Source organism: Mustelus asterias, chromosome 24 (genome assembly GCF_964213995.1).
Source record: "Mustelus asterias chromosome 24, sMusAst1.hap1.1, whole genome shotgun sequence".
NCBI classification, from domain to species: domain Eukaryota; kingdom Metazoa; phylum Chordata; class Chondrichthyes; order Carcharhiniformes; family Triakidae; genus Mustelus; species Mustelus asterias.
Window position 1 is genome coordinate 39,108,878 of NC_135824.1, and position 1,098,503 is coordinate 40,207,380.

The 1,098,503-nt window shown below is 47.6% G+C and overlaps 4 protein-coding genes across 6 annotated transcripts in view; 2 read left to right on the forward strand and 2 right to left on the reverse strand.

The window, feature by feature from the left end:
- The first annotated feature begins 142,535 nt into the window (after positions 1–142,535).
- On the forward strand, positions 142,536–747,320 carry aldh1a3 (aldehyde dehydrogenase 1 family, member A3). Of its 2 annotated transcripts, none has more exons than XM_078241032.1 (13): positions 142,536–142,744; positions 591,054–591,158; positions 634,252–634,392; positions 659,359–659,488; positions 674,460–674,521; positions 678,613–678,741; positions 697,955–698,068; positions 700,362–700,464; positions 704,751–704,935; positions 720,671–720,835; positions 720,919–721,076; positions 735,983–736,057; positions 745,989–747,320. In XM_078241032.1, exons 1-13 carry the CDS (start codon positions 142,646–142,648, stop codon positions 746,059–746,061), a joined length of 1,539 nt encoding a protein of 512 aa, XP_078097158.1. In that variant the 5' UTR covers positions 142,536–142,645; the 3' UTR covers positions 746,062–747,320. The 2 variants fall into 2 exon arrangements, with proteins under 2 accessions (XP_078097158.1, XP_078097159.1); XM_078241033.1 differs by lacking the exon at positions 142,536–142,744 and adding an exon at positions 567,569–567,677.
- A 28,230-nt stretch (positions 747,321–775,550) lies between these two features.
- Positions 775,551–983,001, forward strand: lrrk1 (leucine-rich repeat kinase 1). The gene is made up of 34 exons (XM_078241595.1): positions 775,551–775,706; positions 801,407–801,595; positions 834,109–834,275; positions 839,124–839,289; positions 840,731–840,910; positions 847,024–847,172; positions 848,522–848,748; positions 856,887–857,014; positions 857,651–857,814; positions 864,023–864,160; positions 865,471–865,583; positions 869,511–869,581; positions 870,851–870,980; positions 871,424–871,536; positions 873,368–873,582; positions 881,034–881,198; positions 887,939–888,111; positions 901,570–901,690; positions 907,616–907,775; positions 907,983–908,259; positions 912,577–912,748; positions 916,906–917,075; positions 917,219–917,358; positions 923,103–923,352; positions 932,911–933,080; positions 936,206–936,403; positions 939,717–939,994; positions 947,749–947,943; positions 952,909–953,060; positions 953,991–954,108; positions 959,429–959,545; positions 965,159–965,973; positions 970,407–970,508; positions 982,417–983,001. The coding sequence occupies exons 2-34, from the start codon at positions 801,526–801,528 to the stop codon at positions 982,592–982,594; spliced, it is 5,982 nt and encodes a 1,993-aa protein (XP_078097721.1). The 5' UTR covers positions 775,551–775,706; positions 801,407–801,525; the 3' UTR covers positions 982,595–983,001.
- Positions 983,002–1,031,485: 48,484 nt separating this feature from the next.
- On the reverse strand, positions 1,031,486–1,067,083 carry chsy1 (chondroitin sulfate synthase 1). Of its 2 annotated transcripts, XR_013500793.1 has the most exons (3): positions 1,066,257–1,067,083; positions 1,031,939–1,037,381; positions 1,031,486–1,031,901 (listed from the first exon to the last, which is right to left on the reverse strand). XR_013500793.1 is itself a non-coding variant. In XM_078241596.1 (2 exons), exons 1-2 carry the CDS (start codon positions 1,066,986–1,066,988, stop codon positions 1,035,789–1,035,791), a joined length of 2,325 nt encoding a protein of 774 aa, XP_078097722.1. In that variant the 5' UTR covers positions 1,066,989–1,067,083; the 3' UTR covers positions 1,031,486–1,035,788. The 2 variants fall into 2 exon arrangements, 1 of the variants encoding a protein (XP_078097722.1); XM_078241596.1 differs by having other exon boundaries at positions 1,031,486–1,037,381.
- A 14,625-nt stretch (positions 1,067,084–1,081,708) lies between these two features.
- selenos (selenoprotein S) overlaps positions 1,081,709–1,098,503 on the reverse strand; it is an 18,493-nt gene continuing 1,698 nt past the window's right edge. Inside the window, exons 2-6 of the mRNA XM_078241599.1 lie at positions 1,095,637–1,095,780; positions 1,090,451–1,090,557; positions 1,086,092–1,086,181; positions 1,085,904–1,085,967; positions 1,081,709–1,082,253 (exon numbers count right to left, since the gene is read on the reverse strand). Coding sequence (XP_078097725.1) covers positions 1,082,174–1,082,253; positions 1,085,904–1,085,967; positions 1,086,092–1,086,181; positions 1,090,451–1,090,557; positions 1,095,637–1,095,780 — 485 coding nt within the window. The 3' untranslated portion in view covers positions 1,081,709–1,082,173. The remainder of the gene's footprint in view (positions 1,082,254–1,085,903; positions 1,085,968–1,086,091; positions 1,086,182–1,090,450; positions 1,090,558–1,095,636; positions 1,095,781–1,098,503) is intronic.

The window sequence follows — 1,098,503 nt, forward strand, 5'->3', positions numbered from 1 at the left end:
TCTCACACTCTCAGTCAGGAATAACACCCTGTTAAAAAGTGCTTCTCGATCAGTGTGAAACTTAACAGAAGCGGGCAGATTCTGCTGTGAAATGGCGACGATAGATTGAGTGCACCTAGTTTGCATTTCTTTACAGAGTGATCTAATTAATTTATTTAATGTGATTAACGGGTGTAATAGGGTAAATTAAGATGAGAATGAGGGCGATACTGTTTAAAGGTGACGTCAGGAAATATTTCTTCACAAGAGTAGTGGAAATCGGGAACTTTCTTTTTCTTTATTCGTTTGTGGGACATGGGCGTCGCTGGTTGGCCGGCATTTATTTCCCTTAGAAGGTGAGCTGCCATCTTGAATCGCTGCAGTCCATGTTCTGTGGGTTGACCCACAATGCTGTTCGGGAGGGAATTCCAGGATTTTGCACCCCAAGAAATCAGGAACCCCTCTCCCCAAAAAATAATGTGAAGATGCCAGTGTTGGACTGGGGTGCATAAGATGAGAGGTCACACGACACTGGGTTATAGTCCAACAGGTTTATTTGAAATCACAAGCTTTCAGAGCACTGCTCCTTCATCACATGAAATGGTGTTCCTTCACCTGGAGAAGGAGCAATGCTCCAAAACCTTGTGATTTGAAATAAACCTGTTGGACTGTAACCTGGTGTTGAGTGACCTCTCATCTTGCCCAAAGAATAAAGAACTCTCTCTCCCTCCAAAATTTGGAACTCACTCCCTCAAGAGCGGCACAGCGGCACGGTGGTTAGTGCTGCTGCATCACAGCACCAGGGACCCGGGTTCGATTCCTGGCTTGAGTTTGCACATTCTCCCCGTGTCTGCGTGGGTTTCCTCCGGGTGCTCCGGGTTTCTCCCATGCTCCAAAGATGTGCAGGTTGGGTGGATTGGCGATGGGAAATGTGAGGGGTTACGGGGATAGGGTGGGGGAAGAGGGCCTGGGTAAGGTACTCTGTCGGAGAGTTGGTGCAGACTCCTTGGGCCTCTTCTGCACTGTACGGACTCTATGATTCTATGAATCCTCTCCCCAAAACATTTGTCACTCTCACATTATAAAATCTGTATCAATTGAAAACTTCAAAGCTGAGATTTCTGGAAGGGAAAGAGTTTACGAGTTACCGAGCCAAGACAAGTGAAGAAAGTTAAGATAAAGATCAGTCACAATCTGATTGAATGATGGAACAGACTCAAAGGGATGAATGGCCTCTTGCTATTCCTATGTTGCTCTGTAAGTGGATTTAACAGAGTAGTTCATCGCAGTGTGAATGGGATACAAACGGTTAACAATTCTTTGCATTTAATTCAATTCTTATTCATCTGAAATGAAAGTGTGACAATGGTTGTGTTTTGCTGAGAGGAGTAGGTAAGTGGTCTATGCTTACATTTTCCCCCAGCCTGTTCAGCAGAACGGATTGTGGGATGAGAGGGAATTGGGACGACAGAATGAGGGTTAGGGATATAGATATCTGCACACAGCCAGTGATACCTGTGCTGTTCATTGGCTGCACACAAGCAGTGATCCAGTATTGAGAGTCTAATGCTCCTTAAATGCAGTCTGCACTTAAGAAGGTCCACTGTGGCTGCGGTAAGTGACTGGAGTTCTGCTCAAAACGCAATCAATGCTGTGACACTGGAGCGATGGTTGAACATGCAAGAATGTGCACCAAGGTTTTTAGAAAACGCTTTAGAGGTCGTTGTGGAAGAGGTAGAGGGATATCTTTGGGGGTGGCACAGTGGTTAACACCAGGGTCAGCATCAGGGACCCAGGTTCGATTCCCGGTTTGGGTTACTGTCTGTGCGGAGTCTGCATGTTCTCCCTGTATCTGTGACTCTAATAAATAAATAAACTTTAAACTTTATTCACATGGGAACAGGAGGCTCAGCAATAGTGATGGATATCAATGCCAGGAATGTTGCTTGTGGAACATGGATTCAGGAAAGCATGTGGTGCCCATTCCCCTCACTCCAGTCTGGATCTGGTGCCCAACACCAGCAACATGTTTCATAGACATAGAAACATAGAAGATGCAGGAGGAGGCCATTCGGCCCTTCGAGCCTGCTCCACCATTCATTACGATCATGGCTGATTGTCCAACTCAATAGTCTGATCCTGCCTTCCCCCCATAACCTTTGATCCTGTTCGCCTCATGTTAGCAAAGACAAAAATAATAATAAATATGTTTTACTTATTTTGCATATGGAGAAAATGCTTGTCCTCAATGAGCTGCTTTGATTTGGAATACTCTTCCTGAAATGGTGGTGAAAGCAGATTTACTGTAATTGTTAAAAATAAAGTGAGTACGTGTTTAAAATTGGAAATCCTGTATGGATTCGGGAAAGAGACACAGAGTTGGGCTAATTCGAGGCTTGCACCAGCGCGCCAGCACAGGTATGTCATGCTGAATGGGCCTATGATTCTGTACAGACAGTATACTCTATCCCTTACAGAGTGTACACTCTATCCCGGCTGGAAAGTACACTCACTCTCATTCATCCCAAATGAATTGTCTAATGTCTCATTTGTGATATCAGTCTGGTATCAATGAGAATTGAATTAAATTTAATGATCAAATGATCTGAAAGATTGTAATGCGTATGACACACCTGCTGCTATGATTACTCCATTCAGACACATTCCTGACCAGTTATTGGCTGCACAGGTAAGCAGGGGACCTGAGACGGGGAGTGCGGAACACAATGTAAAGACAATGGCTGCACCTTGAGTGGAACTTGTATCTGGGATAGTAAGTGGCAGATGCTGCAGCCGAAACTTTGGTGTAGGAGGAAACATTCCAGGAATCTCTTACGGAAGCAGCCAACGAGGTGAAAGGTTAATCTCCTGGATGGAATTCAATGAAGTTCAATCATCTGGCAAGAATTACCAATGTAAGGCCAATCATCAAACGGAAGATGATAGCAGCTGCGGCACTCAGAGCCTTATCATGAATTCATACCACGCCCAAACCGCCATCTTTAGTGTGTGCAGAGCATTTCAATTCAACTTCAAATACCCAACTCCACATCACCCCAACACATTCATAGAGTCTGTTAACACACTCCCCTCTCTCGCAGGGGAAGATGATGCCAAACATTAGGCTGCCTTCAGTGGAGGAGTATGGTGACTGCACCAACCTGTGGAGGAGACGGTGAACTCCATCATGGAGGTGGCTGGGTGAAGGCTGTGCTCAGTGGACCTGCTGCAGGAGATGTTTTTTACAAATGTAATCCTCCTCCTCTCTGCCTCACCCACACACTATGCAGGAGAAACTTCCTGTGTATATTTGTTCATCTCTGCTCTTTCCACATCACAACATAACCCTTCCCCTTTCTGCATTTCAACTCAGGATGTAGAGGTTTGTCAGTCAGTGGAAGGAAACAAGTGCAACATTGCAGAAGATGCATCTTCACCTAATCCCACTCTCGAGGAGAAAGTGTGGATTTTAGATGGGGAATTTACATATGGTAACTCTGAGTGTGAGTGTGCAGGGGACAGGACACAGTGAGGGACGCCACAGGTGCCATCCAGCTGAGGGAAAGGGAGCACACACATATTCTGCCACAGGGGACTCAGGACAATGGGGAAGGCTGCACAAAATGTTGACCAATGGCCAGTCTCCTGGAGAGTTCCTACATTTACTATATCTAAAGCATTGAGGAATTCAGTACTAACATGGCGCAGAGTCAGTGCCAAGCTTGGAGCCCACCCTACAATGTGGAACTGTTAGACCCTCTATCAACATTCCTATGGACCCCAGCAGGAGAACAAGGAGAACAAAGAAAAGTACAACGCAGGAACAGGCTCCTCAACAGTCCAAGCCTGTGCCAATCATGGTGTCCTAACTAAACTAAAAATAAAACCTTCTGCCCTTACTCGGTCCGTATCCCTCTATTCCCTCCCTATTCGTGTACCCATCCAGATGCCTCTTAAATGTTGCTAATGTGCCTGCTTCCATCAACTCCTCTGGAAGCGTGTTCCAGGCACCCACCACTCTCTGCGTGAAAAACTTCCCCCGCACACCTCTCTTACATCTTCCCCCTCACCTTGAACCTGTAGCCCCTTGAAATTGGCACTTCAATTGACACAGTTGAAGGCATGCAAAATCGCCGGCTCCAATGCACCCCTCCCTGATGAGTTCAATGCATTCTATGCCTGCTTTGAGCAAGAGGTCAGCGAGAGCATGCCCTCCATCCTGGAAACCTCGAATGAACTTGTATCTGAAGTCACCATTGCAGATGTCAGAAAAGCCTTCTCGAAGGTCAACCCACGGAAAGCGACTGGCCGGATGGGGTACCCGGACGAGCATTCAGATTCTGCGCGGATCAGCTGGCGGGGGTATTTGCAGATATCTTCAACCTCTCTTTACAACAATCTGAGGTCCCTATCTGCTTCAGGAAGATGACCATCATTCCAGTCCCAAAGAAAAGCCAAGCAGCGTGCCTTAATGACTATCGGCCGGTGGCTCTGACATCCATCATTATGAAGTGCTTCGGAAGGTTAGTCCTGGCATGAATCAATTCCAGCCTCCTGGATTGCCTGGATCCACTACAGTTCACTTACTGCTGCAACAGGTCCACAGCAGACGCCATCTCCCTAGCCCTGCACTCAGCCCTGGAACACCTAGATAACAAGGACACCTATGTCAGACTCCTATTTATTGACTACAGCTCAGCCTTCAGCACCATTATTCCCACGAAACTCATCTCCAAATTCTGTGGTCTGGGGCTCGGCTCCTCCCTCTGCGATGGTGTGAGATTTTTGAATGTTATTGGAGCTTCACTCAGCCAGGCAAGTGTTCAATTATGCTCCTGACTATGTGCCTTGTGGACAGGCTTTGGCGAGTCAGGAGGTGGATTACTCACTGCAGAATTCCCAACCTTGGAGCCCTAGTATTTATATGGCTGGTCCAGTTCAGTCTCTGGTCAGTGGTAACCCCCTGGATGTTGATAGTGGGGGATTCCGTGGTGGTAATGCCATTGAATGTCAAGGAGTGGTCATTAAATTGTTTCCTACACTTGTGTGGCACAAATGTTGTCTGTCATTTATCAGCCCAATCCTGAATGCTTTTCCTGCAATCTCTTCTCCAACAGATTAAAATCAGCTACAAGAGTGGTCTCGGATCCATGGGAGGGGAACCTTGTGTTCTTTCTCCGGATGGCAGTATTAGAAACATAGAAGATAGGAGCAGGAGGAGGCCATTTGGCCCTTTAAGCCTGCTCCACCATTCATTACAATCATGGCTGATTATCCAACTCAATAGGCTAATCCTGCTTTTTCCCCATAACCATTGATCCCATTCACACCAAGTGCTATATCCAGCCGCCTCCTATTCCTGCTTCCACACCAGTCATTCCACCTTGCTCGAACCTGTCAGCCAGCCCAGTCTGCTGCTACCCCTGCCGGGCTAAGATGATGCAGTCTGAAGCCAGGATTGAAGGCCTTGCCTTGATGTTCACCTCCACGGCCGTCTATAATTGAAGCTCAGCAGCTTTTCACCAGCCAAGTTCCAACCATCCCTATTTTTGACTTTAGGATGGGGGGAAGGTCATTGATGAAGCAGCTGAAGATGGTTTGGCTCAGGACACTACCCTGAGGAACTTCTGCAGTGATGTCCTGGAGCTGACATAATTCACCTCCAATCACCACAACCATCTTTCCTTGTGCCAAGTATGACTCCAACCGGCAGAGAGTTTAGCTTGGAATCTGCTGCCATACCCGATCAAATGTTGCCTTGATGTCAAGGGCAGTCGCACTCACCTCACCTCTGGCATTCAGCTCGTGTTCATGTTTGAAACACGGCTATAATGAAGTCAGGAGCTGAGTGTCCCTGGGGGAACCCAAACTGAGCAGGTTATTGCTAAACAAGTGTCCATAGAAACCATGGAAAGGTTAGAGTACAGAAGGAGGCCATTCTGCCCATCGTTTGATAGTACAGTTGATGACCCCTTCCTTCACTCCTGAGATAAGGCAGGAAAGTGAGTTAGTCAGTGTTAGATCAGCCATGATCTTATTAAAAGGCAGAACAAGATCCAAGGACGAGATGGCCTACTCCTGTTCCTATTTCTTATGGTCTTATGGTTGTTTGAAAAGAAACTCAAAAGTTACACCATTGGGACTGTTGCGATGTGCGGGAGAGAGGGTTCAATATAGTGTGTCTTACTGATGATAGCCACCCTATGTCAGACCCCTATTTATCCGAGTGAAACCTGATGTTGGAAAGGACTCCTGACTTACTCGGTGTTAACAAAGAGTGACATATTGTGGAACTGTGTAGCTATTTAATGTGATATGAGCTGGAGAGGAGTGCTTGCAGTTGTGTCAGATACAGAACATTGTTGCGTCCAATACTTAAAGTGAAATTGACTTCTTTATTTGAATAGGATTTGCCTGTTAATTCATGTTTAATTTGGTTCTGAGTTATGTTAAAGTAAAAGTTACGAAAAGAGAAATCTTGTTGGTCATTTCTTCCTTTGGGAATCATTCAGAAAACGTGCTTATTTTGGTTAACTGTTTTCTCAAGGGGCTCATAACCAGCATTGAACCCAGAGACTGAACCTGTTCACTGGAACTTTCCAGCATTTAAAGAAACAAGGTTGAGCTTTTGCTTTGACTACACTGTGTTAGTAAATCGACGTGAATCCCTGTGAGGCTCGAGTCTTTGTTAAAAGAGAGGATCTGACTCTAATAGATGTGAAAGAATTGAATAACGACAGTTTAGAGGTTGCAGCAGAGAACACGGGGATTAATGTAAGGTCAGAAACCAAGAGTGACAGGATGATGGAAGAATTGGCTAGGCAGCTGAGGCTCGAGGAAGAAAGGATCATTTCCATTAGTGATCGAGTGCAGCAGGCCAGAACTGTAATCGAAACAGAACTGAAAAAGGTTGACTGAGAAAGAGAGAACTGAACAAGAGAGGAAAGAGATAAAGAATGAGAAGAAGAGAGAGACTGAGAGAAAAAGAGAGAAAAGGGGAACCAGGCCTGTCCCCGGTTAGTGGAAATGGAAGTTTGGAGGGCAGGTTTAGTACGAAGAGATAAACGTGTTACTTTTGTCCCAGGAAAGGGCACATGAGGGCTGAATGCTGGAAGTTAAAAACCAGGCTTGTGGCGTTTGTCCAGTCCATGCGTGTTTCCCCAGATGACAATGCCCTGGCCAGCAAACTCCGAAAAAAAACTTCCTTTTGAAGAAGTGACGATGATTGATGAGGGTAGGGCAGTGGATGTTTTCTACATGGACTTCAGTAAGGCCTTTGACAAGGTCCCTCATGGCAGACTGGTGCAGAAGATGAAGTCGCCTGGGATCAGAGGTGAGCTGGCAAGGTGGATACAGAACTGGCTCGGTCAAAGAAGACAGAGGGTAGCAGTGGAAGGGTGCGTTTCTGAATGGAGGGCTGTGACTCAGTGGCGTTCCTCAGGGATCAGTGCTGGGACCTTTGCTGTTTGTAATATATATATAAATGATTTGGAGGACGATGTAACTTTGATTAGTAAGTTTGTGGAATTGCAGATAGTGATGAGGACTGTCGGAGGATAGAGCAGGATATAGATCAGTTGGAGACTTGGGCGGAGAGATGACAGATAGTGTTTAATCCGGACAAATGCGAGGTGATGCATTCTGGAAGATCAAATTTAGGTATGAATTATACTGTAACTGGCAGAACCCTTAGGTACAGAAAAGATTTACCAGGATGTTGCCTGGTATGGAGGACATTCGCTATGAGGAGAGGTTGGAGAAACTTGGTTTGTTCTCCCTGGAATGACAGAGGTTGAGGGGCGACTGGATAGAAGTCTACAAAATTATGAGGGGCATGGACAGAGTGGATAGTCAGAAGCTTTTTCCCAGGGTGGAAGATCCAATTACTAGGGGGCATAGGTTTAAGGTGTGAGGAGCAAGGTTTAAAGGAGATGTACAAGGCAAGTTTTTTTTATACAGAGGGTGGTGGGTGCCTGGAACTCGCTGCCAGGGGAAGTAGTGGAAGCAGATACAATGGTGACTTTTAAGGGGTGTCTTGACAAATACATGAATAGGATGGGAATAGATGGATATGGTCTCCAGAAGGATAGGGGGTTTTAGTTCAGTCGGGCAGCATGGTCGGTGCAGGCTTGGAGGGCCGAAGAGCCTGTTCCTGTGTTATAATTTTCTTTGTTATTTGAAAGACGTGCTGGTTAGGTGCATTGGCTATGCTATATCCTCCCTCAGAGTACGACGAGGGGATTTTCACAGTAACTTCACTGCAGTGTTAATGTAAGCCTACTAATAAATAAACTTTAAACTTCACAACATGTAGGGAATCTCCTCACGTTCACTGAGGGGATGCATCAGGTGATGGAAAGCTGCAAAGATATTTTTTCTCAAGAGTGAAGTGTTACCATTTTCATCCAGTGAGGCAGGAAAAATCGATTATCATCCTCAGAGATCCAGGATTGGTAAAGTCACTGATGTTCACAGCTGACATGAAACTTTCTGCAAAGGTTCACTGAATGAAACGGCAATGATTCAGGATATTGGTGGAAATTGTTCCTTTGCATCATGGTCCATTTAAAATATGGTTTATTTACTGGTTAGGAAATTACTTAGCTGGGGATAGGGTATCGCTGTCTCCAATGTTCTGGGAAAGCCCATTGAGGCTATTGAAACTGATGTTGTATCAGAAAAGTGAGTGACTTAAAGGAGTGAATGAGTGAAAGCTAATGGTGGAACAAAGGAAAAATGTGCTTTGAAAGAGTGGAAAAACTGAATCCACTGACATTGAGCTGGGAGGAAGAATACCTGTTCTTAAATGTAACTTAAAATTTCAAACTGAAGCAACAATTTCTGTTACTATAACCAAATTAAACAATCATATTGTGTGGCACTATCACCGTGCTAAATGGGACAGACTTAGAACAGATTTGGCAACTCAAAACCGGGCATCCATGAAGCAGTGGAACTGTACTCCAACACAATCTGCAACCTAATGGCCCAGCATATCCCCCACTCTACCATTACCATCAAGCCAGGGGATCAACCCCCCTGGTTCAATGGAGCTTGCAGGAGGGCATGCCAGGAGCAACATTGGGTATACCCAAAAATGAGATGTCAGCCTGATGAAGTTACAACACAGGACTACTTGCATGCCAAACGGCAAAAACAGCAAGTGATAGACAGAGCTAAGCAATCCCACAACCAACGGATCAGATCGAACCCCTGCAGTCCTGCCACATCCAGTCGTGAATGGTGGTGGACAATTAAACAACTCACTGGGGGAGGAGGCTCCATAAATATCCCCATCCTCAGTGATGAAGGAACCCAGCACATCAGTGCAAATGATAAAGCTGAAGCATTCGCAGCAATCTTCAGCCAGAAGTGCCGAGTGGATGATCCTATCCCGGCCTCCTCCAGTGGTCCCCAGCATCTCAGATGCCAGTCTCCAGCCAATTCGATTCACTCCATGTGATATCAAGTAACAGTTGGAGGCGCTGGATACTGCAAAGGCAATGGGCCCTGATAACATTCCAGCAATAGTACTGAAGACTTGTGCTCCAAAACCTGCCACTCCCCTCGCCAAGATTTTCCAGTACAGTTACAACACTGGCATCTACCCAACAATGTGGAAAATTGTCCAGGTATGTCCTGTACACAAAAAGCAGGACAAATCCAACCCGGCCAATTACCGCCCGGTCTACTTTCGATCATCAGTAAAGTGATGGAAGAGGTCATCGACAGTGTCATCAAGCAGCATCAGCACTAACCTGCTCAGTGACGCCCAGTTTGGGTTTTGTCAGGGTCACTCAGCTCCTGACCTCATTACAACCTTGGTTCAAACACAATCACAAGGAATGAATTCCAGGGGTGAGGTGAGAGTGACAATCCTTGACATCAAGGCCGCATTCGACCGAGTCTGGCATCAAGGAGCCCTGGCAAAACTGGAATCAATGGGTATCAGGGGGCAAACTCTCCGCTGGTTGGAGTCATACCTGGCACATAGGAAGATGGTTGTGTGGTTGGAGGTCAGTCATCTCAGCTCCACGATATCACTGCAGGAGTTCCTCAGGATAGTGTCCTAGGCCCAACCATCTTCAGCTGCTTCATCAATGATCTTCCCTCTGTCATAAGGTCAGCGTGGGGATGTTCACCGTGATTGCACAATGTTCAGCACCATTCACAACTCCTCAGATACTGAAGCAGTCCATGTTCAAATGCAACAAGATCTGGACAATATCCAGGCTTGGGCTGACAAGTGGCAAGTAATATTTACACCACAAAATGCCAGAAGTGCCGAGTGGATGATCCTATCACGGCCTCCTCCAGTGGTCCCCAACATCTCAGATGCCAGTCTCCAGCCACTACTGTCACCAATAAGAGACACTCTAACCACCGCCCCTTGACATTCAATGGTGTAACCATCACTGAATCCCCCACTGTCAACATCCTTAGAGTTACCATTGACCAGAAACTCAACTGGACTCACCACATAAACACAGTGGCCACAAGAGCAGGTCAGAGGCTAGGAATACTGTGGTAAGTAACTCACCTCCTGACTCCCCAAAGCCTGTCCACCATCTACAAGGCACAAGTCAGGAGTGCGATGGAATACTCCCCACTTGCCTGGATGGGTGCAGCTCCAACAACACTCAGGAAGCTCAACACCATCCAGGACAGAGCAGCCCCGCTTGATTGGCACCACATCCACAAACACCCACTCCCTCCACCACCGACGCTCAGTAGCAGCAGTGTGTGTACACGCTAATATCTAGAGACAAGTAGTTTGAAGTATGCGGATAGCCGAATACACAGAATGAAGAATCAAAGAGGAAAATGATATAATTGCCAACATCCTCAGAAGCAGACCAGCCACTTTACATCTAACAACCTGAGAGAGCAGTCCACAATGCACAGCCAGGAGGCTAGGCCGGCATCTAATTCTCAGAGCCAAGGCAGTACAGAAACTTTCATAAAGGTGGTTTAAATATCTTCACTGGACCAGGAAAAGGCATTTCCCAAACTTGTTCCTCAGCCTTGTAACGTGTGGTAAATATAAGCTGGATTTGATTTACAGAGTTATTTAATTTGGATGGTGTTTGGGAAGAGGGAAGTCTGAAGGAGCTCAGGGATGATAGATATATTTTGGTAAGTTCCACATAGAATGTGTGTATGTGTTTAGTGATTCATATATTTGATTGTCTTAGAGTATTGTAGTCCTGTTCATGTGTATTTTGTTTCTTTAATTTAATAAATTATCTTTAATAGTTGTTATAGAATGATTGGGCTGGTTCTTCTCACTGGGGTTTCACGTGGCTCCTCACACCATTCCAAAAACAAACCATTCCTCACACCACCACGAAGCCACTTTTCAAGTTGGGGACACCCTTACAGAAAACATCAGCATGGTTGGTAACATTGCCACAGGGATCAGTGCTGGGGCCTTGACTATTTACAATCAATACTAATGACATGGATGAAGGGACCGAATATATGGTGGCTAAATTTGAAGACGACACTAAGATACGTAGGAAAATAAGTTGTCAGGAGTTAGAGACGAGGATTTTCCACTCCCGCTTGTGTGTTTGGCAGTGTGAGTAGGGCATGGGGTGCGTTTCCCGGTGGTGTAAATGCAGGACACGATTGAGTACATTCAAGCTAGCGCAGCACTGGTGGAGCAGCTCCATGTCTTCAGGGGGCGGGGGAGTCACAGGCAAATCTGCACAGGGCACCGGCTTCGATGAAGGGAGGGGGGTGAAGAAAACCCCGGGAAAGTCTGTTTCCTCCATTTCGCTTCTCTGATGTCCCACCAGCCTCCTCTGACTTGAAGTGTGCTAGCTGTGTGCAGGGACAGCCTGGAAATATGGTGCCCAGATTATTAAGGTGTTGAGGTGATGGCGGGGTGGGTGAATCAGAGGTTGCCTATCAGCGATTCGATATGAAACCCGTGCCTTTGCACTTCTTACACAAAGTGCCACACAATATGTCATGAAAAAATTGCCATTGCCACCAGTGGGCCAAATGCCACTTTACCCACCCACATTGGACTTTGCCAATTTTCTGGGATGATTCCACCCAAAGGGTCTGCAAAGGGATATAAACGGGTTAAATGACAGGGCAAAAACTTGTCAGATGGAATATAGTATGAACTTGTTCACAGTCAGGAAGAATAAATACACAGGATATTATTTAAATAGGGAGGGATGCAGAACTCTGTGGTAAAGAGAGTTCTGGATGTCCTGTTACACGAGTCACAACTAGTTTGCAGGAAGAGCAAGTAACTAGGAAGACAATTGGAATGTTGGTGTTTATTGCCAGGGGAATAGAATATAAAAGTTTTACTGCAGCAATATATAATCACAGCAGTTCAGAGAAGGTTCACTCGATTCATTCCTGTGACAAGGAACTTATGGAGGAAGGTTGAACTGGTTGGGAGTTTAGAAGAATGACGTGATCTTACTAAAAAATACAAGATCTTCAGGGAATTTGCCAGGGTGGATGTAAGAGGATGCTTCCTTCTGTGGGAGAGGCTGGAACTAGGGGACACAATTTAAAAATAAGAGGTCTCCCATTTAAGGTGGAGGTGGAGAGAACTTTTTTTTGCTCTCGGGGGTGGTTAGTCTGTTTCTTCACTGTCACTGGGTCAGAATCCTGGAACTCCCTTCCAAACAACACTGTGGGTGTCCATAGACCAGACTGTTGTGGTTCAAGAAGGTGGCTCCCCACCATCTTCTCCAACACCTTCACATCCTTTCTAAAGCACAGCTTTACTGACACAATACTCCAGCTGCGTTTAAACGAGTGTTTTATACAAATACAACATTACCTCCTTGCTCTTGTGCTCTATGCTCCATTAATAAAGCCCAGAATACTAAACACTTTATTAACTGCCCTTGCAAGGGGCAATTAGGAATGGGTAATAAATGATGGAGTATAACGTTGACAAATGCGAGGTTATTCACTTTGGAAGAAATAATAGCAAATCAGCTTATTATCTAAATGGAAAGAAATTACAACATGCTGCTGTGCAAAGGGACCTGGGGGCCCTTGTGCATGAGACGCAAAAACCCAGTCTGCAGGTGCAACAGGTGATCAAGAAGGCAAATGGGATGTTGGCCTATATCGCAAGGGGGATAGAATATAAAAGCAGAGATGTCTTGCTGCATCTGTACAGGGCATTGGTGAGGCCGCAGCTGGAATACTGTGTGCAGTATTGGTCCCCTTATTTGCAGAAGGATATATTGGCCTTGGAGGGAGTGCAGAGAAGGTTCACCAGGTTGATACCAGAGATGAGGGGTGTTGATTATGAGGAGAGACTGAGCAGATTGGGTTTGTATTTGTTGGAATTTAGAAGGCTGAGGGGGGATCTTATAGAGACCTATAAGATAATGAAGGGGCTGGATAGGGTAGAGATGGAGAGATTCTTTCCACTTAGAAAGGAAACTAGAACTAGAGGGCACAGCCTCAAAATAAAGGGGGGTCAGTTTAGGGCAGAGTTGAGGAGGAACTTCTTCTCTCAGAGGGTGGTGAATCTCTGGAATTCTCTGCCCACTGAAGTGGTGGAGGCTACCTCGTTGAATATGTTGAAATCACGGATAGATGGGTTCCTGATCGGTAAGGGAATTAGGGGTTATAGGGATCAGGCAGGTAAGTGGAACTGATCCACTTCAGATCAGCCATGATCTTATTGAATGGCGGGGCAGGCTCGAGGGGCTAGATGGCCTACTCCTGCTCCTATTTCTTATGTTCTTATGACACTCATTCTATTTTGCTCACATCTGTGAAAGAATTAAAGCAATCACTGCTCTGTCTGATTAACATTTTAGTTTGAAAAATCAAGAAGTGTATTTCCAGCTTCTGACTGCTCTTGGAGGAGCAGTATTTATATCGAAGAATCACAGAATTGTTACAGTGCTGAAGGAGGCCATTTGGTCCATTGTGCTTGTACCAGCTCGCTGAATGAATAATTACCTTAGTGTCAATCTCCTGCTTCTACCTCGAACCCTGAACATTCTTTCTTTCCATACAACTTGTAAATGTTTCAACTGCCTGGCCTGGAGGGTATTAGCTCTAAGGAGAGGTTGGATAAACTCGGTTTGTTCTCACTGGAACGACCGAGGTTGAGGGGTGACCTGATAGAGGTTTACACGATTATGAGTGACATGGACAGAGTGGATAGTCAGATGCTCTTTCCTCGGGTAGAAAAGTCAAGTACTAGGGGACGTAGGTTTAAGGTGCGTGGGGAAAAGTTCAGAGGAGATGCGCAAGGCAAGTTTTTTAGACAGAGGGTGGTGAATGTCTGGGATGCGCCGCCCGGGGAGGTGGTGGGAGCAGTACGATAGTGACATTTAAGGGGCAACTAGATGAATACATGAATAGGATGGGAATGGATGGATACAGACTCCATAAGTGCATACGGTTTTAGTTTAGGCAGGCATCATGATCGGGGCAGGCTTGGAGGGCCGAAGGGCCTGTTCCTGTGCTGTACTTTTCTTTGTTCTTTGATTGAAGCTGCCTCCAGCACGCTGCCAGGCAGTGCATTTCAAACCCTAACTACTCGCTGCGTTAAAACGTTTCTCTTCATATCATTTTTGCCTCTTTTACTAATTACTTTCAATCTGTGCCCTCTCATTCTCAATCTTTTTATGAGTCGAACAGTTTTTCCATATCTACTCTGACCAGACTCATGATTTTTGAACACCTCCATCAAATCTCACCTTTCTCTTCCCTAACTTCTCCAATCTATCTTCATAACTGAGGTTCCTCATCCCTGGATTCATTTTCGTAAATCTTTCCTGTATTCTCTCCAACACCTTCACATCCTTCCTAAAATGCAACTTTACTGATGCAATACCCCAGCTCAGGATAAACTAATGTTTTATACAAATACATTACCTCTTTATTCTTGTACTCTATGTCCCATTAATAAAGCCCAGAATACTAAACACTATCAGCCGCCCTCCCAACCTGTCCTGCCACCTATAATGATTTATGTATACATATACATTCAGAACCCTCTCTTCTTGCACCCTCTTTAACAGCTATCCTTTATTTTATATTATCCCTCCATATTCCACCCACCAACAATGTCACTTTACATTTCTCCACATTGAACTTCATCTGTCTACTCAATCCATCAACTTGTCATGTGCTTTTGAAGTTCTACACTGTCCTCACAGCTCACAATGCTTCCAAGTTTTGTATCATCCACAAATTTTGAAACTGCCATGCACACCAAGATCGGCATCATTTTAATGTATCAGGAAAAGCAAAGATCCCAACACTGATCCCTGGGGTACACAAGACAAACCTTCCTGCAGCAGGAAAATCATCCATTAACCACAATCCTCCATTTCCTGGTGCTCAGTCAATTCTGAATCCATGTTGCTGCTGTTTTTTTCTGTTAGCTGACAGTCTCTTCTCATACTTCCTCTTTGCTTCCTCACCTTTCCTACGAACCGTTCGCATTCAGCTAGGTTTTCAGTTGTATTTTCTACCTGACTTCTTTCATAAGCACACTTTTTCATCTTTATATTAATTTCTATCTCTTTTACTATCCAGGGTGCTCTGGATTTGTTTGTCCTATCTTTCTCTTTCGAGGGAATATTCCTTGATGGTGCCCTTCAATCAATGCCTCTTGGTGCTCAGATGTAGCCACATTGGAGAGTTTCTGCTCCCCACACCTGAAGTACGTGACGCTGAAATGCTGCCCTTACTATCTTCCACAGGAGTTTGTCTCTGTTATCCCGACAGTGGTTTACATCCCATCCCATGCAGACATGAAGACCGTGCTGGATGAAATAAAAACCACCAATGGCCTGGAGTTGAAATATCCCGAGGCCTTGTTCATCGTGACCGGGGACTTCAACTAGGCCAAGCCCCGGAGGGTCCAACACGTCTCCTGTTCCACCAGAGGCCCAAACATTCTAGACCACTGCTAAACAAATATCAAACATGCCTACCACTCCATCGCCCGCCCACACTTTAGCAAATCAGACCACAAGGCTGTGCTCCTGCTCCCGGCTTACAAGCAAAAACTGAAGCGGGAGAATCCATCAAAGAGAGTCGTGCAATGTTGGTCTGAGGAATCGGATGATCTCCCATGGGACTGTTTTGAGTCGGTGGACGAGTCATATTTAAGAATTCAGCAACCTTAATGGATACAGCAACAGACTTCATTCGTAAGTGTGTAGAAGACTGTGTGCCAAAGAAGCAAATCCGTGTGTTTCCCAGCTGGAAACCATGGATGAACAGGGATATCCACTGCTCGCTGAATTCCAGGCCTTCAAGCGGGCGACCCTGATTGATACAAGAAATCCAGATACAATCTATGAAGAACTATCAAAGATGCCAAGAAATAATACCAGACCGAACTAGAGTCCCTAGCTAGCCACACAAACTCTCACCGACTATAGCAAGGTCTGCGAGACGTAGCAGGCTACAAGATGAAGGCATGTAAAACCACCGGCACCCATGCAGCCCTCCCCGATGAACTCAAAGCATTCTATGCCCGTTTTGAGCAGGAGGTCAGTGGGAGTACACCTGCCGTCCAGAAGCCTCCACCTGAGGTCACCATCGCAGATGTCAGAACAGCCTTCTCGAAAGTCAACCCACGGAAAGTGACTGGCCCGGATGGGGTACCCGGACGAGCACTCAGATCCTGCATGGACCAGCTGACGGGTGTATTCACGGACATCTTTAATCTCTCCTTACTCTGACCTGAGGTCCCCCCTGCTTCAAAAGACGACCATCATTTAGGTAACAAAGAAAAGCCAGGTAGCGTGCCTTAATGACTATTGTCCGGTGGCTCTGGCATCCATCATTATGAAAAACTTCAAAAGGTTAGTCATGACACGGATCAATTCCGGTCTCCCGGATTGCTTGGATCCACGACAGTTTGCTGATCACCACAATTAGCCCATAGCAGACGCCATCTCCCTGGCCCTGCACTCAACCCTGGAACACCTGGATAACAAAGATACCTATATCAGACTTGTATTTATTGACTACAGCTCAGCCTTTAACACCATTATTCCCACAAAACTCATCTCCAAACTCTGTAGCCTGGGGCTCGGCTCCTCCCTCTGCGACTGGATCCTGAACTTCCTAACTCATAGACTGCAATCCATAAGGATAGGCAATAACGCCCCCTCCACGATCATCCTCAACACTGATGCCCCACAAGGCTGTGTTCTCAGCCCCCTACTATACTCCTTATACACCTATGACTGTGCGGCCAAATTCCTCTCCAATTCGATTTTCAAGTTTGCTGACGACACCACCGTAGTGGGTCGGATCTCAAACAATGACGAGACAGAGTACAGGAATGAGATAGAGAATCTGGTGAACTGGTGCGGTGACAATAATCTCTCCTTCAATGTCAGGAAGTGTAGTGGAGGACATACCCTTGTCTACATTAGTGGGCATGAAATGGTAAAGAACTTCAAGTTTCTAGGTGTCCAGATCACCAACAAACTGTCCAGGTTCCTCCACGCCAACGCTAGAGTTAGGAGAGCCCAACAATGCCTCTACGTTCTCAGGAGGCGAAGGAAATTTGGCATGTCCACTACGTCTCTCACCAACTTGTACAGATGCACTATTGAAAGCATCCTTTCTGAATGTATCACAGCTTGGTATGTCTCCTGCCCTGCCCAAGACTGCAAGAAACTACAAAGGGTTGTGAACGTAGCCCAATCCATCACTCAAACCAGCCCCCATCCATTGACTCCATCTACAATTCCCGCTGCCTCGGCAAAGCAGCCCAGACATATCGTATTCTGTCTTCTATCGTTGGGAAAAAGTACAAAAGTCTGAGATCACGTACCAACCGACTCAACAACACTTTCTTCCCTGCTGCCATCTGACTTTTAATGGACCTATCATATATTAAGTTAATCTTTCTCTGCACCCTATCAGTGACTGCAACACTACATTCTGCACCCTCTCCTTTCCTTCTCCCCTATGTACTCTGTGAACGGTATGCTTTGTCTGTATAGCACGCAAGAAACAATACTTGTCACTGCATCCCTGGGGTGTTGGTGGTCCGTGGCAGGGGGTAGGGAGTTCTGTGGTCGGAGAATTCTGTCAGGGACAGGTGTTGAGTGATGCGGGGAGTTCTATGGGGTGTTCTATTTTGAATTTATTGTATCGGGGTGTGATTTTAAAAAAAGTTACATTGCTGGTGCAACAGACTCAGTCAGAGCCAGTGTGAGGTCGCAGGACCCACCCCTTCACTTTCTTTCCTCTAAGAACTTAAAAATGCAGCAGGGGAAGTTGCTCTTGGGGTCAGTAGCTTCCACCCTGTTTTCCTGTTCGCTGCTCCACTCTGTGAGAAAATGAGTACATTCCGCCCTATATTTCCAGCTAGCTTTTCTCTCATGCTCTACTTCTCCCTTTAGTCCTTTTATTCATTCTTTGGTGATTCTTAAAATTGTCCAATCTTCTCACTGACCACTAATCTTTGTAGATTTGTTTATTGTTTCTTTCAATTTGATACCATCATTAAGTATCTTATTCAGCAGGGGGATGGGAACCTGAATTGTAGCTCCAGTGTACAGGAGGTTGAGAGTAGTGAGGTCATGGATAAGGTTTCAAGGTCGCAGGAGTGTACCGGCAGGCAGGAAGGCGGTTTGAAGTGTGTATACTTCAATGCCAGGAGCATCCGGAATAAGGTGGGTGAACTTGCAGCATGGGTTGGTACCTGGGATTTCGATGTTGTGGCCAGCTCGGAGACATGGATAGAGCAGGGACAGGAATGGTTGTTGCAGGTTCCAGGGTTTAGATGTTTCAGTAAGGGCAGGGAAGGTGGTAAAAGAGGGGGAGGTGTGTCATTGTTAGTCAAGGACAGTATTACGGTGGCAGAAAGGACGTTTGATGAGGACTCGTCTACTGAGGTAGTATGGGCTGAGGTTAGAAACAGGAAAGGAGAGGTCACCCTGTTGGGAGTTTTCTATAGGCCTCCGAAAAGTTCCAGAGATGTAGAGGAAAGGATTGCAAAGATGATTCTAGATAGGAGTGAAAGTAACAGGGTAGTTGTTATGGGGGACTTTAACTTTACAAATATTGACTGGAAAAGCTATAGTTCAAGTACTTTAGATGGGTCAGTTTTTGTCCAATGTGGGCAGGAGGGTTTCCTGACACAGTATGTAGATAGGCCAACAAGAGGCGAGGCCACATTGGATTTGGTACTGGGTAATGAACGAGGCCTGGTGTTAGATTTAGAGGTAGGAGAGCATTTCGGTGATAGTGACCACAATTCGGTTACGTTTACTTTAGCGATGGAAAAGGATAGGTATATACCGCAGGGCAAGAGTTATAGCTGGGGGAAAGGAAATTATGATGCGATGAGGCGAGATTTAGGATGCATAGGTTGGGGAAGGAAACTGCAGGGGATGGGCACAATTGAAATGTGGAGCTTGTTCAAGGAACAGCTACTGCGTGTCCTTGATAAGTATGTACCTGTCAGGCAGGGAGGAAGTGGTCGAGCGAGGGAACCGTGGTTTACTAAAGAAGTTGAATCTCTTGTGAAGAGGAAGAAGGAGACTTATGTAAAGATGAGACGTGAAGGCTCAGTTAGGGCACTTGAGAGTTACAAGTTAAGAAGTTTAACAACACCAGGTTAAAGTCCAACAGGTTTATTTGGTAGCAAAAGCCACACAAGCTTTTGGAGCTGCAAGCCCCTTCTTCAGGTGAGTGGGAATTCTGTTCACAAACAGAGCATATAAAGACACAAACTCAATTTACATGAATAATGGTTGGAATGCGAATACTTACAACTAATCAAGTCTTTAAGAAACAAAACAGCATGAGTGGAGAGAGCATCAAGACAGGCTAAAAAGATATGTATTGTCTCCAGACAAGACAGCCAGTGAAACTCTGTGGGGGTTACAAATAGTGGGACATGAACCCAATATCCCGGTTGAGGCCGTCCTCGTGTGTGCGGAACTTGGCTATCAGTTTCTGCTCAGTTACAAGTTAGCCAGGAAGGACCTAAAGAGAGAGTTAAGAAGAGCCAGGAGGGGACATGAGAAGTCTTTGGCAGGTAGGATCAAGGAAAACCCTAAAGCTTTCTATAGGTATGTCAGGAATAAAAGAATGACTAGGGTAAGATTAGGGCCAGTCAAGGACAGTAAAAGAACAAAGAACAAAGAACAGTACAGCACAGGAAACAGGCCCTTTGGCCCTCCAAGCCTGTGCCGCTCATTGGTCCAACAAGACCATTCGTTTGTATCCCTCCATTCCCAGACTGCTCATGTGACTATCCAGGTAAGTCTTAAACGATGCCAGCGTGTCTGCCTCCACCACCCTACTTGGCAGCGCATTCCAGGCCCCCACCACTCTCTGTGTAAAAAACGTCCCTCTGATATCTGAGTTATACCTCGCCCCTCTCACCTTGAGCCCGTGACCCCTCGTGATTGTCACCTCCGACCTGGGAAAAAGCTTCCCACTGTTCACCCTATCTATACCCTTCATAATTTTGTACACCTCTATTAGGTCTCCCCTCATTCTCTGTCTTTCCAGGAAGAACAAGCCCAGTTTACCCAATCTCTCCTCATAGCTAAGACCCTCCATACCAGGCAACATCCTGATAAACCTTCTCTGCACTCTCTCTAAAGCCTCCACATCCTTCTGCTAGTGCAGTGACCAGAACTGGACGCAGTACTCCAAATGTGGCCTAACCAGCGTTCTATACAGCTGCAACATCAGACTCCAGCTTTTATAATCTATACCCCATCCTATAAAGGCAAGCATACCATATGCCTTCTTCACCACCTTCTCCACCTGTGCTGCCACGTTCAAGGATATGTGGACTTGCACACCTAGGTCCCTCTGTGTTTCTATACTCTTGATGGCTCTGCCATTTATTGTATAACTTCCCCCTACATTAGTTCTTCCAAAATGCATCACTTCGCATTCATCTGGATTAAATTCCATCAGCCATTTCTCTGCCCAATTTTCCAGCCTATCTATATCCTGCTGTATTGTCCGACAATGTTCATTGCTATCCGCAAGTAGTGGGAAGTTGTGCGTGGAGTCTGAAGAGATAGGAGAGGCGCTAAATGAATATTTTTTGTCAGTATTCACGCAGGAAAAAGACAATGTTGTCGAGGAGAATACTGAGATACAGGCTATTGGACTAGAAGGGATTGAGGTTCATAAGGAGGAGGTGTTAGCAATTCTGGAAAGTGTGAAAATAGATAAGTCCCCTGGGCCGGATGGGATTTATCCTAGGATTCTCTGGGAGGCTAGGGAGGAGATTGCAGAGTCTTTGGCTTTGATCTTTATGTCGTCATTGTCTACAGGAATAGTCATGATGTGGAGATGCCGGCGTTGGACTGGGGTAAACACAGTAAGAAGTCTCTCAACACCAGGTTAAAGTCCAACAGGTTTATTTGGTAGCAATTTGCTACCAAGTAAACCTGTTGGACTTTAACCTGGTGTTGTGAGACTTCTTACTGTACAGGACTAGTGCCAGAGGATTGGAGAATAGCAAATGTTGTCCCCTTGTTCATGAAGGGGAGTAGAGACAACCCTGGTAATTATAGACCAGTGAGCCTTACTTCTGTTGTGGGCAAAGTTTTGGAAAGGATTATAAGAGATAGGATTTATAATCATCTAGAAAGGAATAATTTGATTAGGGATAGTCAGCACGGTTTTGTGAAGGGTAGGTCGTGCCTCACAAACCTTATTGAGTTCTTTGAGAAGGTGACCAAAGAGGTGGATGAGGGTAAAGCAGTTGATGTGGTGTATATGGATTTCAATAAAGCGTTTGATAAGGTTCCCCACGGTAAGCTATTGCAGGAAATACTGACGCATGGGATTGAGGGTTTTTTAGCGGTTTGGATCAGAAATTGGCTAGCTGTAAGAAGACAGAGGGTGGTGGTTGATGGGAAATGTTCATCCTGGAGTTCAATTACTAGTGGTGTACTGCAAGGATCTGTTTTGGGGCCACTGCCGTTTGTCATTTTTATAAATGTCCTGGATGAGGGCGTAGAAGGATGGGTTAGTAAATTTGCGGATGACACTAAAGTCGGTGGAGTTGTGGACAGTGCAGAGGGTTGTTGCAGGTTACAGAGGGACATAGATAAGCTGCAGAGCTGGGCTGAGAGGTGGCAAATGGAGTTTAATGCGGAAAAGTGTGAGGTGATTCACTTTGGAATGAGTAACAGGATTAGAGAGTACTGGGCTAATGGTAAGATACTTGGTAGTGTGGATGAACAGAGAGATCTCGGTGTCCATGTGCATACATCCCTGAAAGTTGGCACCCAGGTTGATAGGGTTGTTAAGAAGACGTACGGAGTGTTAGCTTTTATTGGTAGAGGGATTGAGTTTCGGAGCCAGGAGGTCATGTTGAAGCTGTACAAAACTCTGGTGCGGCCGCACTTGGAGTATTGCGTACAGTTCTGGTCACTGCATTATAGGAAGGATGTGGGAGCATTGGAAAGCGTGCAGGGGAGGTTTACTAGGATGTTGCCTGGTATGGTGGGAAGGTCGTATGAGGAAAGGCTGAGGGACTTGAGGTTGTTTTCATTAGAGAGAAGGTTAAGAGGGGACTTAATAGAGGCATACAAGATGATCAGAGGATTAGATAGGGTGGATAGTGAGAGCCTTTTTCCTCGGATGGTGATAGCTTGCATGAGGGGACATAGCTTTAAATTGAGGGGTGATAGATATAGGACAGATGTCAGAGGTAGGTTCTTCACTCAGAGAGTAGTAAGGGCGTGGAATGCCCTGCCTGCAGCAGTAGTGGACTCGCCAACATTAAGGGCATTTAAATGGTCATTGGATAAACATATGGATGATATTGGAATGGTGTAGGTTAGATGGGCTTTAGATTGGTTTCACAGGTCGGCGCAACATCGAGGGCTGAAGGGCCTGTACTGCGCTGTAATGTTCTAGGTTCTATTCAGCCAAGAACGATGCATCTTTTTCAAAGACTCTTTCTTTCTTAGAAGGATAAATCTTTGCTGAGTTATTAAATATTTCCTTAAAAATTTGCCTCTGCAACTCTAATGTCTTTCTTTTTAACCTAGTTTCCCAATTCATTTTAGCTAGCTTTGCAATCAAACCCTCATGATTGCCATTACTTAGGTTTAAAACTCTAGTCTAAGATCCACACCGCTCACCTTCAAACTATAGAATCCCTCCAGTGCAGAAGGAGGCCATTCAGCCCATCAAGTCCAGATTGGCTGTCTTACTCAGGCCAGCCTTGGTCACCCTGCAATACTGTCTCTGTAATTAGGTCATTCATGTTTATTTCTATCTGTGCTAACAATTTATCTACTTGTCTTTAACTTTTTTTTCCCCCATTATTACAATGGTAAAAAATGGGAAGGCGGTAGCAGAGTGGTATTGTCGACGGACTAGTCGTCCAGAGACCCAGGGTTACCTCTAGGGACCCAGGTGCAAATCTCACTACAGCAGATGGTAAAATTTGAATTCAGTAATATATGGAACTAACAGTCTAACAATGACCGTGGAACTATTGCCAATTGTTGTAAAAACCCACCTGGTTCACTAACATCCTTTTGGAAAGGAAATCTGTCTTACCTGGTCTGGCTTACATATGACTCCAGATCCACAGCAATGTGGTTGATTCTTAAATACTCTCAAATGTTCCAGCACACCACTCTGTGCAAGGGGAGTTAAGGATGGTCAATCAGTGCTGGCCAACCAGCAACACCATGTCCCCTTAGTGAATAAAAAATCTCTCTGGTGTTATCTGCTGCTGCACCTTTTTTAAGTTTGCATGCTGTGCCCTTCCTGCCACACTTTGTCATCATTATCCAACTTGCTCAGCTGCTCTAGTAACTTGTAGATGAATTGATAAAGTTGTTTCATATTTTGAGGTGAAAATTGAACATACCCAAGAGGAGCTTCTAAATCTGGGAGTCCTGATTGGTGGATAGGCTGCTGATAAGGATCCCTCTTCGGGAGCAATTTCTCCAAAGAGATTATATTGAGGATTTTATCACAATTATTGTTCTTCTTTAAATCCTGTCAGAAAGGACACTTTCAAAAAGAGAGGAAGTTGATGATTGAACAGAAACAGTTGTTTCTTCAGAAGGAACTCTGCAAATGCAGACAATAAAAATAGAACAAAACTGACTCCAACTTATAAATCAAAGAAAGGGTTTAATAAAGAAACTTCATTAATCCAAACTTGGGTCCTCACCCTGGGCCAATCCAAGTTGCTCACAAGTCCCGACAGGTCCTTATTTATAGTGAATCAGCTGGTCAGCTGACCATCACATCATTCTGTAATTGGTTCCATGGTTTATTGGGTCAGCTGACCCTTACAGTTTGTTACCATTGGTCACATAACCTCCAATACAAAGTTGTCACCAGTTACATTCTAACATCAGTGAGAAATTTGATAAAGACTTTGGAGTCAGTTCCAACGCAAGGTTCTGAGAAGAATCTTTCTATCTTTGCAGTCATAGAGTGATGCACGATTAAATCACTCGGGAGGCTGGATCGTACCCGGGAAATAAAGGCTTTTATTACTAACAAGAATGGAGCACACTATATACAATACAATCCCAGACTAAAGGGTCACCAGGCAGTGCAGTGAACTTTATACTCCTCGAGGTAGGCGGAGCCAACTGGAGTGTACCACAGAACAATATCAACAGGTAGAACACTCCCAACCCTAACCCCAACAATAACAACAGTAACATATCTACAAGTACCCATAGTGCTGACCATCTATGGTTCAGTACCCATAGTGGTAACCAACTATGGTTCACCACATAGAGTATAATTTGATTTGATTTGGTTTGATTAGCATACAGTGAAAAGTATTGTTTCTTGTGCGCTATACAAACAAAGCATACCGTTCATAGAGAAGGAAAGGAGAGAGTGCAGAATGTACTGTTACAGCTAGTAAAGTTAAAGTTTACTTATTAGTGTCACAAGTAGGTTTACATTAACACTGTGATTAAATTATTGTGAAAATCCCCTAGTCATCACACTTTGGTGCCTGTTCGGGTACACTGAGGGGGAATTTAGCATGGCCAATCTACCTAAATAGCACATCTTTTGGACTGTGGGAGGAAACCGGAGCACCCGGAGGAAACCCACACAGACACGGAGAGAATGTGCAGATTCCGCACAGACAGGAATCAAACCCAGTTTCCTACTGTGAGGCAGCAGTGCTAACCACTATGCTGCCGTGTTTAGGGTGTTGAGAAAGATCAACTTAATACGAGGTAGGTCTATTCAAAAGACTGACTGCACCTGGGAAGAAGCTGTTCTTGAGTCGGTTGGTACGTGACCTCAGACTTCTATATCTTTTTCCTGATGGAAGAAGGTGGAAGAGAGAATGTCTGGGATGCGTGGGGTCCGTGATTATGCTGGCTGCTTTTCCAAGGCAGCGGGAAGTGTAGATAGAGTCAGTGGATGGGAGGCTGGTTTGTGTGATGGACTGGGCTATGCTCACAACCCTTTGTAGTTTTTTGCGGTCTTGGACAGAGCAGGAGCCATACCAAACTGTGATACAACCAGAAAGCATGTTTTCTATGGTGCATCAGTAAAGGTTCGTGAGAGACGTAGCTGACATGCCAAATTTCCTTAGTCTTCTGAGAAAGTAGAGGTGTTGGTGGGGTTTCTTAACTATAGCATCAGCACGGAGGGACCAGGACAGGTTGTTGGTGATCTGGATATCTAGAAACTAGAAGCTCTCGACCATTTCCACTTTGTTCTTGTTGATGCGGACAGGAGCATGTTCTCCACTGCACTTTCTGAAGTTGATGACAATCTCTTTCATTTTGTCAGCAATGCTACTCCAGTACATTCACCACCGAGTGTATTGAACCACCTTTACAGTATCAATCCCAGTGACGTTCTCAGCCTGTGGAAGTATTCATTGATATTGGGGGCAGGATCTTGAGCTGCGTTCACCGTCTGTGCGAATGTCGGCGGGGGCTCAAGATCCAGAAGTCACAGTTCTTGCCGGCGAGACTGCGATTTCAAACCTTCCCCACCCCTCACCGGCGACATCATCAGGTTCATGGCCAGAGAGGGCATGAACCTGCTTTACATGAATTTGAATAGATTTTAATATAATTAATCCACTCCTCGCCCCTCCAGGGCATGTGGATTTAGGTGCCGGCTCAGACCCTGGGGGTGAGGTGTGGGGAGAAAGGGGCCAATCATTGGGAGGGATGAGGAGAAGGGGCTGATGATTGGTGTGGGGGATGTAGAGATATGCTGATTCAGATTAGGGGTGCGAAGGGGAATCCCTGAGGCCTCTGTGGTGAGCTGGGGAAGGGGGGTGGGTGTGGTGGGGAGGTTTGCTCAGGTTATGATTGAGTGCCCTGATCTCAGTGCAGCCGGATTTTGCCGGTGTGTTGAGGCCCCGCCCTCCTACATGATGGCATGAAACACGCCCCCTGGATTGTTTTGACTGAGTGCTGTAAGATCTGCAGAGATTCCCCTCTCTGTTTTGGGTAGCTCAACATCTGATAGGTGCTAGCAGCTCACAAATTGTGGAATTTATCTAGCTGACCCTTGACCTGCTGCCCACCTCATCTACTCAACTGGCCAATCGAGCTACAGGTTCAGGTGTGGAGTCTAAACCTTCTGACTAACCCCCCCCCTCCCCCCCCACCCCCACCATTTACTCTGACTCAATGTTGAGTGTGATCCCTGACTGAGACTCGATCACTAAGAAAAGTTTAGTCGTCTCTGCGGCAAACCACGCTCTCTCACCAGCATGTTGTTCAAATCAAAATAGGATGAGGAACAATGATTCAAGTTAGGTACACTGGGATGCGGTGGCACGGTGGCACAGTGGTTAGCGCTGCTGCCTCACAGCGCCAGGGACCGGGTTCAATTCCAGCCTCGGGTCACTGCCTGTGTGGAATTTGCACATTCTCCTCGTGTCTGCGTGGGTTTCCTCCGGGTGCTCCGGTTTCATCCCATAGTCCAAAGATGTGAGGGTTAGGTTGATTGGCCATGCTAAATTTGCCCCTTAGTGTCAAGGGGATGAGCAGGGTAGATTGCAGTGGGATTATGGGGATAGGGTCTGGGTGAGATTGTTCTAGGTGCAGGTTCGATGGGCCGAATGGCCCCCTTCCGCGCTGCAGAGATTCTATGATTCACATAGAGAGGAAGATTGGGAAAGGTGTTGTGTTCAGATGAGTTGATGAAGGTGGGGCTGGGGGAAGGGGGACCCGTGGGGTGCCAAAGCTTCTGCCTGGTTCAATCATTTCACTACCTGAACATCAGCCATTAAGTATACACACGACACAGCTGGAGGGTTGAACCTCAGTGTTGACAATCAGGTCCAGACAATCTGAGAAGCTCAAACCGTGCGCAGGTACATAGCGAAGATGTAGGTTGAAGCTGCATCTCCATTAATCTGGGAAATGGATGTAGTGGGATCAATGCCAGGTACCTGTGACAGGAATGACCAGCACATGAAGCAGCAAACACACCGGCCCAGCCCTGGGCGAGAGCCAGGGACCCAGGCTGAAAAGATATTCATCACTTCTTATAGAGCTGCATTATTTGTGCTGTAAACAACGCCCCACACAACCCAAGAGACCCCTCTGTCACACACTGAACCCTGAGCTGGGATAGGGTCCAAATTCACTGCAAAAACTGTTTCACTAAAGGATAGTTTGTTTCACCAGATTTATTTTCTCAGACTGTTCTGAGCCTCGTCACTCCGTTAGAAACATTTTGAGATGATGGCTGGTTTGGTTCCTCACAAACATCTCTTTCATCCTCTAAGAATCGGCTGCTTCAGTTCAGGATTGATTCCAAGAGTCTTTCCATTTCTAACCTTTTGTTTCTTCTCCTTCTTGTTAAAGTTTATCTGTCACTTTTTGCTATCTGTTCACTCCCCCTGTTTCACTCTCTCTGTTTTAGCTCCACTCCCATTCTATTTCTCTCCTTCTCTTTGACTCCTCAGCCGCATCTCTTTTCCCACTCTGTTCTGCCCTGCCTGGGTTTGGAACTCTCTTTTCCCACTCTGGATGAGAATATAGGAGGCATGGTTAGTAAGTTTGCAGATGACACCAAGATTGGTGGCATAGTGGACAGTGAAGAATGTTATCTCCGATTGCACCGGGATCTTGATCAATTGGGCCAGTGAGCTGATGAATGGCCGATGGAGTTTAATTTAGACAAATGCAAGGTGATGCATTTTGGTAGATTGAACCAGGGCAGGACTTACTCAGTTAATGGTAGGGCGTTGGGGAGAGTTACAGAACAAAGAGATCTAGGGGTACATGTTCATAGCTCCTTGAAAGTGGAGTCACAGGTGGACAGAGTGGTGAAGAAGGCATTCAGCATGCTTGGTTTCATCGGTCAGAACATTGAATACAGGAGTTGGGACATCTTGTTGAAGTTGTACAAGACATTGGTAAGGCCACACTTGGAATACTGTGTGCAATTCTGTCACCCTATTATAGAAAGGATATTATTAAACTAGAAAGAGTGCAGAAAAGATTTACTAGGATGCTATCAGGGCTTGATAGATTGAGTTATAAGGAGAGGCTGGATAGACTGGGACTTTTTTCTCTGGAGCATAGGAGGCTGAGGTGTGATCTTATAGAAGTCTATAAAATGATGAGGGGCACAGATCAGCTAGATAGTCAATATCCTTTCCCAAAGGTAGGGGAGTCTAAAACTAGAGGGCATAAGTTTAAGGTGAGAGGGGAGAGATACAAAAGTGTCCAGAGGGGCAGTTCTTTCACACAGAGGGTGGTGAGTGTCTGGAACAAGCTGCCAGAGGTAGTAGTAGAGGTGGGTACAATTTTGTCTTTTAAAAAGCATTTAGATAGTTACATGGGTATGATGGGTATAGAGGGATATGGGCCAAATGCGGGCAATTGGGATTAGCTTAGGGGTTTTAAAAAAGGAAGGGCAGCATGGACAAGTTGGGCCGAAGGGCCTGTTTCCATGCTGTAAACCTCTATGACTCTGTATCTCCCTGCCAGGATTTGGAGCTCTCTTTTCCACTCTGTTCCTCCTGCCTGGATTTGGAGCTCTCTTTTCCCACTCTGTTCCTCCTGCCAGGATTTGGAGCTCTCTTTTCCCACTCTGTTCCTCCTGCCTGGATTTGGAACTCTCTTTTCCCACTCTGTTCCTCCTGCCAGGATTTGGAGCTCTCTTTTCCCACTCTGTTCCTCCTGCCTGGATTTGGAACTCTCTTTGGTGGTTTATTCATTTTCTCGCTCTTTGCTCAAGTGTCGGGGATGCGCTGAAGTGAGAAATGAGCCTGTGAACGTTCGCTTTGGTAATTAAACTTTGACAAGAAAACCGAGAAGAAGGGAATGAGGCTGAACAATGGTAACAGTGTTCCGAGTCTGGGGCCAGTCATGCTCACTCTGGGACAGCCTTTCTTTTGCTGAACAAAAGCATTTGTTGACAATGTGTTAACTTCAACAGTCTGCGGCTTGATGTCATAGAACCAGGTGCAAGAACATCACAACTCATCACACCTCCACCAGCCTGATGGGCAGTCAATGGTCAGAAGCAATAATCCCCCTGCCCATGTGTGCACCACTTCAAAGCTACTGTGTTACAATACAAATATTGTGCTCTGAAACAAACTCAAAATCATTATTTCCGATGCAAGGCACTGTCACATAGATTAGAACAAAACTTGTAACCTTTTATTTTGATTTGAGAGGATTGTAAGGATTTAACTCCATGTATTAATGATGGGAGTGCGAACAGCAGCAGTCACTAACTGTGGGCTTACCCTCCGGGATTCATAACCCAGATTCCAAAAAAACCTTATTCCTTTAACGAAGCGTAATCGGCAAAATCAAGATTCATGGACTTTAAAACCTTAATCATTAAATGAAATAAAATGGTTTAAACTGGATTCAAATCATCGAATCATAGAATCCCTACAGTGCAGAAGGAGGCCATTCAGCCCATCGAGTCTGCACCGACTCTCCGAAAGAACATCTTACTCAGACTCCTACCCATAACCCCATGTATTTAGCATGGCTAATCCACTGACCCTACACATCTTTGAATACTAAGGGGCAATTTAGCACAGCCAATCCACCCAACCTGCACATATTCGGATCGTGGGAGGAAACCGGAACACCCGGAGGAAACCCACGCAGAAGAATGTGCAAACTTCACACAGTAACTCAAGCCGGGAATCGAACCTGGATCTCTGGTGCTGTGAGGCTATGGTAGTCATGATGTGGAGATGCCGGCGTTGGACTGGGGTAAACACAGTAAGAAGTTTAACAACACCAGGTTAAAGTCCAACAGGTTTATTTGGTAGCAAAAGCCACACAAGCTTTCGGAGCTGCAAGCCCCTTCTTCAGGTGAGTGGGGCCCACCCACTCACCTGAAGAAGGGGCTTGCAGCTCCGAAAGCTTGTGTGGCTTTTGCTACCAAATAAACCTGTTGGACTTTAACCTGGTGTTGTTAAACTTCTTGCTGTGAGGCAGCAGTGCTCGCCACCAATGGTGTGTTTTTATTGCATCCATGTTTAATTATTTTAGGTTATGGAATATATTTCCTGTCCAGAGATACATTACGAAGAATTAAAGACTACAAATGAGTTTCGTCCCAATCTTGGGCATCCAGGGCAGTTTTCTGTCCACAGCCAATCTGATTGGGGCTGGTTGTTTGCAAACCCCTTGCTGAATGCCCATTTTCCCAGGTGTGGTGTTGTGCTGAGCCGGCGCTGTGTTACTGGCTGAACAAGCAGCAGGAGGCCTGGCAGTGTGAGGATCTGGCATGTGTTTCCACTGGCCTCCCGCTCTGAAAGGCAGACTTCGCCTTCCTGAGGGAGCTGCACTCAATCAAGGAAAGCAGCAATTGCTAAATAAACAGGTGTCCCAGGGACGAGAGAAAGAAAAATACAGACTTGCATTTATATAGCGCTTTTCATGACCACTGAATGTCTCCAAATTGCAGTCACTGTTGTAATTCAGGTAATCATGATCTGGAGATGCCGGCATTGGACTGGAGTAAACACAGTAAGAAGTCTCACAACACCAGGTTAAAGTCCAACAGGTTTATTTGGTAGCAAAAGCCACTAGCTTTCGGAGCGCTGCTCCTTCGTCAGGTAAGTGGGAGTTCTGTTCACAAACAGGGCATATAAAGACACAAACTCAATTTACCAAAATAATGGTTGGAATGCGAGTCTTTACAGGTAATCAAGTCTGAAAGGTACAGACAATGTGAGTGGAGAGAGCATTAAGCACAGGTTAAAGAGATGTGTATTGTCTCCAGACAGGACAGTTAGTGAGATTTTGCAAGTCCAGGCAAGCCGTGGGGGTTACAGATAGTGTGACATGAACCCAAGATCCCAGTTGAGGCTGTCCTCATGTGTGCGGAACTTGGCTATCAGTTTCTGCTCAGCGACTTTGCGTTGTCGTGTGTTGTGAAAGCTGCCTTGGAGAACGCTTACCCGAATATCAGAGGCCGAATGTCCGTGACCGCTGAAGTGTTCCCCAACAGGAAGAGAACACTCTTGCCTGTTGATTGTCGAGCGGTGTTCATTCATCCGTTGTCGTAGCGTCTGCATGGTCTCCCCAATGTACCATGCCTCGGGGCGCCCTTTCCTGCAGCGTATCAGGTAGACAATGTTGGCCGAGTTAGAGAAAATCTGTTTCCAGATGCACTTTTACAACTCATCCACTTCATCCTGGACCACAATGTCTTCACCTTCAACAACCAGTTCTTCATCCAGACACACGGAACAGCCATGGGGACAAAATTCGCACCTCAATATGCCAACATCTTCATGCACAGGTTCGAACAAGACCTCTTCACCGCACAGGACCTTCAACCGATGCTATACACTAGATACATTGATGACATTTTCTTCCTTTGGACTCATGGTGAACAACCACTGAAACTATATGATGACACCAACAAGTTACATCCCACCATCAGACTCACCATAGACTACTCTCCGGAATCGGTTGCATTCTTGGACACACGCATCTCCATTAAGGACGGTCACCTCAGCACCTCACTGTACCGCAAGCCCACGGATAACCTCACGATGCTCCACTTCTCCAGCTTCCACCCTAAACACGTTAAAGAAGCCATCCCCTACAGACAAGCCCTCCGAATACACAGGATCTGCTCAGATGAGGAGGATCGCAACAGACACCTCCAGACGCTGAAAGATGCCCTCATAAGAACAGGATATGGCGCTAGACTCATCGATCGACAGTTCCGACGCGCAACAGCAAAAAACCGCACTGACCTCCTCAGAAGACAAACAAGGGACATGGCGGACAGAGTACCCTCCGTTGTCCAGTACTTCCCTGGAGCGGAGAAGCTACGACATTTTCTCCGGAGCCTTCAACATGTAATTGATGAAGACGAACATCTCGCTAAGGCCATCCCCACACCCCCACTTCTTGCCTTCAAACAACCGCACACGCTCAAACAGACCATTGTCCGCAGCAAACTACCCAGCCTTCAGGAGAACAGTGGCCACGACACCACACAACCCTGCCACAGCACCTCTGCAAGACGTGCCGGATCATCGACACGGATGCCATCATCTCACGTGAGAACACAATCCACCAGGTACACGGTACATACTCTTGCAACTCGGCCAACATTGTCTACCTGATACGCTGCAGGAAAGGATGTCCCGAGGCATGGTACACTGGGGAAACCATGCAGACGCTATGACAACGGATGAATGAACACCGCTCGACAATCACCAGGCAAGACTGTTCTCTTCCTGTGGGGGAGCACTTCAGCGGTCACGGGCATTCGGCCTCTGATCTTCGGGTAAGCGTTCTCCAAGACGGCCTTCACGACACACGACAGCGCAGAGTCGCTGAGCAGAGACTGATAGCCAAGTTCCGCACACATGAGGATGGCCTCAACCGGGATCTTGGGTTCATGTCACACTATCTGTAACCCCCACGACTTGCCTGGGCTTGCAAAATCTCACTAACTGTCCTGTCTGGAGACAATACACATCTCTTTAACCTGTGCTTAACGCTCTCTCCACTCACATTGTCTGTACCTTTCAGACTTGATTACCTGTAAAGACTCGCATTCCAACCATTATTTTGGTAAATTGAGTTTGTGTCTTTATATGCCCTGTTTGTGAACAGAAATCCCACTCACCTGATGAAGGAGCAGCGCTCCGAAAGCTTGTGGCTTTTGCAACCAAATAAACCTGTTGGACTTTAACCTGGTGTTGTGCGACTTCTTACTGTAATTCAGGCAACACAGCAGCCAATGTGCACAAAGCAAGATCCCACAGACAGCAATGTGAGGATGGCCAGATAACCTGTTTTGTGAAGTTGGTTGAGGGATAAATATTGGCCAGAATGCCGTGCTCTTCTTCGAAATAGTTACATTGGATCTTTTCTGTCCACCCAGGCAGGCTGATAGCACTTCACTTTGACATCTCATTCGAAAAGTAACACCTCTGACAGTGCAGCGCTCCTTCAGTGCTGCAGCAGACTGTCAGTCTGGATTATAATGCTCAGTCCCTGGAGTGAAACCTGAAGCCAGAAGCTTGTGATTCAGAGGTGAGAGTGTTTTCAAATGAGCCAGAGCTTACACGATAGGGACAGGACTCAGAGATTCACAGATAAGATGCTGGAGGTCTTTGGATTGGAGCTGGACAGAGAGAGAGAGGCCTAAGGGAACAGGAATGGATAACTAGAGAGGTGGACAGAGTTCCACCTCCAAGAACCTAGCAGCAATGCTGCAAGAAGGTAAGAAAGTAAATTGTTCTGGGCTATTCCCAGCACCTGGGTCTAGCCTGGATATCAATGACCCAAAACCCGAGATTTCATCCAAAACATTGAGCTTTATTGTTTGATTTCCGTTTCAGTTTAATAATAATTACACCAGTGACCGCAAACTCTGTGCTTTAGTTACTTTGTTTTCCTGAGGAGGAGACAGGAACAAGTGGCCAATCGATCCCTGAACATTCTGTGTTCACAGTAAGGAGTCTCACAACACCAGGTTAAAGTCCAACAGGGTTATTTGGTAGGAAATGCCACTAGCTTTCGGAGCGCTGCTCCTTCGTCAGGTGGAGTGGGAGTTCTGCTCACAAAACTTCTTACTGTGTTTACCCCAGTCCAACGCCGGCATCTCCACATTCTGTGTTCAGACAGCTGACCAGACTATCTCCCTTTCCCTGTCTGACAGCAGTGACAGCGCTGGGCTTAACGGATGCCGGGCTTATCTCTGCTTCCTGTCCAGCCATGGACACACTTTCATTTTCCTCTCTGGCAGCCGCCCCGAGAGCAGGAAGGTCCCCACAACAGGTTTGGCCAATCTCCTGCAAGGTTTGCTTTCTTCAGCACTTCCCCCACCTGTGCCCAGTTCCACAAAAGCAACCATTACCCAATGGTTACAAACTGCTGAATTTCCACATATTCCGAACAAATAGTTCAGTTCATAGAGAGTCCCTACGGTGCAGAAGGAGACCATTCTGCCCTTCAAGCCTGCACCGACAACAATCCCACCCAGACACTATCCCTGTAACCACACACATTTATCCTGCTCACCTCTCTGATACAAAGGGGCAATTGATTGAGGATGGCCAATTAACTTAACCCATACATTTTTGGACTGTGGAAGGAAACCGGAGCACCCGGAGGAAACCAACGCAGGCACTGGGAGAATGTATAAACTCCACACAGACAGTCACCCGAGGCTGGAATTGAACCTGGGTCCCTGGAGCTGTGAGGTAGCAGTGCTAACCACTGTGCCACCGTGCCGCCCTTGTTGCATCACATTAAGATATTACTCCTGGACCTTACTTTAAGTTTTATTCAAACACCTTTACATGGCATTCGTAATCAAAAAGATCACAAACTGGGGAATAAACAATTGTTGCCTGGCCTTTAACCAATCCCCTGCTGTTAACTCATTTGCAGAAGTTAGCCTATGTTGGCCTCACAAACATTAAACTGTAATTGTGAGCCTAGCGTTTTCCTGTATCTGTAAAAAGCTTCCACAATGTAACAAACTCTTTTATTATAATCAAACTGCATCAGCTGCCCACAGCTGTCCGCTCTCTAAGAACATCTGAGTTACTCTACATCCCAAACCTACTGACAATCATTTCTTTATTTCCTCTTCCCCTTTCCCCTTTAATGTCTTTTCCATTAACCGCCTCATCTCCTGATTCTTCTTCCTTCACCGGTAGGTGCAGGTGGGACAAATCAGCATCACCAACTGGCTCACAACCAAAACAGGGGAGAATGTTCTGATCCAGCGATGAATTTATACATTAACCTCCGCGCCCCCCCACACCCCAATAAGTAGTGACTTGGGTTTTCTCACTATTGTGCTGTACTTGCCCACTCCTCTGCTGGAGAATGTAATAGGGTGAATGCACCATGTTCACCCAACCTGATCTAGAAACATAGAAACATAGAAAACTACAGCACAAAACAGGCCCTTCGGCCCCACAAGTTGTGCCGAACATATCCCTACCTTTTAGGCCTACCTATAACCCTCCATCCTATTAAGTCCCATGTACTCATCCAGGAGTCTCTTAAAAGACCCTATTGAGTTTGCCTCCACCACCACTGACGGCAGCCGATTCCACTCGCCCACCACCCTCTGTGTGAAAAACTTCCCCCTAACATTTCCCCTGTACCTACACCTTAAACCTGTGTCCTCTCGTAGCAGCCATTTCCACCCTGGGAAAAAGCCTCTGAGAGTCCACCCGATCTATGCCTCTCAACATCTTATATACCTCTATTAGATCTCCTCTCATCCTACGTCTCTCCAAGGAGAAAAGACCGAGCTCCCTCAGCCTATCCTCATAAGGCATGCCACTCAATCCAGGCAACATCCTTGTAAATAGCCTCTGCACCCTTTCAATCTTTTCCACATCCTTCCTGTAATGAGGTGACCAGAACTGAGCACAGTACTCCAAGTGGGGTCTGACGAGGGTCTTATATAGCTGCATCATTATCCCCGGACTCCTAAACTCAATCTCTGTCAAATGTTCTGACAGAGGAGGGAAACGAAAGGAGAATTGATTAATGTTTCCTTCCAGGTTTTCCCTTAGGTCTTTGGTGGTGTTTGAAACTACTCTCTCTCCACTAACTCGATCCTTCTGACTTGTGATGGGAAGTCCAGACTGAAACAAACAATTCTGGTTTGATATACATGATACCAATCGATGGTAGCAATCGTGAGTTTGGAAGGTGCTGCCTACGGAACCTTGGTGAGTTATTGTAATGCATCTTGTAGGTGGTACACACTGCTGCTACTGTAAGTTGGTGGTTTAGGCAATTAATGTTTGTGGATGTAGTGCCAATCAAGCAGGCTGCTTTGCCCTGGATGATGTCGAGATTCTTGAGTGTTGTTGGAGCTGCACCTATCCAAGCACATATTCCATCACACTGCTGACTTGTGCCTTGTAGATGGTGGACAGGCTTTGGGGAGTCAGGAAGTGACTTATTTGCCCCACGATTCCTAATCTCCGAGCAGCTCTTCTAGCCACAGTATTCATATGGCTAGTCCAGTTCAGTCTCTGGTCAAATGTAACCACCAGGATCAGCAATGGTAATTCATTGAATGTCAAGGGAAGGTCATTGATGAAGCAGCTGAAGATTGTTGGACCCAGGACACTACCCTGAGGAACTCCTGCAGAGATGCCCTGGAGCTGAGATTATTGACTTCCAACAACCACAACCATCTTCCTTTGTGCCAGGTATGAGTTTTGCACCTGATTCCCATTGACTCCAGTTTTGGTAGGACTCGTTTATACTGCATTTGGACAAATGCTGCCTTGATGTCAAGGCTGTCACTCTCACCTCAACTCTGGAGTTCAGCTCTTTATTCATGTTTGAACCAAAGCTGTAATGAGGTCAGGAGCTGAGTGACCCTGGTGGAATTCTAGTGGTGGAATATCACTGAGAGGGCTATTGCTGAGCAGGTATTGCTTGATAGCACTGTTGATGACCCTTCCATCACTTTACTGATGATTGAGAGTAGACTGATTGGGCGGTAATTGGCCGGGTTGGATTTGTCCTGCTTTTTGTGTCCAGGACATACCTGGGCAATTCTCCATATTGTTGGGTAGATATCTGTTGTAACTGTACTTGGTGGGGGGAGGGGTGGAGGGGTGTGGTGGGTGGGGGTGGATGGAAAGTCCTGCAGCACAAGTCGGCCTAGGAGGGGACAGGAGTGGTCTCATGGGGGTCAGGTGTGTTGTACAGGGGAGGGGGTGGAGCCCTGTGTGTTGGGGAGTTCCCATCGGGAGGTGGGGTAGTCCTGTGGGGGGCTGTGTCCTGTTTGTGGGATTAGTTGTGGTGGTGGGGTGAGTCCCCTTCGGGTCGGGGGTAAGAGGCAAAGAGAGAGTCCCGTGGGTGGGGGTAGTTGGGAACAGTGGAAAGTCCTTGGTGGTTCAGAGATGCTGGGGAGTCTGTGGGGGTTTGGCGTGGGTTGTACAATAATTACCCTGAAGCTAAATTTGGTTTTAGTTCTTCTAGCCTTTTCTGGGTAACTATTGCTTTAACATGATCAAAACCATTCTGTGTTTGTGAAGGGCAATGCCCGGTGGATGTTCCGAACAATTCTGTGCAGACCTCACCATGAGCGTCTGGTGGGAGGGGTGGGGGTGGGGTTGTCCAGCACATCATTGGTGTAACCCCACCTTGGCGTAAATCCCCCCTGCCCCCTGCCACACACGCACCCCCTCCACCACCCCCACCCCCCCATCTGTCCATGCCCACACCTCCCCTGTTTGGAAGTAATGGTCCAGTTTATGCTCAGTCCTTTCTCCTTACTTTCACTCACTGCTCTTAGCCAGAATTATTTCCAGTTTCTCTTCAGTCAGCAATGCCAATGGCGGATCTTATGTTGTTAAAGATATAACACCCAACTAATAATCCAGGAAGGTCTTCAATCTCTGGCAGAATATTTTCACGATACAGATTTCAAGTCGATTGAATTGCTAAAGGCAGTTAATGAGCATGGGATCAGGAGAATAAATAGAGAAAGCTGAAACGGTTGGGTGTGGGGAAAGCACTGGGAGGCTGTTACTTGTTGTCTCAAAAAATGAGAAACTTTGACCAGTTTGTATACCTTTACCCAAGTGCCCTTATTCAGGAGGTGAACAAAAGGACAAGATTCGGTTCACAGCTCAATCCAACTTTCTAATCAGTTCAATAAACAGTTATTTTCCCAAATGATCTTAACCCTATTTGCCTAAGATTCGAATACTCCCTGTGCCAATGAACTTGACGGAGCTCTGGGTCCAATTCTTTAGTTTCTGCCATCTCAGAGTCCTTGCCTGCGAAGGTGATTCCCATACTCCAGCTTCTGTCTGTGTCTGGGTTACCGCTGAGTCTTGCCTGTAGTCTTTTTCACTGTGGGTCATGCTGAACCTTTGCTGGGGGTGGCCTCCGGGTGTCTCTTCTTATCCCCCTCTTCATGCCCTTCCAACCAATGAGGTTACTGGGAGGGGTCACAGCACCAATGAAGTTGCACATTCCTTATTTAGAGGACACTAGATGCACCCTAGGGGGGGAGTTTTGCCGTCCCACCCACCAAGGGAATCGGGGTGGGCGAGGGGTGGACCATGGAAAGGTCCATCGACCTCGGGTGGGATTTTCTGGTTTTAAGGGAGCTGGAAAATCCCACCCGAAGTATTTGTTATCAGGTATGCATATTCCACATAGCCCCCCTCACCCAAAAAAGGTCGTGGTGAAGCTTGATGTGCCAGAGCGTCTGGCCGAAGCCAGGGAATGCATAACCATCTGCCAAATATGGTCATGGTCAAGTCTGCCTCATCTCCCCACCGGTGGCATGCTCTGGCTTGCCCTGACCTGTATTGATTTTGACCTTGGCCTGTCCAGCTTCCCAGGGATCCTTGCTATTTGTTGAAGCAGTTTAATTTAGAGTGTCTAGTTGTCCTTTGGACCAATGATTCAGGCCATTGGCCACCTGGCCACAGTCCCTCCTCTTGATCCAGTGAGGATCAGCGAACCCGATCACACAATTCTAACCATGCTCCCACACGGGTAAACATCAGAGTCTCAGGCAAACACTCCGAATCTCGAACCCAGCACATATACATTGTGAAAACCCCATAAATACAAAGAGGAACTGCCATATATACAAAATTAATCCATCAAAATGCTTATAAATTGAGGTAAAAGAAATGACACATTACAGAGGCGAGAGTTTTTAATACATTCGCATGTCCAAATGCTGCATTAGTTCTTTTTTGTGAGGATGGTCAGATAGAGAGCTGTGAGCAGGGTGACTATTACAGTGAGGTGTCACACATGGGAGTATTTGTAAGTTGGAGTCCCAACCCCAAAAACCCTCCCACCAGGTCCGGACTCTGATTTTATTACTGTTTCTTTTAATTCCCCCGTTTGCTGCAATACTTTGATGAAGGTTTTGTGTGCAGTGGCCAATTGTGTCCAAGTTTGTTGCAATTTCTCTGGCAGGGCTTTAATGCTGGTATCATGTTTTTCAAAGTGTTTCCCCAGAATCTGCCTGAGTTCCTCACTTGTGTTCATCGCCACTTTCTGTCTCCTATGTATAGAGTCATAGAGTCATAGAGGTTTACAGCATGGAAACAGGCCCTTCGGCCCAACTTGTCCATGCCGCCCTTTTTTTAAAAACCCCTAAGCTATTCCCAATTGCCCGCATTTGGCCCATACCCCTCTATACCCATCGTACCCATGTAACTGTCTAAATGCTTTTTAAAAGACAAAATTGTACCCACCTCTACTACTACCTCTGGCAGCTTGTTCCAGACACTCACCACCCTCTGTGTGAAAGAATTGCCCCTCTCACCTTAAACCTATGCCCTCTAGTTTTAGACTCCCCTACCTTTGGGAAAAGATATTGACCATCTAGCTGATCTATGCCCCTCATTATTTTATAGATCTCTATAAGATCATCCCTCAGCCTCCTATGCTCCAGAGAAAAAAGTCCCAGTCTGTCCAGCCTCTCCCTATAACTCAAACCATCAAGTCCCGGTAGCATCCTAGTAAATCTTTTCTGCACTCTTTCTAGTTTAATAATATCCTTTCTATAATAGGGTGCCCAGAAGTGTACACAGTATTCCAAGTGTGGCTGCCAATGTCTTGTACAACTTCAACAAGGCATCCCAACTCCGGTATTCAATGTTCTGACCAATGAAACCAAGCACGCTGAATGCCTTCTTCACCACTCTGTCCATCTGTGACTCCACTTTCAAGGAGCTATGAACATGTACCCCGGTACGGTACGGTAGCACAGTGGTTAGCACTGCTGCTTCACAGCTCCAGGGTCCCGGGTTCGATTCCCGGCTCGGGTCACTGTCTGTGTGGAGTTTGCACATTCTCCTCGTGTCTGCGTGGGTTTCCTCCGGGTGCTCCGGTTTCCTCCCACAGTCCAAAGATGTGCGGGTTAGGTTGATTGGCCAGGTTAAAATTGTCCCTGAGATGCATAGTTAGAGGGATTAGCGGATAAATATGTGGGGGTAGGGCCTGGGTGGGATTGTGGTCGGTGCAGACTCGATGGGCCGAATGGCCTCCTTCTGCACTGTAGGGTTTCTATGATTCTATGATTCAAGATGTCTTTGTTCTGAAACTCTCCCCAACGCCCTACCATTAACTGGGTAAGTCCTGCCCTGGTTCAATCTACCAAAATGCATCACCTCACATTTGTCTAAATTAAACTCCAGCTGCAGTTTATGCAGCCCACTGGTCCAATTGATCAAGATCCCGTTGCAATCCGAGATAACCTTCTTTACTGTCCACTATGCCACCAATCTTGATATCATCTGCAAATGTACTAACCATGCCTCCTATATTCTCATCCAAATCATTAATATAAATGACAAAATAATAGTGGACCCAGCACCGATCCCTGAGGCACACCGCTGGTCACAGGTCTCCAGTTTGAAAAACATCTCTCTACAACCACTGTCAAGAAGCCAATTTTGTATCCATTTAGTTACCTCACCCTGGATCCCGTGAGATTTAACCTTATGCAGCAACCTACCATGCGGTACCTTGTCAAAAGCCTTGCTAAAGTCCATGTAGACAACATCAACTGCACTGCCCTCATCTACCTTCTTGGTTACCCCTTCAAAAAACACAATCAAATTTGTGAGACATGATTTTCCACTCAAAGCCATGCTGACTGTCCCTAATCAGTCCTTGCGTCTCTAAATGCCTGTAGATCCTGTCTCTCAAAATACCTTCTAACAACTTACCCACCACAGATGTGAGGCTCACTGGCCTGTGGTTCCCAGGCTTTTCTCTGCAGCCCTTTTTAAACAAAGGCACAACATTTACCACCCTCCAATCTTCAGGCACCTCAGCTGTGACTATCGATGATTCAAATATCTCAGCTCGGGGACCTGCAATTTCCTCCCTAGTCTCCCACAATGTCCTGGGATACACTTCATCAGGTCCCGGGGATTTATCTACCTTGATGCACTTTAAGACTTCCAGCACCTCCTTCTCTGTAATATGTACACTCCTCAAGACATCACTATTTATTTCCCCAAGTTCCCTAACATCTATGCTTTTCTCAACAGTAAATACTGATGAGAAATATTCATTTAGGATCTCACCCATCTCTTGTGGATCCGTACATAGATGACCTTGTTGATCCTTAAATGGCTGTACTTTCTCCCTGGTTATTCTTTTGGCCTTTATATATTTGTAGAAAATCTTTGGATTCTCCTTTGCCTTATCTGCCAAAACAATCTCGTGTACCCTTTTTGCCCTCCTGATTTCTCTCTTAGCTCTACTCCTACACCCCTTATACTCTTCAAGGGATTCACTTGATCCCAGCTGCCTATGCATGTCATGCGCCTCCTTCTTCTTCTTGACCAGGGCCTCAATACCCCAAGTCATCCAGGGTTCCCTACTTCTGCCAGCCTTGCCCTTCACTCTAAGAGGAACGTGTTTACCCTGAACCCTGGATAACACACTTTTGAAAGCCTGCCACTTACCAGACATCCTTTTGCCTTCCTACAGGCTGCCCGAATTAACTTTTGAAAGTTCCTGCGGATAACATCAAAACTGGCCTTGCCCCAATTTAGAATTTTAACTTTTGGGCCAGACCTAACATTCTCCATAGCTATCTTAAAACTAATAGAATTATGGTCACTGGTCCCAAAGTGATCCCTTACTAAACTTCTGTCACCTGCCCTTCCTTATTTCCCAAGAGGAGGTCAAGTTTTGCCCCCTCTCTAGTCGGGCCATCCACATACTGAATGAGAATTCCTCCCGAATACACTCAACAAATTTCTTTCCATCCAACCCTCTAATACTATGGCTGTCCCAGTCAATGTCGGGAAAGTTAAAATCCCCGACTATTGCCACCCTATTTTCCTTGGAGCTATCTGTAATCTCCTTACATATTTGCTCCTCAATTCCCCGCCGACTATTTGGGGGCCTATAGTACAACCCTATCAAAGTGATTTCCCCCTTCTTATTTCTCAGTTCTACCCATATAGACTCAGTGGCCGAACCCTCGGATATATCCCCTCTCAGTACGGCCGTGATGTTTTCCCCAATCAAAAGTGCAACGCCCCCTCCTCTCTTACCTCCTGTTCTATCTTTCCTAATTCCTATCCTGTATGTTCACTAATTCATCTGTTCTAGCTGGTATGTGTGGCCTGATACGGAAGTGGTTTTGGTGATGTCACACGTTGACGTCCCATACTGATGTTGTTTTATTGAGGGTGTGACCCAATATTCTCCCTCCTCCCACTAGAGGCTGTACAGGTGACATCAATTTCCAGGTTTCAAATTTCTATGGTGCCGTTTAGATCGGTATTTGTCCTGAGTCCTCACAGGGCATGTCCGTTCACATAAACCGGATGGACGCACAACTGCTCCGTCTGCTTGTTCACAGTTACTTACAAAAGTTAAAATTCTAAATTGGGGCAAGGCCAATTTTGATGTTATCCGCAGGAACTTTCAAAAGTTAATTCGGGCAGTCTGTCGGAAGGCAAAGGGGTGTCTGGTAAGTGGCAGGATCCAGTCGCAGAGGGAGATGCCGGGTCCCAGGCCAAGATGTTTGGAGATGAGTTTTGTGGGGATAGTTTTAGTGGGGTTTACCCATAAGATACCATCCTCACATCCTTCCGTATCCGGTGGGGCGAACCACATGTAACTGGGGTAATTTAAACTAATTGCTATTGCTCCTTTCTCTTGAGGGTCTGTATCCATGTGTTCAATCCACGGTGAAGAATCCCATCAAGCATAGCATGAGCACATCCATTTTACGGAGAGACATTTACTTACAGTTCTCACTGTGCTTACCCCAGTCCAACGCCGGCATCTCTACATCATGTTCACAGTTATCCAGAGTGGTATCTATGAGCCTCCCCTCTTTTTCAACCACGTACAGCAGAGTTCCATGAAATCCCATCCACACCCCCCCTTTTGTATGATTGCGATATTTTCAGTTGCAAAGACTTTCAACTGAACCTTATTATCTCGAGTGACAGGATCCCCAGCACAATTACCAGTGCTGTCCCTCCAAAAGCTAGTGGCTTTTGCTACCAAATAAACCTGTTGGACTTTAACCTGGTGTTGTGAGACTTCTTGCTAATGTTAAACCAGAGCCTGATCAGCTATCGCAGTTGGCAATCTGATATTTGTGTGTCTTCTGTTTGTTTATCGCTGATTGTATACAGAACCCTCCCCCTGATAATCTGGTCGAGGATTTCCCTCTAATGCTCGGCCATGCGCCGCACAGGGTTCAGCTCTGTTGCCTGGCATCATCTTTCACTTCCCCTTTTCTAATCTGATTCATGGTTTCGGTGTGCTCCTCTCGCACAGAAACCATAAGACCGCTTATCTTGTTCTCAGCCAAATCTCCCTCGACATCCTGCCAAGCGTCCTCATTTAAACCTTCCACAGTCTGCTTCATTTGTCGTGTTAAAATTCTGAGCTGACTGTCCATAGAAACATAGAAAATACAAGCAGGAGGAGGCCATTCAGCCCTTCGAGCCTTCTCCGCCATTCAGTATGATCAAGGCTGATGGTCAAACTCAATGGCCTGATCCAGATCAGCCAAACTGAGTGCATTAACCGTGGACACCCCTGTGTGGTTACTAAGTCATTCAGGATTACCCTCCTCTTGCACCCCTTTGGTTTGAGCCTATCCTCGCTCTCATCGATTGCCCTCTTCTGGCTCAGGTGCCGACAGGTCAAGTGGAGAGATAGTCTCCTGCGTGGGGAGGGGCACCAGTGCGGTAGCTGTGTCCCGGCTAGATCCACCACTATAGGCAGCAATTCTTGCTGGGTGTTATCTTATACACCTTCCCCATATGTTTCAGTACTGGCCCGTTCTGGGGCCCTGGAGTGTCCTCAGGACAAGTGGGGAGGGGCGCACTGACAGTCTGCCCATTCCTACTCTTTCTTAATGACCCTCTCGGGAGTGTCTCTGTCCTCACTCCAGCCCCCTTTTCTGGGCCGTAGGCCAAACATGTCAGCTCCATACCTGAATCCTCACCAATCATTCATGGGGTCGCACTCAGGCAATACCCGGAACTCGATTTCACCTTCTTGTACACCACCCTCTAGTTGTTGCGCCCGTATGTGATAGTTTTAGTGGGGTTTACCCATGAGGTACCATCCTCACATCCTTCCATATCCGGTGGGGCGAACCACATGTAACTGGGGTAATTTAAACTAATTGCTATTGCTCCTTTCTCTTGAGGGTCTGTATCCATGTGTTCAATCCGCGGTGAAGAATCCCATCAAGCATAGCATGAGCACATCCATTTTACGGAGAGATCAGGGGAGCACCTGATATTATTCTTTTAATAGTTTTACAGTAGCTTCATTGCAGTGTTAATGTAAGCCTTACCTGTGACTAATAACTAATAATACCAGATAACAAGGACACCTATGTCAGACTCCTATTTATTGACTACAGCTCAGCCTTCAACACCATTATTCCTACGAAACTCATCTCCAAACACCTTGGCCTGGGACTCGGCACCTCCCTCTGTGACTGGAGCCTGAACTTCCTACCCCACAGAACACAATCAGTAAGGATAGGCAACAACACCTCCTCCACAATCATCCTCAACACCGGTGCCCCACAAGGCTGTGTTCTCAGCCCCCTGCTATACTCCTTATACACCTATGACTGTGCGGCCAAATTCCTCTCCAACTCGATTTTCAAGTTTGTTGATGACACCACCGTAGTGGGTCGGATCTCAAACAATGACGAGACAGAGTACAGGAATGAGAGAGAGAATCTGGTGAACTGGTGTGGCAACAATAATCTCTCCCCCAATGTCAACAAAACGAAGGAGATTGTCGACTTCAGGAAGCAGTGTGGAGAACATGCCCCTGTCTACATCAATGGGGACAATGTAGAAAAGGTCGAGAGCTTCAAGATTTTAGGCGTCCAGATCACAAACAACCTGTCCTGGTTCCCCCACGGTGACTCTATAGTTAAGAAAGCCCACCAATGCCTCTACTTTCTCAGAAGACGAAGGAAATTTGGCATATCAGCTACGACTCTCACCAACTTTCACAGATGCACCATAGAAAGCATTATTTCTGGTTGTATCACAGCTTGGTATGGCTCCTGCTCTGCCCAAGACCACAAGGAACTACAAAAGGTCGTGAATGTAGCCCAATCCATCATGCAAACCAGCCTCCCATCCATTGACTCTGTCTACACTTCCCGCCTCGGCAAAGCAGCCAGCATAATTAAGGACCCCACCCTGGACATTCCCTCTTCCACCTTCTTCCGTCGGAAAAAAGATACAAAAGTTTGAGGTCATGTACCAACCGACTCAAGAACAGCTTCTTCCCTGCTGCTGTCAGACTTTTGAATGGACCAACCTTGCATTAATTGGTCTTTCTCTACATCCTAGCTATGACTGTAACACTACATTCTGCACTGTCTTGTTTCTTTCTCTATGAACGGTATACTTTGTCTGTATAGTGCGCAAGAAACAATACTTTTCACTGTATGTTAATACATGTGACAATAATAAATCATATCAAATAAATGAATAAACTTTAACTTTATCTGTTTCCTTTCTCATTTTGATCCTTCCCAACAGATGTTAACCCACACTCCTGTACTCAATTTAAATAAATACATTTAAATAAAGATTTACCAGGATGTTGCCCGGTCTGGAGGGTATTAGCTATGAGGAGAGGTTGGATAAACCCGATTTGTTCTCACCGAGGTTGAGGGGTGACCTGATAGAGATTTACAAGATTATGGGTGGCATAGACAGAGTGGATAGTCAGATGCTCTTTCCTAGGGTAGGAAAGTCAAGTACTTGGGGACATAGGTTTAAGATGCATGGGGAAAAGTTTAGAGGAGATGTACGAGGCAAGTTTTTTACACAGAGGGTAATGAATGTCTGGAACTCGCTGCCTGGGGAGGTGGTGGGAGCAGGTACGATAGCGGCATTTGAGGGGCAACTAGACGAATACATGAATAGGATGGGAATGGAAGGATACGGACTCCGTAAGTGCATACGGTTTTAGTTTAGGCAGACATCATGATCGACGCAGGCTTGGAGGGCCGAAGGGCCTGTTCCTGTGCTGTACTGTTCTTTGTTCTTTGTTTTAAATCGCGTCTTCAAAAACCCTTTTTCTCTTTATAGTACTAACTCGTTCCTACATTTAGATTATAAGAACATAAGAACTAGGAGCAGGAGTAGGCCATTTGGCCCCTTGAGCCTGCTCCACCATTCAATAAGATCACGGCTGATCTTTTTGTGGACTCAGCTCCACTTACCCGTCCGCTCACTATAACCCTTAATTCCTTTACTGTTCAAAAATTTATTTATCCTTGCCTTAAAAACATTCAATGAGATTGCCTCAACTGCTTCACTGGGCAGGGAATTCCATAGATTCACAACCCTTTGTGTGAAGAAGTTCCTCCTCAACTCAGTCCTAAATCTGCTCCCCCTTATTTTGAGGCTATGCCCCCTAGTTCTAGTTTCACCCGCCAGTGGCAACAACTTCCCTGCTTCTATCTTATCTATTCCCTTCATAATCTTATATGTTTCCATAAGATCTTCCCTCATTCTTCTGAATTCCAGTGAGTATAGCCCCAGTCTACTCTGTCTTTCCTCATAAGCCAACCCTCTCAACTCCAGAATCAACCTAGTGAAACTCCCCTGCAGCCCCTCCAGTGCCAGTATATCCTTTCTCAAGTAAGGAGACCAAAACTGTACACAGTACTCGAGGTGTGGCCTCACCAGCACCTTATACAGCTGCAACATAACCTCACTGTTTTTAAACTCCATCCCTCTAGCCTATGTCATGGGTTTTGAAGAACTATCCCCAGGACTTTTGGAGTGAGTTAGGCATCCTTGTTCAAGTTGACACTTTCCTGGGACAAAGAATTCTCTGGCTGCTGCCACAATGCAGAACTGCAGAGGCGGAAGCTGCTGTGAGAAGAGACGGAATTGGAACAAGACGATGATGAAGGTGATGCACTTTCCCGGTAAGCAGGAGGAGAATTGGAGATGTCCTGGCTGCTGACAGAGGAGGGGACATATTGGGCCCAATTTTACCAAAACTTCGCTCCCGTAAATCGTGGTAAGGTTGGGCGTCGGGCCTATACCGCGATCTGCACCTGATTCCGAGCAGATCGCGGCTTTACCGACACCCGATTCGGGTGTGGGTCCGGCCCGCGCCCGAATTGGGTGGCCCGACTTAATGAACCACGCGCCCAACCCCACCGCCAAATCCCACTTTACCGTCTTCTGGCCCGTTCCGAATCTGCGCTTTTAGCGACCTGCAGAATAAAAGTCCGAAGCGGATTTCTATTCCGCAGGGGAACCTCCGAAGCCCTCTCTGCCCTTGTGAAGTCACCACCCCCCTCGACCATCCTTCGTGGACCCCCCCCGCTAACCACTCCGGCAGACTGCCGCCCCCCCTCCGGATCAGACCCCCCTGGGAGGCAGGCCCCCCTCGGCAGAGCACACCCCCAACCTACCTCGATCGCTGGTCTCCCTCCACCATCCTTCCATTAGCAAGATAAGCTGTATGTTCCTCAGCTAGATCCACTTTGGTCAACACAAAGATGGTCCTTCTGCCTTGTGGGCCCATCTGGCTCACCAAGTCAGTTACAATACTGCGTTCAGCATCTACTGAACCATCCTGGATACAAAGGATAATGAATGGTACTGGTTGATCTTCCTGTTGTTATCAGTACTGTAACATCAGGAATGGCTGCCGACACCAAGGATATAATTTTTAGCATAAGCAAGGCTTACAGGCTGAACCCTAATGCCATTATCCTTTGTATCCAAGATGGTTCAGTAGATGCTGGATGCAGTATTGTAACTGACTTGGTGAGCCAGATGGACCCGTCACACCCGCTCTCCTCCTCCCACCTCCCTCCCCCACCAGAGGGGGATCTGGGTCCTGCCCCCTCTCCTCCTCCCACCCCCCCCCCCCCGCCCCCGCCCCTCCCCCGCCATATGATCTGGGTCAGGGAGCCGCTCTCTCTGCTTTTTTCTCCCAGCCCGGGTGCGCTGCTTCGGATTTTTTTTCGAACTGCGCATGCGCAGTTCAGAGCTCCGATCGTTCTGGCAGCGCTAAGCCCCGCCCACAGCGCGAATCGGACCAGAGCCGGCAAAATGCTTATGGGCGCGCTGGAAAGAGGATTCCAGGCTCGGATCTATTTGACGCCCAGATCCGGCACTTAGACTCAAAATGGTAAAATCAGGCCCATTGTTTCGAGATACGTGACGACTTCCGGTTCCTTACATGTCGATAAATATTCCTGCTCTTTAATCCCTCAAACCTATCCTCATTCTAAATCTCCATATGACCTCATCACTCACATCCTCCTTTAATGGGAATACGCACTCCACCCTGACACTTTCACCCTTATCACTGCAGCCCAGCCTGCTGCACCATTCAGTGCAATCATCGCTGATCCTTCGCTTCCACTCCTGCTGCCCATATCTCTTAATTTCCTGAGAGAGGCCAAAAATAGGTCAACCCCAGCCTTAAATATATTCAACAACTGAGCATACGCAACCCTGTACATGTCTCTCAGAATCCCAGGGTGTAGGCCATTTGGCCCTGGGGATTGGTCCGCTTTTAGTCCTTTAAGTTTCTCCAAAACATCTTCTCACTGGTATTAATTACCCAGAGTTACTGACTCTAATTAGCCCCTTTGTCACCTGCTATTGCTGTTAGCTGTGTCTTCTACAAAAGATACGAATTATTTGCCATTTCTTTCTTCCGATTGACAATTTCTCCTGTCTCTGCTTCTAAGGAAAATACATTTATTTTAGCTACTTTCCTCCTTTTTATACAATTACAATCTGTTTTTAAAAATATTTCTGTCTTATTTACTCTCTGGAGCGGAGGAGACTGAGGGGAGACTTAATAGAGGTTTATAAAATGATGAAGGGGATAGATAGAGTGAACGTTCAAAGACTATTTCCTCGGGTGGATGGAGCTATTACAAGGGGGCATAACTATAGGGTTCATGCTGGGAGATACAGGAAGGATATCAGAGGTAGATTCTTTACTCAGAGAGTGGTTGGGGTGTGGAATGGACTGCCTGCAGTGATAGTGGAGTCAGACACTTTAGGAACATTTAAGTGGTTATTGGATAGGCACATGGAGCACACCAGGATGATAGGGAGTGGGATAGCTTGATCTTGGTTTCAGATAAAGCTCAGCACAACATCGTGGGCTGAAGGGCCTGTTCTGTGCTGTACTGTTCTATGTTCTATGTCTATATAAACAGGAGCATAGAGTCTAGTTCCATTATTGAGAAATGATGCAAAGGCATTGACTGGACATAGAAAATAAATCATGAAAATGGTTCCAGCTATGAGGAAATTCACTTATTGTAGAAAGCTTTGAGAGTTTGGACTGCGCTCCTTGGAAATGAGGAGGTTGAGGTGAGATTTGACGGAGGTATTCCAAATCATGAGAAGCTTGGAAAGAGTTGATAGACATTATGGGCACTGCTGCGTCACAGCGCCAAGGACCGGGTTCGATTCCCGGCTCGGGTCACTGTCTGTGTGGAGTCTGCACGTTCTCCCCGTGTCTGCGTGGGTTTCCTCCGGGTGCTCTGGTTTCCTCCCACAGTTCGAAAGATGTGCAGGTTAGGTACATTGGCCGTGCTAAATTCTCCCTCAGTGTACCCGAACAGGCACCGGAGTGTGGCGACTGGGAGATTGTCACAGTAACTTAATTGCAGTGTTAATGTAAGCCTACGTGTGACACTAATAAATAAACTTCTAAAACTTTTTAAAAAACTTTTTAAAATTTGGAGATGATAGGGGTGATTTTCCCTAAAAAAGTGCTCAATGGAAGGGTAAACAGGAGATTTTCCCATCTGTTTTTTGGGTTTTTAGTGGGATGGATTTCTGGCACTCTGTGCTTCACAGAGTCCGCAGGGGGATTCACGCCAGTAAAGGGGGGGTGGGGCCCAATCTGCCACAGAGGCCGGCCTCTGTGCACTGCACATCCACCCGTCTGTCAAGGGGGAGATTGGCGCATGTGCACTGGGCCCCCCTATCGCTGGCTTCCGGATCGCCGGACTCCCCAACTGCTTCCGTGCCACCTCCCTCCCAAATACCAGCTTCCCCCAATCCTCACCCCCAATCAGAGGCCTCTGTGAACCCCCCATCACCGGTTTTCCTGTGCACCCTCCCCCAGGCCAGCCCCAATCACCAGCCCCATGGCCAGACGCCACCCACTCCGATGGGCAGCCCGACCGCCCCCTCACCCCATGGCCAGCCCGAACCTCCCCATGGCCAGCCCCCACCCATTCCGATGGGCAGCCCGACTCTCCCCCCCCAAGCCAGCCCGAACCCTCCCCATGGCCAGCCCGAACCCCCACCCCCCCATGGCCAGCCCCCACGCACTCCTGTGGGCAGCCCCAATCGCCTCCTCCCTCCAACACACTGATCCAGAATGCAGAGTGCATAGTGGCTCCCAACTACACCAATTGGCTCCACACCCCAGCAGCCCCCATCCCCTAAGGCCCCACCCAGTTGGCACTGTCCGATACCCAGTGGGCAGTGCCAGTGTGCCCAGTGGGCAGTGCCAGAATGCCCCCATGACCTCAGTGACCTCTGTCCTCATCAGTGGGGTGATCACCCCAGATCCCCATTGATGGGGACCCCACTGCTGGTAACCCGGTGAAGGAGAAACGTTAGTGAGCTCAATTAAAGTTTATTTATTAGTCACAAGTAAGGCTTACATTAACACTGCAATGAAGAAACTGTGAAAATCCCCTAGTCGCCACACTCCGGTGCCTGTTCGGGTACACTGAGGGATAATTTAGCATGGCCAATGCACCTAACCTGCACGTTTTTCGGACTGTGGGAGGAAACCGGAGCACACAGAGGAAACCCACGCAGACACGGGGAGAATGTGCAAACTCCACACAGAAAGTGACCCAAGCCTGGAATCGAACCCGGGTCCCTGACGCTATGAGGAAGCAGTGCTAACCACTGTGCCACCGTGCAGCTAACGCCATGGAAATGACGATTTCCGTATTGGAATCAGCCTCATGTTGATTTCCAGTGTGACGCTGATTATGTTGAAGAAAAGGGCCTGGAAAAATCATGATCAGCTTGTCGTCGGTTGCGACACCCGATACAGACCCCCCGCTGACATTTCCCAGCTCGCTGCGCGACTCGAGCAGTGCAGGGGAGCAGGAAAACCACACCCAATGCATTCAGTTCCCTCTTCCAAATCATTGATATATAACGTGAACAGTTGGGTTCCGAGTGCAGATCCCTGCGGAACCCCACTAGTCACTGACTGTCAATCGGAAAAAGACCTGTTTATGCCAACCCTTTGCCTTTACAGTTCGTGGTCAGCAGTCCAGGTGGATGTGCCTTCCACAGCATATTCACAATAATCCCTCTACAGTCCATTAATAAATGAAACAAGTTGAAGTGTTGAGCCAGCCTGAGTGCTGGTTCAATAGGTTGATGACCTGTTGCTGTTTACAGAGAGTCAGCAGGAATATGCTGCCCTCTTACTGAGCTTCTGAATGACTGAAGAGAATGGGAGAGGAGGAGCTCCCTCAGAACGGTCAGATAGGAGCGCCAGCATTCTGCTTTGTGTGATTGGGTCTTAAAGCAGGAGAAAACAGTGTTGACAATTGAAGAATTAGAGAGAGAGACAGGGGCCAGGCTAGCCCATCCCACCTCAGTGATTACACTCCAATCTTTCCTGATGGATTATTGCAGGGAGTTCATTGAAGATTATGGAGCCAATCAGTACCATTTGTGGGAAAGAAGAGAGCCATTGAATTGGACACCCAAATGTGAAGCGGCCTTTGAGGACTTACAAAGCCAGAATCAGGTGGCAGCAGCTGCCTGGTCCAGCAGGAAAGGGAGTTGCCTTGTAGGTAACGGCTAGCAACAGCAGCCTCAGTGCAGTATGGAATCAGGGACTCCAGGGAAGTAGAGCCCAGTAACATTCGCCCCCTGGGTATTAACTGTACTGAAGATTGGGTACTTGACTTGTCAGCACCACCTACTGGCCACCTTCAGGGTGTAAAGCATTTTGTAACTCAGATTATAACGTGATAGTGTCAATGAGATTGTGACAGTGTGTGAGAGATTGTGACAGTGTGTGTGAGATTGGGACAGTGTGTGAGAGATTGGGACAGTGTGCGTGAGATTGGAACAGTGTGTGAGAGATTGTGACAGTGTGTGTGAGATTGTGACAGAGTGTGAGAGATTGGGACAGTGTGTGTGAGATTGGGACAGTGTGTGAGAGATTGAAACAGTGTGTGTGAGATTGGAACAGTGTGTGTGAGATTGGGACAGTGTGTGAGAGATTGGGACAGTGTGTGTGAGATTGGGACAGTGTGTGTGAGATTGGGACAGTGTGCGTGAGATTGAGATAGTGTGTGTAAGATTGTGACAGTGTGTGTGAGATTGGGGCAGTGTGTGTAAGATTGTGACAGTGTGTGAGAGATTGGAACAGTGTGTGAGAGATTGGGACAGTGTGTGTGAGATTGGGACAGTGTGCGTGAGATTGAGATAGTGTGTGTAAGATTGTGACAGTGTGTGTGTGAGAGATTGGAACAGTGTGTGTGCGATTGGGACAGTGTGTGTGAGATTGGAACTTTGTGTGTGAGATTGGGACAGTGTGTGAGAGATTGGGACAGTGTGTGTGAGATTGGGACAGTGTGTGAGAGATTGGGACAGTGTGTGTGAGATTGGGACAGTGTGTGTGAGAGTGGGACAGTGTGTGTGAGATTGTGACAGAGTGTGAGAGATTGGGACAGTGTGTGTGAGATTGGGACAGTGTGCGCGAGATTGAGATAGTGTGTGTAAGATTGTGACAGTGTGTGTGTGTGATTGGGACAGTGTGTGTAAGATTGTGACAGTGTGTGTGTGTGATTGGGACAGTGTGTGTAAGATTGTGACAGTGTGTGTGAGATTGTGACAGTGCGTCTGAGATTTTGACAGAGTGTGTGAGATTGGGACAGTGTGTGTGAGATTGGGACAGTGTGTGTGAGATTGGGACAGTGTGTGTGAGATTGAGATAGTGTGTGTGAGATTGGGACAGTGTGAGACACTCACCATCCTGTGTGAAAAAATTGCCCCTCTGGACCCTTTTGTATCTCTCCTCTCTCACCTTAAACCTATGCCCTCTAGTTTTAGACTCCCCTATCTTTGGAAAAAGATGTTGACTATCTGCCTTTTCTATGTCTCTCATTATTTGAGAGGCATCTATAAGATCACCCTTAAGCCTCCTACGCTCCAGGGGAAAAAGTCCCTGTCTATCCAGCCTCTCCATCAAGTCCAGGTAGCATCCTAGTAAATCATTTCTGCACTCTTTCTAATTTAATGGTATCCTTTCTATAATAGGGTGACCAGAACAGTGCACAATATTCCAAGTGTGGCCTTACTAATGTCTTGGACAACTTCAACAAGATTTCCCAACTCTTGTATTCAATGTTCTGACCAATGAAACCAAGCATGCCGAATGCCTTCTTCACCGTGCTGTCCACCTGTGACTCCACTTTCAGGGAGCTATAAATTTGTACCCCTAGATCTCTTTGTTCTGTAACTCTCCCCAGTGCCCTATCATTAACTGAGTAAGTCCTGTCCCAATTCGATTTACCAAAATGCATCACCTCACATTTATCTAAATTAAACTCCACCTGTTATTCATCACCCCACTGGCCCAATTGATCAAGATGCCTTTGCAATCCTAGATAACCTTCTTCACTGTCCACTATGCCACCAATCTTAGTGTCATCTGCAAACTTACTAACCATGCCTCCTAAATTCTCATCCAAATCGTTAATATAAATGACAAATAACAGTGGACCCAGTACCAATCCCTGAGGCACACCGCTGGTCACAGGACTCGAGTTTGAAAAACAACCCTCTACAACCACCCTCTGACTTCTTTCATCAAGCCAATTTTGTATCCAATAATAATAATCAAACTTTGTGAGAAATTGAGACAGTATGTGAGAGATTGGGACAGTGTGAGAGAGATTAGGACAGTGTGAGAGATTGGGACAGTGTGAGAGATTGGGACAGTGTGAGAGATTGGGACAGTATGTGTGAGATTGGGACAGTGTGAGAGATTGGGACAGTGTGAGAGAGATTGGGACAGTGTATGAAAGATTGGGACAGTGTGTGAGAGATTGGGACAGTGTGTGTGAGATTGGGACAGTATGTGTGAGATTGGGACAGTGTGAGTGAGACTGAGACAGTGTGAGAGATTGGGACAGTGCGTGTGAGATTGGGACAGTATGTGTGAGATTGGGACAGTGTGAGAGAGATTGGGACAGTGTGAGAGAGATTGGGACAGTATGTGTGAGATTGGGACAGTGTGAGAGAGATTGGGACAGTATGTGTGAGATTGGGACAGTGTGAGTGAGACTGAGACAGTGTGAGAGATTGGGACAGTATGTGTGAGATTGGGACAGTGTGAGAGAGATTGGGACAGTATGTGTGAGATTGGGACAGTGTGAGTGAGACTGAGACAGTGTGAGAGATTGGGACAGTGTGTGTGAGATTGGGACAGTGTGAGAGAGATTGGGACAGTGTGTGATTGGGAAGGGGGGGTCCGCTGCCACTCTGCCTGAAATCGTTGGGGTTAAGGGGGGAGGGGGTTGCGATCGGTCCGGGTGGTGGGTGGGTGGGAGGGGTTAAGGGGGTCAGTAATGTTGTGGGGGTGGGGCAATGTCTGTGGGGGCCAGGGGGAAGCATTATCCGGCCCGGGTGCGATGTGGTAGGGGAGCAGCATTCTATCGTTTTTGTTTGTGAGCATGTGCAGTTACATAGAACATAGGACAGTACAGCACAGTACAGGCCCTTTGGCCCTCGATGTTGTGCCGAGCTTTGTCCGAAACCAAGATCAAGCTATCCCACTCCCTATCATTCTAGTGTGCTCCATGTGCCTATCCAATAACCGCTTGAAAGTTCCTAAAGTGTCCGACTCCACTGTCACAGCAGGCAGTCCATTCCACACCCAACCACTCTCTGAGTAAAGAACCTACCTCGGACATCCCTCCTATATCTCCCACCATGAACCCTATAGTTATGCCCCCTAGTAACAGCTACATCCACCTGAGGAAATAGTCTCTGAACGTCCACTCTATCTACCCTCCTCATCATCTTATAAACCTCTATTAAGTCACCTCTCATCCTCCTCCGCTTTAAGGAGAAAAGCCCTAGCTCCCTCAACCTTTCCTCATAAGACCTACCCTCCAAACCAGGCAGCACCCTGGTAAATCTCCTTTGCACTCTCTCCAGTGCTTCCACATCCTTCATATAGTGAGGTGACCAGAACTGTACACAATATTCCAAATGTGGTCTCACCAAGGTCCTGTACAATTGCAGCATAACCCCACGGCTCTTAAACTCAAAGCCCCTGTTAATAAAAGCTAACACACTATAGGCCTTCTTCACAGCTCTATCCACTTGAGTGGCAACCTTTAGAGATCTGTGGATATGAACCCCAAGATCTCTCTGTTCCTCCACATTCCTCAGAACCCTGCTGTTGACCCTGTAATCCGCATTCAAATTTGTCCAACCAAAATGAATCACCTCGCACTTATCAGGGTTAAACTCCATCTGCCATTTTTCGGCCCATCTCTGCATCCTATCTATGTCTCTTTGCAGCCTACAACAGCCCTCCACCTCATCCACTACTCCACCAATCTTGGTGTCATCAGCAAATTTACTGACCCACCCTTCAGCCCCCTCCTCTAAGTCATTAATAAAAATCACAAAGAGCAGAGGACCAAGCACTGATCCCTGCGGCACTCCGCTAGCAACCTGCCTCCAATCCGAAAATGTTCCACCCACCACCACCCTCTGTCTTCGATCGGACAGCCAGTTACCTATCCAATCGGCCAACTTTCCCTCTATCCCACACCTCCTCACTTTCATCATAAGCCGACCATGGGGGACCTTATCAAACGCCTTACTAAAATCCATGTATATGACATCAACTGCCCTACCTTCATCAACACACTTAGTTACCTCCTCAAAAAATTCAATCAAATTTGTGGGGCACGACTTGCCCTTCACGAATTGTAATATATCGAGAAACAACAAGTTCATACTTTGTTACAATTCTACTGCTGCACTTGACTCCCTGCCTCTAACTGTGAGTCCCTCCATCACCTGTTGTTTGTCCCTCCTGCTGCTCGGCTCAGTTTACATCGGGATATAGGAATTAGGAGCAGAAATCGGCAAATTCAGCCCTTCCAGCCTGCTCCGTCATCCAATCAGATCATGGCTGATGATGCATAGTATGTGTTTTTTTATATAATTTTATAGAATTATAATAAATATAATTTATTATTATAATAATATAAATAAATAATTATAATAAAATTATATAATTTATATAATTTTCCCAATGCATCCACTATCTCTGCTGCCTCCTCCTTTAATACCCTAGCGTGGAGGCCATCAGATCCAGGAGACTTATCTGCCTTTAATCCCATTAGTTATTCAATACATTCACCCTAGCTTCCCACTGGCACGATTGATTAGGTCCGGACCGATCACGTGGCCCTCAGGAAATATGTGTCCCCGCCCCCCCCCCCCCCGCCGCCCCCCCCGCCAATATAGGACCACGTGACCATCTCCTTCCCCCTAAATTCCAAAATACACCGATGGAGGAATGGCAAACAGGGTTGGTAAGGCTCACGATAGGCTCTAGATAAAAAGGGTAACAGGAAAAACCATTGGAAAACTTATCAAAGGTTTAATCGGTCCAGAAACTTCCGGGCTCTAGTAGAGCGTTTCAATTCAGTGGTAGACCTCAGTTCGATGCTAGGCCTCAGTTTGGTGGTGGGCCTCAATTCAGTGGAAGGCCTCAGTTTGGTGCTAGGCCTCAGTTCGGTGGTAGGCCTCAGTTCGGTGGTAGGCCTCAGTTCATTGCTAGGCCTCAGTCGCAGTTCTGTGATAGGCACTTCTAACTTTAAATGGCCAAACTGGATATACGAAAAAGGCAAGGATCTAGTGGCTGTTTGTCAGCTTCTGGTTCCTCCGCCTCCACAACCATCAGTCACTCCAGTCCCACATTCTCCACCAAAACTGAAGTAACCAGTCCTCGATCTATCTATAGGGGTCACCTGTGATCCTCTGTGTCCATTTCTGCTCTCCTCCTTAGATGGTCCACATGTCCAAAGATGTGCGGGTTAGGTTGATTGGCCATGCTAAAAGTGTCCTGAGATGCATAGGTTAGAGGGATTAGTGGGTAAAATATATGGGGGTAGGGCCTGGGTGGGATTGTGGTCGGTGCAGACTCGGTGGGCCGAATGGCCACTTTCTGTACTGTAAGGTTTCTATGAGTTCTATTTCCACTTAGCTAACATCCTTGTATCTCCACGACGTAGGAGACCGGCCCTGTTCAGTAAATGGTAGTGTATTGGGGAGAGTTATAGAACAAAGAGATCCTAGCTCCTTGAAAGTGGAGTCACAGGTGGACAGAGTGGTGAAGAAGGCATTCAGTATGCTTGGTTTCATTGGTCAGAACATTGAATACAGGAGTTGGGACGTCTTGTTGAAGTTGTACAAGACATTGGTAAGGCCACACTTGGAATACTGTGTGAAATTCTGATCACCCTATTACAGAAAGGATATTATTAAACTAGAAAGAGTGCAGAAAAGATTTACTAGGATGCTACCGGGACTTGATGGTTTGAGTCATAAGGAGGCGCTGGATAGACTGGGACTTTTTTCTCTGGAGCATAGGAGACTTAGGAATGATCTTATAGACGTCTATAAAATAATGAGGGGCATAGAAAAAATAGATAGTCAACATCTTTTCCCAAAGGTAGGGGAATCTAAAACTAGAGGGCATAGGTTTAAGGTGAGAGGAGAGAGATATAAAAGTGTCCAGAGGGGCAATTGTTTCACACAGAGGGTGGTGAGTGTCTGGAACAAGCTGCCAGAGGGAGTAGTAGAGGCGGATACAATTTTGTCTTTTAAAAAGCATTTAGACAGTTACATGGGTAAGATGGGTATAGAGGGATATGGGCCATATGCGGGCAATTGGGACTAGCTTAGTGGTTAAAGAAAAGGGCGGCATGGACAAGTTGGGCCGAAGGGTTTGTTTCCATGCTGTAAACCTCTATGACTCTCCACAATTTTACCAGACACCCATGCCTTCTGTAAAGTTTTGTATCATGATGGACATCCCCCACTTTAAACATAGAAACATAGACACATAGAAAATAGGTGCCGGAATAGGCTATTCGGCCCTTCAAGCCTGCACCACCATTCAATATGATCGTGGTTGATCATGCACTTTCAGTATCCGGCTTTCTCTCCACACCCCTTGATCCCTTTAGCCACAAGGACCACGTCCAGCTCCCTCTTGAACATATCGAACGAACTGGCCCCAACAGCTTTCTGTGGTAGAGAATTCTCCAGGTTCACAACTCTGAGTGAAGAAGTTCTTCCTCATCTCAGTCCTGAATGGCTTACCTCATATTCTTAGATTGTGGCCCCTAGTTCTGCACCCTCCCCAACATCGGGAACATTCCCCTTAGCCTGGCCAATCCAATCAGGATTTTATATGTTTCTCTGAGATCCCCCCTCATTCTTCTAAATTCCATCGAGGACAAGCTCAGTTGATCCAATCTCTCTTCATATGTCAGTCCTGCCATTCCAGGAATCAGTCTGGTGAACCTTTGCTGGATTCCCTCAATAGCAAGAATGTCCTTCCTTAGACTAGACCAAAAACGCGCACAATACTCAAGATGTGGCACCAAGACCCTGTATAACTGCAGCAAGACATCCTTACTCCTCTCCTCAAATCCTCTTGCTATGAAGGCTAGCATGCCATTAGCTTACCTCACTGCCTGCTGTACCTGCATGCCAACTTTCAGCGACTGTTCCACCATGACACCCAGGTCACGTTGCACTTCCCCTTTTCCTAAACTGCCCCCATTCAGATAATAATCTTTCTTCCTGCTTTTGCCACCAAAGTGGATAACCTTCCATTTATCCACATTGTATTGCATTCACCAAGTATTTGCCCACTCAGCCAGCCTGTCCAAGTCACTCTGCAGCCTCTTAGCATCCTCCTCACAGCACACACTGCCACCCAGCTTAGTGTTGTCTGCAAATGTGGAGATATTGCATTCAATTCCTTTGTCCAAATCATTAATGTACATTAATAGCTGGGGTCCCAGCACTGAACCCTGCGGTACCCCACTCGTCACTGCCTGCCACTGTGAAAAGGACCCGTTTATTCCCACTCTCTGCTTCCTGTCTGCCAACCAGTTCTCTGTCCACGTCAATACATTACCCCCAATACCATGAACTTTAATTTTGCTCACCAATCTCCTGTGTGGGACCTTGCCAAAAGCCTTTTGAAAATCCAGATACACAACATCCACTGGTTCACCCTTGTCCACTCTACTGGTCACATCCTCAAAAAATTCCAGAAGATTTGTCAAGCAGTGAATCCATATTGACTTGGACCAATCCTGTCACTGGTTTCCAAATGCTCAGTTATTACATCCTTAATAATTGACTCCAGCATTTTCTCTACCACCGTTGTCAGGCTAACTGGTCTATGATTCCCCATTTTCTCTCCCTCCTTTTTTAATAAATGGTGTTACATTAGGTACCCCCCAAACCATTGGAATTCTTACAGAGTCTACAGAATGCTGGAAAATAATCACCAAGGCATCCACTATTCCTCGGGCCACTTCCTGGAGTACTCTGGGATGCAGAGCTTCAGGCTCTGGTGGTTTATTGGGTTTTAATCCCAGCAATTTCCCCAATACAATTTTCTGACCAATAAGGATTTCCTTCAGTTCCTCCTTCATGCTAGACCCTCTGTCCCCTAGTATTTCTGGAAGTTTATTTGTGAGCTCCTGAGTGAAGACATATCCAAAGTATTTGTTCAGCTGGTCTGCCATCTCTTTGTTGCCCATTATGAATTCACCGGATTCTAATTGTAAAGGAACTACATTTGTATTCACCAGTCTTTTTCTCTTCACATACCTATAGAAGCTTTTATCGTCAGTTTTTATGTTTTCTGCAACTGACTTTCGTATTCAAGTTTCCCATTCCGAATTAAACGCTTTATCCTCCTCTGCTGGATTTCGAATTTCTCCCAGTCCTCAGATTTTCTGCTTTTTGGGCCAATTTATTTGTCTCCTTCTTGGCTTTAACGCTCTTTAATCCTGTGAGGGATTGTTCCACCTTGCTGCGGTGGTCAAATAGCGTCGCAGGGCGGGAAATATGAGCAAGAGGCGAAAAATCAGGACTGCGCCTGACATCCTAGCAGTGCCAATGGGGTGGGGCCTGATAGGGGGGGGACGAGGGGTAGTCCATAGGAGGGGAGGGAAGGGGGAACTCTGCATCAGGGGATGGGGTTGATCGGGGGCGGGTGGTGGGGGGGATTGGGGAGTTGGTGATCGGCCAGGGCGGCGAACACTGGGGGGGGTGGGGCGGGTAGATGTCCGTGGCTTCCCAGCGAGCTGAGACTCAATGGTCCCCCCCTCCCCACTCTACTGATGATATTCACATTAGAGCCTCAGTATTGCACAGAGTGCCACAAGTTACCACCAGCAGTCTCACTGGAAAAACCTCCCGTTTTCTCACTTGTTTTACACTTCACATTTTTCTGAGAAAATGTCACTCTCTGTTTTCCTTCCTGAATTGTGATTTTCCTTCTGGGAGGCTTGTACAGTCTGTGTCCTCCCTGCCAAATTTGGGAATATCAATTGGCATCCTATCAGCTGGCGTGACCCCTGTGGTCACCTTTGGGAGGTGTTATAAGACAATAAAAACTGGCTATACGTAAAGGAAGAGGCCTATTTACTTGTAATTTTATTGACGACTTGAATGTTAGTACCGCCCGCTCTGCCAGCCCATTTGATGTTGGGTGCTGATCTCACATGACGAATGCCATTTGACTTGAGAAATGTTTGGGATTCTTCCGCCATGAATGATATACCATTGTCCAACACAACTACTTCCAGAATGCTGTGAGTAGCAAAGACACTCCTTAACTTGTCAATGGTGGATGTGGTTGTTGTGGACGTAATCAACTGCACATCTAACCACTTGGAGTGTGTGCTTACTAATATAAGAAACATGATCCATAAATGGCCCAGCAGATTCTCTATGTAGTCCCGCCCATGGTTGACCAGGCCACTCCCATGGATGTAAATTTGCCGCTGGCGGTAAAGGCTGCCGAGCTACCACAGGGACATTGACTAACCATCATTTGTATTTCTCTGTCAATGTCCGGCCACCACACATAACTCGTAGCTGGGGCCTTCATTCGACTTTGACCTGGATGAGAGTCATGCAATTCGAGTTGTCTCCCCTGGGGTGGGACTATAACTCTCGCTCCCCACAGTAACACCCCGGCTTCACAGGTTCTTTCTGTTGTTCTACCTTGGTAGGATTTTAGCAACTCTGACTTCTCACCGCCACCCTTGCAAGATCACCTTTTTTGCTTTCACCAATGCAGGGTCTCTTTCTGTCCACAACTTTATGTGTTTGGCCAAGATTGGCAAAGTCTCTACCAGATGCAGAGCCAGTCTCATCTTTGAGGAACCGATGGTGATGCTGCTTTTGTGGCAAAGGCAACTGGCTAAGAGCGCCTGCCTGTGATGTCTGCATTCCAGAGCGATGCTGAAACGCATAACTGTTCACTGCTAACGAAAGAGCCCATCTCTTCACCCTTGCAGAGGCAATTGGTGACACCAGTTATCTCCTCTGAATATGATGTGGAGATGCCGGCGTTGGACTGGGGTGGGCACAGTACGAAGCCTCACAACACCAGGTTAAAGTCCAACAGGTTTATTTGGAATCAGGAGCTTTCAGAGCGCTGCTCCTCCATCCGGTGAGTGAGTTCACAAACACGACATATATAGACAAAGATACAATTGCAAGATAATTGCAAATTGGAATGTGAAGAATGGTTGGAATGCGAGTCTTTACAGGTAATCCATTCTTTACAGGTATAAACAGTATACGTGGAGAGAGGGATAATCTCAGGTTAAAGAGGTGATTCCAAATAAACCTGTTGGACTTTAACCTGGTGTTGTGAGACTTCTCTGAATAGATCTAACAGTGGCTTGTGGTCTGAGACTATTGTGAAATGACATAAACTGATGGAACTTTGTGACAGTGTAGATGGCAGCCAACTTTCCTTATCTATTTGGGAGTATTTCCTCTCCGCGTCGGACCGTTCCAGAAGGATAGGCAATGGGTCTTTCTGCTCCATCCGGTGGGACAAAATAGCTCCCACTCCATACAGTGAAGCGTCGTAGGTTACTACCAATGATTTGCAAAACTTTTTACAAAAGCTTTCTTTTGTTCTTCTCCCCATTTCCATCGTTGGTGTTTTTTTCACAGTTGTTGAAGTGGGGCAAAAAATGGTAGAAACTTTAAAAAAAATTTGCCATAATAGTTTACCATCCCAGAAATGATTTCAGTTTGGATACATCTTTTGGTTGTGGAACCTCCTTGATGGCTTTTACCTTTTCTTCCAAGGGATGTAGTCTTTCTGAATCAACCCTAAACACTAAGTAGGTAACTTCTGATTGGAATGTACATTTCTTCCATTTCAACCGAACCCCTTAAACCATCTGAACACTTCTTCTAAATTGGATCTGTGTTCCTCAGTGCATCGTCCAGATAAATTGCTACACTGCAGATGTCTTGCAAGGCATCTTACACTGGAAAATGGCACAGGCCGATGAGGCTCTGAAAGGCAACCTGATTTACTGTGCGTGTTGATAGATTTGATTTGATTTATTATTGTCGCATATATTAGTATACAGTGAAAAGTATTGTTTCTTGCGCGCTATACAGACAAAGCATACCATTCATAGAGAAGGAAATGAGAGAGTGCAGAATTTAACAAGAGTAAAAGATAGAATTAGAAGGTATGCTGGGCACAGTTTGCAAGAAGTCGCCATGCTCCGGTGCCATCTTGGGAAAAATATTTTTTTGAAGGTAACAAAATGCCTGTTATTGTGGTTGTATCGCCCCCGTATCGATTTCCATTTTGAGTGTTTTTCTTCCATTTACCAGCAAAGTTTAAAGTTATTTTATCAGTATCACAAGTAGGCTTACATTAGCACTGCAATGAAGTTATTATGAAAATCCCCTAGTCGCCACACTCTGACGCCTGTTCGGGTACACCGAGGGTGAATTTAGCATAGCCAATGCACCCTAACCAGTACGTCTTTCAGACTGTGGGAGGAAACCGGAGCACCCGGAGGAAACCCACGCAGACACGGGAGAACGTGCAGACTCTGCACAGACAGTGATCCAATCTGGGAATCGAACCTGGGTCCCTGGCGCTGTGAGGTAGTAGTGCTAACCACTGTGCCACCGTGCTGCCATTATCTCTATAGGGGGCACTTTGTTTAGCTGGACCTGTTTTAGGGCGAATGACTGGGATCGCTTGCTGGGCTCCTCATCCAAATTGTTTAAGGGAGTTAAACTAATAGTCGCTGATTGTTTTTGTACTGATCGGACTCACTGCTTCACTCTGCCCCATGTTGTTAACTGGCCTCTTCTATTACACATGAATCACACATAATCCTTGCATCAACAAATTTCTTGGGAGTGTTCTCCCCCACATCAAGAACACTTTTAGCCCTCACTGTTGCCCCTCTTCTTTCGGGCTCTCTAGTGCCTGTTCCTGGACTGTTTTGCATCACAACCATTTATCTGGTTTGGTATGCCTTGCGATCCTTGCAGCTCGGTTACGTCCTGCTCTGCACATTCAGTCAGAGCCAGATCCACAGCTTTTTCTAAAGAGATTTTGGTCTCAGCCAATAACTTCTTCTGTATGATTCGAGTGTTTGTACCACAGACCATTCTGGCCTTTAACATTTCTCCTAATGCTGGGCCAAACTCGCAATGTTCTGTCAATCCCCTAAGTCTTGCCATGAAGCTGGAGACTGTCTCCCTTGGATCTCCGTTTGCTGAATGAGATTTGTATTTCTGCACAGTGACCGAGGGACAGCGGTAAAAACGCTGTTTGAGCTGCTCCACAATCCACAGGCATGATCTTACCGCCCAGGTGCTCCCATTAATCTGCTTGGTGAGGGTGTAAGATCGTGCGAGAAGCCACAAATGGGAAATGTGCCCGGTTTTCCGCCAGTTCCCATCTTACCAGCCACTGTTTCTCGGTGTGATGAGGATTGTGCCCCAAATGGGCAAGACATGAATCTGCATGTCCCGCAATATCATTGGCAGGCTCGGCACGCAATCGCTCCCCCCTCAGTCACGTTAACCACCTCCTCAGCAAGACCTCACACTGGCAAGAAAAACATCTGCACAATAAAATTCTGCTTCAGGCACTGCAGTGACCACGGTGAGCGAGGGGGTGAGTACCACTGAGCAACAAACTCCGGGGTGCGGGGGCTTACAGCCGGGGTCATGGAGTGGGGTAGGGGGCTTGCAGGGGTGTAAGGATGAGGGGGGGATGCTTGTGCCAATAGGGGAAATCCTGAGCTCGGGTGTGGGCGCTGGCTTGGGCCTGGTGTTGTGCGCATTCCCCTGGCAGCTGAGTGAACCCCAAGGGGTCGCTTATGAGTGCGGGCACCACCCCCAGTGATATCACCATGGCACCCTACCATGTGTCAGCTACACAGGCTCTCTGGCTGCCTGCTGGAATTTCATCCCAGTAACCCCACTAACACGAACAAACAGCTGCTCTGCCAGCTGCTGCTCCAGGCAAGGGAGCTCTGCAGGTGTTAACACAGCTCCTTACACAGCATGGACTCTGCAGCACTGCCCTCGATGGGAACCACCACCTCCTACACCTGAAGACTGTGGGAGTTTAATCCAGCCAAGTGTGAAATAATGCATTTTGGAAAGTCCAATGCATGTAGGAATTATACAGTAAATGGTAGAACCCTTAGGAGTATTGACAGGCAGAGAGATCTGGGAATATATGTCCTCCGATCAATAAAATTGGCAACGCAGGTGGATAAGGTAGTCAAGAAGGCATACGGCATGCTTGCCTTCATCAGTCGGGGCATTGAGTATAAAAATTGGCAGGTCATGCTGCAGCTGTACAGAACCTTAGTTAGGCCTCATTTAGAATATTGTGTACAATTCTGGTTGCCACACGATCAGAAGGATGTGGATGCTTTGGAGAGGATACAGAAGAGGTTTACCAGGATGTTGCCTGGTCTGGAGGGTATTAGCTATGAGGATACCAACAGCCTTGCAGCTCCTACAGTGTTGCTGACACCCGTTCTGCATTTCCTAGCTCTGCTGATGCATCTCCAGCAACTTAGGGAGAACTGATCCCAGTGACCCAGCATCTGGCTCAGGGCAAGCTGATTCCTTGCCTCTGGCAGATCTCCACCTGCCCGAGGCCTCAAATGTTCCCTTCTCCACCAGGTGTATATCAACAGATGCGTCATGCACACCAAAGAGTGACCCAGAAGCCTCACTACTAACTTGTCCACTGAGGTGAGAGTCTCTGCGCTGGTGGATTAAAAACAAAGAACAAAGACCAGTACAGCACAGGAACAGGCCCTTCAGCCTTCCAAGCCTGTGCCAATCATGATACCTGCCTAAACTAAAACCGTATGCACTTACGGAGTCCGTATCCTTCCATTCCCATCCTATTCATGTATTTGTCTAGTTGCTCCTTAAATGCCCCCACCACCCTTGCTCCCACCACCACCCCGGGCAGCGCATTCCAGACATTCACCACCCTCTGTATAAAAAAACTTGCCTCGCACATCTCCTCTAAACTTTTCTACCCGAGGAAAGAGCTTCTGACTGTTCACTCTGTCCATTCCACTCGTAATCTTGTAAACCTCTATCAGACCACCCTTCAACTTCCGTTGTTCCAGTGAGAACAAACCAAGTTTATCCAGCCTCTCCTCATAGCTAATACCCTCCAGACCAGGCAACATCCCGGTAAACACCTCTTCTGTATCCTCTCCAAGGCAACCACATCCTTCTGGTAGTGTGGCTACCAGAATTGTATATAATATTCTAAATGAGGCCTAACAAAGGTTCCGTACAACTGCAGCATGACCTGCCAATTTTTATACTCAATGCCCCAACTGATGAAGGCAAGCATGCCGTATGCTTTCTTGACTGCCTTATCCACCTGTGTTGCCAATTTTATTGATCGGAGGACATATATTCCCAGATCTCTCTGCCTGTCAATACTCCTAAGGGTTCTACCATTTACTGTATAATTCCTACATGCAATGGACTTTCCAAAATGCATTATCTCACACATGTCTGGATTAAACTCTATCTGCTATTTCTCTGCCCAAGTCTCCAACCGGTCTATATCTTGCTGAATCCTCTGACAATCCTCTTCACTATCCGCAACTCTATCAGTTTTTGTGTAATGTGTGAACTTACTAATCAGACATTTTCCTCCAGATCATTTATATATACTACAAACTGCAAAGGTCCCAGAACTGATCCCTATGGAACATCGCTAGTCGCAGCCTTCCATTCAGAAAAGCACCCCTCTACTGCTACCCTCTGTCTTCTATGGCCAAGCCAGTTCTGTATCCATCTTGCCAACTCTCCTCTGATCCTGTGTGACTTCACCTTTTGTACCAGTCTACCATGAGGTACTTTGTCAATGGCTTTTCTGAAGTCCATGTAGACAACGTCCACTGCCTTTCCCTCATCTATCATCTTCGTCACTTCCTCGAAAAACTCGATCAAGTTAGTGAGGCACGACCTCCCCTTCACAAAACCATGCTGTTCATCACTAATAAGTCAATTTCTTTCCAAATGTGAGTAAATCCCTAAGAATCTTTTCCAATAATTTCCCTACCACTGACGTGAAGCTCACCAACCTATAATTTCCTGGATTATCCCTGCTGCCCTTTTTAAACAATGGAACAACATTGGCTATGCTCCAGTCCTCTGGAACTTCACCTGTAGTCAATGAGGATACAAAGATTTCTGCCAAGGCCCCAGTAATTTCCGCCCTTGCCTCCCTCAGTATTCTGGGGTAAATCCCATCAGGCCCTGGGGACTTATCTACTTTAATGCTTTTTAAGACGCCCAACACCTCCTCCTTTTTGTTGATTTGAATTCAGGACTGGCATGTCTCTGCGAGGATGCCCAGAATATCTACACACCCTACCCTCGGCTCCTCATCCATCAAGTCCCTCTCTTTGATGAATACTGAGGCAAAGTATTCATTTAGCATCTCGCCCATTTCCTCTGGTTCCACGCATAGATTCCCTCCACTATCCTTGAGTGGACCAACCCTTTCCTTGGCTACCCTCTTGCTCTTTACATTTGTATAAAATGCCTTCGGATTTTCCTTAATCCTGTTTGCCAAGGACTTTTCATTACCCCTTTTAGTCCTCCTAACTCATTCCTTAAGTTCCTTCCTGCGTTCTTTATCTCTTCAAGGGCTTCATCTGTCCTAAGCCTTTTAGGCCTTACAAATGCTCCTTATTTCTTATTGACAAGGCTCATAATATCCCTCATTGTCCAGAGTTCCCGATACTTGCCACACTTATCCTTCATCCTCGCAGGTACATGCCAGTCCTGAATTCCAATCAACTGACATTTGAAAGATTCCCACGTGTCTAATGATGAGGATTTACCCTCAAACAGCTTCCCTCAATCTACCCTCTCCAGATCCTGCCTAATGTTGTTGTAGTTAGTCTTCCCCCAATTTAACACCTTCGCTCGAGGATCACGCTTGTCCTTATCCACAAGCACCTTAAAACGTACAGAATTATGATCACTGTTCCCGAAATGCTCTCTGACTGAAACTTTGATCACCTGGCCAGGCTCATTCCCCAGTACCAGGTACTTCCTGAGTTGGGCTATTCACGTACTGTTTCAAGAAACTCTCGTGGACGCTGATTGCAAATTTTGCTCCATCCAGGCCCCTAGCAGTAAGTGAGTCCCAGTCAAAATAGAGAAAGTTAAAATCACCCACCACAACAACCTTGTTGTTTTTGCATCTTTCCAAAATCTGTATGCATATCTTCTCTTCTATCTCCCGCTGGCTGTTGGGGGGCCTGTAATAAACCCCTAGCATTGCGACTGTACCCTTCCTGTTTATGAGCTCTACCTTTATTACCTCGCTGCCTGAACCCTCCGACATGTCCTCCCTCAGTACAGCGGTGATATTCTCCTTAACCAGTAATGCCACTCCCCCACCCTTTTACATCCCCCTCTATCCTGCCTGAAGCATCTAAATCCTGGAAAGTTAAGCTGCCAATCCTGTCCCACTTTCAACCAAGTCTCTGTAATGGCAACAATATCATCGTTCCAAATACTAATCCAAGCTCTAAGTTCATCTATCTTAGCTGTTATACTCCTCACATTGAAATAAATGCACTTCAGACTCCCAGTTCTGCTGTGTTTGTGTGATGGAAGCCTGTGTCGACTGACTGGTGCTAACCTCAGAGGATTCCTTGAGGCCTTCCTCCATGGTTTCCTCTGGGCTGTTGTGGGGCATCTTGGTGGGAGCAGTGGGGGGTGTGGGGGTGGCGACGCCAGATGGGCCAGGGTGCATCAGGGGTTTCCTGCAACAAAGGACACAAAGTTGAGTGCAAGCGACGGACAGATACCTGGGCAGCATGCCACTTACTTGACATATGTCATAGGGATGAAGGATTGGCGGATGGTCACTTCCTGGTCACCCTCTGACCTGGCTGTCACTCACGGTCCTGCCAGATCCAGGGCTCTCTCCTCAGAGGGTGAGGGTTTGCAGCTGCAGTAACCACCCCCGCCCGTCTTCTCCCACTCCCAGCGGTTATGGGCCATCTTCTCCTGTGGGGACAGAAAGGGGGATTGAAAGCCTGATGGCTAAAAGGGCACGGGGTGTCGGGGTAGGTGTGGGGTCAGTTGGGTGGGGTCTGTTAGGGCTGTGCCGATGGTAGTCATGATGTGGAGATGCCGGCGTTGGACTGGGGTAAGCACAGTAAGAAGTCTCACAACACCAGGTTAAAGTCCAACAGGTTTATTTGGTAGCAAATACCATAAGCTTTCGGAGCACTGCTCCAGATATCCACTCCATCTGACGAAGGAGCAGTGCTCCGAAAGCTTATATTATGTGCTACCAAATAAACCTGTTGGACTTTAACCTGGTGTTGTGAGACTTCTTACTGGGCTGTGCCTCGGACAGCAATGGTTGTAACAGCGGGTGCCAGAGGGGTTGGAGATAGGCGTTAGGGGTCAGGTGCTGGAAGGCTGTGGGGTCTCAGGGGAGATGGACATTCCAGGGAGCGACAGATGGGACCAATGCCAGGACGGGATGGATACTCACGCTTGCTGCCCGAATGAGGCCATTAATCTTCTTCCAGCACTGGTGGCCAGTCCTCCGTGCCAGTACATGGGCTCTGACTGCCACCGCCTCCCTGGCCATCCCGACCTCTGGGGAAGAGTACATCCCCCTCCCCTCCTCTGCGTCGAGCAGACAGCCCAGCTCTCCCTCAGTAAACCTTGGAGCAATCCTTCAAGCTGCCATCTTCCTGGTGTGACTGCCAGTGTGTCCGACAGAGCTCTCCCTTGTTAATGGCGTCCAGCTGCAGGCAGTTTGGGCGAGTCACAGGCTTAGAGGCTCCATTCCAGCGAGAACCACTCGAGGCTGCTTTGTTACAATAAGAGGGGAGGAAAGGGGAACTCTGCAGGGGTGGTGATGGGGGAGGGGGAGCTCTGCAGACAGGTGTGATTGGGGCGAGGAAGGGAGACTGGCACAGGGAGCAATTATCAGATGGGGGCAAGAGCCCCGATGTCCATGGGCCAGATGGAGGGGTAGGCATCTGCGAAATGGCACCCAATAGCTGAGCAGCCGCCTCCTGTTGCTGAGGGTCCATCCTGGCTCTTTATTTTGCACCAAGTGCCATAAAATTGTGGCTCGCAGCTGTTAATCTGTGTGAGATTGGGACAGTGTGTGAGATTGGGGCAGTGTGTGAGAGATTGGGACAGTGTGTGTGAGATTGGGACAGTGTGTGTGAGATTGGGACAGTGTGTGTGAGATTGGGACAGTGTGTGTGAGATTGGGGCAGTGAGTGTGAGATGGGGACAGTGTGTCAGAGATTAGGACAGTGTGTGTGATATTGGGACAGTGTGCAAGAGATTGGGACAGTGTGTGTGAGATTGGGACAATGTGTGTGAGATTGTGACAGTGTGTGTGAGATTGGGACAGTGTGTGTGAGATTGGGACAGTGTGTGTGAGATTGGGGCAGTGTGTGAGAGATTAGGACAGTGTGTGTGATATTGGGACAGTGTGTGTGAGATTGGGACAATTTGTGTGAGATTGGGACAGTGTGCAACAGATTGGGACAGTGTGTGAGAGATTGGGACAGTGTGTGTGAGATTGGGACAGTGTGTGAGAGATTGGGACAGTGTGTGTGAGATTGGGACACTGTGTCTGAGATTGTAACAGTGTGCAAGAGATTGGGAAAGTGTGTGTGAGATTGGGGCAGTGTGTGTGAGATTGGGGCAGTATGTGTGAGATTGGGACAGTGTGTGTGAGATTGGGACAGTGTGTGTGAGATTGGGACAGTGTGCAAGAGATTGGGACAGTGTGTGAGAGATTGGGACAGTGTGTGTGAGATTGGGACAGTGTGTGAGAGATTGGGACAGTGTGTGTGAGATTGGGACAGTGTGTGTGAGATTGTGACAGTGTGCAAGAGATTGGGAAAGTGTGTGTGGGATTGGGACAGTGTGTGTGAGATTGGGACAGTGTGTGTGAGATTGGGGCAGTATGTGTGAGATTGGGACAGTGTGTGTCAGATTGGGACAGTGTGCAAGAGATTGGGACAGTGTGTGTGAGATTGGGGCAGTGTGTGAGAGATTGGGACAGTGTGTGAGATTGGGGCAGTGTCTTTGAGATTGGGACAGTGTGTGTGAGATTGGGGCAGTGTGTGTGAGATTGGGACAGTGTGTGTGAGATTGGGGCAGTGTGTGTGAGATTGGGGCAGTGTGTGAGAGATTGGGACCGTGTGCAAGAGATTGGGACAGTGTGTGTGAGAGATTGGGACAGTGTGTGTGAGATTGGGGCAGTGTGTGTGAGATTGGGGCAGTGTGTGTGAGATTGGGGCAGTGCGTGAGAGATTGGGACCGTGTGCAAGAGATTGGGACAGTGTGTGTGAGATTGGGACAGTGTGTGTGAGATTGGGGCAGTGTGTGAGATTGGGACAGTGTGTGTGAGATTGGGACAGTGTGCAAGAGATTGGGACAGTGTGTGAGAGATTGGGACAGTCTGTGTGAGAGATTGGGACAGTGTGTGTGAGATTGGGGCAGTGTGTGTGAGTTTGGGGCAGTATGTGTGAGATTGGGACAGTGTGTGTGAGATTGGGACAGTGTGTGTGAGATTGGGACAGTGTGCAAGAGATTGGGACAGTGTGTGAGAGATTGGGACAGTGTGTGTGAGATTAGGACAGTGTGTGAGAGATTGGGACAGTGTGTATGAGATTGGGACAGTGTGTGTGAGATTGTGACAGTGTGCAAGAGATTGGGAAAGTGTGTGTGGGATTGGGACAGTGTGTGTGAGATTGGGACAGTGTGTGTGAGATTGGGGCAGTATGTGTGAGATTGGGACAGTGTGTGTGAGATTGGGACAGTGTGCAAGAGATTGTGACAGTGTGTGTGAGATTGGGGCAGTGTGTGAGAGATTGGGACCGTGTGCAAGAGATTGGGACAGTGTGTGTGAGAGATTGGGACAGTGTGTGTGAGATTGGGGCAGTGTGTGTGAGGTTGGGACAGTGTGTGTGAGATTGGGGCAGTGTGTGAGAGATTGGGACCGTGTGCAAGAGATTGGGACAGTGTGTGTGAGATTGGGACAGTGTGTGTGAGATTGGGGCAGTGTGTGAGATTGGGACAGTGTGTGTGAGATTGGGACAGTGTGTGTGAGATTGGGACAGTGTGTGTGAGATTGTGACAGTGTGCAAGAGATTGGGAAAGTGTGTGTGAGATTGGGAAAGTGTGTGTGAGATTGGGACAGTGTGTGTGAGATTGGGGCAGTGTGTGTGAGATTGGGACAGTGTGTGTGAGATTGGGACAGCGTGCAAGAGATTGGGACAATGTGTGAGAGATTGGGACAGTGTGTGTGAGATTGGGACAGTGTGTGAGAGATTGGGACAGTGTGTGTGAGATTGGGACAGTGTGTGTGAGATTGTGTCAGTGTGCAAGAGATTGGGAAAGTGTGTGTGAGATTGGGGCAGTGTGTGTGAGATTGGGACTGTGTGCAAGAGATTGGGACAGTGTGTGTGAGAGATTGGGACAGTGTGTGAGATTGGGGCAGTGTGTGTGAGGTTGGGACAGTGTGTGAGAGATTGGGACAGGATGTGAGATTGGGACTGTGTGTGTGAGATTGGGACAGTGTGTGAGAGATTGGAACAGTGCGTGTGAGATTGGGGCAGTGTGTGTGAGATGGGGACAGTGTGTGAGAGATTAGGACAGTGTGCGTGATATTGGGACAGTGTGTGTGAGATTGGGACAGTGTGTGTGAGATTGTGACAGTGTGCAAGAGATTGGGAAAGCGTGTGTGAGATTGGGACAGTGTGTGTGAGATTGGGACAGTGTGTGTGAGATTGGGGCAGTGTGTGTGAGATTGGGACAGTGTGTGTGAGATTGGGACAGCGTGCAAGAGATTGGGACAATGTGTGAGAGATTGGGACAGTGTGTGTGAGATTGGGACAGTGTGTGAGAGATGGGGACAGTGTGTGAGAGATTAGGACAGTGTGTGTGATATTGGGACAGTGTGTGTGAGATTGGGACTGTGTGTGTGAGATTGGGACAATGTGTGTGAGATTGTGACAGTGTTTGTGAGATTGGGACAGTGTGTGTGAGATTGGGGCAGTGTGTGTGAGATTGGGACAGTGTGTCTGAGATTGTGACAGTGTGCAAGAGATTGGGAAAGTGTGTGTGAGATTGGGAAAGTGTGTGTGAGATTGGGACAGTGTGTGTGAGATTGGGGCAGTGTGTGTGAGATTGGGACAGTGTGTGTGAGATTGGGACAGCGTGCAAGAGATTGGGACAATGTGTGAGAGATTGGGACAGTGTGTGTGAGATTGGGACAGTGTGTGAGAGATTGGGACAGTGTGTGTGAGATTGGGACAGTGTGTGTGAGATTGTGTCAGAATGCAAGAGATTGGGAAAGTGTGTGTGAGATTGGGACAGTGTGTGTGAGATTGGGACAGTGTGCAAGAGATTGGGACAGTGTGCGTGAGATTGGGGCAGTGTGTGAGAGATTGGGACAGTGTGTGAGATTGGGGCAGTGTCTGTGAGATTGGGACAGTGTGTGTGAGATTGGGGCAGTGTGTGTGAGATTGGGACAGTGTGTGTGAGATTGGGGCAGTGTGTGTGAGATTGGGGCAGTGTGTGAGAGATTGGGACCGTCTGCAAGAGATTGGGACAGTGTGTGTGAGAGATTGGGACAGTGTGTGTGAGATAGGGGCAGTGTGTGTGAGATTGGGGCAGTGTGTGTGAGATTGGGGCAGTGTGTGAGAGATTGGGACCGTGTGCAAGAGATTGGGACAGTGTGTGTGAGATTGGGACAGTGTGTGTGAGATTGGGGCAGTGTGTGAGAGATTGGGACAGTGTGTGTGAGATTGGGGCAGTGTGTGTGAGATTGGGACCGTGTGCAAGAGATTGGGACAGTGTGTGTGAGAGATTGGGACAGTGTGTGTGAGATTGGGGCAGTGTGTGTGAGATTGGGGCAGTGTGTGTGAGATTGGGGCAGTGTGTGAGAGATTGGGACCGTGTGCAAGAGATTGGGACAGTGTGTGTGAGATTGGGACAGTGTGTGTGAGATTGGGGCAGTGTGTGAGAGATTGGGACAGTGTGTGTGAGATTGGGGCAGTGTGTGTGAGATTGGGACCATGTGCAAGAGATTGGGACAGTGTGTGTGAGAGATTGGGACAGTGTGTGAGAGATTGGGACAGTGTGTGAGATTGGGGCAGTGTGTGTGAGGCTGGGACAGTGTGTGAGAGATTGGGACAGGATGTGAGATTGGGACTGTGTGTGTGAGATTGGGACAGTGTGTGTGAGGTTGGGACAGTATGTGAGAGATTGGGACCGTGTGTGTGAGATTGGGACCGTGTGCAAGAGATTGGGACAGTGTGTGTGAGATTGGGACAGTGTGTGTGAGATTGGGACAGTGTGTGTGAGATTGGGGCAGTGTGTGAGAGATTGGGACAGTGTGTGTGAGATTGGGGCAGTGTGTGTGAGATTGGGACCGTGTGCAAGAGATTGGGACACTGTGTGTGAGAGATTGGGACAGTGTGTGAGATTGGGGCAGTGTGTGTGAGGTTGGGACAGTGTGTGAGAGATTGGGACAGGATGTGAGATTGGGACTGTGTGTGTGAGATTGGGGCAGTGTGTGTGAGATTGGGACCGTGTGCAAGAGATTGGGACAGTGTGTGTGAGATTGGGGCAGTGTGTGAGAGATTGGGACCGTGTGCCAGAGATTGGGACAGTGTGTGTGAGATTGGGACAGTGTGTGTGAGATTGGGGCAGTGTGTGAGAGATTGGGACAGTGTGTGTGAGATTGGGGCAGTGTGTGAGAGATTGGGACAGTGTGTGAGATTGGGGCAGTGTCTGTGAGACTGGGACAGTGTGTGTGAGATTGGGACAGTGTGCGTGAGATTGGGGCAGTGTGTGAGAGATTGGGGCAGTGTGTGAGATTGGGGCAGTGTGCGTGAGATTGGGGCAGTGTGTGAGAGATTGGGACCGTGTGCAAGAGATTGGGACAGTGTGTGAGAGATTGGGACAGTGTGTGTGAGATAGGGGCAGTGTGTGTGAGATTGGGGCAGTGTGTGTGAGATTGGGACAGTGTGTGAGAGATTGGGACAGTGTGTGTGAGATAGGGGCAGTGTGTGTGAGATTGGGGCAGTGTGTGTGAGATTGGGGCAGTGTGTGAGAGATTGGGACCGTGTGCAAGAGATTGGGACAGTGTGTGTGAGATTGGGACAGTGTGTGTGAGATTGGGGCAGTGTGTGAGATTGGGACAGTGTGTGTGAGATTGGGGCAGTGTGTGTGAGATTGGGACCGTGTGCAAGAGATTGGGACAGTGTGTGTGAGAGATTGGGACAGTGTGTGAGATTGGGGCAGTGTGTGTGAGGTTGGGACAGTGTTTGAGAGATTGGGACAGGATGTGAGATTGGGACAATGTGTGTGAGATTGGGACAGTGTGTGAGAGATTGGAACAGTGTGTGTGAGATTGGGGCAGTGTGTGTGAGATGGGGACAGTGTGTGAGAGATTAGGACAGTGTGTGTGATATTGGGACAGTGTGTGTGAGATTGGGACAGTGTGTGTGAGATTGGGACAATGTGTGTGAGATTGTGACAGTGTGTGTGAGATTGGGGCAGTGTGTGTGAGATTGGGACAGTGTGTGTGAGATTGGGGCAGTGTGTGTGAGATTGGGGCAGTGTGTGTGAGATTGTGACAGTGTGCAAGAAATTGGGAAAGCGTGTGTGAGATTGGGACAGTGTGTGTGAGATTGGGACAGTGTGTGTGAGATTGGGGCAGTGTGTGTGAGATTGGGACAGCGTGCAAGAGATTGGGACAATGTGTGAGAGATTGGGACAGTGTGTGTGAGATTAGGACAGTGTGTGAGAGATTGGGACAGTGTGTGTGAGATTGGGACAGTGTGTGTGAGATTGTGTCAGTGTGCAAGAGATTGGGAAAGTGTGTGTGAGATTGGGACAGTGTGTGTGAGATTGGGACAGTGTGCAAGAGATTGGGACAGTGTGCGTGAGATTGGGGCAGTGTGTGAGAGATTGGGACAGTGTGTGAGATTGGGGCAGTGTCTGTGAGATTGGGACAGTGTGTGTGAGATTGGGGCAGTGTGTGTGAGATTGGGACAGTGTGTGTGAGATTGGGGCAGTGTGTGTGAGATTGGGGCAGTGTGTGAGATATTGGGACCGTGTGCAAGAGATTGGGACAGTGTGTGTGAGATTGGGACAGTGTGTGTGAGATTGGGGCAGTGTGTGAGAGATTGGGACAGTGTGTGTGAGATTGGGGCAGTGTGTGTGAGATTGGGACCGTGTGCAAGAGATTGGGACAGTGTGTGTGAGAGATTGGGACAGTGTGTGTGAGATTGGGGCAGTGTGTGTGAGATTGGGGCAGTGTGTGTGAGATTGGGGCAGTGTGTGAGAGATTGGGACCGTGTGCAAGAGATTGGGACAGTGTGTGTGAGATTGGGACAGTGTGTGTGAGATTGGGGCAGTGTGTGAGAGATTGGGACAGTGTGTGTGAGAGATTGGGGCAGTGTGTGAGATTGGGGCAGTGTGTGTGAGGTTGGGACAGTGTGTGTGAGATTGGGACAGGATGTGAGATTGGGACTGTGTGTGTGAGATTGGGACAGTGTGTGTGAGGTTGGGACAGTATGTGAGAGATTGGGACCGTGTGTGTGAGATTGGGACCGTGTGCAAGAGATTGGGACAGTGTGTGTGAGATTGGGACAGTGTGTGTGAGATTGGGACAGTGTGTGTGAGATTGGGGTAGTGTGTGAGAGATTGGGACAGTGTGTGTGAGATTGGGGCAGTGTGTGTGAGATTGGGACCGTGTGCAAGATATTGGGACAGTGTGTGTGCGAGATTGGGACAGTGTGTGAGATTGGGGCAGTGTGTGTGAGGTTGGGACAGTGTGTGAGAGATTGGGACAGGATGTGAGATTGGGACTGTGTGTGTGAGATTCGGGCAGTGTGTGTGAGGTTGGGACAGTGTGTGAGAGATTGGGACAGGATGTGAGATTGGGACAGTGCGTAAGAATGGGACAGTGGGGCGGCACAGTAGCACAGTGGTTAGCACTGCTGCTTCACAGCTCCGGGGTCCCGGGTTCGATTCCCGGTTCGGGTCACTGTCTGTTTGGAGTTTGCACATTCTCCTCGTGTCTGCTTGGGTTTCCTCCGGGTGCTCCGGTTTCCTCCCACAGTCCAAAGATGTGCGGGTTAGGTTGATTGGCTCGGTTAAAAATTGCCCCTTAGAGTCCTGGGATCTGTAGGTTAGAGGGATTAGCGGGTAACTATGTGTGGGTGGGGCCTAGGTGGGATTGTGGTCGGTGCAGACTCGATGGGCCGAATGGCCTCCTTCTGCACTGTGGGGTTTCTATGATTTCTATGATTTCTATGCATGAGAGATTGGGACAGTGTGTGAGAGATCCGGACAGTGTGTGAGAGATTGGGACAATATGTGAGAGATTGGGACGATCCTACCAGAAGGACGTGGAGGCTTTAGAGAGAGTGCAGAGGAGGTTTACCAGGATGTTGCCTGGTATGGAAGGGCTTAGTTATGAGGAGAGATTGGGTAAACTGGGGTTGTTCTCCCTGGAAAGATGGAGGATGAGGGGTGACCTAATAGAGGTTTATAAAATTATGAAAGGCATACATAGGGTGAACGGTGGGAAGCTTTTTCCCAGGTCGGTGGTGACGTTCATGAGGGATCATAGGTTCAAGGTGAAGGGGGGGGAGGTTTAACACGGATATCAGAAGGACGTATTTTACACAGAGGGTGGTGGGGGCATGGAATGCGCTTCCGGGCAAGGTGGTGGAGGCGGACACACTGGGAACGTTTAAGACTTATCGAGATAGCCACATGAATGGAGTGGGAATGGAGGGATACAAAGGAATGGTCTAGTTTGGACCAGGGAGCGGCACGGACTTGGAGGACCGAAGGGCCTGTTGCTGTGCTGTATTGTTCTTTGTTCTTTGTTCTTTGGGACAGGGTGTGTAAGATTGGGACCGTGTGTGTGAGTTTGGGACAATGTGTGTGAGATTCGAACAGTGTGTGAGTGATTGGGACAGTGTGTGGGAAATTGGGGCAGTGTTTGTGGGATTGGGACAGTGTGTGTGAGATTGGGGCAGTGCGTGAGAGATTGGGACCGTGTGCAAGAGATTGGGACAGTGTGTGTGAGATTGGGACAGTGTGTGTGAGATTGGGGCAGTGTGTGAGATTGGGACAGTGTGTGTGAGATTGGGACAGTGTGTGTGAGATTGGGACAGTGTGCAAGAGATTGGGACAGTGTGTGAGAGATTGGGACAGTGTGTGTGAGAGATTGGGACAGTGTGTGTGAGATTGGGGCAGTGTGTGTGAGATTGGGGCAGTATGTGTGAGATTGGGACAGTGTGTGTGAGATTGGGACAGTGTGTGTGAGATTGGGACAGTGTGCAAGAGATTGGGACAGTGTGTGAGAGATTGGGACAGTGTGTGTGAGATTAGGACAGTGTGTGAGAGATTGGGACAGTGTGTGTGAGATTGGGACAGTGTGTGTGAGATTGTGACAGTGTGCAAGAGATTTGGAAAGTGTGTGTGGGATTGGGACAGTGTGTGTGAGATTGGGACAGTGTGTGTGAGATTGGGGCAGTATGTGTGAGATTGGGACAGTGTGTGTGAGATTGGGACAGTGTGCAAGAGATTGGGACAGTGTGTGTGAGATTGGGGCAGTGTGTGAGAGATTGGGACAGTGTCAGAGATTGGGGCAGTGTCTGTGAGATTGGGACAGTGTGTGTGAGATTGGGGCAGTGTGTGTGAGATTGGGACAGTGTGTGTGAGATTGGGGCAGTGTGTGTGAGATTGGGGCAGTGTGTGAGAGATTGGGACCGTGTGCAAGAGATTGGGACAGTGTGTGTGAGAGATTGGGACAGTGTGTGTGAGATTGGGACAGTGTGTGTGAGATTGGGGCAGTGTGTGTGAGATTGGGGCAGTGTGTGAGATTGGGACCGTGTGTGTGAGATTGGGACAGTGTGTGTGAGATTGGGGCAGTGTGTGAGATTGGGACAGTGTGTGTGAGATTGGGGCAGTGTGTGTGAGATTGGGACCGTGTGCAAGCCATTGGGACAGTGTGTGTGAGAGATTGGGACAGTGTGTGAGATTGGGGCAGTGTGTGTGAGGTTGGGGCAGTGTGTGAGAGATTGGGACAGGATGTGAGATTGGGACTGTGTGTGTGAGATTGGGACAGTGTGTGAGAGATTGGAACAGTGTGTGTGAGATTGGGGCAGTGTGTGTGAGATGGGGACAGTGTGTGAGAGATTAGGACAGTGTGTGTGATATTGGGACAGTGTGTGTGAGATTGGGACAGTGTGTGTGAGATTGGGACAATGTGTGTGAGATTGTGACAGTGTGTGTGAGATTGGGGCAGTGTGTGTGAGATTGGGACAGTGTGTGTGAGATTGGGGCAGTGTGTGTGAGATTGGGACCGTGTGCAAGAGATTGGGACAGTGTGTGTGAGATTGGGACAGTGTGTGTGAGATTGGGACAGTGTGTGTGAGATTGGGGTAGTGTGTGAGAGATTGGGACAGTGTGTGTGAGATTGGGGCAGTGTGTGTGAGATTGGGACCGTGTGCAAGATATTGGGACAGTGTGTGTGAGAGATTGGGACAGTGTGTGAGATTGGGGCAGTGTGTGTGAGGTTGGGACAGTGTGTGAGAGATTGGGACAGGATGTGAGATTGGGACTGTGTGTGTGAGATTGGGGCAGTGTGTGTGAGGTTGGGACAGTGTGTGAGAGATTGGGACAGGATGTGAGTTTGGGACAGTGCGTAAGAATGGGACAGTGGGGCGGCACAGTAGCACAGTGGTTAGCACTGCTGCTTCACAGCTCCGGGGTCCCGGGTTCGATTCCCGGTTCGGGTCACTGTCTGTTTGGAGTTTGCACATTCTCCTCGTGTCTGCTTGGGTTTCCTCCGGGTGCTCCGGTTTCCTCCCACAGTCCAAAGATGTGCGGGTTAGGTTGATTGGCTCGGTTAAAAATTGCCCCTTAGAGTCCTGGGATCTGTAGGTTAGAGGGATTAGCGGGTAACTATGTGTGGGTGGGGCCTAGGTGGGATTGTGGTCGGTGCAGACTCGATGGGCCGAATGGCCTCCTTCTGCACTGTGGGGTTTCTATGATTTCTATGATTTCTATGCATGAGAGATTGGGACAGTGTGTGAGAGATCCGGACAGTGTGTGAGAGATTGGGACAATATGTGAGAGATTGGGACGATCCTACCAGAAGGACGTGGAGGCTTTAGAGAGAGTGCAGAGGAGGTTTACCAGGATGTTGCCTGGTATGGAAGGGCTTAGTTATGAGGAGAGATTGGGTAAACTGGGGTTGTTCTCCCTGGAAAGATGGAGGATGAGGGGTGACCTAATAGAGGTTTATAAAATTATGAAAGGCATACATAGGGTGAACGGTGGGAAGCTTTTTCCCAGGTCGGTGGTGACGTTCATGAGGGATCATAGGTTCAAGGTGAAGGGGGGGGAGGTTTAACACGGATATCAGAAGGACGTATTTTACACAGAGGGTGGTGGGGGCATGGAATGCGCTTCCGGGCAAGGTGGTGGAGGCGGACACACTGGGAACGTTTAAGACTTATCGAGATAGCCACATGAATGGAGTGGGAATGGAGGGATACAAAAGAATGGTCTAGTTTGGACCAGGGAGCGGCACGGACTTGGAGGACCGAAGGGCCTGTTGCTGTGCTGTATTGTTCTTTGTTCTTTGTTCTTTGGGACAGGGTGTGTAAGATTGGGACCGTGTGTGTGAGTTTGGGACAATGTGTGTGAGATTCGAACAGTGTGTGAGTGATTGGGACAGTGTGTGGGAAATTGGGGCAGTGTTTGTGGGATTGGGACAGTGTGTGTGAGATTGGGGCAGTGCGTGAGAGATTGGGACCGTGTGCAAGAGATTGGGACAGTGTGTGTGAGATTGGGACAGTGTGTGTGAGATTGGGGCAGTGTGTGAGATTGGGACAGTGTGTGTGAGATTGGGACAGTGTGTGTGAGATTGGGACAGTGTGCAAGAGATTGGGACAGTGTGTGAGAGATTGGGACAGTGTGTGTGAGAGATTGGGACAGTGTGTGTGAGATTGGGGCAGTGTGTGTGAGATTGGGGCAGTATGTGTGAGATTGGGACAGTGTGTGTGAGATTGGGACAGTGTGTGTGAGATTGGGACAGTGTGCAAGAGATTGGGACAGTGTGTGAGAGATTGGGACAGTGTGTGTGAGATTAGGACAGTGTGTGAGAGATTGGGACAGTGTGTGTGAGATTGGGACAGTGTGTGTGAGATTGTGACAGTGTGCAAGAGATTTGGAAAGTGTGTGTGGGATTGGGACAGTGTGTGTGAGATTGGGACAGTGTGTGTGAGATTGGGGCAGTATGTGTGAGATTGGGACAGTGTGTGTGAGATTGGGACAGTGTGCAAGAGATTGGGACAGTGTGTGTGAGATTGGGGCAGTGTGTGAGAGATTGGGACAGTGTCAGAGATTGGGGCAGTGTCTGTGAGATTGGGACAGTGTGTGTGAGATTGGGGCAGTGTGTGTGAGATTGGGACAGTGTGTGTGAGATTGGGGCAGTGTGTGTGAGATTGGGGCAGTGTGTGAGAGATTGGGACTGTGTGCAAGAGATTGGGACAGTGTGTGTGAGAGATTGGGACAGTGTGTGTGAGATTGGGACAGTGTGTGTGAGATTGGGGCAGTGTGTGTGAGATTGGGGCAGTGTGTGAGATTGGGACCGTGTGTGTGAGATTGGGACAGTGTGTGTGAGATTGGGTCAGTGTGTGAGATTGGGACAGTGTGTGTGAGATTGGGGCAGTGTGTGTGAGATTGGGACCGTGTGCAAGCCATTGGGACAGTGTGTGTGAGAGATTGGGACAGTGTGTGAGATTGGGGCAGTGTGTGTGAGGTTGGGACAGTGTGTGAGAGATTGGGACAGGATGTGAGATTGGGACTGTGTGTGTGAGATTGGGACAGTGTGTGAGAGATTGGAACAGTGTGTGTGAGATTGGGGCAGTGTGTGTGAGATGGGGACAGTGTGTGAGAGATTAGGACAGTGTGTGTGATATTGGGACAGTGTGTGTGAGATTGGGACAGTGTGTGTGAGATTGGGACAATGTGTGTGAGATTGTGACAGTGTGTGTGAGATTGGGGCAGTGTGTGTGAGATTGGGACAGTGTGTGTGAGATTGGGGCAGTGTGTGTGAGATTGGGACAGTGTGTGTGAGATTGTGACAGTGTGCAAGAGATTGGGAAAGTGTGTGTGAGATTGGGACAGTGTGTGTGAGATTGGGACAGTGTGTGTGAGATTGGGGCAGTGTGTGTGAGATTGGGACAGTGTGTGTGAGATTGCGACAGCGTGCAAGAGATTGGGACAATGTGTGAGAGATTGGGACAGTGTGTGTGAGATTGGGACAGTGTGTGAGAGATTGGGACAGTGTGTGTGAGATTGGGACAGTGTGTGTGAGATTGTGTCAGTGTGCAAGAGATTGGGAAAGTGTGTGTGAGATTGGGACAGTGTGTGTGAGATTGGGACAGTGGGCAAGAGATTGGGACAGTGTGCGTGAGATTGGGGCAGTGTGTGAGAGATTGGGACAGTGTGTGAGATTGGGGCAGTGTGTGTGAGATTGGGACAGTGTGTGTGAGATTGGGGCAGTGTGTGTGAGATTGGGGCAGTGTGGGAGAGATTGGGACCGTGTGTAAGAGATTGGGACAGTGTGTGTGAGAGATTGGGACAGTGTGTGTGAGATTGGGGCAGTGTGTGTGAGATTGGGGCAGTGTGTGTGAGATTGGGGCAGTGTGTGAGAGATTGGGACCGTGTGCAAGAGATTGGGACAGTGTGTGTGAGATTGGGACAGTGTGTGTGAGATTGGGGCAGTGTGTGAGAGATTGGGACAGTGTGTGTGAGATTGGGGCAGTGTGTGTGAGATTGGGACCGTGTGCAAGAGATTGGGACAGTGTGTGTGAGAGACTGGGACAGTGTGTGTGAGATTGGGGCAGTGTGTGTGAGATTGGGGCAGTGTGTGTGAGATTGGGGCAGTGTGTGGGAGATTGGGACCGTGTGCAAGAGATTGGGACAGTGTGTGTGAGATTGGGACAGTGTGTGTGAGATTGGGGCAGTGTGTGAGAGATTGGGACAGTGTGTGTGAGATTGGGGCAGTGTGTGTGAGATTGGGACCGTGTGCAAGAGATTGGGACAGTGTGTGTGAGAGATTGGGACAGTGTGTGAGATTGGGGCAGTGTGTGTGAGGTTGGGACAGTGTGTGAGAGATTGGGACAGGATGTGAGATTGGGACTGTGTGTGTGAGATTGGGACAGTGTGTGTGAGGTTGGGACATTATGTGCGAGATTGGGACCGTGTGTGTGAGATTGGGACCGTGTGCAAGAGATTGGGACAGTGTGTGTGAGATTGGGACAGTGTGTGTGAGATTGGGACAGTGTGTGTGAGATTGGGGCAGTGTGTGAGAGATTGGGACAGTGTGTGTGAGATTGGGGCAGTGTGTGTGAGATTGGGACCGTGTGCAAGAGATTGGGACAGTGTGTGTGAGAGATTGGGACAGTGTGAGATTGGGGCAGTGTGTGTGAGGTTGGGACAGTGTGTGAGAGATTGGGACAGGATGTGAGATTGGGACTGTGTGTGTGAGATTGGGGCAGTGTGTGTGAGGTTGGGACAGTGAGTGAGAGATTGGGACAGGATGTGTAATTGGGACAGTGCGTAAGAATGGGACAGTGGGGCGGCACAGTAGCACAGTGGTTAGCACTGCTGCTTCACAGCTCCGGGGTCCCGGGTTCGATTCCCGGTTCGGGTCACTGTCTGTTTGGAGTTTGCAGATTCTCCTCGTGTCTGCTTGGATTTCCTCCGGGTGCTCCGGTTTCCTCCCACAGTCCAAAGATGTGCGGGTTAGGTTGATTGGCTCGGTTAAAAATTGCCCCTTAGAGTCCTGGGATTTGTAGGTTAGAGGGATTAGCGGGTAACTATGTGTGGGTGGGGCCTGGGTGGGATCGTGGTCGGTGCAGACTCGATGGGCCAAATGGCCTCCTTCTGCACTGTGGGGTTTCTATGATTTCTATGATTTCTATGCATGAGAGATTGGGACAGTGTGTGAGAGATCCGGACAGTGTGTGAGAGATTGGGACAATATGTGAGAGATTGGGACGATCCTACCAGAAGGACGTGGAGGCTTTAGAGAGAGTGCAGAGGAGGTTTACCAGGATGTTGCCTGGTATGGAAGGGCTTAGTTATGAGGAGAGATTGGGTAAACTGGGGTTGTTCTCCCTGGAAAGATGGAGGATGAGGGGTGATCTAATAGAGGTGTATAAAAATATGAAAGGCATACATAGGGTGAACGGTGGGAAGCTTTTTCCCAGGTCGGTGGTGACGTTCATGAGGGGTCATAGGTTCAAGGTGAGGGGGGGGGAGGTTTAACACGGATATCAGAAGGACGTATTTTACACAGAGGGTGGTGGGGGCATGGAATGCGCTTCCGGGCAAGGTGGTGGAGGCGGACACACTGGGAACGTTTAAGACTTATCGAAATAGCCACATGAATGGAGTGGGAATGGAGGGATACAAAAGAATGGTCTAGTTTGGACCAGGGAGCGGCACGGACTTGGAGGACCGAAGGGCCTGTTGCTGTGCTGTATTGTTCTTTGTTCTTTGTACTTTGGGACAGGGTGTGTACGATTGGGACCGTGTGTGTGAGTTTGGGACAATGTGTGTGAGATTGGGACACTGTGTGTGAGATTGTGACAGTGTGTGTGAGATTGGGACAGTGTGTGTGAGATTGGGACAGTGTGGAACAGATTGGGACAGTGTGTGAGAGATTGGGACAGTGTGTGTGAGGTTGGGACAGTGTGTGAGAGATTGGGACAGTGTGTGTGAGATTGGGACAGTGTGTGTGAGATTGGGACACTGTGTGTTAGATTGTGACAGTGTGCAAGAGATTGGGAAAGTGTGTGTGAGATTGGGGCAGTGTGTGTGAGATTGGGGCAGTGTGTGTGAGGTTGGGGCAGTATGTGTGAGATTGGGACAGTGCGTGTGAGATTGGGACAGTGTGTGTGAGATTGGGACAGTGTGCAAGAGATTGGGACAGTGTGTGAGAGATTGGGACAGTGTGTGTGAGATTGGGACAGTGTGTGTGAGATTGGGACAGTGTGCAAGAGATTGGGACAGTGAGTGAGAGATTGGGACAGTGTGTGTGAGATTGGGACAGTGTGTGTGAGATTGTGACAGTGTGCAAGAGATTGGGAAAGTGTGTGTGGGATTGGGACAGTGTGTGTGAGATTGGGACAGTGTGTGTGAGATTGGGGCAGTATGTGTGAGATTGGGACAGTGTGTGTGAGATTGGGACAGTGTGCAAGAGATTGGGACAGTGTGTGTGAGATTGGGGCAGTGTGTGAGAGATTGGGACGGTGTGTGAGAGATTGGGGCAGTGTCTGTGAGATTGGTTCAGTGTGTGTGAGATTGGGGCAGTGTGTGTGAGATTGGGACAGTGTGTGTGAGATTGGGGCAGTGTGTGTGAGATTGGGGCAGTGTGTGAGAGATTGGGACCGTGTGCAAGAGATTGGGACAGTGTGTGTGAGAGATTGGGACAGTGTGTGTGAGATTGGGGCAGTGTGTGTGAGATTGGGGCAGTGTGTGTGAGATTGGGGCAGTGTGTGAGAGATTGGGACCGTGTGCAAGAGATTGGGACAGTATGTGTGAGATTGGGACAGTGTGTGTGAGATTGGGACAATGTGTGTGAGATTGTGACAGTGTGTGTGAGATTGGGACAGTGTGTGTGAGATTGGGACAGTGTGCAAGAGATTGGGACAGTGTGTGAGAGATTGGGACAGTGTGTGTGAGATTGGGACAGTGTGTGTGAGATTGGGACAGTGTGTGTGAGATTGGGACAGTGTGTGTGAGATTGTGACAGTGTGCAAGAGATTGGGAAAGTGTGTGTGGGATTGGGACAGTGTGTGTGAGATTGGGACAGTGTGTGTGAGATTGGGGCAGTATGTGTGAGATTGGGACAGTGTGTGTGAGATTGGGACAGTGTGCAAGAGATTGGGACAGTGTGTGTGAGATTGGGGCAGTGTGTGAGAGATTCGGACAGTGTGTGAGATTGGGGCAGTGTCTGTGAGATTGGGACAGTGTGTGTGAGATTGGGGCAGTGTGTGTGAGATTGGGACAGTGTGTGTGAGATTGGGGCAGTGTGTGTGAGATTGGGACCGTGTGCAAGAGATTGGGACAGTGTGTGTGAGAGATTGGGACAGTGTGTGTGAGAGATTGGGGCAGTGTGTGAGATAGGGGCAGTGTGTGTGAGGTTGGGACAGTGTGTGAGAGATTGGGACAGGATGTGAGATTGGGACTGTGTGTGTGAGATTGGGACAGTGTGTGAGAGATTGGAACAGTGTGTGTGAGATTGGGGCAGTGTGTGTGAGATGGGGACAGTGTGTGAGAGATTAGGACAGTGTGTGTGATATTGGGACAGTGTGTGTGAGATTGGGACAGTGTGTGTGAGATTGGGACAATGTGTGTGAGATTGTGACAGTGTGTGTGAGATTGGGGCAGTGTGTGTGAGATTGGGACAGTGTGTGTGAGATTGGGGCAGTGTGTGTGAGATTGGGACAGTGTGTGTGAGATTGTGACAGTGTGCAAGAGATTGGGAAAGTGTGTGTGAGATTGGGACAGTGTGTGTGAGATTGGGACAGTGTGTGTGAGATTGGGGCAGTGTGTGTGAGATTGGGACAGTGTGTGTGAGAGATTGGGACAGTGTGTGTGAGAGATTGGGGCAGTGTGTGAGATTGGGGCAGTGTGTGTGAGGTTGGGACAGTGTGTGAGAGATTGGGACAGTGTGTGTGAGATTGGGACTGTGTGTGTGAGATTGGGACAGTGTGTGAGAGATTGGAACAGTGTGTGTGAGATTGGGGCAGTGTGTGTGAGATGGGGACAGTGTGTGAGAGATTAGGACAGTGTGTGTGATATTGGGACAGTGTGTGTGAGATTGGGACAGTGTGTGTGAGATTGGGACAATGTGTGTGAGATTGTGACAGTGTGTGTGAGATTGGGGCAGTGTGTGTGAGATTGGGACAGTGTGTGTGAGATTGGGGCAGTGTGTGTGAGATTGGGACAGTGTGTGTGAGATTGTGACAGTGAGCAAGAGATTGGGAAAGTGTGTGTGAGATTGGGACAGTGTGTGTGAGATTGGGACAGTGTGTGTGAGATTGGGGCAGTGTGTGTGAGATTGGGACAGTGTGTGTGAGATTGGGACAGCGTGCAAGAGATTGGGAAAGTGTGTGTGAGATTGGGACAGTGTGTGTGAGATTGGGACAGTGTGTGAGAGATTGGGACAGTGTGTGTGAGATTGGGACAATGTGTGTGAGATTGGGACAGTGTGTGAGAGATTGGGACAGTGTGTGTGAGATTGGGACAGTGTGTGTGAGATTGGGGCAGTGTGTGAGATTGGGACAGTGTATGTGAGATTGGGACAGTGTGTGTGAGATTGGGACAGTGTGCAAGAGATTGGGACAGTGTGTGAGAGATTGGGACAGTGTGTGTGAGAGATTGGGACAGTGTGTGTGAGATTGGGGCAGTGTGTGTGAGATTGGGGCAGTATGTGTGAGATTGGGACAGTGTGTGTGAGATTGGGACAGTGTGTGTGAGATTGGGACAGTGTGCAAGAGATTGGGACAGTGTGTGTGAGATTGTGACAGTGTGCAAGAGATTGGGAAAGTGTGTGTGGGATTGGGACAGTGTGTGTGAGATTGGGACAGTGTGTGTGAGATTGGGGCAGTATGTGTGAGATTGGGACAGTGTGTGTGAGATTGGGACAGTGTGCAAGAGATTGGGACAGTGTGTGTGAGATTGGGGCAGTGTGTGAGAGATTGGGACAGTGTGTGTGAGATTGGGGCAGTGTGTGTGAGATTGGGACAGTGTGTGTGAGAGATTGGGACAGTGTGTGTGAGAGATTGGGGCAGTGTGTGAGATTGGGGCAGTGTGTGTGAGGTTGGGACAGTGTGTGAGAGATTGGGACAGTGTGTGTGAGATTGGGACTGTGTGTGTGAGATTGGGACAGTGTGTGAGAGATTGGAACAGTGTGTGTGAGATTGGGGCAGTGTGTGTGAGATGGGGACAGTGTGTGAGAGATTAGGACAGTGTGTGTGATATTGGGACAGTGTGTGTGAGATTGGGACAGTGTGTGTGAGATTGGGACAATGTGTGTGAGATTGTGACAGTGTGTGTGAGATTGGGGCAGTGTGTGTGAGATTGGGACAGTGTGTGTGAGATTGGGGCAGTGTGTGTGAGATTGGGACAGTGTGTGTGAGATTGTGACAGTGAGCAAGAGATTGGGAAAGTGTGTGTGAGATTGGGACAGTGTGTGTGAGATTGGGACAGTGTGTGTGAGATTGGGGCAGTGTGTGTGAGATTGGGACAGTGTGTGTGAGATTGGGACAGCGTGCAAGAGATTGGGAAAGTGTGTGTGAGATTGGGACAGTGTGTGTGAGATTGGGACAGTGTGTGAGAGATTGGGACAGTGTGTGTGAGATTGGGACAATGTGTGTGAGATTGGGACAGTGTGTGAGAGATTGGGACAGTGTGTGTGAGATTGGGACAGTGTGTGTGAGATTGGGGCAGTGTGTGAGATTGGGACAGTGTATGTGAGATTGGGACAGTGTGTGTGAGATTGGGACAGTGTGCAAGAGATTGGGACAGTGTGTGAGAGATTGGGACAGTGTGTGTGAGAGATTGGGACAGTGTGTGTGAGATTGGGGCAGTGTGTGTGAGATTGGGGCAGTATGTGTGAGATTGGGACAGTGTGTGTGAGATTGGGACAGTGTGTGTGAGATTGGGACAGTGTGCAAGAGATTGGGACAGTGTGTGTGAGATTGTGACAGTGTGCAAGAGATTGGGAAAGTGTGTGTGGGATTGGGACAGTGTGTGTGAGATTGGGACAGTGTGTGTGAGATTGGGGCAGTATGTGTGAGATTGGGACAGTGTGTGTGAGATTGGGACAGTGTGCAAGAGATTGGGACAGTGTGTGTGAGATTGGGGCAGTGTGTGAGAGATTGGGACAGTGTGTGAGATTGGGGCAGTGTCTGTGAGATTGGGACAGTGTGTGTGAGATTGGGGCAGTGTGTGTGAGATTGGGACAGTGTGTGTGAGATTGGGGCAGTGTGTGTGAGATTGGGGCAGTATGTGTGAGATTGGGACAGTGTGTGTGAGATAGGGACAGTGTGTGTGAGATTGGGACAGTGTGCAAGAGATTGGGACAGTGTGTGAGAGATTGGGACAGTGTGTGTGAGATTGGGACAGTGTGTGTGAGATTGGGACAGTGTGTGTGAGATTGGGACAGTGTGTGTGAGATTGTGGCAGTGTGCAAGAGATTGGGAAAGTGTGTGTGTGATTGGGACAGTGTGTGTGAGATTGGGACAGTGTGCGTGAGATTGGGGCAGTATGTGTGAGATTGGGACAGTGTGTGTGAGATTGGGACAGTGTGCAAGAGATTGGGACAGTGTGTGTGAGATTGGGGCTGTGTGTGAGAGATTGGGACAGTGTCTGAGATTGGGGCAGTGTCTGTGAGATTGGGACAGTGTGTGTGAGATTGGGGCAGTGTGTGTGAGATTGGGACAGTGTGTGTGAGATTGGGGCAGTGTGTGAGAGATTGGGACCGTGTGCAAGAGATTGGGACAGTGTGTGTGAGAGATTGGGACAGTGTGTGTGAGAGATTGGGGCAGTGTGTGTGAGATTGGGGCTGTGTGTGTGAGATTGGGGCAGTGTGTGAGAGATTGGGACCGTGTGCAAGAGATTGGGACAGTGTGTGTGAGATTGGGACAGTGTGTGTGAGATTGGGGCAGTGTGTGAGATTGGGACAGTGTGTGTGAGATTGGGGCAGTGTGTGTGAGATTGGGACCGTGTGCAAGAGATTGGGACAGTGTGTGTGAGAGATTGGGACAGTGTGTGTGAGAGATTGGGGCAGTGTGTGAGATTGGGGCAGTGTGTGTGAGGTTGGGACAGTGTGTGAGAGATTGGGACAGGATGTGAGATTGGGACTGTGTGTGTGAGATTGGGACAGTGTGTGAGAGATTGGAACAGTGTGTGTGAGATTGGGGCAGTGTGTGTGAGATGGGGACAGTGTGTGAGAGATTAGGACAGTGTGTGTGATATTGGGACAGTGTGTGTGAGATTGGGACAGTGTGTGTGAGATTGGGACAATGTGTGTGAGATTGTGACAGTGTGTGTGAGATTGGGGCAGTGTGTGTGAGATTGGGACAGTGTGTGTGAGATTGGGGCAGTGTGTGTGAGATTGGGACAGTGTGTGTGAGATTGTGACAGTGTGCAAGAGATTGGGAAAGTGTGTGTGAGATTGGGACAGTGTGTGTGAGATTGGGACAGTGTGTGTGAGATTGGGGCAGTGTGTGTGAGATTGGGACAGTGTGTGTGAGATTGGGACAGCGTGCAAGAGTTTGGGAAAGTGTGTGTGAGATTGGGACAGTGTGTGTGAGATTGGGACAGTGTGTGTGAGATTGGGACAGTGTGTGTGAGATTGGGACAGTGTGTGTGAGATTGGGACAGTGTGTGAGAGATTGGGACAGTGTGTCTGAGATTGGGACAGTGTGTGTGAGATTGGGGCAGTGTGTGAGATTGGGACAGTGTGTGTGAGATTGGGACAGTGTGTGTGAGATTGGGACAGTGTGCAAGAGATTGGGACAGTGTGTGAGAGATTGGGACAGTTTGTGTGAGAGATTGGGACAGTGTGTGTGAGATTGGGGCAGTGTGTGTGAGATTGGGGCAGTATGTGTGAGATTGGGACAGTGTGCAAGAGATTGGGACAGTGTGTGAGCGATTGGGACAGTGTGTGTGAGATTGGGACAGTGTTTGAGAGATTGGGACAGTGTGTGTGAGATTGGGACAGTGTGTGTGAGATTGTGACAGTGTGCAAGAGATTGGGAAAGTGTGTGTGGGATTGGGACAGTGTGTGTGAGATTGGGACAGTGTGTGTGAGATTGGGGCAGTATGTGTGAGATTGGGACAGTGTGTGTGAGATTGGGACAGTGTGCAAGAGATTGGGACAGTGTGTGTGAGATTGGGACAGTGTGTGTGAGATTGGGGCAATGTGTGTGAGATTGGGGCAGTGTGTGAGAGATTGGGACCGTGTGCAAGAGATTGGGACAGTGTGTGTGAGAGATTGGGACAGTGTGTGTGATATTGGGGCAGTGTGTGTGAGATTGGGGCAGTGTGTGAGAGATTGGGACAGTGTGTGTGAGATTGGGGCAGTGTGTGTGAGATTGGGACCGTGTGCAAGAGATTGGGACAGTGTGTGTGAGAGATTGGGACAGTGTGTGAGATTGGGGCAGTGTGTGTGAGGTTGGGACAGTGTGTGAGAGATTGGGACAGGATGTGAGATTGGGACTGTGTGTGTGAGATTGGGACAGTGTGTGAGAGATTGGAACAGTGTGTGTGAGATTGGGGCAGTGTGTGTGAGATGGGGACAGTGTGTGAGACATTAGGACAGTGTGTGTGATATTGGGACAGTGTGTGTGAGATTGGGACAGTGTGTGTGAGATTGGGACAATGTGTGTGAGATTGTGACAGTGTGTGTGAGATTGGGGCAGTGTGTGTGAGATTGGGACAGTGTGTGTGAGATTGGGGCAGTGTGTGTGAGATTGGGACAGTGTGTGTGAGATTGTGACAGTGTGCAAGAGATTGGGAAAGTGTGTGTGAGATTGGGACAGTGTGTGTGAGATTGGGACAGTGTGTGTGAGATTGGGGCAGTGTGTGTGAGATTGGGACAGTGTGTGTGAGATTGGGACAGCGTGCAAGAGATTGGGAGAATGTGTGAGAGATTGGGACAGTGTGTGTGAGATTGGGACAGTGTGTGAGAGATTGGGACAGTGTGTGTGAGATTGGGACAGTGTGTGTGAGATTGTGTCAGTGTGCAAGAGATTGGGAAAGTGTGTGTGAGATTGGGACAGTGTGTGTGAGATTGGGACAGTGTGCAAGAGATTGGGACAGTGTGCGTGAGATTGGGGCAGTGTGTGAGAGATTGGGACAGTGTGTGAGATTGGGGCAGTGTCTGTGAGATTGGGACAGTGTGTGTGAGATTGGGGCAGTGTGTGAGAGATTGGGACAGTGTGTGTGAGATTGGGGCAGTGTGTGTGAGATTGGGGCAGTGTGTGAGAGATTGGGGCAGTGTGTGAGAGATTGGGACAGTGTGTGTGAGAGATTGGGACAGTGTGTGTGAGATTGGGGCAGTGTGTGTGAGATTGGGGCAGTATGTGTGAGATTGGGACAGTGTGTGTGAGATTGGGACAGTGTGTGTGAGATTGGGACAGTGTGCAAGAGATTGGGACAGTGTGTGAGAGATTGGGACAGTGTGTGTGAGATTGGGACAGTGTGTGTGAGATTGGGACAGTGTGTGTGAGATTGGGACAGTGTGTGTGAGATTGTGACAGTGTGCAAGAGATTGGGAAAGTGTGTGTGGGATTGGGACAGTGTGTGTGAGATTGGGACAGTGTGTGTGAGATTGGGGCAGTATGTGTGAGATTGGGACAGTGTGTGTGAGATTGGGACAGTGTGCAAGAGATTGGGACAGTGTGTGTGAGATTGGGGCAGTGTGTGAGAGATAGGGACAGTGTGTGAGATTGGGGCAGTGTCTGTGAGATTGGGACAGTGTGTGTGAGATTGGGGCAGTGTGTGTGAGATTGGGACAGTGTGTGTGAGATTGGGGCAGTGTGTGTGAGATTGGGACCGTGTGCAAGAGATTGGGACAGTGTGTGTGAGAGATTGGGACAGTGTGTGTGAGAGATTGGGGCAGTGTGTGAGATAGGGGCAGTGTGTGTGAGGTTGGGACAGTGTGTGAGAGATTGGGACAGGATGTGAGATTGGGACTGTGTGTGTGAGATTGGGACAGTGTGTGAGAGATTGGAACAGTGTGTGTGAGATTGGGGCAGTGTGTGTGAGATGGGGACAGTGTGTGAGAGATTAGGACAGTGTGTGTGATATTGGGACAGTGTGTGTGAGATTGGGACAGTGTGTGTGAGATTGGGACAATGTGTGTGAGATTGTGACAGTGTGTGTGAGATTGGGGCAGTGTGTGTGAGATTGGGACAGTGTGTGTGAGATTGGGGCAGTGTGTGTGAGATTGGGACAGTGTGTGTGAGATTGTGACAGTGTGCAAGAGATTGGGAAAGTGTGTGTGAGATTGGGACAGTGTGTGTGAGATTGGGACAGTGTGTGTGAGATTGGGGCAGTGTGTGTGAGATTGGGACAGTGTGTGTGAGAGATTGGGACAGTGTGTGTGAGAGATTGGGGCAGTGTGTGAGATTGGGGCAGTGTGTGTGAGGTTGGGACAGTGTGTGAGAGATTGGGACAGTGTGTGTGAGATTGGGACTGTGTGTGTGAGATTGGGACAGTGTGTGAGAGATTGGAACAGTGTGTGTGAGATTGGGGCAGTGTGTGTGAGATGGGGACAGTGTGTGAGAGATTAGGACAGTGTGTGTGATATTGGGACAGTGTGTGTGAGATTGGGACAGTGTGTGTGAGATTGGGACAATGTGTGTGAGATTGTGACAGTGTGTGTGAGATTGGGGCAGTGTGTGTGAGATTGGGACAGTGTGTGTGAGATTGGGGCAGTGTGTGTGAGATTGGGACAGTGTGTGTGAGATTGTGACAGTGAGCAAGAGATTGGGAAAGTGTGTGTGAGATTGGGACAGTGTGTGTGAGATTGGGACAGTGTGTGTGAGATTGGGGCAGTGTGTGTGAGATTGGGACAGTGTGTGTGAGATTGGGACAGCGTGCAAGAGATTGGGAAAGTGTGTGTGAGATTGGGACAGTGTGTGTGAGATTGGGACAGTGTGTGAGAGATTGGGACAGTGTGTGTGAGATTGGGACAATGTGTGTGAGATTGGGACAGTGTGTGAGAGATTGGGACAGTGTGTGTGAGATTGGGACAGTGTGTGTGAGATTGGGGCAGTGTGTGAGATTGGGACAGTGTAGGTGAGATTGGGACAGTGTGTGTGAGATTGGGACAGTGTGCAAGAGATTGGGACAGTGTGTGAGAGATTGGGACAGTGTGTGTGAGAGATTGGGACAGTGTGTGTGAGATTGGGGCAGTGTGTGTGAGATTGGGGCAGTATGTGTGAGATTGGGACAGTGTGTGTGAGATTGGGACAGTGTGTGTGAGATTGGGACAGTGTGCAAGAGATTGGGACAGTGTGTGTGAGATTGTGACAGTGTGCAAGAGATTGGGAAACTGTGTGTGGGATTGGGACAGTGTGTGTGAGATTGGGACAGTGTGTGTGAGATTGGGGCAGTATGTGTGAGATTGGGACAGTGTGTGTGAGATTGGGACAGTGTGCAAGAGATTGGGACAGTGTGTGTGAGATTGGGGCAGTGTGTGAGAGATTGGGACAGTGTCTGAGATTGGGGCAGTGTCTGTGAGATTGGGACAGTGTGTGTGAGATTGGGGCAGTGTGTGTGAGATTGGGACAGTGTGTGTGAGATTGGGGCAGTGTGTGTGAGATTGGGGCAGTATGTGTGAGATTGGGACAGTGTGTGTGAGATAGGGACAGTGTGTGTGAGATTGGGACAGTGTGCAAGAGATTGGGACAGTGTGTGAGAGATTGGGACAGTGTGTGTGAGATTGGGACAGTGTGTGTGAGATTGGGACAGTGTGTGTGAGATTGTGGCAGTGTGCAAGAGATTGGGAAAGTGTGTGTGTGATTGGGACAGTGTGTGTGAGATTGGGACAGTGTGCGTGAGATTGGGGCAGTATGTGTGAGATTGGGACAGTGTGTGTGAGATTGGGACAGTGTGCAAGAGATTGGGACAGTGTGTGTGAGATTGGGGCTGTGTGTGAGAGATTGGGACAGTGTCTGAGATTGGGGCAGTGTCTGTGAGATTGGGACAGTGTGTGTGAGATTGGGGCAGTGTGTGTGAGATTGGGACAGTGTGTGTGAGATTGGGGCAGTGTGTGAGAGATTGGGACCGTGTGCAAGAGATTGGGACAGTGTGTGTGAGAGATTGGGACAGTGTGTGTGAGAGATTGGGGCAGTGTGTGTGAGATTGGGGCTGTGTGTGTGAGATTGGGGCAGTGTGTGAGAGATTGGGACCGTGTGCAAGAGATTGGGACAGTGTGTGTGAGATTGGGACAGTGTGTGTGAGATTGGGGCAGTGTGTGAGATTGGGACAGTGTGTGTGAGATTGGGGCAGTGTGTGTGAGATTGGGACCGTGTGCAAGAAATTTGGACAGTGTGTGTGAGATTGGGACAGTGTGTGTGAGATTGGGGCAGTGTGTGAGAGATTGGGACAGTGTGTGTGAGATTGGGGCAGTGTGTGTGAGATTGGGACCGTGTGCAAGAGATTGGGACAGTGTGTGTGAGAGATTGGGACAGTGTGTGTGAGATTGGGGCAGTGTGTGTGAGATTGGGGCAGTGTGTGTGAGATTGGGGCAGTGTGTGAGAGATTGGGACCGTGTGCAAGAGATTGGGACAGTGTGTGTGAGATTGGGACAGTGTGTGTGAGATTGGGGCAGTGTGTGAGAGATTGGGACAGTGTGTGTGAGATTGGGGCAGTGTGTGTGAGATTGGGACTGTGTGCAAGAGATTGGGACAGTGTGTGTGAGAGATTGGGACAGTGTGTGAGATTGGGGCAGTGTGTGTGAGGTTGGGACAGTGTGTGAGAGATTGGGACAGGATGTGAGATTGGGACTGTGTGTGTGAGATTGGGACAGTGTGTGTGAGGTTGGGACAGTATGTGAGAGATTGGGACAGTGTGTGAGAGATTGGGACAGTGTGTGTGAGATTGGGACAGTGTGTGTGAGATTGGGACAGTGTGTGTGAGATTGGGACAGTGTGTGTGAGATTGTGACAGTGTGCAAGAGATTGGGAAAGTGTGTGTGGGATTGGGACAGTGTGTGTGAGATTGGGACAGTGTGTGTGAGATTGGGGCAGTATGTGTGAGATTGGGACAGTGTGTGTGAGATTGGGACAGTGTGCAAGAGATTGGGACAGTGTGTGTGAGATTGGGGCAGTGTGTGAGAGATTGGGACAGTGTGTGAGATTGGGGCAGTGTCTGTGAGATTGGGACAGTGTGTGTGAGATTGGGGCAGTGTGTGTGAGATTGGGACAGTGTGTGTGAGATTGGGGCAGTGTGTGTGAGATTGGGACCGTGTGCAAGAGATTGGGACAGTGTGTGTGAGAGATTGGGACAGTGTGTGTGAGAGATTGGGGCAGTGTGTGAGATAGGGGCAGTGTGTGTGAGGTTGGGACAGTGTGTGAGAGATTGGGACAGGATGTGAGATTGGGACTGTGTGTGTGAGATTGGGACAGTGTGTGAGAGATTGGAACAGTGTGTGTGAGATTGGGGCAGTGTGTGTGAGATGGGGACAGTGTGTGAGAGATTAGGACAGTGTGTGTGATATTGGGACAGTGTGTGTGAGATTGGGACAGTGTGTGTGAGATTGGGACAATGTGTGTGAGATTGTGACAGTGTGTGTGAGATTGGGGCAGTGTGTGTGAGATTGGGACAGTGTGTGTGAGATTGGGGCAGTGTGTGTGAGATTGGGACAGTGTGTGTGAGATTGTGACAGTGTGCAAGAGATTGGGAAAGTGTGTGTGAGATTGGGACAGTGTGTGTGAGATTGGGACAGTGTGTGTGAGATTGGGGCAGTGTGTGTGAGATTGGGACAGTGTGTGTGAGAGATTGGGACAGTGTGTGTGAGAGATTGGGGCAGTGTGTGAGATTGGGGCAGTGTGTGTGAGGTTGGGACAGTGTGTGAGAGATTGGGACAGTGTGTGTGAGATTGGGACTGTGTGTGTGAGATTGGGACAGTGTGTGAGAGATTGGAACAGTGTGTGTGAGATTGGGGCAGTGTGTGTGAGATGGGGACAGTGTGTGAGAGATTAGGACAGTGTGTGTGATATTGGGACAGTGTGTGTGAGATTGGGACAGTGTGTGTGAGATTGGGACAATGTGTGTGAGATTGTGACAGTGTGTGTGAGATTGGGGCAGTGTGTGTGAGATTGGGACAGTGTGTGTGAGATTGGGGCAGTGTGTGTGAGATTGGGACAGTGTGTGTGAGATTGTGACAGTGAGCAAGAGATTGGGAAAGTGTGTGTGAGATTGGGACAGTGTGTGTGAGATTGGGACAGTGTGTGTGAGATTGGGGCAGTGTGTGTGAGATTGGGACAGTGTGTGTGAGATTGGGACAGCGTGCAAGAGATTGGGAAAGTGTGTGTGAGATTGGGACAGTGTGTGTGAGATTGGGACAGTGTGTGAGAGATTGGGACAGTGTGTGTGAGATTGGGACAATGTGTGTGAGATTGGGACAGTGTGTGAGAGATTGGGACAGTGTGTGTGAGATTGGGACAGTGTGTGTGAGATTGGGGCAGTGTGTGAGATTGGGACAGTGTAGGTGAGATTGGGACAGTGTGTGTGAGATTGGGACAGTGTGCAAGAGATTGGGACAGTGTGTGAGAGATTGGGACAGTGTGTGTGAGAGATTGGGACAGTGTGTGTGAGATTGGGGCAGTGTGTGTGAGATTGGGGCAGTATGTGTGAGATTGGGACAGTGTGTGTGAGATTGGGACAGTGTGTGTGAGATTGGGACAGTGTGCAAGAGATTGGGACAGTGTGTGTGAGATTGTGACAGTGTGCAAGAGATTGGGAAACTGTGTGTGGGATTGGGACAGTGTGTGTGAGATTGGGACAGTGTGTGTGAGATTGGGGCAGTATGTGTGAGATTGGGACAGTGTGTGTGAGATTGGGACAGTGTGCAAGAGATTGGGACAGTGTGTGTGAGATTGGGGCAGTGTGTGAGAGATTGGGACAGTGTCTGAGATTGGGGCAGTGTCTGTGAGATTGGGACAGTGTGTGTGAGATTGGGGCAGTGTGTGTGAGATTGGGACAGTGTGTGTGAGATTGGGGCAGTGTGTGTGAGATTGGGGCAGTATGTGTGAGATTGGGACAGTGTGTGTGAGATAGGGACAGTGTGTGTGAGATTGGGACAGTGTGCAAGAGATTGGGACAGTGTGTGAGAGATTGGGACAGTGTGTGTGAGATTGGGACAGTGTGTGTGAGATTGGGACAGTGTGTGTGAGATTGTGGCAGTGTGCAAGAGATTGGGAAAGTGTGTGTGTGATTGGGACAGTGTGTGTGAGATTGGGACAGTGTGCGTGAGATTGGGGCAGTATGTGTGAGATTGGGACAGTGTGTGTGAGATTGGGACAGTGTGCAAGAGATTGGGACAGTGTGTGTGAGATTGGGGCTGTGTGTGAGAGATTGGGACAGTGTCTGAGATTGGGGCAGTGTCTGTGAGATTGGGACAGTGTGTGTGAGATTGGGGCAGTGTGTGTGAGATTGGGACAGTGTGTGTGAGATTGGGGCAGTGTGTGAGAGATTGGGACCGTGTGCAAGAGATTGGGACAGTGTGTGTGAGAGATTGGGACAGTGTGTGTGAGAGATTGGGGCAGTGTGTGTGAGATTGGGGCTGTGTGTGTGAGATTGGGGCAGTGTGTGAGAGATTGGGACCGTGTGCAAGAGATTGGGACAGTGTGTGTGAGATTGGGACAGTGTGTGTGAGATTGGGGCAGTGTGTGAGATTGGGACAGTGTGTGTGAGATTGGGGCAGTGTGTGTGAGATTGGGACCGTGTGCAAGAAATTTGGACAGTGTGTGTGAGATTGGGACAGTGTGTGTGAGATTGGGGCAGTGTGTGAGAGATTGGGACAGTGTGTGTGAGATTGGGGCAGTGTGTGTGAGATTGGGACCGTGTGCAAGAGATTGGGACAGTGTGTGTGAGAGATTGGGACAGTGTGTGTGAGATTGGGGCAGTGTGTGTGAGATTGGGGCAGTGTGTGTGAGATTGGGGCAGTGTGTGAGAGATTGGGACCGTGTGCAAGAGATTGGGACAGTGTGTGTGAGATTGGGACAGTGTGTGTGAGATTGGGGCAGTGTGTGAGAGATTGGGACAGTGTGTGTGAGATTGGGGCAGTGTGTGTGAGATTGGGACTGTGTGCAAGAGATTGGGACAGTGTGTGTGAGAGATTGGGACAGTGTGTGAGATTGGGGCAGTGTGTGTGAGGTTGGGACAGTGTGTGAGAGATTGGGACAGGATGTGAGATTGGGACTGTGTGTGTGAGATTGGGACAGTGTGTGTGAGGTTGGGACAGTATGTGAGAGATTGGGACCGTGTGTGTGAGATTGGGACCGTGTGCAAGACATTGGGACAGTGTGTGTGAGATTGGGGCAGTGTGTGAGAGATTGGGACAGTGTGTGAGATTGGGGCAGTGTGTGAGAGATTGGGACAGTGTGTGTGAGATTGGGGCAGTGTGTGTGAGATTGGGACCGTGTGCAAGAGATTGGGACAGTGTGTGTGAGAGATTGGGACAGTGTGTGAGATTGGGGCAGTGTGTGTGAGGTTGGGACAGTGTGTGAGAGATTGGGACAGGATGTGAGATTGGGACTGTGTGTGTGAGATTGGGGCAGTGTGTGTCAGGTTGTGACAGTGTGTGAGAGATTGGGACAGGATGTGAGATTGGGACAGTGCGTAAGAATGGGACAGTGGGGCGGCACAGTAGCACAGTGGTTAGCACTGCTGCTTCACAGCTCCGGGGTCCCGGGTTCGATTCCCGGTTCGGGTCACTGTCTGTTTGGAGTTTGCACATTCTCCTCGTGTCTGCTTGGGTTTCCTCCGGGTGCTCCGGTTTCCTCCCACAGTCCAAAGATGTGCGGGTTAGGTTGATTGGCTCGGTTAAAAATTGCCCCTTAGAGTCCTGGGATCTGTAGGTTCGAGGGATTAGCGGGTAACTATGTGTGGGTGGGGCCTGGGTGGGATTGTGGTCGGTGCAGACTCGATGGGCCAAATGGCCTCCTTCTGCACTGTGGGGTTTCTATGATTTCTATGATTTCTATGCATGAGAGATTGGGACAGTGTGTGAGAGATCTGGACAGTGTGTGAGAGATTGGGACAATATGTGAGAGATTGGGACGATCCTACCAGAAGGACGTGGAGGCTTTAGAGAGAGTGCAGAGGAGGTTTACCAGGATGTTGCCTGGTATGGAAGGGCTTAGTTATGAGGAGAGATTGGATAAACTGGGGTTGTTCTCCCTGGAAAGATGGAGGATGAGGGGGGACCTAATAGAGGTTTATATAATTATGAAAGGCATACATAGGGTGAACGGTGGGAAGCTTTTTCCCAGGTCGGTGGTGACGTTCATGAGGGATCATAGGTTCAAGGTGAAGGGGGGGAGGTTTAACACGGATATCAGAAGGACGTATTTTACACAGAGGGTGGTGGGGGCATGGAATGCGCTTCCGGGCAAGGTGGTGGAGGCGGACACACTGGGAACGTTTAAGACTTATCTAGATAGCCACATGAATGGAGTGGGAATGGAGGGATACAAAAGAATGGTCTAGTTTGGACCAGGGAGCGGCACGGACTTGGAGGACCGAAGGGCCTGTTGCTGTGCTGTATTGTTCTTTGTTCTTTGTTCTTTGGGACAGGGTGTGTAAGATTGGGACCGTGTGTGTGAGTTTGGGACAATGTGTGTGAGATTCGAACAGTGTGTGAGTGATTGGGACAGTGTGTGGGAAATTGGGGCAGTGTTTGTGGGATTGGGACAGTGTGTGAGAGATTGGGACCGTGTGCAAGAGATTGGGACAGTGTGTGTGAGATTGGGACAGTGTGTGTGAGATTGGGGCAGTGTGTGAGAGATTGGGACAGTGTGTGTGAGATTGGGGCAGTGTGTGTGAGATTGGGACTGTGTGCAAGAGATTGGGACAGTGTGTGTGAGAGATTGGGACAGTGTGTGAGATTGGGGCAGTGTGTGTGAGGTTGGGACAGTGTGTGAGAGATTGGGACAGGATGTGAGATTGGGACTGTGTGTGTGAGATTGGGACAGTGTGTGTGAGGTTGGGACAGTATGTGAGAGATTGGGACCGTGTGTGTGAGATTGGGACCGTGTGCAAGACATTGGGACAGTGTGTGTGAGATTGGGGCAGTGTGTGAGAGATTGGGACAGTGTGTGAGATTGGGGCAGTGTGTGAGAGATTGGGACAGTGTGTGTGAGATTGGGGCAGTGTGTGTGAGATTGGGACCGTGTGCAAGAGATTGGGACAGTGTGTGTGAGAGATTGGGACAGTGTGTGAGATTGGGGCAGTGTGTGTGAGGTTGGGACAGTGTGTGAGAGATTGGGACAGGATGTGAGATTGGGACTGTGTGTGTGAGATTGGGGCAGTGTGTGTGAGGTTGTGACAGTGTGTGAGAGATTGGGACAGGATGTGAGATTGGGACAGTGCGTAAGAATGGGACAGTGGGGCGGCACAGTAGCACAGTGGTTAGCACTGATGCTTCACAGCTCCGGGGTCCCGGGTTCGATTCCCGGTTCGGGTCACTGTCTGTTTGGAGTTTGCACATTCTCCTCGTGTCTGCTTGGGTTTCCTCCGGGTGCTCCGGTTTCCTCCCACAGTCCAAAGATGTGCGGGTTAGGTTGATTGGCTCGGTTAAAAATTGCCCCTTAGAGTCCTGGGATCTGTAGGTTAGAGGGATTAGCGGGTAACTATGTGTGGGTGGGGCCTGGGTGGGATTGTGGTCGGTGCAGACTCGATGGGCCAAATGGCCTCCTTCTGCACTGTGGGGCTTCTATGATTTCTATGATTTCTATGCATGAGAGATTGGGACAGTGTGTGAGAGATCTGGACAGTGTGTGAGAGATTGGGACAATATGTGAGAGATTGGGACGATCCTACCAGAAGGACGTGGAGGCTTTAGAGAGAGTGCAGAGGAGGTTTACCAGGATGTTGCCTGGTATGGAAGGGCTTAGTTATGAGGAGAGATTGGATAAACTGGGGTTGTTCTCCCTGGAAAGATGGAGGATGAGGGGGGACCTAATAGAGGTTTATATAATTATGAAAGGCATACATAGGGTGAACGGTGGGAAGCTTTTTCCCAGGTCGGTGGTGACGTTCATGAGGGATCATAGGTTCAAGGTGAAGGGGGGGAGGTTTAACACGGATATCAGAAGGACGTATTTTACACAGAGGGTGGTGGGGGCATGGAATGCGCTTCCGGGCAAGGTGGTGGAGGCGGACACACTGGGAACGTTTAAGACTTATCTAGATAGCCACATGAATGGAGTGGGAATGGAGGGATACAAAAGAATGGTCTAGTTTGGACCAGGGAGCGGCACGGACTTGGAGGACCGAAGGGCCTGTTGCTGTGCTGTATTGTTCTTTGTTCTTTGTTCTTTGGGACAGGGTGTGTAAGATTGGGACCGTGTGTGTGAGTTTGGGACAATGTGTGTGAGATTCGAACAGTGTGTGAGTGATTGGGACAGTGTGTGGGAAATTGGGGCAGTGTTTGTGGGATTGGGACAGTGTGTGTGAGATTGGGGCAGTGCGTGAGAGATTGGGACCGTGTGCAAGAGATTGGGACAGTGTGTGTGAGATTGGGACAGTGTGTGTGAGATTGGGGCAGTGTGTGAGATTGGGACAGTGTGTGTGAGATTGGGACAGTGTGTGTGAGATTGGGACAGTGTGCAAGAGATTGGGACAGTGTGTGAGAGATTGGGACAGTGTGTGTGAGAGATTGGGACAGTATGTGTGAGATTGGGGCAGTGTGTGTGAGATTGGGGCAGTATGTGTGAGATTGGGACAGTGTGTGTGAGATTGGGACAGTGTGTGTGAGATTGGGACAGTGTGCAAGAGATTGGGACAGCGTGTGAGAGATTGGGACAGTGTGTGTGAGATTAGGACAGTGTGTGAGAGATTGGGACAGTGTGTGTGAGATTGGGACAGTGTGTGTGAGATTGTGACAGTGTGCAAGAGATTGGGAAAGTGTGTGTGGGATTGGGACAGTGTGTGTGAGATTGGGACAGTGTGTGTGAGATTGGGGCAGTATGTGTGAGATTGGGACAGTGTGTGTGAGATTGGGACAGTGTGCAAGAGATTGGGACAGTGTGTGTGAGATTGGGGCAGTGTGTGAGAGATTGGGACAGTGTGTGAGATTGGGGCAGTGTCTGTGAGATTGGGACAGTGTGTGTGAGATTGGGGCAGTGTGTGTGAGATTGGGACCGTGTGCAAGAGATTGGGACAGTGTGTGTGTGAGATTGGGACAGTGTGTGAGATTGGGGCAGTGTGTGTGAGGTTGGGACAGTGTGTGAGAGATTGGGACAGGATGTGAGATTGGGACTGTGTGTGTGAGATTGGGGCAGTGTGTGTGAGGTTGGGACAGTGTGTGAGAGATTGGGACAGGATGTGAGATTGGGACAGTGCGTAAGAATGGGACAGTGGGGCGGCACAGTAGCACAGTGGTTAGCACTGCTGCTTCACAGCTCCGGGGTCCCGGGTTCGATTCCCGGTTCGGGTTACTGTCTGTTTGGAGTTTGCACATTCTCCTCGTGTCTGCTTGGGTTTCCTCCGGGTGCTCCGGTTTCCTCCCACAGTCCAAAGATGTGCGGGTTAGGTTGATTGGCTCGGTTAAAAATTGCCCCTTAGAGTCCTGGGATCTGTAGGTTAGAGGGATTAGCGGGTAACTATGTGTGGGTGGGGCGTGGGTGGGATTGTGGTCGGTGCAGACTCGATGGGCCAAATGGCCTCCTTCTGCACTGTGGGGTTTCTATGATTTCTATGATTTCTATGCATGAGAGATTGGGACAGTGTGTGAGAGATCCGGACAGTGTGTGAGAGATTGGGACAATATGTGAGAGATTGGGACGATCCTACCAGAAGGACGTGGAGGCTTTAGAGAGAGTGCAGAGGAGGTTTACCAGGATGTTGCCTGGTATGGAAGGGCTTAGTTATGAGGAGAGATTGGATAAACTGGGGTTGTTCTCCCTGGAAAGATGGAGGATGAGGGGTGACCTAATAGAGGTGTGTAAAATTATGAAAGGCATACATAGGGTGAACGGTGGGAAGCTTTTTCCCAGGTCGGTGGTGACGTTCATGAGGGGTCATAGGTTCAAGGTGAGGGGGGGGGAGGTTTAACACGGATATCAGAAGGACGTATTTTACACAGAGGGTGGTGGGGGCATGGAATGCGCTTCCGGGCAAGGTGGTGGAGGCGGACACACTGGGAACGTTTAAGACTTATCTAGATAGCCACATGAATGGAGTGGGAATGGAGGGATACAAAAGAATGGTCTAGTTTGGACCAGGGAGCGGCACGGACTTGGAGGACCGAAGGGCCTGTTGCTGTGCTGTATTGTTCTTTGTTCTTTGTTCTTTGGGACAGGGTGTGTAAGATTGGGACCGTGTGTGTGAGTTTGGGACAATGTGTGTGAGATTCGAACAGTGTGTGAGTGATTGGGACAGTGTGTGGGAAATTGGGGCAGTGTGTGTGGGATTGGGACAGTGTGTGGGAAATTGGGGCAGTGTGTGTGGGATCGGGACAGTGTGTGGGAAATTGGGGCAGTGTGTGTGGGATTGGGACTTTGTGTGTGAAGGTGCCACTGTGACAGTATGTGAGATTATGACATTGTGTGAGAGACTGGGACAGTGTTTGTGAGCTTGGGACAGTGTGTGTGAGATTTGGACATTGTGTGAGAGGTTGCGACCATGTGAGAGATTAGTATAGTGTGTGTGAGATTGGGACTGTGTGTGAGAGGTTGCAACTGTGTGATAGATTGGGGCAGTGTGAGGGATTGGGACAGTGGGCTGGAGATAGGGACGATGTGTTTGAGATTGGGACAGTGTGTGAGAGATTGTGACAGTGTGTGTGAGAATGGGACAGTGTGCGAGGTTGGGACAGTGTGAGAGATTGGGACAGTGTAAAATTGGGACAGTGTGTGAAAGATTGGGACAGTCTGAGAGATTGGTATAGTGTGTGTGAGATTGGGGCAGTGTGGCTGAGATTGGAACAGTGTGTGAGATTGGGGCAGTGTCTGTGAGATTGAGATAGTGTGTGTGAGATTGGGGCAGTGTGTGAGAGATTGGGGCAGTGTGTGTGAGATTGGGGCAGTGTGTGAGAGATTGGGACCGTGTGCAAGAGATTGGGACAGTGTGTGTGAGAGATTGGGACAGTGTGTGTGAGATTGGGGCAGTGTGTGTGAGATTGGGGCAGTGTGTGTGAGATTGGGGCAGTGTGTGAGAGATTGGGACCGTGTGCAAGAGATTGGGACAGTGTGTGTGAGATTGGGACAGTGTGTGTGAGATTGGGGCAGTGTGTGAGAGATTGGGACAGTGTGTGTGAGATTGGGGCAGTGTGTGTGAGATTGGGACCGTGTGCAAGAGATTGAGACAGTGTGTGTGAGAGATTGGGACAGTGTGTGTGAGATTGGGGCAGTGTGTGTGAGATTGGGGCAGTGTGTGTGAGATTGGGGCAGTGTGTGGGAGATTGGGACCGTGTGCAAGAGATTGGGACAGTGTGTGTGAGATTGGGACAGTGTGTGTGAGATTGGGGCAGTGTGTGAGAGATTGGGACAGTGTGTGTGAGATTGGGGCAGTGTGTGTGAGATTGGGACCGTGTGCAAGAGATTGGGACAGTGTGTGTGAGAGATTGGGACAGTGTGTGAGATTGGGGCAGTGTGTGTGAGGTTGGGACAGTGTGTGAGAGATTGGGACAGGATGTGAGATTGGGACTGTGTGTGTGAGATTGGGACAGTGTGTGTGAGGTTGGGACAGTATGTGAGAGATTGGGACCGTGTGTGTGAGATTGGGACCGTGTGCAAGAGATTGGGACAGTGTGTGTGAGATTGGGACAGTGTGTGTGAGATTGGGACAGTGTGTGTGAGATTGGGGCAGTGTGTGAGAGATTGGGACAGTGTGTGTGAGATTGGGGCAGTGTGTGTGAGATTGGGACCGTGTGCAAGAGATTTGGACAGTGTGTGTGAGAGATTGGGACAGTGTGTGAGATTGGGGCAGTGTGTGTGAGGTTGGGACAGTGTGTGAGAGATTGGGACAGGATGTGAGATTGGGACTGTGTGTGTGAGATTGGGGCAGTGTGTGTGAGGTTGGGACAGTGTGTGAGAGATTGGGACAGGATGTGAGATTGGGACAGTGCGTAAGAATGGGACAGTGGGGCGGCACAGTAGCACAGTGGTTAGCACTGCTGCTTCACAGCTCCGGGGTCCCGGGTTCGATTCCCGGTTCGGGTTACTGTCTGTTTGGAGTTTGCACATTCTCCTCGTGTCTGCTTGGGTTTCCTCCGGGTGCTCCGGTTTCCTCCCACAGTCCAAAGATGTGCGGGTTAGGTTGATTGGCTCGGTTAAAAATTGCCCCTTAGAGTCCTGGGATCTGTAGGTTAGAGGGATTAGCGGGTAACTATGTGTGGGTGGGGCGTGGGTGGGATTGTGGTCGGTGCAGACTCGATGGGCCAAATGGCCTCCTTCTGCACTGTGGGGTTTCTATGATTTCTATGATTTCTATGCATGAGAGATTGGGACAGTGTGTGAGAGATCCGGACAGTGTGTGAGAGATTGGGACAATATGTGAGAGATTGGGACGATCCTACCAGAAGGACGTGGAGGCTTTAGAGAGAGTGCAGAGGAGGTTTACCAGGATGTTGCCTGGTATGGAAGGGCTTAGTTATGAGGAGAGATTGGGTAAACTGGGGTTGTTCTCCCTGGAAAGATGGAGGATGAGGGGTGACCTAATAGAGGTGTATAAAATTATGAAAGGCATACATAGGGTGAACGGTGGGAAGCTTTTTCCCAGGTCGGTGGTGACGTTCATGAGGGGTCATAGGTTCAAGGTGAAGGGGGGGAGGTTTAACACGGATATCAGAAGGACGTATTTTACACAGAGGGTGGTGGGGGCATGGAATGCGCTTCCGGGCAAGGTGGTGGAGGCGGACACACTGGGAACGTTTAAGACTTATCTAGATAGCCACATGAATGGAGTGGGAATGGAGGGATACAAAAGAATGGTCTAGTTTGGACCAGGGAGCGGCACGGACTTGGAGGACCGAAGGGCCTGTTGCTGTGCTGTATTGTTCTTTGTTCTTTGGGACAGGGTGTGTAAGATTGGGACCGTGTGTGTGAGTTTGGGACAATGTGTGTGAGATTCGAACAGTGTGTGAGTGATTGGGACAGTGTGTGGGAAATTGGGGCAGTGTGTGTGGGATCGGGACAGTGTGTGGGAAATTGGGGCAGTGTGTGTGGGATTGGGACAGTGTGTGGGAAATTGGGGCAGTGTGTGTGGGATTGGGACTTTGTGTGTGAAGGTGCCACTGTGACAGTATGTGAGATTATGACATTGTGTGAGAGACTGGGACAGTGTTTGTGAGCTTGGGACAGTGTGTGTGAGATTTGGACATTGTGTGAGAGGTTGCGACCATGTGAGAGATTAGTATAGTGTGTGTGAGATTGGGACTGTGTGTGAGAGGTTGCAACTGTGTGATAGATTGGGGCAGTGTGAGGGATTGGGACAGTGGGCTGGAGATAGGGACAATGTGTTTGAGATTGGGACAGTGTGTGAGAGATTGTGACAGTGTGTGTGAGAATGGGACAGTGTGCGAGGTTGGGACAGTGTGAGAGATTGGGACAGTGTAAAATTGGGACAGTGTGTGAAAGATTGGGACAGTCTGAGAGATTGGTATAGTGTGTGTGAGATTGGGGCAGTGTGGGTGAGATTGGAACAGTGTGTGAGAGTTGCGACTGTGTGAGAGATTGGAACAGTGTATGTGAGATTGGGACAGTGTGTGTGAGATTGGGACTGTGTGTGTGAGATTGGGACAGTGTATGGGGGATTGGGACAGTATGTGAGAGATTGGGACAGTGTGTGAGAGATTGGGACTGTGTGTATGAGATTGGGACAGTGTATGGGAGATTGGGACAGTGTGTGAGAGATTGGGACAGTGTGTGTGAGAATGGGACAGTGTGAGAAATTGGGACAGCGTGAGGGAAATTGGGACAATGTGTGAATGATTGGGACAGTGTGAGAGATTGGGACAGTCTGAGAGATTGGTATCGTGTGTGTGAGATTGGGACAGTGTGTGTGAGATTGGGACAGTGTGTGAGAGATTGGGACAGTGTGTGTGTGAATGGGCCAGTGTGAGAGATTGGGACAGTATTTGAGAGATTGGGACAGTGCGTGTGAGATTGGGAGTGTGTGAGATTGGGACAATATGTGAGCGGTTGCGACTGTGTGAGAGATTGGGACAGTGTGTGTGAGATTGGGACAGTGTGTGAGAGATTGGGACAGTGTGTGTGAGATTGGGACAGTATTTGAGAGATTGGGACAGTGTGTGTGAGAATGGGCCAGTGTGAGAGATTGGGACAGTATTTGAGAGATTGGGACAGTGTGTGTGAGATTGGGAGTGTGTGTGATTGGGACAGTGTGTGAGAGATTGGGACAGTGTGAGAGATTGCGACAGTGTGTGAGTTTGGGACAGTGTGCGAGAGATTGGGACAGTGTGAGAGATTGCGACAGTGTGTGAGATTGGGACAGTGTGCGAGAGATTGGGACAGTGTGAGAGATTGCGACAGTGTGTGAGATTGGGACAGTGTGAGAGATTGCGACAGTGTGTGTGAGATTGGGACAGTGTGTAAGCTTGGGACAGTGTGCGAGAGATTGGGACAGTGTGAGAGATTGTGACAGTGTGTGTGAGAATGGGACAGTGTGTGAGTGAGTGGGAGATTTTATAAGAACATAAGAAATAGGAGCTGGAGTAGGCCATCTCGCCCCTCGAGCCTGCCCCGCCATTCAATAAGATCATGGCTGATCTGAAGTGGATCAGTTCCACTTACCCGCCTGATCCCTATAACCCCTAATTCCCTTACCGATCAGGAATCCATCTATCCGTGATTTAAACATATTCAATGAGGTAGCCTCCACCACTTCAGTGGGCAGAGAATTCCAGAGATTCACCACCCTCTGAGAGAAGAAGTTCCTCCTCAACTCTGTCCTAAACTGACCCCCCTTTATTTTGAGGCTGTGCCCTCTAGTTCTCGCTTCCTTTCTAAGTGGAAAGGATCTCTCCACCTCTACCCTATCCAGCCACTTCATTATCTTATAGGTCTCTACGGTAGCACAGTGGTTAGCACTGCTGTTTCACAGCTCCAGGGTCCCGGGTTCAATTCCCGGCTTGGGTCACTGTCTGTGTGGAGTTTGCACATTCTCCTCGTGTCTGAGTGGGTTCACTCCGGGTGCTCCGGTTTCCTCCCACAGTCCAAAGATGTGCGGGTTAGGTTGATTGGCCAGGTTAAAAATTGCCCCTGGGATGCGTAGGTTAGAGGGATTAGCGGGTAAATATGTGGGGGTAGGGCCTGGGTGGGACTGTGGTCGGTGCAGACTCGATGGGCCGAATGGCCTCCTTCTGCACTGTAGGATTTCTATGATTTCATTTCTATGATTTCTATGAGATCCCCCCTCAGCCTTCTAAATTCCAACGAGTACAAACCCAATCTGCTCAGTCTCTCCTCATCATCATCACCTCTCATCTCTGGTATCAACCTGGTGAACCTTCTCTGCACTCCCTCCAAGGCCAATATATCCTTCCGCAAATAATGTGTGAGATTGGGACAGTGTGTGAGATTGGGACAGTGTGAGAGAGATTGGGACAGTCCAAGAGATTGGTATAGTGTGTGTGAGATTGGGACAGTGTGTGTGAGATTGGGACAGTGTGTGTGAGATTGGGACAGTGTGTGTGAGATTGGGACTGTGTGTATGAGATTGGGACAGTGTATGGGAGATTGGGACAGTACGTGAGAGATTGGGACTGTGTGTATGAGATTGGGACAGTGTATGGGAGATTGGGACAGTGCATGGGAGATTGGGACAGTATGTGAGAGATTGGGACAGTGTGTGAGAGATTGGGACAGGGTGTGAGATTGGGACAGTGCGTAAGATTGGACAGTGCGTAAGATTGGGACAGTGTACGAGAGATATTGGACAGTCTGAGAGATTCGGATACAGTGTGTGTGTGAGACATTGGGACAGTGTGTGTGTGAGAAATTTGGAAAGTGTGAGAGATTGGGACTGTGTGTGAGTGTGTGTGTGTGCAAGAGAGAGATTGGGACAGTGTGTGTGAGATTGGGACTGTGTGTATGAGATTGGGACAGTGTATGGGAGATTGGGACAGTGTGTGAGAGATTGGGACTGTGTGTATGAGATTGGGACAGTGTATGGGAGATTGGGACAGTATGTGAGAGATTGGAACAGTGTGTGAGAGATTGGGACAGGGTGTGAGATTGGGACAGTGCGTAAGATTGGGACAGTGTACGAGATATGGGACAGTCTGAGAGATTCGGATACAGTGTGTGTGTGAGACATTGGGACTGTGGGTGTGTGAGAGATTTGGAAAGTGTGAGAGATTGGGACTGTGTGTGTGTGTGTGTGTGCAAGAGAGAGATTGGGACAGTGTGTGTGTGTGTGTGCAAGAGAGAGATTGGGACAGTGTGTGTGTGTGAGATTGGGACAGTGTGTGTGTGCGAGATTTGGACTGTGTGTGTGTGCGAGATTTGGACTGTGTGTGTGTGCGAGATTTGGACTGTGTGTGTGTGAGAGAGATTGGGACTGTGCGTGTGTGAGAGAGATTGGGACTGTGCGTGTGTGAGAGATTGGGACTGTGCGTGTGTGAGAGTGATTGGGACTGTGTGAGAGATTGGGACAGTGTGTGTGTGAGAGTGATTGGGACTGTGTGTGTGAGAGAGATTGGGACTGTGTGAGAGATTGGGACAGTGTGTGTGTGCGCGTGTGTGTGTGTGTGTGTGTGAGAGAGAGAGAGAGAGAGATTGGGACTGTGCGTGTGTGAGAGTGATTGGGACTGTGTGTGTGAGAGAGATTGGGACTGTGTGAGAGATTGGGACAGTGTGTGTGTGCGCGTGTGTGTGTGTGTGTGTGAGAGAGAGAGAGAGAGAGATTGGGACTGCGTGTGTGTGAGAGATTGGGACAGTGTGTGTGTGCGTGCGTTTGTGTGTGTGTGAGAGAGAGATTGGGACTGTGTGTGTGAGAGATATTGGGACTCTGTGTGTGAGAGATTGGGACAGTGTGTGTGTGTGAGTGTTTGTGTGTGTGTGTGCGTGTGTGTGTGAGAGAGAGATTGGGACTGTGTGTGTGAGAGAGATTGGGACTCTGTGTGTGAGAGATTGGGACAATGTGTGTGTGAAATAATGGGACAGTGTGTGTGTGAGATATTGGGACAGTGTGTGTGAGATATTGGGACAGTGTGTGTGAGAGAGAGAGAGATTGGGACTGTGTGTGTGTGTGAGAGAGAGATTGGGACAGTGTGTGTGTGTGAGAGAGAGAGAGAGAGGGATTGGGACTGTGTGTGTGTGTGTGTGAGAGAGAGAGAGAGAGAGAGGGATTGGGACTGTGTGTGTGTGAGAGAGAGATTGGGACTGTGTGTGTGTGTGAGAGAGAGATTGGCTCGGTGTGTGTGTGAGAGAGAGATTGGGACTGTGTGTGTGTGAGAGATTGGGACTGTGTGAGAGATTGGGACTGTGTGTGTGTGAGGGAGAGATTGGGAATGTGTGTGTGAGGGAGAGATTGGGACTGTGTCTGTGTGCGAGATTGGGACTGTGTGAGAGATTGGGACAGTGTGTGTGTGAGAGAGAGATTGGGACTGTTTGTGTGAGAGAGAGATTGGGACTGTGTGTGTGAGGAAGAGATTGGGACTGTTTGTGTGAGAGATAGATTGGGACAGTGTGTGTGTGAGAGAGAGATTGGGACAGTGTGTGTGTGAGAGAGAGATTGGGACAGTGTGTGTGTGAGAGAGAGATTGGGACTGTGTGTGTGAGGGAGAGATTGGGACTGTTTGTGTGAGAGAGAGATTGGGACAGTGTGTGTGTGAGAGAGAGATTGGGACTGGGTGTGTGAGAGAGAGATTGGGACAGTGTGTGTGAGAGAGATTGGGACAGTGTGTGTGGGTCTGTGAGAGAGAGAGTGGGACAGTGTGTGTGTGAGAGAGCGATTGGGACAGTGTGTGTGTGTGTGAGAGAGAGAGAGAGAGAGTGGGATTGGGACTGTGTGTGTGAGAGAGACTTTGGGACTGTGTGTGTGTGAGATTGGGACAGTGTGTGTGAGAGATTGGGACAGTGTGTGTGTGTATGTGAGATTGGGGCAGTGTGTTTGTGTGTGAGAGAGATTGGGACAGTGTGTATGTATGTGAGATTGGGGCAGTGTGTGTGTGTATGTGAGACTGGGGCAGTGTGTGTGTTTGTGTGTGTGTGAGAGCGAGGGAAAGATTGGGACAGTGTGTGTGTGTGTGAGAGAGAGAGAGAGAGGGAGAGGTTGGGACTGTGTGTGTGAGAGAGATTGGGACTGTGTGTGTGAGAGCGATCGGGACAGAGTGTGTGTGTGTGTGTGTGTGAGAGAGAGAGATTGGGACAGTGTGTGTGAGAGATTGGGACAGTGTGTGTGTGAGAGAGAGATTGGGACAGTGTGTGTGAGAGATTGGGACAGTGTGTGTGTGTGTGTGAGAGAGAGGGATTGGGACAGTGTGTGTGTGATGCGCATTATCACACACGAGGCTTGAGATGCTCAAGGAAATAAAGGCTTTTATTTACTGTTACAACGAAGCTACCATGTATAGTACACGATCCCAGACTGAGGGGTCCCAGGCAGAGCAGTGACCTTTATACCTCTCCCAGGAGGCGGAGCCCGACTTGGATGTACCATAATAACTATAATACAGGTGTAACAGCCCAACCCTAACCCCAACAGCAACAAGTAGAACAACCCATCCCTAACCCCAACAGCAACATATATACATACTTGTAGTACTGGCCAGACCCTGGCTCAGTACTATCTAGTGGGAACCAACGATGGTTCACCACATTCACCCCTCCTTTGAAGACAAAGGCCGGCGGGGTACAAAAAAACAGAATAATTTGTCATCAGTCTATAAATTCAGACGGTCAGGGGGACCGCACCGTCGTTGTGACCTCCTCAACACCGGTGATGACACCGGAGTAGGCACTCGCGGTGGCGTTCTCCCCAAGGCGATGTCCAACGGTTCCTCCACAGTCTCATGGGCCGGTTGACCCCGAGGTGATGATAATCCGTTGAGTTCCGACACGCCCTGAAGTGGTGACCATCTCCTGGACTCAGGCAAGCTGTACACGGGAGTAAAAGGGTTAAGTAATGGTCCCGATGCTGCCCACGCCGTGTCAGGAGGGGAAACAATAGTTGGGGGGTTTCTAACAGGGGGTATGGGAGCGACAGGGGTTTCTACGTCCCCTGCTGGCGCCAGGTCTCGGATCGAGACCGTGTCCTCTCGCCCGTCAGGGTATGCCACATAGGCATACTGAGGGTTGGCGTGGAGGAGATGGACCTGTTCGACCAACGGGTCGGACTTGCGGGCCCTTACATGTTGCCGCAGGAGGACAGTTCCTGAGTACGTCAACCAAGACGGTAATGAGGTCCCAGAGGAAGACTTCCGAGGGAATGAAAACAGCCTCTCATGAGGAGTAGCGTTGGTTGCCGTACACAGGAGTGAGCGTATGGAATGGAGCGCATCAGGGAGCACCTCTTGCCAACGGGAGACTGGAAGGCTTTTTGACTTCAACGCCAGTAAGACAGCCTTCCAGACTGTAGCATTCTCACGTTCCACCTGCCCATTACCCCTAGGGTTGTAGTTCGTGGTTCTACTAGAGGCAATCCCGTATGAGAGCAGGTATTGCCTCAAGTCATCGCTCATGAACGACGAGCCCCTATCGCTGTGAATGTAGCAGGGGTACCCGAACAGGGTGAAAAGATCACGGAATGCCTTGATAACCGTGGCAGCGGATGTATCAGAGCAGGGAATAACAAAAGGGAATCTCGAGTACTCATCAATGATGTTGAGGAAGTACACATTCCGATCTGTTGAGGGAAGGGGGCCCTTAAAGTCGACACTCAGTCTTTCGAAGGGACGAGTGGCCTTGACTAGTTGTGCCCGGTCAGGTCGGTAAAAGTGCGATTTGCATTCCGCGCATACCCGACAGCTTCTCGTTATGGACCTGACATCCTCCACCGAGTAGGGCAGATTGCGGGCTTTTACGAAGTGGTAGAGCCGAGTGACCCCAGGATGGCAGAGGTCATTATGGAGAGCCTGCAAACGGTCCTCCTGTATACTGGCGCATGTTCCACGCGACAGGGCATCCGAGGGCTCATTGAGTTTCCCTGGACGATACATGATGTCGTAATTATAGGTGGAGAGTTCAATTCTCCACCTCAAGATCTTGTCGTTCTTGATCTTGCCCCGCAGCGTGTTATTGAACATGAACGCCACGGACCGCTGGTCCGTGATCAGGGTGAACCGTTTTCCCGCCAAATAATGGCGCCAATGCCTGACGGCCTCCACAATGGCCTGGGCCTCCTTTTCCACCGCCGAATGTCGAATTTCGGGGCCTTGGAGGGTGCGGGAAAAAAAGGCGACGGGCCTGCCCGCCTGGTTAAGTGTGGCGGCCAGGGCGAAATCAGATGCATCACTCTCCACCTGAAAGGGGATGGACTCATCAACAGCGTGCATTGTGGCTTTCGCGATGTCAGCTTTTAGTTTATCAAAGGCCAATCGAGCCTCTGGTGCTAGGGGAAAAAGGGTGGACTTGATGAGCGGACGGGCTTTGTCCGCGTAATTGGGAACCCACTGTGCGTAGTAAGAGAAGAAGTCTAAGCATCTTCTCAGTGCTTTTGCACTAGTGGGCAGGGGAAGTTCAAGGAAGGGACGCATACGGTCTGGATCAGGGCCAATGACCCCGTTTTCCACCACGTATCCGAGGATGGCTAAACGGCGCGTACGAAATACACACTTCTCCCTGTTGTAGTTCAGATTCAGGCGAGATGCAGTGCGTAGGAATCTAAGAAGGTTGGCATCGTGGTCCTGCTGGTCATGGCCGCAGATGGTGACATTATCCACGTATGGGAAGGTAGCCCGCAGCCCGTTCTGGTCCACCATTCGGTCCATAGCACGCTGGAAGACCGAGACCCCATTGGTGACACCAAAAGGAACCCTGAGAAAGTGATACAAGCGACCATCCGCCTCAAAAGCCGTGTATTGTCGGTCCTCTGGGCGAATGGGGAGTTGGTGGTAGGCAGACTTGAGGTCTATGGTGGAGAACACCCGGTACTACGCAATCTGGTTGACCATGTCAGATATGCGCGGGAGGGGATACGCATCCAGCTGCGTGTATCTATTAATGGTCTGACTATAGTCAATGACCATCCGGGGTTTGTTCCCACTCTTGACCACCACGACCTGCGCTCTCCACGGACTAGCGCTAGATTGTATGATCCCTTCCTTGAGGAGCCGCTGAACTTCAGATCGAATGAAGATCCGATCCTCAGCGCTGTAACGCCTACTCTTAGTCGCGATGGGCTTGCAGCCTGGCACAAGATTCTGGGACAGGGAGGGTGTGGTAATCTTCAGCGTCGAGAGGCTACTGGCGGGGCGCGTTGGGCAATTTGGAAGCTGCTGTTCTCCCACTGAAAGCGGAGGGAGTGGCCCACCGTACTGTAGGGTTACACTCTTCAAATTTAGTCCAAGGAGTATTGGCGCGCAAAGGTGCGGTAACACCAGGAGCTTGAAGTCCTCGTAAACCGTGCCCTGCACCGTCAGATTTACCACGCAACTCCCTAGCACGGTGACAGACCGGGACCTTGACGCCATCGAAATTGTCTGTTTGACAGGTTGGATCTGGAGGCCACACCGCTTCACAGCATCTGGGTGAATAAAACTCTCAGTGCTCCCGCTGTCAAACAGACAATAAATCAAGTGGTTGTTTACCTGAATGTCCATCATAGACTTGTCGAGTCTGTGAGGTTTGGCCTGGTCCAGGATGATCGACGCCACCGTTGGTTCATGAGCGCCACTGCAGGCAGCTGAGATAGACAAAGATGACCCCTGCTGGTCGTTCGCGGTCGGTGCCGACCAACATGGCCGCTCCCATAGGTCGCACGTGGGTGATGGCGCCAAAATCAGCGACCCCTGGTGGTCACGCATCTCCGACTCCGTCGACTGTAATGGCGTCGTCCTGGCCTCGCACGTGGACGAAACCCTCGACGATGCCAACGACGAAGAACCGGGCTCCGGGGAGTCGCAGGCCGCACTGCTGTTCCTGGAAGTAAGTTTAGATCGGCATACTTTCGAATAGTGCCCCTTCTTACCGCAGGCGGAGCACAACACAGCTTTAGCGGGACACCGTTGCCGAGTATGCTTCGCTCCCCCATAGAAGTAACACCGCGGGCCGCCCGGAGTTGCTGCCGCCGTCAGGCCCGAGTGAGGGCACGCCATCACACAGCTTTTCGAACCCGAGGGACGAGGAGGGATCAGCGACTGCTCCTGTCACGTTGTCTCCACGTGGTCTTCGGGATACAATACTAGGCTTTTGGAGGCCGTCTCCAACGTATCCGCTAGTTCTATCGACTTAGTGAGATCAAGATTACCTTGCTCCAACAGTCTGAGTCGGATATAAGATGATCCGATTCCCGCCACAAACGCATCTCGAGCGAGGTCGTTCATATTCTGGTCTGCCGACACTGCTTTGCAGTTACAGCCCCTGGCTAGCTGTAGGAGCTCGTTCGCGTATTCTTCCGTCGTTTTGCCGGGCTGCCGTCGTCGAGTGGCTAAGAGGTATCGAGCATGCATCTCATTTGGCGGTTTAATGTAACGCTTCTTAAGAAGCTCGAGGGCCCTTGTGTAGTCGGTGGCCGCACGGATCGCGAGATATATGGTGTCGCTTACCCTCGCGTGGAGGACCCGGAGTCTGTCGTCGTCTGTGGTGACCGCTGCGGAGGCTGCAAGGTAGTCCTCAAAACATTTCAACCAGTGGTCGAAGGTGTTAGAGGCGCCTGCCGCACGTGGATCCAGTGTAAGACGTTCGGATTTTAACATCTGCTCCATACTCTCTGTATCGTTTTCTTTTTTTTTACGACGAGAGTTTAATTAACAGTAAATAAAATTGATGCGCGTTATCACACACGAGGCTTGAGATGCTCAAGGAAATAAAGGCTTTTATTTACTGTTGCAACGAAGCTACCATGTATAGTACACGATCCCAGACTGAGGGGTCCCAGACAGAGCAGTGACCTTTATACCTCTCCCAGGAGGCGGAGCCCGACTGGGATGTACCATAATAACTATAATACAGGTGTAACAGCCCAACCCTAACCCCAACAGCAACAAGTAGAACAACCCATCCCTAACCCCAACAGCAACATATATACATACTCGTAGTACTGGCCGGACCCTGGCTCAGTACTATCTAGTGGGAACCAACCATGGTTCACCACAGTGTGTGAGAGATTGGGACAGTGTGTGTGTGTGAGAGAGAGAGATTGGGACAGTGTGTGTGTGTGTGTGTGAGAGAGAGAGAGAGAGATTGGGACTGTGTGTGTGAGAGAGAGATTGGGACTGTGTGTGTGTGAGATTGGGACAGTGTGTGTGTGTATGTGAGATTGGGGCAGTGTGTTTGTGTGTGAGAGAGATTGGGACAGTGTGTGTGTATGTGAGATTGGGGCAGTGTGTGTGTGTATGTGAGATTGGGGCAGTGTGTGTTTGTGTGTGTGTGAGAGCGAGGGAGAGATTGGGACAGTGTGTGTGAGAGAGATTGGGATAGTGTGTGTGTGTGAGAGAGAGAGAGGGAGAGATTGGGACTGTGTGTGTGAGAGAGATTGGGACAGTGTGTGTGAGAGATTGGGACAGTGTGTGTGTATGTGAGATTGGGGCAGTGTGTGTGTATGTGTGTGAGATTGGGACAGTGTGTGTGTTTGTGTGAGATTGGGACAGTGTGTGTATGTGTGTGAGATTGGGGCAGTGTGTGTTTGTGTGAGATTGGGACAGTGTGTGTGTGTGTGTGAGATTGGGACAGTGTGTGTGTTTGTGTGTTTGTGAGAGAGAGGGAGAGATTGGGACAGTGTGTGTGAGAGAGATTGGGACAGTGTGTGTGTTTGTGTGTTTGTGAGAGAGAGGGAGAGATTGGGACAGTGTGTGTGAGAGAGATTGGGACAGTGTGTGTGTGAGAGAGAGAGAGAGAGAGAGGGAGAGATTGGGACTGTGTGTGTGTCTGTGTGTGTGAGAGAGAGAGAGGGATTGGGACAGTGTGTGTGTGAGAAAGATTGTGACTGTGTGTGTGAGAGTGATCGGGACAGAGTGTGTGTGTGTGTGTGTGTGTGAGGGAGAGAGAGAGGGAGAGATTGGGACTGTGGGTGTGAGAGAGATTGGGACTGTGTGTGTGTCTATGTGTGTGAGAGAGAGAGAGGGATTGGGACAGTCTGTGTGTGAGAGTGATCGGGACAGAGTGTGTGTGTGTGTGAGAGAGAGATTGGGACAGTGTGTGTGAGAGAGATTGGGACAGTGTGTGTGTGTGTGTGTGAGAGAGAGATTGGGACAGTGTGTGTGTGAGAGATTGGGACAGTGTGTGTGTGTGTGTGTGTGTGAGAGAGAGATTGGGACAGTTTGTGTGAGAGAGATTGGGACAGTGTGTGTGTGTGTGTGAGTGAGAGATTGGGACAGTGTGTGTGTGTGAGAGAGAGATTGGGACAGTGTGTGTGTGTGTGTGTGTGTGAGAGAGAGAGAGAGAGAGAGGGATTGGGACTGTGTGTGTGTGAGATTGGGACAGTGTGTGAGAGATTGGGACAGTGTGTGTGAGATTGGGACAGTGTGTGTGAGATTGGGACAGTGTGTGTGTATGTGAGATTGGGGCAGTGTGTGCGTGAGATTGGGACAGGGTGTTTGTGTGTGTGAGAGATTGGGACTGTGTGTGTGTGTATGTGAGATTGGGGCAGTGTGTGTGTATGTGTGTGTGTGAGAGCGAGGGAGAGATTGGGACAGTGTGTGTGTGTGTGTGAGAGAGAGAGAGGGAGAGATTGGGACAGTGTGTGTGTGTGTGTGTGAGAGAGATTGGGACAGTGTGTGTGAGAGATTGGGACAGTGTGTGTGTGTGTGTGTGTGTGTGTGAGTGAGAGGGAGAGATTGGGACAGTGTGTGTGTGTGTGTGTGAGATTGGGACAGTGTGTGTGTGTGTGTGAGTGAGAGGGAGAGATTGGGACAGTGTGTGCGTGCGTGCGTGTGTGAGATTGGGACAGTGTGTATGTTTGTGTGTGTGTGTGAGATTGGGACAGTGTGTGTGTGTGGGGGGGGGGGGGGGGGGCGTCTTGGGGGGGGGGCGCTATGTGCTGGGAGCTGTGCCGGGGCTGTGTTGCTGGAGTTCTTTAATCTCTCCCTCTGTCTCTCCCCTTCCCCAGATTCGCGCCTCTCCCTTCAGAGTGACAAGATAGCTTCTGCAATGTAACACATTGATCTCGCTGTTTTTTTGGTTGCTGCTGGAGCTGAGGAGGAGCTGGAGGAATAATTGCAGGCACAGGAGGCCCAGGCCTCACCACTTGCAGGAGTAGAGGAAGTCAGCCACCAGAGGCAGGATGTGGCTGCCATTCACGCAGAGTTGGGGGGTGCAGGAGAGAGGGAGCCGAGACCTGGCAGTCCTGCACGTGAGTGTCCTTCGAGCAACTGTCGGACACCACGTGTCGCCCACGGCTCCGGCCCCAAAAGGAGACAGTGCGACACCTGTGCCATTTGTTGCAGGACCGGCACCTCGGGGCACGAGGGGGCACCCACTCTCAGTGGCTGGGAAATTGATGGCCGCCTTAAACTTTAACGCCACCGGGTCCTTCCTGACTGCCAGTGGAGACCTTTGTGGCATTTCACAATTACTGTCCAGAAGTGTGTCAAGGAGGTCACGGATGCCCGGTATGCCCGGGTTGGCCAGTATATCTAAATGTGACCTGGACTAGGTCCAACAGGAAGTCTGGGCTACAGGATCCGCGGCCATCGGGGGAATGCCAAATGTGCCGGGGGCAACAGAGTGCAACCACGGCCCCAGTGAAGAATCCAGAAAGATTCATGAATAGAAGGGGCTTCCATTCAATAAATGTTCACTTGGTGTGTGACCATCAGCTGAACATCAAGCACGTCTGTGCCAGACACCCGGCAGTGTGCATGACAGCTTCATATTGATATTCTGATGTCCCAGATGTCTTTGAGGAGGAGCCCAGGGTGCCGGGACGGCTTATGGGGGACATGGGCTACCCGTCTGGACTTGGCTGATGATGCCTGTGCGGAGGCCTGAGACTGATGCGGAACCCACGTAGCCACCCGTTCAATAGTGGAGCGGTGCAGAGGGCTCCTCAAAATGCGGTTCGGGTGCCTGGACCCCTCTGGCGGGGCCCTTCAATATACCCCCCTGATATCGTCCTGCATTGTGGTGGTTTAGTAGGCATGGTTAGTAAGTTTGCAGATGACACCAAGATAGGTGGCATAGTGGACAGTGAAGAAGGTTATCTCAGATTGCAATGGGATCTTGATCAATTGGGCCAGTGGGCTGATGAATGGCAGATGGAGTTTAATTTAGACAAATGCGGGGTGATGCATTTTGGTAGATTGAACCAGGGCAGGACTTACTCACTTAATGGTAGGGCATTGGGGAGAGTTACAGAACAAAGAAATCTAGGGGTACATGTTCAAAACTCCTTGAAAGTGGAGTCACAGGTGGACAGAGTGGTGAAGAAGGCATTCGGCATACTTGGTTTCATTGGTCAGAACATTGAATACAGGAGTTGGGACTGTGTACAGTTCTGGTCATAAAAAGGATATTATTAAACTAGAAAAAGTGCAGAAAAGATTTACTAGGATTCTATCAGGACTTGATAATTTGAGTTATAAGGAGAGACTGGATAGACTGGGACTTCTTTCTCTGGAGCGTAGAAGGCTGAGGGGTGATCTTATAGAGGCCTATAAAATAATGAGGGGCATAGATCAGCTAGAAAGTCAATATCTTTTCCCAAAGATAGGAGAGTCTAAAACTAGAGGGTGTGGTGAACCATTATTGGTTCCCACCAGGTAGTGCTGAGCCAGGGTCTGGCCAGTACTATGAGTCTGTATATATGTTACTGTTGGGCTTAGGGTTGGGCTGTTCTACATGTTATTGTTGGGGTTAGGGTTGGGCTGTTCTACCTGTAATATAGTTCTTATGGTACATCCCAGTCGGGCTCCGCCTCCTGGGAGAGGTATAAAGGTCACTGCTCTGTCTGGGACCCTTTAGTCTGGGATCGTGTATTATATATGGTAGCTCTATTGTTGTAGCCAATAAAAGCCTTTATTTCCCTGAGTACCTCTAGCCTCGTGAGTTATATCGCGCATCAATTTTATTGACTACAATTGAACTCTCTTCGTTGAAAAAAAAACGACACAGAGAACATGGAGCAAATGCTTAAACCCGAACGGCTTACGTTGGACCCACGTGCGGCGGGCGCCTCGAACACCTTCGACCACTGGTTGAAATGCTTTCAGGATTACCTCGAAGCCTCCGCAGCGGTCACCACCGACGCCGACAGACTCCGGGTCCTCCACGCGAGGGTAAGCGACACTGTATATTTAGCGATCCGTGGGGCCACCGACTACAAAGGGGCCCTCGAGCTTCTTAAGAAGCGCTACATTAAACCGCCGAACGAGATGCATGCTCGATATCTCTTAGCCACTCGACGGCGGCAGCCCGGCGAAACGACGGAACAGTACGCGTGCGAGCTCCTACAGCTAGCCAGGGGCTGTAACTGCAATGCAGTGTCGGCAGACCAGAACATGAACGATCTCGCTCGAGATACGTTTGTGGCGGGAATCGGCTCATCTTACATCCGCCTTCGGCTGTTGGAGCAAGGTAATCTCGATCTCACTAAGTCCATAGAGCTAGCAGATGCGCTAGAAACGGCCTCCACAAGCCTGGCGATGTATCCTGACGACCACGTGGAGACAGCGTGGCAGGGGCAGTCACAGGCCCCACTTCATTCAGCGGGACCGAAAAACTGCGTGATTGCGTTCCCACCCTCGGGCCTGACGACGGCAGCAGCTCCAGGCGGCCCGCGGTGTTACTTCTGTGGGGGAGTGAAGCACCCTCGGCAGCGATGTCCCGCTAAAGCGGTGTTGTGCTCCGCCTGCGGCAAGAAGGGGCATTATTCGAAGGTATGTCGATCCAAACTTCCATCCAGGAACAGCAGTGCGGCGTGTGACTCCCCGGAGCCGGTTTCCTCGTCGTCGGCATCGTCAAGGGCTTCTTCCACGTGCGAGGCCAGGACGTCGCCATTCCAGACGACAGAGTCGCAAGAGATGCGCGACCACCAGGGGCCGCTGGTTTTGGCGCCATTGCCCATGTGCGACCTATGGGGGCAGCCATTTTGGTCGGCACTGACCGCGAATGACCAGCAGGGGTCGTCATCATCCATCTCAGCTGCCTGCAGTGGCACCCACGAACCAACGGTGGCGTCGATCATCCTGGACCAGGCAAAGCCTCACAGACTCGATAAGTCCATGATGGACATTCAGGTAAACAAACGCACGATTTATTGTCTGTTTGACAGCAGGAGCACGGAGGGCTTCATTCACCCAGACGCCGTGAAGCGGTGTGGCCTCCGGATTCAGCCTGTCAAGCAGACAATTTCGATGGCATCAAGGTCCCGGTCTGTCACCGTGCTAGGGAGTTGCATGGTAAATCTGACGGTGCAGGGCACAGTTTACGAGAACTTCAAGCTCCTGGTGTTACCGCATCTTTGCGCGCCAATACTCCTAGGACTAAATTTCATGGTCCACTTGAAGAGTGTAACCCTACAGTACGGTGAGCCACTCCCTCCGCTTTCAGTGGGAGACTCGCAGCCTCTAAATTGCCCAACGCGCTCCATCTGTAGCCTCTCGACGCTTAAGATTACCACACCCTCCTTACTCCAGAATCTCGTGCCAGGCTGCAAGCCCATCGCGACTAAGAGCAGGCGTTACAGCGCTGAGGATCAGATCTTCATTCGATCTGAGGTTCAGCGGCTCCTCAGGAAGGGATCATACAACCTAGCGCTAGTCCTTGGAGAGCGCAGGTCGTGGTGGTCAAGAGTGGGAACAAACCCCGGATGGTCATAGACTATAGTCAGACCATTAACAGATACACGCAGCTGGTTGCCTATCCCCTCCCGCGCATATCTGACATGGTCAACCAGATTGCACAGTACCGGGTGTTCTCCACCATCGACCTAAAGTCTGCTTACCACCAGCTCCCCATTCGCCCAGAGGACCGACAATACACGGCTTTTGAGGCGGATGGTCGCTTGTACCATTTTCTAAGGGTTCCTTTTGGTGTCACGAATGGGGTCTCGGTCTTCCAGCGTGCTATGGACCGAATGGTGGACCATAACGGACTGCGGGCTACCTTCCCGTACCTGGATAACATCACCATCTGCGGCCATGACCAGCAGGACCACGATGCCAACCTTCTTAGATTCCTACGCACTGCATCTCGCCTGAATCTGAACTACAACAGGGAGAAGTGTGTATTTCGCACGCGCCGCCTAGCTATCCTCGGATACGTGGTGGAAAACGGGGTCATTGGCCCTGATCCAGACCGTATGCGTCCCCTCCTCGAACTTCCCCTGCCCACTAGCGTAAAAGCACTGAGAAGATGCTTAGGCTTCTTCTCTTACTATGCACAGTGGGTTCCCAATTACGCGGACAAAGCCCGTCCGCTCATCAAGTCTACCTCTTTTCCCCTAGCACCAGAGGCTTGTTTGGCCTTTGAAAAACTAAAAGCCGACATCGTGAAAGCCACGATGCACGCTATCGATGAGTCCATCCCCTTCCAGGTGGAGAGCGATGCATCTGATTTCGCCCTGGCCGCCACACTTAACCAGGTGGGCAGGTCCGTCGCCTTTTTCTCTCGCACCCTCCAAGGCCCCGAAATTCGACATTCGGCGGTGGAAAAGGAGGCCCAGGCCATTGTGGAGGCCGTCCGGCATTGGCGCCATTACTTGGCGGGAAAACGGTTCACCCTGATCACGGACCAGCGGTCCGTGACGTTCATGTTCAATAACATGTTACGGGGCAAGATCAAGAACGATAAGATCTTGAGGTGGAGAATCGAACTCTCCACCTATAATTACGACATCATGTATCGTCCAGGGAAACTCAACGAGCCCTCGGATGCCCTGTCGCGTGGAACATGCGCTAGTATACAGGAGAATCGATTGCAGGCTCTCCACAATGACCTCTGCCATCCGGGGGTCACTCGGCTCTACCACTTCATAAAAGCCCGCAATCTACCCTACTCGGTGGAGGATGTCAGGTCCATAACCAGAAGCTGCCGGGTATGCGCGGAATGCAAACCGCACTTCTACCGACCTGACAGGGCACAACTCGTTAAGGCCACTCGTCCCTTCGAAAGACTGAGTGTGGATTTCAAGGGCCCCCTTCCCTTGACAGATCGGAACGTGTACTTCCTCAATGTGGTTGATGAGTACTCACGATTCCCTTTTGTCATTCCCTGTTCTGATATGACCGCTGCCACGGTTATCAAGGCATTTTGTGATCTTTTCATCCTGTTCGGTTACCCCTGTTACATCCACAGCGATAGGGGCTCGTCGTTCATGAGCGATGACTTGAGGCAATACCTGCTCTTATATGGGATTGCCTCTAGTAGAACCACGAGCTACAACCTAAGGGGTAACGGACAGGTCGAACGAGAGAATGCTACAGTCTGGAAGGCTGTCTTACTGGCGTTGAGGTCTAAAGGTCTTCCAGTCTCCCGTTGGCAAGAGGTACTACCTGATGCGCTCCACTCCATACGCTCACTCCTGTGTACGGCAACCAACGCTACTCCCCACGAGAGACTGTTTTCATTCCCTCGGAAGTCTTCCTCTGGGACCTCATTACTGTCTTGGTTGACGTACTCAGGACCTGTCCTCCTGCGGCGACATGTTAGGACCCGCAAGTCCGACCCTTTGGTTGAACAGGTCCATCTCCTCCACGCCAACCCTCAGTATGCCTATGTGGCATACCCTGATGGGCGAGAGGACACGGTCTCGATTCGAGACCTGGCGCCAGCAGGGGGCTTGGAAACCCCTGTCACTCCCATACCTCCTGTTAGAGACCCCCCAACTATTGTTTCCCCTCCTGACACGGCGCGGGCAGGATCGGGACCATCACTTAACCCTTTTACTCCCGTGTACAGCTTGCCTGAGTCCAGGAGATGGTCGCCACTTCAAGGCGTGTCCGAGTTCAGCAGATTGTCACCACCTCGGGGTCTACCGGCCCGTGAGACATTGGAGGAGCCGTTGGACACCGCCTTGGGGAGAACGCCACCGCGAGTGCCTACACCGGTGTCATCGCCGGTGTTGAGGAGGTCACAACGACGGTGCGGTCCCCCAGACCGTCTGAACTTATAGACTGATGAACAATTGTTCTGTGTTTTGTACCCCGCCGGCCTTTGTTTTCAAAGGAGGGGTGAATGTGGTGAACCATTGTTGGTTCCCACCAGGTAGTGCTGAGCCAGGGTCTGGCCAGTACTATGAGTCTGTATATATGTTACTGTTGGGGTTAGGGTTGGGCTGTTCTACATGTTACTGTTGGGGTTAGGGTTGGGCTGTTCTACCTGTAATATAGTTCTTATGGTACTTCCCAGTCGGGCTCCGCCTCCTGGGAGAGGTATAAAGGTCACTGCTCTGTCTGGGACCCTTTAGTCTGGGATCGTGTATTATATATGGTAGCTCTATTGTTGTAGTCAATAAAAGCCTTTATTTCCCCGAGTACCTCTAGCCTTGTGAGTTATATCGCGCATCAGAGGGCATGGGTTTAAGGTGAGAGGGGAGAGATACAAAAGGGTCCAGAGGGGCAATTGTTTCACACAGAGGGTGGTGAGTGTCTGGAACAAGCTGCCAGAGGTAATAGTAGAGGCGGGTACAATTCTGTCTTTTAAAAAGAGTTTAGACAGTTACATGGGTAAGATGGGTATAGAGAAAAACGGGCCAAATGCGGGCAATTGGGACTAGCTTTGGGGTTAAAAAAGGGGCAGCATGGACAAGTTGGGCCGAAGGGCCTGTTTCCATGCTGTAAACCTCTATGACTCTACTGTGCCCTACACAACCTGGCGCAGCAGCGAGGAGACCTTTTGGAGGAGGAAGATGTGGAGGCCGACCAGCCGAGAAGAGAAGGAACTGTAACACCACCCAGGCGCTGGAGGGTTGGCAGCAGCTAGGGTCAGGCATGCAAGGGTGGCGAGGGAGGCCCTGATCAACACTCACTTTGGGGAGGGAGAAGTGGAACCCTCATTGCCCAGAGTCCTACAATCTCCTGCAACATTGTCACGCCTGGGTACGCTGTGTTAGCGAGTTTCTTTGGCAGGCAAGAGGGTGATGACAACTCACTAAGCACCATTGTTGTGATGCCCTGGTGCAAACTAGTCTGACTCCTACCTGTGTTCTGCATGAACACTGGCACCTGGGCCCACATCTGGGCAGTGGGTAAGGTATCACTAAACCCCCATACAGGGCCCCGGGGAGGGTGGGGTGGGGTGGGGGAGGGGAGGGAAACTCTCGTGAGCTCTATGGATGCCAAGGCAGGTGCTGTAAGTCGCTGCCGATGCATTGCCACCCACTGTAGCCAGTGATTTATTTGAGTGCCTTCATTTTCTCAGTTACACAGCATTGAGGGGCCTCCCCCTCTGACATCAACATGAAGGGTCCCCCTGGCAACTGTCAGGGTAATAAGGTTCCTGTTAGAGGCAAATCTGAGACAAATTATTCACAGGTGGGCGTTGAAAATACATTTATTGATGACACTAAAAGTGTCTTATTGACATGTAGTACCATAAAAACACGTGAACAGGAAACATTAAAGTGCCCAAATATTCTATCTACCTCGTGCTGCCCTTCACCGTGCCATCTCAGTGCCACTACAACTTCTGAACCTTACATGCCCTATCACTACGTCTCAGTGACTCCCCAGAATGTACATCGGAGGTGGAGGGGGCCAGCTGCCCACCCTCATCCCATGGCCTGAGATGCACGTGGCGGGCATCCTCTGGAGGCCCTGGACCTTAAGGGCCCTGGCCTCCTTCCAGGTGGGAGCAGCAGTGGGGGCCTGTGATGCCAGATGGCCCAGGCGCATTAGGGTCCCTTCCTGCAACACAGGACACAAGGTTTAGTGAAAGGGAGGGGGAGGAATCTGGGGTGCAGGCAACTTACTTGACATTTCTCCAATGATTGGAGGATTGACACATGTTCACTTCTCTGCTCCAGCCCGACCAGGCTGTCGCTGACAGCCCGGATGCCCTCCTAGACGTATCCTTGACACCCTCTTCATCCCGCCGACCCTGAGGTGCCCCAGTATCAGGAAAGGGGGAGTCAGAAGGTGTCACCACAGCCACAGTGACCTGACTGAAAGGCCCCGGCATGGGCTCAGGTCCTTCCTCCTCCCTCCGAGTTCCTGTGGGCCCCTGGGTCACTCCATGGGACAGCTGTGCTTCTGCAGTGAGCTCCAGAAGCTCCAGCATCACTTGGCCCTGCCTGTCCTGGAGGACCAACTGCGTCCTACCCATGATGGTCGAGCCCTCTGCAATGGCCACTTGAGTCAGGGCCACCTGTCAATGGCAGCAGCAAGTGCCCTCTAAGGCTGGGCCACACTCTGCAGCCCTTCAGCCGTGACACTCTGCGACTGGGCAACATTCTCAATGTACATTATCAGATGTGTCGTGCTCACCAGAGAGTGACCCAGAAGCCTCACCACTAACTGGACCCACCGGTGAGAGAGTCTCTGGGATGGTGAATTGTGAGGTGGAAGCTGACGCCAAAGCTGGTGCCGGCCTCCGAGGTTCCTTCACCGGCTTCCTCCCAGGAATCCTCCAAGTGTCAGGGGCAGGGTGGGTGGGAGCAGCAGTGGGGGCCGCGATGCCAGATGGCCCAGGCTCATCAGGGTCCCTTCCTGCAACACAGGACACAGGGTTTAGTGAAAGGGAGGGGGAGGAATCTGGGATGCAGACAACTTACTTGACATTTCTCCAATCATTGGAGGATTGACACATGTTCACTTCTATGCTCCAGCCGGACCAGGCTGTCACTGACAGCCCAGATGCCCTCCTCTCCCGCAATCTCCAGCACCCGCTCCTCAAAGGGGGTGAGGACTCAGAGGTCAGGCTCACCATCCCCTGTCTTCACCCTCTCACGGGTGTTGTGCTCGGCCTTCTCCTGTGGGGACAAAAGGAGCCATGAACAAAATGATGGCGTGACTCCTGCAGGGTTTCAGGTGTGGCCCTCAGAGGGCAAGCGCAGTGCTAATCTGGGGGGAAGGAGGGAGGTGCTTGGGGGTCAGGGGCTGAAAGCATGGGGCCTGGGAGTCATTTAGGAAAAAGATGTGAGATGAGGTTGAACACTCGTCCTTGCTGCCCGGATGAGGTCATTCATTTTTCCAGCGTTGCTTCCCTTTCTCCAGGCCAGTGCCCTGGCACTGAGACACATGGCCAATGCCTCCCAGGCTGTGTTTCCATTGCTTACCCTGGCATCCTGCTGGGGGCCGGGGTGGGGGGGAAGAGGGCGCTCCTCGTTGCCTCCACCACCTTCAGCAACCTGGCCTGGTCCACATCTGAAATGATGTGGAGATGCCGGCGTTGGACTGGGGTAAACACACTTGAGTCTGTGTCTTTATATGCCCTGTTTGTGAACAGAATTCCCACTCACCTGAAGAAGGGGCTTGGAGCTCCGAAAGCTTGTGTGGCTTTTGCTACCAAATAAACCTGTTGGACTTTAACCTGGTGTTGTTAAACTTCTTACCACATCTGAAAACCAGGGAGCTGTCTTCCTGGAGGCCACTTCTTCCTGCGCTGCCTGTCTGCCTGCCTGGCCGAGGGGTTTTTATGGAGCAGTCTGTTGTGAGGCCAGATCAGCTGCAGGCAGTTGGGTGAGTCTGGCACCTGTTGGAGCATTCCAGCGAGTTTAAAGTGGTTTGGCTTGTTGCCATGGAGAGGAAGCCAAGTCAGCTCTTCCATGGGTGCTGGTGGGGGGGTGGGGGGAGAGGGGAATTTGTGCCTCTGTGATGATCGGGGGCAGGGGAGAGAGAGGGTCATGTCAGGCAGCCATCGGGGCCTGGGGGTGATGTGGGGGCCTTGTGCGAGTGGGTTGGGTGATGGGGGGGGGAGGAATGGGGGGTTAAGGGGGACAGTAATGTTGGGGGTGGGCTCCGATGTCCGTGAAGCGGGGGGTGGTCTATCAGCAGAACTGTTTCTTTTCGCTTTTTCTGCACAGACGCAGTTTGTGGCTCCGATCTGAGCTGCTGGCTGTCTGGCAAATTAGACTCCGCCCACTGCCACCAGCGACTAGAAACTGTCTAGCCCGTGTTTACAAAGGCTGAGTGCAAATGATTGGGTGTGAAAACTCACCCACAAAACAGATCAGGAACTCTCACATTTCCAGGATAATTGGACACTTTGAAAAAATCTCATAAAATTCCGCCCTGTCTCTGTATTGGGAATGTGGGAGTGAGTCTCTCTGTATTGGGAATGTGGGAGTGAGTCTCTTTGTATTGGGAATGTGGGAGTGTGTCTCTCTGCATTGGGAATGTGGGAGTGAGTCTCTGTATTGGGAATGTGGGAGTGTGTCTCTCTGCATTGGGAATGTGGGAGTGAGTCTCTGTATTGGGAATGTGGGAGTGAGTCTCTCTGTATTGGGAATGTGGGAGTGAGTCTCTGTATTGGGAATGTGGGAGTGAGTCTCTCTGTATTGGGAATGTGGGAGTGAGTCTCTCAGTATTGGGAATGTGGGAGTGAGTCTCTCTGTATTGGGAATGTGGTAGTGAGTCTCTGTATTGGGAATGTGGGAGTGAGTCTCTCTGTATTGGGAATGTGGGAGTGAGTCTCTCTGTATTGGGAATGTGGGAGTGAGTCTCTGTATTGGGAATGTGGGAGTGAGTCTCTCTGTATTGGGAATGTGGGAGTGAGTCTCTGTGTATTGGGAATGTGGGAGTGAGTATCTCTGTATTGGGAATGTGGGAGTGAGTATCTCTGTATTGGGAATGTGGGAGTGAGTCTCTGTATTGGGAATGTGGGAGTGAGTATCTCTGTATTGGGAATGTGGGAGTGTGTCTCTCTGCATTGGGAATGTGGGAGTGAGTCTCTCTGCATTGGGAATGTGGGAGTGAGTATCTCTGTTTTGGGAATGTGGGAGTGAGTGTCTCTGTATTGGGAATGTGGGAGTGAGTCTCTGTATTGGGAATGTGGGAGTGAGTCTCTCTGTATTGGGAATGTGGGAGTGAGTCTATCTGTATTGGGAATGTGGGAGTGAGTCTCTGTATTGGGAATGTGGGAGTGAGTCTCTGTATTGGGAATGTGGGAGTGAGTATCTCTGTATTGGGAATGTGGGAGTGAGTATCTCTGTATTGGGAATGTGTGAGTGAGTATCTCTGTATTGGGAATGTGGGAGTGAGTCTCTGTATTGGGAATGTGGGAGTGAGTATCTCTGTATTGGGAATGTGGGAGTGAGTCTCTCTGCATTGGGAATGTGGGAGTGAGTCTCTCTGCATTGGGAATGTGGGAGTGAGTATCTCTGTTTTGGGAATGTGGGAGTGAGTCTCTCTGTATTGGGAATGTGGGAGTGAGTCTCTCTGTATTGGGAATGTGGGAGTGAGTCTCTGTATTGGGAATGTGGGAGTGAGTCTCTCTGTATTGGGAATGTGGGAGTGAGTCTCTCTGCATTGGGAATGTGGGAGTGAGTCTCTCTGCATTGGGAATGTGGGAGTGAGTCTCTCTGTATTGGGAATGTGGGAGTGAGTCTCTGTATTGGGAATGTGGGAGTGAGTCTCTGTATTGGGAATGTGGGAGTAAGTCTCTCTGTATTGGGAATGTGGGAGTGAGTATCTCTGCATTGGGAATGTGGGAGTGAGTCTCTCTGTATTGGGAATGTGGGAGTGAGTCTCTCTGTATTGGGAATATGGGAGTGAGTCTCTCTGTATTGGGAATGTGGGAGTGAGTCTCTGTGTATTGGGAATGTGGGAGTGAGTATCTCTATATTGGGAATGTGGGAGTGAGTCTCTCTGTTTTGGGAATGTGGGAGTGAGTCTCTGTATTGGGAATCTGGCTTTTGCTACCAAATAAACCTGTTGGACTTTAACCTGGTGTTGTTAAACTTCTTACTGTGTTCACCCCAGTCCAACGCTGGCATCTCCACATCTTGGCCACCATCGACACTGCAAACTGCCGGCTCCAAGTGGAGAGGATCTCCAAGAACATCGCGCATATCGACACAGACATCAAGTTTCTATAAAGATGCAAGAAAGTAGACAAAATACTGAAAGGACGACAGATCACGAACCCACTCAGGTCAATCTATAACACAGACTACGCTGAGAGACTTTGCTGTCGCACCTCTCTCACCCTCCTCAAACACCTCATACACCAACTCTACAGCAAACGCCGCAGCCTGGAAACCAAGATCGAATCCATATTCTCAACTTGCGCTCAGGATGCAGACCAGCTGCGAAATTCTGCCAAGCAGACAAGACAAAGAAACTACGCCATCTACATGCACACCAAGAACAGGAAACTTGAGAAACTCGGCATCACCACCAGCAGCAACCAAGCCTCCCCCGGTACCACAGTAGGAAACAGTCCCACTGCAGGGAAGTCCATTGTCAACTTGTCTGACTACACACTTCAACCAGATGAAATCGAAGTTCTCAGCCGAGGGCTTAATTTTTGCCCCACCACCAAAATAGACCCCATCAGTCTCGCAGCAGACACAGAGGAATTCATCAGGCGAATGAGGCTGCGGGAGTTCTTCCACAAACCCCAAGAGGCCAACAGCGAACACAATGAGACAGCCAATGAACCGGAACAGCCGACAGAGAGATCCGCAGTGCATCCGACGAGGAAAGAGTCGAATTGGACTCCTCCGGAAGGCCGCTGCCCTCGACTTGACATATATGCCCAAGCCATCAGGAGGTGCGTCAACACCAAATTCATTAGCCGCACTCACAAGACAGCCCCGAACATCATCCAAGCACAACGCAATGCCATCCACGCCCTCAAGACCAACCGCAACATTGTCATCAAACCAGCAGACAAAGGAGGGGCCATTGTGTTTGTGTGTGAGATTGGGACAGTGTGTGTGTGTGTGAGATTGGGGCAGTGTGTGTGTGTGAGATTGGGACAGTGTGTGTGTGTGTGAGATTGGGACAGTGTGTGTGTGTGTGAGATTGGGACAGTGTGTGTGTGTGAGATTGGGACAGTGTGTGTGTGTGAGATTGGGACAGTGCGTGTGTGTGTGTGAGATTGGGGCAGTGTGTGTGTATGTGAGATTGGGACAGTGTGTGTGTGTGTGTGAGATTGGGGCAGTGTGTGTGTGTGAGATTGGGACAGTGTGTGTGTGAGATTGGGGCAGTGTGTGTGTGTGTGTGTGAGATTGGGGCAGTGTGTGTGTGTGAGATTGGGACAGTGTGTGTGTATGTGAGATTGGGACAGTGTGTGTGTGTGTGTGAGATTGGGGCAGTGTGTGTGTGTGAGATTGGGACAGTGTGTGTGTATGTGAGATTGGGACAGTGTGTGTGTGTGTGTGAGATTGGGGCAGTGTGTGTGTGAGATTGGGGCAGTGTGTGAGTGTGAGATTGGGACAGTGTGTGTGTGTGAGATTGGGGCAGTGTGTGTGTGTGAGATTGGGACAGTGTGTGTGTGTGTGAGATTGGGACAGTGTGTGTGTGAGATTGGGACTGTGTGTGTGTGTGTGAGATTGGGACAGTGTGTGTGTGTGAGATTGTGGCAGTGTGTGTGTGTGTGTGAGATTGGGACAGTGTGTGTGTGTGTGAGATTGGGACAGTGTGTGTGTGAGATTGGGACTGTGTGTGTGTGTGTGAGATTGGGACAGTGTGTGTGTGTGAGATTGGGACAGTGTGTGTGTGTGTGAGATTGGGACAGTGTGTGTGTGTGAGATTGGGACTGTGTGTGTGTGTGTGAGATTGGGACAGTGTGTGTGTGTGAGATTGGGACAGTGTGTGTGTGTGTGTGAGATTGGGACAGTGTGTGTGTGTGAGATTGGGACAGTGTGTGTGTGTGAGATTGGGACTGTGTGTGTGTGTGTGAGATTGGGACAGTGTGTGTATATGTGAGATTGGGACAGTGTGTGTGTGTGTGAGATTGGGACAGTGTGTGTGTGTGTGAGATTGGGACAGTGTGTGTGTGTGAGATTGGGGCAGTGTGTGTGTATGTGAGATTGGGACAGTGTGTGTGTGTGAGATTGGGACAGTGTGTGTGTATGTGAGATTGGGACAGTGTGTGTGTGTGAGATTGGGACAGTGTGTGTGTATGTGAGATTGGGACAGTGTGTGTGTGTGTGTGAGATTGGGACAGTGTGTGTGAGATTGGGACAGTGTGTGTGTGTGTGTGAGAGATTGGGACAGTGTGTGTGTATGTGAGATTGGGACCGTGTGTGTGTGTGTGAGATTGGGACAGTGTGTGTGTGTGTGAGATTGGGACAGTGTGTGTGTGTGTGAGATTGGGATAGTGTGTGTGTGTATGTGAGATTGGGACAGTGTGTGTATGTGTGAGATTGGGACAGTGTGTGTGTGTGTGTGTGTGAGATGGGGAAAGTGTGTGTGTGTGTGTGAGATTGGGACAGTGTGTGTGTGTGTATGTGAGATTGGGACAGTGTGTGTTATTGTGAGATTGGGACAGTGTGTGTGTGTGTGAGATTGGGACAGTGTGTGTGTGTGTGAGATTGGGACAGTGTGTGTTATTGTGAGATTGGGACAGTGTGTGTGTATGTGAGATTGGGACAGTGTGTGTTATTGTGAGATTGGGACAGTGTGTGTGTATGTGAGATTGGGACAGTGTGTGTGTGTGTGTGAGATTGGGGCAGTGTGTGTGTGTATGTGAGATTGGGACAGTGTGTGTGTGTGTGAGATTGGGACAGTGTGTGTGTGTGTGTGAGATTTGGATAGTGTGTGTGTGAGATTGGGACTGTGTGTGTGTGTGAGATTGGGACAGTGTGTGTGTGTGTGAGATTGGGACAGTGTGTGTTATTGTGAGATTGGGACAGTGTGTGTGTATGTGAGATTGGGACAGTGTGTGTTATTGTGAGATTGGGACAGTGTGTGTGTATGTGAGATTGGGACAGTGTGTGTGTGTGTGTGAGATTGGGGCAGTGTGTGTGTGTATGTGAGATTGGGACAGTGTGTGTGTGTGTGAGATTGGGACAGTGTGTGTGTGTGTGTGAGATTTGGATAGTGTGTGTGTGAGATTGTGGCAGTGTGTGTGTGTGTGTGAGATTGGGACAGTGTGTGTGTGTGAGATTGGGACAGTGTGTGTGTGAGATTGGGACTGTGTGTGTGTGTGTGTGAGATTGGGACAGTGTGTGTGTGTGAGATTGGGACAGTGTGTGTGTGTGTGAGATTGGGACAGTGTGTGTGTGTGAGATTGGGACTGTGTGTGTGTGTGTGAGATTGGGACAGTGTGTGTGTGTGAGATTGGGACAGTGTGTGTGTGTGTGAGATTGGGACAGTGTGTGTGTGTGAGATTGGGACAGTGTGTGTGTGTGAGATTGGGACTGTGTGTGTGTGTGTGAGATTGGGACAGTGTGTGTATATGTGAGATTGGGACAGTGTGTGTGTGTGTGAGATTGGGACAGTGTGTGTGTGTGTGAGATTGGGACAGTGTGTGTGTGTGAGATTGGGGCAGTGTGTGTGTATGTGAGATTGGGACAGTGTGTGTGTGTGAGATTGGGACAGTGTGTGTGTATGTGAGATTGGGACAGTGTGTGTGTGTGAGATTGGGACAGTGTGTGTGTATGTGAGATTGGGACAGTGTGTGTGTGTGTGTGAGATTGGGACAGTGTGTGTGAGATTGGGACAGTGTGTGTGTGTGTGTGAGAGATTGGGACAGTGTGTGTGTGTTTGTGAGATTGGGACCGTGTGTGTGTGTGTGAGATTGGGACAGTGTGTGTGTGTGTGAGATTGGGACAGTGTGTGTTATTGTGAGATTGGGACAGTGTGTGTGTATGTGAGATTGGGACAGTGTGTGTTATTGTGAGATTGGGACAGTGTGTGTGTATGTGAGATTGGGACAGTGTGTGTGTGTGTGTGAGATTGGGACAGTGTGTGTGTGTGTATGTGAGATTGGGACAGTGTGTGTTATTGTGAGATTGGGACAGTGTGTGTGTGTGTGAGATTGGGACAGTGTGTGTGTGTGTGAGATTGGGACAGTGTGTGTTATTGTGAGATTGGGACAGTGTGTGTGTATGTGAGATTGGGACAGTGTGTGTTATTGTGAGATTGGGACAGTGTGTGTGTATGTGAGATTGGGACAGTGTGTGTGTGTGTGTGAGATTGGGGCAGTGTGTGTGTGTATGTGAGATTGGGACAGTGTGTGTGTGTGTGAGATTGGGACAGTGTGTGTGTGTGTGTGAGATTTGGATAGTGTGTGTGTGAGATTGGGACTGTGTGTGTGTGTGTGAGATTGGGACAGTGTGTGTGTGTGTGAGATTGGGGCAGTGTGTGTGTGTGTGTGAGATTGGGACAGTGTGTGTGTGTGTGAGATTGGGACAGTGTGTGTGTGAGATTGGGACTGTGTGTGTGTGTGTGAGATTGGGACAGTGTGTGTGTGTGAGATTGGGACAGTGTGTGTGTGTGTGAGATTGGGACAGTGTGTGTGTGTGAGATTGGGACTGTGTGTGTGTGTGTGAGATTGGGACAGTGTGTGTGTGTGAGATTGGGACAGTGTGTGTGTGTGTGAGATTGGGACAGTGTGTGTGTGTGAGATTGGGACCGTGTGTGTGTATGTGAGATTGGGACAGTGTGTGTGTGTGAGATTGGGACAGTGTGTGTGTATGTGCGATTGGGACAGTGTGTGTGTGTGTGAGATTGGGACAGTGAGTGTGTGTGTGAGATTGGGACAGTGTGTGTGTGTGTGTGTGAGAGAGATTGGGACAGTGTGTGTGTATGTGAGATTGGGACCGTGTGTGTGTGTGTGTGTGAGATTGGGCCAGTGTGTGTGTGTGAGATTGGGACAGTGTGTGTGTGTGTGAGATTGGGACAGTGTGTGTGTGTGAGTGTGAGATTGGGACAGTGTGTGTTATTGTGAGATTGGGACAGTGTGTGTGTATGTGAGATTGGGACAGTGTGTGTGTGTGTGAGATTGGGACAGTGTGTGTGTGTGTGTATGTGAGATTTGGATAGTGTGTGTTATTGTGAGATTGGGACAGTGTGTGTGTATGTGAGATTGGGACAGTGTGTGTGTGTGAGATTGGGGCAGTGTGTGTGTGTGAGATTGGGACAGTGTGTGTGTGTGTGAGATTGGGCCAGTGTGTGTGTGTGTGTGATTGGGATAGTGTGTGTGTATGTGAGATTGGGACAGTGTGTGTGTGTGTGTGTGAGATTGGGACAGTGTGTGTGTGTGTGTGTGTGTGTGTGTGTGTGTGTGAGATTGGGACAGTGTGTGTGTATGTGAGATTGGGACAGTGTGTGTGTATGTGAGATTGGGACAGTGTGTGTGTATGTGAGATTGGGACAGTGTGTGTGTGAGAGAGATTGGGACAGTGTGTGTGTGTCTGAGATTGGGACAGTGTGTGTGTGTGAGATTGGGGCAGTGTGTGTGTATGTGAGATTGTGACAGTGTGTGTGTGTGAGATTGGGACAGTGTGTGTGTATGTGAGATTGAGACAGTGTGTGTGTATGTGAGATTGGGACAGTGTGTGTGTGTGTGAGATTGGGACAGTGTGTGTGTGTGTGTGTGAGATTGGGACAGTGTGTGTGTATGTGAGATTGGGACAGTGTGTGTGTGTGTGTGAGATTGGGGCAGTGTGTGTGTGTGAGATTGGGACAGTGTGTGTGTGTGTGTGTGAGATTGGGACAGTGTGTGTGTGTGTGAGATTGGGACAGTGTGTGTGTGTGAGATTGGGACAGTGTGTGTGTATGTGAGATTGGGACAGTGTGTGTATGTGTGAGATTGGGACAGTGTGTGTGTGTGTGTGTGAGATGGGGAAAGTGTGTGTGTGTATGTGAGATTGAGACAGTATGTGTGTATGTGAGATTGGGACAGTGTGTGTGTGAGATTGGGACAGTGTGTGTGTGTGTGTGATTGGGACAGTGTGTGTGTGTATGTGAGATTGGGGCAGTATGTGTGTATGTGAGATTGGGACAGTGTGTGTGTGTGTGAGATTGGGATAGTGTGTGTGTATGAGAGATTGGGGCAGTGTGTGTGTGTGTATGTGAGATTGGGACAGTGTGTGTGTATGTGAGATTGGGGCAGTGTGTGTGTGTGTGTCAGATTGGGGCAATGTTTTTGTGTGTGTGTATGTGAGATGGGAATTTGTGTGTGAGATTGGCACTCTGTGTGTGTGTGTGTGAGAGAGAGAGAGATTGGGGCAGTCTGTGTGTGTGTGAGAGAGAGATTGGGGTAGTGTGTGTATGTGAGATTGGTACAGTGCGTGTGTGTGTGAGATTGGGGCAGTGTGTGTGTGTGTGAGATTGGGACAGTGTGTGTGTGTGTGAGATTGAGACAGTGTGTGTGTGTGTGAGATTGGGACAGTGTGTGTGTGTGTGAGATTGAGACAGTGTGTGTGTGTGTGAGATTGAGACAGTGTGTGTGTGTGTGTGTGAGACTGGGACATGTGTTTGTGTGTGTGTATGTGAGATTGGAATATGTGTGTGAGATTGGTACTCTGTGTGTGTGTGTGTGTGAGATTGGCACAGTGTGTGTGTGTGTGTGTGTGTGTGAGATTGAGACAGTGTGTGTGTGTGTGTGAGATTGGGACAGTGTGTGTGTGTGTGTGTGTGTGATTGGGACAGTGTGTGTGTGTGTGTGTGTGTGTGTGTGAGATTGGGACAGTGTGTGTGTGTGAGAGAGAGATTGAGACAGTGTGTGTCTGTGTGTATGTGCGCGTCTGAGATTGGGGCAGTGTGTGTGCGTCTGAGATTGGGACAGAGTGTGTGCGTCGGAGATTGGGACAGTGTGTGTGCATGTGAGATTGGGAGAGTGTGTGTGTGTGATCGGGACTGTGCGTGTGTCTGTGAGATTGGGACTGTGTGTGTGTGTGTGTGAACAAAGAACAAAGAAAATCACAGCACAGGAACAGGCCCTTCGGCCCTCCAAGTCTGCACTGACCATGCTGCCCGACTTAACTAAAACCCCCTACCCTTCCGGGAACCATATCCCTCTATTCCCATCCTATTCATGTACTTGTCAAGACGCCCCTTAAAAGTCACTATTGTATCTGCTTCCACTACCTCCCCCGGCAACGAGTTCCAGGCACCCACTACTCTCTGTGTAAAAAATATCTGCCTCGTACATCTCCTTTAAACATTGCCCCTCGCATCTTAAACCTATGCCTCCTAGTAATTGACTCTTCCATCCTGGGAAAAAGCTTCTGACTATCCACTCTGTCCATGCCTCTCATAATCTTGTAGACTTCTATCAGGTCTCCCCCTTAACGTCTGTCGCTCCAGTGAGAACAAACCAAGTTTCTCCAACCTCTCCTCATAGCTAATGCCCTCCATACCAGGCAACATCCTGGTAAATCTTTTCTGTACCCTCTCCAAAGCCTCCACATCCTTTTGGTAGTGTGGCAACCAGAATTGAACACTATATTCCAAGTGCGGCCTAACTAAGGTTCTATCAAGCTGCAACATGACTTGCCAATTTTTAAACTCAATATCCCGGCCAATGAAGGCAAGCATGCCGTATGCCTTCTTGACTACCTTCTCCAGCTGCATTGCCACTTTCAGTGACCTGTGTACCTGTACACCAGATCCCTTTGCCTATCAATACTCTTAAGGGTTCTGCCATTTACTGTATATTTCCTATCTGTATTAGACCTTCCAAAATGCATTACCTCATATTTAGTGTGAGTGTGAGTGATTGGGACAGTTTGTGTGTGTGTGCATGTGAGATTGGGACTGTTTGTGTGTGTGTGTGAGATTGGGACAGTGTGTGTGTGAGATTGGGACTGTTTGTGTTTCTGTGAGATTGGGACTGTTTGTGTGTGTGCGTGAGATTGGGACAGTGTGTGTGTGAGATTGGGACGGTTTGTTGTGCGTGTGAGATTGGGACTGTGTGTGTGTGTCTTTGTGTGTGTGTGTGAGATTGGAACTGTTTGTGTGTGCGTGTGAGATTGGGACAGTGTGTGTGTGTTTGTGTGTGTGCGCATGTGAGATTGGGACTGTGTATGTGCGTCTGAGATTGGTACTGTGCGTGTCTGTGAGATTGGGACGGTGTGTGAGTGAGATTGGGACAGTGTGTGTGTGTGTGTGTGAGATTGGGACTGCTGGTGTGTGTGAGAGTTTGGGACTGTGTGTGCATGTGAGATTGGGACTGTGTGTCTGACTGGGACAGTGTGGGAGTGTGTGTGAGAGATTGGGACAGTGTGGGAGTGTGTGTGAGAGATTGGGACAGTGTGGGAGTGTGTGTGTGAGAGATTGGGACAGTGTGGGAGTGTGTGTGAGAGATTGGGACAGTGTGGGAGTGTGTGTGTGAGAGATTGGGACATTGGGACAATGTGTGTGTGAGAGATTGGGACATTGGGAGTGTGTGTGAGAGATTGGGACATTGGGAGTGCGTGTGTGAGAGATTGGGACATTGGGACAATGTGTGTGTGAGAGATTGGGACATTGGGAGTGTGTGTGTGAAAGATTGGGACATTGGGAGTGTGTGTGTGAGAGATTAGGACATTGGGACAGTGTATGTGAGATATTGGGACATTGGGAGTGTGTGTGTGAGAGATTGGGACATTGGGACAATGTGTGTGTGAGAGATTGGGACATTGGGACAATGTGTGTGTGAGAGATTGGGACATTGGGACAGTGTGTGTGTGTGTGAGAGATTGGGACACTGGGACAGTGTGTGTCTGTGTGAGAGATTGGGACATTGGGACAGTGTGTGTGTGAGAGATTGGGACAGTGTGTGTGAGAGATTGGGACATTGGGACAGTGTGTGTGTGTGTGTGAGATTGGGACATTGGGACAGTGTGTGTGAGAGATTGGGACATTGGGACAGTGTGTGTGTGTGTGAGAGATTGGGACATTGGGACAGTGTGTGTGAGAGATTGGGACATTGGGACAATGTGTGTGTGAGAGATTGGGACAGTGTGTGTGAGAGATTGGGACATTGGGACAGTGTGTGTGAGAGATTGGGACATTGGGAGTGTGTGTGTGAGAGATTGGGACATTGGGAGTGTGTGTGTGAGAGATTGGGACATTGGGAGTGTGTGTGTGAGAGATTGGGACATTGGGACAATGTGTGTGTGAGAGATTGGGACATTGGGAGTGTGTGTGTGAGAGATTGGGACATTGGGACAATGTGTGTGTGAGAGATTGGGACATTGGGACAATGTGTGTGAGAGATTGGGACATTGGGACAGTGTGTGTGTGAGAGATTGGGACATTGGGACCATATGTGTGTGAGAGATTGGGACATTGGGAGTGTGTGTGTGAGAGATTGGGACATTGGGACAATGTGTGTGTGAGAGATTGGGACATTGGGACAATGTGTGTGAGAGATTGGGACATTGGGAGTGTGTGTGTGAGAGATTGGGACATTGGGACAATGTGTGTGAGAGATTGGGACATTGGGAGTGCGTGTGTGAAAGATTGGGACATTGGGAGTGTGTGTGTGAGAGATTGGGACAGTGGGACAGTGTGTGTGAGAGATTGGGACATTGGGAGTGTGTGTGAGAGATTGGGACATTGGGACAATGTGCGTGTGAGAGATTGGGACATTGGGAGTGCGTGTGTGAGAGATTGGGACATTGGGACAATGTGTGTGTGAGAGATTGGGACATTGGGAGTGTGTGTGTGCTAAGATTGGGACATTGGGAGTGTGTGTGTGAGAGATTAGGACATTGGGACAGTGTGTGTGAGAGATTGGGACATTGGGAGTGTGTGTGTGAGAAATTGGGACATTGGGACAATGTGTGTGTGAGAGATTGGGACATTGGGACAGTGTGTGTGTGTGTGAGAGATTGGGACACTGGGACAGTGTGTGTGTGTGTGTGTGAGATTGGGACAGTGTGTGTGAGAGATTGGGACATTGGGACAGTGTGTGTGTGTGTGTGAGATTGGGACATTGGGACAGTGTGTGTGAGAGATTGGGACATTGGGACAGTGTGTGTGTGTGTGTGTGAGATTGGGACATTGGGAGTGTGTGTGTGAGAGATTGGGACATTGGGAGTGTGTGTGAGAGAGATTGGGACAGTGTGTGTGAGAGATTGGGACATTGGGAGTGTGTGTGTGAGAGATTGGGACATTGGGAGTGTGTGTGTGAGAGATTGGGACAGTGTGTGTGAGAGATTGGTACATTGGGACAGTGTGTGTGTGTGTGTGAGATTGGAACATTGGGACAGTGTGTGTGAGAGATTGGGACATTGGGACAGTGTGTGTGTGTGTGAGATTGGGACATTGGGACAGTGTGTGTGAGAGATTGGGACAATGTGTGTGTGAGAGATTGGGACATTGGGACAGTGTGTGTGTGTGAGAGATTGGGACATTGGGACAGTGTGTGTGTGAGAGATTGGGACAGTGTGTGTGAGAGATTGGGACATTGGGACAGTGTGTGTGTGTGTGAGAGATTGGGACATTGGGACAGTGTGTGTGAGAGATTGGGACATTGGGACAGTGTGTGTGTGTGTGAGAGATTGGGACATTGGGACAGTGTGTGTGAGAGATTGGGACATTGGGACAGTGTGTGTGTGAGAGATTGGGACATTGGGTGTGTGTGTGTGAGATTGGGACATTGGGACAGTGTGTGTGAGAGATTGGGACATTGGGACAGTGTGTGTGAGAGATTGGGACATTGGGAGTGTGTGTGTGAGAGATTGGGACATTGGGACAATGTGTGTGTGAGAGATTGGGACAGTGTGTGTGTGAGATTGGGACATTGGGACAGTGTGTGTGAGAGATTGGTACATTGGGACAGTGTGTGTGAGAGATTGGGACATTGGGACAATGTGTGTGTGAGAGATTGGGACATTGGGACAGTGTGTGTGAGAGATTGGGACATTGGGAGTGTGTGTGAGAGATTGGGACATTGGGACAGTGTGTGTGAGAGATTGGGACATTGGGAGTGTGTGTGTGTGAGATTGGGACATTGGGAGTGTGTGTGTGAGAGATTGGGACATTGGGACAATGTGTGTGTGAGAGATTGGGACATTGGGACAGTGTGTGTGTGAGTGATTGGGACATTGGGACAGTGTGTGTGAGAGAGATTGGGACAGTGTGTGTGAGAGAGATTGGGACAGTGTGTGTGTGTGAGATTGGGACAGTTTGTGTGTGAGATTGGGATTGTGCGTGTGTGTGAGATTGGGACAGTTTGTGTGTGAGATTGGGACTGTGTGATGTATATATGTTGACCGTGGATCGACTTTCTGGTTTCTGTTCACAGCTGACAATTTAAAACACTCTTAATCCCAAATTTAAGGAGCTTCCTCGCTTGTTTATTGTCACAAAAGCTAGCCATCTTTGGGCTGTTATATATTGACTGTTAGATAGCGTGCTGACAGCGCGAATCAGTGAAGATCGGAGTGAGCCCTGTATGTATGCTGCCTGTCACCCAATAGGATTTATTCATTGAGTGCGTTTCACATTAACTCCACGTCCCAAGTTAACGCAACAACACAGCCGCTGTAGTAAATGTCAAAGTTAATGTGTTCACCACAAAACACATACTTGTACAGACATTCACACATCTGTACACAATCACAACATCTGTACACATACTTCCACCTAATTACCTTTTCCTTTACGTAGCGAGTGTGAGTGTGAATGAATAGCTTCGGGGAGAGTGTCGCTTTAAACAGGCGGGACTCTCTGGCTGAGAAGGCAGCGGCCAATCGGTGTGGTGGCTGTTTAAAAAGCAGCTCGATACAAACTTGTCCAAATTCTCTCCCAGCCTCACTGGAATCACCTCCAGGGACATCACAGCCTCGGCCATGGCACAGAACGGGGTGATGGACAACGGAGAGACAGGCAGGGAATCGCCGCCTCCACTGCCGAAACCCAGCAGGAACCTGGCAGTGAAATACACCAAGGTAATCCGGATAGTGTGATCCGGATAGCGTAATCCAGATAGTGTAATTGTGATACTGTAATCCTGATATTGTGATCTGGATATTTAAATCCTGACATTGTAATCCAGATAGTGTAATTATGATACTGTGATCCTGATATTTTCATCCAGATATTGTAATCCTGTGATCCCAATAATATGATCCTTATATTGTGTAAGAGGGATGATACAAAGTTGTGTGGGAGGGTGAGTTGTGAAGAGGATGCAGAGATGCTTCAGCATGGTTTGGACAGGTTGAGAGTGTGGGCTTGACAGATGCAGTATAATGTGGATAAATGTGAGGTTCTCCACTTCGGAAGCAATAATAGGAAGGCAGATTATTATTTGAATGGGTGTAAATTGAGAGAGGTGGGTACGCAACGAGACCTTGGAGTCATCGTGCATCAGTCGCTGAAAGTAAGCACGCGGGTACAGCAGGCAGTAAAGAAGGCAAATGGTATGTTGGCCTTCATAGCGAGAGGATTTGAGTAGAGGAATAGCGATGTTCAACTGCAATTAGACAGTGTGTTGGAGAGGCCACACCTGCGGTATTGTGTGCAGATTTGGTGTGACCCTGGTGATGATGAGAGTGTCACCCTGATGATATGACCCTAATGATGGGATCGTGAACCTGAAGATGTGACCCTAATGATGACCAGAGTGTCACGCTGATGATGAGAGTGTGACCCTGATGATGCTGAGAGTGTGACCCTGATGATGCTGAGGGTGTGACCCTGATGATGACGAGAGTGTCACCCTGATGATGTGACACTAATGATGGGATCGTGAACCTGAAGTTGTCACCCTAATGATGATGAGAGTGTGACCCTGATGATGATGAGAGTGTGACCCTGATGATGATGAGAGTGTGACCCTGATGATGATGAGAGTGTGACCCTGATGATAATGACAGGCGTGTGACCCTGATGAAGATGACGGGCGTGTGACCCTGATGATGACGGGACTGTGACCCTGATGACGACAGGAGTCTGACCCTGATGATGTGACCCGAATAGAGTCATAGAGGTTTACAGCACGGAAACAGGCCCTTCGGCCCAATTTGTCCATGCCGCCCTTTTTTTTAAAACCCCTAAGCTAGTCCCAATTGCCCGCATTTGGCCCATATCCCTCTATACCCATCATATCCATGTAACTGTCTAAATGCTTTTCAAAAGACAAAATTGTACCCGCCTCTACTACTACCTCTGGTAGCTTGTTCCAGACACTCATCAGTCTCTGTGTGAAAAAATTGCCCCTCTGGACACTTTTGTATCTCTCCCTCTCACCTTAAACCTATGCCCTCCAGTTTTAGACTCCCCTACCTTTGGGAAAAGATATTGACTATCTAGCTGATCTGTGCACCTCATTATTTTATAGATCTCTATAAGATCACCCCTCAGCCTCCTACGCTCCAGAGAAAAAAGTTCCAGTCTATCCAGCCTCTCCTTATAACTCAAACCATCAAGTCCCGGTAATGATGGGATCGTGAACCTGAAGATGTGACCCTGATGATGATGAGAGTGTGACCCTGACGAGGATGGGGTGTGACCCTAATGATGATGAGATCATGACCCTGAAATCAGGTCACAAGTTTTCAAACTGGAGGCCTGTGACCAGCGGTGTCCCTCAGGGATCAGTGCTGGGTCCACTGTTATTTGTCCTTTATATTAATGATTTGGATGAGAATCTAGGAGGCATGGTTAGTAAGTTTGCAGAAGACACTAAGATTGGTGGCATAGTGGACAGTGAAGAAAGTTATCTCCAATTGCAATGGGATCTGAATCAATGGGGCCAGTGGGCTGACGAATGGCAGATGGAGTTTAATTTAGACAAAGGCAAGGTGATGCATTTTGGTAGATTGAACCAGGGCAGGACTTACTCAGTTAATGGTAGGGCGTTGGGGAGAGTTACAGAACAAAGAGATCGAGGGGTACATGTTCATAGCTCCTTGAAAGTGGAGTCACAGGAAGACAGAGTGGTGAAGAAGGCATTCTGCATGCTTGGTTTCATTGGTCAGAACATTGAATACAGGAGTTGGAATGTCTTGTTGAAGTTTGACAAGACATTGGCAAGGCCACACTTGGTTTACTGTGTGCAATTCTGGTCACCCAATTATAGAAAGGATATTATGAAAGCAGAAAAAGTGCAGAAAAGATTTACTGGGATGCTACCGGGACTTGATAGATTGAGTTATAAGGAGAGGCTGGATAGACTGGAACCTTTTTCTCTGGAGCGCAGGAGGCTGAGGGGTGATCTGATAGAGGTTTATAAAATAATGAGGTGCACAGATCAGCGAGAAAGACAATATCTTTTCCCAAAGGGAGGGGAGCCTAAAACGATTGGGCATAGGTTTAAGGTGAGAGGGGAGAGACACAAAAGTGTCCAGAGGGGCACTTTTTTCACACAGAGGATGGTGAGTGTCTGGAACAAGCTGCCAGAGATACGAGTAGAGGCGGGTACAATTCTGTCTTTTAAAAAGCATTTAGAGAGTGACATGGGTAAGATGGGTAGAGAGGGATATGGGCCAAATGCGGAGTATTGGGATTAGCTCAGGGATTGTTAAAAAAAGAGCGGCATGGACAAGTTGGGCCAAATGGTGTGTTTCCATGCTGTAAACCTCAGACACTCTGATGATATTGAGAGTTTGCCACGGATGATGACGAGAGTGTGACTCTGATGGTGATGACAGTGTGACCCTGATGATGATGAGAGTGTGACTCTGATGATGGTGAGAGTGTTACCCTGATGATGATGAGAGTGTGATCCTGATGATGGTGAGAGTGTGACCCTGATGATGGTGAGACTGTGACCCTCATGATGATGAGACTTTGACCCTGATGATGGTGAGAGTGTGACCCTGATGAAGGTGAGAGTGTGACCCTGATGATGATGAGAGTGTGACCCTGATGAGGATGAGAGTGTGACCCTGATGATGATGTAAGTGTGACCCTGATGATGATGAGACTGTGATACTGATGATGGTAAAGACTGTAACCCTGATGATGAGAGTGTGACCCTACTGATGATGAGAGTGTGACCCTGATGATGATGAGAGTGTGACCCTGATGATGATGAGACTTTGACCCTGATGATGGTGAGAGTGTGACCCTGATGATGATGAGAGTGTGACCCTGATGATGATGAGACTTTGACCCTGATGATGATGAGAGTGTGACCCTGATGATGATGAGAGTGTGACCCTGATGATGGTGAGAGTGTGACCCTGATGATGATGAGAGTGTGACCCTAATGATGATGAGAGTGTGACCCTGATGATGATGAGAGTGTGACCCTGATGATGATGAGAGTGTGACCCTGATGATGTTGAGAGTGTGACCCTGATGATGGTGAGAGTGTGACCCTGTTGATGATGAGAGTGTGACCCTGATGATGATGAGAGTGTGACCCTGATGATGATGAGAGTGTGACCCTGATGATGGTGAGAGTGTGACCCTGATGATGATGAGAGTGTGACCCTGATGATGGTAAAGACTGTGACCCTGATGATGGTGAGTGTGACCCTGTTGTTGAGAGGATGACGCTGATGATGATGAGAGAGTGACCCTGATGATGATGAGAGTGTGACCCTGATGATGAGAGTGTTACCCTGATGATGGTAAAGACTGTGACCCTGATGATGGTGAGTGTGACCCTGTTGATGAGAGGATGACGCTGATGATGATGAGAGTGTGACCCTGATGATGATGAGAGTGTGACCCTGATGATGATGAGAGTGTGACCCTGATGATGATGAGTGTGAACCTGATGATGATGAGAGTGTGACCCTGATGATGATGAGTGTGACCCTGATGATGACGTGAGTGTGACCGTGATGATGATGAGAGTGTGACCCAGATGATGAGAGTGTGACACTGATGATGATGAGAGTGTGACCCTGATGATGATGAGAGTGTGACCCTGATGATGATGAGAGTGTGACCCTGATGATGATGAGAGTGTGACACTGATGATGATGAGAGTGTGACCCTGATGATGATGAGAGTGTGACCCTGATGATGATGAGAGTGTGACCCTGATGATGACGAGAGTGTGACGCTGATGATGATGAGAGTGTGACCCTGATGATGACGAGAGTGTGACGCTGATGATGATGAGAGTGTGACCCTGATGATGATGAGAGTGTGACTCTGATGATGACGAGAGTGTGACTCTGACGGTGATGACAGTGTGACCCAGATGATGAGAGTGAGAGCCTGATGATGGTGAGAGTGTGACCCTGATGGTGATGAGAGTGTGACCCTGATGATGGTGAGAGTTTGACCCTTATTATGATTTAAGTGTGAAACTGATGATGATGAGAGTGTGACCCTGATGATGATGAGAGTGTGAACCTGATGAGGATGAGAGTGCGATCCTGGTGATGATGAGAGTGTGACCCTGATGATGATGAGTGTAACACTGATGATGATGTGAGTGTGACCCTGATGATGATGAGAGTGCGATCCTGGTGATGATGAGAGTGTGACCCGGATGATGATGAGTGTAACACTGATGATGATGTGAGTGTGACCCTGATGATGATGTGAGTGTGACCCTGATGATGATGAGAGTGCGATCCTGATGATGATGAGAGTGTGACGCTGATGATGATGAGAGTGTGACCCTGATGATGATGAGAGTGTGACGCTGATGATGATGAGAGTGTGACCCTGATGATGATGAGAGTGTGACGCTGATGATGATGAGAGTGTGACCCTGATGATGATGAGAGTGTGACCCTGATGATGATGAGAGTGTGACCCTGATGATGATGAGAGTGTGACCCTGATGATGATGAGTGTGAACCTGATGATGATGAGAGTCTGACCCTGATGATGATGAGTGTGAACCTGATGATGATGAGAGTGCGATCCTGGTGATGATGAGAGTGTGACCCGGATGATGATGAGTGTAACACTGATGATGATGTGAGTGTGACCCTGATGATGATGTGAGTGTGACCCTGATGATGATGAGAGTGCGATCCTGGTGATGATGAGAGTGTGACCCGGATGATGATGAGTGTAACACTGATGATGATGTGAGTGTGACCCTGATGATGATGTGAGTGTGACCCTGATGATGATGAGAGTGCGATCCTGGTGATGATGAGAGTGTGACCCTGATGATGATGAGAGTGTGACGCTGATGATGATGAGAGTGTGACCCTGATGATGATGAGAGTGTGACGCTGATGATGATGAGAGTGTGACCCTGATGATGATGAGAGTCTGACCCTGATGATGATGAGTGTGAACCTGATGATGATGGGAGTGTGACCCTGATGATGATGTGAGTGTGACGCTGATGATGATGAAAGTGTGACCCTGATGATGATGAGAGTCTGACCCTGATGATGATGAGTGTGAACCTGATGATGATGGGAGTGTGACCCTGATGATGATGTGAGTGTGACCCTGATGATGTTGTGAGTGTGACCCCGATGATGATGAGAGTGTGACCCTGATGATGATTAGAGTGTGACACTGATGATGATGTGAGTGTGACCCTGATGATGATGAGTGTGTGACCCTGATGATGATGAGATTGTGACCCTGACGATGATGTGAGTGTGACCCTGATGATGGTAAAGACTGTGACCCTGATGATGGTGAGTGTGACCCTTCTGATGAGAGTAACCCTGATGATGATGAGAGTGTGACCCTGATGTTGATGAGAGTGTGACCCTGATGTTGATGAGAGTGTGACGCTGATGATGATGAGTGTGAACCTGATGATGATGAGAGTGTGACCCTGATGATGATGTGAGTGTGACCCTGATGATGAGAGTGTGACCCTGATGATGATGAGAGTCTGACCCTGATGATGATGAGTGTGACCCTGATGATGATGTGAGTGTGACCCTGATGATGATGAGCGTGTGACCCAGATGATGAGAGTGTGACCCTGATGATGATGAGAGTGTGACGCTGATGATGATGAGAGTGTGACCCTGATGATGGTGAGAGTGTGACCCTGATGATGGTGAGAGTGTGACACTGATGATGATGAGAGTGTGATCCTGATGATGGTGAGAGTGTGTCCCTGATGATGGTGAGAGTGTGACACTGATGATGATGAGAGTGTGACCCTGATGATGATGAGAGTGTGACCCTGATGATGATGAGAGTGTGATCCTGATGATGGTGAGAGTGTGTCCCTGATGATGATGAGAGTGTGACCCTGATGATGATGAAAGTGTGACCCTGATGATGATGAGAGTGTGACCCTGATGATGGTGAGAGTGTGACCCTGATGATGATGAGAGTGTGACCCTGATGATGATGAGAGTGTGACCCTGATGATGATGAGAGTGTGATCCTGATGATGGTGAGAGTGTAACCCTGATGATGGTGAGAGTGTGACCCTGATGATGATGAGAGTGTGACCCTGATGATGATGAGAGTGTGACCCTGATGATGATGAGAGTGTGATCCTGATGATGGTGAGAGTGTGACCCTGATGATGATGAGAGTGTGATCCTGATGATGGTGAGAGTGTGACCCTGATGATGGTGAGAGTGTGACACTGATGATGATGAGAGTGTGACCCTAATGATGATGAGAGTGTGACCCTGATGATGATGAGAGTGTGATCCTGATGATGGTGAGAGTGTGACCCTGATAATGATGCGAGTGCAACCCTGATGATGATTAGCGTGTGACCCTGATGATGATGCAAGTGTGACCCTGATGATGATGAGAGTTTGACCCTTATGATGATGTAAGTGTGAAACTGATGATGATGAGTGTAACACTGATGATGATGTGAGTGTGACCCTGATGATGATGAGAGTGCGATCCTGGTGATGATGAGAGTGTGACCCGGATGATGATGAGTGTAACACTGATGATGATGTGAGTGTGACCCTGATGATGATGTGAGTGTGACCCTGATGATGATGAGAGTGCGATCCTGGTGATGATGAGAGTGTGACCCGGATGATGATGAGAGTGTGACCCTGATGATGATGTGAGTGTGACCCTGATGATGATGTGAGTGTGACGCTGATGATGATGAAAGTGTGACCCTGATGATGATGAGAGTGCGATCCTGGTGATGATGAGAGTGTGACCCTGATGATGATGAGAGTGTGACCCTGATGATGATGAGTGTGAACCTGATGATGATGGGAGTGTGACCCTGATGATGATGTGAGTGTGACGCTGATGATGATGAGAGTCTGACCCTGATGATGATGAGTGTGAACCTGATGATGATGGGAGTGTGACCCTGATGATGATGTGAGTGTGACCCTGATGATGTTGTGAGTGTGACCCCGATGATGATGAGAGTGTGACCCTGATGATGATTAGCGTGTGACACTGATGATGATGTGAGTGTGACCCTGATGATGATGAGTGTGTGACCCTGATGATGAGAGTGTGACGCTGATGATGATGAGAGTGTGACCCTGATGATGGTGAGATTGTGACCCTGACGATGATGTGAGTGTGACCCAGATGATGAGAGTGTGACCCTGATGATGATGAGAGTGTGACGCTGATGATGATGAGAGTGTGACCCTGATGATGGTGAGAGTGTGACCCTGATGATGGTGAGAGTGTGACACTGATGATGATGAGAGTGTGATCCTGATGATGGTGAGAGTGTGTCCCTGATGATGGTGAGAGTGTGACACTGATGATGATGAGAGTGTGACCCTGATGATGATGAGAGTGTAACCCTGATGATGGTGAGAGTGTGACCCTGATGATGATGAGAGTGTGACCCTGATGATGATGAGAGTGTGACCCTGATGATGATGAGAGTGTGACCCTGATGATGATGAGAGTGTGATCCTGATGATGGTGAGAGTGTGACCCTGACGATGATGAGAGTGTGATCCTGATGATGGTGAGAGTGTAACCCTGATGATGGTGAGAGTGTGACCCTGATGATGATGAGAGTGTGACCCTGATGATGATGAGAGTGTGACCCTGATGATGATGAGAGTGTGACCCTGATGATGATGAGAGTGTGATCCTGATGATGGTGAGAGTGTGACCCTGATGATGATGAGAGTGTGACCCTGATGATGATGAGAGTGTGACCCTGATGATGATGAGAGTGTGACCCTGATGATGATGAGAGTGTGACCCTGATGATGATGAGAGTGTGACCCTGATGATGATGAGAGTGTGATCCTGATGATGGTGAGAGTGTGACCCTGATGATGATGAGAGTGTGATCCTGATGATGGTGAGAGTGTGACCCTGATGATGGTGAGAGTGTGACACTGATGATGATGAGAGTGTGACCCTGATGATTATGAGAGTGTTACCCTGATGATGATGAGAGTGTGATCCTGATGATGGTGAGAGTGTGACCCTGATAATGATGCGAGTGCAACCCTGATGATGATTAGCGTGTGACCCTGATGATGATGCAAGTGTGACCCTGATGATGATTAGAGTGTGACCCTGATGATGATGAGAGTTTGACCCTTATGATGATGTAAGTGTGAAACTGATGATGATGAGACCGTGATCCTGAGGATGGTAAAGACTGTGACCCTGATGATGAGAGTGTGACCCTGATGATGGTAAAGATTGTGACCCTGATGATGGTGAGTGTGACCCTGTTGATGAGAGTATGAGCCTGATGTTGATGAGAGTGTGACCCTGATGATGATGAGAGTGTGACCCTGATGATGATGAGAGTGTGACCCTGATGATGATGAGTGTGAACCTGATGATGATGAGAGTGTGACCCTGATGATGACGTGAGTGTGACCCAGATAATGATGAGAGTGTGACCCTGATGATGACGAGAGTGTGACGCTGATGATGATGAGAGTGTGACCCTGATGATGACGTGAGTGTGACCCAGATGATGATGAGAGTGTGACCCTGATGATGATGAGAGTGTGACCCTGATGATGACGAGAGTGTGACCCTGATGATGACGTGAGTGTGAACCTGATGATGATGAGAGTGTGACCCAGATGATGAGAGTGTGACACTGATGATGATGAGAGTGTGACCCTGATGATGATGAGAGTGTGACACTGATGATGATGAGAGTGTGACACTGATGATGATGAGAGTGTGACCCTGATGATGATGAGAGTGTGACCCTGATGATGATGAGAGTGTGACCCTGATGATGATGAGAGTGTGACACTGATGATGATGAGAGTGTGACCCTGATGATGATGAGAGTGTGACACTGATGATGATGAGAGTGTGACACTGATGATGATGAGAGTGTGACCCTGATGATGATGAGAGTGTGACCCTGATGATGATGAGAGTGTGACCCTGATGATGATGAGAGTGTGACGCTGATGATGATGAGAGTGTGACCCTGATGATGACGAGAGTGTGACGCTGATGATGATGAGAGTGTGACCCTGATGATGGTGGGAGTGTGACCCTGATGATGATGAGAGTGTGACCCTGATGATGATGAGAGTGTGACTCTGATGATGACGAGAGTGTGACTCTGACGGTGATGACAGTGTGACCCAGATGATGAGAGTGAGACCCTGATGATGATGAGAGTGTGACCCTGATGATGACGAGAGTGTGACCCTGATGATGATGAAATTGCGACCTTGATGATGGTGAGAGTGTGACCCTGATGGTGATGAGAGTGTGACCCTGATGATGATGAGAGTGTGACCCTGATGATGGTGAGAGTGTGAACCTGATGAGGATGATGAGTGTGACCCTGATGATGAGAGTGTGACCCTGATGATGATGAGAGTGTGAACCTGATGAGAATGATGAGTGTGACCCTGATGATGAGAGTGTGACCCTGATGATGATGAGAGTCTGACCCTGATGATGATGAGAGTGCGACCCTGGTGATGATGAGAGTGTGACCCGGATGATGATGAGTGTAACACTGATGATGATGAGAGTGTGACGCTGATGATGATGAGAGTGTGACCCTGATGATGATGAGTGTGAACCTGATGATGATGGGAGTGTGACCCTGATGATGATGTGAGTGTGACGCTGATGATGATGAAAGTGTGACCCTGATGATGATGAGAGTCGGACCCTGATGATGATGAGTGTGAACCTGATGATGATGGGAGTGTGACCCTGATGATGATGTGAATGTGACCCTGATGTTGATGAGAGTGTGACGCTGATGATGATGAGAGTGTGACCCTGATGATGATGTGAGTGTGACCCTGATGATGAGAGTGTGACCCTGATGATGATGAGAGTCTGACCCTGATGATGATGAGTGTGACCCTGATGATGATGTGAGTGTGAACCTGATGATGATGAGAGTGTGAACCTGATGATGATGAGAGTGTGACCCTGATGATGATGTGAGTGTGACCCTGATGATGAGAGTGTGACCCTGATGATGATGAGAGTCTGACCCTGATGATGATGAGTGTGACCCTGATGATGATGTGAGTGTGACCCTGATGATGTTGAGCGTGTGACCCAGATGATGAGAGTGTGACCCTGATGATGATGAGAGTGTGACCCTGATGATGGTGAGAGTGTGACCCTGATGATGGTGAGAGTGTGACACTGATGATGATGAGAGTGTGATCCTGATGATGGTGAGAGTGTGTCCCTGATGATGGTGAGAGTGTGACACTGATGATGATGAGAGTGTGACCCTGATGATGATGAGAGTGTGACCCTGATGATGATGAGAGTGTGACCCTGATGATGATGAGAGTGTGATCCTGATGATGGTGAGAGTGTGTCCCTGATGATGATGAAAGTGTGACCCTGATGATGATGAGAGTGTGACCCTGATGATGATGAAAGTGTGACCCTGATGATGATGAGAGTGTGACCCTGATGATGATGAGAGTGTGACCCTGATGATGATGAGAGTGTGATCCTGATGATGGTGAGAGTGTGTCCCTGATGATGATGAAAGTGTGACCCTGATGATGATGAGAGTGTGACCCTGATGATGATGAAAGTGTGACCCTGATGATGATGAGAGTGTGATCCTGATGATGGTGAGAGTGTGACCCTGACGATGATGAGAGTGTGACCCTGATGATGATGAGAGTGTGACCCTGATGATGATGAGAGTGTGATCCTGATGATGGTGAGAGTGTAACCCTGATGATGGTGAGAGTGTGACACTGATGATGATGAGAGTGTGACCCTGATGATGATGAGAGTGTGACCCTGATGATGATGAGAGTGTGACCCTGATGATGATGAGAGTGTGACCCTGATGATGATGAGAGTGTGATCCTGATGATGGTGAGAGTGTGACCCTGATGATGATGAGAGTGTGATCCTGATGATGGTGAGAGTGTGACCCTGATAATGATGCGAGTGCAACCCTGATGATGATGAGAGTGTGATCCTGATGATGATGAGAGTGTGACCCTGATGATGATGCAAGTGTGACCCTGATGATGATGAGAGTGTGATCCTGATGATGGTGAGAGTGTGACCCTGATGATGGTGAGAGTGTGACCCTGATGATGATGAGAGTGTGACCCTGATGATGATGAGAGTGTGACCCTGATGATGATGAGAGTTTGACCCTTATGATGATGTAAGTGTGAAACTGATGATGATGAGACCGTGATCCTGAGGATGGTAAAGACTGTGACCCTGATGATGAGAGTGTGACCCTGATGAAGAGAGTGTGCGATCCGGATGATGATGAGAGTGTGACCCTGATGATGATGAGAGTGTGACCCTGATGATGGTAAAGATTGTGACCCTGATGATGGTGAGTGTGACCCTGTTGATGAGAGTATGAGCCTGATGTTGATGAGAGTGTGACCCTGATGATGATGAGAGTGTGACCCTGATGATGATGAGAGTCTGACCCTGATGATGATGAGTGTGAACCTGATGATGATGGGAGTGTGACCCTGATGATGATGTGAGTGTGACCCTGATGATGATGAGAGTGTGTCCCTGATGATGATTAGAGTGTGACACTGATGATGATGTGAGTGTGACCCTGATGATGATGAGAGTGTGACCCTGATGATGATGAGAGTGTGATCCTGATGATGGTGAGAGTGTGACCCTGACGATGATGAGAGTGTGATCCTGATGATGGTGAGAGTGTAACCCTGATGATGGTGAGAGTGTGACCCTGATGATGATGAGAGTGTGACCCTGATGATGATGAGAGTGTGACCCTGATGATGATGAGAGTGTGACCCTGATGATGATGAGAGTGTGACCCTGATGATGATGAGAGTGTGACCCTGATGATGATGAGAGTGTGACCCTGATGATGATGAGAGTGTGACCCTGATGATGATGAGAGTGTGACCCTGATGATGGTGAGAGTGTGACCCTGATGATGGTAGAGTGTGACACTGATGATGATGAGAGTGTGATCCTGATGATGGTGAGAGTGTGTCCCTGATGATGGTGAGAGTGTGACACTGATGATGATGAGAGTGTGACCCTGATGATGATGAGAGTGTGACCCTGATGATGATGAGAGTGTGATCCTGATGATGGTGAGAGTGTGTCCCTGATGATGATGAGAGTGTGACCCTGATGATGATGAAAGTGTGACCCTGATGATGATGAGAGTGTGACCCTGATGATGGTGAGAGTGTGACCCTGATGATGATGAGAGTGTGACCCTGATGATGATGAGAGTGTGACCCTGATGATGATGAGAGTGTGATCCTGATGATGGTGAGAGTGTAACCCTGATGATGGTGAGAGTGTGACCCTGATGATGATGAGAGTGTGACCCTGATGATGATGAGAGTGTGACCCTGATGATGATGAGAGTGTGATCCTGATGATGGTGAGAGTGTGACCCTGATGATGATGAGAGTGTGATCCTGATGATGGTGAGAGTGTGACCCTGATGATGGTGAGAGTGTGACACTGATGATGATGAGAGTGTGACCCTAATGATGATGAGAGTGTGACCCTGATGATGATGAGAGTGTGATCCTGATGATGGTGAGAGTGTGACCCTGATAATGATGCGAGTGCAACCCTGATGATGATTAGCGTGTGACCCTGATGATGATGCAAGTGTGACCCTGATGATGATGAGAGTTTGACCCTTATGATGATGTAAGTGTGAAACTGATGATGATGAGTGTAACACTGATGATGATGTGAGTGTGACCCTGATGATGATGAGAGTGCGATCCTGGTGATGATGAGAGTGTGACCCGGATGATGATGAGTGTAACACTGATGATGATGTGAGTGTGACCCTGATGATGATGTGAGTGTGACCCTGATGATGATGAGAGTGCGATCCTGGTGATGATGAGAGTGTGACCCGGATGATGATGAGAGTGTGACCCTGATGATGATGTGAGTGTGACCCTGATGATGATGTGAGTGTGACGCTGATGATGATGAAAGTGTGACCCTGATGATGATGAGAGTGCGATCCTGGTGATGATGAGAGTGTGACCCTGATGATGATGAGAGTGTGACCCTGATGATGATGAGTGTGAACCTGATGATGATGGGAGTGTGACCCTGATGATGATGTGAGTGTGACCCTGATGATGTTGTGAGTGTGACCCCGATGATGATGAGAGTGTGACCCTGATGATGATTAGCGTGTGACACTGATGATGATGTGAGTGTGACCCTGATGATGATGAGTGTGTGACCCTGATGATGAGAGTGTGACGCTGATGATGATGAGAGTGTGACCCTGATGATGGTGAGATTGTGACCCTGACGATGATGTGAGTGTGACCCAGATGATGAGAGTGTGACCCTGATGATGATGAGAGTGTGACGCTGATGATGATGAGAGTGTGACCCTGATGATGGTGAGAGTGTGACCCTGATGATGGTGAGAGTGTGACACTGATGATGATGAGAGTGTGATCCTGATGATGGTGAGAGTGTGTCCCTGATGATGGTGAGAGTGTGACACTGATGATGATGAGAGTGTGACCCTGATGATGATGAGAGTGTAACCCTGATGATGGTGAGAGTGTGACCCTGATGATGATGAGAGTGTGACCCTGATGATGATGAGAGTGTGACCCTGATGATGATGAGAGTGTGACCCTGATGATGATGAGAGTGTGATCCTGATGATGGTGAGAGTGTGACCCTGACGATGATGAGAGTGTGATCCTGATGATGGTGAGAGTGTAACCCTGATGATGGTGAGAGTGTGACCCTGATGATGATGAGAGTGTGACCCTGATGATGATGAGAGTGTGACCCTGATGATGATGAGAGTGTGACCCTGATGATGATGAGAGTGTGATCCTGATGATGGTGAGAGTGTGACCCTGATGATGATGAGAGTGTGACCCTGATGATGATGAGAGTGTGACCCTGATGATGATGAGAGTGTGACCCTGATGATGATGAGAGTGTGACCCTGATGATGATGAGAGTGTGACCCTGATGATGATGAGAGTGTGACCCTGATGATGATGAGAGTGTGATCCTGATGATGGTGAGAGTGTGACCCTGATGATGATGAGAGTGTGATCCTGATGATGGTGAGAGTGTGACCCTGATGATGGTGAGAGTGTGACACTGATGATGATGAGAGTGTGACCCTGATGATTATGAGAGTGTGACCCTGATGATGATGAGAGTGTGATCCTGATGATGGTGAGAGTGTGACCCTGATAATGATGCGAGTGCAACCCTGATGATGATTAGCGTGTGACCCTGATGATGATGCAAGTGTGACCCTGATGATGATTAGAGTGTGACCCTGATGATGATGAGAGTTTGACCCTTATGATGATGTAAGTGTGAAACTGATGATGATGAGACCGTGATCCTGAGGATGGTAAAGACTGTGACCCTGATGATGAGAGTGTGACCCTGATGATGGTAAAGATTGTGACCCTGATGATGGTGAGTGTGACCCTGTTGATGAGAGTATGAGCCTGATGTTGATGAGAGTGTGACCCTGATGATGATGAGAGTGTGACCCTGATGATGATGAGTGTGAACCTGATGATGATGAGAGTGTGACCCTGATGATGACGTGAGTGTGACCCAGATAATGATGAGAGTGTGACCCTGATGATGACGAGAGTGTGACGCTGATGATGATGAGAGTGTGACCCTGATGATGACGTGAGTGTGACCCAGATGATGATGAGAGTGTGACCCTGATGATGATGAGAGTGTGACCCTGATGATGACGAGAGTGTGACCCTGATGATGATGAGACTGTGACCCAGATGATGAGAGTGTGACACTGATGATGATGAGAGTGTGACCCTGATGATGATGAGAGTGTGACCCTGATGATGACGTGAGTGTGAACCTGATGATGATGAGAGTGTGACCCAGATGATGAGAGTGTGACACTGATGATGATGAGAGTGTGACCCTGATGATGATGAGAGTGTGACACTGATGATGATGAGAGTGTGACACTGATGATGATGAGAGTGTGACCCTGATGATGATGAGAGTGTGACCCTGATGATGATGAGAGTGTGACACTGATGATGATGAGAGTGTGACACTGATGATGATGAGAGTGTGACCCTGATGATGATGAGAGTGTGACCCTGATGATGATGAGAGTGTGACCCTGATGATGATGAGAGTGTGACACTGATGATGATGAGAGTGTGACCCTGATGATGATGAGAGTGTGACACTGATGATGATGAGAGTGTGACACTGATGATGATGAGAGTGTGACCCTGATGATGATGAGAGTGTGACCCTGATGATGATGAGAGTGTGACCCTGATGATGATGAGAGTGTGACGCTGATGATGATGAGAGTGTGACCCTGATGATGACGAGAGTGTGACGCTGATGATGATGAGAGTGTGACCCTGATGATGGTGGGAGTGTGACCCTGATGATGATGAGAGTGTGACCCTGATGATGATGAGAGTGTGACTCTGATGATGACGAGAGTGTGACTCTGACGGTGATGACAGTGTGACCCAGATGATGAGAGTGAGACCCTGATGATGATGAGAGTGTGACCCTGATGATGACGAGAGTGTGACCCTGATGATGATGAAATTGCGACCTTGATGATGGTGAGAGTGTGACCCTGATGGTGATGAGAGTGTGACCCTGATGATGATGAGAGTGTGACCCTGATGATGGTGAGAGTGTGAACCTGATGAGGATGATGAGTGTGACCCTGATGATGAGAGTGTGACCCTGATGATGATGAGAGTGTGAACCTGATGAGAATGATGAGTGTGACCCTGATGATGAGAGTGTGACCCTGATGATGATGAGAGTCTGACCCTGATGATGATGAGAGTGCGACCCTGGTGATGATGAGAGTGTGACCCGGATGATGATGAGTGTAACACTGATGATGATGAGAGTGTGACGCTGATGATGATGAGAGTGTGACCCTGATGATGATGAGTGTGAACCTGATGATGATGGGAGTGTGACCCTGATGATGATGTGAGTGTGACGCTGATGATGATGAAAGTGTGACCCTGATGATGATGAGAGTCGGACCCTGATGATGATGAGTGTGAACCTGATGATGATGGGAGTGTGACCCTGATGATGATGTGAATGTGACCCTGATGTTGATGAGAGTGTGACGCTGATGATGATGAGAGTGTGACCCTGATGATGATGTGAGTGTGACCCTGATGATGAGAGTGTGACCCTGATGATGATGAGAGTCTGACCCTGATGATGATGAGTGTGACCCTGATGATGATGTGAGTGTGAACCTGATGATGATGAGAGTGTGAACCTGATGATGATGAGAGTGTGACCCTGATGATGATGTGAGTGTGACCCTGATGATGAGAGTGTGACCCTGATGATGATGAGAGTCTGACCCTGATGATGATGAGTGTGACCCTGATGATGATGTGAGTGTGACCCTGATGATGTTGAGCGTGTGACCCAGATGATGAGAGTGTGACCCTGATGATGATGAGAGTGTGACGCTGATGATGATGAGAGTGTGACCCTGATGATGGTGAGAGTGTGACCCTGATGATGGTGAGAGTGTGACACTGATGATGATGAGAGTGTGATCCTGATGATGGTGAGAGTGTGTCCCTGATGATGGTGAGAGTGTGACACTGATGATGATGAGAGTGTGACCCTGATGATGATGAGAGTGTGACCCTGATGATGATGAGAGTGTGACCCTGATGATGATGAGAGTGTGATCCTGATGATGGTGAGAGTGTGTCCCTGATGATGATGAAAGTGTGACCCTGATGATGATGAGAGTGTGACCCTGATGATGATGAAAGTGTGACCCTGATGATGATGAGAGTGTGACCCTGATGATGATGAGAGTGTGACCCTGATGATGATGAGAGTGTGATCCTGATGATGGTGAGAGTGTGTCCCTGATGATGATGAAAGTGTGACCCTGATGATGATGAGAGTGTGACCCTGATGATGATGAAAGTGTGACCCTGATGATGATGAGAGTGTGATCCTGATGATGGTGAGAGTGTGACCCTGACGATGATGAGAGTGTGACCCTGATGATGATGAGAGTGTGACCCTGATGATGATGAGAGTGTGATCCTGATGATGGTGAGAGTGTAACCCTGATGATGGTGAGAGTGTGACACTGATGATGATGAGAGTGTGACCCTGATGATGATGAGAGTGTGACCCTGATGATGATGAGAGTGTGACCCTGATGATGATGAGAGTGTGACCCTGATGATGATGAGAGTGTGATCCTGATGATGGTGAGAGTGTGACCCTGATAATGATGCGAGTGCAACCCTGATGATGATGAGAGTGTGATCCTGATGATGATGAGAGTGTGACCCTGATGATGATGCAAGTGTGACCCTGATGATGATGAGAGTGTGATCCTGATGATGGTGAGAGTGTGACCCTGATGATGGTGAGAGTGTGACCCTGATGATGATGAGAGTGTGACCCTGATGATGATGAGAGTGTGACCCTGATGATGATGAGAGTTTGACCCTTATGATGATGTAAGTGTGAAACTGATGATGATGAGACCGTGATCCTGAGGATGGTAAAGACTGTGACCCTGATGATGAGAGTGTGACCCTGATGAAGAGAGTGTGCGATCCGGATGATGATGAGAGTGTGACCCTGATGATGATGAGAGTGTGACCCTGATGATGGTAAAGATTGTGACCCTGATGATGGTGAGTGTGACCCTGTTGATGAGAGTATGAGCCTGATGTTGATGAGAGTGTGACCCTGATGATGATGAGAGTGTGACCCTGATGATGATGAGAGTCTGACCCTGATGATGATGAGTGTGAACCTGATGATGATGGGAGTGTGACCCTGATGATGATGTGAGTGTGACCCTGATGATGATGAGAGTGTGACCCTGATGATGATGGGAGTGTGACCCTGATGATGATGTGAGTGTGACCCTGATGATGATGAGAGTGTGTCCCTGATGATGATTAGAGTGTGACACTGATGATGATGTGAGTGTGACCCTGATGATGATGAGAGTGTGACCCTGATGATGATGAGAGTGTGATCCTGATGATGGTGAGAGTGTGACCCTGACGATGATGAGAGTGTGATCCTGATGATGGTGAGAGTGTAACCCTGATGATGGTGAGAGTGTGACCCTGATGATGATGAGAGTGTGACCCTGATGATGATGAGAGTGTGACCCTGATGATGATGAGAGTGTGACCCTGATGATGATGAGAGTGTGACCCTGATGATGATGAGAGTGTGACCCTGATGATGATGAGAGTGTGACCCTGATGATGATGAGAGTGTGACCCTGATGATGATGAGAGTGTGACCCTGATGATGATGAGAGTGTGATCCTGATGATGGTGAGAGTGTGACCCTGATGATGATGAGAGTGTGATCCTGATGATGGTGAGAGTGTGACCCTGATGATGGTGAGAGTGTGACACTGATGATGATGAGAGTGTGACCCTGATGATTATGAGAGTGTGACCCTGATGATGATGAGAGTGTGATCCTGATGATGGTGAGAGTGTGACCCTGATAATGATGCGAGTGCAACCCTGATGATGATTAGCGTGTGACCCTGATGATGATGCAAGTGTGACCCTGATGATGATTAGAGTGTGACCCTGATGATGATGAGAGTTTGACCCTTATGATGATGTAAGTGTGAAACTGATGATGATGAGACCGTGATCCTGAGGATGGTAAAGACTGTGACCCTGATGATGAGAGTGTGACCCTGATGATGGTAAAGATTGTGACCCTGATGATGGTGAGAGTGTGACCCTGATGATGATGAGAGTGTGACCCTGATGATGATGAGTGTGAACCTGATGATGATGAGAGTGTGACCCTGATGATGACGTGAGTGTGACCCAGATAATGATGAGAGTGTGACCCTGATGATGACGAGAGTGTGACCCTGATGATGACGTGAGTGTGACCCAGATGATGATGAGAGTGTGACCCTGATGATGATGAGAGTGTGACCCTGATGATGACGAGAGTGTGACCCTGATGATGACGTGAGTGTGAACCTGATGATGATGAGAGTGTGACCCAGATGATGAGAGTGTGACACTGATGATGATGAGAGTGTGACCCTGATGATGATGAGAGTGTGACACTGATGATGATGAGAGTGTGACACTGATGATGATGAGAGTGTGACCCTGATGATGATGAGAGTGTGACCCTGATGATGATGAGAGTGTGACACTGATGATGATGAGAGTGTGACACTGATGATGATGAGAGTGTGACCCTGATGATGATGAGAGTGTGACCCTGATGATGATGAGAGTGTGACCCTGATGATGATGAGAGTGTGACACTGATGATGATGAGAGTGTGACCCTGATGATGATGAGAGTGTGACCCTGATGATGATGAGAGTGTGACCCTGATGATGATGAGAGTGTGACACTGATGATGATGAGAGTGTGACACTGATGATGATGAGAGTGTGACCCTGATGATGATGAGAGTGTGACCCTGATGATGATGAGAGTGTGACCCTGATGATGATGAGAGTGTGACGCTGATGATGATGAGAGTGTGACCCTGATGATGACGAGAGTGTGACGCTGATGATGATGAGAGTGTGACCCTGATGATGGTGGGAGTGTGACCCTGATGATGATGAGAGTGTGACCCTGATGATGATGAGAGTGTGACTCTGATGATGACGAGAGTGTGACTCTGACGGTGATGACAGTGTGACCCAGATGATGAGAGTGAGACCCTGATGATGATGAGAGTGTGACCCTGATGATGACGAGAGTGTGACCCTGATGATGATGAAATTGCGACCTTGATGATGGTGAGAGTGTGACCCTGATGGTGATGAGAGTGTGACCCTGATGATGATGAGAGTGTGACCCTGATGATGGTGAGAGTGTGAACCTGATGAGGATGATGAGTGTGACCCTGATGATGAGAGTGTGACCCTGATGATGATGAGAGTGTGAACCTGATGAGGATGATGAGTGTGACCCTGATGATGAGAGTGTGACCCTGATGATGATGAGAGTCTGACCCTGATGATGATGAGAGTGCGACCCTGGTGATGATGAGAGTGTGACCCGGATGATGATGAGTGTAACACTGATGATGATGAGAGTGTGACGCTGATGATGATGAGAGTGTGACCCTGATGATGATGAGTGTGAACCTGATGATGATGGGAGTGTGACCCTGATGATGATGTGAATGTGACCCTGATGTTGATGAGAGTGTGACGCTGATGATGATGAGAGTGTGACCCTGATGATGATGTGAGTGTGACCCTGATGATGAGAGTGTGACGCTGATGATGATGAAAGTGTGACCCTGATGATGATGAGAGTCGGACCCTGATGATGATGAGTGTGAACCTGATGATGATGGGAGTGTGACCCTGATGATGATGTGAATGTGACCCTGATGTTGATGAGAGTGTGACGCTGATGATGATGAGAGTGTGACCCTGATGATGATGTGAGTGTGACCCTGATGATGAGAGTGTGACCCTGATGATGATGAGAGTCTGACCCTGATGATGATGAGTGTGACCCTGATGATGATGTGAGTGTGAACCTGATGATGATGAGAGTGTGAACCTGATGATGATGAGAGTGTGACCCTGATGATGATGTGAGTGTGACCCTGATGATGAGAGTGTGACCCTGATGATGATGAGAGTCTGACCCTGATGATGATGAGTGTGACCCTGATGATGATGTGAGTGTGACCCTGATGATGTTGAGCGTGTGACCCAGATGATGAGAGTGTGACCCTGATGATGATGAGAGTGTGACGCTGATGATGATGAGAGTGTGACCCTGATGATGGTGAGAGTGTGACCCTGATGATGGTGAGAGTGTGACACTGATGATGATGAGAGTGTGATCCTGATGATGGTGAGAGTGTGTCCCTGATGATGGTGAGAGTGTGACACTGATGATGATGAGAGTGTGACCCTGATGATGATGAGAGTGTGACCCTGATGATGATGAGAGTGTGACCCTGATGATGATGAGAGTGTGATCCTGATGATGGTGAGAGTGTGTCCCTGATGATGATGAAAGTGTGACCCTGATGATGATGAGAGTGTGACCCTGATGATGATGAAAGTGTGACCCTGATGATGATGAGAGTGTGACCCTGATGATGATGAGAGTGTGACCCTGATGATGATGAGAGTGTGATCCTGATGATGGTGAGAGTGTGTCCCTGATGATGATGAAAGTGTGACCCTGATGATGATGAGAGTGTGACCCTGATGATGATGAGAGTGTGACCCTGATGATGATGAGAGTGTGATCCTGATGATGGTGAGAGTGTAACCCTGATGATGGTGAGAGTGTGACACTGATGATGATGAGAGTGTGACCCTGATGATGATGAGAGTGTGACCCTGATGATGATGAGAGTGTGACCCTGATGATGATGAGAGTGTGACCCTGATGATGATGAGAGTGTGATCCTGATGATGGTGAGAGTGTGACCCTGATGATGATGAGAGTGTGACCCTGATGATGATGAGAGTGTGATCCTGATGATGGTGAGAGTGTGACTCTGATGATGATGAGAGTGTGACCCTGATGATGATGAGAGTGTGATCCTGATGATGGTGAGAGTGTGACCCTGATAATGATGCGAGTGTGACCCTGATGATGATGCAAGTGTGACCCTGATGATGATGAGAGTGTGATCCTGATGATGGTGAGAGTGTGACCCTGATGATGGTGAGAGTGTGACCCTGATGATGATGAGAGTGTGACCCTGATGATGATGAGAGTGTGACCCTGATGATGATGAGAGTGTGACCCTGATGATGATGAGAGTGTGACTCTGATGATGATGAGAGTGTGACCCTGATGATGATGAGAGTGTGATCCTGATGATGGTGAGAGTGTGACCCTGATAATGATGCGAGTGTGACCCTGATGATGATGCAAGTGTGACCCTGATGATGATGAGAGTGTGATCCTGATGATGGTGAGAGTGTGACCCTGATGATGGTGAGAGTGTGACCCTGATGATGATGAGAGTGTGACCCTGATGATGATGAGAGTGTGACCCTGATGATGATGAGAGTTTGACCCTTATGATGATGTAAGTGTGAAACTGATGATGATGAGACCGTGATCCTGAGGATGGTAAAGACTGTGACCCTGATGATGAGAGTGTGACCCTGATGAAGAGAGTGTGCGATCCGGATGATGATGAGAGTGTGACCCTGATGATGATGAGAGTGTGACCCTGATGATGGTAAAGATTGTGACCCTGATGATGGTGAGTGTGACCCTGTTGATGAGAGTATGAGCCTGATGTTGATGAGAGTGTGACCCTGATGATGATGAGAGTGTGACCCTGATGATGATGAGACTGTGACCCCGATGATGATGAGTGTGAACCTGATGATGATGGGAGTGTGACCCTGATGATGAGGTGAGTGTGACCCTGATGATGATGTGAGTGTGACCCTGATGATGATGAGAGTGTGTCCCTGATGATGATTAGAGTGTGAGCCTGATGATGATGAGTGTGTGACCCTGACGATGATGTGAGTGTGACCCTGATGATGATGAGTGTGTGACCCTGATGATGATGAGAGTGTGACCCTGACGATGATGTGAGTGTGACCCTGATGATGATGAAATTGCGACCCTGATGATAATGGGAGTGTGACCCTGATGATGATGAGAGTGTGACCCTGATGATGGTGAGTGTGACCCTGATGATGATGAGAGTGTGACCCTGATGATGATGAGAGTGTGACCCTGATGATGATGAGAGTGTGACCCTGATGTTGATGAGAGTGTGACCCTGATGATGGTGAGAGTGTGACCCTGATGATGATGAGAGTGTGACCCTGATGATGGTGAGAGTGTGACCCTGATGATGATGAGAGTGTGATCCTGATGATGGTGAGAGTGTGTCCCTGATGATGATGAAAGTGTGACCCTTATGATGATGTAAGTGTGAAACTGATGATGATGAGACCGTGATCCTGAGGATGGTAAAGACTGTGACCCTGATGATGAGAGTGTGACCCTGATGAAGAGAGTGTGCGATCCGGATGATGATGAGAGTGTGACCCTGATGATGGTGAGAGTGTGTCCCTGATGATGATGAAAGTGTGACCCTGATGATGATGAGAGTGTGACCCTGATGGTGATGAGAGTGTGATCCTGATGATGATGAGAGTGTGACGCTGATGATGATGAGAGTGTGACCCTGATGATGACGTGAGTGTGACCCAGATAATGATGAGAGTGTGACCCTGATGATGACGAGAGTGTGACCCTGATGATGACGTGAGTGTGACCCAGATGATGATGAGAGTGTGACCCTGATGATGATGAGAGTGTGACCCTGATGATGACGAGAGTGTGACCCTGATGATGACGTGAGTGTGAACCTGATGATGATGAGAGTGTGACCCAGATGATGAGAGTGTGACACTGATGATGATGAGAGTGTGACCCTGATGATGATGAGAGTGTGACACTGATGATGATGAGAGTGTGACACTGATGATGATGAGAGTGTGACCCTGATGATGATGAGAGTGTGACCCTGATGATGATGAGAGTGTGACACTGATGATGATGAGAGTGTGACACTGATGATGATGAGAGTGTGACCCTGATGATGATGAGAGTGTGACCCTGATGATGATGAGAGTGTGACCCTGATGATGATGAGAGTGTGACACTGATGATGATGAGAGTGTGACCCTGATGATGATGAGAGTGTGACCCTGATGATGATGAGAGTGTGACCCTGATGATGATGAGAGTGTGACACTGATGATGATGAGAGTGTGACACTGATGATGATGAGAGTGTGACCCTGATGATGATGAGAGTGTGACCCTGATGATGATGAGAGTGTGACCCTGATGATGATGAGAGTGTGACGCTGATGATGATGAGAGTGTGACCCTGATGATGACGAGAGTGTGACGCTGATGATGATGAGAGTGTGACCCTGATGATGGTGGGAGTGTGACCCTGATGATGATGAGAGTGTGACCCTGATGATGATGAGAGTGTGACTCTGATGATGACGAGAGTGTGACTCTGACGGTGATGACAGTGTGACCCAGATGATGAGAGTGAGACCCTGATGATGATGAGAGTGTGACCCTGATGATGACGAGAGTGTGACCCTGATGATGATGAAATTGCGACCTTGATGATGGTGAGAGTGTGACCCTGATGGTGATGAGAGTGTGACCCTGATGATGATGAGAGTGTGACCCTGATGATGGTGAGAGTGTGAACCTGATGAGGATGATGAGTGTGACCCTGATGATGAGAGTGTGACCCTGATGATGATGAGAGTGTGAACCTGATGAGGATGATGAGTGTGACCCTGATGATGAGAGTGTGACCCTGATGATGATGAGAGTCTGACCCTGATGATGATGAGAGTGCGACCCTGGTGATGATGAGAGTGTGACCCGGATGATGATGAGTGTAACACTGATGATGATGAGAGTGTGACGCTGATGATGATGAGAGTGTGACCCTGATGATGATGAGTGTGAACCTGATGATGATGGGAGTGTGACCCTGATGATGATGTGAATGTGACCCTGATGTTGATGAGAGTGTGACGCTGATGATGATGAGAGTGTGACCCTGATGATGATGTGAGTGTGACCCTGATGATGAGAGTGTGACGCTGATGATGATGAAAGTGTGACCCTGATGATGATGAGAGTCGGACCCTGATGATGATGAGTGTGAACCTGATGATGATGGGAGTGTGACCCTGATGATGATGTGAATGTGACCCTGATGTTGATGAGAGTGTGACGCTGATGATGATGAGAGTGTGACCCTGATGATGATGTGAGTGTGACCCTGATGATGAGAGTGTGACCCTGATGATGATGAGAGTCTGACCCTGATGATGATGAGTGTGACCCTGATGATGATGTGAGTGTGAACCTGATGATGATGAGAGTGTGAACCTGATGATGATGAGAGTGTGACCCTGATGATGATGTGAGTGTGACCCTGATGATGAGAGTGTGACCCTGATGATGATGAGAGTCTGACCCTGATGATGATGAGTGTGACCCTGATGATGATGTGAGTGTGACCCTGATGATGTTGAGCGTGTGACCCAGATGATGAGAGTGTGACCCTGATGATGATGAGAGTGTGACGCTGATGATGATGAGAGTGTGACCCTGATGATGGTGAGAGTGTGACCCTGATGATGGTGAGAGTGTGACACTGATGATGATGAGAGTGTGATCCTGATGATGGTGAGAGTGTGTCCCTGATGATGGTGAGAGTGTGACACTGATGATGATGAGAGTGTGACCCTGATGATGATGAGAGTGTGACCCTGATGATGATGAGAGTGTGACCCTGATGATGATGAGAGTGTGATCCTGATGATGGTGAGAGTGTGTCCCTGATGATGATGAAAGTGTGACCCTGATGATGATGAGAGTGTGACCCTGATGATGATGAAAGTGTGACCCTGATGATGATGAGAGTGTGACCCTGATGATGATGAGAGTGTGACCCTGATGATGATGAGAGTGTGATCCTGATGATGGTGAGAGTGTGTCCCTGATGATGATGAAAGTGTGACCCTGATGATGATGAGAGTGTGACCCTGATGATGATGAGAGTGTGACCCTGATGATGATGAGAGTGTGATCCTGATGATGGTGAGAGTGTAACCCTGATGATGGTGAGAGTGTGACACTGATGATGATGAGAGTGTGACCCTGATGATGATGAGAGTGTGACCCTGATGATGATGAGAGTGTGACCCTGATGATGATGAGAGTGTGACCCTGATGATGATGAGAGTGTGATCCTGATGATGGTGAGAGTGTGACCCTGATGATGATGAGAGTGTGACCCTGATGATGATGAGAGTGTGATCCTGATGATGGTGAGAGTGTGACTCTGATGATGATGAGAGTGTGACCCTGATGATGATGAGAGTGTGATCCTGATGATGGTGAGAGTGTGACCCTGATAATGATGCGAGTGTGACCCTGATGATGATGCAAGTGTGACCCTGATGATGATGAGAGTGTGATCCTGATGATGGTGAGAGTGTGACCCTGATGATGGTGAGAGTGTGACCCTGATGATGATGAGAGTGTGACCCTGATGATGATGAGAGTGTGACCCTGATGATGATGAGAGTGTGACCCTGATGATGATGAGAGTGTGACTCTGATGATGATGAGAGTGTGACCCTGATGATGATGAGAGTGTGATCCTGATGATGGTGAGAGTGTGACCCTGATAATGATGCGAGTGTGACCCTGATGATGATGCAAGTGTGACCCTGATGATGATGAGAGTGTGATCCTGATGATGGTGAGAGTGTGACCCTGATGATGGTGAGAGTGTGACCCTGATGATGATGAGAGTGTGACCCTGATGATGATGAGAGTGTGACCCTGATGATGATGAGAGTTTGACCCTTATGATGATGTAAGTGTGAAACTGATGATGATGAGACCGTGATCCTGAGGATGGTAAAGACTGTGACCCTGATGATGAGAGTGTGACCCTGATGAAGAGAGTGTGCGATCCGGATGATGATGAGAGTGTGACCCTGATGATGATGAGAGTGTGACCCTGATGATGGTAAAGATTGTGACCCTGATGATGGTGAGTGTGACCCTGTTGATGAGAGTATGAGCCTGATGTTGATGAGAGTGTGACCCTGATGATGATGAGAGTGTGACCCTGATGATGATGAGACTGTGACCCCGATGATGATGAGTGTGAACCTGATGATGATGGGAGTGTGACCCTGATGATGAGGTGAGTGTGACCCTGATGATGATGTGAGTGTGACCCTGATGATGATGAGAGTGTGTCCCTGATGATGATTAGAGTGTGAGCCTGATGATGATGAGTGTGTGACCCTGACGATGATGTGAGTGTGACCCTGATGATGATGAGTGTGTGACCCTGATGATGATGAGAGTGTGACCCTGACGATGATGTGAGTGTGACCCTGATGATGATGAAATTGCGACCCTGATGATAATGGGAGTGTGACCCTGATGATGATGAGAGTGTGACCCTGATGATGGTGAGTGTGACCCTGATGATGATGAGAGTGTGACCCTGATGATGATGAGAGTGTGACCCTGATGATGATGAGAGTGTGACCCTGATGTTGATGAGAGTGTGACCCTGATGATGGTGAGAGTGTGACCCTGATGATGATGAGAGTGTGACCCTGATGATGGTGAGAGTGTGACCCTGATGATGATGAGAGTGTGATCCTGATGATGGTGAGAGTGTGTCCCTGATGATGATGAAAGTGTGACCCTTATGATGATGTAAGTGTGAAACTGATGATGATGAGACCGTGATCCTGAGGATGGTAAAGACTGTGACCCTGATGATGAGAGTGTGACCCTGATGAAGAGAGTGTGCGATCCGGATGATGATGAGAGTGTGACCCTGATGATGGTGAGAGTGTGTCCCTGATGATGATGAAAGTGTGACCCTGATGATGATGAGAGTGTGACCCTGATGGTGATGAGAGTGTGATCCTGATGATGATGAGAGTGTGACGCTGATGATGATGAGAGTGTGACCCTGATGATGATGAGAGTGTGACGCTGATGATGATGAGAGTGTGACCCTGATGATGATGAGAGTGTGACGCTGATGATGATGAGAGTGTGACCCTGATGATGATGAGAGTGTGACTCTGATGATGACGAGAGTGTGACTCTGATGGTGATGACAGTGTGACCCAGATGATGAGAGTGAGACCCTGATGATGATGAGAGTGTGACGCTGATGATGATGAGAGTGTGACCCTGATGATGATGAGAGTGTGACTCTGATGATGACGAGAGTGTGACTCTGATGGTGATGACAGTGTGACCCAGATGATGAGAGTGAGACCCTGATGATGACGAGAGTGTGACCCTGATGATGATGAAATTGCGACCTTGATGATGGTGAGAGTGTGACCCTGATGATGATGAGAGTGTGACCCTGATGATGGTGAGAGTTTGACCCTTATTATGATTTAAGTGTGAAACTGATGATGATGAGAGTGTGACCCTGATGATGATGAGAGTGTGAACCTGATGAGGATGATGAGTGTGACCCTGATGATGAGAGTGTGACCCTGATGATGATGAGAGTCTGACCCTGATGATGATGAGAGTGCGACCCTGATGATGATGAGAGTGCGATCCTGGTGATGATGAGAGTGTGACCCGGATGATGATGAGTGTAACACTGATGATGATGTGAGTGTGACCCTGATGATGATGTGAGTGTGACCCTGATGATGATGAGAGTGCGATCCTGGTGATGATGAGAGTGTGACCCTGATGATGATGAGTGTAACCCTGATGATGATGAGAGTGTGACCCTGACGATGATGAGAGTGTGACGCTGATGATGATGAGAGTGTGACCCTGATGATGATGAGAGTCTGACCCTGATGATGATGAGTGTGAACCTGATGATGATGGGAGTGTGACCCTGATGATGATGTGAGTGTGACGCTGATGATGATGAGAGTGTGACCCTGATGATGATGAGAGTCTGACCCTGATGATGATGAGTGTGAACCTGATGATGATGGGAGTGTGACCCTGATGATGATGTGAGTGTGACCCTGATGATGTTGTGAGTGTGACCCCGATGATGATGAGAGTGTGACCCTGATGATGATTAGAGTGTGACACTGATGATGATGTGAGTGTGACCCTGATGATGATGAGTGTGTGACCCTGATGTGATGAGATTGTGACCCTGACGATGATGTGAGTGTAACCCTGATGATGATGAAATTGCGACCCTGATGATAATGGGAGTGTGACCCTGATGATGATGAGAGTGTGACCCTGATGATGGTAAAGACTGTGACCCTGATGATGGTGAGTGTGACCCTTCTGATGAGAGTAACCCTGATGATGATGAGAGTGTGACCCTGATGTTGATGAGAGTGTGACCCTGATGTTGATGAGAGTGTGACGCTGATGATGATGAGTGTGAACCTGATGATGATGAGAGTGTGACCCTGATGATGATGTGAGTGTGACCCTGATGATGAGAGTGTGACCCTGATGATGATGAGAGTCTGACCCTGATGATGATGAGTGTGACCCTGATGATGATGTGAGTGTGACCCTGATGATGATGAGCGTGTGACCCAGATGATGAGAGTCTGACCCTGATGATGATGAGAGTGTGACGCTGATGATGATGAGAGTGTGACCCTGATGATGGTGAGAGTGTGACCCTGATGATGGTGAGAGTGTGACACTGATGATGATGAGAGTGTGATCCTGATGATGGTGAGAGTGTGTCCCTGATGATGGTGAGAGTGTGACACTGTTGATGATGAGAGTGTGACCCTGATGATGATGAGAGTGTGACCCTGATGATGATTAGAGTGTGACCCTGATGATGATGAGAGTGTGACCCTGATGATGATGAGAGTGTGACCCTGATGGTGATGAGAGTGTGATCCTGATGATGAGAGTGTGACCCTGATGATGATGAGAGTGTGACCCTGATGGTGATGAGAGTGTGATCCTGATGATGAGAGTGTGACCCTGATGATGATGAGAGTGTGACCCTGATGATGGTGAGAGTGTGACCCTGACGATGATGAGAGTGTGATCCTGATGATGGTGAGAGTGTGACCCTGATGATGGTGAGAGTGTGACACTGATGATGATGAGAGTGTGACCCTGATGATGATGAGAGTGTGACCCTGATGATGATGAGAGTGTGACCCTGATGATGATGAGAGTGTGACCCTGATGATGATGAGAGTGTGATCCTGATGATGGTGAGAGTGTGACCCTGACGATGATGAGAGTGTGATCCTGATGATGGTGAGAGTGTGACCCTGATGATGGTGAGAGTGTGACACTGATGATGATGAGAGTGTGACCCTGATGATGATGAGAGTGTGACCCTGATGATGATGAGAGTGTGACCCTGATGATGATGAGAGTGTGACCCTGATGATGATGAGAGTGTGATCCTGATGATGGTGAGAGTGTGACCCTGATGATGATGAGAGTGTGATCCTGATGATGGTGAGAGTGTGATCCTGATAATGATGCGAGTGCAACCCTGATGATGATTAGCGTGTGACCCTGATGATGATGCAAGTGTGACCCTGATGATGATGAGACCGTGATCCTGAGGATGGTAAAGACTGTGACCCTGATGATGAGAGTGTGACCCTGATGAAGAGAGTGTGCGATCTGGATGATGATGAGAGTGTGACCCTGATGATGATGAGAGTGCGACCCTGATGATGATGAGAGTGTGACCCTGATGATGATGAGAGTGTGACCCTGATGATGATGAGAGTGCGACCCTGATGATAATGAGAGTGTGACCCTGATGATGATGAGAGTGTGACCCTGATGATGATGAGAGTCTGACCCTGATGATGATGAGTGTGAACCTGATGATGATGGGAGTGTGACCCTGATGATGATGTGAGTGTGACCCTGATGATGATGTGAGTGTGACCCTGATGATGATGAGAGTGTGTCCCTGATGATGATTAGAGTGTGACACTGATGATGATGTGAGTGTGACCCTGATGATGATGAGTGTGTGACCCTGATGATGATGAGAGTGTGACCCTGACGATGATGTGAGTGTGACCCTGATGATGATGAAATTGCGACCCTGATGATGATGAGAGTGTGACCCTGATGATGATGAGAGTGTGACCCTGATGATGGTAAAGATTGTGACCCTGATGATGGTGAGTGTGACCCTGATGATGATGAGTGTGTGACCCTGATGATGATGAGAGTGTGACCCTGACGATGATGTGAGTGTGACCCTGATGATGATGAAATTGCGACCCTGATGATAATGGGAGTGTGACCCTGATGATGATGAGAGTGTGACCCTGATGATGGTAAAGACTGTGACCCTGATGATGGTGAGTGTGACCCTGATGATGATGAGAGTGTGACCCTGATGATGATGAGAGTGTGACCCTGATGATGAGAGTGTGACCCTGATGTTGATGAGAGTGTGACCCTGATGATGGTGAGAGTGTGACCCTGATGATGGTGAGAGTGTGACCCTGATGATGATGAGAGTGTGACCCTGATGATCATGAGTGTGAACCTGATGATGATGAGAGTGTGACCCCGATGATGATGTGAGTGTGACCCTGATGATGATGAGAGTGTGACCCAGATGATGAGAGTGTGACCCTGATGATGATGAGAGTGTGACGCTGATGATGATGAGAGTGTGACCCTGATGATGGTGAGAGTGTGACAATGATGATGATGATAGTGTGACCCTGATGATGGTGAGAGTGTGACACTGATGATGATGAGAGTGTGACCCTGATGATGATGAGAGTGTGACCCTGATGATGATGAGAGTGTGACCCTGATGATGATGAGAGTGTGACCCTGATGATGATGAGAGTGTGATCCTGATGATGGTGAGCGTGTGTCCCTGATGATGATGAGAGTGTGACCCTGATAATGATGCGAGTGCAACCCTGATGATGATTAGCGTGTGACCCTGATGATGATGCAAGTGTGACCCTGATGATGATGAGAGTTTGACCCTTATGATGATCTAAGTGTGAAACTGATGATGATGAGACCGTGATCCTGAGGATGGTAAAGACTGTGACCCTGATGATGTGAGTGTGACCCTGATGATGATGAGAGTGCGACCCTGATGATAATGAGAGTGTGACCCTGATGATGATGAGTGTAACCCTGATGAAGATGAGAGTGTTACCCTGATGATGATGTGAGTGTGACCCTGATGATGATGTGAGTGTGACCCTGATGATGATGAAATTGCGATCCTGATGATGATTCGAGTGTGACCCTGATGATGATGAGATTGTGACCCTGATGATGGTAAAGACTGTGACCCTGATGATGGTGAGTGTGAACCTGATGATGATGAGAGTGTGACCCAGATGATGAGAGTGTGACCCTGATGATGATGAGAGTGTGACGCTGATGATGATGAGAGAGTGACCCTGATGATGATGAGAGTGTGACGCTGATGATGATGAGAGTGTGACACTGATGATGATGAGAGTCTGACACTGATGATGATGAGTGTGAACCTGATGATGATGAGAGTGTGACCCTGATGATGATGTGATGTGACCCTGATTATGAGAGTATTACCCTGATGATGATGAGAGTGTGACCCTGATGATGATGAGAGTGTGACACTGATGATGATGAGAGTGTGAGCCTGATGATGATGAGTGTGAACCTGATGATGTTGAGAGTGTGACCCTGATGATGATGAGAGTCTGACCCTGATGATGATGAGTGTGAACCTGATGATGTTGAGAGTGTGACCCTGATGATGATGTGAGTGTGACCCTGATGATGATGAGAGTCTGACCCTGATGATGATGTGAGTGTGACCCTGATGATGATGAGAGTGTGACCCTGATGATGATGAGAGTGTGACCCTGATGATGATGAGAGTGTGACCCTGATGATGATGAGAGTGTGACCCTGATGATGATGAGGGTGTGACCCAGATGATGAGAGTGTGACCCTGATGATGATGAGAGTGTGACCCTGAAGATGATGAAATTGCGACCCTGATGACGATGAGAGTGTGACCCTGATGATGATGAGAGTGTGACCCTGATGATGATGAGAGTGTGACCCTGATGATGATGAGAGTGTGACCCTGATGATGATGAGAGTGTGACCCTGATGATGATGAGAGTGTGAACCTGATGATGATGAGAGTGTGACCCTGATGATGATGAGAGTGTGACCCTGATGATGATGAGAGTGTGACCCTGATGATGATGAGAGTGTGACCCTGATGATGATGAGAGTCTGAGCCTGATGATGATGACAGTGTGACCCTGATGATGATGAGAGTGTGACCTTGATGATGATGAGAGTGTGACCCTGATGATGGTGAGAGTGTGACCCTGATGATGATGAGTGTGACCCTGATGATGATTAGAGTGTGACCCTGATGATGATGAGAGTGTGACCCTGATGATGATGAGTGTGACCCTGATGATGATGAGAGTGTGACCCTGATGATGATGAGAGTGTGACCCTGATCATGATGTGAGTTTGACCCTGATGATGATGAGAGTGTGACCCTGATGATGATGATGAGTGTGACCCTGATGATGATGAGAGTGTGACCCTGATGATGATGAGAGTGTGACCCTGATGATGATGAGAGAGTGACTCTGATGATGATGAGAGTGTGACCTTGATGATGATGAGAGTGTGACCCTGATGATGATGAGAGTCTGACCCTGATGATGATGAGTGTGAACCTGATGATGATGAGAGTGTGAGCCTGATGATGATGAGAGTGTGACCCTGATGATGATGAGAGTGTGACCCTGATGATGATGAGAGTGTGAGCCTGATGATGATGAGAGTTTGACCCTGATGATGATGAGAGTGTGACCCTGATGATGATGAGAGTCTGACCCTGATGATGATGAGAGTGTGACCCTGGTGATGATGAGAGTGTGACCCTGATGATGATGAGAGTCTGACCCTGATGATGATGAGTGTGAACCTGATGATGATGATGAGTGTGAGCCTGATGATGATGAGAGTGTGACCCTGATGATGATGAAATTGCGACCCTGATGATGATGAGAGTGTGAGCCTGATGATGATGAGAGTGTGACCCTGATGATGATGAGAGTGTGACCCTGATGATGATGAGAGTGTGACCCTGATGATGATGAGAGTGTGACCCTGATGATGATGAGTGTGAACCTGATGATGATGAGAGTGTGAGCCTGATGATGATGAGAGTGTGACCCTGATGATGATGAGAGTGTGACCCTGATGATGATGAGAGTGTGACCCTGATGATGGTGAGAGTGTGACCCTGATGATGATGAGAGTCTGACCCTGATGATGATGAGTGTGAACCTGATGATGATGAGAGTGTGATCCTGATGATGATGAGAGTGTGACCCTGATGATGGTGAGAGTCTGACCCTGATGATGATGAGAGTGTGACCCTGATGGTGAGAGTGTGACACTGATGATGATGAGAGTGAGACCCTGATGATGATGAGAGTGTGACCCTGATGATGATGAGAGTGTGACCCTGATGATGATGAGAGTGTGACCCTGATGATGATGAGAGTGTGACCCCGATGATGGTGAGAGTGTGATCCTGATGATGGTGAGAGTGTGACCCTGATGATGGTGGGAGTGTGACACTGATGATGATGAGAGTGTGACCCTGATGCTGGTGAGAGTGTGATCCTGATGATGGTGAGAGTGTGACCTTCATGATGGTGAGAGTGTGACTCTGAGGATGGTGAGAGTGTGACCCTGATGATGATGAGAGTGTGACCCTGATGAAGATGAGAGTGTGACCCTGATGATGGTGAGAGTGTGACCCTGATGATGGTGAGAGTGTGACCCTGATGATGATGAGAGTGTGACCCTGATGATGATAAGAGTGTGACCCTGATGATGATAAGAGTGTGACACTGATGATGATGAGAGTGTGACCATGATGATGAGAGTGTGATCCTGATGATGGTGAGAGTGTGACACTGATGATGATGAGAGTGTGACCCTGATGATGATAAGAGTGTGACCCTGATGATGATGAGAGTGTGACCCTGATGATGATAAGAGTGTGACCCTGATGATGATAAGAGTGTGACCCTGAAGATGATGAGAGTGTGACCATGATGATGAGAGTGTGATCCTGATGATGGTGAGAGTGTGACACTGATGATGATGAGAGTGTGACCCTGATGATGGTGAGAGTGTGACACTCATGATGATGAGAGTGTGACCATGATGATGAGAGTGTGATCCTGATGATGGTGAGAGTGTGACACTGATGATGATGAGAGTGTGACCCTGATGATGATGAGAGTGTGACCATGATGATGAGAGTGTGATCCTGATGATGGTGAGAGTGTGACACTGATGATGATGAGAGTGTGACCCTGATGATGGTGAGAGTGTGACACTCATGATGATGAGAGTGTGACCATGATGATGAGAGTGTGATCCTGATGATGGTGAGAGTGTGACACTGATGATGATGAGAGTGTGACCCTGATGATGGTGAGAGTGTGACACTGATGATGATGAGAGTGTGACCATGATGATGAGAGTGTGATCCTGATGATGGTGAGAGTGTGACACTGATGATGATGAGAGTGTGACCCTGATGATGGTGAGAGTGTGACACTCATGATGATGAGAGTGTGACCCTGATGATGATGAGAGTGTGATCCTGATGATGATGAGAGTGTGACCCTGATGATGATGAGTGTGTGTCCCTGATGATGATGAGAGTGTGATCCTGATGATGATGAGTGTGTGTCCCTGATGATGATGAGAGTGTGACCCTGGTGATGATGAGAGTGTGACCCTGATGATGATGCAAGTGTGACCCTGATGATGGTGAGAGTTTGACCCTTATGATGATGTGAGTGTGACCCTGATGATAATGAGAGTGTGACCCTGATGATGATGAGAGTGTGACCCTGATGATAATGAGAGTGTGACCCTGATGATGATAAGAGTGTGACCCTGATGATGGTGAGAGTTTGACCCTTCTGATGATGTGAGTGTGACCCTGATGATAATGAGAGTGTGACGGTGATGATGATGAGAGTGTGACCCTGATGATAATGAGAGTGTGACCCTGATGATGATGAGTGTGTGAACCTGATGATGGTGAGAGTGTGACCATGATGATGATGTGAGTGTGACCCTGATGATGATGAGAGTGTGACCCTGATGATGATGAGAGTGTGACCCTGATGATGATGAGAGTGTGGGCCTGATGATGATGTGAGTGTGACCCTGATGATGATGAGAGTGTGGGCCTGATGATGATGTGAGTGTGACCCTGGTGATGGTGAGAGTGCGACCCTGATGATGATGAGAGTGTGACCCTGATGATGATGAGAGTGTGACCCTAATGATGAGAGTGTGACCCTGATGATGATGAGAGTGTGACCCTGATGATGATGAGAGTGTGACCCTGATGATGAGAGTGTGACCCTGATGATGATGAGAGTGTGACCCTGATGATGATCAGAGTCTGACCCTGATGATGATGAGTGTGAACCTGATGATGATGAGAGTGTGAACCTGATGATGATGAGAGTGTGATCCTGATGATGATGAGAGTGTGACCCTGATGATGGTGAGAGTCTGACCCTGATGATGATGAGAGTGTGACCCTGATGGTGAGAGTGTGACACTGATGATGATGAGAGTGTGACCCTGATGATGATGAGAGTGTGACCCTGATGATGATGAGAGTGTGACCCTGATGATGATGAGAGTGTGACCCCGATGATGGTGAGAGTGTGACCCTGATGATGGTGAGAGTGTGACCCTGATGATGGTGGGAGTGTGACACTGATGATGATGAGAGTGTGACCCTGATGCTGGTGAGAGTGTGACCTTCATGATGGTGAGAGTGTGACTCTGAGGATGATGAGAGTGTGACCCTGATGATGATGAGAGTGTGACCCTGATGAAGATGAGAGTGTGACCCTGATGATGATGAGAGTGTGACCCTGATGATGATAAGAGTGTGACACTGATGATGATGAGAGTGTGACCCTGATGAAGATGAGAGTGTGACCCTGATGATGATGAGAGTGTGACTCTGATGATGATGAGAGTGTGACACTGATGATGATGAGAGTGTGACACTGATGATGATGAGAGTGTGACTCTGATGATGATGAGAGTGTGACACTGATGATGATGAGAGTGTGACCCTGATGATGATGACAGTGTGACTCTGATGATGATGAGAGTGTGACCCTGATGATGATGAGAGTGTGACCCTGATGATGATGAGAGTGTGACACTGATGATGATGAGAGTGTGACCCTGATGAAGATGAGAGTGTGACCCTGATGATGATGAGAGTGTGACCCTGATGATGATGAGAGTGTGACACTGATGATGATGAGAGTGTGACACTGATGATGATGAGAGTGTGACCCTGATGATGATGAGAGTGTGACCCTGAAGATGATGAGAGTGTGACCATGATGATGAGAGTGTGATCCTGATGATGGTGAGAGTGTGACACTGATGATGATGAGAGTGTGACCCTGATGATGGTGAGAGTGTGACCCTGATGATGATGAGAGTGTGACCATGATGATGAGAGTGTGATCCTGATGATGGTGAGAGTGTGACACTGATGATGATGAGAGTGTGACCCTGATGATGATGAGAGTGTGACCATGATGATGAGAGTGTGATCCTGATGATGGTGAGAGTGTGACACTGATGATGATGAGAGTGTGACCCTGATGATGGTGAGAGTGTGACACTCATGATGATGAGAGTGTGACCATGATGATGAGAGTGTGATCCTGATGATGGTGAGAGTGTGACACTGATGATGATGAGAGTGTGACCCTGATGATGGTGAGAGTGTGACACTGATGATGATGAGAGTGTGACCATGATGATGAGAGTGTGATCCTGATGATGGTGAGAGTGTGACACTGATGATGATGAGAGTGTGACCCTGATGATGGTGAGAGTGTGACACTCATGATGATGAGAGTGTGACCCTGATGATGATGAGAGTGTGATCCTGATGATGATGAGAGTGTGACCCTGATGATGATGAGAGTGTGACCCTGGTGATGATGAGAGTGTGACCCTGATGATGATGCAAGTGTGACCCTGATGATGGTGAGAGTTTGACCCTTATGATGATGTGAGTGTGACCCTGATGATAATGAGAGTGTGACCCTGATGATGATGACTGTAACCCTGATGATGATGAGAGTGTGACCCTGATGATAATGAGAGTGTGACCCTGATGATGATAAGAGTGTGACCCTGATGATGGTGAGAGTTTGACCCTTCTGATGATGTGAGTGTGACCCTGATGATAATGAGAGTGTGACGGTGATGATGATGAGAGTGTGACCCTGATGATAATGAGAGTGTGACCCTGATGATGATGAGTGTGTGAACCTGATGATGGTGAGAGTGTGACCATGATGATGATGTGAGTGTGACCCTGATGATGATGAGAGTGTGACCCTGATGATGATGAGAGTGTGACCCAGATGATGAGAGTGTGACCCTGATGATGATGAGAGTGTGGGCCTGATGATGATGAGAGTGTGACCCTGATGATGATGAGAGTGTGACCCTGATGATGAGAGTGTGACCCTGATGATGATGAGAGTGTGACCCTGATGATGATCAGAGTCTGACCCTGATGATGATGAGTGTGAACCTGATGATGATGAGAGTGTGATCCAGATGATGATGAGAGTGTGACCCTGATGATGGTGAGAGTCTGACCCTGATGATGATGAGTGTGACCCTGATGATGATGAGAGTGTGACCCTGATGATGATGAGTGTGAACCTGATGATGGTGAGATTGTGACCCTGATGATGATGTGACTGTGACCCTGATGATGATGAGAGTGTGACCCTGATGATGATGAGAGTGTGACCCTGATGATGATGAGAGTGTGACCCTGATGATGATGTGAGTGTGACCCAGATGATGATGATATTGCGAGCCTGATGATGATTAGAGTGTAACCCTGATGATGATGAGAGTGTGACCCTGATGATGGTAAAGACTGTGACCCTGATGATGGTGAGTGTGACCCTGTTGATGAGAGTATGAGCCTGATGATGATGAGAGTGTGACGCTGATGATGATGAGAGTGGGACCCTGTTGATGAGAGTATGAGCCTGATGATGATGAGAGTGTGACGCTGATGATGATGAGAGAGTGACCCTGATGATGATGAGAGTGTGACGCTGATGATTATGAGAGTGTGACCCTGATGATGATGAGAGTGTGACCCTGATGATGATGAGAGTCTGACCCTGATGATGATGAGTGCGAACCTGATGATGATGAGAGTGTGACCCTGATGATGATGCATGTGTGACCCTGATGATGGTGGGAGTGTGACACTGATGATGATGAGAGTGTGACCCTGATGATGATGAGAGTGTGACCCCGATGATGATGAGAGTGTGACCCCGATGATGGTGAGAGTGTGATCCTGATGATGCATGTGTGACCTTGATGATGGTGAGAGTGTGACACTGATGATGGTGAGAGTGTGACACTGATGATGGTGAGAGTGTGATACTGATGATGGTGAGAGTGTGACACTGATGATGATGAGAGTGTGACCCTGATGATGGTGAGAGTGTGATCCTGATGATGGTGAGAGTGTGACCCTGATGATGATGAGAGTGTGACCCTGATGATGATGAGAGTGTGACCCTGATGATGACGTGATGTGTCCTTGAAGATGAGAGTGTGACACTGATGATGGTGAGAGTGTGACCCTGATGATGATGAGAGTGTGACCCTGATGATGATGAGAGTGTGACCCTGATGTTGATGAGAGTGTGACCCTGATGATGATGAGAGTGTGACGCTGATGATGATGAGTGTGAACCTGATGATGTTGAGATTGTGACCCTGATGATGATGAGAGTCTGACCCTGATGATGATGAGTGTGAACCTGATGATGTTGAGAGTGTGACTCTGATGATGATGTGAGTGTGATCCTGATGATGATGAGAGTGTGACACTGATGATGATGAGAGTGTGGCACTGATGATGGTGAGAGTGTGACACTGACGAAGGTGAGAGTGTGATCCTGATGATGATGCGAGTGTGATCCTGATGAAGGTGAGAGTGTGACACTGATGATGATGAGAGTGTGACCCTGATGATGATGCATGTGTGACCCTGATGATGGTGAGAGTGTGACCCTGATGATGATGAGAGTGTGACACTGACGAAGGTGAGAGTGTGACCCTGATGATGATGCGAGTGTGATCCTGATGAAGGTGAGAGTGTGACACTGATGATGATGAGAGTGTGACCCTGATGATGATGCATGTGTGACCCTGATGATGGTGAGAGTGTGACCCTGATGATGATGAGAGTGTGACCCTGATGATGATGACAGTGTGACCTTGATGATGATGAGAATATGACACTGATGATGATGAGAGTGTGACCCTGATGATGATGCATGTGTGACCCTGATGATGATGAGAGTGTGACCCTGATGATGATGAGAGTGTGACCCTGATGATGATGAGAGTGTGACCCTGATGATGGTGAGAGTGTGACACTGATGATGATGAGAGTGTGACCCTGATAATGATGAGAGTGTGATCCTGATGATGGTGAGAGTGTGACAATGATGATGATGAGAGTGTGACCCTCATGATGGTGAGAGTGTGACACTGATGATGATGAGAGTGTGACCCTGATGATGATGAGAGTGTGACCCTGATGATGATGAGAGTGTGATCCTGATGATGGTGAGAGTGTGTCCCTGATGATGATGAGAGTGTGACCCTGATGATGATGCGAGTGTGACCCTGATAATGATGCGAGTGCAACCCTGATGATGATTAGCGTGTGACCCTGATGATGATGAGAGTGTGACCCTGATGATGATTAGAGTGTGACCCTGATGATGGTGAGAGTTTGACCCTTATGATGATGTAAGTGTGAAACTGATGATGATGAGACCGTGATCCTGAGGATGGTAAAGACTGTGACCCTGATGATGATGAGAATGTGACCCTGATGATGATGAGAGTGCGATCCGGATGATGATGAGAGTGTGACCCTGATGATGATGTGAGTGTGAACCTGATGATGATGAGAGTGTGACCCTGATGATGATGAGAGTGTGACCCTGATGATGATGTGAGTGTGACCCTGATGATGATTAGAGTGTAACCCTGATGATGATGAGAGTGTGACCCTGATGATGATGAGATTCTGACCCTGATGATGATGAGAGTGTGACCCTGATGATGATGAGAGTGTGACCCTGATGATGATGAGATTCTGACCCTGATGATGATGAGTGTGAACCTGATGATGATGAGAGTGTGATCCTGATGATGATGTGAGTGTGAACCTGATGATGATTAGAGTGTAACCCTGATGATGATGAGAGTGTGACCCTGATGATGATGAGATTCTGACCCTGATGATGATGAGAGTGTGACCCTGATGATGATGAGAGTGTGACCCTGATGATGATGAGATTCTGACCCTGATGATGATGAGTGTGAACCTGATGATGATGAGAGTGTGATCCTGATGATGATGAGAGTGTGACCCTGATGATGGTGAGAGTCTGACCCTGATGATGATGAGTGTGACCCTGATAGTGAGAGTGTGACACTGATGATGATGTGAGTGTGACACTGATGATGATGAGAGTGTGACCCTGATGATGATGAGAGTGTGACCCTGATGATGATGAGAGTGTGACCCCGATGATGGTGAGAGTGTGATCCTGATGATGCATGTGTGACCTTGATGATGGTGAGAGTGTGACACTGATGATGGTGAGAGTGTGACACTGATGATGGTGAGAGTGTGACACTGATGATGATGAGAGTGTGACCCTGATGCTGGTGAGAGTGTGATCCTGATGATGGTGAGAGTGTGACCTTCATGATGGTGAGAGTGTGACTCTGAGGATGGTGAGAGTGTGACCCTGATGATGATGAGAGTGTGACCCTGATGATGATGCATGTGTGACCCTGATGATGGTGAGAGTGTGACACTGATGATGATGAGAGTGTGACCCTGATGATGATGAGAGTGTGACCCCGATGATGATGAGAGTGTGACCCCGATGATGGTGAGAGTGTGATCCTGATGATGCATGTGTGACCTTGATGATGGTGAGAGTGTGACACTGATGATGGTGAGAGTGTGACACTGATGATGGTGAGAGTGTGATACTGATGATGGTGAGAGTGTGACACTGATGATGATGAGAGTGTGACCCTGATGATGGTGAGAGTGTGATCCTGATGATGGTGAGAGTGTGACCCTGATGATGATGAGAGTGTGACCCTGATGATGATGAGAGTGTGACCCTGATGATGACGTGATGTGACCTTGAAGATGAGAGTGTGACACTGATGATGGTGAGAGTGTGACCCTGATGATGATGAGAGTGTGACCCTGATGATGATGAGAGTGTGACCCTGATGTTGATGAGAGTGTGACCCTGATGATGATGAGAGTGTGACCCTGATGATGACGTGATGTGACCTTGAAGATGAGAGTGTGACACTGATGATGGTGAGAGTGTGACCCTGATGATGATGAGAGTGTGACCCTGATGATGATGAGAGTGTGACCCTGATGATGATGAGAGTGTGACGCTGATGATGATGAGTGTGAACCTGATGATGTTGAGATTGTGACCCTGATGATGATGAGAGTCTGACCCTGATGATGATGAGTGTGAACCTGATGATGTTGAGAGTGTGACTCTGATGATGATGTGAGTGTGATCCTGATGATGATGAGAGTGTGACACTGATGATGATGAGAGTGTGGCACTGATGATGGTGAGAGTGTGACACTGACGAAGGTGAGAGTGTGATCCTGATGATGATGCGAGTGTGATCCTGATGAAGATGAGAGTGTGACACTGATGATGATGAGAGTGTGACCCTGATGATGATGCATGTGTGACCCTGATGATGGTGAGAGTGTGACCCTGATGATGATGAGAGTGTGACACTGACGAAGGTGAGAGTTTGACCCTGATGATGATGCGAGTGTGATCCTGATGAAGGTGAGAGTGTGACACTGATGATGATGAGAGTGTGACCCTGATGATGATGCATGTGTGACCCTGATGATGGTGAGAGTGTGACCCTGATGATGATGAGAGTGTGACCCTGATGATGATGACAGTGTGACCCTGATGATGATGAGAATATGACACTGATGATGATGAGAGTGTGACCCTGATGATGATGAGAGTGTGACCCTGATGATGATGAGAGTGTGACCCTGATGATGATGAGACTGTGACCCTGATGATGATGAGAGTGTGACCCTCATAATGGTGAGAGTGTGACCCTGATGATGGTGAGAGTGTGACCCTGATGATGATTAGAGTGTGACCCTGATGATGATGAGAGTGTGACCCTGATGATGGTGAGAGTGTGACACTGATGATGATGAGAGTGTGACCCTGATAATGATGAGAGTGTGATCCTGATGATGGTGAGAGTGTGACAATGATGATGATGAGAGTGTGACCCTCATGATGGTGAGAGTGTGACACTGATGATGATGAGAGTGTGACCCTGATGATGATGAGAGTGTGACCCTGATGATGATGAGAGTGTGATCCTGATGATGGTGAGAGTGTGTCCCTGATGATGATGAGAGTGTGACCCTGATGATGATGCGAGTGTGACCCTGATAATGATGCGAGTGCAACCCTGATGATGATTAGCGTGTGACCCTGATGATGATGCAAGTGTGACCCTGATGATGAGTAGAGTGTGACCCTGATGATGATGCACGTGAGACCCTGATGATGGTGAGAGTTTGACCCTTATGATGATGTAAGTGTGAAACTGATGATGATGAGACCGTGATCCTGAGGATGGTAAAGACTGTGACCCTGATGATGAGAATGTGACCCTGATGATGATGAGAGTGCGATCCGGATGATGATGAGAGTGTGACCCTGATGATGATGAGAGTGTGACCCTGATGATGATGTGAGTGTGACCCTGATGATGATGTGAGTGTGAACCTGATGATGATGAGAGTGTGACCCTGATGATGATGAGAGTGTGACCCTGATGATGATGAAATTGCGATCCTGATGATGATTAGAGTGTAACCCTGATGATGATGAGAGTGTGACCCTGATGATGATGAAATTGCGATCCTGATGATGATTAGAGTGTAACCCTGATGATGATGAGATTCTGACCCTGATGATGATGAGAGTGTGACCCTGATGATGATGAGAGTGTGACCCTGATGATGATGAGAGTGTGACCCTGATGATGACGAGAGTGTGACCCTGATGATGATGAGAGTGTGACCCTGATGATGATGAGTGTGAACCTGATGATGTTGAGAGTGTGACCCTGATGATGATGAGAGTCTGACCCTGATGATGATGAGTGTGAACCTGATGTTGATGAGAGTGTGACCCTGATGATGATGAGAGTGTGACGCTGATGATGATGAGTGTGAACCTGATGATGTTGAGATTGTGACCCTGATGATGATGAGAGTCTGACCCTGATGATGATGAGTGTGAACCTGATGATGTTGAGAGTGTGACTCTGATGATGATGTGAGTGTGATCCTGATGATGATGAGAGTGTGACACTGATGATGATGAGAGTGTGGCACTGATGATGGTGAGAGTGTGACACTGACGAAGGTGAGAGTGTGATCCTGATGATGATGCGAGTGTGATCCTGATGAAGGTGAGAGTGTGACACTGATGATGATGAGAGTGTGACCCTGATGATGATGCATGTGTGACCCTGATGATGGTGAGAGTGTGACACTGACGAAGGTGAGAGTGTGACCCTGATGATGATGCGAGTGTGATCCTGATGAAGGTGAGAGTGTGACACTGATGATGATGAGAGTGTGACCCTGATGATGATGCATGTGTGACCCTGATGATGGTGAGAGTGTGACCCTGATGATGATGAGAGTGTGACCCTGATGATGATGACAGTGTGACCCTGATGATGATGAGAGTGTGACCCTGATGATGATGCATGTGTGACCCTGATGATGGTGAGAGTGTGACCCTGATGATGATGAGAGTGTGACCCTGATGATGATGAGAGTGTGACCCTGATGATGGTGAGAGTGTGACCCTGATAATGATGAGAGTGTGATCCTGATGATGGTGAGAGTGTGACAATGATGATGATGAGAGTGTGACCCTCATGATGGTGAGAGTGTGACACTGATGATGATGAGAGTGTGACCCTGATGATGATGAGAGTGTGACCCTGATGATGATGAGAGTGTGATCCTGATGATGGTGAGAGTGTGTCCCTGATGATGATGAGAGTGTGACCCTGATGATGATGCGAGTGTGACCCTGATAATGATGCGAGTGCAACCCTGATGATGATTAGCGTGTGACCCTGATGATGATGCAAGTGTGACCCTGATGATGAGTAGAGTGTGACCCTGATGATGATGTAAGTGTGAAACTGATGATGATGAGACCGTGATCCTGAGGATGGTAAAGACTGTGACCCTGATGATGATGAGAGTGTGACCCTGATGATGATGAGAATGTGACCCTGATGATGATGAGAGTGTGACCCTGATGATGATGAGAGTGTGACCCTGATGATGATGTGAGTGTGACCCTGATGATGATGAGAGTGTGACCCTGATGATGATGAAATTGCGATCCTGATGATGATGAGAGTGTGACCCTGATGATGATGAGAGTGTGACCCTGATGATGATGAGAGTGTGACGCTGATGATGAATGAGAGTGTGACCCTGATGATGATGAGAGTGTGACCCTGATGATGAATGAGAGTGTGACCCTGATGATGATGAGAGTCTGACCCTGATGATGATGACTGTGACCCTGATGATGTTGAGAGTGTGAACCTGATGATGTTGAGAGTGTGACCCTGATGATGATGTGAGTGTGACCCTGATGATGATGAGAGTGTGACCCTGATGATGATGTGAGTGTGACCGTGATGATGATGAGAGTGTGACCCTGATGATGATGAGAGTGTGACCCAGATGATGAGAGTGTGACCCTGATGATGATGAGAGTGTGACCCTGATGATGATGAGAGTGTGACCCTGATGATGATGAGAGTGTGAGCCTGATGATGATGAGAGTGTGACCCTGATGATGATGAGAGTGTGACCCTGATGATGATGAGAGTGTGACCTTGATGATGATGAGAGTGTGACCCTGATGATGATGAGAGTGTGACCCTGATGATGATGAGAGTGTGACGCTGATGATGATGAGAGAGTGACCCTGGTGATGATGAGAGTGTGACCCTGATGATGATGAGTGTGAACCTGATGATGATGAGAGTGTGATCCTCATGATGATGAGAGTGTGACCCTGATGATGGTGAGAGTCTGACCCTGATGATGATGAGTGTGACCCTGATGGTGAGAGTGTGACACTGATGATGATGAGAGTGTGACCCTGATGATGATGAGAGTGTGACCCTGATGATGATGCGAGTGTGACCCTGATGATGATGAGAGTGTGACCCTGATGATGATGAGAGTGTGACCCTGATGATGATGAGAGTGTGACCCTGATGATGATGAGAGTGTGACCCTGATGATGGTGAGAGTGTGATCCTGAAGATGCATGTGTGACCTTGATGATGGTGAGAGTGTGACACTGATGATGGTGAGAGTGTGACACTGATGATGGTGAGAGTGTGACACTGATGATGATGAGAGTGTGACCCTGATGATGGTGAGAGTGTGATCCTGATGATGGTGAGAGTGTGACCTTGATGATGGTGAGAGTGTGACTCTGAGGATGGTGAGAGTGTGACACTGATGATGGTGAGAGTGTGGCACTGATGATGATGAGAGTGTGACCCTGATGATGGTGAGAGTGTGATCCTGATGATGGTGAGAGTGTGACCCTGATGATGATGAGAGTGTGACCCTGATGATGATGAGAGTGTGACCCTGATGATGGTGAGAGTGTGACTCTGATGATGATGAGAGTGTGACCCTGATAATGATGAGAGTGTGATCCTGATGATGGTGAGAGTGTGACAATGATGATGATGAGAGTGTGACCCTCATGATGGTGAGAGTGTGACACTGATGATGATGAGAGTGTGACCCTGATGATGATGAGAGTGTGACCCTGATGATGATGAGAGTGTGATCCTGATGATGGTGAGAGTGTGTCCCTGATGATGATGAGAGTGTGACCCTGATGATGATGCGAGTGTGACCCTGATGATGATGAGAGTTTGACCCTGATGATGATGACAGTGTGACCCTGATGATGATGAGAATATGACACTGATGATGATGAGAGTGTGACCCTGATGATGATGCATGTGTGACCCTGATGATGGTGAGAGTGTGACCCTGATGATGATGAGAGTGTGACCCTGATGATGATGAGAGTGTGACCCTGATGATGGTGAGAGTGTGACACTGATGATGATGAGAGTGTGACCCTGATAATGATGAGAGTTTGATCCTGATGATGGTGAGAGTGTGACAATGATGATGATGAGAGTGTGACCCTCATGATGGTGAGAGTGTGACACTGATGATGATGAGAGTGTGACCCTGATGATGATGAGAGTGTGACGCTGATGATGATGAGTGTGAACCTGATGATGTTGAGATTGTGACCCTGATGATGATGAGAGTCTGACCCTGATGATGATGAGTGTGAACCTGATGATGTTGAGAGTGTGACTCTGATGATGATGTGAGTGTGATCCTGATGATGATGAGAGTGTGACACTGATGATGATGAGAGTGTGGCACTGATGATGGTGAGAGTGTGACACTGACGAAGGTGAGAGTGTGATCCTGATGATGATGCGAGTGTGATCCTGATGAAGGTGAGAGTGTGACACTGATGATGATGAGAGTGTGACCCTGATGATGATGCATGTGTGACCCTGATGATGGTGAGAGTGTGACCCTGATGATGATGAGAGTGTGACACTGACGAAGGTGAGAGTGTGACCCTCATGATGATGCGAGTGTGATCCTGATGAAGGTGAGAGTGTGACACTGATGATGATGAGAGTGTGACCCTGATGATGATGCATGTGTGACCCTGATGATGGTGAGAGTGTGACCCTGATGATGATGAGAGTGTGACCCTGATGATGATGACAGTGTGACCCTGATGATGATGAGAATATGACACTGATGATGATGAGAGTGTGACCCTGATGATGATGCATGTGTGACCCTGATGATGGTGAGAGTGTGACCCTGATGATGATGAGAGTGTGACCCTGATGATGATGAGAGTGTGACCCTGATGATGGTGAGAGTGTGACACTGATGATGATGAGAGTGTGACCCTGATAATGATGAGAGTGTGATCCTGATGATGGTGAGAGTGTGACAATGATGATGGTGAGAGTGTGACCCTGATGATGATGAGAGTGTGACCCTGATAATGATGAGAGTGTGATCCTGATGATGGTGAGAGTGTGACCCGGATGATGGTGAGAGTGTGACACTGATGATGATGAGAGTGTGACCCTGATGATGATGAGAGTGTGACGCTGATGATGATGAGAGTGTGATCCTGATGATGGTGAGAGTGTGTCCCTGATGATGATGAGAGTGTGACCCTGATGATGATGCGAGTGTGACCCTGATAATGATGCGAGTGCAACCCTGATGATGATTAGCGTGTGACCCTGATGATGATGCAAGTGTGACCCTGATGATGAGTAGAGTGTGACCCTGATGATGATGCACGTGAGACCCTGATGATGATGAGAGTTTGACCCTTATGATGATGTAAGTGTGAAACTGATGATGATGAGACCGTGATCCTGAGGATGGTAAAGACTGTGACCCTGATGATGAGAATGTGACCCTGATGATGATGAGAGTGCAATCCGGATGATGATGAGAGTGTGACCCTGATGATGATGAGAGTGTGACCCTGATGATGATGAAATTGCGATCCTGATGATGATGAGAGTGTGACCCTGATGATGATGAGAGTGTGACCCTGATGATGATGAGATTCTGACCCTGATGATGATGAGAGTGTGACCCTGATGATGATGAGAGTGTGACCCTGATGATGATGAGAGTGTGACGCTGATGATGACGAGAGTGTGACCCTGATGATGATGACAGTGTGACCCTGATGATGATGAGAGTGTGACCCTGATGATGATGAGAGTCTGACCCTGATGATGATGAGTGTGAACCTGATGATGTTGAGAGTGTGACCCTGATGATGATGAGAGTCTGACCCTGATGATGATGAGTGTGAACCTGATGATGTTGAGAGTGTGACCCTGATGATGATGTGAGTGTGACCCTGATGATGATGAGAGTGTGACCCTGATGATGATGTGAGTGTGACCGTGATGATGATGAGAGTGTGACCCTGATGATGATGAGAGTGTGACCCAGATGATGAGAGTGTGACCCTGATGATGATGAGAGTGTGACGCTGATGATGATGAGAGAGTGACCCTGATGATGATGAGAGTGTGACCCTGATGATGATGAGAGTGTGAGCCTGATGATGATGAGAGTGTGACCCTGATGATGATGAGAGTGTGACCCTGATGATGATGAGAGTGTGACCTTGATGATGATGAGAGTGTGACGCTGATGATGATGAGAGAGTGACCCTGGTGATGATGAGAGTGTGACACTGATGATGATGAGAGTGTGACCCTGATGATGATGAGAGTCTGACCCTGATGATGATGAGTGTGAACCTGATGATGATGAGAGTGTGATCCTCATGATGATGAGAGTGTGACCCTGATGATGGTGAGAGTCTGACCCTGATGGTGAGAGTGTGACACTGATGATGATGAGAGTGTGACCCTGATGATGATGAGAGTGTGACCCTGATGATGATGAGAGTGTGACCCTGATGATGATGCATGTGTGACCCTGATGATGATGAGAGTGTGACCCTGATGATGATGAGAGTCACCCTTATGGTGAGAGTGTGACACTGATGATGATGAGAGTGTGACCCTGATGATGATGAGAGTGTGACCCTGATGATGATGCATGTGTGACCCTGATGATGATGAGAGTGTGACCCTGATGATGATGAGAGTGACCCTGATGGTGAGAGTGTGACACTGATGATGATGAGAGTGTGACCCTGATGATGATGAGAGTGTGACCCTGATGATGATGCATGTGTGACCCTGATGATGATGAGAGTGTGACCCTGATGATGATGAGAGTGTGACCCTGATGATGATGAGAGTGTGACCCTGATGATGGTGAGAGTGTGATCCTGAAGATGCATGTGTGACCTTGATGATGGTGAGAGTGTGACACTGATGATGGTGAGAGTGTGACACTGATGATGGTGAGAGTGTGACACTGATGATGGTGAGAGTGTGACCCTGATGATGATGAGTGTGAACCTGATGATGTTGAGAGTGTGACCCTGATGATGATGAGAGTCTGACCCTGATGATGATGAGTGTGAACCTGATGATGTTGAGAGTGTGACCCTGATGATGATGAGAGTGTGACCCTGATGATGATGTGAGTGTGACCGTGATGATGATGAGAGTGTGACCCTGATGATGATGAGAGTGTGACCCAGATGATGAGAGTGTGACCCTGATGATGATGAGAGTGTGACGCTGATGATGATGAGAGTGTGAGCCTGATGATGATGAGAGTGTGACCCTGATGATGATGAGAGTGTGAGCCTGATGATGATGAGAGTGTGACCCTGATGATGATGAGAGTGTGACCCTGATGATGATGAGAGTGTGACCCTGATGATGATGAAATTGCGATCCTGATGATGATTAGAGTGTAACCCTGATGATGATGAGAGTGTGACCCTGATGATGATGAGATTCTGACCCTGATGATGATGAGAGTGTGACCCTGATGATGATGAGAGTGTGACCCTGATGATGATGAGAGTGTGACGCTGATGATGACGAGAGTGTGAACCTGATGATGTTGAGAGTGTGACCCTGATGATGATGAGAGTCTGACCCTGATGATGATGAGTGTGAACCTGATGATGTTGAGAGTGTGACCCTGATGATGATGTGAGTGTGACCCTGATGATGATGAGAGTGTGACCCTGATGATGATGTGAGTGTGACCGTGATGATGATGAGAGTCTGACCCTGATGATGATGAGTGTGAACCTGATGATGTTGAGAGTGTGACCCTGATGATGATGTGAGTGTGACCCTGATGATGATGAGAGTGTGACGCTGATGATGACGAGAGTGTGACCCTGATGATGAATGAGAGTGTGACGCTGATGATGACGAGAGTGTGACCCTGATGATGATGAGAGTCTGACCCTGATGATGATGAGTGTGAACCTGATGATGTTGAGAGTGTGACCCTGATGATGATGAGAGTCTGACCCTGATGATGATGAGTGTGAACCTGATGATGTTGAGAGTGTGACCCTGATGATGATGTGAGTGTGACCCTGATGATGATGAGAGTGTGACCCTGATGATGATGTGAGTGTGACCCTGATGATGATGAGAGTGTGACCCTGATGATGATGTGAGTGTGACCGTGATGATGATGAGAGTGTGACCCTGATGATGATGAGAGTGTGACCCAGATGATGAGAGTGTGACCCTGATGATGATGAGAGTGTGACGCTGATGATGATGAGAGAGTGACCCTGATGATGATGAGAGTGTGACCCTGATGATGATGAGAGTGTGAGCCTGATGATGATGAGAGTGTGACCCTGATGATGATGAGAGTGTGACCCTGATGATGATGAGAGTGTGACCTTGATGATGATGAGAGTGTGACGCTGATGATGATGAGAGAGTGACCCTGGTGATGATGAGAGTGTGACACTGATGATGATGAGAGTGTGACCCTGGTGATGATGAGAGTGTGACACTGATGATGATGAGAGTGTGACCCTGATGATGATGAGAGTCTGACCCTGATGATGATGAGTGTGAACCTGATGATGATGAGAGTGTGATCCTCATGATGATGAGAGTGTGACCCTGATGATGGTGAGAGTCTGACCCTGATGGTGAGAGTGTGACACTGATGATGATGAGAGTGTGACCCTGATGATGATGAGAGTCTGACCCTGATGATGATGAGTGTGACCCTGATGATGATGAGAGTGTGACCCTGATGATGATGAGAGTGTGACCCTGATGATGATGCATGTGTGACCCTGATGATGATGAGAGTGTGACCCTGATGATGATGAGAGTGACCCTGATGGTGAGAGTGTGACACTGATGATGATGAGAGTGTGACCCTGATGATGATGCATGTGTGACCCTGATGATGATGAGAGTGTGACCCTGATGATGATGAGAGTGACCCTGATGGTGAGAGTGTGACACTGATGATGATGAGAGTGTGACCCTGATGATGATGCATGTGTGACCCTGATGATGATGAGAGTGTGACCCTGATGATGATGAGAGTGACCCTGATGGTGAGAGTGTGACACTGATGATGATGAGAGTGTGACCCTGATGATGATGAGAGTGTGACCCTGATGATGATGCATGTGTGACCCTGATGATGATGAGAGTGTGACCCTGATGATGATGAGAGTGTGACCCTGATGATGATGAGAGTGTGACCCTGATGATGGTGAGAGTGTGATCCTGAAGATGCATGTGTGACCTTGATGATGGTGAGAGTGTGACACTGATGATGGTGAGAGTGTGACACTGATGATGGTGAGAGTGTGACACTGATGATGATGAGAGTGTGACCCTGATGATGGTGAGAGTGTGATCCTGATGATGGTGAGAGTGTGACCTTGATGATGGTGAGAGTGTGACTCTGAGGATGGTGAGAGTGTGACACTGATGATGGTGAGAGTGTGACACTGATGATGATGAGAGTGTGACCCTGATGATGGTGAGAGTGTGATCCTGATGATGGTGAGAGTGTGACCCTGATGATGATGAGAGTGTGACCCTGATGATGATGAGAGTGTGACCCTGATGATGGTGAGAGTGTGACACTGATGATGATGAGAGTGTGACCCTGATAATGATGAGAGTGTGATCCTGATGATGGTGAGAGTGTGACCCTGATGATGATGCGAGTGTGACCCTGATAATGATGCGAGTGCAACCCTGATGATGATAAGCGTGTGACCCTGATGATGATGCAAGTGTGACCCTGATGATGATTAGAGTGTGACCCTGATGATGATGAGTGTGAACCTGATGATGTTGAGAGTGTGACCCTGATGATGATGAGAGTTTTACCCTGATGATGATGAGTGTGAACCTGATGATGGTGAGAGTGTGACCCTGATGATGATGTGAGTGTGACCGTGATGATGATGAGAGTGTGACCCTGATGATGATGAGAGTGTGACCCAGATGATGAGAGTGTGACCCTGATGATGATGAGAGTGTGACGCTGATGATGATGAGAGAGTGACCCTGATGATGATGAGAGTGTGACCCTGATGATGATGAGAGTGTGACCCTAATGATGATGAGAGTGTGACCCTGATGATGATGAGAGTGTGACCTTGATGATAATGAGAGTGTGACGCTGATGATGATGAGAGAGTGACCCTGGTGATGATGAGAGTGTGACACTGATGATGATGAGAGTGTGACCCTGATGATGATGAGAGTCTGACCCTGATGATGATGAGAGTGTGACCCTGATGATGATGAGAGTGTGACCCTGATGATGGTGAGAGTGTGACCCTGATGATGGTGAGAGTCTGACCCTGATGATGATGAGTGTGACCCTGATGGTGAGAGTGTGACACTGATGATGATGAGAGTGTGACCCTGATGATGATGGGAGTGTGACCCTGATGATGATGCATGTGTGACCCTGATGATGGTGGGAGTGTGACACTGATGATGATGAGAGTGTGACCCTGATGATGATGAGAGTGTGACCCTGATGATGATGAGAGTGTGACCCTGATGATGGTCAGAGTGTGATCCTGAAGATGCATGTGTGACCTTGATGATGGTGAGAGTGTGACACTGATGATGGTGAGAGTGTGACACTGATGATGGTGAGAGTGTGACACTGATGATGATGAGAGTGTGACCCTGATGATGGTGAGAGTGTGATCCTGATGATGGTGAGAGTGTGACCTTGATGATGGTGAGAGTGTGACTCTGAGGATGGTGAGAGTGTGACACTGATGATGGTGAGAGTGTGACACTGATGATGATGAGAGTGTGACCCTGATGATGGTGAGAGTGTGATCCTGATGATGGTGAGAGTGTGACCCTGATGATGATGAGAGTGTGACCCTGATGATGATGAGAGTGTGACCCTGATGATGATAAGAGTGTGACACTGATGATGATGAGAGTGTGACCCTGATGATGATGAGAGTGTGACCCTGATGATGGTGAGAGTGTGACACTGATGATGATGAGAGTGTGAACATGATGATGAGAGTGTGATCCTGATGATGGTGAGAGTGTGACACTGATGATGATGAGAGTGTGACCCTGATGATGGTGAGAGTGTGACAGTGATGATGATGAGAGTGTGACCCTGATGATGATGAGAGTGTGATCCTGATGATGATGAGTGTGTGTCCCTGATGATGATGAGAGTGTGACCCTGATGATGATGCGAGTGTGACCCTGACGTTGATGCGAGTGCAACCCTGATGATGATTAGCTTGTGACCCTGATGATGGTGAGAGTTTGACCCTTATGATGATGTGAGTGTGACCCTGATGATAATGAGAGTGTGACCCTGATGATGTTGAGAGTGTGACCCTGATGATGATGTGAGTGTGACCCTGATGATGATGTGAGTGTGACCGTGATGATAATGAGAGTGTGACACTGGTGATGATGAGAGTGTGACCCTGATGATGATGAGAGTGTGACCCTGATGATGATGTGAGTGTGACCCTGATGATAATGAGAGTGTGACACTGGTGATGATGAGAGTGTGACCCTGATGATGATGCAAGTGTGACCCTGATGATGATGAGAGTGTGACCCTGATGATGATGAGAGTGTGACCCTGATGATGTGACTGTGACCCTGATGATGGTGAGAGTGTGACCCTGATGATGATGAGAGTGTGACCCTGATGATGATGAGAGTGTGACCCTGATGATGATGAGAGTGTGACCCCGATGATGATGAGAGTGTGACCCTGATGATGATGAGAGTGTGACCCTGATGATGATGAGAGGGTGACGCTGATGATGATGAGAGAGTGACCCTGATGATGATGAGAGTGTGACCCTGATGATGATGAGAGTCTGACCCTGATGATGATGAGTGTGAACCTGATGATGATGAGAGTGTGATCCAGATGATGATGAGAGTGTGACCCTGATGATGGTGAGAGTCTGACCCTGATGATGATGAGTGTGACCCTGATGATGATGAGAGTCTGACCCTCATGATGATGAGTGTGACCCTGATGATGATGAGAGTCTGACCCTGATGATGATGAGAGTCTGACCCAGATGATGATGAGTGTGAACCTGATGATGGTGAGAGTGTGACCCTGATGATGAGAGTGTGACCCTGATGATGATGAGAATCTGACCCTGATGATGATGAGTGTGACCCTGATGATGATGAGTGTGACGCTGATGATGATGAGAGTGTGACCCTGATGATGATGAGAGTTTGACCCTGATGATGATGAGAGTATGACCCTGATGATGGTGAGAGTCTGACCCTGATGATGATGAGTGTGACCCTGATGGTGAGAGTGTGACCCTGATGATGATGAGAGTGTGACCCTGATGATGAGAGTGTGACCCTGATGATGATGAGAGTGTGACGCTGATGATGATGAGAGTTTGACCCTGATGATGGTGAGAGTCTGACCCTGATGATGATGAGTGTGACCCTGATGGTGAGAGTGTGACCCTGATGATGATGAGAGTGTGACCCTGATGATGGTGAGTGTGTGACCCTGATGATGATGAGAGTGTGACCCTGATGATGATGAGAGTGTGACCATGATGATGATGAGAGTGTGACCCTGATGATGGTGAGTGTAACCCTGATGAAGATGAGAGTGTGACCCTGATGATGATGAGAGTGTGACCCTGATGATGATGAGAGTGTGACCCTGATGATGATTAGAGTGTAACCCTGATGATGATGAGAGTGTGACCCTGATGATGGTGAGAGTGTGACCCTGATGATGGTGAGAGTCTGACCCTGATGATGATGAGTGCGAACCTGATGATGATGAGAGTGTGACCCTGATGATGATGTGATGTGACCCTGATGATGAGAGTATTACCCTGATGATGATGAGAGTGTGACCCTGATGATGATGTGATGTGACCCTGATGATGAGAGTATTACCCTGATGATGATGAGAGTGTGACCCTGATGATGATGAGAGTGTGACCCTGATGTTGATGAGAGTGTGACCCTGAAGATGATGAGAGTGTGACCCTGATGATGATGAGAGTCTGACTCTGATGATGATGAGTGTGACCCTGATGATGATGAGAGTCTGACTCTGATGATGATGAGTGTGACCCTGATGATGATGAGAGTATGACCCTGATGATGATGAGAGTGTGACCCTGATGATGGTGAGAGTGTGACCCTGATGATGAGAGTGTGACCCTGATGATGGTAAAGAATGTGACCCTGATGATGGTGAGAGTGTGACCCTGATGATGATGAGAGTGTGACGCTGATGATGATGAGAGTGTGACCCTGATGATGATGAGAGTGTGACCCTGATGATGATGAGTGTGACCCTGATGATGATGTGAGTGTGACCCTGATGATGATGAGAGTGTGACCCTGATGATGATGAGAGTGTGACCCTGATGATGATGAGAGTGTGACCCTGATGATGGTGAGTGTGACGCTGATGATGATGAGAGTGTGACCCTGATGATGATGAGAGTGTGACCCTGATGATGATGAGAGTCTGACCCTGATGATGATGAGTGTGACCCTGATGATGATGAGAGTGTGACCCTGATAATGATGTGATGTGACCCTGATGATGAGAGTATTACCCTGATGATGATGAGAGTGTGACCCTGATGATGATGAGAGTGTGACCCTGATGATGATGAGAGTCTGACCCTGATGATGATGAGTGTGACCCTGATGATGGTGAGAGTGTGACCCTGATGATGATGAGAGTGTGACCCTGATGATGATGAGAGTGTGACCCTGATGATGATGAGAGTGTGACCCTGATGATGATGAGAGTGTGACCCTGATGATGATGAGAGTGTGATCCTGATGATGGTGAGAGTTTGACACTGATGATGGTGAGAGTGTGACACTGATGATGATGAGAGTGTGACCCTGATGATGGTGAGAGTGTGACACTGATGATGATAAGAGTGTGACCCTGATGATGATGAGAGTGTGACCCTGATGATGAGAGTGTGATCCTGATGATTGTGAGAGTGTGACACTGATGATGATGAGAGTGTGACCATGATGATGAGAGTGTGATCCTGATGATTGTGAGAGTGTGACACTGATGATGATGAGAGTGTGACCCTGATGATGATGAGAGTGTGACCCTGATGATGATGAGAGTGTGACCCTGATGATGATGAGAGTGTGACCCTGATGATGATGAGAGTGTGACCCTGATGATGATGAGAGTGTGACCCTGATGATGATAAGAGTGTGACCCTGATGATGATGAGAGTGTGACCATGATGATGAGAGTGTGACCCTGATGATTGTGAGAGTGTGACACTGATGATGATGAGAGTGTGACCCTGATGATGATGAGAGTGTGACCCTGATGATGATGAGAGTGTGACCCTGATGATGATGAGAGTGTGACCATGATGATGAGAGTGTGACCCTGACGATGGTGAGAGTGTGACACTGATGATGATGAGAGTATGACCCTGATGATGATGGGAGTGTGACCCTGATGATGATGAGAGTGTGAACCTGATGATGATGAGAGTGTGACCCTGACGATGGTGAGAGTGTGACACTGATGATGATGAGAGTGTGACCCTGATGATGATGGGAGTGTGACCCTGATGATGATGAGAGTGTGAACCTGATGATGATGAGAGTGTGAACCTGATGATGATGAGAGTGTGACCCTGATGATGATGAGAGTCTGACCCTGATGATAATGAGTGTGAACCCGATGATGATGAGAGTGTGATCCTGATGATGATGAGAGTCTGACCCTGATGATGATGAGTGTGACCCTGATGGTGAGAGTGTGACACTGATGATGATGAGAGTGTGACCCTGATGATGATGAGAGTGTGACCCTGATGATGATGAGAATGTGACTCTCATGATGATGAGAGTGTGACCCTGATGATGATGCATGTGTGACCTTGATGATGGTGAGAGTGTGACACTGATGATGGTGAGAGTGTGACACTGATGATGGTGAGAGTGTGACACTGATGATGATGAGAGTGTGACCCTGATGATGGTGAGAGTGTGACACTGATGATGATGAGAGTGTGACCCTGATGATGATGAGAGTGTGACCCTGATGATGATGAGAGTGTGACCATGATGATGAGAGTGTGATCCTGATGATTGTGAGAGTGTGACACTGATGATGATGAGAGTGTGACCCTGACGATGGTGAGAGTGTGACACTGATGATGATGAGAGTGTGACCCTGATGATGATGAGAGTGTGACCCTGATGATGATGAGAGTGTGACCATGATGATGAGAGTGTGATCCTGATGATTGTGAGAGTGTGACACTGATGATGATGAGAGTGTGGCACTGATGATGATGAGAGTGTGACCATGATGATGAGAGTGTGATCCTGATGATTGTGAGAGTGTGACACTGATGATGATGAGAGTGTGTCCCTGACGATGGTGAGAGTGTGACACTGATGATGATGAGAGTGTGACCCTGATGATGATGAGAGTGTGACCATGATGATGAGAGTGTGATCCTGATGATTGTGAGAGTGTGACACTGATGATGATGAGAGTGTGGCACTGATGATGATGAGAGTGTGACCATGATGATGAGAGTGTGATCCTGATGATTGTGAGAGTGTGACACTGATGATGATGAGAGTGTGACCCTGACGATGGTGAGAGTGTGACACTGATGATGATGAGAGTGTGACCCTGACGATGGTGAGAGTGTGACACTGATGATGATGACAGTGTGACCCTGATGATGATGAGTGTAACCATGATGATAATGAGAGTGTGACCCTGATGATGATGTGAGTGTGACCCTGATGATGATGAGCGTGTGACCCTGATGATGATGAGAGTGTGACCCAGATGATGAGAGTGTGACCCTGATGATGATGAGAGTGTGACGCTGATGATGATGAGAGAGTGACCCTGATGATGATGAGAGTGTGACCCTGATGATGATGTGAGTGTGACCCTGATCATGATGTGAGTGTGACCATGATGATGATGAAATTGCGACCCTGATGATGATGAGAGTGTGACCCTGATGATGATGAGAGTGTGACCCTGATGATGATGAGAGTGTGACCCTGATGATGATGAGAGTGTGACCCTGATGATGATGAGAGTGTGACCCTGATGCTGGTGAGAGTGTGACTCTGTTGATGATGCGACTGTGACCCTGATGATGATGCGAGTGTGACCCTGATGATGGTGAGAGTGTGACCCTGATGATGATGAGAGTTTGACCCTGATGATCATGAGAGTGTGACCCTGATGATGATGAGAGTGTGACCCTGATGATGATGCGAGTGTGACCCTGATGATGATGAGAGTTTGACCCTGATGATGATGAGAGTGTGACCCTGGTGATGGTGAGAGTGTGACCTTGATGATGATGAGAGTGTGACCCTGATGATGATGAGAGTGTGACCCTGATGATGATGAGAGTGTGACCCTGATGATGATGAGAGTGTGACCCTGATGATGATGAGAGTGTGACCCTGATGATGATGAGAGTGTGACGCTGATGATGGTGAGAGTGTGACCCTGATGATGATGAGAGTGTGACCCTGATGATGATGAGAGTGTGACCCTGATGATGATGAGAGTGTGACCCTGATGATGATGAGACTGTGACCCCGATGATGATGAGAGTGTGACCCTGAAGATGTTGAGAGTGTGACCCTGATGATGATGAGAGTGTGACTCTGATGATGATGAGACTGTGACCCCGATGATGATGATGAGTGCGAACCTGATGATGATGAGAGTGTGACCCTGATGATGATGTGATGTGACCCTGATGATGAGAGTATTACCCAGATGATGATGAGAGTGTGACCCTGATGATGATGACAGTGTGACCCTGATGATGATGAGAGTGTGACCCTGATGATGATGAGAGTGTGACCCTGAAGATGATGAGAGTGTGACCCTGATGATGATGAGAGTGCGACTCTGATGATGATGAGAGTGTGACCCTGATGATGATGAGAGTGTGACCCTGATGATGATGAGAGTGTGACCCTGATGATGATGAGAGTGTGACCCTGATGATGATGAGAGTGTGACCCTGATGATGATGAGAGTGTGACCCTGATGATGATGAGAGTCTGACTCTGATGATGATGAGTGTGAACCTGATGATGATGAGAGTGTGACCCTGATGATGATGAGAGTCTGACTCTGATGATGATGAGTGTGACCCTGATGATGATGAGAGTGTGACCCTGATGATGTTGAGATTGTGACCCTGATGATGATGAGAGTCTGACCCTGATGATGATGAGTGTGAACCTGATGATGTTGAGAGTGTGACCCTGATGATGATGTGAGTGTGACCATGATGATGATGAGAGTGTGACCCTGATGATGATGTGAGTGTGACCCTGATGAGATGAGAGTGTGACCCTGATGATGATGAGTGTGTGACCCAGATGATGAGAGTGTGACCCTGAAGATGATGAGGGTGTGACACTGATGATGATCAGAGAGTGACCCTGATGATGATGAGAGTGTGACCCTGATGATGATGTGAGTGTGACCCTGATCATGATGTGAGTGTGACCCTGATGATGACGAAATTGCGACCCTGATGATGATGAGAGTGTGACCCTGATGATGATGAGAGTGTGAACCTGATGATGATGAGAGTGTGACCCTGATGATGGTGAGAGTCTGACCCTGATGATGATGAGTGTGACCCTGATGGTGAGAGTGTGACACTGATGATGATGAGAGTGTGACCCTGATGATGAGAGTGTGACCCTGATGATGATGAGAGTGTGACCCTGATGATGATGAGAGTGTGACTCTGATGATGATGAGAGTGTGACCCTGATGATGATGAGAGTGTGACTCTGATGATGGTGAGAGTGTGACCCTGATGATGGTGAGAGTGTGACACTGATGATGATGAGAGTGTGACCCTGATGATGATGAGAGTGTGACCATGATGATGAGAGTGTGATCCTGATGATTGTGAGAGTGTGTCCCTGATGATGATGAGAGTGTGATCCTGATGATGGTGAGAGTGTGACACTGATGATGGTGAGAGTGTGACACTGATGATGATGAGAGTGTGACCCTGATGATGGTGAGAGTGTGACCCTGATGATGATAAGAGTGTGACCCTGATGATGATGAGAGTGTGACCCTGATGATGATGAGAGTGTGACCCTGATGATGATGCATGTGTGACCTTGATGATGGTGAGAGTGTGACTCTGATGATGATGAGAGTGTGACCCTGATGATGATGCATGTGTGACCTTGATGATGGTGAGAGTGTGACACTGATGATGGTGAGAGTGTGACACTGATGATGGTGAGAGTGTGACACTGATGATGATGAGAGTGTGACCCTGATGATGGTGAGAGTGTGACACTGATGATGATGAGAGTGTGACCCTGATGATGATGAGAGTGTGACCCTGATGATGATGAGAGTGTGACCATGATGATGAGAGTGTGATCCTGATGATTGTGAGAGTGTGACACTGATGATGATGAGAGTGTGACCCTGACGATGGTGAGAGTGTGACACTGATGATGATGAGAGTGTGACCCTGATGATGATGAGAGTGTGACCCTGATGATGATGAGAGTGTGACCATGATGATGAGAGTGTGATCCTGATGATTGTGAGAGTGTGACACTGATGATGATGAGAGTGTGGCACTGATGATGATGAGAGTGTGACCATGATGATGAGAGTGTGATCCTGATGATTGTGAGAGTGTGACACTGATGATGATGAGAGTGTGACCCTGACGATGGTGAGAGTGTGACACTGATGATGATGAGAGTGTGACCCTGATGATGATGAGAGTGTGACCATGATGATGAGAGTGTGATCCTGATGATTGTGAGAGTGTGACACTGATGATGATGAGAGTGTGGCACTGATGATGATGAGAGTGTGACCATGATGATGAGAGTGTGATCCTGATGATTGTGAGAGTGTGACACTGATGATGATGAGAGTGTGACCCTGATGATGATGAGAGTGTGACCCTGACGATGGTGAGAGTGTGACACTGATGATGATGAGAGTGTGACCCTGACGATGGTGAGAGTGTGACACTGATGATGATGACAGTGTGACCCTGATGATGATGAGTGTAACCCTGATGATAATGAGAGTGTGACCCTGATGATGATGTGAGTGTGACCCTGATGATGATGAGCGTGTGACCCTGATGATGATGAGAGTCTGACCCAGATGATGAGAGTGTGACCCTGATGATGATGAGAGTGTGACGCTGATGATGATGAGAGAGTGACCCTGATGATGATGAGAGTGTGACCCTGATGATGATGTGAGTGTGACCCTGATCATGATGTGAGTGTGACCCTGATGATGATGAAATTGCGACCCTGATGATGATGAGAGTGTGACCCTGATGATGATGAGAGTGTGACCCTGATGATGATGAGAGTGTGACCCTGATGATGATGAGAGTGTGACCCTGATGCTGGTGAGAGTGTGACTCTGTTGATGATGCGACTGTGACCCTGATGATGATGCGAGTGTGACCCTGATGATGGTGAGAGTGTGACCCTGATGATGATGAGAGTTTGACCCTGATGATCATGAGAGTGTGACCCTGATGATGATGAGAGTGTGACCCTGATGATGATGCGAGTGTGACCCTGATGATGATGAGAGTGTGACCCTGATGATGATGAGAGTGTGACCCTGATGATGATGAGAGTGTGACCCTGATGATGATGAGAGTGTGACCCTGATGCTGGTGAGAGTGTGACTCTGTTGATGATGCGACTGTGACCCTGATGATGGTGAGAGTGTGACCCTGATGATGATGAGAGTTTGACCCTGATGATCATGAGAGTGTGACCCTGATGATGATGAGAGTGTGACCCTGATGATGATGCGAGTGTGACCCTGATGATGATGAGAGTTTGACCCTGATGATGATGAGAGTGTGACCCTGGTGATGGTGAGAGTGTGACCCTGATGATGATGAGAGTGTGACCCTGATGATGATGAGAGTGTGACCCTGATGATGATGAGAGTGTGACCCTGATGATGATGAGAGTGTGACGCTGATGATGGTGAGAGTGTGACCCTGATGATGATGAGAGTGTGACCCTGATGATGATGAGAGTGTGACGCTGATGATGGTGAGAGTGTGACCCTGATGATGATGAGAGTGTGACCCTGATGATGATGAGAGTGTGACCCTGATGATGATGAGAGTGTGACCCTGATGATGATGAGACTGTGACCCCGATGATGATGAGAGTGTGACCCTGAAGATGATGAGAGTGTGACCCTGATGATGATGAGAGTGTGACCCTGATGATGATGATGAGTGCGAACCTGATGATGATGAGAGTGTGACCCTGATGATGATGTGATGTGACCCTGATGATGATGAGAGTGTGACCCTGATGATGATGAGAGTGTGACCCTGATGATGATGAGAGTCTGACTCTGATGATGATGAGTGTGAACCTGATGATGATGAGAGTGTGACCCTGATGATGATGAGAGTCTGACTCTGATGATGATGAGTGTGACCCTGATGATGTTGAGAGTGTGACCCTGATGATGATGTGAGTGTGACCATGATGATGATGAGAGTGTGACCCTGATGATGATGTGAGTGTGACCCTGATGAGATGAGAGTGTGACCCTGATGATGATGAGTGTGTGACCCAGATGATGAGAGTGTGACCCTGAAGATGATGAGGGTGTGACACTGATGATGATGAGAGAGTGACCCTGATGATGATGAGAGTGTGACCCTGATGATGATGTGAGTGTGACCCTGATCATGATGTGAGTGTGACCCTGATGATGACGAAATTGCGACCCTGATGATGATGAGAGTGTGACCCTGATGATGATGAGAGTGTGAACCTGATGATGATGAGAGTGTGACCCTGATGATGGTGAGAGTCTGACCCTGATGATGATGAGTGTGACCCTGATGGTGAGAGTGTGACACTGATGATGATGAGAGTGTGACCCTGATGATGATGAGAGTGTGACCCTGATGATGATGAGAGTGTGACCCTGATGATGATGAGAGTGTGACCCTGATGATGATGCGAGTGTGACCCTGATGATGATGAGAGTGTGACCCTGATGATGATGAGAGTGTGACTCTGATGATGATGAGAGTGTGACCCTGATGATGATGAGAGTGTGACTCTGATGATGGTGAGAGTGTGACCCTGATGATGGTGAGAGTGTGACACTGATGATGATGAGAGTGTGACCCTGATGATGATGAGAGTCTGACCCTGATGATGGTGAGAGTGTGATCCTGATGATGGTGAGAGTGTGTCCCTGATGATGATGAGAGTGTGATCCTGATGATGGTGAGAGTGTGACACTGATGATGGTGAGAGTGTGACACTGATGATGATGAGAGTGTGACCCTGATGATGGTGAGAGTGTGACCCTGATGATGATAAGAGTGAGACCCTGATGATGGTGAGAGTGTGATCCTGATGATGGTGAGAGTGTGACCCTGATGATGATGAGAGTGTGACCATGATGATGAGAGTGTGACCCTGATGATGATGCGAGTGTGATCCTGATGATGGTGAGAGTGTGACCCTGATGATGGTGAGAGTGTGACACTGATGATGATGAGAGTGTGACCCTGATGATGGTGAGAGTGTGACCTTGATGATGGTGAGAGTGTGACCCTGATGATGATGAGAGTGTGATCCTGATGATGGTGAGAGTGTGACCCTGATGATGGTGAGAGTGTGACACTGATGATGATGAGAGTGTGACCCTGATGATGATGAGCGTGTGACCCTGATGATGATGAGAGTGTGACCCAGATGATGAGAGTGTGACCCTGATGATGATGAGAGTGTGACGCTGATGATGATGAGAGAGTGACCCTGATGATGATGAGAGTGTGACCCTGATGATGATGTGAGTGTGACCCTGATCATGATGTGAGTGTGACCCTCATGATGATGGAATTGCGACCCTGATGATGATGAGAGTGTGACCCTGATGATGATGAGAGTGTGACCCTGATGATGATGAGAGTGTGACCCTGATGATGATGAGAGTGTGACCCTGATGATGATGAGAGTGTGACCCTGATGATGATGAGAGTGTGACTCTGATGATGTTGAGAGTGTGACCCTGATGATGCTGAGAGTGTGACCCTGATGCTGGTGAGAGTGTGACACTGATGATGATGATAGTGTGACCCTGATGATGATGAGAGTGTGACCCTGATGCTGGTGAGAGTGTGACACTGATGATGATGAGAGTGTGACCCTGAAGATGATGAGAGTGTGACCCTGATCATGGTGGGAGTGTGACCCTGATGATGGTGAGAGTGTGACACTGATGATGGTGATAGTGTGACCCTGATGATGGTGAGAGTGGGACCCTGATGATGGTGAGAGTGTGACCCTGATGATGGTGAGAGTGTGACCCTGATGATGGTGAGAGTGGGACCCTGATGATGGTGAGAGTGTGACTCTGATGATGGTGAGAGCGGCACCCTGAAGTTGACGAGAGTGCGACTCTGATGATGATGAGAGTGTGACCCTGATGATGATGAGAGTTTGACCCTGATGATGGTGAGAGTGTGACCCTGATGATGATGAGAGTGTGACCCTGATGACGATGCGAGTGTGACCCTGATGATGATGAGAGTTTGACCCTGGTGATTGTGAGAGTGTGACCCTGATGAGGATCAGAGTGTGACCCTGGTGAAGATGATGAGTGTGACCCTGATGATGGTGAGAGTGTGACCCTGATGATGATGAGAGTTTGACCCTGATGATGATGAGAGTGTGACCCTGATGATGACGATGAGTGTGACCCTGATGATGATGAGAGTGTGACCCTGATGATGCTGAGAGTGTGACCCTGATGATGATGAGAGTTTGACCCTGATGATGATGAGAGTGTGACCCTGATGAGGATGAGAGTGTGACCCTGATGATGATGAGACTGTGACCCCGATGATGATGAGAGTGTGACCCTGATGATGATGACAGTGTGACCCTGATGATGATGAGAGTTTGACCCTGATGACGATGAGAGTGTGACCCTGATGAGGATGAGAGTGTGACCCTGATGATGATGAGAGTATGACCCTGATGATGATGAGAGTGTGACCCTGATGATGATGAGAGTGGGACCCTGATGATGGTGAGAGTGGGACCCTGATGATGGTGAGAGTGTGACCCTGATGATGGTGAGAGTGGGACCCTGATGATGATGAGAGTGGGACCCTGATGATGATGAGAGTGTGACCCTGATGATGATGAGAGTGTGACCCTGATGATGGTGAGAGTGGGACCCTGATGATGATGAGAGTGCGACTCTGATGATGATGAGAGTGTGACTCTGATGATGATGAGAGTGTGACCCTGATGATGGTGAGAGTGGGACCCTGATGATGATGAGAGTGCGACTCTGATGATGATGAGAGTGTGACCCTGATGATGTTGAGAGTGTGACCCTGATGCTGGTGAGTGTGACCCTGTTGATGCTGCGACTGTGACCCTGATGATGATGCGAGTGTGACCCTGATGATGGTGAGAGTGTCACCCTGATGATGGTGAGAGTGTGACGCTGATGATGGTGAGAGTGTCACCCTGATGATGGTGAGAGTGGGACCCTGATGATGATGAGAGTGGGACCCTGATGCTGGTGAGTGTGACCCTGTTGATGCTGCGACTGTGACCCTGATGATGGTGAGAGTGTCACCCTGATGATGGTGAGAGTGTCACCCTGATGATGGTGAGAGTGTGACGCTGATGATGGTGAGAGTGTCACCCTGATGATGGTGAGAGTGGGACCCTGATGATGATGAGAGTGGGACCCTGATGATGATCAGAGTGCGACCCTGATGATGATGAGAGTGTGACCCTGATGATGGTGAGAGTGTGACCCTGATGATGGTGAGAATGCGACCCTGATGATGATGAGTGTGACCCTGATGATGAGAGTGTGACCCTGATGATGGTGAGAGTGTGAACCTGATGATGATGAGCGTGAACCTGATGATGATGAGAGTTTGACCCTGATGATCATGAGAGTGTGACCCTGATGATGATGAGAGTGTGACCCTGATGATGATGCGACTGTGACCCTGATGATGATGAGAGTTTGACCCTGATGATGATGAGAGTGTGACCCTGATGATGATGAGAGTGTGACCCTGATGATGATGAGAGTGTGACCCTGATGATGGTGAGAGCGGGACCCTGATGATGATGAGGGTGTGACCCTGATGATGATGAGAGTGTGACCCTGATGATGATGAGAGTGTGACCCTGATGATGATGAGACTGTGACCCCGATGATGATGAGAGTGTGACCCTGAAGATGATGAGAGTGTGACCCTGATGATGATGAGAGTGTGACCCTGATGATGATGAGACTGTGACCCCGATGATGATGAGAGTGTGACCCTGAAGATGATGAGAGTGTGACCCTGATGATGATGAGTGTGTGACCCTGCAGATGATGAGAGTGTGACCCTGATGATGATGAGAGTGTGACCCTGATGATGATGATGAGTGTGACCCTGAGGATGATGAGAGTGTGACCCTGATGATGATGATGAGTTTGACCCTGATGATGATGAGAGTGTGACCCTGATGATGATGAGAGTGTGACCCTGATGATGATGATGAGTGTGACCCTGAGGATGATGAGAGTGTGACCCTGATGATGATGAGAGTCTGACCCTGATGATGATGAGAGTGTGACCCTGATGATGATGAGAGTGTGACCCTGATGATGATGATGAGTGTGACCCTGAGGATGATGAGAGTGTGACCCTGATGATGATGATGAGTTTGACCCTGATGATGATGAGAGTGTGACCCTGATGATGATGAGAGTGTGACCCTGATGATGATGAGAGTGTGCCCTGATGATGATGAGAGTGTGACCCTGATGATGATGAGAGTCTGACCCTGATGATGATGAGAGTGTGACCCTGATGATGATGAGAGTGTGACCCTGATGATGATGAGAGTGTGACCCTGATGATGATGAGAGTGAGACCCTGATGATGATGAGAGTGTGACCCTGATGATGATGAGAGTGTGACTCTGATGATGATGAGACTGTGACCCCGATGATGATGAGGGTGTGACCCCGAAGATGATGAGAGTGTGACCCTGAAGATGATGAGAGTGTGACAGTGATGATGATGAGAGTGTGACACTGATGATGACGAGAGTGTGACCCTGAGGATGACGAGAGTGTGACCCTGATGGTGATGAGAGTGTGCCCCTCAGAATGGTGAGAGTGTGACCCTGAAGATGATGAGAGTGTGACCCTGATCATGGTGGGAGTGTGACCCTGATGATGGTGAGAGCGGGACCCTGATGTTGATGAGAGTGCGACTCTGATGATGATGAGAGTGTGACCCTGAAGATGATGAGAGTGTGACCCTGATCATGGTGGGAGTGTGACCCTGATGATGGTGAGAGTATGACACTGATGATGGTGAGAGTGGGACCCTGATGATGGTGAGAGTGGGACCCTGATGATGGTGAGAGTGTGACCCTGATGATGGTGAGAGTGTGACCCTGATGATGGTGAGAGTGGGACCCTGATGATGGTGAGAGTGTGACCCTGATGATGGTGAGAGTGTGATCCTGATGATGATGAGAGTGTGACCCTGATGATGGTGAGAGTGTGACCCTGATGATGATGAGCGTGAACCTGATGATGATGAGAGTTTGACCCTGATGATCATGAGAGTGGACCCTGATGATGATGAGAGTGTGACCCTGATGATGATGCGAGTGTGACCCTGATGATGATGAGAGTGTGACCCTGATGATGATGAGAGTGTGACCCTGATGATGATGAGAGTGTGACCCTGATGATGATGAGAGTTTGACCCTGATGATGATGAGAGTGTGACCCTGGTGATGGTGAGAGTGTGACGCTAATGATGATGAGAGTGTGACCCTGATGATGATGAGATTGTGACCCTGATGATGATGAGAGTGTGACCCTGATGATGATGAGATTGTGACCCTGATGATGATGAGATTGTGACCCTGATGATGATGAGAGTGTGACCCTGATGATGATGAGAGTGTGACCCTGATGATGATGAGATTGTGACCCTGATGATGATGAGAGTGTGACCCTGATGATGATGAGAGTGTGACCCTTAAGATGATGAGAGTGTGACCCTGATGATGATGAGAGTGTGACCCTTAAGATGATGAGAGTGTGACCCTGATGATGATGAGAGTGTGACCCTGATGATGATGAGAGTGAGACCCTGATGATGATGAGAGTGTGACCCTGATGATGATGAGAGTGTGACCCTGATGATGATGAGAGTGAGACCCTGATGATGATGAGAGTGTGACCCTGATGATGATGAGAGTGTGACCCTGATGATGATGAGAGTGTGACCCTGATAATATTTATTAATGATCTGGATGAGGGTATAGTTGGGTGGATTAGCAAATTTGCTGATGACACCAAAGTCGGTGGTGTGGTAGACAGTGAGGAAGGGTGTCGTAGTTTGCAGGAAGACTTAGACAGGTTGCAAAGTTGGGCCGAGAGGTGGCGGATGGAGTTTAATGCGGAGAAGTGTGAGGTAATTCACTTTGGTAGGAATAACAGATGTGTTGAGTATAGGGCTAACGGGAGGACTTTGAATAGTGTGGAGGAGCAGAGGGATCTAGGTGTATGTGTGCATAGATCCCTGAAAGTTGGGAATCAAGTAGATAAGGTTGTTAAGAAGGCATATGGTGTCTTGGCGTTTATTGGTAGGGGGATTGAATTTAGGAGTCGTAGCGTTATGTTGCAACTGTACACAACTCTGGTGCGGCCGCACTTGGAGTACTGTGTGCAGTTCTGGTCCCCACATTACAGGAAGGATGTGGAGGCTTTGGAGAGGGTGCAGAGGAGGTTTACCAGGATGTTGCCTGGTATGGAGGGAAGATCCTATGAGGAGAGGCTGAGGGATTTGGGATTGTTTTCGCTGGAAAGGCGGCGGCTAAGAGGGGATCTTATTGAAACATATAAGATGATTAGAGGTTTAGATAGGGTGGATAGTGATAGCCTTTTTCCTCTGATGGAGAAATCCAGCACGAGGGGGCATGGCTTTAAATTGAGGGGGGGTAGTTATAGAACCGATGTCAGGGGTAGGTTCTTTACCCAGAGGGTGGTGAGGGATTGGAATGCCCTGCCAGCATCAGTAGTAAATGCGCCTAGTTTGGGGGCGTTTAAGAGATCCGTAGATAGGTTCATGGACGAAAAGAAATTGGTTTAGGTTGGAGGGTCACAGTTTTTTTTTTAACTGGTCGGTGCAACATCGTGGGCCGAAGGGCCTGTTCTGCGCTGTAATGTTCTATGTTCTATGTTCTATGAGAGTGTGACTCTGATGATGATGGGAGTTTGACCCTGATGATGATGAGAGTGTGACCCTGATGATGATGAGAGTGTGACCCTGATGATGATGAGAGTGTGACCCTGAAGATGATGAGAGTGTGACCCTGATGATGATGAGAGTGAGACCCTGATGATGATGAGAGTGAGACCCTGATGATGATGAGAGTGTGACTCTGATGATGATGAGAGTGTGACCCTGATGATGATGAGACTGTGACCCCGATGATGATGAGGTTGTGACCCTGAAGATGATGAGAGTGTGACTCTGATGATGATGAGAGTGTGACCCTGATGATGATGAGAGTGTGACTCTGATGATGATGAGAGTGTGACCGTGATGATGATGAGAGTGTGACCCTGATGATGATGAGACTGTGACCCCGATGATGATGAGGTTGTGACCCTGAAGATGATGAGAGTGTGACTCTGATGATGATGAGAGTGTGACCCTGATGATGATGAGAGTGTGACCCTGGTGATGGTGAGAGTGTGACCCTGATGAAGACGATGAGTGTGACCCTGATGATGATGAGAGTGTGACCCTGATGATGCTGAGAGTGTGACCCTGATGATGATGAGAGTTTGACCCTGATGATGATGAGACTGTGACCCCGATGATGATGAGAGTGTCACCCTGAAGATGATGCGAGTGTGACCCTGAAGATGATGAGAGTGTGACCCTGAAGATGATGAGAGTGTGACCCTGATGATGATGACAGTGTGACCCTGATAATGATGAGAGTTTGACTCTGATGATGATGTGAGTGTGACCCTGATGATGATGAGAGTGTGACCCTGATGATGATGAGAGTGTGACCCTGATGATGGTGAGAGTGGGACCCTGATGATGATGAGAGTGTGACCCTGATGATGGTGAGAGTGGGACCCTGATGATGGTGAAAGTGGGACCCTGATGATGGTGAGAGTGTGACCCTGATGATGGTGAGAGTGGGACCCTGATGATGATGAGAGTGCGACTCGGATGATGATGAGAGTGTGACTCTGATGATGTTGAGAGTGTGACCCTGATGATGGTGAGAGTGTGACCCTGATGATGGTGAGAGTGTGACTCTGATGATGTTGAGAGTGTGACCCTGATGATGATGAGAGTGTGACCCTGATGCTGGTGAGAGTGTGACCCTGTTGATGATGCGACTGTGACCCTGATGATGATGCGAGTGTGACCCTGATGATGGTGAGAGTTTGACCCTGATGATGGTGAGAGTGTCACCCTGATGATGGTGAGAGTGTGACCCTGATGATGGTGAGAGTGTCACCCTGATGATGGTGAGAGTGTGACGCTGATGATGGTGATAGTGTGACCCTGATGATGGTGAGAATGCGACCCTGATGATGATGAATGTGACCCTGATGATGATGAGAGTGTGACCCTGATGATGGTGAGAGTGTGACCCTGATGATGATGAGCGTGAACCTGATGATGATGAGAGTTTGACCCTGATGATCATGAGAGTGGACCCTGATGATGATGAGAGTGTGACCCTGATGATGATGCGAGTGTGACCCTGATGATGATGAGAGTTTGACCCTGATGATGATGAGAGTGTGACCCTGGTGATGGTGAGAGTGTGACCCTGATGATGATGAGAGTGTGACGCTAATGATGATGAGAGTGTGACCCTGATGATGATGAGAGTGTGACCCTGATGATGATGAGATTGTGACCCTGATGATGATGAGAGTGTGACCCTGATGATGATGAGAGTGTGACCCTTAAGATGATGAGAGTGTGACCCTGATGATGATGAGAGTGTGACCCTTAAGATGATGAGAGTGTGACCCTGATGATGATGAGAGTGTGACCCTGATGATGATGAGAGTGTGACCCTGATGATGATGAGAGTTTGACCCTGATGATGATGAGAGTGAGACCCTGATGATGATGAGAGTGTGACCCTGATGATGATGAGAGTGTGACCCTGATGATGATGAGAGTGTGACTCTGATGATGATGAGAGTGTGACCCTGATGATGATGAGAGTGTGACCCTGATGATGATGAGAGTGTGACCCTGATGATGATGAGAGTTTGACCCTGATGATGATGAGAGTGAGACCCTGATGATGATGAGAGTGTGACCCTGATGATGATGAGAGTGTGACCCTGATGATGATGAGAGTGTGACTCTGATGATGATGGGAGTTTGACCCTGATGATGATGAGAGTGTGACCCTGATGATGATGAGAGTGTGACCCTGATGATGATGAGAGTGTGACCCTGAAGATGATGAGAGTGTGACCCTGATGATGATGAGAGTGAGACCCTGATGATGATGAGAGTGAGACCCTGATGATGATGAGAGTGTGACTCTGATGATGATGAGAGTGTGACCCTGATGATGATGAGACTGTGACCCCGATGATGATGAGGTTGTGACCCTGAAGATGATGAGAGTGTGACTCTGATGATGATGAGAGTGTGACCCTGATGATGATGAGAGTGTGACTCTGATGATGATGAGAGTGTGACCCTGATGATGATGAGAGTGTGACTCTGATGATGATGAGAGTGTGACTCTGATGATGATGAGAGTGTGACCCTGATGATGATGAGACTGTGACCCCGATGATGATGAGGTTGTGACCCTGAAGATGATGAGAGTGTGACTCTGATGATGATGAGAGTGTGACCCTGATGATGATGAGAGTGTGACCCTGGTGATGGTGAGAGTGTGACCCTGATGAAGACGATGAGTGTGACCCTGATGATGATGAGAGTGTGACCCTGATGATGCTGAGAGTGTGACCCTGATGATGATGAGAGTTTGACCCTGATGATGATGAGAGTGTCACCCTGAAGATGATGCGAGTGTGACCCTGATGAAGATGAGAGTGTGACCCTGAAGATGATGAGAGTGTGACCCTGATGATGATGACAGTGTGACCCTGATAATGATGAGAGTTTGACTCTGATGATGATGTGAGTGTGACCCTGATGATGATGAGAGTGTGACCCTGATGATGATGAGAGTGTGACCCTGATGATGGTGAGAGTGGGACCCTGATGATGATGAGAGTGTGACCCTGATGATGGTGAGAGTGTGACCCTGATGATGATGAGAGTGTGACCCTGATGCTGGTGAGAGTGTGACCCTGATGATGGTGAGAGTGTGACCCTGATGATGGTGAGAGTGTGACCCTGATGATGGTGGGAGTGTGACCCTGATGATGGTGAGAGTGGGACCCTGATGATGGTGAAAGTGGGACCCTGATGATGGTGAGAGTGTGACCCTGATGATGGTGAGAGTGGGACCCTGATGATGGTGAGAGTGTGACCCTGATGATGGTGAGAGTGTGACCCTGATGATGATGAGAGTGTGACCCTGATGCTGGTGAGAGTGTGACCCTGATGATGATGCGACTGTGACCCTGATGATGATGCGAGTGTGACCCTGATGATGGTGAGAGTGTGACCCTGATGATGGTGAGAGTGTCACCCTGATGATGGTGAGAGTGTGACGCTGATGATGGTGATAGTGTGACCCTGATGATGGTGAGGGTGTGACCCTGATGATGGTGAGAATGCGACCCTGATGATGATGAATGTGACCCTGATGATGATGAGAGTGTGACCCTGATGATGGTGAGAGTGTGACCCTGATGATGATGAGCGTGAACCTGATGATGATGAGAGTTTGACCCTGATGATCATGAGAGTGGACCCTGATGATGATGAGAGTGTGACCCTGATGATGATGCGAGTGTGACCCTGATGATGATGAGAGTTTGACCCTGATGATGATGAGAGTGTGACCCTGGTGATGGTGAGAGTGTGACCCTGATGATGATGAGCGTGAACCTGATGATGATGAGAGTTTGACCCTGATGATCATGAGAGTGTGACCCTGATGATGATGAGAGTGTGACGCTAATGATGATGAGAGTGTGACCCTGGTGAAGATGATGAGTGTGACCCTTATGATGATGAGAGTGTGACCCTGATGATGATGAGATTGTGACCCTGATGATGATGAGAGTGTGACCCTGATGATGATGAGAGTGTGACCCTTAAGATGATGAGAGTGTGACCCTGATGATGATGAGAGTGTGACCCTTAAGATGATGAGAGTGTGACCCTGATGATGATGAGAGTGTGACCCTGATGATGATGAGAGTGAGACCCTGATGATGATGAGAGTGTGACCCTGATGATGATGAGAGTGTGACCCTGATGATGATGAGAGTGAGACCCTGATGATGATGAGAGTGTGACCCTGATGATGATGAGAGTGTGACCCTGATGATGATGAGAGTGTGACCCTGATGATGATGAGAGTGTGACTCTGATGATGATGGGAGTTTGACCCTGATGATGATGAGAGTGTGACCCTGATGATGATGAGAGTGTGACCCTGATGATGATGAGAGTGTGACCCTGAAGATGATGAGAGTGTGACCCTGATGATGATGAGAGTGAGACCCTGATGATGATGAGAGTGAGACCCTGATGATGATGAGAGTGTGACTCTGATGATGATGAGTGTGTGACCCTGATGATGATGAGACTGTGACCCCGATGATGATGAGGTTGTGACCCTGAAGATGATGAGAGTGTGACTCTGATGATGATGAGAGTGTGACCCTGATGATGATGAGAGTGTGACTCTGATGATGATGAGAGTGTGACCCTGATGATGATGAGAGTGTGACTCTGATGATGATGAGAGTGTGACTCTGATGATGATGAGAGTGTGACCCTGATGATGATGAGACTGTGACCCCGATGATGATGAGGTTGTGACCCTGAAGATGATGAGAGTGTGACTCTGATGATGATGAGAGTGTGACCCTGATGATGATGAGAGTGTGACCCTGATGATGATGAGAGTGTGACCCTGATGATGATGAGAGTGTGACTCTGATGATGATGAGAGTGTGACCCTGATGATGATGAGAGTGTGACTCTGATGATGATGAGAGTGTGACTCTGATGATGATGAGAGTGTGACCCTGATGATGATGAGACTGTGACCCCGATGAAGATGAGGTTGTGACCCTGAAGATGATGAGAGTGTGACTCTGATGATGATGAGAGTGTGACCCTGATGATGATGAGAGTGTGACCCTGATGATGATGAGAGTGTGACCCTGAAGATGATGAGAGTGTGACCCTGATGATGATGAGAGTGTGACTCTGATGATGATGAGAGTGTGACCCTGATGATGATGAGAGTGTGACTCTGATGATGATGAGAGTGTGACTCTGATGATGATGAGAGTGTGACCCTGATGATGATGAGAGTGTGACCCTGATGATGATGAGAGTGTGACGCTGATGATGATGAGAGTGAGACCCTGATGATGATGAGAGTGTGACCCTGATGATGGTGAGAGTGTGACCCTGATGATGATGGGAGTGTGACCCTGATGATGATGAGAGTGTGACCCTGATGATGATGAGAATGTGACCCTGATGATGATGAGAGTGAGACCCTGATGATGATGAGAGTGTGACCCTGATGATGATGGGAGTGTGACCCTGATGATGATGAGAGTGTGACTCTGATGATGATGGGAGTTTGACCCTGATGATGATGAGAGTGTGACCCTGATGATGATGAGAGTGTGACCCTGATGATGATGAGAGTGTGACCCTGAAGATGATGAGAGTGTGACCCTGATGATGATGAGAGTGAGACCCTGATGATGATGAGAGTGAGACCCTGATGATGATGAGAGTGAGACCCTGATGATGATGAGAGTGTGACTCTGATGATGATGAGAGTGTGACCCTGATGATGATGAGACTGTGACCCCGATGATGATGAGGTTGTGACCCTGAAGATGATGAGAGTGTGACCCTGAAGATGATGAGAGTGTGACAGTGATGATGATGAGAGTGTGACCCTGCCGATGATGAGAGTGTGACCCAGATGATGATGAGAGTGTGACCCTGATGATGGTGAGAGTGTGACCCTGATGATGATGAGAGTGTGACCCTGATGATGGTGAGAGTGTGACCCTGATGATGGTGAGAGTGTCACCCTGATGATGGTGAGAGTGTGACCCTGATGATGATGAGAGTGTGACGCTGATGATGGTGATAGTGTGACCCTGATGATGGTGAGGGTGTGACCCTGATGATGGTGAGAATGCGACCCTGATGATGATGAATGTGACCCTGATGATGATGAGAGTGTGACCCTGATGATGATGAGCGTGAACCTGATGATGATGAGAGTGAGACCCTGATGATGGTGAGATTGTGACCCTGATGATGATGAGAGTGTGAACCTGATGATGATGAGAGTGAGACCCTGATGATGATGAGAGTGAGACCCTGATGATGATGAGAGTGTGACCCTGATGATGATGAGAGTGTGACCCTGAAGATGATGAGAGTGTGACCCTGAAGATGATGAAACTGTGACCCTGAAGATGATGACAGTGTGACCCTGATAATGATGAGAGTTTGACTCTGATGATGATGTGAGTGTGACCCTGATGATGATGAGAGTGTGACCCTGATGATGGTGAGAGTGGGACCCTGATGATGATGAGAGTGTGACCCTGATGATGATGAGAGTGTGACCCTGATGATGGTGAGAGTGGGACCCTGATGATGATGAGAGTGTGACCCTGATGATGGTGAGAGTGGGACCCTGATGATGGTGAAAGTGGGACCCTGATGATGGTGAGAGTGTGACCCTGATGATGGTGAGAGTGGGACCCTGATGATGATGAGAGTGTGACCCTGATGATGATGAGAATGTGACCCTGATGATGATGAGAGTGAGACCCTGATGATGATGAGAGTGTGACCCTGATGATGATGGGAGTGTGACCCTGATGATGATGAGAGTGTGACTCTGATGATGATGGGAGTTTGACCCTGATGATGATGAGAGTGTGACCCTGATGATGATGAGAGTGTGACCCTGATGATGATGAGAGTGTGACCCTGAAGATGATGAGAGTGTGACCCTGATGATGATGAGAGTGAGACCCTGATGATGATGAGAGTGAGACCCTGATGATGATGAGAGTGAGACCCTGATGATGATGAGAGTGTGACTCTGATGATGATGAGAGTGTGACCCTGATGATGATGAGACTGTGACCCCGATGATGATGAGGTTGTGACCCTGAAGATGATGAGAGTGTGACCCTGAAGATGATGAGAGTGTGACAGTGATGATGATGAGAGTGTGACCCTGCCGATGATGAGAGTGTGACCCAGATGATGATGAGAGTGTGACCCTGATGATGGTGAGAGTGTGACCCTGATGATGATGAGAGTGTGACCCTGATGATGGTGAGAGTGTGACCCTGATGATGGTGAGAGTGTCACCCTGATGATGGTGAGAGTGTGACCCTGATGATGATGAGAGTGTGACGCTGATGATGGTGATAGTGTGACCCTGATGATGGTGAGAATGCGACCCTGATGATGATGAATGTGACCCTGATGATGATGAGAGTGTGACCCTGATGATGGTGAGATTGTGACCCTGATGATGATGAGCGTGAACCTGATGATGATGAGAGTGAGACCCTGATGATGGTGAGATTGTGACCCTGATGATGATGAGCGTGAACCTGATGATGATGAGAGTGAGACCCTGATGATGATGAGAGTGAGACCCTGATGATGATGAGAGTGTGACCCTGATGATGATGAGAGTGTAACTCTGATGATGATGAGAGTGTGACCCTGATGATGATGAGACTGTGACCCCGATGATGATGAGGTTGTGACCCTGAAGATGATGAGAGTGTGACCCTGAAGATGATGAAACTGTGACCCCGATGATGATGAGAGTGTCACCCTGAAGATGATGAGAGTGTGACCCTGAAGATGATGACAGTGTGACCCTGATAATGATGACAGTTTGACTCTGATGATGATGTGAGTGTGACCCTGATGATGATGAGAGTGTGACCCTGATGATGGTGAGAGTGGGACCCTGATGATGATGAGAGTGTGACCCTGATGATGATGAGAGTGTGACCCTGATGATGATGAGAGTGTGACCCTGATGATGGTGAGAGTGGGACCCTGATGATGATGAGAGTGTGACCCTGATGATGGTGAGAGTGGGACCCTGATGATGGTGAAAGTGGGACCCTGATGATGGTGAGAGTGTGACCCTGATGATGATGAGAGTGGGACCCTGATGATGATGAGAGTGTGACTCTGATGATGTTGAGAGTGTGACCCTGATGATGGTGAGAGTGTGACCCTGATGATGGTGAGAGTGTGACTCTGATGATGTTGAGAGTGTGACCCTGCTGATGGTGAGAGTGTGACCCTGATGATGATGAGAGTGTGACCCTGATGCTGGTGAGAGTGTGACCCTGATGATGATGCGAGTGTGACCCTGATGATGGTGAGAGTGTGACCCTGATGATGGTGAGAGTGTCACCCTGATGATGGTGAGAGTGTGACGCTGATGATGGTGATAGTGTGACCCTGATGATGGTGAGGGTGTGACCCTGATGATGGTGAGAATGCGACCCTGATGATGATGAATGTGACCCTGATGATGATGAGAGTGTGACCCTGATGATGATGAGCGTGAACCTGATGATGATGAGAGTTTGACCCTGATGATCATGAGAGTGGACCCTGATGATGATGAGAGTGTGACCCTGATGATGATGCGAGTGTGACCCTGATGATGATGAGAGTTTGACCCTGATGATGATGAGAGTGTGACCCTGGTGATGGTGAGAGTGTGACCCTGATGATGATGAGAGTGTGACCCTTAAGATGATGAGAGTGTGACCCTGATGATGATGAGAGTGTGACCCTGATGATGATGAGAGTGAGACCCTGATGATGATGAGAGTGTGACCCTGATGATGATGAGAGTGAGACCCTGATGATGATGAGAGTGTGACCCTGATGATGATGAGAGTGTGACCCTGATGATGATGAGAGTGTGACTCTGATGATGATGGGAGTTTGACCCTGATGATGATGAGAGTGTGACCCTGATGATGATGAGAGTGTGACCCTGATGATGATGAGAGTGTGACCCTGAAGATGATGAGAGTGTGACCCTGATGATGATGAGAGTGAGACCCTGATGATGATGAGAGTGAGACCCTGATGATGATGAGAGTGTGACCCTGATGATGATGAGAGTGAGACCCTGATGATGATGAGAGTGTGACCCTGATGATGATGAGAGTGTGACCCTGATGATGATGAGAGTGTGACCCTGATGATGATGAGAGTGTGACCCTGATGATGATGAGAGTGAGACCCTGATGATGATGAGAGTGTGACCCTGATGATGATGAGAGTGAGACCCTGATGATGATGAGAGTGTGACCCTGATGATGATGAGAGTGTGACCCTGATGATGATGAGAGTGTGACTCTGATGATGATGGGAGTTTGACCCTGATGATGATGAGAGTGTGACCCTGATGATGATGAGAGTGTGACCCTGATGATGATGAGAGTGTGACCCTGAAGATGATGAGAGTGTGACCCTGATGATGATGAGAGTGAGACCCTGATGATGATGAGAGTGAGACCCTGATGATGATGAGAGTGTGACTCTGATGATGATGAGAGTGTGACCCTGATGATGATGAGACTGTGACCCCGATGATGATGAGGTTGTGACCCTGAAGATGATGAGAGTGTGACTCTGATGATGATGAGAGTGTGACCCTGATGATGATGAGAGTGTGACCCTGATGATGATGAGAGTGTGACTCTGATGATGATGAGAGTGTGACCCTGATGATGATGAGAGTGTGACTCTGATGATGATGAGAGTGTGACTCTGATGATGATGAGAGTGTGACCCTGATGATGATGAGACTGTGACCCCGATGAAGATGAGAGTGTGACCCTGATGATGATGAGAGTCTGACCCTGATGATGATGAGAGTGTGACTCTGATGATGATGAGAGTGTGACCCTGATGATGATGATGAGTGTGACCCTGAGGATGATGAGAGTGTGACCCTGATGATGATGATGAGTTTGACCCTGATGATGATGAGAGTGTGACCCTGATGATGATGAGAGTGTGACCCTGATGATGATGATGAGTGTGACCCTGAGGATGATGAGAGTGTGACCCTGATGATGATGAGAGTCTGACCCTGATGATGATGAGAGTGTGACCCTGATGATGATGAGAGTGTGACCCTGATGATGATGATGAGTGTGACCCTGAGGATGATGAGAGTGTGACCCTGATGATGATGATGAGTTTGACCCTGATGATGATGAGAGTGTGACCCTGATGATGATGAGAGTGTGACCCTGATGATGATGAGAGTGTGCCCTGATGATGATGAGAGTGTGACCCTGATGATGATGAGAGTCTGACCCTGATGATGATGAGAGTGTGACCCTGATGATGATGAGAGTGTGACCCTGATGATGATGAGAGTGTGACCCTGATGATGATGAGAGTGAGACCCTGATGATGATGAGAGTGTGACCCTGATGATGATGAGAGTGTGACTCTGATGATGATGAGACTGTGACCCCGATGATGATGAGGGTGTGACCCCGAAGATGATGAGAGTGTGACCCTGAAGATGATGAGAGTGTGACAGTGATGATGATGAGAGTGTGACACTGATGATGACGAGAGTGTGACCCTGAGGATGACGAGAGTGTGACCCTGATGGTGATGAGAGTGTGCCCCTCAGAATGGTGAGAGTGTGACCCTGAAGATGATGAGAGTGTGACCCTGATCATGGTGGGAGTGTGACCCTGATGATGGTGAGAGCGGGACCCTGATGTTGATGAGAGTGCGACTCTGATGATGATGAGAGTGTGACCCTGAAGATGATGAGAGTGTGACCCTGATCATGGTGGGAGTGTGACCCTGATGATGGTGAGAGTATGACACTGATGATGGTGAGAGTGGGACCCTGATGATGGTGAGAGTGGGACCCTGATGATGGTGAGAGTGTGACCCTGATGATGGTGAGAGTGTGACCCTGATGATGGTGAGAGTGGGACCCTGATGATGGTGAGAGTGTGACCCTGATGATGGTGAGAGTGTGATCCTGATGATGATGAGAGTGTGACCCTGATGATGGTGAGAGTGTGACCCTGATGATGATGAGCGTGAACCTGATGATGATGAGAGTTTGACCCTGATGATCATGAGAGTGGACCCTGATGATGATGAGAGTGTGACCCTGATGATGATGCGAGTGTGACCCTGATGATGATGAGAGTGTGACCCTGATGATGATGAGAGTGTGACCCTGATGATGATGAGAGTGTGACCCTGATGATGATGAGAGTTTGACCCTGATGATGATGAGAGTGTGACCCTGGTGATGGTGAGAGTGTGACGCTAATGATGATGAGAGTGTGACCCTGATGATGATGAGATTGTGACCCTGATGATGATGAGAGTGTGACCCTGATGATGATGAGATTGTGACCCTGATGATGATGAGATTGTGACCCTGATGATGATGAGAGTGTGACCCTGATGATGATGAGAGTGTGACCCTGATGATGATGAGATTGTGACCCTGATGATGATGAGAGTGTGACCCTGATGATGATGAGAGTGTGACCCTTAAGATGATGAGAGTGTGACCCTGATGATGATGAGAGTGTGACCCTTAAGATGATGAGAGTGTGACCCTGATGATGATGAGAGTGTGACCCTGATGATGATGAGAGTGAGACCCTGATGATGATGAGAGTGTGACCCTGATGATGATGAGAGTGTGACCCTGATGATGATGAGAGTGAGACCCTGATGATGATGAGAGTGTGACCCTGATGATGATGAGAGTGTGACCCTGATGATGATGAGAGTGTGACCCTGATAATATTTATTAATGATCTGGATGAGGGTATAGTTGGGTGGATTAGCAAATTTGCTGATGACACCAAAGTCGGTGGTGTGGTAGACAGTGAGGAAGGGTGTCGTAGTTTGCAGGAAGACTTAGACAGGTTGCAAAGTTGGGCCGAGAGGTGGCGGATGGAGTTTAATGCGGAGAAGTGTGAGGTAATTCACTTTGGTAGGAATAACAGATGTGTTGAGTATAGGGCTAACGGGAGGACTTTGAATAGTGTGGAGGAGCAGAGGGATCTAGGTGTATGTGTGCATAGATCCCTGAAAGTTGGGAATCAAGTAGATAAGGTTGTTAAGAAGGCATATGGTGTCTTGGCGTTTATTGGTAGGGGGATTGAATTTAGGAGTCGTAGCGTTATGTTGCAACTGTACACAACTCTGGTGCGGCCGCACTTGGAGTACTGTGTGCAGTTCTGGTCCCCACATTACAGGAAGGATGTGGAGGCTTTGGAGAGGGTGCAGAGGAGGTTTACCAGGATGTTGCCTGGTATGGAGGGAAGATCCTATGAGGAGAGGCTGAGGGATTTGGGATTGTTTTCGCTGGAAAGGCGGCGGCTAAGAGGGGATCTTATTGAAACATATAAGATGATTAGAGGTTTAGATAGGGTGGATAGTGATAGCCTTTTTCCTCTGATGGAGAAATCCAGCACGAGGGGGCATGGCTTTAAATTGAGGGGGGGTAGTTATAGAACCGATGTCAGGGGTAGGTTCTTTACCCAGAGGGTGGTGAGGGATTGGAATGCCCTGCCAGCATCAGTAGTAAATGCGCCTAGTTTGGGGGCGTTTAAGAGATCCGTAGATAGGTTCATGGACGAAAAGAAATTGGTTTAGGTTGGAGGGTCACAGTTTTTTTTTTAACTGGTCGGTGCAACATCGTGGGCCGAAGGGCCTGTTCTGCGCTGTAATGTTCTATGTTCTATGTTCTATGAGAGTGTGACTCTGATGATGATGGGAGTTTGACCCTGATGATGATGAGAGTGTGACCCTGATGATGATGAGAGTGTGACCCTGATGATGATGAGAGTGTGACCCTGAAGATGATGAGAGTGTGACCCTGATGATGATGAGAGTGAGACCCTGATGATGATGAGAGTGAGACCCTGATGATGATGAGAGTGTGACTCTGATGATGATGAGAGTGTGACCCTGATGATGATGAGACTGTGACCCCGATGATGATGAGGTTGTGACCCTGAAGATGATGAGAGTGTGACTCTGATGATGATGAGAGTGTGACCCTGATGATGATGAGAGTGTGACTCTGATGATGATGAGAGTGTGACCGTGATGATGATGAGAGTGTGACCCTGATGATGATGAGACTGTGACCCCGATGATGATGAGGTTGTGACCCTGAAGATGATGAGAGTGTGACTCTGATGATGATGAGAGTGTGACCCTGATGATGATGAGAGTGTGACCCTGGTGATGGTGAGAGTGTGACCCTGATGAAGACGATGAGTGTGACCCTGATGATGATGAGAGTGTGACCCTGATGATGCTGAGAGTGTGACCCTGATGATGATGAGAGTTTGACCCTGATGATGATGAGACTGTGACCCCGATGATGATGAGAGTGTCACCCTGAAGATGATGCGAGTGTGACCCTGAAGATGATGAGAGTGTGACCCTGAAGATGATGAGAGTGTGACCCTGATGATGATGACAGTGTGACCCTGATAATGATGAGAGTTTGACTCTGATGATGATGTGAGTGTGACCCTGATGATGATGAGAGTGTGACCCTGATGATGATGAGAGTGTGACCCTGATGATGGTGAGAGTGGGACCCTGATGATGATGAGAGTGTGACCCTGATGATGGTGAGAGTGGGACCCTGATGATGGTGAAAGTGGGACCCTGATGATGGTGAGAGTGTGACCCTGATGATGGTGAGAGTGGGACCCTGATGATGATGAGAGTGCGACTCGGATGATGATGAGAGTGTGACTCTGATGATGTTGAGAGTGTGACCCTGATGATGGTGAGAGTGTGACCCTGATGATGGTGAGAGTGTGACTCTGATGATGTTGAGAGTGTGACCCTGATGATGATGAGAGTGTGACCCTGATGCTGGTGAGAGTGTGACCCTGTTGATGATGCGACTGTGACCCTGATGATGATGCGAGTGTGACCCTGATGATGGTGAGAGTTTGACCCTGATGATGGTGAGAGTGTCACCCTGATGATGGTGAGAGTGTGACCCTGATGATGGTGAGAGTGTCACCCTGATGATGGTGAGAGTGTGACGCTGATGATGGTGATAGTGTGACCCTGATGATGGTGAGAATGCGACCCTGATGATGATGAATGTGACCCTGATGATGATGAGAGTGTGACCCTGATGATGGTGAGAGTGTGACCCTGATGATGATGAGCGTGAACCTGATGATGATGAGAGTTTGACCCTGATGATCATGAGAGTGGACCCTGATGATGATGAGAGTGTGACCCTGATGATGATGCGAGTGTGACCCTGATGATGATGAGAGTTTGACCCTGATGATGATGAGAGTGTGACCCTGGTGATGGTGAGAGTGTGACCCTGATGATGATGAGAGTGTGACGCTAATGATGATGAGAGTGTGACCCTGATGATGATGAGAGTGTGACCCTGATGATGATGAGATTGTGACCCTGATGATGATGAGAGTGTGACCCTGATGATGATGAGAGTGTGACCCTTAAGATGATGAGAGTGTGACCCTGATGATGATGAGAGTGTGACCCTTAAGATGATGAGAGTGTGACCCTGATGATGATGAGAGTGTGACCCTGATGATGATGAGAGTGAGACCCTGATGATGATGAGAGTGTGACCCTGATGATGATGAGAGTGTGACCCTGATGATGATGAGAGTGTGACCCTGATGATGATGAGAGTGAGACCCTGATGATGATGAGAGTGTGACCCTGATGATGGTGAGAGTGTGACCCTGATGATGATGAGCGTGAACCTGATGATGATGAGAGTTTGACCCTGATGATCATGAGAGTTGACCCTGATGATGATGAGAGTGTGACCCTGATGATGATGCGAGTGTGACCCTGATGATGATGAGAGTTTGACCCTGATGATGATGAGAGTGTGACCCTGGTGATGGTGAGAGTGTGACCCTGATGATGATGAGAGTGTGACGCTAATGATGATGAGAGTGTGACCCTGATGATGATGAGAGTGTGACCCTGATGATGATGAGATTGTGACCCTGATGATGATGAGAGTGTGACCCTGATGATGATGAGAGTGTGACCCTTAAGATGATGAGAGTGTGACCCTGATGATGATGAGAGTGTGACCCTTAAGATGATGAGAGTGTGACCCTGATGATGATGAGAGTGTGACCCTGATGATGATGAGAGTGAGACCCTGATGATGATGAGAGTGTGACCCTGATGATGATGAGAGTGTGACCCTGATGATGATGAGAGTGTGACCCTGATGATGATGAGAGTGTGACCCTGATGATGATGAGAGTGAGACCCTGATGATGATGAGAGTGTGACCCTGATGATGATGAGAGTGTGACCCTGATGATGATGAGAGTGTGACTCTGATGATGATGGGAGTTTGACCCTGATGATGATGAGAGTGTGACCCTGATGATGATGAGAGTGTGACCCTGATGATGATGAGAGTGTGACCCTGAAGATGATGAGAGTGTGACCCTGATGATGATGAGAGTGAGACCCTGATGATGATGAGAGTGAGACCCTGATGATGATGAGAGTGTGACTCTGATGATGATGAGAGTGTGACCCTGATGATGATGAGACTGTGACCCCGATGATGATGAGGTTGTGACCCTGAAGATGATGAGAGTGTGACTCTGATGATGATGAGAGTGTGACCCTGATGATGATGAGAGTGTGACTCTGATGATGATGAGAGTGTGACCCTGATGATGATGAGAGTGTGACTCTGATGATGATGAGAGTGTGACTCTGATGATGATGAGAGTGTGACCCTGATGATGATGAGACTGTGACCCCGATGATGATGAGGTTGTGACCCTGAAGATGATGAGAGTGTGACTCTGATGATGATGAGAGTGTGACCCTGATGATGATGAGAGTGTGACCCTGGTGATGGTGAGAGTGTGACCCTGATGAAGACGATGAGTGTGACCCTGATGATGATGAGAGTGTGACCCTGATGATGCTGAGAGTGTGACCCTGATGATGATGAGAGTTTGACCCTGATGATGATGAGAGTGTCACCCTGAAGATGATGCGAGTGTGACCCTGATGAAGATGAGAGTGTGACCCTGAAGATGATGAGAGTGTGACCCTGATGATGATGACAGTGTGACCCTGATAATGATGAGAGTTTGACTCTGATGATGATGTGAGTGTGACCCTGATGATGATGAGAGTGTGACCCTGATGATGATGAGAGTGTGACCCTGATGATGGTGAGAGTGGGACCCTGATGATGATGAGAGTGTGACCCTGATGATGGTGAGAGTGTGACCCTGATGATGATGAGAGTGTGACCCTGATGCTGGTGAGAGTGTGACCCTGATGATGGTGAGAGTGTGACCCTGATGATGGTGAGAGTGTGACCCTGATGATGGTGGGAGTGTGACCCTGATGATGGTGAGAGTGGGACCCTGATGATGGTGAAAGTGGGACCCTGATGATGGTGAGAGTGTGACCCTGATGATGGTGAGAGTGGGACCCTGATGATGGTGAGAGTGTGACCCTGATGATGGTGAGAGTGTGACCCTGATGATGATGAGAGTGTGACCCTGATGCTGGTGAGAGTGTGACCCTGATGATGATGCGACTGTGACCCTGATGATGATGCGAGTGTGACCCTGATGATGGTGAGAGTGTGACCCTGATGATGGTGAGAGTGTCACCCTGATGATGGTGAGAGTGTGACGCTGATGATGGTGATAGTGTGACCCTGATGATGGTGAGGGTGTGACCCTGATGATGGTGAGAATGCGACCCTGATGATGATGAATGTGACCCTGATGATGATGAGAGTGTGACCCTGATGATGGTGAGAGTGTGACCCTGATGATGATGAGCGTGAACCTGATGATGATGAGAGTTTGACCCTGATGATCATGAGAGTGGACCCTGATGATGATGAGAGTGTGACCCTGATGATGATGCGAGTGTGACCCTGATGATGATGAGAGTTTGACCCTGATGATGATGAGAGTGTGACCCTGGTGATGGTGAGAGTGTGACCCTGATGATGATGAGCGTGAACCTGATGATGATGAGAGTTTGACCCTGATGATCATGAGAGTGTGACCCTGATGATGATGAGAGTGTGACGCTAATGATGATGAGAGTGTGACCCTGGTGAAGATGATGAGTGTGACCCTTATGATGATGAGAGTGTGACCCTGATGATGATGAGATTGTGACCCTGATGATGATGAGAGTGTGACCCTGATGATGATGAGAGTGTGACCCTTAAGATGATGAGAGTGTGACCCTGATGATGATGAGAGTGTGACCCTTAAGATGATGAGAGTGTGACCCTGATGATGATGAGAGTGTGACCCTGATGATGATGAGAGTGAGACCCTGATGATGATGAGAGTGTGACCCTGATGATGATGAGAGTGTGACCCTGATGATGATGAGAGTGAGACCCTGATGATGATGAGAGTGTGACCCTGATGATGATGAGAGTGAGACCCTGATGATGATGAGAGTGTGACTCTGATGATGATGAGTGTGTGACCCTGATGATGATGAGACTGTGACCCTGATGATGATGAGAGTGAGACCCTGATGATGATGACAGTGTGACCCTGATGATGATGAGAGTGTGACCCTGATGATGATGAGAGTGTGACCCTGATGATGATGAGAGTGTGACTCTGATGATGATGGGAGTTTGACCCTGATGATGATGAGAGTGTGACCCTGATGATGATGAGAGTGTGACCCTGATGATGATGAGAGTGTGACCCTGAAGATGATGAGAGTGTGACCCTGATGATGATGAGAGTGAGACCCTGATGATGATGAGAGTGAGACCCTGATGATGATGAGAGTGTGACTCTGATGATGATGAGTGTGTGACCCTGATGATGATGAGACTGTGACCCCGATGATGATGAGGTTGTGACCCTGAAGATGATGAGAGTGTGACTCTGATGATGATGAGAGTGTGACCCTGATGATGATGAGAGTGTGACTCTGATGATGATGAGAGTGTGACCCTGATGATGATGAGAGTGTGACTCTGATGATGATGAGAGTGTGACTCTGATGATGATGAGAGTGTGACCCTGATGATGATGAGACTGTGACCCCGATGATGATGAGGTTGTGACCCTGAAGATGATGAGAGTGTGACTCTGATGATGATGAGAGTGTGACCCTGATGATGATGAGAGTGTGACCCTGATGATGATGAGAGTGTGACCCTGATGATGATGAGAGTGTGACTCTGATGATGATGAGAGTGTGACCCTGATGATGATGAGAGTGTGACTCTGATGATGATGAGAGTGTGACTCTGATGATGATGAGAGTGTGACCCTGATGATGATGAGACTGTGACCCCGATGAAGATGAGGTTGTGACCCTGAAGATGATGAGAGTGTGACTCTGATGATGATGAGAGTGTGACCCTGATGATGATGAGAGTGTGACCCTGATGATGATGAGAGTGTGACCCTGAAGATGATGAGAGTGTGACTCTGATGATGATGAGAGTGTGACCCTGATGATGATGAGAGTGTGACCCTGATGATGATGAGAGTGTGACGCTGATGATGATGAGAGTGAGACCCTGATGATGATGAGAGTGTGACCCTGATGATGATGAGAATGTGACCCTGATGATGATGAGAGTGAGACCCTGATGATGATGAGAGTGTGACCCTGATGATGATGAGAATGTGACCCTGATGATGATGAGAGTGAGACCCTGATGATGATGAGAGTGTGACCCTGATGATGATGAGAGTGTGACCCTGATGATGATGAGAGTGAGACCCTGATGATGATGAGAGTGTGACCCTGATGATGATGAGAATGTGACCCTGATGATGATGAGAGTGAGACCCTGATGATGATGAGAGTGTGACCCTGATGATGATGGGAGTGTGACCCTGATGATGATGAGAGTGTGACTCTGATGATGATGGGAGTTTGACCCTGATGATGATGAGAGTGTGACCCTGATGATGATGAGAGTGTGACCCTGATGATGATGAGAGTGTGACCCTGAAGATGATGAGAGTGTGACCCTGATGATGATGAGAGTGAGACCCTGATGATGATGAGAGTGAGACCCTGATGATGATGAGAGTGAGACCCTGATGATGATGAGAGTGTGACTCTGATGATGATGAGAGTGTGACCCTGATGATGATGAGACTGTGACCCCGATGATGATGAGGTTGTGACCCTGAAGATGATGAGAGTGTGACCCTGAAGATGATGAGAGTGTGACAGTGATGATGATGAGAGTGTGACCCTGCCGATGATGAGAGTGTGACCCAGATGATGATGAGAGTGTGACCCTGATGATGGTGAGAGTGTGACCCTGATGATGATGAGAGTGTGACCCTGATGATGGTGAGAGTGTGACCCTGATGATGGTGAGAGTGTCACCCTGATGATGGTGAGAGTGTGACCCTGATGATGATGAGAGTGTGACGCTGATGATGGTGATAGTGTGACCCTGATGATGGTGAGGGTGTGACCCTGATGATGGTGAGAATGCGACCCTGATGATGATGAATGTGACCCTGATGATGATGAGAGTGTGACCCTGATGATGGTGAGATTGTGACCCTGATGATGATGAGAGTGTGAACCTGATGATGATGAGAGTGAGACCCTGATGATGATGAGAGTGTGACCCTGATGATGATGAGAGTGAGACCCTGATGATGATGAGAGTGAGACCCTGATGATGATGAGAGTGTGACCCTGATGATGATGAGAGTGTAACTCTGATGATGATGAGAGTGTGACCCTGATGATGATGAGACTGTGACCCCGATGATGATGAGGTTGTGACCCTGAAGATGATGAGAGTGTGACCCTGAAGATGATGAAACTGTGACCCCGATGATGATGAGAGTGTCACCCTGAAGATGATGCGAGTGTGACCCTGAAGATGATGAGAGTGTGACCCTGAAGATGATGACAGTGTGACCCTGATAATGATGAGAGTTTGACTCTGATGATGATGTGAGTGTGACCCTGATGATGATGAGAGTGTGACCCTGATGATGGTGAGAGTGGGACCCTGATGATGATGAGAGTGTGACCCTGATGATGATGAGAGTGTGACCCTGATGATGATGAGAGTGTGACCCTGATGATGGTGAGAGTGGGACCCTGATGATGATGAGAGTGTGACCCTGATGATGGTGAGAGTGGGACCCTGATGATGGTGAAAGTGGGACCCTGATGATGGTGAGAGTGTGACCCTGATGATGGTGAGAGTGGGACCCTGATGATGATGAGAGTGTGACCCTGATGATGATGAGAATGTGACCCTGATGATGATGAGAGTGAGACCCTGATGATGATGAGAGTGTGACCCTGATGATGATGGGAGTGTGACCCTGATGATGATGAGAGTGTGACTCTGATGATGATGGGAGTTTGACCCTGATGATGATGAGAGTGTGACCCTGATGATGATGAGAGTGTGACCCTGATGATGATGAGAGTGTGACCCTGATGATGATGAGAGTGAGACCCTGATGATGATGAGAGTGTGACTCTGATGATGATGAGAGTGTGACCCTGATGATGATGAGAGTGAGACCCTGATGATGATGAGAGTGAGACCCTGATGATGATGAGAGTGAGACCCTGATGATGATGAGAGTGTGACTCTGATGATGATGAGAGTGTGACCCTGATGATGATGAGACTGTGACCCCGATGATGATGAGGTTGTGACCCTGAAGATGATGAGAGTGTGACCCTGAAGATGATGAGAGTGTGACAGTGATGATGATGAGAGTGTGACCCTGCCGATGATGAGAGTGTGACCCAGATGATGATGAGAGTGTGACCCTGATGATGGTGAGAGTGTGACCCTGATGATGATGAGAGTGTGACCCTGATGATGGTGAGAGTGTGACCCTGATGATGGTGAGAGTGTCACCCTGATGATGGTGAGAGTGTGACCCTGATGATGATGAGAGTGTGACGCTGATGATGGTGATAGTGTGACCCTGATGATGGTGAGGGTGTGACCCTGATGATGGTGAGAATGCGACCCTGATGATGATGAATGTGACCCTGATGATGATGAGAGTGTGACCCTGATGATGGTGAGATTGTGACCCTGATGATGATGAGCGTGAACCTGATGATGATGAGAGTGAGACCCTGATGATGATGAGAGTGAGACCCTGATGATGATGAGAGTGTGACCCTGATGATGATGAGAGTGTAACTCTGATGATGATGAGAGTGTGACCCTGATGATGATGAGACTGTGACCCCGATGATGATGAGGTTGTGACCCTGAAGATGATGAGAGTGTGACCCTGAAGATGATGAAACTGTGACCCCGATGATGATGAGAGTGTGACCCTGAAGATGATGCGAGTGTGACCCTGAAGATGATGAGAGTGTGACCCTGAAGATGATGACAGTGTGACCCTGATAATGATGACAGTTTGACTCTGATGATGATGTGAGTGTGACCCTGATGATGATGAGAGTGTGACCCTGATGATGGTGAGAGTGGGACCCTGATGATGATGAGAGTGTGACCCTGATGATGATGAGAGTGTGACCCTGATGATGATGAGAGTGTGACCCTGATGATGGTGAGAGTGGGACCCTGATGATGATGAGAGTGTGACCCTGATGATGGTGAGAGTGGGACCCTGATGATGGTGAAAGTGGGACCCTGATGATGGTGAGAGTGTGACCCTGATGATGATGAGAGTGGGACCCTGATGATGATGAGAGTGTGACTCTGATGATGTTGAGAGTGTGACCCTGATGATGGTGAGAGTGTGACCCTGATGATGGTGAGAGTGTGACTCTGATGATGTTGAGAGTGTGACCCTGCTGATGGTGAGAGTGTGACCCTGATGATGATGAGAGTGTGACCCTGATGCTGGTGAGAGTGTGACCCTGATGATGATGCGAGTGTGACCCTGATGATGGTGAGAGTGTGACCCTGATGATGGTGAGAGTGTCACCCTGATGATGGTGAGAGTGTGACGCTGATGATGGTGATAGTGTGACCCTGATGATGGTGAGGGTGTGACCCTGATGATGGTGAGAATGCGACCCTGATGATGATGAATGTGACCCTGATGATGATGAGAGTGTGACCCTGATGATGATGAGCGTGAACCTGATGATGATGAGAGTTTGACCCTGATGATCATGAGAGTGGACCCTGATGATGATGAGAGTGTGACCCTGATGATGATGCGAGTGTGACCCTGATGATGATGAGAGTTTGACCCTGATGATGATGAGAGTGTGACCCTGGTGATGGTGAGAGTGTGACCCTGATGATGATGAGAGTGTGACCCTTAAGATGATGAGAGTGTGACCCTGATGATGATGAGAGTGTGACCCTGATGATGATGAGAGTGAGACCCTGATGATGATGAGAGTGTGACCCTGATGATGATGAGAGTGAGACCCTGATGATGATGAGAGTGTGACCCTGATGATGATGAGAGTGTGACCCTGATGATGATGAGAGTGTGACTCTGATGATGATGGGAGTTTGACCCTGATGATGATGAGAGTGTGACCCTGATGATGATGAGAGTGTGACCCTGATGATGATGAGAGTGTGACCCTGAAGATGATGAGAGTGTGACCCTGATGATGATGAGAGTGAGACCCTGATGATGATGAGAGTGAGACCCTGATGATGATGAGAGTGTGACCCTGATGATGATGAGAGTGAGACCCTGATGATGATGAGAGTGTGACCCTGATGATGATGAGAGTGTGACCCTGATGATGATGAGAGTGTGACCCTGATGATGATGAGAGTGTGACCCTGATGATGATGAGAGTGAGACCCTGATGATGATGAGAGTGTGACCCTGATGATGATGAGAGTGAGACCCTGATGATGATGAGAGTGTGACCCTGATGATGATGAGAGTGTGACCCTGATGATGATGAGAGTGTGACTCTGATGATGATGGGAGTTTGACCCTGATGATGATGAGAGTGTGACCCTGATGATGATGAGAGTGTGACCCTGATGATGATGAGAGTGTGACCCTGAAGATGATGAGAGTGTGACCCTGATGATGATGAGAGTGAGACCCTGATGATGATGAGAGTGAGACCCTGATGATGATGAGAGTGTGACTCTGATGATGATGAGAGTGTGACCCTGATGATGATGAGACTGTGACCCCGATGATGATGAGGTTGTGACCCTGAAGATGATGAGAGTGTGACTCTGATGATGATGAGAGTGTGACCCTGATGATGATGAGAGTGTGACCCTGATGATGATGAGAGTGTGACTCTGATGATGATGAGAGTGTGACCCTGATGATGATGAGAGTGTGACTCTGATGATGATGAGAGTGTGACTCTGATGATGATGAGAGTGTGACCCTGATGATGATGAGACTGTGACCCCGATGAAGATGAGAGTGTGACCCTGATGATGATGAGAGTCTGACCCTGATGATGATGAGAGTGTGACTCTGATGATGATGAGAGTGTGACCCTGATGATGATGAGAGTGTGACCCTGATGATGATGAGAGTGTGACCCTGAGGATGATGAGAGTGTGACTCTGATGATGATGAGAGTGTGACCCTGATGATGATGAGAGTGAGACCCTGATGATGATGAGAGTGTGACCCTGATGATGATGAGAGTGTGACCCTGATGATGATGAGAGTGAGACCCTGATGATGATGAGAGTGTGACCCTGATGATGATGGGAGTGTGACCCTGATGATGATGAGAGTGTGACTCTGATGATGATGGGAGTTTGACCCTGATGATGATGAGAGTGTGACCCTGAAGATGATGAGAGTGTGACCCTGATGATGATGAGAGTGAGACCCTGATGATGATGAGAGTGAGACCCTGATGATGATGAGAGTGTGACCCTGATGATGATGAGACTGTGACCCCGATGATGATGAGGTTGTGACCCTGAAGATGATGAGAGTGTGACCCAGATGATGATGAGAGTGTGACCCTGATGATGGTGAGAGTGTGACCCTGATGATGGTGAGAGTGTGACCCTGCCGATGATGAGAGTGTGACCCAGATGATGATGAGAGTGTGACCCTGATGATGGTGAGAGTGTGACCCTGATGATGGTGAGAGTGTCACCCTGATGATGGTGAGAGTGTGACCCTGATGATGATGAGAGTGTGACGCTGATGATGGTGATAGTGTGACCCTGATGATGGTGAGGGTGTGACCCTGATGATGGTGAGAATGCGACCCTGATGATGATGAATGTGACCCTGATGATGATGAGAGTGTGACCCTGATGATGGTGAGATTGTGACCCTGATGATGATGAGCGTGAACCTGATGATGATGAGAGTTTGACCCTGCTGATCATGAGAGTGTGACCCTGATGATGATGCGAGTGTGACCCTGATGATGATGAGAGTTTGACCCTGATGATGATGAGAGTGTGACCCTGATGATCATGAGAGTGGACCCTGATGATGATGAGAGTGTGACCCTGATGATGATGCGAGTGTGACCCTGATGATGATGAGAGTTTGACCCTGATGATGATGAGAGTGTGACCCTGGTGATGGTGAGAGTGTGACCCTGATGATGATGAGAGTGTGACCCTAATAATGATGAGAGTGTGACCCTGATGATGATGAGAGTGTGACTCTGATGATGTTGAGAGTGTGACCCTGATGATGATGAGAGTGTGACCCTGATGATGATGAGAGTTTGACCCTGATGATGATGAGAGTGTGACCCTGATGATGATGAGAGTGTGACCCTGATGATGATGAAAGTGTGACCCTGATGATGATGAGAGTGTGACCCTGATGATGATGAAAGTGTGACCCTGATGATGATGAGAGTGTGACCCTGATGATGATGAGAGTGTGACCCTGATGAGGATCAGAGTGTGACCCTGATGATGATGAGAGTGTGACCCTCATGATGATGAGAGTGTGACCCTGATGATGATGAGAGTGTGACCCTGATGATGATGAGAGTGTGACCCTGATGATGATGAGAGTTTGACCCTGATGATGATGAGAGTGTGACCCTGATGATGATGAGAGTGTGACCCTGATGAGGATCAGAGTGTGACCCTGATGATGATGAGAGTGTGACCCTCATGATGATGAGAGTGTGACCCTGATGATGATGAGAGTGTGACCCTGATGATGATGAGAGTGTGACTCTGATGATGTTGAGAGTGTGACCCTGATGATGCTGAGAGTGTGACCCTGATGATGATGAGAGTGTGACTCTGATGATGATGGGAGTTTGACCCTGATGATGATGAGAGTGTGACCCTGATGATGATGAGAGTGTGACTCTGATGATGATGGGAGTTTGACCCTGATGTTGATGAGAGTGTGACCCTGATGATGATGAGAGTGTGACCCTGATGATGATGAGAGTGAGACCCTGATGATGATGAGAGTGTGACCCTGATGATGATGAGAGTGTGACCCTGATGATGATGAGATTGTGACGCTGATGATGCTGAGAGTGTGACCCTGATGATGATGAGAGTGTGACCCTGATGATGATGAGAGTGTGACTCTGATGATGTTGAGAGTGTGACCCTGACGATGCTGAGAGTGTGACCCTGATGATGATGAGAGTGTGACCCTGATGATGATGAGAGGGTGACTCTGATGATGATGGGAGTTTGACCCTGATGATGATGAGAGTGTGACCCTGATGATGATGAGAGTGTGACCCTGATGATGATGAGAGTGAGACCCTGATGATGATGAGAGTGTGACCCTGATGATGATGAGAGTGTGACCCTGATGATGATGAGAGTGTGACCCTGATGATGATGAGAGTGAGACCCTGATGATGATGAGAGTGAGACCCTGATGATGATGAGAGTGAGACCCTGATGATGATGAGAGTGTGACCCTGATGATGATGAGAGTGTGACCCTGATGATGATGACAGTGTGACCCTGATGATGATGAGAGTGTGACCCTGATGATGATGAGAGTGAGACCCTGATGATGATGAGAGTGAGACCCTGATGATGATGAGAGTGTGACCCTGATGATGATGAGAGTGTGACCCTGATGATGATGAGAGTGTGACCCTGATGATGATGAGAGTGAGACCCTGATGATGATGAGAGTGAGACCCTGATGATGATGAGAGTGTGACCCTGATGATGATGAGAGTGAGACCCTGATGATGATGAGAGTGAGACCCTGATGATGATGAGAGTGTGACCCTGATGATGATGAGAGTGTAACTCTGATGATGATGAGAGTGTGACCCTGATGATGATGAGAGTTTGACCCTTATGATGATGTAAGTGTGAAACTGATGATGATGAGACCGTGATCCTGAGGATGGTAAAGACTGTGACCCTGATGATGAGAGTGTGACCCTGATGATGGTAAAGATTGTGACCCTGATGATGGTGAGTGTGACCCTGTTGATGAGAGTATGAGCCTGATGTTGATGAGAGTGTGACCCTGATGATGATGAGAGTGTGACCCTGATGATGATGAGAGTGTGACCCTGATGATGATGAGTGTGAACCTGATGATGATGAGAGTGTGACCCTGATGATGACGTGAGTGTGACCCAGATAATGATGAGAGTGTGACCCTGATGATGACGAGAGTGTGACGCTGATGATGATGAGAGTGTGACCCTGATGATGACGTGAGTGTGACCCAGATGATGATGAGAGTGTGACCCTGATGATGATGAGAGTGTGACCCTGATGATGACGAGAGTGTGACCCTGATGATGACGTGAGTGTGAACCTGATGATGATGAGAGTGTGACCCAGATGATGAGAGTGTGACACTGATGATGATGAGAGTGTGACCCTGATGATGATGAGAGTGTGACACTGATGATGATGAGAGTGTGACACTGATGATGATGAGAGTGTGACCCTGATGATGATGAGAGTGTGACCCTGATGATGATGAGAGTGTGACACTGATGATGATGAGAGTGTGACACTGATGATGATGAGAGTGTGACCCTGATGATGATGAGAGTGTGACCCTGATGATGATGAGAGTGTGACACTGATGATGATGAGAGTGTGACCCTGATGATGATGAGAGTGTGACACTGATGATGATGAGAGTGTGACACTGATGATGATGAGAGTGTGACCCTGATGATGATGAGAGTGTGACCCTGATGATGATGAGAGTGTGACCCTGATGATGATGAGAGTGTGACGCTGATGATGATGAGAGTGTGACCCTGATGATGACGAGAGTGTGACGCTGATGATGATGAGAGTGTGACCCTGATGATGGTGGGAGTGTGACCCTGATGATGATGAGAGTGTGACCCTGATGATGATGAGAGTGTGACTCTGATGATGACGAGAGTGTGACTCTGACGGTGATGACAGTGTGACCCAGATGATGAGAGTGAGACCCTGATGATGATGAGAGTGTGACCCTGATGATGACGAGAGTGTGACCCTGATGATGATGAAATTGCGACCTTGATGATGGTGAGAGTGTGACCCTGATGGTGATGAGAGTGTGACCCTGATGATGATGAGAGTGTGACCCTGATGATGGTGAGAGTGTGAACCTGATGAGGATGATGAGTGTGACCCTGATGATGAGAGTGTGACCCTGATGATGATGAGAGTGTGAACCTGATGAGAATGATGAGTGTGACCCTGATGATGAGAGTGTGACCCTGATGATGATGAGAGTCTGACCCTGATGATGATGAGAGTGCGACCCTGGTGATGATGAGAGTGTGACCCGGATGATGATGAGTGTAACACTGATGATGATGAGAGTGTGACGCTGATGATGATGAGAGTGTGACCCTGATGATGATGAGTGTGAACCTGATGATGATGGGAGTGTGACCCTGATGATGATGTGAGTGTGACGCTGATGATGATGAAAGTGTGACCCTGATGATGATGAGAGTCGGACCCTGATGATGATGAGTGTGAACCTGATGATGATGGGAGTGTGACCCTGATGATGATGTGAATGTGACCCTGATGTTGATGAGAGTGTGACGCTGATGATGATGAGAGTGTGACCCTGATGATGATGTGAGTGTGACCCTGATGATGAGAGTGTGACCCTGATGATGATGAGAGTCTGACCCTGATGATGATGAGTGTGACCCTGATGATGATGTGAGTGTGAACCTGATGATGATGAGAGTGTGAACCTGATGATGATGAGAGTGTGACCCTGATGATGATGTGAGTGTGACCCTGATGATGAGAGTGTGACCCTGATGATGATGAGAGTCTGACCCTGATGATGATGAGTGTGACCCTGATGATGATGTGAGTGTGACCCTGATGATGTTGAGCGTGTGACCCAGATGATGAGAGTGTGACCCTGATGATGATGAGAGTGTGACGCTGATGATGATGAGAGTGTGACCCTGATGATGGTGAGAGTGTGACCCTGATGATGGTGAGAGTGTGACACTGATGATGATGAGAGTGTGATCCTGATGATGGTGAGAGTGTGTCCCTGATGATGGTGAGAGTGTGACACTGATGATGATGAGAGTGTGACCCTGATGATGATGAGAGTGTGACCCTGATGATGATGAGAGTGTGACCCTGATGATGATGAGAGTGTGATCCTGATGATGGTGAGAGTGTGTCCCTGATGATGATGAAAGTGTGACCCTGATGATGATGAGAGTGTGACCCTGATGATGATGAAAGTGTGACCCTGATGATGATGAGAGTGTGACCCTGATGATGATGAGAGTGTGACCCTGATGATGATGAGAGTGTGATCCTGATGATGGTGAGAGTGTGTCCCTGATGATGATGAAAGTGTGACCCTGATGATGATGAGAGTGTGACCCTGATGATGATGAAAGTGTGACCCTGATGATGATGAGAGTGTGATCCTGATGATGGTGAGAGTGTGACCCTGACGATGATGAGAGTGTGACCCTGATGATGATGAGAGTGTGACCCTGATGATGATGAGAGTGTGATCCTGATGATGGTGAGAGTGTAACCCTGATGATGGTGAGAGTGTGACACTGATGATGATGAGAGTGTGACCCTGATGATGATGAGAGTGTGACCCTGATGATGATGAGAGTGTGACCCTGATGATGATGAGAGTGTGACCCTGATGATGATGAGAGTGTGATCCTGATGATGGTGAGAGTGTGACCCTGATGATGATGAGAGTGTGATCCTGATGATGGTGAGAGTGTGACCCTGATAATGATGCGAGTGCAACCCTGATGATGATGAGAGTGTGATCCTGATGATGATGAGAGTGTGACCCTGATGATGATGCAAGTGTGACCCTGATGATGATGAGAGTGTGATCCTGATGATGGTGAGAGTGTGACCCTGATGATGGTGAGAGTGTGACCCTGATGATGATGAGAGTGTGACCCTGATGATGATGAGAGTGTGACCCTGATGATGATGAGAGTTTGACCCTTATGATGATGTAAGTGTGAAACTGATGATGATGAGACCGTGATCCTGAGGATGGTAAAGACTGTGACCCTGATGATGAGAGTGTGACCCTGATGAAGAGAGTGTGCGATCCGGATGATGATGAGAGTGTGACCCTGATGATGATGAGAGTGTGACCCTGATGATGGTAAAGATTGTGACCCTGATGATGGTGAGTGTGACCCTGTTGATGAGAGTATGAGCCTGATGTTGATGAGAGTGTGACCCTGATGATGATGAGAGTGTGACCCTGATGATGATGAGAGTCTGACCCTGATGATGATGAGTGTGAACCTGATGATGATGGGAGTGTGACCCTGATGATGATGTGAGTGTGACCCTGATGATGATGTGAGTGTGACCCTGATGATGATGAGAGTGTGTCCCTGATGATGATTAGAGTGTGACACTGATGATGATGTGAGTGTGACCCTGATGATGATGAGAGTGTGACCCTGATGATGATGAGAGTGTGATCCTGATGATGGTGAGAGTGTGACCCTGACGATGATGAGAGTGTGATCCTGATGATGGTGAGAGTGTAACCCTGATGATGGTGAGAGTGTGACCCTGATGATGATGAGAGTGTGACCCTGATGATGATGAGAGTGTGACCCTGATGATGATGAGAGTGTGACCCTGATGATGATGAGAGTGTGACCCTGATGATGATGAGAGTGTGACCCTGATGATGATGAGAGTGTGACCCTGATGATGATGAGAGTGTGACCCTGATGATGATGAGAGTGTGACCCTGATGATGATGAGAGTGTGATCCTGATGATGGTGAGAGTGTGACCCTGATGATGATGAGAGTGTGATCCTGATGATGGTGAGAGTGTGACCCTGATGATGGTGAGAGTGTGACACTGATGATGATGAGAGTGTGACCCTGATGATTATGAGAGTGTGACCCTGATGATGATGAGAGTGTGATCCTGATGATGGTGAGAGTGTGACCCTGATAATGATGCGAGTGCAACCCTGATGATGATTAGCGTGTGACCCTGATGATGATGCAAGTGTGACCCTGATGATGATTAGAGTGTGACCCTGATGATGATGAGAGTTTGACCCTTATGATGATGTAAGTGTGAAACTGATGATGATGAGACCGTGATCCTGAGGATGGTAAAGACTGTGACCCTGATGATGAGAGTGTGACCCTGATGATGGTAAAGATTGTGACCCTGATGATGGTGAGAGTGTGACCCTGATGATGATGAGAGTGTGACCCTGATGATGATGAGTGTGAACCTGATGATGATGAGAGTGTGACCCTGATGATGACGTGAGTGTGACCCAGATAATGATGAGAGTGTGACCCTGATGATGACGAGAGTGTGACCCTGATGATGACGTGAGAGTGACCCAGATGATGATGAGAGTGTGACCCTGATGATGATGAGAGTGTGACCCTGATGATGACGAGAGTGTGACCCTGATGATGACGTGAGTGTGAACCTGATGATGATGAGAGTGTGACCCAGATGATGAGAGTGTGACACTGATGATGATGAGAGTGTGACCCTGATGATGATGAGAGTGTGACACTGATGATGATGAGAGTGTGACACTGATGATGATGAGAGTGTGACCCTGATGATGATGAGAGTGTGACCCTGATGATGATGAGAGTGTGACACTGATGATGATGAGAGTGTGACACTGATGATGATGAGAGTGTGACCCTGATGATGATGAGAGTGTGACCCTGATGATGATGAGAGTGTGACCCTGATGATGATGAGAGTGTGACCCTGATGATGATGAGAGTGTGACCCTGATGATGATGAGAGTGTGACCCTGATGATGATGAGAGTGTGACACTGATGATGATGAGAGTGTGACACTGATGATGATGAGAGTGTGACCCTGATGATGATGAGAGTGTGACCCTGATGATGATGAGAGTGTGACCCTGATGATGATGAGAGTGTGACGCTGATGATGATGAGAGTGTGACCCTGATGATGACGAGAGTGTGACGCTGATGATGATGAGAGTGTGACCCTGATGATGGTGGGAGTGTGACCCTGATGATGATGAGAGTGTGACCCTGATGATGATGAGAGTGTGACTCTGATGATGACGAGAGTGTGACTCTGACGGTGATGACAGTGTGACCCAGATGATGAGAGTGAGACCCTGATGATGATGAGAGTGTGACCCTGATGATGACGAGAGTGTGACCCTGATGATGATGAAATTGCGACCTTGATGATGGTGAGAGTGTGACCCTGATGGTGATGAGAGTGTGACCCTGATGATGATGAGAGTGTGACCCTGATGATGGTGAGAGTGTGAACCTGATGAGGATGATGAGTGTGACCCTGATGATGAGAGTGTGACCCTGATGATGATGAGAGTGTGAACCTGATGAGGATGATGAGTGTGACCCTGATGATGAGAGTGTGACCCTGATGATGATGAGAGTCTGACCCTGATGATGATGAGAGTGCGACCCTGGTGATGATGAGAGTGTGACCCGGATGATGATGAGTGTAACACTGATGATGATGAGAGTGTGACGCTGATGATGATGAGAGTGTGACCCTGATGATGATGAGTGTGAACCTGATGATGATGGGAGTGTGACCCTGATGATGATGTGAGTGTGACGCTGATGATGATGAAAGTGTGACCCTGATGATGATGAGAGTCGGACCCTGATGATGATGAGTGTGAACCTGATGATGATGGGAGTGTGACCCTGATGATGATGTGAATGTGACCCTGATGTTGATGAGAGTGTGACGCTGATGATGATGAGAGTGTGACCCTGATGATGATGTGAGTGTGACCCTGATGATGAGAGTGTGACCCTGATGATGATGAGAGTCTGACCCTGATGATGATGAGTGTGACCCTGATGATGATGTGAGTGTGAACCTGATGATGATGAGAGTGTGAACCTGATGATGATGAGAGTGTGACCCTGATGATGATGTGAGTGTGACCCTGATGATGAGAGTGTGACCCTGATGATGATGAGAGTCTGACCCTGATGATGATGAGTGTGACCCTGATGATGATGTGAGTGTGACCCTGATGATGTTGAGCGTGTGACCCAGATGATGAGAGTGTGACCCTGATGATGATGAGAGTGTGACGCTGATGATGATGAGAGTGTGACCCTGATGATGGTGAGATTGTGACCCTGATGATGGTGAGAGTGTGACACTGATGATGATGAGAGTGTGATCCTGATGATGGTGAGAGTGTGTCCCTGATGATGGTGAGAGTGTGACACTGATGATGATGAGAGTGTGACCCTGATGATGATGAGAGTGTGACCCTGATGATGATGAGAGTGTGACCCTGATGATGATGAGAGTGTGATCCTGATGATGGTGAGAGTGTGTCCCTGATGATGATGAAAGTGTGACCCTGATGATGATGAGAGTGTGACCCTGATGATGATGAAAGTGTGACCCTGATGATGATGAGAGTGTGACCCTGATGATGATGAGAGTGTGACCCTGATGATGATGAGAGTGTGATCCTGATGATGGTGAGAGTGTGTCCCTGATGATGATGAAAGTGTGACCCTGATGATGATGAGAGTGTGACCCTGATGATGATGAGAGTGTGACCCTGATGATGATGAGAGTGTGATCCTGATGATGGTGAGAGTGTAACCCTGATGATGGTGAGAGTGTGACACTGATGATGATGAGAGTGTGACCCTGATGATGATGAGAGTGTGACCCTGATGATGATGAGAGTGTGACCCTGATGATGATGAGAGTGTGACCCTGATGATGATGAGAGTGTGATCCTGATGATGGTGAGAGTGTGACCCTGATGATGATGAGAGTGTGACCCTGATGATGATGAGAGTGTGATCCTGATGATGGTGAGAGTGTGACTCTGATGATGATGAGAGTGTGACCCTGATGATGATGAGAGTGTGATCCTGATGATGGTGAGAGTGTGACCCTGATAATGATGCGAGTGTGACCCTGATGATGATGCAAGTGTGACCCTGATGATGATGAGAGTGTGATCCTGATGATGGTGAGAGTGTGACCCTGATGATGGTGAGAGTGTGACCCTGATGATGATGAGAGTGTGACCCTGATGATGATGAGAGTGTGACCCTGATGATGATGAGAGTGTGACCCTGATGATGATGAGAGTGTGACTCTGATGATGATGAGAGTGTGACCCTGATGATGATGAGAGTGTGATCCTGATGATGGTGAGAGTGTGACCCTGATAATGATGCGAGTGTGACCCTGATGATGATGCAAGTGTGACCCTGATGATGATGAGAGTGTGATCCTGATGATGGTGAGAGTGTGACCCTGATGATGGTGAGAGTGTGACCCTGATGATGATGAGAGTGTGACCCTGATGATGATGAGAGTGTGACCCTGATGATGATGAGAGTTTGACCCTTATGATGATGTAAGTGTGAAACTGATGATGATGAGACCGTGATCCTGAGGATGGTAAAGACTGTGACCCTGATGATGAGAGTGTGACCCTGATGAAGAGAGTGTGCGATCCGGATGATGATGAGAGTGTGACCCTGATGATGATGAGAGTGTGACCCTGATGATGGTAAAGATTGTGACCCTGATGATGGTGAGTGTGACCCTGTTGATGAGAGTATGAGCCTGATGTTGATGAGAGTGTGACCCTGATGATGATGAGAGTGTGACCCTGATGATGATGAGACTGTGACCCCGATGATGATGAGTGTGAACCTGATGATGATGGGAGTGTGACCCTGATGATGATGTGAGTGTGACCCTGATGATGATGAGAGTGTGACCCTGATGATGATGAGACTGTGACCCCGATGATGATGAGTGTGAACCTGATGATGATGGGAGTGTGACCCTGATGATGATGAGACTGTGACCCCGATGATGATGAGTGTGAACCTGATGATGATGGGAGTGTGACCCTGATGATGATGGGAGTGTGACCCTGATGATGATGAGAGTGTGACCCTGATGATGATGAGACTGTGACCCCGATGATGATGAGTGTGAACCTGATGATGATTAGAGTGTGAGCCTGATGATGATGAGTGTGTGACCCTGACGATGATGTGAGTGTGACCCTGATGATGATGAGTGTGTGACCCTGATGATGATGAGAGTGTGACCCTGACGATGATGTGAGTGTGACCCTGATGATGATGAAATTGCGACCCTGATGATAATGGGAGTGTGACCCTGATGATGATGAGAGTGTGACCCTGATGATGGTGAGTGTGACCCTGATGATGATGAGAGTGTGACCCTGATGATGATGAGAGTGTGACCCTGATGATGATGAGAGTGTGACCCTGATGTTGATGAGAGTGTGACCCTGATGATGGTGAGAGTGTGACCCTGATGATGATGAGAGTGTGACCCTGATGATGGTGAGAGTGTGACCCTGATGATGATGAGAGTGTGATCCTGATGATGGTGAGAGTGTGTCCCTGATGATGATGAAAGTGTGACCCTTATGATGATGTAAGTGTGAAACTGATGATGATGAGACCGTGATCCTGAGGATGGTAAAGACTGTGACCCTGATGATGAGAGTGTGACCCTGATGAAGAGAGTGTGCGATCCGGATGATGATGAGAGTGTGACCCTGATGATGGTGAGAGTGTGTCCCTGATGATGATGAAAGTGTGACCCTGATGATGATGAGAGTGTGACCCTGATGGTGATGAGAGTGTGATCCTGATGATGATGAGAGTGTGACGCTGATGATGATGAGAGTGTGACCCTGATGATGATGAGAGTGTGACGCTGATGATGATGAGAGTGTGACCCTGATGATGATGAGAGTGTGACGCTGATGATGATGAGAGTGTGACCCTGATGATGATGAGAGTGTGACTCTGATGATGACGAGAGTGTGACTCTGATGGTGATGACAGTGTGACCCAGATGATGAGAGTGAGACCCTGATGATGATGAGAGTGTGACGCTGATGATGATGAGAGTGTGACCCTGATGATGATGAGAGTGTGACTCTGATGATGACGAGAGTGTGACTCTGATGGTGATGACAGTGTGACCCAGATGATGAGAGTGAGACCCTGATGATGACGAGAGTGTGACCCTGATGATGATGAAATTGCGACCTTGATGATGGTGAGAGTGTGACCCTGATGATGATGAGAGTGTGACCCTGATGATGACGAGAGTGTGACCCTGATGATGATGAAATTGCGACCTTGATGATGGTGAGAGTGTGACCCTGATGATGATGAGAGTGTGACCCTGATGATGGTGAGAGTTTGACCCTTATTATGATTTAAGTGTGAAACTGATGATGATGAGAGTGTGACCCTGATGATGATGAGAGTGTGAACCTGATGAGGATGATGAGTGTGACCCTGATGATGAGAGTGTGACCCTGATGATGATGAGAGTCTGACCCTGATGATGATGAGAGTGCGACCCTGATGATGATGAGAGTGCGATCCTGGTGATGATGAGAGTGTGACCCGGATGATGATGAGTGTAACACTGATGATGATGTGAGTGTGACCCTGATGATGATGTGAGTGTGACCCTGATGATGATGAGAGTGCGATCCTGGTGATGATGAGAGTGTGACCCTGATGATGATGAGTGTAACCCTGATGATGATGAGAGTGTGACCCTGACGATGATGAGAGTGTGACGCTGATGATGATGAGAGTGTGACCCTGATGATGATGAGAGTCTGACCCTGATGATGATGAGTGTGAACCTGATGATGATGGGAGTGTGACCCTGATGATGATGTGAGTGTGACGCTGATGATGATGAGAGTGTGACCCTGATGATGATGAGAGTCTGACCCTGATGATGATGAGTGTGAACCTGATGATGATGGGAGTGTGACCCTGATGATGATGTGAGTGTGACCCTGATGATGTTGTGAGTGTGACCCCGATGATGATGAGAGTGTGACCCTGATGATGATTAGAGTGTGACACTGATGATGATGTGAGTGTGACCCTGATGATGATGAGTGTGTGACCCTGATGTGATGAGATTGTGACCCTGACGATGATGTGAGTGTAACCCTGATGATGATGAAATTGCGACCCTGATGATAATGGGAGTGTGACCCTGATGATGATGAGAGTGTGACCCTGATGATGGTAAAGACTGTGACCCTGATGATGGTGAGTGTGACCCTTCTGATGAGAGTAACCCTGATGATGATGAGAGTGTGACCCTGATGTTGATGAGAGTGTGACCCTGATGTTGATGAGAGTGTGACGCTGATGATGATGAGTGTGAACCTGATGATGATGAGAGTGTGACCCTGATGATGATGTGAGTGTGACCCTGATGATGAGAGTGTGACCCTGATGATGATGAGAGTCTGACCCTGATGATGATGAGTGTGACCCTGATGATGATGTGAGTGTGACCCTGATGATGATGAGCGTGTGACCCAGATGATGAGAGTCTGACCCTGATGATGATGAGAGTGTGACGCTGATGATGATGAGAGTGTGACCCTGATGATGGTGAGAGTGTGACCCTGATGATGGTGAGAGTGTGACACTGATGATGATGAGAGTGTGATCCTGATGATGGTGAGAGTGTGTCCCTGATGATGGTGAGAGTGTGACACTGTTGATGATGAGAGTGTGACCCTGATGATGATGAGAGTGTGACCCTGATGATGATTAGAGTGTGACCCTGATGATGATGAGAGTGTGACCCTGATGATGATGAGAGTGTGACCCTGATGGTGATGAGAGTGTGATCCTGATGATGAGAGTGTGACCCTGATGATGATGAGAGTGTGACCCTGATGATGGTGAGAGTGTGACCCTGACGATGATGAGAGTGTGATCCTGATGATGGTGAGAGTGTGACCCTGATGATGGTGAGAGTGTGACACTGATGATGATGAGAGTGTGACCCTGATGATGATGAGAGTGTGACCCTGATGATGATGAGAGTGTGACCCTGATGATGATGAGAGTGTGACCCTGATGATGATGAGAGTGTGATCCTGATGATGGTGAGAGTGTGACCCTGACGATGATGAGAGTGTGATCCTGATGATGGTGAGAGTGTGACCCTGATGATGGTGAGAGTGTGACACTGATGATGATGAGAGTGTGACCCTGATGATGATGAGAGTGTGACCCTGATGATGATGAGAGTGTGACCCTGATGATGATGAGAGTGTGACCCTGATGATGATGAGAGTGTGATCCTGATGATGGTGAGAGTGTGACCCTGATGATGATGAGAGTGTGATCCTGATGATGGTGAGAGTGTGATCCTGATAATGATGCGAGTGCAACCCTGATGATGATTAGCGTGTGACCCTGATGATGATGCAAGTGTGACCCTGATGATGATGAGACCGTGATCCTGAGGATGGTAAAGACTGTGACCCTGATGATGAGAGTGTGACCCTGATGAAGAGAGTGTGCGATCTGGATGATGATGAGAGTGTGACCCTGATGATGATGAGAGTGCGACCCTGATGATGATGAGAGTGTGACCCTGATGATGATGAGAGTGTGACCCTGATGATGATGAGAGTGCGACCCTGATGATAATGAGAGTGTGACCCTGATGATGATGAGAGTGTGACCCTGATGATGATGAGAGTGTGACACTGATGATGGTAAAGATTGTGACCCTGATGATGGTGAGTGTGACCCTGTTGATGAGAGTATGAGCCTGATGTTGATGAGAGTGTGACCCTGATGATGATGAGAGTGTGACCCTGATGATGATGAGAGTCTGACCCTGATGATGATGAGTGTGAACCTGATGATGATGGGAGTGTGACCCTGATGATGATGTGAGTGTGACCCTGATGATGATGTGAGTGTGACCCTGATGATGATGAGAGTGTGTCCCTGATGATGATTAGAGTGTGACACTGATGATGATGTGAGTGTGACCCTGATGATGATGAGTGTGTGACCCTGATGATGATGAGAGTGTGACCCTGACGATGATGTGAGTGTGACCCTGATGATGATGAAATTGCGACCCTGATGATGATGAGAGTGTGACCCTGATGATGATGAGAGTGTGACCCTGATGATGGTAAAGATTGTGACCCTGATGATGGTGAGTGTGACCCTGATGATGATGAGTGTGTGACCCTGATGATGATGAGAGTGTGACCCTGACGATGATGTGAGTGTGACCCTGATGATGATGAAATTGCGACCCTGATGATAATGGGAGTGTGACCCTGATGATGATGAGAGTGTGACCCTGATGATGGTAAAGACTGTGACCCTGATGATGGTGAGTGTGACCCTGATGATGATGAGAGTGTGACCCTGATGATGATGAGAGTGTGACCCTGATGATGAGAGTGTGACCCTGATGTTGATGAGAGTGTGACCCTGATGATGGTGAGAGTGTGACCCTGATGATGGTGAGAGTGTGACCCTGATGATGATGAGAGTGTGACCCTGATGATCATGAGTGTGAACCTGATGATGATGAGAGTGTGACCCCGATGATGATGTGAGTGTGACCCTGATGATGATGAGAGTGTGACCCAGATGATGAGAGTGTGACCCTGATGATGATGAGAGTGTGACGCTGATGATGATGAGAGTGTGACCCTGATGATGGTGAGAGTGTGACAATGATGATGATGATAGTGTGACCCTGATGATGGTGAGAGTGTGACACTGATGATGATGAGAGTGTGACCCTGATGATGATGAGAGTGTGACCCTGATGATGATGAGAGTGTGACCCTGATGATGATGAGAGTGTGACCCTGATGATGATGAGAGTGTGATCCTGATGATGGTGAGCGTGTGTCCCTGATGATGATGAGAGTGTGACCCTGATAATGATGCGAGTGCAACCCTGATGATGATTAGCGTGTGACCCTGATGATGATGCAAGTGTGACCCTGATGATGATGAGAGTTTGACCCTTATGATGATCTAAGTGTGAAACTGATGATGATGAGACCGTGATCCTGAGGATGGTAAAGACTGTGACCCTGATGATGTGAGTGTGACCCTGATGATGATGAGAGTGCGACCCTGATGATAATGAGAGTGTGACCCTGATGATGATGAGTGTAACCCTGATGAAGATGAGAGTGTTACCCTGATGATGATGTGAGTGTGACCCTGATGATGATGTGAGTGTGACCCTGATGATGATGAAATTGCGATCCTGATGATGATTCGAGTGTGACCCTGATGATGATGAGATTGTGACCCTGATGATGGTAAAGACTGTGACCCTGATGATGGTGAGTGTGAACCTGATGATGATGAGAGTGTGACCCAGATGATGAGAGTGTGACCCTGATGATGATGAGAGTGTGACGCTGATGATGATGAGAGAGTGACCCTGATGATGGTGAGAGTGTGACCCTGATGATGATGAGAGTGTGACGCTGATGATGATGAGAGTGTGACGCTGATGATGATGAGAGTGTGACACTGATGATGATGAGAGTCTGACACTGATGATGATGAGTGTGAACCTGATGATGATGAGAGTGTGACCCTGATGATGATGTGATGTGACCCTGATTATGAGAGTATTACCCTGATGATGATGAGAGTGTGACCCTGATGATGATGAGAGTGTGACACTGATGATGATGAGAGTGTGAGCCTGATGATGATGAGTGTGAACCTGATGATGTTGAGAGTGTGACCCTGATGATGATGAGAGTCTGACCCTGATGATGATGAGTGTGAACCTGATGATGTTGAGAGTGTGACCCTGATGATGATGTGAGTGTGACCCTGATGATGATGAGAGTCTGACCCTGATGATGATGAGAGTGTGATCCTGATGATGGTGAGAGTGTGACCCTGACGATGATGAGAGTGTGATCCTGATGATGGTGAGAGTGTGACCCTGATGATGGTGAGAGTGTGACACTGATGATGATGAGAGTGTGACCCTGATGATGATGAGAGTGTGACCCTGATGATGATGAGAGTGTGACCCTGATGATGATGAGAGTGTGACCCTGATGATGATGAGAGTGTGATCCTGATGATGGTGAGAGTGTGACCCTGATGATGATGAGAGTGTGATCCTGATGATGGTGAGAGTGTGATCCTGATAATGATGCGAGTGCAACCCTGATGATGATTAGCGTGTGACCCTGATGATGATGCAAGTGTGACCCTGATGATGATGAGACCGTGATCCTGAGGATGGTAAAGACTGTGACCCTGATGATGAGAGTGTGACCCTGATGAAGAGAGTGTGCGATCTGGATGATGATGAGAGTGTGACCCTGATGATGATGAGAGTGCGACCCTGATGATGATGAGAGTGTGACCCTGATGATGATGAGAGTGTGACCCTGATGATGATGAGAGTGCGACCCTGATGATAATGAGAGTGTGACCCTGATGATGATGAGAGTGTGACCCTGATGATGATGAGAGTGTGACACTGATGATGGTAAAGATTGTGACCCTGATGATGGTGAGTGTGACCCTGTTGATGAGAGTATGAGCCTGATGTTGATGAGAGTGTGACCCTGATGATGATGAGAGTGTGACCCTGATGATGATGAGAGTCTGACCCTGATGATGATGAGTGTGAACCTGATGATGATGGGAGTGTGACCCTGATGATGATGTGAGTGTGACCCTGATGATGATGTGAGTGTGACCCTGATGATGATGAGAGTGTGTCCCTGATGATGATTAGAGTGTGACACTGATGATGATGTGAGTGTGACCCTGATGATGATGAGTGTGTGACCCTGATGATGATGAGAGTGTGACCCTGACGATGATGTGAGTGTGACCCTGATGATGATGAAATTGCGACCCTGATGATGATGAGAGTGTGACCCTGATGATGATGAGAGTGTGACCCTGATGATGGTGAGTGTGACCCTGATGATGATGAGTGTGTGACCCTGATGATGATGAGAGTGTGACCCTGACGATGATGTGAGTGTGACCCTGATGATGATGAAATTGCGACCCTGATGATAATGGGAGTGTGACCCTGATGATGATGAGAGTGTGACCCTGATGATGGTAAAGACTGTGACCCTGATGATGGTGAGTGTGACCCTGATGATGATGAGAGTGTGACCCTGATGATGATGAGAGTGTGACCCTGATGATGATGAGAGTGTGACCCTGATGTTGATGAGAGTGTGACCCTGATGATGGTGAGAGTGTGACCCTGATGATGGTGAGAGTGTGACCCTGATGATGATGAGAGTGTGACCCTGATGATCATGAGTGTGAACCTGATGATGATGAGAGTGTGACCCCGATGATGATGTGAGTGTGACCCTGATGATGATGAGAGTGTGACCCAGATGATGAGAGTGTGACCCTGATGATGATGAGAGTGTGACGCTGATGATGATGAGAGTGTGACCCTGATGATGGTGAGAGTGTGACAATGATGATGATGATAGTGTGACCCTGATGATGGTGAGAGTGTGACACTGATGATGATGAGAGTGTGACCCTGATGATGATGAGAGTGTGACCCTGATGATGATGAGAGTGTGACCCTGATGATGATGAGAGTGTGACCCTGATGATGATGAGAGTGTGATCCTGATGATGGTGAGCGTGTGTCCCTGATGATGATGAGAGTGTGACCCTGATAATGATGCGAGTGCAACCCTGATGATGATTAGCGTGTGACCCTGATGATGATGCAAGTGTGACCCTGATGATGATGAGAGTTTGACCCTTATGATGATCTAAGTGTGAAACTGATGATGATGAGACCGTGATCCTGAGGATGGTAAAGACTGTGACCCTGATGATGTGAGTGTGACCCTGATGATGATGAGAGTGCGACCCTGATGATAATGAGAGTGTGACCCTGATGATGATGAGTGTAACCCTGATGAAGATGAGAGTGTTACCCTGATGATGATGTGAGTGTGACCCTGATGATGATGTGAGTGTGACCCTGATGATGATGAAATTGCGATCCTGATGATGATTCGAGTGTGACCCTGATGATGATGAGATTGTGACCCTGATGATGGTAAAGACTGTGACCCTGATGATGGTGAGTGTGAACCTGATGATGATGAGAGTGTGACCCAGATGATGAGAGTGTGACCCTGATGATGATGAGAGTGTGACGCTGATGATGATGAGAGAGTGACCCTGATGATGATGAGAGTGTGACGCTGATGATGATGAGAGTGTGACACTGATGATGATGAGAGTCTGACACTGATGATGATGAGTGTGAACCTGATGATGATGAGAGTGTGACCCTGATGATGATGTGATGTGACCCTGATTATGAGAGTATTACCCTGATGATGATGAGAGTGTGACCCTGATGATGATGAGAGTGTGACACTGATGATGATGAGAGTGTGAGCCTGATGATGATGAGTGTGAACCTGATGATGTTGAGAGTGTGACCCTGATGATGATGAGAGTCTGACCCTGATGATGATGAGTGTGAACCTGATGATGTTGAGAGTGTGACCCTGATGATGATGTGAGTGTGACCCTGATGATGATGAGAGTCTGACCCTGATGATGATGTGAGTGTGACCCTGATGATGATGAGAGTGTGACCCTGATGATGAGGTGAGTGTGACCCTGATGATGATGAGAGTGTGACCCTGATGATGATGAGGGTGTGACCCAGATGATGAGAGTGTGACCCTGATGATGATGAGAGTGTGACCCTGAAGATGATGAAATTGCGACCCTGATGACGATGAGAGTGTGACCCTGATGATGATGAGAGTGTGACCCTGATGATGATGAGAGTGTGACCCTGATGATGATGAGAGTGTGACCCTGATGATGATGAGAGTGTGACCCTGATGATGATGAGAGTGTGAACCTGATGATGATGAGAGTGTGACCCTGATGATGATGAGAGTGTGACCCTGATGATGATGAGAGTGTGACCCTGATGATGATGAGAGTGTGACCCTGATGATGATGAGAGTCTGAGCCTGATGATGATGACAGTGTGACCCTGATGATGATGAGAGTGTGACCTTGATGATGATGAGAGTGTGACCCTGATGATGGTGAGAGTGTGACCCTGATGATGATGAGTGTGACCCTGATGATGATTAGAGTGTGACCCTGATGATGATGAGAGTGTGACCCTGATGATGATGAGTGTGACCCTGATGATGATGAGAGTGTGACCCTGATGATGATGAGAGTGTGACCCTGATCATGATGTGAGTTTGACCCTGATGATGATGAGAGTGTGACCCTGATGATGATGATGAGTGTGACCCTGATGATGATGAGAGTGTGACCCTGATGATGATGAGAGTGTGACCCTGATGATGATGAGAGAGTGACTCTGATGATGATGAGAGTGTGACCTTGATGATGATGAGAGTGTGACCCTGATGATGATGAGAGTCTGACCCTGATGATGATGAGTGTGAACCTGATGATGATGAGAGTGTGAGCCTGATGATGATGAGAGTGTGACCCTGATGATGATGAGAGTGTGACCCTGATGATGATGAGAGTGTGAGCCTGATGATGATGAGAGTTTGACCCTGATGATGATGAGAGTGTGACCCTGATGATGATGAGAGTCTGACCCTGATGATGATGAGAGTGTGACCCTGGTGATGATGAGAGTGTGACCCTGATGATGATGAGAGTCTGACCCTGATGATGATGAGTGTGAACCTGATGATGATGATGAGTGTGAGCCTGATGATGATGAGAGTGTGACCCTGATGATGATGAAATTGCGACCCTGATGATGATGAGAGTGTGAGCCTGATGATGATGAGAGTGTGACCCTGATGATGATGAGAGTGTGACCCTGATGATGATGAGAGTGTGACCCTGATGATGATGAGAGTGTGACCCTGATGATGATGAGTGTGAACCTGATGATGATGAGAGTGTGAGCCTGATGATGATGAGAGTGTGACCCTGATGATGATGAGAGTGTGACCCTGATGATGATGAGAGTGTGACCCTGATGATGATGAGAGTCTGACCCTGATGATGATGAGTGTGAACCTGATGATGATGAGAGTGTGATCCTGATGATGATGAGAGTGTGACCCTGATGATGGTGAGAGTCTGACCCTGATGATGATGAGAGTGTGACCCTGATGGTGAGAGTGTGACACTGATGATGATGAGAGTGAGACCCTGATGATGATGAGAGTGTGACCCTGATGATGATGAGAGTGTGACCCTGATGATGATGAGAGTGTGACCCTGATGATGATGAGAGTGTGACCCCGATGATGGTGAGAGTGTGATCCTGATGATGGTGAGAGTGTGACCCTGATGATGGTGGGAGTGTGACACTGATGATGATGAGAGTGTGACCCTGATGCTGGTGAGAGTGTGATCCTGATGATGGTGAGAGTGTGACCTTCATGATGGTGAGAGTGTGACTCTGAGGATGGTGAGAGTGTGACCCTGATGATGATGAGAGTGTGACCCTGATGAAGATGAGAGTGTGACCCTGATGATGATGAGAGTGTGACCCTGATGATGATAAGAGTGTGACACTGATGATGAGAGTGTGACCCTGAAGATGATGAGAGTGTGACCATGATGATGAGAGTGTGATCCTGATGATGGTGAGAGTGTGACACTGATGATGATGAGAGTGTGACCCTGATGATGGTGAGAGTGTGACACTCATGATGATGAGAGTGTGACCATGATGATGAGAGTGTGATCCTGATGATGGTGAGAGTGTGACACTGATGATGATGAGAGTGTGACCCTGATGATGATGAGAGTGTGACCATGATGATGAGAGTGTGATCCTGATGATGGTGAGAGTGTGACACTGATGATGATGAGAGTGTGACCCTGATGATGGTGAGAGTGTGACACTCATGATGATGAGAGTGTGACCATGATGATGAGAGTGTGATCCTGATGATGGTGAGAGTGTGACACTGATGATGATGAGAGTGTGACCCTGATGATGGTGAGAGTGTGACACTGATGATGATGAGAGTGTGACCATGATGATGAGAGTGTGATCCTGATGATGGTGAGAGTGTGACACTGATGATGATGAGAGTGTGACCCTGATGATGGTGAGAGTGTGACACTCATGATGATGAGAGTGTGACCCTGATGATGATGAGAGTGTGATCCTGATGATGATGAGAGTGTGACCCTGATGATGATGCGAGTGTGATCCTGATGATGATGAGTGTGTGTCCCTGATGATGATGAGAGTGTGACCCTGGTGATGATGAGAGTGTGACCCTGATGATGATGCAAGTGTGACCCTGATGATGGTGAGAGTTTGACCCTTATGATGATGTGAGTGTGACCCTGATGATAATGAGAGTGTGACCCTGATGATGATGACTGTAACCCTGATGATGATGAGAGTGTGACCCTGATGATAATGAGAGTGTGACCCTGATGATGATAAGAGTGTGACCCTGATGATGGTGAGAGTTTGACCCTTCTGATGATGTGAGTGTGACCCTGATGATAATGAGAGTGTGACGGTGATGATGATGAGAGTGTGACCCTGATGATAATGAGAGTGTGACCCTGATGATGATGAGTGTGTGAACCTGATGATGGTGAGAGTGTGACCATGATGATGATGTGAGTGTGACCCTGATGATGATGAGAGTGTGACCCTGATGATGATGAGAGTGTGACCCTGATGATGATGAGAGTGTGGGCCTGATGATGATGTGAGTGTGACCCTGATGATGATGAGAGTGTGGGCCTGATGATGATGTGAGTGTGACCCTGGTGATGGTGAGAGTGCGACCCTGATGATGATGAGAGTGTGACCCTGATGATGATGAGAGTGTGACCCTGATGATGATGAGAGTGTGACCCTGATGATGATCAGAGTCTGACCCTGATGATGATGAGTGTGAACCTGATGATGATGAGAGTGTGAACCTGATGATGATGAGAGTGTGACCCTGATGATGGTGAGAGTCTGACCCTGATGATGATGAGAGTGTGACCCTGATGGTGAGAGTGTGACACTGATGATGATGAGAGTGTGACCCTGATGATGATGAGAGTGTGACCCTGATGATGATGAGAGTGTGACCCTGATGATGATGAGAGTGTGACCCCGATGATGGTGAGAGTGTGATCCTGATGATGGTGAGAGTGTGACCCTGATGATGGTGGGAGTGTGACACTGATGATGATGAGAGTGTGACCCTGATGCTGGTGAGAGTGTGACCTTCATGATGGTGAGAGTGTGACTCTGAGGATGATGAGAGTGTGACCCTGATGATGATGAGAGTGTGACCCTGATGAAGATGAGAGTGTGACCCTGATGATGATGAGAGTGTGACCCTGATGATGATAAGAGTGTGACACTGATGATGATGAGAGTGTGACCCTGATGATGATGAGAGTGTGACCCTGAAGATGATGAGAGTGTGACCATGATGATGAGAGTGTGATCCTGATGATGGTGAGAGTGTGACACTGATGATGATGAGAGTGTGACCCTGATGATGGTGAGAGTGTGACCCTGATGATGATGAGAGTGTGACCATGATGATGAGAGTGTGATCCTGATGATGGTGAGAGTGTGACACTGATGATGATGAGAGTGTGACCCTGATGATGATGAGAGTGTGACCATGATGATGAGAGTGTGATCCTGATGATGGTGAGAGTGTGACACTGATGATGATGAGAGTGTGACCCTGATGATGGTGAGAGTGTGACACTCATGATGATGAGAGTGTGACCATGATGATGAGAGTGTGATCCTGATGATGGTGAGAGTGTGACACTGATGATGATGAGAGTGTGACCCTGATGATGGTGAGAGTGTGACACTGATGATGATGAGAGTGTGACCATGATGATGAGAGTGTGATCCTGATGATGGTGAGAGTGTGACACTGATGATGATGAGAGTGTGACCCTGATGATGGTGAGAGTGTGACACTCATGATGATGAGAGTGTGACCCTGATGATGATGAGAGTGTGATCCTGATGATGATGAGAGTGTGACCCTGATGATGATGCGAGTGTGATCCTGATGATGATGAGTGTGTGTCCCTGATGATGATGAGAGTGTGACCCTGGTGATGATGAGAGTGTGACCCTGATGATGATGCAAGTGTGACCCTGATGATGGTGAGAGTTTGACCCTTATGATGATGTGAGTGTGACCCTGATGATAATGAGAGTGTGACCCTGATGATGATGACTGTAACCCTGATGATGATGAGAGTGTGACCCTGATGATAATGAGAGTGTGACGGTGATGATGATGAGAGTGTGACCCTGATGATAATGAGAGTGTGACCCTGATGATGATGAGTGTGTGAACCTGATGATGGTGAGAGTGTGACCATGATGATGATGTGAGTGTGACCCTGATGATGATGAGAGTGTGACCCTGATGATGATGAGAGTGTGACCCAGATGATGAGAGTGTGACCCTGATGATGATGAGAGTGTGGGCCTGATGATGATGAGAGTGTGACCCTGATGATGATGAGAGTGTGACCCTGATGATGAGAGTGTGACCCTGATGATGATGAGAGTGTGACCCTGATGATGATCAGAGTCTGACCCTGATGATGATGAGTGTGAACCTGATGATGATGAGAGTGTGATCCAGATGATGATGAGAGTGTGACCCTGATGATGGTGAGAGTCTGACCCTGATGATGATGAGTGTGACCCTGATGATGATGAGAGTGTGACCCTGATGATGATGAGTGTGAACCTGATGATGGTGAGATTGTGACCCTGATGATGATGTGACTGTGACCCTGATGATGATGAGAGTGTGACCCTGATGATGATGAGAGTGTGACCCTGATGATGATGAGAGTGTGACCCTGATGATGATGTGAGTGTGACCCAGATGATGATGATATTGCGAGCCTGATGATGATTAGAGTGTAACCCTGATGATGATGAGAGTGTGACCCTGATGATGGTAAAGACTGTGACCCTGATGATGGTGAGTGTGACCCTGTTGATGAGAGTATGAGCCTGATGATGATGAGAGTGTGACGCTGATGATGATGAGAGTGGGACCCTGTTGATGAGAGTATGAGCCTGATGATGATGAGAGTGTGACGCTGATGATGATGAGAGAGTGACCCTGATGATGATGAGAGTGTGACGCTGATGATTATGAGAGTGTGACCCTGATGATGATGAGAGTGTGACCCTGATGATGATGAGAGTCTGACCCTGATGATGATGAGTGCGAACCTGATGATGATGAGAGTGTGACCCTGATGATGATGCATGTGTGACCCTGATGATGGTGGGAGTGTGACACTGATGATGATGAGAGTGTGACCCTGATGATGATGAGAGTGTGACCCCGATGATGATGAGAGTGTGACCCCGATGATGGTGAGAGTGTGATCCTGATGATGCATGTGTGACCTTGATGATGGTGAGAGTGTGACACTGATGATGGTGAGAGTGTGACACTGATGATGGTGAGAGTGTGATACTGATGATGGTGAGAGTGTGACACTGATGATGATGAGAGTGTGACCCTGATGATGGTGAGAGTGTGATCCTGATGATGGTGAGAGTGTGACCCTGATGATGATGAGAGTGTGACCCTGATGATGATGAGAGTGTGACCCTGATGATGACGTGATGTGTCCTTGAAGATGAGAGTGTGACACTGATGATGGTGAGAGTGTGACCCTGATGATGATGAGAGTGTGACCCTGATGATGATGAGAGTGTGACCCTGATGTTGATGAGAGTGTGACCCTGATGATGATGAGAGTGTGACGCTGATGATGATGAGTGTGAACCTGATGATGTTGAGATTGTGACCCTGATGATGATGAGAGTCTGACCCTGATGATGATGAGTGTGAACCTGATGATGTTGAGAGTGTGACTCTGATGATGATGTGAGTGTGATCCTGATGATGATGAGAGTGTGACACTGATGATGATGAGAGTGTGGCACTGATGATGGTGAGAGTGTGACACTGACGAAGGTGAGAGTGTGATCCTGATGATGATGCGAGTGTGATCCTGATGAAGGTGAGAGTGTGACACTGATGATGATGAGAGTGTGACCCTGATGATGATGCATGTGTGACCCTGATGATGGTGAGAGTGTGACCCTGATGATGATGAGAGTGTGACACTGACGAAGGTGAGAGTGTGACCCTGATGATGATGCGAGTGTGATCCTGATGAAGGTGAGAGTGTGACACTGATGATGATGAGAGTGTGACCCTGATGATGATGCATGTGTGACCCTGATGATGGTGAGAGTGTGACCCTGATGATGATGAGAGTGTGACCCTGATGATGATGACAGTGTGACCTTGATGATGATGAGAATATGACACTGATGATGATGAGAGTGTGACCCTGATGATGATGCATGTGTGACCCTGATGATGATGAGAGTGTGACCCTGATGATGATGAGAGTGTGACCCTGATGATGATGAGAGTGTGACCCTGATGATGGTGAGAGTGTGACACTGATGATGATGAGAGTGTGACCCTGATAATGATGAGAGTGTGATCCTGATGATGGTGAGAGTGTGACAATGATGATGATGAGAGTGTGACCCTCATGATGGTGAGAGTGTGACACTGATGATGATGAGAGTGTGACCCTGATGATGATGAGAGTGTGACCCTGATGATGATGAGAGTGTGATCCTGATGATGGTGAGAGTGTGTCCCTGATGATGATGAGAGTGTGACCCTGATGATGATGCGAGTGTGACCCTGATAATGATGCGAGTGCAACCCTGATGATGATTAGCGTGTGACCCTGATGATGATGAGAGTGTGACCCTGATGATGATTAGAGTGTGACCCTGATGATGGTGAGAGTTTGACCCTTATGATGATGTAAGTGTGAAACTGATGATGATGAGACCGTGATCCTGAGGATGGTAAAGACTGTGACCCTGATGATGATGAGAATGTGACCCTGATGATGATGAGAGTGCGATCCGGATGATGATGAGAGTGTGACCCTGATGATGATGTGAGTGTGAACCTGATGATGATGAGAGTGTGACCCTGATGATGATGAGAGTGTGACCCTGATGATGATGTGAGTGTGACCCTGATGATGATGTGAGTGTGAACCTGATGATGATTAGAGTGTAACCCTGATGATGATGAGAGTGTGACCCTGATGATGATGAGATTCTGACCCTGATGATGATGAGAGTGTGACCCTGATGATGATGAGAGTGTGACCCTGATGATGATGAGATTCTGACCCTGATGATGATGAGTGTGAACCTGATGATGATGAGAGTGTGATCCTGATGATGATGAGAGTGTGACCCTGATGATGGTGAGAGTCTGACCCTGATGATGATGAGTGTGACCCTGATAGTGAGAGTGTGACACTGATGATGATGTGAGTGTGACACTGATGATGATGAGAGTGTGACCCTGATGATGATGAGAGTGTGACCCTGATGATGATGAGAGTGTGACCCCGATGATGGTGAGAGTGTGATCCTGATGATGCATGTGTGACCTTGATGATGGTGAGAGTGTGACACTGATGATGGTGAGAGTGTGACACTGATGATGGTGAGAGTGTGACACTGATGATGATGAGAGTGTGACCCTGATGCTGGTGAGAGTGTGATCCTGATGATGGTGAGAGTGTGACCTTCATGATGGTGAGAGTGTGACTCTGAGGATGGTGAGAGTGTGACCCTGATGATGATGAGAGTGTGACCCTGATGATGATGCATGTGTGACCCTGATGATGGTGGGAGTGTGACACTGATGATGATGAGAGTGTGACCCTGATGATGATGAGAGTGTGACCCCGATGATGATGAGAGTGTGACCCCGATGATGGTGAGAGTGTGATCCTGATGATGCATGTGTGACCTTGATGATGGTGAGAGTGTGACACTGATGATGGTGAGAGTGTGACACTGATGATGGTGAGAGTGTGATACTGATGATGGTGAGAGTGTGACACTGATGATGATGAGAGTGTGACCCTGATGATGGTGAGAGTGTGATCCTGATGATGGTGAGAGTGTGACCCTGATGATGATGAGAGTGTGACCCTGATGATGATGAGAGTGTGACCCTGATGATGACGTGATGTGACCTTGAAGATGAGAGTGTGACACTGATGATGGTGAGAGTGTGACCCTGATGATGATGAGAGTGTGACCCTGATGATGATGAGAGTGTGACCCTGATGTTGATGAGAGTGTGACCCTGATGATGATGAGAGTGTGACCCTGATGATGACGTGATGTGACCTTGAAGATGAGAGTGTGACACTGATGATGGTGAGAGTGTGACCCTGATGATGATGAGAGTGTGACCCTGATGATGATGAGAGTGTGACCCTGATGATGATGAGAGTGTGACGCTGATGATGATGAGAGTGTGACCCTGATGATGATGAGTGTGAACCTGATGATGTTGAGAGTGTGACTCTGATGATGATGTGAGTGTGATCCTGATGATGATGAGAGTGTGACACTGATGATGATGAGAGTGTGGCACTGATGATGGTGAGAGTGTGACACTGACGAAGGTGAGAGTGTGATCCTGATGATGATGCGAGTGTGATCCTGATGAAGATGAGAGTGTGACACTGATGATGATGAGAGTGTGACCCTGATGATGATGCATGTGTGACCCTGATGATGGTGAGAGTGTGACCCTGATGATGATGAGAGTGTGACACTGACGAAGGTGAGAGTTTGACCCTGATGATGATGCGAGTGTGATCCTGATGAAGGTGAGAGTGTGACACTGATGATGATGAGAGTGTGACCCTGATGATGATGCATGTGTGACCCTGATGATGGTGAGAGTGTGACCCTGATGATGATGAGAGTGTGACCCTGATGATGATGACAGTGTGACCCTGATGATGATGAGAATATGACACTGATGATGATGAGAGTGTGACCCTGATGATGATGAGAGTGTGACCCTGATGATGATGAGAGTGTGACCCTGATGATGATGAGACTGTGACCCTGATGATGATGAGAGTGTGACCCTCATAATGGTGAGAGTGTGACCCTGATGATGGTGAGAGTGTGACCCTGATGATGATTAGAGTGTGACCCTGATGATGATGAGAGTGTGACCCTGATGATGGTGAGAGTGTGACACTGATGATGATGAGAGTGTGACCCTGATAATGATGAGAGTGTGATCCTGATGATGGTGAGAGTGTGACAATGATGATGATGAGAGTGTGACCCTCATGATGGTGAGAGTGTGACACTGATGATGATGAGAGTGTGACCCTGATGATGATGAGAGTGTGACCCTGATGATGATGAGAGTGTGATCCTGATGATGGTGAGAGTGTGTCCCTGATGATGATGAGAGTGTGACCGTGATGATGATGCGAGTGTGACCCTGATAATGATGCGAGTGCAACCCTGATGATGATTAGCGTGTGACCCTGATGATGATGCAAGTGTGACCCTGATGATGAGTAGAGTGTGACCCTGATGATGATGCACGTGAGACCCTGATGATGGTGAGAGTTTGACCCTTATGATGATGTAAGTGTGAAACTGATGATGATGAGACCGTGATCCTGAGGATGGTAAAGACTGTGACCCTGATGATGAGAATGTGACCCTGATGATGATGAGAGTGCGATCCGGATGATGATGAGAGTGTGACCCTGATGATGATGAGAGTGTGACCCTGATGATGATGTGAGTGTGACCCTGATGATGATGTGAGTGTGAACCTGATGATGATGAGAGTGTGACCCTGATGATGATGAGAGTGTGACCCTGATGATGATGAAATTGCGATCCTGATGATGATTAGAGTGTAACCCTGATGATGATGAGAGTGTGACCCTGATGATGATGAAATTGCGATCCTGATGATGATTAGAGTGTAACCCTGATGATGATGAGATTCTGACCCTGATGATGATGAGAGTGTGACCCTGATGATGATGAGAGTGTGACCCTGATGATGATGAGAGTGTGACCCTGATGATGACGAGAGTGTGACCCTGATGATGATGAGAGTGTGACCCTGATGATGATGAGTGTGAACCTGATGATGTTGAGAGTGTGACCCTGATGATGATGAGAGTCTGACCCTGATGATGATGAGTGTGAACCTGATGTTGATGAGAGTGTGACCCTGATGATGATGAGAGTGTGACGCTGATGATGATGAGTGTGAACCTGATGATGTTGAGATTGTGACCCTGATGATGATGAGAGTCTGACCCTGATGATGATGAGTGTGAACCTGATGATGTTGAGAGTGTGACTCTGATGATGATGTGAGTGTGATCCTGATGATGATGAGAGTGTGACACTGATGATGATGAGAGTGTGGCACTGATGATGGTGAGAGTGTGACACTGACGAAGGTGAGAGTGTGATCCTGATGATGATGCGAGTGTGATCCTGATGAAGGTGAGAGTGTGACACTGATGATGATGAGAGTGTGACCCTGATGATGATGCATGTGTGACCCTGATGATGGTGAGAGTGTGACCCTGATGATGATGAGAGTGTGACACTGACGAAGGTGAGAGTGTGACCCTGATGATGATGCGAGTGTGATCCTGATGAAGGTGAGAGTGTGACACTGATGATGATGAGAGTGTGACCCTGATGATGATGCATGTGTGACCCTGATGATGGTGAGAGTGTGACCCTGATGATGATGAGAGTGTGACCCTGATGATGATGACAGTGTGACCCTGATGATGATGAGAGTGTGACCCTGATGATGATGCATGTGTGACCCTGATGATGGTGAGAGTGTGACCCTGATGATGATGAGAGTGTGACCCTGATGATGATGAGAGTGTGACCCTGATGATGGTGAGAGTGTGACCCTGATAATGATGAGAGTGTGATCCTGATGATGGTGAGAGTGTGACAATGATGATGATGAGAGTGTGACCCTCATGATGGTGAGAGTGTGACACTGATGATGATGAGAGTGTGACCCTGATGATGATGAGAGTGTGACCCTGATGATGATGAGAGTGTGATCCTGATGATGGTGAGAGTGTGTCCCTGATGATGATGAGAGTGTGACCCTGATGATGATGCGAGTGTGACCCTGATAATGATGCGAGTGCAACCCTGATGATGATTAGCGTGTGACCCTGATGATGATGCAAGTGTGACCCTGATGATGAGTAGAGTGTGACCCTGATGATGATGTAAGTGTGAAACTGATGATGATGAGACCGTGATCCTGAGGATGGTAAAGACTGTGACCCTGATGATGAGAATGTGACCCTGATGATGATGAGAGTGTGACCCTGATGATGATGAGAGTGTGACCCTGATGATGATGTGAGTGTGAACCTGATGATGATGAGAGTGTGACCCTGATGATGATGAGAGTGTGACCCTGATGATGATGAAATTGCGATCCTGATGATGATGAGAGTGTGACCCTGATGATGATGAAATTGCGATCCTGATGATGATGAGAGTGTGACCCTGATGATGATGAGAGTGTGACCCTGATGATGATGAGAGTGTGACGCTGATGATGAATGAGAGTGTGACCCTGATGATGATGAGAGTGTGACCCTGATGATGAATGAGAGTGTGACCCTGATGATGATGAGAGTCTGACCCTGATGATGATGACTGTGACCCTGATGATGTTGAGAGTGTGAACCTGATGATGTTGAGAGTGTGACCCTGATGATGATGTGAGTGTGACCCTGATGATGATGAGAGTGTGACCCTGATGATGATGTGAGTGTGACCGTGATGATGATGAGAGTGTGACCCTGATGATGATGAGAGTGTGACCCAGATGATGAGAGTGTGACCCTGATGATGATGAGAGTGTGACCCTGATGATGATGAGAGTGTGACCCTGATGATGATGAGAGTGTGAGCCTGATGATGATGAGAGTGTGACCCTGATGATGATGAGAGTGTGACCCTGATGATGATGAGAGTGTGACCTTGATGATGATGAGAGTGTGACCCTGATGATGATGAGAGTGTGACCCTGATGATGATGAGAGTGTGACGCTGATGATGATGAGAGAGTGACCCTGGTGATGATGAGAGTGTGACACTGATGATGATGAGAGTGTGACCCTGATGATGATGAGAGTCTGACCCTGATGATGATGAGTGTGAACCTGATGATGATGAGAGTGTGATCCTCATGATGATGAGAGTGTGACCCTGATGATGGTGAGAGTCTGACCCTGATGATGATGAGTGTGACCCTGATGGTGAGAGTGTGACACTGATGATGATGAGAGTGTGACCCTGATGATGATGAGAGTGTGACCCTGATGATGATGCGAGTGTGACCCTGATGATGATGAGAGTGTGACCCTGATGATGATGAGAGTGTGACCCTGATGATGATGAGAGTGTGACCCTGATGATGATGAGAGTGTGACCCTGATGATGGTGAGAGTGTGATCCTGAAGATGCATGTGTGACCTTGATGATGGTGAGAGTGTGACACTGATGATGGTGAGAGTGTGACACTGATGATGGTGAGAGTGTGACACTGATGATGATGAGAGTGTGACCCTGATGATGGTGAGAGTGTGATCCTGATGATGGTGAGAGTGTGACCTTGATGATGGTGAGAGTGTGACTCTGAGGATGGTGAGAGTGTGACACTGATGATGGTGAGAGTGTGGCACTGATGATGATGAGAGTGTGACCCTGATGATGGTGAGAGTGTGATCCTGATGATGGTGAGAGTGTGACCCTGATGATGATGAGAGTGTGACCCTGATGATGATGAGAGTGTGACCCTGATGATGGTGAGAGTGTGACTCTGATGATGATGAGAGTGTGACCCTGATAATGATGAGAGTGTGATCCTGATGATGGTGAGAGTGTGACAATGATGATGATGAGAGTGTGACCCTCATGATGGTGAGAGTGTGACACTGATGATGATGAGAGTGTGACCCTGATGATGATGAGAGTGTGACCCTGATGATGATGAGAGTGTGATCCTGATGATGGTGAGAGTGTGTCCCTGATGATGATGAGAGTGTGACCCTGATGATGATGCGAGTGTGACCCTGATGATGATGAGAGTTTGACCCTGATGATGATGACAGTGTGACCCTGATGATGATGAGAATATGACACTGATGATGATGAGAGTGTGACCCTGATGATGATGCATGTGTGACCCTGATGATGGTGAGAGTGTGACCCTGATGATGATGAGAGTGTGACCCTGATGATGATGAGAGTGTGACCCTGATGATGGTGAGAGTGTGACACTGATGATGATGAGAGTGTGACCCTGATAATGATGAGAGTTTGATCCTGATGATGGTGAGAGTGTGACAATGATGATGATGAGAGTGTGACCCTCATGATGGTGAGAGTGTGACACTGATGATGATGAGAGTGTGACCCTGATGATGATGAGAGTGTGACGCTGATGATGATGAGTGTGAACCTGATGATGTTGAGATTGTGACCCTGATGATGATGAGAGTCTGACCCTGATGATGATGAGTGTGAACCTGATGATGTTGAGAGTGTGACTCTGATGATGATGTGAGTGTGATCCTGATGATGATGAGAGTGTGACACTGATGATGATGAGAGTGTGGCACTGATGATGGTGAGAGTGTGACACTGACGAAGGTGAGAGTGTGATCCTGATGATGATGCGAGTGTGATCCTGATGAAGGTGAGAGTGTGACACTGATGATGATGAGAGTGTGACCCTGATGATGATGCATGTGTGACCCTGATGATGGTGAGAGTGTGACCCTGATGATGATGAGAGTGTGACACTGACGAAGGTGAGAGTGTGACCCTCATGATGATGCGAGTGTGATCCTGATGAAGGTGAGAGTGTGACACTGATGATGATGAGAGTGTGACCCTGATGATGATGCATGTGTGACCCTGATGATGGTGAGAGTGTGACCCTGATGATGATGAGAGTGTGACCCTGATGATGATGACAGTGTGACCCTGATGATGATGAGAATATGACACTGATGATGATGAGAGTGTGACCCTGATGATGATGCATGTGTGACCCTGATGATGGTGAGAGTGTGACCCTGATGATGATGAGAGTGTGACCCTGATGATGATGAGAGTGTGACCCTGATGATGGTGAGAGTGTGACACTGATGATGATGAGAGTGTGACCCTGATAATGATGAGAGTGTGATCCTGATGATGGTGAGAGTGTGACAATGATGATGGTGAGAGTGTGACCCTGATGATGATGAGAGTGTGACCCTGATAATGATGAGAGTGTGATCCTGATGATGGTGAGAGTGTGACCCGGATGATGGTGAGAGTGTGACACTGATGATGATGAGAGTGTGACCCTGATGATGATGAGAGTGTGACGCTGATGATGATGAGAGTGTGATCCTGATGATGGTGAGAGTGTGTCCCTGATGATGATGAGAGTGTGACCCTGATGATGATGCGAGTGTGACCCTGATAATGATGCGAGTGCAACCCTGATGATGATTAGCGTGTGACCCTGATGATGATGCAAGTGTGACCCTGATGATGAGTAGAGTGTGACCCTGATGATGATGCACGTGAGACCCTGATGATGATGAGAGTTTGACCCTTATGATGATGTAAGTGTGAAACTGATGATGATGAGACCGTGATCCTGAGGATGGTAAAGACTGTGACCCTGATGATGAGAATGTGACCCTGATGATGATGAGAGTGCAATCCGGATGATGATGAGAGTGTGACCCTGATGATGATGAGAGTGTGACCCTGATGATGATGAAATTGCGATCCTGATGATGATGAGAGTGTGACCCTGATGATGATGAGAGTGTGACCCTGATGATGATGAGATTCTGACCCTGATGATGATGAGAGTGTGACCCTGATGATGATGAGAGTGTGACCCTGATGATGATGAGAGTGTGACGCTGATGATGACGAGAGTGTGACCCTGATGATGATGACAGTGTGACCCTGATGATGATGAGAGTGTGACCCTGATGATGATGAGAGTCTGACCCTGATGATGATGAGTGTGAACCTGATGATGTTGAGAGTGTGACCCTGATGATGATGAGAGTCTGACCCTGATGATGATGAGTGTGAACCTGATGATGTTGAGAGTGTGACCCTGATGATGATGTGAGTGTGACCCTGATGATGATGAGAGTGTGACCCTGATGATGATGTGAGTGTGACCGTGATGATGATGAGAGTGTGACCCTGATGATGATGAGAGTGTGACCCAGATGATGAGAGTGTGACCCTGATGATGATGAGAGTGTGACGCTGATGATGATGAGAGAGTGACCCTGATGATGATGAGAGTGTGACCCTGATGATGATGAGAGTGTGAGCCTGATGATGATGAGAGTGTGACCCTGATGATGATGAGAGTGTGACCCTGATGATGATGAGAGTGTGACCTTGATGATGATGAGAGTGTGACGCTGATGATGATGAGAGAGTGACCCTGGTGATGATGAGAGTGTGACACTGATGATGATGAGAGTGTGACCCTGATGATGATGAGAGTCTGACCCTGATGATGATGAGTGTGAACCTGATGATGATGAGAGTGTGATCCTCATGATGATGAGAGTGTGACCCTGATGATGGTGAGAGTCTGACCCTGATGGTGAGAGTGTGACACTGATGATGATGAGAGTGTGACCCTGATGATGATGAGAGTGTGACCCTGATGATGATGAGAGTGTGACCCTGATGATGATGCATGTGTGACCCTGATGATGATGAGAGTGTGACCCTGATGATGATGAGAGTGACCCTTATGGTGAGAGTGTGACACTGATGATGATGAGAGTGTGACCCTGATGATGATGAGAGTGTGACCCTGATGATGATGCATGTGTGACCCTGATGATGATGAGAGTGTGACCCTGATGATGATGAGAGTGACCCTGATGGTGAGAGTGTGACACTGATGATGATGAGAGTGTGACCCTGATGATGATGAGAGTGTGACCCTGATGATGATGCATGTGTGACCCTGATGATGATGAGAGTGTGACCCTGATGATGATGAGAGTGTGACCCTGATGATGATGAGAGTGTGACCCTGATGATGGTGAGAGTGTGATCCTGAAGATGCATGTGTGACCTTGATGATGGTGAGAGTGTGACACTGATGATGGTGAGAGTGTGACACTGATGATGGTGAGAGTGTGACACTGATGATGGTGAGAGTGTGACCCTGATGATGATGAGTGTGAACCTGATGATGTTGAGAGTGTGACCCTGATGATGATGAGAGTCTGACCCTGATGATGATGAGTGTGAACCTGATGATGTTGAGAGTGTGACCCTGATGATGATGAGAGTGTGACCCTGATGATGATGTGAGTGTGACCGTGATGATGATGAGAGTGTGACCCTGATGATGATGAGAGTGTGACCCAGATGATGAGAGTGTGACCCTGATGATGATGAGAGTGTGACGCTGATGATGATGAGAGTGTGAGCCTGATGATGATGAGAGTGTGACCCTGATGATGATGAGAGTGTGAGCCTGATGATGATGAGAGTGTGACCCTGATGATGATGAGAGTGTGACCCTGATGATGATGAAATTGCGATCCTGATGATGATTAGAGTGTAACCCTGATGATGATGAGAGTGTGACCCTGATGATGATGAGATTCTGACCCTGATGATGATGAGAGTGTGACCCTGATGATGATGAGAGTGTGACCCTGATGATGATGAGAGTGTGACGCTGATGATGACGAGAGTGTGAACCTGATGATGTTGAGAGTGTGACCCTGATGATGATGAGAGTCTGACCCTGATGATGATGAGTGTGAACCTGATGATGTTGAGAGTGTGACCCTGATGATGATGTGAGTGTGACCCTGATGATGATGAGAGTGTGACCCTGATGATGATGTGAGTGTGACCGTGATGATGATGAGAGTCTGACCCTGATGATGATGAGTGTGAACCTGATGATGTTGAGAGTGTGACCCTGATGATGATGTGAGTGTGACCCTGATGATGATGAGAGTGTGACGCTGATGATGACGAGAGTGTGACCCTGATGATGAATGAGAGTGTGACGCTGATGATGACGAGAGTGTGACCCTGATGATGATGAGAGTCTGACCCTGATGATGATGAGTGTGAACCTGATGATGTTGAGAGTGTGACCCTGATGATGATGAGAGTCTGACCCTGATGATGATGAGTGTGAACCTGATGATGTTGAGAGTGTGACCCTGATGATGATGTGAGTGTGACCCTGATGATGATGAGAGTGTGACCCTGATGATGATGTGAGTGTGACCCTGATGATGATGAGAGTGTGACCCTGATGATGATGTGAGTGTGACCGTGATGATGATGAGAGTGTGACCCTGATGATGATGAGAGTGTGACCCAGATGATGAGAGTGTGACCCTGATGATGATGAGAGTGTGACGCTGATGATGATGAGAGAGTGACCCTGATGATGATGAGAGTGTGACCCTGATGATGATGAGAGTGTGAGCCTGATGATGATGAGAGTGTGACCCTGATGATGATGAGAGTGTGACCCTGATGATGATGAGAGTGTGACCTTGATGATGATGAGAGTGTGACGCTGATGATGATGAGAGAGTGACCCTGGTGATGATGAGAGTGTGACACTGATGATGATGAGAGTGTGACCCTGGTGATGATGAGAGTGTGACACTGATGATGATGAGAGTGTGACCCTGATGATGATGAGAGTCTGACCCTGATGATGATGAGTGTGAACCTGATGATGATGAGAGTGTGATCCTCATGATGATGAGAGTGTGACCCTGATGATGGTGAGAGTCTGACCCTGATGGTGAGAGTGTGACACTGATGATGATGAGAGTGTGACCCTGATGATGATGAGAGTCTGACCCTGATGATGATGAGTGTGAACCTGATGATGATGAGAGTGTGACCCTGATGATGATGAGAGTGTGACCCTGATGATGATGAGAGTGTGACCCTGATGATGATGCATGTGTGACCCTGATGATGATGAGAGTGTGACCCTGATGATGATGAGAGTGACCCTGATGGTGAGAGTGTGACACTGATGATGATGAGAGTGTGACCCTGATGATGATGCATGTGTGACCCTGATGATGATGAGAGTGTGACCCTGATGATGATGAGAGTGACCCTGATGGTGAGAGTGTGACACTGATGATGATGAGAGTGTGACCCTGATGATGATGCATGTGTGACCCTGATGATGATGAGAGTGTGACCCTGATGATGATGAGAGTGACCCTGATGGTGAGAGTGTGACACTGATGATGATGAGAGTGTGACCCTGATGATGATGAGAGTGTGACCCTGATGATGATGCATGTGTGACCCTGATGATGATGAGAGTGTGACCCTGATGATGATGAGAGTGTGACCCTGATGATGATGAGAGTGTGACCCTGATGATGGTGAGAGTGTGATCCTGAAGATGCATGTGTGACCTTGATGATGGTGAGAGTGTGACACTGATGATGGTGAGAGTGTGACACTGATGATGGTGAGAGTGTGACACTGATGATGATGAGAGTGTGACCCTGATGATGGTGAGAGTGTGATCCTGATGATGGTGAGAGTGTGACCTTGATGATGGTGAGAGTGTGACTCTGAGGATGGTGAGAGTGTGACACTGATGATGGTGAGAGTGTGACACTGATGATGATGAGAGTGTGACCCTGATGATGGTGAGAGTGTGATCCTGATGATGGTGAGAGTGTGACCCTGATGATGATGAGAGTGTGACCCTGATGATGATGAGAGTGTGACCCTGATGATGGTGAGAGTGTGACACTGATGATGATGAGAGTGTGACCCTGATAATGATGAGAGTGTGATCCTGATGATGGTGAGAGTGTGACCCTGATGATGATGCGAGTGTGACCCTGATAATGATGCGAGTGCAACCCTGATGATGATAAGCGTGTGACCCTGATGATGATGCAAGTGTGACCCTGATGATGATTAGAGTGTGACCCTGATGATGATGAGTGTGAACCTGATGATGGTGAGAGTGTGACCTTGATGATGGTGAGAGTGTGACTCTGAGGATGGTGAGAGTGTGACACTGATGATGGTGAGAGTGTGACACTGATGATGATGAGAGTGTGACCCTGATGATGGTGAGAGTGTGATCCTGATGATGGTGAGAGTGTGACCCTGATGATGATGAGAGTGTGACCCTGATGATGATGAGAGTGTGACCCTGATGATGATAAGAGTGTGACACTGATGATGATGAGAGTGTGACCCTGATGATGATGAGAGTGTGACCCTGATGATGGTGAGAGTGTGACACTGATGATGATGAGAGTGTGAACATGATGATGAGAGTGTGATCCTGATGATGGTGAGAGTGTGACACTGATGATGATGAGAGTGTGACCCTGATGATGGTGAGAGTGTGACAGTGATGATGATGAGAGTGTGACCCTGATGATGATGAGAGTGTGATCCTGATGATGATGAGTGTGTGTCCCTGATGATGATGAGAGTGTGACCCTGATGATGATGCGAGTGTGACCCTGACGTTGATGCGAGTGCAACCCTGATGATGATTAGCTTGTGACCCTGATGATGGTGAGAGTTTGACCCTTATGATGATGTGAGTGTGACCCTGATGATAATGAGAGTGTGACCCTGATGATGTTGAGAGTGTGACCCTGATGATGATGTGAGTGTGACCCTGATGATGATGTGAGTGTGACCGTGATGATAATGAGAGTGTGACACTGGTGATGATGAGAGTGTGACCCTGATGATGATGAGAGTGTGACCCTGATGATGATGTGAGTGTGACCCTGATGATAATGAGAGTGTGACACTGGTGATGATGAGAGTGTGACCCTGATGATGATGCAAGTGTGACCCTGATGATGATGAGAGTGTGACCCTGATGATGATGAGAGTGTGACCCTGATGATGTGACTGTGACCCTGATGATGGTGAGAGTGTGACCCTGATGATGATGAGAGTGTGACCCTGATGATGATGAGAGTGTGACCCTGATGATGATGAGAGTGTGACCCCGATGATGATGAGAGTGTGACCCTGATGATGATGAGAGTGTGACCCTGATGATGATGAGAGGGTGACGCTGATGATGATGAGAGAGTGACCCTGATGATGATGAGAGTGTGACCCTGATGATGATGAGAGTCTGACCCTGATGATGATGAGTGTGAACCTGATGATGATGAGAGTGTGATCCAGATGATGATGAGAGTGTGACCCTGATGATGGTGAGAGTCTGACCCTGATGATGATGAGTGTGACCCTGATGATGATGAGAGTCTGACCCTCATGATGATGAGTGTGACCCTGATGATGATGAGAGTCTGACCCTGATGATGATGAGAGTCTGACCCAGATGATGATGAGTGTGAACCTGATGATGGTGAGAGTGTGACCCTGATGATGAGAGTGTGACCCTGATGATGATGAGAATCTGACCCTGATGATGATGAGTGTGACCCTGATGATGATGAGTGTGACGCTGATGATGATGAGAGTGTGACCCTGATGATGATGAGAGTTTGACCCTGATGATGATGAGAGTATGACCCTGATGATGGTGAGAGTCTGACCCTGATGATGATGAGTGTGACCCTGATGGTGAGAGTGTGACCCTGATGATGATGAGAGTGTGACCCTGATGATGAGAGTGTGACCCTGATGATGATGAGAGTGTGACGCTGATGATGATGAGAGTTTGACCCTGATGATGGTGAGAGTCTGACCCTGATGATGATGAGTGTGACCCTGATGGTGAGAGTGTGACCCTGATGATGATGAGAGTGTGACCCTGATGATGGTGAGTGTGTGACCCTGATGATGATGAGAGTGTGACCCTGATGATGATGAGAGTGTGACCATGATGATGATGAGAGTGTGACCCTGATGATGGTGAGTGTAACCCTGATGAAGATGAGAGTGTGACCCTGATGATGATGAGAGTGTGACCCTGATGATGATGAGAGTGTGAGCCTGATGATGATGAGAGTGTGACCCTGATGATGATTAGAGTGTAACCCTGATGATGATGAGAGTGTGACCCTGATGATGGTGAGAGTCTGACCCTGATGATGATGAGTGCGAACCTGATGATGATGAGAGTGTGACCCTGATGATGATGTGATGTGACCCTGATGATGAGAGTATTACCCTGATGATGATGAGAGTGTGACCCTGATGATGATGAGAGTGTGACCCTGATGTTGATGAGAGTGTGACCCTGAAGATGATGAGAGTGTGACCCTGATGATGATGAGAGTGTGACTCTGATGATGATGAGTGTGACCCTGATGATGATGAGAGTCTGACTCTGATGATGATGAGTGTGACCCTGATGATGATGAGAGTATGACCCTGATGATGATGAGAGTGTGACCCTGATGATGGTGAGAGTGTGACCCTGATGATGGTAAAGAATGTGACCCTGATGATGGTGAGAGTGTGACCCTGATGATGATGAGAGTGTGACCCTGATGATGATGAGAGTGAGACCCTGATGATGATGAGAGTGTGACCCTGATGATGATGAGAGTGTGACGCTGATGATGATGAGAGTGTGACCCTGATGATGATGAGAGTGTGACGCTGATGATGATGAGAGTGTGACCCTGATGATGATGAGAGTGTGACCCTGATGATGATGAGTGTGACCCTGATGATGATGTGAGTGTGACCCTGATGATGATGAGAGTGTGACCCTGATGATGATGAGAGTGTGACCCTGATGATGATGAGAGTGTGACCCTGATGATGCTAAAGAATGTGACCCTGATGATGGTGAGTGTGACGCTGATGATGATGAGAGTGTGACCCTGATGATGATGAGAGTGTGACCCTGATGATGATGAGAGTCTGACCCTGATGATGATGAGTGTGACCCTGATGATGATGAGAGTGTGACCCTGATAATGATGTGATGTGACCCTGATGATGAGAGTATTACCCTGATGATGATGAGAGTGTGACCCTGATGATGATGAGAGTGTGACCCTGATGATGATGAGAGTCTGACCCTGATGATGATGAGTGTGACCCTGATGATGGTGAGAGTGTGACCCTGATGATGATGAGAGTGTGACCCTGATGATGATGAGAGTGTGACCCTGATGATGATGAGAGTGTGACCCTGATGATGATGAGAGTGTGACCCTGATGATGATGAGAGTGTGATCCTGATGATGGTGAGAGTTTGACACTGATGATGGTGAGAGTGTGACACTGATGATGATGAGAGTGTGACCCTGATGATGGTGAGAGTGTGACACTGATGATGATAAGAGTGTGACCCTGATGATGATGAGAGTGTGACCCTGATGATGATGAGAGTGTGACCCTGATGATGAGAGTGTGATCCTGATGATTGTGAGAGTGTGACACTGATGATGATGAGAGTGTGACCATGATGATGAGAGTGTGATCCTGATGATTGTGAGAGTGTGACACTGATGATGATGAGAGTGTGACCCTGATGATGATGAGAGTGTGACCCTGATGATGATGAGAGTGTGACCCTGATGATGATGAGAGTGTGACCCTGATGATGATGAGAGTGTGACCCTGATGATGATAAGAGTGTGACCCTGATGATGATGAGAGTGTGACCATGATGATGAGAGTGTGACCCTGATGATTGTGAGAGTGTGACACTGATGATGATGAGAGTGTGACCCTGATGATGATGAGAGTGTGACCCTGATGATGATGAGAGTGTGACCCTGATGATGATGAGAGTGTGACCATGATGATGAGAGTGTGACCCTGACGATGGTGAGAGTGTGACACTGATGATGATGAGAGTGTGACCCTGATGATGATGGGAGTGTGACCCTGATGATGATGAGAGTGTGACCCTGACGATGGTGAGAGTGTGACACTGATGATGATGAGAGTGTGACCCTGATGATGATGGGAGTGTGACCCTGATGATGATGAGAGTGTGAACCTGATGATGATGAGAGTGTGAACCTGATGATGATGAGAGTGTGACCCTGATGATGATGAGAGTCTGACCCTGATGATAATGAGTGTGAACCCGATGATGATGAGAGTGTGATCCTGATGATGATGAGAGTCTGACCCTGATGATGATGAGTGTGACCCTGATGGTGAGAGTGTGACACTGATGATGATGAGAGTGTGACCCTGATGATGATGAGAGTGTGACCCTGATGATGATGAGAATGTGACTCTCATGATGATGAGAGTGTGACCCTGATGATGATGCATGTGTGACCTTGATGATGGTGAGAGTGTGACACTGATGATGGTGAGAGTGTGACACTGATGATGGTGAGAGTGTGACACTGATGATGATGAGAGTGTGACCCTGATGATGGTGAGAGTGTGACACTGATGATGATGAGAGTGTGACCCTGATGATGATGAGAGTGTGACCCTGATGATGATGAGAGTGTGACCATGATGATGAGAGTGTGATCCTGATGATTGTGAGAGTGTGACACTGATGATGATGAGAGTGTGACCCTGACGATGGTGAGAGTGTGACACTGATGATGATGAGAGTGTGACCCTGATGATGATGAGAGTGTGACCCTGATGATGATGAGAGTGTGACCATGATGATGAGAGTGTGATCCTGATGATTGTGAGAGTGTGACACTGATGATGATGAGAGTGTGGCACTGATGATGATGAGAGTGTGACCATGATGATGAGAGTGTGATCCTGATGATTGTGAGAGTGTGACACTGATGATGATGAGAGTGTGACCCTGACGATGGTGAGAGTGTGACACTGATGATGATGAGAGTGTGACCCTGATGATGATGAGAGTGTGACCATGATGATGAGAGTGTGATCCTGATGATTGTGAGAGTGTGACACTGATGATGATGAGAGTGTGGCACTGATGATGATGAGAGTGTGACCATGATGATGAGAGTGTGATCCTGATGATTGTGAGAGTGTGACACTGATGATGATGAGAGTGTGACCCTGACGATGGTGAGAGTGTGACACTGATGATGATGAGAGTGTGACCCTGACGATGGTGAGAGTGTGACACTGATGATGATGACAGTGTGACCCTGATGATGATGAGTGTAACCATGATGATAATGAGAGTGTGACCCTGATGATGATGTGAGTGTGACCCTGATGATGATGAGCGTGTGACCCTGATGATGATGAGAGTGTGACCCAGATGATGAGAGTGTGACCCTGATGATGATGAGAGTGTGACGCTGATGATGATGAGAGAGTGACCCTGATGATGATGAGAGTGTGACCCTGATGATGATGTGAGTGTGACCCTGATCATGATGTGAGTGTGACCATGATGATGATGAAATTGCGACCCTGATGATGATGAGAGTGTGACCCTGATGATGATGAGAGTGTGACCCTGATGATGATGAGAGTGTGACCCTGATGATGATGAGAGTGTGACCCTGATGATGATGAGAGTGTGACCCTGATGCTGGTGAGAGTGTGACTCTGTTGATGATGCGACTGTGACCCTGATGATGATGCGAGTGTGACCCTGATGATGGTGAGAGTGTGACCCTGATGATGATGAGAGTTTGACCCTGATGATCATGAGAGTGTGACCCTGATGATGATGAGAGTGTGACCCTGATGATGATGCGAGTGTGACCCTGATGATGATGAGAGTTTGACCCTGATGATGATGAGAGTGTGACCCTGGTGATGGTGAGAGTGTGACCTTGATGATGATGAGAGTGTGACCCTGATGATGATGAGAGTGTGACCCTGATGATGATGAGAGTGTGACCCTGATGATGATGAGAGTGTGACCCTGATGATGATGAGAGTGTGACCCTGATGATGATGAGAGTGTGACGCTGATGATGGTGAGAGTGTGACCCTGATGATGATGAGAGTGTGACCCTGATGATGATGAGAGTGTGACCCTGATGATGATGAGAGTGTGACCCTGATGATGATGAGACTGTGACCCCGATGATGATGAGAGTGTGACCCTGAAGATGTTGAGAGTGTGACCCTGATGATGATGAGAGTGTGACTCTGATGATGATGAGACTGTGACCCCGATGATGATGATGAGTGCGAACCTGATGATGATGAGAGTGTGACCCTGATGATGATGTGATGTGACCCTGATGATGAGAGTATTACCCAGATGATGATGAGAGTGTGACCCTGATGATGATGACAGTGTGACCCTGATGATGATGAGAGTGTGACCCTGATGATGATGAGAGTGTGACCCTGAAGATGATGAGAGTGTGACCCTGATGATGATGAGAGTGCGACTCTGATGATGATGAGAGTGTGACCCTGATGATGATGAGAGTGTGACCCTGATGATGATGAGAGTGTGACCCTGATGATGATGAGAGTGTGACCCTGATGATGATGAGAGTGTGACCCTGATGATGATGAGAGTGTGACCCTGATGATGATGAGAGTCTGACTCTGATGATGATGAGTGTGAACCTGATGATGATGAGAGTGTGACCCTGATGATGATGAGAGTCTGACTCTGATGATGATGAGTGTGACCCTGATGATGATGAGAGTGTGACCCTGATGATGTTGAGATTGTGACCCTGATGATGATGAGAGTCTGACCCTGATGATGATGAGTGTGAACCTGATGATGTTGAGAGTGTGACCCTGATGATGATGTGAGTGTGACCATGATGATGATGAGAGTGTGACCCTGATGATGATGTGAGTGTGACCCTGATGAGATGAGAGTGTGACCCTGATGATGATGAGTGTGTGACCCAGATGATGAGAGTGTGACCCTGAAGATGATGAGGGTGTGACACTGATGATGATCAGAGAGTGACCCTGATGATGATGAGAGTGTGACCCTGATGATGATGTGAGTGTGACCCTGATCATGATGTGAGTGTGACCCTGATGATGACGAAATTGCGACCCTGATGATGATGAGAGTGTGACCCTGATGATGATGAGAGTGTGAACCTGATGATGATGAGAGTGTGACCCTGATGATGGTGAGAGTCTGACCCTGATGATGATGAGTGTGACCCTGATGGTGAGAGTGTGACACTGATGATGATGAGAGTGTGACCCTGATGATGAGAGTGTGACCCTGATGATGATGAGAGTGTGACCCTGATGATGATGAGAGTGTGACTCTGATGATGATGAGAGTGTGACCCTGATGATGATGAGAGTGTGACTCTGATGATGGTGAGAGTGTGACCCTGATGATGGTGAGAGTGTGACACTGATGATGATGAGAGTGTGACCCTGATGATGATGAGAGTGTGACCATGATGATGAGAGTGTGATCCTGATGATTGTGAGAGTGTGTCCCTGATGATGATGAGAGTGTGATCCTGATGATGGTGAGAGTGTGACACTGATGATGGTGAGAGTGTGACACTGATGATGATGAGAGTGTGACCCTGATGATGGTGAGAGTGTGACCCTGATGATGATAAGAGTGTGACCCTGATGATGATGAGAGTGTGACCCTGATGATGATGAGAGTGTGACCCTGATGATGATGCATGTGTGACCTTGATGATGGTGAGAGTGTGACTCTGATGATGATGAGAGTGTGACCCTGATGATGATGCATGTGTGACCTTGATGATGGTGAGAGTGTGACACTGATGATGGTGAGAGTGTGACACTGATGATGGTGAGAGTGTGACACTGATGATGATGAGAGTGTGACCCTGATGATGGTGAGAGTGTGACACTGATGATGATGAGAGTGTGACCCTGATGATGATGAGAGTGTGACCCTGATGATGATGAGAGTGTGACCATGATGATGAGAGTGTGATCCTGATGATTGTGAGAGTGTGACACTGATGATGATGAGAGTGTGACCCTGACGATGGTGAGAGTGTGACACTGATGATGATGAGAGTGTGACCCTGATGATGATGAGAGTGTGACCCTGATGATGATGAGAGTGTGACCATGATGATGAGAGTGTGATCCTGATGATTGTGAGAGTGTGACACTGATGATGATGAGAGTGTGGCACTGATGATGATGAGAGTGTGACCATGATGATGAGAGTGTGATCCTGATGATTGTGAGAGTGTGACACTGATGATGATGAGAGTGTGACCCTGACGATGGTGAGAGTGTGACACTGATGATGATGAGAGTGTGACCCTGATGATGATGAGAGTGTGACCATGATGATGAGAGTGTGATCCTGATGATTGTGAGAGTGTGACACTGATGATGATGAGAGTGTGGCACTGATGATGATGAGAGTGTGACCATGATGATGAGAGTGTGATCCTGACGATTGTGAGAGTGTGACACTGATGATGATGAGAGTGTGACCCTGATGATGATGAGAGTGTGACCCTGACGATGGTGAGAGTGTGACACTGATGATGATGAGAGTGTGACCCTGACGATGGTGAGAGTGTGACACTGATGATGATGACAGTGTGACCCTGATGATGATGAGTGTAACCCTGATGATAATGAGAGTGTGACCCTGATGATGATGTGAGTGTGACCCTGATGATGATGAGCGTGTGACCCTGATGATGATGAGAGTCTGACCCAGATGATGAGAGTGTGACCCTGATGATGATGAGAGTGTGACGCTGATGATGATGAGAGAGTGACCCTGATGATGATGAGAGTGTGACCCTGATGATGATGTGAGTGTGACCCTGATCATGATGTGAGTGTGACCCTGATGATGATGAAATTGCGACCCTGATGATGATGAGAGTGTGACCCTGATGATGATGAGAGTGTGACCCTGATGATGATGAGAGTGTGACCCTGATGATGATGAGAGTGTGACCCTGATGCTGGTGAGAGTGTGACTCTGTTGATGATGCGACTGTGACCCTGATGATGATGCGAGTGTGACCCTGATGATGGTGAGAGTGTGACCCTGATGATGATGAGAGTTTGACCCTGATGATCATGAGAGTGTGACCCTGATGATGATGAGAGTGTGACCCTGATGATGATGCGAGTGTGACCCTGATGATGATGAGAGTGTGACCCTGATGATGATGAGAGTGTGACCCTGATGATGATGAGAGTGTGACCCTGATGATGATGAGAGTGTGACCCTGATGCTGGTGAGAGTGTGACTCTGTTGATGATGCGACTGTGACCCTGATGATGGTGAGAGTGTGACCCTGATGATGATGAGAGTTTGACCCTGATGATCATGAGAGTGTGACCCTGATGATGATGAGAGTGTGACCCTGATGATGATGCGAGTGTGACCCTGATGATGATGAGAGTTTGACCCTGATGATGATGAGAGTGTGACCCTGGTGATGGTGAGAGTGTGACCTTGATGATGATGAGAGTGTGACCCTGATGATGATGAGAGTGTGACCCTGATGATGATGAGAGTGTGACCCTGATGATGATGAGAGTGTGACGCTGATGATGGTGAGAGTGTGACCCTGATGATGATGAGAGTGTGACCCTGATGATGATGAGAGTGTGACGCTGATGATGGTGAGAGTGTGACCCTGATGATGATGAGAGTGTGACCCTGATGATGATGAGAGTGTGACCCTGATGATGATGAGAGTGTGACCCTGATGATGATGAGACTGTGACCCCGATGATGATGAGAGTGTGACCCTGAAGATGATGAGAGTGTGACCCTGATGATGATGAGAGTGTGACCCTGATGATGATGAGACTGTGACCCCGATGATGATGATGAGTGCGAACCTGATGATGATGAGAGTGTGACCCTGATGATGATGTGATGTGACCCTGATGATGATGAGAGTGTGACCCTGATGATGATGAGAGTGTGACCCTGATGATGATGTGATGTGACCCTGATGATGATGAGAGTGTGACCCTGATGATGATGTGAGTGTGACCATGATGATGATGAGAGTGTGACCCTGATGATGATGTGAGTGTGACCCTGATGAGATGAGAGTGTGACCCTGATGATGATGAGTGTGTGACCCAGATGATGAGAGTGTGACCCTGAAGATGATGAGAGTCTGACTCTGATGATGATGAGTGTGAACCTGATGATGATGAGAGTGTGACCCTGATGATGATGAGAGTCTGACTCTGATGATGATGAGTGTGAACCTGATGATGATGAGAGTGTGACCCTGATGATGATGAGAGTCTGACTCTGATGATGATGAGTGTGACCCTGATGATGTTGAGAGTGTGACCCTGATGATGATGTGAGTGTGACCATGATGATGATGAGAGTGTGACCCTGATGATGATGTGAGTGTGACCCTGATGAGATGAGAGTGTGACCCTGATGATGATGAGTGTGTGACCCAGATGATGAGAGTGTGACCCTGAAGATGATGAGGGTGTGACACTGATGATGATGAGAGTGTGACCCTGATGATGATGTGAGTGTGACCCTGATCATGATGTGAGTGTGACCCTGATGATGACGAAATTGCGACCCTGATGATGATGAGAGTGTGACCCTGATGATGATGAGAGTGTGAACCTGATGATGATGAGAGTGTGACCCTGATGATGGTGAGAGTCTGACCCTGATGATGATGAGTGTGACCCTGATGGTGAGAGTGTGACACTGATGATGATGAGAGTGTGACCCTGATGATGATGAGAGTGTGACCCTGATGATGATGAGAGTGTGACCCTGATGATGATGAGAGTGTGACCCTGATGATGATGCGAGTGTGACCCTGATGATGATGAGAGTGTGACCCTGATGATGATGAGAGTGTGACTCTGATGATGATGAGAGTGTGACCCTGATGATGATGAGAGTGTGACTCTGATGATGGTGAGAGTGTGACCCTGATGATGGTGAGAGTGTGACACTGATGATGATGAGAGTGTGACCCTGATGATGATGAGAGTCTGACCCTGATGATGGTGAGAGTGTGATCCTGATGATGGTGAGAGTGTGTCCCTGATGATGATGAGAGTGTGATCCTGATGATGGTGAGAGTGTGACACTGATGATGGTGAGAGTGTGACACTGATGATGATGAGAGTGTGACCCTGATGATGGTGAGAGTGTGACCCTGATGATGATAAGAGTGAGACCCTGATGATGGTGAGAGTGTGATCCTGATGATGGTGAGAGTGTGACCCTGATGATGATGAGAGTGTGACCATGATGATGAGAGTGTGACCCTGATGATGATGCGAGTGTGATCCTGATGATGGTGAGAGTGTGACCCTGATGATGGTGAGAGTGTGACACTGATGATGATGAGAGTGTGACCCTGATGATGGTGAGAGTGTGACCTTGATGATGGTGAGAGTGTGACCCTGATGATGATGAGAGTGTGATCCTGATGATGGTGAGAGTGTGACCCTGATGATGGTGAGAGTGTGACACTGATGATGATGAGAGTGTGACCCTGATGATGATGAGAGTGTGACCCAGATGATGAGAGTGTGACCCTGATGATGATGAGAGTGTGACGCTGATGATGATGAGAGAGTGACCCTGATGATGATGAGAGTGTGACCCTGATGATGATGTGAGTGTGACCCTGATCATGATGTGAGTGTGACCCTCATGATGATGGAATTGCGACCCTGATGATGATGAGAGTGTGACCCTGATGATGATGAGAGTGTGACCCTGATGATGATGAGAGTGTGACCCTGATGATGATGAGAGTGTGACCCTGATGATGATGAGAGTGTGACCCAGATGATGAGAGTGTGACCCTGATGATGATGAGAGTGTGACGCTGATGATGATGAGAGAGTGACCCTGATGATGATGAGAGTGTGACCCTGATGATGATGAGAGTGTGACCCTGATGATGATGAGAGTGTGACCCTGATGATGATGAGAGTGTGACCCTGATGATGATGAGAGTGTGACTCTGATGATGTTGAGAGTGTGACCCTGATGATGCTGAGAGTGTGACCCTGATGCTGGTGAGAGTGTGACCCTGATGATGGTGAGAGTGTGACCCTGATGATGATGATAGTGTGACCCTGATGATGATGATAGTGTGACCCTGATGATGATGAGAGTGTGACCCTGATGCTGGTGAGAGTGTGACACTGATGATGATGAGAGTGTGACCCTGAAGATGATGAGAGTGTGACCCTGATCATGGTGGGAGTGTGACCCTGATGATGGTGAGAGTGTGACACTGATGATGGTGATAGTGTGACCCTGATGATGGTGAGAGTGGGACCCTGATGATGGTGAGAGTGTGACCCTGATGATGGTGAGAGTGTGACCCTGATGATGGTGAGAGTGGGACCCTGATGATGGTGAGAGTGTGACTCTGATGATGGTGAGAGCGGCACCCTGAAGTTGACGAGAGTGCGACTCTGATGATGATGAGAGTGTGACCCTGATGATGATGAGAGTTTGACCCTGATGATGGTGAGAGTGTGACCCTGATGATGATGAGAGTGTGACCCTGATGACGATGCGAGTGTGACCCTGATGATGATGAGAGTTTGACCCTGGTGATTGTGAGAGTGTGACCCTGATGAGGATCAGAGTGTGACCCTGGTGAAGATGATGAGTGTGACCCTGATGATGGTGAGAGTGTGACCCTGATGATGATGAGAGTTTGACCCTGATGATGATGAGAGTGTGACCCTGATGATGACGATGAGTGTGACCCTGATGATGATGAGAGTGTGACCCTGATGATGCTGAGAGTGTGACCCTGATGATGATGAGAGTTTGACCCTGATGATGATGAGAGTGTGACCCTGATGAGGATGAGAGTGTGACCCTGATGATGATGAGACTGTGACCCCGATGATGATGAGAGTGTGACCCTGATGATGATGACAGTGTGACCCTGATGATGATGAGAGTTTGACCCTGATGACGATGAGAGTGTGACCCTGATGAGGATGAGAGTGTGACCCTGATGATGATGAGAGTATGACCCTGATGATGATGAGAGTGTGACCCTGATGATGATGAGAGTGGGACCCTGATGATGGTGAGAGTGGGACCCTGATGATGGTGAGAGTGTGACCCTGATGATGGTGAGAGTGGGACCCTGATGATGATGAGAGTGGGACCCTGATGATGATGAGAGTGTGACCCTGATGATGATGAGAGTGTGACCCTGATGATGGTGAGAGTGGGACCCTGATGATGATGAGAGTGCGACTCTGATGATGATGAGAGTGTGACTCTGATGATGATGAGAGTGTGACCCTGATGATGGTGAGAGTGGGACCCTGATGATGATGAGAGTGCGACTCTGATGATGATGAGAGTGTGACCCTGATGATGTTGAGAGTGTGACCCTGATGCTGGTGAGTGTGACCCTGTTGATGCTGCGACTGTGACCCTGATGATGATGCGAGTGTGACCCTGATGATGGTGAGAGTGTCACCCTGATGATGGTGAGAGTGTGACGCTGATGATGGTGAGAGTGTCACCCTGATGATGGTGAGAGTGGGACCCTGATGATGATGAGAGTGGGACCCTGATGCTGGTGAGTGTGACCCTGTTGATGCTGCGACTGTGACCCTGATGATGGTGAGAGTGTCACCCTGATGATGGTGAGAGTGTCACCCTGATGATGGTGAGAGTGTGACGCTGATGATGGTGAGAGTGTCACCCTGATGATGGTGAGAGTGGGACCCTGATGATGATGAGAGTGGGACCCTGATGATGATCAGAGTGCGACCCTGATGATGATGAGAGTGTGACCCTGATGATGGTGAGAGTGTGACCCTGATGATGGTGAGAATGCGACCCTGATGATGATGAGTGTGACCCTGATGATGAGAGTGTGACCCTGATGATGGTGAGAGTGTGAACCTGATGATGATGAGCGTGAACCTGATGATGATGAGAGTTTGACCCTGATGATCATGAGAGTGTGACCCTGATGATGATGAGAGTGTGACCCTGATGATGATGCGACTGTGACCCTGATGATGATGAGAGTTTGACCCTGATGATGATGAGAGTGTGACCCTGATGATGATGAGAGTGTGACCCTGATGATGATGAGAGTGTGACCCTGATGATGGTGAGAGCGGGACCCTGATGATGATGAGGGTGTGACCCTGATGATGATGAGAGTGTGACCCTGATGATGATGAGAGTGTGACCCTGATGATGATGAGACTGTGACCCCGATGATGATGAGAGTGTGACCCTGAAGATGATGAGAGTGTGACCCTGATGATGATGAGAGTGTGACCCTGATGATGATGAGACTGTGACCCCGATGATGATGAGAGTGTGACCCTGAAGATGATGAGAGTGTGACCCTGATGATGATGAGTGTGTGACCCTGCAGATGATGAGAGTGTGACCCTGATGATGATGAGAGTGTGACCCTGATGATGATGATGAGTGTGACCCTGAGGATGATGAGAGTGTGACCCTGATGATGATGATGAGTTTGACCCTGATGATGATGAGAGTGTGACCCTGATGATGATGAGAGTGTGACCCTGATGATGATGATGAGTGTGACCCTGAGGATGATGAGAGTGTGACCCTGATGATGATGAGAGTCTGACCCTGATGATGATGAGAGTGTGACCCTGATGATGATGAGAGTGTGACCCTGATGATGATGATGAGTGTGACCCTGAGGATGATGAGAGTGTGACCCTGATGATGATGATGAGTTTGACCCTGATGATGATGAGAGTGTGACCCTGATGATGATGAGAGTGTGACCCTGATGATGATGAGAGTGTGCCCTGATGATGATGAGAGTGTGACCCTGATGATGATGAGAGTCTGACCCTGATGATGATGAGAGTGTGACCCTGATGATGATGAGAGTGTGACCCTGATGATGATGAGAGTGTGACCCTGATGATGATGAGAGTGAGACCCTGATGATGATGAGAGTGTGACCCTGATGATGATGAGAGTGTGACTCTGATGATGATGAGACTGTGACCCCGATGATGATGAGGGTGTGACCCCGAAGATGATGAGAGTGTGACCCTGAAGATGATGAGAGTGTGACAGTGATGATGATGAGAGTGTGACACTGATGATGACGAGAGTGTGACCCTGAGGATGACGAGAGTGTGACCCTGATGGTGATGAGAGTGTGCCACTCAGAATGGTGAGAGTGTGACCCTGAAGATGATGAGAGTGTGACCCTGATCATGGTGGGAGTGTGACCCTGATGATGGTGAGAGCGGGACCCTGATGTTGATGAGAGTGCGACTCTGATGATGATGAGAGTGTGACCCTGAAGATGATGAGAGTGTGACCCTGATCATGGTGGGAGTGTGACCCTGATGATGGTGAGAGTATGACACTGATGATGGTGAGAGTGGGACCCTGATGATGGTGAGAGTGGGACCCTGATGATGGTGAGAGTGTGACCCTGATGATGGTGAGAGTGTGACCCTGATGATGGTGAGAGTGGGACCCTGATGATGGTGAGAGTGTGACCCTGATGATGGTGAGAGTGTGATCCTGATGATGATGAGAGTGTGACCCTGATGATGGTGAGAGTGTGACCCTGATGATGATGAGCGTGAACCTGATGATGATGAGAGTTTGACCCTGATGATCATGAGAGTGGACCCTGATGATGATGAGAGTGTGACCCTGATGATGATGCGAGTGTGACCCTGATGATGATGAGAGTGTGACCCTGATGATGATGAGAGTGTGACCCTGATGATGATGAGAGTGTGACCCTGATGATGATGAGAGTTTGACCCTGATGATGATGAGAGTGTGACCCTGGTGATGGTGAGAGTGTGACGCTAATGATGATGAGAGTGTGACCCTGATGATGATGAGATTGTGACCCTGATGATGATGAGAGTGTGACCCTGATGATGATGAGATTGTGACCCTGATGATGATGAGATTGTGACCCTGATGATGATGAGAGTGTGACCCTGATGATGATGAGAGTGTGACCCTGATGATGATGAGATTGTGACCCTGATGATGATGAGAGTGTGACCCTGATGATGATGAGAGTGTGACCCTTAAGATGATGAGAGTGTGACCCTGATGATGATGAGAGTGTGACCCTTAAGATGATGAGAGTGTGACCCTGATGATGATGAGAGTGTGACCCTGATGATGATGAGAGTGAGACCCTGATGATGATGAGAGTGTGACCCTGATGATGATGAGAGTGTGACCCTGATGATGATGAGAGTGAGACCCTGATGATGATGAGAGTGTGACCCTGATGATGATGAGAGTGTGACCCTGATGATGATGAGAGTGTGACCCTGATAATATTTATTAATGATCTGGATGAGGGTATAGTTGGGTGGATTAGCAAATTTGCTGATGACACCAAAGTCGGTGGTGTGGTAGACAGTGAGGAAGGGTGTCGTAGTTTGCAGGAAGACTTAGACAGGTTGCAAAGTTGGGCCGAGAGGTGGCGGATGGAGTTTAATGCGGAGAAGTGTGAGGTAATTCACTTTGGTAGGAATAACAGATGTGTTGAGTATAGGGCTAACGGGAGGACTTTGAATAGTGTGGAGGAGCAGAGGGATCTAGGTGTATGTGTGCATAGATCCCTGAAAGTTGGGAATCAAGTAGATAAGGTTGTTAAGAAGGCATATGGTGTCTTGGCGTTTATTGGTAGGGGGATTGAATTTAGGAGTCGTAGCGTTATGTTGCAACTGTACACAACTCTGGTGCGGCCGCACTTGGAGTACTGTGTGCAGTTCTGGTCCCCACATTACAGGAAGGATGTGGAGGCTTTGGAGAGGGTGCAGAGGAGGTTTACCAGGATGTTGCCTGGTATGGAGGGAAGATCCTATGAGGAGAGGCTGAGGGATTTGGGATTGTTTTCGCTGGAAAGGCGGCGGCTAAGAGGGGATCTTATTGAAACATATAAGATGATTAGAGGTTTAGATAGGGTGGATAGTGATAGCCTTTTTCCTCTGATGGAGAAATCCAGCACGAGGGGGCATGGCTTTAAATTGAGGGGGGGTAGTTATAGAACCGATGTCAGGGGTAGGTTCTTTACCCAGAGGGTGGTGAGGGATTGGAATGCCCTGCCAGCATCAGTAGTAAATGCGCCTAGTTTGGGGGCGTTTAAGAGATCCGTAGATAGGTTCATGGACGAAAAGAAATTGGTTTAGGTTGGAGGGTCACAGTTTTTTTTTTAACTGGTCGGTGCAACATCGTGGGCCGAAGGGCCTGTTCTGCGCTGTAATGTTCTATGTTCTATGTTCTATGAGAGTGTGACTCTGATGATGATGGGAGTTTGACCCTGATGATGATGAGAGTGTGACCCTGATGATGATGAGAGTGTGACCCTGATGATGATGAGAGTGTGACCCTGAAGATGATGAGAGTGTGACCCTGATGATGATGAGAGTGAGACCCTGATGATGATGAGAGTGAGACCCTGATGATGATGAGAGTGTGACTCTGATGATGATGAGAGTGTGACCCTGATGATGATGAGACTGTGACCCCGATGATGATGAGGTTGTGACCCTGAAGATGATGAGAGTGTGACTCTGATGATGATGAGAGTGTGACCCTGATGATGATGAGAGTGTGACTCTGATGATGATGAGAGTGTGACCGTGATGATGATGAGAGTGTGACCCTGATGATGATGAGACTGTGACCCCGATGATGATGAGGTTGTGACCCTGAAGATGATGAGAGTGTGACTCTGATGATGATGAGAGTGTGACCCTGATGATGATGAGAGTGTGACCCTGGTGATGGTGAGAGTGTGACCCTGATGAAGACGATGAGTGTGACCCTGATGATGATGAGAGTGTGACCCTGATGATGCTGAGAGTGTGACCCTGATGATGATGAGAGTTTGACCCTGATGATGATGAGACTGTGACCCCGATGATGATGAGAGTGTCACCCTGAAGATGATGCGAGTGTGACCCTGAAGATGATGAGAGTGTGACCCTGAAGATGATGAGAGTGTGACCCTGATGATGATGACAGTGTGACCCTGATAATGATGAGAGTTTGACTCTGATGATGATGTGAGTGTGACCCTGATGATGATGAGAGTGTGACCCTGATGATGATGAGAGTGTGACCCTGATGATGGTGAGAGTGGGACCCTGATGATGATGAGAGTGTGACCCTGATGATGGTGAGAGTGGGACCCTGATGATGGTGAAAGTGGGACCCTGATGATGGTGAGAGTGTGACCCTGATGATGGTGAGAGTGGGACCCTGATGATGATGAGAGTGCGACTCGGATGATGATGAGAGTGTGACTCTGATGATGTTGAGAGTGTGACCCTGATGATGGTGAGAGTGTGACCCTGATGATGGTGAGAGTGTGACTCTGATGATGTTGAGAGTGTGACCCTGATGATGATGAGAGTGTGACCCTGATGCTGGTGAGAGTGTGACCCTGTTGATGATGCGACTGTGACCCTGATGATGATGCGAGTGTGACCCTGATGATGGTGAGAGTTTGACCCTGATGATGGTGAGAGTGTCACCCTGATGATGGTGAGAGTGTGACCCTGATGATGGTGAGAGTGTCACCCTGATGATGGTGAGAGTGTGACGCTGATGATGGTGATAGTGTGACCCTGATGATGGTGAGAATGCGACCCTGATGATGATGAATGTGACCCTGATGATGATGAGAGTGTGACCCTGATGATGGTGAGAGTGTGACCCTGATGATGGTGAGAATGCGACCCTGATGATGATGAGCGTGAACCTGATGATGATGAGAGTTTGACCCTGATGATCATGAGAGTGGACCCTGATGATGATGAGAGTGTGACCCTGATGATGATGCGAGTGTGACCCTGATGATGATGAGAGTTTGACCCTGATGATGATGAGAGTGTGACCCTGGTGATGGTGAGAGTGTGACCCTGATGATGATGAGAGTGTGACGCTAATGATGATGAGAGTGTGACCCTGATGATGATGAGAGTGTGACCCTGATGATGATGAGATTGTGACCCTGATGATGATGAGAGTGTGACCCTGATGATGATGAGAGTGTGACCCTTAAGATGATGAGAGTGTGACCCTGATGATGATGAGAGTGTGACCCTGATGATGATGAGAGTGAGACCCTGATGATGATGAGAGTGTGACCCTGATGATGATGAGAGTGTGACCCTGATGATGATGAGAGTGTGACTCTGATGATGATGGGAGTTTGACCCTGATGATGATGAGAGTGTGACCCTGATGATGATGAGAGTGTGACCCTGATGATGATGAGAGTGTGACCCTGAAGATGATGAGAGTGTGACCCTGATGATGATGAGAGTGAGACCCTGATGATGATGAGAGTGAGACCCTGATGATGATGAGAGTGTGACTCTGATGATGATGAGAGTGTGACCCTGATGATGATGAGACTGTGACCCCGATGATGATGAGGTTGTGACCCTGAAGATGATGAGAGTGTGACTCTGATGATGATGAGAGTGTGACCCTGATGATGATGAGAGTGTGACTCTGATGATGATGAGAGTGTGACCCTGATGATGATGAGAGTGTGACTCTGATGATGATGAGAGTGTGACTCTGATGATGATGAGAGTGTGACCCTGATGATGATGAGACTGTGACCCCGATGATGATGAGGTTGTGACCCTGAAGATGATGAGAGTGTGACTCTGATGATGATGAGAGTGTGACCCTGATGATGATGAGAGTGTGACCCTGGTGATGGTGAGAGTATGACCCTGATGAAGACGATGAGTGTGACCCTGATGATGATGAGAGTGTGACCCTGATGATGCTGAGAGTGTGACCCTGATGATGATGAGAGTTTGACCCTGATGATGATGAGAGTGTCACCCTGAAGATGATGCGAGTGTGACCCTGATGAAGATGAGAGTGTGACCCTGAAGATGATGAGAGTGTGACCCTGATGATGATGACAGTGTGACCCTGATAATGATGAGAGTTTGACTCTGATGATGATGTGAGTGTGACCCTGATGATGATGAGAGTGTGACCCTGATGATGATGAGAGTGTGACCCTGATGATGGTGAGAGTGGGACCCTGATGATGATGAGAGTGTGACCCTGATGATGGTGAGAGTGTGACCCTGATGATGGTGAGAGTGTGACCCTGATGATGGTGAGAGTGGGACCCTGATGATGGTGAAAGTGGGACCCTGATGATGGTGAGAGTGTGACCCTGATGATGGTGAGAGTGGGACCCTGATGATGGTGAGAGTGTGACCCTGATGATGGTGAGAGTGTGACCCTGATGATGGTGAGAGTGGGACCCTGATGATGGTGAGAGTGTGACCCTGATGATGGTGAGAGTGTGACCCTGATGATGATGAGAGTGTGACCCTGATGCTGGTGAGAGTGTGACCCTGATGATGATGCGACTGTGACCCTGATGATGATGCGAGTGTGACCCTGATGATGGTGAGAGTGTGACCCTGATGATGGTGAGAGTGTCACCCTGATGATGGTGAGAGTGTGACGCTGATGATGGTGATAGTGTGACCCTGATGATGGTGAGGGTGTGACCCTGATGATGGTGAGAATGCGACCCTGATGATGATGAATGTGACCCTGATGATGATGAGAGTGTGACCCTGATGATGGTGAGAGTGTGACCCTGATGATGATGAGCGTGAACCTGATGATGATGAGAGTTTGACCCTGATGATCATGAGAGTGGACCCTGATGATGATGAGAGTGTGACCCTGATGATGATGCGAGTGTGACCCTGATGATGATGAGAGTTTGACCCTGATGATGATGAGAGTGTGACCCTGGTGATGGTGAGAGTGTGACCCTGATGATGATGAGCGTGAACCTGATGATGATGAGAGTTTGACCCTGATGATCATGAGAGTGTGACCCTGATGATGATGAGAGTGTGACGCTAATGATGATGAGAGTGTGACCCTGGTGAAGATGATGAGTGTGACCCTTATGATGATGAGAGTGTGACCCTGATGATGATGAGATTGTGACCCTGATGATGATGAGAGTGTGACCCTGATGATGATGAGAGTGTGACCCTTAAGATGATGAGAGTGTGACCCTGATGATGATGAGAGTGTGACCCTTAAGATGATGAGAGTGTGACCCTGATGATGATGAGAGTGTGACCCTGATGATGATGAGAGTGAGACCCTGATGATGATGAGAGTGTGACCCTGATGATGATGAGAGTGTGACCCTGATGATGATGAGAGTGTGACCCTGATGATGATGAGAGTGTGACTCTGATGATGATGGGAGTTTGACCCTGATGATGATGAGAGTGTGACCCTGATGATGATGAGAGTGTGACCCTGATGATGATGAGAGTGTGACCCTGAAGATGATGAGAGTGTGACCCTGATGATGATGAGAGTGAGACCCTGATGATGATGAGAGTGAGACCCTGATGATGATGAGAGTGTGACTCTGATGATGATGAGTGTGTGACCCTGATGATGATGAGACTGTGACCCCGATGATGATGAGGTTGTGACCCTGAAGATGATGAGAGTGTGACTCTGATGATGATGAGAGTGTGACCCTGATGATGATGAGAGTGTGACTCTGATGATGATGAGAGTGTGACCCTGATGATGATGAGAGTGTGACTCTGATGATGATGAGAGTGTGACTCTGATGATGATGAGAGTGTGACCCTGATGATGATGAGACTGTGACCCCGATGATGATGAGGTTGTGACCCTGAAGATGATGAGAGTGTGACTCTGATGATGATGAGAGTGTGACCCTGATGATGATGAGAGTGTGACCCTGATGATGATGAGAGTGTGACTCTGATGATGATGAGAGTGTGACCCTGATGATGATGAGAGTGTGACTCTGATGATGATGAGAGTGTGACTCTGATGATGATGAGAGTGTGACCCTGATGATGATGAGACTGTGACCCCGATGAAGATGAGGTTGTGACCCTGAAGATGATGAGAGTGTGACTCTGATGATGATGAGAGTGTGACCCTGATGATGATGAGAGTGTGACCCTGATGATGATGAGAGTGTGACCCTGAAGATGATGAGAGTGTGACTCTGATGATGATGAGAGTGTGACCCTGATGATGATGAGAGTGTGACCCTGATGATGATGAGAGTGTGACGCTGATGATGATGAGAGTGAGACCCTGATGATGATGACAGTGTGACCCTGATAATGATGAGAGTTTGACTCTGATGATGATGTGAGTGTGACCCTGATGATGATGAGAGTGTGACCCTGATGATGGTGAGAGTGGGACCCTGATGATGATGAGAGTGTGACCCTGATGATGATGAGAGTGTGACCCTGATGATGATGAGAGTGTGACCCTGATGATGGTGAGAGTGGGACCCTGATGATGATGAGAGTGTGACCCTGATGATGGTGAGAGTGGGACCCTGATGATGGTGAAAGTGGGACCCTGATGATGGTGAGAGTGTGACCCTGATGATGGTGAGAGTGGGACCCTGATGATGATGAGAGTGTGACCCTGATGATGATGAGAATGTGACCCTGATGATGATGAGAGTGAGACCCTGATGATGATGAGAGTGTGACCCTGATGATGATGGGAGTGTGACCCTGATGATGATGAGAGTGTGACTCTGATGATGATGGGAGTTTGACCCTGATGATGATGAGAGTGTGACCCTGATGATGATGAGAGTGTGACCCTGATGATGATGAGAGTGTGACCCTGAAGATGATGAGAGTGTGACCCTGATGATGATGAGAGTGAGACCCTGATGATGATGAGAGTGAGACCCTGATGATGATGAGAGTGAGACCCTGATGATGGTGAGAGTGTGACCCTGATGATGGTGAGAGTGTCACCCTGATGATGGTGAGAGTGTGACCCTGATGATGATGAGAGTGTGACCCTGATGATGGTGAGAGTGTGACCCTGATGATGGTGAGAGTGTCACCCTGATGATGGTGAGAGTGTGACCCTGATGATGATGAGAGTGTGACGCTGATGATGGTGATAGTGTGACCCTGATGATGGTGAGGGTGTGACCCTGATGATGGTGAGAATGCGACCCTGATGATGATGAATGTGACCCTGATGATGATGAGAGTGTGACCCTGATGATGGTGAGATTGTGACCCTGATGATGAGAGTGTGACCCTGATGATGATGAGAGTGAGACCCTGATGATGATGAGAGTGTGACCCTGATGATGATGAGAGTGTAACTCTGATGATGATGAGAGTGTGACCCTGATGATGATGAGACTGTGACCCCGATGATGATGAGGTTGTGACCCTGAAGATGATGAGAGTGTGACCCTGAAGATGATGAAACTGTGACCCCGATGATGATGAGAGTGTCACCCTGAAGATGATGCGAGTGTGACCCTGAAGATGATGAGAGTGTGACCCTGAAGATGATGACAGTGTGACCCTGATAATGATGACAGTTTGACTCTGATGATGATGTGAGTGTGACCCTGATGATGATGAGAGTGTGACCCTGATGATGGTGAGAGTGGGACCCTGATGATGATGAGAGTGTGACCCTGATGATGATGAGAGTGTGACCCTGATGATGATGAGAGTGTGACCCTGATGATGGTGAGAGTGGGACCCTGATGATGATGAGAGTGTGACCCTGATGATGGTGAGAGTGGGACCCTGATGATGGTGAAAGTGGGACCCTGATGATGGTGAGAGTGTGACCCTGATGATGATGAGAGTGGGACCCTGATGATGATGAGAGTGTGACTCTGATGATGTTGAGAGTGTGACCCTGATGATGGTGAGAGTGTGACCCTGATGATGGTGAGAGTGTGACTCTGATGATGTTGAGAGTGTGACCCTGATGATGATGCGAGTGTGACCCTGATGCTGGTGAGAGTGTGACCCTGATGATGATGCGAGTGTGACCCTGATGATGGTGAGAGTGTGACCCTGATGATGGTGAGAGTGTCACCCTGATGATGGTGAGAGTGTGACGCTGATGATGGTGATAGTGTGACCCTGATGATGGTGAGGGTGTGACCCTGATGATGGTGAGAATGCGACCCTGATGATGATGAATGTGACCCTGATGATGATGAGAGTGTGACCCTGATGATGATGAGCGTGAACCTGATGATGATGAGAGTTTGACCCTGATGATCATGAGAGTGGACCCTGATGATGATGAGAGTGTGACCCTGATGATGATGCGAGTGTGACCCTGATGATGATGAGAGTTTGACCCTGATGATGATGAGAGTGTGACCCTGGTGATGGTGAGAGTGTGACCCTGATGATGATGAGAGTGTGACCCTTAAGATGATGAGAGTGTGACCCTGATGATGATGAGAGTGTGACCCTGATGATGATGAGAGTGAGACCCTGATGATGATGAGAGTGTGACCCTGATGATGATGAGAGTGAGACCCTGATGATGATGAGAGTGTGACCCTGATGATGATGAGAGTGTGACCCTGATGATGATGAGAGTGTGACCCTGATGATGATGAGAGTGTGACTCTGATGATGATGGGAGTTTGACCCTGATGATGATGAGAGTGTGACCCTGATGATGATGAGAGTGTGACCCTGAAGATGATGAGAGTGTGACCCTGATGATGATGAGAGTGAGACCCTGATGATGATGAGAGTGAGACCCTGATGATGATGAGAGTGTGACTCTGATGATGATGAGAGTGTGACCCTGATGATGATGAGACTGTGACCCCGATGATGATGAGGTTGTGACCCTGAAGATGATGAGAGTGTGACTCTGATGATGATGAGAGTGTGACCCTGATGATGATGAGAGTGTGACCCTGATGATGATGAGAGTGTGACTCTGATGATGATGAGAGTGTGACCCTGATGATGATGAGAGTGTGACTCTGATGATGATGAGAGTGTGACTCTGATGATGATGAGAGTGTGACCCTGATGATGATGAGACTGTGACCCCGATGAAGATGAGAGTGTGACCCTGATGATGATGAGAGTCTGACCCTGATGATGATGAGAGTGTGACTCTGATGATGATGAGAGTGTGACCCTGATGATGATGAGAGTGTGACCCTGATGATGATGAGAGTGTGACCCTGAGGATGATGAGAGTGTGACTCTGATGATGATGAGAGTGTGACCCTGATGATGATGAGAGTGTGACCCTGATGATGATGAGAGTGTGACGCTGATGATGATGAGAGTGAGACCCTGATGATGATGAGAGTGTGACCCTGATGATGATGAGAGTGTGACCCTGATGATGATGAGAGTGAGACCCTGATGATGATGAGAGTGTGACCCTGATGATGATGGGAGTGTGACCCTGATGATGATGAGAGTGTGACTCTGATGATGATGGGAGTTTGACCCTGATGATGATGAGAGTGTGACCCTGATGATGATGAGAGTGTGACCCTGATGATGATGAGAGTGTGACCCTGAAGATGATGAGAGTGTGACCCTGATGATGATGAGAGTGAGACCCTGATGATGATGAGAGTGAGACCCTGATGATGATGAGAGTGTGACCCTGATGATGATGAGACTGTGACCCCGATGATGATGAGGTTGTGACCCTGAAGATGATGAGAGTGTGACCCAGATGATGATGAGAGTGTGACCCTGATGATGGTGAGAGTGTGACCCTGATGATGGTGAGAGTGTGACCCTGCCGATGATGAGAGTGTGACCCAGATGATGATGAGAGTGTGACCCTGATGATGGTGAGAGTGTGACCCTGATGATGGTGAGAGTGTCACCCTGATGATGGTGAGAGTGTGACCCTGATGATGATGAGAGTGTGACGCTGATGATGGTGATAGTGTGACCCTGATGATGGTGAGGGTGTGACCCTGATGATGGTGAGAATGCGACCCTGATGATGATGAATGTGACCCTGATGATGATGAGAGTGTGACCCTGATGATGGTGAGATTGTGACCCTGATGATGATGAGCGTGAACCTGATGATGATGAGAGTTTGACCCTGCTGATCATGAGAGTGTGACCCTGATGATGATGCGAGTGTGACCCTGATGATGATGAGAGTTTGACCCTGATGATGATGAGAGTGTGACCCTGATGATCATGAGAGTGGACCCTGATGATGATGAGAGTGTGACCCTGATGATGATGCGAGTGTGACCCTGATGATGATGAGAGTTTGACCCTGATGATGATGAGAGTGTGACCCTGGTGATGGTGAGAGTGTGACCCTGATGATGATGAGAGTGTGACCCTAATAATGATGAGAGTGTGACCCTGATGATGATGAGAGTGTGACTCTGATGATGTTGAGAGTGTGACCCTGATGATGATGAGAGTGTGACCCTGATGATGATGAGAGTTTGACCCTGATGATGATGAGAGTGTGACCCTGATGATGATGAGAGTGTGACCCTGATGATGATGAAAGTGTGACCCTGATGATGATGAGAGTGTGACCCTGATGAGGATCAGAGTGTGACCCTGATGATGATGAGAGTGTGACCCTCATGATGATGAGAGTGTGACCCTGATGATGATGAGAGTGTGACCCTGATGATGATGAGAGTGTGACTCTGATGATGTTGAGAGTGTGACCCTGATGATGCTGAGAGTGTGACCCTGATGATGATGAGAGTGTGACCCTGATGCTGGTGAGAGTGTGACCCTGATGATGATGAGAGTGTGACTCTGATGATGATGGGAGTTTGACCCTGATGATGATGAGAGTGTGACCCTGATGATGATGAGAGTGTGACTCTGATGATGATGGGAGTTTGACCCTGATGTTGATGAGAGTGTGACCCTGATGATGATGAGAGTGTGACCCTGATGATGATGAGAGTGAGACCCTGATGATGATGAGAGTGTGACCCTGATGATGATGAGAGTGTGACCCTGATGATGATGAGATTGTGACGCTGATGATGCTGAGAGTGTGACCCTGATGATGATGAGAGTGTGACCCTGATGATGATGAGAGTGTGACTCTGATGATGTTGAGAGTGTGACCCTGACGATGCTGAGAGTGTGACCCTGATGATGATGAGAGTGTGACTCTGATGATGTTGAGAGTGTGACCCTGACGATGATGAGAGTGTGACCCTGATGATGATGAGAGGGTGACTCTGATGATGATGGGAGTTTGACCCTGATGATGATGAGAGTGTGACCCTGATGATGATGAGAGTGTGACCCTGATGATGATGAGAGTGAGACCCTGATGATGATGAGAGTGTGACCCTGATGATGATGAGAGTGTGACCCTGATGATGATGAGAGTGTGACCCTGATGATGATGAGAGTGAGACCCTGATGATGATGAGAGTGAGACCCTGATGATGATGAGAGTGAGACCCTGATGATGATGAGAGTGTGACCCTGATGATGATGAGAGTGTGACCCTGATGATGATGACAGTGTGACCCTGATGATGATGAGAGTGTGACCCTGATGATGATGAGAGTGAGACCCTGATGATGATGAGAGTGAGACCCTGATGATGATGAGAGTGTGACCCTGATGATGATGAGAGTGTGACCCTGATGATGATGAGAGTGTGACCCTGATGATGATGAGAGTGAGACCCTGATGATGATGAGAGTGAGACCCTGATGATGATGAGAGTGTGACCCTGATGATGATGAGAGTGAGACCCTGATGATGATGAGAGTGAGACCCTGATGATGATGAGAGTGTGACCCTGATGATGATGAGAGTGTAACTCTGATGATGATGAGAGTGTGACCCTGATGATGATGAGACTGTGACCCCGATGATGATGAGGTTGTGACCCTGAAGATGATGAGAGTGTGACCCTGAAGATGATGAGAGTGTGACAGTGATGATGATGAGAGTGTGACCCTGCCGATGATGAGAGTGTGACCCTGATGATGGTGAGAGTGTGACCCTGATGATGGTGAGAGTGTGACCCTGATGATGGTGAGAGTGTCACCCTGATGATGGTGAGAGTGTGACCCTGATGATGATGAGAGTGTGACGCTGATGATGGTGATAGTGTGACCCTGATGATGGTAAGGGTGTGACCCTGATGATGGTGAGAATGCGATCCTGATGATGATGAATGTGACCCTGATGATGATGAGAGTGTGACCCTGATGATGGTGAGATTGTGACCCTGATGATGATGAGCGTGAACCTGATGATGATGAGAGTTTGACCCTGATGATGATGAGAGTGTGACCCTGGTGATGGTGAGAGTGTGACCCTGATGATGATGAGAGTGTGACCCTAATGATGATGAGAGTGTGACCCTGATGATGATGAGAGTGTGACTCTGATGATGTTGAGAGTGTGACCCTGATGATGCTGAGAGTGTGACCCTGATGAGGATCAGAGTGTGACCCTGATGATGATGAGAGTGTGTCCCTGATGATGATGAGAGTGTGACCCTGTTGATGATGCGACTGTGACCCTGATGATGATGCGAGTGTGACCCTGATGATGGTGAGAGTGTGACCCTGATGATGGTGAGAGTGTCACCCTGATGATGGTGAGAGTGTGACGCTGATGATGGTGATAGTGTGACCCTGATGATGGTGAGGGTGTGACCCTGATGATGGTGAGAATGCGACCCTGATGATGATGAATGTGACCCTGATGATGATGAGAGTGTGACCCTGATGATGGTGAGAGTGTGACCCTGATGATGATGAGAGTGTGACCCTGATGATGATGAGAGTGTGACCCTGATGATGATGAGAGTGTGACTCTGATGATGTTGAGAGTGTGACCCTGATGATGCTGAGAGTGTGACCCTGATGATGATGAGAGTGTGACCCTGATGATGGTGAGAGTGTGACCCTGTTGATGATGCGACTGTGACCCTGATGATGATGCGAGTGTGACCCTGATGATGGTGAGAGTGTGACCCTGATGATGGTGAGAGTGTCACCCTGATGATGGTGAGAGTGTGACCCTGATGATGATGAGAGTGTGACGCCGATGATGGTGATAGTGTGACCCTGATGATGGTGAGAGTGTGACCCTGATGATGGTGAGAATGCGACCCTGATGATGATGAGTGTGACCCTGATGATGAGAGTGTGACCCTGATGATGGTGAGAGTGTGACCCTGATGATGATGAGCGTGAACCTGATGATGATGAGAGTTTGACCCTGATGATCATGAGAGTGTGACCCTGATGATGATGAGAGTGTGACCCTGATGATGATGCGAGTGTGACCCTGATGATGATGAGAGTTCGACCCTGATGATGATGAGTGTGTGACCCTGATGATGATGAGAGTGTGACCCTGATGATGATGCGAGTGTGACCCTGGTGATGGTGAGAGTGTGACCCTGATGATGATGAGGGTGTGACCCTGATGATGATGAGAGTGTGACCCTGATGATGATGAGACTGTGACCCCGATGATGATGAGAGTGTGACCCTGCAGATGATGAGAGTGTGACCCTGATGATGATGAGAGTGTGACCCTGATGATGATGATGAGTGTGACCCTGAGGATGATGAGAGTGTGACCCTTAAGATGATGAGATTGTGACCCTGATGATGATGAGAGTGTGACCCAGATGATGATGAGAGTGTGACCCTGATGATGATGAGAGTGAGACCCTGATGATGATGAGAGTGTGACCCTGATGATGATGAGATTGTGACCCTGATGATGATGAGAGTGTGACCCTGATGATGATGAGATTGTGACCCTGATGATGATGAGAGTGTGACCCTGATGATGATGAGAGTGTGACCCTTAAGATGATGAGAGTGTGACCCTGATGATGATGAGAGTGTGACCCTTAAGATGATGAGAGTGTGACCCTGATGATGATGGGAGTGTGACCCCGATGATGATGAGGTTGTGACCCTGAAGATGATGAGAGTGTGACTCTGATGATGATGAGAGTGTGACCCCGATGATGATGAGGTTGTGACCCTGAAGATGATGACAGTGTGACCCTGATGATGATGAGACTGTGACCCCGATGATGATGAGGTTGTGACCCTGAAGATGATGACAGTGTGACCCTGATGATGATGAGACTGTGACCCCGATGATGATGAGGTTGTGACCCTGAAGATGATGACAGTGTGACCCTGAAGATGATGAGAGTGTGACTCTGATGATGATGAGAGTGTGACCCTGATGATGATGAGAGTGTGACTCTGATGATGATGAGAGTGTGACCCTGATGATGATGAGAGTGTGACTCTGATGATGATGAGAGTGTGACTCTGATGATGATGAGAGTGTGACCCTGATGATGATGAGACTGTGACCCTGATGATGATGGGAGTGTGACCCTGATGATGATGAGAGTGTGACTCTGATGATGATGGGAGTTTGACCCTGATGATGATGAGAGTGTGACCCTGATGATGATGAGAGTGAGACCCTGATGATGATGAGAGTGAGACCCTGATGATGATGAGAGTGTGACCCTGATGATGATGAGAGTGTGACTCTGATGATGATGAGAGTGTGACCCTGATGATGATGAGACTGTGACCCCGATGATGATGAGGTTGTGACCCTGAAGATGATGAGAGTGTGACCCTGAAGATGATGAGAGTGTGACAGTGATGATGATGAGAGTGTGACCCTGCCGATGATGAGAGTGTGACCCAGATGATGATGAGAGTGTGACCCTGATGATGGTGAGAGTGTGACCCTGATGATGATGAGAGTGTGACCCTGATGATGGTGAGAGTGTGACCCTGATGATGGTGAGAGTGTCACCCTGATGATGGTGAGAGTGTGACCCTGATGATGATGAGAGTGTGACCCTGATGATGGTGAGATTGTGACCCTGATGATGATGAGCGTGAACCTGATGATGATGAGAGTTTGACCCTGATGATCATGAGAGTGTGACCCTGATGATGATGCGAGTGTGACCCTGATGATGATGAGAGTTTGACCCTGATGATGATGAGAGTGTGACCCTGATGATCATGAGAGTGGACCCTGATGATGATGAGAGTGTGACCCTGATGATGATGCGAGTGTGACCCTGATGATGATGAGAGTTTGACCCTGATGATGATGAGAGTGTGACCCTGGTGATGGTGAGAGTGTGACCCTGATGATGATGAGAGTGTGACCCTAATGATGATGAGAGTGTGACCCTGATGATGATGAGAGTGTGACTCTGATGATGTTGAGAGTGTGACCCTGATGATGATGAGAGTGTGACCCTGATGATGATGAGAGTTTGACCCTGATGATGATGAGAGTGTGACCCTGATGATGATGAGAGTGTGACCCTCATGATGATGAGAGTGTGACCCTGATGATGATGAGAGTGTGACCCTGATGATGATGAGAGTGTGACTCTGATGATGTTGAGAGTGTGACCCTGATGATGCTGAGAGTGTGACCCTGATGATGATGAGAGTGTGACCCTGATGCTGGTGAGAGTGTGACCCTGATGATGATGAGAGGGTGACTCTGATGATGATGGGAGTTTGACCCTGATGATGATGAGAGTGTGACCCTGATGATGATGAGAGTGTGACCCTGATGATGATGAGAGTGAGACCCTGATGATGATGAGAGTGTGACCCTGATGATGATGAGAGTGTGACCCTGATGATGATGAGAGTGTGACCCTGATGATGATGACAGTGTGACCCTGATGATGATGAGAGTGTGACCCTGATGATGATGAGAGTGAGACCCTGATGATGATGAGAGTGAGACCCTGATGATGATGAGAGTGTGACCCTGATGATGATGAGAGTGTAACTCTGATGATGATGAGAGTGTGACCCTGATGATGATGAGACTGTGACCCCGATGATGATGAGGTTGTGACCCTGAAGATGATGAGAGTGTGACCCTGAAGATGATGAGAGTGTGACAGTGATGATGATGAGAGTGTGACCCAGATGATGATCAGAGTGTGACCCTGATGATGGTGAGAGTGTGACCCTGATGATGATGAGAGTGTGACGCTGATGATGGTGATAGTGTGACCCTGATGATGGTAAGGGTGTGACCCTGATGATGGTGAGAATGCGACCCTGATGATGATGAATGTGACCCTGATGATGGTGAGATTGTGACCCTGATGATGATGAGCGTGAACCTGATGATGATGAGAGTTTGACCCTGATGATCATGAGAGTGGACCCTGATGATGATGAGAGTGTGACCCTGATGATGATGCGAGTGTGACCCTGATGATGATGAGAGTTTGACCCTGATGATGATGAGAGTGTGACCCTGATGATCATGAGAGTGGACCCTGATGATGATGAGAGTGTGACCCTGATGATGATGAGAGTTTGACCCTGATGATGATGAGAGTGTGACCCTGGTGATGGTGAGAGTGTGACCCTGATGATGATGAGAGTGTGACCCTAATGATGATGAGAGTGTGACCCTGATGATGATGAGAGTGTGACTCTGATGATGTTGAGAGTGTGACCCTGATGCTGGTGAGAGTGTGACCCTGTTGATGATGCGACTGTGACCCTGATGATGATGCGAGTGTGACCCTGATGATGGTGAGAGTGTGACCCTGATGATGGTGAGAGTGTCACCCTGATGATGGTGAGAGTGTGACGCTGATGATGGTGAGAGTGTGACGCTGATGATGGTGATAGTGTGACCCTGATGATGGTGAGGGTGTGACCCTGATGATGGTGAGAGTGTGACGCTGATGATGGTGAGGGTGTGACCCTGATGATGGTGAGAATGCGACCCTGATGATGGTGAGAGTGTGACCCTGATGATGATGAGAGTGTGACCCTGATGATGGTGAGAGTGTGACGCTGATGATGGTGATAGTGTGACCCTGATGATGGTGAGGGTGTGACCCTGATGATGGTGAGAGTGTGACCCTGATGATGATGAGAGTGTGACCCTGATGATGGTGAGAGTGTGACGCTGATGATGGTGATAGTGTGACCCTGATGATGGTGAGGGTGTGACCCTGATGATGGTGAGAATGCGACCCTGATGATGGTGAGAGTGTGACCCTGATGATGATGAGAGTGTGACCCTGATGATGATGAGAGTGTGACCCTGATGATGATGCGAGTGTGACCCTGATGATGATGAGAGTTTGACCCTGATGATGATGAGAGTGTGACCCTGGTGATGATGAGAGTGTGACCCTGATGATGATGAGAGTGTGACCCTGATGATGATGGGAGTGTGACCCTGATGATGATGAGAGTGTGACCTTGATGATGATGAGAGTGTGACTCTGATGATGATGAGAGTTTGACCCTGATGATGATGAGAGTGTGACCCTGATGATGATGAGAGTGTGACCTTGATGATGATGAGAGTGTGACCCTGATGATGATGAGAGTTTGACCCTGATGATGATGAGAGTGTGACCCTGATGATGATGAGAGTGTGACCTTGATGATGATGAGAGTGTGACCCTGATGATGATGAGAGTGTGACCCTGATGATGATGAGAGTGTGACCCTGATGATGATGGGAGTGTGACCCTGATGATGATGAGAGTGTGACCTTGATGATGATGAGAGTGTGACTCTGATGATGTTGAGAGTGTGACCCTGATGATGCTGAGAGTGTGACCCTGATGATGATGAGAGTGTGACCCTGATGATGGTGAGAGTGTGACCCTGTTGATGATGCGACTGTGACCCTGATGATGATGCGAGTGTGACCCTGATGATGGTGAGAGTGTTACCCTGATGATGGTGAGAGTGTCACCCTGATGATGGTGAGAGTGTGACCCTGATGATGATGAGAGTGTGACGCCGATGATGGTGATAGTGTGACCCTGATGATGGTGAGAGTGTGACCCTGATGATGGTGAGAATGCGACCCTGATGATGATGAGTGTGACCCTGATGATGAGAGTGTGACCCTGATGATGATGCGAGTGTGACCCTGATGATGATGCGAGTGTGACCCTGATGATGATGAGAGTTCGACCCTGATGATGATGAGTGTGTGACCCTGATGATGATGAGAGTGTGACCCTGATGATGATGAGAGTGTGACCCTGATGATGATGAGAGTGTGACCCTGATGATGATGTGAGTGTGACCCTGATGATGATGAGAGTTCGACCCTGATGATGATGAGTGTGTGACCCTGATGATGATGAGAGTGTGACCCTGATGATGATGAGAGTGTGACCCTGATGATGATGCGAGTGTGACCCTGATGATGATGAGAGTGTGACCCTGATGATGATGAGAGTGTGACGCTGATGATGCTGAGAGTGTGACCCTGATGACGATGAGAGTGTGACCCTGATGATGATGAGGGTGTGACCCTGATGATGATGAGAGTGTGACCCTGATGATGATGAGACTGTGACCCCGATGATGATGAGAGTGTGACCCTGCAGATGATGAGAGTGTGACCCTGATGATGATGAGAGTGTGACCCTGATGATGATGATGAGTGTGACCCTGAGGATGATGAGAGTGTGACCCTTAAGATGATGAGATTGTGACCCTGATGATGATGAGAGTGTGACCCAGATGATGATGAGAGTGTGACCCTGATGATGATGAGAGTGAGACCCTGATGATGATGAGAGTGTGACCCTGATGATGATGAGATTGTGACCCTGATGATGATGAGAGTGTGACCCTGATGATGATGAGAGTGTGACCCTGATGATGATGAGAGTGTGACCCTTAAGATGATGAGAGTGTGACCCTGATGATGATGAGAGTGTGACCCTGATGATGATGAGATTGTGACCCTGATGATGATGAGAGTGTGACCCTGATGATGATGAGAGTGTGACCCTGATGATGATGAGAGTGTGACCCTGATGATGATGAGAGTGTGACCCTGATGATGATGAGAGTGTGACCCTTAAGATGATGAGAGTGTGACCCTGATGATGATGAGAGTGTGACCCTGATAATGATGAGAGTGTGACCCTGATGGTGATGAGAGTGTGACCCTGATGATGGTGAGAGTGTGACGCTGATGATGATGAGAGTGTGACCCTTAAGATGATGAGAGTGTGACCCTGATGATGATGAGAGTGTGACCCTGATGATGATGAGAGTGTGACCCTGATGATGATGAGATTGTGACCCTGATGATGATGAGAGTGTGACCCTGATGATGATGAGAGTGTGACCCTGATGATGATGAGAGTGTGACCCTTAAGATGATGAGAGTGTGACCCTGATGATGATGAGAGTGTGACCCTGATGATGATGAGAGTGAGACCCTGATGATGATGAGAGTGTGACCCTGATGATGATGAGAGTGTGACCCTGATGATGATGAGAGTGAGACCCTGATGATGATGAGAGTGTGACCCTGATGATGATGAGAGTGTGACCCTGATGATGATGAGAGTGTGACACTGATGATGATGAGAGTGTGACTCTGATGATGATGGGAGTTTCACCCTGATGATGATGAGAGTGTGACCCTGATGATGATGACAGTGTGACTCTGATGATGATGAGAGTGTGACCCTGATGATGATGAGACTGTGACCCCGATGATGATGAGGTTGTGACCCTGAAGATGATGAAAGTGTGACTCTGATGATGATGAGAGTGTGACCCTGATGATGATGAGAGTGTGACTCTGATGATGATGAGAGTGTGACTCTGATGATGATGAGAGTGTGACCCTGATGATGATGAGACTGTGACCCCGATGATGATGAGGTTGTGACCCTGAAGATTATGAGAGTGTGACTCTGATGATGATGAGAGTGTGACCCTGATGATGATGAGAGTGTGACCCTGATGATGATGAGAGTGTGACTCTGATGATGATGAGAGTGTGACCCTGATGATGATGAGAGTGTGACTCTGATGATGATGAGAGTGTGACTCTGATGATGATGAGAGTGTGACCCTGATGATGATGAGACTGTGACCCCGATGATGATGAGGTTGTGACCCTGAAGATGATGAGAGTGTGACTCTGATGATGATGAGAGTGTGACCCTGATGATGATGAGAGTGTGACCCTGAAGATGATGAGAGTGTGACTCTGATGATGATGAGAGTGTGACCCTGATGATGATGAGAGTGTGACCCTGATGATGATGAGAGTGTGACGCTGATGATGATGAGAGTGAGACCCTGATGATGATGAGAGTGTGACCCTGATGATGATGAGAGTGTGACCCTGATGATGATGAGAGTGTGACACTGATGATGATGAGAGTGTGACTCTGATGATGATGGGAGTTTGACCCTGATGATGATGAGAGTGTGACCCTGATGATGATGAGAGTGTGACCCTGATGATGATGAGAGTGTGACCCTGAAGATGATGAGAGTGTGACCCTAATGATGATGACAGTGAGACCCTGATGATGATGAGAGTGAGACCCTGATGATGATGAGAGTGTGACCCTGATGATGATGAGAGTGTGACCCTGATGATGATGAGAGTGAGACCCTGATGATGATGAGAGTGTGACCCTGATGATGATGACAGTGTGACTCTGATGATGATGAGAGTGTGACCCTGATGATGATGAGACTGTGACCCCGATGATGATGAGGTTGTGACCCTGAAGATGATGAAAGTGTGACTCTGATGATGATGAGAGTGTGACCCTGATGATGATGAGAGTGTGACCCTGTTGATGATGCGACTGTGACCCTGATGATGATGCGAGTGTGACCCTGATGATGGTGAGAGTGTGACCCTGATGATGGTGAGAGTGTGACCCTGATGATGATGAGAGTGTGACGCCGATGATGGTGATAGTGTGACCCTGATGATGGTGAGAGTGTGACCCTGATGATGGTGAGAATGCGACCCTGATGATGATGAGTGTGACCCTGATGATGAGAGTGTGACCCTGATGATGATGCGAGTGTGACCCTGATGATGATGCGAGTGTGACCCTGATGATGATGAGAGTTCGACCCTGATGATGATGAGTGTGTGACCCTGATGATGATGAGAGTGTGACCCTGATGATGATGAGAGTGTGACCCTGATGATGATGAGAGTGTGACCCTGATGATGATGTGAGTGTGACCCTGATGATGATGAGAGTTCGACCCTGATGATGATGAGTGTGTGACCCTGATGATGATGAGAGTGTGACCCTGATGATGATGAGAGTGTGACCCTGATGATGATGCGAGTGTGACCCTGATGATGATGAGAGTGTGACCCTGATGATGATGAGAGTGTGACGCTGATGATGCTGAGAGTGTGACCCTGATGATGATGAGAGTGTGACCCTGATGATGATGAGGGTGTGACCCTGATGATGATGAGAGTGTGACCCTGATGATGATGAGACTGTGACCCCGATGATGATGAGAGTGTGACCCTGCAGATGATGAGAGTGTGACCCTGATGATGATGAGAGTGTGACCCTGATGATGATGATGAGTGTGACCCTGAGGATGATGAGAGTGTGACCCTTAAGATGATGAGATTGTGACCCTGATGATGATGAGAGTGTGACCCAGATGATGATGAGAGTGTGACCCTGATGATGATGAGAGTGAGACCCTGATGATGATGAGAGTGTGACCCTGATGATGATGAGATTGTGACCCTGATGATGATGAGAGTGTGACCCTGATGATGATGAGAGTGTGACCCTGATGATGATGAGAGTGTGACCCTTAAGATGATGAGAGTGTGACCCTGATGATGGTGAGAGTGTGACCCTGATGATGATGAGATTGTGACCCTGATGATGATGAGAGTGTGACCCTGATGATGATGAGATTGTGACCCTGATGATGATGAGAGTGTGACCCTGATGATGATGAGAGTGTGACCCTGATGATGATGAGAGTGTGACCCTGATGATGATGAGAGTGTGACCCTGATGATGATGAGAGTGTGACCCTTAAGATGATGAGAGTGTGACCCTGATGATGATGAGAGTGTGACCCTGATAATGATGAGAGTGTGACCCTGATGGTGATGAGAGTGTGACCCTGATGATGGTGAGAGTGTGACGCTGATGATGATGAGAGTGTGACCCTTAAGATGATGAGAGTGTGACCCTGATGATGATGAGAGTGTGACCCTGATGATGATGAGAGTGTGACCCTGATGATGATGAGATTGTGACCCTGATGATGATGAGAGTGTGACCCTGATGATGATGAGAGTGTGACCCTGATGATGATGAGAGTGTGACCCTTAAGATGATGAGAGTGTGACCCTGATGATGATGAGAGTGTGACCCTGATGATGATGAGAGTGAGACCCTGATGATGATGAGAGTGTGACCCTGATGATGATGAGAGTGTGACCCTGATGATGATGAGAGTGAGACCCTGATGATGATGAGAGTGTGACCCTGATGATGATGAGAGTGTGACCCTGATGATGATGAGAGTGTGACACTGATGATGATGAGAGTGTGACTCTGATGATGATGGGAGTTTCACCCTGATGATGATGAGAGTGTGACCCTGATGATGATGACAGTGTGACTCTGATGATGATGAGAGTGTGACCCTGATGATGATGAGACTGTGACCCCGATGATGATGAGGTTGTGACCCTGAAGATGATGAAAGTGTGACTCTGATGATGATGAGAGTGTGACCCTGATGATGATGAGAGTGTGACTCTGATGATGATGAGAGTGTGACTCTGATGATGATGAGAGTGTGACCCTGATGATGATGAGACTGTGACCCCGATGATGATGAGGTTGTGACCCTGAAGATTATGAGAGTGTGACTCTGATGATGATGAGAGTGTGACCCTGATGATGATGAGAGTGTGACCCTGATGATGATGAGAGTGTGACTCTGATGATGATGAGAGTGTGACCCTGATGATGATGAGAGTGTGACTCTGATGATGATGAGAGTGTGACTCTGATGATGATGAGAGTGTGACCCTGATGATGATGAGACTGTGACCCCGATGATGATGAGGTTGTGACCCTGAAGATGATGAGAGTGTGACTCTGATGATGATGAGAGTGTGACCCTGATGATGATGAGAGTGTGACCCTGAAGATGATGAGAGTGTGACTCTGATGATGATGAGAGTGTGACCCTGATGATGATGAGAGTGTGACCCTGATGATGATGAGAGTGTGACGCTGATGATGATGAGAGTGAGACCCTGATGATGATGAGAGTGTGACCCTGATGATGATGAGAGTGTGACCCTGATGATGATGAGAGTGAGACCCTGATGATGATGAGAGTGTGACCCTGATGATGATGAGAGTGTGACCCTGATGATGATGAGAGTGTGACACTGATGATGATGAGAGTGTGACTCTGATGATGATGGGAGTTTGACCCTGATGATGATGAGAGTGTGACCCTGATGATGATGAGAGTGTGACCCTGATGATGATGAGAGTGTGACCCTGAAGATGATGAGAGTGTGACCCTGATGATGATGACAGTGAGACCCTGATGATGATGAGAGTGAGACCCTGATGATGATGAGAGTGTGACCCTGATGATGATGAGAGTGTGACCCTGATGATGATGAGAGTGAGACCCTGATGATGATGAGAGTGTGACCCTGATGATGATGACAGTGTGACTCTGATGATGATGAGAGTGTGACCCTGATGATGATGAGACTGTGACCCCGATGATGATGAGGTTGTGACCCTGAAGATGATGAAAGTGTGACTCTGATGATGATGAGAGTGTGACCCTGATGATGATGAGAGTGTGACTCTGATGATGATGAGAGTGTGACTCTGATGATGATGAGAGTGTGACCCTGATGATGATGAGACTGTGACCCCGATGATGATGAGGTTGTGACCCTGAAGATTATGAGAGTGTGACTCTGATGATGATGAGAGTGTGACCCTGATGATGATGAGAGTGTGACCCTGATGATGATGAGAGTGTGACTCTGATGATGATGAGAGTGTGACCCTGATGATGATGAGAGTGTGACTCTGATGATGATGAGAGTGTGACTCTGATGATGATGAGAGTGTGACCCTGATGATGATGAGACTGTGACCCCGATGATGATGAGGTTGTGACCCTGAAGATGATGAGAGTGTGACTCTGATGATGATGAGAGTGTGACCCTGATGATGATGAGAGTGTGACCCTGAAGATGATGAGAGTGTGACTCTGATGATGATGAGAGTGTGACCCTGATGATGATGAGAGTGTGACCCTGATGATGATGAGAGTGTGACGCTGATGATGATGAGAGTGAGACCCTGATGATGATGAGAGTGTGACCCTGATGATGATGAGAGTGTGACCCTGATGATGATGAGAGTGAGACCCTGATGATGATGAGAGTGTGACCCTGATGATGATGGGAGTGTGACCCTGATGATGATGAGAGTGTGACTCTGATGATGATGGGAGTTTGACCCTGATGATGATGAGAGTGTGACCCTGATGATGATGAGAGTGTGACCCTGATGATGATGAGAGTGTGACCCTGAAGATGATGAGAGTGTGACCCTGATGATGATGAGAGTGAGACCCTGATGATGATGAGAGTGAGACCCTGATGATGATGAGAGTGTGACCCTGATGATGATGAGAGTGTGACCCTGATGATGATGAGAGTGTGACCCCTTTGATGATGAGGTTGTGACCCTGAAGATGATGAGAGTGTGACCCTGAAGATGATGAGAGTGTGACAGTGATGATGATGAGAGTGTGACCCTGATGATGATGAGAGTGTGACCCTGCCGATGATGAGAGTGTGACCCAGATGATGATGAGAGTGTGACCCTGATGATGGTGAGAGTGTGACAGTGATGATGATGAGAGTGTGACCCAGATGATGATCAGAGTGTGACCCTGATGATGGTGAGAGTGTGACCCTGATGATGATGAGAGTGTGACGCTGATGATGGTGATAGTGTGACCCTGATGATGGTAAGGGTGTGACCCTGATGATGGTGAGAATGCGACCCTGATGATGATGAATGTGACCCTGATGATGATGAGAGTGTGACCCTGATGATGGTGAGATTGTGACCCTGATGATGATGAGCGTGAACCTGATGATGATGAGAGTTTGACCCTGATGATCATGAGAGTGGACCCTGATGATGATGCGAGTGTGACCCTGATGATGATGAGAGTTTGACCCTGATGATGATGAGAGTGTGACCCTGATGATCATGAGAGTGGACCCTGATGATGATGAGAGTGTGACCCTGATGATGATGAGAGTTTGACCCTGATGATGATGAGAGTGTGACCCTGGTGATGGTGAGAGTGTGACCCTGATGATGATGAGAGTGTGACCCTAATGATGATGAGAGTGTGACCCTGATGATGATGAGAGTGTGACTCTGATGATGTTGAGAGTGTGACCCTGATGATGCTGAGAGTGTGACCCTGATGAGGATCAGAGTGTGACCCTGATGATGATGAGAGTGTGACCCTGATGATGATGAGAGTGTGACCCTGATGATGATGAGAGTGTGACCCTGATGATGATGAGAGTGTGACCCTGATGATGATGAGAGTGTGACTCTGATGATGTTGAGAGTGTGACCCTGATGCTGGTGAGAGTGTGACCCTGTTGATGATGCGACTGTGACCCTGATGATGATGCGAGTGTGACCCTGATGATGGTGAGAGTGTGACCCTGATGATGGTGGGAGTGTCACCCTGATGATGGTGAGAGTGTGACGCTGATGATGGTGATAGTGTGACCCTGATGATGGTGAGGGTGTGACCCTGATGATGGTGAGAATGCGACCCTGATGATGATGAATGTGACCCTGATGATGATGAGAGTGTGACCCTGATGATGGTGAGAGTGTGACCCTGATGATGATGAGAGTGTGACCCTGATGATGATGAGAGTGTGACCCTGATGATGATGCGAGTGTGACCCTGATGATGATGAGAGTTTGACCCTGATGATGATGAGAGTGTGACCCTGGTGATGGTGAGAGTGTGACGCTAATGATGATGAGAGTGTGACCCTGATGATGATGAGAGTGTGACGCTAATGATGATGAGAGTGTGACCCTGATGATGATGAGAGTGTGACGCTAATGATGATGAGAGTGTGACCCTGATGATGATGAGAGTGTGACGCTAATGATGATGAGAGTGTGACCCTGAAGATGATGAGAGTGTGACCCTGATGATGATGAGATTGTGACGCTGATGATGCTGAGAGTGTGACCCTGGTGATGATTAGAGTTTGACCCTGATGATGATGAGAGTGTGACCCTGATGATGATGAGAGTGTGACCCTGATGATGATGAGAGTGTGACCTTGATGATGATGAGAGTGTGACCCTGATGATGATGAGAGTGTGACCCTGATGATGATGAGAGTGTGACCCTGATGATGATGGGAGTGTGACCCTGATGATGATGAGAGTGTGACCTTGATGATGATGAGAGTGTGACTCTGATGATGTTGAGAGTGTGACCCTGATGATGCTGAGAGTGTGACCCTGATGATGCTGAGAGTGTGACCCTGATGATGATGAGAGTGTGACCCTGATGATGATGAGAGTGTGACCCTGATGATGATGAGAGTGTGACCCTGATGATGGTGAGAGTGTGACCCTGTTGATGATGCGACTGTGACCCTGATGATGATGCGAGTGTGACCCTGATGATGGTGAGAGTGTTACCCTGATGATGGTGAGAGTGTCACCCTGATGATGGTGAGAGTGTGACCCTGATGATGATGAGAGTGTGACGCCGATGATGGTGATAGTGTGACCCTGATGATGGTGAGAGTGTGACCCTGATGATGGTGAGAATGCGACCCTGATGATGATGAGTGTGACCCTGATGATGAGAGTGTGACCCTGATGATGATGCGAGTGTGACCCTGATGATGATGCGAGTGTGACCCTGATGATGATGAGAGTTCGACCCTGATGATGATGAGTGTGTGACCCTGATGATGATGAGAGTGTGACCCTGATGATGATGAGAGTGTGACCCTGATGATGATGAGAGTGTGACCCTGATGATGATGTGAGTGTGACCCTGATGATGATGAGAGTTCGACCCTGATGATGATGAGTGTGTGACCCTGATGATGATGAGAGTGTGACCCTGATGATGATGAGAGTGTGACCCTGATGATGATGCGAGTGTGACCCTGATGATGATGAGAGTGTGACCCTGATGATGATGAGAGTGTGACGCTGATGATGCTGAGAGTGTGACCCTGATGATGATGAGAGTGTGACCCTGATGATGATGAGGGTGTGACCCTGATGATGATGAGAGTGTGACCCTGATGATGATGAGACTGTGACCCCGATGATGATGAGAGTGTGACCCTGCAGATGATGAGAGTGTGACCCTGATGATGATGAGAGTGTGACCCTGATGATGATGATGAGTGTGACCCTGAGGATGATGAGAGTGTGACCCTTAAGATGATGAGATTGTGACCCTGATGATGATGAGAGTGTGACCCAGATGATGATGAGAGTGTGACCCTGATGATGATGAGAGTGAGACCCTGATGATGATGAGAGTGTGACCCTGATGATGATGAGATTGTGACCCTGATGATGATGAGAGTGTGACCCTGATGATGATGAGAGTGTGACCCTGATGATGATGAGAGTGTGACCCTTAAGATGATGAGAGTGTGACCCTGATGATGATGAGAGTGTGACCCTGATGATGATGAGATTGTGACCCTGATGATGATGAGAGTGTGACCCTGATGATGATGAGAGTGTGACCCTGATGATGATGAGAGTGTGACCCTGATGATGATGAGAGTGTGACCCTGATGATGATGAGAGTGTGACCCTTAAGATGATGAGAGTGTGACCCTGATGATGATGAGAGTGTGACCCTTAAGATGATGAGAGTGTGACCCTGATGATGATGAGAGTGTGACCCTGATGATGATGAGAGTGTGACCCTGATGATGATGAGATTGTGACCCTGATGATGATGAGAGTGTGACCCTGATGATGATGAGAGTGTGACCCTGATGATGATGAGAGTGTGACCCTTAAGATGATGAGAGTGTGACCCTGATGATGATGAGAGTGTGACCCTTAAGATGATGAGAGTGTGACCCTGATGATGATGAGAGTGTGACCCTGATGATGATGAGAGTGAGACCCTGATGATGATGAGAGTGTGACCCTGATGATGATGAGAGTGTGACCCTGATGATGATGAGAGTGAGACCCTGATGATGATGAGAGTGTGACCCTGATGATGATGAGAGTGTGACCCTGATGATGATGAGAGTGTGACGCTGATGATGATGAGAGTGAGACCCTGATGATGATGAGAGTGTGACCCTGATGATGATGAGAGTGTGACCCTGATGATGATGAGAGTGAGACCCTGATGATGATGAGAGTGTGACCCTGATGATGATGGGAGTGTGACCCTGATGATGATGAGAGTGAGACCCTGATGATGATGAGAGTGTGACCCTGATGATGATGAGAGTGTGACCCTGATGATGATGAGAGTGTGACACTGATGATGATGAGAGTGTGACTCTGATGATGATGGGAGTTTGACCCTGATGATGATGAGAGTGTGACCCTGATGATGATGAGAGTGTGACCCTGATGATGATGAGAGTGTGACCCTGAAGATGATGAGAGTGTGACCCTGATGATGATGAGAGTGAGACCCTGATGATGATGAGAGTGAGACCCTGATGATGATGAGAGTGTGACCCTGATGATGATGAGAGTGTGACCCTGATGATGATGAGAGTGAGACCCTGATGATGATGAGAGTGTGACCCTGATGATGATGACAGTGTGACTCTGATGATGATGAGAGTGTGACCCTGATGATGATGAGACTGTGACCCCGATGATGATGAGGTTGTGACCCTGAAGATGATGAAAGTGTGACTCTGATGATGATGAGAGTGTGACCCTGATGATGATGAGAGTGTGACTCTGATGATGATGAGAGTGTGACTCTGATGATGATGAGAGTGTGACCCTGATGATGATGAGACTGTGACCCCGATGATGATGAGGTTGTGACCCTGAAGATTATGAGAGTGTGACTCTGATGATGATGAGAGTGTGACCCTGATGATGATGAGAGTGTGACCCTGATGATGATGAGAGTGTGACTCTGATGATGATGAGAGTGTGACCCTGATGATGATGAGAGTGTGACTCTGATGATGATGAGAGTGTGACTCTGATGATGATGAGAGTGTGACCCTGATGATGATGAGACTGTGACCCCGATGATGATGAGGTTGTGACCCTGAAGATGATGAGAGTGTGACTCTGATGATGATGAGAGTGTGACCCTGATGATGATGAGAGTGTGACCCTGAAGATGATGAGAGTGTGACTCTGATGATGATGAGAGTGTGACCCTGATGATGATGAGAGTGTGACCCTGATGATGATGAGAGTGTGACGCTGATGATGATGAGAGTGAGACCCTGATGATGATGAGAGTGTGACCCTGATGATGATGAGAGTGTGACCCTGATGATGATGAGAGTGAGACCCTGATGATGATGAGAGTGTGACCCTGATGATGATGGGAGTGTGACCCTGATGATGATGAGAGTGTGACTCTGATGATGATGGGAGTTTGACCCTGATGATGATGAGAGTGTGACCCTGATGATGATGAGAGTGTGACCCTGATGATGATGAGAGTGTGACCCTGAAGATGATGAGAGTGTGACCCTGATGATGATGAGAGTGAGACCCTGATGATGATGAGAGTGAGACCCTGATGATGATGAGAGTGTGACCCTGATGATGATGAGAGTGTGACCCTGATGATGATGAGAGTGTGACCCTGATGATGATGAGACTGTGACCCCGATGATGATGAGGTTGTGACCCTGAAGATGATGAGAGTGTGACCCTGAAGATGATGAGAGTGTGACAGTGATGATGATGAGAGTGTGACCCTGATGATGATGAGAGTGTGACCCTGCCGATGATGAGAGTGTGACCCAGATGATGATGAGAGTGTGACCCTGATGATGGTGAGAGTGTGACCCTGATGATGATGAGAGTGTGACCCTGATGATGGTGAGAGTGTGACCCTGATGATGGTGAGAGTGTCACCCTGATGATGGTGAGAGTGTGACCCTGATGATGATGAGAGTGTGACGCTGATGATGGTGATAGTGTGACCCTGATGATGGTGAGGATGTGACCCTGATGATGGTGAGAATGCGACCCTGATGATGATGAATGTGACCCTGATGATGATGAGAGTGTGACCCTGATGATGGTGAGATTGTGACCCTGATGATGATGAGCGTGAACCTGATGATGATGAGAGTTTGACCCTGATGATCATAAGAGTGTGACCCTGATGATGATGCGAGTGTGACCCTGATGATGATGAGAGTTTGACCCTGATGATGATGAGAGTGTGACCCTGATGATCATGAGAGTGGACCCTGATGATGATGAGAGTGTGACCCTGATGATGATGCGAGTGTGACCCTGATGATGATGAGAGTTTGACCCTGATGATGATGAGAGTGTGACCCTGGTGATGGTGAGAGTGTGACCCTGATGATGATGAGAGTGTGACCCTAATGATGATGAGTGTGACCCTGATGATGATGAGAGTGTGACTCTGATGATGTTGAGAGTGTGACCCTGATGATGATGAGAGTGTGACTCTGATGATGATGAGAGTGTGACCCTGATGATGATGAGACTGTGACCCTGATGATGATGAGGTTGTGACCCTGAAGATGATGAGAGTGTGACTCTGATGATGATGAGAGTGTGACCCTGATGATGATGAGAGTGTGACCCTGATGATGATGAGAGTGTGACTCTGATGATGATGAGAGTGTGACCCTGATGATGATGAGAGTGTGACTCTGATGATGATGAGAGTGTGACCCTGATGATGATGAGACTGTGACCCCGATGATGATGAGGTTGTGACCCTGAAGATGATGAGAGTGTGACTCTGATGATGATGAGAGTGTGACCCTGATGATGATGAGAGTGTGACCCTGATGATGATGAGAGTGTGACCCTGATGATGATGAGACTGTGACCCCGATGATGATGAGGTTGTGACCCTGAAGATGATGAGAGTGTGACTCTGATGATGATGAGAGTGTGACCCTGATGATGATGAGAGTGTGACCCTGATGATGATGAGAGTGTGACCCTGAAGATGATGAGAGTGTGACTCTGATGATGATGAGAGTGTGACCCTGATGATGATGAGAGTGTGACCCTGATGATGATGAGAGTGTGACGCTGATGATGATGAGAGTGAGACCCTGATGATGATGAGAGTGTGACCCTGATGATGATGAGAGTGTGACCCTGATGATGATGAGAGTGAGACCCTGATGATGATGAGAGTGTGACCCTGATGATGATGGGAGTGTGACCCTGATGATGATGAGAGTGTGACTCTGATGATGATGGGAGTTTGACCCTGATGATGATGAGAGTGTGACCCTGATGATGATGAGAGTGTGACCCTGATGATGATGAGAGTGTGACCCTGAAGATGATGAGAGTGTGACCCTGATGATGATGAGAGTGAGACCCTGATGATGATGAGAGTGAGACCCTGATGATGATGAGAGTGTGACCCTGATGATGATGAGAGTGTGACTCTGATGATGATGAGAGTGTGACCCTGATGATGATGAGACTGTGACCCCGATGATGATGAGGTTGTGACCCTGAAGATGATGAGAGTGTGACCCTGCCGATGATGAGAGTGTGACCCAGATGATGATGAGAGTGTGACCCTGATGATGGTGAGAGTGTGACCCTGATGATGATGAGAGTGTGACCCTGATGATGGTGAGAGTGTGACCCTGATGATGGTGAGAGTGTCACCCTGATGATGGTGAGAGTGTGACCCTGATGATGATGAGAGTGTGACGCTGATGATGGTGATAGTGTGACCCTGATGATGGTGAGGGTGTGACCCTGATGATGGTGAGAATGCGACCCTGATGATGATGAATGTGACCCTGATGATGATGAGAGTGTGACCCTGATGATGGTGAGATTGTGACCCTGATGATGATGAGAGTGTGACCCTGATGATGATGAGAGTGTGACCCTGATGATGATGAGAGTTTGACCCTGATGATGATGATGAGCGTGAACCTGATGATGATGAGAGTTTGACCCTGATGATCATGAGAGTGTGACCCTGATGATGATGCGAGTGTGACCCTGATGATGATGAGAGTTTGACCCTGATGATGATGAGAGTGTGACCCTGATGATCATGAGAGTGGACCCTGATGATGATGAGAGTGTGACCCGGATGATGATGCGAGTGTGACCCTGATGATGATGAGAGTTTGACCCTGATGATGATGAGAGTGTGACCCTGGTGATGGTGAGAGTGTGATCCTGATGATGATGAGAGTGTGACCCTAATGATGATGAGAGTGTGACCCTGATGATGATGAGAGTGTGACTCTGATGATGTTGAGAGTGTGACCCTGATGATGATGAGAGTGTGACCCTGATGATGATGAGAGTTTGACCCTGATGATGATGAGCATGTGACCCTGATGATGATGAGAGTGTGACCCTGATGATGATGCGAGTGTGACCCTGATGATGATGAGAGTGTGACCCTGATGATGATGAGAGTGTGACCCTGATGATGATGAAAGTGTGACCCTGATGATGATGAGACTGTGACCCTGATGATGATGAGAGTGTGACCCTGATGATGATGAGACTGTGACCCTGATGATGATGTGAGTGTGACCCTGATGATGATGAGAGTGTGACCCTGATGATGATGAGAGTGTGACCCTGATGAGGATCAGAGTGTGACCCTGATGATGATGAGAGTGTGACCCTGATGATGATGAGAGTGTGACTCTGATGATGTTGAGAGTGTGACCCTGATGATGCTGAGAGTGTGACCCTGATGATGATGAGAGTGTGACCCTGATGCTGGTGAGAGTGTGACCCTGATGATGATGAGAGTGTGACTCTGATGATGATGGGAGTTTGACCCTGATGATGATGAGAGTGTGACCCTGATGATGATGAGAGTGTGACCCTGATGATGATGAGAGTGAGACCCTGATGATGATGAGAGTGTGACCCTGATGATGATGAGATTGTGACGCTGATGATGCTGAGAGTGTGACCCTGATGATGATGAGAGTGTGACCCTGATGATGATGAGAGTGTGACTCTGATGATGTTGAGAGTGTGACTCTGATGATGATGAGAGTGTGACCCTGAAGATGAGAGATTGTGACGCTGATGATGCTGAGAGTGTGACCCTGATGATGATGAGAGTGTGACTCTGATGATGATGAGAGTGTGACCCTGATGATGATGAGAGTGTGACCCTGATGATGATGAGAGTGTGACCCTGATGATGATGAGAGTGTGACTCTGATGATGTTGAGAGTGTGACACTGATGATGGTGAGGGTGTGACCCTGATGATGATGAGAGTGTGACCCTGATGATGTTGAGAATTGTGACCCTGACGATGCTGAGAGTGTGACCCTGATGATGATGAGAGTGTGACCCTGATGCTGGTGAGAGTGTGACCCTGATGATGATGAGAGTGTGACTCTGATGATGATGGGAGTTTGACCCTGATGATGATGAGAGTGTGACCCTGATGATGATGAGAGTGTGACCCTGATGATGATGAGAGTGAGACCCTGATGATGATGAGAGTGTGACCCTGATGATGATGAGAGTGTGACCCTGATGATGATGAGAGTGAGACCCTGATGATGATGAGAGTGAGACCCTGATGATGATGAGAGTGTGACCCTGATGATGATGAGAGTGTAACTCTGATGATGATGAGAGTGTGACCCTGATGATGATGAGACTGTGACCCCGATGATGATGAGGTTGTGACCCTGAAGATGATGAGAGTGTGACCCTGAAGATGATGAGAGTGTGACAGTGATGATGATGAGAGTGTGACCCTGCCGATGATGAGAGTGTGACCCAGATGATGATCAGAGTGTGACCCTGATGATGGTGAGAGTGTGACCCTGATGATGATGAGAGTGTGACCCTGATGATGGTGAGAGTGTGACCCTGATGATGGTGAGAGTGTCACCCTGATGATGGTGAGAGTGTGACCCTGATGATGATGAGAGTGTGACGCTGATGATGGTGATAGTGTGACCCTGATGATGGTAAGGTTGTGACCCTGATGATGGTGAGAATGTGACCCTGATGATGATGAGCGTGAACCTGATGATGATGAGAGTTTGACCCTGATGATCATGAGAGTGGACCCTGATGATGATGAGAGTGTGACCCTGATGATGATGCGAGTGTGACCCTGATGATGATGAGAGTTTGACCCTGATGATGATGAGAGTGTGACCCTGATGATCATGAGAGTGGACCCTGATGATGATGAGAGTGTGACCCTGATGATGATGCGAGTGTGACCCTGATGATGATGAGAGTTTGACCCTGATGATGATGAGAGTGTGACCCTGGTGATGGTGAGAGTGTGACCCTGATGATGATGAGAGTGTGACCCTGATGATGATGCGAGTGTGACCCTGATGATGATGAGAGTTTGACCCTGATGATGATGAGAGTGTGACCCTGGTGATGGTGAGAGTGTGACCCTGATGATGATGAGAGTGTGACCCTGATGATGATTAGAGTCTGACCCTAATGATGATGAGAGTGTGACCCTGATGATGATGAGAGTGTGACCCTGATGATGATGAGAGTGTGACCCTGATGATGATGAGAGTGTGACCCTGATGATGAGAGTGTGACTCTGATGATGTTGAGAGTGTGACCCTGATGATGCTGAGAGTGTGACCCTGATGATGATGAGAGTGTGACCCTGATGATGATGAGAGTGTGACGCCGATGATGGTGATAGTGTGACCCTGATGATGGTGAGAGTGTCACCCTGATGATGGTGAGAGTGTGACCCTGATGATGATGAGAGTGTGACACCGATGATGATGAGAGTGTGACCCTGATGATGATGAGAGTGTGACCCTGATGATGATGAGCGTGAACCTGATGATGATGAGAGTTTGACCCTGATGATCATGAGAGTGGACCCTGATGATGATGAGAGTGTGACCCTGATGATGATGCGAGTGTGACCCTGATGATGATGAGAGTTTGACCCTGATGATGATGAGAGTGTGACCCTGGTGATGGTGAGAGTGTGACCCTGATGATGATGAGAGTGTGACCCTAATGATGATGAGATTGTGACGCTGATGATGCTGAGAGTGTGACCCTGATGATGATTAGAGTTTGACCCTGACGATGATGAGAGTGTGACCCTGATGATGATGAGAGTGTGACCCTGATGATGATGAAAGTGTGACCCTGATGATGATGAGAGTGTGACCCTGATGAGGATCAGAGTGTGACCCTGATGATGATGAGAGTGTGACCCTGATGATGTTGAGAGTGTGACCCTGATGATGATGAGAGTGTGACTCTGATGATGTTGAGAGTGTGACCCTGATGATGCTGAAAGTGTGACCCTGATGATGATGAGAGTGTGACCCTGATGCTGGTGAGAGTGTGACCCTGATGATGATGAGAGTGTGTCGCCGATGATGGTGATAGTGTGACCCTGATGATGGTGAGAGTGTCACCCTGATGATGGTGAGAGTGTGACCCTGATGATGATGAGGGTGTGACGCCGATGATGGTGATAGTGTGACCCTGATGATGGTGAGAGTGTCACCCTGATGATGGTGAGAGTGTGACCCTGATGATGATGAGAGTGTCACCCTGATGATGGTGAGAGTGTGACCCTGATGATGATGAGGGTGTGACGCCGATGATGGTGATAGTGTGACCCTGATGATGGTGAGAGTGTGACCCTGATGATGGTGAGAATGCGACCCTGATGATGATGAGTGTGACCCTGATGATGAGAGTGTGACCCTGATGATGGTGAGAGTGTGACCCTGATGATGATGAGCGTGAACCTGATGATGATGAGAGTTTGACCCTGATGATCATGAGAGTGAGACCCTGATGATGATGAGAGTGTGACCCTGATGATGATGCGAGTGTGACCCTGATGATGATGAGAGTTTGACCCTGATGATGATGAGAGTGTGACCCTGGTGATGGTGAGAGTGTGACCCTAATGATGATGAGAGTGTGACCCTGGTGATGATGAGAGTGTGACCCTGATGATGATGAGAGTGTGACCCTGATGATGGTGAGAGTGTGACCCTGATGATGATGAGAGTGTGACTCTGATGATGATGAGAGTGTGACCCTGATGATGATGAGACTGTGACCCTGATGATGATGAGGTTGTGACCCTGAAGATGATGAGAGTGTGACTCTGATGATGATGAGAGTGTGACCCTGATGATGATGAGAGTGTGACCCTGATGATGATGAGAGTGTGACCCTGAAGATGATGAGAGTGTGACCCTGATGATGATGAGAGTGTGACGCTGATGATGATGAGAGTGAGACCCTGATGATGATGAGAGTGTGACTCTGATGATGATGAGAGTGTGACCCTGATGATGATGAGAGTGTGACTCTGATGATGATGAGAGTGTGACCCTGATGATGATGAGAGTGTGACCCTGATGATGATGAGAGTGTGACCCTGAAGATGATGAGAGTGTGACCCTGATGATGATGAGAGTGTGACGCTGATGATGATGAGAGTGAGACCCTGATGATGATGAGAGTGTGACTCTGATGATGATGAGAGTGTGACCCTGATGATGATGAGAGTGTGACCCTGATGATGATGAGAGTGTGACCCTGATGATGATGAGAGTGTGACCCTGATGATGATGAGAGTGTGACGCTGATGATGATGAGAGTGAGACCCTGATGATGATGAGAGTGTGACCCTGATGTTGATGAGAGTGTGACCCTGATGATGATGAGAGTGTGACCCTGATGATGATGAGAGTGAGACCCTGATGATGATGAGAGTGTGACCCTGATGATGATGAGAGTGTGACTCTGATGATGATGGGAGTTTGACCCTGATGATGATGGGAGTGTGACCCTGATGATGATGAGAGTGTGACTCTGATGATGATGGGAGTTTGACCCTGATGATGATGAGAGTGTGACCCTGATGATGATGAGAGTGTGACCCTGATGATGATGAGAGTGAGACCCTGATGATGATGAGAGTGAGACCCTGATGATGATGAGAGTGTGACCCTGATGATGATGAGAGTGTGACTCTGATGATGATGAGAGTGTGACCCTGATGATGATGAGGTTGTGACCCTGAAGATGATGAGAGTGTGACCCTGAAGATGATGAGAGTGTGACAGTGATGATGATGAGAGTGTGACCCTGCCGATGATGAGAGTGTGACCCAGATGATGATGAGGTTGTGACCCTGAAGATGATGAGAGTGTGACCCTGAAGATGATGAGAGTGTGACAGTGATGATGATGAGAGTGTGACCCTGCCGATGATGAGAGTGTGACCCAGATGATGATGAGAGTGTGACCCTGATGATGGTGAGAGTGTGACCCTGATGATGATGAGAGTGTGACCCTGATGATGGTGAGAGTGTGACCCTGATGATGGTGAGAGTGTCACCCTGATGATGGTGAGAGTGTGACCCTGATGATGATGAGAGTGTGACGCTGATGATGGTGATAGTGTGACCCTGATGATGGTGAGGGTGTGACCCTGATGATGGTGAGAATGCGACCCTGATGATGATGATGAATGTGACCCTGATGATGATGAAAGTGTGACCCTGATGATGGTGAGATTGTGACCCTGATGATGATGAGCGTGAACCTGATGATGATGAGAGTTTGACCCTGATGATCATGAGAGTGTGACCCTGATGATCATGAGAGTGGACCCTGATGATGATGAGAGTGTGACCCTGATGATGATGCGAGTGTGACCCTGATGATGATGAGAGTGTGACCCTGATGATGATGCGAGTGTGACCCTGATGATGATGAGAGTTTGACCCTGATGATGATGAGAGTGTGACCCTGATGATCATGAGAGTGGACCCTGATGATGATGAGAGTGTGACCCTGATGATGATGCGAGTGTGACCCTGATGATGATGAGAGTTTGACCCTGATGATGATGAGAGTGTGACCCTGGTGATGGTGAGAGTGTGATCCTGATGATGATGAGAGTGTGACCCTAATGATGATGAGAGTGTGACCCTGATGATGATGAGAGTTTGACCCTGATGATGATGAGAGTGTGACCCTGATGATGATGAGAGTGTGACCCTGATGATGATGAAAGTGTGACCGTGATGATGATGAGAGTGTGACCCTGATGATGATGAGAGTGTGACCCTGATGATGATGAGAGTGTGACCCTGATGATGATGAGAGTGTGACTCTGATGATGTTGAGAGTGTGACCCTGATGATGCTGAGAGTGTGACCCTGATGATGATGAGAGTGTGACCCTGATGCTGGTGAGAGTGTGACCCTGATGATGATGAGAGTGTGACTCTGATGATGATGGGAGTTTGACCCTGATGATGATGAGAGTGTGACCCTGATGATGATGAGAGTGTGACCCTGATGATGATGAGAGTGAGACCCTGATGATGATGAGAGTGTGACCCTGATGATGATGAGATTGTGACGCTGATGATTCTGAGAGTGTGACCCTGATGATGATGTGAGTTTGACCCTGATGATGATGTGAGTGTGACCCTGATGATGATGAGTGTGTGACCCTGATAATGATGAGAGTGTGACACTGAGGATGATGAGAGTGTGACCCTGAAGATGATGAGAGTGTGACCCTGATGATGATGACAGTGTGACCCTGATGATGATGTGAGTTTGACCCTGATGATGATGTGAGTGTGACCCTGATGATGATGAGTGTGTGACCCTGATAATGATGAGAGTGTGACCCTGATGATGATGACAGTGTGAACCTGATGATGATGACAGTGTGACCCTGATGATGGTGAGAGTGTGACCCTGATGTTGAAGAGAGTGTGACCCTGATGATGGTGAGAGTATGACCCTGATAATGATGAGAGTTTGACTCTGATGATGATGAGAGTGTGACCCTGATGATGGTGAGAGTGTGACCCTGATGATGATGAGAATATGACCCTGATGATGGTGGGAGTGTGACCCTGATGATGGTGAGAGTGTGACACTGATGATGATGAGAGTGTGACCCTGATGATGGTGAGAGTGTGACCCTGATGATGGTGGGAGTGTGACACTGATGATGATGGTATTGTGACCGTGATGATGATGAGAGTGTGACCCTAATGATAATGAGAGTGTGACCCTGATGATGATGAGAGTGTGACCCTGATGATGGTGAGAGTGTGACCCTGATGCTGGTGAGAGTGTGACCCTGATGATGATGAGAGTTTGACCCTGATGATGATGAGAGTGCGACCCTGATGATGATGCGACGGTGACCCTGATGATGATGCGAGTGTGACCCTGATGATGATGAGAGTGTGACCCTGATGATGATGACAGTGTGACCCTGATGATGATGAGAGTGTGACCCTGATGATGATGAGAGTGTGACCCTGATGATGATGAGAGTGTGACCCTGATGATGATGAGAGTGTGACCCTGAAGATGATGAGAGTGTGGCCCTGATGATGATGACAGTGTGACCCTGATGATGATGAGAGTGTGACCCTGATGATGACAGTGTGACCCTGAAGATGATGTTAGTGTGACCCTGAAGATGATGAGAGTGCGACTCTGATGATGATGAGAGTGTGACCCTGATGATGGTGAGAGTGTGACCCTGATGATGATGCGACGGTGACCCTGAAGATGATGCGAGTGTGACCCTGATGATGATGAGAGTGTGACCCTCATAATGGTGAGAGTGTGAACCTGATGATGATGAGAGTGTGACCCTGAGGATGATGAGAGTGTGACCCTGAAGATGATGTGAGTTTGACCCTGATGATGATGAGAGTGTGACTCTGATGATGATGAGAGTGTGACCCTGATGATGATGAGAGTGTGACCCTGATGATGTTGAGAGTGTGACCCTGATGATGATGAGAGTGTGACCCTGATGATGATGATAGTGTGACCCTGATGATGGTGAGAGTGTGACCCTCATAATGGTGAGAGTGTGACCCTGATAATGGTGAGAGTGTGACCCTGATGATGATGAGAGTGTGACACTGATGATGATGAGAGTGTGACCCTGATGATGATGAGAGTGTGACCCTGATGATGGTGAGAGTGTGACCCTGATGATGGTGAGAGTGTGTCCCTCATAATGGTGAGAGTGTGACCCTGAAGATGATGAGAGTGTGACCCTGATGATGGTGAGAGTGTGACCCTGATAATGATGAGAGTGTGACCCTGATGATGGTGAGAGTGTGACCCTGATGATGATGAGAGTGTGACCCTGATGATGATGAGAGTGTGACCCTGAAGATGATGAGAGTGTGACTCTGATGATGGTGAGAGTGTGACCCTGATGATGATGAGAGTGTGACTCTGATGATGGTGAGAGTGTGACCCTGATGATGATGAGAGTGTGACTCTGATGATGGTGAGAGTGTGACCCTGATGATGATGAGAGTGTGACTCTGATGATGGTGAGAGTGTGACCCTGAAGATGATGAGAGTGTGACCCTGATGATGGTGAGAGTGTGACCCTGATGATGATGAGAGTGTGACTCTGATGATGGTGAGAGTGTGACCCTGATGATGATGAGAGTGTGACCCTGATGATGATGAGAGTGTGACCCTGATGATGGTGAGAGTGTGACCCTGATGATGATGAGAGTGTGACTCTGATGATGGTGAGAGTGTGACCCTGATGATGATGAGAGTGTGACTCTGATGATGGTGAGAGTGTGACCCTGATGATGATGAGAGTGTGACTCTGATGATGGTGAGAGTGTGACCCTGAAGATGATGAGAGTGTGACCCTGATGATGGTGAGAGTGTGACCCTGATGATGATGAGAGTGTGACTCTGATGATGGTGAGAGTGTGACCCTGATGATGATGAGAGTGTGACCCTGATGATGATGAGAGTGTGACCCTGATGATGGTGAGAGTGTGACCCCGATGATGATGAGAGTGTGACCCTGAAGATGATGAGAGTGTGACACTGATGATGATGATGAGAGTGTGACCCTGATGATGATGAGAGTGTGACCCTGAGGATGATGAGAGTGAGACCCTGATGATGATGAGAGTGTGACCCTGATGATGATGAGAGTGTGACCCTGAAGATGATGAGAGTGTGACCCTGATGATGATGACACTGCGACCCTGATGATGATGAGAGTGTGACCCTGATGATGATGAGAGTGTGACCCTGATGATGATGACAGTGTGACCCTGATGATGATGACAGTGTGACCCTGATGATGGTGAGAGTGTGACCCTGATGTTGAAGAGAGTGTGACCCTGATGTTGATGCGAGTGTGACCCTGATGATGATGAGAGTGTGACCCTGATGATGATCAGAGTGTGACACTGATGATGATGACAGTGTGACCCTGATGATGGTGAGAGTGTGACCCTGATGATGATGACAGTGTGACCCTGATAATGATGAGAGTGTGACCCTGATGATGGTGGGAGTGTGACCCTGATGATGGTGGGAGTGTGACCCTGATGATGGTGAGAGTGTGACCCTGATGATGATGAGAGTGTGACCCTGATGATGATGAGAGTGTGACCCTGAAGATGATGTGAGTTTGACCCTGATGATGATGAGAGTGTGACCCTGATGGTGATGAGAGTGTGACCCTGATGATGATGAGAGTGTGACCCTGATGATGATGAGAGTGTGACCCTGATGATGATGAGAGTGTGACCCTGATGATGGTGAGAGTGTGACCCTCATAATGGTGAGAGTGTGACCCTGATAATGGTGAGAGTGTGACCCTGATGATGATGAGAGTGTGACCCTGATGATGATGAGAGTGTGACCCTGATGATGATGAGAGTGTGACCCTGATGATGGTGAGAGTGTGACCCTGATGATGATGAGAGTGTGACTCTGATGATGATGAGAGTGTGACCCTGATGATGATGAGAGTGTGACTCTGATGATGGTGAGAGTGTGTCCCTCATAATGGTGAGAGTGTGACCCTGATGATGATGAGAGTGTAACCCTGAAGATGATGAGAGTGTGACCCTGATGATGATGAGAGTGTGACGCTGATGATGGTGAAAGTGTGACCCTGAAGATGATGACAAAGTGACCCTGATGATGATGAGAGTGTGACCCTGATGATGGTGAGAGTGTGACCCTGAAGATGATGAGAGTGTGACCCCGATGATGATGAGAGTGTGACCCTGAAGATGATGAGAGTGTGACCCTGAAGATGATGAGAGTGTGACCCTGATGATGATGAGAGTGTGACCCTGATTATGATGAGAGTGTGACCCTGATGATGATGACAGTGTGACCCTGATGATGATGAGAGTTTGACCCTGAAGATGATGAGAGTGTGACCCTGATGATGATGAGAGTGTGACCCTGATGATGATGAGAGTGTGACCCTGATGATGATGAGAGTGTGACCCTGATGATGATGAGAGTGTGACCCTGAGGATGATGAGAGTGTGACCCTGATGGTGATGAGACTGTGACCCTGATGATGATGAGAGTGTGACCCTGATGATGATGAGAGTGTGACCCTGATGATGATGAGAGTGTGACCCTGATGATGGTGAGAGTGTGACCCTCATAATGGTGGGAGTGTGACCCTGATAATGGTGAGAGTGTGACCCTGATGATGATGAGAGTGTGACCCTGATGATAATGAGAGTGTGACCCTGATGATGATGAGAGTGTGACCATGATGATGGTGAGAGTGTGACCCTGATGATGGTGAGAGTATGTCCCTCATAATGGTGAGAGTGTGACCCTGATGATGATGAGAGTGTGACCCTGATGATGATGAGAGTGTGACCCTGATGATGATGAGAGTGTGACCCTGATGATGGTGAGAGTGTGACCCTGATGATGATGAGAGTGCGACCCTGATGCTGGTGAGAGTGTGACCCTGATGATGGTGAGAGTGTGACCCTGATGATGATGAGAGTGCGACCCTGATGCTGGTGAGAGTGTGACCCTGATGATGATGAGAGTGTGACCCTGATGATGGTGAGAGTGTGACCCTGGTGATGGTGAGAGTGTGACCCTGATGATGGTGAGAGTGTGACCATGATGATGGTGAGAGTGTGACCCTGATGATGATGAGAGTGTGACCCTGATGATGGTGAAAGTGTGACCCTGATGATGATGAGAGTGTGACCCTGATGATGATGAGAGTGTGACCCTGATGATGATGAGAGTGTGACCCTGATGATGATGAGAGTGTGACCCTGATGATGATGAGAGTGTGACCCTGATGATGATGAGAGTGTGACACTGATGATGATGAGAGTGTGACCCTGATGATGATGAGAGTGTGACCCTGATGATGATGTGAGTGTGACCCTGATGATGATGAGAGTGTGACCCTGATGATGATGAGAGTGTGACCCTGATGATGATGAGAGTGTGACCCTGATGATGATGAGAGTGTGACCCTGATGATGATGAGAGTGTGACACTGATGATGATGAGAGTGTGACACTGATGATGATGAGAGTGTGACCCTGATGATGATGAGAGTGTGACCCTGATGATGATGAGAGTGTGACCCTGATGATGATGAGAGTGTGACACTGATGATGATGAGAGTGTGACACTGATGATGATGAGAGTGTGACCTTGAAGATGATGAGAGTGTGACCCTGATGATGATGAGAGTGTGACCCTGATGATGATGAGAGTGTGACACTGATGATGATGAGAGTGTGACACTGATGATGATGAGAGTGTGACACTGATGATGATGAGAGTGTGACCCTGATGATGATGAGAGTGTGACCCTGATGATGATGAGAGTGTGACCCTGATGATGATGAGAGTGTGACACTGATGATGATGAGAGTGTGACACTGATGATGATGAGAGTGTGACCTTGAAGATGATGAGAGTGTGACCCTGATGATGATGAGAGTGTGACACTGATGATGATGAGAGTGTGACCTTGAAGATGATGAGAGTGTGACCCTGATGATGATGAGAGTGTGACCCTGATGATGATGAGAGTGTGACCCTGATGATGATGAGAGTGTGACCCTGATGATGATGAGAGTGTGACACTGATGATGATGAGAGTGTGACACTGATGATGATGAGAGTGTGACCCTGATGATGATGAGAGTGTGACCCTGATGATGATGAGAGTGTGACCCTGATGATGATGAGAGTGTGACACTGATGATGATGAGAGTGTGACACTGATGATGATGAGAGTGTGACCTTGAAGATGATGAGAGTGTGACCCTGATGATGATGAGAGTGTGACACTGATGATGATGAGAGTGTGACCTTGAAGATGATGAGAGTGTGACCCTGATGATGATGAGAGTGTGACCCTGATGATGATGAGAGTGTGACCCTGATGATGATGAGAGTGTGACACTGATGATGATGAGAGTGTGACACTGATGATGATGAGAGTGTGACCTTGAAGATGATGAGAGTGTGACCCTGAAGATGATGAGAGTGTGACCCTGATGATGATGAGAGTGTGACCCTGAAGATGATGAGAGTGTGACCCTGATGATGATGAGAGTTTGACCCTGAAGATGATGAGAGTGTGACCCTGATGATGATGAGAGTGTGACCCTGATGATGATGACAGTGTGACCCTGATGATGATGAGAGTGTGACCCTGAGGATGATGAGAGTGTGACCCTGATGATGATGACAGTGTGACCCTGATGATGATGAGAGTGTGACCCTGAGGATGATGAGAGTGTGACCCTGATGATGATGAGAGTGTCACCCTGATGATGGTGAGAGTGTGACCCTGATGATGATGAGAGTGTGACCCTGATGATGATGACAGTGTGACCCTGATGATGATGACAGTGTGACCCTGATGATGGTGAGAGTGTGACCCTGATGTTGAAGAGAGTGTGACCCTGATGTTGATGCGAGTGTGACCCTGATGATGATGAGAGTGTGACCCTGATGATGATGACAGTGTGACCCTGATGATGATGACAGTGTGACCCTGATGATGGTGGGAGTGTGACCCTGATGATGGTGGGAGTGTGACCCTGATGATGGTGAGAGTGTGACCCTGATGATGATGAGAGTGTGACCCTGATGATGATGAGAGTGTGACCCTGAAGATGATGTGAGTTTGACCCTGATGATGATGAGAGTGTGACTCTGATGATGATGAGAGTGTGACCCTGATGGTGATGAGAGTGTGACCCTGATGATGAAGAGGGTGTGACCCTGATGATGATGAGAGTGTGACCCTGATTATGATGAGAGTGTGACCCTGATGATGGTGAGAGTGTGACCCTCATAATGGTGAGAGTGTGACCCTGATGATGATGAGAGTGTGACCCTGATGATGATGAGAGTGTGACCCTGATGATGATGAGAGTGTGACCCTGATGATGGTGAGAGTGTGACCCTGATGATGGTGAGAGTGTGACCCTGAAGATGATGAGAGTGTGACACTGATGATGATGAGAGTGTGACCCTAATGATGATGACAGTGTGACCCTGATGATGATGAGAGTGTGACCCTGAGGCTGATGAGAGTGTGACCCTGAAGATGATGAGAGTGTGACCCTGATGATGATGACACTGTGACCCTGATGATGATGAGTGTGTGACCCTGATGATGATGACACTGTGACCCTGAAGATGATGAGAGTGTGACCCTGAGGCTGATGAGAGTGTGACCCTGAAGATGATGAGAGTGTGACCCTGATGATGATGACACTGTGACCCTGATGATGATGAGTGTGTGACCCTGATGATGATGACACTGTGACCCTGAAGATGATGAGAGTGTGACCCTGAGGCTGATGAGAGTGTGACACTGATGATGATGAGAGTGTGACCCTGATGATGATGACAGTGTGACCCTGATGATGATGACAGTGTGACCCTGATGATGATGAGTGTGTGACCCTGAAGATGATGAGAGTGTGACACTGATGATGATGAGAGTGTGACCCTGATGATGATGACAGTGTGACCCTGATGATGATGAGTGTGTGACCCTGAAGATGATGAGAGTGTGACACTGATGATGATGAGAGTGTGACCCTGATGATGATGACAGTGTGACCCTGATGTTGATGCGAGTGTGACCCTGATGATGAGAGTGTGACCCTGATGATGATGACAGTGTGACCATGATGATGATGACAGTGTGACCCTGATGATGGTGAGAGTGTGACCCTGATGATGATGAGAGTGTGACCCTGATGATGGTGAGAGTGTGACCCTGATGATGGTGGGAGTGTGACCCTGATGCTGCTGAGAGTGTGACCCTGATGATGATGCGAGTGTGACCCTGATGATGATGAGAGTGTGACACTGATGATGGTGAGAGTGTGACCCTGATGATGATGAGAGTTTAACCCTGATGATGATGAGAGTGCGACCCTGATGCTGGTGAGAGTGTGACCCTGATGATGATGAGAGTTTGACCCTGATGATGATGAGAGTGTGACCCTGATGATGATGAGAGTGTGACCCTGATGATGGTGAGAGTGTGACCCTGATGATGATGAGAGTTTGACCCTGATGATGATGAGAGTGCGACCCTGATGCTGGTGAGAGTGTGACCCTGATGATGATGAGAGTTTGACCCTGATGATGATGAGAGTGTGACCCTGATGATGATGAGAGTGTGACCCTGATGATGATGAGAGTGCGACCCTGATGCTGGTGAGAGTGTGACCCTGATGATGATGAGAGTTTGACCCTGATGATGATGAGAGTGTGACCCTGATGATGATGAGAGTGTGACCCTGATGATGATGAGAGTGTGACCCTGATGATGATGCGACTGTGACCCTGATGATGATGCCAGTCTGACCCTGATGATGATGAGAGTTTGACGCTGATGATGATGAGAGTGAGACCCTGATGATGATGAGAGTTTGACCCTGATGATGATGAGAGTTTGACCCTGATGATGATGAGAATGTGACCCTGATGATGATGAGAGTGTGACCCTGAGGATGTTGAGAGTGTGACCCTGATGATGATGGGAGTTTGACCCTGATGATGATGAGAGTTTGACCCTGATGATGATGAGAGTGTGACCCTGGTGATGGTAAGAGTGTGACCCTGATGAAGATGATGAGTGTGACCCTGATGATGATGAGAGTGTGACCCTGAGGATGATGAGAGTGTGACCCTGAAGATGATGAGGGTGTGACCCTGATGATGAGGAGAGTGTGACCCTGATGATGATGAGAGTGTGACCCTGATGATGGTGAGAGTGTGACCCTCATAATGGTGAGAGTGTGACCCTGATAATGGTGAGAGTGTGACCCTGATGATGATGAGAGTGTGACCCTGATGATGATGAGAGTGTGACCCTGATGATGATGAGAGTGTGACCCTGATGATGGTGAGAGTGTGACCCTGATGATGGTGAGAGTGTGTCCCTCATAATGGTGAGAGTGTGACCCTGATGATGATGAGAGTGTAACCCTGAAGATGATGAGAGTGTGACCCTGATGATGGTGAGAGTGTGACCCTGATGATGGTGGGAGTGTGACCCTGATGATGATGAGAGTGTGACCCTGATGATGGTGAGAGTGTGACCCTGATGATGGTGGGAGTGTGACCCTGATGCTGCTGAGAGTGTGACCCTGATGATGATGCGAGTGTGACCCTGATGATGATGAGAGTGTGATCCTGATGATGATGAGAGTTTAACCCTGATGATGATGAGAGTGCGACCCTGATGATGATGAGAGTTTAACCCTGATGATGATGAGAGTGCGACCCTGATGCTGGTGAGAGTGTGACCCTGATGATGATGAGAGTTTGACCCTGATGATGATGAGAGTGTGACCCTGATGATGATGAGAGTGTGACCCTGATGATGATGAGAGTTTAACCCTGATGATGATGAGAGTGCGACCCTGATGCTGGTGAGAGTGTGACCCTGATGATGATGAGAGTTTGACCCTGATGATGATGAGAGTGTGACCCTGATGATGATGAGAGTGTGACCCTGATGATGGTGAGAGTGTGACCCTGATGATGATGAGAGTTTGACCCTGATGATGATGAGAGTGCGACCCTGATGCTGGTGAGAGTGTGACCCTGATGATGATGAGAGTTTGACCCTGATGATGATGAGAGTGTGACCCTGATGATGATGAGAGTGTGACCCTGATGATGATGAGAGTGCGACCCTGATGCTGGTGAGAGTGTGACCCTGATGATGATGAGAGTTTGACCCTGATGATGATGAGAGTGTGACCCTGATGATGATGAGAGTGTGACCCTGATGATGATGAGAGTGTGACCCTGATGATGATGCGACTGTGACCCTGATGATGATGCCAGTCTGACCCTGATGATGATGAGAGTTTGACGCTGATGATGATGAGAGTGAGACCCTGATGATGATGAGAGTTTGACCCTGATGATGATGAGAGTTTGACCCTGATGATGATGAGAATGTGACCCTGATGATGATGAGAGTGTGACCCTGAGGATGATGAGAGTGTGACCCTGATGATGATGGGAGTTTGACCCTGATGATGATGAGAGTTTGACCCTGATGATGATGAGAGTGTGACCCTGGTGATGGTAAGAGTGTGACCCTGATGAAGATGATGAGTGTGACCCTGATGATGATGAGAGTGTGACCCTGAGGATGATGAGAGTGTGACCCTGAAGATGATGAGGGTGTGACCCTGATGATGAGGAGAGTGTGACCCTGATGATGATGAGAGTGTGACCCTGATGATGGAGAGAGTGTGACCCTCATAATGGTGAGAGTGTGACCCTGATAATGGTGAGAGTGTGACCCTGATGATGATGAGAGTGTGACCCTGATGATGATGAGAGTGTGACCCTGATGATGATGAGAGTGCGACCCTGATGATGGTGAGAGTGTGACCCTGATGATGGTGAGAGTGTGACCCTGATGATGGTGAGAGTGTGACCCTCATAATGGTGAGAGTGTGACCCTGATGATGATGAGAGTGTGACCCTGATGATGGTGAGAGTGTGTCCCTCATAATGGTGAGAGTGTGACCCTGATGATGATGAGAGTGTGACCCTGATGATGGTGAAAGTGTGACCCTGATGATGATGAGAGTGTGACCCTGGTGATGGTGAAAGTGTGACCCTGATGATGATGAGAGTGTGACCCCGATGATGATGACAAAGTGACCCTGATGATGATGAGAGTGTGACCCTGAAGATGATGAGAGTGTGACCCTGATGATGATGAGAGTGTGACCCTGATGATGATGAGAGTGTGACCCTGATGATGATGAGAGTGTGTCCCTGATGATGATGAGAGTGTGACCCTGGTGATGGTGAGAGTGTGACCCCGATGATGATGACAAAGTGACCCTGATGATGATGAGAGTGTGACCCCGATGATGATGAGAGTGTGACCCTGAAGATGATGAGAGTGTGACCCTGAAGATGATGAGAGTGTGACCCTGAAGATGATGAGAGTGTGACCCTGATGAAGATGATGAGTGTGACCCTGATGAAGATGATGAGTGTGACCCTGATGATGAGGAGAGTGTGACCCTGAAGATGATGAGAGTGTGACCCTGATGATGATGAGAGTGTGACCCTCATAATGGTGAGAGTGTGACCCTGATAATGGTGAGAGTGTGACCCTGATGATGATGAGAGTGTGACCCTGATGATGATGAGAGTGTGACCCTGATGATGATGAGAGTGTGACCCTGATGATGATGAGAGTGTGACCCTGATGATGATGAGAGTGTAACCCTGAAGATGATGAGAGTGTGACCCTGATGATGATGAGAGTGTGACCCTGAAGATGATGAGAGTGTGACCCTGAAGATGATGACAGTGTGACCCTGATGATGATGAGAGTGTAACCCTGATGATGATGACAGTGTGACCCTGATGATGATGAGAGTGTGACCCTGAAGATGATGAGAGTGTGACCCTGATGATGATGAGAGTGTGACCCTGATGATGATGAGAGTGTGACCCTGATGATGATGAGAGTGTGACCCTGAGGATGATGAGAGTGTGACCCTGATGGTGATGAGAGTGTGACCCTGATGATGATGAGAGTGTGACCCTGATGATGATGAGAGTGTGACCCTGATGATGATGAGAGTGTGACCCTGATGATGGTGAGAGTGTGACCCTCATAATGGTGAGAGTGTGACCCTGATAATGGTGAGAGTGTGACCCTGATGATGATGAGAGTGTGACCCTGATGATGATGAGAGTGTGACCCTGCTGATGATGAGAGTGTGACCCTGATGATGGTGAGAGTGTGACCCTGATGATGGTGAGAGTGTGTCCCTCATAATGGTGAGAGTGTGACCCTGATGATGATGAGAGTGTGACCCTGATGATGATGAGAGTGTGACCCTGATGATGGTGAGAGTGTGACCCTGATGATGATGAGAGTGTGACCCTGATGATGGTGAGAGTGTGACCCTGATGATGATGAGAGTGTGACCCTGATGATGATGAGAGTGTGACCCTGATGATGATGAGAGTGTGACCCTGATGATGATGAGAGTGTGACCCTGATGATGATGAGAGTGTGACCCTGATGATGATGAGAGTGTGACCCTGATGATGGTGAGAGTGTGACCCTGATGATGATGAGAGTGTGACCCTGATGATGATGAGAGTGTGACCCTGATGATGATGAGAGTGTGACCCTGATGATGATGAGAGTGTGACCCTGATGATGATGAGAGTGTGACCCTGATGATGGTGAGAGTGTGACCCTGATGATGATGAGAGTGTGACCCTGATGATGATGAGAGTGTGACCCTGATGATGATGAGAGTGTGACCCTGATGATGATGAGAGTGTGACCCTGATGATGATGAGAGTGTGACACTGATGATGATGACAGTGTGACCCTGATGATGATGAGAGTGTGACCCTGATGATGGTGAGAGTGTGACCCTGATGATGATGAGAGTGTGACACTGATGATGATGACAGTGTGACACTGATGATGATGACAGTGTGACCCTGATGATGATGAGAGTTTGACCCAGATGATGATGAGAGTGTGACCCTGAGGATGATGAGAGTGTGACCCTGATGATGATGCGACTCTGACCCTGATGATGATGCGAATGTGACCCTGATGATGATGAGAGTTTGACCCTGATGATGATGAGAGTGTGACCCTCATAATGGTGAGAGTGTGACCCTGATAATGGTGAGAGTGTGACCCTGATGATGATGAGAGTGTGACCCTGATGATGATGAGAGTGTGACCCTGATGATGGTGAGAGTGTGACCCTGATGATGATGAGAGTGTGACCCTCATAATGGTGAGAGTGTGACCCTGATGATGATGAGAGTGTGACCCTGATGATGATGAGAGTGTGACCCTGATGATGATGAGAGTGTGACCCTGATGATGATGAGAGTGTGACCCTGATGATGGTGAAAGTGTGACCCTGATGATGATGACAGTGTGACCCTGATGATGATGAGAGTGTGACCCTGATGATGATGCGACTGTGACCCTGATGATGATGCGAATGTGACCCTGATGATGATGAGAGTTTGACCCTGATGATGATGAGAGTGTGACCCTCATAATGGTGAGAGTGTGACCCTGATGATGATGAGAGTGTGACCCTGATGATGGTGAGAGTGTGACCCTGATGATGATGAGAGTGTGACCCTGATGATGATGACAGTGTGACCCTGATGATGATGAGAGTGTGACCCTGATGATGATGAGAGTGTGACCCTGATGATGATGAGAGTGTGACCCTGATGATGATGAGAGTGTGACCCTGATGATGATGACAGTGTGACCCTGATGATGATGACAGTGTGACCCTGATGATGATGAGAGTGTGACACTGATGATGATGAGAGTGTGACCCTGATGATGATGAGAGTGTGACCCTGATGATGATGACAGTGTGACCCTGATGATGATGACAGTGTGACCCTGATGATGATGAGAGTGTGACCCTGATGATGATGACAGTGTGACCCTGATGATGATGACAGTGTGACCCTGATGATGATGAGAGTGTGACCCTGATGATGATGAGAGTGTGACCCTGATGATGATGAGAGTGTGACCCTGATGATGATGACAGTGTGACCCTGAAGATGATGAGAGTGTGACACTGATGATGATGACAGTGTGACACTGATGATGATGAGAGTGTGACCCTGATGATGATGAGAGTGTGACCCTGATGATGATGAGAGTGTGACCCTGATGATGATGACAGTGTGACCCTGATGATGATGAGAGTGTGACACTGATGATGATGAGAGTGTGACACTGATGATGATGAGAGTGTGACACTGATGATGATGAGAGTGTGACTCTGATGATGATGACAGTGTGACCCTGATGATGATGAGAGTGTGACACTGATGATGATGAGAGTGTGACCCTGATGATGATGACAGTGTGACTCTGATGATGATGAGAGTGTGACACTGATGATGATGAGAGTGTGACACTGATGATGATGAGAGTGTGACACTGATGATGATGAGAGTGTGACCCTGATGATGATGAGAGTGTGACACTGATGATGATGAGAGTGTGACCCTGATGATGATGACAGTGTGACTCTGATGATGATGAGAGTGTGACACTGATGATGATGAGAGTGTGACACTGATGATGATGAGAGTGTGACACTGATGATGATGAGAGTGTGACTCTGATGATGATGAGAGTGTGACACTGATGATGATGAGAGTGTGACCCTGATGATGATGACAGTGTGACTCTGATGATGATGAGAGTGTGACACTGATGATGATGAGAGTGTGACACTGATGATGATGAGAGTGTGACACTGATGATGATGAGAGTGTGACTCTGATGATGATGAGAGTGTGACACTGATGATGATGAGAGTGTGACACTGATGATGATGAAAGTGTGACGCTGATGATGATGAGAGTGTGACCCTGATGATGATGAGAGTGTGACCCTGATGATGATGAAAGTGTGACCCTGATGATGATGACAGTGTGACCCTGATGATGATGAGAGTGTGACCCTGAGGATGATGAGAGTGTGACCCTGATGGTGATGAGAGTGTGACCCTGATGATGATGGGAGTGTGACCCTGATGATGGTGAGAGTGTGACCCTGATGATGATGGGAGTGTGACCCTGATGATGATGGGAGTGTGACCCTGATGGTGATGAGAGTGTGACCCTGATGATGATGGGAGTGTGACCCTGATGATGATGAGAGTGTGACCCTGATGGTGATGAGAGTGTGACCCTGATGATGATGGGAGTGTGACCCTGATGATGGTGAGAGTGTGACCCTGATGATGATGGGAGTGTGACCCTGATGATGATGGGAGTGTGACCCTGATGGTGATGAGAGTGTGACCCTGATGATGATGGGAGTGTGACCCTGATGATGATGAGAGTGTGACCCTGATGGTGATGAGAGTGTGACTCTGATGATGATGAGAGTGTGACCCTGATGATGATGAGAGTGTGACCCTGATGATGATGAGAGTGTGACCCTGATGGTGATGAGAGTGTGACTCTGATGATGATGAGAGTGTGACCCTGATGGTGATGAGAGTGTGACCCTGATGATGATGAGAGTGTGACCCTGATGATGATGAGAGTGTGACCCTGATGATGATGGGAGTGTGACCCTGATGATGGTGAGAGTGTGACCCTGATGATCATGAGAGTGTGACCCTGATGGTGATGAGAGTGTGACCCTGATGATCATGAGAGTGTGACCCTGATGGTGATGAGAGTGTGACCCTGATGATGATGTGAGTTTGACCCTGATGATGATGAGAGTGTGACTCTGATGATGGTGAGAGTGTGACCCTGATGATGATGTGAGTTTGACCCTGATGATGATGAGAGTGTGACCCTGATGATGATGAGAGTGTGACCCTGATGATGGTGAGAGTGTGACCCTCATAATGGTGAGAGTGTGACCCTGATAATGGTGAGAGTGTGACCCTGATGATGATGAGAGTGAGACCCTGATGATGATGCGAGTGTGACCCTGATGATGATGAGAGTGTGACCCTGATGATGGTGAGAGTGTGACCCTGATGATGATGACAGTGTGACCCTGATGATGATGAGAGTGTGACCCTGAAGATGACGAGAGTGTGACCCTGATGATGATGACACTGTGGCCCTGATGATGATGAGAGTGTGACCCTGATGATGATGACAGTGTGACCCTGATGATGATGAGAGTGTGACCCTGAGGATGATGAGAGTGTGACCCTGAAGATGATGAGAGTGTGACCCTGATGATGATGAGAGTGTGACCCTGATGATGATGACAGTGTGACCCTGATGATGATGACAGTGTGACCCTGATGATGGTGAGAGTGTGACCCTGATGTTGAAGAGAGTGTGACCCTGATGTTGATGCGAGTGTGACCCTGATGATGATGAGAGTGTGACCCTGATGATGATGAGTGTGTGACCCTGATGATGATGACAGTGTGACCATGATGATGATGACAGTGTGACCCTGATGATGATGACAGTGTGACCATGATGATGATGACAGTGTGACCCTGATGATGATGAGAGTGTGACCCTGATGATGATGAGAGTGTGACCCTGATGATGATGACAGTGTGACCCTGATGATGATGACAGTGTGACCATGATGATGATGACAGTGTGACCCTGATGATGATGAGTGTGTGACCCTGATGATGATGACAGTGTGACCATGATGATGATGACAGTGTGACCCTGATGATGGTGGGAGTGTGACCCTGATGTTGGTGGGAGTGTGACCCTGATGATGGTGAGAGTGTGACCCTGATGATGATGAGAGTGTGACCCTGATGATGGTGAGAGTGTGACCCTGATGATGGTGGGAGTGTGACCCTGATGATGGTGCGACGGTGACCCTGATGATGATGCGAGTGTGACCCTGATGATGATGAGAGTGTGACACTGATGATGGTGAGAGTGTGACCCTGATGATGATGAGAGTTTAACCCTGATGATGATGAGAGTGCGACCCTGATGCTGGTGAGAGTGTGACCCTGATGATGATGAGAGTGTGACCCTGATGATGGTGAGAGTGTGACCCTGATGATGATGAGAGTGTGACCCTGATGATGATGAGAGTTTGACCCTGATGATGATGAGAGTGCGACCCTGATGCTGGTGAGAGTGTGACCCTGATGATGATGAGAGTGTGACCCTGATGATGATGAGAGTGTGACCCTGATGATGATGACAGTGTGACCCTGATGATGATGACAGTGTGACCCTGATGATAGAACATAGAACATAGAACATAGAAAGCCACAGCACAAACAGGCCCTTCGGCCCACAAGTTGCGCCGATCACATCCCCACCTCTAGGCCTATCTATAGCCCTCAATCCCATTAAATCCCATGTACTCATCCAGAAGTCTCTTAAAAGACCCCAACGAGTTTGCCTCCACCACCACCGACGTCAGCCGATTCCACTCACCCACCACCCTCTGAGTGAAAAACTTACCCCTGACATCCCCCCTGTACCTACCCCCCAGCACCTTAAACCTGTGTCCTCTCGTAGCAACCATTTCAGCCCTTGGAAATAGCCTCTGAGAGTCCACCCTATCCAGACCCCTCAACATCTTGTAAACCTCTATCAGGTCACCTCTCATCCTTCGTCTCTCCAGGGAGAAGAGACCAAGCTCCCTCAACCTATCCTCATAAGGCATGCCCCCCAATCCAGGCAACATCCTTGTAAATCTCCTCTGCACCCTTTCAATGGCTTCAACATCTTTCCTGTAATGAGGTGACCAGAACTGCGCGCAGTACTCCAAGTGGGGTCTAACCAGGGTCCTATAAAGCTGCAGCATTATCTCCCGACTCCTAAACTCAATCCCTCGATTAATGAAGGCTAGTACGCCATACGCCTTCTTGACCGCATCCTCCACCTGCGAGGCCGATTTAAGAGTCCTATGGACCCGGACCCCAAGGTCCCTCTGATCCTCTACACTGCTAAGAATGGTACCCTTCATTTTATACTGCTGCTCCATCCCATTGGATCTGCCAAAATGGATCACCACACACTTATCCGGGTTGAAGTCCATCTGCCACTTCTCCGCCCAGTCCTGCATTCTATCTATGTCTCGCTGCAACTTCTGACATCCCTCCAAACTATCCACAACACCACCTACCTTGGTGTCGTCAGCAAACTTACCAACCCATCCCTCCACTTCCTCATCCAGGTCATTTATGAAAATGACAAACAGCAAGGGTCCCAGAACAGATCCCTGGGGCACTCCACTGGTCACTGACCTCCATGCAGAGAAAGACCCCTCCACAGCCACTCTCTGCCTTCTGCAGGCAAGCCAGTTCTGGATCCACAAGGCAACAGCCCCTTGGATCCCATGCCCTCTCACTTTCTCAAGAAGTCTTGCATGGGGGACCTTATCGAACGCTTTGCTGAAGTCCATATAGACCACATCCACCGCTCTTCCTTCGTCAATGTGCTTGGTCACATTTTCAAAGAACTCAACCAGGCTCGTAAGGCACGACCTGCCCCTGACAAAGCCGTGCTGACTACTTTTGATCATACTAAACTTCTCTAGATGATCATAAATCCTGTCTCTCAGGATCCTCTCCATCAACTTACCAACCACTGAGGTTAGACTCACCGGTCGGTAATTTCCCGGGCTGTCCCTGTTCCCTTTCTTGAATATAGGGACCACATCCGCAATCCTCCAATCCTCCGGAACCTCTCCCGTCTCCATCGACGATGCAAAGATCATCGCCAAAGGCTCCGCAATCTCCTCCCTCGCCTCCCACAGTAACCTGGGGTACATCCCATCCGGTCCCGGCGACTTACCAACCTTGATGCCATTCAATAGTTCCAACACATCCTCTTTCTTTATGTCCACATGCTCGATCCTTTCTGTCCTCCGCAATCCAGCAGTACAACCACCCAGATCCCTTTCCACCGTGAATACCGAGGTAAAGTATTCATTAAGTACCTCCGCCATTTCTAACGGTTCCGCACAAACTTTTCCCCCTTCACCTTTTAAGGGTCCTATGCCTTCACATCTCATCCTTTTACTCTTGACATATTTGTAGAAAGCCTTGGGATTCTCCTTAATCTTACCCGCCAAGGTCTTCTCATGACCCCTTCTCGCTCTCCTAATTTCCTTCTTAAGCTCCTTCCTACATCGCGTATACTCCTCTAAATCCTTAACACCTCCTAGCTCTCTGAACCTTCTGTACGCCTCTCTTTTCTCATTTACCAGGTTCATCACAACCTTCGTGCACCACGGTTCCCGTACCCTACCAACACCCCCCTGTCTCATCGGAACGTTGTCATGCAGAGCTCCAGACAAACATTCCTTGAAAATCCTCCACTTTCCTTCGGCACTTTTCCCCAAGAATGCCTCCTTCCAATTTACCCGTCTAATTTCCTCCCTGATGACACTGTATTTCCCTTTACTCCAGAGAAACACTTTCCTAGCCTGCCTGACCCTATCTCTTTCCAATGCTATCGTGAAGGAGATAGAATTATGATCGCTATCCCCAAGATGCTCACCCACCGAGAGATCCTCCACCTGTCCAGGTTCATTAGCCAGCACCAGATCAAGAACAGCCTCTCCTCTAGTAGGCTTATCCACATACTGTGTCAGGAAACTCTCCTGGACACACCTAACAAACTCCTCTCCATCCAAACCCCTAGCCCTAGGGATATTCCAATCTATGTTTGGGAAATTAAAATCTCCCATCACGACAACTCTGTTATTCCTACATCTCTCCAGGATCTGTTTCCCCATCTGCTCCTCAACATCTCTGTTACTATTGGGCGGCCTATAGAAAACACCCAGCAAAGTTACCGACCCCTTCCTGTTCCTAACCTCCACCCACAGAGATTCCGTAGTCAGTCCCTCCACGGCGTCCACCTTCTCTACAGCCGTGACACTATCCCTGATCAACAGTGCCACTCCCCCCCCTCTCTTGCCTCCCTCCCTGTCCTTCCTGAAACATCTAAAACCTGGCACCTGAAGCACCCAGTCCTGTCCCTGAGACATCCAAGTCTCCGTAATGGCCACCACATCACAATTCGAAGCAGCAATCCACGCTCCAAGCTCATCCACTTTATTCACTACACTCCTGGCATTAAAATAGACACATCTCAGACCTTCAGCCTGAGCACTTCCCTTCTCCCTCACTCGTCTAACCTCCCTCTTACCCTGTCTACATTCCTTATCTATTTGCGAGCTAACCTCCTCGCTCTCAGTCCCCTCATTTCGATTCCCTCCCCCCAACCTTTCTAGTTTAAAGTCTCACCAGTAGCCTTAGCCAACCTTCCCGCCAGGATATTGGTCCCCCTGGGATTCAAGTGCCACCCGTCTTTTTTAAACAGGTCACACCTGCCCCTAAAGAGGTCCCAATGATCCAAGTACCCAAATCCTTGTCCCTTGCTCCAGTCCCTCAGCCACGCATTAATTCTCCACCGATTCCTGTTCTCACTCTCCCGCGGCACAGGCAGCAATCCCGAGATTACTACCTTTGCATTCCTCTTTCTCAGCTGTCTACCCAACTCCCTATATTCTCTTTTCATGACCCCTTCCCTCTTCCTACCGATGTCAGCAGTACCTATATGCATCACGACCTTGGGCTCCTCTCCCTCCCCCTTCAGGATTTCTGGGACTCGACCAGAGACATCCCGGACCCCTGCACCAGGGAGGCAAACCACCATCCGAGAGTCCCGTCTGTGTCCGCAAAAACGCCTATCTGACCCTCTCACCGTAGAGTCCCCAATTAGCACTACCCTCCTTTCCTTACCCCTTTGCACTACTGGGCCAGGCTCAGCTCCAGAGACACTGCCACCGCTGCTTCCCCCAGGTGGGCTGTCCACCCCAGTAGTACTCAGACAGGAGTACTTATTATTAAGGGGCACATCCACCGGGGTGCTCACCATCACCCGAGCTTTCTCCTTCCTCACTGTTACCCAGTTACCCTCCTCCCGTGGTCCCGGTGTGACCACCTGCCGATAGCTCCTGTCAATGACCTCCTCACTATCCCTAACCCGGCGAAGGTCCTCGAGCTGCAATTCCAGTTCCCTAACATGGTCCCTTAGGAACCGCAGCTCAACACACCCAGCACAGATATGGTCGTCCGGGAGGCTAGGAGCCTCCAGGACCTCCCACATCCTACATTGGGAACAACATACTGGCCTGACAGTCATAATTGCCCTTTTAAACACAGGGAAAAAAGTGAATGAAGAATATTCCTCTCTGTTCCAAATTATTTCTACCAAGGTACCCGGAGAAAAGTAACTTATAAATAAAATTTTTTAAAAATAAGAAACTCACCCCTGCTCGCCCTTTCTGCCTAAGCCCGATGAGCCAAAGCCCCTCAGTTCTCACTCAGCTCCGTCTCACTCCGCTGCCCGCTAGATAGTGGGACCTGCCTTTTAAACCTCCTGTGCACTAAAAAAAAACTCAAGAGACCCTTCCCAGTAAACCCCGCGGCCACTGCCGGTTGCGCGCCAAAATTTAAAACTAAATTAAATAAATAAATAACACCCGCGGAAAAGTACTTAAAACTAATTCTTACCCCAAAAATCCTGTCACCAGTCACAGCTCTGCCTTTCTCCACAGCAACAAGAGCTGATGATGGTGAGAGTACGACCCTGATGATGATGACACTGTGACCCTGATGATGATGAGAGTGTGACCCTGATGATGATGACAGTGTGACCCTGATGATGATGAGAGTGTGACCCTGAGGATGATGAGAGTGTGACCCTGAAGATGATGAGAGTGTGACCCTGATGATGATGAGAGTGTGACCCTGATGTTGAAGAGAGTGTGACCCTGATGTTGATGCGAGTGTGACCCTGATGATGATGAGAGTGTGACCCTGATGATGATGAGAGTGTGACCCTGATGATGATGAGAGTGTGACCCTGATGATGGTGAGAGTACGACCCTGATAATGATGAGAGTGTGACCCTGATGATGGTGGGAGTGTGACCCTGATGTTGGTGGGAGTGTGACCCTGATGATGGTGAGAGTGTGACCCTGATGATGATGAGAGTGTGACCCTGATGATGGTGAGAGTGTGACCCTGATGATGGTGGGAGTGTGACCCTGATGATGATGCGACGGTGACCCTGATGATGATGCGAGTGTGACCCTGATGATGATGAGAGTGTGACACTGATGATGGTGAGAGTGTGACCCTGATGATGATGAGAGTGCGACCCTGATGCTGGTGAGAGTGTGACCCTGATGATGATGAGAGTTTGACCCTGATGATGATGAGAGTGTGACCCTGATGATGATGAGAGTGTGACCCTGATGATGGTGAGAGTGTGACCCTGATGATGATGAGAGTTTGACCCTGATGATGATGAGAGTGCGACCCTGATGCTGGTGAGAGTGTGACCCTGATGATGATGAGAGTTTGACCCTGATGATGATGAGAGTGTGACCCTGATGATGATGAGAGTGTGACCCTGATGATGATGAGAGTGCGACCCTGATGCTGGTGAGAGTGTGACCCTGATGATGATGAGAGTTTGACCCTGATGATGATGACAGTGTGACCCTGATGATGATGAGAGTGTGACCCTGATGATGATGAGAGTGTGACCCTGATGATGATGCGACTGTGACCCTGATGATGATGCCAGTCTGACCCTGATGCTGATGAGAGTTTGACGCTGATGATGATGAGAGTTTGACCCTGATGATGATGAGAGTGCGACCCTGATGCTGGTGAGAGTGTGACCCTGATGATGATGAGAGTTTGACCCTGATGATGATGAGAGTGTGACCCTGATGATGATGAGAGTGTGACCCTGATGATGATGAGAGTGTGACCCTGATGATGATGCGACTGTGACCCTGATGATGATGCCAGTCTGACCCTGATGCTGATGAGAGTTTGACCCTGATGATGATGAGAGTGAGACCCTGATGATGATGAGAGTTTGACCCTGATGATGATGAGAGTTTGACCCTGATGATGATGGGAGTGTGACCCTGATGATGATGAGAGTGTGACCCTGGTGATGGTAAGAGTGTGACCCTGATGAAGATGATGAGTGTGACCCTGATGATGATGAGAGTGTGACCCTGAGGATGATGAGAGTGTGACCCTGATGATGATGAGAGTTTGACCCTGATGATGATGAGAGTGTGACCCTGATGATGATGAGAGTTTGACCCTGATGATGATGAGAGTGTGACCCTGGTGATGGTAAGAGTGTGACCCTGATGAAGATGATGAGTGTGACCCTGATGATGATGAGAGTGTGACCCTGAGGATGATGAGAGTGTGACCCTGAAGATGATGAGAGTGTGACCCTGATGATGATGACACTGTGACCCTGATGATGATGAGAGTTTGTCCCTGATGATGATGAGTGTGTGACCCTGATAATGATGAGAGTGTGACCCTGATGATGGTGAGAGTGTGACCCTGATGATGATGAGAGTGTGACCCTGATGATGGTGAGAGTGTGACCCTGATGATGGTGGGAGTGTGACCCTGATGATGGTGAGAGTGTGACCCTGATGATGATGCGACGGTGACCCTGATGATGATGCGAGTGTGACCCTGATGATGATGAGAGTGTGACACTGATGATGGTGAGAGTGTGACCCTGATGATGATGAGAGTGCGACCCTGATGCTGGTGAGAGTGTGACCCTGATGATGATGAGAGTTTGACCCTGATGATGATGAGAGTGTGACCCTGATGATGATGAGAGTGTGACCCTGATGATGGTGAGAGTGTGACCCTGATGTTGATGCGAAGGTGACCCCGATGATGGTGAGAGTATGACCCTGATAATGATGAGAGTGTGACCCTGATGATCATGAGAGTGTGACCCTGATGATGATGAGAATATGACCCTAATGATGGTGGGAGTGTGACCCTGATGATGGTGAGAGTGTGACACTGATGATGATGAGAGTATGACCCTGATGATGGTGGGAGTGTGACCCTGATGATGATGGTATTGTGACCGTGATGATGATGAGAGTGTGACCCTAATGATAATGAGAGTGTGACCCTGATGATGGTGAGAGTGTGACACTGATGATGATGAGAATATGACCCTGATGATGGTGGGAGTGTGACCCTGATGATGGTGAGAGTGTGACCCTGATGATGATGCGAGTGTGACCCTGATGATGGTGAGAGTGTGACCCTGATGATGATGAGAGTTTGACCCTGATGATGATGAGAGTGTGACCCTGATGATGATGCGAGTGTGACCCTGATGATGATGAGAGTGTGACCCTGATGATGGTGAGAGTGTGACCCTGATGATGATGAGAGTTTGACCCTGATGATGATGAGAGTGCGACCCTGATGCTGGTGAGAGTGTGACCCTGATGATGATGAGAGTTTGACCCTGATGATGGTGCGAGTGTGACCCTGATAATGATGAGAGTTTGACCCTGATGATGATGAGAGTGTGACCCTGACGATGATGAGAGTGTGACCCTGATGATGATGAGAGTGTGACCCTGATGATGATGAGAGTGTGACCCTGATGATGATGCGACTGTGACCTTGATGATGATGCGAGTCTGACCCTGATGATGATGAGAGTTTGACGCTGATGATGATGAGAGTGTGACCCTGGTGATGATGAGAGTGTGACCCTGATGATGATGAGAGTGTGACCCTGATGATGATGAGAGTTTGACCCTGGTGATGATGAGAGTGTGACCCTGATGATGATGAGAGTGTGACCCTGATGATGATGAGAGTTTGACCCTGGTGATGATGAGAGTGTGACCCTGATGATGATGAGAGTGTGACCCTGATGATGATGAGAGTGTGTCCCTGAAGATGATGAGAGTGTGACCCTGATGATGATGACAGTGTGACCCTGAGGATGATGAGAGTGTGACCCTGAAGATGATGAGAGTGTGACCCTGATGATGGTGAGAGTGTGACACTGATGATCATGAGAGTGTGACCCTGATGATGGTGGGAGTTTGACCCTGATGATGGTGGGAGTGTGACCCTGATGATGGTGAGAGTGTGACACTGATGATGATGAGAGTGTGACCCTGATGATGGTGAGAGTGTGACCCTGATGCTGGTGAGAGTGTGACCCTGATGATGATGCGAGTGTGACCCTGATGATGATGAGAGTGTGACCCTGAGGATGATGAGAGTGTGACCCTGATGATGATGAGAGTTTGACCCTGATGATGATGAGAGTGTGACCCTGATGATGATGAGAGTTTGACCCTGATGATGATGAGAGTGTGACCCTGGTGATGGTAAGAGTGTGACCCTGATGAAGATGATGAGTGTGACCCTGATGATGATGAGAGTGTGACCCTGAGGATGATGAGAGTGTGACCCTGAAGATGATGAGAGTGTGACCCTGATGATGATGACACTGTGACCCTGATGATGATGAGAGTTTGTCCCTGATGATGATGAGTGTGTGACCCTGATAATGATGAGAGTGTGACCCTGATGATGGTGAGAGTGTGACCCTGATGATGATGAGAGTGTGACCCTGATGATGGTGAGAGTGTGACCCTGATGATGGTGGGAGTGTGACCCTGATGATGGTGAGAGTGTGACCCTGATGATGATGCGACGGTGACCCTGATGATGATGCGAGTGTGACCCTGATGATGATGAGAGTGTGACACTGATGATGGTGAGAGTGTGACCCTGATGATGATGAGAGTGCGACCCTGATGCTGGTGAGAGTGTGACCCTGATGATGATGAGAGTTTGACCCTGATGATGAGGAGAGTGTGACCCTGATGATGATGAGAGTGTGACCCTGATGATGGTGAGAGTGTGACCCTGATGTTGATGCGAAGGTGACCCCGATGATGGTGAGAGTATGACCCTGATAATGATGAGAGTGTGACCCTGATGATCATGAGAGTGTGACCCTGATGATGATGAGAATATGACCCTAATGATGGTGGGAGTGTGACCCTGATGATGGTGAGAGTGTGACACTGATGATGATGAGAGTATGACCCTGATGATGGTGGGAGTGTGACCCTGATGATGATGGTATTGTGACCGTGATGATGATGAGAGTGTGACCCTAATGATAATGAGAGTGTGACCCTGATGATGGTGAGAGTGTGACACTGATGATGATGAGAATATGACCCTGATGATGGTGGGAGTGTGACCCTGATGATGGTGAGAGTGTGACCCTGATGATGATGCGACGGTGACCCTGATGATGATGCGAGTGTGACCCTGATGATGATGAGAGTGTGACCCTGATGATGGTGAGAGTGTGACCCTGATGATGATGAGAGTTTGACCCTGATGATGATGAGAGTGCGACCCTGATGCTGGTGAGAGTGTGACCCTGATGATGATGAGAGTTTGACCCTGATGATGGTGCGAGTGTGACCCTGATAATGATGAGAGTTTGACCCTGATGATGATGAGAGTGTGACCCTGACGATGATGAGAGTGTGACCCTGATGATGATGAGAGTGTGACCCTGATGATGATGAGAGTGTGACCCTGATGATGATGCGACTGTGACCTTGATGATGATGCGAGTCTGACCCTGATGATGATGAGAGTTTGACGCTGATGATGATGAGAGTGTGACCCTGGTGATGATGAGAGTGTGACCCTGATGATGATGAGAGTGTGACCCTGATGATGATGAGAGTTTGACCCTGGTGATGATGAGAGTGTGACCCTGATGATGATGAGAGTGTGACCCTGATGATGATGAGAGTTTGACCCTGGTGATGATGAGAGTGTGACCCTGATGATGATGAGAGTGTGACCCTGATGATGATGAGAGTGTGTCCCTGAAGATGATGAGAGTGTGACCCTGATGATGATGACAGTGTGACCCTGAGGATGATGAGAGTGTGACCCTGAAGATGATGAGAGTGTGACCCTGATGATGGTGAGAGTGTGACACTGATGATCATGAGAGTGTGACCCTGATGATGGTGGGAGTTTGACCCTGATGATGGTGGGAGTGTGACCCTGATGATGGTGAGAGTGTGACACTGATGATGATGAGAGTGTGACCCTGATGATGGTGAGAGTGTGACCCTGATGCTGGTGAGAGTGTGACCCTGATGATGATGCGAGTGTGACCCTGATGATGATGAGAGTGTGACCCTGATGATGGTGAGAGTGTGACCCTGATGATGATGAGAGTTTGACCCTGATGATGATGAGAGTGTGACCCTGACGATGATGAGAGTGTGACCCTGATGATGATGAGAGTGTGACCCTGATGATGATGAGAGTTTGACGCTGATGATGATGATAGTGTGACCCTGAGGATGATGAGAGTGTGACCCTGAAGATGATGAGAGTGTGACCCTGAAGATGATGAGAGTGTGGCCCTGATGATGATGACAGTGTGACCCTGATGATGATGAGAGTGTGACCCTGATGATGACAGTGTGACCCTGATGATGATGAGAGTGTGACCCTGAAGATGATGAGAGTGCGACTCTGATGATGATGATAGTGTGACCCTGATGATGGTGAGAGTGTGACCCTGATGATGGTGAGAGTGTGACCCTGATGATGGTGAGAGTCTGACCCTGATAATGATGAGAGTGTGACCCTGATGATGATGAGAGTGTGACCCTGATGATGGTGAGAGTTTAACCCTGAAGATGATGAGAGTGTGACCCTGATGATGATGAGAGTGTGACCCTGAAGATGATGAGAGTGTGACCCTGATGATGATGAGAGTGTGACCCTGAAGATGATGAGAGTGTGACCCTGAAGATGATGAGAGTGTGACCCTGATGATGGTGAGAGTGTGACCCTGATGATGATGTGAGTGTGACCCTGATGATGATGACAGTGTGACCCTGATGATGATGAGAGTGTGACCCTGATGATGATGAGAGTGTGACACTGATGATGATGAGAGTGTGACCCTGAAGATGATGAGAGTGTGACCCTGATGATGGTGAGAGTGTGACCCTGAAGATGATGAGACTGTGACCCTGATGATGATGAGAGCGTGACCCTGATGATGATGAGAGTGTGACCCTGAAGATGATGAGAGTCTGACCCTGAAGGTGATGAGAGTGCGACTCTGATGATGATGAGAGTGTGACCCTGATGATGATGAGAGTATGACGCTGATGATGGTCGGAGTGTGACCCTGATGATAATGAGAGTGTGACCCTGATGATGATGAGAGTGTGACCCAGATGATGGTGAGAGTGTTACCCTGATGATGGTGAGAGTGTGACACTGATGATGGTGAGAGTGTGACTCTCATAATGTTGAGAGTGTGACCCTGAAAAAGGTGAGAGTGTGACCCTGATGATGATGAGAGTGTGACCCTGATAAAGGTGAGAGTGTGACCCTGATGTTGATGAGAGTGTGACCCTGATAAAGGTGAGAGTGTGACCCTGATGATGATGAGAGTGTGACCCTGATGATGATGAGAGTGTGACCCTGATGATGATGAGAGTGTGACCCTGATGATGGTGAGAGTGTGACCCTGATGATGGTGAGAGTGTGACCCTCATAATGGTGAGAGTTTGACCCTGATGATGATGTGAGTGTGACCCTGATGATGATGAGAGTGTGACCCTGATGATGATGAGAGTGTGACCCTGATGATGATGAGAGTGTGACCCTGATGCTGGTGAGAGTGTGACCCTGATGATGATGAGAGTGTGACCCTGATGATGATGAGAGTGTGACCCTGATGATGATGAGAGTGTGACCCTGATGCTGGTGAGAGTGTGACCCTGATGATGATGAGAGTGTGACCCTGATGATGATGAGAGTGTGACGCTGATGATGATGAGAGTGTGACCCAGATGATGATGAGAGTGTGACTCTGATGATGGTGAGAGTGTGACCCTGATGATGATGAGAGTGTGACCCTGATGATGATGAGAGTTTGACCCTGATGATGGTGCGAGTGTGACCCTGATGATGATGAGAGTTTGACCCTGATGATGATGAGAGTGTGACCCTGACGATGATGAGAGTGTGACCCTGATGATGATGACAGTGTGACCCTGATGATGATGAGAGTGTGACCCTGATGATGATGAGAGTGTGACCCTGATGATGATGAGAGTGTGACCCCGATGATGATGTGAGTGTGACCCTGATGATGATGAGAGTGTGACCCTGATGATGATGAGAGTGTGACCCTGATGATGATGAGAGTGTGACCCTGATGATGATGAGAGTTTGACCCTGATGATGATGAGAGTGTGACCCTGACGATGATGAGAGTGTGACCCTGACGATGATGAGAGTGTGACCCTGACGATGATGAGAGTGTGACCCTGATGATGATGCGACTGTGACCCTGATGAAGATGCGGGTCTGACCCTGATGATGATGAGAGCTTGACGCTGATGATGATGAGAGTGTGACCCTGATGATGATGAGAGTGTGACCCTGATGATGATGAGAGTGTGTCCCTGAAGATGATGAGAGTGTGACCCTGATGATGATGACAGTGTGACCCTGAGGATGATGAGAGTGTGGCCCTGATGATGATGACAGTGTGACCCTGATGATGGTGAGAGTGTGACCCTGATGATGATGAGAGTGTGACCCTGAAGATGATGTTAGTGTGACCCTGATGATGGTGAGAGTGTGACCCTGTTGATGATGCAACTTTGAACCTGATGATGATGAGAGTGTGACCCTGATGTTGATGAGAGTGTGACCCTGATAATGATGAGAGTGTGACCCTCATAATGGTGAGAGTGTGAACCTGATGATGATGAGAGTGTGACTCTGATGATGATGAGAGTGTGACCCTGATGGTGATGAGAGTGTGACCCTGATGATGATGAGAGTGTGACCCTGATGATGGTGAGAGTGTGAGCCTGATGGTGATGAGAGTGTGACCCTGATGATGGTGAGAGTGTGACCCTGATGATGATGAGAGTGTGACTCTGATGATGGTGAGAGTGTGACCCTGATGATGGTGAGAGTGTGACCCTGATGGTGATGAGAGTGTGACCCTGATGATGGTGAGAGTGTGACCCTGATGATGATGAGAGTGTGACTCTGATGATGATGAGAGTGTGACCCTGATGATGATGAGAGTGTGACTCTGATGATGATGAGAGTGTGACCCTGATGATGATGAGAGTGTGACCCTGACGATGATGAGAGTGTGACCCTGACGATGATGAGAGTGTGACCCTGATGATGATGAGAGTGTGACCCTGATGATGATGATAGTGTGACCCTGATGATGATGAGAGTGTGACCCTGATGATGATGAGAGTGTGACCCTGATGATGATGATAGTGTGACTCTGATGATGATGAGAGTGTGACCCTGATGATGATGATAGTGTGACCCTGATGATGATGAGAGTGTGACCCTGATGATGATGAGAGTTTGACCCTGATGATGATGAGAGTGTGACCCTGATGATGGTGAGAGTGTGACCCTGATGATGATGAGAGTGTGACCCTGATGATGATGAGAGTGTGACCCTGATGATGATGAGAGTGTGACCCTGATGGTGATGAGAGTGTGACCCTGATGATGATGAGAGTGTGACCCTGAAGATGATGAGAGTGTGACCCTGAAGATGATGAGAGTGTGACCCTGAAGATGATGAGAGTGTGACTCTGATGATGATGAGAGTGTGACCCTGAAGATGATGAGAGTGTGACCCTGAAGATGATGAGAGTGTGACCCTGAAGATGATGAGAGTGTGACCCTGAAGATGATGAGAGTGTGACCCTGATGATGATGAGAGTTTGACCCTGAGGATGATGAGAGTGTGACCCTGAAGATGATGAGAGTTTGACCCTGATGATGATGAGAGTGTGACCCTGAAGATGATGAGAGTTTGACCCTGATGATGATGAGAGTGTGACCCTGAAGATGATGAGAGTGTGACCCTGAAGATGATGAGAGTGTGACCCTGATGATGATGAGAGTGTGACCCTGATGATGATGAGAGTGTGACCCTGAAGATGATGAGAGTGTGACCCTGATGATGATGAGAGTGTGACCCTGATGATGATGAGAGTGTGACCCTGATGATGATGAGAGTGTCACCCTGATGATGGTGAGAGTGTGACTCTGATGATGATGAGAGTGTGACCCTGAAGATGATGAGAGTGTGACCCTGATGATGGTGATAGTGTGACCCTGATGATGATGAGAGTGTCACCCTGATGATGGTGAGAGTGTGACTCTGATGATGATGATAGTGTGACCCTGATGATGGTGATAGTGTGACCCTGAAGATGATGAGAGTGTGACCCTGAAGATGATGAGAGTGTGACCCTGATGATGATGAGAGTGTGACCCTGAAGATGATGAGAGTGTGACCCTGATGATGATGAGAGTGTGACCCTGATGATGATGAGAGTGTGACCCTGATGATGATGAGAGTGTCACCCTGATGATGGTGAGAGTGTGACCCTGATGATGATGAGAGTGTGACCCTGAAGATGATGAGAGTGTGACCCTGATGATGATGAGAGTGTGACCCTGATGATGGTGAGAGTGTGACTCTGATGATGATGAGAGTGTGACCCTGATGATGATGAGAGTGTGACCCTGATGATGATGAGAGTGTGACCCTGATGATGGTGAGAGTGTGACTCTGATGATGATGAGAGTGTGACCCTGAAGATGATGAGAGTGTGACCCTGATGATGATGAGAGTGTGACCCTGATGATGATGAGAGTGTGACCCTGATGATGATGAGAGTGTGACCCTGAAGATGATGAGAGTGTGACCCTGATGATGATGAGAGTGTGACCGTGAAGATGATGATAGTGTGACCCTGATGATGGTGATAGTGTGACCCTGAAGATGATGAGAGTCTGACCCTGAAGATGATGAGAGTGTGACCCTGATGATGATGAGAGTGTGACCCTGATGATGAGAGTCTGACCCTGAAGATGATGATAGTGTGACCCTGATGATGGTGATAGTGTGACCCTGATAATGGTGAGAGTGTGACGCTGATGATGATGAGAGTGTGACCCTGATGATGATGAGAGTGTGACGCTGATGATGATGAGAGTGTGACTCTGATGATGATGAGAGTGTAACCCTGATGATGATGAGAGTGTGACCCTGATGATGTTGAGAGTGTGACCCTGATGATGGTGAGAGTGCGACTCTGATGATGATGAGAGTGTGACCCTGATGATGATGATAGTGTGACCCTGATGATGATGAGAGTGTGACCCTGATGATGATGAGAGTGTGACCCTGATGATGATGAGAGTGTGACCCTGATGATGGTGAGAGTGTGACCCTGATGATGGTGAGAGTGTGACCCTCATAATGGTGAGAGTTTGACCCTGATGATGATGTGAGTGTGACCCTGATGATGATGAGAGTGTGACCCTGATGATGATGAGAGTGTGACCCTGATGATGATGAGAGTGTGACCCTGATGCTGGTGAGAGTGTGACCCTGATGATGATGAGAGTGTGACCCTGATGATGATGAGAGTGTGACCCTGATGATGATGAGAGTGTGACCCTGATGCTGGTGAGAGTGTGACCCTGATGATGATGAGAGTGTGACCCTGATGATGATGAGAGTGTGACGCTGATGATGATGAGAGTGTGACCCAGATGATGATGAGAGTGTGACTCTGATGATGGTGAGAGTGTGACCCTGATGATGATGAGAGTGTGACCCTGATGATGATGAGAGTTTGACCCTGATGATGGTGCGAGTGTGACCCTGATGATGATGAGAGTTTGACCCTGATGATGATGAGAGTGTGACCCTGACGATGATGAGAGTGTGACCCTGATGATGATGACAGTGTGACCCTGATGATGATGAGAGTGTGACCCTGATGATGATGAGAGTGTGACCCTGATGATGATGAGAGTGTGACCCCGATGATGATGTGAGTGTGACCCTGATGATGATGAGAGTGTGACCCTGATGATGATGAGAGTGTGACCCTGATGATGATGAGAGTGTGACCCTGATGATGATGAGAGTTTGACCCTGATGATGATGAGAGTGTGACCCTGACGATGATGAGAGTGTGACCCTGACGATGATGAGAGTGTGACCCTGACGATGATGAGAGTGTGACCCTGATGATGATGCGACTGTGACCCTGATGAAGATGCGGGTCTGACCCTGATGATGATGAGAGCTTGACGCTGATGATGATGAGAGTGTGACCCTGATGATGATGAGAGTGTGACCCTGATGATGATGAGAGTGTGTCCCTGAAGATGATGAGAGTGTGACCCTGATGATGATGACAGTGTGACCCTGAGGATGATGAGAGTGTGGCCCTGATGATGATGACAGTGTGACCCTGATGATGGTGAGAGTGTGACCCTGATGATGATGAGAGTGTGACCCTGAAGATGATGTTAGTGTGACCCTGATGATGGTGAGAGTGTGACCCTGTTGATGATGCAACTTTGAACCTGATGATGATGAGAGTGTGACCCTGATGTTGATGAGAGTGTGACCCTGATAATGATGAGAGTGTGACCCTCATAATGGTGAGAGTGTGAACCTGATGATGATGAGAGTGTGACTCTGATGATGATGAGAGTGTGACCCTGATGGTGATGAGAGTGTGACCCTGATGATGATGAGAGTGTGACCCTGATGATGGTGAGAGTGTGAGCCTGATGGTGATGAGAGTGTGACCCTGATGATGGTGAGAGTGTGACCCTGATGATGATGAGAGTGTGACTCTGATGATGGTGAGAGTGTGACCCTGATGATGGTGAGAGTGTGACCCTGATGGTGATGAGAGTGTGACCCTGATGATGGTGAGAGTGTGACCCTGATGATGATGAGAGTGTGACTCTGATGATGATGAGAGTGTGACCCTGATGATGATGAGAGTGTGACTCTGATGATGATGAGAGTGTGACCCTGATGATGATGAGAGTGTGACCCTGACGATGATGAGAGTGTGACCCTGACGATGATGAGAGTGTGACCCTGATGATGATGAGAGTGTGACCCTGATGATGATGATAGTGTGACCCTGATGATGATGAGAGTGTGACCCTGATGATGATGAGAGTGTGACCCTGATGATGATGATAGTGTGACTCTGATGATGATGAGAGTGTGACCCTGATGATGATGATAGTGTGACCCTGATGATGATGAGAGTGTGACCCTGATGATGATGAGAGTTTGACCCTGATGATGATGAGAGTGTGACCCTGATGATGGTGAGAGTGTGACCCTGATGATGATGAGAGTGTGACCCTGATGATGATGAGAGTGTGACCCTGATGATGATGAGAGTGTGACCCTGATGGTGATGAGAGTGTGACCCTGATGATGATGAGAGTGTGACCCTGAAGATGATGAGAGTGTGACCCTGAAGATGATGAGAGTGTGACCCTGAAGATGATGAGAGTGTGACTCTGATGATGATGAGAGTGTGACCCTGAAGATGATGAGAGTGTGACCCTGAAGATGATGAGAGTGTGACCCTGAAGATGATGAGAGTGTGACCCTGAAGATGATGAGAGTGTGACCCTGATGATGATGAGAGTTTGACCCTGAGGATGATGAGAGTGTGACCCTGAAGATGATGAGAGTTTGACCCTGATGATGATGAGAGTGTGACCCTGAAGATGATGAGAGTTTGACCCTGATGATGATGAGAGTGTGACCCTGAAGATGATGAGAGTGTGACCCTGAAGATGATGAGAGTGTGACCCTGATGATGATGAGAGTGTGACCCTGATGATGATGAGAGTGTGACCCTGAAGATGATGAGAGTGTGACCCTGATGATGATGAGAGTGTGACCCTGATGATGATGAGAGTGTGACCCTGATGATGATGAGAGTGTCACCCTGATGATGGTGAGAGTGTGACTCTGATGATGATGAGAGTGTGACCCTGAAGATGATGAGAGTGTGACCCTGATGATGGTGATAGTGTGACCCTGATGATGATGAGAGTGTCACCCTGATGATGGTGAGAGTGTGACTCTGATGATGATGATAGTGTGACCCTGATGATGGTGATAGTGTGACCCTGAAGATGATGAGAGTGTGACCCTGAAGATGATGAGAGTGTGACCCTGAAGATGATGAGAGTGTGACCCTGATGATGATGAGAGTGTGACCCTGAAGATGATGAGAGTGTGACCCTGATGATGATGAGAGTGTGACCCTGATGATGATGAGAGTGTGACCCTGATGATGATGAGAGTGTCACCCTGATGATGGTGAGAGTGTGACCCTGATGATGATGAGAGTGTGACCCTGAAGATGATGAGAGTGTGACCCTGATGATGATGAGAGTGTGACCCTGATGATGGTGAGAGTGTGACTCTGATGATGATGAGAGTGTGACCCTGATGATGATGAGAGTGTGACCCTGATGATGATGAGAGTGTGACCCTGATGATGGTGAGAGTGTGACTCTGATGATGATGAGAGTGTGACCCTGAAGATGATGAGAGTGTGACCCTGATGATGATGAGAGTGTGACCCTGATGATGATGAGAGTGTGACCCTGATGATGATGAGAGTGTGACCCTGAAGATGATGAGAGTGTGACCCTGATGATGATGAGAGTGTGACCGTGAAGATGATGATAGTGTGACCCTGATGATGGTGATAGTGTGACCCTGAAGATGATGAGAGTCTGACCCTGAAGATGATGAGAGTGTGACCCTGATGATGATGAGAGTGTGACCCTGATGATGAGAGTCTGACCCTGAAGATGATGATAGTGTGACCCTGATGATGGTGATAGTGTGACCCTGATAATGGTGAGAGTGTGACGCTGATGATGATGAGAGTGTGACCCTGATGATGATGAGAGTGTGACGCTGATGATGATGAGAGTGTGACTCTGATGATGATGAGAGTGTAACCCTGATGATGATGAGAGTGTGACCCTGATGATGTTGAGAGTGTGACCCTGATGATGGTGAGAGTGCGACTCTGATGATGATGAGAGTGTGACCCTGATGATGATGATAGTGTGACCCTGATGATGATGAGAGTGTGACCCTGATGATGATGAGAGTGTGACCCTGATGATGATGAGAGTGTGACCCTGATGATGATGAGAGTATGACCCTGAAGATGATGAGAGTGTGACCCTGATGATGGTGAGAGTGTGACCCTGATGATGATGAGAGTGTGACCCTGATGATGATGAGAGTGTGACCCTGAAGATGATGAGAGTCTGACCCTGAAGATGATGAGAGTGTGACCCTGATGATGATGAGAGTTCGACCCTGATGATGATGAGAGTATGACGCTGATGATGGTCGGAGTGTGACCCTGATGATAATGAGAGTGTGACCCTGATGATGATGAGAGTGTGACCCTGAAGATGATGTTAGTGTGACCCTGAAGATGGTGAGAGTGCGACTCTGATGATGATGATAGTGTGACCCTGATGATGGTGAGAGTGTGACCCTGTTGATGGTGAGAGTCTGACCCTGATGATGATGCAACTTTGAACCTGATGATGATGAGAGTGTGACCCTGATGTTGATGAGAGTGTGACCCTGATAATGATGAGAGTGTGACCCTCATAATGGTGAGAGTGTGAACCTGATGATGATGAGAGTGTGACTCTGATGATGATGAGAGTGTGACCCTGATGATGATGAGAGTGTGACTCTGATGATGATGAGAGTGTGACCCTGATGATGATGAGAGTGTGACTCTGATAATGATGAGAGTGTGACCCTCATAATGGTGAGAGTGTGAACCTGATGATGATGAGAGTGTGACTCTGATGATGATGAGAGTGTGACCCTGATGATGATGAGAGTGTGACTCTGATGATGATGAGAGTGTGACCCTGATGATGATGAGAGTGTGACTCTGATGATGATGAGAGTGTGACCCTGATGATGATGAGAGTGTGACCCTGATGATGATGAGAGTGTGACCCTGATGATGATGAGAGTGTGACCCTGATGATGATGAGAGTGTGACCCTGATGGTGATGAGAGTGTGACCCTGATGGTGATGAGAGTGCGACCCTGATGATGATGAGAGTGTGACCCTGATGATGATGAGAGTGTGACCCTGATGATGATGAGAGTGTGGCCCTGATGATGGTGAGAGTGTGACTCTGATGATGATGAGAGTGTGACCCTGAAGATGATGAGAGTGTGACCCTGATGATGGTGAGAGTGTGACCCTGATGATGATGAGAGTGTGACCCTGATGATGATGAGAGTGTGACCCTGAAGATGATGAGAGTCTGACCCTGATGATGATGAGAGTGTGACCCTGATGATGGTGAGAGTGTGACCCTGAAGATGATGAGAGTGTGACCCTGATGATGGTGAGAGTGTGACCCTGATGATGGTGAGAGTGTGACCCTGATGATGGTGAGAGTGTGACCCTGATGATGATGAGAGTGTGACCCTGATGATGATGAGAGTGTGACCCTGAAGATGATGAGAGTGTGACCCTGATGATGGTGAGAGTGTGACCCTGATGATGATGAGAGTGTGAACCTGATGATGATGAGAGTGTGACCCTGATGATGATGAGAGTGTGACCCTGAAGATGATGAGAGTCTGACCCTGAAGATGATGAGAGTGCGACTCTGATGATGATGAGAGTGTGACCCTGAAGATGATGAGAGTGTGACCCTGATGATGATGAGAGTGTGACCCTGAAGATGATGAGAGTGTGACCCTGAAGATGATGAGAGTTCGACCCTGATGATGATGAGAGTATGACGCTGATGATGGTCGGAGTGTGACCCTGATGATAATGAGAGTGTGACCCTGATGATGATGAGAGGGTGACCCTGAAGATGGTGAGAGTGCGACTCTGATGATGATGATAGTGTGACCCTGATGATGGTGAGAGTGTGACCCTGTTGATGGTGAGAGTCTGACCCTGATGATGATGCAACTTTGAACCTGATGATGATGAGAGTGTGACCCTGATGTTGATGAGAGTGTGACCCTGATAATGATGAGAGTGTGACCCTCATAATGGTGAGAGTGTGAACCTGATGATGATGAGAGTGTGACTCTGATGATGATGAGAGTGTGACCCTGATGATGATGAGAGTGTGACTCTGATGATGATGAGAGTGTGACCCTGATGATGATGAGAGTGTGACCCTCATAATGGTGAGAGTGTGAACCTGATGATGATGAGAGTGTGACTCTGATGATGATGAGAGTGTGACCCTGATGATGATGAGAGTGTGACTCTGATGATGATGAGAGTGTGACCCTGATGATGATGAGAGTGTGACTCTGATGATGATGAGAGTGTGACCCTGATGATGATGAGAGTGTGACCCTGATGATGATGAGAGTGTGACTCTGATGATGATGAGAGTGTGACCCTGATGATGATGAGAGTGTGACCCTGAAGATGATGAGAGTGTGACCCTGATGGTGATGAGAGTGTGACCCTGATGATGATGAGAGTGTGACTCTGATGATCATGAGAGTGCGACCCTGATGATGATGAGAGTGTGACCCTGATGATGATGAGAGTGTGACCCTGAAGATGATGAGAGTGTGACCCTGATGATGATGAGAGTGTGACCCTGATGATGGTGAGAGTGTGACCCTGAAGATGATGAGAGTGCGACTCTGATGATGATGATAGTGTGACCCAGATGATGGTGAGAGTGTGACCCTGAAGATGATGAGAGTGTGACCCTGAAGATGATGAGAGTGTGACCCTGAAGATGGTGAGAGTGTGACCCTGATGATGGTGAGAGTGTGACCCTGAAGATGATGAGAGTGTGACCCTGATGGTGATGAGAGTGTGACCCTGATGATGATGATAGTGTGACCCAGATGATGGTGAGAGTGTGACCCTGATGATGATGAGAGTGTGACCCTGAAGATGGTGAGAGTGTGACCCTGATGATGGTGAGAGTGTGACCCTGAAGATGATGAGAGTGTGACCCTGATGATGATGAGAGTGTGACCCTGATGATGATGAGAGTGTGACCCTGATGATGATGATAGTGTGACCCAGATGATGATGATAGTGTGACCCTGATGATGGTGAGAGTGTGACCCTGTTGATGGTGAGAGTCTGACCCTGATGATGATGCAACTTTGAACCTGATGATGATGAGAGTGTGACCCTGATGTTGATGAGAGTGTGACCCTGATAATGATGAGAGTGTGACCCTCATAATGGTGAGAGTGTGAACCTGATGATGATGAGAGTGTGACTCTGATGATGATGAGAGTGTGACCCTGATGATGATGAGAGTGTGACTCTGATGATGATGAGAGTGTGACCCTGATGATGATGAGAGTGTGACCCTCATAATGGTGAGAGTGTGAACCTGATGATGATGAGAGTGTGACTCTGATGATGATGAGAGTGTGACCCTGATGATGATGAGAGTGTGACTCTGATGATGATGAGAGTGTGACCCTGATGATGATGAGAGTGTGACTCTGATGATGATGAGAGTGTGACCCTGATGATGATGAGAGTGTGACCCTGATGATGATGAGAGTGTGACTCTGATGATGATGAGAGTGTGACCCTGATGATGATGAGAGTGTGACCCTGAAGATGATGAGAGTGTGACCCTGATGGTGATGAGAGTGTGACCCTGATGATGATGAGAGTGTGACTCTGATGATCATGAGAGTGCGACCCTGATGATGATGAGAGTGTGACCCTGATGATGATGAGAGTGTGACCCTGAAGATGATGAGAGTGTGACCCTGATGATGATGAGAGTGTGACCCTGATGATGGTGAGAGTGTGACCCTGAAGATGATGAGAGTGCGACTCTGATGATGATGATAGTGTGACCCAGATGATGGTGAGAGTGTGACCCTGAAGATGATGAGAGTGTGACCCTGAAGATGATGAGAGTGTGACCCTGAAGATGGTGAGAGTGTGACCCTGATGATGGTGAGAGTGTGACCCTGAAGATGATGAGAGTGTGACCCTGATGGTGATGAGAGTGTGACCCTGATGATGATGATAGTGTGACCCAGATGATGGTGAGAGTGTGACCCTGATGATGATGAGAGTGTGACCCTGAAGATGGTGAGAGTGTGACCCTGATGATGGTGAGAGTGTGACCCTGAAGATGATGAGAGTGTGACCCTGATGATGATGAGAGTGTGACCCTGATGATGATGAGAGTGTGACCCTGATGATGATGATAGTGTGACCCAGATGATGGTGAGAGTGTGACCCTGAAGATGGTGAGAGTGTGACCCTGATGATGGTGAGAGTGTGACCCTGAAGATGATGAGAGTGTGACCCTGATGATGATGAGAGTGTGACCCTGATGATGATGAGAGTGTGACCCTGAAGATGATGAGACTGTGACCCTGATGATGGTGAGAGTGTGACCCTGATGATGATGAGAGTGTGACCCTGATGATGATGAGAGTGTGACCCTGATGATGATGAGAGTGTGACCCTGATGATGATGAGAGTGTGACCCTGATGATGGTGAGAGTGTGACCCTGATGATGATGAGAGTGTGACCCTGATGATGATGAGAGTGTGACCCTGAAGATGATGAGAGTCTGACCCTGAAGATGATGAGAGTGCGACTCTGATGATGATGAGAGTGTGACCCTGAAGATGATGAGAGTGTGACCCTGAAGATGATGAGAGTTCGACCCTGATGATGATGAGAGTATGACGCTGATGATGGTCGGAGTGTGACCCTGATGATAATGAGAGTGTGACCCTGATGATGATGAGAGTGTGACCCAGATGATGGTGAGAGTGTGACCCTGAGGATGATGAGAGTGTGACCCTGAAGATGTTGAGAGTGTGACCCTGAAGATGATGAGAGTGTGGCCCTGATGATGATGACAGTGTGACCCTGATGATGATGAGAGTGTGACCCTGATGATGACAGTGTGACCCTGATGATGATGAGAGTGTGACCCTGAAGATGATGGGAGTGCGACTCTGATGATGATGATAGTGTGACCCTGATGATGGTGAGAGTGTGACCCTGATGATGGTGAGAGTGTGACCCTGATGATGGTGAGAGTCTGACCCTGATAATGATGAGAGTGTGACCCTGATGATGATGAGAGTGTGACCCTGATGATGATGAGAGTGTGACTCTGATGATGATGAGAGTGTTACCCTGATGATGATGAGAGTGTGACCCTGATGATGGTGAGAGTCTGACCCTGATAATGATGAGAGTGTGACCCTGATGATGGTGAGAGTGTGACTCTGATGATGATGAGAGTGAGACCCTGATGATGATGTGAGTGTGACCCTGAAGATGATGAGAGTGTGACCCTGATGGTGATGAGAGTGTGACCCTGATGATGATGAGAGTGTGACCCTGAAGATGATGAGAGTGTGACCCTGATGGTGATGAGAGTGTGACCCTGAAGATGATGAGAGTGTGACCCTGATGATGGTGAGAGTGTGACCCTGATGTTGATGAGAGTGTGACCCTGATGATGATGAGAGTGTGACCCTGATGTTGATGAGAGTGTGACCCTGATAATGATGAGAGTGTGACCCTCATAATGGTGAGAGTGTGAACCTGATGATGATGAGAGTGTGACCCTGATGATGATGAGAGTGTGACCCTGATGATGGTGAGAGTGTGACCCTGATGTTGATGAGAGTGTGACCCTGATGATGATGAGAGTGTGACCCTGATGGTGATGAGAGTGTGACCCTGATGATGATGAGAGTGCGACCCTGATGATGATGAGAGTGTGACCCTGATGTTGATGAGAGTGTGACCCTGATAATGATGAGAGTGTGACCCTGATAATGATGAGAGTGTGACCCTGATGTTGATGAGAGTGTGACCCTGATGATGGTGAGAGTGTGAACCTGATGATGATGGGAGTGTGACCCTGATGGTGATGAGAGTGTGACCCTGATGATGATGAGAGTGCGACCCTGATGTTGATGAGAGTGTGACCCTGATAATGATGAGAGTGTGACCCTCATAATGGTGAGAGTGTGACCCTCATAATGGTGAGAGTGTGAACCTGATGATGATGAGAGTGTGACCCTGATGGTGATGAGAGTGTGACCCTGATGATGATGAGACTGTGACCCTGATGATGATGAGAGTGTGACCCTGATGATGATGAGAGTGTGACCCTGATGATGATGAGAGTGTGACCCTGATGATGATGAGAGTGCGACCCTGATGTTGATGAGAGTGTGACCCTGATAATGATGAGAGTGTGACCCTCATAATGGTGAGAGTGTGACCCTCATAATGGTGAGAGTGTGAACCTGATGGTGATGAGAGTGTGACCCTGATGGTGATGAGAGTGTGACCCTGATGATGATGAGAGTGTGACCCTGATGATGGTGAGAGTGTGACCCTGATGATGATGAGAGTGTGACCCTGATGATGATGAGAGTGTGACCCTGATGATGGTGAGAGTGTGACCCTGATGATGATGAGAGTGTGACCCTGATGATGGTGAGAGTGTGACCCTGATGATGGTGAGAGTGTGACCCTGATGATGGTGAGAGTGTGACCCTGAAGATGATGAGAGTGTGACCCTGATGATGATGAGAGTGTGACCCTGATGATGATGAGAGTGTGACCCTGATGATGGTGAGAGTGTGACCCTGAAGATGATGAGAGTGTGACCCTGATGATGGTGAGAGTGTGACCCTGATGATGATGAGAGTGTGACCCTGATGATGGTGAGAGTGTGACCCTGATGATGGTGAGAGTGTGACCCTGATGATGATGAGAGTGTGACCCTGATGATGATGAGAGTGTGACCCTGATGATGATGAGAGTGTGACCCTGATGATGATGAGAGTGTGACCCTGATGATGATGAGAGTGTGACCCTGAAGATGATGAGAGTCTGACCCTGAAGGTGATGAGAGTGTGACCCTGATGATGATGAGAGTGTGACCCTGATGATGATGAGAGTATGACGCTGATGATGGTCGGAGTGTGACCCTGATGATAATGAGAGTGTGACCCTGATGATGGTGAGAGTGTTACCCTGATGATGGTGAGAGTGTGACACTGATGATGGTGAGAGTGTGACTCTCATAATGTTGAGAGTGTGACCCTGAAAAAGGTGAGAGTGTGACCCTGATGATGATGAGAGTGTGACCCTGATAAAGGTGAGAGTGTGACCCTGATGATGATGAGAGTGTGACCCTGATGATGATGAGAGTGTGACCCTGATGATGGTGAGAGTGTGACCCTGATGATGGTGAGACTGTGACCCTGATGATGATGAGAGTGTGACCCTGATGATGATGAGAGTGTGACCCTGATGATGATGAGAGTGTGACCCTGATGATGGTGAGACTGTGACCCTGATGATGATGAGAGTGTGACCCTGATGATGATGAGAGTGTGACCCTGATAAAGGTGAGAGTGTGACCCTGATGATGATGAGAGTGTGACCCTGATGATGATGAGAGTGTGACGCTGATGATGATGAGAGTGTGACCCTGATGATGATGAGAGTTTGACCCTGATGATGGTGCGAGTGTGACCCTGATGATGATGAGAGTTTGACCCTGATGATGATGAGAGTGTGACCCTGACGATGATGAGAGTGTGACCCTGATGATGATGACAGTGTGACCCTGATGATGATGAGAGTGTGTCCCTGAAGATGATGAGAGTGTGACCCTGAAGATGATGAGAGTGTGACCCTGATGATGATGACAGTGTGACCCTGATGATGGTGAGAGTGTGACCCTGATGATGATGACAGTGTGACCCTGAGGATGATGAGAGTGTGACCCTGATGATGATGACAGTGTGACCCTGATGATGGTGAGAGTGTGACCCTGATGATGATGCAACTTTGAACCTGATGATGATGAGAGTGTGACCCTGATGTTGATGAGAGTGTGACCCTGATAATGATGAGAGTGTGACCCTCATAATGTTGAGAGTGTGACCCTGAAGATGATGAGAGTCTGACCCTGAAGGTGATGAGAGTGTGACCCTGATGATGATGAGAGTGTGACCCTGATGATGATGAGAGTGTGACCCTGGTGATGATGAGAGTGTGACCCTGAAGGTGATGAGAGTGTGACCCTGATGATGATGAGAGTGCGACTCTGATGATGATGATAGTGTGACCCAGATGATGATGAGAGTGTGACCCTGATGATGGTGAGAGTGTGACCCTGATAATGGTGAGAGTGTGACCCTGATAATGGTGAGAGTGTGACCCTGATGATGATGAGAGTGTGACCCTGATGATGATGAGAGTGTGAACCTGGTGATGATGAGAGTATGACCCTGATGATGATGAGAGTGTGACCCTGATGATGATGAGAGTGTGACCCTGATGATGATGAGAGTGTGACCCTGGTGATGATGAGAGTGTGACCCTGATGATGATGAGAGTGTGACCCTGATGATGATGAGAGTGTGACCCTGATGATGGTGAGAGTGTGACCCTGATGATGGTGAGAGTGTGACCCTCATAATGGTGAGAGTGTGACCCTGATGATGATGAGAGTGTGACCCTGATGATGATGAGAGTCTGACCCTCAGAATGGTGAGAGTTTGACCCTGATGAAGGTGAGAGTGTGACCCTGATGATGATGGTGAGAGTGTGACCCTGATGATGGTGAGAGTGTGACCCTGATGATAATGGGAGTGTGACCCTGATAATGATAAGAGTGTCACCCTGATGATGATGAGTGTGTGACCCTCATAATGGTGAGAGTGTGACCCTGATGATGATGAGAGTGTGACCCTGATGATGATGAGAGTGTGACCCTGATGATGTTGAGAGTGTGACCCTGATGATGATGAGAGTGTGACCCTGATGATGATGAGAGTGTGACGCTGATGATGATGAGACTGTGACCCTCAAAATGGTGAGAGTGTGAACCTGATGATGATGAGAGTGTGACGCTGATGATGATGAGAGTGTGAACCTGATGGTGATGAGAGTGTGACCCTGAAGATGATGAGAGTGTGACGCTGATGATGATGAGAGTGTGAACCTGATGGTGATGAGAGTGTGACCCTGATGATGATGAGAGTGTGACCCTGATGATGATGAGAGTGTGACTCTGATGATGATGAGAGTGTGACCCTGATGGTGATGAGAGTGTGACCCTGATGATGATGAGAGTGTGACCCTGATGATGATGAGAGTGTGACCCTGATGATGATGATAGTGTGACTCTGATGATGATGAGAGTGTGACCCTGATGATGATGATAGTGTGACTCTGATGATGATGAGAGTGTGACCCTGATGATGATGAGAGTGTGACCCTGATGATGATGAGAGTGTGACCCTGATGATGATGAGAGTGTGACCCTGATGATGATGAGAGTGTGACCCTGGTGATGATGAGAGTATGACCCTGATGATGATGAGAGTGTGACCCTGATGATGATGAGAGTGTGACCCTGATGATGATGAGAGTGTGACCCTGGTGATGATGAGAGTGTGACCCTGATGATGATGAGAGTGTGACCCTGATGATGATGAGAGTGTGACCCTGATGATGGTGAGAGTGTGACCCTGATGATGGTGAGAGTGTGACCCTCATAATGGTGAGAGTGTGACCCTGATGATGATGAGAGTGTGACCCTGATGATGATGAGAGTCTGACCCTCAGAATGGTGAGAGTTTGACCCTGATGAAGGTGAGAGTGTGACCCTGATGATGATGGTGAGAGTGTGACCCTGATGATGGTGAGAGTGTGACCCTGATGATAATGGGAGTGTGACCCTGATAATGATAAGAGTGTCACCCTGATGATGATGAGTGTGTGACCCTCATAATGGTGAGAGTGTGACCCTGATGATGATGAGAGTGTGACCCTGATGATGATGAGAGTGTGACCCTGATGATGTTGAGAGTGTGACCCTGATGATGATGAGAGTGTGACCCTGATGATGATGAGAGTGTGACGCTGATGATGATGAGACTGTGACCCTCAAAATGGTGAGAGTGTGAACCTGATGATGATGAGAGTGTGACGCTGATGATGATGAGAGTGTGAACCTGATGGTGATGAGAGTGTGACCCTGAAGATGATGAGAGTGTGACGCTGATGATGATGAGAGTGTGAACCTGATGGTGATGAGAGTGTGACCCTGATGATGATGAGAGTGTGACCCTGATGATGATGAGAGTGTGACTCTGATGATGATGAGAGTGTGACCCTGATGGTGATGAGAGTGTGACCCTGATGATGATGAGAGTGTGACCCTGATGATGATGAGAGTGTGACCCTGATGATGATGATAGTGTGACTCTGATGATGATGAGAGTGTGACCCTGATGATGATGATAGTGTGACCCTGATGATGGTGAGAGTGTGACCCTGATGATGATGAGAGTGTGACCCTGATGATGATGATAGTGTGACTCTGATGATGATGAGAGTGTGACCCTGATGATGATGATAGTGTGACCCTGATGATGGTGAGAGTGTGACCCTGATGATGATGAGAGTGTGACACTGATGATGATGAGAGTGTGACCCTGATGATGATGAGAGTGTGACCCTGATGATGATGATAGTGTGACTCTGATGATGATGAGAGTGTGACCCTGATGATGATGATAGTGTGACCCTGATGATGGTGAGAGTGTGACCCTGATGATGATGAGAGTGTGACCCTGATGATGATGATAGTGTGACTCTGATGATGATGAGAGTGTGACCCTGATGATGATGAAAGTATGACGCTGATGATGGTTGGAGTGTGACCCTGATGATAATGAGAGTGTGACCCTGATGATGATGAGAGTGTGACCCAGATGATGGTGAGAGTGTTACCCTGATGATGGTGAGAGTGTGACACTGATGATGGTGAGAGTGTGACTCTCATAATGTTGAGAGTGTGACCCTGAAGATGATGAGAGTCTGACCCTGAAGGTGATGAGAGTGTGACCCTGATGATGATGATAGTGTGACCCAGATGATGATGAGAGTGTGACCCTGATGATGGTGAGAGTGTGACCCTCATAATGGTGAGAGTGTGACCCTGATAATGGTGAGAGTGTGACCCTGATGATGATGAGAGTGTGACCCTGAAGATGATGAGAGTGTGACCCTGGTGATGATGAGAGTATGACCCTGATGATGATGAGAGTGCGACTCTGATGATGATGATAGTGTGACCCAGATGATGATGAGAGTGTGACCCTGATGATGGTGAGAGTGTGACCCTCATAATGGTGAGAGTGTGACCCTGATAATGGTGAGAGTGTGACCCTGATGATGATGAGAGTGTGACCCTGATGATGATGAGAGTGTGACCCTGGTGACGATGAGAGTATGACCCTGATGATGATGAGAGTGTGACCCTGATGATGATGAGAGTGTGACCCTGGTGATGATGAGAGTGTGACCCTGATGATGATGAGAGTGTGACCCTGATGATGATGAGAGTGTGACCCTGATGATGGTGAGAGTGTGACCCTGATGATGGTGAGAGTGTGACCCTCATAATGGTGAGAGTGTGACCCTGATGATGATGAGAGTGTGACCCTGATGATGATGAGAGTCTGACCCTCAGAATGGTGAGAGTTTGACCCTGATGAAGGTGAGAGTGTGACCCTGATGATGATGGTGAGAGTGTGACCCTGATGATGGTGAGAGTGTGACCCTGATGATAATGGGCGTGTGACCCTGATAATGATAAGAGTGTCACCCTGATGATGATGAGTGTGTGACCCTCATAATGGTGAGAGTGTGACCCTGATGATGATGAGAGTGTGACCCTGATGATGATGAGAGTGTGACCCTGATGATGTTGAGAGTGTGACCCTGATGATGATGAGAGTGTGACCCTGATGATGATGAGAGTGTGACGCTGATGATGATGAGACTGTGACCCTCAAAATGGTGAGAGTGTGAACCTGATGATGATGAGAGTGTGACGCTGATGATGATGAGAGTGTGAACCTGATGGTGATGAGAGTGTGACCCTGAAGATGATGAGAGTGTGACGTTGATGATGATGAGAGTGTGAACCTGATGGTGATGAGAGTGTGACCCTGATGATGATGAGAGTGTGACCCTGATGATGATGAGAGTGTGACTCTGATGATGATGAGAGTGTGACCCTGATGGTGATGAGAGTGTGACCCTGATGATGATGAGAGTGTGACCCTGATGATGATGAGAGTGTGACCCTGATGATGATGATAGTGTGACTCTGATGATGATGAGAGTGTGACCCTGATGATGATGATAGTGTGACTCTGATGATGATGAGAGTGTCACCCTGATGATGATGAGAGTGTGACCCTGATGATGATGAGAGTGTGACCCTGATGATGATGAGAGTGTGACCCTGATGATGATGAGAGTGTGACCCTGATGATGATGAGAGTGTGACCCTGATGATGATGAGAGTGTGACCCTGATGATGATGAGAGTGTGACCCTGGTGATGATGAGAGTGTGACCCTGATGATGATGAGAGTGTGACCCTGATGATGATGAGAGTGTGACCCTGATGATGGTGAGAGTGTGACCCTCATAATGGTGAGAGTGTGACCCTGATGATGATGAGAGTGTGACCCTGATGATGATGAGAGTCTGACCCTCAGAATGGTGAGAGTTTGACCCTGATGAAGGTGAGAGTGTGACCCTGATGATGATGGTGAGAGTGTGACCCTGATGATGGTGAGAGTGTGACCCTGATGATAATGGGAGTGTGACCCTGATAATGATAAGAGTGTCACCCTGATGATGATGAGTGTGTGACCCTCATAATGGTGAGAGTGTGACCCTGATGATGATGAGAGTGTGACCCTGATGATGATGAGAGTGTGACCCTGATGATGTTGAGAGTGTGACCCTGATGATGATGAGAGTGTGACCCTGATGATGATGAGAGTGAGACGCTGATGATGATGAGACTGTGACCCTCAAAATGGTGAGAGTGTGAACCTGATGATGATGAGAGTGTGACGCTGATGATGATGAGAGTGTGAACCTGATGGTGATGAGAGTGTGACCCTGAAGATGATGAGAGTGTGACGCTGATGATGATGAGAGTGTGAACCTGATGATGATGATAGTGTGACTCTGATGATGATGAGAGTGTGACCCTGATGATGATGAGAGTGTGACTCTGATGATGATGAGAGTGTGACCCTGATGATGATGATAGTGTGACTCTGATGATGATGAGAGTGTGACCCTGATGATGATGAGAGTGTGACCCTGATGATGATGAGAGTGTGACCCTGATGATGATGAGAGTGTGACCCTAATGATGATGAGAGTGTGACCCTGATGGTGATGAGAGTGTGACCCTGATGATGATGAGAGTGTGACCCTGATGATGATGAGAGTGTGACCCTGATGATGATGAGAGTGTGACCCTGATGGTGATGAGAGTGTGACCCTGACGATGCTGAGAGTGTGACACTGATGATGGTGAGAGTGTGACCCTGATGATGATGAGAGTGTGACCCTGAAGATGATGAGAGTGTGACCCTGACGATGCTGAGAGTGTGACACTGATGATGGTGAGAGTGTGACCCTGATGATGATGAGAGTGTGACCCTGAAGATGATGAGAGTGTGACCCTGATGATGATGAGAGTGTGACCCTGATGATGATGAGAGTGTGACCCTGATGATGATGATAGTGTGACTCTGATGATGATGAGAGTGTGACCCTGATGATGATGAGAGTGTGACCCTGATGATGATGATAGTGTGACTCTGATGATGATGAGAGTGTGACCCTGATGATGATGAGAGTGTGACCCTGATGATGATGAGAGTGTGACCCTGATGATGATGAGAGTGTGACCCTGATGATGATGAGAGTGTGACCCTGATGGTGATGAGAGTGTGACCCTGATGATGATGAGAGTGTGACCCTGATGATGATGAGAGTGTGACCCTGATGATGATGAGAGTGTGACCCTGATGGTGATGAGAGTGTGACCCTGACGATGCTGAGAGTGTGACACTGATGATGGTGAGAGTGTGACCCTGATGATGATGAGAGTGTGACCCTGAAGATGATGAGAGTGTGACCCTGATGATGATGAGAGTGTGACACTGATGATGATGAGAGTGTGACCCTGATGATGATGAGAGTGTGACCCTGATGATGATGAGAGTGTGACCCTGATGATGATGATAGTGTGACTCTGATGATGATGAGAGTGTGACCCTGATGATGATGAGAGTGTGACCCTGATGATGATGAGAGTGTGACCCTGATGATGATGATAGTGTGACTCTGATGATGATGAGAGTGTGACCCTGATGATGATGATAGTGTGACTCTGATGATGGTGAGAGTGTGACCCTGATGATGATGAGAGTGTGACCCTGATGATGGTGAGAGTGTGACCCTGATGATGATGATAGTGTGACCTTGATGATGGTGAGAGTGTGACCCTGATGATGATGAGAGTGTGACCCTGATGATGATGAGAGTGTGACTCTGATGATGATGAGAGTGTGACCCTGATGATGATGAGAGTGTGACCCTGATGATGGTGAGAGTGTGACCCTGATGATGATGAGAGTGTGACCCTGATGATGATGATAGTGTGACTCTGATGATGATGAGAGTGTGACCCTGATGATGATGAGAGTGTGACTCTGATGATGATGATAGTGTGACTCTGATGATGATGAGAGTGTGACCCTGATGATGATGAGAGTGTGACCCTGATGATGATGATAGTGTGACTCTGATGATGATGAGAGTGTGACCCTGATGATGATGAGAGTGTGACCCTGATGATGAGAGTGTGACCCTGAAGATGATGAGAGTGTGACCCTGATGATGATGAGAGTGTGACCCTGATGATGATGAGAGTGTGACCCTGATGATGATGAGAGTGTGACCCTGATGATGATGATAGTGTGACTCTGATGATGATGAGAGTGTGACTCTGATGATGATGAGAGTGTGTCCCTGATGATGATGAGAGTGTGACCCTGACGATGATGAGAGTGTGACCCTGATGATGATGAGAGTGTGACCCTGATGATGTTGAGAGTGTGACCCTGATGATGATGAGAGTGTGACCCTGATGATGATGAGAGTGTGACCCTGATGATGATGAGAGTGTGACTCTGATGATGATGATAGTGTGACTCTGATGATGATGAGAGTGTGACCCTGATGATGATGAGAGTGTGACCGTGATGATGAGAGTGTGACCCTGAAGATGATGAGAGTGTGACCCTGATGATGATGAGAGTGTGACCCTGATGATGATGAGAGTGTGACCCTGATGATGATGAGAGTGTGACCCTGATGATGATGATAGTGTGACTCTGATGATGATGAGAGTGTGACCCTGATGATGATGAGAGTGTGACCCTGATGATGAGAGTGTGACCCTGATGATGATGAGAGTGTGACCCTGATGATGATGAGAGTGTGACCCTGATGATGATGAGAGTGTGACCCTGATGATGATGAGAGTGTGACCCTGATGATGATGATAGTGTGACTCTGATGATGATGAGAGTGTGACCCTGATGATGATGAGAGTGTGACTCTGATGATGATGATAGTGTGACTCTGATGATGATGAGAGTGTGACCCTGATGATGATGAGAGTGTGACCCTGATGATGAGAGTGTGACCCTGAAGATGATGAGAGTGTGACCCTGATGATGATGAGAGTGTGACACTGATGATGATGAGAGTGTGACCCTGATGACGGTGAGAGTGTGACCCTGATGATGGCGAGAGTGTGACCCTGATGATGATGAGAGTGTGACCCTGATAATGATGAGAGTGTGACGCTGATGATGATGAGAGTGTGACCCTGATGATGATGAGAGTGTGACCCTCATAATGGTGAGAGTGTGACCCTGATAATGGTGAGAGTGTGACCCTGATGATGATGAGAGTGTGACCCTGATGATGATGAGAGTGTGACCCTGATGATGATGCGAGTGTGAACCTGATGATGATGAGAGTGTGACCCTGAAGATGATGAGAGTATGACCCTGATGATGATGAGAGTGTGACCCTGATGATGGTGAGAGTGTGACCCTGATGATGGTGAGAGTGTGACCCTGATGATGATGAGAGTGTGACCCTGATGATGGTGAGAGTGTGACCCTGATGATGGTGAGAGTGTGACCCTGATGATGGCGAGAGTGTGACCCTGATGATGATGAGAGTGTGACCCTGATAATGATGAGAGTGTGACGCTGATGATGATGAGAGTGTGACCCTGATGATGATGAGAGTGTGACCCTCATAATGGTGAGAGTGTGACCCTGATAATGGTGAGAGTGTGACCCTGATGATGATGAGAGTGTGACCCTGATGATGATGAGAGTGTGACCCTGATGATGATGCGAGTGTGAACCTGATGATGATGAGAGTGTGACCCTGAAGATGATGAGAGTATGACCCTGATGATGATGAGAGTGTGACCCTGATGATGGTGAGAGTGTGACCCTGATGATGGTGAGAGTGTGACCCTGATGATGATGAGAGTGTGACCCTGATGATGGTGAGAGTGTGACCCTGATGATGGTGAGAGTGTGACCCTGAAGATGATGAGAGTGTGACCCTGATGATGGTGAGAGTGTGACCCTGATGATGGTGAGAGTGTGACCCTGAAGATGATGAGAGTGTGACCCTGATGATGATGAGAGTGTGACCCTGATGATGATGAGAGTGTGACCCTGAAGATGATGAGAGTGTGACTCTGATGATGATGATAGTGTGACTCTGATGATGATGAGAGTGTGACCCTGATGATGATGAGAGTGTGACCCTGATGATGATGAGAGTGTGACCCTGATGATGAGAGTGTGACCCTGAAGATGATGAGAGTGTGACCCTGATGATGATGAGAGTGTGACCCTGATGATGATGATAGTGTGACCCTGATGATGATGATAGTGTGACTCTGATGATGATGATAGTGTGACTCTGATGATGATGAGAGTGTGACCCTGATGATGATGAGAGTGTGACCCTGATGATGAGAGTGTGACCCTGAAGATGATGAGAGTGTGACCCTGATGATGATGAGAGTGTGACCCTGATGATGATGAGAGTGTGACCCTGATGATGATGAGAGTGTGACCCTGATGATGATCAGAGTGTGACCCTGATGATGATGATAGTGTGACTCTGATGATGATGAGAGTGTGACCCTGATGATGATGAGAGTGTGACCCTGATGATGAGAGTGTGACCCTGATGATGATGAGAGTGTGACCCTGATGATGATGAGAGTGTGACCCTGATGATGATGAGAGTGTGACCCTGATGATGATGAGAGTGTGACCCTGATGATGATGATAGTGTGACTCTGATGATGATGAGAGTGTGACCCTGATGATGATGATAGTGTGACTCTGATGATGATGAGAGTGTGACCCTGATGATGATGAGAGTGTGACTCTGATGATGATGATAGTGTGACTCTGATGATGATGAGAGTGTGACCCTGATGATGATGAGAGTGTGACCCTGATGATGAGAGTGTGACCCTGAAGATGATGAGAGTGTGACCCTGATGATGATGAGAGTGTGACACTGATGATGATGAGAGTGTGACCCTGATGACGGTGAGAGTGTGACCCTGATGATGGCGAGAGTGTGACCCTGATGATGATGAGAGTGTGACCCTGATAATGATGAGAGTGTGACGCTGATGATGATGAGAGTGTGACCCTGATGATGATGAGAGTGTGACCCTCATAATGGTGAGAGTGTGACCCTGATAATGGTGAGAGTGTGACCCTGATGATGATGAGAGTGTGACCCTGATGATGATGAGAGTGTGACCCTGATGATGATGAGAGTGTGACCCTGATGATGATGAGAGTGTGACCCTGATGATGATGAGAGTGTGACCCTCATAATGGTGAGAGTGTGACCCTGATAATGGTGAGAGTGTGACCCTGATGATGATGAGAGTGTGACCCTGATGATGATGGGAGTGTGACCCTGATGATGATGCGAGTGTGAACCTGATGATGATGAGAGTGTGACCCTGATGATGTTGAGAGTGTGACCCTGATGATGGTGAGAGTGTGACCCTGATGATGTTGAGAGTGTGACCCTGATGATGGTGAGAGTGTGACCCTGATGATGATGAGAGTGTGACCCTGATGATGATGAGAGTGTGACTCTGATGATGATGAGAGTGTGACTCTGATGATGTTGAGAGTGTGACCCTGATGATGGTGAGAGTGTGACCCTGATGATGATGAGAGTGTGACCCTGATGATGATGAGAGTGTGACTCTGATGATGATGAGAGTGTGACTCTGATGATGATGAGAGTGTGACCCTGATGATGATGAGAGTGTGACCCTGATGATGAGAGTGTGACCCTGAAGATGATGAGAGTGTGACCCTGATGATGATGAGAGTGTGACCCAGATGATGATGAGAGTGTGACCCTGATGATGATGAGAGTGTGACCCTGATGATGATGATAGTGTGACTCTGATGATGATGAGAGTGTGACCCTGATGATGATGAGAGTGTGACCCAGATGATGATGAGAGTGTGACCCTGATGATGATGAGAGTGCGACTCTGATGATGATGATAGTGTGACCCTGATGATGATGAGAGTGTGACCCTGATGATGATGAGAGTGTGACCCTGATGATGATGAGAGTGTGACCCTGATGATGGTGAGAGTGTGACCCTGATGATGATGAGAGTGTGACCCTGATGATGATGATAGTGTGACTCTGATGATGATGAGAGTGTGACCCTGATGATGATGAGAGTGTGACTCTGATGATGATGATAGTGTGACTCTGATGATGATGAGAGTGTGACCCTGATGATGATGAGAGTGTGACCCTGATGATGAGAGTGTGACCCTGAAGATGATGAGAGTGTGACCCTGATGATGATGAGAGTGTGACCCTGATGATGGTGAGAGTGTGACCCTGATGATGATGAGAGTGTGACCCTGATGATGTTGAGAGTGTGACCCTGATGATGATGAGAGTGTGACCCTGAAGATGATGAGAGTGTGACCCTGATGATGATGATAGTGTGACTCTGATGATGATGAGAGTGTGACCCTGATGATGATGAGAGTGTGACCCTGATGATGATGATAGTGTGACTCTGATGATGATGAGAGTGTGACCCTGATGATGATGATAGTGTGACTCTGATGATGATGAGAGTGTGACCCTGATGATGATGATAGTGTGACCCTGATGATGATGAGAGTGTGACCCTGAAGATGATGAGAGTGTGACCCTGATGATGATGATAGTGTGACTCTGATGATGATGAGAGTGTGACCCTGATGATGATGAGAGTGTGACCCTGATGATGAGAGTGTGACCCTGAAGATGATGAGAGTGTGACCCTGATGATGATGAGAGTGTGACCCTGATGATGATGAGAGTGTGACCCTGATGATGATGAGAGTGTGACCCTGATGATGATGATAGTGTGACTCTGATGATGATGAGAGTGTGACTCTGATGATGATGAGAGTGTGTCCCTGATGATGATGAGAGTGTGACCCTGATGATGATGAGAGTGTGACCCTGATGATGATGAGAGTGTGACCCTGATGATGTTGAGAGTGTGACCCTGATGATGATGAGAGTGTGACCCTGATGATGATGAGAGTGTGACCCTGATGATGATGAGAGTGTGACTCTGATGATGATGATAGTGTGACTCTGATGATGATGAGAGTGTGACCCTGATGATGATGAGAGTGTGACCGTGATGATGAGAGTGTGACCCTGAAGATGATGAGAGTGTGACCCTGATGATGATGAGAGTGTGACCCTGATGATGATGAGAGTGTGACCCTGATGATGATGATAGTGTGACTCTGATGATGATGAGAGTGTGACCCTGATGATGATGAGAGTGTGACCCTGATGATGAGAGTGTGACCCTGATGATGATGAGAGTGTGACCCTGATGATGATGAGAGTGTGACCCTGATGATGATGAGAGTGTGACCCTGATGATGATGAGAGTGTGACCCTGATGATGATGATAGTGTGACTCTGATGATGATGAGAGTGTGACCCTGATGATGATGATAGTGTGACTCTGATGATGATGAGAGTGTGACCCTGATGATGATGAGAGTGTGACTCTGATGATGATGATAGTGTGACTCTGATGATGATGAGAGTGTGACCCTGATGATGATGAGAGTGTGACCCTGATGATGAGAGTGTGACCCTGAAGATGATGAGAGTGTGACCCTGATGATGATGAGAGTGTGACACTGATGATGATGAGAGTGTGACCCTGATGACGGTGAGAGTGTGACCCTGATGATGGCGAGAGTGTGACCCTGATGATGATGAGAGTGTGACCCTGATAATGATGAGAGTGTGACGCTGATGATGATGAGAGTGTGACCCTGATGATGATGAGAGTGTGACCCTCATAATGGTGAGAGTGTGACCCTGATAATGGTGAGAGTGTGACCCTGATGATGATGAGAGTGTGACCCTGATGATGATGAGAGTGTGACCCTGATGATGATGAGAGTGTGACCCTCATAATGGTGAGAGTGTGACCCTGATAATGGTGAGAGTGTGACCCTGATGATGATGAGAGTGTGACCCTGATGATGATGAGAGTGTGACCCTGATGATGATGCGAGTGTGAACCTGATGATGATGAGAGTGTGACCCTGAAGATGATGAGAGTATGACCCTGATGATGATGAGAGTGTGACCCTGATGATGGTGAGAGTGTGACCCTGATGATGGTGAGAGTGTGACCCTGATGATGATGAGAGTGTGACCCTGATGATGGTGAGAGTGTGACCCTGATGATGGTGAGAGTGTGACCCTGAAGATGATGAGAGTGTGACCCTGATGATGGTGAGAGTGTGACCCTGATGATGGTGAGAGTGTGACCCTGAAGATGATGAGAGGGTGACCCTGAAGATGATGAGAGTGTGACTCTGATGATGATGATAGTGTGACTCTGATGATGATGAGAGTGTGACCCTGATGATGATGAGAGTGTGACCCTGATGATGAGAGTGTGACCCTGAAGATGATGAGAGTGTGACCCTGATGATGATGAGAGTGTGACCCTGATGATGATGAGAGTGTGACCCTGATGATGATGAGAGTGTGACCCTCATGATGATGAGAGTGTGACCCTGATGATGATGAGAGTGTGACCCTGATGATGATGAGAGTGTGACCCTGAAGATGATGAGAGTGTGACCCTGATGATGATGAGAGTGTGACCCTGATGATGATGAGAGTGTGACCCTGATGATGATGAGAGTGTGACCCTGATGATGATGATAGTGTGACTCTGATGATGATGAGAGTGTGACCCTGATGATGATGAGAGTGTGACCCTGATGATGAGAGTGTGACCCTGATGATGATGAGAGTGTGACCCTGATGATGATGAGAGTGTGACCCTGATGATGATGAGAGTGTGACCCTGATGATGATGAGAGTGTGACCCTGATGATGATGATAGTGTGACTCTGATGATGATGAGAGTGTGACCCTGATGATGATGATAGTGTGACTCTGATGATGATGAGAGTGTGACCCTGATGATGATGAGAGTGTGACTCTGATGATGATGATAGTGTGACTCTGATGATGATGAGAGTGTGACCCTGATGATGATGAGAGTGTGACCCTGATGATGAGAGTGTGACCCTGAAGATGATGAGAGTGTGACCCTGATGATGATGAGAGTGTGACACTGATGATGATGAGAGTGTGACCCTGATGACGGTGAGAGTGTGACCCTGATGATGGCGAGAGTGTGACCCTGATGATGATGAGAGTGTGACCCTGATAATGATGAGAGTGTGACGCTGATGATGATGAGAGTGTGACCCTGATGATGATGAGAGTGTGACCCTCATAATGGTGAGAGTGTGACCCTGATAATGGTGAGAGTGTGACCCTGATGATGATGAGAGTGTGACCCTGATGATGATGAGAGTGTGACCCTGATGATGATGAGAGTGTGACCCTCATAATGGTGAGAGTGTGACCCTGATAATGGTGAGAGTGTGACCCTGATGATGATGAGAGTGTGACCCTGATGATGATGGGAGTGTGACCCTGATGATGATGCGAGTGTGAACCTGATGATGATGAGAGTGTGACCCTGAAGATGATGAGAGTATGACCCTGATGATGATGAGAGTGTGACCCTGATGATGGTGAGAGTGTGACCCTGATGATGATGAGAGTGTGACCCTGATGATGGTGAGAGTGTGACCCTGATGATGGTGAGAGTGTGACCCTGAAGATGATGAGAGTGTGACCCTGATGATGGTGAGAGTGTGACCCTGATGATGGTGAGAGTGTGACCCTGAAGATGATGAGAGGGTGACCCTGATGATGGTGAGAGTGTGACCCTGATGATGATGAGAGTGTGACCCTGATGATGTTGAGAGTGTGACCCTGATGATGATGAGAGTGTGACTCTGATGATGATGAGAGTGTGACTCTGATGATGTTGAGAGTGTGACCCTGATGATGGTGAGAGTGTGACCCTGATGATGATGAGAGTGTGACCCTGATGATGATGAGAGTGTGACTCTGATGATGTTGAGAGTGTGACCCTGATGATGGTGAGAGTGTGACCCTGATGATGATGAGAGTGTGACCCTGATGATGATGAGAGTGTGACTCTGATGATGATGAGAGTGTGACTCTGATGATGATGAGAGTGTGACCCTGATGATGATGAGAGTGTGACCCTGATGATGAGAGTGTGACCCTGAAGATGATGAGAGTGTGACCCTGATGATGATGAGAGTGTGACCCAGATGATGATGAGAGTGTGACCCTGATGATGATGAGAGTGTGACCCTGATGATGATGATAGTGTGACTCTGATGATGATGAGAGTGTGACCCTGATGATGATGAGAGTGTGACCCAGATGATGATGAGAGTGTGACCCTGATGATGATGAGAGTGCGACTCTGATGATGATGATAGTGTGACCCTGATGATGATGAGAGTGTGACCCTGATGATGATGAGAGTGTAACCCTGATGATGATGAGAGTGTGACCCTGGTGATGATGAGAGTGTGACCCTGATGATGATGAGAGTGTGACCCTGATGATGATGAGCGTGTGACCCTGATGATGGTGAGAGTGTGACCCTGATGATGGTGAGAGTGTGACCCTCATAATGGTGAGAGTGTGACCCTGATGATGATGCGAGTGTGACCCTGATGATGATGAGAGTGTGACACTCATAATGATGAGAGTGTGACCCTGATGATGATGAGAGTGTGACCCTCATAATGGTGAGAGTGTGACCCTGATGATGATGCGAGTGTGAACCTGAAGATGATGAGAGTGTGACCCTGATGATGATGAGAGTGTGACCCTGATGATGATGAGAGTGTGACCCTGAAGATGATGAGAGTGTGACCCTGATGATGATGAGAGTGTGACCCTGATGATGGTGAGAGTGTGACCCTGATGATGGTGAGAGTATGACCTTGATGATGATGAGAGTGTGACCCTGATGATGATGGTGAGAGTGTGACCCTGATGATGGTGAGAGTATGACCCTGATGATGATGAGAGTGTGACCCTGATGATGATGAGTGTATGACCCTCATAATGGTGAGAGTGTGACCCTGATGATGATGAGAGTGTGACCCTGATGATGATGAGAGTGTGACCCTGATGAGGTTGAGAGTGTGACCCTGATGATGATGAGAGTGTGACGCTGATGATGATGAGAGTGTGACCCTGATGATGATGAGAGTGTGACGCTGATGATGATGAGACTGTGACCCTCATAATGGTGAGAGTGTGACCCTGATGATGATGAGAGTGTGACCCTGATGATGATGAGAGTGTGACCCTGATGATGGTGAGAGTGTGACCCTCATAATGGTGAGAGTGTGACTTTGATGATGATGAGAGTGTGACTTTGATGATGATGAGAGTGTGACCCTGATGATGATGAGAGTGTGACCCTGGTGATGATGAGAGTGTGACCCTGATGATGATGAGAGTGTGACCCTGATGATGATGAGAGTGTGACCCTGATGATGATGAGAGTGTGACCCTGATGATGGTGAGAGTGTGACCCTGATGATGGTGAGAGTGTGACCCTCATAATGGTGAGAGTGTGACCCTGATGATGATGAGAGTGTGACCCTGATGATGATGAGAGTGTGACCCTCAGAATGGTGAGAGTGTGACCCTGAAGATGATGAGAGTGTGACCCTGGTGATGGTGAGAGTGTGACCCTCATAATGGTGAGAGTGTGAAACTGATGATGATGAGAGTGCGACTCTGATGATGATGATAGTGTGACCCTGATGATGGTGAGAGTGTGACCCTGATGATGATGAGAGTGTGACCCTGATAATGATAAGAGTGTCACCCTGATGATGATGAGTGTGTGACCCTCATACTGGTGTGAGTGTGACCCTGATGATGATGAGAGTGTGACCCTGATGATAGTGAGAGTGTGACCCTGATGATGATGAGAGTGTGACACTGATGATGGTGAAAGTGTGACCCTGATGATGGTGAGAGTGTGACCCTGATAATGATAAGAGTGTGACCCTGATGATGATGAGAGTGTGACCCTAATGATGATGAGAGTGTGACCCTGATGATGGTGAGAGTGTGACCCTGATGATGGTGAGAGTGAGACCCTGATGATGATGAGAGTGTGACCCTGATGATGATGAGAGTGTGACCCTGATGATGATGAGAGTGTGACCCTGATAATGGTGAGAGTGTCACCCTGATGATGATGAGAGTGTGACCCTGATGATGATGAGAGTGTGACCCTAATGATGATGAGAGTGTGACCCTGATGATGATGAGAGTGTGACCCTGATGATGGTGAGAGTGTGACCCTGATGATGGTGAGAGTGAGACCCTCATAATGGTGAGAGTGTGACCCTGATGATGATGAGAGTGTGACCCTCAGAATGGTGAGAGTGTGACCCTGAAGATGATGAGAGTGTGACGCTGATGATGATGAGAGTGTGACCCTGATGATGATGAGAGTGTGACCCTGATGATGGTGCGAGTGTGACCCTGATGATGATGAGAGTTTGACCCTGATGATGATGAGAGTGTGACCCTGATGATGGTGCGAGTGTGACCCTGATGATGATGAGAGTGTGACCCTGATGATGGTGAGAGTGTGACCCTGATGATGATGAGAGTGTGACCCTGATGATGATGAGAGTGTGACCCTGATGATGGTGCGAGTGTGACCCTGATGATGATGAGAGTGTGACCCTGATGATGATGAGAGTGTGACCCTGATGATGATGAGAGTGTGACCCTGATGATGATGAGAGTGTGACCCTGATGATGGTGCGAGTGTGACCCTGATGATGATGAGAGTTTGACCCTGATGATGATGAGAGTGTGACCCTGACGATGATGAGAGTGTGACCCTGATGATGATGTGAGTGTGACCCTGATGATGATGTGAGTGTGACCCTGATGATGATGAGAGTGTGACCCTGACGATGATGAGAGTGTGACCCTGATGATGATGAGAGTGTGACCCTGATGATGATGAGAGTGTGACCCTGATGATGGTGAGAGTGTGACCCTGATGATGGTGCGAGTGTGACCCTGATGATGGTGAGAGTGTGACCCTGATGATGGTGCGAGTGTGACCCTGATGATGATGAGAGTGTGACCCTGATGATGATGAGAGTGTGACCCTGATGATGATGAGAGTGTGACCCTGGCGATGATGAGAGTGTGACCCTGATGATGATGAGAGTGTGACCCTGATGATGATGAGACTGTGACCCCGATGATGATGAGAGTGTGACCCCGATGATGATGTGAGTGTGACCCTGATGATGATGAGAGTGTGACCCTGATGATGATGAGAGTGTGACCCTGATGATGGTGCGAGTGTGACCCTGATGATGATGAGAGTTTGACCCTGATGATGATGAGAGTGTGACCCTGGCGATGATGAGAGTGTGACCCTGATGATGATGAGAGTGTGTCCCTGATGAAGATGCGAGTCTGACCCTGATGATGATGAGAGCTTGACGCTGATGATGATGAGAGTGTGACCCTGATGATGATGAGAGTGTGACCCTGATGATGATGAGAGTGTGTCCCTGAAGATGATGAGAGTGTGACCCTGATGATGATGACAGTGTGACCCTGAGGATGATGAGAGTGTGACCCTGATGATGGTGAGAGTGTGACCCTGATGATGATGAGAGTGTGACCCTGAAGATGATGTTAGTGTGACCCTGAAGATGATGAGAGTGTGACCCTGATGATGATGAGAGTGTGACCCTGATGGTGATGAGAGTGTGACCCTGATGATGATGAGAGTGCGACCCTGATGATGATGAGAGTGTGACCCTGATGATGGTGAGAGTGTGACCCTGATGATGATGAGAGTGCGACTCTGATGATGATGATAGTGTGACCCTGATGATGGTGAGAGTGTGACCCTGATGATGATGAGAGTGTGACCCTGATGTTGATGAGAGTGTGACCCTGATAATGATGAGAGTGTGACCCTCATAATGGTGAGAGTGTGAACCTGATGATGATGAGAGTGTGACCCTGATGATGATGAGAGTGTGACCCTGATGGTGATGAGAGTGTGACCCTGATGATGATGAGAGTGCGACCCTGATGATGATGAGAGTGTGACCCTGATGATGGTGAGAGTGTGACCCTGATGATGATGAGAGTGTGACTCTGATGATGATGAGAGTGTGACCCTGATGATGGTGAGAGTGTGACCCTGATGATGATGAGAGTGTGACCCTGATGATGATGAGAGTGTGACTCTGATGATGATGAGAGTGTGACTCTGATGATGATGAGAGTGTGACCCTGATGATGGTGAGAGTGTGACCCTGATGATGGTGAGAGTGTGACCCTGATGATGGTGAGAGTGTGACCCTGATGATGATGAGAGTGTGACTCTGATGATGATGAGAGTGTGACCCTGATGATGGTGAGAGTGTGACTCTGATGATGATGAGAGTGTGACCCTGATGATGGTGAGAGTGTGACCCTGATGATGATGAGAGTGTGACCCTGATGATGGTGAGAGTGTGACCCTGATGATGATGAGAGTGTGACCCTGATGATGGTGAGAGTGTGACCCTGATGATGATGAGAGTGTGACCCTGATGATGGTGAGAGTGTGACCCTGATAATGGTGAGAGTGTGACCCTGATGATGATGAGAGTGTGACCCTGATGATGATGAGAGTGTGACCCTGGTGATGATGAGAGTGTGACCCTGATGATGATGAGAGTGTGGCCCTGATGATGATGAGAGTGTGACCCTGCTGATGATGAGAGTGTGACCCTGATGATGATGAGAGTGTGACCCTCATAATTGTGAGAGTGTGACCCTGATGATGATGAGAGTGTGACCCTGATGATGATGAGAGTGTGACCCTGATGATGGTGAGAGTGTGACCCTGATGATGATGAGAGTGTGACCCTGGTGATGGTGAGAGTGTGACCCTGATGATGATGAGAGTGTGACGCTGATGATGGTGAGAGTGTGACCCTGATGATGGTGTGAGTGTGACCCTCATAATTGTGAGAGTGTGACCCTGATGATGATGAGAGTGTGACCCTCAGAATGGTGAGAGTTTGACCCTGATGATGGTGAAAGTGTGACCCTGATGATGGTGAGAGTGTGACCCTGATGATGATGAGAGTGTGACCCTGGTGATGGTGAGAGTGTGACCCTGATGATGATGAGAGTGCGACTCTGATGATGATGATAGTCTGACCCTGATGATGATGAGAGTGCGACTCTGATGATGATGATAGTCTGACCCTGATGATGGTGAGAGTGTGACCCTGATGATGGTGAGAGTGTGACCCTGATGATGATGAGAGTGTGACCCTGCTGATGATGAGAGTGTGACCCTGATGATGATGAGAGTGTGACCCTGATGATGATGAGAGTGTGACCCTGATGATGATGAGAGTGTGACGCTGATGATGGTGAGAGTGTGACCCTGATGATGGTGTGAGTGTGACCCTCATAATTGTGAGAGTGTGACCCTGATGATGATGAGAGTGTGACCCTCAGAATGGTGAGAGTTTGACCCTGATGATGGTGAAAGTGTGACCCTGATGATGGTTAGAGTGTGACCCTGATGATGATGAGAGTGTGACCCTGGTGATGGTGAGAGTGTGACCCTGATGATGATGAGAGTGTGACCCTGAAGATGATGAGAGTGTGACACTGATGATGATGAGATTGTGACCCTGATGATGATGAGAGTGTGACTCTGATGATGATGAGAGTGTGACACTGATGATGGTGAGAGTGTGACCCTGATGATGGTGAGAGTGTGACCCTGATGATGATGAGAGTGTGACCCTGATGATGATGGTGAGAGTGTGACCCTGATGATGGTGAGAGTGTGACCCTGATGATGATGAGAGTGTGACCCTGATAATGATAAGAGTGTCACCCTGATGATGATGAGTGTGTGACCCTCATAATGGTGAGAGTGTGACCCTGATGATGATGAGAGTGTGACCCTGATGATGATGAGAGTGTGACCCTGATGATGTTGAGAGTGTGACCCTGATGATGATGAGAGTGTGACCCTGATGATGATGAGAGTGTGACCCTGAAGATGATGAGAGTGTGACCCTGATGATGATGAGAGTGTGACACTGATGATGATGAGATTGTGACCCTGATGATGATGAGAGTGTGACTCTGATGATGATGAGAGTGTGACACTGATGATGTTGAGAGTGTGACCCTGATGATGATGAGAGTGTGACCCTGATGATGATGAGAGTGTGACGCTGATGATGATCAGAGTGTGACGCTGATGATGATGAGAGTGTGACCCTGATGATGATGAGAGTGTGACCCTGATGGTGATGAGAGTGTGACCCTGAAGATGATGAGAGTGTGACCCTGATGATGATGAGAGTGTGACACTGATGATGATGAGATTGTGACCCTGATGATGATGAGAGTGTGACTCTGATGATGATGAGAGTGTGACCCTGATGATGATGAGAGTGTGACCCTCATAATGGTGAGAGTGTGACCCTGATAATGGTGAGAGTGTGACCCTGATGATGATGAGAGTGTGACCCTGATGATGATGAGAGTGTGACCCTGATGATGATGAGAGTGTGACCCTGATGATGATGAGAGTGTGACCCTGATGATGGTGAGAGTGTGACCCTGATGATGGCGAGAGTGTGACCCTGATGATGATGAGAGTGTGACCCTGATAATGATGAGAGTGTGACGCTGATGATGATGAGAGTGTGACCCTGATGATGATGAGAGTGTGACCCTCATAATGGTGAGAGTGTGACCCTGATAATGGTGAGAGTGTGACCCTGATGATGATGAGAGTGTGACCCTGATGATGATGCGAGTGTGAACCTGATGATGATGAGAGTGTGACCCTGAAGATGATGAGAGTGTGACCCTGAAGATGATGAGAGTGTGACCCTGATGATGATGAGAGGGTGACCCTGATGATGGTGAGAGTGTGACCCTGATGATGGTGAGAGTGTGACCCTGATGATGATGAGAGTGTGACCCTGATGATGGTGAGAGTGTGACCCTGATGATGATGAGAGTGTGACCCTGATGATGATGAGAGTGTGACCCTCATAATGGTGAGAGTGTGACCCTGATAATGGTGAGAGTGTGACCCTGAAGATGATGAGAGGGTGACCCTGAAGATGATGAGAGTGCGACTCTGATGATGATGATAGTGTGACCCTGATGATGATGAGAGTGTGACCCTGATGATGATGAGAGTGTGACCCTGATGATGATGAGAGTGTGACCCTGATGATGATGAGAGTGTGACCCTGAAGATGATGTTAGTGTGACCCTGAAGATGATGGGAGTGTGACCCTGATGATGGTGCGAGTGTGACCCTGATGATGATGAGAGTTTGACCCTGATGATGATGAGAGTGTGACCCTGGCGATGATGAGAGTGTGACCCTGATGATGATGAGAGTGTGACCCTGATGATGATGCGACTGTGACCCTGATGAAGATGCGAGTCTGACCCTGATGATGATGAGAGCTTGACGCTGATGATGATGAGAGTGTGACCCTGATGATGATGAGAGTGTGACCCTGATGATGATGAGAGTGTGTCCCTGAAGATGATGAGAGTGTGACCCTGATGATGATGACAGTGTGACCCTGAGGATGATGAGAGTGTGGCCCTGATGATGATGACAGTGTGACCCTGATGATGATGAGAGTTGACCCTGATGATGGTGAGAGTGTGACCCTGATGATGATGAGAGTGTGACCCTGAAGATGATGTTAGTGTGACCCTGAAGATGATGAGAGTGCGACTCTGATGATGATGATAGTGTGACCCTGATGATGGTGAGAGTGTGACCCTGTTGATGGTGAGAGTCTGACCCTGATGATGATGCAACTTTGAACCTGATGATGATGAGAGTGTGACCCTGATGTTGATGAGAGTGTGACCCTGATAATGATGAGAGTGTGACCCTCATAATGGTGAGAGTGTGAACCTGATGATGATGAGAGTGTGACCCTGATGATGATGAGAGTGTGACCCTGATGGTGATGAGAGTGTGACCCTGATGATGATGAGAGTGTGACCCTGATGATGATGAGAGTGTGACCCTGATGATGGTGAGAGTGTGACCCTGATGATGATGAGAGTGTGACTCTGATGATGATGAGAGTGTGACCCTGATGATGGTGAGAGTGTGACCCTGATGATGATGAGAGTGTGACCCTGATGATGGTGAGAGTGTGACCCTGATGATGATGAGAGTGTGACTCTGATGATGATGAGAGTGTGACCCTGATGATGGTGAGAGTGTGACTCTGATGATGATGAGAGTGTGACCCTGATGATGGTGAGAGTGTGACCCTGATGATGGTGAGAGTGTGACCCTGATGATGATGAGAGTGTGACCCTGATGATGGTGAGAGTGTGACCCTGATGATGATGAGAGTGTGACCCTGATGATGGTGAGAGTGTGACCCTGATGATGATGAGAGTGTGACCCTGATGATGGTGAGAGTGTGACCCTGATAATGGTGAGAGTGTGACCCTGATGATGATGAGAGTGTGACCCTGATGATGATGAGAGTGTGACCCTGGTGATGATGAGAGTGTGACCCTGATGATGATGAGAGTGTGGCCCTGATGATGATGAGAGTGTGACCCTGCTGATGATGAGAGTGTGACCCTGATGATGATGAGAGTGTGACCCTGATGATGATGAGAGTGTGACCCTGATGATGATGAGAGTGTGACCCTGATGATGATGAGAGTGTGACGCTGATGATGGTGAGAGTGTGACCCTGATGATGGTGTGAGTGTGACCCTCATAATTGTGAGAGTGTGACCCTGATGATGATGAGAGTGTGACCCTCAGAATGGTGAGAGTTTGACCCTGATGATGGTGAGAGTGTGACCCTGATGATGATGAGAGTGTGACCCTGGTGATGGTGAGAGTGTGACCCTCATGATGGTGAGAGTGTGAAACTGATGATGATGAGAGTGCGACTCTGATGATGATGATAGTCTGACCCTGATGATGGTGAGAGTGTGACCCTGATGATGGTGAGAGTGTGACCCTGATGATGGTGAGAGTGTGACCCTGATGATGATGAGAGTGTGACCCTGATGATGATGGTGAGAGTGTGACCCTGATGATGGTGAGAGTGTGACCCTGATGATGATGAGAGTGTGACCCTGATAATGATAAGAGTGTCACCCTGATGATGATGAGTGTGTGACCCTCATAATGGTGAGAGTGTGACCCTGATGATGATGAGAGTGTGACCCTGATGATGATGAGAGTGTGACCCTGATGATGTTGAGAGTGTGACCCTGATGATGATGAGAGTGTGACCCTGATGATGATGAGAGTGTGACGCTGATGATGATCAGAGTGTGACGCTGATGATGATGAGAGTGTGACCCTGATGATGATGAGAGTGTGACCCTGATGGTGATGAGAGTGTGACCCTGAAGATGATGAGAGTGTGACCCTGATGATGATGAGAGTGTGACACTGATGATGATGAGATTGTGACCCTGATGATGATGAGAGTGTGACTCTGATGATGATGAGAGTGTGACCCAGATGATGATGAGAGTGTGACCCTCATAATGGTGAGAGTGTGACCCTGATAATGGTGAGAGTGTGACCCTGATGATGATGAGAGTGTGACCCTGATGATGATGAGAGTGTGACCCTGATGATGATGAGAGTGTGACCCTGATGATGATGAGAGTGTGACCCTGATGATGGTGAGAGTGTGACCCTGATGATGGCGAGAGTGTGACCCTGATGATGATGAGAGTGTGACCCTGATAATGATGAGAGTGTGACCCTCATAATGGTGAGAGTGTGACCCTGATAATGGTGAGAGTGTGACCCTGATGATGATGAGAGTGTGACCCTGATGATGATGCGAGTGTGAACCTGATGATGATGAGAGTGTGACCCTGAAGATGATGAGAGTGTGACCCTGATGATGATGAGAGGGTGACCCTGATGATGGTGAGAGTGTGACCCTGATGATGGTGAGAGTGTGACCCTGATGATGATGAGAGTGTGACCCTGATGATGGTGAGAGTGTGACCCTGATGATGGTGAGAGTGTGACCCTGAAGATGATGAGAGTGTGACCCTGATGATGGTGAGAGTGTGACCCTGATGATGGTGAGAGTGTGACCCTGAAGATGATGAGAGTGCGACTCTGATGATGATGATAGTGTGACCCTGATGATGATGAGAGTGCGACTCTGATGATGATGATAGTGTGACCCTGATGATGATGAGAGTGTGACCCTGATGATGGTGAGAGTGTGACCCTGATGATGGTGAGAGTGTGACCCTGAAGATGATGAGAGGGTGACCCTGAAGATGATGAGAGTGCGACTCTGATGATGATGAGAGTGTGACCCTGATGATGATGAGAGTGTGACCCTGATGATGATGAGAGTGTGACCCTGGTGATGATGAGAGTGTGACCCTGGTGATGATGAGAGTGTGACTTTGATGATGATGACAGTGTGACCCTGATGATGATGAGAGTGTGACCCTGGTGATGATGAGAGTGTGACCCTGATGATGATGAGAGTGTGACCCTGATGATGAAGAGAGTGTGACCCTGGTGATGATGAGAGTGTGACCCTGGTGATGATGAGAGTGTGACCCTGATGATGATGAGAGTGTGACCCTGGTGATGATGAGAGTGTGACCCTGATGATGATGAGAGTGTGACCCTGGTGATGATGAGAGTGTGACCCTGGTGATGATGAGAGTGTGACCCTGATGATGATGAGAGTGTGACCCTGATGATGATGAGCGTGTGATCCTGATGATGGTGAGAGTGTGATCCTGATGATGGTGAGAGTGTGACCCTCATAATGGTGAGAGTGTGACCCTGATGATGATGCGCGTGTGACCCTGATGATGATGAGAGTGTGACCCTGATGATGATGAGAGTGTGACCCTGATGATGATGAGAGTGTGACCCTCATAATGGTGAGAGTGTGACCCTGATGATGATGCGAGTGTGAACCTGATGATGATGAGAGTGTGACCCTGAAGATGATGAGAGTGTGACCCTGATGATGATGAGAGTGTGACCCTGATGATGGTGAGAGTGTGACCCTGATGATGGTGAGAGTGTGACCCTGATGATGGTGAGAGTGTGACCCTGATGATGATGAGAGTGTGACCCTGATGATGATGGTGAGAGTGTGACCCTGATGATGGTGAGAGTATGACCCTGATGATGATGAGAGTGTGACCCTGATGATGATGAGTGTGTGACCCTCATAATGGTGAGAGTGTGACCCTGATGGTGATGAGAGTGTGACCCTGATGATGATGAGAGTGTGACCCTGATGATGATGAGAGTGTGACCCTGATGAGGTTGAGAGTGTGACCCTCATGATGATGAGAGTGTGACGCTGATGATGATGAGACTGTGACCCTCATAATGGTGAGAGTGTGACCCTGATGATGATGAGAGTGTGACCCTGATGATGATGAGAGTGTGACCCTGATGATGGTGAGAGTGTGACCCTCATAATGGTGAGAGTGTGACCCTGATAATGGTGTGAGTGTGACTCTGATGATGATGAGAGTGTGACCCTGATAATGGTGAGAGTGTGACTCTGATGATGATGAGAGTGTGACCCTGGTGATGATGAGAGTGTGACCCTGATGATGATGAGAGTGTGACCCTGATGATGATGAGAGTGTGACCCTGATGATGATGAGAGTGTGACCCTGATGATGGTGAGAGTGTGACCCTGATGATGGTGAGAGTGTGACCCTCATAATGGTGAGAGTGTGACCCTGATGATGATGAGAGTGTGACCCTGATGATGATGAGAGTGTGACCCTCAGAATGGTGAGAGTGTGACCCTGAAGATGATGAGAGTGTGACCCTGGTGATGGTGAGAGTGTGACCCTCATAATGGTGAGAGTGTGAAACTGATGATGATGAGAGTGCGACTCTGATGATGATGATAGTGTGACCCTGATGATGATGAGAGTGTGACCCTGATAATGATAAGAGTGTCACCCTGATGATGATGAGTGTGTGACCCTCATAATGGTGAGAGTGTTACCCTGATGATGATGAGAGTGTGACCCTGATGATAGTGAGAGTGTGAACCTGATGATGATGAGAGTGTGAACCTGATGATGATGAGAGTGCGACCCTGATGATGGTGAGAGTGTGACGCTGATGATGGTGAGAGTGTGACGCTGATGATGATGAGAGTGTGACCCTGATGATAGTGAGAGTGTGAACCTGATGATGATGAGAGTGTGACGCTGATGATGATGAGAGTGTGACCCTGATGATGATGAGACTGTGACCCTCAGAATGTTGAGAGTGTGACCCTGAAGATGATGTGAGTGTGACCCTGATGATGATGAGAGTGTGACCCTGATGATGATGAGAGTGTGACCCTGATGATGATGAGACTGTGACCCTCAGAATGTTGAGAGTGTGACCCTGATGATGGTGAGAGTGTGACCCTGATGATGGTGGGAGTGTGACCCTGATGATGGTGAAAGTGTGACCCTGATGATGGTGAGAGTGTGACCCTGATGATGGTGAGAGTGTGACGCTGATGATGATGAGAGTGTGACCCTGATGATGATGAGAGTGTGACCCTGATGATGATGAGAGTGTGACCCTGATGATGATGAGAGTGTGACCCTGATGATGATGAGAGTGTGACCCTGATGATGGTGAGAGTGTGACCCTGATGATGGTGAGAGTGTGACCCTGATGATGGTGAGAGTGTGACCCTGATGATGATGAGAGTGTGACCCTGATGATGGTGAGAGTGTGACCCTCATAATGGTGAGAGTGTGACCCTGGTGATGATGAGAGTGTGACCCTGGTGATGATGAGAGTGTGACCCTGATGATGGTGAGACTGTGACCCTGATGATGATGAGAGTGTGACCCTGATGATGGTGAGAGTGTAACCCTGATGATGATGAGAGTGTGACCCTGATGATGGTGAGAGTGTGACCCTGATGATGGTGAGAGTGTGACCCTGATGATGATGAGAGTGTGACCCTGATGATGGTGAAAGTGTGACCCTGATGATGGTGAGAGTGTGACCCTGATGATGGTGAGAGTGTGACGCTGATGATGATGAGAGTGTGACCCTGATGATGGTGAGAGTGTGACCCTGATGATGGTGAAAGTGTGACCCTGATGATGGTGAGAGTGTGACCCTGATGATGGTGAGAGTGTGACCCTGATGATGATGAGAGTGTGACCCTGATGATGATGAGAGTGTGACCCTGATGATGATGAGAGTGTGACCCTGATGATGATGAGAGTGTGACCCTGATGATGGTGAGAGTGTGACCCTGATGATGGTGAGAGTGTGACCCTGATGATGGTGAGAGTGTGACCCTGATGATGATGAGAGTGTGACCCTGATGATGGTGAGAGTGTGACCCTCATAATGGTGAGAGTGTGACCCTGGTGATGATGAGAGTGTGACCCTGGTGATGATGAGAGTGTGACCCTGGTGATGATGAGAGTGTGACCCTGATGATGATGAGAGTGTGACCCTGATGATGATGAGAGTGTGACCCTGATGATGATGAGAGTGTGACCCTGATGATGATGAGAGTGTCACCCTGATGATGATGAGAGTGTGACCCTGATGATGATGCGAGTGTGAACCTGATGATGATGAGAGTGTGACCCTGATGATGATGAGAGTGTGACTCTGATGGTGATGAGAGTGTGACCCTGATGATGATGAGAGTGTGACTCTGATGATGATGAGAGTGTGACCCTGATGGTGATGAGAGTGTGACCCTGATGATGATGATAGTGTGACCCTGATGATGATGAGAGTGTGACCCTGATGATGATGAGAGTGTGACCCTGATGATGGTGAGAGTGTGACCTTGATGATGATGAGAGTGTGACGCTGATGATGATGAGAGTGTGACCCTGAAGATGATGAGAGTGTGACCCTGATGATGGTGAGAGTGTGACCCTCATAATGGTGAGAGTGTGACCCTGATAATGGTGAGAGTGTGACCCTGATGATGATGAGAGTGTGACCTTGATGATGATGAGAGTGTGACCCTGGTGATGATGAGAGTGTGACCCTGATGATGATGAGAGAGTGACCCTGATGATGATGAGAGTGTGACCCTGATGATGATGAGAGTGTGACCCTGATGATGATGAGAGTGTGACCCTGGTGATGATGAGAGTGTGACCCTGATGATGATGAGAGTGTGACCCTGATGATGATGAGAGTGTGACCCTGATGATGATGAGAGTGTGACCCTGATGATGATGAAAGTGTGACCCTGATAATGGTGACAGTGTGACCCTGATGATGATGAGAGTGTGACCCTGATGATGATGCGAGTGTGAACCTGATGATGATGAAAGTGTGACCCTCATAATGGTGAGAGTGTGACCCTGATAATGGTGACAGTGTGACCCTGATGATGATGAGAGTGTGACCCTGATGATGATGCGAGTGTGAACCTGATGATGATGAGAGTGTGACCCTGAAGATGATGAGAGTGTGACCCTGATGATGATGAGAGTGTGACCCTGATGATGGTGAGAGTGTGACCCTGATGATGGTGAGAGTGTGACCCTGATGATGATGAGAGTGTGACCCTGATGATGGTGAGAGTGTGACCCTGATGATGATGAGAGTGTGACCCTGATGATGGTGAGAGTGTGACCCTGATGATGGTGAGAGTGTGACCCTGATGATGGTGAGAGTGTGACCCTGATGATGATGAGAGTGTGACCCTGATGATGATGAGAGTGTGACCCTGATGATGATGAGAGTCTGACCCTGATGATGGTGAGAGTGTGACCCTGATGATGGTGAGAGTGTGACCCTGATGATGGTGAGAGTGTGACCCTGATGATGATGAGAGTGTGACCCTGATGATGATGAGAGTGTGACCCTGATGATGGTGAGAGTGTGACCCTGATGATGGTGAGAGTGTGACCCTGATGATGATGAGAGTGTGACCCTGATGATGATGAGAGTGTGACCCTGATGAAGATGAGAGTGTGACCCTGATGATGATGAGTGTGTGACCCTGATGATGATGAGAGTGTGACCCTGAAGATGATGAGAGTGTGACCCTGATGATGATGAGAGTGTGACCCTGATGATGGTGAGAGTGTGACCCTGAAGATGATGAGAGTGTGACCCTGATGATGATGAGAGTGCGACTCTGATGATGATGAGAATGTGACCCTGATGATGGTGAGAGTGTGACCCTGATGATGGTGAGAGTGTGACCCTGGTGATGATGAGAGTGTGACCCTGATGATGGTGAGAGTGTGACCCTGATGATGATGAGAGTGTGACCCTGATGATGGTGAGAGTGTGACCCTGGTGATGATGAGAGTGTGACCCTGATGATGGTGAGAGTGTGACCCTGATGATGATGAGAGTGTGACCCTGATGATGATGAGAGTGTGACCCTGGTGATGATGAGAGTGTGACCCTGATGATGGTGAGAGTGTGACCCTGGTGATGATGAGAGTGTGACCCTGATGATGGTGAGAGTGTGACCCTGATGATGATGAGAGTGTGACCCTGGTGATGATGAGAATGTGACCCTGATGATGGTGAGAGTGTGACCCTGATGATGGTGAGAGTGTGACCCTGGTGATGATGAGAGTGTGACCCTGATGATGGTGAGAGTGTGACCCTGATGATGATGAGAGTGTGACCCTGATGATGATGAGAGTGTGACCCTGATGATGATGAGAGTGTCACCCTGATGATGATGAGTGTGTGACCCTGGTGATGATGAGAGTGTGACCCTGATGATGGTGAGAGTGTGACCCTGGTGATGATGAGAGTGTGACCCTGATGATGGTGAGAGTGTGACCCTGATGATGATGAGAGTGTGACCCTGATGATGATGAGAGTGTGACCCTGGTGATGATGAGAATGTGACCCTGATGATGATGAGAGTGTGACCCTGGTGATGATGAGAATGTGACCCTGATGATGGTGAGAGTGTGACCCTGATGATGGTGAGAGTGTGACCCTGATGATGATGAGAGTGTGACCCTGATGATGGTGAGAGTGTGACCCTGGTGATGATGAGAGTGTGACCCTGATGATGGTGAGAGTGTGACCCTGATGATGATGAGAGTGTGACCCTGATGATGATGAGAGTGTGACCCTGGTGATGATGAGAATGTGACCCTGATGATGATGAGAGTGTGACCCTGGTGATGATGAGAATGTGACCCTGATGATGGTGAGAGTGTGACCCTGATGATGGTGAGAGTGTGACCCTGGTGATGATGAGAGTGTGACCCTGATGATGGTGAGAGTGTGACCCTGGTGATGATGAGAATGTGACCCTGATGATGGTGAGAGTGTGACCCTGGTGATGATGAGAATGTGACCCTGATGATGGTGAGAGTGTGACCCTGGTGATGATGAGAATGTGACCCTGATGATGGTGAGAGTGTGACCCTGGTGATGATGAGAGTGTGACCCTGATGATGGTGAGAGTGTGACCCTGGTGATGATGAGAATGTGACCCTGATGATGATGAGAGTGTTACCCTGATGATGGTGAGAGTCTAACCCTGATGATGATGAGAGTGTGACCCTGAAGATGATGAGAGTGTGACCCTGATGATGATGAGTGTGTGACCCTGGTGATGATGAGAGTGTGACCCTGATGATGATGAGAATGTGACCCTGATGATGGTGAGAGTGTGACCCTGATGATGGTGAGAGTGTGACCCTGATGATGGTGAGAGTGTGACCCTGATGATGATGAGAGTGTGACCCTGATGATGATGGTGAGAGTGTGACCCTGATGATGGTGAGAGTGTGACCCTGATGGTGATGAGAGTGTGACCCTGATGATGATGAGAGTGTGACCCTGATGATGATGAGTGTGTGACCCTGATGATGATGAGAGTGAGACCCTGATGATGATGAGAATGTGACCCTGATGATGGTGAGAGTGTGACCCTGATGATGGTGAGAGTGTGACCCTGATGATGGTGAGAGTGTGACCCTGATGATGATGAGAGTGTGACCCTGATGATGATGGTGAGAGTGTGACCCTGATGATGGTGAGAGTGTGACCCTGATGGTGATGAGAGTGTGACCCTGATGATGATGAGAGTGTGACCCTGATGATGATGAGAGTGTGACGCTGATGATGAGAGTGTGACCCTGATGATGATGAGAGTGTGACGCTGATGATGATGAGACTGTGACCCTCATAATGGTGAGAGTGTGACCCTGATGATGATGAGAGTGTGACCCTGATGATGATGAGAGTGTGACGCTGATGATGAGAGTGTGACCCTGATGATGATGAGAGTGTGACGCTGATGATGATGAGACTGTGACCCTCATAATGGTGAGAGTGTGACCCTGATGATGATGAGAGTGTGACCCTGATGATGATGAGAGTGTGACCCTGATGATGGTGAGAGTGTGACCCTCATAATGGTGAGAGTGTGACCCTGATAATGGTGAGAGTGTGACTCTGATGATGATGAGAGTGTGACCCTGATGATGATGAGAGTGTGACCCTGGTGATGATGAGAGTGTGACCCTGATGATGATGAGAGTGTGACCCTGATGATGATGAGAGTGTGACCCTGATGATGATGAGAGTGTGACCCTGATGATGGTGAGAGTGTGACCCTGATGATGGTGAGAGTGTGACCCTGATGATGGTGAGAGTGTGACCCTGGTGATGGTGAGAGTGTGACCCTCATAATGGTGAGAGTGTGAAACTGATGATGGTGAGAGTGTGACCCTGATGATGGTGAGAGTGTGACCCTGATGAGGGTGAGAGTGCGACTCTGATGATGATGAGAGTGTGACCCTGATGATGGTGAGAGTGTGACCCTGATGATGATGAGAGTGTGACCCTGATAATGATAAGAGTGTCACCCTGATGATGATGAGTGTGTGACCCTCATAATGGTGAGAGTGTGACCCTGATGATGATGAGAGTGTGACCCTGATGATGATGAGAGTGTGACTCTGATGATGATGAGAGTGTGACTCTGATGATGATGAGAGTGTGACCCTGATGATGATGAGAGTGTGACCCTGATGATGATGAGAGTGTGACTCTGATGATGATGAGAGTGTGACGCTGATGATGATGAGAGTGTGACGCTGATGATGATGAGACTGTGACCCTCATAATGGTGAGAGTGTGACCCTGATGATGATGAGAGTATGACCCTGATGATAATGAGAGTGTGACCCTGATGATGGTGAGAGTGTGACCTTCATAATGGTGAGAGTGTGACCCTGATAATGGTGAGAGTGTGACCCTGATGATGATGAGAGTGTGACCCTGATGGTGATGAGAGTGTGACCCTGATGATGATGAGAGTGTGACCCTGATGATGTTGAGAGTGTGACCCTGATGATGATGAGAGTGTGACCCTGATGAGGTTGAGAGTGTGACCCTGATGATGATGAGAGTGTGACGCTGATGATGATGAGAGTGTGACCCTGATGATGATGAGAGTGTGACGCTGATGATGATGAGACTGTGACCCTCAGAATGGTGAGAGTGTGACCCTGATGATGATGAGAGTGTGACCCTGATGATGATGAGACTGTGACCCTGATGATGATGAGAGTGTGACCCTGATGATGGTGAGAGTGTGACCCTCATAATGGTGAGAGTGTGACCCTGATGATGATGAGAGTGTGACCCTGATGATGGTGAGAGTGTGACCCTGAAGATGATGAGAGTGTGACCCTGATGATGGTGAGAGTGTGACCCTGGTGATGATGAGAGTGTGACCCTGATGATGATGAGAGTGTGACCCTGATGATGGTGAGAGTGTGACCCTCATAATGGTGAGAGTGTGACCCTGATGATGATGAGAGTGTGACCCTGATGATGGTGAGAGTGTGACCCTGAAGATGATGAGAGTGTGACCCTGATGATGGTGAGAGTGTGACCCTGGTGATGATGAGAGTGTGACCCTGATGATGATGAGAGTGTGACCCTGAAGATGATGAGAGTGTGACCCTGATGATGGTGAGAGTGTGACCCTGGTGATGATGAGAGTGTGACCCTGATGATGATGAGAGTGTGACCCTGAAGATGATGAGAGTGTGACCCTGATGATGGTGAGAGTGTGACCCTGGTGATGATGAGAGTGCGACTCTGATGATGATGAGAGTGTGACCCTGATGATGATGAGAGTGTGACCCTGATGATGATGGTGAGAGTGTGACCCTGATGATGGTGAGAGTGTGACCCTGGTGATGATGAGAGTGCGACTCTGATGATGATGAGAGTGTGACCCTGATGATGATGAGAGTGTGACCCTGATGATGATGAGAGTGTGACCCTGATGATGATGAGAGTGTGACCCTGATGATGATGAGAGTGTGACCCTGATGATGATGAGAGTGTGACCCTGGTGATGATGAGAGTGTGACCCTGATGATGATGAGAGTGTGACCCTGATGATGATGAGAGTGTGACCCTGATGATGATGAGAGTGTGACCCTGATGATGATGAAAGTGTGACCCTCATAATGGTGAGAGTGTGACCCTGATAATGGTGACAGTGTGACCCTGATGATGATGAGAGTGTGACCCTGATGATGATGCGAGTGTGAACCTGATGATGATGAGAGTGTGACCCTGAAGATGATGAGAGTGTGACCCTGATGATGATGAGAGTGTGACCCTGATGATGGTGAGAGTGTGACCCTGATGATGATGACAGTGTGACCCTGATGATGGTGAGAGTGTGACCCTGATGATGATGAGAGTGTGACCCTGATGATGGTGAGAGTGTGACCCTGATGATGATGAGAGTGTGACCCTGATGATGGTGAGAGTGTGACCCTGATGATGGTGAGAGTGTGACCCTGATGATGGTGAGAGTGTGACCCTGATGATGGTGAGAGTGTGACCCTGATGATGATGAGAGTGTGACCCTGATGATGGTGAGAGTGTGACCCTGATGATGATGAGAGTGTGACCCTGATGATGGTGAGAGTGTGACCCTGATGATGATGAGAGTGTGACCCTGATGATGGTGAGAGTGTGACCCTGATGATGGTGAGAGTGTGACCCTGATGATGATGAGAGTGTGACCCTGATGATGATGAGAGTGTGACCCTGATGATGGTGAGAGTGTGACCCTGATGATGGTGAGAGTGTGACCCTGATGATGGTGAGAGTGTGACCCTGATGATGATGAGAGTTTGACCCTGAAGATGATGAGAGTGTGACCCTGATGATGGTGAGAGTGTGACCCTGATGATGATGAGAGTGTGACCCTGATGATGGTGAGAGTGTGACCCTGATGATGGTGAGAGTGTGACCCTGATGATGATGAGAGTGTGACCCTGATGATGATGAGAGTGTGACCCTGAAGATGATGAGAGTGTGACCCTGATGATGGTGAGAGTGTGACCCTGATGATGGTGAGAGTGTGACCCTGATGATGATGAGAGTGTGACCCTGATGAAGATGAGAGTGTGACCCTGATGATGATGAGTGTGTGACCCTGGTGATGATGAGAGTGTGACCCTGGTGATGATGAGAGTGCGACTCTGATGATGATGAGAGTGTGACCCTGATGATGATGAGAGTGTGACCCTGATGATGATGAGAGTGCGACTCTGATGATGATGAGAGTGTGACCCTGATGAAGATGAGAGTGTGACCCTGATGATGATGAGAATGTGACCCTGATGATGGTGAGAGTGTGACCCTGATGATGATGAGAGTGTGACCCTGATGATGGTGAGAGTCTAACCCTGATGATGATGAGAGTGTGACCCTGATGATGGTGAGAGTGTGACCCTGATGATGGTGAGAGTGTGACCCTGATGATGATGAGAGTGTGACCCTGAAGATGATGAGAGTGTGACCCTGAAGATGATGAGAGTGTGACCCTGATGATGATGAGAGTGTGACCCTGATGATGATGAGAGTGCGACTCTGATGATGATGAGAGTGTGACCCTGATGATGATGAGAGGGTGACCCTGAAGATGATGAGAGTGCGACTCTGATGATGATGAGAGTGTGACCCTGGTGATGATGAGAGGGTGACCCTGAAGATGATGAGAGTGCGACCCTGATGATGATGAGAGTGTGACCCTGATGATGATGAGAGTGTGACCCTGATGAAGATGAGAGTGTGACCCTGGTGATGATGAGAGTGTGACCCTGGTGATGATGAGAGTGTGACCCTGATGATGATGAGAGTGTGACCCTGATGATGATGAGCGTGTGACCCTGATGATGATGAGAGTGTGACCCTGATGAAGATGAGAGTGTGACCCTGGTGATGATGAGAGTGTGACCCTGATGATGATGAGTGTGTGACCCTGGTGATGATGAGAGTGTGACCCTGATGATGATGAGAGTGTGACCCTGATGATGATGAGTGTGTGACCCTGATGATGATGAGTGTGTGACCCTGGTGATGATGAGAGTTTGACCCTGATGATGATGAGAGTTTGACCCTGATGATGGTGAGAGTGTGACCCTGATGATGATGAGAGTGTGACCCTGATGATGATGAGTGTGTGACCCTGGTGATGATGAGAGTTTGACCCTGATGATGATGAGAGTTTGACCCTGATGATGGTGAGAGTGTGACCCTGATGATGGTGAGAGTGTGAACCTGATGATGATGAGAGTGTGACCCTGATGATGATGAGAGTGTGACCCTGATGATGATGAGAGTGTGACCCTGATGATGATGAGAGTGTGACCCTGAAGATGATGAGAGTGTGACCCTGATGATGATGAGAGTGTGACCCAGATGATGGTGAGAGTGTGACCCTGAAGAAGATGAGAGTGTGACCCTGATGATGGTGAGAGTGCGACTCTGATGATGATGATAGTGTGTCCCTGATGATGATGATAGTGTGTCCCTGATGATGGTGAGAGTGTGACCCTGATGATGGTGAGAGTGTGACCCTGAAGATGATGAGAGTGCGACTCTGATGATGATGAGAGTGTGACCCTGAAGATGATGAGAGTGTGACCCTGAAGATGATGAGAGTGTGACCCTGATGATGATGAGAGTGTGACCCTGATGATGATGAGAGTGTGACCCTGATGATGATGAGAGTGTGACCCTGATGATGATGAGAGTGTGACCCTGATGATGGTGAGAGTGTGACCCTGAAGATGATGAGAGTGTGACCCTGATGATGATGAGAGTGTGACCCTGATGATGATGAGAGTGTGACCCTGATGATGATGAGCGTGTGACTCTGATGATGGTGAGAGTGTGACCCTGATGATGATGAGAGTGTGACCCTGATGATGATGAGAGTGTGACCCTGATGATGATGAGTGTGTGACCCTGGTGATGATGAGAGTTTGACCCTGATGATGATGAGAGTTTGACCCTGATGATGGTGAGAGTGTGACCCTGATGATGGTGAGAGTGTGAACCTGATGATGATGAGAGTGTGACCCTGATGATGATGAGAGTGTGACCCTGATGATGATGAGAGTGTGACCCTGATGATGATGAGAGTGTGACCCTGAAGATGATGAGAGTGTGACCCTGATGATGATGAGAGTGTGACCCAGATGATGGTGAGAGTGTGACCCTGAAGAAGATGAGAGTGTGACCCTGATGATGGTGAGAGTGCGACTCTGATGATGATGATAGTGTGTCCCTGATGATGATGATAGTGTGTCCCTGATGATGGTGAGAGTGTGACCCTGATGATGGTGAGAGTGTGACCCTGAAGATGATGAGAGTGCGACTCTGATGATGATGAGAGTGTGACCCTGAAGATGATGAGAGTGTGACCCTGAAGATGATGAGAGTGTGACCCTGATGATGATGAGAGTGTGACCCTGATGATGATGAGAGTGTGACCCTGATGATGATGAGAGTGTGACCCTGATGATGATGAGAGTGTGACCCTGATGATGGTGAGAGTGTGACCCTGAAGATGATGAGAGTGTGACCCTGATGATGATGAGAGTGTGACCCTGATGATGATGAGAGTGAGACCCTGATGATGATGAGAGTGTGACCCTGATGATGATGAGAGTGTGACCCTGATGATGATGAGAGTGTGACCCTGATGATGGTGAGAGTGTGACCCTGAAGATGATGAGAGTGTGACCCTGATGATGATGAGAGTGTGACCCTGATGATGATGAGAGTGTGACCCTGATGATGATGAGAGTGTGACCCTGATGATGATGAGAGTGTGACCCTGATGATGATGAGCGTGTGACTCTGATGATGGTGAGAGTGTGACCCTGATGATGATGAGAGTGTGACCCTGATGATGATGAGAGTGTGACCCTGATGATGATGAGAGTGTGACCCTGGTGATGATGAGAGTGTGACCCTGATGATGATGAGAGTGTGACCCTGGTGATGATGAGAGTGTGACCCTGATGATGATGAGAGTGTGACCCTGATGATGATGAGAGTGTGACCCTGATGATGATGAGAGTGTGACCCTGATGATGATGAGAGTGTGACCCTGATGATGGTGAGAGTGTGACCCTGGTGATGATGAGAGTGTGACCCTGATGATGATGAGAGTGTGACCCTGATGATGATGAGCGTGTGACTCTGATGATGGTGAGAGTGTGACCCTGATGATGATGAGAGTGTGACCCTGATGATGATGAGAGTGTGACCCTGATGATGATGAGCGTGTGACCCTGATGATGGTGAGAGTGTGACCCTGATGATGGTGAGAGTGTGACCCTGATGATGGTGAGAGTGTGACCCTCATAATGGTGAGAGTGTGACCCTGATGATGATGAGAGTGTGACCCTGATGATGATGAGAGTGTGACACTCATAATGGTGAGAGTGTGACCCTGATGATGATGCGAGTGTGAACCTGATGATGATGAGAGTGTGACCCTCATAATGGTGAGAGTGTGACCCTGATGATGATGAGAGTGTGAACCTGAAGATGATGAGAGTGTGACCCTCATAATGGTGAGAGTGTGACCCTGATGATGATGAGAGTGTGACCCTGATGATGATGAGAGTGTGACCCTGATGATGATGAGAGTGTGACACTCATAATGGTGAGAGTGTGACCCTGATGATGATGCGAGTGTGAACCTGATGATGGTGAGAGTGTGACCCTCATAATGGTGAGAGTGTGACCCTGATGATGATGAGAGTGTGACCCTGATGATGATGAGAGTGTGACCCTCATAATGGTGAGAGTGTGACCCTGATGATGATGAGAGTGTGAACCTGAAGATGATGAGAGTGTGACCCTCATAATGGTGAGAGTGTGACCCTGATGATGGTGAGAGTGTGACCCTGATGATGGTGAGAGTGTGACCCTGATGATGGTGAGACTGTGACCCTGATGATGATGAGAGTGTGACCCTGATGATGATGGTGAGAGTGTGACCCTGATGATGGTGAGAGTGTGACCCTGATGATGATGAGTGTTTGACCCTCATAATGATGAGAGTGTGACCCTGATGATGGTGAGAGTGTCACCCTGATGATGATGAGTGTTTGACCCTCATAATGATGAGAGTGTGACCCTGATGATGATGAGAGTGTGACCCTGATGATGATGAGAGTGTGACCCTGATGATGATGAGAGTGTGACGCTGATGATGATGAGACTGTGACCCTCATAATGGTGAGAATGTGACCCTGATGATGATGAGAGTGTGACCCTGATGATGATGAGAGTGTGACCCTCATAATGGTGAGAGTGTGACCCTGATAATGGTGAGAGTGTGACCCTGATGATGATGAGAGAGTGACCCTGATGATGATGAGAGTGTGACCCTGATGATGATGACAGTGTGACCCTGATGATGTTGAGAGTGTGACCCTGATGATGATGACAGTGTGACCCTGATGATGATGAGAGTGTGACCCTGAGGATGATGAGAGTGTGACCCTGATGATGATGACACTGTGACCCTGATGATGATGAGAGTGTGACCCTGAAGATGATGAGAGTGTGACCCTAATGATGATGACACTGTGACCCTGATGATGATGAGAGTGTGACCCTGATGTTGAAGAGAGTGTGACCCTGATGTTGATGCGAGTGTGACCCTGATGATGGTGAGAGTACGACCCTGATAATGATGGGAGTGTGACCCTGATGATGGTGAGAGTGTGACCCTGATGATGGTGAGAGTGTGACCCTGATGATGGTGGGAGTGTGACCCTGATGATGATGAGAGTGTGACCCTGAAGATGATGAGAGTGTGACCCTGATGATGGTGAGAGTGTGACCCAGATGATGGTCAGAGTGTGACCCTGGTGATGATGAGAGTGTGACCCTGATGATGATGAGAGTGTGACCCTGAGGATGATGAGAGTGTGACCCTGATGAAGATGAGAGTGTGACCCTGATGATGATGAGTGTGTGACCCTGGTGATGATGAGAATGTGACCCTGATGATGATGAGAATGTGACCCTGATGATGGTGAGAGTGTGACCCTGATGATGATGAGAGTGTGACCCTGATGATGGTGAGAGTCTAACCCTGATGATGATGAGAGTGTGACCCTGAAGATGATGAGAGTGTGACCCTGATGATGGTGAGAGTGTGACCCTGATGATGATGAGAGTGTGACCCTGAAGATGATGAGAGTGTGACCCTGAAGATGATGAGAGTGTGACCCTGATGATGATGAGAGTGCGACTCTGATGATGATGATAGTGTGACCCTGATGATGATGAGACTGTGACCCTGAAGATGATGAGAGTGCGACTCTGATGATGATGAGAGTGTGACCCTGATGACGATGAGAGTGTGACCCTAATGATGATGACACTGTGACCCTGATGATGATGAGAGTGTGACCCTGATGTTGAAGAGAGTGTGACCCTGATGATGGTGAGAGTACGACCCTGATAATGATGGGAGTGTGACCCTGATGATGGTGAGAGTGTGACCCTGATGATGGTGAGAGTGTGACCCTGATGATGGTGGGAGTGTGACCCTGATGATGATGAGAGTGTGACCCTGATGATGATGAGAGTGTGACCCTGATGATGATGAGAGTGTGACCCTGAAGATGATGAGAGTGTGACCCTGATGATGGTGAGAGTGTGACCCAGATGATGGTGAGAGTGTGACCCTGAAGATGATGAGAGTTTGACCCTGATGATGATGAGAGTGTGACCCTGATGATGGTGAGAGTGCGACTCTGATGATGATGATAGTGTGTCCCTGATGATGATGAGAGTGTGACCCTGATGATGATGAGAGTGTGACCCTGATGATGGTGAGAGTGTGACCTTGATGATGATGAGAGTGTGACCCTGATGATGGTGAGAGTGCGACTCTGATGATGATGATAGTGTGTCCCTGATGATGGTGAGAGTGTGACCCTGATGATGGTCAGAGTGTGACCCTGGTGATGATGAGAGTGCGACTCTGATGATGATGAGAGTGTGACCCTGATGATGATGAGAGTGTGACCCTGATGAAGATGAGAGTGTGACCCTGATGATGATGAGTGTGTGACCCTGGTGATGATGAGAGTGTGACCCTGATGATGATGAGAATGTGACCCTGATGATGATGAGAGTGCGACTCTGATGATGATGAGAGTGTGACCCTGATGTTGAAGAGAGTGTGACCCTGATGTTGATGCGGGTGTGACCCTGATGATGGTGAGAGTACGACCCTGATAATGATGGGAGTGTGACCCTGATGATGGTGAGAGTGTGACCCTGATGATGGTGGGAGTGTGACCCTGATGATGGTGGGAGTGTGACCCTGATGATGATGAGAGTGTGACCCTGAAGATGATGAGAGTGTGACCCTGATGATGGTGAGAGTGTGACCCAGATGACGGTCAGAGTGTGACCCTGGTGATGATGAGAGTGTGACCCTGATGATGATGAGAGTGTGACCCTGAGGATGATGAGAGTGTGACCCTGATGAAGATGAGAGTGTGACCCTGATGATGATGAGTGTGTGACCCTGGTGATGATGAGAGTGTGACCCTGATGATGATGAGAATGTGACCCTGATGATGGTGAGAGTGTGACCCTGATGATGATGAGAGTGTGACCCTGATGATGGTGAGAGTCTAACCCTGATGATGATGAGAGTGTGACCCTGAAGATGATGAGAGTGTGACCCTGATGATGGTGAGAGTGTGACCCTGATGATGGTGAGAGTGTGACCCTGATGATGATGAGAGTGTGACCCTGAAGATGATGAGAGTGTGACCCTGAAGATGATGAGAGTGTGACCCTGATGATGATGAGAGTGTGACCCTGATGATGATGAGACTGTGACCCTGAAGATGATGAGAGTGCGACTCTGATGATGATGAGAGTGTGACCCTGATGACGATGAGAGTGTGACCCTAATGATGATGACACTGTGACCCTGATGATGATGAGAGTGTGACCCTGATGTTGAAGAGAGTGTGACCCTGATGTTGATGCGAGTGTGACCCTGATGATGGTGAGAGTACGACCCTGATAATGATGGGAGTGAGACCCTGATGATGGTGAGAGTGTGACCCTGATGATGGTGAGAGTGTGACCCTGATGATGGTGGGAGTGTGACCCTGATGATGATGAGAGTGTGACCCTGAAGATGATGAGAGTGTGACCCTGATGATGGTGAGAGTGTGACCCAGATGATGGTGAGAGTGTGACCCTGAAGATGATGAGAGTGTGACCCTGATGATGATGAGAGTGTGACCCTGATGATGGTGAGAGTGCGACTCTGATGATGATGATAGTGTGACCCTGATGATGATGAGAGTGTGACCCTGATGATGGTGAGAGTGTGACCTTGATGATGATGAGAGTGTGACCCTGATGATGGTGAGAGTGCGACTCTGATGATGATGATAGTGTGTCCCTGATGATGGTGAGAGTGTGACCCTGATGATGGTCAGAGTGTGACCCTGGTGATGATGAGAGTGCGACTCTGATGATGATGAGAGTGTGACCCTGATGATGATGAGAGTGTGACCCTGATGAAGATGAGAGTGTGACCCTGATGATGATGAGTGTGTGACCCTGGTGATGATGCGAGTGTGAACCTGATGATGATGAGAGTGTGACCCTGAAGATGATGAGAGTGTGACCCTCATAATGGTGAGAGTGTGACCCTGATGATGATGAGAGTGTGACCCTGAAGATGATGAGAGTGTGACCCTGATGATGATGAGAGTGTGACCCTGATGATGATGAGAGTGTGACCCTGATGAGGGTGAGAGTGTGACCCTGATGATGGTGAGAGTGTGACCCTGATGATGGTGAGACTGTGACCCTGATGATGAGAGTGTGACCCTGATGATGATGAGAGTGTGACCCTGATGATGATGAGTGTTTGACCCTCATAATGATGAGAGTGTGACCCTGATGATGGTGAGAGTGTGACCCTGATGATGATGAGTGTTTGACCCTCATAATGATGAGAGTGTGACCCTGATGATGATGAGAGTGTGACCCTGATGATGATGAGAGTGTGACCCTGATGATGATGAGAGTGTGACCCTGATGATGATGAGAGTGTGACCCTGATGATGATGAGAGTGTGACGCTGATGATGATGAGACTGTGACCCTCATAATGGTGAGAATGTGACCCTGATGATGATGAGAGTGTGACCCTGATGATGATGAGAGTGTGACCCTGATGATGATGAGAGTGTGACCCTGATGATGATGAGAGTGTGACGCTGATGATGATGAGAGTGTGACCCTCATAATGGTGAGAGTGTGACCCTGATAATGGTGAGAGTGTGACCCTGATGATGATGAGAGAGTGACCCTGATGATGATGGGAGTGTGACCCTGATGATGTTGAGAGTGTGACCCTGATGATGATGACAGTGTGACCCTGATGATGATGAGAGTGTGACCCTGATGATGATGACAGTGTGACCCTGATGATGATGAGAGTGTGACCCTGATGATGGTGACACTGTGACCCTGATGATGATGACACTGTGACCCTGATGATGATGAGAGTGTGACCCTGAAGATGATGAGAGTGTGACCCTAATGATGATGACACTGTGACCCTGATGATGATGAGAGTGTGACCCTGATGTTGAAGAGAGTGTGACCCTGATGTTGATGCGAGTGTGACCCTGATGATGGTGAGAGTACGACCCTGATAATGATGGGAGTGTGACCCTGATGATGGTGAGAGTGTGACCCTGATGATGGTGGGAGTGTGACCCTGATGATGATGAGAGTGTGACCCTGAAGATGATGAGAGTGTGACCCTGATGATGGTGTGAGTGTGACCCAGATGATGGTCAGAGTGTGACCCTGGTGATGATGAGAGTGTGACCCTGATGATGATGAGAATGTGACCCTGATGATGGTGAGAGTGTGACCCTGAAGATGATGAGAGTGTGACCCTGATGATGATGAGAGTGTGACCCTGAAGATGATGAGAGTGTGACCCTGATGATGGTGAGAGTGTGACCCTGATGATGATGAGAGTGTGACCCTGAGGATGATGAGAGTGTGACCCTGATGAAGATGAGAGTGTGACCCTGATGATGATGAGTGTGTGACCCTGGTGATGATGAGAGTGTGACCCTGATGATGATGAGAATGTGACCCTGATGATGGTGAGAGTGTGACCCTGAAGATGATGAGAGTGTGACCCTGATGATGATGAGAGTGTGACCCTGAAGATGATGAGAGTGTGACCCTGAAGATGATGAGAGTGTGACCCTGATGATGGTGAGAGTGTGACCCTGATGATGGTGAGAGTGTGACCCTGATGATGGTGAGAGTGTGACCCTGATGATGATGAGAGTGTGACCCTGAAGATGATGAGAGTGTGACCCTGATGATGGTGAGAGTGTGACCCTGATGATGATGAGAGTGTGACCCTGAAGATGATGAGAGTGTGACCCTGATGATGGTGAGAGTGTGACCCTCATAATGGTGAGAATGTGACCCTGATGATGATGAGAGTGTGACCCTGATGATGATGAGAGTGTGACCCTCATAATGGTGAGAGTGTGACCCTGATAATGGTGAGAGTGTGACCCTGATGATGATGAGAGAGTGACCCTGATGATGATGGGAGTGTGACCCTGATGATGTTGAGAGTGTGACCCTGATGATGATGACAGTGTGACCCTGATGATGATGAGAGTGTGACCCTGAGGATGATGAGAGTGTGACCCTGATGATGATGACACTGTGACCCTGATGATGATGACACTGTGACCCTGATGATGATGAGAGTGTGACCCTGAAGATGATGAGAGTGTGACCCTAATGATGATGACACTGTGACCCTGATGATGATGAGAGTGTGACCCTGATGTTGAAGAGAGTGTGACCCTGATGTTGATGCGAGTGTGACCCTGATGATGGTGAGAGTACGACCCTGATAATGATGGGAGTGTGACCCTGATGATGGTGAGAGTGTGACCCTGATGATGGTGGGAGTGTGACCCTGATGATGATGAGAGTGTGACCCTGAAGATGATGAGAGTGTGACCCTGATGATGGTGTGAGTGTGACCCAGATGATGGTCAGAGTGTGACCCTGGTGATGATGAGAGTGTGACCCTGAAGATGATGAGAGTGTGACCCTGATGATGATGAGAGTGTGACCCTGATGATGATGAGAGTGTGACCCTGATGATGATGAGAGTGTGACCCTGATGATGATGAGAGTGTGACCCTGATGATGATGAGCGTGTGACTCTGATGATGGTGAGAGTGTGACCCTGATGATGATGAGAGTGTGACCCTGATGATGATGAGAGTGTGACCCTGATGATGATGAGAGTGTGACCCTGGTGATGATGAGAGTGTGACCCTGATGATGATGAGAGTGTGACCCTGGTGATGATGAGAGTGTGACCCTGATGATGATGAGAGTGTGACCCTGATGATGATGAGAGTGTGACCCTGATGATGATGAGAGTGTGACCCTGATGATGATGAGAGTGTGACCCTGATGATGGTGAGAGTGTGACCCTGGTGATGATGAGAGTGTGACCCTGATGATGATGAGAGTGTGACCCTGATGATGATGAGAGTGTGACCCTGATGATGGTGAGAGTGTGACCCTGGTGATGATGAGAGTGTGACCCTGATGATGATGAGAGTGTGACCCTGATGATGATGAGCGTGTGACTCTGATGATGGTGAGAGTGTGACCCTGATGATGATGAGAGTGTGACCCTGATGATGATGAGAGTGTGACCCTGATGATGATGAGCGTGTGACCCTGATGATGGTGAGAGTGTGACCCTGATGATGGTGAGAGTGTGACCCTGATGATGGTGAGAGTGTGACCCTCATAATGGTGAGAGTGTGACCCTGATGATGATGAGAGTGTGACCCTGATGATGATGAGAGTGTGACACTCATAATGGTGAGAGTGTGACCCTGATGATGATGCGAGTGTGAACGTGATGATGATGAGAGTGTGACCCTCATAATGGTGAGAGTGTGACCCTGATGATGATGAGAGTGTGAACCTGAAGATGATGAGAGTGTGACCCTCATAATGGTGAGAGTGTGACCCTGATGATGATGAGAGTGTGACCCTGATGATGATGAGAGTGTGACCCTGATGATGATGAGAGTGTGACACTCATAATGGTGAGAGTGTGACCCTGATGATGATGCGAGTGTGAACCTGATGATGGTGAGAGTGTGACCCTCATAATGGTGAGAGTGTGACCCTGATGATGATGAGAGTGTGACCCTGATGATGATGAGAGTGTGACCCTGAAGATGATGAGAGTGTGACCCTCATAATGGTGAGAGTGTGACCCTGATGATGGTGAGAGTGTGACCCTGATGATGGTGAGACTGTGACCCTGATGATGATGAGAGTGTGACCCTGATGATGATGGTGAGAGTGTGACCCTGATGATGGTGAGAGTGTGACCCTGATGATGATGAGTGTTTGACCCTCATAATGATGAGAGTGTGACCCTGATGATGGTGAGAGTGTCACCCTGATGATGATGAGTGTTTGACCCTCATAATGATGAGAGTGTGACCCTGATGATGATGAGAGTGTGACCCTGATGATGATGAGAGTGTGACCCTGATGATGATGAGAGTGTGACGCTGATGATGATGAGACTGTGACCCTGATGATGATGAGAGTGTGACCCTCATAATGGTGAGAGTGTGACCCTGATAATGGTGAGAGTGTGACCCTGATGATGATGAGAGAGTGACCCTGATGATGATGAGAGTGTGACCCTGATGATGATGACAGTGTGACCCTGATGATGTTGAGAGTGTGACCCTGATGATGATGACAGTGTGACCCTGATGATGATGAGAGTGTGACCCTGAGGATGATGAGAGTGTGACCCTGATGATGATGACACTGTGACCCTGATGATGATGAGAGTGTGACCCTGAAGATGATGAGAGTGTGACCCTAATGATGATGACACTGTGACCCTGATGATGATGAGAGTGTGACCCTGATGTTGAAGAGAGTGTGACCCTGATGTTGATGCGAGTGTGACCCTGATGATGGTGAGAGTACGACCCTGATAATGATGGGAGTGTGACCCTGATGATGGTGAGAGTGTGACCCTGATGATGGTGAGAGTGTGACCCTGATGATGGTGGGAGTGTGACCCTGATGATGATGAGAGTGTGACCCTGAAGATGATGAGAGTGTGACCCTGATGATGGTGAGAGTGTGACCCAGATGATGGTCAGAGTGTGACCCTGGTGATGATGAGAGTGTGACCCTGATGATGATGAGAGTGTGACCCTGAGGATGATGAGAGTGTGACCCTGATGAAGATGAGAGTGTGACCCTGATGATGATGAGTGTGTGACCCTGGTGATGATGAGAGTGTGACCCTGATGATGATGAGAATGTGACCCTGATGATGGTGAGAGTGTGACCCTGATGATGATGAGAGTGTGACCCTGATGATGGTGAGAGTCTAACCCTGATGATGATGAGAGTGTGACCCTGAAGATGATGAGAGTGTGACCCTGATGATGGTGAGAGTGTGACCCTGATGATGGTGAGAGTGTGACCCTGAAGATGATGAGAGTGTGACCCTGAAGATGATGAGAGTGTGACCCTGATGATGATGAGAGTGCGACTCTGATGATGATGATAGTGTGACCCTGATGATGATGAGACTGTGACCCTGAAGATGATGAGAGTGCGACTCTGATGATGATGAGAGTGTGACCCTGATGACGATGAGAGTGTGACCCTAATGATGATGACACTGTGACCCTGATGATGATGAGAGTGTGACCCTGATGTTGAAGAGAGTGTGACCCTGATGATGGTGAGAGTACGACCCTGATAATGATGGGAGTGTGACCCTGATGATGGTGAGAGTGTGACCCTGATGATGGTGAGAGTGTGACCCTGATGATGGTGGGAGTGTGACCCTGATGATGATGAGAGTGTGACCCTGAAGATGATGAGAGTGTGACCCTGATGATGGTGAGAGTGTGACCCAGATGATGGTGAGAGTGTGACCCTGAAGATGATGAGAGTTTGACCCTGATGATGATGAGAGTGTGACCCTGATGATGGTGAGAGTGCGACTCTGATGATGATGATAGTGTGTCCCTGATGATGATGAGAGTGTGACCCTGATGATGATGAGAGTGTGACCCTGATGATGGTGAGAGTGTGACCTTGATGATGATGAGAGTGTGACCCTGATGATGGTGAGAGTGCGACTCTGATGATGATGATAGTGTGTCCCTGATGATGGTGAGAGTGTGACCCTGATGATGGTCAGAGTGTGACCCTGGTGATGATGAGAGTGCGACTCTGATGATGATGAGAGTGTGACCCTGATGATGATGAGAGTGTGACCCTGATGAAGATGAGAGTGTGACCCTGGTGATGATGAGAGTGTGACCCTGATGATGATGAGAATGTGACCCTGATGATGATGAGAGTGCGACTCTGATGATGATGAGAGTGTGACCCTGATGTTGAAGAGAGTGTGACCCTGATGTTGATGCGGGTGTGACCCTGATGATGGTGAGAGTACGACCCTGATAATGATGGGAGTGTGACCCTGATGATGGTGAGAGTGTGACCCTGATGATGGTGGGAGTGTGACCCTGATGATGGTGGGAGTGTGACCCTGATGATGATGAGAGTGTGACCCTGAAGATGATGAGAGTGTGACCCTGATGATGGTGAGAGTGTGACCCAGATGATGGTCAGAGTGTGACCCTGGTGATGATGAGAGTGTGACCCTGATGATGATGAGAGTGTGACCCTGAGGATGATGAGAGTGTGACCCTGATGAAGATGAGAGTGTGACCCTGATGATGATGAGACTGTGACCCTGAAGATGATGAGAGTGCGACTCTGATGATGATGAGAGTGTGACCCTGATGACGATGAGAGTGCGACTCTGATGATGATGAGAGTGTGACCCTGATGATGATGAGAGTGTGACCCTGATGATGATGAGAGTGCGACTCTGATGATGATGAGAGTGTGACCCTGATGATGATGAGAGTGTGACCCTGATGATGATGAGACTGTGACCCTGAAGATGATGAGAGTGCGACTCTGATGATGATGAGAGTGTGACCCTGATGATGATGAGAGTGTGACCCTGATGATGATGAGAGTGTGACCCTGATGATGATGAGACTGTGACCCTGAAGATGATGAGAGTGCGACTCTGATGATGATGAGAGTGTGACCCTGATGACGATGAGAGTGTGACCCTAATGATGATGACACTGTGACCCTGATGATGATGAGAGTGTGACCCTGATGTTGAAGAGAGTGTGACCCTGATGTTGATGCGAGTGTGACCCTGATGATGGTGAGAGTACGACCCTGATAATGATGGGAGTGAGACCCTGATGATGGTGAGAGTGTGACCCTGATGATGGTGAGAGTGTGACCCTGATGATGGTGGGAGTGTGACCCTGATGATGGTGAGAGTGTGTCCCTGATGATGGTGAGAGTGTGACCCTGATGATGGTGAGAGTGTGACCTTGATGATGATGAGAGTGTGACCCTGATGATGGTGAGAGTGCGACTCTGATGATGATGATAGTGTGTCCCTGATGATGGTGAGAGTGTGACCCTGATGATGGTCAGAGTGTGACCCTGGTGATGATGAGAGTGCGACTCTGATGATGATGAGAGTGTGACCCTGATGATGATGAGAGTGTGACCCTGATGAAGATGAGAGTGTGACCCTGATGATGATGAGTGTGTGACCCTGGTGATGATGCGAGTGTGAACCTGATGATGATGAGAGTGTGAACCTGAAGATGATGAGAGTGTGACCCTCATAATGGTGAGAGTGTGACCCTGATGATGATGAGAGTGTGACCCTGATGATGATGAGAGTGTGACCCTGATGATGGTGAGAGTGTGACCCTGATGATGATGAGAGTGTGACCCTGATGATGGTGAGAGTGTGACCCTGATGATGGTGAGAGTGTGACCCTGATGAGGGTGAGAGTGTGACCCTGATGATGGTGAGAGTGTGACCCTGATGATGGTGAGAGTGTGACCCTGATGATGGTGAGACTGTGACCCTGATGATGATGAGAGTGTGACCCTGATGATGGTGAGACTGTGACCCTGATGATGGTGAGAGTGTGACCCTGATGATGATGAGAGTGTGACCCTGATGCTGGTGAGACTGTGACCCTGATGATGATGAGAGTGTGACCCTGATGATGGTGAGAGTGTGACCCTGATGATGATGAGAGTGTGACCCTGATGATGATGAGAGTGTGACCCTGATGATGATGGTGAGAGTGTGACCCTGATGATGGTGAGAGTGTGACCCTGATGATGATGAGAGTGTGACCCTGATGATGATGGTGAGAGTGTGACCCTGATGATGGTGAGAGTGTGACCCTGATGATGATGAGTGTTTGACCCTCATAATGATGAGAGTGTGACCCTGATGATGATGAGAGTGTGACCCTGATGATGATGAGAGTGTGACCCTGATGATGATGAGAGTGTGACGCTGATGATGATGAGAGTGTGACCCTGATGATGATGAGAGTGTGACCCTCATAATGGTGAGAGTGTGACCCTGATAATGGTGAGAGTGTGACCCTGATGATGATGAGAGAGTGACCCTGATGATGATGGGAGTGTGACCCTGATGATGTTGAGAGTGTGACCCTGATGATGATGACAGTGTGACCCTGATGATGATGAGAGTGTGACCCTGAGGATGATGAGAGTGTGACCCTGATGATGGTGACACTGTGACCCTGATGATGATGAGAGTGTGACCCTGAAGATGATGAGAGTGTGACCCTGAAGATGATGAGAGTGTGACCCTAATGATGATGACACTGTGACCCTGATGATGATGAGAGTGTGACCCTGAAGATGATGAGAGTGTGACCCTAATGATGATGACACTGTGACCCTGATGATGATGAGAGTGTGACCCTGATGTTGAAGAGAGTGTGACCCTGATGTTGATGCGAGTGTGACCCTGATGATGGTGAGAGTACGACCCTGATAATGATGGGAGTGTGACCCTGATGATGGTGAGAGTGTGACCCTGATGATGGTGGGAGTGTGACCCTGATGATGGTCAGAGTGTGACCCTGGTGATGATGAGAGTGTGACCCTGATGATGATGAGAATGTGACCCTGATGATGGTGAGAGTGTGACCCTGAAGATGATGAGAGTGTGACCCTGATGATGATGAGAGTGTGACCCTGAAGATGATGAGAGTGTGACCCTGATGCTGGTGAGAGTGTGACCCTGATGATGGTGAGAGTGTGACCCTGATGATGGTGAGAGTGTGACCCTGATGATGATGAGAGTGTGACCCTGATGATGGTGAGAGTGTGACCCTGATGATGGTGAGAGTGTGACCCTGATGATGGTGAGAGTGTGACCCTGATGATGGTGAGAGTGTGACCCTGATGATGATGAGAGTGTGACCCTGAGGATGATGAGAGTGTGACCCTGATGAAGATGAGAGTGTGACCCTGATGATGATGAGTGTGTGACCCTGGTGATGATGAGAGTGTGACCCTGATGATGATGAGAATGTGACCCTGATGATGGTGAGAGTGTGACCCTGAAGATGATGAGAGTGTGACCCTGATGATGATGAGAGTGTGACCCTGAAGATGATGAGAGTGTGACCCTGAAGATGATGAGAGTGTGACCCTGATGATGGTGAGAGTGTGACCCTGATGATGGTGAGAGTGTGACCCTGATGATGATGAGAGTGTGACCCTGAAGATGATGAGAGTGTGACCCTGATGATGGTGAGAGTGTGACCCTGATGATGATGAGAGTGTGACCCTGAAGATGATGAGAGTGTGACCCTGATGATGGTGAGAGTGTGACCCTGATGATGATGAGAGTGTGACGCTGATGATGATGAGACTGTGACCCTCATAATGGTGAGAATGTGACCCTGATGATGATGAGAGTGTGACCCTGATGATGATGAGAGTGTGACCCTCATAATGGTGAGATTGTGACCCTGATAATGGTGAGAGTGTGACCCTGATGATGATGAGAGAGTGACCCTGATGATGATGGGAGTGTGACCCTGATGATGTTGAGAGTGTGACCCTGATGATGATGACAGTGTGACCCTGATGATGATGAGAGTGTGACCCTGAGGATGATGAGAGTGTGACCCTGATGATGATGACACTGTGACCCTGATGATGATGACACTGTGACCCTGATGATGATGAGAGTGTGACCCTGAAGATGATGAGAGTGTGACCCTAATGATGATGACACTGTGACCCTGATGATGATGAGAGTGTGACCCTGATGTTGAAGAGAGTGTGACCCTGATGTTGATGCGAGTGTGACCCTGATGATGGTGAGAGTACGACCCTGATAATGATGGGAGTGTGACCCTGATGATGGTGAGAGTGTGACCCTGATGATGGTGGGAGTGTGACCCTGATGATGATGAGAGTGTGACCCTGATGATGGTGTGAGTGTGACCCAGATGATGGTCAGAGTGTGACCCTGGTGATGATGAGAGTGTGACCCTGATGATGATGAGAGTGTGACCCTGAGGATGATGAGAGTGTGACCCTGATGAAGATGAGAGTGTGACCCTGATGATGATGAGACTGTGACCCTGGTGATGATGAGAGTGTGACCCTGATGATGATGAGACTGTGACCCTGGTGATGATGAGAGTGTGACCCTGATGATGATGAGAATGTGACCCTGATGATGGTGAGAGTGTGACCCTGAAGATGATGAGAGTGTGACCCTGATGATGGTGAGAGTGTGACCCTGATGATGGTGAGAGTGTGACCCTGATGATGATGAGAGTGTGACCCTGAAGATGATGAGAGTGTGACCCTGATGATGGTGAGAGTGTGACCCTGATGATGATGAGAGTGTGACCCTGAAGATGATGAGAGTGTGACCCTGATGATGGTGAGAGTGTGACCCTGATGATGGTGAGAGTGTGACCCTGATGATGATGAGAGTGTGACCCTGAAGATGATGAGAGTGTGACCCTGAAGATGATGAGAGTGTGACCCTGATGATGATGAGAGTGCGACTCTGATGATGATGATAGTGTGACCCTGATGATGGTGAGAGTGTGACCCTGATGATGGTGAGAGTGTGACCCTGATGATGATGAGAGTGTGACCCTGAAGATGATGAGAGTGTGACCCTGAAGATGATGAGAGTGTGACCCTGAAGATGATGAGAGTGTGACCCTGAAGATGATGAGAGTGTGACCCTGATGATGATGAGAGTGTGACCCTGAAGATGATGAGAGTGTGACCCTGATGATGATGAGAGTGTGACCCTGATGATGATGAGAGTGTGACCCTGATGATGATGAGAGTGTGACCCTGAAGATGATGAGAGTGTGACCCTGATGATGATGAGAGTGCGACTCTGATGATGATGAGAGTGTGACCCTGAAGATGATGAGAGTGTGACCCTGAAGATGATGAGAGTGTGACCCTGAAGATGATGAGAGTGTGACCCTGATGATGATGAGAGTGCGACTCTGATGATGATGAGAGTGTGACCCTGAAGATGATGAGAGTGTGACCCTGAAGATGATGAGAGTGTGACCCTGAAGATGATGAGAGTGTGACCCTGATGATGATGAGAGTGTGACCCTGATGATGATGAGAGTGTGACCCTGATGATGATGAGAGTGTGATCCTGATGATGATGAGAGTGCGACTCTGATGATGATGAGACTGTGACCCTGAAGATGATGAGAGTGCGACTCTGATGATGATGAGAGTGTGACCCTGATGACGATGAGAGTGTGTCCCTGATGTTGAAGAGAGTGTGACCCTGATGTTGATGCGAGTGTGACCCTGATGATGGTGAGAGTACGACCCTGATAATGATGGGAGTGTGACCCTGATGATGGTGAGAGTGTGACCCTGATGATGGTGAGAGTGTGACCCTGATGATGGTGGGAGTGTGACCCTGATGATGATGAGAGTGTGACCCTGAAGATGATGAGAGTGTGACCCTGATGATGGTGAGAGTGTGACCCAGATGATGGTGAGAGTGTGACCCTGAAGATGATGAGAGTGTGACCCTGATGATGATGAGAGTGTGACCCTGATGATGGTGAGAGTGCGACTCTGATGATGATGATAGTGTGTCCCTGATGATGATGAGAGTGTGACCCTGATGATGATGAGAGTGTGACCCTGATGATGGTGAGAGTGTGACCTTGATGATGATGATAGTGTGTCCCTGATGATGGTGAGAGTGTGACCCTGATGATGGTCAGAGTGTGACCCTGATGAAGATGAGAGTGTGACCCTGATGATGATGAGTTTGTGACCCTGGTGATGATGAGAGTGTGACCCTGATGATGATGAGAGTGTGACTCTGATGATGATGAGAGTGTGACCCTGATGAAGATGAGAGTGTGACCCTGATGATGATGAGAGTGTGACTCTGATGATGATGAGAGTGTGACTCTGATGATGATGAGAGTGTGACCCTGATGAAGATGAGAGTGTGACCCTGATGATGATGAGAGTGTGACCCTGATGAAGATGAGAGTGTGACCCTGATGATGATGAGAGTGTGACCCTGATGATGGTGAGAATGTGACCCTGAAGATGATGAGAGTGTGACCCTGATGATGATGAGAGTGTGACCCTGAAGATGATGAGTGTGTGACCCTGGTGATGATGAGAGTGTGACCCTGATGATGATGAGAATGTGACCCTGAAGATGATGAGAGTGTGACCCTGATGATGATGATAGTGTGACCCTGATGATGGTGAGAGTGTGACCCTGAAGATGATGATAGTGTGACCCTGATGATGATGAGTGTGTGACCCTGGTGATGATGAGAGTGCGACTCTGATGATGATGATAGTGTGACCCTGAAGATGATGAGAGTGTGACCCTGATGATGATGATAGTGTGACCCTGAAGATGATGAGAGTGTGACCCTGATGATGATGATAGTGTGACCCTGAAGATGATGAGTGTGTGACCCTGGTGATGATGAGAGTGCGACTCTGATGATGATGATAGTGTGACCCTGAAGATGATGAGAGTGTGACCCTGATGATGATGATAGTGTGACCCTGAAGATGATGAGAGTGTGACCCTGATGATGATGATAGTGTGACCCTGAAGATGATGAGAGTGTGACCCTGATGATGGTGAGAGTGTGACACTGATGATGATGAGAGTGCGACTCTGATGATGATGATAGTGTGACCCTGAAGATGATGAGAGTGTGACCCTGATGATGATGATAGTGTGACCCTGAAGATGATGAGAGTGTGACCCTGATGATGGTGAGAGTGTGACACTGATGATGATGAGAGTGCGACTCTGATGATGATGATAGTGTGACCCTGAAGATGATGAGAGTGTGACCCTGAAGATGATGAGAGTGTGACCCTGATGATGATGAGAGTGTGACCCTGATGATGGTGAGAGTGTGACCCTGATGATGGTGAGAGTGTGACCCTGAAGATGATGAGAGTGTGACCCTGAAGATGATGAGAGTGTGACCCTGATGATGATGAGAGTGTGACCCTGATGATGATGAGAGTGTGACCCTGAAGATGATGAGAGTGTGACCCTGAAGATGATGAGAGTGTGACCCTGAAGATGATGAGAGTGTGACCCTGATGATGATGAGAGTGTGACCCTGATGATGGTGAGAGTGTGACCCTGAAGATGATGAGAGTGTGACCCTGAAGATGATGAGAGTGTGACCCTGAAGATGATGAGAGTGTGACCCTGATGATGGTGAGAGTGTGACCCTGAAGATGATGAGAGTGTGACTCTGATGATGATGAGAGTGGGACCCTGATGAAGATGAGAGTGTGACCCTGGTGATGATGAGAGTGCGACTCTGATGATGATGAGAGTGTGACCCTGATGATGATGAGAGTGTGACCCTGATGATGATGAGTGTGTGACCCTGGTGATGATGAGAGTTTGACCCTGATGATGGTGAGAGTGTGACCCTGATGATGGTGAGAGTGTGACCCTGATGATGATGAGAGTGTGACCCTGATGATGATGAGAGTGTGACCCTGATGATGATGAGTGTGTGACCCTGGTGATGATGAGAGTTTGACCCTGATGATGGTGAGAGTGTGACCCTGATGATGGTGAGAGTGTGACCCTGATAATGATGAGAGTGTGACCCTGATGATGGTGAGAGTGTGACCCTGATGATGGTGGGAGTGTGACCCTGATGATGATGAGAGTGTGACCCTGATGATGGTGAGAGTGTGACCCTGATGATGATGAGAGTGTGACCCTGAAGATGATGAGAGTGTGACCCTGATGATGATGAGAGTGTGACCCTGATGATGATGAGAGTGCGACTCTGATGATGATGATAGTGTGACCCTGATGATGATGAGAGGGTGACCCTGATGATGATGAGAGTGTGACCCTAATGATGATGACACTGTGACCCTGATGATGATGAGAGTGTGACCCTGATGTTGAAGAGAGTGTGACCCTGATGTTGATGCGAGTGTGACCCTGATGATGGTGAGAGTACGACCCTGATAATGATGGGAGTGTGACCCTGATGATGGTGAGAGTGTGACCCTGATGATGGTGAGAGTGTGACCCTGATGATGGTGGGAGTGTGACCCAGATGATGGTGAGAGTGTGACCCTGAAGATGATGAGAGTGTGACCCTGATGATGGTGGGAGTGTGACCCTGATGATGATGAGAGTGTGACCCTGATGAAGATGAGAGTGTGACCCTGATGATGATGAGTGTGTGACCCTGGTGATGATGAGAGTGTGACCCTGATGATGATGAGAATGTGACCCTGATGATGGTGAGAGTGTGACCCTGATGATGATGAGAGTGTGACCCTGATGATGATGAGAGTGTGACCCTGAAGATGATGAGAGTGTGACCCTGATGATGGTGAGAGTGTGACCCTGATGATGGTGAGAGTGTGACCCTGATGATGATGAGAGTGTGACCCTGATGATGGTGAGAGTGTGACCCTGATGATGATGAGAGTGTGACCCTGATGATGATGAGAGTGTGACCCTGATGATGATGAGAGTGTGACCCTGATGATGGTGAGAGTCTAACCCTGATGATGATGAGAGTGTGACCCTGAAGATGATGAGAGTGTGACCCTGATGATGGTGAGAGTGTGACCCTGATGATGATGAGAGTGTGACGCTGATGATGGTGAGAGTGTGACCCTGGTGATGATGAGAGTGTGACCCTGATGATGATGAGAGTGTGACCCTGATGAAGATGAGAGTGTGACCCTGATGATGGTGAGAGTGTGACCCTGATGATGATGAGAGTGTGACGCTGATGATGGTGAGAGTGTGACCCTGATGATGATGAGAGTGCGACTCTGATGATGATGAGAGTGTGACCCTGATGATGATGAGAGTGTGACCCTGGTGATGATGAGAGTGTGACCCTGATGATGATGAGAGTGTGACCCTGATGAAGATGAGAGTGTGACCCTGGTGATGATGAGAGTGTGACCCTGATGATGATGAGAGTGCGACTCTGATGATGATGAGAGTGTGACCCTGATGATGATGAGAGTGTGACCCTGATGATGGTGAGAGTGTGACCCTGATGATGATGAGAGTGTGACCCTGATGATGATGAGAGTGTGACCCTGATGATGGTGAGAGTGTGACCCTGAAGATGATGAGAGTGTGACCCTGATGATGGTGAGAGTGTGACCCTGAAGATGATGCGAGTGTGACCCTGAAGATGGTGAGAGTGTGACCCTGATGATGATGAGAGTGTGACCCTGATGATGGTGAGAGTGTGACCCTGATGATGGTGAGAGTGTGACCCTGATGATGATGAGAGTGTGACCCTGATGATGGTGAGAGTGTGACCCTGATGATGGTGGGAGTGTGACCCTGATGATGATGAGAGTGTGACCCTGAAGATGATGAGAGTGTGACCCTGATGATGATGAGAGTGTGACCCAGATGATGGTGAGAGTGTGACCCTGAAGAAGATGAGAGTGTGACCCTGATGATGATGAGAGTGTGACCCTGATGATGGTGAGAGTGCGACTCTGATGATGATGATCGTGTGTCCCTGATGATGATGAGAGTGTGACCCTGATGATGGTGAGAGTGCGACTCTGATGATGATGATAGTGTGTCCCTGATGATGATGATAGTGTGTCCCTGATGATGGTGAGAGTGTGACCCTGATGATGGTGAGAGTGTGACCCTGATGATGGTGAGAGTGTGACCCTGATGATGATGAGAGTGTGACCCTGATGATGATGAGAGTGTGACCCTGATGATGGTGAGAGTGTGACCCTGAAGATGATGAGAGTGTGACCCTGATGATGGTGAGAGTGTGACCCTGATGATGATGAGAGTGTGACCCTGATGATGATGAGAGTGTGACCCTGATGATGGTGAGAGTGCGACTCTGATGATGATGATCGTGTGTCCCTGATGATGATGAGAGTCTGACCCTGATGATGGTGAGAGTGCGACTCTGATGATGATGATCGTGTGTCCCTGATGATGATGAGAGTGTGACCCTGATGATGGTGAGAGTGTGACCCTGATGATGGTGAGAGTGTGACCCTGATGATGATGAGAGTGTGACCCTGATGATGGTGAGAGTGTGACCCTGATGATGGTGGGAGTGTGACCCTGATGATGATGAGAGTGTGACCCTGAAGATGATGAGAGTGTGACCCTGATGATGATGAGAGTGTGACCCAGATGATGGTGAGAGTGTGACCCTGAAGAAGATGAGAGTGCGACTCTGATGATGATGATAGTGTGTCCCTGATGATGATGAGAGTGTGACACTGATGATGGTGAGAGTGCGACTCTGATGATGATGATAGTGTGTCCCTGATGATGATGATAGTGTGTCCCTGATGATGGTGAGAGTGTGACCCTGATGATGGTGAGAGTGTGACCCTGAAGATGATGAGAGTGCGACTCTGATGATGATGAGAGTGCGACTCTGATGATGATGAGAGTGCGACTCTGATGATGGTGAGAGTGCGACCCTGATGATGATGAGAGTGTGACCCTGATGATGGTGAGAGTGTGACCCTGATGAAGATGAGAGTGTGACCCTGATGATGGTGAGAGTGTGACCCTGAAGATGATGAGAGTGTGACCCTGATGATGATGAGAGTGTGACCCTGATGATGATGAGAGTGTGACCCTGATGATGATGAGAGTGTGACCCTGATGATGATGAGAGTGTGACCCTGATGATGATGAGAGTGTGACCCTGATGATGATGAGCGTGTGACTCTGATGATGGTGAGAGTGTGACCCTGATGATGATGAGAGTGTGACCCTGATGATGATGAGAGTGTGACCCTGATGATGATGAGAGTGTGACCCTGGTGATGATGAGAGTGTGACCCTGATGATGATGAGAGTGTGACCCTGGTGATGATGAGAGTGTGACCCTGATGATGATGAGAGTGTGACCCTGATGATGATGAGAGTGTGACCCTGATGATGATGAGAGTGTGACCCTGATGATGATGAGAGTGTGACCCTGATGATGGTGAGAGTGTGACCCTGGTGATGATGAGAGTGTGACCCTGATGATGATGAGAGTGTGACCCTGATGATGATGAGAGTGTGACCCTGATGATGATGAGCGTGTGACCCTGATGATGGTGAGAGTGTGACCCTGATGATGGTGAGAGTGTGACCCTGATGATGGTGAGAGTGTGACCCTCATAATGGTGAGAGTGTGACCCTGATGATGATGAGAGTGTGACCCTGATGATGATGAGAGTGTGACACTCATAATGGTGAGAGTGTGACCCTGATGATGATGCGAGTGTGAACCTGATGATGATGAGAGTGTGACCCTCATAATGGTGAGAGTGTGACCCTGATGATGATGCGAGTGTGACCCTGATGATGATGAGAGTGTGACCCTGATGATGGTGAGAGTGTGACCCTGAAGATGATGAGAGTGTGACCCTGATGATGGTGAGAGTGTGACCCTGAAGATGATGCGAGTGTGACCCTGAAGATGGTGAGAGTGTGACCCTGATGATGATGAGAGTGTGACCCTGATGATGGTGAGAGTGTGACCCTGATGATGGTGAGAGTGTGACCCTGATGATGATGAGAGTGTGACCCTGATGATGGTGAGAGTGTGACCCTGATGATGGTGGGAGTGTGACCCTGATGATGATGAGAGTGTGACCCTGAAGATGATGAGAGTGTGACCCTGATGATGATGAGAGTGTGACCCAGATGATGGTGAGAGTGTGACCCTGAAGAAGATGAGAGTGTGACCCTGATGATGATGAGAGTGTGACCCTGATGATGGTGAGAGTGCGACTCTGATGATGATGATCGTGTGTCCCTGATGATGATGAGAGTGTGACCCTGATGATGGTGAGAGTGCGACTCTGATGATGATGATAGTGTGTCCCTGATGATGATGATAGTGTGTCCCTGATGATGGTGAGAGTGTGACCCTGATGATGGTGAGAGTGTGACCCTGATGATGGTGAGAGTGTGACCCTGATGATGATGAGAGTGTGACCCTGATGATGATGAGAGTGTGACCCTGATGATGGTGAGAGTGTGACCCTGAAGATGATGAGAGTGTGACCCTGATGATGGTGAGAGTGTGACCCTGATGATGATGAGAGTGTGACCCTGATGATGATGAGAGTGTGACCCTGATGATGGTGAGAGTGCGACTCTGATGATGATGATCGTGTGTCCCTGATGATGATGAGAGTCTGACCCTGATGATGGTGAGAGTGCGACTCTGATGATGATGATCGTGTGTCCCTGATGATGATGAGAGTGTGACCCTGATGATGGTGAGAGTGTGACCCTGATGATGGTGAGAGTGTGACCCTGATGATGATGAGAGTGTGACCCTGATGATGGTGAGAGTGTGACCCTGATGATGGTGGGAGTGTGACCCTGATGATGATGAGAGTGTGACCCTGAAGATGATGAGAGTGTGACCCTGATGATGATGAGAGTGTGACCCAGATGATGGTGAGAGTGTGACCCTGAAGAAGATGAGAGTGCGACTCTGATGATGATGATAGTGTGTCCCTGATGATGATGAGAGTGTGACACTGATGATGGTGAGAGTGCGACTCTGATGATGATGATAGTGTGTCCCTGATGATGATGATAGTGTGTCCCTGATGATGGTGAGAGTGTGACCCTGATGATGGTGAGAGTGTGACCCTGAAGATGATGAGAGTGCGACTCTGATGATGATGAGAGTGCGACTCTGATGATGATGAGAGTGCGACTCTGATGATGGTGAGAGTGCGACCCTGATGATGATGAGAGTGTGACCCTGATGATGGTGAGAGTGTGACCCTGATGAAGATGAGAGTGTGACCCTGATGATGGTGAGAGTGTGACCCTGAAGATGATGAGAGTGTGACCCTGATGATGATGAGAGTGTGACCCTGATGATGATGAGAGTGTGACCCTGATGATGATGAGAGTGTGACCCTGATGATGATGAGAGTGTGACCCTGATGATGATGAGAGTGTGACCCTGATGATGATGAGCGTGTGACTCTGATGATGGTGAGAGTGTGACCCTGATGATGATGAGAGTGTGACCCTGATGATGATGAGAGTGTGACCCTGATGATGATGAGAGTGTGACCCTGGTGATGATGAGAGTGTGACCCTGATGATGATGAGAGTGTGACCCTGGTGATGATGAGAGTGTGACCCTGATGATGATGAGAGTGTGACCCTGATGATGATGAGAGTGTGACCCTGATGATGATGAGAGTGTGACCCTGATGATGATGAGAGTGTGACCCTGATGATGGTGAGAGTGTGACCCTGGTGATGATGAGAGTGTGACCCTGATGATGATGAGAGTGTGACCCTGATGATGATGAGAGTGTGACCCTGATGATGATGAGCGTGTGACCCTGATGATGGTGAGAGTGTGACCCTGATGATGGTGAGAGTGTGACCCTGATGATGGTGAGAGTGTGACCCTCATAATGGTGAGAGTGTGACCCTGATGATGATGAGAGTGTGACCCTGATGATGATGAGAGTGTGACACTCATAATGGTGAGAGTGTGACCCTGATGATGATGCGAGTGTGAACCTGATGATGATGAGAGTGTGACCCTCATAATGGTGAGAGTGTGACCCTGATGATGATGCGAGTGTGAACCTGATGATGATGAGAGTGTGAACCTGAAGATGATGAGAGTGTGACCCTCATAATGGTGAGAGTGTGACCCTGATGATGATGCGAGTGTGAACCTGATGATGATGAGAGTGTGACCCTGAAGATGATGAGAGTGTGACCCTGATGATGATGAGAGTGTGACCCTGATGATGGTGAGAGTGTGACCCTGATGATGGTGAGACTGTGACCCTGATGATGATGAGAGTGTGACCCTGATGATGATGGTGAGAGTGTGACCCTGATGATGGTGAGAGTGTGACCCTGATAATGATGAGAGTGTGACCCTGATAATGATGAGACTGTGACCCTGAAGATGATGAGAGTGTGACCCTGATGATGATGAGAGTGTGACGCTGATGATGGTGAGAGTGTCACCCTGATGATGATGAGTGTTTGACCCTCATAATGATGAGAGTGTGACCCTGATGATGATGAGAGTGTGACCCTGATGATGATGAGAGTGTGACCCTGATGATGATGAGAGTGTGACGCTGATGATGATGAGACTGTGACCCTCATAATGGTGAGAATGTGACCCTGATGATGATGAGAGTGTGACCCTGATGATGATGAGAGTGTGACCCTCATAATGGTGAGAGTGTGACCCTGATAATGGTGAGAGTGTGACCCTGATGATGATGAGAGAGTGACCCTGATGATGATGGGAGTGTGACCCTGATGATGTTGAGAGTGTGACCCTCATGATGATGACAGTGTGACCCTGATGATGATGAGAGTGTGACCCTGAGGATGATCAGAGTGTGACCCTGATGATGATGACACTGTGACCCTGATGATGATGACACTGTGACCCTGATGATGATGAGAGTGTGACCCTGAAGATGATGAGAGTGTGACCCTAATGATGATGACACTGTGACCCTGATGATGATGAGAGTGTGACCCTGATGTTGAAGAGAGTGTGACCCTCATGTTGATGCGAGTGTGACCCTGATGATGGTGAGAGTACGACCCTGATAATGATGGGAGTGTGACCCTGATGATGGTGAGAGTGTGACCCTGATGATGGTGAGAGTGTGACCCTGATGATGGTGGGAGTGTGACCCTGATGATGATGAGAGTGTGACCCTGAAGATGATGAGAGTGTGACCCTGATGATGGTGAGAGTGTGACCCAGATGATGGTGAGAGTGTGACCCTGAAGATGATGAGAGTGTGACCCTGATGATGATGAGAGTGTGACCCTGATGATGGTGAGAGTGCGACTCTGATGATGATGATAGTGTGTCCCTGATGATGATGAGAGTGTGACCCTGATGATGGTGAGAGTGCGACTCTGATGATGATGATAGTGTGTCCCTGATGATGGTGAGAGTGCGACCCTGATGATGGTGAGAGTGCGACTCTGATGATGATGATAGTGTGTCCCTGATGATGATGAGAGTGTGACCCTGATGATGGTGAGAGTGCGACTCTGATGATGATGATAGTGTGTCCCTGATGATGGTGAGAGTGTGACCCTGATGATGGTCAGAGTGTGACCCTGAAGATGATGAGAGTGCGACTCTGATGATGATGAGAGTGTGACCCTGAAGATGATGAGAGTGCGACTCTGATGATGGTGAGAGTGTGACCCTGATGATGATGAGAGTGTGACCCTGATGATGATGAGAGTGTGACCCTGATGATGATGAGAGTGTGACCCTGGTGATGATGAGAGTGTGACCCTGATGATGATGAGAGTGTGACCCTGGTGATGATGAGAGTGTGACCCTGATGATGATGAGAGTGTGACCCTGATGATGATGAGAGTGTGACCCTGATGATGATGAGAGTGTGACCCTGATGATGATGAGAGTGTGACCCTGATGATGGTGAGAGTGTGACCCTGGTGATGATGAGAGTGTGACCCTGATGATGATGAGAGTGTGACCCTGATGATGATGAGAGTGTGACCCTGATGATGATGAGCGTGTGACTCTGATGATGGTGAGAGTGTGACCCTGATGATGATGAGAGTGTGACCCTGATGATGATGAGAGTGTGACCCTGATGATGATGAGAGTGTGACCCTGGTGATGATGAGAGTGTGACCCTGAAGATGATGAGAGTGTGACCCTGATGATGGTGAGAGTGTGACCCTGATGATGATGAGAGTGTGACCCTGGTGATGATGAGAGTGTGACCCTGATGATGATGAGAGTGTGACCCTGATGATGATGAGAGTGTGACCCTGATGATGATGAGAGTGTGACCCTGATGATGATGAGAGTGTGACCCTGATGATGGTGAGAGTGTGACCCTGGTGATGATGAGAGTGTGACCCTGATGATGATGAGAGTGTGACCCTGATGATGATGAGAGTGTGACCCTGATGATGATGAGCGTGTGACCCTGATGATGGTGAGAGTGTGACCCTGATGATGGTGAGAGTGTGACCCTGATGATGGTGAGAGTGTGACCCTCATAATGGTGAGAGTGTGACCCTGATGATGATGAGAGTGTGACCCTGATGATGATGAGAGTGTGACACTCATAATGGTGAGAGTGTGACCCTGATGATGATGCGAGTGTGAACCTGATGATGATGAGAGTGTGACCCTCATAATGGTGAGAGTGTGACCCTGATGATGATGCGAGTGTGAACCTGATGATGATGAGAGTGTGAACCTGAAGATGATGAGAGTGTGACCCTCATAATGGTGAGAGTGTGACCCTGATGATGATGCGAGTGTGAACCTGATGATGATGAGAGTGTGACCCTGAAGATGATGAGAGTGTGACCCTGATGATGATGAGAGTGTGACCCTGATGATGGTGAGAGTGTGACCCTGATGATGATGATAGTGTGACCCTGATAATGATGAGAGTGTCACCCTGATGATGATGAGTGTTTGACCCTCATAATGATGAGAGTGTGACCCTGATGATGATGAGAGTGTGACCCTGATGATGATGAGAGTGTGACCCTGATGATGATGAGAGTGTGACGCTGATGATGATGAGACTGTGACCCTCATAATGGTGAGAATGTGACCCTGATGATGATGAGAGTGTGACCCTGATGATGATGAGAGTGTGACCCTCATAATGGTGAGAGTGTGACCCTGATAATGGTGAGAGTGTGACCCTGATGATGATGAGAGAGTGACCCTGATGATGATGGGAGTGTGACCCTGATGATGTTGAGAGTGTGACCCTCATGATGATGACAGTGTGACCCTGATGATGATGAGAGTGTGACCCTGAGGATGATGAGAGTGTGACCCTGATGATGATGACACTGTGACCCTGATGATGATGACACTGTGACCCTGATGATGATGAGAGTGTGACCCTGAAGATGATGAGAGTGTGACCCTAATGATGATGACACTGTGACCCTGATGATGATGAGAGTGTGACCCTGATGTTGAAGAGAGTGTGACCCTCATGTTGATGCGAGTGTGACCCTGATGATGGTGAGAGTGTGACCCTGATGATGGTGAGAGTGTGACCCTGATGATGGTGAGAGTGTGACCCTGATGATGGTGGGAGTGTGACTCTGATGATGGTGAGAGTGTGACCCAGATGATGGTGAGAGTGTGACCCTGAAGATGATGAGAGTGTGACCCTGATGATGATGAGAGTGTGACCCTGATGATGGTGAGAGTGTGACCCTGATGATGGTGAGAGTGCGACTCTGATGATGATGATAGTGTGTCCCTGATGATGGTGAGAGTGTGACCCTGATGATGGTCAGAGTGTGACCCTGAAGATGATGAGAGTGCGACTCTGATGATGATGAGAGTGTGACCCTGATGATGGTGAGAGTGTGACCCTGAAGATGATGAGAGTGTGACCCTGATGATGATGAGAGTGTGACCCTGATGATGATGAGAGTGTGACCCTGATGATGGTCAGAGTGTGACCCTGATGATGGTGAGAGTGTGACCCTGAAGATGATGAGAGTGTGACCCTAAAGATGATGAGAGTGTGACCCTGATGAAGATGAGAGTGTGACCCTGATGATGGTGAGAGTGTGACCCTGAAGATGATGAGAGTGTGACCCTGATGATGATGAGAGTGTGACCCTGATGATGATGAGAGTCTGACCCTGATGATGATGAGAGTGTGACCCTGATGATGATGAGAGTGTGACCCTGATGATGATGAGAGTGTGACCCTGATGATGATGAGAGTGTGACCCTGATGATGATGAGCGTGTGACCCTGATGATGGTGAGAGTGTGACCCTGATGATGATGAGAGTGTGACCCTGGTGATGATGAGAGTGTGACCCTGATGATGATGAGAGTGTGACCCTGGTGATGATGAGAGTGTGACCCTGATGATGATGAGAGTGTGACCCTGATGATGATGAGAGTGTGACCCTGATGATGATGAGTATGTGACCCTGATGATGATGAGAGTGTGACCCTGATGATGGTGAGAGTGTGACCCTGATGATGATGAGAGTGTGACCCTGATGATGATGAGCGTGTGACCCTGATGATGGTGAGAGTGTGACCCTGATGATGGTGAGAGTGTGACCCTGATGATGGTGAGAGTGTGACCCTCATAATGGTGAGAGTGTGACCCTGATGATGATGAGAGTGTGACCCTGATGATGATGAGAGTGTGACACTCATAATGGTGAGAGTGTGACCCTGATGATGATGCGAGTGTGAACCTGATGATGATGAGAGTGTGACCCTCATAATGGTGAGAGTGTGACCCTGATGATGATGCGAGTGTGAACCTGATGATGATGAGAGTGTGACCCTGAAGATGATGAGAGTGTGACCCTCATAATGGTGAGAGTGTGACCCTGATGATGATGCGAGTGTGAACCTGATGATGATGAGAGTGTGACCCTGAAGATGATGAGAGTGTGACCCTGATGATGATGAGAGTGTGACCCTGATGATGGTGAGAGTGTGACCCTGATGAGGGTGAGAGTGTGACCCTGATGATGATGAGAGTGTGACCCTGATGATGGTGAGAGTGTGACCCTGATGATGATGGTGAGAGTGTGACCCTGATGATGGTGAGAGTGTGACCCTGATGATGATGATGAGAGTGTGACCCTGATGATGGTGAGAGTGTGACCCTGATGAGGGTGAGAGTGTGACCCTGATGATGGTGAGAGTGTGACCCTGATGAGGGTGAGAGTGTGACCCTGATGATGGTGAGAGTGTGACCCTGATGATGATGATGAGAGTGTGACCCTGATGATGGTGAGAGTGTGACCCTGATGAGGGTGAGAGTGTGACCCTGATGATGATGATGAGAGTGTGACCCTGATGATGGTGAGAGTGTGACCCTGATGATGGTGAGAGTGTGACCCTGATGAGGGTGAGAGTGTGACCCTGATGATGGTGAGAGTGTGACCCTGATGATGGTGAGAGTGTGACCCTGATGATGATGAGAGTGTGACCCTGATGATGATGAGAGTGTGACCCTGAAGATGATGAGAGTGTGACCCTGAAAATGATGAGAGTGCGACTCTGATGATGATGAGAGTGTGACCCTGATGATGATGAGAGTGTGACCCTGATGATGATGAGTGTGTGACCCTGGTGATGATGAGAGTGTGACCCTGATGAAGATGAGAGTGTGACCCTGATGAAGATGAGAGTGTGACCCTGATGAAGATGAGAGTGTGACCCTGATGATGATGAGTGTGTGACCCTGGTGATGATGAGAGTGTGACCCTGATGATGGTGAGAGTGTGACTCTGATGATGATGAGAGTGTGACCCTGATGAAGATGAGAGTGTGACCCTGATGAAGATGAGAGTGCGACTCTGATGATGATGAGAGTGTGACCCTGATGATGATGCGAGTGTGACCCTGATGATGGTGAGAGTGTGACCCTGATGATGGTGAGAGTGTGACCCTGAAGATGATGAGAGTGTGACCCTGAAGATGGTGAGAGTGTGACCCTGATGATGGTGAGAGTGTGACACTGATGATGATGAGAGTTTAACCCTGATGATGATGAGAGTGTGACCCTGATGATGATGAGAGTTTGACCCTGATGATGATGAGTGTGTGACCCTGATGATGATGAGAGTGTGACCCTGATAATGGTGAGAGTGTGACCCTGATGATGGTGAGAGTGTGACCCTGATGATGGTGAGAGTGTGACCCTGATGATGGTGAGAGTGTGACCCTGATGATGATGAGAGTGTGACCCTGATGATGGTGAGAGTGTGACCCTGAAAATGATGAGAGTGCGACTCTGATGATGATGAGAGTGTGACCCTGATGATGATGAGAGTGTGACCCTGGTGATGATGAGAGTGTGACCCTGGTGATGATGAGAGTGCGACTCTGATGATGATGAGAGTGTGACCCTGATGATGATGAGAGTGTGACCCTGATGATGATGAGTGTGTGACCCTGGTGATGATGAGAGTGTGACCCTGATGAAGATGAGAGTGTGACCCTGATGAAGATGAGAGTGCGACTCTGATGATGATGAGAGTGTGACCCTGGTGATGATGAGAGTGTGACCCTGATGATGATGAGAGTGTGACCCTGATGATGGTGAGAGTGTGACCCTGATGATGGTGAGAGTGTGACCCTGATGATGATGAGAGTGTGACCCTGATGATGATGAGAGTGTGACCCTGATGATGGTGAGAGTGTGACCCTGAAGATGATGAGAGTGTGACCCTGAAGATGGTGAGAGTGTGACCCTGATGATGATGAGAGTGTGACCCTGATGATGGTGAGAGTGTGACCCTGATGATGGTGAGAGTGTGACCCTGAAGATGATGCGAGTGTGACCCTGAAGATGGTGAGAGTGTGACCCTGATGATGATGAGAGTGTGACCCTGATGATGGTGAGAGTGTGACCCTGATGATGGTGGGAGTGTGACCCTGATGATGATGAGAGTGTGACCCTGAAGATGATGAGAGTGTGACCCTGATGATGGTGAGAGTGTGACCCTGATGATGGTGAGAGTGCGACTCTGATGATGATGATAGTGTGTCCCTGATGATGATGAGAGTGTGACCCTGATGATGGTGAGAGTGCGACTCTGATGATGATGATAGTGTGTCCCTGATGATGGTGAGAGTGTGACCCTGATGATGGTGAGAGTGTGACCCTGAAGATGATGAGAGTGCGACTCTGATGATGATGAGAGTGTGACCCTGAAGATGATGAGAGTGCGACTCTGATGATGATGAGAGTGTGACCCTGATGATGGTGAGAGTTTGACCCTGATGATGATGAGAGTGTGACCCTGATGATGATGAGAGTGTGACCCTGATGATGATGAGAGTGTGACCCTGATGAAGATGAGAGTGTGACCCTGATGATGATGAGAGTGTGACCCTGAAGATGATGAGAGTGTGACCCTGATGATGATGAGAGTTTGACCCTGATGATGATGAGAGTGTGACCCTGATGATGATGAGAGTGTGACCCTGATGATGATGAGAGTGTGACCCTGATGATGATGAGAGTGTGACCCTGATGATGATGAGAGTGTGACCCTGATGATGATGAGAGTGTGACCCTGATGATGATGAGAGTGTGACCCTGATGATGATGAGCGTGTGACCCTGATGATGGTGAGAGTGTGACCCTGATGATGATGAGAGTGTGACCCTGGTGATGATGAGAGTGTGACCCTGATGATGATGAGAGTGTGACCCTGATGAAGATGAGAGTGTGACCCTGATGATGATGAGAGTGTGACCCTGATGATGATGAGAGTGTGACCCTGATGATGATGAGAGTGTGACCCTGATGATGATGAGAGTGTGACCCTGATGATGATGAGAGTGTGACCCTGATGATGATGAGAGTGTGACCCTGATGATGATGAGAGTGTGACCCTGATGATGATGAGAGTGTGACCCTGATGATGGTGAGAGTGTGACCCTGGTGATGATGAGAGTGTGACCCTGATGATGATGAGAGTGTGACCCTGATGATGATGAGAGTGTTACCCTGATGATGATGAGCGTGTGACCCTGATGATGGTGAGAGTGTGACCCTGATGATGGTGAGAGTGTGACCCTGATGATGGTGAGAGTGTGACCCTCATAATGGTGAGAGTGTGACCCTGATGATGATGAGAGTGTGACCCTGATGATGATGAGAGTGTGACACTCATAATGGTGAGAGTGTGACCCTGATGATGATGCGAGTGTGAACCTGATGATGATGAGAGTGTGACCCTCATAATGGTGAGAGTGTGACCCTGATGATGATGCGAGTGTGAACCTGATGATGATGAGAGTGTGAACCTGAAGATGATGAGAGTGTGACCCTCATAATGGTGAGAGTGTGACCCTGATGATGATGCGAGTGTGAACCTGATGATGATGAGAGTGTGACCCTGAAGATGATGAGAGTGTGACCCTGATGATGATGAGAGTGTGACCCTGATGATGATGAGAGTGTGACCCTGATGATGGTGAGAGTGTGACCCTGATGATGGTGAGAGTGTGACCCTGATGATGATGAGAGTGTGACCCTGATGATGATGAGAGTGTGACCCTGATGATGATGGTGAGAGTGTGACCCTGAGGATGGTGAGAGTGTGACCCTGATGATGATGAGAGTGTGACCCTGATGATGATGGTGAGAGTGTGACCCTGATGATGATGAGAGTGTGACCCTGATGATGATGAGAGTGTGACCCTGATGATGATGAGTGTTTGACCCTCATAATGATGAGAGTGTGACCCTGATGATGATGAGAGTGTGACCCTGATGATGATGAGAGTGTGACGCTGATGATGATGAGACTGTGACCCTGATGATGATGAGAGTGTGACCCTGATGATGATGAGAGTGTGACGCTGATGATGATGAGACTGTGACCCTCATAATGGTGAGAATGTGACCCTGATGATGATGAGATTGTGACCCTGATGATGATGAGAGTGTGACCCTCATAATGGTGAGAGTGTGACCCTGATAATGGTGAGAGTGTGACCCTGATGATGATGAGAGTGTGACCCTGAAGATGATGAGAGTGTGACCCTGATGATGATGGGAGTGTGACCCTGATGATGATGGGAGTGTGACCCTGAGGATGATGAGAGTGTGACCCTGATGATGATGACACTGTGACCCTGATGATGATGACACTGTGACCCTGATGATGATGAGAGTGTGACCCTGATGATGATGACAGTGTGACCCTGATGATGATGAGAGTGTGACCCTGAGGATGATGAGAGTGTGACCCTGATGATGATGACAGTGTGACCCTGATGATGATGAGAGTGTGACCCTGAGGATGATGAGAGTGTGACCCTGATGATGATGACACTGTGACCCTGATGATGATGACACTGTGACCCTGATGATGATGAGAGTGTGACCCTGAAGATGATGAGAGTGTGACCCTAATGATGATGACACTGTGACCCTGATGATGATGAGAGTGTGACCCTGATGTTGAAGAGAGTGTGACCCTGATGTTGATGCGAGTGTGACCCTGATGATGGTGAGAGTGTGACCCTGATGATGATGAGAGTGTGACCCTGATGATGATGAGAGTGTGACCCTGATGATGGTGAGAGTGTGACCCTGATGATGGTGGGAGTGTGACCCTGATGATGATGAGAGTGTGACCCTAATGATAATGAGAGTGTGACCCTGATGATGATGAGAGTGTGACCCTTATGATGGTGAGAGTGTGACCCTGATGTTGATGCGAGTGTGACCCTGATGATGGTGAGAGTGTGACCCTGGTGATGATGAGAGTGTGACCCTGATGATGATGAGAGTGTGACCCTGATGATGGTGAGAGTGTGACCCTGATGATGGTGAGAGTGTGACCCTGATGATGATGAGAGTGTGACCCTGATGATGATGAGAGTGTGACCCTGATGATGGTGAGAGTGTGACCCTGAAGATGATGAGAGTGTGACCCTGATGATGGTGAGAGTGTGACCCTGATGATGGTGAGAGTGTGACCCTGGTGATGATGAGAGTGTGACCCTGATGATGATGAGAGTGTGACCCTGATGATGGTGAGAGTGTGACCCTGATGATGGTGAGAGTGTGACCCTGATGATGATGAGAGTGTGACCCTGATGATGGTGAGAGTGTGACCCTGATGATGGTGAGAGTGTGACCCTGATGATGATGAGAGTGTGACCCTGATGATGGTGAGAGTGTGACCCTGATGATGATGATAGTGTGTCCCTGATGATGGTGAGAGTGTGACCCTGATGATGGTGAGAGTGTGACCCTGATGATGATGAGAGTGTGACCCTGATGATGGTGAGAGTGCGACTCTGATGATGATGATAGTGTGACCCTGATGATGGTGAGAGTGTGACCCTGATGATGGTGAGAGTGTGACCCTGAAGATGATGAGAGTGTGACCCTGATGATGATGAGAGTGTGACCCTAAAGATGATGAGAGTGTGACCCTGATGATGGTGAGAGTGTGACCCTGATGATGGTGAGAGTGTGACCCTGAAGATGATGAGAGTGCGACTCTGATGATGATGAGAGTGTGACCCTAAAGATGATGAGAGTGTGACCCTGATGAAGATGAGAGTGTGACCCTGATGATGGTGAGAGTGTGACCCTGAAGATGATGAGAGTGTGACCCTAAAGATGATGAGAGTGTGACCCTGATGAAGATGAGAGTGTGACCCTGATGATGGTGAGAGTGTGACCCTGAAGATGATGAGAGTGTGACCCTGATGATGATGAGAGTTTGACCCTGATGATGATGAGAGTGTGACCCTGATGATGATGAGAGTGTGACCCTGATGATGATGAGAGTGTGACCCTGATGATGATGAGAGTGTGACCCTGATGATGATGAGAGTGTGACCCTGATGATGATGAGAGTGTGACCCTGATGATGATGAGAGTGTGACCCTGATGATGATGAGAGTGTGACCCTGATGATGATGAGAGTGTGACCCTGATGATGATGAGCGTGTGACCCTGATGACGGTGAGAGTGTGACCCTGATGATGATGAGAGTGTGACCCTGGTGATGATGAGAGTGTGACCCTGATGATGATGAGAGTGTGACCCTGATGAAGATGAGAGTGTGACCCTGATGATGATGAGAGTGTGACCCTGATGATGATGAGAGTGTGACCCTGATGATGATGAGAGTGTGACCCTGATGAAGATGAGAGTGTGACCCTGGTGATGATGAGAGTGTGACTCTGATGATGATGAGTGTGTGACCCTGATGATGATGAGTGTGTGACCCTGGTGATGATGAGAGTGTGACCCTGATGATGATGAGAGTGTGACCCTGATGATGGTGAGAGTGTGACCCTGATGATGGTGAGAGTGTGACCCTGATGATGATGAGAGTGTGACCCTGATGATGATGAGAGTGTGACCCTGATGATGGTGAGAGTGTGACCCTGAAGATGATGCGAGTGTGACCCTGAAGATGGTGAGAGTGTGACCCTGATGATGATGAGAGTCTGAGCCTGAAGATGATGAGTGTGTGACCCTGATGATGGTGAGCGTGTGACCCAGATGATGGTGAGAGTGTGACCCTGATGATGATGAGAGTCTGAGCCTGAAGATGATGAGTGTGTGACCCTGATGATGGTGAGCGTGTGACCCAGATGATGGTGAGAGTGTGACCCTGATGATGATGAGAGTCTGAGCCTGAAGATGATGAGTGTGTGACCCTGATGATGGTGAGCGTGTGACCCAGATGATGGTGAGAGTGTGACCCTGATGATGATGAGAGTGAGACCCTGATGATGGTGAGAGTGCGACTCTGATGATGATGATAGTGTGTCCCTGATGATGATGAGAGTGTGACCCTGATGATGGTGAGAGTGCGACTCTGATGATGATGATAGTGTGTCCCTGATGATGGTGAGAGTGTGACCCTGATGATGGTGAGAGTGTGACCCTGAAGATGATGAGAGTGCGACTCTGATGATGATGAGAGTGTGACCCTGAAGATGATGAGAGTGCGACTCTGATGATGGTGAGAGTGGGACCCTGATGATGATGAGAGTGTGACCCTGATGAAGATGAGAGTGTGACCCTGATGATGGTGAGAGTGTGACCCTGAAGATGATGAGAGTGTGACCCTGATGATGATGAGAGTGTGACCCTGATGATGATGAGAGTGTGACCCTGATGATGATGAGAGTGTGACCCTGATGATGATGAGAGTGTGACCCTGATGATGATGAGAGTGTGACCCTGATGATGATGAGAGTGTGACCCTGATGATGATGAGAGTGTGACCCTGATGATGATGAGAGTGTGACCCTGATGATGATGAGCGTGTGACCCTGATGATGGTGAGAGTGTGACCCTGATGATGATGAGAGTGTGACCCTGGTGATGATGAGAGTGTGACCCTGATGATGATGAGAGTGTGACCCTGGTGATGATGAGAGTGTGACCCTGATGATGATGAGAGTGTGACCCTGATGATGATGAGAGTGTGACCCTGATGATGATGAGAGTGTGACCCTGATGATGGTGAGAGTGTGACCCAGGTGATGATGAGAGTGTGACCCTGATGATGATGAGAGTGTGACCCTGATGATGATGAGAGTGTGACCCTGATGATGATGAGCGTGTGACCCTGATGATGGTGAGAGTGTGACCCTGATGATGGTGAGAGTGTGACCCTGATGATGGTGAGAGTGTGACCCTCATAATGGTGAGAGTGTGACCCTGATGATGATGAGAGTGTGACCCTGATGATGATGAGAGTGTGACACTCATAATGGTGAGAGTGTGACCCTGATGATGATGCGAGTGTGAACCTGATGATGATGAGAGTGTGACCCTCATAATGGTGAGAGTGTGACCCTGATGATGATGCGAGTGTGAACCTGAAGATGATGAGAGTTTGACCCTCATAATGGTGAGAGTGTGACTCTGATGATGATGCGAGTGTGAACCTGATGATGATGAGAGTGTGACCCTGAAGATGATGAGAGTGTGACCCTGATGATGATGAGAGTGTGAACCTGAAGATGATGAGAGTGTGACCCTCATAATGGTGAGAGTGTGACTCTGATGATGATGCGAGTGTGAACCTGATGATGATGAGAGTGTGACCCTGAAGATGATGAGAGTGTGACCCTGATGATGATGAGAGTGTGACCCTGATGATGGTGAGAGTGTGTCCCTCATAATGGTGAGAGTGTGACCCTGATGATGGTGAGAGTGCGACTCTGATGATGATGATAGTGTGTCCCTGATGATGATGAGAGTGTGACCCTGATGATGGTGAGAGTGCGACTCTGATGATGATGATAGTGTGTCCCTGATGATGGTGAGAGTGTGACCCTGATGATGGTGAGAGTGTGACCCTGAAGATGATGAGAGTGCGACTCTGATGATGATGAGAGTGTGACCCTGAAGATGATGAGAGTGCGACTCTGATGATGGTGAGAGTGGGACCCTGAGGATGATGAGAGTGTGACCCTGATGAAGATGAGAGTGTGACCCTGATGATGGTGAGAGTGTGACCCTGAAGATGATGAGAGTGTGACCCTGATGATGATGAGAGTGTGACCCTGATGATGATGAGAGTGTGACCCTGATGATGATGAGAGTGTGACCCTGATGATGATGAGAGTGTGACCCTGATGATGATGAGAGTGTGACCCTGATGATGATGAGAGTGTGACCCTGATGATGATGAGAGTGTGACCCTGATGATGATGAGAGTGTGACCCTGATGATGATGAGAGTGTGACCCTGATGATGATGAGAGTGTGACCCTGATGATGATGAGAGTGTGACCCTGATGATGGTGAGAGTGTGACCCAGGTGATGATGAGAGTGTGACCCTGATGATGATGAGAGTGTGACCCTGATGATGATGAGAGTGTGACCCTGATGATGATGAGCGTGTGACCCTGATGATGGTGAGAGTGTGACCCTGATGATGGTGAGAGTGTGACCCTGATGATGGTGAGAGTGTGACCCTCATAATGGTGAGAGTGTGACCCTGATGATGATGAGAGTGTGACCCTGATGATGATGAGAGTGTGACACTCATAATGGTGAGAGTGTGACCCTGATGATGATGCGAGTGTGAACCTGATGATGATGAGAGTGTGACCCTCATAATGGTGAGAGTGTGACCCTGATGATGATGCGAGTGTGAACCTGAAGATGATGAGAGTGTGACCCTCATAATGGTGAGAGTGTGACTCTGATGATGATGCGAGTGTGAACCTGATGATGATGAGAGTGTGACCCTGAAGATGATGAGAGTGTGACCCTGATGATGATGAGAGTGTGAACCTGAAGATGATGAGAGTGTGACCCTCATAATGGTGAGAGTGTGACTCTGATGATGATGCGAGTGTGAACCTGATGATGATGAGAGTGTGACCCTGAAGATGATGAGAGTGTGACCCTGATGATGATGAGAGTGTGACCCTGATGATGGTGAGAGTGTGACCCTGATGATGATGATAGTGTGATCCTGATGATGGTGATAGTGTGACCCTGATGATGATGAGAGTGTGACCCTGATGATGATGAAGGTTTGACCCTCATAATGATGAGAGTGTGACCCTGATGATGATGGTGAGAGTGTGACCCTGATGATGATGAGAGTGTGACCCTGATGATGATGGTGAGAGTGTGACCCTGATGATGATGAGAGTGTGACCCTGATGATGATGGTGAGAGTGTGACCCTGATGATGATGAGAGTCTGACCCTGATGATGGTGAGAGTGTGACCCTGATAATGATGAGAGTGTGACCCTGATGATGATGAAGGTTTGACCCTCATAATGATGAGAGTGTGACCCTGATGATGGTGAGAGTACGACCCTGATGATGATGAGAGTTTGACCCTGATGATGATGAGAGTGTGACCCTGATGATGATGAGAGTGTGACGCTGATGATGATGAGACTGTGACCCTCATAATGGTGAGAATGTGACCCTGATGATGATGAGAGTGTGACCCTGATGATGATGAGAGTGTGACCCTCATAATGGTGAGAGTGTGACCCTGATAATGGTGAGAGTGTGACCCTGATGATGATGAGAGAGTGACCCTGATGATGATGGGAGTGTGACCCTGATGATGATGAGAGTGTGACCCTGATGATGATGAGAGTGTGACCCTGATGATGGTGAGAGTGCGACCCTGATGATGATGGTGAGAGTGTGACCCTGATGATGGTGAGAGTGTGACCCTGATAATGATGAGAGTGTGACCCTGATGATGATGAAGGTTTGACCCTCATAATGATGAGAGTGTGACCCTGATGATGATGAGAGTGTGACCCTGATGATGATGAGAGTGTGACCCTGATGATGATGAGAGTGTGACGCTGATGATGATGAGACTGTGACCCTCATAATGGTGAGAATGTGACCCTGATAATGGTGAGAGTGTGACCCTGATGATGATGAGAGAGTGACCCTGATGATGATGGGAGTGTGACCCTGATGATGTTGAGAGTGTGACCCTGATGATGATGACAGTGTGACCCTGATGATGATGAGAGTGTGACCCTGAGGATGATGAGAGTGTGACCCTAATGATGATGACACTGTGACCCTGATGATGATGAGAGTGTGACCCTGATGTTGAAGAGAGTGTGACCCTGATGTTGATGCGAGTGTGACCCTGATGATGGTGAGAGTACGACCCTGATAATGATGGGAGTGTGACCCTGATGATGGTGAGAGTGTGACCCTGATGATGGTGAGAGTGTGACCCTGATGATGATGAGAGTGTGACCCTGATGATGATGAGAATATGACCCTGATGGTGGTGGGAGTGTGACCCTGATGATGGTGAGAGTGTGACCCTGATGATGATGAGAGTGTGACCCTGATGATGGTGAGAGTGTGACCCTGATGATGGTGGGAGTGTGACCCTGATGATGATGGTATTGTGACCGTGATGATGATGAGAGTGTGACCCTAATGATAATGAGAGTGTGACCCTGATGATGATGAGAGTGTGACCCTTATGATGGCGAGAGTGTGACCCTGATGCTGGTGAGAGTGTGACCCTGATGATGGTGAGAGTGTGACCCTGATGATGATGCGAGTGTGACCCTGATGATGGTGAGAGTGTGACCCTGATGATGATGAGAGTTTAACCCTGATGATGATGAGAGTGCGACCCTGATGCTGCTGAGAGTGTGACCCTGATGATGATGAGAGTTTGACCCTGATGATGATGAGTGTGTGACCCTGATGATGATGAGAGTGTGACCCTGATGATGGTGAGAGTGTGACCCTGATGATGATGAGAGTTTGACCCTGATGATGATGAGAGTGCGACCCTGATGCTGGTGAGAGTGTGACCCTGATGATGATGTGAGTTTGACCCTGATGATGATGAGAGTGCGACCCTGATGATGATGCGACAGTGACCCTGATGATGATGCCAGTCTGACCCTGGTGATGATGAGAGTGTGACCCTGATGATGATGAGAGTGTGACCCTGGTGATGGTAAGAGTGTGACCCTGATGAAGATGATGAGTGTGACCCTGATGATGATGAGAGTGTGACCCTGAAGATGATGAGAGTGTGACCCTGATGATGGTGAGAGTGTGACGCTGATGATGGTGAGAGTGTGACCCTGATGATGATGCGACAGTGACCCTGATGATGATGCCAGTCTGACCCTGATGATGATGAGAGTTTGACGCTGATGATGATGAGAGTGTGACCCTGATGATGATGAGAGTGTGACCCTGATGAAGATGCCAGTCTGACCCTGATGATGATGAGAGTTTGACCCTGGTGATGATGAGAGTGTGACCCTGATGATGATGAGAGTGTGACCCTGATGAAGATGATGAGTGTGACCCTGATGATGATGAGAGTGTGACCCTGAGGATGATGAGAGTGTGACCCTGAAGATGATGAGAGTGTGACCCTGATGATGATGACAGTGTGACCCTGATGATGATGAGAGTTTGACCCTGATGATGATGTGAGTGTGACCCTGATGATGATGAGTGTGTGACCCTGATAATGATGAGAGTGTGACCCTGATGATGATGACAGTGTGAACCTGATGATGATGACAGTGTGACCCTGATGTTGAAGAGAGTGTGACCCTGATGTTGATGCGAGTGTGACCCTGATGATGGTGAGAGTATGACCCTGATAATGATTAGAGTGTGACCCTGATGATGATGAGAGTGTGCCCCTGATGTTGAAGAGAGTGTGACCCTGATGATGATGAGAGTGTGACCCTGATGATGATGAGAGTGCGACCCTGATGCTGGTGAGCGTGTGACCCTGATGATGATGAGAGTTTGACCCTGATGATGATGAGAGTGTGACCCTGATGATGATGAGAGTGCGACCCTGATGCTGGTGAGGGTGTGACCCTGATGATGATGAGAGTTTGACCCTGATGATGATGAGAGTGTGACCCTGATGATGATGAGAGTGTGACCCTGATGATGATGAGAGTGTGACCCTGATGATGATGAGAGTTTGACGCTGATGATGATGAGAGTGTGACCCTGATGATGATGAGAGTTTGACCCTGATGATGATGAGAGTGTTACCCTGGTGATGGTAAGAGTGTGACCCTGATGAAGATGATGAGTGTGACCCTGATGATGATGAGAGTGTGACCCTGATGATGATGAGAGAGTGACCCTGATGATGATGTGAGTGTGACCCTGATGATGATGAGTGTGTGACCCTGATGATGATGAGAGTGTGACCCTGAGGATGATGACATTGTGACCCTGATGATGATGACAGTGTGACCCTGATGATGGTGAGAGTGTGGCCCTGATGTTGAAGAGAGTGTGACCCTGATGATGATGAGAGTGTGACCCTGATGTTGATGCGAGTGTGATCCTGATGATGATGAGAGTGTGACCCTGATGATGATGAGAGTGTGACCCTGATGATGATGAGAATATGACCCTGATGATGGTGGGAGTGTGACCCTGATGATGGTGAGAGTGTGACACTGATGATGATGAGAGTGTGACCCTGATGATGGTGAGAGTGTGACCCTGATGATGGTGGGAGTGTGACCCTGATGATGATGGTATTGTGACCGTGATGATGATGAGACTGTGAGCCTAATGATAATGAGAGTGTGACCCTGATGATGATGAGAGTGTGACCCTGATGATGGTGAGAGTGTGACCCTGATGATGATGCAACGGTGACCCTGATGATGATGCGAGTGTGACCCTGATGATGGTGAGAGTGTGACCCTGATGATGATGCAACGGTGACCCTGATGATGATGCGAGTGTGACCCTGATGATGGTGAGAGTGTGACCCTGATGCTGGTGAGAGTGTGACCCTGATGATGATGCAACGGTGACCCTGATGATGATGCGAGTGTGACCCTGATGATGATGAGAGTGTGACCCTGATGATGGTGAGAGTGTGACCCTGATGATGATGAGAGTTTGACCCTGATGAAGATGATGAGTGTGACCCTGATGATGATGAGAGTGTGACCCTGAGGATGATGAGAGTGTGACCCTGAAGATGATGAGAGTGTGACCCTGATGATGATGACAGTGTGACCCTGATGATGATGAGAGTTTGACCCTGATGATGATGTGAGTGTGACCCTGATGATGATGAGTGTGTGACCCTGATAATGATGAGAGTGTGACCCTGATGATGATGACAGTGTGAACCTGATGATGATGAGAGTGTGACCCTGATGATGATGAGAGTGTGCCCCTGATGTTGAAGAGAGTGTGACCCTGATGATGATGAGAGTGTGACCCTGATGATGATGAGAGTGCGACCCTGATGCTGGTGAGCGTGTGACCCTGATGATGATGAGAGTTTGACCCTGATGATGATGAGAGTGTGACCCTGATGATGATGAGAGTGCGACCCTGATGCTGGTGAGGGTGTGACCCTGATGATGATGAGAGTTTGACCCTGATGATGATGAGAGTGTGACCCTGATGATGATGAGAGTGTGACCCTGATGATGATGAGAGTGTGACCCTGATGATGATGAGAGTTTGACGCTGATGATGATGAGAGTGTGACCCTGATGATGATGAGAGTTTGACCCTGATGATGATGAGAGTGTTACCCTGGTGATGGTAAGAGTGTGACCCTGATGAAGATGATGAGTGTGACCCTGATGATGATGAGAGTGTGACCCTGATGATGATGAGAGAGTGACCCTGATGATGATGTGAGTGTGACCCTGATGATGATGAGTGTGTGACCCTGATGATGATGAGAGTGTGACCCTGAGGATGATGACAGTGTGACCCTGATGATGGTGAGAGTGTGGCCCTGATGTTGATGCGAGTGTGATCCTGATGATGATGAGAGTGTGACTCTGATGATGGTGGGAGTGTGACCCTGATGATGGTGAGAGTGTGACACTGATGATGATGAGAGTGTGACCCTGATGATGGTGAGAGTGTGACCCTGATGATGGTGGTATTGTGACCGTGATGATGATGAGACTGTGAGCCTAATGATAATGAGAGTGTGACCCTGATGATGATGAGAGTGTGACCCTGATGATGGTGAGAGTGTGACCCTGATGATGATGCAACGGTGACCCTGATGATGATGCGAGTGTGACCCTGATGATGGTGAGAGTGTGACCCTGATGCTGGTGAGAGTGTGACCCTGATGATGATGCGAGTGTGACCCTGATGATGGTGAGAGTGTGACCCTGATGCTGGTGAGAGTGTGACCCTGATGATGGTGAGAGTGTGACCCTGATGCTGGTGAGAGTGTGACCCTGATGATGATGCGAGTGTGACCCTGGTGATGGTGAGAGTGTGACCCTGATGATGATGAGAGTGTGACCCTGATGATGATGCGAGTGTGACCCTGATGATGATGAGAGTGTGACCCTGATGATGGTGAGAGTGTGACCCTGACGATGATGAGAGTGTGACCCTGATGATGATGAGAGTGTGACCCTGATGATGATGAGAGTGTGACCCTGATGATGGTGAGAGTGTGACCCTGATGATGATGAGAGTGTGACCCTGACGATGATGAGAGTGTGACCCTGATGATGATGCGAGTGTGACCCTGATGATGATGAGAGTTTGACCCTGATGATGATGAGAGTGTGACCCTGACGATGATGAGAGTGTGACCCTGATGATGATGAGAGTGTGACCCTGATGATGATGCGACTGTGACCCTGATGATGATGCGAGTCTGACCCTGATGATGATGAGAGTTTGACGCTGATGATGATGAGAGTGTGACCCTGGTGATGATGAGAGTGTGACCCTGATGATGGTGAGAGTGTGACCCTGATGATGGTGAGAGTGTGACCCTGATGATGGTGAGAGTGTGACCCTGATGATGATGAGAGTGTGACCCTGATGATGATGGTGAGAGTGTGACCCTGATGATGATGAGAGTGTGACCCTGATGATAATGGTGAGAGTGTGACCCTGATGATGGTGAGAGTGTGACCCAGATGATGGTGAGAGTGTGACCCTGATGATGATGAGAGTGTGACCCTGATGATAATGGTGAGAGTGTGACCCTGATGATGGTGAGAGTGTGACCCAGATGATGGTGAGAGTGTGACCCTGATGATGATGAGAGTGTGACCCTGATGATGATGAGAGTGTGCCCTGATGATGGTGCGAGTGTGACCCTGATGATGATGAGAGTTTGACCCTGATGATGATGAGAGTGTGACCCTGACGATGATGAGAGTGTGACCCTGATGATGATGATAGTGTGACCCTGATGATGATGAGAGTGTGACCCTGATAATGGTGAGAGTGTGACCCTGATGATGGTGAGAGTCTGACCCTGATGATGGTGAGAGTGTGACCCTGATGATGATGAGAGTGTGACCCTGAAGATGATGAGAGGGTGACCCTGAAGATGATGAGAGTGCGACTCTGATGATGATGAGAGTGTGACCCTGATGATGATGAGAGTGTGACCCTGATGAAGATGAGAGTGTGACCCTGGTGATGATGAGAGTGTGACCCTGATGATGATGAGAGTGTGACCCTGATGATGATGAGAGTGTGACCCTCATAATGGTGAGAGTGTGACCCTGATGATGATGAGAGTGTGACCCTGGTGATGATGAGAGTGTGACCCTGATGATGATGAGAGTGTGACCCTGATGATGATGAGAGTGTGACCCTGATGATGATGAGAGTGTGACCCTGATGATGATGAGAGTGTGACCCTGATGATGATGAGAGTGTGACCCTGATGATGATGAGAGTGTGACCCTCATAATGGTGAGAGTGTGACCCTGATGATGATGAGCGTGTGACCCTGATGATGGTGAGAGTGTGACCCTGATGATGATGAGCGTGTGACCCTGATGATGGTGAGAGTGTGACCCTGATGATGGTGGGAGTGTGACCCTGATGATGATGGTATTGTGACCCTGATGATGGTGAGAGTGTGACCCTGATGTTGAAGAGAGTGTGACCCTGATGTTGATGCGAGTGTGACCCTGATGATGGTGAGAGTACGACCCTGATAATGATGAGAGTGTGACCCTGATGATGGTGAGAGTGTTACCCTGATGATGATGAGAGTGTGACCCTGATGATGATGAGAATATGACCCTGATGGTGGTGGGAGTGTGACCCTGATGATGGTGGGAGTGTGACCCTGATGATGATGGTATTGTGACCGTGATGATGATGAGAGTGTGACCCTAATGATAATGAGAGTGTGACCCTTATGATGGTGAGAGTGTGACCCTGATGATGATGGGATTGTGACCGTGATGATGATGCGACGGTGACCCTGATGATGATGCGAGTGTGACCCTGATGATGGTGAGAGTGTGACCCTGATGATGATGAGAGTTTAACCCTGATGATGATGAGAGTGTGACCCTGATGATGATGAGAGTGTGACCCTGATGATGATGAGAGTTTAACCCTGATGACGATGAGAGTGTGACCCTGATGATGATGAGAGTTTGACCCTGATGATGATGAGTGTGTGACCCTGATGATGATGAGAGTGTGACCCTGATGATGGTGAGAGTGTGACCCTGATGATGATGAGAGTTTGACCCTGATGATGATGAGAGTGTGACCCTGATGATGATGAGAGTGTGACCCTGATGATGGTGAGAGTGTGACCCTAATGATGATGAGAGTTTGACCCTGATTATGATGAGTGTGTGACCCTGATGATGATGAGAGTGTGACCCTGATGATGGCGAGAGTGTGACCCTGATGATGATGAGAGTTTGACCCTGATGTTGAAGAGAGTGTGACCCTGATGTTGATGCGAGTGTGACCCTGATGATGGTGAGAGTATGACCCTGATAATGATGAGAGTGTGACCCTGATGATGATGAGAGTGTGACCCTGATGATGATGAGAGTGTGACCCTGATGATGATGAGAGTGTGACCCTGATGATGATGAGAGTGTGACCCTGATGATGATGAGAGTGCGACCCTGATGCTGGTGAGCGTGTGACCCTGATGATGATGAGAGTGTGACCCTGATGATGATGAGAGTGTGACCCTGATGATGATGCGAGTGTGACCCTGATGGTGATGCGACTGTGACCCTGATGATGATGCCAGTCTGACCCTGATGATGATGAGAGTTTGACGCTGATGATGATGAGAGTGTGGCCCTGGTGATGATGAGAGTTTGACCCTGATGATGATGAGAGTGTGACCCTGGTGATGGTAAGAGTGTGACCCTGATGAAGATGATGAGTGTGACCCTGATGATGATGAGAGTGTGACCCTGAGGATGATGAGAGTGTGACCCTGAAGATGATGAGAGTGTGACCCTGATGATGATGAGAGTTTGACCCTGGTGATGATGTGAGTGTGACCCTGATGATGATGATTGTGTGACCCTGCTAATGATGAGAGTGTGACCCTGATGATGATGACAGTGTGAACCTGATGATGATGACAGTGTGACCCTGATGATGGTGAGAGTGTGACCCTGATGTTGAAGAGAGTGTGACCCTGATGTTGATGCGAGTGTGACCCTGATGATGGTGAGAGTATGACCCTGATAATGATGAGAGTGTGACCCTGATGATGATGAGAGTGTGACCCTGATGATGATGAGAGTGTGACCCTGATGATGATGAGAGTGTGACCCTGATGATGATGAGAGTGCGACCCTGATGCTGGTGAGCGTGTGACCCTGATGATGATGAGAGTTTGACCCTGATGATGATGAGAGTGTGACCCTGATGATGATGAGAGTGTGACCCTGATGATGATGAGAGTGTGACCCTGATGATGATGAGAATTTGACGCTGATGATGATGAGAGTGTGACCCTGGTGATGATGAGAGTTTGACCCTGATGATGATGAGAGTGTGACCCTGGTGATGGTAAGAGTGTGACCCTGATGAAGATGATGAGTGTGACCCTGATGATGATGAGAGTGTGACCCTGATGATGATGAGAGTGTGACCCTGAGGATGATGACAGTGTGACCCTGATGATGATGACAGTGTGACCCTGATGATGATGAGAGTTTGACCCTGATGATGATGTGAGTGTGACACTGATGATGATGCGAGTGTGACCCTGATGATGGTGAGAGTATGACCCTGATAATGATGAGAGTGTGACCCTGATGATGATGAGAGTGTGACCCTGATGATGATGAGAATATGACCCTGATGATGGTGGGAGTGTGACCCTGATGATGGTGAGAGTGTGACACTGATGATGATGAGAGTGTGACCCTGATGATGGTGAGAGTGTGACCCTGATGATGGTGGGAGTGTGACCCTGATGATGATGGTATTGTGACCGTGATGATGATGAGAGTGTGACCCTAATGATAATGAGAGTGTGACCCTGATGATGATGAGAGTGTGACCCTGATGCTGGTGAGAGTGTGACCCTGATGATGATGCGACGGTGACCCTGATGATGATGAGTGTGTGACCCTCATAATGGTGAGAGTGTGACCCTGATGATGATGAGAGTGTGACCCTGATGATGATGAGAGTGTGACCCTGATGATGTTGAGAGTGTGACCCTGATGATGATGAGAGTGTGACGCTGATGATGATGAGAGTGTGACCCTGATGATGATGAGAGTGTGACGCAGATGATGATGAGACTGTGACCCTCATAATGGTGAGAGTGTGACCCTGATGATGATGAGAGTGTGAACCTGATGATGATGAGACTGTGACCCTGATGATGATGAGAGTGTGACCCTCATAATGGTGAGAGTGTGACCCTGATAATGGTGAGAGTGTGACCCTGATGATGATGGGAGTGTGACCCTGATGATGTTGAGAGTGTGACCCTGATGATGATGACAGTGTGACCCTGATGATGATGAGAGTGTGACCCTGAGGATGATGAGAGTGTGACCCTGAAGATGATGAGAGTGTGACCCTGATGATGATGAGAGTGTGACCCTGATGTTGAAGAGAGTGTGACCCTGATGTTGATGCGAGTGTGACCCTGATGATGGTGAGAGTACGACCCTGATAATGATGAGAGTGTGACCCTGATGATGGTGAGAGTGTTACCCTGATGATGATGAGAGTGTGACCCTGATGATGATGAGAATATGACCCTGATGGTGGTGGGAGTGTGACCCTGATGATGGTGAGAGTGTGACCCTGATGATGATGAGAGTGTGACCCTGATGATGGTGAGAGTGTGACCCTGATGATGGTGGGAGTGTGACCCTGATGATGATGGTATTGTGACCGTGATGATGATGAGAGTGTGACCCTAATGATAATGAGAGTGTGACCCTGATGATGATGAGAGTGTGACCCTTATGATGGTGAGAGTGTGACCCTGATGCTGGTGAGAGTGTGACCCTGATGATGATGCGACGGTGACCCTGATGATGATGCGAGTGTGACCCTGATGCTGGTGAGAGTGTGACCCTGATGATGGTGAGAGTGTGACCCTGATGATGATGAGAGTTTGACCCTGATGATGATGAGAGTGTGACCCTGATGATGATGAGAGTGTGACCCTGATGATGATGTGAGTTTGACCCTGATGATGATGAGAGTGTGACCCTGATGATGATGAGAGTGTGACCCTGATGATGATGAGAGTGTGACCCTCATAATGATGATGAGAGTGTGACCCTGATGATGATGCGACTGTGACCCTGATGATGATGCCAGTCTGACCCTGATGATGATGAGAGTTTGACGCTGATGATGATGAGAGTGTGACCCTGGTGATGATGAGAGTTTGACCCTGATGATGATGAGAGTGTGACCCTGGTGATGGTAAGAGTGTGACCCTGATGAAGATGATGAGTGTGACCCTGAAGATGATGAGAGTGTGACCCTGATGATGATGACAGTGTGACCCTGATGATGATGAGAGTGTGACCCTGATGATGATGACAGTGTGAACCTGATGATGATGACAGTGTGACCCTGATGATGGTGAGAGTGTGACCCTGATGTTGAAGAGAGTGTGACCCTGATGTTGATGCGAGTGTGACCCTGATGATGGTGAGAGTATGACCCTGATAATGATGAGAGTGTGACCCTGATGTTGAAGAGAGTGTGACCCTGATGTTGATGCGAGTGTGACCCTGATGATGGTGAGAGTACGACCCTGATAATGATGAGAGTGTGACCCTGATGATGGTGAGAGTGTTACCCTGATGATGATGAGAGTCTGACCCTGATGATGGTGAGAATATGACCCTGATGGTGGTGGGAGTGTGACCCTGATGATGGTGAGAGTGTGACCCTGATGATGATGAGAGTGTGACCCTGATGATGGTGAGAGTGTGACCCTGATGATGGTGGGAGTGTGACCCTGATGATGATGGTATTGTGACCGTGATGATGATGAGAGTGTGACCCTAATGATAATGAGAGTGTGACCCTGATGATGATGAGAGTGTGACCCTTATGATGGTGAGAGTGTGACCCTGATGCTGGTGAGAGTGTGACCCTGATGATGATGCGACGGTGACCCTGATGATGATGCGAGTGTGACCCTGATGCTGGTGAGAGTGTGACCCTGATGATGGTGAGAGTGTGACCCTGATGATGATGAGAGTGTGACCCTGATGATGGTGAGAGTGTGACCCTGATGATGATGAGAGTTTGACCGTGATGATGATGAGAGTGCGACCCTGATGCTGGTGAGAGTGTGACCCTGATGATGATGTGAGTTTGACCCTGATGATGATGAGAGTGTGACCCTGATGATGATGAGAGTGTGACCCTGATGATGATGAGAGTGTGACCCTCATAATGATGATGAGAGTGCGACCCTGATGCTGGTGAGCGTGTGACCCTGATGATGATGAGAGTTTGACCCTGATGATGACGAGAGTGTGACCCTGATGATGATGAGAGTGTGACCCTGATGATGATGAGAGTGTGACCCTGATGATGATGCGACTGTGACCCTGATGATGATGCCAGTCTGACCCTGATGATGATGAGAGTTTGACGCTGATGATGATGAGAGTGTGACCCTGGTGATGATGAGAGTTTGACCCTGATGATGATGAGAGTGTGACCCTGATGATGATGAGTGTGTGACCCTGATGATGATGACAGTGTGACCCTGATGATGATGAGAGTGTGACCCTGATGATGATGTGAGTGTGACCCTGATGATGATGAGTGTGTGACCCAGATGATGATGACAGTGTGAACCTGATGATGATGACAGTTTGACCCTGATGATGGTGAGAGTGTGACCCTGATGTTGAAGAGAGTGTGACCCTGATGTTGATGCGAGTGTGACCCTGATGATGGTGAGAGTATGACCCTGATAATGATGAGAGTGTGACGCTGATGTTGAAGAGAGTGTGACCCTGATGATGATGAGAGTGTGACCCTGATGATGATGAGAGTGTGACCCTGATGATGATGAGAGTTTGACCCTGATGCTGGTGAGCGTGTGACCCTGATGATGATGAGAGTTTGACCCTGATGATGATGAGAGTGTGACCCTGGTGATGGTAAGAGTGTGACCCTGATGAAGATGATGAGTGTGACCCTGATGATGATGAGAGTGTGACCCTGATGATGATGAGAGTGTGACCCTGAGGATGATGACAGTGTGACCCTGATGATGATGAGAGTGTGACCCTGAGGATGATGACAGTGTGACCCTGATGATGATGACAGTGTGACCCTGATGATGATGAGAGTTTGACCCTGATGATGATGTGAGTGTGATCCTGATGATGATGAGTGTGTGACCCTGATAATGATGAGAGTGTGACCCTGATGATGATGACAGTGTGAACCTGATGATGATGACAGTGTGACCCTGATGATGGTGGGAGTGTGACCCTGATGATGGTGAGAGTGTGACACTGATGATGATGAGAGTGTGACCCTGATGATGGTGAGAGTGTGACCCTGATGATGGTGGGAGTGTGACCCTGATGATGATGGTATTGTGACCGTGATGATGATGAGAGTGTGACCCTAATGATAATGAGAGTGTGACCCTGATGATGATGAGAGTGTGACCCTGATGATGGTGAGAGTGTGACCCTGATGCTGGTGAGAGTGTGACCCTGATGATGATGAGAGTTTGACCCTGATGATGATGAGAGTGTGACCCTGATGATGATGAGAGTGTGACCCTGATGATGATGAGAGTGTGACCCTGATGATGGTGAGAGTGTGACCCTGATGATGATGAGAGTTTGACCCTGATGATGATGAGAGTGTGACCCTGATGATGATGAGAGTGTGACCCTGATGATGATGAGAGTGTGACCCTGATGATGGTGAGAGTGTGACCCTGATGATGATGAGAGTTTGACCCTGATGATGATGAGAGTGCGACCCTGATGCTGGTGAGAGTGTGACCCTGATGATGATGAGAGTTTGACCCTGATGATGATGAGAGTGTGACCCTGATGATGATGTGAGTGTGACCCTGATGATGGTGCGAGTGTGACCCTGATGACGATGAGAGTTTGACCCTGATGATGATGAGAGTGTGACCCTGATGATGATGAGAGTGTGACCCGGATGATGATGAGAGTGTGACCCTGATGATGATGAGAGTGTGACCCTGACGATGATGAGAGTGTGACCCTGATGATGATGAGAGTGTGACCCTGATGATGATGAGAGTGTGACCCTGATGATGATGAGAGTTTGACCCTGATGATGATGAGAGTGTGACCCTGACGATGATGAGAGTGTGACCCTGATGATGATGAGAGTGTGACCCTGATGATGATGCGACTGTGACCCTGATGATGATGCGAGTCTGACCCTGATGATGATGAGAGTTTGACGCTGATGATGATGAGAGTGTGACCCTGATTATGATGAGAGTGTGACCCTGATGATGATGAGAGTGTGACCCTGATGATGATGAGAGTGTGTCCCTGATGATGATGACAGTGTGACCCTGATGATGATGAGAGTGTGGCCCTGAAGATGATGAGAGTGTGGCCCTGATGATGATGACAGTGTGACCCTGATGATGATGAGAGTGTGACCCTGAAGATGATGAGAGTGTGACGCTGATGATGATGAGAGTGTGACCCTGATGATGATGAGAGTGTGACCCTGATGATGATGAGAGTGTGACCCTGATGATGATGAGAGTGTGACCCTGATGATGATGAGAGTGTGTCGCTGATGATGATGAGAGTGTGACCCTGATGATGATGAGAGTGTGACCCTGATGATGATGAGAGTGTGACCCTGATGATGATGAGAGTGTGACCCTGATGATGATGATAGTGTGACCCTGATGATGATGAGAGTGTGACTCTGATGATGATGACAGTGTGACCCTGATGATGATGAGAGTGTGACCCTGAAGATGATGAGAGTGTGACCCTGATGATGATGACAGTGTGACCCTGATGATGATGAGAGTGTGACCCTGAAGATGATGAGAGTGTGACCCTGAAGATGATGAGAGTGTGACCCTGAAGATGATGAGAGTGTGACCCTGATGATGATGAGAGTGTGACCCTGATGATGGTGAGAGTGTGACCCTGATGATGGTGGGAGTGTGACCCTGATGATGATGGTATTGTGACCCTGATGATGGTGAGAGTGTGACCCTGATGTTGATGCGAGTGTGACCCTGATGATGGTGAGAGTATGACCCTGATAATGATGAGAGTGTGACCCTGATGTTGAAGAGAGTGTGACCCTGATGTTGATGCGAGTGTGACCCTGATGATGGTGAGAGTACGACCCTGATAATGATGAGAGTGTGACCCTGATGATGGTGAGAGTGTTACCCTGATGATGATGAGAGTCTGACCCTGATGATGGTGAGAATATGACCCTGATGGTGGTGGGAGTGTGACCCTGATGATGGTGAGAGTGTGACCCTGATGATGATGAGAGTGTGACCCTGATGATGGTGAGAGTGTGACCCTGATGATGGTGGGAGTGTGACCCTGATGATGATGGTATTGTGACCGTGATGATGATGAGAGTGTGACCCTAATGATAATGAGAGTGTGACCCTGATGATGATGAGAGTGTGACCCTTATGATGGTGAGAGTGTGACCCTGATGCTGGTGAGAGTGTGACCCTGATGATGATGCGACGGTGACCCTGATGATGATGCGAGTGTGACCCTGATGCTGGTGAGAGTGTGACCCTGATGATGGTGAGAGTGTGACCCTGATGATGATGAGAGTGTGACCCTGATGATGGTGAGAGTGTGACCCTGATGATGATGAGAGTTTGACCGTGATGATGATGAGAGTGTGACCCTGATGATGATGAGAGTGTGACCCTCATAATGATGATGAGAGTGCGACCCTGATGCTGGTGAGCGTGTGACCCTGATGATGATGAGAGTTTGACCCTGATGATGACGAGAGTGTGACCCTGATGATGATGAGAGTGTGACCCTGATGATGATGAGAGTGTGACCCTGATGATGATGCGACTGTGACCCTGATGATGATGCCAGTCTGACCCTGATGATGATGAGAGTTTGACGCTGATGATGATGAGAGTGTGACCCTGGTGATGATGAGAGTTTGACCCTGATGATGATGAGAGTGTGACCCTGATGATGATGAGTGTGTGACCCTGATGATGATGACAGTGTGACCCTGATGATGATGAGAGTGTGACCCTGATGATGATGTGAGTGTGACCCTGATGATGATGAGTGTGTGACCCAGATGATGATGACAGTGTGAACCTGATGATGATGACAGTTTGACCCTGATGATGGTGAGAGTGTGACCCTGATGTTGAAGAGAGTGTGACCCTGATGTTGATGCGAGTGTGACCCTGATGATGGTGAGAGTATGACCCTGATAATGATGAGAGTGTGACGCTGATGTTGAAGAGAGTGTGACCCTGATGATGATGAGAGTGTGACCCTGATGATGATGAGAGTGTGACCCTGATGATGATGAGAGTTTGACCCTGATGCTGGTGAGCGTGTGACCCTGATGATGATGAGAGTTTGACCCTGATGATGATGAGAGTGTGACCCTGGTGATGGTAAGAGTGTGACCCTGATGAAGATGATGAGTGTGACCCTGATGATGATGAGAGTGTGACCCTGATGATGATGAGAGTGTGACCCTGAGGATGATGACAGTGTGACCCTGATGATGATGAGAGTGTGACCCTGAGGATGATGACAGTGTGACCCTGATGATGATGACAGTGTGACCCTGATGATGATGAGAGTTTGACCCTGATGATGATGTGAGTGTGATCCTGATGATGATGAGTGTGTGACCCTGATAATGATGAGAGTGTGACCCTGATGATGATGACAGTGTGAACCTGATGATGATGACAGTGTGACCCTGATGATGGTGGGAGTGTGACCCTGATGATGGTGAGAGTGTGACACTGATGATGATGAGAGTGTGACCCTGATGATGGTGAGAGTGTGACCCTGATGATGGTGGGAGTGTGACCCTGATGATGATGGTATTGTGACCGTGATGATAATGAGAGTGTGACCCTGATGATGATGAGAGTGTGACCCTGATGATGGTGAGAGTGTGACCCTGATGCTGGTGAGAGTGTGACCCTGATGATGATGAGAGTTTGACCCTGATGATGATGAGAGTGTGACCCTGATGATGATGAGAGTGTGACCCTGATGATGATGAGAGTGTGACCCTGATGATGGTGAGAGTGTGACCCTGATGATGATGAGAGTGTGACCCTGATGATGGTGAGAGTGTGACCCTGATGATGATGAGAGTTTGACCCTGATGATGATGAGAGTGCGACCCTGATGCTGGTGAGAGTGTGACCCTGATGATGATGAGAGTTTGACCCTGATGATGATGAGAGTGTGACCCTGATGATGATGTGAGTGTGACCCTGATGATGGTGCGAGTGTGACCCTGATGACGATGAGAGTTTGACCCTGATGATGATGAGAGTGTGACCCTGATGATGATGAGAGTGTGACCCGGATGATGATGAGAGTGTGACCCTGATGATGATGAGAGTGTGACCCTGACGATGATGAGAGTGTGACCCTGATGATGATGAGAGTGTGACCCTGATGATGATGAGAGTGTGACCCTGATGATGATGAGAGTTTGACCCTGATGATGATGAGAGTGTGACCCTGACGATGATGAGAGTGTGACCCTGATGATGATGAGAGTGTGACCCTGATGATGATGCGACTGTGACCCTGATGATGATGCGAGTCTGACCCTGATGATGATGAGAGTTTGACGCTGATGATGATGAGAGTGTGACCCTGATTATGATGAGAGTGTGACCCTGATGATGATGAGAGTGTGACCCTGATGATGATGAGAGTGTGTCCCTGATGATGATGAGAGTGTGACGCTGATGATGATGAGAGTGTGACCCTGATGATGATGAGAGTGTGACCCTGATGATGATGAGAGTGTGACCCTGATGATGATGAGAGTGTGACCCTGATGATGATGAGAGTGTGTCCCTGATGATGATGAGAGTGTGACCCTGATGATGATGAGAGTGTGACCCTGATGATGATGAGAGTGTGACCCTGATGATGATGAGAGTGTGACCCTGATGATGATGATAGTGTGACCCTGATGATGATGAGAGTGTGACTCTGATGATGATGACAGTGTGACCCTGATGATGATGAGAGTGTGACCCTGAAGATGATGAGAGTGTGACCCTGATGATGATGACAGTGTGACCCTGATGATGATGAGAGTGTGACCCTGAAGATGATGAGAGTGTGACCCTGAAGATGATGAGAGTGTGACCCTGAAGATGATGAGAGTGTGACCCTGATGATGATGAGAGTGTGACCCTGATGATGGTGAGAGTGTGACCCTGATGATGGTGGGAGTGTGACCCTGATGATGATGGTATTGTGACCCTGATGATGGTGAGAGTGTGACCCTGATGTTGAAGAGAGTGTGACCCTGATGTTGATGCGAGTGTGACCCTGATGATGGTGAGAGTACGACCCTGATAATGATGAGAGTGTGACCCTGATGATGGTGAGAGTGTTACCCTGATGATGATGAGAGTGTGACCCTGATGATGATGAGAATATGACCCTGATGGTGGTGGGAGTGTGACCCTGATGATGGTGAGAGTGTGACCCTGATGATGATGAGAGTGTGACCCTGATGATGGTGAGAGTGTGACCCTGATGATGGTGGGAGTGTGACCCTGATGATGATGGTATTGTGACCGTGATGATGATGAGAGTGTGACCCTAATGATAATGAGAGTGTGACCCTTATGATGGTGAGAGTGTGACCCTGATGATGATGGGATTGTGACCGTGATGATGATGCGACGGTGACCCTGATGATGATGCGAGTGTGACCCTGATGATGGTGAGAGTGTGACCCTGATGATGATGAGAGTTTAACCCTGATGATGATGAGAGTGCGACCCTGATGCTGCTGAGAGTTTAACCCTGATGATGATGAGAGTGTGACCCTGATGATGATGAGAGTTTAACCCTGATGATGATGAGAGTGTGACCCTGATGATGATGAGAGTTTGACCCTGATGATGATGAGTGTGTGACCCTGATGATGATGAGAGTGTGACCCTGATGATGGTGAGAGTGTGACCCTGATGATGATGAGAGTTTGACCCTGATGATGATGAGAGTGTGACCCTGATGATGATGAGAGTGTGACCCTGATGATGGTGAGAGTGTGACCCTAATGATGATGAGAGTTTGACCCTGATTATGATGAGTGTGTGACCCTGATGATGATGAGAATGTGACCCTGATGATGGCGAGAGTGTGACCCTGATGATGATGAGAGTTTGACCCTGATGATGATGAGAGTGTGACCCTGATGATGATGAGAGTTTGACCCTGATGATGATGAGAGTGCGACCCTGATGCTGGTGAGAGTGTGACCCAGATGATGATGTGAGTTTGACCCTGATGATGATGAGAGTGTGACCCTGATGATGATGAGAGTGTGACCCTGATGATGATGAGAGTGTGACCCTGATGATGGTGAGAGTGCAACCCTGATGCTGGTGAGCGTGTGACCCTGATGATGATGAGAGTGTGACCCTGATGATGATGCGAGTGTGACCCTGATGATGATGCGACTGTGACCCTGATGATGATGCCAGTCTGACCCTGATGATGATGAGAGTTTGACGCTGATAATGATGAGAGTGTGGCCCTGGTGATGATGAGAGTTTGACCCTGATGATGATGAGAGTGTGACCCTGATGATGATGAGAGTGTGACCCTGAGGATGATGAGAGTGTGACCCTGAAGATGATGAGAGTGTGACCCTGATGATGATGACAGTGTGACCCTGATGATGATGAGAGTTTGACCCTGGTGATGATGTGAGTGTGACCCTGATGATGATGAGTGTGTGACCCTGATAATGATGAGAGTGTGACCCTGATGATGATGACAGTGTGAACCTGATGATGATGACAGTGTGACCCTGATGATGGTGAGAGTGTGACCCTGATGTTGAAGGGAGTGTGACCCTGATGTTGATGCGAGTGTGACCCTGATGATGGTGAGAGTGTGACCCTGATGATGATGAGAGTGTGCCCCTGATGTTGAAGAGAGTGTGACCCTGATGATGATGAGAGTGTGACCCTGATAATGATGAGAGTGTGACGCTGATGATGATGGGAGTGTGCCCCTGATGTTGAAGAGAGTGTGACCCTGATGATGATGAGAGTGTGACCCTGATGATGATGAGAGTGTGACCCTGATGATGATGAGAGTGTGACCCTGATGATGATGAGAGTGCGGCCCTGATGCTGGTGAGCGTGTGACCCTGATGATGATGAGAGTTTGACCCTGATGATGATGAGAGTGTGACCCTGATGATGATGAGAGTGTGACCCTGATGATGATGAGAGTTTGACCCTGATGATGATGTGAGTGTGATCCTGATGATGATGAGTGTGTGACCCTGATAATGATGAGAGTGTGACCCTGATGATGATGAGAGTGTGACCCTGATGATGATGAGAGTGTGACCCTGATGATGATGAGAGTGTGACCCTGATGATGGTGAGAGTGTGACCCTGATGATGGTGGGAGTGTGACCCTGATGATGATGGTATTGTGACCGTGATGATGATGAGAGTGTGACCCTAATGATAATGAGAGTGTGACCCTGATGATGATGAGAGTGTGACCCTGATGATGGTGAGAGTGTGACCCTGATGCTGGTGAGAGTGTGACCCTGATGATGATGAGAGTTTGACCCTGATGATGATGAGAGTGTGACCCTGATGATGATGAGAGTGTGACCCTGATGATGATGATAGTGTGACCCTGATGATGATGAGAGTGTGACCCTGATGATGATGACAGTGTGACCCTGATGATGATGAGAGTGTGACCCTGAAGATGATGAGAGTGTGACCCTGAAGATGATGAGAGTGCGACCCTGATGATGATGAGCGTGTGACCCTGATGATGGTGAGAGTGTGACCCTGATGATGGTGGGAGTGTGACCCTGATGATGATGGTATTGTGACCCTGATGATGGTGAGAGTGTGACCCTGATGTTGAAGAGAGTGTGACCCTGATGTTGATGCGAGTGTGACCCTGATGATGGTGAGAGTACGACCCTGATAATGATGAGAGTGTGACCCTGATGATGGTGAGAGTGTTACCCTGATGATGATGAGAGTGTGACCCTGATGATGATGAGAATATGACCCTGATGGTGGTGGGAGTGTGACCCTGATGATGGTGAGAGTGTGACCCTGATGATGATGAGAGTGTGACCCTGATGATGGTGAGAGTGTGACCCTGATGATGGTGGGAGTGTGACCCTGATGATGATGGTATTGTGACCGTGATGATGATGAGAGTGTGACCCTAATGATAATGAGAGTGTGACCCTTATGATGGTGAGAGTGTGACCCTGATGATGATGGGATTGTGACCGTGATGATGATGCGACGGTGACCCTGATGATGATGCGAGTGTGACCCTGATGATGGTGAGAGTGTGACCCTGATGATGATGAGAGTTTAACCCTGATGATGATGAGAGTTTGACCCTGATGATGATGAGAGTTTGACCCTGATGATGATGAGTGTGTGACCCTGATGATGATGAGAGTGTGACCCTGATGATGGTGAGAGTGTGACCCTGATGATGATGAGAGTTTGACCCTGATGATGATGAGAGTGTGACCCTGATGATGATGAGAGTGTGACCCTGATGATGGTGAGAGTGTGACCCTAATGATGATGAGAGTTTGACCCTGATTATGATGAGTGTGTGACCCTGATGATGATGAGAATGTGACCCTGATGATGGCGAGAGTGTGACCCTGATGATGATGAGAGTTTGACCCTGATGATGATGAGAGTGTGACCCTGATGATGATGAGAGTTTGACCCTGATGATGATGAGAGTGCGACCCTGATGCTGGTGAGAGTGTGACCCTGATGATGATGTGAGTTTGACCCTGATGATGATGAGAGTGTGACCCTGATGATGATGAGAGTGTGACCCTGATGATGATGAGAGTGTGACCCTGATGATGGTGAGAGTGCAACCCTGATGCTGGTGAGCGTGTGACCCTGATGATGATGAGAGTGTGACCCTGATGATGATGCGAGTGTGACCCTGATGATGATGCGACTGTGACCCTGATGATGATGCCAGTCTGACCCTGATGATGATGAGAGTTTGACGCTGATGATGATGAGAGTGTGACCCTGATGATGATGAGAGTGTGGCCCTGGTGATGATGAGAGTTTGACCCTGATGATGATGAGAGTGTGACCCTGATGATGATGAGAGTGTGACCCTGAGGATGATGAGAGTGTGACCCTGAAGATGATGAGAGTGTGACCCTGATGATGATGACAGTGTGACCCTGATGATGATGAGAGTTTGACCCTGGTGATGATGTGAGTGTGACCCTGATGATGATGAGTGTGTGACCCTGATAATGATGAGAGTGTGACCCTGATGATGATGACAGTGTGAACCTGATGATGATGACAGTGTGACCCTGATGATGGTGAGAGTGTGACCCTGATGTTGATGCGAGTGTGACCCTGATGATGGTGAGAGTATGACCCTGATAATGATGAGAGTGTGACCCTGATGATGATGAGAGTGTGCCCCTGATGTTGAAGAGAGTGTGACCCTGATGATGATGAGAGTGTGACCCTGATGATGATGAGAGTGTGACCCTGATGATGATGAGAGTGTGACCCTGATGATGATGAGAGTGCGACCCTGATGCTGGTGAGCGTGTGACCCTGATGATGATGAGAGTTTGACCCTGATGATGATGAGAGTGTGACCCTGATGATGATGAGAGTGTGACCCTGATGATGATGAGAGTTTGACGCTGATGATGATGAGAGTGTGACCCTGATGATGATGAGAGTGCGACCCTGATGCTGGTGAGCGTGTGACCCTGATGATGATGAGAGTTTGACGCTGATGATGATGAGAGTGTGACCCTGGTGATGATGAGAGTGTGACCCTGGTGGTGGTAAGAGTGTGACCCTGATGAAGATGATGAGTGTGACCCTGATGATGATGAGAGTGTGACCCTGAGGATGATGAGAGTGTGACCCTGATGATGATGAGAGTGTGACCCTGAGGATGATGACAGTGTGACCCTGATGATGATGACAGTGTGACCCTGATGATGATGAGAGTTTGACCCTGATGATGATGTGAGTGTGACCCTGATGATGATGCGAGTGTGACCCTGATGATGGTGAGAGTATGACCCTGATAATGATGAGAGTGTGACCCTGATGATGATGAGAGTGTGACCCTGATGATGATGAGAATATGACCCTGATGATGGTGGGAGTGTGACCCTGATGATGGTGAGAGTGTGACACTGATGATGATGAGAGTGTGACACTGATGATGGTGAGAGTGTGACCCTGATGATGGTGGGAGTGTGACCCTGATGATGATGGTATTGTGACCGTGATGATGATGAGAGTGTGACCCTAATGATAATGAGAGTGTGACCCTGATGATGATGAGAGTGTGACCCTGATGATGGTGAGAGTGTGACCCTGATGATGATGCGACGGTGACCCTGATGATGATGAGTGTGTGACCCTCATAATGGTGAGAGTGTGACCCTGATGATGATGAGAGTGTGACCCTGATGATGATGAGAGTGTGACCCTGATGATGTTGAGAGTGTGACCCTGATGATGATGAGAGTGTGACGCTGATGATGATGAGAGTGTGACCCTGATGATGATGAGAGTGTGACGCTGATGATGATGAGACTGTGACCCTCATAATGGTGAGAGTGTGACCCTGATGATGATGAGAGTGTGAACCTGATGATGATGAGACTGTGACCCTGATGATGATGAGAGTGTGACCCTCATAATGGTGAGGGTGTGACCCTGATAATGGTGGGAGTGTGACCCTGATGATGATGGGAGTGTGACCCTGATGATGTTGAGAGTGTGACCCTGATGATGATGACAGTGTGACCCTGATGATGATGAGAGTGTGACCCTGATGATGATGAGAGTGTGACCCTGATGATGATGAGAGTGTGACCCTGAGGATGATGAGAGTGTGACCCTGATGATGATGAGAGTGTGACCCTGATGTTGAAGAGAGTGTGACCCTGATGTTGATGCGAGTGTGACCCTGATGATGGTGAGAGTACGACCCTGATAATGATGAGAGTGTGACCCTGATGATGGTGAGAGTGTTACCCTGATGATGATGAGAGTGTGACCCTGATGATGATGAGAATATGACCCTGATGGTGGTGGGAGTGTGACCCTGATGATGGTGAGAGTGTGACCCTGATGATGATGAGAGTGTGACCCTGATGATGGTGAGAGTGTGACCCTGATGATGGTGGGAGTGTGACCCTGATGATGATGGTATTGTGACCGTGATTATGATGAGAGTGTGACCCTAATGATAATGAGAGTGTGACCCTGATGATGATGAGAGTGTGACCCTGATGATGATGCGACGCTGACCCTGATGATGATGCGAGTGTGACCCTGATGCTGGTGAGAGTGTGACCCTGATGATGGTGAGAGTGTGACCCTGATGATGATGAGAGTTTGACCCTGATGATGATGCGAGTGTGACCCTGATGCTGGTGAGAGTGTGACCCTGATGATGGTGAGAGTGTGACCCTGATGTTGATGAGAATATGACCCTGATGATGGTGGGAGTGTGACCCTGATGATGGTGAGAGTATGACCCTGATAATGATGAGAGTGTGACCCTGATGATGATGAGAGTGTGACCCCGATGATGATGAGAATATGACCCTGATGATGTTGGGAGTGTGACCCTGATGATGGTGAGAGTGCGACCCTGATGATGGTGAGAGTGTGACCCTGATGATGGTGGGAGTGTGACCCTGATGATGATGGTATTGTGACCGTGATGATGATGAGAGTGTGACCCTAATGATAATGAGAGTGTGACCCTGATGATGATGAGAGTGTGACCCTGATGATGGTGAGAGTGTGACCCTGATGCTGGTGAGAGTGTGACCCTGATGATGATGAGAGTGTGACCCTGATGATGATGCGACGGTGACCCTGATGATGATGCGAGTGTGACCCTGATGATGATGAGAGTGTGACCCTGATGATGGTGAGAGTGTGACCCTGATGATGATGAGAGTTTGACCCTGATGATGATGAGAGTGCGACCCTGATGCTGGTGAGAGTGTGACCCTGATGATGATGAGAGTGTGACCCTGATGATAATGGTGAGAGTGTGACCCTGATGATGGTGAGAGTGTGACCCAGATGATGGTGAGAGTGTGACCCTGATGATGGTGAGAGTGTGACCCTGATGATGATGAGAGTGTGCCCTGATGATGATGAGAGTGTGACCCTGATGATGTTGAGAGTGTGACCCTGATGATGATGAGAGTGTGACCCTGATGATGTTGAGAGTGTGACGCTGATGATGATGAGAGTGTGACCCTGATGATGATGAGAGTGTGACGCTGATGATGATGAGAGTGTGACCCTGATGACGATGAGAGTGTGCCCTGATGATGATGAGAGTGTGACCCTGATGATGTTGAGAGTGTGGCGCTGATGATGATGAGAGTGTGACCCTCATAATGGTGAGAGTGTGACCCTGATGATGATGAGAGTGTGAACCTGATGATGATGAGACTGTGACCCTGATGATGATGAGAGTGTGACCCTCATAATGGTGAGGGTGTGACCCTGATAATGGTGAGAGTGTGACCCTGATGATGATGGGAGTGTGACCCTGATGATGTTGAGAGTGTGACCCTGATGATGATGACAGTGTGACCCTGATGATGATGAGAGTGTGACCCTGAGGATGATGAGAGTGTGACCCTGAAGATGATGAGAGTGTGACCCTGATGATGATGAGAGTGTGACCCTGATGTTGAAGAGAGTGTGACCCTGATGTTGATGCGAGTGTGACCCTGATGATGGTGAGAGTACGACCCTGATAATGATGAGAGTGTGACCCTGATGATGGTGAGAGTGTTACCCTGATGATGATGAGAGTGTGACCCTGATGATGATGAGAATATGACCCTGATGGTGGTGGGAGTGTGACCCTGATGATGGTGAGAGTGTGACCCTGATGATGATGAGAGTGTGACCCTGATGATGGTGAGAGTGTGACCCTGATGATGGTGGGAGTGTGACCCTGATGATGATGGTATTGTGACCGTGATTATGATGAGAGTGTGACCCTAATGATAATGAGAGTGTGACCCTGATGATGATGAGAGTGTGACCCTTATGATGGTGAGAGTGTGACCCTGATGCTGGTGAGAGTGTGACCCTGATGATGATGCCAGTCTGACCCTGATGATGATGAGAGTTTGACCCTGATGATGATGAGTGTGTGACCCTGATGATGATGAGAGTGTGACCCTGATGATGGTGAGAGTGTGACCCTGATGATGATGAGAGTTTGACCGTGATGATGATGAGAGTGCGACCCTGATGCTGGTGAGAGTGTGACCCTGATGATGATGTGAGTTTGACCCTGATGATGATGAGAGTGTGACCCTGATGATGATGAGAGTGTGACCCTGATGATGATGAGAGTGTGACCCTGATGATGATGAGAGTGTGACCCTGATGATGATGCGACTGTGACCCTGATGATGATGCCAGTCTGACCCTGATGATGATGAGAGTTTGACGCTGATGATGATGAGAGTGTGACCCTGGTGATGATGAGAGTTTGACCCTGATGATGATGAGAGTGTGACCCTGATGATGATGACAGTGTGAACCTGATGATGATGACAGTGTGACCCTGATGATGGTGAGAGTGTGACCCTGATGTTGAAGAGAGTGTGACCCTGATGTTGATGCGAGTGTGACCCTGATGATGGTGAGAGTATGACCCTGATAATGATGAGAGTGTGACCCTGATGTTGAAGAGAGTGTGACCCTGATGATGATGAGAGTGTGACCCTGATGATGATGAGAGTGTGACCCTGATGATGATGAGAGTTTGACCCTGATGCTGGTGAGCGTGTGACCCTGATGATGATGAGAGTTTGACCCTGATGATGATGAGAGTGTGACCCTGGTGATGGTAAGAGTGTGACCCTGATGAAGATGATGAGTGTGACCCTGATGATGATGAGAGTGTGACCCTGAGGATGATGAGAGTGTGACCCTGATGATGATGAGAGTGTGACCCTGAGGATGATGACAGTGGAACCCTGATGATGATGACAGTGTGACCCTGATGATGATGAGAGTTTGACCCTGATGATGATGTGAGTGTGACCCTGATGATGATGAGTGTGTGACCCTGATAATGATGAGAGTGTGACCCTGATGATGATGACAGTGTGAACCTGATGATGATGACAGTGTGACCCTGATGATGGTGAGAGTGTGACCCTGATGATGGTGAGAGTGTGACCCTGATGTTGATGAGAATATGACCCTGATGATGGTGGGAGTGTGACCCTGATGATGGTGAGAGTATGACCCTGATAATGATGAGAGTGTGACCCTGATGATGATGAGAGTGTGACCCCGATGATGATGAGAATATGACCCTGATGATGTTGGGAGTGTGACCCTGATGATGGTGAGAGTGTGACACTGATGATGATGAGAGTGTGACCCTGATGATGGTGAGAGTGTGACCCTGATGATGGTGGGAGTGTGACCCTGATGATGATGGTATTGTGACCGTGATGATGATGAGAGTGTGACCCTAATGATAATGAGAGTGTGACCCTGATGATGATGAGAGTGTGACCCTGATGATGGTGAGAGTGTGACCCTGATGCTGGTGAGAGTGTGACCCTGATGATGATGAGAGTGTGACCCTGATGATGATGCGACGGTGACCCTGATGATGATGCGAGTGTGACCCTGATGATGATGAGAGTGTGACCCTGATGATGGTGAGAGTGTGACCCTGATGATGATGAGAGTTTGACCCTGATGATGATGAGAGTGCGACCCTGATGCTGGTGAGAGTGTGACCCTGATGATGGTGAGAGTGTGACCCTGATGATGATGAGAGTGTGACCCTGATGATAATGGTGAGAGTGTGACCCTGATGATGGTGAGAGTGTGACCCAGATGATGGTGAGAGTGTGACCCTGATGATGGTGAGAGTGTGACCCTGATGATGATGAGAGTGTGACCCTGATGATGATGATGAGAGTGCGACCCTGATGCTGGTGAGAGTGTGACCCTGATGATGATGAGAGTTTGACCCTGATGATGATGAGAGTGTGACCCTGATGATGATGAGAGTGTGCCCTGATGATGATGAGAGTGTGACCCTGATGATGTTGAGAGTGTGACCCTGATGATGATGAGAGTGTGACCCTGATGATGTTGAGAGTGTGACGCTGATGATGATGAGAGTGTGACCCTGATGATGATGAGAGTGTGACGCTGATGATGATGAGAGTGTGACCCTGATGACGATGAGAGTGTGCCCTGATGATGATGAGAGTGTGACCCTGATGATGTTGAGAGTGTGACGCTGATGATGATGAGAGTGTGACCCTGATGATGATGAGAGTGTGACGCTGATGATGATGAGACTGTGACCCTCATAATGGTGAGAGTGTGACCCTGATGATGATGAGAGTGTGAACCTGATGATGATGAGACTGTGACCCTGATGATGATGAGAGTGTGACCCTCATAATGGTGAGGGTGTGACCCTGATAATGGTGAGAGTGTGACCCTGATGATGATGAGAGTTTGACCCTGATGATGATGAGAGTGTGACCCTGGTGATGGTAAGAGTTTGACCCTGATGATGATGAGAGTGTGACCCTGATGATGGTGAGAGTGTGACCCTGAAGATGATGAGAGTGTGACCCTGATGATGATGACAGTGTGACCCTGATGATGATGAGAGTGTGACCCTGATGATGATGTGAGTGTGACCCTGATGATGATGAGTGTGTGACCCTGATAATGATGAGAGTGTGACCCTGATGATGATGACAGTGTGAACCTGATGATGATGACAGTGTGACCCTGATGATGGTGAGAGTGTGACCCTGATGTTGAAGAGAGTGTGACCCTGATGTTGATGCGAGTGTGACCCTGATGATGGTGAGAGTATGACCCTGATAATGATGAGAGTGTGACCCTGATGTTGAAGAGAGTGTGACCCTGATGATGATGAGAGTGTGACGCTGATGATGATGAGAGTTTGACCCTGATGCTGGTGAGCGTGTGACCCTGATGATGATGAGAGTTTGACCCTGATGATGATGAGAGTGTGACCCTGAGGATGATGACAGTGTGACCCTGATGATGATGAGAGTGTGACCCTGAGGATGATGACAGTGTGACCCTGATGATGGTGAGAGTGTGACACTGATGATGATGAGAGTTTGACCCTGATGATGATGACAGTGTGACCCTGATGATGATGAGAGTTTGACCCTGATGATGATGTGAGTGTGACCCTGATGATGATGACAGTGTGAACCTGATGATGATGACAGTGTGACCCTGATGATGGTGAGAGTGTGACCCTGATGATGGTGAGAGTGTGACCCTGATGTTGATGAGAATATGACCCTGATGATGGTGGGAGTGTGACCCTGATGATGGTGAGAGTATGACCCTGATAATGATGAGAGTGTGACCCTGATGATGATGAGAGTGTGACCCCGATGATGATGAGAATATGACCCTGATGATGGTGGGAGTGTGACCCTGATGATGGTGAGAGTGTGACCCTGATGATGGTGAGAGTGTGACCCTGATGATGGTGAGAGTGTGACCCTGATGATGGTGAGAGTGTGACCCTGATGATGGTGGGAGTGTGACCCTGATGATGATGGTATTGTGACCGTGATGATGATGAGAGTGTGACCCTAATGATAATGAGAGTGTGACCCTGATGATGATGAGAGTGTGACCCTGATGATGGTGAGAGTGTGACCCTGATGCTGGTGAGAGTGTGACCCTGATGATGATGAGAGTGTGACCCTGATGATGATGCGACGGTGACCCTGATGATGATGCGAGTGTGACCCTGATGATGATGAGAGTGTGACCCTGATGATGGTGAGAGTGTGACCCTGATGATGATGAGAGTTTGACCCTGATGATGATGAGAGTGCGACCCTGATGCTGGTGAGAGTGTGACCCTGATGATGGTGAGAGTGTGACCCTGATGATGATGAGAGTGTGACCCTGATGATGATGAGAGTGTGACCCTGATGATGGTGAGAGTGTGACCCTGATGATGATGAGAGTGTGACCCTGATGATGATGAGAGTGTGACCCTGATGATAATGGTGAGAGTGTGACCCTGATGATGATGAGAGTGTGACCCTGATGATGGTGAGAGTGTGACCCTGATGATGATGAGAGTGTGACCCTGATGATGATGATGAGAGTGCGACCCTGATGCTGGTGAGAGTGTGACCCTGATGATGATGAGAGTGTGACCCTGATGATGGTGAGAGTGTGACCCTGATGATGATGAGAGTGTGACCCTGATGATGATGAGAGTGTGACCCTGATGATAATGGTGAGAGTGTGACCCTGATGATGATGAGAGTGTGACCCTGATGATGGTGAGAGTGTGACCCTGATGATGATGAGAGTGTGACCCTGATGATGATGATGAGAGTGCGACCCTGATGCTGGTGAGAGTGTGACCCTGATGATGATGAGAGTGTGACCCTGATGATGGTGCGAGTGTGACCCTGATGATGATGAGAGTTTGACCCTGATGATGATGAGAGTGTGACCCTGACGATGATGAGAGTGTGACCCTGACGATGATGAGAGTGTGACCCTGATGATGATGAGAGTGTGAACCTGATGATGGTGAGAGTGTGACCCTGATGATGGTGAGAGTGTGACCCTGAAGATGATGAGAGGGTGACCCTGAAGATGATGAGAGTGCGACTCTGATGATGATGAGAGTGTGACCCTGATGATGATGAGAGTGTGACCCTGATGAAGATGAGAGTGTGACCCTGGTGATGATGAGAGCGTGACCCTGATGATGATGAGAGTGTGACCCTGATGATGATGAGAGTGTGACCCTGATGATGATGAGAGTGTGACCCTCATAATGGTGAGAGTGTGACCCTGATGATGATGAGCGTGTGACCCTGATGATGGTGAGAGTGTGACACTCATAATGGTGAGAGTGTGACCCTGATGATGATGAGAGTGTGACCCTGATGATGATGAGAGTGTGACACTCATAATGGTGAGAGTGTGACCCTGATGATGATGCGAGTGTGAACCTGATGATGATGAGTGTGTGACCCTGAAGATGATGAGAGTGTGACCCTCATAATGGTGAGAGTGTGACCCTGATGATGATCCGAGTGTGAACCTGATGATGATGAGAGTGTGACCCTGAAGATGATGAGAGTGTGACCCTGATGATGATGAGAGTGTGACCCTGATGATGGTGAGAGTGTGACCCTGATGATGGTGAGAGTGTGACCCTGATGATGATGAGAGTGTGACCCTGATGATGATGGTGAGAGTGTGACCCTGATGATGGTGAGAGTATGACCCTGATGATGATGAGAGTGTGACCCTGATAATGATGAGAGTGTCACCCTGATGATGATGAGTGTTTGACCCTCATAATGGTGAGAGTGTGACCCTGATGATGATGAGAGTGTGACCCTGATGATGATGAGAGTGTGACCCTGATGATGTTGAGAGTGTGACCCTGATGATGATGAGAGTGTGACGCTGATGATGATGAGAGTGTGACCCTGATGATGATGAGAGTGTGACCCTGATGATGATGAGAGTGTGACCCTGATGATGATGAGAGTGTGACCCTGATGATGATGGTGAGAGTGTGACCCTGATGATGGTGAGAGTATGACCCTGATGATGATGAGAGTGTGACCCTGATAATGATGAGAGTGTCACCCTGATGATGATGAGTGTTTGACCCTCATAATGGTGAGAGTGTGACCCTGATGATGATGAGAGTGTGACCCTGATGATGATGAGAGTGTGACCCTGATGATGTTGAGAGTGTGACCCTGATGATGATGAGAGTGTGACGCTGATGATGATGAGAGTGTGACGCTGATGATGATGAGAGTGAGACCCTGATGATGATGAGAGTGTGAACCTGATGATGATGAGACTGTGACCCTGATGATGATGAGAGTGTGACCCTCATAATGGTGAGAGTGTGACCCTGATAATGGTGAGAGTGTGACCCTGATGATGATGAGAGAGTGACCCTGATGATGATGGGAGTGTGACCCTGATGATGTTGAGAGTGTGACCCTGATGATGATGACAGTGTGACCCTGAAGAAAATGAGAGTGTGACCCTAATGATGATGACACGGTGACCCTGATGATGATGAGAGTGTGACCCTGATGATGGTGAGAGTACGACCCTGATAATGATGAGAGTGTGACCCTGATGATGGTGAGAGTGTTACCCTGATGATGATGAGAGTGTGACCCTGATGATGAAGAGAGTGTGACCCTGATGTTGAAGAGAGTGTGACCCTGATGTTGATGCGAGTGTGACCCTGATGATGGTGAGAGTGTGACCCTGATGTTGAAGAGAGTGTGACCCTGATGTTGATGCGAGTGTGACCCTGATGATGGTGAGAGTACGACCCTGATAATGATGAGAGTGTGACCCTGATGATGGTGAGAGTGTTACCCTGATGATGATGAGAGTGTGACCCTGATGATGATGGTGAGAGTGTTACCCTGATGATGATGAGAGTTTGACCCTGATGATGATGAGAGTGTGACCCTGGTGATGGTAAGAGTGTGACCCTGATGAAGATGATGAGTGTGACCCTGATGATGATGAGAGTGTGACCCTGAGGATGATGAGAGTGTGACCCTGATGATGATGAGAGTGTGACCCTGAGGATGATGACAGTGTGACCCTGATGATGATGACAGTGTGACCCTGATGATGATGAGAGTTTGACCCTGATGATGATGTGAGTGTGACCCTGATGATGATGAGTGTGTGACCCTGATAATGATGAGAGTGTGACCCTGATGATGATGACAGTGTGAACCTGATGATGATGACAGTGTGACCCTGATGATGGTGAGAGTGTGACCCTGATGATGGTGAGAGTGTGACCCTGATGTTGATGAGAATATGACCCTGATGATGGTGGGAGTGTGACCCTGATGATGGTGAGAGTATGACCCTGATAATGATGAGAGTGTGACCCTGATGATGATGAGAGTGTGACCCCGATGATGATGAGAATATGACCCTGATGATGGTGGGAGTGTGACCCTGATGATGATGAGAGTGTGACCCTGATGATGGTGGTATTGTGACCGTGATGATGATGAGAGTGTGACCCTGATGATGATGAGAGTGTGACCCTAATGATAATGAGAGTGTGACCCTGATGATGATGAGAGTGTGACCCTGATGATGATGAGAGTGTGACCCTGATGATGGTGAGAGTGTGACCCTGATGCTGGTGAGAGTGTGACCCTGATGATGATGAGAGTGTGACCCTGATGATGATGAGAGTGTGACCCTGATGATGGTGAGAGTGTGACCCTGATGCTGATGAGAGTGTGACCCTGATGATGATGAGAGTGTGACCCTGATGATGGTGAGAGTGTGACCCTGATGATGATGCGACGGTGACCCTGATGATGATGCGAGTGTGACCCTGATGATGATGAGAGTGTGACCCTGATGATGGTGAGAGTGTGACCCTGATGATGATGAGAGTTTGACCCTGATGATGATGAGAGTGTGACCCTGATGATGATGAGAGTTTGACCCTGATGATGATGAGAGTGTGACCCTGATGATGGTGAGAGTGTGACCCTGATGATGATGAGAGTTTGACCCTGATGATGATGAGAGTGCGACCCTGATGCTGGTGAGAGTGTGACCCTGATGGTGATGAGAGTGTGACCCTGATGATAATGGTGAGAGTGTGACCCTGATGATGGTGAGAGTGTGACCCAGATGATGGTGAGAGTGTGACCCTGATGATGGTGAGAGTGTGACCCTGATGATGATGAGAGTGTGACCCTGATGATGATGATGAGAGTGCGACCCTGATGCTGGTGAGAGTGTGACCCTGATGATGATGAGAGTTTGACCCTGATGATGATGAGAGTGTGACCCTGATGATGATGAGAGTGTGCCCTGATGATGATGAGAGTTTGACCCTGATGATGTTGAGAGTGTGACCCTGATGATGATGAGAGTGTGACGCTGATGATGATGAGAGTGTGACCCTGATGATGATGAGAGTGTGACGCTGATGATGATGAGACTGTGACCCTCATAATGGTGAGAGTGTGACCCTGATGATGATGAGAGTGTGAACCTGATGATGATGAGACTGTGACCCTGATGATGATGAGAGTGTGACCCTCATAATGGTGAGGGTGTGACCCTGATAATGGTGAGAGTGTGACCCTGATGATGATGGGAGTGTGACCCTGATGATGTTGAGAGTGTGACCCTGATGATGATGACAGTGTGACCCTGATGATGATGAGAGTGTGACCCTGAAGATGATGAGAGTGTGACCCTGATGATGATGAGAGTGTGACCCTGATGTTGAAGAGAGTGTGACCCTGATGTTGATGCGAGTGTGACCCTGATGATGGTGAGAGTGTTACCCTGATGATGATGAGAGTGTGACCCTGATGATGATGAGAATATGACCCTGATGGTGGTGGGAGTGTGACCCTGATGATGGTGAGAGTGTGACCCTGATGATGATGAGAGTGTGACCCTGATGATGGTGAGAGTGTGACCCTGATGATGGTGGGAGTGTGACCCTGATGATGATGGTATTGTGACCGTGATGATGATGAGAGTGTGACCCTAATGATAATGAGAGTGTGACCCTGATGATGATGAGAGTGTGACCCTTATGATGGTGAGAGTGTGACCCTGATGCTGGTGAGAGTGTGACCCTGATGATGGTGAGAGTGTGACCCTGATGATGATGAGAGTTTGACCCGGATGATGATGAGTGTGTGACCCTGATGATGGTGAGAGTGTGACCCTGATGATGATGAGAGTGTGACCCTGATGATGGTGAGAGTGTGACCCTGATGATGATGAGAGTTTGACCGTGATGATGATGAGTGTGTGACCCTGATGATGGTGAGAGTGTGACCCTGATGATGATGAGTGTGTGACCCTGATGATGGTGAGAGTGTGACCCTGATGATGATGAGAGTTTGACCGTGATGATGATGAGAGTGCGACCCTGATGCTGGTGAGAGTGTGACCCTGATGATGATGTGAGTTTGACCCTGATGATGATGAGAGTGTGACCCTGATGATGATGAGAGTGTGACCCTGATGATGATGAGAGTGTGACCCTGATGATGATGAGAGTGTGACCCTGATGATGATGCGACTGTGACCCTGATGATGATGCCAGTCTGACCCTGATGATGATGAGAGTTTGACGCTGATGATGATGAGAGTGTGACCCTGGTGATGATGAGAGTTTGACCCTGATGATGATGACAGTGTGACCCTGATGATGATGAGAGTGTGACCCTGATGATGATGTGAGTGTGACCCTGATGATGATGAGTGTGTGACCCTGATAATGATGAGAGTGTGACCCTGATGATGATGACAGTGTGAACCTGATGATGATGACAGTGTGACCCTGATGATGGTGAGAGTGTGACCCTGATGTTGAAGAGAGTGTGACCCTGATGTTGATGCGAGTGTGACCCTGATGATGGTGAGAGTATGACCCTGATAATGATGAGAGTGTGACCCTGATGTTGAAGAGAGTGTGACCCTGATGATGATGCGAGTGTGACCCTGATGATGATGACAGTGTGACCCTGATGATGATGAGAGTGTGACCCTGAGGATGATGACAGTGTGACCCTGATGATGATGACAGTGTGACCCTGATGATGATGAGAGTTTGACCCTGATGATGATGTGAGTGTGACCCTGATGATGATGAGTGTGTGACCCTGATAATGATGAGAGTGTGACCCTGATGATGATGACAGTGTGAACCTGATGATGATGACAGTGTGACCCTGATGATGGTGAGAGTGTGACACTGATAATGATGAGAGTGTGACCCTGATGATGATGACAGTGTGAACCTGATGATGATGAGAGTGTGACCCTGATGATGATGACAGTGTGAACCTGATGATGATGACAGTGTGACCCTGATGATGGTGAGAGTGTGACCCTGATGATGATGACAGTGTGAACCTGATGATGATGACAGTGTGACCCTGATGATGGTGAGAATGTGACCCTGATGATGGTGGGAGTGTGACCCTGATGATGGTGAGAGTGTTACCCTGATGATGGTGGGAGTGTGACCCTGATGATGGTGAGAGTATGACCCTGATAATGATGAGAGTGTGACCCTGATGATGATGAGAGTGTGACCCCGATGATGATGAGAATATGACCCTGATGATGGTGAGAGTGTGACCCTGATGATGGTGAGAGTATGACCCTGATAATGATGAGAGTGTGACCCTGATGATGATGAGAGTGTGACACTGATGATGATGAGAGTGTGACACTGATGATGGTGAGAGTGTGACCCTGATGATGGTGGGAGTGTGACCCTGATGATGATGGTATTGTGACCGTGATGATGATGAGAGTGTGACCCTAATGATAATGAGAGTGTGACCCTGATGATGATGAGAGTGTGACCCTGATGCTGGTGAGAGTGTGACCCTGATGATGATGAGAGTGTGACCCTGATGATGATGCGACGGTGACCCTGATGATGATGCGAGTGTCACCCTGATGATGATGAGAGTGTGACCCTGATGATGGTGAGAGTGTGACCCTGATGATGGTGAGAGTGTGACCCTGATGATGGTGAGAGCGGGACCCTGATGATGATGAGAGTGTGACCCTGATGCTGGTGAGAGTTTGACCCAGATGATGGTGAGAGTGTGACCCTGATGATGGTGAGAGCGGGACCCTGATGATGATGAGAGTGCGACCCTGATGCTGGTGAGAGTGTGACCCTGATGATGATGTGAGTTTGACCCTGATGATGATGAGAGTGTGACCCTGATGATGATGAGAGTGTGACCCTGATGATGATGAGAGTGTGACCCTGATGATGATGAGAGTGTGACCCTGATGATGATGCGACTGTGACCCTGATGATGATGCCAGTCTGACCCTGATGATGATGAGAGTTTGACGCTGATGATGATGAGAGTGTGACCCTGGTGATGATGAGAGTTTGACCCTGATGATGATGAGAGTGTGACCCTGATGATGATGAGAGTGTGACCCTGATGAAGATGATGAGTGTGACCCTGAAGATGATGAGAGTGTGACCCTGATGATGATGACAGTGTGACCCTGATGATGATGAGAGTGTGACCCTGATGATGATGTGAGTGTGACCCTGATGATGATGAGTGTGTGACCCTGATAATGATGAGAGTGTGACCCTGATGATGATGACAGTGTGAACCTGATGATGATGACAGTGTGACCCTGATGATGGTGAGAGTGTGACCCTGATGTTGAAGAGAGTGTGACCCTGATGTTGATGCGAGTGTGACCCTGATGATGGTGAGAGTATGACCCTGATAATGATGAGAGTGTGACCCTGATGTTGAAGAGAGTGTGACCCTGATGATGATGCGAGTGTGACCCTGATGATGATGACAGTGTGACCCTGATGATGATGAGAGTGTGACCCTGAGGATGATGACAGTGTGACCCTGATGATGATGACAGTGTGACCCTGATGATGATGAGAGTTTGACCCTGATGATGATGTGAGTGTGACCCTGATGATGATGAGTGTGTGACCCTGATAATGATGAGAGTGTGACCCTGATGATGATGACAGTGTGAACCTGATGATGATGACAGTGTGACCCTGATGATGGTGAGAGTGTGACACTGATAATGATGAGAGTGTGACCCTGATGATGATGACAGTGTGAACCTGATGATGATGAGAGTGTGACCCTGATGATGATGACAGTGTGAACCTGATGATGATGACAGTGTGACCCTGATGATGGTGAGAGTGTGACCCTGATGATGATGACAGTGTGAACCTGATGATGATGACAGTGTGACCCTGATGATGGTGAGAATGTGACCCTGATGATGGTGGGAGTGTGACCCTGATGATGGTGAGAGTGTTACCCTGATGATGGTGGGAGTGTGACCCTGATGATGGTGAGAGTATGACCCTGATAATGATGAGAGTGTGACCCTGATGATGATGAGAGTGTGACCCCGATGATGATGAGAATATGACCCTGATGATGGTGAGAGTGTGACCCTGATGATGGTGAGAGTATGACCCTGATAATGATGAGAGTGTGACCCTGATGATGATGAGAGTGTGACACTGATGATGATGAGAGTGTGACACTGATGATGGTGAGAGTGTGACCCTGATGATGGTGGGAGTGTGACCCTGATGATGATGGTATTGTGACCGTGATGATGATGAGAGTGTGACCCTAATGATAATGAGAGTGTGACCCTGATGATGATGAGAGTGTGACCCTGATGCTGGTGAGAGTGTGACCCTGATGATGATGAGAGTGTGACCCTGATGATGATGCGACGGTGACCCTGATGATGATGCGAGTGTCACCCTGATGATGATGAGAGTGTGACCCTGATGATGGTGAGAGTGTGACCCTGATGATGGTGAGAGTGTGACCCTGATGATGGTGAGAGCGGGACCCTGATGATGATGAGAGTGTGACCCTGATGCTGGTGAGAGTTTGACCCAGATGATGGTGAGAGTGTGACCCTGATGATGGTGAGAGCGGGACCCTGATGATGATGAGAGTGCGACCCTGATGCTGGTGAGAGTGTGACCCTGATGATGATGAGAGTTTGACCCTGATGATGATGAGAGTGTGACCCTGATGATGATGAGAGTGTGACCCTGATGATGATGAGAGTGTGACCCTGATGATGATGAGAGTTTGACCCAGATGATGGTGAGAGTGTGACCCTGATGATGGTGAGAGCGGGACCCTGATGATGATGAGAGTGTGACCCTGATGATGATGAGAGTGTGACCCTGATGATGATGAGAGTTTGACCCTGATGATGATGAGAGTTTGACCCAGATGATGGTGAGAGTGTGACCCTGATGATGGTGAGAGTGTGACCCTGATGATGATGAGAGTGTGACCCTGATGATGATGAGAGTGTGACCCTGATGATGATGAGAGTTTGACCCTGATGATGATGAGAGTTTGACCCAGATGATGGTGAGAGTGTGACCCTGATGATGGTGAGAGCGGGACCCTGATGATGATGAGAGTGCGACCCTGATGCTGGTGAGAGTGTGACCCTGATGATGATGAGAGTTTGACCCTGATGATGATGAGAGTGTGACCCTGATGATGATGAGAGTGTGACCCTGATGATGATGAGAGTGTGACCCTGATGATGATGCGACTGTGACCCTGAAGATGATGAGAGGGTGACCCTGAAGATGATGAGAGTGTGACCCTGATGATGATGAGAGTGTGACCCTGATGATGATGAGAGTGTGACCCTGATGATGATGAGAGTGCGACTCTGATGATGATGAGAGTGTGACCCTGATGATGGTGAGAGTGTGACCCTGATGATGATGAGAGTGTGACCCTGATGATGGTGAGAGTGTGACCCTGATGATGGTGAGAGTGTGACCCTGAAGATGATGAGAGGGTGACCCTGAAGATGATGAGAGTGTGACCCTGATGATGGTGAGAGTGTGACCCTGAAGATGATGAGAGTGTGACCCTGATGATGATGAGAGTGTGACCCTGATGATGATGAGAGTTTGACCCTGATGATGATGAGAGTGTGACCCTGATGATGATGAGAGTGTGACCCTGATGATGATGAGAGTGTGACCCTGATGATGATGAGAGTGTGACCCTGATGATGATGAGAGTGTGACGCTGATGAAGATGAGAGTGTGACCCTGGTGATGATGAGAGTGTGACCCTGATGATGATGAGAGTGTGACCCTGATGATGATGAGAGTGTGACCCTGATGATGATGAGAGTGTGACCCTCATAATGGTGAGAGTGTGACCCTGATGATGATGAGCGTGTGACCCTGATGATGGTGAGAGTGTGACCCTGATGATGATGAGCGTGTGACCCTGATGATGGTGAGAGTGTGACCCTGATGATGATGAGCGTGTGACCCTGATGATGGTGAGAGTGTGACCCTGATGATGATGAGAGTGTGACACTCATAATGGTGAGAGTGTGACCCTGATGATGATGCGAGTGTGAACCTGATGATGATGAGTGTGTGACCCTGAAGATGATGAGAGTGTGACCCTGATGATGATGAGAGTGTGACCCTCATAATGGTGAGAGTGTGACCCTGATGATGATGAGAGTGTGACCCTGATGATGATGAGAGTGTGACCCTGATGATGATGAGAGTGTGACCCTGATGATGTTGAGAGTGTGACCCTGATGATGATGAGAGTGTGACGCTGATGATGATGAGAGTGTGACCCTGATGATGATGAGACTGTGACCCTCATAATGGTGAGAGTGTGACCCTGATGATGATGAGAGTGTGAACCTGATGATGATGAGACTGTGACCCTGATGATGATGAGAGTGTGACCCTCATAATGGTGAGAGTGTGACCCTGATAATGGTGAGAGTGTGACCCTGATGATGATGAGAGAGTGACCCTGATGATGATGGGAGTGTGACCCTGATGATGTTGAGAGTGTGACCCTGATGATGATGACAGTGTGACCCTGAAGATGATGAGAGTGTGACCCTAATGATGATGACACGGTGACCCTGATGATGATGAGAGTGTGACCCTGATGTTGATGCGAGTGTGACCCTGATGATGGTGAGAGTACGACCCTGATGTTGATGCGAGTGTGACCCTGATGATGGTGAGAGTGTGACCCTGATGTTGAAGAGAGTGTGACCCTGATGTTGATGCGAGTGTGACCCTGATGATGGTGAGAGTACGACCCTGATAATGATGAGAGTGTGACCCTGATGATGGTGAGAGTGTTACCCTGATGATGATGAGAGTGTGACCCTGATGATGATGAGAATATGACCCTGATGGTGGTGGGAGTGTGACCCTGATGATGGTGAGAGTGTGACCCTGATGATGATGAGAGTGTGACCCTGATGATGGTGAGAGTGTGACCCTGATGATGGTGGGAGTGTGACCCTGATGATGATGGTATTGTGACCGTGATGATGATGAGAGTGTGACCCTAATGATAATGAGAGTGTGACCCTTATGATGGTGAGAGTGTGACCCTGATGATGATGGTATTGTGACCGTGATGATGATGCGACGGTGACCCTGATGATGATGCGAGTGTGACCCTGATGATGATGAGAGTGTGACCCTGATGATGATGAGAGTGTGACCCTGATGATGATGAGAGTGTGACCCTGAAGATGATGAGAGTTTGACCCTGATGATGATGAGAGTTTAACCCTGATGATGATGAGAGTGTGACCCTGATGATGATGAGAGTGTGACCCTGATGATGATGAGAGTGTGACCCTGATGATGATGAGAGTGTGACCCTGATGATGGTGAGAGTGTGACCCTGATGATGATGAGAGTTTGACCCTGATGATGATGAGAGTGTGACCCTGAGGATGATGAGAGTGTGACCCTGAGGATGATGAGAGTGTGACCCTGATGGTGATGAGAGTGTGACCCTGATGATGATGAGAGTTTGACCCTGATGATGATGAGAGTGTGACCCTGAGGATGATGAGAGTGTGACCCTGATGGTGATGAGAGTGTGACCCTGATGATGATGAGAGTTTGACCCTGATGATGATGTGAGTGTGACCCTGATGATGATGAGTGTGTGACCCTGATAATGATGAGAGTGTGACCCTGATGATGATGACAGTGTGAACCTGATGATGATGACAGTGTGAACCTGAGGATGATGAGAGTGTGACCCTGATGTTGAAGAGTGTGTGACCCTGATAATGATGAGAGTGTGACCCTGATGTTGAAGAGAGTGTGACCCTGATGATGATGAGAGTGTGACCCTGATGATGATGAGAGTGTGACCCTGATGATGATGAGAGTTTGACCCTGATGCTGGTGAGCGTGTGACCCTGATGATGATGAGAGTTTGACCCTGATGATGATGAGAGTGTGACCCTGGTGATGGTAAGAGTGTGACCCTGATGAAGATGATGAGTGTGACCCTGATGATGATGAGAGTGTGACCCTGAGGATGATGAGAGTGTGACCCTGATGATGATGAGAGTGTGACCCTGAGGATGATGACAGTGTGACCCTGATGATGATGACAGTGTGACCCTGATGATGATGAGAGTTTGACCCTGATGATGATGTGAGTGTGACCCTGATGATGATGAGTGTGTGACCCTGATAATGATGAGAGTGTGACCCTGATGATGATGACAGTGTGAACCTGATGATGATGACAGTGTGACCCTGATGATGGTGAGAGTGTGACCCTGATGATGGTGAGAGTGTGACCCTGATGTTGATGAGAATATGACCCTGATGATGGTGGGAGTGTGACCCTGATAATGATGAGAGTGTGACCCTGATGATGATGAGAGTGTGACCCCGATGATGATGAGAATATGACCCTGATGATGTTGGGAGTGTGACCCTGATGATGGTGAGAGTGTGACACTGATGATGATGAGAGTGTGACCCTGATGATGGTGAGAGTGTGACCCTGATGCTGGTGAGAGTGTGACCCTGATGCTGGTGAGAGTGTGACCCTGATGATGATGAGAGTGTGACCCTGATGATGATGCGACGGTGACCCTGATGATGATGCGAGTGTGACCCTGATGATGATGAGAGTGTGACCCTGATGATGATGAGAGTTTGACCCTGATGATGATGAGAGTGTGACCCTGATGATGATGAGAGTGTGACCCTGATGATGATGAGAGTGTGACCCTGATGATGATGAGAGTTTGACCCTGATGATGATGCGACGGTGACCCTGATGATGATGCGAGTGTGACCCTGATGATGATGAGAGTGTGACCCTGATGATGATGAGAGTTTGACCCTGATGATGATGAGAGTGCGACCCTGATGCTGGTGAGAGTGTGACCCTGATGATGGTGAGAGTGTGACCCAGATGATGGTGAGAGTGTGACCCTGATGATGGTGAGAGTGTGACCCTGATGATGATGAGAGTGTGACCCTGATGATGATGATGAGAGTGCGACCCTGATGCTGGTGAGAGTGTGACCCTGATGATGATGAGAGTGTGACCCTGATGATGTTGAGAGTGTGACCCTGATGATGATGAGAGTGTGACCCTGATGATGTTGAGAGTGTGACGCTGATGATGATGAGAGTGTGACCCTGATGATGATGAGAGTGTGACGCTGATGATGATGAGAGTGTGAACCTGATGACGATGAGAGTGTGCCCTGATGATGATGAGAGTGTGACCCTGATGATGTTGAGAGTGTGACGCTGATGATGATGAGAGTGTGACCCTGATGATGATGAGAGTGTGACGCTGATGATGATGAGACTGTGACCCTCATAATGGTGAGAGTGTGACCCTGATGATGATGAGAGTGTGAACCTGATGATGATGAGACTGTGACCCTGATGATGATGAGAGTGTGACCCTCATAATGGTGAGGGTGTGACCCTGATAATGGTGAGAGTGTGACCCTGATGATGATGAGAGTTTGACCCTGATGATGATGAGAGTGTGACCCTGGTGATGGTAAGAGTTTGACCCTGATGATGATGAGAGTGTGACCCTGATGATGGTGAGAGTGTGACCCTGAAGATGATGAGAGTGTGACCCTGATGATGATGACAGTGTGACCCTGATGATGATGTGAGTGTGACCCTGATGATGATGAGTGTGTGACCCTGATAATGATGAGAGTGTGACCCTGATGATGATGACAGTGTGAACCTGATGATGATGACAGTGTGACCCTGATGATGGTGAGAGTGTGACCCTGATGTTGAAGAGAGTGTGACCCTGATGTTGATGCGAGTGTGACCCTGATGATGGTGAGAGTATGACCCTGATAATGATGAGAGTGTGACCCTGATGTTGAAGAGAGTGTGACCCTGATGATGATGAGAGTGTGACCCTGATGATGATGAGAGTTTGACCCTGATGCTGGTGAGCGTGTGACCCTGATGATGATGAGAGTTTGACCCTGATGATGATGAGAGTGTGACCCTGAGGATGATGACAGTGTGACCCTGATGATGATGACAGTGTGACCCTGATGATGATGAGAGTTTGACCCTGATGATGATGTGAGTGTGACCCTGATGATGATGAGTGTGTGACCCTGATGATGATGACAGTGTGAACCTGATGATGATGACAGTGTGACCCTGATGATGGTGAGAGTGTGACCCTGATGATGGTGAGAGTGTGACCCCGATGATGATGAGAATATGACCCTGATGATGGTGGGAGTGTGACCCTGATGATGGTGAGAGTGTGACACTGATGATGATGAGAGTGTGACCCTGATGATGGTGAGAGTGTGACCCTGATGATGGTGGGAGTGTGACCCTGATGATGATGAGAGTGTGACCCTGATGATGATGAGAGTGTGACCCTGATGATGATGAGAGTGTGACCCTGATGATGGTGAGAGTGTGACCCTGATGATGATGAGAGTGTGACCCTGATGATGGTGAGAGTGTGACCCTGATGCTGGTGAGAGTGTGACCCTGATGATGATGAGAGTGTGACCCTGATGATGATGCGACGGTGACCCTGATGATGATGCGAGTGTGACCCTGATGATGATGAGAGTGTGACCCTGATGATGATGAGAGTTTGACCCTGATGATGATGAGAGTGCGACCCTGATGCTGGTGAGAGTGTGACCCTGATGATGGTGAGAGTGTGACCCAGATGATGGTGAGAGTGTGACCCTGATGATGGTGAGAGTGTGACCCTGATGATGATGAGAGTGTGACCCTGATGATGATGATGAGAGTGCGACCCTGATGCTGGTGAGAGTGTGACCCTGATGATGATGAGAGTTTGACCCTGATGATGATGAGAGTGTGACCCTGATGATGATGAGAGTGTGCCCTGATGATGATGAGAGTGTGACCCTGATGATGTTGAGAGTGTGACCCTGATGATGATGAGAGTGTGACCCTGATGATGTTGAGAGTGTGACGCTGATGATGATGAGAGTGTGACCCTGATGATGATGAGAGTGTGACGCTGATGATGATGAGAGTGTGAACCTGATGACGATGAGAGTGTGCCCTGATGATGATGAGAGTGTGACCCTGATGATGTTGAGAGTGTGACGCTGATGATGATGAGAGTGTGACCCTGATGATGATGAGAGTGTGACGCTGATGATGATGAGACTGTGACCCTCATAATGGTGAGAGTGTGACCCTGATGATGATGAGAGTGTGAACCTGATGATGATGAGACTGTGACCCTGATGATGATGAGAGTGTGACCCTCATAATGGTGAGGGTGTGACCCTGATAATGGTGAGAGTGTGACCCTGATGATGATGAGAGTTTGACCCTGATGATGATGAGAGTGTGACCCTGGTGATGGTAAGAGTTTGACCCTGATGATGATGAGAGTGTGACCCTGATGATGGTGAGAGTGTGACCCTGAAGATGATGAGAGTGTGACCCTGATGATGATGACAGTGTGACCCTGATGATGATGTGAGTGTGACCCTGATGATGATGAGTGTGTGACCCTGATAATGATGAGAGTGTGACCCTGATGATGATGACAGTGTGAACCTGATGATGATGACAGTGTGACCCTGATGATGGTGAGAGTGTGACCCTGATGTTGAAGAGAGTGTGACCCTGATGTTGATGCGAGTGTGACCCTGATGATGGTGAGAGTATGACCCTGATAATGATGAGAGTGTGACCCTGATGTTGAAGAGAGTGTGACCCTGATGATGATGAGAGTGTGACCCTGATGATGATGAGAGTTTGACCCTGATGCTGGTGAGCGTGTGACCCTGATGATGATGAGAGTTTGACCCTGATGATGATGAGAGTGTGACCCTGAGGATGATGACAGTGTGACCCTGATGATGATGACAGTGTGACCCTGATGATGATGAGAGTTTGACCCTGATGATGATGTGAGTGTGACCCTGATGATGATGAGTGTGTGACCCTGATGATGATGACAGTGTGAACCTGATGATGATGACAGTGTGACCCTGATGATGGTGAGAGTGTGACCCTGATGATGGTGAGAGTGTGACCCCGATGATGATGAGAATATGACCCTGATGATGGTGGGAGTGTGACCCTGATGATGGTGAGAGTGTGACACTGATGATGATGAGAGTGTGACCCTGATGATGGTGAGAGTGTGACCCTGATGATGGTGGGAGTGTGACCCTGATGATGATGAGAGTGTGACCCTGATGATGATGAGAGTGTGACCCTGATGATGATGAGAGTGTGACCCTGATGATGGTGAGAGTGTGACCCTGATGATGATGAGAGTGTGACCCTGATGATGGTGAGAGTGTGACCCTGATGCTGGTGAGAGTGTGACCCTGATGATGATGAGAGTGTGACCCTGATGATGATGCGACGGTGACCCTGATGATGATGCGAGTGTGACCCTGATGATGATGAGAGTGTGACCCTGATGATGATGAGAGTGTGACCCTGATGATGATGAGAGTGTGACCCTGATGATGATGCGACGGTGACCCTGATGATGATGCGAGTGTGACCCTGATGATGGTGAGAGTGTGACCCTGATGATGATGAGAGTTTGACCCTGATGATGATGAGAGTGCGACCCTGATGCTGGTGAGAGTGTGACCCTGATGATAATGGTGAGAGTGTGACCCTGATGATGATGAGAGTGCGACCCTGATGATGGTGAGAGTGTGACCCTGATGATGATGAGAGTGTGACCCTGATGATGATGAGAGTGTGACCCTGATGATGGTGAGAGTGTGACCCTGATGATGGTGAGAGTGTGACCCTGATGATGATGAGAGTGTGACCCTGATGATGATGATGAGAGTGCGACCCTGATGCTGGTGAGAGTGTGACCCTGATGATGATGAGAGTGTGACCCTGATGATAATGGTGAGAGTGTGACCCTGATGATGGTGAGAGTGTGACCCTGATGATGATGAGAGTGTGACCCTGATGATGATGATGAGAGTGCGACCCTGATGCTGGTGAGAGTGTGACCCTGATGATGATGAGAGTGTGACCCTGATGATGGTGCGAGTGTGACCCTGATGATGATGAGAGTTTGACCCTGATGATGATGAGAGTGTGACCCTGACGATGATGAGAGTGTGACCCTGATGATGATGAGAGTGTGACCCTGATGATGGTGCGAGTGTGACCCTGATGATGATGAGAGTTTGACCCTGATGATGATGAGAGTGTGACCCTGACGATGATGAGAGTGTGACCCTGACGATGATGAGAGTGTGACCCTGATGATGATGAGAGTGCGACTCTGATGATGATGATAGTGTGACCCTGATGATGATGAGAGTGTGACCCTGATAATGGTGAGAGTGTGACCCTGATGATGATGAGAGTGTGACCCTGATGATGGTGAGAGTGTGACCCTGATGATGGTGAGAGTGTGACCCTGATGATGATGAGAGTGTGACCCTGAAGATGATGAGAGGGTGACCCTGAAGATGATGAGAGTGCGACTCTGATGATGATGAGAGTGTGACCCTGATGATGATGAGAGTGTGACCCTGATGAAGATGAGAGTGTGACCCTGGTGATGATGAGAGCGTGACCCTGATGATGATGAGAGTGTGACCCTGATGATGATGAGAGTGTGACCCTGATGATGATGAGAGTGTGACCCTCATAATGGTGAGAGTGTGACCCTGATGATGATGAGCGTGTGACCCTGATGATGGTGAGAGTGTGACACTCATAATGGTGAGAGTGTGACCCTGATGATGATGAGAGTGTGACCCTGATGATGATGAGAGTGTGACACTCATAATGGTGAGAGTGTGACCCTGATGATGATGCGAGTGTGAACCTGATGATGATGAGTGTGTGACCCTGAAGATGATGAGAGTGTGACCCTCATAATGGTGAGAGTGTGACCCTGATGATGATCCGAGTGTGAACCTGATGATGATGAGAGTGTGACCCTGAAGATGATGAGAGTGTGACCCTGATGATGATGAGAGTGTGACCCTGATGATGGTGAGAGTGTGACCCTGATGATGGTGAGAGTGTGACCCTGATGATGATGAGAGTGTGACCCTGATGATGGTGAGAGTGTGACCCTGATGATGATGAGAGTGTGACCCTGATGATGATGGTGAGAGTGTGACCCTGATGATGGTGAGAGTATGACCCTGATGATGATGAGAGTGTGACCCTGATAATGATGAGAGTGTCACCCTGATGATGATGAGTGTTTGACCCTCATAATGGTGAGAGTGTGACCCTGATGATGATGAGAGTGTGACCCTGATGATGATGAGAGTGTGACCCTGATGATGTTGAGAGTGTGACCCTGATGATGATGAGAGTGTGACGCTGATGATGATGAGAGTGTGACCCTGATGATGATGAGAGTGTGACCCTGGTGATGGTAAGAGTGTGACCCTGATGAAGATGATGAGTGTGACCCTGATGATGATGAGAGTGTGACCCTGAGGATGATGAGAGTGTGACCCTGATGATGATGAGAGTGTGACCCTGATGATGATGAGAGTGTGACCCTGAGGATGATGACAGTGTGACCCTGATGATGATGACAGTGTGACCCTGATGATGATGAGAGTTTGACCCTGATGATGATGTGAGTGTGACCCTGATGATGATGAGTGTGTGACCCTGATAATGATGAGAGTGTGACCCTGATGATGATGACAGTGTGAACCTGATGATGATGACAGTGTGACCCTGATGATGGTGAGAGTGTGACCCTGATGATGGTGAGAGTGTGACCCTGATGTTGATGAGAATATGACCCTGATGATGGTGGGAGTGTGACCCTGATGATGGTGAGAGTATGACCCTGATAATGATGAGAGTGTGACCCTGATGATGATGAGAGTGTGACCCCGATGATGATGAGAATATGACCCTGATGATGGTGGGAGTGTGACACTGATGATGATGAGAGTGTGACCCTGATGATGGTGAGAGTGTGACCCTGATGATGATGGTATTGTGACCCTGATGATGATGAGAGTGTGACCCTGATGATGATGAGAGTGTGACCCTGATGATGGTGAGAGTGTGACCCTGATGATGGTGAGAGTGTGACCCTGATGCTGGTGAGAGTGTGACCCTGATGATGATGAGAGTGTGACCCTGATGATGGTGAGAGTGTGACCCTGATGATGATGAGAGTGTGACCCTGATGATGGTGAGAGTGTGACCCTGATGATGATGAGAGTGTGACCCTGATGATGGTGAGAGTGTGACCCTGATGATGGTGAGAGTGTGACCCTGATGCTGGTGAGAGTGTGACCCTGATGATGATGAGAGTGTGACCCTGATGATAATGGTGAGAGTGTGACCCTGATGATGGTGAGAGTGTGACCCTGATGATGATGAGAGTGTGACCCTGATGATGATGATGAGAGTGCGACCCTGATGCTGGTGAGAGTGTGACCCTGATGATGATGAGAGTTTGACCCTGATGATGATGAGAGTGTGACCCTGATGATGATGAGAGTGTGCCCTGATGATGATGAGAGTTTGACCCTGATGATGTTGAGAGTGTGACCCTGATGATGATGAGAGTGTGACGCTGATGATGATGAGAGTGTGACCCTGATGATGATGAGAGTGTGACGCTGATGATGATGAGACTGTGACCCTCATAATGGTGAGAGTGTGACCCTGATGATGATGAGAGTGTGAACCTGATGATGATGAGACTGTGACCCTGATGATGATGAGAGTGTGACCCTCATAATGGTGAGGGTGTGACCCTGATAATGGTGAGAGTGTGACCCTGATGATGATGGGAGTTTGACCCTGATGATGTTGAGAGTGTGACCCTGATGATGATGACAGTGTGACCCTGATGATGATGAGAGTGTGACCCTGAGGATGATGAGAGTGTGACCCTGAAGATGATGAGAGTGTGACCCTGATGATGATGAGAGTGTGACCCTGATGATGGTGAGAGTACGACCCTGATAATGATGAGAGTGTGACCCTGATGATGGTGAGAGTGTTACCCTGATGATGATGAGAGTGTGACCCTGATGATGATGAGAATATGACCCTGATGGTGGTGGGAGTGTGACCCTGATGATGGTGAGAGTGTGACCCTGATGATGATGAGAGTGTGACCCTGATGATGGTGAGAGTGTGACCCTGATGATGGTGGGAGTGTGACCCTGATGATGATGGTATTGTGACCGTGATGATGATGAGAGTGTGACCCTAATGATAATGAGAGTGTGACCCTGATGATGATGAGAGTGTGACCCTTATGATGGTGAGAGTGTGACCCTGATGCTGGTGAGAGTGTGACCCTGATGATGATGCGTCGCTGACCCTGATGATGATGCGAGTGTGACCCTGATGCTGGTGAGAGTGTGACCCTGATGCTGGTGAGAGTGTGACCCTGATGATGATGAGAGTTTGACCCTGATGATGATGAGTGTGTGACCCTGATGATGGTGAGAGTGTGACCCTGATGATGATGAGAGTGTGACCCTGATGATGATGAGAGTGTGACCCTGATGATGATGTGAGTTTGACCCTGATGATGATGAGAGTGTGACCCTGATGATGATGTGAGTTTGACCCTGATGATGATGAGAGTGTGACCCTGATGATGATGAGAGTGTGACCCTGATGATGATGAGAGTGTGACCCTGATGATGATGAGAGTGTGACCCTGATGATGATGCCAGTCTGACCCTGATGATGATGCGACTGTGACCCTGATGATGATGCCAGTCTGACCCTGATGATGATGACAGTTTGACGCTGATGATGATGAGAGTGTGACCCTGGTGATGATGAGAGTTTGACCCTGATGATGATGAGAGTGTGACCCTGGTGATGGTAAGAGTGTGACCCTGATGAAGATGATGAGTGTGACCCTGAAGATGATGAGAGTGTGACCCTGATGATGATGACAGTGTGACCCTGATGATGATGACAGTGTGACCCTGATGATGATGAGAGTTTGACCGTGATGATGATGAGAGTGCGACCCTGATGCTGGTGAGAGTGTGACCCTGATGATGATGAGAGTGTGACCCTGATGATGATGAGAGTGTGACCCTGATGATGATGAGAGTGTGACCCTGATGATGATGAGAGTGTGACCCTGATGATGATGCGACTGTGACCCTGATGATGATGCCAGTCTGACCCTGATGATGATGAGAGTTTGACGCTGATGATGATGAGAGTGTGACCCTGGTGATGATGAGAGTTTGACCCTGATGATGATGAGAGTGTGACCCTGGTGATGGTAAGAGTGTGACCCTGATGAAGATGATGAGTGTGACCCTGAAGATGATGAGAGTGTGACCCTGATGATGATGACAGTGTGACCCTGATGATGATGAGAGTGTGACCCTGATGATGATGTGAGTGTGACCCTGATGATGATGAGTGTGTGACCCTGATAATGATGAGAGTGTGACCCTGATGATGATGACAGTGTGAACCTGATGATGATGACAGTGTGACCCTGATGATGGTGAGAGTGTGACCCTGATGTTGAAGAGAGTGTGACCCTGATGATGATGAGAGTGTGACCCTGATGATGATGAGAGTGTGACCCTGATGAAGATGATGAGTGTGACCCTGATGATGATGCGAGTGTGACCCTGATGATGATGACAGTGTGACCCTGATGATGATGAGAGTGTGACCCTGATGATGATGAGAGTGTGACCCTGAGGATGATGACAGTGTGACCCTGATGATGATGACAGTGTGAACCTGATGATGATGACAGTGTGACCCTGATGATGGTGAGAGTGTGACCCTGATGTTGATGAGAATATGACCCTGATGATGGTGAGAGTGTGACCCTGATGATGGTGAGAGTGTGACACTGATGATGATGAGAGTGTGACCCTGATGATGGTGAGAGTGTGACCCTGATGATGGTGGGAGTGTGACCCTGATGATGATGGTATTGTGACCGTGATGATGATGAGAGTGTGACCCTAATGATAATGAGAGTGTGACCCTGATGATGATGAGAGTGTGACCCTGATGCTGGTGAGAGTGTGACCCTGATGATGATGAGAGTGTGACCCTGATGATGATGAGAGTGTGACCCTGATGATGATGAGAGTGTGACCCTGATGATGATGAGAGTGTGACCCTGATGATGATGAGAGTGTGACCCTGATGATAATGAGAGTGTGACCCTGATGCTGGTGAGAGTGTGACCCTGATGATGATGAGAGTGTGACCCTGATGATGATGAGAGTGTGACCCTAATGATAATGAGAGTGTGACCCTGATGCTGGTGAGAGTTTGACCCTGATGATGATGAGAGTGTGACCCTGATGATGATGAGAGTGTGACCCTGATGATGATGAGAGTGTGACCCTGATGATGATGCGACTGTGACCCTGAAGATGATGAGAGTGTGACCCTGATGATGATGAGAGTGTGACCCCGATGATGATGAGAGTGTGACCCTGATGATGATGAGAGTGGGACCCTGATGATGATGAGAGTGTGACCCTGATGATGGTGAGAGTGTGACCCTGATGATGATGAGAGTGTGACCCTGATGATGGTGAGAGTGTGACCCTGATGATGGTGAGAGTGTGACCCTGATGATGGTGAGAGTGTGACCCTGAAGATGATGAGAGTGTGACCCTGATGATGGTGAGAGTGTGACCCTGATGATGATGAGAGTGTGACCCTGATGATGGTGAGAGTGTGACCCTGATGATGATGAGAGTGTGACCCTGACGATGATGAGAGTGTGACCCTGATGATGATGAGAGTGTGACCCTGATGATGATGAGAGTGTGACGCTGATGAAGATGAGAGTGTGACCCTGGTGATGATGAGAGTGTGACCCTGATGATGATGAGAGTGTGACCCTGATGATGATGAGAGTGTGACCCTGATGATGATGAGAGTGTGACCCTCATAATGGTGAGAGTGTGACCCTGATGATGGTGAGAGTGTGACCCTGATGATGATGAGAGTGTGACACTCATAATGGTGAGAGTGTGACCCTGATGATGATGCGAGTGTGAACCTGATGATGATGAGTGTGTGACCCTGAAGATGATGAGAGTGTGACCCTCATAATGGTGAGAGTGTGACCCTGATGATGATGCGAGTGTGAACCTGATGATGATGAGAGTGTGACCCTGAAGATGATGAGAGTGTGACCCTGATGATGATGAGAGTGTGACCCTCATAATGGTGAGAGTGTGACCCTGATGATGATGAGAGTGTGACCCTGATGATGATGAGAGTGTGACCCTGATGATGGTGAGAGTGTGACACTGATGATGATGATATTGTGATCCTGATGATGGTGATAGTGTGACCCTGATGATGGTGAGAGTGTGACCCTGATGATGGTGAGAGTGTGACCCTGATGATGGTGAGAGTGTGACCCTGATGATGATGAGAGTGTGACCCTGATAATGATGAGAGTGTCACCCTGATGATGATGAGTGTTTGACCCTCATAATGGTGAGAGTGTGACCCTGATGATGATGAGAGTGTGACCCTGATGATGATGAGAGTGTGACCCTGATGATGGTGAGAGTGTGACCCTGATGATGGTGAGAGTGTGACCCTGATGATGATGAGAGTGTGACCCTGATAATGATGAGAGTGTCACCCTGATGATGATGAGTGTTTGACCCTCATAATGGTGAGAGTGTGACCCTGATGATGATGAGAGTGTGACCCTGATGATGATGAGAGTGTGACCCTGATGATGTTGAGAGTGTGACCCTGATGATGATGAGAGTGTGACGCTGATGATGATGAGAGTGTGACCCTGATGATGATGAGAGTGTGACGCTGATGATGATGAGACTGTGACCCTCATAATGGTGAGAGTGTGACCCTGATGATGATGAGAGTGTGAACCTGATGATGATGAGACTGTGACCCTGATGATGATGAGAGTGTGACCCTCATAATGGTGAGAGTGTGACCCTGATAATGGTGAGAGTGTGACCCTGATGATGATGAGAGAGTGACCCTGATGATGATGGGAGTGTGACCCTGATGATGTTGAGAGTGTGACCCTGATGATGATGACAGTGTGACCCTGAAGATGATGAGAGTGTGACCCTAATGATGATGACACGGTGACCCTGATGATGATGAGAGTGTGACCCTGATGTTGATGCGAGTGTGACCCTGATGATGGTGAGAGTACGACCCTGATAATGATGAGAGTGTGACCCTGATGATGGTGAGAGTTTTACCCTGATGATGATGAGAGTGTGACCCTGATGATGAAGAGAGTGTGACCCTGATGTTGAAGAGAGTGTGACCCTGATGTTGATGCGAGTGTGACCCTGATGATGGTGAGAGTATGACCCTGATGTTGAAGAGAGTGTGACCCTGATGTTGATGCGAGTGTGACCCTGATGATGGTGAGAGTACGACCCTGATAATGATGAGAGTGTGACCCTGATGATGGTGAGAGTGTTACCCTGATGATGATGAGAGTGTGACCCTGATGATGATGAGAATATGACCCTGATGGTGGTGGGAGTGTGACCCTGATGATGGTGAGAGTGTGACCCTGATGATGATGAGAGTGTGACCCTGATGATGGTGAGAGTGTGACCCTGATGATGGTGGGAGTGTGACCCTGATGATGATGGTATTGTGACCGTGATGATGATGAGAGTGTGACCCTAATGATAATGAGAGTGTGACCCTTATGATGGTGAGAGTGTGACCCTGATGATGATGGTATTGTGACCGTGATGATGATGCGACGGTGACCCTGATGATGATGCGAGTGTGACCCTGATGATGATGAGAGTGTGACCCTGATGATGATGAGAGTGTGACCCTGATGATGATGAGAGTGTGACCCTGAAGATGATGAGAGTTTGACCCTGATGATGATGAGAGTTTAACCCTGATGATGATGAGAGTGTGACCCTGATGATGATGAGAGTGTGACCCTGATGATGATGAGAGTGTGACCCTGATGATGATGAGAATGTGACCCTGATGATGATGAGAGTTTGACCCTGATGATGATGAGTGTGTGACCCTGATGATGATGAGAGTGTGACCCTGATGATGGTGAGAGTGTGACCCTGATGATGATGAGAGTTTGACCCTGATGATGATGAGAGTGTGACCCTGATGATGGTGAGAGTGTGACCCTGATGATGATGAGAGTTTGACCCTGATGATGATGAGAGTGTGACCCTGATGATGATGAGAGTGTGACCCTGATGATGGTGAGAGTGTGACCCTGATGATGATGAGAGTTTGACCCTGATGATGATGAGAGTGTGACCCTGATGATGATGAGAGTTTGACCCTGATGATGATGAGAGTGCGACCCTGATGCTGGTGAGAGTGTGACCCTGATGATGATGTGAGTTTGACCCTGATGATGATGAGAGTGTGACCCTGATGATGATGAGAGTGTGACCCTGATGATGATGAGAGTGTGACCCTGATGATGGTGAGAGTGCGACCCTGATGCTGGTGAGCGTGTGACCCTGATGATGATGAGAGTGTGACCCTGATGATGATGCGAGTGTGACCCTGATGATGATGCGACTGTGACCCTGATGATGATGCCAGTCTGACCCTGATGATGATGAGAGTTTGACGCTGATGATGATGAGAGTGTGGCCCTGGTGATGATGAGAGTTTGACCCTGATGATGGTAAGAGTGTGACCCTGATGAAGATGATGAGTGTGACCCTGATGATGATGAGAGTGTGACCCTGAGGATGATGAGAGTGTGACCCTGAGGATGATGAGAGTGTGACCCTGATGGTGATGAGAGTGTGACCCTGATGATGATGAGAGTTTGACCCTGATGATGATGAGAGTGTGACCCTGAGGATGATGAGAGTGTGACCCTGATGGTGATGAGAGTGTGACCCTGATGATGATGAGAGTGTGACCCTGAGGATGATGAGAGTGTGACCCTGATGGTGATGAGAGTGTGACCCTGATGATGATGTGAGTGTGACCCTGATGATGATGACAGTGTGAACCTGATGATGATGACAGTGTGACCCTGATGATGGTGAGAGTGTGACCCTGATGTTGAAGAGTGTGTGACCCTGATGATGATGAGAGTTTGACCCTGATGATGATGTGAGTGTGACCCTGATGATGATGAGTGTGTGACCCTGATAATGATGAGAGTGTGACCCTGATGATGATGACAGTGTGAACCTGATGATGATGACAGTGTGACCCTGATGATGGTGAGAGTGTGACCCTGATGTTGAAGAGTGTGTGACCCTGATGATGATGAGAGTGTGACCCTGATGTTGATGCGAGTGTGACCCTGATGATGGTGAGAGTATGACCCTGATAATGATGAGAGTGTGACCCTGATGATGATGAGAGTGTGACCCTCATAATGGTGAGAGTGTGAACCTGATGATGATGAGAGTGTGACCCTGATGATGGTGAGAGTGTGACCCTGATGATGATGAGAGTGTGACCCTGATGATGATGAGAGTGTGACCCTGATGATGGTGAGAGTGTGACCCTGATGATGATGGTATTGTGACCGTGATGATGATGCGACGGTGACCCTGATGATGATGCGAGTGTGACCCTGATGATGGTGAGAGTGTGACCCTGATGCTGCTGAGAGTTTAACCCTGATGATGATGAGAGTGTGACCCTGATGATGATGAGAGTTTAACCCTGATGATGATGAGAGTGTGACCCTGAGGATGATGAGAGTGTGACCCTGATGATGATGAGACTGTGACCCTGATGATGATGAGAGTGTGACCCTGATGATGATGAGACTGTGACCCTGATGATGATGAGAGTGTGACCCTGATGATGGTGAGAGTGTGACGCTGATGATGATGAGAGTGTGACCCTGATGATGGTGAGAGTGTGACGCTGATGATGATGAGAGTGTGACCCTGCTGATGATGAGAGTGTGAACCTGATGATGATGAGACTGTGACCCTGATGATGGTGAGAGTGTGACCCTGATGATGATGAGAGTGTGACCCTGATGATGATGAGAGTGTGACCCTGATGATGATGAGACTGTGACCCTGATGATGATGAGAGTGTGACCCTGATGATGGTGAGAGTGTGACGCTGATGATGATGAGAGTGTGACCCTGCTGATGATGAGAGTGTGAACCTGATGATGATGAGACTGTGACCCTGATGATGATGAGAGTGTGACCCTGATGATGATGAGAGTGTGACCCTGATGATGATGAGAGTGTGAACCTGATGATGATGAGACTGTGACCCTGATGATGATGAGAGTGTGACCCTGATGATGATGAGAGTGTGACCCTGATGATGATGAGAGTGTGAACCTGATGATGATGAGACTGTGACCCTGATGATGATGAGAGTGTGACCCTGATGATGATGAGTGTGTGACCCTGATGATGATGAGACTGTGACCCTGATGATGATGAGAGTGTGACCCTGATGATGATGAGAGTGTGACCCTGATGATGGTGAGAGTGTGACGCTGATGATGATGAGAGTGTGAACCTGATGATGATGAGACTGTGACCCTGATGATGATGAGAGTGTGACCCTGCTGATGATGAGAGTGTGAACCTGATGATGATGAGACTGTGACCCTGATGATGATGAGAGTGTGACCCTGATGATGATGAGAGTGTGACCCTGATGATGATGAGAGTGTGAACCTGATGATGATGAGACTGTGACCCTGATGATGATGAGAGTGTGACCCTGATGATGATGGGAGTGTGACCCTGATGATGTTGAGATTGTGACCCTGAGGATGATGAGAGTGTGACCCTCATAATGGTGAGAGTGTGACCCTGATGATGATGAGAGTGTGACCCTGATGATGATGAGAGTGTGACCCTGATGATGTTGAGAGTGTGACCCTGAGGATGATGAGAGTGTGACCCTCATAATGGTGAGAGTGTGACCCTGATAATGGTGAGAGTGTGACCCTGATGATGATGAGAGTGTGACCCTGATGATGATGAGAGTGTGACCCTGATGATGATGGGAGTGTGACCCTGATGATGATGACAGTGTGAACCTGATGATGATGAGAGTGTGACCCTCATAATGGTGAGAGTGTGACCCTGATGATGGTGAGAGTGTGACCCTGATGATGATGAGAGTGTGACCCTGATGATGATGAGAGTGTGACCCTGATGATGGTGAGAGTGTGACCCTGATGATGATGAGAGTGTGACCCTGATGATGATGAGAGTGTGACCCTGATGATGGTGAGAGTGTGACCCTGATGATGGTGAGAGTGTGACCCTGATGATGGTGAGAGTGTGACCCTGATGATGATGAGAGTGTGACCCTGATGATGGTGAGAGTGTGACCCTGATGATGATGAGAGTGTGACCCTCATAATGGTGAGAGTGTGACCCTGATGATGGTGAGAGTGTGACCCTGATGATGATGAGAGTGTGACCCTGATGATGGTGAGAGTGTGACCCTGATGATGATGAGAGTGTGACCCTGATGATGATGAGAGTGTGACCCTGATGATGGTGAGAGTGTGACCCTGATGATGATGAGAGTGTGACCCTGATGATGATGAGAGTGTGACCCTGATGATGGTGAGAGTGTGACCCTGATGATGGTGAGAGTGTGACCCTGATGATGGTGAGAGTGTGACCCTGATGATGATGAGAGTGTGACCCTGATGATGGTGAGAGTGTGACCCTGATGATGATGAGAGTGTGACCCTGATAATGATGAGAGTGTCACCCTGATGATGATGAGTGTGTGACCCTCATAATGGTGAGTGTTTGACCCTGATGAAGATGAGAGTGTGACCCTGATGATGATGAGAGTGTGACCCTGATGATGATGGGAGTGTGACCCTGATGATGATGAGAGTGTGACCCTGATGATGATGAGAGTGTGACCCTGATGATGATGAGAGTGTGACCCTGATGATGATGAGACTGTGACCCTGATGATGGTGAGAGTTTGACCCTGATGATGATGAGAGTGTGACCCTGATGATGATGAGTGTGTGACCCTCATAATGGTGAGAGTGTGACCCTGATGATGATGAGAGTGTGACCCTGATGATGATGAGAGTGTGACCCTGATGATGATGAGAGTGTGACCCTGATGATGATGAGAGTGTGAACCTGATGATGATGAGACTGTGACCCTGATGATGATGAGAGTGTGACCCTGATGATGATGAGAGTGTGACCCTGATGATGATGAGAGTGTGACCCTGATGATGATGAGAGTGTGACCCTGATGATGATGAGAGTGTGACCCTGATGATGATGAGAGTGTGACCCTGATGATGATGACAGTGTGACCCTGATGATGATGACAGTGTGACCCTGATGATGATGAGGGTGTGGCCCTGATGATGATGAGAGTGTGACCCTGATGATGATGAGAGTGTGACCCTGATGATGATGAGAGTGTGACCCTGATGATGATGAGAGTGTCACCCTGATGATGATGAGAGTGTGACCCTGATGATGATGAGACTGTGACCCTGATGATGATGAGAGTGTGACCCTGATGATGATGAGACTGTGACCCTGATGATGATGAGAGTGTGACCCTGATGATGATGAGAGTGTGACCCTGATGATGGTGAGAGTGTGACGCTGATGATGATGAGAGTGTGACCCTGCTGATGATGAGAGTGTGAACCTGATGATGATGAGACTGTGACCCTGATGATGATGAGAGTGTGACCCTGATGATGATGAGAGTGTGACCCTGATGATGATGAGAGTGTGAACCTGATGATGATGAGACTGTGACCCTGATGATGATGAGAGTGTGACCCTGATGATGATGAGAGTGTGACCCTGATGATGATGAGAGTGTGAACCTGATGATGATGAGACTGTGACCCTGATGATGATGAGAGTGTGACCCTGATGATGATGAGTGTGTGACCCTGATGATGATGAGACTGTGACCCTGATGATGATGAGAGTGTGACCCTGATGATGATGAGAGTGTGACCCTGATGATGGTGAGAGTGTGACGCTGATGATGATGAGAGTGTGACCCTGATGATGATGAGAGTGTGAACCTGATGATGATGAGACTGTGACCCTGATGATGATGAGAGTGTGACCCTGATGATGATGAGAGTGTGACCCTGATGATGATGAGAGTGTGAACCTGATGATGATGAGACTGTGACCCTGATGATGATGAGAGTGTGACCCTGATGATGATGGGAGTGTGACCCTGATGATGTTGAGATTGTGACCCTGAGGATGATGAGAGTGTGACCCTCATAATGGTGAGAGTGTGACCCTGATGATGATGAGAGTGTGACCCTGATGATGATGAGAGTGTGACCCTGATGATGTTGAGAGTGTGACCCTGAGGATGATGAGAGTGTGACCCTCATAATGGTGAGAGTGTGACCCTGATAATGGTGAGAGTGTGACCCTGATGATGATGAGAGTGTGACCCTGATGATGATGAGAGTGTGACCCTGATGATGATGAGAGTGTGACCCTGATGATGATGGGAGTGTGACCCTGATGATGATGACAGTGTGAACCTGATGATGATGAGAGTGTGACCCTCATAATGGTGAGAGTGTGACCCTGATGATGGTGAGAGTGTGACCCTGATGTTGAAGAGTGTGTGACCCTGATGATGATGAGAGTGTGACCCTGATGTTGATGCGAGTGTGACCCTGATGATGGTGAGAGTATGACCCTGATGATGATGAGAGTGTGACCCTCATAATGGTGAGAGTGTGAACCTGATGATGATGAGAGTGTGACCCTGATGATGGTGAGAGTGTGACCCTGATGATGATGAGAGTGTGACCCTGATGATGATGAGAGTGTGACCCTGCTGATGGTGAGAGTGTGACCCTGATGATGGTGAGAGTGTGACCCTGATGATGATGAAAGTGTGACCCTGATGATGGTGAGAGTGTGACCCTGATAATGATGAGAGTGTCACCCTGATGATGATGAGTGTGTGACCCTCATAATGGTGAGTGTGTGACCCTGATGAAGATGAGAGTGTGACCCTGATGATGATGAGAGTGTGACCCTGATGATGTTGAGAGTGTGACCCTGATGATGATGAGACTGTGACCCTGATGATGATGAGAGTGTGACCCTGATGATGATGAGAGTGTGACCCTGATGATGATGAGAGTGTGACCCTGATGATGATGAGAGTGTGACCCTGATGATGATGAGAGTGTGACCCTGATGATGATGAGAGTGTGACCCTGATGATGATGAGAGTGTGACCCTGATGATGATGAGAGTGTGACCCTGATGATGATGAGACTGTGACCCTGATGATGGTGAGAGTTTGACCCTGATGATGATGAGAGTGTGACCCTGATGATGATGAGAGTGTGACCCTAATGATAATGAGAGTGTGACCCTGATGATGATGAGAGTGTGACCCTGATGATGGTGAGAGTGTGACCCTGATGCTGGTGAGAGTGTGACCCTGATGATGATGAGAGTGTGACCCTGATGATGATGCGACGGTGACCCTGATGATGATGCGAGTGTGACCCTGATGATGATGAGAGTGTGACCCTGATGATGGTGAGAGTGTGACCCTGATGATGATGAGAGTTTGACCCTGATGATGATGAGAGTGCGACCCTGATGCTGGTGAGAGTGTGACCCTGATGATGATGAGAGTGTGACCCTGATGATAATGGTGAGAGTGTGACCCTGATGATGGTGAGAGTGTGACCCAGATGATGGTGAGAGTGTGACCCTGATGATGGTGAGAGTGTGACCCTGATGATGATGAGAGTGTGCCCTGATGATGATGAGAGTGTGACCCTGATGATGTTGAGAGTGTGACCCTGATGATGATGAGAGTGTGACCCTGATGATGTTGAGAGTGTGACGCTGATGATGATGAGAGTGTGACCCTGATGATGATGAGAGTGTGACGCTGATGATGATGAGAGTGTGACCCTGATGACGATGAGAGTGTGCCCTGATGATGATGAGAGTGTGACCCTGATGATGTTGAGAGTGTGGCGCTGATGATGATGAGAGTGTGACCCTCATAATGGTGAGAGTGTGACCCTGATGATGATGAGAGTGTGAACCTGATGATGATGAGACTGTGACCCTGATGATGATGAGAGTGTGACCCTCATAATGGTGAGGGTGTGACCCTGATAATGGTGAGAGTGTGACCCTGATGATGATGGGAGTGTGACCCTGATGATGTTGAGAGTGTGACCCTGATGATGATGACAGTGTGACCCTGATGATGATGAGAGTGTGACCCTGAGGATGATGAGAGTGTGACCCTGAAGATGATGAGAGTGTGACCCTGATGATGATGAGAGTGTGACCCTGATGTTGAAGAGAGTGTGACCCTGATGTTGATGCGAGTGTGACCCTGATGATGGTGAGAGTACGACCCTGATAATGATGAGAGTGTGACCCTGATGATGGTGAGAGTGTTACCCTGATGATGATGAGAGTGTGACCCTGATGATGATGAGAATATGACCCTGATGGTGGTGGGAGTGTGACCCTGATGATGGTGAGAGTGTGACCCTGATGATGATGAGAGTGTGACCCTGATGATGGTGAGAGTGTGACCCTGATGATGGTGGGAGTGTGACCCTGATGATGATGGTATTGTGACCGTGATTATGATGAGAGTGTGACCCTAATGATAATGAGAGTGTGACCCTGATGATGATGAGAGTGTGACCCTTATGATGGTGAGAGTGTGACCCTGATGCTGGTGAGAGTGTGACCCTGATGATGATGCCAGTCTGACCCTGATGATGATGAGAGTTTGACCCTGATGATGATGAGTGTGTGACCCTGATGATGATGAGAGTGTGACCCTGATGATGGTGAGAGTGTGACCCTGATGATGATGAGAGTTTGACCGTGATGATGATGAGAGTGCGACCCTGATGCTGGTGAGAGTGTGACCCTGATGATGATGTGAGTTTGACCCTGATGATGATGAGAGTGTGACCCTGATGATGATGAGAGTGTGACCCTGATGATGATGAGAGTGTGACCCTGATGATGATGAGAGTGTGACCCTGATGATGATGCGACTGTGACCCTGATGATGATGCCAGTCTGACCCTGATGATGATGAGAGTTTGACGCTGATGATGATGAGAGTGTGACCCTGGTGATGATGAGAGTTTGACCCTGATGATGATGAGAGTGTGACCCTGATGATGATGACAGTGTGAACCTGATGATGATGACAGTGTGACCCTGATGATGGTGAGAGTGTGACCCTGATGTTGAAGAGAGTGTGACCCTGATGTTGATGCGAGTGTGACCCTGATGATGGTGAGAGTATGACCCTGATAATGATGAGAGTGTGACCCTGATGTTGAAGAGAGTGTGACCCTGATGATGATGAGAGTGTGACCCTGATGATGATGAGAGTGTGACCCTGATGATGATGAGAGTTTGACCCTGATGCTGGTGAGCGTGTGACCCTGATGATGATGAGAGTTTGACCCTGATGATGATGAGAGTGTGACCCTGGTGATGGTAAGAGTGTGACCCTGATGAAGATGATGAGTGTGACCCTGATGATGATGAGAGTGTGACCCTGAGGATGATGAGAGTGTGACCCTGATGATGATGAGAGTGTGACCCTGAGGATGATGACAGTGGAACCCTGATGATGATGACAGTGTGACCCTGATGATGATGAGAGTTTGACCCTGATGATGATGTGAGTGTGACCCTGATGATGATGAGTGTGTGACCCTGATAATGATGAGAGTGTGACCCTGATGATGATGACAGTGTGAACCTGATGATGATGACAGTGTGACCCTGATGATGGTGAGAGTGTGACCCTGATGATGGTGAGAGTGTGACCCTGATGTTGATGAGAATATGACCCTGATGATGGTGGGAGTGTGACCCTGATGATGGTGAGAGTATGACCCTGATAATGATGAGAGTGTGACCCTGATGATGATGAGAGTGTGACCCCGATGATGATGAGAATATGACCCTGATGATGTTGGGAGTGTGACCCTGATGATGGTGAGAGTGTGACACTGATGATGATGAGAGTGTGACCCTGATGATGGTGAGAGTGTGACCCTGATGATGGTGGGAGTGTGACCCTGATGATGATGGTATTGTGACCGTGATGATGATGAGAGTGTGACCCTAATGATAATGAGAGTGTGACCCTGATGATGATGAGAGTGTGACCCTGATGATGGTGAGAGTGTGACCCTGATGCTGGTGAGAGTGTGACCCTGATGATGATGAGAGTGTGACCCTGATGATGATGCGACGGTGACCCTGATGATGATGCGAGTGTGACCCTGATGATGATGAGAGTGTGACCCTGATGATGGTGAGAGTGTGACCCTGATGATGATGAGAGTTTGACCCTGATGATGATGAGAGTGCGACCCTGATGCTGGTGAGAGTGTGACCCTGATGATGGTGAGAGTGTGACCCTGATGATGATGAGAGTGTGACCCTGATGATAATGGTGAGAGTGTGACCCTGATGATGGTGAGAGTGTGACCCAGATGATGGTGAGAGTGTGACCCTGATGATGGTGAGAGTGTGACCCTGATGATGATGAGAGTGTGACCCTGATGATGATGATGAGAGTGCGACCCTGATGCTGGTGAGAGTGTGACCCTGATGATGATGAGAGTTTGACCCTGATGATGATGAGAGTGTGACCCTGATGATGATGAGAGTGTGCCCTGATGATGATGAGAGTGTGACCCTGATGATGTTGAGAGTGTGACCCTGATGATGATGAGAGTGTGACCCTGATGATGTTGAGAGTGTGACGCTGATGATGATGAGAGTGTGACCCTGATGATGATGAGAGTGTGACGCTGATGATGATGAGAGTGTGACCCTGATGACGATGAGAGTGTGCCCTGATGATGATGAGAGTTTGACCGTGATGATGATGAGAGTGCGACCCTGATGCTGGTGAGAGTGTGACCCTGATGATGATGTGAGTTTGACCCTGATGATGATGAGAGTGTGACCCTGATGATGATGAGAGTGTGACCCTGATGATGATGAGAGTGTGACCCTGATGATGATGAGAGTGTGACCCTGATGATGATGCGACTGTGACCCTGATGATGATGCCAGTCTGACCCTGATGATGATGAGAGTTTGACGCTGATGATGATGAGAGTGTGACCCTGGTGATGATGAGAGTTTGACCCTGATGATGATGAGAGTGTGACCCTGATGATGATGACAGTGTGAACCTGATGATGATGACAGTGTGACCCTGATGATGGTGAGAGTGTGACCCTGATGTTGAAGAGAGTGTGACCCTGATGTTGATGCGAGTGTGACCCTGATGATGGTGAGAGTATGACCCTGATAATGATGAGAGTGTGACCCTGATGTTGAAGAGAGTGTGACCCTGATGATGATGAGAGTGTGACCCTGATGATGATGAGAGTGTGACCCTGATGATGATGAGAGTTTGACCCTGATGCTGGTGAGCGTGTGACCCTGATGATGATGAGAGTTTGACCCTGATGATGATGAGAGTGTGACCCTGGTGATGGTAAGAGTGTGACCCTGATGAAGATGATGAGTGTGACCCTGATGATGATGAGAGTGTGACCCTGAGGATGATGAGAGTGTGACCCTGATGATGATGAGAGTGTGACCCTGAGGATGATGACAGTGGAACCCTGATGATGATGACAGTGTGACCCTGATGATGATGAGAGTTTGACCCTGATGATGATGTGAGTGTGACCCTGATGATGATGAGTGTGTGACCCTGATAATGATGAGAGTGTGACCCTGATGATGATGACAGTGTGAACCTGATGATGATGACAGTGTGACCCTGATGATGGTGAGAGTGTGACCCTGATGATGGTGAGAGTGTGACCCTGATGTTGATGAGAATATGACCCTGATGATGGTGGGAGTGTGACCCTGATGATGGTGAGAGTATGACCCTGATAATGATGAGAGTGTGACCCTGATGATGATGAGAGTGTGACCCCGATGATGATGAGAATATGACCCTGATGATGTTGGGAGTGTGACCCTGATGATGGTGAGAGTGTGACACTGATGATGATGAGAGTGTGACCCTGATGATGGTGAGAGTGTGACCCTGATGATGGTGGGAGTGTGACCCTGATGATGATGGTATTGTGACCGTGATGATGATGAGAGTGTGACCCTAATGATAATGAGAGTGTGACCCTGATGATGATGAGAGTGTGACCCTGATGATGGTGAGAGTGTGACCCTGATGCTGGTGAGAGTGTGACCCTGATGATGATGAGAGTGTGACCCTGATGATGATGCGACGGTGACCCTGATGATGATGCGAGTGTGACCCTGATGATGATGAGAGTGTGACCCTGATGATGGTGAGAGTGTGACCCTGATGATGATGAGAGTTTGACCCTGATGATGATGAGAGTGCGACCCTGATGCTGGTGAGAGTGTGACCCTGATGATGGTGAGAGTGTGACCCTGATGATGATGAGAGTGTGACCCTGATGATAATGGTGAGAGTGTGACCCTGATGATGGTGAGAGTGTGACCCAGATGATGGTGAGAGTGTGACCCTGATGATGGTGAGAGTGTGACCCTGATGATGATGAGAGTGTGACCCTGATGATGATGATGAGAGTGCGACCCTGATGCTGGTGAGAGTGTGACCCTGATGATGATGAGAGTTTGACCCTGATGATGATGAGAGTGTGACCCTGATGATGATGAGAGTGTGCCCTGATGATGATGAGAGTGTGACCCTGATGATGTTGAGAGTGTGACCCTGATGATGATGAGAGTGTGACCCTGATGATGTTGAGAGTGTGACGCTGATGATGATGAGAGTGTGACCCTGATGATGATGAGAGTGTGACGCTGATGATGATGAGAGTGTGACCCTGATGACGATGAGAGTGTGCCCTGATGATGATGAGAGTGTGACCCTGATGATGTTGAGAGTGTGACGCTGATGATGATGAGAGTGTGACCCTGATGATGATGAGAGTGTGACGCTGATGATGATGAGACTGTGACCCTCATAATGGTGAGAGTGTGACCCTGATGATGATGAGAGTGTGAACCTGATGATGATGAGACTGTGACCCTGATGATGATGAGAGTGTGACCCTCATAATGGTGAGGGTGTGACCCTGATAATGGTGAGAGTGTGACCCTGATGATGATGAGAGTTTGACCCTGATGATGATGAGAGTGTGACCCTGGTGATGGTAAGAGTTTGACCCTGATGATGATGAGAGTGTGACCCTGATGATGGTGAGAGTGTGACCCTGAAGATGATGAGAGTGTGACCCTGATGATGATGACAGTGTGACCCTGATGATGATGAGAGTGTGACCCTGATGATGATGTGAGTGTGACCCTGATGATGATGAGTGTGTGACCCTGATAATGATGAGAGTGTGACCCTGATGATGATGACAGTGTGAACCTGATGATGATGACAGTGTGACCCTGATGATGGTGAGAGTGTGACCCTGATGTTGAAGAGAGTGTGACCCTGATGTTGATGCGAGTGTGACCCTGATGATGGTGAGAGTATGACCCTGATAATGATGAGAGTGTGACCCTGATGTTGAAGAGAGTGTGACCCTGATGATGATGAGAGTGTGACGCTGATGATGATGAGAGTTTGACCCTGATGCTGGTGAGCGTGTGACCCTGATGATGATGAGAGTTTGACCCTGATGATGATGAGAGTGTGACCCTGAGGATGATGACAGTGTGACCCTGATGATGATGAGAGTGTGACCCTGAGGATGATGACAGTGTGACCCTGATGATGGTGAGAGTGTGACACTGATGATGATGAGAGTTTGACCCTGATGATGATGACAGTGTGACCCTGATGATGATGAGAGTTTGACCCTGATGATGATGTGAGTGTGACCCTGATGATGATGACAGTGTGAACCTGATGATGATGACAGTGTGACCCTGATGATGGTGAGAGTGTGACCCTGATGATGGTGAGAGTGTGACCCTGATGTTGATGAGAATATGACCCTGATGATGGTGGGAGTGTGACCCTGATGATGGTGAGAGTATGACCCTGATAATGATGAGAGTGTGACCCTGATGATGATGAGAGTGTGACCCCGATGATGATGAGAATATGACCCTGATGATGGTGGGAGTGTGACCCTGATGATGGTGAGAGTGTGACCCTGATGATGGTGAGAGTGTGACCCTGATGATGGTGAGAGTGTGACCCTGATGATGGTGAGAGTGTGACCCTGATGATGGTGGGAGTGTGACCCTGATGATGATGGTATTGTGACCGTGATGATGATGAGAGTGTGACCCTAATGATAATGAGAGTGTGACCCTGATGATGATGAGAGTGTGACCCTGATGATGGTGAGAGTGTGACCCTGATGCTGGTGAGAGTGTGACCCTGATGATGATGAGAGTGTGACCCTGATGATGATGCGACGGTGACCCTGATGATGATGCGAGTGTGACCCTGATGATGATGAGAGTGTGACCCTGATGATGGTGAGAGTGTGACCCTGATGATGATGAGAGTTTGACCCTGATGATGATGAGAGTGCGACCCTGATGCTGGTGAGAGTGTGACCCTGATGATGGTGAGAGTGTGACCCTGATGATGATGAGAGTGTGACCCTGATGATGATGAGAGTGTGACCCTGATGATGGTGAGAGTGTGACCCTGATGATGATGAGAGTGTGACCCTGATGATGATGAGAGTGTGACCCTGATGATAATGGTGAGAGTGTGACCCTGATGATGATGAGAGTGTGACCCTGATGATGGTGAGAGTGTGACCCTGATGATGATGAGAGTGTGACCCTGATGATGATGATGAGAGTGCGACCCTGATGCTGGTGAGAGTGTGACCCTGATGATGATGAGAGTGTGACCCTGATGATGGTGCGAGTGTGACCCTGATGATGATGAGAGTTTGACCCTGATGATGATGAGAGTGTGACCCTGACGATGATGAGAGTGTGACCCTGATGATGATGAGAGTGTGAACCTGATGATGGTGAGAGTGTGACCCTGATGATGGTGAGAGTGTGACCCTGAAGATGATGAGAGGGTGACCCTGAAGATGATGAGAGTGCGACTCTGATGATGATGAGAGTGTGACCCTGATGATGATGTGAGTGTGACCCTGACGATGATGAGAGTGTGACCCTGACGATGATGAGAGTGTGACCCTGATGATGATGAGAGTGTGAACCTGATGATGGTGAGAGTGTGACCCTGATGATGGTGAGAGTGTGACCCTGAAGATGATGAGAGGGTGACCCTGAAGATGATGAGAGTGCGACTCTGATGATGATGAGAGTGTGACCCTGATGATGATGAGAGTGTGACCCTGATGAAGATGAGAGTGTGACCCTGGTGATGATGAGAGCGTGACCCTGATGATGATGAGAGTGTGACCCTGATGATGATGAGAGTGTGACCCTGATGATGATGAGAGTGTGACCCTCATAATGGTGAGAGTGTGACCCTGATGATGATGAGCGTGTGACCCTGATGATGGTGAGAGTGTGACACTCATAATGGTGAGAGTGTGACCCTGATGATGATGAGAGTGTGACCCTGATGATGATGAGAGTGTGACACTCATAATGGTGAGAGTGTGACCCTGATGATGATGCGAGTGTGAACCTGATGATGATGAGTGTGTGACCCTGAAGATGATGAGAGTGTGACCCTCATAATGGTGAGAGTGTGACCCTGATGATGATCCGAGTGTGAACCTGATGATGATGAGAGTGTGACCCTGAAGATGATGAGAGTGTGACCCTGATGATGATGAGAGTGTGACCCTGATGATGGTGAGAGTGTGACCCTGATGATGGTGAGAGTGTGACCCTGATGATGATGAGAGTGTGACCCTGATGATGATGGTGAGAGTGTGACCCTGATGATGGTGAGAGTATGACCCTGATGATGATGAGAGTGTGACCCTGATAATGATGAGAGTGTCACCCTGATGATGATGAGTGTTTGACCCTCATAATGGTGAGAGTGTGACCCTGATGATGATGAGAGTGTGACCCTGATGATGATGAGAGTGTGACCCTGATGATGTTGAGAGTGTGACCCTGATGATGATGAGAGTGTGACGCTGATGATGATGAGAGTGTGACCCTGATGATGATGAGAGTGTGACCCTGATGATGATGAGAGTGTGACCCTGATGATGATGAGAGTGTGACCCTGATGATGATGGTGAGAGTGTGACCCTGATGATGGTGAGAGTATGACCCTGATGATGATGAGAGTGTGACCCTGATAATGATGAGAGTGTCACCCTGATGATGATGAGTGTTTGACCCTCATAATGGTGAGAGTGTGACCCTGATGATGATGAGAGTGTGACCCTGATGATGATGAGAGTGTGACCCTGATGATGTTGAGAGTGTGACCCTGATGATGATGAGAGTGTGACGCTGATGATGATGAGAGTGTGACGCTGATGATGATGAGAGTGAGACCCTGATGATGATGAGAGTGTGAACCTGATGATGATGAGACTGTGACCCTGATGATGATGAGAGTGTGACCCTCATAATGGTGAGAGTGTGACCCTGATAATGGTGAGAGTGTGACCCTGATGATGATGAGAGAGTGACCCTGATGATGATGGGAGTGTGACCCTGATGATGTTGAGAGTGTGACCCTGATGATGATGACAGTGTGACCCTGAAGAAAATGAGAGTGTGACCCTAATGATGATGACACGGTGACCCTGATGATGATGAGAGTGTGACCCTGATGATGGTGAGAGTACGACCCTGATAATGATGAGAGTGTGACCCTGATGATGGTGAGAGTGTTACCCTGATGATGATGAGAGTGTGACCCTGATGATGAAGAGAGTGTGACCCTGATGTTGAAGAGAGTGTGACCCTGATGTTGATGCGAGTGTGACCCTGATGATGGTGAGAGTGTGACCCTGATGTTGAAGAGAGTGTGACCCTGATGTTGATGCGAGTGTGACCCTGATGATGGTGAGAGTACGACCCTGATAATGATGAGAGTGTGACCCTGATGATGGTGAGAGTGTTACCCTGATGATGATGAGAGTGTGACCCTGATGATGATGGTGAGAGTGTTACCCTGATGATGATGAGAGTTTGACCCTGATGATGATGAGAGTGTGACCCTGGTGATGGTAAGAGTGTGACCCTGATGAAGATGATGAGTGTGACCCTGATGATGATGAGAGTGTGACCCTGAGGATGATGAGAGTGTGACCCTGATGATGATGAGAGTGTGACCCTGAGGATGATGACAGTGTGACCCTGATGATGATGACAGTGTGACCCTGATGATGATGAGAGTTTGACCCTGATGATGATGTGAGTGTGACCCTGATGATGATGAGTGTGTGACCCTGATAATGATGAGAGTGTGACCCTGATGATGATGACAGTGTGAACCTGATGATGATGACAGTGTGACCCTGATGATGGTGAGAGTGTGACCCTGATGATGGTGAGAGTGTGACCCTGATGTTGATGAGAATATGACCCTGATGATGGTGGGAGTGTGACCCTGATGATGGTGAGAGTATGACCCTGATAATGATGAGAGTGTGACCCTGATGATGATGAGAGTGTGACCCCGATGATGATGAGAATATGACCCTGATGATGGTGGGAGTGTGACCCTGATGATGATGAGAGTGTGACCCTGATGATGGTGGTATTGTGACCGTGATGATGATGAGAGTGTGACCCTGATGATGATGAGAGTGTGACCCTAATGATAATGAGAGTGTGACCCTGATGATGATGAGAGTGTGACCCTGATGATGATGAGAGTGTGACCCTGATGATGGTGAGAGTGTGACCCTGATGCTGGTGAGAGTGTGACCCTGATGATGATGAGAGTGTGACCCTGATGATGATGAGAGTGTGACCCTGATGATGGTGAGAGTGTGACCCTGATGCTGATGAGAGTGTGACCCTGATGATGATGAGAGTGTGACCCTGATGATGGTGAGAGTGTGACCCTGATGATGATGCGACGGTGACCCTGATGATGATGCGAGTGTGACCCTGATGATGATGAGAGTGTGACCCTGATGATGGTGAGAGTGTGACCCTGATGATGATGAGAGTTTGACCCTGATGATGATGAGAGTGTGACCCTGATGATGATGAGAGTTTGACCCTGATGATGATGAGAGTGTGACCCTGATGATGGTGAGAGTGTGACCCTGATGATGATGAGAGTTTGACCCTGATGATGATGAGAGTGCGACCCTGATGCTGGTGAGAGTGTGACCCTGATGGTGATGAGAGTGTGACCCTGATGATAATGGTGAGAGTGTGACCCTGATGATGGTGAGAGTGTGACCCAGATGATGGTGAGAGTGTGACCCTGATGATGGTGAGAGTGTGACCCTGATGATGATGAGAGTGTGACCCTGATGATGATGATGAGAGTGCGACCCTGATGCTGGTGAGAGTGTGACCCTGATGATGATGAGAGTTTGACCCTGATGATGATGAGAGTGTGACCCTGATGATGATGAGAGTGTGCCCTGATGATGATGAGAGTTTGACCCTGATGATGTTGAGAGTGTGACCCTGATGATGATGAGAGTGTGACGCTGATGATGATGAGAGTGTGACCCTGATGATGATGAGAGTGTGACGCTGATGATGATGAGACTGTGACCCTCATAATGGTGAGAGTGTGACCCTGATGATGATGAGAGTGTGAACCTGATGATGATGAGACTGTGACCCTGATGATGATGAGAGTGTGACCCTCATAATGGTGAGGGTGTGACCCTGATAATGGTGAGAGTGTGACCCTGATGATGATGGGAGTGTGACCCTGATGATGTTGAGAGTGTGACCCTGATGATGATGACAGTGTGACCCTGATGATGATGAGAGTGTGACCCTGAAGATGATGAGAGTGTGACCCTGATGATGATGAGAGTGTGACCCTGATGTTGAAGAGAGTGTGACCCTGATGTTGATGCGAGTGTGACCCTGATGATGGTGAGAGTGTTACCCTGATGATGATGAGAGTGTGACCCTGATGATGATGAGAATATGACCCTGATGGTGGTGGGAGTGTGACCCTGATGATGGTGAGAGTGTGACCCTGATGATGATGAGAGTGTGACCCTGATGATGGTGAGAGTGTGACCCTGATGATGGTGGGAGTGTGACCCTGATGATGATGGTATTGTGACCGTGATGATGATGAGAGTGTGACCCTAATGATAATGAGAGTGTGACCCTGATGATGATGAGAGTGTGACCCTTATGATGGTGAGAGTGTGACCCTGATGCTGGTGAGAGTGTGACCCTGATGATGGTGAGAGTGTGACCCTGATGATGATGAGAGTTTGACCCGGATGATGATGAGTGTGTGACCCTGATGATGGTGAGAGTGTGACCCTGATGATGATGAGAGTGTGACCCTGATGATGGTGAGAGTGTGACCCTGATGATGATGAGAGTTTGACCGTGATGATGATGAGTGTGTGACCCTGATGATGGTGAGAGTGTGACCCTGATGATGATGAGTGTGTGACCCTGATGATGGTGAGAGTGTGACCCTGATGATGATGAGAGTTTGACCGTGATGATGATGAGAGTGCGACCCTGATGCTGGTGAGAGTGTGACCCTGATGATGATGTGAGTTTGACCCTGATGATGATGAGAGTGTGACCCTGATGATGATGAGAGTGTGACCCTGATGATGATGAGAGTGTGACCCTGATGATGATGAGAGTGTGACCCTGATGATGATGCGACTGTGACCCTGATGATGATGCCAGTCTGACCCTGATGATGATGAGAGTTTGACGCTGATGATGATGAGAGTGTGACCCTGGTGATGATGAGAGTTTGACCCTGATGATGATGAGAGTGTGACCCTGATGATGATGAGAGTGTGACCCTGATGAAGATGATGAGTGTGACCCTGAAGATGATGAGAGTGTGACCCTGATGATGATGACAGTGTGACCCTGATGATGATGAGAGTGTGACCCTGATGATGATGTGAGTGTGACCCTGATGATGATGAGTGTGTGACCCTGATAATGATGAGAGTGTGACCCTGATGATGATGACAGTGTGAACCTGATGATGATGACAGTGTGACCCTGATGATGGTGAGAGTGTGACCCTGATGTTGAAGAGAGTGTGACCCTGATGTTGATGCGAGTGTGACCCTGATGATGGTGAGAGTATGACCCTGATAATGATGAGAGTGTGACCCTGATGTTGAAGAGAGTGTGACCCTGATGATGATGCGAGTGTGACCCTGATGATGATGACAGTGTGACCCTGATGATGATGAGAGTGTGACCCTGAGGATGATGACAGTGTGACCCTGATGATGATGACAGTGTGACCCTGATGATGATGAGAGTTTGACCCTGATGATGATGTGAGTGTGACCCTGATGATGATGAGTGTGTGACCCTGATAATGATGAGAGTGTGACCCTGATGATGATGACAGTGTGAACCTGATGATGATGACAGTGTGACCCTGATGATGGTGAGAGTGTGACACTGATAATGATGAGAGTGTGACCCTGATGATGATGACAGTGTGAACCTGATGATGATGAGAGTGTGACCCTGATGATGATGACAGTGTGAACCTGATGATGATGACAGTGTGACCCTGATGATGGTGAGAATGTGACCCTGATGATGGTGGGAGTGTGACCCTGATGATGGTGAGAGTGTTACCCTGATGATGGTGGGAGTGTGACCCTGATGATGGTGAGAGTATGACCCTGATAATGATGAGAGTGTGACCCTGATGATGATGAGAGTGTGACCCCGATGATGATGAGAATATGACCCTGATGATGGTGAGAGTGTGACCCTGATGATGGTGAGAGTATGACCCTGATAATGATGAGAGTGTGACCCTGATGATGATGAGAGTGTGACACTGATGATGATGAGAGTGTGACACTGATGATGGTGAGAGTGTGACCCTGATGATGGTGGGAGTGTGACCCTGATGATGATGGTATTGTGACCGTGATGATGATGAGAGTGTGACCCTAATGATAATGAGAGTGTGACCCTGATGATGATGAGAGTGTGACCCTGATGCTGGTGAGAGTGTGACCCTGATGATGATGAGAGTGTGACCCTGATGATGATGCGACGGTGACCCTGATGATGATGCGAGTGTCACCCTGATGATGATGAGAGTGTGACCCTGATGATGGTGAGAGTGTGACCCTGATGATGGTGAGAGTGTGACCCTGATGATGGTGAGAGCGGGACCCTGATGATGATGAGAGTGTGACCCTGATGCTGGTGAGAGTTTGACCCAGATGATGGTGAGAGTGTGACCCTGATGATGGTGAGAGCGGGACCCTGATGATGATGAGAGTGCGACCCTGATGCTGGTGAGAGTGTGACCCTGATGATGATGAGAGTTTGACCCTGATGATGATGAGAGTGTGACCCTGATGATGATGAGAGTGTGACCCTGATGATGATGAGAGTGTGACCCTGATGATGATGAGAGTTTGACCCAGATGATGGTGAGAGTGTGACCCTGATGATGGTGAGAGCGGGACCCTGATGATGATGAGAGTGTGACCCTGATGATGATGAGAGTGTGACCCTGATGATGATGAGAGTTTGACCCTGATGATGATGAGAGTTTGACCCAGATGATGGTGAGAGTGTGACCCTGATGATGGTGAGAGTGTGACCCTGATGATGATGAGAGTGTGACCCTGATGATGATGAGAGTGTGACCCTGATGATGATGAGAGTTTGACCCTGATGATGATGAGAGTTTGACCCAGATGATGGTGAGAGTGTGACCCTGATGATGGTGAGAGCGGGACCCTGATGATGATGAGAGTGCGACCCTGATGCTGGTGAGAGTGTGACCCTGATGATGATGAGAGTTTGACCCTGATGATGATGAGAGTGTGACCCTGATGATGATGAGAGTGTGACCCTGATGATGATGAGAGTGTGACCCTGATGATGATGCGACTGTGACCCTGAAGATGATGAGAGGGTGACCCTGAAGATGATGAGAGTGTGACCCTGATGATGATGAGAGTGTGACCCTGATGATGATGAGAGTGTGACCCTGATGATGATGAGAGTGCGACTCTGATGATGATGAGAGTGTGACCCTGATGATGGTGAGAGTGTGACCCTGATGATGATGAGAGTGTGACCCTGATGATGGTGAGAGTGTGACCCTGATGATGGTGAGAGTGTGACCCTGAAGATGATGAGAGGGTGACCCTGAAGATGATGAGAGTGTGACCCTGATGATGGTGAGAGTGTGACCCTGAAGATGATGAGAGTGTGACCCTGATGATGATGAGAGTGTGACCCTGATGATGATGAGAGTTTGACCCTGATGATGATGAGAGTGTGACCCTGATGATGATGAGAGTGTGACCCTGATGATGATGAGAGTGTGACCCTGATGATGATGAGAGTGTGACCCTGATGATGATGAGAGTGTGACGCTGATGAAGATGAGAGTGTGACCCTGGTGATGATGAGAGTGTGACCCTGATGATGATGAGAGTGTGACCCTGATGATGATGAGAGTGTGACCCTGATGATGATGAGAGTGTGACCCTCATAATGGTGAGAGTGTGACCCTGATGATGATGAGCGTGTGACCCTGATGATGGTGAGAGTGTGACCCTGATGATGATGAGCGTGTGACCCTGATGATGGTGAGAGTGTGACCCTGATGATGATGAGCGTGTGACCCTGATGATGGTGAGAGTGTGACCCTGATGATGATGAGAGTGTGACACTCATAATGGTGAGAGTGTGACCCTGATGATGATGCGAGTGTGAACCTGATGATGATGAGTGTGTGACCCTGAAGATGATGAGAGTGTGACCCTGATGATGATGAGAGTGTGACCCTCATAATGGTGAGAGTGTGACCCTGATGATGATGAGAGTGTGACCCTGATGATGATGAGAGTGTGACCCTGATGATGATGAGAGTGTGACCCTGATGATGTTGAGAGTGTGACCCTGATGATGATGAGAGTGTGACGCTGATGATGATGAGAGTGTGACCCTGATGATGATGAGACTGTGACCCTCATAATGGTGAGAGTGTGACCCTGATGATGATGAGAGTGTGAACCTGATGATGATGAGACTGTGACCCTGATGATGATGAGAGTGTGACCCTCATAATGGTGAGAGTGTGACCCTGATAATGGTGAGAGTGTGACCCTGATGATGATGAGAGAGTGACCCTGATGATGATGGGAGTGTGACCCTGATGATGTTGAGAGTGTGACCCTGATGATGATGACAGTGTGACCCTGAAGATGATGAGAGTGTGACCCTAATGATGATGACACGGTGACCCTGATGATGATGAGAGTGTGACCCTGATGTTGATGCGAGTGTGACCCTGATGATGGTGAGAGTACGACCCTGATGTTGATGCGAGTGTGACCCTGATGATGGTGAGAGTGTGACCCTGATGTTGAAGAGAGTGTGACCCTGATGTTGATGCGAGTGTGACCCTGATGATGGTGAGAGTACGACCCTGATAATGATGAGAGTGTGACCCTGATGATGGTGAGAGTGTTACCCTGATGATGATGAGAGTGTGACCCTGATGATGATGAGAATATGACCCTGATGGTGGTGGGAGTGTGACCCTGATGATGGTGAGAGTGTGACCCTGATGATGATGAGAGTGTGACCCTGATGATGGTGAGAGTGTGACCCTGATGATGGTGGGAGTGTGACCCTGATGATGATGGTATTGTGACCGTGATGATGATGAGAGTGTGACCCTAATGATAATGAGAGTGTGACCCTTATGATGGTGAGAGTGTGACCCTGATGATGATGGTATTGTGACCGTGATGATGATGCGACGGTGACCCTGATGATGATGCGAGTGTGACCCTGATGATGATGAGAGTGTGACCCTGATGATGATGAGAGTGTGACCCTGATGATGATGAGAGTGTGACCCTGAAGATGATGAGAGTTTGACCCTGATGATGATGAGAGTTTAACCCTGATGATGATGAGAGTGTGACCCTGATGATGATGAGAGTGTGACCCTGATGATGATGAGAGTGTGACCCTGATGATGATGAGAGTGTGACCCTGATGATGGTGAGAGTGTGACCCTGATGATGATGAGAGTTTGACCCTGATGATGATGAGAGTGTGACCCTGAGGATGATGAGAGTGTGACCCTGAGGATGATGAGAGTGTGACCCTGATGGTGATGAGAGTGTGACCCTGATGATGATGAGAGTTTGACCCTGATGATGATGAGAGTGTGACCCTGAGGATGATGAGAGTGTGACCCTGATGGTGATGAGAGTGTGACCCTGATGATGATGAGAGTTTGACCCTGATGATGATGTGAGTGTGACCCTGATGATGATGAGTGTGTGACCCTGATAATGATGAGAGTGTGACCCTGATGATGATGACAGTGTGAACCTGATGATGATGACAGTGTGAACCTGAGGATGATGAGAGTGTGACCCTGATGTTGAAGAGTGTGTGACCCTGATAATGATGAGAGTGTGACCCTGATGTTGAAGAGAGTGTGACCCTGATGATGATGAGAGTGTGACCCTGATGATGATGAGAGTGTGACCCTGATGATGATGAGAGTTTGACCCTGATGCTGGTGAGCGTGTGACCCTGATGATGATGAGAGTTTGACCCTGATGATGATGAGAGTGTGACCCTGGTGATGGTAAGAGTGTGACCCTGATGAAGATGATGAGTGTGACCCTGATGATGATGAGAGTGTGACCCTGAGGATGATGAGAGTGTGACCCTGATGATGATGAGAGTGTGACCCTGAGGATGATGACAGTGTGACCCTGATGATGATGACAGTGTGACCCTGATGATGATGAGAGTTTGACCCTGATGATGATGTGAGTGTGACCCTGATGATGATGAGTGTGTGACCCTGATAATGATGAGAGTGTGACCCTGATGATGATGACAGTGTGAACCTGATGATGATGACAGTGTGACCCTGATGATGGTGAGAGTGTGACCCTGATGATGGTGAGAGTGTGACCCTGATGTTGATGAGAATATGACCCTGATGATGGTGGGAGTGTGACCCTGATAATGATGAGAGTGTGACCCTGATGATGATGAGAGTGTGACCCCGATGATGATGAGAATATGACCCTGATGATGTTGGGAGTGTGACCCTGATGATGGTGAGAGTGTGACACTGATGATGATGAGAGTGTGACCCTGATGATGGTGAGAGTGTGACCCTGATGCTGGTGAGAGTGTGACCCTGATGCTGGTGAGAGTGTGACCCTGATGATGATGAGAGTGTGACCCTGATGATGATGCGACGGTGACCCTGATGATGATGCGAGTGTGACCCTGATGATGATGAGAGTGTGACCCTGATGATGATGAGAGTTTGACCCTGATGATGATGAGAGTGTGACCCTGATGATGATGAGAGTGTGACCCTGATGATGATGAGAGTGTGACCCTGATGATGATGAGAGTTTGACCCTGATGATGATGCGACGGTGACCCTGATGATGATGCGAGTGTGACCCTGATGATGATGAGAGTGTGACCCTGATGATGATGAGAGTTTGACCCTGATGATGATGAGAGTGCGACCCTGATGCTGGTGAGAGTGTGACCCTGATGATGGTGAGAGTGTGACCCAGATGATGGTGAGAGTGTGACCCTGATGATGGTGAGAGTGTGACCCTGATGATGATGAGAGTGTGACCCTGATGATGATGATGAGAGTGCGACCCTGATGCTGGTGAGAGTGTGACCCTGATGATGATGAGAGTGTGACCCTGATGATGTTGAGAGTGTGACCCTGATGATGATGAGAGTGTGACCCTGATGATGTTGAGAGTGTGACGCTGATGATGATGAGAGTGTGACCCTGATGATGATGAGAGTGTGACGCTGATGATGATGAGAGTGTGAACCTGATGACGATGAGAGTGTGCCCTGATGATGATGAGAGTGTGACCCTGATGATGTTGAGAGTGTGACGCTGATGATGATGAGAGTGTGACCCTGATGATGATGAGAGTGTGACGCTGATGATGATGAGACTGTGACCCTCATAATGGTGAGAGTGTGACCCTGATGATGATGAGAGTGTGAACCTGATGATGATGAGACTGTGACCCTGATGATGATGAGAGTGTGACCCTCATAATGGTGAGGGTGTGACCCTGATAATGGTGAGAGTGTGACCCTGATGATGATGAGAGTTTGACCCTGATGATGATGAGAGTGTGACCCTGGTGATGGTAAGAGTTTGACCCTGATGATGATGAGAGTGTGACCCTGATGATGGTGAGAGTGTGACCCTGAAGATGATGAGAGTGTGACCCTGATGATGATGACAGTGTGACCCTGATGATGATGTGAGTGTGACCCTGATGATGATGAGTGTGTGACCCTGATAATGATGAGAGTGTGACCCTGATGATGGTGAGAGTGTGACCCTGATGTTGAAGAGAGTGTGACCCTGATGTTGATGCGAGTGTGACCCTGATGATGGTGAGAGTATGACCCTGATAATGATGAGAGTGTGACCCTGATGTTGAAGAGAGTGTGACCCTGATGATGATGAGAGTGTGACCCTGATGATGATGAGAGTTTGACCCTGATGCTGGTGAGCGTGTGACCCTGATGATGATGAGAGTTTGACCCTGATGATGATGAGAGTGTGACCCTGAGGATGATGACAGTGTGACCCTGATGATGATGACAGTGTGACCCTGATGATGATGAGAGTTTGACCCTGATGATGATGTGAGTGTGACCCTGATGATGATGAGTGTGTGACCCTGATGATGATGACAGTGTGAACCTGATGATGATGACAGTGTGACCCTGATGATGGTGAGAGTGTGACCCTGATGATGGTGAGAGTGTGACCCCGATGATGATGAGAATATGACCCTGATGATGGTGGGAGTGTGACCCTGATGATGGTGAGAGTGTGACACTGATGATGATGAGAGTGTGACCCTGATGATGGTGAGAGTGTGACCCTGATGATGGTGGGAGTGTGACCCTGATGATGATGAGAGTGTGACCCTGATGATGATGAGAGTGTGACCCTGATGATGATGAGAGTGTGACCCTGATGATGGTGAGAGTGTGACCCTGATGATGATGAGAGTGTGACCCTGATGATGGTGAGAGTGTGACCCTGATGCTGGTGAGAGTGTGACCCTGATGATGATGAGAGTGTGACCCTGATGATGATGCGACGGTGACCCTGATGATGATGCGAGTGTGACCCTGATGATGATGAGAGTGTGACCCTGATGATGATGAGAGTTTGACCCTGATGATGATGAGAGTGCGACCCTGATGCTGGTGAGAGTGTGACCCTGATGATGGTGAGAGTGTGACCCAGATGATGGTGAGAGTGTGACCCTGATGATGGTGAGAGTGTGACCCTGATGATGATGAGAGTGTGACCCTGATGATGATGATGAGAGTGCGACCCTGATGCTGGTGAGAGTGTGACCCTGATGATGATGAGAGTTTGACCCTGATGATGATGAGAGTGTGACCCTGATGATGATGAGAGTGTGCCCTGATGATGATGAGAGTGTGACCCTGATGATGTTGAGAGTGTGACCCTGATGATGATGAGAGTGTGACCCTGATGATGTTGAGAGTGTGACGCTGATGATGATGAGAGTGTGACCCTGATGATGATGAGAGTGTGACGCTGATGATGATGAGAGTGTGAACCTGATGACGATGAGAGTGTGCCCTGATGATGATGAGAGTGTGACCCTGATGATGTTGAGAGTGTGACGCTGATGATGATGAGAGTGTGACCCTGATGATGATGAGAGTGTGACGCTGATGATGATGAGACTGTGACCCTCATAATGGTGAGAGTGTGACCCTGATGATGATGAGAGTGTGAACCTGATGATGATGAGACTGTGACCCTGATGATGATGAGAGTGTGACCCTCATAATGGTGAGGGTGTGACCCTGATAATGGTGAGAGTGTGACCCTGATGATGATGAGAGTTTGACCCTGATGATGATGAGAGTGTGACCCTGGTGATGGTAAGAGTTTGACCCTGATGATGATGAGAGTGTGACCCTGATGATGGTGAGAGTGTGACCCTGAAGATGATGAGAGTGTGACCCTGATGATGATGACAGTGTGACCCTGATGATGATGTGAGTGTGACCCTGATGATGATGAGTGTGTGACCCTGATAATGATGAGAGTGTGACCCTGATGATGATGACAGTGTGAACCTGATGATGATGACAGTGTGACCCTGATGATGGTGAGAGTGTGACCCTGATGTTGAAGAGAGTGTGACCCTGATGTTGATGCGAGTGTGACCCTGATGATGGTGAGAGTATGACCCTGATAATGATGAGAGTGTGACCCTGATGTTGAAGAGAGTGTGACCCTGATGATGATGAGAGTGTGACCCTGATGATGATGAGAGTTTGACCCTGATGCTGGTGAGCGTGTGACCCTGATGATGATGAGAGTTTGACCCTGATGATGATGAGAGTGTGACCCTGAGGATGATGACAGTGTGACCCTGATGATGATGACAGTGTGACCCTGATGATGATGAGAGTTTGACCCTGATGATGATGTGAGTGTGACCCTGATGATGGTGAGAGTGTGACCCTGATGATGATGAGAGTGTGACCCTGATGATGGTGAGAGTGTGACACTGATGATGATGAGAGTGTGACCCTGATGATGGTGAGAGTGTGACCCTGATGATGGTGGGAGTGTGACCCTGATGATGATGAGAGTGTGACCCTGATGATGATGAGAGTGTGACCCTGATGATGATGAGAGTGTGACCCTGATGATGGTGAGAGTGTGACCCTGATGATGATGAGAGTGTGACCCTGATGATGGTGAGAGTGTGACCCTGATGCTGGTGAGAGTGTGACCCTGATGATGATGAGAGTGTGACCCTGATGATGATGCGACGGTGACCCTGATGATGATGCGAGTGTGACCCTGATGATGATGAGAGTGTGACCCTGATGATGATGAGAGTGTGACCCTGATGATGATGAGAGTGTGACCCTGATGATGATGCGACGGTGACCCTGATGATGATGCGAGTGTGACCCTGATGATGGTGAGAGTGTGACCCTGATGATGATGAGAGTTTGACCCTGATGATGATGAGAGTGCGACCCTGATGCTGGTGAGAGTGTGACCCTGATGATAATGGTGAGAGTGTGACCCTGATGATGATGAGAGTGCGACCCTGATGATGGTGAGAGTGTGACCCTGATGATGATGAGAGTGTGACCCTGATGATGATGAGAGTGTGACCCTGATGATGGTGAGAGTGTGACCCTGATGATGGTGAGAGTGTGACCCTGATGATGATGAGAGTGTGACCCTGATGATGATGATGAGAGTGCGACCCTGATGCTGGTGAGAGTGTGACCCTGATGATGATGAGAGTGTGACCCTGATGATAATGGTGAGAGTGTGACCCTGATGATGGTGAGAGTGTGACCCTGATGATGATGAGAGTGTGACCCTGATGATGATGATGAGAGTGCGACCCTGATGCTGGTGAGAGTGTGACCCTGATGATGATGAGAGTGTGACCCTGATGATGGTGCGAGTGTGACCCTGATGATGATGAGAGTTTGACCCTGATGATGATGAGAGTGTGACCCTGACGATGATGAGAGTGTGACCCTGATGATGATGAGAGTGTGACCCTGATGATGGTGCGAGTGTGACCCTGATGATGATGAGAGTTTGACCCTGATGATGATGAGAGTGTGACCCTGACGATGATGAGAGTGTGACCCTGACGATGATGAGAGTGTGACCCTGATGATGATGAGAGTGCGACTCTGATGATGATGATAGTGTGACCCTGATGATGATGAGAGTGTGACCCTGATAATGGTGAGAGTGTGACCCTGATGATGATGAGAGTGTGACCCTGATGATGGTGAGAGTGTGACCCTGATGATGGTGAGAGTGTGACCCTGAAGATGATGAGAGGGTGACCCTGAAGATGATGAGAGTGCGACTCTGATGATGATGAGAGTGTGACCCTGATGATGATGAGAGTGTGACCCTGATGAAGATGAGAGTGTGACCCTGGTGATGATGAGAGCGTGACCCTGATGATGATGAGAGTGTGACCCTGATGATGATGAGAGTGTGACCCTGATGATGATGAGAGTGTGACCCTCATAATGGTGAGAGTGTGACCCTGATGATGATGAGCGTGTGACCCTGATGATGGTGAGAGTGTGACACTCATAATGGTGAGAGTGTGACCCTGATGATGATGAGAGTGTGACCCTGATGATGATGAGAGTGTGACACTCATAATGGTGAGAGTGTGACCCTGATGATGATGCGAGTGTGAACCTGATGATGATGAGTGTGTGACCCTGAAGATGATGAGAGTGTGACCCTCATAATGGTGAGAGTGTGACCCTGATGATGATCCGAGTGTGAACCTGATGATGATGAGAGTGTGACCCTGAAGATGATGAGAGTGTGACCCTGATGATGATGAGAGTGTGACCCTGATGATGTTGAGAGTGTGACCCTGATGATGGTGAGAGTGTGACCCTGATGATGATGAGAGTGTGACCCTGATGATGGTGAGAGTGTGACCCTGATGATGATGAGAGTGTGACCCTGATGATGATGGTGAGAGTGTGACCCTGATGATGGTGAGAGTATGACCCTGATGATGATGAGAGTGTGACCCTGATAATGATGAGAGTGTCACCCTGATGATGATGAGTGTTTGACCCTCATAATGGTGAGAGTGTGACCCTGATGATGATGAGAGTGTGACCCTGATGATGATGAGAGTGTGACCCTGATGATGTTGAGAGTGTGACCCTGATGATGATGAGAGTGTGACGCTGATGATGATGAGAGTGTGACCCTGATGATGATGAGAGTGTGACCCTGGTGATGGTAAGAGTGTGACCCTGATGAAGATGATGAGTGTGACCCTGATGATGATGAGAGTGTGACCCTGAGGATGATGAGAGTGTGACCCTGATGATGATGAGAGTGTGACCCTGATGATGATGAGAGTGTGACCCTGAGGATGATGACAGTGTGACCCTGATGATGATGACAGTGTGACCCTGATGATGATGAGAGTTTGACCCTGATGATGATGTGAGTGTGACCCTGATGATGATGAGTGTGTGACCCTGATAATGATGAGAGTGTGACCCTGATGATGATGACAGTGTGAACCTGATGATGATGACAGTGTGACCCTGATGATGGTGAGAGTGTGACCCTGATGATGGTGAGAGTGTGACCCTGATGTTGATGAGAATATGACCCTGATGATGGTGGGAGTGTGACCCTGATGATGGTGAGAGTATGACCCTGATAATGATGAGAGTGTGACCCTGATGATGATGAGAGTGTGACCCCGATGATGATGAGAATATGACCCTGATGATGGTGGGAGTGTGACACTGATGATGATGAGAGTGTGACCCTGATGATGGTGAGAGTGTGACCCTGATGATGATGGTATTGTGACCCTGATGATGATGAGAGTGTGACCCTGATGATGATGAGAGTGTGACCCTGATGATGGTGAGAGTGTGACCCTGATGATGGTGAGAGTGTGACCCTGATGCTGGTGAGAGTGTGACCCTGATGATGATGAGAGTGTGACCCTGATGATGGTGAGAGTGTGACCCTGATGATGATGAGAGTGTGACCCTGATGATGGTGAGAGTGTGACCCTGATGATGATGAGAGTGTGACCCTGATGATGGTGAGAGTGTGACCCTGATGATGGTGAGAGTGTGACCCTGATGCTGGTGAGAGTGTGACCCTGATGATGATGAGAGTGTGACCCTGATGATAATGGTGAGAGTGTGACCCTGATGATGGTGAGAGTGTGACCCTGATGATGATGAGAGTGTGACCCTGATGATGATGATGAGAGTGCGACCCTGATGCTGGTGAGAGTGTGACCCTGATGATGATGAGAGTTTGACCCTGATGATGATGAGAGTGTGACCCTGATGATGATGAGAGTGTGCCCTGATGATGATGAGAGTTTGACCCTGATGATGTTGAGAGTGTGACCCTGATGATGATGAGAGTGTGACGCTGATGATGATGAGAGTGTGACCCTGATGATGATGAGAGTGTGACGCTGATGATGATGAGACTGTGACCCTCATAATGGTGAGAGTGTGACCCTGATGATGATGAGAGTGTGAACCTGATGATGATGAGACTGTGACCCTGATGATGATGAGAGTGTGACCCTCATAATGGTGAGGGTGTGACCCTGATAATGGTGAGAGTGTGACCCTGATGATGATGGGAGTTTGACCCTGATGATGTTGAGAGTGTGACCCTGATGATGATGACAGTGTGACCCTGATGATGATGAGAGTGTGACCCTGAGGATGATGAGAGTGTGACCCTGAAGATGATGAGAGTGTGACCCTGATGATGATGAGAGTGTGACCCTGATGATGGTGAGAGTACGACCCTGATAATGATGAGAGTGTGACCCTGATGATGGTGAGAGTGTTACCCTGATGATGATGAGAGTGTGACCCTGATGATGATGAGAATATGACCCTGATGGTGGTGGGAGTGTGACCCTGATGATGGTGAGAGTGTGACCCTGATGATGATGAGAGTGTGACCCTGATGATGGTGAGAGTGTGACCCTGATGATGGTGGGAGTGTGACCCTGATGATGATGGTATTGTGACCGTGATGATGATGAGAGTGTGACCCTAATGATAATGAGAGTGTGACCCTGATGATGATGAGAGTGTGACCCTTATGATGGTGAGAGTGTGACCCTGATGCTGGTGAGAGTGTGACCCTGATGATGATGCGTCGCTGACCCTGATGATGATGCGAGTGTGACCCTGATGCTGGTGAGAGTGTGACCCTGATGCTGGTGAGAGTGTGACCCTGATGATGATGAGAGTTTGACCCTGATGATGATGAGTGTGTGACCCTGATGATGGTGAGAGTGTGACCCTGATGATGATGAGAGTGTGACCCTGATGATGATGAGAGTGTGACCCTGATGATGATGTGAGTTTGACCCTGATGATGATGAGAGTGTGACCCTGATGATGATGTGAGTTTGACCCTGATGATGATGAGAGTGTGACCCTGATGATGATGAGAGTGTGACCCTGATGATGATGAGAGTGTGACCCTGATGATGATGAGAGTGTGACCCTGATGATGATGCCAGTCTGACCCTGATGATGATGCGACTGTGACCCTGATGATGATGCCAGTCTGACCCTGATGATGATGACAGTTTGACGCTGATGATGATGAGAGTGTGACCCTGGTGATGATGAGAGTTTGACCCTGATGATGATGAGAGTGTGACCCTGGTGATGGTAAGAGTGTGACCCTGATGAAGATGATGAGTGTGACCCTGAAGATGATGAGAGTGTGACCCTGATGATGATGACAGTGTGACCCTGATGATGATGACAGTGTGACCCTGATGATGATGAGAGTTTGACCGTGATGATGATGAGAGTGCGACCCTGATGCTGGTGAGAGTGTGACCCTGATGATGATGAGAGTGTGACCCTGATGATGATGAGAGTGTGACCCTGATGATGATGAGAGTGTGACCCTGATGATGATGAGAGTGTGACCCTGATGATGATGCGACTGTGACCCTGATGATGATGCCAGTCTGACCCTGATGATGATGAGAGTTTGACGCTGATGATGATGAGAGTGTGACCCTGGTGATGATGAGAGTTTGACCCTGATGATGATGAGAGTGTGACCCTGGTGATGGTAAGAGTGTGACCCTGATGAAGATGATGAGTGTGACCCTGAAGATGATGAGAGTGTGACCCTGATGATGATGACAGTGTGACCCTGATGATGATGAGAGTGTGACCCTGATGATGATGTGAGTGTGACCCTGATGATGATGAGTGTGTGACCCTGATAATGATGAGAGTGTGACCCTGATGATGATGACAGTGTGAACCTGATGATGATGACAGTGTGACCCTGATGATGGTGAGAGTGTGACCCTGATGTTGAAGAGAGTGTGACCCTGATGATGATGAGAGTGTGACCCTGATGATGATGAGAGTGTGACCCTGATGAAGATGATGAGTGTGACCCTGATGATGATGCGAGTGTGACCCTGATGATGATGACAGTGTGACCCTGATGATGATGAGAGTGTGACCCTGATGATGATGAGAGTGTGACCCTGAGGATGATGACAGTGTGACCCTGATGATGATGACAGTGTGAACCTGATGATGATGACAGTGTGACCCTGATGATGGTGAGAGTGTGACCCTGATGTTGATGAGAATATGACCCTGATGATGGTGAGAGTGTGACCCTGATGATGGTGAGAGTGTGACACTGATGATGATGAGAGTGTGACCCTGATGATGGTGAGAGTGTGACCCTGATGATGGTGGGAGTGTGACCCTGATGATGATGGTATTGTGACCGTGATGATGATGAGAGTGTGACCCTAATGATAATGAGAGTGTGACCCTGATGATGATGAGAGTGTGACCCTGATGCTGGTGAGAGTGTGACCCTGATGATGATGAGAGTGTGACCCTGATGATGATGAGAGTGTGACCCTGATGATGATGAGAGTGTGACCCTGATGATGATGAGAGTGTGACCCTGATGATGATGAGAGTGTGACCCTGATGATAATGAGAGTGTGACCCTGATGCTGGTGAGAGTGTGACCCTGATGATGATGAGAGTGTGACCCTGATGATGATGAGAGTGTGACCCTAATGATAATGAGAGTGTGACCCTGATGCTGGTGAGAGTTTGACCCTGATGATGATGAGAGTGTGACCCTGATGATGATGAGAGTGTGACCCTGATGATGATGAGAGTGTGACCCTGATGATGATGCGACTGTGACCCTGAAGATGATGAGAGTGTGACCCTGATGATGATGAGAGTGTGACCCCGATGATGATGAGAGTGTGACCCTGATGATGATGAGAGTGGGACCCTGATGATGATGAGAGTGTGACCCTGATGATGGTGAGAGTGTGACCCTGATGATGATGAGAGTGTGACCCTGATGATGGTGAGAGTGTGACCCTGATGATGGTGAGAGTGTGACCCTGATGATGGTGAGAGTGTGACCCTGAAGATGATGAGAGTGTGACCCTGATGATGGTGAGAGTGTGACCCTGATGATGATGAGAGTGTGACCCTGATGATGGTGAGAGTGTGACCCTGATGATGATGAGAGTGTGACCCTGACGATGATGAGAGTGTGACCCTGATGATGATGAGAGTGTGACCCTGATGATGATGAGAGTGTGACGCTGATGAAGATGAGAGTGTGACCCTGGTGATGATGAGAGTGTGACCCTGATGATGATGAGAGTGTGACCCTGATGATGATGAGAGTGTGACCCTGATGATGATGAGAGTGTGACCCTCATAATGGTGAGAGTGTGACCCTGATGATGGTGAGAGTGTGACCCTGATGATGATGAGAGTGTGACACTCATAATGGTGAGAGTGTGACCCTGATGATGATGCGAGTGTGAACCTGATGATGATGAGTGTGTGACCCTGAAGATGATGAGAGTGTGACCCTCATAATGGTGAGAGTGTGACCCTGATGATGATGCGAGTGTGAACCTGATGATGATGAGAGTGTGACCCTGAAGATGATGAGAGTGTGACCCTGATGATGATGAGAGTGTGACCCTCATAATGGTGAGAGTGTGACCCTGATGATGATGAGAGTGTGACCCTGATGATGATGAGAGTGTGACCCTGATGATGGTGAGAGTGTGACACTGATGATGATGATATTGTGATCCTGATGATGGTGATAGTGTGACCCTGATGATGGTGAGAGTGTGACCCTGATGATGGTGAGAGTGTGACCCTGATGATGGTGAGAGTGTGACCCTGATGATGATGAGAGTGTGACCCTGATAATGATGAGAGTGTCACCCTGATGATGATGAGTGTTTGACCCTCATAATGGTGAGAGTGTGACCCTGATGATGATGAGAGTGTGACCCTGATGATGATGAGAGTGTGACCCTGATGATGGTGAGAGTGTGACCCTGATGATGGTGAGAGTGTGACCCTGATGATGATGAGAGTGTGACCCTGATAATGATGAGAGTGTCACCCTGATGATGATGAGTGTTTGACCCTCATAATGGTGAGAGTGTGACCCTGATGATGATGAGAGTGTGACCCTGATGATGATGAGAGTGTGACCCTGATGATGTTGAGAGTGTGACCCTGATGATGATGAGAGTGTGACGCTGATGATGATGAGAGTGTGACCCTGATGATGATGAGAGTGTGACGCTGATGATGATGAGACTGTGACCCTCATAATGGTGAGAGTGTGACCCTGATGATGATGAGAGTGTGAACCTGATGATGATGAGACTGTGACCCTGATGATGATGAGAGTGTGACCCTCATAATGGTGAGAGTGTGACCCTGATAATGGTGAGAGTGTGACCCTGATGATGATGAGAGAGTGACCCTGATGATGATGGGAGTGTGACCCTGATGATGTTGAGAGTGTGACCCTGATGATGATGACAGTGTGACCCTGAAGATGATGAGAGTGTGACCCTAATGATGATGACACGGTGACCCTGATGATGATGAGAGTGTGACCCTGATGTTGATGCGAGTGTGACCCTGATGATGGTGAGAGTACGACCCTGATAATGATGAGAGTGTGACCCTGATGATGGTGAGAGTTTTACCCTGATGATGATGAGAGTGTGACCCTGATGATGAAGAGAGTGTGACCCTGATGTTGAAGAGAGTGTGACCCTGATGTTGATGCGAGTGTGACCCTGATGATGATGAGACTGTGACCCTGATGATGATGAGAGTGTGACCCTGATGATGATGAGTGTGTGACCCTGCTGATGATGAGAGTGTGAACCTGATGATGATGAGACTGTGACCCTGATGATGATGAGAGTGTGACCCTGATGATGATGAGAGTGTGACCCTGATGATGATGAGAGTGTGAACCTGATGATGATGAGACTGTGACCCTGATGATGATGAGAGTGTGACCCTGATGATGATGAGAGTGTGACCCTGATGATGATGAGAGTGTGAACCTGATGATGATGAGACTGTGACCCTGATGATGATGAGAGTGTGACCCTGATGATGATGAGAGTGTGACCCTGATGATGATGAGAGTGTGAACCTGATGATGATGAGACTGTGACCCTGATGATGATGAGAGTGTGACCCTGATGATGATGAGTGTGTGACCCTGATGATGATGAGAGTGTGACCCTGATGATGATGAGTGTGTGACCCTGAAGATGATGAGAGTGTGACCCTGATGATGATGAGAGTGTGACCCTGATGATGATGAGAGTGTGACCCTGATGATGGTGAGAGTGTGACGCTGATGATGATGAGAGTGTGACCCTGATGATGATGAGAGTGTGAACCTGATGATGATGAGACTGTGACCCTGATGATGATGAGAGTGTGACCCTGATGATGATGAGAGTGTGACCCTGATGATGATGAGAGTGTGAACCTGATGATGATGAGACTGTGACCCTGATGATGATGAGAGTGTGACCCTGATGATGATGGGAGTGTGACCCTGATGATGTTGAGATTGTGACCCTGAGGATGATGAGAGTGTGACCCTCATAATGGTGAGAGTGTGACCCTGATGATGATGAGAGTGTGACCCTGATGATGATGAGAGTGTGACCCTGATGATGTTGAGAGTGTGACCCTGAGGATGATGAGAGTGTGACCCTCATAATGGTGAGAGTGTGACCCTGATAATGGTGAGAGTGTGACCCTGATGATGATGAGAGTGTGACCCTGATGATGATGAGAGTGTGACCCTGATGATGATGAGAGTGTGACCCTGATGATGATGGGAGTGTGACCCTGATGATGATGACAGTGTGAACCTGATGATGATGAGAGTGTGACCCTGATGATGGTGAGAGTGTGACCCTGATGTTGAAGAGTGTGTGACCCTGATGATGATGAGAGTGTGACCCTGATGTTGATGCGAGTGTGACCCTGATGATGGTGAGAGTATGACCCTGATGATGATGAGAGTGTGACCCTCATAATGGTGAGAGTGTGAACCTGATGATGATGAGAGTGTGACCCTGATGATGGTGAGAGTGTGACCCTGATGATGATGAGAGTGTGACCCTGATGATGATGAGTGTGTGACCCTCATAATGGTGAGAGTGTGACCCTGATGTTGATGAGAGTGTGACCCTGATGATGATGAGAGTGTCACCCTGATGATGATGAGACTGTGACCCTGATGATGATGAGAGTGTGACCCTGATGATGATGAGAGTGTGACCCAGATGATGTTGAGAATGTGACCCTGATGATGATGAGAGTGTGACCCTGATGATGATGAGAGTGTGACCCTGATGATGATGAGACTGTGACCCTGATGATGATGAGAGTGTGACCCTGATGATGATGGGAGTGTGATCCTGATGATGTTGAGATTGTGACCCTGAGGATGATGAGAGTGTGACCCTCATAATGGTGAGAGTGTGACCCTGATGATGATGAGAGTGTGACCCTGATGATGATGAGAGTGTGACCCTGATGATGTTGAGAGTGTGACCCTGAGGATGATGAGAGTGTGACCCTCATAATGGTGAGAGTGTGACCCTGATGATGATGAGAGTGTGACCCTGAGGATGATGAGAGTGTGACCCTGATGATGTTGAGAGTGTGACCCTGATGATGATGAGAGTGTGACCCTCATAATGGTGAGAGTGTGAACCTGATGATGAGAGTGTGACCCTGATGATGATGAGAGTGTGACCCTGATGATGATGAGAGTGTGACCCTGATGATGGTGAGAGTGTGAACCTGATGATGATGAGACTGTGACCCTCATAATGGTGAGAGTGTGAACCTGATGATGATGAGAGTGTGACCCTGATGATGGTGAGAGTGTGACCCTGATGATGATGGGCAAGGCAGATGACCTCATGGCATTGATGGATACGTGGGACTGGGATTTTATAGCAATTACTGAAACATGGCTGAGGGAGGGACAGGACTGGAAGCTCAATGTTCCAGGGTACAGATGCTGTTGGAAAGATAGAACAGGAGGTAAGAGAGGAGGGGGATGTGCACTTGTGATTAGGCAAAGCATCACGGCCGTACTGAGAGGGGATATATCCAAGGGTTCGCCCACTGAGTCTATGTGGGTAGAACTGAGAAATAAGAAGGGGGAAACCACTTTGATCGGGTTGTCCTATTGGCCCCCAAATAGTGAGCGGGAAATTGAGGAGCAAATATGTAAGGAGGTTCCAGATAGCTCCAAGAAAAATTGGGTGGTAATCGTCGGAGATTTTAATTTTCCTAACATTGACTGGGAGAGCCATAGTATTAGAGGGTTGGATGGAGACAAATTTGTTGAGTGTATTCAGGAGGAATTTCTCATTCAGTATGTGGATGGCCCGACTAGAGAGGGGGCAAAACTTGACCTCCTCTTGGGAAATAAGGAAGGGCAAGTGACAGAAGTGTTAGTGAGGGATCACTTTGGGACCAGTGACCATTATTCTATTAATTTTAAGATAGCTATGGAGAATGATAGGTCTGTCCCAAAACTTAATATTCTAAATTGGGGCAAGGCCAATTTTGATGAGTTCAGGCAGGAACATTCAAAAGTTAATTGGGGGAGTCTGTGGGAAGGAAAAGGGATGTCTCGTAAGTGGGAGCTTTCGAAAGTATTTTAACCAAGGTTCAGGGTACACACATTCCTCTTAGAGTGAAGGGCAAGGCTGGCAGAAGTCGGTAACCCTGGATGACTCGGGATATTGAGGCCCTGGTCCAGAAGAAGAAAGAGGCACATGACATGTATAGGCAGCTGGGATCAAGTGAATCTCTTGAAGAGTATAGGGGGTGTAGGAGTAGAGTTAAGAGAGAAATCAGGAGGGCAAAAAGGGGACACAAAATTGTGTTGGCAGATAAGGCAAAGGAGAATCCAAAGAGCTTCTACAAATACATAAAGGGCAAAAGAGTAACAAGGGAAAGAGTAGGGCCTCTTCAGGATCAACAAGGTCATCTAAGTGCGGATCCACAAGAGATGGGTGAGATCCTAAATGAATATTTGTCATCAGAATTTACTGTTGAGATAAGCATGGATGTGAGGGAACTTGGGGAAATAAATAGTGATGCCTTGAGGAGTCTACATATTACAGAGAAGGAGGTGCTGGAAGTCTTAAAGCGCATCAAGCTAGATAAATCCCCGGGACCTGATGAAGTGTATCCCAGGACGCTGTGGGAGGCTAGGGAGGAAATTGCGGGTCCTCTAGCCGAGATATTTGAATAATCGATAGTCACGGGTGAGGTGCCTGAAGATTGGAGAGTGGCAAATGTTGTGCCTTTGTTTAAAAAGGGCTGCAGGGAAAAGCCTGGGAACTACAGGCCAGTGAGCCTCACATCTGTGGTGGGTAAATTGTTGGAAGGTATTTTGAGAGACAGGATCTATAGGCATTTAGAGACGCAAGGACTGATTAGGGACAGTCAGCATGGCTTTGTGAGTGGAAAATCATGTCTCACAAATTTCATTGAGTTTTTTGAAGGGGTAACCAAGAAGGTAGATGAGGGCAGTGCAGTTGATGTTGTCGACATAGACTTTAGCAAGGCCTTTGACAAAGTACCGCATGGTAGGTTGTTGCATGAAGTTAAATCTCACGGGATCCAGGGTGAGCTTTCTAAATGGATACAAAATTGGTTTCTTGACAGAAGCCAGAGGGTGGTTGTAGAGAGATGTTTTTCAAACTGGAGGCCTGTGACCAGCGGTGTGCCTCAGGGATCAGTGCTGGGCCCACTGTTATTCGTCATTTATATTAATGATTGGGATGTGAATATAGGGGGCATGGTTCGTAAGTTTGCATATGACACCAAGATTGGTGGGATAGAAACATAGAAACATAGAAACATAGAAAAACAACAGCACAAAACAGGCCCTTCGGCCCACAAGTTGTGCCGAACACATCCCTACCTTCTGCACCTACCTATAACCCTCCATCCTATTAAGCTCCATGTACTCATCCAGGAGTCTCTTAAAAGACCCTATTGAGTTTGCCTCCACCACCACTGACGGCAGCCGATTCCACTCGCCCACCACCCCCTGTGTGAAAAACGTACCCCTAACACCTCCCCTGTACCTACACCCCAGCACCTTAAACCTGTGTCCTCTCGTAGCAGACATTTCCACCCTGGGAAAAAGCCTCTGAGAGTCCACCCGATCTATGCCTCTCAACATCTTATACACCTCTATTAGGTCTCCTCTCATCCTTCGTCTCTCCAAGGAGAAAAGACCGAGCTCCCTCAGCCTATCCTCATAAGGCATGCCACTCAATCCAGGCAACATCCTTGTAAATCTCCTCTGCACCCTTTCAATCTTTTCCATATCCTTCCTATAGTGAGGCGACCAGAACTGAGCACAGTACTCCAAGTGGGGTCTGACGAGGGTCTTATATAGCTGCATCATTATCCCCGGACTCCTAAACTCAATCCCTCGATTGATAAAGGCCAGCACACCATACGCCTTCTTAACCACCTCCTCCACCTGCCGGGCCGATTTTAGAGTCCTATGGACACGGACCCCAAGGTCCTTCTGATCCTCTACAGTACTAAGAGTCTTTCCCTTTATATTGTACTCCTTCATCCCATTTGACCTGCCAAAATGGACCACTACGCATTTATCTGGGTTGAAGTCCATCTGCCACTTCTCCGCCCAGTCTTGCATCCTATCTATGTCCCTCTGTAACTTCTGACATCCCTCCAGACTATCCACAACCCCACCAACCTTCGCGTCATCGGCAAACTTACCAACCCATCCCTCCACTTCCTCATCCAGGTCATTTATGAAAATGACAAACAGCAAGGGTCCCAGAACAGATCCCTGGGGCACACCACTGGTGACCGACCTCCATTTAGAAAAAGACCCATCTATACCCACACTCTCTGCCTCGTTTGGGCAAGTCAGTTCTGGATCCACAGGGCAGCAGCCCCTTGGATCCCATGCCCTCTCACTTTTTCGAGAAGCCTTGCATGGGGGACCTTATCGAACACCTTGCTAAAATCCATATAAACCACATCTACCGCTTTCCCTTCGTCACTGTGTTTAGTCACATTTTCGAAGAACTCCACCAGGCTCGTAAGGCACGATCTGCCTTTGACAAAGCCATGCTGAGTATTCTTGAGCATACTAAACCTCTCTAAATGCTCATAAATCTTATCCCTCAGGATCTTCTCCATCAGCTTACCAACCACTGAGGTTGGACTCATCGGTCGGTAATTTCCTGGGCTATCCCTATTCCCCTTCTTGAAAATAGGAACCACATCCGCAATCCTCCAATCTTCCGGCACCTCTCCCGTCTCCATCGATGACGCAAAGATCATCGCCAGAGGCTCTGCAATCTCTTCCCTCGTCTCCCACAGTAACCTGGGATACATCCCATCCGGACCCGGCGACTTATCCATCTCGATGCCATTCAAAGATTCCAGCACAACCTCTTTGTTAAAGTCCACATACTCAATCTTTTCAGTCCACCGCAAGCCCGCAGTACATCCACCCATGCCCTTCTCCTCTGTGAAAACTGAGGCAAAATACTCATTAAGCACCTGTGCCATTTCTACTGGTTCCGTACTGATTTTCCCGCCTTCACCTTTTAGAGGCCCTATTTCTTCAAGTCTCATCCTTTTACCCTTCACATATTTATAGAACGCCTTAAGGTTTTCCTTAATTCTACTTGCCAAGACCTTCTCGTGTCCCCTTCTGGCTCTCCTAATTTCCTTCTTTAGTCCCTTCCTACAAGCCGTATACTCATCTAGATCCCTATCTGTGCAAAGCTCTCTGAACCTTTTGTACGCTTTCCTTTTCTTCTCATCTAGGTCCCGCACAGCTTTCGTACACCACGGTTCCTTTAACCTACCAACTCCTCCCTATCTGCTCGGAACATTGTCCTGTCGAATCCTGGAAAGACATTCCTTGAAAAACTGCCACCTCTCTTCAGTAGATTTCCCCGAGAATACCTCCTTCCAATTTACGCCTCTAATTTGCTGCCTTATGTCTTCATATTTCCCCTTACTCCATATAAACGCTTTCCTAGCTTGCCTGATCCCCTCTTTTTCCAATGCAAGCATGAAGGAGATAGAGTTATGATCGCTATCCCCAAGATGCTCTCCCACTGAGAGATCTGACACCTGTCCAGGCTCATTGGTCAGTATCAGATCAAGTACAGCCTCTCCTCTTGTAGGCTTGTCCACATGCTGTGTCAGGAAACCCTAACACCTAACGAACTCCTCCCCATCCAATCCCCTTACCCTAGGGATATTTCAATCTATGTTTGGGAAATTAAAGTCTCCCATCACAACAACTCTGCTATTATTGCAACTCTCCAGGATCTGTTTCCCTATCTGCTCCTCCATCTCCCTGTCACTATTGGGCGGCCTATAGAAAACTCCCAGCAAAGTGATCGACCCCTTCCCACTCCGAACTTCCACCCACAGAGACTCTGTAGACAATCCCTCCACAGCATACACCTTCTCTACAGCTGTGACACTATTCCTGATCAGCAGTGCCACTCCACCCCCTCTCTTGCCTCCCTCCCTGTCCTTCCTGAAACATCTGAATCCCGGCACCTGTAGGGATGGTGGACAGTGAGGAAGTTTATCTCCAATTGCAGCGGGATCTTGATCAATTGGGCCAGTGGGCTGACAAATGGCAGATGGAGTTTAATTTAGACAAATGCGAGGTAATGCATTTTGGTAGATTGAACCAAGGCAGGACTTACTCAGTTAATGGTAGGGCGTTGGGGAGAGTTACAGAACAAAGAGATCTAGGGGTACATGTTCATAGCTCCTTGAAAGTGGAGTCACAGGTGGACAGAGTGGTGAAGAAGGCATTCGGCATGCTTGGTTTCATCAGTCAGAACATCGATTGGAATATCCCTAGGGTAAGGGGATTGGATGGGGAGGAGTTCGTTAGTGATTGTGATGAACAAAGCATCGTAGCTGTGAGGGACAGCTCGGTGGATAGGATATTAGTATGTAGATAGGCTGGAAAATTGGGAGGGGATCCTGGATTCAGGATTCAATCCTGGACCGGGGAGCGGCGTGGGCTTGGAGGGCCGAAGGGCCTGTTCCTGTGCTGTATTGTTCTTTGTTCTTTGTTAGGTGTGTTCAGGAGGGTTTCCTGACACAGCATGTGGACAAGCCTACAAGAGGAGAGGTTGTACAAGACATTGGTAAGGCCACACTTGGAATACTGTGTGCAATTCTGGTCACCCTATTATAGAAAGGATATTATTAAACTGGAAAGAGTGCAGAAAAGATTTACTAGGATGTTACCGGGACTTGGTGGATTGAGTTATAAGGGGAGGCTGGATAGACTGGGACTTTTTTCTCTGCAGCGTAGGAGGCTGAGGGGTGATCTTATAGAGGTCTATAAAATACCGAGGGGCACAGACCAGCTAGATAGTCAATATCTTTTCCCAAAGGTAGGGGAGTCTAAAACTAGAGGGCATAGGTTTAAGGTGAGAGGGGAGAGGTACAAAAGTGTCCAGAGGGGCAAGTCTTTCACACAGAGGGTGGTGAGTGTCTGGAACAAGCTGCCAGAGGTAGTAGTAGAGGCGGGTACAATTTTATCTTTTAAAAAGCGTTTAGACAGTTACATGGGTATGATGGGTATAGAGGGATATGGGCCAAATGCGGGCAATTGGGATTAGCTTCGGGGTTTTAATAAAAAATATAAGGGCGGCATGGACAAGTTGGGCCGAAGGGCCTGTTTCCATGCTGTAAACCTCTATGACTCTATGACTCTATGATGAGAGTGTGACCAATGTCGGTACGCTTCCAATGGGTCATGTTGCCTCTTTCTCTGTAATTCTGAGATTAGATGTTAAAGGTCACAGAAGAGTTTGTGACCAGTCCTTCTCAAAGTGGCACAAGCTCTCCATGTCCTATATGTGCAGGGAAAGTGGGAGCTGGGCTGGTTAAGATTCTGGTACAGACTAGGATCCAATACAGGCTGCAGGAGCAACTTTGACCCCACAGAAAGAATCAACAATATATCAGTGTTCAGTGCTGGAAGGTATATTTTTTAAATGTGCCAAATGTTAACAAAAGATTGAGGCAGATGTCTGGGAAAACAGAGTAACGTCCTGAAAGTGAGGATGCCAGATACTATTTATAAACTGGCTTGACCAGAAACACAGTAAGAAGTTTAACAACACCAGGTTAAAGTCCAACAGGTTTATTTGGTAGCAAAAGCCACACAAGCTTTCGGAGCTGCAAGCCCCTTCTTCAGGTGAGTGGGAATTCTGTTCACAAACAGAGCATATAAAGACACAAACTCAATTTACATGAATAATCTCCAGACAACACACATCTTTTTAACCTGTCTTGATGCTCTCTCCACTCACATTGTTTTGTTTCTTAAAGACTTGATTAGTTGTAAATATTTGCATTCCAACCATTATTCATGTAAATTGAGTCTGTGTCTTTATATGCTCTGTTTGTGAACAGAATTCCCACTCACCTGAAGAAGGGGCTTGCAGCTCCGAAAGCTTGTGTGGCTTTTGCTACCAAATAAACCTGTTGGACTTTAACCTGGTGTTGTTAAACTTCTTACTGTGTTTACCCCAGTCCAACGCCGGCATCTCCACATCTTGACCAGAAACTACAGGAGTCACGTATTTAGCATAAATAAAGAGCGGAATCCTGATTTGGCACCGAGGGAATAATCATTTCTATAAAGAAAAGGCAATCCCTTTGTTGTTCAGCTTTGCATTCGAGCACACTCCTTTATTTATATATTTATTGAATGTACGCTTACATTAACACTGCAATGAAGTTACTGTGAAAATCCCCTAGTCGCCACACTCCAGCGCCTGTTCGGGTACACTGAGGGAGAATTTAGCACGGCCAATGCACCTAATCAGCACGTCTTTCGGACTGTGGGAGGAAACCGGAGAACCCGGAGGAAACCCACGCAGACACGGGGAAAACATGCCAACTCCACACAGTCACCCAAGCCAGGAATTTGAGCCCGGATCCCGGGTGCTGTGAAGCAGTAATGTTAACCACCCTGCCACCGCACAGTCCAAAATACTTTGTGAGCCTGACGTGATTTCAACATACAACTTTCTGATCTGGGGTCAGGTGCTGGTTCTTTCACCATGATCTTTATATTATCAGAAATTCATTATTTACTTTTCATTTTTAGAAATTTTATAAGATTTATTTTCCTTTATATATTGTCGGTGTGCACTTTGCACGCTGTAGCTGGGATCAGTCTGTTGGTTATTGAGGATGTTACATCACTGGTTCTATTCCAGGGGTACTGGGCAATTTCACATCACTGTGCTTTGATATAAATCCAACCCTTACCAAACCCCAGGCTGGGCTGCATCAGGATGGCAGTAACCAGGGTCCAGTGATGGTTCCTTTTCCCTCACAGAACCCAATGGCGTTGGCTTGTGCAAATCCCATACTTCTGAAACGACAGGTTAGAATGCCCCGCGTATCTGTACATGAATGTATGTCAGCATTATCCCAACAGTGCTTAAATGCCAGTGATGTGATATCAACCGACACGGCACGAAGATGGTATAATGTGGTCCATCCCGTGTGCACAGCAGTCTGGGGTGGAGGTAATACTGGTTTAGGGAGGATTTGGGCTTATTTCAATGTTTCCTTTGCAGAATACCAAGGGGGAGACAGTGGCATTGCCACTGGATTAGTAATCCAGAGACCCAGGGTAATGCTCTGGGGATCCAGGTCCGAATCCCAACATGAATAAATGGTGAAATGTGAATTTAATAAAAATTCAAAGTCAATGATGACCATGAAAGCATTGTTGATTATTGCAAAAACCTATCTGGTTCATAAGACCATAAGACCATAAGACATAGGAGCGGAAGTAAGGCCATTCGGCCCATCGAGTCCACTCCACCATTCAATCATGGTTGATTTCAACTCCATTTACCCGCTCTCTCCCCATAGCCCTTAATTCCCTTAATGCATCACCTCACCAGGTCTGGCCCTACATGTGACTCCAGACCCACAGCAATGTGGTTGATTCTTAATTGCCCTCTGAAGTGACCCAGCAGGGTCCTGTCAGCGATGTCCACATCCCATGAAAGAATACAAAAATAATTTGACAACAAGGTGACACAATTCTCATATCAATAACATTGTGTAGATGATTACGCAATGTTCAGGTTTATTGCTGTGTAATTGTATACATGTAACTGGATTCCTTTTTAGTACTGGAGTAATTGCAAACAATATTGAATGTTCCTTTCCCCGAAGCCCTCCCCTTCTCAATTTCCTTTGCTCCTTGAAAATGCTCCTTAAAATCTGCCCTTTGATCATTCCTTCTGTCACCACCATAATCCTTCCCTCACCTTTGCTCAGTGCCCAGAAATTTTGTTTTTGGGAAAGGTTTGGGGACATTCTATTACCGACATTAGATAAGGGCAAGGTGTGATTGTTGTTACATTCAGAATGTGTATCTCTCTGTATACATGTGGAAATATATTCATAAAACTGTGTACACGGATACATGCTACTGTACATATAATGTGTTTGTGTGGATGTATATTTTTGTATGTGTGTATCTGTATCGAGATAAAAATCTTAGTCTCACAAACTATCCCCTAATCTAATATGATTGCAATAAATGAAAAGAGCCAGGATGCAGGCTGGGAGCAGACAGACTAACCTGGAGCCTGTAGGAGAGGAAACAGAATAGGAATTAATGGGTCCTTTCCAAATAGGGGCGGCACGGTGGCACAGTGGTTAGCACTGCTGCTTCACAGCTCCAGGGACCTGGGTTCGATTCCCGGCTTGGGTCACTGTCTGTGTGGAGTTTGCACATTCTCCTCGTGTCTGCGTGGGTTTCCTCCGGGTGCTCCGGTTTCCTCCCACAGTCCAAAGATGAGCGGGTTAGGTTGCCCTTAGTGTCTTGAGATGCGTAGGTTAGAGGGATTAGTGGGTAAATATGTAGGGATATGGGGGTAGGGCCTGGGTGGGATTGTGGTCGGTGCAGACTCGATGGGCCGAATGGCCTCTTTCTGTACTGTAGGGTTTCTATGATAGGCAGGCAGTAACTAGTGGGTGCGACAGGAATCAGTGCTGGGACCCCAGTTATTCGCAATATATATTAATGATTTGGATGAGAGAACAAAATGTAACCTCTCAAAGTTTGCAGATGATACCAAGTTGGGTGGAAGGATGAACTGTGACGAGGATGCAGAGATCCTTCAGCATGATCTGGACAGGTTGGGTGAGTGGGCAAATCAATGGCGGATGCAGTATAATTTGCATAAATGTGAGGTTATTCACTTTGGAAGCAAAAACAAGAAGGCAGATTACTACCTGAATGGCTGTAAACTGGGAGAGGGGAGTGTGCAGTGGGACCTGGCTGTCCTTGTGTACCAGTCACTGAAGATAAGCATGCAGGTGCAGCAGGCGGTAAAGAAGGCAAATGGTGCATTGACCTTCATTGCGCGAGGTTTTGAGTACAGGGGCAGGGATGTGTTGTTGTGATTATACAGGGCCTTGGTGAGGCCGCAGCTAGAGTATTGTGTGCAGTTTTGCTGTAGACTAACTCCAGGTTAGTCTGTCTGCATTCTTTTCATTTATTGCAATCACATCAGATTAGGGGATAGTTAGTGATACAAAGATTTTTACCACGATATAGATACATCCTTCTCTGAGGAAGGATGTTCCTGCTCTCGAGGGAGTGCAGAGAAGGTTTACCAGGTTGATTCCGGGGATGGTGGGACTGATGTATGAGGAAAGATTGACTAGGTTTGGATTGCTTTTGTTGAAGTTAAGACGAATGAGAAGGGATCTCACAGAGACTTATAAAATTCTAACAGGTCTAGACAGGATAGATGCAGGGAGGATGTTCCCGATGGTGGGGGTGTCCAGAGCCAGGAGTCTCAGTCTGAGGATACAGGGTAGACCATTTGGGACAGAGATGAGACATTTCTTCACTCAGAGTGGTGAGCCTGTGGAATTCATTACCACAGGAAGTAGTTGATGCCAAAACATTGAATGTATTCAAGAGGCGGCTGGATGTAGCACTTGGGGCGAATGGGATCAAAGGTTATGGGGAGAAAGCAGGATTAGGCTATTGAGTTGGATGATCAGCCATGATCGTAATGAATGGCGGAGCAGGCGTGAAGGGCCAAATGGCCTCCTCCTGCTCCTATCTTCCATGTTTCTATGTTTCTATTTCTTTTAACGGCATGTGGAGCCCCGATTTTCAATGTGATTAAATGTCTGACCTATCCTGAAAGCCCCAAGTGAAAAACTTTTAATGACCTGATACACCTGACAAATTGACACCAGGGGCCCAATTTTATTATCAGGTTGCGCCCGTTTTCGGGTGCGAAAACTTGGTAAAGTCAGGTACGTGGCGAGTAGTGCGATCCGTGCTCGCCTCCGCACCAGTTCTCCCTTTACCAAGGCCCGAAAATAGCCGTGATTGGGACCACGCCCGAAACGGGCACAAAGGCCATGTAAATGTATTTGCATGCATTTAAATTGACTTAATGGGCTGCACACCCAACCTTACCAGCACTTCCCCCTTGACCACCACGTTCACCCGTCTGGAATCAGTGCGAAACAGACATGCTCCATATCAGTCTAATTCCGGCACTCCATCAATGAGGGTTAGTGAGTAGGGAAGTGCCTCGTATCCAAGGCTCTCTGCTGCTTACGGAGGTCCTTTCATTGCGACTATTTTCTGTCTCGGGTTGGTGGTGGCTCTGCGAGTGTGTGTGGGGAGGTGAGGGGGTTGTTGCTCTGCAGGGTCTCCGATGTCCGACTTGCAGCACTGACCTCGGGTCTTGCGGTGCTGCTGGGTCCGAGTGCACTCAGCTCACTTCCAGCTGAAGGATGTGACAAAGCCCTTGCAGATAGCACTGCTGCAGCCTCTCAACTTTTCAAGGAGCTGTGATTGTGGGGAGCATGTGGTTGGGGGAGCCTGTGATTGTGGGGAGCATGTGGTTGGGGGAACGCGCAGTATGGGCCGTGACTGTTGATGTGCTAGGGGCAAGCAGTGTTCCTTAACCTCTACATGTTTTCCTCTCCATCTCCAATCACCATATACCCACCCCGCCCGACCCTCGGCCCCTTCAGAATGACGAGATGGCTTTAGCGATGCAACCAATCGATCTCGCTGTTCTTTTGGTTGCTGCTGGAGCTGAGGAGGGGGAGCAGGAGGAAACATTGCAGGCACAGGAGGCCCGGGCGATACCACTTCCAGGACCAGAGGGAGACGACCACCGGAGGCAGGAGGTGGCCACCATTCACCCAGAGGGGGGGCACAGGAGGAGGAGCAAGCAGAGACCCCGGCAGTTCCGTGCACGAGTGTCATTTGAACAGATGTCGGACACCATGTGCTGCCAACGTCTCCGCCTCTGAAAGGAGACAGTGCAACACCTGTGCCCCTGTTGCAGGACCTGATCGCGGGGCAGGGGGGCATCCACTCTCGCTGGCTGTCAAATTGACGGCCGCTCTGAACTTTTATGCGACTGGCTCCTTCCAGACCCGTAGTGGGGATGTCTGTGGCATCTCCCAACCAGCTGTGTACACCTGTGTCAAGCAGGTCACGAGAGCCCTGTCTGCCTGGGCAGGGCACTACATCAAATTTAACCTGAACCAGGCCCATCAGGAAGCCCGGGTTAAGGGTTTGCGACCATTGCAGAGATGCCTAATGTCCAGGGGGGACATTGACTGCACCCACGTCGCCCTCAAGGCCCCCCTGCAGAATCCACGAAGATTTATCAACAGAAAGGGGTTCCACTCCCTGAATGTCCAACTGGTGTGTGACCATAATATGAACATTATGCATGTCTGCGTGAGATTCCCTGGGAGTGTGCATGAGCTCAGACATACCGGAGGCCTTTGAGGAGGAGGCCAGGCTGCGGGGGTGGCTTGTGGGTGATATGGGGTACCCGCTTCGGACATGGCTGATGACACCTGTGCGGAGGCCTGTGACTGAGGCGGAGACCCGGCATAATGAGGCCCATGTAACCCCATGCACGATAGTGGAGAGGTGCATGGGCTCTTCAAAATGCGATTCCGGTGCCTCAGCCACTCTGGGGGGGCCCTCCAATATAGCCCTCTGTCCTCTCCCTGCATTGTGGTGGCGTGCTGTGCCCTGCACAACCTGGCACAGCAGAGAGGAGACCTTTGGGAGGAGGAGGAGGACGTGGGGACCGACCAGCCGGGCATCACTGGGGAGGAGGCCGCCCAGCAGGAGGAGGGGGGAGGGGAGGAGGACCATGCCGAGCAACATCACCCAGCCACTGGCAGCAAGAATGAGGCATGCGAGGGCGGCTAGGGAGGCCCTGATCACCAGGCGGTTCACTCGCTCGGGGTTTGTGTCTGTGGGTCCCATTCACCCCTCCCCTCCCCTCAAAGTTCCTTGCAACATTGTCACACCAGAGTGGTGGGCCTGGGTACTCTGTGTTAATGAGTTTCTTTGGCAGGCAGGAGGGTGATGACGACTCGCTAAGCACCATTATGGTGATGCCCTGGTGCAAACTAGTCTGTCTCCTACATGAGCTCCGCATGCACGCTGGCACCTGGGCCCACATCTGTGTAGTGGGTAAGGGATCTGAAACCCCCATACAGGGCCCCGGGTGGGGTGGGGGACGGGAGGGAATCGCTCGTGGGTTCTCGGGAACCAATGGCTTCCTTTTCTCAGTGACACAGCGTTGAGGGGCCGCCCCAACTGACATCAACATGAAGCATCCCCTCCGGCGACCGTCACTGGAAGAGGATTCCTGTTCGAGACAAATTAGTCACAGGTGGGAAAAGCATTTAATGATTACAAAGGTCTTTAGATAATAAGTTCTAACATTAAAAACTTGTGAACAGAAAACATTAAGGTGCTTAAAGATCTATCTAACTAGTGCAGCCCTTCACCCGCACCATCTCAGTGCAACTACGACTTCATAACCTTACATGGCCGACCACAACGTCTCAGTGACTCCCCAGACTGTACATCGGAGGTGGAGGGGGCCAGCTGCCTACCTCGCCCCGTGTCCTGTGATGCGCGTGGCAGGTGTCCTCTGGAGGCCTGGACCTTGAGGGCCCTGGCCGGCTTCCAGGTATCTGGGATGTATCTGCAACACAGGACACCAGGTTAAGTGCACCCTCTTCATCCCGCTGCCTCTGAGATGCCCCGGTGTCAGGAAGTGGGGAGTCAGAAGGTGTAGCCACAGCCACAGTCTCCTGGCTGGAAGGCCCCGGCATGGGCTCGAGCCCTTCTCCTCCCATGGGGTTCCTGTGGGCCCCTGGGTCACTCCATGGGATGGCAGTGTTTCTGTACTGAGCTCCTGAGGCTCCGGCGTCAGCTGGCCCTGCCAGTCCTGGAGGACCACCTGCATCCTACCCATGCAGGTCGAGCCCTCTGCAATGGCCACCTGAGTCGACGGCCACCTGTCAAAGGCCACAGCAAGTGTCCTCTGAGACTGGGCCACGCTCTGCAGCCCCTCAGCCATGACCCTCTGCGACTGGGCCACATTCTCAAGGGATGCAGCCATAGCCTGCTGGGTCTCAGCGCTGTCCCGCTGGGTCTCCTGCAAGCTCTGCAGCCTCTCAGCCATGGGCCGCAGAATCTCGAGAAGCCTGTTGAGGCCCTCAGCTGTGGCCTGCTGTGACTCGGCCATCGCTTCGAGCCTGCCATTCATGGTGAGGATCCCCTGCCCCAGGCTTTCCACCAGTGTTGGCCTGGGAAACACGCAAGACAGGCGATAGCTGGTCCACCTGAAAGCTTTGGGACTCCTCCCAACAGCCTCGCATTTGGTCCTGTGTGGCCGCCAGCCCCTCCTGCATTCCCTGGCTCTGTTGCTGCATCTCCAGCAGCTGAGGGAGAAGTGATCTCAGAGGCCCAGCATGTAGCCTGGGGCCAGCTGAGTCCTCACCTCCGGCAGGCCCCCACGTGCCAGAGGCCTCGGACGTTCCCTCCTCCACCCGATGTACATCATCAGATGTGTCGTGCTCACCAGAGAGTGACCCAGAAACCTCACCACTAACTGGACCCACCGATGTGAGAGTCTCTGGGACAATGAACTGCAAGGTGGAAGCTGACGCCAAAACGGTGCCACCCTAAGAGCTCCCTTCACCCATATCCTCCGAGGACTCGTCTGAGCTATCTGTACTAGGATGGGCGAAAGCCGCAGTGGCGGCCACGATGCCACATGGCCCCGGAGCTTCCGGATCTGTCCCTGCAACACAGGACACCAGGTTAAGTGTAAGGGAGGGTGAGGATGCAAAGAAATGTGATTCACATTTTACCATTGAACATAGAACAAAGCACAAAGAAGATTACATCACAGGAACAGGCCCTTTGGCCCTCCAAGTCTGCAGCGACAGGCTGCCCATCTGGTTTGTTAGCCCCAACCTGGGGACCATATGCCTCTATTCCCATCCCATTCACGTGGCTGTAAAGTGGCTTAAAAGTCACTTTTGTATCTGCCTCTGGAACCTCACCCAGCAGCGAGTTCCAGGCACCCACCACCCGCTCTGTGCAAATAAACATGCCTCGTACATCTCCTTTAAACCTCCCCCTCGCACCCGAAACTCGTGTCCCGAGAAGGTGAGTGGAGGATTGACAGGTGCTCACTTCTTGACTCCAGCCCGACCATGCTGTTGCTGACAGCCCGCATCTCCCCATCCCTGGACGGCACCAGCACCTGCTCTTCAAAGGGGGTGAGGACCCAGAGGTCTGGCTCTCCACCCCCTGCCTTTGCCCTCTCTCTGGTGTTATGGCCGGTCTTCTCCTATGGAGACAGAAGGAGCTATGAAAGAAATGATGGCGTGACTCCTGCAGAGTAGAGTGAGTAAAGTTTATTTATTTGTCACAAGTTAGGCTTACATTAACACTGCAATGAAGTTACTGTGAAATTCCCCTAGTTGCCACACTCTGGCGCCTGTTCGGGTCAATGCACCTAACCAGCATGTCTTTCAGACTGTGGGGGAAACCGGAGCACCCGGAGGAAACCCACATAGACACGGGGAGAACGTGCAAACTCCACACAGACAGTGACCCGAGGCTGGAATTGAACTCGTGTCCCTGGTGCGGTGAGGCAGCAGTGCCAACCACTGTGCCACCATGCCGCACAACATCAGGTGGTGGCCCTTAGAAGGCAAGCGCAGTGGGGCTCTTGGGGAGGATAGGAAGAAGCTACTTGGGGGTCAGGGGCTGGAAACATGCAGGGTGCTGGGGATGGGAGGATCTAGGGGTGATTTGGTGGAAGATGCAAGATGGGGTTAAACACTTACCCTTGCTGCCCGGATGAGGTCATTGACTTGCTTGCGGCACTGCTTCCCGGTTCTGGGGGCCAGTGCCATCAGCCCCCCCTGCGTCCTCCTGGGGGGGAAGAGGGTGTCCCGCCTCGCCTCGACCGCATCCAGCAGCCTCCCGAGGTTTCCCTCAGTAAATCGGGGGGGCTGGTCGTGTGGTCATTTCTTTCTGTACTGTCTGCCTGCCTGTCCATCCTTGGGGTTTTATGGAGCTGCCCCTTGTTAGGGCAGATTAGCTGCAGGCAGTTTGGGAGAACATTCCAGCAAGTTCCATTCAGTTTGGCTGTTAGCATTGAGGGGAAGCCAAGTGAGCACCTGCAGGTGGGCAGCTGGGGAGGGGGATAGTGGATCAGTGCCTCAATGAGTGGGGAGAGGGGAGAGAGAGGGAGGTGTCACACAGCCATTGGAGTCTGGAGGAGACGGGGGGGGGCCTTGTGCGGGAGGGTCTGGGGTGGGGAGGAGGGGGGAGAGGGCTTCACTCTGTCTGTGATCGGTGCGGGAGGGAAGAGGGAGAGTGGATCAATCTGCCTGACATCAGTGGGAGGGAAGGGGGTCCACTGCCACTCTGGCTGAGGTCAGTGGGGGGCGGAATGGGGGTCCGCTGCCACTCTGGCTGAGATCGGTAGAGGGGAGTGGGGGGTCTGCTGCCACTCTGCCTAAGATTGGTGGAGGGGGAGGAGAGGGGGAGGGGCCCACGATCGATCGATCTGTGTGGCGGGCGGGTGGGGGGTTTAAGGAGGTCAGTAATGTTGGGGGGGGTTGGGGCAATGTCTATGGGGGCCAGGGAGAGGCATTATCCGGCCAGGGAATGATGTGGCAGGGGAGCAGCATTCTATCATTTCTTTTTGCGCATGCACAGTTGGAGGCACCGATTGGAGCTGCAGGCTTTTGGGTGCATTAAGCCCCGCCCACAGGCTTGTGCAGCACGAATCGGAATCACTGATATCTTTGCAGTCAGAGTACGTATGGGGGCGCCTCAGAACGGGTCTAAAAGTCGGATCTGAAACACTCCCAGTTTCAAGTCCGCCCAGCACTTAGAATCAAAATGGTAAAATACGGTCCCAGATTTTCCAATTCCCACTTCTTCATAAATGTTGCTGCGCTGACTTGTCCCAGAATGCTCCAGTCCCTCCGCCGGTCGAGAGCTTCAAGTTTTTAGGTGTCCAGATCACCAACAACCTGTCCTGGTCCCCCCATGCCGACACTATAGTTAAGAAAGCCCACCAACGCCTCTACATTCTCAGAAGCCTAAGGAAATTTGGCATGTCAGCTACGACTCTCACCAACTTTTACAGATGCACCATAGAAAGCATTCTTTCTGGTTGTATCACAGCTTGGTATGGCTCCTGCTCTGCCCAAGACCACAAGAAACTACAAAGAGTCGTGAACAAAACCCAGTCCATCACACGACCCAGCTTCCATTGACTCTGTCTACACTTCCCACTGCCTTGGAAAAGCAGCCAGCATAATCAAGGACCCTACGCACACTGGACATTCTCTCTTCCACCTTCTTCCATTGGGAAAAAGATACAAAAGTCTGAGATCACGTACCAACCGACTCAAGAACAGCTTCTTCCCTGCTGCCATCAGACTTTTGAATGGACCTACTTCACACTACGTTGATCTTTCTCTACATCCTATGATTGTAACACTACATTCAGCACTCTGTCCTTTCCTTCTCTATGAATGGTATGTTTTGATGTACATCGTGCAAGAAACAATACTTTTCACTGTATGCTAATACATGTGACAATAATAAAGCAAATCAAATCAAAATCACTTTTTGTCTTCATCCCCTTCAATGTTGTTAGCATGGATGAAGTAATGCATGTGCTCAGTGTATTGGGCCCAGTCTTCCCCATTGATGTTATAGGGTTCAAGTTTCATAATGCATAATGACTTAATGGGGTGGCACGGTAGCACAGTGGTTAGCACTGCTGCTTCACAACTCCATGGACCCAGGTTCAATTCCGGCCTCAGGTCACTGTCTGTGTGGAGTTTGCACATCCACTGGAGCAAGCTGAGAGGGGTGATTGAAAAGCAGCAGTGCTGGTAAGAGATTAATTGGATTAATTGAATTGTTTATTTATTTAATTAGTCAGCTAGTGTGTGTATTTTTTTGGCCTTTACTTTAACAGCAGTTTTTCAAGTTTAAAGTGAAAACTAGAAGTGGGCAGCAAAGGAGTCTGGGAAGGGTTTTTATTTTAACTTTAAAAGTCAGTTACCTGGGTGGTTCCCCCTCAGTAGTAGTTTTTTTTTCTCTCGGGCCCCTAGCCCTATAAATTGGTGCAGAGGAGATACCCGATCCTCTACACTGGTAGAGGATCCCACCCTTCCATCCTCCTCTAACCTAATTATAAGTGTGGGGAAGTTTTTTGTTTTCTTTTTTTCTTGCTGGTAATGGCTTCAGGGATGGCAGTTCAGGCAGTATGCTGCATCTCCTGTGGGATGTATGTGGTGAGGAAATCCAGTAGTGTTTCAGGAGATTTTAGTTGTAAGAAGTGCATTAGATTGCAGCTTCTGGAGGAGCGTGTAAAGGAGCTGGAGGGGGAGGTAGAGGAACTCCGCATAATTCGGGAGGCGGAGGTGGAAGTTGATAGGAGTTATAGAGAAATAGTAACTCCTAGAAATGAGGCTTGGGTCAATGCCAGGAGGAGGGGTAAGAAGCAATCGGGAAGACAATCCCCTGGGGCGGTTCCCCTCCATAATAGGTTTTCGGTGCTGGAGGCTACAGTTGAGGAGGAATCAACTGAGCATAGAGAGCAGATCTCTGGGGGTGAGCCGAGTGAGAAAGCTCAGGTGGTTAGGGGCTGTAAAAGACTGGGCCTTGTGATTGGGGACTCCACAATTAAGGGGACAGATAGGAGGGTCGGAACTAAAGGTAGGGACTCAGGGTTGGTGTGTTGCCTACCAGGGGCTGGGGTCCGGGATGTGTCTGACAGGGTATTCAGGACTCTTAGGGGGGAGGGAGATAAACCACAAGTTATTGTACATGTGGGGACACACGACATAGGGAGGATAGGGGAAGGGGATATTAGGCAGGGATTTATGGAGTTGGGGTGGAAACTAAAGGCCAAGACTGACAGAGTGGTTATCTCTGGACTCTTGCCTGTACCACGGGATAGTTTAGAGAGGAATAGGGAGAGGGAAGGTTTGAATTCATGGCTGAGGGGATGGTGCAGGAGGGAGGGGTTCAGGTACTTAAGCAATTGGGGCTCGTACTGGGGAAGGTGTGACCTCTATGAGAAGGATGGTCTACACCTTAATCAGAAGGGGACCAATATCCTGGGGGGTAAATTTGCTAAGGTCATGCAGGGAGGTTTAAACTGATTCGGGGGGGGGGAGGGATCCTGAGTAGTGGGGCTGAAAGTGAGGGATGCATGGATGGGGACTGCAATGCACGGCATTGCAGAGGTGGGGTGGAGCAGGGTTTGAAATGTGTATACTTCAATGCCAGGAGTATTCGCAATAAAGTGGGTGAACTTGCAGCGTGGATCAGTACCTGGGACTTCGATGTTGTGGCTATTTCAGAGACATGGATAGAGCAGGGGCAGGAATGGATGCTGCAGGTCCCGGGGTTCAAATGTTTTAGTCGAAGTAGGGAAGGAGGTAGAAGAGGGGGAGGGGTAGCATTATTGGTCAGAGATTGTATCACAGTGTCAGAGAGGAGGTTTGATGAGGACTTATCTGTTGAGGTAGTATGGGCGGAGATTAGAAATAGGAGAGGAGAGGTCACCCTGTTGGGAGTCTTTTATAGACCTCCTAAAAGTTCTAGAGAGGTTGAGGAAAGGATTGCGGAGTCAATCCTGCTTAGGAGTGAAAGTAATAGGGCAATTGTTATGGGGGATTTTAACTTGACTAATATTGACTGGAATTGTTATAGCTCTAGCTCGTTAGAGGGGTCAGTTTTTGTTCAAAGCGTGCAGGAAGGTTTTTTGACTCAGTATGTAGACAGGCCAACTAGAGGTGAGGCTATATTGGATCTGGTGCTGGGAAATGAGCCAGACCAGGTGCTAGACTTGGAAGTTGGTGTGCATTTTGGTGATAGTGACCACAATTCGGTTACGTTCACCTTAGTGATGGAAAGGGATAGGCATGAACCTCGGGCCAGTGGTTTTAGCTGGGGGAAGGGTAATTATGAGGCTATTAGGAGAGAATTAGGAAACATAGGTTGGACTAGGAGATTGCAGGGACTGGGAACGTCCGACATGTGGAGTTTTTTCAAGGAGCAGCTACTGCGAGTCTGTGATAGGTATGTCCCTGTCAGGCAAGGAGGAATTGGTAGGGCTAGGGAACCGTGGTGCACCAAAAAAGTTTCTTTGTTGGTTAAAAAGAAAAAGGAGGCTTATGTTCGGATGAGACGTGAGCACTCGGGTAGTGCACTAGAAAGCTTTAGATTGGCTAAGAGGGAGTTGAAGAGCGAGCTTAGAAGGGCTAAAAGGGGACATGAGAAGACTTTGGCGGATAGGGTTAAAGTGAATCCTAAGGCGTTCTATAGGTATGTCAAGAACAGAAGGTTGGTTAGGGCAAGTTTAGGGCCAGTTATAGATGGCAGAGGGAAGTTATGTGTGGAACCGGAGGAGATTGGTGAAGCATTGAACCAATATTTCTCTTCGGTGTTCACGCAAGGGGACATGAATATAGCTGAGGAGGACACTGGGTTGCAAGGGAGTAGAATAGACAGTATTACAGTTGATAAGGAGGATGTGCAGGATATTCTGGAGGGTCTGAAAATAGATAAATCCCCTGGTCCGGATGGGATTTATCCAAGGATTCTCTGGGAGGCAAGAGAAGTGATTGCAGAGCCTCTGGCTCTGATCTTCAGGTCGTCGTTGGCCTCTGGTATAGTACCAGAAGATTGGAGGTTAGCGAATGTTGTCCCATTGTTTAAGAAGGGGAACAGAGACTTCCCCGGGAATTATAGACCGGTGAGTCTCACTTCTGTTGTCGGCAAGATGTTGGAAAAAATTATAAGGGATAGGATTTATAGTTATTTGGAGAGTAATGAATTGATAGGTGATAGTCAGCATGGTTTTGTGGCAGGTAGGTCGTGCCTTACTAACCTTATTGAGTTTTTTGAGAAAGTGACCAAGGGGGTGGATGGGGGCAAGGCAGTGGACGTGGTATATATGGATTTTAGTAAGGCGTTTGATAAGGTTCACCATGGTAGGCTTCTGCAGAAAATGCAGATGTATGGGATTGGGGGTGATCTAGGAAATTGGATCAGGAATTGGCTAGCGGATAGGAAACAGAGGGTGGTGGTTGATAGTAAATATTCATCATGGAGTGCGGTTACAAGTGGTGTACCTCAGGGATCTGTTTTGGGGCCACTGCTGTTTGTAATATTTATTAATGATCTGGATGAGGGTATAGTTGGGTGGATTAGCAAATTTGCTGATGACACCAAAGTCGGTGGTGTGGTAGACAGTGAGGAAGGGTGTCGTAGTTTGCAGGAAGACTTAGACAGGTTGCAAAGTTGGGCCGAGAGGTGGCGGATGGAGTTTAATGCGGAGAAGTGTGAGGTAATTCACTTTGGTAGGAATAACAGATGTGTTGAGTATAGGGCTAACGGGAGGACTTTGAATAGTGTGGAGGAGCAGAGGGATCTAGGTGTATGTGTGCATAGATCCCTGAAAGTTGGGAATCAAGTAGATAAGGTTGTTAAGAAGGCATATGGTGTCTTGGCGTTTATTGGTAGGGGGATTGAATTTAGGAGTCGTAGCGTTATGTTGCAACTGTACACAACTCTGGTGCGGCCGCACTTGGAGTACATAGAACATAGAACATAGAACATTACAGCGCAGAACAGGCCCTTCGGCCCACGATGTTGCACCGACCAGTTAAAAAAAAAAAAAAAACTGTGACCCTCCAACCTAAACCAATTTCTTTTCGTCCATGAACCTATCTACGGATCTCTTAAACGCCCCCAAACTAGGCGCATTTACTACTGATGCTGGCAGGGCATTCCAATCCCTCACCACCCTCTGGGTAAAGAACCTACCCCTGACATCGGTTCTATAACTACCCCCCCTCAATTTAAAGCCATGCCCCCTCGTGCTGGATTTCTCCATCAGAGGAAAAAGGCTATCACTATCCACCCTATCTAAACCTCTAATCATCTTATATGTTTCAATAAGATCCCCTCTTAGCCGCCGCCTTTCCAGCGAAAACAATCCCAAATCCCTCAGCCTCTCCTCATAGGATCTCCCCTCCATACCAGGCAACATCCTGGTAAACCTCCTCTGCACCCTCTCCAAAGCCTCCACATCCTTCCTGTAATGTGGGGACCAGAACTGCACACAGTGTGCAGTTCTGGTCCCCACATTACAGGAAGGATGTGGAGGCTTTGGAGAGGGTGCAGAGGAGGTTTACCAGGATGTTGCCTGGTATGGAGGGGAGATCCTATGAGGAGAGGCTGAGGGATTTGGGATTGTTTTCGCTGGAAAGGCGGCGGCTAAGAGGGGATCTTATTGAAACATATAAGATGATTAGAGGTTTAGATAGGGTGGATAGTGATAGCCTTTTTCCTCTGATGGAGAAATCCAGCACGAGGGGGCATGGCTTTAAATTGAGGGGGGGTAGTTATAGAACCGATGTCAGGGGTAGGTTCTTTACCCAGAGGGTGGTGAGGGATTGGAATGCCCTGCCAGCATCAGTTGTAAATGCGCCTAGTTTGGGGGCGTTTAAGAGATCCGTAGATAGGTTCATGGACGAAAAGAAATTGGTTTAGGTTGGAGGGTCACAGTTTTTTTTTTTTTAACTGGTCGGTGCAACATCGTGGGCCGAAGGGCCTGTTCTGCGCTGTAATGTTCTATGTTCTATGTTCTATTCTCCTCGTGTCTACGTGGGTTTCCTCCAGGTGCTCCGGTTTCCTCCCACAGTCCAAAGATGTGCGGTTAGGTTGATTGGCTATGCTAAAAATTGCCCTTAGTGTCCTGAGATGTGTAGGTTAGAGGGATTAGCGGGTTAATATGTAGGGATATGGGGATAGGGCCTGGGTGGGATTGTGGTCGGTGCAGACTCGATGGGCCGAATGGCCTCTTTCTGTACTGTAGGGTTTCTATGATTTCTATGATTCTCCCTGTGCCTGTGTGGGATTCTTCCAGGTGCTCCAGTTTCCTCCCACAGTCTGAAATACGTGCTGGTGAGGTTGATTGTCCATGCTAAATTGCCCCTTAGTGTCCCAAGATGTGTAGGTTAGGGGGTTTAGCAGGGTAAATAGGTGGGAATAGGGGCTGGGTGGGAGTGTTGTCAGTGCAGGTTCAATGGGCTGAATGGCCTCCTTCTGCACTGTAGGGATTCTATGATTCTATGATATTTTCTTACCGGAGAAGATTCTTGACTTATGGTGGAGGGAGATGGAAAATAAAACATTTTTTTCTCGTCGCCAATAATAATTCAGCCAAATATCAGTTTCCTGTCACCAAGCACCTTTTATTGTGCACCAAGAAAGAGACCACTCTCTCGGCTCACAGCTAGATAGGGCAACACCTTGGGAGCGACAACACTGGACTGGGTGAAATAACAGGTTTAAAGTCTCCACTGAACATTTCCTATTGGGCAAGCCTCCTCCTGCTCAATAAGGGAACTCATACTCCACAAAGCCCGTGGAGAGATCTATCGAAGATCGCCTGTCACCATCATAACACAATGGTTTACAAACCAAGGATCTATGGTTCTATGGAACATACCTCAGAAAATCCAGCAATCAATGGTGGAGCTTCCTACCATATGTCTCCACCACTGAGTTATATGTTCTGGGTTTGAGTCCCACTCCAAAGATTGAGCACACTTATTGTGGTGTAGTGCTGAGGGAGTGCGACACTGTCATCTTTCAATTAAATCCTGTCTTCACTCTCGGATGGATATTAAAGGTCCCTTAGAATTATTTAAAGAAAAGCAGGGGAGTTCTCCCCTGTGTCCTGGCCCATATTTACTTCAAAAATAACACCATTCAAGCAAATAATCTGCTCATTACCTCACTTCCCTTCCTGGAATCTTGTTTTGTTTCTGTTGACAGTAACTTCACTTCAAAAGTACGTATTTAATCATAGAATCATATAGCGCAGAAGAGGCCCTTTGGCCCATTGAGTCTGCCCCATTGGCTCAATAAGAGCAACAACTTGTATTTATACTGCACTCTGAGTGTAATAATATATCACAGGAGCATTTTCACATCCTTGAACAAAACTATGCACCAGGTCACACGAGGAGAGATTAAGGCAAATAACTAGATTCTTGGTCAGAGAGGTAAGTCATAAGGATGGTCTGAAATGGGGAAAGTGAGGTTGAGAGGTAAATGGGGTCTTGGCAGCTGAATGCACGGTCACCAATGGTGGAACGATTAAAATGGCGATGCACAATAGACCAGAATTAGAGGGGTGCAGAGATTTTGGAGGGTTGTGTGGCTGGAGGAGGTTATCTATGTATGAGGGGTGAGACCATGAAGGAAAGTTTGAGGCATTACTTAACCAAGAGTCATGAGAGGTTTGTGAACACTGGGATTGTGAGTGAATGGGAGCTGGGGCAAGTCGAGAAACAAGCAGCAGAGTTTAAAAGTTTGTCAGTGGTGTGAATGTTTGTGGACTGCTTTGTCCTGGATGGTGTCGAACTTCTTGAGTGTTGTTGGAGCTGCACCCATCCAGGCAAGTGGAGAGTATTCCTTCACACTCCTGACTTGTGCCTTGTCGACGATGGACAGGTTTTGAGGAGTCAGGTGTGGTGAATCCAGTTAAGTTTATGGTTAATAGTGACCCTCAGGATGCTGACAATGGGAGACTTCATGATTGTAATGCCATTGCCAAAGGGATTAAAACAGAGAATGCTGGAAATACTCAGCAGAAAGGGAGTATGTGGAGATAGAGTTAACATTTCAGCTCTGTGACCTTTCATCAGGATGTGTCCGGCTTCTAGCATTTTCTCTCTTTACTGCAGATTCCCAGCATTAGCAGTGTTTGACTTTTCTGAGTGCCAGAGGGAGATGCTTAGATTCACTCTCGATAGGGATGGTCATTGGTTCTTGTGAAATACAAATGTTTCTCAAAACTTAGTCTGAATGTTGTCTGAGTCTTGCTGCGTGTGGGCACAGACTGCCCACATGTGAGGAGTCGATAATGATGCTGAACATTGTATTGGAGGGAAGGTCATTGATGAAGCAGCTGAAGATGGTTGGGCCTAGGGCACTAACCCTGAGGAATCCCTGCAGTGATGTCCTGGAACTGAGATGATTGACCTCCAACCACCACAACTATCTTCCTTTGTGCTCGGTATGACACCAACCAGCGAAGGGTTTTCCCAGATTCCCATTGATTCTAGTTTTGCTGGGACTCCTCATCAACAGTTAGACGATATAAATATTCTAATTATTGACATCTGAGAGAGAGATTGAGAGAGGGTGAATAATAAAAGTGTCTGTCTGAGTGCCTTGAATTATCTCTAGATTTTTGGCGATAGTGTTTTGCCTGTGGGACAGATAATGAGTTAACAAGAGGCAGACAGACAGCGTTTTCCCTCATATCATTTTAATTTATTGTTAAGAAGAATTCTGTTAGTGTTTGAAAGGAATTAGGATCACGTCATTACAGAGGAAACAGGATGAGATCTATCGCATCTTTCCTGAACACCCCCCCAGTAAAGAATGCAGCCTCCAGCTATTGGCAGCTGCCTACCTGATCATCAGGTATTGTGTAACCCCCTCACTCCCAACCTGAAAGAGAATGAAAAACAAAACTGTTAGAGGAAGAGAAGCTGGAAATTCACAGAAAGAAGTCTCGAGGATAAAGAGATTCAGAATTCGAAAAGTGAGACCAAGCAGGAACCGGTAATACCAAGACAGCAACAGGGGTAAATAAGGAGAGTTGTTAACTCCATTATAATGCTGTAGTTTCAACTTTAGCCACTAGGTAGCTCTATTGAGTATGTCCCTCTCCAACTCCATCTTCACCACATAGTCTTCAACTGATTGGCAACATTGAGAAATATACTGTACATATAATACACTATACTTAGTGTAAGTATGTGTTTGTATATATGTGTACATCTGTGTGTGTGTATCTGTGTTTGTAAACCTGAGTGTGCAGATGTATCTGTGTTAGCATGTGTGTGTGTGTGTGTGTGAGTTTATGCATATCTTTGTATCTGTGTGTGTGTGTGTGTGTGTGCACTTGTGCGTGCGTGCATATACCTTTGTATCAGTATGTGTGTGTCTTCGTTGATTTGATTTATTATTGTCACATGTATTAGTACACAGTAAAAAGTATTGTTTCTTGCGCACTATACAGACAAAGCATACCATTCATAGAAAAGGAAAAGAGAGAGTGCAGAATGTAGTGTTACAGTCATAGCTGAGGTGTAGAGAAAGATCAACTTAATACGAGGTAGGTCTATTCAAAAGTTTGATGGCAGCAGGGAAGAAGCTGTTCTCGAGTCGGTAGTTCTGTGTCCTCAGAGTTTTGTATCTTTTTCCAGACAGACGAAGGTGGAAGAGAGAATGTTCAGGGTGTGGGGTCCTTAATTATCCTGGCTGCTTTTCCGAGGCAGCAGGAAGTGTAGACAGAGTCAATGGATGGGAGGCTTGGTTGCATGATGGACTGGGCTTCGTTCGCGACCCTTTGTACTTTTTTGCGGTCTTAGAACATAAGAACATAAGAACTAGGAGCAGGCGTAGGCCATCTGACCCCTCGGGCCTGCTCCGCCATTCAATAAGATCATGGCTGATCTTTTCATGGACTCAGCTCCACTTACCCGCCCGCTCACCATAACCCTTAACTCTTTTACTGTTCAAAAATGTATCTATCCTTGCCTTAAAAACATTCAATGAGGTCGCCTCAACTGCTTCAGTGGGCAGGGAATTCCACAGATTCACAACCCTTTGTGTGAAGAAGTTCCTCCTCAACTCACTCCTAAGTCTGCTTCCCCTTATTTAGAGATCATGCCCCCTAGTTCTTGTTTCACCTGCCAGTGGAAACAACTTCGCTGCTTCTATCTTATCTATTCCCTTCATAATCTTATATGTTTCTATAAGATCTCCCCGCATTCTTCTGAATTCCAATGAGTATAGCCCCAGTCTACTCAGTCTCTCTCATAAGCCAACCCTCTCAACTCCGGAATCAACCTAGTGAATCTCCTCTGCACCCCCTCCAGTGCCAGTGTATCCTTTCTCGAGTAAGAAGACCAAAACTGTACACAGTACTCCAGGTGTGGCCTCACCAGCACCCTATGCAGCTGCAACATAACCTCGCTGTTTTTAAACTCCATCCCTCGAGCAATAAAGGACAAAATTCCATTTGCCTTTTTAATTACCTGCTGCACCTGCAAACCAACTCCTTGAGATTCCTGCACAAGGACACCCAGGTCCCTCTGCACAGCAGCATGCTGCAATTTTTTACCATTTAAATAATAGTCAATTTTGCTGTTATTCCTACCAAAATGGATGACCTCACATTTACCAACATTGTACTCCATCTGCCAGACCCTCGCCCACTCACTTAGACTATCTATATCCCTTTGCAGACTTTCAGCATCTTCTGCACACTTTGCTCTGTCACTCATCTTAGTGTCATCTGCGAATTTTGATACACTAAGACCCTCGTCAGACCCCACTTGGAGTACTGTGCTCAGTTCTGGTCGCCTCACTATAGGAAGGATGTGGAAAAGATTGAAAGGGTGCAGAGGAGATTTACAAGGATGTTGCTTAGATTGAGTGGCATGCCTTATGAGGATAGGCTGAGGGAGCTCGGTCTTTTCTCCTTGGAGAGATGAAGGATGAGAGGAGACCTAATAGAGGTGTATAAGATGTTGAGAGGCATAGATCGGGTGGACTCTCGGAGGCTTTTTCCCAGGGTGGAAATGTCTGCTACAAGAGGACACAGGTTTAGGGTGCTGGGGGGTAGGTACAGGGGAGATGTTCGGGGTAAGTTTTTCACACAGAGGGTGGTGGGCGAGTGGAATCGGCTGCCGTCAGTGGTGGTGGAGGCGAACTCAATAGGGTCTTTTAAGAGACTCCTGGATGAGTACATGGAGCTTAATAGGATGGAGGGTTATCGGTAGGTCGAGAAGGTAGGGATGTGTTCGGCACAACTTGTGGGCCGAAGGGCCTGTTTGTGCTGTAGTTTTTCCATGTTTCTATGTTTCTACACTTGGTCCCCAACTCCAAATCATCTCTGTAAATCGTAAACAATTGCTGTCCCAACACTGATCCCTGAGGCACACCACTAGTCACTGATCGCCAACCAGAAAAACACCCATTTACCCCCACTCTTTGCTTTCTGTTAGTTAACCAATCCTCTGTCCATGCTAATACATTACCCGTAACACTGTGCACCTTTATCTTGTGTAGCAGTCTTTGGTGCGGCACCTTGTCAAACGCCTTTTGGAAATCCAGATACACCACATCCACAGGTTCCCCATTGTCCACTGCACATGTAATGTTCTCAAAGAATTCCACCAAATTAGTCAAACATGACCTTCCCTTCATGAATCCATGCTGCGTCTTCCCAATGGGACAATTTATATCCAGATGTCTCGCTATTTCTTCCTTGATGATAGATTCAAGCATTTTCCCTACTACAGAAGTTAAGCTAACCAGCCTATAGTTACTTGACTTTTATCTACGTCCTTTTTTAAACAGTGGCGTCACATTTGCTGTTTTCCAATCTGCGGGAACCACCCCAGAGTCCAGCGAATTTTGGTAAATTACCACTAGTGCATTTGCTATTTCTCCCATCATCTCTTTTACTACCCTGGGATGCATTCCATCAGGACCAGGAGACTTGTCTACCTTTTCCTGTGCTGTACTGTTCTTTGTTCTTTGTTCTTTAGCCCCATTAACTTGCCCAACACTACCTCTTTCGTGATAATGATAGTTTCTAGGTCCTCACCTGCCATAGCCTTCCTGCCATCAATTTTTGGCATGTTATTTGTGTCTTCCACTGTGAAGACCGACACAAAATACCTGTTCAATGCCTCAGCCATTTTCACATTTCCAGTTATTACATCCCCCTTCTCGTCCTGTAAAGGACCAATGTTTACTTTAGCCACTCTTTTTCATTTTATACATTTGTAGAAACTTTTGCTATTTGTTTTTATATTCTGAACCAGTTTACTCTCATAATCCATCTTACTTTTCTTTATAGCCTTTTTAGTGGCTTTCTGTTGACCAACAGGTTTATTTGGTAGCAAACGCCACTAGCTTTCGTAGCGCTGCCCCTTCGTCAGGTGGAGAAATGCTGGCACATTTCTCCACTCCACCTGACGAAGGGGCAGCGCTTCGAAAGCTAGTGGCGTTTGCGACCAAATAAACCTGTTGGACTTTAACCTGGTGTTGTTAAACTCCTTACTGTGTTTACCCCAGTCCAACGCCGGCATCTCCACATTAGTCTAGCTTGGTCCAGTACTGTCTTTTGGCATCTCTGTTGGATCTCTTTAGATCATATCTAGATGATCAGGGTAGCCTGACTTGAACGACTCAGACCTGGACTTCAGCAAGCAGTGGATATACTTGTTCATGCATGTGTGTGTGTGTGTGTGTGTGTGTGTGTGTGTGTGTGTGTTCATTTGTATCTGTGTCTGTGCAAATGTTTTACTCCTTGTCTCATTTGATAACGAGACCATTGTTTGGAAAATATAGGGTTGTACTCAGCCATGCCTATTAGGTAGAATGAAGCTGACATCTTAATAATTATTTAATTAGTAACTAAAATGTGAACAGAGAAGGGCGTAGACAATCAGAGTCTAGTCTGCAGTTTCATAAACCAACCCAGCTGCAGTAAACAAAAGTCTCTTCATTCTAAGCTGAACACTAATATCGAGTGGCTCAGTGACTCGACAACCTGTAAGAGAATCAGAGCAACTCTGTCCCATTTTCTGCTCTTTGGCTGATTTACTGAATCAAACTACAGATTGAAATTTTAATTCTAAATCCTAAATATGCAGCAATCCAAAGTCTCCGGCAGGTTAAACAACGTAGTCCACCGCAGCAGTCATGTATCTGGTTTGACATGGGGAGTTGTCAGTGTAGTTGGATACTGGGCTGTGTGGATAAGCTGGAGGCCAGGTTCAGTAATTAAAATGCCAGTCTGAGGGCTGGAGCTTCCATGGTGATGTTTCCAATATCTGCAATTTTTAAAAATATTACAATGAGAGGATATTATCCTGCAACATTTATAAACTTCGGGAAGAAAGTTCCCCAAGGTCTGCTGCATACCCGGGGTCTGCACCCGGGGTCCGCACCATCTTTAGCTTTGAAAAGTTGTTCTGAAATGTCTTAAAATTCTTCAGTCCTGAACTCAAGGAAGTTTGAGAGACTGAACATTTATTTAAATCATTCTTTAAATCTGAGTTACACTCAACACAGGTCAAGGTAATGGACTGATTCTATTCTATGGTAAAGGACTGATGTTATAAGAAGTGAAATCATCGTGATATTCATTGATAAGTCAATGTCAAATAATGACAAAATGCAAATGAAGAAATATATTTGTCTCTGTTCCCACTGAGGTTTAGTCACCCTGCCAAATAGCAATCACATTCTACTTTCCCAACAGAGGATCAATTCTGGATTGTAAACTTTGGAATTCCCCATTCTGCTGTGCCAATGTACAGTGTAAGCCACAGGCAGTAATCAGTAAGATTATAATGAGGACTGAAGAATAACAAATGCTATAAATCCAAATTCTAACCATGCTTCCTGGGATCAATCAGAACACTCTCTATCACAGAAGAGTTTACTCAGTCATTAAACAGTTGTATACAGTGATAGCAATGATCCAATTGCTAACCAGACCCAAGTCTTCTGTCCAATAACTCACTCCGAGTGAGAGAGGCTGATCATTGTGAAATGCTGGCGATATTTATTAGGGAGTCGCACTGTCCAGAATTCCCCACTTTCACTGAGTGCTAAAACATTAATGACAGCTTCCTGATCACTAGCTGCTAATGCAGTATCAAGCAAGAATTTAGCATCATCTTGATCAACACACACAACCATAGCTGACTGAATCAGGCATTGGCCATCTTCTGGACATCCCATTGATCTCCTGTCTCCCCATCCCTCCACCAACCCCTTACCAATTCATTCACTCACTATCTTCCTCCCAATGCTTTTTCCTGTAAGTGCTTTACCTTGTGTTATAACTGCTTGTCCAGTATGTCCTATCCACAAAAAGCAGGACAAATCCAATCCAGACAATTACCGCCCCATCAATATAATCGCGATCATTAGCAAAGTGATGGAAGGGGTCATCAACAGTGCTATCAAGCAGCACTTACTCAGCAATAACCTGCTCACTAACGCTCAGTTTGGATTCCGCCAGGATCACTCAGCTCCTGACCTCCTGACCATGAAACTCATCTCCAAACTCTATGGCCTGGGCCTCGGCTCCTCCCTCTGCGACTGGATCCTGAACTTCCTAACTCACAGATCACAATCAATAAGGATAGGCAACAACACCTCCTCCACGATCATCCTTAACACCGGTGCCCCACAAGGCTATCTTCTCAGCCCCCTACTATACTTCCTCTACACCTCTGACTGTGTGGCCAAATTCCCCCCCAACTCCAATTCAATTTTCAAGTTTGCTGACGACACCACTGTAGTGGGTCGGATCTCAAACAATGATGAGACAGAGTACAGGAATGAGCTAGAGAGTCTGGTGAACTGGCACAATGACAATAATCTCTCCCTCAATGTCAAAAAAACAAAGGAGATTGTCATCGACTTCAGGAAGCATAGAGGAGAACATGCCCCTGTCTACATCAATGGGGATGAAGTAGAAAAGGTCGAGAGCTTCAAGTTTTTAGGTGTCCAGATCACCAACAACCTGTCCTGGTCCCTCCATGCTGACACTACAGTTAAAAAATCTCATTAACATCTCTACGTTCTCAGAAGACTAAGGAAATTTGGCATGTCAGCTACGACTCTCACCAACTTTTACAGATGCACCATTGAAAGCATTCTTTCTGGTTGCATCACAGCTTGGTATGGCTCCTGCTCTGCCCAAGACCGCAAGAAACTACAAAAGGTTGTGAATGTAGCCCAATCCATCACGCAAACCAGCCTCCCATCCACTGGCTCTTTCTACACTTCCCGCTGCCTCGGCAAAGCAGCCAGCATAATTAAGGACCTCACACACACCGGACATTCTCTCTTCAACCTTCTTCCATTGGGAAAAGGATACAAAAGTCTGAGGACCTTCTTCCCTGCTGCCATCAGACTTTTGAATGGATCTACCTCGCACTAAGTTGATCTTTCTCTGCAGCCTAGCTATGACTATAACATTACATTCTGCGCTCTCTCATTTCCTTCTCTATGAACAGTATGTTTTGTCTGTATAGCGCACAAGAAACAATATCTTTCACTGTATGTTAATACATGTGACAATAATAAATCAAATCAAATCAAATCATTGCAGCCTAGATCTAAATATGGGCAAAAGAGCTGAATGCGATTGCTATTTGGCAGGGTGACAAAACCTCAGTGGGAATAGAGACAGAGGTGAGGTGAAAGTGACTGCTCTTGACATCAAGGCCGCATTTGACACAGTTAATGGTAGGGTCCTAGGGAATGTTGTCAAACAGAGAGACCTAGGGGTGCCAGTACATAGTTCCTTGAAAGTGGCGTCACAGGGCGGTGAAGGCGGCTTTTCGCGCACTTGCTTTCATTGGTCAGAGCATTGAGTGCAGAAGTTGGGACATTAAGTTACAACTGTACAAGACATTGGTAAGGCCACATCTGGTGTGCTGTGTACAATTCTGGTCACCCTGCTATAAGAAGGATGTTATTATACTGGAAAGGGGGCAGGAAAAGATTTACATTGATGTTACCGGGACTAGAAGGTTTGAATTATAAAGATGGCAGGATAGGCTGGGACCCTTTCCCCTGGAGCGTAGGAGGGTGAGGGGTGACCTTTTAGAACTTTATAAAATCATGAGGGGCATAGATAAGGTGAATAGCCAAGGTCTTTTCCCCAGGGTAGGGAGTCCAAAACTAGAGGATATAGGTTTAAGGTGAGAGGGGAAAGATTTAAAAGGGATCTGAAGCAACGTTTTCACATAGAGGGTGGTGTGTACTGGAATGAGCTGTCAGAGGAGATGGTGGAGGCAGGTACAATGACAACATCTGGACAGGTACATGGATGGGAAAGGTATAGAGGGATATAGGCCAAACTCAGGAAAATGGGACTAGTTCAGTTTAGGAAACTTGGTTGGCATGGATGAGATGGGCTGAAGGGCCTGTTTCCATGCTGTATATCTCTATGATTCTATGGATGGAATTTTCCAGCTGCGCTCACCCCAAAACCGGAAAATCTCTCCCGCGGTCAACAGACCTTTGCATAGTTCCCACCACCCCCCCCCCCCCCCCCCCCCCCCACCCCTATGATTTCCATGGCAGGCGGGATGGGAAAAATCCCCCTATGACTCTATGACCAAGCATGGTATCAAGGAGCCCAAGCAAAGCTGGAGTCAATGGGAATCAGGGGGAAAACGCTCTGCTGGTTGGAGTCATACCTGGTACATAAGAAGTTCAGCTCCAGGACATCACTGGAGGAGTTCCTCAGGGAAATATTGTCAGCCCAACCATCTTCAGCTGCTTCATTATAAGTGGCGATATTCGTCAATGACTGCACAATGTTCAGCACCATTTGAAACTCCTCAGATACTGAAGCAGTCCATGTTTAAATGCAACAAGATCTGGACAACGTTCAACTTGGAGCAGGTAGCATTCGTCATCTCCAACAAGACTGTCTCTAAAAATCTCTCCTTGGCAATTATCGCTGAATCCCCCACTGTCAACATCCTTGGGATTATCATTGGCCAGAAACTGAGTTGGACTAGCCACATAAACACAGTGGCTACAAGAGCAGGTCGGAGGTTACGAATCCTGCGGCGAGTAACTCACCTCCTGACTCCCCAAAGCCTGTCCACTATCTTCAAGGTGTGGAAGTTAGGTTACAACAATTGTGAAAATTAAAGTTCCATAATTGTAAAAAATAACTCTGTCAAGTAAGGGAAAATGAATATTAGCCAAACACGGCCTTCAGTCAGGCCTTCAGTAAGGCCAACACTGATGTACGCAAGCTAGGTGAGTATATCTAAAACCTTGTTCCATAAACACGGCATTCCAGGTTAGGACAGCAGGATGAAAACAAAGAACGAGTTACCATGGCGCTTACCAAATAGCAAGATATGGGGACATATTACATTAATGAAGGATTGGTTTTCTATCAGATAAGAAAGGCCAAAAGGGTTATGCTGTGATTGGTGGATATTTCTGTCAATGAAAGATGTGAAAAATCTCTTGTTCCTGATTTGCTGTAATTGACTGTAACTGCTGAGCTGTTTCTCTGTAACCTCAGAACCGCTCCGGTCATTCGGTGTTGGCCGCTTGTGGGTTCTCCGTGTGCACAAGTAATTAAAGACCTTCCATTGGATGCATGGTGCCCAGCGCTGTTTGTGTAAGGAGTTGACTGAGTGTCTTTAGATTGCTGTAACCCTAGAGAACACCAACAAAGGCACTAGTCAGGAGTGTGATGGAATATTCTCCACTGGTAGGCATGGTGGCACAGTGGTTAGCACTGCTGCCTCACAGCCCCAGGGACCCGGGTTCAATTCCAGTCTTGAGTGACTGTCTGTGTGGAGTTTGCACATTCTTCCTGTGTCTGTGTGGGTTCCTCCGGGTGCTCCTGTTTCCTCCCACACTCCAAAGATGTGCAGGTTTGGTTGATTGGCCATGATAAATTGTCCCTTAGTGTCAGAGGATTTGACAGAGTAAATACATGGGGTTACGGGGATAGGGATTGTTGTCAGTGCAGGCTTGATGGGCCAAACGGCCTCCTTCTGCACTGGAGGGACTCTATGATTCTTGAATATAGTGACAATGACAGTGTCCCTGGGATTCCCCCAGCATGCAGCAGGTGAGGGATATGAGGTTGTGTCACCACGCCGGGAGTATGTCTTCACTGTGTTTCCAAATTTCTACCAGGGTTCCATCTGTTCCAGAGACTTTTTCAACTTTGTTCCAGACCAGGATACACTGAGACAGAACTGGACAGAGTACTGAGAAATTAATTTGTGGCATTCGAATCAAACACAGAATCTTGGTTGAGGAGTTATTTAATATGTTTTCTCCAGTGAGGACTGACTGCCTCCCTGTCCTCGATGAGCTCTCACAAAGGCTTGGTTCTCAGTGGGATTGTCCCTTGAGCACTCGTGTTGAGACCACTGAAGAAACCAGACGTCTTGTCAGTGTCTGCAAGTTGTTGGATCTCCCTTAATCTTTCTGCCCACTGTTTGTTCTTTATGTCAAGGGTTTTATCCTGTGCCACTCGATTCCCGGCTTGGGTCACTGTCTGTGTGGAGTTTGCACATTCTCCTCGTGTCTGCGTGGGTTTCCTCCGGGTGCTCCGGTTTCCTCCCACACTCCAAAGATGTGCGGGTTAGGTTGATTGGCCATGCTAAAATTGCGCCTTAATGTCCTGAGATGCGTAGTTTAGAGGGATTAGCAGGTAAAATAAGTAGGGATATGGGGGTGGGCCTGGGTGGGATTGTGGTCGGTGCAGACTCGATGGGCCGAATGGCCTCTTTCTGCACTGTAGGGTTCTATGATTCTATGATTCACTGCCTTCACCCACCAATAGGATGGCAGCTTTACTCCAGGACTATGCAGAAGTTTCCAGTCAATGAAAGTTTTGTGTTTGCGTGCAATTAGATCCTGTAACTCAGCCACAAACCAATCAAGATGTTTCCTGGTGGAGACGCCAAGGACCTCCTGGCAACTGCTTGCGATGGTGAACTTTCGAGTTGGCCAGGCACAATGGGCTTTCTGTAGCTGCGGGTGGCTGGAGGTTCAGAGGGTGGCGGTGAGGTGCTTACAGAGAAGGGTATCCTTGGAGGGATCCTCAAAGCTTTAGATTTAGACATCTCTAGGGTTCCTTGCTTGAATGATGATGCAGTTGAGCAAATAACAGTCTATTATTAAGACGGCACTTAGAAAATCTCAATACAATCAGGCAGAGGCAACATGGGAATTGGCAGCGTCAATTGTGAAAGGGAAATCATGTTTGACTGATTTATTGGAGTTGTTTGAGGAAATCACATGGATCAAGGGGAACCTGTGGATGTGGTGCACTTAGATTTCCAGAGGGCACTGACAAGGTGCCACATCGGAGATTATGGTGCAAACGACCAAATGTATGGTAGTAAAGTTGCTGTTGACACAAAAATAGGGAGGAGACTAAGTTGTGAAGAGAACATAAGGAGTCTGGAAAAGGATGTGGATAGGTTAACTGAGTTGGTAAAAATCTGGTAGATTCATACGTTAGGAACAAAAGAGTTGTCAGGGAGAAAACTGGACCTCTCAGAGACAAAGGAGGGGAATTATGCTTAGAACCCAAGGGAATAGGGGAGATCCTAAATGAATACGTTGCATCGGTATTCACGAAGGAGAGGGGCGTGTTAACCGGGAGTGTCTCGGAGGGAGGTGTTGACCCGTTAGAAAAAATCTCCATTACAAGGGAGGAAGTGTTAGGTTTTTTAGGGAACATTAAAACTGACAAAGCCCCAGGGCCTGATGGCATCTATCTTAGACTGCTCAGGGAGACGAGAGGTGAAATTGCTGGGCCTCTGACGGAAATCTTTGTCGCTTCTTTGGACACGGGTGAGGTCCCTGAGGATTGGAGGATAGCGAATGTGGTACCGTTGTTTAAGAAGGGTAGCAGGGATAACCCAGGAAATTATAGGCCGGTGAGCTTGACGTCCGTGGTAGGGAAGTTGTTGGAGAGGATTCTTAGAGACAGGATGTATGTGCATTTAGAACGGAACAATCTCATTAGTGACAGACAGCATGGTTTTGTAAGAGGGAGGTCGTGCCTTACAAATTTGGTGGAGGTTTTTGAGGAAGTGACAAAAACGATCGACGAAGGAAGGGCCGTGGATGTCATCTATATGGATTTCAGTAAGGCATTTGACAAAGTCCCACATGGCAGGTTGGTTAAGAAGGTTAAGGCTCATGCGATACAAGGAGAAGTGGCTAGATGGGTGGAGAACTGGCTTGGCCATAGGAGACAGAGGGTAGCGGTCGAAGGGTCTTTTTCCGGCTGGAGGTCTGTGACCAGTGGTGTTCCGCAGGGCTCTGTACTGGGACCTCTGCTATTTGTGATATAAATTATTTGGAAGAAGGTGTAACTGGTGTTATCAGCAAGTTTGCGGATGACACGAAGATGGCTGGACTTGCGGATAGCGATGAGCATTGTTGGGCAATACAGCAGGATATAGATAGGCTGAAAAATTGGGCGGAGAGGTGGCAGATGGAATTTAATCCGGATAAATGCGAAGTGATGCATTTTGGAAGAAATAATGGAATTGAGATACTTCATATCTTCTACAATATGACAAGGTATGCAAGTCTCTCATAGAGTCATAGAGGCTTACAGCATGGAAACAGGCCCTTCAGCCCAACTTGTCCATGCCACTCTTTATTTTTAGACCCCTAAGCTAATCCCAATTGCCCGCATTTGACCCATATCCCTCTATATCCATCTTACCCATGTAACTGTCTAAATGCTTTTTAGCACGGTAGCACAGTGGTTAGCACTGCTGCTTCACAGCTCCAGGGTCCCGGGTTCGATTCCCGGCTCGGGTCACTGTCTGTGTGGAGTTTGCACATTCTCCTCGTGTCTGCGTGGGTTTCCTCCGGGTGCTCCGGTTTCCTCCCACAGTCCAAAGATGTGCGGGTTAGGTTGATTGGCCAGGTTAAAAATTGCCCCTTAGAGTCCTGGGATGTGTAGGTTAAAGGGTTAGCGGGTAAATATGTGGGGGTAGGGCCTGGGTGGGATTTGGTCGGTGCAGACTCGATGGGCCGAATGGCCTCCTTCTGCACTGTAGGGTTTCTATGATTTCTATGATCTATTTTCCAGATCAGAAGTGACGATCACGAGGGGTCACGGGCTCAAGGTGAGAGGGGCGAAGTATAACTCAGATATTAGAAGGATGTTTTTTACACAGAGGGTGGTGGGAGCCTGGAATGCGCTGCCAAGTAGGGTGGTGGAGGCAGGCACGCTGACATCGTTTAAGACTTACCTGGATAGTCACATGAGCAGCCTGGGAATGGAGGGATACAAACGATTGGTCTAGTTGGACCAATGAGCGGCACAGGCTTGGAGGGCCGAAGGGCCTGTTTCCTGTGCTGTACTGTTCTTTGTTCTTTGCTCTTTATGTGGGAAATGCAGAGAAACAAGAACTGGCAGAATAAGAGAAAATCTTATTGAAATGATGAGATATTGTAGATTTCTGAGGTACAGAAGGATCTGGGTGTACTGGTGCATAGAAATATAGAAAACGGAGCAGGGGTAGGTCATGTGGGCGGCACGGTGGCACGATGTTAGCACTGCTGCCTCACAGCGCCAGGGACCCAGGTTCAATTCCAGCCTTGGCTGAATGTGTGGAGTTTGCACATTCTCCCAGTGTCTGTATGGGTTTCCTCCAGATGCTCCGGTTTCCTCCCAAACTCCAAAGATGTGCAGGTTAGGTGGATGGCCATGTAAATTCTCCCTTAGTGTCCCAAGATGTGTCGGTTAGGGAGATTAGCGGGGTAAACGCATGGGTTATGGAATGGAACTGGGGGGGGGTGGGATCCTCTGCCAGAAAGTTAGTGCAGACCTGATGGGCCAAATGGCTTCTTTCTGCACAGTAGGATTTCTATGATTTGGCCCTTTGAGCCTGCTCCACCATTCAACATGATCGTGGCTGTTTAACTATCTCAACGACTTACTCCTGCGCTCTCCCCATGCCCCTTGATGCCTTTAGTGTCTAGAAATCTATCGACTTCCTTCTGAAACATCTTCAGTAACTTGGTCTCCACACCCTTCTGTGTTAAAGAATTCCACAGGTTCAGCACCCTCTGAATGAAAAAAGCTTTCCCCCTTTCAGAACTAAATAGTATCCTGCACCCTGGGACTGGGACCCCTTGTTCCAGACCCCCACTCAGGGGGAACAGCGTCCTGCATCTAGTCTGTCCAACCCTGACTGAATTTTATACATTTCAATAAAACTCCCTCTCATTCTCCTAAATTCCAGTGAATACAGGCCGAATCGACCCAATCTCTCCTCATGCAACAATGCTGCCATCCCAGGAATCAGTCTGGTGAACCTCCACTGCACTTCCCCCATGGCAAGTCTATCCTGTCTTAGACAATAAGACCAAAACTCTCAAACCTCTCAGTTTTTCCATATAACTACTAATTCTATACTGAATAATTGTTTCTAGAAGCCTGCCCACCACTGAAGTTAATCTGACTGCTCCATAATTGCTGGGTTTATCCTTACAACCTTTCCTGAACAAGGGTGCAACATTTACAAAGATGTGCGGGTTAGGTTGATTGGCCATGCTAAAATTGCCCCTTAGTGTCCTGAGATGCGTAGGTTAGAGGGATTAGTGGGTAAATGTGTAGGGATATGGGGGTAGGGCCTGGGTGGGATTGTGGTCGGTGCAGACTTGATGGGCCGAATGGCCTGTTTCTGCACTGTAGGGTTTCTATGATTTACAATTCTCCAGTCCTTGGCACCTCCCTGAGTCTAGGCAAGACTGGAAGATAATGGCCAGTGCCGCCGCAATTTTCACTCTCACACTCTTCAATATCCATGGATGCATCTGGTCCTGATGTCTTGCCACCTTTGAGAACTGACTCTATCTAACACTGCCTCCTTAACAATTTTGAATTCTTATGATGACAGTGTTTCCTCATCTGTAATATGGCCTGGGTAGCATCTACCTCATGATGTGGAGTTGCCGGCGTTGGAGTGGGGTAGACACAGTAAGTAGTCTCACAACACCAGGTTAAAGTCCAACAGGTCTATTTGGTAGCACGAGCTTTCGGAGCATTGTCCCTTCATCAGGTGAGTGAAGAGTTTGGTTCACAAACAGGACATATATAGACACACACTCAATTACAAGATAATGGTTGGAATGTGAGTCTTAACAGGTAATCAAGTCTAACAGATGCAGACAATGTGAGTGGAGAGAGGGTTAAGCCCAGGTTAAAGAGATGTGAATTGTCTCCAGCCAGGACAGTTAGTGAGATTTTGCAAACCCAGGCAAGTCGTGGGGGTTACAGACAGTGTGACATGAACCCAATATCCTGGTTGAGAACGTCCTCATGTGTGTGGACCTGGGCTATCAGTTTCTGCTCAGCGATTTTGCGTTGTCATGTGTCACGAAGGCTGCCTTGGAGAACGCTTACCTGAAGATCAGAGGCTGAATGCTCTTGACTGCTGAAGTGTTCCCCGACCAGTGATTGTTGAGCAGTGTTCATTCATCCGTTGTCGTAGTGTTTGCATGGTCTCCCCAATGTACCATGCCTCGGGACATCCTTTCCTGCAGCGTGTCAGGTAGACAACGTTGGCCTAGTCACAAGAGTATGTACCGCGTACCTGGTGGATGGTGTTCTCACGTGGGATGATGGCATCCATGTCGATGATCCGGCATGTCTTGCAGGGGTTGCTGTGGCAGGGTTGTGTGGTGTCGTGGTTACTGTTCTCCTGAAGGCTGGGTAGTTTGCTGCGGATAATGGTCTGTTTGAGGTTGTGCGGTTGTTTGAAGACAAGAAGTAGGAGTGTGGGGATGGCCTTGGCGAGATATTCGTCTTCATCAATGGCATGTTGAAGGCTCCACAGAAGATGTGGTAGCTTCTCCGCTCTGGGGAAGTACTGGACGACGAAGGGTACTCTGTCTGCCATGTCCCGTGTTTGTCTTCTGAGGAGGTTTGTGCGGTTCTTCGCTGTGGCACGTCGGAACTGTCGATCGATGAGTTGAGCGCCATATCCTGTTCTTACGAGGGCGTCTTTCAGTGTCTCTAGGTATCTGTTGCCATCCTCCTCATCTGAGCAGATCCTGGGTATATGGAGGGCTTGTCTGTAGAGGATGGCTTCTTTAACGTGTTTAGGGTGGAAGCTGGAGAAGTGGAGCATCGTGAGGTTATCCGTGGGTTTGCGGTACAGTGAAGTGCTGAGGTGACCGTCCTTAATGGAGATGTGTGTGTCCAAGAATGCAACCAAATCTGGAGAGTAGTCCATGGTGAGTCTGATGGTGGGATGGAACTTGTTGATGTCATCATGTAGCTGTTTCAGTGATTGTTCTGCATCTATAAAGACTTGATTACCTGTTAAGACTCGCATTGCAACCATTATCTTGTAATTGAGTTTGTGTCTATATATGTCCTGTTTGTGAACTGAACTCTTCACTCACCTGATGAAGGGGCAACGCTCCGAAAGCTCGTGCTACCAAATAGACCTGTTGGACTTTAACTTGGTGTTGTGAGACTACTTACAGCATCTACCTCCACAGCAAAGACGAATGCAAAGTATTCATTTAATAGCTCAGCTCCCCCATCTCCATGTGTAAATTCCCTTTTTGGTCTCCAATTGATCCGACTCCTTTTACTACCCGTGTACTATTTATCTGCCGAGAGAAGACTTTGGGATTTGCCTTTTTGTTGGCTGCCCGATTTTTCTCCTAATCCCTCTTTGCTTCTCTAATGTGCTTTTTCACCTCCCTGCTGAACCTTCTGTATTCCACTTGGTTCGCAACTGTATTTTCTACCTGACACCCGTCACGAGCACACTTTTTTCTTTTTTATCTTAATTTCTATCTTGTTTTTCATCCAAGGAGCTCTGGATTTATTTGCCCGACCTTTGCCTTACAGGGGAATATACCTTGACTGTGTTCAGGCCATTTCTGTTTTGAAGGTAGCCCATTGTTCAGCTACAGATTTTCCCATCAACCTTTCCTTCCAGTCTATAAATCCCAGCACCATTCTTGTCCCATTGGGTTCTGGGCTCACCCCCCAGTTAATTATTCGTACTCTGGATTACCCATTGTGTTTTTCTATCATCATCCTAAACCTTATGATACAATGATCACTGTCTCCTAACAGTTCCCCCACTGACAATTAATCTACTTAGCCCACCTCATTTCCAAGAATCAGGTCCAACAGTGCGTCCTTTCTTGTTGGACAGTACATAATCTAAGAACTTTTGCCCCTCTCCAACTATCACTGTCCCAGTTTACATTTGAGTAATTAAAGTCCTCCATTGTAACCATTCTGTAATGTTTGCATCTCTCTGTAATTTCCCTGCAGATTTGTTCCACATCCTACTCACTAGTCAGTGCTCTATAGACTACACCAAACAATGTAACTGCACCCTTCTTGTTCATCAGCCAAATTGATTCTCGCCTCGAACCCTCTGGGATATCCTCTTCCTTCAACATTGCAAATTCTCTCCTTAACCAACAGCACCATCCCTCCCTCTTTCCTTTATTTCCTAACCTTCCTGAACACCTTGTAACCAGGAATATTTAACGCACAGTCCTGCCCTTCCTTGAGCCAGGTCTCTGTTATCAGCACAACATCATATTTCCAATGGTAAGCTGTGCCTGTAACTCCCTGATCTTATTCATTATACTCCATGTATTCACCAGCATACATAGTAACCCTGATTTAGACATTTTCTCCCTTACTCTGATTCTACCTATTAACTTACTATTCTCTATACTCATGCTTTCTGTCGCTCCCAGTATTTTGTGCACCCTAGTATTCTTCTCTAATATTTTCTCTTAGTTCCCACAATCCTGCTGAGTTAAGTCTAAATCCCTCCCATAGGCATTAGCAAAATGCCCCAGAAGTAATTCATTCTCAGCTCTGTTCAGGTGCAACCCATCAGATTTGTATAAGGGATGCAAAATTCTTAAAATGCTTTCAGAGTTGTTTTAGTTGGTACTCAGGAAGCCCAACAGGAGAAGGATTTGTTCTGCACCTTGTTTACGGGCTGGGAAGGTATCCTTTGTGGAGCACTATCGTTGTAGTAAATTTAACATGATTATGGTAAAGGACACAGACTGACCAGAAATAAAAGCTCTTAACTGGAGAAAGATCAATTAGCTGAATGTGATTTAGCAAAAGGACTGCTAACATTGCACTGTTGCTTAAAAGGGAAAGTGGCAAGGGACAGCCTGAACAATGAGCTTGATCTGAGTGGTGGACACATTACTGGAAAAATTCTAAAGTATGGGATTAATTATCATTCAGAAAAGTGCAGATATATCAGACAGTCAGCATGGGTTTGTCAAGGGAAGGTGGCGCCTGGCTAAATTGACTAATAGACTCACCAGTAGAGGATGAGCAGAAATTTCATCCAATTAAATATTGGGAAATCCAACGTCACTGGGCAGAAACTTGTGAAGGTGGCAGGGGTCTCAGAGAGCTGGCGAGATGCCAACATTGCTTCTTTTTGGGAAGGCCCATTGTATCATGTGCCAAGCAGGCCAATGGTGGGCACTTCCCACCGAGAGCTTCCGGCCAAACATCAGTGTGCACAGGGTGATAGGCAAATGGCACTTGTTGGGTTAGCACACTGGCAGCAGAATTTTGCATGACTTCAAGCTTACAGAGTAAAAGTCATGGAGGTTTATTGCATGGTCCAACTTCGGCCCAACTTGTCCATGCTGCCCAGTTTTTTACCATTAAGCTAGTCCCAATTGCCCACGATTGGCCCATATCTCTCTATACCAATCTTACCCATGTAACTGTCTAAATGCTTTTTAAAAGACAAAATTGTACCCGCCTCTACTACTACCTCTGGCAGCTTGTTTCAGACACTCACCACCCTCTGTGTGAAATAATTGCCCCTCTGGACACTTTTGTATCTCTCCCCTCTCACCTTAAACCTATGCCCTCTAGTTTTAGACTCCCCTACCTTTGGGAAAAGATGTTGACTATCTAGCTGATCTATGCCCCTCATTATTTTATAGACCTCTATAAGATCGCCCTTAAGTCTCCTACGCTCCAGGGAAAAATGTCCCAGTCATTCAAACCATCAAGTCCTGGTAGCATCCTAGTAGGAGGAGAATCAGGAATTGAATCTGGAGATATCAAAGGCATGGATCTGGCTTTCAGCAGCTGAAGAGTTGAATCAGGCAAAGTCTTACAGAAAGCGGCAATCTTGAAGATATTGTGGACATGCGGTCAAAAGCTCAACTCACAGTCAGATGTACCTGCAGAGATAGTGGCCTGGATTTTTCTCCCACTCCACGGCATGTTTCACAACGGGATCGCACAGTCTTACCATTGTTAATGTGGTTTCCCATTAAACACACCCATCCCCACCCCAAAACCAGCGGCAGGGCTGCGCCATTGGCGGCACCGTAAGATCCTGCTGGCGTGAACGGTAGCATGATTTCGGCGAGTGGATGGATTGGTTATAACCTCCCAAACTTCTTTAGATTCAGGAAGGGTTCCAGTAGATTGGAAATTAGCAAATGTGACTCCATTATTCAAGAAAGGAGACAGAGAGAAAGTGGGAAACTACAGGCCAGATAATCTAACATCTGTCATAGGGAAATTGCTAGAATCCATTATGAAGGTTTGCTTAGAAAATCATAACATGATCAGTCAGAGTCAACATGTCTCCGTGAAAGGGAAATTATGATTAACTAACTTATCAGAGTTTTGTGAGAAAGTAACAAGAAAGGCAGGTAAAGGGGACCCTGTAGATGTGGTGTACTTAGATTTCCAGGAGGCATTTGATAAGGTACCACATCAAAGATTACTACACAAGATTATGTGGTGTAGGGGGTAAGACATCATCATGGATGAAGTATTGGTTAGCTAACAGGAAGTAGACAGCAGGGATAAATGGGTCTTTTTTGAATTGGCAAACTGCAACCAGTGGAGGGCCACAGGGATCATTGCTGGGTCCTCAGCTATTTATAATCTATATCAATGACTTAGATGAAAGGAGCGAACATTTCATTGCTAAATTTGCTGATGACGCCACGTTAGGTAGGAAAGTAAGTTGTCAAGAGGAGGTAGAGAGTCTGCAGAGGGATACAGACAGGTTAGTGAGTGGGCAAAACATTGACAAAGGAGTATAACGTTGGAAAATGGGAACTTGTCCATTTAGGCAGGAAGAATAGAAACAGTAATATCGAAATGGAGAGAGATCGCAGAACTCTGGTACAGAGGGTTTCGGGCATCCTGGTACATGAATCACAAAAAGTTAGTATGCAGGTTCAGCAAGTGATTAGTAAAGATAGAGATTATGATGAAACAAAAGAAAAAGAGGGTATGATTCTTCAAGTAAGAACCAGGCCTAATACATTGAATGGGGAAGGAAAGTGGAAAATAAAAGGACCCCAAAAATCTATCGCCAGGTAAACAGTAAGTGGGTAGTAAAAGGCAGTGTGGGTCCCATTAGGGACAGAGAGGTTGATATGTGCTTAATGGCACAGAGCAAGGCTGGAATACTTCTAGAATGTTCTTTGTATCAGCGTTTACTAAGCAAGAGGACAAAATGTCAGCGGAAGTGGAGCTAAGAGGAAACGGATGGGGTAAAACATGCCAGGTGGGATGTACTGGAAAGCCTGAATTGCATTAGAGTGAATAAGTCACCTGGTCCCTCGGATTGTATCCCAAATTACTTAGGAATACAAAGAACAAGTAAAATTACAACACAAGAACAAGCCCTTCGGCCCTCCAAGCCTGCACCGACCATGCTGCCTCTCTGAACTAAAAAACCCCTACCCTTCCGGGGACCAGATCCCTCTATTCCCATTCTATTCATGTATTTGTCAAGACGCCCCTTAAAAGTCACTATTGTATCTGCTTGTGGGGGTGCAGTTAGCGATGGCATCTCCAAATCTTCCCCGGATATGGGCGAGCTGCCTGAGGATTTGAGAGTGGCAAATGTGTCATCCTTATTCGAGAAAGGGTGTTAGGATAATGCTAGGAACTGCAGGCAGGTCAGTTTTAAAACACCAGTTAGTAAGTTTTAGGAAAGGGTGGAAAGCTTAACAGGCACTTGGGAAGGTTAGAGTTAATCAAGCAGAGCCAGCAGGGATTTGTCAAAGGCTTGATTTATCAAATGGAATTTTTTGATAAGGTAACAGTTGATGAAGGGGAGGGTCTGTCATGGATGCGGCCTGCATGGATTTGGAGAAAACATTTGCCAAAATACCATAAAAAAGGCCAGTTAACAAAATTGAGGCTTGTGGAATAAGAGGGTCAGTGTCACCTTGGATTACAAAAGTTGGCTTAAAGACAGAAAATAGCAGAGTCCAGTAAATGTTTTTCATACTGGAGGATGATAGACTGCGATATTCTCCAAGGTTCAGTTCTAGAGTTGCTGCAGTTTTTAATATAATTGAATGACTTGGCTATTGAGTAAAATTTTAAAATTTGCCAAAGATTCCAAACTTGGTGGTACAGCAAACAATGAGGATGGTATTAATGAACTAAACGTAAACAGGTTAGCAGAATGGGTACACAATTGACAAGTACAGAGAAATGTGAGGTGTTGTATTACCTCTTTCTGGACTAAGGAGAGGTTGAACACAGAGCTTTCTTGGAGACTTGTTGCTTCAGATCACACATGATATTGCATCACTTCATGTTATGACACACATTAGCATAAATGTATACTTAAATTATTATATTTAACATACTAACAAATACACTATCACAGCATCTGCCTTCCCTTAAATAGAAATCCCATCTAATATAATATTAACATTTATGTGAATGAACAACCCTTATGGGTGGCATGGTGGCACAGTGGTTAGCACTGCTGCCTCACAGCGCCAGGGACCCAGGTTCAATTCCAACCTTGGGTCACTCTCTGTGTGGAGTCGACACGTTCTCCCCATGTCTGTGTGGTTTCCTCCGGTTCCCCCAGTTTCCTCCCACAGTCCAAAGATGTGCAGGTTAGGTGGATTGGCATGGGTAAACTGCCCCTTAGTGCCCTGAGAAGTGTAGATTAGGGAGATTAGCGGGGTAAATATGTGGGGTTACAGGGATAGGGCAGGAGGGATGGGTCTGTGTAAGATGCTCTGTCGGAGAATCGGTGCAGACTCAATGGGCCGAATGGCCTCCTTCTACATTGCAGGGATTCTATGATCTGTTATGGAATATAAGAAAATTGGCAACTATAACACTATTTACATAAAACAAGTATAATAAGAACATTTGCAGATTCCTTTTCAAGGTCTTGTCTGTCTTTGGAACTGGACTGATTCAAACAGAGCTCGGACAAGATATGGGTGTGTCCTCGACCTGGCTATCCTCTCTCTGGAGGATTGTGTTTGGAGGATTGTCCTCAGTTGTCAGTGTGTTTTGGTGTTTCTTCATCTGCAAGATGTACATGGGTAAACACAGGCGATGTTGATTGGTTGTCTCCTCTGGGTGAGATCGAGTCCATTGCAGTATCGCACTGTTTGGTGTTGTCACCTTGTACAACTGCAGTCCTTTGCACACCGTACGCTGAGACCCATGTCAGTTCTTGTTGGGTGCAGCCCCTTCATCTTCTAGCCAACCTTTGGTGGTAGTAATTCTGCATCAGCATGACATCATGTCCTTCTTTCCTTTCACCTTGTTTCCCGTGTACTGAGTTTGGTGAGATGGTAATTTGGGAAACTGGTTCTCACCGATCGAGCAACAGAAACTCAGCAACTGATAGCAAACCTGAGCCTCGGGGCAATATGCAAAGATGCAGCAATACAACTTAGATATCTTGCCTGGTTCCCTGTCCAATTTGAATGAGGATGATTGATGGACCATCACTCACACACGTTCTGGAACAGCATTCCTATGTATTGTGGGCTATTGATTTTTGTCTCACTGGTTCGGTTTAAATCTGAGCATTTACCCATTTGCCTCAATCTCCATTCACACCATTGCTCTCCTGAAAGAGGTCCATTTGCAGTCCTTCTGTTGTGAATTGTTGCTTTCAGCTACTGTTTGCTCTCTGCTGCTGCTGCCACCATGTTATATTATCTCTTTCTAGGTTATTACAAACAATGCTGAAGGATAGGCAGAGAGCTTGACCACACAGCTCTAATGGAGACTTGTTGCTTTAGCTCACCTGTGGATAATTGGCTATGCAATGACCTCCTATGATTTAAGCATAAACATATGTTTATGTTTAAAGATGTGTGTGTTAGGTTGATTGGCCATGCTAAATTGCTCCTTACTGTCAGGGGGTTGGCAGGGTAAATATGTGGGGTTACGGGGATAGGGCCTGGGTGAGATTGCTGTTAGTGCAGGCTCAATGGGCCAAATGGCCTCTTTCCATACTGTAGAGATTCTATGAATATATTTAAATGATTAAATTTATCTACTAACAAATACACTATCACAACAGGCTAGGGAAAGATAATAACTACTCAATGGCGTGATTTTAAAGAGTGTGCAGGGACAGGGAGAGCTGGGGGTTCGTGTCCATTGATTTCTGAAGGTGGAGGATATATGAGCAATTAATCAGCAATGCATCCGGGATCTTGAGCTTCACAAGTATAAGCATTGAGTACAAAAGCAGGGAAGTTATGCTGAACCTTCATAAGACTCTGGTTAGGCTGGGGTCAAGTTCTTCATCATCACATTTTAGGACGATTTTGAGTATCCTACAGAGGATGTGGAGGAGGTTTACCAGAATGGGTCCCGGGATGAGAGAATTTTAGCTCCAAGGTTAGGATGGAGAAGCTGGGGTTGTTCTCCTGGGGGAAAAGGAGATTGAGGGGAGATTTGACCGAGGTTTACAAGATTGTGATAGGTTGTAGTGAAGAAAACCTGCTTCCATTGGTTGATGGTACAAAGACTTCCATTGGCTGATGATATAAATACCAGGGGGCAGAAGTTTTAGCAAGAGATGCAGGCAGAATGTGAGGAGGAACATTTTAAAGCAGTGATTGGTGGTGACCAGGCTATTTTTGAAGTTTGTGGAAGCAGAGATGATAAATGATTCCAATAGGAAACGAGGTGTAGACTTGAGAGAAATAATCTTGCAGCGGATAGAACGGGCGAATGGGGCTGATTGGATAGTTCGACAGAGAGCTAGCATGGAATCAAAGGGCTGAATGGCTTCCATCTGTGCTGTAATGACTATTGCTATAGCATTGGAGGGGTTAATACTCCCAAGCTTTGAAACAATGGCATTGCAGGAGTTAAATATTGTGTTTTTTGAACAATGACACTGCAGGGGGTTAAATCTGGTGGTGGATTTAAACTATGGCATCTTTTCCAACACCAGGAGCTGATGAATCAACCCTGACCAAACTGAAGCCTGTCTGATCATTCCTTATTACTCATCTTTTATCAAACACTTTGCAAACTTTATAACCAATATGATTACAGGGTTAAAATCATTATTCCTGAAGTTATTATGTTTTTTTTCTGTCAGATCTTCATCAACAACGAATGGCACGAATCCGTGAGCAGAAAGAAATTTGCGACATTCAACCCAGCGTCAGGGGAGAGAATCTGTTTTGTGGAGGAAGGAGACAAGGTAACTTGTTCCAAAATGTCTCTTTTTAAAAGCAGACAGGGATTTTATTGTGACAGTTTATTATGAACCCTCAGGCTGGAGGAGAAATGGCAAATGCCCTCCTTTTTGCTGAACAGACAATTTAGCAATTGCTAGATTATCCTCATTCCAGGGGAATATTGAGAGTCATTGCTTGTTTCCTGACTATGTTTTGTGGCGGCAATCTCCACCGAGGCTGCCTGCTTCCCCACTCAAAAACATTCTCTACCCCATGCCATGTGCCTGCCCTGTTCCAATCACCCTGGCTCTGACACAGTCAATAATCTTACAGTGAGAAATCAGCCGAATGTCAGCCATTGCTTTATTCCTGTTTCATTAACACAATCCAGAGTAAGAACAAATCAATCACAACTTTCTCCCCCCAGTCATAGAATCATAGAATCCTTACAGTGCAAAAAGAAATCATTTGGCCCATGGAGTGTGCACCGACTCTCCGAGCCAGCATCCCGCCCAGACCCTCCCCTCAGCCATGGCCAATCCACCAAACCTGCACATCTTTAGAGTGTGGGAGGAAACCGGAGTACCCAGAGGAAACCCACGCAGATATAAAAACATAGAAACATAAAACTACAGCACAAAACAGGCCCTTCGGCTCCACAAGTTGTGCCGAACATATCCCTACCTTTTAGGCCTACCTATAACCCTCCATCCGATTAAGTCCCATGTACTCATCCAGGAGTCTCTTAAAAGACCCTATTGAGTTTGCTTCCACCACCACTGACGGCAGCCGATTCCACCCGCCCACCACCCTCTGTGTGAAAAACTTCCCCCTAACATCTCCCCTGTACCTACACCCCAGCACCTTAAACCTGTGTCCTCTCGTAGCAGCCATTTCCACCCTGGGAAAAAGCCTCTGAGAGTCCACCCGATCTATGCCTCTCAAAATCTTATATACCTCTATTAGGTCTCCTCTCATCCTACGTCTCTCCAAGGAGAAAAGACCGAGCTCCCTCAGCCTATCCTCATAAGGCATGCCACTCAATCCAGGCAACATCCTTGTAAATCTCCTCTGCACCCTTTCAATCTTTTCCACATCCTTCCTATAGTGAGGCGACCAGAACTGAGCACAGTACTCCAAGTGGGGTCTGACGAGGGTCTTATATAGCTGCATCATTATCCCCAGACTCCTAAACTCAATCCCTCAATTGATAAAGGCCAGCACACCATACTCCTTCTTAACCACCTCCTCCACCTGCGGGGCCGATTTTAGAGTCCTATGGACCTGGACCCCAAGGTCCTTCTGATCCTCCACAGTACTAAGAGTCTTTCCCTTTATATTGTACTCCTTCATCCCATTTGACCTGCCAAAATGGACCACTACGCATTTATCTGGGTTGAAGTCCATCTGCCACTTCTCCGCACAGTCTTGCATCCTATCTATGTCCCTCTGTAACTTCTGACATCCCTCCAGACTATCCACAACCCCACCAACCTTCGTGTCGTCGGCAAACTTACCAACCCATCCCTCCACTTCCTCATCCAGGTCATTTATGAAAATGACAAACAGCAAGGGTCCCAGAACAGATCCCTGGGGCACACCACTGGTGACCGACCTCCAGTTAGAAAAAGACCCATCTATACCCACTCTCTGCCTCCTTTGGGCAAGCCAGTTCTGGATCCACAGGGCAGCAGCCCCTTGGATCCCATGCCCTCTCACTTTTTCGAGAAGCCTTGCATGGGGGACCTTATCGAACGCCTTGCTAAAATCCATATAGACCACATCTACCGCTTTCCCTTCGTCAATGTGTTTAGTCACATTTTCGAAGAACTCCACCAGGCTCGTAAGGCACGATCTGCCTTTGACAAAGCCATGCTGAGTATTCTTGAGCATACTAAACCTCTCCAAATGCTCATAAATCTTGTCCCTCAGGATCTTCTCCATCAGCTTACCAACCACTGAGGTTAGACTCATCAGTCGGTAATTTCCTGGGCTATCCCTTCTTGCTATTTCCCCTTCTTGAAAATAGGAACCACATCCGCAATCCTCCAATCCTCCGGCACCTCTCCCGTCTCCATCGACGATGCAAAGATCATCGCCAGAGGCTCTACAATTTCTTCCCTCGTCTCCCACAGTAACCTGGGGTACATCCCATCCAGACCCGGCAACTTATCTATCTTGATGCCATTCAAAGATTCCAGCACAACCTCTTTGTTAAAGTCCACATACTCAATCTTTTCAGTCCACCGCAAGCCCACAGTACATCCACCCATGTCCTTCTCCTCTGTGAAAACCGAGGCAAAATACTCATTAAGCACCTCTGCCATTTCTACTGGTTCCGTACTGATTTTCTCGCCTTCACCTTTTATAGGCCCTATTCCTTCACGTCTCATCCTTTTACTCTTCACATATTTACAGAACGCCTTAGGGTTTTCCTTAATTCTACTTGCCAAGGCCTTCTTGTGACCCCTTCTGGCTCTCCTAATTTCCTTCTTTAGTCCCTTCCTACAAGCCGTATACTCATCTAGATCCCTATCTTTGCCAAGCTCTCTGAACTTTTTGGACGCTTTCCTTTTCTTCTCGACTAGGTCCCGCACAGCTTTCGTGCACCACGGTTCCTTTAACCTACCAACTCCTCCCTGTCTGCTCGGAACATTGTCCTGTCGAACCCTGGAAAGACATTCCTTGAAAAACTGCCACCTCTCTTCAGTAGATTTCCCCGAGAATACCTCCTTCCAATTTACTCCTCTAATTTGCTGCCTTATGTCTTCATATTTCCCCTTACTCCATATAAACGCTTTCCTAGCTTGCTGATCCTCTCTTTTTCCAATGCAAGCATAAAGGAGATAGAGTTATGATCGCTATCCCCAAGATGCTCTCCCACTGAGAGATCTGACACCTGTCCAGGCTCATTGGTCAGTATCAGATCAAGTACAGCCTCTCCTCTTGTAGGCTTGTCCACATGCTGTGTCAGGAAACCCTCCTGAACACACCTAATGAACTCCTCCCCATCCAATCCCCTTACCCCCGGGATATTCCAATCTATGCTTGGGAAATTAAAGTCTCCCATCACAACAACTCTGCTATTATTGCAACTCTCCAGGATCTGTTTCCCTATCTGCTCCTCCACCTCCCTGTCACTATTGGGCAGCCTATAGAAAACTCCCAGCAAAGTGATCGACCCCTTCCCACTCCGAATTTCCACCCACAGAGACTCTGTAGACAATCCCTCCACAGCATACACCTTCTCTACAGCTGTGACACTATCCCTGATCAGCAGTGCCAGTCCACCCCCTCTCTTGCCTCCCTCCCTGTCCTTCCTGAAACATCTGAATCCCGGCACCTGTAGTATCCAGTCCTGTCCCTGAGATATCCAAGTTTCCGTAATGGCCACCACATCACACTTCCAGGCATCGATCCACGCTCTGAGCTCATCCCCTTTATTCACTATACTCCTGGCATTAAAGTAAACACATCTCAATCCTTTGGTCTGAGCTCTCCCCTTCTCTATCCCCCGTCCATCCTCCCTCTTGCACTGTCTATAACACTTCTCCGTTTGCGAGCTAACTTCCTCGCTCCCAGTCACCTCGTCTTGATCCCCTCCCCCCAACCTATCTAGTTTAAACTCTCCCCAGTAGCCTTAGACACCCTTCCTGCCAGGATATTGGTCCCCCTGGGATTCAAGTGCCACCCGTCTTTTGTGTACAGGTCACACCTGCCCCTAAAGAGGTCCCAATGGTCCAGGAACCTGAATCCCTGCCCCCTGCACCAGTCCCTCAGCCACACATTCATCCTCCACCTCACTCCATTCCTGCCCTCACCCTCACGTGGCATAGGCAGCAATCTTGAGATTACTACCTTTGCTTTCGTCCTTCTCAGCTGTCTCCCTAATTCCCTATACTCTCTTTTCATGACCCCTTCCCCCTTCCTTCCCACATCAGCGGTACCAATATGTACCGCTACCTCCGGCTCCTCTCCCTCCCCCCTCAGGATTTCTGGGACTTGCCCAGCGACATCCTGGATCCCGGCCCCAGGGAGGCAGACCACCATCCGAGACTCCCGCCTGCCTCCGCAAAAACGCCTGTCCGACCCCCTTACTGTTGAGTCCCCGATTAACACTGCCTTCCTCCTCTTTTCCCTAGCCCTCTGAGTTACAGGGCTGGACTCCACTCCGGAGACACGGCCACTGCTGCTTCCCCCAGGTGGGCTGTCCCCCCCAGCAGTACTCAGGCAGATGGGGAGAATGTGCAATCTCCACACAGCCAGTCACCCAGGGCCGGAATCGAACCCGGGTACCTGGCGCTGTGAGGTGGCAGTGCTAACCACTGTGCCACCATGCCACCCTAAGTTCTCTATTTTATATCTCTTTCCATGTCAATGTTGAATTTTAGGGGCAGGTCTCCTGACATTGTGTTCCCAGGTGCTGAATGAATCCACACGCATGTGTTATTTACCCTCGGGAGTTGGGGGCAGGCTGGATGTGGGGTCACTGCCTTCCAGAGCAGGCCCAAGGTGGGAACGATTGCAGATGCCAGAGACAGCTGGTTAGGAGAACCCCTCCATTCACTGTGACATCAGCTCGACCTCACCCCTCACTCACCCCCATGCCCCACCATACCCCCATGTCTCCTCCTGCCACAATTCCTGTGCCAGTTAAAATGCCAGCTGCTGGGAATTGTGTGGGAAATGTGAATATACAATCCCCCGTCTCTATGTCCAGCTGCCCAACGCAAGTTTTCAAAACAGCAAAATCAGTCCTTAGACTTTGCTCGACTTTCTGCCTCTGGTTTCCACCCTCTCATTGCGGAGCTGCTGAAATATCGCAGGAATGAATCTTTCTCAATTGTTTCGGCTGCTTCAGAAGTTTGCTTTTTATTTAATCCAGAGGCCAGGAGACTACACAAGTGACATGGTGACATCATAAATAAGATCAGATCAATCTTTAAAATGTTTAACAGCATCAAACTACAAAGGATGCTGCTGAATGAATGACTATGCTGGAATATGCATGCTGGAGTAGTGGTAAAACTGTACTGGTATATATATATCAATGTATTGTCACAAACTATGCGACAGGGTGGCACAGTGGTTAGCACTGCTGCCTCACAGCGCCAGGGACTTGGGTTCGATTCCCAGCTTGGGTGATTTTGTGTGGAGTTTGCACATTCCCCACATGTCTGTGTGGGTTTTCTCCGAGTGCTCCGGTTCCCTCCCACAGTCCAAAGATGTGCAGATTAGGTGCATTGGCCATGGTAAATTGCCACTTAGTGTCCCAAGATGTGTGGATTAGGGGGATTAGCGGGGTAAATATGTGGGGTTACAGAAATAGGCCAGGGTAAGATGCTTTGTCGGAGAGTCGGTGCAGACTCGATGGGCCAAATGGTCTCCTTCTGCACTGTAGGATTTCTATGATTCTATGACATGGCTAAGACTACAATACACTCAGACAATTATATATAGGAACTACTAAAAACACACACAGTCTTTACGTAAAAATTACCCCTTGTTCCAAAATATATATATCTTCGACCCCTGAAATTCTTAAGACTCTCCCATTCCTAAACAACATCCAAATTTTTAAAAATCTACAAATCAAATCCAGGTTATAGTTACCACACAATACAAGACGGACAATCAAGCCTGGGAATGTCTTTTCCTGGCCCAGTGAAGATATTTAAACTGCCTTTGTGAACGTTCCATACCAGCTTGGCTCTAAGACTTCTTGTTTATATAGTCTCTCTGACTCTGAGCTGTAATACTGGCATGTTGGCTGTCAGACATTAAACTGGCCTGTTGGCTGTGAGATGTTAAACTAGCCTGCCTGCTTCTGCAGGTGCTGATAATTATACCATGATTCCCCCCTCTTTATATTTGAGCTGTCTGCAAATCACACAATCTGTAACTCTTGAAATTAGTATCTGTATACCTCTATTGACTGCGTAGTCATCTAGCTAAGCTGTTTCCTGATAATAGCTATTTACACCTGATTTTGTTTGGTTGCCTGCTAATCTCGTTACTGGGAAAGGTCACATCTCATCATCACCTTTGAATGCTGGCTACTGCTGTCGCTAGGCAGATCCATGACAATATGTATGAGGTGGCACGGTAACACAGTGGTTAGCACTGCTGCCTCACAGCTCCAGGGATCTGGGTTCAATTCCGGCCTCAGGTCACTGTTTGTGTGGAGTTTGCATGTTCTGCCTGTGTCTGCATGGGTTTCCGCCGGGTGCTCCAGTTTCCTCCCACAATCCAAAGATGTGCGGCATCAGTTTTTTGGCCATGCTAAATTGCCCCTTAGTGTCAGGGGATAAGCAGGGTAAATATGTGGGGTTACGGGTATAGAGCCTGGGTGGGATTGTGGTTGGTGCAGACTCGATGGGCTGAATGGCCTCCTTCCGTACTGTAGGGATTCTATGGTTCTATGATACTGGTATTTGTATAGCAGTATATGTATACTGGTACCCTGATATATGTATGTGACAATTAAAGACTATATTGCATTTTAATAAACCTGTAAGCCAAGCTCTATGTTGTGTGAGAACCTCATACCCTATTGTCTTCCAGACAACTTGATATTGAGAGATCAGGAGGCAAATATTTAAACTGTGGTCTCTGGTGCTTGACCCTGAAAAAGAGTGACCATTTATCCTTTTTTGTGCAGTTTCCCCCAATCACGCAACTGAATCTGCAGGAAATTCTGCAGAAACTGTCTATAGTCAAACATTTCAGATCCATTTATATCCCCAGGACATCCCACCCCACAGTAAATCGCATGTGTGATCCATCCTATACTTCCCATCAATGGTATGCAGGCCACATGATGCTGAGGTTTCTGAGTCTTTACAAGTTGCAACAAAATAGAATTGTCATTGACAAAGGGCACACCTGCCGACAGGTGAGCAATGAAACCAGGCCAGAGAGCTTTGTGGGAACCATTCAGGATTGTGGATGGTCTGGCAGTCTGAGAACGAACGGAAGGCTCAGGTTTGCCAGTAGCAGAGTACAAAGCCCTCATTGCAGATGTGGTGAGACAAAGTCTGCATCAGCAGGTGCACACTGGAATGCAGGTGGTGAGTAACTCTCGGGAAAAGACTTGTACAGAGGAAGAGTGGTTACACCAAGAGGTCCCCTGAAGAGGCAGGAAATAGGCCAGCTGGGAAGCATTGCATTACGGTTGAATGGACAGATAAGCAAAAATTCAAGCAGCTCCCATTCCCACCAGCTCCTGATGCCTCCATCCCAGTGCGCTCACATCCTGAACTAAACTCCAACATTTCTCAGTCGAAGCCCCAATTGTTGCAGCAATTATTGGAGACTCCCAGGACTGAGGTCAATAATTTATTGTGAAGATCATAATAAAAAGAAATTAATTGATGAAGGTAGATTTTTCAGGGGCTGAATGACCTGAATAGAGAGTGTGTGAAAACATTGGACAGGACGAGCATAAGAATGTGCCAAGTTCTCCATCTCTTTCATTTCAATAGATATAAATGTGAGTGTGTTCCCTCAGGGCCGGATATTCCTGCTTATTTTGTGCTCCTGAGGAAGACTGAATCAGGAACGTTTACCAGGTTTTATTTCCAGTTTTAATTTATCCTGAACATGAAGTATCAGAATCACAAAAGATTCAAACTTTTCAATAATTTGAATACCTAATTTTGTTACTGTAACAAAGTGAGAAGAAAATGTAAAATTATTATAATATTATCCAATATTTCAGGTGGATTATCCTTGAAATTAAAGGGAGCTGACTCGAGGTAGAAATGTGTCTGGGCCCACCCACAATCAGCATTCACCCTGACCAGCAGGCCTGAGTGATGTGATTGGCCTGAGTGATGTGATTGGCCTATGATACCTCCACGGGCAGTTACCTCGACAGCTATAAGGTAGCAGGTCTCAGCAGCACCAATCTGTCGGAGGGGATCGTGAGGATCTCAGAGTCGGGAGGGGGTTTTGGAATCTGAAGATGGATGGTTGGGGGGGTGGGGGGGGGGGTATATGTGGTTGGGAGACTCCATAGGACTCTCTTCACAAAGAGTCTTCAAGCCTAGGAGGGTGGTAGAGGTGGGTTGCTTCACGCGGCACGGTAGCACAGTGGTTAGCACTGCTGCTTCACAGCTCCAGGGTCCCGGGTTCGATTCCCGGCTCGGGTCACTGTCTGTGTGGAGTTTGCACATTCTCCTCGTGTCTGCGTGGGTTTCCTCCGGGTGCTCCGGTTTCCTCCCACAGTCCAAAGATGTGCGGGTTAGGTTGATTGGCCAGGTTAAAAATTGTCCCTGAGATGTGTAGTTAGAGGGATTAGCGGGTAAATATGTGGGGGTAGGGCCTGGGTGGGATTGTGGTCGGTGCAGACTCGATGGGCCGAATGGCCTCCTTCTGCACTGTAGGGTTTCTATGATTCTATGATTCTATGATTCTTTAAAAAGTATCTGGCTGAACATTTGGCACATCGTAACATCCAGGGCCAAATGCTGGCAGATGGGATTAGGTGGGAGTTCAGGTGTTTCTAATGTGTCGGTGCGGACTTGATGGGCCGAAAGGCCTCTTCTGCGCTGTATGATTCTACGATTCTCTGATACTCGTCTTGAAGCAGCTGAGCTTATTTCTGTCAGGTCGCCTCAGTTACAATGGGTGGCATTTTCCAGACTCTCCCACTGGCAGCGTTTTTTCAGTCCCGCCAAAGTCAATGAACATTTTGAACAGCTCGCTGCATTTTCTGGTCCCCCCCACCCCCCCCCCCCCCCCCCCCCCCCCCCCACCACCTCAGCACGGTAAAGTTCCACCCAATGAATAGAAATTTACAGTAAATAATCCATAAAGCAGACACAACAGAAACCCAGTCTGCATCTCAGACCACCTTCATTCAAAGTTTCACTGTTCCACACTAAGCTTTGTTTTTAGCTGCACAACTTGAATCAGAACTGGAAAGGGCACTCTGAAATTTGAAATTCAATCATTATAAAAATGTAATTGTCAAAAATATTGTTAATCGCTGTATTTCAAAAGAACTGGCTCATCGAGTTACTGAATGTACAGAATGACACACAGCTGGAGTGGAATTTGACAACCTCCATCACGATGGAAGCAGGGTCATTCCAAAGCCCACTCGGGGGAGGGGGGGGTGGTGCTGGAAATCCCACCAGGGAGGGTCAAGGTAAAATTTCTCCCATGGTCAGTTCATGACAGCCAGTTTTAATCACTAACCGAGACTGAGTTGAGCTCTCAGGGGCTGTTACACAATCTCTTTTTTCAGGATGAGCAAGAGTTCCCAGAATCTCTGAAATCCAGTTCCCCTCCTTACTTGGCCAAAGTATACACAATGACAATGTCCTGAAACTCTTCCAACAACAGCAGATTGCAAGAGACCAGAGTGTTTGAACCAAGGGTTGAATTTTACAATGATGCATCCCATCATAGATCTCAATGAAGATTGTTGCCATGGTTTTATTGAGAGAATGTCGAGCAAGTTGTTAGCACAGGTTGGTGCAAGTGTAAGGACAAATTTTCTAAGGCCTGTGGGCAAGGCAGGGGCTCACATTCAGGATATTGTCTCTATCCCTGTCAATAGTCTTCAACTCCCACACAGTGGTGACTCGGTTTCCTGTACACAAGGACTCACGTCACTGAAGGCACTGACCTTGTTCCTGGTACATACCTACATGGCAATTAGCAAACTATGAAAACAACACATTTGTATGATGAGTGGCTATTAATAGCTAAATTTACCTCACTCACATTCCCGCTCTGGGTGGAATTTTCCATCCTGGAAACTCAATATGACGATAGGCGGGTTTTGTAGCATTTTCCCTGCTGGGAGACGGGATGGAAAGTATGCTCGCAAGCTCATTAATTATGCATCAGAGAGAAGCACTTCAAGTCACATGACCAGATGGGCACTGATTCAACAAAGAATGGTACAGCACAGGAACAGGCTCTTCGGCCCTCCAAGCCTGCGTCGATCATGATGCCTGCCTAAACTAAAACCGCATGCACTTACGGAGTCCGTATCCTTCCATTCCCATCCTATTCATGTATTCAACTAGTTGCCTCTTAAATGTTACTATCGTACCTGCTCCCACCACCTCCCCAGGCAGCGCATCCCAGACATTGACCACCCTCTGTAAAAAAACTTCTTACTGTGCTTACCCCAGTCCAACGTCGGCATCTCCACATCATGACTAGCGATGTTCCACAGGGATCAGTTCTGGGACCTTTGTTGTTTGTAGTATATATAAATGATTTGGAGGAAAATGTAGCTGGTCTGATTAGTAAGTTCGCACATTACACAAAAATTGGTGGAGTTGTGGATCGTGAAGAAGATTTTCAGAGGATACAGCAAGATATAGTCTGGTTGGAGACTTGGGCGGAGAAATGGCAGATGGAGTTTAATCCAGACATGTGTGAGATAATGCATTTTTGAAGGTCCAATGCATGTAGGAATTATACAGTAAATGGTAGGACCCTTAGGAGTATTGACAGGCAGAGAGATCTGAGTGTACATGTCCACCGATCACTGAAAGTGACAATGCAGATGGATAAGGCACATCTCCTCTAAACTTTTCCCCACGTACTTTAAATCTATGTTCCCTAGTAGTTGACTTTTCTACCCTAGGAAAGAGCATCTGACTATCCACTCTGTCCATGCCACTCATAATCTTGTAAACTATGCCATTCATAATCAGGTCACCCCTCAACCTCCGCTGTTCCAGTGAGAACAAACCAAGTTTATCCAATGGCTCCTCATAGCTAATACCCTCCAGACCAGGCGACATCCTGGTAAACATCTTCTGTACCCTCTCCAAAGCAAAGAACAAAGAACAAAGAACAGTACAGCACAGGAAACAGGCCCTTCGGACCTCCAAGCCTGTGCCGCTCCTTGGTCCAACTAGACCAATCGTTTGTATCCCTCCATTCCCAGGCTGCTCATGTGACTATCCAGGTAATGCTTAAACGATGTCAGCGTGCCTGCCTCCACCACCCTACTTGGCAGCGCATTCCAGGCCCCCACCACCCTCTGTGTAAAAAACATCCCTCTAATATCTGAGTTATACTTCGCCCCTCTCACCTTGAGCCCGTGACCCCTCGTGATCGTCACCTCCGACCTGGGAAAAAGCTTCCCACTGTTCACCCTATCTATACCCTTCATAATCTTGTACACCTCTATTAGATCTCCCCTCATTCTCCGTCTTTCCAAGGAGAACAACCCCAGTCTACCCAATCTCTCCTCATAGCTAAGACCCTTCATACCAGGCAACATCCTGGTAAACCTTCTCTGCACTCTCTCTAACGCCTCCACGTCCTTCTGGTAGTGCGGCAACCAGAACTGGACGCAGTACTCCAAATGTGGCCTAACCAGCGTTCTATACAGCTGCATCATCAGACTCCAGCTTTTATACTCTATACCCCGTCCTATAAAGGCAAGCATGCCATATGCCTTCTTCACCACCTTCTCCACCTGTGTTGCCACCTTCAAGGATTTGTGGACTTGCACACCTAGGTCCCTCTGTGTTTCTATACTCCTGATGACTGCCATTTATTGTATAACTCCTCCCTACATTATTTCTTCCAAAATGCATCACTTCGCATTTATCCGGATTAAACTCCATCTGCCACCTCTCCGCCCAATTTTCCAGCCTATCGATATCCTGCTGTATTGCCCGACAATGCTCTTCGCTATCCGCAAGTCCAGCCACATCCTTCTGATAGCGTGGCAACCAGAATTGTACACAATATTCTAAATTGGGCCTAATTAAGGTTCTGTACAGCTACAGCATGACCTGCCAATTTTTATACTCAATGCCCCGACCGATGAAGGCAAGCATGCCGTATGCTTTCTTGGCTACCTTATCCACCTGTGTTGCCACTTTCAGTGATCGGTGGACATGTATGCCCAGATCTCTCTGCCTGTCAATACTCCTAAGGGTCCTACCATTTACTGTATAATTCCTACATGCATTGGACCTTCAAAAATGCATTATCTCACACATGTCTGGATTAAACTCCATCTGCCATTTCTCTGCCCAAGTCTCCAACCAGACTATATCTTGCTGTATCCTCTGAAAATCTTCTTCACGATCCACAACTCCACCAATTTTTGTGTAATGTGCGAACTTACTCATCAGACCAGCTACATTTTCCTCCAAATCATTTATATATACTACGAACAACAAAGGTCCCAGAACTGATCCCTGTGGAACATCGCTAGTCATGATGTGGAGATGCCGGCGTTGGACTGGGGTAAGCACAGTAAGAAGTCTCACTGCACCAGGACTTTAACCTGGTGTTGTGAGACTTCTTACATCGCTAGTCAAAGCCTTCCATTCAGAAAGCATCCCTCTACTGCTACCCTCTGTCTTCTGTGGCCAAGCCAGTTCTGTATCCACCTTGCCAGCTCTCCTCTGATCCCGTGTGACTTCACCTTTCGAACCAGTCTACCATGAGGCACCTTGTCAAAGGTTTTACTGAAGTCCATGTATATAACATCCACTGCCTTTCCTTCATCTATCATCTTCATCACTCCCTCGAAAAACTCGATCAAGTTAGTGAGGCACGACCTTCCCTTCGTCTGCCCTGCCAGTATTATTATTTATTTATTCATCACAAATAGGCTTACATTAACACTGCAATGTAGTTACTGTGAAAATCCCCTAGTTGCCACACTCTGGCACCTGTTCGGGTACAAAGAACAAAGAACAAAGAACAATACAGCACAGGAACAGGCCCCCCGGCCCTCCAAGCCCGCGCCGCCCCCCGGTCCAGGACCGAATCCCGAATCCAGGATCCCCGCCCAACTTTCCAGCCTATCCACACACCAATATCCTATCCACCGAGCTGTCCCTCACAGCTACGATGCTTTGTTCATTACAACCTATTAACTCACCCCCACCCCCCTATTCCAGACCATGTGATCCCCAGGGAGAGGCGAAAACCCAGAGTGAAAAACCCCAGGGCCAATATGGGGAAAAAAAAAATCTGGGAAATTCCTCTCCGACCCCCTGAGGCGATCGAAACGAGTCCAGGAGATCACAATGGCCCTGATCGGAAAATGCTTCCCAACCCTAGTCATTTCCACTTCCATGTACACTGAGGGAGAATTTAGCATGGCCAATGCACCCTAACCAGCATGTCTTTTGGACTGTGGGAGGAAATCCGAGCACCTGGGGGAAACCCACGCAGATAAAGGGAGAACGTGCAAACTCTGTCCAGACAGTGACCTGAGCTGGGAATCAAACACAGTCCCCGACGCTGTGAGGCATCAATGCTAATCATTAATGGGGTCAAAGGTCCAGGCACCATGTTTAAAAGACACTCAAGCACAAGACAGCCAGTTGTCAGGAATCTTCTTGATATGGTTCCACCGAGGAAATAAGCTGCTCCCAGCTTTAGTAATAACTCCCTTCAGGCCCTCAACTCAGGGATCTCACACAATATTAGCAGGGGAGACATTGGCACTGATTGTCTCACAGACACTTCACCAGAATCTCCTCTCTCATGCTGCATAACCTTCATCCTCACCCAGAACATTAATATTAAGAACATGTGAACAAAGGGCAGGAGTAGGCCATTCAGCCCCTCGAGCCTGCTCCTCCACTAGATCAAGATCAAGGCTGATCTGACGTAACCCCAAACCTGCATTCCACTTACCCCCAATAACCTTTCACCCCCTTGCTCACCAAGAATCTATCGAGCTCTACCTTACAAATATTCAAAGGCTCTGATTCCACTGCCTTTTCGGGAAAAGAGTTCCAAAGACTCACGGCTCTCGTAGAGAAAACATTCTCCTCATCTCTGTTTGAAATGGGTAAGTGCTTATTCAGTGACTCCTAGATCTAAATTCCTCAACAAGTGGAAACATCCACCCTGTCGGTCCCCCTCAGGATCCTAAAGGTTTCACATTGTTCTCAGGGCTCGTGTGCTACAGATCTGCACATTGGAATGTTAAAGGAACAGTTTGCGGGATGGGTCGTGGATGAAGCATCAGCAGCTGAGGGAGATCTCACTGGGTGAAATCACTGGGTCTGAATCTTCAAGGCATTAGGGTGTTTAATCAGGATGTGCAACAGGGAGAGTGACTGAAAACCACTGTCTGAATGGAAAGACCTTGATGAGCTACTCATTACAGTCAGCTAAAAGGAATGGGTACAACCAGGTTCCGGGAACTGTTCCAGAATGTTCTGCTGGTCTGTGGTTTGTATCCACACACAGTGACTGATCCCGAGTACAGAATCCTGGGCAGAAAGATTTATTATTTACTGTGATAAACTGATTTTTCACCCAAAATCTGTGCTGGCAACTGGCTGTCTTCAGAGTCAGGTCGCTGCTAACCTGAGGGCTTATCATTCTGAATAATTAGCATACATTCACAGAAATTTTTTATCATGTGTTAAACTTACCCCCTGTACCCAGGAAAAGTGGCAAACATAGAGACATAGAAGTATAGACGATAGGAGCAGGAGGAGGCCATTCGGTCCTTCGCGCCTGCTCCGCCATTCACTACGATCATGGCTGATCGTCCAACTCAATAGCCTGATCCTGCTTTTTCCCTATAACGTTTGGTCCCATTTGCCCTAAATACTATATCCAGCCGCCTCTTGAATACATTCAATGTTTTGGCATCAACTACTTCCTGTGCTAATGAATTCCACAGGCTCACCACTCTTTGGGTGAAGAAATGTCTCCTCATCTCCCTTCTTAATGGTCTACCCTGAGTCCTCAGACTGTGACCCCTGGTTCTGGACTCCCCCACCATCGGGAACATCCTCCCTGCATCTACAATGTCTAGTCCTGTTAGAGTTTTATAAGTCTCAATGAGATCCCCCTCATTCGTCTGAACTCCAGCAAAAACAATCCTAACCGAGTCAATCTTTCCTCATACATCAGTCCCGCCATCCCCGGGATCAGCCTGGTAAACCTTCACTGCACTCCCTTCAGAGCAAGAACATCCTTCCTCAGAAAAGGAGACCAAAACTGCACACAATACTCTAGGTGTGGCCTCACCAAGGCCCTGTATAATTGCAACAACACATCCCTGCTCCTGTACTCGAAACCTCTCGCAATGAAGGCCAACATACCAGTTTGCCTTCTTTATCGCCTGCTGCACCTGCATGCTTACCTTCAGCGACTGGTGCACAAGGACACCCAGGTCCCACTGCACACTCCCCTCTCCCAATTTACAGTTATTCAAGTAGTAATCTGCCTTCTTGTTTTTGCTTCCAAAGTATATTATAACCTCACATTTATCCAAATTATACTGCATCTGCCATTGATTTGCCCACTCATCCAATCTGTCCAGATCATGCTGAAGGATCTCTGCATCCTCGTCACAGTTCACCACCCCCCTCCCACCCAACTTCACATCATCTGCAAACTTTGAAATGTTACATTTTGTTCCCTCATCCAAATCATTAATATATATTGTGAATAGCTGGAGTCCCAGCACCGATCCCTGTGGCACCCCACTAGTTACTGCCTGCCAATTTGAAAAGCACCCATTAATTCCGACTCTTTGTTTCTTCTCTGCCAACCTGTTTTCTATCCATCTCAATACACTTCCCCCAATCCCATGTCAACTCTATGAGTTACATCTTCAAAGAATTCCAACAGATTTGTCAAGCATGATTTCCCCTTCATAAATCCATGCTGACTCTGTCTGATCCTGCCGCTGCTTTCTAAATGCTCGGCTATAAAGTCCTTGATAATGGATTCAAGAATTCACTATCGATAATTTCCTGTTTTCTCTCTACCTCCCTCTTTGAATATTGGGGTGACATTAGCCACTCTCCAATGTTCCTGGGAAACCCTTGCTTGATATAACAATGGACAGTCAAATGGTTGATTTGGCAAATTATTGGTGCTGGTTTGGAAGAATCCAGTTGTCCTAAGTTTCAGTGCAGTCATGCCCTATATACCCACGGGAAGATCTATGTCTGAGGTACAGCAGATACCTTACAGCAGCCTCTGATGTGAATGATATCTCCAAGAGGGATATCTAGCCATTTAGTGGGGATGTTGGGGTGAGGACAGATACATACACAAGCATAAGACAGTCACCACTTGCTTTTCTTGCTCCCCTCAAGAACTGATCTTTTTCCAAATGCAACTTGGTCCTCACAAGAAGCTGCAAGCAATGAAAGCCTTACAATGGAAGCAGTGAAGGTACAGGTACAGAAATGTTAAACATCCCAGCGTCTGTAATATCATAGGAGTGGCGCTCCAAGTGGGGTAACACAGAACTATTTATTAACTGTAATAACTATTTACAGAGAGTGAGAATAATGCTACCGGTTGCTTCAACTCCAAATCCTAGACTACTTGGGAGAGCCTGCACTCAGCCCCAGGATTCACGTGCTTCGCCCGATTGGCCAAACAGGTCACATGACCCTCCAGACTCTTGTTCCTTAAAGGGGCGCACTCCTACATCCCTCCCCCTTTAAGTCCCTTATTAACACATACCAACAAAAGTTAAACTATTTACATTCGAACACATTCTTTAGCACAGTCCATTGTAAAAGTCAGTCTGTCGGGGGATTATATCTCCCTCTGGGAGCGATTCAACTCAACCGGAGGTGTCTCATCAACAGGGGCAGATTCAGTTTGACTTTCAGAAATGGGGCTTCCCACTTGTGAAAGTGGTTCAGTGCAGATCACTTCTCCGGTTCCCACTGGAACACCACTCAGCCCTTCCTCAGACTAATTTGTTTCTGTTCTACTTTCAACCACAACAACATCACTGATGGGCACTCGGAATGGACTGCCCACTGGTTCTCTATGTGACTCCTTCCCTCAAGTGATCTGAGTACTTCTTCAGTATTTTACAAAGAAAAACAAAACAAAGTACAGCACAGGCCCTCCAAGTCTGTGCCGATCATGATGCCCGAACTTAAGAAAAAAACCTTCTGCCCTTACTCGGTCCCTATCCCTCTATTCCCTCCCTATTCATGGACCCATCCGGATGCCTCTTAAATGTTGCTAATGTGCCTGCTTCCATCACCTCCTTTGGCAGCACATTCCAGGCACCCACCACTCTCGACATGATAAACGTCCCCCGCACATCTCCCTTAAACTTTCCCCTTCTCACCTTGAACCTGTGCCCCCTTGTAATTGACACTTCCACCCTGGGAAAAAGCCTCTAACTATCCACCCTGTCTGTGCCTCTCATAATTTTGTAGACTTCTATCAGAGTACTTAAGGACGTGGCCCTGGAAATAGTAGATCCATTGGTGGCTATTTTCCAAAATTCTTTGGACTCTGGACTGGTTCCAAAAGATTGGAGGGTAGCCATTCAAAAAGCGAGGTAGAGAGAAAACAGGGAACTATAGACCAGTGAACCTAACGTCGATACTGGGGCAGTTGCCAGAGTCCATTATCAAGGATTTCGTAGTTCAGCATTTGGAAGGCAGTGGCAATCAAAGTCAGCATGGATTTACAAAAGGGAAATCATGCATGACGAATCTATTGTAATTCTTTGAGGATGTAACTAGAAGAGTTGCCCGAGGAGAACCAGTGGATGTGGTTTATTTAGACTTTCAGAAGGCTTTCGACAAGGTCTCATATAACAGATTACTATGTAAAGTTAAAGCACATGGGATTGCAGGTAATGACTTGAGATGGATAGAAAGCTGGTTAGTAGATAGGAAGGAAAGAGTTGGCATAAATGGGTCTTTTTCTGATTGGCAGTCAGTGACTAATGGTGTTCCACAGGGATTTGTGTTAAGACCCCAACTGTTATGTATATATTAATGATTGGGAAGCGAGAACTAAATGTATTATCTCAAAATTTGCAGATGATACAAAGTTGGGTGAGAGTGTGAGCTGTGAGGAGGATGTAGAGATGCTTCAGTGTGATTTGGACAGGATGAGTGTGTGGGCATATGCGTGGCAGATTAAACATAATGTGGATAAATGTGAGGTTATCCATTTTGGTAGCAATAAGCGGAAGACGGATTATTGCTTGAATGGGTGTAAATTGAGAGAGGTGGTTACGGAGCGAGACCTTGGTGTCCTCGTGCATCAGTTGCTGAAAGTAAGCACGCAGGTACAGCAGGCAGTGAAGAAGGCAAATGGGTACAGTGGCCTTCATAGCGAGAGGATTTGATTATAAGCATAGGGATGTTTTGCTGCAATTGTACAGGGCATTGGTGAGGCCACACCTGGAGTATTGTGTGCAGTTTTGGTGTCCTTATCTGAGGAAGGATGTCCTTGCTATAGAGGGAGTGCAGCAAAGGTTTACCAGGCTGATTCCTGGGATGGCAGGTCTGTCATATGAGGAGAGACTAAGCTGGTTAGGATTATATTCACTGGAGTTTAGAAGAGTGAGAGGGGATCTCATAGAAACTTATAAAATTCTAACAGGGTTAGACAGGGTAGATTCAGAAAGAATGTTCCCAATGGTGGGGGAGTCCAGAATTAGAACAAAGAACAAAGAACAAAACAGCACAGGAACAGGCTCTTCGGCCCTCCATGCCTGCACCGATCATGTGTTCCTAACTAGACCATCCGTTTGTATCCCTCTATTCCCAGTCTGTTCATGTGGCCATCTAGATAAGTCTTAAATGATCCCAGCGTGTCTGCCTCAACCACTTTGCTTGGTAGTGCATTCCAGACCCCCACCACCCTCTGTGTAAAATACGTCCCCTGCACATCTGTATTGAACCTTGCCCCCCCCTTACCTTGAACTAGTGACCCCTTGTGTTTGTCATTTCTGACCTGGGAAAAAGCTTCCAACTGTTCACCCTATCTATGCCCTTCATAATTTTATAAACTTCTATTAGGTCGCCCCTCAACCTCCGTCTTTCCAGGGAGAACAGCCCTAGTCTACTCAATCGCACCTCATAGCTAATACCCTCCATACCAGACAACATCCTGGTAAACCTTTTCTACATTCTCTCCAAAGCCTCAATGTCCCTCTGGTAGTATGGTGACCAGAACTGGACGCAGTATTCCAGATGTGGCCTAACCAACGTTCTATATAACTGCAACATCATATGTCAACTTTTATACTCTATGCCCATCCAATAAAAGCAAGCATGCCATATGCCTTCTTCACCACCTTTTTCACCTGTGCTGCCACCTTTAAGGATCTGTCGACTTGCATACCCAGATCCCTCTGTGTGTCTATACTCCTGATGGTTCTGCCATTTATTGTATATCTCCCCCTTACATTAGATCTACCAAAATGCATCACTTCGCATTTATCTGGATTAAATTCCATCTGCCATTTCTCCGCCCAATTTTCCAGCCTATCTATATCCTGCTGTATTCTCTGACGATGTTCATCACTATCCGCAACTCCAACAATCTTTGTGTCGTCCACAAACTTAATAATCACACCAGCTACATCTTCCTCCAAATCATTTATAAACATCACAAACAGCAGAGGTCCCAGTACAGAGCCCTGCGGAACATCACTAGTCACAGACCTCCAATCAGAAAAAGACCCCTCCACTGCTACCCTCTGTCTTCTATGGCAAAGCCAGTTCTGTACCCATCTAGCTAGTTCACCTTTGATCCCGTGAGATTTAACTTTTGCACCAGCCTGCCATGAGGGACCTTGTCAAATGCTTTACTAAAATCCATATAGACGACATCCAAGGCCCTTCCCTCGTCAATCATTTTTGTCACCTCCTCAAAAAACTCAACCAAATTTGTGAGGCATGGCCTCCCTCGTACAAAACCATGTTGTCTATCGCTAATGAGACTATTCAGTTCTAAATGTGTATAGATCCTATCTCTAAGAATCTTCTCCAACAATTTCCCTACCACGGACATCAAGCTCACTGGCCTATAATTACCCGGGTTATCCTTGCTACCCTTCTTAAATAACGGGACCACATTTGCTATCCTCCAATCCTCTGGGACCTCACCTGTGTCCAATGAAGAAACAAAGATTTCTGTTAGAGACCCAGCAATTTCATCTCTTGTCTCTCTCAGTAATCTAGGACAGATGCCATCTGGCCCTGGGGATTTGTCTACCTTAATGCTTCCTAAAACACCTAACACTTCCTCCCTTGTAATTGCGATTTGTTCTAACGGGTCTACACATCCCTCTGAGACACTACCAATCAACGTGTCTCTCTCCTTTGTGAATACTGATACAAAGTATTCATTTACGATCTCACCTACTTCCTCGGGTTCTAAGCATAATTCCCCTCCTTTGTTCTTGAGAGGTCCGACTCTTTCTCTGACAACCCTCTTGTTCCTAACGTATGTATAAAATGCCTTGGGATTCTCCTTAATCCTGTCTGCCAAGGACATTTCGTGACTCCTTTTTGCCCTCCTAACTCCCAGTTTGAGTTCTTTTCTACTTTCTCTGTATTCTTCCAGTGCTTCATCTGTTTTTAGCTGCCTGGACCTCATGTATGCCTCTTTTTTCTTTTTGATTAGACCCACAATTTCCCTGGTTATCCACGGCTCTCGAATCCTACCTTTCCTGTCCTTCCTTTTTACAGGCACATGCCTGTCCTGCACTCCTATCAACTGCTCCGTAAAAGACTCCCACATGCCAGATGTGGATTTACTCTTGAACAACCTCTCCCAATCAACAGCCACCAACTCCTGCTTAATCCGGCTGTAGTTAGCCTTCCCCCAATTCAGCACCTTACCCATAGGACAACACTCATCCTTTTCCATGACTATCCGAAAGTTTACAGAATTGTGGTCACTGTTCGCCACATGTTCCCCCACTGCAACTTTGATGACCTGACTGGGCTCATTCCCCAGTACTAGGTCCAGTATAGCCCCCTCTCTAGTTGGACTATCAACATATTGTTCCAAAGAACCTTCCTGGACACATTTTACAAATTCTTTAATCCAAGATGTTTCAATCCAAAACCACCTCAACCTTTTACAATCTGTATCAATGACTGAGTGAGGGGGTGCCCCACGTGTATTGTCGACAAGACAAAGCTAGGTGGGAAAATTAGCTATCAGAATTATACAGAAAATATAAACAAGTGAGCAGGAAGATATTAAATGGAATTAAATGTTGGGAAATGTGAAATGATCTATATTGGTCGGAAGAAAGGATTGTGAGCTTCGTGAAAAAGAAGAAGGAGGCAATCATGAATTTCAGGAAATTGAAAATGGATAAGGCTCTTAAGGAATACAAAGATAGCAGGAAAGAGCTTAAACAGGGACAGAGGAGGGCAAAAAGGGGCCTTGAAATGTCCTTAATTAGGGTTAAGGAGAATCCCAAGGTTTTTATGTGTATCTAAGGAGGAAGAGGGTAGCTAAGGAAAGGGTGGGCCCACTCAAGAACAATGGAGGGAATTTGTGTGTGGAGCCAGATGAGGTGGGTGAGGTCTTTAACGAGTACTTTGCATCCGTATTTACAAAGGAGAAGGATGTAGTGGATGGTGCGTGTAGAAAGGAGGATGTTGGCATTCTAGGACATGTTGAGATAAAAAGGTATTGGAGGTTTTGAAAAATATTAAGATGGACAGGTTCCCAGGACCAGATAGGATCTATCCCAGAATACTGAGAGAGGCAAGGGAAGAAATTGCTGAGGCCTTGGCCAAAATCTTTGTATCCTCTTTAGCCACGGGTGAGGTACGAGAGGATTGGAGAGTAGCTAACATTGTTCCTCTGTTAAAGAAGGACAGAAGAGACAATCCGGGAAATTACAGCCTGTGAGCCTTACATCAGTGGTGGGGAAATTATTGGAGAAGATTCTTAGGGACAAGATATACTCACATCTGGAAGAGGATAGGCTTATTAGCGATAGGCAGCATGATTTTGTAAAGGGGAGGCCGTGTCCCACAAACTTGATTGAGTTCTTTAAGGAAGTGGCAAGAAACATTAACCAGGACAGGGCAGTGGATATTGTATACATGGACTTTAGTGACGCCGTCAATAAGGTTCCTCATGGCAGGCTGATACAGAAAATGAAGTCATATGGGATCCGAGGTGAGCCAGTAAGATGGATACAAAACTGACTTGGGCATAGAAAGCAGAGAGTAGCAGTGGAAGGGTACTTTTCTAACTGGAGATCTGTAACAAGCGGTGTTCCACAGGGATCAGTGCTGGGGCCTCTATCGTTTATAATATATATAAATGATTTAGAGGAAAATATAGGTGGTCTGATTAGTAAATTTGTAGATGATACAGGAATTGGGGGAGTAGTGGATAGTGAGGAGGATTGTCAGAGGATACAGCAGGATATAGATCGGCTGGAGACCTGGGCCGAAAGATGGCAGGTGGAATTTAACCCAGACAAATGTAAGGTGATGCGATTTGGAAGGCCTACTGCAGAAGGAAAGTATACAGTAAATGGTAGAGCCCTTAGAAATAATGGTCGGCACGGTGGCGCAGTGGTTAGCGCTGCTGCCTCACAGCGCCATGGACATGGGTTCGATTCCAAGCTCCAGTCACTGTTTGTGTGGAATTTGCACATTCTCCTCGTGTCTGAGCTTTGACAAAAGGTCGTCTGGACTAGAAATGTCAGCTCTTTTCTCTCCTTACAGATGCTGCTGGACCTGCTGAGATTTTCCAGCATTTTCTCTTTTGTTTTCAGATTCCAGCATCCGCAATAATTTGCGTTTCTCCTCGTGTCTGCGTGGGTTTCCTCCAGGTGCTCCGGTTTCTCCCACAGTCCAAAGATGTGTGGGTTAGGTTGATTAGCCATAGTAAATTGCCCTTAGTGTCAGGAGGACTAGCGGGGTAAATATGTGGGGCTACGGGGATAGGGATGGGTGGGATTGTGGTTGGTGCAGACTTGATGGGCTGAATGGCCTCCTTTTCACTGTAAAGATTCTATGGATTAGCATACAGAGGGATCTAGGTGTGGAGATCCACAGTTCCCTGAAGGTGGCAACTCAGGTGGACAAGTGGTCAAGAAGGCATATGGCATCCTGGCCTTCATCGGTCGGAGTGTTGAGTATAGGCATTGGAAAATCATGTTGCAGCTGTATAAGACTTTGGTTAGGCCGCATTTGGAGTATTGTGTACAATTCTGGTCATCACACAACTGGAAGGATGTTGATGCATTGGAAAGAGTGTAGAAGAGATTTACCAGGATGTTGCCTGGTTTGGAGGATATGGACTATGAAGAAAGGTTGAACAAACTTGAATTGTTTTCATTGGAGCGTCAGAGGATGAGGGGGGACCTGATAGAGGTTTACAAGATTATGACAGGCTTGGGTAGAGTGGATAGTCAGAGTCTTTTTCCCAGGGTCAAAGGGTCAATTACTCGGGGCATAGGTTGAAAGTGAGAGTGGGAAAGTTTAAAAGAGATGGAAGGGGTACGTTTTTCACACAGGGGGTGGTGAATGCCTGGAACGCGCTGCTGGAGGAGGTGGTGGAAGCAGATTGTATAACAATGTTCAAGAGGCATCTGGATAGATACATGAATAGGCAGGAAATAGAGAGGTATGGACCACATAGAGGCAAGACAATATTAGATTAGAGAGGCATCTGTGTCGGCACAGACTTGGAGGGCCGAAGGGCCTGTTCCTGTGCTGTACTGTTCTTTGTTCAGAATGTGTTTTAAAAATGAGAGATTAGTAAATGTTAGTGTGCAAAGGGGTTTGGGTATCCTTGTACACAAATCAGAGAAGGTTAACTTGCAGTTGAAGCAGCAATTAGAGAAGCTACTGTTAACATTTATTCCAAAGAGAGGGGTATAAGATATAGGAGAATATAGGAGCTCAGACTACACCTGGAATACAGTGTATCGTTTAGTCTCCTTCCCAAAGGAAGGATATTAGAGAGAGTGGAACAAAGGTTAACTAGATTGATTCCCGAGTTGAGAGGTTGTCGTTTTGTGAGAAGAGGTTGAGTAGAATGAGTTTAAAAACTCTGTAGTTGAGAGGAGAGATAATCTGATTTAAAATATACAGAATTCACAGAGAGGCTGATAGTGTCGAGATGGGTTTCTCTTATTGGAAAGTAGAGAGATCAGGATAATGGCTCAATTGGTTTAGACTTCACTGTAGAAAAAGTTCTTCACCCAGAGGGCCGTGAATCTTTGGAATTCTCTACCTCAGAAGCTGGGAATGCTCAATCACTGAGGGTACTCAGCAGAGAGGGAGATTGAAATCAGGGGATGTGAGGATCAGAATGGGAATCAAAGTGTAGTCAGGCTCATATTGAATATTAGAGCTGCTTTAAGGGGCTGTACCTCCGATCCTATTTCTTATGTTCTTAAAGACATCACCAACAACCTGGAGGTTACCACTGACCATAAACTGAACTGGACCAGCCACATAAACACAGTGGCTACAAGAGCAGGTCAGAGGCTGGGAATTTTGCACAGAGTAACTCACCTCCAGACTCTCCAAAGCCTGTCCATCATCTAGAAAGCACAAGTCAGGAGTGTAATGGAATACTCCCCACTTGTCTGGACGAGCGCAGTTCCAACAATCAAAAAGCTCAACACCATCCCAGAGAAGGCAGCCCGCTAGATTGGTACCCCACCCACCACCTTCAACATTCATTCCCTCCATCTTCAATGTGCACCATCTACACGATGCACTGCAGCAACTCACCAAGGCAGCACCTTCCAAACCCATGACCACTTCCATCTAGAAGGACAAGGACAACAGGTACCTGGGAACATCATCACTCTTCTCACTGGAGCGATGGAAGTTGAAGGGAGACCTGATAGAAGTCTACAAGATTATGAGAGGCATGGACAGAGTGGATAGTCAGAAGCTTTTTTCCAGGGTGACTAGGGGGCACAGGTTTAAGGTGCGAGGAGCAAGGTTGAAAGGAGATGTATGAGGCAGATTTTGTACACAGAGAGTGGTGGGTGCCTGGAACTCGTTGCCGGGGGAGGTAGTGAAAGCGGATACGGTAGTGACTTTTAAGGGGCGTCTTGACAAGTACATGGATGAGATGGGAATAGAGGGGTATGGTCCCTGGAAGGGTAGGGGGTTTTAGTTCAGTCGGACAGCATGGTCGGTGCAGGCTTGGAGGGCCGAAGGGCCTGTTCCTGTGCTGTAATTTTCTTTGTTCTTTGTTATCACCTGGAGGCTCCCCTCCAAGTCACTCACCATCCTGACTAGGAAATGTATCGCTGTTCCTTTACTATCACTGGGTCAAAATCTTGGAACTCCCTCCCTAACAGCACTGTAGGTGTACCTACACCACAGGGACTGTTTCAGAAGGAAGCTTACCAGCACCTTCCCTAGGGCAATGAGGGATCAGTAACAAATGTTGATCCAGCCAGCATTGCTCACATCTCAGGAATGAATGAAAGAAAAGGAAGAGGGTGAGGCCTTCAGATCAGCGCGGAGTGGGAAAGGCCAGCCTGGATCTGAGAGCAGATGTTCACAGCAGTTGGGTTCTGAAACGTACAGACGTTTTGTAGAATGTAGCTCAGTAAAGAGCAGGCATTTCTCAGTCTGCTATCGGACAGGATCTGGATGCTGATGAGAATGAGGCTGTGGCCTGGGAGGTGTATTCACTCAGAAATTAATGAGGAGTGAATGTGGATGGATTTGGGAGCGGCAGAGCTTCAGCGGGGAGCAGATTTTGGGAGGTGGTGAATGTTGTGACCGGTAGAAGAGCATATCTGAAACTACTGTCAACTATTCCATTTCTTGACAGGATATGATGTATCTGTCCCAGAGCCTGTAGCCAGTCTTCCAGCAGCAGTGGTCAAGGACAAACATGTGCATCAAAGTCTCCCGAGACATCACTCACAGGGAGACAATGTGGAAAAGTGTTAGCACAGGAGGAATGGGTGAATGGGACGTAATGCAATTTAGGATATGAGCAGTAGAGTTCTCAATGAGCTGATATTTGTGGAAGGTCAACCAGGAGAACATTGGGGTAATTACGTCTGGAGGCAATAAAATCACGTTTGAGCAGCAAGGTGAGCTGAGGCGGGTGGAGTGGCACCAAGCAATGTTTCACCGATAGAGCAATAATCATATTGCACATGCTGCAATGCTGAGATGTCGTGGAGTCAAGTTACTACAGTCGGAATCTTGACTGTGTCTAGTTCAAAATCATGAGTTGGCTGCAGAGAGTAGAGAGGGAGAAACTGTTCCCCCCTCATAGTGATTTGCAAAAGAAGCAAATACAAGCGAGAGAAACGTTTTCACACAGCGAGTGGTTGGGGTCTGGAGTGCTCTGCCTGGAAGTGTGGTAGAGGCAGGTTCAATTGAGGCATTGAGGAAGGCATTAGATGATTATTTGAACGGAAACAATGTGCAGGGATATAGGGAAAAGGCAGCGGAATGGCACTAAGTCATGATGCTCATTTGGAGAGCTGGTGCAGACAGGATGGGCCGAATGGCCTCCTCCTGCGCCGTAATTATTCTGTGATTGTGTGAAGTCGAAAGGGAAAGTCAACATAGCTGTTGAATGAAGTGAAGACTTCAAGAGAGTGAGGGCCTGTCTGTGGTTGGGGACCAGCACTTGGTTGGTGTGGCCAGCCGTCCACCCTCTGGGTACATCTCATGCTGATGATCCTGGCCTTTGTTGGGATTGAAAGTGGAACAGGAATGGTTTGGTAACTGCCAATATAACCTTTATATTTATTTTATTTGAGTAAAGCAAACTTTAAATCCAGCTGTGAAGTGAGCAGTGTCCAGGACGTGGAGGTTTTGGTGAGAACTAAAGGTTTGTGGAGATTTATTGGAGTAGTTTGGGCTCATGCCAGCGCTGTCCTTTTTTTCCCGTATTAATTACAGACCAAGAAGAAAGAATGTTGCCCCTGTCGGTAATACAGAACGTGTTTGGGAGCTCCAAGCCCCGAGTTACAGGATTGCAGCTTACTCCACTTACCTCAAAAACTGAAAACTATACAAAAAGCACATTCTGCGTCAGGCACACTGCCAAGACAAGATGAGAATGTGGTTTCGAATCGAGTTACCATGACAGGCTGCAAATAAACAGCCTTGTCCCTTGTAATATGAAACTTCAATTGAGTTGCTGCTCGAAAATTCTAATTGCAACAGGTTCCTATACAAAACAACTTATTTTTCTTACATTCTAAGCTAATTACTGCTTGTTCATTGTCCAACTATTTTTGATAATAATATAAAAAATATCAATGGGAATTTTTATGCGCTAACTCTGCATCATCTTCCCACCAGTATAAGCTTGTGTATTAGAGTAAAACTTCCTTTTATCTTGAGCCTTTTATAACAGCTCCAAGTGTTTTACAGCCAATGAGTTGATATAGAAAGTGGGGCAACCAAGTTGCACAAAACAAGCCCCCAAATACTGCAAAGTGATCATTATTCAAGGCTGAGTTTGGTGTTTGAGAGGCGGGGGAGTAAAGGGTTATGGGGGGCAGAGTGGAAAGCAGAGTTCAGACCACAACCAGATCAGCGATGATCTTACCGAATGGTGGAGCAGGCTCGAGGGGCCGAATGGCTTACTCCTGCTCCTAATTCCTGTGTTTCTAAACAGATCATGTGCTTTTCTGCTGCTGATTGAGGAATAAATATTGGCCAGAGCACTGGAGAATCCTCGCCTGCTCTTCTCCAACATCAATCCATGGGATTTGTTACACCCAGACAATAGACAGAGCCTCAATTTAACATCTCATTTGGAAGACTGCATCGCTGGCATGGTGGCACTCCCTCAATACTGCATCGAAACATCGACAAAGCACATTCGTGCCAAGTCTTGGAATGGGATTTAAACCCACAATCTTTTGACTTTGTGATAGCCACACATTTAACTGAGACATAATACACACTCCACAACCTCGGATCAAAGTCGTTGTTAGCTGGAAAGTCATACTTCAACCAGTTTTGTTTCATTTTTCCAGTGAGTGACAGATTATTGCCATATTAGTGCATTTGTGGATTTTAAATCCAATGAAAGAAGGTTTAGGAGAAATTTAAAACTTTTTGGCAGCTCTGGATTTCACATTTTGTTTGAGGACATTTGAAGGGTGCTCCTTGGCATATTTGACCATCGTCCCATCCAAAATACTGCTCCAATAGGTCTGATCATCACTCGCAAGGCTGGCATTAGATACTACCTTGGAGGTCGCTAAATTGGTCTGGGCCTGGAGTCACATATATGCCAGATTTCCTTCCCCAAAGTGGATCAGTGAATTCCGTGGGTGTTTGCAACAACCTGACAGCCTCATGGTTATTTTACAGAAAGCAGTTTTCTGCCTAATCACCCTCAGATTTTCTTTTTAAAATTACATTCACATTCCCAAACTACCATGGTGAGATTTGAACTCACATTCACTGGATCAATCCCTACCATATCTGGACAGGCAGAGTGGGATGGAGCTATGATAACTTTAGCAGACTGTTGTTGGAATGAACTGTTATCGAATGAGCATAGTGTTCAGTCAGGAAATGCAACGTGTATTTTGTTAAAGGTCCCAAGGCTTAGTGTACAAGGAATTGAATTGGCCAATTAGCCATGGTCATCTTAAATGGCAGAGCAGGTTCGATGGGCTGAATGGCCTACTCCTGTTCCTATGTCTCCTGTTTTACTAAAAGAGAATACTGGACTGGACCATACAAAGATCTGTTGACCTTGGGTGGGATTTTCTGGTTTTGGGGTGAGCGTGGCTGGAAAATTCCACCCCTGTGATTTAATTTCTATGTTACTGATGGAATACTGATGCCTACGGATAGTGGGATCACTGTTTCCCTTCACTTCCTTTACTACGAGTCAGAGTTATTTGAATCCAAAGTTCAGACACTCGGTCTGTATCTCCGGCTCAGAGCTAGGAGGGCCCTTCACCCCTCAATTAATCCAGGCCTGAATACAAACCAAAATGGTGCCCCAATCAGAACCAGCCAAGGATCACGCTAACCATAACCATGTGGCAACATGGAGGAAATCCAACCTCTGGTCAGGAGTCTCCTTGAACAGGCAAAAAGAATTAAAGGGAATCAACTATGAGGCAGGCAGGATGACAAATCCATCAGAGCAGAGTTACCTCTCACTGAGCTTGCAGAGCTCAACACCAACACCATCCACTGGGATATCTGTGTGTCCTGTTCACATCCTTTTGCTGCTTGATCTTACAAACTGATCTACATGCTGCCCTTCACTGACATTATCTGAAAATACAGGGGTAAACTTTCCCATCCTGCCTGCCTGGGAATTGTAGCATTCACAGAAAATGTGATGGACCATTTAAAGGTATGTTAACCTCGGATGGGAGGGCGTGAGTAGCCAGAAAATCCCACCCACAATATTAGTTTTCACAGATACATGATTCTACCTCACTACCACCTCTCTGAACCCCTACACTGCTGCTAGATTATCAAACTGCTTCTCCACCATACCGCACTGGAGAAGAAGGGATTTCCTCCAGTTAAATATTGGGAAGATTCAAACTCATTAGATCCTGCTCCAAACTCTGTTATTTACCAGCTGCATCACTGTCCCTGGCAACAGTCTGACATTGAGCCAATGACTTTACAACCCTGGTGTTACCTTTGATCCTGAGATAAGCTTCTGGCCTCATCATGTTCTGCATCGTGGATGTCGTCCATATAGATTTCAGTAAGGCATTTGACAAAGTCCCACATGGCAGGTTGGTTAAGAAGGTTAAGGCTCATGGGATACAAGGAGAAGTGGCTAGATGGGTGGAGAACTGGCTTGGCCATAGGAGACAGAGGGTAGCGGTCGAAGGGTCTTTTTCCAGCTGGAAGTCTGTGACCAGTGGTGTTCCGCAGGGCTCTGTACTGGGACCTCTGCTATTTGTGATATATATAAATGATTTGGAAGAAGGTGTAACTGGTGTTATCAGCAAGTTTGCGGATGACACGAAGATGGCTGGACTTGCAGATAGCGATGAACATTGTTGGGCAATACAGCAGGATATAGATAGGCTGGAAAATTGGGCGGAGAGGTGGCAGATGGAATTTAATCCAGATAAATGCGAAGTGATGCATTTTGGAAGAAATAATGTAGGGAGGAGTTATACAATAAATGGCAGAGTCATCAAGAGTATAGAAACACGGAGGGACCTAGGTGTGCAAGTCCACAAATCCTTGAAGGTGGCAACACAGGTGGAGAAGGTGGTGAAGAAGGCATATGGTATGCTAGCCTTCATAGGACGGGGTATAGAGTATAAAAGCTGGAGTCTGATGATGCAGCTGTATAGAACGCTGGTTAGGCCACATTTGGAGTACTGCGTCCAGTTCTGGTCGCCGCACTACCAGAAGGATGTGGGGGCATTAGAGCGAGTGCAGAGAAGGTCTACCAGGATGTTGCCTGGAATGGAGGGTCTTAGCTATGAGGAGAGATTGGGTAAACTGGGGTTGTTCTCCCTGGAAAGACGGAGAATGAGGGGAGATCTAATAGAGGTGTACAAGATTATGAAGGGGAAAGATAGGGTGAACTGTGGGAAGCTTTTTCCCAGATCAGAAGTGACGATCACGAGGGGTCACGGGCTCAAGGTGAGAGGGGCGAAGTATAACTCAGACATCAGAGGGACGTTTTTTACACAGAGGGTGGTGGGGGCCTGGAATGCGCTGCCAAGTAGGGTGGTGGAGGCAGGCACACTGACATCGTTTAAGACTTACCTGGATAGTCACATGAGCAGCCTGGGAATGGAGGGATACAAACGATTGGTCTAGTTGGACCAAGGAGTGGCACAGGCTTGGAGGGCCGAAGGGCCTGTTTCCTGTGCTGTACTGTTCTTTGTTCTTTGTTCTTTATCATCACCGAGACCGCAGCCGTTTGAGGAAAAGTTCCAAACCTCCATCTCCTCCCCAGCTGTCGGCTTCTTGCAGTTCCAGCACTGCCCACTGCTGGGCTTTGATGCCACTGGGACTGCGTGAGCCTCTGACCAATCAGATTGGCCAGTATCCCTGGCCCGTGTAGGACATCACCGAGGGGCGAATGTTCCACTTTCAGCTCCTTCCTGCTGCCGAGAGTCTGACTGCTGGCCTGGTGTCTCACATTTCTTCCTGCGAATGGGGGTACACCCAACACCCTTCCGTAACATTCAGCTCCCCCAGCGAAACCTCTCCACCTCGCGTTCCTCTTTTAAAGCACTCCTCAGAACCTAACTCTTTGGCCAAGCTTTTGGTCATCTGACCTAATATCTCCCAATGAGGGCCAGAAGTCATACTTTGTGAAGAATCTTGGAATGTTTTATTACATTATATCAATATAATCCTGTCACATTTCCCAGAGTGCATAAACCCCAAGGTTGTGCTTGTTTTTATTTCCAAAAGAATTAATGTTAAAATGAGACAGTCCCACGATTGAGCGAGTGATGATGCATGATGAGATTGAACAGGTTGGTAATAGGATTACTGATTCACTGTGCTCTACACTCAGCTTGATCTGAGGGGCGCAAATTTCTTTCATTATTTGATTTGATCTGTTTGTGCCACTACACTGGCTCACTGCATAAACAATACCCGATTGAAACACACCCACGCTGCAAGCTTACTTAAGTGGAAGAAGTTTGGCAATGCAATTAACAACACCGAAGCAATTAGTAACACCAGTAAATCTCTGTGACCATGCCTTCTCACAGTGAGGGGTTTGGTCTTATGCATGGTTTCAATTTGCTGTGCTTTCATTCCATATTGAACGGAAAGAGGGATTTGCTGAGTTCCAGCTCCTCTACTCCCAACTATCCCACCACAAACCAGCGTCCACTGGAGCTGCTGAATTGTTGAAGGTGAGCCTTGCTGATCTAGGAGATGCACACTGTGGGATTCCAAATAACAGGTTTGATTTTCACATGCAACACGAATATTTTTCATGATTGCGAGGCCTTAAGACTAACCCGGACATACACATCAGTAAACCTGACAGGAATAGCTATCCTGAACAAGTGTGACTATATCAGTAAGAAGCACACCATTCTTAATGGCGGCTTCAAATTGGTATCCATTGGACCTGTCATGAACGAACAGCTTTGCTCGATAGTACGCTTTAAAAAAGCACTTACGAGACTTGTGTCAGAGTGATGAGCTACACACAATATAAATGGCAGGACTTGTCCTCATGGCTCACTGCGTACCTATGTATGGGTTGAAGGTGGGATCAGACTGTTAACTTGAATGATCAACCATGATCATAGTGAATGGTGGAGCAGGCTTGAAGGGCCAAATGGCCTCCTCCTGCTCCTATTTTCTATATTTCTATATGAATGAGCTGCCAAAGAGCACAAAAGTGATGTTCCTTCATGCCCTATCTTATCCTCAGGGTAGTGTCCTCGGCCCAACCATCTTCAGCTGCTTCATCAATGGCCTTCCTTTCACCATAAGGTCAGAAGTGGGGATGTTGGCCGATGATTGCACAATGTTCAGCACCATTCGCGACTCCTCAGATACTGAAGCAGTCCATGTTCAAATGCAGCAAGACCTGGACAATATCCAGGCCTGGGCTGATAATTGGCAAGTAATATTCACGCCTTGCATGTGCCAGGCAATGACCATCTCCAACATGAGAGACTCTAACCATCGCCCCTTGACATTAAATGGCATTAACATCGCTGAATCCTCCACTGTCAACATCCCAGGGGTTATCATTGACCAGAAACTGAACTGGACCAGCTATATAAATACTGTGCTTACAAGAGCAGGTCAGAGGCTGGGAATACCGTGGCAAGTAACTCACCTCCTGACTCCACAAAACCTGTCCACCATCTACAAGGCACAAGTCAGGAATGTCATAGAATACTCTCCACTTGCCTGGATGGGTGCAGCTCCAACAACACACAGGAAGCTCAACACCATCCAGGACAAAGCAACCGCTTGATTGTTACCCCATCCACAAACATCCACTCCTTCTACCACCAACGAAGAATAGCAGCCATAAAACCATAAGACATAGGAGCAGAATTAGGCCACTCGGCCCATCGAGTCTGTTACGCCATTCAATCATGGCTCTTATTTTTCTCATCCCCATTCTTCTGCCTTTTCCCCATAACTCCTGATCTCCTTATTAATCAAGAACCTATCTATCTCTGTCTTAAAGACACTCAATGACCTGGCCTCCACAGCCTTCTGCGGCAAAGAGTTCCACAGATTCACCACTCTCTGGCTGAAGAAATTCCTCCTCATCTCTGTTTTAAAGGATCGTCCCTTTAGCCTAAGGTCGTGCCCTCTGGTTCTAGTTTTTCCTACTAGTGGAAACATCCGCTCCACATCCACTCTATCCAGGCCTTGCAGTATCCTGTAAGTTTCAATAAGATCCCTGTTCATCCTTCTAGACTCCAACAAATACAGACCCAGAGTCCTCAACCGTTCCTCATACGACAAGCTTTTCATTCCAGGGATCATTCTTGTGAACCTCCTCTGGACCCTTTCCAAGGCCAGCTCATCTTTCCTTAGATATGGGGCCCAAAACTGTTCACAATCCTCCAAATGGGGTCTGACCAGAGCCTGATACAGCCTCAGAAGTACATCCCTGCTCTTGTATTCTAGCCCTCTTGACATGAATGCTAACATTGCATTTGCCTTTCTAACTGCCGACTGAACCTGCAAGTTAACCTTAAGAGAATCTTGAACAATGACTCCCAAGTCCCTTTGTGTTTCTGATTTCCTAAGCATTTTCCCATTTAGAAAATAGTCTCTGCCTCCATTCCTCCTTCCAAAGTGCATAACCTCACACTTTTCCACATTGTATTCCATCTGCCATTTCTTTGCCCACTCTCCGAGCCTGTCCAGATCCTTCTGCAGCCCCTGCTTCCTCAGTACTACCTGTCCCTCTACATATCTTTGTATCATCTGCAAACTTAGCAACTGTTAATGTATATTGTGAAAAGTTGTGGTCCCAGCACTGACCCCTGAGGCACACCACTAGTCACCGGCTGCCAAAAAGACCTGAAAAAGACCCCATTATCCCCACTCTCTGCCTTCTGCCAGTCATGATGTGGAGATGCCGGCGTTGGATTGGGGTAAACACAGTAAGAGTTTTAACAACACCAGGTTAAAGTCCAACAGGTTTATTTGGTAGCAAATGCCATTCGCTTTCGGAGCGCTGCTCCTTCGTCAGATGGAGTGGATAAGATAACTCCATCTGACGAAGGAGCAGCGCTCCGAAAGCTAATGGCATTTGCAACCAAATAAACCTGTTGGACTTTAACCTGGTGTTGTTAAAACTCTTACTGTGTTCTGCCAGTCAGCCAATCCTCTATCCATGCCAGGATCCTACCCTTAACACCATGGGCACTTAACTTATTTAACAGTCTCCTATGCGGCACCTTGTCAAAGGCCTTCTGGAAATCTAAATAAATCACGTCCACTGGTTCTCCTTTATCTAACTTCCTTGTTACCCCCTCAAAGAACTCTAACAGATTTGTCAGACATAACCTGCCCTTGACAAAGCCGTGCTGACTCAGTCCTACTTTATTATGCACTTCCAAGTACTCTGCGATCTCATCTTTAATAATGGACTCTAAAATCTTGCCAATGACTGAAGTCAGGCTAACCGGCCTATAATTTCCTGTCTGCTGCCTCCCTCCCTTCTTAACCAGCAGTGTTACATTCGCTACTTTCCAATCCTCTGGGACCCTCCCTGCCTTCAGTGATTCCTGAAAGATCACCACCAATGCCTCCACAATTTCCTCAGCTGTCTGTTTTGATTTGATTTATTATTGTCACATGTATTAACATACAGTGAAAAGTATTGTTTCTTGCGCGCTATACAGACAAAATATACCATTCATAGAGAAGGAAACGAGAGGGTGCAGAATGTAGTGTTACAGTTATAGCTAGGGTGTAGAGAAAGATCAACTTAATGCAAGGCAAATCCATTCAAAACGCTGACAGCAGCAGGGAAGAAGCTGTTCTTGAGTCGGTTGGTGCATGACCTCAGATTTTTGTATCTTTTTCCCGAAGGAAGAAGGTGGAAGAGAGAATGTCCGGGGTGCATGGGGTCCTTAATTATGCTAGCTGCTTTGCCGAGGCAGCAGGAAGTGTAGACAGAGTCAATGGATGGGAGGCTGGTTTGTGTGATGGATTGTGCTAGATTCATGACCTTTCGTAGTTCCTTCCGGACTTGCGCAGAGCAGGAGCCAGACCAAGCTGTGATACAACCAGAAAGAATACTTTCTATGGTGCATCTGTAAAAGTTGCTGAGAGTCGTATGAGACATGCCAAATTTCCTTAGTCTTCTGAGAAAGTAGAGGTATTGATGGGCTTTCTTAACTATAGTGTCGGCATGGGGGGCCAGGAGAGGTTGTTGGTGGTCTGGACACCAAAAACTTGAAGCTCTCGATCCTTTCTACTTTTAGAACCCTGGGGTGTAGTCCATCCGGTCCAGGTGATTTATCCACCTTCAGACCTTTCAGTTTCCCCAGAACCTTCTCCTTAGTGATGGCCACTACACTCACCTGTGCCCCCTGACTCTCCTGGAGCTCTGGCATCCCACTGGTGTCTTCCACCATGAAGACTGATGCAAAGTAACTATTCAGTTCCTCTGCCATTGCTTTGTTTCCTATTATTACTTCTCCAGCCTCATTTTCCAGTGGTCCAATGGCTTTTTTTGTCTCTCTCTTACCTTTTATATATTGAAAAAAATTCTTCCTATCTTTTATATTACCAGTTAGCTTACATTCAAATTTCATCTTCTCCCCCCTTATTGCGTTTTTAGTTGTCCTCTGCTCACTTTTAAAGGCTCCCCAATCCTCTGGCTTCCCACTAATCCTTGCCACTTTGTATGCTTTTTCTTTTGCTTTTATGATGTCCTTGACTTCCCTCGTCAGCCATGGATGCCTCCCCCCTCCCCCTAGCATCTTTCCTCCTCCTTGGGATGAATTTCTGTTGTGCCTCCCAAATAACTCTCAAAAATTCCTGCCGTTGCTGTTCCACTGTCTTCCCTGCTAGGCTCCCTTTCTAATCAACTCTGGCCAGCTCGTGCCTCATGTCTTTGTAGTTGCTTTTATTTAATTTAAGCTGTGTGTACCATCTACAAGATGCAGTGCAGGAACTCACCAAGGTTCTTCAACAGCAACTTCCAAACACACAACCACCACCATCTAGAACAGTGGTTCCCAAACTTTTTTCACTGGGCCGCACTTTTGGAATAAAAATTTGCTCGCGCCACACCGAATTTTTTATTGATAAGAAATACATTCAAAAACAAAAAAAACAACTCCTAGCAGTGTTTAATTCATAACATAGAACACAACTACTTTATAATATGATCATGGGACATCCAGAAAGTATAAAACAATGCTTGTTTAAACCATGTTTAAATGTTTCTTTGATTGTCCTTGAATCTTCCCGCCACACTTGCCATCCTCTCTCGCCGCACCAGTGTGGCGCGCCGCGCCCTTTGGGAATCACTGAGAGAAGGACAAGGGTAGCAGATACCCTGGAAACATCACCACCTGGAAGTTCCCCTCCAGACACTCATTTTCCTATATTTTCCTATTGGAACCAATTCCTATTTTGGTAAATGAAATAACTTTTATAATAAAATAAATTTGAAAATATAAAAGGAATCGAGTGATAAGCTTCTGTTTGTCTCCTGATCATCACTGATTCTGCTCACTGCACGTCTCACTCGAGCTCTACCCTATTTCTGACCCTCCTCCTTACTGAGCCTCTGGTTCACAGTCTCTGCCACCCCCTGTCTCCCCTTGGCTGTCGACCCTTCCTCTTGTTGGATCTCCCACTCCCCACCTCTCCCTCTTGGCCCTTCCCTCTCCTGATTCTGGGCTGTGAGCGAGTGTTCTGGAGATGAGCAGTGAGACAAAAAAAGCAACTTTGACTTGTAGCAGGTAAGCCACAAGCAAGAGGAACATCAGCGAGCAGCAAAGGCTGTGAACCAGAGAGTCGACAGTGAGAGGGAGGGTGTTCAGTGAGAAAGAGAGTCATCAGTGAGAGGGAGGGATGATAGTGAGAGGGAAGGTCGACAGTGAGAGGGAGGGTCAGCGAGCAGCAGATAGAGGGTGGTCAGTGAGAGGGAGGGTGGTCAGTGAGAGGGAGGGTGGTCAGTGAGAGGGAGGGTCAGTGAGTGGCAGATAGAGGGTGGTCAGTGAGAGGGAGGGTCAGCGAGCAGCAGACAGAGGGTGGTCAGTGAGAGGGAGGGTGGTCAGTGAGAGGGAGGGTCAGTGAGTGGCAGATAGAGGGTGGTCAGTGAGAGGGAGGGTCAGCGAGCAGCAGACAGAGGGTGGTCAGTGAGAGGGAGGGTGGTCAGTGAGAGGGAGGGTCAGTGAGTGGCAGATAGAGGGTGGTCAGTGAGAGGGAGGGTCAGCGAGCAGCAGACAGAGGGTGGTCAGTGAGAGGGAGGGTGGTCAGTAAGAGGGAGGGTCAGTGAGTGGCAGATAGAGGGTGGTCAGTGAGAGGGAGGGTCAGCGAGTGGCAGAGGCCACTCCAAAAAGGCACCGATTGGGTCCTGTGGAACCAGGTGGAATGACTTTAAAATGAATCTGGCCATGCTAATGGAGAATTCAGGCCCTGTTAACTACCCAGCATTAAAGAGAAACAACCTATAGTGGAGCTTCATAAGATAGGGACATTCTTTGTTTTTTTAAACCCCTATAAAGTGTGAAATCTTAGAAATCATAGAAACCCTACAGTACAGAAAAAGGCCATTCGGCCCATCGAGTCTGCACCGACCACAATCCCACCCAGGCCCTACCCCCATATCCCTACATATTTACCCACTAACCCCTCTAACCTACACATCTCAGGACACTAAGGGGCAATTTTAGCATGGCCAATCAACCTAACCCGCACATCTTTGGACTGTGGGAGGAAACCGGAGCACCCGTGTGTTGGGATGTTATATTACATAAAGGACACTATATAAATGCATTATTGTTACAGTTGTAATTTTGGATTAGTGTTTGAGCTATAGTAAATGGGATTGAGATATTTCTATAACATGACAAGGTATGCGATGAAGGAGAAGTTAGGTCTCCAAATGTCACATTATGATCAGTAATTCCTTATCTAGACTGCGAGTGTCTGACTTGTTGAAGGGACTTTTAGTAGTTACCTGGGCATCTACTTGAACCTGCTATGTTCCTCAAATATATAAATTGTTGCAAATCTGCATTTGTGGGTAGCACGGTGACACAGTGGTTCTCACTACTGCCTCACAGCGCCATGGACCCAGGTTCGATTCCCAATTGGGTCACTGTCTGTGTGGAGTTTGCACGTTCTCCCCGTGTCTGCGTGGGTTTCCTCCGGGTGCTCCAGTTTCCTCCCATAGCCTAAAGATGTGCAGGTTAGGTGGATTGGCCGTGCTAAATTGCCCCTTAGTGTCAGGGGGAATAGCTAGGGAAAATGCATGGGGTTAAGGGGTTAGAGCCTGGGTGGGATTGTGGTTGGTGCAGACTCGATGGATTGAATGGCCTCCTTCTGCATTGTAGGATTCTATGACTCTATTCTATAATAGTATTTGGACTCCAGTCACCTAGTCATTCTTTCAGGTTTGTCTTGATGGCACACCCATACAACAATAAACTAAAATAAATATTATTCCTTGTCAGCATTACATTAGTTAAAAGAATTCCAATCTGATGATTGAAATTAGCCCTGACGTTCTGCTCTGACGTACCTGCATTGCTGGACTAATTATTAACATTTTAGGTGAATCTGCTGCCTTGTTCCAGCAGAAATGCCTTTCCACGATAATGTAGTTACGATGTAGCAGCACCCTGTTAAACAGCATAAGTTATTCAAGAGCCTATAAGGGGCAAGTTAAGAAAAATATTAGTAAGTGCAGGTTATTGTATTCACACCTGTGCTTTCGGTCTGGCTTGAAGCCAGTGTAAACACTTTTGAAATACAAGCTCTATTTTTACCAGCCCACGGTATTTATATTTAAGTCAGTCATTATATTTATGAAGACAAAGCAGATATTTTTCTAAAGCAGTTTTATGGATGTGCCAAACATTTTTATATTTGTAATATACACTAACTGAATCTCAGTCATGAAACATGAAACATTCATTCCACCAGAACCAGCAACTTTGTCTATTTCTTCAATTTATTATTTTATTAATTTGATGAATTTAATTATTGAGCTTGGCACTCAACCACATTTTACTAACTCACCATCTCGTGTACATTACTGAATTCCATTCAGTTTTTAGGGACTGCCAGAAAACCGAGAGATTTATGAGTTGTGATATTAAATGGTGTCAGATAGACCCAGATTGCGGTTCACTTCTGGCTCCTCATCACCACACCCTGGCACCTGTTCAGGTACACTGAAGGAGAATTTAATATGGCCAAGGCACCCAACCGGCACGTCTTTCGGACTGTGGGATCTTATAGAAGTCTATAAAATAATGAGGAGCATAGATCAGCTAGATAGCCAATATCTTTTCCCAAAGGGAAACAGTGCATCCAGAGGAAACCCACACAGACACGGGGAGAACGTGCAAACTCCACACAGACAGTGACCCAAGCCAGGAATCGAACCCGGGTCCCTGGCGCTGTGAGGCAGCAGTGCTAACCACTGTGTCATACTATTGTTTGAGCTGTAGTAGATGGAATTGAGATACTTCATATCTTCTACAATATGACAAGGTATGCAAGTCTCTCATAGAGTCATAGAGTCATAGAGGCTTACAGCATGGAAGCAGGCCCTTCAGCCCAACTTGTTCATGCCACTCTTTATTTTTAGACCCCTAAGCTAATCCCAATTGCCCGCATTTGGCCCATATCCCTCTATATCCATCTTACCCATGTAACTGTCTAAATGCTTTTTAAAAGACAAAATTGCACCCGCCTCTACTACTACCTCTGGCAGCTTGTTCCAGACACCCACCACCTCTGTGTGAAAAAATTGTCCCTCTGGACACATTTGTATCTCTCCCCTCTCACCTTAAACCTATGCCCTCTAGTTTTAGACTCCCCTCCCTTTGGGAAAAGATATTGGCTATCTAGCTGATCTATGCTCCTCATTATTTTATAGACTTCTATAAGATCAACCCTCAGCCTCCTACGCTCCAGAGAAAAAAGTCGTGGTCTATCCAGCCTCTCCTTATAAATCAAACCATCAAGTCCTGGTAGCATCCTAGTAAATCTTTTCTGCACTCTTTCTAGTTTAATAATATCCTTTCTATAATAGGGTGAACAGAACTGCACACAGTATTCCAAGTGTGGCCTTACCAATGTCTTGTACAACTTCAACAAGACGCCCGTACTCCTGTATTCAATGTTCTGACCGATGAAACCAAGCATGCCGAATGCCTTCTTCACCTCTCTGTCCACCTGTGACTCCACTTTCAAGGAGCTATGAACATGTACCCCGAGATCTCTTTGTTCTGTAACTCTCCACAATGCCCTACCATTAACTGAGTAAGTCCTGCCCTGGTTCAATCTACCAAAATGCATCACCTCGCATTTGTCTAAATTAAACTCCATCTGCCATTCGTCAACCCACTGGCCCAATTGATCAAGATCCCATTGCAATCCGAGATAACTTTCTTCACTATCCACTATGCCACCAATCTTGATGTCATCTGCAAACCATGCCTCCTATATTCTCATCCAAATCATTAATATAAATGACAAATATCAGTGGGCCCAGCACTGATCCCTGAGGCACACCGCTGGTCACAGGTCTCCAGTTTGAAAAACAACCCTCTACAACCATCTGTCAAGAAGCCAATTTTGTATCCATTTAGATACCTCACCTTGGATCCCGTGAGATTTAACCTTATGCAACAACCTACCCATTGTCTACATGGCCTTGCTAAAGTCCATGTAGACAACATCAACTGTACTGCCCTCATCTACCTTCTTGGTTACCCCTTCAAAAAACTCAGTCAAATTTGTGAGACATGATTTTCCACTCACAAAGCCATGCAGATTGTCCCTGATCAGTCCTTGCCTCTCTAAATGCCTGTAGACCCTGTCTCTCAAAATACCTTCCAACAACTTACCAACCACAGATGTGAGGCTCATTGGCCTGTAGTTCCCAGGTTTTTCCCTGCAGCCCTTTTTAAACAAAGGCACAACATTTGCCACCCTCCAATCTTCAGGCACGTCACCCGTGACTATCAATGATTCAAATATCTCGGCTAGGGGAGCCGCAATTTCCTTCCTAGCCTCCCCCAATGTCCTGGAATACACTTCATCAGGTCCTGGGGATTTATCTACCTTGATGCTCTTTAAGACTTCCAGCACCCCTTTCTCTGTAATATGTTCACTCCTCAAGACCAAGTGCCCTAACATCAATGCTTTTCGTAACAGTAAATACTGATGAGAAATATTCATTTAGGATCTCACCCATCCCTTGTGGATCCGCACATAGATGACCTTGTTGATCCTTAAGAGGCCCTACTCTCTCCCTTGTTACTCTTTTGCCCTCTTTGTATTTGTAGAAGCTCTTTGGATTCTCCTTTGCCTTATCTGCCAAAACAATCTCGTGTCATCTTTTTGCACTCCTGATTTCTCTCTTAACTCTACTCCTACACCCCCTATACTCTTCAGGAGATTCACTTGATCCCAGCTGACTATGTATGTCATGTGCCTCTTTCTTCTTCTTGACCAGGGCCTTAATATCCCGAGTCATCCAGGGTTCCCTACTTCTGCCAGCCTTGCCCTTCACTCTATGAGGAATGTGCTTACCCTGAACCATGGTTAACACACTTTTGAAAGCATGCCACTTACCAGATGTCCCTTTCCCTTTCCACAGACTCCCCCAATTAACTTTTGAAAGTTCCTGCCTGATACCATCAAAATTGGCCTTGCCCCAATTTAGAATTTTAACTTTTGGGCCAGACCTATCATTCTCCATAGCTATCTTAAAACTAACAGAATTCTGGTCACTGGTCCCAAAGTGATCCCTCACTAACACTTCTGACACCTGCCCTTCCTTATTTCCCACGAGGAGGTCAAGTTTTGCCCCCTCTCTAGTCGGGCCATCCACATCCTGAATGAGAAATTCCCCCTGAATACACTCAACAAATTTCTCTCCATCCAACCCTCTAATACTGTTGGGAAATGTTGGGAAAGTTAAAATCTCCGACTATTACCACCCTATTTTTCTTGGAGCTATCTGTATTCTTACATATTTGCTCCTCAATTTCCCGCCGACTATTGGGGGGTCTATAGTACAACCCTATCAAAGTGATTTCCCCCTTCTTATTTCTCAGTTCTACCCATAAAGACTCAGTGGCCGAACCCTCGGATATATCCCCTCTCAGTACGGCCGTGATGCTTTCCCCAATCAAAAGTGCAACTCCCCCTCCTCTCTTACCTCCTGTTCTATCTTTCCTATAGCATCTGTACCCTGGAACATTGAGCTGCCAGTCCTGTCCCTCCCTTAGCCATGTTTCAGTAATTGCTACAGTATCCCAGTCCCACATACCCATCCATGCCCTGAGTTCCTCTGCCTTGCCCGTCAGGCCTCTTGCATTGAAATAAATGCAGTTTAATCTGGACTTCCCTTGCTCTCTGTCCTGCTTTTGCCTGATCTGTCTGGTACGAGGATTACTGACACTGCCTTTACTATTTCACGTGCTCTCTTTAACTTCTGTGATGTCCTCAACCTTCTCTTCTGTCTCCCTACTGCTTTGGGTCCCACCCCCCTGCCAAACTAGTTTAAACCCTCCCGAGTGGCTCTAGCAAATCTCCCCGCCAGGGTGTTAGTCCCTTAGTCCCAGGATGTTAGTCCCTCTCCTAGAAGATTATCATTGTAAAGGCTTTTCCCAGCAGCGCTGATTAAATTGCTCGCTGTTTTACTGACGGCAATGTGCTGCAATTGCTCATCATTTACAAGAGGAAAAGTCAAAGGAAATGGCTTGTTTATAGAATCATACAGTGCTGAAGAGCCCCTTCAGCCCATCGAGTCTGCACCGACATGTGAGAAACACCTGACCTCTCACCTAATCCCATTTACCAGCCTGGTGGGAAATTATCTGGTCGGGAATCCTCCATGGCTAAGAGCAAAGTTACAAAGAATGCTGCATCAGAGAGGTCGCTGAGTTACATCTTGTTAGAGATCTTTTGGAATACTTTCAAGATGGACTTTGTGGTGAGTTGTCTTAAACTTGAAGCAAATGACCCCAAGGTGCCCAGGCTGAGCTTGTGTCTCATTAGGTTGGAAAGGTGTGCACCGTCTGTGCATGAGATAAGCAGCCTAGTCCTGCAAAACCTCATTCAAGCCATTCACCTGAGGCCAGGAGATCAGGACTGTATCATGCGCTGCTGTCCAAGGTGAAGTTGTATGTTTTTGTCTCCACATAGTGTCATTGTTGCTGCAATTGTGCATTAACCTCTGTTCCTGCTCTTTGTTTACCAGCTTGATGTGGATAAAGCAGTCGAGGCTGCCAGAGTAGCATTCCAGCAAGGCTCCCCATGGAGAAATCTGGACACATCGGCCAGAGGAAGGCTCTTATGTAAATGGGCTGACCTCATTGAGCGAGACCGGCACATTCTGGCTGTAAGTAAGATCAGATAAAGTAAAAGGTACAGACTTCAACCACAAACCACGGAATCATAGACAGGGAAATTAAACTTCACAAATAGATCCGAGGCTGAATTTCAATTCCAGCACTTTATCACTGGAACAGTTTGATTAAATTTTCAAATCCCCCAGCTTCCAGTGAAGCTGAATTTTCATCAATTATTCCATAAAGAATGTCAGGCTGTCAATATGACTGGTTTCACGTCTCTGGGTAATATTCCTGACATGGAATATGTGAAGGAAATATGGTGCAATAATTATTAATGTTAATTTGTCATTATTGCTGCAACAATGTTGTATTTAATGGTACTGTGATATGTGACATAATTCAGATACTACTCCTGAAACAGGATAAAATGTTGTATGTGTAAATATAGGACAGGAAATGACATTAAAGATGCAGCTGATATGGTGAACTAATTCACCTCATATCAAATGAAGAATAGTTTGATTGGCACAAAGACAACCCTGGAATTAACGCCAGTTTCTGCAATAATGTTGTTGACCAAAACGTGCACAGATTTCCTGTGGCATTAATCTGTCCACGCTGGAATGTAAGAACTGGCATTAAAGAGGTGAGACAAAAGATTAAGAGTGAGTGATTGGCTGCCCTGGGAGCTCATGCTTGGAGCGTGCCTCCTCCCGTTGTCTTCCCATTGGACAGAACTGAGATTCCCTCATTTGAAAGGCAGTTGCAGCTGTTCCATCTTTCTCTGGGAATTGTCACTGAATTCCAAAACAATTTGGATGAAATGAGACTGGAAGTACTTTAATGATGGAACAAGAATTTCAAAAGCAGTTTGCAAAGACAAACGCTGTCAAACTTCTATCAACTCAGTTATTGCAATAATCAGGTGGCCTTGGCCTGTGTCTAAGAGTGAGATTCTCTGCCCCCCCCCCCCCCCCCCGTGATGTGTTTCCCAGCAGTGGGAGGCATTCCACCGTAACCCTGGTGGGATCTGCTGGTCCCGCCGCTGTCAGTGAGATTTCTCACTGAATCCACCCCATGCCGGCAGGAAACCCATGGCAGGGGGCACCACTGGCGGGACTGGAAGATCCCTCTGACATAAACAGCCGGAAGATCACACCCTTGATATTTGTGTATGAATTTACACATTTTTGTTGTTGGAATGAATATGAAAAACTCCTCTCAATCCCTGTGCCCCCTTGTCCTGTCTCCACCCCTGGGATTCATATCGGAGCCACTATCTCTGAAAAAATTGACAATGTTGTCATACCATCGTTTGGTAATACAGAACTTGAGTATTGGTGAAAAATAGCAATGCAGGACAAACCAATGACAACAGGGAACAATGTGCTTTTTGATATGAATTCCTGTGCTGGTGTGATGCCAGCTTTGCAGGCCGTATGTCTCCCTGATTGGTGTTTCATATCAAACAGCACGTCCCTTTAGCTGTTCACAATAAGCAAAATACTGACTGCACCCAACCAGCCTGAACTCGCAAAACTCAAAACATAGGCAGAAATTTTACCAGCATGCCCACCCCGGGGTGAACAAGGCTCGCAGAACGGCATTCTCCATTGGCTTCAGGCGGGATCTTACGAGCCCCAGGCAGGCGAGGCGGTAAAATTCCGGTAATAGCGTCCAACATTAGATGCGATCCCATGATCAGACGACACTCACTGAACAATCCTGAGAGTTCCGGGACTTACACTGAAACCCAATTGAAGATGATCAGTTGGGCGCGCAGTGCAGCTCACTTACACATGCTCGAAGCTACGTATATTCACAAACAGGAGCCTGTCCTTTGCAGACAGATTGAGCTGGTCCACACATTGCACCTTTTTCAATTGAACTAAAGCCATTCCCTTGCTCATTCCCCTTTGCAATGACCTTGATCAATGAGAGTTGACCTGGTTGGCTTGAATTTGAAACAAAAGCTTGGTAGTTAACAGTTTTCTGCTGCATTCTCCATGGTAACACCTCTACCAATCAGTGTCTATTTGTCAACCAATCAACTCTCGCTCCCCATGCAATATAAATTGTTGTTCCCTTTACCATTAGTTTATCTTGCATTGATGAGAGCAAAACTAAAAGTACATCATGTATATGTATAAAGTTGGAGCTTCCACCATCGCTCTCCATAATTCCATGTTGTCACAGCAACTTGGACTCCCTGAGTGAACTGTAAAAAAAATACCACCGTAAGTGTGTATTTCTATATGTATCTATGTTTATGTGTGGATGTATTTGTTCATCTGTGTATATGTGTGTGTATATATATATATATATATATATATATTTGTGCGCATTTTCATATGTATGTACATGCTTGTACTTGAGTGTTATGTATGTGTGGTTGCATATATATTGTGTGTGTGTATGTGTATCTATGTTTGCAACATGTGTGTTTATGTATGTGTTCGTATCTATTTCTGCGTATACACAGTTGTGTTCATGTGCATGATAATCACTCCGGTTCTATGGTAACCAATCAGACAGACACTTCAGAAATGAAAGCTGGAGCATTTTTATGTGGATGAGTAAATATTTATTCCCTATCGCTCGTTGTTGAGAAGCTGATGGATATTTTCCTTAAACCATGACGTTGTGTGGTGAAGGTTCTCCCACAGTCCTGTTGGGTAGGGCGCCAGGGAATTGACGCAATGACTATGCTCAGTCCTGTTGGGTAGGGCTCCAGGGTATTGACGCAATGACTATGCTCAATCCTGTTGGGTAGGGCTCCAGGGAATTGACGCAATGACTATGCTCAATCCTGTTGGGTAGGGCTGCAGGGTATTGATGCAGTGACGATATTCAGACCTGTTCAGTAGCTCTCCAGAGTATTGACGCAGTGACTATGTTCAATCCTGTTGGGTAGGACTGCAGGGTATTGATGCAGTGACGATATTCAGTCCTGTTGGGTAGGACTGCAGGGTATTGATGTAATGACTATGAAAGAATAATGATAAATGTCCTGGTCAGGATGCTATTTGACTTGGAGGTAATGGTGTTCCCACGGCCTTTCAGCTCTTTTGCGGTTTAAGAGTTTGCAGGGGAGGGAGGTGCAGTTAAAGTAACCTTTTATACTGTGAGTTATTGCAGTGCCACCTGCTAATCATACATATACTGCAGCCAGGGTGTGCTGGAGGTGGAGGGCGTGAATATTGAGAACTGGCATTGATTGAGGAAACCTCACTATCCTCGATGGTATCGGCTTTCCCGAGTATTGTTGCAGCAGTATCCCTTCCAGATGAGTTTTCTATCACCCACCTGCCCTGATCCTTGTGGCTGTGTGAGTTCAGGAGGTCAGCAACACCAACACAACTTGCTATTGTGCTAAAACAATATATATCGACCAAACATGATAGAAGGCAAGATGCTTCATCAGAATGTTATCAAATAAAATTTGGCACTTTGAAATTGTCTCCTGTATACCAAGGTCTACTTCATTAATATATATTAGGAAAAGCAAGAGTCCCAATACTGAGCCCTGAGGAATTCCACTATAAACCTTACTCCAATTTGAAAAAGGTCCATTAACCATTACATTCTGCTTCCTATTCTTCAGCTACTTCCATATCCATATTGCTACTGCCCCTTTTGTTCCATGAGCTATAGGTTTGCCCATAGGTCTGTTGTGTGGCACTGTATTGAATGCTTTTTGGGAGTCTGTGCATCAACAGCATTAGCCTCATCAACCCTCCCTGTTACCTTTTCAAAAAACTCCAGCAAGTTAGTTAAACATTATTTTCCCTTAAGAAATCCATGCTGGCTTCCTTTAATTAATCCAAATTTGCCCTTATGATTCTTCATTTTGTCTCAAATTATTGTTTTCGAGGTTTCACGATTGAAGTTAAACTGATTTACACCTTTTTTTTGAACAAGGGTGTAACATTTGCAATTCTCCAGTCCCCGAGCACCCTACATTCTGAGTCTAAGAAAGCCTGAAAAATTAGAACCATTGCCCCTTCATAAGAACATAAGAACATAAGAAATAGGAGCAGGAGTAGGCCATCTAGCCCCTCGAGCCTGCCCCGCCATTCAATAAGATCATGGCTGATCTGAAGTGGATCAGTTCCACTTACCCGCCTGATCCCTATAATCCCTAATTCCCTTACCGATCAGGAATCCATCTATCCGTGATTTTAAACATATTCAACGAGGTAGCCTCCACCACTTCAGTGGGCAGAGAATTCCAGAGATTCACCACCCTCTGAGAGAAGAAGTTCCTCCTCAACTCTGTCCTAAACTGACCCCCCTTTATATTGAGGCTGTGCCCTCTAGTTCTAGTTTCCTTTCTAAGTGGAAATAATCTCTCCAGATCTACCCTATCCAGCCCCTTCATTATCTTATAGGTCTCTATAAGATCCCCCCTCAGCCTTCTAAATTCCAACGAGTACAAACCCAATCTGCTCAGTCTCTCCTCATAATCAACACCCCTCATCTCTGGTACCAACCTGGTGAACCTTCTCTGCACTCCCTCCAAGGCCAATATATCCTTCCACAAATAAGGGGACCAATACTGCACACAGTATTCCAGCTGCGGCCTCACCAATGCCCTGTACAGATGCAGCAAGACATCTCTGCTTTTATATTCTATCCCCCTTGCGATATAGGCCAACATCCCATTTGCCTTCTTGATCACCTGTTGCACCTGCAGACTGGGTTTTTGCATCTCATGCACAAGGACCCCCAGGTCCCTCTGCACAGCAGCATGTTGTAATTTCTTTCCATTTAGATAATAATCCAATTTGCTATTATTTCTTCCAAAGTGAATAACCTCGCATTTGTTAACGTTATACTCCATCTCCTTCAATCTTCATACTCACCTCCCTCAGTTTCTCACCCAGTCTCAGTGCCTTATCCACTTTAAGTGCACACAGTCTATTCAACACCTCCTCCCTGTCAATGTTAAATCTCGATGTGGAAATGCCGGCGTTGGACTGGGGTGAACACAGTAAGAAGTCTCACAACGCCAGGTTAAAGTCCAACAGGTTTATTTGGTAGCAAATACCATAAGCTTTCGGAGCACTGCTCCTTCGTCAGATGGAGTGGAAATGTGCTCTCAAACAGTGCAAACAGACACAAAATCAAGTTACAGAATACTGATTAGAATGTGAATCCTACAGCCAGCCGGGTCTTAAAGGTACAGACAATGTGGGTGGAGGGAACATTAAACACAGGTTAAAGAGATGTGTATTGTCTCCAGACAGAACAGCTAGTGAGATTCTGCAAGCCCAGGAGGCAAGCTGTGGGGGTTACTGATAATGTGACATAAATCCAACATCCCGGTTTAGGCCGTCCTCATGTGTGCGGAACTTGGCTATCAGTTTCTGCTCACCGACTCTGCTGCACGACACACGACAGCGCAGAGTCGCTGAGCAGAAACTGATAGCCAAGTTCCGCACACATGAGGATGGCCTAAACCGGGATGTTGGATTTATGTCATATTATCAGTAACCCCCACAGCTTGCCTCCTGGGCTTGCAGAATCTCACTAGCTGTTCTGTCTGGAGACAATACAGATCTCTTTAACCTGTGTTTAATGTTCCCTCCAACCACATTATCTGTACCTTTTAAGACCTGGCTGGCTGTAGAGATTTGCATTCTAATTAGTATTCTGTAACTTGATTTCTGTGTCTGTGTCTGTGCGCTGTTGGAGAACAGATATCCACTCCATCTGACGAAGGAGCTGTGCTCCGAAAGCTTATGGTATTTGCTACCAAATAAACCTGTTGGACTTTAACCTGGTGTGGTGAAACTTCTTACTGTGCTTACCCCAGTCCAACGCCGGCATCTCCACATTAATGGAAATTCCCAGGGGTGGTGATAGAAACATAGAAACATAGAAAACTACAGCACAAAACAGGCCCTTCGGCCCCACAAGTTGTGCCGAACATATCCCTACCTTTTAGGCCTACCTATAACCCTCCATCCTATTAAGTCCATGTACTCATCCAGGAGTCTCTTAAAAGACCCTATTGAGTTTGCCTCCACCACCACTGACGGCAGCCGATTCCACTCACCCACCATCCTCTGTGTGAAAAACTTCCCCATAATATTTCCCCTGTACCTACCCCCCAGCACCTTAAACCTGTGTCCTCTCGTAGCAGCCATTTCCACCCTGGGAAAAAGCCTCTGAGAGTCCACCCAATCTATGCGTCTCAACATCTTATATACCTCTATTAGGTCTCCTCTCATCCTACGTCTCTCCAAGGAGAAAAGACCGAGCTCCCTCAGCCTATCCTCATAAGGCATGCCACTCAATCCAGGCAACATCCTTGTAAATCTCCTCTGCACCCTTTCAATCTTTTCCACATTCTTCCTGTAATGAGGCGACCAGAACTGAGCACAGTACTCCAAGTGGGGTCTGACAAGGGTCTTATATAGCTGCATCATTATCCCCAGACTCCTAAACTCAATCCCTCGATTGATAAAGGCCAGCACACCTTCTTAACCACCTCCTCCACCTGCGGGGCCGATTTTAGAGTCCTATGGACCCGGACCCCAAGGTCCTTCTGATCCTCTACCGTACTAAGAGTCTTTCCCTTTATATTGTACTCCTTCATCCCATTTGACCTGCCAAAATGGACCTCTACACATTTATCTGGGTTGAAGTCCATCTGCCACCTCTCCGCCCAGTCTTGCATCCTATCTATGTCCCTCTGTAACTTCTGACATCCCTCCAGACTATCCACAACCCCACCAACCTTCGTGTCGTCGGCAAACTTACCAACCCATCCCTCCACTTCCTCATCCAGGTCATTTATGAAAATGACAAACAGCAAGGGTCCCAGAACAGATCCCTGGGGCACTCCACTGGTGACCGACCTCCATTTAGAAAAAGACCCATCTATTCCCACTCTCTGCCTCCTTTGGGCAAGCCAGTTCTGGATCCACAGGGCAGCAGCCCCTTGGATCCCATGCCCTCTCACTTTTTCGAGAAGCCTTGCATGGGGGACCTTATCGAACGCCTTGCTAAAATCCATATAATGTTTAGTCACATTTTCGAAGAACTCCACCAGGCTTGTAAGGCACGATCTGCCTTTGACAAAGCCATGCTGAGTATCCTTGAGCATACTAAACCTCTCTAAATGCTCATAAATCTTGTCCCTCAGGAATATCTCCATCAGCTTACCAACCACTGAGGTTAGACTCACCGGTCGGTAATTTCCTGGGCTATCCCTATTCTCCTTCTTGAAAATAGGAACCACATCCGCAATCCTCCAATCCTCCGGCACCTCTCCCATCTCCATCGATGACGCAAAGATCATCGCCAGAGGCTCTGCAATCTCTTCCCTCGCCTCCCACAGTAACCTGGGGTACATCCCATCCGGACCCGGCGACTTATCTATCTTGATGCCATTCAAAGATTCCAGCACAACCTCTTTGTTAAAGTCCACATACTCAATCTTTTCAGTCCACCGCAAGCCCACAGTACATCCACCCAGGTCCTTCTCCTCTGTGAAAACCGAGGCAAAATACTCATTAAGCACCTCTGCCATTTCTACTGGTTCCGTACTGATTTTCTCGCCTTCACCTTTTATTTGAATCATCAATAGCCACAGGTGAGGTGCCTGAAGATTGGAGGGTGGCAAATGTTGGTGCCTTTGTTTAGAAAGGGCTGCAGGGAAAAGTTTGGGAACTACAGGCCGGTGAGCTTCACATCTGTAATGGGTAAGTTGTTAGAAGGTATTCTGAGAGACAGGTTCTACAGGCATTTAGAGAGGCAAGGACTGACTGAGACAGTCAGCATGGCTTTGTGAGTGGAAAATCATGTCTCACAAATTTGATTGAGTTTTTTTAAGGGGTTAACCAAGAAGGTAGATGAGGGCAGTGCAGTTGATGTTGTCTACATGGACTTTAGCAAGGCCTTTGACAAGGTACCGCATGGTAGGTTGTTGCATAAGGTTAAATCTCACGGGATCCAGGGTGAGGTAGCCAAATGGATACAAAATTGACAGGATGACAGAAGACAAAGGGTGGTTGTTTTTCAAACTGGAGGCCTGTGACCAGCAGTGTCTCAGGGATCAGTGCTGGGTGCCACTATTATTTGTCATTCATATTAATGATTTGGATGAGAATTTAGGAGGTATGGTTAGTAAGTTTGCAGATGACACCAAGATTAGTGGCATAATGGATAGTGAAGAAGGTTATCGAGGATTACAGCGGGATTTTGATCAATTGGGCCAGTGGGCTGACAAATGGCAGGTGACGTTTAATTTAGATAAATGCGAGGTGATCATTTTGGTAGATCGAACCAGGGCAGGACTTCTTCAGTTCATGGTAGGGCGTTGGGGAGAATTATAGAACAAAGAAATCTAGGGGTACAGGTTCATAGCTCCTTGAAAGTGGAGTCACAGGTGGACAGAGTAGTGAAGATGGCATTCAGTAGGCTTGGTTTCATTGGTCAGAATATTGAATACAGGAGTTGGGACGTCTTGTTGAAGTTGTACAAGACATTGGTAAGGCCACACTTGGAATACTGTGTGCAATTCTGATCACCCTATTATAGAAAGGATATTATTAAACTAGAAAGAGTGCAGAAAAGGTTTACTAGGATGCTACCGGGACTTGATGGTTTGAGTTATAAGGACAGGCTGGATAGACTGGGACTTTTTTCTCTGGGGCGTAGAAGGCTGAGGGGTGATTTTATAGAGATCTATAAAATAATGAGGGGCACAAATCAGCTTGATAGTCAATATCTTTTCCCAAAGGTACAAATAAAACTAGAGGGCATAGGTTTAAGGTGAGAGGGGTGAGATACAAAAGTGTCCAGAGGGACAATTTTTTCACACAGAGGGTGGTGAGTGTCTGGAACAAGCTGCCAGAGGTAGTAGTAGAGGCGGGTACAATTTTTTCTTTTAAAAAGCATTTAGACAGTTACATGGGTAAGATGGCTATAGTGGGATATGGACCAAACGCGGGCAATTGGGATTAGCTTAGTGGTTAAAACCAAAGGGGCGGCATGGACAAGTTGGGCCGAAGGGCCTGCTTCCATGCTGTAAACCTCTATGACTCTGACCTCGGTGGGATTGTAGTCGGGGCAGACTTGATGGGCCAAATGGCCTCCTTCTGCACTGTAGATTCTATGATTCTATGATATGATTGGCATACTTATCATAATATATGCACCAAGCACCTTATTAACTGAAGTAAAAGGCAAGTGTCTCCATTGTTGCTTTTGCAAGTTATCTGAATTTGTGCCCTGTCATTCTCGATCCTTCCACCAGTTCCTCGATCCTTTTACCCCATGTCCAAACCTCTCATGATGTTGAATACTTCTAACAAATCGCCTCTAAGATTTCTCCAAGGAAAAGAGTCCTAACATCTTCAATCTGTCAACATAACCTGTTCCATCTCTGTACCCGTCTAAACCCTTCATATCATCTCCCTTTAATAAACTTGGTAGCTTACTTGGCCATTAAAAGTCAACCATGCAATGCGGATTGGAGTCACAAGTAGGCTAGACTCAGTCGGGAAGGCATGTTCCTTTCCCTGGGATGAATAAATCAGATTTTTACAACTGCCTTTATTTTTCTGCTATTATCTCTTAAATGATCTGATTTATTTAATTTCATAACCACCAGGGTGGAGTTGAACTTCTGACCTCAGAGTTGCTGACTCAAGACTATAGCCATTCAGATTCTGTTCCTGGTTTTAATGAGGTGCCATCTGGGTGTAATCCATTTGAAGATCTCCCCCGTTTATGAGTTCCAGAATCAGACAACACAAGCGCAGAAGAAACTATTAGGGTTCATCGAATAACACAATTATCCCACATCACAGCACAAGATGTCAATTTAAATTAATTTTCACCAGATAAAGGCAGATTGCTGCTGAGATACTTTTTCATGAAACAAAGGCCTTGATAAATTAAAGGAATGACAGACAATGAAACATCTGAGGATTGGATAAACCCTTTTGTGTTGGCCATGGTTCTATTACTGAAAAAGGGGAAAATGATACAATCCCATTACAAATACTTTCTACAAGAGAAAAGTAGCATGAGTAATTCAATAGCAAATAAATAGCTTAGGAGTCAAGTTCAAACACACCTGGCTAGGAGCATATGGTGTGGTTCATCTGAACTGAAAACTTTGAGTTCTTTTCATGTCAACATGAATAAAACACACACCGTAACTTTGATGATTGCAAACATTTGGTTTGTCAGCAACTCTCCCTGTCATCATAAACCACATCAGTGAGGTTGGCCTGTTAACACACTGACAAACCATTCCAAATTGAGGGCTTCCGTGTGACTGGAACCTACTGCCCTTGATGCTCCCTGTTTGTAACTGAGCACAAGTGAAATGGGTTCTTATTGTTCAATACAATCCTTGTATTTCGGGATATTCTACACAGTGGTTGGGTGTCGAATTATAGTGTAGCTGGGAGGGCACCCATCAACTGGGGGGTATGGAAACCTTCATTGATACTGTGCTGAGCCAGTGTTGTGAGGCGGAGATCTGTATTGCAGTCAGAGGTGCCAGTCATGGCTCAGTGGCTCGTACTCCGAGTCATTTGTGGACTCAAGCAGCATTTCAAAGACGTCAGAAGATGATGGCGGCCAATGAATGTGGAAACAGGAAACTGCTTCACCACTGAAACCTGTTCCATGTGACTATCTGCAACCTAACTCCATCCACACACTATCCCTTAATACCTCTGGGTAACAATAATCTATCATTCTGAGACTTAAAGTATACAATTGATCTAGCATCAGTAGCCAATATGGAAAGGAGTTCCAATCTTCCTGGATAGAAGCTGTTCTTAATTTCACCCTGAAAGGTCTGCCTCTAATTCTTAAATGATGTCCCTTATCCCAGACTCCCAGCAATCGCCTCCCTCTATCTCACCATCTGATCCTGTTTAACATCCTGAAAATGTTGATCAAATCGCTCTGAACCTTTTATATGTTTTGGGGCTGCCGAACAGTTACTGCTGAAGTTTGAGTTTCTGTGGTTCCGCTCTGTAAAGCACAGCCGTGGTGTCGGCGATAGAATTTGGAAGACTTTGCCCCTTTTCCCTCCTGTCATAATGTCCGATTATTGAGGCGTGTGTGGGTGCTTGGGCAGCTACAGGTGCAGACTGAGAGAGAGAGATGCTTTGCTTCCTAACCTGACTACCTCAGGAGCTGAGGGACAGCCATTGAATCTCTGCATTCTGAGCACAGCTCGACCAGAGCTTCTTAAAAGGTGCACGGCCCTGAATCTTTGTGTTTGAGAATTGCTTCAAGCTGCCCTGGATGATATGACAGGAGGGGAGCATTCCTCAGTGCACTGATGCTTATCACTGGAACTCTGCTGAAGCACATGGCCTGCAAAGAACACCTTGGCATGAAGCCATAGCCACAGACACCCAGGCAGTTAGGATTCCTTGACATCTGCAGTTTCCCAAGGGTATAGGGTATCATTGATTGTACACACGGATCCATTCAGCCTCAGTCAGGCCTTGGAGAAATAGAAAAGTATAATATTCAATGAGGAGATAATAGTCACTCCACAGATCTTCCTGACGGAACTCTCTTCTGAAGAAAGATCACTCTTCAATCTTCAATTGATCTATTCCGAGGAGATAAAATGTTGAATGGATGATTATTGGATCAGGCCAGCTGTGCTTTTTGACCTTAGATAATGAGCCGTGTGTTTATCCAGAGGGCTTTGGGGTGTAACAATGCGGTAGATGTCAAAACAAGGCAGTGTTTTGGGTTCCGAGACCAATAATTCCTGTGCTAAGTAATTGATCGACCTCCCAATGTTGGGTTGGTTCCACGGGCCGAGAGAGAAGAAAGGCAATGATAGGCTGTGTATGTGAGTTGTACAGTACTTGTGGAAACGTCATCAATGTACGCAAGCCCTCTCGTCACTTGATGACTGACGACAGTCACCATGCTTTTATCAAACACCATTCTTACACAGAACTATATCATTGTGGTTGGAGACACCTCATCTAGAGAAACATTTAGACACTGATCATCAGGTTTTCCCACAGGTACAGTCATTTGAATCACATCCTTCCAAGTGCAACATGCTGAATCAGAGGGTGAGAGAAAGATTCGGTCTGTTAAGCTGCAGCTAACAGTCCGCAGTGAAAAACAGTTTCCAATTTCAGAAACATTGGGATCAGTTTTGGGATCAGAGTGATTTAAATTGGGCAGGTGACCTAGCTCTTGTGAGAAGAGTTAAAAAGTGCATTGGGGCAAGATATAAACTTGTTCGGAAAGAAAAGTCCACAGTGTAGTCAGAAAATACCAGAAAAGTGAGGTCTGTTAGCTAAGTATGAGTGTTTAATAATGAGAAGAGATACAAGTACATGTTGTCACTTGCCCACTGTCAACCACAAGGTCAAAACTGAGCTCACCAGTGCCCCGTGTTTCAGCTGCTATGAAGACCCTAAAGTTCCAAAATGGCGTCTGTGGCACACGTACACATTTCTGACATGGATTCGTGAAGGAAAGATTGTATTTGATTAACTTGCTGGAGTTTTTTTGAAGAGTCCAAAAATGTGCGGGTTAGGTTGATTGGCCATGCTAAAACAATTGCCCCTTAGTGTCCTGAGATGTGTAGGTTAGCGGGATTAGCGGGTAACTATGTAGGGATATGGGAGTAGGGCCTGGTTGGGATTGTGGTTGGTGCAGACTCGATGGGCCAAATGGCCTCTTTCTGCACTGTAGGGTTTCTATGATTCTATGAGTTAAGAGAGAGGGTTGATGAGGGTGATAGCTGTTGATGTGGTTTACATGGACTTTCAGAAGGCATTTGATACAGTGCCACACAACAGGCTTGTGGTCAAAGTTACAGCTCATGGAATTAAAGGGGCAGGAGCAATTGGAATTGGCAGAGTGACAGGAAACACAGAGTACGGTTAATGGATATACTTCAGACTGGAAGGAGGTTTGTAGTGGGGATAATAAGGGGATCAGGGGTTATGGGGAAAAGGCAGGCGAATGAGGATGAGAAAAATATCAGCCATGATTGAATGTCGGGGCAGACCCGGTGGGCAAAGTGGCCTAATTCTGCTCCTATGTCTTATGGTCTTATAGTGGTGTTCCTCAGAGCTCAGTGTTGGGGCCCTTGCTTTTCCTGATATATCTTAATGACCTAGACTATGGTGTACAGGGCAGAACTAAAACATTTGTGAGTGATTTAAAACTTGGAAGCATTGTGAACTTGGAGGAGGACAATGTCGAACCTCAATGGGACATAAACAAGTTGGTGGAGTAAGCAGATGATATTCAATGCGGAGAAGTGTGAGGTGATGCATTTTGGTTGGAAGAACATGGAGAGACAATATAAAATAAGGGGCACAATTCTAAAGGCGGTACAGGAGCAGAGGGAGCTAGGTGTATATGTGCATAGATCATTGTAGGTGGCAGGACAGGTTGAGAGAACAGTTAATAAAGTGTATAGTATTCTGAGCTTTATTAATAGGGGCACAGAGTACAAGAGCAAGGAGATTATGTTGTATTGTATAAAACATTTGTTTAGCCTCAGCTGGAGTATTGCATCTAGTTCTGGGCGCTACATTTTAGGAAAGATGTGAAGGTATTGGAGAGAATGCCAGAAAGGGCGGGAGGGGCAAGATGGCTGACCTCAAATAATCTTGTGTTATTCAGCTCATTACATATGCATCTGTGAGGAGCTCACTGAATCTCACAGCAGGGCAGGTAGGAAGTCACCATCCCTGTCATTACCTCCTGGAGTGAAAGTCATGCTGCCATGTTTAGAGGGAGTCTCAGTACACTCGGCCAGGAGCTGCTCATTCCACATCAACCAGATTGTCGCAGGGAAGCTGTGGATTTCGGGGCGGCACTTACACATAGCAATAGAAAAAGACAGATAAAGAAGGCACAGGTAGCATAGGTGAACAACCATTGGATATAACTCTGGCACTCGCAAAATAATATTCACTTGCACAATTTGGCAGCATCCTGGATTCCATTTTACTTCGAGTTAGGAAACATAGGAGCAGGAGGAGGCCATTCAGCCCTTTGCCCTTTGTAATCTACCCCCATAACCCTTGACTCCCTCATCCATCTGTCTAGTTGCTTCAGTGGTCACAGACATTTAAGGAATTGGGGTCTCCATTAGAGTCTGATAATTAACTCCGGCAGATTCATTTCCCTCACATTACCAACAGAGTGATTGCTGAATATTCCAACATGAGAATGCTTAAACGCTGCTCATTATTTGTAAGTGTGTAGCTGAGCAGCTCAACCTTCAACACCATTATTCCCACAAGACTCATCTCCAAATTCCGTGGCCGGGTCCTTGGCACATTCCTCTGCGACTGGATCCTGAACTTCCTAACCCACAGACCACAATCAGTAAGGATAGGCAACAACACCTCCTCCACGATCATCCTCAACACCGGTGCCCCACAAGGCTGTGTTCTCAGCCCCCTACTATACTCCTTATACACCTATGACTGTGTGGCCAAATACCACTCCAATTCGATTTTCAAGTTTGCTGACGACACCACCGTAGTGAGTCGGATCTCAAACAATGATGAGACAGAGTACAGGAATGAGATAGAGAATCTGGTGCGGCGACAGTAATCTCTCCCTCAATGTCAACAAAATGAAGGAGATTGTCGTTGACTTCAGGAAGCAAAGAGGAGAACATGCCCCTGTCTACATCAATGGGGCCGAAGTAGAAATGGTCGAGATCCCTTTCCAATGCTTCCACATCCTTCCTATAATGCAGCGACCAGAACTGTACGCAATACTCCCAAGTGCGGCCGCACCAGAGTTTTGTACAGCTGCAATATAACCTCATGGCTCCGAAACTCAATCCCTCTACCAATAAAAGCTAACACACCGTACGCCTTCTTAACAACCCCATCAACCTGGGTGCCAACTTTCAGGTACACCGAGATCTCTCTGCTCATCCACACTACCAAGTATCTTACCATTAGCCCAGTACTCTGTATTCCTGTTACTCCTTCCAAAGTGAATCACCTCACACTTTTCCGCATTAAACTCCATTTGCCACCTCTCAGCCCAGCTCTGCAGCTTATCCATGTCCCTCTGTAACCTGCCACTTCCCTCCGCACTGTCTACAACTCCACCGACTTTAGTGTCATCCGCAAATTTACTAACCCATCCTTCTACGCCCTCATCCAGGTCATTTATAAAAATGACAAACAGCAGTGGCCCCAAAACAGATCTTTGCGGTACACCACTAGTAACTGAACTCCAGGATGAACATTTCCCATCAACCACCACCCTCTGTCTTCTTACAGCGAGCCAATTTCTGATCCAAACGGATGAAGAGGGATTGATAATAGGATGAAGAGGGATTGAGTATAGGATTGAAGAGGGATTGAGTATAGAATTGAAGAGGGATTGAGTATAGGATTGAAGAGGGAGTGAGTATAGGATTGAAGAGGGATTGAGTATAGGATGAAGAGGGATTGAGTATAGGATTGAAGAGGGATTGAGTATAGGATTGAAGAGGGATTGAGTATAGGATTGAAGAGGGATTGAGTATAGGATTGAAGAGGGAGTGAGTATAGGATTGAAGAGGGATTGAGTATAGGATGAAGAGGGATTGAGTATAGGATTGAAGAGGGATTGAGTATAGGATTGAAGAGGGATTGAGTATAGGATTGAAGAGGGATTGAGTATAGGATTGAAGAGGGATTGAGTATAGGGCTGAAGAGGGATTGAGTATAGGATTGAAGAGGGATTGAGTATAGGGCTGAAGAGGTGTGTCTATATTTGATTGATGCCTTTGTCAAACCTCACATGGAGATTTCTTTGGCCTGCTCGCCTCCTTATCAAGGGATGTGGCAGGCCTCTCGAGGATTTTGCAGCCACAGTGCATCAGACCTCATTGCAGAACTGGGGCGAGAGAGAATAGAGTGGGCCTGTGTCAGTCTGTGCTGAGGACTGTGAGCTGATCCACTGCTCTGCCAGTGCTCTGTAAGGTCCATACAGGAACAATGTTTACCTTGGCTGGGTGTCCACAGTGATGGATCACAGTCTCAGACTAATATGAAGGCCATAAAGGACTGAGACTTGGAGGAATATCTGCTTTTGGAAGTTCTGGAGTGGGTGTAACTCATCGACACAGAGTGCAGATGAGGCTGTCAGTGAGTGCATTCTAAAACAACCTCTAGGCCTCTTGGCACGACAAAGATATCATGGGATTTGGGTTTACTCTGAGCGAGGGGAGATCAGGGGCAGGAACATAATCTTCCCTCGTCAATCTATATGGAGGAGCGACCTCAAGGAGTCAACTGGTGTTCTCGTACAGCTCCTCCTGAAGGAGTCTACCTGAATCTGCCTGAAAGAGCTCTCTGCGAGACCACCACCCTCCCCCGCCTCCCACATTGGGAGCAAGTGTGAAGGTGACACGAGTTCATCCTTGCCAAGGGTAGATTTACCATGTGTATAAACTTTGTGAAGGCTTGGGGGAAAATTTGACGTCTACTTACAAGTGCCTGTGATTATAGGAGAATGGAGTGCTGAGTGTATATATTCTAATATGTGTGTTACGCACCGGGACTCTGTATATCAGTTTAGTTTGGCGCCCTAACCCTAATGTAAAGGATCAAACCACCAGCAGGACAGATGTTAAGTAGTGCAATTTAATTCAGCTAAAATAAATAGAGGAATATTTGAATAAAATGTAATGTCTGTTACCAAAAAGGAGCTGCAGCTTTCCAGGCGGCGAAGGATGGAAAATCCTTAAAGGAATTGCCTCTGCAGCTGGTTCTGCCTGGAATCTGTTAGTTATGCGACTGTCACAGGCCTCCCTTCTGTGTTGTACCCGAGCATTGACCTCTGTGTGTGCCTCAGTGGCATATTGGCCTTCATCAGCACCATCTCCTTCACCTCCTTATCATTGGAGGAGACATCTCAGTCCTCCACGCCCCCTCACCCAAGACCCCTTTGTGGGGTTGTGCAGGGTGCAGCCAACAATGATGACCAAGGACATCCTTTGTGGTGAGAAGCTACCCTCAAACACTATTCCGCTTGCCTCCACTACCCTCGAGACTCGATAAAGAGGCCATTACTTTGGCAGCTTAGAATAAGCGTGTATGTCCTTGTCAGCTGTGACCTTCCACCCAGGAGGATGGAGGTTTGGAGTTGCCTGTCATACACCAGCCCTATCCCTTCAAGGTATTCACCTCACTCCCTCCCTTTAGCCCTGCCTCTGACAGCAGTAGATTCAAATCGTATCTCCACACTTGCTGCCATCTCGGTATTATCAGACCAAACCCGCCACAGTGTGGGCTTCACTGCAGACAGAAGACAGCTGAGCACAGTCTCGTGATGATTAGTTGGCCAATTGAGCTGAGCTTGAACTCCAGCCAGTCTTGGAGGTATCGCAGTTTCAGAGCAACAGCATTGTGTAAGCGAGAGCACAGTGGTACACGTCACATTCCAGACTCACTCCACTAACTTTTACCCTCCTCCTGTTACTCACAAACTTCCCCGATTACCCTTGACCCCTGTTAGCCTTGCAGCGATAACCAATCACCCTCTCTCCCCTCTGAGCTGCCCTCACTGCCGCCATGCCCACGCTGACCCCAATCCCTGCCATTATCCAAGCCACCTGTTGGACCCATTTCTGTCACACCCCCATGAAACTTTCAGCTATCAGACTATCACCCTGGACCTGCCACAGGCGGCACGGAGGCACAGTGGTTAGCACTGCTGCCTCACAGCGCCAGGGACCCGGGTTCAATTCCAGCCTTGGGTCACTGTCTGTGTGGAGTTTGTACGTTCTCCTTGTGTCTCCGTGGGTTTCCTCTGGGTGCTCCTGTTTCCTCCCACAGTCCAAAGGTGTGCAGGAGAGGTGGATTGGCCATGCTAAATATGTGAGATTATGGGATAGTGCTGGAGAAAGGACCTGGGTAAAAGACTCTGTCAGAGAGTGTTGGTGCAGGCTCGATGGGCCGAATGGCCGCCTTCTGCACAGTATGATTCTATGAAATCTTACAGCATCCAACTATCCCCTCTCAGCCTGACTGTTCCCTCTGCTGCCCTGTGCCCTCAGTTCACCACCCAGGACCCGTCATAGACACTACCAACCCCTTTCTCTGAACCATTCCTTTCCCACCATCACTGCCCAGAATGTCCCTCCCCACCCAGCCACACAAACCACCCCCCCCCCCCCCCCCCCCCCCCACCCACCCAACATGAAGGTCCTTCCCTCCTTCGCTGCACCCAAGCACATTCTCCCTCCCCCACTCACCCTCCTGTGTCCAGCCATCAGGCAGTAGGCTGATCAGTGTCCTCCAGAGACTGACATTAGTGAGCCGTCCCCAAGAGGTCAAAGCCACTCACTTCAAAGCCCAGGAAGAGGTCCAGCTCGCCAAGTGCTTACCACTTGTGTACATTCGTAAGTGTCAACCTTCTCATTTCTCACTGACAGGAACTGAAATTTGGCAAACAAAGGCGGCTTCTCGATATTGTTTGTCAGGAAGGGCGACTGCCCTTACGGTTTGTGAATTTGATCCTGAATTCGATAAACTTAGCCTCAAGCCTCATTGAGTTTTCCCGTCTGCCACGATTCCCACTTGCAGTAGTAATAGGGGACTCGCTAGTTAGAGGCACAGACAGGTGTTTCTGTGGCCGCAATCGAGACTCCAGGATGGTGTGTTGCCTCCCTGGTGCCAGGGTCAAGGACGTCTCTGAGCGATTGCAGAACATTCTTAAGGGGGGAGGGTGAACAGCCAGAGATCGTTGTACATATTGGTACCAACAACATAGGGAGGAAAAGGGATGAGGTCCTGAAGAGTGAATATAGAGAGTTCGGCAGAAGGCTAAAGTGCAGGACCTCAAAGGTAGTAATTTCTGGACTACTACCAGTGCCACGTGCTAGTGAGAGTATGAATAGGAGGATTAGGCAGATGAATGCGTGGCTTGAGAGCTGGTGCAGGGGGCAGGGATTTAGATTTTTGGATCATTGGGATCTTTTCTGGGGAAGGGGTGAACTGTTCAAGAGGGACAGGTTACACCTGAACTGGAGGGGGACTAACATCCTGGTGGGGAGATTTGTGAGAGCCACTCAGGAGGGTTTGGCAGTGGGGTGGGATCCAAAGCAGTAGGGAGACAGAAGAGAAGTTTGAGGACATCACAGAAGTTAAGGAGACCACATTAAGTAGTAAAGGCAGTGTCGGTAATCCTAGTACCAGACAGATCAGGCAAAGGCAGGACAGAGAGCAAGGGAAGTCCAGATTAAACTTCATTTATTTCAATGCAAGAGGCCTGACGGGCAAGGCAGATGAACTCAGGGCATGGATGGGTATGTGGGACTGGGATATTATAGCAATTACTGAAACATGGCTAAGGGAGGGACAGGACTGGCAGCTCAATGTTCCAGGGTACAGATGCTATAGGAAAGATAGAACAGGAGGTAAGAGAGGAGGGGGAGTTGCACTTTTGATTAGGGAAAACATCACGGCCGTACTGAGAGGGGATATATCCGAGGGTTCAGCCACTGGGTCTATAAGGGTAGAACTGAGAAATAAGAAGGGATCTTCTTTGATAGGGTTGTACTATAGGCCCCCAAATAGTCAGCGGGAAATTGAGGAGCAAATATGGAAGGAGATTACAGATAGCTTCAAGAAAAATAGGGTGGTAATAGTCGGAGATTTTAATTTTCCTAACATTGACTGGGACAGCCATAGTATTAGAGGGTTGGATGGAGAGAAATTTGTTGAGTGTATTTAGGAGGAATTTCTCATTCAGTATGTGGATGGCCCGACTAGAGAGGGGCAAAACTTAACCTCCTCGTGGGAAATAAGGAAGGGCAGGTGATAGAAGAGTTAGTGAGGGATCACTTTGAGACCAGTGACCATAATTCTATTAGTTTTAAGATAGCTAATGGGAATGATAGGGGTCTGGCCCAAAAGTTAAAATTCTAAATTGGGGCAAGGCCAATTTTGATGGTATCAGACAGGAACTTTCAAAAGTTAATTGGGGGAGTCTGTGGGAAGGCAAAGGGGCGTCTGGTAAGTGGCATGCTTTCAAAAGTGTGTTATCCAGGGTTCAGGGTAAACACATTCCTCTGAGAGTGAAGGGCAAGGCTGGCAGAAGTAGGGAACCCTGGATGACTCGGGATATAGAGGCCCTGGTCCAGAAGAAGAAAGAGGCACATGACATGCATAGGCAGCTGGGGTCAAGTGAATCCCTTGAAGAGTATAGGGGGTGTAGGAGTAGAATTAAGAGAAAAATCAGGAGGGCAAAAAGGGGATACGAGATAGTTTGGGCAGATAAGGCAATGGAGAATCCATAGAGCTTCCACAAATACATAAAGGGCAAAAGAATAACAAGGGAGAGAGTAGGGCCTCTTGAGGATCAACTAGGTCATCTATGTGCAGATCCACAGGAGATGGGTGAGATCCTAAATGAATATTTCTCATCAGTATTTACTGTTGAGAAAACCATGCATGTTAGGGAACTTGGGGAAATGAATAGTGATGTCTTGAGGAGTGTACATATTACAGAGAAGGAGGTGCTGGATGTCTTAAAGCGCATCAAGGTAGATAAATCCCCGGGACCTGATGAAGTGTATCCCAGGACATTGTGGGAGGCTAGGGAGGAAATTGCGGGTCCCCTGGCCGAGATATTTGAATAATCGATAGTCACGGATAAGGTGCCTGAAGATTGGAGAGTGGCAAATGTTGTGCCTTTGTTTAAAAAGGGCTGCAGGGAAAAGCCTGGGAACTACAGGCCAGTGAGCCTCATATCTGTGGTGGGTAAATTGTTGGAAGGTATTTTGAGAGACAGGATCTGCAGTGCAGTTGATGTTGACTTTAGCAAGGCCTTTGATAAGGTACCACATGGTAGGTTTTTGCATAAGGTTAAATCTCACGGGATCCAGGGTGAGGTATCTAAATGGATACAAAATTGGCTTCTTGACAGAAGCCAGAGGGTGGTTGTAGAGAATTGTTTTTCAAACTGGAGGCCTGTGACCAGCGGTGTGCCTCAGGGATCAGTGCTGGGCCCACTGTTATTTGTCATTTATATTAATGATTTGGATGATAATATAGGAGGCATGGTTAGTAAGTTTGCAGATGACACGAATATTGGTGGCATAGTGGACAGTGAAGAAAGTTATCTCCAATTGCAACGGGATCATGATCAATTGGGCCAGTGGGCTGACGAATAACAGATGGAGTTTAATTTAGACAAATGCGAGGTGATGCATTTTGGTAGATTGAACCAGGGCAGGACTTACTCAGTTAATGGTAGGGCATTGGGGAGAGTTACAGAACAAAGAGATCTAGGGGTACATGTTCATAGCTCCTTGAAAGTGGAGTCACAGGTGGACAGAGTGGTGAAGAAGGCATTCGGCATGCTTGGTTTCATTGGTCAGAACATTGAATACAGGAGTTGGAATGAAGTTGTACAAGACATTGGTAAGGCCACATTTGGAATACTGGGTGCAATTCTGGTCACCCTATTATAGAAAGGATATTATTAAACTAGAAAGAGTGCAGAAAAGATTTACTAGGATGCTACCAGGACTTGAGGGATTGAGTTATAAAGAGAGGTTGGATACACTGGGACTTTTTTCTCTGGAGCGTAGAAAGCTGAGAGGTGATCTTATAGAGGTCGATAAAATAATGAGGGGCACAGATCAGTGAGATAGTCAATATATTTTCCCAAAGATGGGGGAGTCTAAAACTAGAGGGCATAGGTTTAAGGTGAGAGGGGAGAGATACAAAAGTGTCCAGAGGGGCAATTTTTTCACACAGAGGGTGGTGAGTGTCTGGAACAAGCTGCCATAGTAGTAGAGGCGGGTACAATTTTGTCTTTTAAAAAGCATTTAGATAGTTACATGGAGGTTGGTCACCAGTGGTGTGCCCCAGGGATCTGTTCTGGGACCCTTGCTGTTTGTCATTTTCATAAATGACCTGGATGAGGAAGCGAAGGGATGGGTTCGTAAGTTTGCCGACGATACAAAGGTTGGTGGGGTTGTGGATAGTCTGGAGGGATGTCAGAAGTTACAGAGGGACATAGATAGGATGCAAGACTGGGCGGAGAAGTGGCAGATGGACTTCAACCCAGATAAATGCGTCGTGGTCCATTTTGGTAGGACAAATGGGATGAAGGAGTACAATATAAAGGGAAAGACTCTTAGTACGGTAGAGGATCAGAAGGACTTTGGGGTCCGGGTCCATAGGACTCTGAAATCGGCCCCGCAGGTGGAGGAGGTGGTTAAGAAGGCGTATGGTGTGCTGGCCTTTATCAATCGAGGGATTGAATTTAGGAGTCCGGGGATAATGATGCAGCTATATAAGACCCTCGTCAGACCCCACTTGGAGTACTGTGCTCAGTTCTGGTCGCCTCACTATAGGAAGGATGTGGAAAAGATTGAAAGGGTGCAGAGGAGATTTACAAGGATGTTGCCTGGATTGAGTGGCATGCCTTATGAGGATAGGCTGAGGGAGCTCGGTCTTTTCTCCTTGGAGAGACGAAGGATGAGAGGAGACCTAATAGAGGTGTATAAGATTTTGAGAGGCATAGATTGGGTGGACTCTCAGACACAATGTCCAGCACTGTCTCCTCAGTGGGAGCTGGGATATGTCGGCCGCTGCTATCCTGGCACTCTGGTTATTCACCACCTTTTGTGTCAGAGATGGGAGTGTGCCAGTGAATGTCACGGAGGCTGCTTGAATGATGTGGCTGTCAAGGTTGAATAGCTGCCAGTGTCAGCTGACTGTGAGGTGTGTGTCTGATGCTTGCTGTGGTGTTAAATAGTGAAGTGAAGCAAATAATGTTAGGAATGAGCTCTGGTGAATGGAGATTGTTGGTAAGTGAGTGTTAGGGTTGTGGTTCATTGGGTGTGTGAGGCTACAGGCACAGTTCGTATAATTTGACATTTGAAGACATGTTCACTGACCTAACCTTATCCTGTGAGCCAATGGTGACACAAAGGTAATGTTACTGGAGTAATAATCTCGGAAATATTCTGGGAATGCGGCGTCAAATCCACCATCGCAGGTGGTTAAATTTCAATTCAATTAATTAATTACTCTGGAATTGAAAGCTAGTCTCAGTAATGGTGACCATGAGACTATTGATTGTTGTAAAAACCTCCTAGGGAGGGATATCTGCCACCTTTGCCTGGTCTGACCTACATGTGTCTCCAGACCCGTAGCAATATGGTTAATTCTGAAAAGTCCCCCTGAAATGGCCTAGTGAGTCACTCAGTTCAAGGGTGATTAGGCATGGGTAATAAATGCTGGCCTTGCCAGCAATGCCCACACCCCATGAAAGATTAAAGAAACACTGGAGTAAGGTCATTAAACTTCATAGAGACCTGCATTCACGTCCTTGTGACTTTCCTCCTGTCATTACCCTCCAATGATTATCCGCTGTCTCATTGCTTTTTCAGCATTCTATCAGGAGGAGTCCCCGCCCTCCTGATGATACAGGAGACCCCTCCTCCTTTCCACTTCCTCCACCAAGACCCCCAGCCCAGGAAGCTTGGCTCTCTCCCATGGTCCGCCACCATTCCTCACTCTTTCCCAGATCAGATTTCGCTGCAGAGCGACTCCCAGGAGCAGCCACAATGTGCTTTCCCTTTAAGAGGTGCAAGCTGACTTTGGACAAGTTAGTAATGTTATTAGTCCCCTGCTGAGGCAGCCAATGAGCAGTGCAGTTGGTGCTGGCTGCTGCAAGAACCATTATAATGTGCAGGGTGTGTGAAGTTGGCCTTCTGCCTAATTTGAGTCAATGGGGCCAGTTCAATGATGCATTGTGATCTCTCTGTGACATTCGTGGGAAGAACAGTCAGCATCAGATTGGCATGTGATGTTATAACATGGACGCCTTATTTCCTTTAGACTCCCTCCAGTGGTACATGTGTGTATGGGAGCCTTAAATGGACAAAATGTACAATGCAATCATTACGATTCTGTATCCCTTCCTTTCTCAGTGAATGGGAGGGTCGGCGTGTTTCACTGATTTGTTTCCCAAGCATAGCGTGAACATTTAGTTTCACCAGAAACATTATTACTCACTCGAACTTTTGTTTAATTTAACAATGCATTCAGTCAGCTACAATGAGATGAAAGATTTCTTCACAACTGAAAATAATTCACTTAGTAACAATCGCTTTCGTCTGGTGGATATTTTCTCTCACGAGTAAGATATCATCTAACATGAGGTGTGGTCTCATTCAACTGATGTTCTTCATCTGAGATGTCGGTGTCGGAACCTCAGTGGATGTTTAGGATCAGTGTTATGTGTTTTGTGCTGATTTGTGAACCGTGTTTCTCAGTGATCATTGATCCTGTTGAGTTGGTCACAATAAATAATTGAAGTTTGCTTTCCAACACGACCATCACGCTTCACGAGCACTTTATCTCCTGGCTTTGGTGGTGTAACTCTGAATTTCATGTTCCACTTTGTGTATTTTTTTGTTTGTGTGTGCGTTTGTGTATATTGTTTTGTGTGTGTGTGTGCGTGCACGTGCTTGTGTGTGTGTGTGTGTGTGTGTGTGCGTGTGTGTGTGTGTGTGTGTATTTGTGTGTATTTGTGTGTGTGTGCGCGTGTGTGTGTATTTGTGTGAGTGTACACTATGCAGGCTTTCCTGTTATTAGTCCCGAGCCACAGTGCTTCCTGTGTGTTTCTAACAGCCTCGATCCCATTGAAACTGCTGTCTGCAGAAAGTAGACTAACATCTGCCAAAGTTTTCATTCTTGAAAGCGATGTTTTATTTCTCACCATCCTCATTCCCATTGTGATGTTCTGAGGAATAGTTTCCATAAGAAACTTTCAGTACAAGAAGTGTACATGCTATTTAATCATGGATCCTTTATTTCCTTCAAGACTCCCTCTAGTGTTACATTGTGATCTCTGAGGTTTCCTCTGAGATTTATTAAAACCTTAAGTTGACAAAATGTACCATGCAATTTTTAATACACTACAATTGCTGCACCTGTTTTGAGAGGCTAACCAATTTTAACCCAATGTGTTCTAAATCCATTATGACTTGAACTTGTCAGACGTTGGAAACTATGGACACAGGAAAACCCTTTCTGCAATCATTTGCCATTGATTTAGAAGGCTGTATAAGAACATTGCGGTACTACGCTGGCTGGGCTGATAAAATCCATGGAAAAAGTATACCAGTGGGTAAGTCAGTTATATCCTTCGCACCATTAGTAAAGAATGCTGTTGTTTTGAGAAGTAAAATCTGTTAAGAGCCCCTTACACACACACACCTTGGCCCCACAGACCTGTCTCATTGTGGCCTCATCACTTGCAAGGCCTTGGTAATGAAAAGGACATCACTGCTTGTTTCCTGATCTCCACATCCCACTGCCTATTGCAAACAGCTTTGTACTTCCAGCCTTCCCTCAGAAAAGAATAACTAACCCCTTCAGCAGCTCCAACTCCAAGTCTGACCATATGGTTGACCACATAGTGTCTGACTGGAGTCACAGGTAAGTCAGACTGGGTAGGGGTACAGTTCCCTCCATTAACGTTCTTTGTCTGGTGGTCACCAAATGACTTGATATATTGGGTGGAATTTTACCAGCACGTTGCGCCCGTTTTTGGGCGTGAAAAAGTCGTAAAGACGGGCATGAGGTGATCAGCACGATCTGCGCCCGTTTTCATGCCAGTCCCCACTTTACCAAGGGAAAAAAATCGACACGATCGGGAACGCGCCCAAAGCAGACGCGGCATCAATTTAATATTTTTTGCATTCATCTCGATGCAATTAGCGAGCTGCACGCCACAATTTACCAGCACACCTGCTTTTACCACCGCATTCGCCCGATCCGGATCGGTCTGGAAAACACCTCCTCTTTAAAAGTTGGCTCCTGGCACTCATTCAGTGAGGGATAGTGAGGAGGTAAGTGCTACCATCGGACGGCTCTGTCTTGCTCACAGGGGGTTGTTTCATGGCAGCCATATTATGTTTCAGGTTGGGAAAGGTCTGCGAGTGTGGGGGGGGTGGTGGTGGAGAACTGTTGCTGATAGAAACATAGAAGATAGGAGCAGGAGGAGACCATTCGGCCCTTCGAGCCTGCTCCGCCATTCATCACGATCATGGCTGATCGTCCAACTCAATAGCCTAATCCTGCTTTCTCCCCATAACCTTTGATCCCACTTGCCCCAAGTGCAATATCCAGCAGATATCAGATCATGGCGTTCGATGTACAATTCGCAGCATGGACCTGAGTCTCAGCACTGACCTCAGGTGTTGGGGATGCTGCTGGGTCCTAGTGCACGCAGCACTGTTCCAGGTGAGGGATGTGCTGGAAACCCTTTGAAGTGGCAGTGCTGCAGCCTCAGGACTTTTCAAGCAGCAGTGTCTGTGCTCACTACTGCATGGGTTCTGGGTGTGTGACACTGGGGGGGAGGATGGGGTGCTGTTTTGCTGGGGGGCTGGGCGGGGTATGGAGGGCTCTTCGGTGGGGTGGGGTACAGTGCTGCTGGGGGGCTGAGGGGGGGGGGAATGCAGTCAATACAAGAGGTGCAATTCAATATTTTCAAACATTTTGCTCTGTTTATGCTGAACAGACATACAGTACATCAAAACCAGAAAAAAAATCAACTCGGCAAGGTTTGGAACACAGGCGACTGTGTTGCTGTGGAGGGGTAATGGGGAGTGTGTGTTGCTGTGCGGGGGGGGGTAATGGGGAGTGTGTGTGTGTTACTGGGGGGCTGTGGGGGGGTATGGGGAGTGTGTGTTACTGGGGGGCTGTGGGGGGTATGGGGAGTGTGTGTTGCTGGGGGGCTGTGGGGGGGTATGGGGAGTGTGTGTTGCTGAGGGGCTGTGGGGGGGTATGGGGAGTATGTGTTGCTGGGGGGCTGTGGGGGGTATTGGGGAGTGTGTGTGTGTTACTGGGGGGCTGTGGGGGGTATGGGGAGTGTGTGTTGCTGGGGGTGTGTGTGGGGTATGGGGAGTGTGTGTTACTGGGGGGCTGTGGGGGTGGGGTATGGGGAGTGTGTGTTGCTGGGAGGCTGTTGGAGGGGGTATGGGGAGTGTGTGTTGCTGGGGGTGTGTGTGGGGTATGGGGAGTGTGTGTTGCTGGGGGTGTGTGTGGGGTATGGGGAGTGTGTGTTGTTAGGGGGCTGTGGGGGGGTATGGGGAGTGTGTGTGTGTTACTGGGGGTCTGTGGGGGGTATGGGGACTGTGTGTTGCTGGGGGGCTGTGGGGGGGGTATGGGGAGTGTGTGTTGCTGGGGGGCTGTGGGGGGTATGGGGAGTGTGTGTTGCTGGGGGTGTGTGGGGGGGTATGGGGAGTGTGTGTTGCTGGGGGGCTGTGGAGGGGTATGGGGAGTGTGTGTTGCTGGGGGGCTGTGGAGGGGTATGGGGAGTGTGTGTTGCTGGGGGTGTGGGGGGGGTATGGGGAGTGTGTGTTGCTGGGGGTGTGTGGGGGGGGTATGGGGAGTGTGTGTTGCTGGGGGTGTGTGGGGGGGTATGGGGAGTGTGTGTTGCTGGGGGGCTGTGGGGGGGTATGGGGAGTGTGTGTTGCTGGGGGGCTGTGGAGGGGTATGGGGAGTGTGTGTTGCTGGGGGTGTGGGGGGGTATGGGGAGTGTGTGTTGCTGGGGGTGTGTGGGGGGGTATGGGTGTGTGTGTTGCTGGGGGTGTGTGGGGGGGTATGGGGAGCGTGTGTTGCTGGGGGGCTGTGGAGGGGTATGGGGAGTGTGTGTTGCTGGGGGGCTGTGGGGGGGTATGGGGAGTGTATGTTACTGGGGGGCTGTGGGGGGGTATGGGGAGTGTGTGTTGCTAGGGGTGCTGTGGGGGGGGTATGGGGAGTGTGTGTTGCTGGGGGTGTGTGGGGGGGTATGGGGAGTGTGTGTTGCTGGGGGGCTGTGGGGGGGTATGGGGAGTGTGTGTTGCTGGGGGTGTGTGTGGGTTATGGGGAGTGTGTGTTGCTAGGGGGCTGTGGGGGGGTATGGGGAGTGTGTGTTACTGGGCTGGGGGCGAGCACAGTTCTTCAACCTTTCCCTCTGTCTCTCCCCTTCTCCAAATTCACCCCCTTCAGAATGACGAGATAGCTTCTGCAATGTAACACATTGATCTCGCTGTTCTTTTGGTTGCTGCTGGAGCTGAGGAGGAGGAGCTGGAGGAAGAATTGCAGGCACAGGAGGCCCAGGCCTCACCACTCGCAGGAGTAGAGGAAAATGGCCGGAGGCAGGATGTGACGCCATTCACCCAGTGGAGTGGCGCAGGAGAAGGAGGGAGCGGAGGTCTCGGCAGTTCTGCACGCAAGTGTCCTTCGAGCAACTGTCGGTCAATTTAAGATACTGGCCAGCCCGGGCATACAGGACATTTACCCCCCTCCCCTCCGCCCCCGCCCCCGCCCCCGCCTCCGCCCCCGCCCCCGCCTCCGCCCCCGCCCCCGCCTCCGCCCACAACCCCGCCTCCGCCGCCGCCTCCGCCCCCAACCCCGCCTCCGCCGCCGCCTCCGCCCCCGCCCCCGCCTCCGCCTCCGCCCCCGCCTCCGCCCCCGCCCCCGCCTCCGCCCCCGCCTCCGCCTCCGCCCCCGCCCCCGCCCCCGCCCCCGCCTCCGCCCCCGCCTCCGCCTCCGCCCCCGCCTCCGCCCCCGCCCCCGCCTCCGCCTCCGCCCCCGCCTCCGCCTCCGCCCCCGCCCCCGCCCCCGCCCCCGCCTCCGCCCCCAACCCCGCCTCCGCCGCCGCCTCCGCCCCCAACCCCGCCTCCGCCGCCGCCTCCGCCCCCGCCCCCGCCTCCGCCTCCGCCCCCGCCTCCGCCCCGCCCCCGCCTCCGCCCCCGCCTCCGCCTCCGCCCCCGCCCCCGCCTCCGCCGCCGCCTCCGCCTCCGTCCCCGCCTCCGCCTCCGTCCCCGCCTCCGCCCCGCCCCCGCCTCCGCCCCCGCCTCCGCCTCCGCCCCCGCCCCCGCCTCCGCCCCCGCCTCCGCCTCCGTCCCCGCCTCCGCCCCCGCCCCCACCTCCGCCCCCGCCCCGCCTCCGCCTCCGCCCCCAACCCCGCCTCCGCCGCCGCCTCCGCCCCCGCCCCCGCCTCCGCGGAGGCCTGAGACTGATGCGGAGACCCGATATAATGAGGCCCACATTGCCACCCATTCAATAGTGGAGCGGTGCAGAGGGCTCCTCAAAATGCGGTTCAGGTGCTTGGACTGCTCTGGCGGGGCCCTCCAATATAGCCCCTGATATCGTCCTGAATTGTGGTGGTGTACTGTGCCCTACACAACCTGGCGCAGCAGCGAGGAGACTTTGTGGAGGAGGAGGAGGACGTGAAGACTGACCAGCCAGGGGTCGCTGGGGAGGAGGCCGCCCAGGAGGAGGAGGAGGACCATGCTGAGCAATATCACCCCCAGGCGCTGGAGGGCTGGTGGCAGCAAGGACCCGGCACGCGAGGGCAGTGAGGGAGGCCCTGATCACTAGGGGCCTGTGTTGCTGTATGTGGGTTCAATCCCCCCCCAAAGTCCTACTGTCTCCTGCACCATTGTAACACCAGAGTGGTGGGCCTGGGTACTCTGTGTTAATGAGTGTCTATGGCAGGTAGGAGGGTGATGACGATTCTCTGAGCACCATTGTGATGATGCCCTGGTGCAAACTAGTCTCACTCCTACCTGTGCTCCACACACAAGCTGGCACCTGGGCCCACGTCTGGGTGGTGGGTAAGGGATCACTAAACCCCCATACAGGGCCCCGGAGCGGGGGGTGGGGGGTGGGGGAAGGATGGGACTCTCACGTGGGTTCTGGGGATGTCATGGCAGATGGTGTAAGTCGCTGCCGAGGCATTGCCACCCACTGCAGCCAGTGATTTATTTGAGTGCCTTCATTTTCTCAGTGACACGGGGGGCCTCCCCCTCTGACATTAACATGAAGGGTCCCTCTGGCAACCGTCAGGGTAATAACGTTCCTGTTAGAGGCAAATCTGAGACAAATTAATCACGGGCGGGTGGTGAAAAAACATTTATTGATGCCAATGAAAGTGTCTTAATGACAAGTGATAACATAAAAACATGTGAACCAGAAATGTTAACGTGCTGAAATACTCTATCTAGTGCAACCCTTCACCGTGCCATCTCAGTGCAACTACAACTTCTTAACCTGACGTGGCCGACCACCACATCTCGGTGTCTCCCCAGAATGTACATCGGAGGTGAAGGGGGCCAGCTGCCTACCTTGCCCCATGGCCTGGGATGCACTTGGCAGGTGTCTTCTGGAGGGCCTGGACCTTGAGGGCCCTGGCCGGCTTCCAGGTGTCTGGGACGTATCCATGACACCCTCTTCATCCCCCTGCCCCTGAGATGCCCCGAGATCAGGAAGTGGGGAGTCAGAAGGTGTAGCCATAGTCACAGCCTCCTGGCTGGAAGTCCCTGGCATGGGCTCGAGCCCTTCTCCTCCCATGGGGTTCCTGTGGGCCACTGGGTCACTCCATGGGACAGCCGTGCTTCTGCAGTGAGCTCCTGAGGCTCCGGTGTCACCTGACCCTGCCAGTCCTGGAGAACCACCTGCATCCTACCCATGCAGGTCGAGCCCTCCACGATGGCCACCTGAGTCGGGGGCCACCTGTCAATGGCAGTAGCAAGTGCCCTCTGAGACTGGGCCACGCTCTGCAAGCCCTCAGCCATGACCCTCTGTGACTGGGCCACATTCTCTATGGCTGCTGCCGTAGCCCGCTGTGTCTCAGCGCTGTCCCGCTGGGTCTCCTGCAAGCTCTGCAGCCTCTCAGCCATGGGCCGCAGAATCTCGAGAATCCTGTTCAGTCTGTCAGCTGTGGCCTGTTGTGACACAGCCATCGCTTGGAGCCTACCACTCATGGTGAGGATTCCCCACCCCAGGGTTTCCACCATGGACGCCACCCTTGCAGTGTTGGCCTGGGAAGCACACAAGACAGGCAATAGCTGGTCTGCCTGAAAGCTTTGGGACTCCTCCCAACAGCCTCCCAGTCGGTCCAGTGCTGCCGTCAGCCCCTCCTGCATTCCCTGGCTCTGTTGCTGCATCTCCAGCAGCTGAGGGAGAAGTGACCTCAGAGGCCCAGCATGTAGCCTGGGGCCAGCTGAGTCCTCGCCTCCGGCAGGGCCCCACATGCCAGAGGCCTCGGACGTCCCCTCCTCCACCCGATGTACATCATCAGATGTGTCGTACTCACCAGAGAGTGACCCAGAAACCTCACCACTAACTGGACCCACCGGTGTGAGAGTTGTGAGGTGGAAGCTGACGCCGGCCTCGCAGGTCCCTTCACCGGCTTCCTCCCAGGAGTTTTCTGAGCTGTCGGAGTAGGATGGATGGGAGACGCAGTGGGGGCCGCAATGCCAGGTGGCCTAGGCACGCCGGGGCCCCTTCCTGCAACATAGGATTCAAGGTTAAGTGAAAGGGAGGGGGAGGAATCCGGGATGCAGGCAACTTACTTGACATTTCTCCATTGAGCATAGAACAAAGAACAAAGAAAAAAGAAAATTACAGCATAGGAACAGGCCCTTCGGCCCTCCAAGCCTGCACCGACCATGCTGCCCGACTGAACTAAAACCCCCTATCTTTCCGGGGATCATATCCCTCTATTCCCATCCTATTTATGTATTTGTCAAGACGCCCCTTAAAAGTCACTATCGTATCCGCTTCCACTACCTCCCCCAGCAACAAGTTCCAGGCACCCACTACTCTCCGTGTAAAAAAACTTGCCTCGTACATCTCCTTTAAACCTTGCCCCTCACACCTTAAACCTGTGCCCCTGAGTAATTGACTCAAATTGAGTGGAGGATTGACAGGTGCTCACTTCTCGACTCCAGCCCGACCATGCCATCGCTGATGGCCCGGATGTCCCCTTCTCTGGACAGCTCCAGCACCCGCTCCTCAAAGCGGGTGAGGACTAGGAGGTCATGCTCACCACCCCCTATCTTCACCCTCTCCCAGCAGTTATGGGCATTCTTCTCCTGTAGGGACAGAAGGAGCCATGAAAACTCTAATGGCACAAGTCCTGCAGAGTATCAGGGGGTGGCCCTCAGAGGGCAAGCACTGTGATACTCTTGGGAAGGGGAGGAAGAAGGTGCTTGGGGGTCAGGGCTGAAAGCATGCAAGGTGTTGAGGATGGGAGGATCTGGGGGGAGATGCTCGATGGGGTTAAACACTTACCCTTGCTGCCCAGATGAGGTCATTGACCTTCTCACAGCACTGCCTGCTCTTGGCCAGTGCCGTTGCACTCAGAAAGGCGGCCGCTGCTTCCCAGCTGCTTTTCTGTTGCTTCCCCGGGATGATGTCCTACTGGGGGGGGAAGAGGGTGCCCCGCCTCCACTTGCCCCGCCCCACCCTTCCCCTCCCACCTCGCCCCGCCTCGTCCTGCCCCGCCTCATCTCATCCTGCCTCGCCTTGCCCCTCCCCCCTCACCCCATTCCGCCCCACCTCACCCCGCCCCACCTCACCTCACTCCACCCCGCCTCGCCTTGCCCCACCTCGCCTTGCGTTGCCTTGCCTCTGCTGCATCCAGCAACCTGGCCAGGTGTGATTCCAAAAATCTGGGGGCTGCCTTCCTGAACAGCATTTTCTCCTGCACTGCCTGCCTGCCTGTCCATCCTTGGGCTTTTATGGAGCTGCCCCTCGTTAGGGCAGATCAGCTGCAGGCAGTTTGGGAGAACAATCCGGCAAATTACATGCAGTTTGCAGGTTCGCATTGAGGGGAAGGCAAATGAGCACCTGCAGGTGGGCTGCTGGGGAGGGGGACCCGGGGGGACGCGGGGGGGGGGGGGGGGGGTGGGGGGGGGAGGCGGGTGGATCAGTGCTTCAATGATTGGGGACAGGGGAGAGAGAGGGAGGTGTCACACAGCATCGGAGCCAGGGAAAATGGGGGCCTTGTGCAGGTGGGTCCGCAGTGGGGGAGGTGGGGGGATGAGGTGGTCAGTAATATTGGGGGTGTCCAATGTCCGTGGGGGCCAGGGGGAGATGGTGGCCATGTGCAAGTGGGTGGGGGCATCTGCCACTTTGCCTGCTATCGGCGGAGTGGGAGTGGGGCCGTAATCAGCCTGGGCAGAGGGGGATAAGGGGGACAGTAATGTTGGGGGGGGTCCAATGTCTGTGGGGGCCAGAGGGATACATTCTCCGGCCCGGGAGGGAGCTGGCGGGGGAGCTGCATTATTTTATTTTTTGACTGCGCATGTGCAGTTGGAGGCTCTGATTGGAGCTGAAGGTGTTCGGGTGCATTAAGCCCCGCCCACAGGCTTCTGAGCGTGAAACAGACTCGCTCAAAACTTTGCAGTCCGAGTGCGCCCAAAAAGCGGATCTGAAACTCTCCCAGCTCCACGCCCACCCGACACTTGACAAAAGTTGTAAAACAGCGCCCCTCGAGTTCAGTTCCATTTTGCTCTGAGCTTCTGGGGCAGAATCACAATCACATCACCTCTTGTTCGTCTTTCACTCCAACCCAAAATATAACCCACACATCTCCTTCTGTTCGCAAGCTCACCTCCACCATCTCCGATGAATTCATATAGTTCTGGAGAGTTACCCAGATTCGAAACGTTAACTCTGATTCTCTTTCCACAGATGCTGTCAGACCTGCTGAGATTTTCTGTTTTTATTTATGATTTCTGATGTCTGCAGTATTTTGTTTTGATTATAAGTTGATGCTTTCACTTCCTGGTAGTGTACAAACACAGGGTCAGCCTCCATTCTGTGTGCTCACAGTGTCTCGTTTCACCTCTCCTGCATTATCCTGGACTTCATAACCATTCCATGGCTGAGCTCAGGGCGTGGGTGAAGCAGCTGTTGCTCAAACCTGCTCAAACCTGCTCAAACCTGAGGCAATAATGTTCAAATCCTTCTACTTTTAGCTTGTCACTAAACCTCCCATCCACCTTTTTGTCACCCTCCGCAGTCCGAGTCCTCGGAGCTCTTCCTCCAATCTCCTTTACAAATAGAACTCCATTAATGGTATGCCTTGCTGCACTCTAGTGCTAATTATCTATGTCCCACCCACACACTCCCACCCCTGGGTTCACCCAGTCCCTGAATTCAGAACCTCTCATTGTTGTATTATCTGCCTGCATGCCCATCAGCAGAGCAAGGAGTAACGTGGACTGGATGTATAGAGTCACTCGGTAAGAGGCTGAGAGAACCTTCTAGAAGCAGTCTGCATAAAGACAACAACATTCTGCACGACGGTAATTGGGATGGGTAAATAGTTGAAGAATAATAATGGTTCATGTTTAAATCTACAAGCCTCAAGATCTCATCATTGAGACATCAGACAAACCCATAATGCACCTTGGTTCTCAGCAATGGCGTTGTAATACAACACTCACTTTGTAAACCCACACTCCCTGCTTCATCTATCTTTCCCAATTCTGATCCAAACCCTCTGCTCATTTTAGCCTGTCATGCTGCGATTCTTACCGACAGTGGACCTGCACTCCAGACACTTCTTCTTAAGCAACTGCCCTTCTGGGGCAGCATGGTGGCACAGTGGTTAGCACTGCTGCCTAATAGCTCCAGAGACTTGGGTTCAATTCCGGCCTCGGGTGACTATCTGTGTGGAGTTTGGACATTCTCCCCGTGTCTGCGTGGGTTTCCTCCGGGTGCTCTGGTTTCCTCCCACAGGTTAGTTGGATTGGCCATGCTAAATTGCTTCTTAGTATCAGGGTAAATATATGGAGATAGGGGCTGGGTGGGATTGAGGTCGAGGCAGACTTGATGGGCTGAATGGCCTCCTTCTGCACTGTAGGGATTCTATGATAGGCCATTCCATTCTGCAATAATACAGCTAAAAGGATTGTAGAGGAGTTACTTAAATATTTTATGAATATGGATTACCCACAGAAATACAGTCAGATCAAGGATCAAATTTTACCTCAAAGTTATTCAAGGAGATTCTGGATAGTTTAGGAATAAAACAATTTAAATCAACTGCGTACCATCCAGAATCACAGGGAGTGTTAGAACGGTGGCGTCAAAATTTAAAGACAATGTTGAGGGCTTATTGTCAAGATTATCCAGAGGATTGGGATAAAGAAATTCCATTTGTACTCTTTACAATTACGGATGTGCAGGGACGTCTCACGAACTTGATCGAGTTTTTCAAGGAAGTGACAAAGATGATTGATGAGGGTAGGGCAGTGGATGTTGTCTACATGGACTTCAGTAAGGCCCTTAACAAGGTCCCTCATGGCAAACTGGTGCAGAAGGAGAAGTTGCATGGGATCAGAGGTGAGCTGGAAAGGTGGATACAAAACTGGCTCAGTCAAAGAAGACAGAGGGTAGCAGTGGAAGGGTGCGTTCCTATATGGAGGGCTGTGACAAGTGATGTTCCTCAGGGATCAGTGCTGGGACCTTTGCTGTTTGTAATATATATAAATGATTTGGAGGAAAATGTATCAGGTTTGATTAGTAAGTTTGCGGACCACACAAAGGTTGGTGGATTTGCGGATAGCAATGAGGACCATCAGAGGATACAGCAGGATATAGATCAGTTGGAGACTTGGGCAGAGAGATGGCAGATGGAGTTTAATCCGGACAAATGTGAGGTAATGTATTTTGGAAGGTCTAATACAGATAGGAAATATACAGTAAATAGCAGAACCCTAAAGAGTATTGATAGGCAAAAGGATCTGGGTGTACAGGTACACAGGTCACTGAAAGTGGCAATGCAGGTGGAGAAGGTAGTCAAGAAAGCATACAGCATGCTTGCCTTCATCGGCCGGGGCATTGAGTTTAAAAATTGGCAAGTCATGTTGCAGCTTTATAGAACCTTAGTGAGGCCGCACTTGGAATATAGTGTTCAATTCTGGTCGCCACACTACCAGAAGGATGTGGAGGCTTTGGAGAGGGTACAGAAAAGATTGACCAGGATGTTGCCTGGTATGGAGGGCATTAGCTATGAGGCGAGGTTGGAGAAACTTGGTTTGTTCTCACTGCAGCGACGGAGGTTGAGGGGAGAAATGATAGAAGTCTACAAGATTATGAGAGGCATGGACAGAGTGGATAGTCAGAAGCTTTTTCCCAGGGTGGAAGAGTCAATTACTAGGGGCACAGGTTTAAGGTGTGAGGGGCAAGATTTAAAGGAGATGTACGAGGCAGATTTTTTACACAGTGTAGTGGGTGCCTGGAACACGTTGCCGGGGGAGGTAGTGGAAGCAGATATGGTAGTGACTTTTAATACATGAATAAGATGGGAATAGAGGGATATGGTCCCCGGAAGGGAAGGGGGTTTAGTTCAGTCGGACAGCATGGTCGATGCAGGCCTGGAGGACTGAAGGGCCTTTTCCTGTGCTGTAATTTTCTTTGTTCTTTGTTCTTTGGATGCACTGGCCAGGAGATTAGGGATAACTCCCCTACTCTTCTTCAACCAATGGCATTGCACATCCACCAGAGAGATTTTTTCTCCACTGAAAACAGCATCTCTAACAGTGCAGCATTCTCAGTGCTGCACTCGGAGCATCAGCATAGCTAACGTGCTCAACCCCCTGGAGTGGGAGTGAAGTCTACACCCTTCTGATTCAGAGCAGAGAGAACATTCTCCCACTGAGCCACAGTGACACTCTCAATAAATATTCTACACTGTTCACACATCATAAGAGGTGAGTTGAGTGAGTGAGGGTGGTGGGAGCAGGAGACACATTCAACAGCAGGGCGTGGATCTATTGCATAAAGAAGTGAGACCTTTATTTTATAAACCAGAGCAGCCTCAGGAGGAGTTTGATTTGTAATTGATTCCTTCAAGGGAACAAAGTATGAATTTATCAACACAAGAAAATCAATCACAATCCCTCCATTGCTGACAGATGCTCATTTCCAACTATCCACACAGAATGTTGGTAGATTAATCTTTACTGATGGGAGAATAAACATTGTCCATAATTCCCTTCACTTTGTGGATTTCTTGTTTAAATGTGTGGGGAATGTATGGATTCTGAGGAAAATTGTTTTCTCACACGGATGTATTTGGGATCAATATTTTCTGTTCATCCAAATCAGAAATTTTGGCTCTTTCCTTAATGCACATAAAAAACCAAACTTTTCACAGTGGGAAGCATTTCATTCCCGTGTCCAAGCCCAGCCTGACTCCATTCTCCATCCCCTCCACTCCCACCTTCTTCAATCACACCCCGATCCTCAGCACCATCCTACTCTGACCCACACCCCTCTCCCTCCCCTTCCCTCACTGGGAGCAGAAAATTAATTCCCCCATCTCCCTCACTCCCACCTTCCCAGTTATACCCCCTCCTCCAGTGCACACACCTACCTCCACCCCACTAGCACTCCTCTCCTACTCTCTCTGCTGTCAAACACACTCTCCTCCCATCTCCACAGAGACTGCTCCCTTTTGGAGGTCATTGTCAGCTTCCTGGCTGAGAATCCATCTCAACATCGAGCACAACCCAACAAGCTCAGGAATCACAGCTGACCCAAGCCCACAATGGTGGTTACAGTCCAGTTGGTTTGAGCCTCACGATGCCAGCTTTGGGCAGAGAGAGTGGGCAGTCCTCTTGAAGTTTTAATAGTCAATCACTGATTTCCTGAGAAGACAAAATGGCAGCGGAAAATATTTCTCAATATTCTGGCACTCCTCCTTCTTGCCAGTTTTATTAATTGTAGTTTTCTTTGTTGTTTGCTTGGAGCAGTAATTTTTTTAATTCTCTGACAAGTGAGCAGCCAAGTCCTGCACCTTCCATACCCATCCTCATCCCTCCAGACACCCTGCCCTCCAGCAAGACACACCTGTTTTACACTGGATTTACACCAAGAACTCCAGTGGCGGCACGGTAGCACAGTGGTTAGCACTGCTGCTTCACAGCTGCAGGGTCCTGGGTTCGATTCCCGGCTCAGGTCACTGTCTGTGTGGAGTTTGCACATTCTCCTTGTGTCTGCGTGGGTTTCCTCCGGGTGCTCCGGTTTCCTCCCACAGTCCAAAGATGTGCGGGTTAGGTTGATTGGCCAGGTTAAAAATTGCCCCTGAGATTTGTAGGTTAGTGGGATTAGCGGGTAAATATGTGGGGGTAGGGCCTGGGTGGGATTGTGGTCGGTGCAGACTCGATGGGCCGAATGGCCTCCTTCTGCACTGTAGGGTTTCTATGGTTTCTATGGCCGTGTAATTGAGCTGAGCTAGAACACTGGCTAAAGTGACTATTAGGCACAAATCCTGCCTCAATGGCATCTTGATTGATTTGATTTATCATTGTCACATGTATTGGGATACAGTGAAAGATATTGTTTCTTGCGTGCTATACAGACAAAGCATACCATTCATAGAGTACATAGGGGAGAAGGAAAGGAGAGAGTGCAGAATGTAGTGTGAGAGTCATAGGTAGGATGTAGAGAAAGATCAACTTAATATAAGCTAGGTCTATTCAAAAGTCTGATGGCAGCAGGGAAGAAGCTGTTCTTCAGTCGGTTGGGTGTGTCTTCAGAGTTTTGTATCTTTTTCCTGACGGAAGAAGGTGGAAGAGAGTATGTCTGGGCTGCGCGGGGTCCTTAATTATGCTGTCTGCTTTTTTGAGGCAGCGGGAAGTGTAGACAGAATCAATGGGTGGGAGGGTGGGTTGCGTGTTGGACTGGGCTTCGTTCACAACCCTTTGTAGTTTCTTGCGGTCTTGGGCAGAGCAGGAGCCATACCAAGCTGTGTTACAACCAGAAAGAATGCTTTCTATGGTGCATCTGTAAAAGTTGGTGAGAATTGTAGCTGACATGCCAAATTTCCTTCACCTTCTGAGAATGTAGAGACATTGGTGGGCTTTCTTAACTATAGTGTCGGCTTGGGGGGCCCTCCATAGCATAGCAGTGACCTGATCAACTCACTAAAAGGCGACAAAGCCATGTGAGTCTCGCAGGTTGAGCTGCTGGCTTTTCTCACTGCATTTTAAAAAGGGGAAGCAAGAGTCACACCTCTCCCCACCCCCTCCCCATTGCAGGAAATAGGGACCCCACAAGCATCGAGGTACCCACATCCTCTACTCTTCCCCACCCACCACAACCTAACATTAGGTCCCTGCTCCCCCTTGCAAGCACTGGGGCTCTCCCCCCTCTCCTACCATATATAAGGAGGACCATCCCAATGGGGCTCCCCAGAGGACTTGCCCCTGGTACTGCCAGTTTGGCACTACCGGGACAGTGCCAGGATGCTGGGACACAGTCTAGTCATGTTCCTCACCACCCGGGGGCTTTACTTACCTGTTCACCCCCAGCGTGGTCATCTGACTGGTTTCAGTTTTTGAAATCCAGTCATGATTTGCAGCAGTGTGAAGTTGGGCTGACTGGGTGAGAGGGTAAGATGAGGGCAAACATTATAGCATCAAGGCCAGTGAGTACATGTCAGTTTATTAAAATTTATGGAAATAAATTTCAAGCCCTTTCTGGCCATGGATCTGATTAAGTCACTGGCTCAGGAAATGGCAAAGTGAGATCTCGCTGGTGCAAATCCCACAAGATTTCGCAGCCACTATGGGGTTTGTACCCATGGCTAGTGCAGCCGCTAGATTGTGGCCAATCAAAGTGGAGAGTCACAGACTAGATTCAGGATGATGGACAGTGACAAATAAGGAAGTTGCATTGAATTCTCACTATGTCACATCCTCAGGATGGGCACAGTAAGAAGTCTCGCAACACCAGGTTAAAGTCCAACAGGTTTATTTGGTAGCACAAGCTTTCAGAGCGCTGCTCCTTCATCAGCTGATGAAGACTCCTTGATCAGCTGATGAAGGAGCAGCACTCATGATACCAAATAAACCTGTTGGATTTTAACCTGGTTTTGTGAGACTTCTTACTGTGCCCCACCCCAGTCCCAACGCCAGCATCTCCAAATCCGCAGGATGCACAGAACACAGCCCCTACAGTGAGGTGTCGGCAAGGTTTACAAGAGATACATCTCACACATGGACACATAGAGCTGCAGCAGACTGGTTGCTATCTCTGTCATTCTCCATATTGAACAAGATTCATCCAATGATCCCATTCATTCCCTCAGACAGATCTCTATGAGATATTTTACTTCAGAAGTTTTAATGCCACCTTTCATAGTGATTGAGCAATGTAAATATAATTCCCAAATACCTGTTGTTAAAACATACCATCATTCTATGAGGAACATACCTATATGAAGTGACTCGCAATCCTAGATTTTATTCTAGAATAAATCTGATAACTCTGTCAGTATTAATGTTTCTCTTTTCTATTGGCAGATGGAGACTTTGTGATGTTCACAAGACACGAGCCAATTGGTGTTTGTGGCCAGATTACTCCAGTGAGTTAAACTCATTTAGTGAAATAAGAACATTGTCTTTACTTTTACAATGATTAACAATGCTTAAATGAAATGAAAAACAACTGTAGCTACTGTTTATAAGCCAGTGGAGTGAATATAAGAAAGTGTACATTCCAAATGTACTGTGTTAAATGACCATCGAAAATATCCTTGGCCCCAAAATGTAATCAAACAAAACTCCAGGAGCTGTTAGTGTTTTACAGGTTACTAATTTATCTGGAGCTACATTCTATTCATTCTGAGCTCTATTCCATTACAACATCCAGGTGTTTGTTGGATGTTGGACAACATCTTTCAACAATTGCAGGACTGAGGAGATGTTGGAGTTCCTGTTGGAGTTCTTGACATGGACAGAAATGATGTGGAGATGCCGGCGTTGGACTGGGGTGGGGGCACAGTAATAAGTCTCACAACACCAGGTTAAAGTCCAACAGGTTTATTTGGAACCACGAGCTTTCGGGGCGCTGCTCCTTCCTCAAGTGAGTGGAGAGGTAGGTTTCGCAAACACGCCATATATAGACAAAGACACAATTGCAAGATAATGGTTGGAATGCGAGTCTTTACAGGTAATCAATTCTTTATAGATACAGACAATGCGTGGAGAGGGTTTTTTTTTAAAGTTCTTTAAGTTTGTTTATTCGTGTCACATGTAGGCTTACATCAACATTGCAATGAAGTTACTGTGAAAATTCCCTAGTCACTACACTCCAGTGCCTGTTTGGGTACACTGAGGGAGAATTTAGCATGGCCAAAGTACCTAACCAGCACATCATGTGGGAGGAAATTGGAGCACCCGGGGGAAACCCACGCAGACCTGGGGAGAACGTGCAGACTCCACACAGTAAATCACCCAAGGCTGGAATCACCCAGGCCCCAGGCAGTGCTAACCACTGTGCCTGTGTGGGATAATCACAGGTTAACGAGGTGTGAATTATCTCAAGCCAGGACAGTTAGTGAGATTTTGCAAGCCCAGGCTAAATTGTGGGGGTTACATGTAATGTGACATGGACCCAAGATCCCAGTTGAGGCCATTCTCATGCGTGCGGAACTTGGCTATCAGTTTCTGCTCAGCGATTCTGCGTTGTCACGTGTCTTGAAGGCCGCCTTGGAGAACGCTTACCCGAAGATCAGAGGCTGAATGCCCGTGACTGCTGAAGTGTTCCCCGACAGGAAGAAAACACTCCTGCCTGGTGATTGTTGTGTTGTGTCCATTCATCCGTTGTCATAGCATCTGCACGTTCTCGCCGATGTACCATGCCTCGGGACATCCTTTCCTGCAGCGTATCAGGTAGACAACGTTGGCCAAGTCGCATGAGTATGTACCTAGTACCTGGTGGGTGGTGTTCTCATGTGTGATTGTGGTATCCACGTCGATGATCTGGCACGTCTTGCAGAGGTTGCTATGGCAGGGTTGTGTGGTGTCGTGGTCACTATTCTCCTGAACGCTGGGTAGTTTGCTGCGTACAATGGTCTGTTTGAGTTTGCACGGTTGTTTGAAGGCAAGTAGTGGGGATGGCCTTGGCGAGGAGTTCATCTTCATCGATGACATGTTAAAGGCTCTGAAGAAGATGTCATCGTTTCTCAGCTCTGTAGGGGATGGCTTCTTTAACATGTTTAGGGTGGAAGCTGGAGAAGTGGAGCATCATGAGGTTATCCGTGGGCTTGCAGTACAGTGAAGTGCTGAGGTGACTGTCCTTAATGGAGATGCGTGTGTCCAAGAATGCAACCGATTCCGGAGAGTAGTCCATGGTAAGTCTGATGGTGGGATGGAACTTGTTGATGTCATCATATAGTTGTTTCAGTGATTGTTCACCATGAGTCCAAAGGAAGAAAATGTCATCGATGTATCTAGTGTATAGCATCGGTTGAAGGTCCTGTGCAGTGAAGAGGTCTTGTTCGAACTTGTAGCCATCTCCTACGGACAAGCCCTCCGTATACACAGGATCTGCTCTGACAAGGAGGAATGCAACAGACATCTACAGACGGTGAAAGTCACCCTCGTAAGAACAGGATATGGCGCTCGACTCATCGATCGACAGTTCCAACACGCCACAGCGAAAAACCGCACCGACCTCCTCAGAAGACAAACACGGGACACGGCGGACAGAGTACCCTTCGTAGTCCAGTACTTCCCCGGAGCGGAGAAGCTGCAGCATCTTCTTCAGAGCTTTCAACATGTCATCGATGAAGATGAACATCCTCGCCAAGGCCGGCCCCACACCCCCACTACTTGCCTTCAAACAACCACGCAAACACAAACAGACCATTGTCCGCAGCAAACTACCCAGCCTTCAGGAGAACAGTGTCCACGACACCACACAACCCTGCCACAGCAACCTCTGCAAGACATGCTGGATCATCAACACGGACTCCGCCATCACATGAGGGATCACCACCCACCAGGTACACGGTACATACTCATGCAACTCGGCCAACGTTGTCTACCTCATACGCTGCAGGAAAGGATGTCCCGAGGCGTGGCACATTGGCGAGACCATGCAGATGCTACAACGGATGAATGGACCACTCGACAATCACCAGACAGGAGTGGTCCCTTCCAGTCAGGGAACACTTCAGCAGTCATGGGCATTCAGCCTCTGATCTTTGGGTCAGCGTTCTCCAAGGCGGCCTTCAAGGCAACACGACAATGCAGAGTCGCTGAGCAGAAACTGATAGCCAAGTTCCACACACATGAGGACGGCCTCAACTAGGATCTTGGGTTCATGTCACACTATCTGTAACCCCCACCATTTGGCCTGGGCTTGCAAAATCCTACTAACTGTCCTGGCACACCGCTTTAACCTGTGATTATCCCTCTCTCCACTCGCACTGTCTGTACCTATAAAGACTTCCATTTCAACCATTATCTTGCAATTGTGTCTTTGTCTATATATGGCGTGTTTGTGAAACCTACCTCTCCACTCACCTGATGAAGAAGCAGCGCTCCGAAAGCTCGTGATTCCAAATAAACCTGTTGGACTTTAACCTGGTGTTGTGAGACTTCTTACTATGGACAGAAATAAGTAGAGGTCTGGAGCAAACGGGCCATAAAAAGATACAGGGCGTAATCTTACCAGCCATTCACACCACGCTCCCTCTGCAGCAAAGTTGGAGAATTTGGATTCAGCCAAATCTCCATTCACTGCAGCAGGATGGGAAAATCCTGCCGGCGTGAACAGCCATAACATTCCAGCCAGAAAACAGGAGCCTAATTAGGCCATTTGGCCCTTCAATCCTGTTTCACCATTCATTACGATCATGGCTGATCCTCTATCTCAATGCCATGCTCCAGCACTCTCCCTGTGTCGTTTGATACCTGCTCAAACTTCACCCTCCTCCCTCCCAAACCCAATGTGTATTTTTGTGCTGGCTCTGAACATTCTTACTGTTAAAACACAGAATCCAATACAAATTCCGTTTACCCACAAAGCTGATATAAATTCCTCCAATCCATGTGGGGACAGCTTGGAAACTGAGACCCCAGTCATGGGTTTCTTATCTGTGTGAATCACTGTTCAGTCAGATACTCAAGCACTTTGATCTTTACTACATGTCTCCAGGTAAGAATACTTTAATAAAATCAATTTAATGCAGTGTCTATTTTGTTGTGTTCTGTGGGAATTGTATCATCCTCCGTGCTGGCGATAGAATTGCAGACTTCAATCTCAATTCCTAAATATATAGATGAATCATAAATTAATGTAACTGAAAGAAGTCTTTGTTTTGCCAGCTGCGAGGTTGAAGTTATTGGATCTGAGCGATGTCACACTGTCACATTCTAATCTCAGTCTCCCCTGGCTTCCTTCCAACTTCCAACTGAAAGCTGTTCTCTGAGGTTTGTTTCAGAGAATTGATCAGAGAATTTGTGAGCAAACAGCTCAGGGTTCTCAGGAGATGTGACCAAGCCAGGAGAAATATTCAGGGTTACTTCCCATTTCCATTAACAATCCACTGGTGAAAATCATTCCCCTCCATCCATCCTTTAGACTGCCTCACTCGCTCATTTCAACTCTCAACAGCTTCTGCATTTCAACAGTTAACCTGATCCACAAATCTGCCTCTTTCCCCAGTGGAATTTCCCCCTGCTGATGTTCATATGGAAAGTGGCACCAGCACTTTGTTGTGGTAACACAGTGGTGATTAAACCTGCTGAGCAGACACCTCTCACAGCACTTTACATGGGAGCCTTAATCAAGGAGGTCAGTATCGTTTGTTAATTGTACATTAATGATATGTTAAGATGCACAGGTGAAGGATATTGTTTAATAAGCACAATAAATACAGGACAGGCGGGACACTGAAGGGAGAGCGACCAGACTGGACAATGTTTAAAAAGCTCTCTCTGTCCTGCCTTTGACTTTACTAAATGGCTTGGATTCCATTCAGCCCATCCAGTCTGTGCTGGCTCTCTGAAAGATCATTTTAACCAGTGCCAGTCTCCCGGTTTTATCCCTGTAACCTCGCACACTCTCTCTTTTCAGACAGCAATCCAATTCCCTTTTGAATAGCTCGATCAAACTTGCCTCTTCCACCCTCTCAGGAAATTCATTCCAGACTCCAACCCTCTCTGGATGAAAAAGGTTTTTCCTCACATCACTTTCACTCGCTTTGCCCATTATTTTGAATCTGTTCCCTCTAGTTCTTGATGCTCTCTTGAGAGGGAACAGTTTCTCACTATTTAACATCCATACCCTTCAGGATCTCGAATATCTCTATCAAGTCTCCTCTCAGCCTTCTTTTTTTCAAGAAAAACAGTACCAACATCTCTAATCTATCCTCATAGCTATAGTTCCTTATCCCTGGAATCATCTTTGTGAATCTCCTCTGTACTCTCTCCAATGCCTTCACATCCTTCACCAAGTGTATCGCCCAGAACTGGATGCAGTCTCCAGATGAAGCTTGACTAGTGTCTTCAACATGACCTCCTTACTCTTGTACTCAATGTCCCTATTAATAAAACCTAAGATACCATATGCTTTATGCTTTATTAACTGCTCTCTCTCAACATGCCCTGCAACCTTCAGTGACTTGTGTACATGTACATGAGGTCTCTCTGTTACTGCACCTTTCTCCCTTTACTTTACACCGACTCTCCACATTCTTCCTGCCAGAGTGAATCACCTCACACTGCCCTGCATTGAACTTCACCTGCCACATGTCTGCCCAATCCACCAACATGTTCAAGACTCTCCTCACCACAGTTGACAATGCTTCCAATATTTGTATCCTTTACAAATTTTGTAATCATGCCCTGCACACTACATAGAATATTCATAGAAACCCTACAGTACAGAAAGAGGCCATTCGGCCCATCGAGTCTGCACCGACCACAATCCCACCCAGGCCCTACCTCCATATCCCTACATATTGTACCGACTAATCCCTCTAACCTACGCATCTCAGGACACTAAGTGGCAATTTAGCATGGCCAATCAACCTAACCCGCACATCTTTGGACTGTGGGAGGAAACCAGAGCACCCGGAGGAAACCCGCGCAGACACGAGGAGAATGTGCAAACTCCACACAGACAGTGACCCAAGCCGGGAATCGAACCCAGGTCCCTGGAGTTGTGAAGCAGCAGTGCTAACCACTGTGCTACCGTGCCGCCCTAAGTGACTACAGCCAAGGTCGCCTTGACTACAGTCAAGGTCATTAATAAATAACAGGAAGAACAAGGGTCCCAACACTGACCCCTGGGGATTACAAACCTTCCTTCAATCACTCAGCCAATTTCTTATCCAAGTGCCTACTTTCCCTTTTATTCCATGAGCTTGAATTTTGCTCACACAAATCGCTGTGTGTGGCACTGTATCAGATGTCTTTCAAAAATCTATATACGTCTTATTAACAGCACTGCCCTTATTAACCTTCTCTGTTACCCCCTCAAAAAACTCCAGCATGTTTGTTAAACATGATTTTCCCTCAATCAATCATGCTGGCTTGGCTTAATTATCCTGCACCTGTAAATGACTATTGGTTTTGTGCCAGTCTAAGTTACCAGAAGCTTCTGCCACCACATTCAAGCTGACTGGCCTGTAGTTGCTGGCTTTATCCTTGCATCCCTTTCTGAACGAGGGTGTAGCACTGACAATTCTAAAGTCCTCTGGCACCATCCCTGTGTCTAAGGAAGACTAGAAGATTATCACTTGTGCCTCTGCAAGTTCCATACTCACCCCACCCTCAGTGTCCTTGGATGCATCTCATCGGGTCCTGGTACCTTATCTATTTAAGTAAAGATAACCTTTCTAACACCCTCCGCTTCTCAATTGTAAATTATTTTACTTCAACTTTCTCATCTTCACTCTTTAATTTCTCCTCTTGTCTTAAACTGTGACTTTGCGACCTTGTTCCTACACAATCAGCAAAATCACTGGATATGTGTCCTTCAACAACTCAGTTGTTTGATTCTCCACTGGCTTTTCAACCACAGTAGGCATGACTCCCACCAACAATCCAGCTGTATCATTACGCAAGATAAACTGTATTGCTGGACAAGATAATTTCTCTATTACTCCCACTACCACTTCGCCACTCTTCACTGGACTCTCCAACCTCACCTTATATAATGGAACACCACTCCTCTCACCCTGAATTCCACATATTACCACCTTTTCTGGCAATACTTCTTCCAAACTACACAACTCCTCATCTCTTTTAACATCAAAGATTGACTTGCTCCTGTATCTCTTAAAATTTTAACTTCTTTACCTACTCCTCCTGGTACACATGAGTAAACTTTACCCACTCAAGTAAATTCTTTAAAGAGAGCTGGCACCTTCTTATCCATCAACTCCTGATCAGCCTCTACATATTTTTGCAACCCTTTTGCTTCAACTGGGCTTCCCTTTACCACTTTAACAAACCCTACTGGTTTACCCGTTTTACCACGTCAGCCTTCCCAGTGTTTTCCTTAAACCACCAACACCATGACTTTGCTTGGCCTAATTTATTAGGCGCTGAAGTGTGGCGACTAGGGGAATTTCACAACAACTCCATTGCAGTGTTAATGTAAGCCTTATTTGTGACACTCTTACTTTTTTATTACAGTAAAAACATAGAACATAGAAAAAATACAGCACAAACAGGCCCTTCGGCCCACAAGTTGCGCCGGTCATGTCCCTACCTACCTAGGCCTATATATAGGCTTACCTATAACCCTCAATCCTATTAAGTTCCATGTACTCATCCAGAAGTCTCTTAAAAGATCCTATCGAGTTTGCCTCCACCACCATTGACGGCAGCCGATTCCACTCACCCACCACCCTCTGAGTGAAAAACTTACCCCTGACATCTCCTCTGTGCCTACTCCCCTTAAACTTGTGTCCTCTCGTAACAGCCATTTCAACCCTGGGAAAAAGCCTCCGAGAATCCACCCGATCTATACCTCTCAACATCTTGTACGCCTCTATCAGGTCACCTCTCATCCTTCGTCTCTCCAAGGAGAAAAGACTGAGCTCCCTCAGCCTATCCTCATAAGGCATGCCAACCAATCCAGGCAACATCCTTGTAAATCTCCTCTGCACCCTTTCAATCATTTCCACATCCCTCCTGTAATGAGGCGACCAGAACTGAGCACAGTACTCCAAGTGGGGTCTGACGAGGGTCTTATAAAGCTGCATCATTATCTCCCGACTCCTAAACTCAATCCCTCGATTGATGAAGGCCAGCACACCATACGCCTTCTTAACCACCTCCTTTACCTGCGAGGCCGATTTAAGAGTGCTATGGACCCGGACCCCGAGGTCCTTCTGATCCTCTACACTGCTAAGAGTCTTACCCTTGATATTATACTCCTTCATCCCATTTGGCCTGCCAAAATGGACCACTACGCATTTATCCGGGTTGAAGTCCATCTGCCACTTCTCCGCCCAGTCTTGCATCCTATCTGCGGCTTTCATTTCTCTTCCACCCTCCTGTACTTCCTTTCTAACCTGAGGTACACGGTCTTTATTATCTCCCAGAAGATCTCCTTTACCTTTACCACCTGAAGATTTCTCTTTTCCCTAGTTTCTATCCCCAACAGGCCGAAACTGATGTCGGAAACCAAACTTTGATTTGTGAACTAATTCATAATCAACTGCCATTTCTGCGGCTAACCTTGCAGTTTTACAAATTTGCACTTCTAACATTTCAAGTTTAAATTGTCTTTCCAGTTTCTGAAGTTCACATTCTCTCTCTTTTTCTTCTTCCCTCGCTGCAATTCAGGCAGTTTCATTTCTTGTGCTTTTTGTTCCTCCCTTTTTCTGGCTTTTTCAGCTGCAATGGCCTCCCTTTCTTTATCTTTGGCTTTCCCTTTCCCTTTATTTTGAATTCAAGCTGCTTTAATTCTTTTTCATGTTCAAGCTGTTTCATTTGTAATTGAATTCTAGCCATTTCCAATGATTCTGACTGTGTTTCTGACTATTTTAAATGCTGGGCTATCGCCACAATGATCTCCCCCTTTCCTTACGCTGCCAGGCAATGTCAACTGCAAGGTTTCTGCCAATTCCAAAAGCTTTGTTTTAGTTGCCCTATGTAAGCCACCTTGCGTGGCTTCCTCCACCCCCAGGAACTTCTTAGCCTCTGAAAGAGCCAATATTCCACAAGGCACTCCCTATTTAAACCTGAATACAACACCTGAAAAGAAAACACCAACATACTCACCACTCACTGTCTTTGTGTTCAATAATCCCAAACCAATCAAGAAATATAGATTTTAACCTTTAGAGAGAGAGTCCCAATTCATCATAGAATCCCTATAATGCAGAAAGAGGCCATTCGGCCCATCGAGTCTGCACCGACAACAATCCCGCGCAGGCCCTATCCTCATAACCCCATATATTTACCCCACTAATCCCTCTAACCTACGCATCCTGGGACACTAAGAGACAATTTATCATGGCCAATCCACCTAACCTGTACATCTTTGGACTGTGGGAGGAAACCGGAGCACCCGGAGGAAACCCACGCAGACACAGGGAGAATGTGCAAACTCCACACAGACAGTGACCCAAGCAGGGTTGAACTCAGGCCCCTGGAGCTGTGAGGCAGCAGTGCTAACCACTGTGCCACCGTGCCACCCCAAATTGTTATGGTTCAGGTCAGAAATGCCAAAGTGTTTTACGAAGCCCGCCTGGATCATAAGTTTTGCATCTTGAGTTTGGCTTGGATAAGCATGATAGGTTTCACTTCAGGTATGATTCAAATAACCCAGAAGGGAGCTTTTATCAAACAAAGTTCAATTAAGAATACAGTTAACATGTTGTAGTAAGAAAATTAGCAAAAACTCTTATCAACTACACACAAGAAACAAAACAACAATGTATAACCCTGAACAAATATCTAATGTGTCCCAATCAAACCAACCCTGCAGTCAAAAGACCCTTTTCACAGGTTTAACACAGCAAAGATTAATGCTCATGTGATACTGGAATTGAGTCCTTTGGGTGAAGTCTGCAGTTCTCTGGATGGACTCAGAACAGTTTGCAGTCAGAACAGCCTCCCAAAACACCAAGGACTCAGGGCAAGCCACCAACAGCCGATTTCCCCCTTTAGAAAGGCAAGACCTTGCTTTCAGCTAACCAGCAGGATATCCAAAACCAGGGGGAGAGAGAGAGAGAAAAACCTCATTTCAGCTTGATGCCCCTCCTAAAACTAAAACTCAAACCTGTAGCTCCAAACTGAAAATGAAAAAAACTCTTATCACCTGACCTGCAAACCAGTTTTTCTCCTAACAATGCAGAGCCATAAACATCCCAGTAAAAATAAACAGCAATAAAAAGACTCTCGTAAGCAGCCCGGCAACAATGAGAAAAACAAACTGAAAAAGCTTGCTTACAACTACAGCGTGCGCGATTTTAAAAAAACACTTCTTAAAGGTAAACTAATGTCACAGGTCAGCTGCAGCCTCGATGGACCAAATAGCCACTTTCTGTCACTGTAGAGGTTCTATGATTCTGTGATTCACTTTCCGAGGACTCTTTGCACTATTCCTATCTCAATCTATACTTGCTTTCAAATTGTTGGATTACGCTAAAAGATTAAGCGTTGATAGGCTCTTGTTCTTGACTGGGGTTAGATTATCAGAAGGGGATATGCTTTTGGAAAGACATCCGAAGCTTTAAAAACATTTTGGGGAACAGACATTTCCAGCCACATTCCTGACTCCAACGGAACACAAAAGATGGAGGATTTGATGCTCTCAGCATTTTGAGACCATTTAGATTTGTGGAGGGGGTGGGGGGGATAAGCATTAATGGGAAAGGGGAATTGCCAACAAAAGCAATGAGGATAGGGACCATTTTGATAGCTTAACAAACTGGAAAATAAGAGTCGGAGAGAATTTGGTTTATACGCTGAAATAACAGACAGGGAGAGCCAGCCAGGTGAAGATGTACAGAAAAGGTATTTCCTGATGACACGTACAAGGATAAATCTGGATTAATTGCTCAGGGTTTTAAATCAGGATGTCATAGTGGACTCCACTACAGGAAAAGTGAACTTGAAAATTTTCTTAGCTCTTTTAGCAAGACGTACCTGGGAATGTAAATTGATGAATATTCAAGACACATTTTTGCAGGGTGATAAATTTCAGAGGAGAGTGTTTTAGAATCACTGAAAGAAGCTGGCAATATAGAAGGAGAACTGTGGAAATTCAACAAGTTTGTTTATGGTTTGAATGAAGCGTCACGGGTATTTTTCAGTTAGGTCCCTGCTACTGAGAACGGGTTATTTTCAGCTAAATGTAGACCCAGCACTATTCTATTGCTATCACAAAGAGAAACTAGCAGGTTGATTATTTTCTGTGGGAAGGTTCTGCAGAATTTGAGCAAAGGGTAATTGATAAAATAAAAGAGTTTATGATTGGTGGTCAGACTTTGCGGGCCTGTGAATATAAAGGGTTAGACAGCACGATAAGTCAGGACTGACATTGAATCAACAGTCTTATTTAGAAATTGTCAATCACATCCCAAAAGTTGGGCTAGGCCCCTGCAGAAAGAGGATCCTGCATCCCGGGACAAAATAGACCAGTTAAGAAGGTTGATTGTGTGTTAAACTGGTTGTGCACTCACACTGGACTTGATACTAATTATGATGTATTGGAACCGAGTACTATGATTAGACATGCTACAGTTGAGAAAGTTTTGAGAGCAACTAAAATATTAAATAAATGAAATTCAGAGAAATAAGCACTCAAGGTTTCAACCTTGGGTGATGCAGCGATATGAGATTAGTGACTTTTAGCAATGCTTGGGAAAGAGTAATGAATGTTTTCCGTTGACCTGGGAAGCTATGAAAATAAAAAAGATAATTAAAAGCAACTTAGCTGCAGGAACGCCTGAGTGATTTTCAAAGAACAAAAAATAAAGAACAGTACAGCACAGGAACAGGCCCTTCGGCCCACCAAGTCTGTGCCATAAGACCATAAGACCATAAGACATAGGAGCGGAAGTAAGGCCATTCGGCCCATCGAGTCCACTCCACCATTCAATCATGGTTGATTTCAACTCCATTTACCCGCTCTCTCCCCATAGCCCTTAATTCCTCGAGAAATCAAGAATTTATCAATTTCTGTCTTGAAGACGCTCAACGTCTCGGCCTCCACAGCCCTCTGTGGCAATGAATTCCACAGACCCACCACTCTCTGGCTGAAGAAATTTCTCCTCATCTCTGTTCTAAAGTGACTCCCTTTTATTCTAAGGCTGTGCCCCCGCGTCCTAGTCTCCCCTGTTAATGGAAACAACTTCCCTACGTCCATCCTATCTAAGCCGTTCATTATCTTGTAAGTTTCTATCAGATCTCCCCTCAACCTCCTAAACTCCAATGAATATAATCCCACGATCCTCAGACGTTCATCGTATGTCAGGCCTACCATTCCTGGGATCATCCGTGTGAATCTCCGCTGGACCCGCTCCAGTGCCAGTATGTCCTTCCTGAGGTGTGGGGCCCAAAATTGCTCACAGTACTCCAAATGGGGCCTAACCAGTGCTTTATAAAGCCTCAGAAGTACATCCCTGCTTTTGTATTCCAAGCCTCTTGAGATAAATGACAACATTACATTTGCTTTCCTAATTACGGACTCAACCTGCAAGTTTACCTTTAGAGAATCCTGGACTAGGACTCCCAAGTCCCTTTGCACTTTAGCATTATGAATTTTGTCACCGTTTAGAAAATAGTCCATGCCTCTATTCTTTTTTCCAAAGTGTACGACCTCGCACTTGCCCACGTTGAATTTCATCAGCCACTTCTTGGACCACTCTCCTAAACTGTCTAAATCTTTCTGCAGCCTCCCCACCTCCTCAATACTACCTGCCCCTCCACCTATCTTTGTATCATCGGCAAACTTGGCCAGAATGCTCCCAACACAGATGCCTCTCTAATCTAATATTTTCATGCCTCTATGTGGTCCATGTCCCTCTATTCCCTGCCTATTCATGTATCAATCCAGATGCCTCTTGGACGTTGTTACAGAATCTGCTTCCACCACCTCTCCTGGCAGCGCGTTCCAGGCATTCACCATCCTCTGTGTGAAAAACGTACCCCTTACATCTCTTATAATTTTTCTCCCTCTCACTTTCAACCTTTGCCCTGAGTAATTGACCCTGGAAACAAGACCCTGACTATCCACTCTATCCAAGCCTGTCATAATCTTGTAAACCTCTATCAGGTCCCTCCCTCATTGCCCGATGCTCCAATGAAAACAATCCAAGTTTGTTCAACCTTTCTTTATAGTCCATATCCTCCAAACCAGGCAACATCCTGGTAAATCTCTTCTGCACTCTTTCCAATGCATCAACATCCTTCCGGTAGTGTGCCGAACACAATACTCCAAATGTGGCCTAACCAAAGTCTTATACAGCTGCAACATGATTTTCCAATTCCTATACTCAATGCCCTGACCGATGAAGGCCAGCATGCCATATGCCTTCTTGACCACCTTGTCCACCTGAGTTGCCACCTTCAGGGAACTGTGGATCTGCATGCCTAGATCCCTCTGTATGCTAATATTTCCAAGGGCTCTACCATTTACTGAATACTTTCCTTCTGCAGTGGACCTTCCAGATCGCATCACCTCACATTTGTCCGGGTTAAATTCCATCTGTCATCTAAGGCCCCGGTCTCCAGTCGATTTATATCCTGCTGTATCCTCTGACAATCCTCCTCACTATCCATTACTCCCCCAATTTTTGTATCATCTGCAAATTTACTTATCAGGCCACTTACATTTTCCTCCAAACCATTTATATATATTACAAACAACAGAGGCCCAACACTGATCCTTGTGGAACACCACTTGTCACAGATCTCCAGTTAGAAAAGTACCCTTCCACCGCTACTCTCTGCTTTCCATGCCCAAGCCAGTTTTGTATCCATCTTACCAGCTCACCTTGGATCCCATATGACTTCATTTCCTGTATCAGCCTGCCATGAGGAACCTTATCGATGGCGTCACTAAAGTCCATGATTCCAGCCATTCCCGCTGACAGGATCATCCAGTCCAACCGATGACAATCCCCCATCGGGAATTCCCTGGTATCAGAGGGTGTGAATAATGGAAATCCGTAAGATAAAATGGGTTGTTGGAAGTCCTTTCCAAATAGGAATACCTGCTTGAAGAAATTGTTAGAGCTCCGGGAAGAGGCAGGATTGGATTATGATGGGTTCATACAAGATGCAGAAAATTATTTCTTTCTTTGATTTGTTTTGTAATTATTTGAGTGTGTCATTAAATTATTGTTTGAAGAAAGAAAGGAGAACCTGCTGATGACACTGTTAGGATACATAGGCCTTGTTTGATGATGTACTTGGAGCACAATATAAATAGGGGACAGCTGGGGCACTGGGCATGAGGGGAGAGTCAGGAGACTGAACAAAGTGAATAAATGCTCGGTAAAGAAAAGCTGTGTCTTGGATTTAACTTCAACTGCCTCGGATTTTAGTAACATTTAAATATAATGCAACATCTGTAGTAAGACAGCTAGAAAAAACCTACATTTATATAGCACCTTTTACTGACCGGAGGACATCTCACAACACTTTCAAGTAAACTAAGTATTGTTGAAATGTGGCCACAAATGGAATGTGCAAAAAAAAATTCAATTTGTAGACAGCAAGATCCCACAAATAGCAATTCGCTAATAATCCAATTATCTGTTTTTGTAATGTTGGTTTGGGGATAAATATTGACCAGTACATTAAGAGGAAATTCCCTTCTCTTTGAAATAGTGTTGTGGGATCTTTTACACCCACCTGAGACTGCAGATAGGGCCTCAATTTAGCATCTGATCTGGAAGAGAGCACTCCCTCGGTACTGCACCCAAGGGTCAAACGCCATGTGTCAACAGCTGACAATGGTTGGCCCCTCAGCTGTGTAATCTTAGCTGGAACACGCTTGGGAATGTTTAATAATATCAACAGGTTCATTCTCCTGACTGGCTGCCCGTATCTGACTGGGTGGCACAGTGGTTAGCACTGCTGCCTCACAGCGCCAGGGACCTGGGTTTGATTCTGGCCTTGGGAGACTGTCTGTGTGAAGTCTGCACATTCTCCCCGTGTCTGCGTGGGTTTACTCCGGTGCTCCGGTTTCCTCCCACAGTCTGAAAGATGTGCTGGTTAGATGCATTGGCCATGCTAAATTCCTCGAGTGTACCCGAACAGGCGCCAGAGTGTGGCCACTAGGGATTTTCACAGTAACTTCATTGCAGTGTTAATGTAAGGCTACTTGTGACATTAATGACCTGACTCGGTTCATGATGTCACTTCTAATATCCTGATTGGTTCTGACTAAGGGTTTTTTCAATTTCTAAAGCAAATAGAAGTCTAAATTCTTCCAATAAACTCCAGAAAATGTCTTTGAGCTGAGCTACGAGGTTACTAAAGAAGTCAGCCGCTTTTCCTCATTATCTTAACAAATTTCTGTGATGAGCAGAGGAAGAAAGGGGGTATTTTTGTAATTTGGTTGAAGCCTGTGTTTACAGACAGCACTAACAGGGGAATTATACCAGCTCCGATTCACACCATGGCTGATCACACACTGGGAATGTGTTCAAGGAATGCGAGAGTCGAGAGCCACAAAACTCATTGGGTTTCTAATGGGAACATCGCCCTCTTGTGTCCAATCCCTGATATGTGCTTCAGTGTCTGGAGTACCATGCTGTGTGTGTCACATGTGTGTGCAGTACCATGCTGTGTGCATTACGTGTGTGCAGTACCATGCTGTGTGTGTCACATGTGTGTGCAGTACCATGCTGTGTGCATTACGTGTGTGCAGTACCATGCTGTGTGTGTCCCGTGTCATGCTAGGTGTGTCATGTGTGTGCACTGACATGCTGGGTGTGCCACACAGGGGTACAGTGCCAAGCTAGGTGTGCCATGTGTGTGTGTGTTCAGTACCATGCTGGGTGTGACACGTGTGTGTGCAGTGCCATACTGGGTGTGCCACACAGGGGTAAAGTGCCATGCTGGGTGTGTCACATGAGTGTACAGAACCGTGCTGGATGTGTCCCGTGTCATGCTGGGTGTGTCACGTGTGTGTGCAGTGCCATGCTGGGTGTGTCCCGTGTCATGCTGGGTGTGTGTCACATGTGTGTGCAGTGCCATGCTGGGTGTGCCACACAGGGGTACAGTGCCAAGCTAGGTGTGCCATGTGTGTGTGTGTGCAGTACCATGCTGGGTGTGACACATGTGTGTGCAGTGCCATACTGGGTGTGCCACACGGGGGTGCCATACTGAGCCCCCAGCATTAAACAACAACAATAACTTGCATTTATAGAGCATCTTTAATGCGAGAAAATGTTCCAAGGTATTTCACAGAGAGGTTATCAAATAAAATCTAACAGTGAGCCTTGTAAGACAAAAGGTTTGTGAACAGCTGTGTGGGATTGTAGACAGGCAGGGCGGGAGAAGGAGGGAATTGCAGAGCTTCTGGTCTCTGCAGCTGACAGTTCAGCCACTGATGGCGGAGCAGTTAAAATGAGGAATCCGCTAGAGGCCGGAATTAGAGAGTGGATATCGTGAGGAGCTGGACAAGAGACAGATAGGGAAGCGTGAGGTCAGGAAGAGATTTGAAAACAAGGAGTGTTTTAAATTCAAGTTGTTTAACTGGGAGTCACGTAGGTACAATCCTGTGTACAATCCTGTGTGTCTTTCTGCACTGTAGGATTCTATGATTGTAAGGTCAGAGGGCATAAGGGTGCTGTGCAAATGGGACTTGGTGAGAGTTAGGATATGGAGAATGGAGTTTGAGATTGTTTTCCTGGCGGGTAGATGGTGTGGCCCTGAATAGATGGCGGTAGATATCAGATCTTCATTAAGTTTCAGGAGGAGTGAGGCACCAGATTGAAAGTCTGGCAATGTGCTAGTGTCTGTGCCGCTGCCACCCATTGGATGTAGAGGAGGACCGGGGGTATGAGAGGAAGGTCAGTGTGCGTCTGCAGGATTGCTGCAAGGGAGAAAATTAACATCCACAGAGAATTGGAATGAGTTCTGGAACAAAGCTTTACCTCCCTGGAGTCGAGGGTAAATGGTGGAGAGCAGGGAAGGCTTAAACACATTTATCGGGACATGGGGGAGAGGATTCCAGACTGAGAAAGGAAAGGAGGATTATTAAAGCTGCTGGAATGGAAACAGAACACATTGAATTCCCAAAATTGAAAGAACTCCCACTCCCTGACTGACACACCACAAAGAATCCTGTGTGTCTGTGCCAAACTCTCAGGGCGTTGTCAGAGGGAGCTACAACCGTACTACTCTATTCACAGCAGCCAGTGAAGTGGCCTAGCCCTTACTTCAATGGCTCATAGCCTCAGCTAGAACAAAACCCTTTCATTAGTAAGAGGCAGTGAAGCAAAGTGTTCAGTGGTTTGATTCATGCAGAGACTGTATACCTTTACCTGCGAGTGGAATTGGAAGGGACGATATGAAAGTGGAGCTTGCGGGGTGAATCCATACATTTAAACATGCTGTCCTGGACAAGATGGCTCCAGTGGAGAAGGGAGGGTAATGACTGAAAAAAGATACAGAGATGGGAAGAGGCCATTCAGCAGCTTAGCCTGTCCTGCTGTTCCAATTGGATCATGGTAGAAATGTATCGTAACACCATTTACTCACTTTGGTTCCATGTTGCTTAATATTCTTGAACAAACACTCATTCATCTGAGTTTTGAAAGCTCTAATTGCCTGGCAGCACATAGCTTTTTTGAGGGGGTGGGGGGAGGGGAGGGGGGGTGGGGGGACTGGAGGGGGGTTGGGGGGGTGGAGGGGCTGGTGTTGGGGGCGGGGGGTTGGGGGGCTGGTGTTGTGGGGCAGGAGGGGGGGGTGGGGGGGCTGGTGTTGCTGGGCAGGAGGGGGGGATTGGGGGGCTGGTGTTGGGGGGCGGGAGAAAGTTCCTATGTTTTACCACTTTTAAATGGAAAAAGTGCTTCTCGATTTCCAATCCGAATGGGAGAAACGTTTGCTCACGAATTCCTGAATTTCCCATCAGAGGAAAGAGATTCCCATCTATCCCCCTACAGGTCTCTTTCAATATTCTAAGGATTTTCGGGGAGGTAGTTCAGGCAAGGTTGTATTGTCATTGGACTAGTAATCCAGAGAACCAAGCATACTGCTCTCGGGATCCAGGTTCCAATCCAATTGAGAGGTGGATTAATCCCAGAGAGAGTGTACAGTGTAGATTGATAAGGGGATTAATCGCAGAGAGAGTGTACAGTGTGGATTGAGAAGGGGATTAATCGCAGAGAAAATGCACAGTGTCGATTGAGAAGGGGATTAATCGCAGAGAGATGTACAGTGTGGATTGAGAAGGAGATTAATCCCGGAGCGAGTGTACAGTGTAGATTGAGAGGGTGATTAATCGCAGAGACAGCGTGCAGTGTAGATTGAGAAGGGGATTAATCCCAGAGAGAGCATAGAGTCTAGATTGAGAGGGGGATTAATCGCATTGAGAGTGTACAGTGTAGATTGGGAGAGGGATATATCGCAGGGAGAGTGTACAGTATAGATTGAGAGGGGAATAATCGCAGAGAGAGCATACGGTTTATATTGAGAGGGTGATTAATCGCAGAGGGAGCGTACAGTGTAGATTGAGAGGGGGATTAATCGCAGAGAGAATGTACAGTGTAGATACAGAGGGGATTAATCGCAGAGAGAGTGTACAGTATAGATTGAGAAGGGGATTAATCGCAGAGAGAGTGTACAGTGTAGATTGAGAAGGGGATTAATCGCAGAGAGAGTGTACAGTGTAGATTGAGAAGGGGATTAATCGCAGAGAGAGTGTACAGTGTAGATACAAAGGGGATTAATCACATTGAGAGTATGCAGTGTAGGTTGAGAGGGGGATTAATCGCAGAGAGAGTGTACAGTGTAGATTGAGAAGGGGATTAATCGCATTGAGAGTGTGCAGTGTAGATTAAGAGGGGGATTAATCCCAGGGAGAGTGTACAGTGTAGATTGAGAAGGGGATTAATCCCAGGGAGAGTGTACAGTGTAGATTGAGAAGGGGATTAATCCCAGAGAGAGTGAACAGTGCAGATTGAGAGGGGGATTAATCGCAGAGAGAGCGAACAGTGTAGATTGAGAAGGGGATTAATCCCAGAGAGAGCGAACAGTGTAGATTGAGAAGGGGATTAATCGCAGAAAGAACAAAGAACAAAGAACAATACAGCACAATAACAGGCCCTTCGGCCCTCCAAGCCCACGCCGCTCCCTGGTCCAAACTATATCTTTCTTTTGTATCCCTCCATTTCCACTCCGTTCATGTGGCTATCTAGATAAGTCTTAAACGTTCCCAGTGTGTCCGCCTCCTCCACCTTGCCCGGCAGCGCATTCCAGGCCCCCACCACCCTCTGTGTAAAATACGTCCTTCTGATATCCGTGTTAAACCTCCCCCCCCTCACCTTGAACCTATGACCCCTCGTGAACGTCACCACCGACCTGGGAAAAAGCTTCCCAGCGTTCACCCTATCTATGCCTTTCATAATTTTATACACCTCTATGAGGTCACCCCTCATCCTCCGTCTTTCCAGTGAGAACAACCCCAGTTTACCCAATCTCTCCTCATAACTAAGCTCTTCCATACCAGGCAACATCCTGGTAAACCTCCTCTGTACTCTCTCTAAAGCCTCCACGTCCTTCCGGTAGTGTGGCGACCAGAACTGGGCACAGTATTCCAAATGCGGCCGAACCAACGTTCTATACAACTGCAACATCAGACCCCAACTTTTATACTCTATGCCCCGTCCTACAAAGGCAAGCATGCCATATGCCTTATTCACTACCTCTCCACCTGTGACGTCACCTTCAAGGATCTGTGGACTTGCACACCCAGGTCCCTCTGCGTATCTACACCCTTTATGGTTCTGCCATTTATCGTATAGCTCCCCCGTACGTTAGTTCTACCAAAATGCATCACTTCGCATTCATCTGGATTGAACTCCATCTGCCATTTCTTTGCCCAAATTTCCAGCCTATCTATATCCTTCTGTAGCCTCTGACAATGCTCCTCACTAACTGCAAGTCCAGCCATTTTCGTGTCATCCGCAAACTTACTGATCACCCCAGTTACACCTTCTTCCAGATCGTTTATATAAATCACAAACAGCAGAGGTCCCAATACAGGGCCCTGCGGAACACCACTAGTCACAGGCATCCAGCCGGAAAAAGACCCTCCCACTACCACCCTTTGTCTTCTGTGACCAAGCCAGTTCTCCACCCATCTAGCCACCTCCTTTTGCACCAACCTACCATGAGGGACTTTATCAAACGCCTTACTAAAGTCCATATAGACGACATCCACGGCCCTTCCCTCGTCAACCATTCTAGTCACTTCTTCAAAAAACTCCACCAGGTTAGTGAGGCATGACCTCCCTCTCACAAAACCATGCTGACTATCGTTAATGAGTTTATTCCTTTCTAAATGCGCATACATCCTATCCAACAACTTCCCTACCACGGACGTCAAGCTCACCGGCCTATAATTTCCCGGGTTTTCCTTCCTACCCTTCTTAAATAACGGGACCACATTAGCTATCCTCCAATCCTCTGGGACCTCACCTGTGTCCAGTGACGAGACAAAGATTTGCGTCAGAGGCCCAGCGATTTCATCTCTCATCTCCCTGAGCAGCCTTGGATAGATTCCATTAGGCCCTGGGGATTTGTCAGTCTTTATATTCCCTAAAAAACCTAACACTTCCTCCCTTGTAATGGAGATTTTCTCTAACGGGTCAACACTCCCCTCCGAGACACTCCCAGTCAACACATCCCTCTCCTTTGTGAATACCGACGCAAAGTATTCATTTAGGATCTCCCCTACTTCTTTGGGCTATAAGCATAATTCCCCACTTTTGTCCCTGAGAGGTCTGATTTTTTCCCTGACAACCCTTTTGTTCCTAATGTATGAATAAAATGCCTTGGGATTCTCCTTAATCCTGTCTGCCAAGGACATTTCGTGACCCCTTTTTGCCCTTCTAATTCCTCGTTTGAGTTCTTTCCTACTTTCTTTGTATTCCTCCAGAGCTCCCTCCGTTTTTAGCTGCCTGAACCTAACGTACGCCTTTCTTTTCTTTTTGACCAATCCCTCAATTTCCCTGGTTATCCACGGTTCTCGAATCCTACCCTTCCTATCCTTCTTTTTTACAGGCACATGCCTGTCCTGTAGCCCTAACAACTGTTCCTTAAAAGACTCCCACATGCCAGATGTGGATTTACCCTCAAACAGCCTCTCCCAATCAACAGCTGCCAATTTCTGCCTAATCCCACTAAAATTAGCCTTGCCCCAATCCAACACCTTACCCTTGGGACACCACCCATCCTTTTCCATCACTATCCTAAAGCTAACAGAATTGTGGTCACTATTTGCCACATGTTCCCCATCCGAAACTTTGAAGACCTGACCGGGCTCATTCCCCAGTACTAGGTCCAGTATAGCCCCCTCTCTAGTCGGGCTATCTACATATTGTTCCAAAGAACCTTCCTGTACGCATTTTACAACTTCCTCCCCATTCAGACTCCCAGCCCTACGTGATTTCCAGTCTATACCAGGGAAATTGAAGTCTCCCACTACAACAACCCTATTTTTCCTGCACCTATCCAGTATCTCCTGACATATCCGTTCTTCCACTTCCCTTGCGCTGTTGGGGGGCCTGTAGCACACCCCTAACATAGTGACTGCGCCCTTCCTGTTTCTGAGCTCCATCCACAGTGACTCGTTACACGACCCCTCTGAGTTGTCCTCCCTCTGCACCGCTGTAATATGCTCTCTAACTAATACTGCTACGTACAGTGTAGATTCAGAGGGGGATTAATCCCAGAGAGAGTGTACAGTGTAGATTGAGAAGGGGATTAATCGCAGAGAGAGTGTACAGTGTAGATTGAGAGGGGGATTAATCGCAGGGGGAACGTACAGTGTAGATTCAGCAGGAGGTTGTCGGGATGGGAATCTAAATTATGAAGGGAGGGTCTGGGTCTATTTCCATTGAAGCTGAGAGGAGATTTGATTGAGGATTGATATCATAAATAGGGAAATATTTTTTCCTCTGGTGAGCAGTCATTGATGAGGGAATCAACGTTTAAAAAGCCCGCTGGGGTTCTCCGTGTTTTGGAGAATGTATTTTTGTGCTGTTGTTGGAACATGGAATAATTTGCCACAAGGTTTTTTCAGCTGAAATTATTGCAACTTTTAGGGAAAATGTGGGCAACTATTTTAACAAGTAAAACATGCAAAGCTCTCGAGAGAAATTGGGAAAGTGAGGTTGCTCTTGCAAAGTGTTGGCACAAACAAACTCGGCTGAATAGCCTCATTCTCTGCTGTTAACATCTTTGAATCCACACCTCTGTATTCTCCTGTTGCTGATTATTGCCAATTCTATTATCTAATGTATATTTCAGCGATTCTTGTTGTCATTGCTGGTTAGGCCAGCATTTATTATCCTTCCCTATTTACCGTGACAGTGTGGCGAGATGTCTTCTCCAGTCGCTGTTGTCCATGTACTTTTGCTGCAACCACAGTGCCGTTCATTAGGGAGTTCTAGAATTTGGACCCAACGATGGTGATGGAAAAGGGAATGTCCATGTCTGATGAAGTGTGACTTGGACAGGATGGTGTTTCCACAGCATCACTCTGTCCTTCCCAGTGGCTGAGATTACAAGGAAGTGAAAGTTGAAGTAACCTTGCCACAATGCATTCTCTGTAGATTGTATATGATTCTGCCATGGTGCTCAGTGAGGGTAGATAATGTACTCAGTGGAAGTGAGGCCAACTAAAACAGGTCAATTAATCCAGATAAATGCGAAGTGATGCATTCCGGTAGATCTAATGTAAGGGGGAGCTATACAATAAATGGCAGAACCATCAGGAGTATAGGCACACAGAGGGACCTGGGTGTACAAGTCCCCAGATCCTTAAAGGTGGCAGCACAGGTGGAGAGGGTGGTCAACAACGCATATGGCATGCTTGCCTTTATTGGACGGGGCATAGAATATAAAAGTTGGCATATGATGTTGCAGCTGTATAGAACGTTGGTTCGGCCACATTAGGAATACTGTGTCCAGTTCTGGTCGCCACACTACCAGAAGGACGTGGAGGCTTTGGAGAGAGTACAGAAAAGGTTTACCAGGATGTTGCCTGGTATGGAGGGTCTCAGCAATGAGGAGAGATTGGGTAAACTGGGGATGTTCTCCCTGGAAAGACGGAGGATGAGGGGCAACCTAATAGAGGTGCATAAAATTATGAAGGGCCTAGATAGGGTGAACAATGGGAAGCTTTTTCCCAGGTCAGAGGTGACGAACACAAGAGGTCACAGGTTCAAGGTGAGGAGGGCAAGGTTCAACACAGATGTCAGGGGGACGTATTTTACACAGAGGGCGGTGGGGGCCTGGAATGCACTGCCAAGCAAGGTGATTGAGGCGGACACGCTGGGATCGTTTAAGACTTATCTAGATAGCCACATGAACAGACTGGGAATAGAGGGATACAAACGAATGGTCTAGTTGGGCACATGAGCGGCGCAGGCTTGGAGGGCCGAAGGGCCTGTTCCTGTGCTGTATTGTTCTTTGTTCTAGGTCTGTCCTGGATGCTGCCACTCTTGCTGTGGTTGTCTCACTTCCAGGCTAGTGGGGAATGTTCCATCAAACTCCCGAGGTAATATTTTATTACATCTGTTGAGCTAATTCTCCGAACCTGTTCTAGTGATGGCTAAACTCCTGTTTGTAATGTGGATCAGAAAGGTGAGTTGGAAAATCATACCCAGTGTGAGCCCAGATTTCAGATGGGGAAACTCCCAGTCAGAAACAGACAATAATGCTCGTAATGGCTTTGTGTATGCCACACAGAAATCATTGTGACATGTTAGTTGTTCCATACTCCAGACTGGGAATAATTGAACATTTTAATCTGTTAAAAGTGACTATCGTGTGAATCTTTACTTTGTGAATTTCAGGTCCCATTACCCCCCGGTGTGGTGAATATTGTCCCCGGATATGGACCCACTGCTGGGGCCGCTATTGCTTGCCACAAGGACATTGATAAAGTTGCATTCACTGGTTCTACTAAGGTAGGATCTTGCTTCATAATACTGCTTGTGTTTAGATGTAGTAACAATTTTAACTCTATTACAAGAACTTGCTGTAAATGAAGATCTGTGCGTCTTCTTAACCTTGTCCGACCCAGAGATGTTAGGACAAGGACAGAGGTCCATGTGAAGGTAGTCTGTGAGACATGGAGTTACCTATATGGAGACAGAGTAATTATCAGATCTGACTTAGCTATGGGGCATTCAGTTACCAGGGTTACACACAGGCTTGAGTTTCCAACCTATTTCACTGTTCTTTTCAGTTCAGCTAAAATCAGGGAACTATCGGAGATTCAGTGCAAATTACATCCAACACAAATTGGATTTCCATAATCTTCACACTGTGAAAAATCTCTCACAGAGTGACAGCCAGCACCCGGCAGCAGATTCCACAACCATCTGTACCTACCTGTGTAAAAGTCAAATCTCTAAGGCTAAATGTACAGGCCCAGTGAACCATAGACAAGCAGGATGTATATAAAAAGCTTAGAACATAGAACATAGAAAAACTACAGTACAAACAGGCCCTTCGGCCCACAAGTTGCACCGGTCATGTCCCTACCTACCTAGGCCTACATATAGGCTTACCTATAACCCTCAATCTTATTAAGTCCCATGTACTCATCCAGAAGTCTCTTAAAAGACCCTATCGGGTTTGCCTCCACCACCATTGACGGCAGCCGATTCCACTCACCCACCACCCTCTGAGTGAAAAACTTACCCCTGACATCTCCTCTGTACCTACCCCCCAGCACCTTATACCTGTGTCCTCTCGTAGCAGCCATTTCAGCCCTGGGAAAAAGCCTCTGAGAATCCACCCGATCTATACCTCTCAACATCTTGTGCACCTCTATCAGGTCACCTCTCATCCTTCGTCTCTCCAAGGAGAAAAGACCGAGCACCCTCAACCTATCCTCATAAGGCATGCCACCCAATCCAGGCAACATCCTTGTAAATCTCCTCTGCACCCTTTCAATCATTTCTACATCCTTCCTGTAATGAGGCGACCAGAACTGAGCACAGTACTCTAAGTGGGGTCTGACGAGGGTCTTATAAAGCTGCATCATTATCTCCCGACTCCTAAACTCAATCCCTCGATTGATGAAGGCCAGCACACCATACGCCTTCTTAACCACCTCCTCCACCTGCAAGGCCGATTTAAGAGTCCTATGGACCCGGACCCAAGGTCCTTCTGATCCTCCACACTGCTAAGAGTCTTACCCTTGATATTATACTCCTTCATCCCATTTGACCTGCCAAAATGTACCACTACACATTTATCCGGGTTCAAGTCCATCTGCCACTTCTCCACCCAGTCTTGCATCCTATCTATGTCACGCTGCAGCTTCCGACATCCCTCCAAACTATCCACAACACCACCAACCTTCGTGTCGTCGGCAAACTTACCAACCCATCCCTCCACTTCATCATCCAGGTCATTCATGAAAATGACAAACAGCAAGGGTCCCAGAACAGATCCCTGGGGCACTCCACTGGTGACCGACCTCCATTCAGAAAAAGACCCATCTACAACCACTCTCTGCCTTCAGCAGGCAAGATGTGGAGATGCCAGCGTTGGACTGGGGTAAGCACAGTAAGAAGTCTCACAACACCAGGTTAAAATCCAAACTTTAACCTGGTGTTGTGAGACTTCTTACTGTTCTGCAGGCAAGCCAGTTCTGGATCCTTCTTTTTATTTATTACTTTACACTATTTTTAAAAAGAAATAATTTCATTCCAAGTTTTAAAAGTATTAATCATCCAGACCCTTTAAGGCAGGTGTGTCTAACCCATGTCCCTCAGGCCCGATTGTAGTCCCCGGAGACACTCTTTAATTATTCAGATCAGATTACAATTCCCCGTTCCTCACATCCATCATAGATAACTTTCTATATCTGTACACTGACCCCATTCTGCAGGTTTTCCAATGGGTTAAACAAAGCACTGGACTCGCTGACCCGAGCTGGTCACCTGTCATCTGTTAAATCCAACCCAGTATATCGAAGTCCCTTTGGAAGTTCTCTTCCTGTCTGCACCATATACTGGGACAGGGTGCTGGATGTTAGAGAGATACAGAGCGAATACTGGTGTTACTGGAGTATAGCATTGAGACAGAGGTTAATACTGTGAGAATATGTCTGTAGGGACACATTTATATTTTTAAATCATTACGGGCATTATTAGTTTCCAAGTCCAATGTGTTGATGATATATTTGGATTGAGAAGATGAGTTTCTCTGTCATTCTCAGACCCGTGTGTGTTGCTGTGTTGTTAGGTTGGAAAGTCGATAACTGAAGCCGCCTCAAAAAGTAACCTGAAGAGAGTGACTCTGGAACTGGGTGGGAAGAACCCCTGCATTGTGTTCGCTGACTGCGACCGTAAGAGCAACAGCTTCACTGACCTGAGTTTCTCCACTCTTACTGAGGAAGAATGTCCTCTCTCACGCTCAGGGTTGGATAGATTTGAATTCAGATTATAATTAGGTTGTGGATATTTGGGGGAAGCTGGGGTTGTTCCCCTTGGAGGAGGGTTCTGAGGAGATTTGATCAAGGTGTTCAGTATCATGAAGGGTCTGGATGGAGGAGATGGGGAGAAACCATTCCCATTGGTGGAGAGTTCCAGAACGAGCAGGCACAGGTTAAAGGTGAAAGAACAAAGCTGACACGAGGAAAAAGGTTATTACAGGACAATAGGGGTTGCAATCCATAAGACCATAAGACATAGGAGCAGAATTAGGCCACTCGGCCCATCGAGTCTGCTCCATCATTCAATCGTGGCTGATATTTTTCTCATCCCCATTCTCCTGCCTTTTCCCCATAACCCCTGATCCCCTTATTAATCAAGAACCTATCTATCTCTGTCTTAAAGACACTCAATGACCCGGCCTCCACAGCCTTAGAAACATAGAAAACTACAGCACAAAACAGGCCCTTCGGCCCCACAAGTTGTGCCGAACATATCCCTACCTTTTAGGCCTACCTATAACCCTCCATCCTATTAAGTCCCATGTACTCATCCAGGAGTCTCTTAAAAGACCCTATTGAGTTTGCCTCCACCACCACTGACGGCAGCCGATTCCACGCGCCCACCACCCTCTGTGTGAAAAACTTCCCCCTAACATTTCCCCTGTACCTACCCCCCAGCACCTTAAACCTGTGTCCTCTCGTAGCAGCCATTTCCACCCTGGGAAAAAGCCTCTGAGAGTCCACGTGATCTATGTCTCTCAACATCTTATATACCTCTATTAGGTCTCCTCTCATCCTACGTCTCTCCAAGGAGAAAAGACCGAGCTCCCTCAGCCTATCCTCATAAGGCATGCCACTCAATCCAGGCAACATCCTTGTAAATCTTCTCTGCACCCTTTCAATCTTTTCCACATCCTTCCTGTAATGAGGCGACCAGAACTGAGCACAGTACTCCAAGTGGGGGCTGACGAGGGTCTTATACAGCTGCATCATTATCCCCGGACTCCTAAACTCAATCCGTCGATTGATAAAGGCCAGCACACCATACGCCTTCTTAACCACCTCCTCCACCTGCGGGGCCGATTTCAGAGTCCTATGGACCCGGACCCCAAGGTCCTTCTGATCCTCTACCGTACTAAGAGTCTTTCCCTTTATATTGTACTCCTTCATCCCATTTGACCTGCCAAAATGGACCTCTACGCATTTATCTGGGTTGAAGTCCATCTGCCACTTCTCCGCCCAGTCTTGCATCCTATCTATGTCCCTCTGTAACTTCTGACATCCCTCCAGACTATCCACAACCCCACCAACCTTCGTGTCGTCGGCAAACTAACCAACCCATCCCTCCACTTCCTCATCCAGGTCATTTATGAAAATAACAAACAGCAAGCGTCCCAGAACAGATCCCTGGGGCACACCACTGGTGACCGACCTCCATTTAGAAAAAGACCCATCTATACACACTCTCTGCCTCCTTTGGGCAAGCCAGTTCTGGATCCACAGGGCAGCAGCCCCTTGGATCCCATGCCCTCTCACTTTTTCTAGAAGCCTTGCATGGGGGACCTTATCAAACGCCTTGCTAAAATCCATATAAACCACATCTACCACTTTCCCTTCGTCAATGTGTTTAGTCACATTTTCGAAGAACTCCACCAGGCTCGTAAGGCACGATCTGCCTTTGACAAAGCCATGCTGAGTATTCTTGAGCATACTAAACCTCTCTAAATGCTCATAAATCTTGTCCCTCAGGATCTTCTCCATCAGCTTACCAACCACTGAGGTTAGACTCACCGGTCGGTAATTTCCTGGGCTGTCCCTATTCCCCTTCTTGAAAATAGGAACCACATCCGCAATCCTCCAATCCTCCGGCACCTCTCCCATCTCCATCGACGCTGCAAAGATCATCGCCAGAGGCTCTGCAATCTCTTCCCTCACCTCCCACAGTAACCTGGGGTACATCCCATCCGGACCCGGCGACTTATCTATCTTGATGCCATTCAAAGATTCCAGCACAACCTCTTTGTTAAAGTCCACATACTCAATCTTTTCAGTCCACCGCAAGCCCACAGTACATCCATCCATGTCCTTCTTCTCTGTGAAAACCGAGGCAAAATACTCATTAAGTACCTCTGCCATTTCTACTAGTTCCGTACTGATTTTCCCACCTTCACCTTTTAGAGGCCCTATTCCTTCACGTCTCACCCTTTTACTCTTCACATATTTATAGAACGCCTTAAGGTTTTCCTTAATTCTACTTGCCAAGGCCTTCTCGTGACCCTTTCTGGCTCTCCTAATTTCCTTCTTTAGTCCCTTCCTACAAGCCGTATACTCATCTAGATCCCGATCTTCGCCAAGCTCTCTGAACCTTTTGTACGCTTTCCTTTTCTTCTCAACTAGGTCCCGCACAGCTTTCGTGCACCACGGTTCCTTTAACCTACCAACTCCTCCCTGTCTGCTCGGAACATTGTCCTGTAGAACCCTCGACAGACAATCCTTGAAAAACTGCCACCTCGCTTCAGTAGATTTCCCCAAGAATACCTCCTTCCAATTTACTCCTCTAATTTGCTGCCTTATGTCTTCATATTTCCCCATACTCCATATAAACGCTTTCCTAGCTTGCCTGATCCTCTCTTTTTCCAATGCAAGCATAAAGGAGATAGAGTTATGATCGCTAGCCCCAAGATGCTCTCCCACTGAGAGATCTGACACCTGTCCAGGCTCATTGGTCAGTATCAGATCAAGTACAGCCTCTCCGCTTGTAGGCTTGTCCACATGCTGTGTCAGGAAACCCTCCTGAACACACCTAACGAACTCCTCCCCATCCAATCCCCTTACCCTAGGGATATTCCAACCTATGTTTAGGAAATTAAAGTCTTCCATCACAACAACTCTGCTATTATTGCAACTCTCCAGGATCTGTTTCCCTATCTGCTCCTCCACCTCCCTGTCACTATTGGGCGGCCTATAGAAAACTCCCAGCAAAGTGATCGACCCCTTCCCACTCCGAACTTCCACCCACAGAGACTCTGTAGACAATCCCTCCACAGCATACACCTTCTCTACAGCTGTGACACTATTCCTGATCAGCAGTGCCACTCCACCCCCTCTCTTGCCTCCCTCCCTGTCCTTCCTGAAACATCTGAATCCCGGCACCTGTAGTATCCAGTCCTGTCCCTGAGACATCCAAGTCTCCGTAATGACCACCACATCACACTTCCAGGCATCGATCCACGCTCTGAGCTCATCCCCTTTATTCACTATACTCCTGGCATTAAAGTAAACACATCTCAATCCTTTGGTCTGAGCTCTCCCCTTCTCTATCCCCCATCCATCCTCCCTTTGCCTTCTGCGGCAAAGAGTTCCACAGATTCACCACTCTCTGGCTGAAGAAATTCCTCCTCATCTCTGTTTTAAAGGATCGTCCCTTCAGCCTGAGGTTGTGCCCTCTGGTACTAGTTTTTCCTACTCGTGGAAACATCCTCTCTATGTCCACTCTATCAGGCCTCGCAGTATCCTGTAAGTTTCAATAAGATCCCCCCTCATCCTTCTAAACTACAATGAGTACAGACCCAGAGTTCTCAACTGTTCCTCATACGACAAGCTCTTCATTCCAGGGATCATTCTTGTGAACCTCCTCTGGACCCTTTCCAAGGCCAGCTCATCTTTCCTTAGATATGGGGCCTAAAACTGCTCACAATACTCCAAATGGGGCCTGACCAGAGCCTTACATAGCTTATAATCCGGAATGAACCGTTTGAGGGGAGGAGGCAAATTCAGTTGTAGCTTCCAAAAAAGAATTGGATTAACATCTGAGGAGTGAAAACTTGTTAGGAATGTGGGAAGAGCAGAAACATGGGAGCTGGGGGTCAGGAGGAATGTGTGGGGGAGTGAGGACTTTGATGGAGGGGACCTGTGGGGGAGAGGAGGGATGGCTGTGGGGCTTGTGGGGGAGTGGGGGGCCTGTGGGGGAACGGGGGGGCCTATGAGGGAGTGGGGGGGGTATGTGGGGGAGTGGGGGGGCCGGTGGGGGAATGGGGGGGCCTGTGGAGGAGTGGGGGGACCTGTGGGGGAGGGGAAGGATGGCTGTGAAGCCTGTGCGGAGTGGGGGGCCTGTGAGGGAGGTGGGCTGTTGGGGGAAGTTGAATATTGCTGCAGGGATCATGCCCATCTTTTAAAGAGGTTGCTTTCCCTTTGCCCAGTGTCCCTGGCTGTGGAGTGTGCTTCACATGGAGCTTTCTTCAACCAAGGCCAGTGTTGTACAGCGGCCGCTCGAATATTTGTCGAGGAACCGATATATGAGGAGTTTGTTCGCCGCAGTGTGGAACGAGTCCAAAAACGGGTAGTCGGAAATCCTTTCGATCCAAAAACTGAACAAGGACCTCAGGTAAGAGGAAAATCACCTGGGTCGAGATTCTCCCAAAACATTCCAAGTCCCCAGTTCACGTGAAAACAGGAGTAACTCCCGCTGGTTATTTTAGTGTGATTATCAGATTGAATCTCCTACACTCTGAGAGTAACAGAATGCCCAGCGAGATTCCCTCTGAAAATCGGGTGGCGGGCCTAGTCCTGCTGGAGAGGCTGGGAACATAGCGCTGAGTGGGTCACTGCGCATGCACTGATCTGTCAGCGCCGAGATCAGGGCATGCACAGTGATCCCGCACTGCTGGCATCCCCATCACTGACCAGCCCCGCAACCCCCCATCGTTACCCTTACCAAACACCCACCCCCCAATCACTGGCCTCCCAGACCTGCCTGGGCAAGCCCCGATCTCCCTGATTTTCCCCCCGCCACCCCAAACTCCCGATCCATCCCCAATTGATGGACACGACACCCCTGCCCCCTCCTCCCCATGGCAGACCCGACCCCCCACCCAGATGGCCAGCTCCGATTGTCTTCCCCCCACCCTCTACCACAGATCCGGAATGCAGAGTGGCAGCAGAACCCCCACCGATCTCCTCCCAATAGGCCCCACCCACCCAATAGGCCGCGCCCTTCTGGCCTTGCCGCCTTGGCACTGCCCGATGCCCGGTGGGAAATGCCAAGGTACCCCTTGGGCATTGCCACTTTGCCTGTTGGACAGTGTCAGGGGGCCAGGCTGGCACTGCCACACTGGCATTGCCAGGGGGCATCCCCTTACCCCTGACCTCCTTGGGGGGGAGGCCTCAATGGCCACTCTTTCCTCTAGCGGGGTCAGTCCACCTGTTCCCCGTTAGTGGGGAGCTGTTGTAAACCTCGCTGGAGTGAACCACTCCTGGCGGGGGTGGAGACGCTAGTGGCCCTGGAAACTTCAGTCCTGGGCCCGCTAATGAAATGCAAATGCCAATTTCTGGCGGGGAGCTGATAACTCTGAAAAATTTTGCCACGGAGAAGCGCGGAGGCCGTGATGCTCAGCAGGAAGCATGCAAAACAGCCTCCGCTAATGTCTGCCAGCCCACTGCGCTACTGGGAGAATCATCCCCCAGAACTTGAAGAGAAATTTTCAGATGATTAGTTCCTCAGTGTGAAACTTTATAGAATATCTGAAGGATGGATTTGTATATTGTGTGTGAATTAATTTGAAATTGTGTGTGTAATTGTTACACTATTTATTCACACGGGGGTGTCAGCTGTGGCTCAGTGGGTCAGAGGTTGTGAGTCCCAGTCCCAGTGCAGCACTGCAGGAGTGCTGCACTCTCAGACGGGCTGTCTTTCGGTTGAGAACAAGGTTTCGGCTGCTCTCTCCGGCAGATTTAAAACATCCAATCGCTCCCCGCAGTTTGGAAAGAGTTATCCCCAACAACCCAACCAATGTTCACCTCTCGATGAACACCTCCTCAGTCATATCCTGCTGCTTGTGGGAGCTGACTGTGGACAAATTGTCTGCCGTGTTTCCTCCATCACCACAGTGACTACACTTCAGGAATTGGCTGGAAGGAACTTTGAGACATGCTGGGCTACTGAAAGGCGCTATATAAATGCAAGATCCTGAATTCATTTTCTACTTTTCACAAATATTCAAATGTGATTCTTTTATTAAATTATTTTCATTATTAATCCGTGGGAGGATTTGCAGCTTACTAAGCAGTTCCTACCCCCACTCCCCCTCCCCCCAATACCCCCCCGCCCCACTCTCCCTCCCCCCAATACCCCCCCGCCCCACTCCCCCTCCCCCCAGTACCCCCCCGCCCCACTCTCCCTCCCCCACTCCCCCTCCCCCACTCCCCCCCCCCACTCTCCCTCCTCGCCCCCCCCTGCCCCCGGCACTCTCCCCCCACCGCCCCCCCCCCCCCCCCCCCCCACTCCCACTCTGAGATGCTCTCAGAAACATCTTTCTAAACTGCAGCATTAATAATCTGATGCGAATACTCTGATGAGACTATTTCACTATTTAAACATATACCTTTAGGTTTTTACGATCCAACTCTTCTGCTATGTTTACACAGTCCAAAACTTGTTTGGCTTCATTCTGAGATCAGGAGATCTTTCTGACATTGAGATTTAATCCTTTCACATTCTAGTTGCAAACACAAAACAAAGCATCTATTTGTCTGACACACTCTGATTGGGTCGGGTATTTGTTTTCTATTCATTTGGACAAGTCAATCACTCATCAAAGTTTCTGATATCTAATTTTAAGCAAAGGAATTGTACAAGTAATTTGTAAAAGTTAATGAATGCCTTCTTGTTGTGGCTGTGAAGTTTGATGATGAGGAAGGCCACATGTAGCTGCAGTAGGAGCGGCTGTGAAATTAATGGAATGAGCACATCATTAAAAAATGTTTCTTCCTTCTGAATGGTTTGGATTCTTGTTCCTGCGATCGCTGGCAGTTCCAGCACCTGTACATCCTGGGAATTGCTGGCATTTACTGATGCGCGTTATCATACACGAGGCTTGATGCTCAGTAAATAAAGGCTTTTATTTGCTGTAACAAGGCAGCTACCAATTATATACACGATCCCAGACTGAGGGGTCCCAGCCAGAGCAGGGACCTTTATACCTCTCCCAGGAGGCAGAGCCCGACTGGGATGTACCACAATACTACAATACAAAGGTGTAACAACCCCACCCTAACCCCAACAGCAACAAGTAGAACAACCCATCCCTAACCCAACAGCAACATATATACATACTTGTAGTACTGGCCAGACCCTGGCAGTACTATCTAGTGGGAACCAACAATGGTTCACCACATTCACCCCTCCTTTGAAAACAAAGGCCGGCGGGGTACAAAACAGAATAATTTGTCATCAGTCTATAAGTTCAGACAGTCAGGGAGACCGCACCGTCGTTGTGACCTCCTCAATACCGGCGATGACACCGGAGTAGGCACTTGCGGTGGCGTTCTACCCAAGGCGATGTCCAGCTGTTCCTCCACAGACTCACGGGCCGGTTGACCCTGAGGTGACGGTAATCCATGGAGTTCCGACACGCCCTGAAGTGGCGACCATCCTCTGGACTCAGGGAAGCTGTACACGGGAGTAAAGGGGTTAAGTAATGGTCCCGATGCTGCCCGCGCCGTGTCCGGAGGGGAAACAAGAGTTATGGGGTTTGTAACAGGGGGTATGGGAGCGACAGGGGTTGCTACGTCCCCTGCTGGCGCCAGGTCTTGGATCGAGACCGTGTCCTCTCGCCCGTCAGGGTATGCCACATAGGCATACTGAGGGTTGGCGTGGAGGAGATGGTCCTGTTCGACCAACGGGTTGGACTTGCGGGCCCTTACATGTCGCCGCAGGAGGACAGGTCCTGAGTACGTCAACCAAGACGGTAATGAGGTCCCCGAGGAAGACTTCCGAGGGAATGAAAACATCCTCTCATGGGGAGTAGCGTTGGTTGCCGTACACAGGAGTGAGCGAATAGAATGGAGTGCATCAGGGAGCACCTCTTGCCAACGGGAGACTGGAAGGCTTTTTGACTTCAACGCCAGTAAGACAGCCTTCCAGACTGTAGCATTCTCACGTTCCACCTGTCCGTTACCCCTAGGGTTGTAGCTCGTGGTTCTACTAGAGGCAATCCCGTATGAGAGCAGGTATTGCCTCAAGTCATCGCTCATGAACGACGAGCCCCTGTCGCTGTGAATGTAGCCGGGGTACCCGAACAGGGTAAAAAGATCACAGAATGCCTTGATAACCGTGGCAGCGGATGTATCAGAGCAGGGAACAACAAAAGGGAATCGAGAGTACTCGTCAATGATGTTGAGGAAGTACACATTCCGATCTGTTGAGGGAAGGGGGCCCTTAAAATCAACACTCAGTCTCTCGAAGGGACGAGTGGCCTTGACTAAATGTGCCCGGTCAGGTCGGGAAAAGTGCGGTTTGCATTCCGCGCATACCCGACAGCTTCTTGTTATGGACCTGACATCCTCCACCGAGTAGGGCAGATTGCGGGCTTTTATAAAGTGGTAGAGCCGAGTGACCCCAGGATGGCATAGGTCATTATGGAGAGCCTGCAAACGGTCCTCCTGTATACTGGCGCATGTTCCACGCGAGAGGGCATCCGAGGGCTCATTGAGTTTCCCTGGACGATACATGATGTCATAGTTATAGGTGGAGAGTTCAATTCTCCACCGCAAGATCTTGTCATTCTTGATCTTGCCCCTCTGCGTGTTATTAAACATGAACGCCACGGACTGCTGGTCCGTGATCAGGGTGAACCATTTTCCCGCCAAGTAATGGCGCCAGTGCCTGACAGCCTCCACAATGACCTGGGCCTCCTTTTCCACTGCTGAATGCCGAATTTCGGGGCCTTGGAGGGTGCGGGAAAAAAATGCGACGGGCCTGCCCGCCTGGTTAAGTGTGGCGGCCAGGGCGAAATCAGATGCGTCGCTCTCCACCTGAAAGGGGATGGACTCATCAACCGCGTGCATCGTAGCTTTCGCGTTGTCGGCTTTTAGTCTATCAAAGGCCAATCGGGCCTCTGGTGTTAGGGGAAAAGTAGTGGACTTAATGAGCGGACGGGCTTTGTCTGCGTAATTGGGAACCCACTGTGCATAATAAGAGAAGAAGCCTAAGCATCTTCTCAGTGCTTTTGCACTAGTGGGCAAGGGAAGTTCAGAAAGGGGGCGCACACGGTCTGGGTCAGGGCCAATGACCCCGTTTTCCACCACGTATCCTAGGATAGCTAAAAAGCGCGTACGAAACACACACTTCTCCCTGTTGTAGGTCAGGTTCAGGCGAGATGCAGTGCGTAGGAAATTCAGGAGATTTGTGTCGTGGTCCTGCTGGTCATGGCCGCAGATGGTGACATTATCCAGGTACGGGAAGGTAGCCCGCAGCCCGTTCTGGTCCACCATTCGGTCCATAGCACGCTGGAAGACCGAGACCCCATTGGTGACACCAAAGGGAACCCTGAGAAAGTGATACAAGTGACTATCCGCCTCAAAAGCCGTGTATTGTCGGTCCTCTGGGCGAATGGGGAGTTGGTGGTAGGCAGACTTGAGGTCGATGGTGGAGAACACCCGGTACTGCGCAATCTGATTGACCATGTCATATATGCGCAGGAGGGGATACGCATCCAGCTGCGTGTATCTATTAATGGTCTGACTATAGTCAATGACCATCCGGGGTTTGTTCCCGTTCTTGACCACCACGACCTGCGCTCTCCACGGACTAGCACTGGGTTGTATGATCCTTTCTTTGAGGAGCCGCTGAACCTCAGATCGAATGAAGATCCGATCCTCAGCGCTGTAACGCCTACTCTTAGTCGCAATGGGCTTGCAGCCTGGCACAAGATTCTGGAACAGGGAGGGTGTGGTGATCTTCAGCGTCGAGAGGCTACAGGCGGGGCGCGTTGGGCAATTTGGAGGCTGCTGTTCTCCCACTGAAAGCGAAGGGAGTGGCCCACCGTACTGTAGGATTACACTCCTCAAGTGGACCATGAAGTTTAGTCCGAGAAGTATTGGCGCGCAACGGTACGGCAACACTAGGAGCTTGAAACGCTCATAAACTGTGCCTTGCACCGTTAAAGTTACCACGGAACTCCCTAGCACGGTGACAGACCGGGACCTTGATGCCATAGAAATTGTCTGTTTGACAGGTTGAATCCGGAGTCCACACCGCTTCACAGCGTCTGGGTGGATAAAGCTCTCAGTGCTCCCGCTGTCAAACAGACAATAAATCAAGTGGTCATTTACCTGAATGTCCATCATAGATTTGTCAAGTCTATGAGGCTTGGCCTGGTCCAGGATGATCGACGCCACCGTTGGTTCATGAGCGCCACTGCAGGCAGCTGAAATTGACGAGGATGACCCCTGCTGGTCGTTCGCGGTCGGTGCCGACCAACATGGCCGCTCCCATAGGTCGCACGTGGGTGATGGCGCCAAACTCAGCGACCCCTGGTGGTCACACATCTCCGACTCCGTCGACCGTAATGGCGTCATCCTGGTCTCGCACGTGGACGAAACCCTCGACGATTTCGACGACGAAGAACCGGGCTCTGAGGAATCGCAGGCCGCACTGCTGTTCCGAGAAGCAGATTTAGATCGGCACACTTTCGAATAGTGCCCCTTCTTACCGCAGGCGGAGCACAACACAGCTTTAGCGGGACACTGTTGCCGAGTATGCTTCGCTCCCCCACAGAAGTAACACCGCGGGCCGCCCGGAGCTGCTGCCGTCGTCTGGCCCGAGTGTGAGCACGCCATTACGCAGCATTTCGAACCCGAGGGACGAGGAGGGATTGGCAACTGCTCCTGCCATGTTGTCTCCACGTGGTCTTCAGGATACAATACTAGGCTTTTGGAGGCCGTCTCCAGCATCTCCACTAGTTCTATTGCCTGGGTAAGGTCAAGGTTACCTTTCTCCAGTAGTTTGAGCCGAATGTACGACGATCCGACTCCCGCCACAAACGCATCTCGGGCGAGGTCGTTCATACTCTGCTCAGCCGACACAGCTTTGCAGTTACAGCCCCTGGCTAGCTGTAGGAGCTCGTTCGCGTATTCCTCCATCGTTTCGCCAGACTGCCGTTGTCGAGTGGCTAAGAGGTAACGAGCGTGTATTTCGTTGGGCGGTTTAATATAACGCTTCTTCAGAAGCTCGAGGGCCTTTGTGTAGTCGGTGGCCGCACGGATCGCGAGGTAGACAGTGTCGCTTACCCTCACATGGAGGACCCGGAGTCTGTCATCCTCTGTGGTGACCGCTGCGGAGGCTGCCAGGTAGTCCTCGAAACACTTCAGCCAGTGGTCGAAGGTGTTAGAGGCGCCCACCGCACGTGGATCTAGTGTAAGGCGTTCAGGCTTCAGTATCTGCTCCATACTCTCTTTTTTTTTCTTCTTCGACGAGAGTTTATTTACAGCAAATAAAATTGATGCGCGTTATCACACACAAGGCTTGATGCTCAGTAAATAAAGGCTTTTATTTGCTGTAACAAGGCAGCTACCAATTATATACACGACCCCAGACTGAGGGGTCCCAGCCAGAGCAGGGACCTTTATACCTCTCCCAGGAGTCGGAGCCCGACTGGGATGTACCACAATACTACAATACAAAGGTGTAACAACCCCACCCTAACCCCAACAGCAACAAGTAGAACAACCCATCCCTAACCCAACAGCAACATATATACATACTTGTAGTATTGGCCAGACCCTGGCTCAGTACTATCTAGTGGGAACCAACGATGGTTCACCACATTTACCCATCTCCAATCACTTTCTACCGCACTGAACCAGGCAGTGTGACCCATTGATACACGGCAATGTTCACCCTCTGTAAACCTGCTCTCATTGGCTGTTCCATACTCTCCCTATAATCCTCATTGGTGTCAGCATTATTTCCAAAGGATCACTCTCTGTCTCTGCCACTCTCTGTGGGAGTGAAATACAATAGGGGTGCTTTTCCGACCTCGCTGCTCCTGCCCAGGTCACCCCGATCCCAGAAAACAGCAGGTCAGCCGAAACACCAGCTCAACACCGGTGGCAAACAGTTTGCAACTGTCCCATTCCTCTGTAATGACGCAATCCGGATCCTGCCCTTTCTGGGTGAGAGGCCAATTAGCATATTTAAAGTGGTATTTAAATATTGTATGACCCTGTTCAACTCCCAGCTCACAGAATCTTCTGACCTTCTTAACCGTGAAGACCAGGCAAAATGCCTCGCCGGTGGGCTCAGAGACCACTGAATTCCCCAGGTAGTCAGGGGAATGGCCAGGCAGTGCCCACCAGGCACTCTGACAGTGCCCACCAGGCACCCTGACAGTGTTCCAGGGGCAGTGCCAAGTGGGTGGGATCTGAGTGGGGTTGGGGCCAGTGTGCGGGCTATAACAGAGGGGCTATGCAGGGGGTGGCATGTAGGGGAGCAACGTGCAGGTTGGATCATGAAGGGGTCATGTTGGGGGGGGGGAACATGTTGGGATGAGGCAGGAGCACACATTGGGAGGGCCCCAATGCCACCAGTGGGGAGGGGAGGGAGGGCCCGATGTCCATGCAAGGACGGAGGGGATCTCCCAGTGCACTGTGAGATCAGGGCACCCTAGCACCCAAGAGCTCTGAAGCCGGGCTCACCGGCATGTTTAGGTCCCGACCTCCTCACGACCAGCACGCAAGTCACTCTGTCCCCAATTCTGCTCAGAGATTGACTCAATTAGAGGAAGCAAAGTTTCATTTCAAAGGCAGGGGTATTAGACTGGGGGGTGAGAGTGTGGGAGCTGTATTAGACTGGGGGGGGGGGGGGCGGTGTGGGAGCTGTATTAGACTGCGGGGGGGGAGGTGGGAGAGTATCGGAACTGGAGAAGGATGGATTAGTAAATTTGCGGATGACACTAAAGTCGGTGGAGTTGTAGACAGTGCGGAGGGTTGTTGCAGGTTACAGGGGGACATAGATAAGCTGCAGAGCTGGGCTGAGAGGTGGCAAATGGAGTTTAATGCGGAAAAGTGTGAGGTGATTCACTTTGGAAGGAGTAACAGGAATACAGAGTACTGGGCTAATGGTAAGATACTTGGTAGTGTGGATGAACAGAGAGATCTCGGTGTCCATGTGCATAGATCCCTGAAAGTTGGCACCCAGGTTGATAGAGTTGTTAAGAGTACGGAGTGTTAGCTTTTATTGGTAGAGGGATTGAGTTTCGGAGCCAGGAGGTCATGCTGCAACTGTACAAAACTCTGGTGCGGCCGCACTTGGAGTATTGCATACAGTTCTGGTCGCCGCATTATAGGAAGGATGTGGAAGCATTGGAAAGGGTGCAGAGGAGATTTACCAGGATGGTGCCTGGTATGGTGGGAAAATCGTATGAGGAAAGGCTGAGGGACTTGAGGTTGTTTTCGTTAGAAAGAAGAAGGTTAAGAGGTGATTTAATAGAGGCATACAAGATGATCAGAGGATTAGATCGGGTGGATAGTGAGAGCCTTTTTCCTCGGATGGTGATGGCTAGCACGAGGGGTCATAGCTTTAAATTGAGGGGTGATAGATATAGGACAGATGTCAGAGGTAGGTTCTTCACTCAGAGAGTAGTAAGGGCGTGGAATGCCCTGCCTGCAGCAGTAGTGGACTCGCCAACATTAAGGACATTTAGATGGTTATTGGATAAACATATGGATGATATTGGAATAGTGTAGGTTAGAGGGGCTTTAGATTGGTTTCACTGGTTGGCGCAACATCGAGGGCCGAAGGGCCTGTACTGCACTGTAATGTTCTATGTTCTATGTATTAGACTGGGGGGGAGAGAGTGGGAGCTGTATTAGACTGGGGTGGGGGGAGAATGTGGGAACTGTATTAGACTGTGGGAGGGGGAAAGAGTGTGGGAGCTGTATTAGACTGGGGGGAGAGAGTGTAGGAGCTGTATTAGACTGGGGTGGGGGGAGAATGTGGGAGCTGTATTAGACTGGGGTGGGGGAAGAGTGTGGGAGCTGTATTAGACTGGGGTGGGGGGAGAATGTGGGAGCTGTATTAGACTGGGGTGGGGGGAGAGTATGGGAGCTGTATTAGACTGGGGTGGGGGGAGAATGTGGGAGCTGTATTAGACTGGGGGGAGAGAGTGTGGGAGCTGTATTAGACTGGGGGGGGTAGGTGTGGGAGTTGTATTAGACTGGGGGGAGAGAGTGTGGGAGCTGTATTAGACTGGGGGGGGTAGGTGTGTGTAGGAGCTGTATTAGACTGGGGCGGGGGGGAGAGTGTGGGAGCTGTATTAGACTGGGGAGGGAGGGGTAGGCGTGTGTCGGAGCTGTATTAGACTGGGGCGGGGGGGAGAGTGTGGGAGCTGTATTAAATTGAGGTTGGGGGGGGCGGGGGGGGGAGGTGGGGGGGTCAGTGTGGCAATGGTGTTAGACGTGGAGAATGTTGATCCAGAAGGAACTCTTCCAGTGTAGACACTAAAAATATAATAAACTTACTCCAACTTATAAATCAGAGGAAAGGTTTACGAAAGAAACTTCATTACTCCAAACTTCAGGCCTCACCCTGGGCCAATCCAAGATTCCCCACAATTCCCAACATGTCCTCATTTCTACTCAGTCAGCTGGTCAGCTGATTATCACATCACTCTGCTATTGGTTACATGGTTTACTGGGTCAGCTGACCCTTACAGCATGTTAACATTGGTCACATTAAATAGATGCAATGTTATCACTGGTTACATTCTAACAGAGGAAGGTCTCTCAGAGTCGGTGTAACCGAACCATTACATACAAATACTTTTTAAACGGGGGCAGAGACTAACAGTCTAAGTGTGGTGGCTTTTTTTTTACATAAGACGACATAGAAATTGAAAGTGTGAAACAGACTATTCAACTCATTAAGCTGTGTTCCTGTTTATCCTCTTCTCACAGGTCTGCCTGCCCCCATTACCCTGTCTCCCCTTTCCCATCCTCATTGACATGTTGTCTGTTTCATTCACCAACTCTGCTGCTTTACACATTCCACACAAACCCTTCCTTTTAATCTCTTACATTTATCCTCCTTCACTCAACAACTGGAAGCAATTTGTTTAAAGTTCTCAAGCAATGCAGGAAAAGGAGAAACAGGGTCGTCAGTGCTAACAGCTCCAACTTTTACAACTCAAAGCTCATGGATAGGGGCAATGCCAACATAGGAACTCGGAGCAAGAGCAGGCCATTCGGCCCCTCGAGCCTGCTCTACCATTCAATAAGATCATGGCTGATTGGTTTGTGTTTCGAGTTCCACATTCCCGATAACCCTGATTCCCTTCTCCAACAGGAATCTATCCACCTCCACCTTAAAAATATTCAGTGACCCCCGCTGAGATGGCTGAGACAGAGCTCCAAAATTACACAACCCTGTGTGTGGAGAAAATCTCCTCATCCTTGCCCTAAAAGGGTGACCCTAATTTCAAAGCAGTGCCCCTGGACTCACCCACAAGAGGGAATATCCTTTCCATGTCCACCCTGTCAAGATCGTTCAGGATTTTATATACTTCAATCAAGTCACTCTTCACTCTTCTAACTCCAGTGGAAACAAACCCAGCCTTTCCAACCTATCCGATAAGACAATCCGTTAATTCCAGCCATCAATTTAGTAAATCTCTGAACCTGCCGCTTCCTTTGCACTTACATCCTCCATTAAATAAGAAAGTCAAAACTGCGCACGGTGTTTGAGGTGTGGGGCTGGATTTCACCCCCACCCCTCCTCCCTCCGCACCCCCAACCCCCACAGTGTATTTTGCAGTGACAGGAGGCGGTGCGCTGCTCGCTGGTGGCAAGATCTTATGGTCCTGCCGTTGTCAACAGGGTTTCCTATTAAACACACCCCCCACAGCGTGGGTGTGCTGTCAGCGGGACCGTACGATCCCGGCGGTGTAAAGGGGAGCATGATGTCAGCAGTGGCCTCACCAATAGCCTATATACCTGAAGGATAACATCCTCACTTTTATGTTTGATTCACCCCATAATAAAGATCAGCATCCCATTAGCCTTCTTGATTACTTGCTCTACCTGCATACTAACCTTTTGTGACTCATGCACAAGAACACCCAGATCCCTCTGCACCCCAGAATTCTTCAGCCAGTCTCCATTTCAGTCACACTCTGCTTGTTTATTCTCCCTGCCAAAGTGAACAACTTCCCTTTTTCCCTCATGATACTCCCACCAATTGTTTTTAGACACTCATTCAACCTATCAATTTCCGGCTGCAAACTCCATATGTCTGCTTCACAACGTACTTCCCTACTTACCTTTGTGTTACCCACAAATTTAGCTACCATGCTTTCGCACCCCTCTTCTAAATCATCGATGACAATTGTAAAAAGTTGAGGCCCCAGCACAGATCCACTTGTTACATCATGGCAATCAGAAAAAGGGAGGACTTATGGTGCAGTGGGTCGCGACCCTGCCTCTGAGCCAGAAGCTCCATGTTGGAGTCCCACCCAAGGACGTGATGGGCAAGGAAGGTGTGTTCACAGCGCGGTCAAACAGGTTGAGTGTCAACCTGCAAAATCCTTTCAAACACGCCAATGGCTGGCGGTAAGAGTGGTGGAGACGCCTGGTCAGCCATGCTTTGATGTGGAGTGTTGCCCCTTAAGCTATAAGCCCCTGGCGACAGCCTAGTGAACTGTTCCTGGAATTACTCACTATGGAAACAAATGAAAGATGGTTTTGGTGCACCACTAGATTTGGGAAGAGAATTGGAATTGGGATTAGAGAAAGATCCATTTATACTTTCTATTTTCTGCTAGCCAGCAAATCATCTGTCCATGTCAATATGTTACACTATCAGCTTTTATTGTCTGTAATAACCTTTGATGGAAACTTTCTCAAATGCCTTCTGGAAATCCAAGTACAGTCCAGTTCCTTTATCCACACATGCGACTTCTTCATAGAACTCCAATAAATTGGTTAAACATCTTTTCCCTTTCGCAAGTGCCCAGCTGTAACCCCCAAATGATCAATTCTAACACCTTTCCCACAATGGACATCAGGCTAACTGGCCAATAGCTCCTGTTTTATTCCAGCTCCCTCCCTGGATTAGAGGGGTCACAGTCGCTACTTTCCAGAATCGAGGGAATTTTGGAAAATTACCAGCAATGCATCTCATTCGCCACCTTTTTTAAAACTCTAAGGTTTTAAGTCCATCTGGACCTGGATGTTTATCAGCCCATTGCTCCATCACTTTGCTCAGTATCACTTCTCTGCTGATTGTAATTTCACCAGGTTCCTCTCTCCTTTCCACCTCCTGATTTATTTGATATATTATTGTCCCATGTATTAGTATACAGTGAAAAGTGTTGTTTCTTGCATGCTACACAAACAAAGCATACCATTCATAGAGAAGGAAAGGAGAGGGTGCAGAATGTGCAGTGGTTAGCACTGCTACCTCACAGCGCCAGGGACCTGAGTTCAATTCCCGGCTCAGATGACTGACTGTGGAGTTTGTACGTTCTCCCCATGTCTGCGTGGGTTTCCTCCGGGTGCTCCGGTTTCCTCCCACAGTCCAAAGATGCGCAGGTCAGGTGGATTGGCTATGCTAAATTGCCACTTAGTATCAGGGGACTAGCAGGGTAAATATCTGGGGCTCCGGGGATAGAGGCTGGGTGGGATTGTGGTTGGTGCAGACTCGATGGGCCAAATGGCCTCCTTCTGTACTTTAGAGATTCTATGAATGTAGTGTTAGCTAGGGTGTAGAGAAATATCAACTTATTGCAAGGTGGGTCCATTCAAAAGTCTGACAGCAGCAGGGAAGAAGCTGTTCTTGAGTCGGTTGGTACGTGGCCTCAAACTTTTGTATCTTTTTCCTGACGGAAGAAGGCGGAAGAGAGAATGTCCGGGGTGTGTGGTGTCCTTAATTATGCTGGCTGCTTTTCCAAGGCAGCGGGAAGTGTAGACAGAGTCAATGGATGGGAGGCTGGTTTGCTGGATGGATTGGGCTACATTCACGACCTTTTTTAGTTTCTTGCGGTCTTGGGCAGAGCAGGAGCGAAACTAAGCTGTGATACAACCAGAAAAGATCAGAAAGAAAGATTTACAGCTGTTATTGGAATGTTTTTTCATCAATAGTGAAGACAGAAGCAAAATATTTGTTCATTACATGTGCCACTGCCTTATTATCAACTATTAACTCCCATTCTCACTCTGTAGAGGACCAAAACTCACTCTATTTTCTTTTTTCCTTTTTAATATTTGCAGAAACAGTTTTTACATTTCTCATACTCTAATTTCTTTCTCCTAATAAACCTTTTTGTCATTCTCTGCCATTCTTTATATTCTGATCAATCATCTCACCATGATCTGGGGGAGCGGCATGTTGGTACAGCGGTGAGCACTGCTGCCTCACAGCACCAGGGATCTGGGTTCCATTCCTGGCTTGTGTGACTGTCTGTGTGGAATTTGCATGTTCTCCCCGTGTCTGCGTGGGTTTCCTCCGGGTGCTCCGGTTTCCTCCCATAGTCTGAAAGACGTGCTGGTTAGGTGCATTGGCTATGCTAAATTCTCCCTCAGTGTACCCGAACAGGAGCCGGAGTGTGGTGACTCGGGGATTTTCACAGTAACTTCATTGCAGTGTTAATGTAAGCCTACTTGTGACACTAATAAACTTCATTGCAGTGTTAATGTAAGCCTACTTGTGACACTAATAAACTTAAACTTTAACCTGCCACTCATCATTGCACAGTTTGCACAATTATATTCCAAACCAAACTGACTTTGTAGAGAAGTGAAAATTCTCAGCGGGTCTGGCAGCATCTGGAGTTGGTGTTTCAATGTGAACTCGCTTTCTCTCTCCACAGAAGCTGCGTGGCCAGCTGTGTATTTCCAGTGGTTTCAGCACCGGCAGAATTGAGTGTTGGATTTTGGGAGAAGGTTAGAGCAGAGTGCTGAGTGAGAGAGAAATGTGGGGAATGTGAAAAACAGGATCAGATTTCACCGAAACTTAAATAGACCAGCAGATGGAAGAATAAGATTATTAGCAATTTGGGTTAAAATTGAAAAGGACAAGTTCAGAGTGTCAGATTGGAATGGGGAAGAGTTCAGACAAGAGGAGAGTGAGTAGCTGAAGTGAGCTGGAATTGACACCGATTCGAGAGCATTTTCAAATGGGATCCTTGAGATTTTGTGTGAGCTCTGAGGGTAGAGGGTGTTTGGTAAGTAATTCGATTACGCCAAGTACTTCAGAGGAATTTGAGATCTGTTATCTCTCCCCCAACTTCACTGGAATTGTGGAGAGAGATGTGAATTTTCACTCTATCCCCAGTGTCACTATGGCCCTCTACAATGCCTGTGGCTAATGGGTGAGTCAGCAACATTACTGCGGGTATTTGCTGGTGGGTTATCAGTCGCGACACACAAAGCAGGCTGGGTGAACACAGCACTCCAATAAGGCTGCTTAAAACGAGAAAACATTGAATGCCCATTGAACACCAAGTGAAAGTAAATTAAACTCATTCATGTCAAATTCTGTGACTCTCAGTGAACAACATCACAAAATACAATGAAATATTCTACTGCAGTTGGCAGTGAAGATGTTAATTGGCAATGAACCAAACTCCTTAAATAAAGTGGCGCAACTTGAGCTTCTCTCTGAAACTGTGGGCACCAATATGGAGAGGTTGTAGTTTAGATCACAGCACAAAGCTGGTAACATATTACCACACCCTGAAGGGTCCAGCTTGTGAAAGTCATGTCAGTACCATCCACGAAACTCTATAGGGGCCTGAGAGTGAAGTCATGTCTCAGGATGGAGCAGCCTGGGGCCAGACACTGAAAGCAACAATAAGACATGATTACGTGCTGATATCTGATTCTGATATCTTAACTGGGACTTTGTAATTACCCAAAGGATTGTAGTGAGAGAAGAAAGTCTAAATGCTGCATGTACCATTCCCGAATAAGAATGGGACTTTATTTCACACATTTCCAATAAGTCTTATCCCAAAGCCAAGTGAGGCAAGGAAGCAGATAGACCTGCAGCAAGTCACACCGCATCAGATTTCCAACCACTTAAACCCTTCAGTGTACTCTGTGAACCTTCAGATGAAAGTATTGAAGAGATGACACCTGTCGAGGCTGGGGGCTGTTTTACCGTGTCAAACTGTCGGTGTATGAATGGAGGATATATCCCCTCTCTTGGCTATTTATCTTTCTGACAGATACAATTAAGTGGGACACTCATGATGAGCTGCTGTTCAAACACCAGTGGCCACTATTCGGGTAACCTGAGGCCTAGCTTCCAGTTTACTACCCTCACTAATCTCACCCACTTCCACAGATTGACCAAGTTGAGTTTGACAAGATTATGGAGCTAATCGAGAGTGGCAAGAAGGAGGGAGCGAAGTTGGAGACTGGTGGCTGTGCCGTTGGTGATGTGGGTCATTACATTCAGCCCACTGTGTTCTCAGAGGTGACAGACAACATGCGAATCGCAAAGGAGGAGGTATGTCACTTCAATCAAAGCTTTGAATGACAAAGTTAACTTGGCAATTGGATAAGTTTCATCATATTTTTCATCTGCTACAGATCTTTGGACCCGTGCAAGTGATAATGAAGTTTAGAAGCACAGAGGAGGTTATTAAAAGAGCCAATGACAGTGAGTTTGGACTGACAGCTGGAGTATTCACCAGGAACATTGACAAAGCTTTGACGTTGGCAGCTGCCCTTCAGTCTGGAACAGTTTGGTAAAAAATACATTTTTTTCTGAGATGACTGTTTCAGCATCGTCTGTATTCTATTGTGAAACATTTCTAATGAAAATAACCAAGTGGGTTGTGATTAAATGGGATGAGAGGCAGAGCAGCAGTGGGTGGGGAGCAGTTTCGTTCTCTCCCCCGGAGATGGTTTATACCTGGCCCTGAACAGTGCAGCAGTGGCTGGATTGTCTGTCACCTGGAGGTGAGCAGGTACAGAGGGTGCACAAGGGTGAGCAAATCATTGCAAGCCTCTCCCTGGAAAATGCCCCAAGCTCAGCAACCACCCAGTCTAAACATTGTGACTGTGGCTCCTGAATTCTCAGAGACATCCTCTGTAGCTTAACGGACATCCCAAGAGTTAGGAGCAGGAGTTAGGAGCAGGAGTTAGGAGCAGGAGGAGGCCATTCAGTCCCTCGAGCTTGCTCCACCATTTGATAAGGACAAGATTGATCAGATTGTGGCCTCTTTACCCTCCTCTACCCTTTGACTCCCTGGTCAATCAGGAATGTACCAAACTCAGCCACAAAAATCCTTGATAGCTCTGCCTCCACTGACCCCCAGGAAAGAGAATTTCACTGACCCTCCGACCCTCCGAGGAAAAGGTCATGAGAGAGAATGAGAGATAATTTAATGGTTCAAAACTGGGGGATCTTGATCGAGTGAAGTAATTGTTTCCACTTCTGGGTGGGTCAATAACCAAGAGACACAGATTTAGAATAATTATGCCCCTTCTCAAGGAGATGGGTAATAAACGCTGACCAAGACAGCAATACCCACTTCCCATAAACACATTTTAAAAAAGAACCAGAGGTGAGATGAAGCGATATTTTTAGTCAGCGAAAGCACTCCCTGATAGGGCAGTGGAAGCAGATTCAGTCAGAACTTTCAAAAGGGAATTGAATATGTATTGGATAAGGGAAAGATTTGGAAAGCAATGGGAAAGAACAGCGGGATGGAACTAACCACACACCGTTCTAGCCCAGGTAGGCACAGTGGGCCAAATGGCCTCTTTCCACTCTGTAAGATTCAGTCAGTTAATTTACAGTGGGACCTTCACCCACTCTCTCTCCTGTGCCCTCACTGTTTGTTATTTCCTGAGATCAGGTTCAGTTACATATTGAGCAGAATGTTACAACCCGCCACAGTGGGGGCAGGGCTGGAAAACACAACGAGTTGTTCAAAAATCCATTCAGCAGGAGCGGAAAATCCCACCTGTGGGAGAGGCCATAAAATTCCATCCATTAAATACCTCCCTGGGCTGGAACCTATGTCTGGGGGGTCGAAGTGTGTGGGGGGAGTTACTGCACAAGATAACTAACAAAAAGTCAGGATAATCAGCAGTGGCATCGCGAATGGCTCTGTTGTTCAGCAAGGAGGGTCAAGGAACAGAAGAGCGATAGTTATAGGGAACTCTATGGTCAGGGGCGCAGACAGGCGTGGCCAGGGAAGAGACTCCAGGATGATGTGTTGCCTCCCTGGTGCCAGGGCCAAGGATGTCTCTGAACGGGCATGGGACATTCTGAAGGAAGAGGGTGAACAGCCAGTGGTTGTGGTACACATTGGCACTAACAACATAGGCAGGAAGAGTGACAAGGTCCTGCAAGGGGAGTTGAGAGAGTTAGATAGTAAGTTAAAAAAGAGGACTTCTAGGATTGTAATCTCAGGATTACTTCCTGTGCCATATGCCAGTGAGGCTAGGAATAAGAAGACAGTGCAACTAAACACATAAGAACATAAGAACATAAGAAATAGGAGCAGGAGTAGGCCATCTAGCCCCTCGAGCCTGCCCCGCCATTCAATAAGATCATGGCTGATCTGACGTGGATCAGTACCACTTACCCGCCTGATCCCCATAACCCTTAATTCCCTTACCGATCAGGAATCCATCCATCCGCGCTTTAAACATATTCAGCGAGGTAGCCTCCACCACCTCAGTGGGCAGAGAATTCCAGAGATTCACCACCCTCTGGGAGAAGAAGTTCCTCCTCAACTCTGTCTTAAACCGACCCCCCTTTATTTTGAGGCTGTGTCCTCTAGTTTTAACTTCCTTACTAAGTGGAAAGAATCTCTCCGCCTCCACCCTATCCAGCCCCCGCATTATCTTATAAGTCTCCATAAGATCCCCCCTCATCCTTCTAAACTCCAACGAGTACAAACCCAATCTCCTCAGCCTCTCCTCATAATCCAAACCCCTCATCTCCGGTATCAACCTGGTGAACCTTCTCTGCACCCCCTCCAATGCCAATACATCCCTCCTCATATAAGGGGACCAATACTGCACACAGTATTCCAGCTGCGGCCTCACCAATGCCCTGTACAGGTGCATCAAGACATCCCTGCTTTTATATTCTATCCCCCTCGCGATATAGGCCAACATCCCATTTGCCTTCTTGATCACCTGTTGTACCTGCAGACTGGGCTTTTGCGTCTCATGCACAAGGACCCCCAGGTCCCTTTGCACGGTAGCATGTTTTAATTTGTTTCCATTGAGATAGTAATCCCATTTGTTATTATTTCCTCCAAAGTGTATAACCTCGCATTTATCAACGTTATACTCCATTTGCCATATCCTCGCCCACTCACTCAGCCTGTCCAAATCTCTCTGCAGATCTTCTCCGTCCTCCACACGATTCACTTTTCCACTTATCTTTGTGTCGTCTGCAAACTTCGTTACCCTACACTCCGTCCCCTCCTCCAGATCATCTATATAAATGGTAAATAGTTGCGGCCCGAGTACCAATCCCTGCGGCACGCCACTAGTTACCTTCCTCCAACCGGAAAAACACCAATTTATTCCGACTCTTTGCTTCCTGTCGGATAGCCAGTCCCCAATCCACTTTAACACACTACCCCCAACTCCGTGTGCCCTAATCTTCTTCAGCAGCCTTTTATGGGGCACCTTATCAAACGCCTTTTGGAAATCCAAAAACACCGCATCCACCGGTTCTCCTCCATCAACCGCCCGAGTCACATCTTCATAAAAATCCAACATAGAACATAGAACATAGAACAGTACAGCACAGAACAGGCCCTTCGGCCCACGATGTTGTGCCGAGCTTTATCTGAAACCAAGATCAAGCTATCCCACTCCCTATCATCCTGGTGTGCTCCATGTGCCTATCCAATAACCACTTAAATGTTTCTAAAGTGTCTGACTCCACTATCACTGCAGGCAGTCCATTCCACACCCCAACCACTCTCTGCGTAAAGAACCTACCTCTGATATCCGTCCTGTATCTCCCACCACGAACCCTATAGTTATGCCCCCTTGTAATAGCTCCATCCACCCGAGGAAATAGTCTTTGAACGTTCACTCTATCTATCCCCTTCATCATTTTATACACCTCTATTAAGTCTCCCCTCAGCCTCCTCCGCTCCAGAGAGAACAGCCCTAGCTCCCTCAACCTTTCCTCATATGACCTACCCTCCAAACCAGGCAGCATCCTGGTAAATCTCCTCTGCACTCTTTCCAGCGCTTCCACATCCTTCTTATAGTGAGGTGACCAGAACTGCACACAATATTCCAAATGTGGTCTCACCAAGGTCCTGTACAGTTGCAGCATAAGCCCACGGCTCTTAAACTCCAACCCCCTGTTAATAAAAGCTAACACACTATAGGCCTTCTTCACAGCTCTATCCACTTGACTGGCAACCTTTAGAGATCTGTGGATATGGACCCCAAGATCTCTCTGTTCCTCCACAGTCTTCAGAACCCTACCTTTGACCCTGTAATCCACATTTAAATTTGTCCTACCAAAATGAATCACCTCACATTTATCAGGGTTAAACTCCATTTGCCATTTTTCAGCCCAGCTTTGCATCCTATCTATGTCTCTTTGCAGCCTACAACAGCCCTCCACCTCATCCACTACTCCACCAATCTTGGTGTCATCAGCAAATTTACTGATCCACCCTTCAGCCCCCTCCTCTAAGTCATTAATAAAAATCACAAAGAGCAGAGGACCAAGCACTGATCCCTGCGGCACACCGCTAGCAACCTGCCTCCAATCCGAAAATTTTCCATCGACCACCACCCTCTGTCTTCGGTCAGACAGCCAGTTACCTATCCAATCGGCCAACTTTCCCTCTATCCCACACCTCCTCACTTTCATCATAAGCCGACCATGGGGGACCTTATCAAACGCCTTACTAAAATCCATGTATATGACATCAACTGCCCTACCTTCATCAACACACTTAGTTACCTCCTCAAAAAATTCTATCAAATTTGTGAGGCACGACTTGCCCTTCACGAATCCGTGCTGACTATCTCGGATTAATCCGCATCTTTCTAAATGGTCGTAAATCCCATCCCTAAGGACCCTTTCCATCAATTTACCAACCACCGAAGTAAGACTAACCGGTCTATAATTACCAGGGTCATTTCTATTCCCTTTCTTAAACAGAGGAACAACATTCGCCATTCTCCAGTCCTCTGGCACCATCCCCGTGGACAGCGAGGACCCAAAGATCAACGCCAAAGGCTCTGCAATCTCATCCCTTGCCTCCCACAGAATTCTAGGATACATTTCATCAGGCCCAGGGGACTTATCGACCTTCAGTTTATTCAAAACTGCCAAGACATCCTCCCTCCGAACATCTATTTCCTCCAGCCTATTAGCCTGTAACACCTTCTCTTCCTCAAAAACATGGCCCCTCTCCTTGGTGAACACTGAAGAAAAGTATTCATTCATCACCTCGCCTATCTCTACTGACTCCATACACAAGTTCCCACTACTGTCCTTGACCGGCCCTAACCTCACCCTGGTCATTCTTTTATTCCTCACATAAGAGTAAAAAGCCTTGGGGTTTTCCTTGATCCGACCCGCCAAGGACTTCTCATCCCCCCTCCTAGCTCTCCTAAGCCCCTTTTTCAGCTCATTCCTTGCTAACTTGTAACCCTCAATCGAGCCATCTGAACCTTGTTTCCTCATCCCTACATAAGCTTCCCTCTTCCTTTTCACAAGACATTCCACCTCTTTTGTGAACCATGGTTCCCTCACTTGGCCATTTCCTCCCTGCCTGACAGGAACATACCTATCAAGGACATCCAGTATTTGTTCCTTGAAAAAGTTCCACTTTTCATTAGTTCCTTTCTCTGACAGTTTCTGTTCCCAACTTATGCCCCCTAATTCTTGCCTAATCGCATCATAATTACCCCTCCCCCAATTGTAAACCTTGCCCTGCCGTACGGCCCTATCCCTCTCCATTGCAATAACAAAAGACACCGAATTGTGGTCACTATCTCCAAATTGCTCTCCCACAACCAAATCTAACACTTGGCCCGGTTCATTTCCCAGTACCAAATCCAATGTGGCCTCACCTCTAGTCGGCCCATCCACATATTGTGTCAGGAAACCCTCCCGCACACACTGCACAAAAACTGCCCCATCCAAACTATTTGACCTACAAAGGTTCCAATCAATATTTGGAAAGTTAAAGTCCCCCATGACAACTACCCTGTGACCCCCACACATATCCATAATCTGCTTAGCAATTTCTTCCTCCACATCTCTATTACTATTTGGGGGCCTATAGTAAACTCCTAGCAACGTGACCGCTCCTTTCCTATTTCTAACTTCAGCCCATATTACCTCAGTGTGCAGATCCCCCACGAAGTGCCTTTCCGCAGCCGTTAAACTATCCTTGATTAACAATGCCACTCCTCCACCTCTTTTACCAGCTTCCCTACACTTAGTGAAACATCTATACCTCCTAAACATGTTCGTCAAGCACGACTTTCCCCTCATGAATCCATGCTGCGTCTGATTGATCGAACCATTTCTATCCAGATGCCCTGCTATCTCCTCTTTAATAATGGATTCCAGCATTTTCCCTACTACAGACGTTAAGCTGACCGGCCTATAGTTACCCGCCTTTTGTCTCCTTCCTTTTTTAAACAGCGGCGTAACATTAGCCGTTTTCCAATCAACCGGCACTACCCCAGAATGCAACGAGTTTTGATAAATAATCACTAACGCATCCACTATTACCTCTGACATTTCTTTCAATACCCTGGGATGCATTCCATCCGGACCCGGGGACTTGTCCACCTTCAGTCCCATTAGTCTACCCAGCACTGCCTCTCTGGTAACATTAATTGTATTAAGTATTTCTCCTGCTGCCAACCCTCTATCGTTAATATTTGGCAAACTATTTGTGTCCTCCACCGTGAAGACCGACACAAAAAACTTATTTAAAGACTCAGCCATATCCTCATTTCCCACTATTAACTCCCCCTCTCGTCCTCCAAGAGTCCAACATTCACTCTCGCCACTCTATTCCTTTTTATATATTTATAAAAACTTTTACTATCATTTTTTATATTAATTGCTAGCCTAGCTTCATAGTCTATCCTTCCTTTCTTTATCGCTTTCTTAGTCTCTCTTTGTTGTTTCTTAAATTTTTCCCAATCACTTGTTTCTCCACTATTTTTGGCCACTCTGTACGCAGCTGTTTTTATTTTAATACTCTCCTTTATTTCCTTCGTTATCCACGGCTGGTTCTCTCTTTTCTTACAATCCTTGTTTTTTGCTGGAATATATTTTTGCTGAGAACTGAAAAGGATCTCCTTAAAAATCCTCCACTGTTCCTCAGCTATCCTACCTGCCAGCCTGCTCTCCCAGTCTACCTTAGCCAATTCATCCCTCATCCTATCATATTTCCCTCTGTTCAAACAGAGGACACTGGTTTGGGACCAAACTTTCTCCTCTTCCATCTGAATCAGAAATTCGACCATATTGTGGTCACTAGACCCAAGAGGGTCCTTCACAATAAGATCCTTAATTCTACCTACCTCGTTACACAATACCAGATCCAAAATAGCTCGTTCCCTCGTCGGTTCCGTAACATGCTGTTCAAGGAAACTATCCCGACAGCATTCTAAGAACTCTTCCTCTATTCCACCCTTACCGACTTGAGTCTGCCAGTCAATGTGCATGTTGAAGTCCCCCATGATTATTGTCGTTCCGTTTTTACACGCATTCCTTATCTGCTTGTTTATAGCCCTCCCTACCTCAACATTATTATTTGGGGGCCTATATACCACACCTACTAGTGTCTTTCTCCCTCTACTATTCCTCATCTCTACCCATAATGATTCCACGTTTTGTTCCTCAGAGCCTATGTCATCCCTCAGTACTACCCTGATATTATCTCTTATTAATAGCGCGACCCCACCACCTTTTCCTTCCTGTCTATTCTTCCTAAACGCCTGATACCCCTGGATATTCATCTCCCAGTCCTGGTCACCTTTCAGCCATGTTTCTGTAATGGCCACTAGATCGTACCCACTTGTGCTGATTTGCACCATCAACTCATTTACCTTGGTCCGAATGCTTCGTGCATTCAGGCAAAGTGTCCTTATTCCAGCTTTTATCTGGACCCGCTTTGATGAGTCGCGAACACCCTCTCCCTCTACTCCCTTATCTAAATTACCGCCTTCATTCACTTGCACCCTCTCCTCTACCATTAATTTTGTAATTCCCCTTACCCCTGCATCCTCCCCCCCATCAATTAGTTCCTTGATCCTAGTCAACTCTTCAAGCTCCCCTCCCCCCAACCTATCTAGTTTAAATTCTCCCCAGTAGCCTTAGCCAACCTACCGGCCAGGATATTGGTCCCCCTGTGATTCAAGTTCCACCCGTTTTTTGTATACAGATCACCCCTGCCCCTAAAGAGGTCCCAATGGTCCAGGAACCTGAATCCCTGCCCCCTGCACCAGTCCCTCAGCCACACATTCATCTTCCACCTCACTCCATTCCTGCCCTCACCTTCCCGTGGCACAGGCAGTAATCCTGAGATTACTACCTTTGCTTTCCTCTTTCTCAGCTGTCTCCCTAATTCCCTGTACTCCCTTTTCATGACCCCTTCTCCCTTCCTACCCACATCAGCGGTACCAATATGTACCGCTACCTCAGGCTCCTCTCCCTCCCACCTCAGGATTTCCAGGACGCGACTAGCGACATCCTGGATCCCGGCCCCAGGGAGGCAGACCACCATGCGAGACTTCCGCCTACCTCCGCAGAAACGCCTGTCTGTCCCCTTCACCATCGAGTCCCCGATTAATACCGCCTTCCTCCTCTTTTCCTTAGCCCTCTGAGTTACAGGGCCGGACTCCACTCCGGAGACACGGCCACTGCTGCTTCCCCCAGGCGGGCTGTCCCCCCCAGCAGTACTCAAGCAGGAGTACTTGTTGTGCAGGGGCAAATCCACCGGGGTGCTCTCAACCACCCTAGCCTTACCCTTCCTGGCCGTCACCCACTTGGCCTCCTCCCGTGGCCCTGGTGTGACCACCTGATGATAGCTCTTATCTATCACCTCCTCATTCTCCCTCATCAGCCTAAGATCCTCGAGCTGCAGTTCCAGCTCCCTAACACGGTCCCTCAGGAACCGCAGCTCGACACACCCCTCACAGATGTGGATGTCCGGGAGGCCAGATGCCTCCAGGACCTCCCACATCCTACACTGGGAACAACACACTGGTTTCACACTCATACTGGACACTTTATGTCAAGTAAGACAGTGAAAAGTTAATAAGAATGTAAGGAAACAAAAACTCACCCCTGCTCGTCCAAGCCCTGTGAGCCAAAGCCCTGACAGCTCACTCAACTTCCCACTCACTCTGCTGCCCGTTACGTTGCTGCCCGCTGTATACTTTGGTGCACTTTTAAACCCTCCAAAAACTTCCCCAGGCCTCTCCTGGGCCTACTTCCGGTTTTGAAAAAAACCTCCGATTTTAAACCCAAAATTAACTGAAAAAATAAATAATTAATTAAAGTCAGAAAACCAACTCTCTTACCCTCAGCCTGCTCCTGGGAACAATGAAGCTGAACCTCCAAGGTAAGCCCTTTTTAAACCCTCCAAAAACTTCCCCAGGCCTCTCCTGGGCCTACTTCCGGCTTTGAAAAAAACCTCCAATTTTAAACCCAAAATTAACTGACAAAATAAATAATTAATTAAAGTCAGAAAACCAACTCTCTTACCCTCAGCCTGCTCCTGGGAACATGGCTAAAGAGCTGGTGTAGGAAGGAGGGGTTCAGATATCTTGATCATTGGGAGCTCTTCCAGGACAGGTGGGACCTGTACAAGAAGGACGGGTTACATCTAAACTAGAAGGACACCAGTATCGTGACAGGTAGATTTGCTAGAATCACTCGGGAGGGTTTAAATTAGTATGGCAGGGGGGTGGGAACCAGAGCAGTAGGTCAGCAGGAGAAATAACTGAGGGAGAGCTACGGACTAAGGGCAGTAAGATTAAGAGGAAGAGCAGGCAGGGAGTAGTTGTTGAACACAGCGGGACTGGTGGTCTGAAGTGCATTTGTTTCAACATGAGGAGTATAACAGCTAAGATAGATGAACTTAGAACTTGGATTAGTATTTGGAACGATGATGTTGTTGCTATTACAGAGACTTGGTTGAAAAAGGGACAGGATCGGCAACTTAACTTTCCAGGATTTAGATGCTTCATGCAGGATAGAGGGGGATGTAAAAGGGGTGGGGGAGTGGCACTACTGGTTAAGGAGAATATCACAGCTGTACTGAGGGAGGACATGTCGGAGGGTTCAGGCAGCGAGGTAATGTGGATAGAGCTCAGGAACAGGAAGGGTGCAGTCGCAATGCTGGGGGTTTATTACAGGCCTCCCAACAGCCAGCGGGAGATAGAGGAGCAGACAGATTTTCGAAAGATGCAAAATCAACAGGGTTGTGATGGGTGATTTTAACTTTCCCTATATTGACTGGGACTCACTTACTGCTAGAGGCTTGGATGGGGCAGAATTTGTAAGCAGCGTCCAGGAGGGTTTCTTGAAACAGTATGTGAATAGCCCAACTCAGGAAGGAGCTATATTAGACGTGGTATTGGGGAATGAGCCCGGCCAGGTGATTGAAGTTTGAGTAGGAGAGCATTTCAGGAACAGTGATCATAGTTCCCTAAGTTTTAAGGTGCTTGTGGATAACGACAAGAGTGGTCTTCAGGCAAAGGTGTTAAATTGGGGGAAGACTAAAAACAAAAACATTAGGCAGGATCTGGAGAGGGTAGATTGGGGGAGGCTGTTTGAGGGTAAATCAGCATCCAACATGTGGGAGTCTTTCAAATGTCAGTTGATTGGAATTCAGGACCAGCATGTACCTGTGAGGATGAAGGATAAGTGTGGGAAGTATCGGGAACCCTGGATAACGAGGGATATTATGAACCTTGTCAAAAAGAAAAAGGAAGCATTTGTAAGGTCTAAAAGGCTTAGAACAGATGAAGCCCTTGAAGAATATAAAGAACGTTGGAAGGAACTTAAGGAAGAAGTTAGGAAGGTTAAAAGAGGCCATGAAAAGTCCTTGGCAAACAGGATTAAGGAAAATCCTAAAGCATTTTATACGTCTGTAAAGAGCAAGAGGGTAGCCAGGGAAAGGGTTGATTCACTCAAGGATAGTGGAGAGAATCTATACTTGGAACCAGACGAAATGTGAGAGATACTAAATGAATACTTTGCCTCAGTATTCACCAAAGAGAGGGACTTGATGGATGAGGAGCCAAGGGTAGGGTGTGTAGATATTCTGGGTCATGTCGATATCAAAAAGGAGGAGGTATTGGGTGTCTTAAAAAGTATTAAAGTAGATAAATCCCCAGGGCCTGATGGGATCTACCCCAGAATACTGAGAGAGGCAAGGGCAGAAATTACTGGGGCCTTGACAGAAATCTTTGTATCTTCATTGGCTACAGGTGAAGTTCCAGAGGACTGGAGCATAGCCAATGTTGTTCCATTATTTAAGAAGGGCAACAGGGATAATCCAGGAAATTATAGGCCAGTGAGCCTTGCGTCAGTGTTAGGGAAATTATTGGAAAAGATTCTTAGGGACAGGATTTACTCACATTTGGAAAGAAATGGACTTATTAGTGATGAACAGCATGGTTTTGTGAAGGGGAGGTCGTGCCTCACTAACTTGATCGAGTTTTTCGAGGAAGTGATGAAGATGATAGATGAGGGAAAGGCAGTGGATGTTGTATACGTGGACTTCAGTAAAGCCTTTGGCAAGGTACCTCATGGTAGACTGGTACAAAAGGTGAAGTCACACAGGATCAGAGGAGAGCTGGCAAGATGGATACAGAACTGGCTTGGCCACAGAAGACAGAGGGTAGCAGTAGAGGGGTGCTTTACTGAATGGAAGGCTGCGACTAGCGGTGTTCCACAGGGATCAGTTCTGAGACCTTTGTTGTTTGTAGTATATATGTAACCCCCTGCTGACCACTATACGGGGCTACTATTTAAATATTCAATCAACAGGATCCCGAATTCCTCGCGGTTGATGTTGATTTGGCTAATTTCCTGTTTACCCAAAATGTCAGTACTGTAATCGGAATAACAAAAATAAATTTAATAACAAATATAATTAACAGACATAAAACAGTGAGGTCTGATCTACAACCATTGGGGTCCATCCGTTGGTGCACACACGGGGAAACTCGTCCTCAGTAACACACTTGTAGATACTGTTCCAGTTGGATTGTATAGTCCCCACCAGTTACTCACAACACACACACAGTCCAGAAGAGACACACGTGTGGAAGATGATGCTGTAGGAGGCAGAGATGCCTCGAGCTATCCGTGCAGCAACGCAGGTCCAGTGCGCTGAAGGCTGTCCTCCTCGGCAGTAATGAAAAGAACAGGCAGGGGAACGCCTGGCTGCCTGTCACTCCAAACCGAATTCTCACTGCCTGGGAAAAGCTCCTCTTCAAAACGTGGCTCTCTCTCGCTGCACACTCCCTGCCTCACTCCGCAGCTGCTTCACTTCCTCCCGCCTTTTTTTTCTTCCCGCCCCCAGAGCAATCCGATTGGCCCAGCCCACATCACTCAACAAACCGCATCCTGTTCAGCAAACAGGACACTGAAACCCACAAGGGACAAAGAACACTTGTAAATGTCTTCCCCACAAATCCCCATTTTTCTCAGTCCCTTACATATATAAATGATTTGGAGGAAAATGTAGCTGGTCTGATTAGTAAGTTCACAGACAACACAAAAATTGGTGGAGTTGCGGATAGTGAAGAAGATTGTCAGAGGATACAGAAAGATATAGACCGGTTGGAGACTTGGGCGGAGAAATGGCAGATGGACTTTAATCCAGACAAATGTGAGGTAATGCATTTTGGAAGGTCCAATGCATATAGGAATTATACAGTAAATGATAGGACCCTTAGGAGTATTGACAGGCAGAGAGATCTGGTTATACATGTGCACCGATCACTGAAAGTGGCAATGCAGATGGATAAGGTAGTTGAAGGCATACAGCCTACTTGCCTTCGTCAAACGGGAGCATTGAGTATAAAAATTGACAAGTCATGTTGCAGCTGTACAGAACCTTAGTTAGGCCTCATTTGGAATATTGTGTACAATTCTGTTCGGCACACAATCAGAAAGATGTGGATGCTTTGGAGAGGGTACAGAAGAGGTTTATCAGGATGTTGCCTGGTCTGGAGGGTATTAGTTACGAGGAGAGGTTGGATAAACTTGGTTTGTTCTCACTGGAGCGACAGAGGTTCAGGAGTGACCAGATAGAGGTCTACAAGATTGAGTGGCATGGACAGAGTGAATAGTCAGATGCGCTTTCCTAGGATAGAAAAAGTACTAGGGAACATGGATTTAAGGTGCGTGGGGAAAAGTTTAGAGGAGATGTGCGAGTCAAGTTTTTTACACAGAGGGTGGTGAGGGTGTGGAACGCGCTGCCCGGGGAGGGGGTGGGAGCAGGTACAATAGTGACGTTTAAGGGGCAACTAGGCGAATATATGAATAGGATGGGAATGGAAGGATACGGACTCTGTAAGTGCGTACGGTTTTAGTTTAGGCAGGCATCATGATCGGCACAGGCTTGGAGGGCTGAAGGGCCTAACCTTGTGCTGTACTGCTCTTTGTTCTTTGATAAAAGGGTCATTTTCAGGTTGGTGGAGAGCCACAGGAATCAGTGCTGTAGCCTCAACTAATCAAAATCTAATTTTGTTATTTGACTTGGGGGTAAAGGGATGAACTGTATTGTAGCCAGATTTGCCAATGATATAAAAATAGGTCAGAAAGCAAATATTGAGGGGGGTACAAAGAGTCTCCGAAGGAATATAAACAGTGAATGAGCAAACATTTGGCAGGTGGAGTATAATGTGGGAAAATTGTGAGGTTGTCCACTTTGGCAGAATATTATTTTAATAGCGAGAGATGGCAGAATGCTGCAGTGCAGCTGTATGGCCTTGTACATGAATCAGGAAAGATTAGCATAAGGCACAGCAAGTAATCAGGAAGACAAGTGGAGTGTTGGCCTTTGTTTCAAGGAGAATAGAGTTTAAACATCTCTCTGTAACTGTCCAGGGTATTGATGTGACTGCACTAATGTACTGTATTGTGCTGCACTCAGGTTTCATCCTCTTACTTAAGGAGAGATATAATTATATTTGAAGCAGTTCAGAGAAGGCTCACCAGGCTGATTCCTGGGATGAAGGGGGTTTGTCTTATGAGGAAAAGTTGAGCAGGCTGGGGCCTGAACTCAATTGGAGTTTAGAAGAATAAGAGGAGATCTTATTAAAACATAAAACAAGTTTGTGAAGGGACTGGACTGAGTCTTTCCCTTCCTGTGGGAATCTAGAACCAGGTGGCAGAGTCCATAGAATCATAGAATCCCTACAGTGCAGAAGGAGGCCACACGGCCCATCGAGTCTGCACCGACCACAATCCCACCCAGGCCCTACTACCATAACCCCACATATTTACCTGCTAATCTCCCTGACACTAGGGTCAATTTAGCATGGCCAATCCACCTCACCCGCACATCTTTGGACAGAGGAAACCGGAGCACCCGGAGGAAACCCACGCAGACACGGGGAGAACGTGCAAACTCCACACAGACAGTGACCCGAGGCCGGAATTGAACCCGGATCCCTGGCGCTGTGAGGCAGCAGTGCTAACCACTGTGCCACCGTGCCAGGGTTCCAAAATAAGGAGCCTCCCATTTAAAACTGAGCTGGAGAGGAAGTTCCTCTCAGAGGGTCATTAGTGTTTGGAATTCTCCATCCCAGAGCGTAGTGGAGGCTGGATCACTAAATATGTCCCTGGGTGAGTTGGAGAGATGTCAGATTGAAAAGGGTGTCGAGGATTATTGGGGGGCAGACAAGAAAGTGCAGTTGAGGTGACAATCAGCTCAGCCGTGATCTCACTGAATGGTGGAGCAGGCTCGAGGGGCCGAATGGCTTCTTATGACTTTAATCTGTTTGTCTTGCCCATGAGGACTCTATAACACGGTGGCACAGTGCTAAGCGCTGCTGCCTCACATCACCAGGGACCCGGGTTCAATTCTGGCCTTGGGTGACTGTGTGGAGTTTGCACGTTCTCCCCGTGACTGGGTTTCCTCCGGGTGTTCCAGTTTCCTCCCACAGTCCAAAGATGTGCGGGTTAGGATTGGCTATGCTAAGTTGACCCTAGTGTCAGGGGGATTAGCAGGGTAAATATGTGGGGTTACAGGAATAGGGCCTGGGTGGGATTGTGGTCGGTGCAGACTTGACGGGCCTGATGGCCTCCTGCACTGTACGGATTCTATGAACACAGGTAACTGGCAGCGACACTCAGCCTGATGAGGTACCTGGTTAAATACTGCATGATGTGGAGATGCGGCGTTGGACTGGGGTGGGCACAGTAAGAAGTCTCACAACACCAGGTTAAAGTCCAACAGTTTTATTTACCTGATGAAGGAGTCTGAGACTCCAAAAGCTAGTGCTGCCAAATAAACCTGGTATTGTGAGACATCTTACTGTAAATACTGCATTACAGAGTATCAGCCAGCAGATGGCAGACTCTACCTCACCTCATCAAGTCCCTGCACTGGGAGATACAGAAGTTTAAGATCTATTTCTGTTTGTGTTTCAGGATTAATTGCTACAATGCCCTTCATGCTCAGGCACCTTTTGGAGGCTTCAAGATGTCTGGAAATGGAAGAGAACTGTAAGAATTTTTATATCATACATTATCATCTGAATATGGTTCGAGCCAGTTAGTTCCTCTTCCTGTGTCTCAATAAAAATATTGAATAATCTTCTCTTTTCCGTCAATCCACTGAGACTGTCTGACCCGCTTGCCCCTCTATTTTCAGTCTGTTGGTTAATGTAAGTTATATCTCAATCAAAATGACAATCTGAGACTACAGTTTGTAACTGTGTAGGACTCTCAAACCCAGGGGAATGACTGGATATTGGACAGGAACAGCTCAGGCTGTGGGAATCTTATTGGGACAGGAGTTCAGAGTGCAGCTCTTCCCAGGTGTAAAATGAGGGCTGTTTGGGACTATTTCCGAGCCCCCCCCCCCCCCCCCCCCGCACCAGCGGGCAGTGCCACACCACAAGCTTCCGGGAGCTGGTCTTCCCATTGGCAGCATCTGCATCCACTGTCCAATTAAAGGCAGCGGATGGGTTCCTCGAGCTCTCCATCCAATCAGATGGTCAGCAGATGACATTGCTGCAATAGTCGGACATCCTCCATTGAGGTACCTGCTCTGTGGCCACAGCTGACAGCACCCCCCGCATCATTGGGGGGGAAATTCCCTCACAGGATGCTAATCCTGTTCGGGGGAGTGAGGGCAGTTACTCCCCAGCCCTCATCCCTCTCCAATACTCAGTAAGATGCTTCCAGGCACCTCCCCAGCTTTGGTTTCAGCAGGGATCCTGTTTGGGGATGGGAAGATCCCAGTGATCATAGAATCATAGAATCCCTGCAGTACAGAAGAAGACCATTTGGCCCATCGAGTCTGCACTAACTCTTTTTTTAATTCATTTTTGGGACATGGATGTCACTGGCAGGCCAGCATTTATTGCCCATCCCTAGTTGCCCTTACTCAGAGGACATTTGACCGCATTGCTGTGGCTCTGGAGTCACATGTAGAGCAGACCAGATAAGGATGGCAGATTTCCTTCCCTAAAGGACATTAGTGAACCAGATGAAGTTTCCGACAATCGACAATGGTTTCATGGTCTTCAGTAGATTCTTAATTCCAGTTTTTTTTATTGAATTCAAATTCCACCATCTGGCGGGATTCGAACTCAGGTCCCCAGAACATTAGCTGAGGTTCTGGATTAATTGCCTAGCGATAATACCACTCGGCCATTGCCTCCCCAAAGCCACTGACTCTGTCCCTTTGACTGGGGCTAAAGCACTCTTCACAACCTTGTGGTCATGTTTAACCTTGAGCTGCAGTTCCGACCACAAATCCACACCATCACTTCCACTTTCACAAAGTGTAACCTGGTCGACTTTGCCCCAGTCTCAGCTCATCTACTCCTGAAACCTTCATTCATGCTTCTGTTACCTCAAGACCTCACACGTTTCCCGTGGCTAATCTATCTAAGCCACACATCTTTGGACCGTGGGAGGAAACCGGAGCACCTGGAGGAAACCCACGCAGACACGGGGAGAACTGAAGACAATGGCTTCACAATTTGGTTAGAAGGGATTTCCGCTCAGTTCGTACTGGGTATCAGACATGCAGCAATGATAAATCATTGAGATTGGCGGGGTCAAACTGCTGGATGTTGTCAGTGGAATTTGTTGTGTTTTGGGATGATGGACAGAATGAAGATGAGAAATAAGAAACTCCACAGTCACCCGAGGCTGGAATCAAACCTGGGTCCCCGGCACTCTGAGGCAGCAGTGCTAACCACTCTGCCACTGTGCCACCCAGTCCATTGCAGCTGATTTCTATTTTGTATATACGCAGCAGAACAGAAAGGTCCAAGGAGTATCCTAATCTGGGGGGAAGGACTGGGAGTGAGCTGAACTCCTCTGGATGCTCAATAGCTAAAGTTGCTTTAATTATCGACTGTCCCTCAATTGGAGGATGATGAGTTTCTGCCGTGTGTCTTCATGTGTCTGAACAGGCCGATTCTCAACCCGCAGATCTTTGGCCATGTAATAATTTCATCGTGACTTCAGGTTAAGAAGGGTTTATTGACAGCAATGTTTATATGCACAAGCAATGGTCTGACAGAACTAGACACGACTAAACTCTCTGCTCCCCGGCTCCAACTGAGGTTCCTCCTTGGCCCAGGACACTGTCCTCGCTCCCGATTGGCTCGGCTTCCCACACTGACTCTTCATTGGGTTCAGCCCGATCACATGACCCTCAGGGATCACCCCCCCCCCCCCTTAAAGGGGCCATGCTACCACACTCTTTCCACCTTGAACTTTGGAGTTCATCAATGGAGAAAACAGAAGGAACATCATTAAACATAGGCAAGCACAACTCAACAAGACAAGCAGGGGACCATCACAGTTTCAATCTGTCTGGAGGAACATTTCAATTCAATACTCTGATCTTCAGTGAGTAAGGTGTCTGAGAAAGCTTCGGCAAATGGTAAACTCACCATTCCAGGATCGAGACCCTCTTCAGTAGCTGTTGTCTCCTTAGTTTCAGCAATTACCGAGTGCCCTGGCTCCACACTTACGATGTGGAGATGCCGTGTAGATGGTGTAGTTCCTTTGTCTCATCTGCTTGGCAGAGTTTCGCAGCTGGTCTGCATCCTGAGTGCAAGTTGAGAACATGGATTCGATCTTGGTTTCCAGGCTGCGGCATTTGCTGTAGAGCTGGTGTATGAGGTGGTTGAGGAGTGTGAGAGAGGTGCAACGGCAAAGTCTCTCAGCGTAGTCTGTGTTATAGATTGACCTGAGTGGGTTCGTGATCCGTAGTCCTTTCGGTATCTTGTCTGCTACTTACTTACTACACTTACCACACTTACTACAGGGATCCCGTTATCAGCAACTGCTGAACTCCAGTCCTTTACAGGGGGTGCCTGTTGATGCCCTGCATCAAGCCCAACTCTTTTCCTCAAAAGATCCACATGTTATTTTACAAGGCAACTTTGTACTTCTACAATGTAGGAGACTGGTCCAGTTCTTTCCACAATGTCAGTCTTGCTGCATGGTTCCAGGCCACGACTAGATCATTAACTTGGAAATCACTGCTCAAAACATCCTCCCAAGGCTTGGATCCAGACTCCACTTGGAATAAAAACAGGAACTGCTGGGAATACCCAGCAGGTCTGGCAGCATCAGTAAAGAGAGAAGCAGAGCTTAAAGCCATGATTTTCCTGGCTCGCCATGCCTGGCACAATCTGCGCCAGTCCTGGAAAATTGTGTGGGGGCCTAAAAACGGATTTAACGCCCAGCACCAAATGCAACACAATCGTCCAGGTCCCTTGCACCAATTCTCCCAGCTCTTCGGGTCTTCGGGCGCAGCAAGAACCCAGCAAGAATCACTACTGGTCTCCATTAGCAGAGATCAGGTGTGATACTCGCACCAGGGGTTTCGGAGGCTAATGAAGACCCTGGCTGCTCCGGGACATGGCTGGGCAGTGCCAAATTAACACATGGGTGTAAATGGGGGTGGGGCCTGAGTGGGGCCCGAGGGCGGCACGGTAGCGCAGTGGTTAGCACTGCTGCTTCACAGCTCCAGGGTCCTGGGTTCGATTCCCGGCTCGGGTCACTGTCTGTGTGGAGTTTGCACATTCTCCCCGTGTCTGCGTGGGTTTCTTCCGGGTGCTCCGGTTTCCTCCCACAGTCCAAAGATGTGCGGGTTAGGTTGATTGGCCAGGTTAAAAATTGCCCCTTAGAATCGTGAGATGCGTAGGTTAGAGGGATTAGTGGGTAAACATGTGGGAGTAGGGCCTGGGTGGGATTGTGGTCAGTGCAGACTTGATGGGCCGAATGGCCTCCTTCTGCACTGTAGGGTTTCTATGATTCTATAATGCCCTGATGCTAGCAATCTGTGTCAGGAAGGGGGTGGGGAAACATGCTGCTGATGGTGAGGGGGGTGGGGGGGGGGAGGGGAGATGGGGTGGGGTGGGGTGGGGGGGGGGAATCTTCGGGTGCACTGTGAGATTGGGGCACCGTATAAAACTGGCGACCAACCACTTTGCAGTCGGACTCACCAGTGTGATTCGGCCCGGGCCCCCCCCCCCAAGAACCAGCACACAATTCATTGCTCTCCCAAAAAATGCTTGAGCGTGGGACAATTGCGGTTCTGTCCACACCGGGTAGACTGGTGTGGGCCACTTCAGTTTTCTCGCCTTTATAGAAACATAGAAACTAGGAGTTGGGATGTTGTTGAAGTTGTACAAGACGTTGGTAAGGCCACACTTGGAATACTGTGTGCAATTCTGGTCACCCTATTATAGAAAGGATATGATTAAACTAGAAAGAGTGCAGAAAAGATTTACTAGGATGCTACCAGGACTTGATAGTTTGAGTTATAAGGAGAGGCTGAATAGACTGGGACTTTTTTCTCTGGAGCACAGGAGGCTTGGGGTGATGTCATCGAGGTCTATAAAATAATGAGAGGCATAGATCAGCGAGATAGTCAACATATTTTCCCAAAGATTGGGGAGTCTAAAACTAGAGGGCATAGGTTTAAGGTGAGAGGGGAGAGATACAAGAGGGTCCAGAGGGGTAATTTTTTCAGACAGTGGTGAGTGTCTGGAACAAGCTGCCACAGGTAATAGTAGAGACAGATACAATTTTGTCTTTTAAAAAGCATTTAGACAATTACATGGGTAAGGTGGGAATAGAGAGATATGGGCCAAACGTGGGGCAACTGGGACTAGCTTAGTGTTTAAAAACAAAGGGCGGCATGGACAAGTTGGGCTGAAGGGCCTGTTTCCATGCTGTAAATCTCTGTGACTCTAAGCAGAGTAGGCCATTCAGCCCTTCAAGCCTACTCCACCATTCATTTTGATCATAGCTGATCATCGAATTCAATATTCTGATCCCGCCTCCACCCCCCCCCCCCCCTCTTGGTCCCTGCAGACTCAAGAGCTATATCAAATTTCTTCTTGAAATCAGACAACATTTTAACCTCAACTACTTTCTGTGGCAGTGAATTGCACAGATTCACCACTCTCTGGGTGAAGAAATTTCAGCTGGGAGAGGATGTTCGAGGGTAAGTCCGCGTCTGGCATGTGGGAGTCTTTTAAGGAACTATTGATAAGGCTGCAGGATAGGCATGTGCCTGTAAAAAGGAAAGATAGGAAAGGTAGGATTCGAGAGCCGTGGATAACCAGGGAAATTGAGGATCTGATTAATATGAAAAGGGAGGCGTACGTTAAGTCCAGGCAACTGAAAACAGATGGAGCTCTGGAGGAATACAGAGACAGTAGGAAAGAACTCAAACGGGGAGTTAAAAGGGCAAAAAGAGGTCACGAGGTGTTCTTGGCAGGCACGATTAAGGAGAATCCTAAGGCATTCTATTCATACGTTAGGAACAAAAGAGTTGTCAGGGAGAAAATCGGTCCTCTCAGGGACAAAGGGGGGGAATTATGCTTAGAACCCAAGGGAATAGGGGAGATCCTAAATGAATACTTTGCATCGGTATTCACGAAGGAGAGGGGCGTGTTAACCGGGAGTGTCTCGGAGGGAGGTGTTGACCCGTTAGAGAAAATCTCCATTACAAGAGAGGAAGTGTTAGGTTTTTTAGGGAACATTAAAACTGACAAAGCCTCAAGGCCTGATGGCATCTATCCTCGACTGCTCAGGGAGACGAGAGATGAAATTGCTGGGCCTCTGACGGAAATCTCTGTCGCTTCTTTGGGCACGGGTGAGGTCCCTGAGGATTGGAGGATAGCGAATGTGGTCCCGTTGTTTAAGAAGGGTAGCAGGGATAACCCGGGAAATTATAGGCCGGTGAGCTTGACGTCTGTGGTAGGGAAGTTGTTGGAGAGGATTCTTAGAGACAGGATGTATGTGCATTTAGAACGGAACAATCTCATTAGTGACAGACAGCATGGTTTTGTAAGAGGGAGGTCGTGCCTTACAAATTTGGTGGAGTTTTTTGAGGAAGTGACAAAAACGGTTGATGAAGGAAGGGCCATGGATGTTGTCTATATGGATTTCAGTAAGGCATTTGACAAAGTCCCACATGGCAGGTTGGTTAAGAAGGTTAAGGCTCATGGGATACAAGGAGAAGTGGCTAGATGGGTGGAGAACTGGCTTGGCCATAGGAACTGACACCTGAAGGGGCTTGGAGCTCCGAAAACTTGTGTGGCTTTTGCTACCAAATAAACCTGTTGGACTTTAACCTGGTGTTGTTAAACTTCTTACTGTGTTTACCCCAGTCCAACGTCGGCATCTCCACATCTTGGCCATAGGAGACAGAGGGTAGTGGTCGAAGGGTCTTTTTCCGGCTGGAGGTCTGTGACCAGTGGTGTTCCGCAGGGCTCTGTACTGGGACCTCTGCTATTTGTGATATGTATAAATGATTTGGAAGAAGGTGTAACTGGTGTAATCAGCAAGTTTGCGGATGACACGAAGATGGCTGCACTTGCGGATAGCGAAGAGCATTGTCGGGCAATACAGCAGGATATAGATAGGCTGGAAAATTGGGCAGAGAGGTGGCAGATGGAGTTTAATCCGGATAAATGCGAAGTGATGCATTTTGGAAGAAATAATGTAGGGAGGAGTTATACAATAAATGGCAGAGTCATCAGGAGTATAGAAACACAGAGGGACCTAGGTGTGCAAGTCCACAAATCCTTGAAGGTGGCAACACAGGTGGAGAAGGTGGTGAAGAAGGCATATGGTATGCTTGCCTTTATAGGACGGGGTATAGAGTATAAAAGCTGGAGTCTGATGATGCAGCTGTATAGAACGCTGGTTAGGCCTCATTTGGAGTACTGCGTCCAGTTCTGGTCGCCGCACTACCAGAAGGACGTGGAGGCGTTAGAGAGAGTGCAAGGAAGGTTTACCAGGATGTTGCCTGGTATGGAGGGTCTTAGCTATGAGGAGAGATTGGGTAAACTGGGGTTGTTCTCCCTGGAAAGACGGAGAATGAGGGGAGATGTAATAGAGGTGTACAAGATTATGAAGAGTATAGATAGGGTGAACAGTGGGAAGCTTTTTCCCAGGTCGGAGGTGACGATCACGAGGGGTCACGGGCTCAAGGTGAGAGGGCGAAGTATAACTCAGATATCAGAGGGACGTTTTTTACACAGAGTGTGGTGGGGGCCTGGAATGCGCTGCCAAGTAGGGTGGTGGAGGCAGGCACGCTGACATCGTTTAAGACTTACCTGGATAGTCACATGAGCAGCCTGGGAATGGAGGGATACAAACGATTGGTCTAGTTGGGCCAAGGAGCGGCACAGGCTTGGAGGGCCGAAGGGCCTGTTTCCTGTGCTGTACTGTTCTTTGTTCTTTGTTTGTTCTCCTCACCTCAATCCTAAAAGGTTTACCCCTTATCCTCAAACTATGAGTCCCAGTTCTAGACACGTTCACCATTGGGGACATTCTTTCAGAACCTACCGTATCTAACCCTGTTAGAATTTTATAAGTAACTATGAGATTCCCTCTCACTCTTCTAAACTCCAGTGAACATAATCCTAACCGACTTAGTCTCTCCTGGTATGACAGACCTGCCATCCCAGAAATCAGCCTGGTAAACCTTCACTGTACTCCCTCTTTCGCAAAACTACACACAATACTCCAGGAGTGGCCTCATCAACTCCCTGTACAATTGCAGTAAAACATCTCTATTTCTATCATCAAATCAAATCGCTTTGAAGGTCAACATACCATTTGCCTTCTTTAGTGCCTGCTGTACCCGCGTGCTTACTTTCAGCGACTGATGCACAAGGACTCCAAGGTCTCGTTGCGTATCCACCTCTCTCAATTTACGCCCATTCAAATAATAATCTGCCTTCCTATTATTGCTACTGAAGTGTATAACCTCACATTTATCCACATTATGCTGCACCTGCCATGAATATGCCTACTCACTCAACCTGCCCAAATCACACTGAAGCATCTCTGCATCCTCCTCACAGCTCACACTCCCACCCAACTTTGTATCATCTGCAAATGTGGAGATAATACATTCAACTCCCTCTTCCAAATCATTAATATATAATGTTCAACAGTTGGGGTCCTATCACAGATCCTTGCGGAACCCCACTAGTCACTGCTTGCCAATTGGAAAAAGATCCATTTATGCCAACTCTTTGCTTCCTATCTGCTAACCAGCTTTCTATCCATCTCAAGACATTACCTGCAATACCATGTGCTTTAATTTTGCATAGTAACCTGTCGAAAGCCTTCTGACAGTCTAAATAAACCACATCCACTGGTTCTCCTCAGTCAATTCTACTAGTTACATCCTCAAATAATTCCAATAGATTCATCAGGCATGATTTCCCCTTTGTAAATCCATGCTGACTTTGTCTGATTGTACCACTGCCTTCCAAATACCGAGTTATGAAATCCTTGATAATGGACTCTAGCAACTTCCCCAGTACTGACGTTCGGCTCACTGGTCTATAGTTCCCTGTTTTCTTTCTACCTCCCTTTTTGAGTAGTGGACTTACATTAGCTACTCTCCAATCTGTAGGAACCAGTCCAGAGTCCAAAGAATTTTGGAAAATGACTACTAATTATCCTATTATTTCCAGGGTCACTTCCTTATGACATTTTATTTTTGGAAAATGCCGCCCACCTTTTCAAATTGAAGACCTTTCACTCCTAATGTTAACTATATCCTTCCTGCTGATCACAGAGTATGTCCAGAATTTCCAATTTTTAATTCAGACGTCCAGTATCTGCAGTATTTTAATTACCCACTTGAAGTGGGTCCAGCAACACTGCTAAAAGAACTCACTTCATTGATGAGGCAGTCGGTGTCCCTTATCACTCTGTTACCATGGTGAGCTGAGTACAAAGCGTGCTCTACTTGAGAGAATCTATAATAATCTTGCCAAGGCCAGTCTTACATCACCGTAACCCTTTATTGGACACAGCACACAGCATGTAGGTCCAATCCCGGAGACCCACAGAATACCGGCCTGGGTTGAGGCAGTGGGTATTAAGCCCCCGCTGCTCATTTCCCACTGGACACCCCCTCCCTCCCCCCTCCCCCCGAATTGACCCATCCATTTGAATTGGATTTGCACTTTTCATAAGTTGGTTGGCAGATTGTGACCAGCTGATCAGACAAGGGTGAGGAAGGAGATGCTGTGCATGCCGTTAGTCTCATTGCGATATTTTGAGTAGTGGACCTTCCCTGACTGCGGTTTGATATAATTTAAGCAGGAAGCCCATTGGCCGCTTCCTGTTGCTCGAATTTTGGATGTGTTCACAGTTAAAGTCAGTATTTGCAGCTTTACAGAACGATACACTGCCTGCTTTCCCTACCAGTGGATTTAGTCACAGGCTAGCTCAGATTTGAAGAATGTTTATAATCTTCAAAACCAAAAATGAAGCCTAGTAATTACTGAGAGTGATGGTTTTGTGAAAATTTAGTTCTGACATCAGCTTCCTGTCACTACTGTTTGACAGAAGTGCTAAGCTGGTGTTTAGCAGTGATGTCTCCTGCAAGCCCAGTGTTTTGATGGGAACACTGGCCACAAGTAATGTCCAGGCTGAAATGGGTATGAATAAGGAAGGTTTCAATGACCAATTTCACTGGTTGACTGTCAGGCACCTGGCAAAGGGATGAAGTTTAATATCATAGTCTTGGGTTTTGCAGTGTAGAAGTTGAGAAATTTCAGCAAAGTGATTCATTCCTGCGAGGACAGAAAGGAGAGTTCCTTCTCTCTGCCTTTCTACCGACTCGGGATCTGCTTTAGGTGGGGGTCAGGCAGGAAATGGGGAGGATGTTCAATATGATATCAATGAGTCTGCACCTCTCACATCAGACCAGTGAAAGTCTCGGCACATTCACTGATTTGGGAATAGCAGTTTGACCAGGGAAACTGTACAGATATTGGAGATCATTCCGACAGCGCATGGTGGTGATGAGGATTGAGATTTGCGGGTAATCGTCTTGTAAATGTCTGCGGGTGATATTCTTTGATCAGAACTCTGAGTGAATGAATCGCACTGAGTTTTATTGTGTTGTGTCAAACAGGGGTGAATATGGACTGAGGGAATACACAGAAGTGAAAACCGTCACTATCAAAATCACACAGAATAACCATTAAACTGACAAGAAACAGATCGTGAAACGGCAGAAGAGGTCTGAAGAAAAACTCCATCAAAAAGACAACGCTGACAAAACCAAGTTTTTTAACTAGACAAAGTTTGTTAAGTTCCTAAGAAATAATTTCTGACTTTGCACAAAAGAAAATATTTTGTATTCTTTGTAACTTAGAATTTGTAGATTTGGTTTAATATACAGCATTCTATAATGGTGACTGCAGGAGCTCACCCTTTGTATTCATGTGGCGATGCTGGTTAATGGCAGGTTTAAGCTGTGGAGGATTCTGGTTAATGGTGGCAATAGATTAATTTACTAGCATGGTGAGGAAACTTGCCAGCATTTACTGGACAATGTTATAAATTCACACTCTTAGCATGGAGCTTTACTACACCGTGGGCGGCATGGCAGCACAGGGGTTAGCACTGCTGCCTCACAGCACCAGAGACTTGGGTTCAAATCCCGGCTTGGGTGACTGTCTGTGCTGAGTCTGCATGTTCTCCCTATCTCTGCATGAGTTTCCTCCGGGTGCTCCGGTTTCCTCCCACAATCCGAAAGACGTGCTGGTTAGGTGCATTGCCGCGCTAAATTCTCCCTCAGTGTACCCGAACAGGCGCCGGAGTGTGGCGGGTAGGGGAATTCACAGTAACTTCATTGCAGTGTTAATATAAGCCTACTTCTGACACTAATAAATAAACTTTAAAAAACTACTCAGTGGGAGGGTGTTAGCTGGACTCAAACTTTCTATCCAAGAACAGCCACCCAGTAGATAGACAGGCATCTGACATTTTAGAATGACTTTAATGTGAAAAGATATCCCATGGTACTTCACAAACAGGTAATGAGAAATCAGTTAGCAAGGATCCAAGCTCATTGTGGGCAAAGCTTATTGCAAAGGCTGTGAATTTGTAAAATAATGTTAATAATGTAGAAGCAAATATATATCTAAGTGTGCACATCTCAATCTTGGAGTGAGACATGTTAAATTGTTCGTGGCTAGGCCTCATGTAGAATCAGCAATGGGCTATGGAGGTCTCAAGTTAACAATTGTTAGTATCTTGATCATTTTGCTTCGGTTGCAGTTTTAGCTTCATCACGATTTCTTTCTAGTAAATGTCATGCAAGTGTATAAGGGTTTAATCGATGATTTTCTCGTTTTTGATTAACTAATGAAGGTCCGTTACAATGCAATATTTTGTTATAAATTATTGTTCGGATTATGAGAACTGTTTCTGTATTTTGATTAAACTAATTTTTCATTGTAACATTTCTGAGAGTGTGAGGAACTCTCAACGCCCTGGGTTAGAACATAGAAAAGCTACAGCACAAACAGGCCCTTCGGCCCACAAGTTGCGCCGAACAATTTCCTTACCTTCTAGGCTCATCTATAACCCTCTATCTTACTAACCTCCATGAACCTATCCAAAAGTCTCTTAAAAGACTCAATCAAATCCGCTTCCACCACCACTACCGGCAGCTGATTCCACGCACCCACCACCCTCTGAGTGAAAAACTTACCCCTAACATCTCCTCTATTCCTACTCCCCAGCACCCTAAACCTGTGGCCTCTCGTGACAACCATTTCAGCCCTGGTTAAAAGCCTCTGAGAATCCACTCTATCAATACCTCTCAACATCTTATACACCTCTATCAGGTCACCTCTCATCCTTCGCCTCTCCAAGGAGAATAGACCTAGCTCTCTCAACCTATCCTCATAAGATGTGTACAAGATGTTGAGAGGTATAGATCGGGTGGATTCTCAGAGGCTTTTTCCCAGGGCTGAAATGGCTGCTACGAGAGGACACAGGTTTAAGGTGCTGGGGAGTAGGTACAGAGGAGATGTCAGGGGTAAGGTTTTCACTCAGAGGGTAGTGGATGAGTGGAATCGGCTGCCGTCAATGGGGGTGGAGGCAAACTCGATAGGGTCTTTTAAGAGACTTCTGGATGAGTACATGGGACTTAATAGGATTGAGGGTTATAGGTAAGCCTATATATAGGTCTCGGTAGGTAGGGACATGACCGGCGCAACTTGTGGGCCGAAGGGCCTGTTTGTGCTGCAGTTTTTCTAGGTTCTATGTTCTATAAGGCATACCACTTAATCCCGGCAACATCCTCGCAAATCTCCTCTGCACCCGTTCTATGGCTTCCACATCCTTTCTATAATGAGGCGACCAGAACTGGGCACAGTACTCAGGTGGGTTAAATAAGAACAGTAGAAATTGGGGAAGGAGTCATCAGCAGTCCCTCTTCCTTCAATGCTGTGCTTAGTTAACCCTAGCATGGGAAATTAAGTTGCTATTTTCTGGATAAATTTTGTCCTCAACCTGTCCATAAGCGAAAGAGATTCAGAAGGTGCCAACTGCAATTCTTTAATTTAACAAAGATGACCTGCATTGTATCATATTTTTACATTGTGATCCCACCTGCTGAGTGTTGAACAATCATCACATGGCCATCTAGCAAAAAACTGCAGATGCTGCAAATCTGAAATAAAAACAGACAATGCCGTAAAATCTCTGCAGGAGAGAGAAACAGAGTTCATGGCCCGAATTCTCAGCCAAACCTCCATTCATTGCGGGATGAAATCATAGAAACCCTACAGAGCAGAAACAGGCCATTCGGCCTATCAAGTCTGCACCGACCACAATCCCACCCAGGCCCTACTCCCATATCCCTCCACATTTACCCGCTAATCCCTCTAACCTACGCATCTCAGGACACTAAGGGGCAATTTTAGCATGGCCAATCAACCTAACCCGCACATCTTTAGACTGTGGGAGGAAACCAGAGCACCCGGAGGAAACCCACGCAGACACAAGGAAAATGTGCAAACTCCACACAGACAGTGACCCAAGCCGGGAATCGAACCCAGGTCCCTGGAGCTGTGAAGCAGCAGTGCTAACCACTGTGCTAACCACTGTGCTAACCACTGTGCTACCGTGCCGCCCGGATGAGAGAATCCCGGCTGCGAGCGAGATCAAAGAATCCAGCCTAATGTTTCATGTCCAATATGACTTCTTCCAGAACTAAATAGTTTCTCACCAGCAGAGTTGTTGACATGTAGGTCATCAGTGAATAAAACACTAATTAAATGAGTGAGAGTGAGAACTAGCGATGAACACGAGAAGGAACATTATTAGGAAGGGGAAAGGATGATATAAACAAACATAGAACATTACAGCGCAGTACAGGCCCTTCGGCCCTCGATGTTGCGCCGACCTGTGAAACCAATCTAAAGCCCATCTAACCTACACTATTCCAATATCATCCATATGTTTACCCAATGACCCTTTAAATGCCCTTAATATTGGCGACTCCACAACTGTTGCAGGCAGGGCATTCCACGCCCTTACTACTCTCTGAGTGAAGAACCTACCTCTGACATCTGTCCTATATCTATCACCCCTCAATTTAAAGCTATGTCCCCTCGTGCTAGCTATCACCATCCGAGCAAAAAGGCTCTCACTATCCACCCTATCAAATCCTCTGATCATCTTGTATGCCTCTATTAAGTCACCTCTTAACCTTCTTCTCTCTAACGAAAACAACCTCAAGTCCCACAGGCTTTCCTCATAAGACCTTCCCACCATACCAGGCAACATCCTAGTAAATCTCCTCTGCACCCTTTCCAATGCTTCCACATCCTTCCTATAATGCGGCGACCAGAACTGTACACAATACTCCAAGTGCGGCCGCACCAGAGTTTTGTACAGCTTCAACATGACCTCCTGGCTCTGAAACTCAATCCCTCTACCAATAAAAGCTAACACTCCGTACGTCTTCTTAACAACCCTATCAACCTGGGTGCCAACTTTCAGGGATCTATCCACATGGACACCGAGATCTCTCTGTTCATCCACACTACCAAGTATCTTACCATTAGCCCAGTACTCTGTAATCCTGTTACTCCTTCCAAAGTGAATCACCTCACACTTTTCCGCATTGAACTCCATTTGCCACCTCTCAGCCCAGCACTGCAGCTTATCTATGTCCCTCTGTAACCTGCAACAACCTTCCTCATTGTCCACAACTCAGGCCCCAAAACAGACCCTTGCGGTACACCACTAGCAACTGAACTCCAGGATGAACATTTCCCATCAACCACCACCCTCTGTCTTCTTACAGCTAACCAATTCCTGATCCAAACCGCTAAATCACCCTCAATCCCATGCCTCCGTATCTTCAGCAATAGCTTATCGTGGGGAACCTTATCAAACGCTTTATTGAAATCCATATACACCACATTAACTGCTTTACCCTCATCCACCTCTTTGGTCACCTTCTCAAAGAACTCAATAAGGTTTGTGAGGCACTACCTAACCCTCACAAAACCGTGTTGACTATCCCTAATCAAATTATTCCTTTCTCGATGATTATAAATCCTATCTCCTATAATCCTTTCCAAAACTTTGCCCACAACAGAAGTAAGGCTCACCGGTCTATAATTACCAGGGTTGTCTCTACTCCCCTTCTTGAACAAGGGGACAACATTTGCGATCCTCCAGTCTTCCGGCACTATTTCTGTAGACAATGATGACATAAAGATCAAAGCCAAAGGCTCAGCAATCTCCTTCCTAGCCTCCCAGAGAATCCTGGGATAAATCCCATCCGGCCCAGGGGACTTATCTATTTTCACACTTTCCAGAATTGCTAACATCTCCTCCTTATTAACCTCAATCCCGCCTAGTCCAATAGCCTGTATCTCAGTATTCTCGACAACATTGTCTTTTTCCTGCGTGAATACTGATGAAAAATATTCATTTAGCGCCTCTCCTATCTCTTCAGGCTCCACGCATAACTTCCCACTACTGTCCTTGACTGGCCCTAATCTTACCCTAGTCATTCTTTTATTCCTGACATACAGCAGTGGCCCCAAATAGAAGGCTTTAGGGTTTTCCTTGATCCTACCTGCCAAAGACTCCTCATGTCCCCTCCTGGCTCTTCTTAACTCTCTCTTTAGGTCCTTCCTGGCTAACTTGTAACTCTCAAGCACCCTAACTGAGCCTTCACGTCTCATCTTTACATAAGTCTCCTTCTTCCTCTTCACAAGAGATTCAACTTCTTTAGTAAACCACGGTTCCCTCACTCGACCACTTCCTCCCTGCCTGACAGGTACATACTTATCAAGGAAACCCAGTAGCTGTTCCTTGAACAAGCTCCACATTTCAATTGTGCCCATCCCCTGCAGTTTCCTTCCCCAACCTATGCATCCTAAATCTCGCCTAATCGCATCATAATTTCCTTTCCCCCAGCTATAACTCTTGCCCTTCGGTATATACCTATTCCTTTCCATCGCTAAAGTAAACGTAACCAAACTGTGGTCACTATCACCAAAGTGCTCACCTACCTCCAAATCTAACACCTGGTCTGGTTCATTACTCAGTACCAAATCCAATGTGGCCTCGCCTCTTGTTGGCCTATCTACATACTGTGTCAGGAAATCCTTCTGCACACATTGGACAAAAACTGACCCATCTAAAGTACTCGACAAAAACTGACCCCTCTAAAGTACTAGGATGAGGAGTAGGCCATTCAGCTTCTCGAGCCTGCTCCGACATTAAATAAGATCATGGCTGATCTGATTGTGGCCTCAACTCCACTTTTCTGTCTACCCCCGATACCCTTTGACTCCTTGTCAATCAAGAACCTAACTCAGCCTTACAGATGCTCAATGACCCAACCTCCACTACTCTCCAAGACAGAGGATTCCACAGAGTAACAACTCTCTGAGAAAAAAAAACTTCTCTTCATTTCTATCTTAAATGGGCGATGACTTATTTTTTAAGTTGCGTCCCCGAGTTCTAGTCTCTCCTCTCAACATGCTTGAATGTTTTCCTGGTGTAGACTTGGGCTGCTGTTGGCCGTCGGTGAAGGCAATGGTGTTTACCATGGCTTGTTGTTGTTGTCGGTCAGGGGGGGGGGGGGGGTGTAGAATCCCAGCATAGACCTGCCCTATACAAATGTAACAAAAAATCCTCACTTTTATATTCCATTCCATTTGCCTTCCTACACTCTACCTTTGTGTGATTGGTGCACCAGGAACCATAGAACCATGAAACTCATTCAGTGCAGAGGGAGGCTATTCAGCCCATCGAGTCTGCACCGAATCTCAAAAAGAGCATCTTACCAGTCCTCCGTCCTATCCCCATAAAACCATGCATTTACCATAGCCAATCCACCTGACCTACACATCTTTGGACACCCTCCAGAGTTCTGCAATCTCTCTCTATTTCAATTGTATACCATTTTTTTATTCTTCCTGCCAAATGGACAAATTTATATATTCTCACGTTATACCCCATCTCCAAAGTGTTTGCCTTTTCTCTTAACCTCTCTCTATCCCTTTGCAGACCATCTTCATGACTTATTTTTTCTTCCTGTATTCTTTCATGGGATGGGGGTGTCACTGACAAGGCCAGCATTTGGTACCCCTCCCTACTTGTCCTTGAACTGAGCTCAGTCATTTCAGAATCAAGAGTCAACAACATTGCATTAGGTCTGGAGCCACACGTAGGGCAGACAGGGTAAGGATGGTAGATTTCCTTTCCTAAAGGACATTAGCAAACCAGATGAGTTTTTACAATGATTGTCGAGGTCATTATTGCTGAGACTAGTGTTATACTCCAGATTTATTCAATAAACTTGAATTCCACCAGCTACAGTGGTGGGATTTGAACCTGTGACCCCCAGAGCCTAGGTCTTTCAATTACCAATCCAGTGACATTACCACTACACCATCATCTCCCAACTTTCCAACCCATCTTTGGTCACTGGCAAATTTAACAACCTCACATTGGGTCCCTTCATCCAAGACATTGATAGAAATTGTGTTTGGTCATTTGGTAGCACAGAACTGGAAAATAGCTGAAAAAGGTAAGTGCAGCTGAAGCTTTCCATCTTGCATTCATCAGGATGTTACGCAATAGTAAAGGGAACAACAATTTATACTGCACAAGAGGGTGCTACTCGGTTGGCAAGTGTCCTTTGATTAGCAGAGGCAAATTCAAACCAGGCAGGTTGACTCTGATTGGCCAAGGCATTGCCATGAGGAATTAACCAGGGAATGGTTGTCCCCTAAGTTTTTGTTTCATTAAAAAAACACAATGCATGTACATGCTCCTGTCTGTGAATGACAGAGCCCTATGTACGAATATGCAGCTTCGAGCATGCATAGGTTAGCCATACTGTGAGTTTGACTAATAATCTTAAATTAGTTTTGAGTGTAATTTTTAGCGCAATCAGGATTGTTCAGCAAATGCTGTCCAATTGCAGAATCACATCTAACATTATGCATGACATTCTGAGATTTGCGAGCACGGCTTGTTCCGTACAGTCAGTACTTTGCCTGTTGTGAACAGCGAAAGGGACATGTTGTTTGATATGATACACCAATCATTGGGATGTATGGTCCGCAGACCTGATATCACACTGGCACTGGAATTAATCTACCACATTACTCATTTGTGTGATAGGCAGAATGTTTTATGGCTTGATGGCAGCATTAAGATGGTAGCTAACTTGCCCCCTGACTCCCCAAAGCTTGTTCACCATCTACAAGGTATAGGTCAGGGGTGGGATGGAATATTCCTCACTTGCCTGGACGAGTGCAGCTCCCACAACACTCAAGAAGCTTGACACCATCCAGGACAAAGCAGCCCCGCTTGATTGGCACCCCATCCACAAACATTCACTCCCTCTACCACCGATGAATAGTGGCACCCGTGTGTACCATCTACAAGATGCTCTGCATGAACTCAGCTAGGTAACTTAGAACCTTGCAAATCCATAACCACTACTATTTATAAGGACACGGGCAGCAGGCACATGGGAACACCAGCAAATGTAAGTTCCCTCCAAGTCACTCACCATCCTGACTTGGAAATATATCGCTGTTCCTTCACTGTCGCTGGGTCAAACTCCTGGAATTCCCTCCCTAACAGCACTGTGGGGCTACCTACAGGGCAGAGGCTGCAGCAGTTCAAGAGGGCAGCTCAACACCCCCTTCTCAATTTGGGATGGGTATTAAATGCTGGCCTCGCCAGCAATGCCCACATCCCATGAATGGAATTTTTAAAATCACGTTAATGGGGGATAACATACAAGCAGCTAGTGCATAATAACGCAGAAAGAAGGCTTTGTATCTTAAAATGCACAAAGTATTCGGAATAAGGGAGGCAAACTGACGTCGCAAGTCAAGGTAAATGGTTATGATCTCATATCCAATATGGAAACATGGTTCAAAGGAGATCAAAACTGGGAGCTTAATATCCAGGGATATTTGACCTTATGGAAAGACAGGAGGGAAGGAAAAGATGGTGGGGTAGCAGTGTTATAAGAGATGAAATGAGGTCAGTTATGAGAGATAATCCAGGCTCTGGTGATGTAGAGTCCATTTGGGTGGAGGTAAAAACTCAGCAAGGGGCAGAAGACATTGGTAGGAATAGTGTATATGCATGTTATAGGAAAGGGCATAAAGCAACAAATAATGGGAGCATGTAAAATGAATAGAGCAATAATTATGCGTGACTTTAATGTTCATGTTGATTGAATTAATCGATTTGGAAAAGGAGCTATGACAATGAATTCATAGAGTGCATTAAGGATAATTTTCTGGAGCAATATGTCATGGAGCCAACCAGGGAACAGAGTATCTTGGATTGGGTAATGAGGCAGTTTTAATAAACCTAAAAGAAGTAGCGACAGAGATAATGGATGCATTGGTTGCAATTTTCCAAAAATTCTTGGATTCTGGAGAAGTATCGGAAGATTGGAAAACTGCCAATGTGACACCTCTATTCAAAAAGGCAGGGAGGCACAAAGCAGGTAATTGTAGGCCGATTAGCCTAACATCTATTATTGGAAAAATGTTGGTATCAATTATTAAGGAAGTAATAGCAACACATCTGGAAAATCACAATTTAATCAAACAGTGTGGCTTCATGAAAGGGAAAGCATGTCTGATTAATTTATCAGAGTTTTTCAAGGAACTCTCAACCAGAGTGGATAGAAGGGAACCAGTAAATGGACTTCCAGAAGGCGTTTGACAAAGCACCTCACAAAAGGTTAAGTTATAAAATAAGAGACCATGGTGCTGTAAGTAGTGTATTGGCATGGATAGAGAATTGGCCAATGGGCAGGTAACAGCAAGTGGGGATAAGGAGTCCTTTTGCAGGTTGGTGATCTGTAACCAGTGGGATTCCACAGGGATCAGTGCTGGGACTGCAACTGTTTACAATAAATATTAATGACTTGGAGAAAGGAAGTGAATGTACTGGAGCCAAATTTGCAGATGACACAAAAATAGATGGAGAGGCAAGTTGCAAAAGGGATATAAACTGTTTACAAAAATACAATAGGTTAAGTGGGCAAAAAATTGGCAAATGGAGTGTAATGTAGGAAAATGTGAAGTTGTTCATTTTGGAAGGGAGAACAAAAGAACAGAGTATTATTTAAATGGAGAAAAACTGCAGAAAGCTGCAACACAAAAGGGACTTAGGGGTACTTGTGCACGAAACATGGGTGGTATGGTGGCACAGTGGTAAGCAGTATTGCCTCACAGTGCCAGGGACCCGGGTTCAATTCCAGCCTTAGGTTACTGTCTGTGTGGAGTTTGCACATTCTCCCTGTGTCTGCATGGGTTTCCTCCAGGTGCTCTGGTTTCCTCCCACAGTCCAAAGTTATGCGGGTTAGGTAGATTAGCCATGCTAAATTGACCTAGTGGACTCTACATCATCAGAGCCTAGATCATCTCTCATAACTGATCTAATTTCATCTCTTATAACACTGCTACCCCACCACCTTTTCCTTCCCTCCTGTCTTTCCGTAAGGTCAAATATCCCTGGATATTAAGTTCTCAGTTTTGATTTCCTTTGAACCATGTTTCCATGGCAGGATAAATATGTGGGCTTACGGAATAGGGCCAGGGTGGGATTGTGGTTGGTGCAAACTCAATGGGCCCAATGGCCTCCTTCTGCATTATAAGTATTCTATGGATTCTATTCTATGGAAACACAGAAAGCTAGCGCACAGATGCAGCAGGAAATCAGGAAGGCTAATGGAATGTTGGCCCTTATTTCAAGGGTTGGAGTATAAGAGTAGGGAAGTCTTGCTGCAACTGTACAAGGTGCCGGTGAGACCACATCTGGAGAACTGAGAGCAGTTTTGGTCCTATTACTTAAGGAAAGATTTTATTTCATTGGAGGCAATTCAGAGAAGGTTCACTAGGATGATCCCTGGTATGGAGGGATTGTCTTATGAGGTTAAACAGGTTGGGACTCTATTCATGGAGTAGAGAAGAATTTAGAAGAATGAGAGGTGACCTCATTGAAACATATAGGATTCTTAAGGGGCTTGACAGGGTATATTCTGAGAGGATGTTTCCCCTCATGGACCAGAAGGCATAGACCAGAAGGGATGCCAATTTAAGACTGAGATGAGGAGGAATTTCTTCTCTGAAGGTTGTGAGTCTTTAGAAGTCCTTGCCACAGTGAGCTGTGGGAGCAGAGTCCATTTAAGGCTGAGATAGATAGATTTTTATTCAGTAGGGGAATCAAGGGTTTACAGAGAAAGGGCAGGAAAGTGGACGTGAGGAATGTTGGATCAGCCATGATCATATTGAGTGATGGAGCTTGCTAGAGGGGCTGAATGGCCTACTCCTATTGTTTATGTTCCTACTGCTTTGGGTCAAGAGCTTCAAGTTTTTAGGTGTTCAGATCACCAACAACCTGTCCTGATCCCTCCATGCCGACACTATAGTTAAGAAAGCCCACCAACGCCTCTACTTTCTCAGAAGACGAAGGAAATTTGGCATGTCAGCTACGACTCTCCTCAACCTTTACAGATGCACCATAGAAAGCATTCTTTCTGGTTGTATCACAGCTTGGTATGGCTCCTGCTCTGCCCAAGACCGCAAGGAACTACAAAAGGTCGTGAATGTAGCCCAATCCATCACAAACCAGCCTCCCGTCCATTGACTTCCCACTGCCTCAGCAAAGCAGCCAGCATAATTAAGGACCCCGCACACCCCGGACATTCTCTCTTCCACCTTCTTCCATCGGGAAAAAGATACAAAAGTCTGAGGTCACGTACCAACCGACTCAAGAACAGCTTCTTCCCTGCTGCTGTCAGACTTTTGAAGTTACCTTGCATTAAGTTGATCTTTCTCTACACCCTAGCTATGACTGTAACACTACATTCTGCACTCTCTCATTTCCTTCTCTATGAACGGTATGTTTTGTCTGTTTAGCATACAAGAAACAATACTTTTCACTGTATGTTAATACATGTGACAATAATAAATCAAATCAAATCGTATGGTCTTCCCTGGAGGATTCTATGGTGGGGGAGCGTAAAATTACATGGACAGGATTCCTTTCAGGATTCCACCAGCCCCCACCCAGACGCAAAGTTACAGTGGAGCGGGCAGGACCTCGGATGGGTCCTCTGTTGAGACCCTAAAGTGACCACTTCCTGGCCTTTTCCTACCCAGACTCAATATTTAGACTGGCAGGTGCCAGTTGGAGTCGGATGCCAAACAGAAAAAGTCTTCATCCTCATTCCCGGGCAGGGTTGTGGGGGAACACCTCAATCAGAAGGCCCCTTCAGATTTATGGCTCCCTTCCATAGAACCATAGAAACCCTACAGTGCAGAAAAAGGCCATTCGGCCCATCGAGTCTGCACCGACCACAATCCCACCCAGGTCCTACCCCCATATCCCTTCATATTTACCCGCTAATCTCTCTAACCTACGCATCTCAGGACACTAAGGGGGAATTTCAGCATGGCCAATCAACCTAACCCGCACATCTTTGGACTGTGGGAACAAACCGGAGCACCCGGAGGAAACCCACGCAAATATGAGGAGAATGTGCAAACTCCACACAGACAGTGACCCAAGCCAGGAATCGAACCCATGTCCCTGGAGCTGTGAAGCAGCAGTGCTAACCACAGCAGTGCTAACCACTGTGCTACCGTGCCGCTACTGTACCGGGTTCCCTCAGGGACCTGGGAGCATCAGTCCTCCATCACCTCCTGGTCTATTCCCTGAGACAAAGATCAGCCCCTTCCTGACCTCCGACCTCCCCCCAACCAGGGCATCCCCTACCCTCCCACTCCTAGGACCCCTGCTACTTACCTGAAACGTGGTTCCAAAACTTAGACTTAGGCATGGTGCCGCAGTACCTCTTCCGGCCATTGCAGCATTGTGCCTGGAGGGGCTGGGGAGCTGTCAGTCAATCTGATTGGTCAATAGCTCTCCAAGGCTGTCTCTCTGTTGCTGATGGCCTGCTGCCAATCGATGTTGAGTTGAATGCTCAGTGAACCTACCGGACAGGCAATTCACTGTCAACTCTCAGGATAACGGGCGCCGAGCACTCACCATCCTGAAAATTCAGGGGCTGTTATTTAATAAGAGATTCCAGCATGCTCCTTATGACAGATGTGGCTTGTAGTTTTCTGCTTTCTGTCTCCCACCTTTCTTGAACATTCAAAATTTTCCAATCTGCTGGGATCTTTCCAGAAGGTCAGGAATTTTGGAAAATTACAATCAATGCATTGATTATCTCAGCAACCACTTCTTTCAAGACTTAATACCAAGTCCATTAGGAATCGGGGCGGCTTGCCAACTTTTAGTTCTAATAAATTCTTCAGTACCCTTTCCCTGGTAATTATAATTGGTTTAAGTTGCTCCTCCTTTTCACCTCTTGATTCACAGTTACTTCTAGAATGTTATTTGTAGCCTCCACAGTGAAAAAATATGCAAAATATTTGTTCAGTTCAGCCACCATGTGCTTATTTTCTATTATTAATTCCCAATTCTCACTCTCCAGGGACCCAGCGCTCACTTCACTTACTGTTTGCTTTTTAACCATCTACAGAAACTCTTAATGTCTGTTTTTATATTTCCAGCTGGATTTCTCTCACACACACTGAGAAAAATGGGAGCAGGTGTAGACCACTGGGTCCATCAAGCCTTTTCTGCCATTCAATTGGATCATGGCTGATCATCTATCTCAATGCCATTTTCCCACACTGTCTCCAAATCCCTTCATGTCATTGGTCTGTAGAAGTCTACTGATTTTGCTATTGAACATACTCAATGATTGACCTTCTGAGTGAGGAAATTCCTCCTCATCCCTATTATTAAATGGCTTATCCCTTACCCTGTGATTATATGCCCTGGTGTTAGACTCACCAGCCAGGGGAAACATCTTATCTACATTCACAAAATTTCGCAGGATCCCACCTCCCCACCCCTACCAAGTTATCTAAGCCCTCTCCAACAGCACTTGCAAACCTCCCTGCAAGGATGCATGTCCCATTTAGGTCCACCTTGTACAGGTCCCATCGTCCCAAAAAATGGTCCCAATATCCCAGAAAGTGCTTCGACAGGCTAGTCATGGCACAAATCAATTCCAGCCTCCCAGACTACCTGGATCCACTACAGTTTGCCTATTGCCGCAACAGGTCCACAGCAGACGCCATCGCCCTGGCCCTGCACTCAACCCTGGAACACCTAGATAACAAGGACACCTATATCAGACTCCTATTTATTGACTACAACTCAGCCTTCAACACCATCATTCCCACGAAACTCATCTCCAAACTCTGTGGCCTGGGCCTCGGCTCCTCCCTCTGCGACTGGACCCTGAACTTCCTAACTCACAGACCACAATCAGTAAGGATAGACAACAACACCTCCTCCAGATCATCCTCAACACCAGTGCCCCACAAGGCTGTGTTCTCAGCCCCCTACTATACTCTTTATACACCTATGACTGTGTGGTCAAATTCCCCTCCAATTCGATGTTCAAGTTTGCTGACGACACCATCATAGTGGGTCGGATCTCAAACAATGATGAGACAGAGTACAGGAATGAGATAGAGAATCTGGTGAACTGGTGCGGCAACAATAATCTCTCCCTCAATGTCAACAAAATGAAGGAGATTGTCATCGACTTCAGGAAGCATAAAGGAGGACATGCCCCTGTCTACATCAACGGGGACGAAGTAGAAAGGGTCGAGACCTTCAAGTTTTTAGTTGTCCAGATTACCAACAACCTGTCCTGGTCCCCCCATGCCGACACTATAGTTAAGAAAGCCCACCATTGTCTCCACTTTCTCATAAGACTAAGGAAATTTGGCATGTCAGCTATGAGTCTCACCAACTTTTACAGATGCACCATAGAAAGCATTCTTTCTGGTTGTGTCACAGCTTGGTATGGCTCCTGCTCTGCCCAAGACCTCAAGGAACTACAAAAGGTCGTGAATGTAGCCCAATCCATCACGCAAACCAGCCTCCCATCCATTGACTCTGTCTACACTTCCCGCTGCCTCGGCAAAGCAGCCAGCCATAATTAAAGACCTCACGCACCCCGGACATTCTCTCTTCCACCTTCTTCCGTCGGGAAAAAGATACAAAAGTCTGAGGTCACGTACCAACCGACTCAAGAACAGCTTCTTCCCTGCTGCTGTCAGACTTTTGAATGGACTTGCCTTGCATTAAGTTTATCTTTCTCTAAAACCTAGCTATGACTGTAACACTACATTCTGCATTCTCTCATTTCCTCCTCTATGAACGGTATGCTTTGTCTGTTTAGCATGCAAGAAATAATACTTTTCACTGTATGCTAATACATGTGACAATAATAAATCAAATCAAAAGAAATCCAAAGTCCTCCCTCCTCACCATCTCCCCAGCCACACGTTCACCTGGATTAACCTATTTCTAAACTCGACTAGCACGTGGCACTGGAAGTGATCCAGAGATGGGCGGCACGGTAGCACAGTGGTTAGCACAGTGGTTAGCACTGCTGCTTCACAGCTCCAGGGTCCCGGGTTCGATTCCCGGCTCGGGTCACTGTCTGTGTGGAGTTTGCACATTCTCCTCGTGTCTGCGTGGGTTTCCTCCGGGTGCTCCGGTTTCCTCCCACAGTCCGAAGTTGTGCGGGTTAGGTTGGTTGGCCAGGTTAAAAAATTGCTCCTTAGTGTCCTGGGATGTGTAGGTTAGAGGGATTAGCGGGTAAAATATGTGGGGGTAGGGCCTGGGTGGGATTGTGGTCGGTGCAGACTCGATGGGCCGAATGGCCTCCTTCTGCACTGTAGGGTTTCTATGTTTCTATCACTCCCTTCTTTGTCCTGTTTTTTCATCTACTTCCCAGCTCTCTAAATTCTGCTTGCAGGACCTCACCCTTTTCCTACCTGTATCAATGGTACCAACATGTACCACAAGCTCTGTCTGTTGCCTCCCCCTTCAGAATGCTGTGCAGCCATTCAGTGACATCCCTAATCCTGGCACCAGGGAGGCCACATACCATTCTGGAGTCTCTCTTGCGGCTGCAGAAATGCCTGTCAGTTCCCCTTACAGTTGAATCTCTGATCAGTATAGCCCGGCTGTTCTTCCTCCTCCTCTCTTGTGCAGCGGACCCACCCATGGGTGAAGTTGGCCACCGCTGCTTTCCCCGGCACCTCCCTCAACGGTATCCAAAACGGTATATCTGTTAGAAAGGGGGATGGCCACAGGGGAACTCCTGTATTAAATCGCCAACTGCTCTTAAATTTTTAATCTGAAATATTTATCCTATTTACCTTTAATCTGAAAACAATTTAGAATAGATCATTCAAATTAGCAGTTACTTACCAACCAATGGATCACACCAAACCGAAGGGCTGGGAAATACCCACTGTGTAAAAATGAGGAAATCAAAACACCTTCCTGTTGACAGGTGAGTGGTGAGAGATGAAATCAGCATTGTTTAAATTCCTATCCGTAATAGAACATAGAACATAGAAAGCCACAGCACAAACAGGCCCTTCGGCCCACAAGTTGCGCCGATCACATCCCCACCTCTAGGCCTATCTATAGCCCTCAATCCCATTAAATCCCATGTACTCATCCAGAAGTCTCTTAAAAGACCCCAACGAGTTTGCCTCCACCACCACCGACGTCAGCCGATTCCACTCACCCACCACCCTCTGAGTGAAAAACTTACCCCTGACATCCCCCCTGTACCTACCCCCCAGCACCTTAAACCTGTGTCCTCTCGTAGCAACCATTTCAGCCCTTGGAAATAGCCTCTGAGAGTCCACCCTATCCAGACCCCTCAACATCTTGTAAACCTCTATCAGGTCACCTCTCATCCTTCGTCTCTCCAGGGAGAAGAGACCAAGCTCCCTCAACCTATCCTCATAAGGCATGCCCCCCAATCCAGGCAACATCCTTGTAAATCTCCTCTGCACCCTTTCAATGGCTTCAACATCTTTCCTGTAATGAGGTGACCAGAACTGCGCGCAGTACTCCAAGTGGGGTCTAACCAGGGTCCTATAAAGCTGCAGCATTATCTCCCGACTCCTAAACTCAATCCCTCGATTAATGAAGGCTAGTACGCCATACGCCTTCTTGACCGCATCCTCCACCTGCGAGGCCGATTTAAGAGTCCTATGGACCCGGACCCCAAGGTCCTTCTGATCCTCTACACTGCTAAGAATGGTACCCTTCATTTTATACTGCTGCTCCATCCCATTGGATCTGCCAAAATGGATCACTACACACTTATCCGGGTTGAAGTCCATCTGCCACTTCTCCGCCCAGTCTTGCATTCTATCTATGTCTCGCTGCAACTTCTGACATCCCTCCAAACTATCCACAACACCACCTACCTTGGTGTCGTCAGCAAACTTACCAACCCATCCCTCCACTTCCTCATCCAGGTCATTTATGAAAATGACAAACAGCAAGGGTCCCAGAACAGATCCCTGGGGCACTCCACTGGTCACTGACCTCCATGCAGAGAAAGACCCCTCCACAGCCACTCTCTGCCTTCTGCAGGCAAGCCAGTTCTGGATCCACAAGGCAATGAATCACATTAACAAAGATATCCTGCATGATAAGTTTACACAATGTTTTTGGGACATTTTCTTAGAGCAGCTCCTTCTACAGCCAACCAGAAAGCAGATCTGCTCAATCTGGTAATGTGCAATGAGGCAGGATGGTAAACTGATGCACAGTTACTTCCTCTCCCAGCTGTGAATGGATGGGGGGGTGGTCGTGTAATATGACTCCCACTTCTTCGACAAAGGATGCATATTACTTTGCTGGATTCTTGAGGTTGTTAATAAAAAACAAGGAACAAAGAAAATTGCAGCACAGGAACAGGCCTTTCGGCCCTCCAAGCCTGCACCGACCATGCTGCCCGACTGAACTAAAACCCCCTACCCTTCCGAGGACCATATCCCTCTATTCCCATCTTATTCATGTATTTGTCCAGATGCCCCTTAAAAGTCACTATCATATCTGCTTCCATTACCTCCCCCGGCAGCGAGTTCCAGGCACCGATCACCCTGTGTAAAATACTTGCCTCGTACAACTCCTTTAAACTTTGCCCCTCACACCTCAAACCTTGGATAAGTTCATGGAAGTTAGTAAGATAGAGGGTTATAGGTAAGCCTAGTAGGTAGGGACATGTTCGGCGCAACTTGTGGGCCGAAGGGCCTGTTTGTGCTGTAGCTTTTCTATGTTCTGTGCCCCCTAGTAATTGACTCTTCCGGAAAAAGCTTCTGACTATCCACTCTGTAAATGCCCCTCATAATCTGGTAGACTTCTATCAGGTTGCCCCGCAACCTTTGTCGTTCCAATGAGGACAAACCAAGTTTCTCCAACCTCTCCTCATAGCTAATGCCCTCCATACCAGGCAACATCCTGGTAGATCTTTTCTGTACCCTCTCCAAAGCCTCGACATCCTGCTGGTAGTGTGGCGACTAGAATTGAACACTATATTCCAAATGCGGCCTAACTAAGGTCCTATAAAGCTGCAACATGACTTGCCAATTTTTAAACTCAATGCTCTGGCCGATGAAGGTAAGCATGCCGTATGCCTTCTTGACTACCTTCTCCACCTGCATTGCCACTTTCAATGACCTGTGTACCTGTACACCCAGATCCCTCTGCCTATCAATCTTCTTAAGGGTTCTGCCATTTACTGTATATTTCCCATCTGTATTAGATCTTCCAAAATGCATTACCTCACATTTTTCTGGATTAAACTCCATCTGCCATCTCTCCGCCCAAATCTCCAACCGATCTATATCCTGCTCTATTCTCCGACGATCCTCATCGCTATCCATAATTCCACCAACCTTTGTGTCGTCCCAAACTTACTAATTAAACCAGTTACATTTTCCTCCAAATCATTTATACACATTACGAACAGCAAAGGTCCCAGCACTGATCCCTGAGGAGCACCACTAGTAACAGCTCTCCATTCAGAAACACACTCTTCCACTGCTACCCTCTGTCTTCTATGACCGAACCAGTTCTGTATCCATTTTGCCAGCTCACTTTTGATCCCGTGCGACTTCACCTTCTATACCAGTCTGCCATGAGGGACCTTGTCAAAGGCCTTACTGAAGTCCACACAGACAACATCCACTGCTCTACCCTCATCAATCATCTTCATCACTTCCTCGAAAAATTCAATCAATTTGTTGAGACATGACCTCCCCTTCACAAAGCCTCTCGCTAATACGTCCACTTATTTCCAAGTGGGAGTAAATCCTGTCTTCAATAATTTTCCTATCACTGATGTAAGGCTCACTGGCCTGTAATTAGCTGGATTATTCTTGCTACCCTTCTTAAACAAAGGAACAACATTGGCTATTCTGTAATTCTCTGGGACCTTAATGTTCAACCATTAAAAACGTGAAATGAAATGTGCAAGATCCTTTGTCCGAGCAGACTGGCAGCTCCTTTGGCAAGACTTGGCTTATGAAATGTAGATGGCCTTTATATAATTCACTTTGGATTTGGTCACTGCTGTCACAGGAGAGATTACATCTCTTCGGAGATAACAAGCCTCTCTGAAAGGTTCCTTTTCTTCAAGATTACGGGCAGACACTTTTTTTAATAGTCTTTGTCCAGTTGTAAGAATTTTAGGAAGCAGCCATGATGATGTGTTTATATATTTCATAACAATATAGGTTCCAACTCCATTACATAATCTTTCTGTAGATTGAAATCACCAATGATTCTCACTGTACCTTTCTCACAAGCCTCCATTGTTTCTTCCAGTATTCCCCTTCCTACTGTGTGGTTACTGTTGGGGGTGGGGGTGATCTATAGACCCCACAAAGTCCCACAAGTGACTTCTTACCTTTATTGCTCACCTCTACCCAAACTGATTCTACATCTTGATTCCTGGAACTAAGACCATCTCTCTTGATTGGACCAATTTCTTCCTTAACTAACAGAGCTATCCCTCCACCTTTTCCTATCTGTCATGACTTCTTGGATATTCAGGTCCCAGTCTTTGTCACCCTGCAGCCATGTCTCTATAATGGCTATCAGATCATACATGTTTATTTCTATTTGTGCTGTCAACTTGTATATTTTGTTATGAATGTCACATGCATTCAGATACAGAGCCTTTAGTTCTTGTTACTACTTTTTTAACCTTTAGCCTTACCTGTTGGTGCACCCTTAGATTTGTGTACCCTGTCCTTTCCTGCCACACTCTCACAGGGCAGCAGCTCCATCTGTCCCAGCAGGTACCAAAGTTCAGTCATGGACACTGCCAGGGCTGCAGGAAGAAGCACAAAGTGGATCATGGCTGCCCATGCTTGGTATGTCCTGGGGTTTTAGGAGGAGAATGGATCATGGATCCCAGGGAGAAACCTGAGTCAGGTGGTTGGGGGGGGGATGGAAGAGGCTAGGCTTTGTACGGACAGCAATGCAGGAAGGTGGTACTGCACACTAGGCACTCCCCTTACTTCCTGCCTTTTTCATGTAGGCTTTAAAAGATGGTGTAGCATGCCCAACTGACACCAACATTATTCAGCTCAGTAGGAAATTGCTCATTGACCTTCAATTGTTCATTTAGATATGGCACACAGACTGCAGATTTCTGTGCCCACCAACCTGCTGTATTCTGGCCAGGTGGGCAGGAAAGTGGTGGGCTAGCTACTTGACCTGTTTTAAATGGCTTATGCCAAAATCACCGCAACAAAATTCAGCCCAGAGAAAGTAAAGATAAATGTGAATTACTGTCCTATCCAGCTATTCTCAATCATTGGAGGATATTACTCGACTATCAAACAGAACTCACTCAGCAAATCACAGATATTCAGTTTAGATTCTGCTAACTTCATTCACATCCAGACTCCACTATGAGTTGAATCCTAAAGGAAAGGGAAGACTGGCAGCCGAGTGTGGCACCAAGTAACCCCAGTAAAACTGGAGTCAATGGAATTTGGGGAAAGCTCTCTATTGGCCAGAATCGTAACTATCATAAAAGAAGATGGTTGTGGTGGTTGGAGGCCAATCATCTCAGCCCCAGGACATCACTGCAGGAGTAGCTGGAGTAGTGTCTTAGGCCCAACCATCTTCAGCTGCTTCATCATGATCTCAGAGGTGAGGAAGCTCCTGGTGACTGTATAGTCACAACTCCTCAGATACTGAAGCAGTCTGGGCCTGCATGCTGCAAGAGCTGGGCACCATCCAGACTTGAGCTGATAAGTGGCGGCTGGTCATGTGTGCAGGCCATCATGGAATGATGGCAAGGCTACTGGGGAATGAGCTCGAGGTGTTCACTCCCATGGAGATGGGGTGAAGTTCAGAGTGCCCGGGGAGCTGTGCAGTGTTTGTCCTCATAGCTGAAGGGTGGTCAGATGGAGCGACTGGGAAAGGAATTTCACTTCAGGGATGTCTGTGGCAAGCAACCCCTCAAACAGCTCAATTCCAGCACTCTGCTGAGACCTTCTGTAACTCCACATGACAGAATGAAGAACATGCTGGGGGAGATGGGGGGGAGGGGAGGGGGGAGGGGGGAAGTAGAGACAGATAAGGCCTTCATTGAGGGGACTCTAACACAGCAGGGTGAGATTTCAAGGAGCTTGCAATGTTTTGTTTCTTCATAAGGGTTCTGTCTTTCAATAGGTGATTCACAAATCAGACGGCATAAGAGAGGACATATTTTTACACTTTGAGCTGCAGCCCACACTTCTCAGCAACCTCGACATCTTCTGCCACCAACTCAAGATACTTTCCTGATTTTCTGACAAGCTGGTGGCTGAGACAAACCTTTCATCAGGGCCCGCTCTAGAATCCGCCCGCCTTCACTTCAGGTCAGATCTGCTAAAGTGAGGCCTGGTCACCATAAAATCACCCTTCACAGCGGGCTGGGGACAGAGGTGGGATCACAATGCAGGATGGATCCCGACTTTGATTCCAGCCTCCGATGAGAAAATCTGGCCACCAGAGTTCCAGGTTCAATACAACCACTGGCAGGTGCACTCTGCATTTATCTGCAGGGGTGAAATGTTGGCAGCAATATTACTGTCAAGTTCCCAGAGGAGGGTTCGAGTGAAAGAAACAGCACCAAGAAAAAAATCCCACCGTGGTACAAATTGCTTCTGGCCCATTTTCCAACTCCTAATCAATGGCATGGAGCACGTGTTCCAAGAGTCCTAAGGCTTACGAGAAACTTTGCCACCATGACACATGCAGAAACTGGGCCATTTACATCAGAGTCCTAGGACACAATATGGACCCTTCCTCAGCTCTTTGTTTGGTCAGTCTTTAGCTTCAGGTAATCACTTCCAGAATCTCCAGTTGGCAGTGACCAAGTCTATTGTGGATATTGCTCTGTTAAATAATGAAAAGGAACAGTAGCAGGAGTTGAGGAGAGGGTTGAGACAGGCAATAAAAAGGACAGTGATATAACGGGGGTGTTACCACCGATAACACAGGCAGATAGGTGATGGATAGATTATTTTCCAGAGCCAGCAGCAGATAAATATGTTTCCCTTGATAAAGTGGGTCAGATGGAGTAAGCATTGGGATTCACATCTGCAGTAGGTTTCTCTCACTCACATCTGGAAATCAGAGCATGCTCTGACCAGTTTGGAATATTTATGAACTGCACAGCTTCCACTCCATCAATACTCATGTCAACTACAGCTGTAAAAATGGCCTCGAGCTGGGGCAATGCTAGATTGGTGACACCATGTCAAATACTAGTTGAGAGGGTGGCACCTGGTCAGGTATTCTGAGAAAGTTCTACATTTTCTCAGCTTTTTGCCACCCTCCCTCCCCTAGGGAAGTGGGTGATCAGTCTAAATGAGTGCAGAATGATGAAGATTAGTGGCACTTTGGAAACTCTGACCTGGTCTGTCTACAATCTGGTTCAGGTCAGTGTAGATATTTGCAACCCGGGTCTTCAGCACCATCTCAACCTGCAGTCTGTTTGTTTAGACTGGTGAGCAGTTAACAGTCATTTCCAGAGCATTTGCCTTGGAGGATTGCAGAGCAGAGAAATCTGTGACATTCCAAATTAGTTTGAGTTGGACTCTCTGCTACTCTCGGTAGTGTGCCTGACAGACCTGCCAATACCTCAGGCAACTGCTGCTGGAGCTGCAACTTTGTCTTCCCAGCTCTGGCTCCATGAGTTCTGCATTAAGCAGCCCACTTGATTGACACCCCAACAAACATTCACTCCCTCCAGCACTGATGCACAGTGGCAGCAGTGTGCCTCATCTACAAGATGCACTGCAGGCACCAGAGATCCTTTGGCAGCAACTTCCAAACCCACAACCTCTGAATCCCAGAAAGACATGGGCAGTAGGCGCATGGGAACACCACCAGGAGGTTCCTCTCTGAGCCACTCACCATTCTGACTTGGAAATATATCGGCCGTTCCTTCACTGTTGTTGGGTCAAAATGCTGGAACTCCCTCCCTGACAGCACCACATATGTACCTACACCACATGGACTGTAGTAGTTCAAGAAGGCAGCTCACCACCACTTTCTCAAGCACAGTAATTAGGGATGGGCAATAAATGCTGGTCTCACTAGCAGTGCCCACATCCCATAAACAAATATCAAAAAAATCTCTGTCCTGAATTTGGAGAGTGTGCCACTCTCTAGTATGTAAACTCATCAACTGTCCTTTCCACACTCTCACCCAGTGCAGACCTATCTACCTGACCAACCAATATGCTCTCATGCCTACTACACTTGTGTCCTGTGACAGTCAGTGTATACTAAGGGGAGACGATGGCCTAGTGGTATTATCACCAGACTATTAATCCAGAAACTCAGCTAATGTTCTGGGGACCCGGGTTTGAATCCCACTATGACAGATGGTGGAATTTGAATTCAATAAAAAATATCTGGAATTAAAGAATCTACTGATGACCATGAAACCGTTGTCAATTGTCGGAAAAACCCTTCTGGTTCACTAATGTCCTTTAGGGGAGGAAATCTGCTGCCCTTACCTGGTCTGGCCTACATGCGAGTTCAGATCCACAGTAATGTGGTTGACTCTCAACTGACCTCGGGCAACAAGGGATGGGCAATAAACGTTGGCCAGCCAGCAATGCCCATGTCCTCTGAGAAGTCTTCATCAGCAGCAGTCAGTCAGCGGATCTTGGTGGGTATGCTTTGATCCTGGAGGAGAAGGAAGAAGCAATATTAAGTACTGGCACTTTGAAAATGTCACATGAAACACTTCCAGAGTTGACAGTGAACATTAATCAGTGCAAGTGGGAGATCTCACAGTTGTTGTCCTGACAGACAGGATAGCGAAAGTAGAAGCTGTACCTCAAATAGATTAGACAATGAAACAAAGGCCACAAAACAGATTCAGAACAGAACTAGAAGCAGAAGTCGTCATCAATGTTCAGTCTTGGTGTCTGCCAAAAACTATGAGTGTGCTAGACCTAATCCTGGGAAATGAAGCTGGGCAAGTGGGCGAACTGTCAGTGGGCGAGCATTTTGGTGATAGTGACCATAACTCTGTAAGTTTAAAAGTCATTATGGAAAGGCATAAGGGTAGTCCAGAAATCAAGTGTCTGAATTGGGTGATGGCCGATTTCAATATCATTAGACAAGATCTGGGAAAAGTAGACTGGGAGCAGCTACTTACAAATAAATCTACATTTGGAAAGTGGGAGTCTTTTAAAAGTGAAATAGTGACAAACTGGAAGATGGTAATATTGCCGGTGTTTCCTTTCCCTCAGGGAGAATCATAGAATCCCTAGGGTGCAGAAGAAGGCCCTTCAGCCGATCAAGTCTGCACCAACTCTCTGATAGTGTTTTACCCAGGCCTTTTCCCCCGCTCTATCCCTGTAGCCCCACACATTTCCCATGGCTAATCCATCTAATCTGGAGTGGCACAGTGGTTAGCACTGCTGCCTCACAGCATAAAGGACCTGGGTTTGATTCCCAGCTTGGGTCACTATCTGTGTGGAGGTTGAATGTTCTCCCCATGTGTGTGGGTTTCCTCCAGCTCCAGTTTCCTCCCACAGTCCAAAAGACATGCTGGTTAGGTGCATTGGCCATGCTAAATTCTCCCTCAATGTATCCGAACAGGCGCCAGAGTGTGGAAACTAGGGGATTTTCACAGTAACTTCATTGCAGTGTTAATGTAAGCCAACTTGTGACACTAATAAATAAACTTTACTTTACTTTAAAGAACAAAGAACAATACAGCACAGGAACAGGCCCTTCGGCCCTCCAAGCCCACGCCACTCCCTGGTCCAAACTAGACCACCCTTTTGTATCCCTCTATTCCCACTCCGTTCATGTGGCTATCTAGATAAGTCTTAAACATTCCCAGTGTGTCCGCCTCCACCACCTTGCCCGGCAGCGCATTCCAGGCCCCCACCACCCTCTGCGTAAAATACGTCCGTCTGATATCCGTGTTAAACCTCCCCCCCCCCTCACCTTGAACCTATGACCCCTCGGGAACGTCACCACCGACCTGGGAAAAAGCTTCCCACCGTTCACCCTATCTATGCCTTTCATAATTTTATACACCTCTATTAGGTCACCCCTCATCCTCCGTCTTTCCAGGGAGAACAACCCCAGTTTACCCAATCTCTCCTCATAACTAAGCCCTTCCATACTAGGCAACATCCTGGTAAACCTCCTCTGCACTCTCTCTAAAGCCTCCACGTCCTTCTGGTAGTGTGGCAACCAGAACTGGGCGCAGTATTCCAAATGTGGCTGAACCAACGTTCTATACAACTGCAACATCAGACCCCAACTTTTATACTCTATGCCCCGTCCTATAAAGGCAAGCATGCCATATGCCTTATTCACTACCTTCTCCACCTGTGACGTCACCTTCAAGGATCTGTGGACTTGCACACCCAGGTCCCTCTGCGTATCTACACCCTTTATGGTTCTGCCATTTATCGTATAGCTCCCCCCTACGTTAGTTCTACCAAAATGCATCACTTCGCATTTATCTGCATTGAACTCCATCTGCCATTTCTTTGCCCAAATTTCCAGCCTATCTATATCCTTCTGTAGCCTCTGACAATATTCCTCACTATCTGCAAGTACAGCCATTTTCGTGTCGTCCGCAAACTTACTGATCACCCCAGTTACACCTTCTTCCATATCGTTTATATAAATCACAAACAGCAGAAGTCCCAATACAGAGCCCTGCGGAACACCACTAGTCACAGGCCTCCAGCCGGAAAAAGACCCTTCCACTACCACCCTCTGTCTTCTGTGACCAAGCCAGTTCTCCACCCATCTAGCCACCTCCCCCTTTATTCCATGAGATCCAACCTTTTGCACCAACCTACCATAAGGGACTTTGTCAAACGCTTTCCTAAAGTCCATATAGATGACATCCGCGGCCCGTCCCTCGTCAACCATTCTGGTCACTTCTTCAAAAAACTCCACCAAGTTAGTGAGGCATGACCTCCCTCTCACAAAACCATGCTGACTATCGTTAATGAGTTTATTTATTTTTAAATGCGCATACATCCTATCTCTAAGAATCCTCTCCAACAACTTCCCTACCATGGACGTCAAGCTCACCGGCCTATAATTTCCCGGGTTATCCTTCCTACCCTTCTTAAATAACGGGACCACATTAGCTATCCTCCAATCCTCTGGGACCTCACGTGTGTCCAGTGACGAGACAAAGATCTGCGTCAGAGGCCCAACGATTTCATCTCTCGTCTCCCTGAGCAGCCTTGGATAGATTCCATCAGGCCCTGGGGATTTGTCAGTCTTTATATTCCCTAAAAAACCTAACACTTCCTCCCTTGTAATGGAGATTTTCTCCAACGGGTCAACCCTCCCCTCCGAGACACTCCCAGTCAACACATCCCTCTCCTTTGTGAATACCGACGCAAAGTATTCATTTAGGATCTCCCCTAATTCTTTGGGCTCTAAGCACAATTCCCCACTTTTGTCCCTGAGAGGTCCGATTTTTTCCCTGTCCGATTTGTTCCTAATGTATGAATAAAATGCCTTGGGATTCTCCTTAATACTGTCTGCCAAGGACATTTCGTGACCCCTTTTTGCCCTTCTAATTCCTCGTTTGAGTTCTTTCCTACTTTATTTGTATTCCTCCAGAGCTCCCTGCGTTTTTAGCTGCCTGGACCTAATGTACGCCTCTCTTTTCTTTTTGACCAATCCCTCAATTTCCCTGGTTATCCACAGTTCTCGAATCCTACCCTTCCTATCCTTTTTTACAGGCACATGCCTATCCTGCAGCCCTAACAACTGTTCCTTAAAAGACTTAAAAGGCGGCACGGTAGCACAGTGGTTAGAACTGCTGCTTCACAGCTCCAGGGTCCCGGGTTCGATTCCCGGCTCGGGTCACTGTCTGTGTGGAGTTTGCACATTCTCCTCGTGTCTGCGTGGGTTTCCTCCGGGTGCTCCGGTTTCCTCCCACAGTCCAAAGATGTGCGGGTTAGGTTGATTGGCCAGGTTAAAAATTGCCCCTTAGAGTCCTGAGATGCGTAGGTTAGAGGGATTAGCGGGTAAATATGTGGGGGTAGGGCCTGGGTGGGATTGTGGTCAGTGCGGTCTCGATGGGCCAAATGGCCTCCTTCTGCACTGTAGGGTTTCTATGATTTCTATGACTCCCACATGCCAGATGTGGATTTACCCTCAAACAGCCTCTCCCAATCAACAGTTGCCAATTTCTGCCTAATCCCACTAAAGTTAGTCTTCCCCCAATCCGGCACCTTACCCTTGGGACACCGCTCATCCTTTTCTATCCTTTTAGATGCATTGCGTGTGAGGAGAAGGGCGACATTGCTCTGCTGGAGCAGAGATTGATGAGAGATTGTCATCAACATTCATAACTGGGTTGACAGCCTCGCCACTCCAACTCTGAGGGAGCTGGGAATCCCAACAGGGAAACTGGGAATCCCACCAAGGGAGCTGGTAATCTCACCAGGAAAAATGGGGATTTTGATGAGGGAGCCGGGAATCCTGCTGCGGGAGCTGGGAATCCCGCTCAGGAAATTGGGAATGCCACTGAAGGATCTGGAAATCCTACTGCAGGACCTTGAAATCCCATTGAGGGAGCTGGGAATTTATAGAATCACAGAATCCCCACAGTTCGGCAGCAGGCCATTTCGCCCTTCTCGCCAGCACCGACTCTCTTCAATTGATCTTACCCAGCCCCTATACCCATAACCCCACGTATTTATCCTACAAATCCCCCTAACCTACACAACTTGGGATGCTAAGAGGCAATTTACCATGGCCAATCCACCTAACCCGCACATCTTTAGACTGAGAGGAAAGTAGAGCACCCGGAAGAAACCCACGCAGACACAGGGAGAATGTGCAAACTCCACACAGTTAGCCAAGGCTGGAATTGAACCCCTGTCCCTGGCACTGTGAGGTAGCAGTGCTAATCACTGTGCCACAGTGCCACCCAATTCAGCTGAGGGAACTGGAAATCCCATGACAGACCTGGCAGTGTCTCTGAGGACACTATATCTCCATGGGTTACACCAGGTGTCCGCAGGTTACACTGGGTCTTCATGGGTTACACCGGGTCTCTGCAGGTTACAGCGGGTGTCCGCGGGTTGCACCGGGTGTCCGTGGGTTACACCCCGGGTTACACCGGGTGTCCGCGGGTTACACCGAGAATGGTGAAGGTGAGAATTTGGCCTCTTTTAAGGTCAAATCAAATAAACAAACTAAATTAAATCAGGACAAAGTAAAAGGGGCAGCTCCCCAAAAGGAGGGGGAACAGCCCGAACGAAATTCAAAGTACAAAGGAAACTTAAAAACATCAAATAATAATGTGATTATTAGGGTCGATAACGCACCCCAATCCCTGCGGTGCCCAACGGGCACGGAAGGCGTCAACCGCGCCCGTAGACACCGCATGCTCCCTCTCCAGGGACACCTGGCCGCAAACATAGCCGCGGTAGAGGAGCAGTCAGGATGGACGGCCCCCTCGATCGCCCGCTGCCTGGACCTGTAAATGGCGCGTTTCGCCAGGCCCAGGTTCACGAGGAGGTCGCCATCCCAACCCTCCCCTCTCCGCACTAGGTGTCCGTAGATCAGGAGCGTGGGACTGAAGTGCAAACAAAACATTAATAAAAGATTCTTTGGGAAAACAAAAAGGGAGTGCAACCTAAGACACAAACAACATGAAAATGTGCTCATGGTGCCATTTCAGGATGATCACTGAGAGGCGGAAGGTGACAGAGGTCATTTGGAATGAGAGGAGGATTGCAGTCACTATCAGCGACGGAGGGAACAGGAATTGAGTCTGACTCACAGTGCCAGAGGCCCGGGTTCAATTCCAGACTTGGGTGACTGTGTGGAGTTTGCACGTTCTCCTCCTGTCTGCATGGGTTTCCTCCATTTCCTCCCACAGTCCAAAGATGTGCAGGTTAGGTGGATTGACCATGCTAAATTGCCCCTTAGTGTCAAGGAGATTAGCAGGGTAAATACATAGAGACACGGGGATAGGACCTGGGTCCTATCTGATGTCGGTGCAGGTTTGGTTGGCTGAGTGGCCTGTTACTGCACTGTAGGGATTCTATGATTCTGAGTGAGAGGGAGATGAGCCTGTGGAGGGAGGGAGGTGAATTGGTGGGGGGGAGGAGGTAACTCAGAACGTGTCCAGTGGCTGATGGAGTGAGGAAGTTGAACGAGTTGAGGATGGGAGGCTGAGGAAGTGAGGCTAAGGGAGTGAGGAGGATGAGGCAAGGAGGCTGAGGGAGTGAATAAGGTGAGGCAGGGAGGCTAAGACAGGTGAGGCTGAGGAAATGAGTGAGGTGAGGCTGACGGATATAAGGCTGAGGGAGGTGAGGTTGAAGGATTGAGGGAGTGAGGTTCAGGGAGAGGGGTGAGTCTGACGAGTTGAGGCAGGTGAGACTGAAGAAGTGAGGGGTTAAGTCTGAGGAGTGAAGGGTTGAGGCTGAGAGTTGAGGGACATGTCGGCCTCGGGAGTTGCTCTTCGCTTCGACGGGGAGGTGGCCCTGGTTACCGGGGCCGGAGGAGGTTTGGGAAGAACATATGCCTTGTTGCTGGCAGAAAGAGGAGCTTCTGTGGTTGTGAATGACCTTGGAGGTAGCATCAAAGGAGAAGGCAAAAGCTCATCTGTTGCAGATCGAGTGGTGGAAGAGACAGGGAAGCTGGGGCTGAGGGACCGGTGCTGTGGCTCTGGGGGCAGTGCTGGGCTGCAATGTGTCTCCACCCACATCCTCTGTCTCACTTCCTCATTCTCACCGAGAGAGAGAAGCTGCTGCAGCCCGGGGAACCATCCCGCCCGGGACAGACCCGCTCCCAGCCCCGGGACAGACCCGGCTCCCAGACCCGCTCCAGCCCGGGACACCATCGGGCTCCGCTCCGGCTCTCAGGGACGGGCAGCCTCCAGGTAAGGGCAGCGGGCGGGAAGCGGGGCTCTTCTGTCTGTGAGCACACTCCGGGGCTTTGACAGCACTCCCTCACTCACTCCCTCACTCACTCACACACTCCCTCACACCCACACTCCTCCCTCACACACTCCCTCACACCCACACTCCTCCCTCACACACACTCCCTCCCTCACACACACTCCCTCCCTCCCTCCCTCAGCCTGTGCTAACACTCCACACTCTTTCCATGGTGCTGCTTTCAGTGTGGCTGATGTTTGGTCCCAGTAGCTTTACTGTGGTAAAGTTTTGGAAACATTGCTCACTGCCCAACACTTCACAACATGTGCACCTAGCAACTCTTAGTAGGAGCCATTTATAAACTTCAACTTAGTCAACATCAAGCATTCACCAGGAAATCCATTAGTTTTGGTGGGCAGGTATGTGTCAGGTTGCTTTAAGGAAAGGCCCTTTCTAAGCGCAGACAGCAAACTTCAGGATGTGAAACGAAAGGTAGAAAATGTTGGGGATATTGGGCAGATTCAGCTGGTGTGGAGTGGGGTCAGAGTGAGGGACCTGGTGTTCACCATCACTGTCTGATACATATCTCCAGGCAACATCTGATAGCTGATCAAATGGTTCCTGTTTTCAATGGTTGGTATTGCTCACCACAAAGTCCACATTCTGCCCGACATGCCTGAGTGACTGAATCAATCACAGAATTGTTATGGAGCAGGAGGCCATTCAGCCCATCGTGTCTGCACCAACTCTCCAAACGAGCATCGTGACTTAGTCCATTCCCCTGCCTTTTCCCCCGACCCCTGCACATTGTTTCTATTTGAATAATCACCCATTGCCCTCTTGAATGCCTCAGTTGAACCTGCCTGCACCACACTTGCAGGCAGTGATTCCACACTCGCACCACATGGGGTGTGGAAAGAGTTTTTTCACATCATATCTGTGTAGCATAAACCCCTCAACCCCCATGCTGCAGGAAACCAGGTGTTTGGGGAGGGGGGTGGGTGGTGAGGTGGTGTTCTCTCAGTGAGGGAGGGTCAGTATGGAGAGGTGGTGTTTTCTCAGTGAGGGGAGGGTCAGTATGGAGAGGTGGTGTTTTCTCAGTGAGGGGAGGGGGGCAATGTGTGTGTTCTCTCAGTAAGGGGGGCGGGGGGACAGTGTGGAGAGGTGATGTTCTAACAGTAAATTAATGATTATTTCAAGAGTAGTTTATTGGTAAATCAGTGAACAGGATCTATTCTAACTCAAATTGGTCAAACCAGGTTGGTCAAGGCAGCCTTGAGGAGGAGTTTATAGAATGTATCCGTGATAGCTTCCTTGAACAGTATGTAATGGAATCTACGAGGGAGCAAGCTATCCTAGATCTGGTCCTGTGTAATGAGATAGGAAAAATTAATGATCTTACAGTTAGGGATCCTCGGAAGAAGCAATCACAGTATGGTTGAATTTAAAATACAGATGGAGCGTCTTGTGCTTAAACAAAGGAGACTACAAAGGGATGAGGGAGACATTGGCTAAGGTAGACTGGGAGCAAAAACTTTATGGTGGGACAATTGAGGAACAGTGGAGGACTTTCAAAGCGATCTTTCACTGCTCAGCAAAAGTATATACCATTGATAAGGAAGGACTGTAGAAAAAGAGATAATCAGCCATGGATATCTAAGGAAATAAGGGAGGGTATCAAATTGAAAGAAAAGGCAAACAAAGTGGCAAAGCTTAGTGGGAAACTAGAGGATTGGGGAATCTTTTAAGGTCAACAGAAAACCACGAAAAAAGCTATAAAGAAAAGTAAGATGGATTATAAGAGTAAACTAGCTCAAAATATAAAAACAGATAGCAAAAGTTTCTACAAATATATAAAACGAAAAAGAGAGGCTAAAGTAAACATTGGTCCTTTACAGGATGAGAAGGGGGATGTAATAACTGGAAATGAGAAAATGGCTGAGGCATTGAACAGGTATTTTGTGATGGTCTTCACAGTGGAAGACACAAATAACATGTCAAAAATTGATGACAGGAAGACTATGGCAGGTGAGGACCTAAAAACTATCATCATCACGAAAGAGGTAGTGTTGGGCAAGTTAATGGGGCTAAAGGCAGACAAGTCTCCTGGTCTTAGAACATAGAACATAGAACATTACAGCGCAGAACAGGCCCTTCGGCCCACGATGTTGCACCGACCAGTTTAAAAAAAAAAAAACTGTGACCCTCCAACCTAAACCAATTTCTTTTCGTCCATGAACCTATCTACGGATCTCTTAAACGCCCCCAAACTAGGCGCATTTACTACTGATGCTGGCAGGGCATTCCAATCCCTCACCACCCTCTGGGTAAAGAACCTACCCCTGACATCGGTTCTATAACTACCCCCCCTCAATTTAAAGCCATGCCCCCTCGTGCTGGATTTCTCCATCAGAGGAAAAAGGCTATCACTATCCACCCTATCTAAACCTCTAATCATCTTATATGTTTCAATAAGATCCCCTCTTAGCCGCCGCCTTTCCAGCGAAAACAATCCCAAATCCCTCAGCCTCTCCTCATAGGATCTCCCCTCCATACCAGGCAACATCCTGGTAAACCTCCTCTGCACCCTCTCCAAAGCCTCCACATCCTTCCTGTAATGTGGGGACCAGAACTGCACACAGTACTCCAAGTGCGGCCGCACCAGAGTTGTGTACAGTTGCAACATAACGCTACGACTCCTAAATTCAATCCCCCTACCAATAAACGCCAAGACACCATATGCCTTCTTAACAACCTTATCTACTTGATTCCCAACTTTCAGGGATCTATGCACACATACACCTAGATCCCTCTGCTCCTCCACACTATTCAAAGTCCTCCCGTTAGCCCTATACTCAACACATCTGTTATTCCTACCAAAGTGAATTACCTCACACTTCTCCGCATTAAACTCCATCCGCCACCTCTCGGCCCAATTTTGCAACCTGTCTAAGTCTTCCTGCAAACTACGACACCCTTCCTCACTGTCTACCACACCACCGACTTTGGTGTCATCAGCAAATTTGCTAATCCACCCAACTATACCCTCATCCAGATCATTAATAAATATTACAAACAGCAGTGGCCCCAAAACAGATCCCTGAGGTACACCACTTGTAACCGCACTCCATGATGAATATTTACTATCAACCACCACCCTCTGTTTCCTATCCGCTAGCCAATTCCTGATCCAATTTCCTAGATCACCCCCAATCCCATACATCTGCATTTTCTGCAGAAGCCTACCATGGTGAACCTTATCAAACGCCTTACTAAAATCCATATATACCACGTCCACTGCCTTGCCCCCATCCACCTCCTTGGTCACTTTCTCAAAAAACTCAATAAGGTTAGTAAGGCACGACCTACCTGCCACAAAACCATGCTGACTATCACCTATCAATTCATTACTCTCCAAATAACTATAAATCCTATCCCTTATAATTTTTTCCAACATCTTGCCGACAACAGAAGTGAGACTCACCGGTCTATAATTCCCGGGGAAGTCTCTGTTCCCCTTCTTAAACAATGGGACAACATTCGCTAACCTCCAATCTTCTGGTACTATACCAGAGGCCAACGACGACCTGAAGATCAGAGCCAGAGGCTCTGCAATCACTTCTCTTGCCTCCCAGAGAATCCTTGGATAAATCCCATCCGGACCAGGGGATTTATCTATTTTCAGACCCTCCAGAATATCCTGCACATCCTCCTTATCAACTGTAATACTGTCTATTCTACTCCCTTGCAACCCAGTGTCCTCCTCAGCTATATTCATGTCCCCTTGCGTGAACACCGAAGAGAAATATTGGTTCAATGCTTCACCAATCTCCTCCGGTTCCACACATAACTTCCCTCTGCCATCTATAACTGGCCCTAAACTTGCCCTAACCAACCTTCTGTTCTTGACATACCTATAGAACGCCTTAGGATTCTCTTTAACCCTATCCGCCAAAGTCTTCTCATGTCCCCTTTTAGCCCTTCTAAGCTCGCTCTTCAACTCCCTCTTAGCCAATCTAAAGCTTTCTAGTGCACTACCCGAGTGCTCACGTCTCATCCGAACATAAGCCTCCTTTTTCTTTTTAACCAACAAAGAAACTTTTTTGGTGCACCACGGTTCCCTAGCCCTACCAATTCCTCCTTGCCTGACAGGGACATACCTATCACAGACTCGCAGTAGCTGCTCCTTGAAAAAACTCCACATGTCGGACGTTCCCAGTCCCTGTAATCTCCTAGTCCAACCTATGTTTCCTAATTCTCTCCTAATAGCCTCATAATTACCCTTCCCCCAGCTAAAACCACTGGCCCGAGGTTCATGCCTATCCCTTTCCATCACTAAGGTGAACGTAACCGAATTGTGGTCACTATCACCAAAATGCACACCAACTTCCAAGTCTAGCACCTGGTCTGGCTCATTTCCCAGCACCAGATCCAATATAGCCTCACCTCTAGTTGGCCTGTCTACATACTGAGTCAAAAAACCTTCCTGCACGCTTTGAACAAAAACTGACCCCTCTAACGAGCTAGAGCTATAACAATTCCAGTCAATATTAGTCAAGTTAAAATCCCCCATAACAATTGCCCTATTACTTTCACTCCTAAGCAGGATTGACTCCGCAATCCTTTCCTCAACCTCTCTAGAACTTTTAGGAGGTCTATAAAAGACTCCCAACAGGGTGACCTCTCCTCTCCTATTTCTAATCTCCGCCCATACTACCTCAACAGATAAGTCCTCATCAAACCTCCTCTCTGACACTGTGATACAATCTCTGACCAATAATGCTACCCCTCCTCCTCTTCTACCTCCTTCCCTACTTCGACTAAAACATTTGAACCCCGGGACCTGCAGCATCCATTCCTGCCCCTGCTCTATCCATGTCTCTGAAATAGCCACAACATCGAAGTCCCAGGTACTGATCCACGCTGCAAGTTCACCCACTTTATTGCGAATACTCCTGGCATTGAAGTATACACATTTCAAACCCTGCTCCACCCCACCTCTGCAATGCCGTGCATTGCAGTCCCCATCCATGCATCCCTCACTTTCAGCCCCACTACTCAGGATCCCTCCCCCCCCCCGAATCAGTTTAAACCTCTTTGCATGGCCTTAGCAAATTTACCCCCCAGGATATTGGTCCCCTTCTGATTAAGGTGTAGACCATCCTTCTCATAGAGGTCACACCTTCCCCAGTACGAGCCCCAATTGCTTAAGTACCTGAACCCCTCCCTCCTGCACCATCCCCTCAGCCATGAATTCAAACCTTCCCTCTCCCTATTCCTCTCTAAACTATCCCGTGGTACAGGCAAGAGTCCAGAGATAACCACTCTGTCAGTCTTGGCCTTTAGTTTCCACCCCAACTCCATAAATCCCTGCCTAATATCCCCTTCCCCTATCCTCCCTATGTCGTGTGTCCCCACATGTACAATAACTTGTGGTTTATCTCCCTCCCCCCTAAGAATCCTGAATACCCTGTCAGACACATCCCGGACCCCAGCCCCTGGTAGGCAACACACCAACCCTGAGTCCCTACCTTTAGTTCCGACCCTCCTATCTGTCCCCTTAATTGTGGAGTCCCCAATCACAAGGCCCAGTCTTTTACAGCCCCTAACCACCTGAGCTTTCTCACTCGGCTCACCCCCAGAGATCTGCTCTCTATGCTCAGTTGATTCCTCCTCAACTGTAGCCTCCAGCACCGAAAACCTATTATGGAGGGGAACCGCCCCAGGGGATTGTCTTCCCGATTGCTTCTTACCCCTCCTCCTGGCATTGACCCAAGCCTCATTTCTAGGAGTTACTATTTCTCTATAACTCCTATCAACTTCCACCTCCGCCTCCCGAATTATGCGGAGTTCCTCTACCTCCCCCTCCAGCTCCTTTACACGCTCCTCCAGAAGCTGCAATCTAATGCACTTCTTACAACTAAAATCTCCTGAAACACTACTGGATTTCCTCACCACATACATCCCACAGGAGATGCAGCATACTGCCTGAACTGCCATCCCTGAAGCCATTACCAGCAAGAAAAAAATAAAAAATAAAAAATAAAAACTTCCCCACACTTCCCCAACTGTCACTCTCCACTGCAGCCCGAGCAGTACTCCCTCACTGAGACACCAACTGTCACACTCTACTGCAGCCCGAGCAGCACTCCCTCATCACTCCCTCATCACTCTTGATGGAATGTATCCCAGGGTACTAAAAGAGATGGCGGGAGAAATAGCAAATGCACTAGTGGTAATTTACCAAAATTCGCTGGACTCTGGGGTGGTTCCGGCAGATTGGAAAACAGCAAATTTGACGCCACTGTTTAAAAAAGGAGGTAGACAAAAGGCGGGTAACTATAGGCCGGTTAGCTTAACTTTTGTAGTAGGCAAAATGCTTGAATCTATCATCAAGGAAGAAATAGCGAGACATCTGGATATAAATTGTCCCATTGGGAAGACGCAGCAGGGTTCATGAAGGAAAGGTCATGTTTGACTAATTTGGTGGAATTCTTTGAGAACATCGGGGGATCTAATATCTTCTATTTCCCTATCAGTATCCTGGGTCTTTTGCTCCAGGGAGAAAAAGTGTTTTTGGGACAGTTCTACTGCTGCTAACAATACTTTTAAATCTTCCTTAACTGGGGGAATATTGTACCCGAACCGGGCCACATACTGGTGTAAATCAGTAACGTTTTCTCGTACCGAGAGGTGAACTGAGGAGGGTTCTGGAATGGGTAATATCCGCTGCTGTGCCACATGGACCTCTGCCTTAGGTTTAAACCAGAAGCTGCGGTGCAGTATCGGACAGCACTGCTGTGGTCCGTGTCGATACCGCTGGGCTCCAGTGGTTACACAATATGTCCCACTCCCTATATATGCCACCTGTGGCTGGACATGGCTTGCTGCCATCGCCTCCATGGTGCAATTTATAGGTTCTGCCCCAACAGTCCTGAACCCGCACTGAGGCCGGGCCTCAGCGACCATGTGCTGGGGACACAGGATCACCTGTGTTCCCCGGCTCCGACAACCCGAGAGGTCAATACCTGCCACAGCTTGCTCCCGCACTATGACATACGGCGGGATCTCCCCATAGCGGACATGCACGAATGACCCCCACATTCTCCACTCGGTACAGGGGCGCTGGTCGTGCCGAACTTCCCAGGACTGGGATCCTCACGACCACGCCCAAGATTGTATGGTTGGACTTCCCACAATCTACCGGTACCGGATAGGCTTCTGATGCTACACGAAGCTGACAAGGACTCAAAATGTTATTAAACGGGTGCAGCGCTGCTAGGTGCTGGTTACTTATCCATGAGGGGATCTGGCCTAGTCTCAGGTCCTCCAGATTGCTCCTCCCCTCCCCCAGCAACCAAGCCCCATACAGCCCACACACTTCATTTTGAGCAGCCTGATCGGACGCATTCCGATCTTCCCGAATCAGCGCATTAATCGTTTTGGCATGGTTCTCCAATTGCGCAATTATCTCTTTTAGGTGGAGAGTCATTGCCACCTCTTCGTGCAACCTAGACCCCACTATTGCATTCTCATCACCCAGTACTTTCCTTAGCTGTCCTTTTAGCTGATTTATTTGCAAGGCCAGCTCCACAGTATCCATACTATTAACAATAGATGACCCCGTATTGAAAGCAGTAAACCCATCGTTAACCAGCCCTCTCCGCTGTCGGCTGGAATCCACATTAAATTCCCCTTCCCCACGATACATTTCCTCCACATCCACGTCTCCAAAGTACAAGTTGTGGTACTTCTGGAACATATCTTTTAACAACGCCTGGTATAATAGCTCTGTCTCGCGAGGGCACCATGCTGGTAGACGCACTTCAGTCAAATTTAACACAACAGAGGCAACAGCGTAATGTACCCCCTGGTACAATCGTACCTGCTCCCACCACCTTCCCAGGCAGCGCGTTCCAGACATTCACCACTCTCTGTGTAAAAAAGCTTGCCTTGCGCATCTCCCCTAAACTTTTCCCCACGCACTTAAACCTATGTCCCCTAGTACTTGACTTTTCTACCCGAGGAAAAAGCATCTGATCATCCACTCTGCCCATGCCACTAATAATCTTGTAAACCTCTATCAGGTCACCCCTCAACCTCCATTGTTCCAGTGAGAACAAACCGAGTTTATCCAACCTTCCCTCATAGCTAATACCCTCCAGACCAGGCAACATCCTCTTCTGTCCCCTCTTCAAAGCATCCATATCCTTCTGGTAGTGTGGCGACCGGAATTGTGCACTAAATGAGGCTTAACTAAGGTCTAAATGGTCTCTATCTCAGTGACAAAGACATCAGGTGAGGGTGAGGGTGAGGGTGGAAAGGGTAGGGGAGTCGGGGTCAGGATATGGTCATTGATAAAAGGAGCACTCCAGAATAATGCAGGCATACACAAGCAGAATGCTGGGTAGTGATTGGCCCAGTTCTGTGCCCCTTTGAATTGTGGGAGTGCAGGTGAAAGCACACCAGGAAATGTCAGAGAAGATTTGAGCTGGGGAAGTGACTGAGCAGAATGACAAATGTAGAAATATCCTGCTGAATGGTGAGCCAAAGATTAGAATTGGGTATTTGAAAAGCACTTCCAAGATGCGGAACGTTTCTTCCAGGGATGGAAAAAGAGGATTCTGGGCTGGGAGTGGGAAGGGGGGGATGTGGACAATAAGGGCTAGGGAGTGGTTAGAAATAGAATGATCTGTGTTTGAGACAATGGGAAGAGGGTAAGGTCGGGGTGGTCCTGACGCTAAGGAAATGATAGGGGGACCAGACCACAGTCAGATCAAAAGGGAGAATGTGAAATGGATTGAAATTGAAATAGTAAAATGAGATGTAACTCATTACAAAGAGCGAGGGAGGAAAGGAAGGATAGACGATGGAGAGATAGGAGACACTTTGGATAGATGGGAGAGTGTGAAAATTTTAGAGGGAGTGTGCTGGAATCGAGTGAGGAACTCAAAGGAGGAGATGTCTGAGTATGAGGGGGGATGATCCGGGTGGGATTTAGTGATGATGGCCACAGCAGCCTGATGGTGGTTTGAGAAGCCAGACAGAGGTTTCTGTAAGGCACAGGGTGTCATCAACTGTGATCCACATTTTGGTTAAAGTCAGAAGTCGATGCAGTCATCCACAGTAAAAGCCAGGATAACACGGTCTGTGTGTGAATGAGTCACTCCTATAACATTCCGGCACTGATGCAGGGATCACTTCACTATTCACTGGGATAAGACCAGTGAATTTTAGTTTCCCAAATATCGATTGGAATATCCCTAGGGTAAGGGGTGTAGATGGGGAGGAGTTTGTTAGGTGTGTTCAGGAGGGCTTCCTGGCACAGTATGTGGATAAGCCTACAAGAGGAGAAGCTGTACTTGATTTGGTATTCGAGAATGAACCTGGGCAGGTGTCAGATCTCTCAGTGGGAGAGCATTTTGGGGATAGTGATCATAACTCTATCTCCTTTACATTAGCATTGGAGAGAGATAGGATCAGTCAAGCTAGGAAAGTGTTTATTTGGAGTAAGGGCAATTATGTGGCTATTAGGCAGGAAATTAGAGGCATAAATTGGAAGGAGCTTTTCTCGGGGAAATGTACAGAAGAAATGTGGCAAATTTCCAAGGAACATTTGTCTGGAGCTCTGCACAGCAACGTTCCAATGAGACCCCATGGTGCACGAAAGCTGTAACGAATTTAGTCAAGAAGAAAAGAAAAGCCTACAAAAGGTTCAGGCAGCTAGGTAATGTTAGAAATCTAGAAGAGTATACGACTAGTAGGAAGGAACGTAAGAGGGAAATTAGAAGAGCAAGAAGGGGTCATGAGAAGGCCTTGGCAGACAGGATAAAGGAAAACCCCAAGGCATTCTACAAGTATATTGAGAGCAAGAAGATAAGATGCGAAGGAGTAGGACCTATCAAATGTGACGGTGGGAAAGTCTGTGTAAAACTGATAGAAATAGCAGAGGTCCTCGATGAATACTTTGCTTCAGTATTCACAGTGGAAAAGGACCTTGGTTTTTGCAGTACAGACTTGCAGTGGACTGAGAAGATTGAGCATGTGGACATTAGGAAAGAGGATGTGTTGGAGCTTTTGAAAAGCATCAAGTTAGATAATTGAAAAGCATCAAGTTAGATAATTCGCCGGGACCGGATGGGATGTACCCCAGGTTACTGTGGGAGGCGAGGGAAGAGATTGCTGAACCTCTGGCAATGATCTTTGCGTCGTCAATGGAGACGGGAGATGTTCCGGAGGATTGGAGGATTGCGGATGTGGTTCCGTTATTCAAGAAAGGGAGAAGAGATAGCCCGGGAAATTATAGACCAGTGAGTCTAACCTCAGTGGTTGGTAAGTTGATGGAGAAGATCCTGAGAGGCAGGATTTATGAACATCTGGAGAGGAATAGTATGATCAGAAATAGCCAGCACGGCTTTGTCCAAGGCAGATCATGCCTTACGAGCCTAATTGAATTTTTTGAAGATGTAACTAGACACATAGACAAGGGAAGAGCGGTAGATGTAGTTTATATGGATTTCAGCAAGGCGTTTGATAAGGTGCCCCATGCAAGGCTTATTGAGAAAGTGAAGGGGCATGGGATACAAGGGGACATTGTCTTGTGGATTCAGAACTGGCTTGTCCAGAGAAGGCAAAGAGTGGTTGTAGATGGGTCTTTTTCAGCATGGAGGTCGGTCACCAGTGGAGTGCCCCAGGGATCTGTTCTGGGACCCTTGCTCTTTGTGATTTTTATAAATGACCTGGATGAGGAAGTGGAAGGATGGGTTGGCAAGTTTGCTGATGACACAAAGTTTGGTGGTGTTGTGGATAGTGTAGAGGGATGTCAGCAGTTGCAACGAGACATAGATAAGATGCAAGACTGGGTGGAGAAGTGGCAGATGGACTTCAACCCAGATAAATGTGTGGTGGTTCATTTTGGCAGGTCGAATAGGATGAAAGAATATAATATTAGGGGTAAGACGCTTGGAAGTGTAGAAGATCAGAAGGATCTTGGGGTCCGGGTTCATAGGACACTCAAAGCAGCGTCGCAGTAGAGGCTGTAATTAAGAGGGCGTATGGAATACTGGCCTTCATCAATAGAGGATTTGAGTTTAGAAATCGGGAGATAATGCTGCAGCTGTATAGGACCTGGTCAGACCCCACCTGGAGTACTGTGCCCAGTTCTGGTTGCCTCATTACAGAAAGGATGTGGAAGCCAAAGAAAGGGTGCAGAGGAGATTTTCAAGGATGTTGCCTGGATCAGATGGCATGCCTTATGAGGATAGGTTGAGAGAGCTAGGTCTTTTCTCCTTGGAGAAGCGAAGGTTGAGAGGTGACCTGATAGAGGTATTGATAGAGTGGATTCTCAGAGGCTTTTACCCAGGGCTGGAATGGTTGCCACAAGAGGTCACAGGTTTAGGGTGCCGGGGAGTAGGTACAGAGGAGATATTAGGGGTAAGTCTTTCACTCAGAGGGTAGTGGGTGTGTGGAATCGGCTTCCAGTCGTGGTGGTGGAGGCGGATACATGGAACATAGAACATTACAGCGCAGTACAGGCTCTTCGGCCCTCAATGTTGCACCAACCTGTGAAACCAATCTAAAGCCCATCTAATCTACACTATTCCAATATCATCCATATGTTTATCCAATGACCCTTTAAATGCCCTTAATGTTGACGTGTCCACTACTGTTGCAGGCAGGGCATTCCACGCCCTTACTACTCTCTGAGTGAAGAACCTACCTCTAACATCTGTCCTATATCTATCACCCCTCAATTTAAAGCTATGTCCCCTCGTGCTAGCCATCACCATCCGAGGAAAAAGGCTCTCACTGTCCACCCTATCTAATCCTCTGATCATCTTGTATGCCTCTATTAAGTCACCTCTTAACCTTCTTCTCTCTAGCGAAAACAGCCTCAAGTCCCTCAGCCTTTCCTCATAAGACCTTCCCACCATACCAGGCAACATCCTGGTAAATCTCCTCTGCACCCTTCCCAATGCTTCCACATCCTTCCCATAATGCGGCGACCAGAACTGTACGCAATACTCCAAATGCGGCCGCACCAGAGTTTTGTACAGTTGCAGCATGACCTCCTGGCTCCGAAGCTCAATCCCTCTGCCAATAAAAGCTAACACACTGTACGCCGCCTTAACAACCCTATCAACCTGGGTGCCAACTTTCAGGGATCTATGCACATGGACACCCAGATCTCTCTGCTCATCCATACTATTCGATTGGGTCTTTTAACAGACTTTTGGATGAGTTCATGGAAGTTAGTAAGATAGAGGGTTATAGGTAAGCCTAGTAGGTAGGGGAGCGCAACTTGTGGGCCGAAGGGCTTGTTTGTGCTGTAGCTTTTCTATGTTCTAAGACCACACAACTCACAAGACTCTGTGGCAGGCTCCCCCCGTTAGTATCTGGCTGACAATAAGGATCCTGCGATTGTCCATGAGATCCTGGTGAAATAGAGTGGGATAATTGTCCAGCATTCCCATTCCATCAGGGACTGTGGATTAGGACAAGCTTGGGTTCAACTGTGAAGCCCCTGCAAGTGAATAGCCTGTCAATGCTTAAAAAGAGTGAGTCATTCAGAAAGGTGTGTGGGAGGAGGGTGATTATACCCCAGGAAGGAGTCAGGAGGGCAGAGGGGGTGTGGATCGTTGATCCACTGAGTCATAGAGGTTTACAGCATGGAAACAGGCCCTTCGGCCCAACTTGTCCATGCCGCCCTTTTTTTTAAACCCCGAAGCTAATCCCAATTGCCCGCATTTGGCCCATATCCCTCTAAACCCATTTTACCCATGTAACTGTCTAAATGCTTTTTAAAAGACAAAATTGTACCCGCCTCTACTACTACCTCTGGCAGCTTGTTCCAGACACTCACCACCCTCTGTGTGAAAAAATTGCCCCTCTGGACACTTCTGTATCTCTCCCCTCTCACCTTAAACCTATGCCCTCTCATTTTAGACTCCCCTAGCTTCAGGAAAAGATATTGACTATCTAGCTAATCTGTGCCCCTCATTATTTTATAGACCTCTATAAGATCACCCCTCAGCCTCCTACGCTCCAGAGAAAAAAGTCCCAGTTTATCCAGCCTCTCCTTATAACTCAATCAATCAAGTCTGGGTAGCATCCTAAGTAAGTCTTTTCTGCACTCTTTCTAGTTTAATAATATCCTTTAATAATATCCTTTCTATAATAGGGTGACTGGCAGAATTGGAATGGTTTTACTTCTCCTTGATTCCCATTGGTCTCACTGTTCTTTCTGTCAGCATCTCACCTCTTCCCTTCTTTCTCTCCTCTGCTTTATTTCCTTTATTTTCAATTTCTCTTTGTCCTTTGTTACTTTTCTATTTTAATTTTTCTTATGATTTTCTTTGCCATTGGATCTTTTAGAGGTAGCAAAATCAGAACAGGTCAAATTTCTGTTGGAGAAGCAACCTCTGGATGAGAATCTCTCTTCTAGAAACTTACAGAAGAATCACAGATGTAAGAAAGTCAGATAGGACAGCAACATCTGGCCAGGTGGGGAGGGCTGCTAGAGTTTGCTGTGGGTAGCCATTATGAAAGAAAACAATCATAAACTTCTTCAATCAATCCGCACAACTGATATTCCTCATCCTTAGAACAATTCTCATAAATCTTTTCTGCACTCTCTCCAATGAATTCACATCCTTCCTAAAGTGCGGCACCCAGAACTGTATAATTATGCTGTGACCCAACTAGCATCTTTGACAAACAATCTCCTTGCTCTTGTACTCTGTGTCCCCAATAATAAAGCATAGAATATTGCATGCTTTATTAACCATGCTCTCTACTGTCCTGTAACCAGGACTCTCTACTCCTGCACCCCCTTTAGTATTATACCCTTTATTTTATATCATCTCATTAATTGCTTCATATTTCTCTGCATTGAACTTTTTTTTTTATTCATTGGATCTGGGTGTCGCTGGGGCCAGCATTTACAGCGAGGCCATTTCAGAGGGCAGTTAAGAGTCAACCACATTGCTGCGGCTCTGGAGTCACATGTAGGCCAGACCGGGTAAGGACGACAGATTTCCTTTCCTGAAGGACATCAGTGAACCAGATGGGTTTTTTCGACAATTGTGGTTATCGTTTGACTTGTAATCCCAGATTTTTTTCATTGAATTCAAATTTCACCATCGGCCATGGTGGGATTTGAACCCTGGTCCCCAGAGCATTAGCCATGATCCCTGGATTACTAGTCCAGTGAAACTACCACTGCCTCCCCCACCTATCCACTCACCCACCAGCTTGTCCATGTCCCTTTGAAGTTTACACTACCCTCCTGACAATGCTTCCGAGTTTTGTATCATCCTCAAACTTTGAAATTATGCCCTGGACACAAAGGCCTAGGTCTTGGAAGTGCATGGGTCCCAACACTGATCCCTGAGGAACTCCACTACAAACCTCCTTCCAGCCTGAAGAATATCCATTAACCACTGCACTATGTTTCCTGTTACTCCGCTAATTCCATATCCACGTTGCTCCTGCCCCTTTAATTCCATGAGCTGTAACTTTGCTGACAAGTCCTCCAGTGAATTCAAATTTCACCATCTGTCATGGTCAGATTTGAACGTGGGTCCCCGGAGCAGTGCCCTGGATCTCTGGATTACTAGTCCAGTGACAATTCCACTATGCCAAGGCCTCTCCCACCCATCCCCTCGGTCCACTACCTTGTCCACATCCAAGAACAAAGAAAAGTACACAGGAACAGGCCCTTCAGCCCTCCAAGCCTGCGCCAATCATGATGTCTGCTTAAACTAAAACCTTATGCACTTACGGAGTCCATATCCTTCCATTCTCACCTTATTCATGTATTCGTCTAGTTGCCCCTTAAATGCCGCTATCTTAGAGACGGGATGTATGCGCATTTAGAATGGAAAATCTCATTAGTGACAGACAGCATGGTTTTATAAGAGGGAGGTCGTGCCTTACAAATTTGGTGGAGTTTTTTGAGGAAGTGACAAAAACGGTTGACGAAGGAAGGGCCATGGATGTCGTCTATATGGATTTCAGTAAGGCATTTGACAAAGTCCCTCATGGCAGGTTTGTTAAGAAGGTTAAGGCTCATGGGATACAAGGAGAGGTGGCTAGATGGGAAGAAAACTGGCTTGGCCACAGGAGACAGAGGGTAGCAGTCGAAGGGTCTTTTTCCGGCTGGAGGTCTGTGACCAGTGGTGTTCCGCAGGGCTCTGTACTGGGACCTCTGCTATTTATGTGTTATATATAAATGATTTGGAAGAAGGTGTAACTGGTGTTATCAACAAGTTTGCGGATGACACGAAGATGGCTGGACTTGCGGAAGCAATGAACATTGTCGGGCAATACAGCAGGCTATAGATAGGCTGGAAAATTGGGCGGAGAAATGGCAGATGGAATTTAGTCCAGATAAATGCGAAGTGATGCATTTTGGAAGAACTAATGTTGGGGGGAGTTATACAATAAATGGCAGAGCCATCAAGAGTATAGAAACACAGAGGTGTGCAAGTCCACAAATCCTTGAAGGTGGCAGCACAGGTGGAGAAGGTGGTGAAGAAGGCATATGGTATGCTTGCCTTTATAGGACGGGGTATAGAGTATAAAAGCTGGAGTCTGATGTTGCAGCTGTATAGAAAGCTGGTTAGGCCACATTTGGAGTACTGCGTCCAGTTCTGGTCGCCGCACTACCAGAAGGACGTGGAGGCTTTAGAGAGAGTGCAGAGAGGGTTTACCAGGATGTTGCTTGGTATGGAGGGTCTTAGCTATGAGGAGAGATTGGGTAAACTGGGCTTGTTCTCCCTGGAAAGACGGAGAATAAGGGGAGACCTAATAGAGGTGTACAAAATTATGAAGGGTATAGATAGGGTGAACAGTGGGAAGCTTTTTCCCAGGTCGGAGGTGACAATCACGAGGGGTCACAGGCTCAAGGTGAGAGGGGCGAAGTATAACTCGGATATCAGAGGGATGTTTTTTACACAGAGGGTACCTTAAACCTATGTCCCCTAGTATTTGACTTTTCTAACCTCGGAAAGAGTATCTGACTATCCACTCTGTCCATGCCACTCATAATCCTGTAAACCTCTATCAGGTCTCCCCTCAACCTCCATTGTTCCAGTGAGAACAAACTGAGTTTATCCAACCTCTTCTCATAGCTAATACCCTCCAGACCCCGGGCAACATCCTGTTAAACCTCTTCCATACCCTCTCCAAAGCATCCACATCCTTCTGATAGTGTGGCAACCAGAATTCTAAATTCACAATATTCTAAATGAGGCCTAACTGAGGTTCTGTACAGCTGCAGCATGACCTGCCAATTTTTATACTCAATGCCCCGACCAATGAAGGCAAGCATGCCGTATGCTTTCTTGGCTACCTTATCCACCTGCGTTGCCACTTTCAGTGATCAGTGGACATGTACGCCCAGATCTCTCTGCCTGTCAATACTCCTAAGTGGTCTACCATTTGCTGTATGATTCCTACATGCATTTATATATATATATATACATCCCTTTATATCAAATGCTTTTTGGAAGTCCATGTGCACCACATCAACAGCATTGCCCTCATCAACCCTCTCTGTTTACCTCTTTAAAGGGTGGCATGGTGGCACAGTGGTTAGCACAGCGCCAGGGACCCAAGATCGATTCCTGGTTTGGGTCACTGTCTGTGCGGAGTCTGCACATTCTCCCCGTGTCTACGTGGGTTTTCTTCGGGTGCTCCGGTTTCCTCCCACAGTCCAAAGATATGCAGGTTAGATGGATTGGTCATACTAAATTGCCCCTTAGTGTCAGGGGGACTAGCTAGGGTAAATGCATGGGGTTATGAGGATAGGGCCTGGGTAGGATTGTAGTTGGTGCAGACTCGATGGGCTGAACAGCCTCCTTCTGCACTGTAGGATTCTATGGATTCTAAATACTCCAGTATGTTAGTTAAACATGATTTTCCCTTCAGAAATCCATGCTGGCTTTCCTTAATTAACCCTTTTGTCACTGTGACTATTAATGTTTTTCTTGAAAGTTGTTTCTAGAAGTTACCCCAGCACTGAAATTAAACTAATTGATCCTGTTAAGCAAACTGCAGTATTATTTTGCCCTGGTTTTTATAATTCTCACCAGCCTCCAGAAGGTTCAGCTCCTGGTTCCAGTGTGAAGCATTCGGAGTAATCGCTCTCAGCACCCTGCACTCTGGATGCCAGTGACTGTACGGCACATTAGTGTTAGTGGCTGTGACTACACACTCCAATCTTCACCTCCAGGGGTTGGTGCTCTGTTACTTCAGAATAACGGAAAATTGAAGTGCTATGCAGACGCTGCGACAACGGATGAATGAACACCGCTCGACAATCACCAGGCAAGACTGTTCTCTTCCTGTTGGGGAGCACTTCAGCGGTCACGGGCATTAGGCCTCTGATATTCGGGTAAGCATTCTCCAAGGCGGCCTTCACAACACACGACGGCGCAGAGTCGCTGAGCAGAAACTGATAGCCAAGTTCCGCACACACGAGGATGGCCTCAACCGGGATATTGGGTTCATGTCACACTATTTGTAACCCCCACAGAGTTTCACTGGCTGGCTTGTCTGGAGACAATACACATCTCTTTAGCCTGTCTTGATGCTCTCTCCACTCATGCTGTTTTGTTTCTTAAAGACTGGATTAGTTGTAAGTATTCGCATTCCAACCATTATTCATGTAAATTGAGTTTGTGTCTTTATATGCTCTGTTTGTGAACAGAATTTCCACTCACCTGAAGAAGGGGCTTGCAGCTCCGAAAGCTTGTGTGGCTTTTGCTACCAAATAAACCTGTTGGACTTTAACCTGGTGTTGTTAAACTTCTTACTGTGTTTACCCCAGTCCATCGCCGGCATCTCCACATCATCATTCCCCAATACCAGGTCTAATATGGCTCCTTCCTGAGTTGGGCTATTCACATACTGTTTCAAGAAACCCTCCTGGACGCTGCTTACAAATTCTGCCCCATCCAAGCCTCTAGCAGTGAGTGAGTCCCAGTCAATATAGGGAAAGTTAAAATCACCCATCACAACCCTGTTGATTTTGCATCTTTCGAAAATCTGTCTGCATATCTGCTCCTCTATCTCCCACTGGCTGTTGGGAGGCCTGTAATAAACCCCCAGCATTGCGACTGCACCCTTCCTGTTCCTGAGCTCTATCCACATTACCTCGCTGCCTGAACCCTCCGAGGTGTCCTCCCTCAGTACAGCTGTGATATTCTCCTTAACCAGTAATGCCACTCCCTTTTACATCCCCCTCTATCCTGCCTGAAGCATCTAAATCCTGGAAAGTTAAGCTGCCAATCCTGTCCCTTTTTCAACCAAGTCTCTGTAATAGCAACAACATCATCGTTCCAAATACTAATCCAAGTTCTAAGTTCATCTATCTTAGCTGTTATACACCTCGCATTGAAACAAATGCACTTCAGACCACCAGTCCCACTGTGTTCAAAAACTACTCCCTGCCTGCTCTTCCTCTTAATCTTACTGGCCTTAGTCCGTAGCTCTCCCTCAGTTATTTCTCCTGCTGACCTACTGCTCTGGTTCCCACCCCCCTGCCATACTAATTTAATACAGTAAGAAGTTTAACAACACCAGGTTAAAGTCCAACAGGTTTATTTGGTAGCAAAAGCCACACAAGCTTTCGGAGCTCTAAGCCCCTTCTTCAGGTGAGTGAAGAAGGGGCTTAGAGCTCCGAAAGCTTGTGTGGCTTTTGCTACCAAATAAACCTGTTGGACTTTAACCTGGTGTTGTTAAACTTCTTACTGTGTTTACCCCAGTCCAACGCCGGCATCTCCACATCATATCTGATCGAAGACAGAGGGTGGTGGATGGAAAATTTTCGGACTGGAGGCAGGTTGCTAGCGGAGTGCCACAGGGATCAGTGCTTGGTCCTCTGCTCTTTGTGATTTTTATTAATGACTTAGAGGAGGGGGCTGAAGGGTGGATCAGTAAATTTGCTGATGACACCAAGATTGGTGGAGTAGTGGATGAGGTGGAGGGCTGTTGTAGGCTGCAAAGAGACATAGATAGGATGCAAAGCTGGGCTGAAAAATGGCAAATGGAGTTTAACCCTGATAAATGTGAGGTGATTCATTTTGGTAGGACTAATTTAAATGTGGATTACAGGGTCAAAGGTAGGGTTCTGAAGACTGTGGAAGAACAGAGAGATCTTGGGGTCCATATCCACAGATCTCTAAAGGTTGCCACTCAAGTGGATAGAGCTGTGAAGAAGGCCTATAGTGTGTTAGCTTTTATTAACAGGGGGTTGGAGTTTAAGAGCCGTGGGGTTGTGCTGCAACTGTACAGGACCTTGGTGAGACCACATTTGGAATATTGTGTGCAGTTCTGGTCACCTCACTATAAGAAGGATGTGGAAGCGCTGGAAAGAGTGCAGAGGAGATTTACCAGGATGCTGCCTGGTTTGGAGGGTAGGTCTTATGAGGAAAGGTTGAGGGAGCTAGGGCTGTTCTCTCTGGAGCGGAGGAGGCTGAGGGGAGACTTAATAGAGGTTTATAAAATGATGAAGGGGATAGATAGAGTGAACGTTCAAAGACTATTTCCTCGGGTGGATGGAGCTATTACAAGGGAGCATAACTATAGGGTTCATGGTGGGACATATAGGAAGGATATCAGAGGTAGGTTCTTTACGCAGAGAGTGGTTGGGGTGTGGAATGGACTGCCTGCAGTGATAGTGGAGTCAGACACTTTAGGAACATTTAAGCGGTTATTGGATAGGCACGTGGGGCACACCAGGATGATAGGGAGTGGGATAGCTTGATCTTGGTTTCAGATAAAGCTCGGCACAACATCGTGGGCCGAAGGGCCTGTTCTGTGCTGTACTGTTCTATGTTCTATGGGTGTACAGGTACACAGGTCACTGAAAGTGGCAATGCAGGTGGAGAAGGTAGTCAAGAAGGCATATGGCATGCTTACCTTCATCGGCCGGGGTATTGAGTTTAAAAATTGGCAAGTCATGTTGGCACTTTATGGAACCTTAGTGAGGCCGCACTTGGAATATAGTGTTCAATTCTGGTCGCCACACTCCCAGAAGAATGTGGAGGCTTTGGAGAGGTACAGAAAAGATTTACCAGGATGTTGCCTGGTATGGATGGCATTAGCTATGAGGCGAGGTTGGAGAAACTTGGTTTGTTCTCACTGGAGCGACGGAGGTTGAGGGGAGACCTGATAGAAGTCTACAAGATTATGAGAGGCATGGACAGAGTGGATAGTCAGAAGCTTTTTCCCAGGGTGGAAGAGTCAATTACTAGGGGACATGGGTTTAAGGTGCGAGGAGCAAGTTTTAAAAGAGATGAACGAGGCAGATTTTTTACACAGAGAGTGGTGGGTGCCTGGAACTTGTTGCCGGGGGAGGTAGTGGAAGCGGATGCGGTAGTGACTTTTAAGGGGCATCTTGACAAATACATGAATGAAATGGGAATAGAGGGATATGGTTCCCAGAAGCGTAGAGGGTTTTAGTTAGGTCAGGCAGCATGGTCGGTGCAAGCTTGGAGGGCCGAAGGGCCTGTTCCTATGCTGTAATTTTCTTTGTTCTTTGACCGAGGGGTCAGAATGGACCGAGAGTGAGTGGGATGGAGAATTAAAATGATGCTTGCTGGCAGTTTGAGGTCAGACTGAATGAAGGTGTTCAGCTAAGCACTCGTACTATTTGTGCCCCATCTCCCCAGTATAGAGGAGACCGTACCATGAGCTGCATTTTTTATTTTAGCTCGCTCTGATTTCGTGCCCAATTAATTCCCCTTATTTAACTTTGAACACTTTTCATCTTCATTTATTGGATCAGGATGTCTGTCATTGGCTGGTCCAGCATTTACCACCCATCCCTAATTGCCCCTTGAGAAGGTGGTGGTGAGCTGCCGCCTTGAACTGCTGCGGTCTATGTGGTGTAGGTACACCCACTGTGCTGTCAGGGAGGGAATTGCAGGATTTTGACCCAGTGACAGTGAAGGAACGGTGATATATTTCCAAGTCAGGATAGTGAGTGACTTGCATGGGAACCTCCAGGTGTTGGTGTTCCCTTGTCTCTGCTGCTCTTGTCTGATTATTTCCAGCATGTTAGGATGCAAAGCTGGGCTGAAAAATGGCAAATGGAGTTTAACCCTGATAAATGTGAGGTGATTCATTTTGGTAGGACTAATTTAAATGTGGATTACAGGGTCAAAGGTAGGGTTCTGAAGACTGTGGAGGAACAGAGAGATCTTGGGGTTCATATCCACAGATCTCTAAAGGTTGCCACTCAAGTGGATAGAGCTGTGAAGAAGGCCTATAGTGTGTTAGCTTTTATTAACAGGGGGTTGGAGTTTAAGAGCCGTGGGGTTATGCTGCAACTGTACAGACCTTGGTGAGACCACATTTGGAATATTGTGTGCAGTTCTGGTCACCTCACTATAAGAAGGATGTGGAAGCGCTGGAAAGAGTGCAGAGGAGATTTACCAGGATGCTGCCTGGTTTGGAGGGTAGGTCTTATGAGGAAAGGTTGAGGGAGCTAGGGCTGTTCTCTCTGGAGCAGAGGAGGCTGAGGGGAGACTTAATAGAGGTTTATAAAATGATGAAGGGGATAGATAGAGTGAACGTTCAAAGACTATTTCCTCGGGTGGATGGAGCTATTACAAGGGGGCATAACTATAGGGTTCGTGGTGGGAGATACAGGAAGGATATCAGAGGTAGGTTCTTTACGCAGAGAGTGGTTGGGGTGTGGAATGGACTGCCTGCAGTGATAGTGGAGTCAGACACTTTAGGAACATTTAAGCGGTTATTGGATAGGCACATGGGGCACACCAGGTTGATAGGGAGTGGGATAGCTTGATCTTGGTTTCAGATAAAGCTCGGCACAACATCGTGGGCCGAAGGGCCTGTTCTGTGCTGTATTGTTCTATGTTCTATGAGTATACTAAATTGAAAGAAGTAGGTGTAAGGTACTGTTCCTCCTGGAAGGAGTATTTGAGGTTCTGGATGGTGGGAAGGGAGAAAAGTTTAAAAGTTTATTTATTAGTGTCACAGGTAGGCTTACACTGCAATGAAGTTACTGTGAGAAGGTAAAGTTGCAATTTTTTGCACTTACTTGAGAAGGGCACTTGTTTTCAGAGAATGGGCCATTATTAAATTAGGGGTGAAATAGTCTCGTCAGAATATTGATAATGAGATGTCTGAGCTGCTGAGTATTTTCAGTCTATGATTTTCTGTCTGGAATTCCTGCAGTCAGAGAGTTTTGTTTCTGTGTCAGTGTTTGTTTTGGTGTTTCATTCTCTGGTACTCGTCTTTTAGGAATGACCACCTTGAAGTTGTTCCCTCTTCTCTCTCACATTCTTTCCAATTGGCTCTTTTCTTGTTTGTTGCTTTCTGTTTCATTTTGCGTTTGGACCAGTTTTGGAAGGAGTTCAGTTCAGACTGTCAGCTACAAAACCACAAAGCAAAAAGGAGAAGTGTGTAAATAGGAAGCAAGGCTGATGGTTGACACCAGCGCCTCAATTATGGCGGCTGCTTGCAGTTAGGCCGCATCTAGATTTATTGTTTGTACTTAGCGTGACCATATATCCCTGTTTTCCAGCAACAATTCCTGAGTGAAATACCTTGTCACTGAGAAAGCAACATCTCTGAAAAAGTCCCCAAATATCATTCCTTTTAACTTGATCAGAATATGCCTCATGAATAAGTATAGTCCAGAGCATGCGCTGAAAGTTCCCTTTGATAAAGATGTTTGCTAGATGTCTGAATAAAAAATACATTCAAGAGAAATATCCAGAATGTTTCCATCGTTATTGTTATTAGTGATAACAGATGTTTCCACACTGTTACAGTTGCCATAGTTACAATCCTGAGTAAATGGTCTATGACCTAAAACAGACGCAAGACTTGAGATTGGCTGTAATGTTCAAATGGTGTTGTCCAAAAAGTGTCATTGCAACTTGAACAATCTGCTTGAAAAGGATTTTCCAACCTGACCACCAATTGGAAAAGAAAAATCTATATTATGTTCAATTTGCCAGTTAGTATTTTCCATTTACGTGGAGCAGGATATCTGTAAAATAACACAAGGATAACACCTGAAGCACATGAGAACTCGGAGCAGGAGTAGGCAATTCAACCTCTCGAGCCTGCTCCACCGTTAAGCATGATCATGGCTGATCTAGTCTCCACCTCATCTCTACTCTCCTGCCCTCTCCCTATAACTCTTCATCCTGCTACTAATTAAAAACCTATCTGTCTGCTCAAATTTATTTAGTGTTCCAGTGTTCACTGCACTTTGGGGTAGTGAATTCCTAGATTCACAGCCCATTGAGTGAATTAATTCCTCCTCATTCCTATTTTAAATATGTCACTGTGGTGGACTTCAGTTGTGTGTTTGTTATGCCTGGACACATCCCCTGCCGGCTCGGCTCCTCCCCCTTGTTCAGTTCGGGTCGGTTACCTGTTGGGATGTGCTCCTGATTCTGTTATGAATAAAAGCCTACAGTTGCATTGGCACACAAGTAGTCTTTGCCTAATTGATAGCGCATCAATTTTATTCATAACATTTGACCGACATGGAGCAGCTTTTAAAACCCGACAAGTTAACAATAGACCCTCAAGAGGTCGGAGTCTCTGATAAATTTGACAATTGGCTGGACTGCTTTGAAGCATTCATCGACGCCGCTGCAGTCGTCGACTCAGACGGTGATAAGCTCCACGTGCTCCGCGCCCGGGTAAGCGATGCAGTCTACGGTATCTTCCGGGACGCTACTCCATACGCGGACGCTATAGAACTCTTAAAAGGGCAGTTTCGAAAGAGCCCTAACGTGGTCTACGCCAGACATCTCCTGGCTACCCGCAAGCAGCAGCCAGGAGAATCGTGCGCCCAATTTCAGCGCACCCTGCGGGTCCTAGCTCGAGCTTGTGACTGTGAGGCTGTTTCAGCAGCTCAGAACACGGAGGACCTGATCCGGGACGCCTACGTCGCGGGTGTTGAGTCTACTTACATCCGGCAGTGTCTGCTTGAACAGGATGGCCTGGATCTCCAGAAAACGGCCACGATGGCTGAATCGCTAGAAGCGGCCTCCCGCAATCTCGGGGCCTACCCCACATCCCGTTCCGGCGACGGTTCCACCGCGACGGCAGTTCCAGCGGGGCCCAAATGCGACTTTTGCGGCCTATCCAAGCATCCTCAATACACTTATGTAGCGTGCCCTGACGGGCGGGAGGACACGGTCTCTGTCCGTGACTTGGCACCCGCAGGTGCCCCTGAGGCCCCACGTCCCTCCGCCCCACTGTCCCTTGTGTTGTGAGCCCAGAGGCCACTACGCCCCTTCCCCCTTCAGTCCCAGTCTCCCATATTGTGCGCCCAGAGCCCACTATGGCCCTCCACCCCCCAGCCCCAGTTCCCACTGTTCTCCATACACCACCAGGGCCACAGCTCACTCCCCTCACCCCTATGTACAGCTCGCTTGAGTCGCCGGTGCCGTCGCCACGCAGTACCCGACTACTGGACGGGACGACGGATGGGTCCGCCTCACACCACCTGGCGCCTCCTCTCAACGCTCACTGCATGGAGCCTGGGCTGACACCGCTCCCTGCTCGGACGACTCTGCAACCTGCCCTACGACGATCGCGACGGCGGATCAAGCCACCGGTTCGTCTGGACTTGTGATATTGTTTCTGCTTCACCCCGTGTTGTTTTTTTAAAGGAGGGGTGAATGTGGTGGACTTCAGTTGTGTATTTGTTATGCCTGGACACATCCCCTGCCGGCTCGGCTCCTCCCCTTGTCAACTAGTATAAAGGTGGCTGTCTCCTCCCCCTTGTTCAGTTCGGGTCGGTTACCTGTTGGGATGTGCTCCTGATTCTGTTATGAATAAAAGCCTTCAGTTGTATTGGCACACAAGTAGTCTTTGCCTAATTGATAGCGCATCAGTCACCCCTTAGTCTAAAACTCAGCCTAAAACTATGGCCTCTCATTCTATAATGCCCACAGAGGGGAAATATTCTCTTCACATCTACCCTGTCAATACCCTTTATCATCTTACATAACTCAATTAGATCTCCTCTCATTCTTCTAAACTCTAGTGAGTATAGGCCTAAATTGCTCTTAGGCCTGTTCTTAAGAACAGTTCTTAAGCTGTTCTTAAAGATTGAACAATCTTCTGTTATCTATTTTCTTCATATAAAGGCTGGGCCATATAGACCAACATAGGTTGTTGAAAATCTTATTCTTATTAAGTTGATCTTTCTCTGCACCCTAGCTATGACTGTAACACGATATTCTGCACCCTCTCCTTTCCTTCTCCCCTATGTAATCTATGAACAGTATGCTTTGTCTGTATAGTGCACAAGAAACAATACTTTTCACTGTATCTCAATACAGGTGATAATAATAAATCAAATCCAATTAAATCATACTCTGCTGTGTAAGTATGTTTTCTGTCTTGGCTATTTTGTGTTCTTGGATTAAACATAGATTTGGGCATCCTGACTTAACCAAATCTTTCGAGTGGGTTATTTGAAAACAAACATTTTGAGTATGTCCATACCAGGGTTAAAATACACTGCTCAGAAAATCAGGCGCATGGATTTTGACCCCAGATGAGCGATGGTTCCGTATTATAACTCGCCTTGGACAGTGTGAGCAAGAAGCAGTGTGGGTGGAAGAACCTCTCTTGGAGAGGTAATAGGGCCAAACTGGTGGCAAAATAACTGATTAACATTTGTATTTTTTAATAGGGATTAAATGTTGCTGAAGATCCTTCCTGGGAACTTTGGATAGTGTGTGTGCAATGAGTTGAGGTCACATCCCTGTGGCTGATTTCACCTTGGAGATCAGTGAAGTAACCACTGCTGAGATGTATTGGTATGTGGGACATGAGGACAGTCATGAGGACAGTCATGAAGACAGCGTGGCACAGGAGACAGGTAAAGTAGCAATACTTGCAAATATTTTAATATCTGTGTTGGTCCAAACATGGACAAATGAGCTGAGCTCCAAAGGTGAGTGACTGCCCTTGACATCAAGGCAGCATTTAACCGAGTGTGGCATCAAGGAACCCCAGTAAAACTGGAGTCAATGAGAATCGGGGGGAAAACCCAACACTGATTGAAGTAATATCCAGCAAAAAGACAGATAATTATGGTGGTTGGAAACCAATCGTCTCAGTTCCAGCGCATCATTGCAGGAGTTCCTCAAGGTAGTGTCCTAGGCCCGACCATCTTCAGCTACTTCATCAATGACCTTTCTTCCATCAAAAGGTCAGAAGTGGGATGTTTGCTGATGACTGCACAATGTTCAGCAACATTCGTGTCTCCTCAGGTAACAAAGCGACACCGTGGCACAGTGGTTAACACTGCTGCCTCACAGCGCCAGGGACTCGGGTTCGATTCCTGGCTTGGGTCACTGTCTGTGTGGCGTTTGCACATGCTCCCAGTGTCTGCGTGGGTTTCCTCTGGGTAGTCCGGTTTCCTTCCTCCCACAGTCTCAGGATGTGTGGGTTAGGTGGATTGGCCATGCTAAGTTGCACCTTAGTGTCAGGGGGACTAGCTCGGATAAATACATGGGGTTATGAGGATAAGGCCTGGGTGGGATTGTGATCGGTGCATGTTTGATGGGCTGAATGGCCTCCTTCTGCACTGTAGGATTCTATAAAAGCAGTCCATATCCAAATACAGCAAGAATTGGAAAATATCCAGGCTTGGGCTGATAAATGGCATGTAATATTAGCGCCACGCAAATACCAGTCAATGACCATCTCCAGCAAAGAGAATTTAACCGTGTTTCGTGACATTCAATGGTGTAACTAAATCCCCCACTATCAACATCCTGGGGGTTACCAATGGCCAGAAACTGAACTGGACTAGCCACATAAATCCTGTGGCTACAAGAGCAGGTCAGAGGCTAGGAACTTTGTGGAGAGTAATCACCTCCTGACTCCTCAAAGCCTGCCTACCATCTACAAGGCACAAGTCAGGAGTGTGATGGAATTCTCTCCACTTGCCCGGATTGGTGCAGTTCCAACAACATTCAAGTTTGATACCATCCAGGACAAAGCAGCCCCGCTTGATTGGCACTCAATCCATAAACATTCACTCCCGCCACCGCTGATACACAGTGGCAGCAATGTGAAACATCTATATGATGCACTGCAGGAACTCACCAAGACTCCTTTACCTTCCGAACCTGTGACCTTTACCACCTGGGAGGAAAAGAACAGCAGTTCCCACTCGCATCCAAACCCAATGGATTGCAGGGGCTCAAGAAGGCAGTTCACCACTACCTTCTGAAGGGCAATGGGGGAGGGGCAATAAATACTGGCCTAGCCAGCAAAGTCCACGTCCTGTAAATGCATAAGAAAAGTGATTTAAACTTAAATAAGGGCAATTATGATGGGATAAAAGCAGAGCTAGCTATAGTGAATTGGCACTTGAGTTAAGAGATAGGTCAATAGAGATGCAGTGGCAGATATTTAAGGGGATATTTCAGAATATGCAGAATAGATGCATTCCAATGAGAAAGAAAAATTCCAAGGGGAGGTTCCACCATCCATGATTAACTTGAAGGGTTAAGGATAGTATCAAACTGAAAGAAAAAGCATCTAATAGCGTAAAGATGGGCGGTAGGTCAGAAGATTGGAGTGAATATAAAAAACAGCAAAGAATGACTAAAGGATTAATAAGAAGGGACAAATTGGAGTACGAGAGAAAGCTAATCAGAAATATAAAGACAGATTGTAAGAGCTTCTATAAATATTACAAAGAAAAGATGGGCTGAAGGGCCTTTACTGCCCTTTTTGATTCTCTGACTCAATAACAAAGTGAGCTTTGGTCATATAGGAAGTGGGCCTGGGGAATTGGTAATGGAAAATACGGAGATGAATAAAACAGGTATTTTGCATTAATCTTCACGATGGAGGATACAAGTAACATCCCAGAAATAGCTGTGAATGAGGAAATGAAACGGTGGAAGGAATTATTGTTGGGTCTGGGAGCTGACAGATCCCCGGGTCTGGATGGACATCACCCTAAAGTCTTAAAAGAAGGTGCTAATGAGATAGTTGATGCATTGGTTTTAATTTCCCAAAACTTCCTAGATTCAGGGAAGGTTCCATTAGATTGAAAGATAGCAAATGTAATTTCTTTATTTAAAAAGGGAGGGAGACAGAAAGCAGACGAGTTAGCTTAACATCCGTCAGAGGGAAAATGTTAGAAGCCATTATTAAAGATGTTACAGCAGGGCGCTTAGAAATAAATCAAGGTAATCAGACAGAGTCAATCTGGTTTTCTGAAAGGGAAATCATGTTTAACCAATTTATTTGAATTCTTTGAAGAGGTAACATATGTTGTGAATAAAGTAGTGAATGTGGTGTACTTAGATTTCCAGAAGGCATTTGATAAGGTGCCACATCAAAGGTTACTGGAGAGAATAAAAGCTCATGGAATAGGAAATGTCATATTGGCGTGGCTTGAAAATAGATGGTGAGAGATTGCAGAGCTCTGAGATGCAGAGAGATGTGTGTGTCAGTGCATGGATCACAAAAGGTTAATATGTTGGTACAGCAAGTAACTAGAAAAGCTAAATGTCGGTGAATGGGATTGGTATAGATTAGTATCTGATGGTCGGCATAGACATGGTGGACCGAAGGGCCTGTTTCTGTGCTGTATGACTCTATTACTCTAATCGAACATTATCGTTTATTACAAGGGGAATTAAATAAAAAAGTAGAGAGGTTATGCTTCAGTAATTTAAGTTTTTTTTATTAGTGTCACAAGTAGGCTTACATTAACACTGCAGTGAAGTTAGTGTGAAAATCCCCTAGTCTCCACACTCCGGCACCTGTTTGGGGACATTGAGGGAGAATTTAGCATGGCCAATGCAACTAACCCATCATGTCTTTTGGACTGTGGGAGGAAACCAGAGCACCCGGAGGAAACCCACGCAGACATGGGGAGAACATACAGACTCAAGACAGTGACCCCGGACTGGGAATCAAACTCGGGTCCCTGGCACTGTGAGGTGGCAGTGCTAACTACTATGCCACCATGCCACCTATAGAGTACAGTGAGACCACATCTGCAGTATTGGTCTCCTTATTTAGGAAGGAATGTATACATGTACGGAAGCAGTTCAGATTAGAATGACCTAGAATGGGCAGGTTGTTTTATGAGGAAAAGTTGGACAGGGAGAGCCTCGCTGCTGGGTGAGCTGGGGTAGGACTGACAGTGCTGCACTGTCAGAGGTGCATGGTTTGCCTTCTCATGGTTTAGATGATAAAAATGCAGGGCAGTCATGTGCTGTATTCAGAGGTAGTGTGGCTATGAGGAGCAACGCCGACATTGCTGTTCCCTCGTCTCCTATTCCTGTTTATTCAGTAAGTTTTGGAGGTTGAATATAAGAGACTGGGATTGTCCAATTGTGCTCTGTCAGTGCCTCCTGCTGGTCAAGGTCTGTAGAAACACTATATTAATGGCAGGAACTAACCTGGAATTTACAGAACTGAGGGGATTTCCAACTCAGGGAAGTAATTATCAAACTCTCCAATGTGACAATTAAAGAGAAATTCAGGAAAGGGAACTCTCCGCTTTTAATTTAATCTTTGAAATCAGGTTCACATGCAGGATCCTTATGTTACGAAAGGAGGAGCTTAACTTAAACAGTCCTTGATTTCTCCTTTCACGACCCATCCGTAAACGTGATTTTTGATTTCCCCCTTTATAAATGGTGGCATCTTTTCCCCAATCCTTCGGTTTGGAGTGTTTCGATCCTCTCCCAATAACCCCACAGCAAACTCAAGTTAAGGTAAAATAAGAAGGTTGCTTTATTTCTCTCACACGCACACACACACAAATCATGTGGGCAAGGGGATTCGCGTTGTCTGCCCCGTCTTGCACTTATACAATAAACAAGCAACAGGGGAAGGAAAAGGGGTACAGGGCAAAGACCACAATAAAAACCAGAGTGATGGGTTTACCAGAGTCCAGAATCCAAAGTCCCATGGTGAGTTCCTTCAGAGGGCAGCAGACAAATGTTTCAGGATGATCAGTATTCCCAGAAGTATGGAGAAGGAATGTGGGGAAGAATTAGTCTTAGAACATAGAAAAGCTACAGCACAAACAGGCCCTTCGGCCCACAAGTTGCGCCGAACATGTCCTTACCTACTAGGCTTACCTATAACCCTCTATCTTACTAACTTCCATGAACTTATCCAAAAGTCTCTTAAAAGACCCTATCGAAGCGCCTCCACCACCACTACCGGCAGCCGATTCCACACACCCACCACCATCTGAGTGAAAAACTTATCCCTAACATCTCCTCTGTACCTACTCCCCAGCACACTAAACCTGTGACCTCTTGTGGCAACCATTCCAGCCCTGGGTAAAAGCCTCTGCGAATCCACTCTATCAATACCTCTCAACATCTTATACACCCCTATCAGGTCACCTCTCATCCTTCGCCTCTCCAAGGAGAAAAGACCTAGCTCTCTCAACCTATCCTCATAAGGCATGCCATCTAATCCAGGCAACATCCTTGTAAATCTCCTCTGCAGCCTTTCTATGGCTTCCACATCTTTTCTGTAATGAGGCAACCAGAACTGGGCACAGTACTCCAGGTGGGGTCTGACCAGGGTCCTATACAGCTGCAGCATTATCTCCCGATTTCTAAACTCAATTCCTCTATTGATGAAGGCCAGTATTCCATACGCCTTCTTAACCACAGCCTCTACCTGCAACGCTGCTTTGAGCGTCCTATGAACCCGGACCCCAAGATCCTTCTGATCTTCCACACTTCCAAGCGTCTTACCCTTAATATTATATTCTTTCATCCTATTCGACCTGCCAAAATGAACCACCACACACTTATCTGGGTTGAAGTCCATCTGCCACTTCTTCGCTCAGTCTTGCATCTTATCTATGTCTCGTTGCAACTGCTGACATCCCTCTACACTATCCACAACACCACCAACCTTTGTGTCATCAGCAAACTTGCCAACCCATCCTTCCACTTCCTCATCCAGGTCATTTATAAAAATCACAAAGAGCAAGGGTCCCAGAACAGGTCCCTGGGGCACTCCACTGCTGACCGACCTCCATGCTGAAAAAGACCCATCTACAACCACTCTTTGCCTTCTCTGGACAAGCCAGTTCTGAATCCACAAGACAATGTCCCCTTGTATCCCATGCCCCTTCACTTTCTCAATAAGCCTTGCATGGGGCACCTTATCAAACGCCTTGCTGAAATCCATATAAACTACATCTACCACTCTTCCCTCGTCTATGTATCTAGTTACATCTTCAAAAAATTCAATTAGGCTCGTAAGGCATGATCTGCCTTGGACAAAGCCGTGCTGGCTATTTCTGATCATACAATTCCCTCCAGATGTTCATAAATCCTGCCTCTCAGGATCTTCTCCATCAACTTACCAACCACTGAGGTTAGACTCACTGGTCTATAATTTCCCGGGCTATCTCTTCTCCCTTTCTTGAATAACGGAACCACATCTGCAATCCTTCAATCCTCTGGAACCTCTCCCGTCTCCATTGATGACGCAAAGATCATCGCCAGAGGCTCAGCAATCTCTTCCCTCGCCTCCCACAGTAACCTAGGGTACATCCCATCTGGTCCCGGCGATTTATCTAACTTGATGCTTTTCAAAAGCTCCAACACATCCTCTTTTCTAATGTCCACATGCTCAATCTTCTCAGTCCACTGCAAGTCTACTGCAACTACCAAGATCCTTTTCCACTGTGAATACTGAAGTAAAAGTATTCATTGACTACCTCTGCCATTCTGCCGGTTTTATACAGACTTTCCCACCGTCACATTTGATAGGTCCTACTCCTTCACATCTTATCTTCTTGCTCTTAACATACTTGTAGAATGCCTTGGAGTTTTCCTTTATCCTGTCTGCCAAGGCCTTCTCATGACCCCTTCTTGCTCTTCTAATTTCCCTCTTAAGTTCCTTCCTACTAGTCGTATACTCTTCTAGATTTCTAACATTACCTAGCTGCCTGAACCTTTTGTAGGCTTATCTTTTCTTCTTGACTAAATTCGTTACAGCTTCCGTGCACCATGGTTCCTGTAACCTACCATAACTCCCCTGTCTCATTGGAACGTTGCTGTGCAGAGCTCCAGACAAATTTTCCTTGAAAATTTGCCACATTTCTTCTGTACATTTCCCTGAGAAAACCTCCTTCCAATTTATGCCTCTAATTTCCTGTCTAATAGCCTCATAATTGCCCTTACTCCAAATAAACACTTTCCTAGCTTGACTGATCCTATCCTAGTCTTGTAGGCACCAAGACAGGAGTTTTGAAGTTCAGTCGTTCAGTGTCGATGAGGGTCGGGCCTTTTACCGGGACATGGTCTCTTTCTGCTGTTCCCTATTAGGTGTAAAATGGTAGGCTGACTGAGGTCAGGTCCACTTGGCCATATTACAGGTTCCAGCAGCTTGGACAGAGGTCATGTGACGTACCTCCCACTGTCTCTCCTGTTAGACAAAGGATGTATTTTGCCAGGACTGGAATCTTGAGTTTATTAGAGGAGTCAGGGTTCCTTTCGTCCTTTGTAGACCGTTGGCACAGTGGTTAGCACTGCTGCTTCACAGCACCAGGAACCCAGGTTCAATTCCCGCCTCGGGTGACTGTCTGTGTGGAATTTGTACATTCTCCCCGTGTCTGCGTGGGTTTTCTCCAGGGGCTCCAGTTTCCTCCCACAGTCCAAAGGTGTGCAGGTTGGGTGGATTGGCCATGCTAAATTGTCCCTTAGTGTCCGAAGATGTGTAGGGTAGGTGGATTAGCCATTGTAAATGTGTGGGGTTACGGGGATGGGGTGGTGGGGAGGGCCTGGCTGGGATGCTTTTTCGGAGAGTCGGTGCAGACTTGATGGGCTGAACAGCTTCTTTCTGCACTGCAGGGATTCTATGGAAATATAAAGTGGTTTTGTGCAGTTCTAGGAAGGGATATTAGTGTAATTTTAGAGATAACATGTCTCTAATGTTTTCCTGAAGGTAGATATTCCTCTGTAATGAATCAGGGCAAGGCAGGGTAAAGCTTTGTCTTTTAAAAATACAATATAATTTCATAGAGTAGCCACGTTGACATAGATATCATTATTGTCTTGTCTCCTGTTTTGAGTCACTCATTGAAGCATCGTTATGAATGATGCTGCTGATATGTGGTAATTAAAATTGGATGAGGTAGAATGGGAAGTTTCCATATTTGGGGTAATCAATTGCATTCATTCCATTCATTTGGTTGCCAGAGCAACTCTTTTTTTTACTTCATGGGATGTGGGCGTCGCTGGCTGGGCCAGCATTTATTGCCCGTCCCTAATTGCCCTTGAATTGAGTGGCTTACTAGGCTATTTCAGAGATACGTTAAGAATCAACCACATTGCTGTGGCTCTGGAGTCACATGAAGGCCAGACCAGGCAGATTTCCTTCCCTAGTGAACCAGGTGGGTTTTTCCGACAAGTCACAATCGTTTCATGGTCATCAGTAGACTTTTAATTCTAGATTTTATTTGATTCAAATGTCACCAGCTGCCATGGTAGGATTCGAACCCAGGATCCACAGAACATTATCCCTTGTCTTTGGTTTACTAATCCAGTGAGAATACCGCAATGCCTTCTCCTCCGACTATTAATAAAACAAGACAATTGGCCATCGAAGGCCGAGTTGAAGAGTGATGGATATGGGACTTTGAGGGTAGGGGGGAAGGAGAGAGACCATTCTGAGGCTAGGTCGGGGTTTTGGAAGTGGAGACCCTTTTGTGTTTTTATGGAATCTCCTCCCCTTCAACAACAGACAGATCGATTGACCAATGATTTACTGTTGCTGTTCCCCGTATTTCCTTGAATGTCATCTATTTAGGATAATAAGTGAAATCAAACAAGACTTAAAACAATTAGTTAGAAAACTTTAAGACCATGACAGTGCAACAAGTTTTACAGATACATCCAGACACTTTAAATTCAACAGCACAACTCAATGCTCAGAATGGCTGATTCAGATGACTCAGATGTTTAGAGTTCCCCAACATCCCTCATGGCTTTCTGCTGGCCTGACTTTCTCTCGCACTAAAATGGCTGCTCCTATTCTCTCTCTCTGGCAGTCCGTCAAAGTAAGGAGGATTTTCACCACACAGTACATCTCATGGCAAGAACCTGTACAAGGATTATTTTAACATTAGCTATTGTGCTGCAGCTGCCATGTGGTTCTGGGTGACCGGGAGACTTGCTCTTACCACTTAACCATTGGAAGGATTTACAGGTTGATCTTCAAACTGTTTGGCTCTGTTACGAACACACCTTCCATGGCCATCGATTCTTGGGGTGGGACTTGAACCCAGAGCTTCTGGCACAGAGGCAGGGACACTACTCACTGCTCCCCCTACTTTTTTGCTCTTATTACAATTCTTGTCGACAAAAACAGGTTTTCCATTCTTTCTCTCCCATGATTTGCACTTAGTGTTCCCAGTTTCCCACGGTCTCGAGGCTTCCTTACCTGTAGCTTTGCAAACTATTTACTGGACAGGTTCTGATTTTTGTCAAAATTCCCAGCACGCCTTAGTCCTTCATTCACCCAGGGTTCCAGTCAGTTTCCTTGGCTGGGACTTTCCCATTCCACGGTGGACGGGAATGGAAAATTTGGAGAGCCAGCCAAAAATGCATTGACGTGCGGCAGCATCGGAAAATCCCAGCAGAGGCAGTGCTGGAAATTCCCGGCCCAAAAAGCTGGCATTGAAAATTCCAAAGTTTCTGCAGCTGTGAAATTTCCTGGCCCCGGTCCCGTTGAAGTTTGGTTTGTTTGATTGGGTCTGATCCTTTCTGTGAGATACTGCAACAGTGGCATCAGCACTCACTATTCGAAATGTTGCCAGGGAAACAATAACAGATTATCAGAAAGTGTTTCAACAGAAATGATTAGATAATGGAAAGTATTATTTTTGTTAGTTAAGCTAGTGGAAGACAACGTTATGTCCAAAGAATCTGTGGGAAATGGCTGAAGAGATATGGGTACCACCAGGGCCACATGGCTCCTGACCTCATTCCAGCCTTGGTCCAATCATAGACCAAAGAGCTGAATTCCAGAGACAAGGTGAGAGAGTGACTGCCTTTGACATCAAGGCAGCATTTGACCAGGTGTAACATCAAGAAAAACTGGAGTCAGTGGGAATCAGGGGGACAACCCTCCACTGTTTGGAGTCATACCTGGCACAAAGGAGGATGGTCATGGTGGTTAGAAGTCAATCATCTCAGCTCCAGGACAACACTACAGGAGTTGCTCAGGGTAGCGTCCTAGGCCCAACCATCTTCAGCTGCTTCATCGATAACCTACCTTCCATCATTAGAATTGGGGATGTTCACTGATTATTCTACAATGTTCAGCATCATTCATGACTCCTCAGATACTGAAATAGGCCCTGTCCGACTGCCTGGACAGCAGTCAGGCTTGGGCTGGTAAGTGACATTTGCACCACCCAAGTGCTAGGCAATGACCATCTCCAATAAGAAAAAAAACATCATCATGGATCATTTCAAAGCACTCTCTAGCCAATTAGGAACTTTTGAAGTGTTGTCACTCTAGTAATCCATAGAATCCCAACAGTGCAGGAGGCCATTCAGCCCCTCTAGTCTGCACAGATACTCAGAGCATTCTACCTCGGCCCACTCCCCTGCCCTATCCCCTTAACTGCAAACGTTATTCATGGTCAATCCACCTAACCCGCACATCTTTGGAGTGTGGGAGGAAACCGGAGCACCCGGAGGAAACCCACGCAGACACGGGGAGAATGTGCAAACTCCACACAGACAGTGACACAAGGCTGGAATTGAACCCGGGTCCATGACACTGAGGCAACAGTGCTAACCATTGTGCCACCCTCTGTTCAATGCTGCTGAATTCCCGTGCATATCTTGAGGGCTGTAATTGACCACAAGCTTAACTGGACCAGTCGTGTCAATATTGTGGCTCTAAGAACAGATCAGAGACTGGGACATCTGCAATTATTAACCCAGCGCCTGTGCTTGATGTACAAGTGCTAGCAGCTATAAGTCAGGAGTGTGATGGAGTGCTTTCTGCTTGTCTGCTGGGTCAGTACTGTTCGAGCAACATTCAAGAAGGCCAAAATGATGCAGCACAAAGCAAACTGTTTGATTGGCACTCCCTCCACCACTGATGCACAGTGGCAGCATGCTGTACTCGATACAAGATGTCCTGCAGCAACTGCCCAGGCTCCTTTGACAGCATCGTCTAAACCCGCAACCTCTATCAGCTAGATGGACAAGAGCAGCAGGTGGGAACACTGCCATCTACACGTTCCCTCTCCAAGTCAATACCGTCCTATCTTGCATCTACACTGTCACTTGTTCAAAACTTGAAAATCCTTCTCAGTTCTGTTGGTGTAAGTTTACCTAAATGGATGGCAGCAGTTCAAGGAGATAGCTCACCACCACCTTCCCAAAGACAATTCAGGCTGGGCAATAAATGCTGAGCTTGTCAATATGCCCACATCCATGAAAACTAGAAATAAGTGAAGGCCCTGAAACGATATTTTGGGGTGTATTGAATGTGCGTTTGCACGAGGACTGAACATTCGTTAGTGTAACATCTATTCTCGGAAAAGAGAGGTAAACAGACTCGGCTTCATTTAACATCTATGGGGGGGGGAAGTTTCAAATCGTTAATTGAAGACCAGATTAAATTATCTCAATGAAGATGAAATAATTAGAAGTAATTGACTCAGGTCCCAAAAAAGGAGATTGTGCTTGACGAGTCTGAGAGCTCCCTGGCAGAGTTTGGAAATGCTGTGGATGCTGTGTACATGGACTTCTTGAAAAATCTTTGACAAGGCCATAGGTTATGAAATGAAGGGACGAGTGGGAATCGGATGAAATGGAATGAGAGTAGGAGTTAAGTATAGATTTTTATCGTGGTTGGAAGTGGGTAGTGGTGTGCCATTGAGTTGAATCTGACACCACTTCAGTTCACTGAACGTTACTGATTTGGGATGGGAGGGTATGGCACACGACTGGAGTCAGGTATAGATTGGAGCAAGTAGAGGTGGCAAGTTCCTTTCTACCAGTTGCATTTTCTGACAAGTGGCAGCTTTTGCAGTCATTTTTGTAGATTGTTCATTCATTTGATGTTATCTTCTTCCCTGAAGGTAGAGGGTCCTGGATCTCCACCTCTGTCTGTCCATTCTGTCCTTGTACATTCTGCACAGATCAGCTGCTTCCAGTCCAGTATTCTGCATCCATTTTCCCCCTCATTCCTCTCCTACATTTTCTGTCAATCATCTCCTGCATAATGACCACTTGCTCCAATGATATGACTGAAATATTCTCTCTTTGGTGTAATGTACTCATTTCCTCTTCAGGTATTTCCAGCACTTCCCCAATTGGTTTTCCTATCTGTGAAAGAAATGTGGAACATCCTCCTAAATGCCACATCTCAAATGCTGATCATAGACTCTTGGTCCATGTCTCTGAGGCAAATATGTAGAAATGTGACACCTCAGCATTGCTTTCTTAAGATTCAGCTTCAGTCTCTTTAATGTTAACGTATCCTTCGTTCAGCCAAAGCTGGTCCTATCTATCTCGATTATCTCAATGACGTTTCCCAGGGTCTGCCCAAGGGGATGTGAACGCTTTCACTTGTTCCAGGACTTGCCCTTTTACTTCAGTATTCACGTCTAGAGTTTCTTCTCTGCTTCTGCCTCTGCATTGTCTTGCTTTTCTTCGATCCATTCTTAATCCACATTCCTCACTCTTTGCTCTTTATTTACAGTTTTCTGTTGTGCCTCTTCTGACTCTGTGATCAGATAATGTTATCTGCGTGTCACTAGATGTGGTTTTTATGGTGTTAGTCCACAGATTACCCAGTTAACCCAATCCCACAACCTTGAAATATCTGAGAAAAGTTATTCGGGTGAGAACAGCTCCTACAATAAACCAAGTATGGAATCCACAAATTTCCATGGAATTCCTACACAGGAATATGCCCAACCAGCCTGTGTTGGTAAAAGCTAATTACTGCAGATGCTGGAATCTGAAACAAAAACAGAAAATGCTGGAAAATCTCAGCAGGTCTGACAGCATCTGTGGAGAGAGAATAGAGCCAACGTTTGGAATCAGGGTGACTTTTTGTCAGAGTCGATATTGGTGTTTAATATTGACATGAACAGCACATCCCATGTTCCCGCTCTCTTCTCCCTTCCCTATTGTCATGGACTAAAATTCTCCGACCTCACCCGCAGCTAGGGTTATCCGCTGCCGTGAATGGAGATTTGGCTGAGCACCAAATTCTCCATTCTCAGTGGCGGCAGTAGTGGGATGTGAGAGATCAGAGAATTCCAGCCATGGTGTCCGTTTCGGTGACTTTTTATAAAATTGTTTTTTCTGGTCTCATCCATTTAATTTTATATTTGTGTTCCTTCATTGTCTCCCTTGATCACAGGAAGCAATCTGTTCCTATTCTATTCCTCTCTAGTTCCGAACAATTGTATTAACTCATCCGATAATTCATATCCGCTGAAAATAACTCTAGATTTCTGAGTCTTTCTCCATATTTGTATTTCCTGATTAACATCCAAGTGAATCTGCACTCTAATATTACCTCAATATCCTTCAACCAGTGGATAATTCTCATCTGTCTACTGCTCCCTTCACCTTCTAAACAAGACCGACCCATATTGTAAAGTTCTCCAGCCCTCTGTCTGCCTGGATTATTCAGTAGGACTTGAATCTTACAGGCTGTGAGAACCCAAACAGGTGGGAGAATTGGTTTCAATCTTACATTTGAAAGTAAAGAAAGACTTGCATTTATATAGCACCAGGATGTCCGAAAGCACTTTACAGCCAAAGATGTACTTCTGAAGAGTAGTTGTTGTTGTAATGCAGGAAGGACAGCTGCTAACTTGTACACAGCAAACTGAAATAAGCAGCACCGTGATGAGGAGCAGCCACTCCCTTTTAGTGATGATGTTTCACAGGTTTTAGAACTCTTGGGTTATTGCAGAAGAAGAACTCTGCCACCAGGTTCACTGGTACTGGACACAGCATCGACGCAGCTGTTTCACTAGTGCTCTTGGGCAAAAGCAACTTGTCTCCCCTACTTAATCTGAACTTTAACTCCACTTCCACATTGCATCATTGACTCTTAATACTCTGACATTCCCTAGCAAAACACCCAGTTGTAAGTGACAAATTGTTTTGTTGAACTTCATTGCAAGAGGAGTTGAGTACAGGAGTGACAGTGTCTTACTGCAGCCCTTACTACAGGGCCTTGGTGAGAGCACACCTGGAATATTGTGTCCTGTTTTGGTCTCCCTATCTAAGAAAGGAGAGAGTGTAGCGAAGGTTCACCAGACTGATTCCTGGGATGGCAGGATATTTGTATGAGGAGAGATTGGGTTGATTGGGCCTGTCTTCATTGCAGTTTAAGAGAATGAGAGAGGATCTTATTGAAATGTATAAAATTCAGTCAGGGTTGGACAGACTAGATGCAGAATGCTGTTCGCCCTGGGTGGGGGTTCTGGAACAAGGGGTCACAGTCTCAGGGTGCAGTGTACTATTAAGGACTGAAATGAGGAGAACTTTCTTCACTCAGAGGGTGCTGAACCTGTGGAATTCTCTAACACAGAAGGGTGTGGAGGCCAAAGCACTGAATGTATTTAAGAAGGAAATAGATTTCTAAAATCTAAAGATGTCAAGTGGCATGGGGTGAGCGCGGGAGTATTGCATTGAGTTAGAGGAACAGCTCGATGGGCTGAATGTTACATTTTCTTGGTTTCTGTGTTTCTAAGTCAAATGCTCGAAAACAGAACCATATGAGAAATGTTACCATGATCACAAAGACGGCAGCAGTTCAAGTAAAGCACCCAATATCGACTTCAGGAAGCGTAAAGGAGAACATGGCCCTGTCTTCATCAATAGGACGAAGTAGAAAGAGACAAGAGCTTCAAGTTTTTAGGTGTCCAGATCACCAACAACCTGTCCTGGTCCCCCCATGCCGACACTATAGTTAAGAAAGCCCACCAACGCCTCTACTTTCTCAGAAGACTAAGGAAATTTGGCATGTCAGCTTCCACTCTCACCAACTTTTACAGATGCACCATAGAAAGCATTCTTCCTGGTTGTATCACAGCTTGGTATGGGGCTCCTGCTCTGCCCAAAACCGCAAGGAACTACAAAAGGTCGTGAATGTAGCCCAATCCATCACGCAAACCAGCCTCCCATCCGCTTTGACAAAAGGTCGTCTGGACTCGAAACATCAGCTCTTTTCTCTCCTTACAGATGCTGCCAGACTTGCTGAGATTTTCCAGCATTTTCTCTTTTGGCTCCCATCCATTGACTGTCTACAGTTCCAAGCAGCCAGCGTAATTAAGGACCCCACACACCCCGGACATTCTCACTTCTACCATCGGGAAAAAGATACAAAAGTCTGAGGTCACGTACCAACCGACTCAAGAACAGCTTCTTTCCTGCTGCTGTCAGACGTTGAATGGACTTACCTTGCACTTTCTCTACACCCTAGCTATGACTGTAACACTACATTCTGCACTCTCTCCTTTCCTTCTCTATGAATGGTATGCTTTATCTGTACAGCACGCAAGAAACAATACTTTTCACTGTATATTAATGCATGTGACAAATCAAATTAAATCAAAAACCCTCAGACCAACTAAGAATGGACAATAAATGTTGACCTTGCCACTGTCTCACAAGGAGGAGGAAATCCTGCCGCTGTTCTGTGCTTCAGTAATCAGATCCTCCCCCTGGACACTGATTGCCCCGTTCGATGTGTCAGACTCCGTCTATCTGAAGGGAGCTCCACTTTGCCCAGTGTGAGCTCCAGCACTGTACGGTGTACCTGAGTGTGTGCTCAAGCTTGAACATGGCAAACTGTCCCTCAGGCAGTTGGAGTGGGAGCTTACACAATACAAGCCTCAAACATCCACATACAGTGCAGTCAGCAGAATCACACATTACACTCTGCAGCTCAATTGAAATATTCCTTTTAAAACATCACGGCTCAGTTAACACATCCCTGTAGAACCAGATGCTGTAAATTAAAAAGGAGGAATATAGAGACCATTCAGCCCAACATACCAGTACTAGCTCTTTGAAAGAGCTATCCATTCATTCCCAATCTCCTCTTTCCCCACAGCCCTTCAACATTATTGATCCAATTCCCTTAGAAAGGTAAGATTTTATCTGTATCTATTGTCCTATCAGCTGGCACCATCCAGTCCATAACTACTTGTGAAAGTTTATCTTCAGCTCCCCCTCTGATTCTTTTGGCAATTACTTTAAATCTCTGATTCCTGGTTGCTAACCCTCCTGCAGTTTCTCCTTATTTATTCCTTTCATTATCCCAATTCTTGCTCAAGCATCAAACTCACGTTTTTCAGTGCCAGTTACGTCAGTGAGGCATGGGGCAAAGTGAAACATTTCCACAGACACAAACACAAAGAACAAAGAAAATTACAGCACAGGAACAGGCCCTTCGGCCCTCCAAGCCTGCACCGACCATGCTGCCCGACTTAACTAAAACCCCCTACCCCTCCGGGGACCATATCCCTCTATTCCCATTCTATTCATGTATTTGTCAAGATGCCCCTTAAAAGTCACTACCATATCTGCTTCCACTACCTCCCTCGGCAACGGGTTCCAGGCACCCACTACTTTGTGTACAAATTCTGCCTCGTACATCTCATTTAAACCTTGCCCCTCATAATTGACTCTTCCACCCAGGGAAAAAGCTTCTGAGTATCCACTCTGTCCATGCCCCTCATAATCTTGTAGACTTCTATCAGGTCTCCCCTCAACCTCCGTCGTTCCAGTGAGAACAAACCAAGTTTCTCCAACCTCTCCTCATAGCTAATGCCCTCCATACCAGGCAACATCCTGGTAAATCTTTTCTGTACCCTCTCCAAAGCCTCCACATCCTTCTGGTAGTGTGGCGACCAGAATTGAACACTATATTCCAAGTGCGACCTAACTAAGGTTCTATAAAGCGTCAACATGATTTGCCAATTTTTAAACTCAATGCCTCGGCCGATGGAGGCAAGCATGCCGTATGCCTTCTTGACTACCTTCTCCACCTGCATTGCCACTTTCAGTGACCTGTGTACCTGTACACCCAGATCCCTTTGCCTATCAATACTCCTAAGGATTCTACCATTTACTGTATATTTCCTATCTGTATTAGACCTTCCAAAATGCATTACCTCATATTTGTCTGGATTAAACTCCACCTGCCATTTCTCCGCCCAAGTCTCCAACCGATCTATATCCTGCTGTATCCTCTGATGGTCCTCATCGCTATCCATAAATCCACCAACCTTTGTGTCGTCCGCAAACTTACTAATCAAACCAGTTACATTTCCCTCCAAATCATTTATTTATATATATATATACATCAGCAAAGGTCCCAGCACTGATCCCTGAGGAACGCCACTTGTCACAGCCCTCCATTCAGAAACACACCCTTCCACTGCTACCCTCTGTCTTCTTTGACCGAGCCAGTTTTGTATCCACCTTGCCAGCTCACCTCTGATCCCATGCGACTTCACCTTCTGCACCAGTCTGCCATGAGGGACCTTGTCAAAGGCCTTACTGAAGTCCATGTAGACAACATCCACTGCCCTACCCTCATCAATCATCTTCGTCACTTCCTCGAAAAACTCGATCAAGTTCATGAGACATGACCTCCCCTTCACAAAACCATGTTGCCTCTCACTAATACCTCCACTTATTTCCAAGTGGGAATAAATCCTGTCTCGAAGAATCCTCTCCAATAATTTCCCTACCACTGACGTAAGGCTCACCGACCTGTAATTACCTGGATTATTCTTGCTACCCTTCTTAAACAAAGGAACAACATTGGCTATTCTCCAATCCTCTGGGACCTCCCCTGTAGCCAGTGAGAATACAAAGATTTCTCTCAAGGCCCCAGCAATTTCCTCTCTTGCCCCTCTCATGGGGTATGGGGTATATCCCATCAGGCCCTGGGGCATGTCTACCTTAATGTTTCTCAAGAACCCAATACCTCCTTTTTGATCACAACATGACTCAAACTATCTACACATCCTTCCCCAGACTTATCATCCACCTTCTCTTTGGTGAATACTGACGCAAAGTACTCATTTAACACCTCGCCCATTTCCTCTGGCTCCACGCATAGATTCCCTCCCTTGTCCTTGAGTGGACCAACCCTCTCCCTGGCTACCCTCTTGCTCTTTACATATGTATAAAAAGCCTTGGGATTTTCTTTAATCCTGCTGGCCAATGCTTTTTCATGCCCCTTTTAGCCCTCCTTACTCCTTGCTTAAGTTTCTTTCTACTTTCCTTGTATTCCACACTTGCTTCGTATCTTCCCAACCTCCTGGCTTTGACAAATGCTTCCTTTTTCTCTTTGACTAGGCTTACAATATCTCTCGTTATCCACGGTTCCCAAAACTTGCCATACTTATCCTTCATCCTTACAGGAATGTGCTGGTCCTAATTCCCTATCAACTTACACTTGAAAGCCTCCCACATGCCAGATGTTGATTTGCCCTCAAACATCTGCCCCCAATCTACATTCTTCAGTTCCTGCCTAATATTGTTGTAATTAGCTTTCCCCCAATTTAGCACCTTAACTTGAGGACTACACTTATCTTTATCCATCAGTACCTTAAAGCTTACTGAATTGTGGTCACTGTTCCCAAACTGCTCCCCTACTGAAACATCGACCACCTGGCCCGGCTCATTCCCCAATACCAGCTCCAGTATGGCCCCTTCCCTAGTTGGACTATCTACATACTGTTTCAAGAAGCCCTCCTGGATGCTCCTTACAAACTCTGTTCCATCCACGCCCCTCGCACTAAGCCAATATAGGGGAAATTAAAATCTCCCACCACAACAATCCTGTTACTTTTACACCTTGCTAAAATCTGCCTACATATCTGTTCCTCTATCTCCCGCTGGCAGTTGGGTGGCCTATAGTAAACCCCCAAAATTGTGACTACACCCTTCCTATTCCTGAACTCTACCCATATTACCTCACTGTATGAGCCCTCCGAGGCGTCCTCCCGGAGTACAGCTGTGATATTCTCTTTAACCAGTAGTGCAACTCCCCCACCACTTTTACATCCCCCTCTCTCATAGAACATAGAACATAGAAAGCCACAGCACAAACAGGCCCTTCGGCCCACAAGTTGCGCCGATCACATCCCCACCTCTAGGCCTATCTATAGCCCTCAATCCCATTAAATCCCATGTACTCATCCAGAAGTCTCTTAAAAGACCCCAACGAGTTTGCCTCCACCACCACCGACGTCAGCCGATTCCACTCACCCACCACCCTCTGAGTGAAAAACTTACCCCTGACATCTCCTCTGTACCTACCCCCCAGCACCTTAAACCTGTGTCCTCTCGTAGCAACCATTTCAGCCCTTGGAAATAGCCTCTGAGAGTCTACCCTATCCAGACCTCTCAACATCTTGTAAACCTCTATCAGGTCACCTCTCATCCTTCGTCTCTCCAGGGAGAAGAGACCAAGCTCCCTCAACCTATCCTCATAAGGCATGCCCCCCAATCCAGGCAACATCCTTGTAAATCTCCTCTGCACCCTTTCAATGGCTTCAACATCTTTCCTGTAATGAGGTGACCAGAACTGCGCGCAGTACTCCAAGTGGGGTCTAACCAGGGTCCTATAAAGCTGCAGCATTATCTCCCAACTCCTAAACTCAATCCCTCGATTAATGAAGGCCAGTACGCCGTACGCCTTCTTGACCGCATCCTCCACCTGCGAGGCCGATTTAAGAGTCCTATGGACCCGGACCCCAAGGTCCTTCTGATCCTCTACACTGCTAAGAATGGTACCCTTCATATTATACTGCTGCTTCATCCCATTGGATCTGCCAAAATGGATCACCACACACTTATCCGGGTTGAAGTCCATCTGCCACTTCTCCGCCCAGTCTTGCATTCTATCAGTAGAGTGTGACAGTTGGTGTCTCAGTGAGGGAGTGTTGCTCGGGCTGCAGTGGAGAGTGACAGTTGGGGAAGTGTGGGGAAGTTTTTTGTTTTCTTTTTTTCTTGCTGGTAATGGCTTCAGGGATGGCAGTTCAGGCAGTATGCTGCATCTCCTGTGGGATGTATGTGGTGAGGAAATCCAGTAGTGTTTCAGGAGATTTTAGTTGTAAGAAGTGCATTAGATTGCAGCTTCTGGAGGAGCGTGTAAAGGAGCTGGAGGGGGAGGTAGAGGAACTCCGCATAATTCGGGAGGCGGAGGTGGAAGTTGATAGGAGTTATAGAGAAATAGTAACTCCTAGAAATGAGGCTTGGGTCAATGCCAGGAGGAGGGGTAAGAAGCAATCGGGAAGACAATCCCCTGGGGCGGTTCCCCTCCATAATAGGTTTTCGGTGCTGGAGGCTACAGTTGAGGAGGAATCAACTGAGCATAGAGAGCAGATCTCTGGGGGTGAGCCGAGTGAGAAAGCTCAGGTGGTTAGGGGCTGTAAAAGACTGGGCCTTGTGATTGGGGACTCCACAATTAAGGGGACAGATAGGAGGGTCGGAACTAAAGGTAGGGACTCAGGGTTGGTGTGTTGCCTACCAGGGGCTGGGGTCCGGGATGTGTCTGACAGGGTATTCAGGACTCTTAGGGGGGAGGGAGATAAACCACAAGTTATTGTACATGTGGGGACACACGACATAGGGAGGATAGGGGAAGGGGATATTAGGCAGGGATTTATGGAGTTGGGGTGGAAACTAAAGGCCAAGACTGACAGAGTGGTTATCTCTGGACTCTTGCCTGTACCACGGGATAGTTTAGAGAGGAATAGGGAGAGGGAAGGTTTGAATTCATGGCTGAGGGGATGGTGCAGGAGGGAGGGGTTCAGGTACTTAAGCAATTGGAGCTCGTACTGGGGAAGGTGTGACCTCTATGAGAAGGATGGTCTACACCTTAATCAGAAGGGGACCAATATCCTGGGGGGTAAATTTGCTAAGGCCATGCAGGGAGGTTTAAACTGATTCGGGGGGGGGGAGGGATCCTGAGTAGTGGGGCTGAAAGTGAGGGATGCATGGATGGGGACTGCAATGCACGGCATTGCAGAGGTGGGGTGGAGCAGGGTTTGAAATGTGTATACTTCAATGCCAGGAGTATTCGCAATAAAGTGGGTGAACTTGCAGCGTGGATCAGTACCTGGGACTTCGATGTTGTGGCTATTTCAGAGACATGAATAGAGCAGGGGCAGGAATGGATGCTGCAGGTCCCGGGGTTCAAATGTTTTAGTCGAAGTAGGGAAGGAGGTAGAAGAGGGGGAGGGGTAGCATTATTGGTCAGAGATTGTATCACAGTGTCAGAGAGGAGGTTTGATGAGGACTTATCTGTTGAGGTAGTATGGGCGGAGATTAGAAATAGGAGAGGAGAGGTCACCCTGTTGGGAGTCTTTTATAGACCTCCTAAAAGTTCTAGAGAGGTTGAGGAAAGGATTGCGGAGTCAATCCTGCTTAGGAGTGAAAGTAATAGGGCAATTGTTATGGGGGATTTTAACTTGACTAATATTGACTGGAATTGTTATAGCTCTAGCTCGTTAGAGGGGTCAGTTTTTGTTCAAAGCGTGCAGGAAGGTTTTTTGACTCAGTATGTAGACAGGCCAACTAGAGGTGAGGCTATATTGGATCTGGTGCTGGGAAATGAGCCAGACCAGGTGCTAGACTTGGAAGTTGGTGTGCATTTTGGTGATAGTGACCACAATTCGGTTACGTTCACCTTAGTGATGGAAAGGGATAGGCATGAACCTCGGGCCAGTGGTTTTAGCTGGGGGAAGGGTAATTATGAGGCTATTAGGAGAGAATTAGGAAACATAGGTTGGACTAGGAGATTACAGGGACTGGGAACGTCCGACATGTGGAGTTTTTTCAAGGAGCAGCTACTGCGAGTCTGTGATAGGTATGTCCCTGTCAGGCAAGGAGGAATTGGTAGGGCTAGGGAACCGTGGTGCACCAAAAAAGTTTCTTTGTTGGTTAAAAAGAAAAAGGAGGCTTATGTTCGGATGAGACGTGAGCACTCGGGTAGTGCACTAGAAAGCTTTAGATTGGCTAAGAGGGAGTTGAAGAGCGAGCTTAGAAGGGCTAAAAGGGGACATGAGAAGACTTTGGCGGATAGGGTTAAAGAGAATCCTAAGGCGTTCTATAGGTATGTCAAGAACAGAAGGTTGGTTAGGGCAAGTTTAGGGCCAGTTATAGATGGCAGAGGGAAGTTATGTGTGGAACCGGAGGAGATTGGTGAAGCATTGAACCAATATTTCTCTTCGGTGTTCACGCAAGGGGACATGAATATAGCTGAGGAGGACACTGGGTTGCAAGGGAGTAGAATAGACAGTATTACAGTTGATAAGGAGGATGTGCAGGATATTCTGGAGGGTCTGAAAATAGATAAATCCCCTGGTCCGGATGGGATTTATCCAAGGATTCTCTGGGAGGCAAGAGAAGTGATTGCAGAGCCTCTGGCTCTGATCTTCAGGTCGTCGTTGGCCTCTGGTATAGTACCAGAAGATTGGAGGTTAGCGAATGTTGTCCCATTGTTTAAGAAGGGGAACAGAGACTTCCCCGGGAATTATAGACCGGTGAGTCTCACTTCTGTTGTCGGCAAGATGTTGGAAAAAATTATAAGGGATAGGATTTATAGTTATTTGGAGAGTAATGAATTGATAGGTGATAGTCAGCATGGTTTTGTGGCAGGTAGGTCGTGCCTTACTAACCTTATTGAGTTTTTTGAGAAAGTGACCAAGGAGGTGGATGGGGGCAAGGCAGTGGACGTGGTATATATGGATTTTAGTAAGGCGTTTGATAAGGTTCACCATGGTAGGCTTCTGCAGAAAATGCAGATGTATGGGATTGGGGGTGATCTAGGAAATTGGATCAGGAATTGGCTAGCGGATAGGAAACAGAGGGTGGTGGTTGATAGTAAATATTCATCATGGAGTGCGGTTACAAGTGGTGTACCTCAGGGATCTGTTTTGGGGCCACTGCTGTTTGTAATATTTATTAATGATCTGGATGAGGGTATAGTTGGGTGGATTAGCAAATTTGCTGATGACACCAAAGTCGGTGGTGTGGTAGACAGTGAGGAAGGGTGTCGTAGTCTGCAGGAAGACTTAGACAGGTTGCAAAGTTGGGCCGAGAGGTGGCGGATGGAGTTTAATGCGGAGAAGTGTGAGGTAATTGACTTTGGTAGGAATAACAGATGTGTTGAGTATAGGGCTAACGGGAGGACTTTGAATAGTGTGGAGGAGCAGAGGGATCTAGGTGTATGTGTGCATAGATCCCTGAAAGTTGGGAATCAAGTAGATAAGGTTGTTAAGAAGGCATATGGTGTCTTGGCGTTTATTGGTAGGGGGATTGAATTTAGGAGTCGTAGCGTTATGTTGCAACTGTACACAACTCTGGTGCGGCCGCACTTGGAGTACTGTGTGCAGTTCTGGTCCCCAAATTACAGGAAGGATGTGGAGGCTTTGGAGAGGGTGCAGAGGAGGTTTACCAGGATGTTGCCTGGTATGGAGGGGAGATCCTATGAGGAGAGGCTGAGGGATTTGGGATTGTTTTCGCTGGAAAGGCGGCGGCTAAGAGGGGATCTTATTGAAACATATAAGATGATTAGAGGTTTAGATAGGGTGGATAGTGATAGCCTTTTTCCTCTGATGGAGAAATCCAGCACGAGGGGGCATGGCTTTAAATTGAGGGGGGGTAGTTATAGAACCGATGTCAGGGGTAGGTTCTTTACCCAGAGGGTGGTGAGGGATTGGAATGCCCTGCCAGCATCAGTAGTAAATGCGCCTAGTTTGGGGGCGTTTAAGAGATCCGTAGATAGGTTCATGGACGAAAAGAAATTGGTTTAGGTTGGAGGGTCACAGTTTTTTTTTTTTTAACTGGTCGGTGCAACATCGTGGGCCGAAGGGCCTGTTCTGCGCTGTAATGTTCTATGTTCTATGTTCTATCTATGTCTCGCTGCAACTTCTGACATCCCTCCAAACTATCCACAACACCACCTACCTTGGTGTCGTCAGCAAACTTACCAACCCATCCCTCCACTTCCTCATCCAGGTCATTTATGAAAATGACAAACAGCAAGGGTCCCAGAACAGATCCCTGGGGCACTCCACTGGTCACTGACCTCCATGCAGAGAAAGACCCCTCCACAGCCACTCTCTGCCTTCTGCAGGCAAGCCAGTTCTGGATCCACAAGGCAACAGCCCCTTGGATCCCATGCCGTCTCACTTTCTCAAGAAGTCTTGCATGGGGGACCTTATCGAACGCCTTGCTGAAGTCCATATAGACCACATCCACCGGTCTTCCTTCGTCAATGTGTTTGGTCACATTTTCAAAGAACTCAACCAGGCTCGTAAGGCACGACCTGCCCTTGACAAAGCCGTGCTGACTACTTTTGATCATACTAAACTTCTCTAGATGATCATAAATCCTGTCTCTCAGGATCCTCTCCATCAACTTACCAACCACTGAGGTTAGACTCACCGGTCGGTAATTTCCCGGGCTGTCCCTGTTCCCTTTCTTGAATATAGGGACCACATCTGCAATCCTCCAATCCTCCGGAACCTCTCCCGTCTCCATCGACGATGCAAAGATCATCGCCAAAGGCTCCGCAATCTCCTCCCTCGCCTCCCACAGTAACCTGGGGTACATCCCATCCGGTCCCGGCGACTTACCAACCTTGATGCCATTCAATAGTTCCAACACATCCTCTTTCTTTATGTCCACATGCTCGATCCTTTCTGTCCACCGCAAACCAGCAGTACAACCACCCAGATCCCTTTCCACCGTGAATACCGAGGTAAAGTATTCATTAAGCAGCTCCGCCATTTCTAACGGTTCCGCACAAACTTTTCCCCCTTCACCTTTTAAGGGTCCTATGCCTTCACATCTCATCCTTTTACTCTTGACATATTTGTAGAAAGCCTTGGGATTCTCCTTAATCTTACCCGCCAAGGCCTTCTCATGACCCCTTCTCGCTCTCCTAATTTCCTTCTTAAGCTCCTTCCTACATCCTGTATACTCCTCTAAATCCTTAACACCTCCTGCCTGAAACATCTATATCCTGGAATGTTAAGCTCCCTTAGCCAAGTCTCTGTAATAGCAACTACATCATAGTTCCTAGTACTAATCCAAGCTCTAAGTTCACCTGCCTTACCTGTTACACTTCTCACATTGAAACAAATACACTTCAGGCCACCAGACCCTCTCTGATTTGCAACCCCACCCTGCCTGCTGTCTCACTGAGTCTTACTGGCCCTACTCTCTGGTTCCCCTTCAGTTAATTCACCTTTGCTTTTGTTCCCACCCCTCCTGCCAAACTAGTTTAAATCCTCCTGTGACACTCGCAAACCTCCCGGCCAGAATATTTGTGCCCCCCCAGTTTAGATGCAACCCGTCCTTCTTGTACAGGTTCCATCTGCCCCGGAAGAGACCTCAATGGTCCAGATATCTGAAACCCTCCCTCCTACACCAGCTGTTTAGCCACGTGTTGAGCTGCACTATCTGCCTATTCCTCGCCTCACTGGCACGTGGCACAGGGAGTAATCCTGAGATTACAACCCTAGAAGTCCGGCTTTTTAACTTTCTACCTAACTCCCTAAACTGCTGCTGCAGGACCTCATCACTCTTCCTGCCTATGTCGTTAGTACCAATATGTACCACGACCTCTGGCTGTTCACCCTCTCCCTTCAGAATGCTTTCTGTCCGTTCAGAGACATCCTGAACCCTGGCATCAGGGAGGCAACATACCATCCTGGAGTCTCTTTCACAACCACAGAAACGCCTATCTGTACCCCTAACTATAGAGTCCCCTATAACTATTGCTCTCGTCCTCTTTGTCCCTCCCTGCTTAACAACAGAGCCCGCTGTGGTATCACTGCTTTGGGTTATCCCCTGATAGCCTATCTCCCCCAACAGTATCCAAAATGGTATACTTGTTAGAGAGAGGGATGTCCACAGGGGATTCCTGCACTGACTGCCTGCCCCTTCTGGTGGTCACCCATCTATCTGCCTGCACCTTCGGTGTGACCACGTCTCTAAAGCTCTTATCTATGACACTTTCCACCTCGTTCATGCTCCTAAATGCATCCAACTGCTGCTCCAACCTATCCATACGGTCTGTAAGGAGCTACAATTGGGTGCACTTCCTGCAGACATAGTCGTCCGAGACGCTGGAAGCGTCACGGATCTCCCACATCTCCCAAGTGCACCACTTAACCTCACTGACTGACATTTCGAGCGCCAATGAAATTATTTGAAAAAATGTATAAAACTCTCACCTTCACTTTTACCTTCTCACAGTGGCCTTTTTGTTTGGTTAGAGGAAGAGGGAGGGGGGGAAACACTAATGTCGTGTTTCGGGCTTCCCGCTCCTTGACACCCAGATCTTCTGCTTCCCACTTCTTGGTAAATGTTGTTGCTCCAACCTCTCCCAGAATGCACCAGTGAAGTCCCTCAGCCGCCTCTACCAGATGCTCTAACTCCTGTTTATCACTGGAGGTGATCTTTCGCTTCCCACTTTTTGGTAAATGTTGCTGGTCTGACTTCTCCCAGAATGCACCAGTATGTTAGTGGGTAGGGTGGGTGAAATGGCAGGGGTAGGGTGGCAGGTGGGTGAAGAGGTTGGTGGGTCAGTGAGTTGAGTTAGATGAGGCAGCCATTTGAGGTAGTCGGATGGTAGGGGATATTGCCCGAGGTTTGGGGCATAGTCGAGGTTAAAGGATGTGTTGGAGGCCAATGTGAGTGAGGGGGGTGGGGGCTGGGTGCAGTTGTGTAGTTATCCAGTTCTTAGACTAGATTTTAATCTGTTGAACATTTCCTAGATAACAATCCAAATATGTACCGTGATTGTCCAAGGTCTCAATTTTTAAGAAGAAAAAGGCCCAGGAGGCAAGAAGGCAACGAGCCACAAGATAAGGGCAAGGCATCACAGGGAGCAAAGAGGGTTGGACGTGAGCCGAAAGAAAAGTGGCAGAGCACGAGGAAAAGGGGACATGTCCTCTCTCTATCTGACCCCAAAAATCTCACTGTAGCTTAGACACATTCGTAGAGTGTCCCGGGGAGCAGGGGAATTGCCTGTTTAGAAGCTGAAGTTTCAAGGGCTATTCCCACATAGGTCCACCTATCAGAACCCACACGGGGTCCCAACACACATCCTGAGTCCGCAGGCTGGAGAACTGAAGATTTGAGCTAATATTTTTCAAAAACTGCCTGATCAGAACAGAGTGAAATTATGAAAGAGAACTCAGATTATAGTTCAAAATTTAGAATTCAAATATGACTAAACATTGGAAGGAGAAGCTAGAACTGAAAGAGGAAGTAAAATAGCTTCAGAATGGCCTCTTGGCCAAAGTACGAAGAATTCAAATCCTCTTTGACCGATGGACCGAAGTCCTGACTCTTGGAGGCTTGTGGGTTTTTTTCTTTTGGGAGCTTTTATTCAGTGACTATCTGGTTTACCATGAAGGATTGAAAGGGGAAGTTGTAATCAGGAACTGAAAGGCGTGTATGTTACGGTGCAAAGTAACTGTGTACTTTAACAATTCCAGTATCGGGAGAGATTCCCACTTCGGATCCCAGGGCAGGACAGTGATAGAATTGTACTTTGGGAGTTGAATCAGCAGCTGAGAATCCCTGAGACAAGCCGAACATTGTGGTCAAGGCTCTCTTGAGGCCCTTTGAACTCCCCCCGGTGTTATTGGTGGAGTTGGTGTAGCAGGGGCTGTTCATTCAGTGAGGGAAGGAACAGGCAATAAAACTGTCCTCTGGCGCACTCTTTTCTCACACCCCAGGAGCCCCCCGCCAACCCACCCACTGAGGAGAACCACTGCAGCACCTGGGGCAAAAGCTCCACCCCCTTCCCTTGATGGGGGCAGGGTACAGGCTCAAAGCTGGGGTCATGGTCTGGAAGAGTCAGGATGTATTTTAACAGCCCTTTACAGAGAGGTGGGGGGGAGGGGGTTGCTTTGGAGGGGGTGCGTGGGGAGCAGAACGGGAAGTGGAGAGTGAAAGGCTTCACCAGTGGTGTCAGTATTGGAGTTTTGGCAGCCTGGTGCAAACAGGGAGCTGAGATGTGTTTGAGTTAACAACAAATATAGGAACTGGCACTGAATCCCAGGATTAGTGAACATGAGTTGACCTGTATAAGCACAACGTTCACTGCATGTAAGGTCCACCTCATCTTGATTTGCAGTGACACACCAACTGTCTCTCTATTATCTACACAGTGTGAATCCTCACCTTCCTATTCCTGCTGAATTCACTTCTTCATGTCCCACTCACCACTTTTTTTTACCAGCCGAGGCTCCAATCTGAAACTAATCACTGGAACTGCCACAAAGAATTTCGTACACATCAGATGGAAAATTGTACATAACAGTCAAGAGTGTGAGTTGCTTCTCTGCTCTTCTGGAACATTCTTTGTCTAAGGTTTTGCCCTTTGTATGACATAAAGCCAATTTTGGGCATCATTTTCAGAATGTCCTCTTCCTCAGAGCAAAATGGGGTAGATTTCTCTGTACCAGGGGAAGGGTGTCTGGGCGGCGGGGGGGGGTGTGTGAACTTCGCACAGCGAGCAGCTGCCCCCACCAGGCAGGGTTCCTCCCCAGGATTGGCACCCCGTGTTTCCAGACGGTGACAAGAATCCACTCAATGCCAAATGCAAATCCAAGATATACCCAATACCCTTGAAGGCAGCAGGGTGATAAATGGTTAAATGGTTGTTTTGAAGACGGGTTGTACAAATGACACTTGCGCTTCCTGACTGAAGAGGATCATTGGCTGAGATGTTGAAGGTGATTTGATGGAGACCCTCTGTGTTAGGGGATGAGGGGATCGAGAACAAGAGGGCATAACTCTAAAATTAGAATGAGAACGTTCTGGAACAATGTCAGGAAACACCTCTTCGCGTGAAAGGTAGTGAAAATCTGGAACTAACTCTCCAAAAATCCGCTTGAGCCTTGAGGTCAATGGGAAATTTCAGAACGATGATTTTGAGATTTCTGTTAGACATTGGAATTAAGGGATGTGGAATCATTTGGATAATGGAGTAAGGTACAGATCAGTCAGAGTCCAATTCAACACACAGCAGGATCGAGGGGCTCAGGCTTCTGCCTGACTAAGGAGTGGTGATGTATTGAGGGACAGCCTGGTGCCCGGTGTGGGGGATGGGCAGCACAGTGCCCAGTTTGGGAGATGGGCAGCCCGGTGCCCAGTGTGGGGGATGGGCAGCCCGGTGCCCAGTGTGGGGGATGGGCAGCTCGGTGCCTGTTGTGGGGGATGGGCAGCCCGGTGTGTGGGATGGGCAGCCCTGGGTGGGGGATCGGCAGCCCGGTGTCCGGGGTGGGGGATGGGCAGCCCAGTGCCTATGGGCAGCCCAGTGCAGGGGGTGGGCAGCCCGGTGTCCGGGGTGGGGGATGGGCAGCCCTGGGTGGGGGATCGGCAGCCCGGTGTCCGGGGTGGGGGATGGGCAGCCCAGTGCCCAGTGCAGGAGGTGGGCGATATGAGGCACATTCCAGGCAGGAACCATTATTTTTTGCATATTCTAGGGTGAGATTAGATTCTGTGGCCATGAGATATGAGGAAGGGCCAGGCCACACATTCTCCCACTGCTGTGGGCAAAACCTTCTTAATTAGGGGTAGATAAAGTGAGAGAGCTTGGGGTACAAATACGCAGGTCCCTAAAGGCAGCAGTTCAAGTAGACAAGGTTGTGAAGAAGCCTTTTGGAATGCTCTCCTTCACTGACAGAGGTACAGAATATAACAGTGAGATATGATGTTGGAATTGTATAAAACACTGTTGAGGCCACAAAATTGCCTGTTACACAGGCAATAATACATTTCTGTAATGTGCACTGCGATACCTGCCTGGCTCAAACAGTTTGATTCAGGTTCCTGTGTCCAGCTGCAGAGAAAGGATGGGGAACATTCAGTTCCAGACCCAGAATCTACAGGTGGAAAATACAGGACAGTGGCGGCTCCTATGGTCCTCGGTAAGGTATTCTTCCCAGACAGCAGCTGCTCACATCCAGGTCCGGCCACAGTCGGCGTGGGGGGTGGGAGTGAGACGTGCCTGTTGTCGGGGGGTGGGGTGAGATGTGCCTGTTGTCGGGGGGGGTGGGGGTGAGACCTGCATGTTGTCGGGGGGGTGGGGGTGAGGCGTGCCTGTTGTCGGGGGGTGGGGGTGAGGCGTGCCTGTTGTCGGGGGGGTGGGGGTGAGGCGTGCCTGTTGTCGGGGGGGTGGGGGTGAGGTGTGCCTGTTGTCGGGGGGGTGAGGGTGAGGCGTGCCTGTTGTCGGGGGGGGGGTGAGGGTGAGGCGTGCCTGTTGTCGGGGGGGGTGAGGGTGAGGCGTGCCTGTTGTCGGGGGGGGTGAGGGTGAGGCGTGCCTGTTGTCGGGGGGGTGAGGGTGAGGCGTGCCTGTTGTCGGGGGGGTGGGGGTGAGGGTGAGGCGTGCCTGTTGTCGGGGGGGTGGGGGTGAGACGTGCCTGTTGTCGGGGGGTGGGGGTGAGGCGTGCCTGTTGTCGGGGGGTGGGGGGAGGGGGAGGGCTCCCAGCTGCATGGAGCAGCCCAGTGCTTGTATTTTAATTTCATTTGTTCTGCGTTTCGCTTTCACCTCCTTCCACTTCAATGTTGCTCTTGGCTTTTGGTTTATTAAACTTTATTTTGAGTGTAAATACTAGCCTGCATTTATGGACCCTCCTGTCCTTGGGGGCCCTGTGCCAGGGCACTGTGAGATTCATTGTAAATCAGTCATTGAGCACTGTCCGGCGTTGGCCTGACACAGTGCTGTCATCAAGGCTCCAGTGGAAAGATTGAGCTCCGAGATCAGTGATGGTGTCTGCCACATCAGCGCTGGGACTCCACCTTCACCAGTGAATGCCAGCGAATTGGCAAACCTGCCAGTGCTCCAAGCATTTCAGTGCACAGTTCATCAGCAGCCTCCTGTAACCTACCCAACACAGTCCTCATCATATCCCAAATCATACAGCACATTTGATCCATCATGTCTGTGCTAGCCCTCCCAATTAGTCCCACCACTTGTCCTTTCCCCAGCCTCATGCAATTCCCCCTCTAAGCGTGTATCTATTTCTGCTCTGAAAGACTGCCCCCAGCCCCCCAGCCAGCAAGGACACAGGTTTACCAGGATGTTGCCTGGTATGGAAGGGCTTAGTTATGAGGAGAGATTGGGTAAACTGGGGTTGTTCTCACTGGAAAGACGGAGGATGAGGGGTGACCTAATAGAGGTGTATAAAATTATGAAAGGCATAGATAGGGTGAACGGTGGAAAGCTTTTTCCCAGATCGGTGGTGAAGTTCACGAGGGGTCATAGGTTCAAGGTGAGGGGGGGGAGGTTTAACACGATATCAGAAGGACGTATTTTACACAGAGGGTGGTGGGGGCCTGGAACGCGTTGCCGGGCAAGGTGGTGGAGGCGGACACACTGGGAACGTTTAAGACTTATCTAGATAGCCACATGAACGGAGTGGGAATGGAGGGATACAAAAGAATGGTCTAGTTTGGACCAGGGAGCGGCGCGGGCTTGGAGGGCCGAAGGGCCTGTTCCTGTGCTGTTTTGTTCTTTGTTCTTTGACACACTTGCACAAGACAAAACTCTCATTTGCTCCTGACTTTTGCCAATTATTTGAAGTCTGTAGACAAAGACCGAACATGTGACCAGCCTATGGGCTGGGACTCAGCAGTACAGCGCACTAGGGAACTCTCCCTGTTTCTGCACTCCAGCCAAAAGTTCAACATCGGCATCTACTGGAGATTACCATGGATACACTGACTGTTGATGTGTCCTGGCTGTCCCGGAGATCGAGGACAGCATTTGTGTCTTTGATCACAAAGGTGACAGGGTCAGTCTGTGAAATGGTGCCAATAAACGGAACATAAATAATGCGGAGACATCCTGAAGCAGGTCATTAGTTAGCTTCAAAATCTGAATCAGCTCTCATATCCACCACGTTAGCACTATCTGAAGGTTCCTTTGCAGCTGTTGTCTGTTTACAAAATTATCTCAAGGTGCATCACTGAAACCACAGCGGCCAGTGATGGAGCAATGAAAAGTGGGGATGAGTAAGAGATCAAAATTGGGGGATTGTGTTGTGGCAGGAGTTGCAGAGGCAGGAAGTCCACAGAGGGAAATTAGGATGAGAATTGTGAAGTCAAGATATTACCAGACCGGGAGCCAATAAAATTCAGCGAATGCAGCAGATGAACAGGATTTGGTGCAGGTTAGGACATGGGCTCAAGTTTAAAGAGATTAGAGGATGTGAACCAGCCAGGGAGCCATTGAGACAATCCAGTCTAGAGGTAACAAAGTGATGAATAATTCAAAGAGCTCTAGCAGGGATGGAGTTGGACATTATTACAGCGGTAGAAAGAGGCAGGCTTGGTGATTGTAGAGACGTAGGACACCAGGGTTGAAAGCAGTCTGGATCACCCTCAGACATTTGCCAGGGAGAGGGATAGAGCCAGTAGCGAGGGAACTAAGATCGTGGTGAGGAGCAAAGTCTTCCTGTGATTTAGTTGGAGGGAATTTCTGCTCATCCAATCCCGGAAATCAGTGTGCCAGATTTGTGATAGTGTAGGGTTTGTGAAGATGCTGGTGAGGGAGAACTGGATGTTGTCCATGTGAAGTTTGATGTTGTGATATCGATGTGGGTCATATCAGAAATGAGAGGATAGACTCTTGGGAGATATCATTGGTAAAGGTACATTATGAACATAACCCAATAACAGTATTAACATGGATCAATAGTTCATTTTCTTCTAAAATGACATTGCTTTTAAGTGAAGCTGAGATCCCAGATTCCATAACTTTGACGTGTGAGGGTTTCTCCATTCCAATTTAGTGCCACTTTACAGGGAAGCTCCGTGCTGTGGAGCAGTTCACTGAGACTGTTACAAAGTTATCTCTCATTCTTCTGGTTGGATTTAAACCCTAAACTGCAGTGATAAAAATACAAATGTGTCACAGCCAGTCATACTCCTAAACACTGAAATGGAGTAAATTATTCATTACATTACATTAGAATCTGGGGTGGCACAGCGGTTAACACTGCTTCCTCACAGCGCCAGAGACCCGGGTTCAATTCCTGGTTTGGGTCACTGTGTAGAGTTTGCATGTTCTCCCTGTGTCTGCGTGGGTTTCCTCCGGGTGCCTCCCACCGTCTGAATGACGTTCTGGTTGGGTGCATTGGCCGTGTTAAATTCTCTCTGTGTACCCGAACAGGCGCCAAAGTATGGCGACAAGGTGATTTTCACAGTAACTTCATTGCAGTGTTAATGTAAGCCTACTTGTGACTAATAAATTAACTTTTACTTTTGAAACCATAAACTGTAAGGGACGACCTGATTTTGAGCATCGGAACAATACTTTTCTTTTCAGAGATGGCTCCTGAGGCTGTGGACAGCAAGCAGTTAGGGTTGGGCAGTCTGACCTCGGGTCATTGCCCAGCCCTAGAGAACATTGAGGCAGCGTACAGAGCAGGAGAGCTGTGTCGAGCTCAGCAGCTTGCCAGGCTGTGTTTGGAGACAGATTGCAAAGTGGAAAAGGTGAGAATTTAAACTAACCTTGAATCAATTGGAAGTTTGTTCTGTGTCAGTGGATGGTTGCTATCACCATTGGAGAGGGAGTAAAGCGGCAAGACTGTCAGATGAAGCATGAATCTCCCACATAACTGACCTGCAGGTAGAAAGGGAGAAATTGGCAGCTCTTTGGGGAAAATGGTGTGGGAATGGTGCTAGTTAGATAGCTCTGTGAAAGAACTGGCATCAGTGCGATGGGCCAAGTGGCCTCCTGTGATGTATAGTATCTTCAGTTTCCTATTTACACTTTCTATATCCTCAGCTTCATGATCAAGTTGTTTATATATATATATATATATATATATATATATATATATATTATATGCTGTATACAGTATTGTATAGGAACAAGGTGATTATATTCCTGGTTAGTAAAGCATTCGGCTGTATTGATGATCTGGGGATATTGGGAAGAATATTGATTTGCAAACGGGGAGGGTGAAGGTGTCGGTACAAGTGTGTTTGAAAGCTGGCTCTATTGGGTGGCATGGTGGCACAGTGGTTAGCACTGTTGCTTCACAGTGCCAGGGACCCAGGTTCGATTCCCGGCTTGGGTCACTGTCTGCGTGGAGTTTGCACGTTCTCTTGTGTCTACGTGGGTTTCCTCCGGGTGCTCTGGTTTCCTGCCACAGTAAAGATGGGTAGGTGAATTGGCCATGCTAAATTGCCCCTTAGTGTCAGGGGGACTAGCTAGGGTAAATGTATGGGGATAGGGGCCTAGGTGGGATTGTGGTTGGTGCAGACTCGATGGGCTGAATGGCCTCCTTCTGCATTGTAGGATTCTATGATTTTAATTTCCACCGATAACCAGTAGTCGTTTGGAGGTGGATAGGGAATAGCCCCTACAGGATCTGAATATGTAAATAGGTAGTGAAATGAAAATGTAACCCAGTACCCAGTTTCCTGAACTGTATGAAACTCACAAGTTTAAGAAGGTGAGTACACGGTAAAGAAGGTACAGAAGGTGCACAGGGTAGCGAGGGTGCACAGGATAAACAGGATACAATGGGTACTGAGGGTGCACAGAGTACACAGGGTACAGAAAGTACAGTGGGGATGAATGGCTCTGTGAAACAAGGAAAGCCTTTAAAAACTGCTGCTTCTCTCTCCATGTGAAAGGTGTTTGCGGATAGGACTTTTCCTGAGCGTTTGTTTTTGCCACTTTCAAGATGATTCCCAACCATTTGGAAGTAATTTCTGTTATCTTGGACTTGAATCAGCTGGATCGCACTCGCCAGCAGTCAGCCTTCACTGCAGCTTGGGAGCGGGACAGGAGAGAGAGGAGAGGAGGGAGCAGGACAGGGGTGGGAGGACGGGGGGGACGGGAGGGGGGGTGGCGGGGGGGAGGGGGGGGTGGCGGGGGGGAGGACGATGGCGGGGGGGAGGACGGGTTGGGGGGAGGACGGGGTGGGGCGGAGGACGGGGTGGGCGGAGGACGGGGGAGAGAGGACGGGGAGCGGGACAAGAGAGTGGACACAAACATCCATCAGCTGCTGCTTTCTCCAGAGCCACAGGATGCAGGGGTAGACATAAAGCTCCAGTTTGAAGAAGGTGACAAAGCCTTTGACAAGGTCTCACTTGGGAGACTTGTAAAGAAGGTAAATTCATATGGGATACAGGGTAATTTGATAAAGTGGATTCAAAATTGCCTCATTGTAGGAGACAGAGGGTGATGACAGAAGGCTGCTTTAGTGACTGGAAGCCAGTGTCCAGCGGCGTACCACAGGGATCTGTGCTGTGTCCACTATTATTCATTATTTTATTGTCAAAGGTAGGGTTCTGAAGACTGTGGAGGAACAGAGAGATCTTGGGGTCCATATCCACAGATCTCTAAAGGTTGCCACTCAAGTGGATAGAGCTGTGAAGAAGGCATATAGTGTGTTAGCTTTTATTAACAGGGGGTTGGAGTTTAAGAGCCGTGGGGTTATGCTGCAACTGTACAGGACCTTGGTGAGACCGCATTTGGAATATTGCGTGCAGTTCTGGTCACCTCACTATAAGAAGGATGTGGAAGCGCTGGAGAGAGTGCAGAGGAGATTTACCAGGATGCTGCCTGGTTTGGAGTGTCGGTCTTATGAGGAAAGGTTGAGGGAGCTGGGGCTGTTCTCTCTGGAGCGGAGGAGATTGAGGGGAGACTTAATAGAGGTTTATAAAATGATGAAGGGGATAGATCGAGTGAACGTTCAAAGACTATTTCCTCGGGTGGATGGAGCTATTACAAGGGGGCATAACTATAGGGTTCATGGTGGGAGATATAGGAAGGATATCAGAGGTAGGTTCTTCACGCAGAGAGTGGTTGGGGTGTGGAATGGACTGCCTGCAGTGATAGTGGAGTCAGACACTTTAGGAACATTTAAGCGGTTATTGGATAGGCACATGGAGCACAACAGGATGGTAGGGAGTGGGATAGCTTGATCTTGGTTTCAGATGAAGGTCGGCACAACATCGTGGGCCGAAGGGCCTGTTCTGTGCTGTACTGTTCTATGTTCTATTTACATAAACAACACAGATGACTTTGTGGTATTAATAGGATTAATGAGTTTGCCGATGACACACAGAGTGATTGAGTGGTTAACAGTGAGACTGAGTCTCTTGGACTACCAGAAGATATAGACAGAATGGTCAAATGGGGTGATAAATGGCAGATGGAATTTAACCCTGAAAAGTGTGAGGTGATACACTTTAGAAGGAGTGATTTGATGAGGAAGTATTCAATGAATGGCATGAGACCAGGAAGTTCTGAGCAACAAAGGGACCTTGGCGTGTTTGAACACAGATCTCTGAAAGCGGAGAAGGGCATGTTAGTAGGGTGGTGAACAAGGCGAATGAGACACTTGCCTTTATCAATCGAGGCATAGATTACAAAAGCAGGGAAGTCATGTTGGAGTTGTGTAGAACTTTGGTGAGGCCACAGCTAACGTACTGTGTGCAGTTCTGATCATGTTATAGGAAGGATGTGATGGCACTGGAGAGGATGCAGAGGAGATTCACCAGGATGCTGCCTGGCATGGAACATTTAAGTTATGAAGAGAGGTTGGATAGGCTTGGGTTGTTTTCGTTGGAGCAGAGGAGGCTGAGGGGAGACCTGATCGAGGTGTACAAGATTATGAGAGACATGGACAGCTGTTCCCCTTAATTAAAGGATCAGTCACAAGGGGCATCGTTTTAGGGTAAGGGGCAGAAGGTTTAGGGGGGATGTGAGGGTAGTGACAGTCTGGAATGCACTGCCTGGGAGGGTGGTAGAGAAGGGTTGCCTCACATACTTTAAAAAGTATCTGAACTTGGCACAAATACCATTCAAGGCTATGGGCCAAGTGCTGATAAATGGGATTAGATGAGAGGTCAGGTGTTTCTCACGTGTCAGTGCAGACTCAATGGGCTGAAGAGCCTCTTCTGTACCGTATGATTCTATGATACCTACATAAGATATCCAAGGACGGAATTGAACCCAGGTGCCTGGCACTGTGAGGCAGCAGTGCTAACCACCGTGCTGCTGTTAGGTACTGGTCTCATATCCCTCATTGTATTTTCTACATCTCCTACTGTTCATTTTGTATTTTTATCCATTAATAGTTCTGCCCATGTTCAGTTTTTACCCGATCCCTCTTAAATCAGCCGTACCTTGCTTCAAAACCTTGGTTTATAATTCAACCCCCTCGATCACAAACTTAACCTGGAATAAATGGTTTTCCAGTCACTGTTAGCACGATGTGCCCTCATCTTTCGATTGCAGCCTCATTACCCGTTATTAAATGTAAGGTGATCATCTTCAGAATGAAGTTGTATCTGGCAGAGGTTTGGGAAGTTGCTCCAGTTCAGTGATTCACACGTTGTTACAGAATTGAAATATTTCTCTCATCAGAAGAGAGAATCTCTTATTTCTTAGTGGACCATTCAGGAGGAAGAAATAACAGAGACCACCCCCCCTTCCCCACCACCACCCCCCCCCCCCCCCAACCACCCACCCTCCCCACCCCAAATCTGCTTCAAATTGAAAACTGAACAACTTTGTTTTGGATTTTCCATAGCAACAATAATTGGCAATGTGGGAGGGTACGGTGACGAGGGGATTGTCCTGGGATTAGGACCCTGCCTCACCTTGAACAAGGGGATGCAAATGACGTGGTGACAGCATGGCCTATTCTCGGAGCACCTAGCATTTGAAAAGGGCAGGAGGGGGTCAACACAGCAGATTGTGGGCCCCAGATAGCCCCAGGCAGCAATCAGCTTAGGAATGGGTCCTACTGATCGAGGAATTACACTCAGTTCAGAGTCCACACATACACAATTCAAAGTTAAAAATACAGTTGAGTTGAGAGAGTCTTGTGCTCCTTGTTGGACACCTTCTCCTCAGTGTGTGACTCAGTAGCTGCAGAGCTTCCTCTACACATTGGAATACTAATTTGGTAGGAAGGCCCCCTCTCAGCCATGCAGCTTAAAGGGATCATCTTAGTTGAGGGTTTCTGGCTACCGCTTGACTTCTAGGCATTTTATCTGCACAGCAAGAGGGTAGCTTTGCTTTTATTGTCCTGTTGTTGTTCTTTGTCTCACCAACAGTCTGGCTCCGGACACGCTGAGCTGGCAGGGCTGCCCTGTGAATAGAGAGTGACGGGGGGCAGCAAGTGAGGCACCATAGAGCAGGAGAGGCTGAGGGAGGAGGAGTATGAGGGGAGCAGGGTGCTCAACAGAAGAGATATAACCCCTGGCAAGTTCTTCGCAAATCCTTCTCCCACTTTGTCAGCCTTACTCACTCCATACCCGTGACACAGCAAATTGGCATTGGGTGTTCTAATTCTTGCCATTGTTCTTGACCAGCTGTTGGGTATCGCAGCTTTACATGGAGACACAGAGGGGGTGCAGCATCTACTCCAGGAAGCATGTGTAGAACCTTCAAAGGAGCTGAACGGTGAAAATCCCGCGATTATTGCTGCACATGAGGGCCATGCAGAAGTGGTGAAAATATTGCTGAATTCCACTCCAGGTAAGATGCCAGCTGTTGTTTGAGTGAATAAAACAGCATGGAAACTCTGTCCTCAATTTTCACTCAATGGTACATTCAGGGTAGTGTTTGGGGAGTGGGCACAAGGTTGATGCTGGGGACGCAGTGTTTGGGGAGTAGGTGCGATGTTGGTCTGATTGGGGACGCAGTGTTTGGGGAGTGGGTTTGGGTTCGATTCCCGGCTCGGGTCACTGTCTGTGTGGAGTTTGCACATTCTCCTCATGTCTGCGTGGGTTTCCTCCGGGTGCTCCGGTTTCCTCCCACAGTCCAAAGATGTGCGGGTTAGGTTGATTGGCCAGGTTAAAAATTGCCCCTTAGAGTCCTGAGATGTGTAGGTTAGAGGGATTAGCAAGTAAATATGTGGGGGTAGGGCCTGGGTGGGATTGTGGTCGGTGCGGACTCGATGGGCCGAATGGCCTCCTTCCGCACTGTAGGGTTTCTATGAGTACTTCTATGAGTACTTCTATGAGTGGGCACAAGGTTGATGCTGGGGACGCAGTGTTGGGGGAGTGGGCAGGATGTTGGTGTGATTGGGGGTGCAGTGTTTGGGGAGTGGGTGTGATGTTGGTGTGATTGGGGGTGCAGTGTTTGGGGAGTGGGCGCGATGTTGGTGTGATTGGGGGTGCAGTGTTTGGGGAGTGGGCGCGATGTTGGTGTGATTGGGGGTGCAGTGTTTGGGGAGTGGGTGCGATGTTGGTGTGATTGGGAACGCAGTGTTTGGGGAGTGGGTGTGATGTTGGTGTGATTGGGGACGCAGTGTTTGGGGAGTGGGTGTGATGTTGGTGTGATTGGGGACGCAGTGTTTGGGGAGTGGGTGTGATGTTGGTGTGATTGGGGACGCAGTGTTTGGGGAGTGGGTGTGATCTTGGTGTGATTGGGGACGCAGTGTGAGACCTGATTTGAATATTGCAGCCCAGTCTTACACCCAAATCCAGTAGGACTGACATCAGGCCAGTGTGTGAATGTGAATCACAAAACCCCAGACTTCAAATCGAAAAATCCCCCCCCAAACTACTCTGCCTTTCTCCCTCTGTATCTTCCATTAAAACCTCCCTCTTTGATCAAACCCAAAACTATCAATTTACGTGGTTGATATCACATGTTGTCAGGTGATGCACACTCCCTCAGGACACTATATAAATGGAAATGTTTCTTTAGGATGCCGGGAGGCCACTGTCTTCAGCATAACTCAGGTGCTGTGGATGGCTGTGATCACAGGCATACAGGAGATACAGAGGGAAATTGTGTAAGGCGTTTGAAAATCAATGGCAGAAATTGAATTTGAGTAGACCGCTTGAGTGTGGGAAAGACAAACTGAATGAATAGTCTCATTCTGATCCTTAACTTCTAATTTTTAGAGTGGAAATGGTGAGTGAACTATATTGTTGATCATTCCATCACTGTACGCACGGTGTTTCTCTAGGTTTGTGTGAGCACAAGGATCTGTTGAACTGGATGCTGGCTGCAGCCTGTAAGCAAGGACATCTGGTCGTAGTCAGACTCTTGGTGCTTGTGTACAAGGCAGAAACTGACAGTTGTGGGATGAAGGCACAGGATCACCCTATCATCACAGGCCAGCCGTTGTACGCAGCGATGAAGGCAGGTATGTGGGCAGTCACACCGCCTCCCTGCATGCCAGGAATTCAGGAGCATCACCTGTTAAGTTAAATAGTCGTTAAGTTAAATAGTCGTACGTGGTTTCGATGCTTCCCTCTTGGAATTAGAATTCCATTGTCTTTCCTACACCCCATATTAAGCAAATTGATCGTCAACTTCCTGGACTTATTTCCCTTCTCAAATATAAAACTGATATTAATTATCCTCTGACACTATTCCCTTTCTTAACAATCCAATAGGTGTGTCTGCTATCTCAGCAACTTCTTTTAATATGTGTGGGAATTTTATCTTTAAGTTCGATTAGTTTATCAATTATCACCCCCATTCCTATCTTAAGTTCCTTGATAACTTTTGTGACCCCTTCATCTGAAGTCAGGTCCACCTTGTCAGCCTCCTGTGCAGTTTTGAGGCAAAGTATCTGTTCAATATTTCAAACATCTCATTGTCAACACTTGTGTTTCTCGAGTGGAATTGTCACCACCTGATTTTTATCACTACCTCAGGATCTTAAAGGTTTCAGTCAGTCACCTCTTACTCTTCTAAACTCCTGTGGATACAAATCTAACCTTTCCAACATTTCCTTACAAGACAACCGTCCAATTCCTGGCATTAGTCTAGCAATCCTTCTCTGAACTGCTTCTAACACATTTATATCTTCCCTTGGATAAGGAGATCAGTACTGTACACAGTATTCCAGATGTGGTCTCATAAATGCCCTGTACAACTGAAACATGACCTCCCTACTCTTGTATTCAATAACATATTATACCTGTGTACTAACCATTTGTGATTCATGTGCTAGGACACCCAGATCCCTCTGCACCTCCAAGCTCTGCAATCTCTCTCCATTTAGATAGTCTGCTTTTTTTATTCTTTCTGCCAAAATGGACAATTTCACAATTTCCTACATTATACTCCATTTGCCAGATTTTTTGCCCACTCATTTAACCTATCGATATTCCTTTGCAGCCTCTTTACGTCCCCTTCACAATTTACTTTCCTACTTATCTTTGCGCAATCAGAAAATTTAGCAACCATTCATTCAATCCCTTCATCCAAGCCATTTATATAAATAGTAAAACGTTGATGCCCCAGAACTGATCCATGTGGCATACCACATATCACATCCAGCTAACCTGAAAAATTTAGACCAACTCTCTGCTTCCTGCTAGCTAGCCAAGATTCTCTCCATGCCAATATGTTACCCTCTACACCAGGAGTTTTAATTTTCCACACTAACCTTTGATGAGTGACATTTTATCAAATGTCTTCTGGGAATCGAAGTACAGTACATCCACTGATTCCCCTTTATCCACAGCACATGAGACTCCTTTAAAGAATTTCAATAAATTCGTTAAACATGATTTTACTTGCACAAACTATGTTGACTTTCTGATTACCCTGAATTTTTCCAAATGTCCTAGTATAACATATTTAATAATGGCTTCTAACATTTTCCCTTTGACGGATGTTAAATTAACTGGCCTGTAATTTCCTGCTTTCTGTCTCCCTCCCTTTTTAAATAAAGGAGCTATATTTACTATCTTCCAATCTAATGGAACTTTTCCTGAATCTGGAGAGTTTTGGGAAATTGAAACCAACTATCTCAGCCAATTCTTTCAGGACCTTGGGGTGAAGTCCTTCCAGACCCAGGATTTGTCAGCCTGTCACTCCAACAGTTTGGAAACATAGAAAAACTACAGCACAAACAGGCCCTTCGGCCCCACAAGTTGTGCCGAATACATCCCTACCTTCCAGACCTACCTATAACCCTCCATCCTATTAAGCTCCATGTACTCATCCAGGAGTCTCTTAAAAGACCCTATTGAGTTCGCCTCCACCACCACTGACGGCAGCCGATTCCACTCACCCACCACCCTCTGTGTGAAAAACTTCCCCCTAACATCTCCCCTGTACCTACACCCCAGCACCTTAAACCTGTGTCCTCTCGTAGCAGCCATTTCCACCCTGGGAAAAAGCCTCTGAGACTCCACCTGATCTATGCCTCTCAACATGTTATACACCTCTAATAGGTCTCCTCTCATCCTTCGTCTCTCCAAGGAGAAAAGACCGAGCTCCCTCAGCCTATCCTCATAAGGCATGCCACTCAATCCAGGCAACATCCTTGTAAATCTCCTCTGCACCCTTTCAATCTTTTCCACATCCTTCCTATAGTGAGGCGACCAGAACTGAGCACAGTACTCCAAGTGGGGTCTGACGAGGGTCTTATATAGCTGCATCATTATCCCCGGACTCCTAAACTCAATCCCTCGATTGATAAAGGGCAGCACACCATACGCCTTCTTAACCACCTCCTCCACCTGCGGGGCCGATTTCAGAGTCCTATGGACCCGGACCCCAAGGTCCTTCTGATCCTCTACCGTACTAAGAGTCTTTCCCTTTATATTGTACTCCTTCATCCCATTTGTCCTACCAAAATGGACCACGACGCATTTATCTGGGTTGAAGTCCATCTGCCACTTCTCCGCCCAGTCTTGCATCCTATCTATGTCCCTCTGTAACTTCTGACATCCCTCCAGACTCTCCACAACCCCACCAACCTTTGTGTCGTTGGCAAACTTACCAACCCATCCCTCCACTTCCTCATCCAGGTCATTTATGAAAATGACAAACAGCAAGGGTCTCAGAACAGATCCCTGGGGCACACCACTGGTGACCGACCTCCATTTAGAAAAAGACTCATCTATACCCACTCTCTGCCTCCTTTGGGCAAGCCAGTTCTGGATCCACCGGGCAGCAGCCCCTTGGATCCCATGCCCTCTCACTTTTTCGAGAAGCCTTGCATGGGGGACCTTATCGAATGCCTTGCTAAAATCCATATAAACCACATCTACTGCCTTCCCTTCGTCAATGTGTTTAGTCACATTTTCGAAGAACTCCACCAGGCTCGTAAGGCACGATCTGCCCTTGACAAAGCCATGCTGAGTATTCTTGAGCGTACTAAACCTCTCTAAATGCTCATATATCCTGTCCCTCAGGATCTTCTCCATCAGTTTACCAACCACTGAGGTTAGACTCACCGGTCGGTAATTACCTGGGCTATCCCTATTCCCCTTCTTGAAAATAGGAACCACATCCGCAATCCTCCAATCCTCCGGCACCGAGTTTGCTCAGTACCAGTTCCCTGGTGATTGTAATTTTCCCGAGTCCCTCCCTTCCTTCCATTTTCAGCTGTTTCTGGGATATTACTTGTGTCCTCTATAGTGAAGACTGATGTAAAATATCTGTTTAATTCATCTACCATCTCCTTATTTTCCATTATCAATTCCCTAGAGCGCTCTCTATAAGACCAATGCCCACATTGTTAACTTTTATTAACTTTCCATAGAAACTCTTACTATCTGTCTTTATATTTCCAGCTGTCGTTCTCTCATACTCTAATTTTCCACTCCTTATTAATCTTTTTGTTATTATGTGCTGCTCTTGCCCCTGTCTTTGCACAATTAGATGCTTTTTCTTTAAGTTTGATGCTACCTTTCGCCTCTCGAGTTAACCATGGAAAGTGGCTCCTCCCCTTGGATTTTTTTCTGTTTCTTTTCTTCCTTGATAATTTAATTTTGCAGTTTGTCTTTCTTTGCCCTCCTGTTTGTTTGGTGACTTACTTTGTAATCTCTTTATATTCCCTTTTATTAGCCTCTCTGTTTTTTAAGCATTTTCGGTCTATCTGAATTGGGTCTATCTAGCTGAATTGGCTAATGTAGACTGGACGAGCAGACTGGTAGGTAGGACAGCTGAGGAACAGTGGAGGGTTTTTAAGGAGATCCTTTTCAGTACTCAGCAACAATATATTCCGGTGATAAAGAAGGACTGTAAGAAAAGGAATAACCAGCCATGGATAACGAAGGAAATTAAGGAGAGTATTAAATTAAAGACCGATGCGTACAGAGTGGCCAAAAATAGTGGAGAATCGGAAGATTGGGAAAACTTTAAGAAACAACAAAGAACGACTAAGAAAGCGATAAAGAAAGGAAAGATAGGTTATGAAGCTAGGCTAGCTTTAAATATAAAAAATGATAGTAAAAGCTTTTACAAATATATAAAAAGGAATAGAGTGGCAAGAGTGAATGTTGGACCCTTGGAGGACGAGAGGGGGGATTTAATAGTGGGAAATGAGGAAATGGCTGAAACTTTAAATAAGTTTTTTGTGTTGGTCTTCACTGTGGAAGACACAAATAGTTTACCGAATATTAACGATAGAGGGTTGGTAGGAGGAGAGGTACTCAATACAATTAATGTTACCAGGGAGGCAGTGCTTGGTAGACCAACGGGACTGAAGGTGGACAAGTCCCCGGGCCCGGATGGAATGCATCCCAGGGTACTGAAGGAAATGTTAGAGGTAATAGCGGATGCGTTGGTGATTATTTATCAAAATTCGTTGGATTCTGGGGTAGTGCTGGCGGATTGGAAAACGGCTAATGCTACGCCGCTGTTTAAAAAAGGAAATAGACAAAAGGCGGGTAACTACAGGCCGGTTAGCTTAACGTCTGTAGTTGGGAAAATGCTGGAATCCATCATTAAAGAAGAAATAGCAGGCCATCTGGATAAGAATGGTTCGATTAAGCAGACGCAGCATGGATTCATGAGGGGGAAGTCGTGCTTGACGAACTTGTTGGATTTTTATGAAGATGTGACTAGTGCGGTTGACGGAGGGAAACCGGTGGATGTGGTGTTTTTGGATTTCCAAAAGGCGTTTGATAAGGTGCCTCACAAAAGGTTGCTGAAGAAGATTGGGTCACACGGAGTTGGGGGTAGGGTGTTAGCGTGGATTGGGGATTGGCTATCCGACAGGAAGCAGAGAGTCGGAATAAATGGGTGCTTTTCTGGTTGGCAGATGGTAACGAGTGGCGTGCCGCAGGGATCGGTACTGGGACCTCAACTATTTACCATTTATATAGATGATCTGGAGGAGGGGACTGAGTGTAGGGTAACAAAATTTGCAGACGACACAAAGATAAGTGGAAAAGTGAATCGTGTGGAGGGCGTAGAAGGTCTGCAGAGAGATTTGGACAGGTTGAGTGAGTGGGCGAGGATCTGGCAGATGGAGTATAACGTTGACAAATGCGAGGTTATTCACTTTGGAGGAAATAATAGCAAATTGGATTATTATCTAAATGGAAAAAAATTACAACATGCTACTGTGCAAAGGGACCTGGGGGTCCTTGTGCATGAGATGCAAAAACCCAGTCTGCAGGTGCAACAGGTGATCAAGAAGGCAAATGGGATGTTGGCCTATATCGCAAGGGGGATAGAATATAAAAGCAGAGATGTCTTGCTGCATCTGTACAGGGCATTGGTGAGGCCGCAGCTGGAATACTGTGTGCTGTATTGGTCCCTTTATTTGCGGAAGGACATATTGGCCTTGGAGGGAGTGCAGAGAAGGTTCACCAGGTTGATACCAGAGATGAGGGGTGTTGATTTATGAGGAGAGACTGAGCAGATTGGGTTTGTACTCGTTGGAGTTTAGAAGGCTGAGGGGTGTTCTTATAGAGGCATATAAGATAATGAAGGGGCTGGATAGGGTAGAAGTGGAGAGATTCTTTCCACTTAGAAAGGAAACCAGAACTAGAGGGCACAGCCTCAAAATAAAGGGGGGTCAGTTTTGGACAGAGCTGAGGAGGAACTTCTTCTCTCAGAGGGTGGTGAATCTCTGGAATTCTCTGCCCACTGAAGTGGTGGAGGCTACCTCGTTGAATATGTTTAAATCACGGATAGATGGATTCCTGATTGGTAAGGGAATTAGGGATTATGGGGATCAGGCGGGTAAGTGGAACTGATCCACTTCAGATCAGCCATGATCTTATTGAATGGCGGGGCAGGCTCGAGGGGCTAGATGGCCTACTCCTGCTCCTATTTCTTATGTTCTTATCTCTTCCTAACTTCACCCTTAACTAATTTACCATTATCTCTCTGTCCTTGTCTTTTTGCAGAATACATTTTTCCTAAACTCTCCGTTTTTAATCGCCTCCACTGCTGTTCTACTAGCCCTTTAAAATTGTTTTCCAGTTTTTTTAATCTCGGGTATGAGTTTGTTTGGTAAATGGTTACTGTTTTATTGGAGAGAGTTTCTCTTTGTTCTAGGGAGTGAAGAGATTGCAGGATTTCTTCTAGAGCACGGAGCCTGTTTCTCATCTTATGTTTTACTGGATCACCCAGAACTCAGCAACCGGCTCCTCAGGAAACAGTTTACGGAGCCGAGTAGCCTGTATGAAGTCTCTAACAAACAAACAGTAAGTAAAAATTTTAACTGACAGTCACAAAATAAGAAACAGAATGTTCCCTGTGTTTTCTGATCAGTAATTGGCAGCTGGTAACCAGGGAGAGTGACACTCGCACCTAAACTTCAGTCTTCAATGAATGGAGAATCTGATTAAAGTTCATGCAGTGATACGGATTGATCGGCCATTTTGAGACAGATTTTGGGTAGATCTTCAGTGTCATTATCCTGTCTACAGGGGTCACACAGTAAGAAGTTTAACAACACCAGGTTAAAGTCCAACAGGTTTATTTGGTAGCAAAAGCCACACAAGCTTTCGGAGCTGCAAGCCCCTTCTTCAGGTGAGTGGGAATTCTGTTCACAAACAGAGCATATAAAGACACAGACTCAATTTACATGAATAATGGTTGGAATGCGAATACTTACAACTAATCAAGTCTAGGGGTCACTGCAGGACTGAGGAAAGGACAGAACATCGAATTCCAGCAAACAACAAACTTCACCAGTGATGAGAGAGAGAGACTCAGTATCTGATTGGGGAGAGGGAGAGAGACTCCGTATCTGATTGGAGGGTGAGAGAGAGAGACACTCAGTATCTGGGATATTTGTTTCCCTACATGAAGAATTTCTTAAAGTCTTCAAACAGATCCTTTTGGGTCTTGTTGAGAGTTGCAGACCCCAATTCACCTCGGTTACCTTTATGCTGCCGCTACAAGCAGCAATTAACCTCGGTGCTGATATTTTTAAAGGCGGTATTCTCTGACCTCAATCACAACTGCCGGGAGTGTTGAGCCTGTTGTTTTGCTCCCGTTCGAGTCTTGACAACCCCATCATCTTGTGAGGAGTATTGCAGCTTCAGGTATTCTTCACTCTGGCCAATGAAGAGCACTACTCCAGGATGAATCCTCCGACTTACCCAGCTGTAAGTCTTTTCTCTCATTGAAGCATTATCTGTATTTCTGATTCCAGAGTCCAAATAATAATGGATCCAGCACTGACCCAATGCCATTCTCCACCTTTCACCAGTCTGAGTAAATAATCTTCACCCTGACTCTCCGCTTTCTGTTTTATAACCAGTTTACTATCCACCTACTACTTGTCCTCTGACCACACATGTTGTGACTTTAATGATGAGACGATTATCACGGACCTTTTGAAAATCCAAACATATTACATTCACCACTGAAATGATCTTACTGAGGCCAGTCTTCCATCACCAATTGCCCTTTATTTACAGTGATACCGAAAATTAAAAAAGAATTGTAAGGCTATGGTGGGAAAGGAGAGAGGAATGGGACTAAAAGGAGTAAGTGGCCTCTTTCTGTGCCGTAAGATTCTCTGACTCCTCTGTTTACATTGCAGGGTCTGTCTCTGAAGTGGTCTCGTCTAAGGCTGCCCTGGTTAGAGGTGGACTGGTTTGTAGATGTTTCCAATCAAATCACAGAGCTTGATCTGAGTAAGAACAGCCTCACTTTCCTCCCGTCAGTTATTCCCTGGGGATTGGTACATCTGAAAAAACTCAACTTGTCTGCAAACCAGCTGAAGGATTTGCCCAACGCAACCACTTCAGAGGAAATCCTCTGCACCGGGTAAGTGACCAGTCAGTGGCTTTTAAAAATATATATTCCATCATGGGATGTGGCTATCGCCGGATGGGCCAGCATTTGTTGCCCATCCTTAATTGCCCTTTGAACTGAGTGGCTTGCTCGGCCATTTCAAAGGGCAGTTAAGCTGTGGGTCTGAAGTCACATGTAGGCCAGACTGGGTAAGGACGGCAGATTTCCTCCCCTAAAGAGACAAATTCCACCAGCTGCCGTGCTGGGATTTGAGCCCATGTCCTCGGAGAACTCACCTGGGCCTGGGGATTACTCATCCAGTTATATTCTCACTACACCGCTGTCTCCCCTGTAACTTGTGTGTGTTTCAATGTTAAATGTAGCTGGAACGTGTGGTGATATATACAGCAACCGGCTAAACTAGTAAAACCTGCAGCTGCAAGGAATCTGACATGTGACCGGAAACCCTCACAGTAGAGAAAGGAATCCTGAAACACAAACCACGCTGAGTATGATAACAGAAAACGCTGGATAAACTCAGCAGGTCTGACAGCATCTGTTCCGATGAAGGGCATTCCAGACTCAAAACATTAGCTCATTCTCTCTCCACAGATGCCGTCAGACCTGCTGAGTTTCTCCAGCATTTTCTGTTTTTGTTTCAGATTCCAGCACCCGCAGTATTCTGCCTTTACCACGCTGAGTATGTAAAGCCGACTGTCCTCAGGATCCTCAGACACTGAATAACCTCTCGAGTAACGGTTACATGACGCTGATTCTAAAGTTTTAAATTATAATGATTTAAACGCCAAGGTCTGGAAGTAATGCAGATACTCAACCGTCAACAGATTCAGCTGAAACAAAGCTACCCTTAGCTCTTGGGTTTCTCTGAAGCTGATGAATTGTATCAAATGTGGCACAATGGGTAGGACTCTTGCCGGTACATAAGAACTAGGAGCAGGAGTCGGCCATCTGGCCCCTCGAGCCTGCTCCGCCATTCAATAAGATCATGGCTGATCTTTTCGTGGACTCAGCTTCACTTACCCGCCCACTCGCCATAACCCTTAATTCCTTTACTGGTCAAAAATCTATTTACCCTTGCCTTAAAAACATTCAATGAGGTAGCCTCAACTGCTTCACTGGGCAGGGAATTCCACAGATTCACAACCCTTTGGGTGAAGAAGTTCCTCCTCAACTCAGTCCTAAATCTGCTCCGCTTTATTTTGAGGCTCTGTCCCCTGTTCTAGTTTCACCCGCCAATGGAAACAACTTCCCTGCTTCTATCTTATCTATTCCCTTCATAATTTTATATGTTTCTATAAGATGGCCCCTCATTCTTCTAAATTCCAATGAGTGTAGTTCCAGTCTACTCGGTCTCTTCTCATAAGCCAACCCTCTCAACTCCGGAATCAACCTCCTCTGCATCCCCTCCAGTGCCAGTATATCCTTTTTCAAGTAAGGAGACCAAAACTGTACACTGTACTCCAGGTGTGGCCTCACCAGCACCTTATACAGCTGCACGTAACCTCCCTGTTTTTAAACTCCATCCCTCTGTCAAAGAAGGACAAAATTCCACTTACCTTCTTAATCACCTGCTGCACCTGCAAACCAACTCCTTGAGATTCCTGCACAAGGACACCCAGGTCCTTCTGCACAGCAGCATGCTGCAATTTTTTACCATTTAAATAATGGTCCATTTTGCTGTTATTCCTACCAAAATAGATGACCTCACATTTACCACATTGTACTCCATCTGCCAGACCCTCGCTCACTCACTTAAACTATCTATATCCCTTTGCAGACTTTCAGTGTCCTCTGCACACTTTGCTCTGCCACTCATCTTAGTATCACCTGCGAATTGTGACACACTACACTTGGTCCCCAACTCCAAATCATCTATGTAAATTGGAAACAATTGCAGTCCCAACACTGATCCCTGAGGCACACCACTAGTCAACCAGAAAAACACCCATTCACCTCCACTCTTTACATAGAACATAGAACAGTACAGCACAGAAAAGGCCCTTCGGCCCATGATGTTGTGCCGAGCTTTGTCTGAAACCCAGATCAAGCTATTTCCTCCCTATCATCCCGAAGTACTCCATGTGCCTATCCAATAGCTTCTTAAATGTTCCTAAAGTTTCTGACTCCACTATCCCTGCAGGCAGTCCATTCCACACCCCAACCACTCTCTGAGTAAAAAACCTACCTCGGACATCCTTCCTATATCTCCCACCATGAACCCTATAGTTATGCCCCCTAGTTACCGCTCCATTCACCCGAGGAAATAGTCTTTGAACGTTCACTCTATCTATCCCCCTCATCATCTTATAAACCTCTATCAAGTCTCCTCTCAACCTCCTCCGCTCCAAAGAGAAAAGCCCAAGTTCCCTCAACCTTTCCTCATAAGACCTACCCTCCAAACCAGGCAGCATCCTGGTAAATCACCTTTGCACTCTTTCCAGCGCTTCCACATCCTTCTTATAGTGAGGTGACCAGAACTGCACACAATATTCCAAATGTGGTCTCACCAAGGTCCTGTACAGTTGCAGCATAACCCCACGGCTCTTAAACTCAAACCAACACACTATAGGCCTTCTTCACGGCTCTTTGCTTTCTGTTAGTTAACCAAGCCTCTATCCATGCTAATACATTACCCGTAACATCGTGCACCTTTATCTTATGCAGCAGCCATTTGTGCGGCACCTTGTCAAATGCCTTCTGGAAATCCAAATAAACGCATCCACCGGTTCCCCATTGTCCTCTGCACTCGTAATGTCCCCAAAGAATTCCAGTAAATTAGTTAAACATGACCTGCCTTTCATGAACCCATGCTGCTTCTGCCCAATGGGACAATTTCTATCCCGATGTCTCGCTATTTCTTTCTTGATGATAGATTCAAGCATTTTCCCAACTACAGGAGTTAAGCTAACCAGCCTATAGTTACCTGCCTTTTGTCCACCTCCTTTGTTAAACAGTGACATCACATTTGCTGTTTTCCAATCTGTGGGAACCACCCCAGAGTCCAGCGAATTTTGGTAAATTATCACGAGCACGTTCGTTATTTCCCGTCATCTTTTTTTAGTACCCTGGGATGCATTCTATCAGGGCCAGGAGACTTGTCTATCTTTAGCCCCATTAGCTTGCCCAACACTACCTCTTTAGTCCTCACCTGCCATAGCTTCCTTGTCATCAATTTTTGGCATGTTATTTGTGTCTTCCACTGAAGTATCTGTTCAATGACTCAGCCATTTCCAGTTATTACATCCCCCTTCTCATCCTCTAAAGGACCAATATTTACTTTAGCCACTCTTTTTTGTTTTATATATTTGTAGAAACTTTTGCTATCTGTTTTTATATTCTGAGCTAGTTTACTCTCATAATTTGGCAGATGGAGTTTAATTTAGACAAATGCAAGGTGATGCCTTTTGGTAGATTGAACCAGGGCAGGACTTACTCAGTTAATGGTGGGGCGTTGGGGAGAGTTACAGAACAAAGAGATCTCAGGGTACATGTTCATAGCTCCTTGAAAGTGGAATCACAGGTGGACAGAGTGGTGAAGAAGGCATTCGGCATGCTTGGTTTCATCGCTCAGAACATTGAATACAGGAGTTGGAATGTCTTGTTGAAGTTGTACAAGACATTGGTAAGGCCACACTTGGAATACTGTGCAATTCTGGTCACCCTATTATAGAAAGGATATTATTAAACTAGAAAAAGTGCAGAAAAGATTTACTAGGATGCTACCGGGACTTGATGGATTGAGTTATAAGGACAGGCTGGATAGACTAAGACTTTTTTCTCTGGAGCGTAGGAGGCTGTGGGGTGATCTCATAGAGTCTATAAAATAATGAGGGGCACAGATCAGCTAGATGGTCAATATCTTTTCCCAAAGGTAGGGGAGTCTAAAACTAGAGGGCATAGGTTTAAGGTGAGAGGGGAGAGATACAAAAGTGTCCAGAGGGGCAATTTTTTCACACAGAGGGTGGTGAGTGTCTGGAACAAGCTGTCAGAGGTAGTTGTAGAGGCGGGTGACAATTTTGTCTTTTAAAAGGCATTTAGATAGTTACATGGGTACGATGGGTATAGAGGGATATGGGCCAAATGTGGGCAATTGGGATTAACTTAGGGTTTTTTTTAAAAAAGGGCAGCATGGACAAGTTGGTCCGAAGGGCCTGTTTCCATGCTGTAAACCTCTATGACTCTAATTATCTTACTTTTCTTTATAGCTTTTTTCGTGGCTTTCTGCTGACCGTTAAAGATTCCCCAATTCTCTAGGTTCCCACTAATCTTTGCCACTTTGTTTGCATTTTCTTTCAGTTTGATACCCTCCTTTATTTCCTTAGATAGCCATGGCTGATTATCTCTTTTTCTACAGTCCTTCCTTATCACTGGTATATACTTTTGCTGAGCACTGTGAAAAATCGCTTTGAAAGTCCTCCACTGTTCCTCAATTGTCCCACCATAAAGTTTTTGCTCCCAATCTACCTTAGCCAACTCCTCCCTCATCCCATTGTCATCTCAAAGAACAAAGAACAGTACAGCACAGGAAACAGGCCCTTCGGCCCTCCAAGCCTGTGCCGCTCCTTGGTCCAACTAGACCAATCGTTTGTATCCCTCCTTTGTTTAAATACAAGACACTGTTATTGCACTTTACCTTCTCACCCTGCATCTGCATTTTAAATTCAACATACTGTGATCGCTCCGTCCAAGAAGATCCCTAACTGTGAGATTATTAATTATTCCCGTTTCATTACACAGGACCAGATCTAGGATAGCTTGCTCCCTCGTAGGTTCCATTACACACTGTTCAAGGAAACTATCGCGGATACATTCTATGAACAACTCCTCAAGGCTGCCTTGACCGACCTGGTTTGACCAATTGATATGTAGATTAAAATCCCCCATGATAATCGCTGTACCATTTTTCTGTGCATCAGTTATTTCGTTGTTTATTTCTTGCTCCACCATGATATTATTTGGTGGCCTAAAGACTACGCCTATCAGTGACTTTTTCTCCTTACTATTTCCAATCTCCATCCAAATGGATTCAACCTTTTTCTCCATAGAATCTATATCATCTCTCACTACCACCCTGATATCATCCTTAAATATCACCTCCCTTCTGTCTGTCCTTCCGAATTGTCTGATACATCTGGATATTTAACTCTCAGTCATGACCACCTTGCAACCATCTCTCTGTAATGGCCACCACATCATACCCATTCATGATGATTTGCGCCATCAACTCATTTACCTTGTTTAAATGTTACGAGCATTTAGCTAAAGTGCCCTTATACTAGTTTTTATAGCTTTTTGAATCCTAACACCTCTATTAATAACATCTCCTGGGTTCTCCTTCCTTTTAACTTTATTCATAAATTTCCATGTAGTTGAAACCGCCTCCCCACATGGTAACCTGCTGCTTTGCTTCCATTAACCATTATAATTCCCGTAGTTTTACCAGTCCCTTCCCCCCACTTGCTAGTTTGAAGTCCTTGTGACCACCCTTTTTATCCTTTCTGCCAGAACACTGGTCCCAGATCAATTCAAGTGAACACTGTCCCAACGGTACAGATTCCCTCTGTTCCAATTCTGATGTCAACGCCCCATAAAACAGAACCCCTCTTTTCACCTACTTCCCTAATTTTCTCATCCCTGTGCCAACTCGCGTGTGAGTTAGATGTTGAGTTCCAGTCGCGCACTCAGAGCTCAGCCTTTCCAGGGCAGTGCTGAGGGAGCCCTGAACTTTCCCAGCTGCTATCTATCAGATTCTATGTTAAGCCGATGCCAAACCTGCCCCTCTCAGTCGATGTTTATTATTTCAGAGCAAAGTATCCTGACCAATATTGTCAACAAAAACACAAAGGCCATTATCACATTACACGTTGCTGTTTTTGCAAACTGTCCGTCATGTTCCCACAATACAATATAACAACACCTGGAAAACAACTTTGTAAATCACTTTGAGGTGTCTGGTTTTGAAAGACGCTAGATAACGGCAAGTTTCCTATCTTTAATGTGTAGAATCAGCAAGATAAGGGGGAAAATATATTCCCAACATTGCCTTAATCCTATTGGTTGCATCAAGCTATGCTTAGATCCTCAGTAAGCAAGCACTAAGTGTCACTGCACACTGAGGGCCTCCATGCCTGCAATGTTGTGAAGGATAGGTCTGGCCACACTGCCACAGAACGCCCCAAATAGTTGGACCATGCCTCACCACCTGTCCCTCATGGAAAGATTTATATGAAGAAACACCTTTGATCGTAAGTCCATCAGGCAGTGGTCTGCACATAACGCCCTAACGACCCTGAGGGAAAAGGAGATAGCAGATAGTTCTCTGAGCAAACTGTCAAGGTCATTTGGCAGAGTGCTTCATTGCCAGAACTTGCAAACCAGCACCAAGACCTGGCTTGGATCGTGGTGAGACAGGCCCTCACCGCCAGATCCTTCCTACACACCCAGAGCCTCAATCCCGTCTGCACGTTGCCCTCAAGGTGAGTGTGCTGTCCACTTCTTTGTGGAATGTGCCTTTGCAAAGAAGGTCTGAACAGAGATCAGGTGGTTTTTGTCGAGATTCGTCCCAAGCAGCTCCATGACGAAGGACTCTGTACTCTATGGGATGATTCCTGGGACGCACACCGAGACAAACATCAGCTGTTGCTGGGCGGTCATCAACTCGGTGAAAGCGCTGTTTGGTCCGCCTGAAACTTGTTGGTCTTCGGGGGCAAAGAGTTGTTCGCGACTGAGTGTTGCAGACTGGCACATTCCAACACCCAGGACTGCGTGCTGAGGGATGCACTGAAGCTGGGGGCAGCCACAGCAGAGACACCGTGGGGGAAGGCCACTATCTAAGACATTTCAGCCACAGTGAACTGAGGGGAGAGGAATTGTACAGAACCCCCTCTATGACTCACATTGAATGTATTCAGTGAATATTACATGTATCGCAATTGTATTGAAGCACCTCTGAGTGCAACTTGATCTATGTAGAAAACCTAAATACCTTTTCACCATTTATAATGACTACTTGGAAATGTCTGTAGCGTTTATTTGGCTGTGTTGAAGCACCTCAAGAGTGCAGCATGATGGATGTAGAGAACCTGAATATTATTGCACTTTCTGTGATGACCACTTTGAAACAGTGAGGTTGAGTGATTGGATTACAGGAAGATATAGACGAGATGGTCAAATGGGTGGATAAGTGGCAGATGTAATTTAACCCTGAAACGTGTGAGGTGATGCACTTTGGAAGGAGTAATTTGACAAGGAAGTATACTATGAAAGGTCTGACACTGGGAAGTTCCGAAGAACAAAGAGACCTTGGCGTGTTTGTCTATAGATCTCTGAAGGCGGAAAGGCAGGTTAATAGGGTGGTGAAAAAGGCATATGGCACACTCGCCTTTATCAATCGGGATATAGATTACAAAAGCAGAGAGGTCATAATGGAGTTGTATAGAACTTTGGTCAGGCCACAGCTGGAGTACTTTTTGCAGTTCTGGTCGCCACATTACAGGAAGGACATGAATGCACTGGAGGGGGTGCAGAGGAGGTTTACCAGAATGCTGCCTGGGTTGGAACATTTAAATTATAAAGAGTGGTTGGATAGGCTTGTGTTGTTTTCTCTGGAGCAGAGAAGATTGAGGGGCGACCTGATTGAGGTGTTCAAGATTATGAGGGGTATGGACAGGGTGGATAGGGAGCAGCTGTCCCCCTTCGTTGAAGGGTTAGTTACGAGGGGACACAAGTTAAAAGTGAGGGGTGGGAAGTTTAGGAAAACCTGTTTTACTCAAAGGGTGGTGACGGTCTGGAATGCACTGCCTGGGAGGGTGGTGGAGACAGGATGCTTTGCATCCTTTTAAAAAGTACCAGGATCAGTACTTGGCACACCGTAACATCCAAGGCTGTGGGCCAAGTGCTGGCAAGTGGGATTAGGTGGGTAGGTCAGGATATTTCATGCTTGGTGCAGCCTTGATGGGCTGAAGGACCTTTTCTGCACTGTGATTCAGATATTTTAAGAATAAAGTATATTTTTGCAGAAATTTGACTCAACAGAGATAGAAGTTTACAATCTCGGACTCTTTGGAGTTAAGCATTGAGAGTCAAGGTTGGGATAACAATATGATTGATGTTAGCAATGGAATTAACAAGATGATGTTATATTTTGTCAGCATCTTGGAGATTGATGTGTCGAGGAACCAACTGAGCTGCCTGCCTACTGGCTTCTTGCATCTCCCAAAGCTTGAGAAACTCACCGCTTCCACCAATTTACTGGAGAAGTTATTTGATGAGGAGAAAGGTACAGCAATCTTAATCTGAGAAAATATCCCAAAATTATTTTTCTTTACACTGAATGATTGGTCATTGGGCGACTCGTGTGTGATTTTCTTTTTAATTTGTTCATGGGATGTGGGCGCCGCTGCTGGGCCAACATTAATTGCCCAACCCTGAGGATAATTGAGAGTCAACCACATTGCTGTGGCTCTGGAGTCAATGGAGGCCAGACCAGGCAAGGACATTAGGAACTGGATGGGTTTTTCCGACAATTGACAATGGTTTCATGGCCATCATTAGACTTTTAATTCCAGACTTTTATTGAATTCAAATTGCACCATCTGCTATGGTGGGATTCGAAGCCAGGTCCCCGGAGTATTACCCTGGGTCTCTAAATTACTAGTCCAGTCTCAATACCACTACACCACTGCCTCCCTCCTTTGTCAGTTAAAGGGGGTGACTCTTGTATGATTGGTCAGTTAAATTGGTGACTCTTGTGTGATTGGTCAGTTAAATTGGTGACTCTTGTATGATTGGTCAGTTAAATTGGTGACTCTTGTATGATTGGTCAGTTAAATTGGTGACTCTTGTATGATTGGTCAGTTAAATTGGTGGCTCCTGTATGATTGGTCAGTTAAATGTTTGATTCCTTTGCCTTCAGCAACAAACTGGATTGGATTGAGGAAACTGCAGGAGATTGATGTTTCTAACAATAAACTCGAGTTTTTGCCCACAACTTTCCTGCACTGTTTCAAGTCCCTCAGCAGCCTGAAAGTGTCTCAGAATATCCTCAAGTGCTTTCCAGAACCCTGGGCCTGTCCTTTGGTAAGTACCGTTTTAAAGAATTCACAAAGAATTTATTTAAACCAATAACAAAAGGTTGAAGAGGAATCTGGATAAGAACCAGGTTTGAAATCAATCTGTTCTGGAAAGCAATGGCTGTCAGAACCGGAACCAGAAATAGAGGAAGTGAACCTTGACCCCAGCATTTTAAACAAGAAAGGGAACCAGAGGCTAATCTTTAAGATAAGGAACTAACTTTCACTAAATTTCACACTTAGGATATACTGTTACCCAATCTGAAATAGATCCCTAATCTGAGATTGGGTTGGGACGGAAGAATTTCAAATGTTCCAGTGAGCTGGACATAAACAATGGGGCTACAACGACAGATCAAAGGTCACTCTAACCTTTATTTAGGTGACCGTCACTGCCCTAGGAACTTGTCTAAACTTGGTAGAATATGTGGAAGTTTATCAGAAATCTGCATTAGAATGTTATGCTGGTCAGTGAGAAACTCACCTTGTCCCAGACTCTGTGCTATATTTCCTTTGGGTCTTATGTTTCTGGGATCAGGCGTTCCCCATTGTGTATGGATAAAGAGGTTTGTGATTAGATTGATTTACTTTGCTAGCCTTTTGAAATGCGTCTTTTTTTAGCTCGTCAACTCCTCACAAGTAAACATCACTGTGGGTAATTGCAAAGATTCGCGACCACCAGTTGGTATAAGGAACTATAATGGGTTATTTACAAGCAGATAAATATACAGAGTACTTTCACAATGTTAACACTTCCAGCTCCAGGATCCGCTCTGGCTGCAAAAGCCCACGCGCGAGATCCTCACGCTCGTTCCCCATTGAGCTATCGGGTCACATAACCCTCCCAAATATACTCCCCTTATTGGAGCCAGTCGCTACATCCCTCCCTTTTAAGTCCCTGATTATACAATACACAAAAGTGTATACAGTTTTCAAAACAGTAGCAAAATGAACATCCTCTATTTTGGGAATGGGGTATCTATCCATTTTCACAGCCAGGTTCACCGTCAGCTTGTAATCCCCACAGGTACGGTTTCCTCCCACAGTCCAAAGATGCGCGAGTTAGGTTGATAAGCCATGTTAAATTATCCCTTGGTGTCCGGGGTATTAGCAGGGTAAGTGCATGGAATTATGGGGGTAGGGCCTGGGTGGAATTGTTGTTGGTGCAGGCTCAATGGGTTGAATGGCCTCCCTCTGCACTGTCAGGATTCTATGAGACAGATGGTCTTGTCTGGTTTAACTACACGCACATTGGCTGCTGCCCATCCTGCAAATTGTACGGAGCTGAAGCCCAAGTCTTCCAGTCATTTTTGCTCTGTCTTCTCTACTAAATATCGGGGCGGCTTCCAGATCCACATGGATTTTTGCTTGTAATCCTTTGATCTTTTCCAGCTCCTCTCGGAACACCTCTTGGTATTTACTAACAACCTTGTGCAGGCTCCCTTCTTCTATCCTAAAGATCTCCAGCCAGTTCAGCTTAATTTCCTGGAGCCAGTCATGTCCTATTAAGCTCGCTCCTTCGCCTGACACCGCCATCAGTGGTGGCTGTACCAATTGCTGTCTGTAACTCTCCGGGATTGTGGTTGTTCCTCCTGTTTTCATGGCCTCTCCGGTATACAAAGCTAGTCTTGCTACAGTGTTCATCACCTCAGGAATTGAACTCCTTCTTTAAGACACTGGTAGGTCTGCTTGCTCACAACAGTAGCTGACGCTCCCATGTCTACCTCCATCTTCAGTGGTCGGCTGTTTACTGACAACACGACTGTGATGGGGGCTCTTTTGTCCGCTTCCACATTGTTTAATGACATATTATTTTGCTCCCCCGTACAATACACTGGGGCTGGATTCACTCTGTTTGTACTGGGCTGGCCCTGCTTGCTTCTACATTTGTGCCTTAAATTACCTTTTTCCACACCCAGAGCACCTTCTTAAACGTTAGCTCAGACTCAGCCAACAGTTTCCTTTGTATAGCTGCATTACTTACACAACATACCAATCGATCTCAACATGTCATTTAAAGTGGACCCGAAGTCGCAATGATCTGCAATCTGCTTTACCCTTTCTATGATGACTATAATGGTGTTCTCCGGGGCCCTCCCCATGGAGTTAACCTTGTACCTTTGCAGTGTTACTGAGGCTTGAGGGCGGTAATGCCCCTTTGCTAGCTCAGCGAGCTCTGCAAATGTCTTCATGTTGAGAGCATCTGGAGATGTTAAACTTTGAATCAAGTTATACGTCTGGTTCTCACTTGCAGTAAAATGATCTTCTTCTTATCCATTAACCCTGAGAAGACATTCCAGCCATCCCACACACTGTACCCAGTTCTCGGTGGTCACATTGAAGACTTCTAGCTTCCCAAAGAAAGGATTGCCTGCTCCCTCTTTCTCCGATTTGGATCAATCTGATTCACTCTGCAGTTTAGCAATGACATTCTCATCAAGTTCCTTGTTGTAAATGCAGTCGCTCAAATTTTCCTCATCGCCAATAGAAGGATTTGTGACCACCAGTTGTATAATGAACTATAACGGGATATTTACAAGCAGATAAATATACAGAGTACTTTCACGATGTTAACACTTCCAGCTCCAAGATCCACTCCGGCTGCAAAAGTTCGCTGTCTGCACCAAGATCATCATGCTTGTTCCCGATTGGGTCACATGACCCTTCCGACATTCACCTCTTAAAGGGGCCAACTACTCCAATCACCAAGGTGGCAACCCTGTCATGATCTGCGTGTGTTTACTCAAAAATACATTAAAATTTTGTTCAGCTGTCTTGTCTCAAATAGACAAAAAAAAATTCCAGAGACCAAGAAATCTGTGAGACACTTAGCAAGTTGTTGGGATTTGTCGTGGTCTTGGTCTAAGTTAGCTCCCTAGGACCCAGTCTCACCAAGACAGAAAGATTTGTATTTATATAGCACCTTTTACATCCTCAACCTTCATGTTGAAAAGTAAATTTTAAATCTATTTTACAACCAGAAAAGTACTTTCGATGAGTTATAATGTAAGCATTGTAACAGCAAATGTTAGGCACAGCAAGATCCCAAAACCTGCAAGAAGGTATCCTTCTTTAGATGTTGGTTCAGGGATAAATATTTATCAAGCCACTTTAAAGAATTCCACTGCTTTCCTTCAAATCTGACATTTCTATTGAAGCCCCAGCAAGTAAGAGTCGCAGATAGAGAAATAGTTTGTAACAGTTCTGTACCTGGTCAAAGCTCTTGCCGTGCTGAGAATTTCAGCTCTACGTTGGACAAGTTTCCGAATGTGTCCGGCATTGTGTGGACAGGATGGAAACACAAATTCCAGATTCTGTCTGAATGTCTAAATTCTTCAGGAACCATGTTGTAAAGATTGATCAGGAGTCACTTGAGGCAACTGCCTGCGTTAAAAAGACAAGCTTTTTAAGTGAGCAGAGTTCTAATAATATCACCTCCACATTGCTGAGTGAGGGGATAGGCACCCCATTGGGAAGAGTTGACTAGGGTCAGAGGTTGTAGATGGAATGCTGGGTAAGGAAACGCGACCTGAGTAACTCATTGCAGGATCTGTTTTGCAAATATTTATTCCGATCCTTGGTATTGTGGCTGTTTCCTGATGTTGTGGTGGGTGCAGCAACAAGTCCTGTTCTGTCTGATCGTGTTTCACTGACCCCGTCACTCTCACACTGAAGACATTTGCTCCTAACTCACCCTTTTCTACAGAAAGGCTCCAGTTGGGGATTTGTTTTAATCACAGCGCAGCCTGTGAGTGAATCAGAATGTTGTCATTTGATGATGTGCGATCCTTGACAACTAGTCCAAAGATGTGCAGGTTAGATGGATTGGCCATACTAAGTTGCCCCTTAGCGTCCCAGGATGTGTAGGTTAGGGGGATTGGCGGGGTAAATGCATGGGTTTACGGGGATTGGGCGGGAGTTGAGTAAAATGCTCAGTTGGAGAGTTGGTGCAGACTCGATAGGCCGAATGGCCTCCTGTAGGGATTCTATTCTATCCTATTCTAGTGTAACTGTGTCCTCAGTATAAGGTGCTCTCCTCATTAAGTGGTTGGTGAATGCTTAACAGGACAGTGCAACGTGTAACGGACAGGATAATTTTCATTTACAGGTTTTTAAATTAATTGTTACCAACACTTGTAGTGTTTTTGTCAAAATCAGAATAATTTGCCTTTAAATAGAAAGCGTTTAGAACATAGAACATAGAAAGCCACAGCACAAACAGGCCCTTCGGCCCACAAGTTGCGCCGATCACATAGAACATAGAACATAGAACATTACAGCGCAGAACAGGCCCTTCGGCCCACGATGTTGCACCGACCAGTTAAAAAAAAAACTGTGACCCTCCAACCTAAACCAATTTCTTTTCGTCCATGAACCTATCTACGGATCTCTTAAACGCCCCCAAACTAGGCGCATTTACTACTGATGCTGGCAGGGCATTCCAATCCCTCACCACCCTCTGGGTAAAGAACCTACCCCTGACATCGGTTCTATAACTACCCCCCCTCAATTTAAAGCCATGCCCCCTCGTGCTGGATTTCTCCATCAGAGGAAAAAGGCTATCACTATCCACCCTATCTAAACCTCTAATCATCTTATATGTTTCAATAAGATCCCCTCTTAGCCGCCGCCTTTCCAGCGAAAACAATCCCAAATCCCTCAGCCTCTCCTCATAGGATCTCCCCTCCATACCAGGCAACATCCTGGTAAACCTCCTCTGCACCCTCTCCAAAGCCTCCACATCCTTCCTGTAATGTGGGGACCAGAACTGCACACAGTACTCCAAGTGCGGCCGCACCAGAGTTGTGTACAGTTGCAACATAACGCTACGACTCCTAAATTCAATCCCCCTACCAATAAACGCCAAGACACCATATGCCTTCTTAACAACCTTATCTACTTGATTCCCAACTTTCAGGGATCTATGCACACATACACCTAGATCCCTCTGCTCCTCCACACTATTCAAAGTCCTCCCGTTAGCCCTATACTCAACACATCTGTTATTCCTACCAAAGTGAATTACCTCACACTTCTCCGCATTAAACTCCATCCGCCACCTCTCGGCCCAACTTTGCAACCTGTCTAAGTCTTCCTGCAAACTACGACACCCTTCCTCACTGTCTACCACACCACCGACTTTGGTGTCATCAGCAAATTTGCTAATCCACCCAACTATACCCTCATCCAGATCATTAATAAATATTACAAACAGCAGTGGCCCCAAAACAGATCCCTGAGGTACACCACTTGTAACCGCACTCCATGATGAATATTTACTATCAACCACCACCCTCTGTTTCCTATCCGCTAGCCAATTCCTGATCCAATTTCCTAGATCACCCCCAATCCCATACATCTGCATTTTCTGCAGAAGCCTACCATGGTGAACCTTATCAAACGCCTTACTAAAATCCATATATACCACGTCCACTGCCTTGGCCATCCCCACCTCTAGGCCTATCTATAGCCCTCAATCCCATTAAATCCCATGTACTCATCCAGAAGTCTCTTAAAAGACCCCAACGAGTTTGCCTCCACCACCACCGACGTCAGCCGATTCCACTCACCCACCACCCTCTGAGTGAAAAACTTACCCCTGACATCTCCTCTGTACCTACCCCCCAGCACCTTAAACCTGTGTCCTCTCGTAGCAACCATTTCTCTAGCAACACTTTATATATTAAATATCCTTGCTCTGAGCACCTCGGTGATCTGTTCTCTGATAAACGTTGCCTGATACCATGTGTCACTGGAATCTCTCTCTGGTGAGCACTTCCTGCAGAGGGCACTGAGAAGGCACAGCATTCGCCAGCCTCTGCTTTCTACCCTCTTAATTAGCTGAGCTTTCCCATACTCCTTTCCATTCTAATTCCCCACTAGCCCTGTGAGGGCAGCTGCCTCGCTGTGGTTGTGTTGATATCTGCCATCTTCAGCTATTCTTGTCATAGAGGTATGGACATCAGCAGGTCAGGACTCAGTGGCCAGTTCACTCTACAGAAGGTTTTTGGTCTTTGGAGTATGCTAATTTCATCAACATATAAACATTATTCAGCCCGTCATATCTGCGGTGATTCAACCATCTTCATTGTTTGGGTGCTGGCTGATTATATTAAATAACGGTCGCGTTTTGCCTCTACCTCCCAACAGTTGGGGAAATGACTAAATTTAACGGATGAAATGATTCAAATTCAATTTTTTTTCTTCACTTCTAGAAAGTTTGTAACGTTTCGGGAAATTTGCTGGAATTCCTGCCGAACACACTCTGTGTCTTCTGGAAGAATTATCTTAGAGAAGCAAATTTTTCTGACAATTTACTGAAGGAAGTACCAGCAAACATCTTTGAGCTGAAGGTATCTGTGGGCAATTTTGGGATTTGTTTTCTGTACATTAGACTGATTGGTGGCTAATTCACACGGAAATTTCCAGTGGGTTTCTCCTCAGCTTTGGCATGTCCGTCCGATGATCGCATTGACCTGGATAGAGGAGTAGAGAATTCTGGATAGATATTTGCATACAGCCATCCAATGAGAGGCACAGCTGGAAGCAGCAAGTTCCAATGTGAGGGAGTACAAGGCCTTCGGAGAACTGTGTTCAATCCCGGGCAGCAAACTGGATTCGGAGAAATTGACCCTTGGAGAGGCAGCAATGTCAATACTCCAGAAAGATCGCACGACTGAAAGGGGTTGATTCTGAGGACTAGTTACATAAAATTGCAATTAGATAGAGGCTAGCTAGGAGGGAAGTCAGGAAGCATTTCAGGAGTTTGGTTGATAAGTTTTTATTGGGTAAGGATATCGAGGTGTATGGAGTGAGTGTGAGCAAATAGAGTCGAGTACAGATCAACTTTGATCCGATTGAGTGGCAGAACAAACTCAAGGGACGGAATGGCCTCCTGACTGCGCAATCTTCCTCCAAAGTGACAACAGCCAGTTGGGAGGATTCCCATGGAATGTCTGGAGCTAGATCACTTCACATATTTCTTTCTATCTGTAGCCCTTCCTCTAATATTTTCCGATGATATATTTTCCATTTTGCTATTTCTGTCAGACCACGTCACTGTTAAACCTGCCTCTGATGGTGTCTGAGCTGAAAGCTCAAAGGGCAGCACGGTAGCACAGTGGTTAGCACTGCTGCTTCACAGCTCCAGGGACCTGGGTTCGATTCCTGGCTTGGGTCACTATCTGTGTGGAGTTTGCACATTCCCCTCGTGTCTGCGTGGGTTTCCTCCGGGTGCTCCGGTTTCCTCCCACAGTCCAAAGATGTGCGGGTTAGGTTGATTGGCTATGCTAAAATTGCCCTTAGTGTCCTGAGATGTGCAGGTTAGAGGGATTAGTGGGTAAAATATGTAGGGATACGGGGGTAGGGCCTGGGTGGGATTGTGGTCGGTGCAGACTCGATGGGCCGAATGGCCTCTTTCTGTGCTGTAGGGATTCTAGATGTTGCTCGATTCCTTTAATCTAACACTCTGGCAACATCGCAACCCCCCGGACCAATGACCCCCACTCCCCGTTCTGCTCCAGATCCTTAGCTCCTGTTCCCTATACATCTCACTGTAATATTGTATGCAATGTTGCTGTTTGTGTTTGGTGAATGTTCCTGTGTTATCCTGTGCTGCCACCTTGAGCCACAATGACACAAACCATTTTTTAACTGATCTCAGGCCCTGAACTCTCTGAAACTTTCTGGCAATCAGTTACAATCGCTTCCCTCAGTCGACAGATGGCAATGTTCAAACCTCAAGTCACTCGATCTCTCTCGAAATCAGCTTGGAAAGTAAGTACAGTCGAATGGAGTATTTAAAGTTAAAAAGGCTTTTTCCTGTTATGTTCATGTTGCTAAGTTCAACCTCATGTTAAATATTGGCCGGGGGATGGAGAGAGGAGGGAGTGGAATTGTGAAGAGATTCCAGGAGTTTAAGTGTGCCGACAGTGAGGTGAGGTGGGATAGCCCACTGTAAACTCTGTAAATCCATGTCAGATCCTAAGGGATGAGGTTACCTCAAAACTTGAAGCAGGGCTGGCACCATGAGAGATGCCAATCTGAAGTGCTTGACCTGAATATGATGTGGGACCTGCAATCCCCCTGTCCAGTGGTTGGCTGGAGGCAGTGTGGAGGGAGCATTGGGAAGAACTGGATTCCGCACAATCAGTTTGGATTTTGGTTGTCGGACTCAGAGTGAGAACTGGGCTAAATGCCCGAGAACATCTGCTGCTGGAACAAGACCCCCTTTGCCCCTCACCCCAGAGAAAATGCAGAAAAATCATTCACAAATTACCCGCGTGCCCGAGCCTCACCCTGACCCACCCAGCTGTTGTTCAGCTTTGTCATCTCAGTGCAGTTTCTCCAGTGACACCGGGCTGGTGGGGGGCGGTGGAAGCTGCTGGTCAGACCATCTTGAACCCACCAGCAGCTCCTGCCCACTGGTTGTACCTTTCCCTCACAATTGGTGGCAATATTGTCGAGCCATTATGATGAGTGTGTGAGGATGACTTCAAAATCATGATGTCACAGGAGGCCATTCGGACCTTTTGGGTTCATGCTGGCTCCCTATAGAGCAATCCAATCAGGCCTATTCCTTCACTCAATCCCAGTAGCTCTGAAAGTTCATTTCCCTCGAGTGTCTATCCAATTTCCCAATTGTCTCCACTTCCACCCCTCCCCAAGGGCAGATAGTTCCAGGTCAGCACCACTCGTTACTTCAAAAATCTTCCTCACACGGCACAGTGGCACAGTGGTTCGCACTGCTGCCTCACAACGTCAGGCACCCGGGTTCGATTCCCGGCTTGGGTCACTGTCTGTGTGGAGTTTGCACATTCTCCCCATGTCTGTGTGGGTTTCCTCCGGGTGTTCCGGTTTCCTAACACAGTCTGAAAGACATGCTGGTTAGGTGCTAAATTCTCCCTCAGTGTACCCGAACAGGTGCCAGAGTGTGGCGACTAGGGTATTTTCACAGTAACTTCATTGCAATGTTAATGTAAGCCTACTTGTGACACTAATAAATAAACTTATTTTTATCTGTGACCAAAACTTTAAATCTGTGTCCCCTACTGAACAATGAACAAAGAAAATTACAGCACAAGAACAGGCCCTTCGCCCCTCCAAGCCTGCACCGACCATGCTGCCCGACTTAACTAAAATCCCCTACCCTTCCGGGGACTATATCCCTCTATTCCCATCCTATTCATGTATTTGTCAAGACTCCCCTTAAAAGTCACTACCGTATCTGCTTCCACTATCTCCCCCGGCAACGAGTTCTAGGCACCCACTACTCTCTGTGTAAAACATCTGCCTCGTACATCTCCTTTAAACCTTGTCCCTCGCACCTTAAACCTGTGCCCCCTAGTAATTGACTCTTCCACCCTGGGAAAAAGCTTCTGACTATCCACTCTGTCCATGCCTCTCATAATCTTGTAGACTTCTATCAGGTCGCCCTTCAACCTCCGTCGTTCCAGTGAGAACAAATCAAGTTTTTCCAACCTCTCCTCATAGCTAATGCCCTCCATACCAGGCAACATCCTGGTAAATCTTTTCTGTACCCTCTCCAAAGCCTCCACATCCTTCTGATAGTGTGGCGATCAGAATTGAACACTATATTCCAAGTGTGGCCTAACTAAGCTTCTATAAAGCTGCAACATGACTTGCCGATTTTTAAATTCGATGCCCCGGCCAATGAAGGCAAGCATGCCGTATGCCTTCTTGACTATCTTCTCCACCTGCGTTGCCACTTTCCGTGACCTGTGTACCTGTACACCCAGATCCCTTTGCCTATCAATATTCTTAAGGGTTCTGCCATTTACTGTATATTTCCTATCTGTATTAGACCTTCCAAATTGCATTACCTCACATTTGTCTGGATTAAACTCCATCTGCCATCTCGCCGCCCAAGTCTCCAACCGATCTATATCCTGCTGTATCCTCTGATGGTCCCCATCGCGATCCGCAAATCCACCAACCTTTGTGTCGTCCGCAAACTTACTAATCAAACCAGTTACATTTTCCTCCAAATCATTTATCTATATATTACAAATAGCGAAGGTCCCAGCACTGATCCCTGAGGAACACCACTTGTCACAGCCCTCCATTCAGAAACGCACCCTTCCACTGCTACCCTCTGTCTTCTTTGACCGAGCCAGTTTTGTATCCACCTTGCCAGCTCACCTCTGATCCCATGTGACTTCACCTTCTGCACCAGTCTGCCATGAGGGACCTTGTCAAATGTCTTACTGAAGTCCATGTAGACAACATCCACTGCCCTACCCTCATCAATCATCTTCGTCACTTCCTCGAAAAACTCGATCAAGTTCGTGAGACACGACCTCCCCTTCACAAAACCATGTTGCCTCTCACTAATATGTCCACTAATTTCCAAGTGGGAATAAATCCTGTCTCGAAGAATCCTCTCCAATAATTTCCCTACCACTTATGTAAGGCTCACCGGCCTGTAATTACCTGGATTGTTCTTGCTCCCCTTCTTAAACAAAGGAACAACATTGGCTATTCTCCAATCCTCTGGGACCTCCCCTGTAGCCAGTGAGGATACAAAGATTTCTCTCAAGGCCCCAGCAATTTCCTCCCTTGCCTCTCTCAGTATTCTGGGGTATATCCCATCAGGCCCTGGGGACTTGTCTGCCTTAATGTTTCTCAAGAACCCCAATACCACCTCCTTTTTAATCTCAACATGACTCAAACTATCTACCACGTCCTTTCCCAGACTCATCATCCACCAAGTCCTTCTCTTTGGTGAATACTGACGCAAAGTACTCATTTAATACCTCGCCCATTTCCTCTGGCTCCATGCATAGATTCCCTCCCTTGTCCTTGAGTGGGCCAACCCTCTTCCTGGCTACCCTCTTGCTCTTTATATATGTATAAAAAGCCTTGGGATTTTCCTTAATCCTGCTGGCCAATGCTTTTTCGTGACCCCTTTTAGCTCTTCTTACTCCTTGCTTAGGTTTCTTTCTACTTTCCTTGTATTCCACACTTCCTGCTGCTTGTACCATTAGCCAATGGGAACAGCTTTTTCTTGTTTACCTTCTCTAAACCTGTCCCAATCTTGCCCACCTCGATCAGATCTCTCCTCCATCTCCTTTGCTCCTAGGAGAACAACCCCAGCCTCTCCAACTCATGGAACTGAAATCCCTCTTCTCTGGCCCATTCTGATAAATTGCTGCATCCTCTCGAAGACCCTGACATAACTTTCTGAAAGTATGGGTGCAGTACCTGCCCCATTGGTGTCAATGATAAAGCCCCTCCCCACCGTCCTGCCGGCGTGCCTGCAGCTGTTTAACGGGCCCTGTCACTGTGGTCCAGTGAGAGGTGGGCTGGTTGAGGGGGCAGACAGGTGGAATCTAATTCAGAAGTGTGCATGGTGATGCATTTTGGCAGAGGAGTCGATGGGGACTGTATCCAGTCTCCACTGGAGATCATCATTGGACTGACCACTGAGTAAATGTGGAGGGGGCAGCTCAGGTATTGCCACAGAAGGCTGCCAGGCCTGGGTTAATACGGCAGGAGGGGTGGATTGGCCTGAGAGGGCAGGGAAGCATGAGGTGGGGGGAGGATGGGTGTGCGGTGATGTGATGTGTGTGCCGGGGGTGCCGGGGCTGCGGCACGGTGCGCGCGTGTTGGGGCTGCATGTTGTTGAGTGAGAGCTCACTACCTTTCCTGGAGCTAATGGCTGTGTTTTCCTCCCATTCACAGAAGTGAAGAAAGCAGCAGAACTCGAAAAGTCAGTTTTTTTACAACTCGCCAAAAGAGGAATTCTGACACAGGTAAAGAATCTGTCGATAACCAGACAGGACTGTAAAAGATGGCCCTTCAGCCCTCACTGAACGTGGACCCCACTTGAATTTAACGCAGTCCGAATTTACCCCTTACCCGTTTTGAATTTTGACTTTTCCGGTATTTACAGAAATTGAATCATTTGTGGTCAAGCATCAGATTATTTTTAAAATGTGTGCTTGTGTTGTGGCTGTTGCTGACTAGGTTAGCCAGCAACAGCCACAACTCGCCATCCCTAATTGCCCCTTGAGCTGCCCTCCTGACCCGCTGCAGTCCATGTGATGTAGGTATACCCATAGTGCTGTTAGGGAGGGAGTTACAGGATTTTGACCCAGCGACAGTGAAGCAACGGCAATATATTTCCAAGTCAGGATGGTGAGTGACTTGGAGATGAGCTTGCAGGTGGTGGTGTTCCCATGTGTCTGCTACCCTTGTCCTTCTAGACAGTGGAGGTCACAGGCTTGGAAGGTGCTGTCGAAGGAGCCTTGATGAGTTGCTGCTGTGAGTCTTGTGGATAGAAAGCAGTTTTAGACTCCCCACTTTAAGAGGGACATAGCAATCTGGTAGAAAGTGTGACCCAGATTGATCTGAATGATCCCAGAGATGTGTGCTCTGGGTTGCGAGTAGAAGCAAATGGGTTCTGTCAATGTGAGTGGATTGTGGGAGTTTTGATGGGGCTGTTCAGATTGATATTGGAAGTAAAATAGATAAACATTGCTTCTTATCACCAACAGGGGTTCAAGGCACAAACCATGACCTTAAGACAAGGACTTAGAATAGATCGTGAGATATTAGAAAAAGCGTTTTTGCACAGAATATTATCATCTACATCCTGGGGGTTATAACTGTGTATATCATTCACGCTGCTGCCACTGTGTCGGTGGTGGAGAGAGTTAAAGTTGAAGGTGGTGGATGTGGTGCCAATCAAGCGGGGCTGCTTTGTCCTGGATGGTGCCAAGCTTCTTGAGTGTTGTTGGAGCTTCACCCGTCCAGGCAAGTGGGGAGTATTCCATCACACTCCCGACTTGTGCCTTGTACATGGTGAACAGGCTTTAGGGAGACAGGAGGTGTGTTGCTTGCCGCAGGACCTGCTCTTGTGGCCACGGTATTTATATGGCTAGTCCCAGTTCAGTTTCAGGTCAATGGTAACCCCCGGGATGTTGATGAAGGTGACAGCCCCTGAATGAAAGGTAGCTAGCCAAGACCGACAGCAGCGTGTTATTAAACAGAGAAACATGGAATCTTTCTTATATTTTCAGCTTCACCAGTTGAATTCCCACAGTTCCTTGGTGAGTGCTTGGAAGTTCTGCATCTGGACAATAATTTTCTTGATTCAGTCCCTCAGTCGGTGTGCTGGCTACGAACACTCTCTGAGCTCTACCTTTCAAAGTAAGTCAGTTCCTTGTTCATAGTGAACTCTGGAGTATGGCACTATGTTGGACTCCTATGGTGATGGCAACGTGCTACATTCAATTAAATGCTGAGGCCAAATTGTTAAAAGTTTATTTTCTAGAAAATATTACCGTCCAATTAATGCCTCTGCCAGGCTCCCCTGCCTGAGTTCTTGCAACAGAGTGGGAAAAGGGCATGATTTGGTCCCTTGTTCCAGTTTGGACCTCTGCGTTCTGTCTATATGTCAGGATTAAGAAAGACAAAATAAACAAGAGAATTTGCATTTAAATGGCACTTTAACACAAAATAAAATGCCACAAAGTACCTCTCAGAATGTTATCAGACACACTGGACATCAGAATTGACTCCACAATCAATGGGACACTTGCACAGTGCAAATTCTATCTGCCTAAATAGTTAACCCTTTCCTGTCTCATCAGCAACCCTGGGATCCGGGAGCTCCCGGCTGAGCTTGGTCAGCTGGCTAGCCTGTGGCAGCTGGATATTGAGCAATTAAACATCTCCAATTTGCCCCCAGAGGTCAGGAACGAAGGTAAATTGAGCTTTTCTCATTACTTCAATGATTTTCAAACTATGATTGATGTGATTTTATATTAAGGCATTGGGAGTGTGGGTGACTGAGATGTTTGTACAGATTGGAACAGGAGGAGACTAGTTAGCTCTTGGAGACTGTTCCACCAATCAGTAAGAACTATCTTTTCTCATATTCTTCAATACACTTGGTAACCAAATATTTATCAATCTCTAACTTAAAATTAAAGACAACAAATTGGACTTGCATTGTGTGTTTTACAACAAAAAATGTCTCAAGTTACTTTGCTGGAGCATTATAAAACAGCATTTGACTCTGAATCATAGTAGGTCAAATGCTTAGTCATAGAGGTCAGGTTGAAGGAGTGTCTCAGAGAGCGAGATGGACAAGTTTAGCGAGGGTACTTTAGAGCTTAGGGAGCTGAGGATGTGTCTGGGATAAGGCACTTTATTAATACAGATGTAGTATTGATGAGCTACCCTTGCTGCAGAGAAAGCCATCCATAAAAATGGCACAAATGAAATTGGACATGGACCATAAGAAATAGGCCATTCGGCCCATTGAGTCTGCTTCGCCATTCAATGAGATTACGACAGATCTGATGTTAGAGCAGACTCCCCCACTGCAGGGAAAGTGAGCTTGAAGATTTTCTCATTTCTCTTAGCCACATGTTTGTGGGAGTGTAGGTTGGTCAATATAAAAAAACACATTTTTACAGGGTGAAGATTTGTTTTGAAACCACCTAAAGAAGTGAGTGATATAGAAGGAAAATTGTGGACATTTAGCAAATGTCTCTGTGGATAGAACATTGGGGTGTTTTTATTAATAGCAGCAATCATTGTCTGGTGAGAATTTTGGGGAAGTGAGTGGGGGGGGGGGTGGTGCGGGGTGGAGGGGCAACTGGGTCCCAGGACAGGTTAGTCCGGTGAGGGGGGAGTGCATGATCCAGTGACGGGAGGAGGTGGACGCTATTTCCAGTGAGGGCACTAAGCCCTCACCATCCTGGAAATTCTGGTTTAGATTTTACTGACTAAACAATATAAACAATCTATAAACAATCAAGATAATTTAAATACAATTCTGAGAATTGGCACAATGCAAGGTTTGTGAATGAAGGAGTACCTGTTGCTATGGTAATGCAGTGAGATTATGAACTATGTTTGATTTTGGGGGAATTATTTCACTCCAATGATGAAACATAGATCCAGTAAGAAGTCTCACAACACCAGGTTAAAGGCCAACAGGTTTATTTGGTAGCTTGCGCTAGTGGCTTTTGCTACCAAATAAACCTGTTGGACTTTAACCTGGTGTTGTGAGACTTCTTACTGTGTTTACCCCAGTCCAATGCCGGCATCTCCATCTCATGAAATAGTGGCATAGTAGCATAGTGGTTAGCACTGCTGCTTCACAGCTCCAGGGACCTGGGTTCGATTCCCGGCTCGGGTCACTGTCTGTGCGGAGTTTGCACATTCTCCCCGTGTCTGTGTGGGTTTCCTCCGGGTGCTCCGATTTCCTCCCACAGTCCAAAGATGTGCGGGTTAGGTTGGTTGGCCATGCTAAATTGCCCCTTAGTGTCCTGGGATGCATAGATTAGAGGGATTAGCGGGTAAATATGAGGGTTAGAGGGATTAGCAGGTAAATATGTAGGGATATGGGGGTAGGGCCTGGGTGGGATTGTGGTCAGTGCAGACTCGATGGGCCGAATGGCCTCTTTCTGTACTGTAGGGGTTCTATGGTTCTATGGTTTATAGATCAGCAGCTGATCTGAATGAAGTCTGAACTCTCTCTGACGCAAAGCATCAATGCTGTGTTGTAAATGACCTTTTCACAGGGCCCTCGGCAGTGCTGGCCTATCTAAGAGCACAGCTACGCAAAGCTGAGCCTTGCAAGCTGCTGAAGATGATCATTGTTGGGCCTCCGCGCCAAGGCAAGTCCACTCTGCTGGAGACTCTGCAGTCTGGGAAGGCCACACACAACATGTACAAAGAAAGTAGCATCCACACCTCCAGCTGGGAGCTCCTGCGACCTGCCACACTCAAGGCGAAGGTACTAATAGTATCTCCAATTTGTGTTTCTATGTTGTAGAGATGTTACGATACAGAGAATGGTATTATTGAAAAAGATGACAGTGAGTGTGAAGTGGATCATTTCTGATTTGTTGCTGGGAGTCTCTCAGACTGGGAATCCTGCAAAGCCCAATGCCTCCACTGCTGATCGTTTCAGAGAATTCAGGAAGCCAATACATTTTGCTCATTTCAGTGAGGAAGTGTCACTGGGCAAACTGCCTGGCCCATGGGCTAAGGGAGAACGCTTATTCTCACACCAAGAGAAACAGATTGATCTCAGAGCTACAACATTAACTCTGTTTCTCTCTCTACAGATGTTACCAGACCTGCTGAGTATTTCCAACATTTTCTACTTTAATTTCAACTTTTAATAAATAGGGTGGGTGAGAGAAGGGAAAGAAAGTTAAAGGAATATGGGACTAGGATAGGCAGGTGAGATTAGGATATTGCATGTGTGGATGGTAAATGCCACAGCCTAGTTGGATTAAAAGGCCTGTTTGATTTGTATCAGCCCCCTTTATAAAGGCTATGTCTAAGTGCCTCTTGCCTCAATTCCAGGTCCTTATCAGCCATGATACTCCACACACCCTCACCCAGATCCTAGCAATATCATCTGCTCCTCTGCATCACCCTAGATTCTGATATTCAGCCAGATTGATGCACTGGAGACAGGAAAATCCAGCTGGTAATAACACAATAGCCCCACTTCTTGGCACATCAGAACATTTATAGGGAGGGGTGGGATGGAGAGACAGGGCTCCTCTCTGTCCCAGCGCCCAAATCTTCCAACTATTAGGCCAATTCACAGTCCAGTTTTCTCTCTGTTCTCAATGTGGTTTATCATTGATTTGTGTTGCATTATTTAATGTTATATTAAGGTCAAACCAGCCCTTGGAGCAGGGGGAATTAACTTGCATATTGACTGGCCTTCATTTTAACATTAACATTGAAGTGATGATTACGCACATTTACTGTTTAATCGTAGATTCATGGATCGCACAACAAGATGATTTAACCCATCAGGCCAGTGACAACTTTTAAAAAGCAAAACAACTGGTCCCTGCTCCTTCCCCACACACCTTGGAAAGTTTTCCTGTTTAAATATTTATCCAATTTCTTTTTGAAAGTTTAGGTGGAAAGCAGTTCCTTCCGGATCACAACTTATTATAGAACCATAGAACCATAGTAAATTACAGCTCAGAAACAGGCCTTTTGGCCCTTCTTGTCTGTGCTGAACCATTTTATGCCTAGTCCCACTGACCTGCACTTGGACCATATCCCTCCACACCCCTCTCATCCATGAACCCGTCCAAGTTTTTCTTAAATGTTAAAAGCATTTACCACTTTATCCGGCAGCTCATTCCACACTCCCACCACTCTCTGCGTGAAGAAGCCCCCCCTAATATTCCCTTTAAACTTTTCTCCTTTCACCCTTAACCCATGCCCTCTGGTTTTTTTCTCCCCTAGCCTCAGCGGAAAAAGCCTGCTTGCATTCACTCTATCTATACCCATCAAAATCTTATACACCTCTATCAAATCTCCCTCAATCTTCTACGCTCCAGGGAATAAAGTCCCAACCTATTCAATCTCTCTCTGTAACTCAGCTTCTCAAGTCCCGGCAACATCCTTGTGAACCTTCTCTGCACTCTTTCAATCTTATTTACATCCTTCCTGTAACTAGGTGACCAAAACTGTACACAATACTCCAAATTCGGCCTCACCAATGCCTTATATAACCTTACCATAACACTCCAAGCTTTATACTCGATACTCCGATTTATAAAGGCCAATGTACCAAAGGCACTCTTTATGACCCTATCCACCTGTGACGTCACTTTTAGGGAACTCTGTACCTGTATTCCCAGATCCCTCTGTTCAACTGCACTCTTCAGAGTCCTACCATTTACCCTGTACGTTCTTCTTTGGTTTGTCCTTCCAAAGTGCAATATCTCACACTTGTCTGCGTTAAATTCCATTTGCCATTTTTCAGTCCATTTTTCTAGTTGGGCCAAATCCCTCTGCAAGCTTTGAAAACCTTCCTCACTGTCCACTACACCTCCAATCTTTGTATCATCAGCAAACTTGCTAATCCAATTTACCACATTATCATCCAGATCATTGATATAGATGACAAACAACAATGGACCCAACACCGATCCCTGCGGCACACCACTAGTCACAGGCCTCCACTCAGAGAAGCAATCCTCCACAACCACTCTCTGGCTTCTTCCATTGATGTGGAGATGCCGGCGTTGGACTGGGGTAAGCACAGTAAGAAGTCTCACAACACCAGGTTAAAGTCCAACAGGTTTATTTGGTAGCAAATACCATAAGCTTTCGGAGCAATGCTCCTTCGTCAGATGGAGTGGTCTCTGTTCTCAAACAGGGCACAGACACAGAAATCAAATTACAGAATACTGATTAGAATGCAAATCTCTACAGCCAGCCAGGTCTTAAATGCACAGACAATGTGGGTGGAGGGAGCATTCAACACAGGTTAAAGAGATGTGTATTGTCTCCAGACAGTACAGCTTGTGAAATTGTGCAAGTCCAGGAGTCAAGCTGTGGGGGTTACTGATAATGTGACATAAATCCAACATCCCGGTTTAGACCGTCCTCATGTGTGCGGAACTTGGCTATCAGTTTCTGCTCAGTGACTCTGCGCTGTCGTGTGTCGTGAAGGCCGCCTTGGAGAACGCTTACCTGAAGATCCAAGGCTGAATGCCCGTGACTGCTGAAGTGCTCCCCCACAGGAAGAGAACAGTCTTGCCTGGTGATTGTCGAGCGGTGTTCATTCATCCGTTGTCGTAGCGTCTGCATGGTTTCCCCAATGTACCATGCCTCGGGACATCCTTTCTTGCAGCGTATCAGGTAGACAACGTTGGCCGAGTTGCAAGAGTAGGTACCATGTACCTGGTAGATGGTGTTCTCACGTGAGATGATGGCATCCGTGTTGATGATCCGGCACGTCTTGCAGAGGTTGCTGTGGCAGGGTTGTGTGGTGTCGTGGTCACTGTTCTCCTGAAGGCTGGGTAGTTTGCTGCGGACAATGGTCTGTTTGAGGTTGCGTGGTTGTTTGAAGGCAAGAAGTGGGGGTGTGGGGATGGCCTTGGCGAGATGTTCGTCTTCATCAATGACATGTTGAAGGCTCCGGAGGAGATGCCGTAGCTTCTCCGCTCCGGGGAAGTACTGGACGACGAAGGGTACTCTGTCCACCATGTCCCGTGTTTGTCTTCTGAGGAGGTCGGTGCGGTTTTTCGCTGTGGCACGTCGGAACTGTTGATCGATGAGTCGAGCGCCATATCCTGTTCTTATGAGGGCATCTTTCAGCGTCTGGAGGTGTCTGTTGCGATCCTCCTCATCCGAGCAGATCCTGTGTATTCGGAGGGCTTGTCCGTAGGGGATGGCTTCTTTTACGTGTTTAGAGTGGAAGCTGGAGAAGTGGAGCATCATGACGTTATCCGTGGGCTTGCGGTACAGTGAGGTGCTGAGGTGACCGTCCTTAATGGAGATGCGTGTGTCCAAGAATGCAACCGATTCCGGAGAGTAGTCCATGGTGAGTCTGATGGTGGGATGGAACTTGTTGATGTCATCATATAGTTGTTTCAGTGATTGCTCACCATGACTCCAAAGGAAGAAAATGTCATCGATGTATCTAGTGTATAGCATCGGTTGAAGGTCCTGTGCGGTGAAGAAGTCTTGTTCGAACCTGTGCATGATGTTGGCATATTGAGGTGCGAATTTTGTCCCCATGGCTGTTCCGTGTGTCTGGATGAAGAACTAGTTGTTGAAGGTGAAGATATTGTGATCCAGGATGAAGCGGATGAGTTGTAAAATTGCATCTGGAAACTGGCAGTTGACGGCATTGAGTACTGAGGCCGTTGCAGCAATGCCATCATCGTGGGGGATGCTGGTGTAGAGTGCCGAGACATCCATTGTGACGAGGAGTGCTCCTGGTTCAACTGCTCCATGTGTGTTGAGTTTCTGTAGGAAGTCCGTAGTGTCGCGACAAAAGCTGGGGGTTCTTTGTACAATGGGTTTCAAGATGCCCTCGACATAGCCGGAGAGGTTCTCGCACAGGGTTCCGTTTCCTGAAACGATGGGACGGCCGGGTGTGTTTGCCTTGTGTATTTTTGGGAGGCAGTAGAGATCTCCAACGCGTGGAGTACGTGGGATGAGAGCACGGAGGGTGTTTTGAAGGTCCGGATCAAAGGTTTTGATCAGAGTGTTGAGTTGACGGGTGTGTTCTTTGGTCGGATCTGTGGGTAACTGTCTGTAGTGTTGTTCGTTGTTCAGTTGTCGATACACTTCTTTGCAGTAATCCGTTCTGTTCAGTATGACGATGGCCCCTCCTTTGTCTGCTGGTTTGATGACAATGTTGCGGTTGGTCTTGAGAGCGTGGATGGCGTTGCGTTGTGCGTGGGTGATGTTCGGTGCTGTCTTGTGAGTGCAGCTGATGAATTTGGTGTTGACGCACCTCCTGATGGCTTGGGCATACATGTCAAGTCGAGGGCAGCGGCCTTCCGGAGGAGTCCAATTCGACTCTTTCCTCTTCGGTTGCACTGCGGGTCTCTCTGTCTGCTGTTCCGGTTCATTAGCTGTCTCATTGTGTTCGCTGTTGGCCTCTTGGGGTTTGTGGAAGAACTCCCGCCGCCTCATTCGCCTGATGAATTCCTCTGTGTCCGCTGCGAGACTGATGGGGTCTATTTTGGTAGTGGGGCAAAAGTTGAGCCCTCGGCTGAGGACAATACACATCTCTTTAACCTGTGTTGAATGCTCCCTCCACCCACATTGTCTGTGCATTTAAGACCTGGCTGGCTGTAGAGATTTGCATTCTAATCAGTATTCTGTAATTTGATTTCTGTGTCTGTGCCCTGTTTGAGAACAGAGACCACTCCATCTGACGAAGGAGCATTGCTCCGAAAGCTTATGGTATTTGCTACCAAATAAACCTGTTGGACTTTAACCTGGTGTTGTGAGACTTCTTACTGTTCTTCCATTGAGCCAGTGTCTTATCCAATTTACTACCTCCCCATGTATACCCAGCGACTGAACCTTCCTAACTAACCTCCTATGAGAGACCTTGTCAAAGGCCTTGCTGAAATCCAGGTAGACAACATCCACCGCCTTCCCTTCATCCACTTTCCTGGTAACCTCCTCGAAAAACTCTAATAGATTGGTCAAACATGACCTACCACGCACAAAGCCATGTTGACTCTCCCTAATAAGTCCCTGTCTATCCAAATATTTGTAGATCCTATCCCTTATCACACCTTCCAATAACTTGCCCACCACCGACGTCAAACTTACTGGCCGATAATTTCCCGGATTTCTTTTGGAACCTTTTTTAAACAACGGAACAACATGAGCCACCCTCCAATCATCCGGCACCTCCCCCGTGAATACTGACATTTTAAATATGTCTGCCAGGGCCCCTGCAAGTTCAACACTAGCTTCCCTCAAGGTCCGTGGGAATACCCTGTCCGGTCCTGGGGATTTATCCACTCTGATTTGCCTCAAGACAGCGAGCACCTCCTCCCCTTTAATCTGTAAAGGTTCCATGGCCTCCCTACCAGTTTGCCCTATTTCCGTAGACTCCATGCCCGTTTCCTCAGTAAATACGGATGCAAAAAAACCATTTAGTATCTCCCCCATCTCTTTTGGTTCCATACACAGTGTACCACTCTGGTCTTCAAGAGGACCAATTTTATCCCTCACTATCCTTTTGCTCCTAACATACCTATAGAAGCTCTTTGGATTTTCCTTCACTCTGTCTGCCAAAGCAACCTCACGTCTTCTTTTAGCCCTCCTGATTTCCCTCTTAAGTAGCTTCTTGCACTTTTTATACTCCTCGAGCATCTATATCAATGATCTGGATGATAATGTGGTAAATTGGATCAGCAAGTTTGCTGATGATACAAAGATTGGAGGTGTAGTGGACAGTGAGGAAGGTTTTCAAAGCTTGCAGAGGGATTTGGACCAACTAGAAAAATGGACTGAAAAATGGCAAATGGAATTTAACGCAGACAAGTGTGAGATATTGCACTTTGGAAGGACAAACCAAAAATGCTTCACCTTCCCTTTGGTTTACCTTCAATCTGTGTCCCTCTGGTTACTGATTCCCCTGACCCTGCGAATACCTCCTCCTTATTTACTCGACCAAAAGCTTTCAGGGTTTTGAATACCTCTCATCAACCATCTCTACTATTAGAAGGGAAACCAAGGAGGTTGCGGGATTTTATTTGCCAAGCCTTGTTTAAACGCCTGCAGGCTGCAGGGATGTGGCAGTGGGAAGGGGGGTGTGCACAGTGACTGCCAACAGATAAAGGTCAGGCAGTCCATGGCCAACTTACTGGCGTCCTGTTAACTGGGGGACGGGAGGCCCACTCAAGGAGTGTCACACAGGAAGAGTGGGGGAGGGGACTCCGAGGCAGGTTAGGCTCTGATTTCCTGGGAATCCCAGAGCAACATTCCTGTTCCACCTGCCCAAACTGAGGAAAGTTTTAGACTAACAGGAAGCATCATTTCTGTCTGTCACTCAGTCTCTGCCAAGTGGGAAAGTGATGACGGTTTCCCCACTCCAGCCTCATTGAAATCCTATTGCATCATAGGATTTAAATGTTCATAAATTCATGGGGCCTCAACTCGCTTCAGGCAGTCTCTCCACCTGTCTGCAGATCCCTGCAGCTTTATATTCAGAGAGTTGGGATCTGATCAACATCTGCATTTTAACTGCACTCCTCCCCATCTCACCCTGTCTCCACCATTGGGGTGAGGTTAAAGTTCACCCCAGTGCTGCAGTGTTTTGTCCAAAACATCAACATTTGAAAATATCCAATTGGAAGAGAATGAGGGAAATGATGGGGGGGGGGGACACACGTCATTCCTTTGTATCCCATCCTTTCATCGAATTATTGAACCTCACAATGTCAGAGGAGGATATTTAGCCAACTGTGCCTGTGCCAGCTGTGTGAAAAAACCACCAATTTATCCCAATCCCTCACTAGGCCCCTTACAACCGCATAGCAAATTAATTAGGACAAATTTCCACTTTCATGTGGATAATAAAGTTCTTTTCTATTCTCAGATTACAGAATAATGGAAGAACATAGGTTTGCATAGGTTTAAGATGCGAGGGAGCAAGGTTTAAAGGAGATGTACGAGGCAGGTTTTTTACACAGAAGGTGGTGGGTGCCTGGAACTCGCTGCCAGGGAAGGTAGTGGAAGCAGATACGGTGGTGAGTTTTAAGGGGCGTCTTGACAAATACATGAATAGGATGGGAATAGAGGGATACGGTCCCTGAAAGGGTAGGGGGCTTTAGTTAAGTCGGGCAGCATGGTCGGCGCAGGCTTGGAGGGCTGAAGGGCCTGTTCCTGTGCTGTAATTTTCCTTGTTCTTTGTTCTAAGTGTTTTTATTCTGCATTGTACAGGTGGATTCAGTTGTGTTTAATGTGTGGGATGTGGGAGGAGCTGCCAGGATGTCGACAGTGAATCAGTCTTTTTTCACTGATAAAGCTCTCTACGTGGTGGTCTGGAACCTCGCTCTCGGAGAGGAAGCAGTTGCAAACCTGCAGTCATGGCTCCTGAACATTGAGGTAGGAAATGGACAAAGCCAAACTATGAAGGGCTCATCCTCCCAAGCACTAAATTCTTCAAACCTCCTCTTACTTATCCATTAGAGAGACGTCCAACAGCAAGACTGTTCTTAAACAGCATCAGTTCATAGAATCATAGAATCCCTACAGTGCAGAAGGAAGCCATTCGGTCCATCGAGTCAGCACCGACCACAATCCCACCCAGGCCCTATCCCCATAACCCCATACATTTACCCTAGCTAGTGCCCCTGACACTAAGGGGCAATTTAGCATGCCCAATCCACCTAACCCGCGCATCTTTGGGGTGTGGGAGGAAACTGGAGCACCTGGAGGAAACCCACCCAGACACGAGGAGAGCGTGCAAACTCCACATAGACAGTGACCCAAGCCAGGAATCGAACCCAGGTCCCTGGAGCTGTGAAGCAGCAGTGCTAACCACTGTGCTACCGTGCCCTCTGTTCCATGATACTCCCTAAGGTCCTACCATTCACCGTGAAAGTCCTACCTTGATTTGACTTTCCAAAATGCAACACCTCACACTTAACTGTGTTGAACTCCATTTGCCATTTCTCGGCCCACTTCGCAGCTGATCAAGATCCTGCTGCAATTTTTGATAACCTTCCTCACTGTCTACAACACCACCTATTTTAGTGTCATCTGCAAACTTACTGATCATGCCTTGTACTTTCTCATCCAAATCGTTGATATAGATAACAAACAGCAATGGGCCCAGCACTGACCCCTGAGTCACACCATTAGTCATTGGTCTCCAATCCAACAAGCATCCTTCCACCATTACCCTCTGCTTTCTGTCATCAAGCCAAGTGTGTATCCAATTTGCACACTCTCTCTGGATTCTATGTGATCTAACCTTCCACAGCAACCTAACTTGTGGAACTTGGGACATGGGCATTGCTGGCTGGCCATTTATTGCCCGTCCCTAGTTGCCCTTGAAAAGGTGGTGGTGAGCTGCTTTCATGAATCGCTGTAGTCTGTGCTGTGGGTTGACCCACAATGCCATTGGGGAAGAATTCCAGGATGTTGACTCAACGACTGCGAAGGAACGGCAAGTCAGGATGGTGAGTGACTTGGAGGGGAGCTTGCAGGTAGTGGTGTTCCCATGTATCTGCTGCCCTTGTCCTTCTAGATGGAAGTGGTCATGGGTTTGGAAGGTGCTGTCTAAGAATCTTTGGTGAATTGCTGCAGTGCATCTTGTAGATAGTACACACGCTGCTACTGAGCGTCGGTGGAGGGAATGAATGTTTGTGGATGTGGCGCCAATCAAGTGGACTGCTTTGTCCTGGATGGTGTCAAGCTTGAGTGTTGTTGGAGCTGCACCCATCCAGTCAAGTGGGGAGTATTTCATTACATTCCTGATTTGTGTCTTGTAGATGGTGGATAGGCTTTGGGGAGTCAGGAGATGAGTTACTCGCCGCAGTATTCCTAGCCTCTGACCTGCTCTTGTAGCCACTGTGTTTATGTGGTGAGTCCAGTTGAGTTTCTCGTCAATGGTAACCCCAAGAATGTTGAGGGATTCGGTGATGGTAACACCGTTGAATGTCATGGGGCAGTGGTTAGAGTGTCTCTTGTTGGTGATGGTGATTGCCTGGCATTTGTGTGGTGCAAATGTTACTTGCCATCTGTCAGCCCAAGCCTGGATATTTTCCAGACCTGGTTGCATTTGAATATGGACTACTTCAGTATCTGAGGAGCCGCGAATGGTGCTGAACATTGTGCAATCATTGGTGAACATCCCCACTTCTGACCTTATGACAGATGAAAGGTCAGACTGTTGTTTTACTTTCAGTTTTGTGCTTGATAGAGAGCAGCTCTCCATTAAAACCTGTGGTGTTTTAGTTTGAATCCTTATGTGCAAACACATTCTTTTCTTTCTATGTAAAACCCACAGCTGCTAACATAGGACATTGCAGAAAGAAACATGGTGGTGAGTTGGGATTTTGTTTCATCGAGAACTTCGAGAAAAGGTCCTAAGTAGCAGGAAAAAAAATTGTGGGTCCTCATGGAATCATAGACTAGCTAAGGTGCAGAAAGAGGACATTTGGACCATCGAGTGTACACCGACTCAGCATCTCACCCAGGCTCACTTCCCACCCTATTCCCATAACTCCATGTATTTATCCCACTAATCCCAAGTCACTAGTGCCTGCAAGAGAAATGATGGTCAATTAGGAACCATGGGTCCTTTCAATGAAGAAAATGAATCATGTAGTTCCGAGCATTTTCTGTTCTTTGTACAAGCAAATGAGCCTCACATCTGTGGTGCGTAAGTTGTTGGAAGGTGTTTTGAGAGACAGGATCTACAGGCATTTAGAGGCGCAAGGACTGATTAGGGACAGTCAACATGGCTTTGAGTGGAAAATCATGTCTCACAAATTTGATTGCGTTTTTTGAAAGAGTAACCAAGAAGGTAGATGAGGGCAATGCAGTTGATGTTGTCTACATGGATAAGGTACCGCATAAAGTTAAATCTCACGGGATCCAGGGTGACGTACAAAATTGGCTTGATGACAGAAGCCAGAGAGTGGTTGTAGAGGGTTGTTTTTCAAACTGGAGACCTGTGACCAGCGGTGTGCCTCAGGGATCAGTGCTGGGTCCACTGTTATTTGTCATTTATATTAATGATTTGGATGAGAATATAGGAGGCATGGTTAGTAAGTTTGCAGACGACACCAGGATTGGTGGCATAGTGGACAGTGAAGAAGGTTATCTCGGATTGCAACGGGATCTTGATCAATTGGGCCAGTGGGCTGACGAATGGCAGACGGAGTTTAATTTAGATAAATGTGAGGTGATACATTTTGGTAGATTGAACCAGGGTAGGACTTACTCCGTTAACAGTAGGGCGTTGGGGAGAGTTACAGAACAAAGAGATCTAGGGGTACATGTTCATAGCTCCTTAAAAATGGAGTCACAGGTGGACAGAGTGGTGAAGAAGGCATTCAGCATGCTTGGTTTCATTGGTCAGAACATTGAATACAGGAGTTGGGACGTCTTGTTGAAGTTGTACAAGACATTGGTAAGGCCACACTTGGAATACTGTGTACAGTTCACCCTATTATAGAAAGGATATTATTAAACTAGAAAGAGTACAGAAGAGATTTACTAGGATGCTACCAGGACGTGATGGTTTGAGTTATAAGGAGAGGCTGGATAGACTGGGACTTTTTTTTCTGGAGTGTAGAAGGCTGAGGGGTGATCTTGTAGAGGTCCATAAAATAATGAGGGGCATAGATCAGCTAGATGGTCAATATCTTTTCCCAAAGGTAGGAGAGTCTAAAACTAGAGGGCATAGGTTTAAGGTGAGAGGGGAGAGATACAAAAGTGTCCAGAGGGGCAATTTTTTCGCACAGAGGGTGGTGAGTGTCTGGAACAAGCTGCCAGAGGTAGTAGTAGAGGCGGGTACAATTTTGTCTTTTAAAAAGCATTTAGACAGTTACATGGGTAAGATGGGTATAGAGGGAGATGGGCCAAATGCAGGCAATTGGGACGGGCTTCGGGGTTTAAAAAAAAGGGCAGCATGGACAAAAGTTGAGCCGAAGGTTCTTTTTCCATGCTGTAAGCCTCTATGACTCTAAATAAAGTTGCAAACGAGTTGTTCGTTCCAGTTTTTCTCAGTACAATAGGATGTAAACTATACAATTTACTCCTGAACTTGGTTCATCCAGCAAAGCTGGAAACCAAAGCTTACGATGACTTGACAGGGATCTTGAAGAGTGTTAGTCTCCAAAGCCACTGATCATTGTGGAACAGTTCAGGTTCCACCAAAGGCATCAAGTGGAAGGTGAAAGATTTACAGTTTTTGTCAACCTTAAAAAGGCTGGCACAACATTGTGAGTTTGGTGAGTTATTAGAAGATATTCTTTGAGATCGCCTAGTTTGTGGTTTCCAATGAAGCTATCCAAAGAAGATTGCTTACTGAACATGCTTTGACTTTAAAGACAGCAATAGAAATCGTAATGTCAATCGTAAAGCTAAAAAGGCTTCACAATTTGGTACAGGAATGAAGATCCGCAAGTTGGGAATTGCCCATAAGTCAAAACAGCAACAAGTATGACACAAATGTGCCAAAATGGGTCTTTCAGCGAGTGAACACTAGAGCAAGGATAGTCAATGCAAAAATGGGTCATATTGCAAAAGCTTGTTGAGAGCCATAGAATCTCTGCAGTGCAGAAGGAGGCTATCTCATCCAGGAGTATGCACCAACTCTCTGAAAGTGCATCTTACCCAGGCAACCCCACTCATCCCCAAAACCCCACGCATTTACCATGGCTAATCCCCTTAGCCATCTTTGGACACTAAGATGCAATTTACCATGGCCGATCCACCAAAACTGCACATTTTTAGACTGTAGGAGGAAACTGGAGCATCCGGAGGGAACCCACGCAGACACGGGATGAATGTGCAAACTCCACACAAGACTGGAATCGAACGCGGGTCCCTGGTGTTGTGAGGCAGCCAATTCTTGCATAACTATTCTTGCTAACCACTGTGCCGCCATGCCCCCAAAACACCAAGAATACTCAGAAGCAGAAGAACAAATTGAATTCTACAAAAATAATTTACAACGTGGAAGAAAGTAATTATGACTGTGAAGAAGAGAATGTCCAGAAATATGATGCAGAGCTCCAATTAAATGTCTTATCCATACAGGGTGAATCACAGAGATACTGGGTGATTCTGAAGTTGAGTGGACATCTGTTAGGATAGTTGTTTACACTGATGCTGCTGTGGCTTTAATTCCTGAGACTACATACCAACAAAAGCTGAAACATCTTCCTTTACAAACAGCTGATGTGATTTTAAGGATATACATGGAAGAGATTGTGCTGTCAAAAGGTTACATCATGGTAAACGTAAGAGTTGAGTGGACAAACAGCGGAGTTGCCTCTCCGTGTGGTCTGTGGTAATTTTCCAACTCTATTTGGGAGATCATGGTTGGTGAAGATAAAGCTTAACTGGAGCACTGTAACAGACTGTAGTCAATGACAAAACAGAGACAGACCTACAACGGGTTCTGGATAAATACAAGAGTGTTTTCAAAAAGACACTTGGCTCAATGTTGGGAGTTCAAGTAAAACTCACGATAAAGCCAAATAGTCAACCAAAATATCTCAAAGCAAGAGCAGTGCCAGATGCAATTTATCCCAAGGTCAAAGAAGAATTAGTATGACTTACAGGACTGACTGGGCTACTCCTGTTGTACCTGTCATGAAACCATTTGTTTCAGTTTGTATTTGTGGTGATTTTAAAACAACCATAGATCCAGTGTTTGTGTGTTAAACAATATCCACTTCCTTTAATTGAAGATTTGTTTGCTGGGTTATCAGGTGGGCAGAAATTCAGCAAGATTGATCTTTCACAAACATACTTACAGATAAATGCAGCATGTAAATGAATCATAACCATTATTTATCATTGTTACTCATAACAATCTTTTTCATTATAAAACGTTACCTTTTGGAATAGCGTCTGCACCGGCCCTATTCCAGAGATAGATGGATCAGATTTTAAGTGGCCTCTCTGGTGTACACACTCTAATCTGCAGCAATCTTCTTCTTGTCTCTCATACCCCTCATCCAGCACTTCTGTATCTCTACGTGACTAATACAGCCTTGGCCACGAACACCGCAGATACAGAAATTCACTGGCACCTTTTTCTGATCAAGACTTACGACAGCACCAAGAATCTCCTCCCTTTTTGATTTTGATGGAACCAGCATGCACTTCTCCAGTACACTATTAACATTCAGGGCTATGGGCCAAGTGCTGACAGATGGGATTAGGTGGGAGTTCAGGTGTTTCTAATGTGTCGGTGTGGACTCGATGGGCCAAAGGGCCGCCTCTGCGCTGTGTGGTTCTATGATTCTTTTAGCGCTCTCAATCAGTGAGCTCTGTTTCTTCAGTGAGCTCTGTGACTATCCATGAAGCAGGTTTTCAATAGTTCATTTAACTCAATAACATCCTGCTGCATATCCCCTTGTATACGTTTCTGACACAGTGTGAGGGTCCGTGTGTCATCCACAACACTCTGCAAGTGGAAAATATTCCTAAACTTGGCTTCCTAATGAAGTTAGTTAAGGCCCGTCAGTTCCCAACAGCTAACAATCCAGATGCCATGTGTGTGTGTTTGACTGCCTCTCTTTTTGGGTATATGTGCTACCTCTGTTTGTGTCTCTCGTGGTCTTTCTCTCTCTCAATCAATCTCTGGTTCTCTGACTTTCACTCTCTCCCTCTCTCTCTTCCCCCTGTCTTTCTCTCTCCCTCTCCTTCCCCTCCCTCCACATCTTTCTTTCTCCCACTCTTCCCCTCTCTCTGTACTCCTCTCTCTTTCTTCCCCCCTTCACTTTTCCCCTTATCTCTCTCTCTCTCTTCCTCCTCATTCCCTCCTCCCTCTCTCCATTCTTTCTCTTTCTGTCTCCCTATCTTTCTCTCCCTCTCACTCACTCTCTCTCACCCCCTTTCTCTCTCCCTCTCTTTTTCTCTCCCTCTGCCTCTCACTCCCCTCTCTCTTCCTCCCGCTCTCCCCCCATCCTCGTATCCCCCTTCCCTCTGCTTCCCGATCTCTGTCTTGCTCCCTCTCTTTTAATTCCACATGATCTTTTTACATATGGATTTTTGCTTTTTCATCTTTCTGGGAAATATTGTTTAATAAATACAAAAAATGAACCAATTGAATCGGAAGTGGGTTTGCAAAGATTTTTTGTTGTGTTTTGTTTCAGGCGAAATCTCCAAATGCTACAGTGATTGTTGTTGGAACCCACCTGGATTTAATTGACACAAAGTTCCGCACAGAGAGAATTGCGACACTCCGAGCCTACGTCTTGGCGCTGTGTCGCTCTCCATCTGGCCCCCGAGCGACTGGCTATCCTGACATCAGCTGCCGGAATTTACAGTGAGTGTCCATTCAAGGAGTTTGATTTTGGTCAGCTGTGTAATCTTCAATGTTTTTCCATTCCAGATGTTGCCTTCTCCTGATGCTGTTGAGAAGCAGTAAGTAGAGATGTGTAAATACAGAGGTTGTAAATGTTTGCCAGTGTCAGGATTCCTGTTGCTGTTACTGGTTCTGGACCTGTAGCCAACTGTTGTCCTTGTGTGATTTCAGTGATTGTCGAGTTGTTGTTTTTGGTGTATTTTCACTTTGGCAAAGTGAAGGATATCAGTGCTTTGGAGTTCAAAACCCTATGCAACTTTTCCACAGAATTCAACATCAGATTCTCGCAGTCTAGGCCTCAACACGAAATTGAACCCCCTCATTGCACCAGACAATAGATTCAACCCTAAACCTTACCTAAATCTAACAATATATTCAACCCTAAACCTAGTCCTAACCCTAACCATGTATTCAACCCTGACCCTAACAAAGGTTCAGTATGTCTGATCCTGGGTCCCCACCCCAGTTGTATGTGTGGCAGCTGTGAGTGTATTTGGCGATCAGCATGGAGCAGAAGGTTCTGTTGGAGATCCTTGTCTCTGATCAACTAGTAGTGATGTTGTGTACGATTCATGCAGGCAGCTGAAATAAAAATCCTCCATTGCTTTAATTGGGATCGACCTTTAATAATATTTCCAAAGTAAGAAATGGTGTAAAACTAGTTCTAATGTTGAATTTTAAAAGCACAGTGTATTACACAAGTATAGAGACGTCACTGAGACAGTGGGCACTGAAAATACTGATAAATACAATAATGTGATCACAAAGTGAAAACATAGAATGGAAACAGGCCATTCGGGCTCACCACTCCATGTTGGTGTTTCTCCCACGTAAGTAAATTGTTCCAATAATATTTAAGGTCCTTGTCCTTTCATCCTCATTATCTTCATCCGCCTTTCCAATATTGACATAGTTTCTGACTCACTCACCTTCTCAGACTGACAAGATGTCTCCTGCCTTTGGTTTCAAATCTCTTACCGATCTTGAACCTATGGCACTCATCTAGTGGAAATGGCTTGCTTCTATCTCCATAATCCCATCTAAAGAACCATGGAATTTCTACAGTGCAGAAAGAAGCCATACGGCCCTTCACGTCTGCACCAACTCTTCACTCAGGCCCAGGCCCAACCCCTCAGACCTATCCCCATGACCCTGAGCATTTACCATGGACAATCCAACTAACCTACACATCTTTGGGCACTCGGAACAATTTACCATTACCAATCCACTTGAATGAAATATCCATCACTCCATCTCTCCGAGTGAGATATAGGGCCCGATTTTACCGTCAAGTTGCGCTTGTTTTCGGGCACGAAAACTTGGTAAAGTCGGGCGTGAGAAGATCTACGCCCTCCCCCTCCGCGCCGGTTCCCCCTTTACCAAGGCCCGAAAATGGCCGGGATCGGGACCGCGCCCGAAATGGACGCGACGGCCATTTAAATGCATTTGAATGCATTTAAATTGAATTAATGGGCTGCACTTCCCTCTTTACCACGGCGTTCGCCAATCCAGAATCAGTGCAAAACAGACATGCTCCATGAAAGTCCAATTCGGGCGTTCCATCAGTGAGGGTTAGTGAGGAGGTAAGTGTATAGCATCCGACAGCTCTCTGCTGCTCACTGATGTCCTTTTGTTGTGGCCATTTTCTGTCTCGGGTCAGTGGGAGCTCTGTGAGTGTGTGGTGGGGATGGGGGAGCTGTTGCTCAGCAAGATCTCCGATGTCTGACTTGCAGCACGGACCCGGGTCTCAGCACTGACCTCGGGTCTTGCGGTGCTGCTGGGTCCTAGTGCACTCAGCTCACTTCCAGCTGAAGGATGTGCGCAAAGCCCTTGCAAATTGCACTGCTGCAGCCTCTCAACTTTGCAAGGATCTGTGATTGTGGGGAGCATGTGGCTGGGGCAATTGGGGGGGGCCTGTGACTGTTGATGACACAAGGGGCAAGCAACATTCCTTAACCTCTACACGTGCTCCTCCCCCCCGACCTTCACAGTGATGAGATGGCTTTTGCGATGCAACCAATCGATCTTGCTGTTCTTTTGGTTGCTGCTGGAGCTGAGGAGGGGGAGCTGGAGGAAGATTTGTGGGCACAGGAGGCCCGGGCCTTACCACTCGCAGGAGTAGAGGGAGATGACCACCAGAGGCAGGAGGTGGCCACCATTCACCCAGAGGGGGGGCACAGGAGAAGGAGCAAGCAGAGACCCCGGCAGTTCCGTGCACGAGTGTCATTTGAACAGATGTCGGACACCATGTGTCCCGACGTCTCCGTCTCCGAAAGGAGACAGTGCAACACCTGTGCCCCTGTTGCAGGACCTGGCACCTCGGGGCGGGGGCGCACCCACTCTCAGTGGCTGTCAAATTGACGGCTGCTCTGAACTTTTATGCGACTGGATCCTTCCAGACCCCTAGCGGAGACGTCTGTGGCATCTCCCAATCAGCCGTGCACACCTGTATCAAGCAGGTCACAGAAGCCCTGTGTGTCCGGGCTGGGCAGTACATCAAATTCAACCTGGTCCAGGCCCATCAGGAAGCCTAGGCTGCAGAGTTCACAGACATTGCGGGGATTCCTAACATTCAGGGGGCCGTCGATTACACGCACCCTCAAGGCCCACCTATAGAATCTGCAGAGATTCATCAACAGGAAGGGGTACCATTCCCTGAATGGTCAACTCGTGTGCGACCATAACATGAACATTATGTATGTCTGCGCAAGACATCCAGGTAGTGTGCAGGACAGTTTCATTGTCAGGAGCTCGGACATCCCAGAGGCATCTGAGGAGGAGCCCAGGCTGCGGTGGTGGCTTGTGGGTAATATGGGTTACCCACGTTGGACATGGCTGATGACAACCGTGCGGAGACCTGTCTAGAGTCAATGAGGTTTACAGCATGGAAACAGGCCCTTCGGCCCAACTTGTCCATGCCGCCCTTTGTTTTTAAACACTGAAGCTAGTCCCAATTGCCTGCATTTGGCCCATATCCCTCTATACCCATCGTACCCATGTAACTGTCTAAACGCTTTTTAAAAGACAAAATTGTACCCGCCTCTACTACTACCTCTGGCAGCTTGTTCCAGACACTCACCACCCTCTGTGTGAAAAAATTGCCCCTCTGGACACTTTTGTATCTCTCCTCTCTCACCTTAAACCTATGCCCTCTAGTTTTAGACTCCCCTACCATTGGGAAAAGATATTGACTATCTAGCTGATCTGTGCCCCTCATTATTTTATAGACCTCTATAAGACCTCAGCCTTCTATGCTCCAGAGAAAAACGTCGCAGTCTACCCAGCTTCTCCTTATATCTCAAACCATCACGTCCCGGTAGCATCCTAGTAAATCTCTTCTGCACTCTTTCTTGTTTAGTAATATATTTTCTATAATAGGGTGACCAGAACTGTACAGAGTATTCCAAGTGTGGCCTTACCAATGTCTTGTACGACTTCAACAAGGCGTCCCAACTCCTGTATTCAATGTTCTGACCAATGAAACCAAGCATGCTGAATGCCTTCTTCACCACTCCGTCCATCTGTGACTCCACTTTCAAGGAGCTATGACCTGTACCCCTAGATCTCTTTGATCTGTAACTCTCCCCAAAACCCTACCATTAACTGAGTAAGTCCTGCCCTGGTTAAATCTACCAAAATGCATCGTCTCACATTTATCTAAATTAAACTATATCTGTCACTCGTCACTGGCCCAATTGATCAAGATCCCGTTGCAATCCGAGATAACCTTCTTCACTGTACATTATGCCACCAATCTTGGTGAGATCTGCAAACTTACTAACCATGCCTCCTATATTCTCATCCAAATCATTAATATAGATGACAAATAACAGTGGACCCAGCACTGATCCCTGAGGCACACCGCTGGTCACATGCCTCCAGTTTGAAAAACATTTGATAGAATTTTTTGAGGAGGTAACTAAGTGTGTTGATGAAGGTAGGGCAGTTGATGTCATATACATGGATTTTAGTAAGGCGTTTGATAAGGTCCCCCATGGTCGGCTTATGATGAAAGTGAGGAGGTGTGGGATAGAAGGGAAGTTGGCCGATTGGATAGGTAACTGGCTGTCTGATCGAAGACGGAGGGTGGTGGTGGATGGAAAATTTTCGGATTGGAGGCAGGTTGCTAGCAGAGTGCCACAGGGATCAATGCTTGGTCCTCTGCTCTTTGTGATTTTTATTAATGACTTAGAGGAGGGGGCTGAAGGGTGGATCAGTAAATTTGCTGATGACACCAAGATTGGTGGAGTAGTGGATGAGGTGGAGGGCTGTTGTAGGCTGCAAAGCGACATAGATAGGATGCAAAGCTGGGCTGAAAAATGGCAAATGGAGTTTAACCCTGATAAATGTGAGGTGATTCATTTTGGTAGGACTAATTTAAATGTGGATTACAGGGTCAAAGGTAGGGTTCTGAAGACTGTGGAGGAACAGAGAGATCTTGGGGTCCATATCCACAGATCTCTAAAGGTTGCCACTCAAGTGGATAGAGCTGTGAAGAAGGCCTATAGTGTGTTAGCTTTTATTAACAGGGGGTTTGAGTTTAAGAGCCGTGGGGTTATGCTGCAACTGTACAGGACCTTGGTGAGACCACATTTGGAATATTGTGTGCAGTTCTGGTCACCTCACTATAAGAAGGATGTGGAAGCGCTGGAAAGAGTGCAGAGGAGATTTGCCAGGATGCTGCCTGGTTTGGAGGGTAGGTCTTATGAGGAAAGGTTGAGGGAGCTAGGGCTGTTCTCTCTGGAGCGGAGGAGGCTGAGGGGAGACTTAATAGAGGTTTATAAAATGATGAAGGGGATAGATAGAGTGAACGTTCAAAGACTAGTTCCTCGGGTGGATGGGGCTATAACAAGGGGGCATAACTATAGGGTTCGTGGTGGGAGATATAGGAAGGATATCAGAGGTAGGTTCTTTACGCAGAGAGTGGTTGGGGTGTGGAATGGACTGCCTGCAGTGATAGTGGAGTCAGACACTTTAGGAACATTTAAGCGGTTATTGGATAGGCACATGGAGCACACCAGGTTGATAGGGAGTGGGATAGCTTGATCTTGGTTTCAGATAAAGCTCGGCACAACATCGTGGGCCGAAGGCCTGTTCTGTGCTGTACTGTTCTATGTTCTATGTTCTATCTCTCTACAACCACCCTCTGGCTTCTGTCAAGGAGCCAATTTTGTATCCATTTAGCCACCTCACCCTGGATCCCGTGAGATTTAACCTTATGCAACAACCTACCATGCGGTACCTTATCAATGGCCTTGCTAAAGTCCATGTCGACAACATCAACTGCACTGCCCTGATCTACCTTCTTGGTTACCCCATCAAAGAACTCAATCAAATTTGTGAGACATGATTTTCCACTCACAAAGCCATGCTGACTGGCCCTAATCAGTACTTGCGTCTCTAAATGCCCCTAGATCCTGTCACTTAAAATACCTTCCAACAACTTACCCACCACAAATGTGAGGCTCACTGGCCTGTGGTTCCCAGGCTTTTCTCTGCAGTTCTTTTTAAACAAAGACACAACATTTGCCACTCTCCAATCTTCAGGCACCTCACCCGTGACTATCGATGATTCAAATATCTCTGCTAGGGGACCCGCAATTTCCTCCCTAGCCTCCCACAATATCCTGGGATATACCTCATCAGGTCCCGGGGATTTATCTATCTTGATGCGCTTTAAGACTTGCAGCACCTCCTCTGTAATATGTACACTCCTCAAGGCATCCCTATTTGTTTCCCCAAGTTCCCTAACATCATTCCTTTTCTCAACAGTAAATACTGATGAGAAATATTCATTTAGGATCTCACCCATCTCTTGTGGATCCGCACATAGATGACCTTGTTGATCCTGAAGAGGCCCTACTCTCTCCCTAATTACTCTTTTGCCCTTTATGTATTTGTAGAAGCTCTTTGGATTCTCCTTCGCCTTATCTGCCAAAGCAATCTCGTGTCACCTTTTTGCCCTCCTGATTTCTCTCTTAATTCTACTGCTATACCCCCTATACTCTTCAAGGGAGTCATTTGATCCCAGCTGCCTCTGCATGTCATATGCCTCCTTCTTCTTGACCAGGACGTCAATATCCCAAGTCATCCAGGGTTCCCTACTTCTGCCAGCCTTGCCCTTCACTCTAAGAGGAATGTGCTTACCCTGTACCCTGGTTAACACACTTTTGAAAGCTCCCACTTACCAAGCGTCCCTTTACCTTCCCACAGACACCCCAAATTAACTTTTGAAAGTTTCTGCCTGATACCATCAAAACTGGCCTTGCCCCAATTTAGAATTTTAACTTTTGAGTCAGACCTACCATTCTCCATAGCTATCTTAAAACTAATAGAATTATGGTCACTGGTCCCAAAGTGATCCCTCACTAACACTTCTGTCACCTGCCCTTCCTTATTTCCCAAGAGGAGGTCAAGTTTTGCCCCCTCTCTCGTCGGGCCATCCACATACTGAATGAGAAATTCCTCCTGAATACACTCAACAAATTTCTCTCCATCCAACCCTCTAACACTATGGCTGTCCCAGTCAATGTTGAGAAAGTTAAAATCCCCGACTATTACCACCCTATTTTTCTTGGAGCTATCTGTAATCTCCTTACATATTTGCTCCTCAATTTCCTGCTGACTATTTGGGGGCGATAGTACAACCCTATCAAAGTGATTTCCCCCTCATTTCTCAGTTCTACCCAAATAGACAGTGGCTGAACCCTTGGATATATCCCCTCTCAGTACGGCTGTGATGTTTTCCCTAATCAAAAGTGCAACTCCCCCTCCTCTCTTCCCTCCTGTTCTATCTTTCCTATAGCATCTGTACCCTGGAACATTGAGCTGCCAGTCCTGTCCCTCCCTTAGCAATGTTTCTGTAATTGCTACAATATCCCAGTCCCATGTTCCCATCCATGCCCTGAGTTCATCTGCCTTGCCCGTCAGGCCTCTTGCATTGAAATAAATGCAGTTTAATCTGGACTTCCCTTGCTCTCTGTCCTGCTTTTGCCTGGTCTGTCTGGTACTAGGATTACTGACACTGCCTTTACTACTTAATGTGCTCTCCTTAACTTCCATGCTGTCCTCCACCTTCTCTTCTGTCTCCCTACTGCTTTGGATCCCACCCCCCTGCCAAACTTGTTTGAACCCTCCCAAGTGGCTCTAGCAAATCTCCCCGCCAGGATGTTAGTCCCCTTCCAGTTCAGGTGTCACCCATCCCTCTTGAACAGGTCACCCCTGCCCCAGAAAAGATCCCAGTGATCCAAAAATCTAAATCCCTGCCCCCTGCACCATCTCTCAAGCCACGCATTCATCTGCCTAATCCTCCTATTCATACTCTCACTAGTACGTGGCACCAGTAGTAGTCCAGAAATTACTACCTTCGAGGTCCTGCACTTTAGCCTTCTGCCTAACTCGCTATATTCACACTTCAGGACCTCATCCCTTTTCCTACCTATGTCATTGGTACCATTACGTACAACGACCTCTGGCTGCTCACCCTCCCCCTTAAGAAAGTCCTGCAACCGCTCAGAGACGTCCTTGACCCTGGCATCATCTGAGGCGGAGACCCACTATAATGAGGCTCATGTTGCCACCCGCGCAATAGTGGAGAGGTGCATTGGGCGACTCAAAATGCGATTCCATTGCCTGGACCAATCTGGTGGGACCCTACAATACAGCCCAGTGATGACTTCCTGCATTGTGGTTGTGTGCTGTGCCTTGCACAATCTGGCTCTACAGAGAGGTGACCTATTGGAGGGGGAGGAAGATGTGGAGGCTCAACAGCCGGGCTTCACTGGGGAGGATGACCAGCAGGAGGAGGAGGAGGAGAAGGAAGGTGAGGAAGAGCATGCTGAGGAAGACCAACCAGGCGCTGGAGGGCTGGCAGCCCAAATGAGGCTTGCGAGGGTGGCAAGGGAGGCCCTGATCACCAGGCGGTTCACTCACTAGGGGTTTGTGTCTGTGGGTTCCATGCCCCCCCCCCCCCCCCCCCCCCGGCAATTCCTTTTATATCCTGCAACATTGTCACACCAGAGTGGTGGGCCTGGGTATTCTGTGTTAGCAAGTTTTTTGGCAGGCAGGAGGGTGATGACGACTCATTAAGCACCATTATGATGATGCCCTGGTGCAAACTAGTCTGTCTCCTACATGAGCTCCGCATGCACGCTGGCACCTGGGCCCACGTCTGTGTCGTGGGTAAGGGATCTGAAGCCTGCATACAGGGCCCCGGGGCGGGTGGGGTGGGGGATGGGAGGGAATCGCTCGTGGGTTCTCGGGAACCAATGGCTTCCTTTTCTCAGTGACACAGCATTGAGGGGCTCCCCAACTGACATCAACATGAAGCATCCCTCCGGCGATCATCAATGGAAGAGGATTCCTATTCGAGACAAATCTGAGACAAATTAGTCATAGGTGGGAAAAACATTTAATTGCAATAAAGATGTTTAAATAAGGCGTTCTAACATAAAAACTTGCGAACAGAAAACATTAAGGTGCTTAAAGATCTATCTAACTAGTGCAGCCCTTCACCCGCACCATCTCAGTGCAACGACGACTTCATAACCTTACCTGGCCAACCACTACATCTCAGTGACTCCCCAGAATGTACATCGGAGGTGAAGGAAGCCAGCTGCCTTCCATGCCCTGTGGCCTGTGATGCGTGTGGCAGGCGTCCTCTGGAGGCCCTGGACCTTGAGGGCTCTGGCCTGCTTCCAGGTATCTGGGATGTTTCCATGACACCCTCTTCATCCCGCTGCCCCTGAGATGCCCCGGTGTCAGGAAGGGGGAGGGGGGGGGGGGGGGGGGGGAGTCAGATGGTGTAGCCACAGCCAAAGTCTCCTGGCTGGAAGGCCCCGGCATGGGCTCGAGCCCTTCCTCCTCCCTTGGGGTTCCTGTGGGCCTCTGGGTCCCTTCATGGGATGGCGGTGCTTCTGCAGTGAGCTCCAGAAGCTCCAGTGTCACCTGGCACTGCCAGTCCTGAAGGACCACCTGCTTCCTACCCATGGTGATCGAGCCCTCTATGATAGCCACTTGAGTCGGGGGCTACCTCTCAATGGCCGCAGCCATAGCCCTCTCAGCGTTGTCCCGCTGGGTCTCCTACAAGTCTGTTCAGTCCCTCAGCTGTGGCCTGCTGTGACTCAGCCATCACTTGGAGTCTGCCACTCACGGTGAAGATTCCCCGCCCCAGGCTTTCCACTGCAGATGCCACCCTTGCAATTTCGGCCTGGGACTCGGTACGGCACGGTAGCACAGTGGTTAGCACTGCTGCTTCACAGCTCCAGGGTCCCGAGTTCGATTCCCGGCTTGGGTCACTGTCTGTGTGGAGTTTGCACATTCTCCTCGTGTTTGCGTGGGTTTCCTCCGGGTGCTCCGGTTTCCTCCCACAGTCCAAAGATGTGCGGGTTAGGTTGATTGGCCAGGTTAAAATTGCCCCTGAGATGCGTAGGTTAGAGGCATTAGCGGGTAAATATGTGGGGGTAGGGCCTGGGTGGGATTGTGGTCGGTGCAGACTCGATGGGCCGAATGGCCTCCTTCTGCACTGTAGGGTTTCTATGATTTCTATGACTCCTCCCAACAGCTTCGCAGTTGGTCCAGTGTTGCCGTCCGCCCCTCCTGCATTCCCTGGCTCTGTTGCTGCATCTCCAGCAGCTGAGGGAGAAGTGATCTCGGAGGATCAGCATGTAGCCTGGGACCAGCTGAGTCCTCGCCTCCGGCAGGCCCCCACATGCCAGAGGCCTCGGACGTTCCCTCCTCCACCCGATATACATCAGCAGATGTGTCGTGCTCACCAGAGAGTGACCCGCAGGTCCCTTCACCCATATCCTCCGAGGACTCTTCGAGCTGTCTGGAACAGGATGGGTGGGAGCTGTAGCCGGGGCCTGCAGTCTAGAAGGCCCCGGGGTGTCTGGATCTGTCCCTGCAACATGGGACACAAGGTTAAGTGCAAGGGAGGAGAGGAACCCAGGGTGCCAAACACGTGATTCACATGTCTCCATTGAACATAGAACAAAGAACCAAGAAAATTATATCACGGGAACAGGCCCTTCAGCCCTCCAAGCCTGTAGCAACCAGGCTGCCCATCTGATTTGTAACCCCCTACCCTTCCAGGGACCATATGCCTCTATTCCCATCCCATGCACATAGCTGTAGAGATGCCCCTTAAATGTCAGTATCGTATCTGCATCCGTGAACTCCCCCGGCAGAGAGTTTCAGGCACCCACTACCCTCTCTGTGCAAATAAACATGCCTCGTACATCTCCTTTAAACCTTGCCCTTTGTACCCGAAACTCGTGTCCCCAAGAAGTTTCCTCAAAGTGAGTGGAGGAATGATGGGTGTTCACGTCTTGACGGCAGCCCGACCATGCTGTCGCTGACAGCTTGCATCTCCCCTTCCCTTGACAGCTCCAGCGCCCACTCCTCAGAGTGTGAGGACCTGGAGGTCTGGCTCACCACCCCCTGTCTTCACCCTCTCATGGATGTTATTGTCGGTCTTCTCCTGTGGAGACAGAAGGAGCCATGAAATATATGATGGCGTGATTATTCAATTATCTCTGCTAGGGGAGCCGCAATTTCCTCCCTAGCCTCCCACAAGGTCCTGGGATATACTTCATCAGGTCCTGGGGATTTATCTACCTTGATGCGCTTTAAGACTTCCAGCACCTCCTTCTCTGTAATATGTACACTCCTCAAGACATCACTATTTATTTCCCCAAGTTCCCTAACATCCATGCCTTTCTTAACAGTAAATACTGATGAGAAATATTCAGTTCGGATCTCACCCATCTCTTGTGGATGACCTTATTAATCCTCATGAGACCCTACTCTCTACCTAGCTACTCTTTTGCTCTTTATGTATTTGTAGAAGCTCTTTGGATTCTCCTTTGCCTTATCTGCCAAAGCAATCTCATGTCCCCTTTTTGAGCTACTGATTTCTCTCTTACCTCTGCTCCTACACCCTCTATATTCTTCAAGGGATCCACTTGATCCCAGCTGCCTATGCATGTCATGTGCCTCCTCCTTCTTCTTGACCAGGGCCTCAATGTCCTGAAGTCCCATCTTCTGGAAGCAGTGACTGCGCCAATGCAAATCTTCCCCGCAACAGCCAATCAGCATCGCCGCTCTGCTGCCCTCTGCTTGACCTCCATCTCTCCATCTCCCCGAGTGTGATATCCATCACTCCATCTCCCCGAGTGTGATATCCCTCACTCCATCTCCCCGAGTGTGATATCCCTCACTCCATCTCCCCGAGTGTGATATCCCTCACTCCATCTCCCCAAGTGTGATATCCATCACTCCATCTCCCCGAGTGTGATATCCATCACTCCATCTCCCCGAGTGTGATATCCATCACTCCATCTCCCCGAGTGTGATATCCATCACTCCATCTCCCCGAGTGTGATATCCATCACTCCATCTCCCCGAGTGTGATATCCATCACTCCATCTCCCCGAGTGTGATATCCATCACTCCATCTCCCCGAGTGTGATATCCATCACTCCATCTCCCCGAGTGTGATATCCATCACTCCATCTCCCCGAGTGTGATATCCATCACTCCATCTCCCCGAGTTTGATATCCATCACTCCATCTCCCCGAGTGTGATATCCATCACTCCATCTCCCCGAGTGTGATATCCATCACTCCATCTCCCCGAGTGTGATATCCATCACTCCATCTCCCCGAGTGTGATATCCATCACTCCATCTCCCCGAGTGTGATATCCATCACTCCATCTCCCCGAGTGTGATATCCATCACTCCATCTCCCCGAGTGTGATATCCATCACTCCATCTCCCCGAGTGTGATATCCGTCACTCCATCTCCCCGAGTGTGATATCCGTCACTCCATCTCCCCGAGTGTGATATCCGTCACTCCATCTCCCCGAGTGTGATATCCGTCACTCCATCTCCCCGTGTGATATCCGTCACTCCATCTCCCCGAGTGTGATATCCGTCACTCCATCTCCCCGAGTGTGATATCCGTCACTCCATCTCCCCGAGTGTGATATCCGTCACTCCATCTCCCCGAGTGTGATATCCGTCACTCCATCTCCCCGAGTGTGATATCCGTCACTCCATCTCCCCGAGTGTGATATCCGTCACTCCATCTCCCCGAGTGTGATATCCGTCACTCCATCTCCCCGAGTGTGATATCCGTCACTCCATCTCCCCGAGTGTGATATCCGTCACTCCATCTCCCCGAGTGTGATATCCGTCACTCCATCTCCCCGAGTGTGATATCCGTCACTCCATCTCCCCGAGTGTGATATCCGTCACTCCATCTCCCCGAGTGTGATATCCGTCACTCCATCTCCCCGAGTGAGTTATCCATCGCTCCATCTCTTCCCGAGTGAGTTATCCATCGCTCCATCTCCCCAAGTGTGATATCCATCACTCCATCTCTCCCTGAGTGTGATATCCATCACTCCATCTTTTCCCGAGTGAGTTATCCATCACTCCATCTCCCCAAGTGAGTTATCCATCGCTCCATCTCCCCGAGTGAGTTATCCATCACTCCATCTCCCCGAGTGAGTTATCCATCACTCCATCTCCCCGAGTGAGTTATCCATCACTCCATCTCCCCAAGTGTGATATCCATCACTCCATCTCCCCGAGTGTGATATCCATCACTCCATCTCTCTGAGGAAGATATTGCTGATACTTTTGCAGCCACAGCTAGGGTACTGTGTGCAGTGCTGATCGCCACATTATAGGAAGGATGTCATTGCACTGGAGAGGGTGCAGAGAAGATTGACCAGGGTACTGCCAGGGATGGAACATTTAAGTTATGAAGAGAGGTTGGGTAGGCTTGGGTTGCTTTTGTTGGAGCAGAGAAGACTGAGGGGTGAGCTGATCGAGATGTATAAGATTACGAGGAACATGGACAGAGTGGATAAGGAGCAGCTGTTCCCCTTAGTTGAAGGGTCAGTCACATGAGGACACAAGTTCAAGGTGAGGGGCAGGAGATTTATGGGGGATGAGGAAAAACTCATTTACCCAGAGGGTGGTGACGGTCTGGAATGTGCTGCCTACGAGGGTGATAGAGGTGGGTTGCCTCACATCATTTAAAAAAATATCTGGATGAGCCCTTGGCACATCATAACATTCAGGGTTATGGGTCAAAGATTTAGAATCAAAGAAGCAGAAGCAGGCCATTCGGCCCATCGAGTCTACACCAACTCCCCAGCAGATCATCCCACCCAGACCCTAACCCTGCAACCCACTTATTTACCCCGTTAATCCCCCTAACCTATATGTCGTGGGACACTGAGGGGCAATTTAGCCTGGCCAATCAATCTAACTTGCACATCACATTTTGCTGCAGACTCGATGGGCCGAAGGGTCTCTTCTGCGTTGTGTGATTTTATGATTCTACACCCAAGACTCCATCAATCCCATGTAGTCAATAACCTTTGTTGTATCTCTGCCTCACAGTGAGATATCATGCAAAACGCTTGATGGACTGGAAGGGCTTCGTAAACTGATCTTTCAAGTTGCCTGTAGTATGAAGGACACCGGGATGCTAACTGCTTCCCAGAAGCTGCTTGGCAGAATGGTAAGTGCTCTCCTGCTTACACTGAGGTACATAGTAAACCAGCTGTTTGATTATGAATGCTCCTCCTACAGGATGTGCGGGTTAGGTTGATTGGCCATGCTAAAATTGCCCCTTAGTGTCCTGGGATGTGTAGATTAGAGGGATTAGCGGGTAAACTATGTAGGGATATGGGGGGAGGGCCTGGGTGGGATTGTGGTCGGTGCAGACTCGATGGGCCGAATGGCCTCTTTCTGTACTGTAGGGTTTCTATGATTTCTATGAGGATCATGTTCCAGCTTTTAAATCTCCATAAATATTCCGATTTTCTGTCCATGAGGGTTCCTGTGTTGTTTTGCTGATGAGTCAATGTCTAACTAATATAATCCTCACCATTTCTGAGGGATTTTGATGAAAGGAGGTACCTCTATATAGAATCACTTCCCCAGTGTCCAGAGATAACCCAAACGGAATGGCTGCCTGAATCCCTGTATAGAAACACCTCGGAACAGAATTCTTATTCCAACTTCCAGTGAAGTGACCAGCCAGGATTGGAACAATTCATTTCCTCTGCACAGCGATGTTTGGTGCTGATTTTTTGGAGCTGGTTTTTACTGGGGTCAGTCGATTGCATCAGGCTGCATCACGTGGGTGCAGATTGATTGAATGCCACATCCCCATTTTGCTCTGATTATGATGAAGTTTTGTTCCAGGGAGAGAGACTGTATTGTGGAAGTCTCACTGTAGGGAAGTCTGATTTACTGGCCCCCCCCCCCCCCCCCACCGCTCCCCCACAATCCACACCTCCCGCTGAATTGGCAATGTGTTCAGAACTGACTGTTCCTCATTTACTCTGAAATAAACTTCTGAAATTCGTCATTGGAACCTGCATCTTTATTAACCGAGCATGTGGAGGAATCATTATTCAATAGATGGTTCTTTGTTTGGAGGATGTTATGAAACATTCTGCGGTGACGATTATGAAACTACAGAATGTTGTTGCAATGGATCTTAGCACAACTTTTTTAAATCTTGAAAACAATTGGAAATAAATGTTTAATCTTTGATATATTGGAGTGAATTTCCCCTGAGTTCTGCAGTGTAGATTTCTCCCGGAAACGGGCATTATGTCCCTCATGAGCAGGGGTCTGCCCGACTGTGTATCTGATTACGTGATAGTGTGAGTCTTTACATGTAACCAACACCATTCTCTCACACATTCACTTCTCCGATCTTCCAAACAGCAAACTGATAAACACCAGAAAATAATTTACCAAAATAGTCCCAGGATATGGGGTTTCGGTTCTGAAGGGCAACTGTAGAGGGACAGGAGACATTTACAGGACTGTGGGGAGAGAATGGTGTATTGGGATTGACTAAAGGAAATAAAGGAGGGTATCAAATTGAAAGAAAATGCATACAAAGTGGCAAAGATTAGTGGGAACCTCGAGGATTGGGAAATCTTTAAAGGTCAACAGAAAGCCACGAAGAAAGCTATAAAGAAAGGTAAGATGGATTATGAGAGTAAACTGGTTCAGAATATAAAAACAGATAGCAAAAGCTTCTACAAATATATAAAACAAAAAAAGAGTGGCTAAACCGAGAAGGGGGGTGTAATAACTGGAAATGAGAAAATGGCTGAGACATTGAACAGGTATTTTGTGTCGGTCTTCACAGTGGAAGACACAAATAACATGCCAAAAATTGATGACAGGAAGGCTATGGCAGGAGAGAACCTAGAAACTATTGTTATCACGAAAGAGGTAGTGTTGGGCAAGTTAATGGGGCTAAAGGTAGACAAGTCTCCTGGTCCTGATGGAATGCATCCCAGGGCACTAAAAGAGATGACGAAAGAAATAGCAAATGCACTAGTGGTAATTTACCAAAATTTGCTGGACTCGAGTGGTTCCTACAGATTGGAAAACTGCAAATGTGACGCCACTGTTTAAAAAAGGAGGTAGACAAAAGGCGGGTAACTATAGGCCGGTTAGCTTAACTTCTGTAGCAGGGAAAATGCTTGAATCTATCATCAAGGAAGAAATAGCGAGACATCTGGATATAAATTGTCCCATTGGGAAGACGCAGCATGGATTCATGAAGGGCAGGTCATGTTTGACTAGTTTGGTGGAATTCTTTGAGAACATTACATGTGCAGTGGACAATGGGGAACCTGTGGATGTGGTGTATCTGGATTTCCAGAAGACATTTGACAAGGTGCCGCACCAAAGACTGCTACATAAGATAAAGGTACACGGTGTTACGGGTAATGTATTAGCATGGATAGAGGATTGGTTAACTAACAGAAAGCAAAGAGTGGGGGTAAATGGGTGTTTCTCTGGTTGGCGATCAGTGACTAGTGGTGTGCCTCAGAGATCAGTGTTGGGACTGCAATTGTTTACGATTTACATAGATGATTTGGAGTTGGGGACCAAGTGTAGTGTTTCAAAATTCGCAGATGACACTAAGATGAGTGGCAGAGCAAAGTGTGCAGAGGACGCTGAAAGTCTGCAAAGGGATATAGATAATCCAAGTGAGTGGGCGAGGGTCTGGCAGATGGTGGTAAATGTGAAGTCATCCATTTTGGTAGGAATAACAGCAAAATGGACTATTATTTAAATGGTAAAAAATTGCAGCATGCTGCTGTGCAGAGGGACCTGGGTATCCTTGTGCAGGAATCTTAAGGAGTTGGTTTGCATGTGCAGCAGGTAATTAAGAAGGTAAATGGAATTTTGTCCTTCATTGCTAGTGGAATGGAGTTTAAAAACAGCGAGGTTATGTTGCAGCTGTATAAGGTGCTGGTGAGGCCACACCTGGAGTACTGTGTACAGTTTTGGTCTCCTTACTTGAGAAAGGATATACTGGCACTGGAGGGGGTGAAGAGGAGATTCACTAGGTTGATTCTGGAGTTGAGAGGGTTGACTTATGAGGAGAGACTGAGTAGACTGGGGCTATACTCATTGGAATTCAGAAGAATGAGGGGAGATCTTATAGAAACAAATAAGATTATGAAGGGAATAGATAAGATAGAAGCAGGGAAGTTGTTTCCACTGGCAGGTGAAACTAGAACTAGGGGGCATAGCCTCAAAATAAGGGGAAGCAGATTTAGGACTGAGTTGAGGAGGAATTTCTTCACACAAAGGGTTGTGAATCTGTGGAATTCCCTGCCCACTGAAGCAGTTGAGGCTACCTCATTGAATGTTTTTAAGGCAAGGATGGATAAATTTTTGAACAGGAAAGGAATTAAGGGTTATGGTGAGCGGGCGGGTAAGTGGAGCTGAGTCCACAAAAAGATCAGCCATGATCTTATTGAATGGCGGAGCAGGCTCGAGGGGCTAGGTGGCCTACTCCTGCTCCGAGTTCTTAGGTTCTTACGTAAATAGCTCCTTCAGAAAGTTGATAGAATGCCAGTGGTCCAGATTAGCCTGATCCTGATCGATTGATGATCCTTGCTGTGAGGCTATTCACAATCTCCTGTTTACATATTGGAACATCGCAAATCAGTTTGATCCCATCTCCACACATTTTCTGAGTCACAGAGAAGCCAGGAGCCAGGACTCCAGCTGGGTTTGCTTTGCTGCTTTTTGCCACCATTGTGTCCCCACCATCTGTACTCTGGTGTGAAGCCAGATGGATCGGTGTGTCTGGGCCAATCCCTGTGTTAATCACCAGTGATTCGTGGCAGTGCCTCACCACCGTTAAACGACAGTTAGGAATGTCATTCCACGAAGTTAGTTCTGCGCATAAATGTATCTGCCGTCCCAGCGCTGAGCAGGAGCAGTTTAAAATGCAAACAAAGATTAAAAGTGGATTGAAACAAAAAAAAAATGTGAAATACAAAACAGAAAAGGGACAACGTAAATTAGATTGAAAGAGAACTGAGAAATCATTGATCTGGGGTAGGAAAGTTGCAGGAATATGGAACGGGGGAAGAGTCACTGACAGAAAGATATATTTAAGGAGAGGTGGAGAGCCAAGGGTAAAAGAGAAATGATTGCAACCTCCAGACACTTTTCCCAGTCCCGGAGCTCACCAGTCTGACACTAACATTGCATATTCAAAGAATCCCTGCAGTGCAGAAGAGGCCATTCAGCCCATTGAGTCTGCACCGATTCTCTGACAGAGTATCTTACCCAGGCCCTCTCCCTTGTCCTTTCCCCGTAACCCCTCACATTTACCATGGCTAATCCGTCTAACCTGTACATCTTAGAGACAGCAGTGCCACTGTGCCTCCCAACAAGTCACCAAAACAGTCTGGGCCAAAGAATCTGCAAAGGTTATACAGGTTATGAGCGTCGACAAGATTACTTTGTCTGTATAAGCGTGCAAAAAACAATACTTTTCACTGTACACTAATACATGTGACAATAATAAATCAAATCAAAATCAAAAAAGATAGAATATAATGTGGGGAAATGTGGGAGGTAGAATGGAACAAGAGAATATTTTTTAAAATATTGGTGTTAGCGGGATTTCAGAGTCCTTGTACAGCAAACGAAGGAAGTGAGCATGCACACACAACAAACAATTAGGAAGCAAGCGGAATGTTGACCTTTATTGCAAAGGGGTTAGAGTATGAGAATAAGAAAGTCTGACTTGGTAGATGTTGAGATGTGTTTCCCCGGCTGGGGACTCGAACTGGGGGCATTGATACAAGATAAGGCGTTGATCATCTTGTACTGAGACAAGGAGGAATTTCTTCACTCGGAATCTTTGGAATTTTCTATTGTCAGAGGGCAGTGGGTGTGCAGTCACTGAAAGGCAGTGAACGATAGCTGTTTGGACTCTAAGGGAATCAAAGGGTCAGGTAGTTGGAGTGGAGTTGAGTTTGATGATCAGCCATCTTCTTAGTGTGAATAGCAAAGCAGCCACAAAGGCCATTTAGGGCGGAATTCTCCAATCTTGTACGCACCCGCAGCTGGGATTCTCCAGCCCCGCCACCACTGCCAGCGAGAATGGAGAATTTGGCGCTCAGCCAAAACTCCATTCACAGCAGCTGAACCGGAGACCCCCAGCCATGGGCAAGGTCGAGAGACCCAGCCACGGGGGAGGGTGGGAGTGTCGGAGAGCCCCAGCCACGGGGCGAGGTCAGAGAGCCCCAGCCACGGGGGAGGGTGGGGGGGTCGGAGAGCCCCAGCCACGGGGCGAGGTCGGAGAGCCCCAGCCACGGGGCGAGGTGAGAGAGCCCCAGCCACGGGGCGAGGTCAGGGAATTCCGGCCATAGTCTAATCATAGAACCCTTACAGTGCAAAAGGAGGCCTTTCAACCATCGAGCCTGCACCAACATCAATCCCACCCAGGCTCTGTACCTGTAGCTCCACATATTTACCCTGCTAGTCCCCCTGACGCTAAGGGGCAATTTAAAATGGCCAATCAACCTAACCTGCACATCTTTGGACTGTGGGAAGAAATTGGAGCACCCAGAGGAAACCCAAGCAGACACGGGGAGAACTTGCAAACTCCACACAGTTACCCAAGGCCAGAATTGAATCCAGGTCCCTGGATCTGTGAGACAGCAGTACTAACCACTGTGCCAAGCTATTCAGTAAAATACCAATCGGCAGCACTCATCTGTGAGTCAGAGATTTGGGTTCAACTCGCACTCCGGAGATGAGATCACAAAGTCTAGGTTGACTGCAGTACCGTCTTTTGGATGAGATGTTAAACTGATGTTAATCCATTTGTCTTCTCTGGTGAATGTAAAAGGGTCCAAGTTCAAAGAAAAACAGGAAATATTGTCCTGGGCCATGTTTTCCCTTACTCAACATCACGAGCAGAATCTCACCTTGCTGCTTGTGGGATCTTGCTGTGTGCCAAATCACTGCCGTGCTTCTGACGTTGCAACACTTCAGAAGTACTTGATTGTCTCTACTTTTAAGATGTGCTGAGGCTATGAAAGGAGTGGTAGAAATGTGAGTTTTTGTGAACTGGTCACACTGGCCTTTCTTCCAGATACCAAAGAGCTATTTCAATCTGTTGAATGCTGTCCTGAAAGAACAACAGAGAAGAAGCAATAGCAACGAGGTCCAATATTTAACTGACCAGCAACTGGAGGAGATTGTGCAGCAGACTCCCGACAATGATATCCAGGACTTTGAGGATTTTCAGACCGGTATTTCATCTTGGTATTTGAGTAAAAATTCAACATTTGCTTTTTTGTACATTTCCTTGACATCCTTGATACTTTTTTCAGTAAGTGTCAAATAGAAACCATTAAAGCCCAAATTAAACCAATCATCTTCCGATTGGAAAGCTTCAGGACAACATGATAATAGGCCAGCACCTGGGGTGAACTAATGTGTCTCTGTTTGTTTGGCAGCCCTTTCCTTCCTGATTGAGACTGGAGCCCTGCTGCATTTCCCAGACACCAGCCATGGCCTGCGCAACCTCTACTTCCTGCATCCAGTCTGGTTATCTGAGTGCTTGGAGAGAATTATCAATCTCAAAGCCTCACGCTCTCTTGCCAAGAATGGCATCATACAGGTGACGGAGCTCAGAGCGCTGCTGGTTGGAACTGGCTTCACAGAGCAAACTGAGGAACAGTATTTCCAATTTTTAGCCAAGTTTGAGATTGCACTTCCAATCGCGAGCAACAGGTAAATTGCTTCCTGATTTTAAAATGCCCATTCATGGCCTTGCTCCTCTCTGTTACTGTAATCTCCTCCAATCACACGAGATCTCGATATTCGTGGGGCGGCACGGTAGCACAGTGGTTAGCACTGCTGCTTCACAGCTCCAGGGTCCTGGGTTCGATTTCCTCCAGGTGCTCTGGTTTCCTCCCACAGTCCAAAGATGTGCGGGTTAGGTTGATTGGCCAGGTTAAAAATTGCCCCTTAGAGTCCTGGGATGCGTAGATTAGAGGGATTAGTGGGTAAATATGTGGGGGTAGGGCCTGGGTGGGATTGTGGTCGGTGCAGACTCGATGGGCCGAATGGCCTCCTTCTGCACTGTAGGGATTCTATTCTTCTATTCTATTCTATTCTTGCAATTCGACGTTCCTGATCTTATTTCACTTCAGCTGAGGAATTCCCTCCCTAAATCTCTCGGCTTCTCGACCTCTATCTCCTCCTCCAGGATACTTAACAGTTCTTATCCAAGTCACAAATCACACCCTATGTGACTGTGACCAAGAGAAACTTTCCCTCCTTGTCCATTACAATCTGCCCATAGCCTCTGACACTGTTGACCATGCCATCCTCCTCCAATGTCCCCCCTCCTCCAATGTCCCCCCTCCTCCAATGTCCCCCCTCCTCCAATGTCCCCCCTCCTCCAATGTCCCCCCTCCTCCAATGTCCCCCCTCCTCCAATGTCCCCCCTCCTCCAATGTCCCCCCTCCTCCAATGTCCCCCCTACTCCAATGTCCCCCCTCCTCCAATGTCCCCCCTCCTCCAATGTCCCCCCTCCTCCAATGTCCCTCCACTCTTGTGCAGTTTGGTGGCACTGAACTGACCTGATTCCATTCTTATCGATCCGATGGTGCCCAGAGTATAAGCTGTGATGATTTCTCCCCTTGTTTCCACATTATTACTTTGAGGATTTCTCCTTGGCTCCCTCCTATTTCTCATCTCCATGCTGCCCCTCATTATGCAAAACACAGGGTTAGTTTTCACCTGTTCATTGATGGCGCCCAATTCTACCTCACCACCACCTCGCTCAATTCCCCCATTGTTGCTAAGTTATCAAACTGCTTCTCCACCATCCAGCACTCGGTCAGCAGGGACTTCCTGCAGTTAAATATTGGGAAGGGCCATTGCAATCCCTGTCCCAAACCCTGTTCCCTAGATACCGACTCAACCCCTTTCCCTGGCAGCAGTCGGACACAATGTCCCCCCTCCTCCAATGTCCCCCCTCCTCCAATGTCCCCCCTCCTCCAATGTCCCCCCTCCTCCAATGTCCCTCCACTCTTGTGCAGTTTGGTGGCACTGAACTGACCTGATTCCAGGGTTCACAGCCTCGGTGACATGTATCTGACTCTGAGGTGAGCTTCTGACTTCATATTTAAGTCACCCCCACAATTGCCCATTTTCACCTCCATAGCATTGACCAACATCATCCACAGTCAGCTCACCTCATTCGTGCCTTTGTAACGTCTACTATTCCAACACACTCCTGGCTGCTCTTGTATATTCTACCCTCTGTCAGCTTGAGGTCATCCAATACTCTGTTGGCTTTGGCTTAGCTCTAAGTCCCATTCACTTATCATCTCTGTGCTCACTGACCTACACTGGTACTAGTTATGTAACATCATAGAATCACTACAGTACAGAAGGAGGCCATTCAGCCCATCAAGGCTGCACTGACTCTCCAACAGAGCATCTTACCCAGGCCTATTCCTGTAACAACACATTTTTATCCCATTGATCCCCCTAATCTACATATCTTTGGTCACTAAGGGGCAATTTAGCATGGCCAATCCACCAATCCTGCACATTTTTGGACTGTGGGAGGAAACCGGAACAGCAGAGGCAATCCAAGCAGATACAAGCAGAGCGTGCAAACTCCACACAAACAGTCACCCAAGGCTGGATTCGAACCCGAGTCCCTGGTGCTGTGAGGCAGCAATTTAACCGCTCTGCCGCCATGTCGCCCCCATTGATTTTAAAATGCTTGTTTTAAAATCCCGCCATGGGCTCACTCCTCCCTGTCTCTGTAATCTCCTCCAACTCATGTCCCTCAGATCTCTGCACTCATCTCATTCTGGCTTCCCCAATGGCCGAGCCTTGGATTGCCTAGATCCCAAGCTCTAGAATTCACTCCCTAAACCTCTCCACTTCTCCAGCTCACTTTCCTCCTTTGAGACACCCCTTAGAACCTATCACTTTGTCCATGTTTTTGGTGATAGAGAGAGAGAGAGGTTTACAGCATGGAAACAGGCCCTTCGACCCAACTTGTCTATGCCGCTCAGCTAGTCCCAATTGCCCGCGTTTGGCCCATATACCTCATAACCAATCTTACCCATATAGCTAACTGCTTTTTAAAAAACAAAATTGTACCCGCCTCTACTACTACCTCTGGCAGCTCGTTCCAGACACTCACCACCCTCTGTGTGAAAAAATTGCCCCTCTGGACACTTTTATATCTCTCACCTTGAACCTATGCCCTCTAGTTTTAGACTCCCCTACCTTTGGGAAAAGATGTTGACTATCTAGCTGATCTATGCCCCTCATTATTTTATAGGCCTCTATAAGATCACCCCTGAACCTCCTATGTATCAGGGAAAAAAGTCCCAGTCTATCCAGCCTCTCCTTATAATTCAAACCATCAAGGCCTATTAAATCTTTTCTGCACTCTTTCTACTTTAATTATATCCTTACTGTAATAAATTTATTTGATAATTTATTCTGCTAAATATCTCCTTATGTGGCTGAGAATCATATAATACTCCTCTAAGGTGCCTTTGCTCCTTTCATTGTGTTTAAGGTGCTATATAAATACAACTTATTGTTAATACTACCTCTTTAAGGAAGTTTTGGATCACCTCTCCTAATATCTCCTTTTTTGGCTCAGTATTGTTCTTTCTTTGATATTGTCCTTGTCAAATGCACTGAGACATTTTGCTTTGTTAAAATGGATGCTGTTTTTGTTTCCCGTTGGTTAATCCACGTTAACATTTGGATTTTTTTTGAACACACACATATTGAGCACACAGTTTTAGCATTCCATCCAAAAAGCAGGACCTCTGAAAATGCAGCCTTCCAACCATTATGCAGCATTCCCACCATCCTGCGGCCTTTTTCCACCATCCTGCGGCCTTTTTCCACCATCCTGCGGCCTTTTTCCACCATCCTGCGGCCTTCCCGCCCCACCGCAGCCCTCCCGCCCCACCGCAGCCTTCCAGCCCCACCGCAGCCTTCCAGCCCCACCGCAGCCTTCCCGCCCCACCGCAGCCCTCCCGCCCCGCTGCACTGGAGTATCAGCTTTGATTCTGTGCTTGGGTTTCTGGAGCCGGATTGGAATCCACAATCTGACCACTCATTGATGCGAATGCTACCCAGTGAGCCACAGCAGTAAACCAGTGGTTAACCTGTACCCTCAAAGACTGACCTCTCTAAGGTTGTAAAGTTCCTGGTTTCTGCTCCAATTGATATAACTTTAATCTGATTGAGGGCTTCACGTATCCTCTCCCAGAAGGTCCATGTGACTATCACCCTGACCTGGTCACGGATGCCCTCAGCCCAGACAAGTCACTTCAAGATTCTTGTCGTCATTTTTAAATTCTTCCACGGCTTTGTCCCATCCGTTAAATCCTGGCACTGTGTGACGCTATCCAAACACTCTGACATAACGGATTGATTACTACCTCAAAGTGCCAGCCTTTGTAGCTTCATCCTCAGGATGTGGTGGAAGGAGCAGCATTTGCTACCCATTCTCCTCAGCCCTGAGCTGGTGGTGATGGGCCTTGAACCGCTTCATCTCACGCTTTGATGAAACTGAATTGGCTGCGCGGCCTTGTCAGAGACAAGGCGTTGGTGTTGACTGGACTAAAACGGAGAGCAGATGGAGGAAGCATGGCTGCTCTCCCTAAAGAAGCAATTTATTAATGACAATCTGACAACTTCATGGACACTCTCGCACATCCCAACTTTTTATTTCGAGATTTTTAAACTAAACTCAAATTTTCAAATGGCCATTATGGGATCTGAACTCTCATTCTCTAGATTATTAATCCAGTTACATAACCACAACATATTTAAGTGCGTCCCTGTTGCTAACTTTGAAAGTGTGAATCACCAATCCCTTTGGCTGAACTATCTGCTGAATGCCCACTTGCTCTTTGTGAAGTTATCTGTGATGACCAATCAGGAAGGGGATAGAGTTTGGAGCGGTCACTTTGACAAGACTGAGAATGTGATGAATGTGATTGAAGAGGAAGTCATTTCTGCTGATGGATGTGGCTGTACTTTTCTCTCCAGTTACCTCCTCCCACACCTGTTGCCACCGAAACCAGGATTGGAATTTGGTAATCTGAGGGCCAAGAGCACCAACACCATCCAGAGACTTTTCAAAATGAACTTTGTGCCCGTTGGTTTCTGGCAGAGGTTTATTGCCCGCATTTTGATGAGCCTGGCGGAGATGGATGCCCAGGTATGACCCACATTGCAAACTGACTTGTATAGAGAGAGATTTTCCAGGGCTGATCATTGCTCATAGTTCCTGGATTTTATACAGAGACCTCAGATCTTTGGCCAAGTTCTCTTCCAAGGATTCCCCAAAATCTGCCACTTTAACCTATTGTTAGACACTGGATTAGATCTCATTAGGAATGTTGTTATAATGTGCCAGCCATCACTGCAACCTCTGCCACGTGTAATGCAGTTATATAAAGAGAGGGCTTCAGGCATGTCCAAATTTTCAGATTCACTTTGGGGTGCTTCCCCCATCTCCCTTCTCTCGTCCTCCTTTCTCCCAATCTCCTTCTTCCATCCCCCTCTCCTTCCTTTGTCTTTCTCCTCACACACCTCTTCCTCCTCAATCTATCTCTCCCCTCCCTCTTTCATCACTCCACACCTTCTCTTACTTCTCTCTCCCCCTCTCTCCACCTTCTCTCTCTCTTTCTCTCCACCTTCTCCCCTTTCTCCTCCCCCTCCATTTCGGTCAATTTTCCGCTCCTGTGAAAGGAGGGGAGGGATAGGGAGGGAGAGTTGGGTGGGGAAGAAAGGAAGATTGGGGAAAGGCGATGTGCTTGGGGAAGGGGTTGGGTGAGACAAGGGAGTGGGAAGAAGAAGGGAAGGAGTTATTTGCAGTTGGCTGTGATTGGATGGACAAATTCTCTATCGTGGAAATGTTAATGTCACTGAGTGAAGAATTCTGGGTGGATTATCCCCTCGACCTGCTCACACTGCCAGCAATCAGAAAGCAGGAGGCATCCTTCTTCATCAAAGGCTAACTTTGGAAAAAATAGGTTCTTTGTCATGATGTTTACTAACTAAAGTTAAAATCTCAATCATACATCACAATTGATATGGAAAGTTGAATCTTTCACTCTGAATTAGATTGTGACTTTCCTCTTAAAAATAGCGAAATAGATATTAGAATTCCAAAATAGAAATGAGGAATGTAGGAAGTGCCACAGCTGAGGTGGTATCTGTTCAGAGAGAGAAACAGAGCTGACCTTTCAAACATTCAAAGCTGTTTGTTTTTTTTTATTTTAGTATTGTCACATGTATTAGTATACAGTGAAAACAAAGCATACCGTTCATAGGGAATGAAAGGAGAGAGTGCAGAATATAGTGTTACAGTCATAGCTAGGGTGTAGAGAAAAATCAACTTCATATAAAGTAGGTCCATTCAAAAGTCTGATGGCAGCTGTTCTTGCATCGGTTGGTACGTGACCTCAGACTTTTGTAGCATTGTCGAGCAGTGATGAAAGGTCATGTGAGATTAAACAGATTGGGTCTGTACTCATTGGAGTTTAGAAGGATGAGGGGTGATCTTATAGAGACATATAAGATAATGAAGGGGCTGGATAGGGTAGAGGTGGAGAGATTCTTTCCACTTAGAAGGGAAACCAGAACTAGAGGGCACAGCCTCAAAATAAGGGGGGACCGGTTCAGAACAGAGTTGAGGGGGAACTTCTTCTCTCAGAGGGTAGTGAATCTCTGGAATTCTCTGCCCATTGAAGTGGTGGAGGCTACCTCGTTGAATATGTTTAAATCACGGGTAGATAGTTTTCTGATCGATAAGGGAATTAGGGGATATGGGGAGCAGGCGGGTAAGTGGAACTGATTCGCTTCAGATCAGCCATGATCTTGTTGAATGGCGGGGCAGGCTCGAGGGGCTAGATGGCCTACTCCTGCTCCTATTTCTTATGTTCTTATGTCATCAACCTGAAATTTTGCTCCTGATATCTCTGGGACACCAGGAGGTGAATTATAAACTCAGAATTGATACAGCCTGAAAAGAGGACATTTGGTCCATTGAGTCAGTGCTGGCTCTGCAAGAGCAACTCTCCTGGGCATAATCTGAGTAAGACATTTCACACAGTAAGAAGTCTGACAACACCAGGTTAAAGTCCAACAGGTTTATTTGGTAGCAAAGGCCACGTGCTTTCGGAGCGCTTGCTGCTCCTTCGTCAGGTAAGTGGGAGTTCTGTTCACAAACAGGGCGTATAAAGACACAAATTCAATTTACAAAATAATGGTTGGAATGCGAGTCTTTACAGGTAATCAAATCTTAAAGGTACAGATAAGGTGAGTGGAGAGAGCATTAAGCACAGGTTAAAGAGATGTGTATTGTCTCCAGACAGGACAGTTAGTGAAATTTTGCAAGCCCAGGCAAGTCGTGGGGGTTACAGATAGTGTGACATGAACCCAAGATCCCGGTTGAGGCCGTCCTCATGTGTGCGGAACTTGGCTATCAGTCTCTGCTCAGCGACTCTGCGTTGTCGTGTGTCGTGAAGGCTGCCTTGGAGAACGCTCACACGAAGATCAGAGGCCGAATGCCCGTGACCGCTGAAGTGTTCCCCAACAGGAAGAGAACACTCTTGCCTGGTGATTGTCGAGCGGTGTTCATTCATCCGTTGTCGTAGCGTCTGCATGGTCTCCCCAATGTACCATGCCTCGGGACATCCTTTCCTGCTCCGTATCAGGTAGACAACGTTGGCCGAGTTGCAAGAGTATGTACCGTGTACCTGGTGGATGGTGTTCTCACCTGAGATGATGGCATCCGTGTCGATGATCCAGCACATCTTGCAGAGGTTGCTGTGGCAGGGTTGTGTGGTGTCGTGGTCATTGTTCTCCTGAAGGCTGGGTAGTTTGCTGCGGACAATGGTCTGTTTGAGGTTGTGCGGTTGTTTGAAGGCAAGAAGTGGGGGTGTGGGGATGGCCTTGGCAAGATGTTCGTCTTCATCAATGACATGTTGAAGGCTCCGGAGAAGATGTCGTAGCTTCTCCACTCTGGGGAAGTACTGGACGACGAAGGGTACTCTGTCCGCCGTGTCCCGTGTTTGTCTTCTGAGGAGGTCGGTGCGGTTTTCCGCTGTGGCGCGTCGGAACTGTCGATCGATGAGTCGAGCACCATATCCTGTTCTTATGAGGGCATCTTTCAGCGTCTGGAGGTGTCTGTTGCGATCCTCCTCATCTGAGCAGATCCTGTGTATACGGAGGGCTTGTCCGTAGGGGGTGGCTTCTTTAACGTGTTTAGGGTGGAAGCTGGAGAAGTGGAGCATCGTGAGGTTATCCGTGGGCTTGTGGTACACAGACACGGATGCCATCATCTCACGTGAGAACACCATCCACCAGGTACACGGTACATACTCTTGCAACTCGGCCAACATTGCCTACCTGATACCCTGTAGGAAAGGATGTCCCGAGGCATGGTACATTGGGGAGACCATGCCGACGCTATGACAACGGATGAATGAACACCGCTCGACAATCACCAGGCAAGAGTGTTCTCTTCCTGTTGGGGAGCACTTCAGCAGTCACTGGCATTCGGTCTCTGATCTTCGTGTGAGCGTTCTCCAAGGCGGCCTTCACGACACACGAAAGCGCAGAGTCGCTGAGCAGAGACTGATAGCCAAGTTCCGCACACATGAGGATGGCCTCAACCGGGATCTTGGGTTCATGTCACACTGTCTGTAACCTCCATCACTTGCCTGGGTTTGCAAAATCTCACTAACTGTCCTGTCTGGAGACAATACACATCTCTTTAACCTGTGCTTAACGCTCTCTCCACTCACATTGTCTGTACCCTTTAAAACTTGATTACCTGTAAAGACTCGCATTCCAACCATTATTTTGTAAATTGTGTTTGTGTCTTTATATGCCCTGTTTGTGAACTGAAATCCCACTCACCTGATGATGGGGCAGCGCTCCGAAAGCTTGTGTGGTTTTTGCTACCAAATAAACCTGTTGGACTTTAACCTGGTGTTGTGAGACTTCTTACTGTGTTTGCCCCAGTCCAACGCCGGCATCTTCACATTAAGACGTTTAAGACAGAGATGAGGAAGAATTTCTTCTCTCAGAGGGGAGTGAATCTGTGGAATTCTTTACCACAGAGGGCTGTAGAGGCTGGGTCATTAAATATGTTCAAGGCTGAGATAGACAGATTTTTAAACAATAAGGGAATCTAGGGTTATGGGGATAAATTTGGGAAAGTGGAGTTGAGGATTATCAGATCAGATTAGTCATGATCTGATTGAATGGCAGAGCAGACTGGATGGGCCAAATGGCCTACTTCTGCTCCTACTCCTACATCTTATGATTTTCTTGCCAACTTTTCCTGTTTGTTTTGTTGACCAGCTCTTTGAGAATGAAAAGAATCCAAAGCGAGGCAGAGTAAATCGGACCTCGATTTACAGTTTCACAAGATCACACCGTCGCAATCGCTGCAGCACTTTCAGAGTACGAAGAAATCAAACTATTTATTGGCAAGAAGGTTTGCAGGTGAACTACGATGGTGGGTTTCTAAGGTAATCACATGATTAGTTGCATTGCTATGGAAGTTTCCACTAGATAAGGAACACTGGAGACTGTGCTGTTCGAAAACTGAAATTAGCCCTGACATTGACTGCACATAATCCTTGAAACTCAACAAGTCCTTTCCTCCCTGCAGCGTGGAGTCCTCTGAGGTGAACTGGAAGAGGAAGAAGAGTGCAGGAATAAAAATCAATTGCCAATCCGAAACACGGGATTTCTCAGCTGTCGCATTCATCACTGATCACGTCAATTGTCTGATTGATCAGTGGTTTCCAGGTAAGGCCCAGAGAGGGGTGTAACATATGTAGTTCGGTGCCACTAATGCACTGTGCCATGGCTCAGCATGGTGGCAAAGTGGTGAGTGGGTTTCCTCCCACAGTCCAAAGATGTGCAGGTTACGTTGATTGGCCATGCTAAATTAACCCTTGTGTCGGGATTAACAGGGTAAATATGTGGGGTTACGGGAATAGAGCCTGGGTGGGATTGGTGGTCGGTGCAGGCTCGAGGGACCAATTGGCCGCCTTCTGCACTGTAGGGATTCTATTCTACAATATTTAAAATTGGCTCAGTGAGTAACACTGTTCATCTGAGCCCTGAAGGTGTTGGTTTCAAATCCCACTCCAGAAGCTTGAGCACATAGTCCAGGCAGATCTCCAGCTTGGTACTGAGGGAGTGCTGCACAGTCAGAAGAGCGATGAGCTATTAAACCAGGGTGTCACCTGACTCCCTGATTAACATAAGCAATCCCATTGCACTCGTGTGTGCACTCTGTATAGAAGGGTAGTGAGGTTACCTCTATGTCCTGGCCAAGATTTATCTTCAGTCAACACTTTCAGAAGGCATTCAATAAGGGAATACAGGAAAGATTGTTGCACAAGCTTAGGACTTGTAAATTTGGAGGTGAGATATTAGAAGATCGATTTTCGGGTGAATACCGCAAGGTTCAATGTTTGGGTCTTAGCTATTTCCAATCTCTATTCTGATGAGAGGCTGAGTTTACTGGTATTACAAAACCAAGTTGAAAAGTAAGCTGTGAAGAGGATGCAAAGAGTTTGCAAAGGGATATAGACCCATTAAGTGACTGGACAAGAAGCTGACAGGTGGAGTATCATATAGGGAGATGTCAAATTAACCACTTGGGTAGAAAGAATAGAAAAGTCAAATATTTTTTAAGTGGTGAAAAACTATTAAATGTTCTTATTCAGAGGGATTTGTTTGGCATTGTACACATCACAAAAAGTTACCATACAGAGGCAAATGGTATGATAGACTTTATTGCAGAAGGGTGGTTGGAATACAAGATCAAAGAGGTCTTGCTGCAATCACATTGACCCATATCTGAAGCACTGTGTACAGTTTTGGTCTCCTTCCTAAGGAAAGAGATACCTCCCTAAGAGGGGAAGTGTAGCAAAGGTTCACTAGATTGATTCATGCAGTGAGAAGGTTGGACTATGAGCAGAGATTAAATAGAATAGACCAATATTCTCTGGAGTTTAGAAGATTGAGAGGTGATCTCATTGAAGTGTGTAAAATTCTTCGAGGATTGGCAGGGCAGACACTGAGGTTGTTTCCCCTGGCTGGACCCTCTCACCATAAGGGGTCAACCATTTAGGACTGAGGTTAAGGAGTAATTTCTTCTCTCAGAAGGTTTGAATTTTTGGAAATCTCTACCTTGGAGATCTTTAGTCGATGAATATAATGGAAGACAGATCATAGGTTCTTGGGAATTAAGGGAAGTACGGGATGTGGGGATAAAATAGGGAAGTGGAATTGGTGCAGAAGTTCAACCCTGATCTTATTGAATGGTGGAATATCGCGATGGGCTGAATGTCCAACTCTTGTTACTATTTCTTATCTTCTTATCTGAAACTGATGATCAGGTCATTATCTGTGGGATGTTTGTGGGAGCTTGCTGTGCACAAATTGGCTGTCCCACTTCCTGGATTGCAACAGTGACTACGAGTCAGAAGTACTTTGGGACACCCAGAGGTTGTGACAGGTGCTATAGAAATGCAACCCTTTCATAGAATCCCTACGGTGCAGAAGGAGGCCATTTGGTCCATCGAGCCTGCACAGACAACAATCCCATCCAGGCCCTATCCCTATAACCTCACGTATTTACCCTGGCTAATCCCCCTGACACTAAGGGGAAATTTAGTGTGGCCAATCCACCTAACCTGCACATATTTTATTCTCACATTTTGACCACGTGTAACGTGGGCGGTACAGTAGCACAGTGGTTAGCACTGTTGCTTCACAGCACTAGAGACCCGGATTCAATTCCTGGCTTCGGTCACTGTCTGTGTGGAGTTTGCATGTTCTCCCGTGTCTGCGTGGGTTTCTTTCGGGTGCTCTGGTTTCCTCCCACATTCTGAAAGACATGTTAGTTAGGTGTATTGACCCGAACAGAAAGAATGTTCCCAATGGTGGGGGAGTTCAGAACTAGGGGTCATAGTTTGAGGATAAGGGGTAAAGCTTTTAGAACTGAGGTGAGGAGAAATTTCTTCACCCAGAGGGTGGTGAATGTGTGGAATTCACTACCACAGAATGTAGTTGAGGCGAAAACATTGTCTGACTGTGGCGACTAGGGGAATTTCACAGTAACTTCATTGCAGTGTTAATGTAAGCCTTACTTGTGACTAATAAATAAACTTTCTTTAAAATTAAAGTAATTAGATTGCAAGATCTTTGGTTCCCAAATTTCTTTTTCTCAAGCCAATTTTTAAATGCTGCAATCTGTGTGGGGACAGAGTTCCACAGGTTCCCCCTCAATCACCCTCAGAAGCTGAACAACGAAAATAATAAACACTTTGAGCTGCCAGAGGAACTAACATGAGTTACATTGATCACAGAAACAGGAATCCTGCTTGGTCCACTGATTGGAAACCATCACCATGTCCAGACAGTTTGTGGTTGTTGATAGGCTCGGAATGGAACAAGTTGTCAGTTCCTGTCCAGCAAGAATTTTCCTGGGGCTAGTGGAGCCATCAGTTACATAGAAACATGGAAACTAAAAGTAGAAGAAGGCCATTTGGCCCTTCGAGCCTGCTCCGCCATTCATTTTGATCATGACTGACCATCGAATTCAATGTCCTAATCTCACCTTCCTCCCATATCCCCTGATCCCTTTAGCCCCAAGAGCTATATCTAATTTCTTCTTGAAATGAGACAATGTTTTCGCCTCAACTACTTTCTGTGGTAGTGAATTCCACACATTCATCACCCTCTGGGTGAAGAAATTTCTCCTCACCTCAGTTCTAAAAGGTTTACCCCTTATCCTCAAACTATGACCCCTAGTTCTGAACTCCCCCACCATTGGGAACATTCTTTCTGAATCTACCCTGTCTAATCCAGTTAGAATTTTATAAGATAGCCTCTCACTTTTCTAAACTCCAATGAATATAATCCTAACCGATTTAGCCTCTCCTCTATGGCAGACCTGCCATCGAAGGAATCAGCCTGGTAAACCTTCTCTGTACTCCCTCTATAGCAAGGACATCCTTCCTCAGATAAGGACACCAAGACTGCACACAATACTCCAGATGTGGCCTCACCAACGTCCTATACAATTGCAGCAAAACATCCCTATCCCTGTACTCCAATGAAGGCCAACATACCATTTGCCTTCTTTACTGCCTGCTGTACCTGCGTACTTATTTTCAGCAGCTGATGCACGAGGACTCCAAGGTCTCGTTGAGTATCCACCTTTCTCAATTTACACCCATTCAAGTGATAATCTGTCTTCCTATTATTGCTACCGAAGTGGATAACCTCACATTTATCCACATTATACTGCATCTGCCATGCAGATGCCCACACTCAGCCTGTCCAAATCACACTGAAGCATTTCTGCATCCTGCTCACAGCTCACCCTCCCACCCAACTTTGTATCATCTGCAAATTTGGAGATAGTACATTCAGTTGCCGCTTCCAAATCAATTAATATTTAAGATGAACAGATGGGGTCCTAGCACAGATTCCTGCAGAACCCCATTCGTCACTGACTGCCGATCAGAAAAAGACCCATTTATGCCAACTCTTTGCTTCCTATCTACTAACCAGCTTTCTATCCATCTCAAGACATTACCTGCAATCCCATGTGCTTTAACTCTACATAGTAGTCTCTTATGTGATACTTTGTCGAAAGCCTTCTGAAAGTCTAAATAAACCACATGCCCTGGTTCTCCTTGGTCAACTCTACTAGTTACATCCTCAAAGAATTCCAATAGATTCGTCAAGCATGATTTCCCTTTCGTAAATCCATGCTAAGTTTGTCTGTTTATACCACTGCCTTCCAAATGCTGAGCTATGAAATCCTTGATAATGGACTCTAGCAACTTCCCCAGAACCGACGTTAAACTCACTGGTCTATAGTTCCCTGTTTTCTCTGGTGGGCTTACATTAGCTACCCTCCAATCTGCAGGAACTATTCTAGAGTCCAAAGAATTTTGGAAAATAACCATCAATGGATCTACTATTTCAAGGGCCATATCCTTAAGTACTCTGGGATAGAGATTATCAGGACTTGGGGATTTATCCACCTTCAATCCCATCAATTTCCCCAAAACCATTTCTCTACTAATGCTGATTTCCTTCAGCTCCTCACTAAAACATGTTTCTCTCAACACTTCTGGCACATTATTCATGTCTTCCTTTGTGAAGACTGAAGCAAAGTACGAATTTAATTCTTCGGCCATTTCTTCATTCCCCGTTATGAATTCTCCTGTTTCTGACTGTAAGAGGCCTACATTCGTTTTTGTCGATCTTTTTCCCCTTACATCGGCACAACTTGTGGGCCGAAGGGCCTGTTTGGGCTGTAGTTTTTCTATGTTTCTATGTTTACATAGCTATAGAAACTTTTGCAGGCAGCTTTATGTTCTTCGCTAGCTTACTTTCATACTCTATTTTTCCCTTCTTAATCAATCCCTTGGACCTCCTTTGCTGAATTTTAAACTGCTCCCAATTCTCAGGCTTATTGCTTTTTCTTGCCAATTTGTAGTTTCTTCCTTGAATCTGATACTGTCGCTAATTTCGCTTGTAAACCATGGTTTGGCCACAATTCCCTTACCACTCTTGCGCCAAACAGGAATAAACAACTTCTGGAGTTCACCTGTTTATTCTTTAATTGCCTGCCATTGCCTGTCCAATGTCTTTCCTTTCAATAATGTTTCCCAGTTCAACATGGCCAATTCATGCCTCATATCGTCATAGTTACCTTTATTAAGAGTTAGGACCCTGGTCTCAGAATCAACTACACCATTATCCACCTTTAACAAAGAATTTTATCATATTATGGTCACTTGTCCCCAAGGGTTCTCTCTCAACTAGATTGCCAACTAATCCTTTCTCATTGCACAACCCCCAGTCCAAGATGTCCTGTTCCCTTGTTAGTTCCTCAACGTCTTGCTCCAGAAAACCATCCCGTATACACTCCAGAAATTCCTCCTCTATTGTACTGACTAATTTGACTCTCCCAATCTATATGCAGATTAAAGTAGCCCATAATCACAGATGTTCTGACGTTCCCTTGGCTACAGGCCCTGACGTGGAGACACACGCAGAATTTCCAGCACCCGTCAGAGGGCCGAGACCAGCATTCCCATCTCAGATTTCAGCCCCACTCCCCTGTTGGAGGTCCGTGCCTCCTTCCCACTACACTCAATTCCTCTACACCAACCTCCCTCTGCCTACCCTCACCCTTCTGACCTTCCTGCATCCACCCTCTCTCCACCCAACCCCATTTCCTTCCACATTCCTCTTTGAAACCTCCCCAAACTCAGACTCTACAACTCACACTCTGTTTTGCTCCTGAGAGAATGCAACAGATTATCACGTGCCTCAGTTTACCCTGTCACCATTCCATTCTATTCCGATATTTAAATACATTTTAAACAATCACTATGCAGTTATGAGTTTATTCTAATCCTTTGCTATTTTAAAGTATTTTTGTCAGTCTACATTGTTGTTTTCTCACTGTAACTCCCAGACGTTTGGCTATTAACCCTTTGTATCTCCAACAGCTCTGACAGCCACTGAAGCTGATGGAACTCCTCTGGTGGAGCAGTACGTTCCATGCCCTCACTGCACCCCCACAGCCAACGGGGAAACACAAATCCACTCCCAGGATCAGGGCCTGCACTACTTCAGTATGGAAGACTGCTTACTGACTGCCATCAGACACACACACATCAAGTGTCCAAATCACCCAGCAGAACCGGTATCGCTGGAGGAATTGGTTCCTGAACTCTTTATGACTGATTTCCCAGCCCGGTAAGGAGTCTGTGGGAATCTCATAAAGATCGATTGGGATTCAGAAATTTTCATTCTGATGTTGGCTCTGATTTTAAAAAGACAAAACACTTGTATTTTTTCTTGTAACCTCAAAAAACAATTGATTTAAAAAATGTTTTAAATGGGTAAGGGGGGAGAGTGAGGGTCAGACATGGGGGTGGAGGGGGGGGGGAGGTTGGGCAGTGAGGGAAAATTGGTTGTCTTTTAATCAACCTCGCTCTGTCTCTCTCTCACACTCACTCCCACACAATCTCTCTCTTACACTCTTTCATTCTCTCTCTTACACGCTCACTCTTTCTCAAGCTCGCTCGCTCTCACACACACACACACCCTTTCTCACACCCTCACTCTCACACTTGCATTTGCACATTCGCACTCTCTCACAATCATATTCTGTAACACAAGCTTATTCTCTCTCACACACGCACACTCTTGCTCTCTCTCTCTCTCGCCCTCTCATGCACCAATCAGCCTTTACCATCACTCCCAACCCTCCAAAGGCTCATTGATCCACTGGAGCAAGCTGAGAGGGGTGATTGAAAAGCAGCAGTGCTGGTAAGAGATTAATTGAATTGTTTATTTATTTAATTAGTCAGCTAGTGTGTGTAATTTTTTGGCCTTTACTTTAACAGCAGTTTTTCAAGTTTAAAGTGAAAACTAGAAGTGGGCAGCAAAGGAGTCTGGGAAGGGTTTTTATTTTAACTTTAAAAGTCAGTTACCTGGGTGGTTCCCCCTCATTGATCCACTGGAGCAAGCTGAGAGGGGTGATTGAAAAGCAGCAGTGCTGGTAAGAGATTAATTGGATTAATTGAATTGTTTATTTATTTAATTAGTCAGCTAGTGTGTGTAATTTTTTGGCCTTTACTTTAACAGCAGTTTTTCAAGTTTAAAGTGAAAACTAGAAGTGGGCAGCAAAGGAGTCTGGGAAGGGTTTTTATTTTAACTTTAAAAGTCAGTTACCTGGGTGGTTCCCCCTCATTGATCCACTGGAGCAAGCTGAGAGGGGTGATTGAAAAGCAGCAGTGCTGGTAAGAGATTAATTGGATTAATTGAATTGTTTATTTATTTAATTAGTCAGCTAGTGTGTGTAATTTTTTGGCCTTTACTTTAACAGCAGTTTTTCAAGTTTAAAGTGAAAACTAGAAGTGGGCAGCAAAGGAGTCTGGGAAGGGTTTTTATTTTAAGTTTAAAAGTCAGTTACCTGGGTGGTTCCCCCTCATTGATCCACTGGAGCAAGCTGAGAGGGGTGATTGAAAAGCAGCAGTGCTGGTAAGAGATTAATTGGATTAATTGAATTGTTTATTTATTTAATTAGTCAGCTAGTGTGTGTAATTTTTTGGCCTTTACTTTAACAGCAGTTTTTCAAGTTTAAAGTGAAAACTAGAAGTGGGCAGCAAAGGAGTCTGGGAAGGGTTTTTATTTTAAGTTTAAAAGTCAGTTACCTGGGTGGTTCCCCCTCATTGATCCACTGGAGCAAGCTGAGAGGGGTGATTGAAAAGCAGCAGTGCTGGTAAGAGATTAATTGGATTAATTGAATTGTTTATTTATTTAATTAGTCAGCTAGTGTGTGTAATTTTTTGGCCTTTACTTTAACAGCAGTTTTTCAAGTTTAAAGTGAAAACTAGAAGTGGGCAGCAAAGGAGTCTGGGAAGGGTTTTTATTTTAACTTTAAAAGTCAGTTACCTGGGTGGTTCCCCCTCATTGATCCACTGGAGCAAGCTGAGAGGGGTGATTGAAAAGCAGCAGTGCTGGTAAGAGATTAATTGGATTAATTGAATTGTTTATTTATTTAATTAGTCAGCTAGTGTGTGTAATTTTTTGGCCTTTACTTTAACAGCAGTTTTTCAAGTTTAAAGTGAAAACTAGAAGTGGGCAGCAAAGGAGTCTGGGAAGGGTTTTTATTTTAACTTTAAAAGTCAGTTACCTGGGTGGTTCCCCCTCATTGATCCACTGGAGCAAGCTGAGAGGGGTGATTGAAAAGCAGCAGTGCTGGTAAGAGATTAATTGGATTAATTGAATTGTTTATTTATTTAATTAGTCAGCTAGTGTGTGTAATTTTTTGGCCTTTACTTTAACAGCAGTTTTTCAAGTTTAAAGTGAAAACTAGAAGTGGGCAGCAAAGGAGTCTGGGAAGGGTTTTTATTTTAAGTTTAAAAGTCAGTTACCTGGGTGGTTCCCCCTCATTGATCCACTGGAGCAAGCTGAGAGGGGTGATTGAAAAGCAGCAGTGCTGGTAAGAGATTAATTGAATTGTTTATTTATTTAATTAGTCAGCTAGTGTGTGTAATTTTTTGGCCTTTACTTTAACAGCAGTTTTTCAAGTTTAAAGTGAAAACTAGAAGTGGGCAGCAAAGGAGTCTGGGAAGGGTTTTTATTTTAACTTTAAAAGTCAGTTACCTGGGTGGTTCCCCCTCATTGATCCACTGGAGCAAGCTGAGAGGGGTGATTGAAAAGCAGCAGTGCTGGTAAGAGATTAATTGGATTAATTGAATTGTTTATTTATTTAATTAGTCAGCTAGTGTGTGTAATTTTTTGGCCTTTACTTTAACAGCAGTTTTTCAAGTTTAAAGTGAAAACTAGAAGTGGGCAGCAAAGGAGTCTGGGAAGGGTTTTTATTTTAACTTTAAAAGTCAGTTACCTGGGTGGTTCCCCCTCATTGATCCACTGGAGCAAGCTGAGAGGGGTGATTGAAAAGCAGCAGTGCTGGTAAGAGATTAATTGAATTGTTTATTTATTTAATTAGTCAGCTAGTGTGTGTAATTTTTTGGCCTTTACTTTAACAGCAGTTTTTCAAGTTTAAAGTGAAAACTAGAAGTGGGCAGCAAAGGAGTCTGGGAAGGGTTTTTATTTTAACTTTAAAAGTCAGTTACCTGGGTGGTTCCCCCTCATTGATCCACTGGAGCAAGCTGAGAGGGGTGATTGAAAAGCAGCAGTGCTGGTAAGCGATTAATTGAATTGTTTATTTATTTAATTAGTCAGCTAGTGTGTGTAATTTTTTGGCCTTTACTTTAACAGCAGTTTTTCAAGTTTAAAGTGAAAACTAGAAGTGGGCAGCAAAGGAGTCTGGGAAGGGTTTTTATTTTAACTTTAAAAGTCAGTTACCTGGGTGGTTCCCCCTCATTGATCCACTGGAGCAAGCTGAGAGGGGTGATTGAAAAGCAGCAGTGCTGGTAAGAGATTAATTGGATTAATTGAATTGTTTATTTATTTAATTAGTCAGCTAGTGTGTGTAATTTTTTGGCCTTTACTTTAACAGCAGTTTTTCAAGTTTAAAGTGAAAACTAGAAGTGGGCAGCAAAGGAGTCTGGGAAGGGTTTTTATTTTAACTTTAAAAGTCAGTTACCTGGGTGGTTCCCCCTCATTGATCCACTGGAGCAAGCTGAGAGGGGTGATTGAAAAGCAGCAGTGCTGGTAAGAGATTAATTGAATTGTTTATTTATTTAATTAGTCAGCTAGTGTGTGTAATTTTTTGGCCTTTACTTTAACAGCAGTTTTTCAAGTTTAAAGTGAAAACTAGAAGTGGGCAGCAAAGGAGTCTGGGAAGGGTTTTTATTTTAAGTTTAAAAGTCAGTTACCTGGGTGGTTCCCCCTCATTGATCCACTGGAGCAAGCTGAGAGGGGTGATTGAAAAGCAGCAGTGCTGGTAAGAGATTAATTGAATTGTTTATTTATTTAATTAGTCAGCTAGTGTGTGTAATTTTTTGGCCTTTACTTTAACAGCAGTTTTTCAAGTTTAAAGTGAAAACTAGAAGTGGGCAGCAAAGGAGTCTGGGAAGGGTTTTTATTTTAACTTTAAAAGTCAGTTACCTGGGTGGTTCCCCCTCATTGATCCACTGGAGCAAGCTGAGAGGGGTGATTGAAAAGCAGCAGTGCTGGTAAGAGATTAATTGGATTAATTGAATTGTTTATTTATTTAATTAGTCAGCTAGTGTGTGTAATTTTTTGGCCTTTACTTTAACAGCAGTTTTTCAAGTTTAAAGTGAAAACTAGAAGTGGGCAGCAAAGGAGTCTGGGAAGGGTTTTTATTTTAACTTTAAAAGTCAGTTACCTGGGTGGTTCCCCCTCATTGATCCACTGGAGCAAGCTGAGAGGGGTGATTGAAAAGCAGCAGTGCTGGTAAGAGATTAATTGAATTGTTTATTTATTTAATTAGTCAGCTAGTGTGTGTAATTTTTTGGCCTTTACTTTAACAGCAGTTTTTCAAGTTTAAAGTGAAAACTAGAAGTGGGCAGCAAAGGAGTCTGGGAAGGGTTTTTATTTTAACTTTAAAAGTCAGTTACCTGGGTGGTTCCCCCTCATTGATCCACTGGAGCAAGCTGAGAGGGGTGATTGAAAAGCAGCAGTGCTGGTAAGCGATTAATTGAATTGTTTATTTATTTAATTAGTCAGCTAGTGTGTGTAATTTTTTGGCCTTTACTTTAACAGCAGTTTTTCAAGTTTAAAGTGAAAACTAGAAGTGGGCAGCAAAGGAGTCTGGGAAGGGTTTTTATTTTAACTTTAAAAGTCAGTTACCTGGGTGGTTCCCCCTCATTGATCCACTGGAGCAAGCTGAGAGGGGTGATTGAAAAGCAGCAGTGCTGGTAAGAGATTAATTGGATTAATTGAATTGTTTATTTATTTAATTAGTCAGCTAGTGTGTGTAATTTTTTGGCCTTTACTTTAACAGCAGTTTTTCAAGTTTAAAGTGAAAACTAGAAGTGGGCAGCAAAGGAGTCTGGGAAGGGTTTTTATTTTAACTTTAAAAGTCAGTTACCTGGGTGGTTCCCCCTCATTGATCCACTGGAGCAAGCTGAGAGGGGTGATTGAAAAGCAGCAGTGCTGGTAAGAGATTAATTGAATTGTTTATTTATTTAATTAGTCAGCTAGTGTGTGTAATTTTTTGGCCTTTACTTTAACAGCAGTTTTTCAAGTTTAAAGTGAAAACTAGAAGTGGGCAGCAAAGGAGTCTGGGAAGGGTTTTTATTTTAACTTTAAAAGTCAGTTACCTGGGTGGTTCCCCCTCAGTAGTAGTTTTTTTTTCTCTCGGGCCCCTAGCCCTATAAATTGGTGCAGAGGAGATACCCGATCCTCTACACTGGTAGAGGATCCCACCCTTCCATCCTCCTCTAACCTAATTATAAGTGTGGGGAAGTTTTTTGTTTTCTTTTTTTCTTGCTGGTAATGGCTTCAGGGATGGCAGTTCAGGCAGTATGCTGCATCTCCTGTGGGATGTATGTGGTGAGGAAATCCAGTAGTGTTTCAGGAGATTTTAGTTGTAAGAAGTGCATTAGATTGCAGCTTCTGGAGGAGCGTGTAAAGGAGCTGGAGGGGGAGGTAGAGGAACTCCGCATAATTCGGGAGGCGGAGGTGGAAGTTGATAGGAGTTATAGAGAAATAGTAACTCCTAGAAATGAGGCTTGGGTCAATGCCAGGAGGAGGGGTAAGAAGCAATCGGGAAGACAATCCCCTGGGGCGGTTCCCCTCCATAATAGGTTTTCGGTGCTGGAGGCTACAGTTGAGGAGGAATCAACTGAGCATAGAGAGCAGATCTCTGGGGGTGAGCCGAGTGAGAAAGCTCAGGTGGTTAGGGGCTGTAAAAGACTGGGCCTTGTGATTGGAGACTCCACAATTAAGGGGACAGATAGGAGGGTCGGAACTAAAGGTAGGGACTCAGGGTTGGTGTGTTGCCTACCAGGGGCTGGGGTCCGGGATGTGTCTGACAGGGTATTCAGGACTCTTAGGGGGGAGGGAGATAAACCACAAGTTATTGTACATGTGGGGACACACGACATAGGGAGGATAGGGGAAGGGGATATTAGGCAGGGATTTATGGAGTTGGGGTGGAAACTAAAGGCCAAGACTGACAGAGTGGTTATCTCTGGACTCTTGCCTGTACCACGGGATAGTTTAGAGAGGAATAGGGAGAGGGAAGGTTTGAATTCATGGCTGAGGGGATGGTGCAGGAGGGAGGGGTTCAGGTACTTAAGCAATTGGGGCTCGTACTGGGGAAGGTGTGACCTCTATGAGAAGGATGGTCTACACCTTAATCAGAAGGGGACCAATATCCTGGGGGGTAAATTTGCTAAGGCCATGCAGGGAGGTTTAAACTGATTCGGGGGGGGGGAGGGATCCTGAGTAGTGGGGCTGAAAGTGAGGGATGCATGGATGGGGACTGCAATGCACGGCATTGCAGAGGTGGGGTGGAGCAGGGTTTGAAATGTGTATACTTCAATGCCAGGAGTATTCGCAATAAAGTGGGTGAACTTGCAGCGTGGATCAGTACCTGGGACTTCGATGTTGTGGCTATTTCAGAGACATGGATAGAGCAGGGGCAGGAATGGATGCTCCAGGTCCCGGGGTTCAAATGTTTTAGTCGAAGTAGGGAAGGAGGTAGAAGAGGGGGAGGGGTAGCATTATTGGTCAGAGATTGTATCACAGTGTCAGAGAGGAGGTTTGATGAGGACTTATCTGTTGAGGTAGTATGGGCGGAGATTAGAAATAGGAGAGGAGAGGTCACCCTGTTGGGAGTCTTTTATAGACCTCCTAAAAGTTCTAGAGAGGTTGAGGAAAGGATTGCGGAGTCAATCCTGCTTAGGAGTGAAAGTAATAGGGCAATTGTTATGGGGGATTTTAACTTGACTAATATTGACTGGAATTGTTATAGCTCTAGCTCGTTAGAGGGGTCAGTTTTTGTTCAAAGCGTGCAGGAAGGTTTTTTGACTCAGTATGTAGACAGGCCAACTAGAGGTGAGGCTATATTGGATCTGGTGCTGGGAAATGAGCCAGACCAGGTGCTAGACTTGGAAGTTGGTGTGCATTTTGGTGATAGTGACCACAATTCGGTTACGTTCACCTTAGTGATGGAAAGGGATAGGCATGAACCTCGGGCCAGTGGTTTTAGCTGGGGGAAGGGTAATTATGAGGCTATTAGGAGAGAATTAGGAAACATAGGTTGGACTAGGAGATTACAGGGACTGGGAACGTCCGACATGTGGAGTTTTTTCAAGGAGCAGCTACTGCGAGTCTGTGATAGGTATGTCCCTGTCAGGCAAGGAGGAATTGGTAGGGCTAGGGAACCGTGGTGCACCAAAAAAGTTTCTTTGTTGGTTAAAAAGAAAAAGGAAGCTTATGTTCGGATGAGACGTGAGCACTCGGGTAGTGCACTAGAAAGCTTTAGATTGGCTAAGAGGGAGTTGAAGAGCGAGCTTAGAAGGGCTAAAAGGGGACATGAGAAGACTTTGGCGGATAGGGTTAAAGAGAATCCTAAGGCGTTCTATAGGTATGTCAAGAACAGAAGGTTGGTTAGGGCAAGTTTAGGGCCAGTTATAGATGGCAGAGGGAAGTTATGTGTGGAACCGGAGGAGATTGGTGAAGCATTGAACCAATATTTCTCTTCGGTGTTCACGCAAGGGGACATGAATATAGCTGAGGAGGACACTGGGTTGCAGGGGAGTAGAATAGACAGTATTACAGTTGATAAGGAGGATGTGCAGGATATTCTGGAGGGTCTGAAAATAGATAAATCCCCTGGTCCGGATGGGATTTATCCAAGGATTCTCTGGGAGGCAAGAGAAGTGATTGCAGAGCCTCTGGCTCTGATCTTCAGGTCGTCGTTGGCCTCTGGTATAGTACCAGAAGATTGGAGGTTAGCGAATGTTGTCCCATTGTTTAAGAAGGGGAACAGAGACTTCCCCGGGAATTATAGACCGGTGAGTCTCACTTCTGTTGTCGGCAAGATGTTGGAAAAAATTATAAGGGATAGGATTTATAGTTATTTGGAGAGTAATGAATTGATAGGTGATAGTCAGCATGGTTTTGTGGCAGGTAGGTCGTGCCTTACTAACCTTATTGAGTTTTTTGAGAAAGTGACCAAGGAGGTGGATGGGGGCAAGGCAGTGGACGTGGTATATATGGATTTTAGTAAGGCGTTTGATAAGGTTCACCATGGTAGGCTTCTGCAGAAAATGCAGATGTATGGGATTGGGGGTGATCTAGGAAATTGGATCAGGAATTGGCTAGCGGATAGGAAACAGAGGGTGGTGGTTGATAGTAAATATTCATCATGGAGTGCGGTTACAAGTGGTGTACCTCAGGGATCTGTTTTGGGGCCACTGCTGTTTGTAATATTTATTAATGATCTGGATGAGGGTATAGTTGGGTGGATTAGCAAATTTGCTGATGACACCAAAGTCGGTGGTGTGGTAGACAGTGAGGAAGGGTGTCGTAGTTTGCAGGAAGACTTAGACAGGTTGCAAAGTTGGGCCGAGAGGTGGCGGATGGAGTTTAATGCGGAGAAGTGTGAGGTAATTCACTTTGGTAGGAATAACAGATGTGTTGAGTATAGGGCTAACGGGAGGACTTTGAATAGTGTGGAGGAGCAGAGGGATCTAGGTGTATGTGTGCATAGATCCCTGAAAGTTGGGAATCAAGTTGATAAGGTTGTTAAGAAGGCATATGGTGTCTTGGCGTTTATTGGTAGGGGGATTGAATTTAGGAGTCGTAGCGTTATGTTGCAACTGTACACAACTCTGGTGCGGCCGCACTTGGAGTACTGTGTGCAGTTCTGGTCCCCACATTACAGGAAGGATGTGGAGGCTTTGGAGAGGGTGCAGAGGAGGTTTACCAGGATGTTGCCTGGTATGGAGGGGAGATCCTATGAGGAGAGGCTGAGGGATTTGGGATTGTTTTCGCTGGAAAGGCGGCGGCTAAGAGGGGATCTTATTGAAACATATAAGATGATTAGAGGTTTAGATAGGGTGGATAGTGATAGCCTTTTTCCTCTGATGGAGAAATCCAGCACGAGGGGGCATGGCTTTAAATTGAGGGGGGGTAGTTATAGAACCGATGTCAGGGGTAGGTTCTTTACCCAGAGGGTGGTGAGGGATTGGAATGCCCTGCCAGCATCAGTAGTAAATGCGCCTAGTTTGGGGGCGTTTAAGAGATCCGTAGATAGGTTCATGGACGAAAAGAAATTGGTTTAGGTTGGAGGGTCACAGTTTTTTTTTTAACTGGTCGGTGCAACATCGTGGGCCGAAGGGCCTGTTCTGCGCTGTAATGTTCTATGTTCTCTGTTCTATCTCCGCTGGGCCTTTTAGCCAGCATCTCAGTGCCAGGTCCCCACAGTCTCTCTTTCCCCCATGGTACTCACATCTTCTCCTTCCTCTGTGGTTCCCACAGTCTCTCCTTCCTCCATTGCCCCCTCAGACTCTCCTTCCCCCATGTCCCAGCAGCCATTCCTTCACCCTCCCCCAAACCTCTGTTTTTTTCTGCATCGTACTCACTTCTGTTGGTGTTTGCTGCTCCTCCAATCACAGGTCGTTTCTCTCCCATATTTGCTGCTGATAGGCTCACAAACACAGGAGAGTATCAGCCTGTGATTGGAGCAGAGCCCCTTACACAATCACTTACTCACCTGTGATTCTGGGACCACAATCCAGCCGTGGACCCCAGGTTGTGTAAGTCTTGGATAAATAGTTACCTTTCAGTTTGTCTTTGTCTGAATTGTATTTTGAAAACTGAAGCATTATTCCTGGGCTAATGTTTAATGCTGTTATACAGGCTGTTTCTGGAAATGTGCTGTCTAGAACAGAGTGAAGCTACAGACCATATCCTGGGTCAAGGAGGGAGTGGGACGACAGTATACAGGGCAAAATATAACACAATACCCATAGCAGTCAAGAAATTCCACTTCAAAAAGTGCCAACAGCAACCTGATGATTTCAACCCAGGTAAATATCTTGTCACTGAATGTGTTTGTATTTCATATTAGAATATCACTAATATGGACTTTGGGAATGAGTTAAAGCCAGTAATATTAGAGCATTCCTGCAGGAATTAGCTGTACCAGAGGAAAGATTGGGGAATTGTAGACATATTGCCAGGGAAATGCAAGGTTGATGCATTTTGGTAGATTGAACCAGGGCAGGACTTACTCAGTTAACGGTAGGGCGTTGGGGAGAGTTACAGAACAAAGAGATCTCGGGGTACATGTTCATAGCTCCTTGAAAGTGGAGTCACAGGTGGACAGAGTGGTGAAGAAGGTGCGGCCGCACTTGGAGTACTGTGTGCAGTTCTGGTCCCCACATTACAGGAAGGATGTGGAGGCTTTGGAGAGGGTGCAGAGGAGGTTTACCAGGATGTTGCCTGGTATGGAGGGGAGATCCTATGAGGAGAGGCTGAGGGATTTGGGATTGTTTTCGCTGGAAAGGCGGCGGCTAAGAGGGGATCTTATTGAAACATATAAGATGATTAGAGGTTTAGATAGGGTGGATAGTGATAGCCTTTTTCCTCTGATGGAGAAATCCAGCACGAGGGGGCATGGCTTTAAATTGAGGGGGGGTAGTTATAGAACCGATGTCAGGGGTAGGTTCTTTACCCAGAGGGTGGTGAGGGATTGGAATGCCCTGCCAGCATCAGTAGTAAATGCGCCTAGTTTGGGGGCGTTTAAGAGATCCGTAGATAGGTTCATGGACAAAAAGAAATTGGTTTAGGTTGGAGGGTCACAGTTTTTTTTTTTTTAACTGGTCGGTGCAACATCGTGGGCCGAAGGGCCTGTTCTGCGCTGTAATGTTCTATGTTCTATGTTCTATGAAGGCATTTGGCATGCTTGGTTTCATTGGTCAGAACATTGAATACAGGAGTTGGGACGTCTTGTTGAAGTTGTACAAGACATTGGTAAGGCCACACTTGGTTTACTGTGTACAGTTCTGGTCACCCTATTATAGAAAGGATATTATTAAACTAGAAAGAGTGCAGAAAAGATTTACTAGGATGCTACCAGGACTTCCTGGTTTGATTTATAAGGAGAGGCTCGATAGACTGGGACTTTTTTCTCTGGAATGTAGGAGGCTGAGGGGTGACCTTATAGAGGTCTATAAAATTAATGAGGGGCACAGATCAGCTTGATAGTCAATATCTTTTCCCAAAGGTAGGGTAGTCCAAAACTAGAGGGCATAGGTTTCAGGTGAGAGGGGAGAGATACAAAAGTGTCCAGAGGGGCAATTTTTTCACACAGAGGGTGGTGAGTGTCTGGAACAAGCTGCCAGAGGTAGTAGTAGAGGCGGGTACAATTTTGTCTTTTAAAAAGCATTTAGACAGTTACATGGGTACGATGGGTATAGAGGGATATGGGCCAAATGTGGGCAATTGGGATTAGCTTAGGGGTTTTTAAAAAAAAGGGCGGCATGGACAAGTTGGGCCGAAGGGCCTCTTTCCATGCTGTAAACCTCTGACTCTATGAATCCTATTTGCATGTCTGTCAGAACTCTCCTGATCCCTGGCATTCCCTTGTTTAGCATTTTTACTCTGGTCATTGTGTGAATGTTTACAGATATTAGACACTTCCACATTGAATCTGTGAGAGGGCTGAGTGATGGAAACTGCTCAGAACCCCAGCTTCAGCTCTTCACCCTATTGTTGGAGATCCCAGCTGTACCATTGACATTGCTTATGGTTAGTTAGAGGAGACATCATTTTATAACATGCAGCATCATAATGCTTAACGTTTTATTAAAGGTCATCAGTAGTTGTGATGTTTAGCATTTGGGGATATTAACTTGTCTGTTAACAGTATAACGAATGATTCATGTGAATATACCGTGAGAGATGTTTAATAATAAGAGTTAGTAATGGAAGGTTGGGAATGGTGAAACCGAGCACTGAGAGATGTAGAATATGAAAGGTTTGGCAGTGTGGGAAGGTTTTTAAGACATTGTGAAGCCCTCGACTCGGGCAGCGTTTGTTGCCGGTCTCTAATTGTCTTTGACAAGTTGGTGATGAGCCGCCATTTTGAGCTGTGGTGTCGGCACAGTCAAGTTTAAGAAAAGCCAAAGCCCTGGAAATATTCTTCAGTCGGAATTCTCCGATCATGTTCACTCCGCCACCGCTGCCAATGAAAACGGGGAATTTGGCGCTCAGGCAAAACTCCATTCATGGCAGAGGGAGAGGAGAATCCCAGCCGTGGGCACAGCCGGAGAATTAAAGTCTTAGGGCCTGATATTACCATCAAGTTGCACACGTTTTCGGGCGCAGAAACTTGGTAAAGTCGGGCATGAGGCGAGTAGCGCAATCCACGCCCAGGTCAGATTGATCTCTGGTGGGGGGGAGGGAGGCGGTTCAGATTGTTCTCTGGTGGGGGGGAGGGAGGCGGTTCAGATTGTTCTCTGGTGGGGGGGAGGGAGGCGGTTCAGATTGTTCTCTGGTGGGGGGGAGGGAGGCGGTTCAGATTGTTCTCTGGTGGTGGGGGGGAGGGAGGAGGTGGGTCAGATCGTTCTCTGGTGAGGGGGAGGGAGGCGGTTCAGATTGTTCTCTGGTTGCGGGGGGAGGGAGGAGGTGGGTCAGATCGTTCTCTGGTCGGGGGGGGGAGGCAGGTCAGATGGATCTTTGGGGGTGGAGGGAGGCGGCTCAGATGGCTCTCTGATGGGAGGGGGGTTCACTGCCACTTTGCGTGTGATCGGTGGGGGAGGCAGGGGGCCGTGATTGGTCTGGGTAGTGGGGCGATAAGGGAGTCAGTAATGTTGCGGGGGCCAGGGGGGTGGCATTATGCAGCCTGGGAGCGATGTGGCATTTTTCAATTTTTGTTTACTGCGCATACACAATTGAAGGCTCCGATCGGAGCGGCAGGATTTCGGGCACGAAAAGCCCCGCCTACCGGCTTCTGCGGCACAATTCAGATTCGCGGCTATTTTTTCAGGCAGAGTGTGTATGGGGGCACCAGAGAACAGGTTTACAAGTCGGATCTGGAACACTCCCAGATTCAGCACTTAGAATCAAAATGATAAAATTGGCCCCTTAATCGCTGTTCTCAACTTTTAACATAATTGTCGAGAGTTATCTTTTTAATCTTCCATTTCAGACTCGATGTTCAGGCACCTGGAAGCCATGGAGGCATTGCGGAATTTCTCGGAGTTCCGTCAGGAGACCAGCATGCTTCACTCCATGCAGCACCCGTGCATTGTGTCACTGGTTGGCATCAGTATTCACCCACTTTGCTTTGCCTTGGAGCTAGCTCCAATGGGCAGTCTCAATACTGTGCTGACTGAATACTCAAAAGGTTAGAGTAAAAAATACTTTGGCATACAGTGAATAACATATAGGACATAATGGAGAATCAGAAACTGTGGGGATTTATTTGTCCTTTGGAGGGCAACACAGCAGAGTAAGGGTTACTTGGTTTGGGGGAACCATTTGGGACTCAGAGTGGGTATTGACCCCTGGGGGTGGAGTCCTCCCTGAGGCAGTAGACATGTAGGGACCAAGGTGTTGCCATGTGGTTGCTGTACAATTCTTCTTATTAATAAATGCTTTTGTGTTTCTAATGAAGTCTGTGGAAGTGCACCATTACAGAAGCTATTGGGAAAGCGAGGTAAAATGTGAAGCGACTTAGGAGTAAATACTAAATCTAAAGCAGCCTTGTTCGAATGGAAAATTAGAAGTGGATTTTAAGCAGGATATGTTGTGGGCCTGCGAGATCCCATTATTGAATAATAAAGGTTCATGATTTAATTTCTATCACAATGGTACTTGGGACTACGATGTTGTGGCCATTACAGAGACATGGGTAGAACAAGGACAGGAATGGTTGTTGGACGTTCCGGGGTATAGATGTTTCACTAAGTGTAGGGAAGCTGGTAAAAGAGGTGGAGGAGTAGCATTGTTATTCAAGGATAGTTTAACGGCTGCGGAAAGGCACTTCGAGGGGGATCTGCATACTGAGGTAATATAGGCTGAGGTTAGAAATAGGAAAGGAGCGGTCACGTTGTTAGGAGTTTACTATAGGCCCCCAAATAGTAATAGAGATGTGGAGGAAGAAATTGCTAAGCAGATTATGGATGGGCGTGGGGGTCACAGGGTAGTTGTCATGGGGGACTTTAACTTCCCAAATATTGATTGGAACCTTTGTAGGTCGAATAGTTCGGGTGGGGCAGTTTTTGTGCAGTGTGTGCAGGAGGGTTTCCTGACACAATATGTGGATAGGCCGACAAGAGGTGGGGCCACATTTGGATTTGGTACTGGGAAATGAACCGGGCCAAGTGTTAGATTTGGTTGTGGGAGAGCACTTTGGAGATAGTGACCACAATTCGGTGTCTTTTGTTATTGCAATGGAGAGGGATAGGGCCGTACGGCAGGGCAAGGTTTATAATTGGGGGAGAGGTAATTATGATGCGATTAGGCAAGAATTAGGGGGCATAAGATGGGAACAGAAACTGTCAGGGAAAGGCACTAATGAAAAGTGGAACTTTTTCAAGGAACAAATACTGTGTGTCCTTGATAGGTATGTCCCTGTCAGGCAGGGAGGAAATGGCCGAGTGAGGGAACCATGGTTCACAAAAGAGGTGGAATGTCTTGTGAAAAGGAAGAGGGAAGCTTATGTAGGGATGAGGAAACAAGGTTCAGATGGCTCGATTGAGGGTTACAAGTTAGCAAGGAATGAGCTGAAAAAGGGGCTTAGGAGAGCTAGGAGGGGGGATGAGAAGTCCTTGGCGGGTCAGATCAAGGAAAACCCCAAGGCTTTTTACTCTTATGTGAGGAATAAAAGAATGACCAGGGTGAGGTTAGGGCCGGTCAAGGACAGTAGTGGGAACTTGTGTATGGAGTCAGTAGAGATAGGCAAGGTGATGAATGAATATTTTTCTTCAGTGTTCACCAAGGAGAGGGGCCATGTTTTTGAGGAAGAGAAGGTGTTACAGGCTAATAGGCTGGAGGAAGTAGATTTTCAGAGGGAGGATGTCCTGGCAGTTTTGAATAAACTGAAGGTCGATAAGTCCCCTGGGCCTGATGAAATATATCCTAGGATTCTTTGGGAGGCAAGGGATGAGATTGCAGAGCCTTTGGCTTTGATCTTTGGGTCCTCACTGTCCACGGGGATGGTGCCAGAGGACTGGAGAGTGGCAAATGTTGTTCCTCGGTTTAAGAAAGGGAATAGAAATGACCCTGATAATTATAGGCCGGTTAGTCTTACTTCGGTGGTTGGTAAGTTGATGGGAAAGGTCCTTAGGGATGGGATTTACGACCATTTAGAAAGATGCGGATTAATCCGCGATAGTCAGCACGGATTCGTGAAGGGCAAGTCGTGCCTCACAAATTTGATAGAATTTTTTGAGGAGGTAACTAAGTGTGTTGATGAAGGTAGGGCAGTTGATGTCATATACATGGATTTTAGTAAGGCGTTTGATAAGGTCCCCCATGGTCGGCTTATGATGAAAGTGAGGAGGTGTGGGATAGAGGGAAAGTTTTCCAATTGGATAAGTAACTGGCTATCTGATTGAAGACAGAGGGTGGTGGTGGATGGAAAATTTTCAGACTGGAGGCAGGTTGCTAGCGGAGTGCCGCAGGGATCAGTGCTTGGTCCTCTGTTTGTGATTTTTATTAATGACCTAGAGGAGGGAGCTGAAGGGTGGATCAGTAAATTTGCTGATGACACCAAGATTGGTGGAGTAGTGAATGAGGTGGAGGGCTGTTGTAGACTGCAAAGAGACATAGATAGGATGCAAAGCTGGGCTGAAAAATGGCAGATGGAGTTTAACCCTGATAAATGTGAGATGATTCATTTTGGTAGGACAAATTTAAAGGTGGATTACAGGGTCAAAGGTAGGGTTCTGAAGACTGTGGAAGAACAGAGAGATCTTGGGGTCCATATCCACAGATCTCTGAAGGTTGCCAGTCAAGTAGATAGAGCTGTGAAGAAGGCCTATAGTGTGTTAGCTTTTATTAACAGGGGGTTGGAGTTTAAGAGCCGTGGGGTTATGCTGCAACTGTACAGGACCTTGGTGAGACCACATTTGGAATATTGTGTGCAGTTCTGGTCACCTCACTATAAGAAGGATGTGGAAGCGCTGGAAGGAGTGCAAAGGAGCTTTACCAGGATGCTGCCTGGTTTGAAGGGTAGGTCTTATGAGGAAAGGTTGAGGGAGCTAGGGCTGTTCTCTCTGGAGCGGAGGAGGTTGAGAGGAGACTTAATAGAGGTTTATAAAATGATGAAGGGGATAGATAGAGTGAACGTTCAAAGACTATTTCCTCGGGTGGATGGAGCTATTACAAGGGGGCATAACTATAGGGTTCATGGTGGGAGATATAGGAAGGATATCAGAGGTAGATTCTTTACTCCGAGAGTGGTTGGGGTGTGGAATGGACTGCCTGCAGTGATAGTGGAGTCAGACACTTTAGGAACATTTAAGCGGTTATTGGATAGGCACATGGAGCACACCAGGATGATAGGGAGTGGGATAGCTTGATCTTGGTTTTAGATGAAGTTCGGCACAACATCGTGGGCCGAAGGGCCTGTTCTGTGCTGTACTGTTCTATGTAATGTGAAAGAATGGCTATCTGAAATGGACCACAGATTATTCATGTTCTCTTTCAAACAGGCACCTTGTTTATACCCCTGGGACATATGCTAACTCACAGAATTGCCTATCAGATTGCAGTTGGCTTGGCTTACCTGCACAGAAAAAACATCATCTTCTGTGACCTGAAATCCGATAATGTTTTAGTTTGGACTCTGGAACTGACAGATCCAGTGAATGTGAAACTGTCTGATTATGGGATATCTCGACAGTCGTTCCATGAAGGCGCTCTGGGTGTTGAAGGTACTCCGGGATATCAGGCACCTGAAGTCATGCCTGGAATTGTTTATGATGAAAAGGTATGAAGCAGAATTTAGTTGTTCAGAATATTGCACACAGCAGGATTAGTTTCTGACCAGATAGCATTGTGCAATTTCGACATCAAACTCCGCTCTGCTCCTCACAGCTGTGTCATGGTGGTTGAATTCTTTATTTCATTCTGATGTTGCATTTGTCCGTACACACTCATTCTCTGTGATTAATATCCCAGCTCCATACCATTCACTTTATTCAAATCAGGTTTCTGCTGCTGCCACAGTCCCAAAGAACTCTGACCCAAGTCCTAGCCGCTGGCATCCTATGAAAAGGCAAGCTGTCAACCCCTGATCCTACTTGACCAGTCTGCAACCTTTGACACAGTTAACCACACCATCTCTCAAACATATCTCCACTACCTCCACTCGATGGGCTGAAGGGCCTTTTCTGCGCTGTGTGACTCTAACTTTATGACTATCCCCCAGTCACATGTATCTGATTCCATTCTTGTCAATTTTCCCCAAGCCAGACATCACCTGTAGTGGCTATTCCTCCACACTGTTACCCCTGTAGTGGCTATTCCTCCACACTGTTACCCCTGTAGTAGCTATTCCTCCACACTGTTACCCCTGTAGTAGCTATTCCTCCACACTGTTACCCCTGTAGTAGCTATTCCTCCACACTGTTACCCCTGTAGTAGCTATTCCTCCACACTGTTACCCCTGAGGTTTCCGAACGTTTTACTCGAGGCTCAGTCCTAGTTCTCATCTCCATGTTGTCCCTCTCACTCAGCTCGCGTTCTGAAAACACAGCAGATGGGATTTTCCACGTTCCCTGCAGCTGTCAGTGGGGTTTCCCATTCTATGCAGCCCCTGCACCGGGGGTTCACTGCCAGCGGGACTGGAAGATCCAGCTGGAGGGAAAGGCCAGTGACTGTATGTACAGTTAGGACAGTTACCTCTCACCCGGCGCCCCCTCACCCGGCGCCACCTCACCCAGCGCCCCCTCACCCGGCGCCACCTCACCCAGCGCCCCCTCACCCGGCGCCACCTCACCCGGCGCCCCCTCACCCAACACCTGGCAAACTGCTTATGTGACATAAGCAATAGATAGACAGAAATATCCTCAGCTTAGATCCCCCATAAATATCAGCTCAGATAAACCTCTGATGGCAGCATTTACTCCGTTTCAATCAACAATCAGCCCTGTGCCTGCATTGGTTAACATCATATATTCCAATCTCGCTAACGTCCTCCCCATCTCTCTAACCCCCTCCCTGCCTCTCTCGCCCCCTCCCTGCCTCTCTCGCCCCCTCCCTGCCTCTCTCGCCCCCTCCCTGCCTCTCTCGCCCCCTCCCTGCCTCTCTCGCCCCCTCCCTGCCTCTCTCGCCCCCTCCCTGCCTCTCTCGCCCCCTCCCTGCCTCTCTCGCCCCCTCCCTGCCTCTCTCGCCCCCTCCCTGCCTCTCTCGCCCCCTCCCTGCCTCTCTCGCCCCCTCCCTGCCTCTCTCGCCCCCTCCCTGCCTCTCTCGCCCCCTCCCTGCCTCTCTCGCCCCCTCCCTGCCTCTCTCGCCCCCTCCCTGCCTCTCTCGCCCCCTCCCTGCCTCTCTCGCCCCCTCCCTGCCTCTCTCGCCCCCTCCCTGCCTCTCTCGCCCCCTCCCTGCCTCTCTCGCCCCCTCCCTGCCTCTCTCGCCCCCTCCCTGCCTCTCTCGCCCCCTCCCTGCCTCTCTCGCCCCCTCCCTGCCTCTCTCGCCCCCTCCCTGCCTCTCTCGCCCCCTCCCTGCCTCTCTCGCCCCCTCCCTGCCTCTCTCGCCCCCTCCCTGCCTCTCTCGCCCCCTCCCTGCCTCTCTCGCCCCCTCCCTGCCTCTCTCGCCCCCTCCCTGCCTCTCTCGCCCCCTCCCTGCCTCTCTCGCCCCCTCCCTGCCTCTCTCGCCCCCTCCCTGCCTCTCTCGCCCCCTCCCTGCCTCTCTCGCCCCCTCCCTGCCTCTCTCGCCCCCTCCCTGCCTCTCTCGCCCCCTCCCTGCCTCTCTCGCCCCCTCCCTGCCTCTCTCGCCCCCTCCCTGCCTCTCTCGCCCCCTCCCTGCCTCTCTCGCCCCCTCCCTGCCTCTCTCGCCCCCTCCCTGCCTCTCTCGCCCCCTCCCTGCCTCTCTCGCCCCCTCCCTGCCTCTCTCGCCCCCTCCCTGCCTCTCTCGCCCCCTCCCTGCCTCTCTCGCCCCCTCCCTGCCTCTCTCGCCCCCTCCCTGCCTCTCTCGCCCCCTCCCTGCCTCTCTCGCCCCCTCCCTGCCTCTCTCGCCCCCTCCCTGCCTCTCTCGCCCCCTCCCTGCCTCTCTCGCCCCCTCCCTGCCTCTCTCGCCCCCTCCCTGCCTCTCTCGCCCCCTCCCTGCCTCTCTCGCCCCCTCCCTGCCTCTCTCGCCCCCTCCCTGCCTCTCTCGCCCCCTCCCTGCCTCTCTCGCCCCCTCCCTGCCTCTCTCGCCCCCTCCCTGCCTCTCTCGCCCCCTCCCTGCCTCTCTCGCCCCCTCCCTGCCTCTCTCGCCCCCTCCCTGCCTCTCTCGCCCCCTCCCTGCCTCTCTCGCCCCCTCCCTGCCTCTCTCGCCCCCTCCCTGCCTCTCTCGCCCCCTCCCTGCCTCTCTCGCCCCCTCCCTGCCTCTCTCGCCCCCTCCCTGCCTCTCTCGCCCCCTCCCTGCCTCTCTCGCCCCCTCCCTGCCTCTCTCGCCCCCTCCCTGCCTCTCTCGCCCCCTCCCTGCCTCTCTCGCCCCCTCCCTGCCTCTCTCGCCCCCTCCCTGCCTCTCTCGCCCCCTCCCTGCCTCTCTCGCCCCCTCCCTGCCTCTCTCGCCCCCTCCCTGCCTCTCTCGCCCCCTCCCTGCCTCTCTCGCCCCCTCCCTGCCTCTCTCGCCCCCTCCCTGCCTCTCTCGCCCCCTCCCTGCCTCTCTCGCCCCCTCCCTGCCTCTCTCGCCCCCTCCCTGCCTCTCTCGCCCCCTCCCTGCCTCTCTCGCCCCCTCCCTGCCTCTCTCGCCCCCTCCCTGCCTCTCTCGCCCCCTCCCTGCCTCTCTCGCCCCCTCCCTGCCTCTCTCGCCCCCTCCCTGCCTCTCTCGCCCCCTCCCTGCCTCTCTCGCCCCCTCCCTGCCTCTCTCGCCCCCTCCCTGCCTCTCTCGCCCCCTCCCTGCCTCTCTCGCCCCCTCCCTGCCTCTCTCGCCCCCTCCCTGCCTCTCTCGCCCCCTCCCTGCCTCTCTCGCCCCCTCCCTGCCTCTCTCGCCCCCTCCCTGCCTCTCTCGCCCCCTCCCTGCCTCTCTCGCCCCCTCCCTGCCTCTCTCGCCCCCTCCCTGCCTCTCTCGCCCCCTCCCTGCCTCTCTCGCCCCCTCCCTGCCTCTCTCGCCCCCTCCCTGCCTCTCTCGCCCCCTCCCTGCCTCTCTCGCCCCCTCCCTGCCTCTCTCGCCCCCTCCCTGCCTCTCTCGCCCCCTCCCTGCCTCTCTCGCCCCCTCCCTGCCTCTCTCGCCCCCTCCCTGCCTCTCTCGCCCCCTCCCTGCCTCTCTCGCCCCCTCCCTGCCTCTCTCGCCCCCTCCCTGCCTCTCTCGCCCCCTCCCTGCCTCTCTCGCCCCCTCCCTGCCTCTCTCGCCCCCTCCCTGCCTCTCTCGCCCCCTCCCTGCCTCTCTCGCCCCCTCCCTGCCTCTCTCGCCCCCTCCCTGCCTCTCTCGCCCCCTCCCTGCCTCTCTCGCCCCCTCCCTGCCTCTCTCGCCCCCTCCCTGCCTCTCTCGCCCCCTCCCTGCCTCTCTCGCCCCCTCCCTGCCTCTCTCGCCCCCTCCCTGCCTCTCTCGCCCCCTCCCTGCCTCTCTCGCCCCCTCCCTGCCTCTCTCGCCCCCTCCCTGCCTCTCTCGCCCCCTCCCTGCCTCTCTCGCCCCCTCCCTGCCTCTCTCGCCCCCTCCCTGCCTCTCTCGCCCCCTCCCTGCCTCTCTCGCCCCCTCCCTGCCTCTCTCGCCCCCTCCCTGCCTCTCTCGCCCCCTCCCTGCCTCTCTCGCCCCCTCCCTGCCTCTCTCGCCCCCTCCCTGCCTCTCTCGCCCCCTCCCTGCCTCTCTCGCCCCCTCCCTGCCTCTCTCGCCCCCTCCCTGCCTCTCTCGCCCCCTCCCTGCCTCTCTCGCCCCCTCCCTGCCTCTCTCGCCCCCTCCCTGCCTCTCTCGCCCCCTCCCTGCCTCTCTCGCCCCCTCCCTGCCTCTCTCGCCCCCTCCCTGCCTCTCTCGCCCCCTCCCTGCCTCTCTCGCCCCCTCCCTGCCTCTCTCGCCCCCTCCCTGCCTCTCTCGCCCCCTCCCTGCCTCTCTCGCCCCCTCCCTGCCTCTCTCGCCCCCTCCCTGCCTCTCTCGCCCCCTCCCTGCCTCTCTCGCCCCCTCCCTGCCTCTCTCGCCCCCTCCCTGCCTCTCTCGCCCCCTCCCTGCCTCTCTCGCCCCCTCCCTGCCTCTCTCGCCCCCTCCCTGCCTCTCTCGCCCCCTCCCTGCCTCTCTCGCCCCCTCCCTGCCTCTCTCGCCCCCTCCCTGCCTCTCTCGCCCCCTCCCTGCCTCTCTCGCCCCCTCCCTGCCTCTCTCGCCCCCTCCCTGCCTCTCTCGCCCCCTCCCTGCCTCTCTCGCCCCCTCCCTGCCTCTCTCGCCCCCTCCCTGCCTCTCTCGCCCCCTCCCTGCCTCTCTCGCCCCCTCCCTGCCTCTCTCGCCCCCTCCCTGCCTCTCTCGCCCCCTCCCTGCCTCTCTCGCCCCCTCCCTGCCTCTCTCGCCCCCTCCCTGCCTCTCTCGCCCCCTCCCTGCCTCTCTCGCCCCCTCCCTGCCTCTCTCGCCCCCTCCCTGCCTCTCTCGCCCCCTCCCTGCCTCTCTCGCCCCCTCCCTGCCTCTCTCGCCCCCTCCCTGCCTCTCTCGCCCCCTCCCTGCCTCTCTCGCCCCCTCCCTGCCTCTCTCGCCCCCTCCCTGCCTCTCTCGCCCCCTCCCTGCCTCTCTCGCCCCCTCCCTGCCTCTCTCGCCCCCTCCCTGCCTCTCTCGCCCCCTCCCTGCCTCTCTCGCCCCCTCCCTGCCTCTCTCGCCCCCTCCCTGCCTCTCTCGCCCCCTCCCTGCCTCTCTCGCCCCCTCCCTGCCTCTCTCGCCCCCTCCCTGCCTCTCTCGCCCCCTCCCTGCCTCTCTCGCCCCCTCCCTGCCTCTCTCGCCCCCTCCCTGCCTCTCTCGCCCCCTCCCTGCCTCTCTCGCCCCCTCCCTGCCTCTCTCGCCCCCTCCCTGCCTCTCTCGCCCCCTCCCTGCCTCTCTCGCCCCCTCCCTGCCTCTCTCGCCCCCTCCCTGCCTCTCTCGCCCCCTCCCTGCCTCTCTCGCCCCCTCCCTGCCTCTCTCGCCCCCTCCCTGCCTCTCTCGCCCCCTCCCTGCCTCTCTCGCCCCCTCCCTGCCTCTCTCGCCCCCTCCCTGCCTCTCTCGCCCCCTCCCTGCCTCTCTCGCCCCCTCCCTGCCTCTCTCGCCCCCTCCCTGCCTCTCTCGCCCCCTCCCTGCCTCTCTCGCCCCCTCCCTGCCTCTCTCGCCCCCTCCCTGCCTCTCTCGCCCCCTCCCTGCCTCTCTCGCCCCTCCCTGCCTCTCTCGCCCCCTCCCTGCCTCTCTCGCCCCCTCCCTGCCTCTCTCGCCCCCTCCCTGCCTCTCTCGCCCCCTCCCTGCCTCTCTCGCCCCCTCCCTGCCTCTCTCGCCCCCTCCCTGCCTCTCTCGCCCCCTCCCTGCCTCTCTCGCCCCCTCCCTGCCTCTCTCGCCCCTCCCTGCCTCTCTCGCCCCCTCCCTGCCTCTCTCGCCCCCTCCCTGCCTCTCTCGCCCCCTCCCTGCCTCTCTCGCCCCCTCCCTGCCTCTCTCGCCCCCTCCCTGCCTCTCTCGCCCCCTCCCTGCCTCTCTCGCCCCCTCCCTGCCTCTCTCGCCCCCTCCCTGCCTCTCTCGCCCCCTCCCTGCCTCTCTCGCCCCCTCCCTGCCTCTCTCGCCCCCTCCCTGCCTCTCTCGCCCCCTCCCTGCTCTCTCGCCCCCTCCCTGCCTCTCTCGCCCCCTCCCTGCCTCTCTCGCCCCCTCCCTGCCTCTCTCGCCCCCTCCCTGCCTCTCTCGCCCCCTCCCTGCCTCTCTCGCCCCCTCCCTGCCTCTCTCGCCCCCTCCCTGCCTCTCTCGCCCCCTCCCTGCCTCTCTCGCCCCCTCCCTGCCTCTCTCGCCCCCTCCCTGCCTCTCTCGCCCCCTCCCTGCCTCTCTCGCCCCCTCCCTGCCTCTCTCGCCCCCTCCCTGCCTCTCTCGCCCCCTCCCTGCCTCTCTCGCCCCCTCCCTGCCTCTCTCGCCCCCTCCCTGCCTCTCCCGCCCCCTCCCTGCCTCTCCCGCCCCCTCCCTGCCTCTCCCGCCCCCTCCCTGCCTCTCCCGCCCCCTCCCTGCCTCTCCCGCCCCCTCCCTGCCTCTCCCGCCCCCTCCCTGCCTCTCCCGCCCCCTCCCTGCCTCTCCCGCCCCCTCCCTGCCTCTCCCGCCCCCTCCCTGCCTCTCCCGCCCCCTCCCTGCCTCTCCCGCCCCCTCCCTGCCTCTCCCGCCCCCTCCCTGCCTCTCCCGCCCCCTCCCTGCCTCTCCCGCCCCCTCCCTGCCTCTCCCGCCCCCTCCCTGCCTCTCCCGCCCCCTCCCTGCCTCTCCCGCCCCCTCCCTGCCTCTCCCGCCCCCTCCCTGCCTCTCCCGCCCCCTCCCTGCCTCTCCCGCCCCCTCCCTGCCTCTCCCGCCCCCTCCCTGCCTCTCCCGCCCCCTCCCTGCCTCTCCCGCCCCCTCCCTGCCTCTCCCGCCCCCTCCCTGCCCCTCCCGCCCCCTCCCTGCCCCTCCCGCCCCCTCCCTGCCCCTCCCGCCCCCTCCCTGCCCCTCCCGCCCCCTCCCTGCCCCTCCCGCCCCCTCCCTGCCCCTCCCGCCCCCTCCCTGCCCCTCTCGCCCCCTCCCTGCCCCTCTCGCCCCCTCCCTGCCCCTCTCGCCCCCTCCCTGCCCCTCTCGCCCCCTCCCTGCCCCTCTCGCCCCCTCCCTGCCCCTCTCGCCCCCTCCCTGCCCCTCTCGCCCCCTCCCTGCCCCTCTCGCCCCCTCCCTGCCCCTCTCGCCCCCTCCCTGCCCCTCTCGCCCCCTCCCTGCCCCTCTCGCCCCCTCCCTGCCCCTCTCGCCCCCTCCCTGCCCCTCTCGCCCCCTCCCTGCCCCTCTCGCCCCCTCCCTGCCCCTCTCGCCCCCTCCCTGCCCCTCTCGCCCCCTCCCTGCCTCCCTCGCCCCCTCCCTGCCTCCCTCGCCCCCTCACCATCTCTCTAAGCTCCTGTAATCTGTACAATTTCCCAAGTTGTAAAGCATCTTTGACACCAGGTTACTTTTGCAGATTGCCGCAAGCTTGTTCAAAGAGGTTAGTTTTATCTAGAAGTTTAGAGAAGGAGAAAGAGTGAAAGAAGTCAGAGCAGTTTCGAGAGGGCGTTGTGGAGCTCAGGACGTTAACGTCAGGGGCTGCCAGGGATGGAGTAATGAAATTCTGAAATGCTCAAGGGGCCAGGAGGGGGGAGCAGATTCGATAGCAGAACAGATGTACAAACTTTCAAAGATGTTTGCGAAATGGCTCAGCAGCAGGAATAATCTGAATTGATGAAGCTAAAGAGTACCTGGAACAATAAGGATAGAAAACAAACTGGTAATAGAAAAATTAACCCTAAAAGAATGGTAAGAAATGGAACAATTCCGTGACAGTATAATTTCCAGTTGATGAATAGAGATGTAATGAACATGCTATAAATTTGCAACCACTCTGACAAGTAAATCCATGCTGTTTTTTTGAAGGTTGACATGTTTTCATATGGAATGGTCCTGTATGAGTTACTGTCTGGGCAACGGCCCGTCCTTGGACAACATCAGGCACAAATTGCTAAAAAGCTGGCCAAGGGTATGCGCCCCTCACTGGGAACCCTGCAGGAGGTGCAGTTTCACAGAATGCACAATCTAATGACAGAGTGCTGGGACACAAAGCCTGAAAAGGTAAAGAATGGAGCAGGAAGGTGAAATATCAACAACTTACTCTCATAATGTGGCAAAGACATTCCAAAACATTTCAGAGAGGAGAGAAAAGACGCAGCAATAAATAACGAACCACATTAGTTCTTTCTTGGCAGGCCGAAAGTTCAGATCTCTCAAATCTGATGGGGCAGCTAATTTGGTGCCAAATCTGCCGTTCAAATGGCTGTGCAACATAAAATATACGTGGGTTCACTCACAGTTCACTTTAGCTACTCTCTTCCTTTTTATATGCTTTTTATAAGCTCTTATTGTGGGGAAGGCAGACGAGCTGAGGGTGTGGATTGATGCATGGAATTATGACATTATAGCCATTAGTGAAACTTGGCTACAGGAGGGGCAGGACTGGCAGCTCAATGTTCCAGGGTTCCGATGTTTCAGACGTCATAGAGGCAGAGGGATGAAGGGTGGGGGGGGGTGGCATTGCTAGTCAGGGAAAATGTTACAGCAGTGCTCAGGCAGGACAGATTAGAGGGCTTGTCTACTGAGGCCATATGGGTGGAGCTGAGAAACAGGAAAGGTATGACCACATTAATGGGGTTGTATTATAGACCACCCAATAGTCAGCGAGAATTGGAGGAGCAAATCTGCAGAGAGATAGCAGACAACTGCAGGAGACATAAAGTTGTGATAGTAGGGGATTTTAATTTTCCACATATAGATTAGGACTCCCATACTGTTAAAGGTCTAGACAGGTTAGAGTTTGTAAAATGTATTCAAGAAAATTTTCTACGTCAATATATAGAGGTACCAACTAGACAGGATGCAATATTAGATCTCCTATTAGTCCCCCACGGTCGGCTTATGAAGAAAGTAAGGATGTGTGGGATAGAAGGAAGTTTGGCCGATTGGATACGTAACTGGCTATCTAACAGAAGACAGAGGGTGGTGGTGGATGGAAAATTTTCGGACTGGAAACCGGTTACCAGCGGAGTGCCACAGGGATCAGTGCTTGGTCCTCTGCTATTTGTCATTTTTATAAATGACTTGGAGGAGGGGGCTGAAGGGTGGATCAGTAAATTTGCTGATGACACCAAGATTGGTGGAGTAGTGCATGAGGTGGAGGGCTGTTGTTGGCTGCAAAGAGATATAGATAGGATGCAGAGCTGGGCTGAAAAATGGCAAATGGATTTTAACCCTGACAAATGCGAGGTGATTCATTTTGGTAGGACAAATTTAAATGTGGATTACAGGGTCAAAGGTAGGGTTCTGAAGAATGTGGAGGAACAGAGAGATCTTGGGGTTCATATCCATAGATCTCTGAAGGTTGCCACTCAAGTGGATAGAGCCGTGAAGAAGGCCTATAGTGTGTTGGCGTTCATTAACGGGGTTTGAGTTTAAGAGCCGTGGGGTTATGCTGCAACTGTACAGGACCTTGGTGAGACCACATTTGGAATATTGTGTGCAGTTCTGGTCACCTCACTACAAGAAGGATGTGGAGACACTGGAAAGAGTGCAAAGGAGATTTACCAGGATGTTGCCTGGTTTGGAGGGTAGGTCTTATGAGGAAAGGTTGAGGGAACTTGGGCTTTTCTCTTTGGAGCGGAGGAGGTTGAGAGGAGACTTGATACAGGTTTATAAGATGATGAGGGGGATAGATAGAGTGAACGTTCAAAGACTCTTTCCTCGGTTGAATGGAGCGGTAACTAGGGGGCATAAATATAGGGTTCATGGTGGGAGATATAGGAAGGATGTCCGAGGTAGGTTTTTTACTCAGAGAGTGGTTGGGGTGTGGAATGGACTGCCTGCAGGGATAGTGGAGTCAGAAACTTTAGGAACATTTAAGAAGCTATTGGATAGTCACATGGAGTACTTCGGGATGATAGGGAGGAAATAGCTTGATCTGAGTTTCAGACAAAGCTCGGCACAACATTGTGGGCCGAAGGGCCTGTTCTGTGCTGTACTGTTCTATGTCTATGTCTATGAAACGAGTTAGGACAAGTGACGGAAGTGTGTGTAGGGGAACACTTTGGTTCCAGTGATCATAACGCCATTAGTTTCAACTTGATCATGGATAAAGATAGATCTGGTCCTCGGGTTGAGGTTCTAAACTGGAAAAAGGTCAAATTTGAAGAAATGAGAAAGGATCTAAAAAGCGTGGATTGGGACAGGCTGTTCTCTGGCAAGGATGTGAATGGTAAGTGGGAGGCCTTCAAAGGAGAAATTTTGAGAGTGCAGAGTTTGTATGTTCCTGTCAGGATTAAAAGCAAAGTGAATAAGAATAAGGAACCTTGGTTCTCGAGGGATATTGGAACTCTGATCAAGAAGAAGAGAGAGATGTATGGCATGTATAGGCAACAGGGAGCAAATAAGATGCTTGAGGAGTATAAAAAGTGCAAGAAACTACTTAAGAAAGAAATCAGGAGGGCTAAAAGAAGACATGAGGTTGCTTTGGCAGACAAGGTAAAGGATAATCCTAAGAGCTTCTACAGGTATATTAAGAGCAAAAGGATAGTAAGGGATAAAATTGGTCCTCTTGAAGATCAGAGTGGTCGGCTATGTATGGAACCAAAAGAAATGGGGGAGATATTAAATGGGTTTTTTGCATCCGTATTTACTAAGGAAACTGGCATGGAGTCTATGGAAATAAGGCAAACAGGTAGGGAGGTCATGGAACCTATACAGATTAAAGGGGTGGAGGTGCTTGCTGTCTTGAGGCAAATCAGAGTAGATAAATCCCCAGGACCGGACAGGGTATTCCCACGGACCTTGAAGGAGACTAGTGTTGAAATTGCAGGGGCCCTGGCAGATATATTTAAAATGTCGGTATCCACGGGGGAGGTGCCGGATGATTGGAGGGTGGCTCATGTTGTTCCGTTGTTTAAAAAAGGCTCAAAAAGTAATGTGGGAAATTATGGGCCAGTAAGTTTGACGTCGGTGGTGGGCAAGTTATTGGAAGGAGTATTAAGAGATAGGATCTACAAATATTTGGATAGACGGGGACTTATTAGGGAGAGTCAACATGGCTTTGTGCGTGGTAGGTCATGTTTAACCAATCTATTAGAGTTTTTCGAGGAGGTTACCAGGAAAGTGGATGAAGGGAAGGCAGTGGATGTTGTCTACATGAACTTCAGTAAAGCCTTTGACAAGGTCCCGCATGGGAGGTTAGGAAGGTTCAGTCGCTAGGTATACATGGAGAGGTAGTAAATTGGATTAGACATTGGCTCAATGGAAGAAGCCAGAGAGTGGTTGTGGAGGATTGCTTCTCTGAGGGGAGGCCTGTGACTAGTGGTGTGCCACAGGGATCAGTGCTGGGTCCATTATTGTTTGTCATCTATATCAATGATCTGGATGATAATGTGGTAAATTGGATCAGCAAGTTTGCTGATGATACAAAGATTGGAGGTGTAGTGGACAGTGAGGAAGGTTTTAAAAGCTTGCAGAGGGATTTGGCTAGAAAAATGGCAGATGGAGTTTAATGCAGACAAGTGTGAGGTATTGCACTTTGGAAGGACAAACCAAGGTAGAACATACAAGGTAAATGGTAGGACACTGAAGAGTGCAGTAGAACAGAGGGATCTGGGAATACAGATACATAATTCCCTAAAAGTGGCGTCACAGGTAGATAGGGTCGTAAAGAGTGCTTTTGGTACATTGGCCTTTATAAATCAAAGTATTGAGTATAGGAGTTGGAATGTTATGGTGAGGTTGTATAACAGTAAGAGGTTGTATAAGACATTGGTGAGGCCGAATTTAGAGTATTGTGTGCAGTTTTGGTTACCTAATTACAGGAAGGATATTAATAAGGTTGAAAGAGTGCAGAGAAGGTTTACAAGGATGTTGCCGGGACTTGAGAAACTGAGTTACAGAGAAAGGTTGAATAGGTTAGGACTTAATTCCCTGGAGCGTGGAAGAATGAGGGGAGATTTGATAGAGGTGTATACAATTATGATGGGTATAGATACAATGAATGCAAGCAGGCTTTTTCCACTGAGGCTAGGGGAGAAAATAACTAGAGGACATGGGTTAAGGATGAGGGGGGAAAAGTTTAAAGGGAATATTAGGGGGGGCTTCTTCGCACAGAGAGTGGTGGGAGTTTGGAATGAGCTGCCAGATGAGGTGGTGAATGCGGGCTCACTTTTAACATTTAAGAAAAACTTGGACAGGTACATGGATGAGGGGGTGTGGAGGGATATGGTCCAGGTGCAGGTCAGTGGGACTAGGCAGAAAAATGGTTCGGCACAGACAAGAAGGGCCAAAAGGCCTATTTCTGTGCTGTACTATCTATGGTTCTACTGTCTGTGTTTATGCCCCTTGCTAGTTTAGTCTCATTCTAATTTGTTCCTTTTTTTTAGTCATTGTTTATTCCTCTCTGAAATAAAATCTTCTGGCCTTTTGGAATGCATTTCCCATGAGTGTGGTCAGATTCAGTCATAACTTTCAAAAGGGAATTGCATGAAGAGAAAATCCTTACCGAGCTCCAGGGAAAAGCAGGGCTGTGGGAGTGGCTGAGTTGCTCCTACAGAAAGCTTGGAGATGAGGGGTCAGATGGCCTCCTTCTGTGCTGTAACCATTCTATGATAATCTATGATTAGTACAGGCCTGTAAGAGCTAATGAACAAGAGAGAGGGAGAAGCAGCAATATTGGAGTATGAATAGATAGGCAGAGATAGAGAGAGATAAAGACCAGGGACGAAATGGAATGTTTGTATCATTGACCAACTCTCGAGTTGAACGTCTGGAATTTACTCCTTCGCCTAGAGGATTGAGAGGTTCCAGCTCCCTATCCTGACCCCAAATCCCGGGCCAGACTCATAAATAATTCCCAACAGTTCCATTTGTTTCTGTAGCTACCCAACCTGATTCAGGACAGGATATCAGGGATTGATCAAGGAATTCCAAATAACTTGTGATTTACGATTTTACATTGCCCAATGCCGGAGCGAAGGAACCTTTTCTAACCTGTGTGTTTTTGTGTGAATTGTTTAGCGGCCAGCAGCAGGCTCTGTCCTCAGGTTGATGCAGGACCCCAGTTTTCCAGCCTTCATGTACACGCTGCAATGCGGTGTACAAAGCTCGTTCAGTCCTTCCCAGGAACTCGAGCGCACAGTCATTTTCTGGGATGGAGAAGGAAATGATAGGTATGTTGCTGCTCACTCAGTACAATCTGTATGTTGAGATTAATCACTGCTATCTAAATCAATATGCTTGGCATGTGTCCATGGCAGCTCCCCCTCCCCACATCTCTAGTTTGTGTGGTTTGGTTGGTACATTGGGGCACAGAGGGCACATCAAACATCAAGAACCTGATGCCAACACTAGAGAAAGTTGTCAAAGAACTAAAACTTGGAACATTACAAATTTAAATCCAAAGAATTATTTAAGCTCTGAGCAGAGGGTCACACGCAGGGAGATTGCGTCAGAGAATCATCACCTGCCATTTCCACCATCTCCAGCGTGATACCCACCAAACACATCTTCCCTTCAGCCTCCCCGCCCCTCCATCAGCATTCCACAGGGACCACACCCTCTGTCACACCTGGTCCCCTCCTTCATTACATCCAATTCCTCTTCCCCCTTCCCATGCAATTGCAGAAGATGCAACACTTGCCCCTTTACCACCTTCCTCCTCACTGTCCAAGGACCCAAACACTCCTTTAAGGTGAAGCATTGTTTCCCTTGCGTCTCCTTCAATTTGGTTTATTACATTTGCAGGCAAGTGCAAAATTGGGTCTCCTCTGGGGAGACTAAACGCAGACTGGGTGACCACTTTGCCGTACACCTTCGCTCAGCCCGCAAACATGACCCCAACCTTCCTGGTGCTGCCATTTTAACTCAACATCTTGTTCTCATGTCCACATGTCCACTCTTGGCCTGCTGCAATGTTCCAGTGGAGCCCAACACCTCGTCTACCGATTAGGCACATTACAACCTTCTGGACCATCATTGTGTTCAGTGACTTCACACAGAGGATATTTCTGCTCATCCTCTCATCAATCAGGACATGTGATTCTTTTTACCCCAGAGTATTTTCACCAAACTGATGTGATATCCCTCTTCCTGAACTGTAGGAATTACAGCGTTGTGAATATAGACAAAGGACTGATTGAAGTGGATCACATCAGCTGCCCTGGAATTAGACTGAGCTGTCAGTTGAAGCTGCAGAGTGCATTGTGGACAGCGACAGAGGTGAGTGATGTGCCCTTTGGCACGATGTCAACAGCACGTATCAGAACTCCAGCACCGATAGAAACATTCCTGCACATTTACACTATGTATATAAACAGATCATTATAAAGACACTTACACACCTCCATCAGCAGTGTTTTTGTCATTTTGGTTTTGCTATTGGATATCTGGGAAAATAAAAATTAGGAACAGGGTTAGACTATGGCTGGGATTCTCCCGCCTCGCCCCGCGGCTGGGACTTTCCGACCTCGTCCCGCGGCTGGGATTCTCCCGCCTCGTCCCGCGGCTGGGACTTTCCGACCTCGCCCCGTGGCTGGAATTCTCCCGCCTTGCCCCGCGGCTGGGATTCTCCCGCCTCGCCCCGCCCCGCGGCTGGGATTCTCCCGCCCCGCCCCGCGGCTGGGATTCTCCCGCCCCGCCCCGCGGCTGGGATTCTCCCGCCCCGCCCCGCGGCTGGGATTCTCCCGCCCCGCCCCGCGGCTGGGATTCTCCCGCCCCGCCCCGCGGCTGGGATTCTCCCGCCCCGCCCCGCGGCTGGGATTCTCCCGCCCCGCCCCGCGGCTGGGATTCTCCCGCCCCGCCCCGCGGCTGGGATTCTCCCGCCCCGCCCCGCGGCTGGGATTCTCCCGCCCCGCCCCGCGGCTGGGATTCTCCCGCCCCGCCCCGCGGCTGGGATTCTCCCGCCCCGCCCCGCGGCTGGGATTCTCCCGCCCCGCCCCGCGGCTGGGATTCTCCCGCCCCGCCCCGCGGCTGGGATTCTCCCGCCCCGCCCCGCGGCTGGGATTCTCCCGCCCCGCCCCGCGGCTGGGATTCTCCCGCCCCGCCCCGCGGCTGGGATTCTCCCGCCCCGCCCCGCGGCTGGGATTCTCCCGCCCCGCCCCGCGGCTGGGATTCTCCCGCCCCGCCCCGCGGCTGGGATTCTCCCGCCCCGCCCCGCGGCTGGGATTCTCCCGCCCCGCCCCGCGGCTGGGATTCTCCCGCCCCGCCCCGCGGCTGGGATTCTCCCGCCCCGCCCCGCGGCTGGGATTCTCCCGCCCCGCCCCGCGGCTGGGATTCTCCCGCCCCGCCCCGCGGCTGGGATTCTCCCGCCCCGCCCCGCGGCTGGGATTCTCCCGCCTCGTCCCGCGGCTGGGATTCTCCGACCTCGCTCCGCGGCTGGGACTTTCCGACCTCGCTCCGCGGCTGGGACTTTCCGACCTCGCTCTGGGGCTGGGACTCTCTGACCCCACTGCTGTGAATGAAATTTTGACTGAGTGCCAAATTCTCCATTTTTGCTGGCAACAATGGCAGGGTCAGAGAATCGCAGCCGCAGGCAAGTGCAAAATTGAAGAATTCCACCCTAAATGGCCTTTGTGGCTGCTTTGCTATTCACACTAAGAAGATGGCTGATCATCAAACTCAACTTCACTTTCCTACCTGGCCCTCTGATTCCCTTAGAGTCCAAACAGCTGTCACTCACTGCCGTGAATATACTCAGTGACTGCACACCCACTGCCCTCTGACAATAGAAAATTCCAAAGATTCACAACTCCCTGAGTGAAGAAATTCCTCCTTGTCTCAGTACAAGATGATCAACGTCTTATCCTGTATCAATGCCCCCAGTTCGAGTCCCCAGCTGGGGAAACACCTCTCAACATCTACCAAGTTAAACCCTCTCTAAATTCAGGATATTTCAATGAAATTCTTCTAAACTCCAGAGCGTATAGACCCAATTTGCTCATAATCTCCTCATACGGCAACCTTCTCTTCCCAGCAATCAATCTACTAAATCTCCTTGTCACTCCCTCAAAGGCGAGTTTTTCCTTTCTTAATAAGGAGACTAAAGCTGTTCACTGTTCTCCAGATGTTCCCCATATATAATTGCAATCAGACTTTCTTATTCTCATACTCTAACCCCTTTGCAATAAAGGTCAACATTCCGCTTGCTTCCTAATTGTTTGTTGTGTGTGCATGCTCACTTCCTTCGTTTGCTGTACAAGGACTCTGAAATCCCGCTAACACCAATATTTTAAAAAATATTCTCTTTTTCTATTCTACCTCCCAAAGTGAATGCTCTCACATTTCTCCACCTTATATTCCATCTGCCACTTTCTTGTCAACTCTCATAACCTATATAACCGTTGCAAATTCTTTGGTCCAGTTTTTTGTAGTGACTTGTTGGGTGGCACAGTGGTTAGCACTGCTGCCTCACAGCGCCAGGGACTCGGGTTCAATTCCAGCGTTGGATCACTGCCTGCGTGTAGTTTGCACATTCTCCCTGTGTCTGCATGGGTTTCCTCCGGGTGCTCCGGTTTCCTCCCACATTCCAAAGATGTGCAGGTTAGGATGGTGGTGGGGTTGGTACTAAATTGACATCGGGGCAATATGGGGATGGGTACCTAATATGTAAATTAGCAGCAGGAGTAGGCCACTTGTCCCCTTGAGCCTGTTCCATCATTCAGTAAGATCACGGATGATCGGATTGTAACTTCAACCCCACAGGATGAGAGGTGACCTGATGGAGGTGTACAAGATGTTGAGAGGTATAGATCGGGTGGATTCTCGGAGGCTTTTTCCCAGGGTGGAAATGGCTGCTACAAGAGGACACAGGTTTAAGGTGCTGGAGAGTAGGTACAGAGGAGATGTCAGGGGTAAGTTTTTCACTCAGAGGGTGGTGGGTGAGTGGAATCGGCTGCCATCAGTGGTGGTGGAGGCAAACTCGATAGGGTCTTTTAAGAGACTTCTGGATGAGTACATGGAACTTAATAGGATTGAGGATTATAGGTAAGCCTATGTATAAGCCTAGGTAGGTAGGGGCATGACCGGCGCAACTTGTGGGCCGAAGGGCCTGTTTGTGCTGTATTTTTTCTATGTTTCTATTACTGCCTACCCTGATACCCTTTCATCCCCTTGTTAATCAAGAATCTATTCAACTCTGCCTTAAAAATATTCAAAGACTGCTTCCAGTGTCTTTTGAGGAAGAGAGTTCCAGAGACTCATGACCCTTTGAGAGAAAACATTTCTCCTCATCTTGATGAGTGATCCCTTATTTTTAAACAGTGACCCTCCCTTTTCATGGCGTGGCAGCGAGAAGCAACACACCACTTACCGGCAGCAGAATCTTAATGTCCCGCCGTTGTCAATGGGCTTTTCTGTTGAACACGCCTCTCGGCCACCGGGATACACACAGAGGGTGGGGTTGGGGGGTGTAAAGTGGGGGGTGCACCTTCAGTGGGACTGTAAGATACTGCCGGCCTGAAATTCTGGTGTCAGTTCTAAATTGTCCCACAAGAGGAACATCCACTCCACATCCATTGTCAGTACCCCACAGGATCTCAAAAGTTTCCATCAAATCGCCTCTTAGTCTCCTAAACTCCAATGGATACAAATCTAAACTCTCCTAACCTGTCCTCATAAGACAACCCACCCATGCTTGGTATTAGTCTAATGAACCTCGTCTGAACTGCTAACGCACTTATACCTTTCCTTAAACAAAGAGACCAATACTCAACACATTGCTCTAGATGTGGTCTCACCAATGCCTTGTGCAACTCAAGTATAACCTCCCACTTTTACAATTAATCCTCCTCACAATATATGACAACATTCTGTTAGCTTTCCTAATTACTTGGTAGGAGGGCATGATGGGTGTGAGAAAGCATTGGGACGAGTGGGATTGTAAAGGATATACGGCACAGGAATAGGCCATTTGACCAAACCAGCCCATTGGTGTTAATGCTTCAATCCATCTCCCCCAATCTTTTCGACCATTGTGAGCCTCCATTCCTCTCCCTCATTTGCTTACCTGAGAGATCCTGTCAGTTCTTTCCTGATAAATAGATCCGCATGTTTTGAGTGTGTCCAGAACCGCACACAGTGCGCTAAGTATTGAATAACCGAGCTTCAATACAGATTGAGCATTATTTCCCTATTTTTCAATTCTGCCCCTCTCGAAATAAAACCTAGTGCTGGGTTTGCTTTTTAATTGGCTTTTTTATGATTCACTGAATTACACTGGCTCCTGGTTAGGTAATACCAACAAATGTAGCATTTACAGCAGACAGTTCCAAACATCTACCATCTGTATTTCTGAATTTCGCTGGGGGCAAGGGTTGGCATGAGTGGGAGGGTGAGTGTAAGAACACAGCTGGGAGAAAATCCCAGAGAGCAAGGCAGGGGGGCCGTTTGAACCACCTGCCTCAACACTCGGCATCCCCTGTGGCTGACAATATATGACCTTAGCATCAGTGGGCGGCACGGTAGCACAGTGGTTAGCACTGCTGCTTCACAGCTCCAGGGTCCCAGGTTCGATTCCCGGCTCGGGTCACTGTCTGTGTGGAGTTTGCACATTCTCCTCGTGTCTGCGTGGGTTTCCTCCGGGTGCTCCGGTTTCCTCCCACAGTCCAAAGATGTGCGGGTTAGGTTGATTGGCCAGGTTAAAAAAAAAAATTGCCCCTTAGAGTCCTGGGATGCGTAGTTTAGAGGGATTAGTGGGTAAATATGTGGGGGTAGGGCCTGGGTGGGATTGTGGTCGGTGCAGACTCGATGGGCCGAATGGCCTCCTTCTGCACTGTAGGGTTTCTATGATTTCTATGACTGTGATTTGCATCCAGGGGCAGGGACCCAACTCCCATCTCACAGACTGCCAAGTCTCCCCCTAACCACCCCCCCCCCCCCCCCCCCAAGCTCTGAAATAAAGATCCCTTCACTTTAGGGGCAGCATGGTGGCACACTGCTGCCTCACAGTGCCAGGAACCCGGGTTCAATTCCGGCCTCGGGTGACTGTCTGTGCGGAGTTTAGCATGTTCTCCCTGTGTCTGCGTGGGTTTCCTCCGGGTGCTCCGGTTTCCTCCCACAGTCCAAAAATGTGCGGTTAGGTGGATTGGCCATGCCCCTTAGCATCAGGAAGATTAGCAGGGTAAATACGTGGAGTTATATGGGGATAGGACCTGGGTTATTGTTGGTGCAGACTTGATGGGCCGAATGGCTTCCTTCTACACTGTGGGGATTCTATGACTTGTAGCACTTTTTCCTGAGGTGGATGAAGCAAGCCAGGAAATGCCCCGGCTCAACATACCGACCTTGGAGTGTAGACCTGGCGTTTGTCTCCATAGCAAGAGGTCACGTGGGCTTGTTTCCAGGCAAATTCCAGCAGAGGTTGTATCCCTCTCGATTCCATTTTGCCTTGAATTCAGAGACATTTTAAAATATAATGACCTTAGTTCTGCATTTATAACACTCTACAATACATCTGCTTATCCTACTCTGTGTTTCTTGTTGTTTCACAATTCTGTGATCGGTTTCTGGCTAACTCCTTTTGAATTTTGTTTATTTCTGGTAGGATCAGAAGATTCAGGTTTACAGCCTTAAAGGAATGTGCCCCTTAAATGTTCCACTTCGAGTGCTGGATGTTCCCGCTGTTGTCAAGTGTTTCTTGCCTGTATCACGTGGTAACCAGGTAAGAGCAAAAGGCCATGAGGATACAACCTGCCAACTCTGATTGATCTGAGCCACAATCTTCTACCACAATTATCTGTCCGAGGGCAGGTCCAACTCAGTGCTGCCACCTCCACCACGGGTAGGGCAAGGGGCCAGGATTTAATTCCATGTTGTTGGCATCAATCTGATCCAAACTGGCCATCCACCCAACAGAGCCAAGCAGCCTTGAAGGAGTGTGTGTGGTTGTGGCTCCGTGCAATATCACAGTAATCCCGAGTGGCAATAGAGGCTCCAGTTTTCTTTCCTAGCTGACCAGGCTCTCTCTGCCTGCTACTGGCATATATTGCAATGATTTGTGGGTTGACACCCAACCTGTTTCTCTGCATTATGAGTACATTGTTCTTGACCTGGAGGGAGGGACTCGAGCCCAGAGCTTCTAGTTCAAAGACGGGGACAATACCCACTGCACCACAAGAGCTCCACTCGGCAACCATAAATAATTCTGATCCTGTCTGTCTCCAGAAACACATCGGGTAATCTCTTTCACACATCATGTGCCACAGTGTCTGCTTCAGTAAGCTGTCCTGTTAACTCATTACAGAACACTCACTCTGTAAAAAAGAAAATCTCAATATCTCTTCCTCCTCACTTCTTCATCATTGCCTTGTGACTCGGGTGGTTTGACTTATACTTTCTTCCAAAGCTTTGAGAGTTTGAATGACATCTCTATGTTTTCTATAGAAAAGTGAAGCTTCCATAAACTTTCCTCAGAACATGGAGTGAAGAGACACGGAATCAGTTGTTCTCTGAAGAGCAGTCATTGTGCTTCCTGTCATCAAGTGACCAGATTGTGTACAAACTCCAGAAATATTTCAATCATACCTGCTCCCTTCCACAGGATAGGTGTCACTCCCAAGTTTCATCTCTGGTGCTTATGAGCAGATGTCACAGTCAATCTGTACACAGCAAGCTGCCACAAATAATGCAATGAATGGCCAGTTAATCAGTTCCTGATGAGCTTGATAGTTCTCTTACCAAATTAAAAAACTGTCTGGGTGAAAGGTCAGGGAGGCTGATAGAGAGGGAGGCTTAACTCCCAGAATACTCATTGGTCACTCATTCACATATTGAATTTCATGTCTCAGGAACAGAAGTGGGGGAGGATGGGGAGTGGGGGAAGGCAAGGGGAGTGGGGGAAGACAAGGAAACTTCAAGCTCAAACATAGAAACATAGAAACCCTACAGCACAGAAAGAGGCCATTCGGCCCATCGAAGTCTACACCGACCACAATCCCACCCAGGCCCTACCCCCATACCCCTACATATTTACCCACTAATCCCTCTAACCTACGCACCTCAGGACACTAAGGGCAATTTTAGCATGGCCAATCAACCTAACCCGCACATCTTTGGACTGTGGGAGGAAACCGGAGCACCCGGAGGTAACCCACGCAGACACGGGGAGAATGTGCAAACTCCACACAGACAGTGACCCAAGCCAGTAATCAAACCCAGGTCCCTGGAGCTGTGAAGCAGCAGTGCTAACCACTGTGCTACCATGCCGCCCCAACATGGAGGGAGGCAACAAACAGGAATTCCAGAGATGTGCAGTTTTAATTTTCTTAATTATTTAAATGATATATTTGTTGTATATTAAAATTGCCAATAGGTGCAACATTCCTTCTCAAAATCAACTGAAAGGCGCAGAAACTCTGGGTAAATCCATTAATAGAAACATGAACATTTCCTTCTAGTGCAGTATTGGTTACACCTGCAGGTGTCACATTAACATGAGTTTACAATGTTAACGTCCTGTTATGTAACATTGGCTGTAGTTTCCCCTTAAATAGCAGGAATGGCAGCACAGCGATGTAGGAATATTCACGTGCTCAAAAATTTGTCCAAGGTTTCTCCCTCCAGAGAGCACGCACGCACATGAAAGGTAAAGTCACCGGAGTCCCAGATGGCCATAGGCTGCTCTCTCCTTTGAGGGGGGAGCTGACTGGAGGCCTGTGACCAGCGGTGTGCCTCAGGGATCAGTGCTGGGTCCACTGTTATTTGTCATTTATATTAATGATTTGGGTGAGAATTTAGGAGGCATGCTTAGTAAGTTTGCAGATGACACCAAGATAGTGGACAGTGAAGAAGATTATCTCAGATTGCGATGGGATGTTGATCAATTGGGCCAGTGGGCTGACGAATGGCAGATGGACTTTAATTTAGATAAAGGTGAGGTGATGCATTTTGGTAGATTGAACCAGGGCAGGACTTACTCAGTTAATGGTAGGGCGTTGGGAGAGTTATAAAGCAAAGAGATCTTGGGGTACGGGTTCATAGCTCCTTGAAAATGGAGTCACAGGCGAACAGAGTGGTGAAGAAGACATTCAGCATGCTTGGTTTCATTGGTCAGAACACTGAATACAGGACTTGGGACGTCTTGTTGAGGTTGTACAAGACATTGGTAAGGCCACACTTGGAATGCTGTGTACAGTTCTGGTCATCCTATTATAGAAAGGATATTATTAAACTAAAAAGAGTGCAGAAAAGATTTACTAGGATGCTACCGGGACTTGACGGTTTGAGTTATAAGGGGAGACTGGATAGACTGGGACTTTTTTCTCTGGAGCGTAGAAGGCTGAGGGGTGATCTTATAGAGGTCTATAAAATAATGAGGGGCAAAGATCAGCTAGAAAGTCAATATCTTTTCCCAAAGGTAGGGGAGTCTAAAACTGGAGGGCATAGGTTTAAGGTGAGAGGGGAGAGATACAAAAGTGTCCAGAGGGGCAATCTTTTCACACAGAGGGTGGTGAGTGTCTGGAACAAGCTGCCAGAGGTAGTAGTAGAGGTGGGTACAATTTTGTCTTTTAAAAAGCATTTAGACAGTTGCATGGGTAAGATGGGTATAGAGAGACATGGGCCAAATGCGGGCAATTGGGACTAGCTTTGGGATTTTTTAAAAAAGGCAGCATGGACAAATTGGGCCGAAGGGCCTGTTTCCATGCTGTAAACCTCTATGACTCTGGTGATTTAACCTGAGGGTCACTATATCTCAGGTGAGGGGCAAAGTTCAGAAGGAGTGGCCTTGATGCATAGCCTCAGCCAGTACAGGAATTGAGCCTGAACTGTAGACATCGCTCTGTAAAACATGCGCACATGCACACACTATCAATAGCACAAATCTTCAAAACATCCATCAAGTAACCTTCCTTTACCCGCAAAATCACCTCCCTCCCCCAGTGACCTAAGGACTGAAAGTATCCACCTTCCCTGCAGAATTCGCTGCAGTTCCAGCAGGAGATTGCCAGCACCTCCCCAAAGAAACAACACTAATGGGCATGAACATGGTTTTCTGGCTGGGCTGAGCTGAAATTTGGGCCCAACTGTCAATAATTGGGCCAAACATGGACTTTGAAATGCAAAACTTTTCCAATCCTGTTTTGATTAGACTCCCAAAGTAATTGTAATTTAATCAGAACATTCACAAAAACAGTTATTAAGAGACAAATGCAGACTGTCTCTCTTCTATTCCCTCACCCTTAGCAACAACCCTGACACACGTTTCATAATCAGGAATTTAGGCAGCGTCTTCACAATTCTCTGATCAGAGAAACATAGAAAATAGGAGAAGGAAGAGGCCATTCGGCCCTTCGAGAGTGCTCCACCATGCAACATGATCATGGCTGATCATCCAACTCAGTAACCTGTTCTCACTTTCCCTCCATTTCCTTTTAGCTGCAAGGGCTATATCTTAACTCCTTCTTGAAAATATGCATTTTGGCCTCAACTGCTTTCTGTGGTAGAGAATTCCACAGGCCCACTATTCTGTGGGTGAAGAAATTTCTCCTCATCTCAGTCCTAAATAATTTACCCTGTAACTTCAGACTGTGATCCCTTGTAGATACAAGAAGCATGTTTCCAATGGTGGACACCCCCACCATTGGAAACATGCTTCTTGTATCTATCTTGTCTAGTCCTGTTAGAATTTTATAGGTTTCTATGAGATCCCTCCTCATTCTTCTAAACTCTAGTGAATATAACCCCAACTGACTCAATCTTTCCTCATATATCTGTCCTGTCATCCCAGCAATCAATCTGGTAAACCTCCACTACACTCCCTCCCTAGAGCAAGAACATCCTTCCTCAGATAAGGACACCAGAACTGCACACAATATTTCAGGTGTGGCCTCAGCAAGGCCGTGTATAACTGCAGCAAGACATTCCAGCTCCTGTACTCGAATCCTGTTCAAAGGATTCACTTACATTCATTTGAAGAATGGAATGCAGTGGGACAGTGTGGGACAGTGTGGTGTTGGGCAATGGAGTTCACAATGACTCCACGGCTCCTCAAGAATGTGCTGGAGTAGCAAAGACCATCTTCAGTTAACTGTTCCCCTTTGGCAGCACATGAAGCAGTGTGACTGGTTAATCTTGTCTGTGAAACAACACATTGATCAGACCATGTTGTTTAAAACAATGTTCCATCAAACAGCCCCTCAGTTCCATGTCCCACTGGAAGGATGAATGTGTGATGTTGTGCTGTGGGTTTACCCAAGCCTGATCTGGTGTTGTGGACATTGCAGGTAGTTAAGGACAAGTCATACACGACAAGAGTGACAATCAGAGTATTATCGGATGTAGAAATCAGCATGCCTTATTCCGAGCTTAAATCACCAGGACACGGCAATTTGACTAATGGATGGGGTGACTGGTGTGCCTGGTCCTCTAACTGGTGTTCCCACATTTGCCGCCTTTGCTGAATCTGCTAAAAGTGTAAGAAGTGTAAGAGGTGATTCATTTTGGAAGGACTAATTTAAATGTGGATTACAGGGTCAAAGGTAGGGTTCTGAAGACTGTGGAGGAACAGAGAGATCTTGGGGTTCATATCCACAGATCTCTAAAGGTTGCCACTCAAGTGGATAGAGCTGTGAAGAAGGCCTATAGTGTGTTAGCTTTTATTAACAGGGGGTTGGAGTTTAGGAGCCATGGGGTTATGCTGCAACTGTACAGGACTTTGGTGAGACCACATTTGGAATATTGTGTGCAGTTCTGGTCACCTCACTATAGGAAGGATGTGGAAGCGCTGGAAAGAGTGCAGAGGAGATTTACCAGGATGCTGCCTGGTTTGGAGGGTAGGTCTTATGAGGAAAGGTTGCGGGAGCTAGGGCTGTTCTCTCTGGAGCGGAGGAGGCTGAGGGGAGACTTAATAGAGGTTTATAAAATGATGAAGGGATAGATAGAGTGAACGTTCAAAGACTATTTCCTCGGGTGGATGGAGCTATTACAAGGGGGCATAACTATAGGGTTCGTGGTGGGAGGTACAGGAAGGATATCAGAAGTAGGTTCTTTACGCAGAGAGTGGTTGGGGTGTGGAATGGACTGCCTGCAGTGATAGTGGAATCAGACACTTTAGGAACATTTAAGCGGTTATTGGATAGGCACATGGAGCACACCAGGATGATAGGGAGTGGGATAGCTTGATCTTGGTTTCAGATAAAGCTCGGCACAACATCATGGGCCGAAGGGCCTGTTCTGTGCTGTACTGTTCTATGTTCTATGTTCTAATTACATTTGCAAGTTTAAACTGTGTCGGATATTCTCCAAACCCTGAAGCTTTCTTTTCCCTTTGTCACAGAAACCGCCACTCATGCTTGCTGGCATGGCAGATGGAATGGTCGCTGTTTATGCATTAGCCAATGAAATTCCCGAGGGTTGGTCCTCATATCTCTGCTCACGTTCGGCAAACAAGTTTCAGTTCAAAATCTCTGACAACGACCCTCGACAGAATGCGTACCCAGTAACTGACATGGTAGCGGTGAGCAGTGACTCAGAGGTGTGGTACAGCAACGGCCCTGGGATCCTGATCGTAGACACATTGACTGCAGAAATAACTTGGAGACTGGAACCTTATCAACCTCCCTCTCAGGTCATATCAATTACTTGCAACCTTGGATGTAATGGGGAAGAGGCCATCTGGTGTCTGGATGACAAGACAAGTACCTTAGTGATGTATCATTCTTATCAGATCTGTGCCCGTTATACATGCAGTGACCGGAATCCACTAAGAGATATGTTCCCCATCCAGCAGCTCACCGGGGCCACAGCAACCACAGCCATTCCAGCCAATGATGTGAGTGACTCCAACTCCACTGATGTTAGCATCATCTTCAATGATGAGGTTGGGACGCAGATAATAAGACATTTTGATTCTGTGACCGATTACTGCTCTATCTCCTCTGAACTCTCCACCAACAGGAACAGCAGGTCATCATTCGGTGCGCTCAGTTCACCAGTCAGCCCCACAAGTCTTCCTTATTTTACTGACTCAGAATCAGACAAGTTAAATGTGCCATGTGGCAGGTCTGGCAACATCTCCCCATCGATGGATGATGTCGAACAGCTACACGCTGTAAAAATCTTAACAGTAAAGGACACCCTGTGGATCCCGAGGTAGGTGGGTTTAAAAAAAAAACCAAAAACAGCATTGGAATGCAGCTTTTATCTTTCATAATTTACATAATTTTTTCTATAATGAACGCAATGTTTTGGGATGCAGAGGATAAGTTTTCTAAGCTCTTTTCCTAATGTGTTGCTGTTTCTATCTGCACCTGTCCAGCACATACATGATGGACTGAAAGGCCTCTTTCCGCTCAATAATGTTTCCGTGGTTCGAACACGAGCCTGGCTAGTTTTCTGCTTTGATCTGAAGAGGTTGCTCCTCACTGGGATTGCTTTTCTTCCTCCTTTAGACTGTCAATGATTTGGTGACTCACTGCATGCGCCCCTGTGACATTCCACGTTAAGTCCTTGCTGCTGGCAATACTCACTCGTTGAAGTGCTGATGTTTCAGGGCACTTACTTGTTTTTCTGTAACCTCAGAATGCAACATGCTGAGCAATCGTAAATCAGATGCAGTGTCTATGTAAATTTCTTTGAACAGTATTACGAAGCTAATTTAAGACAGAGCTGTAATCTGGTTCTGTTTCATCTTGGCTTTCTTAAAAATATTTTGTTGTTTCTCTGCTGTCTGTTAACTCTTTACGCACCAAAGTGGGATTTAACAGCCTGACTACAAACTGAGTGAGCATTAATGTATCACTGACCATATATGGCAAAGTGATTTGCTGACTCACTGATCCTGACCTTATTAGGCCAACCAATGAGGTTGACATGTATTGTGTTACAATCTCAGCTGATGTTAATACCGGACAAATCAGATCGCAGAGTGAAACCGTGAAGGTAAGTTAATGAACAAATTCACAGGAATCTGTTGATGAACCTTTAACACAAAGAATAAAGTATTAATTAAGCAAGAAAAATGAATCATATTACACCAGACAAAAAGTTTGGAAAGATCGCAATACAAATGCAAGATAATGATTAAGTTTTCCAATATTCCTTCACCCAACAATATCTTTGCAGGCACCTAATTCAGTGAAGAGTTCCCACTACTTGATACACAGGCTGCTTGCTTGGGACTGGCACAATGAATTTTTCTGGTGAATTCTTGAGCATTCACTTGATGCTCCTCACTCAACCCGTATCTTTTCTGGAGACACCTAAAACTGCAGTCCAGACTCATTACTGCTTCAACTGCAGATCAAAAGCACGAGTTCCTGAAACTCGGTCTCCCAGTAGCCTTGTTGTATTTCTTATCATGGAGAGCTGAAACTCCCTGACTGGGATTTTCCGCTCCCACTCGGGTGGGTTTGGTGACAGGAGCAGGAAATCTTGTGAGAGGCCCATTCCTCGCCTTTCCTGCCGATATGAGAGGAGCTAAGCTGCATTCTAGATCCGACAGAAAGCTCCAGACTGAAAATGATGACAGAAATACAGCACATCCCAATCAGGGAACTCCTCTACGCTGTTGTTGTGCTAATCTGAATGTAAACTCAGCTTCAAAGATTCACGGATTACTCTTCCGTGTTCTAGCATGTTCTCCCTGACTATCGGCATCAAGAAAACGCTGGGGATGGGACAGGGTGCCATTTTCCCAATCCTGCTCACCAAAAGTGACACCCTGCTGAAAATAGTTAGCAAATTCTGCTTGTGTCCTTGAGCCCACGGTGACAGCCAATCTGTCTCTTGATGCACTACAGGGAAGTAGTTACCACCTTTAGCCCATTCACAGAACGTGTCTGAAACAACATCAAACTGACTCTGAGGACCAAGGTGCTGGTTAATGAGGCCGGTGTTGCCAGCACTTTACTGAACGACTGTGAAACATGGTGACGTATAGAGGTCAAGAGAAGAAGCTCAACATGGTTCACCTTCACTGTGAGGCACATTCTAGGCATTTCGGGACAGAAAAATACATCGTCCTTTCAAAGATGAAGTTCTGAAGCGCAATGAACATCATTCAGCAAAGATATCTGTTGTGGCTGGGGCAGCTTTGCAGGATGGAACGCAGTCTCACACCCAAGGACTTGCAATGGAACATTCCCCAACACTCCGGGAACCTCTACAAATATCTCCAATTATGAGCTCGAGTGGGAAACTACTGAAAATTACTTTACTTATTGACAGATAGTTACCCAGGAAATAATAGGCAGGAAAGTCCTAGTGTAACTGCTGAGTAACTACAGAACCGCCCCCCCCCCCCCCCCCCCGCCCCATCATACACACACTGACCCCTCTTCCCAACAATGTTCCCCGCAACCTCCTGACTACCCTCCAATTCCACCAAACGCAACTACCCCTCCAGACCACAGCAAGCCCACTCACTACCTGACTACACCTCCCTACCCAACCTGACAACCCCCACCTCGCCTACCACCTCACCCAACTGCTACTCTACTCCTCTACCACCCTATCCATTGGCTGACTTGCCTCACCCACATGCCCACTCTGAGGATCTTGTTTCTCCCTTGAAGGACTCTGAGAAGAAACTTCAGAAGAGGAATGATCTTCAACTCCAGGGAAGGATGTCACATCTGCATCATCCAAGACTGAAAAGACATTGAAGATCTGTGATTTCAGTGAACTAAATTCCTGTCAGACCGTCAGGAAAAGAAGAGATGAAAGTGCGATGCTTTTCTGTAGGCAGCAGTGAGCCACATTTCTCTCTGTGAGAGGTTGCTGCACTCTGAACAATGAGAGGGCCAGCTGAGAATATGGAGACAAACAACCTCATCTTCGTGTTGAGAGGAAATTCCTGTAGAGATTTAACTCTGAGACAGATACTGCAGCTTCAGAAATGCTAAAGATTCTGGGCTGACCTCCAGCTCTGAAGGGAAGGAAACTTTCAGCTGGGACTAAAGTCTGGGTCCCAATTGACTGTCACCCTGGGAAGATACCAGCACTCTTAGTGTGATCCCTGTGGATTGGACTCAGGTAAGGAATCCTTTCCGGATTCAGCAACACAGTCCAGCGGATTCAGTGGGACTACAACCTGAATGCTGCTTAGGCAATATAAAGACAGCAGATTCTTCCAAAGAGGCAACAGAGACATCAGAGGAAAAATTATTCATTCTCCAGGACCACAACCTCAAGTTGTCACTCAGTCCTGCGAAGGATTCCTCCTCATCCCTTTCTCAGAACAGCCATTTTGGGTCCAGCAGGTCTTCATGAGAATGTCAGAGTCTCCTGCAGTGTTTTCCATATCCACCTCATCTCATGAAGAACTGAGGGTTTCAGAACCTCCTTGTCTGCCCTGGGTACAGTCACCGGTGTCTCTGTGAAAAAAAGAAACTTACTGCCTGAGTGTAGAAACGTCCAGACTTTCTGAGGAATTCCCAAAGTAAAAGGTTGAAGATTGGTGCAGGGAAGACAGTAAGTTTTACTCCGATTCCTGGAAGAATGTTAACGTCACCGCCCAATGGGGACGCACAGTGATTCTAAAGAACATAGAGAGAATCGATGATCCTTCACCCTCTTGTAGCAAAGAAGAGCAATAATCTTGCAACAGAAACACAAAATGCTGGAAAATCTCAGCAGGTCTGACAATGTCTGTGAAGAGAGAATAGAGCCAACGTTTCGCATCTGGATGACCCTTCATCAGCACAATAATTCTGCCTCGGATTGGAAGGTCAATTCTGCCTGGACCGTGAAACTTGCTATCTGTTGGATGAAGGGTCATTGGCTGAAGCCAATTGAAAGACCAGCACCAGTATCAATTTTCAAAGTAATATCAAAGTCTTGACCCTGGAGTGTAACTGACCAATAAAGTTTATTTATTGGTCACAAGTAAGGCTTACATTAACACTGCAATGAAGTTACTGTGAAATTCCCCGAGTCGCCACAGACCGGCGCCTGTTTGGTTCAATGCACCTAACCAGCACGTCTTTCAGAATGTGGGAGGAAACCGGAGCACCCAGAGGAAACCCACGCAGACATGGGGAGAATGTGCAAACTCCACACAGTGACCCAAGTCAGAAATTGAACCTGGATCCCTGGCGCTGTGAAGTAGCAGTGCTAACCACTGTGCCACCTGTCTGGATTAAGACTATCCACTCTCCCTAGGAACTCTGTCAGATCATCCTTTTCTGGACTTTCCATTTCTTGGATGGGATGTGTTTGCTGGAGCGTCTCCCCGCTCTGTGCCCTGCCCCCCGCTCTGTGCCCCGACCTCCACTCTGCACCCGCCCCCTGCTCTGCGCCCTGCTCTGCACCCCAGCCCCCGCTCTGCCCCCCGCTCTGCGCCCTGCGCCCCGCTCTGCGCCCCGCTCCCTGCTCTGCCCCCTGCTCCCCGCTCTGCCCCCTGCCCCCCACCCCCGCTCTGCCCCGCTCCCCCGTGCCCCCCGTCCCCGCCCCTCCACGCGCTGCGGCCCCACTCTACTGTTTCCTCTGTATGTTGCATCCACTGCCCGCTGCAGCCAAGCTGCATTGTTCTGTTCTTTGTCACTGAAACCCCTTTCTCAATGCTGTGTTCTGTTTTATTCCAGACAAAGTGGTGATATCATTGTTATTGAGGTGGAAAACCAGTCTGGTTCCCCGCGAGGCAGAGTAATGGCCGTACTGAAGGCAGAAACCATGTCTAAAGACCGGTAAGTGTGTGAAAAGCAAATGGAAAGCTGCTGAGAAAGCCCACTCCACAGTCAGTAAGTAGCTGACTCCCAAAGCTTGCCTGACACAATCCATTCCACAATAGGGACAGTGTGTCGGAGACGTGGTTTGCAGCCAAAGCATTTCTAACTCTGTGTTTAAATTAGGGTGGGGGAGTGTTTGAAACCAATCTGACATATTGCTGGATTCGATTAGTTATATAACTATGTTATAATATCATTACTTTAAGGAGCATCTTGACAAATACATGAACAGGATGGGAATAGAGGGATACGGTCCCCAGAAGGGTCGGGGGTTTTAGTTCAGTCAGGCAGCATGGTCGGTGCAGGCTTGGAGGGGCCGAAGGGCCTGTTCCTGTGCTGTAATTTACTTTTTTTTTTGTTTCAAGTAGATCATTAGAAACTATTTGAACACATTCTGCAGGGCAGAGCGGGGGACGCAGGGCAGAGCGGGGGACGCAGGGCAGAGCGGGGGACGCAGGGCAGAGCGGGGGACGCAGGGCAGAGCGGGGGTCGCAGGGCGGAGCGGGGGTCGCAGGGCGGAGCGGGGGCCGCAGGGCAGAGATACAGAGACTTGTTGCTATAACATGGATTATCCCAGTTCAGGTGCCACTCCTTGATATTTTTGAGTAACCATTTTCTAAAACAAAACATTTGAAAATTTGGGAATATCTGCCAAGGTTCCTGTTTTTTAATTCTGTGACATCTCCAGGATGCTCAGTGGAGTTAGAAAAGTGCTCGCAAGCACATCCTGCTGTTTGTCGCCTCCCTATCTTACACAAGACGATCCCACATTCCTCTGATAGTCCTGTCCTTGTAAGGGCAGCTACATGTAAATCACCTGCTGCACCCTGGCATCCACAGTGTCCAGCGGTGACCAAAGGGCACCAGAGGTGCCTGGGCATCTCCAGGACAGACAGACAGTGCCAGCACAGCCTCAGAGTACAGCTGTACACTGGCTTTGCCAGTACTGATTCCCAGGGCAGTGGGCTGGCTGCCTCTCACTCTTCTCCGATGGGCAGGCCCTGTTTTCCACCGCCCCCGATATAGGATATAGATGTGGTTCCTGTCACACAACCCGTGCTGTATTAGCCTTTGTCCTTTGCTTAGTCAGGTGTTGAAATGTAAGCAGCCTGTGGCCAAGGTAAAGCCACCTCCGTTCTTGTGCAGTTTTATGTTCAGGCTGTAACTGAGGTTTTAGTTGCTTCTTATTTGCACAAAGCAACGGCTCTCAGTAACAAGAATCTGAAACACTAGAAGCATGAAAGAGCACTTAGAAAATAACAAATCATTGAAACTGTACAGCACAGGTGGAGGCTGTGGACCCATTATGCCTGTGCTGGCTGGAACTAACCTGAGGAGGTAACAGAGAGGGTCAGTGAGGGTAACGCAGCCGATGTGATATACATGGAGTTCCAAAAGGCAGTCAAATTGCCACACAATAGGCTTGCCAGCAAAGGTGAAACACACGGGGGAATGGGACAGTGGCAGTGTAGATGTGAAGTTGTCTGAGTGACGGGATTGGGAGGGTGGTGATCACAGCTGTTTTCTGGGCTATGTACAGTTGGAAGCTATGTGGTGGGATTTCCCCAGCGTTCGATACTCGGATCACTTTTTTTTCCTGATCCATATTAATATCCGAGACTTGGGTGTACAGCGCACAATCTCAAAAGTTGCAGGTGTCATAAAACTTGGAAGTGAGCTGTGTGGAGCACAGTGATAAAATCCAAAAGAACAGAGACAGGCCGGTGGAGTGTGCGGACAAATGGCAGATGCAATTTAATCTGGAGAAGTGTGAAATAGTTGATTTTGGTGGGTAGAATGCAGAGACCAATGGAAAATAAAGAGTAGGATTTTAAAGGAGATTCCAGAGCAGAGGGGGGGATATATGAGCAAATTATTGAAGGAAGCAGGTCAGGTTGGAAAAGTGCTGAGAAAAGCAATGAGATCCTGGGCTTTATCAACAAAGTAAGAAGCCTCACAACACCAGGTGAAAGGGCGGCACGGTAGCACAGTGGTTAGCACTGCTGCTTCACAGCTCCAGGGACCTGGGTTCGATTCCCGGCTTGGGTCACTGTCTGTGTGGAGTTTGCGCATTCTCCTCGTGTCTGCGTGGGTTTCCTCCGGGTGCTCCGGTTTCCTCCCACAGTCCAAAGATGTGCAGGTTAGGTTGATTGGCCATGCTAAAATTGCCCCTTAGTGTCCTGAGATGCGTAGGTTGGAGGGATTAGTGGGTAGATATGGGGGTTGGGATTGTGGTCGGTGCAGACTCGATGGGCCGAATGGCCTCTTTCTGTGCTGTAGGGTTTCTATGATTTCTATGATTTCCAACAGATTTATTTGGCAGCACTAGCTTTCGGAGTCTCAGGCCCCTTCATCAGGTGAGTGAGGACTTGTGTTCACAAACAGGGCATATACAGACACAAACTCAATTTACAAGATAACGGTTGGAATGCGAGTCTTTACAGGTAATCAAGTTTTAAAGGTACAGACAATGTGAGTGGAGAGAGGGTTAAGCACAGGTTAAAGAGATGTGTATTGTCTCCAGACAGGACAGTTAGTGAGATTTTGCAAGCCCAGGCAAGTCATGGGGGTTACAGATAGTGTGACATGAACCCAAGATCCCGGTTTAGGCCGTCCTCGTGTGTGCAGAACTTGGCTATCAGTTTCTGCTCAGCGATTCTGCGTTGTCGTGAAGGCCGCCTTGGAGAACGCTTACCCGAAGATCAGAGGCTGAATGCCCGTGACTGCTGAAGTGTTCCCCAACAGGAAGAGAACACTCCTGCCTAGTGATTGTTGAGCGGTGTTCATTCATCCGTTGTCGTAGTATCTGCATGATCTCCCCAATATACCATGCCTCGGGACATCCTTTCCTGCAGCATATCAGGTAGACAATGTTGGCTGAGTCGCAAGAGTATATACCGTGTACATACATGGTACGCGGTACATACTCTTGTGACTCGGCCAATGTTGTCTACCTGATACGCTGCAAGAAAGGATGTCCCGAGGCATGGTACATTGGGGAGACCATGCAGACGCTACGACAATGAATGAACACCGCTCGACAATCACCAGGCAAGAGTGTTCCCTTCCTGTTGGGGAACACTTCAGCAGTCACGGGCATTCAGCCTCTGATCTTCGGGTCAGCGTTCTCCAAGGCGGCCTTCACGACACACGACAACGCAGAGTCGCTGAGCAGAGACTGATAGCCAAGTTCCACACACATGAGGACGGCCTCAACCGGGATCTTGGGTTCATGTCACACTATCTATACCCCCCACGACTTGCCTGGGCTCGCAAAATCTCACTAACTGTCCTGTCTGGAGACAATAAACATCTCTTTAACCTGTGCTTGGCCCTCTCTCCACTCACATTGTCTGTACCTTTAAGATTTGATTACCTGTAAAGACTCGCATTCCAATCATTATCTTGTAAATTGAGTTTGTGTCTGTCTATGACCTGTTTGAGAACACAAGTCCTCACTCACTGGATGAAGGAGCCTGAGACTCCGAAAGCCCGTGGTGCCAAATAAACCTGTTGGACTTTAACCTGGTGTTGTGAGGCTTCTTACTGTGCTTACCCCAATCCAACGCCGGTATCTTGGCATCATGTTTATCAACAAACACACTGATTCCAGCTCGATTCCATCCAATTCGAAATACATCACTTCAGGAAGGCATTAGACGCAGAAAAGATTCACGAGCATGATTCCAAGAATGAGGATCTTCCCTTACGCACATTGATTGGAGAAAACGGGCTAATTTCCCTTGGAAGCGAGACGATCTGATCGAGGTACTCACAATCACGAGGGGTCAGGGCAGAATAGACAGAGAGAAAGTGTTCACATGGGCAGGAAGTCAAGAACCAAAGGACACAGATTTTCAATGAATGGCGGAAGACCCAAAGACATTAAGAGGGAAAGCTTTATTACGGGAGGGATGGTTAAGATCTGGAATGCGCTGCTTGAGAATGTGGTGGAAGCAGATTCGATCCTGGCTTTCGAGGGAAATGATTTGAAAAGTAATAGGTTGTATGGCTTTGTGGAAAATGTAGGGGAGTGGGATTAGCTGAAATTCTCTGTTAAGGAGCTGGCACAGTCACAGTGGGCCGAATGGCCTCTTTCTGTGCTATAACCATTCTATGAAATTCACATTTTATGTAAGGTCCATACCTCTGTACTGTACTGCACTTCAACTGCCTATTCAAGCTTCTATTTAAATACAATAAGGGTTTCAGGTAGTGAAGTCCAGACCCCACCGACCTCTGGGTGAAAAACGTTTTCCTGGAATCCACTTGAATCCTTCTACCAGTTTCCTTCAGTCTACTCCCCTTGGTTGTTGACTGCTTTGTTAATGAAAATAGGTCCTTGCTATCTACCCCACTAAAACACCAAATAATGTTGTGCACCACAAATAAAACTGCCCTCAACCTCCTCTGCTCCAAAGAAAATACTGCAGCTTATCTGATCCGACCTCATAGGAAAGGGATAGAGTACAAGCGTAACAGTGAATCTACAGATCAGACTAAAGATTAGAAAAAGGATAAAACTGCAGGCTCTGTATCCAAAGGCATGAAGCATTTAAAACAAAACAGATGAACTGAGAGCACACATAGAAATAAGTAAGTATGATTTGATTGGCATTGCGGAGACATATCTACAGGAGGACATGGATTTGGGGCCTGAATTTTGAAGTGCACAGGGATACTTGGGAAGGATAGGAAGTGAGGAAAATGTAGAGGGGTGACCCTGTTAGTTAATGGTGGTTTTAACACTGCAGGAAACCAGGAGGTGGAAACAGTTTGGGTTGAGATGAGAAATTACAGGCAAGAAATCACATGTAGGAATCATAGAAACCCTACTGTACAGAAGGAGGCCATTCAGCCCATCGAGTCTGCACCGACCAGGCCCTATCCCCACAATCACACACCTACCCCACTAATCCCTCTAACCTACACATCCCAGGACATTAAGGGGCAATTTAGCATGGCCAATCAACCTAACCTGCACATCTTTGGACTGTGGGGGGAAACCAGAGCACCCGGAGGAAACCCACGCAGACACGAGGAGAATGTGCAAACTCCACACAGACAGTGACCCAAGCCAGGAATCGAACCCAGGTCCCTGGAGCTGTGAGGCAGCGGTGCTAACCACTGTGCTACCGTGCTGCCTATTGTGTACAAAGCCACTAATAATAACCACGTGTTAGGATGGAACATAAGGCAGAGATAGTGGGAGCTTTCAGAAAGGCATGGTGATAATCATGGAAGATTTTAATTTACATATAGATTGGAAAAGTCCAGTGGGCAAAGTTAGCCTAGATGAAGAATTCATTGAATATTTTCGGGATTGTTTCTTAGAAAAACACATTCTGGAGCCAACCAGACAGCAGGTTTGTTTCGACTTGGTATTGTGCAATGAGATGGGTGTACCTAATAATCTCATAGTGAAGGCACACCTAGATAGCAGCGATCATAAAAAAATTGAAATTTACATTCAGTTTGAGAGAGAGAGGAGTGGGTCTGAGACAACGCTTTTAAACTTAATTAAGGGCAATTCTGAGAACATGAGGCATAAGTTGGAAACAGAAACTGTCAGAGAAAGGAACTAATGAAAAGTGGAACTTTTTCAAGGAACAAATACTGGATGTCCTTGATAGGTATGTCCCTGTCAGGCAGGGAGGAAATGGCCGAGTGAGGGAACCATGGTTCACGAAAGAGGTGGAATGTCTTGTGAAAAGGAAGAGGGAAGCTTATGTAGGGATGAGGAAACAAGGTTCAGATGGCTCGATTGAGGGTTACAAGTTAGCAAGGAATGAGCTGAAAAAGGGGCTTAGGAGAGTTAGGAGGGGACACGAGAAGTCCTTGGCGGGTCGGATCAAGGAAAACCCCAAGGCTTTTTACTCTTATGTGAGGAATAAAAGAATGACCAGGGTGAGGTTAGGGCCGGTCAAGGACAGTAGTGGGAACTTGTGTATGGAGTCAGTAGAGATAGGCGAGGTGATGAATGAATACTTTTCTTCAGTGTTCACCAAGGAGAGGGGCCATGTTTTTGAGGAAGAGAAGGTGTTACAGGCTAATAGGCTGGAGGAAATAGATGTTCGGAGGGAGGATGTCCTGGCAGTTTTGAATAAACTGAAGGTCGATAAGTCCCCTGGGCCTGATGAAATGTATCCTAGGATTCTGTGGGAGGCAAGGGATGAGATTGCAGAGCCTTTGGCTTTGATCTTTGGGCCCTCGCTGTCCACGGGGATAGTGCCAGAGGACTGGAGAATGGCGAATGTTGTTCCTCTGTTTAAGAAAGGGAATAGAAATGACCCTGGTAATTATAGACCGGTTAGTCTTACTTCGGTGGTTGGTAAATTGATGGAAAAGGTCCTTCGAGATGGGATTTACGACCATTTAGAAAGATGCGGATTAATCCGGGATAGTCAGCACGGATTTGATAGAATTTTTTGAGGAGGTAACTAAGTGTGTTGATGAGGGTAGGGCAGTTGATGTCATATACATGGATTTTAGTAAGGCGTTTGATAAGGTCCCCCATGGTCGGCTTATGATGAAAGTGAGGAGGTGTGGGATAGAGGGAAAGTTGGCCGATTGGATAGGTAACTGGCTGTCTGATCGAAGACAGAGGGTGGTGGTCGATGGAAAATTTTCGGATTGGAGGCAGGTTGCTAGCGGAGTGCCACAGGGATCAGTGCTTGGTCCTCTGCTCTTTGTGATTTTTATTAATGACTTAGAGGAGGGGGCTGAAGGGTGGATCAGTAAATTTGCTGATGACACCAAGATTGGTGGAGTAGTGGATGAGGTGGAGGGCTGTTGTAGGCTGCAAAGAGACATAGATAGGATGCAAAGCTGGGCTGAAAAATGGCAGATGGAGTTTAACCCTGATAAATGTGAGGTGATTCATTTTGGTAGGACTAATTTAAATGTGGATTACAGGGTCAAAGGTAGGGTTCTGAAGACTGTGGAGGAACAGAGAGATCTTGGGGTTCATATCCACAGATCTCTAAAGGTTGCCACTCAAGTGGATAGAGCTGTGAAGAAGGCCTATAGTGTGTTAGCTTTTATTAACAGGGGGTTGGAGTTTAAGAGCTGTGGGGTTATGCTGCAACTGTACAGGACCTTGGTGAGACCACATTTGGAATATTGTGTGCAGTTCTGGTCACCTCACTATAAGAAGGATGTGGAAGCACTGGAAAGAGTGCAGAGGAGATTTACCAGGATGCTGCCTGGTTTGGAGGGTAGGTCTTATGAGGAAAGGTTGAGGGAGCTAGGGCTGTTCTCTCTGGAGCAGAGGAGGCTGAGGGGAGACTTAATAGAGGTTTATAAAATGATGAAGGGGATAGAGAGAGTGAACGTTCAAAGACTATTTCGTCGGGTGGATGGAGCTATTACAAGGGGGCATAACTATAGGGTTCGTGGTGGGAGATACAGGAAGGATATCAGAGGTAGGTTCTTTACGCAGAGAGTGGTTGGGGTGTGGAACGGACTGCCTGCAGTGATAGTGGAGTCAGACACTTTAGGAACATTTAAGCGGTTATTGGATAGGCACATGGAGCACACCAGGATGATAGGGAGTGGGATAGCTTGATCTTGGTTTCAGATAAAGCTCGGCACAACATCGTGGGCCGAAGGGCCTGTTCTGTGCTGTACTGTTCTATGTTCTATGAAAGCTGAGCTGGCGAACGTGAATTGGCAAATTAGGCTGAGGGATAGGTCAATAGCCATGCAGTGGCAAACATTTAGGGGGATATTTCAGAATTCATACGTTCCAATGCGTGAGAAAAAGTCCAAGGGACAGACCCACCAAAATTGTGCAAAGACAGGTAGCAGGTCAGAAGATTGGACAGAATAAAAAGAACAGCAAAGGGTTATTAAAATATTAATAAGGAGGTAAAATTAGAGTATGAAAAGAATCTAGCTAGAAATCTAAAAACAAATAGTCAGAGTTTTTAATTGATATTTAAACAAGAAAAGAGTTAACAAAGTGAATGCTGGTCCTATAGAAAGGTGTTTGGGGAATTAATAATGGAAAATAAGGAGATGGCAGACGAATTGAACAGGTATTTTACATCGGTCTTCCCCAAAGAGGACACAAGTAATCTCCCAGAAATAGCTGTCAATCAGGAAATGGAAGGGAGGGATGAACCCAGGAAAATTACAATCACCAGGGAAGTGGTACTGAGCAAATTGTTGGGTCTGGGAGCTGACAAATCCCGGGTCTGGATGGACGTCATCCTAAACTCTTAAAATAATTGGCTAATGAGATAGTTAGAAACCCTACAGTGCAGAAAGAGGCCATTCGGCCCATCGAGTCTGCACCGACCACAATCCCACCCAGGCCCTACCCCCATATCCCTACATATTTTACCCACTAATCCCTCTAACCTAAGCATCTCAGGACACTAAGGGGCAATTTTAACATGGCCAATCAACCTAACCCGCACATCTTTGGACGCATAGTTTACGCATTGGTTTTAATTTCCCAAAACTCCCTACATTCAGGGAAGGTTCCATTAGATTGGAAAATAGTAAATATAACTCCTTTATTCAAAAAGGGGGGAAGACAGAAAGCGGGTAACTACAAGACTACAGGCTTAACATCTGTCACAGGGAAAACGTTAGAAGCCGTTATTAAAGATGTTTTGGCAGAGTAATTGGATAGGTTCAAGGTAATCGGGCAGAGTCAACATGGTTTTGTGAAAGGGAAATCATGTTTAACCAATTTATTGGAGTTCTTTGAGGAAGTCACGTGCTGTGGATTAAGGGGAACCAGTGGACCTAGATTACCAGAAGTTCACTTATCACTGTCACAAGTAAACTCATACTGTACGCTGCAACGAAGTTACTGTGAAAATCCACACTCCTGTGCCTGTTTGGGTACACGGAGGGAGAATTTAGCATGGTCAATGCACCTAACCAACACATCTTTCAGACTGTGGGAGGAAACTGGAACACCTGGAGGAAATCCATGCAGACACAGGGAGAACATGCAGACTCTGCACAGACAGTGACCCAAGCCAGGAATCGAACCCAGGTCCCTGGCGCTGTGAGGCAGTAGTGCTTGCCACTGTGCCGCCCACAGAAGATAAAATGCCACACATCAAAGGTTATTGTGGAAAATGTGTAGGGGGTAACATATTGGCATGGACAGAATATTGGCTAGCTAACAGGAAGCAGAGTGTAGGCATAAATGGGTCTTTTTTCTGGTTAGCAAGATATGTGGAGTGGTGAGTCACAGGGATCAGTGCTGGAGCCTTAACTTTTTAACAATATATTTCAGTGACTTGGATGAAGGGACTGAAGGTATTGTTGTTAAATTTGCTGATGACACAGAAAATAGGTGGGAATGTAAGTTATGAAGGGGACATTAGGAAGCCCCAAAAAGATATAGATAGGTTAATGAATCATAGAAACTGCAGAAACCCTACTGTACAGAAGGAGGCCATTCGGCCCATCGAGTCTGCACCAACAACAATCCCACCCCAGGCCCTATCCCCACAATCACACACTTACCCCACTAATCCCTCTAACCTACACATTCCAGGACATTAAGGGGCAATTTAGCATAGCCAATCAACCTAACCTGCACATCTTTTGGACTGTGGGAGGAAACCAGAGCACCCGGAGGAAACCTACACAGACACGGGAAGAGTGTGCAAACTCCACACAGACAGTGACCTCACAGCTCCAGGGACCTGGGAAAAAACCTGGTAAATAAAGTATAGTGTAGGAAATGCGAAATTGTCCTTTTTGGCAGAAAGAATAAAAACAGAAGCCTGTTATCTAAATGGTGAGCGATTGCAGAGCTCTGAGATGCAGAGGGATCTGAGTGCATGAATCACAATAGGCTAGTATACAGGCACAACAAGTAATTGGGAAAGCTAATAGAATGTTATTGCTTATTGCAAGGAGAAGGGAGGTTATACTTATGTTCTACAGGGCACTGGTGAGACCACATCTGAAGTATTGTGTACAGTAGTGGTCTCCTTATTTAAGGAAAGATGTAAATGTGTTGGAAATAGTTCAGAGCAGGTTTACCAGGCTAAAACCTGGAACAGGTAGGTTGTTTTAAGAGGAAATGTTAGATAGGCGAGGCTTGTGCCTGCTGGAGTTTAGAAGAGTAAGAGGCAACTTGATCAAAACCTTTAAGATCCTGAGGGATATTGACAGGGTAGATATGGAGAGATTGGGTGTGATTTTACAGGCACGCGCACCCCAAGACCAAAAATTCCCGCCTAATCTCAATGGATCTTTAAATAGTGCGCCGAATCTTTTTATCCCACCCGCGACAATTCCTGCGGCAGGTGGGACGGGAAATTTTCAGCTGATGTTTCCTCTTGTAGGAGAATCTAGAACTAGGGGTCACAGCTTAAAAATAAGGAGTCTCCCATTTAAAATGGAGATGAGGCTAAATATTTTCTCTCAAAGGGTCGTGAGTCTCTGGAACTATTCTCCAGAAAAGGTGGGAGAGGCAGAGTCTTTGAATATTTTTAAGGCAGAGTTAGATAGATCCTTGGTGAGTAAGGGGGTGAAAGGTTATCGGGTTGGCAGGATGCAGAGTTGAGGGTACTATCAGATCAGCCATGATCTTATGAAATCGCGGAGCAGGTTTGAGGGGCTGAATGGCCCGATCCTGGTCCTTGTTCTTAACTAAGATTCTCCATTTATCAATCTGTGTGACCATGTGGAGTGAAATTGCATTCTTCCTGTAAGGCAGTGACCAGAACTATACACAGTATAGTAGGTGTGACCCAACTTGGCTTTTATATATTTCTAGAATCAACGATCTACTCTTTTATTCTGTGCCTCGGCTAATACAGGGAAATATCCCAAATGCCTTCATCACCTTATTTATTTGCCAGCTACCTTTTGGGATCTGTGGAAATTCACTCCAAGATTCCTCTGTTCCATTACACATCTCAGTATCTTACCATTTATTGTCTATTCCTTTGCCTTGTTTATCCTCCCCAAATGCATTACCTCACACTTTTTCAGAATGAATTCCACTTGACGTTTTTCTGCCCTGACCATCGATATCACCTTGCAGTCTACACCTTTCTTCCGCGACATTAAGCACACGGTCAATTTTCATATCATCTGCAAACTTCTTAATCATGTCTCTGAGAATCTAAGTTATTGCTATATACCAAAAACGTCAAGTGTTCCAGTACTCTGTGGAACCCCAATGAAAAGAGTCTTTCTGTCCCACTACCCTTTGCTTCCTGTCACTGAACTCATTTTGGAGCCAACCTGCCACTAGCACTTTGGTTTTAAGGGCACTGACTTTTCTGATCAGTCTTGTTTGTCAGCAGTGTAGTTTGTTATAATGTCCTAACTATGTTCGAGGTTATGTGTTTTACACAGAAAGAATAGCTATGGTTTGCACACACACATTCAAAGTAACATCAACAGGTCTTATTGAAAGATTGGAGATGCCGGCGTTGGACTGGGGTAAGCACAGTAAGAAGTCTCACAACACCAGGTTAAAGTCCAACAAGTTTATTTGGCAGCACAAGCTTTCGGAGTCTCAGGCTCCTTCTTCAGGTGAGTCTCACCTTCTTCTCACCTGAAGAAGGAGCCTGAGACTCCGAAAGCTTGTGCTGCCAAGTAAATTTGTACTTGTCTGGACTTTAACCTGGTGTTGTGAGACTTCTTACTGTGCTTATCGAAAGAGAAGGTCTCTGCACTACATGAAATACAAAACTGAAAGTAGAACAGCAGCTTGTGGCAACACCCTAATGACGTCATTATTAAATCATGCGATCAACTCTTAAAGCAACCTGCAACCTTTTAAATATATAATGTTTGTATTTAGCTAGAATCACTGATAAGAGACTTTATTACTAACTCTATTCTTTCTGACTCTTCTCCCTCCACCCATTCACAGCAAACTTGTGGAAGCTGCCGTTGTGACAAAGGACACAGTGGTCTGCTGCTTTGAGGATGAGGCCAGGAATTGGAGCCTCTATGTTTGGAGGGCCTGGGGATCCAGGGAATTTGAACTCTTCTATCAGTCATATGAGGAATTGGTGAGAATGGAAGTCAGCATGCGCAGACGGAGGTAGCCCAGTGAACTTTAATCAGCCCCTCTGCATATGTAAACCTCGCAGGCTGAGGAGGAAGAACTGACAAGAACTCTGTCAATGTGAAACCACGAGGCTGCAACATCAACTCGATGAAAAAAATACTCATGACTGATTTTCTCTGTGAAGTTATCACCTGAAAACACAAGGCCTGGTACAAAACACTGAGTGAATCAGCTGAGATCAGACTGGAGAAATGGATGGACCTCATTGTAGCTCCTCATGTACAGAATCCTGAATTCCAATGTCAGTATCCCTGCTGGTCACTTCATTTACAGTCAAATATTTCTCTCTACTTGCAACTGTAAACTCGCATCTGATTTCTATAAAGAGCTCAAATGGGAAGAATGTATTTATTGTGCAATAAATCTGAAAAACAAATTGTCTGTAAATAATACAAGTTCTGAATCTGTGAATCATTTGCAACTTTTATCTTGTGGGGTAGAGAAACAGGATTTGTCCATGATTTTCTCTTGAATGAGATCTCTGTTGTCTCTTTCACTGCAGCTCAGTCACCTCAGGTTAAGCAAAGACATATTTGGCTACAGGTGATGCAGGGTCAATTTCGAGCTCCTTCATGGCAAGACATTAAATTGGAAAATTCTCTGGATGCCAATAAAACAGACAAAATCAAGATTTGGAGCCATCAAGGAACAGCTTGGAGCCTTGGTGGGTGCACAGTGAACTGTCCCAGGCGGGGATGGCTGGAGCCTTGGTGGGTGCACAGTGAACTGTCCCAGGCGGGGATGGCTGGAGCCTTGGTGGGTGCACAGTGAACTGTCCCAGTCGGGGATGGCTGGAATTTTACCGCTCTGCCTGCCATAGGAATCGGAGCGGGCGAGATGTGGACCATGGAAAGGTCCATTGACCTCGAGTGGATTTTCTGGTTTTGGAACAAGCAAAGCCGTAAAATCCCACCCGTTGAGTCCAACCTTTGATCAGTTAGAGACTGGTAAGATTTGAAGAGAAAACCATGCACCCAGTGCTTTAACCAATGAAATAAAGTAAAGTTTATTTATTAGCCACAAGTAAGGCTTACATTAACACTGCAATGAAGTTACTGTGAAAATCCCCTAGCCGCCACACTCCGGCGCCTGTTCGGGTCAATTCATCAAACCAGCACGTCTTTCAGACTGTGGGAGGAAACTGGAGCACCCGGAGGAAACCCACGCAGACACGGGGAGAATGTGCAAATTCCACACAGACAGTGACCCAAGCCGGGAATCAAACCCAGATCCCTGGCGCTGTGAGGCAGTAGTGCTAACCACTGTGCTACCGTGCCGCCCTACACCACAAGAACTTGGGCGGCACGGTAGCACAGTAGTTAGCACTGCTGCTTCACAGCTCCAGGGACCTGGGTTCGATTCCCAGCTCGGGTCACTGTCTGTGTGGAGTTTGCACATTCTCCTCGTGTCTGCGTGGGTTTCCTCCGGGTGCTCCGGTTTCCTCCCACAGTCCAAAGATGTGCGGGTTAGGTTGATTGGCCAGGTTACAAATTGTCCCTGAGATGCGTAGTTAGAGGGATTAGCGGGTAAATATGTGGGGGTAGGGCCTGGGTGGGATTGTGGTCGGTGCAGACTCGATGGGCCGAATGGCCTCCTTCTGCACTGTAGGGTTTCTATGATTTCATTCAACTACACCACAAGATTTCACATCTTTAAACAAATACAAACTTTATTATATTTAAAAGAATTAAACTTAAACAAGCAATTTTAACACTATAACTTGTAATTCTGTATATTATGTTTCACTCCGTACTTCCCTCAAGCTTTTTCCTTATAAGTCACATCAATATCAATATACTTCTGTAAGGTCTACCAAAAAGCATGCCACAGCCTTATGGAATTTCCTTTAATTCTCCTCAATTTTAGGTTTTCTTTGAGGCAAGATTCGTAGTTTAATCCATCTCAATTATGGATGCCTCAATCCCTAGTTCTCATTGCCTTCTCAATACTCCCCAGCTAATTCTGCAGATTCCTTTCTTTTTCACCTGTCTCTTTGAGGACCATTGTAGATTTCTTCATTAGTTTCAAACTAATAATTTTCCAGTTTCTGTTCCTGAACAAAATTCAGCTTGAGATTAAGCTCTACTCACATTCCGTAAGACAAAATTTCATTTGCTTTCCTTATTAACTGCTGTACCTGTATACTATATTTCTACAACTAATGCACGAGGACACCCAGATCCCTCTGCACTGAAGCACCCCGAAGTTTCTCTCCATTTAGATATTAGTTCACCTTTGTATTTTTCCTACCAAATTTGTGGGTGACACTAAGATAAGGTGGGATAGTAACCTCACACTTATCCACGTTAAACTCCATCTGCCAGATTTTGCTCCATTTACTTAACCTATCCATATCAATTTGTCATTTTCTTATTTCGTTATCACAACTTACTGTCCCACCTATTTTCGTGTCACCTGCAGATTTGATTATGGTACCTACTATTCCTGTGTCCAGGTCATTAATGTAGATTGTAAATAGCTGGGGCCCGAGGAGTGAACCATGTGACACTCCACTAATTACATCTTGCCAACCCTAAAAAGACCCATTTATCCAGTCTCTCTGGTTAGCTAATCCAATATCCAAATTACCCCAATCCCATGTGAGCTAACATTGTGTATTAACTTTGTGTGCGGCACATTATCTGGAAGTGCAGATATACCAGATCTACAGGATCTCCATTATCCACCTTTGGCAGATAATGAACTCTAGCAAATTAATCGCACATAATTTACCCTTCGTAAAACCATGTTGACTCGAATGGATTGCAGTTTGACTTTCTAAATGTCCTGTTATTACTTCCTTAATAGTGGATTCCAACAATTTTCTAACAATTGATCTTAAATTAACTGGCCTACAGTTTCCTACATTTTGCCTCTCTTTTTTTTGAATAATATGTTAGCATTTTTCCAATCCACTGGAACTATTCCTGCATCCAGAGAATTTTGGAATATTGTAAACAATTGGTCCACTAGCTCCAAACAATTTCCTTTAAGACCCTAGGATGTAAGCCATCAGGCCCTGGAAAGCTGTCTGCCTTCAATCCCTATAGTTTGCTCAATACTTTTCCCCAGTGATGGTGATGGTTCTAAGCTCCTTCCTTTCTAAATAACCTGCATTTTCTGTTACTGTTGGGATAATACTTGTGTCCTCCACCGTGAAAACTGAGGCAAAATATTGGTTTAGTGTTTCAGCGATTTCTGTGCTCCCCACTATTAACTCCCCAGCCTCACCTTCCAAGTTCTTTTCACTTGCTACATTCACTTTAGCTACTTTCTTCTTTATATATTTATAGAAGCTTTTGCTGTCTGTTTTTATATTTTGAGCTAGTTTTCTTTTATAGTTTACCTTTGCTCTTTTTATTACTTTATTAGTGGCCCTTTGATCTTTAAAAGTTTCCCCATCTTCCAACCTGCTGCTGGCCTTTGCAATATGGTATGCTTTATTTTTTGTCTTTATGTTATCCTTAACTTCCTTGCTTAGCCATGGAAGTCTTTCCCCCTCTTACCACCTTCCCTCCTCCTCTCTGGAATATATTTTAGTTGGGAGGACTTGAATATTTCCTTAAACATCTGCCACTGCTCATCAAATGTCCTGCTTTGTAGTCTTCCTGCTCAGTTCATAGAAATCATAGAAACCCTACAGTGCAGAAGGAGGCCATTCGGCCCATCGAGTCTGCACCGACCACAATCCCACCAAGCCTTACCCCCACATATTTACACGCTAATCCCTCTAACCTACGCATTTTAGGATTCTAAGGGGCAATTTTTAACCTGGCCAATCAACCTAGTTCACGAGGGCCAATTCTGTCCTCATGCCTATGTAATTTCTAGCATGTATGATCACTCTTCCCTTGAGGATCCTCAACTATGGGATCATTAATTAATACCTTCTCATTGCATAATACCTAATCCAGAATAGCCTATTCTCTGGTTGGTTTCACGACATCTTGCTCCAAAAAGCAATACATTCAATGAACTTTCCCTCGAGGCTACCCTTGGCAATTTGATTATTCCAGTCTATGTGCATGTTAAAATCAACCATGATTATTGTACCTTTCTTACAAGCACTCAGTATTTTTTGTGTCCCACTGTGGAGCTATTTTTTGGGGCCTATGGATTACTCCTCCCAGGGCCGCCTTCTCCTCGCTGTTTCTATCCAGATTGATTCCACGTCTTTGACTCCAGTGCCAATATCATTTCTCACTACAACACTGGTCCCTTCCTTAACTAACAAAGCTATACCACCTCCTTTTCCTTCCAGCCTATCCTTCCCAAATACTGAACATTCAATTCCCAAACCTGGTTTTCCTGCAACCACGTCTCAGTTATTGCCATCAAATCTTGATTGATTTGATTTATTATTGTCACATTGTTCCCAGGAGCAGGCTGAGGGTAAGAGAGTTGGTTTTCTGACTTTAATTAATTAATTATTTAATTAATTAATTAATTAATTTTCCCATTAATTTTGGGTTTAAAATCGGAGGTTTTTTTCAAAACCGGAAGTAGGCCCAGGAGAGGCCTGGGGAAGTTTTTGGAGGGTTTAAAAGCGCACCAAAGTATACAGCGGGCAGCATCGTAGCGGGCAGCAGAGTGAGTGGGAAGTTGAGTGAGCTGTCAGGGCTTTGGCTCACAGGGCTTGGACGAGCAGGGGTGAGTTTTTGTTTCCTTACATTCTTATTAACTTTTCACTGTCTTACTTGACATAAAGTGTCCAGTATGAGTGTGAAACCAGTGTGTTGTTCCCAGTGTAGGATGTGGGAGGTCCTGGAGGCATCTGGCCTCCCGGACATCCACATCTGTGAGGGGTGTGTCGAGCTGCGGTTCCTGAGGGACCGTGTTAGGGAGCTGGAACTGCAGCTCGAGGATCTTAGGCTGATGAGGGAAAATGAGGAGGTGATAGACAAGAGCTATCATCAGGTGGTCACACCAGGGCCACGGGAGGAGGCCAAGTGGGTGACGGCCAGGAAGGGTAAAGCTAGGGTGGTTGAGAGCACCCCGGTGGATTTGCCCCTGCACAACAAGTACTCCTGCTTGAGTACTGCTGGGGGGGACAGCCCGCCTGGGGGAAGCAGCAGTGGCCGTGTCTCCGCAGTGGAGTCCAGCCCTGTAACTCAGAGGGCTAAGGAAAAGAGGAGGAAGGCGGTATTAATCGGGGACTCGATGGTGAAGGGGACAGACAGGCGTTTCTGCGGAGGTAGGTGGGAGTCTCGCATGGTGGTCTGCCTCCCTGGGGCCGGGATCCAGGATGTCGCTAGTCGCGTCCCGGAAATCCTGAGGTGGGAGGGAGAGGAGCCTGAGGTAGCGGTACATATTGGTACCGCTGATGTGGGTAGGAAGGGAGAAGGGGTCATGAAAAGGGAGTACAGGGAATTAGGGAGACAGCTGAGAAAGAGGAAAGCAAAGGTAGTAATCTCAGGATTGCTGCCTGTGCCACGGGAAGGTGAGGGCAGGAATGGAGTGAGGTGGAAGATGAATGTGTGGCTGAGGGACTGGTGCAGGGGGCAGGGATTCAGGTTCCTGAACCATTGGGACCTCTTTAGGGGCAGGGGTGATCTGTATACAAAAAACGGGTGGAACTTGAATCACAGGGGGACCAATATCCTGGCCGGTAGGTTGGCTAAGGCTACTGGGGAGAATTTAAACTAGATAGGTTGGGGGGAGGGGAGCTAGAAGAGTTGACTAGGATCAAGGAACTAATTGATGGGGGGGAGGATGCAGGGGTAAGGGGAATTACAAAATTAATGGTAGAGGAGAGGGTGCAAGTGAATGAAGGCGGTAATTTAGATAAGGGAGTAGAGGGAGAGGGTGTTCGCGACTCATCAAAGCGGGTCCAGATAAAAGCTGGAATAAGGACACTTTGCCTGAATGCACGAAGCATTCGGAACAAGGTAAATGAGTTGATGGTGCAAATCAGCACAAGTGGGTACGATCTAGTGGCCATTACAGAAACGTGGCTGAAAGGTGACCAGGACCGGGAGATGAATATCCAGGGGTATCAGGCGTTTAGGAAGAATAGACAGGAAGGAAAAGGTGGTGGGGTCGCGCTATTAATAAGAGATAATATCAGGGTAGTACTGAGGGATGACATAGGCTCTGAGGAACAAAACGTGGAATCATTATGGGTAGAGATGAGGAATAGTAGAGGGAGAAAGACACTAGTAGGTGTGGTATATAGGCCCCCAAATAATAATGCTGAGGTAGGGAGGGCTATAAACAAGCAGATAAGGGATGCGTGTAAAAACGGAACGGCAATAATCATGGGGGACTTCAACATGCACATTGACTGGCAGACTCAAGTCGGTAAGGGTGGAATGGAGGAAGAGTTCTTAGAATGCTGTCGGGATAGTTTCCTTGAACAGCATGTTACGGAACCGACGAGGGAACGAGCTATTTTGGATCTGGTATTGTGTAACGAGGTAGGTAGAATTAAGAATCTTATTGTGAAGGACCCTCTTGGGTCTAGTGACCACAATATGGTCGAATTTCTGATTCAGATGGAAGAGGAGAAAGTTTGGTCCCAAACCAGTGTCCTCTGTTTGAACAGAGGGAAATATGATAGGATGAGGGATGAATTGGCTAAGGTAGACTGGGAGAGCAGGCTGGCAGGTAGGATAGCTGAGGAACAGTGGAGGATTTTTAAGGAGATCCTTTTCAGTTCTCAGCAAAAATATATTCCAGCAAAAAACAAGGATTGTAAGAAAAGGGAGAACCAGCCGTGGATAACGAAGGAAATAAAGGAGAGTATTAAAATAAAAACAGCTGCGTACAGAGTGGCCAAAAATAGTGGAGAAACAAGTGATTGGGAAAAATTTAAGAAACAACAAAGAGAGACTAAGAAAGCGACAAAGAAAGGAAGGATAGACAATGAAGCTAGGCTAGCAATTAATATAAAAAATGATAGTAAAAGTTTTTATAAATATATAAAAAGGAATAGAGTGGCTAGAGTGAATGTTGGACCCTTGGAGGACGAGAGGGGGGAGTTAATAGTGGGAAATGAGGATATGGCTGAGTCTTTAAATAAGTTTTTTGTGTCAGTCTTCACGGTGGAGGACACAAATAGTTTGCCAAATATTAACGATAGAGGGTTGGCAGCAGGAGTAATACTTAATACAATTAATGTTACCAGAGAGGCAGTGCTGGGTAGACTAATGGGACTGAAGGTGGACAAGTCCCCGGGTCCGGATGGAATGCATCCCAGGGTATTGAAAGAAATGTCAGAGGTAATAGTGGATGCGTTAGTGATTATTTATCAAAACTCGTTGCATTCTGGGGTAGTGCCGGTTGATTGGAAAACGGCTAATGTTACGCCGCTGTTTAAAAAAGGAAGGAGACAAAAGGCGGGTAACTATAGGCCGGTCAGCTTAACGTCTGTAGTAGGGAAAATGCTGGAATCCATTATTAAAGAGGAGATAGCAGGGCATCTGGATAGAAATGGTTCAATCAATCAGACGCAGCATGGATTCATGAGGGGAAAGTCGTGCTTGACGAACATGTTGGATTTTTATGAAGATGTGACTAGGGCGGTTGATGGAGGAGAACCGGTGGATGCGGTGTTTTTGGATTTCCAAAAGGCGTTTGATAAGGTGCCCCATAAAAGGCTGCTGAAGAAGATTAGGGCACACGGAGTTGGGGGTAGTGTGTTAAAGTGGATTGGGGACTGGCTATCCGACAGGAAGCAAAGAGTCGGAATAAATGGGTGTTTTTCCGGTTGGAGGAAGGTAACTAGTGGCATGCCGCAGGGATCGGTACTCGGGCCGCAACTATTTACCATTTATATAGATGATCTGGAGGAGGGGACGGAGTGTAGGGTAACGAAGTTTGCAGACGACACAAAGATAAATGGAAAAGTGAATCGTGTGGAGGACGGAGAAGATCTGCAGAGAGATTTGGACAGGCTGAGTGAGTGGGCGAGGATATGGCAAATGGAGTATAACGTTGATAAATGCGAGGTTATACACTTTGGAGGAAATAATAACAAATGGGATTACTATCTCAATGGAAACAAATTAAAACATGCTACCGTGCAAAGGGACCTGGGGGTCCTTGTGCATGAGACGCAAAAGCCCAGTCTGCAGGTACAACAGGTGATCAAGAAGGCAAATGGGATGTTGGCCTATATCGCGAGGGGGATAGAATATAAAAGCAGGGATGTCTTGATGCACCTGTACAGGGCATTGGTGAGGCCGCAGCTGGAATACTGTGTGCAGTATTGGTCCCCTTATATGAGGAGGGATATATTGGCATTGGAGGGAGTGCAGAGAAGGTTCACCAGGTTGATACCGGAGATGAGGGGTTTGGATTATGAGGAGAGGCTGAGGAGATTGGGTTTGTACTCGTTGGAGTTTAGAAGGATGAGGGGGGATCTTATGGAGACTTATAAGATAACGCGGGGGCTGGATAGGGTGGAGGCGGAGAGATTCTTTCCACTTAGTAAGGAAGTTAAAACTAGAGGACACAGCCTCAAAATAAAGGGGGGTCGGTTTAAGACAGAGTTGAGGAGGAACTTCTTCTCCCAGAGGGTGGTGAATCTCTGGAATTCTCTGCCCACTGAGGTGGTGGAGGCTACCTCGCTGAATATGTTTAAAGCGCGGATGGATGGATTCCTGATCGGTAAGGGAATTAAGGGTTATGGGGATCAGGCGGGTAAGTGGTACTGATCCACGTCAGATCAGCCATGATCTTATTGAATGGCGGGGCAGGCTCGAGGGGCTAGATGGCCTACTCCTGCTCCTATTTCTTATGTTCTTATGTATTAGTATACGGTGAAAAGTATTGTTTCTTGCGGGTGATACAGACAAAGCATACTGTACATAGAGAAGGAAAGGAGAATGCAGAATGTAGTGTTACAGTCATAGCTAGGGTGTAGAGAAAGATCAACTTAATGCGAGGTAGGTCCATTCAAAAGTCTGGCAGCTGGGAAAAAGCTGTTCTCGAGTCGGTTGGTACGTGTCCTCAGACTTTTGTATCTTTTCCCCAATGGAAGAAGGTGGAAGAGAGAATGTCCAGGGTGCGTGGGGTCCTTAATTATGCTGGCTGCTTTTCCAATTCAGCGGGAAGTGTAGACAGTGTCAATGGATGGAGGCCGGTTTGTGTGATGGACTGGGCTTCATTCATGACCCTTTGTAGTTTCTTGTGGTCTTGGGCAGAGCAGGAGCCATACCAAGCTGTGATAACCAGAAAGAATGCTTTCCATGGAGCATCTGTAACAGTTGGTGAGAGTCGTGCCCATTTGTCCTCATTTGTTCTGTAACTCATTAATTTTATTCTGAATACTTTGTGCATTCAGATACCAAGCCTTTAAATTTGTTTTATTATTCAATTTCCCTTTTCTTGTATGAGTCCTTTGTGTAATATGACTTTCATATGGATCTCTCACTACGTTTTGTTGACACTCAGAACCATCACTAACCTGTACTTTTCCATTCTTTAACTTTGACTTCCTAGTTTTCCAGGCAACTGAACCCTCACCCACACTCCTTAGTTTAAAGCTCGCTCTACTTCCCTAGTTATATGTCCGCAAGAATACTGGTGATAGCACGGTTCTGATGTGAGCTGTCCCAAGGTACAGCCCCCGCTTTCCCCAGTACTGATGCCGTCCCCATAAACCGAAGCACACTTCTCCCATACTGGTCTTTGAGCTACGTATTCATCTCTCTAATTTTATGTACCTTATGTCAATTTGCACGTGGCTCAGGTAATAATCCAGAGATTATAACCTTGGAGCTCCTGTTCTTTCGTGTCTAACTCCTCAAACTACCGACACAGAACCTCCTTCCTTGTTCTGCCTGTGTTGCTGGTACCTACATGGACCACGATCACTGGATCCTCCCCCTCCCACCGAACAACCCAGAGCAAATGTCCCAAACCCTGGCACTGGGCAGGCAACACAGCCTTCCAGACTCTCGATCCTGGCTATAGAGAACAGTGTCTATTCCCTTGGCTGTACTAACCCCAACTACGGCAACAGTTGTCTTTTCTCCCCGCACCACTTGAACAACTCCCTGAACAACGTGTTGTGGTCAGTTTGCTCATCCTCTCTATACACAGGGAGCAAGAATCTTGTCCACACAGGGAGCAAGAATCTCGAACCTGGTGGATAAAGGCAGGGGCTGGGGCTCCTCCAGTGCTACCTCTTGGCTCCTTCTACCTGCCTTACTCACAGTCACAGGATTGTCCCTGTCCACTGACAGAACTCAAAGCAGTTAATCTAAGGGGTGTGACTGCCTCCTGGAACACGGCGCCCCAGGTACCTCTCCCCCTCCCTGATGTGTCGCGGTGTCTGGAGCTCAGATTCCAGCTCACTAATTCTGAGCCCGTGTTCCTCGAGTAACAAATGCTTGCTGCAGACATGATCGCTATGAACCACGATGGGGTCCACACATGTTGCAATTATAACACATCACCTACCTCTGCATTCCTATTTTATTTAATTCGACTTTATTTAATTTAGAATTCCAATTTGTTTTTACTTATGTCACTAATCTTTTCTTTCTGCAATTTCTCTGTCCCCACCTTGCCTTCACTTCCAAAATCAAAGTTAGAAAAGGACTCACCTGTGATCTCACACGGATGGTTCCGTCCTCCTGCCTGTATCTGCCCTCACTGACCTGTATCTGCCCTCACTGACCTGTATCTGCCCTCACTGACCTGTATCTGCCCTCACTGACCTGTATCTGCCCTCACTGACCTGTATCTGCCCTCACTGACCTGTATCTGCCCTCACTGACCTGTGGACAGTAAAGAAAAACAAGACACAGCAATAACCCCTCCCCCACCTTCCTTAACTCCTTAGCACTCAGAGCAAGGTGGCAATCTGTGCTAAAGCCACTGGCAAGCTTGTTTTTATAGTCTCTGTCTCCCCTGATAATAAAAACAGGCTGAACCAGGTTGCTAACAGTCCTAAATTAATCCTCCGCATACTCCCAATCAGGGACCTTGTTTTTACTTCCTTTAGATCTATAGGAAGTGAGTTATTCACCGCAGGATTCCTAGCCTTTGACCCATTTTGGTAGCCACAGTATTTATATCGCGAGTTCAGTCTCTGGTCAATGATAACCCCAGGATGTTGACAATGGGGGATTCTGTGATGGTAATGCCATTAAGTGTCAAGGGGTGATGGTTAGATCCTCTCTTGTTGGAGATGGTCATTGCCTGGCACCTGTGTAGTGTGTGGGTTACTTGCCACTTGTCAGCTCAGTCCTGGATATTGTCCAGGTCTTGCAGCATATGAACATAAAGTCATAGATTTGTATAGCACAAAAAAGACCCTTTGGCCCATCGAGCTTTCTATTCATCCTGTCCATACCTCTCATAATCTTATACACCTCAATCATGCGCCCCCCCCCCCCCCCCCCTCCGCCTGCTCTGCTCTAATGAAAACAATCCAAGCCTATCCAGTCTCTCCTTATTACTCAAATTCTCCATCCCAGGCAACACCCTGGTGAACTTCCTCTGTCCCCTTTCCTGTGCTATCACATTCTATACTGAGTGAAACTGCGCACAGTGCTCCAGCTGTGGCCGAACCAACGCTCTGTACAACTCCAACATCACCTCCTTGCTCTTGTACTCTATGCCACAACTGATAAAAGCAAGTGTCCCATCGGCCTTCTTAACTATCCTATTAACCTGTCCTGCTGCCTTCAGGGATCTGTGAATAAATACCCCGAGATCCTCTGAACTTCCGTGTATCCTGACATTCATTAAATACTCCCTTGTCTTGTTACTCCTTCCAAAGTGCATCACCTCGCACTTATCACGGTTAAATACCATCTGCCACTGCTCTGCCCATCTGACCAACCCATCTATATCTTCCTGTAACCTACGACTTTCTTCTTTAGCTATCTCTGGACTACTCCCAGTGCCACAAGCTAGTGAGGCTAAGAACAGGGAGACGGCACAGCGGAACGTGTGGCTAAAGGACAGGTGCAGGAGGGAGGGTTTCGAATTCGTGGATCACTGAGAAGTCTTCAAGAGAGGATGGTACCTGTACAAGAAGGACGGGCTGCACCTAAACTGGAGGGGTACGAATATCCTAGCTGGGAGTTTTGCTAGTGCGGTTCGGGTGGGTTTAAACTAATGTGGCAGGGGGGTGGGGATCAGAACAATAGGTCAATAAGCGTAGAGGCTGGGGACAAGGTTGGGGCCAAGACAAGGCTATCTCAGAGGAAGGGCATTCTGGGGGAGGATGACCTCAGTGGGCCTGGAGGTCTGGAGTGCATCTGCTTCAATGCAAGGAGCGTCACAGGCACGACAGACGAGCTTAGAGCCTTAATGCTTGCACAGAACATGGATGTGGTTGCAGTGACGGAGACTTGGTTAAAAGGACAGGACTGGCAGCTGAATATTCCGGGGTATGTGTTTTAGGCGAGACAGAGGAGGGGCTAGGAGTAGCAATGCTGGTTAGGGAGCATCTTACAGCGGTACAGAGGGTGGACAATATGGAAGGGTCAGGTAACGAGTCACTGTGGGTGGAGCTCAGAAACAGGAAGGGCGCAGTCACTATGCTGGGGGTATACTACAGGCCTCCCAACAGCCCAGGGGAAGTTGAGGAACGGATATGTAAGGAGGTTCTGGGCAGGTGCAGAAAAAATAGGGTTGTTGTAGTGGGAGATTTTAATTTCCTTCACATAGACTGGAAATTGCTTAGGACTGGGGGCCTGGACGGGGGAGAATTTATAAAATGCGTACAGGAAGGTTCTTTGGAACAATATGTTGACAGTCCAACTAGAGAGGGGGCTATAGTGGACCTAGTACTGGGGAATGAGCCCGGTCAGGTCATCAAAGGTGCAGTAGGGGAACGTGTGGCAAATAGTGACCACAATTCTGTAAACTTTAGGATAGTAATGGAAAAAGATGAGTGTTGTCCTATGGGTAAGATACTGAATTGAGGGAAGGCTAACTACAGCCGGATTAGGCAGGATTTGGTGGCTGTTGATTGGGAGAGGCTGTTCGAGGGTAAATCCACATCTGGCATGTCAGAGTCTTTTAAGGAGCAGTTGATAGGACTGCAGGACAGGCATGTGCCTGTAAAGAGGAAGGATAGGAAAGGTAGGATTCGGGAGCCGTCGATAACCAGTGAAATTGTGGGTCTAATCAAAAAGAAAAAAGAGGCATACATGAGGTCCAGGCAGCTAAAAACAGATGGAGCACTGGAGGAATACAGAGAAAGCAGAAAAGAACTTAAACAGGGACTTAGAAGGGCATAAAGGGGTCACGAAATGTCCTTGGCAGACAGGATTAAGGAGAATCCTAAGGCATTTTATACATACGTTCGGAACAAGAGGGTTGTTAGGGAAAAAATCGGACCTCTCAGGGACAAAGGAGGGGAATTATGCTTAGAACCAAAGGAAGTAGGTGAGATCCTAAATGAATACTTTACATCAGTATTCGCAAAGGAGAGGGACATGTTGACTGGTACTGTCTCAGAGTGATGTGTTGACCCGTTAGACAAAATCTCAATTACAAGGGAGGAAGTGTTAGGTTTTTTAGGAACCATTAAGACAGACAAATCCCCAGGGCCAGATGGCATCTATCCTAGACTCCTCAGGGTGGCGAGAGATGCAATTGCTGGGCCTCTAACAGAAATCTTTGTCTCTTCACTGGACAGAGGTAAGGTCCCAGAGGATTGGAGGATAGCAAATGTGGTCCCGTTATTTAAGAAGGGTGCAAGGATAACCCGGGTAATTATTGGCCGGTGAGCTTGACGTCCATGGTAGGGAAGATGTTGGAGAAGATTCTTAGAGATAGGATATATGGGCATTTAGAACTGAATAATCTCATTAGCAATAGACAGCATGGTTTTGTACGAGGGAGGTCATGCCTCACAAATTTGGTTGAGTTTTTTGAGGAGGTGACAAAAACGATTGACGAGGGAAGGGGTGTGGATGTCGTCCATATGGATTTTAGTAAAGCGTTTGACAAGGTCCCTCATGGCAGGCTGGTGCAAAAGGTTAAATCTCATGGGATAAAAGGTGAGCTAGCTGGATGGGTGGAGAACTGGCTTAGCCATAGATGATGATGTGGGGATGCCGGCGTTGGACTGGGGTGAACACAGTAAGAAGTATTGTAAACCTGTTGGACTTTAACCTGGTATTGTGAGACTTCTTACTTAGCCATAGATGACAGAGGGTAGCAGTGGAGGGGTCTTTTTCCGGTTGGAGGTCTGTGACTAGTGGTGTTCCGCAGGGCTCTGTACTGGGACCTCTGCTGTTTGTGATATATATAAATGATTTGGAGGAAGATGTAACTGGTGTGATCAGTAAGTTTGCGGACGACACGAAGATTGCTGGAGTTACGGATAGTGATGAACATTGTCAGAGAATACAGCAGGATATAGATAGGCTGGAACATTGGGTGGAGAAATGGCAGATGGAATTTAATCCAGATGAATGCGAAGTGATGCATTTCGGTAGATCTAATGTAAGGGGGAGCTATACAATAAATGGCAGAACCATCAGGAGTATAGACACACAGAGGGACCTGGGTGTACAAGTCTACAGATCCTTAAAGGTGGCAGCACAGGTGGAGAGGGTGGTGAAGAAGGCATATGGCATAAGAACATAAGAACATAAGAAATAGGAGCAGGAGTAGGCCATCTAGCCCCTCGAGCCTGCCCGCCATTCAATAAGATTATGGCTGATCTGAAGTGAATCAGTTTCACTTACCTGCCTGATCCCTATAACCCCTAATTCCCTTACCGATCAGGAATCCATCTATCCGTGACTTAAACATATTCAACGAGGTAGCCCACTTCAGTGGGCAGAGAATTCCAGAGTTTCACCACCCTCTGAGAGAAGAAGTTCCTCCTCAACTCTGTCCTAAACCGACCCCCCTTTATTTTGAGGCTGTGCCCTCTAGTTCTGGTTTCCTTTCTAAGTGGAAAGAATCTCTCCACTTCTACCCTATCCAGCCCCTTCATTATCTTATATGCCTCTATAAGATCACCCCTCAGCCTTCTAAACTCCAACGAGTACAAACCTAATCTGCTCAATCTCTACTCATAATCTACACCCCTCATCTCTGGTATCAACCTGGTGAACCTTCTCTGCACTCCCTCCAAGGCCAATATATCCTTTCGCAAGTAAGGGGACCAAAACTGCACACAGTATCCCAGCTGCGGCCTCACCAATGCCTTGTACAGATGCAGCAAGACTTCTCTGCTTTTATATTCTATCCCCCTCGCGATAAATGCCAACATCCCATTTGCCTTCTTGATCACCTGTTGTACTTGCAGACTGAGTTTTTGCGACTCATGCACAAGGACCCCCAGGTCCCTTTGCACAATAGCATGTTGTAATTTTTTTCCATTTAAATAATAATCCAATTTGCTATTATTTCTTCCAAAGTGAATAACCTCGCATTTGCCAACGTTATACTCCATCTGCCAGATCCTCGCCCACTCACTCAGCCTATTCAAATCTCTCTGCAGACCTTCCGCTTCCTCCACGCAATTCACTTTCCCACTTATCTTCGTGTCGTCAGCAAACTTTAAAAAACAACAAAGAATGACTAAGAAAGCAATAAAGAAAGGAAAGATAGATTATGAAACTAAACTAGCTCTAAACATAAAAAATAATAGTAAAAGTTTTTACAAATATATAAAAAGGAATAGAATGGCTAGAGTGAATGTTGGACCCTTGGAGGACGAGAGGGGGGATTTAATAGTGGAAAACGAGGAAATGGCTGAGACTTTAAATAAGTTTTTTGTGTCGGTCTTCACGGTGGAAGACACAAATAGTTTACCGAATATTAACGATAGAGGGTTGGTAGGAGGAGAGGTACTCAATACAATTAATGTTACCAGGGAGGCAGTGCTTGGTAGACGAACGGGACTGAAGGTGGACAAGTCCTCGGGCCCGGATGGAATGCATCCCAGGGTACTGAAAGAAATGTCAGAGGTAATAGCGGATGCGTTAGTGGTTATTTATCAAAATTCGCTGGACTCTGGGGTAGTGCCGGCTGATTGGAAAACAGCTACTGTTACGCCGCTGTTTAGAAAAGGAAGTAGACAAAAGGCAGGTAACTACAGGCCGGTTAACTTAAAGTCTGTAGTTGGGAAAATGCTGGAATCCATCATTAAAGAAGATATAGCAGGCCATATGGATAAGAATGGTTCGATCAAGCAGACGTAGCATGGATTCATGAGAGGAAAGTCGTGTTTGATGAACTTACTGGATTTTTATGAGGATGTGACTAGTGCGGTTGACGGAGGGGAACCGGTGGATGCGGTGTTTTTGGATTTCCAAAAGGCATTCGATAAGGTGCCTCACAAAAGGTTGCTGAAGAAGATTGGGGCACACGGAGTTGGGGGTAGGGTGTTAGCGTGGATTGGGGATTGGCTATCCAACAGGAAGCAGAGAGTTGGAATAAATGGGTGCTTTTCTGGTTGGCAGATGGTGACTAGTGGCGTGCCGCAGGGATCGGTACTGGGGCCTCAACTGTTTACTATTTACATACATGATCTGGACAAGGGGACTGAGTGTAGGGTAACAAAGTTTGCTGACGACATGAAGATACGTTTAAAGGCATGCTTGCCTTTATTGGACGGGGCGTAGAATATAAAAGTTGGCATATGATGTTGCAGCTGTATAGAACGATGGTTAGGCCACATTAGGAATACTGCGTCCAGTTCTGGTCACCACACTACCAGAAGGACGTGGAGGCTTTAGAGAGAGTGCAGAGAAGGTTTACCAGGATGTTGCCTTAGCTATGAGGAGAGATTGGGTAAACTGGAGTTGTTCTCCCTGGAAAGACGGAGGATGAGGGGCGACCTAAAATTATGTGTATAAAATTATGAAGGGCATAGGGTGAACAGAGGGAAGATTTTTCCCAGGTCGTAGGTGACGAACACAAGGGGTCACGGGTTCAAGGTGAGGGGGGCAAGGTTCAGCACAGATGTCAGGGGGGGGGCCTGGTGGGGGCCTGGAATGCACTGCCAAGCAAGGTGATTGAGGCAGACACGCCGGGATCGTTTAAGACTTATCTAGATAGCCACATGAACTGACTGGGAATAGAGGGATACAAAAGAATGGCCTTGTGGGCACATGAGCGGCGCAGGCTTGGAGGGCCGAAGGGCCTGTTCCTGTGCTGTATTGTTCTTTGTTCTTTGTTTACTATTAACCACCCTACCAATATTGGTGTCATTTGCAAACTTGCTTATCATTCCCCCCACATTATTAACTATATAATTTATGTATATAACATGCACTAAGAGTCCCAGCACTGAACCTTGTGGTACGCCATTGGACACCAGCCTCCAGTCACTCAAACAGCTTTCTACCCCCCCCCCCCCCCCCGCTTTGTGTCCTATTGCTAAGCCAGTTTCTGATCCATCTCGCCAAGTTTCCCTGAATCCCATGTGCTTCAACCTTCTCAATCAGTCTCCCATGTGGGACCTTGTCCAAGGCTTTGCTAAAATCCATATCAACTACATCAACTGAACTTCCCTCATCCACACACTCAATCACATTTTTGAAAAATTCTAATATTCATTCGGCATAATATCCCTCTGACAAAACCATGTTGACTATCCCTAATCAACCCGTGCCTTTCCAAGTGGATATTAATTTTCTCCTTCAGAATTTTCTCCATTAATTTCCCTACCAATGACGTGTAATTCACTGGTCACTAATTTCTTGATTCATCTCCACCAGTCTTCTTGGAAAGTGGAACTACATTAACGATCCTCCAGTCCTCTCGTACTCCCTGTGGACAGAGAGGAATTAAAAATTTGTGTCAGAGCTCCTGCAATTTCCTGCCTCGCCTCCCACTGTAGCCTGGGATGCAATTCATCCGGACCTGGGGATTTGCCCATTTCCCAAGTCCATCAGAGCATCCAGTATCTCGTTGCTTCCTATGTCAAACATCCCCATGGACTGCTTCAGTATCTGAGGAGTCGTGAGTGATACTGAACATTGTGCAATCATCGGCAAATATCCCCACTTCTGGCCTTATGATGGGAGGAAGGTCATTGGTGAAGCAGCTGTGGTTGGGCCTCGGGGACTCCCGCAGTGATGTCCTGGAGCTGAGATGATTGATTCCCTCACGCCCACCACAACCATCTTCCATTGTGCCAGGTATGACTCCAACCAGATTTCCCCTTGATTCCCATTGACTCCAGTTTTGCTCAGTTAAATGCTGTGGAGTGCTATGAAAAAATAGAAGGCGTTATTGTCTTGCGATGTGTTCAAATAACTGGGAGTCATAAATCATCCAGGGTGTTATATTCAACATCATGTTAAGCTGCAATATTTGACTGAGTGAAGAGATCTTTATTCTCATTAACACTAGGTGGTGTCAACAGAATTTAAGATATAATTTTCCCAGTTCCTTCCCAGATGTTCTGTGTGGAATTTCTCGACAGAAGACTGTTGTTGCTTCCCCTGATGTATTTGTCTGAACACAGAGTCCTGGGCCAGTTGGCTCTCCTCTGATAAGGTCTGGATAGCAAGAAAATTGATCCATTTGGAAACTTAGGCCGCGATTCTGTCCAAAAAGTTCTAAATGTCGAATTCACGGGTAAACTTGTGTAAATCATGTTATTTTTTTCAGTGCGACTTCAGATTCGAATCTCCCACACTCTGTGCAAAGAAGAGGTTACAATCGGGAATATCATTAAAAGCTCGGGGGGCCTATTCACATTGGAGACTGACAGTTCTGGGCCTCTGCGCATGCGCAGTGAACAAAGAACAAAGAAAATTACAGCACAGGAACAGGCCCTTCAGCCCTCCAAGCCTGCACCGACCATACTGCCCGACTGAACTAAAACCCCCTACCCTTCCGGGGACTGTATCCCTCTATTCCCATCCTATTCATGTATTTGTTGAGACGCCGCTTAGAAGTCACTATCGTATCCGCTTCCACTCCCTCCCCCTGGCAGCGAGTTCCAGGCACCCACCACCCTCTGTGTAAAGAAACTTGCCTCATACATCTCCTTTAAATCTTGCCCCTCGCACCTTAAACCTGTGCCCCCATTGGCCCCGAACTGTCAGCCTGCAGTTTTCTGGCCGATCACTGGCCAGCCCTGGACCCTGCCCCTCCAATCCCCCCACCCCCCCCCCCCCCCCCCCACAGCCCAATCATGGCCCCCACGACCATTCCCAGGCCAGCCACGACTCCCCTCTTGTCCTGGAGCACCCTGATCTCCTGCACCCCCCCACCCCCAGGAGGCAGACCCCCCACTACGGGAGGCAGACTCCCCAGCCCCCCAGGCCGCCCCGATCGCTGATATATTGACTATCTAACTGATCTATGTCCCTCATTATTTTATAGAACTCTATAAGATCACCCCTGAGCCTCCTCCGCTCCAAGGAAAAAGTCCCAGGCTAAAAAGAAGCACCGTGTTGAAGGGGCACCTTGTAAAGGTGTCTGTTTCTTATCACTTATTTCCTGCCTTGGAAACTGGATAGTATTGTCCCAGTGAGTGAGGGGACAATTCAGAACAAAGTCAACATCTTCATTCAGGGAAGTTGGCGCACGGCCATCAGAATTGTGAATGTTATGTTTCTCATGTTTAAACAATAGCTGGCTCCCAGCAGCTTCTTCGTAGCCAAGCTCTAACCAAGTCCTAGTACATTCAGTGTGCCACAGTGTTGTGGAACCATTAAATACATCACAGACGGCATTGTTTAAAAATGTAGATCATTGGAAAGAAATAACGCCACTTGTTCAGTTTGTGGTTTAATAATTGAAATATGAAGCAAAGCCCGAGGCCAAAAACACCGCAGGAGAATTGGAATAATTAAAAAGAAACACACAACAGCAAAATGAATGTCCAAAAGAGCAGCAATGGCTTGAATCATTCCAGCTTGAGTAAGTGTGAAATGGAACAGAGCCAATCTTTGCTTCCTCTGTAAAATGGGCACAGGTGTCAGACTAAGTCAGCATCTCAATCTCCTGATTAAATTCCACTGAGGAACACAGCTCAACTGCCTCACCTTTGTTTTACAGCATGTTTTCAAGTTTCAGAGATGTCTTATTCGTATTGTAAAAATGCTCCTTACTCGTGATACAATAGAGAACGATCATTGCCTCATCACAGGCTTTATGGGTTAGTCACATTTACCAACGATGGATCTATTGGACAATTCAGTTGGAGTACAGAAATGGGAAGAGTGATCACAACAATGGATGCAAGCTTTCAAATTGACCCCAGTCCAGTTTCCTCCATCGCACACACTGTGCACTCCGAAACTGGCCAGGGCTCCCTCAGTTCTAGTGATCTTCTTACTGTCCAAATCAATGACAGACTTCTGGGGAAAAACAGACTAAAGCACTGGAGACAATTAAACCAAACTACCACGGTTATATAAACGATCTGGAAGAAGGTGTAACTGGGGTGATCAGTAAGTTTGCGGATGACACGAAAATGGCTGGGCTTGCAGATAGTGAGGAGCATTGTCAGAGGCTACAGAAGGATATAAATAGGCTGGAAATTTGGGCAAAGAAATGGCAGATGGAGTTCAATCCAGATTAATGCAAAGTGATGCATTTTGGTAGAACTAACGTAGAGGGGAGCTATACGATAAATGGCAGAACCATAAAGGGTGTAGATACGCAGAGGGACCTGGGTGTGAGGAAGGTTGGTTGTTTGTTTTTCTTCGGTTACACCCCCTTTTTGTTTTATCCCCAAAACTAAAAAGGACATGGCTGGTATGAGTGGGAGGCCAGTATACTGCATTCGGTGTGGGATGTGGGAGTTCCTGGAGACAACTTGCCTCCCGGAAGTCCATATCTGTGCCAGATGTGTGGAACTGCAACTCCTGAAGGATCGTGTAAGGGAGCTGGAGCTGAGGCTCGATGAACTCAGTTTAGTTAGGGAATATGAGAGAGTAATAGATAAAAGTTATAGTCAGGTAGTGACACCAGGGTCTCGGAAGGAAGACACGTGGGTCACGGTTAGGAGGGGTAATAGTCAGAAGGGTGATGTGCCAGAAAGTACCCCAGTGGCAGTCTCCCATAAAAGAAAGGGATGGGCAACAGATGGGAGAAGGGAAGGGAGTGAGCAGTCTGTGGAGGGATCCCCTGTGGTTGTCCCCCTCCAAAATAGGTATATTGTTTTGGATTCTGTGGAGGGGGATGACCCTCCAGGGGTAAGCCACGAGGACCAGATCGCCTCCACGGAGACAGGCTCAGGGGTCCGGAAGGGAAAGAAGGGGTTTAGGAGACCATAAGACCATAAGACATAGGAGCAGAAGTAAGGCCATTCGGCCCATCGAGTCCACTCCACCATTCAATCATGGTTGATTTCAACTCCATTTACCCGCTCTCTCCCCATAGCCCTTAATTCCTCGAGAAATCAAGAATTTATCAATTTCTGTCTTGAAGACGCTCAACGTCTCGGCCTCCACAGCCCTCTGTGGCAATGAATTCCACAGACCTACCACTCTCTGGCTGAAGAAATTTCTCCTCATCTCTGTTCTAAAGTGACTCCCTTTTATTCAAAGGCTGTGCCCCCGCGTCCTAGTCTCCCCTGCTAATGGAAACAACTTCCCTACGTCCATCCTATCTAAGCCGTTCATTATCTTGTAAGTTTCTATTAGATCTCCCCTCAATCTCCTAAACTCCAATGAATATAATCCCACGATCCTCAGACGTTCATCGTATGTCAGGCCTACCATTCCTGGGATCATCCGTGTGAATCTCCACTGGACCCGCTCCAGTGCCAGTATGTCCTTCCTGAGGTGTGGGGCCCAAAATTGCTCACAGTACTTCAAATGGGGCCTAACCAGTGCTTTATAAAGCCTCAGAAGTACATCCCTGCTTTTGTATTCCAAGCCTCTTGAGATAAATGACAACATTACATTTGCTTTCTTAATTACGGACTCAACCTGCAAGTTTACCTTTAGAGAATCCTGGACTAGGACTCCCAAGTCCCTTTGCACTTTAGCATTATGAACTTTGTCACCGTTTAGAAAATAGTCCATGCCTCTATTCTTTTTTCCAAAGTGCAAGACCTCGCACTTGCCCACGTTGAATTTCATCAGCCAGGAGAGCGATAGTTGTGGGGGACGCAATGGTTAGAGGCACGGACAGGCGCTTCTGTGGGACTGAACGAGAATCCAGGATGGTAGTCTGCCTCCCTGGTACCGGGGTACTGGATGTCTCCGAGAGGGTAGGAAGCATATTTAAAAAGGAAGGTAGTCAAACTGATGTGATTGTACACATTGGTGGAAATTATGTAGGTAGGAAGAGCAGGGGGGTCATACGAGAGAAATTCAGGGAGTTGGGTGCGAGGCTAAAAAGTAAGACCTCCAGGGTAGCAATCTCTGGACTGCTCCCGGTGTCTAGTGCAAGTGAGGCTCGGAACAGGGAGATTCTACAGTTGAACGCGTGGCTAAAGGACTGGTGCAAGAGGGAGGGTTTTAAATTCATAGATAACTGGGAAATCTTCAAGTCAGGATGGCAACTGTACAGAAAGGATTGGTTACACCTTAATTGGAAGGGAGCAAATATCCTGGCTGGGAGTTTTGCTAGAGTGTTTCGGCAGGATTTAAACTAGTGTGGCAGGGGGGTGGGGAACAAAACAGGAGGTCAGTAAATACTGAGGCTGGGGTTGAGCTGGGGGCCAGGGCAAGGCTAGCTAAGAAGAGGAGCACTCTGGAGGAGGAGGACCTGACTGGGCCTGGAGGTCTGGAGTGCATCTGCTTCAATGTGAGGAGTGTAACGGGTAAAACAGACGAACTTAGGGCCTTAATGCTTATGCGGAATTTGGATGTGGTTGCGGTGACGGAAACTTGGTTAAAAGAAGGACAGGACTGGCAGCTGAATATTCCGGGGTATAAGTGTTTTAGGCGAGACAGAGGAGGGGCTAAAAAAGGTGGGGGAGTAGCGATATTAGTTAAGGAGCATATTACCGCGGTGCAGAGGGTAGACAACTTAGAGGGGTCATGTACTGAGTCACTGTGGGTGGAACTCAGAAACAGGAAGGGTGCAGTCACTATGCTGGGGGTGTACTACAGACCACCCAACAGCCCACGGGAAGTGGAGGAAAGGATATGTCAGGAGATTCTGGATAGGTGCAGAAAACATAGGGTTGTTGTAGTGGGGGACTTTAATTTCCCTGGCACAGACTGGAAAGTGCTTAGAGCTGGGGGTCCGGACGGGGAGGTATTTGTAAAATGCGTACTGGAAGGTTCTTTGGAACAGTATGTAGATAGCCCGACTAGAGAGGGGGCTATACTGGACCTAGTTCTGGGAAATGAGCCCGGTCAGGTCGTCAAAGTTTCGGTAGGGGAACATGTGGCAAATAGTGACCACAACTCTGTTAACTTTAGGATAGTAATGGACAAGGATGAGTGCTGTCCTACGGGCAGGGTGCTAAATTGGGGGAAGGCTGACTATAGCCGGATTAGGCAGAAATTGGTGGATGTTGATTGGGAGAGGATGTTCGAGGGTAAGTCCGCGTCTGGCATGTGGGAGTCTTTTAAGGAACTATTGATAAGGCTGCAGGATAGGCATGTGCCTGTAAAAAGGAAAGATAGGAAAGGTAGGATTTGAGAGCCGTGGATAACCAGGGAAATTGAGGATCTGATTAAAATGAAAAGGGAGGCGTACGTTAAATCCAGGCAACTGAAAACAGATGGAGCTCTGGAGGAATACAGAGAGAGTAGGAAAGATCTCAAACGGGGAGTTAGAAGGGCAAAAAGAGGTCACGAGATGTTCTTGGCAGGCAGGATTAAGGAGAATCCTAAGGCATTCTATTCATACGTTAGGAACAAAAGAGTTGTCAGGGAGAAAATCGGACCTCTCAGGGACAAAGGAGGGGAATTATGCTTAGAACCCAAGGGAATAGGGGAGATCCTAAATGAATACTTTGCATTGGTATTCACGAAGGAGAGGGGCGTGTTAACCGGGAGTGTCTCGGAGGGAGGTGTTGACCCGTTAGAGAAAATCTCCATTACAAGAGAGGAAGTGTTAGGTTTTTTAGGGAACATTAAAACTGACAAAGCCCCAGGGCCTGATGGCATCTATCCTCGACTGCTCAGGGAGATGAGAGGTGAAATTGCTGGGCCTCTGACGGAAATCTTTGTCGCTTCTTTGGACACGGGTGAGGTCCCTGAGGATTGGAGGATAGCGAATGTGGTCCCGTTGTTTAAGAAGGGTAGCAGGGATAACCCAGGAAATTATAGGCCGGTGAGCTTGACGTCCGTGGTAGGGAAGTTGTTGGAGAGGATTCTAAGAGACAGGATGTATGTGCATTTAGAACGAAACAATCTCATTAGTGACAGACAGCATGGTTTTGTAAGAGGGAGGTCGTGCCTTACAAATTTGGTGGAGTTTTTTGAGGAAGTGACAAAAACGGTTGATGAAGGAAGGGCCGTGGATGTCGTCTGTATGGATTTCAGTAAGGCATTTGACAAAGTCCCACATGGCAGGTTGGTTAAGAAGGTTAAGGCTCATGGGATACAAGGAGAAGTGGCTCGATGGGTGGAGAACTGGCTTGGCCATAGGAGACAGAGGGTAGTGGTCGAAGGGTCTTTTTGCGGGTGGAGGTCTGTGACCAGTGGTGTTCCGCAGGGCTCTGTACTGGGACCTCTGCTATTTGTGATATATATAAATGATTTGGAAGAAGGTGTAACTGGTGTAATCAGCAAGTTTGCAGATGACACGAAGATGGCTGGAATTGCGGATAGCGAAGAGCATTGTCGGGCAATACAGCAGGATATAGATAGGCTGGAAAATTGGGCGGAGAGGTGGCAGATGGAGTTTAATCCGGATAAATGCGAAGTGATGCATTTTGGAAGAAATAATGTAGGGAGGAGTTATACAATAAATGGCAGAGTCATCAGGAGTATAGAAACACAGAGGGACCTAGGTGTGCAAGTCCACAAATCCTTGAAGGTGGCAACACAGGTGGAGAAGGTGGTGAAGAAGGCATATGGTATGCTTGCCTTTATAGGACGGGGTATAGAGTATAAAAGCTGGAGTCTGATGATGCAGCTGTATAGAACGCTGGTTAGGCCACATTTGGAGTACTGCGTCCAGTTCTGGTCGCCGCACTACCAGAAGGACGTGGAGGCATTGGAGAGAGTGCAGAGAAGGTTTACCAGGATGTTGCCTGGTACGGAAGGTCTTAGCTATGAGGAGAGATTGGGTAGACTGGGGTTGTTCTCCTTGGAAAGACGGAGAATGAGGGGAGATCTAATAGAGGTGTACAAGATTATGAAGGGTATAGATAGGGTGAACAGTGGGAAGCTTTTTCCCAGGTCGGAGGTGACGATCACGAGGGGTCACGGGCTCAAGCTGAGAGGGGCGAAGTATAACTCAGACATCAGAGGGACGTTTTTTACACAGAGGGTGGTGGGGGCCTGGAATGCGCTGCCAAGTAGGGTGGTGGAGGCAGGCACGCTGGCATCGTTTAAGACTTACCTGGATAGTCACATGAGCAGCCTGGGAATGGAGGGATACAAACGATTGGTCTAGTTGGACCAAGGAGCGGCACAGGCTTGGAGGGCCGAAGGGCCTGTTTCCTTTGCTGTACTGTTCTTTGTTCTTTGTTCTTTGTGTGCAAGTCCACAGATCCTTGAAGGTGATGTCACAGGTGGAGAAGGTGGTGAAGAAGGCATATGGCATGCTTGCCTTTATAGGACGGGGCATAGAGTATAAAAGTTGGGGTCTGATGTTGCAGTTGTATAGGACGTTGGTTTGGCCGCATTTGGAATACTGCGCCCAGTTCTGGTCGCCACACTACCAGAAGGACGTGGAGGCTTTAGAGAGAGTGCAGAGGAGGTTTACCAGGATGTTGCCTGGTATGAAAGGGCTTAGTTATGAGGAGAGATTGGGTAAACTGGGGTTGTTCTCACTGAAAAGATGGAGGATGAGGGGTGACCTAATAGAGGTGTATAAAATCATGAAAGGCATAGATAGGGTGAACGGTGGGAAGCTTTTTCCCAGGTCGGTGGTGACGTTGACGAGGGGTCATAGGTTCAAGGTGAGGGGGGGAGGTTTAACACGGATATCAGAAGGACGTATTTTACACAGAGGGTGGTGGGGGCCTGGAATGCGCTGCTGGGCAAGGTGGTGGAGGCAGGCACACTGGGAACGTTCAAGACTTATCTAGATAGCCACATGAACGGAGTGGAAATGGAGGGATACAAAAGAATGGTCTAGTTTGGACCAGGGAGCGGCACGGGCTTGGATGGCCGAAGGGCCTGTTCCTGTGCTGTATTGTTCTTTGTTCTTTGTTTTTGTTCTTTGGTAACCCCAAACCACTTTATATTTATATATGTATCATTCTGGCTAATTGATACAATTATTTTGTTAAACTGGATGAAAGCTTTTAAATGACTGAAGCTGTGACTCACACTAAAGGCAACTTTGGCCATCGAGACAGCAGCAACCTTGTTATCTCGAAAGATGCAGTAATGCCCCTGCAACTGCCACGATCAAATCCCCAGGACTTGTACAAAGACCCTTTATATTTCCAAGGTCAAGTGAGGACAAATGGATTCAAAACCTCTGTTGAACTTGTTAACGGCTGAAACATTAATCATCTCAACATTCAGACAAGGAACATCTATCCTTTGTCAAAACCAAGGTGGAGAAGTGGGCGGCATGTCACATGACAGCAGCTCTACACCCCCACCCAACCACCTCCCCACCCAACCACCTCCCCACCCAACCACCTCCCCACCCAACCAACCACCTGGGTGAAAAAATTGCCCCTCTGGACACTTTTGTATCTCTCCCCTCTCACCTTAAACCTATGCCCTCTAGTTTTAGATTCCCCTACCTTTTCAGCTGCAACTTTTAAACCCACAAAAACCCAGAACCCCACCTGGTGTGAATCTGTCGGTGAATTCTTACTGACCATCATGTTGTGGAATTAATTCAATTCAATGATCTTAAAAATCAACTTCAATGAAACTTCCTTAAGGTGGGTGTTGTTTGGGAGATGGGCGTCTCAGCAGAGTTTAGGAAACAGATGTTTTGGGGTCTCAGTCTTTGAGGGATTACGTGCTGACTGTTAATTTGTTGAAGTATAAGATTGTTTCTCGCAGTGTTTTATTAACTTGCTTTCACTTTAATAAATACTTTTATTTCTTTGTTAAACAGTAAGAGAGGCCTGAGTTCTCCCCGTTTCCACAAACATTTCTCGCCAACATCCAAAAAACAATACACAACAGGAAAGCAGTGTTTGAGACTGGAGCACATAACATCAGCGGGGTTTCAGAACATATAAAACTGGGGCTGTTGGAATGGGTCATTTTAAAAAGCAGAATTCTTTTGGTGGAGAGAATTTGACTTTTTAAAGATAACGAGTGTGAGAAACTTGGGAAGAAAGTGAGGACTTGTTATTCAATGTAAAAAACTGCAGAACAAACGGATCTCATTCTAATCCAAACTTATTTGCAAGTGGATAATATAACCATGGCAAAATGGAAAAATGTGCCTGAGGCTAAGATGTTGGAATTGGCAGATAAACTGGAGCTCGGTTGTAGGGTTAAAGAAATCCGAGATTGTGGAAAGACTAACGAAGCACTTCATAAACTTGCCGGAGAAAACCCACTCCTGTAAAAGTGATGCAGGGAATTAGCAAGCATTCACGCTGAAAGAGAAAGTGAATTAGAAATGAGAAATCTGGAAAGAGAAGTAGAAAGGTTTTCAAAAGGAATTAGAAATGCAGAAGTTAGCAATGGCAGACAGAGGAAAAGTTAAAAAGGGAGAATTTAAGCTCAAGAGTGCAACAAATTAAAGGAGACGCAAGAACAGGGTGAGGGAGAAAGCAGCTCAGACATGAACATCGTGGGAAATGTTTACATTCACAGTTACCTCCAAAATCTGAGGCGAAAATGGCCACAAGAGAATCGGACAATATTCTTGCAGAATAAATTTGTAGGTAAGGCCACTGAAGAAGATGAGAGGCTGAGTCAGTCAAAAGAGCAATCCTTGATGCATATGAGTTAGTTATAGAGTCATAGAGGTTTACAGCATGGAAACAGGCTCTTCGGCCCAACTTGTCCATGCCGCCCTTTTTTTTAAACCCCTAAGCTAAGCCCAATTGCCCGCATTTGGCCCATATCCCTCTGTACCCATCTTAACCATGTAACTATGTAAATGCTTTTTAAAAGACAAAATTGTACTCGCCTCTACTACTACCTCTGGCAGCTTGTTCCAGACACTCACCATCCTCTGTGTGTGAAAAAATTGCCCCTCTGGACACTTTTGTATCTCTCCCCTCTCACCTTAAACCTATGCCCTCTAGTTTTAGACTCCCCTAGCTTTGGGAAAAGATATTGACTATCTAGCTGATCTATGCCCCTCATTATTTTATAGACCTCTATAAGATCACCCCTCAGCCTCCTACGCTCCAGAGAAAAAAGTCCCAGTCTATCCAGCCTCTCTTGATAACTCAAACCAGGAAGTCCTGGTAGCATCCTAGTAAATCTTTTCTGCACTCTTTCTAGTTTAATAATATCCTTTCTATAATAGGATGACCAGAACTGTACACAGTATTCCAAGTGTGGCCTTACCAATGTCTTGTACAACTTCAACAAGACGTCCCAACTCCTGTATTCAATGTTCTGACCAATGAAACCAAGCATGCCGAATGCCCTCTTCACCACTCTGTCCACCTGTGACTCCACTTTCAAGGAACTATGAACATGTACCCCTAGATCTCTTTGTTCTATAACTCTCCCCAACACCCTACCATTAACTGAGTAAGTCCTGCCCTGGTTCAATCTACCAAAATGCATCAACCTCACATTTATCTAAATTAAACTCCATCTGCCATTCGTCAACCCACTGGCTCAATTGATCGAGATCCCGTTGCAATCCGATATAACTTTCTTCACTTTCCACTTTGCCACCAATCTTGGTGTCATCTGCAAACTTACTAACCATGCCTTCTAAATTCGCATCCAAATCATTAATATAAATGACAAATAACAGTGGACCCAGCACTGATCCCTGAGGCACACCGCTGGTCACAGGCCTCCAGTTTGAAAAACAACCCTCTACAACCACCCTCTGGTTTCTGTCAAGAAGCCAATTTTGTATCCATTTGGATACCTCACCCTGGATTCCATGAGATTTAAACTTATGCAACAACCTACCATGCGGTACCTTGTCAAAGGTTTTGCTAAAGTCCATGTAGACAACATCAACTACACTGTCCTTATCTACCTTCTTGGTTACCCCTTCAAAAAACTCAATCAAATTTGTGAGACATGATTTTCCACTCACAAAGTCATGCTGACTGCCCCTAATCAGTACTTGCGTTTCTAAATGCCTGTAGATCCTGTCTCTCAAAATATCTTCCAACAATTTACCCACCACAGATGTGAGGTTAACTGGCCTGTAGTTCCCAGGCTTTTCCCTGCAGCCCTTTTTAAACAAAGGCACAACATTTGCCACCCTCCAATCTTCAGGCACCTCACCCGTGACTATCGATGATTCAAATATCTCTGCTAGGGGACCCGCAATTTCCCCCTAGCCTCCCACAATGTCCTGGGATACACTTCATCAGGTCCCGGGGATTTATCTACCTTGGTGCGCTTTAAGACTTCCAGTACCTCTTTCTCTGTAATATGTACACTCCTCAAGACATCACTATTTATTTCCCCAAGTTCCCTAACATCCATGCTTTTCTCAACAGTAAATACTGATGAGAAATATTCATTTAGGATCTCACCCATCTCTTGTGGATCCGCACATAGATGACCTTGTTGATCCTTAAGAGGCCCTACTCTCTCCCTTGTTACTCTTTTGGCCTTTATGTATTTGTAGAAGCTCTTTGGATTCTCCTTTGCCTTATCTGCCAAAACAACCTCATGTCCCCTTTTTGCCCTCCTGATTTCTCCCTTAACTCTCCTCCTACACCCCGTATACTGTTCAAGGGATTCACTTGATCCCAGCTGCCTATGCATGTCATGTGCCTCCTTCTTCTTCTTGACCAGGCCTCAATATCCCGAGTCATCCAGGGTTCCCTACCTCTGCCAGCCTTGCCCTTCACTCTAAGACGAATGTGCTTAATCTGAACACTGGTTAACACACTTTTGAAAGCCTCCCACTTATCAGACGTCCCTTTGCCTTCCCACAGACTCCCCCAATTAACTTTTGAAAGTTCCGCCTGATACCATCAAAATTGGCCTTGCCCCAATTTAGAATTTTAACTTTTGGGCCAGACCCCTATCATTCTCCATAGCTATCTTAAAACTAATAGAATTATGGTCACTGGGCCCAAAGTGATCCCTCACTAACACTTCTGTCACCTGCCCTTCCTTATTTCCCAAGAGGAGGTTAAGTTTTGCCCCCTCTCTAGTCGGGCCCTAATCAAAGATGCAACTCCCCCTCTTCTCTTACCTCCTGTTCTATCTTTCCTATAGCATCTGTACCCTGGAACATTGAGCTGCCAGTCCTGTCCCTCCCTGAGCCATGTTTCAGTAATTGCTATAATATCCCAGTCCCACATACCCATCCAGGCCCTGAGTTCATCTGCCTTGCCCATCAGGCCTCTTGCATTGAAATAAATGCAGTTTAATCTGGACTTCCCTTGCTCTCTGTCTTGCTTTTGCCTGATCTGTCTGGTACTAAGATTACTGACACTGCCTTTACTAATTAATGTGCTCTCTTTAACTTCTGTGGTGTCCTCAACCTTCTCTTCTGTCTCCCTACTGCTTTGGGTCCCACCCCCCTGCCAAACTAGTTCCTGAAGCAACCAGGCAGGAGTTTTGAAACAGAGGTAAACAGCCTGGGTAAACTCATCTTGAATTAGAAAGACTGAAGGAAAACTATTTCAATCATTGATTACAGGTTTTAAAGATCCCCAAAATGTTTGAAGTCCTTGGAGAGATGATGGGTTTAGAGCAATTAAAAAATTCAATCTCTTTGATTGTTAGGAAATACGCGGAGGAACAGAGTTCACAGGTGGACAGGCAGCAGAGCTAGCTGAGGGTGAGAAACTGGTCCAATGGACCAAACTTTTTTTCTGTCATTCTTTTAAATCAGAAAATATTTAGAAAATGGGAAGGTGTGAGAAAAGACAGTTTAGGGAAAGAGAGTGGCTGAGATTGACAGAGTTTTCACCATCACAGAGAAAAGACTCCTGAAGTAAGTCAATAAACTGGGCCAGGTGCAATCAGAATGCTGCTTACTAAAGGAAACGCCAGTCGCAGTTATCAATCTTGAAAAGAGAAAAATAAATTCCGAGAATGGAGATCAAGAAAAGCAGGTAGGATTTATGCACAGATTGAGTGAGCAGCCAGAGGAGATGAACCACCTGTACTGGGGTAAAGTGACCAGCAGGTGGCAGATGTCTGGAAGGATTTTGTTTCTCCATGTGGACAGGATAAAATGGGGAAAGACGCTAAGAGATATAGGAGCAAGTCAATCCCTAATGTTGTGGGATAAAGATATCTGTTATCCAGAAGGGATGCTAAAAGAAAACATTCTGATCACAAGCATTCATGGGGAAAACAGGAAAATTCCTCTAGTGAAGATCAACTTAAGGAGCAATTTAAGACAAGAGAAGTAACTGTAGGATTAATAGAGAAATGACCTATTGCAGGAGTTCCATTTATTTTGGGAATGATTTGGCAAGATCACAGGTGGTGATGCCCATGGTAGTTGAACAGCCTGTATACAATGTAGCTACAGAGTCCTTATGAAAAGAATTTCCTGGAATTTTCCCAGGTTGTGTAGTGAGGAGATCACGGGCACACACACACTTAAAGAATAATCAGCAGTGAGGGAGCAGGGTGAAGGAAATGAGAGAATCAGATACGATTTTTCACAAATTGACTGCAGACGGAGCAAATCAAGATAAAAAGGCAGATGTCTTTACTTCAAACAGTTGAGTTGCAGCAAAAAGATTCCAAATTACAGCAAATTTATCAAACAGCCTATTCAACACCAGAAGCATAGTGTATTCCTCAATGTCTTTATGTCAAGGATAAAGCCCTGATGAGAAAGTAGAGACAACCGCAGGTGAGTACAAATGACATACGGGCAGAAGAACATCAGATTCGCCTGGAATGCGCTGCCAAGTAGGGTGCTGGAGGCAGGCACGCTGACATCGTTTAAGACTTACCTGGATAGTCACATGAGCAGCCTGGGAATGGAGGGATACAAACGATTGGTCTAGTTGGACCAAGGAGCGGCACAGGCTTGGAGGGCCGAAGGGCCTGTTTCCTGTGCTGTACTGTTCTTTGTTCTTTTGCTCTTTGATTGTATTACCTCCTGAACATAGAAACAAGATTCGAAGATTACGACCATTTAGAAAGATGCGGATTAATCCGGGATAGTTAGCACGGATTCGTGAAGGGCAAGTCGTGCCTCACAAATTTGATTGAATTTTTTGAGGAGGTAACTAAGTGTGTTGATGAAGGTAGGGCAGTTGATGTCATATACATGGATTTTTAGTAAGGCGTTTGATAAGGTCCCCCATGGTCGGCTTATGATGAAAGTGAGGAGGTGTGGGATAGAGGGAAAGTTGGCCGATTGGAAAGGTAACTGGCTGTCTGATCGAAGACAGAGGGTGGTGGTGGATGGAAAATTTTCGGATTGGAGGCAGGTTGCTAGCGGAGTGCCACAGGGATCAGTGCTTGGTCCTCTGCTCTTTGTGATTTTTATTAATGACTTAGAGGAGGGGGCTGAAGGGTGGATCAGTAAATTTGCTGATGACACCAAGATTGGTGGAGTAGTGGATGAGGTGGAGGGCTGTTGTAGGCTGCAAAGAGACATAGATAGCATGCAAAGCTGGGCTGAAAAATGGCAAATGGAGTTTAACCCTGATAAATGTGAGGTGATTCATTTTGGTAGGACTAATTTAAATGTGGATTACAGGGTCAAAGGTAGGGTTCTGAAGACTGTGGAGGAACAGAGAGATCTTGGGGTCCATATCCACAGATCATAGAAATCATAGAAACCCTACAGTGCAGAAGGAGGCCATTCGGCCCATCGAGTCTGCACTGACCACAATCCCACCCAGGCCCTACCCCCACATATTTTACCTGCTAATCCCTCTAACCTACACATCTCTGGACTCTAAGGGGCAATTTTTAACCTGGCCAATCAACCTAACTTACACATCTTTGGACTGTGGGAGGAAACCGGAGCACCCGGAGGAAACCCACGCAGAAACGAGGAGAATGTGCAAACTCCACACAGACAGTGACCCGAGCTGGGAATCGAACCTGGGACCCTGGAGCTGTGAAGCAGCAGTGCTAACCACTGTGCTACCGTGCCGCCCCGATCTCTAAAGGTTGCCACTCAAGTGGATAGAGCTGTGAAGAAGGCCTACAGTGTGTTAGCTTTTATTAACAGGGGGTTGGAGTTTAAGAGCCGTGGGGTTATGCTGCAACTGTACAGGACCTTGGTGAGACCACATTTGGAATATTGTGTGCAGTTCTGGTCACCTCACTATAAGAAGGATGTGGAAGCGCTGGAAAGAGTGCAGAGGAGATTTACCAGGATGCTGCCTGGTTTGGAGGGTAGGTCTTATGAGGAAAGGTTGAGGGAGCTAGGGCTGTTCTCTCTGGAGCGGAGGAGGCTGAGGGGAGACTTTATAGAGGTTTATAAAATGATGAAGGGGATAGATAGAGTGAACGTTCAAAGACTATTTCCTCGGGTGGATGGAGCTATTACAAGGGGGCATAACTATAGGGTTCGTGGTGGGAGATATAGGAAGGATATCAGAGATAGGTTCTTTATGCAGAGAGTGGTTGGGGTGTGGAATGGACTGCCTGCAGTGATAGTGGAGTCAGACACTTTAGGAACATTTAAGCGGTTCAATTCCCGGCTTGGGTCACTGTCTGTGTGGAGTTTGCACATTCTCCTCGTGTCTGCGTGGGTTTCCTCTGGGTGCTCCGGTTTCCTATCACAGTCCAAAGATGTGCGGGTTAGGTTGATTGGCCATGCTAAATTGCCCCTTAGTGTCCTGAGATGCGTAGGTTAGAGGGATTAGTGGGTAAATATGTAGGGATATGGGGGTAGGGCCTGGGTGGGATTGTGATCGGTGCAGACTCGATGGGCCAAATGGCCTCTTTCTGCACTGTAGGGTTTCTATTGTTGTAGGGAAATATCCCTTACCAGTGCAGAATAGAAGTTGAGTCGCAAATCAAGGTTCAAAGCGTGTCTTTATTGTACAATTACTGGGATCCCAGGGAGACCCCCGTAGCCAGCTCAGAAACAGTGGCTTGGCCACGTTGATCTCAATTAAATCACATCAGCGGTGTATCTTTATAGAGTTTCAAATTCAAGCGGGAACATTTGATTATGCATTTTTACAATATGTATAAAGTGGTCTGTCAGTTTAAAAAGTCCCTAGGAAGTTTCATCGATTAGCATTTGTATGGTGTGTGTTCGTGTTAATGGGATTACTTGGTCCTGCCCCGGTGTCTAAATGCGTTTCCCATTATCTTCTCTATGTGTCCTCTTATCTGAATTGATCTTATTGTTTCGTGTCTGTGTTTCCTGCTTGTGAGATTGAGTGTTAATGTCATCCTGTCCTGTTGGATGTCTGGAGTATTTCATTCTAATCTTTTATTCTTATATCTTAGTTTATCAGATTTTTATGTCTGCCTTGGCCGAATTGGTAATATTTCAGTGATAGCTTGGTTTTGATAGCCCACTCTATGTCTCGTTTCGTAGGGATCTTGATCGTCCTTGGCCAGTTTAAAATGCAGCTGCGCGCTGTTGCTAGGCAGATTAGGGATCTTCCGTAGTTTTTGAAATTCGTGAGTCTCTCAGCTGTACAGGGGGGGACCCGATCGAATATCCATCCGGGGGTGCCCCTCTGCATTGTTGGCCCGTTATGAGTGGTGCCAATTAGTCCAATAAGTAAATATGTTTGATGATGCAAAATATGGTTTTCTGGAAAATTTCCTCCTTCAGTCCCTCCTCTCGTCCAGGGGGTGCCATTCATGGCTGACCCCCCATGGACGACCTTCAGAGGAACAGTGATTTGTACAGCTGTTGTCCTTGCCGTTGTTCCTCTTCTTCTGTGTCGTTGTTAAGTTCTTGCATCTGGATACTGGCAGTGGGTAGCATTCTTGATGTAATATTTGCACATATCACTTTAATACAGGTTAGGCCAAGGCAGAGTGTGAACAGGATGGCTACTACTAGGATTAATCCCTTCATAATATATGCTCCCCAAACTGTGTTAAACAGCCATCCTAACCACCCATCAGTCCCTGTTAACCCCTGTTTAAAGTTATCCAATTGCTTTTGTATCCCGGACATGGCTGCTGTTATGTTTAGTGTCTCGTCGTGTACGTATGTGATGCATTTTTCCTTGATGATGGTGCATACCCCCCCTTGTCTGGCTAGCTGATAGTCCACCGCATATCTCGTTTGTTGTGTGTATAGTCTGAGTTCTGCGAGTTCTTGGTCAATTGCGCCTAATGCTTGTAGGGTGTTGTTTCCTAAAATGGTCAGTCCACATATGAAGAAGTTCCTATTACTGGCACTGATCACCCCTGCGGCGCCTCCCAGGGATAGTGTCCCCAGAAATCCATATCCTAAAGAAGACCCTAGTGTGACAGGGGCCTGCCAGTCGGAGCAAAATTCTGCGCTGATGGCCCTGGTCACTATGCGTTTCTGGACATGCCCTTCGCTTGGGCATGGAACCGTGAGAGGTCTGATTGTCCCTACGGAAAAGAACCTTGGAGGCCTGTCTGTGGCCGTCATATATACATTTTTAAATAAAACACGTACCCGTCTTTAACCCGATAACATGCATTACCCCGGTGTCGTTTGACCGCATGGCCCCATCTTGTGGAACCTTCCCTCCCCCTGGACTGTCCACTTGATTGTACCTCTTGGTGAGAATCAAATGGATATGTCCCTGAGGCTGAGCTTACGTGGGTGCTGTTGCACTTGCCACACATAAGCTGCCTACCCGCGGTGACTGCAATGCATTTTTGTTGCTTGCAGTCACAAGTGAAGTGTCCTTCCCGGACCCGGCACTCCTGGAGAGCACAATGTGCCTCAGCGCACGAATCATTTTTAGGGACAAAGGCATGCACGCACCCCCATCCCTCTCCCTTAAAACATTGTGGGTAGTTCCCAAGTGTCTCCTCCGGTTGGGGTCCCGTCCCCCTTAGAATTCCCGGCTCAGTGAGCTCTACACACCTTCCTTGTATCCCTTGCTTAAAGTACCCAATATGTTCTTTGCAGGGTGCCCCCGATGTGTCAATAGTGAATAACTCTTGTGGGAGCCACCCTGGTGTTGCGATGAATAGGGAGTTTACTGATCGCGCTGAGGGGTAACAAGCGGTCCTATTCCCATAGATCTGGATGTGTGTTTTCAGGAATAGGTTTCCTTCCATGATTGGTGGTTCTGCTCCCCTAACCCCCATATGTTGGAGTGTATTTACAATGGTCAGGGTTATTATCAGATATGTCCCTGTTCCCATATCGCTCTTTTTTTTTTCAACAGTATTTTACAATTACAGTATATACAGAAAATAAACAGGCAATTAAATTAAAAGTAGTTGGTTCCGACGTCTTGATAGTAGATCTGGTCCTGGTTCCTGTGGAAGTTGAATGAGCAAAACGGTATTTTTTTAGTTCATTTGTCCTCATATAGTTTTAATTGGGTCCAGTGTTTCCAGACCCCCTGTCCCCTTATATCTATACAGGCACAGGTATCTCCGCTAATAATGACCTCGTAAGGTCCGTGCCATCTTGGGGCAAATCCTGGTTTTGCAGGAAGCACTTTTGTTAATACCCGGCTCCCGGCTTTTGGGACTTCTGGTAATATTTCTGAGTCCCCCTCTGCGTCGACCTGTGCCTGATTAGAAATTACGGACCGGCGCATCCCCTTCAATTGGGTGCTAAGGTCTCGGATGTATTGTCGGATACATCCATTCATTTGTATGTAGTCTTATCAAAAGACATCGCTTTCCCCATTAAAATCACATGCCATACAGTTCCGATCTTTATATGAGTACTCTTACACTATCTCTAATTTGATCATTTGTTTGCGTGCAAGCGCTACACCACAGTACTTCACAAAATAATTATGTCTTTATCAATGCCCAATATAGTATATGAATATATCATACAAAGTTGGTTAAGGCTTTTCAGGATTTGATGTTATTCTTGTGTCTATATGGCAGTGCTATACTGTATAATAAAAATAATCAAGCGGCAGTTGTATCATACCACTTTACACATCGTACCCGTGATATCCAAACCCTTTTAATTCAAGCCGTTTCTATTTTTAAACTGAGCTCCAGATCGAAACCCCCGCACTCTAGGAAAAGTAACAGGCGCCGAATCAAAATCAAAGCAGGTACAATACATACCAGTTATTTGATTAGGAACATTTTGGTTTCTTAACTGGCTAGGTTTTAAGCTTTGCAGTGCTTTTATATTTGGCAAACCTTGAACCTTGATGGCTCATGAAATTCCGACGGCAGTACATAATTTTAAACTAGTTCAGAATACTAAACTATCTGACGTTCGCAAATCGCGATATTCTGCGATTAATACTGTATTTCACTGACTTGATACACTTTAAACTAATTCATAGACCTCAGTCTTTTGTTCCTGCTTTTCTACCTTTCCACAAAATAACTTATTTTCTTCTCTTAACCCCTCAACTAACTCTTATAATTTCTACTTCAAGACAAAGGAAAGAGCACATGCTTCCTTCCAAGGTTTAAATCCTTTCTTAACGTTAAAACAAACAACAACAAAGCATCCACGCAACCACTTTGTTTAAACACACACACACACACATGGAAGCTTCCAAAAGTCATTCCACAGTACATCCTTTTTCATTCAAACTTATCATTTCAGACTGGGATGAGTGTAAAACATTCAAAGAGAATACAGAACATTGATTAAGACAATCGCTTTTATTCTTCTTTCTTCCAAACTGTAATTAACTCAAAGCAAAAGTAAATTCAAGAAATCCTATCACTTTAATCTTTAACAGTTTTAACACTCTCCCAGCCCCCTGAGGCTAAACCAAGGTGCAATACACTGCACCCACTGCCTGTAGCAAACATTCCACAGGAACAAAGAGCTCCCTGCTCTCAATCTAATTACAACAACAACCACCTACATTCGACAAGCTACCAGATCTCACAAACACACTGAAATACAAAAACTAAGATCTCTCCTATCCATCTGCTGCCTTTCCCCTGGCGTAAAAGGCTTATAGGTTGCCTTTGGTTGTGCTAACGTCCCTCCTCTCGTGACTGGCGCTAGATTATAATTTTCTACGTTTTCTTCTGATGCTGGAGTGGCTGTATGTTTCTGCACTGACTCGTATGGGCGCCGAGGGTCCGTTTCCTCTGATCTCTGCGTTATCTCCGCAGTGTGTCTTCTGTGTTCTAATTCCCTCACTCTCTCCTGTAATACTTTAATTTGTTCTGTCTCTTTGTGTCTCTCCTCCATTGAGGCATTTACTTCCTCAATTAGTCCAGCTAACTGGGTCACTAATATTACTCCCATTACTTTTGTTTTGTCCCGTTTAACTCCGTCTACCCACTTTCTTTGATCTTCTAAAGTTTGTGATGCGTTCCACCCGTTCCGTTTCATCTTTGCAACAATCGCTTCTCTGGCTAACAGATACTTCAAAATGAGAGCTACTGCAGTTTCTCCCTTAACAACGTGGTCTGCCATTTTTCTGTCTAGCAGTCCTGCAACCCCCGTATGCTGGCTGCTACAGTAAAAGTGCCTCAACTCTCTCCCTTATCTCCTGTCACTGATACTGCCCCAGCACCGTCTGTATTGCTGTAGGGCCTCGTAGTGAGGTTCCAGTGGGTCTCTTTCCCCTGGGCTCCCCCAACTATTCCTGACACCTCACGCTTGGACTATTTTGTGTTGTCTTATTGGGATGTGTGCTGGTTGTTTAGTGGGTTTGTCCGCCCCTGTTCCCAGCCCCTCTAAGTACAACGCCTCCCGCTCGGCCACCACCCCCACTAGCAGGGTTGATCCGTTACCCCAAAACCGGGTATCCTGCTATGGGCTGTGGTGTTCCCTACAGACGAACAAGGTTATCAAACTCCGCCCGGGTCCCTAATGGATCCTCCGTCGTCGTGTCTCTTGGTCAGGATGGATCGGTCCCCTTTTCCTCAACACTTACACACATGTATTCTGTTATCAAAGCCCCTGTTATAGTTAGTAACTGTATCGACTCTGAGGTTGTTCGTCCCTTCAGAGTCAGTGTTGTTACCCGATTTACACTGTCCGTGCCTTGCACCCTGAGTGCCTGTGCCTCTTAGCGCCCGCTTCAAAACCCAACCTTAGCGTGGGAGATTTCTCCTCTTAACGTCCAGTTTAGGGTAGGGCACCTTGAGTCAAGCACTCCCTTGTCCTATTGCCTTGGCACAGACAGCGGTTTCATTTACAATCCTGGGTTAGTTACACCAATTAGTTCTGCATGCGGTACTTATCTTTATATTAGTCTTAATTCCTGTTATCAAATAGCCCAAAACCTGTTATCTTTACCTCTGGTCCTTTACTCCTATTAAAGTTAAAAGTTACTTACCTTCTTCCACGTGGTCGTTCTGACCTGTACCTCTTTAGTGCGGACTTCTGTTTCAATTTAAAAACTTAGGCAAGATTATACAGTTCTACAAGACAACAATACTTAAAACAGACAAACCCTAACCCTTAAAGGTACCTCACTTTGAATGGAGACCTGCACTCGCCTTTGACTGCTCTGGATTTGTATCAGATTCGTTTAAATTTGATCCCGACTTTCAAACTGTGGCCATCAGTCAGAAGTCAGATATCAAATCCTGCCGACTACGCCATTTTGTTGTAGGGAAATATCCCTTACCAGTGCAGAATAGAAGTTGAGTCGCAAATCAAGGTTCAAAGCGTGTCTTTATTGTACAATTACTGGGATCCCAGGGAGACCCCCGTAGCCAGCTCAGAAACAGTGGCTTGGCCACGTTGATCTCAATTAAATCACATCAGCGGTGTATCTTTATAGAGTTTCAAATTCAAGCGGGAACATTTGATTATGCATTTTTACAATATGTATAAAGTGGTCTGTCAGTTTAAAAAGTCCCTAGGAAGTTTCATCGATTAGCATTTGTATGGTGTGTGTTCGTGTTAATGGGATTACTTGGTCCTGCCCCGGTGTCTAAATGCGTTTCCCATTATCTTCTCTATGTGTCCTCTTATCTGAATTGATCTTATTGTTTCGTGTCTGTGTTTCCTGCTTGTGAGATTGAGTGTTAATGTCATCCTGTCCTGTTGGATGTCTGGAGTATTTCATTCTAATCTTTTATTCTTATATCTTAGTTTATCAGATTTTTATGTCTGCCTTGGCCGAATTGGTAATATTTCAGTGATAGCTTGGTTTTGATAGCCCACTCTATGTCTCGTTTCGTAGGGATCTTGATCGTCCTTGGCCAGTTTAAAATGCAGCTGCGCGCTGTTGCTAGGCAGATTAGGGATCTTCCGTAGTTTTTGAAATTCGTGAGTCTCTCAGCTGTACAGGGGGGGACCCGATCGAATATCCATCCGGGGGTGCCCCTCTGCATTGTTGGCCCGTTATGAGTGGTGCCAATTAGTCCAATATGTAAATATGTTTGATGATACAAATATGGTTTTCTGGAAAATTTCCTCCTTCACTATGATTCTATGAAATCACACGCTGTAATTAACCCAGTGTCTTAAATCCCTATCCCAGCTTTTGAAGAACCCTTTTCATGAGTTCTCGTTGATTGTGTGGGCCCCTTATCAAAAACAGGCAGTGGAAATCAATATTTGTTCATTATCACGGATATACCAACTAGATTTCCTGAAGCCACCCCTCTCAGAAGTATTTCAGCTCAGAGGGTGTAGCGGAATTGACCAAATGTTTTACCCAATTATAGAATCCTATAATCCTACAGTGCAGGAGACCATTCGGCCCATCTGCACCGACAACAATCCTACCCAGGCCCTATCCCCGTAACCCCATGTATTTACCTTGCTAATCCCCCTGACACTAAAGAGCAATTTAGCAGGACCAATCAACCTAACCCGCACAGCTTTGGACTGTGGGAGGAAACCAGAGCACCCGGAGGAAACCCACGCAGAAAAAATGCAGACTCCACACAGACAGACACCGAAGGCTGGAATTGAACCCAGGTCCCTGGCACTGTGAGGCAGCAGTGCTAACCATTGTGCCACCGTGCTGCCCATATAGCTTACCAAAAGAAATTCAATCTGATCAGTGGTCGAATTTCATGTCAAAATTATCTAGGGAAGTTATGGGCAATTTGAAGATAAAACAGTCGAGTGAATTATCAGCTCAGCTCTGGAGGAAAATAAAGCAAACCGATCAGAAGTTTCAGTCAGAGTGAGTGACTCACAATGAACTCAGAATGAGAGAGAACATTTACTGAAGGAATTTAACACCTTTATGTCTACCCTAGGAGAGCTATTGGCCAAAGAGGCATTTCATCAGACTGAAATTAATAAATTCCAAGTAAATGAGTCAGTAAAATTCATCAGCTGAATCAGGCAGATGTAAATTGGGAGAGGGGAGTGTGCAGTGGGACCTGGGTGTCCTTGTGTACCAGTCACTGAAGGTAAGCATGCAGGTGCAGCAGGCAGTAAAGAAGGCAAATGGTATGTTGGCCTTCATTGTGAGAGGTTTTGAGTACAGGGGCAGGGATGTGTTGTTACAATTATACAGGGCCTTGGTGAGGCCACACCTAGAGTATTGTGTGCAGTTTTGGTCTCCTTTTCTGAGGAAGGATGTTCTTGCTCTCGAGGGAGTGCAGCGAAGGTTTACCAGGCTGATTCCGGGGATGGCGGGACTGATGTATGAGGAAAGATTGACTAGGTTAGGATTGTTTTCACTGGAGTTCAGACAAATGATGGGGGATCTCAGAGAGACTTATAAAATTCTAACAGGACTCGACAGGATAGATGCAGGGAGGATGTTCCCGATGGTGGGGGAGACCAGAACCAGGAGTCTCAGTCTGAGGATTCAGGGTAGACGATTTAGGACGGAGGTGAGGAGACATTTCTTCACCCAAAGAGTGGTGAGCCTGTGGAATTCATTACCACAGGAAGTAGTTGATGCCAAAACATTGAATGTATTCAAGAGGTAGCTGGATGTAGCACTTGGGGTGAATGATCAAAGGGGAAAAAGCAGGATTAGGCGATTGAGTTGGACGATCAGCCATGATCTTAATGAATGGTGGAGCAGGCTCGAAGGGCCGAATGGCCTCCTCCTGCTGTTCCTATCTTCTATGTTTCTATGTCTCTATCATTGAGAATCACAGGGAGCATTGGAGAGGTGACAGCAAACTCTGCAAACCGTGAGGAAAGCTCATGATTGAGACAAAGGGATTCCATTTTTTACAGTTTGCAATCCGAGATGCACCAAACAAATCTACCAGATTTAGTCCTTTGAACCACTCCATGCACAGACAGTTAGAGGCCACTCATATTAATTCAGGAAATCTGTAAAGTAAAAAGTCAGAAGCTACACTTCTAGACTATGGGTGGAATTTTACAAGATCTTTTCTAAGTCTGAAAATGGGGGAGTTCCAGATCCGTTTTTCGGGCGAGTTTTCATACCCAATCTTATGCACTCTCTCTCTGAAAAGATGGGCTGGGCTGTTTCTCGCCAGAGAGGCTGTGGGCGGGGCTTAACTCATCAGCCAGCCTGTAGAGGGAGCTAGTGCTCATTAACAATGGCAGGGGTCTGACAGAGAGAGCTGTCAGGCCCCTGCTACTGCAGGCAGCCTCAACCAGCTGCCACCCCCCGCAATCGCAGAGGCCGCGGCCCCAGATGCAGTGCCCGCTGCCCCCCGCCACCCAGATCCCCCCCCTTCCCCACCGATCGCATGTAGAGTGGCAGCAGCCCCCCCCCCTCCCTGCCCCTTCGATTGCAGGCAGAGTGGCAGCGGGCTGCACCCTCCTTATTGGCCTGTGGACCCACCCCCGGCACTGCCTCCACAGGCCCCACCCTCTTGGCACTGCCCAGCTGGCATTGGCCAGGTGCCAGGCTGGCAATGCCCAGGTGCCAATCTGGCACTGCCCAAGGAGAATCCCCACTTTCCCCTTGCCCCCTGGGAGCCCTCAATGGCCTCCAGTTCCACCAGCGATGCCAACACGACTGTTCCCTGTTCATGGGAAGCAGCTGTTTTCCTCGCCAGAGACAGCCTCTCCCGGCGAGACCATAATGGGCGAGAGAGGCTGGACAATCGAGCATTGGGCTCGCTAGACACATGCTAAACACAATTGAAATAAATTTCAGTAAATTAATCAGCTTCTCGCCCATTTCCGGTGGGAAGCTGACCTCACCGGAAATCCAGGTCTCGTAAAATCATGAGAGCTGAGAAATCGGGCATGATCCCATCGATGGGCAGAGCAAGCGGGTAAAATTCAGCCTTATGTCTCAAATTTCAGAAAATGTGAGGGATGTACAAGTTGGCAAAGAAACACTTACAGACAGCACAATGAGGAGTGAAAGCATTGTCTGATAGAAAAGCACAGGTTCGAAGTTTTGTAGCTGTAGAGAAAGTACTCGTCTTAGCAGCATCAGGAGAATCACCGAAAGACAGATTTAGTGGCTGTGTCAAACTGAAAAGAAGCGAAATGATGTGAATTATTTGATATACGCCAGACTGACATAAATCAAAAGAGTATGTCACATCAACATGATTAAAAAGTATTGGGAGAGAGAAGATGAGGACAAAGGTGAGGTCTTAGTAGCCATGAAGCAGGAAGAAAAAAATAAGGAGTTAAATTCCCTTAAATTCAACTGGGTAATAAGGAACTCCTGGACAATTCAGACAACTGTTTGTTATTTTTCAGGCAAGAATCAGATGGAGCTGAAAGAGTTTCTGCCGTCCACACAAAGCTATTTTTGGAGACAAAGTGGGTAGAATGAAGGTAACCAAACATGATGTAGATGTGGGGGTTGCCGTTCCAATCAAACATCATCCATATTGGTTTAATCCAACTAATTTAGCACAGGGATGGAGGAGATTGAAAGAATCAAGAGCGAGGTGCAAACCATTCCTGCTGCGAGACAGAGCCACACGAGTGAATTATCAGCTCAGCTCTGGAGGAAAATAAAGCAAACCGATCAGAAGTTTCAGTCAGAGTGAGTGACTCACAGTGAACTCAGAATGAGAGAGAACATTTACTGAAGGAATTTAACACCTTTATGTCTACCCTAGGAGAGCTACTGGCCAAAGAGGCATTTCATCAGACTGAAATCAATAAATTCCAAGTAAATGAGTCAGTAAAGTTCAGGCATGCAATCTGGGGATGTCAAGGCTGGAGAGATTCAAGTTGTGGAGCAAACAAGGCCATTGCTGTCCGAGAAGAACTGTGGAGCTTCAACATGAAGTAAAAGTGTACCAGCAAGAGACTGTAAACTTCAATGGATACGGATAGGGATATGGTCTCCGGAAGGGTAGAGGGTTTTAGTTTAGTCGGGCAGCATGGTTGGTGCAGGCTTGGAGGGCTGAAGGGCCTGTTCCTGTGCTGTAATTTTCTTTGTTCTTTGTTCAATGAAAATGTTAAAATTTTTAAAGGATGAAAATCCCTTCTTCAGGAAGAAATTGAAAATGTTCAAAAAGAGAAAGAGTATCTGGAGGCAGAATTACTGAAAAATGCTGACAAGATTGATCAGATAACAGAAACATTGAAGACACATTATGTCCAAAGTAGTTCACTTGGCAGCGAATTAGGTGGCTTCAGAGAGGATAAATTGTGACACATATGCTGTGTCAAGAGGCTGTTGAGAATGTATATAAGTTTACTGAAGTTTACTTTTCTGTTAAAGCGTGCTAACATTGTTTGTAATAGTGTTAAGTTAAACAGGTTCTTGTAGAAAATGAAAACGTCTTGTTCAATGCTTCATTTTCTGTTAGAGGGGACGTGTCACAAAATGGTAGGTTGGCTATTATAATGAATTTGTAAAATCAAACCACCATGTATTTTGTAAACCATGTCTGGGCAGCTAATAAAAGAAAGGAAAGAGTGGGGACTGGCATGTTCTTTGCAGTTAGTAGTCAGTGTACTGTAGCCAGGAAGCATTTTTAAACACAAATGAGGTGCTGCAGAAGCAGCAGCGAGAGAGAGGATCATCCATCTTCAGGAAACAGCTCAGCTAGATATGATGTGCTTAGACAAGCCAGTTTGTGCAAAAGATTATTTTCTTTGTTGAACCAAAGATCATTCCCAAATCCTATTCACAGTGTGGTAATCACTGGCTAGATTTGACCAATAAATTTAGTTGTTGTTTGGGAAACAGGGTCTCAGCAGAGTTTAGGTACGGGGACTCAGATCTTTTGGAGTTTTCAGTCTTTTGAGGGACTAAGTGCTTACTGCTAATTTGCCAAAGTCTAAGATTGTTCTTTGCAGTTTTTATTATCTTTCTCCCGCTTTACTAAATACTTTTATTTGTTCGTTTAACAAAAGAGAGATCTGAGTTCTTCCTGTTTCCGGAAATGTTTTTCACTAATATCCAAGAAACATATACCACATGAAACCAGTGTTTCAGGTGAAATACTCTTGCACATAACATCAGCTGGGTTTCATAACAACACACACACAGACACACACAAATGTGGCGATTAGGGAACTTTCACAGTAACTTCACTGCAGTGTTAATATAAGCCTACTTGTGACACTAATAAACTTTTAAACTCTTCCTCTACTGCAAGTACAGATACAAAATCTGTCCATTTCCTTCTGCTCATTGATAGTATCACCAATATTGTTTCCAGTGGGCTCACAATTGTTCCTGACCATATGTTTCCTAATGTAATTGTAAAAAATTGTGTTGATTTTGATATCCATCGCAAATTTCACTTATTAACCTTCTGTGGCTCCTACTATTTGTTTTGTCACCTTTTGCTGTTCTTTGTATCCTTCCACTGACAAGGATCTGGGATTTTTTGCATTTTATTGTGCTTTTTCTTTCAGACAGAAGGGCAGTTCAGAGAATATAGGCAGGAGTTCGAAGCTCTCTGGAAAGACTGTTAGGGAACTGAGAGTAAGGAATTTGTGTTTATTCTGCAATTGAAGTCACGATGAGTTTAAATTGCTGCTTTTGATTGTCTCAGGGAAAGGTACTCGCCGAGGAAATAGCACCTAGCGAATGTTCAGGGATCCACCAGAAGAAAAAGCATTTGCACTGGGCCAACCCAAGCAAGATAGTTGTAAATCTTCACTGGAATTTTGTGTCTGTGAGGGTGTGGCTGGGATCAAAGGACGAGTGTGAGTTAGAAGCATTTTCTGGTTATTGAATTTTTTACATTTTTGTCCAATGTAACATAATTCATTTTTCTCGTTAATGAACGTTTTTATCTTTTATGTTAAAAGTACACTTGCAGACTCCTGTGAATGTGTTCAGTAACTGTCACCCAAGGTTTTTTTTTAAAGAATGAAGTTATGATCTATCAAGACAGGTTTAAATCTGGGATCTGACCTGTCCAATTAGCATCAATCTGGGATTGGAACAGGTAGTAGAGAGATGTTAGAAAAAGTTTGAGAATGTATGAATGGGGAAGGTAGGAAAAGAAGCAGGCTGATAGGATGGAGGGCAGTAGAGATTAATGGACAGATAGCTTCATGGTGCAAGGTGAAGATGCGCGGGAATGGAACAAGAAACAAAACATTTTGAAGGAAGTGTGAATGACAGAATAACGGCTGTCCAAAAATGAAGTAAAGCAATGATTAAAAAAAGTAGCAAAGTGAAACAAAATGGCTTATGTCTTAAAATTCTCAACTGTGAAATGAAACGGATACAGGCAAAGATCTTGTGAATAATGGTGGAGAGAAAAAATGACATATTGGAAGCGCTGGGATAGAAAGTTGCTTCATCTGAACAGATGTGACAGAAACAGAGAAACTGGGATAATGGAATCAAATCTTTACAGGAAGCAAGATTTTGAGGAAGACTCAAGGTACCTGTGCGAATCAGTGCGCTTCCAGTGAGTACTCATTGATAGTCTATCTGCAGAAATGGAGACAGAGATGGTGAGGAAGGGCATAATCAGAGAAAGACCAGGTGAAAGCAAGGAAAAGGTGGTGATTAGGAGCACAGTTGATGACATTTTCCAGTTCAGGGTAAGAACATGGAACAACACTGCTGCAAACATTCCTCTCCAGAAATCCACTACCTTTCAAACTAGTCTGCCTGTCACCATCTATATGCAGGTTCAAATACTTCACTAAAACAACTCTGCCTTTGCTGCACACTTGCCTAATCTCCGCACTCTGCCATTCACAGCTGGTTCACAAGTCCAACTGCCATCTTCAATCCTTTCCCATTTAATTCTACTCAAAAGTCTGAACTACTTATTTCTCTTATCATTAGTGATTTTGTCCTTAATCATTCCACTTTTCCCATCTTTCCTGTAGTCTTTAAAACCTGGGATGAATTCCCAGTCTGCCATGACTACATAATCCCCTCCAAATTTAATTTGTGCCTACAATTCAATGAAATTGTTCCTTCCACTGCATGTGTTTGTATAAAACGTACTTATAATCCCACAGATACCTCACAGTGGCAGGGACCTGGGTTTGGTTCTAGCCTGAGTGACTGTGTTGAGTTTGAATGTTCTCCCCATGTTTGCATGGGTTTCCTCCTATAGTCCAAAGATGTGCAGGTTAGGTGGATTGGCCATGCTAAATTGCCCCTTAGTGTCCCGAGATGCACAAATTAGATGGATTAGCCATGAGGAATGTGTGGGGATAGGTCAGGGGGCCTTAGTAAGTTGTTTTCAGAGTCAGTGCAGACTCAAAGGGCTGAATGGCCTCCTTCTGCACAGTAGGGATTCAATGGTTCTCTCCTAACGTGTCTTTTAGCTCTAATGTTTTCTCTAGTTCATTTCTCTCAGTTTAATTCCCTTTGCCTGTTGTCTCGACAGCAGAGTTTATGTTACTCTTTTTCATTTGTTTCCAAGCTCAGATTTGTGTGGCCTTTGTCAATCAAGCCCTCCCTCTATTCGCTGAAGTCCCTGTGACCGTCCTTTCTGTTAGTACCCAGATTGTAGCCCAATGGTGCTGTTCCTTCCTGGTGCCAGTATTCTAGGAATGGATCTCCTCTTGCCCACATCCTTCAGCCATGTGTTCACCTCCGTAATCTTCTTATCCTGTTTCCAATTTGCACTTGTAATAATCCAAAAATTATAACTTGTTCTTTAATTTAGCTCCTGACTGCTTGTCAAACAGGACGTCTTCCCTACGTTAATAATCCCAATGACTGGATCTTCCTCCTTTCTCTCTGAACTCGGTTTGAGTTCCTGCCCTTTGAAAAAGTCAAGTACCCACAACATTCAGGTCCCTGGCTTGGTCACATTGCCGCTGCGTCTCTATAATAGAGATCAGGTTATATATATTTATTTCTATTTGTGCTGACGATTGATCCAATTTGTAATGAATGCTACACGCATTCGAGATATTGGGCCTTTAGTTCTGGCTATACTATTTTTGCAGAGTATCTGCTGGTGCACTCTCACACTTATATACTCTGTCCTTTCCTGCCATGCCTTGATCAAAATTTCACATCCAGCCTAACTCGCCATCCTGCACGTATTTTCCGTTCTTGCGGCTCCATATGTTTACCTGGATTGTTCCTTTCATTCTTTTGAACAATTCCATTCAACCCCTTTCAACTGGCACTGGTGCACCTGAGCTTAGCAGTAAATATTCTCTAATGCTGCAATAGCTCTCCTATAAACATGGAACACAAAACTGCAAGTGGTATTCCTGAGATGTACAACTAAACTTTCAATCACAATTTTTAAAAACTCATGCTCTTTCAAGATCTTCTACACCACTCTGATGTTTTGGCACTTCTCTGCATTGCGAAATCTGCCTTAATACAGAAATAACTAATTTTGCAATTAAGTCTTGTTTATCTGCCATCCTGTTTTATCCTTTAAGCTCCCAGCCTCTACTTTAACTTATAATGAAATCACAAAAGCAATAAAGGTTATCCATTTTTAATAAACAGTATGTACACCAATCCGTACACAGGAACGTTCAGAACTTTATCAGTTAGAAGGTGGAAAACACTATTAACTGATAGTTGCTAAATTGCAACTTTCCTTAAAAAAATCAAATTCTGTCAAACAAATCATCCCCAAAGGTGTGAATGATATGAAGAAAGCCCAGTCTCTGGTTGCCCCACAATATAGATCTCTCTGCAGTTCTGGAGATAGTTCTATTACATTAACCAGCAATAGTCATCCTATTGCAAAATTACAAACACATCCAATTTGAAATTGCAGAATCCCTATCGCACAGACCCGCACAAACACAAATCTGCATCCTCACAGCTGCTTTCAACTGCAATTGTGGCAGTCTACATTCAGAACAAAAATTTGGTTCAAAAAATGTTCTCTTTAAATCTGTTTAAAGCATTTTGCGGCAGGTTTACAATTAATTCAATGGGTGAGAAGAAATCCCACCAATATTCTCAATTACGAGCCTGTAAACATCAAATGACAAGATACTGCTGTGCGCATGCAGCATTCTTCAATATGCAGGAAGCAATGGCAAAACAAAATACAATGTCCATCACTTTGTGGTTAGCTGGATAGATGTTGTCCTGTCTGTTTCTACATTCTTTTCATCGCTGGCAAAGCCAACATTTGTTGCCCATCCCTAATTGCCCTTGAACTGAGTGGCTTGCTCGGCTATTTCAGAGATAAGTTAAGAATCAACCACATTGCTGTGGCTCTGGAATGACATGTAGGCCAGACCAGGCAAGGCTGGCAGATTTCCTTCCCTAAAGGGCATTAGTGACCAGATGGGTTTTTCCAACAATCGTGGTCACCATCACCAAGAGTAACTTTCAAGCTCAGATTTTATTGAGTTTACCGGCTGTCAGGGTGGGATTTGAATCCAGGTCCCCAGAATATTAGCCTTGGCCTATGGGTTAGTTCAGTGACTGTATCACCACGCCACAACCTTCCCTTAATAATATAAATATAAACAGAATTTGGTTGCTCAAAAATATAAGATTTGTGTTTCTAACATGTAAACACATGGTCCAAAACTGAGGGGGCAGTTGAAGGATTTGGAGAGCATCGAGAACAATGGAACAGAGATTTGCTATCTCGGCACTCAGCAGAGAATGGGAAATTCAGTGGTGTGTCGGTGCACTAATACAGGTTTGTGTATTCATCACACAATATCACCATCAAGAATTGTGGAATAGTTACTAAGCACAGAAATGCTTATACTGTGCATGGAACTGAAATCTTTTCTCATTTGTTACTAAACATTTAATTTATGGCCAAGAAGATTGGATTCTGCCAGGCCCGGGGAAACTAGTTATCAAAGAACAAGGGTCTAATTCCATTGCAGTGGGTAGTAGAGGACATCTTACGCGGGGTCAGGGGAGGCTAAATGGTGTAGAACTTGCACCAAAAAGTTGCTCAATAGTTTCATTAATTCGCTGCATGTTTCCTCCTCACTGGTTGTCTGAAAACAAAAGCACAAAACCTGTACACATACCAAACACAAGTACCACACCAATCGCAGGGAGTGGCTGAAAATGTAAATAACATTTGACAATCCATACAGCACTGGGTTAAACTGACTTTGTGCTGTTTTGGCAGCAGAGATGTTAGCACCTTGCCAATTATCAAAGGAACTAGGCTCGAGCAGAACGTGACACTGCTTTACAGTAAGCGGATCAGTTTTACAGACACACAATCCACATGAAACTCCTTGCACATCGTGCAAGTTAGATACAAAACCAAACTGCATCCTGTGAAAATTTGAAGTGTACTTCCCACATTCAACAAAGGGTTAGCTTGAAGCAAAGTCTTATGTTCCCATCCACACTTAAAGAATGCAGTTCTTTGAAAAGGCTTTAAAAAATACACAAAAATAATTTAAGTCTCAAAACTAGATTCTTTTCCCATTGTTTATACAAAGTGTTTTTAATGTTCAGGAGTTGTCCCCTCATCTCCCTGGATAATGCTTCCAACAACTGCTGCTCCATCAAACATCAGCGAATGTGTGGTTGGGCCAAACCAATTTCTGTTCACCTTGAACAACAATTTTCCTTAAAACAGGAGCTGCAATGAAGTCTATTCAAAAATAAATGACTCTTGGTTTGAGCTGAAAGGGCTCTCGAGGAAAGGAGTTGATTGAATCTTTAGAAAGGAGTGGAGCTGCTGCTGGGGGAGCTGGCAGTCGGGAGGGAACTCTAAAGGTTCAACAGATGTGGAAGGACCAGACATGGCAGAAAATATTGTCGTGACCATCTGTGCATAAATTATCACCCGGCAACGATCTAGAAAACAATCAGAGGACAGTCTCTGTGAGTAATACCACAAATAGAAAAGGTCTGTGAATGGTGAGTATTGACCTGGTCCAGAACGGTGTGTACTACACACAGCTCCGGTACTTTAGATGGCCCATAGCACAAAACCTACTTTAAAGGAGTTGAGGGTTATGGTGAGCGGGCGGGTAAGTGGAGCAGAGTCCACAAAAAGATCAGCCATGATCTTATTGAATGGCGGAGCAGGCTCGAGGGGCTAGGTGGCCTACTCCTGCTCCTAGTTCTTAAGTTCTTATGTTAAAGGCATGTGGATGGGTGGAGTGGTGAAAGGCATTCTCACTCCTCATCCAGTGCTGGAGAATCGGAGTCTTAAAGAATGTTCAGTTACTAGATGGAACTTCTACATTGTAAAAATTAGGAAATGTTATAGTGAAAGAAATTCCTTCTGTACTAAAGCCACATTTTAAATGCTACTCTATTATGAGACTGCTGGAAATTATTTTTGAGGGGGCAGGGGCAAAGAGATGATGATGGATGTAACATCCCTCAGCATGTGTAGAGCTGGGAGAAAATGTTGCAAGTCCAAAGGTTGATTGGCCAGGTTAAAAATTGCCCCTTAGAGTCCTGAGATGCGTAGGTTAGAGGGATTAGCGGGTAAATATGTGGGGGTAGGGCCTGGGTGGGATTGTGGTCGGTGCAGACTCGATGGGCCGAATGGCCTCCTTCTGCGCTGTAGGGTTTCTATGATAGAGCGGGCCAGAGGCACAATTATTGTTATTATTAGTGTGCGCAGTCATTACCAAGCCAGTCAATAGCTTCCGCTGTGGCTAAATGGAGCTTTTCTGAGCCTTTGCTGATTGTTGTCAGGGGTTAGTCTTCAATGAGTCATTGACTGAGGTCCACCACAGCTACAGTCAGGGTTCCCTGCAAAGACTTTGGCCAGTGTGGAAATGGGTGAGGAGCGTCCAATGTTAGATGGCAGGTTGAAGCCAGGTGGGCGAGCTGTGGGAGACATGAGAAAGTGATTTTTAATGGTGGCGTGGTGGTTCCATTCCTGCTGCCATCAGGCCTCTGCTGCTATTCCTTGGCACAGCAGTTTTAGCAATACAGGTTGGCACGATGGGAGGGGAGCAGCAGGTGGATTGGTCAGGTCCCTGTGTAGCAACAGGCAGGATGTAAATCTTTCCCAGGAACTTTCTTGTTGCAATCTCATTCCTTACGTGAGGGAGTGGGATGCTGCTAGGATTGGGAGCCAGGGGAGTTGAGTTGACCAGAGGGTACCCAAAATGATGCACATTGTTGTGTTGAGCTGGGTATCTACAAGACACAATGGCAATCTTGGACCGTCAGTAGAACATATTGAATCAGATGCCAATAAGGAAATGGAAATGACATCAATGTAAATCTTTGGAAAACATGGTCACTGTATAAAATGTCACAAACATGCCTAAGCATCCAGAAGACTTGTTAAAGTCAGCACTTGATGCAATTTTGTAACTCCGTATATTCTGAGTGAGAAAAGGAATGAAGTGAACTGAAACAAGTCCTGACAGTTCATCAGCAAATCACAGGGTAAAAGTGATGGAGCCACAACACTGCAATCTCCAGCTGCTAGAAATGGGCAGTTGTTTCAGAAATTTAAATATCAAATTTATTCACATTATAGGTTAGATTCAGAAAGTCTCAGGGAGTTGGGCAGACATTCTCCTCTCATTGAGGTTGGTGACCCCAGTTATCTCCCTGCTCTTCTAACTGGAGACAGCCAGTCGTGTGCGATCATCTGTTTCTCCGTTCTGATCCGGCCACTCAGCACAGTTAAACAGGGCGGCCAGAAATGCTGATGTGAACACTCACAGTTTAAAAAAAAATTCAAAGTAAAATGTCCTTTTGCTTGTAAAACACTTATTTATACACAATACATCCCAACTGCTTTAATCAAACAATGGAAACATTAAAAAAAATAAATTATAGAGTTCTCCAGCCTAGCTGGATATTAGGCTGTCCTCTTTACATCACCATGTTTGCTGCTATTGCTCAGACCAAGTCTGTGTTTCTCCAGCCATAGCTCTGCCAACTGCTGTGTAGAGCCATAGGTTGAGGCTTTGGAGGCCACACACATCTTAAGTTGTTTGGATTCCAGGTTTGGGTCACAATAGATTGAATGGTAGATATGAACAATTCCAACTTCTTGACTCCGGAATGGCTTTAAACCAACTTCAATGAATTTGTTGAAGAGATCGACATCCTCCATGCCCCAGCCCTGGATAGAGACATCAAAGCCACCAGCAAGCAGAAGGTCACTCTTGTAAACACAGGTGATCCCAAACCCATAGTGTCTCCAAAACCCGGTCTGTATCGTGAAGACATAATTGTTGTCATTGGAGACTTTGCCCGTGTGTACAATCTTTGGGTCATATTGGGTGAAGATGATGGGAAAGTATGCTCCTTTCCCTCGCACAGTATTATCCCTACAACGCTGCAGAAAGTCCACTGTAAAAATCAAGTCAACATCACAAAACAGAAGTAGAGAATCATTGCTAAATTGGGCAGAGCCAAGTTGGAGAGCAAGAGCTCTGGAAAACTCCCCCGCCACAGGGAGCAGCTGTACCTCTGCTTTGGGATATTTCACCCGATAGTCTCTCATTAGTTCCACTTGTTTAGTTTTGTCTGGATTGGAGTCCGAGTTGAACAGTAAAATAACCAATTTGACATTTTGATTTGAAATCAGGCAAGTCCTTTCAAAGTTTTCCATGAATCTGACAAACATTTCAAAGCGGCCAGACAGTGGGACCAAGATATTGATTTTCTCATCTTTGGGCTCCTTGGGCCCAACGTTAGTGGCTCCAACTTGGAAAGGGACAAATATTTGGAGGGGATTCAGGAGAAAGGAGAGAGATCTGGCGTTCTTGTTTATTTTATTGGCCAAACCTTTGGCATCAATCTCTTCATGTTCAGCAAACTGGACCTTGCTGAAGGTTTGCTGCAGGTAAGCGTGTCTCCTCACTGGGACAGTCATCTTTTTGCCCTTGTGTTTTTTATAGAGAAGTAGGAGGTCGAGTACATATTCTGCTCCATACATAGGGTTAACCCTTCGGTAACCATACTGAATCTCTTTGAAGTCAATAATCCGGCCTCTGGTCTTGGCGTTTGCGTTGATCATTTCCATCACCTGCATGATGATGTCATCTAAAGCTTCTTTCTGAGAGGCGTCCATCCCTCTCCGTGGAGGCTGCCCATCAAAAGCTGAATAAAGATGTTTTCCTGTCAGGAACTCCCACTCCAGCACCTCTCCCCTGTGATGCGGTTGGAACCTCATGAACGAAGGTGGGATTCCCAACTGAAGGTCATCTTTATGAAGCTCCGAGTTGCTATATCTGCCCATCAGCACAATCTCCCGGTGAAGCTGGATAGTGCGGTGACGAAGCTCCGCAATCTTGCGGCTCAGCATGTAGCTGTGGAGCCGGTACTGATATTCAGGACTCTTGTTGGGGTGTAGCGTGATTGCCCGCTGGATCTTGCTGTTATGTAGATCTTGGATGTAGCCTTTTTTATTTTGTTCATAGTTTTCATAAAACAACTGCTGCATCTGTGTAAGTAAAAGGAACAAAATACTCAGGATACAGATATCACACAATGTGTTTTCTTTCCCAGCCCCAAGATGCTAACTCTTGCCTCAATGTGGATCTAGTAATCACATCCCAACGCCTACCTCCAATGGTCATTGTTTGATTATTTAAGCATTGATGCTGGGTGCTGCAAGTTTTTCGGCAGTGGGGATGGAGGGCCTGGGGCAGGGAAGAGTTGGGGGTGCGGAAGGCTGGGGTCCTCATAATCAAGCACAATCCTGGCCCCATTGGGGTTAATCTTTGGTCACATCCCAGGACAGGTGGGAGGGTCTTGCAGATAGTGAGGAACATTGTCAGAGGCTACAGAAGGATATAGATAGGCTGGAAATTTGGGCAAGGAAATGGCAGATGGAGTTCAATCCTGATAAATGCAAAGTGATGCATTTTGGTGGGAATAATGTAGGGAGGAGCTACACGATAAATGGAAGAACCATAAAGGGTGTAGAGATGCAGAGGGACCTGGGTGTGCAAGTCCACAGATCTTTGAAGGTGACGTCACAGGTGGAGAAGGTGGTGAAGAAGGCATATGGCATGCTTGCCTTTATAGGACGGGGCATAGAGTATAAAAGTTGGGGTCTGATGTTGCAGATGTATAGAACGTTGGTTCGGCCGCATTTGGAATACTGCGTCCAGTTCTGGTCGCCACACTACCAGAAGGACGTGGAGGCTTTGGAGAGAGTACAGAGGAGGTTTACCAGGATGTTGCCTGGTATGGAGGGGCTTGGTTATGAGGAGAGATTGGGGAAACTGGGGTTGTTCTCCTTGGAAAGACGGAGGATGAGGGGAGACTTAATAGAGGTGTATAAAATTATGAAAGGCATAGATAGGGTGAACGGTGGGAAGCTTTTCCCCGGGTCGGTGGTGACGTTCACGAGGGGTCATAGGTTCAAGGTGAAGGGGGGGGAGGTTTAACACAGATATCAGAAGGACATATTTCACACAGAGGGTCGTGGGGGCCTGGAATGTGTTGCCGGGCAAGGTGGTGGAGGCGGACACACTGGGAACGTTTAAGACTTATCTAGACAGCTATATGAACGGAGTGGGAATGGAGGGATACAAAAGAGTGGTCTAGTTGGACCAGGGAGCGGCGCGGGCTAATTGTTCCTTGTTTCTCGTTTCAAGGCTTCATTCTATGATCATCTTGCTGGTGCCAGTACAGAGCGAGACTGCGGATAGTTGGGAACCTGTCTCGGGGGCAGGGATTTCATATGGTGTTCGTGGAAGTGGAAATGACTAGGGTTGGGAAGCATTTTCCGATCAGGGCCATTGTGATCTCCTGGACTCGTTTCGATCGCCTCAGGGGGTCGGAGAGGAATTTCCCAGATTTTCTTTTCCCCATATTGGCCCTGGGGTTTTTCACTCTGGGTTTTCGCCTCTCCCTGGAGATCACATGGTCTGGAATGGGGGGGTGGGGGTGAGTTAATAGGTTGTAATGAACAAAGCATCGTAGCTGTGAGGGACAGCTCGGTGGATAGGATATTGGTATGTAGATAGGCTGGAAAATTGGGCGGGGATCCTGGATTCAGGATTCAATCCTGGACCGGGGAGCGGCGCGGGCTTGGAGGGCCGAAGGGCCTGTTCCTGTGCTGTATTGTTCTTTGTTCACTAGGAATGACAGCTTAAATTGTCAAATGGAACAATCTGAAGTGTTAGCTCAGCCAAAGACAACCATGGCTCAATCAGAGTCTCTTTCTGCTCAAGAGTAGATCAGAGGTGCAGCAAACTGAATTCGAGAAGTCAATGTTCAAAGCTGGTGGACTCACTGACAATGTTGAATTACTCAAGATGCTAAAACGGCTTCTTACTAATATTTTGAACCAAGATGTAGAGTGCAAACACAGGCTGTGATTGAATGCTGTACATCGTACACAGAGCAAGAAGCAGAGCATTTGGTGAGGAGGAGGAAGTGTTTAGTCTTGTTTTTGACACTAGGAATTGGTATGTAAAGCTCAGAACCTATAACTAAGTAAAACTAATAATTTAAACTATGTAAATTATCTAAATAAGCCAGAATTAAATTACTTAAAATTTCAGTAGATTGAACACATGAGACAAAGTTACAATGAAATGACAGTGCCAGAGTTTCATTGATCTGCATATGGGAATTTGTGGAGGTGAGCATCCAGTTCAGAGTACTCAAGCTGGAACTGGAGATGCAAATATTGTGATGAATCAGGGTGGGGTGACTGCCTCCTAGGTCAGAATATCCAGTCACACACCTAGGGCTATGTAGTGGTTTAGATTTGATTAGTGGTCAGGTACAGGAGGGTTTAACTGTGACTCGAGTAGATTAAAGCTTCATCAGAACCTGGGTCCAAACATGGCCAAAAGAGCTGAACGTCAGAGCAGAGGTCAGACTGCACTTGACTATGCAGCATCAAGGAGCCCTAACAAAACTGAAGTCTGTGGGAATCAGGAGGAAAACTCTCCACCGATTGGAGTCATTCCTAGCACAAAGGAGAATGGCTGTGCTTGTTAGAAGTCAATCATCTCAGGCCTAGGAAATCTCTCAAAGAGCTCCTCAGGGTAGAGTCCAAGCACAACCACTTTCAGCTGCTCCATTAATGACCTCCCTTCCATCATAAAGGTCAGCAGTGGGGATGTTCGCACAATGTTCAGCACCATTCCTGATACTGAAGCGGTCCATGTCCAAATGCATCAAGATCTGGACAACAAACCTGCGACACAAGTTCCAAGAGAGAATTCAATGGCATTACCATCACTGAACTGCACACTCCCGACACCACCATCTTCAAACTCCCCTCCAATCCACACACAACCCTGGCTTGGAAATATACCGCCATTCCTTCACTGTCGCTGGATCAAAATCCTTGAACTCCCTCCCTAACAGCACTGTGGGTGCACCTAGACCACAGGGACTGCAGTGGTTAAAGGCAGCGGCTCCTCACTACCTTCTCAAGGACAATTACGAATGGGTAAAAGAAATGCTGGCCTAGCCAGCAATGCCTGTAAGCCATTAAAGGATAAAAAGAAATGGAAATAGAAAAGTTGGATATGGACAACAGGAAGGAAATGCGGAAACTTGATGCTAAATTGATGAAATGCTGGAATAAAAAGTAATGAGGGAAGAGAACCTGAACAGGATTGGTACAAAAAATGTCCACATTTCCCACAAAAAGTTGAGGACAGTGACCAAGCTTCAATGCTAAACTGATCATAATTGTAAAGTTAAATTTTTAATTTAAAAACAAAGTCAACTTAATTTGGTGACCTAGAGGCAAATACCCTGCTGGATATTTCATAGAATGGAATAAATGCTGATCACGTGCATGGGATACCATATGACCCAAGGTTTATTTTAATTTGCACTATTCGAAGGCGTCATTAATTGAGGCCGTTTCACAGATGAATATACAACTGGTGTTGGACGTTGTTCAATCTGGATCACTCCCAGGTTACTGAGAGTACATACTACCCATTCAACAGCTTCATGATGTTTTGCTGATTTGAATAGAGGACTACAGCTCACAAACAGTTATCATTTTAACGGAAGTTGTCAACACCCAACTGCATGTACTGGCCATCTCGCTAAAGACTGCAGCCATATTTTAAACCCTCACGGTGTCAATTTTGGTGCGATATATGTTGACAACCATTATGGACTCTGGGACATTAAAACAATACTTACACATCAACACAGTAAATGTGTGAAATGAAAAGTGTCTGTCACCAGGTGAGAGGTGGGATTGCTCACTCCAGTGAAACTGGAGGATGTGGATATAGACGGCGAGCATAGCAGAGTGGCCTTCACCCATTCTCCAGTCGCATATCTTTCAAACAGGCCTGCTGGACTCAACCATTACGCAATGAGATGCTCACTCTCTCTCAGGTATTGGTGAAAATAGCTGTAATCACTGCTCCTGAAGGGAAGAGTCATCTCTGGGTCTCACTTTGTAAATTCTACACACAAGGAGCTGGTGTTTCAGGTTAAGCTTGAATGACGAGTCTCAATTCTCCCTCACCAGCTTACCCAGAGAGCTCTTGATGGAGTTGAACTTGTACAGATTCCTATTAAAAAAGAGTTAATGGCTCACCTTGGGAGAGGTAACTGCTCATCTGTGGGTTGTAGCCACGTGATTCTGGCAGACCTCAAATGTTTGAAACCAGGCATTTGTTTGACTGAGCAGCAGGGGACATCAGCCCTGCCTGAAGTGATTACCCCTGGCCCTGTCCACAGTCCCTCGAGCAAGTGGATGGCTTTATGCAAGTTTTTAAGATTGTGCAACCCTTCATCTAAACCAAACTGCTGACTATGGTAGCTGCGCCTCGCCTGCTTGTTTAGCTTTTAATCTCAGAACAGGTCTTCACAGGGAAGGGTGGAAGCTCCCTTATTTACAGAGGCAGCAAGCAGGTCCTGCAGACAGAAAACCATGTTACACACTCCCAGGGAACAACATATTGTGTGCTTGAAATGAACAAGGTGAATCTTCAATCAATTCAATGCACAGGCTGCCAGGGATATGGATAATCAAGTTGTGGATTAATACTAGGCGCCGTGACAGGGTAAACTCTGCATTACAAGATGAAGTTACACCTTTTGAGATTAGATTTTGTTACATGTCGATAGGACAGAGCTTTTTTTCAATATTTTACACCAAGGCTTGTGAAAATCTAGAAATCTTTGCCTGAAAGAGGCTCCAGAGCCTGGGATCATTTGCAAGCAAAAATCTACTGACTTTCAATTATCAAGGGATTAAAGGCATACACCTGGAGTTAAGGTACAGACCAGCCAGTCAGATAGGGGAAAGTGGGAAGCAAGAAGATGAAATGAGAATGATGAAAGGCAAGGGAGCGATGTAGGGAAGCAAGAGCCATGATTCAGGAATGTCACTTTGTAATAGAACTTCATTCTAATGATTAAAGTTGAAGAAAAAGAATACATTTAGTATTGGGATTCGAGCCATCACGTGATGCATGTTTTACTGCCACTGATGCCAATCATTGACAGGCATCACACAGTTACAGGAGTTACTGGATAAATGTCAACACTGACAAAACGTAATCAGAAGTTGCAATATGCTCGAGATGGAATGATGCCATCCATTTAAGATATCTAAATATTTTATGTATACACTCTCCGACTCCCACCCATCCCCAATTCACCAGGTGCAACTGAAGTTCAAACAATCTAATTAAACAGCTACAAAGTGACTATACTCTTCAGTATTTCCATTGCAATTTGTGTGTCCACATTTAAAATGGAAGCTCAGCAGTCATTTCATTGGCTTTGTTGTACTGCTCCAGCACTCCATTGTGACAAACTGGTACCGGCATTATAAACATTGAAGGGAACTGTTTTTAGTGTAAATGCCACAAGTGTGTAGATTATGTAATTAGATGCGGCTCAGGTAGAATAGCGCGCTCACCTCAATCTCAGGTTTGACCATATAATCCAGGCTGACGGTGCAGTACTAAGTGAGTGCTGTTTGAGGAATTTACTCTGCTCAAATTGCATTTTCTACAACAGTAAAAACGTGTGTTCCAAGATATTGTCATCATTAATTACTTTGAGATATCTCGAGGTCATGAATCGAGTTACATCAATGCAAATTCTCTCTGAACAAATCCTGGAAATGTTTAATAGCAAAAACTAGATTTTTTGTATAACACTTGGGAACACTGAAGCACTTGGGAATTTTTCTGAAGGTAATTTGATTCAGGCAGATCATTATTAGTCCACATGTTCTCAGGGTGTGGGTTTTGCTGACAAGACAGGTGGCAGGGTGATTAGCACTGCTGCCTCACAGCGACAAGGACCCGGGTTCAATTCCGGCCTCAGGTGGCCGTCTGTGTGGAGTTTGCACATTCTCCCTGTGTCTGCGTGGGCTTCCTCCGGGTGCTCCGGTTTCCTCCCACAGTCCAAAGATGTGTGGATAAAGTGGACTGGCCATGCTAAATTGCCCCTTAGTGTCCAAAGATGTGCAGGTTAGGGGGATTGGCCATGCTAAATTGCCCCTTAATGTCCAAAGATGTGCAGGTTAGGTGGATTGGCCATGCTAAATTGCCCCTTAGTGTAAGGGGGATTAACAGGGTAAATACGTGGGATTACAGGGATAGGGGCTGGGTGGGACTGTTGTCGTTGCAGGCTCGATGGGCTGAATGGCCTCCTTCTGCACTGTAGGGATTCTATGATTGAAGACAGACATTTACATTTTCACAGTAACTTCATTGCAGTATTAATGTAAGCCTACTTGCGACACTAATAAATAAGCTTTAACTTTAAAAGCACCCATAACAAAAACGGTGCATTGCTGAACTGCTGCTGTCCACACGAAGGTGCTCCTCGGATGCTCAGGAGAGAGAGCTCATAGAAATTCAGTGACTCAATTGCAAAAACAAGGGTTGTTTGACCCCTCAGGCAATGTTACATTACCAAATAACATCATCCAAAGCAATTATACAGTTCAGAGTGCGCTTGCTGGAAATAAGTATCTGGTAAAACTTTTAAAATTGCAACACATCCCCTTTATTACATAAAAATACCGGAAAAATTACTGTCCTGCAAAAAAAAAACATATTTCAGCAATTGCACACGTCTGGGTTCAAAGAGGGAATGGTTAATTATTGAGGACAACCATTGAGAAATCATGTCACTGAAAGGCAGTAGGACCTGATTTTGTAAATAAACCCACAAATTAAACCAGCCTGACCAAACAGAAAGCATCCAGAAACACCATGTAATGTGACAAGGAGCCGGATGCTGGAGGGACACCCCGAGTACTGATATTCCCCAACACAATATGGTCTCCAGCAATCCCACTAATAACTGGCAACCTTCAACCCGGAAGTGCTTCCTTGGAGATGGGGTTCAGCTGAAAATTCATAGAATTGATTATATAAGTAGGTCACAGACTAATTTCATTGGATTTGTTGTGGTGTTCCAGCACTCCATGGTGACAGGCTGATAAACATAAATATTCAAAGGAATTTTTTTTTCCTGGAACCAGTTGGTACATGTAGATTATGTAATCACATGTGGCTCAGCTAGGATAACGCATTCAGCTCAATCACAGAATTGGAGCATATAATCCAGGCTGACACTAGTGCAGTGCTAAATTGGTGCTGTTTGAGGGATTTGCTCTGCTCAAATTGCACTGTCTACAACAGTGAAAACGTGTATCCAACATACTGTCATCAATTACTATGAGATATCCCGAGGGTTTCCACACTTTACTTGTTGGATTTGTTGCAGTGGTCCATTGTGACAAGCTGATACAGGCATTATAAACTGGCGAGTGCGCTATTATATATATTTGTGCCAACTGTTTCCACTAAAAAACGTTCCCTCTAATGCCTGTCCCAGTGGAGCGCTGGATCACCACAACAAATCCATGAGGAAAGGGCAGAAGGCTTAGGGTGAAATCGTGAAGGGCGTTACAATCCTGTGTGGGTTACTGGCTTTGTGCAATTTGCTGTGTGCTTTGTGGATTATGACCAGGGCCGTACAACAAACCCACTTTGGAACCTGATTGCAGAATGTACGACAATCTGCCTCAGTGACCTGAACCCCCTTTTCCCCGCTTACACAACCATGAACTAGGCTATGTGCCTTAAAGAACAAAGAAAATTACAGCACAGGAACAGCCCTTTGGCCCTCCATGTTGCCCGTCTGAACTAAAACCGCCCCCCCCCCAATCCTTCCAGGGACCATATCCCTCTATTCCCATCCTAATTCATGTATTTGCCAAGATGTCTCTTAAAAGTCACTACCGTATCTGCTTCCACTACCTCTCCCGCAGCAAGTTCCTGGCACCCACCACCCTCTGTGTAAAAAATGTGCCTCGTGCATCTCCTTTAAACCTTGCCCTTCGCATCTTAAACCTATGTCCCCTAGTAATTGACTCTTCCACCTGGGAATAAGCTTCTGACTATCCATTCTGTCCATGCCCCTCAATCTTGTAGACTTCTATCAGGTCGCCCCTCAACCTCCGTCATTCCAGTGAGAACAAACCCAAGTTTCTCCAACATCTCCTCATAGCTAATGTCCTCCATACCAGGCAACATCCCGGTAAATCTTTTCTGTACCCTCTTCAAAGCCTCCACATCCCTCTGGTAGTGTGGCGACCAGAATTGAACACTATATTCCAAGCGTGCCTAACTAAGGTTCTATAAAGTTGCAACATGACTTGCCAATTTTTAAACTCAATGCCCTGGCCGATGAAGGCAAGCATGCCGTATGCTTTCTTGACTACCTTCTTCACCTGCATTGCCACTTTCAGTGACCTGTGTACCTGTACACCCAGATCCCTTTGCCTATCAATATTCTTAAGGGTTCTCCCATTTACTGTATATTTCCTATCTGTATTAGACCTTCCAAAAAGCATTACCACATTTGTCTGGATTAAGCTCCATCTGCCATCTCTCCGTCCAAGTCTCCAACCGATCTATATCCTGCTGTATCCTCTGACAGTCCTCATCGCTATCCACAATTTCACCAACCTTTGTGTCATCCGCAAACTTACTAATCAAACCAGTTACATTTTCCTCCAAATCATTTATATATATTACAAACAGCAAAGGTCCCAGCACTGATCCCTGAGGAACACCACTAGTCAACAGCCTTCCATTCAGAAACGCACTCTTCCACTGCTACCCTCTGTCTTCTATGACTGAGCCTATTCTGTATCCACCTTGCCAACCCACCTCTGATCCTGTGCGACTTCACCTTCTGTGCCAGTCTGCCATGAGGGACCTTGTCAAAGGCCTTACTGAAGTCCATGCAGACAACATCCACTGCCTTGCCCTCATCAATCATTATCTTCACTTCCTCAAAACTCGATCAAGTTAGTGAGACACGCCCTCCCCTTCACAAAACCATGTTGCCTCTCACGAATACGTCCATTTATTTCCAAGTGGGAGTAAATCCTGTCTTGAAGAATCCTCTCCAATAATTTCCCTACCACTGATGTAAGGCTCACCGGCCTGTAATTACCTAGATTATTCTTGCTACCCTCCTTAAACAAAGGAACAACACTGGCTATTCTCCAATCTTCTGGGACACCCCCTGTAACCAGTGAGGATACAAAGATTTCTCTCAAGGCCCCGGCAATTTCCTCCCTTGCCTCTCGGTATTCTGGGGTATAGATTCTGGGATTCTATATCAGTTATTCTAGGGTTCTACTTTGGTGATCCTTGTTACCATATCCTTTACAACTGTGAACCACAAAAAGACTTAAACTATAAGTCATATAAAGTATTTACTACTTTTCTGACCTTATCCACTACTTACCAATCAGCTCTCTCGGAGCCTCTACTGCTGCAGAAGGACAAGACCGCTCGATGTAAGAAGTTGGAAAGCAAAAGAAAAAAAAAAATCAAAAAGCTCTTCTTTCCCCTCCACAGGACAGCAGCACCCAGCACCGATCCCTGCGGCACGCCACTAGTCACCAACTGCCAACCAGAAAAGCAACCATTTATTCCAACTCTCCGCTTTCTGTTAAGATAGCCAATCCTCAATCCACGCTAACACTTTACCCCCAACTCCATGTACCCTAATCTTCTGCAGCAACCTTTTGAGAGGCACCTTATCGAACACCTTCTGGAAATCCAAAAACACCACATCCACCGGTTCCCCTCTGTCAACTGCACTTGTTACATCTTCATAAAAATCCAGTAAATTCGTCAAACAGGACTTTCCCTTCATGAATCCATGCTGCGTCTGCTTGATCGAACCATTTTTTTCCAGGTGTCCTGCTATTTCTTCTTTAATGATGGAGTCCAGCAATTTCCCCAACTACGGACGTTAAGCTAACCGGCCTGTAGTTACCCGCCTTTTGTCTACCTCCTTTTTTAAACAGTGGCGTCACATTAGCTGTTTTCCAATCAGCCGGCACTTCCCCAGAGTCCAGTGAATTTTGATAAATTACAACCAACGCATCCGCTATTACTTCTGCCATTTCTTTCAGTACCCTGGGATGCATTCCATCTGGGCCCGGGGACTTGTCTACCTTTAGTCCCATTAGCCTACCAAGCACTACCTCTTTAGTAATAGTAATCGTTTTAAGGACCTCACCCCCTACAGTCCCACGACCATCAATTTTCGGTTAGCTATTTGTGTCCTGTACCGTGAAGACTGACATAAAAAACCTGTTTAAGGCCTCAGCCATTTCCAGGACTATTATTTAAATGGTGAAAAATTACAACATGCTACTGTGCAGAGGGACCTGGGGGTCCTTGTGCATGAATCGCAAAAACTCAGTTTGCAGGTGCAGTAGGTGATCAAGGCGGCAAATGGAATGTTGGCCTTTATCGCGAAGGGGATGGAGTATAAAAGCAGGGAGGTCTTGCTGCAATTGTACAAGGTACTGGTGAGGCCGCAACTAGAGTACTGCGTGCAATTTTGGTCCCCTTATTTGCGGAAGGATGTATTGGCCTTGGAGGGAGTACAAAGAAGGTTCACCAGGTTGATACCGGAGATGAGGGGGTTAGCTTATGAGGAGAGATCGAGTAGATTGGGCCTGTACTCGTTGGAGTTTAGAAGGCTGAGGGGAGATCTTATAGAGACATATAAGATAATGAAGGGGCTAGACAGGGTAGAGGCAGAGAGATTCTTTCCACTTAGAAAGGAAACAAGAACTAGAGGACACAGCCTCAAAATAAGGGAGAGTCAGTTTAGGACAGAGTGGAGGAGGAACTTCTTCTCTCAGAGGGTAGTGAATCTCTGGAATTCTCTGCCCATTGAAGCAGTGGAGGCTACCTCGTTAAATATGTTTAAGTCACAGGTAGATAGATTTCTGATCAATAAGGGAATTAAGGGTTATGGGGAGCGGGCAAGTAAGTGGAACTAAACCACTATCAGATCAGCCATGATCTTATTGAATGGTGGGGCAGGCTCGAGGGGCTAGATGGCCTACTCCTGCTCCTATTTCTTATGTTCTTAAGGTAGAACTTTCTGGATCACTCCCAGTGTCACACACCAAGTATAGAAATAGGAGGTGGCGGCAGGAGCGAGAGTTTTCAGTTTCTGGAGGAGGTGGATAACAGAGCCAAGACCAATGTCCTCGAGGGATGGTTTTGGGAGGACTTATGGGAACGTACAAAGCATGGCAAATGATGAGCTGCGGGCCAAAATAACCATACAAAACAATGGTGTTGTGGTGAGAAAGGGGATTGTCTCAAAAATAAAGGCAGAACTGGGTACCAAATATTCCTGATGCAAGGTGCTCAGGAAAGGTAGGAAAAGAGAGGAAGCAGTGGATAAAAGCAAATTACTGCGGATGCTGGAATCTGAAACCAAAAGAGAAAATGCTGGAAAATCTCAGCAGGTCTGGCAGCATCTGTGAGGAGAGAAAAGAGCTGACGTTTCGAGGAGAAAATTACAGTTGGGAGTGAGGGGATGTCCTAAAGGCATCAAGAACAGAATCTATTTGGTTAGAGCCAAGGTGCAATAGAGATTCCATTACGTAGCTGGGTGTATTCCATAGAGATTGGTGCTGGGGGAGAGAGCCAAGTCCATGGCACCATTCATGGCCTAGGCGTACAAAGCAGCAGCAAAGAGGCCAAGAAATACTGATAGGAGTTTCTCTAATTAAAGGAACTGATGGGATTTCTGCAGCTGGAGACATAGAACATAGAAAGCCACAGCACAAACAGGCCCTTCGGCCCACAAGTTGCGCTGATCATATCCCTACCTCTAGGCCTATCTATAGCCCTCAATCCCATTAAATCTCATGTACTCATCCAGAAGTCTCTTAAAAGACCCCAACGAGTTTGCCTCCACCACCACCGACGTCAGCCGATTCCACTCACCCACCACCCTCTGAGTGAAAAACTTACCCCTGACATCTCCTCTGTACCTACCCCCCAGCACCTTAAACCTGTGTCCTCTCGTAGCAACCATTTCAGCCCTTGGAAATAGCCTCTGAGAGTCTACCCTATCCAGACCTCTCAACATCTTGTAAACCTCTATCAGGTCACCTCTCATCCTTCGTCTCTCCAGGGAGAAGAGACCAAGCTCCCTCAACCTATCCTCATAAGGCATGCCCCCCAATCCAGGCAACATCCTTGTAAATCTCCTCTGCACCCTTTCAATGGCTTCAACATCTTTCCTGTAATGAGGTGACCAGAACTGCGCGCAGTACTCCAAGTGGGGTCTAACCAGGGTCCTATAAAGCTGCAGCATTATCTCCCGACTCCTAAACTCAATCCCTCGATTAATGAAGGCTAGTACGCTAGTACATGAATCCGATACTGGGTATGCTCTCTCCCTAGATCAAGGAAGTCACTCAACAGCGGGCAGAGCACTCAGAGGGTGGGGGGGGGAACCACTGATATGGTTCATTTCAGTACCAACATGATTAGAAAATAGAAAAACTAAAAGGAAAGATATAAGGATGCAAATTTACAAGGAAGATAGAGATGCACAAACTACAGAGTAGTGATAATGGATATTTTACACGATTACTATGCAGCTTCACATTAAGTTTGAAAGGGCAGATGGGTGCGGGAGAGAGTGTTTCTGAAGTGTGTTCTGGACAATTTTCTTGACCTCACCCAATGAAGGAGACGGCATTGCTGGACCTGAATTTAGGGAATGAGATGGTCAAGTGGATTTTTTTTATTCATTGGTGGGACGTGGGTGTCGGTTAAGTGGCAGTCGGTGACATTTGTAGGAAACAGTAATCATAGGATAAAAATTAGGTTAGATTATAAATGGAAATAGACAAGGGATAATCAAGAATAAAAATACTTAGGGTGGACAATTTCAGTGAGGCGAGAATAGACCTGGTCCAAGTAAATCCGAATCGAAGATTAGCAGGTAAAACTGTAACTGAACAATGAACCATTTTAAAAGAGTTCGGGTACAATCAGAATCCATTTCCACAAAGAGGAAACAACACCAGAGCTTCCTAGACAGACAACGAGAGATAAAGGACAGGATTTGCTGCTCCCCCGCCAGCAGGTTTTGTAAAAAAATATCAACGGGAGGCCTTCCCACCTGACCCAAAACTGTTGGGCATTTTAAAGGAAGCAGCAAAAATGTTGGGTGGCCATTAAGTGGGGATGGGCAGGCAGGGTGGAATCCACATCAAACAGCTGGTCCAGCATCTTTAGCTGGTGTCAGGCAAGTGGGTGGACCTCAGTTACTGGTCACATGTGCCCATTAGAGGCATACCCTCCTCAAAGTCATGCTTCCCCCTTTACCCTCTCAAACCCAGCCTCCCACGCCCCTCATCAGGGCCTGCCTGGGTGACCCTGGTGATGCTATGGACTTATCTCCAAGTTCAGGTCCTCCTTACCAGATCTGGTTCTAATTCCAGTAGTGGTCATTGCTTTTGCCTGGCGCTGCTGGGATTATTGAGTTGCCTGCCATCTGATTGGCAGGCAGGTCCCCAAGGCGCAATTTCCACCCAAAATAGGGTGGACGTCTCACCTTAAAGCAATTAATGCTGTTATGGATCAAAGGGGATCATGAGATGCGGCCTTTCCCAGAAATGGGATTAGCAGACATCCAGACAAATATCAGATATAAATAACTATCATCCGGAAACAGCTTACCGAGATGACGGAGAGATCAATGGAGGTATGCAGATGCTAATTTCGAGTAATGGAGTGAGAGATTTGCAGACAGGGTACAATTGTTAGCACCTGCAGAAGCAAGTAGGCTAGTTTAATCTCTCTCAGGCAAGAGGCCAGTTTAACATCTCACAGGACATTAGCCTGAAGATGATGGTACAGCAGGGCAGTGTATGTTGAACAAGGGCACGAAAAAAAATCAAAATATGCTCAATCGCTGTCATGGGAGAAGTGGTTATACCAAATTTGAATGTTGGCAGTCTTAGGAATAAACTTTCAGGAGAGGAAAGCTACATTATCACAGCGGCCTAGTTCAACTGTACTATAAGTAGAAATATGCATTACTACAGATCAAGAAAAATGTGGGAGTTGTCTTTTTACATGAAAGTAAATGTAGAGGGAGAGGTGCAGAAACCTGGAAATAGTTAGAATGAGACGAAGGAAGCGGTAGACATCTGACACTGAAACTAGGAGGAGGAATTAGACAGAGTACCTTGGGGTGAAAAGGAAGCTGGTTAGGAACAGAGCTCATTATCACATTCACAAGGTGCTTACGAATGAAGATGGACATTCAGCCCTTGATATAACCCTACACACCCCCCTTTCTTAATGATCTCATAATTTGCACCTCCCCAATCTGTTGAGTCCATTTCAATGTGGTAAGTTGATGTTACCAAATGTTCAATTTGACTAGGTTGAACTTGCATTCCTTCCCCATACCATTTCATACGTCATTTTGCGGACATCATTTCTCACACAAAGACTGGTTCTTTCTCCTTAACTCAGACCCATGATTCTTCGCTGCTCTACCTTCAGCACTTAAATGTCTCAGTGACCAGAGTGCCTAACAGTTTGATCAAAGCTTCCTCTGACTTGCAAAGTTTTGATTATGAAGTTCACCATGTTGTTTGGGACCTGTTCACATTGACAGCAGCACAGAGCGGATGTGAAGGAACATCCAGGTGATGGTTGAATAGAGCAGTCTGAGGTTACAATATGGGAGTTAAAAACCATAGGAAATCAAGGCCATTCTGCCTTTTAATTAGATCACAGTAGATCTGTACCAAATGACTTCTACCCACCTTGGCTCCATGGCCCTTAATATGTTTTCTCCAAACTCGGTCAATCTCAGTTATGAACTTTTCAATCGGAGAGCAACTTACAGATTTCTATTACCTTGTGTGTGAAGTACTTCCTGACATAAACCTCCAAAGGTCTAGTTCTAGAATAACTTACGTTTATAGAAGTGGATTTAACATATCAAAACATACCCCAAGGCAGTGATGAGTGAGAGCCAGTAAAGAGGTCAGAACAGATTATCAAAAGCTTGGTTAAAGAGGTAGGTTTTAATGAGCATCTAAGAGCAGAGAGAGGGAGAGCAACAGAAGTTTGGGGGAATTCCAGAGGTTATCAAAGCAGTTGAAGGATCTAAAGGTTGGGCTTCTTTGATCTGAATATCCTGCAGCACAAGAGGAATAGTTTCCATCCACCTTCTATAACCATCATAAAAACTTCAATTAGACCATCCTTTAATCTTCTATACTCAAGGGAATAAAAACCTAATCTATGCAATCTGTCCTCAATTAAACAACATTCTGGTTAATCTGTACTGCATTATTTCCAATGCTAATATACCCTTTCTGTGGTGCGCTGCCCAGTACTTCAGATGGAGGTCTAATCTTTGGTTAATGTGGCAAGAGACAAAGCTCAATAGAAACATTTAACTTTCATGGAGGTAGACCATGTGGGTCTACCAGGCTGAGCTAGTGAAATTAAGCTGGACTGCAGTGTTAGAGCAGGAGGAAAGGGCAGTGTTTAGGATTACTATGCAGAACATGACACAATAGATACCAGCCATTTTAGAAAGAGGGAGACTGTTCATAACAATGATACAGGGAAGGGATGCGACATGACAAGAGAAAGGAATGACCCAGAAATGAGAGCAAAATAGAAACCAAAGATAAAAATGCCAAGAATTTCTATAAATATACTGACAGGAAGCAGGTGAAAAAGGAAATAGTGGAAGATCCCACCCTGGAAGAATAAATGCACAAAACTGAATTGTTTGTACTGTTCAAACCATGGACATCCTCCCAAATAAGTTGTACTGCCAACAGATGGTGAAGAAAGTTCGAAAAAAGAAATCTCAGATCAGAGAGTCATCAAAAAGGATTAAACATGAAATAGAGCACAGCAGGCTGAAATGGAATTCGCATGGGGGCTGAGGAAAAAGAGCTAATCTGCCCAATGATCCTGACTGCTGCTATTAAAGGAATCAGAATCACACACAATTAGTGCCTTAGGTTTAGAAAAGGAGCCCACTGCCCCCCCACCCCCAATTATTGCCCATCAGGTGGTGGTTCAGAGCTGCTTTCTTGAACCACTGCAGTCCTCGTCATGTAGGTACATCCACAGTGCTGTTAGGGAAGGAGCTCCAGGATTGTGACCCAGTGACTATCCTGCTGCTAACTGAAGTTCCAATGACTTCCGCTGCTCGCTACTTCAGGACTTGCCGCTGATTGTTCAATGTTCAGCTTCTTACTCTCTATTGGCTGAACTAAATTTTTTTGTTGGGAATTTTGGGGATTGTATGAAACCATCAGGGCGAACATGGTTGTAAAGGTGGTGAAGGATAAGCAGACCATATTCCTGAAACAGCAAATCACACGGACAGGGAGAGGGTGTGGAAATGAATTCCAGTAAATCAAGGGGACTTGAAAACAATCAGCAAACTGCCGCCAACGTAGCAACTAATGAACTACAATATTTATTTGAGAAAGTCCTTCACACTGCTAGAATCTGAAAATCATTGCACTAAGATAATGTTTCAATAAAAATATATTTCGTAATAATCAGGAAACGTATCCTTATCACCCATTCTCCAGGAATATTTCCTCAGTTAGTGGAGGTGGGAGACTGCACTCCAGTGAGACTGCAACCATAGCTTTCACTCCCCGGTGCAGAAACTGGGGCTTTATAAGCAGCTGATCGAACTTTAGGTGTGCCCATTTAGACCCTTTCCCAACTAAGCAGAACCTTAAAGGGACAGGACACAACAGTTTCATCTTAAAGTGATCTGTACAGCAAAACTCCATGGCCAACACCAACCAGGTATTCAGATCCCACAACCAGCTGAGTGATTCCATATCTTCCACAATTCCTTACAATAGCCTATTCTCTGACTCATTGTGAGTAATGCTAAATACACCAGCGTTCATTCTAACAGCATCTCTCAAGGTCAGTAACACTGAACCAGAGACCAGCTAAATAGGACCAGCTAAAGCCAATGTGATTCGATAGCAATGCTGCGTGTATGGCAAATATATTTAATGATTAGATGATTGTATGGTGGTGAGCTAAAGCGAGAAAGGCTGGATGAGAGGCAGACATTAAGCACAGAGGTTAACTGCCTAGTTCAGCACCTCAGTATATGGTGCTTCTCATTGGGAAATTGTTCTGTACTAACCGGCAGCGGAGTGCAAAGGATCTCCGTTCCCAGCTTGAAGTCAAGTTAATCCCAAAGCTTCCACTTACCCTCTCGTGTTGAGAGGCTAGGCATTAAGATTTCACTCCCACTGGATGGGCATAACAGTCATAGGCCAGTCAGCCAGCCATTGAGCATCACTTGTCACCATGGACTGACTGCTATTGGTGCTGATCTGTAATGACAGTGAGGACTCAATCTGTCCATTTGTTGTATGATGTTGGAGACAGACATATTAGTGTCTACTGGGACACACATGTTGGGGATTAAAATCATTTCCAGAGGAAAGTACCTCACAGGGAGTTCTGAGAGCAGTACTCCAGCGCCATTAAGGTCCGATTTTAATGAATGCTCAGTTTAAAAAAGTTGTGGGGTTTTAAAACAAATAATAGTGCTAACCATCCAAAAATTACCATGTGTCAGAATATTGTTTGGAACGAGGGGTGGTGGGTGATATTTCTACACAGAACAAAATCAGATCAAATATAAACTGCATCGCAGCAATGAGATGCAATTCTGGCGCCAGTTTACAATGAAGAATGTTACCAAACACGTTGTGCCAAATTGTAACAGAGGTGATAAACTTAGTGCAAACCCAAAATTATAACAATTAACCAGAGTCAGAGTACGCAATACAAACCGAGCAGTGTGATAAAATTGCCAAAATTGAGGCACTTCTCAACAGCTACTTCTGTTTTCATTGTAAATATTAGTGTCCCAATACTCCAGAGATTGTCCTGGCCTCCCTCATTCCCACAAAAGGTTCTTTTCACACAAGTTTCAAACTGAGTTACTTGATTACTCCCCTTGAGCAAAGAAAACAGAATCTACTCAGGTGGGAGTAGGCCAGAATTAGCAAGGAATGTGCAGTTTACTACGTTCAGTATCAGTACGCGTACAGAAAGTACCTTGTTTTTTTGGTTGCAGTGCACAAGATCTGTTTGTGCCAAGTACAGAACACAGAGGCTCCAGCACCCCATGTCTCAATTAGTGCAGCTCACTTTTCTAGGTACATTTGGAGCGTTTCAGAGAATGCGAACAGGTTGGGGATTTTTCTTCATGACTCACTAAATGAGTGAGTTCAGAAGCATGAAGGAACAGACTGCACTGCAAGGTCCAGCCACTAGAGAGTCCCAGAGGCTTTACAAAGTGCCAGAATTAATGAAGAGTTGGCAATAATTATACAAATCAGTTAAAGCCTCAATAAACGATGACTGTAGAAAGGATAGAAGAACTCCACTTATCTGTGAAGCTAACAGCAAATTGAAGTTGTTTTATGACAGGAGGCTGTCAACTAACTGCGTAGATATTTTTGGTCACTATAAAAAACATGATTAAATGGCCTGGGTTTTATTAGAAGTTATAACAGTGATACGAGTAGTCTGTACCCATTGCTACTATAGACAGAACTTATGTATGTAACAGTACCATGGTTCTTTCTGGCTCATAACTTCAAACCTGCCCCTCCAATCTGGCTCCTTCTATTTTCATAAAGTCTCCCACATCATAACTAACCCATCGTTTTTAAAAAAGGGCCTGTGCCAGGGCCCACTTTTCAGAAGATCCCTTTCACCCCTGTCTAATAAGGAAGGGTTCCATCTGCACAGGGAAACTATTGTTAAAGCTTTGAAAACAAATAGTGTAAAATTGACATCCTTTCATCGGAGCCGGGTGGCACAGTGGTTCGCACTGCTGCCTCACAGCGCCAGAGACCAGAGTTCAATTCCCAGCTTGGGTCACTGTCTGTGTGGAGTTTGCACATTCTCCCTGTGTCTGTGTGGGTTTCCTCCTGGTGTTCCAGTTTCCTCCTACACTCCAAAAGATGTGCGGGTTAGGATTGGCCTTGCTAAATTGTCCCTTAGTGTCAGGGGACTAGCTAGGGTAAATGCATGGGGTTCGGAGGATAGGGCCTGGGTGGGATTGGGTCAGTGCAGGCTTGATGGGCTGAATGGCCTCCTCCTGCACTGTAGGATTCTATGATATACAAAGGACTATTTTCTCATGTAAGTTTATTAAAGCAGCAAATTTTATACACTTCCTCAACAATACCACACTAGCTTGACTTACTCTCAGGGACTAGATTTAAGACGCTGGGGCCAGCTACCCAAACCATGCCTTACTCTAAATAAACCTAATCAACACATGTCCACCACTCACACTAAACTTGCCAAGTGTTGCTAAGCTGACTTGCTTCCACGTTATTTAAAGTATGGGGCTTAAGAGAACAAATCTTAGAACAACCAACAGTGTGATAGTTTTCCAGAACCCACAACAAGAAACGCATCACATTTCCTCCCCCTCTAGAACCAGAGGGCACAACCTCAGGCTAAAGGGACGATCCTTTAAAACGGAGATGAGGAGAAATTTCTTCAGCCAGAGGTGAATCTGTGGTACTCTTTGCCGCAGAAGACTGTGGAGGCCAGGTCATTGAGTGTCTTTAAGACAGAGATAGATAGGTTCTTGATCAATAAGGGGATCAGGGGTTATGGGGAAAAGGCAGGAGAATGAGGATGAGAAAAATATCAGCCATGATTGAATGGCAGAGCAGACTTGATGGGCCGAGTGGCCTAATTCTGCTCCTATGTCTTATGGTCTTCCCCAGTCAGTGTCAACTAAACAATATCCATAACACACAGGTTCTGTAGACAGATAACATATGACCAACACTACAACTTGTTTTTATTATTTTATTGGCGCTTAGGGCGTTTTCACAGTCACTTCAATGCATTGACAGAGGCACTGCCATGAAGAATGCACCAGGGGACAGTTAACTGCCAAGTTTTTGTTCAAATTCAAACCACACAGATTGATGAATTGTTCAAGGCATTGTCATGGGGAATGAAGCAGAAAATGGCTGTCCTCCAAGCTTTTTGTTTAGTTGAAAATGCACAACGCGTGGACATGCTCCTTCTGTTTGCAAAGGACAGGGATACATTCAGCTTTTAGTATGCACAAGTATTGCAAGCCTAACTAATAATCTTAAAATAGTGGCCAGTGTAATTCTTAGCACAATCAGGATTGTTCAGCAAGTGCTGTCCAATTGCAGAATCACATCTAATGCTGGACACAATGTCTGAGATTTGCAAACACGGGCTGGTTGGGTACAATCAGTACTTTGCCCGTTGCAAACAGCTGAAGGGATGTGTGGTTTGATACGCTGCTAGTCATGGGACCAGTAGCCTACATACCTGGCATCACATCAGTGTAAATTCATATACCACGAGTCATTTGAGAGAGGGGCAAACGTCTTTTTGGCTTGATGGCAGCATCCTGTTAGGAGAGAATATCACTGTGTTGCTACTGCATTGCAACAGCGCGAAACAGCTAGCTTCACCTGTTGCTCCAATGTTTGAGACACCTTACCCTTTCAGGATAATCTGAGGTAGACTGTGCACTTTTCAGGACTGAACGTGGCAACCGTAGGCCTATGTGTTTGTACAATATACAGTGTGCAACAATCTGATAAGAGCAATCATTATATCCTATAGGATAACTTTCACATGGCCTACTTCAGCATCAAGGTAGCATGGTAAACAAATAGCTTAGGCCCCATTCTGTCTAATAATGCTCAGTAAATAGTGTTTTCTCCACCTTGATTTAAGTTGAAGCTGGCTAACTCAAACACTGATCCAATGGTCAGTGCTCAAGTCAGCAACGTTCCTTTAAATATTACTTTCTGCAGGACACCCACATCCCGTGAAAGAATAGAAAAATCTGTTGACACGGGTCACAGTACCTTTCAGGGGATTGCAGGAACAAGAAGAGGCCAGCAAGCCTTCTCCACCACTTAATTAGATCACGGCCGATCTGTACCTCAATTCCACTTACCCCGCTTTATTATTGCTCTGTCTTCAGAGACTCATCTGAACTCCAGCAGCTTCCCATGGGAGATTTCCAGTACCCTTTGTGTGAAAAGTGCTTCCTGATTTCTCTCCCAATGTTAATTTTAAAGATCATGATGTCTCTTCTTTCTGGATTTGCCCCAGAGAAAGTAGTTCCCTAATTTGCTCGATAGAATCCTTTAATCATTTTGAAACACTCTGATCAGGTCATTATTTAATCTTCCAGCTTGTGTGCCTCGTCTTCATCACTGTTACTATCACAATGGAGTTATTTCGTTCCCCATAATAACGTTTATTTGCATAAATAAAGACTCAAATACAGTGAAAGCAAATTAAAAAGACTAGTTTTTCACTGAGAAATAAGTTCATTACTCATGTTTGTAAATTTAAATAAGTCAAATTGAAACACTGGATTAAAGTTAAAATGTAAACATGCCGTACAAGTTGAACTGCCTCAAGACAGAGAGTGTCTTTCACTCCTTTCCACATCGAGGAACTGCAATGCACACTCAGACCATGCAGAGTGTTTTCACTGGGTTCCAAAACAAACAGCAGACTAATTTCGCAAGCTCATTAATGAAGGAACTCTCACACACAGGATTAATCATGCTTTGAAATTTAGAAGATGAGAAATTTGTAATTTACTGAAGTTACAAATTTCAATTAGGAACGGAAAAGCACAAGATCTAAAGGAGTGATTTTTGAAATCAATTAACATGCGAATTGCCAAATGGTCTTTATATTACCCAATCAGCAACAGTAATTTGGAGCAATGGCATGAGTAATTTGACAAGGAAGTATTCAATGAATGGTATTCAATGACTCGATGGGCCAAATGGCCTCTTTCTGCACTGTAGGGTTTCTATGATTCTACGAATGGTAGCACACTGGGAAATTCTGTGGAACAAAGGGACCTTGATGTGTTTGTCCACAGATCTCTGAAGATGGAAGGGCATGTTAGTGGAGTGGTGAAAAGGCATATGGGACACTTGCCTTTATCAATCGAGGCATAGATTACAAAAGCAGGGAAGTCATGTTGGAGTTTAATAGGACTTTAGTGAGGCCACAGCTAACGTACTGTGTGCAGTTATTATAGGAAGGATGTGATTGCACTGGCGGGGGTGCAGAGGAGATTCACCAGGATGCTGCCTGGGATGGAACATTTAAGTTATCAAGAGAGGTTGGGTAGGCTTGGGTTGTTTTCGTTGGAGCAAAGACTGTGGGACGACCTGATCGATGTGTACAAGATTATGAGGGGCATGGACAGAGTGGATAAGCTGTTCCCCTTCGTTGAAGGGTCAGTTATGAGGGGCCATAGGTTGAAAGTAAGGTGGCAAGTAAGGTACAGAGAAGGTTTACCAGGATGTTGCCTGGTATGGAGAGTCTTAGCTATGAGGAGAGTTTGGGTAAACTGGGGTTGTTCTCCCTGGAAAGACGGAGGATGAGGAGTGACCTAATAGAGATGTATAAAATTATGAAGGGCATAGATAGAGTGAACAGTGGGAAGCTTTTTCCCAGGTCGGAGATGACGAACACAAGGGGTCACGGGTTCAAGGTGAGGGGGGCATGGTTTAACACAGATGTCAGGGGGATGTATTTTACACAGAGGGAGGTGGGGGCCTGTATGCACTGCCAAGCAAGGTGATTGAGGCGGACACGCTGGGATCGTTTAAGACTTATCTAGATAACCATATGAACAGACTGGGAATAGAGGGATACAAAAGAATGGTCTAGTGGGCACATGAAAGGGGGGGGGGGGGAAGGGGGGGCCGGAGAGACTTTTTTACCCGGAGGGTGGTGACAATCTGGAATGCACGGCCTGGGAGGGTGGTACGAGACGAGCTGCCTCACATCCTTTAAGTATCTGGATGAACGCTTGGCACATCATAACATTCAGGGCTATGGGTCAAGTGCTGGCAAATGGGATTAGGTGGCGGTCAGGTGTTTCTCACGTGTAGATGCAGACTCGATGGGCTGAAGGGCCTCTTCTGCACTGTCTGATTCTATGGAGTCAATTTGCTTGACGTGGAATTAATTTTCTATCATCCAGTCAACCACAAATTGTTGGATAAATTCTAACTGGTTTAGTATAAACTTAATAACTAGCAGGCTGAATGTTAATTCCTAAAATGGGGACACATGAATTACATGCCAGATTGCTCACACAAATATACACATTTATTTAAAGTTTTTTTGAGTCAATCCAAAAGAGGTGTTGAAAAACATACAAATCAAAAGTGGCATGGCTGAGAAACAACCACACATAGAAACAAGGAGCAGGAGTTGGTCATTCAATCCTTCAAACCTGAACTGCCACCATTCAATATCATGGCTGACCCTCGATCTTGATGCCAGATTCTCATTACATTCAGTAACTTGGCCAACAATTCTCCGTAGAAGAGAATTCCACAGGTTCACTACCTTTCGGTGAAGGAATGTTTCCTCATCTCACTCCTAAATGGTACCCCGTATCCTGAGAGTGCATCCCCTGATTCTAGATTCCCAAACATTCTCTGTGCATCTAGTTTGCCCAGCCATTTGAAATGTATACATTTCAATCAGATTTCCTCTCATCTTTCCAAACTCCAGTGAATATAGGCCCAGTCAAACCAATCTCTTCTCTTGGACAGTCCCGCCAACCCCACTGCTCTCCTTCTGTGGCAAGTATATCCTTTTGTAGGAAAGGAAATCAGAACCTCGTGTCTTACTGCAGAACTGCAGTAAGACATCTCTACTTATGAACGCGAATCCTTGTGCATGAATGCCGACAGGTTGCACCTGCCTCTTCACTTTCATTGACCGGTGTACAAGGACACCCAGATCCCTTCGTACAAGCACGTTTCTTACCATATCACCATACAAATAATATTCTTCCTTCTCAACTTTCACACCAAAGTGTATAACTTCACATTTAGTTGCATTTTACAGCATCTGCCATGTGTTTTCCCACTCACTCAACTGTCTAAATCATCTTGAAGCCTCCTTGCATCTTCCCCACAACTCTCAATTCCGCCCAGTTTTGTCTTGTCTGCAAACTTGGAAATGTTACATTTGGTTCCCTCAGCCAGGTTCTTTGTATATCGTGACCAGCTGGGGACTAAGCACTGATCCCGGTGATATTCCACTGCCTGTCACTCAGAAAAAGACTCATTTATTCCCACTGTCAGTCAACCAATTCTTGATCTATGCCAATACATTACCCACAATCCCATGCAAAATCAACCCATCAGTCAGAACATATCACACCATCAGGTTCTTGTTTCTAATGTTCAAATCAAGACTTCAAATGCATTTCACAACTAATGCAAAATGCTGGGAAATCTGAAATAGAAAAGAAAAGGCTGGAAATATTCAGCAGGTCAGGCAGTATCTGTGGAGAGAAACAAAATTAACGTTGTGGATTGGTGACATTCCTAATGGTCCCACCCAAAAGTCCCATGTTGGATCAGAGCATTGGTTCTGTGTCTGCCCTTGAGGCACACGTTGCCAGGATGCCTCACTTCAATTTAATAAAGGACTGGCACAACTTTATGGTCATTTGGGTGAGGGCTTTCAGCACAGCCCCTGAAACAGGTATTGACTGAGATGCTGTACTTCCAGCTACAGTTGATCACTTCGATTTGACGCTCAGTTTTCCTCTTCAGCTACTAGAAGTCTCATTTGATGGTTTCTGAAAACTAATTAAAGAAAAGCCTTCAGGTAATGGGTTTCCATTCAGCAGTCCAGATGCTTTGCAGTAGCCTTTGGCTTTGCTCGTTGGACAGATTGTTCTTGGAAAGAGGATGTGAAATATTCGGTTTCACATCTCAAACGACTGGAGCACAGGAGAAACAGAGAATCACTCCCAGTGCTATTTAAAATCATTTAAGCTTCCCTATACTTACAACAGCTTGGAAACATTCTACTGATCTTGGGTTTGATTTAAATTCACTTCACCCAAAATGGAAATTGAGATCAGGAGTCAAACATAGAGGAAGAATAATCAACTGGGGCAAGTGCTAAATTTGCCTCCTGAGTGTTTACCTGTACAATAGGAACCACAAGGGAGACTGACTTATGTATATAATGAGAAGCTGAAAATTTATTGCTGAAAAGAAAAAGTTACATATTTGTTAATAACCAGATTACAGAGTTCTAGACTGGGTCAGTACCCTACATGGTTTACTGGCCAACGCAACGACAATGTAAATGGGGGTTTAAATTAGAGTCTGAAATGAACGTTCTACAGCTTTCTGCTTCAATATTTATTGGTGGGCATGTCCTCAACTGCACAACAAGCGGGGGGCGTGGGGATTTTAAAAAACGGTTCATATCGAGGACAAGAACACAGTAGCACGTGAACTGGAATGTCCAGTCTACTGGGAGCGCTTAGCAAATTTTGTGATACCTAATCCTGAACACCAATCTTCCTAAATAATGTGCGGTAAATGCTAAACATCAACCATTCTACAGCTAATACACACAATGGTTAGATAAACTCTGGCTGTTCTTTGTGCTGCACCTAACCTGCACTCAAATAAACATCTTTAGAAATTGGGTGCCAAAGATCAAAGAGAAATTACATTAATCCAGGACAAGAAGTTCAAGACAAATAGAACTTGACATGCATTGCTGTGGACAACAGCCCACTCCCACATACACGTGTGTGCTGGAGGAGGTCAGAGCAGAATCCCAGCTATCCCGTCATCGCTTAGAGAGTTGGGGTCTGCCTGCTCCTCTTCTGTCCTAAATGACTGTCACGGCTACTCCCACTACATAAAGTGAGCACGGTAAAGGACCCCAGATGAGATGCAGTATTACAAGCAGGCATTTCGGCACCAATTATCAACTAACTTGTACAGTTTACCAGACTGAAAAGTAAGTCAACTTTCAGGCAGCTGTCTAAACCCCAGTACACATGAAGATTTATTGCCAAGATCTTTTTGCAGTTGGTAAAAGTGACGTTCTGCATCTGTGCAGGACTTGCAGATGTCCCCAGCCTGAGGATAAAACCTCACCTTGTTTTCAGATTTGTAAAAGTCCAAGCTACTGATGGAATGACTGGTCACAAATTTAAAAGGAAGGTTCTACTTGCTTGTCTATTTGCTGTTCTTTCTCTCTGCTCCTAGCTACAGACCCTGGCCGTACTTTCATTCACTCGCGCTGACGTCTTTTGAAACATACACTCCTCTGTCGACCATTTCTGTTCCTGGCAGAGGGTTGTGAATGTAGCCCAATCCATCACGCAAACCAGCCTCCCATCCATTGACTCTGTCTACACTTCCCGCTGCCTCGGAAAAGCAGCCAGCATAAATCAAGAACCCCACGCACCCTGGACATTCTCTCTTCCACCAGGAAAAAAAAATACAAAAGTCTGGAGTCACACACCAACCAACTCAAAAACAGCTTCTTCCCTACTGCCATCAGACTTTGGAATGGACCTATATTAAGTTGATCTTTCTCTGCACCTTAGCTATGACTAACACTACATTCTGCACCCTCCCATTTCCTTTTTCCCTATGTACTCTATGAACAGTATGTTCTGTTTGTATAGTGTGCAAGAAATAATACTTTTCACTGTATACCAATACATGTGACAATAAGGAATCAAACCAAATGGCAGTTACACATCCACACTCCCCATGTCAGTATATGATCCCATCCTCCAGCTAGACCTGACAGAATCATCAGGCCCCACTTTGAGCTCCGCAGACTACATCAACATAGTAAATAATCAAGCATTTGTAGACCTCCAGAGGACAGTCGAAACCATAAACAGATACAGCAGTTCAGGATCCACCCTCAAGGCTGGATACTCAACTCCAAAAAAAAAATCGGCAGACAACAACCCCATACCCAACATTTCACTGCTGCCTCTAGCCTGAACCTACCTCACACCCCATCCAACATCCCTCACACTGCATAACTGCCAAGTCATTGTCCCCCCACTGTAGCCAAATCACCAGCCCCCCCCATCCAAGCAGGTGACTACAAACCAAAGATGGTGGGAAGGAGAAAAGACAACAAGAAGGATGACCAGAAATGAGAATGACTGGTGTGTAGACTGTGCTGGTTTAGGAAGCTCAGTTCATCTGTACACCAATGGCCAATTTCACATCCTGACACTGCCATATATTTTAATCAGATGATTGCAACTAGTTCAGTTATATTTAATTTACTGACCATCGAATACTCATGCTGTGCAGTGGCTTGCTGCAATTCAAAGAGGATTTCCAAGTTTCAGACTAAGCGCTGCAATAAAAACGAACAGTCAATTCAAACAGCACCCTGAAGAGAGGTTTAGCGTGGCAATGATGAACAGCAGCTAGGTATTCAGCCACAGGCAAGTCTAAGCCAACTTCTCAAGACATTTATACTGAAAAGCTACTGCAACACCGGAGAGCGGACTCTTAGTCTGCAATTTGCTGAAGATAAATCCTCTCCTCAATCTGCCAGATTTACCACAAACAAATTCCAAAACGAAAACTAAGCCACATGGGTAGAAGTTTGGCCTTTTACTAACTAAGGCATCCAACGGAACGATTGTGATATTTCCAAGCTTCAGACACTGCAAACAGCAGGGAAACAACCAACTTGTTAGACCAGCGTGATCATCCTAAACCCTCAGCAGGTTCATCTGAAGGGCTTGGGAACAAAAGAACAATGAAGGAAAAATTAGAGATGAGCAACACAACACAAGTCAATTAAAGTTTTATACATCCAACTGCAACGCTCTGTAACCGAGCCAAAAACTGAGAAAGCCTCAAATACACCAGCATGCATTGTAAATGGGAATCTGTAACCCTGGAGACTGCGGACTTGGGGTTAAATCGTACACACCCACCAGGGTGGCCGCTGTGGGACCAGTCAGTGGATGTGACCGACACCTTGGTTACGTGAAACAAGAAAACAGCTGTTTAGCGCCAATGAGATCATAGCTGATTGATGACACCAACTGCATTTATCCACCATTGGCCAACATTTAACTAACAGAAATCACATTATTCTGTCATGTTGAAATTAACGCCCCGAACAAATAGTTTCACAAAGTTCCCCCAACATGTTGAAATTAGCCCCATGAAATACATATATGCATAATCTCTGTGTGTAATTTAACCCTTGGAGCACTTTTAGTAAATGCACATTGCACCAAGACCAATATGCCCCTCACCATACTCCAGGTATGCTATAACCAGGGCATCGTATAACTGAAGCACAACTTCTACCCACTTGTACTCGCGATTTAAAATGCCTACAGTGCAGGAGGCCGCCGACAGTAATCCCACCCAGACCCTATCCCCGTAGGCCTACAGATTTTACCCCTTAACCCCAGATTTTATCTCCTATCCCTGTAACCTACGTGTTTCAGGACACTAAGGGGCAATTTAGCACGGCCAATCAGCCAAACTCGCTTGGACTTCTGGAAATAAAAGGCAAGCATTTCCATTAGGCTTTCTGATTATTTGAACCTGCTTATAATTATTAATAATCCTGCAAATCTAAATATATTTGTCTTCACCGTTTCGCCAACACCCCCTTAGTCCCGTCCTTTGGCTCCTTACACAACACCCTCACATGCCCCTTCCCCCCACTTACCTCCCCTCCCACCTCTCTCTCCCCCCCCCCTCTCCCTCCCCACCCCCCCCCCTCTCCCTCCCCACCCCCCCCCCTCTCCCTCCCCACCCCCCCCCCCTCTCCCTCCCCACCCCCCCCCCTCTCCCTCCCCACCCCCCCCCCTCCCTCCCCACCCCCCCCCCTCTCCCTCCCCACCCCCCTCTCCCTCCCCACCCCCCCCCCCCTCCCCACCCCCCCCCCCTCTCCCTCCCCACCCCCCCCCCTCTCCCTCCCCACCCCCCCCCCTCTCCCTCCCCACCCCCCCACCCCCCCTCCCCACCCCCCCCCTCCCACCCCCCCTCCCCACCCCCCCCCCCCTCTCCCTCCCCACCCCCCCCCCCTCTCTCCCTCCCCACCCCCCCCCCCCCCTCTCTCCTTACCTCGTATGACCATGCACACTGGACCCCGGTGAACCTGCGGACACAGCGGCCCACCTCCAGGTCCTCGTGTGTGGTGTACATCTCCCGCAGACACTGGCCGATGTGAGGCAGCACCCGGCGCAGCAGCTCCCGGCTCAGGATGACGCCCGGGCCGCCCATGCAGAAGTTGTCCCCGGGCTCGAGTGCCAGCTTGCCGAGCTCGGCGGGGGTGCCCAGGCCAGTCTGGCCCAGGTACAGCGGCTGGCTGCTGTTGAGGCCTCGGAGGAAGCGCTCGAGTCTCTCGCCGCGGATGTAGGTGTCGTCGTCGGCGCGCACGAACCACTCGAAGTGCTGCAGGTGGCGCTCCGCCATGTACTTGAGCATCAGGAAGGATTTCTTCTGCGGCGGGTACGAGTCATCCACCCCGGGCAGGGCGACCAGCGGCAGCGGCAGGCTCAGGTCCGAGCCCTCGCTGGAGAAGAACTCCACCCGGCCGGGGATGTGGCGGGCCCAGGTCCGCTGTGCGGCCAGCGCCCGGCTCCTCAGGTACTTCTGAGCGCTCATCACCCCCACATAGAGGAAGCGCGAGTGCGAGGCCTCAGCCTCGGCCTGTCCCTGCCCGGCCCCCGGCCGCCCGCAGCCTCCTCCCCGCCGCCGGCCGGCCCCGGGCGGCAGCAGCCGGGAGGCCAGAGCGAAGCCCAGCGCCAGGCCCAGCAGGAGGCCGAGCCAGGAGCGCCGGCAGCGGCCCGCCATGCCGCCTCAGGCAGCGGGAGGAATGCCGCTCCGCCGCTGCGAGCCCGCCATGCGCTCCGCTCCCACCGCCGCCGCGCTGCCCGCCCGCCCGAGCCGCCGCTTCCGCCGCTCCTTAAATAGCCACGGCCGGCCCACACCCCCCTCTCATTGGCTGCTGCGCCGCGACCCCGCCTCTTAAAGGGATCGCCACCCCAAAGCGACAAGGAACAGCTTCTTAAAGGGACAACCACTTGACAGCCCCTCATAGAACCCGACCGTGCAGAAGGAATGAGTCTCCATCGAGTCTGTCCCGACCACAATCCCACCCAGGCCCTATCCCCATAACCCCATACACTTATCCTAGCTACTCCCCCTGACTAAACTCACGCAGACACGGGGAGAATGTGCAAACTCCAAACAGTGACCCAAGCCAGGAATTGAACCCTGGCGCTGAGAGGCAGCAGTGCTAACCACTGTGCCACCGTGCTGTCCAGCCGCTAACCAGAGAGATTGAATTGCGTTGATGTAGCACCTTTCTCAGCATCTCCTGGAATACTTGATGTGGCCCTGTCATAAATTTCTGATGGTGACTAAGAAATAATTATTCAACAGGATGAGATAGAAGCAAATTACTCTGGATGCTAAAATCTGAAACAAAAACAGAAAATGCTGAGATTTTCCAATATTTTCTGCTTTTGTACCAAGATAACTCCCCTGCTCTTCTTCACGGTGTAGCTGAGGTTGCAGACAGGGTCTCAGTTAATATCTCATCAGAAAGACAGCACCTGCTACAGTGCAGCTCCCCCTCAGTACTGCATTGCCGCACTTGAATTGACAACATTCAGACTCAGATGAGTGTGCGACTGAGCCAAGACTAACATTTGGGGGGGGGGTTTAAAACTTATACACCTTATCCACCTCCCCAAGGATTTTAAACCTCCACACGCTCATCTGTAAGAGTGATTGATCCGGGGACAAGGCTCACTGTTATCGTGACAGAACTGGCTGTGCAGGGGGCTCTCTTCCTGGACCCACATTGCACCATTGACCCAAATATACCATTTTGATGATTCTGCAGGTCACCATAGTAAACATTTCAACCTAATCCTCCAGTGACAGTTTTCAGTTGAAATGCAAAGGCAACCAACAAAACATATCAGTTTAATCAAAAGGAACTGATAATCTTCAGTTTCCTGTGTGAGAATAAGATTGGAGGAGTTAAATTGTCAGTTTAGATTGAACATATTCACTGCGATGATTTCAAAAAACAATTGACTTTGGATTGTAAATTTTACCAAGCTTCTCTGTTGGATGATGTGCACCATCGGCAAGCCTCCTTTAACAAGGGAGAAGGGAAGGGTAAAACTACAGGTAGTATAATAGTTAACGGGAACCAAAGCAGCAGGTTAGTTAATATGTGAGGAGAAGGTAGAGGTTAATAGGATGGATAGGCAGGGCCAGTCTGACGACTATCAGAGATTAATAAGGGAGGTCAGTCAAAATGTGTGAAATATGTAGTGCACTAGAAAATCCTGCAAGGGGAAGACAAACCAGGAGGACATTGAAAAACCCTGTCCCTAAATGTCCGCAGTATTTGGAAAAAGGTCAAAAAGCTGACAGCACAAAGAGACACATGGGTATGATTTGGTGGGGATTACTGAAACATGGTTACAGGAGGACTGGGACTGAGAGTTGAATGTCCAAGGGTACTCAGTATTCTGAAAGGCTAGACAGGATGGAACGGGAGGCAAGATAATAATGGGGAAGACAGAAGCAGAGGCGCTAAACAAACATTTTGCATGTCTTCACAGTAGAGAATAGAACAAAGAACAAAGAACAGTACAGCACAGGAAACAGGCCCTTCGGCCCCTCCAAGCCTGTGCCGCTCCTTGGTCCAACTAGACCAATCGTTTGTATCCCTCCATTCCCAGGCTGCTCATGTGACTATCCAGGTAAGTCTTAAACGATGTCAGCGTGCCTGCCTCCACCACCCTACTTTGCAGCGCATTCCAGGCCCCCACCTCTGTGTAAAAAAACGTCCCTCTGATATCTGAGTTATACTTCGCCCCTCTCACCTTGAGCCCGTGACCTCTCGTGATCGTCACCTCCGACCTGGGAAAAAGCTTCCCACTGTTCACCCTATCTATACCCTTCATAATCTTGTACACCTCTATTAGATCTCCCCTCATTCTCCGTCTTTCCAAGGAGAACAACCCCAGTCTACCCAATCTCTCCTCATAGCTAAGACCCTCCATACCAGGCAACATCCTGGTAAACCTTCTCTGCACTCTCTCTAACGCCTCCGTGCCCTTCTGGTAGTGCGGCGACCAGAACTGGACGCAGTACTCCAAATGTGGCCGAACCAGTGTTCTATACAGCTGCATCATCAGACTCCAGCTTTTATACTCTATACCCCGTCCTATAAAGGCAAGCATACCATATGCCTTCTTCACCACCTTCTCCACCTGTGTTGCCACCTTCAAGGATTTGTGGACTTGCACACCTAGGTCCCTCTGTGTTTCTATACTCCTGATGACTCTGCCATTTATTGTATAACTCCTCCCTACATTATTTCTTCCAAAATGCATCACTTCACATTTATCCGGATTAAACTCCATCTGCCACCTCTCCGCCCAATTTTCCAGCCTATCTATATCCTGCTGTATTGCCCGACAATGCTCTTCGCTATCCGCAAGTCCAGCCATCTTCGTGTCATCCGCAAACTTGCTGATTACACCAGTTACACCTTCTTCCAAATCATTTATATATATCACAAATAGCAGAGGTCCTAGTACAGAGCCCTGCGGAACACCACTGGTCACAGACCTCCAGCCGCAAAAAGACCCTTCGACCACTACCCTCTGTCTCCTGTGGCCAAGCCAGTTCTCCGCCCATCTAGCCACTTCTCCTTGTATCCCATGAGCCTTAACCTTCTTAACCAACCTGCCATGTGGGACTTTGTCAAATGCCTTACTGAAATCCATATAGACAACATCCACGGCCCTTCCTTCATCAACCGTTTTTGTCACTTCCTCAAAAATCTCCACCAAATTTGTAAGGCACGACCTCCCTCTTACAAAACCATGCTGTCTGTCACTAATGAGATTGTTCCGTTCTAAATGCACATACATCCTGTCTCTAAGAATCCTCTCCAACAACTTCCCTACCACGGACGTCAAGCTCACCGGCCTATAATTTCCCGGGTTATCCCTGCTACCCTTCTTAAACAACGGGACCACATTCGCTATCCTCCAATCCTCAGGGACCTCACCCGTGTCCAAAGAAGCGACAAAGATTTCCGTCAGAGGCCCAGCAATTTCATCTCTCGTCTCCCTGAGCAGTCGAGGATAGATGCCATCAGGCCCTGGGGCTTTGTCAGTTTTAATGTTCCCTAAAAAACCTAACACTTCCTCTCTTGTAATGGAGATTTTCTCTAACGGGTCAACACCTCCCTCCGAGACACTCCCGGTTAACACGCCCCTCTCCTTCGTGAATACCGATGCAAAGTATTCATTTAGGATCTCCCCTATTCCCTTGGGTTCTAAGCATAATTCCCCTCCTTTGTCCCTGAGAGGTCCGATTTTCTCCTTGACAACTCTTTTGTTCCTAACGTATGAATAGAATGCCTTAGGATTCTCCTTAATCCTGCCTGCCAAGAACATCTCGTGACCTCTTTTTGCCCTTCTAATTCCCCGTTTGAGTTCTTTCCTACTCTCTCTGTATTCCTCCAGAGCTCCATCTGTTTTCAGTTGCCTGGACTTAATGTACGCCTCCCTTTTCATTTTAATCAGATCCTCAATTTCCCTGGTTATCCACGGCTCTCGAATCCTACCTTTCCTATCTTTCCTTTTTACAGGCACATGCCTATCCTGCAGCCTTATCAACAGTTCCTTAAAAGACTCCCACATGCCAGACGCGGACTTACCCTCGAACATCCTCTCCCAATCAACATCCACCAATTCCTGCCTAATCCGGCTATAGTTAGCCTTCCCCCAATTTAGCACCCTGCCCGTAGGACAGCACTCATCCTTGTCCATTACTATCCTAAAGTTAACAGAGTTGTGGTCACTATTTGCCACATGTTCCCCTACCGAAACTTTGACGACCTGACCGGGCTCATTTCCAAGAACTAGGTCCAGTATAGCCCCCCCTCTAGTCGGGCTATCTACATACTGTTCCAAAGAACCTTCCAGTACGCATTTTACAAATTCCTCCCCGTCCGGACCTCCAGCTCTAAGCACTTTCCAGTCTGTGCCAGGGAAATTAAAGTCCCCCACTACAACAACCCTATTTTTTCTGCACCTATCCAGAATCTCCTGACATATCCTTTCCTCCACTTCCCGTGGGCTGTTGGGTGGTCTGTAGTACACCCCCAGCATAGTGACTGCACCCTTCCTGTTTCTGAGTTCCACCCACAGCGACTCAGTACATGATCCCTCCAAGTTGTCTACCCTCTGCACCGCGGTAATATGCTCCTTAACTAATATCGCTACTCCCCCACCTTTTTTAGCCCCTCCTCTGTCTCGCCTAAAACACTTATACCCCAGAATATTCAGCTGTCAGTCCTGTCCTTCTTTTAACCAAGTTTCCGTCACCGCAACCACATCCAAATTCCGCATAAGCATTAAGGCCCTAAGTTCGTCTGTTTTACCCGTTACGCTCCTCGCATTGAAGCAGATGCACTCCAGACCTCCAGGCCCACTCAGGTCATCCTCCTCCAGAGTGCTCCTCTTCTTAGCTAGCCTTGCCCTGGCCCCCAGCTCAACCCCAGCCTCAGTATTTACTGACCTACTGTTTTGTTCCCCACCCCGCTGCCACACTAGTTTAAATCCTGCCGAAACACTCTAGCAAAACTCCCAGCCAGGATATTTGCTCCCTTCCAGTTGAGGTGTAACCCATCCTTTCTGAACAGTTGCCATCCTGACTTGAAGATTTCCCAGTTATCTATGAATTTAAAACCCTCCCTCTTGCACCAGTCCTTTAGCCACGCGTTCAACTGTAGAATCTCCCTGTTCCGAGCCTCACTTGCACTAGACACCGGGAGCAGTCCAGAGATTGCTACCCTGGAGGCCTTACTTTTTAGCCTAGCACCCAACTCCCTGAATTTCTCTCGTATGACCCCCCTGCTCTTCCTACCTACATCATTTTCACCAATGTGTACAATCACATCCGTTTGACTACCTTCCTTTTTAAATATGCTTCCTACCCTCTCGGAGACATCCAGTACCCCGGCACCAGGGAGGCAGACTACCATCCTGGATTCTCGTTCACTCCCACAGAACTGCCTGTCCGTGCCTCTAACCATTGCGTCCCCCACAACTATCGCTCTCCTAAACCCCTTCTTTCCCTTCCGGACCCCTGAGCCTGTCTCCGTGGAGGCGATCTGGTCCTCGTGGCTTACCCCTGGAGGGTCATCCCCCTCCACAGAATCCAAAACAATATACCTATTTTGGAGGGGGACAACCACAAGGGATCCCTCCACAGACTGCTCACTCCCTTCCCTTCTCCCATCTGTTGCCCATCCCTTTCTTTTATGGGAGACTGCCACTGGGGTACTTTCTGGCACATCACCCTTCTGACTATTACCCCTCCTAACCGTGACCCACGTGTCTTCCTTCCGAGACCCTGGTGTCACTACCTGACTATAACTTCTATCTATTAATCTCTCATTTTCCCTAACTAAACTGAGTTCATCGAGCCTCAGCTCCAGCTCCCTTACACGATCCTTCAGGAGTTGCAGTTCCACACATCTGGCACAGATATGGACTTCCGGGAGGCAAGTTGTCTCCAGGAACTCCCACATCCCACACCGAATGCAGTATACTGGCCTCCCACTCATACCAGCCATGTCCTTTTTAGTTTTTTGGAGATAAAACAAAAAAGGGTGTGTAACAGAAGAAAAACAAACAACCTTCCTCGCCTTCGCCGAAGCCCTGTGAGCCAAAGCCCTTATAGCTCACACTCTGCTTCCCACACACTCCACTGCCCGCTCCCGACGCTGCCCGCTGTATACTGCAGCCTACCTTTTATACTTCACGCGCTTAAAAAACCCTTCCCAGACTCCTTAGCAGCCCACTTCCAGTTGTCACTTTAAACTTAAAATTCTACTGCAAAAGTAAAGGCCAAAAGAAACACACACTAGCTGACTAATTAAATAAATAAACAATTCAATTAATCTCTCACCAGCACTGCTGCCTCCAATCACTCCCTCTCAGCTTGCTCCAGTGGAACAATGAAAATTTTCCAAAAATTACAGTTAATGCAGACAAACATGGTGCAATAACCATCAGTAGGGAGAAGGTATTGAATAAACTAATGGAATTAAAGGCAGATAACTCTCCTGGACCTGATGGCCTGCACCCTATGGTATTAAAGAAGATAGTGGATGCATTGGTTTTGATATTTCAAAATCCCTTGGATTCTGGAAAGATCCCGGTGGATTGGAAACACGCTAACGTGGCGCCCCTATTCAAAAAAGGAGAGGCGCAAAAAGTAGGAAATATAGGCCAGTTAGCTTGACCTTTGTGGTGGGGAAGTTGCTGGAATCAATCATTAAGGAGGTGACTGAGCATTTGGAAAGACAAAACTCAATCCACCATTGTCAGCATGGTTTTATGAAGGGTAGGTCATGCTTGACAAACTTGCTCGAGTTCTTTGAGGACAAAACCAGCAAGGTGGATTGTAGGGAGCCTGTGGATGAGGTACATCTAGACTTCCAGAAGGTGTTTGATAAGGTGCTGCATAAAAGACTGATCCAGAAGGTGAGATCCCAGGGGACTGGGGATAGAGAACTAGATTGGATTGAGGATTAGCTGACTGACAGAAAGCAGAGGGTCGGGATAAGTGGGTCCTCCTCTGGCTGGTGAGTTGTAACTAGCCGGTGCTGCAAGGATCTGTCTTCAGACCTCAACTGTTTACAATCTATATCAATGATCTGCAAGCAGGGACAGAGTGTAACAGAGCAAAATTTGCAGATGATACTAAAATAGGTGGGAATGCAGGCAGTGAAGAGGAGATAAAGATTTTACAGATGAATATAGATAGGTTCGGAGAATGGGCCAAAATTTGGCAGATAGAGTGGATAAGTGTGAGGTTGTCCATTTTGGCTGAAAAAATAGAAAGGCAAATTATTACCTAAATGGAAAGCAGATTCAAAATGCATCGGGGCAGAGAGATCTGGGTATCATTGTTTATGAATCACAAAGTCGGTTTGCAGGTGCAGCATGTAATAAAAAAGGCAAATGAGATGTTGGCATTTATTGCAAAGGGACTGGAGGAAAAAAGTAGAGAAGTGTTGTTGCAATTGTATAGGGTGTTGGTGAGACCACATCTGGAGTATTGTGTCCAGTTTTGGTCTCCTTATTTGAGGAAGGATGTTGCGGCATTGGAGGCAGTTCAGAGGAGGTTCACCAGATTGATTCCGGGAGTGAAAGGGTTGACGTACAGGGAGAGATTAAATAGTTTGATCTTATACTCACTGGCGTTTAGAAGAATGAGGGGGGATCTGATCGAAGTATATAAAAAATTTTAAAGGATGATAGAGTAAATGTAGACGAAATGTTTCCTCTTATGGGACAATCTAGGACAAGAGGTCACAGGTATAGGTGGAGGGGCGGTAGATTTAAATCCGAGATGAGGAGGAACTATTTCTCGCAGAGGGTGGTGAATTTGTGGAACTCGCTGCTCCATCGCGCGGTGGAATCTGAATCATTGAATGGTTTCAAGGAGATAGATACATTTCTATTAAAAAAAACAGGATAGAGGGATATGGGGAACAGGTGGGGAGGTGGATTTGAGACCTGGGAGAGATCAGCCATGATCTGATTGAATGACAGAGCAGGCTCGAAGGGCTCAGGGATTGGTGCTGGGTCCACTGTTATTTGTCATTTATATTAATGATTTGGATGAGAATTTAGGAGGCATGGTTAGTAAGTTTGCAGATGACACCAAGATTGGTGGCATAGTGGACAGTGAAGGTTATCTAGGATTGCAGCAGGGTCTTGGTCAATTGGGCCAGTGGGCTGACGAATGGCAGATGGAGTTTAATTTAGATAAATGCGAGGTGATGCATTTTGGTAGATTGAACCAGGGCAGGACTTACTCAGTTAATAGTAGGGCATTGGGGAGAGTTACAGAACAAAGATCTAGGGTTACAGGTTCATAGCTCCTTGAAATTGGAGTCTCAGGTGGACAGAGTGGTGAAGAAGACATTCGGCATGCTTGGTTTCATTGGTCAGAACATTGAATACAGGAGTTGGGACGTCTTGTTGAAGTTGTACAAGACATTGGTAAGGCCACACTTGGAATACTGTGTACAGTTCTGGTCACCCTATTATAGAAAGGATATTAAACTAGAAAGAGTGCAAAAAAGATTTACTAGGATGCTACCATGACTTGATGGCTGGATAGACTGGGACTTTTTCCTCTGGAGCGTAGGAGGCTGAGGGGTGATCTTTATCGAGGTCTATAAAATAATGAGGGGCATAGGTCAGCTAGATCGTCGATATCTTTTCCCAAAGGTAGGGAAGTCTAAAACTAGAGGCATAGGTTTAAGGTGAGAGGGGAGAGATACAAAAAGTGTCCAGAGGGGCAATTTTTCACACAGAGGGTGGTGAGTGTCTGGAACAAGCTGCCAGAGGTAGTAGTAGAAGCAGGTACAATTGTCTTTTAAAAAGTATTTAGACAGTTACATGGGTAAGATGGGTATAGAGGGATATGGGCCAAACGCTGGCAATTGGGACTAGCTTAGGGGTTAAAAAAAGGGGCAGCATGGACAAGTTGGGCCAAAGGGTCTGTTTCCATGCTGTAAACCTCTATGACTCTATGGCTGAATTTGCCGACTTCTGCTCCTAATTCCTATGTTCCAATGGGACAAGCCCACAATATCTACCACCGAGAAGGACAAGGGCAGCAAACCCCATCTGCAGGTTCCCCTCCAAGCCACTCACATCCTGACTGGAAACTGCATCACCATTTTCTCACTCTCTGTTGCAAGATCAAAATCCGGGAACTTCCTCCCTAACAGCACTGTGGGTGTACCTACAGCACCAGGGACTTGCAAGAGTTCAAGAGGCAGCTCACCACCTTTTCAAGGGCAATTAGGGATGGGCAACAAATGCTGGCCGAGCCAATGAAACCCACATGCCAAGAATAAATAAAAGGAACAGCCCTCTGAACTCTTTCATTTGAATTTTGAAAGTTTGATAAACATTAACTAATGTTTGAGAGTGACCCTCTTGTTTCATGGATGTTTCTATTTTATCTGGAATGTCCTTATTTAAATTTCAAGTATTTTAGAACATAGAACATAGAAAGCCACAGCACAAACAGGCCCTTCGGCCCACAAGTTGCGCTGATCATATCCCTACCTCTAGGCCTATCTATAGCCCTCAATCCCATTAAATCCCATGTACTCATCCAGAAGTCTCTTAAAAGACCCCAATGAGTTTGCCTCCACCACCACCGACGTCAGCCGATTCCACTCACCCACCACCCTCTGAGTGAAAAACTTACCCCTGACATCTCCTCTGTACCAACCCCCCAGCACCTTAAACCTGTGTCCTCTCGTAGCAACCATTTCAGCCCTTGGAAATAGCCTCTGAGAGTCTACCCTATCCAGACCTCTCAACATCTTGTAAACCTCTATCAGGTCACCTCTCATCCTTCGTCTCTCCAGGGAGAAGAGACCAAGCTCCCTCAACCTATCCTCATAAGGCATGCCCCCCAATCCAGGCAACATCCTTGTAAATCTCCTCTGCACCCTTTCAATGGCTTCAACATCTTTCCTGTAATGAGGTGCCAGAACTGCGCGCAGTACTCCAAGTGGGGTCTAACCAGGGTCCTATAAAGCTGCAGCATTATCTCCCGACTCCTAAACTCAATCCCTCGATTAATGAAGGCTAGTATGCCGTACGCCTTCTTGACCGCATCCTCCACCTGCGAGGCCGATTTAAGAGTCCTATGGACCCGGACCCCAAGGTCCTTCTGATCCTCTACACTGCTAAGAATGGTACCCTTCATATTATACTGCTGCTTCATCCCATTGGATCTGCCAAAATGGATCACTACACACTTATCCGGGTTGAAGTCCATCTGCCACTTCTCCGCCCAGTCTTGCATTCTATCTATGTCTCGCTGCAACTTCTGACATCCCTCCAAACTATCCACAACACCACCTACCTTGGTGTCGTCAGCAAACTTACCAACCCATCCCTCCACTTCCTCATCCAGGTCATTTATGAAAATGACAAACAGCAAGGGTCCCAGAACAGATCCCTGAAACTTCACTCTCTGTTGTGCCTTTGGCTCAAAAATTGTTATTTTAATTCTGAAAGGAAACTAATTCTTTACAAACTTTAAATTATTTTGAGCTACGTTGAAAAGCCAAGGCCTGATTCAATGAATGATTCAATCAGCCCACTGCCAGGTCACCACAACCATTATTTTTAAATCTGTGCACTAGAGATATGAAAACTGGCTGCAATGCAAGAATAATTACTCAAACTGTTTACAGGAGAACGGGTCAGAAATCCCAGCAAAATGGGGCCGTTAATAGTGCAAGTCCCTTACTTCATCATGTTGTTTATGCTGTTCAAGTCTCCTGAAACTATTCTTACAGTATTACGATACAAGTCCTTGGGAAGATTTTGCCAGAGTCTGAACTTGGTGCATCTAATTCTAACATTGCATCAGTTTTTTATTAAGATAACCATGGAGCCAGAGTTCTAAATCAAATTCCATTCCATATGATTCCTGTTAAAGAACATGTATTCTTTTTAAATGTGTCATCCCTACACGTTTCCCCCTTTTAATTATGTTGATTACATCCAAACTAAGGTTACAAATAGTCACGTGTAACTTTTTTCAGTGTAATTTTGATTTTTTTAAAAACATGAAGCTGTAATCTATAATTTTGTGAACAGCATATTCATTCCAAATATACCCCCCTCCCCCCCAAGGCCTATGTCAGCTGTGGGGGTTGGTGTGGTTCGTAGCCGTTCTGCGTGGCAGTGCAGAATACAGTTTTGCCATGTATTTACTGCTGAATGTATAAAAATAGCAATCTTTCAATTAGTTCTGGCTGCCCTTTAAATACTGTGGCAGGCCTCAAACGGTAGTGTAAACTCCAAGGAGCACTCAATCATACATTTAAAGCAGCCAATATTCGCAAAACTGCTTGAACCAAGTTCAGTTTTGTCCTCACTGATCAGACAAGCCATGGAACCATTCAACTCATTGTCTGCTTGTGCAATGTAAGCCTGATCCCAGTGACCTCTTCTCTCTCTCTCTTTCCTCACAGCTCTTATTCAAATGTTTATCCAATTTTTCCTTAAAAGATGTGATTTCTGTCTCAGCCACTCCCTATGAAGAATTCCAAGCTTAAAACTGCACGTAAAGACAATTCTTCTCTCTCCTCATTCATTTCCTGACAGTTTAAGCTTGGTGTTCCCTCATCAGTGCCTTACCAAAGGGTTGAGGAGATTGAGAGATGATCTGGTGGAGGGCTTTACAATGATGAAGTGATTTGATTGTGTAGATATAGAGAAATAATTTCTCGTGGTGGGGAATCCATAATGAGGGCACAATGTTAAATTTAAGCTATGCCATCAGGAATTAAATCAGGAAACACATTTTCACACAAAGGACTCTCTGGAATTCTCTCTCCAAAAGACCTTGGGCTGCTGGGGTTGAATCTGTAGACTCAAACTGACAGCTTTTTGTTGAGTAAGGACATAGGGTTAGGGAACCAGGGAATGGTGCTAAGATATTGATCAGTCACCAAGCAAAGCTTTTTGAATCGATGTGACCATTGATTGCAATCATTGTGCACCAACTGTGAAAATTTCCTGATGGAGGGAGCACATTAAGTAGTAAAGGCAGTGCCAGAAATCCTAGCACTAGACAGATCAGGCAAAAGCAAGACAGAGAGCAAGGGAAGTCCAGATTAAACTGCATGCATTTCAATGCAAGAGGCCTGATGGACAAGGGAGATGAACTCAAGCCTGGATGGGTACATGGGACTGAGATATTATAGCAATAACTGAAACATGGCTTAGGGAGGTACGGACTGATGGACTGAATGTTCCGGGGTACAGATGCTATAGGAAAGATAGAACAGGATGTACAGTGGAAGGGGAGTTGCACTTTTGATTAGGGAAAACATCATGACAGTACTGAGGGGGAATATATCCGAGGGTTCAGCCACTGAGTCTATATGGGTAGAATTGAGAAACAAGATTTGATAGGATTGTACTACAGGCCCCCAGTCAGCAGGAAATTGAGGAGCAAATATGTAAGGAGATTACAGATAGCTCCAAGAAAAATAGGGTGGTAATAGTAGGGAATTTTAACTTTCCCGACATTGACTGGGACAGCCATAGCATCTGGGGCTTGGATGGAGAGAAATTTGTTGAGTGTATTCAGGAGGAATTTCTCATTCAATATGTGGATGGCCCGACTAGAGAGGGGGCAAAACTTGACCTCCTCTTGGGAAATAAGGAAGAGCAGGTGACAGAAGTGACAGTGAGGAATCACTTTGGGACCAGTGACCATAATTCTATTCGTTTTAAGATAGCTATGGAGAACGATAGGTCTGGCCCAAAAGTTAAAATTTTAAATTGGGGCAAGGCCAATTTTGATGGTATTAGACAGGAACTTTCAAAAGTTAATTGGGGGAGTCTATGGGAAGGCAAAGGGACGTCTGGTAAGTGGGAGGCTTTCAAAAGTGTGTTAACCAGAGTTCAGGGTAAACACATTCCTCTTAGAGTGAAGAGCAAGGCTGGTAGAAGTAGGGAACACTGGATGACTCGGGATATTGAGGCCCTGGTCAAGAAGGTGGTGGTACATGACATGCATAGGCAGCTGGGATCAAGTGGATCCCTTGAAGAGTATAGAGGGTGTAGGAGTAGAGTTAAGAGAGAAATCAGAAGGGCAAAAAGGGGACACAAGGTTGCTTTGGCAGATAAGGCAAAGGAGAAACCAAAGAGGTTCCACAAATACATAAAGGCCAAAAGAGTAACAAGGGAGAGAGTAGGGCCTCTTAAGCATCAACAAGGTCAACTATGTGCGGATCCACAAGAGATGGGCGAGATCCTAAATGAATATTTCTCATCAGTATTTACTGTTGAGAAAGGCATGCATGTTAGGAAACTTGGGGAAATAAATAGTGATGTCTTGACCAGTGTACATATTACAGAGAAGGAGGTGCTGGAAGTTTTAAAGCACATCAAAGTGGATAAATCCCCAGGACCTGATGAAGTGTATCCCAGGACATTGTGGGAGGCTAGGGAGGAAATTACAGGTCCCCTCACAGAGATATTTGTATCGACAGCCACAGGTGAGGTGCCTGAAAATTGGAGGGTGGCAAATATTGTGCCTTTAAGGGCTGCGGGGAAAAGCCTGGGAATTACAGGCCGGTGAGACTAACATCTGTAGTGGGTAAGTTGTTAGAAAATATTCTGAAAGACAGGATCTACAGGCATTTAGAGACGCAAGGACTGATTAGGGACAGTCAGCATGGCTTTGTGAGTGGAAAATCATGTCTCATTAATTTGACTGAGTTTTTTTGAAGGGGCAACCAAGAAGGTAGAAGAGGGCAGTGCAGTCGATGTTGTCTACATGGACTTTAGCAAGGCCTTTGACAAGATACCGCATGGTAGGTTGTTGCATAAGGTTAAATCTCATGGGATCCAGGGTGAGGTAGCCAAATGGATACAAAATTGGCTTGATGACAGAAGACAGAGGGTGGTTGTAGAGGGTCGTTTTGTAAACTGGAGGCCTGTGACCAGCGGTGTGCCTCAGGGATCGGTGCGTCTCAGGGATCGGTGCTGGGTCCACTGTTATTTGTCATTTATATTAATGATTTGGATGAGAATTTAGGAGGCATGGTTAGTAAGTTTGCAGATGACACCAAGATTGGCATTGGTGGCATAGTGGACAGTGAAGGTTATCTAGGATTGCTACAGGATCTTGAACAATTGGGCCAGTGGGCTGACGAATGGCAGATAGGAGTTTAATGTAGATAAATACGAGGTGATGCATTTTGGTAGATTGAACCAGGGCAGGACTTACTCAGTTAATGGTAGGGCATTGGGGAGAGTTACAGAACAAAGAGATCTAGGGGTACAGGTTCATAGCTCCTCACGCACACCTGCACTGGCATGTGCACACACACGTCCGCAAATGCACCCGACAAAACATGGACATCTACTAAAAGGCACACAAGCACCACACGAGGTTTCTAAACAATGAAGGAAATAAATTGTGTTTTAACAGTTTGTTCCAACGGGGAGGACTTGGGATCACAATTTTAAGTTATATAAAGCTGATCTAGATCAGATGTCAAAAGACAGTTCTTTCTCCAAAGATAGTGAAGGTCGGAACAGGCTTGTGTGATTTGCTGAATTATTTCAACTCGGGTTGCACATGGGCTGGTCATCACCTCATTCAAAGTGGCTACGACAGGGATTTCAGGGCCAGACTGACTTGCTAGACCAATAGCGATTGGCTAGATGGACAATCATTTCTCCTCCGAATGAGCCTGTGCTTTTATCTGGTTTTTCACCTCCCGCAAGAGATCCCAGGGTTTTAGATGGAGTGAGCTGTGTGTATATTGTGGTGGCAGGCAGAGTGGATCAGAGGGTTCTCAGTATTGTTCATGCAGACTCACAGGTGTCTTCAATATACATTGTCTGACATAGAGACATCTTTCCATACAAAGGTATGACTGCTTCATCAAAACAGGATGTTGTACATTTATTATATATCAAGATGGAGAAAATAAATACAACATTTTAGTCATTTCACAGCTGGAATCTCAAACATATTTAAAGCTTTTAATCTTTAGCCAAAATAAACTTACTCAGACATTTTGGTATTTAAAAGCAAGGAATGTTCACGTTACACAACTATTTACTGCCACTATCCATGTCCATTCTCAGACATCCTCATTGGCTGGGCTGCCATTTATAAGGATGGCATCATTCATAGCTGTCAATTTCATCAAGTTTTAGTTAAAATCAATATAATTATTTTGAGAGATCTGATTCTTTTCATTAATAAAAAGTGAATATTGAAAATCAGGTGTGACTAACAGACTAATCAAAGCAGAATAAAATCACAACTTGACCAGCTTTGGTAACAGGATAGTGCATCGCCAACTGTGGTCAGTGCTGACCGTAGGAGTGGCCACTGACCGACCTTTAACCTCATGCCCCAGAAGATGGTCCCCTCCGACCTGGTCTCCAGCTACAAGAGCCTCCACCATCTCCCGTCAGAGGATTAAAACCTACAAAATCCAACAAACTATCTTTGTCATTTCAACATTTTAATCAGAAAAGCACATTCCACTGTTCATCCATTTGACCCGTTCACCGCAAGGACCCATTGTCCAAACTGCTAGATATCTGTACTGCTCCTTGGAGAGATCCTATGTTTAAGAAGGATGCAGAGATAAACCAGGGAACTACAGACCAGCGAGTCTCATGTCAGTGGTAGGGAAACTATTAGAGAAACCTCTGAAGGAGAGCATCTATCTCCACTTGGAGAGGCAAAACTTGATTAGGGATAGTCAGCATGACTTTGTTAGAGGGAGGGTAATGCCTAACAAAGGAGGTGACCAGGTGTGTAGACAAGAGTAGTGCAGTTGATGCAGTTTATATGGATTTCAGCAAAGCCTTTGACAAGATCCCACATGGGAGACTTGTAAAGAAGGTAAATTCACATTGGATACAGGGTAATTTGATAAAGTGGATTCAAAATTGGCTCAGCTACAGGAGGCAGAGGGTGATGACAAGAAGGCTGCTGTAGTGACTGGAAGCCAGTGTCCAGTGGTGTACCACAGGGATCTGTGTTGGGCCCCCTATTATTCGTCATTTATATAAATGACATTGATGACCATGTGGGGGGGTAGAATTAGTAAGTTTGCAGATGACACAAAGATTGGCTGGGTAGTTAAGTGAGGCGGAGTGTCTTGGGCTACAAGAAGATATAAACAGAATAGTCAAATGGGCAGATAAATAGCAGATGGAATTTTACCCTGAAAAGTGTGAGGTAATACACTTTGGAAGGAGTACTCTGACAAGAAGGTATTCAATGAATGGTAGGAAGTTCTGTGGAACAAAGGGGCGTATTTGTCCACAGATCTCTTGAGACGCAAGGGCATGTTAGGGTGGTGAAAAAGGCATAAGGGGGTGCAGAGGAGATTCACCAGGATGCTGCCTGGGATGGAAAATTTAAATTATGAAATTCGGTTATGTAAGCTCAGGTTGTTTTCGTTGGAGCAGAGAAGACTGAGGGGGCGACCTGATCGAGGTGTGCAAGATTATGAGAGACATGGACAGAGGGGATAAGGAGCAGCTGTTCCCCTTAGTTGAAGGGTCAGTCATTAAGGGGACATAGGTTCAAGGTGAGGGGCAGGCGGTTTAGGGGGATGTGAGGAAAAACCCTTTTTACCCAGAGGGTGGTGAGGGTCTGGAATGCGCTGCCTGGGAGAGTGGTGGAGGCGGGCTGCCTCACATCCTTTAAAAAGCACCTGGATGAACACTTGGCACATCATAACATTCAGGCCTGTGGGCCAAGTGCTGGCAGATGGGTTTAAATGAGAGTTCAGGCGTTTCTAATGTGTTGGTGAGGACTCAATGGGCCCAAGGGCCTCTTCTGTACTGTATGGTCTGTGACTCTATGAGTGTACCTAGTTTCAAAAGTCATTCGATAAGGTACCATAAAAAAGGTTCACAGGTAAGGTAAGGGTCCATAGAGTATGGGAAATATATCACCATGAATAGAGGATTGGTTAATGGATACAAATGGGGATTTTTCCAAATGGACTGGCAGGTGAATAGTGGAGTGCCGCAAGGATCCGTGTTGGGATCTCAGCTATTTACAGTCTATATTAGTGACTTAGATGAAGAGACAGAGTAAGGTATGCAAGTTTGCTGAGGATACCATGTGAAATGGGAAGGTAAGTTGTGGGGAGGACACAGGGACCACAAAGAAATACTGACATGTTAAATGAAAGGGCAACAAAATAGCAGATTGAGAAAAGTATGGGGCAGTGTGAGGTTAATTTGGTCATAAAAAATTAAAAAAGCACAATATTTAAAATGTGAGAAATTTGTAAAGGTTGATGTTTAAAGGTACTTGGTTATGCCAAGGAACAGTGAACATTACCAAGTGGATGCAGCAAGCGATTAGAAAGGCAAATGACATGTTAGCCTTTATTGCATTGGGAGTAGAATACATCAATAAAGAAGTCTCAGTAGTTATACAGGGTTTTGATGAGACCACAGCTGGAAGAGGGTGTGCAATTTTGATCTTGACATTTACTTGCATTGGAGACGGTACAGTGAAAGTTCACTCAATTGCTCCCTGGAGATTGTCCCACAATGAGGTGGTGTGTAGAGTGAACTATATTGGACTGTGGAGTTTAGAGGAATAAGACTGAAACCTGCTTCTGAAGGGCTTGATAGAGGAGATGCTCAGAGATTGACTGATAGAAAGCAAGGGTTGGGATAAATGGGTCCTTCTCCAGTTGGCGATCTGTAACTAGTGGGGTCCTGCAGGGTTCAGTTCTCAGACCACAACTGTTTACAATCTATATCTATGATCTAGACAGGGACAGAGGTGTAACACAGTGAAATTTGCTGATGACACAAAAATAGGTGGGAAAGGCTGTGATGAGGAGATAAAAAGTTTACAAATGGATATTGACAGACTAGGGGAATGGGCCAGAATCTGGAAGATGGAGTTTGATGTGGATAAATGCGAGGTTATCCATTTTGGCTGGAAAAATAAAAGGGCAAATTACTATTTAAGTGGGAAACAGGCGTCTGTGCAGAGGGATCTGGGTGTCCTTGTGCATGAGTCTCAGAAAGTGGGTATGCAGGTGCAGAACATTATGAGGAAGGCAAATGGAATCTTGGCATTTATTGCAAAGGGCCCGGAGTATAAAAGTAGAGAAGTGTTATAATTCTATAAGGCATTGGTGAGACCACACGGAGTATTGTGCTCAGTTCTGGTCACCTTCTTTGAGGACGGATGTGGTGGCACTGGAGGCGGTTCAGAAGAGGTTCACTAGGTTGATTCCAGGTTTGAAGAGGCTGTTGTATGAGGAGCTGTTGAGTAGCTTGAGATTGTACTTGCTGGAGTACAGAAGAATGGGGGGGGGATTTGATTGAGGTATATTAAATACTCATCAGGATTGATAAAGTAAAAGTTAACCAAATATTCCCCTTTCTAGAATAGAGTAAGAGGAGAGAGGTTCAAGACAGAGATAAGGAGAAGCTACTTCTCACAGAGGGTTGTGAATCTATGGAAATCATTGCCCCAGAGTGCTGTGGATGCAGAAATCAATCAATCAATGGATACAAGAAAGAGATTGATTAATATTCGATAAAGAGCTATGGGGAAAGGGCAGGAAATTGGAGTTAGGATGGGATGGAGATCAGCCATGATGATATAGAATGGCAGAGCAGGTACAAAGGGCTGAATTGCCGACTCTCACTCCTAATTCCTATTGTTTCTAGTCAGGGAATCTGAAACGCAAGGGCACAGTCTCAGGATAAGTGGGCCATCATTTAGCACTGAGACGGAGACCCGCCTGCTCACAGTCTCCGCACAGAGAGACCCGCCCGCTCACAGTCTCTGCACACAGAGAGACCCGCCCGCTCGTTCCTCCACAGAGGAACATTGATCTTCGAAGTTGAATCAGACTCTATTCTAGCTGATCCACATCATCACCTGGAGATAATTGTTCTCCCATAGCCTGCTGATGCAACAATTGTTATTCACAACTTGGCAGCTCTTACGCAGCTCTATGCCAATTTAAACGGATGTGTTGGTAATATTTTGTTTCACTTCAGCAACTTTAAAATATTGATGTGTGTGTATTGTTCCTGAACATGTTGTCTAATGTGAACAATGACCGTCAGGACTTACCAGCTCTCAGAGGCTTCTTCTCAGACTTGGGCTTTGCTGTACTCGTTGTGGTGAATTCTGACTCCTGATGTTGAACAAAAATAAAGCAATTATTGTTGTTGTATTAGCACTGCCAATCCAGATTAGAAAGCGGCCATTATAAACATCTTGCTCATAAATAACAACAAAACATAACAAGATCACATTACAGGATGTGGGCTTGTCCTCTTCCGGGAGCTCTTCCCTTCTTGCATATTTTCCCAAGCTTCAATTTTCTCTCTCCTTTTCTCTTCTTCAATCTGCAATGTAATAACAAGAACTTCACACAACCACCATTGCACCACACTTCTCTATTCTCCATTACTTCCATACTTTCGTACTCTATTCATAAAACCCAAATTGTGATAATAACGCCAGTACTGATCTGTGCTCTGACCGAGTCCTTCAGTTTTTCCGCCCTCTCCATTGCCTTTCCATTGAGTGCATCCCATTCCTGGTGTTCCTTTGAACCATCTCACACTGATCTACATTAAACTGCTTTGGCCATTTTATTCCATCTGCTCATTCCCCCTTAAGGAAAGGGATGATGCAGATATAGTAATCCAAGAGGAGCATTGTGAAATATTGGATAAAATAAACATAACGAGAGAGGAAGTGTTAGAGCAGTTGACAATCCTTAAAAATGGATAAGTTGCCAGAGCCAGAACGAGTGTTCCCTAGGAGGAGGTCAAGGAGGAAATGACAGACGCTCCGAGGATAATTTTCCAATCTTTACTAGACACAGGCGAGGTACCAGAGGACTGGAGGAATGTAAATGTGGTTCCGTTACTTAACGAAGGAAATGCCAAACAGTTTTAGGCCAGTTAGTTTTACTTCAGTGAGGGGCAAGTTATTAAGAATCAATCCTGAGAAATTGGATAAACTGTCACTGACATGAACTAGCCAGGAATAGTCAGCATGGCTTTAAGAGAAGGTCATGCTTTACAAATTTGATTGACTTCTTTGAATAAGTGACAGGAGGATCAATAAAAGTAGTGCAGTGGATGTTGTCTACATGGGTTTTAGCAAGGTATTTGACAAGGTTCCACATGGCAGACTGGTCAAAAAAGTAAAAGCCTATGGGATACAGGGTAATGTGGTGAATTGGACCCAAAGTTGGCTTAGTAACAGGAAACAAAGGGTAACAGTTGATGGCTGCCCTTGCAATTGGAAATCTGTTTCAAGTGGTGTTCTTCAGGGATTGGTGTTGGGACTCTTGCTGTTTGTTTTATATATTAACGATTTGGATTTGAACCTGGGGGGCACAATTGCGAAATTTGCAGATGACATAAAATATGGCCATGTAGTGGATAGTGTATTTGATTTGTCACATGTATTAGTATTGTGAAAAACATTGTTTTTTGCACGTTAGACAAAGCATATCGTACATAGAGAAGGAAAGGAGAGAGTGCAGAATGTGGTGTTACAGTCATAGCTAGGGTGTAGAGAAAGATCAACTTAATGCAAAGTAGGTCCATTCAAAAAAGTCTGATGGCAGCAGGGAAGAAGCTGTTCTTGAGTCAGTTGGTACGTGTGCTCAGACTTTTGTATCTTTTTCCCAACTGAAGAAAGTGGAAGAGAGAATGTCCGGAGTGCATGGGGTCCTTGATTATGCTGGCTGCTTTGCCGAGGCAGTGGGAAGTGTAGACGGAATCAATAGATGGGAGGCTGGTTTGAGTGATAGACTGAGCTTCATTCACGACCCTTTGTAGTTTCTTGAAGTCTTGGGCAGAGCAGGAGCCATACCAAACTGTGGGCGGCACGATAGCACAGTGGTTAGCACTGCTGCTTCACAGCTCCAGGGTTCAATTCCCGGCTTGGGTCACTGTCTGTGTGGAGTTTGCACATTCTCCTCGTGTCTGCGTGGGTTTCCTCCGGGTGCTCCGGTTTCCTCCCACAGTCCAAAGATATGTGGGTTAGGTTGATTGGTAATGCTAAAAATTGCCCCTTAAGAGTCCTGAAATGCGTAGGTATGAGGGATTAGCAGGTAAATATGTAGGGATATGGGGGTAGGATCTGGGTGGGATTGTGGTCGGTGCAGACTCGATGGGCTGAATGGCCTCCTTCTGCACTGTAGGGTTTCTATGATTTCTATGATAGAATCAGAAAGAATGCTTTCGAAGGTGCATCTGTAAAAGTTGGTGAGAGTTGTAGCGGACATACTAAATTTCCTCAGTCTCCTGAGAAAGTAGAGGCGTTAGTGGGCTTTCTTAACTATAGCATCCTCATGGAGGGACCAGGACAGGTTGTTGGTGATCTGGACACCTAAAAACTTGAAGATCTCGACCCTTTCTACTTTGTCCCCATTGATGTAGACAGGGGCATGTTCTCCTCTACGCTTCCTGAAGTCAACATCTATCTCCTTCATTTTGTTGACATTGAGGGAGAGATTATTGTTGCCGCACCACTTCACCAGATTCTCTCTCTCATTCCTGTACTCTGTCTCATCATTGTTTGAGATCCGACCCACTACGGTGGTGTCATCAGCAAACTTGAAAATCGAGTTGGAGGGGAACTTGGCCACACAGTCATGGAGGGCCAAAGGGCCTGTTCCTGTGCTGTATTGTGTATAAGGAGCACAGTAGGGGGCTGAGAACACAGCCTTGTGGGGCACTGGTGTTGAGGATGATCGTGGAGGTGGTGTTGTTGCCTATCCTTACTGACTGCAGTCTGTGGGTTAGGAAGTCTAGGATCCAGTTATAGAGGGAGGAGTTGAGCCGCAGGCCATGGAGATGAGTTTTGTAGGAATAATGGTGTTGAAGGCTGAGCCGTAGTCAATAAATAGGAATCTGACATAAATGTCTTTGTTACCTAGGTGTTCCAGGGTGGAGTGCAGGGCCAGGGCGATGGCATCTGCTGTGGACCTGTTGCGGCGGTAGGTGAACTGTAGTGGATCCAGGCAGTCTGGTAGGCAGGAATTGATTAGTGCCATGACTAACCTTTCAAAGCACTTCATAATGATGGTTGTCAGAGCCACCAGACGATAGTCATTAAGGCTGGCTTTTCTTTGGTACTGGGATGATGGCCGTCATCTTGAAGCAGGTAGGGACCTCAGATTGGTGTAGAGAGAGAGGCTGAAGATGTCCCCGGACATCCAGACCAGTCGCTTTCTGTGGGTTGACCTTTGAGAAGGCTGCTCTGATGTCAGCAGAGGTGACCCCGGATACAGGTTCGTCCAAGGTTTCGGGATGGAGGGCGTGCTCTCGCTGACCTCTTGCTCAAAACGGTCATAGAATGCATTGAGCTCATCAGGGAGGGGGTGCAGCAGAGTGGTGATTTTACCTGCCTTCATCTTGTAAAGGAAAGCTGTAAGCTCCAAGCTGACGTAGTTGGGTTGGTGGAGTGGGCATGAAAGTGGCAGATGGAGTTCAACTCTGATAAATGTGAAGTAATGCATTTAGAGAGGTCAAACAGTAAAAGGGAATATACTGAGAGGGACAGATGAAGTGAGAAATCTTGGTGTGTAAGTGCACAGATCCCTAAAGGTAGCAGTACAGGTAGACAAAGTTGTAAAGAGCCCATATGGAATGTTCTCCTTCACTGGCAGGAGTATAGAATACAAAATATAATGGTGAAACTGTAAAGTCACTGGTGAGGCCACAACTGGAGTATTGTGTGCAGTTCTGGTCACCATATTACAGGAAGTAATTGCTCTGGAGAGAATGCAGAGGAGGTTTACTAGAATGGTGCCAGGGCTGGAGAATTGTAGCTACAAGGAGAGATTGGAGAGGTTGGGGCTGTTTTCCTTGGAACAGAGAAGGCTGAGGGGTGACATGACTGAGGTACAGAATTGTGAAGGGAGAGTAGACAGGAGCAACCTGTTTCCCTTGGCAGAAAGTCCAAACACCAGGGCACATAGATTCAAGATAAGTGGCAGGAGGTGTAGAGGGGACATGAGGGAAAACATTTTAACACAGCGGGTGGTGTTTGTCTGGAATTCACTGCCTGAGTTGGTGGTGGTGGCAGAGACCCTAAACTTGTTTGAAAAGAATTTGGAACTGCACCTTAAATGCTGTAAACTACAGGGCTATGGGCCGGGTGCAGGAAGATGGGATTAGAAAGGCACCTGGGTGTATTTGGGTCAGCATGGACAAGATGGGCCGAATAGGCCCCTTCTACGCTGTATCAGTTCTATGGTTTTAGCTATCAAAGTCCATTTCGAAAGCCAGAATTGACTTTGCCGACCCTAGTCTTTCGGTCTGTGTGTTCCAACATGGTCCAACCCAGTCCAACGCCGGCACCTCCACATCATGTTCCAACATGACCAAGCACAACAACTCGCTGTTAAACCAAACTTTCTCCTCAGCTCCCCCACCCCCCCCCCCCCCCCCCTCTCTCTCTCTCTCAGGTTTTTCCAAGTAATTCTTCTGGAATGTCTGCGCACTGGTTCCTGACCTTCCTGCTAGCCAAAACACTTCTGTGTCTTTGGTAAATTTTGAAAGTGTGTTTCCTCGTACTGAAAGAATCAGCCGCCTCTACCGGGTCAATAATTTCACCAGCAGTTCCTCGGTGATTCGCTGCACCCTTACCTCTTTCTGTTTTTCTCGGTATTTAGCTGCCTGTGCATCCAGTTCCTGCTGCATCCGATAGCGAGCAGCGTCCATCGCTTCCTGCCGTCTCAGAATTAACGATGGTTCTAATCTCAAACACAATAAAACAGTTCAATATGCTGCATACATGAAGCAATTTATTCAAAAATGTACTTCCAGCTTCACTTCAGTAACAGGTTTTCTGACTGTCAATGTTACTCAACCATACAAATAACAAACACCCATAGCAACAGGTAATCTCTGGCCCACTCACCTGAAGAAGGGGCTTGGAGCTCCGAAAGCTTGTGTGGTTTTTGCTACCAAATAAACCTGTTGGACTTTAACCTGGTGTTGTTAAACTTCTTACTGTTCTTTGAACTAGATCAAAGATAATTAAAACTGAGGAATTAAGATGACTTTTGATTCAACAACCCAAAAAGATTTTAAAGCCTCCCTCTTCACCCTAAATCCAATTGGTTCAGGAGTTCTCTGCCATATTCGTCACTGTACCATCCATCATAAAATGCAAGTCCAATTGTTAAAAAGCAAAAATCTGAAGACAGAAAACGGGGTGGAAATCATTGGGTTCTGAAGATGAATCTTTGTTCTCAGTTTCTATATCACTCTCTATTGAAAGGCCACACAGACTCAAAACGTTTCTTTCTCCACAGACGCTGCCCAAGCTGAGTTTGCCCAGAATGTCCTGCTTCTTTCCTCCATTGTTTTACTGATATTGAAGCTCGTTAACTCTTCCACATTTAAATAGAAAGTGAGAGATAAAAGCAAAATACTGTGGATGTTGGAAATCTGAAATAAAAACAGAAAATGCAGGAGAAAGCTCAGCAGGTCTGAGAGCATCTGTGGAGGAGAATAGAGCCAACGTTTTGAGTCTGGATGACCCTTTGTCAGAGCTTTCTCTCCAGCATTTTCTGCTTCCAACATCCGCAGTATTTTGCCTTTATGCTATTCTTCCAGTTTGCACTGGGGATTGCTCGAAGATTGCAGCAGGCTAAGGATGGACATGAGAGCAAGATGCGGAGTTAAACTGGCAAGTGACAGGAAGGTTGGGGTCATACTTGAGGAAGGTGTTCCACAAAGCAGCCACCCAGTCTGTGTTTAATCTCCCCAGTGTAGAGGAGACCGCACTGGGAGCAGCAAATACAATCGATCAAATTGAAGGAGCATCAAGTGAAATGTGCTTCACCTGAAAGTATAGGAGCCATTTGGCAGTGAGGGATGAGTGCTGGATAAACTCAGCAGGTTTAGCAGCATCTCTGGGTAGGGAAACAGAGTTAATGTTTCCAGCCCATATGACCCTCCTTTGGAACCAAGGTAAAAATGTGATAGGTCTTACACTGATGAACAAAACGGGACGGGCAGGTGCAGCAGAAGAGGTCAGGGAAAGGGCAGAGGATGGGGAGATTAAATGACAAAGATGGAACTTGGTGTTGAATAACACAGTTTTGGATACACTGAAGGGGCGGGGGAGGGGGGGGGCACGTGGGGGCGGCGAGGGGCCGGGTCCGGTTTCCTCTCACACTCGGGTCAGGTGCATTGCTAAATTGCCCCTTAGTGTCCCAGGATGCGTAGATTAGCAGGATTAGAGGGGTAAATATGTGGGGTTGTGGGGATGGGGCCTGGGTAGGATTGTTGTTGGTGCTGACCTGATGGGCCAAATGGCCTCATTCTGTCCTATCAGGATTCTATGATTCCTTGTTTCCGTGCCATATCCTTTACATTTCCTCTTTCTGCTTGGCTCTCACTCTTTCCTCCTGTCACTCCCCTTTCATGAGGCTTTACAGGGATCAATTGGAGGGGAGGGATCAAGTGAGTTTAATAGTTGAATAACCATGGAGAAAGGCGGGAGGGCCGGGGGAGGGCCGGAGGGGGGAGGCAGGAGGAGGGCGGGAGAGGCAGGGGAAAGGCTCCCACGAGTCGCAACCTGGCTAAAATTGGAGGTCAAAATCACATGAAAAGGAAAAGGAAGCGATTAATCAATTGCAATCCTGAAGAAATGGACTTGCTGCAAGAAACAAACAGCCGCCAAACACAAGGCAGTCAGCAGCTCTGACAAAGGGTCATCCAGACTCAAAACCTTGCCTCTATTCTCTCTCCACAGATGCTGACAGACCTGCTGAGATTTTCCAGCATTTTCTGTTTTTGTTTCCGATCGCAGCATCCGCAGTATTTTGCCTTTATCCTGCTTCTCGTTTCTATGTAATGCATCTAATCAATTCCTATTTGGACATTAAGGGGCAAATTAGCATGGCCAATCCACCTAACCCATACACGAGTTCTTGAGTGTTGTTGGAAGTGTATTCATCCCGGCAAGTGGAGAGTATTCCATCACATTCATGACTTGGGTCTTGTAGATGGTGTAGATCCTGGGAGTCAGAAGGTGAGTTGTCTCCACAGGATTCCCAGCCTCAGTAATCACAGTATTTATACGGCTAGTACAATTCAGTTTCTGCTCAATGGTGACCCCAGGTTGGTGACAGTGAGGGATTCAGTGGTGGTAATGCCATTGAATGTCAAGGAAGAGTGTTGGATTCTCTCTTATTGAAGATGGTCATTGCTTTGCACTTGTATGGCGCAAATGTTATTTGCCACTTTTGAGCACAGACCTGGATATTGTCCAGGTCTTACTGCATTTGGACATGGACAGTTTCAGTACGAGTCATCGCAAATGGTGCTGAACATTGTGCAATCATCAGTGAACATCTCAACTTCTGACCTTATGACGGAGGGAAGGTCATTGCTGAAGCAGCTGAAGATGGTTGGGCCGAGGACACTACCCTGAGCACTCCTGCAGTGATGTCCTGGAGCTGAGTTGATTGACCTCTCACAGTTTACTGATGATCGAGAGTAGACTGATGGGGCAGTAATTAGCTGGGTTGGATTTGTCCTGCTTCTTGGGCAAGGACATACCTCAGCGATTTTCCACATTGCCTGGTAGATGCCAGTGTGGTAGCTGTATTGGAAGAGCTTGGCTAGGGGCACAACAAGTCCTGGAGTACAAGTCTTCAGGACTATTCAGGACTAAAGGGCCCATTGCCTTTACAGTATTCAGTGCCTTCAGCTGTTTATTGATATTGTGTGGAGTGAATCGAATGGGCTGAACACTGACATCTGTGATCCAGAGGAGGCCAAGAGGAATCATCCACTCCGCACTTCTGGCTTGTTAGATTGTTACAAATGATGCAACCTTACCTTTTGCACTGATGTGCTGGACTCTTCCATCATTGAGAATGAGGGAATTTGTGGAGCCTCCACCTCCAGTGAGTTGTTTAATTATCCATCTCCATTCATGGCTGGACGTGGCATAACTGCAGAGCTTAGACCTGATCCATTGGCTGTGGGAACGCTTAGCTCTATTACTTGCTGCTTTTTCCATTTGGCATGCAAGTAGTCCTGTGTTATAGCTTCACCAAGTTAACAACTCATTTAAAGTGTGCCTGGTGATCCCGGCATGTCCTCCTGCACTCTCCATTGATGTGGAGATGCCGGCGTTGGACTGGGGTAAGCACAGTAAGAAGTCTCACAACACCAGGTTAAAGTGGAGTGGTCTCTGGAGAACAGAGACCACTCCATCTGACGAAGGAGCATTGCTCCAAAAGCTTATGGTATTTGCTACCAAATAAACCTGTTGGACTTTAACCTGGTGTTGTGAGACTTCTTACTGTGCTCTCCATTGAACCAGGGTTGATCCTCTGGCTTGATGGTAATGGTTGAGTGGGGGATATGCCGGGCCATGAGGTTGCAGATTGTGCTGGGGTACAGTTCCGCTGCTGTTGATGGCCCACAGCGCCTCATGGATGCCCAGTCTTGAGTTGCTAGATCTGTTTGAAATCTATCCCATTTAGGACAGTGATAGTGCCACACAATACGATGGAGGGTATTCTCAATGTGAAGAGGAAATTTCATCTCCACAAGGACTTTGCAGTGCTCACACCTACTGATAGTGCCATGGACAGATGCATCTGCGGCAGGCAGGTTGGTGAGGATGAGGTCAAGTATGTTTTCCTCTCCTGGTTCCGTCAGCACCTGCCGCAGTCCCAATCTGGCCGCGATGCCCTTTAGGACGCGGCCAGCTCAGTCTGTGGCGGTATTACTGAGCCACTCGGTGATGGGCATTGAAATCCCCACCCAAAGTGCTTTCTACGCCCTTGCCACCCTCAATACTTCTCTAAGTAGTGTTCAATATGGAGGAGTACTGATTCATCAGCTGAGGGGGAGATCGGCGGTAATTGAAAAATCAGCAGGAGGTTTCCTTGCTCATGGGACTTCATGGGGCCCAGAGTCAACGTTGAGGACTTCCAGGGCAACTCCCTCCCAACTGTATACCACCCTGTGCTGCCTGCCACCTCTGCCGGGTCTATCCTGCCAGTGAGACAGGACATATCCAGGGATTCAGCACATTGCTGTGGATCTGGAGTCACATGTAGGCCAGACCAGGTAAGGATGGAAGATTTATTTCCCTGAAGGATATTAGTGAACCAGATGGATTTTTTTTTACAACAATCGACAATGATTTAATCATCACCGTTACCGAGTTGATTACCAGCTACTGTGACGGGATTTGAACCCATGTCCTCGGAGCAATAACCTGGGACGAGAGGGTTACTGTCCATCGACATTACCTCTGCTTCCACCACCGCACCCCGCCCGATTCTGCTCAAATTGGAAAGTTACAAATTCATAAAATAATTCAGGGCGGCACGGTAGCACAGTGGTTAGCACTGCTGCTTCACAGCTCCAGGGACCTGGGTTGGATTCCCGGCTCGGGTCACTGTCTGTGTGGAGTTTGCACATTCTCCTCGTGTCTGCGTGGGTTTCCTCCGGGTGCTCCGGTTTCCTCCCACAGTCCAAAGATGTGCGGGTTAGGTTGATTGGCCATGCTAAAAATTGCCCTTAGTGTCCTGAGATGCGTAGGTTAGAGGGATTAGTGGGTAAAATATGTAGGGATATGGGGGTAGGGCCTGGGTGGGATTGTGGTCGGTGCAGACTCGATGGGCCGAATGGCCTCTTTCTGTACTGTAGGGTTTCTATGATTTCTATGATGACGTGACTGACCCCAATCTCAAAGTCTGGAATCTAGTATTTCAAACTGACAAGTTCAAAACACTCAGAAAGATCAGGCGCTGACAAAAGCAAAGTCCACTCAAAAATGGAAATAAACTTTGTACCAAGCTGGGCCTCTGAAGCCTGGGTCCGCTTGTGGCTTCTTGACTGCAGCATCCCATTGATTCTTTGCATAAGAAAATAGATGGCGATGGAGCAGAAGAGGATGTACCAGCCATATTCAGACAGGATGTGCAGCACCTGGGTCGCTGAAAGAAAACAAAATAAATTGCAAACACTGTACCCAGCCGTGAAAATAAAAGGTACAAACACTCGAGCTCGAGTCTGCACATTACAGGCTTTGTGCAGCAGTCAGTTTGCTCAGATCTACAACTTCCACAGTATCTCTGCGGCTGCAGGAGGCAAAGCAGCCAGGGTTCCTGCTCCCGATCCCACTCCCTTCTCAATTTGGGATGAGAAAGTCCTCAAGACCTCTTAGTTTCTCAACTTATATGGACAAAGGGCGAGAGCAGATACACGCCCCAAGCCCACCCACTCCCCCCCACCCTCTGCTCCCCTAACCACTTCCTCCCCCACTCGCCCCACCCCATGTATTGGCATGGGTTCAATGGGCTGAATGGCCTGTTCCTGGGCTACACTGACCCCATGACACACGATCAACACAAAATCTATACACAGGACACGTGTTTTTGTGTGAGATTTTGATCTGAAAGTTACAGTTTGAGCCAAGAGCAGATACTCGGTTACGCTGGATCACTCAGCAACTGGGATTGGTTAACTCTAACACAACCTGGAGCCCGCAGAGCACCACCCTCCCTCCCCCCACCCTCTCTCCCCCTCCCCCCACCCTCGGTCTCTCTCTCTCCCCCTACCCCCACCCTCTCTCTCTCTCTCCCTCCCCCTCACCCTCTCTCTCTCTCCCTCCCCTCACCCTCTCTCCCTCCCCTCACCCTCTCTCTCTCCTCTCTCTCTCCCTCCCCTCACCCTCTCTCTCTCTCTCTCTCCCCTCTCTCTCCCTCTCTCTCTCTCCCCCTCACCCTCTCTCTCTCTCCCTCCCCTCTCCCTCCCCTCACCCTCTCTCTCTCTCCCTCCCCTCTCCCTCTCTCCCTCCCCTCTCTCTCCCTCCCCTCACCCTCTCTCTCTCTCTCCCCTCTCTCTCCCTCTCTCTCTCTCCCTCCCCTCACCCTCTCTCTCTCTCCCTCCCCTCTCCCTCTCTCCCTCCCCTCACCCTCTCTCTCTCTCCCTCCCCTCACCCTCCCCTCACCCTCTCTCTCTCTCCCTCCCCTCACCCTCCCCTCACCCTCTCTCTCTCTCCCTCCCCTCACCCTCTCTCTCTCTCCCTCCTCTCACCCTCTCTCTCTCTCCCTCCCCTCACCCTCTCTCTCTCTCCCTCCCCTCACCCTCTCTCTCTCTCCCTCCCCTCACCCTCTCTCTCTCTCCCTCCCCTCACCCTCTCTCTCTCTCCCTCCCCTCACCCTCTCTCTCTCTCCCTCCCCTCACCCTCTCTCTCTCTCTCTCTCTCCCTCCCCTCACCCTCTCTCTCTCTCTCTCCCTCCCTCCCCTCACCCTCCCCTCACCCTCTCTCTCTCTCCCTCCCCTCACCCTCTCTCTCTCTCCCTCCCCTCACCCTCTCTCTCTCTCCCTCCCCTCACCCTCTCTCTCTCTCCCTCCCCTCACCCTCTCTCTCTCTCCCTCCCCCCACCCTCTCTCTCTCTCCCTCCCCTCACCCTCTCTCTCTCTCCCTCCCCTCACCCTCTCTCTCTCTCCCTCCCCTCACCCTCTCTCTCTCTCCCTCCCCTCACCCTCTCTCTCTCTCTCCCTCCCCTCACCCTCTCGCTCTCTCCCTCCCCTCACCCCCCTCTCTCTCCCTCCCCTCACCCCTCTCTCTCCCTCCCCTCACCCCCTCTCTCTCTCCCTCCCCTCACCCCCTCTCTCTCTCCCTCCCCTCACCCCCTCTCTCTCTCCCTCCCCTCACCCCCTCTCTCTCTCCCTCCCCTCACCCCCTCTCTCTCTCCCTCCCCTCACCCCTCTCTCTCTCCCTCCCCTCACCCCCTCTCTCTCTCCCTCCCCTCACCCCCTCTCTCTCTCCCTCCCCTCACCCCCACTCTCTCTCTCCCTCCCCTCACCCCCTCTCTCTCTCCCTCCCCTCACCCCCTCCCTCCCCTCACCCTCTCTCTCTCTCCCTCCCCTCACCCCCCTCTCTCTCTCCCCTCACCCCCTCTCTCTCTCCCTCCCCTCACCCCCTCTCTCTCTCCCTCCCCTCACCCCCTCTCTCTCTCCCTCCCCCTCACCCCCTCTCTCTCCCTCCCCTCACCCCCTCTCTCTCCATCCCCTCACCCCCTCTCCCTCTCCATCCCCTCACCCTCTCCCTCTCCCCCCCTCACCCTCTCTCTCTCTCCCTCCCCTCACCCCCTCTCTCTCCCTCCCCTCACCCTCTCTCTCTCTCTCCCCCCCTCCCTCCACCCTCTCTCTCTCCCCCCACCCTCTCTCTCTCTCCCTCCCCCCACCCTCTCTCTCTCTCCCTCCCCCCACCCTCTCTCTCTCTCTCTCTCTAACTCTCCCCCCCCACCCTCTCTCTCTCTCTCTCCCTCCCCTCACCATCTCCCTCTCCTCACCATCTCCCTCTCCTCACCATCGCCCTCCCCCTCACCCTCTCCTCACCCTCCCCTCACCATCTCCCTCTCCTCGCCATCTCCCTCCCCTCACCATCTCCCTCCCCTCACCATCTCCCTCTCCCTCTCCCTCCCCTCGCCATCTCCCTCTCCCTCTCCCTCGCCATCTCCCTCTCCCTCTCCCTCCCCTCAAAATCTCCCTCTCCCTCCCCTCACCATCTCCCTCTCCCTCCCCTCACCATCTCCCTCTCCCTCCCCTCACCATCTCCCTCTCCCTCCCCTCACCATCTCCCTCTCCCTCCCCTCACCATCTCCCTCTCCCTCCCCTCACCATCTCCCTCTCCCTCCCCTCACCATCT

What these genes read in the sequence shown, in the direction of transcription:
- aldh1a3 (XM_078241032.1), top strand. Translation starts at nt 142,646, where the DNA reads ATGGCACAGAACGGGGTGATGGACAACGGAGAGACAGGCAGGGAATCG. An exon ending in TGGAAAAAGTATACCAGTGG is followed by an intron (nt 659,489 to 674,459) that starts GTAAGTCAGTTA and finishes TTCTATTGGCAG; the next exon opens with ATGGAGACTTTGTGATGTTC. An exon ending in TGGGAGCCTTAATCAAGGAG is followed by an intron (nt 678,742 to 697,954) that starts GTCAGTATCGTT and finishes TGTGAATTTCAG; the next exon opens with GTCCCATTACCCCCCGGTGT.
- lrrk1 (XM_078241595.1), top strand. Translation starts at nt 801,526, where the DNA reads ATGTATTGGTATGTGGGACATGAGGACAGTCATGAGGACAGTCATGAA. An exon ending in CATGGCTCCTGAACATTGAG is followed by an intron (nt 881,199 to 887,938) that starts GTAGGAAATGGA and finishes GTTTTGTTTCAG; the next exon opens with GCGAAATCTCCAAATGCTAC. An exon ending in GAAACCATGTCTAAAGACCG is followed by an intron (nt 970,509 to 982,416) that starts GTAAGTGTGTGA and finishes ACCCATTCACAG; the next exon opens with CAAACTTGTGGAAGCTGCCG.
- chsy1 (XM_078241596.1), bottom strand. Translation starts at nt 1,066,988, where the DNA reads ATGGCGGGCCGCTGCCGGCGCTCCTGGCTCGGCCTCCTGCTGGGCCTG. An exon ending in AGTGTGCATGGTCATACGAG is followed by an intron (nt 1,037,382 to 1,066,256) that starts GTAAGGAGAGAG and finishes TTACTTACACAG; the next exon opens with ATGCAGCAGTTGTTTTATGA.